The sequence below is a fragment of the Rissa tridactyla genome, chromosome 9, assembly GCF_028500815.1.
Source record: "Rissa tridactyla isolate bRisTri1 chromosome 9, bRisTri1.patW.cur.20221130, whole genome shotgun sequence".
Classification (NCBI taxonomy): Eukaryota; Metazoa; Chordata; class Aves; order Charadriiformes; family Laridae; genus Rissa; species Rissa tridactyla.
In genome coordinates this window covers 36,794,780-37,943,497 of record NC_071474.1, presented here as the reverse complement: position 1 = coordinate 37,943,497, position 1,148,718 = coordinate 36,794,780, and the positions used below count along the sequence as shown (strand labels likewise).

General features: G+C 38.3%; 4 protein-coding genes across 26 annotated transcripts; 3 read left to right on the top strand and 1 right to left on the bottom strand.

Moving 5' to 3' along the window:
- Positions 1–16,918: 16,918 nt before the first annotated feature.
- On the top strand, positions 16,919–37,201 carry XIAP (X-linked inhibitor of apoptosis). Of its 7 annotated transcripts, none has more exons than XM_054214327.1 (8): positions 16,935–17,033; positions 19,205–19,330; positions 27,535–28,441; positions 30,022–30,121; positions 31,911–31,989; positions 32,635–32,668; positions 34,014–34,238; positions 35,565–37,201. In XM_054214327.1, exons 3-8 carry the CDS (start codon positions 27,568–27,570, stop codon positions 35,756–35,758), a joined length of 1,506 nt encoding a protein of 501 aa, XP_054070302.1. In that variant the 5' UTR covers positions 16,935–17,033; positions 19,205–19,330; positions 27,535–27,567; the 3' UTR covers positions 35,759–37,201. The 7 variants fall into 7 exon arrangements, with proteins under 7 accessions (XP_054070303.1, XP_054070302.1, XP_054070309.1 ...); XM_054214329.1 differs by lacking the exon at positions 16,935–17,033 and adding an exon at positions 17,331–17,451; XM_054214328.1 differs by lacking the exon at positions 19,205–19,330 and having other exon boundaries at positions 16,919–17,033.
- A 10,009-nt stretch (positions 37,202–47,210) lies between these two features.
- STAG2 (stromal antigen 2) lies at positions 47,211–129,128 on the top strand. 9 transcript variants are annotated; one of them, XM_054215580.1, is made up of 34 exons: positions 47,211–47,414; positions 83,995–84,139; positions 86,218–86,296; positions 87,449–87,610; positions 90,113–90,209; positions 91,610–91,686; positions 93,267–93,471; positions 95,529–95,680; positions 97,765–97,838; positions 97,949–98,072; positions 98,994–99,092; positions 99,189–99,268; positions 99,810–99,917; positions 100,790–100,901; positions 101,206–101,323; positions 102,041–102,144; positions 102,389–102,481; positions 102,675–102,764; positions 103,780–103,983; positions 105,526–105,596; positions 105,968–106,055; positions 106,159–106,239; positions 109,338–109,430; positions 111,935–112,109; positions 112,524–112,663; positions 113,785–113,886; positions 116,042–116,190; positions 116,722–116,850; positions 117,188–117,393; positions 117,825–118,014; positions 118,130–118,213; positions 121,493–121,619; positions 121,955–122,032; positions 122,729–124,748. In XM_054215580.1, exons 2-34 carry the CDS (start codon positions 84,096–84,098, stop codon positions 122,999–123,001), a joined length of 4,008 nt encoding a protein of 1,335 aa, XP_054071555.1. In that variant the 5' UTR covers positions 47,211–47,414; positions 83,995–84,095; the 3' UTR covers positions 123,002–124,748. The 9 variants fall into 9 exon arrangements, 8 of the variants coding, with proteins under 8 accessions (XP_054071555.1, XP_054071551.1, XP_054071557.1 ...); XM_054215576.1 differs by having other exon boundaries at positions 47,212–47,414; positions 118,100–118,213; XM_054215581.1 differs by lacking the exon at positions 122,729–124,748 and adding an exon at positions 128,774–129,128 and having other exon boundaries at positions 47,214–47,414; positions 118,100–118,213.
- Positions 129,129–175,819: 46,691 nt separating this feature from the next.
- On the top strand, positions 175,820–193,210 carry SH2D1A (SH2 domain containing 1A). Its single transcript, XM_054215393.1, has 4 exons — positions 175,820–176,070; positions 188,280–188,343; positions 191,688–191,823; positions 192,181–193,210. Exons 1-4 carry the CDS (start codon positions 175,934–175,936, stop codon positions 192,219–192,221), a joined length of 378 nt encoding a protein of 125 aa, XP_054071368.1. The 5' UTR covers positions 175,820–175,933; the 3' UTR covers positions 192,222–193,210.
- A 5,523-nt stretch (positions 193,211–198,733) lies between these two features.
- On the bottom strand, positions 198,734–1,140,788 carry TENM1 (teneurin transmembrane protein 1). Of its 9 annotated transcripts, XM_054214860.1 has the most exons (35): positions 1,064,531–1,064,684; positions 1,027,907–1,027,969; positions 945,057–945,150; positions 890,777–890,853; positions 718,792–718,896; positions 454,980–455,258; positions 424,682–424,942; positions 357,370–357,610; positions 344,047–344,285; positions 335,292–335,444; positions 329,930–330,129; positions 328,244–328,454; positions 324,716–324,817; positions 323,464–323,658; positions 319,943–320,143; positions 298,174–298,359; positions 294,541–294,687; positions 283,284–283,500; positions 276,461–276,580; positions 274,438–274,699; positions 271,542–271,809; positions 265,822–265,965; positions 260,861–261,110; positions 259,777–259,797; positions 255,423–255,655; positions 244,378–244,532; positions 225,201–225,567; positions 222,900–223,410; positions 217,648–217,820; positions 215,085–215,320; positions 208,733–209,029; positions 204,257–204,644; positions 202,370–203,590; positions 201,737–201,879; positions 198,734–200,281 (listed from the first exon to the last, which is right to left on the bottom strand). In XM_054214860.1, the coding sequence occupies exons 6-35, from the start codon at positions 455,194–455,196 to the stop codon at positions 199,523–199,525; spliced, it is 8,118 nt and encodes a 2,705-aa protein (XP_054070835.1). In that variant the 5' UTR covers positions 455,197–455,258; positions 718,792–718,896; positions 890,777–890,853; positions 945,057–945,150; positions 1,027,907–1,027,969; positions 1,064,531–1,064,684; the 3' UTR covers positions 198,734–199,522. The 9 variants fall into 9 exon arrangements, with proteins under 9 accessions (XP_054070835.1, XP_054070832.1, XP_054070833.1 ...); XM_054214857.1 differs by lacking the exons at positions 1,027,907–1,027,969; positions 1,064,531–1,064,684 and adding an exon at positions 1,140,717–1,140,788 and having other exon boundaries at positions 890,777–890,856; positions 945,057–945,153; XM_054214858.1 differs by lacking the exon at positions 1,027,907–1,027,969 and having other exon boundaries at positions 890,777–890,856; positions 945,057–945,153.
- Positions 1,140,789–1,148,718: the final 7,930 nt, after the last annotated feature.

Sequence of the window (1,148,718 nt, the reverse complement as noted above, 5' to 3'; positions counted from 1 at the left end):
TCTTCTCTCCCAAACCGCTGTGGTGCTTTCCATCGCTGTCCCGGGTTGAGCCACACAGGGCTAACTTCTAATGCTGGGGAAAACTGCACTTTTAGAAGACTCTAGTGTCTGAATTTGTGAAAATACTTACTTTATAGTCGGCTAGGCTCTGTGGGATTCAAGGTCTCTGTTTTCGAGCCTTGCCTGGTGCAGGGATGAGGAGGAGCAAGGCCTGGGCATTTGACCCAGGCTGGCCAACAGGGTTATTTCATACCATGAATGTCACATTTGATATAAATTAGAAAGTTTGCTGCATAGTTTTTCTCTTCCTTGATGGCAGGTGTCCAGAGAACTCCTTGCCCCAGTGCCAGACCCCTGAGCCCTTCCCTTCCTCCCAAAACTGGTGTGCTCACAGTCTCTGACATTTGCTGTCCCCTGCTGGGAGTGCACAGCTTCCTGCTGATATAATTGGCTGAGTATAATTCTTGTATATCTTATATTAGTATTGGGATTAATACTGATTCTTTAGTATTATTGTTAATTATTTGGTCTTATCCTATTAAATCTATTTATATTTCAACCCTCGTGTTTCCTTGCTTTCCCCAATTCCCCTTTCCAGATGGGGAGGGGTCATCAGGTGATAGAATAATTGTCTAAATGACAATAAATTGTTGTGGGTTTTCTCAAACCATAACAATCACCACTCCCCGAAAACGCGGCAGAGCTGCCAGCTGCATGGGGCGCCCGGACGAGGAGGCTCCGTCCTAGGGTGGGAGTTGGCAGGGAGGCAAGCGGACAGCAGGCACCTCTCCTCTCTTGAGCCACCGCCCCGCTAATGAAGCAAAGCTGAAGAGACATAAACTCTTTTAGGACGTTGCCTTCCTATGGAAGCAACTCTTTCCCCGAATGCACAGCGACCCAAAGCCAGGCGTGTAGGGAGCGCGCGGCTTTGCAGGGATGTGTCAGCAACCTCCTCCAAGCAGCAGAGCCAGCGTTACTGACTGGCCAACAGAGAGCTAACACACTGAACCGGGATTTAAAGAAAGGCCTGTGTGAGCTGATGCAGGCAGGATGCAGGAACAACCACAAAACCATGGATGAAAGGCAAAAGACAGATTTAGTCTCAATACCTCGTAGATCGGGGAACCTCTGAAGCAGCAACAAGGCAGAGGCACGCATGCAGGGGATGAAGGCACCGTGGACCGAGAGTCCTTGTTAGCGAGAGTGTCCTTGTTAGCAAGAGAGTGAGCGAGTGAGAGAGCGAGAGCTCAGACTTGCTGTTCTCACCTGTATTTCAAGGATTCAGGCAGGCGTAGTTTCCACTGTGCTTTGATCTTCTTCAACAGTGGGGCAGGAATCTCAGGCATGTTCAATAAAGTGCCCCTGAGTCCATCACAGGCCTACGTTATCTAACTGTGGATGTTCTACTTGCCGAACACATAATACTAAACAACAATTAGTGTGATAGATGTGTTTTCCAGCACCCCACATGGAAGTCACTTGAGCATGTTTATAGTCCTCCTCACTGATTTTCCCTTACTTTCTCACAAAGCCTTTAAGAGAAGTAAAGAAGATGGGATGCTTTTCAGAACATCATCCACCTGAAACTCGTGTGGCCCTCAACTAGTCCTTCAGGGTATTTTATTTGTTATTCAAGTTCTGCATATTTGGAAAGCATTAAGCAAAATAGTGCATGGCTGGGGTGCATGCACACACGTGTTCAGTTGCTCTAAACATCTGGAAGTACGAAAAATACAACCTTAGTCCTTCAAAATTCAGAGACCCCTGTCCATGATGATGGACTACCTCATCATCCCTTGTGAGCCATGTTGCAAGATGGAGAGGTTTTATCTTTCAAAATAAAAATCAGATTTTCTTCATCTTTTGTCACAGCATTTTTACCAATAAGTTATCAAATTAGTTTTTCAATTGCAATTTAGGTAATACTTTGAATGTTAATACATTTTTCATTACCCTCTGACAAGTTAGTATTATTTTTTAAAATTATGTTATTTATTAAATTAATTTAGTAAATTCGGTAAATTATTTTAATAAAAATTGTAAAATAAGTTTTATGTAAAAATTATTATGAAAAATCTAAACTGTCTGTAATTGTATGTTAACCTTTCTTGGACATTTTAACATGGTCACACTAATGTAACGTGTCTGTGAGGTAATTTTTTATGAAGTAAGGTACAGTATTGAACCCTAAACCTGTAAGTACACATTTCTTTAATTGATGGTATCACTTTATTTATTCTATTACAGCCTCCAATAGAAATTCAGAGTATCAGTGATGCATTGTACTATGTTTGAAACTTGATCATTTTGCAGATGGTACATCCTCTTGATTACTGATATAAACACTTACGGCAAACAACTATAAGGGAGTCATCTTCTGATTATCGTCTCTAATACACATGCCCATCTTATTACATGTTACTCATCTCTGTAAGTCTCTCCAAGCTGTTCTTAATTTCCTTCAGTTGCTAATCAGGATATATGAGTTAAGAAATACTTCATTTGGTCAGGAAGCACATGTTTTGTCTTTCCAGAAATTCCTCTTGCCCGTGAAGAAGTCTGTATTTCATCTGCCTTCTCAGGCTTGTACATGCTTCCTCCTCTATTGAAGTGGAAATCATTTTACAAATATGATGAAACTGAAGAAAACTGAGAATTTGAAATAAAAAAAACTTCAAAAGGATGAGGCCTAAGTGCATTTGTGCTTGTGTCAGTGCTAGCACTGCTGTGGTTTCTCGGCTGCATGCTCTCCACATCTAAGAGAAACATACAGCTTGCAAGCGCTTTGTGTAAAAGCGTTGTTCTACTTTGAAAATAGCCCTGATAAGAAAGCCTGTAGAATTTCAGCAGATATGTGTAACTGATGACTGAGAGAGGAAATAGTGTTCTTTTAATTACTATTCACAGCCAGTCCTTGTGCAAGCTGTATACTACAGAGAATGCTGTTGTTCTTGATCTGTGTGTGCACCACCTACTACAAAGGGACCCATTACAACCCCCAAGCTCTGCAGTAACACAAGTAATAAAGGAGACAGATTCTCTGCATCAACTACTTGGATTTTAAATTAGACACAAACTACATTTCAGGCATACAGTATGCAGTGTGATAAAAGATAAACTAAGTTTAAAAGGGCCTAATATATTTATGATGGGTCATTTTTAAAAGTTTCGTTAAATCATTGTATTTAAAACAGACGTGCGAATGATAAAGAGGCACAGAATTGCAAGCCTAAGGAATAGCATGAGAAGGTATTACAAGAAAGTGCAGTAGGTGTATATAGAAGATAAGCCTAAGAGACGCATAAACAGAAAACAAGAAGCTAGCAAAAGGAATTAGGAACAAGGACTTATGTAGGCACAGAGCTATGCAAGGTCTGAATGAGAGCATGTGAAATTTCGCCTTCATGATCAGGATGAAAAAACACTCGTGGAGAAATACAGAAGAAGCCATCAAGTCATAGCAGGCCCAGATGGTTAGATCCCAAGTTTATTCAAGGAAACTAAACCACTTATTTTGTGAAGTATATTGGTAACAGACTGGAACAGGCTGAAGATAAAGGGAGCTATTACATGCAATGTAGAAATATATGTGACAGAAACAATTTGAAAATCTGATTGAACATTGCCTAATAATAATAGCTATCAAATCTACGAGATGCATGTTATTTTGCTTGCTGTGTTTCTTGCTAGAAGATAATTATTTCAATATAAAGGTTTATGAGGTCTAAGTGTAGGAAATGTCGTTTCAGGTCAATATAGCAACTTTATGTTTCTTTTCATTATAACACAGGGATACTTGTATCTTCATATGCTAATGCAAACAACAGGAGAGCAGTATCATAACTATAAATTGCAAAACTCCAACTTCTATTTTACTTGGATTTTGTAATTCAACAATGGAACAACCTATGAAAAAAATAAAAACTCTCGAGAAGAAGAAAAGTAATGTAACATCATGCTGTCGGCTCTAGAGGCCTCATATGGAACCATGCCCTAGAAATGCAAAAGACAATAAGATTATGAAAAAGGAAAGGGGGAAGTTGTAAGAAAGGCAGGTACTGCTTTTGCAGTGGAGAAAAGCCGTTTCCATCAGACTTGACATGATAAGGGAACGACTAAGACAAAGAAGCTCCAGCAGAGGCTTATAGAACATCTCTTATCACACAGACAAAAAAAAGGACTGATTCATACTGGATTAGTGTCTAGAAGGGCAGTCAAACATTTAACCAGGGCTAATGACATTGACCAATTTTTACCAAAAAGGAAAGAAATAAACTAGTCAGATAATCCCTTTAGGTGTAGCATAAAGAGAAGTAAACAGAGGCAGGACATCCGGGAAGAATTTTAGGCACTCTGGACAGACTGTGAACCCTGGAGTACCTAACCAATGGGCAACAGGGGAGGGAAAAATTCGGCCAAGATTAGGAAATAAAAAGGTGTGTTTCAAGAACCAAAAGTGTGCCTACTTGCTAGGTCACCCACTCTTGCAAGAACGTGAATAAAAACGTGCTTCACAGAGGATTCTGCCTGAGCCTATGTCATTTGGACCAGAACTTATTTCTCACAATTTGGGCTTATTTCTCACACCTAACAGAGACAAATTAAAGTATTGTAAACTGAAATATGGGCTTACATAATTGAATTTAGTTTTAAAGTGCACAAGTTACTTAGTTCCAGTTGTAGAAAAGAGACAAATGTTCAGTGTTGCACCTTCTTGCAAAATACTGACTGCTTCTGCAATTGCTTAGGTCTCTCGACCATCGTTAAGAGCCATTTCACTAAAAATACTGTCTTCCTTCTCTCTTGGCCACAGCTACGAACTTCTTTTCAAAGATCCTGTATGTTTTTTTTTTTTTAAAGTTGACTTCATACTGTGCCAATACAGTGCTATGCCAATTTTTACTGTTTCAAAGTCTGTGGATTTTTGTGGCAAATGCCTGTGGTCTGGGTCCGTGAGAGCAGTAGAGTGCTATGTAGCCCTAATAAAGAAGTGGTATTCTATAACATTCACATTTTACTTAGCAACGACAAGAATTAATGACATGAGAGCAGATTTTCAAAGGTGTTAAAGATGCAGTTGGGACCATAATAAGATTTTGCAAAAGTAGGTCAGATGCCTGGCTCCCATGGCTTTCAGTGAGTGTCTCAGAACTACCCAGTTTTGGTACGTTTATCTCACAGGCACTCAGCTGCAACTTCAAACCTACAAATGTATTTGAATATCTGAATCATAGAATATACACACTTAAAATATCATTGAAGTGATAGCTTTTAAAGGATGAGGGGTTTAAGTGTTTTCATGGTTTCTAAAGCATCACAAAGTGAATGTCACTGAAAGGAATTTTAGAAAACCTGTAAGTGTTGTAGATCTGCCATTCAACAGTGACTCAGTAAAGACTATTTCATTATTGTAAGGGATAGGCTATTAATTTACTAGTTTATTAAATGCTTAAATAATTATGAAATAATTACGCCTGGGATTAAATTACAGTCAAACAATTTTACCAAGTCAGCATTACTACATTTTCTATATTGTCTTTACATTTCATTTATACTAACTGAAAGGTATAGTGAAATTGTGGTGAATGGTACAACTTTTACAGTAAATGAAATGCATTAGCTGTGGGCACTGATATGCTGCAATTCTTTTGTGTGGTAGATACTTTGTAAGTTATTTACAATCCATTTAGAGACTATTCTTGGGAACATTTATGCTGGTGAGTAATTTTACCTGCCGAGACTTGCACAGATTAGACATGAGTAAAGTCGTCTTCTTATATAAAGGGTTGCAAAGTCATGTCCTAATATATTACATTTTTTTCATATGTAAATATATTGATTTGTAGCTCAGAATTGTTTACACTTTGCAACTCATTGCAATTCTCTGTTCCAAATTATTATTTTCAGGGTTTTAACTAAAATAATTAAGAATACTAAATAGGCATAGGTAGTGAAACAGTTTTCTTATAAGTCCGTGTTGTGCTTCACATGAAGTGAAGTCCTTTCTCAGAAATTATCATCAAATGAAAGACTATATATTTGCAATTTCATATTTAGAACTACAGCATAACAAAAAAGGAATGAAAAGCATATATAAAAGTATAACTATGAATGAAATATACTTGGGGTTTAGAGATATATTTCTTCTAGACTCAATTTACTTGCCACTTTTCCATTAACTTTAGTAACACAGTTTAAGATAGATATGAGGGGGAAAAAAACAGATATAGATCTTTGTAAAAGATCTAAATGTAATTATTTATCACTTGGCTAAAATGTATTTTAGATATATTTTAGAAAATCTCTTGCAGATAGTTTAGCTATTACACATTTCCTATTAGCTATTATATATAAAAATATATATATTTACATCATCCATTTCCATTTTTTGTGGCGTTTACAGTCACAGAATCACAGAATACTTCTAGGCTGGAAGGGACTTCTGGTGGCCACCTACTCCAAAGCCCTGCTTGAAGCAGGGCCTAAAAAGTTCAGTCGGGTTGCTCAGCGCCTTATCTCACTGAGTTGTGAATACTTTGAAGGAGGTGATTCACTGTCCCAGTGTTGAGCGCCGAAGTGTTTTTCCCTTGAGTCAAACCAGAATTTTCCTTGCTGCAACCTGTGTCTACTCTGAGAAGAGTCTGATTCCACAATATTTCTATAGCACTTTAGAAAGCATTTTGTGATAGGGTTTATATAAAATATGCTCTACTTGATAAAGATGCATGATATATAATCTCTAAAACATAGACATTCATACATTTTAATAAGTTAATATAGGCAAAGTAAAAAATATTTTGAAAATAAGTTTGTACTAATTCCTCTTCAGATTAATGTATCATTGACACAGAGTAGTCTTCACTCCTAGTCTGTAAAATCATATTTAATTCTGTTTTATCCTTGCTTATGTTGTTGACATCTTTCTTAGTCCTACCTGGTGTTAGCTGAATTGTGAGGAATTCCTAGGTTAAAAACTAAGAGCTATATTTTAGTTCTATAAAACAACCTTTCTAGTTTATTCTCCATCTTTTCATGAGGCTTTTGTGTGCTAGAAAAAGTGTCATGGGCATCCTAAGATTCCTATAAATGAGTCAGAGACCCTTGTTAAAAGCTAGGATGGCTTTTTGTTTCCTTCTGTTATTTCTAGAGGTTGACATTTACCTTTCTAAATAGTGGGATAAAATTTTGAAAAGAAGGAAAAACGATCATGACTGCAAAGGCACAGTATGTCACACTGCAGTCTTGAGTCACCTACTGTGCTTCCTGCCTGAATAAAAAAGCAATCTGGATGTTTTGTCCCAACTACATTAAAGAAAGTGCCCATGTTTGGCACTATGGTAACAGCTGGGTTGCAGCAGGAAGTTATTTAGCTTAATGGCAAATACAAGGGTTTTAAGGGTGCAGTATATTACCCAGCAAATACATAGTTAGAAAAAAATTAGCGTTAATTTAATCTTATAAAAATGTATTTGCTCTTGGTTTTCTAAATAAATACTACAGACACCAATTAGGAGAGTCGGAAATGTACAAAAGCAGAAGAAATAAAATGTCCAACAGCTCATTTCCTCTGTATTAACCCACTCCATGAATTCATGTGATGAGACACAACTTTATTATCTGCTCTGAGGCATAAACAACTGAGTGCTTTACTTTTCTTCCTTAGACATTTAAGAACAACTGTTTGGAATAAAATGTCCTTTATTACTTGGCTTTTATATCATGTCCGTGTAAGAATTAATTGCTCTAAATTCCTGATTTTTTTTTTTTTTAAATCAGTCATTGTTTGGTGATTGTTCCTGTTCTTTTTCTGGGGACATTTCCTAAATTCTCACGCAGAAGAAAAGGGTACAAAGAAGGCGTGCTTCCACGTTTTCCAGATGATTTCCATTTGGTAAATGCTGTTTCGGCAAGTAAGAATCCTAAAAAGATTTATCTAGTACCGGTTGTTTCCATTCAGCTGGTCAACTGAAAGGAGAAACATTCTTAGCGATTGTCAAGCAGATCTTACAACTTTGGAGTTTTTTCATAGCTAAACTCAGTGTCACTTCATCATTCTGAGCTATAAAATGTAACGGATTTAATTAAGATCCGTGGATGTGGAGGCACACAGTGTTTGGTAAAGATTTGCTTGTTTTCAGCTCCCAGAAAGCAGGGTTGTTTCAGTAAGAGTTGTTTGGTTTTTGCCTTTCTTACCCACTTTCCAACACAGGCAAGAGCCAACTGTAGATTTAGGTTCCATTTCCAAACCCTGTTGGCCTGGAGTCTTCTAGTCAAGGTGTTGGAGTAGTTGCATTCATCTTCTTATCTTCTTGGCTCTGTGTATGCTCATGCACCTGCTGGTGAAGAATGGAAGGCAGAAAGACTAATTAAGCTCTTCCACACCATGCCTATGAAGAAGGGGCTTTGTTTGTTGAAAATGGTGCTGGCAGCGATGCCTGGGGCAATGCGACTGGAACTGCTTTTGGTTGACAGCAGACTAGTTATTTGTTTGACAGTATATCTCACTCTACTTCAATGTGTATTTCTTTCTGGTCAGAGTGTATAGCTCTAAAGAGTGCTGTTTGTTTTTCTTTGATTATCATGAACAAGGAAAGACAAAACCCAAAACCCCCTGGTTCATCAATGGCATTGAACAACAGAGAAATGTACAAATACAGGAAAAAAGAGGATTGTTTCTTTAATCACAGTCTCACCAAATGGCAAAATGTTAGTGCAGAAGTGGAGATCTGTAAGTCAGTTACTGCTGGGATTTGTCTGAAGGATGGAGATGAGCTGTTCTAAGGGGCTTTGCTCCCAGGCTGTGCTGGAACCATTGCATGGACGATTCCTGGTTGCCTGCTCTGACGAACAAAGGCACAATGAAAAACTAGTAAATTAATTAAGAAACATTTTGACTTCCAGTCCATACACCTTCCTAGCAAGTGCCGTATCAAGGTCAATTATTGGAATCTCAAGATAATCGCATGTAAAGTGTTAAAATATGGAAAAAAATAGGAATTTTGCATGTTTTGTAAGCAGTGATACTATCACTGGCAATGCAATTTAGGGTCTTGCAGCATTACCTCATTCCATTAATGCAGAAAGTCAGAATACAACTCGGAAAGCTGGTATTCCTCAACTCGCAGATCATCACTCACTCGTTTGTCTAACAGCTGGATATTTGTCAGGATGGGTCTCTATCATTACACCTCTTGAATCACATGCATCCCACAGAAAATGGTATTTGACTTAGTGCACTCTGCTGACAAAATCCCATTGCTAACTTCAGCCCATAATTAGCCTGCAGTTGCGGATACGAAGGGTCCGGCGCAGCAGCTCTGCAGCAGCGGCTGTTCAGCGGTAGGAGATCCAGGCAGCCCATGCTGGTGTCCAAGCAGCTCTGCAGCATGTGCTTACAGTTTGAGCTCCTGCCCGCTCCTCTGGGATGTGTCCAGAGAAGCTCCAGATGACCGGAGTGTCTGTGGAGGGTCAGCTGGGTGCTGCTAGTGCAGGAAGCTTCAGGAGCCAAAGTTTGCAAACAACAGTCAGCGCTTATCAGTGGGTGGGCAGTAGCTGCAGCTCGCCAGACCTGATTGGCATGGCTGTTACTGAAGTTCGCCGGCACTTACCCCATGGCATATGTGAGAAAAAGAGTTTGAACACCATAGGTAGCTTGTGCTCATTTATTGTGAGATGCAAGGGTATTATGCCTTGAGAGAATATGAAGGTTTGAAGGTATAAACTAAATTTGATAAGTCAAACACTTATCAACATGGTCCACATCCTCGTTTGGGTTGCATACCCCGGATACCAGGTATGTTAAAATGAAAGCGTGTCTGGGGATAAAGATAATCATATAAGAGAAAACCTGAACCCCCACCTACACTTGGGGTTTTCAACTGTTAGGAGTCAAAGAAGCTATTTCTGAAACTGTCAGTCCTGATTCTTCATTCTTGATCCCAACGTGGAAAGCAGTCTGGTGGCACTTTGTCCATTGTTCTCTGTCCTGCTGCTGCTTCTCCTTCTGGTATTTTGATTCAGAGCGAGTCCGAAGTCAGAACTGACTTGATTAAACACACCTGTCTTTGACATGTGAAGAATATCTTTTTTAACCTTCTACTTAAGCAGAAATATAAAGCATTTAAGAACTACAGAAAAGTTTGCCCAGCCAAGATTCAGATGGTCATCTTGAGTTTCCCCCATATATAATAATTCCCAGACATCATCACCGGGATGTGGTGAAAATGAATGACCAAAGAGATCAGATAGAAGGGACATGTTTGTTAATCGTCGCATTCCTCTTCAGCCCTCTCTGCCTTTTTTCTCCCATCAAGATAACATGTGGAAGCATGCAAGGAAAGCACGCAAGCATTGCCTTGAACTTGGCATTTTTCTACTTATTATTTCACTGACTTATAATATCTAGTACCTGTGTGCCACCACTAATATTCCAGCACAAAGGAATTATGAATAGAAAACCATGTATGTGGCCATCTGCCACATGCTTGCTAAGTCCAAAGTCCCAGCTCTAGATAATTATTTCTTGCATTAATCCGTTCAAACAGAACAAAAATAAATCACTAGTTGCATGTTTACCATTTTCCTCTTCATTTGGCATTTATCTTTGCTCGCCTGCTCAGTGAGTTGCGAAAGAAAGTAAATGCTCTGTGTCCCTGATTTGACACCACATGCAAGTGAACATAGAAGTAGTTTCAGCGAACAGTATACCCAGACATCAAAAGAAGACTGGATTTTCACATGCTTAAATTCTAACTTTTCCACAGGGCATATATTATCGGGTTCAATACTGATGCCATTATTTGATGCTTTTAATTTTAATGAGAAGGCATTTTATTGCATTGTCTGATCAGCAATGGATTTGGGAGTTATAGGAAAGTTTGTCCTGCCTAAGGTTTCATTGCTGAAATTGAAAAGGCTCATCATGTTTTTTCAACTTTTCCTATTTCTGTACTATAATGATACCTCTAATTATCTCTAACTTCCCTTTGGACTTTTCCACTGCCTTCACTAAAATGTAATGAGAATGATGCTTATCACCTACTTGCAATGAAAGGAAAAAAAGAATGTGCTGTAATAGTAAGTACTGTGGATAAGGGGCATAAGTGTCATACTCTTTGGGAAGAGAGAATCAGATTTGATTTTCTGTGGATCAGCATATAAATGCAAGGCTTTTCTATTCCCATCAAACAACCGCATCTCTTCTTCCAATGGTAGCAAGAACACTGGATGTAATTTGAGGGAAAAACACAGCTTTCAGGCATCTGTTACTTATCAGTTACTGCATTTGCTATTGTCATATTCATGAGAAAATGTTCCTAGTTAAGGCACTGTTTTGTCATTTTTCTGCATCTGATTTTCTTTCTCTGCTGCACTTCTGAAATTCCAGCTCTGGATTGCATAGCTTCTTTCACTCCATTCACTAACCTGATAGTAATGGACCGATTAATGAGTCAATGATATTAGTAGGAAATAAGAAATTACATTAATTTCTTAGGGAATATATCAACAAACAGTTTACCATATGAACTTCTGTGACTTATGACCCATTATTGACTAAACAGTTCGTGTCAAAGAACTGTTTGCTCAGTCCAGTTTATATTTCTCTGACTGAAACAGCTTGGAACTGATTGAAATTTTTAACATGACTGTCTAAAGGAAGTTTCAAAGAGATTATACTTTTGGTACAATCTGATTTTTCAGTTTTATGTGGTGTGTTATGTTTTTGAATCATAGACTCATGGAATGATTCCAGTTGGAAAGGATCTCAGGAGGCAATCTAATCCAACCTCCTGCAGGGTCAGCCATGAGGTCAGATCAAGTCTCCTGCGGCTTTATCCAGTCTGATCATGAAGCCTTCCAATGATGGGGACTGCTTGACTGTCCTCATGGTTGAAAAGCTTTTGCTTATACCCACTCAGAACCTCTTGTTTCCATTTATGCACATTGTCCCTTGCCCTTCCACCACACACCACTGTGAAAAGCCTGTCTCTATCATCTTGGTAGCCCCCTTATAATTACAAGAAGGTTGATGTTAGGTCCCCCAAAGTCCTATCTTCTCCAGGCTGAAGTTCCATCTTCTTTTGGCCCTCGCCCCTCACCCTGGGGTCCCTACATCTGGACGCAGTATTCTAGATGTGGTCTAATGAGTGCTGAGTGAAGGGGGATAATGACTCCCCTCGATCCGCAGATCCTGTGCTCCTGTTCATACTGCCTACCATGTTACTGGCCACCTTTCTGGCAGGGCACGCTGCTGGTTCACGTCTACCAAGATCCCCAGGTCTTTTTCCGCAGAGCTGCTCCCCAGGCAGGCAGTCTCCAGCGGTTATCATTGCAAGAGGCCAAACCACGACAAATTTAAATAAAGTTCTCCACATTACTCCAAAATATGTATTTAAAGATTTGAAATAGTAATTTTTAAAGATTTTTTTGTTTAATCATAATAGAAATTTTAGTAGAAGGTACATGAAATTAATCCTGAATATGTTACCAACTCCTCCCCCAGATGATGTTAAAAGATCACCTTTGCATGAAACAATTTGAAACATTTGAAATTGTCCAAGCTATAAAATGTTCATGTTTCACCAAAAAAACCCCACCAAAAGAAACCCCCAAAGCCCTCCAAGCAGAATGATATTGAAATCTCTTTCACTTAGCAGAAAATCCCCCAAATCCACCTATTGGACTTCCCTTCATCAGGTACGCAGTGGTTGGAAGCTCCCCTTTATGCCCCCAAGTACTGCCCCTTCATTAAGCAAATCAAATGAGCTGCAGCCAAAACCACCATTCCCAGACACTTCAGATTCCTCAGTTGACTCATGTTTATTTTTTAAATGACATTTTTAATGCAGAACAGCAGTTTAAATCGACCCTATGTATAAATATATAACAAATTACTTCGCAGAGTAGAAGAAATGAATACAATTCCAGCGTGCAGCACTGGGCTTGGGAGGACAGTGTGTAAGCTATCACCATGTATGCTATGTAGCATCTACTTTTCAAGCTAACTGGCTTGTTTCTTTACGTGTTCATAGCATAAATTACATGAGCTGGAAAATTACAATATGGTCCATCATGCAGGAGCAGAGCACTACAGAAACCACAATGTGCACATGCATATGTACACTTCTACGCAGTAAGATGATTTTCCATATTGATTGATTATGATTTAACAAAGCATATAAATCAGATTGAGAGAGGCATTTCTTTATCTCGCTGAAGGTTCTTTGCATCTCTGTAAAATTTTAGTTCTTTTTTTTTCTTCAATTTATCTGAGAATAAAATACAAGACTAAGACTAAGATACTCAAAGCATGGAATTGCTTTGTGGTCAGTTAATGTCCATAATGTAGTGGCTACAAGTCCTTCCACAAAAAAGCTGATGGTAAAGCTCAGTGAAGTCAGTAAGCTAAATTTTTTGTTTTAATACAGACTACTCAACAAACTTTAGTAACAATTTTGTTCATTCCATTTCAAATGAAAGAGGGAATACAGCACATATGAACATTCGTCTACCTCCAGTTTGTCTTGACGAAGATATTGCTTGAAATTTTCTTCAAAGTTTAATGACTCCCTCCCTGTAGCTCAGATACCACCATTGTACAATTCTATCTGCAATAAAAAGTACTTTGAAGTAATACAATTAGTTTTAATGCTGTTGGGTCATCAAAGGCATTGTGTTGGCTTTCCAGTACGACTGTACTCTTTGGCTTACAATTCTAGTGAGTGATTCAGAACTTTATTCAAACTGAACTTTAAGTTGGTTAAATTCAACAGAAGACAAAGAACTAGCTTGCTTAGAAAATAAACACTTTGTGAACACTACAGTCCTTATAGCCGATATTTTTCTTTTCCATTATGTTTTCTCATCTTCTAGTTCTTCTAGGTACTGGTGCTAGAACTTTTTGGGTTTCTTTTACCAAAGTTTTCAATTTAGACATCAAAACCTGTAAGTGGGTCACTGTAAAAGCACCTTGTGATCTATAAAAACAATCTGCTTCATTCGGAAAAGTATCAGAACATCAACAGAGCAATGGCCTTTGTGAAAATCATTGCTAATGAATGTATTAATAATGTGGTGTGACAAGGATTTATAAGATTAAATATTCATGTTCACATTGCAGTGTTAAGGTACAAACCTCTTACTGTGTCATATTATGCCAAAGATCCTTAAATAAATGATCTTGCTTTGAACTGATGTGAAATGAGTTTAGATTGATGTGACTTTCACTACTGCAATAGAGCTCTTTCTCAGACAGTAAAACATGTACAGTTATCATCTTGGCATTTTTAGGCAACCAAATTCTGTCTGGCTCACACAAATATTCCCAGTAATACTCAAGGCTTTTACGTATTATTTTTTCTCTTAAGGAAACAGAGAATACAAATGAGAAAAGAAAAATGGTATATGCATGCATTACAGAAGAGACTAGAGAGATTTAGAATATTTCAGAGGTGTGTTTTAAAATTTCAGTCAATTGTGTGTCTAAAGTGATTTGTTTCCATAGCACATTTCTTGAGGCTATCTCTGTTTACATTAAAGAACATCCCTGAAATACTTAAATAATAATTTTGTAGTATTTCCCTGAAAAATGGTCTGCATTTTCAGTATAGTTTTCTTATTTAGAAATGACTCCATTTCTTGTTTTTACTCTGTACAAATACCCTGAAGGTTTCAAATTGAGAGAAGTGCCAGACCTCTGAGAAATTGTCCAACCCATTACCGCTGTGGGACTGGAAAAAGTTATTTATTCTCATGAAGGAGAATAGTAACCTCACCAGATGCCGGAAGGATGGAAACAAGTCTTAAGGATACAATTACTTTTAAAAGCCACTGTAAAATATTTTTTTATTATTATTTTTGCAGAACAACAAGTGAACTTAGAACTACAGGACTTAAGATAGATTGTAACCTAAGTAGATGACTTTGCCTAAAGTCAATCATGGACGTAATCACAGCTTTGCATTATCAAATTACAAAAAGTTTATAGCACTGCAGTCAAATTGTTGCTTTCTTTAAGAGAAATATTAACAAGAACCTGTCTGTAATAGTATATTTTCTAAGAGTGTTTCATTAGTCTCAGTGTATTTCAAAAGTCTCGGACCTTTTGAACTATATTTCCTTTAGGTCAGGGAAGTCTTTTGTTTATTTCTTATAGGCTCAGTGTCACCATTAGGCTGCATCAGTAAATGTTACATTTTATGTTGTGTGGGTCATTCTTTTTGAATGAAGAGCGAGTAGTAGGTGGACTTGCATCCTAAGTTATTAAGTATTGTTGTTGATTACTGAATAGTCATTATGATTTTTTTTTATTCAACCAAAGGGAGTTTTTTACTATTTCGTTACTTATGGTAATGGAAGTCACTATAGTTAAATATAATAAGTAGAATCTTTGAATCCAATTGGGGTCTTAGTAGATGCTGGACAACATAAGGTGAGAAACAATCCTATCCAAAAGGGCTTTCAGTCTAAGCTCTGGCATCTGCAAACATTCTGGCACACTGCATAATTAGACTGCTTCTCCTGAAAATGTCCCAAACTATCTGCCACAAGTCTTCAGAGATGTAACATTCGAAAACAGTAAGTCGCCACTCATCATATGCACAATGGGAAAACCAACAAAGTTTGAGAACGTTTCTCCCAGTAGCTGACTTTTCTTGAGGATAGCAGGAAGCAGGTCCCCTGTGTAAAGCCAAGTATCTTGGCTACATTAAAATTTGTTGGATCAATCATGAGAGCACCTGAGTTTCTCAAAAAGAGAAAATGGTTAGTGGAATATTTTAACATGGCACAACAACCATCTTAGTCTTGAAAATGATTAGGTGATTTTGGTTACAACTACCAAAGGAAATGGCCTGAGGTTTATGTCTGGTTTGGAAAATTCTAGTCCAAATACCTGAAATAGCTAGTGAGAACAAAATCTGAAGAAAGAAAAAAAAAAGGCCAGTCCCTGGCAAACTTTTTTAATAAGTAGCACTACCTGCTTTGCTTTAATATCCCCATGATTTATGAGCAAAGATTAAGAAACAACTATAATACAGCCGAAGCTGTACTGAGAGGCATCGCCTGTAGGCATCTCACATCTTCCGTGAGTACTTAGATGATCAGCATCTGGTAGGTCATTCCTCAATTCCCTTAGGCAGCCAGTTGAGAGAAGTCTATAAATTTCAGAATAAATAACTGCACTGTCATGCAATCTTTGAGCCAAGCTGCTTCTTAGGAACCACACCTTATTTAGGTCAAACTGGTGACTTTATTAGTATTGATCTTGTCAGTTGGCCAGCGACAGCATCCATGAGACTTCACAGAGCCCTGCAGGCAGCAGACCCGCCTGGGAGCTCCCCTCCCAATTGCACTGCCCTGTGTTTAATAGATTTAAATCATAACAAGCCGTAATTGCGGGGACAAGGGGTGAGAGCGAGGAGAGCGCTGGGATTACCGTGCTCCAGACCAGAAACCGTCTGGAGAAGACGGTGTGAAATGAAGGGGGCTGGTCGAGATGCTGAGGGAGGAGAGGGAGTCTCCGGCCAGGCAAGGGCGGCGCGGAGCCGGGGCGCGGTGAGAGCTGCGGCGCTGAGGAGATGGAGAAGGGGAAGCAGCTGAGGCGCTGAGGGGGCAGAGAAGGGGACGGAGCTGAAGCGCTGAGGGGACGGAGAAGCGGAAGGAGCTGAGGGGACGGAGAAGCGGAAGGAGCTGAGACGCTGAGGGGACGGAGAAGGGGACGGAGTTTAGGCGCTGAGGGGACGGAGAAGGAGAAGGAGCGAGGCGCTGAGGGGATGGAGAAGGCGACGGGGCTGAGGCGGCGGCGCTGCCGCTCTGCGCTTGCCGGCCTGCGTTTCCCGCCGCTGCCGCTGCATGCCGCCCTCCGCCGGCGCGCGCTGGCCTGCCGCGCACCCCCAGCCCGCCAGGGGGCGCTGCTCCCTCCCACCTCGCCTCCGAGCCGCGGAGAGGCTGCCGGGAGCCGCCATTTTCTCGGCGTGTGCCGGCCTTGGAGCGGACTCCGCAGACGGTGCCGGCAAAGAGAGGGACGCAGCGCGGTGAGTTGTCAGGCGGGCGTGGCCATGGCCGTCGGTACCCCCGAGCAGAGGGTGGGATGCGCTCCCCGGCCGCCCGCTCTGGCGGCTCTCGCTGCCCCGGGGAGCTCGACGGGGCTCCCCGCGCAGGGCAGGGGGCTCGGTCATTTCGCGCTGCCTGGGGCCCTCCCGCTCCTCAGGCAGACGGTGCCGGGGGCTGGCGGGGGCGCCGCTGTCCCGGCCTCTCCAGGGCTACGGGGAAGGCGTTGCCATGGGAACGGGGCGCGCCCCCTCCGCCGTGAGCTGCCGGAGCGGCCGGGCCGGGCCCGCCCCCCCAGGCCAGGCTGAGCCCCCTCCCGGAGCCCGCCGCCCCGCGGACGGGTCTGCCATCCCTGCGGCTTGGAGGTCCGCAAGAGACTTTCCTCTGAATAGAACGTTTCAGGTTGTGCTCTCTTTACGGCAGTAAAAGAAAAAATTTACTATGCTAATATGCGGTTTTGTGGTCGTCTTTGGTTCTTTTGACATATTTGAATATTGTCTTATCTCCCTTCTGCCCACTCTTTTTTTTTCTTGTTTTTTGTGTTTGCTTGTGTTTTTTTTCTAACAGACCCATCACTTTCTAGAATGCCCTTTCTGCTTCTCCTTAATAAAAATGCAGTTTGTTCAGGTTTTTGACGGTAAGAATTTGGTAGTTATTAAGAATTCTGCAGGAGGAAGATCACTCGGATCATGTTTTTTTCAGCTGTAATTCAGATTTCAGTTTAAGCAGTTCTCTTTTGCACAATGCCTATGTATGTATGCTGATCGGTTTCTCTTTAACAGTTAGTATATTTCTGTTTCTGTACCACGGTCTCTCTGATGCGCCTGTCTTCCTGGTAGAAGCCCTATAAATGGGTATAAGAACTATTCTTAGTCTTGATAATTTCTGTTCCTTTTAATTGTTACTAATTTGCATCTGCTAAAAAACATAAATTTAATCTTGAAACTGCCTTTAGATACTCTTGCAGAACTGCTTCATTATCCCTTCATTGCTTCAATCATACGTTGCAGTTTTAGTACTTCATATAGCTAAGTGGGAAGTTTTTGTTTCTTAAATGAATGTTTAGAAACTACAAGATCTTACAGTAGACCAATTTGGAAGGAAAAGCAACCAACTGGGGGAAAAAATTACTTTTTTGTCAAATACTTTTTTTTTCAATGTAATACTTTAACAAAGAACAGTAGGATATACATTAACTTAATCTACGCTTTGTTTATTGTGAAATAAATCACAACATAACAGAGAAGACAACAGTGAAGTATTCTCTCGAAGAAAGCAAGTTTTCATGTGATGAATTTGTTGATTAAGCTTTTATTTGGATATTTTTCATTTTCCTAAGTGCTTCAGTTTGCTATCTACTTGATTGCTTTGACTTTTTCTTTGAGGCCCTTTAAAGAACACCCAACTTTCTGTAGAAAACTTGGCACCTACAGCATTGGCCAAGAAGGGCAAAGGAACAAGTTAATGATTGTTCTGTACCTCCTCTGACCTCGCCCTTTGTAACCAGCAGCAAAAGTGAAAGAATTCTGATGAGGGTTGTTGTTTGGTTGTGGTGTTTTGTTTTTTTTACTGCTCCTACTGATACAAGGCAGACTTGCATTTGTTATCACAATAGTAAGAAAATATGTGTTCATATTTTGGTTTTTGAAGTATGAAGATGGATTTCACTTCAGGCTCCTGTGTACCTGTGATAGTGCGTCTACTTCTGTTGCTATCCTGCCAGGGTGGGTGAGACATCCACAGGGAGCTGAAGAGTTTCAGAAAATCCAATTTATAATCAGATGCAGAATTTCCTAGGAGAGAGAAGAGAAGGCTGGTTTATTGGACCTTATTCTGTGTGCTGTTACAGTCGTTCTCCTTTTTGCTGCCCTCTAGTTGTTAATTCCACGACTTTGTTTTGCCCTCTTTGGATCTTCTGGAGTCTCCCCAATATTATGTCCCTTGCTAGTTTCAGTAAAATATCTGGATTTCAGACTTTCCTGGATTTCAGACTCTTTCAATTTTAGAATATATTTTATTTGGATTTCTTGGCCAAAGCATAGAATTTTAATTATTTTTTTTTTTTTAATCCTAGTTTTGGAGTTGTGCCTTTGTAAACTGTGCTTAAAGTTATATGAAAAAGAAATTTTTTAACCATTGTTTTTTCTACCAACAGGAATGTAAATATTGGTGTTTGTTCTAAAGATTGGTGGGAAAATAGAGATGAAACCAGTATCTGTTTTGATTAATGTATTACTAAACTTGGTCTGATTGGATACTAATTTCTTAGGGAAAAACTATTGTAAGTACCCTTTGCGTTTTTTTTTTCAGGAGTTAACAGCATACAGTCTTTTGCTGCTTTGTATTTTTCATAGCATGTGATCTGTCTTGTGGAGTTCTAATGCAAAATATTCCGAATGTGATGATTGAAAGTCAGACTCCAGAAATAGCAAGACTTTTGAACATAAAAAGGTGAATGTTGAAAATATGTAAAGACTGAAGAAGGCATGCTGCAGAACTTAAATTGGATTGTCCTTCAGGACCTGGAATGCTAGAATATTAGCTGGTGATAATTCATAATAGCTCTAACTATGCCACGGAATATTTGCTCTTGCCTTTTCTCTCCTTGATTAGTTGTCAAGCTGACACCATCAGTAAGACTTTTAGCCTCCCATATGGTGCTGTACTTTTGAGAGGGTGAGGAAGGGACAGAAGTTCATTTCATGGGAGACGATTCTACGCATCTAAATTTGGGAGCATTTCCTTTTTTAGAAATGGAAATGGTAATACTGTAAGCGTATAACTGAAAATTGTTGCAAGAGAACCTGTGTGCCTTCTGTGTTAATTTTGGACTTGATGACTATCCAAAATCATCTTTACTAGAGAGCAGGTTCTATTTTAAAACTTGCTTAATAGGATCCCGTTGAAGTTGAGAAGCCAGCCTCCGTGAACAATGTCACTCCTATCATATGAAACATAAAATGAACCTCTGCATGTTTTGCAGTTCATTGTCTTTCCTCTTGTACGTTTTGGTGAGTTTCTTATTAAATAGAAAGGCAAGCAGAGTGTTTTCAACAGGTGCAACTTTCATATTTCACTTTTGGTGCAATATTATAATTAGAACTTATCTCCAAGTCATCCCAATTTCCTGGCAATTGAAAAACTAGAATATAGAGGATAATTCAAGAGAGTTTTTGAAGTTTACAAGATGATGAGTTGTGTGTGTATATCTATAAAACAGTAAAAATATATATACAAATTCACCTCATTCTTTAATGGTGAAACATTCATGCTAGTGATACCAGAAAGCATCATGATGCTGCTTCTGCATCTGGCTGCAGATAAATGAGTGATAATAATGAACTAAGAGGCACTGGCGTGGTCAGGAGTATTAGCTGGGTGGAAGCAAACACCCTTACCAGTGGGCGAGGCAGGAGGAGATGGGCTCTCTGTACTTGTCTGGTTTTACAACTTCTTTCTTTAGAAACAAGAAGATTGAGCAGTTTTGCAGTGGCATTAATTGTGTTGCGGTAGCTAAAGTCCTATATCTTTATGTCTCCTTGATGAAAGACTCCCTCTTTTTCCATCTTTTTCTTCAACTATAAGTTTGAATGATTTGTAAAAGGATGTAGCACTAAAAGCGGGAGCACGGCTGACACTGAAGAAAGGAGATATGTCTCAGGGTGATGCAAGTTTTGCTAGGCATTTTTTCCTACTGGCTATTCTACTTAATATACCCCCATTGACTGGATATTTTTTTTGTTTCTTAACCAAAACAGCAGTAACTCAACTTTTAGCATTTACATTTCTATAGTGATATACTTTATAATCACAGATTTAAACTTTTTTATTATTATTATTTAGCTCATCCACTTCATAGTTAACAAAAGTAGTTTGTCATTTCTACTTTTAGGAGGGTAGGAACTGCATAACTTGCATGTCCCCCAAAATGTATTGGTACACTTTATGGATGGAAGTACGCTTCAAGTTGTATTAAATACAACTTCCAAGATGTTTTCTATTAGAGAGAAAAGTTCTGAAAGTTTAGTCTGTCATCTGTAGGCAATTAATTTCAGTGGCAGCAGCTGTCAGAACTAAACCTTTGCTTTAGATAGGTTTTCCTGTGTCCAAATTAAAAATGCTGACATCTCTTTTACATTTTGCTCTCTGCTAAACACTTAGCAAGGTTTGGTACAGCTAAAATTGTTTTCTCCAGACCTTTAGTCCTTCTTCTTTCTTGATCACTTTGGATAACACTGATTTATACATTCATTAATGGCTGTAATTGATTATGTCTTATGTTTGACTTTTGACATCTCTGTAGGACCATGTACTTAGGCTACAGGATGCCAGCTTTTTCTAGGGTGGCTAGTATTTACTCTTTCCTTCTCACACATACAGCTAAAGCTCTTCTGAAGACGTTTATCTTGCAACTTCACAAAAAGAATATTTTTTTCCTCTGCCCTTGGCAGATGCAAATTTGTTCTACCCTTACCTACTGAGAGCACTGCCATGAATCCATTCTTCTTGTTTATTTCTCTATTCCATACCCATATGACTTAAGAAAAATACAATATGAAAATCATTCTCAAAATAGTACGTTTCTATTGGCATCATTATATTTATTTCTAAGATGCAAAGAGTGTAAAAGTCTTTGTGACTGTAATCAAGAATTAGGAGGATCTAACAGCCTATTATAACCTTGAGCAGCTGACTGAGCTTCCCATCAGGGTTTATCATCATAGGAAGTAAGTAGAGTCTTTGAAAAACAGACAGATGAAGCTGAGCTGATGGATTTATGTAAGCTTTGGCACTGAATCAAGAGGCGGCGTGTAGATACATACCCTCTTTATAAAATAAAAAAAAATCTGTAAGCTGAATTTTTTTAAAATGGCTACTGATACTTATATGTAACTATGCTAAGATTTGTAAACACTGTTTAAATAAATCCTATGCATCTTGTGGTTTTAATCTTTAAAAGTGCGCTTTCAGTTAGCAGCATGCACCTTCCTTGATCTAATTGCAGCTGAGCAGGCACAAAGTGAAATTCAGTGAAGTGACATATGCATAATCTGTGTGTCAGCTGGTACAGTATGTTCTGTTTGATATTTACTTGGTGCACTACTCTCACATTTCAAAATTCAGTCAACAATATACACTAACATTGCACTCATAGTCAGCATGTCAAGCAGTAGAAGCTCCATGTTTATGTACCCTTTGGTCAGGAACATGAGGCTGTGCAAGAAGGTTTATGACTTGGAGGTTACTGCCATGCCTGTCGTGGAAGAATTAAAAATAACTCCTTATAATGCCAATCTGTTTTAGGATTAAAGATGGAAATAATAATGTCTAATAAAATATACTTAAAAGAGAAAAGCGGGTTCTGTACTTTTCCTTTGAAGCATTTCAGCTCAAAGTATTGCAATGAGGATATATTTCTGCATAAAATCACACCTTTTAATATTTTTAAACATTAATTGAACATGTTTGGCTTGCAAAACTACAATGTACAATTTTGCATTTTGCATAAGTTAACGTTTTTGCTATGGATTCTTGTCTTTATTTTTTCTTCTGAAACGTAATCAATAGACTATATAAATCGGTACTTTAGCTTGAAAGTGGGAGGTGTCTTCTGACAAATACCTTCAGATATTTAAAAGCAGGATTAAACGTGGCTCAGCTTCTCGAAGTCTTCCAGGCTAAAATAGGCTTTGTTTACATACTACATATATAAGAAGATATTTAGTGCTTCAATAATACTTAAAAAATCTCATGATTTTAAAAAGTGAAGATGCACTTCAACATTTCTGGACCTTCTACTTAATTAAATCTGTGCAGAAAGGCTTAATTAACTTCCGTATGCATAAAGTATACTCTCTGAACTCGGCTTTGCTGCTGGTATGTATCGTAAAGTCTTGTGTACATGTCTTAGTTGGCTGCTTTTTATGAATTGACGTTTCTCAGCCATAAATCATTCAAAAATTTACCTTCAGTTATTTTTCTTCTGCAGTTAACGTTTGAGTGCTGTTATGGTGCAGGATATTGTTCTAAATCATTAATCCTGTCAGTTGGAATAAGGCAACTCTTAAAATACCTGTGTAGAAATACTATTCCTAAGTTAGTTTTAATTTTACACTTAGAACAGTTGCTTTTAACAGTTGTTTGAAATAGAAATAATTGAACCTGATGTTGCGTTTAAAGTAGTACTAATGTATTTAAAGCAGTACTTAGACAGAAGAAGAGCTTGTCTCAATGCTTAATAAATACGTTTATATCTTTTTCTCTTAGATAAAATTATACTGAAATGTAAAGCAATTATGTTTAGAGGGGCTGTCGTAAGGAAAGGGCTTCATAACATGGATGGAGTGTTGTTAAAGCTAGCAGATACCTGTGAGGGATTTGTCCTGCTTCTGTCCTTGCACTATTTAGACATGGTTATGAGAGACTTCTAGAATGATGGTTGAATCTTTCTGCTCCAAAAGATTTAAGATTAAATAAAGTGCTTGATATAATTTGAAACAGTTACTTCATATTATTTTTTTTTTATTCCCTGTGTTAGCAGAAGAAGTATTGAAGTATTCATAGCACTGTAGAAAAAAACTGTTTGAAAGAATAAAGCTGCTAATCTCAATGTTCTGCGTGATGAATGCATTATGTATAGATTATTTTTTTTTAGTTTTATCCTAACGCTTACTTTCAATTATATTTTCCCTCAATTGTTAGAACTTCCAGTACAATACATAAAGATATTTTTTTCCTGCTTCAGATACCACTGTTATATCTGGCTGAAAGGCAGTTGGGGGTGGCACGGATACTGGATTTTAGGTAGCTCTGTTAATTTATTTTTGCCTAGCATCCACAGTTATTATAAGTAATCATAAAATTGAAAAAGAACATCTCCGTTAATGGAAAATCATCTTCATCCTGATTTCTAATGTTTCAGTTTAGTCTTTGATCCTCTTCTTTCCCTCTTTGTGTCTTTGCTCAAATGTCTCCTTCTCAGTTCCTTAGTGTCATTAAAACACACACACGTCTTCCTGGGAAACACCAAGAGGATCAACAGAGTAAGCGGAATACAACTAGTACAAACTGGTTTAAGTAATAATTTAAAGCTCATTCTGTTATTCCTGTTAGAAAAGTCTGTCATGTATGAGACACACCACCTACATGATATTTTGAGTTTTGCAGCCTGTATTTTTAAAGGTGAGAAGTTATTTTGGGAGAAGAGGAGAAAATGCACAATTAAATGTTACATGTTTATAGACACTCTGAAAACAGTCTGCTTCAAAAGAAGTGGGGTCTTTGGAATAAAATGATCTAAAAAGTAGATGTTTACTAATTGCATGAATTAAAAAAATTTTTTGAACTTACAGCTTATTTACTAAAAAAAAAAATGTTATGAGGTTTCTTAAATTTTCTGATCTTGCGGGGGGGAGAGCTTTAGTAAAAGGGTCCAGAGAAGTACTGCAAGACCCAGGCTTGCTCATGCAGTATAAAAATGATTTGAAGATCATATCTGTCCGGGGGCACTGGAGAATCTGGGTCTTACTTAAGATACAATATTTGTTTAGATTGCTTTGGTAAAATATCTTCTTTAGCTTATGAAAAATAATGACTTACTGTAAGCAGTGCATTCATGTTATAAGGAAGTTTTATGTATATGTATATATATGCATCTGGTATACATTAATCTATTTTTTTATTCTTTATGCATATGATACTGCTGTATCAGTTTTCTTTTTAAGAATGGCATATTTTAAGATGAGTTTTGATAACGGAGCAGTTAAGTGGTGCTTAAAACAGAACTTGTAGTTAGTTTATGAGAAGTGGGGGCATAATTAATTCTGACTCTTAAATGGCTTTTAACTTCGTCTGTCATAGTCATCATTGTAGTATGTGGTCACCCCATATAGCATAAGGAACAAAAAAGCACAAACCAAGGGTGATCTTTGTGTCTTCAGTAAATTCTTGAGATCTGTTAGACTTGAACCTTTGTCTGTCTCTACCCCTGATTTCACTGAGGACAGGGAGGGCAAATTACAGAGAATGGCTGAGTAGATTGTCTGATTTGCCACAGTTATTTTGTATGCAACAGATCAAAAGGGGATTTAGAAACTCTATTCTGATTTTAAAGTAAATATAAACCAAAAAAGTAAAAATTTAATAGGATGAGTTGGTTTTTCACCGTTTCTGAACTTACAGAGAAATAAGTAAAATAGAAATGAAGGTATATTGCTATTCATGCATTGAAAGCATATGCATTTGTTTTGTTTTTTTCAATGGGCTTTTTGAAGAGGAGTCTCTGAAGGATGTGTGGTAGGCTTTGTTTGCTTTCTTCTAGAAAGTCTTTTAAGCATGCAGATAAGAAAATTAGTATGCATGTAACAGTATTTGAGTAATACAAAGTATTTTATGAATGCAGTGTTGTAGTGATAGATCCATAAGGTCACTTGAGATCTTTACAGAAACAGTCCTAGAGGATTTTAAATAATGTTTTGAAAGGAAACAAATGTGAACTTTTAAACTTTTTTACAAAAATTAATTGTTTTCAATATATGTATACATTAAAAAAAAAAAGTATTGTGACAGCTTTCATATTGTTACACTGATTCTACACATATTACTACATGATTCATATTACTATTACTGATTTAATTTTTTTTGCCCTTCAAAGTCAAAACAAGCATATAGGTCAGCTTTGTAGGTCAGTCCATGCAATTTATTTAGAAGCTATTTTTGAAAAGCTATTTTTAAAAACCACAGAATAATTTCTAGTATCATTACGTTAGTCACGAACTGACTTAGAGAAGGAATTAAAGCTGGTGCTCAGAAGTAGTCTTGTGTCCATGATTACCCGAAGCAAGCATGCTGGGTCTCTAACGTCATGTTTTCTCAACCTGCTTATAGGTTAATTATCTTTGTCATTTTGGCAAAGGATGCAGCGATCCTGCAACGCATAGTCATTTTAATTTTCCCCTTCCTCTTCTGAACTTTAAAAAAGGTTTTGTCTGTGCTGTAGAATCTCAATCTGCTATTATATAAGCAATTATTATAACTATAATATCTGCATTGACCTCACAGAAAGTATAATCAATACTAATGCACATGTTGAGGAAGCTGAATTTTTGTCTGATGGCCTACCTTAAAAAGGTGAGGACTGGACATTGATACATTTCAGGATCCATATATAAAATGGGGGAGGACACTTGTTCAAATAAATACATAGTCTATTCTTCCTTATATGCATTTATTTTTGCCAATTGCTGAATTATTATTGCTTTGTGCTAAGAAGTCCATTTGGGCATTCTCATAATAATTTAATTTACCACTTCATAAAGGAGTAAGTTTGAGATGTGTTTCAGCAGTATCCTGTGTTTTGCCCAAGACTTTCTAAGTCAATAATATCACTGCACTTGTCAGGATGATGGATGAATTTTTACTGTTGCCTGACTTCATCCATCTTGGGATGAAGGTGATGACTGTGTTTGTTTGTGGTTCTTGCACAGGACCTGCGGGAACCAAGTTGTTTTCTTTCATCCTTGTGAAAAAAGGGGTTGTCTGAGTGCTCTTAGCAGCCTTCTGGCACAGAAGGGTGCGGGGCAGGACTAGCAGTTGGTACTCACCCTGGAAAAGTGTAGGCAGCAATAGGAATGTGGGACAGGTGGTAAGGAGAATGACATTCCTGAAGGGAGGAAAAGCTGAGGTGAGGGCAGAGGCGCAGGAACTTTTGATAGAGTGTAGGCAGGGCATGGGAAAGTGTGGAAGCAATGTGCTGAGCATGAACACTCGTGGCTGGGTAGTCCAAGACACTGATCTTAAAAGCAAAGCACAGCATTTTGGTAAAATACCCCAGTGAAACATCTGATAGTTTATTTCATGAGATATTTTGCTAAAAGGAAAACTGAGATATATGTCTCTACAATATAACATGAGTCCAAAGGTTTTTGTTCTTTTGATGATGGTTTTACCAGTTGTTGCCCATCTGTAATGGGTTTGGCAGTCATGGCCTTAATATGGGGGAAAATAAAGATAGTTGTGTTTCAGAACTGGGCTGTAAAATCTCGCAGTTGTGGTCTGGTTTAGATCAGTATTTTAAATTCAATAACTCTGTATTTCAGGTTCATAAGCCTTTTGGCAGAGTTTTGTGCCGAGCTTTTGTTAAATATTTTGTTGATTTCATTCTTCCAATGCTTGTTAAGAAGTAGAACGTGCTTTTAAAGCTCTAAGTGTATAAACCTGTGTGTTTTCCAGGTATATTTTTATTGGCCTATAAAACTTCATGATCTTTCTGCCTTTCTTTACAGCTTTTTTTATTTTGTTTTGTTTTTAATGTTTTGCTGTTTGCCCCTGTGTGGCACAGGAAGCAGGCAAGGGTGAGATGTGAGGGAAGAGACATTATTTTAGTACATAAAGGATAGCTAGTTTAATTTAGCCAGTTTCCAGGCGTGCATATGCGTATGATCTGTTCTTCTGTCTGTGAAATTAAAACATTTATTCTTTGTTTAGGAAATCTGAAGGGAGAGCCCTATTTACAAAGAGATGACGTGTAATGGCCCAGATAACTCGGAAGCTTGTGCCTCTCCAGACACTGACCATGACCAGGAATGGGCACAGGAACACTACCGACTAGGAACTTTTGTTGAATTTCCACTTGACTGTCCGGTTTCAGCATTAGCACTAGCACGAGCTGGTTTTGTTTATACTGGAGAGGGTGACAAAGTGAAGTGCTTCAGTTGCCATAAAACTATTGAAGGATGGGCACTGGGGGATTCTGCAGTTGAGAGACACAAAAACCTTTCCCCACATTGCAAATTTATTACTGAATCTACTTTTCTGGAAAATAAGAGACATCCTGACGCCCAGAACTACCAGCATAGAACTGAAAATGGTTCCAGCAATTCAGCCCTCCCCTGTGCCCTGGATGACCCATCTGATCTGGAGGCAGATTATCTTTTGAGAACTAGGCAGGTTGTGGATATGTCAGATAATTTGTATCCTAAAAACCCTGCTATGTGCAGTGAAGAAGCAAGATTGAAGTCTTTTCACAAGTGGCCCCTCAATGTCCAGTTGACACCAAAGGAATTAGCTAATGCTGGATTCTATTATACGGGTGTTGGTGATCAAGTGGCATGTTTTTGTTGTGGTGGAAAACTGAAACAGTGGGAACCCAGTGACAGAGCTTGGTCAGAACATAAGAGGCATTTTCCCAAATGCTTTTTCGTCCTGGGCCGGGATGTTGGAAATGTTCCAAGTGAATCTGTTTCCGCTGAGCTTGGGAGAAGTGGTCTGAACAGCGCACAGTATCCAAGGAATCCATCTATGGCAGAATATGGAAGACGTTTACAAACGTTTTTAACTTGGATCTATCCTGTTGACAAGGAGCAACTTGCTGAAGCTGGGTTCTATAGCATAGGTAAGCCAGACCTTAAAATGGCTAATATTTTGTACAAAGAAATATTATATGAGTGTCTTGTTACGACAAAATAACCATTTTTTTATTCTAATACAGAATGATTTGCCAGAATTTCCTTACTCTGTAAACTACTTTTCATAGTTCTTGTGTAAGATAATATGCATTATATCAAGTATTTTTAATAGCAAAATATAAACTTGGTCATAAATTCCTTTTTACAGTAAAATATCAAAGTGTATTTTCCTCGCCTGCTAAAACCCTCATAATACATCTTCCACAATGACAATTATTGAGGTTAATATTTTTTGAAAAATGAAGTGGTGTCCTCCAGATATCTACCTTAGGTGTCAGGAGTGGGCTTGTGGCTGTACAGAACCCTTTGAACAAGACAATCCAGGCTGTGTGCCATTTTATTTAGTTAACACATGTTTATCACATGCATTATCATAGCATTCAGACACCCGAAACTAGCAAATACCATTACTACCTACTGTAAAAGCTTTATGAAGACAGTGACTCCAGTGGAAGAGCTTTTAGCCATGTAGTATTTGACTTGGATAAGACTCCAACATCTTTGTGCACTGGTTTGCCAATTAGATTGAATTGAACAGTGCCATTAAAGCTCTTTGAAATTCTTCACTGAGAGATGCTGAATGCAAAGTGTTGCTATTATTAGGTCACAAAGAAAAGGGGATTATCTGGGATAATTTCTTGCTCTCCTCTTAATTGGTTTCTCTCTTAGTAGCTCTCAGAAGAACTTTTAAACCTGATTCCATTTGTTTTACTTATGGCCATAAATAAAGCTTTTGATATATTATTGTGTGGGTGATATATGGGCAATATTTGTACCCAGTAGAACTGTTTTTATTGATTTCTTCTTGTATTCCTAAAAGTACCGAGCTTCTCACAGCCAAGTGAGATCTGTATTGTGGAGGTGCACTAAATGGGCACCAGCTTATCAGACCCGAGGGCTGTTCAAGTGACTTCTGTGAAAACTTCCTATGGCCTGAGAATTATTTATCTCTGCAGGAAAAATCTATTTGTACCTTCTCCCCTGCTTTCAATAAGCACAATATCTAAACAGTTTCTGGTGCAGTCTTTGATTACAGTAGGCATAGTGCTAGAACAGAGAGAATGCAATTTCTCCTACTATGTCCTCAGTCAGTTAGGCTACTGCTGTATGGAGCCCATGAATCTTAATGCTGAAATGGAGGATCCAAAAGACATGTAAACATCCTTAATTCTTTGTGGTAGACTACTTCATGGTTTGTTTACCAGTGGGTTGAGCTATTTGATAATAGATTATTTTTAGCTTTCAGTCTTTATCTTCATAATTACTTGCTAAAATAAAATTCAGGAGTATTTCATGTGACTCTTACTTTGTATTTTTTAAGCTCAAGTCTCATAAACATTTGTTTCAAATTGTATGTATTATGTCCTCCTTGAAAATTGAGTTCTTTTTAGTTACAATTGCTAATCAATAAAATAAATATTTTTTCTTAATAATGTAACATTTTAGTTGAAAACTTATTATTATGCCTACTAGAAATGTGTAACTTTCTTGTCATGTGTTTCCTCAGGTAATGGTGATCATGTTGTGTGTTTCCACTGTGGTGGAGGATTGCAAGAATGGAAGGAAAATGAAGACCCGTGGGATCAACATGCCAAATGGTTTCCTGGGTAAGGTATTTTTTACTGGTTTCTTGTTGCATGTCTGAGCCTTATTTACAGAGCATACTAATAAAGGTTTCAGAAGGTTGACTATGGTTTAACATTGTTTAGATTTATGAAATTAATTTATTTTTTAGTTGCCCTCCTCTACTTCCTCCTTTTTTCATTTTTGTCATGTAGGCACCAAAGGAATATCAGTTATCTTCCAGGGTTTATGTTTTTCCTTTTCAATAATTAGAAAAGATTTTAAGTAAATTTTTGCATGGGGTCCTTATTTTTGTTTTTCCATCTGTTCTACCTTCTGTAGTCCTGCTATTTATTATATGTATGACCATTGACATATGCTTTAATGTTATATTGGAGGCCTCAAAAGAGGACATGTCATCTTTGAGAGGTAGGAGGGAGTTCTCTGAAGTGGGTGGGTAAGAGAACTAAATCTCAAGAGGCTGAGGGCACAACAAACTCATGAGAAGTGATCACTCTGAAAGGTTGTCCTCAAATTGTGCCTTCTGAATAACTGTAAGTCAGTGTTGTTTGTTTGTCAGTTTGTTTGTAGAAATTATTAAAGGGGAGGGAGGATTTCTGTTTCTGTATCTAACTGATGTCTCAGCTAGCAGAATCGTGGAGTTTTGTGAATACGTACCTGATATTTATTTTTTTTCCTCATTATCCAAGAGCTACATTCTTAGCATTATTTTAATAGCTTCATACATGCCAAATTTTGTAACTTATGTCAGGATACAAAATGACAAAACTTCTGTCATGGTGCAAACAAAAAGTCTGTAGTGGTATTGAGTTCAAAACATACTTCTGCATAATTTTAAAGGATTGCGGATTACAGACCCAGAAGTAGTTTTTAGAAAGATTGCCAATTTTGTCTAAAAATCTGTCTTGAGGAAAGGAGGAATAGCATATGACTCATTGTTTCTTACGGATGGATAAAAGGTGTCAAAGTTCAAATACTTAGTTACTTGTATAACATTGATAAAATCAATGTCTTTTATGCGTTAGCTGCCAAGTTTGTCTTCTGTGGTGAAAGGCTCTCTGGAAGCTCTGAAAGAAATGCCATTCCAAGTTTTTGGCTTGGTGCAGTGAATGGTCAAGATGCATTGTCTTGCTGCGTTTCACTCCTCCTTCCATGGGTTTGATATGGTTTTAGGTTGCTTAAATTATGACGGATTTAATTACTTACTCACAGATCATTAACTGTCATATATGGGAGGGTTGTTTGCACATCCACTTCAGCGGCAGTGGATCAGTCTCACGGCATGCTTCCTATGTCCATGAACAGGACACCATGAAGGTGAACTAACTGCTGAAGCTAGAGAACTGTTGTGGAGGAGTTATGGCATTCCCTAAATCTTCTGGTAGGGGAGAGCTCTGCCCAGTGACTAGGACTGGTTGGAAAACAGTGAAAGAAAGCACGTAAGGCACCTGTCTGACCAGTGACTGCTTTTCTTTGATTGCAAAAGACTAAAAGAACCAACCTTTTAACATAATGTTAGTTTTTCATTGGAGTCTGTATTTTTATAAACCTGTGGCATCAGCTGTCATGGCCAACAACTCTTTAGCTTTGTGGTTCACCAAAAATGTGAAAAAAGTTAAGTACTGCTGAAATGATTAAGATGTTTTTAGAAATGTTTAAGTGAAGTTACTGATGTTGACTAAACATTTACAGATATCAAAAGCAAGCATTCTGTATGATGTAGAAAATGTATCAAAGCTTTCTGAAGTTATGTAGTCAATCTTTGTTTGCTGCTTATGCAGTTTTATTATAACTAAATATTTTCATTTATAGGTGCAGATTTGTGAGAAAGGAAAAGGGGATAGAATTTATAAATAACGTTCACTTAAGAGGTGGATGTAGTGATCCAACAGTAAGTGTCTTGCATATTAATCAAATATCATTTTGTTAAAATAGAAAGCAATCTTAACATAATTTTCATATGAAGTTACTCTTCTCATTTTCTGGCCGTCATTTAGTTCTGCTGCTTCTTTCATTGGCAGAAAGTGAAAGACATGGAAGTGTATTTTGGTTCTGTCATTCAGGGTTTATAGATCTGACAGTTCTCCTTAGTTGGATTATGGATCACAGGTAGGGTACTTTGCATATGTTGGATATTTCGCACTGAACAAGTGCTATTTTTTTCTTATAGCCTGGGAACCTGAGGTTTACAATGAACAATTTCCTTGTTCAAGTGTAGTAGATAATTTTTCTTTTCTTGTTGGTAGAGCATTGTATGCAGTCACTAAAAAGTAAAACCAATTTTATTTTAGAATTCTTGAGTAGACTAAGGATTATATGTGTATGATTATAGCAAAGATGGGTTAAAATGAACATTTAAAACAATATGAAAGACAGAACAAAACACTGATCCCTTTGCAGTTGTTCAGAGCAAATTTAATAGTTTTAGTCAATAAAATAACTGAGATCAAATAGCTCTTTTCTGTCTTGTAACTGTATAGGTTTCTTTCTACTTTCTCCAGAATTGTAATTTTGTCTTTCTATGTTTCACTTTTAGACAGAAGCTGCTGAAGGGACAATACTTCCTGAAGGTATCTGTTTAGAAAAAACCCAAACCAAATAAACCCTGCCTATTTTGGAATATCCATATTTGCATGTATAGTAAAGAAAACGGTTAATTTTAAAAATAAAGTATGACAGGCAAATTGTTGGATGATATTTTTCATTGCTTCTAAAGAACTGCGGAATGAATGTTATTTCTCTTAGGGGAAATCTAATCATGGTTGCATAAATATTGTAAAGTAAAGATTGTAAACCATGAAAGAAAGTACATATAGGGTGCACTCTTATTTTTATAGCTAGTAACTATACATCAGGTATTGAATTAGGAGTGCTGTGGGATGGATGTTAAAAAATACTGAAATGAAACATCATTGTTGCTTTTCATGAGGCAGGAAGAGTTGAGCTGTTAAATGGCAAGGACTAGGAAGCTGAGAAAGCTTAAATAGCTTGTTATGTGTTCCAATATTACACATTCCTGCAATGTTTTTCACAAATACCAAGGCATAAAAAGACAAAACAGTTAAAGGGGTAGTAGGAAGACAGTCGGGCAGATCCTAGGGAAATGATAGCTGTTGCTAGTAAGAGTGGTTACACAGAACCTATTTTAGAAATCTCTCACACACTACTCATTTATGAGAGTGGAAATTAGGTTTAAACTTTTGCTCTTTGAACAATCTTGTTAAGTAAAGAAGAAATTAGTCATTTACGTGTAACAGAAGAACTGGAAATAAGACACGCTGTTAACAAATGTGTTAAAAAAATTACATTGAAAAGAGAAAGGGGGAGCTCCAACAGACTGGAAAATGGTTTCCCATAGTAGTGTGGTGTGTTACCATGAATGGGCTTACTTGCTTGCTGATTGTGCTGTGTTTTGTTTTTGTAAATCCAAATTATTTATTGTTTTTTCTTAACATATGTGTGATTATTTTTTTTTCTCCTTCCCTGAACTGAACTAAAACTAATGTAATGTTACCAAATACTTACGTACCTTGTGCCTTGGAATTTTGGATGAATTTCAGTTAACACTCAGTTATGGAATTTGTGATAGTAATTATATATGACATTTTATTTAAGAAGTTGAAGTAGTTGATTTGAATAGCAAATCTAGGAGGAATTCTATATTATAAATAGATGAAGGGAGACTGGGAAAGCTAGGATGGAAGAAATCTCAAATCTGCAGTTTTGGGTGTTTGGATAACACCGTTTTTTACAACTAGCAAAATTCTCAAATCAGAAATAGAGTTCCTTTGGCTAGATATTTGAAAAGGTGTCTTAGAGTACTATAGTGAATACTGACCAATAATCAGATTCATCCTTGTTAAATTGTTGTTTGTTGTTTTGTTGTTGTTTTTTTTTTTTAATTTTTTGTTTTAGATGATCTCTTGCAGAATCCTTTGGTACAAAGTGCCATAGACATGGGTTTCAGTTTGTCTGAGATTAGGAACACCATGGAAAAGAGATTGCAGATGTCTGGAGAAAGTCACACATCTGTTGAGGATCTGGTAGCAGACTTAAGTGCTCAGAAAGAAAATACAAGGGAAGAAGAACCAAATGAAATCCCAGTTGAGCAAGATGAGCTTATTCAATTACGAAACCTCTGTGTGTACTTTCATATCGGCTCTTTAGTCTGTGAAACGTATCTTATTGTTATCTGTTTATTCTACCCTCTGATCGAAGTCTTACTTAAAATTCAAGTTACAGTGCTGTAACTTAAAATTCAAGTTACAGTGCTGTAACTTAAAATTCAAGAGATTTAATTTTAGAATTAAAAAAAAGCTGAACAAAGAGGGTTTTAAAATATTTGAGTGTAGCAGCATTTCTAAATATCATCTATAAAATAAGTAGTATTAATACCTCAAAAGTGTATGATATTGAAATAATAGTCTAGTGTGCTTCTGGGAAAGGTTATATACATGCTAACTAAAAAGCCAAAATTATTGTGATAAGGGCGTTTGAAAATAAAAGCAAGAACTATAGATGTGGGAACTCTTGGGCAATAAGAAAAAGTGTACTTCTAGATGGTGTTTCTTTTCAATTATTTGTGTTCCAGCTATGCCGGGACATGGCAGTTGTGCTCAGAAAAGCCATTGTGGTGCACTCTGTAAATAGACCAAACCCAAGATTTCTAACTCGGGAGACTTATAGTTTAAGACAAGCGTATGGGTGAATTCACAGAGAGGGAAAAGACCATCTGGTTTGCTTGATAGGCAGAGGTCTTACCAGCCCACTCTTTTTCATAAGATTTTTAATGGACATTATGGAGGGAAAAAGAACTTGCAGTGAAGATGGACGTGATTTTTATGGTTGGCTGTGCAGAGCTTTCCTCAAGTGGCAGGGGAAGGCTTTTGAAGTTTGCATTTTCAAATGGGGCACACTGGAATGATAAAGAGCTCATGTACAACGCAAAAATTATTACAAATATTAAGCTTTTGAAGTACGGACATTTTGAAAACAGAGGCAGGGAAGGAAATCACATCCTCATTCTTTTCATTGGGGAAACTCTCTTTTAGTAGAGGAAAAAAAATAAAATCCAAATTACTTAACCAGTATCGGCGAGCCTTTCTTTCACCTTCTGTACAAGTCTTGGGAAAGCTGTCAGTGGGAAGTCTGTGAAAAGACTGGTTCCTGATTGAAATATCCTAAATTCTGTAGATACTCCAAGGCCTTGCAAACACAGGTAGCTGAATTCCCTGCTTGCATTGGCCTGGGAGATGTAATGAGATCAGGAGGGAAAAAAAAAAATGAGAGAGGATTCCATGCTGCAGCTTGGTTTCCATCTCTTGTAATTTTTTTTCTTTTTAAAGGTGTGACCTTTAAATCATGCAAAGAAAACATTGTCCTTGTGTGTAAAGAAAAAAAAAAAAAGGAAAGAAATTCAGTGGTACTAAGTATGTTAATTTCTTTTTATGTGTTTATTTTCCGTAGATCTCAGTACTGAAGAGAAGTTAAGACGCTTGCAGGAAGAAAAGCTTTGTAAAATCTGTATGGCGAAAGACATATCAGTCGTCCTCATTCCCTGTGGTCACCTAGTTGCCTGTAAGGGATGTGCTGAAGCACTTCATGAATGCCCCCTGTGTCGTGCAAATATCATGAAAAGACAGGAAATTTTCATGTATTAGTGAAATGTACAGCACTATGAATGCAAACGTTCACTTTTTTTATTGCTTTAAATACATGTAATGTAATGTAAAAAATGTCGTTAATTCCAGGATGTAATCATATGGCAGTATTTATATTTTTCTGCTGTTAAACTTTACATACATTTTAACATCTTAAAAATTATTTTCCTTAAGTGAATTTTTTGTATGTAAAAACCAATATTGAAAGGCAATTATATATATTCTGTAACTGCAGCTCATAGACCTGATTTGGGAAGGTCTAAGTAATGCAAAGCTTTATTTATAGATCATTCCTTTGCTTCACTTTGGTAGGACTCTCTGTGACTGAAGTTTGTGCAAATACAGTTGCATAAAGAGTCTGGACCGATGATAAAATTTGTAAATAAGTGAATTAAAAAAATTATTGTATACATGTATAGTATATCTGAGATTTTTAGCTTCTCAAGCACGTTGTGTAAGATTGGAAATGCTATCTTATTTCTGTAACTTTGGTTGTGACGTAATTCAGATAATACACGTAAACCTGCTGCTACAATATTTCACCTTAGGTTTGCTACTGCGACTTCCTAAGTGTCTGTTTTGATATATAATTCCTGTCTCCCCATTTATTTTTTTCTCTGGGTTAGATGTATAAATTGACTTCAGTAAACTGGTTTTAGGCATCCATTTTTCACAAAAATACCTCTGTGTATAAAATGTACATTTATTTCATTATTTCATATTAAGAGAGAACTAAACAGAAATGAAGGAGACTTTACATACCTTGTGCCCTTCATGAAAGGAGCGATCTCACTTTAAATTGCCCCCTATACAAAAATTTGTTCATTGTTCGATTTTTTTTTCCTTATTTTTTTTAACACTTAGCATTACCATAACTCATTTATGTGCTAATACTTTGCAGTGCTTCTGTCTGTTTCCATTGTTTCGTAAGAAACGATTAAACTCTATCTCCATCAAAATGCGTTTGTGTTTTTTTTTTTTTGAATTCACCAGTAATGTTAGAAATCTTTCATTTTTGTTCTTGTCAGTTTGCAGCATTTAAATTAAAAAGTTGATATATCTTCAGTGAGAGTCACCTTAAAATACTTAATAAACTATTTCTTACTGGACTGATCCTCAGTTTTCCAATTAAAAAAGTATCATAGCTTTGCATTTAAATTCAGATGGTTTACGATCGCTCTACTTCATGTGACTTCCTTATTTTGTGAAGCTGCTATTTTATTTTGTGTATATATTTTTATCTTTGAGTCCTACACACTAATAGATTTAGAATATAGAATATATGGAGTATAATTTTTCATGTAATAAAAGTTTTAAATCCAATACACAGACATTTAATGTATACTTTTTCTATTTTTTTAAATATATGCTGTGATTATATGCTGGTGTAATGTTATGAGTATTTAAAATAAAGTGCAACCCAGTTGCTCCTTGATCAGCGTACTTGATTCTTACATGCAAAAACAAAAATCATAACAGAAGGTTGCTTTCTCTTGCTTTTTTGTTTTGTAAACCAACTGTTATTAATTTAACCTGAATGTTATTAAGTATAACAAATATATTTAATCGGAAAGGAAATAAAATCTATTGTTTGTATAAATAAACTTTTGTTAACTATAAAATCAAAATATTTTTTGTCATAAATTTGTTCTTAGGAACACAGCATGACTAGAACTTCATAAAGAATTCATCAGAGAAAGGTTTTATTTTGCCTTTTTGTGCCTTTGTGAAGAGTTTAGCGTTTCAGACAATTCATGCACACAGGGATTTTTCAGGACAGATACAGGTGGGCAACTCTGACAGGCTTGTCTCTAGCTCCCATTTTCCCTTACAGGGAGGGTTTTCTCTACTTTTCAAGGGAAATTCAAGGATGGGTGTTTGCCTATGAGCCAGTATATCTCGCCTGAAATAGCTCGTTTAGTTTCCGTGTTCTGCTGACTTGCTTCAGCAGATGGTTTGTTACCTAACCTTGACCGAAGTCACGCGAGAGACTATCTGGCTGCGCCGGATCCAACCTACAGGCTGCAGAACTCGGCACGTGGCTCGACAAAGCCCTCTTCGGGAAAGAGATTGACCAAATTTTACTTAGAATGGTTAGAAAACTAAATCCTAGTAAGGAGATGACTTCGGATGGAAGTACAGTATGTAAAGTCTCTGAGAAAAGCCTGGAAGTAGGTCACAAATACTGAAACTGAACTGAAGTTCTGAGCTGAAAGGGAGCGCAAACGCATTGTCCAAATAATATGTGAGCAAATAGCATAAACGCTTCGTGTTAAAGCTTGTTAACTTTTAAAAGGTATACTGTATCCCTTATTGTAACTTTTTGATAAATATTATTGAAAACATAGTGATAATAGCAATTCAAATTACAATCAGTTAGGAACATTAAAGGGTTAAAAGCCTGTTGGTGAGATGACAGAATAACTGCTCTGTAGGTTTAGGTCTTTTAAAAAACTATAATCAGAGTTCTATTCAGATTAAATGTGAAAAAATAATTGGCATAGTCATCAAATTTTGACAGCTTGAATTAGGAACGTGTTTTGTCGAATTACTTTGGTTTTTTGTATCTTAAAGAACCAGGGAAGTTCCGTGGACACTGATACTGGGCTGAGCGTTTAAAGAGCTAGAACTGAAGGATGCAAGTAAATGGAGTAGAAGCCCAGGTGCTTTGAGGAGGAGCATAGTAGCAGGACAGAGATGCCTTGGGAGTTTATTTTTATTAGTTTTTTACACCATATTCATTTATTAGTTGATTTTACACCATATTCAAGAATCAGTATTCATAACTTTCTTCTAGTAGCTTGTACGTAAAGTCTTTCTTACTTCCATTTTACTTGCGATGGCAGAACTGTTTGCTGCTCTAGATATGTGGGAGATTTGCAAGAGTTTTTAATAATGTGTTCTGGAACTGCTTTACATGCCTAATTTGGGAATAGGAGGCTAAAATAAGCCATAAATTCAATTTTTTTTGTTACGCACTTAGTTTTTTCTCGCTGCCGTGAAACATGGGGCTCAAAACATAACGCTGACTTACTCTACAGGGTGCTGCAGTTTGTACCTCTACGGATATTTAGCTGTCTGTACTTTTTCAAAGCTCATAGCACAATAAAAAGATTTTTAAATTATTATACTTAGTTTTATTATTAATTCGAGTATTTAAACACTTCTTTTAGTGCTGCCTGGTTAGTTTTGACTGCAACACTCCAGTGTTTATTTTTGTTAGCTGTGTGTGCAACCTGAAGCTACAGGACAAGCAGTTTGTCGAAGTTTTCAAAGCATTTTTGCTAATCTAAGACAGGGGGTTTTAAAGTTAGCTTTGCTGTTTGGTTTTGTTTTGTTTTTTTTTAATTGGAATTAACCAAAACTTCAGTGCAACGTGTTGTTAGAATTGAATTGTAACTGGGTGGGAGGTTAATGCAGACGCCTGATTACGATGTTCATGCGAAACTTCAGGCTGAAGTGGTGTGTGCTGGGATCAAACGGTACGGGGGGCAGTGGCGTTTGCTGCCGCAGTATTTAAGTGCTGAGAAGAGAATCTGTTGTGCCTGCCAAGGCGAGCAGGTTCTAGCGTGTGATGCGAGGCCTGACCGACGGGACGGTTGGCTCTGCGTGGGGTGAAGGAGGAGTTGGAGATTTTTCTGGGTTTTGCAGTGTTTTCTCGCAGCGGTAAGTATGTGAGCAGTGAGCTGTTACACCAGGTTCTTCCTTACCCTCCGCCTTGTGCTTGATGGGTGGCTATCAGCAAGAAGGCTGGATGCCAACGCGCGGGCTAGAGAAGCGCTTCCACTGCTGCCCCAGGGGCTTTTCATCCCCGTCTTCTGCAGAAGGGCTGGACCGACCACAGCTCCTCAACCTGCGTTGGGAAGGGTGATGGCCGTCTTCTCATAGCCCAATGGGAAGCTCCCATCTGGTGAGATCACCCTCATTCCTCATGGAGACAAAGTATGAGTGAATGCTCTCCCTCTTACTATTTTTTCGTGTGTTTCACATGTATAAGTTTTCCTGAGTAGCTTGGGAGCTTGATCAAGAAAATCATTCCTGCCCCATGACCCTGCCATGGCTTCATACTGATCCAGGTTGTTGAAAGTATCTGCCACCTTTGTGAATGCCACTGTCACGTTGCTTCAAGAGATGTACCGATGCTGCTGTACAGCAATTAGTGTGCCTTAATTATAGTGGGGCTTTCTGTGAGGAGGCAAATGACCTGTGGTAATAAAGAACCTTTGCTGAAATTCACATTTTATCTTTAATTTTTTCTTAAGCAGTAATTCCTATTACAATTATAATAGGAACTATAATAAGGAACTATAAGTAATACTGACATCAACACGACAGTAAAACTCTGAGCATTAGTTCAGAGAATATGGCTCTGTGACCAACTTAGCAAAAGAACTTGCTTCTTCCTAGGATGGGAAAGAAGACAGTATATATCCAGTTATAAACGGCTTGGATAAACAAAACCCCACGGAAAATCTGGGGAAAAAGTGGTATTAATTGTGTTGTGAGTATTTAATATTTCAAGGTAGGTGAAAACTCCTTGGTTGCCTTTGGGTAATTATTAATTTGCAGCTATTGATGATGGCTGAGATAAAATGCTTGATAAGTTAGAATTGCTGAAAATGTATTGGAGAGATACGTGAATTAGGGTTTTGCTCTTAGATTGAAAAATGGCGTTTGCTATCAAGAAATGAAAAACACTTGCAGAGTTGTACTGCGAAAACATCTAGGAGAATCATTACAATAATTGCTGAAAAGCCAACTCTAGCAGAAATGCATATGGTCACGGGCAAATTTTGTAGAATGAATTAATCAAACTTGCAGAAATTACCGAGCGAGAGAGCACTTGAATTTATTCATGTTATGTGTTTTTGATCTCAGGAAGTTAGATCTTGCTGTAAAACTCTTGACACGGTTTTTTTTTCTTGACACAATTTTTTTCTAGTTTTGCACGGTATGATGGAGTCATCACTTAAGCCAAATAGTTAATCTTCTAAATCCAAGATTTTCAAAAGCACATGTCAAGCTACAGTAGTCCTTTCCTTTTAACTCTTGCATAACAGAGGGAGGCTTCTGAGCCCAGGACTGACTTCACCTCCCCTCCCTCCACAACCAGCCCGCGTGGTGTTACTGGAGTTGGTGCAGAAGCTCTGTTGGTAGGGTACGAGCCACCAGAAAAATAACTGTTGCTTCAGGTGTCTCTTTTGGTGTTTTGCAAAACAGAATGTACCAAAAATAACATTAATCTGACACCTCTCTCTGCATCGCCATTTAGCCCTTTTATAACTTTGTTAAAAGTTGATTTGTTAATGCTTAATGGGCCATTGCAGGTTTCTGTAAGGAAGACCCCTGCTCCAGCTTGGAAGCTTCACCTCTGCTAGGCTCCCAGCTGGAACCAGCGATACAGAGAAAGGTCAGGGTATGGCCAGGGAGCGGGGTTGGGAATCACCATCCTTGGCGCTCATGGGAAGCGTCCCAGCAGCGCCCTTTGCCATGGAGGGGAATCACTTTGGTCACAGCTGCTGGCACCAAGGCTTTGCAGGACTTCTACAATCATGCTAAAGGAAGTTACAGTCTAAAAGGAGTATTTTTATCTTAACGGTTTTGAACATCTGCGCAAGCCACCTAGATGTCACAAACTGTTGTACTCCTTGCTACTTGTTATGCATTGTGCCACTTACAAAGAAACCTAAATCACAGCTAATGACAGCTCACACTTTGCTTTGCTTCCACCTCCCACTCCGACAGTCAAGGCAGCAAGAATGGCCTTGAGCCTGTCTGGAAGGAGAGGGGACTCGTGAGAAGCACTGTCTGAAAGAAACCTTGAAGTTAGTTGATGATGGAATCTAAACCAAAGAAAACTCTATTAGGGATATATGTAGGATCTTGGGAATGTGGCGGGTCAGCCCCAGAAAAACCATGGAAGCTTGCTATCTGAAACAGTAAATCTGTTGCCTGACCTTATCTGTCATGTAAGTAACAATCCCCTGTTGCATATACTCCCGCTTAAACCCTCCAAGTTCTAGTCTCGGGAGTTTGTGGGGAAAAGACCAAGACAAACCAACCCACTGTCATCATCCAAACCTGGTGTTTGCCTGCAAATACAGAAGAGATGGAGGATTGATGGAGGATTTTCTTAAATTAAACACGAATGTATTTGACTTTATAATTGTTTTGCTACTTTATAATTGTTTTGCTCTATCGTCTTGAGCAGAGGTTGAGCTGAATGACGACGTTCCTGGCCCAGTTCCACTCTAACCTCATGTAACCACAGGCCAGCCTCCTTCCTCCCTGTTTCAGGCAGACCCCTGGCTCCACGTCAGAGTCTCCGGGGGGCTGGAGGCCCGAGGAAATCCAGCCAGCTGGGAACTGCTCTATGTTCCAAATGGGAGAATTGTCCTGCACATCAAGAGCGTGACAGAGGTTCACTGTTTGTTTTTCAGCTCGGCTTAGCTAAATCTGCTTCCCCTGCTCGGTGCTGGTTGCTGCTGTTTGGCCCGCTTGACCTTGTTTCAGTTCTTGCCTGCTTCTCACCCCGGCCCTTTTTCTGTCGTACAGTCTGTTGTTCCCTGCCTTTGGCCGTGCCCTTCCGCTTATCCAGCTTACCCAATTCAAAACATGTTTCTCTGGTTCCTGTGCTTCTCCCACAGATTTTGTAACTGATGCTGTCATGGTGCCTGACTCATAAAATGGTGCTTTGATTCGTGATCCCTCTGCCTGGACTTAGCTATAGGACACAGGTGTGTCTTGGTCCCGTCTCCCACAACCTCCCTATGTCTGGAAACCGGAGCAGATAATGTCCTGGATCCAAGAGAGGTGGCCTGAATGCCAAGATTTACTCTCTCCTGTACATAAGCTGAGGTGATGCCTCAAGTGAAAGCGACTCCTCTTGAGTGAAGGTAGGAGAAGGGCTTTGCATTATCTCCTACCAATAACTGGTGTGGCCTTTACACGGAGGTTTGGTGATGAAAACTTTAAAACATGGCTGAGGGATTTTCATCTCAAAGAAAGAGACATAGCAAGAGTAGCTCACCTCAAACAGGGGAATGAACACGGGGCTTCGGGTAACAAGTGGCACAAGACGAGTGAATAAAGCTGCTGATAATGCAATTACAGAAAGGCATTTGCGACTTCCTGGGGTTCTATTCGTTTCTAGAGCTGATAATGAAGGGGAGTTAAAACTTCCTTCCTTTTTAGTGCCACAGGACAAACTGTGCTTCTGTGCTCCTTTACAGCTCTGAGAGCTTGGTAGGCAGAAACTTACGGAATCAAAGAAAATTCCGATTTGAGGCAGGTGTTCTGGGGAGACCAGGCAAGAAACAGGGGTGTGCTAGGGAGACTTATGTAAATTGCAAAAGGAAGAAATTATTCACGGGACAGGGAAAGGCCTTAAGGAGCTACTAATGTGCAATCTCTCTGCTGCAAATTATGGGAAAGTAACCCATTTTTTGGTCTTTATTTTTGTTTCTTATGTAATAGCTCATCTCCAAAAGGATTTAGAGCAGATTTCCCTAGAGTGACTAAGCCAGTTTCAAAAATCTGGGAAACAAAATCTGATTGGGAAGGCTGCTTTTCCCCTCTGTACCCAACCAAACAGATAAAAATATGACTGTGGCTTATTTAATACAGGCCATCAAGGTTACCACCTCACCTTGGAAGGGATCCAGCATAGAAATTCTGGTTTGTTTTCTAATTCTCATAAGCAAATCCTTTTAACAAATAAAAGGAATGGTAAAGGATTGTAGCTTTTTTTTTCTTTTTTCTTTTTTTTTTTTTTAACAGAAAAGAGGAAATGGAATTGCAGAGGGGGTTCCTATTCCTCTGCCCTCAAAGAAAAGGAAGCAGCATGAGCATGAATCTCCTGCCTGGAAGAATGAATCAGCCATCTGGCAGCTTGGGTTTATTCTGATCTTCTCCAGTGGTGAACCTCTGGCCATTAATTCAGACATGGAATTGGTACCTACCCTCTCCTCGCTCAGTTTCTTAACTGGGTGACTGATCAAGAGCTCTTTTGGGATCAAGCATAGTGGAAGCCCTTGTTGCAAAGTCTTTGTTAAATCATCTCTGAATTGGGCTCAATATCAGAAATGGTGGACTTTGAAGCTCTTGAATTGTAGCTGTTATGAGAAAGGTGACATAGTCCTGTAGAATACTTCCTCCTACAGTTCTCCTCAGAACTTCTTTTCTGTTAGATTCAAATCCCTTCTAGAAAGGTCAGAATTTAAAATATCTCTATTTCCTTATCATGCTTGGATCACACTTCTTTTTTGCTTCTACATTTTTTCATTGTATTGGAAAGGATGCTACAGTGCTAAAACTATATAGAAACTTTAAGGTGTTGTTTGACTTCATCGCAAAGTCTGAACAGATGGTAGAAGTCCATTCTGCAATTGCTAGCTTACAAAAAGTGGTGTGCTAGCAGAGAAACTGCTTTTCATCTCCTCTTCCCTCTTGTACCAACTGGACGACTCAGTCCCAGAAGCACGGAAAATGCAGAAGTTAGACTCGTCAGAGAGACAGTTTTGTCCCTCGTAAAGACAACAAATAAAACAGTAAGAACTTGTTGCATTTTTCTGCCCCCTATATTCCCACCCACCGCTTGAGAGATTGTTGCATTTGCTCCTTAGATGGGTACTATATAAACTGGTTTATGGCGGCTATTTGCATGATCCGAGTGTGGTGCTGTGTTAGGAATCCTCCCAGGGCACAGCTGGCTTAAGAAACTCCCACCTTCTGGTCACTGGAGCAGAGCAGAAACATTCCTCTATAGGAGCACAACTACCTTCAGTTGTGCTGACTGAATCGCTTACGTAGTTGTACTCTAAATAGCATCTGAGAAATTATCTGGTTTAGTGGAAAAAAAAACCCCAAACAACCAATCCCTTAGAAAACAAATGGCCCTCTCCCCTTCTCTGATGAGGCAACAGTTTTCCTTTGACAGCGGCCGGGCAAACAGCTGAACGAACAACTGGCAGGGAGGAAATGAACTGGAGAGTGCAAAATCCTCTTAGGCGGGCTCTGTGACCAACGGTTCCTCATGTGCCGCTGCACCTGGAGTCTGGTCTCCAGAGTGTGTCCATGCTTTGTTGTCACGAGTTTAAAAAAGCAAATTCTGTCATGTGAGACAGGAGACCCCAAAGTATGACAAATGTGGGCTTCCAAGGTCTGAGTCAGCTTTGGAAATGGGCTGAGCTCTCTGCCACGGTGTTGTCAGCACTTGCACACTCATTCCTTCACAAACACAGGCTAAAAACAATGTCACGTTTTCTTCTGCTAAACACATTTGCCTAAAAAAATCTCAGCTATGAGGTCAAGTGTGAACTACAGTGTTTTGGGAATAGACCAAATATCTGACGCACATGCTGATATGTGGATTTTATGCACAGCTGACTCGGAAGCTGCTTCGGTGTTGTGCTTCTGCCAGCTCTTGCAGTGGACTGCTATAATCTTGCAAAGTTCTGGATTTGGGTTGTAATATGAGTAGCCCTATTGTATCTCAAGCAGAGGATACATTACTGGAATTCCGTGTGCAGGCAATATGTTAGTTTTGGAAGCATGTAGTTTTTTTTTGTGGAAAAGTTGTCTATCTGGCAGCTGTCAGAAGCTGACTTTGTATGGGGAAGGCACAAATGGATCCAGCTCCTTTCCATCTATTTCTATGTGTAATTTAACAAGCATACAGATCATGGGCAAGTTTAAAACTTACTTGAGGTTTGGTATGTTGGCGTTTGGGTTTTTTTTTTAACAGATTATCTTTTATTCACAATTCTTCTACAATTTCCAGACACACATTAACAGATGCACATTAAAGATCAGCATCTGTAACTGTAACTGAAACCTTGAACATAGTTTTATGACTAGGCATTCAGGACACTATTTTAAAGTGTTGCCTAGAAAGCAATCTTTCTTCTAATTTTCTTATTTTTTCCCCAACCTTGAGAAGAGGTGAAAAAAAACATTCTGAAAGGTGAATTCAAGCTATAGAATACAATTTATTAGAATATAATTTATTTTTCTGTTTCATGGACCAACTGACAGATTATATCTGGAATTGCTAGGTGACATCAACTCATATTACACTAGTTTTTTATTTAAAACACTCCTTATCTGATCACAGTTTCCATTATGAGCGTCATTTGCTCTTGGATGCCTCATCTTAGTTTTGAAAAGACTGGAACTGATGGATACTCCTCTTAAATGTCCTGCCTTTGTTAAGCAGGTGAGCAGAGTAACTCAGCTTAGTGCCTGCTTAGTTATGCTAACCCTCTCCCCAAAATTAAAAGTAGATAAACACAAGAGGATGATTAGAGTAATTACCAGGACAAAACTATTCTTGTGCTGACTGATTTAACTATAAGCTTACGTGCAAGTATTCAGCATGAGTAATACGCTTGGCATTACACAATCCAGAGAAAAGCGTAGAAGGAATTACTGAATTGTGCGTTTAGAAAAATAAGCAACACAAATTTTATATTTAGTTAAGTATTCTATACTGCTTATACGCGATCGTTTCAGTTCAGATGAATCTTCACGCAGGGAGGAAAAAGGAATCGCGTAGGAGCAGGTGCCAATTTAAACTGGGAATGCACTTAGTGACGGGCAGAAGCTGAAAACGTTCCGGGCGAGCGCTCCCAGCCACGAGAAATGCCACCAGTGCCAGCAAACACTGCGCCTGTTTGTACCGCCACGCAGGCTTGGAGTTCTCCAGATAAGGCACCCATGCAGGCAACTGTAAATTTATCTTCAATACCACAGGCTCCCTTGCACACAACTTTGCCTCCCGAGCGCAAAATGAACGGAGACCGGGCAGCTGGGCTGCGGCTGGCTTTGACGGGGCAGCGGTGGCCTGGCGCTGGCGGGGACGCCGGCCCGGGAGCCAGCGGCCCCAGGGCTCGCCTCACCGGTCCCCTCGCCTTCCGCGCTGGTAGCGAGGAAAAACTGCGAGACTGAACTTTGCCTCCGCTGAACAATTATTTTCTAATTACTTCTGCGTGGCAAGGGGAAAGGACACCAGGCCCCGCTCTCGTGTAAGGCAGGGCGCGTCCCTCGGGCCCCCCTCAAGCCGCGGCGGGGCCGTGCCGAAGCTCGCTCTCTCCTTTTTCGGCCGTCTGCCTCCTTTCGGTTACCCGATCCTGCCCCGAGAACGAAGCCAGCAGCTGGGCCTCCTTCGCCGACCGCGCACGGAAGGGGCCGGTCCCGCACCACCACCCCCAGGCCGACCCGGCCCATCCCAGCCCCTCTCCCCCTCCGGCGCTCCCGCCGCCCCCCGCAGGCCGGGGCGGGTGGTGGTGGGGAGCGGGCGGTGCGCGCATGCGCCGCACCTTGTTTACCCGTCTCGGCGCGGCCCTGCCGCGGCCGGCCGGCAGGTGTCGCCCCACGCCCAGGAGAGCCGGGCGGGCCCGCTGGCCGCCAGGTGGCGCCTGCGCCCTCCATTCGCTCGCCAGCCGCCGAGCAGCGAACACCCCAAACAATCCCCAGCGCCGCCGCCAAATTAAATAACCTGCCCGCGCCCCGCGCCCTCCCCGAACAACCCCCCCCTCCCCCCTCCGCCGACAAGTCTCCGGGTCGGGCCGGGCGCGCAACCGGCAGCCGGGCCGGGGATATAGGAGCGGAGATACGAGCTTGGGCCTCCTCGCTGCCTACGCCGACACTGGGCAAGGTAAGTTAGAAAATGGCGGCGAAGCTTCTGGAAGTTTGGAGGGGGGACTCGGGATCGCGGTGCGTGGCTGCGGAGAGAGGCCGGGACGGGGCCTGCGGTCCCCGGGCCTGCGAGGACGGCGCGGGGCGCTAGGCCGGCTGGCCACAGGGACTCCGCGCAGCCAAGATGGAGGACGGCGGGGCCGAGCCGCGAAAACACTCCAGCCCCCCGCTTCCCCACCCCCCCTTCCCAGCGCGCCTCGGCGGGGAGGGGGGAGGCGAGCGGGAGCGCGAGTGAGAGAGCGAGAGGGCGCCGAAAGCGGCCCCCGCTGCCCGCCCGGAGCCCCGTTCCTCCTCCCCAGAGCCGGCCGCGGGCAGGCCGGGCCCAGCGCTCGGCGAGCTAAAATGGAGAACCACCTTCTCCTCCTCCCCCCTTCTCCCGAGCCGAGCAGGGGCTGCTGGCAAGATGGAGGACTCGGGCATTGTGTGTGTGTGTGGGCAAGCCGAGCCGGGCCGCTCTGGGGGTAGGGAGGGAGTGGAATGGGGGGGTCGAGGCGGCTGCGGACGGAGCGGGCCGCGCTCGGGGCGGAGGGGGGGGGAGCGCTGGGCCGCGCAGGAGAAAATGGAGGGGCGGCTGGCGGTGCCCCGGAGTGGAGTGTCGGGGGAGGCCGGGGAGAGGGGACTCCCCCCCCCACCCCCGACAGCGCTCCCCCTCCTTCCCGCCGCCCAGCAGCCGAGCTTGTTCCTGCCAGCCCGCTCCCGGCGGCTTCCCCGCCGAGGGGAGTGCCGAGGGATCGGGGGATCCTTCTCCTCCGTCTCGCTGCCCCGGCTCGGCCGGGCTGGGGCAACTCCGGCCGCCTGTTCCCGAGCGTCTGGGTCGAGGGGGCTGGCGGGAGCGAGTTCCCCCGGCCCAAGTGAGGACGTGGGGACTGACCTGCGCCTTCCCCCCTTCCCCCCCTTCGCTGCCTCTTCCGAAAGAGCTGGCGACCCCCCCCAGCTCGGGGAAGGCCTTTGTGGGGCGAATTTTCCCCTCCGAGTGACTTTGGGCGAGCCCCTCGGCGGCTGCCCGCTAAGAGGAAGAGTTGTGGCAGTTTCCGTTCGGCTTGCTTTATTTTTTTTTTTTTTTTTTTGTGTAAAGAAAGGGCGCTTGCCAACTTGTGCCGGGGCCGCCCGATGCCGGGAGCCGCGTGTTGCAGGAACCCCGCTGGGCTCTCGCCGGCCGTGCCGGGGGAGGGGGGGAGGAGGAGGAGGAGGAAGAAGAATGCTTCTTACTGGGGGGTTTTGGCGCCACTTTTGTTTTAGATAGTTGCTCCTCTGCCCCCTCCTCCTCGGCACGCACTGAACTGAGCTGAACCCTGCCCAGGTAGGAAGGGAGAGCTTTCGTGGTGTTTCTCTTTTTTTCTGGGCGCTTATTTTCGCTACACAGATTTAAAAAAAAAAAAAGGAAAAAGATATACAGTTGTTGCCGTGGTGGAGGGACAGGGGATGAGGAGCGGGCGGCGGACAAGCGCAGATGGTCGGACGGGGAGGCCCTGTTTTTCGGGCGTTCTTTCCCCCCTGCCCGAGCGCATCCCCGGTGCCCGCGCCGCTGCCCCCCCCGCCGCTCGCCCTCCATGCCCGCCTCTGTCGCTGGTAGCGTTGTATAATCCGTCCGTCCCGTGGAAATCCGGGACCGACCGACCTATTTTTTTTTTTTTTTTCTCCCTCTGTTTTCACCCCCGAGAACGGGGAGCGAAGGCCCTCGGCCCCCTCTTTCGCTGCTTTTTGTTTATTTATTGCACTGCCCGGGCTCGGCCCTTGCTGTTGTCTTCCCGTGGGATGCGGTGTTCGGAGTTAACACAAACTTTCAATAACCGCTGCGTCCTGTGGTGTAGTTACTCTGGGCGGGCTTTTTTGTTTGTTTAGTTTGGTTTTTTTTTGTTTTTTTTTTTTTTTTTAAATTACTTTTCGCCGCCCGGGCAGCACTGCCGCCCCCCCCGCCCGCGCTGGATCAGCGCTCTCTTCCCCTGCGCTCCCCGGAGCCACACCCTGGCGTGTCCGGTCTCGTTAAGGCGCCTGATCCGTCGGTGTGACCCCGCGTTTTTCCCTCGCAGCCCCCCGGGAGTAGCGTCCGTCCCGGCCGGCCGCAACGGGAGCGCCCGGAGGTAACCCGGGCTCGGCTGCCGTCTCCCCCGGCGGGGCGAGGAGGGCCGGTGTCGGCGCGGCGGGCGGGTTACCGAACTGCGTCACACGCGGCCCCGCCGGGGCCTGCTCCGCCGCCGCCGCCTGGCTCCGCCCGCCGCCCATTGGCCCGCTCCCGGGCGGGAGGCGGCGGCGGCTTCTTCCTGCCGCGGCCCGGCCGGGCCCCCCGGCGGGCGGGGGCTCGGTGCCCGCGGAGGCGCGGGGCGGGCGCTGCCCGGGCGCGTTGGCAGCGCGGCCGCTTCGGAAAGGCGGCAGCAGCGCAGAGGGCACCTCGTGTGCTCCGCGCCGGCTCCGCGCTGGGGGGGGAAGGAGGGGAAGCGCGACTTGGATCGCTTCCCTCGGAGCCCTTGTGCGACCGGTTTTGTGCCGTCTGGGAGTTCTGTTCAATCCTGGTTTAAATGACCAGAAACTCGAGTTCCGAGGGTTTCCTACAGTAAGACGTTCTCCAAGTGCAGGTCTCGCTGTTAACTCTTGGCAGTTCAGTCTCGGTTTGTGATTGACGACTTTTCTCGTTTATAATGCTTGGCCATTCGAAACAACTTTTCCCCCTTTCCATATTCTCTCTTCCCTAAAGCCAGTATTTATTAATGTACTTACTATTCGTGGAGTGTTTATCTGGTATTGAGCTGTTCAGGGCCCACAAAATATCCATGTGCGGGCTGGTTGGTTATGTGCAGGTAAATAAATACCACGAGTGATTGTGCAATTGACAGACATTAATCTCTGTCTTCTTGGTATCGCTTGCCCAACTCTTAAATTTGCGGGTAAATCTTGGTAGTGATCAGTCACAGAATCGCAGTGCCACAGATCTTGTGTGGGGCTCTGTGCTGGGTAAGACTGTTTCTTTTCCCGGATCACCACAATAACAGTTTCATTACAAAATGAAACAAATTACAAAATGAAACAGGGTGTGAGAAGGCAGCCGCCATGCTGTTAGCATAAACCCTCCTCTTTTTGCTGCTTTTAGCACTGGGGCGGAATGGGGGGGAATCCCCATACTGTTCTGATTAATTAAACAAAGGCAAAATCTTCAGTTATACAAAGGAGGAAAATATGAATTAATTACCATCTGTAACAGATAGATCTTGCTCCATAACCGATGGGGCTCATGTGGGTCCTTCTTATCAAAACCAATGACGTTTCATGGTACCATCAACAGGAGCGTTTTATGCAACCTGTGAAAGAAATCCGTGAATTTCTGTTGCTGTTGTTTGTAGCAATTTAACTTTGTAGCAAGTTAACTTTGGTAAACTTAAGGTTGGGTGTTGTATAAGCTTAAATTCAAACAAACAAAAAACCCCAGGCATATAACTGGGGGATGGGAGAGACTCTTTAATTTTCCTGTGAAACTTCCTAGCGCTCACATATCTCCCAAGTTATGTATTTGGGGCCAGAGTTACGTTTTTGGAGCTTTTTCATCCATTCACAGTTTCAAGAAGATCATACTGAGTAAAATCAATAGCCGATGTAAGGGTTTGTTGAACTTGTATTTTAGAACAGTAGTTAAAATTTACGTATAGATCGTTTCTTTTGGCATAAAGTCTTGATGTTTTGCAAGCAAAAGCTGAAATTATTGGTTTGAGTAAGTTGGTTCAAATTAATGGTGCTATGATATTTTAATATATTTTAAAAAAAATCGGGTTCTGTGAAATGACAAAAAATCGGTAGATTCATAGTTAAAACATTCAGTTTAAAAATGCATTGTGCTACTTGAAGGGCATTCTGGTTTTAAAATAGGAGTATTCAATTAACTGGCCGTTAATCTAACTCAAATTCCATAAATGTATCACATTCCAGCTTTACGTGTTAAAGTCTTTAAAGGCATAAATGTGTGGAATGAAGTAATTTCCACTTGGAAGGAGTGTAAATAGTATTGTCAGGTAAATGATCTCTTTCGTTTTATTTTATTTCAGTATAACTTATCAACAGCAACTGAATTATTTTTTAAAAAAGTCATGTAGACAGCTTCTCTTGAATATTACATGCTACTACAGTCTCCTGTAGAAAATAGCTGCAGGCAACAAGCCACTTTGAAGTGTGTGTGCTCTTGTTGATGGGAGCAACTACATTAGGCTTAGTCAAATCATGAAATAATGTTAGCACATCAGAGCATTATGAACTTTTTTAAATTAGATTGCTCTTTGTCACTTATGGTTCAAATTTAAAATGATTTGAGAGTCCTCATTTGTCATTTTCATTTGTGGTGTTACTGTCTCAGTTGTTTTGCTGCAGGCAAATATTATAGCAGAGATTAGGTTTTCTGGAACTTGTGTGCCAGCATAAACAGGTTGTATGTTTTACAGAAACTTTAAACACTTTTGTTGCTTATTTTCACCAAATGAATCTCCAAAAGTAAGCAAATATTTCTGCTGGTTACTTATGCTTCTTGGTCGTGTTATTGGAATGCTGTGTTTTGTCAGTTGAAATGAGATTTTGAACTCAGTGTGATCTCTGCCCACAGCGTGACCATTTCTTCTCTGATTAATTTGAAAACTTAAGAGAATATCGTAGGTGTGAATTTCCAAAATGGTACTGTTGGGTTTTGGTGGTGGGTTTGTTTGTTGTTTTGGGTTTGGTTTTTTTGTTTTGTTTTTGTTTTGTGGGTGTTTGTGTGTGTGTGTGTGTGAGGAATTAAGAAAACGTACTGGAAGAGGAATGTTTTGTAGATTCTATGTGTCTCTGTCAGCTAGATGCTAGAATTTCTGAGAGCTTCATCTGCTTCAGTAATTGTCTTGTAATGGAAAGAAGTGATTGATAGCAGCCATCAACATATCAGTTTAATATTCTTAAATAAGCTCTGCTCGCTTTCTGAGTATCACATTTGCATTCTGAAAACTTCATCTTCCTTACGTGAGGATCATTGACAAAGAAGAAGAGAGAATGAACTGATAACTTAGTCTTTGGGAAACTGGGGTGGTCAGGGAATTAAGAGTTTTAGATTGGAAAATAGGAACCTTATACACAACAAATCCATGGTGGAATGGAAAGTGCTCTTTTCCATATGCATCACAAAAACTTCAGTGGTGACATACAGGCTTATTGCATTGGTTTAGATTCAGCGCCATCCAACGTTTTAGATCACCTCTGCTTTTAAAGGGTAAGTAAAAATGGGAATTCTTCATGGTCCCATAGCTCTTCTGTCACAATGTCCTGCGGTTTGATCTGCCGAGGTCCTCATCCTGCCTGCTGACCCTTCTGTCTTGTTGGCTATGGACAGAGGTGGAACTAAATGGGGCTACAGGCAGATGAAAAGACCTGGTTAAGCTATTAGAGTCCCTTTGCCAGGAAGGAGTTCATAGTGTGCCGAGTTACTCGCTACAGTCTGTTCAAGTTTGGGCTCCTGGAGGAAGATCTGGCCGCTGCGTTGGTGGCGGTTTATGGTGGCCTGGGGTCGCTCTGTTGCACCGGCCGCCCCTGCACCCCAGAGGGCGCTGGGGAGGTGGCGGAGGGTCTTCGTCGGGGGGCACGCCTGGAGGGCAGTCAGGGGAGGGAGGCCTGGAGTTTTGTGTTGGTAAAGGAAATTGGGGAGGGAGAACATTTTGTTAACCTTTGCAGTATTACATCAGTATCACTGAAGGTCTTGCTCTAGCATTTGTTTTTTTCTGAAAGACTGCTTTCTGGAGTAAACCAGTTAAGCTCTTCCACCATTCTTTGAATGGATTTCATGTTGGAAGATTAGTCCAGCGACTTCAGTTGACTTTTTATATTGGAAAAAAAAAATTGCTTTCAAAAAGTTGTCTTTGTGGTTTAAGGGTAAGCCTTGAAATCTGATGTGACTTTTAACAAGGTCAGATATTTACTTATGAGTGATACAGTGAAAACTTCTGTTTTGAGAGTTGGAGATTAAAAGTGTGCTTTCAGTCGCATGTTGTTTTAATTATAATTTAAGTTTTTTCATGTTGCAGTTCCTAAGAATCTGGTGAAGTTGGATTTTTTTTTTTTTAGTAAATACTAAGTAAGTGAAGCTTCTGTAGATCACCACAGACAAATGTAGGGCTAATGCTGACTTGTTCTAGTTGGGAAGCTTGAGGGGATGTTGTCTGATGGGCTTCTGTCTTAAGGAAGATGTTGTGCAGTTAAGGTATCAATGCAAAAACTGTGTTCTCTTCTTTTATGCTCTCAGTTTGATGGCTGGGATCACTAAGACTAGGCCAGAGTCCTAAATTTGATGGGTTATGCCCTTGCAATATTTCACAGTATGCTCTATTCCATTAGATTTTTAGTATCTCTGTTGTCTCCAAGTGTTCCACTATTAAGAAAACCTCAGATCTGTGAGATCTTGGGTAGAGAAGGGAGAGCAAGACGTTTCTTTTCTTTCATCTCACTAACATTTTCCCTCAACTGGTCAGATCTGAGGAGAGATCTGGCACCCAATTTTTGGAGATAGGGATGTGGGAAAACTTGGTCCCTCAAGGTACTCCCTTGGCTTTCATGTGACAGCTTTTCCTAGCCTTTACTGGCTGCGGAGTTACGTGGAGGAGCACAGGCGCAGTCTGTTTTTAAACTTCTCTATCCCAATTTGAGTCAGAAATGAAGGACATACAGGACTGTATGCAGTTTGTATGCAGTTACCTCTTGTCTTACTGTGATTTCAGAGGGAAATTAAGTTAGCTGTCATGTAACTGCTTTGTCCGGGTATATGCTTTATGTCCAGGTATGTACTTTATTGTTGTCTGTTATGTACATTTTTTTGGTTGTGTAACTAGCAATAACTTCCCCCTCTGGAGGGCTTATTTTTGTAAAAGAATATACTCAGCAGAGTGAGTAGATGTAAGAAGATCGGCATATATTGGGTGGGTAGATTGTGATCTGTGACTGAGAAGGTAATCACAATACCCACCTAAAACAAAGTATCTAGAGATAAGAGAGTGTCGGTTGGTGGGGTTTTTTTTGAGTAGATGAATGTGTTTTATTTTCTTATGGTTGTGTGTCTGATAGCTTATTAGTCCTGCCCTTACACCTTTTATGCATTTTACTTTTCCATGCTTTCATTTCAGTAAAGATTAGTCATTGGATTGGAGCAAGGGAATATGTGTGGCACTAGAAGTCAGTGGAAGAATTCTGTTTTCTACAGCGTTCTTTTTTTTCTTAGTGCATTTGTGTGGTTTCTAGAGAGGAAAGTAGTTTTGCATCTGTTCCCATTGTTCTTGGGTTGACAGGGCAAGCCAATGACTTTTTCTTTTATTTTGAAAAAGGTGTCAAATGGTGTGTGTTGCCATGTAATATGTATGTCTGTATTGGTCTAGATTGATAAGAAAAATTATAGCTGGAGTCTGAATTTCAGGGCTTTCTGTTATATTAGCAAGCAAAATAATGAAAAGAAATAAAAACAGAAAGCACAAAACATTTCTGACCACTTAAAAAAGAAACAACAAACCTTAAGAATGCATGTTTTGTTTAACTGGGATTGCATTCCTGAATTGGCTTTGAGATGTTTTTGAGGTTTGGTGAAATGCTGCTCAACTCCTGGCCAGCGAGTGAGCTTGGGGTGATCTGCAGAACAACTAACCTTACCTGCAGGCTCCCCTCGAGTTTCTCCCTTCCCCAGTCTGCCCCATTCCCACGAGTGACCGGTATCACTTAGTCTACACGCTTGTTGATTTGATGCTTCCTGGGAAGAAGTGGTGAGTCACATAGCAAAGAGAACTTAATGCAGTTATTTTCCTATTGCTTAATATGTGTGATCTGCCTAGAAAGAGATGAATATTTTTGATTTGGAGGTAACGTTGCAGTTCTTGGTTATGGCAGAATTGCATTTTTTTACTTAACGTAGTATTTCAGCCTACGTTTTGTGAAATAATATCTTCCCTGCAGCATCTCATCTGGGGAAAGAAGATTGACTTTTACTTCGTTTGCAAATAAAAATAAGCTGTAAAGCTTTTCTGTCATTCATGCAATTACCTGTTATTCCTTTAGGTAAAAGTCCTAGTTCATCCCTTAAGAAGGATAAACTCTGGAAATTTGGACCACATCAAGTCTTAGTAAGCAGATAATATGCAAGTAATATAATTGGCTGACTTTATTTGTTGGAGTGTAATTTTCCAGCAGGGAGTGTTCAGTACAAAGAGAGTTTCTGTGGAGTAGGGGTGTGAATATTGAAGGTCTGTATTTTTTTGTATGTTACTTATATTGTCTTACCATGAGTAAGATAATACATTGAACATATAGATAACTGAACTTACTAAAAAAATAAGATGTAAGCAGTAAATGTTAGGAACGCAATTTTGTAATTCATATAGCGTGCATTTGAAGTGTCTAATTTTTAATTTGAAGGTGATTTTGTATTACATCAGTCCTGGAATAAGATATTTTTTATAGTTATGGGTATAGTGGCCAACTAATTTAATTTGAGTAATAAGGCGGTACATCCTGACCACTGGCAATATTTTTCATTTCACTTCTGATCTTCTTAGAAACAGAACTGATTAATTATGATGTTTTTTTTCCAAGGGAGAAAATAGGGAAAATAGGCAGTGCTGCGCTTCTGGCAGACAAATCAGAAGTAGAATTGATATGGACTATTGTATCTTGATTTAGGGTAAAGAATACAATTTAAATACAGTTGAAAAGGAAAGACTGTCATATTCATAATTCAAGATTAATAACATCAGTAAAGTTTTGTTGAACTATTTTGGGATGGGAACTACATTCTTACAGGAAAGTTCCAGTTTGGTGTGCTGCCATATACTGTTTTATATTTTTATTGTTGCTTTATGTACCTGTTTGAAAACTATATCCAAAATACTTTCTTTTAACTCCACATAAAATAAAGCTTCGCATTATGGATGGGTAGTTGCTTCCTGGAAGTGATCCCACAGTGAAAAAATTATTTGTGTTCTAGGTCACAGGGAGGGAGGGAAAGGCATTCTGGAGGTCTAGTTCAGTCATCCTAAATTCCCATGAAGATTCGTGCCCTACCATCCCCCAGTGTATGTTCGGAAAGTATTCCTTGATATGATGGAGGTTTGAGAAGCTAATGACCTGTTTTAAAGCTGATTGTGGTTTTTATGGGGACTTACTGAAAAAGAGAGAGAGGTGTGAATGGCTGAAAATTTACTTTTTTGGTGCCTACTTTCCTCTTCTTTCTGGTTGTGTTTACTATCTTTATTCTTCTCTTGCTGTCCATGCTCAAGCGTCACTACCGTGTCTATGACAGTGTCTTGAAAATAAAACTTCCTTTCCTAAGCATTTACCTGTTCACTTCAGTGTTGTTCATGGACTGATCACAATGATTCTTCTTGCAGTTTTCATATTTAAGCAGTGATATTTTTATTCCTTCTCATAAGTATTATTTCTAGAAATCTACAGTTAATTTGAAACTATGGTAACCAGAAAGGAAAGCTGCACAAGTATTTCTCTTGCATCTGTGGTATAGGTCTGTCATTACTTGCCTAATAAATGATTGGCCAAAAAAAGGTGAAACTGGCTTTTGCATATTGATTTACTAAACATAGAAATTGTTTACTAAGGCAAATACTTCAATGATAATGGAAAAATATTTCATTTTTTTTCTGGATATGTGGCTGGATTACATTTTTGTTGTGTTTAAGCTGCTCTTGTTTCATTAAGTGGGCTTCCATTCGACTTTGTTAATCTGTATTTTCAAAACTGACACATTTCTACTGCTATTTGTTTAATTTTAAAAATGTTTATGAATTAAAAAGTGTTGCTGGTGTAGCGATGTGTGTATGCTACATTGCTTCTCTACTGTGAAATAGAACAGATTTTGTAAACCAGAAGACCTGTGGCTTGACAGTATAAAAATAATCAGAAAAATCAGCCTTCAGGCATCTTATTTCTCTTGCTGCATTGCATTGCCTTTCTGGTTATACTGCCCAATTTCTGTTCAGCAATGCTATGGTTTTATGAAAGTTAATAAAGTTGTGTACTTAGAAGAGTATATTTGTGCCTCAGAGCAGTCACTGCTGAGCAAAAATCTTCAAAGGTGGGAAGACACAGGTTATACATGTCAGTATGATATAAAAATGTTGAAAAAAATTTTTAGAAACTTTCAGTTCAATAACACTGTGGATAGAAGAAAATACAGTAAGTCATTCTCGTATAGTCAGTAGGACAGGTATTAAGATTCTTCATATTCACCCCCAAATGCAGTAACAGTCTTGGTTAAACTGAATTCTCAAGTTTTTTTCCTTTTTGTGCCAAGAGGGTATAAACTACGTGAAGCGTACCTTGCATTCAAAACTGGTTAGGGAAGTTTTGTTTACAGAGAGGATTTATGCATTCTTGCATAATCCTACAAATGGGCTTAGTTTTCCTCTATCTCCAGTGAAGAGATGCATGGAAAAATTCTAACAGTTCTTTTGGATGCAAGATTGAGTCCATGTTCTTGGTAGCTTGGGGATTTAAGAAACTTACTGAAGTTTTTCAGTTCCTGTACAGTAAGGACTATTTGACAGTATATAAGGAAGCGAGCATCCTAGAAGATGAAATAGGATTACCAGGATGAAGGAAAGTATACCAAGGAAGGTGTGAAAGATAGGATAGTGTAAGAATATGTTAATGCTTACTAGAACCATTTCAGAAGTACGTTCTGTGTGGAATGTGTTGGCATAGAGTTATTAGCTACATAAAGTATAAATAACTGCTTTTATGTTAAATCTTAATCTTGGAATATGTTGTCCTGTTAGGTGTGGAAGGTGCAAATGAAGGGTATTTTTTTGTGGGTTAAATCTCTGAGGAGTCAAACGGGTGCTGCTCCTGGAAAAAAAAAAAAAGGGTACGGGAGCTTTTGGCCAGTGAGACTATAGAATTGAGGGGGGCTGCAGTAGTTGAAGTGTCGTATCAGTTGCCTGGCCCAACAGTAGTGGCAATTTTTTCCTTAACTGTAGGACCAGGAAAATAAAACTTTACCCCTGCTGTTGTCTGCTACCTGTCTTCCTGATCTTACTCTTAAAAACCATTTGGGCAGCATGCCAGTTCCAAAAGTAATCCTCTAATCTTTGTAGTGATCTCTGTTTTATCTTTTTTTTTTTTTTTTTTTCCCTTCTGAAATGTTACGTAGTCTGTCAGATCAATTAGAGCTCTGCAAGGAAATTCAGGACTGCTGTTGATTTGCATTAATTTATGCAGGCGGGAAGAACATGTACAGTTTTCTTTGGTTTCATTCTGCGCGCTAGTTTGAAGTTGTGCAGGTGTTACTTGGAATGAGATGGAAGGGGTGAGAGAAGATTTAGGAATGGTTATGGAAGAGTTTCCAGCTCTGAAGATTTTCTTCCAGCCTTAGCATGGTTAATCAGAGGCTGTTGTCAAAACCACGCTAGACGTCCTCCTTCAGTTGGATGCTTACCAGCCTGTTGTGGTTAGATCTTATTATGAGCCTTTGCACTCTCAAGTTTTCCGTGGTTTAGGGAAGCTGCAGTGCCAGTTCTATACGTGAGGTCTGCCTTTTTACAGATTGTGGACCATCCTATGCAATGATCTTAAATCCTGTCCCTCCCAACTCATCTCCCTCCTTGCTTCTGAGTTTTTGGGGGCATGCTGAGACTACAGGTCTCATCTCTGGGAGTACCTGATAATTAAACCAGACATGCCCTTTTTTAATATCATAAAATAGTAATATTGTCCTTCAGAGATACTGAGAAATAGACCAAATAACGCCTGAACACGTTGCCTGCCTCTCCTGTCACCTCACTTTAGGCTCAGTTCAGAGCATTTTGTTTTCTTCCGCTCTTGGAAGAAAACTTGAGGAGGAGTGTTTTTTACAATGTGGTATCCTCTGATATTTTTTAGCTAGCTAAGAAGATGCTGGCTTGCTGCTTTAGGTGTTCGGGAAGAGCTTTTCTGTTGATTGAGCAGAAACTATTGCAATAGCGATTGTTTAATTCTTCACCGTTTTAGAATTTACATCTGGGGAAACTGGTCTGCTCTAGGCAGAAGCTATGATTTGTTGAAAATAAGCTTCTATTTGAATAATCAAAGTGACAGCTATGCTGTAGGCTGTGTTTTTGTGCTTTGTGAAGTTGTAGCCTGGTCAGAAATGCTAGACAACAGGAAAGCCACACGTACAAAATTTTTGGAGTTTTGTAGATTGTTTTAGGTCATGCAGAGGATTATAGAGATTCAGGTTGTTCAGTATGCATTTATATAAGCCATGTTGGAACAGCAGTTGCTTTTTGGGTGTTGAATTTGTAAAGGCAGTGAGGGTGGCTAGTGGGCATTAGTTCTCCCCAGTTTTGCAGGTGCTCCTTAGGACTGTTGTGAATATAGCTGCGATTGCCTGAGCGCTCTCCATTTCTCCTTACTGCTGTTGAAATGTTTCTGTGGGACTTCCCTGCTTGGAGGCATGCCAAAATGAGTGTGTGGGAAGACTTAATACTCGCTACTTACATAGCATTTTGTATGTTCAAAGTCTTCCGCAAATATTAACTAATCTTTATTTAACATTTGAGCCCAATTTCTGTCAGTATAAATCAGTAACAGCCAGTTATGACCCCTACCTTTTTTGATGTCAGAAAAATGAAATGCTGTAACTAGTGTAGTTAAGAATAATCTTTATCATCTTATTAGCATACCATTTTTGTCACTCTACCCTTCTGGCTTAGTGTGGCGTAGAAAAAAAGTTATGAATAGAGTATAGTACTACTCTTCAGGAGGTCCCTGCGTCGTAGGATGCTGAGTGCTGGAAAGAATGGCATTTCGTTCATTTCATGTGTGGTATTTCAAGCTTTTCTATGCTAGTTTTTGTTTCTGCTCTATTACGGTTTATTTCTTTCCAGTCTGGGGAACCATAGCGTATTCATAACAAGCAATGCTGTGAGAATAATGTTGATTCTGAGCTTGCTTCTTGAGAACTGTCTGTCATTCATCTTAAAATGTAGTCTTAAGTTGAAAATTATTTTAATTACTTACTGTATACCTGTACTAAAAAGTTACAGAGATTTTCCCTATCTGTGTTCTGGCATTATAAATGATAATTTTCAGTTAACTGATATTCATTAAATATAACCGGTATGACAAATTCATTAAGTTGTTAGTGCTTTGATTACAGTAAGGTCCTTACACCAAACCCAAGGTAGCTATGTACGTTTTTTACAATGATCCCATACTCTACTTTGAAAATTACAATTATGTTGGTTTTTGTCTATGCTGTTGATCAACTGTAAACGACTAGTGTGTTGTATAGAAGTGTTTTGCTGCACCAGTGTCTGAAAAATCAGCATATGGATTTAAAACAGACAGATTTATAATTAATAAAAATGCCCCTTTTGAATGGCAATTTTTCCAGAAAGTTGTGTAGTTGTATGCTTTAGCTTGTATTACCCGGATTTTCTACTGCTTGTTTTTCTTTTTGAAGAGATTGTAAAATATTATTTTCTTCAGGTAGTTTACAGTGCAATATACGTGAATTTATAAATGTGTGTCTTTGCAAATTGGATTGGATACGTTTTCATGTTAAGGATCCTTTTAAAGAGAGACTTCAGCAGTTCTGATGTAATCTTCAAGATTTTGTCATTCCAGCTTTTCCTTAGGGAGTTCAACATGCAAATTTGCAAGAGCAGCCCTGTATAGTAAATTGCATGCTGGAAACGGCGTGGGCTAATAGGAAGCGGTATTGACATCCGGGCCGTCTTAGTATAGGTGGAATACTGTGGTAAAACCAGCTCTCTTGTTTTCTGCACCAGAACTGGCCTGGATGCTTCTGTGGTGGTGTGCTGCATCTTGGAGACACTGACAGAACACTAAGGAAAATGTAGTGGTGAAAGAGCATATTGGTCTTTAACTTCTAGTGAAGAGTTGAAAGAAAAATTTCCTTAATGTAAAAAAGAATAAAATATCAGTCTGACAATAATTTGTAGTCTTTAAGAATATATGGTTTGCAGACTTTTGAGAACAAGATTTTATTAGTCTGTAAGCAGGTTTGAATTGTAATTTATAACACATTAAAAGCTGACTGTAAATTTCAGGCAGAAAAAGTCTGTAGAAGAGGGTCTAATCTTTTACTTCCTGTTACATTTTCTTTGACCAGTTCACCAATTCTAAATTGGTTGTTATGTATTAATTTACTGTTGAGTTTTAGTTAATGAGGTGGGTTTTTGTTTGTTGTAAAGTTCAGTAGCTTTAGAAATTAAATGGCTCTGGGACTTTTGACCTTCACTAAATGTCTAAAATGTAGCTAGCTTTTTAAGAAAAGTAGTGTTGTATTAAAATAATCCCATATGCAGGCCTAGTACTGTTCTAAGAATCCTTCTGATCTTAGTTAAAATGGAATAGAACTGTATTTCTATTTGATCATCATCTGACAAAATGTTAGTCAAAACAACTTGGGTATGAACACAGCAAAAAAATTCCTTTTGTTTGTTTTCTGGTAGTAGCGTGATTTTTAGAAGATACACAGATCAATGAAGAAAATCATTAGAAATAGAACTAGTTCTTATTATGTACTCTTACAGTATTAAACTACTCAGTGGTGAGTGCTGTCTGTGATTGAATAAAGCTAGTGCTGGCTTTATATAGAGTAATGGCAGATGCTAATCGTGTCTGATATGCTGAAGAAACATTGTAATAGTAATGGATTATAGAACCTAAATGAGACCACTCTTAGCTGTACTTGGTAAAATGAGCTAGCGGTTCTTTGTTCAGCAGGGATGTAACGTCTTTCTATTTCTGTCACATCACAGCTGCTTTCATTGCCATTTTATATAAGGTTTAGGCAAAGGTGATCAACTCTTGGCTTGTCAGAACATTTATTCAGACACCGCAAAACAGAGTGAGTTATGAATTTTTCTTATTAGTGGAAAAGCAGCACATTGGGGCTAGGCTTTTGTTTTTCATAGCTGGCTAGATATGGTACTGGCATTTGTGTGCTGTACTAAGTATGCATCATAGTGCTATAGCCAGAGAGGATAAGCTGGGTTTGGAGCAGCGTATGGCAACTTTTAAAGCAGTTGTAGTCTACCAAAATAGGATGGACATCTCTTTTTCCTTTGACATAATTTGACAGTCGATCAATTCTGCTGTAGTGTCTCACTGATTTTGAAAAGAACTGTTCTCTTGCATCAGCCACAGGACTCTTTTGTTGAGCCAGCTCAACTTACTAAACTGTTGGAAAGCTAATTCATTCAAAAATTAATAGATTGTTGCTCAACAAAGGGTCTGACAAGTGCCCTTGACAGTGAGATATGGCCAGAATTAAATGCAGGGAGAAGGGGGCAGTGGGACTGTTTCTTTCACCAGTAGCAACCCATCTATTTTATTCTATTATCAAACTACTAGGGTGGGTGGTTGTAGTTTCATTCATTAGTTAGCAAAAAACAGGCTAGATATAGTTAATGCAGCCTGTTCAAATTGGTATAAAATGTGCTTTCAAGTTGATAATTGAAAGGAATACTGGAAAAAAAAAATTGAAATTACTAATACTTGGCCACATTGTTGCCACTGAACAGCTTCCTTTTCTAAAGGTGAGTGACAATTTGAGAAAGCATATAAAAGACAAAGATTGTGAAATAGGGAAGTAAGTGGAACTACTGGAAGTGCTTAAGTTTTAAAAATGGATTTTTATAATGTATGTGTAACACATTTTATATTCTAAGTATTCAGTAATAACAGTGTAAAACCTTTAACTGCTGGAGACCATGATGGTTTTGAATATATACTGAATTTTTAGGATTTGGTAGTTTCTTCACAAAAGACTTAATGACATGTGGAGTTGAGGGTATGTGTTGCAGGTTCTACATTGGGATATGCGTGTCACAATATAGTAGAACGTAGTCTGGTGTGTTAGAAATCTGGGATATCTGGGTTCTCACATTGCTGAGATTTTACCATATTGTTATTTCTATGTAGGTAGTTCTCCAGAGCCACTAATCTGGGAGTAAATTATACTCCAAATAAAATGGAGGAAGATTCTGCAGTTTACTTAGGGAACGTGTGGATGATGGAATTAAGCAATTAGACATGTCAAACAGTATAAGCGGCATATTTTTGTAAAAATACTACTGTTTTGGGCATCATACAAAAGCTTAACTTTTGCAGTTGTCAAGTTAAGAAGTGATATAGCATATCAGAACAATTAATATAGTCTTATGATTTTATGCAATAAAAAATTATTCCCATGCAAAAAAGTTACTTGAAAAAAGAATTCAACAGTGTTGCTACTAGACCCTCAAATCTTGATAAAGCAATGCTAAGGCATGTCTTTGTATGGATACACATGGAATGGGATCAAAAGGAGAGGAAACCAAATTTAGTTTGAGACAAATATAAACTAGCAAATAGAATTGTCAAAAATTGTAAGAAAATACTTGTTGAGAATATTTTAATGATCTAGTATAATGATAAATAAGCACTGAAGGAAATGCAAACTTAAGGCAGTAAGGAGTGTCTTTAAGGAAAACGTAGGAGAAGATATTTGGTAACATGATTGGAAATACTATTTTGCATTGCTGTTAGGTATGTACTGCAGTATTTTGGTTTGGTATAGTCTATGTTGGGTTTACTGGACAAATACTGTGTTCAGTCTTGGAGATACTTTGTTCTGCTATGTAAGTTAGAGTTGGTTTTCTTTTTAAAATACCATTGTATTCCAAGTTTAATGCTTTAGAGTAACAGTGAAGTATGAAGCTATGTGCTCTATGCCTTCTTTTGCATCTCTTTTCACCCCTCCCCCTTTTTTTCTCCATTCTTGGCGTCGCCCCCCCTCCCTTTCAAATAAAGTACTAAACTCAACCTGGGTTTGATAAAGTAAGGGCTTTCATTGTCTGCAATACTGGTTTTAGTATTACTTCAGTTAGTTAATGTTTTTAGAATTTACAGAACGATTGTATTTTGGTGACCGTCCTTTGTGACAAAGGCCTGGCAGTGCTCTAAGTGTCAATGAATAAAAAATGCCACAGCTACGTGTTAGGAAGGTGCTGACTTACTCTGTCTGTTTGTAAAACCAACCTATAATTCTCAAATGGGTTTAATGACGAATCACATATCTTCTGTCCAGGGCAGATCTGGCATTATGTGTTAGTGCAAAACTATCAGAAATATAGTTGTGTGCCTCAATTGAATGTATGCCAAGTTTTCATGACTGGGTGATCTGGTGCTACTTTGTCCAGGTACTAACAGTTGTGGTATCGCTGACAAAGGACTCCTGCGGTGTATTTCTCTCCCCTGTTGGCACAGAAGGCAGATGTTTATGCAGAAACCTGGAAGATGGTGTGATTTGAGTATCATGCTGCAGTTCTTGACTGTCCTGTAAATTAGATCTTCCTGGGCTTAGACTCTTCCTCTGGTGGCTTAATTTTGGAATTAAGATGGTTATTTATTCTGAAAGTGCCATACTGTTGCTTAGAATAGACTGTGTTATTCTTCTCCTGAGCATTGTTCCTTGTGGGCTGTGCATGATGACAGTATAGGTGAGTGAGTATACCTCTTGGTGTGCGTTATCTACCTGTATTCCTTTACAGGGGACAAAATGAAATTCAGAAGTTATATTGCTGTTGATGTTTCTAATAACTGTGAATTATTACTAGAATACCAAACTGATCTTCATTGAGAGCCTAATTAAAATAAAGGCACAAGATATTGCAGAAAAGTCAGTACTACTAATTTTGCGTAGTAAAGACTAAATTATATGGTAGGTAAATACTGTCCACTTCATAATGGCTGAATATTAATCTTCTAATTTGGTAGCCGTTATCTTCCTGAAGTAATTCTTTCATTTGTTTCCTCCTCCCTCATTCCTGCCCCCACATATTTAGATTTATGAATAGCATCTGTCTTTTAATGCTGTTAACTCCCATCTTTTGGAGTTGTCTGAAAGACATGGTAGTGCTGCCTTATTAATTGCATTAAAAAAAATAAATCTTGCATTGATGTTTGCTAATTCTTCTTGTGAAGTAAACGGAGCAAGTAGGAACAGGGGAGTTGTCAATAACAGAGAGAGATGTAGGCTAATGGCCCGGCATTAACAACTACCACTGACAAGGCATGAGAAACTCCGTCAGGACCTTTTAAAAGAACCTCGAAGCTGAAGGAAGCCCAGGGGACACCCTGCTTTTTAGGGACCCATTCATATCTGCGGAAGTAGATTTGATCACTTAGTACCAGTTACAGGAAAAGGCTGGAAAGGGAGAAATAAAATGTTTTCCCTGTTTTTTTTCTGTCACTCATTATTTGGTTAGATGTGCAGTTTCTTGCTAGGTTTGGGGTTAGATGAGGGTTGGAACTCCTGCACTTGGGCAAAACTAACAGGAATTTTAAAAGAACGGGTGAGTATTGGTGATCCTGCTGTCGGATTTCTGTAGTTCTAGTGAGGGAAGCTTAAAAGTAGGATGTGCTGTAATGTTTCACTTGTTCTTTAGAGTAGCCAAAACCACCTTGGTAGATTGACTGCAGAGGACTACTGTTTCTCATACTTTGGCCAATCATATTTAAATGTTTGCATTTCTGTGTACAACATACCTAGCTTAAAGGTCTACTTTAAAACTCATATCCCTCTAAGAAATCCTCTAATTTCTTGTCAGTAGCATTTGTCCTGGCATTTCTTCGAAACTACACTAGTGCCTAATCATGTGAGGGGGGGGAAATAGTATGCGTTTGGGTTCTTAAATTTTTTTTTTTTTTTTTCACATGACTAAAGCATGTGAGAGTCAAGTAGGTGGCCTCTAGAAAAATGTTTTGGATTCCACAGTATTCTTAGCAATTTAGCAGCTTAAATTTAAAAAAAAAAAATAAAAATTTCTGTTGTCTTACACCATGTTTTTTTCAGCGAACAGTACAAAGCTTGCCTTGTCTGAAGGGTAACTCTAAGGTTAATAGCGTGTTTTAATGGAGTAAGTTGCGTTTAGCTAAAAGGCTGTCTTTTTTTAATAAGTAATGGTTACATATTTGCAAATATTTGTGGTGGGCAGCATTTTTTAATGTATACACATTCTGCAAATGGATTTCACTGGACCTTATTTTGCTTGTAGCTTTAGAACCACGACAGAGCATTTCTTACTCACCATTGATAAACGAGCTGGTGAGTTACAGCCTAGATTTGTAATTTGACTGCCCATATTCCATGTGCTTGTAGGATTTTTAGGTCATTCGAAAAGAATTGTGGAAGCCTTCGAGAAGTTCCAAGCAATTGTCACAGGTTAAAGTGAGATTTAAAAAATGCTCTAAAAATGTGTAGCTCATTATTTCCCTCTGATCAGTAAGGTATCATAAGGGATGTAGGGAGCCTCTGCTACAGGGCTGGATGGATTGATTGTTAGAGAAGCATGAGTGCTGTCTTCTGGTAATACTCAAGAAAGTTTTGTCAACTAGATGCCATTTTTTATGATGTATTGATCTTTTTCTTTCTCCCCACATGTGAAAGTACAGGCAGCGCTGGAGCAGACCTAGCAGAAACTTTGTCTGCTATAAAATGGCTGGGAAGATGAGTACACTTTATTCCAGCTCTGCGGTTTTCTTTGGGTTGTGGGCTTGCATTACTCTCTCTGGTTTCGGGTTGTTTTATTGGAAAACAGGTAACCGGTATCCAGTGTCAAAAACTTTCTCATGTATAAAAGTTTGTGAAATGCTTGTCTGAAATGACTGGAAATTAATATATTAAATTTTCAGTCTTTCTTCAGATACTGCTCTTCATGAGTGAGTTTGTCTGTATTAAAAATATTCAAATACCAGGATTTCCTCTGAAAGGGGAGAGTTTTGCTAATTGAGGCTTAGCACATGTTTTTAATAGTAAATTCTCTTCACTCATGACAAAATGCATGTGCATCCTTCTTTCATGTGATTGAAGGGACTAGAAAACTGCAGTGTTGCTGGTTTGATTTGTTGGCTTTTAACGGCTAAGGTTAATGCAAGTCATGCGGTCTTCACTCTTTTTCCTCTGTCACTGGCAGTGTGGGGTGACCGTTACCTGCCTGTGCGTGGCTAGATATGTGTTATTGATGGTGCTTTAATCAACCATAAGCAGTTTCTAGAGAACATCTTGAATACACATTGTTTCCTCGGGGATTTATTGCATTTGCAACATCACACCTCTGTTCCTGCTGCTTCCAGAATATGATTATCAGCCATTAGTACTGAATATTTTAACATGGTCACTACATAGTGTTTCCCTTCTCATTTGTGATTTCTATCCTGCTCATTTTTAAGGATCTTTCTTTAGCATGTTTAGTATTTGTAGACTTCTTTAATGTGCTGTGGGTTTTTTCCTGTACTTGTCATTCCAGTATAAGTCCTGTCTAGTTGTTAGTCTTGCTGACAGAAATGTTGATAGATTTTTACAAAATAAATTTTTCTACAAAATGTTCTCTTCTTCATTTCCCTAGGGAAGATAAAAGTTCCTTCCTTTTTCCTAGTGATCAGTCAGTCTCTTAAAAAAGATATTTAAGATAGGTGCTTTATATTGTTTCTCCCCCCTTTACTCTTGTGTGTTCCAGAAAACAGAAAAATCACATCCAGAGTTTCTGGGTTTTGCCTTCATGTTGCCTAGATGAGAGCTGTTAACAAGTAGCATGTCATATTGCGCATTAGAGGCTGTGTGATATATGAGAACATCAAATGGTATTTCAGCCCCAATGGTTTAAATCTTTTTTTAATTTGCCTGTTTTTGTTTGTTACTTACAGCATACACCCATATTGTCATACTTTGATTACATTCTGCTACTGTGCCAGAGATGGAGACGTTTTAAACCATTGCTGCTTATATAAAAAGAGATTGTGATTTATTTATAAATAGTAATAAATAATAATATTTAGTCTGTTATTTTAATGTAATTTTTGGGAATGGTGAGTATCAAAATTTAAATTTGTTCATTTTGTTTCAGGATAGGGAATCATCATAATGCATGAACCTTGATGTGTTAATTGGTGAGAGATTTGGTTTAAATAGGCAGCCAGGGCATTTTGTCTTCTCTCCCTTGACAAATACTAGCTTCCATTTTGAACAAGAATATTGTTTTGGTAAAGGGGAACCATTTAAAAGCATAATTTCATGCTAGTGCTTGAGGGTTGTGAATATCACAATCCAGGAAATACTTAGAGATTTCTTGAGCTGGGAATTGCTGCTTGTGTTGCTCCCAAGGAGTCACCTCATATGTAAAGTGCATTGCTTGAAGAGTACTTCACTTTTTTCAGGGTTCTTGGAGGAAGTGAAAATATTTTGGTATCTGCTTCTGGAAATAATGCCGGACAGTTGTGTTTTTTTCTGCAAAATGATCTTTTCCCTTCTGTTTAAAGTTACGGAAATTGATTCTTGGGGAAGTCAGGTGAAGATATGTTGATATCATTAAATTTCTCAATTTATACTCTACAGTTTTTTAGCTATGAGAGTAAAAACAACTTTAGTTTTCTCCCTAATGTGTTCTTTTGAGGGGTTCGAGGGGACTGTGACGTCAGTTCTACAATCTGTGTACTCAGTGGGGCTGTAATACAGAATTAAATATAGAAATACTGTAATGTAAAGAATGATTAAAGCTTCGTTGCTGTAGAGTATTACTTGTAGTCTGTAATCATCATACAGTTAATAACATCATTATTTGGTCTGATAGAGAGATGGCATACAATTATTTTGCTTGGGAAGAAGAGATTAATGTTTGTATATGCTAGAGAAAACCTGACAGCATTCTGTTAGGCCTAAACTGGTAAGGTCTCCTTTGTGGATTGTCTTTTTCTGTAGTCAGCGTAAAATGCCAGAATTATTTCCCTATTTCCTAGGTGTTAAGAGTTTTATGCATTTATTTGTGAGAAAGCTGCGTGAACAACAATTTTGATGGAGTACTTTCTATTTCTCTGTATCACTACTGCAAGGGTGAAAAGGCTTCTTTAGAGCTTGTTACTGGTAGTATGTGTTTACTCTGTGTAAATTCAGTACTAAGACTTGTTATCTAATCTTTAACATTTACTGTGCTTTCTTATTTTTATTAATTCACATGGATCTTAATTGGAGTTAATTCCCTGGGAGACCTATGCAGAGTTCAGTAAATCGAGTGATACCTCTGATTATTTCTCAGATGGTGTTTGTGTTTTTTTTTTTTTTAATTTTGCTGTTGAAACAGCTGTGACTCTGCCATTCTTGTGCTTTAGTCCTTCAAACATTCTAGCTATGTTCTTAGACCTTCCCTTACCACACAAGTTAAGTTCACAGGTAACTAATTACTGCTTGTTCTGTGGTCCATCGTCAGGCTCCTCTGACCTTTTTAAAGGTTCTGTGTTGCTATCTGTCTCCTTCTTTGCTGGCCTGCTGTTCTTACCTTTGTTTCTTCACTGGAGCTAAGACTTGCAGAAGAGGAATTTTCCTAGTTTGTGGCCTAGCAAGTGTATCTTGCTATGATCAGCTGCAAGAAGTGCTTCCATACCCTTCTGGGTTGTTTTTTCTCTGCCTTGTTTTCTTAGCAGGCTGTGTATTATACCAGATTCTGTGGTTCTAGAGTATTTATGCTTAGCATATAAAGCCTTAAGTTAATTCACATAGTAATAAAATTTATGTTCTGTAATTAATTTTTTTGGCAGGCATCTGTTTCACAGTAATGAATTGGTAACAGTTCCTAAAATGTCTGTTGACTGTCTAGAGAATTGTAGGAAAGCTGGCATTTTAAAATGTTTCTCATAACTGGAGGAAGTGGGCAGCTTTATGTTAACCCATCTTTTCTCAGAAAAACTTCCGAAACTTCCAACCATAGTATATGTATTTAAAAAAAAACAATGGTGGACCTCTGAATTTAATGGGTAATTACTTCCCCTTAATTCCAAAACTACCCTGAAATCAAAAATAATGTGCTAAGTGTAGAGATAGTAGTTGTGTGGGTTTTTTTTTTTAAAAAAAAACCAACAAAACCAAAACAAAACCAACAAAAAACCCCAACTAACCAACCAAAAAGCCCAACTTGACATGGTGTTACCTATTACTACTGTTGTCTCTTCAACTCGTACCAGCAGTTGAAAACCATGGCTCTGATGGCAGGTTTATTTTAGGTTGCTTGCACGACTAAATTCATAGCATTTAATGATCTAGGATTTTCATACCCTAGGGCAAGATTATAGTAAGTGGAGGTCAAGCTGAACAACCGCCAGACCTAATTTACACTTGGATAAAAATGTTCTTGTCTAACAATTAGATTGACTGTTATTACCTCTTTCCCTAACTTTTGCTAAAATTTGTTTTATATTGTTTCAAGACCAGGGCAGTCTAATGCCAAGAAGGCATCCTCTGAATGGAATAGTAGTCTCACCTTTCAAGTTTATGAAATCGTGCAGGATCGGCTATACATATTAATGGCCGGGGATAGGATACTTACTCCAAACAGAATTTTTCTTAATATGAAGCAAACAAGAAAGTAGCAGCAGTCAATGAAGCTGAAACAGGGGGAAGAAAAAAAAATCTTGGAAAGATGTATCCCCTTTGATTATTTATGTTTGACTCTTCGAAGGTAGATCTTAGAAGTGTGTCTTAGTAGGATTATTATAGTTACTTCTTCCGATCAGTTGATTTATTTGTATCATGTTTTGCCCTCATGATCATGGCCAAAATAGAGAAGAGGTTTTTCATACAGGTTAAGTGAGGAATTAAACCTTAGTCTGAAACATTAAAACTGATTACACTGAGATATATATATACAAACAAAAGCAAAGGTGGTTATATTTCAGAGAAAGCACTGTGTTATTGTAACGAAACATTATGTGTAGCTATTTTGTCAGGTGATGTTAACTTCCAGTGGCATGCCTGTGTAGGAATTTCATTTAAATTTTAGATAAATGTTGAGTACAAATCTGTAATCCTGATTAGCAGTACAACAGCACAGGAATCCTATACTGCTGATTTATTGCAAGAGCCAGTCTAAACATTAAGTGGCTTTTTGAGTAAGCAGAACACCAAGTTGGCAGTTTTCATTAGTAACATAAAGAGATTAATACAACACAGCTTATCGCCAATCCAGTGGTCCTATGAAATCATGGGGACATTAAAATCATGACTTGAAAAAAATTTGCTACTTAATACTTAAGTATACTAGGTTATTTTTTATATAAAGGTATAATAAACATGCATGAATCCTCATCCAGTTACATAATTTTTAGTCTCTTCCCTTTTTTCATAATGCACAGCCAGCCCTGTGATAACAAACTATATGTAAGTGAAAAACTTTTTATTTGCTGTTAGATGTTACGATTTGATGTTAGAATACTGAGTGGTGATCCCAAGTTATTGGTAAAAATAATTTAGGAGAACAAAATCTGTTAGGAGTAAGTAAGAGCAGAGTCTGAGCTCAACAAAGGAGTAATAAATAATTATGTAATTGATGGGTAACTAAGTCAAAGAAACACTGCTCTTGAATAAGTAGCTATGAATAACTTCATATGCAGAATTAAACTAGATTTAATTTTGTATTTCAGAAATTTAAATTTGTGGTTTAGAGAAAGTATATTGACTTATTTCAGCATTGCATCATTGCACAACGTAAAATGGAGTAGAAAGATCAAAGCAATCTGAAAGAGTTAATTGCCTATTTTAAAGAATCCCCTTTCTGTCCGACTGTTTAAAATACTTGGAATTATGATTCACTGAGAAAAGTAAGAGAAACTAAAGTAGGACTGAAAAAAGCTCTGTACCTTTAGCAGCATGTTGTGTTCTCAGCTGCTGAGTTACCCGTTTCGGATTTGGGTGTGGGGACACAGGGGAGATGTATTTTGTACGATACAGTGGAAGAGAAACCTGTGCTCAAGAGTAGGAATGCAGTTAATTGCGAAACCACAACAATTGTTGGGGAAGACATAGTGACAGATACAGCCCTTGCAATCTAGCAATTCTTGTTTTAATAATTAGGGGTAATTTCAAACTGATAAGTCAAATATGATCACCAACTGAAAACCACAAGAAGATGATACAGTTCAGATAATAACTTAAAAGCTGAAAATATAATGAGTGACTGAAGCATTTTTCCATGCCGTTGTTGGAAAACTATGGGTTATGGTAGCTGTCCTCTGGTGACTTCTGCTGTGGCAGTTGAGTTGTCCATCTTGCTGTTGGAGGTTACCACCCACTTAATGAAAGTCAGCAAAATGGGATTTGTCAGCTCTTTAGTCCTCCCTATTTGCAGTTCAGAATATTAGCTTTAATTGTTAGTGAAGATGAGCTGTCATCAATAGATCTGACTGTAAACCAGAGAATATGAAATGTGAAAACTTGTTCTCTTCTGTTGGTTTCTTGTGGGTTTTTTTTGTTTTGTTTGTGTGGGGTTTTTTTGATGGGGTGATAATATTTGATCTAGTTTGGTTTTTGCCCCTGGGTAGTAGCCTGTGAAGAGTCCTAGGAAAGGGTTGTTCAGCAGCAAATATGTCTGAATTTGCCACACAAAATCACAAGTATTAAACGTCTGTATAAATTAAAATATAGCTGCTGTAAATACAGTCAGCACTGCAATGAAATGTTATTTTATGTTGTATATGTTCTTACCAACTAACTCTTAGCAGAGAAAAATGGGTTTTGGTATGCCTGTATTAAACGAGTTAGTAAACTATGACAACTAAAAGGAGAATCCTTTTGTGTATAAGATATATGGTAAAAACAATAGCTTCAATTCTTCGCTTATGCCGAAGATTGCGTTTTTGACTTAGCTCTATGGAAGAAAAAAACCCAACATTTAGCATGTGAGACTTGTTTCATCTGCTGGGGATGAGGGTATTAGTAAGCGACTGGTACCTCAGAAATGTGCTGCGAGTTTCATGCAATTCCAAGAGTATGGGGCAATTCTGTGAATTCAGCTAAGTGTGATGCTCTAGGGTACACCCCGGTCCAGAACGCTCTCTTGGAGTGGGGGAGGGGGGAGGAATCATAGCACATGTAGCTTGTTTAAGAGACATCTGGCACTACTGCTCCTTATTTTTTTTTTTCCTTCTTTTAAAAAGAAAATACAGGAAAAAGGATGAAAGTAACTACCTTATCTCAACAGTTTCTACTGTGTTGCTGAGTTAATAAGTGTGATAGTTGTAGTTTTAAAGATACTTATTTTGTGTTGAACATTGCTCAAGTAAAATACTAACTACAAATTATGATACTTGCATAATGTGACCAGTATATTTTCAACAAAATATACATTAGCTGTAGGCTATAACTTCCCTTTTGAAGGAGGAGGGAGCTACTAGCTTTGTTTACATGGTTAATTTACTCAAGAACAAATACATAAGGGTATAGCTTTTTGATTTTTTTTTTTTCATTTTAGATTAAATGAAGAAACCTAAGGTTTGATTTTGGTTGATGTAACAAGCTGTACATTTTGGTTTTTAGATCTGTGTGGAATGGATGCTCCTGTATCCCCATGGTGCCTAATGCATAGTATTTGAGAGACTTATAAAGGAAGGTAATTTCAAAAGGACACTCACTAACCTTTGCTTGAGAATATTTTATACACATCAAGAGTTTCTCAGTATTTGTCAGCTTAATTAGTAAAATGAGTTTGGTCTCTAAAAAAAAAAAAGCCCTGGTTTTGATCTTTTTTTTTTCTTCATGTTAACTTCCATAAAACAGGCATAGTGTGTTATAGCTCTCACAGTTGGCCTGATTTGTTGCCTGTCACAAGTGAGCCATTACAGAATTGAAAGAACTTATCGATTTGAATAATGCCAATATTTTTGCAATGTTCTTAGGACCTACACAAGTATCGACACTAGTTTCCTCTAGATGTTTAATGAATTGTCAATAGCTAACTCTAGGTCTCCATCCATGAGGCTTCAGCACCAGTCATCTTTCCCACAAAATTCTCTTAAGAGGGCTCACCTTTAGGATGAATAAAGAAAGAGGGTGATTTTGAGACTTGGTGATGATAATATGTATTTTTTTCATCTGGTAATTAATTCATTAATGGATTATTAGCATTCTGCATTGTGGATATGTTCAGTTCTCTAAATTGTGTGTAGGAAAGCCATGCACATCATAACTGCAGTTTCATATAAAATTAGTATTCAGTGCTGCAGATCTCTGAACAAACCAGTTGGGATTTTAGCCCAAATGTTATGAGGGAGAACAAGAACAAAATGTTGGGTATTAAAAAAAAATCTTTAAGTTATGACTGAGGATGTATGGAGCACAGATGTTCTGAAGTTGGCAGAATTGCAGAGATAACTTTTTAATGAAAGATAACAAGGTTTTTATCTTTATTTCTTCTGTTTTAGAGGTAAAGCCACGTTTTGCATACATGAGTAGTTACTTGAATTTTATTTGGTAAGGATGATTATTTAGATTGATTGTTGAAAGAGCCATAATCCACTTATGAAAGGCTTAGGTTTTAGCTGTCATACTGCTTGGTTTGGACGTGGCACAATATTTATTCCTTTTTTCTTAAATACTCCTTCTCCTTTCTGATGGCATAGCATTTCATTTGAGCCAGGGAACGATGGGTGACTGCTTTTGATTGTTTACGCAAACACCAAGGTAATGGCACTTTTTTGGAGCTTCACTATAAAACTATAAATAGAGTTTTCTCCTGCTGTTGTGAGACAGATAATGAGAGAGGGAGGGTGACGGGTGGGCGCACTGCGGTGGGTGCAGAGCAGCCGCCTTCCTGCAGGTGGTCCATAGGGAATCCGGGAACGGGATGCCCTTTCTGTAGGCCAGGCCCGTTACAAAAAAAAAAAGCTGGGCTGGTGTGGGGGAAGAAAGCAGGATGGAATGAGGCATGAAGCATTCTTAGGTACCAACACCCCCTCGGCCCCACCTTTTTTATTTTAAAGATCCAGTTAAGACTAATGCAGTTTGACTTACGCTTATATTCTTGTCTGTTTGTTTCTGTGCTGGATTAGTCTCTTTAGTTACCGTCTGGAAGCAGTTCAACCATTTTTATGTTGTGTGAAGCTTCAACTAATAAAACTGGTGGATCTCAGCTGACAAAACACAGAACCAAGCTGGTTCTCCTTTTCCCATCTTATTGTAGAAGGCTTGGGATCACAGTGCAGGGGAGTACAGTGGCTCTTCAAAGGGCTATGCTAAGTGCGCTGTGACCTGAGCTGACAGGAGCTGACTCTGGGAGAGATGCTCGAGAGATTTGACTTTCCACTCTTCGGTACTTTTATTTTATGGAGTTTTCCCTTATTTCAGTCATCTAATATTGACTGTATCTTACAGTAGCAGCTGATGCTATCACAGTGTGTACTGTGTAGTGCCCGCTCCAGAATTTATAATCAAATGCAGTTGGTCTTAGAAATACCCAAGCAAGGTTTTTGACACAAAGCCCTGGTGACCTGGACTTTTAAAAGGGTAAAATCTATATGGTAGGAGGCGAAGCTGAGGCTCCTATAAAGCAAGTCAGCCTGCGGGCTCACATTGATCAGTGGAAGAACAAAAAAAAAAACAAAAACAAACTTGCTAGATGGGATACCTTGTTGGTTGGAAAACCCTGCCTCTGCCGTGTGTACTGAGGTAATCCATTGCTGTTGGCTGCACATTTGAACAATGCTAATGCTGTTCTAGACTTTTACTGTGTAGCTGGTTACCTGCTTGCTGTGGACAATGTGTGTGCATCTTCATCCCTTGCTTTTACAAGAGCCACAATTTTGAGTGGATGTGCAAAGTTTTGAAAAGGCATTGTGCAAAGGGGCACACTGATCTATTCTGTAGTTTAGTTTGGAAATTTAGGGCACTTAGGCAGCTGGGAGGTGTGCTTTCCGTGTATAGTAAATGAACTAGTACTCTTCTTTTGACTTGTTTAAGTATGTGTATGTGGCTTTTATTTTATTTTATTAAATCTTGGTTGTCATCCGACTTGGCTTTTATTCTTCTTAAGAGCCTCATTTTCCACGCAGTCAGACTGCAACATCTGGAAGCCATCTCTTTCTTGGCAGGGAAAGATGTGACAGACACAATGAGGTGTAACTTCTACTTTTGTTATCTTACCTTTACCTTTTTTAAAAAGACACCTAAAATGAAACCATTTTAAAGATGTGTGGGAATTTCAGGTGTGTTATTGCAAGGCTCAGGAATACAGTTGGGAAGAATTACTAAAGAGTAATATAGGTATTTTTTCTTTAAGGGTCATAGTTGCATTTATTGTACAGTTGATTGATTTTTCACTATTTCGTAATTTTTATATGAATTGGTTTACACCTTCATTTTACTGGACAGTGTAAGTTACTAAATACCAATACAAAAACCTCATATGATTCAAACCATAACAGTATGTTTCAAAATAGTATTTAACTTACTGCATTAAAGATACTGATGTTATTAATGGTACTTCAATGAGTAATCCTATGGCTGTGAAGCACTATAGCATGCTCTTTTCCTTCCATAATAGTCGTTCCACGTATTTAATAAAAATAGCAGAGGTCCAAAAAACACTTTTAATTAGAGGGGGACTCTGATGGTGAAGTTGAGGTTGACAGAGCTATTACAATGGTACAGAGGTCCTTGTTTGTTACTCACTTTTCAAGTCTATAAGCTTGCTCTGAAGTCTAAACTTCACTATAGGTTTTAGCGTAACTTTTTTCATTTTCCACTTTTTAAATTTCCCCTCGCCCCAAATAAAGACTGTTTAAGGTTTTGGGTTCACAGCATTAAACTGTGAAAACAAATTTGGTTTTCTGTTCACTGATGTGTGCGCTACCTCTGGGGACCTATGTTTTCCACATGCTTGGCTGTTTCCTGGCTGGTCTCCTTCTTGGGCTCTCATGGTCACCATCACCTGTTTGCTGGGCATCTCGTCTGAAGGCTGGTGAGAAGTAAATGGTTATGTAGGTATATGCACAGTCTGCTTTAATGAAAAAAATAGGAAATGCATGTGAAAAAGGAGTAAGGAGAATGCTTTGAGGAGGAGATGGCTAAGACTGGGCAGGTGCCTGATGAATTTCCAGGTAGAAGATGCTATCTCCCTGCAAGGGTCACAGGCTGGGTGCGTTCTTGCTGCCTGCCCCCACAGTGGGTGGCCGGGTGCAGGAGTTGGGAGCCCAGGTGCAGGAGTTGGGAGCCCAGTGGGGGCTCTAGCCCTTCCTGCCTGCTTGGCCCCGCTGCAGCCACAGAACAGCAGGCTGTTGGCTGTGGCTGCTCCCAAGGGAAGGGCAGGAATATTAGCAGCAGCTATGCGAGGACTCCAGTTTGCCACTTCTCTTGCATACGTCTGGTCCTGCTGGTGATGCACTGACATTGGCAAAGCTCATTGTGTGCTTTGTTGTAAAGGGGTAGAGTTCAGCTGCCTTGGATACTGCATCTACTGACTTGGGTGGCTGCAGGAGGAGTTGATGTGGTTGACTCATCCAATGGAGAGCTAATTAATCATGGGAAGAGGAAATGGTTTTGTTTTCATAATTTGCTTGCTGCTGGTTCACTTGAGTGCTAGAAGGGAGCAGAGACTTTCCTGTGTGTTTGGGGAGTGGGAAGGAAGACTGCTGCTTTCAGCAGCAGCCCAGAGTGTTAGAAAAGCATGTTGTGGGGTGGCTCTTTCCCACTTAATCAGCAGACTTGTTGCATGAACTAAAGAGCAAATAATTACGAAAATTGAATAAAGAGCAGGCCAGGGAATAAAAATGGTAGTGTGATGGCATAATATCGACAGCCACTGTGATAGTGCTTTTTCATTTTTTGAAAGATGAAGAGAGTTGTGTTGACAGAAGTGGTGTGGAGGGGGTGTAAAAGCTGGAAGTATAGAAGAAATTAGACTGTGAAGAACGAGACTGAAAAGATAAGACTGGTATAAATTAGGTCATTTGGGTTCTTTGTTGGAGTGTTAACTGTTCAGTGCCTTTGGAACTGTGGATTGTTATTGTGTATACAGACCATGTCTCTGTTGGTAAGCATGGAAGAATGTAGATTGATGAGCTCTAGTTCAGGTCTTCATGTAAAGGAATTACAAGACTCATTTGTTAAGCAAACAACACAAAAATAACCACACATCTAAAGGTATTAATTGCATTATTGTTCAGTTTAGTCTTAATTATGCTGTCATAATATGATCAAAACTGCTGATATGGTTATAAGTAAATCATGTTAAAGTACAGTTGTTACGATACAGAAGGCTACTTGAAGTGTGTTTTCTATATTTTACTCAAATTACAGAATTGCTTTAAAGCTGCTTGGCAGCTGAAATACTAGGTTGTGTAATATTAGTCGAAATAACACAGATAGAAATAGCGCACTCTTTCAGGCCTATAGGGAATGCCATGCAGTTGCTCAAAACCTCACTTAAAAATCCATTTATGAAGATGAATGCAAAAGTAATATGAAGAAGCATACTTATTTGTGGGGGGGACCCAAACAACCAAACCTTATTTTACAGAACAAAAGTTTAGACATATTCTGGTCTCTCAGAGAAGTAGTGAGGGGCATAATGTAGTTGACAGCAGCTTTCTTTTCTAAAATAGTTAAGCGAAAATATTGGACATACTTCTTATCCTTTATTTAAATTTTATCTGACTAGCATTTTAACTGTTGCTGCTGCATAATTGGCTCCGAAGCATCAGCATCTCTCATTCATGGATAGATAAATAATTCAGGGTTGAACTTTAGCCGCACACTTCAGCATCACAATTCTAGAAGGTCGTCTTTTCTGAATTAAGAAAGTGAGGTCCTCGATTTTACAGGTGATTAACTGAACTACAGGGAAAAATCAATACATCTCTGAACAGCCGTCCCGCATTTCCAAAATCTTTGTCTTGGCCACAGAACTGTTTTTAAACTTTGCATCACTGCCTTCCCAGAAAAATGATAACCGTTTTACTGATTTGCCTTATAAAACTTCTAGATAATAGATGACCAAACCAAAACACAAGTACCTGAAATACCTTGCTCTGAGCTCCTTAAGTAATAGTCTAGTTACTGCACTGTGCAACTGCATGAAACACAAGCTTCTGGGACAGATCTTGTGATTCTTTATATTGTGTGCGTGTGTGTATATATATGTGCATGTTCTTTTGACAAAGGCTGCTTACTGAATTATCATTTTTTTTAGCCTGTTTTTGCACATAGTAGAAATTGCGAGAGGACAGGTAGCATTCAGCAGCTGCCGATAGCATATGTGTTATTGTGTGAATTGTGCTGGTGAATTTTGTCAACTTTTGCCAGTTCTCAACATTTGGCCAGTATATTTGAGTTAATCACAACCATACCTAAATTAATTATTCATGTATTAGGGAAAAATAACCTTTAAAAATTTAAATCTGTTTTTCAGTGAAGACACATCTGAGTTCTTCATAGTGTTTCATGCTTAGCTTTTGCTTTTATCAGTCCAATTACTTTAAATAGAAACTCCACTTAGAGTTAAAGTTGGCAATGTTATGTATGATTAGTGTTCCCGGACTACATCTGTTGTTCCAGTGGTGTTTTAGTTCATTAACGTTTTGTTAGCAAGATTTTAAATGGCAAGGTACAATAAAGGGATGCATTATTTCTGCTATTAAAATGTATTTTGAAATTCTTCTGCTTGCTTTTGAAAACCAAATACTGAGGCTAGTCGTACTACAGCACCTGCATTTCTCTCTTTGGAAGAGTCATTGAATCAAACATATATGCATTTATTTCAGAAAAGATGCAGGAATCTTCTGGTGTCTTTATGTAATATAAATATAAATCTAAAGGAAATGTGCTACGATATTGTAGCTTTAGCAATCTATTATAAAGTTTATTGCACAGAAATAACTAGGTCAACCTCTGGATGACCTGTCTTTTGGAGTTTCTTCAGTTAGCTTTAGGCTAGAGCTCCACCTTGTGATCTTTCAGCAGGATACATTTCCTTTTTATAGTTAATAATTTAATTATGATTTCACAAAGTTGAGGGACTCCAGAAAGTTTTCACAGACTTGAGAGAGTTCAGTATCTTCTTGGGAAAATTAAAGTTGGAATTCTGTGAGCATGCAAAAAAGAAACTGAAGAAGAGATGATTTTTATGATGCGCCTCAGTTTAGATTTAACTTATTAAAATAATCTGCTTATTAGAGCCCATTTAATAGGTAACACAGACTTTCACCGTTTGGAATGGCGTGTGCAAGATTTTCACTTTCCACTTTCCTCTATACTGTGATGAACTTGGTATATTTTAAAAGTTGTGATAGGATGCTTATATGGACCACTTCCCTTTCCCACTGACTTCCTAAACCGGGTGCTTTGATGAGTCATCAAGTACGTATGTGAAGAAGATACGTAGTAGTCTCGAATTTCCAAAATACGTTTACTGAGATCAAGGATAATGGGGAATGACCAATGCCAGTCTTTTCCCATGCCAAAACAAGAGAGCATCACATAAAATTGAAAAGTGATGAATTCAAAGCAAAGAACATGCCTCTCTGTAGTACGGAGTTTGGCTGTGAGAGTTCTTGTGTGGAATGCCATTGCTCCATCATTGAATATTGAGTTCAAAAAATAATTGGAAATATCAATGTAAAAAATATTGACGAGGGGTTGTAGAATACAGGGACAGCCTCTCTGGCTGAAAAAATCCCGGAGTTGTTTCTGGGTGCTGGGAAGGTATTCAGGGAAAACATTGCTAATAACAACAAAGCAAACGTGTTCTTTCTTGGGCAGCTTCTGTTGGCCACTGCCAGAGCGGGCACGCTTGGCGAGCCTGACCCTGCTGGTTGAGAAACAAAAGTCTGTGTTATGTTCTGTACGTAAGTAAGCCTTTTAAAAAATAGCCTGTACTGGGATGAATGCAAGGGGCTTTTTGGTCATTGCTGGAGTTTGAGCTTGACGCCAGAGATCCCTTACAGTCTTACCTCATATATTCTGGCAAGGCATTCATCTGTCACTACTGTTTTCCATAAGGCCAGTATATGGTTGCACTCATGAGGGCCAAGTTTCTTCTTCCTTCAAGATAAACAGTTCTTGAAACATAAATCTTAGTAGCTTAATGCTTCGGTCTCTAGCAAGAACTTGATATTTCTTTCCCATTTTGAGACGATTCTGATCAAAGAATGCCATATTTGCTTTCATATTTTGTTGTTTGTACTAAGATGAATGGTTCTTACAAGAAGTTCAAGTTGATATAAACTGCAGCCAGCTAGTTTTGCCAAGTCATTTGTTTGACTTGTTTGATGTGGAGAATATATACTTCAATCATTTACCCATCATTTTTTATAGTTTTGTTACTAACTTTTTTCTTTAAAATGTTTCTGGGATTTTAAGAAACTTTATGGAGGCTTTTTGCAAAATTTGGTAGGACAATAGATTGGCTTTTCATAAACAGAGGAAAAACTCTGTTAAATCTGTGAACCAAGTGGTTAACTTCCTTTGTTTCTCAGTACTTTCAAATTTTATGGAATGGGTAATTTTAGTATTGTAAATAGGGAGTATTAATGAGCCAAAATACAAAATTTGCATGTAAGCATCCTGATTGTCACTTCAGTAGATGTGTTGCTTCTCAACGTTGAAAAATGTAAACCAGGAGAAGTCAAATAGCGACATGTTGATAGACAGGTTGAACTTGAAACTGAGCAGTTTGCTTTTTGAAGTTTGCCTCACTGGGACTAAATCACAAGCATGCCCCAAAAAGGATTTGTAGGGCTGGATCTCTTTCTTTTTCTCTTTTTTTTTTCTTTTTTTTTTTCCTTTCTGTTTCTACACCTTCTTCCCCCCTGCTTTTTACTGAGGTAGACCTCTGAGGAGGTGCTGGCCTGATCACCAGGGCACTAAAGTGTCCTATGGTATTTTTCCAAGTTCAAGGAATCAGCAAATCTTTTAAAAAAAAAAAAAAAAAAATCCAAAGTGCAGAACATTTTGATGCGTCACCAACTAAACTTAAGCCTGTAGTTTTTACAGCCAGCCCAGATGGTATAATAGCCCCATGACACCAAAGGAGGGAGTTTTACTCTTCCCTCCCCTGCTCATGGCTATGCAGTCTTTTGTTTCCCATGCACTGGCTATGGATACCTGCTGTTGAACCAGTTCAACTTGATAATCCAGGGATAAAAAAATTCTTGAGGTATATTTTGCCCATTTTGTTGGGGAACTGAATCAGGTGATACTGAATGACCGAGCCTACAAAGAGAAATGGCAGGGGAGGGGATGTGACCCTGCCTGGGAATGGTTGTTTGCTAAAGAGAGTGTATAAGCAGAGCAGGAGAGGATGAAGCGCACCCCTTGTGCCCCTGTGGTTTTGGAGAAAGGAGGAATGGGGTGACAAAGGTTGCTGCCATTCTGCAGCAGCAACGTTTTTGAAGGTTTTTATCTTCTACCGTGTTTTGGATGGAACACTCTTTAGCGGTTGCAGACTATCTTGAGATTCACCAGTCTGTCTCAAACCTCCTCTCGTTTTGCTGCTATTTCTTTCCACTCTGGTTCTCTACTTTTATGTAACTGTGTGAAATGTGAAGAAATAGAACATAATAAGTTCAGGGTTTATGGTTTCTCTCAGCTCTCTAAATTCTGGAAGCTACAGTGGCCCCTAGCATTCAGAGTAAGCACTTGCAAGGGGAAAAAAAAAAAGTACAGCCTCTATCTACATGCTCGACTGAAACACAGTCTCTGAAGCATAGCTACCAGACATTAAGCAACATGTGCTTAGCATGCCAAAATTAAATCTCTCCCTCAAATACCTTATCGCTTCAGCAAGCTGAAGAGTCAGCAGGCTTAGACTCTGGAGGTTTTTCTCCTTGCTATTGTATCTTGAAAATACCTGAACATCATACTTAATTTAACTGTATAAAAGTTAGCCTGGGGCAGACAATTGACATAGGAAACTTAAGCCTGCATGGTTAAATCTCACATTTAAAGTATGAAGTGAGGCTTTTCTCCCCTTAAACGTAGGAAAACTAGATAAATAACAACACTTATTAATAGGTGGCAGTACTATAATTAAGTTGAAAAGCAAGTATTTCACAATCTTACAAAACACTATGCTGTTTCTAATGTTTTTCTTTATAACGTGGATAGTGTTATCTTCCTTGATATTTTTATAATCTTGTCAAATGCTGTAAATGTTAAAACTGTTGTAAGCCTGGTTTATCAAGTCTGCAAGACAGGGAATTGTGAAACAGGTGGCTAGGTTATAAGAACTTGTTATAAGAGCTTATCCTTGTGGAAAATGTCATGGAATTCTACAAATTGGAGATACAAAGTTGGTATGCATAATGTCCTTAAATGTACACATATTGGTGCTTTAAATTGAACGTCAAATCTGGTTTTGGTTTGGTTAACCAGAAATATCCTAATGTTGGTAAGTCTGGGCTCTGCAGTGCGTGCTGTTACAGTTCAAACTTAAATCTAGTATGGATTTAGAAAGAAAAGCTATTACTTGCGAGATGTTAAAGAAAACCATTCTAGTTTTCTCATCCTGTGCAGAAAATGTTTTTTTGCCAAATGTTTTTGTATTTTATTTTACTGTGATGCTTTTAAGATTTGTGGAGGTACTTTCTGGTAAGGTCATGGGAGGAGTCAAAAATATGAAATCTTTAAACAGGAAAAAGCTTGGTTGGAAACAGAGGGTGGTGTGATCTAAATTTTCTGTGTTTCCAGCTTTTTAATCCCTTCCTATGTGGAAAAATTTTCACTGTATTTATTTATTTTATTGTAGAAGTTGTCCACTACAAAGGAAGAAAGAAAAGTAAGCTTGTACTTCAGACTGGTTTTTGAATATCTTTCTAATACAGTGGTGTTCCAGAAGATGATAAAGAAATGATAGCAGCTCCAGAAATACCAACTGATTTTACTCTCCTTCAGTAAGTGTTTTAAGAATTTGTAGTTTCATTTTTAAATGCACTAACTCTTTTTAGTGTTAATACATCTGGTTGGTTTTCCCTTGGAAAGAAGGAAACAAAATGAGGGAATAGGGTTCTACATTTTTTTTTGTACTGAGGTGTTGATAAAGCATCATCTGAATTCTTAAGTATTTGGCAGTAATTAAGTATTTTAGAACTGCTTCATTATTTTAAATCAGTTTTTAAACTTCACAAGTAGGAAGCCATTGCGACAGACACAGTTTTGTTTGTGGTGTACATCTCAGGTTTTTTCTTTCAAAATGAAATGTTTGATTAAGAAAATATTTGGTTAGGAATACCAAAAAAAGTTTCCTTCATTAAAGCCTCTTTATAGAGAGGAAGTAGTTGAGGTATTTGCCCTTAATAACTGGGGCAGGTTGCCTAATATTTAAAATACCTAATGACATGCTTTGGTTAAAGCCAGAGTCTTGGCTTCCCTCAGGCATCAATCCTTGGTGTTTTTGACATCATTTTATTAGCTTGCTAGCATTCCTACAGTTTTTAAGAAACAGACATTTGAATTTTGGGTATAGATTACATTTTAGACAGGGAAATAAAGTGATTGTTTTAAGCAGACCAAAAGAATCCAGTTCCTTACCTTGTAATTGTCAAGAAATTGTCATAAATACATTTCAACAGTGTTGAAACGGATTGAATTGGTATAAAATCTAAAAGATACAAAGATACAGTTTTGTATCAATGAGGTTGTTCGTGGCTTTTTTTCCCTTTTAATGAGAAATAAACAGAAGATGTTTTATTATGAAATACTGTTTTTACAGCTGTTTATAATGGTTTGGGTTTTTTTTTTTTTTTACTCTGTCAGTACAGTTCATTGCTTAGTGAAATGTTTGGAATTTGTGTTCTGTTCTTTCCTGTGAAAACAAGAGCGCCTAGGAAGTTATGAGGAATAAATATTTCTCACCTTTTTCTTTCTTCCTTTCTCGCCCCCCTCCCGCCCCTCCCTCCCTGCCCCCCCACCCCAGGTTGGAGACTTCAGTCCATACCATAGTATGTAGTCAACAGAACCAGAAAGAGCAAAACACATCTTAAAAGGCAGAAAGCTCCTTTCAGACACTTGCAGTAGAGAGACACCTGAAGTTTCTGGATTGCTGTAGAATGTTATAAATACATACATAGGAATGGGTCTCCTGTGCCCCCTGGTCATATTTCTGATTGTTAATTGAATCAGGAAGTGTGTATCAGAAATCTGTGATAGCATGCATACTGCCCATATGTGTTTAAAACAAAATCTGCTGGCATCATTTAAGTTCTATTCTGCAGGAAATGTAGAAATAGAGAATATATAAGCTAAGAATTCTCTATTAATAATTCAGGTGATTTCACACACATAGCACACCCCCCCCACCTTGATGTTGGCAATAAATGATTTGTGTATCAATGCAGCGTATTTTAATGATGTATGAAACTAAACAAATGAGGAAGTTCATATATTGTTTAACAGCTTTTTACCTTATAAGCCTAAACAAAACTACAGGTTATCTTTTTGATGGAGAAACCTTACCTAAATTTTTTTTCTGTACCTTTCAACGTAAGTGCATACCTGTTAGCTGCTTAGTTTCTAATAGCATGAAGAGATCTGCTGAGACACTTTGGTTTTGAGGGAAGGTGGTGGTTTCTTTTTTTGCTGTTGGGTTTTTTCTTCCTCTCTCTTTTTTGTGTTTGTTTTTGTTTAAGTATTTGTAGCAGATACTGTGTCTCTGCTTTTTGGGATGATGTAATGTTTATCATGTGCCAAAAGAAAGGTTCCCAGCCTGTTGCTATTTTCTACCCACTTTCACATCTTTTAACCTTAGTGTATGGCTTTTTTCGCAGGTGAATTGTTTGGAGGAGGCAGGGCAGGGTGGGAGTGTGAGGATATGCTCTGATCTCTTCCTCCACAGTAGACTTAAACATAAGGTGGTGGCGGTTTTGCTGTTAGAGTTGCTTTACTGGACTGAGAGCACAGTGTGACTTTATGTAGTATATTTAAGAATGTTCCTGATGAAATGTGTAAATGGTTTGTCTTTTTATCCTTGCAGGGAGTCTGAAACACACTTCTCTTCCGATACAGACTTTGAGGATATTGAAGGAAAAAACCAAAAACAAGGCAAAGGAAAAGTATGTTCAGTTTATAGGGATACTGAAACACTCCTGCTGTTACAAACTGAAGAGTTCAGCACTTGCTTTGAAGCTGAATGAGCTAGGAATATTTTCTGAAAAAGCGAGTGTTCTGTCAAGAGAATTCATGTTTTTATTTGCATTGAAATGCTTCATCTTGTGTATTTTCATGATATTTCCTTAGTGCTATGAAGGCATAAGGGAGGTGGGGGAGAAAAAGATTAACTTTGATTTGATTAACCTCTCTGCATGTGTTCCATTGTATACTTAAATTTGGTGCTAATGCAGTCTGTTTTGATTGGTGTCATTAATTCTGTCTGTCTTTTAATTTGAAAAGTGAACAGAAACCAATAATTCAATTAAAAGGGTTTATCTTATAGGTCATAGACTGGATGTTTCACTACCTGAGTGGAGAGGTCTAAACCCAGTTAATAGCCCTTCTCTCCCCTCATCAGACAGATGTCCTGGCTCTCCACCTCCCCACCCCCCCACACACACCCCCCACACCCCCTCAGTGGCTCCTGCCCTCTCACTTGGCACCACCACATCCCACGGGTGGGCTGCTGCACCCACCTGGCCAGGCACCCCATGTACTGGTACAGAGTGCCCAGCTAGTAAGAGGTGGTAAATAGTTTTGTACAACAGTTGTTTAACTTCTGTTTAAAATATTTTTTCTTTTCTTCTTTCTGTAAGTCACACGTGATTTGGGGAATCAGATACAAAGACACCTGTCTGCACTTCCTCACTTGCCAACATGTGCTCAAATTAAAAAACCCAAAAGGTTAATGAATTGCAGAGGAGACTTTGCGACGTGTGTTAAAGGAATTGCCATAGCTATTGTAAATAAAATCTGTATAATCTGTTTTACAGTTTAAATATGAGAAATCTTTGTGTCATATGTTGTCACTAATCACAATTTTAGTTGTTAGAAGATTTTAAATGAGGAAAGGAGGAAATGGAATCTGTAGAATTCTTGTCGATCTTCGCATCAGTTAGGATCAGCTATTATTCTCAACTTTGGATTTTGAATCTGGTTCCTGAAAACAAAAGGCCTTGTGTATAGTTGTCATGGTGCTGAGTAGTAGTTTCAGTTTTTTTAATTACTACGTAATGCACAATTAAAATTTCTTACGCGTGTGTGTGTGATTGCAGACCTGTAAAAAAGGAAAAAAAGGACCAGCAGAGAAGGGGAAAAGTGGAAACGGAGGAGGGAAACCTGGTGGTCCAAATCGGATGAATGGACATCACCAACAGAATGGTGTGGAAAACATGATGCTGTTTGAGGTAGTTAAAATGGGCAAGAGTGCTATGCAGGTAAGACTTCGGATATCTCTGTGACTTGGATGAATATACCATTTAAATGTAGCGATATTTTCCTGTAGATACATTTTAATAAAATGAAGCCTAAAGTAGTAAAACAACTTCTTCAATTTGTAGGTTTTTTGTAATAATAGTTTGTAGTAATTTGTAGATTAAGATTTTTTTTAAAAGGTGTTTTTGCGTGTTAAGGTTTTAATTTTAACAAGCTGATTTTTCATTTCTGAAAGTTGGGTATGAATTGTCACAAACATAATGAAGAAATTCAAACCGTGATTCAAACTGAATTTTTTGGTATACTGAATGAAGAAAGGTTGGTTTTGTTCATATGACTTCTGAGGCCTTTTTGTGTGGCTGTAACTAAATACAACTGTGGTTTATGCCTATAGTTGTCATTGAATTTAACAAGAAATCTGTAGCTTGTAGATGCTCCCAGAGTTTAGATTATCTGAAAAGAAAGAATTGCATCTTCTCTCTCACCCAAAGTAAAATCAGTAGCTACAACTTAAGCGCTACTCCCCCCCCACCCCCAAGCTGACTTGGCTAATGGATATTGCAGCACACCAAGTGGGTGGAATTTGGGTCAGGAAGTTTTAACCTGTTAAAAGCCTGTGCATTAGGCACTGGCTCCATTGCATTTACTAATAGGGCTGAAGTCAGTCTCTTAAGAAATTTAGTGCTTTTAAAAAAATGTATTTTAAATTCAGTTAAATCAGCAAAGCATTTGCTTAACTGTGTGAATCTTGCAGTGGTGAGAGGGTTAAAGTGGAAGGCTGTCAGCCATGAAGCCTTCCTGCTGACTCACTCATGTGACTCCTCAGCAGCCTGGAGGAAAGACTATCTTTGGGATTGAAAATCTAGAGTTTACAGCTTCTGTGATCCGCAGGCGGGAAGCTGGGTCTACGGACAGTCCTCTCAAGATTTGCAGGCTCCTGCATTAGAGCTGGGGACCTTATAGCCTGAATTCCTTGGCAGAAAATTAGCGCATGCTTTTAGAAAAGAATAGACTACTTTGATGTATTTGCACAGAGAAATTCTGATACTTCCGTCATTTGTTTTGTTCTGCTGTATTTCAAAGCGGGTGGAAAAACTATACTTTTCTAACTGTTGCTGTGTGCGCTACACTTTCAGCCAGTTATCAGTGGTTGTATCTTCATGCCATTTTAGCTGTTTAAAAGTCAAAATCTTTTGCTTTCCAAGAGCAAAATGGACCTTTGCCAGGTCTGATGACTCTGTTGAATTAGGGAATCAGTGCCTGGCTAACAGACTGAATCTTAGTCAATGCTCTGAAAACAAGGCTGCTTAATATTTGTCTCGTTCCTAGCATTATCCTTTGCTTGCACAGTGACATTCTCTATAAGCCTAACTTAAGATGTTTCCTAGATTATTTCGTCCCCCCCCGACAGGTCAGTCAAATTGGTACTAGTTCGTAGGTTCTGCTCATACTGGGGAAGACTATGACAGTTTCACTTTGAGTTTTTCATTTTTTGTGTCTTGCTGGCAAAAGTTGTGCATCGTACTTATAAACAATCTTAAATTTAGGGAAGACGGATTTAGCTGTATCTTTGATCAGAAATTTTTCTGCATGGCACTGTTTTATTTGTCCTCACAGCATTATTGCCTGTGAAACACTGAGGAATACAGACAGGAAGCACTGGAGATGCTGCATAGTCCAGTTGCCTTTCGGAAGTTCTGAACTATTTAATAATCTCTATTTATTTAGAATTACTCTAGATTTTAGGGCAAGGTATCAACATATTAAAAACCTCAAAACTGAGAGCTTGATACTAAAATGAGTCTCTTGTGCCTGTGTTAATAAATCAATTGTATGAAGTATGTTTTCTGTAGTAGACAGTTTGTACTACACACAGGGATGGTTTAAACATAATTGCGTGTAAATTCTGTTTTCTCAAAATATTATCACAGGTTTCCTCTTAATTTGTTTCCCTTTAAGGTTTTTTAGTAAAATGCCCTTGTTCCTATTTGGTTTAGTGACTATGGAGTAATTAATGTCCGTGCAGCATAGTGCAGTGCCGTTCATCCTGTTCTGTGCGTGGAGTACAGCTCATCAAAGGGGCAACATTTTTGAAGAGCGTAGTGAGTTTTAGCTGTTGGAACTGAACACCTAAATAAGTATCTTTAGAGAAGTGTCACTAGTTTGTGAAACAAAAAAAAAAGGGGAAAACCTGCTTCTGTAAAATATACCAATAATTTTTGCATTCTCCCTCAAAAAAAGTTGTGGTAGGACTGTATGGTATTCCTGTGCTTTATGTTTAGGTGTCGATTTTGTACTTGTATGTGTTTTTAGCATAAAATGATTTATTTCCTTGAAAGGTGATAATGGTGGCAGTAAAGGATCATTTCAAACATTTTGTTATGTATAAAAAACCACAGAGTTCAAGTTATTTCTGGAAGGAACAAGAATCACTTCCTGGAAAGCAGTTAATACTCTTCAATTTATGAAAACTAAAATGTGCCTTTATATTTGTTTCTTTTCAGTCTGTAGTGGATGACTGGATAGAGTCATACAAACATGACAGAGATATAGCACTTCTTGATCTCATTAACTTCTTTATTCAGTGTTCAGGCTGCAAAGGTAAGATTGTATGTTTGCTCATCCATTTAAGTAATATGGTATAATTGTCACTCTTTGCTTTTTTACTACATGTGCTGTAGGACTGCTCTATCCCTGCAGTTAGTTTACAGTATTAGATACTTGTAGTTAAGCTAGTATTTCTGAAGGTGGGTGCTGGAGATTTAGAAATATTATACTATATTTTAAAATGCTGATTAAGCCTTTTATATTGATCCCAGAGAGAATGCAGTACTGGCACTTAACAATTACTACATCTTCCTCTGCTCCTGCTGTTATTTCAGAAATACCTCTCTCTTCATGTTGATAGTTTAGCTTGTTCAGTCTTGGAATTATAGTTTGGATTCATCTAATTCTTATCATTGAGTGTTTTGAGATTGTTTCATAGCCCTTGCAGAGGTGCTTGATTTAAAAGATCTTATGGACAGCTTCATGGTAGCCCGTCCACAGTAAGATTGTATTTCCATATTCTGGTTTTCTTTCCTCGTTTCCATATCCTCCATTCTCGTCCCCCTCACCTCCTCCTTTTGAAGAGGAGAAGGTAACTTACCCTGCGGTGTCACTGTGTGTGATAGAGTAGGACTGGATGTAATTCGTTCTGCTCAAGCATTTCTCTCTGTCCTGTTAAACTTTTAAAGTGCATAAATCTCCAGAAAGCTAACAGCATTCCTCAGAGGTTATCCATGCTTTCAAGAGCAGTGACCTTTTGATTATTGCGACCAGATAAAACTACAGAATCTTTTAATGCTTTCTGAGATGATCCTTGTCATGAATTTTGCAGTATAGTTGTGGTAAACTTTAGGAGATCTATTTGTTTTTATATCACCATTTACACTCAAACAATTTGAGGCTAAGACAAATAAAAATTGCGTGAAATCACTGTGTTTATTACAGTGCAGAAGATAATAAGTAGCAATAGAACTGTTCAAAATTGTTTTATACCATTTAGAATCTTGAGTCCTGAAAGGTCACTTCAGATTAGTGTAGTCTCTTGGCTGATGAAGAGGTGTCTGGCACAAGTATCTTCGATGTCTGAACACATGTGAATGAGTAAGTTCTAGATGTGTGTGTACATGCACACAAACACACTTTTAAAAAAGAATAATAATAAAGAACACACACACACATAAGTGTATATGTGTGTGTATATATATATATACGTGTGTGTCTATATATATATATATATATATATATATATATATATATATAAAAAAGGTATCGGTGCCAGGCGCTTGTTATACACGGATGCTAAAACAAAAATGTGTAACTTCTTGAAAAATACATGTATAACCTGTAGGTTAGCTGAAAATTGGTCATTTTTACATTGTAGCACGTACATTGTGGCATGTCATCTGCCATCTACCTCATATAGAAGTGCTAATAATCTAATGTCTAAATTGTAGGAGTTGTAACAGCAGAGATGTTCCGACATATGCAGAATTCTGAAATAATCCGAAAAATGACTGAAGAATTTGATGAGGTAAATTTAATGAAGTGCTGATAACGTATTGATATGAATTTCTTTTTTTTTTTTTTTTTTTTTTTAACCTGTTCTAATCTTACTGGATCTTGTTGCTACAGGTTTCTTTCAAGGGTAAAGGTCAGATGCAAAAATGACAGGACTTTTTATGAATTAAAATCTTGAACTCTTATTTCACTGAATTTGTAAGATTAGGAAGTAAAGCGCTGTATGTATATAACTTGTTTTATTAATGGCTTAAGAAATCGGTATCGACTTTCAGTTTTTGCATGGTGGGAACTCCTACTACTGTGGAGCTGTGTGGGATGCCTCCCCCTTCCTGCTGTGTATGTCAGGCCTTTAAGTCATCGAACTTTTAAAATGGTTGCTAAATTAATTTCTGTGCATTCATTAATCTACAAATTGTGGGGATCTAAATTTGATTATTCTCCAGTTGAAGAGTAATGTTTTGCCTTTCATGGAGGTTATAACTTTTTTCCCTTTAAATTGTCACTTAACTTTCTGTTCCACTGAGTTTTGGGGTAAATGAGGTAAACCGGGTTTTTGGGTGGTTGGTTTTTTTTTTTTGGTGGGTTTATTTTTGAGTGGTATTTCACCCTGTGTTCAAAAGAACATAAAGGTATCTTTAAAACCTCCTCCCAAAATCTGTCTAATACAGAAATAATTTCCCCCCACCTAATTAAAATCCAAAAAACATGGGTAACTTTAACAGAGGGGAAAATGTAATATGTTAAAAGGATTTTAGTATTCCTTAGAACTATCTCAGTGCGTAAATAGATTTAATTACTATAAGGCAAAATTGTATGGCATTTATAAAGCTTCAGCTGGGACTGTTTGTTCAGGGTGTTTCATCACTATGTTATGCACACTCTTCCTTGTAACAGAATTCTGATGAACAACTCTCAGATTTCTAATCCCTTTTCATGGTTACTTTCTTCATTTTTGGCTGGTAATGTTGTTTAGCCTCTTGAAGAAGCTGATCACAGAAGCACTGATACACAAATGATTGTCAATTGAATTTCCGCCCCCCGCCCCAGTCATTTTACCTTTGTTTGTAAAGGTTTCCAAATTAGCATAGGAACACACATTTGTTATTTTCCAGGTGTGATAGTAGGTTGTTTTATGAATTCAGGAATCTTTCAATCTGATATGTAAGTATCTCCCTGTAAACTTTATTATGGTCCTGAACTGAGTGTTCCTAAACCTGTCAACTGTTCCTGTGAGGGTTCTTATGTTCTAGTGTAACCTGGAGGAGATTTGTAAGGGATATGATTTTTTTAATTTTATTTTGTTCTTTTTCTAGAGAGTAGGCTAGAAAGAGGAAACTTGTAGTTATTTTAGTATATGTGGTTATGTGCAGCTTTTATGGTAGGACTTGCAGAGTGTTGTTTCTGCATATAACAAGCCTGAGTTGCAAAGTAGATGCGTATTTGTGGAATCACATTCTTCTGATGTATTTTTTTTGTAGCATTGGAGATTTTGGCTTAAAGTTGTACCCATCTCTTTTTAATCTTTATTTAATAAAATAGCTTTTAAGATGTTTGAAAGAGTTTCCTATTTCCCTCTTTGTTTTTTAATAGGATAGTGGAGATTATCCACTAACTATGGCTGGTCCCCAGTGGAAGAAGTTCAAATCCAGTTTTTGTGAGTTCATTGGAGTACTCGTCCGGCAATGTCAATATAGCATCATATATGATGAATATATGATGGATACTGTCATTTCACTCCTTACGGGGCTGTCAGACTCACAAGTCAGAGCATTTCGGCACACTAGCACACTGGCAGGTCAGTGGATTATATTTATCTGTGTATTGCTTCCATTTTATGCTTTTTGTTGCACAGGAAAGAATTGTTCTGGTTGAACTTCTTAATATTTGACATTCAATTCATGTTTCCTTGTGTGATGCGGTTTTTATCTAGTGCAACTTGTTTTGGTACAGCGTTCTTATCTTTTTTGGTTTTGCATTACTGAAAAACACAGTATTTAAAAGCATTCTTTACCAGCTGTCTAGTATTTAATTTTAGTTAGCTTTAAGTCTAGTAGAAAAAGTACATAGAAGGAGACTTTTCAGTTGATTCTATAAGTTTGGTTTTGGTCAAAATAAGGGTGTAGGTATCTTTTTAACCTCAAATGCAGTTGAACCTGTTTATGTCAACTTCAGTTGACATAGGTCATTAGGTCAAACAGGAGTAGTATTTTAGATTGGATGCAATTTGTACTACAAATTTAAATTGCGCTGGATATTGAGGCCATGGCACAATGTAATTGAAAGGAGCATTTCTGTTCTTTGCATTAGAAATAATTTTAAAGAATGCTTCATCAGTGATACAGTCACTAAAATTCTGTATGGTTTTAAGTAATTGTCCTTTTTATGGGAATTTCTACCCCTCTCCCCCCTCCCCCCCCCCATCTGTTAAATTACAAAGAAATTCCTTATAATTTAAGTATGGAGTGGTTTAAATAAATATATCATTATATGGACAAAGAATAAGCTTTTTGGATAAGGAAGTCCTAAATCTGTGTTGATTAATGAAGCAGGGTCTCAGTCTCAGTTGGCATTGTGCAGCAGTCCACTTACGTAAGGCTTATTATAGTAATTTTAGTCTGAACAAGATGAATTTAGACTGTACCTGAAACCGAATTTTTGCCACACTGGAAATAGTTCTTGTTATTCGCCAGAACGGGCTAGTTTAGACCTAGCTTCGATTCTTGACTATCTGACCAGTTGTTCATGGATCATCTCCTTGAGTATCCATCAGCACACTGCACATCGGGCTGCCGCTGTGGGACTCCCGCTAGCCAAGGCATTCATTATGGAGAGAGGAAGAAACCCTTTTATTTCAGGAGAATATACTGTTTCTGCTGTATCATCAAATTGACTGCTGTACCATATGACTAATACAAATTTTAGTTCTTAAAAAAGTAGTTTACCTTTTTTTTTTAAATTTTGAGTTCCTCCTGAATAAAAGTTGTAGAAATTGCCCTGTTGCATGTTAATTTCTGTCACGCACAATAATTTTTATCAGTAGTTTGTTTGCATTTGTTCACATCAGTAATAGATTCTGTTGATTTTGTGTAATTACATGTGCTTTTCATGTGAGATTACAATTTGTATTCTTGAAGATTGTGTTTTATGTGGGATAGAGGTGGCCAACAAAATCCTTGTATCCATATTTACTATTATTTGCTGTAATTTTGGCTTCTATGATTAGCTCAGACTTGTTCTTTTCATTTTGATATCCTTGGAGATCACAGTGTGTGATGCTACTTCAATTTATCTGCATGTCTTTACGCCTTACTCATCAACTTCATGCTAATGTTACATGCTTAATAATGTTCTGCGAATGCTCTGCCAATGCGAGCCCTTACAGAAGTTCTTAAGAAAAGCAAGTATATTATTGACCACCTCCTGGTTTCTGGAATAGGCCTATTTGCGCTCATTTTAAAAGGGTGGATTCAGAAATAAAAGCACCAAAAAAAAATCCCACCCAAGTGTATGTTACATTTTCGTCAGGTCTCTGGCTTCTACTTGGCTAGTGTCCTTTGTCTGCTTCTGCAAATAAAGGAACATTTAAAGAAAAAATGGCCCTCATTAAAATTAAACTGAGGGGAAAATAATGGTGTGATATGATGGAGTTGGTTGTCTAAGGTGTTTCCTTTTGAAGAAAGAAACTTCTTGGGTGTTTGAATGATTTGGTAATATCAGTCTGCTCTGGACTTTGTTTGTAAATCTTATTTCACCTTCATTTTTTGGGGAAACATACCCTGTATCTCAACTCATCAATAATGCTTTTAGCATTAAAAAACTTTTAAATAATCCTTTTCATTTTTTTTTTTGTAGCCATGAAGCTGATGACTGCTTTAGTGAACGTGGCATTAAATCTTAGTATTAACATGGACAATACACAACGGCAGTATGAAGCAGAACGAAATAAAATAATTGGGAAACGAGCTAATGATAGGCTGGAACTCTTACTACAGAAAAGAAAGGAGGTTAGTGCAACTGTCTGTAGCTGTTGTGCATAGGATGAATGTTGATAAATGACAATTAATTAATCGTGTTCTGTAATTTTTTTTTTTGTAAAGGTAGTTCTTAGCCCCTCTGTTTAAATCTTTAAATTGCTCGTGTTTAATGTTTGAAAAACTTTGAAAAGGTGCATCTTACCATCTGCTTTTCTGTAAAAAGCTGTAAATGTAGACTCCTTAAATTTTCATATAGTGCTGCCTAAGTAAAGTTAGGAAAAGAGACTGCAATCAGTAATAGATAATTTTTGTTGTATTTCTTGACTAGTTTCCTTAAACAGAGCTCAAATATGTGACAAAATTTACCATACATTACCTGCTTTTTTGCTTCTAGAGAAGAACCCTGTGATCGTGGGGCAAAATGCTGCTTTTATGTCAATACTGATCTCAGCAGAAAGTGTGTTTAAAGGCTTTAGATAAGGGTTTTTCTTCTACAGAAAACACTATCAAAACTGAAAATGCAATCTACTTCTGTTTTCTTTCTTTTTGTGTAAGAGGGACTTGCTGATTCATTGCTGACAGTGCTGTCTTATTGAAAGCCCTAATTCATTCAGGTTGAATTTTTTATTTATGGGGAACTGATGTTTGGGGTTTTTTTGTTTGTTTGTTCTAGACATTAGAAATAACCTTCTTATGATCAAAGGAGACATTTCACCTTTGCTCTTCAACTTTTGTGCTGTTACCTGTTAATATTTTTACTTTCTTGACAATTCAGATGAGCTAACAACTTCTGTGTCCTGTTTATCTCACAAAGATCTTGCAGTTTGAGACTGATCTCTTAAACACCCGTTAAATGTAGATGCATGTGCAGGACCAGTCCTGTTATAAGTAATATATCAATACACAGAAAAGGCAGTGATGTGAGAATCAAGACTTTTCCCAATCTCAATTGCTCATATGTATGATTGGCTTTTAGGATTTCTTACCAGCTTGTCTAGTTTCAGTTTTGATTTTCTGGGTTTTTTCATTCTTCTACTGAATGAAAGTAAGCTTTGAAGTAACATTCAATTGTTTGTTTGATTTCAGGTTTTGTTTCATTTATAAGTCAGCCTTATTCACTTTAATCATTGATTTTTGTTTTTTTGCATGTCTTTTGTTTTAATATTTTGTATTTCCCCCCCTCCCACTTCAGAGACTACTGTGGGCAAGTGTTAGATTTAGGCCCAGAACATGTTAAATATTTTGCTTTTTCAGTTGTCGACTATTCTCATTAACATTGTCTTAATTTGTCATACCTTTATAGTTCAAACTGCAAAAAGAATATGCTTGTCTGCTGACAATATTTAGTTATTTTGAAATCTTCTAACCAACCTTCTTGCACTTTCAAAGCAAATACCATTTTCTGTGTTTTAAAACAATGCATGTATCACTTTTCATCTCATTTGCATGTTTTGCTCGTCTTGTTACTTTGAGTCTGGATTTGTCTCCTCCATTATGTTTCAGCTTGATATTCTTAAATCAATTTTTTCTGTGATACCTTACTCAGTTTCTGCATTTTTTTTCCTCTCTAATTTAAGTAATGGAGGAGGAAAGAAGTATTCAAAATAGAGTATATGCTGCTTATGTAGCCATTTGCAAAGTTCTTCATCTGTATCTTGACTCTTTATATTACAAATTCTTTAGCGTACAGAAAAGACTCCTTGTAATACAGTTCACATGATTTGGGTATTGCTCTAATAACACATGTCCATAAAAACATAGTAAGTGTATTAAAAATTGGGTTGAACATCGGGCTTAAAAAGTTACTAGAAAATTAAATCAAGTTTTCCTATAAATAACTTAAGAAGGAGCTTGCAGAAACCCAAGATATCTTTGTTACAGTTGAAGAACAGTTTTCCAGTGATCGGAATTACTAAAATTTGTATGCTGTCGTAGATATAATTCCTTAAATAGTAGCATATTGTACTGTGAAACAGACTGGTGAATGTTTCAGGAAAGGATTTCATGGCCACGGTTGCAGATGTTAACTTAATTTAGTTTGTCTAGCATCAGCACCACCTAATTTGACTGTAAAAGTGCTGCTCACTGTTGATGTACTCTGTTCATTCTTTCAGCTTCAGGAAAATCAGGATGAAATAGAAAACATGATGAATGCAATATTTAAAGGTGTTTTTGTGCATAGATACCGGTAAGTTTCTCTAAGTAATTTGTAGCTTCGTCAATTTATTTTGGAAGCTGGTGACAAGTTATTTCTAATTATTCATCTGTTTGATCCTGTTTACCTGCTTCGTTCCATAGAGATGCAATTGCTGAAATAAGAGCTATCTGTATTGAAGAGATTGGAATATGGATGAAGATGTACAGTGACGCCTTTCTCAATGACAGCTACTTAAAATACGTAGGGTGGACTATGCATGATAAGGTAAGCTGCATTGAGGAAAAGGAGCAGAATCATGAAGCGTAACTCCCTGTTTATGCTTGTTGATCTCGCCAGGCTAGGTTCTGATCTCTTAACTGTTTTCATCAGTCGCTGCCTTTCCTTACCACTCAGAAGCATTGGTGTTTCAACATATATATATAAAATAGACTTGAATCTTTTGAATGGTTTTAGAGAGTATATATAGATTTTAAAGGAATTTTATTATTTGTAAGGAAATGGATTTTTCTATTTATGTATTGCTGATACAGACTTCTACTTTATAATACTATTTAAAATTAATGCATTTCACGTGAAGTAATCCAGGCATATAGCCTAAGTCTAACAGTTTCAGTATTTTGCCAAGTCAAGAAACTTCTTAGCTTTCTCAGCGAGCTGTAAAAAGCATGGGAAGGGTCCCCTTTTGTGCTGATGAGCGCCTCAAGCTGTTACTTACCGGCTAGAGATTGTTCTCTGCTCGGAGTGGTCAACAGATACAAACTGTATCTGTAAACTGTATCTACTTGGTAGTTCTGATCTAACAAGAGATGGTCATTAATGATATAGATGTTGCCAGTTTTAATTTAAGTGAAAGGAAACACACAGAACTCTACTTTTGGAAGTATCTTAAGCGTTTAGAGTACATATTTAAAGAATGAAACAAGTGTTTTTTGACTTACAGAGATACTAACTGCAGTAAGATGTTGTGGGGAGGGAGTGTGCTTTGTCCTGTCCCGTCCCGTGTTCCTCCCCCCCATTGGCTTGTTACAAACAAGGACATACTATTACGTCATTAACATGATTATTGATAGATTATATTGAGAATATTTGTTCTTTGAGACTGCAAAAGAAACTTGTCTGTATGATTTGAAGATCACATCTGTATCCTATACTTGACTTTTAATCCAGTTCTTAATTTTATTTTAGCAAGGGGAAGTAAGACTCAAATGCCTAACTGCTTTGCAAGGGCTTTACTATAATAAAGAGCTTAATTCCAAATTGGAACTCTTCACCAGTCGGTTCAAGGTTAGTGTAACATCATATTTTAAAGTATGTATGAATTTTTTTAAAGTTCTGTTACACTTCTGTCCTCTCTGACAATACTTTCTTTTGTGTTCTTAGGATAGAATTGTGTCTATGACTCTTGACAAAGAATATGATGTTGCAGTCCAAGCAATAAAATTACTCACTCTTGTTTTACAGTAAGTACATGTATATCTCCTTATCTGACCTACAAAAAATATGAAAACTTAAAAGTATTTCTCATACCTGTGGGTGAGGACAGCAGCTTGACAGAATTCAGATAATCCAAAGTCTAGAGAAATGTCTACGCATCGACACCCGAATAAAGTGGAATTTCAAAAGTAATCTGCCTAGAACAGTGCTGTTACTTACCTGCCACAGTTAAGTAAGTGTAAAGGCTAGAAACTTAGAATTCAGCCTCCATAATTTGAAGCTATGGAGCAATATTTGAACTGAAGAAATCTAGAATGTACTGAACATTACACAGTTGAATATTTGAGCATAAGCTTCTGCCAAATGCTCATACTTTGTCAGCAGTTTTTGTTTAGGAAAACTTTGGAACTAAGCTGTCTTGTTTTGGTTTTCAGGATGATAAATTGAAGCAAAAGGTTTAGATCCTCCTTCATTTCCATCTCCTTCTTTAGAGTTTATACTCTATAGACTCAGCTTTTTTGTTTGGTGTCTTTTTTTTGTTTCCTTCTTCTCATCGCTTACCCCTAGGAGTAGTGAAGAAGTTCTGACTGCAGAAGACTGTGAAAATGTCTACCATCTGGTTTATTCAGCTCATCGGCCAGTAGCAGTTGCCGCAGGGGAATTTCTTTATAAAAAGTAAGATGGAGAAATTATATTTAACTTCTTGTTCCTGTAGATTTTAGTGTGTGCATTAATATTAGGCTTCTCATTAAGTTTTAATTAAGAAAAGGAAAAATTGTATAATGAAGTGACCTTAAGAAATAACTTACAGAAAATGTAGCAGTACTGTAGCTTTTGAATTGTTGTAGTTTTTCTGAATGGGAAATAGAGAGTAATTTTGAAGGCTGTGCTTTAAAAGCTTGCACCTACAGGTAGTATAATAAAAACACTTCTTTGTCTTCTCCTTTCCCATTCTTCCTATGTTCTGTGACACATCTTCAAATGCTCATGTAGTTTAGTACCTAAAACTTGTGCTTGCAGCATAATGAGTATTTTCCCGTTTGTAGTTCTGCTGACCCCCCCTCCCCAGAAGCTGGCTTATATGACCATTTCACGAAGTATTTTTCTCTTTGGGGAGGGGAGAGATTCAACACATAACTTCAGGTGTGTAGGGAAACAAAGTAGAGTTTCCTTCCAGTACTTTTCAGATCTTATTCCAGAATTTCTTTGCTGCTTTAAAGTCTCATGTGGGGAGGTTCAGAAAATGTAGTTTGCTAAAGAGGAGCATGGGACCTCAAACACCTGCAATTATCATTGATGTTTGTGAAGTATTGTAAAGTATTTTGGTAAAATTATACATTCCACTGGAAACAAGTCAGTGAAATACCAGCTCAATATATATGAAATTGATCAAATGATGCTTGTCCCAAATCGCTTCCTTTCAAGATAAAATGTGGAGCCAAGCAGCAAGGTATTAAGTTTGTGTCTGTAAAAACCAACATCTTGATATGAATTGACTGGCAAAGGCAATGAAAAAGAAACTTGTCCTGAAATAATTTTTCTTTTAGGCTTTTCAGCCGCAGAGATCCTGAAGATGATGGAATACTTAAAAGGAGGGGAAGACAAAGTCCGAATGCTAATCTTGTGAAGACATTAGTGTTTTTCTTTTTGGAAAGTGAAGTAAGTTGAGTTTCAGGGATATCCTTGTTTTTGTGGTGTGTGTGTGTTGTTTTATTGACTTTATTTTTTGTGGGTTTTGTTACTAATATTTTTTAATTTAATTTGCTGTTGTTTTTCTTTTCACCCACTCATTGCCTAATAACAATGAATCTGTCCTGTTACTTGAGCAACCTGGGGGTCAAAAAACTGTTTTCTGTGGTTGTGTTTATTTGAAGGTTCTGTCCAGTACAGAGTATTGAGACAGGTAAAGAAAAATACTGAAAAAGACTGATAAAGAAAAATACTTAATCTGTTCTCATTTTAGTTGCATGAACATGCTGCTTATCTTGTGGACAGCATGTGGGACTGTGCAACAGACCTCTTGAAGGACTGGGAATGTATGAACAGTCTTCTGTTGGAGGAGCCTCTCAACGGAGAAGAACGTAAGAAGCTTTTGTAGATCATTCTTTATATTTCTATGCAGTCTATGCAGTTAGTCTTGATTTATAAGGAAATAAGATGTTTACATTTATGAATCCCCATATATTCTCTATTTTTCAATCACTGTAATAATCACTAAGTATAAATGTGAAGAAGAGCAGAAAGAGACCACTTTGGGTATGGAAGTGAGACAAGAAGAACAATGGTGGGAAGAAAAGGGTGAGAAAAGAGCGGGACTAAGCATGCCGTGCCCTGTTGTTCCACAGGTTCAGGCTGCACTTCTGACATGAGAGAAACTAAGTTGCTTGTGAAACTGGTTCATTTATTGAGTGTTAAAACTACGCTATGGAAAAGTACTGTCATTTCTTTAATGACAGTAAAACCAAACCACCCCCAGCATAATTCTGTAATTCCTAGGTCTTAGTAAATGGACCTCTGAAAAACGAAAAGGGATGATTATGAAACTTGCTATTTGTTTCATCCTGTCCTGTGAGTCATCCAGTGACATTCCCTCAATTTTAAATATTTTCTTGTGGTGTTTTATAAGGTGCTTAACTTCTCTGTCCCCTGTGCTACCCCCACCCCTGGAAATGAGCTATTGGCCTAGATGTCTGTCTTTTTTCCTTTAAGAAAATAAACATATTTTGATCCTTAGATACTAATACTTGTGGAAAACAAAAAATCAAGCTGTGTTTTAACATCTGTTTCTTAAATTTCAGCTTTAACGGATAGACAGGAAAGCGCACTGATTGAAATAATGCTTTGTACAATTCGGCAAGCAGCTGAATGTCATCCTCCTGTGGGAAGAGGAACAGGGAAAAGGGTAGGAAGCAAAAAGCTACTCATCTAGAGATGTGGGAATGGCTTTGTGGGGATAGTGTGGGAAGAAGGAAACAGTTGTAGGCTGTTGCTGTTGAAGGGACTGAATTCAGAAATTCAGCTCTGGTCTCCACAGCCTCCAGTATCTTGACTGCCCTGGCTAGTTCACTTTTTCTGGACTTAATTATAATTGAAACTTTGCACCAGCACTTTTTAGTTGTAAAATCCTCACAATGTCAATATTTTAGGTGCTGACAGCAAAGGAAAAGAAAACCCAGTTGGATGACAGGACAAAAATTACTGAACTTTTTGCAGTGGCACTTCCTCAGTTGCTAGCAAAGGTAGGTTTAATTCCATTTCTTGATGATGAACTGTTGTTGAAATTTTAACAAGTATAGTTTCTTGTAGTTGTATAGCTTGCACAAGTCTTCATTTTTTCTTATTAGTCTTGACTAATATTTGATTGTTCTATAACAAATCGTGGTGTTGTCCAAGACTTTTTCATTTGAACTTTTTTCCTTTTCAATTTTACAGTATTCGGTAGATGCAGAAAAAGTCACCAACTTATTGCAGTTGCCACAGTACTTTGATTTGGAAATTTATACAACAGGGCGATTAGAAAAGGTAAGGTAACATTCAGTAACGCTTTACACAAAAGTAGAAAGCCCAGGTGCGGTTTTTTGTGTAAGTGAGACTTATTTATTGTAACCTTTATTGAGAATGAGAATTGGACTTCAGAGCTCTGACTGGCTGCTTTTTTCAGAGATGCCAAAAGTTTGAGTTTTCTAAGGCCTGTCTGGCGAGTTTTAAGAGAAAATCTTGCCAGTTAGATTAACTTTATGCGAGAGCATTTATTGTTTGGTTATGGTCATGTTTGAGGTATGCTGCTGTACAGATTGTAAAAAGCTTGTACATATCTTAATAAGTTTTCTTCTTTTGATCACAAAAACTAATAAACTACCATCGTCATTGCATTAAAAGGGAAAAAACTACCAGATCACAAATGATGTAGTTAATACTCTCATTTTATCTGCTGTGGTGATGAAGTTGGTGTAAACTCTTCTCATCTCCGTTTTCTCCTCCTCTAGATGCACTGTTTTGCTGCGTTGTGAAGGAAGTAGCTGGAAATTATTAGGGTCAAAATAATAAGATGTTTAGTTACAGCCTAGAGCAGTGGTGGGCAACTCGGGTTGAGGGGAGGGATATAGGAAGACCTGAAGTTGATTTCAGTGCTGAGAATCTTCAATTATACAGCTTTTAAGAGCATGTGTAAATGTTTGTGTGAGTGGGAGGTAAATGCTTCTGTGTTGTTCAGTTGGCATTGCAAATTCAAGTGTTAGATAAAACCATACTGACAATTGCAAATTTTTAATGTCTTTTTAAAATGCATTGAATCTTTAGCCTTTGACAAGCTCCTACTTAATTTTTGCTAAATAGGTTTTTAATTTACTCAGAAGCTTCACCGGCTTTCTAGAAGTGTTTTGTGTTTTGTATAATAGTTACAAAAGTAATAAATGGAATTTATCTTTTAAAATTCCTTAAGGTTTATTAAAAATATGTATGTGTGCATGTGTCAGTGTGTGTGTGTATATATATATATGAATACATATTTTTTTTCCACGCCTCATCTTTCTTGTAGCATTTGGATGCCTTACTGCGACAAATCCGGGATATTGTGGAGAAGCACACAGATATAGATGTTTTGGAAGCCTGCTCAAAAACATACCACGCTCTCTGTAATGAAGAATTCACAATCTTTAACAGGGTTGACATTGCAAGAAGTCAGTTAATAGATGAACTGGCAGACAAGTTTAATCGACTTCTTGAAGACTTCCTGCAAGAGGTATTGTAATGTGCAAGATCAACTTTTCCTGCCCCTGTAAATATTTCCAGTACGTTTTTCTGCCTTCCTGTGCAAGTCATTATGTCAGGGATGGGAACTTCCCTCTGACTGTCAAAACTGTTAAGCACAATAATACGACAGTATCATTCTTGTGATTATGTGAACTTGGACTGTTTTTCTATATTAGGACAGTGAGTCTTTAATTTTAATCTCCTTTTGACAAGTGTCTTTTGGAAGTTTGAGTTAAGTTTCAGTTAAACTACGAAATTATGTAAACTTTTCACCTTTAGGTTTTGAATCTTGTGTTTGAGAGATGTGGCATTGTAATTCCACTAGGAGTACTGGTGTTGCTAGTCTCACCTGTGGTTGCATGTTGCTGCTGTTAAATCTCTTAAGAAATCACTCCCCCTCCCTTCCTGACCACAGGCAGATGCAGTTAATAACTTAAAAATCACTTTGTTCCCACACTGTGCTAGTCTGCCGAGTGAGAATTTTCGGATACTATATTTAACTTTACTATCTGGGGCCTCTGACATTCAGACAAAACTTGTTTCTCCTCCTCATCTGTGATAAGGAGCGCAGGAGGCGTCTTTTTGATAACTTCATTCTCCACACTTCTCAGATGCAGACTTTCTTTAGCAAGCTTTGCTCCTGTTCCTCTGCCGTGTTGGCCTGAACTAGGATTCCACTCTAGAAACCCTAGACATATGTGGACTATGTAAGAAATGTGCCTAGTAATCCATTTATTTTCCGCTTTGTGAGAGGAAGAATGCGAGGTAAAGCAAGGAAATGAAATGTCAGACAGTTGGCTTGAAGGAAAATGGCAAATACTCTGGTAGAAGTGTTGAAATCCATCGTGCCTTGATAAGGTTGTGCAAGTACAGAACAGTAAAATGCACCGGAGTTGCACTATCTCTGATACCCTGAGGAGGAGTTTCTGTGACCTTAGATGGTTTTTCCTATGTACTTAAATAGATACTTCTTGGACCCTTTTCTTTTTACTCCTTTTCTTTCTCCAAGTGCAAGTTTGTCAGAACTTATAGGAAAATTAGAACACAACACTTCCCTCAAAGACTTTTTTCTAAGATTAAAGTAAGATTGAGGTACTGACCTGTGGCCCATCTAGTCCAGTATGTATTGTCTGACAGTGGCCTCTGCTGGATTCTTCAGAGAAAATTGAAGCACCTACATAATACATTGTTTTCCGCTATCCTAGACATTTTTTTTTTCCTTCTGCCTCCTCCCCGCTCCCCTCCCCTATTTCTCCTTGTGCTGTTGACTATTTCTAAACATGAACTGCTGCCTTCTCTCTCAAACTCTTTAAATCTTTAACGTGTCATTGATAATTTAAATGCAGTTGGTTTCTTGCTGTGGGTTTGTGGGGTTTTTGCTAGGTTGGTTTTCTTGGGTTTTTTTGCTTGTCGTGGGTTAGGTTTGGGCTTCGTGTTTTTTGTTCTGTTTTGTTTTTAAAAATCGTTTTAAGTTCCCTGGTTTGCTTAGCATATATTGCTTGGGATATCTTACTATATGATTATTAAACAGGGGGAGGAGCCTGATGAAGATGATGCATATCAAGTCTTGTCAACACTGAAGAGGATCACTGCTTTTCACAAGTAAGTAGGCTTCTGCAAACATCTGTCAGGGTTTTGGTGTCTGGGTGGGGTGGTTTTTGTTTGTTTGTGTTTAATTTGTTATCTCTTAACTTTTTAATGCAACTTGGAGGTTTTTTTAAGTGTGAATGATTGAGAGTTGTGCAGAGTATGATGCATTTTGAATATATGGAGAAAAATGTAGAAAACTGAAATCTTCTGGGGTTCTTTGCTTTGGTATTTTTTTGTGGTGTTGGTTTTTGTTAGGGTTTGGGGGGTATTTGTGGGGGTGTTTTTGTTTTTTAGACTAGTTAAGCTTTTATTAGTAGTTAACATCAAATTGCGGAAATGATGTTAGTTAAATTACATCTTTCCTTCATTTCTAATGCTTCCAGTGCTCATGACCTATCAAGATGGGACTTGTTTGGCTGCAACTACAAGTTATTGAAAACTGGCATTGAAAATGGAGACATGCCAGAACAGGTCTGTAGTTAAAATGTGTTGTTTAGGTACAACAATAAGTAGCTTTTGTAGCTGTCTTTTATTGGCCTTTGTCATCTAATGCATTTTTTCCTTTTGATTTCAGATTGTTATTCATGCACTGCAGTGTACTCATTATGTAATCCTTTGGCAGCTAGCAAAAATTACTGAAAGCAGTTCCACAAAGGTATGCCCTGTTCTGGTTGTATTAGCAAATAAACATTTGTACATACCTGCAGTGTCATCAAGTGGGAACTGTGATGGAATTAATTAAGAATAATACCTTATTATAAATACATTTCTAATAGTAAATAAATGCAATATCTATTAGTCTGGCAAAACTACAAAACATGGTATAGTCGGTCTTACTACTCAGGTAGTGGGTTTGAATTTGTTTGCAAACTGTGAAGTATCAGTGACAAGTCAGTGATGTGTGAGATACCAGAATTTGCACATTATCATAGTGTTCTTACTGCTCAGTATGTTGCAGTCATACTTTGCTCTTCATCAGTCTTCTAAATGTGTTGTTAAATAAAGACATGAAAAGATTTAAGTTAAATTTCAAACTTTCTTGGGGAATAAGATAGCCTGTTCTTGTTCTATGTATAGTAATCGTGAAGGGCAAAGCGCTGGCAAATGTCATCTTTCTAATTTCACTTCTTGAAAAATCTCGGAGGAAGGATTAAGGTTTCCTGTATCCACTGGACAGCATTGCTTGAAGAGGGTGATTAGGTGGCTTGCTCTGCCTAACGAAAGATGGTTTTTGAAAAGCTAGACAGTTCAGTATGGAGTTCCTAAGTGCTGAAACATTTTGATGATTTATTTAACTAAAATTAAAAAAAAGTTACAATCAAACATACTTCTGGAAGCCGTTTACAGTCTTGTAAGAAGAGTACATTTTGTGCTCTTTCACTGGAAATTTTTGTTGGAGTAGCACTTTGGTATTGGAGTTGCTGATAACACATCCTTTATTTATGCCAGAGATTAAATAAGTAAATTCTTCAGTTTTTTGGAACATTTTTATTGCCATATTTATAATGGCAATATATTTATTGCCATTTTTATGGCAATTTATAATTAATTTAAGAAAATATAATTAATTTAATTAATTTGTTATATTTTTATTTATATAAATAATTTAAGAAAAAGAATTTTGTAGGCATCTTATAAGTTACTAGGGACAAAACAGGGAGCTCACATTAGTAATTTGTAATCAATAAATTGTAATTTGGAATTAATAATCCATTATTACAGTAGACTTAATGTGAGGATGTGTAAGTTTTTTATTTTTATTTTAGGCTGTGATAGTATAAGCTTCTGGTAGATAAAGGAGTGGAGAAGCGTGCTATGTAACTTGTACTGATGGGTTTTATAACAGAGAATATGTTTGTGAGATCATGGTGGTTTGTTTTTTTTTTTCTTCTCTGTCATGTTAAGACTTCATTAGTCAAACGAATAATTGCAGCCTTATTGATTCAGTAATTACAATGTGAAGGTGTGTTAAATAAACTTGAGCTTCTTCCACACTGGCTGGCTAGCTATTTTACCATGTATGTTTTAATGGCTTTTAACATTTCCAAACCAAAAAATATCAGATATGAAGTGGATACATATTGTTGAGAACCACTTACATGAGTGAAGGATTTGGAGGCTTTGTTAGCTTATTCTTTAAAGGGTAAACAGCAGTTCAAGCTCTTGTAATAGTGATTAAAGCGTTATCACAAGCCTGATGGCAGAAGCTGAGCTAAATACTGAAAAGTTAGGTTAGAAATGAAGATTAACTTAGCTATTTTGCAGTAAAATGTAATTTGGAATACTTTCAGCAGGAATGAAGAGAACTTATTTGGAAAGTGGTCCCTTATTGAGACTTATTTTCTGCTCCTGTATAATAAAGTTTGGTAAATTAAAGCTTTCATAGGTTTAACTTCTGAACCAGAGTTATTTTATTATATTTAACTGCTTGACTGCTGCCAAATATACCAGGTATGTACAGAAAGTTCCATTGATTTTTGTTCAATGCCAATGGAACATAACAGCAAAGAAGTTGAAGCACAGAACCAGCAGTGACTGAAGTGTACGGTGCCTAAAGATCAATTTTTGGTTTGGTTTTGGGGTTTCTTTTGGTTTGGTGGGTTTTTTTGTTTTGGTTTGGTTGGTTGGTTTTTTGCTTGTTTTCATTTGGTTTTTGTTCTGTGACAAAATTAGCTGCTAACTGTGTGTTGTTTGTGAACAGGTTGACAAAGTATGTGAATTAGCTTCATAATATAGGCTGCTAAAAGAAAAAACTATATAAATAGTTCATTTTTTATGAAAATTTAAGCACATAATTCTCCATACAGGAAAGAAAAGATTCCTCTGGGTATTCCTCTTAACATCAGTATAGTAATCTGAATAGCAGTCTTTACTATTCAGAGAAACGGGTTTATGTAGTGAAGGTTTTCTAAAACCATATTCTACTTAAACTCACAGTCAAGAATCAGCTGTTGCTTTTGTAATTCCGGTTGAGATTAAATGACACGTACCAGTGTGTTACCTACTTTCTTGAAGGGAGAGACTTGTTTTGATTTAGACTGCATGGATGGTTTTTAAATTTATCTCAGAGATACTCCTTTGTCTGGACTGTTGCTGGTTCCCCAGATGGCCTTTTGTAATAAGACTTCTCCAGTTCTGTGGGGGCTAGAATCTTCACATGATTGAGTAATGCTACCTGCCACACATGTGGATGGTATTTCTACCAATCGGATACTTTACTTGCTTAATAATCTACTTTTCCGTAAGTTATCACAACACTTCTGAAGCTACAAGTGTTTTCAGTGAAAGAGGGGAAGAAAACCCTGACTGTCATCTGACATTTTATTTTATCCCCAAGCAGTGCGATAATAAAATAAAACCATGTAGCCTTTTCTGTTTTAGTTATAAACAGCTACCTAAAATCTATCTTCTAGGTTGAAAATGCAGATACTTTAAAGAGAAAATGATTTATGCTCTGGGTTGGGTTTTTTTTGGGAGGTGGCAGTGTTGGTGGCACTCTTTTTTTTTTTTTTTTTTTTTTAATTGCTATTCTTTTAATAGGTAACTTCACTATTTTCATCCCAGCTTTTGTGGTACACAGGATGACAAAATTGAGGAAGTTTGCTACTTGATATTTTTGTTTGTAATAGTTTTAAATAAGGCTGTGGACTTGAATGTTACGACTATATACGAGGTCTGTGGTGGATAGCTCTGAAAATGCATGCACTAAAAGTGACTAGAAATTGAAAAAGCAAAACTTACTTGTCTTTGAAGGAGGATCTTCTACGTCTAAAGAAGCAGATGAGAGTGTTCTGTCAAATCTGTCAACACTACCTGACCAATGTAAACACTGCTGTCAAGGAACAGGTTAGTGACTGTTGTTTATCCTTGTAGTCTTCTAATATTATACTTTTAAAGCAGTTGAAAAGTTCCTCTTGCTAATATTTTTAGCACTTATGTGGGGAATGTGGTGTGTCTTGGATGTTCAGGCTGAACATTAGATTTCAGGGATCAGAATCAGTTCAGAATCTTAGGATTTCAGAATCAATTTGAACTTGATTCTTTCTAGTAATTTTAGGCAGCATAAACTTTTATTCAAAGGGTTGGGTTTTTTTGCAGGCGCACTGTAGAAACCTTCTGGTTTGTAAGTTAGGTGGGAGAGTTCCATTGCAAAGCTCTTGCTTACTGTGTGGTCATGACACAAACCTCCGGTGGAGCTGATTGTGCATTTGTAGACTCAGAGCTGGAAGAGCTAGGGACAGCTATTTAAAAGAAAGAAGTTTTTTTTTTTTTTTTTAGTTCTGTCTTTGAATGCTTTTACGTTCCCACATTTGTACTATGATACATATCTGCCCATCCACTCAAGAACTGTGAAAACAACTTTCCTCCTCTAGCTGTAAACCTGTAGGGACATACAGGGGCAACTTCTCTGCCTGCTCCCCTTCACCATGATGCTGCACACAGAATATATTCCTCAGTTCTTCGGAGTCCCAGGATTTTGGGGATCTCTGAATCAGGAGAAAAAGAATGGGTTCTTAACGTGAGTGTGTGTGTGTGTTTATACATGCACATGTGTACGCTGTAACCTAGGGGATTTTGTTGTTGGGAAGTAGTATTTCTTTTTTGTGGTCACCCTTTGGTACACTCGCACACTAGTCAATTGTTAACAGTATTGTTTAGAGATATTTGGAGAGCATTCTAGCAAATGCTTGGGAGCCTCAACAATGATGTACTGCTTGGAAAAGATGTAAGCAGTTTTCATTTTACCAATTCTATAGTCCACCCCTCATAGAGTTGCCCTTTGTGGGGGAGAGTTTTAGCTGGAGCTCAGTTCTTGGCTATTTCAGATATAAAACATGTAGGTATTTAGTCCAGGCAAGTAGTGCCTGACATTTCAGGCAGGAGACAAAAGTCCTTGCTTTCTTGAAGAAAAACGCAGGCATGAAGGCTTTAGGGCTTGTTTTTTAATTTTCTTCTGTTTCAAAAAGAATTGAGACATCATCTTGGGCAATACTTGACTTGTGAGGGTAACAGGGTCAAAGGAAAAGGTTAAACTGTAGGGGCTGAGTCTCTTCCTGTCTGTGGCCCAGTAGTTCTCTAGTCAGGACACTCAGAGGAGTTTCAGGTTCCAGTGAAGGGCATGGCTTACTGATAGCAGGATTGATTCTAAGTAAATGCCTTTAACATCCTTTAGAAAGTTAAAATGAAAAAAAAAAAAAAAACCCACAAAGTATTTCTCCATGGTGGAAGGACCAAACAACCTTCTGGGTATACTTTTTATTAAACAAATAGAAAGCCAGGAGCCTTTAGGCTGCTAAAGGTAGCAATAACCTGGTTGAACTTGAAGTCGAAAATCTGGTCCACTGAGTCACACAATTGCAGCTTTTGAAATTCTTGCTATAACAAGAGTGTTCCTGGAGCTGAATAAGTATATTCTATGTTGGAGAGCTATCTAGTGTCAAAACAAGGTGTAGGGTGTGAAAGTGAGAGTAACAAAAGTTAGTGAAGCTCTGAATAGGTTTCTTTTAAAGGGCTGTATAACTCTAAGTCAGGTGGATGCTCTAGAAACTGGAACTGCCTCAGTCACATAAGGTACAATAGCCATGGTTCTGCTCTCCTCTTATTCTCATGAAAGGGCACAAGGAACTTCAGAGGAGCATGTGTATTTTTGTGACCAGGAAATTAGTAATATTTACTTACAGGAGTTAGAGAACAGATCTGTTTGTTAAAATGGAAGTACTTGAGATAGTTAAGTAGTTAAGATAGTTAAAATGGAAGTGACTCAAGGAGTCAGAGATGAGGTCCAGCACTAAGCAGCGTGTTGCCTTGGTCTGTTTGAAGAATGTCAGTCTAGGTACAGAGATGTTTGAACTTTCCACGGAGGGAGGGTACAACAGACATTTAGATCTGATGTCAGATGCACAAGTTAGCAAAAAGAAGAGGTGATTGCTTCTTTGGAAGCAATACATACTTTAAAACTTAAAGGGGTTGAATGACTTAAGCTGTAAGATGTTTTATAAACGTGATTGAAACAATTTAAAAGGAGACTGCTTTATGGTTGGTGTCCACAAAGTTCTCTAGTGACCTAATGTAGTATCCCTCAGGCAGAATTTGCGAGTTTCAGGCTCCTTGTGCTTTAATCTCATAATGTTTTGATATTTAGTTGGCTTCGTCTATGCAGTATTTTTATTTGGAGGCCCAGTCTTCATACAGCAACCTCCTGTAAGAAACTATGCACATTTTGACTTCCGGTTGGCCTGTGTAGTCATTTAGGACTTAAATGGCTTATGTACACCACTGGGCTCCAGCTATATGATTCTAAATAACATCCAGTTTCCAAGCAAGTATTTACTAAGGTTTCTTTTTAATAGGCTTTCACAATTCTGTGTGATGTGTTGATGATCTTCAGTCATCAGATTATGACAGGAGGACGTGACATGTTGGAGCCACTTGTTTACACTCCTGATTCTTCATTGCAATCTGAACTACTCAGTTTTATTTTAGATCATGTCTTCATTGATCAGGATGATGATAACAATAGTGCAGGTTTGTACAAAACTTATCTTTCTTTTCCATTATTTGCCTTCTAACTAATAAAGTTGTTTGCCTATACTTCTGTGTGTGTTTGTTTTTTTTTTTTTAATTCTTTTTTTCTGGCAGTGAGAGGTGTGCGTGGGCACAGAGGTAGGTTTATCTTTTAAATATCAGCAGCCAATGAAAGCATTTTATATTTGGGGGATGCATAGGAAAATTGTGGTAAAGGTTTGGTTTAATAGGCACAAATATATATGTCTCTGTACCAGGAAAAGAGACTTGTCAGTGGGCAGTGAAGTGCACTGTTGTCAGAATTGAGTTTTGATTTTCTGAATCCTGACCATTAGGCCACGTCACTTCATATGTATAATGCTTAAGTATGAAGTATTTAAACGCAATGATTTTCATGTTCTGAACTCTTTCTAGATGGACAGCAGGATGATGAAGCTAGCAAAATTGAAGCATTGCACAAAAGAAGAAATCTACTTGCAGCTTTCTGTAAACTCATTGTATATACTGTGGTGGAAATGAATACAGCTGCAGACATTTTCAAGCAATATATGAAGGTAAATCTGAAGCCTTGTGTAGTGATGCTTCATAAAACTACTAGAATACAGTAGTAGTGGATTTTGTGATTATTATTTATTCTTTACCTTACAAGATCACTGGTTCAAAATGTGAAGAATTCAGAAATCCGTAGTTGGTAGTTTGGAGGCTTTTAAAAGTTCTTTTTCCATAAGAAGGGGAAAAAATGACTGAGATTAGTTTTGCAGTTCCAGTGTGTGGGTAATGGGGAGGGAGGAAGGAAACCTGATAATGATTTTTACGTTGTTTTTAATAGATTTATTTTCTTACCCTGATTGATGATATATTTTTAATTCAGCTATTAGTTTAGCAGGCCTCTTGAGAATCTTTTCACAAAGATCAACTCAATGATGTCTAGCCTCATCAAATAATTTCAGCTTAAATTTTGTAGAAGAGGGGAAAAAGAAAAGTTTTGTGAGTTCCATCCACTGCCTGCACACATGCGTGTGTCACATGTCGTCTCCCCACGTGTAATCTGTATATGAGTTTGCATTTTGTGAACAAGATAAAGCTTTGCTTCTTGTTGGTTACCTTAGCAAATTTTAAATTTGGGCAGCCTGCTTTTGTCGGAGTGCTGTTACATGTATTTTGAATCTCTCCTAAGTAAGTAATTGCGTCTTTATTGAACCTGAAATACTTAAAGAACTGAACAGGCAGCTGTCTTTCCTGGAAAAATTATGGCTATGATGCTATCCTTAAGTGCTTCATTTCAGCAGAGAAAATAGAAAGCTCCCCACCAGAGTTATAGGAGTTACTAAAAAGATTAGATTCTAATCTTCTACCCTGAAGGGGTGAACACGTGTTACTAACAAATGTGTCATGGCCTTGAAGATAAATAGTTCATTCTGCCTCTAAAGTAATGCTAACGTAATACTAACCACAAGAATGAAAATAAGTGGATCTACTCCTTCTGATGGGAGTTTTTTTTTACCGTGTTGGAGGTGTTTTAAGGTATAATTTTGATGGTGTCATCATGAACGTGTTAGGTTTTTTCCTTCTGAAAGTGTTCAAATTTTTTAAAACAGCAAATCCTAGATGATTTCTGAAGAACCCAGTAGTTGTAAAAATTGAAAGTTAACCTTCTTTTTTTTATTTTTCCCAGTATTACAACGACTATGGTGATATTATTAAAGAAACAATGAGTAAAACACGACAGATAGACAAAATCCAGTGTGCTAAAACGCTTATTCTTAGCTTGCAGCAGGTAAGAACGAATTACAGTATTTTTATGCATGGAATTCCATACTGTACATCACGTCCTGTTGTTTAATAGCTAGTGTGAGGTATTAATGAAGAAATCCTTATGGAAGGTAGAGATAAATAGGTCTAAACTGAAACATACTTTCTGCAACTGTTTGAAAACCTGCCAGAAGTCTTCCAACACTTAACCAAATGTTGTGCTACGAAAAGTGTATGAGAGGGGCCAATCAGTATGAAGTAAATGTAACTCTCTAATACCTTCTTAACTCTAAAACAATAGTTTGAGTCAAGTATTCAGCAACGTGTTGTGAACCTGCTAGTTTACTTATTCATGAGCAAATAAGAAAGGGAAAACATGTCCTGCCTGTGTGGTGGGGTTTTGTTTTTTTGTTCATGGGTGGTTTTTTTGTTGTTGTTTTTTTTGTGTGTGTTTGGTTGGGTTTTTTTTAACTATTCTGAGAAGTAATGGGAAGTTTTAGCAATTCAGTACTTCTTAATGTTTGGTAGGGGCTTCACCCATCTTTGAAATTAAAACATGATTTAATGCTCTCTTCAGTAAATGAGCTTGTTTGCGTGGAGACCTGATGAATTCAGTCGAGGTCAGAGTCAGATTCACCTGCTCACATGAACCATCTGCATGAATCTTATTTACAGGATTACAGGATCAGAACAATAATGCCATATTTCTGCAAACCACTGTAAAGCAACAGATCTCTGCTGTCATTGAAAGGAAGATGTACCCTGATTTGTCCTCTCTCTCCCCACACTTTTTTTTTTTCCTTCTTTTTTTTAGTAGAGGTCATAGAGCCACGTAATGGATATAGATACAGATATTGACCCTGGTTGAGAACTAACCAGAAAGAGTCCTTAATGAAGCCACTAAGCTGGTTCGTCTGTATGAGGTTTGCCAGTACAAGGGAGGATGATGCCTTTCCTTTTGATAGCAGCATGAAGTAGCTGGCAGAACTGCAACATAAAATAAGCAACTAAATACTCCTACTGTTTTTGCTGGCTTTTAACCAGATCCACACGTTTTTGTGACTGGGTTAATGCTATCCTTATTAGTCTTTTCTGTCTCATGAATAACCAGCCCCTTATATTTAAATGGCAGACAGAGGAAGTGAATGTAGTAAGTACAATTACGCAGTTATAGGGAGGCAGTTACGCAATCCTAGCATGGCAATAAGAATAGCAACATGAGAGGACCCTAATATGGCAATAAGAATAGTAACATGTAAAACAAACAAACCAGCCCCCCTCCACATGTGAAGTTAAACATGTAACTAGCATTTTTTTCCAGGAAAACTTCTTAAAAAAAGAAACTAACCAGAGAACAAATACTAGAAGTGATGGTGGATAAAGGGAATAACTAGGTTGCAGTGAGCTACGTCAACATAAAAGTACCAAAATGTTTCTGTAAATGAAAAGTTAATGTTCATAGCCCTAAGTAAGTCTGGTTTTGGTTTATTCTGTGTTATATGAGAGAGTGAATGGTGAGTGTGTTAGACAAAATTAGAAAATAATAGAATAATTGACTGTTGAAGAGAACTAAAGTCCAGTTCAGTAGGATGAGAAAAGGATCAATCAAATTAAAAAAGGATTGTAAAGTTCGGTGTTTGCAGCTTTGCCAGCTGTTGATGAATAGTTAAAAGGGTGATCCTCAGTGGCAGAGTTTCTTGTGTCTTTGGCAACTTCCCTGAAGACATGTTTCCGTTTTAGAATTTCTTCATTATACTTGCGTTTTGAAAAGATAAAAGAAAAATAAAAAAATCAGAAAGTAGTAGTTTGATAAACTGTAATAGTAAAGACCAGGTGAGAACGTACCCCGTTTATTTCTTCTTGGTTAATATACATATCGGGGAATCCTACTAATTTTTAGCATTTTCAACTCTAGAACACCTCATTTAAAGAAGTGCCGAAATCTGTCATCCAACATACTTAGTTTGACACATGCTTGTACAGAGTGCATTTCAAGGATTAACTCTGAAGTGCAGACTTTTCAAGAGTAGCGTTGACTTGGCTTTCCTAAACCTCCATGTTTGTCTTTTGGGGTTGTTGAATTAAGAAAAAAGAGCTGTAAAACTTAGCTCTGTGTCGATTGATCTAAAGTTTGACATAATCTTTCAATAAATTAAAATCTCCCTTTTATTTTCATACAGCTTTTCAATGAAATGATTCAAGAAAATGGTTATAATTTTGACAGATCATCACCAACATTCAGTGGCATAAAGGAACTTGCTCGACGTTTTGCTTTAACATTCGGACTGGATCAGTTGAAAACAAGAGAAGCTATTGCTATGTTACACAAGTAATTGTGTGCTTTGTATTACTTCCCTTTTTGTAAACACTTCTTGATTGACGTTAAAGTATCTTTTCAGTCTTTCAGAATTAGTTTGTTAATACAAAACGCATCAGCACTAGAGACAATATAGCCTGTTGTAAATTAGGAGATAACTGCTGTTTTGTCCCTGAGTTAAACCCAAATGTTAAATAATATGGATGTTCTTCAGCATCATTGCATAAGCCTGTAAATGATAGCAATATTGATGCTGTCATGAAAAAGTATTTTTCATCTCTTACCTGTAACAGTAAGAACTGAGCCACTTCGTTGTTACATTGTGGTCATGTTGGCCTCAGGCCGAAAACTTGACATGCAAGGTAGAAACATCATAATATGAGTGCGTGAATAGTGTTCACTTTTTTCCCCACCAAATATGGAAACATCAAATTACTGCTTTCTTCATGTAGAGAAAAGGTGTTTGGTTTTGATAGCTCGCAGTGCTTAGAACTTTTTCTTTAGTTTGTGCTTTATGTGACTTAATTTTTAACTTTTTCTTAGGGATGGCATAGAATTTGCTTTTAAGGAGCCTAATCCGCAAGGTGAGAGCCACCCACCATTAAATTTGGCATTTCTTGATATTCTGAGTGAGTTCTCCTCCAAACTTCTCCGACAAGACAAAAGAACAGTGTAAGTATTTTCTTAATATTCTTAATATTTGTAATGATAACCATAAAAGACACGCATCTGTATAAATAGGTATTCATGTGTATTGCATTCATCTAAAGTGGGATCTTCAGCACACCAAGATAATTTTACAGTAATACAGTCAAGTATCATCACAGAGGGTAAATTGTATTTATCCTTGTTATTCTCATTTTATGGTGGATGAACTGGATTTGCTGTTGTCACGCCTTTTTGTTAGCTAGATGAGGAACATAGGATTTTACTTTCAGTACTTATCTTGACATGTTAACATCTTGTTACAGATATTTTGCATCTTTGTAATTATTTTTTCCATTTAAAGGTATGTTTACTTGGAGAAGTTTATGACCTTTCAGATGTCTCTACGAAGAGAAGATGTGTGGCTTCCTCTCATGTCCTACAGAAACTCTTTATTAGCTGGTGGGGATGATGATACTATGTCAGTGATTAGTGGAATTAGTAGTCGAGGATCTACAGTAAGAAATAAGAAGACAAAGCCAGCAACAGGGAAACGGAAAGTACCTGAAGGTATAACTTCTCTCATCTTAAAATTGATTAGAGTAGATATTCATGGAAACTACGTGTGTCGTTCTCTGTTTGTTAGCTTGGGTGAATTCGTATGCTTTAATGTATTCTTTTTTTAAACAGGATAACTTCTGTGCATGTATATGTTTTAGTGGGAAAACTATTCATTTGAAGAGCCTGAAAAACATAACAGTGATTCACAGAAGAAGATAAAGGCACTACACTGCATTAAGTCACAGAATATAAAAGTATTTTAAATACTCTAGGCAGTGGTTATAAGTCCAGGCCTTTTGAGGCACACGTAAGACTTTGTGGCAAAAAATAAATAAATTGATTCTCAGTGAACAGAAAGTGCATGCATTTAAGTTGTGTTTAAACATTCAATTTTAGACTAGTTTGAAAAAAATTTACGAATGTCCTATGTTTCCTGCCAGCTGAAGAAAGCAGCAGTAGTGACAGTATGTGGCTGAACAGGGAGCAGACAATGCACACACCAGTCATGATGCAGACACCTCAGCTTACTTCCACAATAATGAGGGAGCCCAAGAGATTGCGACCTGAAGAAAATTATATGGGTGTCTATCCTATGCAGCCTGAACACCACCAAGCTCCACTCGATTACAAGTACGTAGATGAGTAGGTCTGCTTTGTGTTAGTGTTCATACACAAAACCAGTTCATGTTTAAAATAGAATAATGGTCTTTTTAAGCACGCAAGTAACGTGGATGTTGGCTCAAAGGCAACAGGAAGAAGCCGCGCGACAACAACAGGAGAGGGCAGCGATGAACTACGTCAAGCTGAGAACCAACTTGCAACACGCCATGTGAGTGAGAGTGAAATGCTTCTTCAGTGGTTTGGGGAGGGAAGGGTTTATTAAATATAGTATTACTCCTGTATCTTCTAAGGGGGATACATGTTCTAGTTCTTGAGTAGTGTTTATCTGTGTTTTAAAATTTTAAGTTGCTTTAGCAAAGCAGTAGTAAAAGTGTATGGTGATGCATTTAGCAGAATAGATCTGTTTAATTTCTTGCTTATTTTTGAATCATAGAATGGTTTGGGTTGGAAGGGACCTTAAAGATCATCTAGTTCCAACCACCCTGCCATGGGCAGGGACACCTTCCACTAGACCAGGTCACTCAATGCCCCATCCGGTACAGGGATGGGGTATCCACAGCTTCTCTGTTCGAATGTCTCACCACACTCCTGGTAAAGAATTTCTTCCTAATATCTCATCTAAATCTACGTTCTTTCAGTTTAAAGCCATTGCTCCTCATCCTATTACTATACCCCCTGATAAAGAGTCACTCCCCATCTTTCCTATAGACCCCCTTCAGGTACTGGAAGGCTGCTATAAGGTATCTGTGCAGCCTTCTCTTCTCTAGGCAGAACAACTCTCTCAGCCTGTCTTCATAGGAGAGGTGCTCCAGCCCTCTGATCGTCTTCATGGCCTCCTCTGGACTCGCTTCAACAGGTCCATGTCCTTCTTATGTTGGGGGTCCCAGAGCTGGACGCAGTACTCTAGGTGGGGTCTCACCAGAGCTGAGCAGAGGGGCAGAATCACCTCCCTCGACCTGCTGGCCATGCTTCTTTCGATGCAGCCCAGGATACGGTTGGCTTTCTGTCTGCAAGTACACATTGCTGGCTCATGTTGAGCTTCTCATCAACCAACACCCTCAAGTCCTTCTCCTCAGGGTTGCCCTCAATCCATTTTCTGCCCAACCTGCATTTGTGCTTGGGATTGCCCCGACCCAGGTGAGGGACCTTGCGCTTGACCTGGTTCAACTTCATGAGGCTCGCACACACCCGTCTCTCAAGCCTGTGCAGGTCCCTCTGGATGGCATCCCTTCTCTCCAGCGGGTTGACCACACCACAGAGCTTGGTGTCGTCAGCAAACTTCCTGAGGGTGCACAGGATCCCACTGTCCATGTTGCCGACAAAGATGTTAAATGGCACCAGTTGCAGTACTGACACCTGAGGAACACCACTTATCACTGATCTCCACTTGGACATCGATCTGTTGACTGCAACTCTTGAATGTGACCATCCAGCCAATTCCTTATCCACTGAGTGGTCCACCCGTCAAATCCATGTCTCCAATTTAGAGACAAGGATGTCGTATGGGACAGTGTCATAACGTTGACAGTGTCAAATGCTTTGCACAAATACAGGTAGATGATGTCAGTTGCTCTTCCCTTATCCACCAACATTGTCAAAGGCCACAAAATTCGTCAGGCACGATTTGTCCTTAGTGAAGCCATGTTAGCTGTCACCGATCACCTGCTTATTTTCCATGTGCCTTAGCAGAGTTTCCAGGAGGATCTGCTCTGTGGTCTGTATTCCTCCCAGGCTGCCTGTCCATGCTTCCACCCTCAGTAGGCTTCTTTTTTTCTGTTTGAGTTTGTCCAGGAGATCCTTGTTCATGTATGCAGGCCTCCTGGCATTTTTGCCTGATTTCCTCTTCATTGGGATGCATCGCTCCTGAGCTTGGAGGAGGTGATCCTTGAATATTACCCAGCTTTCTTGGGACCCCCTTCTCTCCAGGGCTTTATCCCACGGTACTCTGCCAAGCAGATCCCTGAAGAGACCAGAGTCTGCTCTTCTGAAGTCCAGGGTAGTGAGCTTGCTATGCCCCCTCCTCACTGCCCTAAGGATCTTAAACTCGACCATTTCATGTCACTGCAGCCAAGGTTCCCCTTGGGCTTCAATGGAACTAAAATACCAGAAAAATTACGTAGTACTGACCTTTGTTAATAAAGGGAGCTGGTTGTTGAACTGAATGCTATCTTTGGCAGATGTATATAATCAATGGAACATGTGAGACATGTTCTTTACGTATTCCTAACTGCAGAATCATTTTTAGAAATAGAACGTTAAAAAAGTTGTTCAATGCGTGAAGCTGAAAGTTGCTGCTCAGTTTAATTCCACTATTACTTTATCCTTTGACTTCTGGGTTGTAAGTTTAGAGTTCAGCCGGGGGTTTTTTTGTTGTTGTTGTTTTTTTGTTTGTTTTGTTTTTATTTAAAAAAAGTGTTCCTCTTAAACTCCTGTCTTCAGCATTTCTACGTTTGGTACAGATTTTGTCTGACCTAATCTGACACCAAAGTTGAGAGGAATCTTGTAGTACCAGTTTTTGTAGAACTTCCCAACGCAAACACACAAAAACCTCATGAAGTACTCCATATTGTGAACAAAGATGAAGACAGTCTAATGTTTCTTAAATTAGTGTTGTCCTTCAGAGGTCATACATTGTTACTGTAGTGTCATTTACTTCATTGTGATTCATCACAGGTGCATTTTGACATGCATGCTAATGAAATTAAGTGCCAGAACTTTTTTTACCCAAGGAGGGGAAGACTAGTTTTAGAACTTCTCTGCTTTAATGAAGACTCTATCGTTCTACAGAAGAAAAGTATAAGTTGTAAACTAAAACCATGGACATACATATTGAAGAGCTTTACATCTTTCGCCTACATGTTTTTAATTCTTTAATACCAGTACTTCATGTAACACAGTTTGAGTAGTTTGGCGTTTTGATTTTTGGGTTTTTTTTTTCCTATAGTGACACCAATTAGTGTAATTAGAATGACTCCTTATTTTTCTCATAAGGTCTGGTGTTGCATGTAGAAGTTGCAAGGAAAGAGGACTGTGTGGGATTGTCTGAAAATGGATTTATGCATGCACTTTATCACAAAGACATTCTTCCTTGCCTTGTCGTAAGGCAGGAACAACTTTTTTTTTAGGTGGCAAAAGTTCTTTCTCAGTTGAGCATGAATATTTGCATGGAAATCTTTGAATTAGGTGTGGTTTTGATCTGCTCATCAATTCTTGCAGCCTCTCAGAATACCCATTTAGAGATGTACCACAAAGTTCCATAAGTTGATCTTTGTTAGTCATTCTCCCTCACTCTCTTGGTATCTTCTAGCTGGTTAAATACCAGCTTTCTTTAACAGTAGCTATGCATTTAGTTAATTACTTAGTTTCTTTTCTATCTAATGGAATTATTATTTGTTGGCAGTTCCTTACTGAGCAGTAGCTTTTTAAATAGTCACATAAAGCTTAACTTGATTTAGTGCTAAACAGTATGTTTTTCTTTTCATTTCAGTCGACGTGGCACAAGTCTAATGGAGGATGATGAAGAGCCAATTGTTGAAGATGTGATGATGTCATCAGAAGGGCGGATTGAAGATCTCAATGAAGGCATGGATTTTGACACCATGGACATAGACCTAGTAAGAAATTTACTTGTCTCTCTAGTGGATTTTGGATTTGTATTTCTGCTTTTGAAGTAGGTTATTTGAATCAAATTTTCCTTTTGCTGAAACAGAAAAGTCATTCTTGTTCCCTGCATTCTTAAACGGCTGCGCCACTATCTGTATACAAGTGCCATCTGTTCAAACTGCCATACAAAAATCAAGAACACTTCCTGTAATAATAATGTGAGAGATGAACATTTATCCCCTGTAAATTCTTATCCTTTGAGAGTTCAGATTCATTTATTACAGTTTAAAAACTCTTGTTTTTTCTGAAATTACAGTTAACGTGTTTATTTGCTTGCTTTCTAAAGCCACCGTCAAAGAACAGGAGAGAAAGAACGGAACTAAAACCAGATTTCTTTGACCCCGCTTCAATCATGGATGAATCGGTAGGTTAACTTACATAAGAGGAAAATAATGTAAAATCAGTCTTAAGATTACAATACTCTCTTACTTCAAATTTTAAATGGAAAGAGTGCAATCTTTAGGTTGTCTTCGTTAGCTTAGTTTGGCAGACTGGTACAGTCAGTGAAATACTTTATGCTGTAATTCAGCTTCATAAATTCTGAGGTAGTCAATGTTCTTTGCAAGTTTATAGGATTTTTGTTCTTAGTACTTTATGTAGCTATGTAAAAATGAAAAGCCTTTCAATCTGAGCAGAAAACACATCTGGTATGGAAAAGACCCTTGCAGAGGTTGGTAGCAAAGAGCTTTAAAAGAAATAATTTGTGCATACACAATATTAAAGGCGAAGTTTCCTGTTGTCATGAGCTTAGTTGAGTGACTCTAATGTCATTACCAATTGTCAGCATTGGATGGTATGCAATTTTTTTTTCTAATTGGCATATTTAGTTTTGTGCGTAAGTAAGATAATGGAGAAAATAGAGATAATACAGATACCTGTTTATAGAGATGAGAGGTATTTTTTCTTTCCATGTAAAGTTTTAGGTCCAAAACATCCGAAGTCTGTAGTTTCTGCTTGCAGTTGCCCTTTTTTCCGACTTGATAAATCTGCAGTCTCTATTCTCTTTTAAAAATCTGCATGAGGGATTCCTTCTGTCTTGAACCACTTGTAATGTATGCAGCCAGTTTTGACCTTGTGTAGCTGGTACAAAATTACACTGGAAATAACAAGCTGCAGCAAGCCAGCAGAGGACAGTACAACAAGGCTTCCTGGGAATCTTGGACAGCTTGGTGGAATTTGGAAGACGGTTATGTATTTTTTTTTTTTTATAGTATTGTTGCAGCGTAAACCTGTTCTTGTTATGGGAGAAAGAAGTCTTAAATACTGTTTTAAATGCAAATACATATATTTTGTACCAGTAGGCCTTTGCTTTAGTATTAATGAATCAGATTAGGCTGTGCATCTAATCTAACTATTGTGTGTTCTATTCTTGAAGTAACACTGAGAAAGTACATCACCTGTTTTCTCATGTTCTGTTTTAAAATAGTTCTTCCCCTCCCCTTCTTGATTTTTAATTCATTGATCTGTGAATTGCCAGTCTTTTTTATTTATTTTATTTTTATTCTGACAGTGCTGAAAATTTGGCCTTCTACAAGTTCATTTCGTTGATTTCACCAACCTTTCAGCTTTTCAGTTTCTAAAACTAATTAGCTTTACTGTTAGCTAAGCTTCTTTCCTATGACTTTATTTCTCACTCATCATCCCCCTGTGAGCCCAGGGTTTGCTAGGCAGTCCTTAGCTGCAGTGTGGGAGTGACACCACATGATGGCAGCCGGTTCCAGTCACATTTTGCAGCCAGCCTTGCCTCTGTGCCAGCAGGACAAGCTGTATTCTGTCCCTCCGCAAGGAGGGAGCGGTGCTGCGCTGCAGTGAGCTGGTACAGGCAAGGGGACACCATCCAGCAAGGCTGTCTCCCAGGCAGGACGCAACAAGGGTGCTGAGCCTGGACGCAGGGCTGCAGAAAACAGCTGGATGACAGAACACAGCTGTTCTTTAGCATAACCCCCACCTAAATGAATGTAACTGCCTACACGGGGAAAGCTCTGCTGGTAGTTTACGAGCCATCATGAATCCGTATTACATCAGAGCTGAATTTATCAGTCAGTATTTTAAATGCAAAAAAAATCCCCAATTTCATAAATGCAAAAACCCTTCTCTGAATAAAGTTAATTTGCTTTATTCATGTAATTTATTTCAGAGGTCCATTATTCTTGGAGTTGTTGCACTTATTTTAAATAGACCTGGACATAATAAAGCTCTTTAATTTATTCAGATGCACATGGTTTATGATCAAAATTTTAGTCTGTATTCTCATATTGTGATGTGTCCAGTTATTCCTGGCACCAGAGGCAGTTGTGTCTTAGTGTGTTACAATGTATGATGCATCTAAAGTGAGTTTAATACCAAGAACAGTAAAAATTGGTTTGTAAACAGATGAATGTGAACAGCAGTGTTACAGTTCAGGAAAATTAAGTCTCTCATGGCTCTTTCTGATCTTGTAAAGTCCTATAAAAGCTAGGACAGTCACAAGATCTGGATCTTCTGGGGGGTTTTTTGGCACATCAGTGGTGATGAACACTTGCATTGGCATACAGAACTATACGGCGTGCTCCCACATGGGAAGTGGAAACTGATTCTTCCTTTCAGAAAAGCTTTTTCTTCACTTAATCACTCGGTTTCCCGAAGGACATTATTTTGCTTTTACCTGATTATTGTTTTGATTTTTTTTCACTGTCTTCCTGGCAGGGTTGATAAATTTAATAGGAAATAACGAGTTTGTGTCCTGGCTAGCTGTGAGATGTGAGATGACATGTTTTTATGAGTGCAGACACAGTAGCAGCCAGTGTGTAGAGGGTTTTGTCCCAGGCGTAGTTGCTGGAAACTACGCACTTAACTTGAAGTTAAGGCCTATAGAATGCCGTTGTCAAAGCAGTCTGAGTTAGGCAACTAACTAAAATTATTTTGCAATTTTTACCAAAAATAGTTAAAGCACAGTCTTTATCACATTCCTCCTGGATGTAGTTAATTTCAAGTATGGGAAAAATATTTTCTGATGAATGAGGTGCCCTTTTCGTATTACTACGTAAATCAGAAGTGTGGTGAATCTGGTTTGGAAGAAAAATAAACTTATAATGCCTTAACATATCTTGAAGTGTCTTAAATCATATACTAATTGCTTTGTTTCTGTTAAATGTGTAGTAGACGACAAATTGACACCGTTTCTAACTTTTTTTTTAGGTTCTTGGGGTGTCAATGTTTTAATACCAGAGCAGCAAATAAATCAGTGGTGAAGTCATTTTCTAAGTGGAAGAGGAAGTTTTTCAATACAAAATTGTGGTAGATACAGTGAAATTCTGAACAGTTTTTTCTCTAAGGAGAATGACATGCTTTCAAGATCAAGTGCATTGAAGGGGCAGTTTTGTTTGCCTGAAAAAAAAGGAAATGTAAAGGACAAGTAAACAATTTGAGGATAAGCTACACTTTTTGTTGGGATAAAAAAAAAATCAATATTTTATTTATGTGCTATCAGTTTATTTCTGGATCATAAGAAGTATTCCCTCTGAGTTTTAATCTAACAGTCTGAGAGGTGTTTGGTACAGATTTGAGCCCCTCTCTATACATTTGCTGGCTATACTAAATAATCATGAGCTCTGCTGGATTGCTGTTTACATCCATGAACTGAAATAATAGATGGATTGGTTTTCGTACAGTGATAGAACCAGAAGAGTGTCAGTATTTTAAATAAAATGCAAACTTCAGCAACAGAAGGTTTGTATTAATTAATCGTGGAAAAAAATAAATACATAAAGCAGATTTTTAACAGCTTTTTAATCTAAACCACACTTTTATTCCAAAAGCTTCATGCTAGCCTTCTCAGAAAGGTCCATAAACTACGAACTACCAGAAGGTAACAGATCTCAGTCATGCTTGCCCATTACCAACCCTGGAAGTTTGCTTGTCCTTTAAGAAAAATGTAATGTCGTGAAATTCCTTCCAGTAGTGCCACTGTATTTTGTCTCCAAATAAAAGAAGCTTATTGTAGTATGTTTGCAGAAAAATTCTAAACAAAAATTATACAGCTTATTAGAGTGTGGGAATAGGGATCTAAATTTTAAATAAAATTATATATATATATAAATTGGTGCTGATTTTATAATTGCGCAGTTTGTTTAGTTTTTTCTTACTTTTAAATTCCAACTTAAAATTATGAGGTTTCAGAAATATATTGAAAGTTTAACAATGTTTAAAAATAGAAGAGCATGAGAATTCATGCTTTAAAAATGATTTTTAAATTTGTATTTTATATTGTTTTATCTATCTGTCTTTGCAAGCAGTCTTCAGGTTAAAGATACTTCTAACAGGTTACAGTACATTTCCTCTGTATGTAAATTAGATTGGATAATAGAAATTCATAAACAACCCATAATATTCTTTGAAAGCTAAGCTTTAAACTTCATTTTGTGTCCATTCACAAATAAATTAAATTTGGTCTAAAACAGAAAGTGGATCTATGCCATTTTGACATCGACTCATTTTGCAAGGCTTAGGCAGCTAGACATCATTTTAAAGGAAATATTAACTTATATTACATATGTATATTTTTTGTCAGTTGTCTCCCAGTTCTCGAGGTATATTATTTTAATCATTCCATGCCTTAATATGCTTGCAATACAAGGATCTCCCCAGATGGGTGAATACAGAAAGGCTTCCTGTTTTTAGACTCAGAAATTAAACATTCGGCTGTGGTAGCCAAAAACCATAGATTATCTAAAGGATCATGATAAAATATAATTATTTTACTAAGTCATGGGGTAACAACGAACTCAAACCTAGATCTGCCTAACTCATTTTACATAAATAAATACTCTCATGTCTAAAGTACTGCCTATATTGTTTTTCACACCACTGCATTTAATAGAACTGCTGAGAGGACTGTATATATGATTTTAAACTTAAGTTGATTTTTCTTACTCTTGAAGGAGTGTTTCTTTGTGAAAGCAGTTCTTACAGCTTTGTTTTCAACCAGCTAAAAATGTTTTATATATTTACCTTAACCTGTTGTCCTCCACATTCTATTGTCCTAATTGTACTGTTTTCTGATTTGTATTTATGTCTTGAGACAGTAACTTTTTGAATAAAAATAAACCTACAGTATGTTGTATGTTTGATCTTTTTAAATCGGGGTTAGGGGAGGACAGTGAAGAAAGGGGTATGAGTAATGCAAATGTTATGTTTATAGAAATCAAAATCTTTTTCCATGTCTTTTAAGTGTTTGTCTCAGAGTTGGGATAATGTATGAAAAACTGCACTGTTTTATATTTGTAATAAATTGTACAAGTTTTTAAAATGTGAATAAAGCACTAATTGGGTAATAATTTAAAGTAGAAAAGTTAATGCAATTATGATTGTTTAAATATGCTTTAATTTGAGATAAACTTGTTAAAAGAATTAGTGTAAATACAGAGTGAGTTTTTCAAGAGGTTAGTACCTGCAAATAAAATTTTTAAAATTTGTATAGAACTTTTACATGCCAAGAAATCAATGGTTAATTATTTTTGTGTTATGCTTTTTAAAGGTGTATCGATAGCATTTCTGTTGGTTTCTTTTTCCTATTGACTTCTATCTGACGTTGCTCAAAATGCTTTTGATTCAGTCATTGGCGGTATTGTATATAGTCCAACTGAAAAACCACTGAAAGTATGCTCCTTTCCATTTCTTACATTTATCATACACCCGATAAAAACATTTGAAGCTTAATTGGCAAGACGGCAAGGAAACGAGGGGAAAAACGCTAACCATCTCCTCCCCTCCCGCTCCCCTCCCCTCCGCCACCGAGCAGCTCTGGCTGCAGGGTGAAAACTCCTTCCTCTTACAAGGCTTTGGAAAGGGAGTAATTTCACAGCCTTAGAGGTAATACTTCTAATCCTTGCTAATGTAACTTCAGCTTTTATTTTTATTATTACAAATGTTCATTCCTGTCTCTAAATCCTGCTGTAAGTTCAATAGTATCTTGTGGAAAATGGTTTCAGTAGGTTCTAAGTTCCTAACACAAGAAAAATACCTTCACTATACAATGTAAAGTCTGTCCTAGTTATACCATTTTGGTACAAAAACCTGTAAATTAAAGAAATTTGAGTTCTGAAGAGATATGTGATAAAAACATAGAAAACAGCAACCAGTTTGGAGAAAGTAAAGCCTGTCCTCTAGTGGCCGGAGAGGCCACAGAGAAGGTATTGACACAGAATGAAATTGAAAGGAATAGTCTTCACGTATTCTGTAAAAAGTATTTCTTGATATTAAACAACCAAAGACAATATGTAAGAAGTTAGTGATTGCTGTTGTTTGTTTGTTTGTTTTTCCTTTGGATGGTGTGGTGCTGATGACTAGCTTGTTAGAGCCAGTAAATCCCCGTCTTCCCTAATCTCAGTATAACTAAATCATTGCTTCTTCAAAATTTACTCCTCGCTGTTTTCCTAAGAGTTTACACATACCCTCGTCCTAGCGCGGGATGTCAGGATACCAGGGCTACTAGCTTTAACTTTCTACCCATAAAAAGTCTACTGAGTTTTTTGATTCACAATAGTGGTTTTTTAACAGCCTGGTGAATGTCCTGGGCTTGTTCATTCTTTGAAGCATTTGACAAAAAGTTGTCAGTTCTTCTGATTAAAAACACAAATTGGTTCTTTAAAAATATACCCATTCCTACTTGAGGGCTTTAATTTAATTTTCTTTAATCAGCTTATGATACTGGAATGCAGCTTATGCCATTTCCCCATTTTTCATAATCCTAAGAACTTTTAGTGCTGAGATTGTTTAATTTCTGATATTCATTGGCGCACAAAAGGGATCGTATCTTTGGTGGAGGCGGGTGATGACACGTACATGGAGAACAAGGTAATGTGGCACAATATTATTCTATGATAATAATTCTATTAAAAAGTAACAATTCAGTGTCAGTTCTGCCTGTTGTTTTCCTCAGCTGTCTTTCTCTCCTGTATCTCTTCACGTTGCTGAGCTTTCTTGAATGTATTTCTTTGGTTAAATCTTAAATTTTGTATTTTTTAAAAAGTTTTTAACAGCTAGATTTTGAGTCGTTACTCATTTTGTAAATGAGTGCCTTCCAACGAGAGATACAGTTGCACTTTTTTTATTGTGTTTTTTGTAGCCACTGCCCGATTTCATAGATGTAAATTGTGGTGGCGTTAACAGTGGTAAGAACGTAAAACTGTGCCCAGAAAAATGAGCTGAAGCCGTTAAAGGGATTGGATTGCTGTGACACAGCCCCGCGTGAGGACTTCCCTGTTCCTCTGGAGTACGTGTGCAGTTCTTGGTAGTGTCATCACGCCTCCCAAAACGGATTGTGTAATTTCTGCAAAGCTTGTCCCAGCATTCTTGGTTGCATAAGAAGAAGAAAGGCCATCATATTTTCTCTATATTTACTATTTTTGTAAAAGAAAAAGCTGCAGTTACCGGTTTTAAAAATGAAGTTTGTGTTCAGCGGGTAACAGCTTGAATTAATCCAGTAAACTATAAATCAAAATAATAAAAATTATTGTTAGTTATTTCATGAACACATTCAAGTAATACAAGGTTTGGGAGAAATTGATTAATGAGTTTGACGAAGGCAGTTTCTTTTGTTGAGGTGGGTAATGACAGGTCAGGTCAATGCGAACAGCAGCAGTTTGTTTGTTTCAAATTTGGTAGGCTGTGGACATAGCTCGAAGGCTCTCTTGAATAGGTGACCAGTGACCAATGTCCTGTTTATTTTCATTCTTTAAGAGTGCCTTTGAGAAAGCTTGCCTTTTTTTTTTTTCTTTCCTGGATACTAACACCGTTACGTTTTATTTGTCGGAATTTTAGCAGGGATTGGTGTCCTTGTGCTTATTCTAGACTGCTCATTCAATACGCTTGACCTTAACTTCAACTTTTTTCTGTGTACCTCTCTCTCAAAACTGCTGTGACGTCTGTCACCCGGCCCTGTAAGACGGGGTTCTCCGGGGGCTGGTGCAGAGGCCGTGCCGTCGTTGATGCAGTTAATGGTTGGGTTGGCTCAGAGCCGCGGGGCGTGTGACGGGGCTTCATCGCAACCTTCCCGTCTCGGGCTGCTCGGCCCCGCTCTTTGTCTGACGGCGCGTCAGCCCGTGAGCGCTGTGCTGGCAGCTCCACGTGAAACCTCTTCTCCACCACGCCATATGGCCGTTCCAGGAAGCCATGCGATTTGCTGTTGTGTTTGAAATAGCAGTTAAACCACAGTTCTTGAGTGACGTACGCACAGATCGCTTAGTATTTTAACACGCTCTTTTCACAGGTTTATATTCTGTTTTCTTCTTTTTAAGACTGCTGAATGCCACCAAAAGCAAAAAAGCAAACCACATCCACTTGCTTTTCATATCACGCACAGAAGCACTTAAAGATGTGCCGTATCTTAGATTTAGCCTGCTCTTTGTATTTTTCATCTTAAAATACCGAGCTGTCTTTTACACAACTGTTCTTATGTATCAACTGACAAAACCTGTCTTTTCATTATTTCTGTTGCTGGCTTTATAATCTTTTGAATCTTGAAAAGCAGATTTTCTGGGGCGGTTTTTTAACTGAAGTCTGCCATTACAGCCAGGAATTGAAGAGCTCTATGAGACCTAGTGCAGACTGGGGAAGTGGCTTTGTCAGTGAAAACACTATCTTGTCATTTCCATCCTGTTTTGAGGTACTGATGGTGTGATGGTTTAAGGGCGTATTGTGTAAATGCTTGTAACTGGAGAAGCCTGCGCACTCCGGCTATCAGTAGTTTTCCTTGTTTAGGAACTTGTGTTTTTTTTTCCTTGCTCGTATCAATGGCTTGTACTTGGTGAAAGCAGCTTGTTTGAAGTGGCGTGAAGCTAAAAGGAACAGATGTTCTATTTAAAGTTGCTTTCATTACAAATTCTTTTTTTTTTTTTTTTTTTTTAAAACCTTGCAACACTTCATTTTCTACTTCAGAACGACTTTTAACTTGGAGAGTTCGCTAGCTCACCTGGGTGGGATTTGTAAATCTGACAGATAGAAGCAGCACCCTGTAGAACAGAGACTGCCAAGGACGCCGTTTCAGCTGTTTCCATGACCTGCCTTTTCCTGGGATTTGTGTTAACCACAGAGAACGAGCTGTGTGTGTATGTTGTGGCACGCTACTGATCTGTCACAGATTGTGACAGATCCACAGATTTTGTGGATTTAGACAGTTTAGAGGCATTGTCTCTTCACGTGCTGTTCCTTTAGTCAGCAGTATTGCATTTGGGTCGCTCGATCCATTATTAAAGTTCGAAAGATAAGTCTTTTAGACTTTTCTTAAATCCCTACCTACAAGAGAAGTCAGATTTCTTTTTTCTTTCTTTTTTTTTAATTTGATCTGCTGTTCATCTCTTCCTCATTTACCAGAAATGGATGATGTGTGGAGTGGTCCGTAGAACCAAACCACACCACTCCGTGATGCGTAACCAAAACCGTGGTAGCTTGGCAGGAGGGGTCTTGCGGGTGGATAACGACTCCTGTTCTGCAAAGCCCAAACACACGTACGCACCTATCCCAGCACCAGGTCTAGTGTGCGCCAGCCTAACGTGCAGCTGAAGAACAGGAATCCCTGACCAGTCAGCACACGGGGCCCTGGGTGACGGCTCGGCCACGATGTGGTTCCTCCTGGGGCCCTGCCTTCTGCGTGGCGTCAGGCGTGTGGGGCGCATCTCCTCTCTGAAGGGGTAACTAAGGATTGTTCCTGTGTTAGCTTGTTCCCAGGCTGATGGTGGCCCTGCCAGCCCTGTAACCCTGGGTCTGACTCCACCAAAAGAATACCAAAAAGTTCCCTTTGCTGCCCTGCTCATTTTAAACTGCTCGGCGCGGTCAGCGTGAGCGAGGCAAATGCCATCGGGTCTCGCCTGCCTGGGGAGTGGGAGAATGCATTTGTTACCAGAAAAACGTTAGAGAAAATAAAGCAATTTGGTTTTGTGCCAGGGCTTTCAGACCATTGTATTCTAGGAATAAAAAGACACATTTGATGCATTAAGTACACCTCTTATCCCTGTAGGACTCACTGGGGGAGAGGAGTAGGGGCACTTACATTGCTAGTGTTTTACCTGAGACTTTTTTTTTTTTTTTTTTTTTTTTTTTTCAAAAAACTCAGGAGATTAGAAGTAGTCCTAACTCATTCCTACTTAGTTTTTGAAGATGTCTTCTTGAAATGAGGACTGAAAATGTTTTTATCCTCCGTTCTCAGCCTGAATTTAGAAGGTCCCTCTTACTGCACTGTCTGTAACGGGCCAGGAGAGCGGTACGAGTCCGTGGCTGGCTCCATCCTCAGGCGCTGCTGTGGGCCATGGAAAATGGGCAAAAGTGTTTGTGCGGGGTATTGAAATGGCAGGCAGGTACCGAGATTCCCTCTTCCACCTGCATATTTTGAACGGGATGATTATTTTCTGAATTTTAGAACAGTGATTCTTGTAATGATAGACTTTTCTCATACAATTTTAAGGTACAAAGGAGAGTGCGTGTTACAGGAATTTGGACTGGGTGATTTGGGGAAATGAGCCTGGCCTTTGAAGGCAGATGCGTATCATTAAATAAGCTGATGTTCGTGGTACAGCTGATTACAAAGAATTCTGCTTCCAAAGGACGATGCTAGCAATTATGCAAAATAAAGCTCAAGTTAGTAATACCATGCGGCTCAAATCAGTATGGTATTTTCAAAGTGATGCCTTGTAGCTTTTGCAAAAGTCAAAGTATTCTGTTTTCATTCGAGTACCATAGCATTTAGGGGTGAGATTTCTCTGGCTTTATATGAGAATCAGATCTGGATAGATAATTTGTGGAAACTTATTCATTGAATTTGTCCTCTTTGCTTTGTTCAAACATTGGGTGTTTTTCCAGTTACTTCTCTTTCTGGTGCCACTATCCCCGGTTGAGATTCAGGTATGTTTTTTTTCTGCCACCGTTCTGAAATACAGGGAGCTTTTCTAGTTATCTTTGGTCCCTATTGTATTTTTTTTTTTTTCTTTTAAATATCCTGTTTGGAGAACCAAGGCTTTTTAATGCTGTTTCAGTATAGCTCTTGACACCTAACACATCACTGAGCGAAGGTAACCTTCGTATTGGCAGACAGCTTCTAAGACTTTAAGACAGCCCCTAGTCTCCAAAAAGATTGAGGAGAAGTTGCAAGTATTTGTCTGACATCCAAAATGTTGTTAAAGCACCAAAATGTTTGTTACAACATTCAGCCTGGTTATAATTTTTAAGAAGATTGTGGGATCGTAGAAATAGTGATTGGAAAGGATCCGTAGAGATCATCTAGGCGGGCATCCCTCTGAAAGCTGAAGTCGGCTGGTTGAAGTCAGCCTGAACGGAAGAGTGTTTTCGTGGCTGAGCCTTAGACCCCGTGCAGGATGGCAGCAACCTGCGCCACTGCCCTCCCGGAGAAGGAGTTTGGTGGTGTCCCAGCTGAGCACCCTGACCCACAGCTCTTTCCCCGTCTCCATCGCTTGCCCCGGCTGGGAGGAGCTGGACCCCCCGGTGCCAGTAGCCGGCCTGGGAGCTGAGGTGTGGGGGTGCCCCATTTGCCGGCCCGCTCGGCCGGGCCCCCTCCCCTCCCCGAGGAGCTGGCGGTGGTGTGCCCCATGCCGTGACCCCCGCGTGGCCTCCGCTGGGCTTCCCCAGTTCTTCACACTCCTGAACTGGGGCCCAGCAGTTGACGCGCTGCTCCCGGCACGGCCTCGCCAGAGCAGAGAACCATAACACCCCAGTCTGCCGGGCAGGCCGGCTGCCAGGGAAATGGAAGATCATCTTCTAATCCGCTTAAGCCAGGATGAAGCAATTTTTATATTCAGATGACTCTCAGCCGGCATTTCTGGAATTACGAGGCAAATATATTTTACTGTACATTGTATTAATATATCACTACTTGAGGGAGTGTTTAATATTCCGTGGATGCCTGTTCAGTCGCTCAGTCTGCACGAGCAGAGGTGTTCTCCACTGGAATGGTCTGGAGAGGCGCGGAGCCCCCGCTCCGGGCAGGCAGCCTGCTTTCTGTCAGGCAAACCAGTACAGGAAGACTTCAGTGTATTGAAATGATCTTTTTTCTTTCAAATATTTCCAGTTAACTCTGACAGTGATGTGTTAACTCCACAAGCGTAGCCCCTTACAGTGGCAGAGGGTAAAAGGTGTGGTGTGGTGCGGCCCCTCCTGCAGGACCGTCCACCTGCACCTACCCAGCCTCAGTGTTTCTTTGGGCTGGAATTGACCTGACCCCCCCAAATGTCACTGCCATGCCTGTTCATGGCTCTCTGCAGCCTGGGATAACGTCTCTGGTTTGGAGGGTTTTGCCCCCCCTGCCTTCTCTTTGCCCCCCCCCCCCCCATCACTTTGTACCTGCAGAGCTTCACAAACCGTAAATCTCTGATAGGACACACAAATAAGCAGAGCTGTTCTTGTTGCTTCACGGTAACAAAAAAAAATAATCCTTTTTTCAGAGGAAAGGTCATGATAAGCCACTTCAGGGTGAAGATAAAATTGGTTGAGAAAGACTCTCTTCATAGAGAAGGATAATAGCGACGAAGAAAATAACCTTCTTAAAGGATGCTTCAGGGTTTGTGTTGTGGGAGCAGGGCTGAGGCTTCTCCACCGTGTTTTACAGACGGTGTGTGTGGACTTCATCTTTCCCCCGTAGCACTCGTGCCCTGGGAGCCATCGGAGGGCACGGTGAGGGCTGCGGTGTCGGTGCCTGGCCCATCCCGGGAGCCCTGTTATTGGTACCGAGTGCTTAATGCTCTTCCCTCCCCCCAACAGCCCCGCAGTGAGCTCCGGCAGCCTTCGCCTCTGCAGAGGCTTCCACCTTTCAGGGACGGAGGATTACCTCTGCGTTAACGAACAAAATGGCAAGTGCTTTTGGAGCCGAAAGGAATTAATTGCTAGATTAAAATGGGCTGAGTTCTCTGTCTTAGGAAAATATTAATATGTTAAAATACTAAATTGCAGGAGCCTCTAATAGAAATAAGGGAGCCCGCAGAGTGGGAAGGTAAAACAGGAGATGTTTACATGGTTTTAGTGCCTGAGAAGTTTGAGAACAGATTGTACTTTTCATTACTGTCAGGATGTGATTTACAGATATTCTGGTTTATATGTGTAATGGAAAATGTTTTGAGTGCTGGAGCATCACCGTGGTGGAGACTGCGCTACTTCCCTCTAGAGAGAAGGTCAGGTAAGTGATGTGCAGCTCCTGGGGAGTGGACTTCTATTGTTCTTTCATTTAGTCCGGATATTTGGGGAAGAGAATACTTTTTGTTCAGGCTTAAATGCAACATAAATGTAGCTAAATTTATTCTAGGACCCAAAATAGCCCAGAAGTGTCAGTCAAGGTGCACGGTGCTGTGGAGATACTTTTAATCTCCCCTTATAGATGCCCCAGTAGCCTCATAGACACCTGTGCTTCCACAGCATAAAGTGGTCCACTCCAGTAGCGTGGTCATCTAGCTGGTTTTCAAGAGATACGTGGCCACCAGAAGGGATACCTTAAGAGACTGCAACCACAATACAAATTCCACACTCTGCCATGCCTTCCGGGGAAGTATTTGGGCTTCTTTCAGTACACCCAGCGTTATGGATCAGCGGGGCTTGAACGCTGTCTGAGCTGGTTATTCCATTTCCGTCACAGGGACCCCTCTCTCTTCCCTGTTTCTCCTGTAGGGCCCTTCTCAAGATACTACTCGGTTAAAGCAGGAGGTCCTCACCATTGTGAACGGTCTCTGGTTGGGGCTTTGGAAAGAGGTTCTTTCCAAATCGTCAGGGGGGAAAAAAAAGGAGATGCGCATCAACCTCTCTGGGGCTGTGTTTTCTCTTCCAGCATGTCTTGCCGTGCCCTCTCAATGGTCCTCCAGCTAGAAAGAAAAATAAATTCAAAGGGCTGAGTGTGTTCAGCAGGGAGTTGGGGTGGAAATTCCACAGAAGCCAGTCATCCAACTTCCCCAAATTTCCTTTTTCTTTAGGGCTCTCGTCTGAATGGATTTATCATGGCTGTGAAGTTTTTTAGCCTGGTAAATACTGATTTATTTTATTTTTTTTTCCCCTTTTGTGGTTGCCTGCCTTGGCAGTCGGGCAGATGCCTGGCAGTGTGGTGCCATGGGGGATGCCCACCCTCGCCGCCAGCGCCCCGACGGTGGCATCTCAAAGCAGCAGGCACTGTCAAGTGGGTACCAGTAAAGCATAAAAGCGGTAACGTGAGAAACTGTGTGGCTACTGCCGTATGTTAGGTGATGACGTAAGCTATACAGGTACATCATTTCATTAGTAACAGTTCACTTAATCAGTTCTTTTCAGCCTCGGCTATGGAACTGGCAGCCTATTCAAAGTGCTGTCCGCAACTCTTACTGCCTTACTTCAACCTTTCTTCTCCTAAAATTGTTTCTTAACTTATTAGACATTTGGACAATTAATTGTCGGACAATTAATTGTCAGACATGTTCTCGGCATAGTGAGAGACAAAAACAACCCCTGCGATTTTTATTTGAAACTTGAATAGTTTTAAATTGGGATTTATTTGACTTTGCATTCGGCTCCTGAGCTGGTGTCAGGACCCCGGTAATGCCGACTCCTGCACCAATTAGGACTAATCGGTATCGTTTAAAAAGGAGTTTAGGATCTATCAAATTTGATATGCTTTCCACTAAATAATGAATGCTTCTGTCTCCACCCTCTCTCGGTGGTTGTTGAAGTCTCCTTGGTGCTGTAGATGGATTTGTTTTAAGCCAGGCTAAAACCTGTCAGGCTCTTCTTCCAATCAGCGAGGCATCGTTACAGTGATAAAAAGGAATGTCAGAGGAAGCGGGAGCAAAACCCTCTTCTTTCTTGAGGAACGATCATAAAACCTTCTTTGCCTCTATTTTACACTTCGCGTAACTGCCTCCGTGAGCCTGATTTGTGTTTTACAGCATCTCTTTGGTGCCGCTGTGCGTGGCCATGGGAGCTCAGCATCCGTGTGTCCCCCGGGGCCAGCACCGAGGAGGGGGAGGTCTGGGATGGGGAGCCGTGGAGGAGAGAGCAGGTTACTGGAGATGGACTGGGAGTGGTTGGTGAGTCCTGGCAGCGTGGGAACGGGTGCCCTCTTCATCAGCGGGGGAAACTGGGGCCCAGGAGAGCCTCTGCTGTGTCCGAGAGGAGGGCTCTGCCGGTGGGCCCTCACTCTGGGGGTGGTTGGAGGGTTTTCAGTCTGCTCCTTATTGCCCTCCTTTACAGGATGGCAACAGGACAGTGGTAGCGCTCTAGAAAGGGCCTGTGTTGGAAGCTTAGGTGAATTCTCACCGCCCCATTACATCAGATTCAGAGATGGAGAGGCTTCTGCGTATCTTGTTGTAAGAGATGCCGTGTGTTAAGCAGGGCAGTTTCTCCCAGTGGGACACTGAAGGTCCGGTGGTGCTCTGGGCGAAGCAGAGGTGGACGTGCTGGAGGGAGCGGTGGAGGTTTGAACTCCTCCTGAGAATGGTTTCATGGGCCTCGGTGGGAGCACACGTCTAATGCTGCCCCCTCTTACACCAGGTAGAGCGTTTCTGCGTGGGAGCTGTGGCTGTGAACATCTGGAGACGTGTGCAGGGAGAGGGTCAGGTACTTGCTCAGCAGGTGATGTCAGCTGCTCGATACGCTCCACAGTGGAATTTTAGCAAAACCGGGATCCTCTGTCACAGCAACTGCTCGACAGAAGGCTGAGCTGCGGGGACCGCTGAGCAGGTGTCTGACTTACAGACGTCTTCTCTGGTGCCAGAACGGTGTCTAAGACATCGGACAAATTTGCTGGAATCGGTATAGCATCTTGCGGTATTGGTAAAGTCTGTGATTCTGTGTGAGGCTGACGGAAGCCACATGGAGCCTCTCACCTAAACTGTCATTTCCTAATGATTTCCTTTCAGTGTATTGCAAGAGGCCACTTTCTACAACTCTTACATGCAAATTAAAATCGCCCTTCCTCTTGAACAAGTACATACGTACATCGGAATAATGCGGCGTCTCACAGCTGAGCAGAACACAGACCTTCTAAATTTGGGTTTTATTTCACAACACGTGGGCACATCTGCACAAAAGCAGCATCAGGCAGTGGCACCGAGTGCCCTCCATGGGCAGGTGGAAATGCTCCAGCCCCCTGCCAGTGGCTTCCCAACTTCTGGGAGCCCACCTAGCCTGGAGGCAGTGACGTGCCAGAGCTGCACCACCTCAGGACGGATGGACAAGAAACGGGGTGAGAGCAGGACAGCAGCAGATTCACCTACCAATTGGCTTGGTTTAGGAGCCTTTGGACTCCTCCTCACTGTTTTTCTGCAGCACAGCGGAGCTCTGGGTTTTTCTTACAACCATAAACAAAGGTGGGGAGCGCTGTACGTTGTCCAGGGCATCCACCTAAAAACCAAATGTGGTATGAAGTGTGAGATGGTGGGGCGAGCTGTGGGCTGGGCTCTGCAGTTGCAGTGACCTGGTGTCTCTTGTACTTGTGCTTGGGGGGGCAGACCTGGAAGGGGAGAAGAGGAGGGAAGGGAGCCAAATGAGATATGGACTAGGAAAAAAAAAATACCGTAAAAGGGGGAAAAAAAGGGAAGTTTGTTAATACCAGTCAAGCTGGTTATCTAGCAATTAAGTGGAATGCGCATGTCCCAGGAAAAGAAGCCATTAAGGAAAATGGACTCGCCAGCAAGTGGAGAGAGATGTGATTGAGGAGGAAGCTGCTGGTGCTGCTCTAAACAGTCTGGGCTTTGAAGGAAACTTTAGTGTTGGGTGGAAAGTCTGAAGTCACTAAAATGGAAAGGAAGAGGAAGTCGCAGAGCTACGCAGAAGGCAAAAAGCTCTTCAGAAACCTGATCATTGATGCTGACCCAGCGGGAGCCCTGCACAGGTAGGTGAAGGCAGGAGAGGCAGCTCCTGTCAGCACAAGGACGGGCTCCTTTGCCTGGCAAAGCTTCCCCTGGCAGCGGGGCTGATGTGCTCACCACGGTTGGTCTCTTGCAGCTTTTTGAAGCTCTCCCATCACAAAATCCAACATGTCAGATGAATGAGAGGGACCCTGTCTTGCTGGGTGTAGGTCTTAGTCCAAACCTCAGCGGGTGAGAGAAAAGCTTGTCCGATGAACGTGCCGGGCTCTGGCTCCACTCCAGGCTCACAGCCCCCAAGCGCTGTGTGATGCCATAGATGAACACTGGACCCTTCCCCGAGCATGAAACGTGTTTGTGGGCAACACAGGGTCCATAGGCAGAGCCCCTCCTGCCAGTGAGCGCGGCTGGTCTGAGCCTCACCGTTCTGGCGGAGCCGTTCCCGCGAGGTCCCTGAGCGCCGGCATGGTGCGGCCAAGGGCGGTGATTGCGGATGGCCCCCATCCCACAGCCAGGCAGCTGAGACCTGGGTGGAAACCAGAGCTCATGGATCCCCAGCGTGCAGGGCTTGCAGCCGGAGGCGCTCGTCGTGCCCCTTGGTGGTCTCCTGGCTCCTGCTCATCCTCTTTGCTCTTCCGTGCAGAGGCAGGCGGCCTCCCCCTCTGCAAAACCCAGGAACCCGCAATGACCTGTGCGAGCTGCCATGAGCTGAGGAGACCGTATCGTTGCGGGATTGGCAGGGTTTATTGATGCGCTTAAAATGCAAGTGCATATGGGAATATAGGAACCCCGGGAGGGTGGTGATAGGAGCTGCGATGTCTTCTCCAAGCAAAACAAACCATAGGTCAGCACAGACCAAATGTTAAATTTTGGCTGTCTGACTTCATGACGTCGTATAAGGAATCCATCTTGTATCTAAATTTTTTAGTTTATTAGTTTTTAATTTTTAATTTTTTAGTTAATCTAAGTTTTATCCTTCTGGATTAAGTACAATATAGCACATAGTACAATATAGGTACCTGCTGTTTCACAGTGAGGTTAATCAGACCTTTCCTTGGTGCCGCAGGGCACCGCGCAGGAGCTCAGAGGTTTCTTCTGCAGGATATGGGCGCCTCGGCCCCCTCCTCGTCCCTGTGCTGGGAGTGGGGAAAGGACTTGGCTGTGCTGAGGGGGCAGCTCCTCCCTCCAGGGGCGAGGAAAAAAGAAAAGAAACCCCTAATATAATAAGCAGCATATATATATATATATATATATTTTTTTTTTTTTTTTTAAGAAAGGAGATGATTTAAAAATTGATTTAGTGAAACACCTCCGGCCCGGCAGTGAGGTCTGTCTTTGTTGGGAAGAAGAATAGTGTTTTCTCTCCGTGCCGGCAGGCTGTGCCGTGCTCCCTGCAGCGCCCAGCGCTGCCCCGGGGGGACGAGGGCCTGTCAATGCTCTCGTAGCCCACCCGGGGAATGTGGGGAATGACACCCCACCACCCACTCTCCATTTCCAACCCACCCCGCAGGAGGCAGGATAAAGGATTTAAGTCTGTCCTGAGAAACAGGCTGCGGATTGGTGGAAGAAAGGGTTCAAGTGGGGAAGGCTGGATGGAGGGTGCCGTCCCCAGGGCCCAGCATGTGGTGGGGACAGGCAGATCAGTCCCCACCGTGTACCTCCTGACACTCGTACTCTGCTGGGCTGGGCTCCGTCTCACAGGTGTCCGTCTGTCCATCCCACATGGTCCCCCGCAGACATCTGTCCCGCTTTTCATGTCCTGGTGAATACTCCCACCATGTCAACACGGGGCACTGCTGGCCAGTGAGGAGACCCCCAGTCCTCTGGGTTTGTGAGAAAAGTCTGTGGAAAGGTTTCGTGGCCTTTTCTGACAGTTCTGGGAGGGGGAGGAAAAAAACTGTATGAATATTTTTTTTGGGGGGAAAAAAGTTTACTCCTTGCTATGTGATTCTGCAGCCTGTGAGGCACCTGAGTAAATGTTTATTCTGGTGAACTCGGGCTGCATCTCTGTGATCAAACTGAAGTGGTTTGAGCTGGGTCACTAATAAAAAAAATAGTTATTTGCATTTCTGTTTCAAGCTGTCTTCAAAGGACCAGGCAGAGAGAGGACACTTGGTGAGCCATTACTGTATTTCATCGCTTGGCACGCGGCTCGTGTCTGTCTGGTGCTTTCAAGCCAGATCTCTAAAAAGACCCAGAACCCACCTGGGGATGGGTTTTAAAAGTGCATCATCTAATTCAAGTACAAAGCAGATGAACAGTCTTATAAGTGCGATCAGTCATTTGTGTGCTTAAGTCAAAGCATTATCTCTTTGAAAATCCAAATACCTGTTCATCTTCAATCAGAGCTGCTAGCTCCTGTTTTTTCCCCAGTTTATTTATTTTTAATATCTAACTGCTGGTATGGCTGCACTCCACCCTTAAATGCCAGGGGAGAAAACACGTGGAGCCTTGTTGGTGAGACGCTCTTGGGAAAGCACTGTGATTTGTGTTTGTGTGCGAGCTGCGACAAAATTGAAGTGTAAATAAGGGTTCAGGCTGTATAAATCTGACAGTGCACTAGGTGCCGCGTGGTGGTAAATCTGGGTGTCCCAGAGGGAGGCGGCGGCAGGAGCCTGTCTCGGTGAGAGCTTCTCTCTGCAACCTGGGATCTGTGGACCCCATGGTGAGCTGCCACCAGTTTGTACGCAGGAGGTGGGGGCACAAAACCTGCTGCTGTGCCCTACCTTGTCCCCTGGGCATTTGGAGAGGGCTCTTCCAGCGTGTCGGGCATCAGCAAGCAGAGCCCGGGTAGGGCCTGAGAGCAATGGTCCCAAAGCAAGGGCAGCAGCGGTGCTGGGGCTGTCCCGTTGTCCTCCAAAATGGGCTTCCTTTCTCTGCTGGTGCTGGGAAAGGTGACAAAATTGCCCCAAGGAGACCTGCGATAGGGTCTCCTCTCCTTAGGAAATACCCCTGAACCTCATTTCAGCTCACGGTGTGTGACACTGCCGCAGGCCAGACGCTGGGGGAATGGGCTCACTGGGGGGAAGAAGGGGCTCCTGCCCTGGCTGCCCCCAGCTCCCTCAACAGCTCTATTTGGGGAGAACCAGCTTTTAATCCAGGAGGGGGTTTTCTAGGCAAGCAGAGGGGCTGGCTCCAAAAAGGGGCCAAAAAGGTCAAGTGCTGGGAAGAGGTTTGGCCTCAGCACTGCTGAGGGCTGTTTCCAGAGAAAAAGTGTATTTATAGAAAGGCCCAGAAATAGCGGCGTGATGTGTCTGCAGTGCTGCAAGCCCCCCGCTCCCTGACAGGACATTTGGGGTGGCTGGGCATTTAAAGTATTTTAGGCATGGTGAAACATCAGCTGCCATCAAAGCTTGCACGGAGGAGCGAGAAGTGTCTGTGCCCCGACCCCTCTGCCAGGCCAGCACATCGGCTGTGCCATCCCTCCCCCAGGCTGCTTACTTTCGGGAGGTGTTTGCCAGCACTGAAGTCTATTATTCGCAGCTTTTAGTTTGTTTGGAGAGCAAGTATGGTGGAGATAGAACCTGGAAACTCTGCTCGGGGCTTTAAATTGTTCAGCAATTTTTTTAGTTTGGGTTTCTTCTGTTTGTTTTATTGTTTTGTTGTAGTTTGTTTGTTTGTTTTTTAGATTTTTTTCCTGTTAGGAACTTAGCGGGATTCCTGCTCCCCAGCCCGATGCTGGTGGGGTTGCGATGGGGCCACGATGCTCGGCAGCGCCTCTGCCCACCTCCCCTCTCCTGATGGTGGAAACATCCCTCCTTCTCTCCCAGGGGAGCCAGAGCTGCTTCAGCAGGGCTCCAGAAGGGGCAAAAATCACATTTTTCTCTGTGTCACGGAGTGGTTCTTACTCTGATGGAGGATGCAGCCGGGGACACAGCCCTCACACTTTATGGGGACGTCCCACGCGCGTTTGGGCTGGCTGTGAGCTTTTGGGAAGGTCTGGTTTGCCCACGTTCTGCATCAGGGCTCAAAGCTTTTGGCCCTGCTGGGAAATTAAAAGTGGCGACAGGAGCTTCCTTTGGGGGGGAATGTTTAGGTTTTTATTGATTAAGACTAATGAAGTAACGTGCAGTAATGCAGAACAGTTCAACTGTATGGAGAAAAAGTTATAAAATCCACAACCTTGCATTTGCCTTGAGCTAAGAGCCTGCACCCCAGACCCTCCCTCCCCCCAGGCTCCCACCCATCCCAGGACCCTCCCAGGCACCCACAGCTACGTATAGGAATGTATAGGGCTGTTTCCTCTCCGCTTTGGTTCACTTGTGGGCACAGACTGGTGCTGGAGGGAAGGGGGAGCGCTGTGTCTGCTTTCCCCATAGGTAAAGTCACGGTTTGGCGGAACCACAGGGGACTTTGCAGCGTTTATATAAATAACTGGAAAAGGTGGAAGGAGCTGGACAAGAAAGCAGCTCTGCTGCCGCCCCTGTGGGCAGTACCCAGCGCTGGGCCTTTTGCCCCCGCCATGAGCTGCTAAATATGGGGGGGGTTGTGCAGCCCGAAGGGGAGGACCCCGCAGTGCCGCCCTGCAAACCACGGGATCGGCGTGGTGCAGGCGCACGTGGCAAAGGAAATATTTCCATTGATTTCAAGAGGCTCAATCCAGGCTAAAAACCGTGCGCGTTGAGTTTTGTTCTCCGCAGCCTGGCATTGATTTGTCCTGCGCTGGCACCGCTCTGCACAGGAGCAGGACGTGTCCCCATGGGGCCGTTTGCAAGATGAGATCTGTACTGCGCGCCGTCGGGGAGTAACTTATCTGTGAAATCGGCTGCCTAAAGGACAGCTGGCTTTGCCACTACATTTTTTGGCTGTGTGTTCTTTCCTGATAAAAGGAAAAAAAAGCGAGCTTCGTCCACCCTTCCCAGCAGTGGGTAGTGCAAGTGTAATTGGATATGTGTAACATAAGGACTGGAGGGCAGCAGTAAGACAAATTTTAGGAGCTTTCGGAAGCTGTTAAGTAACTGTGCTTAACAACAATTAAAAAATAATTGCATTTCCTTCCCGCAGGTGGGGGTTGGACCTTTCTTTCCCCCTGAAGCGCTGCCGGGGCTGTGGGCAGGTGGAGGAGGGCACTGATCCCTGTGGCTGCAAAGAGCCGATGAAATGAAATGGAAACTGGGTTTTTCTCAATAATAGCGGGGGCTCAGCTTCGCCTCCCCGTGGGAAAGAGTTGTTTGCGCTGGCGGGGGGTGGCAAAGGCCACTGAATTCCTGCTGTAGGATCCAGGTGGAAACAAGCTGTGTGGTTTTCCCAGGAGGCAGGTGAGCGGGATCCAGGGCCAGCAGCTGCCTGTGGTTGACCGAGCTTCCCTCACCCCCTGCAAATCCCCGGGGACTCGCTCCTGGGAGCTTGGGCTTCATAGGCAGAGACCAACATAAGCTGTGGCATGAAGCAGCAGCCAGAGGCACGGCTCATCTTAAGACAGGTTGTTTCCACTCCTTAAACCAAACAGCTAAACCACAGCAAAGGTAAAACCTTCTAGTTGGGGGTTTGTATGAGAAAGTGGGGTGGTCATGTGCTTTTTATGGTCTCTTTTATTTATTTGTTGATGGTTCGTGTATGAAACGGGAATCCTTGCATCATGCATGCTTCTCTTTCTGGTTTAACCAGCTCTTCCTCACAGTAATGCTTACCGCCGCCACTCTGGAAGGAGCAGAGATGTTCTTCCCTGTGTTAACGTGATAAACGTTGACCATCTTTCAGTGGTTTGGTGTTACAAGGGTTGGAGGTTTTGCCCCATTGCCTTCGTTGTGGTGTTTCTCTTTCACATGCTCTTAGGAGAGACAAATGCTAGAAGTAAAAACCAAACTGTAAAGCTCATTTTTAAAAACAAAGTGAAGAAGAAATAATCCTGACCCAAACCCCAGCTGCCTGATGTCTCACCCTGGGCATGTCGCTCTTGGTTTTGAGGCAGACAAACTGGGCTTTACTGGGCATCCCAGGGTGGAGGCCAACCTGAACCCCTCGTGTCTAACCGAGCCCCAAGTCACCCCCAGCACTCACAGGGATGTTCAAGCCAGGCAAGTGACTGGGTGGGGTGGGCAAGTAAAGAGGCAGCGGCTGTGTGAGCGGGTAGAGCATCCATCTGCTACTGCAGCGAGAGTAGGAGACGGCTGGGTTGAGATGCGTGATAAGGGTAAGATGGCAGGGTGGTATTTCAGACAGCACCCTCCCCGTGTTTCCACCTCCGTGCCCCCTGCATCGCTGGGAGCTGCCGGCGTCCCAGGCTGCCCGTGGCCCTGCTCTGCCTGTGCTGGGGAGCGACACGGTGAGGGGCAGCGGCAATGAGGAGGGTGAGTCCATGAGGAGTCCATGGATAAAACCATGGATGAAATAGGTGATAGTGGAAAAACTCTCAGTGCAAGGGGACAAGGAGGAGCCTGGGCTCGTGAGGTGTGCTGCCCTGCACTATCCCTGGGTCTACACAACATGCTTTGGGCTGGGGCAGAGCTCAGAGCTGGTCCCTGGCTCCAAAAACATCCCAGCCCGACCCATCGCACCTTCTCCTCTCTACCCTGCCTGCGATTGCCCTGCCCTGAAATCTCCATCCCTCTTCAGCAAATTAACTCAGTGCAGGCACAAGCAAGAGCATCCCTGGTTGGCATCTGAGCAGGCACTGGGCTGTCCCGGGGCAGAGCTGCATTTGCTTCTGATGCTTCAAAAGCCTCCTGGTTGTTGTCCATGTCTCCATGTTCTCCAAAGCATTTGGCTTTGTGGTGCACAGGTAATGTCCCAGGCAGGGGCACGTAGTGCCTGTGCTGGCTCCTCACTGCCTTCCCTCCTCCTCCTGTGCGCAGGAGAAAGGCGTAAGCAGGCAGCAGATGGGCAAGGGAGCCTGGGCACAGTGCGTCAGCCACAGGGACAGTGCCAGGTGCCACAACAACTCCCCCTGGCTTGGCCTTTCCAGCGGCGAGCAAGTCAGGTTTGTTGGTGGGGTTTTCTTTCTGCCTGTGGGCTTACACTGCCACTGCCTGGGCACCCGCCAGGTCCACCAGCCACAGCGGTGGTGGCCGTGATCCCCCTTCTCCCTCACACCACCCCACCACAGGGTTAGTCGTGGCCGAGGCTTTATTTTAGCTGGCTTGAACAGAGCTGCTGCTTCTGCCTGGAAGGTAGGAATATGGACATGGTGTTCACGTGTCCCAGCTCCTTTCTCCCGCTTTTTGGCCTGGGTCAATCAAGGCCACTGGGCCAGGGCTGGGTTTCCAGCCAGATTCAAGGCTGAGCCAGGGCTCCACCATAAAGCCTGTGTTCCCTCATCTCCTCTTTAATATTTATGTCCAGACTGCAGAGGTTGGAAATACTTCAAATCGATAAAATAGTTCAACAAAACCAATCAATAAAACATCATAAAAAGCGGTGAAAGATGGAGGAGAGATCCATTGGCCGTAAAACACCGCTGCTGTGTACAGCCTCTCTGGACAAAGAGCATGAATTGCCGGAGGTTTCCAAAATCCGCCTGTTCCCATGGGGCAAGGAATAGGAGCGTTTAACATCTCCAGCTGCTGGGATGGGGTGTGTAGGGCTGTAATGGCATCAGTGGGGCATCTCGGCTCTCCTCTAAGAGCCAAAACCATTGGGAAAACATCTTGGTTGTGAGCCCAGAATGATGGCAGAGCCTGTACAGAGGCTGAGGGTCTCCAAAGCATCCCCATGCCCCTGGTCACCCCCAGCCTGCGTGGGCTGGGGAGGGCAGTGCAGAGGTTGCGGGGGTGGGCTGAGGGTCGGTGCTGCTCGGAGAGGAGAGGGAGAAGTGCCGAGGGGTGGGTTACTGGGGATGGGCAGCAAAGCCAGCCTGATGCTGTATCGAGCGCCAAGAGCTGCAGATAACCCAGGTGATGGCTCCTGGCAAAAGCAGAAAGCCATTTCTCAAGGTCTGGCTAACCTTTCTGTCCGTCTAATCCAGAGAAATGTCAAACGAAAACTTGAAGCCCCAAAGTGGGGGAACATCGGAGCGCTCTGCAGAGCCTGTGTTATCGCTGCAGCCACCCACGTTATTTTTCCTTTGTTTAATTAAAACACGGAAAACGTAAACTGTGATGGTTCTGCAAAGAGGAAGTGATACCACAGATCACTTCCTCGGCAAAGGCAATTATCACATGTTTGTATCTTTAGTTTTACTCTGCAGCTGTAGGTGCGTAACCCATGGGCCTGGCCGCGGGGAGAAGGTGCCTTGTGCTAAGGAACAGGTGAAGTGCTCTCACCCCGGGTTTAAACTTGGTGCTGCCGTCTGTTCTTGGAGGATGGAGCAGATTTAATTCAGCAGCTCAAAGCCTTGGGCCATGTGAGCCAGGTCGGGAGCTGTGTGCAAGGCGGTGGAGGGCGGGGGCCGGGCAGCTGAGGACGTGGATTTGACCCTGGACTGGCAAGTGAAGAGGTAAAGCGAAAAAACCAAGCAGCTGCTGTGCTGAAGCTGAGATGGGCGCACCACAGCAAGCAACAGCTCAGTTATAGAGCCACCCCACCCTCAGTCGAGGTCCATGTGAGTTGTTTGTCTCAGTAATTACTTTGGAGCATAATTTTCACCCATCTCCTCAGTGCTTCAACCCCTTTTGCCACCAATGATTTACCCAGGAACAAAATCTTGTCCGTAAAACCAGCTTTGCGAAATACTTGGGGCAGTGAGAAGAACTGGGGCCGGGCTGTCCCACCCCACCAAGCACTGGGCTGAGGTGTTGGGTGTGGGGCTGCTGCCCTTGGGGCAAAGGCAGGGCTGGCAGCGGGCTGCCCTGCGCCCCCTGGGCTGGGCCATGGGCTACTAGGGGTGGGGGGCAGTTGCTTCTCTGTCCTCCATTGTTCCCTTTGATAGGACAAATAAAAGTTCACCCTGGTTCCTCACGTCCCATGGGGTTGTGCAGCATTTGGTGTGGCCCTGGGAAAGGCAGAGCGGTGCAGCAGCTGGGGTTGCTCATCCCTCCAGCCCAGCGCGATGGTGTGAATGGCTCCCTCTCCTCCCAGTTTCAGGCCAGAGAAATGTTAGTTTCATTAGAGTTGGCACACTACTTGCAGAGAGTTTCTTTTGTTGAGGAGCTTTCCTTTTCCAAAATCAAAAAGAAAGAAAAAGAGGAAGGGGCGAGCGGTGGTGTGCAGTGACCCTCGCCGTCTTTACACACAGTGTTTCAGAAAGACAGGGTAGGGGGGAACACAGAAACACGCACCTAAACTGGCAACTTTTAAATTGTTGCAAGTCCATGTGTGCATGCATTTGGTTGAAGTCCCCATCAGACACTTCGTCAGTGCTCATGGGGACCCCCCGGGCACAGCATCTCCCAGGGTCCCGGGCCGGGATGCCCGGTGCCCAGGGTGCATCGTGCCGGGTGCCTCGTGCCGCTCAGACACCAGCAAAGAGCCTGGAGAAGGCTGACCTGGAAGCAGCCTTTTCCCAGGGCATCACTAAGGTCTTTAGGCGGTGGGAGTGCCTCACCTCCCTTAGGGTTCCCACTGCATTAAAGCTCCCGGTGTTAGATGTATGTATTTCTATTACCGCTGCAGAGCTAACAGTGCTCGGCTCTACGGGAGCATTGTAAATATGAGCCTTTCCCTGTCACCTGCACTCGTCTTGATTTTAGAGCACTCAGTGGTACCTGGAGTATTTAACAGCACCCGGGCTCTGACTAATGGTTACAGATGCACATAAGATAGAAAGATTAGCAGCTCAGCTGTCTGATTAATATGTAAATGTACCCAGTTATGTGTGAGTGCTCTTAATGAAGTAACTCACACTTCTGCCTCCATATATCAAAGGTGATTGATGGAAAAAGCACTTTAGGTGCCTGCTGGAAAGCATAGAAGTTGGTTTTGTCTATATCTTTCCTTTAAAAAAAAATCTGTAGACCTAGGGCTGAGATTTCCTAAGGGAGAAAAAACAACCCAGTCTGAGTTTAATCTAAACTAATCCAAATTGTTGGCCACGCTCCTGCAGTATCTGTAAATTCTCAGATAGCAATAATCCATCAGGATCTTGTATAACAATCCACATGGTATCTTAAATAAACCTTCTCTTTGGCTATAGCTTGCAGCTGACACCTACTGTAAATTATTTGATGGTACTTTATTTGAAGGGCCGTTGGCTGAAATGAGTGTTGTGGTGAAGGCAGGAGGCCCCAGCGCAGTGAAGATGCTCCTGCGCTGCTGCTTCCACCCCGGTGGCGTTGCGGTGCAGCCCTGCTCCCCAGCGTGACAAGCCGGGGAGCAATGCCTTTGCTGGGCTGCGTGGGGCTGCTGTGCGGCTCAGGAAAATCAAATAAGAATCCCAAGGCATCAGTGGATTTGTGCAATGCAAAGGGCTTCTGTCGTGATTTAACTCCAGCCAGCAACTAGGACCACGCAGCCGCTTGCTCACTGTCTGTCTGCCCCCCCTGCCCCCAGCAGGGTAGGGAGATGAGGAAGGAAAGGAGGGGAAAACACAACTCATGGGCTGAGATAAAGACAGTTTAATAAAGCAGTAAAGGAAGAGGAAAATAATGATAATAATAATGGTAAAGGGATATGAAAAACAGAGTAATACAACACAAGTTGCTCTCACCACCCAATGATCAGTAGCCCGTCCCCTCCCGAGCAGCAATCGTGGATTCCTGCCCCCCGCCCCGGCTAACCCCCATTTATACACTGAGCATGGCGCCTATTTTATGGGATATTCCTTTGGCCAGCTTGTCCTGTCTATGCTCGCTCTCAGCTTCTATGGGAAGCTGAAAAAGTCCTTGACTAAAGTAGTATTACTTAGCAACAACTAAACCATTACGTTATCAACATTATTCTCATATTAAATCCAAAACACAGCAGCTACTAGCAAGAAAATTAACTCTATCCCAGCTGAAACCCGGACAGCTTCCCAGCTGGCGAAGAAATGCCGTCTGAGAGCTCAGACCTGCAGCACAGGGTGGCGATGGCTGTGCCCAGGGCAGGGGCTGGCACCCTCAGCGTGTGCCCTGTCCCCGGGCTGAGCACCCCCGTGCCTCCGGCAGGCGAAGCTGGCGGCTGCGGGGGCAGCGGGGCACGGGTGGCCCCTCCAGCCGGCACCCTGTGACGTGCCTTTTCCTGGTGGGGAGGACAGCCCTGGAAACACCCCCTGAGAACACCACCATGAGTCACATCAGGCTTTCATCCTGCCCCTAAAAACCGCTGTGCATGTTTCAAGATCACTCTCTGCAAAATAAAGACCATTATGCTGAAACTGGTTGCGGAGTAGGGACGGGGGAGAAGTTTTGCAGCGGTAGTAAAATTTGGTGCGATGCTGCAAGCTAAGCACTGCATAATGTCTGCTCCCCGGGACGGGAGCTGTAAAGCGCTCAATTGCTGCGAGATTTCCCACAGATAAAATGCACTACAACGCGTGGCTGTCAAAGCAGTTTAAAATATTCAAATCCTGTTATAGCTCTCCTTTGCTTCATCTTTCTCATTCCCACAGGAATTTCGGGGGCTCAGAGCACGCGCCATTTTCACCTCCTCTCCAGGCTGTGGGGATTCACAGCCTGTGTCCCCCGCAGCAAAGCCGGGCTGGGTGGGAGCCCTCGGTAACCCTGGGCCAACTTCTCTCCCTGTACCGTGTCTCATGTTGCCGTCTCCTTGCCGTGGTGTCCCGTAGCTTACTGAGGTTATAATTGCTTTGTCCAAAATTTTCCATGCCTCTAGCCAGGCTTTTTTGGTGTTGGTTTTAAATAGTCGGACATTTTCTAAGAGCAGGGGTTGGAGCGGTGTGAAGTTTCCTTATTAAAAATATTTGCTGACATTCTTTCTGTAAGCAGAAACGTCGTCGTGGTCGGTGGGTGAGGGAAGGGGCAGTGACAAGGCAGGAAGGCGGCTGTTCTTGATGCCACCAGCAACAACACAAACCACCACCACACACCCACCGGACCCAGGGCTAGTTCCAGCTCTGTAGAGGAAGATCTGGGACACAAGTCGCCCTGTCTTGGCTTGCAGGAGAGCCCCACGGTGGGTGCAAGGGCAGCTTGGTGGGGGTGGGTGCTAGCCCCTGACCACCATTGGGACGCTTCTCCATAAATAAGCGCCATTGCTGTCTCTCAAGCAGAGAGACAGCATTTTTTTTCTATCATCATCCTTACTGGCAACCGTTCTCACATTTTTTTTACCCGAAACGCAGCACACTCTGGTGTTTTAAATGTTTCTTTTTGTTTTCTTCCAGTTCCTCTGATGCAGGAGAGTCATCTCCTTGTAAGCACTGGCACAGATAATGGTTTATTGTATTCCTGATGACAAATTGGTTTAAGATAATTGTTAGGCTGATGTTTAAAGCTTTCAATGCAAATCAATGCAATTAAACATGAAATAATACTTCATAATTCATACAGAGAAAGATCTTGGTCTGCGGCTAATGTTTCAGAAGAAAATGTTATACGAGAATTGTTCAGTCCCTGTCACACCAGTGTCCAGCTAATGGGTGCTGAACTGGGGCTGTAGCGCTGTTGTTTCTCTCCCTTGATGCCTCGTGTTTTTCCTGGTCATTCTCTTTTGCTCCCTGTTCCTGTAGTCAAATACGGCTATTCCTGCAGGGCTCCCCAAGGCCTCTGTCAGGAATCCTGTCTTCCCTCCTATGTGCTTTGCAGAATTAAGCGTGTGCTAACGCCCCCACTGTGGGCGGAGGGGTGTTCCTGGCCAGCCTGCAGGTGAGGAAAGCTGGCGGCACAGCCTCCACATCCCCAGCACTGACCCGAAACGCTGAGGGACTGAGAGAACCTTCTCCTGTTTCTCCATGGCAGCAGAAAGAGTCGGTGGCTTCAGCACCTTGTTCCAGACTTCCATCATCCGCCTGCTGTAAGTACCCTGCGCTGCCTTCTCTTCCCACCCTTCCAGGAAAGGTAGGTAGAAGTGCAAATCAATGGTCATTTGGGTTGTGTTCCCTGTGAGCTGGTCTGTTCTTCAGCTGGAAGATGTCTAAGGGTTCACAAAGTGCAAAATAGTCAAAAAGCTTTGATCTCCCAGGCAGATTGGGTAAAAACACAGTGAAGGATACAGCCCTCCTTTGAAAGACTAAGGAGACGCGACTGGTGCATCACCTCCTTGCACGATGAGTCAGTGTTTGTAACAGATGTGAGACACCCAGAGTTGATTATTTATTCCTTCCCAAGATGATTAGGTTTCTTATCTCCCATTTTTGGAGCTGTCCCTCGCTTTCATGTTCTGGGCTCCCCTGGGCACGAGCGCTCGCCCCGTTCCCATCTAAGCCAGCTCAGTCAGCAGCAGGAGGAGGTTCATTGGGTTGGAGGGGATGACCACGGCTGGTGGGCTCAGGCTGTCCTGGAAGAATGGCAATCTGGGTTCTGACTTTTATGTCAAAATTATTTATAGATTTTTACCCAATGACCGTTTGGTGGTTTTGAAATGGAAATGTTCTCCGTGTAGATTGAACTTCGGGAACTTCAGACAAGTTGGTCACTCCTTTATTAAATGTTATTGTAGCTCACAGACCGAATATATGTATATAAATATGGATGTAGTATATTCGCTTTGCTGTCATGTAACACGTTACTCATGTATTAATAATTACTAAGAGCCTTCTGGGTGGAGAGTGTCCAAAATTTCTGCAGTTTGATCCTGTCTTAAGGCTTCAAAGACTTTGATCCTACATTACAAAACCAGACTCAAAGTTGTTCAAGAGACATCCAGTGTTTCAAAGCCGGGTTTCTTAATTTGATACTGCGTTAAAATTTGGCTGCTAAGTAAGAGCCAGCCTCTGCATCCCTTGGTAAGGGCCGGTGTTGCGGCTGTGCATCGCAAACTCTTACAGCAACTTCACGCCGAATTCAACTTCACTCTGTCATTTGCATTCAGCCCTTTACAGCCGTATCTGGATCTTTTATGGTAGATTTTTTTTTTCCTTTTTCAATTCTAAACCAATTTAAAGCCTTTTAATGGCAGTAAGTGTACACCTGATCTGCCATTTTCAAGCTGCAATTTATGTTGTCTCACAGCAGCATTAATTCCAGCACCTGAGGCGGGAGAAGGGCTTACCGCCGTCAGGCTGATGAGCAGGAATGGATCCGCGCTATTTAATTAGAAGCAGCAGCCGCTTCCCACAGAGCAGCTCGCACGTTGCCTGGAGGCAGCCCGAGCCCCAGCTGCCCTCCGAGGCACGGGCCAGCCCCGGCCCCCGCCTCCCACCCACCCACAGCGGGTGAAAATCCCCCCGCGTGGGGAGAGCAGCCAGGCGCAGGGCTCTTGGCCCCTCGCCACGGCTCCTCTGGTGCCTCCCCAGGTGTAAATTCGTCCCATCAACCTCTAGGCACAAACCCTGTGATTTTTGATCTGAGGTTCAGCTTGAGCATGACCCTAAAGATAACATATAGCACTGAGTAGAGTAAAAAAACCACCACCACCCATATTTTCCGTCCTGTAGGAGAGCATTGCTGGTTTTCATGCTACAAATTGCTCTGGCTTTGAGGAAGTGAGTCCTGGTGAGTCCTGCTTGCTCCAAACCACCCGGGACAGCAAAGGTGTCACTGTAGGAGGGACATTGGCTGACTATAAACTCCCCATATTTTCCAAAACCAGCGAAAAGTTGTCAAGCAAGAATGTATACTGGCAATGATCTTTGATCTTTTTTTCAAGGGCAGAAATGAAAGCCTACGTCTCGTGATACAGGCATAAACCATCAGGAAACTTGTACCTGTCAGAAGAGGTATAATGCAGGATATTTTCCTTTTCCAATCTCTTTGTCCCTGGCCTTGTACGAGGGACAAATGCTCCTCATCAACTTCTGGGAGACTCCAGAAGAAGGGAGAAAAAAGATTAGGAAAAAGGCAGATAAAACTAGAAGCAGCAGGACGTGGTGGATGTATTTGCATATCATTTTGCATTTGTGAGAACAATCATAACCCACTTATAGAAGGATGACATCAAGGTCTACCCTGTCAGCAAATCAGTTTTAACACCCCTTGGAGTCTTTAAGACCTTTTTTTTTTTTTTTCCCCAAAATAAATTCTCTGCAGTTAATTTCCTTTATAATCTAGGCCCATCCAATCTATTTACTGGGATTTATGGACTGAAATTTGGCATAGCTTTGTTTTATCTGCCATGCCAAAAGCCAGATAAATAAACATAGCTTTATTAAGTGGGACTGGAAACCGCGGGGTTAAGGGATAATGATGAGAAATGTGCCTAAACCAGGGATGCAGTGGTCAGACACAGGCAGCTTCCCGGGGTGGGTCCAGTCTTTAATTATCCAGTTTAACTGCACAGATTGCTGGAAAGCCCCCGCCGTTGGGAGAAACCAGTCCCTGACCCCTTCTCTTGAAACATTTCCTTGTCTAATTCTGGCTCCAAAACTCTTCTGTATTCGAGAAAATGAGTTTTTCTTTTTTATGGGAAGGAAAATGATACAAGCAGAGCTCAGTAATTTTCAGAATATATTTGGAAGAAAAGGCATTTATTTGGTCAGGTACCACCTAAACTCTGCAGAACAGCCACTGCTAATGCAGAAAAGGCACTCGATACACGCAGAAACATTAAATAAATGTGTCGTGTTTGGGGAAAACAAGTTTCAGCTGCGCTCTTACCGCGGGATGGAGAGTCCCATGGGTGACCCCGCGCCTGCGGCACAGCACAGGCCACCCCTGCACACGCTCTGCGCCAGCGCGCATGGGGGACTGGTCACCGGTACTGGCCCCGCAGCTCTCTGAACTGGTCGTACCGATTTTCAGTGGCGCTGGGGTCGTCACGGTTGGGCGGCAATGAAAGCAAGCTGCTGCTGTGCCAGGATTTGAAAACCAGCTGGGGACGGCCTGGCTTGACACCAGTCCTAGACAAACATGTAACAGCGCGTGCAAGGGTATGACTAATGAAGGATGGAGAGTTATTCCATCACTGTAGGGTTACAGAAAAGAGCTTGATATCTTTTTAATGAGATTGCAAATTAGACTGCTAAAGGTAATAATGTTGATGTAATTTACAGAGATATTTGATTCTTCAAAGCTATTGATTAAGGAATTAGAATTATATAAAATTAATATAGTTCATACTGAGTGGATTTCAAGCGAGGGGATTTACAAGCCTCACACCACAGCTCCAAACGGGGGAGCAAACGAGCTTGTGTCCGCTCAGCTCTGGTGGGGCTCAGGTCTTGCTCTTTCACAATTTAACATGTCTGTCAGTGGTTTTGGTGAGAAAACGGAACATTCACAGGTGACATTAACCCAGAAGAAAGGTGAAGAAGGAGGCAGTAAGTCACCAAGGCTGCACATTTGGGCTTTGTAGCTTGGCAAATATAAACAGTGTTTGTTTTTTAATAAGGTCAAACATCAAGCTCTGCATCCTGGAAGCCAGGAGCCAGGCTGTGTTTGCAGGGCAGGGATTTCTGCCCAGACAAGCAGGGAGCCAGGGAACGACCGGGAGATTATGGTGAATTAAAGCTCCTCATCCAGCACTGTAGCCTAAAGGTACAGGAATAATTTTGGTGGGATAAAGAGGGTAATGGCAGCACTGGGAAGAAGATGCTGTTGTTTGTGTGTTGGATGACACGTGAATATTTCTGAAACGTGTTCACTTCTACTCTCTTAAGCAAACTGCTGCTGCTGCAGAAGGCCCGGAGAGGAGGTGGGAGAGAATCGTGCATTGTGGTTTCTGCCTGCCAGAGAGGGAAGGAGCCGTGCAGCCGCCGTCGGGGCTGGCCGAGTGGCCCAGCTGAGATCCTGGCCCTTGCTTGACTGTGATGGGGCTCCTTGTGCTGAAAGCCCAGTGCCTTCCATAGGAGCTCCGAAGAGGTGTACGGAAACGCGGCTTTGGTAAATGCTGTCAGAGGTAGAAGACAATCCCATTGCAGAAGGTGGGCAAATGCAGAGCGAAAAGGGGTGCCCCGGTGAGCGATCCACCGCCGGAGGCTCAGGGTGAGAAGTGACCCAGCCAGGGTGTGTTACAGGAGCTGATTGCAGGGGTCCTTTCTGATTTTATAATCTATGAGCTACGCTGCATGTTTCAAATAATCCCTGGTGCTGGCGGATTAAGCGTGTGATAGCTCAGCCCAGATGAGCTTTGTCTCTCTAAAGCCCCAGGTTGGAGCGGGTTGCTCGCTCCCACTTCCTTGCCGTGGCTTTGTGTGCTCTGGACACACCGCTGAGTACAGAGGCGGGGGAAAGCAGAAGGATGGAGGCGATACATTCTGCATTTCCCCTTTGCCGCCACCTTTTGCTCCTCCAGCGTTGCTTGGTGAGCACCAGCTGCGGCCTTCAAGCATTAGAAATATTTAAAAATCATCCCCTTTGCTCAGGTGGCATAGCAAACAACTGCCACGTTCCCTGAGAGATCAATAACACCCTGCAGGAAGCTAAATCGTCCTTTATTAATCTGATGAATTAGCCTGATACAGGGAGGAAGAGATCAACAGCATGGAAAATAAATGCATGCCCTGAAGCAAAGCTTGTCAGCTATGGAAATAGAAGTGTCTTTCCTTTTACCCATAACAAATAATCTTGAAAGTTAGGCTAGGAGACCAAAGTGACTTCTGAGGTTTATCAGTGATATGTGGATAGAGAAACTCACTTCTCTCTTTGAAAAGCAATTACACAATCACGCAGAGACAAGCAGTTTCCCCGCTGTGCTGCTGGATTAGAAAGCTTGAATATCTTCCTCCTTATACTTTAAGAGGGCCTGATCAGCAAAGTACTTATGTACATGTTTCAGCATCAGAGTCATTCAAGGGTGCTCAGCTTTAGCCTTGCAGAATCAGGATCCTGGAAAAAGGCGAAATGAAACGGCGTCAGATTTCCATCTTGTATTGAAGGGGGCAAAAATGAGTTTTCATAATAAGGAACAAAGAGCAGCCCCTCTGAGCAGCAACACTGGAGAGGCAGCCCTGGCCCTGAGTTTTTCCCTTGCCTTCACGGGAACCAGCTGCACACCACCAAACTCTGTTGTGGCTTTCTCTCTGAAAAAGGCATGATTAAGCCATTCCTTATAAAATGTGGTCAGCTTTTCGAAAGTTTCTGCATTGCCTTCAGTTGCATTGATTGGACCAAATCAGGACTGGCTATTTTGGCATTTTCGAAGGAAAACATCCAGTTAGCCAGTGTGGAGAGACACCTGTTGTGACTCATGCCCCAGGTCTCTTTTCCTTTCAGGAGCGCGGCGTGGCACTGCCCGCCCATGCCCTGCCTGGGCCGGAGCACCCAAACCCAGCAGCTCTGCAGCGAGGAGCTGGGGCAGGTTCTTGTGGCTGAAGGAGAGCTTTGCTTCCTGCAGCTGCAGCGGCTCGGCAGTGCTTGCGGGAGCTTTTGCACACCTGCTAATTTCCTAGTAATATAAGCATGAGCTCTCATGCCAGAGCCAGGACGACTGAGATGTCAACTCTCACATCTTTCAGTGTTCTCAGAAGAATAAGAATTTCAGTTTTTATTTAAAAAGTCAAAGTTTCTAGCTTAAGCTGTCAGAAAATGCTTGAAAAAAAAATTAAGTCAGATTTAGGATTTCAGGACATGTCAGAATTTGAAAACGGTTGGACATGGCAACCTGCATTGATAGATATGTCTTTAAAACTGCCATTGTGGGGGATTTTTGAAGGTGTGCTGAAGTCGCTCTGGAAGATCTTCAGGCAGAAAGAAGTGCATGGGTCTTGGTGTATTTTCCTAAGAAGAGGTAAAGGCAACATTTTTCCCCACTGAACTCAATAGCCTGAGTCAGACTGAAATATTGGGGTCTCTAATTCAGCCTTTCCAACTTATTTTTATTTTTTATTTGGTAGAAGATACAAATACACAAATAGTCCCTTACAGTCATTGGATCTGTGCAAGCCACAAGGTATTACCAAATAGAAAGAGGGGAATTCTGCAGGTGCAAAACCCAATTGGAATGATGAACTACCTCCAGTGTCAAGGCTTTGCTCGTTTCCCATTCCTATGGGCAAGTATGATTTTTTTGAACCTTTAATCTACAGCACTGAATAAAGTTATGTAAATCTGGTGCAACGAGGAAGGCTTTTAAGCCGTGATAGGTATATCATGGTCCTCTCCCATTCTGTGAAATTGCTTTACAGCCAGGCCATAATCGCAATGACAGACATGCTTGATTGAGTTTTGTCTCTCTGTTAATCTATGAAGTCATTTGCAGGTGAAAATGGAGAGCTGTGTGTATCTGTGAAACTGGGAATGCACTGAAAAATTATCCTTTTAATACTGAGCGTGGAGATTCCCCTGTATTATTATAGGAGTGCGTTTTAGGATTAGAGTCTTTGGAAACTTCTCATTATAACCGTGATTTATTTTTTAGTGGTTTCCCCCCATAAAGTAATATTAGAGATTAAGGAGCATATATTTCAGGTGATAGTGAAAAACTGAAGATTAAGGCAAGGTACTGAGAATGTAAGTGCATGAGAGATGGTAAAGATGACTCATTTCTCTAATGCACGGGATGAAAGCTTAACTGAAAGGGTGAACAGATGAGAGGCAGAGCACAAGTGCTGTTTTATTGTCAGATCCTGAAAAATGTCATTTCAGACTCTCAGGGGAATTCTGCCTGGGCTCTCCCATTATGACTACAATTTGTTGTATGTGAAAGAAACTGATGACTAGGGGACGGGGTGGCCTTTCACAGCGGGGCGAGGAGGAGAACAACACTTTCCAGGCAGGGTCTGACTTGCAATAGCATGTACCAAAGGATCCAGGAAGGCTGACTGTGTCCTTTGCTGGTGAGGATGAGCGTAGGAAAGGTATGACATACCGGGGAAAGGTTATCTTGAGTCTACGTAGTGGAAGGGCTTGGTGGGACTCACCAGTTCCTGGAGTGACATGTGAGGTTAAGCCCACCCCTTGCAGCACTGGAAGGGCGTTTCTCCCCTTGGTTTCACGTAACGGGATGTCTGTACATTGCTGCTGGAGCCCTGTGCAGCTGCAGTCAATCTGCGCAGCCCTGGAGGGTTCTTGTTGCCTCTGTGAAACGGAGATAACAGCCCTTCTTATCTACAAGGCTCATCTCAGATATCAAGATGATTAAGCACATGCATTTGTAAAATGTGCCCCAGCACCTCTTATTATTGATGACAACGATGACTGCGAGCAATGAGTCAAAGTGAAAAATCAAAATACAAGGTGAGGCAGTGGTAAGATAGCAGCTCCCCAGTCACCAAGCCCTCTGTCATGGTTCTTGCTGCCAGGGCCGCTTCCCACCCAGAAGGAGGGATCCTGCCAACAACCAGGTAGCCCCGGTTGCAGGTGGGGCAAGGGGGTTGTGGGTGCTCCTTGTCTAATTGTGACCATAGGATTTGGCCCCCTCACCTGAGAAGGAGTGTCCCCCCGCCGCGGGGTGCGGTACAGAGCAGTGCCAGAAGCAGATGTCGGGAGGTCGAGGCCGGGAGGAGGTTGCTGGAGGTGGCTCTGCGCTCCTTGGGCAGACCTGGCCTGATTTTCCCCTCTCACTTTGAGAAATAAGAGGAAGAGAAGAAAAAGTGAAACAAAAGAACACCTTGACATATTGACTCATTTTTATGCCCGAAGTCCACGTCCTCAGGCTCCCCACTAGCTCCCCTTATCTGCACCCAATTACAGGCCCAGCAAGATGGTGACTAATGGAAGATCTGATCATATTTCCGTGAAAATCAATGGCTGGTGCAGGACAAAGCTTCTGTGAGGAAAATGCTTCTTGTGAACTAGCAAAGTCTGTGCGAGAAAAAAATTCTTTGCGGTAATCAGTTTTTAAATTTAGCCATCCAGACTTTTGATCCAATCTAAGTGGAAAATCATAACCTTTGCTGAAGAACACAATCCTGTTCAGTGGGAGGTTGCAGGGTGCTCCGGATCTTGTGGGCTTGAACCCAGAGGGAGGTTTGCTTTTTGGTCTCGTGTTGACTAAGTTCTCCTCTCTCATTTAGAGAGGGTAGTGTTACTGTAAGGGAGGATATTCAGATGATCGTTGCCTTGGGCCCTTCAGAAAAATTGCCACATTTTACATTAAGGGCAACCTTCCTCACATAGTACATCGCTGCAATTAATTGTCTTGACACATGATTAGTACCTAGGGGCAAGGACAGATCGTTCTGTTGATTGGGCAGGGATGCATTATTAATTGTATAAACTGGCTCTTAGTCAAAGGACACAAACCAGTCGCTGCGGTTATTGTCACTGTGGAACTGATATTTGAAAGAGCGCAGGAGATTTGTGGCGGGGCAATGCTCCTTTGCCATCACAGTATTATTAAGATTCTCTCACTGCAACTCGTAAGAAATTAGTCTTTAGACCTGATCCCCCCCGCAACACCAGGTCACTTGGTATTTCTGGTACCGTGCTGCATCCTCCTATTTGCTCCTGTTTATTTTCCCTCTTTGCACAGAGATGGCACTTGGCAGACTGAGCAGCGCAGGTAGCTTCTCCCTGGCTGGCAGGGAGCAGTTTGGAGCTTTGTGCTGAAAAAATGTACTGGCTGACCTTGACTCATTCTGAAATGACGTGATGTCCCGTTTAGAGATTTAGTTCCATTCTCTGCCAAGAAGTCATTTTGAAAGGAAGTAAGTTCATGAAGGATGTTACAAGATCTAGCGGAGCAGAAGTAAAAAAGCAAAAATAAGGATTGTATCATGTCATTTATTCTCTCTGCATCCCATGTAGTGGAAGCAATTTTATAGCTATTGTTACACTGTGCAGGATCTCTTCTTAGTATTAATTACTAGACAATATAATACAATTCAAGCCTTACATCCTTCGCTGAAATGAATCTTAAAGTATTTCACCGCTGATTACAGGCTGTACATACCAATGCAGATGTTTGGAGAGCACACCCAGGCATACAGGAGGCAGCCACAGATGGGGATGGACAATGGCACCTCAGAGGTGATCACAGCACCTGAATTTGTGCAGGGGAAGCTGCCAGGTGGAGGCCAAAGAAAAGTCAAAAGTCCCAGGACGGGAGGAATATGTGAGTTGTGGTACATCATGAAGATGGGGCCAAATATTAAGATTTTTTTTCAGGCGGATGATACTAGTTGTGCCGTGCAGCACCTGCAGCATCTTTGCTAACCAGGAGGCATTTCTATGTGCTGCGTTTTATTAATGGTCGTTCTCTTTTTGTTTCCAGGCTGTGCAGGCTCTGATGGGAGCTTTCAGTTACACTTTGTGTGAGCAGCTCATGTGCTCATTTCTAAACCCTTCTGACATCTCTTCAGCTGGTGGTGGTGGTGGCGGGTCTCCAGTGGTGCCCACGGTGGGGAGGACACTCCTGCCCTCGCTGGCGGGCACAGAGCCTCGGGACACCCATCCTGCCCCCAGCAGGGATGGTTTGCCTGCACGCCTAATGAACAGGCAGCCTGTGTGTAGCTTCACGCCACGTTGCCAAAATCTCTCATCTTGACAGCATCACCCTCTGCTCTCATTACATTAAAACTAGAAATTGTACATACCAACTTTTTAGAGTGACACCTAAAGGGAAATGCATGTTATGTTACACGCCGTTATTAAGTGCCTCAGGCTCTGGCAATCTTTTTTCCTGCCAGCATTGATTCATTAAGCAGCATACGGAAGTATGATAGTGGCTGGTATTAGGTTATATCACCCTTGCTAACCAGACTCTAATTTTTCTTCTTCGTTTTTATTTGCAGTGTTTTGCATTGTTGTAATGAAGAACGAATCGTACAGGAGAAAAAACACCTACTGAATTCTAGCCTTTTGGCTCGTGCATTTCTATGAAACCCATGTATTTCACTGGTAGGAATTTTATATATTTGAAGTTCGAAAAGCACTTCTTGATCTAAAAATTATCTTGATTTAGTTGGCATGTCAAATTGAGAATAAACTTCTCAAGTTTAAGCACATTCAAGAGTAGCAGGCCACTGTATCTGATAATGTACAGAGATGTCCAGGGCCCTAGAAAACTTATGTAAAAGACTAGGCAGGAAAAATAGGAAGATAAACCAGATATAGAAAGAAAATGGCCAAAAAAAAGCATGATAAGGAACATAGAACAATATACTCCCTCCCTACTCGAGAAAAACCCTGTTTGAAACGACAAGAGCAACCCAGCTTTGGTTTAGCTGAAAGCAAGGCTTGGTGCATTCAGAGATGGTCCTGCGCAGTTTTCTGCAGAATGTGCTAAAAGGTTGTGGCACCCTGGTTTTCACAGGGCCTAAGCTCTGCACCCCCTGTCGCGTGGACATACAGCACTTTGTTTTTTCAGTTGATCATCTTTCCACTTGTGTCAAACCTCATAACAACAGAATTAAAAATAAACTTAACGTTAACCACACCATGTAAAGTGCAAGAGTGCACGATGGGGAATGGACAGGCAGTCATAGTGCATAGCCAAAATCCTGCCTGGGACCATAGTTGGGTGGGTTTTTATGTCTTGCTGAATTGTATTCTCCTTCTCAGCCAGTTGTGAAGAATTCCCTTGGTTTCTGCTTTCTGCTTTTCATTACACCCATGGTGTGGGGTAGAAGTGACTGAAAATCTAACCCTAGCAGGAGCCACAGAGTGTCTCCCCCCCATATAGCTCCCACGGCATGAAAGCTGTCGCTAAAGCTTTTTTTTTTTTTTAAAGACAGGTCTTGGAAAGCTCTGCGCAAGGTGGCATGTTGCTGGACTCTGATTGCAGGTTGTTGCTCAAGGCACGTGGTGTTGCCCTGGGGCTCATGATGGCCCATGCAAAGGGCAGCTCACTGGCAGCGATGGCCCCCCGCTCTCGGGGCTTGCAGGAGGGCTGTCTGCATGCAGCCGTCCTCGTGCGGGTGGGTGCTGAAGGGGTCGGAGCTGCAGGACAGCCCTAATGCCTCAGCCACCCACGGTGGGGTAGGGGGCTCAAAGGCACAGGACTTGGTGGGGAGTGGGGGCAGAAACGATGGAGAAAAGGAGGAGGATGGTGTTTCCCTGCCCACGTTGACTCCGATCTTTCTCTCGGCAAGACTACTTGTTTCTACAGCCATCGCAGATGACTTCTTCCTTCAGCTGAAGCCCCACGTCAGACCCTGCAGTGCCTCTCGATGCGATGGTGAGCAGCTTGGCTTGCACAGCTCATAGCAGAGCCTCACGAGTGAGACTCAGCAGCCCCAGTGCTGCCACTGCTGCGGGGCAACCCGAGCTGGCTGTGGGTTCACCCCATAACACTTCTTCCCTTGTCCAGACAGAAATAAGCCCCCTGCCCTGCTTCTACTCACATCCTGAATTTTAAAACCTCCCCAAGTACCAATGACTTCAGAGCTGCTTCTGAAAAACACGTGAGAAGATTAAAACTGCAATAGCAGTGACATACTCATCTGTAATAAAAGCCAAGTGCCCTGTTAACCAAATACTTAATTTCTTAATTCAACTTAAACCCTCCTATGACAAATTTTCTCTTTTGAAGTGGACAAAAAATATTTTCAACGGATGATGCATATTTTAATTTCATTTTTAAAGGGTTATCTTAAGATACACTAATGACACAGATGAGACGTGTGTGTGTAAGCTTGGGGCAAGACTAGGGCAGACACATTCTTCAATGTAAATTTATTACTGTTTTCATCAATTACTTTATCACCTGTCATGTATTTTATTATGGTTAATAGTTAATTTGCTTATTAATATGTATTATTGCTCTGGCCCTCAGAAGGATTCGGGGGTTCTGGAGGTCAAAGGGAGCAGCTGACAAACTCCCCGTGCTCCAGCTGCAGCTCGAATGTGCTGATGAAGAGCTGAGCGCCTTGCTGCGGGATGGTATCGCTCCACGTAGGCAGAGGTGAGCTTTGCGTGTGAATTTAGACCGCCACTGAAATTAAAATGGAAAGACAGCCCTGAGGACTGGCGGGTTTCCCCGTGTCAGAATTTCCTGTGGTGTCTCTGGTGCTCTGGGTGTGGATGACCTCTTCTTTTATTAATTTTTGTTGTAGGCAGTAATTTGTGAGTAATTTTCTAGGTAAAACAAAGGTTGAACTTTTGAAGCAAATGTACACGACATGACCTTTATATCTCTTAGTCACCGTCAGGCTTCACTGAGTGCTCTGCACCTTGACATTCAGTAAAGCAATAAAGAAATTAAATGTACTAATGTAACCGTTATAAAAATAGTTAAAATGATAGTTTAATTTTTTAATCTCCCACTATGGTGTTAAAATAAGCTCAATAAAGTTTGGCAGTAAGTTACATTCCAAAGGAACTCAATTTAAATAGCATTATGGTTATGATAGTCAGCAAATTATGTCCTGAACTTCTGCTTCAAGAAAAAAATAAATCACATTTAGGGTGCGGCTGTTGGCCTTTCCAATTTTTCGGTAGTAATTGGGCCACTATTCAATTTTTGGTAGTTGATCTGTAACCTTAGGTCCTTTCTTCTTGCATATCCTGCCCAGGCAATCAAGAGGATGTCATAGATGAACGTCTCTCAGCAGCCAGAGCGGATGGGTCTTATGTATTTGAGCCGCAGCATTGTGTTTAATTTCATCTTTATAAAAGACCCCCGCAAAAAAAGGACCAAAAGATTACTTGAGGTGAAGATGAAGAAATTAAACAAAAGAATGGTTTAAGCAAGATTATAAAGTTCTTTGATAGCAAAAATAATTTCCTGGTCTTTGTATAAGATGGCATGGTTTGCTGGGTGATTAGTGCGATCAGGCTGTAAAATCAGGCTGAGCTTATGACTCGGGAGTACCCGTTGCAAACTGAAAACGCGATAGGCTCGGATGTACAAATGCATGCTGGAAATGAGTGCTGCGTGATGGCTGAAATCTGTATATGAGATACAAGTTATTTAGAAATACGTATACAAGACCACGTGTTGCATCTTAAACTGAGGCATCTTAGACTGTGTCACAAACACATATTTCTCAGAATCGTTGTAGCTGAAGCGTGTTTGTTCCGTAGTTTGTGGTGATACAGCAGTCTTCATCCATTGACCTGGATGCAATTTTGATCTCCGTTTTATCTAACTGGACAAAACATACTTAGGAATGTGAGGGACACGTGCCCAGCATTGGCTTGTTTGTTGTTTTAATCCATGAGAGGTATCGATGTTCTAGTTGTTCTCTTGCAAAATTAGATCCTTCTCCCATAGAGCCAGCCTTTAATTGCCTGTAGTGCTTAGATAGAGCTTGGACAGGGATCATAAAAGTACTTTGATAAATAGATAGGACTAGAGAAAACAATGGTGCCTCAGCTCTGCTCACCCTCTCCTGCATCTGTGCCCGCTCAGCCTGACGGCAGTATATCACGGTGGAAGGGGACACGTTGACTGTCGTGGGGGAAGTGCCAGGGAAGCTAAATACAGTGAGAAAATAAAGCAATGCCTCCATCTCAGCTAGACCAGGAGCTATTACTGGAGGACTGACTTTATTTCTTATATCTGTCTGGAGGTTTCTGTTTCTTTGAAGCTGAGGACAGCACAGTGAAGGCGTGGGAGGTAATGTTCAGTGAGGGGAAGAGAGACAGAGGAAAAGCAGAGTTTGTACTAACAGGGAAAATGAGCTGAAGGGAAGGAAACAAATCTTACCTCTGGGCAGTAAAAAGGTGGATGCACATTATATACTAGTGGGTGCTATTTTCTGGAGAAATGGTGATACCTACTAGCAGGTGATCTGGATTGATGGTACTAAAGGCTCATTACATTGTTCCCGATGCTGCTCTAGGCTTAGGTAATTTCACACTTTCTCTATAAAGAAATAATCTTCTGAATGAGTTTTACTGTGTAATTTTCAGTGAATGTAATTTAAAAAGGCTTCAGTAAAACAGCTCTTTACCCCTTGAAGGAAACTGAGAAGTAAGAGGTCAAAAATTAGTGATCTAGTTTCATGTTATTAGATTTCCCCCGATCACGGCAGCAGTGAATATAGTGCATTAATAGAGAACCAACTGTGTAGAACAAAGGTATTATGATACTTTTTTTTTTTTTATGGTGGTACTATAAATACTTTGTCCCTACATACATTTGCCATTGGAAGTGAAGAATGACATTTAAACACGTGTAAAGAAAGCACATAATTTTATTTCTGTAAAAGTTACTTTCACCTTGTGACTAATTAGGAACATGAGGACTTCTTAAAGCATCAGTCCTTTCTTCTTGAAGATTAAGGCAGACGAGTGTGTTACAGATGCTGAATTGGAAGGGGTCTCATGCCTATGATTATATTGTTACTACTTTGACCTTAGTGAAATTGGAGGCATTTATACACACTTACAAAAGAAAGACATGACTCGCTAAAGGGGGCACAACTGATAAGGAAGAAGCGGGCTAAAAATGTAATACTCCATGAAATTATCTGACCTCACATGCCTTGAAGTTACGAGGAACATTTTCACTGACTTACAGTCTGGACTTGGCTCAGTCAAGGGAAAAGCACATTTTTTGTTGGTTTTTCTTTTCTTTTTCGGTGACTGTCCCCTCTTTCTGTTCAATGAAACATGCTATCTAGAATTATCTCATTTCTTGTACTTTTATTTGCTTTTCCTTTTTCACTCAGTAATTTCTCAGTTGTTTTTCAGCTAAAGTATATACATGTTATCATAAAGAAGTTAGGTTTACATCTCTGAAATATTTGTAGAAACTGAGGAAATTTTGGAAAAGTTATAAAAAAACAATTATGATGCCCTAAAAATCTGCCAGTATTATTCTACTGTCTGTTAGTTGATGGGTGAAAATATTGCAGGAAGAACAGTAAAGAAAGAGTTTTAACAACACAAAAAGCCAAGTATTTTATGAAATACTTATGTAAAAACTAACTAAATGATAATAAAATGAGAATTGTATTTTGCTTTAAAATTTGCACTACAATATCTTGGTGCTGGAAAAAACCCTCATATTTGGTGAAGACCTCTCTGAGGTAGGAAAAACACTCAGGCAGGAGATTTCTGTCTGGTTTAGCTGTCAAACGAGCAGGAAATTGAAGTCAAACACCTGCATTTAGCAGCAAAAGAAGAACGTGCCTGCTACAGTCTGAGCGGCAAAGGTCTGGCACCGTTTCCTCACCCAGCACCGGTGTGGTCCCTGACTGTCCCGTTGCCACTGCACTGCTCCTGCCCAGTGGGCTGGGGTCTCTCTGGAGGGCTGGGGTCTCTCTGGTGGGCAGGTCACTGTGACCTGGTGCCTGAAAGTGTTCCTGAGCACATTCCTCTGTAAGCAAAGCCCTAATGTGTTTTTTGGACAGCCCTGAGCGTGCTTATGAATAGTTCATAGTAAAAGCTTCCACGGAGAATACAAAAAGCAATTAAATCTTAATGGCCCGATGTTTACATTTTTTGAGCTGCAGGTTGGAAAGCCTGCGTGCAAATTGTTCAGACACAGTTAACATTTTTGATGTAAGGGGATTTGTGATAAGCACTGGGCAAAAAAGGTATCTAACCGCTCTAGTCTCTCATTTTTTCATACACGTTTTCTTTGTCCCACTAGAAGTGAGGGGTTTCAGTTATATTTTAGAGGGTGGTTCCCTCAGAGATGAGGTCCCAGGGAGAGGAGGGCTTGATCTCATCCAGGCAAGGAGGTCAGGATGAGGATGCTGTCCCCAGACACCATCAGGATACTTAGACACCGTCCCCGTGGGAGCCATGATGACTACATACAAATAAAACACGACTCAAATGTGAAGTACTTTATAATTGGTTTTTAGGAGCCAGTCCCACAGGGGCAGCAGCCTTGTAGGGGCCTCTTTAACCTGGCTGGAACTTGGGACCCACCTCATGTAGACCTGGTAGCAACCTTTCATGGGTAATGTTATGCCAAGTCAAGCAGTGAGTTTCATGTCCAAATAAAACTTCCCCTTTGACACTAAGGAGAATGACATCTTTGGTCCCTTAAGCTTTTTTCTGCTCCCCACTGGCCATTGCCACCTCAACTTGGGTGTAACCCAAGAGACCCGTCAAGGGAGGCAAAGGCAAAAGTTTTACTTTCACTGTTGCAGACTTTGTGTCTTGGTGCCTGAGGCATTTTTACCTGTATTAAAACAGAGTAGCAAGCCACCACGTGCAGTCTTCCTCATCTTGTCCTTCTGGCTCACCTTGACCCTGACATGGGGGGTTCAGCCATGCTTGGCACATGGCTTCCCAACCAACAGGGCTGCCAATCATGCCAGCCAATGCTTCTCTGCCGGCACTTGCGTGAGAGTGCTGGCTCTCAGAGGGTACCCATCTGGTATGTCGATCCTCTGCATCACCCAGACTTCATCTGCTTAGCTTCTAACCTTTGGAAAACCCACATTTGCCTTAGGGAATGGCCTTAAATGCACGGAGCCGTGACAAAGATATGAGGAGTAAGAGCCTCTCTTGGCATGTAGATGTTGTTGCCTTGGCCAGCTCAATTTCATTTGCTCTGTTTTCTCTCTCACTGTATCTGATTTAGTCTGCAATCAATACTGAAATGAAAAGGACGTGGGTTTAGTCCACCCACAGACTTTCACTGTGCTGCTTGGAGATGCCAGATCTGCAGAGTTCTGCTAATCTGTGCTACGAACTCTGCAGCGCTGGAAGGGTCTAACCAGAAGGCAAACGCTGGGTAGTCCTTGCCTAAAGATTGTTGCTCTCCAAAACAATACGCTTCCTGTCGTCTGCTGAGAGAAGTTTCACCTGCTCTCGCTCTCACTGCAAGCAGGACAGCTCTGCTATTGATTTCAGTCAGAACAGGATTAGAGCTACTTATCATCTTACTATCAGTGTCGTATATGACCTGAGGGTACAGCCTGGGACTGAGTCCAATACAAGTTTTCTTTCCTGGGCTGAAGCAAAGTAACTCTATTGCAGCCTTTCATCAGTGGGAAAAGATGAAGCTTAATGAGGGCATTTTTTAGGATCTGTCAGGAAAGAAATAGAAATTTAACACGCAGCGGTATTTTAAAATACATAAGCATCACATGTATATGTGTGTGTGTGTGCAAACACATCCATCCTTCAGTTCTGGGGTGTTTTTAGGACAGAAATGTAATTTTTCTTGTTGCTGTGGTGTAGGTCAGAAAAGCAACCGGTGCCCAAAATACTAAGGCAAAACTTTCGAAGAACAACTAGTATAACCAAAATGAGTTCTTTTTTCCTTATTGAGATCACATCCATTTTGCTGACAGCCTGGCTTGTGATATGAGCATGCAGTGAAGTCCACTGCCAGTGTGCTCTCTACACAGAACACTCCGAGTGGAAGGGTGTGTGGGTATTTCTCTGTACTGAGACCAATGTAACATCGCCACAATAGATTTTGAATGATTTATGAAGTTAAAAATCTCTCCTTAGTGAAAAGAAAGAATACATGCCAGGCTGTACTGAACTATTTGCTCTAACATTTAGTTTAAACCTGATTAATAAACCACCTAAAACCTAAAAATTTAAAAGAAAATACCTATCTGGATATTTTCCCTTTGTGCTGTTAGAGGCAGACTTATGATTGGAATCTCAAAGTATTAGAAACTCAGCTGGAAACGGGAACGTGCACACAGTGAATTTTTTTTTGCCATGAGCAATGTTTGGTTTTGGGTGAAGCAGTTTGTGCATCACCACAAAGTGATAGTATAGGATGATGAGATGAGCACAGTCATAAAAGAAACCTGGATTAGACAATAAACTGGTCCCACTGGGATCAAATGGTACATACTGAATTCTGTACTTATGAAACTTGAGCATAATAATATTTTCCCTCACCCTGCAGTTGTGTACTGGGAAGGAGAGACTTCGTTATAGACCAGAGGTTCGCAAGAGGAAAGGAATTGAGTATGCGCTTCCAGGGCAGCGGAGGCCCCCGCACTCCTTGCATGCATTGTCAGCACCATGAGAAGGGACTGCACACTGCTGAAATAGATACCAGGTAAAACAAAAATACACAGAGAAGAAGGACCGGAGAATACCCATTGCCCTGTGATTTTTCAGAGTTCAGTGAAGCCTATTAGAAAAAACAAAACAAAATATTTGAAAGGCGACTTGACTCTAGAGAATAAACGCTTACACAGGGATAAAATAATAGGTACCAAAGGGCTTTTAAACTTAACTCTGAAAAGTATAACGAGATCCAGCGGATGGAATCTGGAGCCAGACAAATTCAAATTGGAAGCATGACCTACATTTTTAATAGTGAGTGTGATTAGCCATTGGAACAAAGTACCCACAAAGTAGTGGATTCTCTCCTCTTGATGGCTTCGAATCAGGACTAGATGCCTTTCTGGGAGATAAGCTTTAGTCAAAAATAGTTATGCTTTAGTCAAACACATGTTACAGGGCTCAATATAGAGGTAATTGGGGAAATGTAATGGCCTGTGATATTCAGGAGGTCAGGCCAGATGGTATAATGATCCCTTCTGGCCTCAAACTCAATGAATCTCGGAATGAATATAAATGCTATCATCTGGATGTGCATTTGAAATAATTGCAGGCAGAGATTAGACACGCAATTGCATATGGTTCAGAATTTATAAACTTTCCTCCCCTCCAGAACAAAGGCCCTTATTTATGCCTAATTACATGGTGCTGTTGTAATTCAGATAAATATCCGTTAGGAACTCAGATGGGATGTCAGCAAATCAATTTTAACTACTGTGCGTGTGTTGTGTGGAAATCAAGTTTCTAAAGCTTATATTCAACTCCAGAGTTGCTCACACAGGAATTTCTCCAGGAAGAGCTCCAGCATGGACATTTACTCCACCCTGAGAGTGTCATTATACAATTTAGCCCTGTTGACTTTGAAGTTGATTCAGTTAAACCATAAAGACATGGAGGTCCTGGTCCCCAAAGCAGCTGGGTACCTAATGCTTATGACTGCCCATGCGTTGCCGAATTTTACGGGAAAGGGTTGTTGAAAGAGTAATAGCAGAGAATAAAAAGGTGCAAGCTTCTCTGAGTAGTTTTGCTTATGCTGACATTATCGCAAATGGCATCTTCACTTGGTAATGCACATGCACCTGCAAAATAGCCAGCTCTTGCAATGCTTCTGGAGATATACGTACGAAATATTAACCGGTAAAAGAAACCGCATTAAAACACAGATAACTTTTAATATGAATTTCAGCATATTATGTAGCTTTCAATTTTAGTGTTATCTCACTCACAAAGCATTCAAAACAACTGCACAGGTAAGCAGTGAGACCACACAGAGGAAATAATATTGTTAAAGTTCAGTGAAATGTCGTCATTTATGGTATGTGTGTATTACCTGTGCTGAGAAGATAAATGTTGATGAGTTTAAAGAGTTTCATTCATAAAGGTCCATAACATTTCATATTCTTAGTCCTCCCCCAGAATCAACTCCAATCGATGGCACCAAACGCCCAATTTTCAGGTGATGAGAAAGTATATTTTTTCAAGTTCTGAGCACTGTACAGAAATCCTCACAGTAAATACCGTGCCACTTGAAGACTTAATATTCTGAGGTAAGGAGATTTTCCCTGGGCTACATGTTTAATTTGAAGGGGGCAAAAGCCTGGATCTGCAACCGCCCTCACAAGTACCCGAACATTTGAGCAGTTCTGTGGCAGCCCAGTCTTACAGGTTAGCCTTTCTCAAAGCGAATGAGATGTAAATGATGTATGTCTCCTGGAGTATAAAACTGGCATCTGCACCTGCATCCAAACTTCATTTATTATAACCGTCTTCCTTTTATTTTCCTTTTTTTTTCCTTTTTTTTCCCCCAAGCAACATACGTAGAATATCATGACTAACACGGGGGCTTAGAAGTATATGCTAATCTGTGAACTTTAAGCCAAAATGTCTTTGGATTCTCCTTCTGTATTGAAGCTCAGAACCTGACAGCTAATTACACATTTGCTAATTGTAGCCTGCTTTTTCCAACCTCTTTCATTTAGCTCAAAAAGGAAGCATGATAATGGTGACTCTGCAGGTACTCTGTAGAATAAACAGCGTTTTACTGAATCTCAGCGTTACTTTCTTGTGTGAAGAGCAAGTCTCTGTCTGCAGATACTATTCTATACAGTTGTTCTGAATATTTTGTTAGATTACACTAAAAATGAAAGTGACATGAAATAATGAAAATCATATTTAAAGTTAGCTGTGTTTTAATGTGGCATTTTGCCAGTTAAATATTTTTTCAGAAACATTGCAATAGCTGCTGATTTTGAAGCTGCTTTTTCAGTACTTCTACAGGGATGGCATTTATGATAATACTGCTGTATCAGCAAAACTACCAATACAGGTATTTTACTTTTTATCTTGCTTTATAGCCCTTTGTACAAGGCCTTCCTGTAACAGTTCTGCAGTAACATTAATTTCATAAAGGTCCTGGAGGTCATTCTTATTTTCTGTCAAATAACAATATCCAAGAATTTTAATGATGCTCTTGCATTAGTGTTATAATATCCAGAATTGTTATAAAATTCAACAATGTATGAAAATGTCATCGCTAGGGATGAATGAAGCAGCTCATTGGAAAATGAAAATCAGTCCAAATCTTTGCAGGTGTTCAAAAAACTTAAGGTAATTTCATTTTGTCTCCCCTACCTCCACTTCTCAGGTACTTCCACAAGTTCCGGTGCCTGAAATATCATCATAATTGATTTTTCTAGACAAAGGAAGTGCTTACAGCTAATTATCTAAACTTAAGTACAGCATTTGGTACAGTGCCATGTGGAAAATTATTAGCTAAAATGGGAGATTAGTACAGAAATTGAAAAGTGAATAAGAAAGTGAGTAGTAGAAGAAGATCAGTACTGAGGGAAGGTAGTAGAGCTTCCCAAGCATCAGTCTTGGGCCTGATATTATTTAACATTTTATGTTAATGATGATCCCATAAAAAATAAGCGTGCGCTAATGGAATTTACCAGTGGCATAAGGAAGGGAGGTACTGTCACTGCAGAGATGAATAAAACTCTCATTTAGGAAGAACTGAGTGACCTTGAGGATCAGGATAGGATAAATTGGATGAAATTCAGAAGGATTTGAGTGCAAGTTCATGCATCTGAGCTTTGTTAACCAGATTTCTACTATACCTGCATGCTCATAGGTAAGAAAAGAATAAGGAGGAGAAAGACACAGAACACACAAAGCAAGGTATTTTCAGCAGGGTAATGAGACGCGGGTAAGGGCTTATGAGGCACATGTTAGCAATCAGCCAGGATAGTGCACGCTATTCACAAATGATTCACTTTTGTGAAGCTACCGATAAAGATGATTAGAGTGACCGTGGGAAGGGAGAGCCTTAAGTGTGAGAGGAGTTTGGCAAAATGAAGGCTGAGGGAGGCCGCTATAAATACCACATGGGCATAAGCTCCAGGAAGAGAAAACATCTATTTAAACTAAAGGACAACATTGGCACAAGAACAAGTGAGTATAAATTGGTCATGAATAAATTTAGGATGGAAATTGGAAGCAGGTTTCCAAACAAGAGAATAGCGATGTTCTACAATTGCTTTCCAAGGAGAACTGTGGAAACAGCAACAACAAAAAACCCCAAGCTACTTTTAAGACAGAGTATAATGAGCTTCTGAAAGGGATTATATGATGTGTTTGGCTAAGATAGCAGGGAAGTAGACTTGATGACCCAAGAGGTCTATGCAGGCTTATCTTTCTACGCCTGTTTTTCATGACCAAATATTTCAGAGCACTTTTAAGTGCTTCCTTTCCTTCATGTATTTTTTAGATAAATTTTTTATAGCATACTGCAGGGACTGCTAGCTGGACTGATTTAGGGAAGGCACAAAATTGTGGTGTCCAGAATATTCTGAACACTCTCCAAGCAAAACAAGAGAAGTGTCCAGCATCCTACAGGGCAAGGCTCAGGGTGCTTAAAGTGGAAGGCAATGGGGACTAAGTCCAAACAGGGGCAGCACCCTCTCTGAGGCTTGGTTCTCTTGTTTCTCCTGCTCTCTCGAGCCTGCTGCTCTATTTTGTAGTTGGTCTTCTTAGACCCACTGCGCATATGCAACAGTACAAAATAGGATGGCAAACAACACTTTAGATGCATAAGATTAAACAGATAAAAAGTGGAGCAGTCAGTGTGAATCTGACTGGGTGCCAATAGTGCCAAGCTGCAGTGAAGATGGCTTGTCTGGGAGAAGGGAGGATTTCTCCAGCCTCGGTGGTGTGGTGCAGAGCTGTGCTAGCAGTGTCATGGTTTCTCTCTTCTCAGCCCAGGAAGCACCTATGTCCTTTGGTTTGGTTTGTCCTGCTTGGTGCCTCATTGCTTTCTTAGTGTCCCTTGTTCCAAAATCCAGCATTTCTATTACCTCCAAAAAGCTGCGTATCCCCATGTCAATCTGGCCATAAAAGGATCTCTATGGAAGCCCGGGCTTCTGGGTTCAGTAGCTGGAGTTTATGGGTTCCTTACCCACAAAAGCAAAATTGGGTGTTTACAGCTCTTTTACAGAAATAGAAACTGCTTCATCAAAGTGATGGGAGTATGGAGGCTGGCCGGGTAATTGGCAACTCCCTTATTAAGAAAGCATCTCATAGTCAAAAGTTTTGTGATTTTCTACTTATGCTTCATTTGAAACCTGATGAGCAGGGCAATGAGATCCGCAGGACTGGATGATTCTGGTTGTTTTTCCTCTCCAGCTAACTACACTCATACTTTTTCTGAAATCAGCTGTTAATATTGAGAATAGGTTAAGAAATAGGAAAGTTAGATGAAATCCCCAAGAGTACAGGCAGTTTGGAAAAGGAGAAGAAATAGGCATCAGCTTTACGAGGGAACAGTACTTTGCTTCACCTTGTCACTATCCACATTAATCATATTTGCAGTAGGCAGAAGCTCCACTTTTTTGTGCAAATACTTTAACAACTGGTTTAAAAAAAATCTGAGCAGGATAGCTGAGTCCCCAGGTTCATGTAAATGGGGTAATGAACACGTGCGTAACAAGATAGAAAAGCCATAAACATGGCAGTGGAAGCTTTCAGTCCCTCTTCAGCTGAGGTTTTCTGCAGCTTTCTCAGCCCCTCGGGAGCCAGGCAGGGAGGCAGCCGCCTGCTGGGCTCTCCCTGCGGGGCAAGAGGCTGACGGTGCCTCCAAAAGCAGCACCGTTGCCGTCAGTGACTTTGGTGGAGTGCCCCAGGGGCGAGCTGCCCTGTCACTCCCGGGTCAGAAATGCCCATCCCTCCAAAGGAAAAGCTAAAGATAGTTTGGAAAAAAAAAATATTCTCAAGGAGAAACTATATTAAAGGTCAGAATTGAAAGATGTGCACTGGGAAATGATCAAGAGAAAACATTTTGATTGATTGAAACTTAAAAAGAACAGCCTTATTTTTGGTGCTTTTTAATTTAATTTTTGTTCCTGAAATGTGTGTATCTAGAGAGCTATTTTTTCACCCATCCTTAACTTCAACCAAGACACGCCATTCCGTGAACGCCTGGGTGAGATGATTTCATTCTGCCCTGTCCTGCTAGCAAACTCAATTTAAAACGAATCAATCATAAGCATGACCTGTTAGTTACTGCTGTATTTTAGTGAGTTATTACTCTGACACCCAGGTGTGAGAACGCGGTTCATCAGGGGAGGATGGTGGCCTTGCTCCGGGAGTGAATTCAGCCCTGAGCTCACCAAAAGAGCTGGGCCAGTGGCCATGGTGGCAGGGGCACCACCGCCTTGTCACTGCCGCCTTGTAACTGCTGTGTGGTGCCGCTCAGCACCAGGAAACATGCTTGGTTTTTCCATGGGTGGAAATATCTATGGGGGTATAAAAAGCACATTTTTCAGCTTGTTTGCAAACGGACCCATTTACAAGCATGTGCGTATGGGAGCTTTCAAGTGGTAAGTGTACTGAGGAAATGTCTGTGGCCACAGCAGGTGAGAGAAATGGCATTTTCAGACTGTCTCTGGATTTTGGCTGCCTGCTCACACAACACATGAAGGCGGCAGTAGCACCAAAAGTGTCAGGAAGGATGTGAGGGGCCTCCTTGCCTGTGCCGAGGCTGTTGCCTGCCCCCAAGCAGAAATAATGAGGACCGCTGACATTAACAGTGAGTAAACACCACCAAAGCCTATGAAAATAACCACTCATGAGGTAAATCAGCCAGGGTCTGGGGTCCGTGGGTGCTGGACAAGCCGCCGTGCAGCGGGGCTACGCTCAGTACTCATGGCCTGAGGCAAGTGGCCTGGCAAGGTGGGGACAGAGAGGCCAGCTTGCTTCCTCTAGTTTCTCACCCTTGGCGATTTTAAAAGAGGTTAACAAATAATCCCTGCCTCGCAGAGGGTCTCTGGGGTCCTGCTTCGCCTTTCTTTGTCCCCCCTTGGGTTAACGCCAGAGGACATGAGTGCCTGGCAGCAGCTGCTGAGGGTGGTGGCCTGGCCTCCCTGTCTCAACCCAAGGTGGCCATCGGCCTCGTGGCCGGCGTGCACTTCACCATGTCACATCCCCCCTGGGGAGCCACATGGGCGAGGGTGGGCTGTGAAATGACACCCCTGTGTGATGCTGTGAGGATGTTACAGCCTGTGAAAAGGAAAACAAAAAGGGGCAAAGGAAAACAGCCACAAAAGAGCTGTGCTCGTTCCTCACTCTTCCCTCAGCGCTGTCTCGCCCCGTGCGGAGGCTTCAGAGGTGTGAACACATCCTGTTTACATCTGCCACCGAGACGGAGATGCTGAGGGGAGCACACAGCTGAGGAGCAGCCAGAGGCAGTGCCGTGCACGGGGAGAGCTGCCCGCGGCAGAAGACAGCCCCAGCATGGACGCGCTGCCCATCTACCACGGGGGCATCACCCGCGAGGCTGGGGAGAAGCTGCTGCTGGCGGCGGGCACCGATGGCAGCTACCTGCTGCGAGACAGCGAGAGCATCCCGGGAGTCTACTGCCTCTGTGTGCTGTGAGTGCGGCCAGCCCCGCGTGGCTGACATCGCCTCCCCGGGTGCGGGGCAGCCGAGGGCAGCGGGGCTGGGAGCGGGGTGCCGGGAAGGGTTGCTCAGGTGGTAGCTGATTTCCAACCTTGGCATCCACAGTATGGGGTGTTCCGATGTAACGGTGACAAAATATCTCCTAATGTTACCGTTTGCAAACACGTATGAGGCTTTCGGCTCCATCACCTTGACTTAAGGCAGATGGGTGCATAAGGGCTGTGGGGTCCTTTGTGCAGAGGAGCAGATTTTCTTTGCATGACTGCTTTGCAGAGCCCACACTTCTTATGGGCATAAAACAAAAAGAGAAAACAGGTCTGGAGCATGTAGGAAGGACGAGTGAGGTGCCAACGAGAAGAGCCAGGCAACTTGACTCGGGATGGCGTGCGCTGCCTCTTTGTGCTGGGTAATCCTCTTGCTTTCTGCTCACTGTCTTCTGCTTCGGTAGTGCGCTCATGGGTGTGCTTAGCAACATCCCCAGCGTCGCCTGTCATCGGGAAGGGTAGTGTGGATCTCTGTCATCCAGAATGTGCCTTTGCTTTGAAATGTTCTTGGTCAGGCTGTGTGTCCCACAAGCCGTCAAGCTTGCAGTAAACTATGTGTAAATTTCGTGAAATACTGATGGGTAACGAAATAAGTGTTAATGTTTCATCAAATAGGGTGAAAGGGATGATCTGACGGCATGGTCTGTCAGAGAGAGGGTAGAGAGGTTTCCCTGAGAGAGCTGGGGGACTTTATAGTCATAGGACCTTGTTTTAGTGAGGCAATTTAATTACCCTACTTTTGACAAAAGCAGAAGTCTTGGAAATCCTGAAAGATAATGCTGTACAATGAGGTACCATTGCATTGAAAGAACAAAGATGAGTCTACCAAGGCTAAACAGGCACTTGCGCCTTACTTTGGTAGGAGAAGGAATACAAGATAAAGCTGTTTTAGGGCCAGCAAGAAATTAGCTAACAGAAGGCACTTAGGTACCTGGCAAAAAAACCCAACCAACCAACCAACCAAAAAAAAACAACCAAAAGAAGGAGAAGAGTCCTAAGTCAGGTTTTCCCCAAATGTCTTGAATACTTTTTCAACAATAAGTAATTAAGCCCTGGGTGAGCATTAGTGTTCCTCTGTGGTAGACCAGTAAATGGAGGCAGTCAAGAAGGTTATAGGCAATCCAGAAATACACAACCTTCTTTTCAGGGAAGATCTTTGCAGCAGAAGATGTATTTTTTCTTCTCTCATGAAATCAGAAGGTGAACCAATATAGGTGCTACTGCTAACAAATACCTTAACAGCTGGCTGAAAAATGGGAAATAGGAAGCATCTTCTGTTAAATGAAAATGGAATAGACATAGCAAGAGGTAGGGAGTGCTATGATTCCTGTGATGGGAACAGGCAACAAAAGCAGAATCTCTTTTAAATAACCATCAGAGGAAATGGTGATGTACCTCCTTAACATTCAGAAGTCATTCAGTGCAGGTGAAACACTAAGGCACCAGAGAAAGGGTCAGGCAGAACGTTACAATGCTGAATAAAGCAGAGAACCCTAAAATTAGTCCACCATTAGTCTAAATCAGGGTGTAGGTATGTAACAAGGTCTTTCATCTGCACACAATCAGTTAGGATTTTTTGCTGTATTAGTGGTAATTTATGTCCTTTGGAAGAAATTTCATGAATGAAATAGAAGTATATACGATGAAAATAGGAAGAACAGAAAGGACTGCTAACTCTGAAGCTCTGCAATCTTTGGAGGAAAAGAAGAGAATTCAGTAAGAAGCAGAACCCTATCTAATTATTTCTGGAAATTATTTCTGGAAACTCATGTCTTCATGTTATGTTGCATTCAAACATATATATGATAAGCAAAGGGGTAAAAGCAAAAAATATTACTGGTGAATGTTATGCAGGCTTCTTATAGAATATAGATCCTCAATACATTTTTTATAAGGGAAATTTTCCATAGCACCTTGGATAAATCCAGATAAAAAATTAAATGAAAAATATTATGATGAGTACGATCTGGTGTAGACAGAAAGGTGGCTGAAAAATGCTAGAGCTAAGCACTGGTTCCAATACTTCTTAATATTTCAATTCAGAACATTATGTAAGAAATAGCAGATACAGTAAACAACATATCAAACAATAACTTTGAAGACAGTTATCATAAAGATACGAGAAAATGGTCTCACACTGAAGATAGCAATGGCAGTTTAAAGAAAAGTGGGCCATAAACTAGAGAAATGCTGTGATAGGCAAAAGTTTACCAAAGCAGACCACTTTAGTGGAGAGATTGTAGGAGCAAGTAGCGAAGGCATGAGAAATGTAGATATGTATTCAGTGGAGGATGCTGAGACTGGCTTTGGCAAAATAAACCAATGGACACAACCTCCCCAAATTCCAGTCTAAACATCATTAGACAGAGATGAAACAGGTGGAAAGCATATATGTGCATGAGAGCTTTGGTAAAAACTAAGAAGGAAACATGCAGTTGCTGTATTCACTGTCTAAGATTCAGAAAATAAAAGAAAAAGTACTTCTCGGCTTTTTTAATGCTTCCTTCTAAATAAATAATGGAAATTATTAGGAATAACAAACTCATTCAGAAATGTACATTTTGGTGCAGAATCCATGCTGATCACTGTAGGAGTGCCTAGATGTATCAAGATTAGGCAAAACATGAATTTACTGGCAGTACTGAAGTGATCTTTGAAACACGAGAAACAAAGTCGGTCAGCCATTAGATATGTTGCAATAATTATCAGAGCTAAATAAAAAATTTTACTTTTTTCCAATGACAATTTCTAACAGAAGAGAAACTGTTTCATACTGACAGTGATGTTTCTATTCCTCTTAGAACCGAAAAAAAGAAAAGTGGTCCAGTTTTCCAAAACCAAAACTTGTTCAGTCTGTCTTCTTTCCCCTCCCCCTGCACTTCCCGAAGAAGTAAGACGAAACAAACCTAAAACCCACCAGCTTCCCAGACCCAAGCCTTCTTAGTTTTTTCTTTTGCTTTGTTTTGGTTTTTTTGTTGTTTTTTTTCTTGTTTGTTTGTTTGGTTTTTGTTTTGTTTTGTTTTGTTTTACCCCCCAGTACCTCCTAAAAGCCCTAACATATTTTGCCAGTCTTTGAGCCTCCTAAGGCACGTAAGAAGAGCAGCAGTGTTCATGGTCAGGCTGATTCACCTTTTGCTTTTCCAATTAAAAAGTGGAGCCCCGACCTTTAAAAAGGAGAAGAGTCAAAGACTTCACAAATCCCTTGCAACCGACAGGGATTTTACAGGGCAAGCATAAAAGAGACAGGTAGTAGCATAAAACCTGACCTACACTGATGGGTAACTGCGGCAGACAGGCCCCAGTTGTTGGAGCGTTTGGTTAGAAAACTGCTTTCTCTCTTCTTTGTTTCTCCTGAAGTATTGCTTTATCTTCCTTGAATGCTGCTTTCTGCTGTCCGAAGCCACGGTGTGCACATGGCATGCCTGCAAGCCTTCAAAGAGAGAATGTTTTTTTGGTGTGGCTGTAGCAAAGCACAAAGAACCCACTTTCATAAATATTTTAAGACCACAATTAAACTATGCATGGAAGAGTAGAAAGGTTTTGATTTGCAACAGTGTCCCCTGGGGCTCATGCAAACAGAGGTGCTGCCCACAGATTTTTGGTAAAGTTATTAAATACCAGATGCTCCCAAGGTCTTCATTGTATGAATACCATTATTAAATTGATAATATAGACTTTAAGGGTGTTGTTCATCATGTTTTGAATATGTCAACAGAGGAGCACAATCTTTTCCTGGAAATTTTTCAGAGTTACACTGAAAAGCAAGAAGATTTTTGCTATTCCTGAAAACTGGGCTAGAAGGAATGCATACGCTTTAAAAAACGTACACGTTTCACCTGTAAACATATTAGACACTGCATGCAGTGCACCAAGGTTTTAGTATCAAAACCTGATCGTTCCAGGGAGCTTCCTTTACCTGTCTGGTTTCCTCTTTGCTCAATACCCCTTTTGACGTTTTTACCACCCTCAGAAATCCTCTGTGCACACTGTTCCTAATGAAGTCGATGGGGGACACAGGACACAGTAACGGTGGCTAGTTTGAGGAGCAGCCTCTTAAAATGCGCCTGAAAAATGCATAAATAAACTGCCTGAGGATGCCAAAAGCACCGCTTTCCTTTACAGATATATGAGCACACATGCAAAAACAAGCAGCCCATGCCTGAATTGGCGAAGATAAAGCATTTGTAGTTTGGGTCTTAAAATTCATATACTTGAAAATACTTGGAATGTTAGTAGTTGTTTCAGACCTTTAAATAAGCTAAACATGACATACTTGTCAAACCGTATGTTCAGATTATTTGTTTGAAACCAGCCATTCATGTACTGTGCTACATTCAATTTGTGGAGAGTAATCAAAAGCTGGAATAGAAAGCTGTTTAAAGCTCTTGAAACAACAGTAATGGCGACAGGGATAGGCTGCAGTTCTATCAGATTTTACGTGTGCTATTTGTTCTGTCACCATAACCACAGCGCACAAGTTCAGGCAACGTGCCGAAACTTTCTGATGCGGCAGATGTATCAGCTGTGCAGCATTAAGGTGTAATACAGGATCACGAGCCAGCTTCAACTTAGCATTTCTTTTGTTTCCCGTGTAATATTTTTGATGGAAATGGCAGAATAATTGCATTTATTATAACACTACACATAATAATCATCATCATTTAAAGTGTAATTTGGAACAAAAGCTTCTCTCTGAGGAGGAGCCCCTCAATTCAAGGTTGCCGTTGTAAATATCACGCACTATTTTCAGCTTTGAAAAAAGTCTTCTACAGCACAACGGTAAACTCTACTGAGGTGAGTATTTCAGGTCCCTGCTAATCAGAGTGAGCTTCGTCTTTGCTGAGAATAACTTGGCTAATGGCCTTCAGATATTCCAATGGCTTTTCTTGGAAAGATTTTAGAAAGGTAGACTGCCTGAAGAGTTAGTAACCGCTAGGATAACGAATCTGTAAATGACAGAATGGGTACAATTGTTAGCTAACAGAACCTAGATTAGCTCTACCTTGGTTTTGTGGGCTTGAGTTTTGAGGATTTAGTTGAAGCAGTGATTTCAGGTTCAGGGATTTTATGGTCAGCTCATGCCTACCTTGCCCTGAGAGAAACAGGAAATCTGAAAATGAGCTACACTGAATTACTCCCAAACCCAGAAATGTTCCATAGAAACATGAAACATTAACATTTACAGGGCTATTGACAGTGGTTTATCTATTGCAGATCTTGTGAATTTTGCTTAAAGTGATGAAAGAAATTTTACCAGCTGATAACCTTATTTCATGAGTTTTTGCCTTTATGAGGTACTATTCTGGAGGACATAGTAATTCACGAAGCTTAGTTACTGCCCCACCGTAAAGTAATTTCCTTCTATTTAGCATCTCAGATTTGAATAAATTCTCATTTTATTTCCAAATTTTAAGAAATTCCTCTTTGAGGCATTGCCTCAAACCCTGCTCGGAAAGCCTACACACTTGCTCTTTAGGTAAATCAGCGTCATTTTTACTGATGGTTAGGAGTGTTCAAGTCGTGAAGATGCTCACAATCTTCCACGGAAATCTGTGCATAAATTCGAGACATTTCACAAGATTTAACTTGCTCTTTCAAGATTCTGTTAATTTCAGAAGAGAAAATCAAGATAATGCATTTACTTTATAATGCCACAGCATTACTGCAAGCTAATAGTAGTTAGTGATTCGGTATCAAGGGTAAATTTTTGCCACAAGAAGTGTTGGTAGAGGAATCAGTGACAGAATTGTAAACTCAAGTGGGTGTGTATAGAGAGCTGCTGTGAGTTAAGCTGCAGTAACTCTGTTGGGCTTTTCAGATGTTGTAAACACTGATTTAAACTATTTTATTCACTCTTGCTGATATAGAGCTTGTATCTTGTGCATCATCTCAATGTGAATGCTATTTGTTCAGCTTGGGTTAGCTGATGGGTGGTAATTGCTAAGTTCCTGTACCTTGATTGTATGTCTGAGACCTAAATAAGGCAGGAACCAGGATGCTTGTCAACCAGAAAATGCAAATTCCAGGACAGAGTGAGGAGCTGCAAGCTTAAATAGGTTTTTCTCCTACATGAACTAACAGGACTTTTTGGCCTTTCCATGATTAATAAAACAAGTAGAAATATAAAAATTAAAAAGGAAAAAGAAAGAAAAAGAAAGAAGTTTAAGGAGATGGCTGAATTGACCGTTTAATAACTTTGGCAGGTATCACTTCTGTCTCATGGGGTAGGCCATGCAGCTCAGGGGTACCCTGGGCAGGGGAGACCTTGGTGACCACACGTGTGGGACATGCAGGCTCCCAGGCACTGCTGTGGATTCTCCTGACCTCATGACTTTTGGCTCTGTGGTAGCCATCTCCCACCTCTGCAGCCACTGTGGTGCCCATGCCATTGCCCACGTTCCCAGTCCAGGGTTGCCCACTGGGATGCTGCCTGAGGTTGGTCCCTCTGACCAGGCTTTCAGAACCTGATCCACAACATGCATCAGACACCTCCAGGTAAGGCAGAAGTGGCTGCATCTACTGAGTGCCATTGACCCCACCCACTCCAAAAGTACTGAGCTCCCCGTGAGCTTTCCTGTAGTGCTCATCTCCATAGCATTAGTAGTACTCATCTCCATAGTATTAAATGGTTTCTAAGCATTATCTCAGTTTGTGAGATGAAGACTTTGTTAATTCCATTTCACAAGAGAGAAACTGTGACAAAGGAGGCTCAGGTCTGCAGTATCCTTTAGCTTTGGTTTCCCTGCGTGAGGGGCGTGGGAAAGCATTTTGAGACTACGCAGGGTTATTCTGTACAGCCTGCCGACTTCGCTTGCATCGCTGAGGGCTATTTCCTTGTTTCATACATCTTCTGCTTCCAAGGCATCCATCTTCTACTCCCTGCTTTTTCACCCCTCCAGCATTTTTGCTGCTCCCAGTTCAGGCCCCCTCATGCTTCACCTCTGTATATCCCCTTTCTTACTCCTTTAGCCTTACTCTCTCCCAGGGGTTCAGTTTTCATTGCTGTTTCCTTACATAGACATGGGTCCCCTTTTCTTTCCTTCCACATCTACCCCACTCAGTCCCAATCTTCCTTTCCAAGACGCCCAATCTAAATTACCTTCTGTTTTTTTCCCTGCTAAGGTAGGCCAGGCAGCATACATACATCTCTTGCGACTTGAGATGGTGGAGGCTGCTTAGTGGGTGCCCATGTACAGCCAGCCCAGGCACGGTGCAGCTACAACTGCTAACAACCCTTAGGGAGTGCCTCTCTTGCAGCCTAGATGGCTACCACTGCTTTCTCTCGGAAACTGCAAGAGATATATCTTCCTTCAAACAGATCTTACATCTTACTCTAAAAACTGGGCAAAACTCCCAACAATTGGAAGATTATTTTTTTTTTAATGTGGGAAAAGTATTGTTTTGCCTAACATGTCCCCTTTTCTGGCACGTCTGCATTCTCCATTCCTAAATAAGGTTGAGGCAATAAACCTAGGAAGCAAAATTTCAGTCTGAAAGGCTGAAATGTGGCAAGTTATAAGAAACTGAGTATGGGCAATATACAATGCTCAGGACCCCTGTTTGTAGGCCACACCACTCTCTGGTTCTTAAGCAATATTGTAAAGTGAAATTCCAAGGTAAGGTCAGGATGCAAATATGCCAGGTAAGAAACGCTGATTGATATAATGCAAAGACATCAAAAGTAAAGAGGAAGAAACTGATGTCATTTATTGCTGACATGGCTTTCCCCTGTCTCTCTGTCTTCTCCCTTTTTATTTGTTCCATTTTGGACCCAGAAATGAATACAAATTAGTTTAATAAAATTTCCCAAATGAGATACAAAACATTTGGAAATGATTTTAAAATACACCATGCAGCTGAAATGTCATGGTTAATTTTAATCTGCAGCATGCGGCTAATATCCTCTGGCTATTTCAATGGTGCAGAAGATTGTAATTATTCACCTGTTAAAGTAAATGCAGCTTTAACAAGTCTGATCACAGTTGAAAAGGAGGAGTGGAGAGGACAGGTAGACAGATGCTGTCTCAGTATGTCATCTGTGAATAATGCCTTTGTAGCTCTTTGGGAGGAATTATCTAGCTATAAAGAAAAAAGCCTACGATATAAAGTGGACTGTTTCCTATAATACCAACTTTTCAGATTTTCCTTTGACAAAGTTTTCCCAGTGGTAGTATTGCAACAGAGACAGCGCTAGTGCAGTTCCCAGCTGGTATAACATATCCTTTGTTATGGAGATGAAAAAATAAGTGATTTGACATAAAAATATCCTCAGTGGTGACCAAGCCACTCTTTTGTAAGTGCTATCCAATATTGTCCTTACAGCAACAGCTGGTTTCTGTTTCCCCTTATCAGCATTTTGGCATTTTTTGCCTTTGATCAAAAATTTATAGGGCCTCGTTCATCAAGCTGTTAATTCACGATCGCTCCCGTCCCTTGAGCTTCACTGGCATGAAAGACGAGCTTTGCAATTGTGAGTGAGGCTTGTGGCTGTCCTCGGACCAGATGAAGGCATGTGGGAGCCCTTCATTGGGTCTTTGCCTGGGTGTCAAGAGCTGGTCCTCCTCCAAGCTATGGTGGTACACCAGTGTCACAGTAAGGGCTCTCAGAAATCCTTCTCTCAGTGACGTGTGTCCATCTCCTGTTGATTTTGTCCAGCAGAGAGAGGAGTTCAGGTCACTGAGAGGTGGACTGGGCCTGCATCTCACCAGGTAATGGCTTCAAAGCGTAAGCTGTGTGGGAGGCCCCAAGTGACTAACTAGCACCATGCCCTGGCCACATGGTGTTTGGGTCTTGGTTTTAGCTATGTGGCCACATCACATATTGTGTGACATCATGTCACACTTGCAGCTTTTTTCTGCCATGAATTGAGTAAAGTGTAGAAAACTGAGCTGTCCCCTCATGGTGGCTGGGGAATTTATCGTCTCCTGAGAATTAAGCTCCAGTAAATGCCCTTTTCCACCTGCTTTTGCCTGGTGTTACACGTTTTGCTCTTTGGAAGGTCATGTTCTATACAATATCAATTTTAACTTTTGTATTTAAGTTTTGTTTTAAGGAAAACACCTTGATCTTCCGTCACCCCACACTGATCTCAGTTAACGTTGGGTAGTTTAAATCATAGAAGCCTTTCTCACGGGAGGCCGTGCCCGTGTAGCAGTAAAGAGAACTTGGCTCATCAAACTTATGTCACTCATGCATGGAAGGTAAAAAGCACTTTGAAGTGGTAATGAAGTAAGTTCCTGCTGCTTAACAGAAAGTTTTGATAAGATCATATTCGTTAGAAGAGTACTTATCAGAAGAGTTGTAACTAATTTTGTGGAAACAAAGATCCCAATGGAAAGTAGTTAGATGGGAAGATCTAGCTGCTCACCTTCTTACCAAATGCCTCCTCCTTCCTTTTGTGCATTTCCATTGAAGGTGGTGGTTCTGGGCCATCTCCCATCTACAGAGTGGCTGTGTTTACCGATGGCTTCAGAGCCACCAACAGATGATGATGTTGTGGTTTTCAGCTTAAGCACAGTGAACCCCTTCAGGCCTTTCAGTCTTTTCTCCTCTGGGAAAAAAACGTACATTTGCCAGGTGAGTGGAGAGCTCACTTGTTCCTTGCAAGGCTGTGATAGCAATGTCATACTCCTCCCATTCTCCATGCTGTGCTCAAAGCCTCCATATTTCCAAATTCTTGTTCCTTTTTCTGTATCTTGTGGGGTTTTAATCTGAGCTATCCTTTGTGCTTCCTCTGGACTGGTAGAAATATTTCACAGTGGGATTTTTTTGAAAAATACAGGATAGGTTATACCTCACCCTGCTTTGGTCCTGAATATTACTTTATCTGACCTCTATTTTTCAATTTGTCCAGCTTAGTAAACCCTTCTGGCAGAGTGCTGAAAGCCATCAGACATTCAGGGCAGCACCCCAGCCCCCCAACCACTTCAAGTCATGCAATCTCTTAGGAAGAGAAAAAGATGAAAGAAACAACAGATGGTAGCTTTCCGGACAACTGAGCCATTTGTGGAAAAATCTGATTTTAAAGAGACTGAAGCAGTTAGAATGCTTTGGGACAATCAAGAACAAGCACAAGTAATATGCACGGTGTATTATTAAAAACAGGAGGCAAGAGAGTGAGCTTTAGATTTTTACATACTCATTCTGTTGGTTTTGAGGCTTGAAAAAAATCACTGTTGAGATGGTCAAATACCCACTTCCAAGAGATGGGACAAAATGCCAGAATCTCTCTGGTGTTTCCCAGTACACTATGGCCTGTAAAATCCTAGTTTCAGTAGACATATATTGGCTGGCCTGCTAAATACGTAAGTGCAGGAAAGCCCCTTGTGATTTCTAAAAAGAAAAGGTTAATGTGAACATCAGCTACTCATGAAAAGCTCTCAGAGGTTTTAAGAAAGGAAGTGATGGTACAAGATTGTCTAAGGGCCCTAGTGGAAGACATTGGATTCCCTGAACGTGGACATATGTAGTGGGTTGGAGGGATGGGCTTTTAAGCAACCAGGCTTGAGCTGTGGCCTCAAACACCAGTGACTGCAGTGCCACGGCATGGGTAGGAGAACAGTGTTGTCCTTCCCTCCTCCCGCAGCCACAGCTCAGACCTCCTCCCAAGGACCCTTTCTGGGCCTGCCCAAATCCCTGATGGATTGCAGCAGTTGAGGTTGCTGGAGGAAGAAGTGGGGTAGTGGTGGCTGTTTTCCTCCTTTGGTTTCCATGAGGTGAGCATGGCCGGCCACTTTTCATGTCCATCTGGTGCCAGGTGGAAAGTCATGTCTCTGGGGAAAACAGTCCCTTGGTTAACACACAGAAGTGGATGATGCTGTGGTGGGATCGTGGGGCTGTGGTGGGATCGTGGGGCTGTGTCAGGCGTGTCCCCACTCACGAGGAGGAGGGCAGTGTCTCGGCTGCTGCACAAGGAGTTTGTCTCCGCAGCAGCCCCGACGGGAGGGAACGGCTCTGTGTCTTCCGCCTCAATATTTAATCACTGTGGGAGTCGAGTGGTGGTGGGGAGAGCTCACAAATCATGACAGGCATTTTTGCTCCCACTTTGTGGGGTTGTGGCAGTGTGACAACTGTTAACAACTTCCTGCTTGTGTAAATTATATCAGACACCGCTTTGCAGAGGTTGCTGTAATGACTTTTTAACAAGAATTTATCCAGGAACCATGACACAGAGCGTAAGTAATTGCAATCATACAGTATCTGTGGCATTGATGGTTTCTGCTATTTTATAGTAACTACTATAATACCGTGTATAATTTGAAAGAAATAGAGTATTTTTCTGCTTTCTCAAGACTAGGAATTGATGCTGAAATAGGGAATGGTCCCTAAAATCCCGCTGTGTATTCATGTAAATTTCTGTAGTATGAAATAGAATCTTTCTTATCTCATACCATCTAAACTAATGTTGCACCCAGGGAACTGCTATCAATTGTCTCTGCTCCTGAGTTAAATTTTTGGATATTGGTGTAATAATCTACCATGTAAATAATTCGTCGTGTTGGATTTGTAAGAGAAACAAGACTGACTCTGGACACAAGTGTGTCTTCTGTTGTTAGCGTATGACTTCTTATTCTTGAAAGACTCAAATTAGATTTAAAAAGAAGGAAAATCCCATACTCTTATAAGTCTCCTTTATCCGTATTTGAGAATTAGGAATGTTCAGGCAAGGAAAAGAGTAATTTACCTTGCTTTTGTGGGTCTAGCTTTCCAAATGAATTACACTCATGCTATTGCTTCTGGGAACATCTGCATTTAAATCAATCACAATACGGTAATGCTATCTGCCAATAATACACCTTCTCTTTTTCCAGGGAAAGTATGTCTGGTGTGTGTCAGTAAAAGGAGGTCACTGAAAAAAAAAATGCTGAGGCAGGAATGAAAGTAACGTCACTTAACCTAGAATAACTGAATATTTCTAAATTCAGACCAATCCCTCTCAGCCAAAGAACCCAGAAGGTTGAACACTGCTTCTGACCTGCATTTAAGTTTTTTTTTTTTATTTACTTAGAGCTTTTATGGGTGAATTTATTTTTAAGGAAAGGTTAGCAGATGAACTGACTCCCACATCACTGAGTGTACCTCTTGTGAAACCTGACTGTAGAAATGAACAATAAATACCTGTTGATTTTTTCCCACAGGCATCAGGGTTACGTTTATACCTACAGAGTGTCCAAGACAGAAACTGGGTCCTGGAGTGCTGAGGTGTGTATCTCTCCTTTCGCTTCTGAAAATTTCTGCATCCTGTTTGATGTTCGTATTGATTTAATGAAATAAATATATTCAAATTATTCATGTTTCTGCATAGTCTGATTTTCATCGAAGGTAATCGATCTTGAGTGCGCCCATCACTAAGATGTCTTGGTGCCACTTCTGACAGTCTTGAACTCATAAATTAATTCCCTGTTACATTTCAGCTGTTGCATAATGCAGTAGTGCATTATTTTGCATCATTTTATGTGGCAAAAAACTGCGTTTTTATAATTTGACAAGCACAATCAGTTCCCTTCTATCCCACATACCATTAATGCCAGAATATTTAAGGAAATTATTTTCAATCATCTACAGTGTTTTAAAGTTAATTTATCTCCAGATTAATTCATCATTACTGCAAAAACTATATAGGGTAGCCAAAACTTGATACAAAATTTATTTTCACCCATCTGATAGGAAGCTGGTAATTCAAGTATAGAATGACACCAGTGACGGTACAGACAACTATTTGGGTTGGTGGAATTGGAATACTAACCTGTGTTTCTTTTATGAAGGGCTTGTTCTTTGGATGTACTCTGTGTATTAATTTATAATTAGCTTTCTATTTGCACGTTAATGAACACTGATTACAAACATTAAATAATTCCTAGACAGGCATAATTCCTTGGCCATTATTATAATAGAAGTGGTTGCAGTGCTCTGGAAGACAAGACTGATTCCTGGGGTTACTCAGAAGCAGATCGGGGAGTAAATGTGACTCTCATTACTGCAGAGTAAATATTTACCAGTGTCACCCTTGGGAATGGTACCCGGGAAGAATTTGCTCATTCTTTCCTGTAAGGCATCGGGAGTACCCTGGAGACTTGTGCTGCCCAAGCAGAAGGGGTTTCGGGACTGGGTGGGGGTGGTAGCGCACTCGGCGTGCCAAGGCGAGCACTGGTGTCTCAGGAAGGATGTCGGCTGTGGTGGGTTGACCTCAGCTGGACACCATGTGCCCACCAAAGCCATGCTGTCACTCCCCTCTTCAGCTGGACAGGGGGAGAAAATATAATGAGAGGCTCATGGGTTGAGATAAGGGCAGGGAGGGATCATTTACTGATTACCGTCACAAGCAAAACAGACTTGACTTGGGAAAAATTAATTTAATTTATTGCCAATTAGAAGTCAGAGTAGGGTAATGAGAAATAAAAATGAATCTTGAAACACCTTCCCCCCACCCCTCCCTTCTTCCCAGGCTCAACTTCACTCCCAGTTCTCTACCTCCTCCCCACAGCAGCACAGGGGGTTGGGGAACGGGGGTCACGGTCAGTTCATCACATGTTGTCTCTGCTGCTCCTTCCTGCTCAGGGGGAGGACCCCGCACACTCTGCCCCTGCTGCAGCGTGGGGTCCCTCAACCGGAGACAGTTCTCCACGAACTTCTCCAATGTGGGTCCTTCCCATGGGCTGCAGTTCTTCACGAACTGCTCCAGCGTGGGTCCCTTCCATGGGTTGCAGTCCTTCAGGAACAGACTGCTCCAGGGTGGGCTTCCCATGGGGTCACAGCCTCCTTCGGGCATCCCCCTGCTTTGGTGTGGGGTCCTCCATGGGCTGCAGGTGGATATCTGCTTTGGTACGTGGAGCGCCTCCTCCCTCTCCTTCTTCATGACCTTGGTGTCTGCAGAGTTGTTGCTTTCACATATTCTCACCCCTCTCTCCATCTGCAATTGTGCAGTTGTTTTTTTTTGTTCTTTTTCCTCTCCCTTCTTAACTATGTTATCCCAGAGGCATTTAACCACCGTCGCTGACGGGCTCAGCTTTGGCCAGCAGTGAGTCTGTCTTGGAGCCACCCGGCATTGGCTCTATTGGACACGGGGGAAGCTTCTGGAAACTTCTCGCAGAAGCCATCCCTGTAGCCTCCCAGCTACCAAAACCTTGCCACACAAACCCCCCACTGGGACCCCCCAGGGACCTCCACCTGTGGAGGATAATTCCCTAAGCAATGCTGCAGCCTGCTTTGGCCTCAGGTAACATCAGTGTCTGCAGTGAGGTTTTTCTCTGGTGTTATATAGGCCTGCTACAACTCTTCCCCCATCATCTTCACTGGCTTCTGGCACATGGGTCTTGAGCTTTTCCTTGCTGTATTTTAGGCAAACCTTATTGTCGTTTCACAGTGTAGGTGTCCTGAAGACCCAGGACTCTCAATACATCCTCTGCAGGGAAAGGTGCTAGCTACAGACCCATGATATCAATCCTTCCTTTAAGCAAACAGAAACCGTAAAGTAAATGTCGCTAAGACCATGCTGGCCTCAGCTGTTAGAAACAGCAGCCTAAATCCAACTTATCCCCATGAAACGTGCCTCCAAGGCCAAGATAGGCCACAGCTGGTGCTTTCCTGTCTCTGCTTCCTTCCCTGTGGCTGGTTAGTCTCTGACGAAACTCAGGTCACACCAATATTTCAAGGACAAGACAGGGAAATTAAGATAGTACCGGTAAAATCCCAGCCAGTGCAAGGCCTCCAGCTGGTGCCAGTGAGGCAGGATTTAGCCCACAAGTGCTGGATGAGAGCAGCGTCCCTCGGGTGGGACCATGCTGGCAGGACTATGCTTGTCCTCCCATGGCTTTGGTGGGAAGGAGTCATTATGAGATTGCCCTGATTCAACAGAAACATTGGATTTTTGATTACAAGCAGACACAGTTTCATTTCACAGTGTTGGAAAAGACGCTAACTTAGAAAGATAGAAAACCTCCCACTTTTAATAAATAGGTAACATTTTGCTGCTGCCTTTGTACGAGAGAGACAGGAATACTCAATCAACAGCGTAGGCCAGTATAGAATGCTCAGAGAAAGGCTCGCAAAGAGACTGTGTTCATGCCTGAATTTAGTGATGTAAGGCCTCCCCTTCCCTGCTAAGTGCCAGGTAACAATCTATAGATTGTCTTACTGGCATTTCCAGGCTGGAGGTATCTCATGCATAAACCCCAGGCTGGAGGTCAAAACACTGTCTGCAATAAATCAGGGTCAGAAATAGTGAAAGATCACCTGGGAATTTGCCTAATAAGCACGGCAGGCTCTGGGTTTCTCTTGTAGTGATTAAGAAATTGTCCCTCTTCCAGTCTTATATCACTGCACTTCTGGAAACCGCTCTTAGTGCAGGGAGGCCGCGATGCCCTGGGGGAAGGAGGAGAGCAGTCCGGTTCACTGACTCATTTTAAGTTGGCACATCAGGTGGTCTAAGCGAAGGGCTGGCTCCTTCCCTGGGAAGTGTGTACATTTCTGAGGACAAGGCTTCTGTGCCTGGCACAGAGATTTGGCACGCAGCATCCCCTCTCACCTCTCACCCTTTGGCTTCGCAGACAGCGCCCGGGGTCCACCGGAGGCTCTTTCGGAAAGTGCACAACCTCATTTCGGCCTTCCAGAAACCTGACCAAGGCATCGTAACACCCCTGAAGCACCCGGTCGTCAACCACGCAAAAGTCAAATACTCCCCAGGTACTCATGGGGCGGAGGGAGCCTCGGCTGCGGCTGAGCAGAGCCCTCACGGTGGTGGGGATGGAGGGCTTAGACTTTTCACATCTTTGACTTGAAGTAGACAGCAGGGCGGCATTGCCAAAAATATGCCCTAACTGTGCTACTGTGTGATTGAAATGCTGGCGCTCAGGTGGTCGTTAGGGATGGGGCCTGTCAATGTGATGAGAAAATGTATTTATTTTGAATATGAATCTTCCTGATTCAGGCAGTGGCCACCTGCCCTCGCCAGCGCCCTTGCTAGTGTAGGTACGAACCTTCTCATCTGTCCATTTTCTTGCAGTGTTCATCCTTTCATACCTTTGGGTTTATTTTCCTTAGGGAGAAATGAAGGCCATGACTTCCACCTGCAGCCGTCATGAAGATGTTTCCCCGACCGTGACATAACCATATCTTCCAGTGTCTCCTCTAGTCCATGCTCTAGAACAGAATGATTTATATGATAGTTAATACAACTCCGTGAGTTTTTTGTAACATTTGCAGAAATGTGTATTTTGTAGAATTTCTAGCTCAAAATTTAGAAGTTTTAAGTTTCTGAATGTTTTGAATTAAGGTGGTTTTTTTTTTTTTCTTTATTTTTCTAAGAGAGGATCAAAAAATATCAGCTACTAAATAGTGTAATGTCTTTTTTTCTCTTTGGACGTTCAAGTATAAAATATTTTTCACGTCAAGCTTTCCTAATTAATAATTCTTTACTAATTTTACATATCTTTGGATCCTTCTTTGCATGTGTCTTCCTTCGCCGATGTGTTAAAAAAACCCTCCACTCTTAAAGCACTTAACTGTTGGTATGCTGGATCCTGCCTGGTTTTCACGAGGCAAGCTGGAGGCGCCCGGTGACAGAACTAAATGGGCTGCAAGTGCAGGATTCAGCAAAGTTATGCTGCTCCAGGCAGCGTTTCATAAGGCTGGAAGGTTTGCCTTTTTTTTTTTTCTTCCCCCCGACTATAAATGGTGTGGGGGGGGGGGCGGGGGGGGGGGGGGGTGTGTGTCACACAGTGCAAGCAATAAAGCATTTTCTGTGAAACACAACGTGTTCCTTCTAACCCAGCAACAGGAATAAATACAATAAATAAACAGCCCCATCATAACAGGGACCGCTGGGCAATACTGTTGCAAAGTTGTGACAATTTCAGCTCATTACTCAGTTTCTGGCCAAATGAAGGCCAAATCTCATTTGCGGTGAAATGCTCCATCCCCCTCAACTAGTCACATATTTTACACAGCGTGTGCATGTGTTGCTCTGTGCCTTCTTGTTAGAATTGCTTGTTGGTCGAAACAAGGGTATTATCTTAATACAGTGCCATACAGTGGCAGATGCAGCATGATTTACTCTTTAATAAAATATTTAAAAGCTGTTTTTTTAAGCGTTACATAATTCAGCAAGTGCCATGGAGGCGCTGAACTGCCCCCCGCCAGCACGGAGCGCCGTATCCGCAGCACCGGCTGCTTTGCTGTCACTCGTGCCCGTCGCACTTTTCCCTCCTCCTCTGTGCTTTAAAGGTTTCCGGGCTTACTGCGCATCTGCGCTCTCTGCTCCCTGGCCATTCCTCTCCGGCTTCGTGCTCCGGCAAACCATCCTTCCCCGAAGGCAGCCGACCTGCTGGGTGCTGGCAGAGTGCCTGCGTGCCCCCAGGCTTCCCCAGAGAGACCTTTTGCTCGCTAAGTGCTGGGTCTAAACTCCTGGTTTACCTGACCTCTCCTGGGAGCAGGGAAGCGGGTGTTTGGAAATGGTCCGTGGCAGATGATTGCAGGGTGGTGGGGATAAATGCAACGGGAAGCACTTTGCCCAAGGGCTGTTTCCAATAGAAATGTCCTATTGACCTCAGGTAAAAGCTGAGGCTGTCGGCGCTGCATGTGCAAACCCTGTGGCACAAGAGCAGCAGCCGCTCATCCTCTCCGAGGGGCAGTGAGCTGAGGGTAACTGGTTTGACTATGGCTGACTCCAGAAGTGCATAGTTTTTCCAAAAAATACATAAAATGGGCTAGAAGATGCCTTTTTTAAAAAATTTTATTTAAGCTGAGAATATTGTTTCAGTTTCTGATGTAAGTTATTAAGACAGAAACTTGTTTGTGTTGTTTCTTTTGGGTACCCATGGGCCTGGAATTGCTCTAGGCTTAAACAAGGTGGAAACAGAGAGAGAAAGCAGCTCATGGCACCTGTGGGACAAGGAGTCGATGTTTGGTTATGGGAACAGTAATACAGAAATTATATAGAATTCATGTATTGACTTAGGTGTGAGGAGCTACAGATCCTTTTAGAGGGCAGCAGCCGCATTTTGTGGGCATGGCTTCCCAGGTAACGTCTGTATCACCAGCCACGCTGGGCTGCAGCCCCTCGCTGCTGCGGTTGCTCTGCGCCGACCCCCCTGGCCCTCCCTTCCCATGGCTGCCGCAGCCCCGGCTCACGGCAGGGACTCTGTGTCCCCTGCCCCGGCCCTCCCTGCTCTGCCTTCTCCCCAGCCAAGGCAACGCCGCTCCTCTGCAGCAGCAATAACCCTGCCACAGCTCTGGTGCTGCCTCCGCTAAGCCCTCCCCTACTCCCCGTGACAGACCTGCAGCACTAAATCAATACCGCCTCCCAGGCTGGTTTTCTTCATGTTTCTACTAGAGCCTCCCTTCGGCCTCGCTTCCTTCTTATCCACCCAACACGGCTCTTCCAGCCTCATCCCTCACTCTGGGTTATTGCCCAGCTGCTCCGATCTGTTTTTCACCACATCACCTTTCCTTTAGCCTTAAACGCTCCTTCTGCCCCCCCGGTTCACCGTCTCCTCTCTGCTGCATGTGCTGGGCTTTTTATTTTTCTCACGTGCATATTTTTGGCACACACAGTCATTCATCATCATCTGCTTGAGGCAGCTCTACAGGATGTGCAGGTACTTACACTTTGCTCCTCAGCCCCTACCACCACCCTGGACTTCACCCACTCAGTTCTCGGGAGCACAAAGACGTTTAGTAGAACTTTTTTCGCTCTCACATTTGTTCTGATGAAACGTAATAACCTGTACACAGAAACTGGCCGTGCTTTCACCTGCAGTGAAACCTGCAGAGTTATATGCATGAACTTTGGTGAATCAGAAGTCAAATGAAATCTTGCTACAACCCCTTGCCCCCCCCCTCCCCCGCCCCGCCCTTTTGAATCAACCAATGCTTTCTGAAGCCCATATTTAGCTGTATGGAAGTACCTTTTACTGACACGACCAGAATATCCCAAATACATTGTGTAAACAAAGACAACACCACACACCATCAGTTTGCACCTTTATTTTTAAAAAATGAAATAGTCAAAGTACTTTCTTTTTCAAATATCGACACATAATATATTAACTTTCAATATTTACAGCGTGTTGCTGGGATGTTCTTGTAGAAAATGCATGCTTCTGGCCTGAAACCCAGAGCAAAATGCATCAGACCATTTAACTGCAGCCATATAACATAAACCTGTACAGTATCCAGTCACTATTCAGCACAGGAGTTAGAGCAGGAATAAAAAAATTGGGATCTATTGTTTCCTAGCAATGAGGCTGAGGCCATTATAACACAATTTCTGTAAGATCAGAACCTCTAACCGGTGTTAGACAGAAACTGAAGATCTTGGCATACATTGTAAACATTTTTACTGTTGATGAGAAAGCTAAAAAGGAACGTTACTTTGACATATATCGTATGCTATGCTTCTCTTTCTCATTTATTGACACTTCTGCCTGAAGAGTATGAAGATTTTAATGTTTTATCATGGTTCATACAAGTAAAATACTGTCAAGGACACGATCTGATATACTAACATTTATTAAAAGGCTAAAGTCCACCACGAGATCTAAGGAAAAACTGGAAATTGTCAAACACGTTTCCTTAGACAAATAATGGCAGGTGACGAATGCCCAGACAAATCCACAGCGAGTCCGACTCCACCATTCCCAGTTTCTGCCGAGAAGCGATTCCTCTGGCAGTCAGGGTGCTTTCGACCTGGTAATGTTTTGTGTCAAGGAGAGGTTTAAATAACAGTCAGCATTTGACAGGGAAAACCCTTACGGCTGTCGGCGGCAGCCTGATCGGAGTGTCACTGTGTTGCATCAGCTGCGCTACGGTGAATGCCCCCGGGCAACCTAATGCCCCGCCAGGGCTCTGCCCCACTCCTTTTGCTCGGGCTAAAACAGGAGCTCCTCTGCCTAAACCCCTTTCGCCTTCGGAACTGTACCTTGGCTTCCAGCAGCGCCCACAGCCATGGCTTGGAAAAGCCCCTCTCCCTGAGCCCAGCCCCGGCCGCCGGTGGAGGGGGGCTCGGTGGGCCGGGGAGCGCAGGACCGGGGCCAGCGCTGCGGGAGCGCTGGTGGCCACAAAGAGAGGCCACGTCTACCCAGCTAGTGTCCAACAGAGGACACTGAAGAGCTCAAACCAAACAGCTGGGATGTGTATACCGAGATGCACATTGACCAGTTCATATATATTTATTTGGCTATGTTCTACATAGATATCTATATATATATATTTATACCTTTGAAATGTTCTAGATTTGCTAAATAAATATGAAAGCAAAGGAAACATTACTTGTACACACTATTTGTTTGGCTGTCATAAAAAATATAGCACGTATTTCTCATGGTAGGTACTTTGCTACAGGATAGTTTGCAACACTGGTTGGTATTTTATTTTATTTTTATTTTATAATTTTTTTCCTTGTTTGCAGTGCAGAACGCTAGCATCAAATTATCTGATCTAAATAACAGTAAAAATTTCCATGCCATTATTTTTCTTTTTTTCATTTGGGTCTCTAGGCTATAGTGCAAAAAAAAAAAAAAAAGGAAAAAAAAAAGAAAGGAAAACTACAAAAAACAACACTGAGAAACTGGTCTAACTACTAGGAAAAAAAAATGGAGACTGAAGTATTCCCTGCCTCCGTCTGAGGTTGCTCATGAACAAGATGGTCCAAAGCTATTTGCGTAGTTCTCGCGAATCACTGCTGGCTGGCCCATGTGTAGCTGTGACTTCAGTCTCCAGTGCTCCTTCAGTAATCACTCATTTCTTTAGCACTGTCATCTCGACACGACATTTTTATATAGTTTCCTAAATTTCTGTAACTGTTACGATGAAGGCGTTTCTTTTGCTTTTGTAAGCGGGCCATGTGATTCTTTATACCTCCATATTCTCCTAAGAAATATTGTTCCAAAATGTACTTTAGAGTGCACCCAGGAACTGGGAAAATGCCAAATCAACTTTCAGAGACGAACTTGTAACACGTTTCACTCTTTGACCTTTTGGCATAATATAAGAACAACAGTAATCAAGGCAGTATTAAAAACCACAGCTGTAGGTAATACAAAGTGCATTTCCTGCATATAATACAAATATAACTTTAAGAAACTAAAGGCACAAGCTAACTAAATATGTATTACATACTAGAAATGCACAGTTCAAGGTAATTCTAATAGCTTCAAATATTTGTTTATAATGGATATTTAAAGCAGTTTGAAAATGATACCTCATTAGTGAATTGCAAAAAAGTATAATTGCTTAAAATATAAGTAAAATAGACTCTAATATTGACATCTTGGATCAGTGATAAAATACATCATCACGTTTATGAATGCACTCTCTATATACAATTCATAAATTATTCTTCCATTGATTAAAAGCATATTAGAGGCTCAAGGATTTGAAGGTCCATTTTTAGGCTGGTGTGGAGGTATTCAAATTCTCCGTGATTGTATGGAAAATTACAGAAATCAGAGCTGTCGAACCTGGACGTTGTCAGCTCCCAAGCCTGTACATTAGTTAACGATGAGCCCGATCAAAATGTGTATGTGCAGATTTTGGTCCACAGTTCCCCCTGGCTGGGGAGTAGAGGGTGGTTTTAGGGGCCAGGCTCTCGCGCAGCCTGGTCCCGCACCCCCAAAGCTGCGCCGGCTCCCGGGGGAGCGGAAGGAGTCTGGGAAGAGACGGTAATGGTGTGAGGCTGAGACCCGAGTCCGAACCCCCGGGGGGGGTTCAGGTCCCAGGTGGCAGTTCAGGCTCATCTCTAACTTTGGTACAGTCTGCTCCACTTGCCCAAAAACAAGGGAAAAACGAAAACTGGAAAGAAAGGAAGACAGACAAAGAAAGCACTTTGTTGTCTTTCGTAAATATGAGCAGAAATTGTTTCAATATATTTACTGTGTCTGTTTTGAAAGAAATGTGCAATAACATCACTGTTACGGATACACAGGCTCTATAACAAGACTTCTAGCTCCCTCTGAAAGTCAGTAAAGGAAATCTGCTTACCCGTCCCCCCCCTCCCCATGTGCCCTCCCTCCCCTCCCGATAATCAGGTCTTTTAAAAATGACAAGCTGAAAGACGGATCACCTACTCTGCCATGAAATAACTGTGCCAGCAGCGCATGATACCTTGGGAAATAAAAATTTCTGCCCATGCAATATAATGCTTTTCTATGTGCTCTAGATATTGAGCTGAAAAGAGAAGAGTCATCCCCAAAATGTTCTACATTTATCAACATATTTACTATCCACACTTAGGTTCATCAACTCCCAACCCACCAATCTTCAGACTCAAAAAAAGGAGTAATACAACAGGATTATTAGTTTGAGATGAAAAGAACGCGATGCCTAAACCCAACAACACTGCAATTTCCTAATGATCTGTGAAAAGACGAGTCCTGGCCCAATGACTACGACAGGACTGATCCTGCAGGGCTTGTTACTGCACCGTGTGGGCCCTCCCATCTGGAACGAGGGTTGTCCCAAAACTACCGAGTTACAGCTCAGTCTGGAGCACACTGATGCCAGTGGAAAGACTCCTGTCGACTACAGTGCTCGTAAAGCCCTTCTTTGGCCACCCCAAGGCCTGGCTGAAGCCCAGCAGTGCGGTGCCCCCCTGCACCCTTCCACCAGGAAGATCGGCAGCTCTAAGCATGCTGCTGGGCTCCAGTATAACCCAGTGCCGAGGGAAACCTTGGGAGAGAGGCCCCCACGTGCAAAAGGAGAAGCAACATGGCGTTTGTCCCTGGGTGGCTGAGAGGTGGCTATGGCCGAGCAAATCTAAAGGCCATACGGGACAGCCTTTTACGTACTGTATCCAATACAAGTCGGGTGTCCCAGGTCAGAAAATCCCTTAGATCACAGCTGTGAGGAATGACATGCATGGGGTTGGTGAGCAACTATGAAGTTTCCATACACAGTCTGGTTTCTGTATGTAATCCCTTGAAATTATGGGAGATCTTACTGGGATAAAAACTACCCAGTAAACACGGGTTGCAGAATCAGGCTCTGTAACCTTTTAAATAATTTGTGAATTATTAAATCAACATCAACAAAAAAGTTGTGTTTCTTTAGAAGAAGGCAGAGCCCACTGCACACCCCCCTACCCTGCAGGGATGCGTGGTGTCACCCCGGGCACCTTGCGCAGGTCGCGCTGCTCAGCTGTCAGGACTCTGCTTCTGAAATTTTTGAATACTGCCACACAAGAACTAAAAATCGTCACTGTCATCTCTCAAAGAGTTAAACGAACAATATTAAAATACCATCTTCTGTCACATTTAAAGGCAGTTGGATATGTTTTTTCCTCTATATTTATATATACAGAGTTCTGATCTAGAAAAACCAATACAATAAACCATTTACGTTTAAAAACAGGCAGTCTTTGGTGACGCAAAGGCAGAGATTTTCTTTGTTACCTTCTGCCTATTTCACTCTGTCTCATAAAGTGAATATTATTGGCACTGTCAGAAAGTTCAAGATACTGCTCCACAGATAAAACAAAATATCCATCGTAGCCTTGTACCCGCCCAGTGCTTAAAAGCTGCTGTTTCTCTCCATCTGTCCATGCCCTAATACCTTCTTCCCCTTCCTGCAGCCGTCTCTGCTCCTTAGTCCAGGCCTGAGCCACGGCTCTCTGCCTGGCTATCTCTAAGACATGGTTCTTTTCTTCTTCCACTGTCGTTCCATACCGAACGTTAAAGCACAGCGCACCGTGCTGGAGTTGGATGTCAGCAAAGCGTCTAGTCCTCCCGTTGATCACAGAAGTCATCTGCGACACTGTGACGTTGACGCCATTCTCCAAGATGCGTCGGCCTCCGGTGTTGCCGATTAGGGTCAAATCTTCTTCCAAAGACCCCAGCTTGATGAAGTAATGTGTGTCTCGGCCCTCTATAGTGAAATGCAAGTTCTCCAGATAGTGAGCGTTGTTGAGGATGGCAGCAATGCGCCGGCTGTCCTCGTTAGCCACGCCTATGATGTCAGCTGTCACTATACCATCCTTTATAGCGAATTTGATGCCTTTTCCGAATACTGAAGGAATAGCTGCAAATCTCGGTTGCTTCACTCCCTCATAGCACTTGCCGTCACTGTACCTAGGTGTCATAGGAAGCTGATCCAAGGATATAAAGTTTCGGAGTTGCTTTTGTAGCTCACACTGAATACCCAGGATAGTCTGGAAGAGAAAATACCAATAAAGTTTGCAGGAGAGGCATCTTGCCGTTCATTATAGTGTCTCACAGACCCTGCTATTCTCTTAATTGCTTAGAATGGATCTTCAATTTGTTTGTAGAATATTGTGGACATCTACAGGGCCTGGGTATACGCACAGGCTTTCTAATCACCTAAGGTATTGCTTTCTGTCTCTTGGAATCTTTTTAGTTTTTTAGAAATCAAATGGAAAATGTGTTTATTGCAAATGCTATTTTTGTATTTATTCTTCCTTTTTTTTCTTCCGTCCTCTTTGAGTTGTTACTCCACATGGCCGGCCTTCCAACTCTTAGGTGTGGGGAAACCTGCACTCACAGCTGTACTCTCTCACATATTTCTATGCTTAGTCTCTGTGCATCTAATTATGTCTTCTGTAAAATAGCAATAACAGTTTTTATAGCCCATTCTTTAAGAAAAGCAGGCTGTGAACGTCTCAAGATACTAGAACAATAGGTACCATGCAAGTACATCAGATCTGTAGATCTTGCTTCCCATCGAGGCTAAGAAACCCTCACTCCAACCATCTATTTGTCTTTTATCACTATACCTATCACTACACTTTTTCTGTTCCTTTGTAATAGCTCCTTTAATAGCTCGGTGACAATTTTACATGGACACGCTCCTACATCCAGAATGAGCCCTGATCCGCCAGGCCTCTGCACTTTGTGCAGTCATTTGTGCATGGGAAAAGAAGTGTATTAAACGCTACTAACATGAACTCGCAACACTTTATACTTCCTTTTCCTGACTGAATAAGAGGAAAAGCGTCTTTTCTCTCTCATCTTTGCAAAATCATATTTCTTTGTTAACAGATGCTCATATGGTCCAATGCAAAACATGAACACCTGCTCAGAATACCAGTAGTTGGTCCTGTTGCTAGACCCTGATAGCTGTTGCGTGGCTTTTCTTTACTGAAAATAAGCCCTGGAGCAAGGTCGAGTTCTACAGATTCCCCTACAAATCCATAGCAACATTTCTGGTTTCCTGCAATAACTATGCAGAGGTACAGACTTGTAAAGCTGTTTATACTCTCAGTGACTTTGCATCTCTTGTGGCATCTTTCCAAACAAAGATGAAATCTGGGGTTTTAATTTTTTATTTCTACAAATTTTTTTGTAGCTTTTTCAGTTTTCACACAAACACCTTTATCCTTTTGCCTATCCTGCCCTTCAAATTTGTATGGTTTCTCTGTGAACAGCTACAAAAGTTCTTCACTGTGTTCTTAAAAGCTTCTCCTTAAAACTCTCCTCCGCTCTGATGCCTGTACCTAATGTGACAACATTAAAGTTTCTAGCATCGTTAGACCATTTGCCCTGCCTCTTATGTTGAAAGGTACAGTCATATTGTTTCCTTGGTCTCTGATATTTTCTAATCAAATTCCTAATTTAGTACTAGAAGCAGCTGAATAGTTTTTGCTAACCTTTCCAGGATCCCACTCTTGAGTTTTTGTTTGAAGCTGTAGAAGTTCGTATGTTGTCTCCAAAGCTTCTATCTCTGGTTTCGGGAATCCAGGTAGTACGTTGTGCAACTGGAAACCAAACAGCTCTAGCCAACTTCCAATGTCTGCAAAACAAGAAAGGGATGCTGGCAAGAAGGCACGTAAATCCTAGAAAAAGTGAGGGTAGTCTGCAGAAATCCCAGCTATCTAGAAATAATGATTTCACATCAATTTATGTTTTCAGTACTGGTTACAGCATTTATCGTAGCAAACAAATGATCTGATTACAAAGCACAGCTATATTCAAATCAATAGTGTAACTTCTATCTATTTATAATGGAAAAAGTTCAAATTAAGCTGCCTCCATTCTTCCTCTAATTTTAGCACTTAGAAAAGCAGCAGAAACAACTATGAATTATTTTCTTGGTTACCATAAAGGCTACAGAAAACAGAGCAAGCTCAGTAAGATGTTATCTATTAAAGAAATGACTTTGATATATTTAAGATTAGAGCCAAATAGTAACTTTGGATGTACGCAAAAGATTTCTGGAGTCTTGAATCCATACCAGAATTTGATCAAAAAATGTGTTTTCATGAGATGTGTGTTACTTTTACCTGTTGTATACTTAGCAACATCTTGGATTCTGCCAACTGGGTAATTATTTTCAAACGAGTAGAGATTAAATGGTTGTGGGACAGCATTCAGGTGTTTCCATATATGATGATTTGGTGTCGTCCACCGACCAGCAATGACATCATAGTCCCGCTGACCCAGATGAACTAACTTAGTAAGAGAATCATAGAGCCCTCCATGAAAACCAATGATAACCTGGAAATCTGGATTAGTGTCCTGGTAGATCTCTCCATATGGGGTGTACAAAATTTCTTTTATGACTTGGCCCCGGCTGCTAAATACAGCTAGAGGTGTTCCAGTGTTATCACAAGCAACATAATATTCTTCTCCACTGCTTAATTCCATTGCAATGAGATGACCTTGAAGATCATAATATAGGGATGTTATTTCTGAGCTAGTATGATTGTACAAGTGAGTAACTCTTATTGGGTTGGAGAGATCAGCATAGAAGAACTGTAAGTGTTGTCCTAGGCTTGATTTGCTTGCAACTCGTCTTCCAAGACCATCATAACAGTATTGCACAGTCCAGCCAGACACTTTGTTGTACGCTTTGTTCAGCAGGCCGTTAGAGTTGTACTCAAAGATCTCATTGCCTCTTTGCCTGAGAAAACCATCTTCGTCCATTTTATATTGAATTTCTCCAAGTCTGGTAATGCGATCTCTCAGATCGTATCTCAGAGGAGTGAGGCGTGCACTGTTTCCATGGCTCAGCAAGTTGATGTTGCCATTAAGGTCATAGCTGTAGCGCCACTGGGTTTTATCATTCACAGACACAGTCTGAAGTTGACCATCAGCATCATATTCATAAAAATATCTTGTTATATTGGCATCGACACCTACACGTATATCACAGATCACCATACGGCCCATATTGTCATACTGGATGGTCATCCAGTAAGCGATAGACTTGAGAATTTCATATTGTACTTCAATCACCTGACCATTGGCACTAAAAATTTTGGTATGTTTCATCACGGTGGTGGTTATAACTTGGTTTAAATCATAATTAATTACACTGAATTTGCCAAATTGTTCAGTCCTGCCAGAGACATCGACGTAACGGTACAGATCTATGGGAAGAGGCGTCTCGTTTATCATGGCCTGCATGCTTGTGACACGGAAATTGTTATAGCTGTAGTCAAATCTGGCATTTACAAGCCCTTCTTCACTAAACCTGAAGATTTGGCGACCAATAAGTGGACCTATCCAAAACAAATAGGGGAAAGAGGAAAAGGAAGAAAAATAATGAATAATGTCCGCAGTGTACTTACCCTACAGAACTATCCCAGACAAACGATAAACTCTTGAGCCTTATTGCTGAGTGTCTCAGAAAGTACCACTAACTAAGAATATGTTACACTATTCTCTCACAAATCTTGATTAATGCTTGCTCTACAAAATATTTATATTTTTATTAGCATTTGTTTAAATTAATGCTATTTTATTCATAATTATGATTTCTATTTACTTACAAGATAATTCTAAACTAAATTTATTTTACATAGTGATTTCCTTCCTCATATAAACAGTCCTTGTGAATTTATGTTATATTATGGTATAAACAGGAAAACTTGAAAATACAAATAATAAAACAACTTGATTTAGTATTTAGCAAATATCCACACAGTGGAATAAAAACAATCAAACATTATAAGAGCTATTCCATACCAAGCAATAAAAAGAAAATTGTATTTCAAATGGGACAGCTATATATGCCTATGGACACAGACATAGAGATAAACACACATATTTTTCTACCGAAACATAAAATGTAAGAACTTCTAGACGTAAAAATAATGGAATTTCATGCCAGGTAAGTGCAGGATCAGGGCCAAAAACTTTAGCAAAGTAGTCACAGTTACACAAACCTGTTTGCCTGTATCTGATGGTACAGATGAAGCCATCATGCATTAAATGTATTGTTTTAATAACCCCAGAAGATTCCTCGTAGGTGAACGTAACTTGAGTAGTATCATAAAGAATCTCGGAAAGTCGGGACTGTTTGGTGTATTTGTAAAGGACTCTGCGTCCTGTCCCAGGATATAACGTTTGCAGAAGCCGACCATCTCTAGTGACGTCCTGTATGAAAGCCGCATTGCTGTCCGGAGGTGTATAGATGTTGCGGTAGTAGCCGACGGACAGCATGGTTTGCAAGGCATGGCGCACCATGCTCGGCATGGTGACCGAGAGCAGGTAGTCGGACTGGTCGTACTCAAAGATGTAGCGGCGCTGGCTGTGCAACAGGAGCATCACGGACTGCAATCAAACAGGAATGGCAGTATAAGTGGCTGATCAAGCAAATGATTATTCATCTAGTCAGTGCCCGAAGGTTGAGGAAATGCTGAAACAACCATCCACTCTTGCAGTTTGCTCTTACTGCCTGTACAATTCCAAGTGAAGCTTTCAGCTCCAGGAGACCTGGCCAGCAAGGTGGTACAAAACAGGAGGAGAATAATAATAAGTCTAGAGGTAAGGACCTCCAAACTGGAAGGCAGATGTGGCTCTCAGTAGCATTTCAGCTTCATGCTGACTTGCTATGTTGCTTTAGGTCGTCCTCCCAGGAAGCTAAAACAGAGGGAACCTCTTCCCCGCACACAGGCAGAGCATCTGCACCAGCAGATGTTTCTAGGGGAGATGGAAAGGGGAAACTTTCAATGGCGTGTACAAGGTGTTTAGCTTTTATTGGCACTCTGCATATCTCTATCACACACCTTCCTTTTTCTGTATGTCTTCTATTATGCCCCAGAAGTCACATTATCTCCATGCTTACTGATGGATGAAAATAGTCTGCAGGTTCTTTGGTGTGACTACTTTTATATCTGCTTTCTACTGTTTACAAAGAATATACTTTCTACACAGGTACTTGATATTTTCCCTCTGTTGGTTAATTGTGGCTGGTCAATGAAATCTGGTTTGTTTGTTTGTTTGGCAGATGAATGTGCAAGCACGGCAGACATTTATCTGTGCAAATATAAAGCTGGAGTTCTGTAAACCTTTTCACCATTCACGTGCAAAGTCAGTGTCACAGAGTACAAGCCCACTGGTGAACAGTCACTGTGAAATAAGCATCACGAAAACACAGAGTGAAAACGTATGGGAGAAATTTGTAGCCTTCCCTCAGGTCCAGTAAGTGGCTTGGCTGGACCAGAGCACTGCACATCCCTGCTGCACTGCCCAGACCGAGACAGAGCACTGACACTGCACACTTCTTCGCTCACAGCCCAAACCTACCAGGCACAAAACCAAATTTGTCAGGCTTCTGCACGATTGAGGCATCATGCAAAACAGAGTCTTATGAGGAACAGTGTGACTGCTTTTTCACAGAGCATTGAGGAAAGAAATCAGAGAAAAATGCTTTTTCTTCCTCTAAGCTCAAAAATCTTCTCTGGGAAGAAAACACTGAGAGCTCAGCCCTGCAATGTGTTAAGTAACATTGGCCCTGAGCCACTTTGCTCTGACAAATCACCCAAGTGCTTATTCAAAGGACCAAAGATAGGCTAAGCCTCGGCCACCCTCTCTGCACCCCCGGCCCCCCACCCTCCCAAGATGTATTTCTTCCTGCCCTCGGTGAAAGACATCTGTCACCTGTACACAAGCCAGAGAGCGCCAACATATGCCACTCGCAAGTTATCCTCTGCCAACTGGTGATGACAGACCTTTACACCGAGCTTTTTCTGATCGCTTTATTGCTGGTCTGCCAAGCATTTCTAACACAGTGTTTATTTTGTTTTCACCTTCAGTCAAGAGTCCCCAATCTGCAGTAAACCACTGGCTGAACTCTCTCCTAGCACTGATGTGACGCCTCTCTCTATATACTGCTCCCGGGCCTGTTTTTAAGCTGTCTGCCATTGACAGAGTATGAATAACAAGATCAGAAACATCTCTAATATAACTTTAGTGCCCCAGTGTGCCATTTTTACAGCACTTTGTGGCTTTTCCACTTTTGTCTAGGATAGTAAAAGTACACACAGTACAAGGGTTGGAGACTTAGTATCCTCTCTAGCCTAGTAGAGGATACCATAAAGAGAAAAAAAAAATACATTCCCAATTCATCCTAATAATATCACAATAGATTTTTCAACTCTTTGCACAAATTGGGTTCTAATTATTTTAAAGGATTTCAGACGGTAGCTCATAAAACATCCAAAAAGCGGTCATTTCATAAAAGCAACCAGAGCCTGGTCCGCCACGTAATGACTGATGCTGCTTGGTATATCGAGACAAACAGCCAGCGGCAATTACTTGGAGCTCTACTGGGAACACACAGAAATGCTGAGCATCACCACTAGATGTCATTTCTGTCCAACATACACGCACAGCCGCTCATCTATTTTGTCTGGTGGTAAACGGCAGGATTTTGGAAGCAAGCTTGGAGTATTCAGAAGATTTTATAACACCATTAAGTATTTGAAGAAAGTGACCAAAACAAGAGGAACTGAATCTCATCAGTAAAAATTTCTTACAGTGCTACTATCATAGTGCTTTTTAAGACCTAAATTATTTGGGCTAATTTTGGAAGGGGAAGAGATTTTTGAAGATGTACAATTAACTCATCAAGTGCTAAAAAATGAAGTATTAAATAACTATGAATTGGAAGCAAACTATATAATTGATTTTTTGAGAAAAGGAATCATTGGGTCTTATGAGGTTTCCAACAACCTTTAGCAATCATTACATAATTAACACCATGAGTTATTGACTTTAATGGAGCCACAGAATGATAACTCAATGTCTAATTTTGACAGTGAATTCATCTTTCTTTGGCACACGGAACAAACAGGGATGAAAGTACATTAAATAGCTGGAAGATTATGTCCATAGTGTGTATGACTTTCAATGATTGTAATGACCCGTTACAGCATAACCCAAGCTGGCTGCTACCTGAGCCAGTAAGCTTTTGCCATGGACACTTGTGCAGAATGACAGAATAACAGCTATATGACTTTATTTATAAGCTCATCATAAACTAAGAACAGACAAAATGGTCTGTAAAGATAAGAAGCATACATCCTTCCAAAATTATGGTCCATTAGGCCCAAGGAAAAAATAAAAGATTCCTCCAAAAGGCACATTGCCCAAACATTTGAAAGCTCTATTAAACGCCTGTTTACTTGCAATTTGCAGAAAAGCAAACAGACAAAAGAAGCCCTGACAAATTTATCTCGACCAAACTTCTGAAGCTTCTAGGGTTTGCCAATCTTGTTAACACGTGCAAGAACCATACTGCATGCAGACAAGGAAGAAATCACATTTTAATGCGTTCTCCAGTCTAAACCATTTTTTTCTCTGGGTTAGGTTTAAGTTTTTTGAGGATCAGGCTTAAATACATCCAAAATTAAGTACAGCAAGGTTTATCTTAAAAGTACACATTTGTAACTTTTAAATACATAAATAACTTCAAAGTGATTGGATTTCCTGCGTGCAATACCCCCTATCAGTTCTACCTCACCTGACCCCTCCTAGCCTTTCCCAGTGGTTAACAGGTTCAGAGAAAATCTTCTGCAAACTCAGGTTACATCGGATAGACCAAGACATTGCTATTTAAAAAAAAAGTTTAAGAGGACACTGTTTGAATACAATTTCACACTAAGTTCTTAAAGCTTTAAAAATACAGATTGGCTTTTTGGTTTTGAGAGACAAGATGATATCAAATGGGGATGCTTCTACAGATGAATGAGATGCTGCTCTTCCTTAGTCTGTACAACACCTATTCCCCCATCTTGTGGCCACTATCTATGGACATAAATGAAAATTACAATACTCGGGCAATTTAGACACAAAGTCACTATAAAAGCAGAGCAATAACTCATTCCATATTAATATTTCCCCCCCTCAAATAGCCCTCATAAATACTAAAGTAATCTTTCTCCTCACAGGACCAATCCCTTTTTTACAGCGCAGCACTAAGCAGTTGCAAGCTTATACTCGTTGCCTCATAATTTTGGCTTAAAAGAACTGTGTTTGTGGGGAGGAAACAGTTCCTTTTCAGTGACTGTTATATTTTTGACTATGTTATATGGAGTAGCAACATGTTTTTCAGCAGTGAGTGTCCTTTGTTTACTTCAACTTGGACTGAGACGAGGAAGTCATTTCTACTTACCAATCAAACAGATCTGAGCTGCTAATAACTTTCTCCAGAACTAAACTATGGCAGGTTTGAACCGGTGACAGGCAGGTCTGAGCACGCCCAGAGACATTTTTATCTAGTTATGTAATTGTACGCATTTTCTTTTTAAAAGGTCTTAAAATACTCTTGCAAGAGATAGCATTATAACATAGTTCATAACTTAATATCTCTATCAGAACAAATATTTTTGCCTTGGTACACTTTTTAAATGATTTACCTTTTCTAAATATGTGTAACTCCATATTTTGCCATCTGCCCATGTTCTGGAAATTATGTTCCCACTTGGATCATACTCCATTTTCTCAGTCCAGGTTCCTCTCTGGATATAGGTGACTAATCCAGAATGTGAGTAGGTGATATTGACTTCATTGTACTTGCTGATGGGTGACCATAAAACTGGGCGACCTGTCTGGTCATACATAATGCGAAGAGTGAATTTTCGATGATCATCATAAATCTTTCCTGTTCTGGTTACATGATCGAAATCAATGGAGAGCAGGTTTCTGTTGTGGGCCTAAACACAGAGACACAGTAAGGTAAGAAAGCAATGCATCTTAATTACACACAAGACAAACATTTCTGTGTCAGCTCTAATCAAAATGTGCAATGGTTTAACATTATGATGGAGCATTTAGGCCTTATTAAAGACAAGAATACAGAAAAATATTCAGATGAGAAACAGCCGGACCAAAAACCAAAATGCTGCTTGTATAATAACAGTGTTGTTATACTTTGCATTACGGCATGCTTCCTATTTCCATATGCTAAACCCTCACCTCTGCTCTCACCTTTTCCTAAGCTTTTCTTCTTTCTTCTCAACTTTCAGCTCTCGGTGGATGGACTTTTTGATCCCAGACAAAGATTTGTAGTCAACCCACACATTAACAAAGATATCCTATGTCACATCCTCTCTCTTCAGCTCTGTTGACAGGTCAGATACTGCTCTGGGATAGCCCACGCCAGGTCACATACCGATGCCGCAAAGGGAAGAGCTGTGCTTGCAGCTCCTGAAGACCCTGCTTGCCAGCGTCCTCATACTTCTTCACAAAACCACCCCACTCCCAGAGCTCGTGAAAGCCAGTGGCAGCGGTGCCTGGTGCCAGCCATATTCCTTGTTGCAGCTCTCTCACCACATTTGGGACCTGCAACATTTGTTAAACTCCCCGTGTCCAACAGACTAACAGAGTGATTGTGCTACAGTCCGTTAACATTTATGGTCCAACAGGAAAGTGCAGAGGGGGCAGCCGAATTCTCAATTTGAAACCAAGTTCAAGGCTGAGCCAGACTCACGAAGACAAAATATATTTATCCGGTGCTTTCATCATCTACCTCTTACATCATTCAGTCACTGGGCAATCACTATTAAATTCCATTTAAATCAGAGAAATAATTTAGGGAACCATTAGACATTGTTCATTGACTTGTCTTTTTCAGATCAATGCTCAATGCCCTTGTATTAATCTACTGCATTTTATCTAATCACTTGTATTAATCTGTTGCAATTGCTGAATTCCTTACAGCAGCGATGGTGTCAGTGCAGGTGTTAGCACAGTGCACAGCACAGTGCTTGCTCCTTACTGAGACCTGGAGGCATAGCCATAAAGTAAATGGTTAAGAATATCTGTTTAATAATTCAAGCTGGGATCATATGGTGGTAGTGATTAGAAAGAACTTTTTTTTTTTCTTTCGCCTTTCTGTTTTTAGATACAAAATAATTTGAAAATCTAGAAGAAGCAGCTGTTCTTTCTTCAACTACCATTCCTAGAGTTTTATATACACACATGTCTAACTTTAATAGCGTTCATTTACAATAGCTGTAAAATACCTATATACTCCTGTAGACTGCTGTAACTATTACAATTTATGCTCTAATGCTAGTTAAGGAGCCCAAGTAAAATGTGATGCTCAGTTCAACTATATTTGCTTGTATACTGTCTGATGGACTAAGTTTATTATAATATATTTCTTTGCAAACTTCTTGCAATATCTGAAAACAAACCCTCTTGGTGGTAAAATAACGGAAAAGCAAGCAGGGGATATACTCTGGCTCATATTCATTTACTGTCTCTGTACATATTCAATGTTCTTATTGCTATTATTATTATTATTGTAGAATGCAGTTAGGAAAAAGGCAAGTCTTGAATACAAACTGCTTGCAATCTAAATTTCAGGGATGATACAACAAATAAGAATGAAAATGAAACAGACGCAGAATTAGTAGCAAAATGCATAGCAGGAGTATTTGAAAGCTTATAGAGTTAAAATAAGGTCTGGGTGGACGCCGTTACTTCCCTTATAATCCACACTTTATGTCTCATTTTTTTATTTTCTTACATTAGATTTAAGTTAAATTTAACACCCTTCTCATGACAAGACAGGATGATAGATGGGTAGCAGGCCTCATTTCAACATTGTCACTGAAAAGCCGACTTCAAATTCCATTGGCTTCTTAAAGACGACTCCTCCAGTGTACATACAAGGTAGTAAGGAGCCCCTGGGAGAGGCTGGTTACAAGCCAGGGAAAACTGGTTTCTGAAAGTAATGCCAGGTCAGAATTTCAGGTGATGAAAATAGGGAGAAAATTCAGCTGATTTCAATAATAATGTTAGTAGTGCATAAAAAAAATATTTATTATATGTTTTTAAACATCTGTTGACTCCTGCTAGTTTTATAGCTAGAAATTTTGCAGTGTAAATAATCACATAAATGTGCGCTTCTCCTGACTTTCATTCTCAAATCTAAACTGTCTACGATCTGTAAATCAGATGAGATAATTGTATTATTTCCTTGTCTGTGTTTTGATTTGAGTGAACGTAAACTGATACACACTGGCAGAGGATTTGGTCCTATCATTAGAATTTGCTGTAAGACTGGTAAATAAAGGGAGATCATTTGCTAAATGCAGTAATAAACATCGCCGTCAAAGCCTGTTTTTGCAGGACTTTCGAATTGAGGCCAGTGAGTTACTTCTTTTTTTTGTTATTAAAAAAACAAAACAAAACCAAACCAAAATAAGTGACACTGGCCAAGCGTTCAATTTTCAATTTTGTAGATATTTAGTTATAAAACCTGGACTGCATCCAAAGCCAAGTTCCTCTAAGTTATGCAAAAGACAGGCGGGAACAGAGCTGCATTCTAATCAGTATATTACTATGCATCATGCTCATTGGTTTTAACAACAGCCTTTGCTTCATTTTTAGAAGTCAATTAAAATAGCAGTTCAATTGATAAAAAAGAAGTCTTGCTAGATTAAGATTGATGTTAAAATGCCTGATTGTACATAGATTTATTATTAATATAAAATGCATACATGCCTACAGACTGTTTTATATACTTTCAGGAAGTGCCAGGGCAGGCAGTTCTGCACTTAAAAACCCCCTGTGATTAATTCCTTTTCTCCACATTGATTTAGATACTGAGATAACATTAAATGTCTGTTCTAGAATTTCAGTTAACTTACACACTTCTGCTCTATTTCTAGAGCAGAGAATTTGCACCATGCAAAAATCCCACTTTTTAAAACACACCATTTACAGCATTATTCAGAATGTGCTAACAGCGGCCTCTTTCCAAAACTGGAAATAACACTAATAGTGTCACATGCTTTCAAGATGGTTGCTAATTGTGATTAAGCATTAAAAATGTTAGGACCAGGCAGAGAAGTAAAGGCTTTCTTCTCTTCAACTAGGTCATCCTTTATTTCATCCCCAGTTACCTGCCTTCTAATTTATACCTCTTACCCTTAAAGCCGTCTGTTTCAATGATGGTATTAGCACTGATCTCTAAGTAACATCTTTAAACCTCATTTTTATGCTTTTTTTTCCCCTTCGAAAACTTCCATTGTGCGGGTTTTTTTTCTTTAACTGAGGCCTCCTGCAAGTCTGTTCATTTCCACTGAGAACTGGTCCAATTCCCAGAGCTTTTCTTTACATGCATTTTCAAAGTTCAGAGTAGTTCTTTCTGCCCTACATTGCAAGCTTTCTAACACACTTCCTATGGTGCCAGTCATGGCATATTAAGTGCTTAAAAACTTTCTTTTTAAAATCTAACTCACTAGAAGTTTTCAGAAGGTCTCACCAGAACCTCATCCAGCATAAGGGCTTCTAATCATGCCACATTTTTTTTTCCCCAGCAGTACTCAAGGATCTGTCAACAGTAAGCCCCAGATGCCTTTCATTATCTGGCATACTGCTTCAAACACACTATACGATGGTATTTTTGCTCCTGTAAATTTCCTTCAATCACCAAGAAAAGGTAGCTGTCTCCGGGTAAATTCTGCTGCTCCTTTGCCTTCCTTGTCAGCTGCACTACTCCAGCTCCTTATGCCTCCAGTGACTTCCCACTTCATCAGCATCCCATGGAAACATCTCAGTGCTAAAGCTGAACTCCAGGACCCATGTATTTCACCTGTCCTCCAAAGTCCTTCTTAGTGCTAGTAACAGCCTCAAGAGTCCACTTGTCCCTTTCTCTTTCGCCTATTTACATGGTGTATCCTATGTGCAGAACACTTCTCCTCCTTTCCACTATCAAATCCTCATTTAATGTGCTAACCCACTAGATTCCCTTCAGCCTTGCCCTGACAGCCCTCAGATGGTCCTAGAGCTCAGCACAGTCATGGAAGAGGAAAAGACTGTAATACAGGCAGCTGACTTGTCCTTCTCAGTAGGCAGAGACAATCCATAAGCCTCCTTGATCTTGGGTAGGTATAAACCCACACAATTTACAGAAATAACACTGCAATGTTCAACAGCTGTGATTCTAGTGGGTATTTTCGGAAGGACAGAGAATATGAGACAGCAGCACATCAAAGTCATTCTTACACTTCTCCTTCACCTTCCAACCTCTCAGTGGATGAAGGTGAAGGGGGAGAAAGGAGTACAGAAGCGGTTCTATGCACCAACAGACTGATCCAGAGGTAGGTCAATCAGTTGAGCTCTAGCTTCAGTGTTGCAGTATTTCAATGAGCATTTTATGCCTTTAGCCATAATCCATTTAATCCTGACCAGTTTGTAAATTTCCTCCCTTTTCTTGGCAGGCAATATTAAGGATCACGCAGAAGCAAGTGAAAATGAGTTAAAAGAACCCGCAATCATTTTCAACAATAGAAAATATAAACTGCATAATAGGAAAACTGTGCAGGATGAAGTAGTTATATTAAATATAATTGTCATGAACAACTTGCCCTGGCAATGTAAGCAGAATAGATGACTGACTATATCCTTTCTGTTTAAGACTTTTATTACATAAGATCCTTAAAAAAAAATGTGCCACATAGTTATTTAAGCCCAATATCGCACAGAAATCAATTGATTAGGTAATGCGAGCCCTGGAGGCCATAGTTCGGATCCTGCCATCTTAATGCACATTTGCCACTGTAAAAAGTTCAGCTGCCTCCCTAGACAGGGCTATGAGGACTCACACTGTGCTAGAGAGGAGGCAGTCAGAAGATGGGCAAGAAAAAATAAATAAAGTTTTTCCCCACTTGCAAGATCCTAATAAAGTAACGGTGACTGTCAAATCTGAAAGATGTCCTTTCAAATGGGTGTTTCGCACTCAGTAGCCAGTCTGGCCAGATCATCCAAGTCTTGCATTTCTGATTGATCAGCACAGTTGAAAACCAATCAGATGATACACTTTTAAAAACTGGATAGGATCTCATAATCAAAAGACAATCCAGAGATTTTAATAACCATCTCTATATTTTCAGAGCTAACAGATGTACCTTCAGAGATAATACCTATCCAGGCAGGTTGCAGTTAATAATGCAATATTTTTAAAGCCAAAATTCCCAGTCATACATACTAGTGGTACAGGCATTTTAAAGAGTATTCATGTGAAAATCAGAACTGATTTAGTAAAAAACCTGTTCTGCAAGGTAGAGGTGTCTTTGAGCCTTAGTGTTACCTAATTAAATGCTGAATGTTGACCATCTGTCATTGTAATCTGTGAGTTCTCCTCACAGATAAATATAAACCATGGATGCAATGTTAAAGTAATTCTTTATTAGCGCCATAGTGTAACCCAGCCAGAGGGAGTGAGGGGGCCTGAGAGCGAGTGGCAGAGGGCAGAGTACACAGCCTGTCTGCACACACGGGGAGGCTCTACGTCACTCTGGCTTGCAGGAAATGCAGTGGCCAGGACGCCCAAGGTGTGCCCTGTGTGACCCTCTGCCCCAGGCAGAGGCTGGCACCTCTTATTTCCCCAGAAGAAAGAAAGTCGATATATCTGAGAGGGGCAGAATGTGGCTCCGACTCTGCTGCTGTGCCAGAGTAACTACGCATAGTCCTTTGCTCACAGCTTCTTCCAAAGCTGTAATTAAGTTCTTAGTTGAAAAAGATGAGGAAGAAAAAAAGTAATTATGTCTTGAGGTCAAATCTCACAACCAAAATCAAACAGAGATCAAACATCCCTGTGACTGTCAGAGAAGTTTGATTTTGAAATTCATGGCTGGGGACCACCATTGATACAAACTTTCCATTGCTCTTCTTACAAAGTAGAACATTTCAACATGATTTTAGTTCAATGGCTTTCAAAGGGAACACTGCACTTCACACAAGAGGAAGCCTTACCCTTAGCCTTCTCTCAAACGTGGAGATATTGCCTTTGGTCTGCTCCCTCCTTTGCCTCCATTCAATGAGATTTGAGTTATGCTCTCCAGGAAGGGAGATATTGCACTTCCCCAAAGTGGGGCTGACAACCCCTGCTAGAATATGAGGTTCCGTGTTAAGTGTGATTTCCATTCCGCTGGCAAAGGTGACTCTCAGAGACCCATCTGGGCTGACCCGGTAGATATTCTGCGTGTTATCTGTCAAAAAACAACAAGCAAAAATAGGGAAGAGAGAAAAGTTCAGATCGCCACATTTTTGCAGCAAATGGTAAGTGCAATAGCACTTTGTTTGTCCCTAGGTTACAGACAGCTGAACATACACCAACTGCAGTGTGATTTTTTCGCAACCTGTAACCTCCAGGCATTCCCATATCAAAAAGCTTTTGATTACGTTTGGGCTGATGATTTCCATTGTGAACGTTTCCTGCAGCAGGAATAGAGTTTTTGCTTTCAGCCTAAAAGTACGTAAACCCATAGGCTGGGTTTTGACCACCAATATTCTGATGATTTTATCACATTGGGATCTGTAAACAGACTAGTGTACTGCTTGAATGACTGCAATGAGTATCTAAGGTCAAGCATGAAAGCTGTTTTAAAAATGTCTAGGATTATGGCTATTCTCCCGTTCTGTCCCTTATGCCTGTATCATTCCTCTTCCCCATTAGCAGCAGGACCCTGGGGTAGAGGACGGTCATGGTCAGCCACGAGCCTGAAAGCCTGGTGCAAGAGACCCACTGAGAAGCAGTTGTTGGCAGAAAAATGAATGGGTCAGCAACGGTGGCACCGCAAGCAGCTCCGGAGGCTCAGGACTGTGCTGCAGAGGGCTGTTGAGCGCAGCTGGGATGACCTAGCACAGCCTCCTTCCCCTCCCCAAAACTGCCAGAAGCACGCAGAGGGTCCAGAACAGGTCTCCACTGTAAGGACACAAAGGCATAGAGCCACTGCACGTTCCCTTTTTTTGCCTGTGCCCTGTCATTCCTCCACTCCAGGAAGAGCTGTGCCACATTGCCTGGCATCTGGTCAGTCTAGGGACACGCACGCAGGAGGTGACTGAGGCTCAGCTATCAGGGGGCAATTCGATCACGAGCCTGAATGTTTAGTGCTAAAACACAAAGTGAAAATATCACGCTTAAAATACCAGCTAGAGACTATGAAAAGCATCCTTTTTTTTTAAGCTGGTCCACACAAAAGTAACTGGTCCAGCTCTTGAGATGTGAATATGTACAAAATAGTTGTGTATGTCAGAAAGTGAAGATAACAGGCATTACATTAAAAGAGACTTTGTGACTCAGATGTTAGGATACCATGTCTGCATGGTTGTTCACAGGTTTGTGAACTATCACAATGTTTGTGATAGTTTCAGAGAGATATGGAAATGTGCAAATGATATGAATTCATAAATATGATACCTATAATAATAACTACAGCCGTTCATTTCTGACACTGCCCATGGTGTGCTATCAATTTCCTGAGACAGAATTTGGTAACATACCAACTCTGAGGAGTTTCAGATTTAAGGACAGACATACAATCAGGCAGTCAGTAGATGATGCAAGAGAGCAGACGGGTCACTCAGACTAGACTAACAGGCGATATGACAATATAATATAATTATTTCCACTCATTCAGTGCTGTTTCTGCAATGCAATAGTGAAGGGGAATGAGTGAGTATCTTGTGAGGTGATTTCTTCCTATTTTTTTCTTATAGATCAAAAGCTGAGAGAAAGAAAAGTTCTGTGATTTGCTCAGAGTTACAAAGCTTTTCTACAGCAGACCAGAAATCAGAGTGCTATTTCCCAGCACCTGCTCTCTCAAAGCCTGAACAATCCACTGACAACAAAAAAAATCAACATGGAGAAAAAAACATAGATTGATTAAACTATATCAAACCAGAACTTTGGTGATGAATCTGCAAAATCTGGAGGAGGACACTGGGGCACTTCCATTAGGCAGAGAGTAAATTCTTCTCGAGAGACATGATATTGCCAGGGAAATCCTGTGGTGTCTACAGGGTTTGAGTCCAAATCTCATCCCCAAGGCAGCCACCAGCAGAGGTGGGTCATGCTTTCCTCCTTCATACAAGTGCCGTCACCAGGACGTAGCACTACCAGAAAGAATTCACGGCTTTGGCCAAACAAGGCATTTCAGTGCTAAAACGTCAGTCGAGCATGCCATTCTTCTGGGCAGTATTTCTCAGGATAACAAAGCTCAATGTATTATAGGTCGGCCTAAGTCCTCCAGACACTGAAGTAGAAAGTAGCACGTAAAGCCTGGAGACATCAGAGATTTCAATAACTAGAATCCATCCACGGGACTCTTCTAGGAGGAAAAGAAATCACTTGTGGTTTGTTCCTAATTGGTACCCCAGGAGAATTATAAGTAGTATTTAGCTATTTGTACTGAAGCAAGGACGAAACAAACGAACTAATTCTAATGTCTTTTTTGGCAAACAGTTAAGAATGCAATAATGTCTAGGCTTTGAAACATAATAATTAGGGAAGAAATAACAGAAATGTTTTAATTACCTTGCTTTAAAGTATATATTGTAGAGGTAGCTGAGAAGTTTGTGGCTGTGATCACATTCTCTCTGTTTGAAGTATCAAGTTCCACTCGCGTCAGTTTTTCAACATCGCTGTGGAAACTGCTGACTTCCCCAGTCGGGAAGGTTGCATTGGTCAGATGGCCATCGGCATCATACCTGCAAGACATCATGTTAGAGAGCCATGAAAATACATCAGTATTGTCTTGCAGATACTCCTAAAAGGAAAAAAAAAAAAAAAAAGGGAAAAAAGCAAGAAGCATTATCAACACCGTACAATAAATAAAAAGGTAAGAATTGGCCCATTTATTGACTCAAAATACATTCATTCCCTAATTTGAATTCCTGCTTAGACTCTTTTTTAGTGGTGCTGGATAAAATGCAACTAGGAATAGTATGAGATGTTCCCTACATCGTTCAGCTTCTGCCAGAGGTTTCAGCGCTGTGCACAAGACTGTCGGGGTTTAACCCGCTGGCATGTGATACAGGAGGGCGGCCGCTGGAGGTCACTCGGCATTCAGGCAACCAACTCGCCCCCCAAAAGGCGTTTTCTTACCTATAAGTTTAAATAAACCCAATTCTTAGATCCTGCAACACTCAAAACCTGCCTTTTGTTGCTGGTGTGTGAAGTACACAATATGAATGGTGAATTTAAAAAGGGGACCTAAAGCGTAACAATAGCGATAAAATTAGATTGAAATCTGCAGCGATTAAGTTGCCTACATGGTTTTTACTCTTGCGTTACGTTTCCCATGGGCCTACTCAAATCAGCAGGAACTTCTCATCACAAGTAACAGCACCAGAATCCAGAGCACCACATTTTAGCTCACCTAAATTTCATCAACGCTAAAGAAACTCTTTTCATTTAAGGTACTTTATGTGAATTGGGCCATGTTATGAAAAAGTCAATAATTAATTCAAAAGCTCTGGAGCAGTGTTTCTAATAGGTCTTTTCAGTTCCGCATATATATTTGTTCTTTCTGATGGTTCACATGGAAAACAATGCACAACATCGCTTGGTGCTTGATATTGCTTCATATTAATGCCTTCCTTCTTAAAAACCTTATAGGTGCTAACACGTTTTTACTCACCCAAGACACCTCACTGATACTGCAGCTGTATTTGCCTGAGTAAAACCAAGCCGTGTTTATAAAATAGAAGCCTATTTGTGCAGGTAGGAAAGTATAATTAAGTTTTCATGATCTATTAACTATTGTGTGTCATTGACAAAACATATCCTCAGATGGTATATCAAGAGGCAAAGCTCCACCGCCTTCAATGGAGCTCTACAATTCACATCCACAGAAGATCTGGCTATGTCCTTCACTTTAATGTGCTGGCATAATTTCCTTAGGATCTTTATTTCCCCCTAATTATTCAGACAAAATCTATGTATCACAAGAAGTGTTGCTGAAAAAATCAGGAAATTTTCTCTTCCCCCAATATAAAAAAGAAAAATTGAGCAGCTGTTACTTTCAAACAAAACACTGCAGAATGATATAGTGACCATCTTGTGTTTTTTGACAAATAAATTAATCAAATGTTAAATACAGTATAATATCTCTCTCTCTTTCACCTCCTACTGCCCTCACATACATCATGCAACTTATTTACATTCCACCCTTACGCTGGTTCTGTGTAAATTGACTGGATGCCACACCCAGCGATTAAAATTCACTCAGATCACTACCTTTCAGCATTAGAAAACTCTGTGGACATTGGGCAGTTGTATTTCATTTACCATTTGATCAAATAGATACGACAGCTTACTAGGTTATTTGGATTTTCTACCATACCATAGAAAAATCCCCAAATCATGCATTTTTATGGCATAAATGCAGCCAGTTTATTGGAATGTAATTGCGTGCAAGACTCAGGATCCATCTTTGCTAAGGATCCAGGTTTGCTGCTGATAGTGCTGCTGATGAGCTACAAAACTCCCTGCGCAGCTGAAAATGGGGGAAACTGTTACCGGATGGCTGGCCAGATACAGTACTGAATTATAATGACACTAGAGCACTTGCCAATGGACTCATGTAGATAGTCCCACTGACTTCATGGAGAACATGCAGATTAGTGTCCCGGTAACAATTCCACAGTGTGACCATCTTTACAGGTTTTTCTTGTTCCAGATTGCTCCAAGAAACCCAGCCCTCCGAGGTTCTGCCACCTTTCACATGATGAATAGTAGCACACTGGGACTCAATTCCTGCAAAGCGATGTCCTACCCATACTAATAGGGGCAGAGTCATGACATATTTCTCAATGTTAATTTGGGGCCCAGTTATGCCACTGTTAATCATGTCAGTGACCATTTAATCATGCAAATAATTGCATTGATTTCAGTACTCACATGAGAAAGTGCTCACCAATATTTGAAATGCACACTTGGGGATATAGCTTCACAATCCATTTGCATTTCTATGTGTAGGACAGTTAAGAGTTATATCGTTTCAAAGGGAAAGCAGTCTCATTAATTTTTTCAGAGAGAGTTGTTTCTTGCAGGTGTTTTCTTGTCCTTGATTTAATAGAGGCCCAGCGCTCCCCCTCCCTTTTTACAGCTTTAATGATACAATATTAAAAAATCTAGATGACCGAAAATTGTACATTAGCTATAATTTTATGCAAGAGCTCTTTCAGTACTTCCATTCCATCAGATTAGAGTAGATGGATGACAAGTACTTTTGTAGGTGGTTTTCTACCTCTTAATAATTTCCCTCTGTGAGTGAATCTGACATATAGGTAGATGTTCTGAACAGTTCATTATCTTTGCTCATATTTCCAAGTATGTGTGATACGTGTTGTTAAACAAACTCATCCCTATTTCAGCTTGACAGTGCCATGGGTTGAACTTTTGGATGTGAATGCAAATCCAGCTTAAATAGAGAAGATGATTCCAAGCAATTTGAAAGTTGCTTGTATGATAATTCTCTTAGCTTCAATACTATGTTCATATAGGACTCAGAAGCAATTCACATATAAGTAACCCCTTCAAAAAAATGTAATTTTCAAACTGAAATCAGGTGTCAGTTCAGAATATGACCTGTCTGGAAAATAACATCTGGTTAAAGGATGATTATGGACCATGACGCCCCATGAACTATTTATGGCAGAAGGTGAGCAGCACCTCCTGAAAGCACATCTACTCAGCGCAGCACTGATTATAGTCAACTGCCCCTCTGACTGCAGCAGATTGGGCAATGAGTATCAGCCATTCAGGAATTTGGAATATATTACGAAAATGACTTAAAATATTGCACTGAACATAAATATTTATGACATGATGCCACTATTTAATTGCAATGTTGTTTTTGTAATGCCAGCAACTGTAATTCTGTTCATTTCTACTGTCTGATCTAGACTGCAGAACTGCACGGTCATGCAAACCCTAGGCAACGCGAAGCATCAGTGAGGACAGTGTTACCTGCAGTTAAGGCTGTGAAAGTATGAAAAATTGCTTAATTTAGCAAAATTTCTTTGTGGCAATCATATACATAATATCAATCCTTTCAAGGCACAGCTATCTCTTTGTGAAGAAATCTGTATTACATACAATGCGAGGCACTTTAAGCAGGTGAAGTCCTTTAAAAGATCTTAATATCCTTGAGATATACTTTAACAACTTGCCAGAAGACAAGAGGAACAAGCATTAATCCTGCAAAATGCTTTACACTTGATGTCAATGGGACAGAGTAAGAATACCGAGATTTAGAAGCACATGACTAAAAAGAATCTGAACACCACAATTGTATGGTGTTCATGGTGTTCAGCATTTTGAGAACTAATAGGCATGACTTGGAGCTACTGTAAAAGCTTTTCGAAAGTGTCTTTGGTCCATGGTCTGGATTGATGCCATGTTCAAGTAGGGATTTAAATGGATCACTCATTGTTGAAATTATTACAAAGCAGCATATATTTTAAGTCAGTTCTGCTTATAAAAGCTAACACTCAGATCAGTGTTTAAACAGCACCGGGACAACAACAAGCTTTGTCTTGTTGCAAGATAATTTAAATTCATATCAATAGATGTCTGATAATGAGAACTGAACCAGGAAGGCCCTGTATGGTTTTGTTTTCCCACATATTATCAAAAATGGCCCTCTCTAATGGTTTATACTTATGTCCACCCTATCAATTTAGTCTTTGGCAGAATAACAGAGGGCAAGATGGAAAAACATCCCCTTGAATAAAATATCCCATGCACTAGGCAGCAGTTTTCTCTGCTTTTATTCTGCTTCCATTTTAAGAAAATATAAGTCTAAAAACCTGTAATGATGATGACTCAACTACCTCTCCAGGTGACTTATGCAGTAACTGAATTCTCCTCAATGTGTTTTCTGTTCATTTCTCACCTGGATGGCTTTTCATTGTAGTTTTTGACCATGAACTCCTATGCTCCCCAGAAAGCAGGCATTATTATCTTCCTTGAAGACGCTGAACTAATACTACAATGTTAACATATGATTTCCATCCATCACTTGTCACATCCTCAAACAGGGATTATGACAATTAATTATAAATAATGAGAAATCCCGATACATTGCACCTCTTTATAAATCAAAAATGAACTTCCTCTTGGGTTGTTCTCTCTCTGGGACGAGAATGGGATGTTCTGACTGCATCTCTAACTGTCTTGTCTTGCTCTTTCGAAGTCCCATCAAAGGTTTCCTGAACGTCTTGCTTACAACGCTGTTCCTACTCCTGTTATATGTAGCCTTTTGCTACAACATATTCTTTTGTTATTATATATACTCTTCCCCTGCTGATAGAGACAAGTCCACTCTTGTCTTTGAATATTCCTTCCACTGAGATTCTCACAACACTCCCTTCTCTGATGAATATGCTAATTTCCCCCCTTTTGCCTTCCTCAGGAATTTCGCAAATTCCTTATTCATATCACAACTTGCCTCTACTTCTTTAGTTACAGAAAATTCTACAATCATATTTTCATTTAGAGAAACACATTCACAATAACAAAGTGAAAATGAAATATGATTTCAGGCAGTTTCTGCGACACATAATGAACACTATGTACAGAGCTTTTACATATAACAGGCTTTGGCACTTAAGAAATGGTTGTGTTTCATTGTAAAAGCTTGTGCAACAGCACTACTTGTCCTTTCTCATGCATTGTTAGTAGCAGGGTGCCTTTTTAAATTACTAGAACTGACTAAAAAAATTTCATTGTTCATTTAAAAGAGGGTTCCTTACATCAGGCATTTAATATCACGGACTTACTCATACACAGTTGTCCATCCATTTTCATCGCTTTTAGTTGCTAAAAGCCCCGTGTTTCCAGGATATGTCATCAGAGCTAGGTTGTAGCCTTGGGCATAAACTCTTTTCAGAACCCCATTGCTGCTTATTGTCAGCCAGTACACCTGGCCTCCCGGCACCACGACCCACAGGGGCAGCCCACTCGTGTCTCTGCGGATGTGAACAGAATTCCCATTGCTGCTGGTAATGGTGCCGATATCCCCCTCGCCGCTGTAGGTGAAATTGTAAATGTAGTCCCTCGTTATGAGGTTCAGCGTGTGCAGGTGGGTGCCGTTGATGGTGAACTGATACAGTTCTTGGTCCGCTGGCGATGCAATCTCATACATATTCGTGTCACTGAGGTGAGCCTTGTTTCGGCTGACTGCACGGATGCGAACATTGCCAAGGTCGGCTACGTACAGTGTGTCATCAGGAGAGACTGCTAGAGAAGAAGGTGCTTTCAGCTTTGCATCTTTGGCATATCCACCATCACCTGGAGGAGAAATGGTAATTTTAGTAATCTGTAATGTCCACATTTAAGCTCATCCCCATAGCTTGACACACTACTTCTGCTCAGTATTATTTACAGGTCAATAAAACAGTATCTTCTTCCAACTAATTAAATCCATATTATCTAAGGTTGGTGCAATTCTAAATCAGTCTCAGTGAAGACAAACAAGAATATAAATTATCTAATTTACGCATTTTTTCTAAGGCCAAAAGCCCACTGCTCAGGAAAGCATTAATGGCAAAATTGTGAAAGAAAAAGAGACACCTGAAGTTTCATCCCTATTTGTCTGTTGGCATGTAGTTAAAGTAGGATCATGTTGAAAATAAAACAAAGAGAAAATAAAACCTAGTAATTCAGCTAAAATGACACTGAAGTAAAGATTAGTTTATATTTATTAAAAACTCAACACTACGTGAAAACTAAACAAGAATAATAGTCAGAAAGAGCCTTGAGAAACCACCCCTTCCAGTATTTACTTGATTTTACTTGGTTTGTGTGTTTTAAGGTTTGAGAAGGATATTTGCATTATTATGGGCTGCATGTGAATATCAAAATGACTTTACATGAGCAGGATTTTCTGTAACTAGCAAGAAAGCATATTAAACCTCATTCTTTGAGAAAAACGTATTACGGTTTGTATTGCTCCTGTTCTCCTGACTGAGAAATTAAATTTGGTGGTGATTTTGAGCATAACCTATGCTTCCTTGGAGGTGGACAAATTACCTGGTCTTCTGACCCTGCCTTTCTCCAACCCAGCCCTGGCACAATCATTAGATTTGCCAGAGTTTTTAACTTTTCAGCAGTGAGGGTAGTTTCCTTTAATAGGAACCCTGAACAGGATCCTTTTCAACACTGGTCTACCACAGCCGTAACCGAAGCTGGCAGCACTTGGCAGTGCATGCGAGGCTTTGATTATGATTGCAATGCTCGGTCAGCAAACCACCTTCTCTGGAAGACCATTTACATTTTTTTCTCTCCGTTCTTGACATACTTAATGTCTTCTTGTCAGTAATTAACCTTTTACTTGAAATGGGAGGCTTAAGAATTATGATGACATTATGAAGCTGAACACAGTGGTTCTTTCGAGATGACAAGAGGACAACATACTGCACACCTCTCTATATGAGAATGCTGTCCTTTGCCCTATCATGAAACATGTTTTTATGAAAAAAAGCGCCACAGTTTCTTTTGGTGCACGCAGGGGGGAGGAGCAGTGTTGCTGAGAATGTCCAGTGGTGCAGTGTGCGCCTGGCGCTGGCTGTTCCAGTTTAAAACACGCAAAGAAGAAATTCTGAACATTATGTGTTTGCATCATTTTGCTGGTTGTGCAGCATGACACAAGCAATCATAAGGCATAAAATAGTGTTTTTCACTGGATATGAAACACCTTGGTGCTCTTCTTAGTGAGAAGGGCTGCCGGACCCAGTAGCATTTAGGTGCAATCTCTGGACTGGGGCTGGCACCATCTTCAACATGGGCAAACATAGCTGACACAGAAACGCAGACCTGGAGCTAATTTTGAACGATGTGTAATCTCTGTATCAAAAGAGGAAAAGCTAAGACCACGCTGAGGTTCCTCCAGTGCCAGATGGAAGACTCGCATCTCTACATCCAATGGATTAAATCCACAAAGAGCTGCTGATAAGGCTTTTGTCTTTCCAACGAAACTGCATCATTGCTCGCCTCTCCTTCCCCTTGTCACTTTGCTAATCTGCAGCTGTGCCAAGGGATCTCAACAGATAAGAGACAAGAAATAACTAGCATCGCCTTACCTGAAAAACAGTCACAATTAGGATCAATCTTGCAGTCACAATCTGATGGGGCTCCAGCGATTATAGAGATCTCACCATTGGTTGTGACTTGTTGTATACGGTTGATCTTTCTTTCATCTGTCTCTGCAATGTAGAGTATCCCGCTGTGAGATACGGCGATCGCTCTGGCTGACTCCAGGGTTGAATGGATGGCCACCTTGCTGACAATGAAGTGGTCAATGCCTGGCACCTGGCAGTGAATGGGGCGCCCTGCAATAATTCGCACACGCCTGTTCTCAGAGATCTGCAAAACAATGTTGTTGTCCAGGACATACAGTGAATTGTCTAGAGGGTTCACTGTGAGGTCTGTTGGCCACTCTAACCGCACCTGGAAAAAAATATAAGGGGAAGGCAGGGAAAAAAAAGAAAAAAGAACGATTAAGACAATGAGGCAGTTTCATTCAACCATCTCTGATCACCATGTCATCAAGGCACTTGGTGGATTCACCCAGCACTGCTTCTCTAGTATGTACCTTTAATTGGGTTTGGCACAAGAAGTTTCAACAATAATACGCTTTTCTGAGGTCCAGGTCCAGTGTGGAACAAAACTTGATTTGAAAAGTAATTTAGCACCCTCTGAGAGGTATTTGCACAAGTCCATTAAGGTGGGACCTTTATTATACCTATGCAGCCATGCAAATGAAAACACACACTTCATGTCATGCAACATCAGCCAGAAAATTTTCCAAGTCTGAATGTTGTTTCAAGGCTGCAGTCAACACTGGCAGAGTGGAAAATAGTTAGAGGTTGTCAATGTCCTAACACTTTAATTGACTGTTAGTACAAAAGGAAAATGACATACTAGAAGAGTACGACACATTTCCACAATTTCTTTATAAGTAAGAATTGTTAATAAGACTTTTATGCCATAAGAAATATAAGCTCGTTAATTCTTTGTAACATAATAATACACCAATATATCACACATCACGTGATACAATAGCCAAGACGTAATTACTTATAACGATTTTACTTCGTGAATTCAGTATTTCAGTCACGGATTAAGTAAATTCTTCATATTTAAGGTTAGCTTTTTTCCTTTTCCCAGGTGGGAATGCCAACCAAGCAAAGTTTCCAAACCACGCTGGAGGAAATGCTAGAAGAATGACCTCACTCGTCTGATACCTGTTGCTTCAGTATCTGGAGGAATTAAAGATGCTCCCAACTGAAGGTGGGGCAGCCTGTCAACCTGAAAGACAACCAGTATGTACGCTGCTGATTGTAGCATGTACTGGCCAGAACTTCAAATTCCTCCTGTTGAGAAAGCTCAATAGGCAATGCGGGATTGCTGAATTGGGAAACAACAACAGAGTAGACCAGTCCCTCTCCCCAGCTAATGACCAGTGGAGGATTTGGACTGCAGCTTGTGTATGGAAAGGTCAGAGAACAGCTGAGCCACAGAGGCTACAAGACAGCCTATTTTTGTCTCTCAGGATGCTTCGCTTGTTATCCTTTGTGAAGAGATGGCTGCTTTTATCTGAGTGGAATTTTTCTGGACTAAATATTCAGTCATCAGAAGAGAATACATACCAGGCTAAAATGTAACGGTTCTATATGCTTTATATGTCACAGAAGCTTCTATTATTTTATTTACTGATTTTATTGCTGTTCTTGCTCATTTTTCCACTGTGCTAATAAAAAGATATATGATTTTAGAGACTGCAGATGCTAATACAATGCTCAGCACTGAGAAATAACATATGGTGGAGTGTGTGGCCATAGCAAGCCACCTGCTCGCCTGGGGTCAGCTCAGGAACCAGGCTGGAGGCCAAGTCTCTCCCTTTCTCAAGCATCAGTATTTCCTGAATAATCTAATTTCCAGAAGTACATTGCTGGTTTGATAATTGACGTTTTAATAAAGTGAGGGCATTGCGGCTACCGTGTCTCGCCCTGCATGGTTACGTGGTGCACCACACAATTATTAAGGCTCATGGAGTAATCGAATTCCTCCTTGTGCCCAGTCCATTTTACTAGACAGCATAGTAACTGGCATTAAGACTAATGCTGTTGGGTTCAAGATGTCTTCTGAACCAGCTGGTAGAGTCCTTCCAAATGATGATAAATGTGGTGAAACAGTTGGAAACAGATTCCTCCCATAAAGGTGCTGATTTCTGTGCGTGTGTGAGACTGCTCGGATTCCACCTGCTGTGCTAGGGCTGGTTTACACACTTGCTGTTAGCTCATGCTTCAACTGAGAGTTCACTGGGACATCAAACAAAACTCTTTAGTTAGCACAAAAATATCTACAAGGCTACCTTCAGGAAACTTGCAAAAAACCCCATATTTGCAATTCACCTTTAATGCAGAACATGTGATTGTTCTATCAAAGTAAATGGATTATTTTTAATGGGAAACAGACACCTTCAACGGCCTCCTTCACAGATTGCTCTGCTGTAAAAATAATCTTTGATTAACTGTAACTAGATTATTAGTAATAAAAACTTTGGGCTGAAACTGTCAATTTTTGCCATAATGACTCTGCATAAGACCTGCCATGTCTTAATAGCTGTTTTTCCTTCGTGGACCTGCCACACTGCCTTTGCCCAGTGAATAATTTCAATTCCTCCCACTGTGTGGCTATGCCTGGTGTCTTGCAGATAAACAGGGGCTGGTATGAGCCAAACCAACTTTTTCTCTGGTTGATTTGAGGCTGATTTGGTTTATTGAGATAGAATAAACTTTTATGCAACCGTCCATTTCACTTGCAGCAATGTTCCTAAAGCTTATTCTTAACAGCTGTTAACTGCAAGCACATTTGCTTTCGTACTGATCACATCTGTAAATTCAGCTGCATTATGGTAAAAATAACTCCATTTTTAGTTGGGAACATCTAAACAATTTTGGTTATTACGCCAGAACCTTTGCCTAGCTCTCTGCTCTGCAAAGCTCACAGAAGGTAAGGCTACAGCTTCCCCTCCTGGGTTTAAAGCGGTCACGGATGTATTAACGGTTTAATCCCAGGCAAAATATTAAAGCTAGCATGTACCTGTCTGGAGATTGCAGCACAGAACCCAGCTGCTGCTCACTGCAAGCTTATGCTAGTGCAACTGGAGGGGAGAAAAGGTGAAACAGGCCTATTAAAATCAAACATACACACAAACACAAACCCCTGAGCACTCCTAATCTGAAGAAGAATTTCAGAGATTTAGAAAAAAAATTTGCAGCGTTCTTGTCCGGATGAGACTTCATGGCATCTTAAACTGGTGTAAGCTGGGGCTGCTGCAGTCCCACTCCATCCCTTCTTCCAGTGCAGCCCCTAGCAGCAAGGCCAGTGTTTATGTGCTCCTACAGAGAGCAGGTTCAGGACAGTTTGCTGGCTAAAAACTAATCACCTAAATCAGCTTAAACTGAAGTGTAACTGCACCCTCAGGTTCACTGTTACCTTGAAAAGTCATCGGTTGTTTCTTTTCTTTTAAAGCAAGCTGCCCTCTGGCAGGTTTCTGTGACCAAACCATCAGTTGTGCTTCACTCAGAGCCAATAAACATATTACAGAGAAGCACTTCAATTCTCATCTGATATGACTGTGCCTATTAAAAAGTTTTTCCAGACAAAAGCTCAGTTAGGATTAGAATATTAAATCAGTTAATATACTTATTATTTTGAAGCAGTACTTCACAAGCCCCTGTAAAAAGTCCTCTCCCGTATATTTTTTCTCATAACTCAATATTGGGCCAATTGCAAGTATTTTTTCGTATATTTAATGGGTTCTCTTTTTGAGTGGTGTACAGGAATGGCTTTGCTGATTATCCCATTATAAACAAAAAGGCAAGGTTTGTTCAGTAGCAGTCAGTACCTCACATTCTTCACAGACTGAAATTTTCAGGTGACAATTCTGGTTTGGTTCACAGGAGACTGAGCATATGCAATGAAAATCACCGCCAAAACAAGTGAACCCTTGAGCAATGAGACCTTTTGCATTTAAGTATTAACACGTCAACTTTTCTGGGAATTCAGCATTTAACTGTCAACATAAAGGCTCCAGCTATATCTAATAATCAATCTCTGGTTTGAGAAGGGCAAAATTAACACCTACTGGTCTGGCTTTCTAATACATTTTTTCATGTCAAGTGTTCTCGAAAACAGAAAGGTGGTTTCAGTTTAAATGAATTTTCACCAGGAGATGCACATTTAGGTAGTTAAATAGCTTTCAGACCCATTTCTTTTTTCCAAACTATACATGTACTTCTATAACTATCTATCTACCTACCTATCTGCTTTTGAAATACTTAAATATATTTCCCACAGCAAAGCTTTACAACTAAATGACGTAAGTTTTTTGCAAAGCAGCACTGATAGAAGAGCCTGCACTCATATACTTATAGAACATACACGCCCGCACATGTACGCACATTTAAGCATTAGTTTGTGAAGAATACTGTTTCACTTTTGGTTTTGACCATATGGCTAACACTGTCTGCACATTTTGCACGACATTTTACGGCTGTGGCATTTTTGGTACTATTTTGAACAAATCAGATCAAACAAATTCTACTGTTCATATTAAAGTAAGAAAAGTAAAGAGGGAAAAATTTATCCTTGTCTGCAGATGCCGGTTTCAAGAGCTTAACTGTTTGGTTGTGGGGGTAAATTTCACTGGGATAAGTTTCATTTATCATGGATTAAAAGAAGCTGCATAAATCCCTAAAAAGGCTTCACCATTGCTTTGATTTCTTGCCATGCATTGCTTGTATATTTTGATTCAATTTCATGTAGTAGCAGGAAATTCATGCCGAAATTTTTCTGATAGTCCTGACTGATGGATTACTTCCTATCTGTACTGCTCAGCTTCAAGCACTTCTGTTTATGCTACCTTTGCCTTTATTCAGCTCTACGATATGCATTTGCAGACCTGATCATAGCCTCTTGCATATTTCTCTTTTGCCACTAACTTCCTTTTTTCATCTCCTCCTATTTTACTCACTTCAGCTGTTATTTCCAGGCCAAACCCTTTTACTCATCACAACGTCCTTCTAAATAGCATGTTTTTCTCTTCCTGCTCAAACCCTTCTTCATGCAGACAGTCCATTAGGAGCGAATGTGTAGTTTACAAGGCTGAAGGGGACCAGTTCTGCTTCCCTGAACTTTTCAAAGGATGTCTCACTACATATATTTCTCTCTGTTTTCTCACACTTGACAACCACGGATATTTTTTCATCATTTTCTGTCAGTTTGCTCTCACTTTTGGGCTCTTTCTTTTGTTGACACTGACACTGTCGGCTCCTCTCAGCAGCTTAGCTTCTTTCTTAATGGCACACAGAGCCACAATTCAGCTCCTGCGGTCTGACACCAGGGAACCCTTCCCCGCGGTGGGATTACAGCCTCCTCCCACGCTGGAGGAGCCTTTGTTTCTCATGCTCCTGATACTGCATATTATAAAATTCAGAATTATACAGTTCAGCTGTAGCAGTCCCTGGTTTAAACTTCACAAACATTGCACTCTCTGCATTCATCGTTCCCCCGTGAAAAACCCAAATAAACGAGTTTTGCCGCCTAATGACTCTGGGCCGGGAAAGCAGCTGTGGCACATTTACAGATGCAGCTCAGAGGCTACCAGTTCTCTGGGATCATGGCTCGGGTAGTCTCGCCGCCAACCTGCCTTTGCCATCAATTATTTCCAGTGGATAAGGGACCCAGTGCAGGAAAGTGAAGGCAAGGCACCACTCCAATGGTTTTCACTGCTTGTCTTTGCTTCACTTGCCACAAGCTTGGCTGTGCTCTCACTTTCCAGCTCTCTTCTTGCTTCATAATTTCTTTTTTATGATTTCTTTTCTGCTTCACAACTTCAAAGACCGTATGAGGAAACTTGGGTCTACTAAATTGACAGGAAAAGTTGATTTCTATGGGGACAGGTTTCACACTGTCTTTATTTAACAATAGAGGGAACATTATCCAGAATCACATAAGCCCATTGACTATGAAAATCAATGGGACTTAGATTCCTAAGCCATTTAAGTCTGTTTAAATATGGTACCCATGGTTTATACAGGCTATGAAAGAAATACTTTGTGAAATGCCCAGAAGGAATCCACAAAGTATTTTGAGCAGACTGGTACCTCTGAGAGGAGCAATCTTAGGCTCTTCAATTAAAGTATCTGAAAATAGACCATGAATTTGAATCTAACCCAAACGTGTCTCCAGTGCCCGAGTGGGAATAGATGTCCTCCACAAATACCATTGCAGTAAATTTGCATGGCCAAAAGGAAGGAGCGGGACCAGGTGGAAATCTAGCTAACAACAGGACTGTTTCCATTTTGCCTCACTTTCTAACTTGCGTTTCCAGGTCCTGGGCTTGTCAGACGAGACAGCACAAAAGTAAGGTTGCATAAATCTTAATAAATCTCTCACTAGTTTTTGGCCTCATATTTCCATTTTGGGCTCAGAAATTCTGGATACAGAAAGCCAGTGTGCTGCCAATGCAGAAAAGGTGGGAGGAAGATTTTGAAAAGCTTTAATTGAGACAGTAATTAAAAGCTGTTTGAGAACAGTGAGAGGCTGGAGCTAGTACGTTACGGTGCCTTTTGCTTCCAATAACTACTATGCCATATAAGCATCTGGCCTGAAAACTGAGAAGATGATAGGATACATAGAAATGAAATTTCCAAAACTGAAAAAAGCAAAGAAAGTGAAATCCCTGTCTTTGAGCAACACCAGCCACTATGAATATACCAGCCAAATATTCTGACTCTGCCCCGAATCCTGAGTCAAACTCAAAATTTAAACTAAATTCTTGAAATTCAAACTTCCTACAGATTTGTGCCCACGAAACTGTCTCTCCAGAATCATGACTTCCGACAACAGAACTGCTCCTCAGGGCAGCACTTCTTTGACCCCAGGGCTGAGCAAAAAGTGAGACTGGGGGAAGCGAAGGACAAGGAGCTGCTGCCAGGAGGTCGCCAGTTGGGTGTGTGGGAGCCACAACTGCCTCCTCACCTGGATCAGAGCTACAAAACACATTCCTGCAAGGATCAGAACAAACACTAACTCCACCATTTTCAGAAGAAAATGTCAATTCACTTCTATGGTTTAAGCTTTCCCTTAAGAGTTACACTGTTAAACTCACAAACACAACTTCTGCAAGTGAAAGAAAGAAGTACAGCAAAATAGATATTCTGCAGTTCATGTTTATGGCAGGGCATCTTCTATGGCCAATTCCTACAATGATACACAATTCAATAGTAATAGCTTTTTTTAATCCGTTGTAAGAGTGAACTAATTATTTACTAAACTGTAGCAAAGAGTTAAAGCAAAACAACCATAGAAAAGTTTGATTTTTGTCTTTAAATTATACATGTTTTTTTCACAGGCATGTAAAAAAAGCAGCTGAAGTAATTTAAGTCCTTACTTTTGCAGAGCTTAGCACCAAGATTCATTGTTATCATGACACACATGATTTTCCACAACTAATTTTTCACAAGCATTTACACAATAGTTATTTCAACTGAGCAAAATTAATGTAATCTAACTAGCTGCCATGCTGCATTGAAAGCAAACACATACTGCTGTTAGACTTCAAATAGCTAATAAAAAAATTTGGCTTCTTGCATTTTGCAGAACAAACAAGGCCACTGCATTCCATGCAGCGATCTTTCTATGCAAGTATATATACTGATTAGATACTTGCAAGAAAACGCACTGAAGAGTGTTTTATTCTAGTCTGAGACTGTAAGCAGGCACTCTGCTTTAAATTTCTGACAGCTAAGGGCATCGGTTACTGCTGTGATGCATATTTGGATTATCAGACTGTGCGAGAAAAGCTTACAAGCATAAAGTTTAGGACTAATGTTTTTTCAAGCAAAATTCAAGAAATACCACTCAACTAAATACTGTATCTCAAGCCTGGGATGCATACAACCTGGATGGAAAAGGAGAGGCACTTGGTTTTCTTGCATTCCAAAAAGGCTCTAGACAAAGATTGTAAAAGTGCACCTAAAATTAGGTTTCCAACAGGTTCCTAACGAGACAGCTAAATAAAGTTTTTGATTTTCAGTAGGCGAACTCTAGATCTAGAAAGGCATAGAAAGGGTCCAGACCTAGCAGGGCTCAGGAAAGCTCTACAAAGCCTCATGCAAAAAAAAAAAAAAAAAAAAAAAAAAAGAGAGGTGTGGGACTGGGATGTGCAGGAGGCCCAAGAAGGGGTCCCTGAAAAGTTCTATATTCAGAAAGGGCCCATAAGGGTGGCTGGATCTAGAAAAGCCTGCTGAGCTAGAAAGGGATGCAGAAGGGCTCCAGAGAAGTGCTAAGCAGGCTCTTAGAAAAAGTTGTAAAAGGCTTCCAAACCATCCCAGGAAAAAGATCTAGTGAGTCTCTAGACATGTTCCAGAAACGATGGATGTGCTCCCTGCTCCAAAAAGCTCTAAATCTAGAAAGGCCCCAGATCTACAAAGGTGCTAGATGTCTTCAGAATGGTTCTCGACATCTCCAGCAAAGTTCTAAATCTCTGGATCTCAGGCTTTTAGAAATTTCTAGATCTAGGAAGCAACAGGAATCTCTAGGCAATGCTAAATCTAGAAACGTCCTTTTAAAGTGTCTTCTTTTCTTTATGCCTTCAAACAAAATCCAAAAAGATTGAAACAAATAATGTAAGTTATAAATCCTTCTGGATGGGAGCATACAAAAATAATTTCACAATGAAATTACTTCCTTATGACTAGGCTATTTATACCAAGTTTGAACCACTCGATGTCTCCCGATTCTCCAAATTTTTGTCATACCTTTCATGAGCCACCCAAAATACGTATTATAGTTCATGGTAGTAACAGCAAAGAACCACATCGGTTTTGTTGTCACTATTGTTATGGACACAGATATGTAACACCAAACTGGCAAGAAAAATAGAAGAAAAAAGAAATACATATGGATGGAGGACCCAAAGGGTTTTGCATCATATCACGACTTTTCCCAGTTCTCACCAGAGACAGCTACATGCTGTTCAGCTTCCCATTTTGCTTTGAGCAGTTGATTGAATGGCTATTGAGTGATGTTCAGACATTTATGATTTTTCTGCAATGTGACCTACATTGCTAAACTTCATAAATTTATTCTCCAAGGCAGTGTATCATTTTGCATGCCGTACCCATCCCAAAGGAACCTATCAGCAGGAGATGAGGCCCAGTTTGTAAAAACCGAATGTCCTTCAGACATTTTCAGCTAATTTGTTTGTAAATGTGTTATTGTCAGAGTAACATACTGCATAAATGGTGCTCTCTATCATTCTGTTTCTGTCTCTCTCTGTGGCCTAAACTTCATAATGCGCAGTTATAAATGTACCCTCTGCATGGCATGCTACAAATGGATACAACCAATTTCTGTCTTGACATTTGCATTTTTTTTTCCTCCACTGCCACAGTGTCTTTTCATTTTTTTTTTTTCTCCCTTGGCACAAACAAGGGTAGAAAAGATGCTGAAGCAAACATGGTATCATGAAGAGGGGAAATCGGGCATTCTTAGCTGTCATTGCCCAGGCTGCAGCTCCTGCCACATTACTTTCTGTGGCTGTCACAGCTTACTTTCATTTGACTTGTGAGCAGCTTGTGAGCGTAACTCAGGGCAAACTTAGTCCTAATAATAATGCTGGAGATATCACTAATACCTGCAAAGTAACAGTTCTTTGTACTAAAACCTTTTCAGTCTTTGTTTATAACCAGCTTTGAGACCCAAGAAATACCCAGACAACAAGGGAACAACACCCTCTAGAGTTCCCTCGTGCTGACATGCTTCAGAGTCCTGCCCTTTGTAAGCTGTTATTATTACAGTGTTGTTTTGACAGGATCGGCAGACCTTTCAGGTTCCCCTTAGCACCTGGAACAATTTGCAGGCCAGAAATATCTCTGCTGGCTTTTTTGACCCCCCTTCTGCCAGTTATTGTGGTGCAATGCTTTTAGTCATGCAGCTATACCTACACTGCCTTTTACAACTTTGAAAGGCAGCAGTTTGCAGCTATGTAAAATTTCAATGACCTGATGACAGAATTAAATGCCTGTATCACTTTTTTAACTTACACTTTTTAACTTAACAGACTGGGAGTCTGAAGGCCTGGAGTCCTCACTCCTCTAAGAGGTAGGACAGCCTTCCTCTGACCTAGCCAAAGCAACAATTTCTATCCCAGCAGCACGTGACATCTCTGCAGGATGGACACCACCCACGACTGGTGACTGCTGGCCTCAAACCTGCCCTGCACTCAAACTCCAGACTTGTGCCATCCCACTCGGTCTCCCTCCCCCTCATGCTGTGCAACATTTCCAAATGCCCAAACCAGGATACACTGGGCAATGTGAAAGGCTTGGAATAGAGGCAGTAAAGACAGCTCCATGTAAAGCTCACTTATGACAGTTATTCACCTTATAACACACAAAACCTGTTACATCTGTGGGAGGTCCTTTGCCCCATAGATTTTTGAAGGCCTGGTTAGTGAGAGGAAGAGAGCAACATACACACAGTACCAACCTGACAGGCTTAAAAAAAAAAACAGCTAATGTAGGAGTTGCCTCCATCAAAGCAGATTTTTCTTAAATCACAGGCAGACCTTGCTATTAGTGGATGCAGATGAACAACTGGATTAAAAGAAAAGGAGGAGCATTGTCTGCTCAGCCTGCCTCTGCATGCTCCCATCAACATCTACATTCCCTTCTCAGCAGACCTTCTTTGGGCTTGGACTCCAGGATGTCAGGGACCAGCTCTCACTAACCAATTACTTATGGTATATGTAGAAACCACATATATATATATTTATATAGACATAGTTATATATACATATATAGGTGTATTTTATGTGCATATGTATATTCTTCATGCATACATTTTGTCCACAATGTCTCCTCAACAGATTAAAAAAGTCAGACGTAGTAACCAATATATGTCAACGCACTGCAGATTCCCACAAGTCTGGCGAAGCTGCGCTAAACGTTTTCAGCAGCATAATTCAGCACAGAAGATACAAGGCCTCTGCCACAAATAACTCACCAACTAGACTCCACCCTACTGAAACCATATTTAAATGAGAGAGATAATCATAGGCTACTTGCACATAAGGAATAAAATGTGAAGCAACCAGATAAGTTGGTTGCTCGGGAAAGACTGACAGGAGAGCCTCAAAACAAGCCGGGCTTCTCAGCTGGGAACCCATTCCCTGGAGAGCTAAAGGAGGACCAGATGTTTGAGAAGGTGGGCAGTGTGCTAGGGCCTTGGCCATGTGAGGACAGTGGGTGAGCTGGAGGAAGCGTGGCGGTGGCAAGGCAGCTTGGATGAGTTGGAATTGTTGTGTGGATACGTTTGGGGGCTTTGTGCACAGGCAGGCAGGATTTGGTGAGTGTGGAAGGTTTCTTCTAGTTGAGAAAGTGCACCTGAGAGCATCTAGACTGAGCTACCACCTTGCCATCCACCCAGTTCTTACAGAGGTTTCTTCCTTCTTGCAATTTCTCATTAGAAACAAATGATTAAAAAACTAATTTAAATCAGGCTCTGTATAGCAAAAAGTAAGAGAAAAGTCACGAACAGAGGCCTGTCAGGTCTCCTTCACTTCACCGTCAAGTGTCTAACACTCCCTGCCTCAACAATCAAAGAAAAGGATGGAAGAGTTGATTAAAATGTACATAGTCTTTTACTGAGTAGTAATGCATTATTTATGGCAGATAATTGAAATACATTGCTGTTTTGCAGGTGACCAATATAAAAAGAGCAATTGGGCTTTAAGGAAGAAATTGCAGTATGACTTAATCGCACGGCATCTTGCTTCTATGACTCATACTTAAAATTCAGTGATAGAATAATTTGATCAGAATATAAATCAGTTGTGATGAAACCATCCTGCTTTCTGTTTGATATTCTAAAAATCACATTATACACCTACAAGCTTGATTCATGAGCTCTCACAGACTTTTTTCCACCCGAGGTCCGAATCCTATGAGCCTCTTTTCTCTCAGTTCCTGTTAAAGAGCGGTTACTTAACCTCTCCTCTACCCCTGGGAAAAGACTATTCTATCTTCTACCTGAAGATCTTTTTTAAAAGGGCTTTCAGCTTGATTTTGCTTCAAAGTATGGATACTAGTGACCGCTTGTTCCTGCATATGCTATTATGCCTGGAATTATTTTGTATAGGCTTATGGTTTCCAAAGACTAACACTTAATAATTGAGGGGGGCTAGCTCATTTTTGAAAAGGTTTGAAAGTGCCTCGGTAAAGGCGCTGGCCGCTACCTGTTTTGGTCTATTTTTCAGAAGCACATACGTTCTCTTAGGACACAGTTGCTGCTTGTTACACCTCGCCACTCACTACCCTTTCAATTAAGCTTCGAAAAGCACCCAGCAAGAAGCCCCAGTTGCACTGAAGTCATCGGCAAGACAGTTGCTGATTTTGCTGGGGCTGCAACTTCCACTCTATTTAGCTTCTCTGGTACTCCAGCAAAGCCAGAGAAGAAAGAACATGAAATTAAGCAGCAGAGTAAAACAAACCAGAAAATAAGACGACTTTTTACTGGGGAAAACGCCCAGCTTTTCTAGGCTTCTTCATGCAGCAAAAATTAGAAAAAACCAATAATAAAGATCTTTTCTAAAAAGAAAAAAGCTCTGAAAAATCTTCTGTAAGGAAGACAACAAATAAAAATTAAAGGGCCTATAAATTGTCATTTCTGCTTTGTGTGCTTTTCGTTCAGCGATTTCATGAATACACATAAAAAATGTTTCTGCAAAGCACTGAAAAACACAGTTCAGAAATTTGGAATATTTATGATACATTAATCACACATTACGAAAACAGTGTATCAAAAGTCTCATGCAGGTAGAGGACTAAAAGTAAATCAAGAGCAGGTCTAGTTTTACAATACTTTGCTACAGTGAAAACAAAGTTGATGCTTTTTGATGGCACGCAGCTCTCTAACACAATTAGAGTATTATGCATCTACTCTTTAAAAAAGCCAGTGAGAAAGTGTTTTGTGCTTTCTGCTTTTACAAGAATGTAGTATATACTGTTGGGTATGTAGAGAAACACCTAAAGGGATAGCGTGTCTTCCTCTGACCTGCAATACTAATTAATTAATTGTCTCCATGTAATCCTGCACTTGCTTTGTGATAACCTACTCTCAACCAAAATACTTCAGCCTAGAATCAATTTGGTTTTATGCTGGCAGCTTGCTCCCCCTGTTTCTCACCCATTCATCAGATCATATTTTTGCCTTTCACATTTTCCTTTGCTGCCTCCAAACGTACCCAGTGAAAGTTCTGTTCAGGCTGTGCTTGCTCCAATGAGCAGACCCTCATCGCTACTTTCAAGTGAGGTCACCATGTCCTGGGAGCTTTTTGTTCTGCTCAAAAGGCTTCCACAATGCCACTGAAGCATATTGTGCCTGTGCGAGCGCTGGTGGGGACTGCCTGCAGCACTTGTGACTGCAGGAGCAATGTCAGCGTTTGCATTTTTGAGATATATACTACATTTTCAAGCAATTTTGCTCATCTTTACTCCTGCTTTCTCCAGCATTCTGTCTCTTACTTCACTATTTCAAGTAAGTCATCAACAGCATTACTTATTGATCCCTCCCCTCTCCTCCATCATTCAAAGTAGGCTGTCCAGGATGTGGCATTCTTGCCATGTGTGGGTCGCCTTCAAACCCTGTTCTAGAAATCTGCCTTTTAATTTGACCTATGCAAGCAAATTGCCTGCGTAAGTAACACTGTCACATTTTTATAAGGCAGCAAAACATTTTGCGGTGTCACTGAAGTTTATGTGAAGCCACACAATATAGATGGTTCCCTCACATGGAGAACTGCTGAACAAAGGCTGATGAAGTGCAAATGTCAAGAAAAAGTCTTCAAACCAGACCTTTCATTTTGGAACACAGCAGTGACAGTTATTAACACCATCAATCAGGCTGGAGCTATTGCTTTGGCACAGACTCATGCCTAGTGGGACTGACATCAGCACGAGAACAAGGCCATGGTTACAGGCTATGAGAAAGCTCTTGGGATTCATTTTCTGTTGCCTGGCAAATGTTTGGTTTCTGTATTCGAAGGGACCATGCTCGAGATTGGTTTAAACAGTTCCCAAATACTAGCTGCTACCACTCGCACAGATATAAATGACTTGAGGTTCAGCGTGGTGGAAATTCAGCCCATATATTTCTCATGGGAGGAAAGATACAGGATGAAATTGCAAGATGGTAGAAATATCTGCTAATTCTCTCCTCAGCTTTCACCACAGCAATGGAGGCAGAAGAGAAGCGAAGCTTATCACTCAAGCTGAGCTGAAGTGTTTTTACTTTCACACAAAACCTCCCACAACGTCAATATAACTTCTATGAGCACTGGATCTAATGAAGTCTGGTTTCCTAAGGAGTTCCGTCTCATGGCTGACTGACTTGGGAATTTAATAAGATCCAAGCACCAAATGAAGCTTTTCCTGTGAATGGAACATTTATTAGATCCTGAGTGGAATCTCTGGAGTTTAATAAAAGAAAGCTCACGCTGCAGTATTTCCTTTTGGAAGGGCACTTTAGGTCTCTCACCTCCAAATGGATTAATATTTTTTATGGAACATGTAGGAATTTAATTGCTATGAAGGCTGGTGTTCCTCTACAAATTTGTTTGAAATTGGCCCAAGATTTTGATTTACTGTGAGGAAAAGAATACTAGCTAACAGACAGACTGACTGACTCACACAATGTGCTCTCATTTGCTATCAATAACCAGGCTAAACATTTTCTGTTTACCCTAGGGATACAGCAAGACTACGAGAGTGTGCACATTTGAAAAAAAGGGCAACCTAGAGGTGCCTCTGATCTAGACCAGGATCAAACCCAAATTCATCAGGCAGTGAAACAGAATGATGATCCCCTCTCTTTTCCTTCTTTTGCTCTCCACCCCAGTCTCCTCCCTTAGCACTTCTGTTGCAGCTTATGGCCAGGAGGCCCTGCCATAGGTCCCGTTGTGGGGTGGTCCCCCCAGCCAGCCCACTGCTGGTGCAAGTTTGGAGAGCACTCAGCAGTGCAGCAATTCAAGAAGTCAGTAAAGTATTTTAGACCAAAGCTTATGTCCCTGATTTAGAGTACCTATAATAGTCTTCCTATCCAAAAGGCATGTTAGCAGATGTAGCAGTTAACTGCTCTCTTCAGCTGGGCTTCAATTTGAGAGAAGGAGATATGCAGTAGACCATATAGCTGGGAGATCAGTTAGTTCATTCCATGGGGCCTCCAGCTCAGATGCAAAAGTATAAGGTTCAACATGGGTTTATTATTCATTTGATTAACATGCAACAAAACAGCTTCCAAAGAAAAAATGAAGAAAAGGAGTCAGACCTAGAAGAAGCCAAGGACCACGCAGCAGGGGCACTCATCTGAAAAGTCCGTCATTCTGATTCTGGGTGCTGTAGATTAGTGAGGTGAATAAAATCACAGAACAAATGAAGACCAACATCACTTTGTGATATTCTTGAAAAATGTTTTGCCTTTAAAATTTAGGTCTTGTCATGTTCTAGTATTCAGGGTTTCAGAGGCAGCATTTTCAAAAAATATGACCAGCTCTACCAGAATGAAAGATACTGGGATAAGTGAATTTAATGTAGGTGTCTGCTAAAATGCTGGAGCCAATGGTGAGTGTTGAGTATATACACATATATAGTCATAAACCCAGCTATGAAGAGCCATTTTCTTTAGATTTACTCCTTATTAAGTAATTGAAGAACACTAAAATCATCTGTGTTGAGAAGAAAAGTCATCCAAATTTTGTACATGCTGAAACAGTACTGAGAACTCTGGCATACCATACAAACACCTCAACCAAATGCGTTTTCCTTCTAAATTCAGATTAACATCCTCACAGTGAAGTATGAAATCAATTACTAGTCAGAGCTTGGTGGTTTATTTGCCACAACATATAATCTTTCCAACCCCAGCTGTCCTTCCCTCCCCCTGTTATGAATGCAGAATACTATGCTTAAGAACGAGAAGGTGGTGAATAACAAACACAGAATGATTAATAAGAAGTGTTTCCATCAAAACTGATATTGGAATAAATGATTAAACCCTTTCATAATCAACTCATTTATTAAAGTGAATGCCTTAAAGTGAAAACTTGTCATTTATGGTGTTTTCGCAATGGGCAGTTATTCCATGTGTTTACTTCAAGAGTACATTTTTGTACTTTGGTAAATCAAGAAATATTGATTTTGAGCAAGTCGTTGATTTTATTGTCAGAACAAATTTAGCTTTGAGAATTGATTTTATTAACCTATTTCATAAGTCCCTCTAAACACACAATTTGTGAGCAACCTACATTCTCTTGATGTAAATGCCATTTGTAATTTAGCCAAAAAACAATTTAAGTGGAGATGGGCCAAATTCATTTTTCATTTATGTTTATGCCATTCTGGAATAAACCCAGCAGTCTTGCAGGGATATACAATTGTTTCTGACTAAGTGAAAATATCATGCCCTTATTTTCATTGATATAATTCAGATTAACATGATTGACTTCAAGGGGATGTGATTATTTCATAGAGTTTTCTGGATATCAGCAACAATTTTGGAAGAAGACTTAAGCAAATTAGATATGGTTACTTTTCAGAACATGCATTCTTGGCATTTATTTTGTGTTTATGTTTTACTGCATATGTGAAAAACCTCAAAAGCATGGATTTTGTGAAAAACTGCAATAAGTAGATTCACTTAAACCCCCACAAAACAAGTCCTCCAAACAAGAAGTGCTTCCAAAAAGCTATATGTACATCTACTGCAGATTGTCAACAACGTGACTTCACCTATCAGTGACAGCAAATTATACAGAAAATATTACTATACTTTAAGCTTAGAAATGAGACTGGCCAGTTTTAGGGACACTTCAATATGCCATGATTTATTATGTTGTTTAGAATATTTACTGGCACGCATTCACAATTTATCTGAAGATTATTTCAACGTATGTGGTAAGAACATATCTTGATTTCCCAGTATGATGAAAAATTTGCAAAAATTTCAAGAAATGTGCAGTAATAGTTTTCTGTAGGTGCTGCAGCATGGAAGCACCTGGATTGTTCATTGAAAAAAAAAGTTAATTTCTGCTTCTATGAAAAGAAGGCCCTACCTGAGCTGAATGCTGATATCCTGAGAGCAACATGAAGAAGAATTTGCTCTATGACATGCTTTTTCTTATGTATGATTTTGAAGAAGCCCTTTCTCCATGCATTGGAACTATATTGTAGAGTAAGGTAAACTAAACCTGTTTCTAGCAAGTAGCCAACCTGCCAAAAATTAGGATTTTAGGGCTATTTAAATCTACTTACAAATTTAGCATATTTGATTTCAGTCCAAAAATTTTACCTTTTAAACTTCATTTTACTTTAAAAAATAAAATAATTTTATTTCTGCATTTGCCAGACTCCCTGCTACAACTTATTTGCTAAAGGGTATTTGCATTTTTTAAAAGGAATTGAAAACTATCAAAACTCACCATTTCGGATTTAGTGAGACATTTTGCTACTGAGTAAAATGAGCAAAAATTTGAACATACACAGCCACACGTTATACAGCCAGTAAAGCAATTATTTGTACAGACTGAGATGCAGATCACAAGGAGAACGCAGGGAGCAGACGTTGCACCTGGCACCGTTCCCTGCACCTCAGAGATCTCTAATCTGGTTATTGATGCCCCAGGCAGTTGTTACATGTATCCAAGAAGCAAGCAAATGTGCTTCAGGCAGCTTTAAGTTCCATGAAGCATCGCTCCTGCCAGCTGGTATGCAGCAATAGAGATGAGAGTGAGTGCCTCCAGCTGAGGAGCGCTGCCTGCTGCAGTGGGTTCCTGCTCATCATCTGCAGGACTGGCGATCCTGCAAGAAGAGGTGCCGGAGCAGAAGCCAAGGTGCCCAGAAGCCATACGATCTTAAGACAATTACCAGGCTAGTTTAAGCTTGGGTTTAGCACAACTAAGCCAGCTGACCCTGTCCTGCTTTACATGGAATAATTATGTGTCTACTGGACCAGAGAGAATCCAAGGCTTGCCCATCCCAGAGCTGGGAAGGGGGAAGCTGAGGTTTTCCTCCCCACATTTGCAAACACCTAGGGTGCAGTAACACATGAGATGGAAAACAGACCGTTTTTCTGTTTTGACTCTAGTTATAAAGTCCCCAAGTGCTCCTGTGACAGCAGCATTAGATTTGTCCCTGTGAAATTTGACAAGAACTACACAAAACATCGATCCCACATTCTTCATGTGTGCAAATACAAGATCATAGTCACCTTCTATTACTCAAAGTTTACTTAGGAACAAGCTCTTACCATTGTTACGCAGTGCATTTTAACTGTGATTTTCCAATTGTGAAGGACTGAGGAAAGGGCAGGGAGAAAATGGAATGCAAAATTAACTGGATCCTGGTTATTAGCTTACACATTCCATAATATAACTTTAGTATGTTGGTAGAATGGCTCGAGATTTTTTCAACTACAGCTTTTCTCCCATTTTGAAGCTGATTATTTCAATTATTTATTGGCAAAGGCCAATTCCTTCCTTGGTCTATCTGTAAGTGTGGCTCACTGACTAGTCAAGAGTACCATTTGTGTTTCTTTGTGCTCATCTATGTATCTTTTTTAGCATAAACTAGAGATGCGATAAGTGTCTTTTAGTCCTATTTCTTTTACACTGCTCTTGAAATAAGAAATGAAAAGCACTGAGAAATGTATTGAAATGCAGTAGCTTCACTACAATACTGCTGTTGTGTAATTGCTTACTGTAATGCTTCTCCATGATTTAGAACAGACTTAGATATAAACAGAATATATATTTTTTCCATTTAGTAGTTCAAGCAAATCAGTCTGAATGCTGGACTAAAGGAAAGCACTCTAAACTTCTGATAAATTCCTTGGAAGATCTATCTCAGTGCAGCAAGCAACTCTCTAAAGCATTATTATTCTTTATATAAGCCTCTCTACACATTCATGTACCATCTCCTGAAAAAAAAAAAAAAATCAAGTGTATAGTTTTGCATTTATATGGTTCACCTTATAATAATCATGTGAATGGAAGATCCACTCCATACTGTGCAGTCCAGAATTATTTGATTCATCTAGCACATTCTGACATACAATCCTTGTACAAGAAACTAAGTTATCTGTCTCCACAATATTTAGAAAAGTGACCATACATGAAAAACAGGTGTCTACCTGAGTGATGTCCATTCCAGAGTCACAGCTCAATGGCTGGGTTGATGTGAGGCCGTTTGAACCTATTATTGTTGTGATCACACCGTTCTCATCAATTTTCCGAATCATGGTACCGTCAACGAAGTAAATAAATCCGTGCTTATCTACAGTGATACCTGGACGAAGGGAAAGGGTAAAAAAGAGTGTTAGTACTGACATTATCTAGATTAAAAAGTATAAACTTAAAACGTTTCCTTTCCTCTTAGACTCTGAAAATCTGCTGATTAAAAAAAGTATGATTTTTTTTTTCCTACCCATTATTTATTTGCGGCTTATACAAACTGTATATGGAAAGATCATACCCATATATCGGTCTGTCTTTGAGTTACAGAGAAAGAAGGAAGATATGAGGAAGAAACAGAACAAAACAGCAGAGGCTTTGCTTGTAATGTAAGCCTATACACATAGAATTAGATGCTTTAATAACTTCACTTCATGTCCCTCACAAAATAGGACAAGACTAGCTTCTTTAAAAACTTATCTTACAGTCGATTTTTCTTCATTTTCACTTTCTTAATTCTCATGCAGATGAAAATTTTTTTTATTACTGTACCATCTGAGTGAGGAAGAAGCACCCACAGAAAGCAAGAGACTTTTGTCATGATATGGGCTATACATACAAATGGCCCAAGCCGGGCTCTGCTTAGCAAGCAGGAGGAGTATCTGTGCTGCAGAATGTATTGCAGTGCCCAAGATGATGGTCAGATACTGGAACCAGCCTCATGACAACACTGAGTTTCAGAAGGAGTTAGTGCAGTTCTTCCACTTCTGGATCTGCAATAGGTCTAGCACCACTGCACTGCACAGGAGAGATGGGACCTGAAACAAATGTGAGGGCTATGCAAAGGAAGAAAGGTCATGGGCTTCTGTATTTCAGTGGGGAAACTGAGGAAGAGAGGGGACGGCTTGCTGTGTCCCACCAGCAGTCCGTGGTACAGCCATGTCACAACTCATGCCCGGCCCTGGTCTGTCCCAGTCAAACACTATCTCCTCAGTTCTTCCCACATACAATTTGTTAGACTTTTCTATATTGCATGAACTGTAAGTAAGATCTTTTCCCCCTGAAATGTTGAAGATATAGCTAGAGAAGCACTTCTATTCATGTTAAGTTTGTGAAATCCTTTCTACCAAAACCGCTCAATTTCTTGCTTTAAACTACTTCATAATGTCCCATTTAAAGTTGCATAACTTTGCAATTATAGCAGCTGCTGTGCACAGCCAAGCTATTTTAATAATGAATTTATGTTCTGCTACACAGAAATGAAAGGCAGAGGACTTGAACAGATGGTTTGGACAGTGGCTTATATGGTTCTTGATTTTTGTCCTCTGCATTTCGCAGAACTGAAGGCTGCATGTACTCTGAGTTTACAAAACATTTCTCTGCATGCCAGGTTAGGATCTCACACAGCAATTCCATACTCCATTAAAAAAGAAAAAAAAAACCAAACTGAGTTCCCTAACCTCCCAGCCCCATTGTCTTACACTTAATTTAATTTCTTTAAATATAGAGGAGTGGTTGTAGCCAGGGGAAAGGGAGAGTAAGCAGTCTGGGGGGCAGGGGCAGGACCAGGTGGCTCTGATGGGGAACATGCATCTCCCACAGGGATGGGAGAAGAGGGTACAGTCTCCCCAGGCCCCAAAGTAAATCTGTACCTGGCGGCTGGAAATGCCTGGGGATTGAGTTTGAGTTACGTACACATTTGAGTGTAACACGCTTTCTCTTACAGTGTTAACACCCAGTGGCATGGTCCCAAGACAAACTGCCCATGACCACTTTTTTCTAACAGAATGCAGGCACAATGTCCACACCATTTTTTTCTGTCGTGGCCAGGAGGTTAGTGAGGGCTTGGCTCTCCCCTCTGCCAGCGCAGGCAGACCTCCTCCGCCAGAGGGTTACCATCCATCCCTTACTGCAGCCGAGAGGGAGGCACCGAGCGAGGCTGTCAAGGCCTCATGGAGGGACAGGCTTTTGGGCACACCCTGCCATCATGCCCCCCACTGCCTAGTTCCCGTCCAGAGGAGCCTCTTCACCACAGGTGACTTTTAGGCACCTTTGTCTGAGGGTATCATAACAAAAAGATACCCAAAGGCCACAGCAGTTAACTTTAGTGCCTAGCATTCCTACTACGTCCAGCTTTTAGGCTATCTATCAGCATAGTGTTGGTAGTTGAAATTAATTCCTTAAATTGTCAATTCAGTGTATTCACCTGGCTACGAACTCCAGTTAGAAGAGAGGCACTCACATCCTGTCACCTTCTCCGTCCAGCACAAAAAACCCACGCAGGCTGCTGAAGTGCTGCAGTGTAGAGAGTTAGGCTACATCACTTTGTTATGTGAAATGTCTATCACTGAAATGTCCAGTTCTCCAGGACAGATGTCATCTGGGAGACTGAAATCACCTGGGGGGCTGGATCGGTCAGCTGGGGGTAAAGTTGGGAGGTTATAAAAAGGCTAAAGAAAGAGCAGCCATCTTAGGGCCTGGCTCCCTGCTGGCCTGCAAGCTCGCAGATCATGCCTCCTTGGTACTGGCTCCTCAGAGGACCTTTACTCTTTAATTAGAGAGTAATGGTACTTTCAGAAACTACAAAACAACTGGCAAGCTCACAGCTGTTGTCTGGTTCTGAGAAGCCCAATTATAAATCCAAAATGATGAAGGTTTGAAAGTGAGCTCAGGTAAAGAGCGCATCTGAGAAGCAAAAGGGTTTGTTGTGGCGGAAACCTGTGTGTTCCAGGTTTTAGGAAGGGATGAAACTTCTGTCTGTCCCTCACGTGCGCTAAAGAGACTTTGCCCTGAAGAGACCTGCGCACACAAAGGCACACAGAATTAGGGCTTCCTGCAGGGCTGGAGCTGAGAGCCAGCCACCTCTTCAGGAACAAAGGTTAGCTGTGCGAAGCAAACGGCAAAATCTCTTTTGATACAACTGAGCTGCTAAAACATCCACCCTAAAACTCCAACTGAAGCAAAAAGAAATCCAGCCTGGTTATTAATGACCACATAAAGAATTAATACATAAATCTGAGGAGGTTTTCCAAACATTCTGAGAGAACGCCCATGGCAGAAGGCAGCAGAGCAAACCACACTGAAAGGACTGCACCTTCTGTGGTGCAGGTATAAGCCTGCGGAGGCATTCATGACCGTAGTTCCCAAAGGCCCAAGTCACCACCTGCAGTTTAGTTTGTACATGAAAGCATTTTCTCTTCAGAAAATGGGAAGGGCTGTGTTGACTCTGCCACCACAGCGCAGGCGGAGCGGAGCCGGCCTCTGAGGCAGCTCCGGCTGGTCTCCCTGGGATGCTCAGGGGTTCCTGCCCTCCTGCATGGGCTCTGCCCTGCTCTAATCAGCTTTACGCTATACAGCTCAGGCATGCTAAGGGATTATTAGTAAATGGAAAAGCTGCTAGGAAATTGTTCTAGGGTTTTTTCTTCAGGGATGTGTGAAGGTTGGAGTCAGAAGTCTCTTCAGTCCCAGCCTCCTCCTACTTTCTTGGGAGTCCCTTCAAGACTCCTTTTGAGAAGAAAAAGCCATGCTGGACTGCTGTGGCAGGGAAGGTGTGAGGAGCAAGGACCACCATATGGGACTGCTGTGGTGTGCATGCAGCCATGGTTGTTGGGAATGTTTTTAACCTTACCAATATTGCAACATGGAGCAATATTAGATAGGATTTGATTTGCTTTCCACTGTGGTTCATAGGCTCAAACGAGAAACCCGATGTGGGTGGAAGTAGAGCACCTGTGTTGTGTCTTAGTCTGCCTTTACAGAGGGGTGGTGCTGCATGGTAAGAAGGAGCTGTGCTTCTCACCTGTTAGCGCAGCCCTGGATCCAATCCATGCCATGGATAACACAAGGCCAGGATCTATTGCTAGGGCAAGTGCATCTTCTGTTTTACGCAATTTCCCTGTGAACAGATGGCTGTGTTGGCTGCAAACCATCCATTATATAAAAATCAAAAATTATGCTGCAATGAAATAAAGCTACTCAGCTGTGTTGCTGGATGGATTTCAAACACTGACTATATAAGAAAACCAAAGATCCTTTAACATTACCAGTGCACATTTTGCTCTCCAGCCATTGCAGAAAGGCTATCTATCTGTAAGGGAAGTACATAAACCAGTGTGATGGCACGAACAAGCCCATGTCTTCAGTATATGTACTAAAGATAATAAATTTTTGCTATTTCCTAATAAGCCTGGTTCTTCAAGTATCAGTGCATATGTTCAACAATGAACTACTGCTTCCAGTGCTTACTCTGTATACTAAAATGACGACTTTACTCTTTTGAAAAAATTACTTATGCATTTAAGTCCTGTTGACAAATACTCTATCTAAGGCATCCATGGGAAAACAAAATATACATTTGTGGCTAAACTGTCCCAATTTATTCATTATTAGAGTTGGATTCATTAATGTTCCTGTCACATCTTGCATGATGCTTCACATAATCTGCACTCCAAGAGCTTATTTTTAATCCTTTTCTGACGTACAGTGTAATGCAAAATCAAATCACACGCAGCACTTCAATTGTGCTTTAATCACCGAGGAACTCGGAGAGAAAACATGCACATGCTGAGTGTAATGAACTGCACTGAGTGCAAGTAGGAACACGGCTCACTCCACGAGTGAGTAAAAAAGGTCGTTTTTAGGTATCTTTTCTTTGCATAGAGAATGAGATGCAGTTTGTATTAGGCTCTCAGTCTGATTCTGTTTCTTTAAGGAACTGTAGCACTAAACTGTATGCCCAACTGATGCTGCCTTTGGGCACAAATGAGACCTTATTGCACAAGTGACAGACTTACCTGGCTTGTATATGGGACTCCTCGTTAAACACTGATGTCTGCGTAAGGACAAAATAAACTCGTGCAAGGATTTAGTCTTGTTCTGTGACTAAGGGCTGAGCACAATCTATTATTTTGAATAATTCAGTCCTTGTACTGAAGGACTGGTTTTGGTCATGTGTAGTCAATGGGATCGTCTTACAAAGGACTAGATTTTGTACCTGATGTAAAACAGTAGCTCTTATGAACATCTATCTCCAGCAGATTTATGTGCAAAAATCTTGGAACAATATTTATAACGCTTACAGGTCTTTTAATCAGTACCATTTAAATTCTGTGAACTCACATTAAAAACGAATTGCTGCTAGTGCAAACACACATGGCTACCAAGTATCATCACTACAAAGACTCTGCAGAAAAAGTTTTGCTCTTTATAATTATTTTCTGCACAAAATAGTACTTAGTAGATGGGCTGAGTACAACCACGATAAACACAGAAGGCTGACTATGATCTCTCCTGTTACATGCTCCCAGAGAAGTGATTTTGGTTAAAGGGTTATTTCCTTTGTCAGATCTGACTTAGTGCACATATGTACATGACTACAAATGCAAATAACACTTTGAAAGCAAAATGATCCCTTTTGTGTGTAGTTCTCATAGGTATAAATTCAAAATACATATGATTATTATACATATGATCTTTCAGTCTAGAAATTTTGGCATTTCAACATTAATGGAGCTAAGCTTACGGTGCTAAAAGTATGGATTAAAAGTAATACAGTAAATTCTTCATTGAGATATTTTCTCCCCCCCGCCCCCATCATAGACCACACTTGCATTCTAAGAGACTCTTTTTGGGAACAAATCCTTTTCGAACACATCCATAAGCAGCAGATAGAGCTGCTGAGAAGTTGCCCACTTCTGGAAATTCTACTTTACACTTCCTGCTCAGCTAAAAACTTTGCAAATGAGCATTTTACGTTGAAAAGTTCTAATTAAACTTCTGAAGAATTTGTAAAAGAACATCTAAAACTACTGGTGAGGACTGATAAAAGAGAATGCCACCTTCTGCTGAAGAAAAACTGTATTTAGAAGGAACTTGTGATTCTCATAAAACTTTTAATAGGAAGAAGTGAATCAAATTGGTTAATTACCATTTTATGGTTGGTAAAAGGGCAAATTACATGCCATCCATTTCTAAACTTCTAAATGTCTCCAGTGCTTTTAATTAAAGCTGCCATCTAGAAACTACTAAAGCAATTTTATGCAATTAGTTATTTATAGGTTACCATAATACACCATTCAAAATATGATTCAAGTGATTTGCAGTCTGTTGCTTTGTGATCTTTGTCATCTTTACTTCATTACTGTCTCAATACTAACAGCAAAATATTCAGCAGCTCTTTGTCAGCTGGAACATGACTCCAGTACTTGCACTTGAGTGTTGTTCTCTTTCGATGCATAACAGCGGAGTTGGAGCAAACAGCATTTTTAACTACTGACTGTGAATGAAAACGTCCTGCTTCCAGTCGGAGACATGATGGCTGGGGTCATGCTTACTGCTGACAATGGTTAGCAGAAAAGTGAATAACTTATGCATTCAGATGAAGGTTGGAAGAAATTTAGGAAAACTTGCTGTCCAAAAAGTTTACATAACATATTCTACAAGATTCCCAGACTTCTGAAATCATAGGTAGCTAATACTACTGAAGAGAAAAATAAGGAATAAATTTTGCTGAATGAAAAATGGCAAGAGATGAATTTTTTGCTGGTTCTATGATGCACACATGACAATGACTTGAGGCACCTTGGTTTGTCTACTTCTTACTTCATATGTTGCTAATGGAACATCTCACCCCATTCTGCTTTTCATTTTGAATTGCATGGAAGTGTTGAAAAGGTCTTAGGAATTTATAGAATAGCAAAGATCACTGAATAAATAGTATTGATCATTACATGTTTTCACAAGAGGCTATATTAGGAATTTGGTCTGCATCCTACTGAAGGTAACAGGAATCTTTTAGCTGAGCAGGAGCAGGCCCTAAACGGGCTACTGTCATTTGACAAATGTAAAGGATTAAACCTGAGCAGTTGTTCTTACAGCTTTATTTACTTTAGAAAGTATTGCTGCAGATGGTGAGCAACAAGATTGATTATTTCAGGATGTAAACTACTGGGGTGAACACATTTTCAAAACCATGATTTTTTTTTAGCAGTATGTCCTCAGCAAAGTAATTTCAAGCAAAATGAATAAAACTACACTGCAGAACTGATTTTTAATTTAAGCTTTCATTAGTGTTGCTAGTTCATGGCCATGGGTCTGACTGAAAAAGGTTCTTCGCTACAGCTGCGTATAAGGTATTTTTATGCATAGGATTTAGAACTTAGTCCAACCTTCTACATTTCCCTGGTGCTTGCTTTGAGGTCACTGCATGTGTAGTGAGGTCACTGCACTGCATTCAAGTACTCTGTTCTCAGTGGGCAGTTTCTAATTTCTTGAGGCACTGATTGTACACTAGCTTGCACAGACAGTGTGTGCATCTGTCTTCTAGTTCTGGAGTCTGGCCTGAACCCAGAAGTCAAAAAGCAGACACTGCAGGACCTTAGATGCTTAATCTTTGGATTTAGTGCTTAGGCTTCCAAATGTTGCAAATCACTTCTGATGCTTAGGGTTCAATCACTGGAGCGACTTAACTGTTTTCACAAAAGTTACTTAATTTGTGTTTCCACCACAGCTGTCCTGAGTGAATGCTCTGAGGTGGTCACAAATACAAGGTAATTGAAATCAGATGTTAATCCAAGACACTTTTGTTAGTGTACTGACTGGGAGAGCTGTAGCTCAGCAAAAATGTGGTAGCTTGATTGTCTCAGCCTTTCACTGCCTCTGTCAATTAAGCTTGGAAAGTTAAATCTATTTACATGTCTAAAGTCTACTGATTTCAGAAGGGCAGGATAGGTAAGTGTTTAATGCCTTTGATCCAGGCATTGGCTTTGCAGTGCTAAGTAGAACAACTCAGGTATCTCTATTAATTTTAGTGCTTCTTAACGCTACAGTACTCATTGACAAATCTAGTTAAAATCAGGACACAATCCCATAGTGCCTTATTATAAATACTAATCCAGATTGTTTAAATGATAGTGTCAGTGACTAGATGTGCCAGAAATACTTTTTATCAAAAAATCCCCAAACCCACCAAACAGAATTCCCCCCCCCCAAATTAAAATCTGTCACTTGGCAAAGTGCAACTGATTGGAATTCAGACAATGATGAATATCTTGTGTAGTTACTTCTTCATTTTCAATATCTTCTTGCGTAATAAATGTGTTCAGCTTGTCACAGATCTTATTTTATGTCCCCACCTTGTATCATTTCACATTCTACTTAAGTACTTGGTCATCTATTACATGACTCATTAGTCTGAGATCTCTACAGAATTAAAGAAAGTTGCAGTAAAAATAATATATTGAAGTTCAAATTTCAACTACATCAGCCATGCATGTTTAAAAGCATCTTTCAAAGTCAGCTCAACATACAATAGTGCAAGATTAATGTTCACTAAGCTCCATCTCTAGTCCTTCACAGAGAAGTGGGAACAGACTGAACAAAGCTACATGTGTTTGTTACCTGCAAAATAAAAAATGTGGAAAGCAGATCAAATCATAATTGATTAGCGTGACTTCATGATGTTTTCCTGTCTGGCATTTAATTCCTGGTCACTAGGCAGAGACAGTCTTGCCAAATAACGATAATGAGAGATAAAAGCTGATGAAAGCCTTACATCATTAAATATAATCTAGGACTCTCCTAAAACCTGCCTGCATGCCTACTGAAGCAGGAAAATCGTTATGAGTTCCAAAAAGTTAAAACAGCATTTGAAGCAACTTTCATTCAGAAAAGTAAGTAGGAAAGAGTATTTGAATTTCCACTTATTTACATACTTCTGAGGATGTTACCAAATAGGATTAAGTTTCACAAGTGTTACACAGTAGGTATTTCTTATCAATTTTACAAACGGATAAACTGAGTCATACAGACAAGCCCTTGTTCAGAGTCACAAGCAACTGGTAGCAAAAATGAGAATATAACTTTTGAGCTGTAACTAACCGAACTCTGATGGCCACTAAATAGAGTTCTTGCTCAGACATTACCTTTCTACCAAGTAAGAGGTAAATGTATTTTTCATTTATAACAGATTTATAACAGGAAAAAAGGAATACTCAAGACAAAAATAAGGCAGCAAATGGAGGGGGGGGGGAAGGAGCTAAAAGTTTTTCTATATCAGCTTAAAAAAGAAATGCTAATCTTGCCTGGTCATTGGTAACGCAAATGATTATATTTGATAATGTCTAGGCAATTACTCTGTATTTATTTGCATTATCAGGTCCCTATTTTTGCACTGTAAAAAACGTGGATAAGATATTGGTGAGTCTGTGGACTCATCAAAATTTTTGTTGGTGCTTCCTGCCTCCTAGAAAGAATATTTTTGTGCATACTGTTTGAATGTTATTTCAGTAGAAATGTGACATCTTCTGACTTGAAAATTATTCCAATAACAAGCAAAATAAGTGATGCAAAAGAATCTCTAAAACTGTATTTGAGCACATGAGACTTTTAGGTTTCTTAATAAATAATAGATTTATGGGTACCAGGCAAGTACTTCCTAGTACTTTCCAAGGTTATTCAACCTCATACCATTTAGAGGAAAACAAGGACATGCACTTCTAATATGCCATTATGATAATACACAGCTAATTGTTCATACTGTGCTGGTGACTACAGGTTGATGCTGCATTTTGCTAGGCCCTGTACAAAAGGGCCACGTGGTAGTCCGTAGTTCCTTAAGATTAAATCCAAACCATAACAAATCTGACAATTTCAAGCTGACGTAATTTAGAGTAGATGCATAAATCAAAAGCAGACAAGCCATTGTCTACTAACAGTTAATTTTTTAAAAATTTGCTGGCTGCCCCAAAATTCAGGTATGGTACTTCTATTCTTAATTTCTCTATGAGTAGAACCTTCTGTTAAGGAAGCCATCTATGCACTGGTATTTTTAGAGTAAATAGCATATTACAAATTTTCACCAACATACTTCCCCAATAAGAAAATAAGATGGAACAACTAATTGTATTGTAATTAGATATAGTCAATTGTAATCAGCAATAAAACATTGAACACTTTCATGCTAAAGGATCTGCAAACCTTTGTTTTCTACTATTTTTAGAATTGATTCATTACATTAATTAGCTGCCTGAAGATTAACATTTATTTGTACTTACCTCACACTTCCCTTCTATCATTAAAGATGTGTTAAAGTCACTCTATAATTACAATGTGTCTCTTGCTAAGCCTTAAAACCAGCATTATTTGCTTGTCTTAGAGACGTTTCTACCTGGGTATACTTCTAATTTCCTACTGATATACAGCCTTCCTTTATTAGCTCACGAAAAATAATCAAACCCCTTAGATCTAGTCATTAGGAGGGAGCGATGTGCTACAGGGGAAGCAAGCTAAAAGCCCACTCAGGGCTCTGCCATGGGAGCTGCTGAGTACCCTTTGTTCCAGGGATTTCAGTGGGAGTTGAGGGTGTTTAGCTGCTTTACAGCACCAAATCCAGAGACTTTATCACACTGCAAGGGGATTAATTGTGGCACTGGTGGGGATTCAAGACTTCACACGCATTTTGCCTGTGACAATACAGGATGTACAGGAAGGTTGCAACAAAATGCTCATTTCATGTGCGATGCTCATACTTTGCAAAGTGCCTTTAATGAGGAAGGACAAATTAGAGTTCCAAATAAACTTGATTTTGCTGGCTGATTTGAACAGCTCTGACTTAATGTGTATGAGTAAGCTCCATTAACATTAAAAGAGTAACCTGAATGTATAAAATATAGAAAATGGACTTACCATACTATTTGCTTAAAAGTTAAATATAATTAAATGCTGCCACCTTGCAATAGAAAGGTAATAAAAGAGCAGTGTTGTCACAAAAGAAAAGAGTATTTCAGAGGATGGAAGCTGGAGCCTGCTGCTTATGCTACCCCCTTATAAAGGGCTCATTGCTTTAAAAACATGAATGAGCTTTATGAAATGATTTGGGCTTGCTTATAGTTGGTTAAGTCATCACCTCAGACGCATTTTTTACATCCAGTTGCATCTGAGTTTCTAAATAATGGAGGGAAATGACAGATGACCACCACCAAGTGCTTCAGATACGCTCTTTTCTTACCTCTTGGACTGTTGAGAGAGGCCTCGGATGCCTTTCCGCCATCTCCACAGTGACTCTGGTCAAATGGAAGGCACTGATCACCTGTTCCTGCCACCACATCTGCGTTTTTGGCCAGATCCTTTGTTTCAGTGAGAGACTTTGCTTTGTAGACTTTTCTGGTGTTGGTATCTGACAAGTAAAGGGATTCTGACACTGGATCAACGGCTAAGTAATATTTATGTGCAGGGCTTGTACTAAAACAGAAGAGAAGAGCATCAAAGTTAAATTGGTTTTCTTTTTAATCTCTGTTCATGGTAGCATAACGCTTCTGAAGACATCTTTTCAACGACTTGGAGATGACAAAGGTGTAAGTGAGCCAAGCTTTAACGAAGCTCACGCAAGCATCACTGCTGAGAAGGAAGGAACCAGTACTAGCTGTAGAACCTGACCACCAGCTACACACCAGGTACTGAGCTTACGCAGAGAGTGGTGTTGGTGGAGTTACTGTCCACTATACCACACCACCCAATATAATGCTAACTGGAGTGACTTCAGCTTAGCTATAATTATTACTATCAAAAACCAAGGTCATTTTTTTATACCTGCGAGTCCTAGTATTCTTGGCACTGAAAACAAATCTAAGACTTGCAGCAAAGTAAATCACAGACTGTTCTGCATGGGCACAAATACCCACTCTTTGTTATTTTTATCTGTTTCTAAACCTTGGGAAATATGAAGGTGTGAAATATGGTGTCTTAATTCATGCCGACTGTATTGTAAGGAGCAAGGCAGAAGGCCAAGTACTGTCAGTGCAACTAGGCGTGAGTTAATGCACCATAATTCATGCACTGAAGTGCCTTATTGAGATTATAAAATGTTATTTAAAAAAATATTTACATATGTGAATTAAATGGTGAGGATCATAAATTCTAATCAAAGAACTGGGCTGCATCTTATTAACCAGTACCGCTTTTTGTTTCTTTTTGACTGGAAAGTTAATTTCCAGTTTGAGGAAATTGTCTAAGCACACGGCACACCATGCCAGTGTCCTGAGCCCGGTGAGACTGCAGTGTAGTCCTGATTATAAAATAAAATAAAATAAGTGTAGATCCTTTAAATCGCAGGCGGTTACTGAAATGGTGGGAGACAGGCACAGGCAGAGTGGTGGCCAATGCCTGGCAGAGCATTTCGGTGCTCAGGCAGTATTTTTACCACTGCCATGTTTCTCCGGGGGGAGGACGAGATTTCTGACAGGTGGCTGGACAAGACGCTGACCTGCCGCATCCCCTGTAACTCTACATGGGACTTTTCTACCTGCTCTGCAGATTAAAAAGATTGTCAAATTTATTTATTTATTTATTTAACATTATAAACATTGGTACAATTAACTAACAATTAAGACTGCTGCAACAAAGTTAGGAAATGAGTTGCTCCTCTCAGCTTTGTCAGCTGTGTTTGTGGTGGGTCTGACAACGCTCGGCGCACAGCTCCTGCACGGCTAGGATTTCATGCCACAACAAACCAGGAAAGGAAGAATCTAGATAAAACAGAACTGCAAAACTGGCAGAGGCTCCAGGGCAGATATGTAATATCTGAGATGATACTGACTTATTTTACTGATTCGATTTCAGGTTGATGAAGCCTCCGTAAATATGAAGTTTTTGCTTGGCTGAGGTAGATACTAAGCTTTATTAATCATCTATTAGATAGTTCTACCTTACGGAGCAATGTTGCAAAACCATGTAAAAATTACCTACCAGTATCTTTTATTTTAGCAATATACTGAGTACGCTATATATTACTAAGAAACCTATAACAGATGATCAGCTGAAATCTTATTTCCATTTATAAGTGATAAAGATAATTAATGTAGTACCATGTTAAATATGATAGAGCTTGAGCCTATTTCTCTCAGTTCTTATTCTCTATCCAAAAAGGGACAGAAGCTACTCGGCATCTCTGAGGATTAGGCCACAAGCTAGACTAGATTAAATCTGCCCTTAGCCACAAACATCTATAAAAGACAGAAGGGGGAAATATAAGGAAAGAGATACTCCCACAGTTGGGGAACAGATGTGAAACCCAGTCCAAGGAAACACAGGGAATGAGAGGACAGCGGTATGATGAAAGATGAGTAAGAGGATGAGCTAAAAGCAATTAATGCCAAATTATGTATCACCAGTATTATAAAATTTTGTTTGTTGAAAACAGTAAGAATCATTTGTGTTCTCTGGAATGAGCTCAGAAGAGACTGGCCAGCCAAAAGATGACTTTTTAATAAAATACTTCTGTAGAAAAAGTTGCAAGAATTTTAGATGTTAAATATTGTTCATCATGCAGAAACTGCAGAGAACGAGAGGTCATTATATACTCTCCTTGTAGACACATTTTCTGTCATCCTTGTCGCTACATTTAATAGACCAGCTGTTAGAAAACTCTCGATGCTTATGCTAAAGTCTTGCATACTAAAATGTTTAAATTTAAAGAGTATTAGGAAAATATGGAACAAAATCAAATACTTGCTATCTTTGCTGAAGTTTCCAATCAAATCTAAACCTGAGTTTATTTAGATTAGCCTATTAAAAACTATCAAGCAGGCTAGCATTTACAATGAATCTTTCCAGAACAGGTTATTACTATCCTGTAGCAAAATTTTTCCCTGTTACCTCAAAGCCTAGTTTCCACTTTTACCAGTTATTGAACAGGTTTGTTATTTCTTATTAAAATCTTGATGACAAGAAAAACAAATGGGATAAGTTGTTTTTAAACAGTCGAAAATAAGATCAGTGGCCTTCTCTGTTTATTGGTCTCCAAACTCCATCCCTTTTTACATAGCATTTTCTTTGTCTCGGTAAAAATAACCCCTTTTCCCTGCTCTTTTGGAGACTAAAAATTGTGTTGAGGAACTGGATTTTGAAGTCTTCTCCCGCTTGGACTGTCATGAGCCTCTGACACCTTTTAGTTGTTGCTTCCACATGTTTGTTTGAGCATCCTAGAATTTTCCACCATGATTATATTATGGCCTTTACTGCCTCAAGAGAATGGACTGCTCAGTACGCCCCCATAACCTCAAAGACTGCATTAACTTCAAGTGATTTCCTCCCTTTTTCCACAGATTTCACTTGGACAGAATACTGGCAGAGGCAGTTATTAGTGTAATTACTAGGGCTGGGTACTTGAGTATTGTCACAACTTTTTTCAATTAAGGTTAAGTTCACCTCAAGAAACTAGTGCTACTGAGTGGGTATTAAAAAAATTCTACTTTACAAAAGAAACCCCTGAATTTGAAACATGATTCATGTTCTGAATGCATTACAAAGTAAATAAGTTCAATTTGCCTTTTTTTTCCTTTAGTTTACAAAGATACCGGACAGTTTAGCATGAAGGAAAATGGAAACAATTCTTTGGTTGAAAAATAGAACCTTGCATTTATCAACTAGGAATTATTCTTTAAGTTTTCATTGTAAAATATATGAGATGTGGCATCATGTGTAAGTAGGCTGGCAAATAACCTATAGTATGCAAAAGCATTATTGTGGGTAACGTGAGTAATTCCAACCAATACTTTCATCCTGCAAGCATGCGTCAAGTCCACACGCCGCTTCCTACTGTGCCATGAAGTTATCCGCTTAGGTTGTACTACTGATGGCTTATTTATCTCATTTAAGTACTGAAATGCTAAGAAGTTTGTTTCTAAGGATACAGAGTGCCTTGCTATCTCTTTCTGGCCTGCAAAGTCACTTCTGCAGCTGGATTGTTATAACCAACTCCCTCACCGTCTGTCGCAGACGCCTAATGTGCAACGTTCATTCTTTTAAAGAAATGCCTACATTGCAATGCCAAAATGCTAACTGGAAAGGGGGGAAGCCACTTGCTTTTGCTTTAGCGCTGGAGAAGCAAGGACTGAGCTGCGACGTAGCGTCCTCAGTTCTGGGGCCTGCTGTGCACCCTCTGTAACTGTCGCAGATTTTAAAGTTTGCAGTAGAACTGCTAAAGCACAGCCCTCTAGTGTGCCTCTGAAGGCTTTTTTAGTATTTCTTTGTTGCTAGAACTCCAGCTTTCCTGGCTGGCTGTATCTATGATCATTCAAACTCCATGTGAAATGCATGTGACAGCTACGAAACGCATTCCCAGCTTTCAAGTTTAAACCTCTCCATCTCTGCTTGGTGATCAGCAAACTGGTTTTTAGAGGGAGACTTCATTCCTTCAAAGTGAACAAATCAAATCTACTTTACAATTAACAAAGGTGAATTTGATTAACATTAGTATTTATTAAATTCAGAGCATTTCTCTACAGCCAGACTTCTAAAAGGACTTTTGCAAAACTGTTTTCTTGAACACGGTTCACATATTACTGTTACTGTGCTTTACTTACCTGTGCCTTGTGTCTCTATTCCTAGTAAGACAGATCAGTTCAGGTTTAAAAGAAAAAAAAGAAAAAGACAAGAAATGTTAGTCCTCAACAAAACTGTATTCTTTGCCTAACTGCTCACAGAGCTGTATCCGAATAACAAAACAATGTTTATCCTGTTACTCAGCATTATTTCTTTCTCTTCCTTTCCACTGCCTGCACATTGTCAGGTTAATTCTGGACAATCAGCACACAACATCATCACCAGCAATGTTAACTAGTTGGAGATTCATGGGCGTTGAGTAAAAGAAATTTAATGTATCAGTGTCTGAAGTCTTTCCTGCCTTCCCCTCTGGCTCTGAAAGGGAATGGGAAGCTGGAGTCGTAATTACAGGGGAGTCGTTAATGGTGGCACAGCCCAGCCTGACACACGGCAGTCTGCAACACCGGGTTTACTCTCGTCTGCTTAAACTCAAGTCATATCCTTTGTTACAGATGAGGAACAATTGCATTACTTTACTTGTATTAATTATTTACTTGTATTAATTAAAAAGTGTATTAATTTTAAACATGGTAAGTCATAATAGTAAGTATGTAATAAGCATTAAGTAAATGTAAGTAAGTACTTACTTGAATGTACTGTACTACTTAGGTAGAGTACATTTAGTACATTAGTACGTTTTAGGTACAGTAAGTACTTACTTAAATGTTACTGTAAATGTAAGTAAGTAATAAAGATATTTGCTATTGAATTATGGGGTTTTCTTCAAAAATACACTTCATGGAATATTTTAACTTTTTTGAGAAAATGTATGAAAAATCTCACAGGAAGAAAAATTAGCTCTATTAATTCTGCACTTTGTAGAAATTCATTACACAAAACCTGTTCTAAAGGCCACTTAAGATGCCTGTTTTAACTGATGACTTTAAAGTAAGCGTAAGTTTTCTGACAAGTTTGTTTGACCGTCGATGAGACGTATGCTCGCAAGGCAACTAAATGTGGCTGCTTCTTTAAGTCACAAGTGAAAAAAGGCTCACCGTAGTTTTCATAGGCATATCACGGCCAGGATAATGAACACTAGTCAGAGAAAGCTAATTATTTTTTTACCTTAATTCTAATATACCAATTGAGTTTCCAGAGGGGAAGATCCGTCTGACAAAATTGAAGTCGCCAATATACACGCTACCATCAGGCCCAGAAGCGAGAGCAACTGGAGCAAAGAGTTTGCTGTTGAGCGCAAGGCCATTGCAGTTGGAGCAGGAGACACTCCTCTGGTGTCCATTGCCCATCACGGTTGAGATGACTGGCGGCTGCTGGGAAATGAACATGTTTTCACCATTTCCTTTGTGTACGATTCCTAAGGGAAGGGGAGGCAGAAAACAGAGACAAAAAAAGCAAATATATATCATTCAAACTATTCCACAGTTCTGGATTATGCAATCCTCTCGAAAATCAGATTACCAAAACCGCAACAAACATCGGATCTCTTAAAGACTGTCACAGGGTTCCAATGATCTCTTCCAATTTTGTTCAGTCCCAAGCTTCCCCGTCACCATTTTGTCGATCAGTGGTTACTGGCCATTTTAAAAGCCAACATCATGAGGAGAACTCATGGTTGGTTAATGCTCTAACAAATTGACTGCTAATTGCAGTGCTATCTGATTTCTTGGGGATTACTACTTTAATATTCATTTTAGTCATAAATTTTTATTAGGTAGCAGAGGAATTTCTTAGGCAGTTTGAATATTTAATTACAGGAGATTAATAGCAGGACTACTATGCATTTTTCACAACAGAGCACTGAGTGGCAGTACAAAATCTATATTCAAATTCAAATGTGAGTCCTTCATGGTACATAGAAATGGTGCCAAGTGCAGCAAAGCCAAGTCAAAGAATAATTCTGAGGCACAAGTGAATTTCTTACCAGCAAGAATATATTAAGTTCTGCCATAAAGTTTAAAACAACTTTCCAGTCTGTCAGTATTTTAGCAGAGCTCTGCAGCATATGTTGTTGAAAGTCTTCCCAATTGCTAGGCTGCGGATACCAGGACTAGTACAAATGTGTATTTTATCAAGCTGACAGCTGTAGTGTGTTGTTTTTTTTTTTCTTTTAATAACAATGTGTTAATATAGTTAAGAAGTACCTTTAAAATTACACGTTATTGTAAGATATTGGCTATTTCTGAATGGAAGATAGGTATTCTTTTACACCACAGTTCAAAATCTCTTTTTCCCTTGGAAAGCCCAGTATTTCATCAGAAAAATGGCACGATTAAAGGAATACACACAAAGGAATATACTTTCTGGAGGACTCTTACACTGGGAAATAAGCATATTTAGCTACTGCAGGAAGTAGATGTTGAGACACGTCCAAATTTTCCCAAAGTATGGCAAATGCCTTTATGTACTGTCTCTACCAACTTTTGTCAAACTATTTTTTTGTGGCTTTCAGGTAAGTCTGAAGCTAAAATTCTCCTTGAAATTACTGAATGTTGCCACAGCTATTTCGAAGGGAATTATATTTTTAAAACTTTATTTCTGAAGAGTAATGAACAGAATACATATATTTGCTTGAACATTGGCTTAGAAAAAAGCATCTTGGAAATATGCCAGTAAAATTAATGGCAATATCCTCCCTTACGCACCGGATAAAAATACTACTAAATGAAGATGCTGCCCTTTGTCTGAAATTAACAATGTAAAGGTAATATTTCAACTGCCTCATACAAATGCCAGTAAATAATTAGGGCTCTGGAGAATATGTTTTGCTGTCAATAAATGTAAGCATGTGCTTAATTTCAGGCTTTCGAGCTGCTGCTTTAATTTTAGTCAGTGCTGTGTTGCACTGGGGCTGAAATTACCGTAAAGCATAAAGTCCCTGTAAAATTACCCCTCCTTTCCCCAGATAAATAAAAATGGAATCAATACACTTGCCCATCAGAAGAAAAACTTAATTCAAAGAATACTCTGAAAAATCGGTTAATGGCACATTCATTTGTATTCATGAGATATAGGTGTCTTTAAAAGGACTCTATACAGGAACCAGTATTTATAGTATACTAAACTCACCAAAACCTTTGTGCTAGAAAACATTAAACTCTACTCATGTCACAAATTAGAAGTGATCAAACCTCTAAACTGGAGGGGGAGAAAAAAAAAGTGAGAAAAGAACAGTTTAATCTAGCTGAGAACAGGATGCGATCCTTTATTAACCTAACAGCTATACGGATGCTAAACCATATACATTTAAAAAGCTTGAGTTTCCAGTGACAGCCACATTGGACCAATATATGCTATTTCACGTCTATGCTGCTGGAATCGGACATCTTGGTTTCTTTTTTCAAGATACGTACACCTTGCAATAGAACACCATTTTTTCTTGCTATGGATTCTGCATGCCAATACTTGTCCCTCCACAGCTTCGACTGTGCTATGAAGTGCAATCCTCTATAATTGCATCTATCTATTTTTACAACTTTTCTGTTGTACTTAGTTTATTTTGTAACATCTCTGAAATGAATAGCTTTTATGGGGAGGGAGGTAAGGCTGTCCACCCTGTCTCCGAGCAGGAACGCCGTGCACAGCAGCAGTCCTGCTGGGAGACAAGGCTTAGCGGATGAAGTGAGATATAAGCTCTTCAGGACTAGTTAACTAAGCAAAGCGAGGTACTTCTAGTTCTAGTTTGAAAACAAAAGTGCAATTTGCAATGGAGAATTTTTAGAAAGACATTTATGTTATATTCCAATGCTATTTCTGGAGTTAATCCAGTGACAGTGTTTCAAAAACAGATGCAAGTTTCATGCTTCTAAAAAGAGCAGCTCTTCATACATACAGGGGGAATGCTTTAATTAAAAGTGAAAAATCTTAATATATTCATAGTCAAGAAGGCTACTCATTCTTTTCATTTCACTGACGGTGGCATAGAGATAAGTCTGAAATGTATACTTCTAAGTTTGAATCACATTCTTGTCCTTATTTACAGTACATTTTATATATCTGAAATGGAAGAGCAGTTCACTAGTTTCTTGATAAGACCAGAAGCATACTTGTAATTTTTATCCTTTTGGTTAACACAGTTATTTATAACTGTTATAATACATTTTTTTGGTTTTGTGGCTTTACAGGCTGCTCTGTTAGGTATGCACAAGCACAATGACTAGAGTAAATTCTTTTCTGCTCCTGCTTTTCTAGCTCCTATGTATGAGCCAGGTGTGCATGCTCAAAGCCCATTATAATCACGAGGAACATCTGAGACACCACTGAGCTCTGGCTGGGCTTTGTCATCCTCGCTGGAGATCTCTCACACGAGACCGCGACAGAAGAGACCCACTGATTTCAAGTCAGATGTGCTTATGCCCTCCCCTCCCCAGATGGTGTCTCTGTAAGTAATGCATAAAGACATGTAGCAGCTTCCCCCTGCCTTCAGCCTTGATCATGCCCAGCACAGTGAGAACAGGCGAGGAAGAGGAGCGGGGATAAGAAGCTGCCTGTTCCCCATCCTTTTTATTGGGTTGGGATAGCAGGCACAGCCAGGATGATTTCAGAGGAGGCGGCATGTGGCTGACAGGTCAGAGCTCTGTGGTGTTCTCAGCCACACAGCTGAGACAGGGCCAGGAAGCAATTTGTCACCATATACCCCGTGCTCAGGAAAGCAATGATTTAGCCCCACTCTGATTATAATTGTATACTTCACGAAATCTGGGAACATGTTAGTGCCTATGGGGTGAATTGTAGTAGGAACCACTGCAGTTAGCAGATAGTCATATAAACTGGAGTTACTGCCAGCAATTTAGTCTTGAAATTAAACTATGCAAGTGGTAAATTGGCACTAAGGAGTAGAGACTATGGGGCTCACAGTTGGGGGCTGAGCTGACTGAGGTCAGATTTCTCTTTGTGTTAAATGTCAATAGCTGGCATTTAAAAGAGACAATCTATACAAACCAATAAGACAGGGTATGAAAGAACCGCTGTTTAAAATGTCAAACTATTTTAAATCAAAACAGAAATCCAGATAATTTACAAACTAAATCTGACCTTTTGTATGTGGAATATTTATACTGTAGCTGCGCATTCAACAACAGAACTTGTAAAAACCTGACAGCCATACATCTGTGCATGAATCTTCATTAACAGAAGTTTGCAGATGGAAATAGATTTTAGTGGACAGACTCTCAGCTGGAGCAAACTGAGAGAACTTTACTGAAGCCAATACTCTGCTGATTTATAAGTGCTGAAATCTGACCCCAAGTTTCTCTTCCCCTGGACAGTGAGATATCTGTTTATTGGCAAAACCATATTTTTCTAGTTACCATAATTTATCTACAACTCTTGTTTTAATAATTTAATACCACTAATTCCTGACTCTAGGTATTAAGGCAGGAAAAGACCCCCCCCCCCAGGAATGAAACAAAAGCAATAAGACAACAGATTCAAGTCTCCGTGCTTGAAGAATCTCTATGCAGGGTTAAGACACCAAAAGCATTTGCAGGTTTTTTTTTTTTTTTCTAATGCTTCAAAAGGTTCTGGATTGTTTATCCTGAAGAGTAACTTACTGCGCTTCTCCACAGAGTGGGCAGCCACAAAAGCTTCTGCATACCGGCCTGGCAGCGTGGTTTCGGAAGTGCTACCTCTCGTTCTGCCAGTCTGTTTTCCCGCATGGTTCGTCTCCCTGGTGCTGTGATGCTACTAACCAGTATTAGTCATGGGATGATTTAGGCGTGCAGACACTTCACTAAGACTATAACACACTATGAACTGACCTAAAAGGTGGTACTTCTATACCAACAGTGTGAGAATGAACCTACATCACTATGCCCTTTTTTCATCCAAATGACCAAAATGTGTTAGTGATCACAAGTTAGTGATAGTAGTGTTTAATACCTGGGAGCCAGAACATTAAAAATATCCTTTCGGATGGCACTTACAGTTCAGTTCTCAATAAATGAGGGTGCACATTCAAGCAAAGAGGATTACACATTAGAAAGTGTAATGCTTAAAATCTGAACAATTAATTCCTTTAAAATTTGTATTCTTCTTCTGCATGGCCAGTTAATAAAGGAAGGACTTACCACTTTGTGGATTTAATACATGGTGTTTGTTTATAGACCAGCCTCCCAGATTTGAAGCATCCATTTCAAAGCCTTGAAGGATTACTGTTCTCTTCTCCCACAGAATAAAATCAGGACATGTTTCATATTCATATCCCACCGACACTGCAAACAAATAATTAAAGATCTATCAGTCTACCTTTTCCTCTGTAAACTACTCAGTAATTTTTCATTCCAGGTTTTGATATTCATCTGTCAAGTAACGATGCCACTAATTTTCCTCTGCCTGATTGCTATTGTTGAATAGCATTTTTTTAAAAAAGGGTTTTAAGAGATTAGTATGTTATTACAGCTATAGTTACTACTGTTTCAAAGGAGGAAATTTTCTGTTGTATCAGTTATGGATTTCTTAAGAGTATAAATCTCCTCCAGTGACTTCTAACTTGATTGTTTATTGCATTTCTGCTAATTACCTGAATAACAGCTTAAATAGAAAAAAATCCATGTTAAAACAAACTGGGTTTAATTTGTTTGCTAATTGTAAAAACTGTAGTTAGGCAGAAATGGATTGTCAAGCTGAAAACTTTGAGAATTAAACTTGTATCTTAACAGGCTTGCACGTCACAGGGCTCCCCTCTACAGCTGGCTGAAATACCTGCTGAGAGTCTTGTATTTCCCTAAGGATGGTGGGTTTTGCGGGCACTCAAACTGACCAAAAAAATCTTCCCTTTAGTACTTCAGTAAAACAAAAAAACCTCTTTGAAATTTATTTTTGGTGTCTCTAATACAACAACATTTTTTTAAAGTTATTTATCTTCTCTAGTTAATCTTTTTAGACTTCAGTGCAAATCATTCATAAAGGAAGAATGTTATTTTGACACCAAATCCTAAAATTTGATCTAGGAAATACTGAAAGCCATATATATGAGCCTTTCCAAAATAAAAATTTATTTAAAATATTTTAATATACAAAATAAAAAATACTTAAACCCCCACAGTTTTCAGATATTTTCAACATTTTCTCCTCACTTTTTCTATGTAGCTGCTTTAGGTACATTTTACTTCAACCATAAATAGTTTTAATACCATCTAAACTCCATTACTGGATGTCATCAAAGTATTTTGACCAGCTATAGCAGGGAGAATTTGTGTTTGTAAGATACATGTTTTATGGCAAACTGAAAGCTGTTCCTTACAGCAAATTCACTTAGAGCTGCTTCATCATTTTAGCAGAAAGAACCTGTTTTTGCAGCTAAACTCTGACTTGTAAAGATCACATCTCCTTAAGTACTGTAAATATTGTATGTTTCAAACGTTATGGGTTTCAGTCTGAGGGTCCAGCAGCCACTCTTTCCAATTTTTCTGTTGCAGGAGCTCTTATGACTAAGATCAGCAATGTTTCTGGGTAACTCCCTGGGCATAGTGCCCGACTGTGAGCTTCTTCCAGAGCAGCCACATCCTGTGCTGAGATGAGCCATCACGGTTCAGTAACCGAACACGCTATATTCTAGGTGTTAATGCAGAGAGAAGATAAAGGGCAGATTTTTCCTATGAAGCAACCTCAACACTTGCCACCTACACGTTAGCATCTTTTACTCCATTCATGCACTTAACACGTTCAACCCTGGGTCAGAAGTGTATACTTGAAAAGAGTAAAGACCTATAATACGAAGTCGCTCAGCCTTCCTCAGTGAACCATTACAGACCCACAGGACAGTTCACCAGCGGCTGGAAGGTACCATGCTGGTATCTGGGTCAAGGGAGGTGTAACAATTCACACCATCCGAGAATCTGTGCCAACGGATCCACAGTGGCACATTTACCAGGACTGTAGCTAACACTGTAAAGCATCTGCTATTCCCTGCCTATAGCTGATGTTTCTGAGATGCCAAATACCCTCTAGAGGTTATCATCCCCTTTCTTAAAAGTTCACTGTTCTCTGCTCTCATAGTTATTGTGTGTAGCTGCCCTTTTGTCCCTTCTCATCAGTGAGAGACACGTGGACATACGCTCACTTCGTGTGTGTCTATAACCGTGTTTCCATGTATACTTACACATAGTTATGAAAGAAGTCTATGCTCCAAAAAGGAATATCGTGTAATCTTAGGGAGGGTCTCCTCAGACATCTAACTGGAAGTACGATGTAACATCCAGAAAATTTCCTATCAATCGTTTTGCATGCAAAGCAATCAAAGCAAAGCATAACAATTGTAAAGTCAACCAAGCGACTGCAGTGCCACTTGAAACAGAAGTACTTTGTTACTGGCAGGTTTGTCAAAATGCAATTTTGGAAATGAAACAACAATCTCAGTCAGCTTACCCTCATTGCGCGGTGTATTTCCTAGTCAATTTATAGCCCTTTTCTGAGGTGACTGAGATTTTACCACATTTTACTGCATGAGATTTTACTGCAACTGTAGTGACTATGTTTTTTGGACAGCAAGTACAGTTCTTTGCAGTCTTAAAATGGATTTCCAAAAGATTCATCTGTACCAAAAATCTATTCTTTTCATACAACTATTTCAAAGAATGAACAATAACTTGTTAGTAGTGACAAGATATCCCAGTTTAAGGACTGCTGCCAAATACAGGTATAAATAAAAGACATGATTAAACAGGACAGTAACCTCTACCCAATCTCTCCTGAAATATTTGTACTCATGAACATCTTACTTCTTCGAACAATGGATATAATGAACCCGATCAAAGTAACAAGTAACAAACAGAGAAGATCTGAGTCTGTTGTGCTTGAGAGCTGGTTTATGTTCGCACCCAGAAGGGTTAGTCCTTGCACATCACTTCGTGCTGCTGTGTGGTCTGCAAGGGCTTGCAGGAGTAAGATTGAGCATGTATGGAGTTATACAGGAGAATTCATTGAGGTTTCTACTGAAATCCTTCCTTTTCCTGTGTTAAATTACAAGGGGACGTAGACTTTGCCACCAAGGTTTTGTGTGTCAACCTCCACATGATGTTTTTTTATTCAGAATAAAGAATGTTACGTTATCATCTCAGCTGTTACTCTGGGAAAACGGCCTCTTGTTAGGGACCTGGGGACTAGACAAACACCAGCAAACATTTCTCCAACAAATTTAAACAGAACCACCCGTGTATGGAAATATGCTCAGAAAGTCTTCTTTTTGGTAACTGGTTATGTGATCATTGCTGTCAATAACTCTGAAGAAAAATAAAGATGCTTACAGTATTTATAAAACCAAAAGCAGATGGTTATATTCCTGAGTTCCAGGACTTCAACCTGCAGCATTTTAATTTAATTAAAATGAAAACTCAACAGAAGGCATTATTAAATATTGGTAATATACTGGCAGAGGAAATTATTTTGACAAAAATTCATATAATAGATGCATATAAAGGTCCCTGGGTACTACAGTGTGTCAAATTAAATAAGGCTTTATTGGAATCTAACAAAGCATGCTAACAATACACTTAAAATAGAAAGATTTTTGCTTCTATTTTGCAAGAAGCATAATTAAACTAAACTTTAAGTAAAAGAAAAAAATCTAAGCACCAATTAAATAATTTAAAAGTTGTTATCCAGCACTATTACGTAAGCTTTATTCATATTTAAACATATTATGCTCATTTACTTCTAATTTGGGGATCTGTAACTACAGTATCATTTCATAAGATGTTATGTATTTGATTTAAATTGTTTTAAAGTCCAGATATGTAATGGGCTTCATGATCACCAGAAGACTCTTAAATGATGCAGAGGGACCAGGAGGCATACTCAACTGTCCCCCTCAAACACGGTAGCGTCACTGTGCAGTGACAGGCTGAAGATAAGGCACATGTAGCCATGCTGAGGAAAGCCCCAGGTGGCACCCGTGACCCATCTGGTCCTGCCTGACCACCCATAGGAGTGCCAAAGGGCACACTGGAACTTTTTGTCATTTCTATGTTTTCACAAATATGTGTAAGTGACCCGTTTAATACCTTCCCTCACTGCAAAACACCAGCAGGAATCTATATCTGCAATGGGCTAGGGTTGATTTTTCCCCCCTAATAAGAAGGCTTCACGAAGACAGACAGGCCAAAAAGGGGACCATGCGCCCACACCCAGGACGTTCAGAGCCCTCTCTGGTATCAGTGCCAGCACCTGACCGACCCCTTCGAAAAGTTGTCTACCCTCCTGCAGATGTGAGCCAGATGTGGTAGATCAGATGCAGATATGAGGATGCAGCAGCTCAGGACACCTTGCGCTAAGGGGGGAGTTTTGATCACTTCAGGCCAACGTAATGTGTGAGCTGCGGTGGGAATGAGAAGACCTGCGCTTCTGCACTAGCATTCATAGCAGATCAGGAAACTAATGAAGCTGAAAATTTATCACTTATCTTCTGGTTGCTTCAGTTTTCAGCTGAATTTGTTCCTGATCTGGCTCATTTAATGATCAAATGAATGCGAGTGGTGGCCCAGGGGTAAGGAGAGAACGTGGGAACGTCCCTTCTGGCAGCAGCCTGCAGTTGTATCTGTTGAAGCAGACTGTGGGACCACAGCCCTGGAATAAGCTCACTGTTTTCTGATGTATTCCTACATGCATTGCACGATGTAAATCATACTCCATATTTTGGTCTCATAACCCTTTGTAGACACCAGTGGCTATGTCTGCATCATTCTCGAAGTAGAAATGACCAGGAAAGTGCTATAATCCTCCTTTCTCCCGTTGCCTCTCCAGGCAGCTCCCTCACAGACCACCTGGCTGGGAGCACACGACAACGTGGTCACGCACTGGATGCTCTGGAGTTGCAGGGCTTGCACGGCCGGGATGACATCTTTTGCCTTTGCAACGGCAAATTTTCAGGCACGCTGCTCATAAGGACAATGCAGCAGGCCCTGGAAAGAGCTTCTGGCTGCCTCTCCGAACAGCATTTTAATATACGGAATGAGGCATATTCCTCACGCGGGCAAATGGCTCCATGTAGCCCTCGCTATTCTTGTTTTATAGCCTGATCCTGCCAATGCTGCTTGCTGTGATTCCCCTGACTGAAAAAGCAAAACAAAACTGCTAAGGAAGTGAATAGGGCTCATTCACAATACTAAGCTTGGCTGGTAAGGTAAATAATCTTAATGGTAAGTATCTATAAGATTAGTCCATTAAGCAACATAACCCCACATTCAATTAAAAAAATAGCAAGACTTTTAAAAACCAAATCATGAAATTAATGAAAAAAATGGCTGGCTAAATAAAATCTATTTGCACAGACAGCACTTCTGCAGCAATTCTCAGAATAGCTGCTTGTGCTGCTTGGTAAAGAAAGCCTAGGAAACATGATGAATTTTGTATAAACATCTTTAAACAACAAATCAAGAAGTTTTAACCGTCGGGAACATGAAATGTAGTAAGAAAGGATGCCTAAAAGTTAGAATTTTGTAAACCCCAAGTGGAAATGACATTTTAAATGTCACAGCCAAAAAATGACAGAAACAATGACACACCAAAGGTCACATTCAAAGTAACATTCAAAAACAAAGACAGCTGAATATAATGCCGTTAGTACATAACCATTCTCCGAGGGAAAAGGGGATTTTCAAATTGATTAAATTAGAAAGATGACATTGGAAGAACAAGAAAATAAATGTTCTTAGGAAATCATACGAGTCACTTTAGCTAAAGAGGCATTTGATTTAAAAGAATGTAAGCGCAGCAACAGAATTTATCAGCCGTATTTTCCTGCCTTGATGTTTGTGAGCACTTCTAATTACATCAAGGTGATCCTACATACCCATAGCCTCGGCCAGACCAGAAACCTTCTGTCCATAGATATCTGTCTTATTCCAGGCAAATGTGTAGACCAAGTTGGCTGCAGCAGGAAACCATTTCTGAAGCAGACGTCCTTCAACAGCAACTATCAGGTGGACTTTTGTCATTCCAGAAGGGATGGTTGTGTGTGTCAAAATAATGCGCAGCAATGTTTTATACCCTGGTGTTCGACTGCTGAGGTAACTCAGCTTCACGAAACTTGAAGGAATTGGGATTTCCTCTTGGACCACCTTGGAAAAAACCACATCATTATACGTACAGCCAAGAAAAATGCAAAATTATAACAGCAGGTGCTTATTTTAAATTTCACAATCATGATGTGAACACAGTACCACTTACAACACTGATCGTCTTCTGTGCTTATTTCAGCAGCGCAGTAGCCAGGCACAGTACAAAATGTCTAACACCAGAAACTGCCTGGTCAACTTACCTGATGGTGGTCTCTCTATTTTGATAAAGAGCCTCTTCCTCCAATGCTTTACTCTTATCTACGACGGGGCAAATACTTTCTCTGTGGACATATTCACACATGAGAGCTCTACAGCTTTACCTTGGCTTTATTATTTGGTTTACTTAATGCGTGTTCTTAACCGGAATATGATTAAAAACTGTTTGAAATATGCACACTCTTTATGTATTACATTACGATCTGAAGATACTATCCTGCTTTGGAGGTAATAACTCTAACATGGGGAGAGCTAAGAAAGAAGACAAATCTTCCTGCTACACCATCTTCTGTGCAGGAGTGCTGGCAGTAAGGCCAGGCTCTGGCAAGAAGGGTCGTGGCGTAGGAAGGCACGGCACAAGGAACATAACAAGCTAGCTGGGGACACACGGCAGGGAAGACGAAACAGTCTGGGTGTCAGAGTCACCTAGGTGTGCAGCAGAGTTCACATCCCACGACACTGCTGTCAGAGACGCTGCCCGAGGCACCTGGATTAAAGCCGGCTTGGGTATGCCCACCGTGGGGTAGTATTGACTCCTGGCTGCAATGAAGACAAGCCCTCAGCAACTAGAAGGACCGCAAAGACTGCGAGCTTGTGAGGGGAAAAAAGAAAGAAACTCGGCCTTGACCTTTCGAATGATGTGGGCCTTTGAGCTACAAACAGGGATTTGGCTCTTGTGACCTCCTGAGAGAGGGGAGCTCTCCTGGGACAGACTGCGAGGAAGAGCAGGCAAGGGAAGAGAGCAGCTCCTTGGAGGATGCCACCGCAGTCACCCAAAAGCCACTGAAAACTAGACCGTACTTGATAAAGGTAATGATTTTAGTGCATTTCTGTAACCACAAGCCAACCTGTCACAATGTTAAATTCGTCAAGTTTGTAAAAATACAAACTGTTTTGTTTATATTCCCCTGTTTTTCAATTTTTCTTGTTTAACAAGAGATTACTTCACTTTCAAAACAATTTTATTTACACGCTGCAACAGTATCACTGTCATAGGATTGCTGCAGTACAGCTGGAGGCCTGCCAGCACTTGTCGTTTCGACATATGAAATGTAGTGTTGCCAGGGAAATCCTGCTCCCTTTATTGTTCTGATTTGCAGTGTTCCCCTTCTTTCCTGCTGACATCCCAGCTGCCCCCTCTGTCATACATCTGACATCTCTTCTCATTTTTTAATAGAAAAGCAGGAAGAAATATTCATGCATTAATATGTGCTAATATATCTCCTTCTCCGACTATTCTGGGCTGCTTTTTGTCCATTTCTCAGTATTGTACAATGGAACTTCACGCTCTGAGGACCCTCCAATGGCAAAAAAGGACTGGGGGCAGGTTCTCTCCGAGTAGACGGAATCTTTGGGTACCTCGCTGTTTAAAGAAGACCCAGGAAGACCTCATGTGGGGTAATATAACTCGGATTTTTCTTACTAGTGTGCATCAGTTACTCTTAACTTATGTTCATTAGTTTCACTTAGTACATTCCGTGAAGCAACACTACGGCCATCAACAACTGGCTGAAACATGATAATGTTTTTAATAGTTATGGAGATGTTCAGGCATGTTTGACTTCAATTCAACGTCTTCTACATGTAGAATAAAGGCCCTGAATCAGTAGCAACACTTTTACGAGAAAAAGAGAAAAGGTTGGAAATATTAATGTCTACAGGTAGCCTCCAAAATATCTTCCAGACTTGCTCAGTGACATTTAAAGAGAACTCAAAAAAGACCTTATTGCTTGAACTCTAACTGCTCAAAAAGCATACTAAAACTACGGGAGTTAACTGGCCTGAAACGTGTAGATATATTTTGTTGGCTGTTTGACTCATACAATTTCTTTTAAGTCTCAAATAAAAGAACAGTTAAATACAAGGTTAATTAGAAATTGCTTCTAAACACTTAAGGGAGTGTCAAGAAAAAAGACATTTAAACAAAAACAATCCTAAAGATCACGTTAAAATTGCTCTACCATGGAAAGTAATAAAACCCAAGAAGCTACAATATAGCTGGAGATGCCATCGTAAAGAACCAGGAGATGTGAATGGATGAAACATCCCCAGGCGTCTTCAAAGCATCTTGGGTCGTGTCTCACATTGATGTATGGGGAAGTTGTACTGTTTATCTGTAACCGAGGAATGGTTTTGTGCATCACTATAAATAAATCAGGACTTCAATCATAAATCATGTTAGGACTCCCCACTTTCTTCTACTTGGAGGTAAGAAATAAAGCACCTTAAAATTTTAACAAAAAAGAAAGAAAAAAAGAGAAAAGCATCTTGTGAAAGAGTACTAAAGAGATATGCACTGGTGTCATTCTGACAAGCAAATAACATCACAGCAGTTAATTGTTCACTATTTGGTATCTCTTCTAAAATTCTCTGGAACTTCTTCTGCAACTGAACTGAAAGTCTCTTCATTACCTGTAGCTCTGGAATAACGGTTCCTCTTTCAGGACAGGACCCTCCAAATGCTGTCAAGGGTGAAGGGAGTACAATCGGATTAGGGCTGACAAAACTACTGATGTCACAAGATGGTGCGTCTGATTCTGTTCTTTGCATTACAACTTTGTCTACAATGACAAATCTATTCCAAGGCAACCAAAGTGTCCTTTTTTCAGATATGAAAGGAGATCTGTCAAAAACTAGAGTGACAGAGATGCCTCCAACAGCCACAAGGTCAAAACTGGAAAAGAGAAAACAAAATGCTTTGTTTCTTTTTGTTTTATCATCATATTACCTTAACTTTTAATGCATCACAAACACTAACTTTATGTTGCTCATTACAGCCCTTGATTTGCTACGTGAAATCATTCAAGTATACCTTTTTGGCATCACCTTGGTATTCACAAAGGAGCTTTACCTCTCTGCGCTCTCTCCCTCTATACATCAATAGCAAGGCAGAGTACTTCACTGTTACTTGACTCTAAATCCCCTCTATTTATCAACTAGAATCGATACTAACGAGTCATCTGTAACAAAAGCATGGACCCAGGTACTTTGGTTTATATGAAAAGAAATTCCTAGCCCAAAAAAGGGAGCTACTCATAATCTATGCAGGTACAGCACGCAGAATAAGAAGTCTCAAAGCCTGTTAGGCCTTTTCTCTATTAACATATCCCGTTCCCTTTTTCTAAAAGTAGCGTGGGAAAAGGTTGAGTACACTGAGCAGGAGATGCCTCTGTGCAGGATATGAAATTTTTGGGAAAGATGCCGATTAATTGCACTGAGAACTGAATAGCTCTTGTACATAAGGCAGGTGATCCTCTGGGACCTGTTGTGAAGAACGTTTGGCATATCTGGTCTCCAAAACAGGGGGACATAGAAGGCACGATACACAGAGTCTCAATTTTCCGAGTTTCTGACATCCATAGTTAGGCAACATAAGGTAATATGTAAATAGATACTTCACCCTCTGTATTATTGAATGCATCTATTACAGAGGCTTTTGATGGTAACAAACTGTGATAAGAAGTCAGACTTAATTATGCATATCTCATCACATTTCCCAAATGACACCGATTACATTCACAGTGAAATACAGGTAGCATATTTTAATGCAACAACTTTATCCAGGCTAGTGCAAAGAGGAAATGATAATTGCTAACTTTCAGTAGTGTGATTTGAAAGTCAATAAACTAAGGTAAAATAAATACGCCTGTTCGTTACTTTTATAAATTGACAAAGCCAAACAAAAAATAATAATTGTGGAAACAGTGACAAACTACGGTCTTTCCCTGTTGGAAGATAGCTTGTGATTCCCTGTCATTCATGACACCACCAAGGAAGATGAAGTCTTAAACTACCCTTAGCAGCTTAATTCAAGCTCAGGAGCAAACCATGACCCTACTGCAAATGGATGGCCAGCCCTGGAGTGCAATATAGAATATATAGGAACTTCATCTCTGAGAACTGAACCCTGCCCTACGAGGCTGGGGAAGAGAGGGAAGCCAGCATTGTCCTGGGCTGGTTATGGAACAGCAATTTAACCATTTTGGCTCTGGAAAGAGTCTGTCCTCACTTTTACTTGTGTGGCTCAGGTGATGAGGTAAAGGAGTTAACTCCATTGACACCTCAGCAAACTACTTGGAAGATTCACAGTTAACAACAAGAAAAAAAAAAAGATAGGGAATTCTCTGGAAAACCTGACTAGTGAAAGTATTCAAATGTCAAGAAGGTGCTGTTATAGCAGTACTGTCACATTTTGACTCCAGGTGTTTGAATACCACTGTAATCTTGTTGCTGATTAGGTTTTTTCTTCTTCTCTTTCTTCTTTGGTCCCTTTACCAGAGAGCTCTAACTAAATGTGCTCCCAGAGCAGAGGGCCAGATGCCATCCTCAATCCACACTATGAACAGTGACGTCTATGAAAATTTTGTACAGGAATGGAAGGTGGTAGATGGCCCTAACTATGCAAATGGTGAAAGACCATACATGAAAGTCTGACCTTCCATCTTGTCGACTGATAGTGTATCCATACTCATTGTGGTGCAGAAAACTGACATTCACTCCAACCAAAGGTGTTCCATCTATCGCTACCACCTGGCCTCGAATGACACATGCCCGTCTGTAACAAGAAGAGTAGAAGGCAACATGTTAGACACATCAGGAGGGTAAGAAGGGCATTGATTTCAGAAACCGTGCTATACTTCTGTCCCAGACAGTCAGAACTACTCTGACACCATTGTGACTGTTGATTTTGAATGAAAATTCAAACAAGTCCAAAAGATTTATTTGAAAAACCATTATCTCATGAAGACGACACACAGACTCTCCCACGAATTGCTGGTGTATGGAGAATATATTTCCATTTCCGGCTATATTTCAGGATACCATTTGTTCTGCCATTGAATAGCACTGCACAGGCTTCACTGATAGCGTGATTTAGCTTGCTGCAGCTCTAGGGGGTGATGATTTGTGAAAGGGGAGAATGAAACCTCATTCTCTGCTGCTAAGAATAGGGCATGGCTGCCTATTAGAAAAAAGCTGAACTAATGCGATAAGGCAGCAGTGAGACACACGGTCTTCACCGTACTTCAGAAAGTTATACAGGTAAATTCAGAGAGCGCCTAATCAAGCGTAACGTACATTTTTCTCAATGCCCCATTACATGTTATGCCCTTTTAAATTCCCTCTGGGATGTGTTGGACTTGCACCCACTTTCCAGCATAAAAATCCTCCTATTCCAGTAACGGGATTCCAATATGTCAGCACAGCAGAATGCATCGAAGTCAACAGACAGGAAAGTGAACTCATTACTAAGTGGGTCTAATCAGAGGATAATAGGATCACAGAATCATAGAAAATGAGAGCTGAAAGGAAATACAAGACTTTATCTTGTCCATTCCTCTGCCTCAGGTAAGATCAACTACACCTACATTACTCCAGACAGATGCTTGTCTAACTCCATCACCTCACCACGTAACCCATTCCAATGCTTCTGTATGAGTGCTTTACTCATGGCAAGTTTTTCCTACTGTCTAATTTCAATCTCCACTCCCATCCTTTAAGACCATTACTTTCACCCTAGCCATGGAAATGGTGAAGAAGTTACTCTCTTTTTCTTAGCTTTAGCCATTTACTTATTTGAAGACTGAAAGGTAAAGGAGACAAGTCTCATCAAGGATGAGGAGTAAGATGTAAAGTACCCTCACGGTGCTGATTAGGACCTAGTGGGATTTTTCTAAGGCCTTACACAGCGACGTTCCACTGAAACACCTTTCAGTATTTTGCCCTGTGCCATCAGGTACGCTACATTAGCATGTCTCCACTGGCTGAACCGATCCAGGTCTTGGGATCTAAGGGTACAATTGCACATATTTCCTGGAACTGTAGTTTCACATAATGAAGTGAACCGTGTATGCAGAAGTCTTTTGATAACGTTAAAATGTTTAGGGTCAAAACCAATAGAATAGTTATAAATGTAACCATCATTAATTACTCAATAGAAACAATAAGCATAAATTTAGACGTTATGTTTCTCTCTCAATTTGAAAGCTCATGGTAGACCTCAACAGACACATCCTACCTTTGCACACTGAATACATAATCTGAAGGAAAAACTTAATAGCTCCTCAGATGAAAGTTATTTAGGATTCTATATATGAATTTAAAAAATATCCTGAGAGAGATTAATTGATCATGATCCAATGAATTCATACGCACAAAATGGAGACGATAAATTTCTGAAAATTCTGACTTGTTTCATAAGATCCCTTCTCTAAAGCCACTCAACAGGACACTAATTTATCACTGTGATATCATCAAACCTGAGAAAATGCAACTGGTAAAAATTAACCCCTTTGCGAGTACTCCATTCACCGCAGTTGCTAATATGAATTCCATGCTCCCAGGACACAGAAAGATGCTGATTTTCAGCAAAGATGCTGATAAATCCCAGAGGAATAGGAGAGGCTGCATTACTGACAGTATGCAAAACAGAGTTCTGATTTACCACCTTTTCGTTTCTACATAAATTGGTTGTGGTCCTATTTTTGAGCAAAACCTGCTGCTCCACTGAAGGCAATCAAGCTCTTGTGTGTCTCAACAGACTCCCAAGACTCACTCAACAAAACAGCCAGGTTCAATTATCCTTTGATTTGTTAGAGCAGAAAATACTGGTTTCTATTGTTTTCTCATATTTCTAACATCAACAGACCTGCCTTTCCTTTTCTAATCCCTTTATTAGTGCACACCATATATTTACAATACACATTGGTGTGAGAGAGAGAGACCCCTAAGAGTCATCATTATTCGGTACATTATTCTCATACTCCTGTTGTTCATTCCACACAGACCTGTCTTCTGACTCTACTCTGTCCTCATATTTTACCAAGCACACAGATTTGTGGGATAACAACTCATCAAAGTCTTCATTATTTCATACATAGTCTTTCTTTTCTCTGCTCATTCACTTTACTTCTCATTACTCATAAATAATATTAAGAAACTTATCTTTCAACTTTCTTGCTCCTTTTTGGTCATATTTTACAAGTCACATACATTTACAGTATGTGATAAAAAGGCATAAACCTCATTATTCTACATTTATCTGTATTGAACTGTCTTTGCAGTCTTTTAGATTTTAAATGTTCTAAGCCTGCCTCTGTGTTGCTACGTTTGTCCTCATTATTTACTGCCTTTTTATTACCGACTCCGAGTTGAAGAGTCTTCTACTCTCTGGCCTCTTCTTGAATTACCAGCACCTACTAAATCTCTGACTAAGTGTTTGATCAGAATTAGTTTTAATTTTTGCATTTGCTGCAGGTGTTTATGCAGTAAACTTTATGTTTACTAGAGTAAACTGCAGTTACTTTATGACCGACACTAATCTCAAAGGCTGGGGGAGGTAACAAAGCAGACCACCAAGCCTGGAGGCACGCTGGCATGCAGGTTCCCTGCGGCTTTGCTGCCTGCAGAAGACCTCACTTAATTCCTTTCCTTCCCAGAGCTTTTAGAGCACGTTCCCTGCAGTGATGCCACTTCATACTCAACTGCCACTTCACGCTTCCTTGCTTCAACATTCACCCTCTTTCCAGATGAGCTGTGGACCTTGCTACCACTCACTGCTTTTCTAAATTTTAACAGAGAAACCTCTAAAGATCATTATGCCTCCGCAATGTGCTGCTTGTCCCTCTTCAATTCTCAGCCTCTAAGATTTATTCTACACACTGGTGACTGGCCTGCTTTTCTCTCTCATGGGGGGATAATAACTCTTACTACCTGTCCAACAGCCATCTACTTGCAACGATTGCATAATCTTGGACTAAGGCTCTCCAAGTTGTTTTAACTTGAAAGCAAGTGCAAAAATGTCTTTTCTAATTTGGAGGAGCTGGGAAGCAACACGGCCCTGATGAGCTGCCTTAGTGTTTTCAAATGCATTAAAAACGGTTCTAGTCCCCTGGCAAGCTGTACTAAATCTGCAACTCCAGAGGGAGCAGCTGGCTTTTCGAGAGAAAGCAGAGATTCCCGTGGGTTGCAGGTGGCCTAAAAGAAGTAGGATTTCTCTGTCAATGCTTCATGGGTCATTCCTTGTGCAACTGAGGATCCCAGCTCTGTGAGTTTCAGCTCTCTGCCATCAGGCAGTTTGTTTGACATCTCTAATTTAAAATATAAACAGAAGTTTAAAATTCTGTATGCATTCTTTCACTACTCGTAAAGCATTTTATTATTCCACCACCATTCTGCCTTGCTCTACTACTACTTATCTGCTATTTTTTTGCTTTTGTTTTGTGCATTAAGTTGCCAGTATTCTCTGAGCAACTGAGGCCGAGCCATTAGGCTCAGATGTGGAATTCTGTCAAGCAGCTTGTGAATTCGCAAGTGTCACATTACCAGAACACGTCATTTACTGTATTACATTTCTGATTAAAATCTTCAATGAGAGAAATTAAGCTAAAGGCTAGCAAGGTACATTCATTTCTTCCTGCTGACAGTGTTGCTGTAAGCAGCCTTTGAAGGGTAATTAATTCAGCACCATACACTGGACCCTTTTTGTAGGCAATTTGCAGCGAGTCAAATAGCTTGCCAGCAGCATGCATTAAAAATATTCGGCAAAGAAACAAGCTAAAAACCTTCCTGAGACCAGAAGTTGATAAAAACATTTTAATCTGCTACACCCTGTACATGCAGTAGGTCAAAACCATTCCTGAGGTAAGCAAGTACATTTCCATTTATGCAGAATGTGTCTAATCTGCCTTCCAGCATGTCACAGTTTAGGTTGGGAGTTTGTAAAAACCCCGTACCAATGACATAGCTTTGACACACTAAAAAGCAAAATACATTTTGAAACCATTTAGCTCCTCAACATTAATTTTGGTGTAGTATTTAGCCATGGCTCAACGTAACACCCTGACTGCATTTTAGCAGCCAAATATTAAAAAATTAGATCTGAGCTAAAGTTTAAGATGGAAATGTGAAAGGATGGATGTCCCAGCAGGTGTCAGAACAACTAATTTTAGTACTTCAGATGATGTTGAAAATGCCAGGATATGGCAAAGACAAAAAACTTTTAGTCTGGAAGGCAGAGATAATCTTCAACAGATAGGGCTTCACAAAATTTGAGCACCACTGGGAATGGGTGCCAGTGCTCTGCAATGCCACTATTTCATCCACTCCTTCCAATAGTTCTTGTTGAACCACCAATGCTATAAAATAAGCGGCATCGCAGGCAGCCATGACTTAATATCATCTGCCTGGACACAACCTTTTCAGCAATAGCCAAAAGGAGATTAAAAACCCCCAAGCATTCTTTGGTCTGTACCACATAGGCAGGAACACAGATTTCTGATTTTTTTTCTGTAGTAACAGATGTCTTTCTATATTTTTTCAGTAATCTTAGTTCCCAGGAGAAGAACAGACACTAGATGACAGTCAGATTGACAACGTCAGAGGAAGATTTCTGAACAGAGGCAGGACAGCTAAGCTGTTGCCTCCTTCCAAGATCTGTCATCCTTGAAGAAAATTCTGGCAGTTTTTAATAATATTTGACTTATGGATGAGCAATTTTTCAACTGCCTGGAAGACTGGAGGATCAAGCAAAGCGTGGACCGATGAACTCCTCGGGGTGCCCAGCACATTGCAGATTACTGTTGACAAAACCCAGGAGACATGGCACAGTGCAAGTCTCCAGGCACTGCCCTGATTCCGAAGATACAGCCAGCCTCATCTGAATCCCAATGATCTTCTCACCAAAGTATCCAGTAATTTCTTTACAGTGGGAGGAAATGATACCTGGGGTGTGAACAATGCACGAACAAGTTGCATTCCTTCGTGGTATAAAGCACCAACCCGTGGTGAGGGTGGGCTGCTGCTCACACACGAGCCTTCGCTGCTCTTTGTTCTTCAAAGGCATGGCAGATAGCAAGGTAAAGAAATGAAATACTCAGAAAAAGCTTTTTAAATCCAAGTTAAATCCCATCAATGATAGCTTTAGAAGATCAGTTCCTTATATCTATAAAAGCACGTTGATGGGATTATGTACAATCTGGCTGCTAACATTTGCAGTGTCACAGAACACTGTACGGGCGGCTTGAGTGCTCACCTCCTCTCTGAAAACACTCACCGCGAGGCATTTTGACGACAAAAATCTTTCAGTGGTGACTTTTGGTTTAAACTGCGTAGAGCCCACCAAGGCCTTGCACCAGGTGCAATGGCACCATTCCATCAGCCAGACCTGCCATTGGCAGGTGAGCGCTTTTCATGGAGTTCATTTTCATGCCCTATTGTTCTACATATTTATAACGTCCTGTTACATTATTAATAGTGATTATATGTTTAGGTATTTCAGATCAATAAAGACTCTGTTTACTTATTTACTTTATTAAAAATTAATAAGTTACAAAGAAAAAGTGCACTGAATTTGTGCGCAACCATGGAATGAAGTCCAGGTTGTAACCTAAGTGCTACGTACTGTACTGTGAAGATAAAAAATTTCTTATGCCTTTATTACTGGAACATGGTTTATCTAATGTATAGGCTTAGCTGACAGGGTAATAGTGAGGTGATGTAGATGATTTGTGGATCTCTTTGTCAGCATGTAAGTTATAGCTTCCCAGGTGAACTACAGCATAAAAACTTATGTGCCCCTATATTTCAAATGTTCAAGAAAATATGTGTTACCAGGTTTTCTGAGCAAATAAGTGCCCCTTTCCTATTGCACAGTCTTTTCCTGTTAAAGGGCAAGCCAATCTCACGAACATTCAGAGATCACTCCACTGTTTGCACGACAGGTTTGAGAGTAACCCGCAGCACAAAATGGTAAACTCCATGCTGGTCTAGCAACAGGTAGTGAAACCAAGAAAATTTGTTAATTAGATAGCTGGATTATATGCAAGTGGCACATGTTAAATTTATTACACTTTAAATACCAATCAAATTCCACTGGGGAGAAAGGTGACTGAATACAGCGCATATGAATCCAACTTGTCCTTCTGCTTCCTGCCACTGTACGTATCTACAGCGCAAAGGGCTGAACTTCCCCCCACTTATTTTGTAAGTACGAGATTGCTTACCTTCCACGACAGTCAAAGGCTTGTTAATAATAGTGGAGTTTGTTGCCGTGACACTTATGAACTAGATAGGTAGTAATGAGAATCTGATAAACAAGATCCTCAGCTGTTGGGACTTAAACATTTGCTATCCTTTTTAGTATTTTTTGATCACCAGTGAAGAATTCTCAGCTCTCCAGGTGTCACTGTTTTTTCCCGGTTAAATAATTTCATTGCAGTTCTCAATATTCAGACAAGTCTTTCGGCTAAAAGAAAACTCACCTGCTCTCAAATGAGACATCTCCTGGGATGACGTGAGTGCTTTCCTTCCCAATAAGGAATCTGATTCGATCATAGAAGAGCCTTGGAGGATGCTGGGAGAAAGGCGGTTGGCTGTGCTGAATAAGGTCAAGGGGATCAGGCGAACCCTGGCAGAGAGGACTTGCGTAACAATTGCTCTGCTGACAGCAGTCAGGGTCTACACAGTCCATCAGGCCATCTAAAATGAAGAGAACGGAAAGTTCAGGAAATTGAGTGATTCTGAGAATAAAGCACCGTGTTTACTACTGGAGAGCACTGGAGGTATTTAATCAACCGGAAGGCACGCTGATTATGACACATTCAAATTCAATAAAGCATTAACATACATGCTTAGTCCAGGAGGGGGATTTCTCTCTAGTCATTAACAACGTACCACCCCATAAAATCCCCACACCACAGTGAGAAAACAGAACCCACAAACTAAGTGAACAGGGAAGAGCGGGACTGCCTTCGCTGCAGAACAGGCAGAAGACGACAATCACTACACAATACTTGTTAGTCCAGCGGGTGCATGACCCACACTGTGCAGCTGGCATCTCTAATAGTCCTTTATTGTCACTACTGTCTGTTCACACCTGTGAAGGACATACACTTGCTACCCAGTCTGCAATGGGTAAGAACTCTGAAATGTTGTCTAACTCTCACAAGCATCCTCACTACAGTAGTAAAAAAAGGCACTTGTTACAGTTGTCTGACTTGTATTTTAAGCCCTACAATAGTTTTATTAGTGCTTTGGGATGTTTAGTTCTCATTTATTGGTTACAATACTAGAATGGTCCAAAAAGGGCAAAATCATGACTACGCTCCTTTTGTAGTTTCGTGTACAATACACACCCTGATGCAGGCTCTATCCCCGTGACCTGCCAGATACAGTCTTCTCCATAGATGTTTGCACCAGGAAAGCAAATCTAGAAAGTGAAAATAAGCCTATTCCTCCTCCCTCCATTTTCAAGTACGAAAAATAGGAGAAATGATTGATTTTTTTCAAAAATCTACATTTCTTCATGGACAAACTTGCAACAAAATTTGTGGGTAAAATTCATTTACTTAAATGTCCAAAGCGTATGATGAAAAGTGAAGCACTGAAGTGCATCTAAATTAAGTACCTAAATAAAACTTAAAATCGGCCTATTGGCATTTAATGGCTTCTATCAGCAGCTTTGATGTCCAAATTGACTAAATTGCATACTCAATCAGAAACAGATTTAATAAAGTATGGTAAAGTGTCCAACTATCTTCTCAAATATCCATTTTATGACTTAGCAGTTGCTAACTTGCTTGGATTGACAAGCATACTAATGCATATAAAGCACGATTAAGGCATTGTATCCTTCAACAAAGACATCTCTTAGTATTTTTCACAAGGTCAGTCTGAACAAATGTGGAGTCATCATATCACTGTATGGATTTCCCTTGTGTCAAAATCGGAATGCTATAGGATCAACATACTGTCAGGTATTTTCACTCCATGCTTTGACTTTTCATGCTTTGCTCATACCAACGCTTTGGTGCCTATAAAACCGTAACCCCTCAGGGCAAACTGCACTATCGGGGAAGCTGTTGTAGTTTTGTCATTGACTTTAATGGGTGTGACACCAACCCTCAGCCATCTTTGCTCTTTTCTCAATAGAGCACACTGCACTGTGTGAATGCTCGGTAAATAACAGCATAAAATATTCACTTCGAAAAGAAAGCAAAAGCCCTTCTACAGAACAAACAAATATAATGAAATGGGCTTTCCTGGAATCTGAAAATCCTTGCCTGACCTTGAGCAAGGTAATTGCTTGGCTAAGCAAAAAATATTAACAAATCTATCCTACCGCAGCTGGGAAATCAGACAGAGAAGGCTAGTTTTTGTGATAATGAGCCAAGGGCGACTGTAGATAGCTAGCAACAATAATCTAAGACCCTTGGATCCAGCAAAACTGGCATAGCTACAGGTCAGTGCATGCTTTAAGTTCTTTCCACATTCCCCAAGTCCTGGAGACAACAGGCATTTGCCAGTGGTGGGAGAAGAACTTCACAGGGCAACACTGAGTTTATTGGCTTTGAGTGTAGCAGTCACTTTATATTCAGGAAAACCTAGAAAGCTACATTCCGAAATCCGCTAGGAAATCAGTAAGCTGGAACAGTAAGGGGCCTCCAATCTAAACAAAACCACACAGAAATGGATGGAGGAACTCACGATATGAACCAGACAGGGTTTCAGTGTGTTCTGATATAAAAAAAAAAAAGAAAGAGCTTTTTGGGTTGAAACATGAAGAGCAGGCTTGGACCTGCAAGGAACAAATATCTCCTCTTACCGTTTCCTCTTTTTTGTCAAAGGAATAAAACTCTCTATACTCTTAATAAGTGAACTGAAAAGCATCAAGTTACTAGTGGATTCTCCAAGACTGCAAATATTTAAGAATTCTACTAGACTTGGAAAGGTGATGAAGAAATTGAAATCTCTTGCTTTTGCTTTATACCGGTGAAGATCCCCGCAGAGGGCACGTGATGTGGTTAGGCACAGCCAGTCGGGGCTGGTCTCTGCCGGTGGAAGGGTTATGGCAGTGACAGGTCTTGTTCAGGGAGTCAGGGTGCTTTCGGGAAGGCGGTAATTTCTACGAGCTAACTGTTGTTTACCTGGGAAACTTGACAAACATTGGTCTGGCAGAATAAGTACTAATCAGAAAAAAGACACACATTTCAGAATAACAGTATCTGTGGGGAAGCTATTTTGGAGTAATTTATTCCACAGTAGTTATTCTGATTAATTTTTTCCTTGTCAACAAGCCATTAGATGTGGGAACTGAGCTGACCTGACTCTCTCATTTATGTAAGAAATAGAAGTGAAGATTCATAGAAATATTAGAATATGAAGATTACTGCTTAGAAAAGAAATAGCTATAGAAATAACAATTAAATACTTTGCTTTCTCTGATAGAGCCCTCATTCTTCTTTGCTTCAGTCAACAGCTCACATACCTGGCAACAAACACTGCGCGTGCACGCTGTACACAAAAAGAAACCAAATAAAAGGAAAGCAGTTTTCCATCTTCCGGTCAGACTCAATTTTCAGCTTTTCTTTGCAGTTTACTTGTGAGCAAAACGACTACCTTATAAACTCTTCCAAGTTCTGCTAATGGAGTTATTTTGGGTTGAACTACTTGCACCTCTCCAGGCTCCCAGGGCTACAGAAGGGTGGGTTTCCCGTTAGTAGGGCTGTGGAGTCCCAGGAGTATATCGGAATAACCCACGGGGAGAATGGTGTTTGTCCTGACAGCACATGAATGTAGGAAGCGCTGGATACACCAGGAACAGCTTACGGCCTTGGGAGCAAAGGCTACAAAGTGGTCAGAGGAAGAAATTGCTAACCAAAATCTAAATGTTAATCCAAAGTAGGAGTCTTCTAGGTTACAGATCATCATAGAATCATAGAACCGCCGAGGTTGGAAGGGACCTTTCAGATCATTCATGGCTTCTCTCTCTCTCATGCGGCATTCTTTCTTTTTGCATTTTTTGTAAATCTTGTCACTGTTTAGGTGACAATATATTTCAATCTCCCCCGTCAACCACGCAGAACAAAACAGAAGAAAGATGCTAGGCTTGGAGAAGACGCTCCATGGGCAGGGAGGCAGGAGGTGAAGCAGCACCAGCTCCTCTACAGACTCTTAGCACTACATATTTGGCTCAGGCCTAACTCAGGCCACTGGGTGTACGTATTTGAGAATTAATAACTACAACTGTCTGAATAATGTAACTTCTATTTTTTTTTCCAAACAATCAAAGAAAATTTAGAAAAGAAATCAACTTGGATAAAACTGAAAAACATTTTTCACACTTTGTGCTGAAGTAAAAGAACAAAACACCTATTTTGAGGCAAAATAAAATCTTTGTTCCACTTTAGGCTCATATAAGACTTTGGTTTTAACTTAGACCATTTAAAAGAAAGAAGAAAAAAACCCCACACCTAAAGCCCAGTAAGAAACTACTGTAATTCAGTATGATACCCATTAAATTGAACCAGATGAAACAAACTGGTACAGAATCACAATTACATATGGAGGCGGTTCATGATAATGGAAATCATATTAGTAAGTGCATGTGAGGTTAAATTTTCAGCAAGCCAATCCTATTTGAAATGAGATTTTTAATCCAGGAGAATAACCCAGAAAAACAAATGAGTCTTTTTTATAAATTATTGCATCAAACTCATTCACTTGAAAATGCTACAAATACATTAGTCAATTCTCAACTAATGGTCACATTTTTTAGTTAAGTTTTCATATCAGGAACCAACTGTTAAAAAACTCACCGTGTTAAGAAAACAGCAGGGCTTCTATTAAATCTCGGGAGACAACAGTCAGGAGTATGAACAAACTACTACAAACAGCAAAAACTGTAAATCCTCCAGCAGGGGAGCCTGTATACTGAAGTTTTTACTGTCAATTACCACACAGTGCATCACAGCACAGGTGCAGACTAAAATGCATTACAGAGGCGTCAATGATTTTGGTTTGCTATTAGCATTTTATTTATTTCATACAAAAGGCAGTCAGGCACCTTCAAGGTGCACTACAGGTTGTATAATATAGTGATTCAGGATTTGATGAGTCTGAGATTATGGTTTCACATCTTCCAGGTACCTTGTTTTGTATGCAAGAGATAACGATGGACTGGGATTTTTGTTTCAGTAAGTAAATTAGACAATTAAAATATTTTTAATATTACTCCTAAAATAGAATTCACAAAGATCGACTTGAGGATAAAAAGCACTTCACAGCACTGTTAAATAATTTAAACAACCTCAAAGAAAAGGCAGAGCATGCCAAAACAAATAGCTCTGCTTCCAGTCACACCGCTCCTCTCAGCATTGCTGTCGCTCACAGCGGTAGGACAAGATTTTCCCATTTCCTTGCTGGGGAAGGGATGCCGTAAGGAAGCTTTCTATAAGGAATGATAATAATACGTATTGTGCCAGAATTTTGTGTCAATGGAATCACACAATATTTTCCATCAAATAAAATATATGTTCTTGCTTATACATTTATATTTTTTTTCCTTATTTAATATGATGGAGAGAATGCCACAAGTGTGATAAGTTACCTCCCCAGCTATGTTTCTACTGCAGCCATGGAAGGCTCAGTGTGTGCTAGGTCCAGCACATTCTCTAACGTACACGTTATGCGGCAATCTCTCTTCTACGTGGACGATCCCTTCAGCAACCAGACGAACTGGTGATGGAGGTATGGACCCATCTCTCCATTGGTTACTTTCCAGCAATATACCCCTTAACTTACCATGTTTGTAAGTGAAATCATGTAATGTAATGTAAAAAAACGTAATGCTGGACAGTGACTGTATTTCATGTGTTTTGTATTTGAGCTTTCCATATGCTGCATAATATCTATATTAAATCCACAATAAAATAAAATAACAGTTGGGAAAGAAAAAGGCATTTTGTCAGCTTTAAGCTAATAGCAAGAACATGGAACAAGTCACATATTTTGGGCCTGATATGGCTCTGTGCCATCTACTTTTCAATCCTGGCTTTTCTAGTCTTCTTGTCTACCTTTGAATTACTTGCAATTCATGACTGCAAATACGGGAACATCACAGTAAGTCACGTTGCTGAAAATGGATCCGTGTTCACAACTAGTACAATTGTGTAGGTAGGGGATCATCCGAGGACACACTAAAGAGGCACTGGGTGGGGGTCACTGGTAAGGGAAGCAAAGAACAAAGCGGTTCTGATTTTGGCAGCGGTGGCTTCCCCAGCTCACCACTGCGGCATGCAAGAACTTTCACAGTGGCTTCTTTTCTGTTAAACCACTGAGACGCTTTATTAACTGTCTATGAAAATGACAAATTCAATCAGACTCTACCTCCCACGTCACTCGGTTAGTTATTTTAATAAACCGTCTGCTACCATTAGGTTCTGGCAAGCAAAACACAGTTAGCAATAACACTTAAAATTGCTATTCTTCTGCTTTAAAGTTCATCAAAAGATCAGAATTCTCACCCCTTCAAGCTTCTGTCATGCATGGAGAAGTTACTACTAATGTTAACCACAATAGGTTTGAAGTTTTACGGTTAATGCCAAACCCAGAATGCTACAGGAATTGGAGTATATGCTTGCGCGGCGCATGCACACGCATGTGCACAGGCACACTCACAGACACACACACACTAATAAATGCACTTGCTCAGTCACACGACAATCAAGCCCATCTCTAAGTAATACACTATCCTCAGTACGAGCAGTACCGATGACCTTCATTTTCACTGCTGCAGAGCAACCCAGAGGTGTGCGTGTAAGTTCTCTCCCGCTCCCTCTGCACCGATCCCGGTGAGCGCAAGCCAGCAATGGAGCTGTCAGAACTACGTCCAAAACGTTTTCACAGAAACTAAAAAATGGGCTTTAAGTTTCTCCTTGCAGTAAGCGGATTTTTGCTCTCTGAACGCCTTATGCAGGACAACCTAAAAAACTCAACAACACGACTCTCAACACTTGAAGGATTTGAGCTTTTTGGTACACTCGCATGATCAATTGTTCAATACTATTTTTGTTTGTGGAAAAAAATAAATCCACAGGAGTCTTCAACTTACATTTGCTTGCTTTCTTTTACAGATTTCAAATAAGCATTAAACAATGCCTGTGCTGACTTGTTTCACCACAGGCTCAGTTAAGTCCAATTAGGGTTGCCAGGAATCTGAGCAAACTGAATCAAAGAGTAACTTCAGAAGAGACTAAGCAGCAGTAACCGCCATGAGACTCTGATGCTTATTTGTATGCATTAATCCAAACTGCTTCTCAAATTTTAGCCGTAATACATAGCACGCAGCCGACAATGAGGCTGATAACTGGGAACACTGGCGTTTGCCTAAAGACATTGGAAACCCGCCAGTGTGCCTCTGAAAAGGCTGCAGTGTTTTAGCCAGTGAGTACCAGTGGCGTTTGGCCTTCCACACACAGAAGAATGCAAATATATCAGGGTATGATTTTCAGAAACTGTAAGTATCCCTGGGGAGCCCTCGCTGCTCAGCAACAATGAAAACCTTTCCCATCGGTATTATTTATATTGTGTAATAATAGCATATTACTTATATATGGACTCAATATCTCTGTGATGGATAGGTTATTAAAATGCCAATGGATGGGTCAGAAATACATCAATATTTTAGCAGCACTGGCTATCAACCCAAGGCTATGCTGAATCATATATTTTCTTGTGCTTGGAAAAGCTTGGAGAAAGCTATCATAACTGTCTGAAGTGACTGAAGGGATATTTGGAAGAGAATTCAAAGCTTGTAGTAAACAGTATTTTCCTTAAAAACAAACAGTCAAGATTGAATCACGAAAGAAAAAGAAAAAAATGAAAAGAGATCCAGGCAAATTTAAAAGAGAGGTCCGTATCAAAGAAATGAATGGGAGTGACAGGCTGCAACTTTCAGCTTAAGACAAAGACCTGCACGTGCAGCAGGAATGTAAATATATGTTAGAATAGCAGGTAAATTGTGGCTTGGCCGGGCAGGGGGGTGACCCGTGAGCTGGTGCCGAGTGCCCTGGGACACAGGCACTCGCCTGCGCAGAGCTCAGCAGAGCTGTCAAGCAATCTCCTGGAGCTACCCAAGCTTCCAAATGAGTCTAAAGTAATGGCAGAACAAGAGAAAACGACCTGCTCAGATGAGCTGAATGGCCACCTTATAAACCGAAAATGAAGTAATGCCAGTCACGACAATGAAAGGAGGAGAATAAGAAATGGGGAATAACGTGATGCTGAGGGAAGCCATGGCGAGAGAAGGGCCCCACTGCAAAGGACATCTGCTTGACTTCTTGGCATTATTTAATGGACATCACACTGATAACAGACGGCAGATGCACTCCGCAAGAGCAAGTGCAAACCACGCCGTCGTGCATGTGTTATAATGCTAAGACCTTTTCAATGATATTTGTAGTGATATTTGAACAGGTAAACATGCCCTTAATCTGCAAGGAGGAAAAAGCTGACAGAGAGTTATGAGATGGAATGGGAAAGGCAGTTATGGTACAGTCAGGGTACAACGTATACTAATAGAAATAGTGTTCTCCCTGCTCAGGAAAACATTTCCGCCTGTGTTTAACCTTACCACCACGGATAACTGCAGTGATGGGGAACTCGGTGCTTCAGCATCGGCAGAACCGGGCTGCCTGTGACGCTTTTGGCTTACAGTATACCAGTCCTTAATATATATAAAATATACCAGTCTTTAAAAAATGAATTCAAGACCTCCTCCCTCACAAAGCTTTTCTGCTGCTATTACAGACCAAACAATAACGCTAAAACTTCCTCAAGCCAAATAAATTACATTATTCGATCCCTACAGTTGGAACTAATAAAATGCTTCATTCTCTAACACATTTTTTATACCATGTATTTCCATGTATTTTTATAAAGTAAAAATCTCAGCTTTTCAGTCTCTGAAAGTACCATGTCATAAATCAGCTGAAAACTACATAAAATTATCATTCTGCCTAACTCCTGAAATTAGAGTTTGTTTGAAATAATAATTGTTCAACTTTACTACAGCTTTGTTCTTTGGTTGTGACTTTCTTCTAATGAACTTGAGGCACAAAAAACACCTCCTAAGGGCTGAGATATAAATGTTTGATTTAAACACAATTGGAGTGAATAATGCCTTTGAGAGGGGAGAATAACATGATTTGGAATATACAACGGCACTAAATTAGGTCTCGAGCATGGTGTCCCGGGCTATGTGTTGCTGAATGATTGTGATCACATGCTAATGGCCTGGGAAGTTACTACCTGTCAGCTGAGTTTCTGTAACTCAGCTGAGTGCACGCTCTTAACTCACCACAACGGCAGGCAAAAACGTTAATAGCTTCCATCTTTATGCACCTGGTCCCGTTATGGAGCTTGATGTATGGTAACTCGTTACGCCACCATAATATTCTCACAGTCTAAGGCACAACCTCCCAGCAAACAGGACTTAACAGGCAATGTCATGTCTCCTTCCTAATTTCTGTTTTTACTGTTGTGTATACGTACAAACCCTGAAACACTACGAATCACCTTCCGATTTCGTATTAATGTAACACTGGTATAACTCCAGTGACTTTAGGGGAATTCTTCTAATTTATGCTTATGCCAAATCACGTCCTATGAACTTCATATATAAAGAGAAGTGGCTTTAATATGTAGATATAATTTTCTTTTCTTATATAAAATTGATTGTGAAGGAAACTTAATTACATTTAGCCCATCTGTAGTAGTCAGATTAATTAAATATTTCTCTCTGCACTTATCTCTAATTGTAATGTCAACAGAGCTGTCCTAGGCCATGTTATGTTGCCATTAAAAAGGAAAAAGAAAATTACTTTTAAAACCTGCAGTGAAATGATGTTAAGTGTCTGCCTTAAACTGACAAATTCAAGGAGATTTAGAGTTAAAACTGCCAACTCTTTCAATAACTCACCATTATTGCAGAATATAAAGCACCCAAAATCACAATACAGGGCAGTTTATACAGAGCGAGTTCGTAGAGTGTATCAGAAAACGCTTTACATACATTACAGGCTAAACAGGGTTTTTGTGGACAGATTTAAGAGTGAGTCAGTGGCTCGGACAGCAGGGGAGAGCACCAGACAGATGGGAAAGCACGCGGGGGGCGGCGATGCCAGCTGTGGGACCTCGTGTGAAAGGGATACACACCAGCGCAGAGAGCAGAGAGAGTGGGCAGAGAGAAGGCTGTTAGAGGTCTTGGAAACAAGGTGGAAAAGGAAGGATAAGAGAGGAATAAGGCGATTTTGAATGGGATTCAGAAATGAGGAAGCCTTTGCCAAAAGACAGCATGGTCTTAGAGCCCACAGGATACAAAATCAGAAGGTCTCAAAATATATCTGTAAATGAGGAATCATCACTTAGTCAGAATGTTTCTATTGAGGTCCCACAGTGACCTCAGTTCTTGGCCCTAAATCAAGCTTAATTCATCAATGACCTAGAAGAAAATAGATAATCATTATACTAAGGTTTGACACTACAGTGGGGTATGAGGTCTCACCCACGACGCTGAGATGGTCTGTAAGTGTGACACAGTACATATTTCAATACATCTCAGTGTACAATTTAATGAAAAAAACGTAGCTGTGCTTGGGACACGATGTATTTACAGTCTGAACGAGAAAGCTGCACAGCTCCGAGCATGGGGGCAAGCACACTGTAAAGGATGGTAGTAAGTAAAGGAGAGGAAAGCAATAGTCCCTCTTGACTGTCCAGTAAATGAGTATTCCTAAAAGAGATAGGAAAAATAATTAACTCTGAGAACAATCAGTGAGGAATGTTGTGGCTTTTCTCCCACTGGTAAGTTTGAAATAGATTCTGGATATTTTTCCTGAAAAAATGCACTAGCTTGTGTACTAGAATAAACTCCTGGAAAGGAGGCAGAGACGAACTTATGAAAGAACTATGCTTTTACCAGCAAACCTAAAACTCACACAGCCTTAGAATGAATCAAGACTACAGAGGTCTGAGGTGGAGAGCACCTAGTGCCAAATGCCCTGGTTCAACTGGTAGAAAAGAGCAAATTATTACTTTAATACAGGGCTTCGTTTATGGTACTTTCAAAAATTACTTTATGCATACTTTCTATGCTAGCTTACTCAACTATCGTTCAAATGTAGGTCCAGATAGTTGCAAGAACTGTGCTGTGTCTCAGTGGAAAGATTAAGAACTATATTAATGTTAAAAAAGTATCTCTAAATGTATGCTTTATGCTTGCAAATGTATTCATTTAATATTAACATAAGACTAAACTCTGGATGCATTTTGACAGGCACAGAGGTTTTTACATTTGCGTATCCATTAGCTGTCTGCTGAAATGGATGACAGAGTTATGGGGTAGAGCAGAAAGGAGATAGAAGAAATTAGTTGTTAGAAATTTGGGGGTGGGTGGGTGTTGGTGTTTGTTTTGTTGTTTTTTTTTTTTTTTTTGGTAAGAAAAAAATCAAGTCCTGGGATGATAGGTATTGCACAGAATTTCTGCCTGGAATAACATCCAGCACAAGAGTGTGTTCCCTCGCCGCACGGCTTCAGATGAAGTCAGTGGAACAACTGTCTTGAGCAAACAGACAAACATTGACATTCTGTGATAAAAAGGAAAACATACACCAAACGTATAGATTCAAATGCCAATCCAGGATGTGACAAATGAACAGGGACATGAATTATGTCGCATACCTCCATCATTGTCCAGGTTATCTCCACACACCATTTCCATGACAACGTTACATCCTGAGCCACTCCAGCCCACTTGACAAACACAGTGCCATCCGTTCTGATCAAGAGTGCACCTCCCGTTTCCGTAACAGAGACCTGGGCAGCCATCTAGAAAAGAAAATGTAAAAAAGAAGCCTTCACGGAGGAGTTCTCTTCTTTTACAGTTGTAATTATTCTTTAGCATTCTTTCATATAGCAGTATACTTGCTGCCTTCAAATAATCACAGCTCCCTTGCAAGCCATTTATATTTTTTGCCAAATATGGAAATATCCCCATCCTGATCCCTCCCTTTGCTTGCCCAAAAGTCATTTTTCAGTGAGGAATGAGGATAGTTTTAGTGTGTCACATTTTGTGCGCAGGAAAAAAGCGAGTAAACTTATAAGAAGATATTTAACAGTCTGCTGTGTCCATGTTTTTCTCTACTTACTGAAAAATAAGCTGTAGATCACAATGGAAGGTCTATACATAATCAACATTTATATCAAAGATATGCATGGAAAATATTGCGTAAATGACAAACTGGCATTTGTGGACACGATCTTGCACATTGCAGGGAGTAGAGGTGACCTCTTTATTCTGTTCGCAAATACTCAGCTGACTGAGAAAATGCCAATTCGACTTATGCTACAACACAACTCTTTCCACAAAAGAAGGCAAACAGGGGAGCATTTCCTTTCTATGTCCAGTTCCACTTCCTTCACATTATAGCCGATTTAAATACGATAAACACTTGCCCTTTAGTGGCTCTGATTCTAGATCAAAACTGGAACAATGACTGTAGCATCCTCTGCATTATACACACTTGTAAGCTCTGAATCAATAGGAATTTGGCCATTCTCAGCTACATCTCCTGCCTATGAGTGAGAGAGGAATTGTCTCTGGATGTGTACGCTCACGTCCATCTGCCTGCATAGTTCAGTGCCAGCTCAGACATTTGTCAAATCTGCACCATGTCACACACGGAACCAAAGGGCAATGGATAAAGCTCAGCAATAAGCTTTACAGCGCAAGTGGCATTCCTTCTTAGAGGGCTCCTTTCTTTTTGCCAGCATGGACATACAGGAACTGAAAGCACATCCTATATTTGATAGTGAACATCAACATTTATGTGTTATCAGAGAGAATATTTTTTTGAGGAAGAAAGAAGAGACCTCAATCTCCATATGTGTTTGGCAGCCCCGAGATGCTCCAAAAGGGCTTTGGAGGAGCTGACCAAAGTCAGAGAATCCGTACGACTGGTCTCTCAGGCTGCGACTCACAGCCCAGCACGCAGCACGCTTCCTGGGAACTCCACACTAGACACATCATCTCTCTCCTCCCCACCCTCGGCACAGTTTATCAATCACATCTGCAAACAGGGAGACTGGGGAGTCTGACCATCTTGCTCGGAAGAGCTGGAGATGGGTGGCACCGTTTTCTCACACTGGAATTCTGGAAGTTGTTGCTCTAAAATAGCATAAGATTGGCAACCACCAGATATACTGTGAAAGCCAATTATTTGCCTCTTTCAGGCTAATTGGTGGAAAGGGCAGGATGTGAGATCTGTTCTGGGTAACGAGGATGTTTTTCCACTTCAATTCACTGTCCCGCTGAGTTAATTTATTTCTTGTATATGATTATATTTTGCTGCTGCGTGTGCTTATCCTCTAAGACTATAAATGTAATCAAACGAATGCCTCCATGATTTTATTATACTCTAATTCTGAAGAAATAAAATAATAGATACAAAATAACCACCCAGGTCTTTCTGGAATGTCGGTTAATTTGCTATTTGGGCTAGCAGCATTTTTGCAAGGGGCACTGGGCATCATTGCTCCGCGCAGCATGGCGAGGGCTGAGGCACTGCTCAAACGTGCGCCGACATGAATGAGCAGGACCCGCGGCAAGGCAGGGAAATCAAATGAACAGCACCAGACACGAAACAACATAAAATCTAACTCTTGTATCAAATGATTTGAAGAGAATCACATCACTTCTGGCATAGACAGCTTTTAAAAAAGTGTACTTCTCTATCAAAAGAAACTTACTTCAAGCACAAACAACAAAAAACAAAAAGAAAACTTTTGTTCTCATGGAAGACAGGATCAACAAAAAGTGTTTTGAGCAAGTCCTCAGCTCTGTCATTACTTTGGAACAGTAAGCGAGAGAAAAATGATTTGCCTAACAGCACATCAGATGCCACATAAAACATGCTTGCATTGCTACAACTTCGTGAATGAGTTGAGCACGTTATTCGATAAAAATTGCATTTTCTTCTGTAAATCTCTCTCTGTCTCTATGTGTGTGTGTATATCTATATATCTATATATCTATATCTCCATTAAAAAATGTTTTATCTATTCTGGCAACTTAGCAGTACAGAAGCTCGGACAAAACAGGTAACACAGAACACTGCATTCCCAATACTTTTATATCTTTTCATTATTCTTTCACAATGCTGATATGAAAAACTTACCTCGAACAGCATCTAAGTAGTGAGCTTAAAAAAGAAAAGAACAAAACTGAGATGGATTGAACTTCTGTACCCAAATGAACACAGACACCATTTGGCTATGGCTTTGCCACCTGTCAGATCTATTCCTGCCACTGCGATCAAAACACATCGCGTATGTGATGGTTCTCTGATGACGAGCATGTAGGGGACAGCCTGGGCCATACCTGGCAGTGCCTACCCAATGCAAAGAGCAGTTCTGCATATCTTTTTGATTATTTTGGTCCTTTTCTGGATTTGCTCTATACCATCTTTAGAAAATTAGGCTGTTCCTCCTTCACAAATCTAATTCTTGATTTAGCAAATCTGATTTAGTAAATTCTAGAGCCAGTGAATAACCAAGATAATGACAAATGATCAAGATAAAAACAAAACATTCTGCTTTTGCTTTTTTTTTTTTTTCAAGAAGCAAGCATGAAAGCTTACTCTGCTTACCTCTGAGAATTAGACACCCTGCTATTAGAAACAATTAAAGTGTTTATGAATAATCTTGCTTTGGGACATTTTAGAGAGAAACACTATTAGACTTTGCAAAAACCTGTTGTATTTCATTAAAAATGTAACTATTACATTTGTATAATAGAGTAATGAATTCTAAAAAGATCTGAAAACTTTACCTTATTAGGAATATTGTTAGAAGCCAGCTATAGAAAAATCACCTCTATTAATAAGTAAAATATGTAAATCCTCAGACATGAAGGCAAGAGATTTAATGCAAGAATTCCTTAAGCTGAATAATAGCTCCATCCCCTCACACCTTCCATTTCTTAAACAATTTTTTCCGTCCTGACTTGAAGTTCTCATATGAACACAACCCAACAATATATTAGGACTGAGATATCTCTCTGTTGTGTGTTTTTGTGTTTTGTAAAAAATAAATTCGGCTATGTTTTTTCCTCTAAACAGAAAGCTGCCCTGAGCTGCAGTTCTGTGGGACACGCGGGGCGCACCATCAGTGCAGAGCTGCCTTTTTACACCTGGCCTGATCCTGGCTCTCTGTTTTTCCGAAATGACTTGAAGCAGGCTGATGGCTAGGGCAGATCTTTGTATAACTGGTTAAGGATTTAGGCGTTTTATTTCTCGAGGTACAAAATGCCCTTACCAATGGTGCAGTGGTCCCCTTCCCATCCAGGGCTGCACTCGCACTTGCCGTCCTTGCACTGGCCGTGTTCAGCGCAGTGAGAGTGGCAGGTACGCTCTTCGCAGGTTGGTCCCACCCAGCCCTCTTCACACTGGCATATCCCTCTCGAACAGACTCCATGGCTGCCACAGTCCAGGGTGCACAGCTCTGCATAGGATTACAAAAATACATAACGTGAAACAGCAATTTCCTACTGCAAATAGACTTCGCACCGATACTAAATTTAATCACTTCTCTACCCGTATCACTCATCAATTGCATCAAATATGGGATTTCATCCCCCAGTACACACACACTTTGCACTATCTGGCTGCCTCCTTCTTCAGCAGTTACTTGCCAGATCACTTATTTGTTTGGGGTGGGGACTGCAAAAATTATGGCTTTGCATGTGGTAGAGCAATGGGCCTAAACCAGACAAACAATGACACAAAAAAGTCAATATCTTTTAACTGATTTCAGCTGAGGCCTTTAACAACAGCATGCCACGTCTGGTTCCCAGGTCCCACTGGCTCAGTTCTGAAACCTATTATAAACTCAACTACTGCAAGGGAGCTGAAGTAAAGGATAAAGTGGCACATTAAATACGTACAAGCAAAAGTCTTTGAGACAGTCAGACATTTGTAGTGATGGCAAAATGGCCTTGACTTACAGTAAGAAGAGCCACCAGAAAGGTAACGGTGAGAAAGAAGCAGCAGCACCCCAACTCTGACGGCAGTATACAATATTACATGACTTACAGGCCACGCAGATCTGCCTCGTTCTAAAAATGACTTTCAAGGACTAAAAGCTTTTTCCTTCCTGACTCTCATGAGTCAACTGCTAAGGAACCAGAAAAGCTGTTACGGGAAGACAAGGGTACCTCCTTCACTGCACTCAGAACAATTTCTCTACCTGGGCACTGCAGAACACCAGTTACCGTGAAGCGGAATGAAAGTCCTGAATTGTTTCAATACATCACAATATGCCAATTGCAATTCTACTTCCACTTAGACTAAAGTTGTTCTGCGAAAAGAATGGCTTCATTATAAAAAGGTTCCATGTAGTTTGAATTTATTTAGAATAATTAGTGTCAAGAGAGAGAATTTGCTTGTTATTCTGCAATTAACCTGCCACAAAAATGTTTCCTCCTTCTTCCTCTCGGAAAGCAGCTGATAGCACTACAAGTGTAAGCCAAATAATCGTGTCTGCTCTGATTTCAAATGTCAGCGTTACATATTTAGTTGTGGCAAGATTTTTCCCTTGACACATTTTAAACAATGATCATTTATATCTTGGAAGTATTGTATATAAACATCCTTAAAAGCATTTGTAGTGACAAATGCTGTCACTGTATATACCAAGCAAAGTTTTTAAAGTTTAAATTGAAATCTTATCAATTCCCATCGTTTAAACACAAAGAAAAAAGCATCACAGGCATGGAACTGCACGGTGACATTGCAGACGTGCCGGGCTCTGTCTCGAGTCAGAGTCTAGCCCTTGCTTTCGTTAATAGCCGGGGTGATGGCACAGAGCGCAACTGAACGAACTGGAGAGTGACAAAGTGGAAGAGCATCATCAAACTCAAAATCACCTTCAGAAGCAGAAGGCATGGTAAAGAACCGAAGATAAAATCCAGTATAAGAAACTATGAAGTACTGTCCTGAGGAAGTCAAAATCAGCTACGTACAAAATAATTAATTTTACTATTCACACAGGGACTTTTGTTATACTGGAGCAGAAGGCAAACAAAATTATCTGATGATACTCCTCCAAAAGAGTATAAAAGACAAGGAAAGGGACTGCTTTGCTATATTCAAATTAAAAACTGTGCTGAGCCTGGGGCATTATCCCTTAGAAAGACTTGATTGCTGCCTGCTGATTATTTATTAATCTAATGCTTCATGCCTTGGACTGCCTGCCTGCGGGTACCAGGAAGGATTTCTCCCCCCTTGCTGCATAAGTTGGCTTGGCTTTTTTGGTTTTGATACTTCCTTGCTCCTTGGAAACCTGGGAGACTGCTCAGAGGACTACAGGGGGGACTTGCTCTGTTATTTCATCGGTACTGAAGTCACCCAAATACTTGCTGCTATGGCCAGGAACTAAACTGATCCCTCCAGATCTGGGATCACAGCAGAATCACCCCCAGGCCAGACTGGCAGAGGACCACTGGTATTATTTTAACCTATCTTTATAGCTTGGGGCATGGACTAACTCCTGAGAATTAAATCTAACAAATTACCTGCTACTTCAAGGATTTAGGCTGCTAGAGGGATGCCTTTGATCTCTCCCAATCTCCCTCTAGTTCATTATAATTATTGCTTTTGGTATTTTACTGTAAGTGGCAAAGATTGTTAAGAGGCTTTTAAGAAATATTCTGCAGTTTACACAATGCTGGGGTAAGTGGAGTAGATGTGGGTTTTTTTGACCCTTCCAGATTGAGTGTCTGCTACATATTTTTTTGCAGTTGTGGGACTGGCTTAGTTCAACTGATGCCAAAACTTCAGGCAATACTGTAGGCATCAGTACACAGAAGCGGTAACGTAGGCTGGAACGGCTGAAGTGGGGAAACAAAGTGATACACAGAGCTTCCCATCGTGTCAGCAGCTCCCACCACTTCTCTACCTGTAAATAAATCAAAGAACCAGATGTGGAAAACCTTGAACACATTCCCACCCACGGCAAGCACGCCTGCCTCACCTCTGTCTGTCTACCCAGCGGAGGCTCATCACGGCAAACTCACCTTCCAAACAAACAAAAGCAGCAGCACGGAGCCGAAGGCCATGTAGGCACATCCCTACCAAAGGGACACAATCTTGCACATATTCCTATTTTACAACCCCAAAATGAAATGCATCTTGAAATGTTTGAGAGCTTTCCATTGTTTTCCTCACATTTCCTCGTGTTATTCCTCACAAGGAATAAAATGTTTAAACACTATTTAAGCTCCTAAATTCAATCAGATTAATGAAGTAGAGATACAAGATTTCATATCTCACCAAAAAATATCCTAGGCCAGTCAGTGTATAGTCTTCATTCACAAGTCTCCTACTTTTATTCCTATTTCCCCACATAAGATCATACACAAACAAATTTTCCTTTATTTTTTGCCTGTTGGAATACAGAGGCTTCCTCTATCCCAACCACACTGCCTCCGAAAGACAACACAGCGGCACAAGTTCTGGACGCCAAACTGGCTCTGTATGATAGGAAATGTTAGATTAGTTGTCCTGAATCCAGTTATTCAGTTTTCACACCTCATTTTTGCCAGTTAGTCAGGGCCCAGTAACCAGACACCAGTAACTGAGTAAAAAGTGTTACCAAAAAAGCGTGTGTCAAACCTGTTCCGGCAAAGGAATGCCTTGCCTTTCCTTCTAGTAATGCATTTTCCCCCCAAATACTTAATCTAAATCTTCTTTGATGCAAATCGAAAGCAATTCTGTAAGCACCAGACATAACGAAACCTGGTTTCTTCATTTGGACCAGACACTTTTCTCAGTTACCCTCGTTCTGCTGCTCAGCCAACTCATACTTTATGGTCACCGAGGCCAATCTTGAGACTTACATTTGTTTCAGTGATTTAATATGAGGCTTCAGAAATGCTGTTTACCATGATAATTTATTCTTCTGCCATACAAATCCAAGATTCTCCCCAGACTTCTCATGCAAAGCAAGGGAAATCAAGCCTAATGGCATCCTATTAATGCTGTGCTAGTACCTGCAGCTTTAATCCACAGCTAATTCCAACAACTAAGATTAAAAAAAGCATTATCAGTTCAGGTTGTTCTGGTTTTAAATGCAAAACAATTTCTTAGCTACTCCTGCAGATAAACAAGTACAGAGATATCAGCATAGCAGGGAGCCGCATCAGCATTTCTGTTTGTACCGCGAGGCTGAGTTTCCACAGCAGACTGGACAAAATGGGACGCTCGAGTGAGTGGACAGTGACTGAATGCAACGCAAAACAACACAATAACTTGAAAGAGGTAAATAGCTTCAAACAAAGCTGATGTGGTAAAAGTTCAGGCAGAACTAAAGTTGGATATCAGTTCTGCTCAATCAGATTCTGCTCAGTGGAGCATCTTCCTCCTTCCATAGCAGTTGGTCCTACAGGACTCAGAAGCATCCCAAAAAGCAGTGGGTGCTGAACAAGGGGCCAGCACAGCCGGGAAAGGGCTTTGAGCTGTGGGTGGGTGCAGCAGCTGATCCAGCCAAAGCTGCCACCTCTGACCAGAACGGCCATTCCACTCCCCCGCCTCCATCCGTCTCCCGGCTCTGCGGTCCCTGCCTGGAGCTTATCATCTGAAACTGTGGTGAGCTGATTCAGATCATGAAACTGGCAGATATTCACTTTATTTCCCTAGGTTAATACCTGACAGCTTGCTGAGCTAAATCTGCCCACTGAGGGATCAAAGCAGCAACACAGGCAGGGCAAGGGAGGAGATGCAGATCACAGCCTGGATGGGGACCGTCCCGCTGAGGAGCCACAAACTGTGCCATCGTCTGAGTGCAAAGGACAGGAGCAAGGGGGAGGTGATTTAGGTAAGAACGGAGGCAGGTGGCAAGAGGTTATGGTTTGGGTGAGAAAAGTCAACTCAGGGGTATCGTACCGCAAGCCTTTAGTTATGCTGTTAGATTAATTGCCAATCATTCTCACAACGTACAGCGCAACACACACAATTCGTTAAGTCCCTCAAATGTCCTTCTTGGTGTCTAGGCTTGTAGGATTACACAAAAGCCACCTCTTCTCTCCCTCTCTCTTTGTCACTGTGTAGTGGGGTATACGCCTGCCCTGCTTGCCTGCCCGAGCTCTAGGCAGATCTTGTGGAGCGTGGTGGGTTGAAGGCTGGTCTGTGGCTAACAGACCAGATCCTCAGTAGACGTGGATTTTCATGGCTCTCACGAAACCAAGAGTCACCCCAACTCACAGTAATTCACAGCCCTGTTTCAGTTTTTGTACCTGTACACTTTGCAATCAAAACAAGGTTCTCTACGTGTAGGGCTGGAAAGTTAATTTCCTTATTTAAAAAAAAGCTCAGCTGTGCAGACTCACTGCAAGCAACGTGCTGGCAAATTGCTGGGAGCTGGCCTCAGCTCACCCCTGCAGTTTCTTATACGCTTTCATGAAATACAGCCTTTATCAAATCTAAAATTCAGGGTCCTTAGACTTAAACCAATTAATGAATAAGAGATTTAAAAAATGTGCAACTCAGTCGAGAATTTTTACTGACATGTCCTTAATTCTGAAGGCTCATTAATTTTATTGGAAGAAGGCAAATGTGAGCTGTGAAGCATTATTTGTACATATTCTTGAGAAGGAGACAAATATGTTGATCATTCCTGAGCTAATCTAAAAAGCATTAAAAATTCACTCCACACTCTTCATTTTAATTACCTAAGTCAACAATGAGTTCTTTCAAATGTGTTTTATAATAAGTTTCTACTTGTGTGATGTGAAAAGGGAAATTAAAGCTAAATATTTTATAATTTGTAATGATAAGGGAAGATTTTAACGTTAATTCAACATGTTTCAGAAATAACTCTTAGAAAATCATGCTAAGACTACAAAACTCTATGTAAACAAAAGTGGTCAAATACTACAAAAACACTTTCATTTTACTTTTCTTCACATTCAGTGGTACGTCTTGTTCTACAGGCAGTCTAAACCTTAAGTATCATATTAATAATTTTGCTATCCATTTTTTAATAAGTGGTTTTCCATAAAGATTAGAAATTAATCTATCCCGACTTTCACCCAATAAGCTTGACTGCTAGAGGCAGCAAAAATCACCTATCTAGGCCTAATAAAGAAAGTTTTTTCAATTTAAATATACATTGCATTTAATAAGCTTGCATGATAATTTCAACAATGTTCCCGAGCTTTTTAAATTACCTTCCCGCTGTGTCCTGGAGACAACTCTGTTCTAGCTTTCATTTTCAGGGACCGACTTTATTAATATAATTTTTTACACCACAAAAAAGTTCAAAAATTTAAAGTTTTAGGAGTTTCAAAAGCACTCGAGCTATTATTTTTTCAGTACAACCTAATGGAAAGTTGTCCCCACTAGAGAAGGTTACCTGAGAGAGCGAACCATAGAGGTTTAATGTAGATATCAAGTTTTATGGTACAGCTTATATTATTTTCCCAATTTAAATAAATTCCTTTGGCAGTGTGGATGTTATAACTGCATCTGATCTAGGCTTCTCCAACAACGTCACAGTATGTCAGTTAGGTGAGCAATTTTTGACGTTCTTAGCGAACCACAGCTAAGCCAATAAACCATCAAGCTTGGGACAGTTTTGCTACAGAGGCAACACACAAGTATTCCATGGGCTATGCCGGTGTTCAGTGGCACCTGCTCTTCAAGCCTGAGCTGGAAATCAAAAGGACTTGTAAATGTCTGCAAAACATTAATTTTGAAGTCTTTGGCTGTCAGCTGCCAGGTTTTGTGAACGTTTCCTCTGGCAAACAGAAATCAGGTTCCTGCATGGAAGAGTGGAAGAGGCAGAAAAGGTGCATTCCCCAACGATTACTGCTACTTCATCTCCCTATCCTTCACACCACCAAGCAACACTTGATGGGAAAATTACATAGAACGTTATGTGAAATTTGGTACAATCAAAAATAAATCAATAGGATAGATCATCACCGAATGACTGACAACTGTTTAGGGGGGGAAAAAAAAAATCACCTCTACTACTCCACTGTCAGAATACTAAAATAACACACAGTTCTGATTTTTTAGGGCCAGTTTACATAGTTTAATATAGATTTATAGAAAACAGAGGTGCAAAGGACTTCACATGATCATCTATTCTTCCTTGTTCCAAATTAAATCATAGGTGACATCCCTTAAAAAGCTCCCAGCAACAGAGAACTGACAACAGGACTAGATAATCCATTAATCCCCACCAGACTATCTCCACAGACAAATATTCTCTCAATCTAAATTTCTCTTGCTGCAATACTTCTTGTTCTTCTCTCTGCGCATCACACGCTTACATCTGACAATGCAATATATTAAAGGTCATCTCACAATAGCACAACAATTTCTGAGTTTGAGCGGTTTGTTATATTTGTGTGAATAAATTCAAAGCAAAGCTTTAATGTTAGTTATGTGAACGCTGCAAAACTATTGCATTGAATTTATTCTCACAGATACTTCCAAAAATAATTTCCACCGTAATTTCCAAAGATTCTGCTCTTGCACAAAGTGGGACTTGGTAGCCCATTCCAACAAAATACACAAAGAGTGAGATTCATCTCACCCAGCTTGAGACATTTGTGTCTGAAATAGTTTTCTATTACAGTCTGTTATCAGACTATAATGTTTAAATTTATTCAGCTATTGATATTTATCCTTTTTGACACTATCATGATGCAAGAGACTGTAGCAAGTGTATAAAGCTATATTAAGCAGAAGAGGAATGATTCTGGAAAAACTCTCAAGAGGAAAACAGTTCCTACTTCAAATCATATTTGCCCTCATTTCTGTCTCTGAACATTAGAGAAGCTCATAAGATATTACAACTGTTTACAGTTTTCCACGCATTACAGAAACATGTGGACATTCCTTAAACTCCTATTTTCTTGTGTCTTCCTGCTGTCTTCTGTTACTTGGACTCGTATTAAGTAACACTTTTCCCTCATGATTACATGACTGATACCCTGTTTCCTCTTTTCTCTTCAGTACATCTATTGGGTTTGCTATGAAATAAATTAGTGACTGCAGTAAATAACCTTTCGGGTGGTCTCACTGGCAACTGACAAATAGTGCAGCTGAAACCACTCTAACTGAATAAAGGATCTATCCTGGCTCTCTTCTTCATGTTATGAAGTGCATTATCCCAGGAGGTGTCCTACCAGGAGGCAATGAGGCACTTTAGGAGGTCAGGTCTTCTTCAGAGAAACAGGAGTTGCAGAAAAGTAGTATTAAATAGTCAGTGTCTTCAGAACAAAATGAGGCAATCTACACTTCACACAGCCTGACACCACTTCCCACAGCATTCTGCTGGAGAAACTGGCTGCTCATGGCTTGGACGGGCATACCCTTTGCTGGGTTAAAAACTGACTAGATGGCCAGGCCCAAAGAGTTGTGGTCAATGGACTTAAATCCAGTTGGTGGTCGGTCACAAGTGCTGTTCCCCAGGGATCAGTACTGGGGCCAGTTCTGGTTCATATCTTTATCAATGATCTGGCCAAGGGAATCAAAGTGCACCTGCAGCAAGTTTGCAGACAGCACCAAGTTGAGTGGGAGTGTCGACCTGCTTGAGGGTAGGAGGGCTCTACAGAGGGATCTGGACAGGCTGGATTGATGGCCCGAGGACAACTCCATGAGGTTCAACAAGGCCAAGTGCCACGGTCCTGCACGTGGGTCACAACAACCCCATGCAGCGTTACAAGCTGGTGGAAGAGTGGCTGGAGAGCTGCCTGGCAGAAAAGGACCTGAGGGTGTTGGTCGACAGCTGGCTGAATATGAGCCAGCAGTGTGCCCAGGCGGCCAAGAAGGCCAACAGCATCCTGGCTTGTATCAGACATAGTATGGCCAGCAGGACTAGGGAAGTGATCGTCCCCCCTGTACTCGGCACTGGTGAGGCCCTACCTCAAATATTGTGTTCAGTTTGGGGCCCCTCACTACAAGAAAGACATTGAGGTGCTGGAGCGAGTCCAAAGAAGAGCAACAAAGCTGGGGAGGGGTCTGGAGAACAAGTCTTACGAGGAACAGCTGAGGAAGCTGGGCTTGTTCAGCCTGGAGAAAAGGAGGCTGAGGGGAGACCTTATCACTCTCTACAGCTACCTGAAAGGAGGGTGTAGGGAGGTGGGGGTCAGTCTCTTCTCCCAAATAACAAGCGACAGGACAAGAGGCAATGGCCTCAAGTTGCACCAGGGGAGGTTTAGATTGGATATTAGGAAAAGTTTCTTCACTGAAAGGGTTGTCAAGCATTGGAACAAGCTGCCCAGGGAAGCGGTTGAGTCACCATCCCTGGAGGTATTTAAAAGACATGTAGATGTGGCACACGGTTTAGTGCTGGACTTGGCAGTGCTAGGTTAACGGTTGGGCTCAATGATCTTAAAGGTCTTTTCCTAAACAATCCTATAATTCTATTATTTGCGATAATTTGGACGCAATTACTGCACAATGATCAACTATTTCTACCAAAGGCAAAACTTCTCCAAACCAAGACAATTCTCCAAACGTTGTTTTCATTTTAAACCTTTCTACTGTAAGCTTTAAGCAGGAAACCTTTCTGATGTGTTGCCTCGCAGATATCTAACTACCTTTCTTATCTTCTTACCACAGGCCACAACACATAATATAAAACCACTGGAACTAAAATGCCATATCCTTACTGTTTGTTACTCAGAATGTTTCACCATCAATCTAGTGACAGCTTTAATTGCTTTCTGGAAATAATCCTACCATCATCTCATTGAACTTAGTTCTGATGCATTGAAAGTACTCTATAAATAGCTCTTCTGACTTGTAGTAGGAAGGCTGCCATTAACACTATTGTGTATCTCAAAATATATGAATGTAATTGCATCTTTTAAAAAACTGTAACATAGCTTCTGATAATGCTACACCTATTTGAAAGTATCTTTTCCAAACTGGAAGCCTCAATTTGCTTGAAAATTTATTTGTGTAGAAAAGTAATCAGTGGACAGACAGAAAGGTCCAAAGGACAAATACAGCAGAGGCAGGGGAAAAGGCAGAGAAACTTTTTTCCCATCTTGGATCTTTCATCACACATTTTTTTTCAGCTTTATTTTTCATCTGATGGAGAATATTTTCTTCCTGATCCAAATCCAATTTGTATATATAAAAAAACCTCACCCTTTATCGATTTCGCTGTGGTTCAAAATGGTATTTTTACAGTGCAAAAATTTAATCAATACAGCCTGATGAATCTGGACTGGTAATGGTAAACATACTAACAGATATTTCATTTCAGGCAGCCAAAGCTCTGGAAACTGATACCACTGAAAAGGATTACTCATTTGCCATCGGGTATATCTCTGTTTACCCAGCCATGGTTATTGGTGTAAAGCAGAATGCAATTATGCTGTGCTTGCCACAGCAGGGACTTCAGCTGCAGAACCTGTCTCTTTCTTAGAGGTGATGTAGGTTGGCAGGTCGGACAAGGCCTTTGTGGGAAATGTTTAAAATAAAGGAGCAGAAATGCAACCTAATAGCAGGAAGATTAGACTGACACAAAGGTGAGGAGAACTACACAGTATCCTGACCGGGACATTCTCTAAATACCGTCTTTCCCAAGTAAATATGGAGTTTCCTTGTCCAATTTGGTCCTGTTTTATAATTTGTCTCCACTGTTTGATTTCAGGTTGTACATGTTGCAAAACAATGAGATTACAGTCATCACTGGAGATTCATACTCTGCCTAACAAGCTCTGAAATCCTTCACAATACACTGAGAACCACAAAAGGAAATGCCTTGCAACGTCTACCTTGTTCGATATTTTATTTGATCAGGAGACTAGTCAGAAAGCAGTCCAGAACAATCTATAGTGAGCAGTAATGAGTGAGATGAAAGCTATGAAAGCTATGCCTTTGCGTTCACTCATGGAGGGGAAAATGCAATCCACAGTTGTTGGGCTGAAAAGCCAGTTGTGTAGGAAAAATGGGAAACCTGTTGAGTGACAGACCGCAAGAATCAGGAAAGGCACGAGGCAGTGTACGATAATGATGAGAAACATGGAGAGCAACCAAATGGCTTTGTAGGGAAAAGGGAAACAGGTGAAGAGATGGCTCAGTAGGTACGTTTAATACAGTTGTCTCACAGGTACAGCCTGAACTACTACAGCATCAAAAGAAAATAAAAAATTTGAGACAACTACTTTCAGCAAAGGTTCACAAGATGGCCTGAGTGGATTAGGATACCTCTTTGTATAAGCACTAAATCTTTCGCGATACACAGTAGTACTATTATTAACTAGGGCTTAGCCCTTAGACTAGGGCTCTGCTCAGAGCATAAAGTTTTCCACAATTATTTAATTAGTAAATTTGATTAGTAATATTCACTAAAGAAGTAATGATTTATTTAAGCACTATTTGCAAAGAGTAGCCACCATCTTTAATTCACTGGCTTACAGGACCACCTTAGAATATGGGTCTACTCACAAAACTTGCTCCGGTGAGTGCTTACCTCACCCAGGTCAGGTGCTCTGTACGTTAGACGTACCTGCTGACTTCAGTAATGAAGACATATTTTACTCATACCTCCAAAGGGCTCAAAATGATGAAAAGGTGGGCACTGGTACTACGTCTCAACACATTACAGGAACCTCTATTCAGTTTCACCTGTGTAAAAGCAATGGCAGCCCAAAAGTGGCATAGATGCCACCGTTGCCCAAATTGGACATAGAGTTGGCACTCAGAAGGAAAGGGGATAGTGACTTGCAGAATCTACATCAACATGCTAGGGCTGGATGCTTTTAAAAGGACCTACTTCCGTTTTCACAATGGTTTTTTTTTTTTTTCAGGGAAGAGCCAGACTACATGGACAGACAGAAACACTGGATCAGCTAACACAAGCCCTAGGAACTCTGTGTTCCCAACAATCAATTTGTATCACAGTAAAGACTAATATGAGAAGCTGAAGGTCATTACCAGCTTCTGAGTAACATCTCAGGTTCACAATCAAAAGCAAAATCAGCTGAAGAGGCTAGCCTCGCTTCCTCTCTTTTTAGCAGAAATAAACAGTCTGTTGGACAAACCCAACAGCCCGGCATAACAAGCTCTTTCACAAAAGCAAGGAGTGCAGCCTCAATTAGCAAAAGTCATACACTGCTCAGTGACCGACTACGAACACTGCTTACACAGACAAGGAGTAAACATTTCTGTGTTCATTGCTGCATTTGTAAAAATGAGTACAGAGAGAGATGAAGCAGCTCCCAGTAAATAAACCATAGCTTCCTCTGTGTCAGCAGCAGGAACAGAAATAGCAACACGCATCTGGCAGCTGCTGTTCTGTCTTGTTGCTGCTAAAGCAAAGACGCAGCTCATGACTTGCATTTTTCCTGCACCAGGGAGAAGCAGCACCTTGGGCCCGCGACCCTGGATTTTACTTGAGCTCTGCTATCGCAGTCCTCCGCGTCCCCGCTACAACCGCCATAGTGCTTTGTCAGTTTTAACAACGGAACGAGCGTCCTTTATTATTTTGCTTGCTCTTGCTTCTACACTGCCTTCATTTTTCCACTAACTCATCACTTCTCCCTGGTCCCTCCTCGCCCGCGCAAACGCTGCTTTGCCGAGGCAGTTGTGTTATCCCCAGGACATGCTGCCCAGTCGCATCCTGCTCAAAGATGCCCGTCGACTTCTCGCTCCGCATTGCTGAGAGAGGCCCCGCCAGGCTGGACACCCTTCTTCAAGGCATTTGTGTAACGAGCGCCGGGGTGAGCAGAGTAGGAGCTGAAAATACAAATGTGCCACGTGAACGAACAGCTTCCCGCAGCCCATCAGAAAATGATTTTGGATCGCAAGGTGATAGATGCTATTTTAAGAATCCGTTTATAAAATAGCCAACGCTTCCTAAGCTGAAGAGTGACATGCCTGAATGTATACTGCAGCTACAATACACAAGGAGTTTTTGCACTATCACCACTGAAATGTTCTTACATAATTACTGTAAATTTAAATTTATTTAAGAAGTGTTACACTTGAGCCTAAACATTTAAGCAAAAGTCCTTGAAGGGGGCAGAAACCAGGAATTCCTTGGATGTCTACATATGTAACCCTTGCAACAATCTACACAATCAAAAAGATTAAAAATGCAATATGCGGGAGAAAAGAAAGTTTCCATGATTTTGACTCTTATCAGTAGCAATTTCCTATTTTCAGAGGTAAGTTAAACTTGATACACCCTGCTGCATGAGCATATTGAAATGATAGCTATTTTTGTAGAACTCTTACCATGACAATAAAAAATTATTATAAATATCTGCTTTTCAGGGATCTATGCAATACATTTTGCATAACAGATGTTCTGAAATTCACCGAAGGACAAAACCTCTAGTTATTCTAGTGCTTTTTTGTAATCTTGCTCCAACAATTCCCATTTGTGCTTTTCCAGCTGTGAGGAAGGGAAGCTCCCTCCTAACACAAACCCCCTTCTTTACATGCTGGTGGTATGGATAACCTGTCAGAGTTTCATCACCGGCCTTCGCTTAGCAAATTAAAAATTAAATTTTGTATGTTGCTACTGTTCCGTTGCCCATCTAGGCTGTTTTTTTCCCCTCCACTGCAGCATCTGCAACACCAGCAGAACGTTCCCACAACTTCGCTTCCTCTTTTATAAAGGCTTCTTGTGGAACGTGAGCCGTTCACATGCAGAATTTCCACCTTGGTGTTTTCTGGGACAGAGTATTCACAAAAGTCCTTTCCATACTCTATCCTGCTGCTTGTTTTACTATGGCTCTTAATCACTGGCTAGTAGATTGACTACCGCGTAGGTGATAAAGTTGAGATGCAAAAAGGGAGGCAGTCACCTAGCTACAACTTTAAACGTCTAAATCCAAAATTTAGACCCTTAAACCCGTTGCTCAGCTTACCTAATTTGGAAGTCCTTGAACCACTTTGGCACCTGAAGAGATACTAAAATCCCATTTATTTACCAGGTTTTGCTACTAGATAATCACCCAACTGAGGTCATAACAGCCTTATGTTAAGCTCTCTAGTTTCACAATCTGCAGGATCTTATCCAGGCGTTGCCTAAGGATCCTAATGAGCCTTACCCTCAGAACAGATCTGCTGGAGCTGGCCTACCACAAACCACATTGAGGGGAACAGTTCCTGCACACAACGGGCTCCACATAGAGACACGCTGCCATGCATACAGAGAGGAAGGTCTCTTAGCTACCTAGAAGGTAGGATAAACAGTCCCATATTGCTGTCGCCAGAGCAATTTGGGTATCTTGCTCCTGGAAAAGGGAAGAGCGGCTGGGATCGAAAATGGGTCTGTGGATTCCACCCAGTGGAATAAGTAATACCTTTTTGTGGATTAGATCAGGATTTACAAAGGCTGACTTAAGTAAATTATGTTTACATTTGAATGAGGGATATTTCCAATAATTGCTGAATGAGGTGCAGACAGAAATAGATTAAGAATCTTAATTTTCAGGAAGAAAAAGGGAAGGAAAGAGCCATTATTTTTGGCATAGCTGCTAAATAAGCAGCAATCAGGTGAAAAACATCCCAAGTTTCCTCATTGTATATCTCATACCCTTGACTTATCCTGTTTCTTAAATCAATACATGACTACATCAGGTATTTCTGGTTCCCTCTGGACTGATTTCAACATGCAGGAGAATTAATTTTTATTGGAGTGCTTCTTCACTGCCTTAAATTGCTCATGTTTTAAATTCTCCAGCAACACATATTAAGTGTTCCAATCTTTAACTACTAAGTTTTTAATAGAAATCTTGCTCACCAGATATCTTTTTGCAAACTCTTGCAACTCTACAGGAGATACAAATCAAACTAGTCACACATCGTTTTTTTCTTTTCAGTGAAATATACAGTAGTAAGAAGTCTTTCTACAATGTCAGACAATGTACAGCAGGGGAAACTTCAATCATCCTTTTAATTAGCACAGCAGTAATAGTTAAAGCTCCTCACAAATTAAAGAAAGAGGACAGTTAGATGAAATTAAGTAAGTCCATCATTTCTTCAGAACAAAACAATGAAGGACGGTTATAGTGTAATTAAAAAGTTCTTGAGATTTGTCTAAAATAGGGAGCAGAGTAGAAGTACCAGCATGGAACAGAGCAGTCCATAGAAAACGCATGACAGATTACATCACGCATTGAGGAAATTTCAAGGCTATTTTCACTACTGTGAGTTGTTTGTAGTGAATATCCTTGTCCTTGGCAAATCAGAATGACTGACACCCATAATTTGCAATTTCCTAAACCTGAAGAGTTTTCTGATTGCGATGAAACGGTTTTACCTAATTATTTTTTCAAGTTGCAGTTTTTGATGTTTAATTTTGAAACCAATTTGAGATGTCTTGAACTATATTAATATACTGTATTATGCCTTCATTTCTTTTTGAAGCACTTTACTTTAAAAAATGCATACTTCTAATGATTTTTAAATTACTCTACTCTGCACATACCAATTTACAACAATTACAACATTTTGCATTTTTCAAAGCACTTCAGTTTTAAAGAGGTTTTATGCTTCGCAAGATACCGAAGGAAGCGGCTGCTGATCCATTTTTACCCTTTGTAAAATTATCACCAATCTTGCTAGAGAAAGCTTAACTAAAAATAGATATGCTAAATATATACCATCTCCACATAATCATTTTAGGATGAATGTTTTTGTGACTAAGAACTGCCAGTATTCTTTTCCTAATCATAATTAGGTTGCTTCGGTTGTATAAATGGAGTCAGTGGAATTATGACAAGTGTCCTGGAGTAAGGAGGAGGGAAACTGGCCTACTTTGGCTGAATAGAGTCTAGAGAAACGAATACAGGACAGGATGTCAGATGCATCAGCTCTGTCACAGATTTCATTACTTTTCAGTCTATAATATTTGAGGCATACTGCTGCAATTAATTAGTGACTCGGGCCTCGATTCTCACCTGAAACACACTGGGATTGCACTGGTGGCATCACTGCAGTTACACTAATTTATGCTAGCTAAGGCTCTGTCCCACTGAACAACTCCGTCATCCATTTTCTCTTAATATTTCATTCCCTTAATCACGAGGCTCCAAGTTAAAGGTGTTAATCTGAGAACAGGAGACGAAGTTTTTTGTTCAGTTTGTTGAGGCGGCACCTTCAATTAGCCAGAGCTTCCCCTTCTACCTGACATGAACAGTCAGTACTCACAAGTTTGATTTTGTCTTTCTGAAAAGAGCTGCCTACATGCCTCAAAGGGAGATGACTCATTAACATCAAGGGATTTTGGATGACAGCCTATAAATAAAGCAACAAAGATCCACAGACTGTAAGTAGAAAGTTGACTATAATGAAGTTCTGGTGACAGTAAAATAGTGTACTATCGGACTTCCATCCTACTGTATTATTTTGTCATGTATGCAGTAAATCACCCCCATGCCGCACAGGTCAACTGAACCATATGTTGAAGGTCTGAATAATAATGGATTTTCACACAGCATCATAACTGGATTCAGTATGGTGTGAAGATGCTGAGATTCTGAAATATTCCAAGAATGATCTTTTCCAGTACAGGTAGTTTTCACAAAAAATATTTTATAATCAGTCTCACTTGGAACAAAGTATGAAATTCCTATTCTCTATTCACATCTTTTAAAAGGTGGTGGTGGGGGGACTAAACGAGAATCAGAACCCAATCTCTTGCGTGTCTCTCTCGGGCGCATCCACTGTCAGATGGCTAAATTGGTAATGGCCAAATGTCTTTTTCTGTGACTTGCCAAAGGATGACTGGGTTAGGAAAAAACTAAAACTAAATGAGCAAAGTGATAAACAAGATAGTAAGGAATTAATTCAAACCGGCCGGCAGGAATTGCTCGAATAATGGCTGCAGCACCGATCCTTGCAACTGGAATTACAACAGCTATGTCCAAGGTACAGCATTTGGAAGAACTCAGCTGGAATAACTCTATGCTGCTTCTCTACAAATTTCTGACATTGGTATAATTTTGAAGCAGTGAAAACCATAGCTTGTTTTTGACCTTCAGTGTTCAAGCCAATTGAACATGGTAAATACACATCAGTGTATAATCATGTAGAACAATTAAAGCACTTTGATCTTGTCCATATAAAAACCCAAATCTTAGGTACAGATAGAAGGTAAGTGATTTTTTTTTTGTCCTGATGTGACATATGGCTGTAGAAAGGATACCTATCAATGTTGTTTTGACTGGTGTAGCTAAAGATCTGTCAATACTTTCAGAGTGAAATTCATTTGATGCTGCCTAAAGGAGGTAAAAGAATCAGATAGCATATTATCTTTCTGTATGAATGTTAGCCGATAGGAAGAGCATTTACAAATAGGCACGTAAGTAGCAAGGTAAAGCCTGAATGAAAACCACATCATCTTTGGGATAGGCAAATTGAAATCTGAGGTAACAAAAGAAAATGGCTTTTCATGGAAGTTGTAGGCTAGAAAGAGGCCAAATATGTCTGTAACAGGTATCCAGCTTAGAGTATCGAAAGGATGGATCTTAATAGAGCTGAATAAAAAGCCAACATAGCTTGTGTCCTACGAGTAGCGTAGGATTAGCAATACTAAACGTCTGAACAACTTTCAAGCCATACTGAGCTGCTCTTACTGAGAACCAATTCAAACATGATGAAAACATCCTGACAGCTGTTTTGGAGTTCTGTAAGAGGGTTTTCCGGACCTCAAGGGACGTCAACTGGCCATCAAGAACTTTGGATCTAGAAGGAGTATCTGGAGGCGATGCAGTGAGATCGGTTTTTGGCAGTCCCCAGGTCAGAGCAGAGACTATGCTGGACATCTGTGTTAAGCTGACTAGCCAAAACTGGCTTGGACAGTGTGGAACTGTAACAGTGTTGTGGCTCTGTTTCTTTTGGTCTTGAAAATACTTTGGGAATCAAAGCTGTGCAAAAAAAGTAAGCAGGTCTATGCTATAGCGGAGAAGGATCCTGGCCTCAGGCCTCTGATGATAACAATATGATCTTGAAGCACTTCAGAATTACCACTCTTTTGGCTAGAAGCTGGTGTGATGGCCACATCAGGAGACGATGTCAATTATTTTGGCAGCAAGCATCTGCTCTCCCCAGCTCATAGCTGTTAACAGTATGCTTTGTAGCAATGCTACAAAGGTGCCCGATTGCCAGCTAATCCTCATACGTAAAAGATGCTCAAACTGATAGGTCATGCAGGACAGTTTAACTAGAGCAATAAGTCAGATGGACTCTGGACTGGTTATATGGTAGTTAACTCAGTGCCACACAGCTGCTTCTCCACAGCCACAGTGTAAGAAACACCCCTAACACTGGAGCTACTTTTTGATAGAAGAGTAATCCTCAGCTCTGAACACAAACTGGGGCTGCCCTAGTTATACCAGCCTTTGTAGTACAGATGTTGTCTGTTGAATTATTCTATTCTATTGAATAAATTAATTCCTTAAGAACGTACATAAGGTATAAAGAAAAAGGAAGAGTTCTTCAGAGAAAACATTGCCAAAGTTCAATGGACAATCAGACGTTTATTTGCTGAGCTAAAAAAAGGGGCTAAAGCCAGAATTCATATTCCTATACAGAAGCCTCCAAGATGGACTCTGCGATACTTAGGTGGGTCACAGCTATGGCCTCCTCGTTTTGACAGTCCCTTTAGAAACCATGCCCCATGCCAGGGAAGACGAGAAATAAATCCAGTTCACGCCATTATTCTTTGCTTTTGTGCATGTGCACCTTCAAATATTTATATAGAACTATATACACATTTCACCTTTTTTAAACTAGCCTCTTCTTACCAACCAATTAATTCAATCGTATCACAGTTCAGTGTTTGTTGTACCCAAACACCCTCAACATGCAATTTCATGTAGAATCTCATCTGAATAGTCCGGTAGATTAGAAAAAGACACTGTCTTTAGTGCAGCAACTGTGCAGAGGAACAAGTGTACACAGGAGCAAGTAACCACTTGAATGATCAGCCCGTACATCCTTAGCAAAATGGAATTTCTATATTTGTGAAAATTAAACCTGTTTCATAAGAAATACAGGAAAGATGAGTTAGTTAACGTGTAGGTATCTTCTTTTGTCTTTCTTTGATCTTTGAATATTTAAGCTTGGAATTTCAGTGTTCCCTTGATGTAATTTTTCAATGAAGCAATAGAAAGGAAAAACACACAATTTATGTGGTGGGTCATACTTCCCAAAACGCCTACCCAAACCCCAAGAAATAGGTAATGCTTTTTCTGGCATTATTCCTGTTGTGGAGGTGGAGACAGAGATAGAGAGAGAGAAAGAGAAAGAGAAAAGGGAGGTAGTGGAGAGAGTGGTGTGTGTATGCGGCGTTATGAGAAGCAAATGGATTTAAAATATTGGCCCTTTTTATAAACATTAAAGACAGAAATTATAATGAATATGACAAAGAATTTGACAGTCTTTCACCTCACAAAAAGAAACACAATTGTAAGACTTTTCACCTATTCGAACCGAGAGTAGACTGTGCACTTTTTAGGAGAGGGTCAGGCATAATTGAAACCATTTACCTAAGGACATAGTAGACTATCCTTCATTTTCAGCCTCTGCGAGAAGGTTGAATTTCTAAAAACTAAACAGAAATTATGAGTGTCAAGCAGAAACTGAAGGATGTTTTTTTTTTTTTTTAATATGTATCCTACAGAAAATCAAACGGCATAAACACCACAGTCTTTTCCAGCCTCAAAAATCCATGAATGACTCCAGATCTCAGGCTAGGGCTCCAAACATTGGCAATCCTTCAGGATATGCATGGTTCACACAGTCACCCTTCATCCCTCTTCCTCCATGTCCACAGTATTTTCTGCAGCTTGTAAAATGGAATCTCCTATTGTTTGAAGAGCTAGAGGTGGGCAGGTGGGGAAGGTATCTTAGAGATGGCTCATCTCTCTTCAGGCGTGCCACACTGTATCTGGGTTAATGTACTCAAAAGCATTCTGGCACCTTTGCTATTGCTCCTTTTTAAAGTACAGAAAGATATATTAATTTCTATTTAGGAGAAACATAAAGCTTAAAATAATTTGTCCTTTTATTTTGAAAGTATTTGGAACTTGCTGGGGAACGCAGAAATCATCAGGACAGGAGCCTATATTCTTCAAGGCAGTACAGAAAAGCAGATTTTCACTGACAATAATCTGGTACAGAGATGGTGGGAAAAGTGCAAGGGTTTGAGGCAGGCTGAGAGACTGCTCGTCTACCAGTTGCACAGCCTCCCTTGCTGTCTGATTCCAGACGAGCAGTCTGTGGTTTACCCTTTTCATCCTCTTCTTCGTACAGAACCTCATGATTTCTTCCATTCGCATGTGACAGCTCGTTTACTCTGACCTTGTTGACTTACTCATCTGATGTTTTCCTTCCTCACTAAAATCAGACTTTACTTCCAGCATGCACAGCAATCACTGATACTATGAAGAAAGCCTCAAGCGCAAACGAACATCTACACTTCAGTCTAACCGGCGTATTGCCACAACAATCCAGTTTAACACCTATATTTGAAAGGAGAAATCTGAAGTATCTAACTAGAAAGAGGGATACCGGTTGGTGGTTGCAAAAGCATTCTTTGATAACTCAGAAGACAGTGGGGATGAAGAGAGGTATCATCCCTGCTGGTTATGGAGGTAAGGAAAAAAGTTACCTTTCTTCTAAAAATTAGTCAAAACAGCTTGGAGGTGAGACAAACATAAAAATTATGATCCAAGCACACAAGATAAAAGCGTCGTCACTGCAGTTATTTATTAGCTCTTTGTTCCCTTACTTAATATCTAACTGCTCCATGCAGCTGACACAACAGACCTGTTGGAGATTAACATCTCTTTTTGAGCTACAATAACGTTGTATTATAACAGAATTAGTTTGCATATTTTAGGAATAAAAAATTAATACATAGCTAGCACTTTTCCTAATTATTTGCTTCATTAATGGAAGTACTACTATATTACTAACCTTCAGGGAATATTTTTAACAAATAATAAAACACATGATAAAAATGCAAGCAACCAGACTTTTGCTGAAAGCCAATAAAAAGTCAATTCTTATCAAAGCAGGTACCATATCCAACAGTGGCAGACTGAAATTACACACGTTAATTTTGGATTGTAGAATGAACACAGCGTCTTTGTAACAAACACTGAAAATTATTTGCAGGTCAATATCTGGTTGCTTTAAAAGTTATCGTGGAGTGGGACATTACATAAGTCGCAACTTAAAGATCATAACCATACACTTTAAAGGTCTGAATGGAAACTTATACTGTTCCAAGTGTTCTTTTGAATGATGATTTCTAAGAAAAATTGGTGACTTGGACGATTGGTTGTATTCCACAGTATTCAGCAAATCTGTCACCTGGATCTATTCTGTACTGGGATGTGCTACTTATCATTCCAGATTCTGGTTTTGTGAGCTTTATAGGGGGAAAAAAATAGTAGCACGTACATTGGTAATGACATGCTCCATTACAGGGTAAAATGTCCAGAGTGCATTCATTTTAAGAAAAGGAAACGTAAACGTACAAAGCACATAGGAAATCCATTTCAACTCTTAATCAAATTCAGTGGGATCAAACCTTGATGGTCCTCTAAGAAAGAAAAGAGTTTTTATCCCAGCATGAGAGAAAGGATGGTCATTTTGGTTTAAAGATTTTTTGATAGAGCCTTTTTCCTCACCAGTCACTGCATTTAGACCATTATTCTTTCTATATCCTCCCAGTGTCTCTGAGAGTTGCGGATTCCCTCATTGCATGAGCCTGATAGTGCTCAACATCTCATGCGAGAGTCATGCTTAACTCCAATCCATGCCAGGAGGCACTTGCACTCTTGCAGAAAGTACTGTTCTTGCTGGCACGCCACCAGGCAGTCAACATCCTTGTCACAGAGAAAAAGCCTTTCTGTCCTTGTCAACAGAAAGCCAGTTGCTGCCAAGCCCATAAAGTGCCATGCCACAGCACCCCTGCTTCATCCCTGTCTTGTTTTTTAAATTCATACTAGCACTGTAATAGTAACTACTTTCTTTCATGACTCAAACAGAAAGCATAGGCATTGTTGAAGAAATAAAATCTCCAGCATGCATACCTGTTGAACAGTCTGAACCCGTCCACTGCGGCTCGCAGCTGCAGAGTCCCGTGTCCAGGAGGAAAGTCCCGTGCCCCGAGCACTGCTCCTGGCACACGGGAAGCGACGTCTCACAGTTCACACCGCCCCAGCCCGTGGAGCAGTGACATTCCCCTTGAACGCACACGCCGTGGCCGGAGCACATCGGATCCAAGCAGTCCTCTGGAAAGCAGGGAATATACAAGTTAGAGCACCTCTACAGTGGTTTCCTAGTGAAATACATCAGGGATTCAGATTCATTTGGTGATTTTCGTGCAAATACCCAAACTGAAGTGATGTTAACAAACATAAGGAAAAAAAAGACTATGCTAACATCTGTGCAAGTATAAGCCAAAACCAAGAAAACAAGCAAGCATGTAGACTGTTAGAGATCATATGATTCTGCTTGTCAAGGATATTGTCTTATTTTAAAACGTTGATGCCCAGGACAGATCTACTGGTCCAAGTGAGTGCAGGTTTGTGCTTCTGTGGCAGGGCTGGGAAAGAACTGGAGCAATTAATAATTACTTCTGCAATTGTGCATTGTGTTTCCATTTGGGTATTTGTGCTGTGTGTTTCATTTACTTCTGGGAAAAGAAAGATCTATTCTTTCACCTTCCTGCGGAAATTTATCTCTACAGCTGAAAATTTGATACAAAAAATACGGCCATCCACTAACCCTGAGTAGTGAATCTCTGACTGAATGCTTGCTTTAAAAAAAAATCTCATACACTCATAAAAAGTATGTGCAGGGCAATTGCAGATAATGAACAGATTCATAAAAGTCATAACGTACTGATGAACAATTTGCAAACAGACAAAGAGCTAAATTTGTTCTCAATTTGGATAAAACTATTCCTAGTGAAAAATTCAGGAGCTCTGTTGAAGAATTTAAATCAGCTGGTTAGTCCTGTATAATCAGCATATTCTCTCATAAAGCCCCAGCATTTCTTTAACAAGACGGATTTTAAGAAGCACACAGTCTGCCTTCTCTGGAGGCTGCAGGAAGACCGCAGAGCTGAAGAGGATTTGTGGGGTCCAAGCATGGGAAACAATTAGCCAAAAGCCTATTCACGTTAGATCATGCTTCAGACTGATGTTAGAGACGCTTCGAAAGTTCTCGTATGTATTTTTCAAGTATCAGCACAAGTATTATTTTAATGATGAAGTTGTAAACTTAACAAACAGTATTCTGTGCTATACAAACGAAGAGATGGCTCTCCGCTTCAGTAAGGGAAGGCTAAATATTTCAGACATCGAGATTAACGGCCTCCAGTTTATAGGACCTTTTGACCTAAGAATGAAGAAGTGATGCTTTATCTTTTGAGCTGCTATGCCACCCATTCAAGATCTTATTTCAAGATTTATGCTGTATCTTTTTCAGCCTTCCAGGCTTGTGCACAGCACAATGTAATTCTGAAAGAGGGGAATCAGTATTTCCCGACAACGCATATCTTGCTAAGCACAGGACAAAAATACTCGGCAATTTTCTCTCATCCCGACACAGCTCTTTATGTTGCCGACCATTTAAAAATAATTGAGCGGCTCCATAAACAGTTTAAAAAGTATTACTCACTTCAGTAATGATAATCTGACAGGACAAATTCAAGGGACTCCCATAGCAATATACTGTTCCCTGGATAGTACATCTGTTACTGTCTGCTATGGTAACAATACTGCTATAATACTAAACTCATATGTACATACAATAATGTAATCTGAATTCCTGACAGAATTACTTCTAGTACCGCACAAGTTACGTTGTACAGTACAGTAAACAGAACAGTCCTGTCACGCACACACTGTTACAACAAAACCCCACTGTACTTGGTTGCACAGGTTTGTATCATCCACCCTATTTCTACATAATTCCACCTTCCTTTAAAATTTAAATATGTCTCTTACTTTAAAAATCCAGTGTTTTCACACTCTTAGTTTCAATAGCTGTCTGAGTACATTTATCTCAATTGTTTTTTTCAACCATTTTGCAGGACCACGTTTTGGCAAGAAACAAAGCAGCTGAGGAGAGCAGCCAGCCTCTCACCAGCTACAGGCTTCAGCATCATGGCCTCGGTCAGTAAATACGTGTTTTACTTGCCGTTTCCCATTTGGGTTTTCTCGCTTTTGTCCATTTCTGAAACTACCAACACCGAATATGTCAGCAGCATTCTCTTGATCCTCCCTTTAGAAACCATACCAGGTTTGTCAAATCCATCAAATCCATCCTGGACATTTTTCTGACTACAGAATTCAAGCCACATAAAGAGCCTCTTCTGTGTGCTACTCAAAAGAATTACCTAAGATCTATATAGCAGGAAGCACAAAGTATGCTGTCACTAGCTTCAGGCTAAGGGGACTAGTGAAAAATCAACAAATCAGGGCAAGCATGAAGCAGAGTTCTGCTTTCCGAGGCCATGGACAGAGGAAGAAAGTCAAAGCTGATCAGCGTTGGAAACGCTAACAGGCAAACGACTGCTTCTTTCTATAGATGAGGGCAGAGACGCAGCGGTACTATAACCAGCAAAAGTACAATTACTTGTCCTCAGAATTTCCCACTTTTTATTAGCCAAGCCTTAAAGAATGCCCATTTAGTGCCCTGAACACAGGCTTCACAGTAAAAATGACATATGATAACAGAATTACACAATATGCTATGGTAAACTGAAACCGTTTGCTGCTCTTTTGGCTTTACATTGTCAGTACGTTCTTCACAGTAAAATCTAAGATGTAACAGAACGAAGAAAGGGAAAAGCTGATTACAATCTTCTGATTACTGTGGAGAACTACCACATCATATTTTGTTTAAATGATCTTCCGACTGCCATACCCTTAGCTTTTGGCCAAGTAAAACAGTCGGCACAGGCTGCCTGACAGCGTGTGCTGAGGGACTGAGCGTACTGGCAGCACGCAGGACTGGGAACGCCGGCCACCCTTCCTGAAAAAAGTGTCTGGAGCCTGAGAGAGGAAAAGTGGAGACAAACACATCAAGATGGTCTCACAACTTTCACACACAAAAAAGGAACCCTTGCTTGCTGGGATGTTTTCCAGGAAACTTTTGGAGCAAAATCTTCCACCCGCTTCTGTTCTTGCTACCGAGATTCAATGGAGAGAGGGAACTGAAATCATCCAAGAACTAGAGTCCTCCTGGACTGAGAAACGGAGTATTTCACAGGACTGCCCATGCCACAATTATTTGATAGTCTTATTAGACAATGTTAAATAATTTTGATCATTTTGATCATTTACGATAAAAATGTGAATCTTGGAAATTATTTATCTTTTGAGCTGCTACAGGCTGCCTGAGACCTGAATGCCTTTACCTTTGATAATTTTCTATCTTAATATTACTTTCTATGAGACAGTAAAGGTGCTTTTGAGGAAAACAGCACTGCTTCACAGTAAACTTCTCACATCTATGTGAGTTCTTAACTGCCTTAAAACAGGTTTGGAGATTAAAGACAAAAATCAACCCCCCTAACTATAGAGAGGGAAACTTCACACACCTTCCTCACAAATCTCTCCTTTGTATCCAGGGACACAGATGCAGACGCCCATGATGCAAGTGCCATGGCCAAAGCAGGTTGGATCAATACACTGTTCTTCTGGAACATCACACTCTGGTCCTTTCCACCCGTTTCGACACACACAGTGACCCTTCTCGTATTCTCCATTGCCGCTGCACAGCACTGGGCAGGAATCTGAAGAAGACAGGTTGACCTTTTTAGTGTATTTACAAACTTACATAGATTAACATTTATTGCATTTATCGTTCTGTAAAATTGCTTTTCCACTCCAGCCCCCCGATCGAGGCTTGTGACAGACTGAAATCTTTGAACTGGGTAGTGCAGCAGTAATACAAGGTCCTTGTCTCCTCAGTCTGCTTCACTAGAATACCTTAATTTTGACCTGAAATGGGATAGAAAATAAAAATAATTCCCTCCCCTTGACTGGTCGCTGCAGAAAATCTGCAGTGATGCCTGCTTATGATTTCCAGTAAGATTAATATTTCTTCCCTGTGAACTGAAGCAAGATACTGCCCTTTTCTTCTTCCTTCCGAGCAGACTTAACATTACTGAAGTTTTAGCCATTACTGATCTGCACGTAAACCAGCGATGCGGAAGATTAGTTTTACAATCCAGTATCAATTTCTGAGCCAATCAAGCTCTTAAAAAATAAAGTCAGTCCTAAATTTGAGGAAACACTGGAAAAACATGAGAACTTCCAGACATCGTATGCAGTAGATGATAGCTAATACTCACAGAATTATCTGAAACAGAAATAAGCTCACTTACAATCTTTTTAGCAAGTTTTTTGCCCCAAATGCTGGAAAACAGTCTCTAAGCTGCTTTAGGTTTCTTTTCTACACCCTATTCAAGTTAAGACCACAGAAGCATTTGACTGACTCATGCAATTTTCTCCAAAGTGAAACTGTTTTGTCACTTTTAAATAACAGAAAGCATTATGCTAAGCTAACACGCTTATTAAAAAATGTATTTTATAATCATGCCGTGGATGCGAAGAGGGATGGAGGAATCTATTAACTCTGAAAGTCAGGGACGGCGAAGTGGTTGATGCATCTTAGCTCAAGTACAGCATAAAAAAACCTTCTATGTGTGTGCTCGTACTGTATCTGCCATCTGGCTGGAAAAAGGAATTTAATCTCCTTTAATCACTTTGAATCTTTGCAAGCCCAGCAGTCACACACCATAATCACAAGCCCTGTCATGCACCGCGGGTCAGTTCATATGAGATTACCTTTTGCGCAATCAGGACCAAGGAATCCCGGGAAACAGTGGCAGTGCCCCGAGATACATTCTCCATTCCCATTGCAATTAGTAGAGCAGTCATCCAGGATTTCTGTTTATTGAGAGTTGTGCACAAAGAAAAATAAAAATTGGTTGTATTTGAAATGAATGGCATCTTCACCTCACTCTGCAGGACACATCTCAACATACAAATAGGTGCAGAAGCAGTAAAAGGCCCATTTTCATTCATAGGGAGCATAAAACAAAATTCCTGTTCAAGCAGCTTACAAATATTAGATTTTGTCTTGACAGCTTCAAGATAACAAGTGCATCATTTATATTACACCAAAAAGCTTTTAAAGTAAGTGTTCATGTAAAATTTACCACCATTAAAAGCACTGCAAGAACCAGAGTATTTGCTGAAAAATGTCCACCTTAAACACTTTCTCTTATTGCTGAAGTAATTTGTTTGAAACCTGTTTATAGAGTAAATTGCCTTCTATGGTGTTTCACTTGAACCTTGTGAATTGAATTCCTTGGAGGAGGGTAGGATTTCCACTTCTATACAATCAGGTGAAGAAAAAAATAGTCTTTTGTACAGTGATGAAACTCAGTGCAATAAAGGACTAAGAACTAGATTTGAAGAAAAAAAAAAAACACCACAAAACCCACCTTCAGTTCTGATCTTAAACTTGCCCAGCTCTGGACAGTAAACCACTTAACCCCACACATCACAGGACAGGCTCATATCTGCACGTGGATTGGCTGATTTTATTTTACATACGTATCTCCTGCGGGAATTCAGTGGATTCCCTGATTCATATGGGTTTTACGTAAAGAATACGAAGCAAATCCAAGGCTAAGTTGCTCCCACGTGAAGTAGGTCGCTGTCAGGCCAGCAGCAGGACTGAGGGTCTCCGCAGCCCATGCAGGTACTGGGCAGGACTGGAGTGGGGCTACAGAACAGTGGGGCCCGAGGCTGTTTTATGCGCACATGCGTTCATAGATGCGGGGAAGTACCTCTGGCCACAGAAGATAGGAAACATGACTCCTTTCCCACAAAATAATAACTGTTGAGGAAAAAGAAGAAAACCCAGATCCTTTTGAAAAGTATCTGTCCCTGGCAAGCGATTTGGGAGGAAAAACTTTTCTCAAGAAAGGGCACATCATTGGAATATTTAATCTAATCAAATCTGATATACTTTTAAACTCAAACGTAACTTGTCAAAAGATGGATTAAAAGCACATACTACAACTAATATGAATAACTGAAATAAGTTTATTTTGATCTTATTTGTGGGCACTTGGGCAGATAAGGATTGGTTCCTCTTGAAAACTCCTGCCGTTATTTAAAAACGTTCCTTTCAGGCTATCAGCAAAGAACAGGCGTTTGATATGTATCTGTTTATCAGATATCCACAACCTGTACACAGATCTCTGTTTCAAAGTCAAAAAACTAGCTCATTTTCAGAAGTAAGTTTTTTCACAGATATGCTGCATGTTATTATTTTTTACATATTACTGTTCATTATCAACTCTTCTCTTGCTCTATGTGTACACTTGCCTGTCTTCTCAGTTTTCCAGAATCACATGGTAAATGACCCCTACACGTTGATCTGAAATGGTTTGAAAAGTTCCCTCCCCTCGATGGAATGTCCGGTTTGGGCTGGCCTTTATTCAGTCTACGAAAGTACTTGAGGCATGCCAGATTTTGCATGCAAATTACCCCCGTCAAGGGAAAGTCTGATCAGAGCTCTAGCTAGAGTGTCAGCAAAATCAATTTTATACATAACTAAGACTGAGCAACTTGAAATACTACTTAACAGATGCCCATGAGGAGGGCATGACTGCTTCACACAGCCAACAGCATCGTACAGCAGAGATGCATCCAAGCTCTTGCTCTATTCTGAGTGTTTCAATCTGTGGTCTTCGTTGATTCCTTTGTCGATAGAGGCGTCAAATATGACTCCATCCCAGTCTAGAGTAAGGAGTACGGCTCAAGGATTATTTTTTTTGGGTGGAAACTCCCAAAGAAACAACCAAGAACACTATGAGAAGATGATACACAGGTTATGAAAACACAATAGCTAGCGCTACTTTCAAATGCATCAGCAGCAGATTCTTGCAGCATGAACACTCTTTTTCCCCAAAACGGAGCCATTTCTGAAGTAAGAATAAGGATTCCTGCCTGCACTGTGTTTCTTACTGTTCCTCTCTGTAAGACCCAGTCTGTTCTGCTTATTGGCCAGAGAAAGGATGAACAGCTTCTTTTTCACCAAACGTAGCAAGAACAAAACTGTAGTGTTCAATTTCATCTTTTTCTTTATTTATTTCTTATTTTGGAGCGGTAAGCTACTTAATGATGAAATATTGGTTAAATCCTCCTGTAAAAACACTGCCGTCTTACAGTAGAAATAAACAACGAGGCAGGTACTTGGATTCTGATCTGGACTGGAGTTTGGCCAGGTTTTATGCTCTCCATAGAGCCATCTGCGAAGAGACTTCATAAATTGCTTAAATATTTTCTCATATGGCATTGAATAAAGGCATTTTTTCTTGCTTGCAAAAGATTCGCTTTTCTGAACAGAGCAAGTATGAACTTTTAAATAAAAAACAGTAATTACAATTCTATCTATCTCAATTTCTAAATTATTTTCCTGCAAGTCCTACAAAATCTTGGTATTTGAATCATACCGTCCTGCTCTGCAAGGTGTTCACCATCAAGTAAAAATAGCCTCCAATTGTTCTAAAGAGCAGATGGCATGTCCATTACTAGTAAAGACATCTTGCTAAACATATGGTAGAACAGGTTAACTAAAGGGCATAGTGGTTAAAGTCTTGCAGCAAACCCAGACTGTCATAAATACAACACTTTACCTAAATTTAAATTCCAAAGAAACCCTATGTGTGAGAACTGCTCACTAACAATACCTAGAGTTGGAAACATTTGTCCGCCTATACCTATTAAAAAAGCAGTAGGGATCTGATATGCCACCAGGACACTGTCTCCTACATTTGTCTTCTGTGTTCCAAACAAAATGGTGCATTTGAATAACTGTAGAAAACAACAGCACCCATCCATCAAACAACAATCACAACCGAATCCACAAAAGCTGCCGTTTAGATTTTCTGACTGACTAAAATACTGGAAATGAGAAATTAAAGCCTGGATAACTTTTGTAGGATTTATGGTTCTGATGTAGATAGAGAGGGGGATAATCTCTTTTACTTTGAGCAAGACAACACCAGAAATTACTCAAGCATTTAAGCTATCATATAAAAATTTTAACACACATGAAAAGTTCACACTTAATTAATCTGATAACCTCCATCTTTAATATACAAGCACAGCTATTTGCCTAATATTGGCATAAACATAAAGTTGCTCCGCTGAGGTTAATTAAAACCTGAAAAGCTGAAACAAAACATAGTTCAGAGAATACTTAAGAGAAGCCGGAATCAAGGTCTATAATTTATTTTCAAATACATCTTTCCAATGTAATAATCCGAACAACCATTTTATTGTAGTTGTTCTTACCAATCGCTGTAGTTAGTACAAACACTTGCTCCACCTTCTTTCCGTCATTGTAGAATGCCATATGCCAAGCTCCTTGATCCATATACTCAATGAAGCCTGTCTCTTGCAGTGAAGTTAAGATCAGATTCCTGGGAGCTTGCTGAGGCTCCTCTGAGTTTTTTGGTTCCGGTTTAATTAACTGTTTTCCATCCATCAGTTTTACAAAATCAAACTGAAATAATAATGAGGAAAAATTAACCACCTAGCAAATTTTTATGAATCTACTCTGCATGTCTCATTCAAACAGGAATAAGCAGTTGAAATCTTAAGCGGAATTGCCCGACTAAGTATTCATCAATGTGAATGCGTGTGATACAGATGCATAGCCTGCTCCAGTTAGCTTCAGTTTCCATATAAAAAGCATTACAGTAGGTCAGAAATCTGGCATCAAAACTTGCTGCCGACTATGGCAGGGAAAATTCAGACTTGCTGCACTAAATACAGCAGATTTACTTCAAAAATTACATCTCTTTAATGGTGATAATTCCAAAATTCCAAGGTGTAGTGCCTACATTATGCAGTGAATAACTTCAAATGGCAAAAACAAATTAAAGAACCTATTGTTCTATATCAGATTTTTAAATGTTTGTCCCTCGATATAAATACTGTATATCAAAACCTAAATACACTTTTTATTTATATTTAATTTTATTAATACAAATAAGTATATATTTTTTACACAGAAGGTCTTAGATTTCTAACCAAGTTGATGCTGAGAACTTTTAAGTCCAGGTAGCTTCAAAGCATCAGAGACATAAACCTTTTTATGAATCCCTGTTCAAGAAATTTATGTATTTCTCTAGTTTTTTCTAAGCATTCTGATTTTCAGTAAAGTTCAACTTCAGCTCAACTGAAGACCCAGCTTCAATTAAAGTCAATGACAGCTAAAAACTTTTGTTTCTAAGATCAAAACTCTAGTAAATAATTTTTGAGGTCAGACAAGATGATCTTCAGGAGTCCTTTCTAAGCAATCTTTCCATGATTCCATATAAAAAAGTTTATCACACTCTGCAGAGCGCGATCCTGCTATAAGAAAGCTGAAAAATCTATTATCCATAGAAATGACAGCTTCATGTGCCAAGTATGTTAAGTCTAAAAAAAAAAAAAAAAAAAAGAAAAAAGTCAAATACATATTCTTACTGCTTAGCTAGGATTTCTCCTGCAAAATCCCTAGGAGTAAATACTCAAAAATAATCTTAATATTAGAAACCAGAAACAGATACATTTTTTTCCTTCCCTATTAACTCTTTCTACTGGCTACGTAACCTGTTTATTTGATGATGTTGTAAAAAGATTAAAGCATTTTCAAATGATCTGGTACTTCAACCCCCTTCCCACCCCCCCCAGAAGATGCTGGAGCTACAAAGCAGCGCAGTGCGTGCCTGTCCAGCCTCTCGGGCAGTCACCTCGCAGCGGTCACAGCTGCTGACCTTCCTGGTACAACACTGTCCCTGCCTCTGAGAGAGCACAGGCTGAGGGTATAGCTAGACCTCAGTAAAAAAAGGGATAAACGGACTGCTTTTTGTGGTTGCAGCCAGTCCCTTCCTCCCTCCCTGCTTGGAAAGTGTCTTGTGAACATCGGCATCCACTCCTGTTTGAAAACGTAATATGATAGATAATAGAATAATATGTATTATTTCTGATTACCTGAGTGTGAGTAGGTGGAATGTTTCTTCTGCCATAAATTCCCAGCAGAGAATCCTTCGCCAGTGAAATGTTAAATTTCAGGTACATGGGGTGATGTATAGTAATCTGAAAGCGCCAGAATAAACCAGGGGGGATCGTCTGCATGACTTGTGCTCCAATCTCAACTTCTCCTGTGTCTATGGCCCGTCCCTTCTGAAACACTAATTTTCCAGAAACAAACAAAACCATCAGTTGCGTATTCTTGGTGGGTGAAGGTAACATGTCACGAGGTATAAACGTGCCTTAGATATATCAGAATATATTGTAAACAACCTCTAAACGGAGGGCATTTCACTGAAATTGTTTCATTTTTTATTCAACTGGTTGAAAAATACATATAAACTTGCACGCAATACTTAGGACAACAGGCGTCACTGCATTTTTGCCCCCGAAATCCTGGAACGCTTTACTGAATATAAAAAGGTAGAAGTGCTGCTGCGTAAACCATGGTCTTTACCTATCAGCTATGCAAACAAACCCCATTCAGCCGAGAACGCACAGAGAGAAGGCAGCAGGAGAGCTTCCTCTGGCACGTATTCCAGACTGCTGCCGAACGGGCATTGCATCAGCTACACAAATGGACACCAGTGAGGACAGAAAATCCATCAAACCTGGTAGGTCGGAGCCCATGTCCAAAGCCTTGATTTCTATTAATCACCATTCCTAATGATTTTATTATGGTAGTGATAATCTAGTCCTGGAGAAATAAAGGACATCTGCTTTGGCTTGAGCTTTCTGCATGAAACCGTAGCAGGGGCAAGAGGATAGGGACAGGCAACCTAAAGAGAAAACTGGCATAATGTTGTAATGCCTAACAATAAATTTGCAGACATCTACAGTACGTAACTTCACACATGGGTGTGAGAGAGCTGACATAGAAAGGGAAATGGAATGCATAAAGACGACCATTACCAAACCAAATTGGAGCTGGCTTGCTTTGCTGGCTTCTATCACCATCTTTGAGTATTTTAATGCCTGTCTGTGATCAGCATCATGACATGCTGCAAACCACAGAGCCAATCCTGCTAACATCGGAGCTAATTCCATTGCAAGTTTTGCAAAACTCTAACTTGCATTTCCATACCTTCTCTCAACTAGAAAAAAAGCAGGACAGTATGCCGCACCGGGGGAAGAGCCAAGAGAAAAAGACTGGATTCAGCAGCCATAGCCATTTATGTTTCATTTTATTCCAGCATCACAGTGAAGGATAGAGAAGGGCAATCAAAGTGACTGGAGCCTCACCTTTTACAATAATGCATGTAAATATGTAGCGCAACATAATGTACATGAAATTTTATACATTTCCATTGGAAATGAAACCAGCAGTAGCAAAGCTAGGGCCAGTTTTTTCCTGAACATATTAATAACAAAGATCCTCAGTGGGATCTTACATAGGCTTTAACTAGTGTAGGAAGTACTTAGCATTCTTAATGAATAGAGATTTAATTTACAAGGCAGGAGCAATTCTCTGGGTACTGGATCTTCCAGCTTTACGGCTGCTTTGTGTCACCAAGCCTACAGCAAGAACTAGGAGCTGACTTTTAACACCTTAACACATAAAAGCATCTATTTTTAGAGCACAGAACTTGTAATCTAATACTGTAAAAATACACCTGTTACTTAGTTCATGAGTTAAAATATTTCCAAATTGCTGCTTTAACGATGTTCAAGGTCAGACTGCTGCTCTCCAATGTGCTTCATGGAAAAAATCCTGAGTTTTGAAGAGAATTAAACTTCCCATGTTGGGCAAGGAAAGTGGATCCCTTCCCACCCCAACCCATACAGGATCCTACTTGACCGATGTGAATTTGAAAACCTTTTCCCCTACTTCCAGTACTCCAGGGATATTAAATCTTAATGATTCTTTGCAAGCAATTACCCTGGGTTAAGTAAAACACTAAGGAACTTTTTGGTGATATTGACACATAGTAATTAATGTGATTCAATTACAAGTTCGTAGAGCACTAAGTAAAAAGTCAAGGATATAGTATCATTTTGGAAGTTAATGGCATTATTGGTCCGTGTTCAAGGTCCTTTAAAATACAGTGACTGCTTCTTAAGTTGGTTGAAGTGAGAAGGCCTGTTTCTCCAATAAAAATAAAAAGCATTATGTCTTTAGTCAGGGAGTATTTTCACGAATTGATGTTACCAAATTATGGCGAATACCACGTTAGTGTTGCTAGTCTCAAAACAACACATCTCTGAGTTTTTCCACATTTGGCTGAAAAAATGCCTTTTTTTTAGTAATAATTTTATGCAATCCTTAAAAAAACCAGACGCACTTAGATTTACTTTTATCCCATTACACAGCAAAGCAGCGCAGGCTGCAGTTCACAATGGTAACAGGAAAATACATATATTATCTACCACCTACTGAAAGTGCGCAGTTGCAGCATCTCTACCTTTCAAACAGTATTTTTTCACACAACCAGACAGCATGAAAAGGCTACTGTAAGAGCTGTGTCTGAAGTGCATGTTCTCACGTTCACTGAGCCACTGTCCCTTCTTTATAGAAAAATAATCTAGCTCTGTTTCTATGCTTAATTGAACTAAGCAGATATTTGGCTGTACGAAAAAGGCATCTGAAGACACACTATTCACAGACTGTCCTTGTATACTTCCTTGCTCTTTCTTGACAAAGTCTGGAATAAGCTTTAAAAATTACAGTGCTGCAACATTGTTCTGTTCTTATTCTAAAAGACATCTTTCTCAGAACAACATTTTTCTTGTGACAAAGTATCATTTAATTATCTATATGCAATTCCTTGTACAGCTCCCAATCTTGCCAACTGGTATTAATTCTTCCCTATTCTTTCTAAGCACACTTGCCTTGCAAGTCTAAAACAGAACATAGATTCCTAATCACAGGTTTCTTTTGGCTTCAAGAAAGTAAAACTCTGAACAGCGTGGTGCCAATTATCTTCACAAGAAAGTACCCATATGATGATTATTACTGATCCTGAAACAATCAATCTCCTTGTACTCCCCTGGTAAATACCAGCGTCAGTAGGTTTTTAATTTTTTTAATCACATTACCGCATATTAAAATGTTAACTCATAGCCATGGGTCAGTGTGTTATAAAATGACTTCTTAAAGAAATTCGACTTGCTCGAGTGTAAACTTGATTTTCATTAGAAGATTAGGTAAAATATACGCTTTCAAAGTCTGGAAAAGCAAACAGGAGTTATTTATCCATATGAAATCACATCAGAGGCTTCAAGTTTACAGGTAAAGTACCAACTTTCTGTGGTATCCTGCTGTAGTGAAAGGAGTTGCCCGTTTCCAAATCCTCCTTCCCAGCACATTCGCATGGAGAATTTGGTACAAGCACTGGCAATAAAATTACTGATATACATTAGAAGTGATGGAAGGAAATAAAACCAGCAGAAATTAACCACAGCCAGACTATGCATGTGGTAATGCCTGGTACTAAGCCCACACCATTTTTCTTGTGTTTTCCCAAGTGTATGCTCCTCGTTAGCATAAACTCTGGATTGCAGGTTACCCCCAAAAGGCAAAAGGAGACAAGTGGGACAATAGCCTAGCTACATTCAAGACTGACCTCTGAAACTGCTGGATAAGCCCTCAATGAAGGGGCTCTGCTGTCACAGCCCTCCGTGCTTTAGTGTTGTGGAAGAATTGTGTAGCTACACAAGACGTTGGGATTGCCCGGGGTGAAGTTTTTGGTTTCTTACCTACTACCTTGAGTCTCTACTGACTCACATATTCCTTTCTCTGTTTTCAAGCACCTTATTTTTAAGGTTTTTGATGTTTTTCCTGCACATCCTCCTTTAGAAACAAAATGCTTTGGAAGAGCTTTTATTAAATCTGTAATATATTGACAAAATGATTTAATGCAGCTGAGAAGAGCTATTTAAGATATTTTCCGTGGTGCACCAGGCCAAAAATACAAAAGTCTATCTAACATTTACTGCAATTCACTACCAATCCATTCTAAGGGACAAAATAATGGATCATTGTCTCCTTACCTACATGTCTATTGCTCATTTATCTAATATGATCTTTATCCAGTTGTGCCACATTGATTTGTAAGACTATTGATTGAGATGTAATCTTTCTTCTGGAGGGACTGGTACAACAATGTCCCACCCTGTCTTATATTTACAGTCAGAGATCTTAACCTGGCACACATAAAATCAGATCGCTGCTCTGAAATTTGAAAGCTCTGGAAATCTTCTATCATTGCAGAGCAGCTCTCAGTACAATTTTACCTTCCTTCTAATAACTGGAATGACTAGGGTTCATGTTCTACTCCCATTCACTTTTCTCTGATCTAACCTGATTTATCCATCTGCTTCTTACAGTCAGAAAGCATCACCATGGTGGTCAATGGGAAGCATGGGCCAGAGCTTGCAACTAATATTGAAGTAGGTGATCTAACAACATTAAATGACAGGACTTGAAAGAAAGGAATTGTGCATCTCAGAGACAGTGCTGCTCTCCGCTTCACACTCCTGGCTGTACAGCCCTCTCCTTTCATATGCCAGCTCTGGCACTTCTCTGACCCTTCAAACGAGCCAGTTCATATTCGCATTTTACATATTCACATTTTTAAAGGAAGTAATTTTCAGCCGCCATTGTGAACTGACGTGTCTCGGTTGTGCGTGAGACAATACCTGCAGTGGGCACGGGGCTGCAGGAGCTGCACAGGGAGAGCGGGGCAAAGCACGACTGCATCCCCGGCAGCACGACTGCATCCCCGGCAGCACGACTGCATCCCCGGCAGCAGGGAGCTGCCAGACTGGCCCAGGCACTTTGTGAAACCTCAGTAGATTCCTGTGAGCTGATTCACTGTGACTGGTTAAGTCAGGATGTGACAGGATGCTGTATTTTAGCTTACGCCTTCAAGAACTGGATGCCTTTAAAAGCATTAAGATTTTTACCCCTCTGCATATTCTGACCTCTCAGTACAAAGAGTTTCACTTTGCCTAAGATGACTTTGGTCTGCAAGACAGGCACAGCACCAAGCCCTTTGCAGGAACTGAACAAGGAGAAGACAGTCTCACCTCCCCTGTCTTAAGACAGAAGCCAAACGCTCTAATCTCTCTTCTCTCACAAAAGAAGGGCGATTATTTTGCTGTTGAACTTTAACTTGCTAATGGCTTGGGCGGGTTGCTAATTTCAGTGAGAGTTCTGCTAAAACAAGCAATCTGGTTATGGGCTTTTCATATCTGTTTTAAAATTATACCAGAGAAGACAGAACCTGAACTCAAAATACTGTCAAACTGTAGCAAATACAGAATCTGAACCACAGTAATGTTTAAATATCCGTAATCCGTCTGTCTTCTCATTCACACGTACCTTTTTTTTCCGTTTTATCAGAAACTTTTCCTCCAATTGGTGAGTAAGTAGTATCCATGGATTCTGTTCCTTTATTTCCTTTGCTAACTCCATTTTCATATAGCTGCCCTTCAACAGGCTGGAGTTGCCAGGTTAAACCAAACAAGTGTACTGCTGCAAAAAAATGGAGACCAATTAATTGATGTCGAAGCTACGGCACCTTCAGCCAGGCTAAGAGAGAATGCTATGACCCAGTTTCTGTAAAGTCAAGTATTACTTCATTCTGTTAGTAATAAATCAGAATTTCAAGCAGTCTAATGAGCAATTTACTATTTTACCTTAAAACTCAATGTTTAATTAGTTTCCACACTTTCTTTTGGAGCTCAGCCAGGTCAGGGTGATGAATTTCTACAGCAATTAATGGAAATACTTGCATTTAAAAGGATAACAGTTGAATTAATTTAATAATTTGTGACAGATTCTAACGCTACATCAATGTTGTCCCTCAGCTTTCAACCGTCAAAGAGCTCAGAGTTTGTTGATTAAAGCACTGACACCAAGTAAAACCTCTCACCTTTCCAACCCAGTTATAAGTGAAACTGTGCCCACTGCATTCCCAAATCCTTTCACTTAGGTTAAACCTTACTAAAAACACTGACTCCATAGATTTACTCTAGAATTACACTGCAGATAAAAAACTGGCTCTAGATCTAAAATTTACACAATTATTCTACAATACATATTAACAGAAATACAGTTGTTATTTATTGCCTGCAAAGCCATTCACTTTTTTCTGCTTTCCTTTCTGTTGTTTCTGATCTGAGGCATCAAAGGGTATCAGGAGAAAGACAGCTACAGAGGAACTTATTTTAAGCATAATATGATAGAACTGCAGACATTCTAGGCAATTACCTAGGTCTTACTGAGGAGGGCAAATTCTTCCAAGGAAGAGGTTGCCTTAGTATTGAAGTAACTCAGCAGGAAAGACCGATAACCCAGTAAAACAGGGATTGAGGATACCCCCTACGGAGGAGCTGAAATTGTCACATAAAGAGCAAATCACGAGTAGCAGGCTCTTTAGCCACATGCAGCAATTTGCAGTGAGGAGGTTCTGCCCACAGTGGGAGCCTAAAAGGCTATATATTTGCTCTTCCTGAATCATGAAAGAGCAAATATGGAGAATCAACTCCAGGAACCTCAGAGACTCTCAGGAGAAGTAATTGTGATCTAGAATGGGTCTTGCAATAGAAAGTACATTGTTTTCTTTTGCACTTGCACAAACTTTGAGGAAAAAATCTCAACACAAACAGGAAACCTACAGTCTATTATCCATTTTCTATGTGTTTGCTCACAAGCCTCCCTTACATGCTGAAAAGTTAAACTATAAAGCAAAACCCCATGCCTTCAAGGGGTTCCTGGCAACGGCTTGCCAAAATGACTACAGGAATGCAGAGCTGCCAATCTAAAATAATTAATTCCAGATCCGTGCACTCCTGGATGACCCAGCCACAGATATATGATCTAAATCAAGAAAACGAGAGCATTTCTATCAAATTAGCGAAGTGACAGTATTTGTCATACATTTAAATTTTTTATATTGGCATCAGGAGAAGAGAGCCAAATTTACTGAATTCTCAAACCCCTGCTTCACCATGAGATCTGGGCTCTGGAGACACACCACTGGACAGTAAATTCCCACTCCCCAGAAGAGATACTAGAAGCTTACACCAGTGTTAATGGTGAAATCTCAAGCCAGAGACTTGCCTGGATTGCTTCATATTCCATGGACTTGAAATCAGCCAGGGACCATGCTAATACTTTGAAAAGGGTCTTGCCCTCAGGTGACAAAGCCCTAAGCTCTGATCTTTGAGCTTATTAATGCAAGACACGTTACTTCTACGTACAGACGGTACAACAAAAATCAACATGCCTCGGCATCTCTAGAGCTGGTGGCTCTTGCTCCTGGCTTGAGCTTCTGGACATTATTATGATTTAAAGAGTTAATAACAACAAAAAGGAACAAAGTTCAATGGGATTGGTAACTAATGAATGTACATTTCATTTATACTAATGCAAATAATTATGTCAGCACTTGAAACAGATCAACACTAGATGCAAAACATAACTGCACACATCAATAAGCTTTTAGTGGTTATAGAAACATGAATATAATCCAGTTGCTTCCTTACGCTATTTCCATTGTTGCTGTTATTCATCTCCTAAGACAGCATTTGCATGCGCTGCAGAGGGTACATCACAAAGCATGGACTGAATATGTAATGCACCTTTTTCCTTGCTATATGTCTTTTCCAGATTACACACACCATGCATTTTGTCATCCGTTTGCACCAATTCGAATAGTTTGCTTGGTCTTCCTTCAGGCTGGGGAAGTGCTGTTGTTTTTACAGTCCATGCCAAAGCTTGGCAAGCCAGCAAAAACTGCAAGCCCTGGCCAGGCTGCAGGTGCTCAGGGTAACTTTAAATGGCCACTCTCCCAAATACAGAAGATTCTACTCATAGTACAGAGCTTTTCTTGGCTAATTTACTCTGCTTCTTAGGTAAAAAATAATTATTAGGTATAAAACAGATCTCTTGCAGAAGAAGATAGATTAAAGGCCTACATCTTCCACCCTTCCCATAAATTTCCTTTGCAGAACAAAGACATGAAAGGCCAGCGTGACTTTATGCCATCTAAGGGATTTTCTCTATCCAAAGACAGGTTTTTGGTTGCTTCATATTACTGCTGTAAGTGAAACCAGTTGGGCCCTGTTCGGAATCAAAGCTTGGGTCTTTGCCTCTGAAGTAAACGGCCAGATTGCTTATTTTGTTCGACAATTAAATAAAACAAACTGAAATTTCACATAAACTAACTCAGTCCCCCCCAATTCTGCAGCATACTCGAGTAAATATTCACAAATATATAAGCATTTTTTTTCGGAACCTGCTTTGTAAACTGGATTAACCCGCCATCTGCTACGAAGCCAATGATCTAATTTAATTTATTCTTATCTACCTTCTGTGTAAGCACAGCTTGTCAACTCCTGTGCTACACATTTGGCAGAATATGAATAAGAGGCTTGGCTCCAGTGCAAAAGAGACTCTTAGTAGTGGGGAGACGTCAAAAAAGTCCTGTGTAGTAAGTACTTATCAAGCCGCAAGATGAACTTCAGAGGACAAAAATCCTACAAATGTGAAGTCTCTTCAAATTGCTGACCTCCACTAAAGGCTTTTGTTTAGCTCTCTCTGCTGTTTCTAGGTATTTTACAAAATCTCAGTAGATCATTCCCCTGAAGCCTAGACTTCAGAAGAGCTGTAGTAGAATGTATATCAGCAGCTGACTATTCTTTCTGCACCTGCTCTGACCAAGTGCCAGAAAAGTATTTATTTTCTATAACTGCTAGCAGGTTCTGCTTATAAAACTGGTTTGCACTGTGGCATGAAGCCATGGGTGCACGAGTGCCTCAGTTCCTGTTGGGCACTGTAAAGGAGACAAAATATGAAAATACCTGAACATAAATACGAGTCAGAATCAAAGTTCTGGTCCTGACCTACATAAGGGCTGTTCTTCTTTTGTAAGCTTATTTTGTAAGTAAAATGCTATGTCATTCTGCTCTAACCAAATTTGAAACAGTTCATATTTGATTCAGTCTTCAGAATCTTTTTTTTTAAGTTAAAATCAATATTGAAGTTATTTTGGACCACGCATGGCCTTTCATGAACTAAGGATTTTCCCATATATTTGTTACAGCCATCTTAACTCTCAAGCATTGTCCTCTTTCTCAAGCAGCCTTCTCTTTATACCTAACATATTTTTATACCTAAGAACGGAAATATCCCCCTCCCCTCCTGCAGTCCTCCTACTGGGATGTATAATGACGAGCCTGGTCTCATTTTTCATTACTGAGTCACATGTTAGACTTAGGAACAAAGAAAACCTAATCTGAGACAACAGAACAGTGCTGTCAGGCTTCCTCCTCAGTGTACTTGAAGATTTGTGACAATATAAACTTCATCAGGAAGACCCAGGCTCAGAGCGAATAGACACCATGATTTCCAGCTGTGAAACCCTGATGTACCTGTCTCAGCGAGAGCTACCCCACTAAGGAGTTCAACAACATTTCAGAGTTGCACATCTGCCTCGCAGCTTTTATGCATACCTGAAACGTTTAGCGAGGTTTACTATACCATGATATTCTTCAGTGTAAAATCAGCGTATTTTCCCCTTGAGCCTTCTCTGCACGATTTCCAGTTCTCAGAGTTAAGGATTTCTATTTTATATTGTATAAAGCTATGCAACCAATTATAAAATCTATGCACTGAGATACAAGCATCCTTAAAATTTGGCCTGGCCTTTCCCAATGTTTAACCGTCACTCCTCTGCCTTGTGCACAGTGTGAGAAATGACGGGTCACAATGGCAGACAGCAGAGGGGTTTTAATTTCCTCACCCTCTGTATGAATATAATTTAAGACCCAACACCCATCTCCAGTGCATGCTCATAAATAGTGATAATATCATGAAGGATAGGGACAACTTCATATTCATACTTGAGAATTCATTTGTATATAAAATAGTCATTTTGTAGTCAGGGATGGTTAAATCTAAGAACATGGGATGCAATTTTCAGAGGCACTGAACATTTGCATCTCCTGCTGAAATCAATAGGAGCCGTAGGAGGTCAGCACCTTTGATCAATAGGACCAGTCATTTGCAAGTCCAAATCAGGTGCTGATAAAATGGTAAGGTATCATGGAAGAAAAATCCTACTTACTAATGGGCTAAAAATAACTGACTAGATAAGCAGCCACATCAAACATTGTATTGTACTTCAAGAAAATGGTGTGCTGCTGAAAAATTACAGAAAAAAATATTCTATTTCTTATTCTATCTCTTGCATTTACCTTGCTTACTCTTAAATTTCTGGCCAGATTTCTTCTTTAATTTCTAATGGCTTCTTAGGTTTTATTACAATGAGATTAAAAAAAAGAGAATATTTACTATACCCTTCCACAATGGTACCCTGTTTTATACTCCTTATAGCAACACAGACCAACAGATGAACAGAAAGACGCAGCTATTGACTGAACTGAATGAAACAGATATGTTCTTGTCTTTCATGAGACAACTTAGCACCTGTTATAGCCTTTGGACATCAGTATGTATACAGTGTCTGCTAGTCCTCATCTTACTTATCAGATAAAATAAACTATTTTAAAAGTATTAGAAAAACGTCAGTTTTCTTTTCCACGCTGTCCTTTTGCAAGGTGCCATCTCTGTAAGTCTCTGAGCCTGGACCAGTGACACGGATCCAGCTCAGTCCTTTCAAACACCTCATACCAGAGAAATATACCTCAACACATAGCCTGGGATTTATCTGTTTCTGTTTTACAAAAAAAAAATAGAAAAACTTTAAGGCAACTAGATTTCAAAAATTTTCCCTCTCTCTCTATATATATTTTTTTTTTTTTTTAAATTTGAGCATTGATTTGCATAAATCTTTAAAACACAGACAGCTCATCTGCCCTCCAGACACCAAGACTGCCAGCAGGCAGATTTTGCCCATTTCACATTGCTGTCTGAAGAGCAAATAACTTGTTTTCCCTGGTCAGTTTTTCACTTCACTGGCAATTTCACTCTGCCTTAACCCAAGGCTTGGTCCCCTTCCCACGGCCCTGGCCAACATGACCTGCACCAACATCACCTCCCCGGTGAGTGGCCCAAGGGCTCACCCGCCTTATTGTCCTCTTTGTGGGCAAGTTCAAGCAACTGTGCCCCAGATTGCCATGAATGCATGATGGTTCTCAACCTATATGAAACTACAGAAGAAAAATAAAAGCATATATGCTTTTATTCGATAGAAAATAATTCAGCACATATACGGCGTGAAGATCAAACAGCCACTTTATGAAATGAGGTTTTTCTGGAGTACCCTACTATGACTTTAGAAACTATAATAGTCAAATTTACTCCAGAAAGGCCCAAATAATAAACATGGTGATTATAAGCCAAAAATGGAAACATGAAGAGAAAATATTTTTTTAACTGACTAGTACTTCAAAGGAGAAAAAATACAGAAGTAGTACATGTTTTCAAGTAAAAGCTTCTCTATTGAGTCTCACTGATAATAAGCAAAGACTGAAAAATACAAGAACAAAAACATTTTGCTACTTTACTTTCTGACTTAAAAGAAATCACAGCTTAGAGAACTCTGGCACAGGCCTCAGCTCGTTACAAGTATAAGAGCCACTTGCAAATTTTTCATCTGGAATAAGCTTTGGGTTTCCAAGCTTTGGGAATGTTCTGACTTGAGGGTGAGATTTGGGCCTATTTTTAACAGTAACATGTAGCTCATGCATCTGACGGCAGTTCAAGATATTTGAGAAAGCACATTTAAGCTATTAGATAAGGGAAAGAAAAAGCTTACCATTAAATTTTGATCTACCTTCGTTTGGCCTGAAATCACAGCTCGTTATAAGTTAATGCAGACTATGCCATAAAATACAATGGTACAAATAATTTTGCATTTTACATAGTCTCCCTTATTCTTCCAGTAAAAACCACTGAACTGATCTCAGGTTAAGTTTGATCCTGAAATTAAAATGAGTTTTGTTTTGCAGTTTGGGCCCGAGTCTGTAGTCATTGCTCAGACATAACTGCCTTTGACCTGAAGGAAACCTGCCTGGAGGGGGACTGAGGGATCTGAATCATGGTGAGCAATGAGAAAACACCTGGGGGAGTGAATTTTAACTTCAGAGTGTTACATACAGCCTGGTTTTATATATTCAACTACTCTTATTTAAAAGATGCACATTTAAATTTTTGATGTGAAAAGATACGCAAATACGAAACCCTACAGAGCAAGTGAACTTTGAAAATAGTTTGCATGCTATTATTCATACCTAACACAAGGGAAAGAACTAAAGTACCTGACTCATAAGAACAGACCATGAACGTATTCAAATATTTAACCAACCAGAAATGGGCAGTATGAATATTAATTTGGAATAAGCTAACTAATACTGCCTGAATCTGCAGGAAAGCTTATAAAAAATTTCTGGGGCAAACAAGAGCATGTTGAAAAATTTTCTGAATTAGAATTCCCGGTTCAGAGATTTATATTTTTCTATAGAAAACATAACTAGAAATACTAATAATTTAGAAAATACACAGATATCTTCATTTTACCTAGTTCTGGGCAACTAAAGAAAACATGTTACACCTTTATGTTACTAGGTTAAGACAAACACAGACAATTCATACAGAGCTTTTTAATTCACAGTGACAGGGAGCGCTTACAGCCTTCTCAGGCTGATGCCATACAGCAGTATAGCTCTAGAAAGTTAAAAAAATTTCAGTGTCAGACCGAAATCTAAGCAGGGATGAAACAGAGAGCACTTCACCCAGATAAAGTTGAAATGGTGTGGGTGGGATATATATGTAGCAAACAGATGAGGCTGCAAAAATTATACAGCCAGTCCTAACTGAGGGCATATGCTCACCAGCTGTTATGTAAATCTGCAATTAATGTAGCTTACTAGATCCTCAGGTGCTTTCAAATAATCATATACCAGAAATGATCAAATCTGCTTTCCCATCTGCATTAGAATAGGATGTTAGAAAAAAATCCCTCCTAATGAGCATCTCACTGACAGTAACCACAACTTTGTCACTATGGGACAAAATAACCAGTGGAAAATAAAAATGACTGCAATTGCAATAATTTTCACTATAAAGACATTTATTCAAAGAATACAGAAAACCAGTGGCCACTTATCGGTTTGGAGGTATCTGTACTTGTATCTCTGTACAAGTTTTTCCAAGTACCAACCACTCTTTCAGGTAAAACCAGAGTTATTCCCATTCAAGCTATAAAATGTTGGAGATACTCTGGCTCCTGCCTACCTTTTTCCTGTGTTGACAGAAGCCACGGTCACATGCTAAGATTCTACATAATGAAAGTTTTGTAATATTTTCAATTCAGATTGAAAAACCAATGTGATAATTAACGTTCATCAAAAACATCATATAGTAAGTCAAAGACTTGCTCTTCCCATGTACAACTGTAATCACATTGACTCCAAGCCCACCTCCAATATATTTATCTTCCAAAACCAAGGAAGGCGTTTCTAGCTACTGTGATAAATCCTGCCAATCTATGGTGATAACAAAATTACAAAGCTAGGTACTTACAAAGATGGGTTTGAAATTAAGTAACTGCACTTCAATCTATGTAACTTTTTCCTGAAACCTAAATTCAACAAAAGGACAGCAAAATAGAAAGCATGGTGTAAAATACTACATATTTTTAGAGCTGGCAGCCATTCTAGGCAATGATATAAGAATTAAGAGGAAAAAATGAAAGATTTAAATTGTGATCAGACTGAAGAAATGAAATAAAGACAGCAAGACAAAATACAAGTAAGAGCTATCAGTCTTTTCCAAATAATTCTTTAAGAGCAACAATGTTATAAGGCTTAATGTGAAAATCAAATGTTTAATTTAAGAAAAATATCGCAGCAATTAAAATCAGTAGGAGTCCTGTGCTAGTACGAACTTGTCATCTTGAATAATACTTCTTTCTCTATTAGGCAGCATCAAGGTTAACACGTTGTATCCAACTTCTGGCCACCCCAGCATTTTGCTCGCCAGAATTTACAAAGCACCCAATGGCAAACATCATTAGTAAAACATGATTTGTATTAGCGTAAAAGCAAGCAAGACGACAGAACAGAAAAGGTAAAGACTAATTCAGCATAGAGAAGCAAGAGAGGCTTACCGATAACATAGGCTAGCAACAGCGCCAGGGTAACCGTAATGGCAGTGGCACTCAAGGCAGTGCACTTCCAGTTGCAACACCTGTAAGGTTTGTTAAAAGTGAAGGCAGGTCTAGAAAAGGTACTTCTAGGAAGAGGCCTAGGAGGTGGAGAGTAAACAGTATTGGATGTTAAAGGATAGTTCTGACTGGCTGCGCTGAAGATAGCTGAAGACCCAGATCCATGTTTAAATAGGAAATGCCTACGGAAAGAAGACAAAGAACCACGTTGTAAAAACCACGTTGTGATTTAAGAAGTGAAAGGAACTATATATAAGCACTGTATGACAAAATACTGCACATATCCACAGAAAATATCAACCACAGGAAAGTGTGTATTTGAATACCCTCTGTACTGGAAGATTTTCAACCACACAGCAAGATTTCCAGCAATTTTTTAGTGAAACAATATAATGTAGATGAATTCTAAACTATCCTCCCAGAGGTTCAGAGTAATGCTGAGGAAAGGTGATTTCTCAGTACAGTACCTGGGGCTCCTCCAAGATGATCAGCCCCTGTGCGCCTTGTTACGCGGGTACTTGAGACATGGGAATTCCTGCCGGCAGTACCAACCCTGTCCACAAACACACACCGGGTTTATCTCCCCAAGAGTACAAAAAACACTGCAGAAGCCACTACCCCTGTGAATATGTATTTTTACTATGGGATTCTCTCCAGAATATAGGAAATAACCACAAAGAAAAAATAGAAAAAAAAAGAAAGAAAGAGAAGAGGAGAAAGAGAAGAGGAGAAAGTGAAAAAGGCAACTACTTAGTGGAAAATCTACAAGGATAATCCATTTTGAAGGACTGTAGTTACCATATAGGTAAGTACAATTTAGTATTCTTAATTGAGCTATTTTGAGAGCAGTTTTTCTTCAAATGCTTTTGCCTGCTGTGGTGATTCTCAAACATACTATGAAAGAATTAATTTGGAGACCTATTTCAGCATATTCTGGAGGACTGATTGCCTTCAAAGTTGTACATTAGCAGAAAAAAAATAAGGTACAGAAATGTGCCTCACAGAACAGGCTCTGGTGCAGAAATATAGTGTGGTCGTCTACAGGAAGATGGATGGTTTTCACAGCTGGCAAGTGCCCTCCCAGAGAATTTGGGAAAGGATATTTAATTTTAAGCAATAACTTCCTATGCTATGTGCTCAGAAATTGTGGCAAGAAAGGACACGTTCAAGGCTGACCATACCAACCACATATTCTTTTGGAAATAAAAACTTCCTTTGGACCTTCTTTCCTTTGTTTTATGTAAGTGAGAAAGCTTCTTGAGTGCACTCTTTTCCCAAAGGTCCACATCTACATCTCATGCCATAGCATGCACCCAAAGAAGTTTAGAGCATCTTGGTGTTCCTCTGACTCAAGCCACAAGATCTGAGCTGAGAAAGCAAGTGAAGGGGCACCGATACGACACAGCTAGCAAGAACAAGGGTGGTCTTGGCCACACAGCTGCCACCAGAGTTTTGTCTTAGCCTGAACCTCTGTGGCCTTTCTGTTGAGTACCCTGACTCAGGCATTTCCTAGAGAAGAGCATTCAACTCTCCCGAGCTTGCCAGCTCTTTGCTTTGGGAGCCAGACACTGATGTGAAGTAATGACCCCACTTGCAGTTCAGGTGCTTTGAACTGTGCCCCGTTCACATGAGCTCCCAGCTGAGTAAGAGCATCTGTGACTGTTGCTGCTGTTGGTTCCTGTACAACCCATTTCTCTGTTCTTCCATCAGCTGAGCACAGTGCAAGTGCTCCGCAGACCCAGGCAAGCACAACCACGCCACTTCTGCTGGGGGTGCAAGTTGCCTTCAGTTGTTTCTGACAAAATTGAAGGAGGATCTTGCATTTAGAATCACGTGGCACTATGACGTCTGCAAGCCAAAAGCCACAGACACACTTCACAGCTGAAGTTCACTGGCCAACATCGACACGGTCCAGAATCTTCCCGATGACAAACGTACCTTTACACCTTCAACAAGGCACAAGACATGTTTTTGAATATATATGTGGATCAATCAATCCATGCTGGTAGAATTTCTTTGATGGATTCACAGCAGAATGTACACAGGATCAAACACTCAAGAGTACGAAACATGATTATACTGTGACATTTGACTTTTAAGAATATTGTAAATACATGTTCCTGAAAAGGTAAATTGCTAAAATGGTGTAATGAGTATGATATTACGTATTTCCACTATAAGATTTTAAAAGAGAGGTTACAGTTCTCAAAATGACAGATTATAGAAAATAGAGAAAACAGGCCAGTTTTATCTTTTAAAGGGCCTTTATCCAGGCAGTTACATAAAAACCAAGGTAAATGAGAATACCGGTTAGCTTGCATTACAGGTTACAGTGTCTACATATTAGGATTCTTTTGACGAACCACAAGAATGAAATTTTTGTGTAGTTTTTTATTATTATGTCAAGTACTAGTTATTCCTGCTTGTTAGTTACTACTCAAGTAAACAGCACTTAGACAAAAAAAGGACCACTGAATCTGAGTAAGTACAGCATCTTGGCATTATATTAGACAACACATTCTAGTTTTCTTTCCCATTGACGTTCACAGCGATAGATATACACATTATATAGTGTTCTGAACATGGTAATGTTACCCGTTATTATTTTAGTTCAAAAATCCTAAACTCAAATAGGATAAAATAATAAATTCCAATGAAGTAACACAACTGTCTACAGGACTATATAGTGCTGCTTCCCTAATACCAGGCCGTCAGAATAAAGCTGGTCATTTTGGCTTCGATGCCTTGTTGTCACACATGAAGGCTTTTGCAAGTATGTGAGGCCTTACTTTTCGGTTGGCATTTAATGAGATACACAGTCCTTTAGACTTTTGGTAGGAAAGAACGTCACAGCAAAATTCCTACTGATATTCAAGGGACAAAAGTAGAATCACCATATAAAATAAGAAATGTGTTACTATATGTAAGTATATGCATAAAAAAAAGTATATTTACATACACACACAAAAAAATTAACCAGTTAATAGTTCTTTAATTGCTTTATATTTTCAAGACACAATGACAAAATGCTACTTATTTGATAATTTTTAATTTAAATTTTTTTGAAATTATGGCAAAATGGTCTGATACTGGCAGTATTGATTGTCCTTTATGGTGCACAGCTCAAAGATATCAGTAAAGGGAAGGAAACGCTGAACTGAAAGTTATTATTAAAGCTCTAATAGCCTTGCAATCAATAGCCAGGAATAATTTCATTCTCTTGCACAGGGTTTTATAAATGTGGCTTCACAGACTGATGGTAAAATGCTGGTGTGCAGAGGGATTTCTTTATTAGCAGAAGAGCGCACAGAAGCTGTATTCAGCTCACACCCTCTTAGACAGATGACTCCATTCACACAGAGGAGAATTTACATAGCTCTAACTTCTCGTAATAAAACCGAGATTCTGAGGCAATGCTACACTGAAACTGAGCTACCAGTGAAATAACGTTGAGAAAATGTTAAAAATCACAATTGTTTATGCCTTCCATTTTGGGGAGAGTATATTGAGTACCCAAAGACATTTCTATAGAATTTGAAAAACACTGGTGGCACAAAGACAAATTTCCAAAGCCAGACTGTGACTATGTTCTCATAAACTCAGACGACTCCTCATCTGTCTGAGCACACCACTGTTCCCAAAGGACATTAGGACACGCTAAACTGTTGCTATCAATTCTATAAAATCAGGTGCTCTCTTGAAAGAGCAAAATAATAAAAATAGCAGTTCAAAAGTTTAGATGTGACTGCAGCCTGGTGTGTGCTTTAATATTTGATCTAAGAGAGAAGCTAAGGCTTTTTTTTTTTTCTTTCTTTTTTGTAAACTGAGAACACAAGAGAAATCAGAGAATTTATACGAATGATTGATAAGGGCACTCAATCCAAGTGGGGAAGTTCTAAATGTTCACAAAAACATCAAAAACATCCATAAAGAAAATGATAATATTCTCATAAAAAGAGAAATACAAGATGTAATCTGTAAGGCATTTGCTCGTGAAATAAAAGTCACTTGATATTATTACACTGATAATTCCAACACATAAATACATGTTAAAGGCTTAGTAATAATTTCACATACAAAAGAGGCAGTTGGAAAACATTCCTTCTTTCTTAAGTAACCACAACGCTTCTTTGCCTGTCTATCCATTTGTTCATGTCTACGCATATAAAATTTTGGAACTTTGAATTCTCTCAAGCAAAGTTGACAGGAAGAAAAAGATCGTCCCAGACTCATAAAAATCAGGGGCAGGAGGGTAGGAAGAAACCCCCCACCCCCACCAAAAAACCCAACAAAACCAGCAAAAGCCCCCGTGGGCTCCCGATTCTAAACTCAGTTCTTCATCCCCTCGCAGCCCCTCTGTTCAGCCACCCAGCACCGCATACGGTGGCTCACGCAGCAGGATACGCACCGCCTGATCAACAGCTCGGTCTAACTCTGCTACACTGACGTGCCCAGTAAAGAGATAAGGACCAAGGGAAGGGAATTATTGGGTAGTTTAGGTGACAGAAAGCATGAAATTAGACATCTTAATCTTGCTGATCACGGAATAGCTTGCTTTCTGTAAAGAAGCAGTTTCATGTGGCACATCTAAGTGCTCTTGTTCAACCTTAAGAGGAATGGCATATAACTCCAAGAGTGCAGTTCATACAAAAATGATGAATTCTCAGCTAGGAGAAGGTTAGAGAACAGGAGTTCATTTCTTTCTTTACATCCTTCTCCTTTACATCCTTTACATCCAAAGGACATTTTGTTATGTAGTTTTGGCTTCTTATCTGGAGTAGCAATTTAAGTCATATAAAAGCTACACATGAAGGAACATCCCAACTGAATTCATATGGCGGTAACGTAATACTATTAGAGAAACTAGATTAACCCCACACAGAATTTCTTAATTACATTCTCAGAAAATATTTTGATATCCCAGTACTCTAGTAACATCCCCCAATTTTTCAAGGGCTTGAAAAATCACTTCTCTACGTTCTATGTGTTTACGCTGTGCCTTGTGTTACCTTGTGTCTGTAAGGCCTAGAGTTCCACCTTCATTTGTACCTGTAACATATTTTCCTTCCATTTCTATTAAAAACTACAGATTTGTAAGAGGAAAAACTGAAGAACAAAAGCAGATTTGAAAGTGAACCACCAGATGAGTTAGAAGAAACACAAATCTTGCAATACCTTGGCCAAAAGAAAGTCTGCATTTCTCCTGGAGAAACCAAGTAGGAACACATTTGTGCTTGTGTGTGTTTCACAGTTACATAAAGTGTTACAAACTGCTGCATAGCTATGTGATAGGAAAACTAAGAAGTCTTCAGTTGGATCACTTAAATTTTTCAATTACTTTTTAACTAAATTAGATTACCGCATATAATACATATAACTGTGTATCTAAACCAATGTTTAAGTAGGCAATTGAATACTTTTAGATGTCAACAGAAGTGCAAAGGGAATTTTTAAGAGGAACTGTAGCAGCTGTAGCACGAGAAGGATTCTGATTTTTGGCATAACCAGAGAATATATAAAGATGGCAGCCGAAAGAGATTTGGAACTGATACAGTCGTCCAGCTACTTTGGCAAACATCAACCACAAGCCATTGTTACCCGACCCTTTCAAGTCACCTAATATTTCCTGTGACCGTGGGAAGAAGCAGAAATTTGCTTTCCTGATTTTCTATCCATCCTATTCTGTACCCAAAGTGGGAAGGGAAAAAAGAAGGAAACTTCTCAATTTAGATAGTAATCAGAATATGAACCTCTGTTTATAAATCTTGCATATGGTACTCAGCAAACTGCATAGTATAAAAACAAGACAGCTATTCTAAGGTAAGTATATAGTATAAAAACAAGACACCTACTTGACAACAAAGATACTATACCCTCATCTTGAAAACCAACCCAGGAAAACCATATGTGAATGTAAAACATGGCATAATTATAGACAGAATCTGACCTATAATTTTATCTGCCTTGTTTTATCTTTTTGTGTATAAGAACTGTAGGAACAAGAATGCTCGTGGGTGAATAAAGAGGGAAATGGCCATGAAAATTATTTATCTAATTTATTTTATCATTCTATTTTTACTTGTATAATTGAAACACATTTCAAACCCCCTAGAGATTTATCTTTGGGAACAGAGTTGCTTTGCTAGAATTTCCTCTTTGAGCTGGACTTGCCTTTTGAATCATTCACATAGAATTTCTTCCTTTTATTCACTCATGTTTACTTTACATCGTGTTTGAAAATTTAGCCCTGTGACCCTGGATGTGAAAGGATGTAAAAAGAATCTGTATCCTTTACTTTTTGCTTCAGTACAGAACAAGTGACATGATGCCGACTCACTTGTCTGTTGTTGCTGTAGGCAAGCTAAGCCTGCTAACCAGGTGACTAAACTTTCAAGTCTCTGGCAGAAAACTGGGACAATAATTATCTAAATATAGGACAGTGCCAAAATCAATCAAGGACAGCTTCTAAAATGGAACAGTTGTCCAAAATACAATTGTCTTCTGATTTCATTCGCTATTTAGTGAAAATAAAAAGATAAAACAAAAACTACCCCAGTGGGTACATAAATTACTCTTGTATAGATCAGTATGGACTGTATTATTACGATACATGGTGACATTGCTACATTAATCCAGTAGTTTTCAAAAGTGATTTTCTGTGGCTCAGGACCTTCCTTTAGCACTACAATTCAAACAGCAGCTGAGTAGAACTGATCAATGCGCGTGGAGATTTGTGGGCTAAGGAAGCAATACGGGAGCTCATGGTAAGCTCTATATTTTTTTCCAAGAAATTTTAAATTTTTCATCTGGAAAATGAGAAAAATAACACTTACAATAATATATATAAAGAATAGTATGCAATATTCGCAGAGTACTTTAAAAACATGAATCGAGGATAAAAATACCAATATTGCAATTTTGTTGCTTACATTCTGTGGTTAGAAGCGTGACTTAAAACAAAGAAAGGAATGAGGTAACTGAAGTAGAAGTAGTTGCTGTACAGTTCTCTTTGCCATGAGTTCCCTCCTGTGGGTATTCCTGCACACCCTAACGGACTTTTGCTCCTAGCATTTGAGTCTACATCCAAATACCTACACTCACATGCATATGGTCTAAAGCCAAGCTGTGCTACCACTGTGACAAATAACACAAATTTTACTTGACAACAGGCGGATCACATTATCTATGTAAATATTATCTCATCTTCCAATACAGATTGCATAGAAGTAGCGTCCAGGGTATGGATACACATTTCCGTGCAATAACATTATACAGTCATATGTGTTTTTCTTTCAAATGAAAAGGTAGAATCTTCTGCATATCTTTGACCCTTTCTGCTGCACATAGTCTCTGTTTCCCAAATGAGCCTCGGCTCTTTGTATTAACCTGTATTTAACTTTCTCTTCAAAATTTATATTCAATCTATTTCTGGTTTTGGAAATGAGAACACTGTGTTTCATAGAAAGCTAACAGGCTGCTGGCTTATTGGTGGCCATAAAATAACAACGTATCTTTACATTTATTTATCATTTTATATACTATTCCATTATTCAAAATAATGAGCGAAGAGTATCTGCAGCACAATTCTTCCAGTTACTATAGCAAGCCTGCAAAAAAACCCCAGCACGTACATGTACTCCCACTGCTCCAGGGAAGGCCACGCCAGAGCTTTTCCCAAAGAAAAAATGCAGTAGAGTATATGAACAATTTCAATTGCCTTATTGTCCTTGCTGGACTGGATCTCAAATTATTCAAAAGACCGACCCTCAAAGTGCCATTGTTCTTAACATGAAAACTGTACTTCATTGTAGCTGAAAAATGTTTATATTTTTATTTCCGTGAAAGACGCTTTCATTCTCACATTATTAAATTTAGGGTCATATTTACAGCTTTTATGTTAAGTTCATGGTCATATTACAGTTTTCAATTTATCTTTTACAATTCAGAAGTTTGAAATATTCTTAGGATCTTTTCTTCTGCGCAGTGAAAACACATGGGACTTGGACTGAACTTAAAACCCTCACCATGTGTCTGTTTTTAATACTGTCAGCCTCTCTATGGATTAGATTTATTGTTTAATTAGATAGAAAATGACAAAACACAAGTGAAGTGTCATAACAGCAAACACTGACCAACATGAGTTGAAGGAAAGATCATAAATGAAGCCCTCCCCTGCATTTATTCTTGGAATAACCACAAGCCTGGTCATTTAACTCAGGAGTAGGCTCCATTTGCAAACAAGTTCCTAATGAATTGCATTGCTCAAATAGTAATTGTCTCCCTGCTCGGTGGTGTATGATCATCAACACCTGCGTGCCCTGGGAGCTGTAAAAGCCATTCCGTTTGCTATGGAAACCTTGAACTGGGAAAAAGGAAGGCACGGAAGTGCTTTCTGTATCTCTGCATTGGGGTAAGATTCATAAGATGCTCAAATGAAGAGAGAAAGGAGAAAGAATAAACCTTCCAAGAGCTCACACTGAACTGTGTGTGTATTTATACATGCATTTTTCTTCAATTATTTCCACTTTTTGCACTAGTCTAGCTTGAACAGAAAGTGAGTATGTACAGGTTTCTGTGATTTGAAAGGCTATCAATGTACTTTTGAAGAGCACAAATAATTATGAGCTTGATTAAAAAAGAACAAGGAAAAAACGATAGTACAGAATAGATCTCTTGATAAGTGATTGTTGTCAAGATCTCCCCTATACTAAACACAATTATGAGCAAGATGATATTTTTAGGAAAACAGAAATCGAGATAGTCTTAAATTTGCACCTTAACTAACTATATAATACAGAACGGAACGATTCCATCTATATGACGAGCTGAATAAACTTCTCGAACTCCAAAACATTCAAAGTTTTTAAGTGTTTAGAGCCATAATCAAACTTTAGGACTCTGAAATATTGCTGAATAGTAACTAAAAATCGTAACTGCCTTGAACCCCAAATACTTCTCTTATTATCCTAGTACTTCGAAGTTTTATATAAATTAATGATAATTGAATCTCAGGTTCATGGTCTGGTACCTCACTGTCCCCTTAGAGGAGCTATTACCATGGTGATAAGATTGCTTAAATTAAGCTGTCTTTTTCCACAGCACTTGGCTCATTGCCAGTGCAGTGAAGGGAGATTTCAGTCCATTCAGCACAGCATTAACCTTACTGCCAACACTGCTAAATGGGTTAGAGGAACTAGGAAAGAAATTTGATCTAAAAAAGGAAGGAACAAGCAAATATGGAAAATATGGAAGAAAAAAAAACCCGACTAAAAAACCCCACTTCAACACAAAATCAAAATTTTGACATTTAGACAGAAAATTTAAAAATTCTAATGCTTGAGTAATCTAAATGTGAAACTTTACTCAAAATATGCATGTCCAATTGTCTGTCCATGAGGGAATTGTAACAGACTATAGGGAGGATCAGAAATAATGTTAGGTAAAAAGCCCTATTTAACTCCTAGTTTTTTCTTATTTGGGAATTTGACTGAAGTGGGAAAATAAATAGCATAAGCCAGAAAAAAACAAAACAAAACAAAACCCACAACAAAAAAGCAAGATATGGAAACAAATACTGAATCAACTAACGGGGCATGGAGAGAATGAAAAACACGCCTTTGAATTGTCAGGGTTTAATACATACTCCATAAAAAGTGGTAAGCTACGTTCAGATGGGACTGTCAGAGATAATGACAATGTATTACACTGTAAATCATAAGATTTGAAACATTAGAGCAAAGTATCTATGAAACCTGAAAAAACAATTATTTTAGTGGAAAGGAAGGGAATAGGCAATAGGTTGCAAGTACTTTATTCTGGGAGAGAAGAAAAAAAATCAATTTATGTAAGAGCCCAATAACATTATCCTAAAAAAGACAATCAATGTTTGTTGTGTTTTTATGTGGTGTGAGAGATCCTTGCAGTCCTTTTCTGGCAATACTTACAAATTATTTTTCTGTGTGACGATGAAATTACTGCGTGTTCATAAGTCATTTTAATAATGAATATGTTTTTTTCAAAACTGCGTGTGCGTGCACACAGATGGAGCCTGCATTTGCATTCACAGGCACATTACAGCACTGAAAGCTGCAGCGCAGGCAGTCGGCAGTTCGAGCTGTTATACCTCCTACAGGTACAGCTCTTCTCCAATTTCTTCATCAACAGCTATTCCACCACATGTCCTCTGAAGTTTTAAAGGTATTCTTAATTCTTATTTTCATTTTGGTTGCTTATAATCAGAATAACTGCCAGAGTCAGCGAGCTGGCCTTGGCAATAACATACATCTAGACTCTATTTTTGGCTTTGCCAAAAGCTTGTGTGAACTTGAACAAGTAATTTTGCCTTTCCAAATCAGTCTCCTCACTAAACAGTTGAGCTAGTACACTGGGTCCTGACAAAACTGTTTTCTGGAAAAGTCCATGCATATAACACCTCTACACGACGCACAAAGCCAAATTTCTGATTTGACCTTTTCTATAAAAATATAACAAAGTTTTACTCTACAAAAAAACTTGCAGAACGCATACCTCAGTATACGTCTCTAGTGCAGCCCTTTGCAGTCCAATCTACGGTTTCAAATTCTAATTATATAAGAAAACGTTTGATCACAGTACTGCAAACATTATCAGAATGACGGAATATTCTTTTACATAAATAGGACACATTATCATTATGAGCGGACTCAGAAACTTGCTTCATTTCTGATCGTCCAGAGTGAACAGGATTTACAGGCACACGATTAGTCCTAGGAAATCTTTTCCTGTCTGAAAATTCTCTAATATTGCATGGCTGCAGATAAACCATGCAAACACATGTGCTGTTTAGGGATTAACAGGAGAGACAGTTGGAAGAAAAGCTGAACACGTGCATTCTGATTTTTGCCTAGTTGTTACAGTAGGGAATACATTACTAAGTCTTCTTTTTGATTGCAAATGTTCCAAATTAAAAAAAAACCATAAATCTGCTTAGACATATTAGGTATGTAGATATTAGGTAGATTAGGTACTATTAAAGATTTAGCACAGAAACACAGCTGCCATTGACATGGTTCTCTTTATTTTGTAGGATTATTTTTTATCGGCAGCTAAACATTAATGGAGAAGGAAAGCAAGAGAATCCAGACATTAGGCCAAAGTATCTGTTCGATTCTAGCTGAATTATTCCCTGTTAAGGAAGAAAAAACAAGCTGCAAGCCCTTCTTTTTCTCTAAGGCTGTGTTGTGTTACTATGGACTTCTGGGAAATGGTGATCACAAATGTTTTTTATTACAATGTTCCCCTGCTGTATCACTTGTCTGCACATAAACTGCAGATATATCTGGGCAAACACTCTCACAGACTCTGCTCTCAGATTATATCGCCTTTCAGCCAGCTTCATGAGAGGCTGCAGCTAGCTACCAGAGGGTGCATGAAATCAGCTGAAGGGTAGGAATGTGGAAAATTCCCAGACTTTGTGAATTGCTAACGTGTAGCCCATAGTATGTTTTCCAGTGCGAATTCCTAATCCATGGCACAGCCCTTTCGTCAGTATCCAATTATATAATTAGAGATATAACTACATCTCTATGTATCTGTCCTTTAGGAGAAGTTTCAAATTTGCAAAAATAAGAAAACAGAAAAATTAAACTGAACTCAAGGGAGAGACTTAAAATTGCAAAGTATTTTCCCCAATGGGGTCTGATGAGGACATAGTGAACAGGGATGCAGGAAAGGCTAAACGAGATTTACCTAACTGTTAACTGAAGAGAACCAAAAGGTATTTCATGGGTACAGAACGCCCAGGGATCGGCCTTATATGCCGCAGAAGGTACAGATATGTAAGCTTGTTACGCTAGAAATGACAGAGATTTATCTTCATAAAGGTTGTGTGAACAGAAGCTTCTACCTCCAGAAGGATCAGCTGAACTAAAATTTTGTTTATGTTTGCTTTTGGAGAAAAGTTTACAGCTTTCTTGATTATTTTTGTGATTTGTCCTTAAGGCAAGTAAGAAAAGTTTTATTTCACAACAAATCAGCTTATTCTTCAATCCCAACTTAATAGCCTTTCAGAGAAGAAAAACTTAATTTGAAGCTTCTGATTGGCAGCAGTTAAGTGTTTAAAGATGTATACAAACGTTAAGTTTTGTAATAAAGTAAAAAAAACCCAACCTTCTTACAAAAGAATAAAATTTAGGTTTCAGCAATTAGTTGTGACAACTGGCCCTTGCACATACGTCTATTAAAAATGAAAACATTTCCATGCATAATACCTTATATTCTCTACATCAGACTAGTTGGACGTCAGACATTCATCTGTTTCATCAAACACAACTTTCACAGTCATGCACTTCACATGTTTTACAATGCCAAAACCCAAAGGGAACATTAGTCAAAACTTCTTTGTGCTCTGTTCACAGTGAAGAGGAAGAAGGTTGTAGAAAATCAAAGGCTTGTTTCAAGCGTCAAGTTAGCAAACACTGCTGTAGTTAAAAGCCATCAAATCAGCTAATACTTACCAGGAACAAAAAAAAAAGCTTATCATAGCCAAAACGACAGAGGAAACTGTGCTTGTACCTCTGTGGCAGAACTTTGGGTAGGGAAACATAGGTTTGCTGAATACAGAATGTATTTGCTTTCAATTATTTTTCAGAGTAGATTTTTTGTGTAAATTGTGAATGACCCTGAAGCTGAACCCTGCCTTCCCCAGCTCCCAGAGGTAACGCTCTCCGTGCTCAATACCTGTCTTGGGCCTGGATCATTTCTCCATTACAAAATGATTATCAAATTACATTCTTTGTGTGTATATGCAATAAAGTGTTTAAAAATGCATTGAGGAAAATACTACTTTAGTATTATTTCCTATCTTTTCTCATCCACAGGAAAGCTACTGACTGACTGCAGAAGTGCCAGAGTATACCAATTAAACAAAACTTCTACCTGCTGATTACAAAATGGCCCTGGGAGAATGTGTGAGGATGAGACAAGTACAAATCCTACCTGCACACAACTCTAAAATACCTATGTAATCTACACATCTTAAGGAAATCAGTATCTTCCAAAATATTGCAAAACACATGCTTTTTTGAGCGCTAATGATCTAGATGCATCAAGTGAGGCCTCACATGGCTAAACGACATGGCCTGAAATCAAAATGCATTGGCATGTCCCGAACAACAAACTCGTAATTCCCAATCACCACTTCAAGTCAACATCTGGCCTCCTCCCCATTTTATTAAATTTCTTTTTCTAACATTTGAGATATGTAGTGTACAACAGGTTGGTCTGTACCTGGTTTCCAGCGGTATGTTGCTGTTCAAGACCCAGCTGTTATGGAGATGCACCGAATCTTGCGTACTAGTGGGGGGAGTCGGGGCAGCCGGACTGGGCTGGCTGCGGGTGGTCATTGATCTTCTCTGGAGAGAATCAGCTGTTGGAGGCGGTTTCCTGGCACAGGTGCACGCGTGCGGTGGCGGAGGCGGTGGCGGGAGGGGTCTGAAGGTGAACTGGTTGTGTGGGCTACCTGGCATATCTGAAACAACAAAGAAAAAGCAAAGAAACCCATGGAGCGTTATTATTTTAAAAAGATCAAGAGAGCACGAGCATGATAGAATATTTATTGGGATTAAAGTATTGTGCTTTATCATGTTGCCAACGCAGTTGCCTGTAAAATGTTGTTGCAACATGTGAAATAATTGCATACACCACTGAAATGGGGTATATCAGACACAGACACGCTCCTTCCAGCACTATAGTTCAGTAGATTAATAAAAAACAAAAAAGAAAAAGGAAAAAAAAGAAGAAGATACAACATTCACTTAATTTGTCATAGGATTTTTTGGGGAGAAGGGTAAAGAACAAATAAATCAAGTTGACATTGAATTGCAGCACAGATACCAACTGATTTCATGAGGTATAAATCTCCTTTAAGAACGTCAGTGAAAGAAATAGTACAAGAATTAGTCTTGCGCTTCAAATCAAGAGAGAAAATAATTGAATAATTTCTACCACCTAACAAACACCTATCATAAAGCAAGGTTAATACATTTCTACAAGTCTGTTACTGCATTTGTTAGATGAGACCTGGGAAAAGGCCTTCCTGAAGACTATCTGAAGCACTAATGGTCCAGACACCCAGAGAAAAGGTTCTGTGGCAGCTAAGGGCAGAGGAGCTGGGAAGTAGATGGGGTGAAAGACACGTGTGGTGGGTACCCAAGGCCCTGCCACCTCTGCCCTAGGGACCCTCAGAGAGGGATGCTGCAGCCGCAGGGTCCTGCCCTGCGCTATCGCTGCTGCACGGCTCCAAAGCAGCTCAGCCTGTGCCAGGGAGCTTGAACTCTCCTGCAAAAGACAATGAAGATACAAACATGGCGTAATGGTACTTTGAAGGGACAATAAAATCTTGTTTTCTCTAATTCCCACAAGAATCTTCGAAGACTCTCGGTACAGCAAGAAACACAGCTACGGAGAACTGAGGCAAGAAATTCCTTTTTAAAAGAGCAATAACAAATCCCTTGCAAAGAAGATGCTGATAAAAATTGCTGCCAGATTGGGTGAGCTGTGAAGCTGTTAACCTGAAACTCTTCCAGCTAATTTACCTCAATGTCTAATGCAGCTCTGTCCCGTTTCTATACTCACCCTCACTCTCCCTTTTACCTTAGCAGACGTCCAGTTAAATTTGCACAAAAGCAGCTGGAGCGGAGCTCTGATGAACCTGCAAAAATTCCCTGCAAGGAACTGTTGTTGCCATCCATTTACCACACATGCTTTCTTTAAATTATGACATGATGTGTCTTCAAGGTGAAAGATGAAAGCGTGCCCCTTCCCTTCCTGAACAGCTGGCAGGGAAAAAAGCACTTTTTCCTCCGCGACAGTCACAATTTACCCCAACTGGAGAAACAAGGTTACTTAGTGCTCCACATAAGCTTTTCTATGCTGTGGTAAGCAAAGCTGTCACGGATTTGGCCCAGTCTTAATCCTTTTAATTTCATTGATCTTTTATCAAGGCAGCATTCTTACAGTTACATTAACGTTTACGCTGTAATATTAGTTTGCATACACCAGAAAAGCATTTCTAAGCATATTAGAAAATTGGAGACCTCAGTAAATTAAATCACTGGAGTCAACAGTCCAGAGCTCTGAAATAATCTGCTAAGGCACTTTCATATAATAATTAATCTCAGTAAATCCTGTATCCTGCTATTTTAGAATTGAAAGCTACCCAAATTTTGGACATAACATTTGATGTCCAGCATGCTCAAGTATTTGATCAATGACATTCCCTTACTTAGTGGTATCAATCTTAAATCCACTCAAGAGAAAATTTGCAGGGTTATTATACATCCTATAATTTGCATGACAAGTCACTTTAATGGTTCTGCCACTGTCCTGTTCAAAAACTGCTGATCTTTGCCAGGACACGCAGTTAGACTCTACAAGGCACATCAAAAGCCACGCAGTAAATGCCGAGCAGCCAAGGTGATGACTGCTTCTCTAGGTAAATGGGAAAAAACCCCTATCATCTATACGGCAACACATCTCTCAGCTCCTTTCCTCCCCTTTTATCTGTACTGTCCCTATGCTGTCAATAGCACGCAATTATCTGACAAATAGTTTAGTTTGTTCCATGCAATAGACTGGTTCTGCTTTGTGAACCGTGAAGTATTTCTGGTGGGTAGGGTACCTTCTGCCTCCCAGTGCAATTTATCACAATATATTAATGCATCAGATTTCCTCAGGGATTCCTTTTTAATTATCACACTTGTCACCCATTCATCCAACTACTGGCATCACAGAAAACCTCACATCGGATTCTGAAGTATTTTTGTGATTTAAAGACAAGTCGTCTGCATTAGAGCTTTACTTCAGTGAAGCAAAGCAAATTCATTCTGCTGAGAATCAGCCTTAGTTTCCACTTAGTTTTTACAGACTTTCTGATTCGGCAAAGTTATTTTTATTTTGCTTGAAACTAAGTCAACATCTCATTACCTTTTTTTTAATACCACAGAAAATGTTGGTTGGGATATAAAGCAGCATTATATCTAAATATGCATGCTTACGGTTCTTCACAACTCTGAATAAACAGTAGACTCTGTAAAATAACTTAATGCAAAATCATTTAAATACCTAGAAAGTGATGTTACACAAGGTAATTTGACTAAAGCCAACAAGATTTCAAAACATATGGAAGTGAAACAGAAATTAGCTTAGCTATGAATTTTTATCCTGTTGCTATTGTTCAGCATCCTGCTATCCATAACAACTCCCGTTTTTATTTCTAATGATTGCTAATGATGTTCAGATTTTTAGGGTTTTGTTTACATCAAGAAGTCTATGTATGACATGCAAATACAGCATTATTTGTTTTCAATGTGTTCATTGACACGATAGAAGTTTGCAGTCATCTAAAAATGTAACTATAAAACATTATTTCATCTCAAAATTCACATTTACAATAATTTGCTTCAATCAGATTTTTATCCGAGGATCGTCCAGGCCAGAAGAGATGCCCTTGACCCCACTACTGGCCTTCTCATCTGCACTTGCATTTAGCCCATTTTTTTTTTTACAGATAGAAGAGGCTGTTTATAAAAATCGCTGTATTGATGCTAGCTATGAACGAGAAAAAATTTCCTTGTAATTCTGCTAGTTTGAAGCACTCCTACTTGCTCTCCTTTCTTTGAAGTTTGAAGGGAGTAGTTCTGCCTCAGTCCTGAATGTTTCCTCTTCTTTGGTTCTGACTCATTCTTTTGGATGGCCCTTGATCAATACTGAGCACACGCAGCTCCGTGGCAGTTGTATAATGGAGCGTGGCATCCTACAGCTATGGAGCACAGATGTCAACAGCTCCTCTTCAGCTGCTGAGTTCTACTACTACTGCTTTTTCTTTCAGGAGATACAATAATACAGATCTTGTTTTTTTACTAGGCTTTATTTTTCACAAAGTGTAAAGTAAAGAATCATAGAATCGTCTAGGTTGGAAGGGACCTTTCAGATCATCGAGTCCAACCATCGACTTCACTCTGACAAAAACCATCACTAAACCATATCTCTAAGCACAACTCTGCCATGTTGTTTGAGTGCTGCCATTCTGCTCAAAAGTTATCGGAGGCACAGACCGATGGACGAGAGCAGCATGAACATAAACTCATCTTCCTTAAGAGTCAGGTTAAAATGCCTTTGTAATCATAAACAGGTAGCTAAATTGCTTTATAGACTGACAAAAAATAAATAAGCAGCTTTATCAACTAGTTAGCACCTGATTAAAAATTGGTTTTGAAAATAAGTCAGCCCTTTGCTGAAGTATTTTCCTAACAGTTTTGAAGTATACTTTACTTTACTTTTTGGATCCACATCGAAAGAAGGGGTAATTGAACTGTTTTATCATTTACTGACAAGACTACAATAGCCTGTATTGTTACTAAGTGAAGTATATCAGAGAGAATATATTAAAAAGTAATGAACCTTAAAAGGCTTGCATACAACCTGTAGTGCTTTTGTGATATTTTAATTTTTTCTGTTCTTAAATTCATTATTTATTGGTATGTTTGGATTTTTTTTTTATTTTTAAATAGACATGTCTCAGCTGAGTATGAATTAGCTTGCAATCTGTTATTTAATGAATAAAATAGCAACATATGTTCAGAGAGCTTAGTTCAGTTTATTTAAAAGTTCTACAGCTATACTACGGCTCAGTTACAAACCAATCTGTAATTTTTTTCTCATGGAGAGATGAAGGAGCATAATGCCATTTATCAAAACAGAGCCTTGGAACAGGTAAATCTGCATCACGCAGGAAGATGTGTCTGACACCACCTAACAGAACGGAAGGATTATGCCGAAGACCACGGTGCCCAACTTAAATGGGCACTGAAGAACTGGAAAAGATTCAGTGCAGGGAAGACAGAGAATCTGCATGCGTAAGACTGGAGCTAAAAAGCATAGAATAAAAATTCTCATTTTTACAATGAGATTTATGCTCTGAGATGCTAGATGAAAACTAGATGTAGGTACTACTATTGCAGAGTGCTGGCTCTGCTACCTGTTAATATACTTACTGATGTGCAAGTCTTGACACCCTTTCCTTCCACTCTAAATTTAAAAGTATTCTTTTTCTATGTATGTACCAATGACCTTACTAAGCTCTTAATTATTTTTTTGCCTATCTCAGAATTCCTTTTATTTTTGCTGTCACATATTTTGAGAAAAGGTGAATATGAAAAAAAATATTGTTTATGAAATTGCTCTATTGATGTATAAATTTATGTTGTGTTTCGACAATTCACTCTACACTTTCTCCTTCTCATGTAGCTCAACATTTAGTTGGCATACCTTACTTGCAAAATCCTTTGCTTCATGAAATTTGTCAGAACACTAGGATATAAAAGGATCTATCCAGTACCTTTAATACCAATTTACCTTTAGATTATTGTTTTGCTGCGTATAATTTTTTCTGAGCCTTGCTACACAGTAAATCTTCCAGAATACAAAATACCACATATCTCTAAAGAATTCTACAAACCATATGGTTTTATGCAAAATAAAGTTTATAATGTAATGAAAGCTTATAAACTAAAGGTCATATGGACTCAGAGTTGACATACCAAGTAAAAGAGATTTAGAGACCTCCAGAGACCAATACCACTTCCCACTACAGACTTCTGACTCATGGCCATGCTGCTTTGGGCTCGTCCCTGCAGCAGCAGTTTCCTTGGTGAGCAGGTGGGGGTGGCCCAGAAGAGACTGAGGGAGGGAGGGGCTAATTAAGCATTGGGGATCATCTAGCTGCTCTGGTCACTTTATTTATCAGCACAAGTGTGCCATCAAATAGTCAAGTATATAAATTCATAACCATACTGCCACTCTAAGAGTAGAATGAATCCTACGTATCATTATTTAGGCTGTGCTGAAAACACAGCACTTCCAAAGTAAAATAAACAGAGATCTCATGCCACGTATTTTGAATGGTGTCAATGAGCACAAAATACAGCTGGATTTACATTATAGTAATGTAATGATGTCAAACAAATGATGTATAATACTTAAAACACTCCGTCCAATCTGTTCATATGGATCCCATTAAATGTTTCCTTTATGCTCTCAGTATCACATATGTTCAATTTCCTTGAATCCCTTACAATTATACGCACACACACACAGTAACAGCTTCTAACTCGTGACTTGTGGATCATTTTAACAAAGAAAGATTTGGTAAAATATGAATTTGAATAATTTCCTAATGCTAACAGAAACTTATTTCTCCTTCAGCGTTTCCAAGTTTAGCCATGTTTAAAAATTAAATATGATGGCAATTCAATTCTTTTTAAAACACAAGTAACATTTACATTGAATGTTGCATGGTCTATCTATGCAGGAAAAAAAGTCCACTCTGCATATAAGCTACAAGGACAGTAAGGACTTCTGATGGCTGCGTGGCACTTTCTTTTCTATTTTTATGTTCACAGTCACAACTTGTACTGCAAGACCTGAGTGACTATGTTTTGTAAACACTCATAATGGAACTCATTCTAGGAAACTTTACAAAAACATAATTACCCAGTTTTGAATACCAGACTAAAAAGGAACGATGGGAGCATCACCAGCAGGTCTTTGTTTAAAATGATGTTGCTTTACAGAAGTAAATGTTTTATGTTTCTTTAATTCTGCTTAATGCAGTCTCTCATGAAATAGTGCTAAACTCAGCTAAAATTCCTTCTGGAGGTCATTTTATTCAGGTAGACTAATAGAAACCTGGGATCTTCCCATTATTTTAATTTACATTTTTGGTCCATTTCCTAACAAACAAATGCTGGATTACTTAAAGCCTACCAGAAAATCTTCACAAATCAAATAGTATAAATGGACATTATTACCTGCATGTGATATTAAGTATCAATGCCTCAAAACTTCCAGCAATAGAGAGCATAAGGAATTTTCATGAGCAGTTCCTTTTGTAGTTGCCATTTCTGTTGCACGTCAGGATGGTAACACTGCTGGGCTCTATTTCTGGTAAACCATCAATTAGTAGGTGACAAAAGTGAAAAAAATACTGGAGATCTCATAGTGTTGTGGAAAAATAAATCAGAAGTGTCTCTGCAAACAAACTGTATCTTGACTCAGCTGCAGGAAGACGTGGGAGAATTTTTCAGGCAGAACAACGGAGGTTAGAAATCATTAGAGAAGGAAAGGCAATGATTTATCACTAGGGAACTATCACATGGCCACCCTTTCCAACTCTGCTGATAGGATGCATTTAATAATATTCTGCCTTTCAAGATTCAAAAAATTCTGGCATCTGTCGTCTTTGTACCGTATATTTAACTTGTCAATTTTACTTGAAATAAAACTGATATACTCTCTTTTTTAGGTACGCGTGGGGAAGTGGTTTTGCTTTTTCTGATGATAGAAATGTTAATAAACTAAAAGTTTGGGCTTGTGGGCCCAAAGCTATCTGTATTTTTCTCCAGCTGTATCAGCTGGTGCAATGAAAGACATTACCTTTCCTGACAAACTTTGCCTCACTTAGAGGCACTTATATCTGTAGACCATTAGAGCTACAACAGCCCTACTCCTCCTTAATTAACTCCATCACTCAGTGTTTTAACTTGGGAGCCTGACTGCTGAAGTAGAATAATTTTGGCCATAAACACTGCACTGTAAGATGCCACTCTCTGTGCTGTAGTTGGTAACCAGAAAGGAGTTTCAGGTTATAACACTGTGTGCTGTGGACAAGATGCAAGTTTTAAATGTTTCCATGCAGAAGCATCTGACGATATAAACACACTGATGCGTGTTCATGTAAAATAAACATTGCCAAAGGGGAGCGAAGAGCTAGAGCTCCTGACGTGCTTTTGTTCTGCTGAACTGTCTGAATGATAGCTTTGTTCTACAGTACTTCTTCATACAGCTGTTAAATACCAATGCACTCTATGTATAATATTTAGGTGAAAACATTATTCCATTTATGTGAAATGCTGACATTTATGTCAATTAACATGACAAATTCGAAATGAAACTGTCCTACTCACTCCCTTCCATCTCCTTCGTTGCAGGTGGTACATCCATCAGACTCTCTCAAACACCCCTCCAGTTGAGACAGGACAGCTCTTAAATCACTACAGTTTGTTCCAACACAAGACAGGCCCGTTGGTGGGTCAGCCACAGAGGTCAAGGACAAAACGTGAAGGGAGAAGAAAAGCAGCACTCCGATTATGCTGGAGACCAAGAGAACAACCTGAACAACCAGCTCCAGCTCCCAGTGGTTTGTTTAGCAGATCAAGCAGCTGCTGGTGCAATTAACATCACACAGCATTCAAAGGACAGAAGGGGAGACCGGCAGCTCCCAGCCCGCTGAAAGGTGGTATTTCAGGAGAATGCGTAATTCCTGCCATTACTTAAAAGTGGTGGGTTCAGTCAATATAATGAGTTGTAACTTCTCTCAGTGGCAACTCACAGGGGACAGTACAAACGCTATTCTAAAACTCTGAACAAAGTGGGAGAGATTATAGTTTACAGAGTACGCCTATCATCCAGGTTTACAAAAGCCAGGCAGTTACAAGTAGCCTGGCAGCAAATTTTGATGACCTTAGAGGTGAACAGATTTTGATTAAAGAGCAGTTTATGATTGGTAAAAGAGGTTGCAACCAGCTACGTCTGTAAAAATTAATGTTTCCCCAGTTATTGATGGTTTTCGGCAGAGTGATATATATTCTAGTTTTGGCCTTTGTGTCATTAAATTCATTAGCTGTGAGGGCTTTCTAAAAGGGATCTTTGGGTAATGGAATTAGCAACTATAAATCATACTGAAACACATAGTGTATTTAGCCCAGTCATTCAATGGAAATATCATGGACACATTAAGCCACTTGGTCACCAATAAAGTGGTCACCTACAGTGGATGATAACCTTCCTGGCCTGCCTCTTACCTGCTTCATCTGTGTTCCTATTACTTTGCAGCATTTTTAGGAAAAAAAGACTGCTTGAGGCCATGCCCTGTTATAGACCCAACTAATGTAAAATCCTGCAGCATTCGAGTTCACCGCACAGCGACGGCTGAGGTGAAGACTCTTCCATTTTAGTACTTGCCCTCTCAAGGCTGGGGACAGTGACATGAGTCCTACCAGTGGAATGAAGTACAGGATCCTGTTCAACTTAAAGGCCAGCCATGAGAGAGATCAGTTTTCTAATTCATAATTTTTGTAAATATAAAATATTATGCAGCTCTATGAAATATAAAAAGCTACACAGAAATATATAGGTCATGGTTAAACCTGCCAGCTACTTCAGGACCCAAACTCAAGCCCTGATGAGCATTTTCATGCGCATTCCTGAAATTACTGGGGGCAAGATCCCAAGCATATTCCCTATCTATTTGGACTCAGACAGGGTTAGTGCTTTGTTGGCAGCACTGCAAACTTTAAGTTTATTTCAAAGTGGAAGTGCCTGAACTTTCTGGCTTCAAGGATGAACCGCACACCAGCTTCTCCCACCTCAATATATAAAAGTTTTGCTCAGGACACCTGACTCTGCACTCCAGATTATTATGTCAAATCCAGACATCCAGCATGTCTCCTGACATTACTTTGCAGAACATATTTGAAAATACTAGATCCATTTTTATGATCGATACCATGTACAGGCATAGAAGCTTGAAGCTCTTCCGGATCTTTCAGTAATTGTCTCTACCCCCATGTATTTACTTCATTTTTAAGACAATGCTTTTAGAAAGATATTAATGAGGAAACACCAGGAGGAATAGAGATTAGTTTCTGTATTTGTAATATTCTAAAGAATATGTTTATAGCTTACGTAGGAAAATGAAGATCTCTATTTTATTCAATAAAACAGCATTCCATATGTTTTTATTATGGATTTCACCTTGACATTAAATTGCTTCATATGAACATCTTTATGTATATTTCCAGTGACTGTTGTATGAATATAGGGAGTATTAAAAATATATATGTATTTCATTTATCTGTAGTTATATAGTAACTTGTGGAGGGGCATAAAAAGGTGTCAAGCGTATCCATAATATTAAACACATGTAGCATATCCATAATATTAAATACATGTAAGCATATCCATAATATTAAACACATGTAGAGTTTAACTGTGACTCTATATGCATATCTATCTCAAATTCATCAAAATAATACTAATGTAGTATTGTTTTATAAATAAATACTAAGAAATATTTTTCTTAACTCTGCATCCAGATTTTACGTAAACACTGTAGCCAGTTAAATAGACTACAATGTCTGTAATAGTACTGCATAAAGCCTTAGAGAGGGCTCAACATCACATTCAGCTGGAGGATACAGAGGAGCACAACGTGTGGTCATCACACTGAAATAAGCTAAACATTACTTTCAATCATGCTACTGGCTGGTTTTTTTTGTAAAGTAGATTTGGGCATTTTGTAGAAAAGTTTACTTCTAGACTGTTTCCCTGCTGTCCTGGGGAAGAGGTGTAGTGGTGCAGCCATGGTCCAAGGGAACCATAGTAGCGCTGGCATCATCTGGGTGGTGTCCTGGTTCGAGGTGGCTTTGCTCTACAGGAGTAGAGAAGTAGAAGACAACCTTGCTCAAAGCAGGCTGTTCAGAACAAATACCCCTTGACCTACAAAGCTCAACCAGAATTCACCATCAATCACTGGGCTCCGATTATAAATGTGTATCCCCTGTACTGGCTCTGTAGAAATTATTTCTGCCGTATTCTCTGAGAATTAAATGGAATGTAATTGTTCTTTCTCTGTAGACCGTATGGGGTAGCAGAGTTGTTTGCTGCTACAATTTTCTGCTAGCTATTTGGGATAATCAGAGACAACTTTATACAGAAGCATGCTACCAACCAACAAAATGAATGGCTTTTGGTGAAACTGATAATGCTTTCACCTGGCTCTTCTTGAATGACCATATATATACTCAAACTTGCTATATAAATTAGGAGTAGGATCTGTTACTCTTCCTGAAGTCAAGAAGAGACTTACACCTCATCTTAGTGGAGGTTAGTTTTAAGTACAGTTGATGAACTGACAAGCAGTGAGTATGTGTGCTTATAACTGGTCAAGAAATACTGTTAACAGCTTTTCTTAAAAAAAAAAAAATAAAAAAAATCAAAGTACTCCAATACTCCTATCCTCTCCTCTCCTCAGAGTAGTCTGACCTACAAAATATTTTGCAATTGCTACATAAATTACAGTAGGACATATTTTTCTCAATAACTTTACTAGTTCCCTGTTGGTCAGGGTAGAGAGCTTGCAGGAAACCAGACTGTTTCCTTCAGCTTCACTTATATTCTACTTCACAAACTTTAGTTGACAAATTTCTTAAAGAGGAGTTCTTTAAGACAAATTACAGTTTCAAAACTTATATTGTCCTTTTAAAGTTTTGCTTTAGAAGAGAATCAGATTTTTAAATAGAGAATTATTTTAAACTATCTTTTAATTCTCTATTTAAACAGAGAATTATTGTTTTAAATAACAGATTTTTTTTTTAAAAAAAACAAGAAGCGTAGTAACCATAGCCGTAGGACAGTAAGCACCAATTTTCTTGGTAACCCTTAGAAGTACACGGTATTATTTAAGAAGGAGGTTGCATGTAATTGTCAGACAGCATAACAGAAAGCTATTTGTCACTAACCCAATGATTTTACACAGTATCTAAATTACACTAAATTAGTTAAAGGATATACCTCAGTGTAGAATCAGTCAAATGACTACTTCTGCCTCTTATCCCTAGATGAAGTAAACAAGTTCCTGTCCCTCACAACTTACTCCACAAATGAAAGAAGTACTTCTACAAGATCTATTCCTGCCATTGATATTTGCTAACATTTTATTTAGGACTGTTGACACTTCTCCTATAGTACTGAGCTTGCGGGGAGGAAAGACAATGGTACATGTGTAACTGATGGTAAACAACAAATTGATTATTTTTGTCAAGAAAAGAAAAACTCCTGTAGGGAAAGACAGAATAACAACACAGAAACAGCTAATGTAATGCCTAAAACCGAACATAACAGCCTAGGCACAAAACCACTTTTCAAGTTAGTCTCTCTAGCACGTATTTAGGCATTTACAAGCAAGCATGTAGATTTTCTGAAACACCAATATGCTCCTACCACTCGACTAAACCAGGGGTCGTGGCCTGGTTCCTCAGAACGATTTAGGACTTTCAAGTCTGCTCTGCATTTTATTACCAGGAGCCCTGCACTCTTCAACACCTTTGAAGATCTGAGCAGAGCATCTCTCAAGTACCCACAGGGTCACTTCTGCATGAACTGATTCAGACAGTTAACTTCAGGCAGTAAGGTTGAACACCTTCTCCTGCTATTCTTGCTCAACTTGCAAAAGTTGCAATTCAAAAGTAACAAAATTAACAAAGATTACATAATTTTACAGCGCTAATATGCTATAGAAGCTCTTTGTGACCATATCCTCGGTTCACCTCACAACACATTTCTACGGTGCATTTCACTCAAAGCTTCTCTCTATACAGTTATTTAAACTCTTTGTAAATAAGACACGCATTTTTGAATATTACTAGAAATTACGTCTATAAAATATCGAATAAAACCTTCAAAACAAATGCATAAAGAAGTACCAAGGGAAACATACTTTTTCATATGAATCTAACCAACAAAGTATTTTAATGAGTGCACATCTATTAAGAGAATTCTCAGGATACAGTAATTATTATTCATTTTCTAGAATTGTTTCACCATGAAGGTTTATGCTACTATGGGGACTTTAATGTTTATGTTTTGTGACGGCTGCGTTGACTATTAAAAAGCAATTTGGCTGACATTTTAAGTCTTTTGTTGCCAGTTTTAATTGGATTGTTCACCAAGCATCAACTCCCCCGTTAGCTGCAAAAATTACAGGCCACCGTCAGTTTATAGTAATGACTGTTTAATGATTTTATCCTGTCAGTATGCCAGCTTCATATGGATGCATGCATGATTAGTTTCATATCAAGACCTGTAATTAAATAATTGAAACCTAAACAAAAGAGACTATCAAACAGGAACACATCCTTAATAAAGACTTGAAGATTTATCAAGGTACCCATTCCAAATTAAAAAATAATTAATGTTTTGAGGTCAAACAGTGCAAGAGTTCGTGTTAAAGGAAAAAGTTCTCTGCACCTTTTGCTATAAAAGAACTTTCCCTTTAAGTGATGCAAAGTTTGAGAGCTCACTGCAGTGAGTCTTTGCTTATCGTTCTTAAAACTGACTCAAAATTATTCAGAACTCATTATTAGCTATTTTTGTTTGCTTTCCAGACTAGGCAAAGCTGCTTTTGTAGTAATAATTATAAGATATAAAAATAATTATACCTCAACTGAAACTTACAGTACTTATAATCAAAGAACAACAAGCCCACTAACTTCTCAGAAATTCAGATTCTTGAAAGAAAACCGATTATTATTCTTTGTTCAGCTCTGAATTCTATGCCAAACTCCTACATATTTCAGAATCACGAATAGAGAAAAAAAAATGGCTTTTAGAACATAACTCTTTGAAAGTGTGAACTATCCATGAAAATAAAGCCAGAAACACAGACTCCCAAAGCAGGGCCAGCACCGCAAAGGCAGCGAGTGCCTCCTCATACTGCCCAAACGGAGTTCAAGAAGATGGGGGCTTCTTGGAGAATTTCACACTTTATGGTGTGGTTTTGGCCATTCAACAGGGATCATATTTTGCACAGAATTTTGCAAAGAACTTGGTATTTCACACATGTTGACACCTAGAAAGTCCAGGGGAAAAAACTACTGACCGAGGATTTTCACTGTCTTATTAATAAGCATATCTGCACTATAAAATTTGGGATAGGGTGTCTCTGTAAACTGAGCTGCTACGTTTATGGACTCCCATTAAACTTAGACCCCAAAGGTCAAATACCAGACTTTACTGTATTATACATTCGGTAAGTATTCAGGCAAATTTCAGCAATTTATAGCAACTTAGAAGAACTTAACGTTCATCTGTTTTCAGGCTTGACTTTTATAGACTATAGTCACCTACTAGAAAATATTAACCTGCTGGAAAGTCAATAGATTTTCAAGGTTGCTTCATTTTTATGTACAAAAAGCTGTATGCCGTGCAGAATCATTCATTTTCCTTTTATCGCCAGGATGATGGGTTAAAACCTGTTCTGACCAAACTTTTGAGCAGATGGCTTTATTTGAAAGATTTAGGGGTAAATTTAGGACCCATCTCTTTTCACAGTTACACCACCATGACACGGGATTAACTCCATTGATTTCAATTATGTTTTTCTGCCTTAGCTTGCTAGATATAACCACAGAAGCTAACATTCCAACTTTGATAGGCCATATCCATTTTTTATACATATTTAGAAACAGAAAATTTGTCACTTTAAAATATCAGCTGTGGAACACCACACGATTCTGTTCCAGAAATGGGGTTAACGAATTAGTGATTTACAAAGGGATGAACCACTGAACCAGTAAAATACAGGTTGGCACAAACTTATTTCATTTGTAAAATAAGAAGGTCCAGCAGAGGTATGTGAATGGACCATATATCAGCAGATGAAAATTCACATCAATAAACGCAAGGTACCTGAAATTGATTGCTGAGATCTAAATTAACTCCAAGTACTCAGAAAATGGACCTGTGTATGTCTGTAAACAGCTCAATGAAAGCCCCTTTTCCACGTACAGCTTTAGTAAAAGAATGTAACAGTATGGAAAACAAAGCAAATTGGACAGAAAGTAAAAAGGCAAATAGTGTTAAATCATTACATATACATCGTGTGGAATATTTTGTTCCATTCTTGACGCTTTTTTTTTTAGAGCAATTTGGTAAAAATAGAAAGGATTTTACAAACAGGTGAGTCGATTAGCCATGTGAAAAACCACTACGTGAGGAGACACTAAACAGATTGTGTAGTTCAAAGAAAAGCAAGATGTAAAAGATAGAGAATCAACATAATGAACTCAATAGGTAAGCAATTATTTCCATTCACAATAAAAGTAGAGTGAATCACTAAATGAAACTGTTAGGAGAAAAATTTAAAACTGATAAAAGGGAATACCCTGGGGTGTTTTTTTCCTTTTTCTTTTTAACAACACGTTTAATCTAGGAATTGGTTGCTACAAACTATCATTGAAGTTGCAAATATTTTATGTATAAAATTTTATATAGATAATTATTCATCCAGATAGAGTAAGCAGGCAATATACAAACCTAAGTGTATCTAAGTACAAAACCTACATATAAAGAGGAAGGATTTTTATGTGTGTAAGTATATAATATACATATGTATATTTTATACATACTCAAAAACCTCCACTGAATTAAAATCCCAGTGGAAAGAATAGAAGTTAGACTGATATTTGCTCAGTTTATTTACAAGGCTAAATTTTTATCATCTCTAAGGATTTCATTTCACATAAGTTAATACAATCGCACAGAACAAAACTGCACTCAGTACTTGCTTCGCGCCCCAACCAGAGAGCCTCAACCAATTCCAGCCGTCAGTGAATTTCTTCCTACATGATCAGGGCAGCCCTGGTTTAGTCAGAAGGCATTTGGGGAAAATAAGACGAGGACGTCATTTAGTCAGCCAACTGATGAAACAAGTTTAAGGCAATCCATTCTCACGGCTGTGAAAAAAGAACGGATCTGGCTTAAGTCATGTACCACCAATAACGCAAAGACTAGAGATTAAATACTTGATTTGCAGATATTGGAGTGAGCTAGGTATTGACACTTAAATAGCAATTTCAAACTCAACATACATAAGGAGCTCATGAAACCACTTCTATAGGATTTATTGTCCAGAACAGAATAGTGATTCAAGCTTCCTCCGGATCCTCATCCTGATGTTTAAATTCTAATTTTGGTCCTTACTTGCAGTCTTTTGAAATACGTGACTCTTAGCAAACATTGTAAATAACCTCATATGGATCTTGTGAACAATACAAATGGGACTACTGCACTTCAACCTGAACGATGCAATAACCAGGTAACAAAGTACCCTCCACCAAACTCATCTCACAGTAGTAAATAACAGAATAACCAAGGAAACCAGGACAGAATAAATAGTTCTGTTCATGTACTTGCACTGTGCTTTATACACCTGCCTGCCTTTATTATGGAACGTGCAGACTGAATGCAAAGAAAGCAAATGTATCAAGGAGGTGGAGGAAAGAGTTGGCAATAATGCATGCTATAGTTACCTTTTAATAAAGAGGATGAACGAAATGGGTGAAGATCAGCAGGCAGTTTCAGCTTACGCAATTTCAAAATGACCTTTTAAAAGTAATTATTAGAGCTGAGTTGTAGCATTCAGCTAAAATTGAACTCTTCAGAATTCCACACACTTACAAAGTAAAAATTGTGAAAGAAAAATACATCATAGGGATCAAAAAGGAAGGGGCCACTCAGACACAGCTTCCCTTCTCCTCCAGTTTATTTTTTACAACCCTACATTGAAGAAAAAGCAACACATCACATAGCTATCAAAATAAAGCATATCCTATTGTAGAAAAAATACATACACGGCTGAAAAACGTATGAGTAAACATGTCAATGAATTGGTTCCAACTGAAGAAAGAAGAACTGAGTATAAAGATATAATTTAGGACAGCTCTATGGTAGTTCATAGGCCAAATTCGGATGAAAATTTTGCCCAATGTAGGAGGGAATATCAGATGGCTGCAGAGACACTCTCAGGCTAGTTTACTAGCGATCTCCAAAGCTTTAATTCTGTCCTGTTGATTCGACAGGAACAAAAGAGGGAAGGGAAGGACCTGCCACCGGCTGGGTTCTGCAGCGCAGGTGCCAGCACCCACACTCGCTCCGCACGTTGCAAAGCAACTGCACTGGTCCCAAAGAGGCCGTGAAGAAAGAATTGATGCCATTGCCTGGGACAGCTGCTGAGCTAAAATTCAACTCACGTGAGTATTCTTGCAATTTGACAGCACAAATATGATTACATTGCTACATTATTTATATTAAAAACATTGCTGTACACTGCACATGACAGCACAGCTAATGCAAAAACGACTTGTACTTCATGAAACTGAACTAAATGACCGAAACTGTAGTTGACATTTATGGTATTGATCAGGCTCCAACATTAATACAAAGTAAAATGCCTTGGGAATTTTATTCATTTACTGATTAGTGATTCATCTCCTTCCAGATGATCTCTGAGTATGACAGCGTTTGCATTCTTCTTCATTGTGAAGCATTAGCTCCATTTCACATGCTGTAAAGGCAGCACTAAAATTACCATGCTTTACCTTTACAAAACTAAACACTTCATGCTGCTTTCAAAATGATTCTATTGCCCAACCCTCCCCCCCTCCCAACCCCATAATAACAGCAGCAAACTCCATGTCTACTGATAAAAGCCCCCCCAATGGCATTAGTCAAAGACAAAAGAGACAAAGCTATTCTGTTAGGTTATACTAGTAGAGCATCCTTGAATGGCTGCTGTTAACAGTGAATAATATGGTCCATGTCATCACTGAATATGTAAAATCACCTGGAAGATTTCCAGCACAGATTCCATGAATTATAAGAAAATTCTACACTGAGTAATACCACAAACTCCAGGTAGAGCAGGACCGTAGGCAGCTGCCACGTGGAGTTTACAGAGAGCACAAGCACATGTGGTCCCTACATGTACCAAAAATAGGGACAAACTCTTGTCACTGCAGCACAGACACCGCACTGAGATGCTCCCTTCCCAAAAGCAGGAAGGGAGAACCATAGATGAAGTGAGACACTGTCTTATTTTGCTTTCACATAAGCCAGGGGAACGCAAGGGAACTGCCAAGTGCACTCTCTTGATGGGTACAGTAACACATTCCCTCTCCCTCGGTCTCTCCTGGTGCTTCCGCCGGTGCAATGAAGCTCTTTATTTTCTGTCCCAAGTTCTTACTGTCAAGCAAAACTGAGCAATGAGTGGGGATACAGTTCAGCTGAGAGCGGAATTTGATTTAATATTTCTATAACAGTTTGAACATAAAAATGCACTACAGAAGTGCTACGTCTTATTAAGCTTGGCAATAGTGAATGCAGGGTGACAGTTTCCTTAGACTTGACAGTCTGGCTCACCAGAAGACTCCAATGTATGTAAGCACAACCAGGCAATGCAGAGAATACGTAAGGGTAGAAAACAGAGGAAACACTCCCTCCCCACAAATCTAGAAAGCCAGTCTTTAGGGCTTTCATCTGAGCACGGGAGGCTCAGCTTTATTTGTTCTGTCTGACACAGACGTGGGATTGGAATCTTAGGCGCTAATACCATCCACCTACTACCTGAGACATGCCACTCTTAAAACGTAGCTGGCACAGAGATTTGAACTTCTGTCAGTCACATAAGGTGGGAGTGCCTGACCACTGCGCTACGGAGCACCTTGGCGTCTCTCTACTCCAATAAATATTTGATTATTTACATGCAGTGAACCTCCCAAGAGATTAGGTCAGAGAGTGAGAAAGAGAGAAGACTAATTGTGTACCAGGTGCGAGGGTATCATTTTCAATCATCTTCTCCACCATTATTAGACTTTCCAGGCAAGTATCTTGACAACTCCCTTTCCTCTGTGAACCTCTTGCTCTGATGAGGAATTTCACCTCCAGACAGAGATCTCTTCTTTGGGGAAACGTCACTGGAATTGACACATTTCCTGAAATGTTGGGGCTTCAGCACACTTTCAAAGAAATGGGATTTTACATTTTAAAGCTCTACGGTAGAAACACAGGCAACGCTTTAATGTCAGGCATAAGTCACAGCAGCAGATTTCACTTTCGCAGATGGTGGTGGAAGTTTTAAGTTAGAGAAGCTTTTCTGATGAGGCGCAGGGGGCTCCTGTGCGGCGCTGAGCTCATGCCTGCCCGTATGGAAATGCCGCAACTTCTCTGGTCATTTATTTCTTTACCTACCAAACCCAAGGTAAACAAAATGCAGGCTAAATACAGCCCACAGGAGCTTCTTGTTGATTTCAGTAGGAACTAAGTAAAACTCTCTTCGCGTAACTTCAACTTCGTTTAAAATAGTAAATAACCAATTTACCACTTTTTCTTCATATATAAGAGAAAGAGTACATGGATTCTGAATCCACCACTGATGCTATAAAGACAGACTAATTCTACTATATAGCCCAATAAAAGACAAGATACCTGTTAATCTGCCTCTTTGTGAGGCAGTACTTCTCATCTCACACAGGAGAGATGAGAGACAGCATGGAAAGCTAAAAGGACAGCACTTTATCCCTTTGTTTGAAAATTTTCAATAGACAGCATTTTTTTTAAAATAAAAAAATTAAATGGGTTCTATTCAAATGCAGCACAAAAGAAAACAGAGTCTAGTTCAGGCTGGGCACAGTGACCTGCCCTAGTTTGTAGCTGAACAAAGGCATAAAAGCAAATGATAAATTTCCATTTTGTTATACAATATTTCATTAGGGAGCTAATTAAACAGGCTGTACTCAAATGCAGCATATAAACAATATGAAGGGGAGCATTTCTGGGAAGATATTAGCTGATAGCACTAACATAAATGATTTAAATTTTTTTTTTCCCTTTTCTCAACTGTTAGGAACAAAAAGCTTTTTTCCCCATTACCTCATCCTCAAATCAAGCCCGTGTTCACATTCACGCTGTCACTGATAATGGATCTTGTGTCAAATAAGAAGAGAGTAAAGGACCTGATAATAAGTGCAATTATAAAACATCAAAAATGGTAGATCAAAGTGGATTTCCTTTATTCCACTGTGTACAGTCACTTCACAGCTTTTTAGTGTTCCTGTCATGCGGTCCTGACAGGATGTATTAATTTTCTCTATTATCATAGCAACAAGAATGGCACACTTCAGAAAGCAGCCGACAAATGCAGCTCCTCATTATTACTCTGTCTTACTTTTATTCTTTTTGTTTATAAAAACACTTTTAAAATCCCCTTCTCCTGAGATTCTCAGGCATGATGATAGCCATCAAATGGTTGCTAACCTTGTGATAAACGAAACTTGGGGACAAACTCTCAAGCCTTCTAAGTGCTGCCGCTCTTCAAAACAATAATTAAAACGTACAGCCTCCAAAAATTTCAAACCCAGTAATGAGTTCATGTTACAAGAGCTTGAAAACTTTACTTAAATATTCCCACTCTAATCCATCTTGGAAGAGTATCCATTTTCTGAATATTTATTCAATTCTGTACGGGAATTTGTAGCATACAAATTGCATTTGAAAAATGGAAAAGAAGGCGCAGGAGTTAAGCAAACTATCACAGCGTCATTCTTCCTGCTGTGGCCCCACGGGTACCATGACTCAACTCCTGGTGCGGCTGCTCAGGTTTATCACCGCAGCGATAGTTAGAAGCTTCTGAAATGAAACGTGCAATGAAATGTGCACGGCAAGAAAATAGGTTTACAGCATTTTCCCAGAGGAAAAACTATGGATGGAGGGTTCGAGCTGGTGGTCTCCCCAATAAACTATGCTTACCCTTCCCGGCATTAGAGCTTGCAGGAGTGTTTGCTTTTGAGCTGACTGCAAAATGTTGCGGCCAGTATTGATAATATATGAAGGAATACAGACTCGAATCCAAAGAAAGCAGAATAAGAATCAAGCAAACTACATAATATAAGAAAGCACATACAAAATAAGTTCTGAAGCAATACATTGTCATATAAAATTGCACACCCCTGTTGAAGTGAGTAAACCATAATAATTTGCGCTACGTGAACATATAATATTCACACAAAAACCTGAAAACCATCATAGTCGACATGTAGAATTTCATAGGATAAATTCCACTATGCATGCTAACGTAAAGCATCACGTTCAAAAAGTCTACAATGTTATTTTGAACTTAGAGTATACTTGGCCAGTACTGACTTTCACGACTAGCTTGAAAAAGTAAACCTAAATTCACCAGCTCCATTGCCTATGACACGGTCCTCCACAGTTGGAAATAAACTGAGGTACTACACCATGCTGCCATCACAAAGAGCAACTATCTTAAATATTTGTATAAAAGCGGATGCAGCAGTTTCGTATCCCATTGTATGAATATTACAGCAATGATGTGTAGAAGTGATTTACATCTTCATTATTTCTAGACTGCAAGAATCGCTATTGCTAGCACTTTGTAGAGTCATTTGCTAACATTTAAGCAAGTTATGATTAATGCAATTTGAGTAGAACGCATATTGGACAGATAGATTATAGCCCTGCTGATACTGTATGTACAATAATTAGTACTGTGACAACAGCTAATTATTTTTAATTTTAAAGCTGGAGGTTTTAATCCATAAATATTGTGGTGAGAGTTAACAGATCAGTTCTTTCCATAGCCAAAACAAGGTGACAGAAATTATGCATTAAATAAATGAATAATTTCTTATCAATATTTAAAATGGAATGCCAATCAATAACACCACTAGATATTTAAAATACTGCTGCAAAGACTACTGACAAAATTAGTTTATAAAGCACCCACATCATCATCCCACCTGCTGTGCAACACAATGAAACTTATTAAAAGACAATTGAAAATATAAAAACTACCCGCCTTAAAATTCAAGAGATCTAAGATACCAGCATGAAACACTGTTCCAGCTGTATGGAAGACCATCTGTCTGCATAAGAACTGGAGTGAAAAAACAGATTCTCAGATGGACTTAAAAGGAATTACTACATTGATTTTGATAGTGCTATTTTAGAAGAGCACATCCAAATTATATGGCCTGCAGTTAGCATCAGGACCTTACTTATCTCCTAATGGTCAAAGTAATGTTCTGTATAGCATGAACACATACATCTAAGAATTTATATAGCAGAACACCAAGGAAACTGTGAAGAGTTCATTTACGAATGAGCACCTGGTTTATTTCGGACGGGAAGTTCTGAGTTTAAAATATTTCAGCAAGACTGAAACTTTAGGAAAAGCGATTTGAAAGCCTTCAAGAGAAAATTCCTAGAACTGGTGCGAGGGGAGAGAAAAAAGGAAAAAGTGTTTCACTGGCACAGGAAGATGATGCGCAACTTGCAGTAATTCATAATGGGCAATGAAGGACTTACTCCAATATATGGCACTATTGAGCTACCTCAGCCACAGGTATAATATGGGAGAGGACAATAGCACTGAGGTGATTGCTTCCGGCATTAACACCTACTTTTTCTACTCCTGGGAAGTCCATCAATCACTGAGCAACTGATTTGTGCACAAACAATAGCTACTGGCAAGAGCAGTACGTCGCAAACAGGAGGCAGCCCACCGCTGTACCAGAAGACCAAGATACAGGCCTGAGCTGGTGCCAAACTGTATGGTCAAATCCAAACATTTCAATAGTCTAAATCAATGAGGCCCTGAAAATGATACAGGAATGCAAAGAAGTATTTATGAGCCAACTGTTCAGAAATAATGACAAAGGCCCCAGAAAACAAGGGATAATTCTAAATTATGAGATTTTTCTTAAACCCTTTTATCCATTTCCCTTCGAGCTCCTTTAGTCCCAACGGGAATCGTTTCATGCTTTCTCATGACTGAGAGGAACACTACTTTACTTGAAAAGAAAGCTGAAATCCTCACATCATCCTGTCAGCACTGCCTCCCCTCACACTCCCAGGGGAGCAGGCAAAGCTCGGGAAGGCTCTGCTAGCAGACTGGCCCAAATTTTAGAAGAACCTTGTGTGTGCTCATCATTCCTGGGATTGGAACAGCATACCGATTTTCTTCTAGCTCTTCCAATTTTCTGGCAACACAGATCATTAATAATTGACGTTTCATTGATTTGATTATTTTCTTTAGAAAGTTGTACAGCTCTTCCACAACTAAGAGCTGCAGAACGCTCCCAAAAGCATTCACATTTATCAGTGCTTCTCTGACTCACTCAATACCAGTTTATTAGCCTTAATTTGTACCTTTGTGCTTAAGATCAAGGAATTTACTTTTTGATTGACTCTGAAGAAACAACTCTTAAAAACAGAAAATGAAACAACAGCTTTCCCAGCAGAACAATTTTTAAAACTTGGTGATACTAGTACAAACTTCTTGGTTTCATTTACTTGGGTAGTAATTGCTCAGTGCAACAAAGACGCCCTTTCTAATAGACGACTCACATCCCTCGCTCCTTTAAGTGCTTTTGGTATCAGATTAAATATTAATACAAAACAAACTGTACTGTTCAACTATTTTTTGCATTACTGTTCTGTAAGGGATCACACTACGAAGCAGATGTAAGACTGATGTCAATATTAAATGTACTTAGCTTTTCTTTAAAGTCAATGTGTCAATTTATACAAACAGAAAGGTACTCATCTTTTGGCACTTCAGATTTTCTTGAACATCTACATCTCGGAATCATCATGAGATGAAAGAACTGGTCAGCAATGCAAATAATGTATTTTATTTGACTGAGGTTCCATTACACTAGGAACAGAAGAGCCTAAGAAAGCAGTCCAACAACTACTCTTGACCATGAGCCTATTAAGAGACCTGATAAACCAGCAGAAGCAGTCTTAATTTCATGGTATGCTGTACAAATGAGAACACAATTATTATAAAAGATGCACATCTTAATTGTATTCTTGCCACGAACATGTATAAATGCAAACATCACTATAAATACCTTATTCTGTTTTATTTAGAATTCACCATCTTTTGCCTCATGGGGCAGAGAAAGATGAAGAATCAATAATTTTTTTCAGATACGTAAAAGAAATTCTTGACAACATACACTTGAAGAAGTAGCAAAATTTCCTGCTACAAGTGGAAAATGAGACGTGAGATCAACATCACCCAGAGAATCCCTGTGTCAAGGACTCGGAAGCTTTCTAAACAGCCGGGATAAAACTGGAGCGCTGCTGAATAGAAGTGGGATCTAACTGTTCAGAACAGTGAGCCAGTGCTCACACTACCATACAGAGTCCTTTTCTCACATGAAGTGGTACCTGATAAAAAGTATTCTTTTGACAGTTTGTGCATAATTTAGCAAATGCAAATGTCTAAAGATGCAATGTTTAAACAGCCTGCCACATAGCATGCTTATGTCCCAGTCCCAGCTACTGCTGGGTGGAGAAGAACACTCGGACAGTGGAAGAAGACTACCTGAGGACTTAGACGTCTGAGGGACACCAGGACCATTGCAGAAGCAAAGGCTTCTGTGGAGATGTAGCCCAGGCAGAGTAACTCTCATAAATTTTAGGCACCCTCATCAGGATATAATCAGTATTAGCCTCTCTTAAGCTCAAATGTAAGCATACTAAAATAGCATACCCAACAGCAGTAACATTTGACGACATAGCCATGCACTACATATGAGCATTTTATTGAAGTATGTGAGCAATATAACCAGCAAAGAGAAAAACTATGACTTGCTCAGAGGTGTCACAGAAAAACATGTCACCAGTGACCCAAGTAACAAAGTTTACAAGGTAAAGAACAGGATAAGCACAAGGTATTGCAAACTGACAGGACATCCTCAGTATCAAGTGTGTTGTCAGTGAATAAATCTAGTAAAGTTTTGTTATGAAGTCTAAAACTGGCTTATCAGAAGACTTACGATTCTTCTAAGTACTCTCCCCACAGCTATCTTGTACATGCATATATGTACATGCATATTCAACTGCAACAGAGAACCCCAGCTTCCCTGTGATCTGAGGTTTGCGGCAGACCTTATGCCCTGTACGTACATAAAAAAATACAGAGTTAAGCTACACAAGGTGTTTAAATGCAATCTGACCTGAGTTCCTCTTTCTGCATGATCCTCCAGTCTCTTCTCTTCACACATCTAACGTGTCTGATGCCAGCATCAGCTTGAAGCCCTGCAGTAATCAAGACTGAAATTGATAACAGATGCCTAAAAAAAGAAGCTAAAGTAGTAAAACACAAAAAAGTATGGGTGACAAACTGTGTTCCTGCAGATTTTAATGTTTCTTTTTAAATCATAATTGGCACTAATTGCACTATTTACATGTTAATGCACAACACCTGGCCTCAGCTGGATATAAAGAGGCTGACAATGTTTCCCTCTCACCTCATTGACAAGGAATTGAACACATACAGTCTCAGGGAGATGGGCTTGCCAAATATAAGGCATCAATAATTTGGACAACGTGAAAGCAATCTAACTTATTCACCAACTTTAAACAAGAGCAAAGCTACTGAACATTCATTTTGAATTATTAAAGATCTAGACTGAAACTAAGTCCGAAACACACAGATACAAGGCAAGAAATAAAAACAAGAGACAAAGCTTGATTCACGAACTTGTCTTTTGACCTAAAAGAGGAGACACCCCTCCTCCCCCCAAAAAAACCCAAACAAACCAAACCCAAACCAAAAAAAAATCCAGAAAACCAACAGCAAAACACCAAAAAAAACCCCCAATCCAAAAAAACAAACCGAAAGGCTCAGTGACCTTGTGAATAGGACAAAAAACATGCAAAACCAATTCTAGCTACTATATTACCCTTATAATAAAAGCCTGTATACTGCAGCATTGACAAAGATAAGTACCCTCAGGAAACTTCAGCAGTGAAAATAAAACAGTGGTGACGAAGCTCAAAATTTTGATGTACCTGGTTTCTAACTTAAGAGCCTTCTTTCTACAGAGCTGACCTGGACCAACTGAAAAACACATTATTTCTCACTTTTATTTAATCCGTGAGTCATTTCCAAAACAATACTCTAAAATATGCCCAAGCTAATTAGTTTTATCTCTTTCAAACGCTTGCTTTTTCAACAAAATTACAGATGATATACAAGTACTGCTCCTGAAAATGCTCATTTATTTTTGCTAATGACCACATCTCTCAAATTAATTTCAGAACTCCTATTCTTCAGCATCTCACAACTAGAAAACAAAGAAAAGCCAGACAACTAAACACTGATATGTGCCTTATCCAAGCCCAACATACACCAACCTTTTCCAACTAACATTAACACTATAGCACAGCCCAAAGGATTCTGCCCAGCTTCTGTAGATCAGATAAAATATAATCTCTAGATATGATCTAGTGAACTCTCTGTCTCTTCTGGATGTACATTCAGGTTTCCTAATAATTCTAAATGGATTTCTGTAGCAATTATGTTCAGGAAATATTTGAGGTTTAATTTTTAGTTCTGCTTTGTTTCAAAAACTTAGTAATATCCTCTTGAACAGAAACACAATTAACATAATTAGCTATATATTCCTAATTTTACATTGTTTAAAAAAATATTGCTTCAATTGTTGATATTTTTTCAATATTCTAATTAGCAAACCCCTGAACGTTATTATTATAGTTCAAACTACTATTGTCCTATACAGTATTTATCAGAAAAATTATGCAGAAAAGCTAAATCCATTCAATACCAGTGTTTGGTAAGAACAAACCATACCAAAATGCTATTACTGACATGCAGAGAGCATTTATGTGTTACAAAATATATTTGCATGCAATAAAACTCTGCTCACGTCAATTAAAACATGTTCAGAATAACTAAATATAATTTTGTTTAATATTGTACAAAATAGAATAAAAGCAAATTCTGTAAGACTTAAGTTTCACAACACACAACCTCAGGGGACTTGCTCTGCTCACGCTGCACCAAAGGACAAACAAGGAAGATGCGTTTAAAAGAAAGGGCCAACCACAGCTGGAGGAAGAATTACCACATTTCATTTAGAAAAGCCTTGTTGGCAAGTCAGACGTCACATTTTAACAAAGACATACTTCAATCAGGGTTTACCAACATACTGTACGAATAACTAGGACCCCAAATCGTGACACGTATAAAACAAAGGTACACAAAGTAGAAACAAACATGGCTCATTCGCTCTTTCCATTCGACTACTAGGAAGTGTTGTTATCTACAAGCAAGGTTTACGATACAATAATGGATAAACACACAAAAAGACATGGATGTTAGAGGGAAAACAAAGAAGTGTGGAAGTTGTAGGAGGTACAGTTACACTACCAGTGTTATTTTAAAGAATAAAGATGGATAAAATAGGTAACGAGCTTGTATATAAACTACACGCACTAAACGTGAATGAAATTTGCTCAGGTCTTAATCCAGCCGGAGGGATCAGCCTTCCTGTTAGTTATCTCCACAGGGAGATGCTTTTAATGCTGCTAATAAGCTTTGCTTTAAGTTGTAGCTGAGACACCGTGAGTTGAGTGTGCCTCCTTGTTTTCATCCTAAGAACCTTTCAATAGCCTTTTATTGTCTCAGCAGAGGACAAGGTGAAAGACAGAAGAAAACTAAGGACACTTGTAGAATTAATGTAATACCTAATGAGGAAGATCAGTGCAAAGTTGTCATTGCAGAGGCAAAAATATAAACACTAACAAGTTAAAACTCCAAACCCACAAGCAGTTCTGACAAAGTCTCTGAAGTAAAATTTATCCAAATTGAGCCTATTAACTAGGAAAAAGGCCAGTAAATCCCCTATGCAGATCCTTCCCAAGGACACTTAAAGAGTTCAGTCAAATTATGGATCTACATCTCTCTCCAATGACGTGATAGAGAAATTACACTCTCAGATGGACGCTGTCTCAGTAAACACCTGCGGTACAGCAGGGTGAGCCAAGAACTCCGCGCGCATATACGCCGGCAGCACCACCGACCCTTGCGGCTGTGTGTAATTCCTCCTATGGGTTCAAATTGGCTTTGAAGTCAGCTCTGTTTCCTCTCATGAGTAACAAACCCATCTCAGCTCATGTTGAGCAAGGCTTTCCACTCAACCATGATATAATCTTTATACCAATAAATTTTCCAATAATTTAATGTGACAGGAAAGTTACTTCAACACCATTGCCATTTAACACAATAAAACATATATTATAGGCTGTGAATATTCGTGTACATAAATGCAGATATATTTCTATCAGAAAAAAAAAAAGTAAAAAGAAAAAACTCACTTTGCATACTTTTTTTCCCCTCCAGTTGTCTCTTATGCAATTTGTCCTGTTACGGGGTACTTGCTAGAAAAGCCCAAACTAATGAACCTGGTATGTCCACACAGCCACGTGCAGTCAGAACATAGAGACAGAAGAGAGATGACGACAGTGAACAATACAAACCACTTACCGTGCTGTCGGAAGAGGCCCTAAACCCATTTCTTGGCCCAAGTCTAATTTCAACCTTTGTACAAATATAGCATAAGTATACATATTAAACACACACACACACTCCATCTAGAAAATAGCACTCTGGATACATACACATGGCATGCGTGTGATAATTAAAATGTTGACAAAACCCCCTTTCATTCATGCTCTGATTTTTAGTAACAGGATTTAGAAACACCAGCAAAAGCTATGAAACGCAATCTTTTTGAAACTCAGAGCTCCATCAATCAACCAAGGAAAAAAACCCCAACTTTATGAGAGTTCAGGAAGAAAAATCTGCAGCAGAATGTAAGAGGCATTCCAAAAGGTGTGTGGTTTCCATTACATTTTAGGTTTGGGGTGAAAAGATTTAATATGAGATGAGAGGCTATGCTTTATTATAATGTTTAATTGACACAAAACATAATAGTCATGTTTGTGAAAAATCAATACAGACGAATTTGAAAATAAATAGTGATTTAAGCATTCAAGACTGTGAAACGGAATGACAAAACATTAGTTACAGTTATTACTGACATTCTATAATGAATGACTTAGTAACTCACGTCTGACAATACCGGATTTTATAGGAGAGAAATCATTTATAGGGACATTTAGGTACAGATTTAGCATTTGAACTTAATATCTCACTTTTTGTCAGTTTAAGTTATGCTTCTCATTTATTTGTATTTTAAAATCACAAGTAATTTTGAAGAATTCTTTTCTTTAAAGCTAAAATTGTATTGTACTTACGGTTACTAAAATGTTGAGTTGTCACGTAGATCAGCAAATGCAAGTGCTGATGTAGCTTCTTTCCCAAAGGAAACCAGAGCTGGCAATAGTCTTTATATACTTAAATCTGACAATGGGAACACTACAATTTTAATGTTGAACCAAGTTTCAAACTAACTGGGGACAGTTTGAGGCTATCAATTTTTCTTCACTGTGAAGAAAATTCTCTTTGTTAGAAATCCTTTTCATCGCCCTCCTCTCCATAAACAGCAGACCTTGCTGGCTTTGGTTTATGCCCTGGAGCACCTCTCCTTATTTTCCCAAGTGACACTTTCCAGAGTATATCACTGCCTTTTCTTTGACTACTGAAGGTAATTTTTATCATTCACGTTATTTAAAGTAGATTTACATTTGGAAGACAAAACAATGTTCTTTGCCTTCTTTACATTAGAATCTTCTAATAGCTTAAAGAAAATACAACTCAACTGAAAACTTCAACTATGTGTGCCCAACTCTGCAAGAACTGATGGAATAGGGGAAAAGATCCTACCCAGGAAGAGTTAACAGATAAATGTATATGTTGTAATATTAAAAAAAAAAACAACCCAACAAACATACAGGGTCTTGCTTTGGTTCCTTGGAGAATTATTATTCAAGAAGTTCGGACTTTGAAGCAAAGCATATTCAATTAATAATACCATAGCGATTTAACTTTTCTGGTTATGTACCACTGCCTATGAAGGCAAATCTTTAATAAATGAGGTTAGCATTTAGAAATAAGGGTTCTCAGCAGCCTGACAACCAGTAAACATATTAGATTATCAACTTTAAGTCAGATTGGTAAAATTTTCCATTTTGAAATCCCAGTTTTCTTCTTACAGTATGTTAGTCATTGATGTTTTTACAGCTGTACCTTTAATTACCCTTTCTATCACTTCACAAAGTCGTGAAATAAAGCTTGCATCAGTAAATATAACGAAAAATCCCTGTCTGACATTCTAAACTGACTTTTGAATTTAAAATGCGTATTTTTCCATTATGTTTATTAATAAGGCTTAAGGTAACTTTCTTGTTGTTAATAAGATCTGCTTTGCCATAGCATAATACTTGTATGTGAGGTACACATTGAGACACACACGGATCATCAGAGATGGTTTCATGCTTCTATGAGAGACTAATCTCCATTTGAGAGCTGCCATGCTCCGTGGAGGTGAGGGAAGAGCCAGCAGCGCTCCAAGCGCAGCCACATCTGTAAATCTCATGCTAGCTCTCCTCACTCCCACACATCCTTGGGGGACCACAGAGGAAACGTTTTGTACAGACCCCTCTCCATCCTTCCCCCAAAACCCCAAACGAAATAGGCACAAGGAAATCAAAGAAAGCAGGTCCAGACAGTTGAATTTGAAACCAGGTCTAGATTATAATAGGAACGATACAGCTAACAGTAATTTTGAGGTGACGGCATAGCTGGGGAGAGGAATATAGTGACTATAGTGTTGGAAAGCTCACACCAACCGTAGCAATACTGCCTTAGGAAGCTGACTCCAACACTTTTATGAGAACCACGTTTTTTCCTGAATATTACTGTTCAAAGTAGACTGCAGTGCTGAAGCTGCTCATCCCAAATACACAAGTTCACAAGGAAGGAAACAAACCAGAAGAAAAACACAGGTTTACAAACAGAGATGGAGAGGTAAGGAGATGATTCCTACACTTTGATTCTCTGTTGTACTGAAGTGATATGAAGAACACCTCTCATGTGCCTTGACAGGCTTGTTGGGTATTTTTATTTAACAATCTGTAAGAAAAATATTAATCTAAGAAGTTGTTAGGAGTCAATTCCCATCACATTTTTGAATTGGTTACTACAAAAATAAATGAGGTTTCACAATATAGTAACAGAACTGCAAAACCTAATGGGATAGATTTTCCTGTATTGTCATTTTTAAAGGATTTAAAAGACGAATGTGCACAAACACACAGAAGAAAATTATGCAAATGTCATTTTGTAAACCACCAGCTTTGCTGATTTAGCCTAACTGCTAAGTGATATCCAATGGTAGCGCCATCAGCAAGGGAGAGGCCTTTCTCAGGCAGGCACCGGCTGCGGAATTTTGTAAATCTTGAAAGAAAATCAAAGTAGAAAAATAAAGATACGAAACACAGCTGCAGGGTTGAATTCTCAAGAGTACCCTCCATAAGGCGACCGAGACCTCTGTCTCCACTGAGATCAGAAATATGTTTGCAATGGAATATGGTTATTTTACAATTAGACTATTGAAACAACTGGACATGGACCAACTAACTCAGCAGAATGTGCCATTCTTTTACCATCAGTTTAACTGGGAACAAGCTTACAGGATATTTATATGTATTCTCCGGAGAAAAGGGAGGATTTCTTTCTCAACTGACCTTTTAAAATACCTCTGCAGAAGAGAGACCTTACGATAGCTAATCTTGAGGATCTCTTATGGCAGTGAAAAGTCATAGAGGCAGTTCCCACCTTCTTGAGACTTGTTCACGTTACATATTGGCTCTTCCACAGTCAGCCAGGCCCAGCTGCATGCTCTGTTCCCTCAGGAGAAAATGTAAAGGCTTCTGCGACTTAGACGATTTTTGTGTGACAAATATTGTATAAACTATAGCCAGGACTCCGGACCTGCATAAGATCCATTGATGTGTCAAACACTGAAAGCTACACAAATCACTTTTGAAGAGTAAAGCCTTTATGTAAGCTTATTTCACTTGCAATCTGGAACAAGACACCAGAGAAGCAGCATTCAACACAACATGTATATAAATACACACACTTACATATGTAAGTGCCAGTGAAGCAATGACAGCCAGCTGCACAAAGCGTCTAGAAACTATCTTAGTGATACAGGGGCAACTGGTACTAAGCAGCCAACCTCCAGCAGCAATTTCCTTCAGCCATAATGTGAATGTCGGGGGAGAAGAAAGGAAGAGAGCATCAATGAAAGTATTGAACATAAGACAAAAAATAAGAAGTAGGTTAATCTCTTCCTTTCTGTTCATTAAAAATAAACTTACATGAAAATAAGTACGACAATCAAGTCTTGAACTTACAGGGGAAAAGCCCAACTTAAATGAAAACCCCTCTTTGATCTGAGAAATGGTAACACAGCAGCGTGAAGAATCTTTTTTAGGATAAGCTACAGTTGAAAGAAACTTCCTTGCATGTAGCTTATTAGTAAGGAGCACGGTCAAGCTTGAAGGTACTGCATGAGCATCAGACACCCCATCTGAATCACAGGGTATTACCATGAACAGAACCATCTGTATCGGCAAAGCGCAGTCAAGACTGTTGCAAAATTGAGCTTGTCGCCTTTTATTCTTTGAAAATCTATTGAGAGAGTCAAACCTTCCTGTGATGCAAGTGTTTATAATTTCATTAGCCATGCTAGAATACAAATAAATTGAAATATTCATCAAAACAATTAAATGCAAGTCAAAACTTGTTGAAAACAAAATCTAGTGGGCTTTCCAAGTGTGATTTTATCTGCACATGTTGCTACAACTATTTTTTTTTTTTAAAATCCCTGACAACTTTTCGTCATCCGTCAGCACATCTTCAACACGAGATCAGTATCACATGTCAATTAATAAACCCGCAAACAAGCTGGATGCTGTAAATTAATTTAATGTGAGAAAGAGAAGTTGGTGACTCTGCTGGAGCTGTTACACCATTCCCTTACCTTAATATTGAAGGTGTAGCTGCCTGGCAATTCAAGTTATTGTAACTCAGAGGAGCCATAATTCTGCTCACTCTCCCATCTCTGGTTAATTGACCTGGTCTGGCTCCACCGTGCAATCGCACAGTAAACTGGTTCGGGTTCTGCACTGAGAAATTACCTAGCAAAAGAACTGACTGTTTTTTGTGTAGGTCTGCTCTGATGCCGGAGAGGCGACAAGAAAACCAGGCTAACATCAAGGAGATGGCAGGATCGCGGCAGTCAGTGTGATCTGTGGTGTAAATGTATTTTATGAGATGAAAGAACAGCTTCAGGGTAACATAAGGAACAGCAGCCTTCCCACCCCAAACCATCCTCCCAGTGCTTCCAGTCAGAAACACAGACGAACGGACTTCTAACCATGTCCACAGTACTCAAAAAGGAATTAAAAAAAAAAATAAATTGAAGAAAAAGCATAAAAGTCAGCTGGCAGATACCTATGTATTTAGCTGTTCAATTTCAGGCTGAGTTTACCGAAGAAAAAAATGAAACCTAATTTAATTGAGCTGTGGACTATCTGTGGAATAACAGCTGACAGAACCAGCACCACAAAGAACTACTAAGAGAAGATGTACATTCTTTTCCTTTTCCTCCTGACTCTTCTCTGCCATTCCATTCCCTATGGAAATACGTAAGGAAATAGGAAGCCCCATCCTGTGTGTGTTTCCTTGCTGAAGTCAATTGCAGTTTTGTGTGTGTGCTGGTAAGACAGGGACCCTTAGGTAGAAATGGTTTTATAAAAAAGTATTTTAAAAAAAAGAAGATTCCTCTGTATTTAATCATCTCACTATGCATTCTTGTCATTCTGGGCAACCAGCCAGGAAGGGAAAAAAATCTCCCGCAATAGTAACAAAACACATGAAATTGGTAATGTTGTGATTCAGCCATTTTTTCTACCTTGCCCAAACACAAAACAACACATTGTATTTTTAGTTTGAAATAGGCTCTATTTTCTGCCAAATGCAGTGAAAGCACTTAAGCCATATCTCTTAAAGAGAGAATAAACGTTGCAGACATCATTCCCATTAATACGCTATCTTTAAACTTCAGTTTTGCGGACCTCTTTGAGGAGCCTGCAGTGCTTGGGCGAACGCTGGCAGCGCTGGCGCCTCAGCCCTGGCTCCGGCTGAACACCCCCCACACCTGCCTCTGCGGAAAGTCTTCGGTTGACGCTCTCCCTGCCCCGCTCAGGCCTGGCCTGCGGCTCACACTGACAACCAGGGCATCCATTAGTGCCAGCTGCGGTTTTCTGATAGAAAACCCAGAGATGGCAAATTACAAGCACTTAAACACCAAGATCTCTTATTAACCATTTCACTTTAGGATTGAGTAACAGCAAAATCAAGGTAATGTACTTTCTAATGCAGCAAGATATTCTTCTCATGTCCTGATCTTTCATTCATTTGGAAAGATGTTCTGTGACAACCAAGTTACTAATTCACTTCTCTCTTTGGCAGCATTTGTAAGTACTCTTGTGAATATTCAGACAGGTGTCAGCTCAGGGAAACTGCTGCTTCAGCAAGTCGTTTTGTGGGACTGCACCCACCCATTGGTGATGCTGGATGGAATAAAAACATTTCCTACGTGCTTCATCAATGGAAAAAGAGTGGATCACTTTAATAGCTTACCTAGGATTCAAAGTGCACAGCATAAGAATGTTGTTTCCTACAACATTTTCAGCATCATCATTACTCTTTTTTAAGGCTGGCTTCCATAAGCTCTTCACACTAGTTTCTCCTAGCAACCTCTTTCCACAATTACAGAGATTGCAAGTACACCTTTTACACCTTTTTTCTTTTTTTTAAAAAGCTCCCCTCTCTATTTTTCACCTCTTTCTTCTTTCCACCATAGTTCCTATCTGAATCCTCCCCATCTCCCTCTCTCTTACATTTAATGTACCTCTCTATTTCATTGTATGCTGTCCCCATTTCCACTGTCACATTCTCATGACACACCTCCACAATCCTTCACGCTGCATGTGGCCGCTACATCACGCTACTGAAAAGTGTCTTTCTGACCCAAAGCAGGCATCCCCACACACACACAACTGCATTGCTCGTCAGTCAACCACAGCCACCCAATGCTGGGTTGAGGCCAGTCCTACATTTCTGTGTCAATGGTTTCAAAGCCATAACATACAGAAACTGAGCAATTTGTGGATCATTTTAAAGATTTCAGTGGGACACCACAAAAATTGCCACTAACTATCCTTAATTCTTATTTTAATGCTAGTAGTACAACAGTGAAGACGCATAGTCTCCAAGTAAGGAACTGTCAAGAGAAAAATAATGAAAATAGATTTATTAAATGTAATTTCAAGTATGAATTAATATTTTGAGTCAGTTCCTAACTATTTACCGTTTCACACACGTCTAAAAGCATACTCCAATAATACAACACAATGACTGCTCAGCTCCTTCGCAAAAAAAGAATTCAAGGTCCTATTCACAAATTTTTTAAAATGGCTTTTATATAACAAAGACATTTTAAACTATAGCTTAACTAAAGACGAGTTTGTGCATGATGAGCATAGAGGGGACAGGAAGACCAAGCTGTTCATAAAATGTGAATTCAATTTATTTTTCTTTTACCTATACTGGGTCCCATTTCAAAATGGGACTCACTTATGACAGGACAGTGCTGTAAGTGAAAACAATTAATTACGTGTGTCTAATGACAACAACTTTTAAAACGACAATTTAGTAACAGGAAAACATCTTATTTTCTAATGCCCGCTTCTCCATGAGGGTACATGCTTCTCCTATTTACAAATAGAGAGTAGTAGTATTTAAAGTGAAGAAAAAATAATTTTCTACTCCTTAATTAACATAAGGCCAATATATGGACATTCACATACCCAAGTCAAACAGTTTCGCTTCTAATAAATTAGACTTCTCAGTGATTAATTTTTACTACTTTAAAAGACTTTAATCTGCTTTATAATCAAAATACATGGCTCTTAGTGAAGATCATCAGAATTTCTCTGATGAAGAAGTCTAACATCTTCTTTACCTACTAACCTGAAAGCCAGGCTGCCCACCAAGTCAAACAGTGATCATTTTCCCCTGCAGGTGTTAAAACCCCAAGCATTTCTAACTCCAGTGGGTCACAAAAGATTACAAAACTGCTTCTATGCCAGGACTAGAATATTGTCTTTCTTATACTTAAATGGCATGGGAAAAATCCTCGAGTAAGACTGCAGAAATTTTGCTCCTATTTATGAATTTCCCCTTCCCGGGTGGCGTAGAGAGGCTTGCTGGTAGCCTCATCTGCCCTTCCCTAGTATTATTAATACATCATGCGTGACCTCTAGGAAGACCTCAAAGTGATCTGAAGAGCCTTGAGTTCCATAAGAACAGTATATTGAATACTTCTTACAATAAACCTTTTATAAAATATTTCAGCAGCCTGGAAAACAGAAGAAAAAGTATAAATTGAAAAAATTCAGGGGCTGCCACAAAACTGTTATCTCAGAAAGCTGCAAAGCAGGTTGCATGGAAGGAAAGAAAGCATTACAGCTGGTAGGTTTGACTTCCGTAATCTAGAAGAACTCAAAGATGTCAGAGCCCACTTTGGTATATGTTCAGAAACTACATTCATCTTGAGGAAAAGACTCAGGAAACAAAGTTTAAACACATGGACAAACAAAAAAATAACCACGTGTGAAATAGGAGAGCCTTTCTTATCTTATACAAAGTGTGCAGGAGAGGAAGGAAGTAGCTTTAGAGTTGATGGAAGGCCCAAGACAGACATACAAAGAGGAGCTACCTCCTTCCTCTAAGCATGGAGACAGAGGAGAAAAAAAAAAAAACAACACAAAAACAGAGGAGAACAAATTCCTCCATAGTCTTGCTTTTCAAATGAGGAAACGTGGCGACGGGTCTCTTAATATCCCACTGAGACCATGGGTGTGTGCCAAGTTACTGTGGAATAGCTGAGGTGAACCCTAGCTAGGCCTTTGTCCTGGTTTGACGACAAAACCACGACAGCCTTTTAGAAGTATGCTAGAATCTGCAGGAGCAAAATAATTTCTTCATTACAGTATCAGTTCATAGCTTTTAGTAACCACACAACCCAGAGAATGTGGGATTTTCACATTCTAAGAGCATAACTCAACCAATAGAACTGAAGATCAAAGATGGTTTCTCCATTTGTCCGGTCACTAAGTGAAAGCACATGCTTAATTTCATAAATAATTCATGCTAATGGGAAGTATTAACTTTAAATAAATTATTAGCAAAAATAGTGCTTTCTATAGGAAGCAAAGCCAGCAGTATAAAAAAAAATACTCGTACTCTTGGGAATAATTATATCGATATTCATTAAATGCATTTTTCCAAGGACATCAATGTAGATAAAAATGGGTTAGTGCATAGCATTTCTTGCAACTTAAGTATGACACCGCATGGAAAACCATATTTGGCTGAATCACGATTTCAGAATGGAACCAAGGCGAGACAGGCTGCAACAGAACTACAGGTAAGTCCAGATGTCTTAGCAATAGAAAAGTCAGACTGTTCTATTCTTTTATATGATATCCCTCTTCTCAGTGCTCCTAAATAAAGTTGATTCTACACGGAATTGACTTCATTTTTTTCTTTGTTTCGACAAATATTAAGACAGGTTCTTTAGAATACTGTATTTCTCAAACCATCAAATATGTATCAGAACAAACAAGGGCAATCCAAAAGAACGATTCACACTCCCTGGTTAGATTATGTGTGTCATCCACACCCATTAATAAAACAGAATTCTTCAGTAAACTTTGGATAATGTCCAATTCAGAAACAAGGAGATACTGGGCAGGATTTGTTGTAACTCTCTGTCAGAGCGGGTGAATTATTTGGTAAACAATCAAAGCAACTGTTTGGTAAATACATTTAAACTAGTGGAATATTGCAAGTATCAGACACTAAAGTAATACATTGAGATTATGACTGTTCACTGACTATTTTTTAAAGTTGCGATTATAGCACATGATAATCGCTACACAGCTGAAAACGGATGCACCATCGCATTACCTGTAAATTAAAACCCCCTCAGGCTATACATCACATTTTTTACTGAGTCAAGATCTATATGTGTACACACATATATTTTTAACACTGCCCATCAATTATTCTGTACTGCATGCAGAAATTACATTAACCAATGTATGGATTTACAAAGCAAGCCCAAAACAGCCTCTGAATTCAGTACTCTCCAACTGCTACGTCAAGGACTTAACCTCCAGAATTAACACACCGCGCACACATATCCCTTCAAATGCAAACCAGACAAAAGCAGGACAAAACACCAGCCAGCAAAACTTGCACCAGTCCCAAGGGGAAAATCTACCTGTAAATCCTAGGAAGAACAACAACTGTCCAGCTGCTCCTGGAGACACTCATCCCAGAGCTGAGCATCTGGGGTCCATAAAGACACAAGCAGTCACAGCTCCTCTGCTGAAGCAAGCAGAATGGGAAAAGAAAGCGAAGCTTGCTAGCTTCCCAGAGAAATGCCAAGGTAGTATGGTAATTGCATACATATGGCAATGTACAATGCTACTTTAAGAAAGCCTTAAAAACTTACAAAAGAAGCAGGTCATAAAGAAGTTTAAATTTTATAATGGGCAGCTCTAAGTATGCACTGAAATACAAATTAATAGCCTTAAAAACTTACAAAGTTTGCATCTGTTAACATAAAGTTTTAAATTTGATGTACACTGAAGATTTATATCACTTCTTTTGTAGGAGGAAAAAAAACCGCACCACCACCACCACCTTATGGAAAACACTCCAGGGTCTTCCTTCATAACTTTAATCACACTTAATTCAGAACATTAACTGACTATCTTTGAACATGTGTTTTTAGCAGGGCAATCTATAAAAGATTTTTAAAACTCAATTCTGTATTATGAGGTAGAGATAGCTACCTATCTTTTGACTACATGACGAGACTTGCTCGGATTCGCAAACTGAAATATGCATGCATGTGTATAGGTGTGTACAACTTACAGGATTCGATTCCATCATTTTGATCAAATCAGCAATGTCATTCCAATTAGGTCCATGTAACAGGGATTATGCTAGGAAATTTTTGGGAAAAGGGCTACAGAATAAATTAATTACAGAGGGAGGAAGTTAGAGCATAGATCACAAACTTAATGTTAGAGAACTTCAAAAATTGTATTATTTTTGAAAGCATTATTTTCAGTGAAAAGTTGTAGGAAGCTGGTGTATCGCTTAGGCTACTAGTCTAATCTTAAAACATTCCTTACTGCAATATGACGTGTGGTTGTTTTTTTCTGAAATTTTAACCATTTGGAATGAACCTCTCGTACCAGGTCTCTCCCCCAGGGTGTTCAGGGACGTGGGGAGGGTTATTCAATCACCCAGACACCTCCGAGGATGATGTGAGGGACAACGTGTTTTACATATGTTGCTGGAGACTTTTCTTCTAAAATGTTTCAGGGCCCCTTGCTGTTGCTGGAAGAAGAGATTTGCAAATTGTCGTAGCATTAGCCTTTATGTCAGTCTTGCATCCAAATGAATGCACACAAGTCCTCAGAGGCTTCTGGGCGTCCAGAAAGCGCTGGCACCACATTATAGAGAGGCAGAGAAGACTTCAGCCCAGGGCTGCAGTGGTGAGGTCTCTGCTCTCACTGCTACATGTCCTCACGCGGCAAGGACAGTGCTAGAGAATGAGTCTGCGGGCCAGAGGTTTCCTCCTTCTATGTTCCTAAAGACCTCTGCTTAATGGCACTTAAGCGCAATGGACAGCTGATTTAAACTACTGCAAAAGAGAGAGGATCAGATGAAACCATCTGGACAGAAACTACATGAAGAAAATAGAAACAAAGGCGAATTATTAAAACAAACTAAAATGCAAAAAGGGAGAAGGGGGGAACACACAAGAACAATTTGAGCAGGAACAGTGAGATCAGATCTCTTGAAGACTGCTATGGTAAGATGACTAGAATTTAAATGGAAAGCCCAGAAAGAAGAAATTAAGTAGGAGAAAAGCTCTGGGGCAAAGCTCAGGCTTGGAAAGAAAGTGACTGGAACCAGACCAGGGAAAGAAGCCAACTTCAAGGAAGGAAAGGGGAAAAAGAAAAAAGCTGTCAGTTAGCATTTGTGAAACCCAACAGCAATACATGGATTTTTTTTCCTTTCAGTGTTGGTTTCAAAGAGAAGATGATAGGTTGCTACTGCTGTCAGAAGTTCTTCAGCTCAACTAGTGCAAATCTTTACATTGCGCAAAACCAACTGATGCCACATGATAATTTCACTTCTTATTTTGCCTTTTTATAAACATACAGAGCTGTAACTTAAGTCAATGTGAACTATTCTTAGTATTATATTGCACTAATGTTTGAAATATTCTGAAAAACATGAGATGTTGAGCAGTTCAAATTAGATGCCCAAGTTTACCAAGTATTTTTCACTTAATTTGTATGTATGTGAATTCACCATCTATAAAATGGAGGCAATATCCTCATAATTTCTCAGGGTTATTGCAAAGAGAAATACATTAGCGTATGTGAAGTATTTGAATACTGTAGTGATGAGCACGACAGAATCGCCAACAGAAAATTAATATTGTTGTAAGAATGAACTTTGGACTGTGGTAATAAATAAGGCTTAAGGCTATACATTGAACAATTAAAATAAACTAAAATATTGAGTAGCTTGTCATCATTCTGGTACAGTCTACGCTGCGCACTCAGTGTGAGAGGGGTCCTGAGGGAGAGGGCACGAGCAGAAAATGCAACTATGACTCCAACATAATGCACGTGCATACACACCTTTAATTCTGACACTAGACATTTTTTGACAACTAGATTTGATATTCTTAGAATAATGTTCATTATCATAAGAGAAATAGCATAAATACAGAAAAGGAGCATTGTTCACATGAAAAAGTAAACAACACTGAAAATGTACCTGTAGGCAGACAGGAATATTCAGTACTGCTATAAAGATTAAACTTTAACAAAGGTGGTGACACATTGTAAAATTCTTTTTGCTTCAAGCTTTTTATTTACCAGTGAACATTTATTATAACTGACGAATACAGGAACATGAGTTTCTCTGTTACAGACCTTTTTCCCTTTACACGTCTATACACCACTAAAGATCATTATTCCAATTTCTTTGTGAACGTATTTTCGTTTGGTTTCATGGCATAATAATTTACACAATAACAAACACACACACACGCGTACTTCATTCACCTGTTCACTTCTCTGTGATCCTTGCCTATATGAAGAATAAAGTAGAGATTTCAGTATCTGCTTTACCAACGTGATGAAGCAAATTCTGCTCCCATAGAAATGGGACTATACAGCAGGGCCGGAACCTTCTCATTCATAAAATGTATGGATTAGTTAGCATGCAAGTGATAACAATAATTAAATTAATTTAGTCATGTGTATTTACACATAATGAGTGCCTTTGCCATGATCTATTATTAGCACTTACAAGCTAATTCATAACGAGGTAGTAGAACTAAGCATGATGATGCCAGCAAAATGCTTGTATTTTAGAAGTAACTTCTAGAGGAGTGTAAGCTCACGTCCATTCCTACTTCAGCCACTCGCTCAATGTATGTCAAATCATGCAGCCCTTCCTCAGGTAAAAATCCCAGTTCAAACAAATGTTTTCACTCAAGGAAACAGAAGCCAAACAAATGTACTGCTACTTTTATAAACAAAACAAACTTTGACTGGGCTTCGCCATCAGTGCTGAGCCGGACTGAGCTGCCCAGATGCCTACTACTCTGCCGGCTTAGAGAATACACTGCTGGTCGGAGCTCCGTGCAGTCATATTCATTCACTGCGCTTTTAAAACAAAACCAGACTGACATATAACTGGAATTCTGGACCTTATTAAAAAAATTCTAGGCCAAGGGTCATTGTTTCATATGCCTTAATGTTGATAGGGCAGTCATGAATTGTAACACTCCACTGTGAGATAATAAAATGCCCTTAGAACATTCCTCTGCCTCACTAGATGCAGCAGTCACAAAAGAACAGTAACACACAAGGGCAAGATATAATACAAGAGAAGGTAGTTACACACTCCAAATGCTTTTGTAAACTTATTTAAAAACACTGATCTATTGCAGTAAAGTTAATATACTGTTTTATATTCACATTTAAGTGCAATTTCTCTGGCTCTCAATGAACAATGATAGCACCTGATTTACACTATCTGTTTCAAGGCAACTTCATTTTTTCCACTGGCATCAAACTAGTCACGTACCAGTCCACCGATAAGAAAATCATTGTTAGTTCTCTTCTAAAGAAATAGTCTGTAAGGTTTAGAGAAGCAGAACTATTTCTTCACATTAATTTTAAGTTAACGATAAGCAAAGGATTGACTACTAAAAGACAGAGTCATCAGTCCCGTGCAGTGACTATAAGACACATCTTATAGACAGTCTTTGCAGATACATGACTTAGAGGAGAAAGATGTTACTGTGATACCAGTGCTTTGTTAAGAAGTAGATAACAGCTGAGATGATATGCTTCACACCTATAATATACCTGAAAGCAAGATAGATGAGGACTCATCTCGTGCACAGCAAGTATTGAGCAGTATGCAGTGGAGAACCACCGATGAGTCAATCGACTGTATTTAGATCATTACATTCATAAAAGCACAACAAATTCTACTAATTAGTAGCTACTCTCACAATGTCTTCCTTGTTAAAAAAAGTGTTTTTGCCACAAGGTAACCAACTTGAGATAAAAGCCTAGGGAAAGCATGGCAGGCTGTAAGTTTCTGAGCCAGCAGGTCAAATTACAGAATAGTATTCAACAAGTTCCCAATTTCTAATAACACTACAAAATGACTCACTTGGATTTTTGCTTTAAGGTAATTAATTTAAATATGAAAGGATTAATGTTTTCTTTACGTGAGGTCAATGCTAAAATTCTGAAGCATGGACAGAAATGATAACGGAAGATTTTCATTATCTGTATCAAGTGTTTGGCAAGACATACAGACATGCTCAAGTGAGTTACAAAATCCCCAATTCAAAATTTTCCAAACTAGTATTTGGCAAAGCCTGTTTCTGACAGATGAGAAAAGTAATCACAGGTGAGACACACTGCACTGACAGAGACTTTGGGTACCAGCCACTCAGAATGTAAAGTGGATTAATTAGCACTGTCCACCCTTAATCAAGAGTTCTGGGAACCAAAAAATTAAATCTGCCTGGACCCATCAGCAGACTACAAACTCCATCAGACGCAGAAAAGCCAACACGCTTGAATAGATGGAAAACTTTTACAAGAAACAGCCCCTGCCGTGCCTGGAATCTGAAGTGCAAACTATACAGGAGAAAAGGAAGCCGTGATTAACACCTCGTCAGGGGAGGGCAGGGATGCAGTAGGATAACGAAGGGAAGGTTCTGATTTAATCTTGGCATAGTTTGATTAGATGTCTATTTCTTTAATTTCTTTGCTTAAACCTTTAATAAACATTTGTCTATTTGGGTTACCGTAGATAAATATCTTGACCTGCATTCTACCTGAACTCCCCTTTATTTAATGACTAACTGATTATTGCACAAGTACTTCTCTGATGTGCTGGCATTATTATTTAACAAATGGATTCTACCAACTCATTCCCAGATGTATAGTCTTCAGATTCAATAAGCTTTCTGTATAAACAACAGATTGAATGGCCTTTGTCCTTATTAGCTTATAGAAAATTAATTTCTTAGTGTTAATTTCTGGGCTTGGGCCAGTTGCCAAACGTCTAGGGCAGCTGCTAGAACTATAGGCAATATCACACAAGTCAGAGATGGAAAGATCTATTAGGTTATTTCCTTTGACTACGAACTGATGAAGAACTGCAATCAATGAATAACACGCCTGTCATGTCCTCTATACTCAATTGTGTTGGCTGGTTTTAAGCAACTGCAGCCACAAAGCCTCTACCACTTCATTTAATGATTCATACCACTTTAAAACAGACATGTTTTAACAATTTAATAGTCACTAAAAACATAATAGCTTTACAGATTATGAAGCAATGAAAGAGCCAATGCACCCATCCAGTCTGATTCACCTCCACAATCAGAACTACAGTTCCAACCAGTGACCCTCACATTAACCCTCATAATGCAAGGCTCAGCTCAAGCATGTTTTGAAAGACATTCAGACCCTAAGGGCTCCAAGTACCAAGGACTTACTGTCCCTTGGCAAATTATTCCCATGTTGAATAACTACACTGGTTTAAAACTGTCTTGGATTTAATATTTAAATTTCTCAGACTACCAGTTAGAGCTACTGAACCAACATTGCTAGGTCTACGTCTGCCAACAGATATATTCTGCTGTATATTCTACACGGTATTCTTAGGGAAACACCTGTGATGCTATATACATTCAAAGTTCTTCCCTCTCTGTCCCCCAAACTTGTTTCAGAGTTGAGTGACAGCTCAGACACTCTCTATGGATTCAGACCTTTTTAAAACAAAAATAAATTTCCCCGAATAACAAGTCCCAAAGACATAATCACATTCTGCACTCCTCTGAGAGTCTCTTCAATTTTATACATCCCTGGTGTTGAAATGCCCAGAACTGACTTGTCAGAGAAGGCTTAGTGACATCCACTATATTTCACAGATCCCTGACAAGATGCATGTACACAGGCAGCCCAAAGTAGCATTTGACTTGTTGGCTCCATTTATCTCATTTACTGGCCCTTAAGGTCCCTTTCAGCATTACTGCTTTCCAAAGTAGTTCCTATTAAATATTTTATATTTGGTTACTATCCCCTGCACTAAGTCTCACTTGGTTTCACGCGTATCCTTGTGGATCTTTGAAGTGTTCTGTATCGACTTCTGTCAGCAATGTTTTTAATGTCTGCAGCTTAAACATCAGATAAGAAGCACATTTCTGACATCTTTCACTACAATTTCGCATAAAGATCTTCACGTCCCTAACACAGATACTGTGGCATGCTACGCTCCCCCCACGCCCCCTGTTTCAAATATTAAAGAGACAACCAGCTACATTTTAATATTGTAATAAAATATCTATATTATCTACCATTTAAAAATTAAAAGCATTATATTTAACTATATTTGGTAATTAATGTTTCTAAACGTAGACAACAGCGATAACAGGAGCAAATACCACTTTTAATTGTCTGTTCCATTTCCCTATTTCAAGTGTTAAAACTTTTATGCTACAAAATACTACATGGGAAACAAAGGTTTCAATACATTAAAAATATAAAAAACAATTATCCTTGACATAATAACAGCTTTCTTACACAGAAACTGAACATTTGTGCAAATTCTGACCTGATACCATCTTAATAACAGATAAGGATAATAAGGAAGTTCTTCACAGTTAATAACAAAATTCTGTATCGAAGAGCTTTATGCATACTAGATGAGGCTCAGAATGAACCTGTGAAAGATAACAGAGATAAAATAATCAATATATGTCTACCATTTGGGCTCTTCAGAGGACTGGCTCATCTTTTAACCATATCTGTGTAACATGAAGTAAAATAAGCCTTGATTTTGATGAGTATCTATTAGAATTCTTGTAATACAATTAATAAAAATCACTGCCTGGAAGAGCTGTTTAGGAGATTAGAAAACTGAAAAGTGATAAGGTTAAGAGTTAACTAAAACCTTTGCTTGTCAACTGTCTCTACAACAGTGTCTTATTCTGATTGGGATTATTTTTTGCATTTTTCCTACTATTCCATTAACTGATGCACTTCATTGTGTATACTGAACATAGGTAAGCATTTCAAAGTAATACTACACAAGCTATAAAGAAAAGGCAATCCAGTGTTAGGAGCACAACCAGAATATTTCCAGATGTTTTAAATTCCACCCAGCAGCTTTTGCATCACTACGATTTGTCATGTTTCAGCCTCTGAAATGACCGCTCAATGAAACTGGGCTTTCTCCTTCTCTGTTTTCTTCTAGGATGACTACAAATTTCAGTCACAGTTACCAGCTTATCACACGACTGACGTGAACCAGAAGCATGCCAGAAGCATGCCTCTAACACCTGTGGGTGCCCTCATATTATAAGCTACATTCAAGAGAAACGTCAAGGAATTAAGTCAAAGATGTGAAGTTATGAAATGCCATTGAATTTGGCAGGCATTTCAAATCAATCAGGTTACATTGGCGGAAGGTTATTCCTTGTTCTGCCATTCTTAAGGAAATAAAATGACTGATCAGAAAGACAAATACATTAAAATATTTGTCATCTGTTTTCAGATCACTATCTCTAAAACAAACACGGAGAAAATATTTTCTGAAGAAATTAAATCAGCCGAACACAGTGAGCCTGTAAGAAAGACCTGCTTGTAGTGGAGAATTTCTAGGCAACTGTCCCTACTTGTCTTCTTCCTGTTCTGGTGGCTCATTGGAAGCATCCAAAGAAGGGTCCAATTTTGGACTGCTTGACATAAGCCAGTTGAAGAACTCCTCCAAATACAATTATTATTCATATGAATGGGAGCAAATGCTCGACTGCCCAGTCAGCTGCTTTTCTGGGATGTTTGCTTTTCTTGTATTTGCACATGGATCAATATATGAAAACAAGAGGAGGAATTCTCTAATCTGAGGAATTTTAAACACTTTTCTAATTAATTGAAATTTTGATGTATCAGTTGTGCAAGTCAAGCTAAAAACCAACAGCAAATTTATCAACTGAGATAAACAAATTTCACACTTTTCACCTGCTTACCTTTTTTATTTGAGTAGTGATCAATTTCAGTGCAATCACTCACACTTACGAGGTATGTAAATGCTGCCAGGACTCAACTGTTTAAGCTGCTACACGTAGCAGCTGTATCGAGACAGAGCAGCTGTGAACGTGCCTCCTACCAAAATAAGCAATGCAGCCAACCCCAAACTTGCATCCTAGAAGGCTATGCACGAAGAGGTTGACATACACTTCAAAAGATCTCTCTCTGCATCACAGGAGTATTAGTAGGTCTTCTAGGTCTCCAGGAATGATTGCTTTGGAAAATTAAACAGACATTTTAAAACTAATTTAACACCTCACATTTCCACTTCTTGACTTGAGTTAGCTTGGTTTCTCAGCTTTATCACCACGCTGATACTTATTTAGGATTCAAGCTTTGGAATATTATCAAAGACTTTATCAACATCATCACAGAAATATGCTGATGTCCTCAGAGGACACAAGGAGACTTTAAGAGAGGCAAGCAACCAGAGAACATTATGTCAAGAAGGAGGGAAAGCAGCAGGATGGGAAGCTCCTGCTACATGTTTTTGGCAGCTATGTTGGACACCTGAATTAGACAACTATACTTCAAAGAGTACTCGACTACTGTTTTTTTTCCCATGGGCATACAAAACTGCAAATTACATCATTATATACTGAAAGGGAAGAAACAACAGGGACAGCGGTGCAGGAGACCGTGGCATTTGGTGATACAGGGAACTGCTGTCAAAGATTATCATCAAAACATGATCTGAGCTGGCAAAACTAGCAGCCAAACATCTCCACTTTGTGGACTACCCTTGCTGCTTCCAAGCTAGCTGCAGGTTATTTCTGTTTCTGCATTCTGACTCCTAATGCAAATCTCCCCAGTGGGAACCTCAACCTGAGCTCTGCCAGCTGTCTGGAGCCCGGATCAATTTACATGAGTTCACAGCCAGGAATTATATTTTGTTTCATGACCGAGCAAACCTAAAGCTTTGGAAAAAAATAATCTGAAACCATTTGAAATTGGCAACTCGCTGACATTTCTCTTAACAGAGACTTCTTGTCATAAATTTGACCATGATTCAGTGTCTTAAGAGTTCTTACTGTGCCTGAGAGAGAAACCTAACTGAAACTGAAGGCTTTGATGTAACTTCCTGCAAGGTGAAGGGATGTGTGGTTTTGTCGGTTTTTTTTTTTCCCCTTTTTCCCAAGCAGAAGGCATATAATAATTCTTTCTAATCTATTACAGAAGCAACAAATGAACAAATAATACTACAAAGATTTACGCAAAAACCCAATTGATTTAGACTGTTTACTTATTATGGCTCTTTATTTAACATTAATAAGCATTGTTTAAATTCTAAAGTAATTGCATACAAACATGTTTATTTTATTGTATGTACAGCTGTAGTACTGTTTAAAAATGCATTCAGTACAGAACAGTACTTTCTGCTTTTTTGTGTGTTTTATTTTCCAAAACTAATGATTTAGGGTCTTTGCCATTATTAGCCACCAACCAATTTATAAGATACCTACAAGAAAGCTCAAAAAATTCAGCTATAGTTGGCTGGTAAAGTACAGAAAATGCTTTCTATTTGATTTTGTATTAAAAGGAAATTGGATATCACAAGACTAAAATGGTGATGCCAGCCAGAAAGATAGTTTGAGACAAAATGCAGAAGACTGTCTTCAGAGAAAAGATGTAAACAAAAATGAGTGACTGAAATAACGTGGACCACTTCAGACATGGACAAGAGGTACTAGGGATCAGAAATGAATTATTATGCTCTAAAATGATCCAATAAAAATCGAACTGTAGTGCAGTAATCAGAAAATGTATTGGAAAAGATAGGTTATAAAAAGAAAAAGGAGCTTACAAGTACTGTAGGTTATTAGCTACTATGGAGAAATCTGTATTCAGGAGATTGTATTTCTAACAAAATACGCACACAACCAAACACAGCTGAATTTGCTGTTCAAAAGGAAGTGAACTATAAAAATTAAAAAGCTAGAAATGGAGGGAGAATCACAGGCTAGAATAAAAATAATCAATGCAACCATCAATAGGATGTTGAGATGAGCGTTGTACCGACTGAACACACAGCCGTGCAGGCTTGAGGAAGAATGACTCAATTATATTTTTCCCCATGGGCAAAGACAGAAAAGATAGTTGTAGACACATTGAGCACATCACAAAAAAGCATTTGGGCAGCGCCCCTTGTTAGAAAGGAAGAACTGCAGTTCCAATTGGTGAATAATTACAGACGCTCTGGAAGAAAAACATCGCCTTTGGCAGTGAAGCCCTGGCAGACTGCAGCCACTGTGCCCACCAGCACTTGCTAGCCACAAAATCGCACAAACCGGGAGGGAAGGCTTCCCTTTATTGAAGCAATGGAGGAGCACTGGAACAGCTGTGTTCTTCCCAATTTCTGAGCCAGGAGAGGGAAGGGCTGAGGATTTTTGAAAAAGGCGCAAAACCCTTAAGTAGTTTGATGCTCGGCCAGGGGCAAGGGAGAGGTGGGATGCAAAGGCTTCCTCGTGCACCTGTACCACAGATCATCTCTCATAGTCTCTTCTTATCAAAGTAGGCAGATTTCTCAGGACTGCAGCATCCCTTACGCCACTGGCACTGAGAAGACTCCAAAAGCCATCAGGGACTCGGCAGAACACCAACAACTTACCCCAAACACACTAACTACGTATGAGTAAACATACACCACTAACAGCTGACAGCAGCATCTTCCTCAGAAAGGCAGCTTCCAGCTCCTCTCTCACTATGCCACAAAAGCATGGCTCTTTCAGTCACATTCAGGCTCCTGAGATAAAAATGTATCTTGAGAGTCAGGATAACACATTAAGACCTGAATAAATTGACTATACTGTTGCACCATTCCCCAAAAGGGAAATCTAGGTTGCAAAGCCGTGCATAAGCATGGCTTTTCATTTATGCTGAACTAATTTGAATGAGCTACTACAAAGAAAATGTACATCACCTTACTTACCCAGACATGACCTCTGGCCAGGCCTAAACCAAGCCCTTCATAATTATACCAGGAAGGTAACCACCATTGTAAGCTAGGCGTGTGTTCACTACCTCCATCTCGACCTTTCAAAAGCAGTTTCTCTGACTACAAATGAGATTCATCACAATCACCTTCCTTATGAAAGGAAATTATGTAATATTCTGGGAAGTTTTTTAGTCCCTCGAGAAAGATTCACAAGTACATAAAAATAAATATGGAGATTTTCCTTTCATAGGGAGCTTTACACCCTACAGCAAGAGTTCCACCCCTACCTGTGATCTTCAGCATCCCTTTCTGACAACAGATGAGAGAATGCAATCCACTGCCACCCCCAAAAAGCAGCTGCATTGCAATCAGCAAGATCTGGCTTGTGCAGACCACCAGCTAGAAGAAATCACAAAATACACTATTTTATGAAAGAATTTAAGAACCTGCAACAGCAGCTATTATTCAGGTACACTCTGCTTCTGAGATTTTTGTGGTAATCAAAAGAGAAAAGCATCCGTAAATTGTTTTGTCATAAAGAAAACAAATGAGAAGTCTCTAGTGCTGAGCTGTAAATACTGCACCACTCATCAGATCCCACTGACAACAAAAACTAGCAAACAGCTCTATTATGTGATCCCAGCATCAACAGTTCAAGTAGATTCAAATCAAATAAGACTCAATTCAAGTAAAATACATCAGACACTTTCTGACTGTGCAACTGGAGGTATGTTTATATCAAATTATGCAGAAAAAAGTAAATTCAAAGCATGCATTATGATTCTGCCACTTCAACAAACAGTAAAATACTTGCTCTAAAAGAGCTTAGCGTGACTGGACAGTAACAGGTTTGCTGTCTCAAAAGCACTGTTTGGGGAAAAGTTAATCAAATATGATATTCTCAAACCAAAAGTGCTGTGGACAAATTGCAGAATGAGAAAGGCACTTAAGTGTAAACAACACTTACCATGGCTTTGGTACACATAAAGTGCATGTATTGATTTATATTTTACATTTACACAAAAATAATTGTAGGCAGAGAGGGAAACTCATATTGCATTTACAGTTAAAAAGCTACATTGAAAGATGTGAATAATACCCTTTTGATCAAATGTGTCTTACTCCACTGACTAATTACAGAAAACCTGGGGTGTGTTTGTGGCACAAAGACCCCCTTTTGCTTGCTATCTTTCCATAAGACAAAGGCATTGCTTGAGAGCATAGGAGCTATGAAAGCTAAACACCAGTGAGACAGATATAGCTAAGTGGAGTGATGATATGGTGAAGATTCTACAAGCAAACTCACCACATGGAAACTCCTTAATATCAGGTTCATTAAAGAAATAGCTCCTCCCATTCCTACAGGAAATACATCTTTGACTCGTCCTTGGCCACGATACTCAATTGATAGGAAATGTAACAATATTTTGGAAAAGACAAGAATAAATCACCATAACATATTCCAAGCTCATTTACAAATGTGAATTAATTTCAGCTTCAAAGCAAGCGACATGCTTACTACATTGATGTAAACAAGCCCAAAGCAACATTTGGTAATGCTCATTACAATGACTAGATTCAAAAGCCAAAAGAAAATTAACAGTTCATCAATAACATTCAACTGTTCCACAAATATACCCCCAAGATAAGACAACATTGGCTGCATCAAACTGGAGTCATACTCTGCAGTATTTATTAGCACAATCAATGCTAAAACTATATGGGGTCTTCAGAGAAAGAAAAACAGGGAGAAAGTCTAGTAGCTGGAGTCACAGAAACTCAAAATCATTGATATTCATGTGTTCACACTTGTTTAACATGCATATCATTTGGGGATAGGAGGACATTTAATAGATACAAACATTTCACTCTTAACATGCCTGTAGTTAAAATACTGATGCCTTTTCTTCTTTCAGTTCCAGTGCACCATGCTGTCTTGATTACATTTCTAACGATGTCAGGGAAGATATAAAATCCCTCTAATGTAGAAAACTGATGAGGTGGGGAGGAGTAGTGCCATGAACCATAATAAATACTACATACAGTTTAAAAGTACCCTTAACTTTTGTCCCCTGGGTTTCTTACATGCTTTTGGTAGTTTTTAGCAGGGTTTCTAGTGATAGAGCTGAACAACCCCGACCTGATGTCCTAAGCCATCCTCGCTTCCAGGCATTTCCTCCCACATATAAGTCTTTTAGGAAGTGTGGTTTCATGGAATAAAGGAGCCTCCAAGCCACTGACTTTCTCCAGCTCCTTTTCTGGATAACACCCAAAGCAAAGGAACATCGTTACTTTACACTTGGTTTCTGCTGCCCAAAGGGCTCCTCCTCTGTAAATGCCAATACATCTCATGGCAAACAATTCACGATTGGATAGTGACACATGCTGCTCCATTGAAGTCAGCGTTGTGAAGCACTGTATAAAATCTACATTGCAAATCATCTGGAGTAGAAACTTAAGATAAAGAAACAACACTGGCAATATAATTAGTCATCAGAATATGTGAATCTAATTAAAATATTACTCAAAAACATCTGTTAGGGAGAGGAAGCAGCCTGCAGGAATTATTCAGTGCTCCTAGACCCATATTCTAGAAGAACTAATTATACACAATTCCTCTTATGCTCGTGTTACAAAATATAAAGTCAAGGTGTAGAGCTAGGTATGATTAAAGAAAACAAAATTAATATCTGAAATACTGAATTTCATTTTTTAAGACCTGTATATGAAAGCAAGTTGAAACAAGTAGTACTCAAATCTGTATTATCTGTACAAACTACCTGTCAATTCATATACAACTTCCCATTCCTATCCTATTTCCTGTTGCAGAAATAAGAAATAGTCTAATAAGTTTGGTTTAGCTTTCACTTTTAGAGGACTATGAAGGCTGCACCCATGGGAAGCAGCCACTTTCTCCATGTCCTATGTTTCTTCTAAAGGGTCTGACCAAAGCTATTTGCTACTATCAATAATTCCCCCATTTGTAAGATGAGGATATGCTAATGTTTGTAACTCTCAATAATACAGATTTATGCTGATCTTCATCTTACTCCTAAGCCCAAGAGGAAATGAAATACTAACAAATTTGACAATGGAAGATAAGACTTTCTCATGTAATTTAATACACAATGAATTAAATGGGTAAAAATGAAAAAAAGGCTGAAGAGGAAGAATGAGCAATCTTTTGTCATCCTTGGTAGGATGACAATAAATTCCAGAAGATCTCATACTGTCAAGAAGAAATGATATTTAGATTAAACCTTGCTAGACCCTAAAAGGATAATTTGTCAGTATTTTCCACTTCTCTGCCAATCCTGTACTCATTTGCTAGATCCCTTCTTTCTATCTCACTTACAGTATTATAACTGGAAAGCATTTTTCCAGGGGGAAGAAAAAAGCTCTAGATATCTTTATATTTAAAACCATACTTGCTGAGGGTATAAGGAAACAAGTAAGAGTAATTTGATCTTATTTCTCTAGTAGCCTTAACTATAATCTTCTATGATCAGAGCTCATAAGTTTTCCTGTTAGCCTTATTTTGCACTAACGATGTTCCACTGGCAGCTTTCGGCAGAACATCGCAAACTTTGATGAAAAACAGGTTCCAACTGTCAGGAACATTTACATTTTAAGACATATAAGTGAGAATTGCTTATATTTCAATATAGGTATTAAACTAAACCAACATTAAACTAAAATACATAATTTATTCATTTATTCCAAAGGATATACATATAAAATATGACTGTAGGTTGTTTCTGTAAAGTAGATTTCTGATCTTCTAATACATTTTAAATTTTAACCAAAAGAATCATAGAATCATTTAGGTTGGAAAAGACCCTTGGGATCATCGAGTCCAACCATCATCTCCACTCTACAGAGTTCTCCCTTACACCATATCCCTTAACACCACAGCTAAATGAGTCTTAAACACATTCAGGGATGGTGACTCCACCACCTCCCTGGGCAGCCTATTCCAGTGTCTGACCACTCTTTCTGTGAAGAACTTTTTCCTAATGTCCAGCCTAAACCTACCCTGCTGCAGCTTAAACCCATCCCCTCTTGTTCTGTCGCTAATTACCTGTGAGAAGAGACCAGCACCAACCTCTCTACAATGGCCTTTCAAGTAGTTGTAGAGAGCGATGAGGTCTCCCCTCAGCCTCCTCTTCCTCAAACTAAACAGTCCCAGCTCCTTCAATCGCTCTTCATAAGATTTATTCTCCAGGCCCTTCATCAGCTTCATTGCCCTCCTCTGCGCTCGCTCCAGCACCTCGATCTCTCTCTCATACTGAGGTGCCCAGAACTGGACACAATACTCAAGGTGTGGCCTCACCAGTGCTGAGTACAGGGGGACAATCACCTCCCTCCTTCTGCTAGTCACACTATTTCTAATACAAGCCAGGGTGCCATTGGCCCTCTTGGCCACCTGGGCACACTGCTGGCTCATGTTCAGCCGCTTGTCAGTTAGAACCCCCAGGTCCTTTTCTGCCAGGCAGCTCTCCAGCCACGCTTCCCCAAGCCTGTAGCGATGCATGGGGTTGCTGTGGCCCAAGTGCAGGACCCGGCACTTGGCCTTGTTGAAGCACATTCCATTAGCAATGGCCCATCGGTCCAATCTATCCAAGTCTCTCTGTAGAGCCTCCCTATCCTCATGCGGATCAACACTCATGCTTAGCTTCGTGTCATCTGCAAACTTGCTGATGCTACACTCTATGTCCTTATCAAGGTCATCAATAAAGATGTTAAACAGAAATGGTCCCAACACTGAGCCCTGAGGGACGCCACTTGTGACCGGCCGCCAGCTGGATTTAACTCCATTGACCACCACTCTTTGGGACCGCCCATCCAGCCAGTGCTTGATCCAGCAGATCGTATGCTCATCCAGGCCATGAGCTGCCACTTTTTCCATGAGAATTCTATGGGGGACAGTGTCAAACGCTTTTCAAAAGTCTAGGTAGACAATGTCCACAGCCTTTCCCTCATCCAATAATTGGGTCGTCTTGTCATAGAAGGAGATCAGATGAGATATAAAACATATTATAAACTTAATAATAAAACAACATAAACATCAGGATAGACATGTTGCTTGTTAAGAATGGAATTGTTCCCAGCAACACACTAGTCTAGAGATGTCCTCATGTAGAATTTATGGTAAATGTTTAACAAGAGAAGAAGAATTTTGCTCAGCGTCTCCTTAGTCTCACAAAGATTGCTGAAATGAAGAGTCAGATAATCGTCACTCTTGTGCAGAACAGCACTCCGAGGGAAGGCAGGCGCTTTACTGCCTATCCCATCTCATCTCGTCCACCTGTGGCAGCCTAGATAAACTGAGTTCCCAAGAACCGCAGCAGCACTGCAACATCCTTTTCACTGTAAAATATTTGTGGAAATACTTTTCCTGCACACTCATTTCCATCTGAGAAAGTCAAAAGGATTTAAAAGAAAGGAGGAACAATAATTTATATTGCTACAGGCTCCTTAAGCCACATCCGCTATCGCTTCTGCATAACACAGGGGAGGAAAGGCAAGTGATTTTCTTTGAGCTGTAATGCCAAGTTACTTATTTCTGGGATTAAAAATTAGACTTGACTGTTCTCCTTAAGCTTCCCTCCCTCCCCTTTTTTAGCTACCCATGAAAGAAAACAAAACTGCAGGGCTAAAAATATTACACAGCCTTGTACAAATACACAGATACTTTTTATTATGCTGTGGGCAAAGGTAATTTGGATTACGGAATATAAAAAATATTTCTGCTATGTTCTAAATACCGCTTCATTATCTTTAATGCAAAATATTAAGTACTGTTTGATATTTGTCTTTAAATTGATATTCATTGTGCTTAAAAGAGAAACAGGAGAAAGGGAATGTTTTAACAGTATATACTGATTTTAATATACCGCATGAAAACTGTAAAGATTAAAATAGCAGATATGCAGGTGCAATGCCCCTGTCAGTCAGAACAAGTAATGTAGATAGTCATTTTAAATGGCAGAATTTTCCCCACAATACTGACAAACAACTCATCATTAGCTGAATTCCTATATATGAGCAATTCCATCAACTGCTTAAATACCAGGGGTACAAATGCAAGACACTCATAGTATTACAACTGAGGTGATGTTACAGAGCTCACAGAAGCATCTCACACTTATCCAAAGCAATTCAGATGAGTCACAAAGCTTCCTTTGAGACAGTAACGTTTCCAAAGGAACCACTCTGAGGTCAACAAAAGCATCTTACACTCTTAACAACTCCAGCAGAGCAGTTACAATGTCAAAGTATACTCCAGTGCTCCCCGAAAGGCATTGCCATGTTACTGCAGAGATCCACCCGCCTCCTTCTACACTCAGGAGGCTTCTTTGAAACAACAGCAGAAGCAACACACATAAATGCCATCTCAACACTAGAAGAGAAAAAACCACAGCAGAAGCAAAAGGCGTCTTTTATTAAGGGAAGATTAGTGGCCCTTTTCTGTCAAAAACCTGAGAATATCATATCTTAAATAGCTGACAAGCTATAGTAAACTCGCAAAGTTGAAGGAATTTCACCACCGGGGCTTTGCATTTTGTTTAAGTCATGAGATGGCCTTAATCTATTAGGTGACTAAACCCACCCAACAGACAGGACTCTACAAACATGAATGCAATCCATGCCACAATAAAAAGGCGAAGGAAAACACTCTAGGAATGAAGAGAAAAATATTAAATGTCACAGATGGAACAGGATTAAGACTGATGTTTACCTTTATATTTTCAAGGCTACTTACACATATTTGACCTAACTGCTCTACTTCCAAGTTAGTAACTATGTTTCTTAATTGCACCATTGCCAATAGAGAGTGACAGGACAGGAGCTAATGGAAATACTTCAGATGCAGCCACGGCTATTACAAACACAATCCTGCACAGAGAGTCAGTCACTTGCACACTTCTTCTCAGAGCATGTATTGTTATTATAATGCAGTTGTTGGTAATAATTTCCCAGAGAAATGAGAAAGACGGAGATCAGCTTAATGTCTGGCTTGCTTATAAAATAAGAGTAAATAACAGCAACATTAATCCCAATGCTCTCACTTTCTTGCATTAAACACAAGACTTCTATGAAGAGCCAAATTGAAGCCTAATTTAAACAGGTGTGAATTCACAGTAGGTCTATTGACACACACCATAAATTAAATCAGAACCTTGTCCTTAGCTAAATCCTCCCCATGTTTGGATAACTACAGCATTCACAAAGCTGTGTTTCTCATACAGCATCAGTGATTCCAGTATTTCTTTTAATAACTAAGCATCTTCATCCCTTTAACATACTGTTAAGACACTGAACGTGAAGTGCAAAGAACTTGGTGACTTGCCCAAAAGCCGCCCATCTGCCTAGCAATTAAAGTGAAAAAACCTCAGAGATTTAGGGAGAGTCAAAAGCTCTGTTAAAAAGACCACTGCTCCCAGGGTATAAAACAAATACTTAAATGAATTACATAAGATTAATCTTACATGTTTCTATGTCATTAAACTCAGCTTTGATCTGTAACCTACTGATTTCTCTACTACATCCACTTATTAATATACAGCTCTCTGCTGTTTGCTCTCTGCTGTTTAAAACCATTGATATTATTAAAATTATTGTTCCAAATAGAATCTGATCCTGTACGCTGATGTTTAGAGAGAATTTTACCAATAATTTCTGGCAGAAAAAGGAAACAACTTACATTTTTTCATAGCTCTTTTTTTTCTCCTCTCTTGCTTTGTTTTTAAAATGACAAATATGTTATTAAAAAAAAAAAAATCCCCTGGCCAGATCTCAAGCACTCTAAAGCTATATTCCATGGCCAGTCTACTGGTATTTCAGCCTGTACTAACACCCTCATTTCTTGCCTACAAATCTCGAAGAAGCTGTTGTGAACTATCGCTAGTGCCTAGTTGGCATAAAATAATGCAGCCAAAGGAACTGAACGTGAATTTGGCTCCAAGACTGAGTGTGCATTTCACAGTACACTCATCCAGTTCTGGGAATCCAGTACTCTGCTATTGGTTCTCACTACTTAGTAGAGAAAGAGTAATTGCATAAAAACACCTAAGTACATGTCAGGAGTAAGCCAAGCAAGCCAGCCTTTAAAGCATTTCAAAACAATCTGACAACCTAAAACTGGTTAAAAATTGTGTTATTGTAGAAATGGCTCAAGCTCTGTAGCAGCCCTCAGCTGAGATGCAGTAGCTAAAAGAGTTGACAGTTGTGCAAACAAGTCAAATGTGGCTCAAAAATGGATTATGGCATGGCATGAATGCATTTGAGGTAAAATTCATCACTTCACAGCTGCACAGACATCCTGTAAGGGAAAACATACAAAGTGCATGAACGATTTAATGGGGGAGAGTATAGGGACACAAAATGGAGCGTAATCTCCTTTTTAGTACACTAGTTAGTGTGGGACACAGATCCGTGTCATATGATGTAGTTTTAGATACATGTCCGAAGATCACCCTTTTGGTAGATCAGGGTTGTATCCTCTCCTGGACCATAGCTTTACTCCAGAAAAATAAATAAATAAATAAATTTGCCAGCTCAGTAATCTGGCAGACTAAACCACTGAACTTAATGTTCTGATGTGCTGCAATGACAGATACCACTGTTTCAGTGAATTGAGTCATCTTCAATGGAATAAAGTAACTATTTTTGATATTGTTATTCTGTAGTTTTTATGTCTGAAATTTACATTCACATATTGTAGAGAAACACTGTTCATGTTTAAATAGAGCTATTTATACCACAGCAAAGATAAGCAACGATCCCCAAGAAATTGGTCATTCATTACTTGCAGTTAATATATATTTTGCTTAGCCTCAGGCAAAGCTGAAGGCAGTTTGTGCACTAATAGGCTATTATTAGTTGTCATTAACATTGACAACACTAATTTAAATAGCAGTGTTGGTGTTTCACGCGATCTGTTCAATGCTGCCAAAATAACCGGAGTATGTTTAAACAGTGATTATCAGAGTTGGTGCATCTATGAAGGAAAATAATCCTCAAATAAATTCTCAAATCCAGCTACTCGGAATATATAATGAAGAACATATTCTTTGTCAGGGAACCTCCTCCTACAGCTTTGAGGGAATACGAGAAATTCAAGGAATATCTTAAACAGAATAACATTTGCAGAAATATACTTGCTTCAGATCAACGTAAAGCAAAAAAAGTCCTAAAAGCAAGTCTACCAGAGTCTACACACGTCATTGTCCTATTGTCACCACAAAAAAGCTGTTCTGCATTTTTAGCAGAATTGTGCTCACAGAGGAGGAAAAAAAAATAATAAACCCAACAACAAAAACCAATTGACCTTTTCAAAATACAGACAATAATAGCAATTAGTTTTCTCAAACAATGCAACAACTGTATCTTCCTCATTAAGTTTATTCCAGTTACAAATAGCTGTGTTCACTTGCCATTTGGTCAATCCTTCGAAAGCCAGAATTTCTGAATACCTATTTTTACAGCAATTAGACAGTATCATGGAAACTAGCATTTCATGAGCTTCCAGCAACTGATCTTATGTGCTCACCCATTTTCACAGCACAGAAGTTACTGGCTGGCACAATGAAAGTCTACTTTGATGGCAGGAACTGAAAAGGATAAATGCAACACTTGTGGCTCTCTGATAAAGCCTCTGGCACAAATGACTGCATAGAAACAGAGAGATGTGCCTTTTATTACTTCACTTAAGTGGAGATTTATGAACTTATGCATTCAAAGAGTGCTTTGTTACTGAGTGACAACCCAGAAGGAAAACATACTGCTCTCTGGATCAGGAATCTTGACTATGAACTTACCTGTGAAGTACTAGATAATTGTCCTGGTTCCGGTGGGGATAGGGTTAACTTTTCCTGGTATTCCATGCCATGTGAGCCACGCCCACCCTGAGCTGCCGGGGGAGGGGGCAGGAAGTTGCTGCTTAAAAGCGGGCTGGGGCGGCCCGGGTCCGGCGGCGAGCGGCGGGGGGAGCGGCGGTCCCGTAATCGCGTTTGTATATTCCCCTATCCGTGTTGTTGTTGTTTGCCTGTTCCCTTTGCTGTTCTATTAAACTGCCTTTGTCTCAACCCAAGAGTCTTGCCTTTTCTTACGATTCTTCCTGTGTTTGGAAGGCACGAGCGAGCGACACGTGGTTCTTTGTTGCCGTCTGAGGCTAAACCACGGCAGTCCTTTTGGCGCCCAACGTGGGGCTCGAAGGGTTGAGATAACGACAGAATCCAACTAGAACGTGGAAAAAACGGTTTTGGTTTTTTTTTGTATGCATTTATTTTATTAGGTAAGTAGTCACTGGTCATCATGTTGCTTGGTTTGTTCTCATGGCTGTGTTACATAAATTCCTATATGGCTTATGTACTCCCTGCGATGCTGTTTACCATGTCTGGAACAGGGATGAGGATTATCATTCTGCTGTCCTGTGCGATATCTGTTTATGATATGATAACATCACTGTTCAGACGGCTATTTTGGGGTGTTTATGCAGTTTTGCTGTCCTGTCCGTACATTGGACACCGTCTCTCAGAATTTGTTAATAATTTCCCCAGCCCTTTTGCCTCCCTTTTCTCCTTCGGGTCAGGTATGACAGCTTTTGAGAATTTTGAATATCCTTGGGATACTCAAACTAGCGTGTTCGTAGTGCTATGTCTCCTGAATACGTTCCAGGTCTTGTTTTGGGTTAAGCGACTATTTAAGACTACCACCCGGAGATCTGCTCCGAGGCTGGATAGTCAGGGGTGGCATGGCATGTGGGAGAGCATGGGCAGGTACCTAGAGAACTACTCACCTCCAATGGTCTGGGACTTCACCCCTGAACAATTACAGGACCCTGATAAAGTGGTAGAATATTTGAAGGGAAAATGCTGTGGCTATTCTAGAGAGGCACAACTCACCGCGCTGTGCTGGGCCCTGGCCAGTATCTACCAGGCACTGCTCAGAATTATGCAGCACCCTCAAGGGGAAGAGATGGAAACCAGACCTGCGGCGGCCCCTGCGGCTGCTGCAGCCCCTGCTGCAGCCCCTGCGGCGGCCCCTGTGGCTGCGGCGGCCCCTGCGGCGGCCCCTGCGGCTGCTGCAGCCCCTGCGGCGGCCCCTGCGGCTACTGCAATCCTTGCGACAGACACTGCGGCTACTGCAATCCTTGCGACAGACACTGCGGCTACTGCAACCCCCGTGGTAGCCACTGCCACTGAACCAGGGAACCAACCCATGCCAGTATCAGTTGCCCCCATACAGAAGAAGAAGTACACAAAGAAATCAGTTCGCTTAGTAAGAGATGATGATGAACCAGGGCCATCACGAGAGCAGGAGGAAGAGGCAGAACCAGAGATAATTACTCGATCCCTATCCTTGAGTGAGCTGCGGGATATGCGAAAAGATTTTAGCCGACTTTCAGGCGAGCACATTGTCACCTGGCTGCTCCGGTGCTGGGATAATGGGGCCAGTAGCCTGGAATTAGAGGGTAGGGAGGCCAGGCAGCTGGGATCCCTGTCTAGGGAAGGCGGCATTGACAAGGCGATCGGGAAAAAGACCCAAGCCCTCAGCCTCTGGAAACGACTCCTGTTAGGCGTGAGGGAGAGGTACCCCTTCAGCGAGGATGTTGTATGTCAGCCAAGCAAGTGGACTACCATGGAAAGAGGTATCCAGTACCTGAGAGAATTAGCCGTGCGGGAGATGATTTATTATGACTTGGACAATGCAGACTTACCCACAGACCCTGATGAGGTGCGATGCACAAGGCCCATGTGGCGGAAGTTTGTACGGAGCGCACCATCGTCATATGCCAACTCCCTGGCAGTAATGGAATGGAAAGGTGAAGAGGGACCAACGGTGGATGAGGTAGCTGGCCGGCTCCGGCGATACGAAGAAAGTCTCTCTTCCCCCCTTGTCTCAGCTGTGGAGAAACTGTCGCGGAAGGTCCAGCAACTTGAAGAGAATATGTCCTACTCCCCACCTGCACGGGCCAGCATCTCAGCTATTAGAAGCAGGCATTTCCCCACTCAAGAGAGAGAGTACAGAGGGTACACACCACGAGGCACCCTGTGGTTCTACCTGCGGGACCACGGAGAGGACATGAGGAAGTGGGACGGACAACCTACTTCGATCCTGCGGACACGGGTACAGGAGTTGCAAGGAAGGACAACCACAAAAGGGGATCCCTCCAGGAAAAGTGCCGCCCCAGTTTCCAGTGGGCCGTTCCCCAGACAAAGCAGAAGGCTTGATCTTGCTTCTGATCCTCTTGAAGGAACTTCCAAGTCATTTATGCAAGAAGTGAGTAATGGATACTATGACCAGTATTAGGGGGGCCCTGCCTCCGGCCAGGTGGAGGAAAGGGATAACCGGGTTTATTGGACGGTGTGGATTCGATGGCCTGGCACATCAGACCCACAGGAGTATAAGGCTCTAGTGGACACGGGTGCGCAGTGTACTTTAATACCATCAAGCTATAGAGGGGCAGAACCCATTTGTATTTCTGGGGTGACAGGGGGATCCCAAGAGTTGACTGTACTGGAGGCGGAAGTGAGCCTAACTGGGAATGAGTGGCAAAAGCATCCCATTGTGACTGGCCCAGAGGCTCCATGCATCCTTGGTATAGATTACCTCAGGAGAGGGTATTTTAAGGACCCAAAAGGGTACCGCTGGGCCTTTGGCATAGCTGCTTTGGAGACAGAGGAAGTTAAACAGTTGTCTGCCTTGCCTGGTCTCTCAGAGGATTCTTCTGTTGTGGGGTTGTTGAGGGTCAAAGAACAACAGGTGCCGATTGCTACCACAACGGTGCATCGGCGGCAGTATCGCACTAACCGAGACTCTCTGATTCCCATCCATGAGCTGATTCGTCAACTAGAGGTTCAAGGAGTGATCAGCAAGACTCGCTCACCCTTTAACAGTCCCATATGGCCGGTGCGAAAATCTAATGGAGAGTGGAGGCTAACTGTAGACTATCGTGGTCTGAATGAAGTCACGCCACCGCTGAGTGCTGCTGTGCCGGACATGCTAGAACTCCAGTACGAACTGGAGTCCAAGGCAGCCAAGTGGTATGCCACGATTGATATAGCGAATGCATTTTTCTCAATCCCTTTGGCAGCAGAGTGCAGGCCACAGTTTGCTTTCACTTGGAGGGGCATCCAATACACCTGGAATCGACTGCCCCAGGGGTGGAAACACAGCCCCACCATTTGCCATGGACTGATCCAGACTGCACTGGAACAGGGTGAAGCTCCAGAACATCTGCAGTACATTGATGACATCATTGTATGGGGAAACACAGCGGAAGAAGTTTTTGAGAAAGGGAGTAAAATAGTCCAAATCCTTCTGAACGCTGGTTTTGCTATAAAGCGAAGTAAGGTCAAGGGACCTGCGCAGGAGATCCAGTTTTTAGGAATAAAATGGCAAGATGGACGCCGTCAGATTCCAATGGATGTGATCAACAAAATAGCAGCTATGTCTCCACCAACTAGTAAAAAGGAAACACAGGCTTTCTTAGGTATTGTGGGTTTTTGGAGAATGCATATCCCAGATTACAGTCAAATTGTAAGCCCTCTGTATCAAGTAACCCGGAAGAAGAATGATTTTAAATGGGGTCCTGAGCAACGACAAGCTTTTGAACAAATCAAACAGGAAATAGTCCATGCAGTGGCCCTGGGGCCAGTCCGGGCAGGACAAGATGTTAAAAATGTGCTTTACACCGCAGCCGGGGAGAACGGCCCTACCTGGAGCCTCTGGCAGAAAGCACCAGGGGAGACTCGAGGTCGACCCCTAGGGTTTTGGAGTCGTGGATACAGAGGATCCGAAGCCCGCTACACTCCAACAGAAAAAGAGATATTGGCAGCATATGAAGGGGTTCGAGCTGCTTCGGAAGTGGTTGGTACAGAAGCACAGCTCCTCTTAGCACCTCGACTGCCGGTGCTGGGTTGGATGTTCAAAGAAAGGGTCCCCACCACACATCATGCAACCGATGCTACATGGAGTAAGTGGATTGCACTGATCACGCAGCGAACTCGAATGGGAAACCCCAGTCGCCCGGGAATTCTGGAAGTGATCATGGACTGGCCAGAAGGCAAGGATTTCGGAATGTCACCAGAGGAGGAGGTGACGCGTGCAGAAGAGGCCCCACCATATAATAAACTGCCAGAAAATGAGAAGAAATATGCCCTGTTCACTGATGGGTCCTGCCGTATTGTGGGAAAGCATCGAAAGTGGAAGGCTGCTGTGTGGAGTCCTACACGACGGGTTGCAGAAGCCAGTGAGGGACAGGGTGAATCGAGCCAGTTTGCAGAGGTGAAGGCTATTCAGCTGGCTTTGGACATTGCTGAGCGAGAAAAATGGCCAGTACTTTATCTCTACACTGACTCATGGATGGTGGCAAATGCTCTGTGGGGATGGTTACAGCAGTGGAAGCAGGGCAACTGGCAGCGCAGAGGCAAACCCATCTGGGCTGCTGACCTATGGCAAGATATTGCTGCCCGGATAGAGAATCTGGTTGTGAAAGTACGCCATGTAGATGCCCACGTACCAAAGAATCGGGCCACGGAGGAACATCAGAACAACCAGCAGGTGGATCGGGCCGCTAGGATTGAAGTGGCTCAGGTGGATCTGGACTGGCAACATAAGGGTGAACTATTCATAGCTCGGTGGGCCCATGACTCCTCAGGCCATCAAGGGAGAGATGCGACATATAGATGGGCTCGTGACCGAGGGGTGGACTTGACCATGGACATTATTGCACAGGTCATCCATGAATGTGAGACGTGCGCTGCGATCAAACAAGCCAAGCGTTTGAAGCCTCTTTGGTATGGAGGGCGATGGCTGAAATACAAATATGGGGAGGCCTGGCAGATTGATTATATCACGCTGCCACAAACCCGTCAAGGCAAGCGCTATGTGCTCACAATGGTGGAAGCAACCACTGGATGGCTGGAAACATACCCTGTGCCCCATGCCACTGCCCGGAACACTATCCTGGGCCTTGAAAAGCAAGTCCTGTGGCGACATGGTACCCCAGAGAGAATTGAGTCGGACAATGGGACTCATTTCCGAAACAGCCTCATAGACACCTGGGCCAAAGAGCATGGTATCGAGTGGGTGTATCACATCCCCTATCACGCCCCAGCCTCTGGGAAGATAGAACGATACAATGGACTGTTAAAAACTACACTGAGAGCAATGGGTGGTGGGACTTTCAAACACTGGGATACGCATTTAGCAAAAGCTACCTGGCTAGTTAACACCAGGGGATCTAACAATCGGGCTGGCCCTGCCCAATCAAAACTTCCACGTACTGTAGAAGGGGATAAAGTCCCCGTAGTGCACATGAAGAATATGCTAGGGAAGACAGTCTGGGTTAGTCCTGCCTCAGGCAAAGGCAAACCCATCCGTGGGATTGCTTTTGCCCAAGGACCTGGGTGCACTTGGTGGGTGATGCGGAAGGATGGGGAAGTCCGATGTGTACCTCATGGAGATCTGATTTTGGGCGAGAATAGCCAATGAATCAGATTGTGTGCTGTTATAGCAGTTTCCTCAAGATCTACATCTTCAGCCTACAGACTGCGTGCATGAGCCACACCAGGTGCACCAGTCACAAGCTCCGAAAAATACAGCATGCAACAGACCAGCACCACCCAGCATCTCACCTGCCCTGAGAGACTGTTCTAACAGATGGAGCCCAAAGCCGTGGATTAAAAGAACTCAACGGACACTTTGGAGGGATGACCCATAAACTAAGGGTATTATATGTGTGTATATATATATATATAACAGGGGAAAGTGGTGGCAATTCATTGGAACCTGCTGGGCATGGCATAGATGGTATGGAATAAGGGGTGGATAATGTCCTGGTTCCGGTGGGGATAGGGTTAACTTTTCCTGGTATTCCATGCCATGTGAGCCACGCCCACCCTGAGCTGCCGGGGGAGGGGGCAGGAAGTTGCTGCTTAAAAGCGGGCTGGGGCGGCCCGGGTCCGGCCGGCGAGCGGCGGGGGGAGCGGCGGTCCCGTAATCGCGTTTGTATATTCCCCTATCCGTGTTGTTGTTGTTGTTGTTGTTTGCCTGTTCCCTTTGCTGTTCTATTAAACTGCCTTTGTCTCAACCCAAGAGTCTTGCCTTTTCTTACGATTCTTCCTGTGTTTGGAAGGCACGAGTGAGCGACACGTGGTTCTTTGTTGCCGTCTGAGGCTAAACCACGGCAATAATATAAATGAATATAGCTTGAACCATCATTCTCTTCAAATTTATCCACGCTAACTTTCAAGACTGTAATTACAATGCCACAGGAAGCATTGACACCTGCTCTGTCGACCCTGCCTGGAGACAACTAAAGAGTTCAAATGAGCTTGTGCTCTCAGTTTCTCCCTCTTCAACTTAATTTTGTCCTCACTTTCCTCTTCCAATTATTTGGTTAAAATGGGTATTCAAGTACCTAAAACACGAATCCCTGATTAAAAATTTTTTATAAAGCTTACAAAGAACCAAATATTAAGTCACATGCAAAAGGACTACTCTGTTCTATTGTAGACCATGCAGGAAATGAGTTTAAATTGATTAAAATCATTCTCTCAGACAAACATTTAGAAGAAACCACTCCATTCTTTGTTGGTAAAGCACAATGATTATGTGTCCCTATCTTAACAACGCTTAATCCATGGTTCCTGCAATGTAGGACGATGAAGATGATAAAGGCATTTCTTTTACTACCTATAATAATTTTTGTCTACAGCAAGATGACTTATTCAGTGCAACCTGTATTGCCACAAAACATCATGAATACCCAGCTGCACTACTGCATTCCAGACTGAAATACCTAACTCAGTTATATGCTTAATCTGCTTTGAATGCATCAACTTCCCAGCACCTTAAAGCATAAATGACCATGTCTATTTCTTAGTCTGAATGGTACAAGTATGCACATTCCTTCCTCAGGCAGCATTCCCTTTAAACCATTTTCATAGTTAAGGGCCAACCAATTCCAGGCAGATCAGACTCAGTTCCTTCAGCCGCAATCTAAAACCAAATGTCTTTGTAAAAGACACAAAAAAAACCCCAACCCCAAAGAAAACACCCCTATGCAACAGCACTTTACAGAGACTGGATCCCACATGGAACGTGGCAGAAGCAGGAAGCAAGAAGGTAGGCATCCATTGATCACCAGGCGAATGGGGTGGCATCTGAAAATTAACTGGTTCTAGCAACATGATACAATGGGATAGCGTAGAATGCTCAGTCCTCAAAGGAGTATTGAATAAAAAGAGAGCTGTGCACTAACACTTTTTTTTTTTAAACTCATGCAGATAATCTAATATCTTTCAACCTATATTGGACATACCATTGGTATTGAAAAACGTGCAGATTAATTTATAATTAAATTACCAGCTTCATATTTGATAGATTTAAAACACATAACTATAGAAATGACATTCACGACTGAACTCTTTTTCATCTTATGATTGTGGATCTACTAAAATGTATCACTGTCAACACTGAAATGTGTCTGCCACTTTCACTAGTTCCCCTATCTCCTATCCAGTAAAAAACACATATTCAACTACAGTTAGACCTGCCATAACACGTAGCTATTAAACACAAATTAAAACATGAGCTAAGCCTGCTGATCTTAAGCATGATGAATTTGTTTACTTACTATACTCTTTAAGGAAACATTTTCAGCAGATTTTCATCAATTTCGATGCAGACATAAAAAATTATTAATTACCCCTATGTTACTTAATGAAATACACATTTTTGCCTTCTGTGACACAATAAACCATAAGAAAAGCAAATGAGCAAAAAGATACTAAAAGAGAACAAATATTAAAACACCCCAAACAAAACACCAGGGAAAACCAAAAAGCCAGGTTGTCTTTCTGAAATCACCTGGCTGTAGAGTCTTAAAGCTACGCCCAGAAGCCAGCATGTGCAGGATCAATTCCACACAAAGTGTGAGATAGATGTACATATATAGATTTATTTTAGAACCTAATTCATAGGCTGCTAAACTCAAATGATAAATGTCCTATGGCACAAAAATGGAGAATGCAGGAAAGTAATTGGTCTCTAGAAGAATGATGTTTTAACAAAAACATTGTTTCATTTTTTGTCTTAGTTTTCCATCTACACTATAAATACAATGCACATACCAAACAACCCTTTCACAGCTTTCGTATAATATGGAGACCTAAGAAGGAAGGGGGAAAAAGCAAGAAAACAAACCGGAAAAAAAAGAAAAAAGAAAAAAGGAAAATAAAAGTGAAGTAGGAGAAGAAAGTTTCAAATAAATTACTACTTCTATTCAGTACATTAGATGCGTTTCTTTATTACCATTCTCCCCATCAGACTTCCTTTCATGGTCAGTGTCAGTGAGGGACAATGCTGAGTTTGCCCGGCTTGACAAACAGGAGCTGTGTTCCGATTTCATCCCCCTCATCCACATCCTCAGGGCATGATCTGGGGACGCACCACCTTCTGTTTCAGTATCCACATCTGAGCCCACCTCTAGTGGGTAACTGTGCTCAGCTACACCGTGTAAATCTGTTTGATAGCCAGAGCACAGAATACGGGGAGTCTCACAGAATTCCATGTCTGTAAAAAACAAAAGTTCAGAAAAAAATTTAGGAGTGAAAAGCAATATACCTTTGATTTTCTTTTGGAGAATTAATTTTGATAATTAACATTGTTAATACTACCAGAAGACTTTTTTTGGTCAGTGACTCACTCTGCTATCTAATCTACTATAAGAATAATACAACTAAAAGAGTGCAACTCTGTAAAATATATAATACTGCACTGTAATTGTGCCTTTTTGTCTGATAGAAATATATTACAGCTCAAATATGTGTACACACCCACAGACTGATAGTGGTACATCAATTTACAACTGAAGAGAGTTCTTTCAAATACAGATACTTACTTGGTTTTTGCCAGAAAGGCAACAGCTCTAAAATTAATCTCAATATGTTTTTATCATAAGGAAAGTGTAGCAAATTTGAAAATAGGGAATTTACAAAATAAAATTTGAAATATTTGATTAATCACAGAAGACAAAGAAAGAGTACTTACCATCGGCTTGCTCTTTGAGAGTGCTGTCCTTGCATATTCACACCAGTGGGTTTTGGTTCTCCAGTGCTGGTGACCTATGGGAACTTCCTAGAAGAGCAGTGACTGCTAGGACTGTACAAGTGCCATCTCATGACACCAAGTGATCAGAGATTTTAAAGAGTTGTACAGTGCTCAATAATTCAGTTATTCTTACTAAACACCGCAACTGTAGGGCAGTAGATATCCAAGGACAAACAGAAGGCGGACAGGACCCATAATGTGAATATGCAGAGGAAACATTCTCGAAGAACTACAGGTAAGTAACACACATCAGCAAATTACAACTTCCCTTTGAGGTAGCCTCTGCATATTCTCACTTGTGAGAATTCAATTACAAATGTAACTCCCAGGGAGTAAGACAAGGAGTTCTAATTAAATAAAGATTACAGAACTGCACTCCCTAATTGAACATCAGACCTGGGATGCCATCTTGAGAGACTAAATACAATATCAAACACGCATACAGCAGTCTTTCAATTTCTAGAAAAGAAACATTAGAGACAAGAGTCATTGATGGAGACTGAGGACAAATACTCTCTTCTACTGTCATCCTAACTAAAGCTTTAATTTGCCAAACTAATCCACTTACCAGCCAGCAAGAGGAATGGTTTTTATTTTAAGCACACTCTCGAAAATAACAAAAAGCCCTGGTATTTTCTCGAAGGTATCGACTAAAATCTACAAACCAAATGCTAAGCTACATTATGCTGCGGTGGCTCAATTTTTAAGTCATCTATCTCTTTATATCTTTCCTTTGCCATCAAAACATTCCTGAAGGTCTCAGTTGTAGCGACAGCCCGCATGGGCTAGCTTTCAGCTCAGGGAACAGCAGCTGCTTTTCTAGAGGGGCAGGGGAAGAAGATGGGCAGCAAAGTGAAAGAAGTGGCCATGGCCTCACTTTCCTATGCCAGAGTCCTGGAAGGTCGTTCTGTTTCCCTGATGTTGTTACTGTATCAGCTGACCCATCCCAGCAGCGCCGGCCATCCTTTCAGAGCAGCAAGACCAATGTGGGGGCCCTCCAGAGCGCTCCGTCATTGCTCCCATCTCTTGCTCACCTCCTTGCTCACAGGAAGAGGACTTAGTCTCAACCCTACACTTGAGAAGCTGCTACATATGCCACCTTCACTAGCTCTGTTCTCCAAGCCTCTCAAATGTCTTGAGGCATACTAAAAGGTTTGGTGGAGATGGCAAGGAGAAAATAGCCAAGATGCTGGGAAGCAGCTGTGTAGTTTCTGCAGTAGAGGGAATATTTGCCATTTGAACTTTATCTGCCTTTTCAATGAAGTGTTCTTCATGCTCTCTAGGGCCTGTTTAAAACTAGTACTTGGCTCATTGGTAGAAGGAAGGAGGAAAAGTAATTCAAGGCAGTAATTGTGGACACGAATGGAAGCTGAGGCTGGACACTACTGGTTTTCAATCCTACACAGACGCTTACAAGAGACTTTGAAACCTATAACACCCTCTGGGAAAAACTTTCCTTCCCATATGGCTAAGGTGGCAAACACAAAACATTCAGTCTTCAGAGAAGTCACATTTTTCGGAGATTTTCAAAGCTCATGGGGGCATGGGAGACATCGAGACAATCTTAAAGAAAGTTACTGGATATACCTAAGTACAGTGCTGCTCAGACAATGCCCTACTTCAAGTATTGTTTTAATTATGCATTATATCCACAAGAACAAGCTAGCTCCTTTTGGTTCAATTAGACAGCCGGGACCAAATCTTTGTATGACACAAAGAGCGCAAATATTGAAAGTGGACACTGAACCATTACAGCTGCTTTACACTCCTAACTTTTACTTTCTTTTCAACAGCATTAAATTAATAAGATCACCTTTATACAAAATATGGTTCCAAATTTTTTCTTTACCAAATTCAAAAAGGACTTGTACATAAACCAAGAAATCAAACCCCAGCAACAGTCCCAGATTACTAACCCAGAGCCTAGTGTCAATGAAATACAGACTTACTCCTATAAACAGGCTGATTCTACGCCAGCCTGAAAGGACTACATTGTTCATTTAAATGGAGGTTGCGGATGCCACTATTTCACCAAACATTTTTCAGTAACAAAGAGGTGAACCAATGCTTTCTTGTGAAACATTTGATTTAAAGTTCTGCATAACTGAGCTGAGCTACTATAAAACATAGACAGGAGCTTCACTCCACGTACTGCACCTGTGCTCTGAAGGAAAGGTGAATGCCAAATCTTGCTGGCTCACAGCTAGCAACGAGGGAGCTTCTCACGGGCAGGGGTACAGTCCTGGTTGTACAAGTCCATCAAAAATTTATGATGGTTAACACATGCTTTAGTAGATGACATAAAAAAGAGGAATAAATGTATACTGCCATTTAAAGAACTATATTATCAAAAAAAATTAAGATTTAGCTGCTAAAGCCACATAAAATTCAAGGAAAGTAAATTAGGCATATACATTTGGACAGTTGTATTTAAAGACACTCGCAGGTCTTTAGCGCTTCTCATAAGCGCTAATGAGAAGGTACTTCCAAAGTATTTGAATATTTTATTGATGTACATTGGGAAAAATTTATACTAAAAAACACACTTAATTATTTCCTATGAAATAAGAGAGCCAACAGGATTAATTATTAGCCTTAATACTGGTCTCAATTTTGACTGAGGCCCACACTGCAGAAATAACCTCCAATGAAACTGCCCCACAATTTTTTTATTTTTTTTTAATTCTCTCAGAAAGCAGTATTATTTCTATTTTTTAACTTAGATTTCTGCAAAGTACTACAGCAACACAGCGTTCTTTGAGTATGTCTCTATCAGCTAAATTACACCTTTTGATCTCCAGAAGCATCTTCTGAACATCCTCCCCTTTTGAAGCAGATTTCTACTTATTTTCACCAGCTGAGGAACTTCCCCGTAATTACAAATCTTCTCATAACTTCATGAACCATGTCAGTTGATGCCAGGTCCTCGGGGAGCAAGGATGCAGGCCCTCCTCTACACAGACGTCCACTCCGGGCAGATGTCTGCCCCTAGCAACCTGCAGCCCACGTTCTCAGTGTTTGCAATGACATATGCCAAGGGGAAAATTCATCCCAGTAAATCTCACAAATGTTAATTAGATTACACATGTTTAAGCAGCACAGAATTTACCCTTCAGTCTATAAGTTAATTCAAAATGTAGCAGCTAACATACTCAATATTTAAGCTATTTTTTTTTTTTGGCGGAGCAAAAGAAAGTGACTTTTTTATACTGTAACTCATATTCAACTGAAGTCTAACCCAGTATATTGGCTTAATGGGTCTATTTCTTAAGTACACAAGCCTTTGTAGTATTTTAACTCCCATGGGATGCATTTTCTGAAAAGCACTTAGAATGCCAAAAGTGGCCGCTTTTAGTCGGCCTATTTAACCTTGTTACTAAAATATTATGTATTTCCACAAGGAGATAAAGTTCAAGTGTGTATTTATGATAGATTTAGCCTTACCAAAAAGATACAGTCACAAGAGAAATGAGGGAACATTAATATGAAATTCAAGTTTTAGCATGAACTATAGACAGAGAAAAAAGGTTGCCGTTACGAATGTATATAGAAGATCATGATAGGATTTTCACCTCTGGAGCCTTGTGGTGCCTACTGTAACACAACTGTTAAAAACACAAGTATTTTATCCTTTAAGCATCTTAATTTTCCTGAAAAAAAACTCTTCAGAGATGAGCAGTTAAAGAGAAGCTTGATGCCACTGGCCAGTGGTGCCTTTGCTATTTAAGGTACTCACGTTGATATGAGAATTCGGCAGCTGAACAGGCAGCCAGCTCCAGCACTGCTCCAACTTTGGTCACCAACAGAGAGCTACTGAAAACTCCAGATACGCTCACCAAGTATTTATTTACTGCAGCATCAATTTAGTCACCAGTACAGTTAACAACTTACAGTTAGGCTTTTCATGCGTATATAAAATATTTATCAGTGCATCTTCAGGACTATTTCATTGTCCTTTGCATGGGCAGGAGTACTGTGTGCCAGCTACTCTTTCTGCAACTCTTTCTTTTTTTCCCGGTACAAGCAAAAGAAATAAATTACCCAAGTGAAAGACCATAGAGGTCCCGCTCTTCAACTTAGTATTTCTGCAATCTTAGTGGACTTGCAGGACTTGTGGAATTTCCACACTGTTGTCATTTGCCAAGAATTTTGCTGATTTCAAACAACTAACCGGGAGGGTAAATAAATATTTATTTATTTAAAATATAGAGAAGACTGTCCAAACAAAGTAAATAAAAGAGAATCACAAAACTAGCGCATAAACAGAGATGAGCACAAAGAACCTTCCCTTCCAATTTTCCTATTCCCTTATGGAAAAATGTTATTTTATGTTAATAACAGAATGACAAATAACGCTTACTTCAATTACTTAATCGACTGATCTGTTCAACTAGAGAAAGAGCTTACAGAAAAATATAAATTATTTATAAACCGGAAGAGTTTGGCAAGTTGCTATTACATACATTTTATGAAACCTATCATATGATTAAGCAATTCTGACTTACATATTTTAAAAGTCTCTTTAAATATCATGGATTCACAAATTTATTTTATCCTTGATCCTTGGTATGAGGTGGCTCTTACTCTGAGGATGCTCCCTACCCAAACACACACAAAATCAATTCTCCAGATGAAAACGTACAAATTGCTCTGTCTCTGCAGATGTTAAAGTCTAAAGGAGCCTAAGTAGCTCAAAAGCAAGGAGAAAATTTCAGTGTCTTGGAAGTTTACATCCACGGTACTTATTTTGGGCCAGTCTCCTTTCTGTTTCTCACCGGAGTCTATTTGAGAATACTTGGAACATCAGAGTCGAGGGAGCAGATTTGATACAAAAATCCTGAACAATAATGGAAGGAATCCCAGAAAGGCAAATAATATACATTAACTTGAATAGCGTCACATTTACGTTAGTTACCAAGCTGATGTCTCAAGGAGCGATAATGGGAATGCAGGGGAAAAACCACCCCAGTCATGCAGTTTTGAGGTTGGTGTAGGGTTTGGGATTTTCTAGTGTTACACTAAGGATTTATGTATGTTGTTTCACACTCTGAATTCATGTCAGTGGGTTAACCAGCAAGTGTATCGTATGTGTTTCAAAATGAGATAAAAGTCAGAGCAGCTACTTATGGCATAAGAGACTAGGAGAGAAGGGGAGGGAGGGAAGAAGGGAGGAAGAAATGCAAGTCAAATGGGGAAAGTGAAGTTCACATTCATTTTTGGAAGCAATACATATGCACCCTCCTAAATGAGAAATTTTGAGGGCGATTGAGCACTCTGCTAAATTCAGTGTGTTCAACGGCCCTTAAAATTTCTCATTTCTCACCTGAGGACCATTGTTTACTGGCTGTACACTGGACTTGAGAATTAAATGCACAGAGATCTTAAGCTACTTCATAAAGTCATTCATGTAACACAACCTGCTAGATAACTTTATGAATGTCTTTGTGTGTTTACATTTCATTTAGTCTAAGATCTTACTTGTTTCCATGTTGTTCCAATGTGCCACATCTTTCCTAGGATGATATAATTCAAAGACATTAAATTTCAGTAACCATTCATATGAAAATCATTGAGGAAGAAGCCAAAAATCAATTAATTTGCAAAAGCACATTACACTGACTATTAATTGTCTTTAGAAATCTCATGTTTATCACCAATTATACTATTATCACAGCCCAAAACACATTCTCAGCTACATTTATTCTAATAAAAAAATGGATATACCTATTACACGTAAATAAACTGAACATTAAAGATACCATTTGAATTTCTGTACTTGTATATCAAATGCATCATATTGTATGGTTTCTTTTACTGTATTTCAACTTTCCCTTGCATTCTCTTATCTATGGAGTTTATTTTCTTACAGTAATCTCCAACAAAAACCAGAGATGCTAGGAAGTTAAAAATAACAGTAATAACAAATAAAGGAGGACTAAAAGAAGAATCAGGGTCTGCTATAACACTAAGGAGTTTCACGAAATTTGCAGATTAGGCAGCTCAGGGATTAGGAAAGGAGGCTGCACTTTCAGGAAACTCTTTGGCTTGTGAAATTTATGAGAAAGTAAGAAACTCTTTGTTCCTCAGGTCCTTCCCCAGAGAAAGCAGGGGGTGAGGTTCTAACCAGTGCCTCATGGCAAGTATCTTTCTAGTCTCTTTTTCAGATTAATTGTTCAATCTTAAAGAAAGAGGGCAGGAGCAGACTAAACCTATTTTTAAAAATGCTCCTGGAGTTCTCAGATATTAATTTCTATTTTTATTACTATTAAAATCAACATGAATACAAAAATGTACTTCTCAAATTCTGCATGGAAATCATCCCAATCCTATGAGGACATAGGCAAACTCTCTCTCTCCCCAAAAGTGGAATAGTCTTTTTGTAGATCACTGGAAATTTTTAATGTTGCAGATTTTGTTTTTCAAGAGTAACTAGCAGGATGCCGGACAGAAGGCTCCTGTAGCTACAGTGTGGATACCGTGGGTCTCAGTTTAATTTAGGAAGAAACATGGTCATTATCTGATTGACTAGGAATTTAATCCTTCAAGTTCAAATACATTTTAAGTGGTGCTGGCTATAGCATTTCCTATTCCTTAAGTGTGGCTTTATGAGGTAAAGTACTTTCATTCACAGATTCCGTTAAAGAGAAATTTCTATTGCAGGGACTCATAAATATCTCTCTTTTAATGAATTTTAGAGTTATAAAACCATAGCAAATGCCAGGAGTTAGCATTTAACCTAAATTTCTGATAAAGGAAACCTACTTAATCTCAAATAATGACCACAGTAACTCTACTCTACTAAATACAAGAGGAAAAAAAAAATCTAATTATCACAAATGAGAAAGAACCTCAATATCATTTGTGAGGATAAATGAAGTTCTTCTAACACTACAGTTGAAATGGAGTTTGGAAAAGCTTGACTTACAATACATTCAATTACAATTTCATTCTCCATATGCAAAAATCTATTAGGAAATGAATACTTTTCAAGAAAAAAGATTTTCTGTTTCAAAAAACCTTATTCTAAGCGTTAAGAAAAGCACTGCAACTTTCTTTCAAGAGTTTTAAAGGTCCCTTACAAGTTTTGGCATTTGTGTATGTGTTTCAGGGAAGCAATAAATAATGGATAATTTTTTTTCAAAAAGCAAGATGAAACCCTTGTGAAGGACAGGAGAACTATGAATCAAATCATCTACAGCAGATTAACTAACTTTTCTCTTTGAAAATGTTTCATATGAATAAATACTCTTCCTCAAAGAAGAGTTTCCTTATTTTAAAGTCTGTATGGCACTTAAGAGAAGAAAGATTGTCAGAACTATTAAAGAAGACTGTAAGCTGTATACTAACATTCTTCAAAGTGAAATTACCCCCAGTTTGTTGCTATCTCCCTACAAACTTGAACTCAACTCAGAATTTTCTGAGTTGATAGAATTTCTGAATGTAGTTACATTTAAAGCAGAATGACTTTCATTCAAACATCAATCTTAGAGGTTTCATGACAGTATCACTTTCTAGTAGAACTTAAAACGGAAATATGAAATGAATTTCCACAAATTCTTTTGATTCTGGTTTATAAAATATTTTTAAAATATACCTTTTGTTTTTAAAAATAATGACACTGTTTCTTTCTTAAAATTCCAGTCAAAGCATTGACATGAGCATCAAAGCCTTTTTTAAATAAAAGATATGCAAAGCAGGTATCTTTATAAATTTCACTGACTTAGTGTTAGAAGGCAACACATTTAAAAATCCAGAATTCTAAAATCTGATTTAATTTACAGTGCTGTATATGCAGCAGTGAATTCTATGAAGCCAGTGGTCTGGGTAAAGAAGGCAGGACTTAGGCTTCAGTGTGACCGTCTCAGAGTAAGCATCTGGCAAGCGCTTATCTTCATGATGATGGAAATAATTTTAGAAAGCTTCTATCAACAGAGATTTACCAGAAATGTTCTCCTTTACTGATGGGACATTCAACAGACCTGAAGCACTCAGACCACAGACGCTGCTCAAAAAGAATGATCACAGAGTAACTCAGCACCTCACCTTAACTTTCACCAAAAACTAGGAAGCTCTAATATAATTGTGAAATTGCTTAAGAGAGTATCAAGGATACTACTATCCATTTTCCTTTGAAGTGAGATGAATGGAGGGCAGGTAGCAAAGGGAGGCAGGTTGGAGCGGAGGAAGGCAGTTTGTATCACCCTGTGCCAGTTTCAGTGACCGCTCAGGGAATGTCTTCTTCCCCATACAAAACAGTGCAAGTGAGAGAACGGCTTCTGCAAGACTGCATTGCCCAAGCTGCACTTGTTCACATTCCAGCTGACAAATTGTTAAAAATACTGAAAACTAGGAAAAAGTATTTGCAATAGAGCAGGTGTTACAGAGAGGTCTAAGCACCTAGAGGCAAAAGCCCTTCAAGGAAGGGGCGATGTGTGAGGCAGTCCCCAGCATCACCTTGTGTGGTCACAGAACGAAGAGGAGAACAGTGCCCTGTGTGCAAGAGCACCAAGACCAGTTGCTGCCGTCACTGTGTTGCCACCACAGAAGCAAGGGAAACAGGAGCAACAGCCTCTCCTGGGGTGTGAGGTCCCACCAGCTGCTCCTAGCAAGAGGCTCGCTCTCAGTTGGAAGCCCAGCAGCAGGACCCGGCAGCCAGTAACTCCCCCTCGGCTGCCCCTCAGAGCCAGGGTACGGTTGTCTTCATGGCACAGCACGAGACATTCTGTTTGACTGTTTGTATTGTGATCTCAGGGGCTTTCTAATGTGAATAGCAGATCTACTTTGTATTTTACCTTTTGCAATTTGTCATCGTAGTAAGTTGCAGAAATGAGTTTTGAGGTCGATAAGGCTTTACTTTCCTCTTGAACCTCTGCAAGCAGAAGGGTTAGGAAAGCTAACAAGCAACCGGGACATTTGGGCAAATAGTGTGCGGAGAAGGAGGGTGCTGCCTGTTCCATGTTCCACCGCCTCCAAGCACATGACTGGGCCAGGATGGAACAAGGTGAAGAGGGAGAGGAGATTCAACACAAGCCATTGCCCCCCTCCAAACGAACAAACCTCAGACAGGATTAGCATATGTATTCTTTTCCTCATGTTTTGAATCTGCTCAAAATCCAGAGCAGAAAATGGCTAACAGAAATCAAAAGAGAAAAAGCTGCTAGTGAGAGACAAAACACAGCAGCGGCAAGAGCGAGTATCTTTGTAAATCTTGACAGACGCTCCTGGCTTTGAACGCTGAACTATTTGCTGTGATTTTTGATAAGTTGGGAAGCATAATGAACCAGAACAAGCATTACATATTACTATGGAGACATAAATGCTTGACCCTTTCTGGTTACTCAGGTAAAAACTTGACAAATCCCAGTCTGCAAGCTTCCAGTGTCACCAAGTCTGCTGTCACGGCAAGCAGACACACACATACTGCCAGCCAACCTCGGGGATCAACACCACCACGAATGCTGTCAATCCTGAAAGTGTATCTGATACCTCTCCCAAGCATACACAGCTAAAAAGACTGTCTACTGGAGCCAAAATTTGAAATTTTCATCCGTTGTTTTCTTGTTGGGACATCTAACATCTGCAGAATACTATACCTGATTTTATACTTCTTTCTTTTGGCTTTTTTATGTATACATATATATACACACATATGTGCATGAAATATTTGATATACATAAGCATAGATATAGAAGTATATAAATAGAGAACTTTTAGGATCTTAAAATAACTGAAGTCAGAAGGAGTTTTGGCAGTCAATAGCACATCCCTCTGCTCAAAGGAGGGCCAAATTAGACCAGGTTGCCCAGGGGTCTTAATGAAGAGTATCAGAGTCCTTCTACAGAGCAAAGACTGCTGGCAAGACTGATACTGTGGAACACAGAGTGCCATGAAGCATTTTAAAAACATCTCTTAGGTGAGGTTTTCAAGAGACACTGGGTTATGCCTCAACAATAAAATTGGAAATGCAACTTTGTTTCCATGATTTTGAAAATCCAACCCACAGACTGATAATTCACTAACCACTTTTAAGTGTGTAATCATCTTTTCCACTAAAAAAAAATTTTAAAATATGACCTCAGACTGCAAGTTATCCCCTGTTAGAGCTTAGGATGACTAAACAGTTTCATTTTGCCCTATTTCGGATTATACGTGCACATAGTTGCACGGTTTTTTTCTTTTTTACAGATCTTTCAAAAATTTACATGTTGTGGACACACCTTACATGATCTTATAAATGAACATCTACTATGGAAGCACTGTATTTTTTAATTTAGCTTGAACTGCCAAATAACATTCAGACCAACAAATATACCCTTCAGATTACTCTTGGAATGAGGAAAGGAGAAAGCATGCGCATGTGTACAAGCTCTTCAGTACTTCCATTCACATCCAATTACATCCAGCTGCCAATCTGACATCAATAAGAACATACAAAAGACAACTTGGCACATCCGTTCCATTTGATTAGCCGACTGGGGATACAGCTTGTCAGTCAAATAACCCCTCTTCCCCCAAAAAACTCGAGGGGTTTGTCACCAAATGTTCCAACTGATCAAGAAACAGGAGATTAAACTGCCTTCAAAAAATTCTGACCACTTCTGCTCCCTTCTTTCTTCAAGTGTTTGGTTTACCAAAGGGATTTCAAGAACAGCAGCTTAAACTCAAAGCTCAGCTCTACTGCAGTTTAAATAATATTAAGACAATTTAATGGAAATAATTGGTTTTGCATATCTTTTTTTTTTTGATACATACTGTCACAATAACTATTTTTCAACTAATTTCCTTCCAAGACCTTAATTAGATTTTCAAATATTTCCAGGTATTATTTCTTCTACATTATACTTCTATAAGTAACTATATTTATATAGTTATAATTATTATATTTATAGTTATATATAACTATATAACTATATATATATAACTATATATATAACTATATATATATAACTATATATATATAACTATATAACTATATATATATATATAACTATAACTATAATTATTATAGTTATAGTTATAAATTATAAAGACTATTACTTCCTGTTTCAGCAACTACAAAACAGGGCAATTTTTGGTTTTATACCATCAAGATGCATCAGAGCAACTCAGCTGAAAGCAGCGCAGTCATTCTAGGTGTGCATCCCCGGAAAACACACTGTAGCATCAATATCACACAGCATCATTATTATTTAAATTAAATATACAGTTCTTAAAACATATTTTACCCTAAAATGCACATCATGATTACCAAGGAAAGATTATAAAAAGTTATTAAAGTTCCTAAGCATGTAGTATGGTATCTACAAAGTTTTCCGTCTCAAGATTTGATGTAGAGCTCTAAAAGAGGGAACTACCACCATCATTCCTGTGCTGTACCAAAGGGAACTAAGTATGAGAAGAATTCCAAAGCACACCAAATCACAAGACCTCTGTACATTTTCACGAAGTTTAAACAAGTGCTGTGAGTCCCCATGATCCACCATCAAAATTCATCCAAACTTTGGGAACACAGCCACTACACAAAGAAATAAGCCCAGTATTTTTATGTGGGTAGGAGCACCTGGCTTCGTTTTTTGCAGCTCTAAACCTCTTTGATTTCGTTGCCCTTTCGTAATGTGAGTTCTGATTGTTTTAAAATAGAAAGTGGCTTATTTAGGTATATAATACCCATTTTAACACCTATTCTAGTCACTCACTTTAAAAACTCCAGCCTGGGATTTAACCACACAGCATTTTTATCTTTCACACAGACACAGCCATATAATTGGTAACTGGGAAGTAACAAGTCACTGACTGGTCAGCATTAAAATGGGATTGCTCGCCTTTGAAAATTAGCAAGCAGCCACCTGCTCTTTCTAATATATATCTCAGGTAATGTTGACTATCCACAACTAAAACCAAATCCCCTTCATCATCAAATAAATGGATATATTTGTCTTGCTAATGTATATAAAAATGACTGGGAGGCTGAATACCTAACGTGAGATAGCTAGAAGTTGTTAACAACTTTCCTGAAAAAAGAAATTAGAAAATGAAATCATTTGTTTGGTTCTTAACAGACTGAAAAACAAAGGAGGAGCTACACACAGTATTAGTATTCCCCATAAAAATTGCTTCTGAAGTTTTCCAGCATCTGCCTTTGAGACATTTTATATGTGGAATAGAAGATGCACACTGGGGGCCTTCTTCAAAGCGAACATACCTTGTATTCTGCAGCGGTGGGCAACCGAAAGCCTGTGAGCTCACCATAGTTCTTGGTTCTTCGAAGCTGCTGGATCAATGATGCTTGGGAAGACTCAAAGTTATGAGCCTCCACAGCAGCTGAGAGTACTCTAACCCAAAGAAACCAAACCAAAAGGGCACTAACAGATTAGCCTACAGTAGCCCTGTAAACTCTTCCGTGCCCTGAAGGAAAGTTTGCCATAGGCAGCTAAGCAAAGCTCACGTCTTGCTGTATTGCTGGAAATGCTTTATGCCTCCTTATGAAAAAGTCACACAGTTGGAGATGAACTAATTGAGGTGGTGGAGACAGTAACACAGAAGGCACTTAGAATGTAATTAAGCCATGATCAGAAAGGGACACATAAGGGAGAAAGCACTCAAAACAGAGACTCCAGGGAAATACCAGATTCAAGCAAAAATGAGAGCAACTGTGTATTTAAACCGTGTTCAAAGACATTTATATATACTGCTAAAAGAATTTGTGCAGATATAAATTCAAACACTAAGGCCACAGCTAACCAGGAAAAAAAGAAATACACCTTTGTTTTAGGTAACCTTCATGCACTTTAACGTGCGCCAGAGAGACAGGTGTTTTGACGGGAAGAAGAGGGGCCCATCCTGCACCTGAGTGATACTGAATCATGCTGGCAATCTAAGAACAAGAATGCTAACAGAAGCATTAAGTGTCTCATTTCTTTTGGTTTTATTCTATAAAAACACACTTTAGCTCTACTGTTAGCTCTCTGGAAGGACTGTAGCAGCATATACTGAAAAGCACAGTTCATCCATATACTCACTATGTTAAGGAGGGGGAAAACAAACAAACCAAAAAGAGTACAAACATGTAACTATAAACTTCACCATCTTGACTTACCACATATGACAAACTCTCTTTGTGACAAACTGCAGTCTAGAGAGAGTCTACAGAATTTAGTGCCTATTTTTCCCTCAGTCTTAACTATTTTACGGGGGGGGGGGAAACCGTATCAGAAAAAATACAAGCTAATATCAAGCTATATAAAATTTTATTTCAATTAAAAAAAAGGAAATGCTTAAATATCCTTTTGTACAAAGGTTTTTTCTAGCAGACATCTTTATGTTTTAAACAGACCTTAAAGCTCTTTTCCATTGTTTTTCCCTATTAAATTTGTTTCATGCAAACCTGCTGTGTTCAGAGTCTTCACAAGAAACAGTTCCCCCATAGAGTTCAAGTCACATGTGGATTTTGCCTTTTTTCATATCATCTACCATTCAGTATTGTCTCATTTCCCTACCAGCTGCTTCACCATTTCCTGAGCTGCACCGTCTCGTACTGTGTCTGATATTAGACACAGCAGTGACAGAGCCAATGGGAAATAAACAGCACAGCTCATCAGGGACATTGGCAAAGGATGCACCCAGCACATCCAGAAGTGGTTATGAGTGAAAATACCCCACAACATTTGTTTGTAGGAGCTTAAATCACTTCTCTTTGAAAACAGAAATATCATCTGTGACTCAGCTCTAATCAGACAGAGCTCTTACAAACCAGTCCAATTCTTACTTCAGTAAACATGAAGAACTGAGCGCTGAATTAGGAGCAGACATTTTTTAATGATAGAGCTCCCAGTGAAGGGGGAAGGAGGGAAGGAAGGGCCTGGACTCAGTGGGTCTGAACACGAGAATGACTCAAAACCAAGAAGGATGAAACAGTGAGCCACCGTTTAGCAATGAAGAAAGTGAACACAGGACAAAGAACCATTTTCGCCAGGCTGATAAAATGTACTTATCTGAACTGTCTTGTCAACACCACACATATTCAGAAGAGTATGTACATCCCTCATTGCTGTCCCCTTTCCACATCTCCCTGGTTTACTTCAATTCAAAAGGAGTAATGTATAAAAAGCAGAGAATGAGTGGATGGACACCAAGACAGAAAACAAATATTGAATGAGAAGCAGCCTGTTGATGCACTATTACTGAAAAGCCTAAAAGATACTGGCTGGAAAATTTCACAAGTCAGTATTCTCCTGTTTAATACAGTTGTCTTCTTGCTTAAACTAGTTTGATGAAAATATAACAGGCAGATTTGTTAAGCATGTTTTGAGGCTAATTTTTACAAAATGATGATACTAACACTGTAACATTGTGTTGAATGTTGCCAAAGACAAGTCAGTAAATACCTCACTTGCAAAGAATCTGCTACTGAACTCTAACTGCTTCAGACACTGACTGATCTCTTAGGCGGCTATTGCAGCTTTTTATTTAGCACTTTTATTCATTTTAATAATAACAGTTACACAAAAGGAAGAAAATAGCCTTTATGTTCCTTTTCTCTCTCCTTTAATGACTTATCAGCCATTAAAAAATATTTTATGCATACCATTCTTCTAAAAAGATCATAAAATTAAACTGAAATATAGGTACTTGCTAGCAACATTATTCCAACTCAATTGACAGTCTAGATAAATCCATTACCATAGCCAATGTAAGGACTGATACTTCTTTTAGTAACTACAATCCTTGAGAAAAACTTGAAAAAACAGAAGTGTAATGTCTGAACATTCAATCAATCACAATAGAGATCTAAATTGGAGTACCAAGTTTCAGCAAAGAAGCACCTTGTTTATGTCCACTGTGCTGTTACCTCACATTCGTGTGTGGGATTTAAGGTAGCACATGGAAAGATGAGTGGCAGGTGCCTCTCTTTTTTTCCTAAACCACCAAGCATCGTATAAAGGAAGAGTTTTCTAACTCTCATCATGCCCATTTGACCCAAATCTGATACCACAGGTGATGGAGTATTATTAAAACATGAGGAACCATAAGCTTCATGCTGCCAAGGCAGTGACAGAAATGATCGGTGGTGTGAGAAGTTTGGTTTATTTGAGTGAAGCTGTTCAGGGATGATGATAATTATCTGTGAAATGAATATTCATCACATGGGTGAATTCAAGACTGAATAATGCTTCACTAGAGAGCGGGAATAATGTTAGGGAGAAGCTGGCCAAAGCAGACACGGCTCACTTTGTACTGAGGTCTAGCGCAGCTGTATGACACACAGATGGGTGCCAGCAATTCATGAACTGGAGAAACAGCCAGCAGTAGGCAGACCTATCCCCTATGTTAGTTTCTAAATACAAAGCTGAAAATTAGCTAAATAGCTTTTATATCCCTGAAGGTATGCCCAGCCCTGCTCCAATAAGTAGATTACTGCAATATTTCTACAAGAAATAAACAGCACTGAGGTATCCGACACCACATTTCCTTTTCTCCACAGCTCCAAAATCTTTTCCTGTCAAAGAACATCTTGCTTGCTTAGAGTAATGAAAATTTTCAGAGGCAACCATTTCAAAAGGTACAGTCTGTCTCTGCCAATTTCTTTGCTAGCAGCACGAGTCTCCGGGTAGCTGAAGTGAACATCTGGCAACTGACCCAAAAGCATGATGGCCACCACAGTGGGACTGAAATAGGAGAGTTTAACTTTACTTATGAGCTTTTCTTTTTGTCAGACTGGGGGGAAAAAAGCCCAACAAACAACTAAAAGAAAATGTTTGCGTGCCAGAAGTTCTCAAATGTTTTTTAAAAAAGCAATGTAGAAAGCTGACTGGACTATTTTGAAGGACCTTTCCTTTCACGACCAAAACTGAGCTGATCAGCTACATGGGGTAACAAAGACTTAAGAACACAGAGAGGAGTCCAACAGGACAATGAAGGAAAAAGGAAACACTACCTGTTATCTTCTGTCTCCAAACCAGCACACAGTGAAACTACAACAACCCTTAACTGCAAACCAGCAGTATTTAAGTGCGTAACAGTAACTGAAAGCATCCTGCAGTGAAGGCAGTGGTAAACGTACACACGATGTACCACCACCTGTATGACTGCTCCAGAGTCATAGGGAAGGCAGGTGTGCTCCAGCCCACTGACTGGAGCTACCACTGACCTCCTGTCCCTGTGCCATCTCTGGGAAGCAAGCCAAACTTTAATCCTGGATAGTACCATTAAAGTAGTAAAAGTGTGGGGAGGAGCCAAGAGATACCTTAAAAACATGCATCAATGAGATCTTCAGAAGCCTGATCCAGCAGCTAGGACATAAAGATAGACAAATAATTCAGTAAATTGGGTTTTTTTTAATTGTCTGAAAGAAGATTAATTTTGCAAGCATAGAATAAAAGCAAACTATTAACATCTTTCTCCCCAAACACCTAAACTCTATAGATCAATGGCCAACAATTAATTGCAAACATTAAGTAATCACTACTACAATATCAGCTTAAACTCACGTCACACCTATAAGCATAATTCTTACTGATACCAGGAAGAACTGTATCCCTAGAATCAAGAGTTTGATTAATCCTTTGAGAATCTGTATGTAAACCAAACCAACCAAATAAATCCTACAAATATTTCCTGTCCAAGCCCACTAATTATACCCTTCTGACAAAACACTACTCAAGGTTATGTATTGACACGTGCTACAATATGTAATTTGTAACTTACTTTTTTGTTGTTAAAGACAGAAAGATTATTTTCTGATTTACAGTAGTATGATTAGTGAAGTCAAAGGACTGATTGCATACAGAATTAGTATTAAAAACAGACCTGTGTTTTTCATATTTTTATCCATAAGCAGAAATGTAAAATTAATTTTCTCCTGTATCTTCATAGAAAAATTCTACAGAAAAGAAACAGTCTTAATCCAAAGACCAACGCAAAATACAAAACTGCAAGTCAGATAGTTTCTCTTAAGACTAAATAACTCAAACCCATAAAAACGAATGCATTAATTAAGGAATTTAATCATTGTGAAATTAATTTTTAAGAAGACTAATAAAAGCACCAAAATATCTTAGAAAATTTCTCAAGCTAAGTTTAAATGTTGAGGAAGCAACAAATACTATTAAGCAGCGTATCAAAATACAGTCGTGCCATAACGCATTCCTGAATAAAAATGCCTAAATTAGTACAGTCAGTTTTAACTTTACCCACAGAAGTAGTGTAATACTGAAAGTTTTGCCTGTGCTAAGTAGTTAAGTGAAGGGAGTTAGTCCTTTGCTGCAGATACAAGATGAGTGTGTTCTGACATTAAACTAGTTGAGCTCAATAAGATCATGCAAGCAGATACTCCAGAAAATTTATTACTCTTTTGCTCATTTTACTTTTTTCACTAGAACTCACTAAATATTACTGACTATAGAACTGACTCAAGAAAAGTTGGATCCACAGGGAGAGAAAAAAAAAAATACATTTTTAGGAACGATACACTTTATGTGATTGCAGTCACAATAGGAGGAGTGCTGTCAATGCAGATAGGTACTGTGTGTTCATCATTATTTTTACAATAGGTAACAGACAAGATGGTCATCCAAGATATGCTCACATGAATGAAGACTTATCCAGTAAGAACAGGCAAATGCTTTCCTTTTTTCCTTTCTCAATTGAAATACAAGGATTTTTACATACCATACTGTTCTCTTCATTAATTCTGTATTTCCTTCCAGAGAGCCAAGGATAAATGAATTTAGTAATCTGTCCCCAAGAACACAATTAGAAAAGGAACCACAGCAAGAGGAAATTATTAGCACCTTTTCCAAGCAGCACAGGGGAATACCTTCTGCGGGCAACTATTAGACAACTTTTCTAATATTTATCTATTTAAACTCTTAGTAACTGACTCCAACTGCAAAGAAAAACCCCCAGTTGGTCCAAAGTTAGCATGCAGGTGCACAAACTTCTGCTTGCTGCATTTCCTTTAATACTCTGTGTCTCTGTATCTACAATGAAACGTCAGAAAAAAAATCTGGCTGTTTTTCTGGACTAACCAGGGTAGGGTGCAACACTGCATCTTGAAGTAATGCAGGCAGAACTTGTATTGTACTATGTCAATGCTACACACATTCCCTTCCGTACTTATACACACATTTGTAGCAACAGATATGAAAGCTCCCACAGAAATAACAAAAGGAAAACATAATGGAGAAATTTTAAAATTAATTCCTGCCTCCAGCTGAACAGAATAACTAATTTTATGTAGGGCAATATATGATCCTTTGATTTCTACTAAAAATTATTAAGTAACAATCCATTTCTTTAATTTCATTACTAAGAAGGATTAAAAGTATGTCCCAAAATTACATTATGGAAGACAACATAATCAGTGTCCTGATATGATTAAAAAAAAAAAAAATTAGAAAGCTTTACTGTCTTGATTACAGCAGCATAAGAAGTTACAGAATTGGTTTTCTTCAATAGATGGTAAAATAGAGAGATCAAGCTAGCAGACATACGTAATTTCATGCAAATGTTTGAAAAGAAGCAAAAAGTTTGATATGTTCAAACTGAATTGAGCACAAATGTTTTAACGGTATTTGAAGCTGCTCTTTGATCAGAATTTACAAATTTTTCTACCTAAGAAAAGTGCATGAATGTTTCACAGGCCACAAAAAAACATCTGAAAAAAGAAAACTATCTTTTCTGAACTAGTGTTAATTGTGTTTCTAGTTATCATGAATGCTTACTTTTATTATTTACCTTTCTTGAACAGTATTTAAGCAAATCATGCAAGCCTCTTGCGTGATGCCAGAAGTACAAAATTCTACAGTTAATCAGTGAAAGTACAACTGAGCTTCCGTTTTTAAGACTTAGAAAAAAATTATGACTAATAAATTGAATGAATTATGAAATTAACATACCCATAAATGATCACTATGTTATCTGCATTTCCATTTCTATAACTTTTATACGTAACAAAAACCTACTTCTAGGATGTGTTTTATTACATTACGCTGTTATGAAAATCCTATGTGAATAATCTTCGCTCTGTAATTTAAAATGAAGAGGAACTAGAGTTTTTATGCACTTTAAAACACCGACATTCATCATATTAAAATATTTAGAAGCAAGGGAGTCTTAAGGATTTCTGGGAAATATTTTGCTGCTTACATTGTTGTCCATCAGAACTGTACACCTGTACCAGGAAGCCAAAAGTCATCAATATTGGAGAACTGTTAGAAAGCTTAAACAAAATCCTTTGATAAATCACGTAGTTTAAGCACGTTGGGCCATTTATCCCTTAATTTAGGTCACTTTTAGATCAATGCATCTTCATTTGTTTGAATGGAAGTAATCTTAAATTATGTATGAATTACTGAGAAAGAGTGCAGCAAATCCAGTGAATAAAGAATTCTCCATTCAGTGAGAGAACTAAAATTTAAATAAATTTTAAAAAATAATAAAAATAAAAGTAGATTAACCTCAGTTAGCCTGCCTAAAATAAATTTTATTAACAGAAGTTTTACAGAACAGTTCATGAAACTCAAATGAATTTCTCTCAATGTTTAAGATTACACTAATTTTTCCTTCTGTGGTAGCCTCCTAAGAGCAAACACTACCTGCTTTTGTAAGCGCGAGGATTTATTACACTTCGCCCATTCTAGCCGGCCACTTCTATTGCCTTGCTGCTTGTCAAAAAGGAAGCAGGAGCAAGTTCACATGGTCCCATCACACACACGCTTTGTGATGGTGAGAAACGCTATCTGCAGAAAAGTGGAATAACCTTGAGCATCTCTAGGTTTTAAAGTTGATTCACTCTTCTTTATTATTTGTTTTCTATTATTTTAATTCCAGGAAAGGTGCCTTACTCGTAAAGTTATGGAAACAATGTCTGAGTCATGAAATACTGCACCTCCTATTTAGTTTCTTTGCAAGAAAAGGTCTACATAGTTCACACTACAATTGTGTGTTAGGAACGTGCTAACAACACAGAGGACCAGATTCTTCTCCACTCCCAGGTAAGCAGCAAGGCCGGTTTTGGCACTTCAGTCTCAAAGACAGACTCGTCCCGCTTCCAGAGGCCATGGGCACCACAACCTGATGCTGCTTCTCTTTAGCTAATAACGGCGTCCTCTACAGCTCTCTATTGTCTGGGAAGCATGGTAACAGTCCTGGCTCACAGGATTGGGTTTTTCTTGGCAGTCCAAAAATCATGGGTGAAGCTAAGCACTTTATATTGATTAACTCAGTGACAACACTGAATCTAGCTTTTCAGATACTGCCATTTTCAGTTATCAGAAAAAGAGACTAGGATTTCTGTTATATCCTATTTCTGAGCCCAAAATTTAAGGCAGTCCAGTTGCTTACGTTCTTTTTTTTTTTTTTACAGAAGCAGTTATGAGTTCCAGTACGTTAATACTGAATAAAGCATAGTTAATCTTTCAAAAACTTTACAAAACGTAACATTTATATCTCATTAGTCACTGTGCTAATGTTATCATTTGAATTCGCTGCCTTCATAATCTCTTGGTGATTTTCACAGCAATTGTTTATATTTTGATATGTGACTTTTCTAGGTCCTCAGACTATTTTTCCTGAGGTTACAGCTGGAAGTGACTATATCAACTGTACTCAGTATCCACAGTTTTGTTATAGAACTGGTGCTTGGGGGGTGGTGGTGAAAGAATCGATCTGCTGGTGTTAAACATTACCTTATTCCTTCCATGCTGTTTTTTCCATCTGAGCTAAAGATACTTCATCCACTTGCAAAGCATTCCTAATGAGTGACAGTCAGCAGGAAACTGATTTTTGAGCAGCTTCCAATAAAACCGAATCTTTGAAAGCAGAACCCGAGATTTTAAATCACATTCACAATTTGTTTCACATAAATATCTACAGAAATAAGTTCAGAAGTATTGGAGACTCATTCTCAAAAGAAAAACTAATTCAAGCTCTAAATGAGTTCGGATACGCCCACCCTGCTGTTTATCCAGATAGGCAGCAACGCCATCAACTCACTGAGCTACTTCTTGACAGTTCTTTAGTTTGAGAGGTATAAAAATCTTCTGACAGATACATAATTGAGAAACCCTGGGAAGAAACGTTATTTTGTTTCAGCATCTGCTCTATAAATGAAGACAAGCAAACCAGATTTCTAGTTCCAGAAAATAAGACAGCTCTTCTTTGTTTCAAAAAGAGTGCCATATAAGACACAGCAAGACTATGTATATTAAAATGTCTTGTAGGACAAGTGCAGAGCACTTCACTTGTTCCCCTGGTCTGTAATACTCTCTTTGTCACTCTGCCTTAATGTTTGTTCATATCTTGGTTTTAACTTACAACAAATCTTCTTGGGCACTTTTATGTGTTAGAGGAAAAAGCTCTATTAATATAGCAAGAATATTTTACAGATACAATTTCAGGCTTTGACAAACAGAATTCCAAAACATATTAACTCAAAAGTTTAAGCCCTGCTGTAGATATTTCATTAGTATTGGGCACAGATTACTGTAAGGATTGCTACGTCTTGGTTTCTGTTACACTGGCTGGGTTACTCTCCCCTTCTGATTTTTACTGCTATGATTTCTGGCATTTTACACCATGGAAAATTGGTGATTCAAAGAGAGTGGAAATTGGGATTGTCGATTGTATTTGTACACTGACAAATGGATTGTTAAGCTTGTGTAACATTTGGAGAACGCTTTTTTTATTCCTTAGAGGAGATTTGTTAGCAGGGGATTGGAAATGCACTGTGATCTTTCTCTAGTTTATTTCCTTTCCCAGCAGTTGGTTTGGGTTTGTTTTTTTTTTTTCCCTCACTTTTCCCCTCTCTCAGATATTCACTTTTTAAATCAAAAGAATTACTTATGAGAATGAAACCATTTTTTGATCATACAAGGCATTTTTTTTCACTGAGATGATGGCAGATATTATAAGACTGGAAGCAGCATTACAGGAATGGTGACAGCAGGTTACAAGCTTTTGTGAGTGTTGTGATCCAGGGAGGGGGCACCCGCTTCAGCCTCGTGGGAAAAGAGTCTCTTTGCACATTCAGTTTGCTCATGTATTTTTGATTTTATGAGGGGAAGGAAAAGCATTCCCTCCCTGAGACTTTAAACAAAGCCACAAACATACAGTTTCCTCACCCCAGTTATTCCAAGGAGAGAAATTTCCAATTACTTGGGAAATCAAGAAAGAATATCCAGAGGGGGTCTGAATCTAAGTGCAGCTTTTCCTTCCCTTAGAGTTTGCAGATAGTCCCCACGTGGAGGAGAAGGCTGCAGTCAAGGAAGCCACAGGGAACTGCTCATCGCACTGTTTTTCTCTGGGAGACAGTAACATCACCGTGATTAGAACACAACTAGCCAAACAAAGCACTGCACAGCCCACCAGGAATCCCTCTTTCTGCAAGGGAATACGGGAGGAGACAATGCACTAAAGCTTTAGGAGCACGAAGTCTTTTACTCTGTCTTCTATGTAATTTTTTTGGACAACAGGAAGCTCATAAACACTCAGACCAGATGGTGTAAGATACAGCAGCAGGAGATGGAGCTTATTAGCTGCTGCTTCCTTCCGCTAGTATACAGCCCAGAAATCTGAAGGACCTTTAAATCACCCTCTACCGAAAGCTGAGTCCCTTTCATGAGACAGCACGAGGGAACTATTGCAGGCCCTTACTTAGACATCGCTTCTGCACTATGCTTCAAGTCTCTGCTCTAAAGTATGCAGGTACAAAACCTGAAATTAAGTTTTCAGAATATTTTCTAGAATGAGCAAAATACTGTTGTAGACAACATTAAAAGTCTAAATTTTCAATGTCTGGCATTTGCAAACAATTGAACACAGATTCTAATAATACAAAATACCTCAACAGTTTTGATAGAAGCCCTATCCAGTAATAGCGTGTTACTAGAAATCTTGTATGTTATTTTGGTATTTTCTTCCTTAAATTACAGAATTTCAGGCAAAATGCTTGCAAAAAAAATATATTGGTTTTCTTTGTAATTAGCCTGTTCCTACCCTCCTCTTCCAGAACTCAGGAATACACAGTTCCACAACTCCTCAATACACAGCTCTAAACAAATTATGCAGCTTAAAGGTAAAAAAAAATCCCATCCTTCATTAACCCGCAAATCTCATCATAAAGAAAACACTGGGAACAAGAGAAGTAAATATCTACCCCAGCTGAAGAGTTCAAAACTACCACATTTCTAAAAGCCTGCATAGCAATAGTTCTTTTGACAGGGACTTTTTCTTTTCATTTTTCCTTGCCCTTTTAAAAACTATTCATCTCCCCTCCACCTGCAAATGTAAAAAATGCATTTTACCGTGTCCCGTTTACATGTCAATAAATAGACATTATAATAGTCTTTATTTTGACAGTCTTTATCACATGAATGCTACTGGCAAAGGCTCCAAAATACATAACTAGCAGGTAGAGCTATATTGAACTGTTCTACCCCTATTCCATCGACCGCCAGGTTAACACTGACAGTACTTCAGCTCTACCTTCTTAATATCAACAAGAGTCTGTGGATGCTCCCTGATAAAATTGCTCCCTTGATTCACTGCTCGTTGTGGAAGTTTAAAAGCACAGTCTCATAAATTCAGTCAGGTAAGTGCTCCAAATCCCTATTAAAACAATGGAAAAATCAGAGCCACTGATTGCCAGTGGAAATTGGTGCTGGCATCAATTTCCCCTGGAGGGCTCACAAGACCACAAACTTGGGGTACGCCAGAGTATTATTCTAGTGTTACACTTAACAGATTAATGGGAAAAGCTATTAAAGATTGGCTTATTTACCTTTACACGTGATTTAAAAATAAAGTAATTCAAACAAAAGCACAGGCTATGTATAGCCCAAATTCAACTCTCCATGGCCCTGGTACAGACACAAAGCAGATCTGCTGCCCTGAATGGATTTACATAATTCTGGAATCAGAGGAGAATAGGGGTATTATGTAAAAAGCTTTTTCTACTTCCCAGATGACAAAAAACCACCATGACATCTTCCTGACAGGACAATTTCCTGCCAGTGCTTGTCAGCATGCCTTATATTTATGTCTACGATGATAAGTATAACTGGTTTTGACTGGTCATAGGATGTTAAGAGTTACATGTATTTAAGTCTTCCTTCCTGGTAAGCTTAAATTTGCCGAACTTTAGAGCATAGCAAAACAGACTGCCTATTTCTGCACCCCACACGTAGTTTTTCCTTTCTAGGGAAAGAAAGTGCTTTTCAGCACTTTCTATTGCCTACACGTCCTCACCATTGCTAGAGCATAACACAGGGCAGAAATGAGAACTGGATGGCAACAGCAGTAAGCTAAAAAAATCCAGGGTGAAACAGAAGTGACCTTAGGCTGAAAAGCACAATGGAGTTCCTTCAAGGAAGATTTTGAACATTTAGCTCAATCTGTTTGCTTATTGCTCCTGAAGATAATTTTATATACCTTCTCTACAAAACGTTTGCTGTGTTACCATCCTGCAGCTTTTGTCCTACAAAAACATTTTCCTTACTTCTTGGGCTAAATGCAGAAAAGGTCAATTCTTTGTGAAGCACTCTAAAACGTCATTTCCTAGAATACCAGTAATGCTGATTTTTCCACACAGATTTACCAGAAAATATTTGCTGTTGGATCCTCCTGCTAGGAATAACTCCAGTTTGCGTTGCCCATAATGCAGTTCAATATATTTATCTTGCCAGGAAACACGCTTTGTCTAACAAGAAAATTACTGCCGTATGCTCATATTGTTAATGATCAATAAACTTTATCATGCCAATGACTCAATCCCAGATGCTCATCCTATCAGGAATTCATTCCTCTAAACTAGCATTTTCTACAAATCTATAATTAACCTAAAAGCCAGAAAGCTTTTTTTGTACTGCCAGTACTTGTAGAGTTCAGCTCCTTTCATATTTTCTTTGGTGGAAACAGAGAAAACTGTAGAGGAAAACAGTTCTAAGGATGTAAACATGTCACAATAAGCTAGAAGTGCAATCTCTGTATGGTACAACTACGAGAACTTTTTTCCTCGCAGCCAGGTCCGTCAGGGAGTTTCCTACCAAGAACAACATTTCTGACGACTTCTGCCAATTCTACCCCATCTCTTTCAAGTACAAAATATTGTGTTTACCAATTCTTCCAAGAATTAGTTTACCGTGTTTGCCAATATCCCCAAACTATATAATACTAGGTCTGCCAGGAATTTACTTTGTAAGATCTTCTTGCCAGCTTGAGATATTGCACATTTACATATCTTCAGATAAACATGAATTCGAACATTCCAGTGACTAAGAGAATGCATTTTAAGATGTACACATTATGCAATTAGCACTGACTCTTCAGGAGTCAATGACACTTTGTCAGGAGAGTTTTATATCTGCTCACATTGGGCTGTTAGGCCAGTAAAACCTAGCTCAGCTTGGAACAGTCTGTGGTGTTATTTAGTAAATCTGGAATTGCAAATAACTACAAGTTTCTGATGCGGATAACTCCAGAGACACAATTTATCTTGCACTGGACTCTTCATGAGGGACATCAGTACCAGATGACTAGAATAACTTAAGAATAACACCTAGAAATCACTGCTTAATCAGTAGATTAATTCTGTCCTGTTTGGGTTTTTTGAGTTGTTTTTTTTTTCCTCTCATATTCCTATCTATAAGACATGTGAAACCAACCAATAAATCACACCTCTTCGAAGAGTAAGGACTACAAAAATATTGAAGAGATTAAGTATTCTATATTTGGGTATTGTTTTCAATCTTTTAAATAAATTTTTTTGTAATTCGCAAGATGACCTGGCCTTTCAAACAAAATTGACACAAAAAATGTTTCATGAAATAGTAACAGTTCAATTTTGTAGCATATATTTGAGAACTCTGAAAATGTTTCGAGTTCATGCCGTGTAGAGTTCTGCTTTATACAGATTGTCCATATACGCAAACACTTAAATACCCACGTGTAACGATTTTACATCATCTCAGATTTCAATTGAAACTTTTCATAGAAAGAAACTGCCGAGATGTATCAGTATTTGGAGCAATAATTTGAGCAATAAATCACATTTTTACTCTGAAGCTATTTACTAAATACAGACGACTACCCAGTCTAATTTATATAACCTACCATGCTTAAGTAGCCAATACAAATTCCATAAAGTTTCCATAAACATCTAAATTGATGATTCTTTTCACAAAACTAACTAGATCAGTAGAGACGCCCCTACGCTTGTTCCTATTATAACTTCTCTATATTACTCTTTTTATTCTGCAACAATTTTCTTCTCACATTCCATCATTAGAGCTTGTTTGACTGCAATCTCACCCTTCATCATTATCACTTCATTCACGACTGTTACTATGTGTCTGTTTTCTCATCTATTCTCACACCTTTCATGGATGAAGTTCATGGATTTAATCCTCACTGTGCAAGCCATTAATGCATCACGTTAAGTACAGGGTACTATTTCAGCTGTAACTAGTAGCTAGAGAAGAATATTATGTCACTACCTGGGGACAGAACTATGGATGTCCTTTTAATATACAGAATTTTTTTATGAAATAGTCTTAAGCAGCAGCATGGTACAACGCTCTCCTTGCGGAAAAATCCACTTTGAAAAGGGGTGCTGCGGGGGATTTGAGTTTGGGGTTTTTTTATTTGTTTTGGTTTGGATTGTGGGTTTTTTGTTGTTTTGGTTTTTTACATTCCGAAGACATACCAAACATGAGAAAAACTTCGTTAAAGACTCTGATGAGGAATTTTGGAAAAGAATGGATTTAAAACAAATTCCATCTACTGTTTTATGGATTCATGCCAGTTTCAGAGTCCAAAACTGAACCTGATTTTTTTTCTGGTATTGACTGAGCAACTACCAAGAATTACCAAGAGCTCTTCGGCTCCCAGGCCCCATACTGTGAAATCTGGTGTCCTTTTGGAAATAACACACTAGAACTGTAAGCAAATCAAACTCTGCTTGAAGTCTGAAATTTTACACTCAGCTTTACAAACTGTTTTGCTCTTGTTTGAATTTTGAGCTCAATCAGTTTTATATCTCAAATCTGTGTTTCTTGCCAGGCCAAACATTTAGGCTCAATTTGTGGCACAGGAAAACTGTGTGATTTAAATCACTAGAAAGAGATAGGTATGAATTCCCAGGAAACCAAACAGATATACTCAGCAGTGCAATTACTAACTCAGTTATACCAACTGGAATTTGTCACAGGAGAAAACTATGATTTCTAGTACAACAAGCAAAGTTCAACCCCATCCTTACAAACCTGTACACAAGTGTATGTTTTTAAAAACACTTTTGTGCTCAATAACACAATAAAGCAAGCAGTATACATTAAATAATAATAATATACTGACCTAGACAATTCACGAAAGAATGTGCCTAGAGGTAAACAAGTATTTAAGTGCTGCCCCGCATACTGACAAACTACTGTTGATGCTTACGTGATTTTTTTTTTTTTACAAACATGGGCATATCAAGCCTCATACTGCAGTTTGAAGCAATACAACACTGTATTGCTTCCAAGTGGAAAAATACCAATGCTTATAAAAGAGAAGATCTGCAAATTCATACAGTGTCTTATAAAAATTCATTTGAACGGAAAAATCTTGGGGCATATATTTCCAATAAAATTGTCTTACAACGTGAGCGTACCTGTTGGTCTGCACAAGCAGAGATCTGAATGCTAACAGGTCAATCCTGAATAAGTGAGGTAAATTCTTGCCTGACAACTTTTTGCAAAAACGCACACTAATTTGACCATTTCTCCAAAATTATTAATGTGATTGCTTTCAGAGGCACTGTTATGGAAGAATAACTTCAATACATGACACACAGGCTGGGTTCTTATGCCTACAATAGAGTCACTGCAGCCCTTTTATACGTGTCCAAGCTAGTGATGCTACAGCCAACATGAATACAAAATATCAGCAAAGCGTTGCAAACAGGGAGCTCTTCAGAGGCCTAGGTCAACACAGAGGTTATGCTTTCTTAGCCACAATTATCAGCAATGAAGTTGTTGCTTTAAGTAGATCTACAAGTACATTTACATCAACTCCAGCTATAACAATATAGCCATATCTTAGTTAACTAAATTCTCATAACATGTTCAAGATCGAGTCATTTATAAAGAATCAAACATGTAAGTTGAGTTTTCTATACAATACTTTGTTAAAATCTGTATTCATGACTTTTTCTTTCCCAATATTGCAGTTTTGGAGCTCTTCGGAGGGAATATATGTACATGGACTGAGGCTATCTCTGGCAGCTAGGTATTATCTCTCACATCAATTATAGGTAATTTCAGACAACATCAGTTTTATAAAAGTAACTGATTCAGAATATCTGCAGTAAAAACAAAAAGGCTGTGAGAGCTTTGTAGCACAGCTACTCTAATTTTTGCATTAATTTGCACATCACAGAGCAGACAAATTTTCCAGCTTCCACAAGCCTATTTTTTATTTTCTTGTAAAAAAAGAAAAATATTTTAATATTCAGAAAATTGGGGGAGGCTTTTCTGAGTGAGTGGTGAGGGACTGGGCTGCTTTGTTTGTGGGGTTTTTGTTTTTTGGGTTTATTTTATTTAATAAGTACCAAAATTTTTAGCTGAGAAGTACTATAATGCATCAATTTAACCCCTTCCTTGAAAAGCAGGGTGACTGTCCCTGGAACCCTGTCACTGCTACCTTTAGGGGGACAGGACTCTTGCTGCTTCTGACACGCACCCTGATTTCTAAAAATACTCTCCCTGCCCCACCATCCTGCCCGAATTTGTGACAGAGCTAAAGGCAACAGATAAGCCGCTTGTCTGTATGAAGCGTGTTTACGCAGCATGTGAGTTTGCACGAGCAGCAGTCTATCAGGGATGCTGCAGTAATTTCTGCTCATTTCCTTCCATCGCTTTAGTTTTTAGCTTTTATCTCTAACCAAACAGCAGCATTCCCTAACCTTAGCTCAACCATCATCAGAAGTCCTAGACTTCTGGCCGTACCATGCAAAAGGCTAAACAAGAAACTTAATTGTTGGATTTTTTTCTTACGATACACTAATTGTCTTCCGTTTTAAAATTACTTGGTTATTTATGTGATTAGAAACTTCGTTAAGAGAGTTTTTGCCTTTGAATTCATTCATAGACTTTGTAAGCACATGCAGAGACAATCTCAATGTTGGTTTTATACCAAAATGCACACAACACCTGCAAAGGTAGTAAATAATCAACATTAGTAAGAAGAGTAGCTACTACTAAAGAAATATTTATCTGTAGCTATCATACGATGGTCTCCAGAATACCAGTCAAGCCAGCCTGCTAGAAAGGCAATTTTACTTCAAAAATTTTTTTCCTAAATTTCTGGTATTATGGTATGGTTAAAAATAGGTAAAAAGTGGGTTGTCACTACAAGCCTTTGCAAACAAAATGCTTGCATGCCTGCTGACAACATGATATTGCTTCATAGTAATTAATCATAAGGTAGTAACCATAACAAGTAGATAAAATAAACAATTTACCTTGGGTGGACTGGTCAGTGGTTTTTCTTTTTCTGCTGTGACTGTTATAATTAAGTCTTAGCTCTTGGCTATATTCATTCAGAGTTTCTCTTGAGTCATAAGATTGCCTTTGCTTTCCCCCATCTTCACTTTCATCTGAAGAACTTGTGTAAGTTAGATCCACTTCATGTTTGACCTTTGACAGTGGCTGGTAGGGTTTGCAGTCCATCTGCTCCATCTCTGGTTAAATAGGCTCAAAGTCATGAAAACAAGCAACTGGAACTCCTTAAGGAAATAGCCCTGGGGAAAAAAAACAACAATAATCCGTTTCAGATATCATATATAAATTTAGCTCTCAAAAGCCCAATTTTATTTTTAGTTGATATAAACCAATTAAATTGTATTAATATCACCATAATCCAGGAAAGAATCTGAACATGTCTTACTTTACTGTTTTACTTTTTAAAAATAGAATTAAAATAACAACATCTTGGAGAAAAAAAAAATGGAAACCAAATCTGAAGCACTATCCCATTAGACCAAGCGATAACTGTATGCACAAAATATGTTCCAAAACCTTATATGTGCTATTAAAGCTAACATGGATCAGTTACTATTTCTCTAAAGGAATACATATTCATCTTAAGTGAAATAGCATTTTGAATCTTTTAAAATATGAAGCCTAGAAAACAGAAAGTTCACTCTTTTGAAGTATTTTGCTGTAAACTAAATTACGTTTAATCAAGAATATGAGACTTCATACTTTAAAAAACCACCAGACTTAGTAAGACAAAAATACACCACGCTGTTACTCTATGAGCATATGATGGTTCAGAAATGGACATTTTCCTTTTAGATTGTGTGGACATTCCAAGAGGAAGAAGCTTCTACCCTGCAGTACAACCTCCTTTTTCCTCCTCATCTCCTGCCTAAACTCACACCAACACGGGAGCTATACTGATCCTCAATGAAACCTTCCAAACTGCAGTTTGCAGTTTTGTGTATCATTAAAACGATAATCAAACCCAATATCACTAAAATCAGGTGGGTTTCAGCTGCACACACAACTGGAGCACTTGTCTTGTAACCTTGCCTTCATGAAGCTGTTTCCATCATTAATTTTACGGTAAACTCTGCAATCAAATAACAGGGGTTACAGCACACCTTTTGGAGCAGCATGGTTCAAATAAGTTTGGGTTGTTGTTTGTTTGGGGTTTTTTTTAGATTAACAGATGCTATTAACCTAGAAAAAAAATGTAACAAAAAAGGCATCTGTAAACATTATTGCTAGAAGACCTAAAACACAGAAGTTAAAAGAGATGTTGCTTAATTAAAAAAGCAATTGCTCAGAGCTTCTTAATGATTTTAATGTCCGCAGCAGAGGGAAATAAGTTTAATACCCAGTTTGATATCAGCCCATTTCCCATCTGCAACAAGGGTTTTTAACCCTGCACATTGCCAACTGTGAGCATACAATATGAAACTCCAAAAGCAACAAGAAAAACCACACAAAAGGTAAACATAAAATAAACCACAGAAAGCACTTCTTGTCAGAGGCGACGACTTCAACTTCTGAAATTGTCTGAATTTTTGAGAAACAACTGATGGTAGCTGTCACTGTCTTCCAGCATAGCAAAACCTCACGTCCTGCTTGTGTGTCCTCCCAATGCTTTTGAAAGGACCACCTTCCTGAGCAAGAGTGGAAAACACTGCATATGGCAGGAAGGGGGAACAAGGCTTCTAAAATAGTAACGGAAAAAGAAACTCCAGCTCCACAAAACCCTTGGAGGGATGGCAAGAAGGGGCACAGACTACTACAGTAGAAGTAACATCATGCAGTGTATGTATGTCTTCCCTTCCTCACGTTTCAGGACGCTATCTGGAGAAGACCCTAAAGACACATCTTTGCTTGAATACAAAAATCTCAGGGAGTTTTATCTAATTTTTTAACCCAAGATGGAAGAGCTCTTCAGAAACAAATAAAATAGAGCACCTGGATAAAGAGCTCTAGCATTAAAGAAAAACAAAGAAAAGGCTGTTCACATCTCCGACTCAACAAAGTGGGCTTGGAAGTGCCCAAGTCAATAAAAAACTCTTAAGAGAGAGAGAACTAAAAAGCCTAAGGAGCTGTCTGTCTGCAGAGACCAAGGCAAGCTGACAAGTGTGTCGTGGGGCTTCAGCAATGAACACAAGTTTTTGTGCTCTGGATTGATCGCACCGTATCAAGTTGGTGTTAAGATGCTTCTGTAGACAAGTTACTAATAAGCACTATTTGCTTCTCAAAAGCTATTTGCCTAAATAATTTACTGTTATTTGCCAACATTGCCTATTATTGCCTAAGAAGTCAAGTACTTATTTTATGAGCTGCTTTAATGGTCTGCAACAGAAGAACTCAAAGGTGCTGTGACTTACAAGCACAGGGTTAGCTTAAAAGATTACCTGATGACTCCGTGGAAATGGTTACTGACAGGAAAAAGCTTTCCTATATATCCTGTCTGACAGAACAAATGGAGACAATGCTATAGAAGCCAGAGGAAAATGAGGAGAAATTAAGGGCCTCTACTAAGAAGATGCAGGAGACAAGAAATAAATTTTGGCATGAAGGCAACAAGTGCAAGCAGCCTCAGATGCACATGGTACATCCTGCTTTCAAAAGTGCAAAACAATGAACCCAACAAATTTATCTCATTAGTGGAAAAATTATTAGTATACTTATGCACCTTGACTCACAGAAAAAAAAAAAAACAAAACAAAACACAACAAAACCACAGAAGTTCCTCCTAAAAGACAACCTCACTGCACATCTGTTTTACAGGATGTTTCAATAACTACTTTTCTTTTTTTCCAAACAAGTAACAAAAATTTATCAGGCTGCACAGAGACCTGTAAAACTTAGGCTGTGGAAAACCAACTACTTAACATCTTAACAAAGATTCGTTTTTATTCTTTTAAAATAAGGTTTAATAATCAGTCTTCACTTTTCGTGAGAACAGTTTGTATCAGAAACGTATTTAGTGATGTTAACTAAGGCACCAGACAGAACAAATCATTTAATGTATGCAATTTGTTAGATATTCCAGGTCTTCTCTTTCACAGTTCTTTCATATGTGCCATCTATCTCATGTGTGAGGATGTGTATTTTCTCAAATCTAAATCAATGTAAAAGGTCCATGAAATATCCCCTTAAAAGCTGTAATTTTAGTATTCCTTGTTATTAAATGGCAAGAATGATTAAAAAACACAATCAACTCATGAATACCACAACCTTAGCACCACATTCCCCCAGCTCAGGGACTCTGCTGCTGCCTCCTGCCATTGCCACACATGCCCACATTTCCAGCTGCAGGGATGCAAAGGTCTGGCACGCGTTGTGTGAAGCCACAGCTTGGATTTTCACAGTCCAACACCGTCCACCAAGCCACAAAGCACCAGGCTGCAATACTCGCCGACTTCAGTGCATATTGCACAAGACCAAGAAGACTTAACGTGGATTTTTACACCCTTTATGGCAGAAGGATGCAGACACAGATATACCGCAGACAGATCCCGACTTGCCTACTCATTCATCACCTGAAGGAAGAAAATCTTCAGCTTACCTGGCTATCTCTCCCCTTCCCACCCCAATTTTGCTAACACCGTCTAAAACGCAGTGGCGCTGCTGGCTCACATAAGGGCTGGAGATAGAGCACGAGAGGGTCAATTGTCACAGTAAAACTTCGACTTCCTTTCACACACGGACTAAACTTGTTCTTCCTTTTATTTTTGCTTAGGGCATTAATGTCTCATAAACCCACAGCTACCTGGCCTGATACGAAAGCAGGTGATAAATCATTTGCAAGAACTGGAAAAATACTTCATAAAATTTTTCAACAAAAAATGCTTTTATGAATCAGTAACACACAATAAAAAGCAGATCAAATCTTCAAGCTTTTCTACAGTAAGAGATTCAGTTATATTTAACAAATGATGGTATGTTATGATAACTTGAATTTAAACACTGTCAATCAAATAGACTCATAGAAAAATACTTTAACCTTATTTCATATTTTGCTTGGAAAAAGACAACACAAACAACCCAAAATGCTGGAATAGGGCATGAGTATAAAGAATATTGCCTGGATGTTTACACAGGTTTCTTCAAATAACCGGCCTCCAAGTAACTAAACAAAATACCCAGACGATCAATATCGAGTTGACCTTGTCAGCAAAATGATAAAGTCTCATAAAAGCTTACAGTTCCTGTAAGTGACCTTTGTCTAAGTGTCTTAATGCTCTCCTCACAAAGCACAGCGCTTTTTTCACCTTTCCATCACTGTTCTGTCTTTGAACGGTTTCACAAAATATTTAACAAAAAATATTATGAAAAATATAAATAGTACACATTTATTATACATCTAAATAGATAAATATATGAAATATATATTTAGGCATTTGAATAGCAAGTAATTCTCAACCATACTTTAAAATACATACCATATACAGTTCACAGTTACATTTGTAGGAGGATACACAACTAATCATTTAAATTCACGATGAAACACTTTTGCAAATTCAAAAAGAGTCAAAAAGCTCTGTGAGATGGGAAAACACCACTTTTAAAATAATGGAACTAATATAGATATGTATATAGATTTATAATTTTCACGTCTGTTTTATGCAAATTTCTAAATGCATATTGTACATGTTAATAGAAACTATTTTCACTTTTCACTTGCATCAAACCCCTCTTACATCAACCACCTAACTTTCATGTTCCGCTTAGATCAGAATCCTCCTTGCTCTGAAACACAATAACGTTAGGGTAACTGTGGCTTATGGGAAAGGCTGTGATGAGGCTGTTTACAGTGCACATACTAATCAACAGCTATTTTGTAAGAAAACTCACTGTATACATTTACACCGCCTAGAAGCTCCGTACTTAAATGCAGTGATGCCACAGAAATCAGGTCACTTTAATAGTGTTTCATACAGATTCTTATCAGGCTGCTCTGATAGGGTGCCCATTTCAGGAGCAAATTTTCATATCGATTACCGACCGTCAACCCCATCAACACCAGTGGCATACCCAGTTGGTTACCAGTAAGTCCAGACTTATTTAGAGAGCTCAGGACACAGATGATAATGACTATCATGCAGCTGGACAGGTTCTTCCTGAAGTGCAAAGAGTGAAAACATGATGAACTGTAACCTTTTTTGGCCTCAACTAAGCATTATGTCCAATACTCAGATATATCAAACTACACAGAATTGAAATGTAATTGCAGTTATGATGCTAAAATATAACCAGGCAACAGTCCTTGTTCGCATATATTCAAAACCTAAATTCCGAAGGCAGCCTCCTGTAATTCCGTTTTTCATTCTCAGAGGGCCGTTCAATCAGCTACAAACCCCAGTTCCACGTTTGCTCAATTCTCTTCTGTATTTCTTTTCTTTCAACATATACCCTTATCTGAAAGTTACCATTTGCTTATTACCTTTTCAGACCACTGGTTTCTGAAAATGAACTACTAAGCAGGTATTTCAGCTCTGGATTGCTGAAGGCAATAGTACCTTTATTCTGCAAGTCTTCTCTGAAATACAAAACTGTAAAATATGAAAGGCAAAACAAAACAAACACTCTTGATTTAAACCTTTGAGAAATGCAATACCAAGAAGGGAAAAAAAACACGGTAAAAAAAATTCTGACCTTGTACTTACTTTCAAAACTATATCCTCAAATATTTGTTTAGATATTATAAACAAAGGAAGTTTCTTTTGTCATCCTTAAAGTTCTCTGTTTTACAGAACAGTTATACACAGAGAGAAAGATACCAGCTAAAACATTGAAGCAGCAGTAAAGCAGGAACAAATTATGTTTCTAGATGATGAATGGAATTAGATAGCACTATGAAGAGATATGGAAAGTCTGCTTAAGTTGGCAGTATGGAAGCAGATAATACTTTCCACTGGAAAGAAAAAAAGTCATACTAAAATCAAGAAAGGGTAATTGAAAGCAATCCCTAAAAGACTGACTGAAGAAACTGAGAATTTTTAAAAAACCAAGCAGCACCCGAAACTCACATGAACATTTCTGTGGATCATAAAATATCAACACATCAAAAGATGTGTGAAGATGACAAAATGAAGTATGGATCGCTAGGTACTACGTGCCCAGTATTTCTCTGTGTATGAGCGAGACTGTGAAATATTGAGACATCGCGTTACTCCTGCAAGCGGACTACATAGTCTGCTTACATCTTGAGAAGAATAGATGTACAGATAAAACAATGTGAGAGTACGGGTTTTTACATATCTTTCTAAATCAGATATGTAAATGCAAATGCAGTTTTCACAGACACACGATGGGTTTAACACACTCCTTAGAGGATGTGCTGTTTTAACCTATGGATGGATTACATTTGCCCATACATTTGTATCTGTCATTGTGATAGATGCAAGTGGAATAAGGTTCATTTTCACATTTAATGATCTTAATTTAAAATTAGTCAAAGTCTAATTTAATTCTAGTTAACAAAGTAATTCAAAGTGTTGCCCATTTTATCCAAAGTTTCAGAGAGAAATCACTGCAGAATAAAATTGTGAAGAAAGTCAGGTTGTTGCAGTATTTTGTGACATATGGCAAGACTGAAAGTGAACTGAAAAACATACGTTGTATCAGCTACTCAACTGTGATACAGAATTCTCGGCCAACACGTGCCCTTCACTTTACTTGGAGAATTGCCACTGACTAAAATCCACACAACTCCCTAATGTTTTCTTGTGGAAACCCATCATTTGATGTTAGTGAGCATAAGTAATGGAGGTTCAAGCACAGAAGATCAAACTCTACTGCTGTGGGACAAAGTACGTCCATGATTTCGGGTGACACATTCTGGAGGGGCTGAGAATATCTCCTGAACTCTAAATCTTTCTGAAGAACTATACTTTAGGAAATACAATTCTTGAGTACATTGCAGGATAACTCCTGGTGTGAATTTTTAATTTCAAATAAGGAAAACACTATGAAAAGTATCGCAGCATCTTGAAGCTTCAACTAGGAATCCTGCAGAACAAGAAGTCTGGTCTTAAGTAAAACTAGACAAGTGCTTGATATCTACAGATTTTGTACATGAGAACATTATCTAATGCCTTTGCAACTTAATTCTTAACTGCACGGCAGGGAAAGGGGCAAATATAAGGAAAGAGGCAAAGAAAATTTAGCCTATATCGGACTGTAGGTTGAGAGTACATGACCAATATTCCTGTATGGATCTCAAAAAGCATTTTGTACTTCAGGGAGGATATATGGTCAAAACCGTATTTTCTTAGTAAGACATTATAAAAAGAGAATAGAGCTGAAGAAGGGGATGTTCCCCCTCACCTTCAAGTATGCCTGGAACAACTAAGCTTCCTCCCATTGTACAGGACGTTTCCAATATATATGATTCTTTGTACTAAATATATTCAGATGAAGCATTAAAATGCTTGTCAACGGAAGCTCAGGTTGCTGTCCACCATTATGATTACTGTTTTGGTGTCAAAACCATTAACTTTGCATTGAAAAAACCTAAAATTACAAGACTCCATTTAATAACTGAGTTATTCTAGGAAAATCCAATTTAATCTTGAACCTCTTCTGAACTTGAGGTAAACAATACCACAATGTTTTTATATGTATATGTGTGTGTGTGTATATATACACATATATATGTAAGTGCTATCATTTATCTAACAATATAATACAACAAGGTGGGGTGTACACGTAGTTATGTATATGCAAGTAGGAAAAATGAAATCTTTATTTCATCTAGTAGTAAGCAGGTATTGTCCTTTGGAAGATATGCTGTTTTAAAATACGTCAACATGTAGCAAGTATTGTATTCATTTATATGTGACAAGAAAATTGAATTGTGCTTTGGCTATTTGTTGATAATGCAAATTGTATAGCCATCAAATTGAGATAATTATTGCTATGTCTCTTTTCCAACTGTGTGCTTAATTAAGAAGACCCAGTAAGACCTAATTAGCAGCAATGTAATTTTTAAAATCCAATTTAGTAGCTCAGAGATTACAAAAATGGAAAATAACATGTTCCATTTAGATATTATTAATTTTTTGAGATACCAATTTAAATTTTGTAGCACAATAAGGTTAGCACGTGAGAATAATTTACAACACATCAATACCATGGAACATCTGAAAAACAGTTCAAGTATTAGATTGTCACTGATACTATGATGCCTCAGCAATGGCATTTAAAAAACATTCAGCTGACAATTTTGTCTACGTTTTCACTTTTCCTGTTTCTAATTAGAATAAAGGAAGAAGTCGTCATTAAACAAACTGGACTTATTCACCAGAATATTTATGGACTATCAAAGCATAAGAACAAGTCTAAGTAGCATCACACTTGATGAGACAAAAGCTTTGATCAGTTGACATCACACTGAACAAAGTCACAAAAAGGGAATTTTCTTGGTTGATTTTTTTTTTTTTTTATGGCATTATTCTTAAGATTTCGTTCTCCTGTCTAAGAAAGATACCACTAGATGTTCTGGTAGATCTCAGGGGGGTTTAACAATTTTCTTTTCCACGTGCAAAAACAAAAAAACCCACCTAACAAAAATCTCTGAAATGAAAAGATGACACCAGCTCACCACCTCCCGTTGAATATTGCTAATGACACACGCTACCTTAAATATTATAAAAATCTCTCTAGTATTTGCTAGCTTTGCTGTGGCTTGTTCATATTTAGATTGATAATCTTTTCAGGGTCATTTATTTTTGCTACATAACAACTTCTAGGATTTCTAGAAGCAGCACTGATTCAGCAACATGTTTGTTTCCAGTACAGGCTCAAAATGTTGGTGTACTTACAGTAGGCATATGATCTATAGATCAATGTCTTGCAAGTATACAGATATTCAAACAAGTTACCAGGGCAGTGCGTAAGAACTTTTATGAAGCCACCATTATTCACTACACATAGAAAGTGAACTTTTCGGTCTTTTCCTAAATACTTAGTTTTCTTAACTTGTGCTCTTCTAACTCTAGGAAGAAATACCATCAATTATTATGCAGTTTTGACATCACCTACGAAGTTGAAACTTACAAGGCTTTTCAGGCATTTGAAGTACTTTTTGCAAGAAGACCCGGTGACTCCCTGACCACAAGACCAACATCTGCATCACCTTCATCTGAAGTATCACTCAGGTTGCTATTTGCGTGCCTGACACCATCATGCCGGAGAACTGATCTTACTGTTCCTTTTCTCCCTGCTTTGATGTCTGTCAAAGTATTCAGTGTCTTCAAGTGCCATTGTTCTGACAAGCAGACCCTCCCAATGGACTTGTACTATATACTGTGACTCCCAGAACTGCTATTATTTGAGCTGGTGTCAGATTGATTTTCTTTCTGTTCATGATAGTGCTATGATCTTGCAGGGTTGAAATTACTGCTGATTTATGCCTTGATGCAACCCCTCGAGAACTGGCTTGTATCAGCATGTCACCTATGAAAAGGTACATCTGAATCCTCAGAGATCTTTCTAGTGGAACCTTTGTTCTCATTTCAATAGAGACTCCTTTGTAATGGATGTTTGCTAGAAATTTCTCCTGCAAGTACCAAGAGTCTTCTGTAGTGCAAACTGGAAGTATATTGTGCATCTATCCATTTTTACCAGGCTGTGGAAGCCTTCTTGGCAGAGATTAATTTAAAGGTAAGTTCTCCATCCACAACCTTACCGTTTTCGCAAATTGATTATATCGTTTTCTTTAGCACTCCACAAAGACAGTGCAGGTTGTGCTGGCACTGAAGAGTGGTAATATTCCCTAGCTTTATGCCTAAAGGCTCACCCACATAAGGAAATGTGACAGACTAAAAATAATTATGCCTCGAGTGTGTTTGTGGAATAGTAGTCTTTTATGCCAGGACCTTCTTTTATTTGGCCTTTAGAACAGGAAATGATTTCCTCTATTGTTTAAGCGTTATTCCCATTTTTACATATTCTAAGTATTAGCATCATGGGCAGTTTTCGCACTCTCATTACAAGTAGCCTCTTGCCTACATCTTTGGGAGCATTTTTCACATAAAATGTAGCAACTCTTCTGAAAAAATACACTAACAGGTAGGCACTGATTGTACATTTAAACAATTCTAACATGGTAAATTGCAATTGAAATCTTCTTGGCTATTTTTAAAATCAACTTCTGAAATCTTAAATTATATTTTATTTATTTCCTGTTGGTAGAGCTAATTTAGGTAAGCTAATTATTTTCTTTTCATGTATGCTTTCCCTCATGGTGGAAGAGAGAAGACAGACATTGGGATTCAGCCATGTTTGTTATGGCTTTATAAGGGACTTGGCCATTTAGTTCCACACTAATGTACAATTCCATACAAGGGAAAACATTTTAGATAGATACAAAAATACCATACAAATTCAGACAGAGGTTCAATGTTGAACATGAATATATTCAATTATGTATGAAAAAGCCCAAGAACTTTAGCAACTGCACTGAAGCACATGCAAGTTTTAATATATTTTAAATAATCCTTACCTCACTAGAAAAATAATAATATCTACTCAAAAGTATTTCTTAGAAACAAGTGGTTGCTGTATTTAGTAAACCATTACTACATAAAGCACCTTCTCAGCAGGACCTCTTAGACAGGATTAAAAAAAAAAAAAAAAAAACAAAACACATTTCAATGAGGAGTTACTGGCCAATTCCTGTTTGCCCATGTGTTGGGCACCACTGTGAACAATAGTCTTCTCAAGAATACTACAAGAGGGACTGAAGCAGACAAATTTTTTGGAAACTGGTACTCTGTAATAACCAATTTCCATTCAAAAGTAGATGGGAGTTCACTGCAAGTGATTCTTCCTACTAAACAAGAAACTAAACAGAGGTGTCTAAGAAATCAAGTGGTCCTACTCTCCTGTTTAGATGCTGGAAGATGAACCCTCAAAGACATCAATAGCCTCTGTAACCCCAATGACTACCAAGGCAGACCAGGATGACTACAACCCTACCTGGGTACATAAGTTAGGAGACATGAAACTGTGCCACACTTCATTTTTTTGAATAAATTCTCAAAACTGTCTTCTGCTTAAGCCCTTGCATCACGTACCCTATACATTACTGTCACTATGAGCACCCTGCTAAAGCACTTGGCAAGAATACGTTCTCCTTAGAGCTTGTGCAATGACTCCCCATCCAGCTCATCTCCCTTTCTTCAGCTGAAAAAAAAAAAAAAAATCACAGGAAGGAGAAAGAAATAGCAGGATGAAACTGAAATATGAGGCTCTTGTCTGTTGCTTTTACACATATGTATATGCACACACACCTGTAAATATATCTATACTAGCTGCACTTAAAAAAAAATCAGAATTATTATCCCTGCCTCAATATTAGGATGTGCTGTTGTCTTGGTGAATCATTTTTCCTTAGGGATGTTGTGTGGATAACAACTGTGCTCATGTTAATTCTATTTACATTGGGAGCACTGTAGTGCACTTTTAATGTGAAGCTCTGTTTCTTTCATGAGCAAGAAAAATGTCACTTTCTTTTCCCAAAGTACCAAAAGGCTCCTTTTACTGTCACACAACACAATTATATGTTAGGGCTCTGCTGTCTCTTTCCAGCCAACAAGGCAAAAAAATGACCTTTCTTTAACCTATGGCTGAATTGCATTATATTCGGTTCAGTGGATATCCTTTTTTATATTCTGTCATATCAACTGCCTTCTTACTGAAGTTATGAGATGGGCACCTGCCTTTCATGTCTTCTAGTGATTTCACTTTTTCCAAAACACTTGCTTTCATTTGGGGAGGGATGTTAACACTCATCCCATATCCATATCGTGGTTTCTAACATTTGTAAATAACCTGAAAACACTCAAAGCTGCAAGAAGACTCTGCCAGCAGAATTTGGTTACTGGCTGCTGCGCTTTGCCCCACCACACTATCATGTAAAAGGTCAGGAAGAGATATCCCACATATGCTCACTCTGTGTCATGCTGTGGTCTTGTACAGAATAACAACGCTCTGAAACAGTCCCCGTATTCCTCCTCCACTCTGTGAAGCACTCTGTGTGTCTGCTCTGCCTTGTTTTATGGGTAGCTTGGTAATGAAAGGAGAGAGACATTCCCCCAGCCCAGGTATCTCAACTGTGCTTTGGTTTACGTGAACGAGATGCTTGGGGAAGCAGAAAAAAGTAGCTGGGACCTTAATGAAGTAAGCCATTGCTGATCTGCACGAGAGAGCAAGTCAGCAGTGGAGGATTTGGGAACACGATGCTGAATGACAAATATCATTGCTGAAGAAAATTGCACCATACAGCTGCAACAGAGTATTATGTTTTAAAATTAAGAAAGTTTAGAGACAAAAGAACACCACGCCAATAATTACTTACACACAAAGCTCACCTCACAAGCAGCCACATAAATAAACTCCCCTAGAAAACATTTGATATTGCTGTTGATCTGGAGAGAATTCTAAATACTCATTTCAGTGCTCTTAGGCACACAGGAGTTCTAAGGTTTGGCAATTCACTATGTGACAAAAAGGCTTCTGTCAACTGTTATTAAAGATGACTCATATTAATATCTACTCTGTCTAAGAAGGAAAGTTGTGTAGCTTAAGGACACCTTCCTAAACGCTACCATTTTACCAGCATGTTGTTTGTTACATTAACACTGAAGGTGTTATTAACATGGAGGTAAAATGTGACTGTAGGCACCAAAGGAGACAGGTTAGTAATATCCCTTGCATTAATCTTGTGAAGAACACTGTTCTCTTAAAAGCTAAACTCTGAGTTACTGCTATTACATTACACTGAAAATAAATGGAAAGTACCAAACATTCAAAATACAATGAAACAGTCATTTCTTGTTTTGTAGGAAAAGAAATCTTTGTACACATCTGAAGATCAGTTGAAGACCTTTATACACATCCAGAAGCACGTCGTGCCCAAGTGACTGTTAGCTTGTGAAATGTCTGGGGCTACACACAGTTCTGGTATTTTCAAAATCCACTGAATTTGAATATCATTCTGCATAAGAGATTTGCAATACAAGGTATATTTGCATACGACCTACAGGTCTTGTATACTTTTGAAAGGACAAAACTACTTTTTAGTGAAAATACTGGTAATCTGTCAAGGTGAATTTTTCTGAAAGTTGATACTGGCTTTGGAATTCACTGTGAACTAAGGACAGGATCTCTGTTACCAATAATGGAAAAAAAAAAAAAGAGAAATATCTGCACTAATTCCTCTGAAGACCAAAACAACCATCCAACCCCAAAAACTACTGTAGGTTGAGATTGTGATCCTTTTCCTAAAACCACAAGACTGCACATACTACTGGAGAGCAAGTTCTGACGTGTTCATTTACTAAGCATCTAGCTCTCAAATGGTGGTATTTGTTTATGGTTTTTACAAACATATATATATAGGCTTCAAAAATACCGCAAGTAGAAGGATTTTAATCTATGCAAACTTTTGCTTCCTAGAAAAAAACAGAGAAATTCCTCCCACACATAGAATCTACTTATGTTTTCATATCTTACCCTTATAAAATTACAAGGAACACAAATCTGGAGTCTGAACTATAAACATTAACATGAAATTTTGCTACTAAAATGGTCATTAGAGGGCCTGTTCCTCATTTCAGGTCCAACAATTCCCAAACCCGTTATTAATAGACAAGAGCTAGAAATTAAGTGGCTCTGGTTCTGTATGCATTGTGCTACGGGTGCTTTTCTCAGAACAGTTGAATTTGGTCGTGGAGTGACATCCCAGCTGGAGCACTTGGAAGGGGAATCCATCATTTTTCCTGTGGCTTCAGCTGATCTAAATATTTAGGGAATGGGGCATGGAATGAGCATGACAGAGAGCATCGCTTTAATAAAAAGAAGAAAATGGTCAACTTGTTACTGGAAATAGCTGAACAGTTGGAGGAAGGAAAAAACTACCATCAGTACACTAAGAGAAGAGAGGCTTAGTTTCAGTTTTTCTTCTGCAGTTAATGGAATACTAAAAAAAATAATGTTAAACTACAGCTACACCAAGCTTTATCTAACAGATAGTGTTGTCTAGTCATACAATTATACCAATTGATTTAAAAAATATAAAGATGAGCACACATACAGAATTGGATCAAGGATTCCAGGGCTTCACCACTGTTTCCAGGTATTACTATCTCCAGTACCATGACGGCCAGTGTCAGAAGCACACAAAAGATATTTCATTTAGATTTCCCCCCCTGAATTAAGATTTTTAGTAAGCCATTTTGTCTTTCATTCCTAAAACATGTATTGTTCTTAAATACTTTCATTTCAATTGATCTTCAAGGTCAGTTCAGTAGCCCAGTTTTCTTCCTACTGAAATGAGCAGCTAATTGTACATTTGAAAAGTCATGTCTCAACAACATGTCGATCTGCATGACTTTCTGGGAAACCTTCTTGCTTAATACCTAAAATGCTGAGAATGAAGCACGATTTCCCTCTAGCTCTTGTCAAACTTTTTTTTGTTAAGTCAAGTGCCAGGAGTCTTGTAAAATCTTGTAAAGTACAAAGGTCTTTTGTTCTTTAAAGTGATAATCCTAAGTTTCTTGCCTAAATGCAGTGTCTAGGAAGTCAGTAGGTGTCCAAAACATTGTAACACCAGTACCGTAGCAAAACAAACAAATGAACAAATAAACAACCCTCCACTTTAGTGGGGGATGAGGGGAATTTTTGTATATAAAAGAAAAGAAAAAACACAATGCAAATGTAGCTGCACTAACCAGACACCAAGAAACACAACAGTTGGAATGTGAATGCTTCATTATGTGATAGTTTTACAATTTATGATTGGAAAAATGAGCTCATCAAGATTACAAATTTACAAGTTACACAATTAAGGTCACCCTCAATATTATCCTCTAAAATAGTATTTCAAAGTGAAGCCTGAACAAATACAGTGAAAGTGCTGGAGCTGCAATACTCACCTCACTGTACTGACTTTGAAAGTTAGAAATACTCCTTTTTTTCTGGGGGTGGGAACACGCATTCTTCTAAAATCTGCATTTCTTCTGAGATCTACATGCATTCCTCTAAAACTTGATGGGAATTGCACTGACACACAGTGGTATAATTGAGTTTAGAGTCAAGCTTCATGCATTTGGCAATGTAATCCTGTGATTTCTTCTTTGAGGTTCAAATAAGAGAACTAAGATAGCCATTACAAGAGCACTGGGAGAAACACTGAAAAAAAGTGTTTTATTAGCAGCTTGAGAAGGTCCATTTTACAACCACAGATGTTTGGAGGCTGAACTACTTCAATAACTTGGCTTCAAACCATCTTAAGTCGTATTACAGTCCAAAAGTAATTTGGATAACAAACTGTATTAGGTGAGTTTGGAATTAAAAATCCTCCTTTATCTATTCAGTAGAAGGAAAGTAAAAGACGAGTTAATATTTTAGTGAAAGTGCGCAGCACACAAAATGTTAAAAAGTGAGTTAAGAAATCATTACTTCTTTTGGGTAACATCCAAATGTTGGTGCACACAGATCCCAAATTAATCAGTTGACCAAAACACCGAGTAAATTTATCTCCCTGATGAGTTTAAACATAAAAGAAGACATGAGAAATTGAATTCTTATAGCATAAATATCTTGGCTGAAATCTGGAATGTAATCAACATTATCATATTTACTGAAAGTTAAAGACTTAAATTAATGAGTACCATGTGTTTATCTACCAAATCTCAACTTGCTAATCATCAACTAGCTTGATCATCATTTTCTATGTCAAATGGTTATGAGAAATGCTCAATAAATGTTTAATAATGATCAAACGCCTTTTAACATCAAAACAAACAACCAAACTTAACACAGGATACAGTTTCATGAACATATAAAAATAGACAGTGGATCTGCTAGGGATGCTGGTGTTCATTATAAAAAATAACCCTTTAGCATAAATGCGTGTATTGCCTGCATTGACAGGATAAGAAAGCAATACAATTAGGCATCTGTGTGGCTGACTTTAAAAGTATTAGTTCACATTCTAGCTAATGGATACTAATTCTTGTATCACAAATTTAATCTTTAAATTGCAACTACAACCACATCTGTGAAAAATTTAAGAATCATGTAAAAACTGAAGCATTCTGCCCATGAGAAGTATCCTGCTCAGAAAACATGGATCAATTGAGAAAAATCATAAGTAATGATGACAAAATATGTAGAAATCTATCACTGCTGATTCCACTGACAGGGACATTAACATCAGGATATTGGTACCGCACAGCCTGTACCATGTAGCCCTTTTTATCAGGTCCATATTATTCCAAAAATATAACTAAAGAAATAAAGAACAGTACTGCCAACTGTCAGGTTTTTCAGTTCAGTATCCAGTCCTATTTATTCCTAACAAATGCAAGATTATTTCTGATTGAGTCACATTAAGCAGTGAACTCCACAGTTGGTTTAGATTTTGTAATTCAGAGTTCTTTTAGCAGGATTAGGTTGATCTCAGCAGAGATGCACAGATTCCTAAGAAGTTAAGGTCTCCTAGATTTAAAATAAATAAATAAATAAGTCCAAGTTAATAATCAGAAACGGCCTAATCAGATTAAGGTTGTGAACTCTGGACTACCACAGTGTTTTCCAGCAGCTCAGCAAGCTTAATCCACAAGTGGATAATACGATACAAAGCATTTCTATCAAATATTCCCTTGCAAGACACTAAACCTATCATTTTGGTAAAGGAAACAAATATCTTTGCAAAATCTAATAAGAGATTTAACTAAGATCTTTAAGCGAGCTATCAAAGGCTAAAATTGTTGTCATGTTAATACTTTTTCTCACAACAAACATATTTCTTTGGGAATTCAAATTCATTGTTATTTGAAATAAGATAGTTAAGCAAATATTTCAATAGGAATATATTAAAGGCCTTCTTACCGCAGCTTCTTGTACTAGCAATTAATTTAAAACCCAAAATTTCAGAACCACTCCTCTTCTACAGGCAGTCTATTTCTCCAATATTTTATTCTCCCTTCTGCATCACTCCTTTCATCCTGAAGGTATCACAACCCCTTTCCTCCCACTTCATAGAAGGGTTCCCTGGCTGTGTACTACACTGGGGTCCGAACACAGTTCTGCTAAAGGTCTGATGATTAACAACAATACAATTTTGTTTTTTAGAAGTTGGTACATGAAGTGTCACCTCTCATATGTTACCATGCATACTAATTTTTTCCACTACATTAGAGTACTTAAAATGATAAAATTTTAAAACCACTCTTATTTCTAGAGTCTTATTTTTTACAGATAATGGTATATTATCATGCTGGACATCCCTAATAAACAAAATCAAACCCCCAAACAAGGTGCTTTAGAAGTCTTAATAACTCCTAAAGCATCGAGGTTTCCCCACTCCTCTACCCACAAACCAAAAGACAAGACTGCATTTAAAAATAACATTCGTGCCCATAAAAATTTCTTCCCATACTACCTATTCCTTGAAGTACTTTCTATGAAATACAAGATTATTTTCAGGAAAATATGCCACTTCACCTTTATTTATAGTGATAGTAATGGGACTAAATACTACAGAGCCATTTCAAAATACCACTTCATTAGAAGTGGCTTAGCATATACCACGTGTGATGTAACTTAGATTGCCTTTTTAGCAAAGGTCATCCCCATAGTCTAATATTATTGGGTACATTTTACTTGTCAGTTAAGCTTGGATGAATACATACAGTTAACAGATTGAACAAGCCATGCAGATGCTTCCTATCAACTCTTGACAAATGAGAGCGATAAGGCCATACAATTCTCATGACTTGCTGATTTTGACATGCTGATATCTGTATAACAAACTGTTCACAACTACAAGCAGAAATTAAAACTCTGCCATGGAATTCAACCTAGCTTGCAGCTAAGAAGCTGCACTTTCCTATCACAAATACTATGCCATTCTAATATATGATATTTGCCGTAGAAATAAACTTTTGGGGCCATCTAAGTAGTCCAAATTGATGTATCTATCTAATTTTACAATAAATACACAAAATTGCATTTCTCTGAATTTATGAGTAGGAATCTTTTTCGCCCATAAGTTTCTTTTTGGTAGCCCTTTATCCAAAAACCTAGAAAACTTTTCTTACCAATACTGCCCTCATGTTCCCCGTTTGTCTTTCTACAACTGTTGATCTTTCTGTTGCTTCACTTCAATTATTTTAAGAGCCTTGTTGTTTACTCTCAGCCAACTGAAGGTATAGTGCACACATACAGCTCTGATGGCTGCAAACTGTTACACAAGGCGTTTGGAACATGTGACAATGTTCCACATTTCAGCTCTCACAGTCTAGAATAGAGGTTAATTTTTGCTTATGCTTCACCTGAAAGAGTGACAGAACTCTTGTCTACCAGCCCTGAGATTTACCTCAGCCCCCTGCAGAAAAGCATTAAAATTTCATGGTACAGAAGAAAGATAATCAGACTATTCATGCATAATCCTGCTCAATTTACAATGAAATAAACTATGTCTTAAGAACATGCAATTTTGGAATGTGAACAGATAATCTTTGAAGGCTTCAGAATATGCATTTTGACATTTAGATAGTGGAAAATACATGACCGTCACTGTTTATGAAGTGCTTTTATAAGCCATGCAATCCTCGCACTGCTAAACTCAGGGTAAGGAAGAAAAGAAGCATGGCTGATATTTTCCCTGCACATTTGGGGAGAGGATCCAGCCTTAAACACAGAACACAAGAGTCTAGAAAGGAGAAAAAAAAAAAAAAAAAAAGAGCCAGGGCTACTAACACACAGATATCGTGGTCATTATTTGTCTAGGACTGTCAGAGAGGAATTGCCATGGAAAAGCAGCATTTTACTGACAGAAGAAAAGGTATACAATGCTACTATCCAAGAACTGTTTTGGGCCAGTATTTTCTCCCAGGATCAACTCCCTGACAACCGGAAATCTTTATGGACGGTAGGACAAGTGTTGCCACTTTTCCACCTGCAAAATCCCAAGTAGAAATATTGTGGTTACGCCCCACACAGTCCAGGCACAGGGATTTTGAAGCTTATGAAAATGTTAGATTCATTGTGTCTCCCCTGCAGAGTTAATCTGGGCATGTGCAGTAAATTCAGTTTATTCAGATGCATCAGACTTGCCTCGTATGCACAAATCACCTGTGTGGTACATGCAGTGTAGGTTTGCACATATGCAGTCTCAAGGATTTCCCAAGAAAATGAAATTTTGCCCAAACAAAATTTCTGCAAAGAAATGAGAATGCATCAGGAAAATATCCCTGGCTGTAGTTTGTCTCCTGTAATCGCCAAATCCACTTTGTGGTTTTCAGGCTGAGCCATGTGAGAAACTCAGGGAAGACACTCACACCCTTACCCAAGACATCACAGGCTGGATTAATTTACAGCACAGCAATATTCAGGAAAATAAACTGTGTTTGTCAGGGAATACAAAACATGATGATACATTTTACTGCATGCTTCCAAAATCTATGGGCTTATGCAAAAGGTAATACTGATAAATATTGAAAAGAGCCCTAATTTAGAATAAATGTCAATTGCTTAAGAGAACAGCATGCAATGGCAAACGTGTAGGTATCTTAACATCTATGCAAACAATATTTCATTGGTCAATTTCCCCCCCCCCCCAACTGGAAATCAGCACTCACATTTTTCCGTTCATTTTTCATGGAAATGCTCTGGGTATGTATTGGACAACTTCTGATTAATTTTCATTTGTTTTCCAAAACCAAAAACATTTTTCTTTGGAACAAAACAGTCTTCTCAAATAGAAATGTAAATTAACCAGCTTTTTATTCTCCAAATAATACTAATTTTTCACCATAAGCATGTATCAGATTTAATGCCAATGGGTTTTTGTTTATTTTCTAAATAAAACTGTATCACCTCTTCAGTACAATTAACAGAGAACAACTTGATTCTGAACATGTTTTTGAAGTACAGCTTAAGCAGTCATACACTTATAAATATTGCCTCAATTTACTTAGCTAGTTATTCCACTGTTCATTTTATCCCTATGAAAATTACAGAGATAAGCTTGCAATATGCAGACTAGACACACTCACTACTTCGTTCATCAAAGAGCTGCCACTGACAATGGGATCATACATCTAAGTTATGTAAAAGCATCAGCAGCTTTAGATTTCTTTGATAACATTCATCCTTTCTTGGTTTCTGAACAGCACCCGTTACTTTTTAACACTGTGGTGTTATCAGTGCCGTACCAGCTATTCTTCCACAAGTAATACAGTGCCAGTAATCCTTTGCCAGTCTCACCAGAAGGAGGAGACCTTAGCTATGTTGGAAAAAATATGTTCTAAACATCTATCTGAAGTTTACATTTCTGTCAACAGGTGGCAACACTGTTATGCATAACACACAAGACATACCTGTTTATGCACATGCCCAGACAATTTCTATACCACTATGGCACAATTTTTCACTTGTTGCTTCATTTTGTTTTAAATGTTACTTGAAAACGTTTTCCAACTACGTACAAGTAAAATCTATCTGGTTCATATGCTTTTTATAGAACATATGTATGGATCATCATGATATTATAAATTATTTAAGTAATTCTCCCTGACACACTGCAAACCGTACCAGTTGGATTAGGAGGCAAACATGTGCATTTGGTGTATGGTCAATTGGCTAATGGAAACCATGGCTGCTACTTGGGGACCAAAAGATTTTTCAGGAAGACTGGAGAGTTGCTCTTGCCCTTTGTGAAGCCCACACGCCTGCTGGGGCACTTATGGAATTTTAGGGGTGTTGAACCTTTTGCTCATTTGTCATCATCACAAATTTTATATTGCAGTGTGATGCACAAAACATCCAATTTCTGAACAGAAAACTTTAAACATGGTCATCTGTTTAGCGTGTCTTATGTTGAGTCTCACATCCAAAACTGGGATGGGGGACAGCGGCGGGAGGCGGGGGGGAAGTACTAGGGTGTAAAATTGCTGCTTTACAGAAAAAGCTCCTGAGGTACAGCCAGGGTATGCAATTTGCTTGAGGTGACAGAAGCAGCCACTGGTAATCAGAAACAGAATCTGCTTCTCCTGCCTCAACGGTGAGCTTTAGCCAAGAGGCAGGTGCCACCCTGCAGATTACATTGTATTCGCCACAGTCAGTAAAGTCAGAGCTCTGTAAAAGCTAAGACACCTTCATAACAGCCCACCGTCACAAAGCACAATGCACTATTAATTGACTTTCCAAATATGTTTTTTTAAACTTCTATCACACCAAACAAGAACAGCACTAGAACGCCTAGTGCTACTAAACCTACATTTCTATATATGCTGTTGGTCTACAGAGAAAAGCTAAACCTTCAAAGAGACGGGATTATACAATGAGATAGCAGTTCAACACCCAGAGATAGTCTTTTGTTATTTTCTGAACTACATTCATCTCCCTTTTCAGCAGGGGCTTTTTTCTTTTTTTAACTAAAGAAAAATCCAATTGTGTATTCTCAACTGATAAGAAATGAATTTGGGTATCACTGCAACAGGAAAGAGGCAGAAATTTTGATAAAAGCTCTTTGGGGGTGGGGGGAAGAAAAGGCATAGAAGAGGTTATGTTGGACAGTGTTTCAGATACCATGGTTACAGTGACCAGAGAAGGAGGCTCCCTGTATTACTTCTCTTTGCATACTCCATTAATTTGCAGTTTAACAGCAATGTCACATGCTGGCTAGGGTTCAAATATGATGAAAGAGGCATAAAAATGAAAGAGATTTACAGATTACTTGGATAACATTAAAAGCGACATCATAATTTAAACTACTTCAAGTGTTACGAGGATAGTTAAAATCCATCAGGACCAACATCTAAAAACTGTACAAACTCTTTCATAAATTTACATACATAAAATACTGATATATCTCAATACACGCACATAGGTAGACCCACAGCCCAGTTTTTCTTATCTGAAGCACTATCTTTGCACTGCCACAAAACTGATATGGGAATAGCACTGTTACTTTAAGAGAACTTAATAAACAAACTGTATACATGTTTTAATTAATATCGTAATGCAACCATCTCCAGGTTAAACAACTAAAACTCAAAATACACATATGTACATGTAGCAGCAATACTGTGGGTCAGATTTAAAACAGAGGGGCAGTAACCGTCAGTGATCTTCCCAACTACATTTTTATCTGGTGGGAAATATTTGGTTTATTTTAAAAAATACTTCCAGATTGAAGCCCTTCCTCCTTCTCTCTCCTTTCTCCTTATTCAGTTGTTTTTTTAAACATAGATATACATGATGCACATCCTGAGATGGCAGCATTTCAATAACAGTAAATCAGGCTGCTGCGCTTACTGAAGTTATTTTCATGTTTGCAGATGATGAAAAATGATGTCTCTAGAACTGCAATCCACACTGCTTTGTGAAGGCAAACACATAGCCTTGGAAGTGCAGTAAGCTTTGGTGAAATACATTTGTCACAGGGAAAACGTAGGATTTTTTGCAGTCAGAAAGACTGCAAAATTCCTCCTGTTCCTAGTGGAATCCATTCGGATTGATATAGTTTTAGGCTGCCATTTGTTTATTTACTTCCTCCTAGGCAAAATACTGTACCAGAAATCAGTGTGTTGAATAAAAGACTCATCTACATTTTCCTCACATAGACATATTTGTGTTCCACTCATGTATCTCACCCTCACAGTATAGGCAAATCAACCTACCTACTTACACACCTTACCAGAAAGCTATTAGTGGTAATTTATAAAAAATATGTAGTAACTACTTATTAAGGTAACCCTAACAGGTTTGTCACTCATGAAGGCCTAGTAAATTCACCATATGCTCAGAAATATTGGCCCCATCCTCTCTACCTTATTTCTTGCCTGCAGAGTGAGAATTATGCATTATCCCATTACAAAAGATTGCTAGTGCCCATGCAGAAATTCACAAAAAACTACATGCAATTCAGCAGTGTCACAAATGAAATAAAAATATTCCTGTATACACAAAACCTTCACAGAGGAAGACCCACATACATGTGGTGACTAATCTAGTCATTAGAAAACCTTGGCTTCTTCTGTAAACTAAGTGCACTATAAACCTACCTCATGTCTCAACTAGCCGTTGCTTTTTATCTTTCATTTACCTGAAAATGTACAAAATATCGTATCACGAGACAGCTCTTTATTGGCTACTCACCTGAACACGCTCAGGAGAGTTATTCTAGCAAAAAAGATGGCAGTAATTTACGCTCAAAAAAAAAAAAAAGGCTCAATAAATGGATCTACCTTTTTTCAGAGTGGTCCAGGAACTAATCGGATCTGCTAAGTCTCCATTTCTGCAGGTTGGTAGCACACATTTTGGGGTAAATAGCACACATTTGGGCAAAACACTTCTACAGAAAGTCTGCTGTTAACTTTACAGACAGAAAACTTGTTATGTAGTTCAGAAATCTGAAACTCCCCAAGAGAATTTGGCTTAGAAAATATCCTTGGATGGGAGAATCTTGATTTGCACAGCCATTTTTAACCTGACTTTATTTTTATGAAGAGAAAAATTGAAAACATTCTTCAAATATACCATGTTCTGAAGTGTAGAAAAAAAGAGAAACTCCCCAAAGGGCAGCACTGGTAAAACAATTTAGTAAATATATCTTGGCTACACTGCTACACTTAAAAATGTAAAATCTTTTTTCCTCCAAAAGCATTACCAGACAGTTTAGAAATGCTGCATGGCATGGAGATTCACTTCATCCTTCACTGAGGCATAGTCACCTCTAAGCAGAACGGCAGAGGTACCCAGCAGCGTGTAAAAACACTTCCCTCCAGTTAAAATTAAGGCGGAAGGATAACTTACCTAGTAAGTTAATACATTTCGCATAAACTAAGTTAATCTTGTATAAACCACAAAATGTGTTTTCTGAATACTTCTAACAAAGGCTATGATGCAGACAAGGCTCCTGTAAAATATACAGAAGCCCTAAAAATATGCATGTGACACTCACATGCGTATGTGCAAAAGCAGGCATAGAGAACAGATCTGGAAATAAACATTAATTATAATATCTTGAACATAAATAGAAGTGTGAAGTATAATCATCCTAAAATAACACATCCTTCGGGTAGGGAGTGAAGGGGGGTGGGGGGGAGAGGGAGCAAAACTACTCTAACAAAATGAAGTCTCAAGTTCTTGCAACAGCACACAGTATTTCCAATGCTAACTCCAGTATAATTTCTTACAAAAATGTCATCAACAATCCTGCTATAGTAACTCCTTGGAGATAAAGGATGTGGCAACTCAGATTTTGCAAACAGACAAATCTCATGGGGAGCAGGAGGAGGAACAAAAAAAAAAAAAAAAAAAAAAGGAAAAAGGAGAAAATGACAATATTTCTGTGCTGATTCTAATATGCTGAAGTGATTTTCTCCTGACATAAATGAGTTGCCCTCTTGTTCCTTTCCAATTTGATTAGTATAGCAAGATCTGCTTTTATATAGTGTTTAGAAATAATCACAGCTAGAGTTCATTTGATGCACCTTGCATACCAGATTGTCAGAGCACTAAAAGTCTAATTGATAATAAAGATAATATCATTGCCTTACATTTATATGGCACTTTTCACAGTGAAAGATCCCAGAGGCACTGTTGACTTACAGGTGCCACCGGAGTGGAAATGTGATTGCTATTTGCTACCATAGAGCAAGAGAGCTACAAGATGGCACACAAAATGAAATCACCACGCAAAAGTTCAGAATTCTCCTCTATTCACTCTCTCCACCCCTGAGAGTTTGGTCCTACGTAACAACTGGGCTTGATTAGACAAGCAGGAGTAAAATCTAACATTTAACCTTTTTTTTCTATCCAGTTTATTTCGATTGATAGCTGAAAGAGCATGCAGATGTGAAAGATACTCCAGGATTTCTTCACAGTAATTTAACCACAAAGATCCTCTGAAGCACAGATGCTGAGGTGAAGAAATTTTCAGGTACCATAGTGACAACCTGGCCTGGGTGAACGGCTGTCCCCGAGTCTCCACCATCATGGTTCCTGTAGAGGATGGCAGAGCCACAACACCTCAATTCCCTCCCAACAGGGAGAATTGCAACTGAGCTCCACTGATAACAAAAACCTTGAAAAAGCTTCTCAAAAGCATGGATCCTCTCCACATTCAAGAAAAGCCATAAAATCATCTGAATGCATTTTCTAGCTGATGGAACAATAAAGATCAGCTTGTTTCTCATGACTGAAATGACCACTGCCTCCAGTGGGATGGGAGAAGGGGCAAACCTTCTCTCCCTTGTTTTTCAGGCATACCTTAGTCCAACCAATACTGAAGACAGCATCAATGTATTCTGGCTGTTTCTAACTAATATCTGACCACAATCTGCTATTCAGAAAGCAGAAGTGCTAGCCAAATCCTGATGACCAGCTACTCTCCCAGACCCCAGCAAGGTCAAGATTCTGCTCAAGGCATGAAGAAAGCCTCAACAACACTGATGTGTAAATCTCTCTCCAGTGATGAATGGTAAGCAGACATCTGTTCCCATACTCCTAGACTTCCCTACAGCATTTAGCATTGTGGATCAGAGAGATGGCAAGGATCCAAAGAACTGTACTGAAGTCATTTAAGTCCTTTTTGAAGGCACATACAGGAAAAGTAAGGACACAAAAAGCAATCTCAGCAGTGCAAACCTCTCCTCAGAGGACTGACAAAGATACAGCCCGCTCCATTTGTATTCACAACAACATAGACTCAAGCAACAGCAACAGATAAATGGCATTGAAGCCAAAGTTGTATTTATCTCCTGTGAGCATAAAGACATCCCAAACCCCACAATTTTGTAATGTTTAGCTGAAATCAGAACTAGAGACTGAATCTGAACCCAGACTTAAGCAAAGACGAAACACTGAAGAATATGCGAACATCAGTCCTACAGCTGATGGCAAATCTCAACCGCAGGCATCGATGCTTGGCCAATACAGTTCAGAGTTTCTGCATTCCTTGTGATTTCTGGTTCCCAGTGGGAACTACTTAGAAGTGATATTTCTAGTTCTCTTAATCTCATCACTAAGCAATATACTGTATTTGGTATAAATCACTTAAAGCCAGTCAAATTTAAGACAGGGTGGAAAACCTTCCAGGAAGGATACTACTACCAGAAAAGTCAGTACCTACCAAATAATTTAGTCTTACCTCTCAACTTCCAGAGTATGAAAAAGTAGTTACTTTTCTAAGCCCACGATCTTGGCCTTTGTTCTTTGGACTACAAGGAGGGCAAAAGACACACACTATTCCTTGCCCCCCCTCCAATTTGGAGTCTAATATAACACAATACTTGAGAATATTCTTATATTTTTAAAAAAAATGTTTATTAAGCAACCATAAATACATTTCATCTCTTATCTCTAGCTGCTAAGTCAGCTTATTTTGCCAAAAGAGAGAAAAAGAAAAAAACTGCAGTCTTTCACCTGCACTTAAAATACGAAATTCTGTATTTCAAAGGAAGGAAAAACCACTGATTTTATTGTTCTTACTTTAAGATCTTTCAGGTCTTTAAAGTATGAAGGCTACAGCAGAAACTAAAGGCAGTTACTTTTTCATTTTTTTTGAAAGAAAAAGTATCATACAAACTTTATCCATTTCATTCACAGAATTAGCTTCGACCCATATCAAAAGTCTTCTACAGACATGATAATGCTCTCATCTTCACTTTCTATATTTAAGCAATCTGTTTCAAAGCCCAGAAATGGATCCACTCTGTTGTCAGTGGACACACACAATCATTTTAGATTTACATCTTTGTTGCTGTCGTTAGAATACAACTTTATCTTACATTTTCTGTTTGGGTATTTCTCAAAGTATTTGTTACCTTCCTGTATTTCACGAAAACAACCCAAACCAAAACTTTATTATTACAATAAAAGCAACATAGGGATATGTTTTCTGGTTTATGCTTACAAGAGCAGATGTTTCTGGCAACAGAAGTACTTTTATGGATGAGTTACACATTAAACTTGGAGGAGAGGGAAGCTATTAGTAGATTCAGATTAATTTCATTGTTGATGAATGCCAGGCAATGCATTCATACACACAACTGGGCTCTAAATAAAATGCATTTACTCAAAAGAAAGGCCTTATTATTACCACAAATAATTTAATGAATGTTGCTGCTCTCAAACCCTGACAATGGAAAAATAACACAAAACAAAAATATTAAGGTGCATTAAAAAATTAAAGTACAAAATGAATCATTAAATATGAGTGACATGGCATACAATCAATGCTAAGCCTTCTCTTGTAATACTATACTTACACTGTTTATAGTAAAAGTAATACAAATTCAGAAATGGGGAATTATTAAAATAAATATCCTTCAGGTTTTGAACTCTGTGTGGATGTCTTATCTGCTGCTATCAAGTGAGGATTCTGGATTACTGATCTGTTCACTACTAATCATAATAAGCTGGTTCAATTTTACACTGAGCCATAAACTAGACACGAGACGCTAAAAAAGCACATAAAAAGTGGAACAGAAGTCTAGAACATACCTCTAACAGACTACGGCAAATTTCCATCCAGATCAGAGTTTCATAGTTCCGAACAACCTCTTTTGGAAACCAAGATCTAGAATGTGTATCACATCCTTATTCTCATTTAGAACATCTACAGAGGAAATGAAGTATCTCTTGGGATCTTCAGCAAAAAAATGTTGAAAGGCTCAGCTTCAGCTTAGAAGTCTGTTATCACATGTGCTATGTTATATATAAACACCGAGCGCTTCAGCAAACTCATTTTTCTACAATGAATTATGTATGAATTGCTGTAATCCCCCTCCCGTCCTCCCTCTGTTAAAGGCAGCCAACACTTAGACTGATAAGTCATTCAGATCATCTGTGGGTTTAAGTCATACATTCAGCTGTATTAGTCACATCACTGTTTACAGTCACCTCCACAGGTTGTTTTGTTTTCAATGAGCAAAATGCCTGATAGTAAACTTTTCAGCAACAATGACAAGGGTTGCTCCTTCTGCTGTTAATCCTTTTCATGAAGCTTCTCTGATCTATTACAAATGTAAACCCTCATTAAGATTAATATCTTTTTTTTTTTTCTTTCTGTGTATATTACCACAAGGAAAACTCTAAGTCATTTCTCTCTCACTGATCCTTTAAGAGCCTGTGGCTACTGCTAATCTGTATTAATTGCTACTGAGAATTCAAAATCTGCATTTTCAAAACAGGCCAGAATAGCTCCCTTCATCATTATGTCAACTGCAGTAACATTTTACCATAGAAACCCCGAGCACGATGAGGCTGGAGTCTTCTGTGATTTCAGAATAAGAAATCATTTCTGGTGAATTCCATTTATGAAACAATTTAGTGCTTTTTCTTTACAACAGTAATTTCAATAAGCACTTCACTCTTTCCAAGTTCTTTTAAGTATATCTGAACTCACCAGTTTGCCAATCTAGAATAGAACAAGTTTACTTTGTATATTTAAGTCATTAAGCTTACAATTTCTTCTTCTCTGAAACAGCCTTCCAGTAGAGTAAACATCATCTAAATTTGGCCCAAACCTGCACATTCAAAAATAGGTATGCAATGTGCATACTCAAGTATCGAGGACAAATTCACTGGGATTAAACAGAAGGAGCACAAACATTCAAGAATAATGGAAACAAAAGGATCTCTAAACTCTCTTATATCTGAAAACTAGTTCACTACTTCAGGAAAGTCCAGACACACTGGAAAACAGTAAAAAAAAAAAAAGCCCGTTGGAAAATATTATTTCTTTCTGTGTGAACATATACAGAGAAAATGTGTACAAAGTTTTCACCCTAGACCAGATATATCTGAAATGCAATTTCAAATTGTCACTAGCTTTACTATCCACCTCAGAGCATTTCGGTATATGTGCATTTACTGATAGACTAATCAGAAAAAAAAAAAAAAAAGTTTGCCTTAAAATTTTTCCTTCAGCAAGTAAGTGCTGCATCAAATCCAGTGGTGCTGCCTTTCCTGTTAAAGTCTGCTTTATTTGCTCAAGAACACTAACAAATACCTTAACTGCTTAGGAAATAACTTGAGGCATCATATGAAGAAATACGAAAGACGGGCTTCCCTAACTGTTGACATTGCCAGTGAGAGGAACCCTTGCTTCCCCACAATACGTACCAAGAAATGAGAGAGACCGATGCATTGTTTAAGTATAAAGTAAGGATCTAGAAGCCATGGAGATAGCTGGCCAAACAGTTCAAGTTTGAAGGGAAGCAAAAAGTTTGCAAAAAATCTAAACAGCTACAGAAACAAAACCCACTGATGTGACCAATAAAATCTCACAGAAACATTCACTTAAAAACTTGAGGATGTTATTTTCACAGATTCTGATAAAATGCTGATCACGTTTTAGCTCCAGAAGACTATCTACATTCACTAAAGAAAAGAGCTTACTATGAATAGTATGTCTTTGACTTCGGACATTGATTGAAACATCCTTAAAACAGTAACGTAGTATTATTTTAATTTTTATATGAATTATTTACAGATCAAAAATGCTTAAAAATAAAACCTTGAAGAACTGTAAGCTAACAGAGTTGGGTTTTGCCCCCCGTAAATAGGAAGGCATTTTAATATCCCACAGCATGTGACTTCTTTTGTGAAACGTGGATTTACCAAACACTTGGGCAAGCAGAAAAAGACAGGTTCGAAGGCACAAATAAGAGTACAGTTAAGTGGCTGTTGCAGAGTCTGACTGAAACCAGATTGGCAAAGAAGCTTATCAAACATAAACCCAAACCAGAAAATCCTTTATTACATTGTTTTATGTTTACTACTGATTTTCAAACCATGAGATATATTGTACAGAATAGAACCTACATTAAGATGCAGGTGAAAAAAGTTTCTCCTCTAAAGCTGCATAATTAGACAGTTTGCCCAACAATCTATACTTTCAAAAATCCAGCAAAAAGAATTTTCCGATGAAGTTGAAAAAGGAAGAGGAGAAAATACAATACCCAACTATCAAAGGCTCAGAAGTAAGATCAATGGCAATGTTTAGAAGCTGTATTTAGCTCAGCATCAAATCTCGCTTAGCCTCTCAAGCCCAGAAGTATTTTCCAAAGAGTAACAAAAACCTGAAATCTTCCCTTTTTTATACTACACCAGTAAGCAAAGACATATGCCAGGCACAGCTACACTGTGAGAAAGTATCTGCAGCATTTATAAGACTAACGCACACATAAATAACGTATTTAAGACACTAGCCAGACAGAAATCAATGGCCTAGATGCAGTTCTGGGAGCAGAATGCAACATCCATGCTCCACATCTGAGTCACAGAGGGGGTCTTGCGTAAAACATATGTAAAAGGAGCATCTCAATGTTCCGGGCCTTTGACCATGCTAAAATGCCAAAAGAGATTCTAGCTTGTAAGCGATACAGAAATTCTGAGAAGACAGCTTGGTCGGCGGCATCTAGGTCTGCATCTCAACATTTTATGGACAGATAAGAGAACAGCCAATATTTCAGAAAGGGGAAACCTAAACCAGCAAAACCTAAACAATTTTAGTGTATTTTGCAGTCACAGTCAAGTTTGCAGGAAAAAATGGTTTCAGTTTAAAATCATCTATCATTATTTTAAAATAACGTCAAGGAGTTCTCTAAAACTCTTCCGTCATACATCATCTGTGTCCTACAGAGGATTCAGGTAGTAAAAAGCAAACAAAAGAAAAAACCAAAAGCACTTCTTGTGATCTGAAAGACTCTGGAAATAACACTAAATATCAATAACTGAAAAATTCAGAGATGTTATTGTAAAATAAACCATACAAACTTTTATTCACTGAAAAAAAAAAAACACAAAACTCTTTAAAGCAGCATGTATTTCACATTGCTTCATCTAGAAGTACATTTTGCTCTGTAATTTTCATTCTTTTCCTCTAACTCTTCACTCCCAGAATTCAAATCCTGATTGGTGTGTGATAGTTTCAATTTAGCCATTTTGCTCTCTTTCAGAGGCAGGGCCCCTGCACAGCCCTTTGCTCTAGTCTCACACCTGGACTTTCAGTATTACTCACCACTCGCTTAAGAGCATCAACTCAGACCTCTCCTACCCAGCAGCTTCTGATTTGTCAACCGTGAAGTACAAATTAGCAATGATGGCTCGGTAGGCTCTAGCCCTTCATTTACTCTCTTCTTTTATTCTCCCTGTGTGGCATTAGCCACTCACGTTTAGATATAAGGCAAAATTGCAACAATCTTAACAGCTACCCTTGCTCATATATAGTACACTATGGCCCCACCACTAGCCTTCAGCGTGTTTCCATCAAGTGACTTCACACTGGGAGTACTGCTTTTCTAAGCTCACTCAGAGATGCATATCCCGAAAGTACTACTGATACGCCCCTGACATGCTTCACCTTCATTGCCTGTACCAAATGCACATATACGTATGGAGTAGTAATACAGTAGTGAAGTACATGTATATAACAGGATGAAACGCTCCTTTTGCCCACTCCATACACCTCCAGCTCTATTCTATACAGATTTCTATCTGAAAGAGAACATAATGGTTTGGAAGACAAACGTGAACTTCCACACTGCTTTAGATGCCATATTCTCTTGGTTTGCACCAGCAATCTGAAATTACTACAGAGCTAGCACGCACTTTAGGCTTCTCCCTAAAATGACACCAGTCCCTGCCCAAAAAATAAGCCTAATCAGAAAACTGTTTTAAAAATCAATGTAGTATTGAGCTACTAAATGGCGTTTAACCATAATTTTTCAGAGAGAAAGCAGAGGCAAACCATGGAAAAGTCAGTACGTTACCGGAAGTCATGTGGTATTTGGTTCTCTCTCAAATCTTCCCTTCTTCCGTTCTCAAAAATACATATTCTCAAAAGATTGCATCCTTTTATTATACATAACATGTAGTTTCTCAAGCCTGTATGTGGCAAACCCAGTAATGCATTCAGGCTAACACATGCATTCAAATCTGTTGCAGAAATCTCAAAAGCTTTCCATTAGGAGAACCACAGAGGTATCCCAGCTCCTGGAGCTGCCTGGGTATCATTTCCTGCGGCACACCTACCAGTCCCCTGTCTGCTTTTTCTGATGATTTCCCTTCTGCCCAGGTTAGCTGTTAGGGCTGCTAAATCAGATCACTTTTTTTCAGAAGCTTTCTTACAGCTTTAGTATTGTTTGTAAGGCTATAAGATTGGAAATTAGGTCCATATTTTTATCTTTGCAATCTCCTTTTGGTAAGGCCATAATACTGTATGTATTACAGAATAACAACCCCCCAATGCTGTGTTGAACTGAAAACCGAACAAGAACCCTTCCACTCAAAATCCACAGCTTGATCTCTTCCAGAAATAACATCAGAATTCTGTTATTGCACAAGACTACAGAAAGAAGGTTTTCATCATCAGGCAAAGGACAGGGGATTCAGGTCTTCTGTTCTCAGCACCAGGACAATCCTCCTACGTGAGCTTTGAAAAGCTCTTCTATAGTTCCATCAATAAAACAGGAAAAGATTTTTCCTATTTTTACAGTGCGGCTGCATCACTTCATCCACTATCTACAGCCTCTGGATGCTGTAATTTTAAGATTCATATAGGTGCCTATTAAAGAAACCCCAGACGTGGGTTTTGGAAAAGACAGGTGGAATGCAACATAAAGCTCATCAAGTCACTCGCTCTTGGGAAAGTTCACACAGAAGATATTTCAGGGACGTTCAAACTGCACTAAGAACTCTGCAAATATTCTAAGCTATCTCCAAATCTTAAGACTAAACACTGCCCCTATATAAATGGTAAATACTGTCTACTTATTTGCTTACTGTCATCTTGATTTTAAGTTAACAATCGACTTGATACCCACTTGCCAAATACATTTCTTGGTTTGTAAATTGTATTCATTTAGTTAATTAATATTTCTCAAGACTCCTTTCTGAGAAAATAAAATGGTTTGAGCTAAAGCTCTAAAATGGCAACAATTCTTTTAAGAGAATTTCAACACAGAATGCCCACAAACAGTTCCCGTTGCCTCTCTGGTAATTCACTTGTGTTAACACAAGAACAGTGTTAGCATCAACTTCCCAGTTTTGTCTTTAGGTAGCCATACCAAACCTTACAAAGACAAACAGAAAACTCCAAATCTCTCGTCTCTGGCAGAAATAAATATTCAGTTCTCTTAGCGCCATCCTCCCTTTGGTGTCTGGAGTCCACTGCAGCTCCCAAAAGCAGATCTCCTCCCCACAGGTTGGAAGGTTTATACCAATAGACAACCGCATTGTGACAAAGATGGAGGGAAGTGTGTTAGACGGGCAGAAAAGAAAGACTTCATTGAATAACACATATAAAAAAAAGCATCTCTTATACAATGAAGTAATTTTTCTTAATGTTTTAAATAAATGCTGCTTTTCATTCCTCCCAAACTGCATTTATAGTATAATTATATGATTGCTGGGGGCTTCATATAGCTGAATTACAGGGTGTCTCGTCCACATTAAGGTTTGTGAAAGAGTCTCTCCGCTTCCCTTCATATTTCTCTAACCACCGACAAGGATACTCTCAAGGCATTCTATAATTCAATTACAACTATCCTCTGAGAAACATATAATTTTATAGAAAGAAGATTTAAGCCATCATGTATCCATTTTTTTCCTGTTATGAAAGCATTTGTCTAAAGTCTGGTATTAAATTTAAATAGGTTTGAAACAATCTTAACCCAATAGTTTTCAACTGTGTCATTTGACAGTTGCCAGACTGGCACAACGCCCCAAGCTCACGTTTAAACTCAAGTGCTATATGGGCTAAGTACATGTTGAAGAGTATTGCATGGAAAACACCACACAGGGAGTCTATGACGGGTTGTGTGTCTAAATATATATGATATATATGCTTACCTCAATTTCTATGAAACTAGATTTTACAGAAATACACACACTAAACTGATTGGACACAATTAAAATGTAACATTACATTCTTAGCTGCTGTACTAAATGTGATATGCTAATTAGAATGAAAGAAATATGTCTGAGCTAAGTGGTAAATGGCATTGTAGTATCAAAAATACTTCCCCACCATACAGATTTTTCCAGGCACAGAAATACTGGTTTATAATAAACCAAAGAGTGTTTGATAAGTTTTTTCCTAAGGAATCATACGAATGTCAGTTGTAACCAAAACCTAAAAAAGTATTCAATGGACAATTCCCACTCAGCTAGTTTTCTTATATACTTCACAGCAAAGGAAAGCCTAACTACTGCAAGTAACTACCCCAAATGAGCTACAAATGGCCTGAATTTGTATTCTAACAAAACAGCCGAAGTCTTGCAAATAGCAGGATGTCTACAATCACTGCATAGCCCACCGGTATTACAAGTCCTACAATTCAAGATGTAGACGCAAAATGGGGTTAGATTTGCAAATCTTAACCAAAGTCAATTTCCATTAGTTTTACCTAGGAAATTTCAGTTGAATGATAGAACTAAGTTTCTCGTGTCTTCTATTTTAAATCCGTTGTAGGGATTTTAAAAAAAAAAATCCTTTAAATATCATTTATTTTACTGTTTAAAGATGTTAATCTAGTGTTATTTTTCTAAAAATCAACTTTTATTATACAACTTATATTTCATATTATCAATATCCTGTGCATCACAAAGTATTATTACAGGAATACAACATTTGAAATTTGATCTTCAGCTTGATCAAATAAAATAGGATGGAAAAGTGAGCAGATTTTAAAGAAAAATAATGCAAGTATCTCATAAACACAGACAATTATGAGAGGAACAAAAGAAAGCACAAAATCTGCTCACAGTTCCGGAATGCTTGGACACCAATGATTTAAACTCATGTGTCTCCACTCAGGAGATGAACTTACCCTGGTGTCTAGGGTTCTCCGATATCAGAGACTACTCGTGGTAGGCATCTGAAATATTTTTACAAGGCTACCAGCAACAGCTTTTCCAAATACCCAAGTTCAAAGAGAAACTAGCTTTGTTCTCAGTATATTCATCAGGAACTTCACTATCTTGAGGCATTTGGGCATATCTATAAAAACAATAGATCTGGAAGGAACAATGCTCATTGTAGTTCAACTTGTGGAACATACCAATGAACCTAGCGCCAAATTCCAAAACCAAGTAAATAACATTCAGTTATATTACTGACTGTCATGCTGTCATGACAACATATTCTTGGTCAAGTCTTTTATGATCTAGTATTCTGCAGTTATTTTAACCATGAGGCCAGAAAGCAAGAATTTTCACCGTTAATACATACTGCTTTGTTTATACACAACAAAAAATAACTTTGTGTATTTAAGTCATCACTTGTGGTTTTTCAGAAGCCACCTGAAATGGATTCTGAAAATATCCCTGGGGCACAGAACTCCAGCTGTACCATACAAGGAAAACAGTCCCTGTGCATTTTCAAGTCATCTTTACTCGAGTTTATTTTAGTGTTTTTGAAATCTGCAGCCTCAAAGCAATCTCTGAGTCATCTCTTTCTTCGGCAAATTCAAAACAAGCCATCAGAATAATTCAACAGCACCATGGCAGTTATTTTCTATTTCCTAGTATTTCAAGCATGACTGGATGGCAGCCAATGCCAAATGCTGATTTTTGTTAAGGGTAACCACTAGCTACCTAGGGAAGGGAAGAAAGTTGCCGGCTGACATATCATATTTCATCTATCATAATTTGTCAGCTAAACCCAAGAAGGGTTTCTAAAAAGACAATCTAGACAGCACTTCAAGAGTTTTATTTTTTTCAGCTAACGCTCACAGTTGACAAAAAATGGGTCTTGAGATTTCAGACTCCTGATGAAATTAAGCAGATACGCTGAGCCATTTCACGGTTATTTTTACATAAGGATGTTTTCTGGATCAAGGAGTTCTAAAATGGTGTTACAAATGACACCGCAGTAACACGAAATTGACACTTTAAAATAGAGGTGAATTTAGTTACCTCCATTTTGCAAACCAGACTGTATTACCGTAACTTTCACCACACAATCTGATTGTTCTGTAGCAACAATCTAAACATTAAACATACTTCAAAAAGAAGTTATTTGTGCAAAGTCAGCAATCCAAAATAAGTAAAAAATTGTGACAAACCAAAATAATTCCAATATAAATGCATCTGAAATATATAATACAAACTTAAAGAGAACTAAAGCCTATGCCAAACAAGAAAATAAATATTTGCATATTCCAGTGTGTACTGAACAACAGATACCTCATGAGCTTCACATAAGTAAACCAAGTAAAGTAATACACCATTGCACCGGCTCTGTCTGCAATGCCTAGCTATTGATGCACTAATGATTCTCAAACAGAGATCAAAAAGCTTTATGGAAAAATAAGAAAAAGTAAATATTATAGTTAGAATATTAAGTATGTACCTACAGACCAAGACAAGACAGCTGTCAATATTTTATATTCTACTCAATTTGGCTGACTACTGTTCACTAGAAAGTTTTGGTGATATGCAGGAACAGTAGTTTTGGTATCACTTTCCACCAGTTTTAAACCAATATGAAATAGCCCATCATACAATAATCTGAGCAGTAGTTTAAACTGTGCATGGAAATAATGTTTATTTCTCTAATGAATGCAGTCTTAGTCAGTTTAACTGGAAATACATTTTCATTCGAATTCTTTCATTTAAGAAAAGCTATCCAATACTTACTCTGATAAACTGCCCACGTGACCTTGCACAAATCACTTTTCAATGTGTAAGACTGAGATAACAGCACTTCTCTACTTCATAAGAGTATGTGGGGAATAAATATGTTAAGGAGTGCAAATTGCAGGGAAGCTACAATCATAAAAACTTTGCAGAGAGATTAGTCTCCTTTTATTCAACAATCCATTGTCAAATTCAGGTCTAGCAGGAACAGGCAGAAGACGGGTAAGAATTACTTCTTTTCTTGGATTTTCAGGTGCCTTCTAGCAACAGCGACTAGTTTAATTTTGTTAAGATAGATACTGTTTTGATCCTTTTGTACAAATCAATTTGTTGACACCTTAAAACTTGACAAAACCAAGCAGTAAAAAGGGAGGCAGACTCTCCCAGGTGGGCCTCTGCTTCCCACTCCCTCTGCGCTCAAAGACTGACCAGTTTTGGCCTCAGTTTTTCTGGAACTCATTTATTTAGTCCAGATCCAACCTCCCTGTTCTTGTAACTGTGACTGCATACAGAAAAAACAAACACACAAACAAAACCAAACCAAATGCACATTTTCTCTAGAATCAAAAGCCAGTATCACTAACACAGGAACGATGACCCTAGAGCTCTCTTTGCAACTCATCAGATCTTGGCCACCAGAGAACATGTCAGGCCTACAGTGTGATTTAAGATAATTAAAAAAACACAACCAAACCAAACAAACAAAAAAAAAAAAAACCAGAAAAAGCTTGCAAGAGCTCATGGTCTACCAAGTAGTAATAGAAAACGAGCAGTAGTATCGGGAAAGGGAAGTATCTCTAGATTCATGGAGAGTGAGTCCATTTCCAGTTTGTCATGACAATGGACACAAATTGATTCTGTCATCATCCCGCCTCCAGCTGCGGTGCTTAAAGCACTTGATACATACAGCAGAACTTAGTATTTCATTTCCTTTCACTTACTTGTCAGGGTCAGAGAAACGCTGGGCATTTTTCCTCTGTTTCAGTGCTACAGCATATGTGCCTTGGTACAGCTAATCAGTAATTCTAATGGGTGACTACTCACTCTAAGGTACCTTACAGTGCCATCAGGCTCCTCTGTTTGAACACCAAAGCAGTGAGTTTCAATGACAGAAATGTTCCTTAAAGATAAAAATGTATTTGAGAACTATGTAGAAGACGTCAAAATTATGCTTCAGATTTGCTACCAAATGCCCACCTGTGGTTCCATATTTCCTCTGTACCAGGCCCCATGACATGGAGGAACATTAGTTTGGATATTGTTGGCAAGCTGCCTGGAACTCCGCTGTTAAGCGTAAGGACTCAATCACTTGACGTTGCCAGAAAGAACCCTAAGCTAAAACAGGGAGCCAACTTGGATGGAGGGAAGAGATCAGTACAATGAGAAGAAAAAATAAAAAGTAATAGGATAAATAACAATGCTGCAGGCCTTTAAAGACAAAGTTTGCTGGAAAGAAAATATCACATCAGATTTGTTTCTAATAAGAAAGTGAGATTACACTGGGAAGCCCTGAAGAGGAAAACTGCTAAATCTTTGTGACACTGATCCTTAGAACACAGTGGAATAATACATTTTAATACAGTGTTGAATTTTAACAAACTGCAAAGGCCTTGTTAAGTGCTAAGTGAAGAAACAAAGAATTATCAAGATTTTCCAATTTGTGAGTTCCTCGTAACTGTGATTATAAAAGGGAAATAAAATACACCAATAAAAATGTAGGGGCAAATGTATCGGAAAGTATCCTGACAGTTAATGAATAACCAACAAAAAAGCATAAGCATGCTTAGATTACTGTCATGACAATTCATATCTAGGGGTAAGCCAAACAAAAGTAAGCAAACCAGAAATGCTCTACTTTCTATGTATAAAATATCTTAAAAAGATAAAAATGATAGCTTTGGTTTTGTACAAATTAAAACCTTTTTCAAGGGAAAATCTCTTACATGCTATAGTACTTCTATGAATATTGTAATTTGGCTATCTTTGCAGCAGGTCAAAAAAACAATGATAAGGAATATACAATATTCCTTGTAAAATTCCTCATTTATAAGTTTTCCTACAGCTTCCAGGAGCAGCCAAAACTTAACTAAAAAGTTACTACTTTTCTATAACTGGTGTATTGTTAACATAATATTCTGAACTCCGAGGATGTTATTAGTTGCTGTGCTGAGTCCTGTTTACAAACCCTCAGCTTCCCAGTGACCAAAGAGAACAGAATAGCTCATTCTGACTAAGCGTGTAATAGCCACAAGAACGAGTAAATATTTAACCGAGTTAAAGCATATTATTGACACAACGGATTTTACAGGGGCTTGACTCAGTAGGCCTTAAAGGGCAATTATCTTACCAGGAACCAGTTAGAGTGAGAGAGATTGATGTTAGAAGGAAATGCAATAGAAGCCAGGTCACAACAGGTAAGTGAAAAATCTGTGCCGGCTGCTGCAGACATCCCAGGCACCTTGGTGGAGAAGACACCCTTCTCAGCTTCTTCAGCAACCACCTGCTTGGTCAACAGAGAGGGGTACAGCATGAAGGAGGACAGCCAAAACAAGCGCTATGGGTGCCAGGAACGTATGATTCCCATCTGATATTATCAGTCTTATTTTGACACTAGTTGATAAAGTTCCTATACAAGATCAATCAGGTAAGAAACAAAGAATCATTGCTCCACGTGCTACCAGAGAACTGTATTTCTCTGAAGGTGTAGTATTTTACATGTGGATGAAACACACTACTTGTACGCTCTCATCAGCGTATTCTCACTAGAGGCCTAAGGACTAGCCTGTATTCTCCAGATGTAAACTCATCTTCAACAGAAACCATTTACTGAAAAGGTTACGTTGGGATTCAAATGAGAGGATCCAGCGAACAAATTCATCTACCATCCAAAGAAAGGCCACATCCTATCACCATTCCAGGTGCCGAGCAGATTTCTATTCTGCAAATAGAATAGAATATTTTCCCATAAAATAAATTACTATCTCACCTAATGAGATTGAAAGACCCGGCATATACTGTTTATTAATTAGTTGAATCAAAACCATTTACCAAATAAAAATTATCCAGTCGTGATATCTGAACTAGATAATTAGAAATCTCAGTACTGTTGTATATGGTTCGTAACAGCTACATACATTTTTATTATGGTGCCAGTGTAGAAATGAGAAAAACTTTGCAATTCACCTTACGATAAGAAGTAGGTGGTCTTTGAACAAGACTACAAAGTAATTTTCAAATAAGACAAACAACAAGGAAGCATGCCTGAAAAATGGTAGATCAATTGCTTTCATTAAACACATATCAGTATTTTTTCCAAGATTCATTTGTTTTTGACAATTAGCTGATGATAAAAGAACCTTCCAAATCTCTCAAGGAGTAAATATAAGACTTCAAAACTCAAAATAACTTCAGTAAACTTCTCCCGTTGTCCCCCCAACAATCATCATATGGTTGATAATTGCAACAAGGCCCACTGTGCCTGGTCTGTGACAATGCTGGCACACTCTAACAAAACAAAACTCTCCGAAGCAGACAAGCCTCCTGATCACTTGTTCGTCTCTTTTTCGCAGTCCCAGAGGTTGATCATATCAGCCTGAGAGACTAAAGTGAACCTAGGTGGGAGGAAATCGTGACCTGTTGTCATACAAACATTAGACCAAATAAACACAACAGTGTCCAGCTAAGAATGTAGAGGCAAAAAGTAAGATGAAACATAGAAACCAGTCAAGCAAGGACTTTGATCAAGCTGTTAATAACTTGCTTTTGCATTCAAGAAAATATTTGTAGAAGTCCAAGGCAAAGCTGCATTTACAATTAATTAAAAATTATGTTTGTGTAAGAAAGGAACAAAATATTTTCTTGTGTCTCTGCTCCCAATTTTTCCAGCTATCTCCAGCAATTAGGCATGTATTGCTAATAAAATACATGCTATTTAATGTATGTCTATAATCACGTATAAAAGCCCACAAAGTTAACATCACACAACTTCAGTTTGTACTCAAAGATAATTTCCTTAGCAAATTTTAATAACCTTTATCATCATAAGCATCATGATTATCACGTTCACTAATTCTCTTGGAAAAGATTCTGGAACGTATTGCTATAACTGCAAAAACATTTATAAAAACGCATTGCATTCTGGGATGGAGGGGTGGTTTGTTTTATACTTTAAACAACACCTTTGTAGTCTGCCCAGAACAGCCATGCTATAAAGATGAGGGCAGATAGCTTCTGCATGCTTCCCTGCTTGTCATCTTGTTTTATTATTTAAACTCCCTGAAAAACATGGCCAGACTGAAGAAAATTATTTCTATGTATTTTTCTGAAGGTTTAAAATAAATCCAAGAAGGCTGGAGAAAACCTGTTGTGTGTGTGTAAGTCAGAACAACTACTGACTACTGTTGCTAACACCAGCCATTTTAATTGCTTCTTCCCAGCAGCAGTTAGATAAGCAACAATTTCAAGAGTTTGACAACAAGAAAAACTCAGAAGAGATAAGATGGGACAGGAATGTTTTGGGGTTTACACGAATCTATCATACTCAGAGCATTTACACACCTTCAGTATAAAACCTGACTGGTAATGTAAGCAGGAAGGAAGATTTACCAGGAACTGAGGACGGGTTTCAGTCACTAGTGTCCATTACTTCCCTCCCAGAAGCTTGGTCTGCCGTCCCAGTCCTAAACCTAAGATGCTGGGCGAGGGAGGACAGATAGGCAGAGTGAAGGGAAAGATTTCATCCAACTCCCAATGAAGCCAATTGGTGTCTTGAGTGCTGACGACAGGGTAAGTAATTTCATATGTACTTAGGCATCTAAGTATCATACGTTAACATCACAAGGAACTTCTGGGTGCTGTGAATTCCAGAGAGTCCATCCCTGCTGAGCACTGAATTTATCTGTAAGCACATAAGGAAAAATTCCAGGACCCATACTCTTCTAAAGTTATAGAAAAAGCACACAAAAGGTGTCAGAAAAACTGTAGGACTATTGCACAAACATTAAACAAGGCACAGACATATTAGACTGTCCAAGGCACCAGGTAAAATAAAACATGGCATCGTTGTTTAGGAAGGTCATTTTCCCAGAACACCATAATGATGAGAAATTTGAGTATCATATCTCATATTAATACCCACTGTAATCAACTGTAATAAAAAATAATATTAGAACTCAAGCTTAAATGTAAAGGAGGCAAATGAAGAACTTAGTAGAATTCTTGTTGCAAAATTATTCATCTTGGCTTTTCAATTACTCTGGAAATGCTCAGCTGTTTAATAAGCAAACTACTGGTATGTTATCCCTTAATAGCAGAAACAGAATTGGTAAGCCAGGCTGAAACCTGGCTGGGTGGATCGATTTTTTTATTAATACATTCCGCTTAGTAACATATGAAACACTGTTGGCCTTGTAAACTTTCCCTCAGCACTCTTCTGACAATTCAGACACATCCAACAAAGATTCACGCACCTATCAAAGGATTGCTTGAAATTATAATCATAGCCTTCAATGATGGGCTTGTCTTTGAGCCTGTTTCTTTCCTTTGTCTGCATTTACTTCCCTTCTCTTTAAGTTTTCGAACAAATTTTGACTTTCTCAGATTGCATAACATTATTATATTAGTCAAAAGATGAATAATTCCTAATTCTTGTATTCCTCATAGTCCTGTGCCCCAGTGAGGGGAAGAGAGCAAGGCTGAGGCACATCCTTATCAACAAATGCTGCTTCCTATTTTCATTCTCACACCAATCTTACTACATATACATTCCTAAGGCATTAAAAATACCTACAATCCTTTTCACCAAATAACAAAGATCAGCTATGTAACATTTTCTGATTCAGTGTCTTGATTAAGGTATAAACAGCGTTAGCTACTTTACCAAAGCATAACTAATTCAGTGCACTCAGTAAGCATAAAATTTTCTAACTGTTAGGACTAACTGGAAAAAGACAACAGGGCCTTCCAACTCTAGCCCTACAGCTCAGTATCTGATATAAGCTGAAGGACAAAAAAGCAATGATACAAGGATTTAGATGGCGCTTCTTTCATTCACAGCACTGCTGTTTAATCAGTATATGACAAGAATCAAGACACTCTGCCTGAATGGTTTTATCCAGAAGTCTTAACTATCAGTGAACAAATGGACAGAGACCTGCATTAAAAGGGTGTGCATTAAAAAGTGTGCATTAAAAACTCAAAGTATAGACATCGGTGGGTCACAGAAGGGTGTCAGCACTGCTAATCTGCTTCTTCTTCTTCTAGACCAGGTGAATCTCTGAAGTGGGCTCAGGTTAATTCCCAGAGCAGAGGCCTGTACGCAGCACTAAGTGACATGGTACTGGAGCAAACAGGAGCAGACTCCTGTGCAGGCGCTACTGTAGTTAAGGGACAGGCCTGCGCCAGGGTGTGCCAGCCAGCCAAAGCCACAGCCTGTCCGTGGCAGCAATCTCCTTCCAGCAATTCAAGCAGGGCACTGGTAGGAAGCAGCAGCTGTCAAGCTCCTTACATCTGCAATGTGATTAGGACAGAGGATTTAGGTATTTGGATTTAGGTATTTTAGATATTTACAGATTTAGATATTTGCAAGAAATGTTCCAACTCAGAAGGCTCCTGGAGACATATTTACTATTTATTGTTTTTTTTAAAGAAAATTACCCACTGCATTTAGGTTTTATGGATTAAGAGAGAATCCTACAGGTAAAAAAATCATGTAAGCACAGAATGTTAGCTTACAGTGTAATGAAAACACATACCTTGAACATTAAGCTAGCTTAATGTCACTAATTAAACATACCCAACAACTTCCTACAGGAAAGTTGTCAAAAACTGATGAAACTATTCCCAGATTTTTCATATATAAATGAAGCATTAAGAAAAAAAAAAGGGGGGGGAAAGAATTGAAAATCAATGAAGAGTAAATAATACAAAAGTAAAAAATTTTTGTCTGGAAAAGGCCTCTGGAGGTCCAACACCCTGTTTAAAGCTGACCTAATTTCAACATTAGGCAAGGATCCCCACAGCCTTATTCAGCCAAATTTTGACACTCTCCCAGGATCCCATAACTTCTCCAGGCAACACATTCCCAGATCCCTACCAACTCTCATCAAGAATAATTAATTGTCCTGCCTTCCTAACCAGCATTTCCCCATGCCCCCTTCTGACCACTGACTGCTGTCCTGCAACTGTGTGCCCCTGAGAGCCGCCTGGCTCCTGCAAGTGACCACATGCGGACATGTGGGCGGCCTGAGATCAGCCGCTGCTGGTGAAGGGGCTGAACTCAGCCCTTCCATCTCTCTGTCCTCGCAAGGTCGCCTCTTCCCCCCGCCTCCCTTCAGCACCATGCCTACTCAAGCACTTGAGAGTGAGAAAGACCTTGTGTGGGAGAGTTTCAAAACCATTTGGTATTGACTTCACACTGCTCCCACTACTAAGCTAACACCAAATGCTTATGAAAATTCCAGCCTACCAGCCCCCTAACTGAAAATACTATTAATAATTAAACAGATCAAAAAAAAAAAATCCTTTTTTTTCTTCTTTCTATATTGCAGGCCCCATCTGTTGTCTATTAACCCTTAGTTTTTAAGGAAAAAGGCTGAAGCTCTCCCTGTTCTGTGATTCCTGGCAGGCTGACTATTTATAGTCTTTCTGAATGATTTTCTTTCATTTTTTGATAGGAGTGAAACAAGGTCCCTAACGCATTTTTATTTGTTCATAACACACTGAGTTGTCAAAATGGCTTTTCTGAGAAAATGGTCAAAATCCTGTGCATATCATAGAATTCTTGCACCTAATAGGTTTTGCCTAATAATAATTACACACAAGTATGTATTTGTAGGTGTGTATGTAAGTACAAATACAGCTCATTTCACTTGCATTTTGTGGATGAGATATCCGTTTTCTCCTCCCAGGTGATAATTTCAGACTATTAATCTTTTTCTACAAAAACACAAAAGAAGACAAAAGTAAAATGAATAATGTAAATCAAACTACATAAGATGGAAACTTATTCTTCAAAAGGGCTGACTAATCTTGTAGTCAAATCCTGTTAAAATATCTGAGCATCTCCAGAAGCAGAAGAAAGAGTACTGCAATTAGAGCATTATTTTCGGTAGTCAGTAAACGCTGCACTGATACTAGACACTTCTGTTGACAGAGCAGACTGGCTGGGGACCAGCTTTGTGAAGGGTCCTAGTGGCTCCAAAGTGAATCCTACAGGCCCATCCAGTCTCAATTATTCTCTGACTTCACCAGTAAAGCCTAGGGCATATACTAAAAGCAGCTTTTCCCTAGTGACTGAGAGTTATTGTAACATTTTAGTTACATTTCAACACACACTTAAAGAAGTCTACTGGTCAAAATGTGGTTATTTTTAATAAAATTATTAACTACTGGTTTTAAGGTTAAGAAAATACTGAGATAATGCCGGAAAATAGCAAAACAATATGTAAGTTATATGTTAAAAGCAGTATTTAGTAATATAACAGTAACTGGGACAATCAGTAGGAAGTCCTGAAAAACTTACTGCCAATGACCAACCAGTGCATAGTAAAATTGTACACTGCGTACTAAGAGCTGTTGCACATGCACTGTGTATCAAAGATTTAATTTTTTTTATTAGCAGTAGGATAAATATACACCCAGTAGTAAGACCCAACTACCATTCAGAGTCACAAAACCAGAGCTTGTTACTTCTTGCCACAATGACAGGTGTGTAGTGCAGCTCCCAGCTCTGCTGGCCACCCCGACTCCCTGAGGAGAGCGGACGGCCGTGGAAGGAACCTGTCCCGGACAGACAGCCATCACACCCAGGTTCCTTCTTTAGACTGCAGGATTTCCAACTGCAGGACTTGGTGACAACAGCGCCATATCATCTCTGAATTTTAAAAAGGCCAGTGAATTCCAGCAAAAGGGAATATAAATATAAGAAATAATCCTTAAATTCGGATTCTAGCAGATTTGGAAATACACAAACACACTGCTAGAAATTATCATCAACCTCAATGAGAAAAATCACTATTGACTTGAAAAAATACTTTAAAAAGTTCACTAGAGCAGAGTACGACAAAACATTTTGCATAATAAACAACTCATAGGGAATAAGAACACTAAATTCAAAACCTTCTACCACATCTCCTCAAAGCACCTTCCAGTATTTTTTCCAAATAAAAAAAATAGACATTTTAAGACAAAAATTGTTTTCCAAATGCTAATTATCATCATCTTTTTTGTTGTAAAGGTAACACCTTTTATGCGTTTTATCTTTCATATACTTTGGATGGGTGGATGCAGCCCTGTACAAAGCGACATGATAAAAGGGGCCAGGAAAACTTTACAAGCACAAACACCGCACATGAAACATGAATTTAGCCAGCAGTAACAGGAACGCCTTTTCACAACACTGGTGACTTTCACAAGGTCAACCAGCTTCAAATCCCCGAAGTGACTGACCAGCCTCAGTAGCAGCCAATTAATAGCTGCACATAGGCAAGTCACAAATAGAATAAATAATGTGTACTAGGGAAAATGCAGTGTTTACGGGAAATGTAGTGCACCGTGCAGGCTTTTCACACACCAAATGTAAACAACTGCCTGATCAGCCAGCAAAGAGCTGTTTTTTCTCCCCTCACATTTAGATGAGCACCTTATTAACAGGCGTAGTGAAGCTCTAGGACTTTCAGAAATACTGGTGGAGGAAGAGGCTTAATACTCTAATTTAATACGTCTAATTAAATTGTTAAAACCTGGAGAAGGGGAGAGGGCAAAATTTTAACCTCTGTAAAAACCTTGGCAAGGTTTAGACATAAGAAAAATACCTGTATCCAAATCAACGTCCTCTTCCAGGATAGCAAATCAGATAAAAACTGAGCCCTGACTATAAGGTTATGAGGCATCAGCTGGGCAACATCAGGAGAAAGAATCTTCTCCTTGGAGGAGGCATGGTTCTCTGTATTTCTGTTCACTCTTCCACAATGTCTGCAACTCTTATTTGCATTTGGACTTGGAAAATACTATCTATACTTTGTATTTCTGTTAATATTTTTTTGTGGTTTTAGCAGATTTCTACATAATTGATTACATAATATAATTACAGACATTACATAATTACATAACAGTAATCCACTGCTACAAATGCAGTAGTCCTAAAAGCAGTATACTTAATAACTGTCATTGACTAGAAGCTCTAAATGATTCTGTTGGGATCGAGACATGTAACAGAATGCTTCTCTATGAAGTTACGTTGGCTGATGAAGTCAGAACAAGATGATGTGTGCAAAGGGAATGTTTCTTTGACTTTCAGCAGATGAGGAGTTCCCTTTCACATCTTATACCCCTTCTCTCCCAAACTGAAATAAATTCAAACAATTTCTTTGCTCCATTTCTCACCATCAATCTGGCAAGTTGAGTAGTAAACCCCCCATAGTACCATACGGCAGAAGACAGCTGAGATATAAAAGCATTGTGTAATGTCAATCCTAATGAGTGATAGAAATAAAACTCAAAGAGCTAAATATCTGGCTTAAGCATCAAAAATTCACAGTTAAGGATAAAAGCCTATTGTGTAGCCAAGGCCAAATATTTCCAAATTGTAATTCCATACCTTGCAGATATGTGGTACCACTTTTGCTCTCTGAAGCAGCCTGACTAAAAACATGCATTCTCCAAAACTCTCAATAAAAAGCTCAGCAATGCTATCAGCTATGCCTAATTGCTCAATGCTGCTGGAAGAGAAAAGGAATGTAAACACATGCATTTATCTTTCTCCATTTGAGTAGAGATGAATGGAAGAAAGAAGAACTAGAAGTTATTTGCAGACTCTCTTCAGTACAGTTTATCACATGTAAAAATTCAGCTGGAAAATGCAGATAACAAGAAACAGAGAAACACTTAGCATTTGAGGAAGTGCAGGGTTTAAGACCCTTCTCAAGTGTTTTAGTTGTAGTTTTGCTCAACATCAAATATACTACTGACAAATCCGAGAGACAGTTTCAGTGCTAGAAGGCACAGCAAGTAAGCTCCTGCTCCCTCCTATCCCTTCTGCTCCCTTTTAAAAATATTCCTATAGCTCAATCTTTTCCACTAACATCGTAAGACAATCAGATATGGTAATACCTGAAAAGGTTTCCTTCCCCTCCCACCCCCCCTTTTACCTCTGGCTTCTTTTAGAATACACTTGAACATTGGAGAAAATTAAGTCTCCACCAAGAGCTGCAGATATAAAAAAACATCTGCATGGGCCTAGAGTTATACAAGCATCACAAACTGACACAGGTTTGGGTAGAACAAAAGGTACAGAATATTCTACAGAAAATACTTTATCTTACAATGTACGAAACAGAGAAACAAGTACCAAGGGAGGAACCTAAGCCTCCTAAAGAGTCCTCATGCTAGGCTGGTATGTTACACGCATTCCTCAAAGAAATCAATCTTGGTCTTTGTGTGCATCTCCATTTAGTTGACATCAGCAATGAAGGTTTTTGAAGTCAGTTTCCAGGTGGTCCCTCCTCCTGTACTCTGCCCTGCAAATAGGCCTTACAGTGCACAAACTGGACTGCTTTTAAATTAAGCTAAGCCAGAAGATCCACTCCAACTACTAATGGGCACTCAGTCCACACCACTAAACCAGACCCAGCTGCAGCCCTGCATGGCCAGAAGGCACACACTGCACTCACTCTACTGATCCGCTGCTTCCTGGGACCCACTCTCCAGGTTAACATAGGCACAGCCATCAAGACTCCCATACCCACTATCCAACTTCTCCCTAAACTGAGTGTTTGGATCCGACTTCTTAAGAAATACAAGTATTTAAGACTGGAATAAATTAGACTTTACTCTCTGGATTATAGACTGATGTTTTATACACGTTTTCACAACTAATAATACTTTTAATCTGAAATGTGTGCACTTACTGTTTCTTTTTAGAACAAAGTCATGAAGTTTATGTTCAGTGAATCTGTCTGCCCTATATATTTGTCCTCTTGACATACATGTTACCTATTACTACATTTTGTTAATTTTGTTTCATTATTGTGCATGCAAAATGAAGACTAAGAATCCTTATCTGCTTTGCTTCCAATACTTGGTTCCACGCCTACAAGCATGTGAGTTTCAGGAATACTCTATAGTGTGACTTTTCCCTTTTTAAGGTTCCCAACTTCACTGCAAGTCTGCTGTTCTATTTAGACTTGTATCACCCAGCAATGAAAGCAGCCAACAGCAGCAAGCTCACAAATGCAGAATAGATTACTGATCCAAGATCTTTAGTAGGCAGAATGCTTCATTTTCAGTCCGTCAAGTACCAAAAAGTTTCCTACACGGTTTACTCCACAAAATTATTACAGGCCACTCCTCTATTAATTCCTAATGGAAATTGAAACATGGAAGATGTCAATTACCATTTAATCTAGTAAGAGACATTAATTGAAAGGATTTACTATAAAACATACCTCGGAATGTAAAAAGCACGTTTGCTAAGACACCGAATGCCAGCCTCGAGAGAGTGACGATGTTAGAAACAGCACCCTGGACAGCAACCCGGGTGTCCCGTCTGATACTCTGATGATGGCTGCCAAGTACTTAATTATAAATGTTACCCCAACACCATTTTGCATGGTTTTAAGTCGACGAAATTTTTGTGTAATACCTGAACAATTAGAGATTAATTCAAAATCACTAAATAAATATTGCTGAGAAGACCAATGTTTCACTTCAGTTTTGCCGTCAGGTAAAAAGCAGAAACAAGTTTTGAGGCCCCTGTGCCACTCAGAGAAGAGTTTTATGCTCTGACTTGTTCCTAAGATCCAAAGAATGTATGAAGCATAAATTCTGAGTGAAGGGGCAAGAAGGAGAAGTTAAAGGAGTAAAAGAAACTCCTTCTCCACATGTTCACTTATACATAGCTTAACAGTGCTCTTAGCTTTTCCTTAGAGCCATCACTTACTGCAAAAGATTTTGCAGACTCATATTCTAGCAGGCAGTGAACAAATAAAAAATATAAGTGATCTGAGTCAAACAGTTTACAAATCAAGAATGAGACAGGAGTGAACAGATGAATACAGCAAACAGATGGGAAAAGAAAAAGGGAAGAAATAATGAGACAATACTTGTTAAAAGGCAGTCTGAGAGCACAACCTAAAGTGACTGTTGTTAAACGTTCCACAAATATCATGAATGCAGAGTTCTACACAGGCATTTGAGGATGATGAACTAACTTGGCAGACATTTATGGGTAACCTTTTTGTTGAGTAAAAAGGACAGAGGTGATTTTCTAAACACTTTACTAGACAGAGGCGAAGCTTGGAACAGACTGATTTGGGCCCTAGTTGTCTCTTCTTCTAGACTACAAAAAGAAGACCTAGGCCACAGAGATCCAAGAAGAGAAAAATTAACTATGTTATATTTGATGAGGCAGAGAAATTGAGTTGAAAGAGATGTTGAAATGACAAGCCAGAAATCTAGTTTTTATGGAACAGTTTTCAATGGTTATAAAGGGAATGTGTTTAGCGAAGACTACAGGCAAGGGCCACAGTAGTCAACAATGACAGAACAAGATTAAGAAATTTAACTCTTCTGTCAGAGCAGTGATTTTATCTTAGAATGTCACTACAAAAAGCACACTCACTTTGCCCGCTTGGGTCAACCAGAAGTCATAGAAATGGGACTGCTTCAGCACTAAGCCTGAGCTATCAAACCCTGCCAGATTCCTTCAGGCAGAATGTAACAGCAGATAGGAAAAAAAAAAACCCAACTGCTGAACTCTTACTGTGAAGACTTCCCAGAGAAAAGTTGTACAAAGAGAAGTGGGCAAGACAGCAATGACAGAAATTTAGGGAAGACGGTGAAAACTCAGCTGTAAAGGTAAGAGGAGGGAGAATAACACAGAAAGGATTAGACACAAGCATATGATCCAGGAGAGGGCTGAGTCATGAAAGCCCAAGGAGGAAAGGATTTCAGGAATGGAACACGGTACAAAATGTTAAAAGCATGCAATGGCTTTCAGAGGATAAATGGCATTTGTTGTGACCTTTTCTTTGGTATTATTTCCTAAGCAACACAGAAGTCATTCAGCAACACCCCCCCCAATGACTGTCATAGGACTCCTAACAAACTACCAGAATGCTCAGTCACCAAGAGTTATCTTTAACAACCCTGTAAGTCATGAAAAATAACTGAAATCTTCACAATGACGCTTCCTCCCTACTTCTAAGAAAACATTATTAATTATTAGACTTCATAAAAACAAGCTCAAGAATATTTTTATTGATATTTACTATAAGCCACGAACATCCTTCTGCTCATAGGAGCACTAACATGAAAAATCATCAACAGACAAGATATAAAGGCTCCCATCTCATTCAGCTTCCAATGACACCAAAACCTACAGAATATGGACTCTGCTGGCCCTCTGCAATGGAAGAATTCAGCAGGAATTTCACACAGCAATGAGAACTATATATTTTAACCTTTATAGGTTATTTATATCCAAAGAGGAATAAAATAAGTGAAGGCCAATAATATTACTACATCAAATCTGAGGAGCAGTATCTGCCTATGTTTTATGAGATCTGTTGCTTTTTGGGTGGGTTTTTTTGCGTGTGTCCTGAACACTGGAAGATAGACTTTTGAATAAGGCAGTGGAAAGCAACTCACAAACTATGAGATGACTTTGTTGCTTGACCTGATTTTTCTCAGATAACTATGTGCAAGTAGATGAAGTTAAGTTTCTTTTCACTTTTTTCTGAGTAGGTATATTTTTCATCCAGTTACTCTTTTCTAGGGTAGGAGTGCAGTGAAAATAAGGATCGCCTAACACAATACTGACTTAAAAATCTAATCGTCCAACCAATTTGTCAGAAGTTACTTGACTTTCAAAGGCAAGAAGATGCTGAACCTTATCCAAGTTTGTTAATTAATAGCCTCTCTAGATAAATTCCTTCTTACTGTTGTACTTGATTACTAAATCTCTCTGCTTCAAGGCAACAGATGGCTTAAGTTCTTCCAAAATTAAAAAGTCCAGAACTCTCCATACTACAACAATCTAAATTTAGTCAGATGCTTAATATTATTTTTTAATTGAATAATAAAGCAGCCATGAATAGATGGAAAAATTCACTCTTGCAATTTTCTGGACAGTTGCAACTTCAGAAAATAATTTATACATTCTCCTTGTTTAGTAAATCGTTGATCAGCACTAGAAACATACAGAAAAGCACCAAATCCTTGACACCAAATCTAAAACTGTTATGACAAGAATGCGTCAATCAGAAGCTTCTTTGAAAATTATGATGGAGAATGTTCGACTAACAAGAAAACAACAGCACACTACACACTCTCAAGTTTTCAGTCTGGTACCTTCAACTGCTCCTTCCACTTTTTACTCCTTTCCAACAGAAGGGGACAGCCTTTCTGAACTGACCTAGATTATTTGTATAGTTTAAATGAAGGCCACAGTAACCATTTTCTTTGGCGACTATACACTGAAAGATTCTAAACACAAACACCACTTATTTTCTCCTATTTCTCTGGCATCATGACCTGAGGGCCACCAAAGTCAGCAGAAACCTTTTAATTGATTTGAAAATGTGTCCTCTGACCCTGATGTTGCTAAGATCTGCACAGACAGATCCTTGCTTCAACAACTGCACCTTTCTTTGTGGAATCAGGGCTACTAAAATACAGCGGTTGATTCTTTGTAGCAATATTGGATTTTACTGCATTCCAAGTTGTCGAAAAGGCTGCAGGGTTTCTTTATCAAATTACACTAACCCCATAAAAAGAAAAATCTAACTTTTGGCATCGTACAAAAGTGTGTATCAAAATCCAAGTGCAAAACAAACAGGTCAGTTGCCAGGACTCCTGGCACAAAACAAACATCAAGCTGCTCACATTAGCACTTCTGAACAGATCACGTCTACTATTCACTTATGTTTTCAAACTATATTCTTAAAAGAGCTATTTAAAGTTTCACTCCAACTGTGTTTGTTTTCCTCCTCTAGAGCTTGTTGTACCTCACGTTTAGTATCTTACTCTTTGAAATGTTTTCAAAACATTGAGCTTGACAACTTTAAGGTAGTTTTTTTTTGGTACACTGTTGCTTCTGAGTGCATTCTGCTTTCTCCCAAATTAAGCCACCGAGAAGAATTCATCAACATTTCTATTACACTAACTTTTTTGTTTTAAACTTAAAATTTCAATCCATTCATAAGTGGCTGTTCTATTAGAATTTAAAAGAAAGAATGCCAAACCTCTGGGAGCAGAAATTCAATTATATGTATGTGTCCACTGGTGCTGAGGGAGAAGCTGATCTACATGTGGAAACTACAACATAGAATTCTCCATTGGTTTATGTAAGAAAAATAGCTTTTGTCTGCTAAAATGGCCAGTATAAGAATATAAAACTACTAATCTGAATTTCAATTAGAAATAGGACAAAAAAAAAGAAATGCACTTTCCCCCACTCAATTTTTCCTAGCATGCATCTCATCATCCTGAAAAGCATGGTTTAAAATATATCTTAAAATAAAACTATTAATATACTTTTAGCATGGCTACTAAAAAGGGCGACAGTTTTCTGTCAGTTTTACAAAACACACACACACACAAAAGAAATTTGGGAAGCCTTGATTAAATGTAACAGTTACTCAGAATTATCTGTTTGACTATTAAGAAAATATTTGTATAAAGTATTACCAAATTCATACGTAGTATGTATCCTTCCCAGAAGCTCTTAGAAGGTGTAACTGTAGAGATGTCCTAGATACAAAGGCTATCCCACCAGACATGCATAAACGCAAGACAGACATACTGTAGTCTCACAGGCACCTTGGATTTCACTGCATTGCTACGAGTACGGACAGCAATGAGATACTTGATTCTCAAGAAAAGCCCGTGTACCGCAATAAGCGATCCCAGTGGAATAATATACTCCTGCCTGCCTTAAACTTAGCTGTCTACTGAACGCGAGTCTCATATTAAAGGTACTCTGGTACACTGCAGGAGTGTTGAGAAGTTAATTTTCTTGTAGGAAAGAATCATCCCAATAGCAGGACAGAAAGGTGCCCAGTCCTGCAGTTCTTATTTACAGGAGCTGCTCCCCTAAAATCTGTGAAATCACAGGAGATAAAAATGCAGGCTCCATCTCACAGTTATGATCAGAGACTAATCTGTCGATTCATGTACATAAAGTTACTTACACTAGTGCATTTAAGTTTTGACCTTGTTTGGAGAAATATCAGAACCCTTTGGTACACAAGGTTTACTACTTACAACTGTATTTTGATTCCAAAGCCAGTAAACTACTTTAAGTCACCAAAATTACCTAATTATTTCATAACAATTCAGCTGTATAGGAGACTAATAGCAGCCCTAGATAGGTTGCTATAAAATACATGCTCAAAAGCACCAACATGATTTATTTAAATATAAATTCTGAAGTACCTATATATAACAAAGTTTGTAATTCAGAAGAAAACTAGATACATTTGGCAACATTATTTCACACTTCAATTCACTTTCTTTTGTCCACATATTTAAAATATACTAAAACTTAATTTTTTTTTTTTTATTTTATGCCTCTGTGCTTAGTTTTCAGAGATGACGACTGCATACAAAACTAGTTTAATAACAATAGAATATCATAGCTATTTGGAAATACATTATTCCAGGAAGACTCCTCCTGTGTCACATTTAATTGCCTTTGAAGATCCTGCCATTTGAATCTGTCTTCTGGAACATGCATTTCATCATTATTTTTTAGCCTTGTTACATCAATCACCACAACTGCTACAGAAGATTTCTGGGCTGTGAAGTGATAATTTGTTCCAGCGATATTAATGAGGCAAGCAGTGGTCTTGAGGGAGGTGACAGCCCATTGCTTTACAGACGGCAGCAGACTAAGGTGTTGTACTATACATAGTTTGAAACGTACCACTGGAGGTTTCAAAATACTATACGCTATGTCTTAAGGTATTTTTGCCACCCATACTACCAATTACTCATGGAGTAACATTACATCCCTTGTCATGGTGCCCGTCCCTTGGAGAAGCAACACCAACGGTAGGAGGTTTGGTGCTTCTGAGAATGATGCTACAGAACCAGAAAAGAAAAAAAAAAAAAAAGATTTGTTGATGCTATAATGGCATTCCCAGTATACTGCTGCAGGAAGCAGTACATCTGGAAACAACAGATGGTCTGCGTTTAAATGGGAGTGAATAGAGTATTTTAATACCCACACATCTCTAATTCAGTTCTACAAGTTTGATTTCTATGTTTTCTCAGATTATGGAGTGTTACAGGATCTGTATGACAGGCTTTACCCATATTACTGTTACTATCAACATTGCCAGCTAAAACCCTAATGTTGTACTATCTTTATCTGTGAACTCTGACTTAGCCATATGTGCACTTCCAGAAAAGCAGACTTGGTCTTTAAAACAAAGCTTAAACCAGAAATTCATATGAAGTAAAATACTATTCATTACAGGCCAGATGCTCTACCACCCTGAATCATTCATGATCACCTATTTAGCCTTTTGCACTTACTTTATGATATACTTTGTACAGGTACACGTGGTTCTACACAATAATTTTAACTAAAAGGAAAAAGAAAAGAAAAAGAAGATGTCAGAGAGAGCACACTCAGGAATCTTTTACATGTATCCTTTCCACATAAATGCCTCAAGCTCTTAACTGATTTATACATAAGAGCTACTTACAGGCATTCTAAAGAATAATCCTAACCGTGCATGATTTACATTTACACATTTTAACTCAAAGAAGGAGAGGAAAGAGGATATGGCCGTCTGCATAATTTCAAAGCCTTCTGTGGATAACAGCTAGTGCTACCAGCTCTCCCAGTTACTAATGCCAGATTGAACCATTTGTAACTGATACATAGGGAAGGACTGGCTAAGAGCTAGAAGATAAGCTTCTCGAAAAAAGACCACATAGACTTTTTAAGCAGAAAGCACAATTATCTTCCTGATGATTAATCTCCAGCAGAAATATAAAATGGAAAAGGTGAGAGAGGTGCAAATCTAAGAACATTTAGCTTTATCTTCTTTTCAATAGCATGCATTCAAGGTATTGGATTTTGAGCCTGACACATCCTAAGACAAATTTAACAGGTATGCTATACTGATCTAACAAAATATATATACACTTGGAAACATAAAAACCAGTTCCTTATAGATGGCTGAAATTGAAAATTTGTTCAAGCATAATTAGCCCTTATGCCTTGGTAATATAGAGGTCAGCATCTGTTTAAAGTAGGATTTGACATCAGTTGAAGCATATGGATAGGAATCCAAACTCTTTTTCTCATTAAAAATACACCATTTAATTTGGCTCGGTTCAGGACGATTAGCAATATGTGCTCAAAGAGAAGCTTACAATTGGAACAGGGAGAGTTGGCTCGGGCAGAAGACCATGCATAGAAGAGAATCCAGAAACTCATAGAGATGGCCTGTATACACTCTGCCAGACTCTTGTTAATGCTATTAGCTCTTCATTTTCATAAGCACTCAGATATATTAAGTAAAAACATTCAGCCAACAAGAAGCATATAATAACAATTACATATAAATAAATCAAACATATTACCTCCCTAAAATACCCATAGACGTATCTTCCAAGCTTTCTAGAAATAACATATTTCCAAAAACAAAACCCACCCTGAGGTTATTTACACCTAAACATTACTAAAAACAATCAGACAAAATATACATTTGAAGAAGAAACACAAATTGCTCTGATTCATGGTTTAGAAGAATACACAAATACATTGCCACATCTAAGGCTTACACAGTTATCGAACTGTAAGGTTCAAAGAATGTTGCAACACAAGTAGTATGTTAGAAATTTTAAAATAAGTCCTAGCACTTCCCAATATCTGTCCTAATAGAAGTTAAAAGAAAAAAAAAAAACCACAACCCAAAATAAAAACACAGAAACCCCCCACCCTGTCATCTTAACATTCTCCTCTCTAGAACTTCCATGTATGCACAGAAGTTACTGTGCAGAATGATAACCCATCATTTTGTACTGACATCAGAAGGTGCTGGATCCAACATTTTAAAAATAATTAGCTGTTTAATACCGTTGAAGGGTTTTCAAAGTTATTCTGAAACTTACTACTGCAACCTCATCTGGTAGCAAATGTAGCAAACTAGTGCCATCAGCAGTAAAGCTGATTTAGCATACATTTATCTAAACATCTTCCCCCTACTGCCTCATAGAATTGCAAAAAAAAAAATAAAATAAAAAAAATGAAAGGAACCAAATGCAGCGTATTTTTTCCACAGTAACATACAATTTAAAAATCACAGTAAACTCACTGCTGTAACTTTATGTTTCACTTGCCATAATTCAACTGAAGTTATTTGGGACACTGGAATTCAGTGGCTTGAACTTTAAGACTTCAAGACTGGATTTAGCGCAAACCTTTAAAAAGAAAGCAGAAACTAATTTCATCTAACTTCTTTGCATTTCCTCATTTTATGTGCTTAATATTTTATATATAACCTTGCTATAAAAAAGACAAACAAACCAAAGAGAGTACACCCATGCCTCTTTCTACGACACAAGTATCTTCTGCCCATTCGCTGTTTATGAATTGGATGATCTGATAACATGAGACAGCCAAACATTGTCAGAAGCGCTATTACTCTGTCATGATATAATGACGGTGTATTTGCTCACAGCTTTCCCTGCTTTTAAAGAAAGTGACCGAGAAATCACTTTTCCATGCAGCAATATTTCTAGCAATGATGCTGGTACAATAGAGCATGCAGACTCTCTCCCTATGCTCACAGGAGTACAAGTTCACTTGTGCTTCATTTTTAGGTTTGATTTAGCAGGACCGCTACCAAAAACCTTGCCTTGGGGCTCTTGATAAAAACCCTTTCATGTTTCCAGGGCACAGAGTTATGACATAAAAATGCAAACATCATCCTTTCTAGCAACTCTTCTCTTATTCTTACTAACAAATTGTTAGAAACAAGGTAGACTTCAGTGCATCTTCTCATTTACTATTAACACATTCATATAACAGTCTCACATAAAATTTACCTTTATTATAAAATATGCTTTTTGTTAATAGGCTCATTAGATTGTGTTTAATTGCAGACTCTTCTTTGCCTATTGGAATAATGAATCAAATTTTGGAAAAAAAATGCTTTGCACTAGAGCTTGTTTCTGGGTAATTTAAAACCCCATGATACACTATTCTTTGGCTGTCAGTCTGAAAAGCAGAATAAGCTAACCAGACCTCTGTTCCTTCTTAATAGGACTGACTGCTCTCATCAAATATGTGGAAGAAGAAAGGAAAACAGGCGCTTATATTTCTTCCCCCTTTGGATTTTTCAGCTGGGGAGAATACACTTACCAAACAGTTGCAAGAATATCAAAGTAAAACCTAAATCTTCAGCTGCATAATAAAATCATTTTCAAAGGGTATTCTTTCTTGGTGTGCTGAATATAACATTATTAACATGTACTTAGAGTGGCACTGTAATTTACCACTGGTTTGAAGGCATAGTAAAGCAACAGGCACGGTCACACAACATGTAACTTTCTAATTCCAAGAATTTGCCAGCTTCCAAGCAACAATTGATTAAAAGAACTCAAAAAAAATAAAAACTACAACCAAACCCACAAAAAACACTCAAAACAAAACACTCCTCCCCCCTCCCCCATTAGGCCTATTATTCCACAAGACACCTTCATATCATAACGATTGCTTCCAAAATTCAATGTATGCAAAATTTTGGTATATGGAAATTCATAAGGATTCAATATGATGGAAAAAGACAGACATAATTTGTAAAGAACTGATGTTAGTACAGAAACACAAACAATAATAACGAGCCATTGCATTAGGAGACGTCCCACATGTATCCCCTGTAAAACATGCAAGGGACATTTAAAGATTCCAATAATGATAACTACAACTTTCCCATTATTTTTCAAAATGGCATATTTGTAAAACTGTCTAAAATAGTAGCATACTAGGTGGAATAAGGGTTACAGTAACTAATTTCACAATATCTCAATAAAGCCCAAGTAGAACAGTGATTTAACCAATACGTGGTCACTGAAACTAGGATTGTTTCAACTGCTGGATTTGTACAAAAAAGTAACAAACCAAAAAAAAGAAATCAAAATTTGAAAATAATCAATATCGATACAAAGGAAGGAAGTTGCAGCACCTGCCTTTATGCAAAATCACCATTCCTAGTATAAAAGTCTTGGAACATCTTTAAAACTTCATGTGGGAGCCAGGGGACTGGCTTGTAGTTGCGACTGGAAACACCATTTCTACGAAAATGCAAAATACTAGACCTTCACAACTTTTAAATGATCTGGTCTCATAAAAGACGACCTTAATTTGCTGGGTGAAGACTGAATTATAGTAGTTACGCTTATTTTAATCTATAATTAAAAAATAAATACAAAAATACTCCATTACGCCATGACAAAACAAACACCATGGGTTAACCCCCGTAGGCAGCTCAGCCCCTACACAGCTGATCGTACACTCCCCTCCAGTGGGATGAGGAAGAAAACCAGAAGGGTAAAAGTATGAAAACTCGTGGGTTGAGACAAAGATAGTTTAAAAGTTAAAGCAAGAGCTGTGCACACAAGCAATGCAAAACAAGGCATTCATTCTCTACCTCCCATCGCAGGCAGGTGGTTTAACCATCTCCAGGAAAGCAGAGCTCTATCTCCCATAATGGTGACTTGGGAGGACAAATGCCATAATTCTGAATGTATCCCCCCCCCCACCTTCCTTCTTCTTCCCCCAGCTTTCACTGCTGAGCACAACATCATATGGTATAAGATATCCTATAAGATAAGATATCCCTTTGGTTAGTCAGGGTCAGCTGTCCCAGCTGCATGCCCTCCCAACTTCTTATGCCCCCCCCAGTCGGATCGCTGGTGGGGAAGAGTGGGAAGCAGAAAAGGCCTTAGGGCTCTGCAAGCACTGCTCAGCAATAACTAAAGCATCCATGTGTTATCAATGCCGTTTTCAACACAAATCCAAAACATAGCACCATATAAGCCACTGTGAAGAAAAGTAAATATATCCCAGCCAAAAAGCAGTACAACAAATCACATTTTTAATAGAAAGAGTCACTGATAAAGTTAGTTTCAATTCAAGGGTTCAGGAATAATTCCATTTTAACTTTGATAGTTTGGATACTTTTGGATTAACCAAGAAAGTCAGAAAAACTGGGCTTGTATCTCAAAATTTCCAACAAACAAAATGCCGCGTGCAGCACAGAACAAAATATCATTAGGAAACAACACCTAGAAGCCCTGTGACTACTGAGATACCTACTTCTCTCCTGGCAGGGAGCGGGTACCAGGGGTCAGGCAGCAGCAGCTGCCTGCAGAGCTCCAGCAGTCCTGCCTGTTAGTACCTCCGGCAAGAATAAGGCCTGTTTTTCATGTCCTGACACTGCACAAACATTGCTCCCTGTGTTTCAACCAATACTTTAACATTTATTCTCGTAAGAAGTGACAGTAATTCAGCAAGTATCGAAAGTTTAGAAACTGGAAATCAAAACAACAATTTTAACTACCTTCAAATCCTAACACAAGCCTCACCTCTTTTCAGTAATTAAAACAGTTTAAATAACTGATGCACAATAGAAGACATGTTGATTTTTTCAACGGAAAAAGTTCTCTAATCCAAGAATACAGAAAAATAATTTTGCTTTGAACAATTCTCTTTCTTTCTGTATAATCATTACAATATAAAGACAATAGAGAAGATTTCACGCATCCTCTTATAATCACTGCAAAAAGACTACTATGAATGTTCTTCTCCTAAAGCCAAATAATTCACCTACAGAAATTTGTTTAGAACATAGTTTCAGGAAATATTCTTAATGAGAAACCATAGTTTGAGAGATATGAATGAAAAACACAGTCCTAATTATCTTATAATGAAGTAAATACATATGAAAGCTTTACATACCATATTCCTTCAAAGCCTACACAGATTTAATTATATCCTCTCATTACAGAGTAGGAGATTTTGGTAAAATATGACGTCTACAAGAATGCAGAAAAATCACCTACTGTACATTGCCTTCAGAAGCTGTTGGTTTTACCAAAACCTAAACTGCTAACACTTTTTGAAGACAAAATCTTACACTAAAGCCCAGCACATACACGTAAAGGAGTTAAACCCAACTCCTGTCTTCATTTGCAGCCATTTCCTATGCCACTAATAAAACCAGTGAGGTTCCTGTGGGAAATTAAGATGAACAAATACAACTTGTAACAAACAATAATGACTTGTTCTTCTTCATTCCATACTAACAGTGATTTGCTTGGCTATATAGTAAAGCTACATATAGACAAAAAAGCATTCCCTATAAGAAGACTGCAGTATTTTTCAGTCCTTGAGATGAAACTAATAGAGATGTGTTTCCACTTTTCATCTGCCATTTTAGACCAGACTTAAACCAGACAAAGCCAGTAATGAATAACACTGAGAGGTAAGTCAGAAGGAATTATAGGTTCTTTTATCACACCTCTCCCAACTGGCACATTAATTGAAAAGTTCACAACTATGAGTTAATCAAAAAATTAACCTGGAATAAACAAACACATTTTTACTAGAAGATATTTCAGGCCTTATTTTTACTATATTAACAAAAAAAAAAATTAAAATACATAATTTGACTTCCAGATATGACAGATCTAATTAAAAGAATGGAAGACTACTATGATGTCAGTCTTAGCTTTTTCTTAGCTTAGTTTCTTAGCTAGCGTATATGCAACAAGTATAGATAGTTTTACAGGCAGATTCCTTCTCAAATCTCAATGAGATCACTATTTCTGAAAAACTACTTTAATTAACTTAATTCTCTGTATGAAATCTACACGGTACTACTCCTTATTAATAAACATCTTAATCACGGACTAGTACAAGGATGAGAAACAAGAAGAACATTGCCACCTAGCTGTTTCAACAGTGCCCATAGAAGATGGCACATTTGGCTTAAGTCTCTCAAATACTCCAGAGAAAAATCGGTCCAAATCAACCATGTAGGAAGAGCTACCTATAAACACAGAGTAAGAGTAAGTCTCTGTTGCTTCTATCTTACCAACTCTGAAAGCAGCTGGTCACACAATATGTGCAATGAAAGTTTTTTCAAAAAAATTATTCAGTACAATCATGAATCAGTGTCTGATACCATCTTTCATGAGTTCTCAGCAGAAAGTCAAATAGATTAACATATAGGCATATACACTGACATTTGTAAATTAAACAGCACTGTGAAATTCCTGCAATATCTGAAACATCCTTAGATAAGATATCCATGTATATGTAAATAAGTGATTACCTCTGATGGACAGATGTGTTTCTTCAAAATACATTTCCTGGATTTTTGTTTTAAATATATTTAATAAAGGTTACATTTGAAAAATAGTCCCTGTACAATTTACAAAACACAACTGGCTACACACATGCAGTACAACGACTTCCCAGAAAATTCAGGACAAAGCAAACCAGCTGAAGCCTGACAATGCAGATGTCCAGCCTGGTATTTTCTGAGTAAGTAATTGTAAGAAATGCCACAGTGGAAGGGCATCCTGCCCTGTCCCACAGTCCAGCAAGAACAAAAGCAAGCCTAACAGAACTGGCACATCATCTGCTCAGCAGCTGTACGTTCCTGTTCCGCAGCTCTGCAGCCGGGAGCTCATGCATTCCAAAGCATTTGGTAGTTTCTCTCTTCAACCTAATACACTAAATTTAGGGAGCTGTAGTACTGAGTAAACAATCAGAAAAGGGAATAAAGCTTCTGTATAGCTGCAAGGTTTCAGCCAGTGATTTGATCCCGCTCTCCTATGAAAATTTGTATCATCTTTAATCTAGAATAAAGCCATTCTCTGAGGAATGGAACTAAGTTATGTTAGGAAATGAGGTGTAGCAACACAAAATGTCAAATTTTATAAAGTTTTCCATTAAAACCTGAACCTTTACCAGATAGCTGCTGGTTACTCCCTAGCACTGCAGAGAAGATCTGGCACATCACCCATAACAGTGGATAAGACGCATTCTTCAGGAAATCACCTTTATTTCTTTTGTCTTTAGAGAAAACAAATTTTAAAAATTGCTTAACCTGTATTTAGCTCTTCTACTTCTACACCTGAACCTACAAAAAGCTAAGCAAGCATCATGCTTCACACAGTACACATCCTTTATCCACGAAAGAAGAAATAAGTACCTACCTATTTCAAAGCTTGCAGTCAGCTAAGGATAAATCATAGAGTAGTTTGGGTTGGAAGGGACCTTAAACATCATCTAGTTCTAACCCCCCTGCCATGGGCAAGGATACCTCCCACTAGACCAGGCTGCTCAAAGCCCCATCCAGACTGGCCTTGAACACCTCCAGGGATGGGGCACCCACAGCTTCTCCGGGCAACCTGTGCCAGTGCCTCATCAACAGGAAAAATTTTCTTCCTCGTGGATGAAAAGTTGGACATGAGTCAACAATGTGCGCTCACAGCCCAGAAGGCCAATTGTATCCTGGGCTGCATCAAAAGAAGCATGGCCAGCAGGTCAAGGGAGGTGATTCTGCCCCTCTACTCTGTTCTCATGAGACCCCGCCTGGAGTACTGTGTCCTGCTCTGGGACCCACAACACAAGAAGGACATGGACCTGTTAGAGCGGGTCCAGAGGAGGGCTACAAAAATTATCAGAGGGCTGGTGCACCTCTCCTGTGAGGACAGGCTGAGAGAGTTGGGGTTGTTCAGCCTGGAGAAGAGAAGGCTCTGGGGAGACCTTATTGAAGCCTTTAAGTACTTAAAGGGGGCCTATAAGAAAGACGGAGACAATCTTTTTAGTAGGACCTGTTGCAATAGGACAAGGGGTAATGGTTTTAAACTGAAAGAGGGTAGATTTAGACTAAATATAAGGAAGAAATTTTTTACAATGAGGGTGGTGAAGCACTGGAACAGGTTGCCCAGAGAGGTGGTAGATGCCCCATCCCTGGAAACATTCAACGTCAGGTTGGACGGGGCTCTGAGCAACCAAATTTTGTTGCAGATGCCCCTGCTCGTTGCAGGTGGGTTGGACTATATGACCTTTAGAGGTCCCTTCCAATGCAAAATATTCTATGATTCCAAGTAGCAAGCAAATATCTTAGAACCATACATCTTACATACATGCACAAAGAAAGCAGGAATCACTATATGAATTCTAACACTTCAATCCATGAAACACTGCATAAAACTCCTCTTAATTTTTACAGTATACGTGAAAAAAAAATCCTGGGAGAAAAAGGGCGGCTCACTACAAAGTTAATCTTGCCTTTAACTGAATTTATGAAACAAAAAAGGAAGCAAACAGCAAGTGTGAAAAAGTAATCTCCTTATAGAAAAAGGGTATTATTACTCACACAAAATAGAAAGGAATATGAGCTCAGAAATGCTTATAAGCAAACAAGCAGAAGGCTAATGACAACGTGGGCCATTGTCACTTGCATAATGTAAAATTAAAAGCTGATAAAGACTGAGAATACCTTTTACAGTTCTGTAGGAGGACTTTTACTAATTAGAAGTCAGCCAGTGTCTCCCCCCAAAGTCTGCGAGAAAACAGAACTAAATATTTACTTCTTTAGTAACATTGTAAGAAATTTAGGAATTTTGGCATAGAAGATGACAGACACTTTGCATTTGTGTTCATACATTTCAGTTCTAACGTGCAAGTGGTAACAACAGTCTAATAAGTGAATTCCATCTCCTCTTTTAAACCAAATTTAGTCTCATGTAAATGAATCCTTTCTCCGCTTTAGGAAAAAGTACTACTTACATTTAAGATGTACATAAAACTTCATTTCTTTTCAGCTTAAAAGAAGTCTGTTACATCACATTCTTTTTCCACCAAAATCAGGAAATAGGAATGAAGAACACAAGCCTTTAGAGTTGTAAAGAGAGGCTCAGAATGAACTATGGACTAGATTACAGAAAGAATCAGAAAAATGTGGTTTGGGTGAGGGAGCAGGAAAAGTGAAAACTCTTTCCTTCCATGTCCCCCAAATATCTACTACCTAATCACTATAATTTATACAGCAAAGACAGCAGGGCAGAAGAAAGTCACAGGAAACAGATATACCTTGTGGGAAAATGGTAATTCCTAAACCCTCAATTATTTAGTATGGAGAAGTGTATGCACTCTCCTATGAAATACTTTGTCCATGGTAGTTTTATTTCCATCCTGCCAGGCTAGCCAGGACAACTTCAGCACTGTTGTTCTCTGCCTCCCAGCCTTGACAACCTTGACTTTTTGTCATGGTTTAACCCCAGCAGCAGCTAGGACCACGCAGCCACTCGCAGAGTTCTTCCCCTTCCCCCAGAGGGGTAGGGAGAAGAGGGAGAAAAGGTGGGGAAAGGGAAGAGAAAAAAGATATTGTGGGTTGAAATAAAGACAGTTTAATAGAATACTAACAGAGACGGAAAATAATAAATAGCAATAATAATAATGACAGAAGTCACTCTCACCACTCAGTACCTTCCCAAGCAGCAATCACGAGTACCCACCCCCTGTCTAACCCCATTTATATACTGAGTATGATGTCTATGGTACAGAATATTCCACTGGCCATATCATCATTCTGTCTATGCTCCTTCTCAGCTTCCATGGGAAGCTGAAAAAAGTAATTGGAAAAATATAAATCTCCCCTGGCAATAACCAAACCAATATGCGTTATTGACATTCCTTTCAGACCAAATCTGAAATACAACAAAGACTAGAAAGAAAATTAACTCTGTCCCAGCTGAAACCAGGACGCTTTTCTTCCTAAATATGAAGTTGCTCTCTGTTCACAAGCTCAAGTCCCAGAGCTGACTTTCAAAAGAGCAATTGTACTAGCCTCTCTGGAGTCTGCAGAAAGTTAAACAAAGGTGTCACTAAAAAACTGTCTCTGTAGACTGAATGAAGAAAACGATGTCAGATTTCTGATAACCTGCGTTAGTCTTAAGTATCTTTTCTGCTAGCTTGCCTATGCCTCAATTTATGATACCAGGCAAATACCTTGGGTAACATTTCAGAGAATTACAGAGCCCAAAACTAAAGTCTCTAGGTTTCTTTTAATGTTAACTGATTTACAGCTAGTGGACCTTACTGATACTCTAACTCAATGAAACACAAAACACATTATCAAGCACCCAATATAATTTGGCATTAGTTATTCTTACACACTATACCTAATAACGAACAAACTGTTCTGTTCAACACTCACAAAAAAGTTTGCCCAAATTAAGGGGCAAAGTATAAAGCAAGTAAAAGTTCATTTTTATGATGGAACTTAGAGCACAAGCAACACCTAAAAATAATACGAAGATGATTCAAAAAGAGAGTACAAATTACATCTATCATTGTTGGGTGGGACATTTATTTTAAAGTGTAGTATTATGACAACTGAAAATAAAGTCTTGTCAGCTGTTATGTTGTTATAAAAGCAACATATCAATCATTTCACAGTAATACTGTGCTCGATTCAGTACCAATGCCACTTTTATTACTGATGTTAAGTATATCAAAGTACACACAATTTCACTTTATGATCACTAATTTTCACTACTTAATAGCAGGATATTCAGTGCCTATGGATATGCTGTTTGAATAATGAAATACAAACTTCTTTACACATGAGAAAGAACAAGAAATAAGTTTTACAGACCTTCCTGGTCTTCCACCAAGAAACCTTTCTGTTAATAGGAAAGTTAGCCCGTGACTAAAATGATATGAGTTATATTTGAAGCCTTTCCTAGACTTCTCTGAAATTCTTAAACAAGGTACTTAAAAACAGTTTATTTTTAAGGCCCCTGGGTGCCTAACTCCCATTAAGCTCTTGGTTAACTTGCACATAATACAACTGGCATCCAATTCAAATCCTGAGCACTCCAACAATCCATTAGCATTTATAAAGAACATTGAGCTTATCAAAGAAAAGTTGCCACAGATAGAAATGCAAAATATTACTGTTAATAAAGTTACATAGCTCTCCAACAAGTAGCAATGAAAAAGGAATCCCATCTAGAAGATTTGCAAATACTAACAGTAGCGCCAGAAGGGATAAATCACAAATAATGGAGTATTTCTTGCAAACAGCAGACAGAGGTAGCTGGGCAAATCTCAGAACTGCAAATCCCAGCAATGCATAAGACAAAGGAATTAGCAATTCATCCTTTTAACATAAACTACATGAATAATTTCATAAACAGTCAAAATAACATGTTGGGAAAGAGCAGCAAATTCTGTTGATGACAGCACAGGTATGCAACCAGCACTTTCTGATGGATACCTCCTCTGCTGAAGAAGAAAATATTCAGTAACATAGGCTTAAGTTTTGGCACAGAAAGTATTTTCTGCACAACGTGCAAAATACTAGGTGCTGAAGAAAAATAATGGCAGTTGTGTCAGTGGCCCTCAAAACACAAAGCAGTTCTCTTGCATATTTCGAAAGATAGTTAATTCAATGCCTTTTTTTTTTTAAATTTACACAGATATAAGAACTGTGAGTCACAGTACGTTGCACATTGCATAATAAACAAATGTTGTACAAAGGCCTGCAGAAATTAATGGTTATTTCTTTTGTACACCTCCTAGAGGAGTTACCACTCTGTGACTGAAGGCTACAAATACCTATGTTTTCCTCTTACCCAAACCTGAAAAACATATTGACATTCTTATATGTAAGAATAAAAGGCTGAAAGTCCATTGCCTCAACAACTATGCAAATAAGACTTACCTTCAAAATTCATTCACAAGTTGTTTAGTCAGTCACCTTATCATTACAAATTAGGGTTTCAGTTCCATTAGGCAACCTGAAGAAAAGGTGAAATTGTTGTGCAGCAATCAAACTCCAAGTCTTTTTTTTTTTTTAAATATTCAGAACGACTCATTGCTGAGTTCCTTTCATTCATTCTACAAACAGTTTAGAACCTTTTACTATGGAAACAATTTTTATCTGACATCCTTTGAAATTCTTTTGTCTATATGCCTGCAAAGGAGGAATGAACTGATTTTAATTAATTTTTCAGTGACATAAATTCCAGGCAAGTCTACAGTATCCAGAATTCAAATTGACAATTGTAATTTTGAATACTATTAAGTAAAAAGCTCTCATCTGTAGGAGAAATATTTTCTTTAGGTAATGATATCTACCCTTAGATTTATCATTTAAATAAATGCTAATTTATTTAGAGATACATTCTCCAAATATATGTATTTGGACTCTATAAATATATGTTTGTTCAGATCAGAGTTATATTAACAACAGGACTTGTATACTAAACTGAGCCCTCCTGGGTCTGCCACCATCTCTACCCTCATCTAAAAAGTATCTAAGTCAAAACAATGTTTCTTGTTTATGAATTTCTGTCCCTGCTGTTAGCTAAGTGCAGTCTAGAAGCACTACGCTCAAATAGATCACCTATTTTTTTTTGATCTGTTATGGAAAATCCTACATCTGACCCTGATATTAACCCCTTACTCATGTAAAACTCAAACTGTTTGCCTGTAGCAAAGAACTTCATCTAATAGTTCAAAGCTCTTCAGGAAATGTCAGGAGAAAGAATTAAAAGGGACATCTTTAGTCTTTTAGTCATAACTAAAAAAAATGCAGAATTGGATGCCTACTTAGCAGTGCAGATCCCTGGTTCTAAAAATAATTCCCCTTCCACCTGCAATCTCCTTGGAAGGTTGACAGGTGCCCCAAGAGCTTAAAACTTCCACAGAGCATTTACATTTTTTTTTCCTCGGTTTATAAACAAAGATTCTATGTAATAGAAAATCTATGGACTGAGTATAGCTTTAAGTAAATTTTACTACTTTGAAAACCTAGAAAGATTAAAAACTCTAGGTAGCACACAGTTGCCTATATATGAACATGGAACAGGCACTTGATGACACTTTACAATCCATCAACCTCAGAATCTGTTCCTGTTCTGCTAGAAAAAACTGCCCAATGACTCTTTATTTAGACCTATTTTACTCTGTCAATGATAGCTATCCACTTAAGAGGACTTAAGGGATCTTCCCAAACAGCACTGGTGGGCATGTGAGGAGAGGGAAGAACTGGAGAGGAGAAACACGCACCAAGAGGGAAGAACAGTCCTGCACGCTGAAGTGAGGTGAGTGGAACATCTCTCACAGACTTCTAAGACCAAGTAGCAGAGGCAGAGAAAACAACGCTATTTTATTTCACCCATTAACTATGTTTACCAGAAGGGTAAAAGTGAATTTGGATATAATCTCAGAATACTTAGAAATGGGACACAATAGACTGCACTTCAGGGAGTATCATCTACATATTCCCCAAAACAGACGAGTTATTTCAGCAAGGAGGAAACAACAAATCTTCATTGCTACTAATTCTGTTATCATCGTCCCTTAGGCCTATACAGCTCATCTACTGTCCAATTTTAGCTATGTGCTTCCCTAGAAACATAATCTTTTTGAAACAATGTCCTTTTCTGCCCTTCTTTTTTAATGTACAAATCTCATCCAGTGTAAGGAAGAGCATCAAAACATTTAAAAGTGCTAAAATAGTAACTGCTTTAAAATGTCATAGTTTTTAATAAGTACTGTTTAACAGAGAGCTCTATTTGAATCTCTATGGTAGAGACAGTTCTGTTTTCCCATCAGCAATGAACCATGTGTTTTTACACAAATGTAACAGGATGCTCAGCTCCCAGGATAACGACCAGAAGAGCTCCTGTTCCATTCTGCAGACAAAGCAGATACCATGCTTAAGTTTTTTGTCCCTAGGAGCTGAAACCATAACAGAAGACAATTTTTGTTAACAGTTTAAGGAAATAACCTTTTAAAGTTTCCATACTATACACAATTATGTACTAAAGCAATTTTGATACAAGCTTCCTGTGGTCATAATCACCTTCATGGTACATATAGTCGTCTTCTCATCTATTAACAGTCTCGTAATCCCACAGCCCTTCTGTGCTGGAACACTAAATCAGCTTTGGAGGAGAAATTTGCACAAATGCAAACAAACAACTTCTGTTAATAGGCAAAACGCTATTTAAGTCTTCTAGTGCCCGTAGACAACAGGCATCAAGAACACATTTCTGACCCCCAGGCAAGGAATCAGAGAAAAATCAAGAGAACAACTTCGAGGTTTATTTCTTAATTACTACGAGTCGTCTGCAAATTCAGGGCATGATAGCCTTGAATTGATCTCACTCATCCCCAGTGTAGGAAACGAGTATTTAAGTTGTTTCTGGGTATCAGTTTATACTAGATGAACAGATTTACTGGAGTGTGGCTCTATTTGACAAATCCCTCATTTCCACTTCTAATTTATTTCAGACTTCGTCACTCATAACATTCCCAATAATATGTGTGTTTTTTTCCTGAGGACTACCATCATTTAGTCATAAACTCATGTTCCAAATAATATTGAAGAAAGCTGGTAACAGATTTGCTGTCCTCCGTCAGCTCCCTCATGTTCTTCACATGAAGACCTGCGGAGCAGGTCATAGTTCATTTAAAACCAACAAAAACCCTGCACACACTAAAACATCATTTCCCCCTAGAAATCACAGCAATCTCAGCGGTCATGGTTAGGATGGATAAGGTGTCCAACATACCTTTATAGTTTTCACTCTGTCAGGACACAACAAAGAGACTCACGAAATCTCAAGCCTTATTCTACAGAAGACAACCTGAACCACAGAGCACACAGGTGAGCCATCAGTGCCCTTTCTTTTCAGCCCAAGGAGATTGCTTTCCTTTCTGGTGGAAAACTGAAAATACTTTCCTACCTACCTTACCTACCTCCCAGACCTGAGGTTATTAAGAGCTTTTTTTTTTTTACAAAATACTTATACACAAGTACCCATACACTAATAATGTTCCAGTGAACAAAAGAAGAAAAAAACAAAACCCTCCACTTTACCTTTTGTCCTCAAGTTTCCTAGCATTTCTCAGAACAAAAAAGTTTTTTGAAAACTACAAGAATTAGCAACACCTAAACACAAGTGGAAAACCCAAGACAAAGTGAAACCATCTAAGGAAAAGAACAAAGACAAGCAGAACTTCAAGCTGGAGCAATTAATGGTTGATTTAATCAACAGATATCACAATTCAATGCTAGCTCTAGAAAAGCTGTCAAGTTTAGGTTTTTGCTGACCCTGTTGCCATGAATCTTCCCATGAGGTTTCACATAAACAGAAAATATACAAAAAGTTAATTATAGAGGACCATGCTGTAATCTAATGCAAGCTCAGAGGTACTGGAAGAGCATGTACATGTCACTACAAATATTTAAACAAGAAGCTCAGTGTTTGATTACATCAGTCAAGGCAAATTTGGAATTGCTCAGATCTGCCAAAAGCACTTTTCTATCAAGTGACATCAGGAAACAGGCAGCATCTCTCTGTCTGCTGCAGCCTTTCTGGAACACCGCAGCAAACCCCTCCCCACCTTTTCTACGGCTCCAGTCACACAGCTACATTCTCCTTTTCCCTTCCTTCTGCACCATTTTCACATCATCTTGAGTGTATTCAGCTTTGCACTGGCCAACAAATGCAGCCGGTTTCCTTCCCATCCAATTTATTTCTCACCTTACCTTTCTCCCCAGGTCTTCCCTAAATCATGCAGAACCTGAAGTCTTGAACCCTCAGCTTTTCTCTGGTATCTTAACTATCACATTAAATTAAATAGGTAGTGGCCTCTGCAGACAGAGACCAAACAGTATCACTCTTCTAAGGGCATTTTCCCTTTGACTCTGTTCCATGATTTTCACTCCTTCAATCCCACATGTTATTTCCCCCCCCCCCTTTTTTCTTTTAAAATTAGCTTACAAACTCTTAGGAGAAGGGGGCACAGTAGATTTTTCATACTGTATTATAACATGCAAAAGAGGAGTGCTACTTAGTTGAGGTTTTTCCTTTTGAGGACGTATCCAGTTTTGGTTAATTTTTAGAGTTAGATAACGCATCCTAAACATTCAGTCTTGGTTTTAATCTCCTCCAGAAAGGTATCGTCTTCATTTTCACATGTAGAAAAGTGCAGACATAGCATACAATTTAAAAAAAAAATAATTTTAAAAATATAGATAATTTAATATTCAGTTTTATTTGGAGAAATCAGACAACTACTAAGGATACCCTGGTACCATAACCATGCCCTTTCATACAAAAGATTGGGCTCCCAATAGCTTTATTTAGGAGTACAAGCCAGATCCTTAATATTATTTTAATGCAATATTTTTAACTGATATGGTGCTTATGCTTGCAGAATATTTTGATGCATTTACATTGCATTTGTGATTTAATCTACAGCTCTACGCTTATCCCTTAGGTGTGCAGTAATCCCCACTGTTAAAAAGGCAAAGCAAAACAAAAAAGCTGAACGCACACTATTTAAGCAATCTATTTCAAACAGATGTCAGAGACATATTTTATTATTTCTAAATCGGGCCATTGATCAGCAAGATGATGAGCAAAGAAAAAGATCTGCTAACCTAAAATGTGTGACTCTTATTTACGCTGCATTTCCAATCAATAAGGTAAAAACATTACTAAAATACGAAGAGTCATGGTTTTGATTTACTGCCACTTCTCATGTTCTGGTGTGAAGTCCATCACCACATCATACTAGAATTGTTTATACCCCATAACACTATCACTTTTTCACTTTAACATATTAATGACACATTAACTATGCAGAAATGGTTCAAAATTTTTAAGCTCTAATAAAGGTCTCTGGGGAGACCTTATAGCAGCCTTCCAGTACTTAAAGGCGGCCTACAGGAAGGATGGGGAGGGACTCTTTATCAGGGAGTGGAGCGATAGAATGAGGCGTAACGGTTTTAAACTGAAAGAGCGTAGATTTCTATTAGATATTAGGAAAAAATTCTTTACTGTGAGGGTGGTGAGGCACTGGCACAGGTTGCCCAGAGAAGCTGTGGATGCCCTATCCCTGGAGGTGTTCAAGGCCAGGCTGGATGGGGCTTTGAGCAGCCTGGTCTAGTGGGAGGTGTCCCTGCCAGGACAGGGGGATTGGAAATAGATGATCTGTAAGGTCCCTTCCAACCCAAACCATTCTATGGTTCTGTGATACACAACCAGAATCCAGCTAGACTGGACACAACAGCACTCAACTAATGTGCCTATTCTGTGGAAAAGGGCAGTCATATTCAAACATCCTTGGCTCAAGAAAATAAGGAAAAGAGTACCAAAACTTACTCCATGTAAGTAAATAAAGACTATTCAGCAACAGGAAGATGAGAAATGTCTCATCTCCTTGCACACCAGAATGCTCTTCACAAAGTCATCTGTCTTTTTTTCCGAGGAAAAGTCCTTGGGGACTTTTTATGGAGATTAATTTTTATGCCTCGTTTCATTATTATTCAAGAAAGTGTCTTAGATTTTTTGTTCAAATGTAACACCAACAATTAAGTTACAAACTGCATTTTTTGGATGCATTTTCACCGATATTTTAAGGCTCATTTCAGCTTTTAAAACACCTTGAAATTACTCTCAATGTAGAAGTTACAAACAAAGGAGTTAGCATTTTCATCCTCTGGATGGTATTTTTTCCTGACATTCAATTAACTCTGTATCACTGATATTAATATTTCAATTTCCACTAAAGTTACATTTCTGGTGCTTTTTTGTTGCTCAAACAGGTTTTTAAATTTATTAAAGGTACATTAAGGTAAAATCAATGGCATTTAATATAGTGAATTAACTGAACAGGTAACACCTACAAACTATTCAAAAAGCAGAGAAGCATCTAAATTACACCTCCTGTCAAGTATAAACACTAGTGACATTACTGGGTTACATAATGCTAACTACAACTATAATTTATATACAAAGATTTCCACGTTATATTATACTAAATTTTAAGATGGATGAGAGCTTTCAAGCAAATACCTTTAAACAAAGAGAAACCACTTAAACATCAACAAATAAAAAAGATACAGCTTTTCTAAAGTTAGATGGCAACGGCAGACATTAGTTTCATCCACGTGAACTGATTTTTAAGCCTACCAGTAAAGATTTTTTTTTTTTTTTTTTAGGAATTAATATTTATGTAGTTTCAACCATAGGCAAAGATGAATGAGGACTGACATCTGTTATATTAAGCATACTTGCATCACCATGAAATGCAATAGAAGATTCTCAAGAACAAACTCATCCAAAGTGCTAAGATATGAATATAACCAGCATCTCTTTTTTACTTAAGCAGCGTCAAAATCTTACTTGCCTTCAAGTGGAAGTACCATTTAACAAAATTTCCATCTTATTTCATTCATGGAGACCAACTTACACTTTGCACATTTATGTCTCCTTCTGAGCTAATTGTTTGACTCACGGAAAGCAGAACAATAGTAAGATGCAACATGTTGGGTATTCATTTTGAAGAAGGCAGACACCACTGACAACTCCATCATCGTTACTAAAACACGCTACAACTGTACTAATTCCATGCATATGTAAAAGCTCAGGCAAATATTACTAGGCTGTACCCTTGGCCAAGAAATGATAAAAAGTAAGTTCATAAGTTGGAGAGGGAGGGCGTGGTATACCTTTAACCGATTTTAATAAACTTTGAATATCCCACTTATCAATGCTTCAGCAAGATGCTCAACCTTTCAGAATATGTGTCTACCTAGCGAAATGAAGGCAGAGCTCTTGGTAAGCATCACCGAAAAACTGTGAAGATGTAAAAGCACTCAACAACGTAGCACTGGTCTGGTAGAATTACCAGAAAGGTTGATACGCTGGCAGCTGGTTGATCAGCCTGTCACCACAGATTCATAGATGTGCATACTACTGAGACTGAAGCTAGAATCAGAGCTTTTTGTTCTCTAGAGGAATCTCCATTTAGTCACATCAGTTACAAAGTAGCATCATATTCACAAAGAGGTAGGGCTGGTAATGGATGACAGACTGGATAACCTCCTGTAACTTTTCCATATCAATATACCATAAGACTAAATCAACCTCTGTAAGAAAACAATAGCATTACTTTAATATATGTCCACCTAGAATTCCACATAACCTTACATAATAAAAATAAAAAACAATTCTGAACCAAAGCCCTCACAAGTCTTAGCTTCAACTTGATTTCCCCAAGCACAGTAAACGTTCTGATTTGTCAAACTTTTTTTTTTTAATTTATTGACTAGACAGGACTGTAAGTCAAACACTGAAATCAACAATAATGGATTAAATTCCTCTCACTATTTTTACATCACAATATTAACTGATAACTTCTGCATGGGTTTTGCACATGCAAGTTGTATTGAAAGGGGACCTCCTTAGGAGAGAACACAAAAATCTTGGAAAATTTAAAGTTTGTACATTGGGATTATAATTGAACTTTAAAGGTGAGCAAAGCAAAGGTAGGAAAGCAAACGCTGCATCTCCCTTTCGTAACCTGCAGAAAAGGTGCAAAAGTATTACAGTGCTTCATACATTTACCACTTCAAAACAGTAAAAAAGCTAAACAGAACAGCGACCACTATATATAAAATTGCTTGCACCAATCTTTGCTGAACTACAGCCTGACTTTATCTTATTTTCACAAATTTCAGAGGCAGAAAATCCTGTAACTCAAATCAGTGGGATCAGGACCAGGCCTTTAGAGAGAAAGCAAAATTATATTAAAGTCTGTTTGGTCTCGCGAAAACAAACTAGTTTCAGTTGTTCATTATTTCAAGGGCAGTATTTCAAAACAAAAAAGTAGACTTAAAAAAAAACCCAAAACTCACTCTCAACGATTCAGTCGTACAGCAAAAAAATATGGTACAGAATACAGAAGCACTGGCTTTTTCTTTATTCTTTACTGTAATGATCAACAATTTCACAGTAATAAGTCATTTTAAAATATTTTTAGGATTATAGTATATCCAACTCCTAAGTCTTCTGTGATTGGCTTCAGTTAGTTAGGTCCTGGGCAGCTTAGAAACGTTTACTTGAAGATAACTGTTGTGATGCTGATTTACAAACTATAGCTTGCTACAGTTCCATTAGATTACCACAAACGGGTTACCACGCACTAGATGTGGCAACAGCTTGTGTACATACATATAAAGGCAGTAAATACATTTTGTACTAAGAATAAAACACTTATCTTCATTTCAAAGCTGCATTGTGTGCTATCGCAAAATAGAGAGGGGAGTCTGAGCTGGGCAATCTTTTAGCTGAATGCTTTCATCACTAAATAATGCTGTTTGGCACTGATAAAAAGAAAAATCTGTAAATTTTGACAGAACTTGGCAATTTGTTTCATTCTTTTTTCATGTCAAAATAATGTTTCTTCTTTAGAAATGGGCTAAGAGAAATCTAAAAAAATACTTTATAATTTTTCATTTTACATCACTCAATGTAGTATTTCTTAGTCACAATTTCTTCTTAATTTGCTCATGAAATAAATTTTAAGTCATTCCTGGTTTCATTTCTGATCCCAATTCTAAGACAAAGAGATGGCATTAGACACAGGATACCCAATCCACCTGTCTCTCTCCATAAGGTCTTTAAAGATGGACCATATTCGCATTCTATAGAGAAGGCATCAGTAACAAAGCACACAAAACAAAACAGAAAAAAAAAAAGAGAGAAAATGAGGCATCTTTCCCTAGTTTCACCATATGGACTGAACAGTTATATTTCTCTGACCTGGAGTTAAGTGCATAAGATAAGCTTTACTTGATTTCTATCACTTATTTTTATTTAAAAACAAAACAAAAACCACCATAAAACCAAAAAAAGCCTGAAGCTTCCATGTTTACCAGAAAAAAAAAAAAAAAAAAAAATTGCCAAGCAAAACACCCAACATAACTCAATTGCTAACAGCACTGACCATGTTGGTGTATTATCTAAATGAAGTCTCAAAATAGCAATACAGTAATTTATGGTAGTCTCTCATGTACATTACAGGTTTGCATTTGGGAATGGTAACATCAACATATAAAACAATTTCTCATGGTCTGTAGCTGCTATTCTTGAAAGCTTAATATGAATTGCTCAAAGTAGTTCCATACAGCTTTGTAATGACAAAATACAATTTTGTAACTCATAGCCAAGTACAAAAATATTATTAACCAAATATGAACAACATTAAAATGCCGTTTCTTCTTATTATTGACTACTTATCAACTGACAACTTAGTCTGTTGAAATTAAAACAATTGGTATATTTTATGGTGATCGCTAAAGCTGCTGACCATAAGTAAATTATTATGGCCTATAGACTTACAAGTCTCTTAATCTAAGCAGACAATTTAACTTAACATTTCTAAAGGCAACGTAACTGTAAACAAAGTGTGCTAATGAAACACTAAAAGGCTGCACGATTAAATTATACTTGAGTACGTTTCTGTTAACTCTTCCCTCCAGTATGTCAAACAAAAAAGTTGCTTATTACTAAGATTTACTCTTCTATTCTTTAAAGACATTTACTCCATGGTCACTCTGATTTATTGAAATATATGGAATTTATGGAAATCCACCATACAGCTAATGGGTTTATAAACCTCCAAGTATTATAACACTGTAATGACATTGTAATAGAAGTTAGCTCTCACGTTCTAGCAAACATGCATGAAAATGCATTGCGCAGATAAGGAACACCACCATTTGCAGACACCAATCATTTGGACAAATGCAAGAGGCATCTTTTACAACAATACACACAATAAGTTTTGCAGACATGCTGTACCTAAGACAGTTCCCATGTATTAACCTAAAACCTTCAATGACCAAAATTCTGTTTGGTACAAAAAAAACCAGGACATCTTTGCTGATAAAAGTAGCTAGCCTGCATGCTGTAAAAATTCATCTTGTCCTAGGCTAAGAAAGATCAAGGTGCAAACTCTGACTATAAAGTTTTTCTTTCGTAACTACCTACCTACCTGTATTACAAGGAGAAGAAGAAAGAAGAAGAAACAATACCAGTCACTACGCCTACAAACAGATCTTTGTCACTTAAAAACGGTTAATAATACAAACATAAACAACAAAATATATTAAGACATGCATTTAAATGTTATGTTACTAGTTGAGGGCATAGCGTGGGCTCTACATCAAAGAGAATGATTTGTATTTTACAGAGGTGGGAAAGAATTTTCTTGTAGCAGCTGAAGTACTAATGAAAACAAGAGGGAAAGGGAAATAAAGACTGAAGTTCGCAAAACCATAGAGTTCTCAATTCAAGCTAACCTAATGTTAGAGAACCCAGAACGTGACACTTCCCCAGTAAAAAATGCAATAAGAGAGGAAAGAGATGTTGGAGAAAGGCTTACCTCTGGGAGAGAGTATAAGGGGAGGCTGGTGATGGGTAAGACCAAAGTTGTGAAAAAGCAGCTGAAAGCAGAACTGCATGGATTTCAATTCGCTGGACTTCACGAAATAGAAGGGCTCAACAACATGATGATACAGAGCTCTGCAGAAAAGCAGACAAAATTTTGGATGAATTAGGAGCTCTGAGAAAAGAGCTGGGGAAGAAACTAAGGACAATGAAAAGAAATTGAAGTCAGCTCATAGCTACGTCTATAACCTGGATGTATAGAAGGTGAGGGGTTTGGTTGTTATGGTTTATAAAGCACATCAGGTGGTTATGAAAGAATAAGACCTGTAAGCATGGTTCTCAAATGTTCTGAGCAGGAAGGGCTAATAACTGTGCAAAAATGGGAGTAAGAGGAACAGGAAAAGCTGGTGAATAGGGCAGAGAATGAAGTCAAAAAACCACAGCAGTAGTTCAGAGCAAGAAATAATTTTGTGATAAAGGGCCACCAGAAGTACCTGTCTATAGGAAAGCAGTATGGCTTTCAAAAGTGGGAAAGGCTCTGTGGTTAGTGGTACACACGTGGAAGACAGAATTTGAAAGAGAAAATTTTTACATGAAGAATAATAGATATTCCTGCTGAGGATAGCTTATAGGAATAAGTAGGAAGGCTTTTATCCAGACCATCAGGAAGCAATACTTCTTCTGCATTAATTTATTTCCCAGTGATATGTCGCCAGTCCAGTAGTTGGCTAGTGTCTTGTGTAAGAAATTAACTCAGAAATAAAATGGGCCACACAGCTAAATCAGAAAAATCATACCGCACATCAAAGTAGTTGAAAAAGAAAGCATCTTCTAGAACAAAAACATGTTATAATAAACGTAGTTTACTTACTTGCTTTTAAAAAAAGATATCTGTGTTGTTTCAGATAAGCAACACAACCTCCATGAATCTTTCTTACAACACAAAAATGGAATAAGAAGGTCTCACTCCTCCAACCAGTATGTGAAAGCCCCACCATACTCCCCATTCTGCTGTTGGCTGCTACCTGCTTTTGGAACCAGTTTCCATAGGATCAGAGCACTGGTAAGAGGAAACACAACTGAAGACAGGTAACGATGTCCCAGATTTGTATTCTCTATCCAGCACAACAGTCCACCAGCCATTACCAGGGAAATGAGTGGAACTTGTGAGTTCCATTTCTTGAAGTTCTTTTATTAGATAACCAAAAACTTCAGTTTACAATAATTAACACCTTGATTTATCAGAAGAAAAACTAAAGTAATGGTATTATTTAACTGAAGTACCCTTAAAAGGAATGGTCAAGTTATTGATACCCTACTCAAAGCAAAGCTGAGGAAGTCACATTCGTATATGCCATCTAAGAATCTTTACCCCTAAACTACTCCGTTCTCGCTAAGTTTCTGTAGTTAATATGACCAAAGACAAAACTCTTTGGTAGATCAGGCAAATATACTACACACACACACTGCCACCAGTATTTCATTAATGACAACTTAAGCCCCAAGAGATGTCTCTTTTAGTGGATGTTTCTTTAAAAGTTGCTTTGATACAAAGCTCACTCCTCTACAACTCCAACATCACGTAGCAGTCTATGATCATTCATATGAACAAAATTATGCATAAACCAATTATCCCTTAGAGTAGAAAATGATGCACGAACAACTACACAAAAATGTCATCCAAAATAGCATTCCAAATCTACCTGCAGTCCTAAAACAGAGTTACAGAAAGGACAATTTCCTTACACCCCTTTTCAGATCTAAACCCCGACATTTCAATAATGGAAATATGAATTCTTCAAAATATGTCAAAATGTTTTAAGTTATTTAAGATTAAAGTCTCTATAGATAAAAAGAGATGTACAGGTAAGACACAGACACTGTATAAAAGCAGAACTTCATACATAAAACCCCAAGTACCTTGCCTAAAAAGGAAAAAAAAAAAAGAGAAAAAAAAAAAGAGTTTATGGACTCTTCATAACCCTTAGCAAACATCTGTCTGCATTCAGGAAAACAAACAAACCAAAACACCAAAAATGCCAACAGCCTACAGGGAAACCTGACAAATACATCTATAATTTGGACCGAGCAGTACTGTCTACTTAAAAGAGGCTCTGAACTGGAAGAGTGCAGTAATTGCCCATTAAGGCTATAGAAAATAAGCACTGCTGAGTGAAGGCTTCCCAAGCAACAAGCCAGTGCTAAGCCCAATTCAATACAGTCGTTTTAATTTCAATATACTTATAGACAACACATTTAACTAGAAGCAATCTTTTTTCCTCCAATCTTACGCTATTTGTTTTCTAAAACTCAGAAATAAGAATTCTGTACTAGAAAGTAGAAAAAAATACAATAGCCTCACATAGTAGCTTCAGCCAAGGAGAATAATATCAAAATATACGATTTTTGTTCTTTTAAATAGAGAAATTCAAATAAAACAGTTTTCTGCAACAGAGTGAAAACAAAGAAGGAATACTTATTTTCAATAATAGATTCAATATACTGAAGTTCAAATTTGTAATAGAGAAATTATATTAAAAAAAAACAAAACAAAGAAATAGCTTAAGTATCTTTTAAACTGCTCTCAGAACATAAATATTCTGTTAAAACAATAAATACAGCAGGAAAGAAACTGACTTGTTTTCTCAGTATAGATTAGTCCACTGGATATTTAGTAAGTTTCTGGGTATCCTCAATATTTTACTGAAAGAACTTTTAGAAAAAGACAGGTTCTCATTAGAAAACCCTACTTATATTCATGATTTTAACATATATGTTTCTATAAGTCATAAAAGACAGTCATAACCTATCCTGTTCTTAAGACCTCTGAGACTCCACAAAGAGAGAGACCACCACCAAGACCACTGTGTATTTTCAGTTTTATTTGGCCCTAAATATATTGTCAGAGGACTGACAACTGACAAAGTAACACCTCAGTAGAACGTTACCTATTAGCAAGACATAGCCGGTGCAACTGAACTCTCTTTGACTTGATGCTTTTTACAGTTATACAGTGTTGAACATTAACTCAGTTGTGCCGAAACTGTGAAATGTAATCAACAGACAAATCTAAATGAGCACGTAGCAGACAAGAAAACAAAAACTCCTGAATTTCAGACATAGCGCCACCACCAATTTAATGTTTGGTCTCTAAGACATTTTAAACTGTAGTCCCGCTACAGTAATTGTGAGATACTGCCAGTCATTGCGATTGAAGCAAAGAAGAGGCACACTGTTCTCCCAATCTGTAAAATGGGAACAAAAAAATATTCCTGACCAAATGGAGAGGACTGTTTTTCCACTATCAAAGCCCTGTGATAATGATAAATTAAGCAGCATTATTCTTCTTACATTTTTCAGATTAAGATCACTTAAAAATTAAATTCATACCATTTAGACCTCATGAATCACATTGAGATAGTGTCCTGCCTGCTCCAATTAATATCAATACCAATTCTCAGAATTTCCTACCCCAATGAAAAGAAGAAAGTGTATACTTACCTTTTCCTAAGCCATTACTGCAGAGCAAAAATGTTGCGTATCTCCATACACACGACTACATACACGTGTGTAAGCAACCATGTAATTTCTTCAATTTTAAAACCTATCATTATAAACTGTGATGCCACATGAAATGAGTAATAATAGATCTCCTTTGCTACATCTTTTTTCACACAACACCACTTTTCTAGAACTCTGAATACATTTCAATGGCTTTTTTTATACGTAAGCCATCAATACAATATGTTCATTTGCTTCCACATCTGACTACTTGATATGTTAAGAGTAATAATTTGCATTCCCACATTCTTAAGAGTTGCTTTTAATAAGAATTTTCTATTTTTTGATTTATGCGTGTCATTTAAATATTTAAAATTTGGCAAATGGAAGGCACTTTTCTCTTTAAAAGAAAATATTTTTACTTAAGTATTTGAAATGTGGTTTTCTTGTTTATTTTTGAGAATTAGACATTCATACAACAAAACCTATTGTGAATGTGTTATTCAGAAAATTTCTAATCATTCCTCAAAAGAAAACAAAAGAAAAAAAGGCAACACCCACAAAGGTTCCTAAATCCCCAAGCTATTAAAAGATTTGAGTTCTTGAAACAAGCCAAAACCCTCAAAACACACACTTGCATTAAAAATACATTAACAACTTCTGATGATTTTATATTATTGATATATGTTATCTATAGGGAAAACAGCAATTAGTTTATTAACAACCTGTATCTCATCTGAGGAGAAGTATTGTGAAATTAGCCCACAGCATTACAAGTCATGCATAAAATAAGCTTTGGAAAGAAACTATGGACAGGAAAGAAGGAAAACTATTGGGCTGGGTCTCACCTTCTGATGGATAGCTCTTTCCCTGCTACAATGTATCTTGCTATTTGTGATTCACAAATTGTTCTCTACAACACCAGGAATTCCATACTTCAAATATCAAATTGCTCTATGTTACGCTTCACAATTAACAGCCAAAACACAAGCACCAGGAGCCGTGGGTTTTTGTTACTGCAAAAACATTTAGAGATACAGTAGATGTTTGTGATGCTTGCCCCACCACATGGACAGCTGGTATTTATTTCCATAGTACAGTGTATCTGACTCGTTAATTATCACGGAAGCATCAGCACAATCAAGATTGGTATCTACGACCATTGGATATTATGAACACAATCAATGAAAGACAATCACTAAGATAGTTATTACACAGTCTGAAAAGGGAGCACGTATTTAAACCAAAGAAGGTGGGTGGGAGAAGTTCTTGCTTTTCATTTGAAAATTAGAACATGTAAACCCCACATCTACTAAGGGAAACGTGTTGACATGTAACACAGTAAGATCACACAGTTAATACTCAACAAGCAGTGACCTCTCTTCGTACCACAATCATATCAATAGGCAGGCTCAGCATTCATCAACCAAGCCTAAAGCGCCAGTCACGAGCTACAGCTGTAAGGTATTTAGGGGAAAAAAAAAAAAACAGTTGAAAGCAGCAGAAGCAGAACAGTATAACGACTAAATATGTGCCTTGCCTAAAACTAGAGATTACCAGATCCTACAGACAGCAGGAGGGAAACATCCTAAATATGGGTTTAACAGATTATGCCTGAGAATCGGTCAGAAACAAGGCAGCCCCCATCCGCCAGCGGGGAGCGAGCGCGGAGCCGCTGCCCCGGCCGAGCCCCCTCACCCCTGCGCGCACCGCGGATGCGGCTTTTCACCTGAGCGGCCCCGGCTCTTCCGCAACGCCAAGCGCGGAGCCGCATCCCAGCGCCCCGCGGGGGCGGCCCCCGGCAACGCGCCCCGCCTTTCCCCTCCGCCGCACCCCGCGGAGAGCCGCGGACACCAGCCGCCGCCCCGTTTCGCCTCAGCGGCGTGTACGGGAAGCAGCTGCCGCCCGAGGCAAGAGCATCCCCGGCCGGGCGGGCAGAACCCCGCGCCGCCCCGAGCCACCCCGTCCGCTCGTCGCAACCGCGGGCGAAGGAGACCCCCTATAGGCGTGAGGCGAGCGGACGCCTCAGCCCTGTGTGCGGTTACCTACACGGCATCGCTGCTGGGCGACGGCAGCGGCTCCCGCAGCGGCACAGCCAGCCCGCGCGCTGCCCGCGCTCCGCCGCGCAGACACGCGCCTGCCGGCACCCTCCGCCCGCAGGGCTCCCCCCACCTCACAGCGCACATGCAGCCGCACGTCCACACCCAGGGGCGTCCACAAAAAAAAAAAAAAAGCCTCTGAGAGCGCCCGGTGGTTCCCGCTCCGGCGGGGCAGGGGACCCCCAGCGGGGCCGGGCACCCCACCTTCGCCGCCCCGGCGCGGCCGCCGCCCCCCGCGAGAGGCGAAGTTCGGGCGCCCGCGGCGCCGCTCCCGCCTCCCCGGCAAACTTACCGAGTGCGGCCACGGGCTGAACTTTCAGCAGCGCCCTGCCTCAGCCCCGCCGACGGCTTCTCCCATCGCCTCTAGGTGCGGTGCCCGCGCCCCGCTCCCCGGCGGCTGCGGCGCGGGCCGATATAAATCCACATCGCCGCTGCCGGCGCCTAGCGACTCCCCCGCTGCCCGCCCCGGGCCCTCCGCCCCGCTGAGGGGACGGCGCCGGCTCCGGCTCCTGCCACCGGACCCGCAGCTCACGGCAGCGGCGCGTCAGGCTGTGAGAAGCCCGGGCGCGAAGGCAAGCGGCGCCGGGCTCGGCGTAGCCCCGCCGCTGCTGCCGGTGCCGCTCCTCTCCGGCGGGTGTACTGTCAGCGGCGCCGCTCGCTCTCAGGGTGGGTTTTTTTTCTTTTTTTTTTTTTTTTTTTTTTTTCCCCCTTTTCGGCTCCGTGGCTGTTAATGAGCATGCCCGGGAGATCTGCGCAGGCGCGTTACCGGCCGCCGCGCCTCAAGTCGCTTCGCGCCGGCCACCGCCGTGGGCTGTGAGGGGAGAAGCTGAGGGGGTCGTGGAGCCGGGGCGAGGCGGGCAGGGCGGCCCCTCGGCGGGAGCAGAGGGAGGGCGGCGGAGACCCAGCCGTCAGCCGAGGAGCTCTGGGCAGAGGCAGAGAAGTAGCCGGGGAGGTGTAGGCGGCTGCCCCCGTCTGAGGGAGAGGAGCTGCCCCGGCCCCGCGGGGACGGGCCCTCGGCGCCTTCTCCGCCTGCGGGGGAGAGGGAAACCCGTTTACCGTTTGGAAATAAGGCAGAGCACCTCTCTCTAAGTAATTTACCTTGCCGAGGAAGTAAGACTGATAGTGGAATCAAGGCTTGTGAGACAGCTGTTGATTTACGGGTGGTGCTTGTACCGCACTCCTTATTAACGTGAGGATCTCCTATTATGGCCACCTCCGTTAACAGTCCTGGGGCTTGGTGCAGGGGAACTCGGTCTCCTGGTGATGAGCTCTATAATTTCATCGTTTATATGCTGTGTATCCTCAAGAGGACATACAAAGGCATGAGGGTGATTACAACCTGCTTTTTCATAACAGCTAAATCTGCATCTGCAGCTATTTGTAAAGATCTTATTGTGCTAAAGAATCCAAGGAAGTGGGAAAGGTGCTCATCACTGTGTCTCCATCCTCGTTCCAGTTTACATGCATATGTATATATCTGCCCCTTCCTTAAAATCACTGTGGTTATTTTCATTATTTAGCCTGTGCATTCACCAACAGGAATGCACTGGAAAAAACATGTAATTCACAATTCCTGTTATTTCTTTGCATGTTTCTACATAGACCACCTAAAGTAGAGTTTCTCTTTTTGCTCTGTATGATGCCACAGGACATATTTAATTTGGACAGTTTATGCTGTCTACTTAAGTATTTGGGAAAAGCACATCTTGAAGAAACAAAAACATTTTAAGAACTGTCTCTTAAGAGAAATTATAGTTTTGTCTATATAATGTCTTGCAGTGCATAAATAAAAAAAGAATAAATTAGGTAAGGCCATCTATGATTCTAATATAGTGCTGCTAATACGTAACTCTTGTGTCATTTTTAACATCTGCTCTTGGAGACAACCCTGCCCTGAGCTTGCTCTATCAGAAATAAAAGTCAGGTGCCCATGAGAAATCTGAGTAATTTTTTCTTGGTTCTTCAGGTAAAAACACTTACAGGACAGGGATTTGATACTCAAAGTTATTTCCTGCCAATGTGATCAGTTTGTAGGGCGCAAAGGAAAAAAGAAAATTCCTCACTGAACCGCACTGCAAAGGCGATGAAGGAACTGGCACAAAATACAACTCCTTTTCCAAAATGTGTATATTAGTATGTGTATAAATATGAAGCAATAGAGATGTGTCTCCCCAGTTTATGTAGGCTGCAACCCAATTCTGAAAAAAGTTGTGAGGTTTTACTAATTCCATAGCCAGCCTCTTTGAAAAACAAAGGATGGGAAGATGAGCAGAAGGATGAGGAACCAGAAAGGCAGTAAAGTTTTCAAACATAGCATCAAAATTGCTGTTTACATGAATGGTAAAGTACTGACTTTGTATCTTCCTTTATAGACCTTAGGTATTTATTTCTTTCTAGTCTACGGTTCTAAAGACGCAAGTTTAAGATGAAGAACCTTGGTCTAGGTTCTTCAGAATGAAATCTCCTTTCAGCAATACTCCGGAAATCTAAATCTGCCTCTCCCTGAAGAAAGCACAGCTGTACAAACTCTGAGGTAAATATAGAGTCCTTTAGGAAGTCCATTCTGTCTTCTTTGGATTAAACGCATTCTATGCAGCAGAAAGAGTCTTGAACTACTGGCTATACGCTACTTTCTTAGCAAGGCCAGAAGTAACAAACCAAAGCCATTTCTCATGAATCTTGAAGCCATTAAACTAACCTCACCATGAACTGAATCTAAAAATCAATTACTTTAAGTCAGAACAGTCCTCTCCCAAAAGTTTGTCTCAAATGTCTGTGACTTAGTTCTGGTAGGTGGAATAATTCTTCAGCAGTATAGATCAGTCACGAACTATTCTGAGCCTAGAGTAAAGAGTAAATGTTCCTTCCCAGGAGACACAGTTGTTTTGGTTTCTTCTCTCTCTGGATAGACTTTAACATTTGCTTTTCATTAACACAAAAATTAGATAGCACGGGTTGAACACGGAAATAGTTCAAAACCAAAAAAAGAAAAAGGTGTAGAATAAAGTTGATGTGTTAGTCACAGAAACATAAACCAAGGTAGCCAACCAGTCTAGATTCCAGGTTGTAAGATACTATTATAATCAAGTAAATATTGCCCTGCTATTAGCAGACAAAGATCACACATTATTATTAATGCTTCTGTTTGGAATGCTATGGAATTGCCTATTGTTGTCATTAACATATAGTGGTCATAAAAGGATGGTAGCCTCATCAAGGGAAGACATAAAAAGGTAACTAGTGGAGATGGACATTCGATCCTACCTTTGTCTATTCAGCCACTGCTGAGATAAATGAGCCAAAGTTGATAAACTCAGCAGTGGAAAATTGTTGCCAGATATCAAGCAGAGTATCTGGTATATATGGTAATTTCAGATACCCGTGGAATGCTCCCTAGGGAGTTGGGGTTAGGGAAACCAGAAAGGTCTACTTGCAGTACTGTGCAGGTAATACATATTAGTCCATGAGAAAGATACATTGGAAGGTGTGAAACGTCAGGTATATTATATGCATACTCAACACAACTATGAGCAGATTCCAATGCGAGACAAGACCCATTAGATAATGGGAGTGTCTCTTAGAGGAAATACCCCAGTAGAAGGAACATATACAGATTTTTCGAAGAATCAGAACAAAGATTTTTATAATTGGTAACAAGAGCCCTTAAGCACATAAAACCTAAATGTACCAAATAGCAGAAGCGCATTGAGCAAAACAGATTCTGACCCTCAGATTTCTCAAACAAGAATGTTAAACTGGCTTAGAAGAAAGCGATAGGTAAAATATTGCTAGATATGCTGATGCCAAATGGAGTTTTCTTGAGTGAAAACACATGTGGGTTTGTATAGCATTGCAGGTCCCTGCACTAAAGATTTTGTCTGTAAGTGGCAAAGGGTAGTATCTCTAGCGCACAGGTGCAATACTCGTCACTGCAGTACTGATGCTAAGGACTTGCTTGACACCTTTTGGCTAGCTCAAGTTCAGAAGAGCCTCCTGAGCGATTCGTTGTCTTTTCTTTAACTGGTAACGGAGTCATGCTGAAGCAATGGTTTTAAATTATCCTCATGCCTCCTGTGGGAATAGAGATCGTTGCCTGCATTGCAACAATCTCTGGTGAGACCTGAGGCACAGCTGCTGGTCTCACTGCTGAGTAGGATCTTTTCGACCCACCTGGGGTAGGATATCACCACAGTCACCGGAGTTCTGTCAGCCTGTGCTTCCGAGAATGATGCTGAAACTTTCTCTTTTTGCCTCTTATTCTTTGGATCAGATGAAGTCCTCAAAAACTTCTCCAAAATTTTGGGGAATTTTCCTAGTTTACAAGACTGCTGGACAACTGTAAGATAGGATAAGATACTTCCCTAAATAACTGAAGTGGTTGTTTTGCGTGCCATTTATGGAAATTACTCCTTCATACAGTTAACAGGCTTCAAAACACAGAGGCAGGAAATCAGCCAGTGCTGACTGTGCTATCTAACATTGTTTGAAATACAAGACAAGGGTTGACTTGTTTGCTTTGGTCTTTTCAACAGACTAACAGAAAACTATTTCAAAAAGGAGATGAACTATTTACAGTAAATCCCTTAATACTAGTAGGAAACTACCCAAATATGAAGGGCACTGAGATCCCAGCTGTACGCCAGGAAGTGGCAGAAGGGACTGAGTAGCACTAATAACATTGCCCTGCCCCTCGTGTAACAGGCAAAAAAGTTGTAAGGACATTTGAGACATTGTCAAACTCCAAAAGGACACTGTTGGGGAAGTTCTTATTGTGTACATCAACATGAGATCCCAACCATACTCCAAACAGTTACATTATTTTTTAAATCCAGCTATTTATACTTGATAAAACTAATGAGACTGATCCATCATTCAGAGTTGTGCACGGTGGTTTTAGAACGTTGTCATTTGTTAAAATGATACCTTACATCTGTCTGATGTAGGTGCATATGAGGTGCGAGTGTAAAATATGATCAAAACGTAACAACAAAAGTCTGGCCGTACCTGATGCATATTCACTTCGACAAGGCACAGATCATTACACAAACTGAAATGTAAAGGAGAATCAAGATCATTTTTTCAAAGTTATGAGTATATTAATGTCATTATATTTTTTTTTTTCTGGTCATGTTCCCACTGAACAGAAAATTGATGCATTCCACCAAAGTGACACACAGGCACAGTCTTACCCTTTAGTCTGGGAACATTCAGATTTGTAAAAGATTAGGAAGGAGAAAGTGAGGTGTGAAGCAGAAGTCAGAAGCTTTTAATTTCTGGACCAAAGGAAGAGTCCAGAAAGTACGGGAAGTTGATCTTCTATTTCCCTCTCACTGAGACGAGCTGAATTTCAAGAAGCTAGCCTAACTATGCATAGATATAGAAAACCATGTACAAAATTGCACTCCTGTATTATTACAAGCTCCTGGCAAGAACAGGTTTTGCCCCAGACTTTCTAGCAGAAACTGCACATCATGTAGTAGAGCTAAGAGAGAAATAAGTAATTGCAGTTTCTGATGGGATATCACTTTTCAGAAATTGTACCCCCAGAACCAAGAAAATTACTAAAGAGAAATGGATATTTTTGAAAAAGAAATGAATACTCATGTATTTGGTAGTCATCTTGGTGAAAAATGTACCAGAAATAGATTTGTTTACAAAGCAGTTGCTACCATGAAAAAGAATGAAGAAAGCAAGGCTGCCTTGTGCCATTTTTACAGGCTATGAAAAAATAATAGAAACTTATGATACTGACTCCCTTTTTCAAGGCTCTCCATCATTGCATGATGCCTGTCTCCTTTGCTCACTTTTTAAATTTTCAAAGAAAAGACTTTCATAGTTTTTACAGTGTCATCTCTCAGGTTCAAAAAGAACTCCTGTAAATAACTGAAAATCTTCTTTCAAAATTCACCTCTAAACTATCTTTTTCAAGATGCCTACCAAAAACCCGACAATAGCTAGTCTGTTCGTGTGCTATGACCACTGCCTAGCACGCTGCCCAGAACTGCAAGCTTGCATCCTGATCCCATCTGTCCGGATGAGCCGATTATTCTAAACTTACGGTGCCAAAAAAATACGCACCTTTTTCTACAAATATGGCTCCCATGTTAATACACAATAGAGGGAACAGGAGAGTGTTGCAGTTTTAATGGCTGGAGAGGGGCGTTACTTAATTATTTGCTATCACATGAACACAAGGTGGTGCTAATGCTCCTGTCACCGGGTACTGATTCTCCACTTCCCCAGTAAGTCTTGAGTGATGGTAGCTGGTGTACCAGATACTTCATTTTCCTTAATTATAAGAAATAATATTCATTAAGATAAAAAAAAATCGTTTAAAATTAAGCTAATTTTTGTCTTGATAAACTGAAAAAAAAATTATTTCCAATTGACATAGAGAAATATTTTCTTCATTGTTTTGGTTTGAACCCCAGGACCCTCCAAACAGACCAGTTGTATTTCAAGCTTCCCTTCGAGACCCGAATAAAAATGAATTCTAGGTCAAGAAAGAAAAGGAAGAAAGCCTTAAGAGCATCCATATTTTTTCAGTTCTTAAGAAATAATTTAAAAAAAAATCACATTAAATGAACATGTGAAATATATAAATAAGTATACTCCCAGATAATTTAAAAGAACTGGAGATGGGAAAAGATCAGTTTAAATGCTTTCCTGCTCTTAGAAGGAAGTCCTTTGGTACTGCAGGGAGGTGCATCTAAACTAGAAGATTTAAAAAAACTTTTTCTAAGAAAGATGACTATTAAAAAACATTGTTGAAAAATATTCAATGAAAATTTTTATTGCTGAATATGAATACATGCTAAAAGAGGTTTGAGTCTATCAACTTGCCCGTTAGAGTGGAACTAAGGTAAAGCACTTTTGAACTGATTAAACTTCCAAATAGCAGGGATCATTTCTTTCCTAAATAAAATAATAATAAAGCTTCTCATTGCGTTGAAAGCTGACACTGAAGATGATAAGGAACATAAAAAACAAAGGCATGTTTCATAGAGTATGTTGGATCCATTGTTTCATCAATCTCATGGTTAGCCTACAGTGTAATTTATTGCATAGGAAGGAAATTGTAATAAGGATCTTTTTTCAAATATATTGTATGAAGACATAAAGTCCCTTCTTCCATATTTCTATTCGGGCTCATCTGATAATTACATAATTATTGTGTTAGAGAGAAATTCTGACTCACGGAGCGGTGCAATATTTTTTGAGGCATCTGAAAGTGAACATACTTTATGAAGGATAATCTACTCAACCTGCTTCTCCCTTTTCCTCTTCCCTTTTATTACATAATACTCCCCTATGTTCCCACTGCCTTTCTTCTTTCCTGTATTTTTGCTGATCTCTGGTTGCTCATGTATTTACTTTTCCCTTAGGAAAATATACAAAAACAAGACCTAAATATCTTAATCTCTTCAGCTTAATTAGACATGAAAGTAACTCTGGCCTCATTAAAAAATGTCCTAAAGCAACAGGTAAAATAGAATCAGACGAGTTTGAAATCTCTTCCAGAGATCTGCTTGTCAGACAGTCCTAGTTGTTAAAAGAAGCTTGGAATATAGCTACTGTAGAGAAGAGAAAAACTAAACGCTTAGTATAAATCTCAGTGGAAGAGATGACTAATTAGAGATAATTATACACAGATTTCTTACATTAAAAGTGCTTTAAAACATAAACATTCAAATTTTACTTAGGCTCCCAAGTGCTTCCTAGGAGGCAAGCTTGCAAAAAATGTCTTTTAAATGATGTCAAACACTTTTAAACCAAATTATTTTTAAGAGGCATCTTGCTGAAAATTGTGATGCCTTTAATTTTCTTATTCACCTTCAGTTTAGTAAGAAACTGCAATAAAATTTATGACCTAAGTTAGTATCCTAATTGCCCTATAACAAAGGTAATCAAGAGTCATGCAGTACTGATTTGCTGCCGTTCATGAGCAACTTCAAAATCTGTACCCAAAATTCACTTGATAAGAAGACACCGAACTGTCTTCAGAACTGAGGTCAAAACTGTCAGAATATTGATAAGGGATATAAAAAAGGATGCAGTGCTAAAAATATATCATCTAGAGATTTAAAAACAAAAATACCACACACCCCCCCAAAAACCCACCAAACAAAACTTAAGACACAATCTATAAAAGGGCAAATTTCTGGAAAATTCTGAAAGTCACTGTAGAAAATTGTCTTAGATATCTTCATCCTGTAGTACTACTTACACTGGAGCAAATAGAGAATTTGAAATTTTACAATAGAACTCATTTTTTGTTGCAGTTTTGTATTATCAAAATCTAACATAACCCACAAAATCTTCAGGTCAATAATATGCTGTGAAACTGGTTAATGTACTTTTTTGAGCTAGTAACTTAAGACAGCAATTCAAAGCACAGATGTTTTTGAGCTTTCGCATAGTTATCGTGCAGGTGTTCAGGAAAATCTGTATATACTTATTTATTCAAGATCCATTGAGAAGAAGTGCCCATTTTTTATCTTTTAAAATATTGTCAATTCATGCATTTCGTTTTGGAAAAGCAGGAACGCACACCATTTGTCCATTCATCCATGTCAGATTCTTTATCTTATTGCATGTTCATGTCAGAAGAACATTTAACGTCTTTATTAACAACCTGAACAATGGGCAAGAGTGCACACTCAGCAAGTTTGTGGATAACACCAAGTCGTGGTGGGTGGTCCGTGTACAGACCAGGGCTCACAGGAACCTTATGAAGTTCAATAAAGAATAACACAAGTCCTGTATGCGAATGCAATAGTGTCACGCACCTGTACAGTCCAGGCGCAAGGCAGAGAAAGCAGCAAGTACCTGGGGATCCTGATGAACAAATTGAACGAGAGTTAGCAAAGTGTCCCTGCAGCAAAGGCCAACAGCAGGCCAGACTGTGTCCAGCTGGTAGAGGAAAGTCATCCTGTGCCTCTCTGCAGTGCTTCTAAGGCTATATCTGACATATGGTTTTGAGCTCCCCAGTACAAGAAAGGTGTTGACTTCCTGGTCTGAGTTCAGCAAGATGAGACAGGACAAGAAGCAGCAGACACACATTGGAATATGAGAAATTCCAACTAGATACTAGGAGAAATGTTTTCACCATGGGGTCATCAAATATTAGAAGAGGTTGCCTAGAGAGGTTATGTATTCTCCATCTTTGGGGATATTCAAACTTGAAAGGACCAGACTCCAAGCGGGAGTTAGACCAAAAATTTCTTGAGATCCTTTCCAATTTAAATTATTTTATGATTCTATGATCATTCACTTTTTTCATTACACAAAAAGAAAACAAACTAAAAATACTTGCATATAAAGCCTTCACAATCACTGTATTTTTAACAAACTATTCTGGCCAACTTTAAAACAAAACCGAACCTTTCAATTGATTCAGCCCATTCTTCCAATGAGATAATAGTCCTGAATAGCCACAGAAAATAAAAAAAAATAAATTTCAGCACTTCATTTCAGCGTCAAAAAGTGCAGTTTATATCACCATTATCTTTCCAGTGAATTACTATTTTCTAGTTAGGGTCATTGCTATCAGCATATATTGAGAGATACCAGCCATTCTGAGTGGGTAAAGAATTAAAAAATAGTAATAACAATAATGAACATTTAATCACTGTGAAAAGTTTTAAAAGAAGCAGTTCCTTAAATATACAAATTTCAGTTTTTATAACTAGAATTGGTACTTTGGTACTAGCCATGCCAATAGTTTGAAGCTAATAATAGCGCATATACAAGGTTAATATTCTCACTACTTATCTTCACTTTCTTACCATCAGAACACACTTGCACTGATGATGGGGATAGAGAATCAACTAAAGCAAGGAGTGTGGACACCCATGATCATAGAAAACACACTGCAATGAAAATAAATACTGCAGGGGGCTATACAAATGTCAGGAAAAAGCAATGAATTTGCAAGATTTGTCAATGCCTGTAAAAAGCAAAACAAGAAGATTATTGTGGCCACATTTGTTCTATAACTGTTTTTTAAGCAGAAAAGAATCTTTTTAGAGGCAGTCTTCAAGACAGAACAGAATTGGACAGCTATTATTTATCAGACAGACAGTATTAATCTGTAATTGGAAGGTGCCCGAGTCTTACAGTGTTATAGCATATAGAAAATGACAGAAATATTCTGATTAATGTAGTTTGGGGGTGCCAAGTGCAGAAAACTGTCTCCCCCATTCCTTAGGACATTTTTAACTAAAAGTAATGTGATGAAAGTGTTAGTATTCAAGGCTGCTAGTTCTTCTCTGCTAATTTACATTTATATTCTTAATGCCTAGATTGAGCCTAGGGAAATTTAAAACTCTATTTCATTAATGCTAACTTCTACAGAAATCCCAATATGCACAGAAGTTCCTAGATTGCAAGGCTAGTTAGATGAGAATGCAGAAGCTAAACATAATTGCTGGGTGGTTATGATAGTTAAACATGTACTGTCAGTTTTGGCTTTTGAAATCCCTATAGACAGAAACCCACTGTTCTAAAAGTTAAAAATATGAAGTAAGAGTAATGGATTAAAATATCTTTAAACCAAGTGTTTTGAATTTAAACTCTTGTTTGCAGATATATTTTCAACTGTCACAGCATAACAACATTGTGTTTGGCTTTTTCAGGAGAAGTTTCTGTGAAGTATTAGATAATTTAATCCCTCTTTTTTTTTGGCTTTTGAATGGATGGCAAATTACAAATAGATGTGCAGCCATTTTAACAGTCCAGATTGGGTTGCGTTCTGGCAGGCTTTTGTGAAGTGCTGCAGTTTCACAATGCTAATGCAGCATTAATGTGCCCCCATTTGCTGGCTGTCATCAGCTCTGTGCAGAAGGTTCTGATGCAGCTTCTTTAAAAATAACCCATTTAGAGATCTAGATGCAGAAATTTTGGTCAGCTGCAGAAATTCCTGTACACACACACATGTAAATATGTCTCTCAGTGCCCGAGGTTTGTCTAAACTGGCTATATAACTTTTTTCCCTGCAAAGCTGAACATCACCTATTTTTACACCAATCAAAATGAGGAATAGAAAACAGAGTAAAGGCATACTGAATCTACACATCTGATTGGGCAATAATTGGCTCAGGATGAGTAAGACTTGTTAATTTTCTTATACAGTGATTTAGTGCCTTAGGTCCACCCGCAATTTCTGCCAGGCACGTTATTCCAAAACTTAAGTTCTGACCTGCCTCAACCCTATGGAACCTCCATAATGCATATCCATTCAAAAACAAATAAAGCACGTTTGCTTTAAGTGATCAGAAAGTTCTGCTTTGGTCTAGTTCATATCCCTCTTGCACAGGTAAGACTGCATCAGTATGAGACTGTAGGGAATCGGACCCAGAATAAATAAATTAAAAGTGATGATAAAATATGCATGGCGCATTTATGTAAAACCATATTTTCTGCAAGGTAATCTCGTATGGAATTTATAGCTCAGTATATCACCAAAGAGAGAAACTGGAGAAAAGGTTAATAGCTGGACTAATTATAAATCCAGATATATATAATTCAGCCTCCTAAACAGCATCATGCCCTTGCGGTTTAAGAAAGAAGTTATAAGGGAAATACTCTTTTGGAACCTATTGGTCTTTTCTGTAATATTTATGAGTATACTAGCATTTAATTCATTATGTATAGCTTTCTGACATGCATCTCATTTGTTTGATATATAATTTTTATCAGTAGTACTTTGTAGATGAGCCAGTACTTCAAGAAAGAAGAATGTAACGTAAATCTGCAATAGCCTTTGGGAAAATGTATTAAGTATGTAAACCTGACTAAATAAAGGGTGGAGATACGGGACAGTATGTTAAACTTAAAATTTTGCTACAGCTGAGGTAAATTTTAATGTTTGTGTTATTCATCCGAACTGCAAAGTCCTTAACTTTAATTTTCACTATACACCAATGGATAAGAAATACAATCATTCTCATGCAAAGTACCATAGAGTTCCCTCATGCTCCTTTAATCTAAGGCTTCTTTATGTTGTTTGTATAATGAATGGAAAGAGGAGAATCAGTTTGAAACAATCCAGTGTAATATTTGGTATAAAAACTAATGACTGGCTGAAAGGTCTGTTTATAAATGAGTGAATTATGTGCGATTTAGCCGTTCACAAACTGGTAAGCACACACACATATATATACACAATAGGAAGCTGAAATGTAGTGTAGAATTATTACTACACATCTTGTGGTCTACAAATGGAACGTACATACAGTAAAGCAGCTCCGATATCTTTGAATTGTAAAATTTAGGATGATGGGACTGTAAGCCTATGTAGTATTTTAAAGAGAGTGATATCTGTCTGTGGAAATCCATAGGACAAGTTTCTGGTGCAAGAATAAATCAGATATGTCAATCTAAGTAGAAAAAAATATAGAAATACTATGAGTCATGAGTAGAAATAATAATGAGATATAGGCCCAGTTGAAAGATAAATGGAAAAGTGCAGTAATACTCCTTGAAACTGTGCTTTGCAATACAACACAGCTAACCAGTATGTATCTGACCAAATTTTTACAGCTGAAGATTATATTTTGGGTGTTTAAATGAGGTTCCCGCCCCCCCTTCAAAGATCTTGCATTGCTATAACTGCCACAATTCTCAATTATTTGATAATTTTATGGAAGTTGTTGCAAAAGGTAATAAATTGTTTTGAAGACCTTATTAGAGGTAATTATCCTTTTGGTAGATAACCTATCAAATGCACAAAGAACTTCTGTTCCATAAAACTCTCCGTGATCATGGAGAACAAAGAATTACAGGCATTTATTTATTCTCAAAACTAGTAAAAGTGACAATTAGTCAAGCATCTCAGTAACTGCAACTAAGTGCAATGGCTTTTGGCCTTTTTGGAGCAAGATTCACTGCTGACATTATTCCTGAATCTTCTTCCCTCAATTCTTGCTGGAGATAAAAGGCGGGAGAAGCAGAACTGTTTGGGAGGCAAGCTGCAAGGGTCAAGGGAGTTACTACTCCCTTGTAGTTGTGCTGGAATCAATCCTGAGTTGTGTTCCCTTCCAGTCAGTTGTGCTGGAATCAATCTTAGCAAAGGCGAAATAGAAAAAAAAAAAGTCTGAACTGCCCTACAGCTACTGCTTTCTTCCCAACTGATGATGTGGGAGTAATGCAGAAGTAAGTAAAGCTGCGTATGTCACTGTTTGGGAATCACTAACCTAGGAAACAAGCACCAAGTTAGGTCTCTGCAAATTAGGTTCTACTCCCAGTACGGCAACTAGACCATATTCCAGACCTCATTTTTTCATCTGTTTGAACAACACTGGCCTTTACAAAGAACATTAGTCTCTATTAATGGAAAGTACGTCATGAGAGCGAAACAAGTGTCTATTGTTATTGTGTGGAAGAACAGAAGAGAAAAAGGTCATAATTAATCACTTTATAAATTTAGAAAATAACATTTTTGATATTTAGCTGTATGAAGATATGTATATAATGTTTACTGGGCAGATTCTTTTGATCAATGTACTTTTTAAGAGCAATTGACAGCAATCTATTTTCAATTAAATTTAATTTTTTTCTTTCAAACATGACTAGAAAAAACATCCAAAACCAATCAAACAAAAACAAGCTTTGCCCCCGCTGATAATCTCACATGGGCCTCCTATAAACAGAAGCACTAAATCTTTAACTCATTACCTCTTTCCTTGTTAGAGGCTAAATGATACTTCTTTCCATTGTAAGAGGAATGAAGAGTATGCATTTTCTGAGCTGCTGAAGCTTGTTATTGAAATTAAGCTTTATGACACTGCTGTTTTCCATACTTGGACCCAGTCTATTGGATTTGTGTGGCTGCTTCCAGAAATAAGAAGGGCAAACGTCAATGCGTTTTCAAAAGCAAAGGCAAGGAACAGGTTGTTAAATGGGCTGAGTTAAGCAATCTCCTAGAAAGGACACCTACTAAAAGTAGTCTGCGGAAGAGCTTGTCCTAATGTGCTCCTCCATTTCTGTGGCAGTTCAGTCTAAACTCAACAATGTCCTTTCCTTTTACATTTAATACCTTTGCATCTCTGTGGTTTTCAGTAAGATTGATTCTTTTAAAAAGGCTGTATGGCAAGGAACATATCAACCCCTTCACTCATCTTTAAATAAAAGAATGTGTACTTCAGTGTTTATGAAGTAGTGAGGAAGTACTGCCTCTATTTTCCAAAGAATTCTTGTCAATTTTCCTTTCCACATGTTATAAACCATATTGATGTGAATGCCTTCTGAAGCTACTCAGTCAAAAAAGTAATTCATTTCAGTAGAACGATTTCAGAGGCACATCACTGCCCTGTAGACTTTCATCAGATTCCTTTCTTCACATGAAAAATGAGTACATTTCTAAACTGCAATTTTAAATATTGAATAAGGCTACTGATATCAATAAGTTTGATTATTGAAGACACGAGCTTACAAAGTGTTGAACACTATTATTATCAAGGTACAAAGCAAGAGTATGCAGCCTTTTCTATGTAGCATGCAGCATTTTGGAGGATTGGACGCTAAAGAAAGAGGATTAACAGTTTATAGGAATTAATGTAGAGAGATGGAAGCCAAGATATTACATAAGCCTAATATCTGGCTTTTTAGATTATTTAGATATCTTAATTTAGAAAGATATATTTAATTTATATTAAAAATGCATTCAAGCGTAGATCAATAGACTTTTTTCAATTCAGTTGCATATCACATCTATTTCATAGTGTTCATATTCCCTTGGATAAAGGAGTTGGCAGCGCTGGATATTTAACACTTCATTAGCACACAGTATTAGCATATAATAACAACAGGTTATACTGACAACAATATGCACTTTGTAATTTGAAAACATTCATTTAGAATTAGCAACAGAGGGTGAGCTAGGAAGTAATTATATTAAAATGGCTTAGCAGAAAAAACCAGATTTTTTTGTACTTTATTAGTAACTTAATGTATATACTTTAAGGTCCTGAAGAGCTTATATGTTAGCTTCATATTTTCACATGACTGCAGAAGAAGTAGAAGACAACTGAAATTAGATATATGATTACAACCCTAGGTGTCTCTGCAGTTTATCAGTGTTTTACTGTGTGCTAATTCTAGAGAAAAAACCAATAGTTTAGTTCTGCATCCAGTCAGTTTTCCAGTCAAGTTTTTCTCTTTGGAAGTCAAGTGAAATTCTGATGGGGAATGGGCACAAATTTATCTTTCTGCTGTATATGTATCATCTTGGAACATTAATGCTTCAGCTAAAAAGATGCCATATTTGTTGAGCACTTTCATAAGTGACAAGTGCACTTGTTTGTGAATTAGAATCTCTGTTCCGTAAGTTGATTTTAACATATTTAATTTGTGCTTTGATTCTTACAGCTCTTTATCTTGCTTCTTTATTTCAGTAGAATTTTCTTCTTCAAGGAATACATGCTTTCAGATGGACAATTTGCTGTTTTGCCTAGGGTATTCCAATTCATCTTATTCTAGTGTGCTTTCCTATTCAGCTAGTTGTCATGAATCAAAAATTTATTTTCTTTTCATCAAGAGCTTTCTCTTTCCACGAGGTATAATTTTACTTACTTTTCCCCTTTTCTTTTGCCCTTTCTTTCTGGTTCCTTTTGGTAATTCATTTAAAGGAAGCAACATTTTGTTTAATGCTGTTGTAAACCATCACTGAATACATTACTACAGTGTAAATTATTCCTCTTTCATGAAACACTAGAAGAATTGTAATCATACAAATTTTGTAAAGTCAATGGAATAACTTGATTGAGTTTCACTAATCTAGATCCTACAAATTAGATAACACCACATCAGTAAGCACTGATGAGCCCAGTTTGCAGGTGAGTAATTAAGGGCCAGTAGAGAGCAGGTAAATCTCTGAAAACCTCATCTTGAATTGTTTGCCCGGGCTGTTTCTACTGGACAATATTTGGAATCATATGTTCCACGGATTACAGTAACGCTGGTTCTAGTAAATCTCGCTTCCCTACTGCTGTCCTGCAGAATCTTTTGCATTACAGTTACCAGATACTTAACAGAAATCAGTAGTTGCTTTGCTCAGCTTCAAAGCCTGACATTTTAACTATAAGATCAAAATACATTTTAGGACACAGTGGAAAACTCAAAAGTGTTTTTCCTCTGAGGTGGTATTAGTACTGCAGCCTTTAATCAGCGGCATCTCAACCCATTATTCTGTCTTCTGTAATTTGTAATATAACGTATTATACACACTTATCCTTAATGTCTAAAGAATTATTTTCCACACTGATAGGATAACAAAGAAATATGATAAAATTCCCAAATTATATTGGAAAATACACCAGTTCAAAATCTAGTGTGTTGAGTAGAGGTAAAAGATTAGAACTATCTTTCTCCAGTCCCCGGCAGAAAGTATATTCTTTTCCCAAGCTGCATCAGTGAGCCTATGGGAATCATTCGTAACTGCTTTATATAAAAAAAATTAAATTGATAAAGTTGGGAAAAGGAGAAAAACGCTATGGTTAAATAAAGGATTAATGTATTTGCATGGTAACTCTAAGATTTTAAAATGCAAACATAAAACCTTGATTTGCATTTCAGATCAGTAACACATCAAGCACAGCTTTAAAATCAGCTGATGATATACATGTATTTTTAATGAAAGAATGTTGAAAAAAGATGCAGAAACATTTAATGAGCAGAATAACAGAAAAGATGAAACTTGGGCAAAATTTTCTTTGCCCCTTTACCTGTACACTACCACATGCACACGAACTGAGAAATGAAAATTCCAAGAGATTAAATCTAAAAATGGGAGGACCATGTCTTAAAAAATGAGGATAATGTAAAACGATAACATGAAATAAGGCCGTTCACAGTGCATAACAGAACCCACAAAGGATAAAATATAACTAACAGAAAATACAGTTTTAATAAGTGTTTTAAAAATAGGATCTGTAAACGGATGGCAGGATAACTATTCAACTAAGAATAGCTGTCTTAAAGGTCTGTGATGGAAGAGTAGTTACAGACACTTTTGAATGAGCATCCAGCTTTCACTAGCCTTGTAAGACGGGACCCTTACAAGTGTGACAGTTGCTACACTTTATACCACGTTAAGAATAATGAATTAAAAAGAAAAATTAAGACCATTTTTTCCTTATATGTTGGTAGAAGAGTAGCGTTCTCAAGTTAAAAGCGTGTTAATATGCATAATAAGAATTTTATAAGAATTTTAAATTCTTATAAAGAATTCTTATAAGAATTTTAAATTCTTATATTTTAAATTCTTAAAAGAATTTTAAATTCTAAATAAGAATTTTATTTCTTATAAAGCCACTCTGAAAACTGATTCCTTAAATAACACTGTGGCATTTTATATCTTGACACAGTGATTCCAGATTGCACTCTTTTATTGTAAAAAAAAAAAAAAAAAAAAAAAAAAAAAAAAAAGGGCCTGTTTATCAGGGCCAAAATTAATTTTGATGTACAAAGATCAAGCTCTCAAACCATCATAATTTAGTCAAAGGTTGTCAAGTAAGAAAATGACATCATTTATTCTTTTATAATCTCGCTGTTTTAAAATTATATCACCAATTTAATCTACCCTTAAGGAACACTGTTAAGAAGGAAACATTTAACAATGAAATAGTTTAAGATAGGGTCTGGATTTCCGTGTTACTAATGTGAGAGGTACTAAGGCTTTTACTTCAGCAGGAAGCTGCAGAACTGCAAATGAAGGCCTAAATTTTGAGAAGAGATTACAGAAACATCTTCATAACATATATTTTCATCCTCTGAGTTTCTGCATTTTGCCTAGAATTCTGGCCTTTGTATAACTATTCAGCACAACTATTAACTGTAATTGGAAAGAATTCATCAAGAATCAGCAATTACATTTCTGATCCAATATCCAGGATAAAATTTAGTTCAATCTCTTCAGTTTTTTTGGCCTAACTGGGAGAAACATGGCAAGAAAATTATTTTTGTCACTGAAATATGCACAGAAAGCAGTATCGCTGAGTAAGGAAACATCACATTTGTAATGACCTGGATATGATACTAGATTGATAAACGGTCCATAATAAAGTGTATAGCTCACCAAAACAATGATTACTTTTTAAGTGACATTCTTGCATGTATCACAGTTTCCCTTTAGTTTCTGAACAAAAGCTTGTCTTGCAGTTTGCGTTCCTCTTGGAAAATACTGCTGATTTGCAGTATCTCCAGAACTGCTGCATTTAAGCTATGTATTGTTCATGCTGTTTGCAATTCTACTGCCACTGAAGATCCACAATAGCTCTGTCAAGTTCTCTGCTAGTCTGAGTAGCGTTTACTCCGTATTTTCAAAGGGTTTCTTCTAATCTGATATGATATACAAAAGAAAAAGCATAACAGACAATGAAAGGTTTATACTGGCAGCTATCCATCTGAAAATATATGCTGTTTTGTTCTTTAACTTTTTACAGAAGTTGATCTGCTTATTATAAGATTTCCTACTATCATTCTCTGATAGATGCCTAGAGAAGATATCTACAGCTATTATAAATTCATGTCCATGTAGAATGATACTCTAAGTAGTGTGGCTTTAGGTATTTAGACTACATCAGAATAGGAAATCAGTATAAGAATATAATAAATATTCTTCTTCCTAAGAACTGGTGAACATTGTTTCTCACCTCTGATAGTGAGAACATCTTTCAGTTTATGGTTGGGAGACAGGCTCATTTTCTTCTAGTACTGATAGAAGCTATCCATCTCTGCTCTGGGAGCCGCACATCTGCACCCTCAGACAGAATGTTCTGTCAATTGGTTAAGGCAGCTGTGATGGAAATTTTTATCCAGAGGACATTTCAAATACAGAGAAGCAGCACCATGCTGACATCAGACATAAGTGCGACTGAAGTCATGCAGCTGGCATAAACAATGTGCCTTCCTACTACCTCTAGCTGGGACATGCCACCAGCTCAGATAACAAGTCCTGTACATAAAAGCTGCTTCTCAGGGTTGAAATGAACTGTAGTTACATTCCTTTTATACTGAGTGGTAGAAGAATAACCAAACAATAAATAAAAAAGTTCGTATTGTACTGTACAAAGAAAATGAGGAATTCTTGTCCATGGGCTTCAGCAATAGTCAAAAGACACATAATTCTCACTGCAACTACTCCAGCCAACCACAGCCAATTGTATCACAGCAATACTTGGTGATGTAGATATCCACATAATTAACAGCACAGAAACTAATATTAAGTGAAGGCTTCATTAGCAGTTTTGAGAAAGAGGCAAGGATATAAAAGGGGGCAGCGTGAAACTTTTATCCTGTTTTTTTAAATAATGACACTTGAAGGTCATGGCATGGTAGCGTTGAGAAAACTCCAGTGCTGCTACCAATGCTATGTCTGCTCTTCAAGAACACATGCCTTCCAGTGCTATGAATATAGACTTCTCACAGTACTAAAATTTACTTTTAGAAGATTACTATATCATCTGAAATATGCTTCAATCTGTAAATATAAATAGGTCTTTTAGCTTGATATGGCACCAATGAATACTGAGAAGTGAATATTTTTCCATTATTATACTGAGTTTATTCCTTTTTGTTATCTAAGAATTCTGATCTGTATTCCTTTGCCCTTACTGAATGGATGTTCCAGTATTCACAGCATTTTGATAACTCCTGTTTTAAAACCTGTTGCATATATTGCTCCCCCCACCTAAATTTGTCATCCGCATAGAAGATATAACACTGCAACCCCGAGTTAAAAAGGATGAACATATTGAATAGTTGTTTTGCAGCAATATAGTTGCATAGCTTTATCTCTGGCTGGCCTATGAGTCACCCCAAGTCAAGGCCGCATTTTGCTATGCGCTGAGCACAGTAGAAGAGTATCCTGGGGCATAAGACAATCTCGAGCAAGTCCTGCATACAGGTATGAGATGTACAACTGAAAAACCATTTGCTGTCTTGGTTTTTATTTATTGTTTTAGAGAAATGGATCTCTATGGATAGACATGAAAATCACATGACTGACAAGATTCAGCATAGGACTCATACAGTGGAATCTCCTCCTCCTCCACTTCTCCACCTACACCTCCAGGCTCTCTCTCATGGTGCTTTCTCACCTCTCGCCTATCCCAGCATCCCACACATAGCATGGAGATGATTGAGAAGTCACTAATATGTCAGCAAGATGAAGATGTCCTCAAACACAAAGAAACACCATCTGTAACACATGTTTAACCCTGTCAGCAGCACATGCTTTAGCCTCTCTCCCAGTCCCACTCAGCCACATCTCTCCATCCATCAGAACATAAGATCTTTCAGAGACTGCATTTCTATGTGGAATTCAATGGCTAATATTCTTCCTTTTGATTCAGCTATTTTGGAAGGTGCAGGATTCAGTCACAACTGTTCGTAGATTCCAACATTACAATATTAAAAATGCCAGCTCTATAGAAAAGTTTATAGAAAAACAGTGAATGACTTCACTACTTTTCAAAGTATTTGAAAAATTATGATTCAACTAACACTTCTTAATCAGCATATTTTTTCTAGAAGCCTTCAGATTTTGATATCAGGAGATGATATCAGGATCATAAGATGAAGAGCATCCAATATCAGGGAAAATGCCTCAAAACAGACTGGTCTAAAAGGGTATTTCACAAAGGAAAAAAATAGTTTCTTTCTTTATACGCTTTTCCAATATGGAATGTTTTTTTAAAGAAACCTAATTCAAGTCCAACACACTAATATAATCTCAGATATGCTATAACTACTTAACTTTTGGATTATTTTTTTAATGCAACTACATTTGAATTGGCTGGATGGCCGCACCCAAAAGAGTCGTGGTCAATGGCTTGATGTCCAAGTGGAGACCAGTGACAAGTTGTGTTCCTCAGGGTTGGTACTGGGACTGGTGCTGTTTAACATCTTTGTCAATGACATGGACAGTGGGAATGAAACAGGAGCCATGGTGACGGAGGATGCGGAGAAGGCGGAGTTACTGAATGCCTTCTTTGCTTCGGTCTTTACTGCTCGGCCCAGCCCTCAGGAGTCCCAGGCATTGGGGGAAGTAACGGGGAACGAAGAAGACTTCCCTTGAGTTGAGAAGGATCGAGTGAGGGATCAATTAGATCAATTAGATATTCACAAGTCCATGGGCCCCAATGGGATGCACCCGAGAGTGCTGAGGGAGCTGGCGGAAGTCATTGCTGGGCCGCTCTCCATCATCTTTGAAAGGTCCTGGAGAACAGGCGAGGTGCCTGAGGACTGGAGGAAAGCCAATGTCACTCCAGTCTTCAAAAAGGGCAAGAAGGAGGAGCTGGGGAACTACAGGCTGGTCAGCCTCACCTCCATCCCTGGAAAGATGATGGAACAGCTTGTTCTGGGCATCATCTCAAGGCATGTGGAGGAAAAGAAAGCTATCAGAAGTACTCAACATGGATTTACCAAGGGGAAATCATGTCTGACTAATCTGATAGCCTTCTATGATGGCATGACTGGATGGATAGATGAGGGGAGGGCAGTAGATGTGGTCTACCTTGACTTAAGCAAGGTGTTCGACACGGTCTCCCACAGCATCCTCATAGGGAAGCTTAGGAAGAGTGGGCTTGATGAATGGACAGTAAGGTGGATAGATAACTGGTTGAAAGACAGAGCTCAGAGGGTAGTGATTAGGGGCACAGAGTCTAGTTGGAGGTCAGTGACGAGTGGTGTTCCCCAGGGGTCAGTACTGGGTCCAGTCCTCTTCAATATATTCATCAATGACCTGGACGAGGGGATAGAGTGCACCCTCAGCAAGTTCACTGATGACACAAAGCTGGGCGGGTGGCTGACACACCGGAAGGCTGTGCCACCATACAGAGAGACCTGGACAGGTTGGAGATCTGGGCAAAGAGGAACCTTATGAAATTCAACAAGGGCAAGCGTAGGGTGCTGCACCTGGGGAGGAATAACCCCATGCACCAGTACAGCTCAGGGGCTGACCTGCTGGAGAGCAGCTCAGCTGAAAGAGACCTGGGAGTCCTGACGGACAACAGGATGACCATGAGCCAGCAATGGGCCCTTGTGGCCAAAAAGGCCAATGGCATCCTGGGGTGCATCAAGAGGAGTGTGGCCAGCAGGTCGAGGGAGGTCATCCTCCCCCTCTACTCTGCCCTGGTGAGGCCGCACCTGGAGTGCTGTGTCCAGTTCTGGGCTCCCTGGTTCAAGAAGGACAGGGAACTGCTGGAGAGGGTGCAGCAGAGAGCTACCAAGATGATTAGGGGACTGGAACACCTCTCTTATGAAGAAAGACTGAGGGATTTGGGTCTTTTCAGTCTGGAAAAAAGACGACTGAGGGGAGACCTTATCAACACTTATATATACTTAAAGGGTGGGTGTCAGGAGGATGGGGCCAGGCTCTTTTCAGTGGTGCTCGGGGACAGGACAAGGGGTAATGGGCACAAACTTGAGCACAGGAAGTTCCACCTAAACATGAGGAGGAACTTCTTTACTTTGAGGGTGGCAGAGCCCTGGCCCAGGCTTCCCGGAGAGGTGGTGGAGTCTCCAACTCTGGAGACATTCAAAACCCGCCTGGATGTGTTCCTGTGCAACCTGCTCTAGGTGACCCTGCTCTGGGAGGGGGGTTGGACTAGATGATCTCCAGAGGTCCCTTCCAACCCTATGATTCTATGATTGAGTGCACCCTCAGCAAGTTTGCCGACGACACCAAGATGTGTGGTGCAGTCAACACACTGTAGGGAAGGGATGCCATCCAGAGGGACCTGGACAGGCTGGAGAGCTGGGCCCATGAGAACCTCATAAAATTCAACATGGCCAAGTGCAAGGTCCTTGGGGCAATCCCAAGCACAAATACAGGCTGGGCAGAGAACAGATTCAGGGCAGCCCTGGGGAGAAGGACTTTGGGGTACTGGCAGGTGCGAAGCTCAACATGAGCTGTCAATTTGTGCTTGCAGCCCAGAATGCCAACCACATCCTGGCCTGCATCAAAAGAAGAATGTGCAGCAGGGTGAGGGAGGTGATTCTGCCCCTCCATTCCGTTTTGGTGAGACCCCACCTGGAGTACTATGTCCAGCCCTGGGGCCCGTAACATAAGAAGGAGGACCTGTTGGAGCAAGTCCAGAGAAAGGGGCACAAAGATGATCTGAGGGCTGGAGCACCTCTCCTGTGGAGACAGGCTGGGAGAGTTGGAGTTGTTCAGCTGGGAGAAGGCTCCGGGGAGACCTTATAGCAGCCTTTCAGTACATAAAGGGGCCCTACAGGAAAGATGGGAAGGGACTCTTTATCAGGGAGTGGAGTGATAGGATAAGGGGTAACGGTTTTAAAGTGAAATAGGGGGTATTTAGATTAGATATTAGGAACAAATTCTTTACTGTGAGGGTGGTGAGACACTGGCACAGGTTGCCCAGAGAAACTGTGGCTGCCCCATCCCTGGAGGTGTTCAAGGCCAGGCTGGATGGGGTTTTGAGTAGCCTGGTCTAGTTGGAGGTGTCCCTGCCCAGGGTAGGGGGGTTGGAAGTAGATGAACTTTAAGGTCCCTTCCAACCCAAACCATTCTATGATTCTACATCTCAACATTATTTTATCCTTAGCTAACTGCAAGCTTTCTGTATTCCATTTAACTCCACCTGTATACTAATGGTGTCACATCTGTTTTCAGGTTTTCAAGCTTGCTGTTAATGGAGAATTTTTCTGACAGTTTTATACAGCATTTCCATTTTAGTGGTAATGCTACTGACCTAAGAGTTTCCATCATGCACGATGAAGTATTACTGGTGTAGATTTCTGTTTCTTTATAGAGATCCATAATAGTCTGTGCCAAAAAATTCTCACAGCAATGGAAAAATTACAGGACCAGGTTCCTATCACAAAAAAGAAAGTCATTCCAGAAGTGCTAAAGTAACATGAGTTATATGAAGTATTATTAAAATATTACCGAAGTATTAGTACAAGCATTTAAATAGACTGAAAGCAGCTATTTCAGGGAATAACTAAGGGATATTTTTAGATACCCAGCCTTCTGAGCTGGTGTTTTAAGAACTCATATCACAAAGTTAATATTCTTGTACTATAAAATCTCTTAATAATAGTGAGAAACAGGAAATGGGGAAGGAGTGTATGTTCTTTCCATTTGATCCAAATATTCCAAAAGGGAATTTTACATTAATTTTGACGAAACTTATCTGTCATTTAAACTAGATGCAAAATTACCAGTGAAAGCTTTTATGCCACTGCAGAATAAATACAAAATGTATATATGCTTTGTTTGAATCCAGTTGTAGCAGTAATACCTATTAAAATTTGGATTACATGAATATCCAAGATGTTTTAATGGGGACAAAACTAAAGTGTGAATTCTCCTTAAAGTTCTATCATAGAGATATACGTGGTCAAGACCACCAGTAGGAATAAGGTCAATGGTGTTGTGCCTATTCTTAACCTCTAAGGAACCCACTAAGATTTGGCCACTATTTAGGAAACACAACAGTGTACCACACAGGAATCAGCAGATGCCAGAGGCTCTTTACTGTGTACGAATAAACCTACCACCCTTTCCACAAATCCTATTTCAAAAAGAATACAAAAGAAAATCAATGAGTGGAAACACAGGTTTTCCAACTTTTTATGCTGAGAAACCACACATAGAGATCTAATGCAGCTCTGAGTGTCAGGCTTAACTTTGAATGACCTGATTTTGGCCAAATGTGTCACAGCTTTAACGTTATTTAAATGTAGGGTTTTTTTGTCTGTGAATATTAGCAAAGTCCTTGCTGCTTTAGATAAGCAGATGACATTCCATTCCTCTTCATTTCCCTCATTAAAGCAAAGAAGTTGAATATTAATGAGTGTGGAGAATTATGTTGTCATGCATGTTAGTCTAGAAAATATAAATTCATCTCATAAAAAAGTCAAAGGATCAAAGAAGGTTTTTACTGTTAATTGGAAACAAAGTGTCAATGGTGTCCTGATTTAAAGGGCACTCAAGGATGATAAGAGAGGGGGTTGCTTTTTTTTTTCCCAAAAAGGAGATATAATTAAGGTAGAAGTGGAGTTATTATTGGTACTTCTTTACTAAAATCCTAAAATCCTAGCCTTTGGTATTCAATGTGGCATTTACAATGTTCAAAATAATTTAAAAAATAAAAAACATATTCTTGCAATTTCAGAATTACTAAAAGTAATATTTTTATATCCAAAAGCACTTTAAACATTATGGTCAAAAGTATTTTAAATATGGTAGTTTTACATGCTTCTTTTAAATCTACACATTTAATGCAACTAGTAGATTTTCATTGTTCTTCTGGTAAAGTAAACTTAAAAACAGCACATTTAGCTCGTGGCTAATTAATAGACGGAAAAATGAGAGGATCACCTCCCCATTTTGGACTCCCATGCTCAGCCCTAATTGCAGCAGTAAAAATTAAACCTGTGCTTGCTGAGCAAGCCCAGAAACACTAGATTTCTTGCACACACACGTGCACACACCAGAAAAACAGACTGAGCTTATGCTAGCATGGAGTATACTGTTAGTATTTCCTTCAGTTATGAGCAATATTATATTCAAGATATACTCAAAACAGCAGTATTACAAATATCCTTATTGTTTAGACTTCACTAAGTAACTCACAATAAAGAGCAAATGTCTTTCACGGGTCAGAATATAGAGTATCACAGGAGTATAGACAGGGAACAATTTTACGTTAATGTTCTTTCTAATTAAATACACAAACTGTAAGCTCTAAGGGATAAATCTCACTTTTCTGATCAGATAACATCTGTGCTTTTATAAAATGTAAGGTAATTTGTGTGGGGCTTTTTTAACATTGTTTAATTGCAGTAGTCTTCAGATATGGCTTAGAAAAGGCTCTTGTTTACGGTAGCAACTGTACATGTTAATTCTTACTTCCATATGAACAGAAATTTCCTGCAAAAAGTGAAAACCTACTATTTACATTAACCCTAAGAGACGAAGCTAAAGTCAAGTGAATATTGACAATACTATTCTGAAACTTTCCTGGTCTTTTTGTACGATTTCTAAGGTAAAGTTTAAAAGGTTACAAAGTCTCACAGTTTAGACAAGCAACTAAAATAGTCTAAAATGTATTTATTAACAAGGCAAAATACAAACATAAATATTCTGTATGCTCCTCCATATGCATCAACTGAAATACTATGAAAATAAATTAACACCATTTTATCACGTTTTACTGGAATACTTGTTAATAACACCAACAAATAATTAAAATATAAGTGAGGGATGATATTACAAATCATTACTGCTTAGAACAGTTGTGTGAACTTTTTTCCAGTAGTAATAGAATTTACGTGATTACAAGTGCAGTGGGTGCAATTAAAATTTTACCATTTGCCACCTTTTGTCATTGTAATTCTGCATATATTCAGGGCCAGTGAATTTGGAGGTCTTAAAGAACCTGCTGCATCTATATAAATCACAAATTATGTTTCATTATAGGATAATTTGAATGTTCTCCTGATAGGATTATTTGGATGCCTGAACTTGACATCATTTTGCTTTGAACGTAGACTGTCTGGGTAATGTCTGCCTAATGCACTATTGCCTTACTATTTTTCTAAACACAGAAACTTGTTTTTAATTTTAAAGTTTCAAGTCGGCTCCTTTCAACGTGCAAAATGGCAAGTCAGTGAAGAAAGTCCCCTCTTAAAAGCATGTATGCATGGGGGACGTTTTAGGATATATATAAGCGATTGCCCCTTCATCTAATAGGTATGTTGTAGACATGAGTTAATCGCTCAGCTCTCAGAAACAGGACTTTTGTGTACATGCTTGGGTGGGGAATACCCTGTGCCTACAAAACCATTCAGCAATAGTTATAAATTCCAACAGGGCATGAAGTAAAATCTAATGTGGTTTCAGACTGGTGAGAAATTAATAATTTTTTTCTCCTCACCACTTGAGACAGAATCATAGAATCATTTAGATTGGAAAAGACCCTTAAAATCATCAAGTTCAACCATAAAACATGAAGGGCAAATTCAGATTGGAGAGTTTAGGAATGCATGCTGAGGAGCAGAAGCTTTTAGGCTTCGCTTTCAGAGGCAGGAGAACTGCTGGAGTCACAGCCTTGGCCATGGAGGAGGAAGCGAGGGACACTGGGGTCAGGCTGAGCAGGGCAAAGCCAGCGAGACATAGCTGCTCAAACATAATCATTCTGGCTGAGCAACCTGTATTGTCATATAAAAAAGGAGACAGAAACACTAGCTTTCTGCACAAATTGGCATGTATTCTTCAATTACATCTGCATGTTAGAATCCCTGTGGATCTTCCTGTCTAGGTGGTAACAAAGGCTGCAGGCATTAATGTCTAATCCTGCTAGGACATCGAAATGCTTTGACTTCTCCAGGAGGGCACTCTTAACTCCTTCCAAAAGGACCAGCCTAGCTATAGTCCTCTACTGAAAAGACTTTAAAAGTTTAGACTTCAAAATGGCATAAATATAATTTTCTATGAAGCTCCAGTAAAAAGATTAACTAAATAAGATAGTTGTCAACTGAACAAGAGTATTACATTAACTTCTTCAATTACTGCTTTTATATATTTGTTTAGATTTAAATATATAATTCATAGGATCAGTGTAGTTAGAAACGTAACAGACCTATTTAGGTCACTTAGTCCATCTTTGCCAGGACAGCATTATTTTCATCACTGCATTGTCCATTTTCTCTTTAAACCTTGATAATCTGTAAGTCATGTAGGGTTTATAAACGGGGTGCTTAGCAGAAACGTTATCTGTGGATGATAATCACAAACCAAGGAAAAATAACATCACAATACACACTAAATTTATGGATTTGGTTTTGACCATTGCCAAATGGCTATAGCTATTGGTACTGTGCTATCAGCAAAGTCAAGTACCACACGTGGGTTTATGTGTTTTGACAACACAGAATTGTGTTTACTATTTGAATTAGGCCTAGGAAAACTAATTCATGCTGGTACACTGAACAGCAGAATCATGCTGTCATGAAATTTCTTTAAAAATTTATATCCTAGAACTCTGCAGCACTTTGCTATAGAAACACAGTTCTGGATACATTGGATACATGTGTGTGCATGTGCACAAGCACAGAAAGGAAGGCTATTTTTGGAGGTACTTATTAACAATAGAGGGAGGCTCTACAACCAAGTATTGCTACCTGTCTGTTACATCTTAAAATCAGTGAAGGTGAATTCAGCATTCACTTCTTTTTTGCTTTTTTGCTTTTAAATGACCATAAATACAGGAATCCCCAAATCTGCTACTGAACCTCAAAGAAGCAACATTTCTGGTACAGCTGAGGAAGACAACAGCCCTGGTGATAGGATGAGAGCTGCTACTTAGACTGAAGTAAAACAGAACAAATCCCTGTGACTTGCAAAAAATCAAAACTGCCTCCAAACAACTCTTAACAGATACCACAGGCTTCTTAAAGGGGTGAAATAGGACTAAAGAAACCCCAAACTTCTATATACTTTTAAAAATATTATTTGTGTGTATATGTATATTGATATGAAAGTGTATATATGCTTTAATGCCTTTTCTTATTGTGAAGGAAACGTTCAGTTTGGAACCTAACATTAATAGACTATTTTTTGTTAAGTCTGAAACAAATGCCTCAGAGCTTTCCACACTTTCTTAATGCAGCAAAGACTTTGGAACTTAATGAGAACAATTAAAACATCAATATTGTCAATAATTGTACTTCGCAGCTTTTTCACACAGACCTCTGACTACTGAGGTTGTCTTCAGTCTGACAGCGACAAGTTATAGAGTGAGGAAGAGCAGAAAATGTACCATCTGAAAAAGACTGCTGAGACAAGTAGGCTCCATAGAATATGAATTTGAAATTCAGACAATTTGGTTGCTAAAGCCTCTACCTTAAAGAAAGCGAAAGAAGAGGGACCTTTCCCAACATCTTGTGAATGCTCCCTTGCCAGAGCCAGTTGTCTCTAGGCTCTAGCCAGTTGTCAAAGGCTCTAGCTACAAATTTCCAGCTTTTATCTATCTTTTTGGAAACAAAGAACTCCCCAGTTCTCTATGGAGTACTCTAATTAATGAAAGCTCATGCATTTATTCTGCATAGTATATAAACCTACTTACAAAACAAAGCAGAACGAGGTTCGTCACATCACTCAGCCTGAATTTTCCAGCACTGGAAAGCAGAAAGGGTAAGATCAATTGACAGATTCAGGGCATAGAATTGACAGTCAAGGAGTGGAAGAGGGGCCCAGAGAGCTCGTGCAGCTTCTGCCCTTGGAGGTTTTCAAGACCCCATGATAAAGCCCTGAGCTGCCTGGCTGGACCTTGGAACTGACCCTGCTTCAGCGGGAAGTTGGACAGTACGACCTCCCGGGCTCGCTTCAAACCTGATCTATCCTATGGTCCTTTGACCTTTTGTTTCCGTGTTTGAACCTGTTCTAAAACAAGAACCACCCATACAACAAAGAGTAATTAAGATGAGTGATAAGTAGACTCGGTTATCAAGGTTTACTGGAACTCCGATATTACCTGAATACCCTCTTGAACGGCTTTGATCACCTTCCTTATTTCTAGGAGTCTCTTCACTTTATAATCATAGCATCCTTCAAGATGAAAAGCACTCCATGAATGGCACGTATATTCATTTCTCCTGTATTTTTTAAGCTACTTGAAGGATCAACAAAGACACAGTTTACTTTCATGACAGTTACCTGTTAATTTTGTTCTGCCTTGTGGAAACACGACGCTAATCTGAATGCACCGGGGTGATTTATTTTCTTGTTTTATCATGTCAGCCAACTCTCTCCTATTAATTCAGGACATTAAAATCTATGCCAGCATGCAAGGGATTCAGAAATATGCCACTATTTATTTTATGTGTAAATCTACTATCTGAGGTTAAACAAACAACCACAGCACAAAGACTCCATGATACAGAATTCGTGTGCAGCAGTAATCAGGTCTGTAAGCAGGATTACGACCAGAGGAGATGAGGATTTAAAAAAAATATACAAAAATGTAGAATTTCCTCCAATGAATCTTACATAAATACTAGTCCAATCTCAATTATTTTAAATTTATGCTATTGTTTTTGGTTTGGTTTATGAAGATGAAAATATTTGGAAAGATGCATTTTCTTCTCCACCAGTCTTTAATTGATTTATTAATATATTAAATTTATCAGCATCATTTGTCCTAATACTTAGGGAACAGTTTGAGGCATTACACAATGAATGCAACAGAGAGATCACTTCCTAAAGAGTGCAAAATTTCCGTTCTGAAAATATGCCTCATTCCCATTGACAAACTGTATCTGCACTTGGGTATCCCATCAAAAAGGCTGAATTCGTAAATTCAAAAAAAATTTGAAATTATTTTTCCCCCACTTCCTTCAGTACTACTACAGACAAGATGAAATGCACCCAACAGCACAGGGGTCCATGACAGCACAATACTCTATTTGATGGAAAAAGCAAGGAAAACTAAGTTGTGTGTATTGGAATTTGATGAAAATATCTAGCTTAACATAGCTTTAGTAGTGAAAAGTTTCAGCGGATCTGAAACTTGCTGACTGCATTTGTCAAGAATCTCAGCTCTTACTCTGCCCAAGCCCTCTGCCCTGGAGGTGAGACACACGTCTTCCAGAAACTTTCTTTTCTCCTTAGTCTGTTTGTGTAAAATTACATTTTGCACCCTGTCTGTCTGAAGTGGGAAAAGGGGAACTGTAACAGAGTGAAGGAAAAGAGAAGACTGCCTACATGTAAACCAATTTTTCTCCCAAGATCCTTGCAGTAGAAGAAATAATTGCTTAGTTTTATGAAATCCAGGAAATCCTCTAAGTAACAGTTTATCCCTGGCCTCACAGCAATACTTGAGAAGCACAGGTGGAGGCTGAGCCAGCTCCCTTGTAAGTTCATCTCCTGATGTTACAGCCCTGAATCTTGTACACGACTTCAAATGAGTTTCTCTTCAATCAAGTACTAAACTGACTCACACTTACACTGTGAAATCATGTGAGACTTTCAGGTCAGGATGGCAAGTCTGCAAGACTGACTCAGGCATGCTCTTCTACATTTCTTGTTTCAGAAGGAGACTTTCAGACACCCAATCCAAAACTGAAACTTCTTTTACAGAGAGCGAAGTACTAGTGAAAACATGCAAATAGTTTATTTCTATTTAAAATGGTCTCACTTGTTAGGTTTTAGATGAGAGCAAGAAGCAGTTACAGTTTTTTACTAATTAAATTAGCTAACGATTTTTCCGTTTCTGTGGTACAGTTGGGCTATGACTTATTACCTCTGGGTAGCTAACTTAGCTTGAACTAGACAACATATTTGAAGAAAAGCTTTAGCAAGGTATTTGTTTTATAATTATGTTCTTCATGAAAATACATAGATACGTTAACATGCACAAATTGTTTTTGCGCAGTAGTAGAAGTAGAAACAATGCAACATTGAATGTATCATAGGTAACATAGAGGTGACATATTTCACTTCCATCTCACAAGCATTAGAGAGACTTAGTTCCTTAAAATCATGTTACCCTTGTATAGAGAGTGATCAGACTTAAATTGGGATACTGATGTTTAACCTATTCCTGTGGTGGGCAATATCAAAATACCTTTCTTGGAAAGGCTTCCTCCAGACCTTCCAATTTTGGCCACTTATATGACAGTGGCTCAAGGGCGGAAGAGATACCTGAAGACAGCAAAGCCAGGTAACAAGACTGTCACCCTGTAAGTACAGAGTTGAGTATTTTTCTAAAACAGAGGTTGTACCCAAATTTTCTCCATGAGCGTACTAGGAGAGTTGCCCTGTAGACTAGACAACACCAGCGACAGATAAAGAACAGTGGGCTATCGTGGCCTTGAGCACAGGCTCAAACTAGGTGCTGTATCACTCTGAAAAATGTAGCTCCTGAACTCATTCCTGTAGAAATACTTTGCATGCCATCCATGTGCAAACTTATTACTGATGTGCTTGGAAATCATAAGCAGAACAAACATAGACTGTGTCCCTTAGATTTGACAATCTGTATAAGAAAAATAAGGTTTAACTAGGAATGTATCTGTTTCTGACAAGAGAATGATGGATAGAGCCACTTTATTTACCCTGACAAAAATATCTTTGTTGATGAGCTTTGTGTTTTGCAAAAGAAAAGGAACAGTGAGTATCTAGATTTATATATGTGAGGTGAAATATTACATTTTTGACTGGAATGTATAATTTCATAGATTATGAGTTTTGTTTAATGACTGGCTGCAAAACTGATATTTCAGGGTTTAGCATTTCAATGATTTATGGTCTTGTCAGTGAATTTTTAATATGCTTTATGTGCACAGATGTTTCTGCAATTGTGACATGCTGCAGGAATTCACAGTGGTCAATTGCCCTCTAGTGCTTTTCATGTCAAGGCTGTTGGACAAAAGTCAGAGGATTGTGTAGTGGAGCTGCAATGAATAGCAGGGAGGGGTAGTTAAGTCATTAACTTTTGAGTTTCTTGTTAACCACTGTTTAGTCACCGGTGCTTCCAAAGGTCAAGAATTGAAAGATTATTTGAAATCAAAAAAGAAAGAAAATTCAACCAAAACCACTGAAACAATAACACCTTTACAAAGAAACAATCAAATAAATAAAAACAGAAATATAAATAAATACCTAATATGTACAGACCTGACTTCATCATACCTAATTTTGTGCTAAATTGCTCCAGCTAATGGAAACAACCTTAGTTAGAAACAAATTCCCCCAATGTCTCTTCAAAATTATTTTCTCAGTAAAAAATCTGAGTCCTCAAAACAAGCAAGCAGGATTGGTGGGAATAAGTGGATTTTATGAGATTCATGACAATTTCATAGTATGGTACTGACAGTAAGGTCTTGCCCTCCAACTGGTTTGGGGTCCATCAGGATGTGGAAGAACCAGCATCCACAGCAGCGCTCCTTAATACAGAAATATCTGTACAATCTCTTGACACACATTTCTATCAGACTTGAATAAATTTAAACTTCAAAGCACGCTCTGTTCTCAAAAGCAGCATTCACTAGATCCCAAGACTCCTATTCTGAAAGCAAAAGATCTGGTCCTTAGTTTTTTGTTTGTTTTAAGGTTTATTTTTATCCTTCTATACCATTCATATAATTTTCAAAGTTGTGTTCACTACCTGTAACTCTGGTTTTGTTGGAATACTTCTGTCTCATCCTAGGCCTATGAAAGCATCAGAGAATTGTGATATTACATTGGGAAACAAACTGTTTCTTAGTCAGTCATCGGTCTCATGCTTTGTTGACAGACCTATTTTCAGTCTAACTGAGCTCATTGAATTGCAAAGGAAACTAATGAGTATGAGCATTACAACACTCCCACATAGATTGGCTCTTCCAACTGGATGCCTAAGTTGGCACACAAAAGCCTCGCACAACTCTTACCAGAGTTGTTGAGCAACAGTGATGTATCAGAACAACAATAAATTGCTTAAATAAAGCTCTTCTGTCATATATATAAGTGAGAATACAAGTAAACAAAGCTACATTTTAAAAGTTGAGAGTTATTCTTACAGACTGTTTGGGAAATTAAGTCAACGTACATATAAAATTGGTATGTCTGCTATAATCTGTTGTTAGCGTAGCTGCTAGGAAGCAAGCAAAATAAAACAAGAATTGCGTCTTTTTTCCCCCTACTGAATTGACTGATTTATCCAATACAGCAATATTAAAAGGACATTCACACACACACACATCCACCCCAAAAAAAGAGAAAAAAGAAAAAGAAAAAAAAAAGAAGAGATGAGTTTCATCATGATCCTAGCACATACCTCTTCTTCCACACATGGAACGTCAGCAGGTCTGACACTTGCATTGCTGTAAATCCCCTGTACCTTAAAGACTTCCACATTTCTCCATAGGTCCCTGCGTGCCTCTCTATAAAGCTCAGCCAGGTCAAAGGACATGTGAGAAATCAGCTGTTTATTTCAAGAGTATGAAAATCAGCGGCCCTGGGATATTTCAAGTATATCCACATCTGGTCACATCTGCTTTATAATTAGCTGCATGTATTAATGATGGATTTCAGTAAGAATAATCATTCCTGCTTCAAAAATAGTTTTTAGAACTTGTTATCTAAGAACTTCGTTACAGAGAAGCAATACTGCAGTTACTAACCTCTCTGTTCTTTACTGTCCTGTCATTACATGTGACTTCATAATTTATCTTTTATAAGAAGAAAACCAATAAATTTAGTTTAAGTTTAGCTGTGAAAAACAGACAAGCCTTAAAAAAAATACTATGAGTAGTCAAACACATGGCAACAGATTTTAGCTCAACTAGAATATGAACAAACTCCCATATGGTAGCATGAGCAATCATGACCAAAACAAGACTATATATTGTGTACAAGGAATAACAAACAACTATGTTTTAACAAAAAAAAAAAAAAACCCACAAAAAAACAACCACCCTTCACTGTTTTATTTGCATTGAAAAAATAACTGTTTTTCTGAAAATTTAACACTGCAGGAATTTCTGGATTATTAAACATAAAATGTCCTTTACCAAGATGATTCCAGAAGTAACAGATGATCATAAACAGCTTATATTCTTTTTTTTCTGTAGAAAATTCTTCATTAAAACTGCATAACAGAAGATATATTTATGTATTTCACTCAGTGCAGATACAAAAACTATTCCTAAATCAGGACGCAGAGAGAATAAGCTGAGCTGTGGGTGAAAAGGGGTATAAATCAACACATATCTGGACATTCTCCCTGAATAAGTATATTAAATATTCCTGTAAAAGTGCAGACGGTGAACGATACATGCTGCTTCTGCTTACAGTTTAACTCTCTGGGTGCTCTGCAGTAGCTATCCAACCACTGCAGGGCTGTGAAGCAGAGAGAGACAGTGCAATAAACTCTGAGCAGAGTACCTGCTTGCTTGCCAAAGGTTTAATTTGCTGGACAGCCCTAGATAAGATGTGTTCGTTTCTTGTATGCAAAAGAGGAACAGGATGGCTATCTGACCATTACAGAAAAGGCCTATTACGTAAGTCTTTACAGATTTCAGTACAAGTGCATTTATGCTCTAACATTAAACTTATTGCACCGAAAATGAGATGTCAATGAATATTTTTTCTTTTTTTTAATGAATATTAGCTATACTGATTTAAATATTATAGCAAATAAATGCTACTGTCATGTAAAATAAAGGTAAACAAAGCAAGAGTTGTTATGTGATATCCTGTCCCCATTTGAAGAATTCTCTACAATTTTGCTATGTTTTCCCAACAAACTTCCACATGACTTGCCAGGCGGCATGTCTGACCTCAAAATCTCTTTCCAAACAGTCTGCTGTTGCTAATGCAGTAGAAATTCAAATCATTTGTTCTAGAGAAACAGGTTGAATCAATATTCAGACAAGGTGCAACACCTATATTTGTTCAGTATTAATTACACTTCTGCCTAGTTCAGTACTGCACATCTGGCTCAAAGCCATCAAGAAAGACGTCAATTGTAAGGGGAATATCACCACGCTATCTAATGATGTATGTAGAGCAACAGTCTGAGCCACGGTGTCAATCTCTTACCTCTCACAAGCATCACATGTAATCCATCTCCCTTTATAGCATAAGGTAAGTTCAGAGAATTATCCAGCCAAAAATGTTAACTTGCTTAAAAATTATCTCACAATATGTTCATACATTCATCAAGATGTTAAAAATAGCTAACTCCATACTTTTTCTATGTTCTGCATTATTCTTATACTGCATGAGACATCATAGAGAATTTCTAAAGTGCACACAATAAATAGAAAACCATATCCCTAATCTGCACTAGAATTTGCTACATGCTTGTGAATTCATTATCAGGAACTGCATCCACTCACTGAATAATGGTAACAGCATCCACTAGCTCATATTTGGAGGTTTCCATTTCCGTATCTCAAAGAACTTTGAGATGAGTATCAGTATCCCCGCTTTCCAGCTGAGACACAGAGAGGTCCTTTGAGTCCTAATACAGTGTTCTGTCTGTTACCTTCCCTAAACGCTACCAAAAAATAACTGGATACCAGACAACAGAACTTGCCTTCCAAGGAAATAGATACCGTGCATTGTATGTGCTAGAAATGACAGTTTTGATAAAGCCAGAGATCTCATAGTGTGCGTGATGTTCCCATTGTACAACTCTAGGTAAGAGCTGCACGAGATCGAGTAGCCTCTGCACAGGCAGTTAACGTTTGTCGCCTCACAAGGTGTCAGTGCTTTTCCAGTGGAGATCTTATTGCGATAACCATCTTCTGACTGTACTGTATCAGAATGATGATTATGCCAGGAAAGGAATCTAAATACTATCAGAGTGATGGCCAAACTCACTCTTCATCCTACAGTCTCCATTTAAATTGTTGGCAATTATTATTAACATCAAGAAATGACCCGTGCTGAGAATTCATGCCAGCTGTAAAGGCCACATTGAAGAAGTGGATTCATAATAACCACAGAATCTCCTCCTCTGATTTGTGTGACCAGTATCTCTTGGAGTTGAAAACAGGAAGCTTGCATGCAATAGTTTTTCCTCTCCCACCTTTTTTTAATACTATAAAGGTCCTTTAAAATAACAATTGTAATTATATAGAGACTCCTATGGGAGATTTACAAAGTATATATTTTTTTCTTTACACCTGCCACAAACTGCTGTATACTAAATGCAGTCTAGACAAATTGGGCTATTTGCCAGTAATGAACTGAAAAGAACATCTGGACATGTGCAACACATGCAAATTTACCTCTAGCAAATGAGTCCAGTGGTGCTGAATCTTAGTTTGCTACTAGCTATTTTTTGATTTGTGGCCAATCACGCTTGACCTCTAAAAACAACTAAAACATTCCTATACTTGTAACTTTTTAGACATACGCTTCTTGTTTACTCTGTACTATTAGATTTTAATACAGTCTTTCACTATAGATAAGATACATAGATAGTTCCACTAGTTTCATATAGTTCCTGTGTAGATACAGATATTCATGACTCACAATATAATAACACACATACCTGATGCTCACAAATCAACAGAGATATTTAATTTTAGAAACTTTGCTAATAAAAGACTCAAGTCTCTGGAGATTATTGTTCCTTTTGGAAATCACACAATTTATCTGACAAAGTGGGCAGATTCGTCCCATCTATCACTGTCCTGAGGTCAGTGGTGTCAAAACTGCACTGAAGTATGAAGTTGCGCCGGGGAGGCATTCAGCTCCATTGGGATTTCACATTAGGGACTTAATCTTAACAGGGTTTTGAGGAGTCCCACATGATGAGTCCTAATGAAAGCGCTCAGCATCCAGCAGAAGTATTCAGCCTATTACAGGACTAAACCTTATGGGCAGAAAAATGCCTGGTTTTATGAGAAGTGAACACTTTAGGCATAGGATCATTTCGCCTGATATTACTTTTATGTATGTTTAGATCCTTTCCCAAAACTTGAAACTAAACTACAAAAGAACTAAGTCAACATGTAATGAGTCTGGGGGTTTTGTCTGTGTATCTTCCACATGATTTGGTGTTCACAGGTCAACAGGCAAAGAAGCGTCATGCTATCCTGTGACACTTAAAATATACTCTAATAAATATGAATGTTTCTCGGGCAGAATTATAAAATACAAAGATTTAAATATAGCTAAAAGAATAACTCCATGGACATGGACTCACTCAGCATTATTTTTTCTTAGGGGACATTTTGGTAGAGTAACAGCAATAAAATTATAGACCAGAAAAATACAATATCTTAATCTATAGAATTAGTACCATTAAGATTACAGATTTTTTAAAATCTGCCATATTATACAATTCTATAAAAAAATATTAGGAAATAACAGAGACTCTGATCAAGCTTAAGACTTGTTATTTTTGCCTTTAAGAGACAGCATTTGTGGTATTGGCCATACAGAATGCTATGCTTAAAAGTATTGGGCAGCTGTTCTCCAGAGCCTTTCCATTTCTTAAGAAACCAAAACCAGAAGATGTTCCTAGTTGTCAGAGGGCTAACACACCTGAACTCTGTTCTAACTGATAGACACGGTGATGCCCTCCTGGATTAGCCTTCATTTCAATAACTCTTAAAGCAAGTGCTAAAGATAATTTAAATTACCCAACATGGGTATGCATTTTGCTGCACTTACGCAATCCTTCAGGCTAAAGAGGGAACGTGAGATTTTATTTCTTGAAGTGGGCTTTGTATTTATAAATTTGTGAAATTCTGCAGCCTAGTAGGGTAAGAACACGTAAAGGAATGCGAAATATCTTAAATGTGTCCATGGTTCCCCACTATAGATTTAATTCTGAAGGAAAACCACAAGATTTTTATACTGTCCCAGATGTGCCTAACATTACCCTGAAATTCCAACAACTCACCAGAGCCAGAGGTATCTATCAGTGTTCACTAACCTCATTTCTTTTAAAACACTTTCTAATTAGTAAGAAAGTAATGCAGGCACGTGCCTTTGATGTGTCAATACAACTAACACTGAGATCAGGAAGAGCTGAGATTATTTCCGAGGTGATCATTTCCTAGTATGATTTTCAACACAGCTGCAAATTTTCTATGTCAAAACTGGAAAAGCTGCGTCTCTGTTGCACCAGAGCAGAAATAAGTTTGCGCTTCTTGTTCTTGTTCTATGTAAGCAGCAGGGCAAATCACCAAATTTGTAACAGGTTAAAAGTCAAGAGCAATTGTTAACAAGTAATACTTTCCTCACGATACGGAATGGTAACACTGCTGGTGAAAAACTGACCCTGGAAGTCACAATAGCCAATTACTGTCTGATGCTGGAGAAGTTCAGATTTGTTCTTATGTTTGGTCTAAACACTCAGGTAAAACATGATTTTTTTTAAAAGCATGAAAATTAAGGAAGTGTAAAAATAGTTTGGCTTGTCTATATAAGTGACTTTGAAAAAGCACATTTTTCTACCTTACATAGTATAAGTAACTAGATAGATGAAATAAGAGGTTAGCAAAAAACCAAGCTTTAAAGAGCTTCTCACAGCATGCAATAGGCTACAATAGTGTATTCTTGGTATCAGAAAAGTGTATCAGTTTGAGCTCATTTTTTCCCCGTTCATTATCTGTCTACTTCCCAAGAGAATATTTCTGAGATTAGTGTATAATTATAATCAACAGTTATTTTATGAGGCCTACAAGACCTCCCTGAACTAAATGACTTTTCCCTTTTAGTCACAAGCCTTTCTATAGCACTAGTAATTTCTTTAAGTGGTCAATCATACAAATTCAAATAATGAATAGCAATCTTTATTAATACTGGGTTCAGCTGCATTATCAGTTGATGAACATATCTTATGTAATACATTTTTTCATGTGCAGTTACTTCTATTTTTATTATTATTTTTCATCTGAAGTGAGTAGAAGTTTGTCTCCAATAGCAAGAGATTTTGACCAGTACTGTAGCTGTATTTAAAAAAAACAAAAACTGATATCTTTTGTAATTTCTGTGATCGTTGTATCTTCCTTTTCATTATTTTCCTTGTAATTTGAAGGCTGCCACGCAATTCACTACTATGTAATGGCCAAGTAGAAGGAATATTTTCAACGGAATTTTCAGAGTTATTTATACTTACTGCAAATCAGAGTACTGTTAAAAGAGGTACTAGCAAGGGAGGACTCCACTCACAACTTGAATTTCCTTTTACAATAGCTCACATTTTTCTGCTTTAGACCTCTTGTAGATTATAATAAAGAATACTAAAATACAACGACAAGGGATTGTTCAAGTTCCTTCAAGTGTTGCAAGGAAAGATGTCATTTACAATGGTAATCACAAGTGTATGTTATATCCTATTGTATGTACCTGCTTTTCATTGTGAAACCATGATTTACAAGTTTCATTGATAGCGATTATACTTCATAAACCAGACAAGTTAGTAATTCTTGGAAGCCCCATCCCTGGAAGTTTTTAAGGCCAGGCTGGACGGGGCTCTGAGCAACCTGATCTAGTGGGAGGTGTCCCTGCTCATGGCAGGGGACTTGGAACTAGATGATCTTTAAGGTCCCTTCCAACCCTATAACAATTCTATGATTCTATGAATTCCCAATGGGAAACACGTAACAACTATTATTTTTTTATTTCCACTTGGAGGAAGACTCTAAGATCCAGCCTTCTGAATATTACTCAAAATACAGCAGATGGTCATAGGAAAAAATGAGGCCAGAATAGTAGGCGGTAGGTTTAGAATACTAGGAGCCGAAGCACGGACAGGTTTTTTGTGACTGCACAGAAGAAAGCAGTGTGGATCTGAGGCAGAGTAACAACGTGGTTAGACAGCCGTTCACAGGAAAAGCTCCTCCCCAAGCTCAATAGTGCGCGTGACAGCAAGCACACAGCTGAGCAACCCTTGCCAATCGGAGGCAGAAGTTGACAGTAGTTGATGAAAGATTATAAACAGAGGGGATAAGTAGTGCAGGATCATAAAAATGAAGATAAAATTTTATGTCTGATGAGGAGGAGCCAAAAAAAAAAAAAAAAGGACACACAGAGAGAGGCGACGCAGTCAGAAGCAGGGGCTGGCAGGATGAGCTCTGCAGCAGAGTCTTCTTCCTGGATAAGCCACGACTCTGTCATGGTTAAACAAAAGGATGGTGCAGCTGCAAGAAGGAAATGAGATGCCACTCCTGAAGGTGTTATTTTCAGCAGAAGGGGCTGTTAAGTGGAAGGTGAATGGAGAAACAAAAAGTTCTCTGAGCATTTCTAGAGCTGAATTGCATCAGAGCAAGCAGACGGGTAAAGCTGTGCCCCAGCGTCTCACAGCAGCCCAGGAGCAGACTCAGGTCTCCCACTTCGCAGCCCCTGTCTCTGCAGCAACCCTGAGGCGATGCTAACTTCCTAGCAGCATAGCACTTGCTGCCTTTTCCTTCTCTTTTCTTTACATAAATTTGTACAGGTAGACTGTACAATTGCAGTCCCCTCAGGAGAGGACAGTTTCTTCAATTTGGTGTATCTAAACTTAACATACTTAAGTACCTCCGTATCCCAAACCCAAATATTAATGAAGTTGTGTAAGCATAGACATTAAAAAAAAAAAAAAGATCATTTGGAAAAGGTAGTTAGAAGAAGTCACTAGAAAAAGTCAATGAGCTGAGTAAAAGCAGTGTGTTACATACAGTACCTTCCCTATATAAGCACAATGCAGCTGGTGAGATTTGCTCATATGGTGAGCATTCCTGCCAAGCTTCTACCATTATCTCTAATTAAGAAACGTTTCTTTTTAAATCGAAAGATTCCCATGGTCAGATTATTCACCTTCTTTAGTTTGCTCTGTGCACAAAAAAGCAGTTGGACTGGAAACATCCATCATTTACTTAAAGAAAAAACCCACAAGGTGTGTGTTAAAATGAGATAACACATGCCCCGCTGGCCTCAAATGAGCCAATAAAAGGACTATGTTACAATACCACACTCTTGGAAATGTCCTATTGTGATAATGAAATGGCACCAAAGTTCATTTTGTTATAGAAAAGCTGTGTTCATCCACATACTATGAGTATTTTTTATGTGACTTCAAGCAAAAATATCCAACTGTCCTGTTATTCTGAGGCACAGCAAAGAAACATCCGCTGAATCATTTAATATATTAACTGTGTAATGTAATAATATGTAATAGATATAAAATGCAATTTTTATTTATACATTGATCAACATCACAACATTGTAGTGGCCTTGAAAGAGGTTCATTCCTCTGAGAGTTTCCAGTAAAATTCTGGACAGGAGACTGCCACTCCTTCTTTATTAATAATACTGATAATACTGTGGAAGGGAGAACATAAATGAGTATTTATTTATAGGTCCATAATTTCTTTTTTTCCCAGATCTTATCTTTCTACTGTTATTACTGAATGTTTTCTACTGGAAAATTATCAAAAGTAGTGATACTAAATTTTCTTATCGTGTGTAGGGCTCTGTAATTAATACTTACAGACAACCAAAATGTATTTGCTGTCTGGACAATCGTAACTAAGAAACCTGGAAAGCAATGAATCGCTGGAAGACAGGAAGAAGCGATGGCATTTATGATCCCGCATTATTTCCAGCCATACATCAGAGTACATATCAAGGGCACTTGTCTGTACAGGGATGTTGGAACCAGCCGTTAAAGGCTGGACTCCTTCTTGCATTGCTCCTAGCAGAAGGGGATATTTAAAAGCAGCAGCAGAAGCAAAAGCCTACCACATTGTTCTCTCCTTTTCCTTTCTTCTCTGGCAGGTGGCTAAAACTGAGAGACTAATGTTCTAGTTCAATTCGGTCACCACTGCCATAGATTACTTCTTAAATCTTTGTTTCAGCTTCACAATGAAGTGAGAAAAAATAATTTTTCAGTTTTGCAAAATGTTTTTCTCCCAATGAAATCCTAGAAACGAAAGTACTTAGATTGCTTACACTCCTACCTAGGGAGTAAAATTTTTTAAAGTACTTTGGAGACTGAACAAAGGCCATCTTCAGCTTCTGCCCTTCAAAAAGGGAAAATGCTGAGAATAAACCCAGAAAAATAGGTCACAAGAAAAAAAAAAAAAAAAAGAAAACACTCCTGAACCCATTCCAGTATTATATTTGAAACTGAAGTAAAAAACAGTGAATGATGGCCAGGAATTTTCTTTATCAAGTTTCTCCCCTGCCCCGTCTTCATTTCTGACATAGATAGTCTTTAGGGATAATGTTAGTTCTTTATTTGAACTGTGAATATTAAGACAATGGAAGAAATTGGCTAGTCAGTTGTGAAATACTATAGCAATAAAAGTCTTTGATAGAAGATGAATCTTTCTCAAAATAGTCAGAGGGTGTCAATAAATGAAGAGTAATGGGAAGATCACTTGTATTTATTGAGACTGCAGCATTTATCAAAGTCATCAACATTTCATTGGAGTTAATATACTTGCTAGCTTTTTATTTCTACTATACAAGTTTGTTCATATGTTTAGGGATAAAGTGCTAGACTTACTAGTTTTTATTTTAACTCTTTTTTAACTCTTTTTGGCTTTTATCCTCCATCTTTATTTAAACATCTTAAACATCTCCATCTTTATTAAAACATGTATTTGGATTATTCCTCTAGCATTCCTTTGGTAGGACAGCTGGGCTACTTTCTAAATGCATTAGCACTTCCCATATTGGACCTGCATGTTAACAAACCCTCTCTTATGTCTTAGAAGTAATTCAAGTAAAAAACTAGGAATTTTGTAATTCGAGATCAGTAAAAATTCTTTATCTACATAAAAATAAATGTATATTTATTGACCATTTCTTTATGTTTATGAAAGAATTGGAGGATTACCATATTATCTTGAGATGTGATTCCATTCATGGAGTCTTTCATCCAGGCATGAATCTGAGGGTTGTCTGGATTTGGGAATAAATCTAAATGTCTTGGCTATCCCAAGCACTGTACTCACTGATGTCTTGGGACCTGAGGCAGAAAGGAGAGGAGAGTGGAGACGTCAGGATCTGAAATCATCTCACACATCAGGCCCCCTTCTCTTTCAGGGGATGAAGGAACTACTAGAAAAACAGGAATACACACTTTGCATTTGTTGGCTTTTAACATCATACTCAGCTGGTGCTGTAGGTTACAGCTATATCCAGTGGGCAGCAGACACCTGCTCACCCTCTCTTCCTTGAGGCTCTCGGGATCTAGTCACCCAAGAGCAGTTGTAGCAGCCCCTGGCCATTTTCCCTCATTCTCTACAGCTGACATGATGCCATGTGACAAGGACACATCCAGCTGTCGGGGGGGACGGGGGCGGGGGGCAAGGAACTGAGGCAACCAGGCCCCCCAGGAAATTTGGGAAGAGAACTCTCCGATTATTCTGGCTCTGGCAGCCTTCCTCTTTCTTTGAGATCCTCTGGCTACTGCGCGAGCTGGACTGTAGGGAGGAAGGGTGTCACCTGGGTATAGGGGACGTAGTTGCACGTGTGCAGCAGGGCCAGGGCTGTTGGGAGGAGCAAGACTTCAGAGCAGAACAGCGGGGCTGACTCCGCACGCACGGCGAGCCAAGTGCTTTCTGGAGCAGCTCGGCAGGAGGTCCAGCTGTGCCAAGCTTAGAATGGCAAACCTGTGTGGCCCACAGCTGGCAGGACACAGTTGCCAGTGTACACCAAATATATGAACAAATTATTTGTGAAAAGAAATTACACAAAGATGACTCAGTGACTGTATTTTACTGGAATCCGCAGACCTATTGGGACACTTACATTATTGATTTTTTTTCCATTGATAGATTCCTTTACAGAATGTAAAGGGAGCAATCAGGCATTAATGTATGCATGCAGATTTCATAAGGCTCTCTAACCAGCTGCTCATGAAATAGTAATGTCATTTTTGAATAAGGGAAATAGTGAATCTAGTGGTCATTTTAACTGCTGTCAAATCGCTTGACGAAAGGTACCTACATGATACAACGTAAGATGACTTTTTACTGCGGTTCATATTTCAAGCCTGAATTTGTAGTAGTTGGACCATGATTCCTAAGAAATCCTCAGATGCACTGTAAGCTGTAAATTCCTACTACACTGTAAACAGGATGTGTTGTTTACAGCTGTTTAGATCCACTAAATATTTGTGGATTTGCTTCCTCAGCTATAGCAGGAACTGACTGGTCATAACTCCCTGCCTTGTTCAATAACTTCCAGTAATTATCATGAAGAAAATGCAATAAATTTATGTAATAGACTGCCCCCTTTGCTATAATATACAATGAGAAGCAATCAATGCTCCTTACAATAAGGAGAAGAAATACAACTGTGTTTTATTTTATAGCTTTGGTAACGCAGCTTTGGAAACCACCAGAGGGAGCCCAGTGAAACTCCAGTGGTCAAATTCCAGCCCCGTAAAACGTAGCCCGGGGCTGACATTTTACAAAGTGGCAACACAACACCGGCTTGCGTACTTCTTAGTAGACTATTTTATTTGTTCACCCATCCAGTAAATACAACGTCCACATGAATTGCTGCTCTTATTTCATATGCTTAGAAACAGGGAAACTACATGAATCTCATAAATAAGCCTCAAACTTAACCTTTGACAAAATAATTACAAAAAAGATGTAGGCAGATGATAGCAAAAATATCTACTTTTGCAGTTACCAACAATGATCTTGGAAAACAAGATAGCTATATTTAATCATGGTTTTAATATATACTTTTACTGTAACTCAAATCAAAGGGCATTTCTGAAGCCATCCTAGTTATGCTTAAAGTATAATTACACGCTACATATCTTGGAAAGTAAATGAAAGCCTTTTCTTGGTGATTTGTTATACATTTCTTTTTTGCCTCTGGCTAACTGAAGGCCAGGCCTCTGAAGAGTTTCAAGTATAATGCACAGTGAATATAAAACAGTCCATTAATTGGGATAATAGGTCCTGGCATGTAATTGCATTGCTAAGGTACTATGGATAGCTGCTGAGTGAAATGGTATTTATTCAAGGTTGTTAGTCACCCGTGGATAACTTTATTTGTCCACTGATGCTTAAATAAATGCATCATCCATCAGTAAGAATACTTACGAAAAAATTTATAGCAAAAATCATTATCATGTCTCAAATTATAAAAGGAAACAGTATATAAAAATTGCTGAACAGTGGTACAATAAAGCCACGCTGCGGTTTGCTTGTTTTTCTGCCCATGGACAGTAAAATATGGTTGAAAAATCAGGGCTGAATGGCAAGTTTGCATGCTTACAATACTTACCCTAGCCACTGAATATACTAGCTATCTTTAAAAAAAATATATCTTTTTTCCTAATTATTCATTCTGAAAGCATTGTAGAAATTAACATTGTCTAAGTAGGAAAAATACATTCAATAATACATGCAGCATCAAGTGCAAAAAAAAAAAATTAGCAGCGTGTTTAAGCCATGTATATGAGTAAGGCAGCATGTTTTGTTCATGTCACCCTTTTGTTGTTATTTTGCAATGATCACTAATCCCTGAGAAAATAGTGGAAAAACAAATCATACGTACACAATAGTAAGACACAAGTATTGCTTGATTACAGACAATCTTAAATAAAGCTTAAATAAACAGAAGAGACCTACAAAGAATTCCCATTGACACTGCCAACAGCTCGCTCAAAACACCTTCGTATCTCATATAGATAAAGAAATTATTATTAAGGATCTGATTTTCAGATAGAGTGCAGCCACATCCTCTTTTACCTTCAGCTACGTATGCAAACACTCATTATTTTGACAATCCTACCCTCAAGATCTTATCTCATCATTCGTTCCTTCTGAATAGAACTGAGTAATATCTAATACACAAGGGATGCAGGTTTCCAAACAAGGTTTATAAGAAAGTACATACATTAATTGAAATAATGGTGCCTATAGCTGCAGCAAATGTCTTATGATTCATATCTGTAATTTCCAAGTAATTGTCAGCATAGTTTGACCAGGGTCATGATGCTTTGTCTGTTAGGTCCACCAGCATATCCCTTTTGAAAGGGTCAGTGCCAGATTTTTAGATAGATACAAAGAGAAAACAGCCTCTTTGGAGTTCAAAAGGGTAGCATAAGCTGCCTTTGCCATTCACAGCACTAAATCACAGGTCAGCTTTGGCCGTGTTCGATCTCCACACCCCCCACCAACTGCAGGGCCACCGGCTGCCTCCCCACCTGCATGGGAGGCTGGACCAGCACCTCAGTCAAAGTCATCCTGTTTGTCAAGTAGCTGAACCTGCCAGATTCATCCATCTCATGGGGTATAAAGGCCAGCAAATTGAATAGTTTGATAAGAAAGAAGCCCATTTTAAAAACACTTTATATTTTAAACAGCGCAAAAAAGAGCAGTCACAGAACAGTCACTCCTGACTTCCTAATTGACACATCAAATTTCACAGGAGGCAGGGAAAATTCCGCCCAGCTCACAGAAGGGGTCAGTAGTTACATCTAAACATAAAACTGATCAGTGAAGCCTGATCCTGCAAACGCGTATGCATGCTATTAACATTAGATATACAAGGTGTTGCAGCAATCTTAGTGAGGTAATTCATGCGTTAAATTAACCACATATATATTATGGGGATTAGAACATAGCTGCAAAGTCTTTTCCTTGAGACTTTTGAGGACTTCTGGAAGGTGTCAAGTTTTGAAATATCAAATAACATAATATGACTGAACAGTAAGCAGAAAAACCCCCTCCAGTCCTCTCTCAAAGATCCTCTGTCCTCAAAGCAGGATTTACAGCTTTTCCTCAGAGTGCTATGCTCCAAACCTCTCTGCATATTGCTTTATTCCCACCTCTCTAAGACCATATGTTCCCAGATTTATCAACTTCACCAAACCTGCTTCTTTGTTCTATTTTATTCCCTGATATTTCTATGTTTACAAATTATATGACCAAAACAGGGAAATTTAGCCTAATGGTTATTCTGTATGAACTGGTTTATAAAATAAGTTCAATTTCATATTAGAAGTCCATTTGGACTTGTTGGCCTTTATTGCTGCTCCACAACGAAGCAAGCATTTGACACTGAATCTGTCAATAAGCATGCGTTGAACATCTCTTCCTGACTATTACCTAATTCAATATCTAGTTCAACCACGCTTAACTTGTGTAATACTCCAACCCAGGAACATCACTTAACACTTAGAGCTATTGCATTTAATTTTCCACCCCTTGGTCTGTTCATTCAATTTATCAGAAATTATACTGTAAAGCAACTACAACCATCTGCCGTTTAAACAATCTCTTTACTTTAGTACCACCTGAAAAATTTATTGCCTTACATGTTTTAAACTAAATCAGTAACTAAAATATTAAAGAGAATGATCCCAATGAAGAAAGCAAAAGGATTCTACTCTTCAACAATCCCCCCAAATGCACTTTCCACGCCCTGCTATTCTGGTTACTTATGAGTATTAAAAAAATCTTAAGCATCCACTCCATATTCAGAGAGGTTATATAAAAGTCTGTCGCATGAAAGTTTGGTAAAAAGAAAAAGCTTTATTGAAATGGAGAGGCACTAAATCTCACATTTCCTCTTCTTCTATTCACTCGTAAAGAAGTAATCTTATTTGCTTAACATGATTCACCTTTCAGAAATCCTTGTTTACTCATGCCCTTTAAGTTATAATTTTCAAAGCGTATCCTTTTGGCAACCGTGAATTAGCATTCTCTGCTAACATACTGAAAATATTACACTTAACAGGACTCTAATTTTCAACCTTTCATGTATGTTCTCATTTTAAGAGCAGTAACTAAATTCACAGTTTTCAGTCTCCTGGAGACTTTTGTTATCAAATATGCATTAAAAAATAATAATGGCATTAGCAGTTTATTTCCACTGTCACACATGAAGCATGTACATAGTCTGTTTCTATACTTCACCTAATTTTCATTTGCCTTAGTATTTGCTTACTAGCACTTCTTCAAATATTTGACTTAATACTTTTCTACATTAGCAATGTTTCACAAAACATTAAAAAAAACTAAAAAAACCCTCCCAGCAACTCCCACATGCCTGAGAGAACAGAATAGAGAGAACATTTATTAACATAACTATCAGTATTAAAATTTGCGATAGTCTCTTCGATGTGACACATTCCTCTGGCTTACATAGGCTGCACCAGGTGAGATGGAGCCCTGACCTGGGCTCCTGCCTGGAAATAAGGGGAAGAACCAAGAACACCTATAGCCATTTTTCCCAGGCTCTCATCCAAAAAATGCTACTGAAGGATTTCTGACGCTTCCATTTTGCATTCATTCATGACAGTTTTTAAGTACTTATCTGAGTGTCAGCAATACTGTCTCCTCCTGCCTTGTGTTTAACCCTTGGCTTTATTTATAAAGATGGATCGAGTGCTTCTGACTTCATTTTACTAGGCTAAACAAGTAGGTCCTATTATATAACACACTTTAATGTCTTCTCATATGATAGATTCACTGTTCGCTTAATCATCGTAATTGCACTTCTTTCCATCTGTTCTCATTTAAATTCATTTTTCTTGAACAAGGATGACCAGATTGTACCTACTATTCTAAATAAGATTAATGCCTTCAGTGGCTCTCATTCTTCACTATTTCTTTTGGAAATACTTTACATGATCTTAATGGACTGCCGCCACCTTTTTTTTTTTTCTTACATGTACCGTACAGCTACAGAAGAACTGAATTACCAGTGTAACTCAGTACCATTTACAACTGAAAATCTACCAACATTTTAATACCAAGTTCAACTCATAAAAATTGTTATTTACAGATTTTGAACTTCATATGAGATCACCTTTGATATAATCAAAGGTCGGTGTTACACTAGGCATCAACTTACCCCTGAATTTCAAATCTTAAGTGATACGCACTTTACGATGACCGGCAAAACTTATCTCCTTTCAGAACGTTACTTCTAAAACCATGAAGTTTGAAATCCACCATGAAAGTAAGGGAAAAAATTACCTTCATGGCAGAATTCAGGATCATTCTCTCCACGTGAGCCCCCAATTTCCATTAAATTTTCCTCACTTTTTCCCCAATATCCTGCAGACATACCGTCGGAAAACTAAAGACAAAGCAATACAGCTGTTACTGGTACATGCACTCAGAGACATTTCATCAGGGCAGAGACCAAGTCAAAGGTAGTTAAATACTCTTTTTTCTCTCTTCTCTATTACTATTTTTACAAACCAATTAGTAACACAACCAGTATCATCAACTGCGCAGTGAGAACAACAGATGAAGAGCTGCCATCAGAAAGCCATTGTTATTTAATACATGATATAGACACAGGAAAAGGGAAAACTACTGGTTAAAAGCTTCTTTAATTTATTTGCTTAATTCGACGAGGAACTTATTAGAAATTTGGGGCAAAAATATTTTTTGAAAACCCAAGCCCAGATATAAGGCCTTAAAATGGTGACATTCTAAAAGAAAAATAAATGTACATTCATTATGAGAGACAACTATATTTTAGCAGTGAACTAAAACATTTGTTCTAAGTGCCACTGAATAAATTAGGTTTTTAAAGGAATCTTCAGAATTGAATCCACATCATACGAAAGAATCATTCTCTCTATAGGATATTATACCCATATCTTAGCACTTTTAATTATTTGCCATTTATGTTTATACTAAGAAAATATTGGAAGATCACAAATGCATTTCAGGTCCTATTGTATGAAACTGTAATTCATTACAGTCCACTTCCTCTGAAGAATTTCCTATTTAGCCTAAGATATCGCAAGAGAAAATAAAAATGGTAGGGTTGTAAAAGAACACAAGCGTACTTTTGTATAGTACCATTAAGTTATTCAACATGGCTATTTCTAGAATGGAATAACATAAAGCAATTAGTATTATTTTTTTCTGCAATAAAGAACATACTGAATAGACATTGCTCAAACCTGCTAGATCGTTTCACATTATAAGAAAGCTTTATCACAAAATAATTGTCTAATCAAAAAATATCACTCAGAAATCACGCACGGCTTCTCTCCTAGCAAAGCCTGGCTCACAACTCTAGGACTTCCTGGCTGTTCTGTAATTTACATAAACACAAAAACCATAAAACTGCTCCAACTACTTTTCCAAATACACGTGAACAACTGACATCAGTAATCACAAAAGCAGAAAAGGCTAAAGTAAAAGCCAATGATATGTTCAATCAGGAAGAGAATTTTCATTCATTTGCATATAATTTTCACATTTAGTGTTCTACAACAGAGTTCACCTTTTGACAGCGTAAATTTTTTTTTTTTTTTTTTTTGAAACCTGACAAGGAAATAACTCAAAGGAAATCTTTCTCTAAAGCATTTCATCAAGCAATGCAGTTCTAGAATCCAAATATACGACATTGCCCCCACTCCCTGATTTTCATGTTTGCTAATTTTGGCAGGATTTTCCATATCTGCACAGGAAAAACAAGTAGCCCAGAATTTCTAGGTTCCCTATGAGATGTTAAAATTCAGCTAAAGACTGCAATAAAAACTAATCTTACACCTTAAACTAACATCTTAAAGATATCGCCTTTCCTACCTCTACCCTGCTCCAACTTTCATATGACAGTTCTTTAACTATAAAGAGAATAATTCAACTTAGAATTCCCTAGCATCAAGTTATAGCCCAGCTATTAGCAAAGGAAAGCATTTGCATGACACACTTATCAAGGTTAAAAGCTATCTATTTCTGAATGTAGAATCCACAACTTTATGAGGCTTCTCAAGCTAAAATTTGTTTCACTTACAAGGAACCATGACCAGCTCCTGCTTCCTCTGCTGCTAACTGGAAGCAGCGAGATAGTTCTGGTATGCAAAACATGGAGTGTCTTCTCCTAGAACGCATATAGATAAATGTAAAGGAACCTCAACTGACTTTGCTCAGGGACTTCTCATCACTTAACGATGATTTGCAGTCATTCAGCGCAGCTGATCTCTTCAGGAAGTCAGCAGCATCTCCTCCACAGAAGACTGCTCCAAATACAAAATAATATTCGTTAGCTGGGGATTTGCTTGTATCATGTAGTAACATTTTTTCTGTGAGAGTTTGTTAGATGCACAAGCAATAATGGACTTACATTGTTTGAGTAGACGTGAAATACTAAGAGGCAGGATCTCTTGTTTCAAGCAAAATTTTCTCTATTTGACAAGACAGAAAAATAATTTCACTGAAAAAAACCCCTAGTGTATGGAACCATTTTAGTTTAATAAATCCATCACACATCAGTAGAATTAGCATACACACATCACCCTGTATAAAAATCACTATCAAGTGACACATTATAGATTTCTAAACACATTTTTTAAGTTTAACATCAGTGCAGCTGAATGCCAGTTTACAGTTTTAGATGCAGGCATATGCATGAGGTGCAAACCCAGAACCCTGCACACACACCTCCCCCCCCCCCCCCATTATAACACGTGCTCAGTGGGAATAAGTGCCTTTGGGGATTCATGTTATCTCTGACTTTCTCTTGGGTAATGAGTAGAATACCAGAGGACAGAACTAAAGTGCCGCTGGCCAAGCCTATGCCCATTGGTAGCTGACAGCTCCAAGAGGAGTGTGTCAACCAGAGAGTAAAATCTACGCCCCACCTACCCCACCCCAAGGTTGTCTGAAAGCCCAAGGAATAAACACTTGCCTTATATTCCCTCTATATACAATAACATGAAAAAGTAGGGAGACTTGATCCAATAACATGACCTAAGCAGAAATCTCTCAAAATCGTAGACTCATAGAATACCAGGCTGGAGGGGACCTCAATGATCATCTGGTCCAACCTTTCTTGGCAAAAGCATGGTCTAGGCAAGATGGCCCAGCTCCCTGCCCTGCCGAATCTTAAAAGTGTACAATGTTGGGGAAAAGGCAGGAAAAGAATGGAAATGAAAAGAAAACTAATGTATCAGATAATGGAAATAATCTGTCCCTTAGATTTATTATTTGACTTTGTGGTTTTTTATTATTATTACTGATTTCTAGTCTTTGATGGTGCAAGGATACCTGTTTTCTCAGGACACATGACAGCACCAAAAAAATAGTAAAGAGCGTACTATATCCCTTATCCTGTCTTGAGCATAATGAGAAAGCCTATTTTAAACAGCACAGAAACCTGTAAAGAAATTAGTGGTAAACTTACTGTTAGTAGCAATATTAGCAGTCACTGGAATGCATCATCTGTTTTAACAGTTAACTAAAATTCATAAGCATCCTAAAAATCAAACCCCAGTTTGTTCAATTAAACGCTACACATAAAAAAGTACCCATCAGTTGTCGACAGCATGAATTTAGATTGGAAGCAGAATAAATGCAGTGTTTCAGATGCTGGCAGGCAGTTCTTTGTACACACGAGGACAAGCAGCACAGTAAAAAGTATTTCCATTTTAGCTACTAGGTTTGAGTGAAACCCAAGTAGCTGAGGGAATCTGTTACACATGAATAGGCCCACTGCAGTTCAGGAGAAGTCAGTGACACCTGCGCTCCTGAGTCACTAGGAGAGTACCTTTGATGAGGACAGATAACAGGAAGGTTGGGTTCTGTATAGGAAACTGAAATAACATACTGCCCTGTCCTTTGATACATGGAGACAGAAGCACACGACAGGTTTTTGGTTTAAAAGAAAAAAAAATACCAAAAAATCTTGGGTTTTTTCTATGAATTTTTGCATCATTAAAAAAAGGACACGAGAGCATGGCAAGTAAGAGGCTTAAAGTCAGACTCTGAAATGCAAACTAGGAACACTAACAAATTCAAAGTATGTGGGTGTGTTTTTATACGATTTCATAATTAGGGCTGTGAACCACACGTGCAAAGTCCTTTCATTAAGTTACTGTCTCCCTGCCCCCAGGCTCTGACATTTCGCATGACAACCTGAAACAGAGCTCGACAAACTCTCTCTGCTTGACAGGTGTAACAGCAGAGCTGAGCAAAATTAAAATATGCACTACTAAGATGTAGTATCAGACAACTATTAGAAAATGATGTATTTCTGCTCTGTTACATATAATAAATGATCACTAAAAGTGAATGCAGGGTTTGTTATGTTTTATTCTTTTAATGACAGAGAAACAGAGACAGGTACCCGACATAAAAGCATACTGTGTATTTTCCAGTTGTCATAGCAAACAGTCTGGCCAGCTTTCTTAAGTGTTTGTTAGTTAGATACCGGTTAGCTGATAAAATCACCTGCTGATTAAATTTGGATTTAGATAAATGTGTTAAATACGTTTAGATGATTAAGGAGCTGCCTGGATGACACAAATGGATTTTGATTAGCACAGTACTAGTAGCTGACCACATTTTAGAAGCAGTATAAAGTATAGGCTTTGTTTCATGAAAGAACTATTCCTCTTGCCTTTTTTTTTTTTCATTTGGCTGGAAAAGAAATCAGAGGAGATGTCTGTGGTACATCACACACTTGATGCAAATACTTGAGGATTTATTTTCACAGAAAGCTGGTGACAGATTAGAACTGTAAGTAAATTTGTAATTCTAAAGTTAGTTTTTTAGTTATGGGTAATGAAAGAAGATTTTTATTTAAAAAAAAAAAACAAACATATTTTTTAATGAAAGGAAAGGTAATTTATTTCTCTTGCCCTTTCCTGTGCTGTTGTAGTGGGAGGAGCTGTATCTACTTCTCTAAAAACACTTGGTATGTTTATACCAACATCAGTGACAATTTACCAGCAACTTTGTTCTTTCCTTCCATGTCTGCAGAAACTTCTTGAAAAGTCTGAGTAACCGTCGTAGCCCAGTAGCATAATTACAGTATTGTTCCTTGCCATGATATATTCTATGTTCTTTTAATAGTAGAACTAGAATATGCACTTAAACAAGTTGATTGTAAAAATGATGTCACTTTTATTACAGAACATCTTTCATATGATTATGAAAGGGTTGATTATTTCTGTTTTTTATCCAAAGACCTGTCTGGTGCCTTTTATGTGAGAATATAAATATATTTAATGTATTTAATCTCATAGTAGTCCTCAAGGTAACAAAGAATTAACTCTATTTCATGTACAGCAAGCCAAAGTACAGAAAAGATAACACCAATTTGGTCCAGGTTCACACAGAAAACCAATGCCATGGAAAGGACCTGAACTCAGACTCGCAAAGTCCTAGCCCAATGCACTCACCACATTTTTGCCTTTTGGACACCAGAATAACAAAAAGGCTTTATACAGAAAGCAACATAAAATGTTTTATAAAGTTCTTCCAGGAAAAGTACATTATATTTTGGAGGAGGATGTGTTTTACTACTTTTCTTATAAAGGTGAAACTTTTAAATTTTCCTCAGTTGTGCATATTATTTCTAAAAGTTATCATTACCAGTTGAAGAGCATGTTACTTTTGGTGACACTGACTTCGCCATAGAAAAATCGCTAGAAAGCTCTAAGAAAACTTCAAGATTTCTCTAATTTTCCCGGCTTATTTTCAGCCCCTCTGTCAACACAACCTACTGAAGTACGTGTGCTATGGGTCACATGAAGAACCACCTTCCACCCCTGCCCCTGCCTTGCAAAGGCACATTCTCGGCGCATCAGCCTCTCAGCACCATGGATTCGTGGGTCTGAGGAGAAGAAAATCATCAAACCAATGTTACGAAATACATGGAAGAACTGTCTTGCTTTTCCTTTTTGAGCAGCTCTGGAAAAGGCATGACCAGTTCAACAGCATGTTGCAGTTGGGAGCAACAGCTCTGAGGCCAGGTATGGCCAATAGCTCAATGGCAAATGGAACTGGGCAGGGTAAGGCAGCAGAAGTTGCCCATGCCAGTGAAGAGCGAAGCTTCCGAGCCCTAGATCTCCTTTTCACATCTAGCAAATCTCTTCTGAGCATGTGCAGAAACTTTTCAAAGGCTTAGTATTTCACCAAGTACGGGTGGATTTTCATAGAAATAGCAAAACATGCATTTCTGACACAAAGATTTCCCTCCTCCTGCCAAATTTCAAGCCTCTGCTTTGTAAAATGTAAATCAAAGTGGAGTCAGACCTTCCATTTTCAGAATCTCTTTGAATTTGCCTTGACAGTTTCCTACTCTGTAATGAAATAAAAATGAATCATCTGAGAACTCATGACCTATACTGCAAGTTTGTTTCGGTTATTAGCTGTTTTTAAGATAACTAGTTTTTGTTTTCTTCATGCAGCCAGTCTGTCAAAATTAAGACACCGTTTTTCCAGTGGCATTAATGAAAATATTTCTTGCAGAAGAACATTTAGAAAGAGGAAAAAAGAAACGTTTCTAATGCTTTTGTGACGGGCTACTTTCACAATACATTTTTGAGCAAATTAAAAGTCAAATCTTTAAGCAAAAGATCTTCATTTACAAAAAGGCATATTTCTGAAAGGACAGGCACTCTAAGAAGATTAAATCAAGTGTTAATTCATTATGGATAAAGAAAATCTGCCCATACATAAAATGAGAAATTAATTCAGAAGGCAAGAGAATGGGACAGAATGCAAAGTCTCTTTGCCTTTGAAATCAAACATTTGGCATAAATGGGATTGAAACAGAAAGGAGACGTAGCGGAAAAACATGCAAGAAATATTAACAAGTAGAAGTATACAAATAGATATAAGATAACTGAATAGATATAGATACTGGAACATTTACTGAGACGTTCACTAAAGGGACAAATTTTTTTATTTGGGCTAGAAAATAACAAAATGATTTTACATGTTTTTATTTTGTATCAGTATTAACTCACACGAATTAAAAACACTACTAAAAGGGAAGAGTTAATTGAATAAAACAATGGTGTTTATTTCCACTTCACATTATAGTAGCATGCTCTCTTCGGCTGTAGGGAAAATATTGAAGAGTCTAACTTTCTTCTAGGTTTGGGACTATGATCAAACAATAAGCAAGTATTCTTCTAGCACTCTATGCTTTTCAAACCACTGAACAACATTAATATTTAATGTGTGAAATGGATAAATATTGCTAGAGACCCAAGACAAGTAGAGATTATGTTATTTGCTAAAGATGCACAGTAATTTGGAGGCTAATCTAATCTGCAAATTTGTATATTCTTGTGTCCTTGGTTTGTGGGTTTTTTCTTCTTTTTTTTTTTAAATTTTTATTTTTAAATTATTATTTGTATACTTTAAATTAATTTTTATATTTTAGGTCTTGGGATGGGTCCACTAATTTTCACTTGTCCTTTAATATAAATCTACTATAGATGTATTTGTAAAGAAATTTTCTACTAGACATCAACCTGACACTGTTGAATCTTCTGTCATGTATCATCCTTCAGCATAAAACTCAACTTCCCCGCTCTTCTTTCTTTACTTCCCTTTTCCTCTCTTTCATTTCAAAAACAAGAATGATAAATGAAAACACTTTATATTCCTTACCCCCTTCTTTTCGTACCAATTTATTTACGCTGTCAATATCCTTCTACGCTGTGTTTTCTTCCATAATAATCATAATTTCATTCTTTTATACTGCTACAGTTAAAACCTTTTGAGGCTAATCTAGCTCCTGTTAAAGTTAATGGATGGCTTGCCATTAACTTAGATGGAGGAAAGATTAGCCTCTAACCTCTCCACCCTGTTTAGTTCTTTCAGGAGAGAATTCAACTCTTAACTCATTATTTCTTATTTATATAGCTATTACATACATATGGTATATTCCCTTCATTTCCTTTCCAAGTTGCTCTCCTAGATTCTTTGTCCATATTATGAGTCTTTCTATTTTATTTTTTTTTTTTAATTTCAAAATGTGTATGTGAAAACACATAAACATGTTCATGCCACGGTTGTTCATTTCTTTGTGGTCACATATGGACATAGAGAAACTTCTCTGCTAATGCAAGACAGCTCTGTTAACTTCTAGGGAATTGCACAGGTACAACCAAGGGCAAAATTTTAGGCTTTAGCAGAGTTGTAAGCCACAGTAGAGTTGTTTATTGCAAGTATAGCGTAGTAACAGATAACATTACAGTACAGCTTCCCTATCTCTTATTATATGCGTCCATAGCAATTAATATCACAGCTGTCAAATAAAATTGAGCTGGATAAATAGTTTTCCCCAATCAATAATCACAGTGGCACGTTCATACTGCTTCACTCTGTCAGTATATCTTACATACGTAAACTTCTTCTACCAGGTACTTTAGGGACAATCTTAGGAATGTGCCAAAGGCATCAGGGATAATCGTGCTGATGTGTAGCACTGACTAACGTGAGCTGAATTCACGTAAGTAAAGTCACTTGAGTATGTGTTTGAAAGGTCTGGCACTAAAGGCGCTTTCCACATACTAGTAGAGTACAAAACTAAAACCATTAAAACAAAAGAATAGATTACAATAGAATCAGTCATGCATGTAAATAAGTTTTTGCAGCTGTAGGGTTTATTATTTCTGGGTGTAGAGGAGCAATGCTGACCACTGAGCGGAACTGGGCACAATTAACAACTACTCTGACTATTTAAAAAATGCACGAAAGCAAGATGGGATGTTTCAGTGTAAGACTTGCCACCTTAATGCACTACTGGGATTTCAGAGAATTTACACAACAGATATTTACTATACTGAGCATGGCATGTGTGATGCAATACCTACTCTATAGTGGTAGCAGCAGGATTTTTAACTGAACACTTAGGTTTCTTATCACTTTTATCCTTACATAGCATTTAAGCATCCATAGCTATTCAACAAATCAAAATTAATTTTTCTTCACTTTAAGAAAAAAAGTAACAATCAGGATAATTTTCCCCATATACCTACGAGTATTATATTTTGTTTATGTGAGTAGGAGTGAAGTTAAAGTATTTACAATTTGCTATTGCTTCTGTCCCCTTCCATCTGTTGGCATGTCTACATCATAGAACCCCTCACGAAGACGTTTGTGTTAGCTTGGCCCACAACCGGCCCTGTTTCCAGACCAATGTGCAGCAGTGCAATACAATACAGACACATTTTGGGGGTCTAAAAAGGCATAGACGCTTAGTTCAGGAGCCCCGCCACAGTAATTCCAATTCCAGAGCCGCCTGAGATGTTGACAAGTCAGGCGTTTTTGCATGACGATGATATGGATGATATATTTGTGTCATTCATAACACAGGAAAATTCAGAAAGTTAAAATTTAAGCTCATATTCATACAACTTTTTATCTGGACTCCTCTATTCTTGAATGTAGTTAAACCAGAGTGAGCTACTGGGTGAGCTGGCTGGTGACTGAAATAAGGGTTGAGGAGGGAGGAAGGCAGCTCTGGCATTACCTCCTTGATGAGCCAGGACTTTTGCAAATACACATCTGAAGAAACCAAAACACCAAAATCTGAGCATCACAGCCAGCCCCAAATAATCCACTATGAAAAGTAGCTACACCTCTGTAATACTGTTTTAAAGTGATCTGCAGATGTGCCTCTGCAGTTGCAAGCCTTTGCCTTCGGTCTTCAGCTAGCTATCATTTCCCTGGAAAATTAGTAGCTGTAGAATGATCCATCTCTTTCTGTTGAACAGGTCTATTTATAATTACAAACTCCTGGCCCTTTCTAGATGAAATATTAATGTAAACTCCACTGCCAAGCTGCACTTATGGCATAGTAAACTGCAAAACATCATATTAAAAGCAATTCAGCAACATGCTTCATGCCAACTTAATAAAAATGTCATTTTAAATATTGTTTAGGAGCACTAGTCTATTTTACAATGCAGGATCCCAAAACACATTCAGGAGACTGTATATCTTGAGAAAATGAAATCAAGGTAAGAGGCAAAGGGTTCAACTCAGGTAAATAATTTCCAGGTACTGGCAAAGTGGTTTATTTAGTGAAAAGTGTATATTTTTTCCAATGGTCTCCTAAGACCTACTATAGATATTCTACAGTTTTGTATGCTAGGCAATCTTATAACTAGTCATTAGACATACGAAGTAAATAAAGATAACTGAAGATTATTTAGATAGCACTTGAAATTAAATGCTTATAATACTATTTGCAAATTTATATGTATGTATACCGACTTCAAAGATTTGTAAAGGCTGTAGAAATCTTTTAGATCTGGTGATTATTCAAACTGAAAAGTATTGAGTATTTTCAATTAAAGAAGTAATAAGTAAAATTAAAGAAGTATGTATGTAACAATAAAGATAATCTGAACAGTGCAAAGGGATTCAAAGATTTATATGGTCACGTATCAGGCTTCATTAATGCAGTGTTCAGAAGTAGCACCTTATATTTATTCCTATTCTGAGCAGGAGGACTAATAGTTAATGGCAGTAACCTGAAATCAGGAATTCTGAAAATGAGGATTAAACTGCCAGACTGGACAATGGGGAAAAAAAAGGTTTTAACTCAGAAATTACTTTTCACGTTATCCGGTTGTTATGAAAAATAGGGCAAATTTGAACCAAATCACAATGATTTTTCCTCCCACCAAAAAAAAAAAAAAAATACAGATTAAATGAAATATTTCTGACTCTGTTAACAAAACCAAAAGCAGTTCAAATGAATGTAAATCACAATTTACAACATGAAAGTAAAAATGGTGGCCCTGGGACTTACTTAGTAGCTGGTGGATATGGTCCCAGTCTCTGCTTTATTCTGCTTTATTAAATATTTAAGTATTTTGTACAACATAGAACAGTACAAACAGTAGAGACTGAAAGCAACTTGATGTGAATCACTCTGCGTATTCTCAAGGAATATTCTATATTCAGATTCTCCTATGAGGTTGCTGCTGAAAGTTTGAATACTCTTTGGCAGAAAAGGGAACTCAATCTGCCTTTCACCTCCAGGCTAAGTAAACCCTGAATTGTTCTGCAAACTGCCTGGGGGGTTCTGCAAAAACCTACTGGTTTTGTCAATACTCACCCTGTTCACACCACACAGCCCATCTAAATAATCTTTTCAACCACAGATACTGTGCTATTTATTTTGCCTGTCTCTCTCATCCTCACTCAACGTGTGTCTCCAAGACTAAATTTTGTTTTCTTTTTGTCGCTGTAACACAAGTGACATACTTAGAGCTTGTACAGATTTATGCAGATATTAGCAAAACTAAAGATAATCATTGTCTATCTTGATAAATTGTTCTCTCAATAAAAAGAAAAATCTACCAGATAGTTAAAGAGGGAGGAAAAGAAGAAAAAAACCCTCTTTCCTCAATTATCCCATATTTTTTCCAACGGGAGCATGAATGAAGTGGTGTCTAGGGGGAAATAAAGCTAAGTAAAGGAAACAAAGAAATTACTGACTAGGTCCAAGAACCTTACTATAGGAAGGTGTTCTGCTCATAGACTCCAGCAGTTCTGAACTTATTTTTTGAATAATTTTATCTCAAAGCCAGCGAGAGCTCTATTCCCTGATTATTTGTTAGTAGGGCAATTATTTGTCCACAGGGAAGCCTTTCCTGCTCGGGGTGGTGTGGATGGCATGCAATGTGTGCTGACGTGCATTTGCCAATATTCTAGTATTTTTATAATTGCTACGTTCCAACAGGTTTTATCAGTAGGAATTTTATGTGTAAGTTTTTCAGCTCTAGTGGGAAATTTCTGGGTGGGAAGAAGTTCAGATGGATGATGGGAACTCTTAATTTTTAATAGTTTGCACACCTTCCTAATTTATGACAATCAAACTAATAACTCCATCTTTTCTTTCTTCCTGAGAAAAACATACTAATTGCTGAAGTAAGGCTTTACTACTGAAATTTCACTGTATAATAAAATAATATTTTCTACACCAATATTTTGTAAATAAAACACTGTCTAGTTTAATTACTTTAAATTATTTACTACCACTGCAGCATTCAGTAACGCACAGCAGCTTTCTCTGCAGTGATCACTGAAATTGCTGTATAGAGGTTCCTTGACAGGAGAAAGGGTTTACTACAATTATAAAGTAACCCCAAGGATTTCAGCATATTGCAGAGTGCTGTAGAATTTCTTTGAAACAAATGCAATGCAAAATGTATACAGTTCTGTGTACTGCCTGAATGCCTTTTCTGATACTCCAACAAAATTACAGTACTTAATCAATAGAGAGATTATATTGGCCATAAAATCTAAGGAGTCTTCTAGTCTTCTAACTAGAGCCACATGATATGTTTACTACCAAAAAGGAAAAATATATTTATTCCTGGTACTCCACATTATGGAGAGGAAGAATGATTTGCAATTACTATTAGACATTTGAACCACTTCTTTTAACTCCGGAATACACTAACTAGGGAACCGTTTCAGTGTATATAGGAAGGAGGTGGGGCATAAGCAGGCTAGGTTACTGCATACTGTAAAGTATTTATATACATATGTATGTGTGTGTAGGTGCATGTTTGTTAGCATTAATCTACAAAATTAATTTACAATTATGATTCCATGTAGATTCAATTTTTTCAAAATAGTTTTTACACTAAACTTACAAAGCATCCTGCTAAATGCCTATAAAAATCTCAGTCCAGATAACAGTGATTAAACTATGAATTAGATTACAAACAAAGTAACAAAACATTGAGATAACTAATTAAAATTTACCAATAATATTTTTTTACGGGTTGTCCAACATATTCACTGCATACATTTGAATGCAGAAATGCAATGGCAGTAGCATTTTTTTAGGCCAAGATCATAGTGTCCAATATTGAACTCAGAAGTAGATTACTTTCCTGCCCATCCTCATTATAATATACGTAAAGTATACCACTGTCATGGTATACCATTGTCCTCTTTGCATTCTTTACTCTGGCTGCTCAGTAGAGGAGCTGGTTCTGCTGTGAACGACTGCTTGTGGTACTAATAGTCGGCATCAGCAGGTATTGCATGCAGCTGCCCTGATTCAATGCAGAGTTCCATAAAAGAGTTATGTGATTTTCAAAGTCATGCAAAAATCAGCTTAAATCCTCATCAACTTTTGGAGGAGACAAAAATGCATCAGCTTTACTTGGGCCATAACCATTGAAGCTGTACACACTTTGAGCTCTGGAAAGATAACTTTGGAGATGATGCACTTTCACTTGGAAGGGTTCAAAAGGATTTAAGAGGAAATTTTGGCTGGATGCTTTTTTGAGTTTCATGTAATTTTCAAGAATACTCAAGAACTAGCCTAATGAAGTCAACATAAAAATTGTTGTTCACTTCATTGGGTTTTAAACCAGGCCTCAATAACTTATTTTTATAAAGTACCATATCACACTGAATGCATAAGGCAATAACAAGACAGTAGGGAAAACTCCATTATTGAAAAGTACAATCTTTCAAATAAAGTGATGAAATTATTTCCTTTTTGCTAATCTTTACTGTTCATTTTAGAAGGACTAGTAATAGCTTCGAGTTTATCAACATCATTATGACTCCAAGGACCTGAGCATGCTTTTGAACACAAATCGTCCTGTGTATACTCACTCCAGGTTCTTGATTATTGTATTAGTAAAAAGTGTTAGCTAACAGAGTTTGAAAATAAACTTAAATGCTTGCTGTAGTCATGACCCAAATGAAATGTCTACAACTTTGTAGAAACTTCTAGCTGATGCATACGTAATTCTCTCTACTGTTTTCTGAATATATACATGTTATTGTGAAAAAAACCCCACACCTCTTCTCACCAAATTTGGCTTCAAAATGGTAGAAAGGCACACAAACCCCAGGTGTGCAAACCCTGCAGGGTTCCACACTGCAGGGCAAACGGACGTAAAGCCAGGAGCTAGTACCTTCTGGGGGCTTTAACATAAATTTTATTTCTTTTCTTGTTTTCTTGGTCTTTGGTTGTGGTGTTTTTTGGACATGACAAAAATAAATACTGCAGCTCTACCGAGGGCCTGTCTGCATGATGCAGACTAAGTCTAACATAATGATAAGAATACATCTAAATAGTGCCTTCCAAATCACTAGGCCTTTGGGAAATTCACACTTCTTGTGTGAAAAAGCCAACAGACCCACTCAATAAAATGCTGCTGTACTGAAAATACCAGTAAGTTGTTAAATTCTCTTTCCAGGCATGACTCACAAGAGAAAGTCACTTGTCTACATACAGATAAAATATCATACTCCCCTCTGTTGTTACTGCTTGACTGTAATAGAGTCATAACAGAGAATAATTTGTATCTTCCTGCTGAAAATTGATCTGTTTCTAATTTTAGTTTGGTTTTTTTTTCCATAACTGAAAAGAAAATCTGGTACTGGTGATGATGTCGAAGTTGCTATACTGCCTAGTAAGTAAGGTCTTACGAGATTTGCATGTCCATATCATCATCCAATAAAATTGCTCCCTAAAGTCTTAAAAGATTTGCTTCTATGTGTGATAAAAGTAACCACTCAAATAACAAGCAATAGACATATTTAAAAGCATATAAAATGATTACATGCTCCAGAACATTAGGTGAATCAAAGGTATTCCTCTTCTAGAAATAAACTGCTCAAATTACTAAAGTTTCATAATTAGGCACCTATAATTAGGAAACATCATGATTCTGATGTGCAACTTTCATATAGCCAATTCAGTTTATAGTCTCCTTGTGATAAAATCCCAAATTAATATTTCTGCAGAAAAAAATGCCCTCAATCAGTGCACAAGATGGGAATAAATCACTTGGTGACGCTTATTCAATATTATGCTTTTATCCCCACTGTTTACTGTATGGTGTCATGCCTTGTTTATTGTATGCTATTCAAACCCCATAGACTAAATGATTAATTTCTTCAGGGCCTTTCTGTGACATTCATCAATGCAGCATTTAGGTCCTTCACAACACATTCATAACAACTATCTGAGATATGTGCATATTGTTATTCCTATTCTAAAGATAGCAGATGCAATGCCAGAAATCTGAAATCTGATTTAGTGTTATATTGTACTTTATATATCCAAGGCAGAGCAATTTACTTCAGTTGCAGCCGTGAGGTCTCAGCACCGGTATATATTACGATCCCAGGTCAGATGTCCAGAATATACACAGCTAAGGTAAATCCCTTATCAAGTGTGGGTTTAGTAACCAGCATAGCGTTACTGTGGAAAACCAATTCTCCAGGTCACTAACCATGAGGACATCTTTTTTTCTTCCTGCAACACCCTGCCTCATTCACTGAATCCTATTCAGCTGCTGAAATAAATGAGACGGGGATCCAAACAGTTTTCTTTCTACAGAAGCCACTGGGCCACAAACTGCTGGAGAATTGCAGAGTTTTCTAGATGAGCATCAATACGTTCTCCTGTTCTGCTCTTGCCTAAGCATCCCCTGTAAGTAGTTACCTGTCACAGGATACTGGGATAGATCAGCCTTCTGCTTTGACCCAGAATGTATTTTCTTTTTTTTTCTTCAATAAAACCCCCTTAAATTCTCTTATTACATACCATCTTCTTTAAAACCGTATACTTCCTTATAAGTGTTGGGACCCATCACAGGGGTTCAAGTGCTGCAAACTTCTTTGTGTATCAGTTCTGGAAAAGGATCCAAAACTTCCACGCTGTATTTCAGATATTTACTGACAGCTGAAGAAAAGGAAAATTCCGCTATTTCATCCACTGTGCTCAGGGGCTATGGAGGACACAGGAGGGAGAGTTTTCCTGCTCGTGTGATCTAACTCTCTCATGGCAAAAAAACTACACAATCAAAAGTTGCAATTGCAGGAAAAGTCTTGTTTCGCTCCAGGGCTGGATCATACCCACTGTGAATAAAACTTCCACAAAGTTTGCTGCAAAAATGAAATCTGAGAAAACTGAATTTACCAGAAGGTTTTAAAGTGGATTTCATTTTCAGAGATCCATATTAAATATGCAAGAATACTACCCTGGATATAACAGCTACTCTTCCTCCTATCTACTTCTAGGAATATTTGCGAATGACATTATGAAGTGTCAGATCATCTTTTAGTTGAGCAAACCAATATGTCGTCTCCTTGTCTCATTCTGGACACGTATAGTATTTTTGCTGACATTTTTAAAAGTACATTCAGAGTGATGCAGACAGTTTTCATGTACAAATTCAGTGCGAAAAGTTAGAGTGTGATACAGACATGTGAAAACTAGGTCTTATGATGAAGATATTTAATGTTGATTTTGGGTGGTGCTTCCTGCTCCACTTATAGAATAAGGATGCCCATACATTTGTCCACGCATTTGGCATCTCAGATTGTCACTAAATTATATTGAAGTCATTATTTAAATTCAAGTTTATCAATATCAAAATGGCTTCACGGAGATTTGAAGGAAAAAAAAAAAAAAGCAAGTCCTAGTCGAAAATTCAGCTTAAGAAAATAACTGAAATACCAAGAAACCTGAAAAATAATAAAATTTTACTTAAAAATAAATGCTGACTATTTCAGAATAACTGGTGTAATGAATCAAAATTAGACGGAGGATACCAGAACATCACAGAAGAATACATATAACACAAAAGCACAATATGTGAAATTTGACTTCCAAAACTGCAGGGGAAAGAATACATGGAGAAAAGAATAAAATATAATTATAATTTTCAGGTTAGATTGCTATTAAAAAAAAGCCTCAGCTATTTTTCCTTGTCCCCTCATTAATATATTTAGTGATTTATAATTAAGTTAGTAGAATCTGATTTTTTATTTTTTGTGTGTTTGTTTTCTTTTTTCTTTTAAACAGAACTTAAAGCTAGGCAAATATTCAGGATCGCTTTTGGTTTAATTGATCTTGAGATATAAGAACGAACTGGAGGATCTCTCGAGACCACTCCCAGGTCTAATCGTCTATGATGAGTACCCAGAGACATCTGTAACTTGATGCACCTTATCAATCATAAAATAAAAAAATGTGCAGACTGCAGAGACCGTTACAGCACTGTTTCTCAGCACACAGTCATTCTAGTACTGGTACGTTATTTAATTGTAATGTGATCCTCACTATAAAAGAAAAATGACACTCAGATGCATGAGCTTTTTAAAGTGTAGGGATAATCTAGGAGTATCTTACTCCTCAAACCTATTGCTTACTATTGCCAATATTCCACTGCAGACATCATTATGATGATACAAAGCACTAAATGTTTGAAGGACTGAGATTTCAATAAGTCACCATATACCCAAATAAAGCATATAAGAAAAGCATAAGAAAGACAATATATCCGAAGTCTTACAGCAAGCAGTAAACAACAGAATTTATGCAAAGACTGGTGTGCTGGCGAGAAAACTCATTCATTCTTTTTTATACTTCCATGCATTTCCTCACACATTTCACGTTTCTTGTTGACACAAAGCATAGTATTATTTTATCTCCTTGTCTACCCATTCTTTTATGATCTAAAGCTTTCCCTACCTCGGTAATATCAGCTCAATCTATCATTTCACCCTAATGCTCTCATCAAGACCAGGCAGTCTCACTCCATTTCTCGTTTACAGTATGTCCCTGATTCATGCATCTTAACCTTTCTTCATTGCTCAGGGAGCGTTCCTATATCCAAGTAGGATTTTAGTCCCTTCAGTCATTACACAGAAGAGCAATGCACCCTCTTCAGATGCCAAACAATATTGCCACCGACCTCACATTGACGTCACTTGCTTACTTTCCTCTTATGTTTCTTTGCTGACTTTCTGTAATTGTCTCTGTTTGTAACACATTCCGTACTCTGCTTTCATAATCCTATTAATTAAGGCAAGCCCAACTTTAAGTACCCACTATATATCCAGAACCAACAAAAGGTGAAGTGTGAAATGAAAATATTCAGGAATATGTTTCAATAAACCCCAAAAATTCACATTGATAGCAAATGCTCACTCATCTATCCCCACTTTTGGGAAACTGAAATGAATTTTCACGCACACATAATTTACAGAGCAAGAAAAAACACAGCACTTAAGAAATGCGTCTCCAATTAACATCAATGAACAGCTAATTACGAACAATAAACATTAGATGAAGAGAATGAGACTGCAAATAAATCTTTGATCAAATACTTCAGGGCAGCTAATGCTAACAGCAGTAAATTAACTATTTGCTGCAAAGTTTTCTCAGTTCTATACAGATTTCTCTCCCATAGCAGCATCTTACCCTAACCCCGCATCTTACAAAGTAAGCAGACACCAGAAATAAAAGGAGGAAAGTTTCCGTTTGAAACCAAAATATCTATATGGCAAACAAAAAGACAAAATAACTGGAAAAAAGTGAACATAGCTCAAACGTAAGAAACTTACATTGTTATAGATCTTACTATGGTGTGCTGAAGTCTCTCCAAGTATATATGTCTTATATCCTAGCTCAAACCCTCTGAAAATGTTTAGTGTTTTCTTTGTTTTGTTGGTGGTTTTTTTTTTCATTTCAGTGTTTCTTAGTATTTCGCAGAGTACTCCAGAGGGATTCTTCAGACTGCCTTTCTTTCGGGGTGTCTGAAAACTGCTTCTTTTCCCTTAAGGCAGCTGTGAAATAGCACACTTTAAACCTTATCCAAAAGTTTTGGAAGACTGAGCAGGTCACAAAGCAATGTTTCATTTTCATTTTGTCTTAGTCCATTAAGAGATTGTTAAAGGCAGTAAGCTACATGTAGCCAAATTGCTGGGGGGTTTTCTAATTAAATTCAAATTTTTACCTCTTTTTATTACTTGTTATAAATGTCCTGTCTAACATTTAACAGTTAATAAGAATCTCAGACAAAGCAAATGAAGAAATAAAGAAATGGTCAACACTGCTTAACTCAAGAATAGCAAAATCCTTGAGCCAAAATGCTGTTAAATACAATATTTGCAAATCGTGACTATGGGCTATTCCATTATTCCTGTATTTTTACCATGAGATAAATATTTCATATCTGTTGGCATGTTAGCTAACGTGCTTAACTTGAAACATTAAAATACTGTGATTACTTGGAAGAGAGAGAACTCTACTTCTTCATGTGTTAACATGAAAAACTGATAATGAAATACTGATTATTTTATAATGCAGTCAAATCATAGACGTTTATGGTGTGTAAATGCTGGTAGTAGTTACAGAGTATACAAAATACACAACAATAGAGACGATGCCCACAGCAATTCAGATGTTTATAGAAAAAAAGGAAGCCAGCTTGGCACATATAAATGGACATGCTTTCAGCAGCTGAAAACCATAAACATTGCTGGAAGTAGCATCCCACGAGAATTTAAATAGCTGTTAAGCTATTACTACAGGTCAAACACAAAGGCAATCAATTTGGAAGCTTTTCTGTAAGACTGTTCTGCTCAAGGTTTGGGATCTCAAACACGGATCTGCACATTCCCCTCTGCCACTAGGACAGTTTTGCAATTGCCCGGTGGCGCATCTCCGGGGGGCGCTTTGTGCCGGTGTGTCTGCAGGGCTCCCCACTCAAGGCTCACTTGTGTTTTATGGGGAAAACGTACCCATTTGTGCGCAGGTACGTGTACACACACACACTGCCACACACACACTCTCTCCCACCCCCCCAGCCCCCCCAGGTGCAACTGAGTGGGGCATACTACTTTGCAGTTGTGTTTTTAATGCTCTGTGGCCCACAACTTTATCTGTTCCCCTCATAAATATTATGTCACATATTCTCACAATTAGCTCATATTAAAAACATTTTATAATGTGTTTAAAAATTATTAACACAATTCTTATTTCCTTTACCTGTCCTGTGCCTATGTATGCACACCTCCACAGAAGAAAAAAAAAACCACAACAATTTAAAATTAAAAGGATCTATGTGTTATCTTAAATAGTTTTACAGCCTTATTGAGGGCTTTGGTTTTTTAACATCATGGTTTTTTTCAAATCAATATGTATCTTTTACCAGGATCAAAAACTGTTGTGATGATAACATTTATTGCTAAAATAAATATAGTCATTATTCTCTATTGAACAGCAGTATCTGAAACACTGAAAACAATCCAGACGAGGAAATATCAACGGTAATACAGACTATAACATGAGGTGAATGTGAACTTTTAATTAGTTTCAACAATTTAAAAAAAAGGCAGAATCCAAGTTGCGAAGTACGAGAAATCTCTATCCCTGGCCATCTGCCGATTACTCTAACACCAATCTTTCAGGTCCACGTGACCATGTTGCCTTAGAGCAGTATGATGTATGCACACTTTTTCATTTTTTTTACGTGAAGATTTGAAAATTTTGTGTCAGACATTTTTAGTTGTGCAAAGCAATTTTTTAAATGTGCAGCATCTATTTACAGTTGAGTATAATTGTTTATAGAGTTCCTCAGGAGGTGATTAATTATTTGGCAGATTGAATTTAAGGCTGTTAATACTGCACAATAAGTATAGTGTATCAATACTGGATATGCTGTGAAAACAGGAAAATTTTGGCAGTGTAAATTTCTATTTTATACACACCATTAACTTTTGAAGGCATAAGTATCCCGCTGCAACCCTGTCCCCAGGATGTCCTTACATCCTGCCTCATTTCAGGAACACACTGAAAGGTAACTGCAAACAGAAACCAGATCAGAGGTACATGCTAAATGTAACTATTTAGCATTTGGCTAAAATACCGAAAGATAACTCAGAAAATAATCAAACTGTACAATACTAACAATAATTTTCTTTTAAATTCTGCTTAAGTATGTGTGCAAATACACAAAGGGTGCACAGAAAGTTCATCTATGAATATCTGACTGCTCATGCATTAGTTATATATATGCTCAATCCCTTCTGATTAAATAAGAAACTTGACAAGAAGCATCGGAAAAAATCATAGTGTCCTAGATGTGCTAGACTGATGTTTGGTTGTCGTGCATTGCAGAAAGCCGCAGAACTTCTGCACCACAGAAATTACAGACGATAATGTGCAGTGCCGTAAGGCAACCACCAATCAATTTCAGGGACTTGTAAAAATCATGCCCTTTTTATGTTATTGACGGATCCTGACCTTATTGCTGACTTTTAAGCTGTTTTAAAAAGGTTGCAGTAAAGAACTGGCATGCAGGCTAGACGGTGGGTAGACGACAAGCTACTAAAGAAAACTGAGGGCACGGGAGCCAAAATACAGAGGTCAAAATCATAAAAAATTTCTTGAAAAATATCTACTCATTTGGTCTTGTTAAATACAATCCTAAAGGCCTGTTTAACGAAGTACAGCAAAGACTATTTTAGTTTGGAATGCAAAAATATTGAAGCCCTCCTGTGTTTGTGTTTTTACTTAACCTAAGGCTAGGTTTATACCGCTGTGACTGGCAGCATTACTGCTTTTCACATGCTGTACTTAGTGAAAAAATAAAAATCCCCACAACAACCAGAAGCCACTAATGGTATATATTAAGTATTACTGAACTGCATAGCTCTCTGACTGGGTTTCAAATGGAGACCGACTTAAATGAACTTGCTGCTGGTGCTAGAAAGTATTGCACAGTAATTCTTGAGCAAGCACAGGGAAGTCAAGCTGCAACAATACAATACATCGAGCAGAGCTTTTATTCTCCCGGAGCAGCAAATGGGTATGCGGCCAGTGTGGCACAGAGCACTGTCTCTCTCCAAGGAATTCTCATCTGCAATTTAATACTCTAAGTGTCATGGGAACCTATATGTTATTAGACAGTAGTTACTGTAATATTTAAATTAATTCATAGAACAGTACAAGTTCCTGTGAGTGTAATTACATGCATGTGGACAGTGTTTAGATGAATGAGTCCCATACCCATCCACAACACCACTGTGAATATCGAAGAGATTACACGGAGTCACACATCAAAAGGCAAATGGCTTACCCACTCCCACCAACGCACCGGTACAGCCCTTTACCATCCCGCTCCTCCACGCCAGCTGATGCTCTAAGAAGTTTCCCGGCAGCTAGCAGCCACAAGCAGAGCAAGCTCTGAAGGCTGTGCTATGGTCTTAACAAGCCCTAATCCTGCCTGGCAACCTCTGATAAATAAGTTGTTAGAAGCCATTGGAAGTTGGATCAATGCACAGAAACATCACCCTGAAGAAATACGCAGAGAAATTTTGCAAAGCAGGAGACTGCTGAGCGAGAAATGGCATCGTTAGCGTGTTACAGCATCCAAGCAGCTGCACCCGGGCCTTGGCAGTACCAGTGAAACGTCAACAGAGTTACTCCAAATGTCTCAAAGAGTCCTAGTATTGCAAAAATAGCTATGAATACTATCATCTAAAAATACAGAAGTAATTAATGCTTGTTCCCCCTTCCTCCCCCTGCCCTGGGCTCCTGACGTTGCATCTACACTTTCCGTTTTGTATTTTACTATTTAGGGTGCCAGTCGAACCTTTGCTATGAAATGTTAATAACCTGTGTTCACGGAATACTTACGTGGCCTTGTATAATTAATTGTATAGCTCAATTACTTGAAAAAAATGAAAATTAGCAGACTCCTGTTTCAACTATACAGCGCATAATATGTACAAATCTTACAGATTTGTCTTCCACTGTGCAATACCTGGATTGCGTTACAAAGCACGTGTGCCACGCAGTTATCTTGAATTTGACGGTTCTGTACTGGGTGGTAAATATTCACTTAGAAAAACTATGAACAGAAGTGCGGGGCTCTGGGTCTATTTAAAAATAAGAAAAAATCATGGTCAAGTGATCGCATAAATGAACTAAAGATTGAATGATGTGAAAATCACTAAGATCTTATTTCACCCCAGGCTTCTGAGTTTTGCTTAGAAATAAAATAGTGGAAGAAAAAAAAAGGTGAAAAGTGAGATCAAAGTTTTTTGCATCAAAACATGAACATTTTTTAAGATGTCATGCATTCCTTCATTAAGATAGATTTCAAAATCCATCTACTTTCAGGTCTTTGCTTGGTAACTGGAACATTTTAAAGAATTCTGAATTACACTGAAAATATTCTGTACAGCTCTAACCAGAATACTCATGAGTTCTGATTCTGTCTCTTCTATGACAGTTACTCCCTCTATAGCTTTTGGCAAGTGACTAAGGATGAAACTTTGCCTAGTAAAGTCAAAGGGTATTTCAGTGCTGCTTTAAATAAGGCCAGCGTTTCCTAATCTGATCATTCCCATCTACAGTAAAGCAATCAGAAATGTCTGAAGTGTAAAATCTTGTTACATCATTTATAATTGACATATAAAATCATATTCTAAACCACAACATTTTCAGTCCTAAATTCTGGTTGCTCTAGTAAATGGGTACTTCACGATCATCAGAGATCACCAGTATTGTTTTTCTTAATTACATTTGCAAGTAATTAATGCCATTGCTGCATTCCTGGATTTGTAGTATTCCCTAGATGTTCCTACACTGAGTAAAAGGGAAATACTGTGATAACGTAATCTAATTGCAAAGTGAAATTGTAAAGATTTTTAATAGCAACCACTCTATAGCACTTTTAATTTTCTGTCTGCTTCATGAGCATTAAATACTTATTTCTCACATTACCCATGTGAGTAGATTATACCACTTCTGTCTCTAAGCTTGGAAGCGTATATTCTCACTCTACCGTAATGCTGAACACGTTACGCTTGAGAGGCATGTATTTCAGACGCAGAGGCTGACTACCAGTGTTTGAAATGAGTCCTGTTATTGAGTTGTATAGTGTCTTTCTGCCATCATCCATGGAAATCTGTTACATGATCTAGCTGCTGTATTGAATCCAATTTCTGTATGCAGAGGAGGTTTGAGTGGAGATCTTTTCAAATTAGCAGATGAAAATTTAGGAGATAATCTGATGCCATCTGCTTTACTCTCTTTAAATTTTAGCAGTTCATATTCTAAATACCTCCTCCTACCAAATGCATATTTTATAATGTTATTGCTAGGAGCCAAATTAAGGTCAAATTTGATGCCACAAGAAGAAAGAAACGTTGTAAGGACATGCATGAAATAAGTGTCACTATATGAAGAAGGACAAGCTTTCTTGCACTCCACTTAAAACATATTTCTTATAGGAAAGTACAATGTTCTTTTCCAGACCAAGTGAGGGAGGATAGATCTTTAATCTTTCACAAGCCAATGACAATTTTATTAGCAAAGGGAGCTATGCAAGACTACCTGCTTTCTCTTGGAGCAAAACCTTTTTGAACCATATACCACTATGTGAATTTCATAAAAATTTGCCATGCCAAGGGCAGATTAACAGACCACCACTAGCTGCCCTGAATCCTAACAGAAATGGGCACTGTAGCCATTCAATTTATGTGCGGGAAGGTGGGGGACTCATAGAATGAATTATGTCCAGGAAGCTTTTCTTCAGCGCAGCTCGAATTTTCCTGAGAAATGTCTCACAAACAAGTAAACAAGTAAACTTTTCCTTTGGATGTCTACCCATGTTGGTTTTGATATAACTACCATTTACCTATTTTTCTTTATTTAAAAATCTTTGGTGCAGTTTCTGAAATGACAGATTTTAAAGAAAGGGAGCCACTGTAACAGATTCAGCTTTCACGTAGCTTAAACAACATAAAAAGGATGGAAGATGTACCCTGCACGTGCAAGTTCGGATTACCAAAGATTTCAAAAATTGCTTATAACATACACTGGTAAAATCCAAATCAAGAGGGGGTAGATGGTTAATGGAACAAGAGAAAGTTCTTGATTGAGGGTGGTAGGTTTTTCTTTGAGATCTTACAATATTTAAGTATATTTTACGACATTGATAATTTGACTTTTTAAATGCTAACAATATTCAGTCTTTAAAATTGGCTTGTGAGTCCTTTGTTTCTGTTCATCAAAGGAAATTTTCTTTCTGATTATCACCTGGACAGAAGCCTAGTAAGCCTAGTCAGGTGAAACTTGAAATTCTTTCTGTCGATTTAGATAACACCTCAGTCATCTTTGAACAGATTCTGCCTTACTAGGTTAAGACAAAAATAGACGAATCAAGTTTAGAGGGTGATGTAAGAAAAATCAAAATGAAACAAGATTTACTAGGTGTTCTAGTCCTATCAAAGAGAGAGGCTTGAAAAAGGAATTTAAGGAAATTGCTATTAAGAGGTTAATGTGTTTGTCAGACCCTTAAATCATATTGCCAGTAGACTCAATAAAATAACAGATTGAACTATAAAGAAACAAACAAGAAATCATTCTTTAAGCTAAGTATTGAAGAACCAGTTCTCATCAGTTTCTGCGGTATTTTTGTAGACTTCAAATGTTCCAATACATACTCTTGAACACCTCTATGTTATGGGAATTTAATAAAAGAAAGGATTTCCTTCTCAACTTTTTAATGCTTGTCTGAGATAACTGTCTGTGTCTTGACACACATCAGCCATTTCAATTATATCTATCCACCACATTTATTTTTCCAACAATGATTAATATTGAAGATGTAGGAGACCTTTTCTGTGAAATTAAATCAGAGCAGGAGGTATGCGAGAGGAAGGAGGGAATAAAATTCCAAACTAAACTATTAGTTTAAACAAATACAGAGATAATTTCTCATATACATGAGATATGCAGGGCCTAACTGTATGAAACATTATACAATGGGAAACTTTTAAGTATATTGTACTTTAAGTTCTGCTTCCTATTCAATTTTTCTGCAATTATTTTAGAACAAGCAGAATACTCAAACAGTCACGTCAGTCAAACACGTCAATACAACAAAATTAGGCAAAGTAACCTTATTGTAGAAAACTGTTTGACAAAGAATAATAATAAACTATTCAAACCATAATGTACTTGAAATCTTCTGAGCTCATTCAGGCCACCTGTATAACACCACGTTTTCCCGGATTTCTGCCCAATGAGATAAATCTTTACTTGAAAAACAAATCTCTTCTGGTCTCTCATGCAACTTATAGCAGAATTACACCGCCCTCTGTACTGCACTTGTCCTTTCACCTTTGGCCCTCTCATATGTTTGGTTTCTGTCCCTCTTCTGTGCTCTTTTTTTCTGCTCCCAGTCCTGTTCCTTTTCCTCTTTCTCCTCACTGCTGTTGAGTCCTTTCTGATTCCACAATGTTTTGCTAATTAACACTCACAAAATTCCTATGAGATTCATGCTGAATAACAATGCCTGATACATAGGTAAAATTAAAGGAAGAAAGTCTAATTAGTTTGATCAGGCCCCTGCAGGATTCAAAATCAGAGGTGCTATTAGGGTATACATATCCCTTAGTGATGTTTCTCGTTCCATAAGTAGAGCAGGCAGGGAAGTACGTATCAGCTGCAGCTCTGGGACTGTTAGTATTGATGGTAGCTTGAAAAGCATCTTCTGCCAAGCTACCATTGCTCCATGCTTTTCTCAAGTCTGTACAAAGCTGTAGTGAGGGCAATTTATGATTTCTACAAAGAAATCAATATGAAAACGTTTTTATATTACACGGTCACATTCCATATTCATGGCTTTTCAATAGAAGGACTGATACCTTGCTTTTATAAATGGAGTTTCAATGTCAGGCTCAAAGTACTGAAAATCACAGTAGCAGCAGGGACGTTGACCTGACATAGACTTACAGTGTGAAGGCCAGCTTCACTTACACGTCTGCTCTCAGAATAAACTTATAAAGAATGTCTACTTGCATAGGAATGTCCTGAGTTTGATATAGATGAGCAACAGAGAAGGCAAGCAAGAATCATTTCATCAAGGGAAGGGAAGACCCAAAGCACATCAAGTGTTATTCACACACCCGCCAAACGGGTTTACCCGTGTAAATAGTTCTGTTGCTTTGCCCCTGTTCCCTGATGACTGCAGGGAAGCTGATATTAAACTGAACAGGATGGACTTCAGTCAGCAAATCCAGAAGATTGTGGGATGGAGTGAAACACTCCTCATAGCACATATCATCTTATCTGGAAAAGTTATTTTTTAATGACATATCGCATAGATAGAAAAAAACCCCTGTTACTAATTTTTTACCTGCAGTGTAAAGTTGGTCAAGCTTATTACTTATTTTCCTCATATTTTGGGGACATAGGGAAACAACACACACTGAACCTATCATTCTCTCAAGAGTATGAGAAACAGACAGCCATGGCTTGCACCCTCATTTCACATACCCCATCAAATGGCTGATTAGGGAGCAAAACTCATAATTTCATAAGGGTAATTGGATACATTTTCTTCTATTGCAAGCAAATTGCCCCCTGGCACAAGAATTTTAAAATCTTTGGCAGCGGACCTCCTGAAACACATCTGTGTTGGAAATTAATTTTTTGCTTTTGGGTATACTATATTTACATATTTTGTTTTATTTCTCAATATTTAATCTGGTGAGAAAAGAGACTTTTAGGGCAAGCACTGAAACTTCTCAGCAGATTTTTAAAAAATATAGGTTTCCAGAAGAAACCAGCCATGCTAATACAGCCAATACACAAAGCTGGAACTGACTTGACTTTTATTAGGCAGTCAAATGTTAATTTTAAGCACACCTATTTTTAAACATCTATTATTTATGATGTATTGAGACAGTATCTGATAGCATTTGCTACAAATGTAAACTGATGACTATTCTCTCATATGCTTGTAATTTCCCCAAACTTTCCTTTGAAGAAATCTGCCATGCAGCGTCTCCTAGCAACATTGAATTCCTGTCGTTTTCACACATTCTCTTTATTTCATATAAAGAAATTACAAAATAATTTTGATGACCAAAGCACTGGACACTTGAGCACAGACTTATCCCTCCTAATTTAGGACTACGGTCCCCCCGACTCCCTCCCTAGCAATGGCAAGAGACAGACACTCCAAACGGTAAACCCTAAGGATAAACCTGTATTAAACTCAGCTGGGTCAATTCAGCTTTCCTGGTTTGCTTCTGGTCAATATTCCTTTTGCAATTGCAGGGTTGCATTGAAATACAAGGAGCAAGTTATAATTTTACCAGTGCAAAAGTAACTGTTAAAACCACCTTTAGTGTAAAATATTCACTTGGATTTTTGGAAAAAATCAAGGAAGGGAAGTTCTTTGAAAGTAAAAGTGTACTTGTCTAAATAAATAGCATAAATGCCTGAAGGACTTGCTACCATGAAATGTCTTAGGCCCTCCATACTTCTTAACACAGAAACACGTCAGCAAACAGAAAAGACTCTTCATATTAAGTGCTGTGTGCGCAGAAGAGAAACACTCACTGTCAAAGCTTAACCTCTCTTGTAGAAAACCATCACTGCTAAGATACCAACCACTTCAAAAACTAACAAAAACTATTCAAGGTTATCAAGGGTGCGAACTATGAAAAACACAGGGTATTAAAAAAACCCTGAAACTCAGATGAGCAAAGACGATTTACGGAGCTGACACAACTCTAAAACCAAAAGTGGAAAAAGCAAATGCGACATTTCAAAGGACACATGTTGTGAAAATGCTGAACTTCAGGGCATAAGCTTGTTCCCAGATGAGGTTTGGAACAAATTATTTTCTTGTGCAGCATCTGGCACGGTCTACTGCCAAAGAAAAGGATACCCAAGTAGCTGAGCTACTGTTCTGCTTGGCAATTTCCATATTCTGAATTATTTGAGGAGGTGATACCTAAATACCCCTTATGAAGTATCCATGGCCAAGGACAAAAGGAAATTCCTCTGAAGGACAGATATCAGAAATTACTCATTATTACAGACATAAAAGGACAGAATAATCCCAACAGTTATAAATAAAAAATGCCTAAAAAAGAAATTCAAGCTGTGAAATACATGAGCACTGTGAAGTTGTCTATTTACATGTACATTGGCTGGCTATGGTACTGCTGTCCAAATCTGGCATTAGCCTCCCCAGGCAGAGGCACATAGATGAAACTGCTAGGACTCAGACGGACAGGAGAGCACATTAGTATTTTTGAAGTTCATTTTCGACAGTATGACATGACTGAAGTATGATAAGGTTGTGCTCTGAAACTTTGATCAAGGAATGAGAATGGCACTAAAACAATTGACCCTCAGGGAAGGCAGAGGACAGTGTCCACAGATGATAAAACAGCCCTGACAAGCTCGAGAGCAGGGACGAGAGGGTAGGTACCAAGACCTCCCTGTGATGGCCAGGCTCAGTAAGATGATGTGTACTCTCTTTTTGTTATCTTTAAACCTTTCTTGATCTCCTCAGTATTTCCCAATGGGTAACTAAAGCACTTTGTTTCCGCGCAGGCATTTTCTTCCATAGTCCATAGGGTGGGAGGGAAGGGAGGTGCTGTCGCTTTGGAGGTGTCAGAGCTGAGAGAAATGGTGGGTGCTGCCTGCAGGGACAGGCAGATCTGGGTTTGGCACCACCAACCTGCACCCTCGGCAAAGTGTCACAGGTGCAGATTACCCCAGAGGCATAGCTCCGGGGTGTGAAATTCGTCAGATGGTAAAATGAGTATTCTCCATCAATTTCTCCTGCTATTTTCATTTCTATTGGGTATATTTTAATTTCCCTCATTTCCCAAATTCTGGATACAGTGCCAGTATTTCAGTCTTCATATGTCAAGTTTCTGGCAGTCCTCCTCCAAACTTTAACCCCTGTTAGGCCAACAGTGAGTGTTCAAAACTGGATCAACTCAGTTTGCATGAGACAGCGATACCAAACAGTCTTTACCAGTCTTCTCCAACAATACACCAAGGAGGTAGGGGGATAAGATAAATTACCATTACATGTCATACGTATGAAACCTAAAGGTGCACCAGTAACTCTTCGTCAGAGTCACAAAGCAAGTAGCTATTTTAGCCATTCAAGGTGGAGCAACCTTCAGAAGCATGGAATAAGAAAATGGAAGCGAACTTCAGGGCTATTTGGACTGGGTACCTCACTAGCACCTAAGGACACAAGATAAGCAAATACAGAGAGAGAATCCTTTCCCCCGGCAAAACATAGCACTAGAAGAAGTAGAAGAGGAAAACCAGTTTCAGTGTCTGCATCTAGAAAAAAGCTGGAACCTGACTCAGAGCAGGAAGTAGTCTGTTAAACTCCATGCTGAAATTAAATTATCTGCTGCAAAATAGGGCATCCGCTTCACTGAGAGCAGATGTGCTCATTTTTTGGATGGAGAAGAGAACAGTTCCTCATTCAGGGTGGCCAGAGCAAAGCATTCCGGAGGTTTTCTGGCCAAAGGGGTCATTATGATTATCTGCTAGTTTTGCATAAAAGAGGCCAGAGGATTTTGCTGAGTATTTTCCACATCAGCCCCTGAAACATGAAAGCTAAACACAACAGAAATAATGCTGATCTAGAAAGAACTTTCTAGTTATAAACCTAAAAAAAAAAAGCCTAAGAAATACACATGGAACATATTAATACATTTATAAAATAATGTATTAAATCACTAAAAGCTCTAATTTACATTAGGTTGACAAATATAAGCAGTAAAATATATCTGAGAAAATTGAACCATATTTTATGACATATAAAGTCGTATTACTGCACCATATTAATATTTTTTAACAAAGTAAGTAGGATGGAATTCCTGCTTCTCACGATAAGGGAAGCAGGAAGAAATACAAAAGTGAATATATCTCCATTTGGAGCCAAACCAATGAAATATTTTTTGTAACGTGCTGCCATGCTGGTGTTATGCTATGAATATTAACACAGCCTAGGAAAATTCCCATTTTCAAAAAGATGAACTTCTATAAATTCAGAACTGCAGACACTTTGGTTTATGAATATGATGTTCAAAATCTAAAGGGTGTTTCATAGAAATCTGAAACAAAAATACATACAACAAAACAAACCAGATGTGTGATGAGAAAGGAAAGCAAATTTCCCTCTGAAAGAATAGTTGCGTGTTACGCGTATCTTAAGTACTCTAGTAATTCATTTGCATTTTCATAGCATTTATACTCATAGCATAAGCCCCAAATATAATATAGAAGGAAATTACTGTACCTGCAGTTTTTTGCAACGTTTGCTCATGGAAATGATTAGGCTTTTACTAATTCTTCAGTAATTTAACAGTCCCAGCATCCTGCTTCTTTCAAGAAGGAGAAAATAATTTGTTTGATTTTGCTGTATTGAATATTTTTAAAGATGGGCAGTATATAGTCTGTCAGTAATATAATTAATAGATAACATTCCTGAATTTTAAAGTTATGAAAAAGAAACATTGATTTTTTTGGGGCCAATAGAACAGCTTCTGTGAAATAAACCACATAATCAGATTAGCTTTAGAGCACTGATTACTGTACTTCACTTTCAAATAAAAGCCAAAGAATAATTTATTTGATATACTAGTTAAGCTAAAAATGCAGAATTGACAGAATATGGAAGTTCTTTGATCTTTTGTAGGTTTTCAATGTACTCTCAATGCTGCCTGATGAGTGACAACAATTCATAATGTTTTAAAAATAAACCTCTGTGCTCAGGGTTTTGTGGTTTTTTTAGCTTTAAGCTTATGCTTTCATTATATAACTGTTGCTTTGACTTTGAAGATTATTTTTTTTTCTTATTTAAACAACATATTTTATTCTCACCTTGGAATACAGAACTAGGAAATGAAATAGGTTTGTAAAAGGGGAACAAAGTTGACTCAGATCCTTTCTAAAGAAGATATTAAAAATATGGTTAGCAGGGTAAGGTTCTCATTTACTTTCCTTTTCAAAGCTGATAAAAAGTGACAAGAGTCAATTTGGGTTCATTCTTGTAGTATCTAGGTACATTTTTCTCAATGTCAGATTCAGGTGGGCCTGCCTTCAAATTTGTCTCCCATTTCCTATTCTCTCTTTCACTGTAGAAAAAAAGTTGTGTGAAATATGAAGGGAAATGACAAATAGGAATAAGACCCCCCCCCCATTTCCCAACACATACCCCACTAGTTCTTGACATCTTCTAAACACAACTCAACATTTTCTGAAAAATATAGGTAGTCCAGCATTAAGACTGACAGGAGGATTTACTCTCAGAAAATTCTAACAAAACAGCAAATTATTTTTTTTGAACTGGAAGAATTTTTAACTTTTCACAGAATCACAGAATGATAGGGGTTGGAAGGGACCTCTGGAGATCATCTAGTCCAACCCCCCTGCCAGAGCAGGTTGCACAGGAACACATCCAGGTGGGTTTTGAATGTTTCCAGAGATGGAGACTCCACCACCTCTCTGGGCAGCCTGTTCCAGTGCTCTGCCACCCTCAGAGTAAATTTTTAGACAAGCTTCTCCTGTCACTTTCTGTAAAAGACTAGAATTGACTTTTGCAGTATTTCTTTAAATTGGAAACCCCATGATTCAATTCCATTGGTGACTTCTGGTCTGCAATTGTTTATTTCAGGCTTCCCATAGAAAATTTCAGAGCTAGGAAGCAGGAATCTCCAGTCGATATGCAAGCTGTACTTGGCTTGCCAAAGTCTGCGTCAGGACAATTCATGTAGCGCAACCAGGCTAGCAAGATAATGGGGGCAAGACATTCAGCCCAGCTGAAAATACATTTTAAGGCAGCTATTGAGGTTGGCAAGATAATGGAGAGAGATTGGATTTCACAAACTGTTCTTTATTTATTTAACTATGCTTCGAATTTGCCCCCATGGGAATCTTTGATATGAAACAATCTTGTTGGTGCTGCATTGTTGAAATACGGTCATCAATTCAAATAGAGCAGAATGGACCAGGCCATTCATGCTCAACGAAGCTAAAGTGAAAAAGATTTTAATGAGAAGACCTGAATGTACTTCAGCAAAAGGGAGAGAGATTTACGTTTTTGGAAGACATGGTATTCTTGCCTTTATTTAAGTAATTTGTAATGTTATTTCCCACAGTAAAAGAAAGCAACCAACAACTATTATAAAATTTGAACTTTTAGTTATGTTCTAGAGAGAAAACAGTAAAACCAAACCAACCACCTGAACTACGTATGTGATTCCAAGTGTATTTTAGATGAACGTAATCATAATTCTCCCAACATCTAAGATCACAATGCAGTATTGGTATTTAAAAATAACTTGGTGTATCTTTATTTTTTCTAATTTCTTGGATATCAGGACTTAGACCTTTAATGTATTTTTGTTACCGTTTTTGTTGTTTTTTTTTTTAACCAACACTGAAAGTGGCTTTAACGGGTAAAATTTCTGCTTCGTAATGTAATCACCTGGGCATCAAGGATTACAGCAAATCACCTAGCTAATCTGAGGAGGGGAAAAAAAGTGATTCCAAGATTTTTCCTGCTTCTGAGTTTGCATGATTTTATTCTACAATTCCTCATTGCATGAAAGATGTAGAGGGATAACTAGAATGGGATTTACTCGAAAGAAGATGTCTTAAGAAGCAAGTAATTCTGTAAGTAATTGTACTAATTAAACCACCTTCCCTCTGCCTAGCATATACCTAGCAGCTGAGAAGCAGTTCTTTCAGCTCCCCTTTTTTCACTTGCCCCTACTGCATTACCCTCCAGGCATTTCTGCTCCTTCTCTGCCTTCTTTCAACAGGTCACCACACCCTCCAGAACTACAGTCCCTGCAAGCCAGAGGTTTCACTCCAACACCTCATCACAGTATCTTTAATCAACGCCTCAAATCTCTACTTCCCAAGAGTAATATGCCATAGAGATAATTTCTAACATAGGCGTGAGCACGTCCCAGGGTAATGGGAGGACTGTCCTAGTAAGTGAGCCTGATTGACGTTTCATTTTGGTCATCTCTTTAGGACGTGAAGATCTCAGGAGTGTTCCTTTCAGAAATCACAATCCAAATTATCAGCTCTTAGTAGCAGAACGCGGTGTCCGGCACCGGATGCCTGCATGTTCTGAAATTCATTTCATCCCGACTTATGTTGAAACATAATTTTCATAGGCTCCCTCAATTGCATTATGAAGGGACGTATTAGTTAAGATTCCTAATGTAGTGTTATGCCATTTTATGTGAGCTTTACTATGTTTTCTATTCATATAAGTTTTATATTTGTTATGTTTTTTCACTCTTTGGCCTCCTTGGCATTTGTGCCAGAGCACCAAAATAAATGTCAGTTTCAAGTTCACACTAGAACAAAACCTCAGTCTTTAAGTAAACTGTAAAAGGGGCATTGGTGGCTATAAAGACTCAGCTGCACGTTTCTGTTCAAATGTTAGCATCAGAAACAATCTCTTTCCATGATTAACTGCTCTCACGTGACTTTGTAAGTTGAGCTCATGAGGGATTTTGTGAAAAAGTGTGGTCTTGAGCATGCCACAGTGACTAAATTCCTCACAGATCCCATGATTTACATAAATGAGTGTCTCAGCTCTCACACAGTCAGCACTAGACCTAGTTACTAACACATGAAAAATGCACTCTCAGACTTGGCACACGGCTTTTGGAGCTGCCAAATATACCCCCTATGAGATGAGAGCAGGTTGATGAGGAGGGCAACGAAAACATTTTCAACACTGCTAGTGACAGGAAGAAGAATGAGAATTCTGTTTATCTCGTTAGAGATTTTCTGATCAGATTAGTGATTTCATTATGCTGTTCCTAGAGACCAAACTTTTTTAAGTGGTATGGAGCTCAAAAATGCCCTATGAAAATTGCTGCTATAAATCAGATTCACACCTTATTAACAGTGCAGAAATTATACAATGTCATGAAAATACAGACACTCCTCGTAGCTGGTGTTTCAACACCCTTTTGCACTGATAGTCACACAGGTGAACCTGTCTCCATCCCATACATTTATTCTAGTATCTGGTTTGTGGCATTTGTGGCATGACTTCACCACAGGCTATGGGCGCGTTTGCTCTTGGGCTTTCAAGGCAAGCCCTGAAAAATGAGGCAACTGAGCAGCTATTGAAGAGAAGGACTTCCGATCATGACTGAACTGCACTTACTGCTATGAAAAGGCCCAAATTCTTTTAAATGCTCAGGAAGTTTCCAGCTGGATAGAAGAATTTAAAACGGGGAATCTCAAAAATCCTGGTGGAATAAGAAAAATCTACACTGGATGTTATTTGACTCTTAAGACACAAAAAATGACAGAGAGTCCATCTGTCACAATCAGGCTGATAGGTGCCCATAAAAAGGTTAGAGGAATGCTAACATTTAATCTAAGACTTGCTCGTTTTTTACACATGCATCCATAATCAGTTTCATTTCTTCATTCGGATTGCTTGACCTTCTCCTCTTTCCCCCTCTTTAAAAATAATAAAAAAATGCTGCTATACCTGCACATAATCTCTCTGCCTAGCTTCATGGGCCAGATGATCTCATCTCCTGTTTATCAAAGACTTCAAAAATAAAAATAAATAAAAAATCATTTTTTGGAGCCATCCCAAACCACTTCTTATTAAAAGACTTTCTCTCACAAGATGGAACTATTGTGACTTACCTAAACTTTTGGGCAATGATAAATCCAATCTATGTAATATAAATGACTGCAGAAAACTGCGTACCGTTACTAAACCTAAATATATCTTAAGAGACGCCTATACATGTAGAAAAGGATATGCTTAAATTCTTTCAAAAGGCTTCTCTTGTGAAGACGTGAGCTGAGAGCAGCGTAATCATTAATGAAAAAAACCCCTTACCACCACCTGTTGCAGAGTAATCCAAAAAGTGAAGTAAGAACATGATAATAAAAAGTTTGATGACATAAAAATATTCATATCATTATATGTGCCATTATTTTTGGTATTACATACGAATCCTAGATTTTACATGAAAGGCAAAACAAAAAAAGTAGTAAGTATTTTCCTTTTGTTTTTAAAGGAAATTTTAAATGAAGTCTCAAGACAAAATTGCAGGGACGTCAGTCTATGTCCCAAAGGCAATTACTAGATCAAGGCACTGTGTCCAGTGTCTTTTAACAGAAATTGGAGCAGACCCTCTGTGAAGTGAAACACAAACTATTTGTCGATCTGCCTTTTAAACGTCAGTGTTTTTATCCAGCCATATTTTTTAAAGTGAAGAAAAAGTGAGCTTGTACTAGATATAGCTATGCTATGCCATTTCCTCAAAAATTTTAGAAGAGATGCTAGAACATCTTGGGCTCTGTATGGAAAAAAGGAAGTGTCATTTGTCAATACTAACTTACGAACTTTAGAAAGATCCCATTCTTGACTTTATATTATCTGTCCAAAGAAAAAGCATCTAATCTTCATTAAGGGAGAATAAACCGATTTCTTTTTTTGAGATATACAGAATTCTTTTGTAGCATGAGGGGTAAAGATAAAAACAGATATTTGGCTTAATTTTTCCTGTATTTTAACAATCTACAGAGAAAGTGGCAGGATTTGTCTGGAACACAAAATCCTCTCATGCTGGACAGATCAGAAGTACCACTCCACTGGGGATTTCTAACAAATGCTTGGTTTCTGGATGCTATTAAAAGGGAATATCTACAGCAGGAGCGTAGGGAATAACCGCAGCACTGAACACAGGAAGGGAAAATCAAGACTCTCTGATATTACTGAATAGTGGCGCACAGAGAACATTTATTAGATGCGTTATGATACACAGGACCTGCTCAGTAGCCTTCTCTCTTTGAACTGACGACAGCATTAGTGGGACAGCGCTACTCACCTGCAAAACAGTCCCCAGCCTCTTTGATAAGAATTACTATATCGCATCCCACAAACTGAATATGTTGGCATTGCACATATGTAAAATGCATTTGAATGTGTCTCAGTTGGCATGCCCAGATGAATCCAGGTAAATGTCCCACAAAATACACAGGAGTTTTTAAAAGATTACAGTAATTTCATAGATGAAGCAAAGAATTTACAAGTCTCGGTTGTCTTACATACATCCTTCTTATTAAAACTTTTTATTTATTCATTTTGTTTATACTATTTCCTAATTATTAAGTGTCTGGAAAGTCACTTGGCCAAGGACCGTAAATGTACTGTAAGGGTAATTCAAATTGCTTTAGAAGTATCTGAGCAAATATTTCCTCTGTCATACTTTGTTTCACCCATAGTAAATGTAATAAGGATTCATCCAATGCTCATTATCCATTATCTTATTTTACTGTATCAATGCCACAGTTTCTGCTGCTTCTCTGATCTCTCTCTCTGTGATAAGCATTGATGTAATTTTTCATGTTGTTGTCTCATCTTATTTTTCTGTTTTTTTTTTTTTTGTTTTTTTTTTTTGTTTTTTTTTTTAAATTATAAATATTAAAGATCTTACCAGGATATTGGTACCTTGATCTTATTCTCAGTCACTCTCATGTGCATGACATGCTGTCTCTTCACTGTGCTGTGCCTTAACCTTACTTTCTGACAGCAACAGATCTCTCATTACAACGTCGTATCACAACCAGCAAATCCTTGATTCTGGTATGATGCACATCACTCTTCTCTGCACTTGCAACACAAAAGTTGCCCTTACAGCTTTCCTTGTTTGAGCAATTAATGTCCCATGATACTGCCGAATTATCTAGGAACTCAACTTTGCATCTAAAACTGCAAACAGTACAACAAAGAGATTGTCTGATGTGCTCTTAGTTCAATCCCTTATAATAATCTCCCTCTCTCGAGAAAAAACTCTAAGATAAATTAAACACCATAGTGATAAAAGTGAAAAAAAAGTAAAGAAGTGATATCACAGATATTCTGATGTCATGGATGATTGTGGTATTTGAAACTATTATTCATGCTAATATATAAACAAAATATGTGGTGGCTAAAATGACCAAATGGTGATGATGATGATGATTGTTACCTGTAGCATGGTTTATCCCCTGAAGGATTCTACAACTCTGCAAATATCCTAGGTATATATAAAAAATAGACCTTCAATGGTACAGATCAGGTAAATAACTATTCTTTAGGCAATGGATGTTGGCAATTTATATTGTATAATTTCAGTTACATTTCAGTACACAATTGCTCAATGTGAAAGTCATTGCGTTCCAGCCCGTAAAAATTCAATAGAACTTCTCAGAAAAATCCATCCGTGGCACTCTTCAAATAAGAGGAGTTGTTTTTCAGGTAGAATTACATATTCCCTTTTTCCAGTTACTATAGGAGATACTACTATGACTTGTCCTTAAGATACAGGTGAATTTAGTTGTCAGACCATCATAGAATCATAGGGTTGGAAGGGACCTCTGGAGATCATCTAGTCCAACCCCCTGCCAGAGCAGGGTCACCTAGAGCAGGTTGCACAGGAACGCATCCAGGCGGGTTTTGAATGTCTCCAGAGTTGGAGACTCCACCACCTCTCTGGGCAGCCTGTGCCAGGGCTCTGCCACCCTCAGAGTAAAGAAGTTCCTCCTCATGTTTAGGTGGAACTTCCTATGCTCAAGTTTGTGCCCATTACCTCTTGTCCTGTCCCTGGGCACCACTGAAAAGAGCCTGGCCCCATCCTCCTGACACCCACCCTTTAAGTATATATAAGTGTTGATAAGGTCTCCCCTCAGTCGTCTTTTTTCCAGACTGAAAAGACCCAAATCCCTCAGTCTTTCTTCATAAGAGAGACGTTCCAGTCCCCTAATCATCTTGGTAGCTCTCTGCTGCACCCTCTCCAGCAGTTCCCTGTCCTTCTTGAACCGGGGAGCCCAGAACTGGACACAGTAATCATACTTCTCTTATGTTCATTATCTAATTCTGTATATACCCCATTTTATAGAGAGGCTACACGGTAGCCAAGTTGATATTTAGGACTACGCAAATATATTCTTTATCATAATCTTCTAAGAATTTCAAAGATACATATGATCATGGAAGCAACAACAGTTACTTGACATGCAAGATGAAGTAAAAATAGGGACACCATATGTCAACATGATATTGGAAAAGTATTCAAATACATCAGAAAATAGCGAACTACCTAAATATCAGAATACAATAATATCCAAGAATGCAGAATGGGAAACACAAACAGCAACTGCTAAGATAGAGAATGGGGTTTAAAATGTGTATCTGTAAATTTATTTAGCCATCGAGTACCCATCACACATTCTCCACTTCTACTCTGTGCAAAACTGATTGGCATTTAGGGTTCAAAAAGATGTGGAAAGCTTCTTTACCGCCTTTTAGTGACCCTTTAGCAATAGGAAGCAGTGGAGAGACAGCAGAATGCATCAGCTTGAAGAGAAAAAATAGATAGATTTATGTCATGCTTTGTTTTTGCAACTTGGCAAAAAAACAAGTAGAGTTACATAGCCAATCATTAAAACCCCCTTAATTTTTATACAGAGACCTTGATCAAGATAATTCCTTTCTAACACAACAATAACGTTGCAGGGTCCTGTAGTGCCTCCTTTTTCTCCCTTAGATTTTTTTTTAAAAAAAAACTTCTTTCTTTCATCATGACTATTTTTCCTTTATTTCATGTATAGCAAGCAAATATAATAAGCTTCTTTCAGAAAAACAGGCCGGTACAAAACTGTGCATTCTTTATATAACTTTAGAAGGAAAATGGTTAACATTTTAGCCTCATGACTTGCAAATGAAAGAAAATAATAACGCTTAGCAAAAGACATTAGAAGAACACATTCACCATGAATCATACTGCCCTTGAAGGTGCAGCTTAAAAAAGCAGAGAAATAGATTTGACACCACTTGGACTTGCAGCTCGGACATGCTGCATTAAACTGTTCAAAATTAATTTAATCTGAGCATGGAGAATAATAGCCTCTCAGTTCAAGGCTTCTGATAGCAGTAATTTGCACTCTAAAGTACTTCCAAAGGGAAAGAATAAATGAAGGGCGACTCTCCAAAACTGAGTGAGCAAATGTATTCACTAAATGAAAGCCTCTTGATCACCCTGTAAAAGAGCATTCAGGAAAACGGCACATTTTATATCATTTTGTGGGTTAGGAATTTTTTCTTCAAACTGCTCGCTGCTACAAGGAGAGATACTGTTCTTCCTGGACTGATGATGGGATAAGAAGCTATTTACTTAGAGCTCTTGCATTTTAACTCAAAGCCGTGAAATCCATTTGCCTTAGAAACAAGCAAGTAAGACTGGTGTAGTAAAAAAATCCTCCTGTCACGTTTATAATAAGGCACTTTCTAGACTAATTGCATGTAGGGCACTGGCAGTTCCCCTTGCTTTTTCAGACTAAGAGCTAACCGTACCAAAGTGTTAACAGTCCAGCCCTTAAAAAGTACCTTATCAACCCAAAACGTTTTTATATTTCATAGAAGTCATATTCTCTTCACTTACACGTTCTTAACTTTCAATTCTATTCATCATGCCTGCAAACTGAAATCTTTGGCTACCTGTTTCGTTTCTCACTCAGCTCCTAGGAGGCAGTGTGATCTCATCAAATGGGCACTGGAACAGGGGGCGAGAACACTGTTTCTCTGCTTTAGCATAAAAGACATAATTGGTGTTTTATAGCAGCATCAACCCAACAAAAACTGCTACGGTCACGTGTGGCAACACACTGGGCAACCGGATGGGGAGACCTTATTACCTCCGAAAATCACATGCAGGCAGAGATACCCAACGTGAGAGAATGCAAGGCTGTACTCCACTGTTACTTTCTGGCTTTCATTATGACTTCTCCAGCCCAAAATGACCGTCCCAAAATATTGTTGAAGCATAAGAGCACAAGCTGACCTGTGTCAAGCCCAAGCAGGAGCTTGTGGAGAGAATCACAGGGGGCAGAAGTTAATCAACAGCTTTGCAAAGGTTAGTGCTGTAGTAAGAATGGGGGTGAAAAAAGAAGCGACTGATGTTGCTGAAAAATGTGGATTTGGTCTGAGCAAAAGATTTTACAACTTCCAAAGAAGTTTAGCGTTAACTTGGGGGAGGGGGGAAGGGAAGAATGGGAAAATAGATTAATCTTCAACTTTTCATTCAATTTTCTGATTCTTTCTGAACTACGTTCCTACCCCATTTAGTAATTAAAAAAAAAAAAAAAAAAAAACGTATTCAACAGTACACATGATCTCCATTTATTAGTAAGGCAGACAAGCCAAATATCCCAGCCACAGTGGTTAGTTAAGCAGTTCTAGCAAGGAAGCAGTGAAATATGTGTGAGAGCCGAGGCAGGCCCGGGAACAGGTAGCAATAAGGAGACAACTCAAAGCCCTAAGGTATGCGTTAGGTTTTGGGCTCTCTCTTTTAGCATCTCTCTTCGGGTCTTGGGCAGTCTCTTGGGCTGTACCTTTTCAGCTATACCTCTGAAGGAAAAAGCCAAAAATGTGCTTGGGGTGGGTGTGTGTATGTGCACCAACCTGTATGCAGATATCCACACACAGACACACAACATCTTTCTTTTAGTAAATCTAGCACTGTTAGGAGCTGTATCCTGCGCATGTACAGCAGAAGGCGAACTCTGTGCTTAAGTAATAGTAAATAATAATTAATAATATCCTTTCCAGGTACAGAAGTAAGGACAATCGTTTTCACTACAGTGCGCTGGCAGAATGAAAGAACAACTATAGACAATGAAAAATAAAATTACCAAACAAAATGAGTTCTTGACTGTACCTCTTTCCATTAATTTAAACACCTTATCTCCCTTTTATCTTTTTTTTTACTTTTTTTTTTTTTGTGTGCAATTATAAGAATCCACTTTTTTGAATGAGCTTAGTGGCTGTGAGAAAGTCTTAGGAAGAGGGACTTAGGAAAAGTTTCATCAAGCAGAGGGAAAGTAAATAATGTATTAGTATTCAAGTTTCATTTCCAATCCCACAGTTGTATTACTTCTGCAAATTTACAACAAAGAAAGCCAAAAGGTCTTTTTAAATTCTCTGGTACCGCTTAATTTCTTCTGAATAATTTACCTGCCACTAGCTGTTTGTTCTATAATAATTCAAAGAAAACAGGTTATGCCGAAAGTCTAAAAAAAATGAAAAGTGCTTCTAGAATGTATTAAAAAGTTAAAATAAATTGAAAGCCTTCGGGATATTGTAACTCATACACAGCTGGTATGAACAGCATTGCCGATTAATGGCACTTAGAAGACCAAAACTAATCTAGACAGGATGCTTCTGGTACCTCTTACCAGATAAACTGTGGACTTCCATTATCTTTATGAAAATTATATACAAGTAATTCAGGTCTTTGAGGGTTCACCCCACTCTATCCAACAGCTTTCTTAAAATACCTAGTTTTCTAATGCTCTATGATTAAAAAAGGGAAGGATATCTCAGTTTTAAAAGCTTGCTTTTTTCAGCGCACTTAGTTGGATAAGTTAATTTGTCAAATTCCATTTGAAGTACACTAGTGTCTAACACCCTTGACTTTGCAGATGAATTAGCATACCAATATTGAGTGACTTATGGGAAAACTACCCTGCAAGCTAACAAGTAACTGACGTTAGAAAACATAATAAAGTACATTATCCCACAGTCTAGTTACTTAAGAATATTAGTGGCAAAGAAGAACATCGAGAGAATAATGACTGGTCAACGTTTCAACTCATTTCTGTCTTTCAGAACTCAAGTTCAGTTCTACGTCCACTGCTTTTTACAAGGGAGGAGCACTTAGTCACTTTTGCTTCAAATCACTTTTCAAGAATAAAAATAGATGCCTACTATAAGAATTTGCTCATAACTTCAACTGGATTTAGGTCAGGAATATACCTTTCAAGAAAAGAAGAATGGAATAATAGCAATCTACAATCTTAAATAAAATTTGACAACGTATCAGGAATAATAAGTGATTGACACCAACCCCATGTTTCTTTTGACACAACGAATAAGTTTGTAGTGTTTGGAATATGTCTAGGAGGAAAAAAATAAAATAGTATAAGACCAAACACTTTTATAATTACATAGATTTTGCATATTTACGGTTCTCAGAGGTAAAAATAAACAGACAATGACTAGCCGTGACACTAATTTGTTAGGCCATAAAGTTTCATGGCCCTAGTACATTCGGAAAACTAAAAGCTCTAGCACCTTTGCTAAGAGTTAAATGGTATAAAAGGGTTTTGTCTAAACACTATATCTTTGCTTTAAAAGATAAGTGCAGGCAATTAACCCGTTCAATGACCTCTGACTGCACATCCAGCTAAGGAGCTCCCTCATGACTCTATACCACTATATCACATTTTTTAAAGATGAACAAAGCAACTTGGACCCAGGGTTCATGCAAGGTTTATGCAATCAGGAGATTAACAATGTTTGTTACTGTGAGAAATAAAAGTCTTTCCCTGGGAAAGTGAGATTTCATGTAACCCTTATGTATATTTATTCAGTTTGGAGTCATCAGCTTTCTGTAAAACTACGGTGCAAGCGGCTGTGCAGCTTATCCTTGCCAGGGTGGAAGGAGGTGATCTGCGGCCCGTTCTCTGCCCCATGTCCCTCCCATCGCACAGGCACAGCTGAGGGGACAGGAGTACGAATTCACAGCCCCATGCTCCTGGAAGGCTTTTTGTTGCATGGCAGAGAAGGGCCAAAAATCTGGTGCCTGTTAAGACGTACTTTTCATAAAATAAAATCAGAAGACTCAGTTTTGCAAATACTTAACAAAATCATTTTCCTACAATGAAGAAATACTGATTGATTTTCACCATCAGATGGGGAAATATCAACCACACAGAAAATCTGAGGAAGCCAAGTTATCATCCCTAAAAACATTGGGGTGGTTCTGTTCGTTTCTTTTTTTTTATACAGGGGGAAAATATTCTGGTGGCTGAAAACGCTTATAGACATTTACCTTCTAAGGATAAGATGGAGAAAATAAAGACGCTCGCAGTGAGCGAGGGATGGGATAAACATCTTTGTGAACTATCACTGGTATTGCATATCAAGCTTCCTGTGTTCATGAGCTCACTAACAAGTGAGTTCATAGAAATATAGAAAGTTTATGATCCGTTACAAGGAAGCATCTGTGCAAAATGAATCCTGATTGTGGGAACTTGTAGAGGGAACTTGAAGAGTTATATTGCTCTGTTGGGAGAAAGTATTAGATCACAAAGTAACTACTCAACCAAGGCTCGGCAGAACTACTCTAATTTCTGGTGATTCCGTCCAATCTGCAGACTGCTAAGTATTTCCATGTGTGAGCAGTGATAACCGGTTACATCGATGTGGTAACCAAGCCATAGAGATAGATGTGTGCAGGACAGAGCAGAGAAGCTGAGGTGAGAGTGAAAAATTACTTCTGGCATAGCATTATACAGAGAACTAAACAATCCACAAACCGCTAAAGCTCCATCAGGCTCGTAGGCTTGTACACGTATATCTTACTATGCCACGATTTTCATAGCTGACAGAGGATAGATTTTTTTTTTTTTTTTTTACAACACCTACAAGTATTTATCTTATCTGAACTGCTAGTGAGAACACATTGCAAAGACAGAAATAACTGAAAATAATACAAGGTTCTGCTATCAAGCAACAAGCTGTTATTCTCCAACTTGGCAAAATCAGGATCTCTACTTTCTGAAAGTAGAAATCAACAACTTCCCAACACCACTCCAATACCACTGGAGGCCTTGTTATTTAAAATAACACATGGGGGTTGCAGGAGCTTTGTAGCACCTCCAGGCTTGTTTCTGACCATGTCTGGATGCATGCCATGGCAAGAATACCATCTGTACAGTTTCTCTGGGTCACACTGGGCGTCCTCCTCACAAAACTGTGGGTACTGAGAGAATGTAGTAAAAGTATGATGTAGGTGGATTCATTACACAGATGAAATTATTTTAAAGGGATAGAGAAACTAGGAGGTCATTTTTCCATCTCAGGAATACTATTAACAATACAAGAAATAGAGTAAGGTAAATAAATCTACCGATATCTCCACGTGACCAACAGGTAGGGTAACAGTTGGGTTAAAATCCACAGATTAGATAAACAACAGAGAAAAGCAGCTAATACATTTTTAGGCCTGAAAATAGCATTTGGCCCTTCTACAAAAAACAAGTGAATTTTGTCTTCTGAAATGAGACAGCAGATAGAGTCTGCTTTGCCAGACTAAGAATTACAGAATGTCAGCGCTGTGGACTACTTAAGAAACTAGTCTAATGGGTAGTGAAAAAATATCAACTCTCTAATACCACAGCAAAAGAGTAATGTTACTTTTCGAGAATGTCTCAGTTTAAAGAGTAACAGAACAAAACCAAAAACATGAACTATGAAAAATATTCAACAAGCAGATGGTGTGAGAATAATTTGGGAAGCTGATATCCAGTTAAAAACACTGCCTAATGACTGACAACGCAAGGGATTGGTGGCGTTTGTTATGTAAGTGGGTATGCTGTGTGTTATCCTAGCTGGAGACCAGCTGCAATGTAAAATTACAGAAAGGAAGCAAAAGGAAAAGAAGCAGAAGCAATTATTGCAAAGACGAAATAGAGCAGAAAAGTGGAAACATGGAATTGAAATGAAAGCATGGCAATCAAGCAAAAGTAGTAGGAAAGTAAAATGAAAATATTTTGTTTCCAAACAATTAATTAGAAAACTAATTTAGGATCTTTATCAACCATATCTGAAGTCTACTGGATATGGATCACAAACTCGTATTGCTATTATTGTGTTAGTCACCATCCTTTTATCAACTCTATTACTTTACATCACACTTTGTTCATGCACTTACCTATAATTAAGCACCTCTCTTATCCTGCATCTTTTTAACAGTCCAAATCACCTTGAAAATGCCGCAGGGTGAAATACTGACATGCCTTTCAGCAAAGATATCAGAAACAAGTTTAAGAACATCAGATTAACTGTGACTGATTTTAAGAAGGATCCTTCAAGAGCACATCTGTACTTGACATCATTCTGAGCTTGGTTAAGTTCTGACAATGTATTTTTACCTTGCAGCATATCTGGCAAACCTTGTTAATCTTTCTAGGGGCATGTATGTCACCAGATTGGTGATAACACATGGACTGCATTTTAAGAAGCCATATGTCATCTCTCTAGAGGCCTCTTAGCACTTTTGAAAATGCTGATGGACAGTGTAGTCGTTTCACTGTGCCCTGTCTCGCCCTCTCAAAGTGATTAGCTACGAGAAAGCTCGGAGAACTGCAACTCACAAAATATCTATTCAGAAACTCTCCCAATTGACAAAATATTCATGGATCTATTGTCAGAATATCCAACAGGGCTTCTGCAGAAAACCAGGCTTTCAAAATCATTTGCTTTCCCGTTTTCTCCAAGGAAATACACTATAAAATATATGCCACAGTAATGACCAGTAATTACTTGTATAAAACATCAGCTTTCACTAGAGCTACCTTCCACTTTTTTGCATTTACTTCCCATCTTTATTTAGTAAACATTTACATAGTAAATATCCCTCATGGACATTCAGATTTATTACTCTTATGTCATTTTTCCTTGCAACTATAATGAAGATTGATTTAATCTCAACAGCATTAGCCCCTTGCCAACTGAATACTGTGTTGTTCTCATAAGTCAGTAACAAAATTCTTTATGATGGCGCTATTTACCATTCCACTTTCTAAAATATTGGCTTTCGTAAAACAAAGTTTACTCATTTACAGTTACAGTTAGAAGATCTCTTACACTGAAGAACCAAAGATGGTGGGGGGAAAAAAACAGAAATATTTTTGACTCTTCTTTGAAGAATCATCCAGTGAGTTATGAGTATCTCTCTGCTAAGAACTCTAAGGGGTTAAATAATTTATCTTTTCAAGTGCCCCTGAATTAAATGTCACTTTTCTCATTCAGGTCATGCAGTCTCAATTTCATCAAAACTAGATCATACACTCAACCGTGTGTTGCTAATGACTGCAATCATTATGATCTTCTCACAAAGCATCGCGTCTGGGAGAAGTAGCTATAGCACCACAGCTTTCAGAATGAACACGAGGTCCCTTTTCTGTCTTTCTCTTTTCAGTTTCTTTCCATCTATGAGGCACATATCCATCTGCTAAGGTATTTAAGGAGAGAGTAATTTTTTTTGTTTCAAACATGTTTTTTCCCACAGGGATCATTAAATGCTTGTATTCATTGCTAAAATGGAAGGATTTATTAAGTTTCCCTCCTGGATCTAGATCACCATTAAAACTCTTTTCAACTGTTTTAATTACACTTTCCTAGCTGAACTTTAACCACATGGCTAAAGCACCCCCCACTTCAGTTTATTCTGCTTTCTCAGGACTTGGAGAGTAAAGACTGAAGTGTGTATTCATGTTTGACAGAACAGGGTGAATACAAGCACATCCTAAGATAAAGCATTTAGACATAAAAGCGCAGATGTTTGGCTTTACTAATACAAGTGTTCCCAAACTACCTTTAAAACTTCAATGAAATTCACTGCTAACAAAAATTAAAAAATTTTGACAAAGCTGGCATATGATTTATGGCATATGCATGATATGGCATATGCAAAATACTATCATATGCAGGAATCCACATATGGCAGTACTTTGAGATCACTAACTGAAAAAAGATTGGACAAGAACAGTGAAAGAACAAGAAAGTCAGCAGCACGGTTGGTATTACTGTAGCATATTAATTACACTATGGTGACTTTTCAAATCATTAAATGAAGAGCTGATTATGTTATCATACTGTGCCTTTAATGAAAGACCTAATTGTAAAATTGCCCAGTATTTATTTTTTTTATATATAATTGACATTTTTAAAACATAGTGTATAATTATGTGTTGGGCAAAGGTTTACATCTTAGCGAAGACATAAACTGAGCGTCCTTGTACTGATGTCAGGTGATTCATGGCAGATACATTCAGTTCTTCAAAAAACTATTGAACAGTTGTACGGAGGAACGCATCTGTCAAGGAATATGACAAAAAGGCTTTGTTCCAGTCTGGAATTCTCTGTAGGGATCCCTGTTCAGCTCAGGTGCCTTCCTCTGCACAAGTTGTTTCTATGCTGTTCTTCAAAATACAACAAAAAATATATTCTATTAAATACTGTCATAGAGTACACTGGAATTTATTAATACAACTGTCCTGACAGGATAGAAAGTATTCCTTTTTCCCAATGAGTAGAGAGTACAAATCACACATGGGAAATAGTTTCTGTGCCTTCTAGAGAAGATTGGGCCTAAAATTGGACAGACAAAACTTTTAAATAATTGACTGAAAACAAAAAGTAACCTGGGTCCAGGTTAAAATTTTGTAGCATTCTCGATATCCTAATTATCTTCGATTTTGTATTCCCATATAATTTTGAAAAGTGTAAATGAGAGGATTTCTCAGCTTCATTCCCTGTATTTTTAAAGCATTTCTAAATCTATCCTTTCATAGGTCAACAGAAATACGTGTTAAAATATTCCAGCTTCAAATATACCTTGCCTATGACATATGGTCTCTACCTGAGGAAGATCAAAAGCTACACAGTGAAAGTGATTTATGAAAGCTTAACTTTAAAGAAAAAAATTTCATTTGCTAGCTTGAGATTATTTTAAGTTCTTGGTATGATTCCAATACTTTCAGGAGACTTGTCAACAGCATGGGTAGACATATGCAACTTAGATTAGATAACAAGAGCTGCGAAGATGTAGCAAGAGCAACCTTGAACATATCAAGAATGTAAAGTACTTACTGAAACAGCTAGCCTGGGCTGATGTTCGTGCTGTCACGTCTTCACTATTACCAAAATAAATCAGATTATGTCTTGGTTATGTAAATTTACTCAGGCAACAAGCAGAACTTTGGATAGGCATGGGACCTCAACAAAACGCAGGGAGTTTTGCATAATTTTTAAAGCCTTTTTTTCTATTTGATATATTTGGTTAATTCACTATCAATTCATAACTGGTTTGGTTGGCTAAATCTGATTCCAGTGTGCAGAGAGAGTTTCACATGATAATGCGGTATTCCAGCTTTGAGGGGCCATATTAATTCCTCCAGACGGTACTCCCGTACCTCTGACTCTTGCTGTGCCCAGCACTGTGCTCAAGTTATTTGCACTTATTACTAACCTAATGCTATTGACGTATCTACTGCTATTGATGTTCTTACTAGAAGAACATTTTGAACATAGCCTGCTGCTACATAGGCTGTTAACAAATGTCCGCTTGAGAAAAGCGGTTTCAGGTACAAACCCCCCAGTTTATGCTTCCTTCATCTGCTCTATCAATAGAAGCAAACTAAAAATTAGACCGGCATTCAGTAAACCAGCTTTGGGATTGACCTTCTATTTTTTTGTGTAGCTATTTCCTACATGCTTTAGAAATTCAAAAGAATACAAAAATTATCAAATATGCAGTTTGAGAGGCAAACAGAACAGGACGAATGTAATCAGTACAGCCCTTGGTTCTACTGAAGAAAGTTACTAATGCATTTGCAGTAATTAATCTCCAGACAAACCTGTTAAAAAAATTCCTAACAAATTAGTGGAGCAGAAGGCCACTGGTTGTCAAACTAATAAAATTATTTACTGTATTTTATTCTGATAGAAGCTAAGTGCTTTTCAAGACTTTACAAAAGAGCCTTACTTTGTAGACTAATTTCAACTGCCTAGAGACCAGTTTCCAGAAGTGTTTTGTTTTTTTTTAAAAAAACCCCTGTATTCCCTAACACAATGGAACAACCAGCTGTCAATCCATGCTGTTAAAAGTCCAAATCAGGTATCATCTTTTTATTCCATCTACTACTGGTATCTAAAAATATTTTTAGAAGCAAAATGAAGCATGTTTTTATTCCCAGAAGTGTTGGCACCTTCTTGACCGTTCTCGTGTTAATTGGGTCCAAATCCTGCGAAGTGGTTACAGGTATGCACTTTGACTTCTGAACAGGCACATTCTGGTTCCAGCTGAATCCATATAATTATCCCCCAAATTACTTCATCATTTAGCATTCAGTCAGCTATACTCTATGAAGTCCTGACTATTTAATAAAAAATTAAATATGCGTGCAAATATGAAGTATACTAAAAAAACAATAGGTAAATGTCAATCTGGGAAGAACAGCACCAGAAAAACATAAATCATGAAGACTGGTACAAGAGAAAGCAATAGATCAGATCTGCAGCAAATGTCACCTGACTTTATTCCAGTTTGCCTTTAACTTGTGCAAGTTTGCTGAAGCAGTTGAGGAATTGCGCTTTATTTTGTTGACCAGTTAATACGTATAATTCTAATATTTACTATATCTTAATGAAGAAGCACTGTTAGTGATAATCTTCACAATAAATACATATTTTACGATTAACACATTATTAATTTAGCAACAATTTATAAGTATTTAAGTACTGCCATTTTTAAGGAGAAAGCTCTGTTTGAATGTTGAAGTACTTTATTGTGCACTGCATCTAAAATAGGATTTTTAATGCAAAAGCTATGGATTAGATAAGAACTCAATGTGAAAAAAATAATGTTTTCATGTAAGAAAATCTGAACGATTCCTATTGACTGATTCATTTTCTGGACAAGCTGTATGTCCTCTCTGAAAAATGGGGGCAATGTGTGTGTGTGTGTGAATTTCAGAACTTCACCCCGAAATTGAACAGAAACTGAAATTTGGGGGCATCTAGCTACATCTAGATGTAGCTCGTGGAAAACAGCATCTATAAAGAGGTCCAGTGAAGAGTATCTGCACTGTAATTTTGGTCTCCTGTGGCTCTGATTCATGACCTCAGGTTGTGTTTCAATGGACTGTTGATCCTAAGAATTTAAAGCAATTTGTGGCATCTTGTATTTCAGGAGGGATCTCTTAATGCCTACTGGGGTGGATGGACATTTTCCTCTGCAGTCCTGTTGTCTGACATTTCTGAAGTAGAAATAAACAGAAATATAGGACCTGTAGGAAGACTGTAAAGCAATGAAAGGACTTACAATTACGGATCACATAAAAGTTGTACATATAGCCTCACCTTGTTTATTGCTGAACTCCTGCTCACGTAATTGTGGCAAGTTAAGGAGCTATTTTATTGCAATTCTTGCTCACAGTCCCTAATTTCTACTTTCACGTTTTAACCAGTAGTCTAAAATACATCAACTCGGTGAATTAATGTGATATTCAGTTCAAGAGCCACTTGACGTTTAATCAGACTGGAGGTACGTTATTTTCTTTTTAAGTGCCTAGCCAATCTGCTGCTGAATTTGGTATCCTTGCTATTCATGGTATTTATAAATATTTGTTGAAACCAGATAAACTTATCCCTTCCCTCATCCTCATAAAACACTCCAAGAAAATCCTAGGTTTTAATGATTTCTTGAGCAGAGTAACAAATAGTCTGTGACTAGACTTCTGTATACAGGAGTTCTTTTTGAAACTGTGCTGATGTGAAGTGAATGTAAACTAGAAATAACCAATTTTAAGACCTCTGCTGAGATTTGTTCTTTGACAATTGACAGAAAGACTGAGAAATTAGCATTTTGGTAAAACCTTTATTTGTTTAAGATGCCTCTTAGCCAAAGAGACTGTCTGTACAAAAGGATTAACCTATTGACAATGACTTTCTAAATCCAAACTCATTGAATAACAAGTACTGAATGTGTTTACCTTTCTAATGCACCCACAATTCACAATGAAGCAGGCTTTCTTGAAAAGGTCAAAACACATGAAGAGCTGAATTTCAATAGGAAAACAGAAAAATTTAGAGCTGAATAGAATGGAATTTCTTTTATACAAGAATTGGTAGGATTAAATGCATTTTTGGCTATCTAAATGAATAAAAACCTAAGGAAAAAAAAAAGGCATTTTAAAAGACTACCTTTGCAGGCCTTTTAGGTTTACCTGATCCACGTTCAATTGCCTGTGTCTTAAATAAAACATCCAATAATTCCTCAATTAATCTACTATATATGAACTTGCTTATGAGGTGAAGTAAAGAGCACGGTATCCTAAACTACTTGCACAAGTGCATACGCGCATTTATATTTGCATGTTCCCCACAGTTGCACATCACCTCTGGGCAGATAGGTTTAAAAATGTGAAATGAACCATTATAACTTATGTAAGTTTTCTTCTGAGGAACAGTTTCACTGTGTGAGGCAGGTACACTTGAAGGGCCATTTTCTGAGTTGATTTCTGAGCCAAGTTATATATAAAACTGCTTTATATATTTTACAGGGTAAATTGAAACAAGTTGATTATTCACCATATACTGAAGAGATAATTATTAAGATAGATCACTTTTTGTACACGGAAACATTTTTCTCAGGTAAGACTGCAAATGCAAATGAAGCTGTTTAGATCAGGCAACTGTCAGTAGGTTGCAGATATCATAATGTGAGTACTATATATATGAAAGAGAACATTTGTATAGAACAAGTCAAAAAATGTGATAGAATCAAAATAGAAGATGGTGCCTGTAAGAATGAAATCTTCACCACATTATGAAAATCTTACCTTCCCTTGAGTACTTTTGGCTACATTTTCTAAGGTTCTTAAATTATGCATGAGGCTTAAAAGTAAGGTTTAAAGTGTTACTCAGGCACCACATTCAGGTGTGGTTTTAACGGCACATACTGATGGATAGGCAAGTATTGCTTTCAAACATCATTTAAGCGCGTAAGTCAATTTGAGGCTTTTGAAAACTTTTCCTCAAATCTCTATTCTTATAGTTTTCAGGCAGCCTCTTTTCTCAAAATTGCAAACCTTTCACTACATCCAGAACACATCTGTCAGGACGTTTAGATCTTGTCCTGCACCATCACAGCTGGATCATGAATTCTGAACTGCACTGAGCTAACTCAACCTGCGCAGTATTTTATGGTGCCAGCAGCGATGAGACTTAAGGCCACCTTAAGCATGCAAAGCTGGCAAGGATACGAGACCCTAAATGGAACTGTTTTGAGGCGAGTCAATCCTGGAAGGCTTTAATGACCTGTACTGTTAGAAACAGTCCCCTAGTTGCAGACTATTTCCTTAACTTGGATACCCTGATCACAGAATAATGCCAGCCTTTCACATCGCATTATGAATATGAATGAAAATTTTCCTATCTCATCTTGGCTAGAAGATTCTTTTTCTGGTGGATGAAGACATGATCTCAGTCACAAAATCTTTCTCACTTCTGTGTCAAACAGCAGCAATAAAATCTGCCCAGAGTTTTCTGCTACTGGGAAACCCCAAATAGTATAGTATGCAGCATGACATAGCATTTTCTTGATTAAGACAGACCATTGCCAACACAGCAAGTTTGTAATGTGCTTCGGGTCTTTTTTGTTTGTTTATTTTTGTTGGTTTTGTTTTGTTTTTTTTTTTAAAAGAGTTTTAGAATGTACTTCTTCCCTCAAGCTCTCAAATTAAAGGAATAAAGAAAGCACTGTGCAAGGTTCTGCCTGCTGGCTGTTCTTTTTCTGTTCCCCAGCAGGACTTTCTACAGTACAAATAAAATCCACTTGTGTTTGAGACAGAGCTTTCTCAAAGGTGTCCTAAAAAGACAATGCACTTGAGAACCAGTGATCACCACATCAGTCAAGCTTCAACACCTACTATAAGTGGAACGAAAAATTCGGTGATCCTTTTTCCCACATTCTTATGCATGAGCTACCAAAAGCCTACATTCCACTGCAAGTGCCTGCATTGCTGGTGCGAAGATGATGGAGTAAACATGACAGAAACACTTATTAATGTGCTATTGAAGGTTTTAAAATTTGACAAAGATAAGCATGATAAAAGAACATGGAGAAAAAGGCATCATTATTGTTTTACTAAATATATGCTCCAGTGCCCAAAGAGATAAGAATGGTAACGATAAAAAATAAGAATAAAAAAAGATGAAGGGAGCATCTTATTCCGCTTACAGGAATACAGTAATGAAATACGATATAGCAGATGACCTCATTAAAATTGAAACAGTGTTCTGTTGAAATAATAATTCAATATTTTTCCAGAGGAGCTTGAAATGAAGCTCCTGTGTCTGTGGCTATAACTACACTTATATACACGTATATACTTCTATCTGCACATAGTTAATCACAAGTTTGCCCTTCAGGATACGTAACGTCAAATAAGTTGGGAAGAAGAGCTCAAATGCCAGCATTATGTAGAACTCATATATTTTCTTGTTCTGTAGTATAGAAACCTGGATCTTCATATGCAAAGTGAGTATCGTGCAGAACAAGCTCTGAAATGTAAACTGCTCAAATAATCAGACTGAAGCAGTCTGATTTTCAGGAATGTGATTTGGAAGACAAAAGATAAAGATTTAGAAGATGACTATTGCAGTGTTAATATATGTAAGTGACAGCAGATCATTCAGAATATTTCAACCAAAGCATGACTTTCCATTAATACCAGCTGAGACAAAGAGAGAAATTCAATATATGATAATGACAATAGAAGGAACAGATGTAAAAACCATTCTTAGCCATGAAGCACAAGGAAATGACAATGTAATAAACCTATGTAATATATGTTTGAGAACGCTGCATCAATTTCCTCTATTATTTGAATGGAGACTCACATCCACTATAGAAACTCTTAAGACCCTTCCCAAGTTCTGAATAAAAGAAAGGATGACTACTGTCAGGGGGAAATGCTTACGATGATTTCTGATGTGTTTCCATGCACAATATCATGGGGTTTTTTTCCTTTCTTCAAAATTGTGCACAATTGTCAGGTGCAATTTTGATTATTTAAGTTAGTTTCTAATATTAACCAGTTTCTAATATTAACTAGAATTATTAGACAAAATGGAAATACCTATATTATTTAAATACATACTAATTGACTTCTGCCTAATAGTATATAGCAGGAAACAGTCCATAAATAATTTTATTTAGGGACAACTCTGCATTCATACATAGTCTTAACTGACATCAGCAAAGGCCTGTATACATTCAAAGGTCTAATTCATGAAAATCTGTGCCCAAAATCCACAACAAAGTTAAAAATTAAATCTATTTAGGCTCTTATGCTCTTTTTATATGACAACTTACTTTAAAAATACAGTCCACAAACAACACATTTTAAGAACAAAGGGTTCGGTAATGCAGCTTTGGAAAAAAAATATCTTTTTTTAACTGATGTCTAAAAAGTACTTAATCAAGTCTTTCCATTGCAAAAATTCGCTATAATGCTGTAAGTCTATGGCACTTAAAGTAAAAGTCAGTAAACAAGCTATGGAAACTAAGCACCTGGATTATAATTTAAATGTTAGATAAACTAATACATTTAGAATAAAACCTTTTTAACTTAAAGAATGTGTTCATGTGCATGTTTAAGTGCCCTCTTCTTATTACACAGATTGTATATTCAAGGTAGGTTGCCACATCAAAATAAAAAATGGTTTGCTTTAATTTAAAACCAGTGTAATCAATTAGAAAATACCTTCTATGCTTGTCAGATAAGAAATGTTTTTCAGTAGTCGTAGGAATAGTCAGTAGGATTGGAATAACCTAATGAAATAATGAAGAAAAGTGGTTTGTTCTACATACATGCATACAGTGTATGCATGACTTGTCATATGACTCTGTTTTACTATTTTAACAAAAGCTTCCTCTGTCAGCCTTTTGTCTATTTACAATGAAGAGAAATACGAAGTGAACACGCAGCGTTTCTGGCCCATTAAGAGCTGTAACTACACATGCAAGAGAGCTGTTGAAACACTGCACTTAGAGCAGGTCAAAACTGTGACACAGTTGAACGTGTTTACTTTTTCCTCGCTTTCCTGACATGGTTCAATGTCATTTTCACTTTATTTTGCTTTTCTACTATGGTAGATGGGTTAAACCAATATTGAAATCGAGTGTCAGTGCTGAAGGCCGTACTAGATATTAACAGTCATATTGCAACTAACTGTTCACCAGATGAGGACATAGTACCATCTTCTGCGTGGGTGTAACCCTCTGTGCTCCTGTCTTCATGAAATCCTAACTGTGATCAGGCAAAGAGCAAACCAAAAAAAATTACAAAATACTTCAGCTGCTAAGACTTCTGTTAACTGCTAAAGGCACACAGGTTTAACCTCTATGCTGAAAAAAACCCCACCTCTTACAATAAATTGTGCTTATTTGTTTTATACAAGTAAGGCTTCGGTAAATTAATATTATTTGTGTGTGTGTTGCTACAGCAGTGCAAAAAATCTAAAAAAGAAAGATACGATTTGGAGCACCTGGTTTTAAATGAGGGTATTAACATAATAGGCATGTCAGAAACTTGGTAGAAGGAAAATAATGAGTTGAAAACCCTAATATCAACAAATATTATATAGAAATAACACAGTAAATCACTCTGCTGGAGAAGTGCTCTATGTTGAAGAAAGCTTAGGACCAAGTAAAGTAAATAAATTACCTGTATCAAGGCTTCAAATTCCAAGCTTAAATAGAAAGAAGATTAGTATTGGACCTATAATAGTGACAACTTGACCAGGCGCAAAAGAGACTGTGGAACGCTAAGGCAGATTGAACTGCAAGGGCAGAAAACAGAGCAGGATTGAGAGACTTCAATTATTTCTAGGCAGACAAGGTAAATGTCACAAATGGGTTTTTGGTTCTCACATCAAATTCACTTTCATAAAGGACAAAAGTTTCAGAGAGAGAGAAGTATCAGGATTTTCTTATGCAAAACAATGCACGTGCTGTTTGCTGTCCCGTGCCTCTCGGCGTCCCTTTTCCTCCCACCTTGGGAGCCCAGGAACTAAGCTTTTTCAGACTCACGCAACTGAATACTGCTGCAGAGGCAAGGCGCGTGACACAGACAACAAATAAAATTACAAACGAAAACCAGCTCTAATTGCACTCTGACAGAGGAAAAGCAAAATGACATCTAAGGAAAGTTTGTGTGTGAAGACACAGAAATAATAACTCTTCTTTGGGTGGAATTTAGCAATAGGGAGTCACTGAAATTTGGTTTCAGGCTGATGTTGTAGCCATATGCTGGCTATACTGGATATTGTTATCACCTCCAGTTCTGAGTTAACATATGGAAGGGAGCGCAGCAGCATACAAATTGGCCAGTAAAAGAATAAAATCCATAACAAGATGATCTTACTTCCCAAGGATGCTAGGGGAATATTTTGCCATAGATGAGGTACACCTTTATGCACTCCACTGAAAATTAGCTATACTGTTTTACATTCATGATATTGCTTCAAGTACAAAGAATTAGTTAGAAGTAAGATGTAAATCATAGGCTGGTTTGGATTGTTTTGTGTAATTCTTTACACATATATTAGTCACATTGTAAAACAGAGATGTCATTTTCCTTTCTCGAGTCCTAACTAAATCTTAACATTATGTAAATAGACATCTGCTCTTTAAAACACAACTGGAAAACAACCCACATTTACTACAGGATAACACAGGATTAAAGGGTATTGTCACATAATTTTGCTTTTATTTGCTTCGGCAATATCAAGGTCTAAAAGCACTGAATTTCACCATCACTAAATGTTGCCATTAATACGTTTCTTCAGAGCACAGGTACCATGGCAAGAATCAATGTACAGCAAATCACCACCGTTTATACCTAGCATGTTTTAAGGTAGCTACTCCCATTGAAAGAGTAGCCTCCAATGTGATCTGATTGCATCGATTTAAAATACGAGAAACATAAGGACACCAGAAAAATACGGTTGAACAAGGACACTTGAGTGCAATCCAGCTATCTAAATCAGGTACTGAGGAAACACATTTCTAAGTGCTCGTTTGCAGGTGTATGTGCTTTGTGGTCACACCTGTTTATCTTACTATAGCTGTTCTCCAGCAGAATTTCCATTTTTTTGTTTTTATTTTTTTGCTAGGAGTTTGCTAAGATGTGGAGCTGGCATTCATCTACTTTAGTAATATCAAGAAAAGAAAGGGGAAAACAGAGACTACAAGGAAAGTGTCCCAAGTATTTCAAGTCAGGGTTTCTGAGGGCTTAATGAACCTCCACACAATAAATATTACAGAAATAGCCCAAATTAAGTAGCAATATAGTAACTATAAAGTTTGCAATAATGGACTGGCCAATAAATATTTCTTAAATTATATGACTGTGGTGAAGAGAATGTTGGTAGTCATCTATCATAAATCAAACCCCAAGATTATACTTTCAAATATATGATCATTATAGCATGAGATCTTATGTTTCGCACATTGTAACTGATGACAGCAAATAACTGAAGCTGCTCATGTGAGTGGTATTTACTTCCAGTATATGGCACAGAAATTTGTACAAGGTTCCATTATGGGAAATGATACTCAAAAGCCCTGAACCTCTAAACAAAATTCATAGATACACCGGTGGTATTGCACGGAGCAGTCTTTTAGAGATTATGATGATAGGCAGAAATATAAAGTTCTCAAGAGAGAACAAAACACAAATTCAGACAGATTCTGAAGTTCTTAATCATGGGCAAAAGTGCAAACTATTTTAAGCGATACACCTGTCTGAATGAAGATGATTGTAAGTCATTGTAAAAATCTGAAGATACATCTAATAGTTATATTTCAAAATGCTACAGAAATGCTATCAAGGCTTCTAGACTCAAGATCAAGAAAATATTATCACAGTTTGAAGGTTCTATACAACAACAGAAAACAATGCTTCTTCTTTAGTTACAGTACAATTTTCTGATACATTTGGGATAGTAGGGAACATAAAAGAAAAATAGAAACTGCTCATAATTTTTGACATTATCACGGATATGCAGCAAAACAGCTCTCCAGTCTATTCTTCATTTCACTTTTCCCTGGACAGAATGCAGACCATGCAGCTTTCCAAACACAGCAATATTGCATGATAGACAGAAAAAAAATAATTTTTATCTTCTGCTCTGAAGAGATGGGACTTTAACCTAATATGCAAGGGGCTGATTCAACTGAATATGAGATTTTCTTTATAGTATCCAGAAAAGTTATGTGCTTCTTTTGAGGATATGTCAAAAATTGTTTGAATTCCCTCAAGGGGGTTTGGATTTTTGAATGATATGTCCAGGAATACAAATGAAGATAGATCTTGAAATAACTATTTTTTTCTTTGCATTTCAGATGGTAAGAGTAAGCAGCATAAGGGCAAATATAGACATCTTTTATAAAGGGTTTATCAATACTAGAGCATATCTTTTACAAAGTGGTTATTTCTAATGAGAAACCAGATGAGAAGTCACACAACCAAAAAAGTCCCCATCTTAAGCGTAAAGCAAGAAGGAAATTAAGCGACCAACCTTTAAACCATTATATAACAGTTGTACATCTCTCTCAAACAGTTTTCTATGATTTGTCTTGGACTTCAGTGCATTTAGCACATTTCAAGTACTAGAGCAGTATCTTTCAAGCTTTCATTGGTGTATAACCTCCAAACATTTGCCGAGAAACGTAGGGTCCTTGTTTATCTAATAGCTGGATTTATACATTCTGAAAATAGCTTTGTTTTTCTTTCTTACCCAGTATATTATTGACAATACAAAACAGAAAGCACTTGATACATTTTTTTCTCACACCAGTTAGGGATATAATTTCTACTTAGGGCCTCAAGTCTTGCTATGAGGATCTTACCCTTCTTGGTACGGTAAAATATCTGAAATTAAGCATCTTCATTAAAAAGTACAGCATTTTATAACAGAAATTCACGGCCTCTTTTGGTGTTCTTTCCCAGCCATTATCCTTTTATACAGCCCTTAGTTCTAAGATAGATAACAAAAGCTTAGACCAGAACATAGTAAATCTACACTATCTACAGGTTGTCTCTAACAGGGACAAAATGGGGATACATTTCTTTTTCTGTAAACATGGTAGCATAAGTGTATTTCATGAATGGCCATTTCATTCCAGGTCTGAGTGAAATAAACGCTACGTTTCACAATTACCAAAAGCATTTCTTCAGTGACTGGAAGAAGTACTATGTGGTTTTCATGCTCCAGGATCTTGCTCTTTTCTTATATTTCATTTACTGACAACAGGATTTTAGGGAGCAGAGAATTGTTGCACGAAAACTGTTTTGTTCTTAGCTGTATTTTAAAACATAAAATCTAGAAAATGAATTCCCTCCTCCACTCCACCTTAAAAGATCCTTCAAAAAAATTCACATTAGAAGCCTGAAAATGGAGCTTTACTCAGTGCTGCTCATTGGCACTGTGCAGCTGGCACCGAGGGAATTGCAAGTGTAGTCCCAAAGGCAAGGCTGAAAAATTCTCATTCCACACAATGTAATTATTAACACCAGCCAGTTATTCTAATGGTAATCACCACACTAAAAGTGACACATAAAAAGACATTATGCTTTGATACAAATCACAAAATACAAATTAATCTGAAGTGGATGCTGATAGGAGTTTCCTTTCTTTATGTCTGTAGAGCAGTCAGAACATCATGGTTATTACATTAAACAAAACAGCAGACTGCTATAAACCATCATTCTCTGAGCAACCTGATCTAGTTGAAGATGCCTCTGCTCGTTGCAGAGGGGTTGGACTAGATGACCTTTAAAGGTCCCTTCCAACCCAAACTATTCTCTGATTCTACGATCATTCAATCACCATTGCGAACACAATGTCTTGCAGTATGTCCGTGACTGAGGCAGGTTATGGTCAAGGTTATGGTGCAGTAAGTAACTGACAATTATATCTGGGATATCCTGAACATACAGAACTTGCAGAATTAAATATTCTTAGTTCTACTGTACGGACCTCTCTTTCTTGACAAACTGTTTTTGAATAACTTTTGGTGAAATGTTTCTAAATTCTGCTCGCTTTTTCTGTTTCAATCTTCCATGTAGCAGAACACAGCATATCTACTGTGCTTACTTAATATGTATTAGCCATTCAAGCATAACCTGAAGCCACCTGCAGCTACTTTACACGCTTTATCTCCATCCACAAACGACTAAGACAATTGTCCAGTCTGAGAGAAAACAGACCACATGATATGAGAGCAGTCAATATAGTAACACAATATAATAATGCTGCCTTCTCTCTACTTCATGTCTTCCTTGCCAAAAAAACAAAATTCCAAACAAAGCTATTTTTATTTGAAAACTCATGGAGTAATCTTTCTAGCAGTGATCCACTCAAAGCCTAAAACTTCAGGGGAATAGCATTTCTCTGCCTAATCCTGAACAATGTATCCGCATGAGCTTGAAATAGTGATTAAGGGAGAGAACCTTACTAATTTTACGAAAATTCTTAAGGGAGCTGCAGAGATCTCCCAAACATGTTACAGGAGCCAATATTTCAAAGGTCAAAAAGCAGCAGCCACAAAGCCATTCCAGCTCAACAATCCTACTGCCCAGCCTTGTTTAAAATGCCGGAGCCCTGAATGATTTCCCAGGCAGAAATAAAAGAAAGAGATTTTGGTGGGAAGTACAGGAGGCATATGAGAGACAGCGGAACAGACAGACATTGGAGCTGTAGTAGGATACAGGAAAGGCTCCATTAGAAATGTTTTTTGAGGTAGTTCTGATCATGAGGAACCTGTAACAGATATTAGACTTTTAAGTTAGAAGCAATCAAAGTTGTTTGAAAGTGCTGTAAATAGAAACAAAGGATCATGTCCGGATTTCCAAAAAGCAGGATTATGCATGCTTCAGTTTAAGGACTTTTAATATGGGGATATTATTTTGATGAATGTAAAGTTATTTCATATTTTGCAATAGACACTGCTGCACTAGGTAATATAAATTGTTTTCTGTATGCCATTCACTACATTTGCCTTGTGTTTTCCTTATTTACTACATTTTACCAGCTTATAAGAAAGGTCGAGCAGTGGAAAATACAACCTGAGATTTTCAATAGCTTCCATGTTGCTTCCAAATACAAGTTAAGCAAAGGATTTCAATCCCTAAGGTGTTAAATATTTTGTACTGCTTGGACCTTGGTGACCATCCGTTCCCTCATGTTTACAGAGCTACTTTCACATTACAACCTTTTTGCTTAAAGCTGAGATTGCCTAAAGCAGTGTATTTTCAGGAAGGGGTTTTTAACTTTGTAATTTACTTTGCTTTCTCCAAAGGTTTGCTAGAGTTTGTGTCTGCGTTCTTTCCAAACTGCAGGTCTGGAGGTAAGTATAAAAATAAGCAACACAGCATTATATTGATAGGGATACTAGAAATACTTGTTTCTATATAGGCCCAATTTGTCTATTATGCAGGTTTTTATTGTATACTAACCTTTGTAAATAGGATGCCTTTTAATGTAATTGAGTGCCTGAATTTTCCAGAAACGTTTTAGGTGCAAAAATTAAAGTCTAAAATATATTTTTAATATTTCACAATTGACATATAGGATTAGCAAGGGAGAGACACTGATATTCCAGACTTCACTCATTTGCAAGACCATAGCAAGGATTCCAGCTGCTGAGCTATTTAGGTATCAAGAAACTGAGGTCCTGGCCTCCAGGCAGGAAACCAAACGAGCCTCGGGACACTTTGCAATTCACTAAAACCTCGTTTCTCTAAGGAATTATTCTTACCGAGCCAAGGCCCTGGTGACCATTCCCTTTCGCCAATTAAATCAATAGAACCACTTAGAACTACACAAAAGAGATTTCTACAAGAGGTAAATGGAATTTATATTTCACAGCACAAGCAGTAAATCTAAGGAAACAATAAAGATAACAGAACTAGTAGGAACAGGTTATTCTTTCACAGACATGGTGTACACAGTTCAGGAAACTGCAGGAGAATATATTATTTTCTATAGTTTAACAGAAACTCAAAAGAAATTAAACAGGCACTTATAGCCTGCATTGTCTGGTATTGGCTTTTTGTGGAGACACCAGTTACTGTACTGTGCAATACAGGTTGCATCCCTATCATCATTAGATTCCAGGCTTCAAATACCTTTGTTTCAGCTCTTGAAACAAATGCTACCTTAAAGGACAGGACATCAACACAATACCTAAATTTATAAGGCTGAGGGAGGAAGGAAGATGTGGTTTTGCAACAAGATTTACAGCTGAGATCCTCCTTACACCAATGAGAGCACCAAACATTGAAATAAATGGAACTATTTCATTTAAAAGAAAGTTTAGCAGGGTCAGAAAAATGAATTCTATATTCATTTTGAGTACAATCTCTTACTTGTTGTGAAGTATCTAGAAAGTTTAAATGCAATAACTTTGAGGCAAATATAAACCTATTCTGACATTTATCTCAACATAAAAAGGCATTATTATGGTGGCAGACAAAGCATTCTTTTATTTGACAAAAAATTCCATTGAACAGATTTTTTTTTTATACATGGTCTAATTTCTTTAACATGTCAATATGATGTCCTACATGCTTTGGCAAGCTATTATATTATTTTTTATTAAATTTGCAAAGGGTATTATTAAAAAAGGAATTTAAATTCACAGCTTCTGGTAAACAGAAAATCAACTCAAGATGTAAATTCAGTGAGTCTGTGAATTATGCACAGAGGTTTTTCAAAGCATTGGATAGTAATTGTAAAAACTGTAGAAGTTTTTACTTCTACACTTACACAAATAAGTAAACTTCACAGTTCTCCTAATCCCTTTTTTACAGTGCACAAGTAACTACCTCCCTCTTATCTGTGGAAAGAAAGCAGGGATCAAGACAAAAAGTAGGCTCAATATTGATCAAATCATAGTTTCAAAGGCTTCTTGATTTCAGATATTTATTAATACCTGCTACATGACTAATTCATCCACTGTATACTAATAAAAGCTAGCTTTAATAAAAAATTTAGTTAAAGAAAGGGAAAAAATAGCAACATTATTTCACAGTTTGCATCACCATCAGAATTTTATTATAGATTGGTTAAAATTTTTCACTAAAATCTTGATTAGCCTAGGCCTCTGTGACAGATTGATTATATTGAAATTTTCTGATGCTTTCTTCCAAAATTTTGCACAGGACTGAAAGAATAATGTCAGACTTCCTCTATAAAACTGCAAAGTTCATTACACAAGTTGTTCTTGTACAAACGCTACAAATCTGCCAAAATGTCTGATCTCATGAGATTTCAGCCAGACAGTGACTGAAAAACTGTTCCATTCACAATCTGATCAAACTCTTTAAAATGTTTGAGACATGATGACATAGGAGTCAATAATTATTTTCATTACTCCATCTTCTTGCACATTATAGCCTGTCAAATCTGTATTTCTTACAATTACAAAATACAATATCGGAATGCTGCTCATCTGTGTAAGTTTTTGTGTGGAGTTTTGAAGTTTTAAGTGCCCTGTGGACATCCAGGAATGCAATTTGTGCTCCAAGGAATCTGGAAGCTTCGGCTTTAAGAAAGGTAGAAGTATTTCCTGATTTATTTGAGAGCCGGAGGTCACTTCTGGCAAAAATCCCAGAACAATTCCTATTATTGCTTTGTTAGAAAAAAATATGTAAGATTGGAGCAGGAGAGCATGAAGCTCTAACTCACCAAGCCAAACACACAGCAAGCTGGAAGGCAGAGCTCAGGTCAAAAGCCTAAGAGGAATGGAAGCCGTGGTTGAAATGAAGAGTTCACCAGAAGACTCAGCACTGCTTTTAGGTCCCATGATAAAAAAAGAGAACTCTTATGTGGGGTCATATGGGGGACACTTTGTGAAAAGACTGCATTAAGTTTGGATGTGAACAAATCTGTTTCCCTTTAACGCATCACCTACAGTAATGGTAGAAACGTTTGCAACCTGAAGTACTCTTAGTTCCTTTCAGAATCCACAAAGTGTAACATAGTGGAAACTAAGTATGTCTTAGAGTAATCTTCTGTGCCACGCTTTCAGTGATAACTTTTAAAAGGAGTATATGAAACTTTATTTAAATGCATGTGCAAAATTGGAAGCAAACCTTAGATCATCATAACTGAATATATATTGCACCTTACTTTGGCAATATGGAAAGGTTTGCAACACGGTTTCTTCATAGGATGTTTATGAGAGTAGCAAAACTGGGTTTTGGTATTGCTAGTACATGTAGGACTGACAATTCTAGTTCTGGGATTAGAGCTCTGAGCTCTGGGTTATGCTCTGAGGTGGCATCTAAACTGCAGGCCCAGTGGTTTCTAATCCACACAAACACAAACCAATTCTCCCTAAATCCACCCAAATCTTACAAAATTTACCTGCATTATTACAGAGATTCAAATTTAATGTCTTTTTCTTAGCACCTTAATAACTTTATGGATGACACTCAAAATACTCTGATATTTTCCTGTCTTCCTCTGCAAAGACATAACTAAACCCCAGCATCATTAATCTCTGAAAGGTAATTAAATTGATTTCTACAAAGTTCTTCAAATTTAACCTAAATTTTAAGCAACATAATGATTATACAACAATTTACCCAACCTCAAACAGGAAGATTTCGAAGTGATTTAGACATGAATACAAAATAATATGGATCTAAAAATAAGCTTAATCTACTTATGACATAGGTGTAAAGAAGAAAAGATACATATCTTGATTTATGTGCATTTCCGAGGCCAGGGCAAAGTATGGAATCCATTATTCTTAAGTTAATTTCAGTAATGATTAAGAATAAAAAATTAACTGAATATTTCATATGTCAATAAATTCAATATTGTTAAAACAATGAAGTGACAAAGATCTGACGAGGGGAAAGGCCATTTTGACTATAAAAAGTTAGCATTTTTAAACTGACGTCTCGATTTAATTTATGGTACTGAAAAATATGGCACAACAGATGAAATTAGTCTAGCATGTATTTCTACCTTAACTTTCAATTGCATGAGGATATGGCAAAATTACTTAAAGTAGCAGCTTTGACTACAAAATTGAATTAAAAGTCTGCATTACAACACAAAAAAAAAAGATTTTTTTTTCTAGTTACTATTTCTTGCTATACTCATTACAAATGACTGCATAAATCATCTTTGGGTTATGCTAATAAGAAGCATACAAATAGATTTATAGATATGCATCTATTAAGTTTGACGTGTATTGTGAAAACTGAATAGAAAAAAATCATACACTGCTCAACACACAACATTCCTATCCCTTCTAAACAGCAGATTCAGAAACACCTTTATCAAAATATCGTGTCTTTAAAAGTACATTGCAAAGCTCTTGCCACTGAAACAGCAAACTGCCAGCATTAGGACAAGCATGTTATTTGCTGACCTGGATAGAATGTTTTTGCGCGGCTAGGAAATTCCATGTTCCAAGAAATATTGTGATTTTTTAATTTAATAATTTTACTGTGCCCACCACTCCTTTTTTGTTTACTCTCTACGCACACTCCAGCAAATAAGAACTGCACTTAATGGGGCAAAGAACACTATCTGTGTGGGGGGAAAACCCCTCCACTTAAAGATAAAATTCACTTTCTATTCTAAGGCTTTGTCGGGAAGTTGTGAGAATAGAAGCCTAATACATGCAAAATCCTTTTCTCAAAACTGACATGAAACTATGAACCTTTCTCAAAATAAGGAATTCACTTTAAGAAAATTCTAAGTTGATCACAGATCATTCACAAAAATGTCAGTTGATAAATTATTTACTGTTTTACTGCAGAACATTGGATATTACTGTATCTATATGTATCGAATAATAAGCTACATGGCACTTCTGCCATTATTCAATTGATAAAATGAGCACTCAGGAAATTATCACTCTTTTTATGTCGAAGTGCTCAGAGTAAGTGATGGCAGCGATGACAAAGGAGACAGATATTCTTCTCCTTCTGTAATTTAGTTTGATAACACCAGGATTCCCTAGATTTATGAACTCTGACATCATTAAAATCTCAACATTTCATCATAAATCCTCAATTTAGAATAGATTCAAAAATTGTTTATGTCTTTCTACCAAGGGGCTTTGATATAAACGACACTGAAATTAACATATGAACTTCACGAAAGGCTTCCTAGCAGAGGCACTCCAAACTCAGCGGAGCAATGCCTGAAGCATTAACCTGAGATGTTGTTTCAAAACTTCTCCCTAACTCAACTGCTCATGATCCCTGGTATCCTGCACGCATGTTCTTAACCCCTTCAGCCTGGGCTCAGATAGCCAATGCTTAGGAAGAGCTGAGTTCACAGTCAGTAGACTGAATATGGGAGTGGGTCATCATTGTACATACTCTGTCTACAGCGCACAATCACCCTTTATTTAACAAGTTGTGGGAGCCCTATCTTTGATCCTTCTTCCCAGCTTGCAGGGGCTTTCTAGGAAAATGCTCAAAGATGTAGGGCTTTTCTTGATGTGGGTATTCTCACCTGCAGTTCTGGAACTTTTTCTACTGTGTAAAAAACCTTCACATCTTCACTGAGGCAGAAAAAGCCCTGACTGAGTTTTCCAGGTAGGTACTCAAGAGAGATGAAAACCAGGCTGTAGCATCCATGCTCCAAGATAATATTCTTCTATTTTTACATTGGCCAATGTGCGCACAAGGACTAAGGTATTCACCATGAGGTTTTGCAGGCCTTCTCTGTGACTGAGCTACAATTCCCCGTCTCAGGTGGAAAATGGTGGAGGGTCCAGGATTACTGCTTGCTACGATATCTGCTGGAGCACTCCTTTTCCCCAAGCTGTGTGCTGACGAGTTACTTAGCCTGATATGGACATAGGCTGGGCCAAATAATACTGGTTCCTAAGTCAATTATTTGAAAATAGAACTGGTAATGTGAGATTTACTGTGATACTGTTAACTTTGTAGTGAATTGAAGTGTTTGTAGCATCTGTAAAATTGATGGATTGTTTCTCATACAGCTAGCAGTCCAATAGCAAATATGGCTTTTATGTGCAGGAAAGCAGCAAGGTCAAACAGCTGTGAAGGGTATGCTGAAAACACAACTGATTTCTAGGGGAATAATGCATGCCCTAGAACTTACTATTTGCTTCTTTGAAATGAGAGCAGATGTGAAAATATCCACAAACGTCATCCGTTCTTTTTTGCCGGCATCATGTACCCCAGATGAACAGAATGGCTAGGAAAAAAATTGCTAGGTTTTGGCTTTATTTTCAGAGAGGATTCAACAGAGAGAAATCCTTTTTCAGAAGCATTTTACAACCTGAAATATATGCTCAGATCTTCCCAAATGTAGAAAGAATATCTAGCGTGTCTACGTTACAACCACTGGATCTCAGAAATTACAAAAAGGGAAGAGGGTATGGTTCTTTTATTTTTCTACTCAAGCATAAAATAATTGCAATGTGAGAAAAAGCAACGGTCATTTGAGTTTTACTTTTTATTCCCTTCCCTCTATATTTTCAGTTCATACTTTTGTCTTGAATTGGGAGGGGAGTAGGCAAATATAACACTTCAGAGAATGCATTTCTCCATAGCATGAAAAAGTATCTTAAGTATTCACAGTAAGAGTCCACTGAAAAATTCACTGGGAAAAAACACATGAGAAAATACAACTTTCGATTTTAAAACTACATCAAATAACTTTTGATCAGACCTTGTAAAGAACCAAGACATTGTGAAAAGCATGTGAGTTTATGATACAGTCTAGTTTAAGATCATCTTTGGCTCTGACTTCAGCTTGTCATCACAGAAGAAACATTAACTGTTAATAGCACCAGTAAAACACAGGTATCTTGTCAAGCTGGGAAAGCTGGCATGACTTTGGCTATTGCCCAATCAAACAGCCCTAACTGAAGTGCTAGGAAATTGTGTTAAATAAATATGAAACTAGACAATTATTACAGATCTCTGTTTAATACCTGGCTTTGTTAGTCTTCCTGTGTGACCTTCAATGAGGCATTTAATCTTTTTCTGTATCAAACTGTAAATAGTTGTCTGAGAATGGCTATGGGATACGAGAAGGCATATAAACATCTAGCAAAAAGAGTAACATACATTATTCATCTGTTTTATGAAAAGCTTGGCTCCAATTGAGTAAATAGAGCTTTTCAATCTGAATTATAATGTATGTGTAATATTTTCTTTACGATGAATTCATTTTATTCACTAACTACATTATGCTCCTCAAACACCAGGAAAATGGTGTCAACCATACCTTTCAACATTTATGATGAAATTACAGTCCCACTTATTAACTTAGAGCTTTAATACTACTCCCAGCACCTCTTCAATATAAACTGGACTCTTTAAGGTAGAGAGTTACCAGACACCTTGCCTTGACAAAAAATATGCTAAAGAGTAGAGAGCAATAAGTCACTTATTTAAAACCATTTGGCAGCCTACCTGAAACCAAGTTTCATAGATTTATCCTTTTACTTAAACAACATTGCTCCAGTTAGTTCATAGCGGCAGGTCAGTCCAGCTGCCTTTCAGTACAAATGAAGCTATGAGTTCCTACAACAGCATGTGCTCTGCAGGCACTCGTGGTTGCTTGGTGTGGAAAGCAGAAATTAAAAGCTGATTATACAGAACAGCAGTGCAATGACAGTAAAGTATTTCCCCCTCATTAAAATGCATATAATTAATTTCAAAAATCATGCTTGTCTAATAAGATGCCTTGCTATTTAAAGAATCTTAACTCTGCCATGATGTCATGAAAATAAATTCATAGAACTTCTTTCCTATCTCATTTAACAACAAGATGCAAATGTAACTAATGTTTCCCTGAAAATTGAGAAAAATATCAGCACAGTGCCTAATCAACTTCAGTAATGTTATGCCATTTATCACCAACCACAAGTGTAAAATTACTTCAGCAAAATAAATAAGCACCTCTTTCAGTTTGCATTGCACTTTAAGATAACTTCCAAATAGAAACATTTTAGCTCAGAGATGATGAACAACAGATTCAGATTTTACTTTAATCTTTCACCACATACTCCTGGCCCTGATTCTTACAGAGGCTCAGCAGAAGAAATTTATGAAAGTAGCTTCACTGAGTTAAGTGCATATATCAAATATTTATGATTGAAGAACATATACAATCATATATAATATATACGTGATTCAATGTTTCTGAATCTAACACAGTTGCAGAAAGTTGAAGTAGGAGCAGTAGCATTGACAGGAAAAGCTCTACCTTACTGCTGGGTTTTAGTAGAATAAGATATCAGTTCCTTCAACAAACATCTTACATACACCAAAGGCTTAATAGATCAGAGACAAAAATTCCCACTGCTTACATTTCTGTTACAGATAACCTTAGTGAAATAATTCTGCATCTGATAAGAAATTCCCTAGGTCCAAGTCAAAAGTAATCCTGCATAGCAATAATTATTAGCATGTAATAAATGAGGAACAAAAAAAATTGTAAATTTATAAAATACAATTCATCACCGTGAATCTGATACTAAACATCAGCAGAACATCCTAATTATCACTTCAGTTTCTGTTGAGCTCTTTTGAATAGAAAAAATTATTCATACTGATAATTTTTTATCATGTTTGGCAACCCGCCCTGCAGCCCCCCAAAATCCCAGAAGATGTGGGAGCTTTTTTTTGGATGTTCTAACAGGAAAGTAAGCCAATTATTTCTCAAAAAGGAGTGACGAATTAAAATAACTATGACATTGAAGTTTTTGTGATAACAGTATATTTGAAAACAGTGGAAAATACAAATATTAACTCTTTGTAACTCAAGACCATGGCAATATCTTACATGTAGCATCAGACAATGTAATTCTGTATTTCGTCAGGTTAATTTTATAGAGTTACTTAGCATTTGTATTCTCAATTCTCAAACACATTCTCAAATAACATTCCCATTGATGGATCCACTGTCTCTGCGAGCAGCCTGAGCATTATAATAGAATGGTTTGGCTTGGAAGGGACTTTTAAAGGTCATGTAGTCCAATGCCCCTGCAACGAGCAGGGACATCTTCAACCAGACCAAGTTGCTCACAGCCCCATCCAGCCTGACCTTGAATGTTTCCAGGGATGAGGCATCTACCACCTCTCTGGGCAACCTGGGCCAGTGTGAGTGATTCTTAAGTTGTCTTTCTTGATGATACAACATACACTTAACAACCTGTTTCACTGAAAATCTAGTGTAGTAGAGAGAAGCTGGGTATCCATACGCCTGTGTTCCCAGACAACTGTTGCACAGGTGGGCAGAAGATGCTCAGAAAGAAACTCCTGGCTAACTGGTTAGGAATTGCTGTTAAGGGTTTTGACAGGTTGGGCAGTACAGTTCTTCCTAAAAAAAGTAAGATTATATTTTTCTGGACCAGAATCCTGAAAGGCCCCTCTAGCCAGCACAATTCATTTTCATCCAAGCAGTTTCGCTGGAACAAACATCAATGCATACATCGACTATCATACGTTAACATCAAACATCAACAGTTTTAAAGGAATTCAGAAGTTTGGCTCCTTGTTTCTAGCGGATACCAGCCTGTCTATATAATTAATTTTTTTTTGTTCAAAGCACCAAACAGCTTGAAAAAATAAGCCATGGCACTCAAAGCAACCTCAAAGAACTTTGGAGTAACACACGTGACCTTTTTTATATAAGATCCTGAAGCAAGGTGAGAATTCAGATCTTCCTGCCACTACGGAGTCATTACTGGAAAGCTGGAGTCACTAAGTTTCTTGGTTGGAAAAGAACTTTCTGTTGTATATAAAACTCAAAGGCACAAGGATTTAACATGTATTTTTCAATCAAAAATAAAAGCCATAGCGCATAACAGTTTTATTTCAAATAACCAGAATAATGTAGCACTATATTACAATAATTTTTTCTATTGAGATGCTATTGAAAAGGTGTCACTTGCACTGAAACCCTAACTACTGCAAAAACAATTGCTTGAAAGATATGGACCGACAGATCAATGTTTTGAGAAACTCTTGTTACTGTTGTATTCCCAGCAACATTTGAACAGGAACCATTCAACACTTCACAGCCGCGTGTCTTAGCTGCACACAAGCCTTCCTTCCCTTGTTTTGATACACCTTTTATGACTCCGATTTCACCCAACGTCATAATTTCTTATAGTAAAGTCTTGTCAACTGCTGCACACCAGCTTCAAGTCTCAATCAAAGCATGAACGATCCCAGTGTTTGGTAAATATTTTTAACTTCACTGTGCCATTGGAGTTATGTAATTCCAAAACAATGCTCTTCAAATTGATTGATTTTATCAAACAAGTTTCAGTGGACTTGCAACTTTCCTGACTTTTCAGCTCAACGCTATTCAATAAACTACCTTGTCAGATTCTTATTACTCTGATTAATTAATCAAAGGCCATGACAGCCATAAACATGCAAATGGATTGAACTCTGGTACCCTCATATTTCTTTGCAACCCATATTTTCTTGGGCTACTAAACATATGTGAAGTAATAAATCTCAAAAAATTGTTTATCAGGAGGGATCAACCTGGAAATTAAGCAAGCATAATTTATCTTGAGATAGAAAATTTCCACTGAGCTCTTAATAAATGATGGTTTGCACCTTTTGCTTTAGTATCTTAGTGTGTTTACCAATGCTAATGAAATACAGTTCCTACTCTAAAATTGCTCCCTTCCTACCCTAAATCTAAAGTGAAAAAGTTTCTTATTCATTTACCAGACAACAGGCTTTAACACTGTATTGTAGTATCAACAAACAGTACATCAGTTCTTCAACTTGGTTATCTTGGTATAAATTAAGAATGTCAGCTTACACCAAATCTAACTGACAGTCATTATCCAGCCAAATATCTTTTTATCTGTTGCTCTTTCCACGCACAGCAGGAATGCATAGCTGATGCCTCCATGATAGAACAGAATAGGAACCTAACTTGGTTCAGCAATATTATAAATCCAGCTGGTTTTTTTTGAAAAAAGGAGAGAGGAGAGAAAGTGAGGAGAAAACAAGGGGTGGGGGGTGGGAAGAGAGAAAAAGAGAGAGATAAAAGATAGCTAAGGACGTATGCCTTTCATCCAGTACAAACAGGAGTATGTTGATACCTGATGTCTCTTCTCCAGACCTAATACAAACTCCAAAGCTGAAAATGCTATTTAAGTTTCCTAATAACCAACTCAATGCAGTCACACTGTTATTCGAGGTAGACTGAATTGCACCAGTTCAGGCTGCCTAGAAATCACTATGCCTTTTTAACAGGCAATAGAACGGTCCTTTCAGGAAGAAATTTAGACTGTCTCATCTACCCAATGTTGTTAATATGAACACCATTAAGAAGACAGAGTTAACAGAATCATAAATAAGTTCCAGTAAACCTACGGATGTCTTCAAAAGTAATACAGCACTACACCAAAATTCAAAATCATCACCCTGCTGCTTTCTTACTGTCTTCAGAGTTGCCGTATCAAGCTTAGCTGTGTCCTTTGTCTGCTGAAGGCTAAATCTTATCACACTATTGACAATCTAATGTCAAGGAACTTGATTGTTCCCTCTCCTTAACTCTCTGGTATCTAGGTTTATCCAGAGAAGTATATTCTTCCAAAGACTGCAAGTTTTTGCAGTCTAGTAAGTAGTCTACTAGAATCAGTGCTAAGGCTTCTATTGAATTCCAAGGACCTCAGATCAGATCTTTGGTGAACCTGCAACTCATCAATACAAAGATGTCAAATTTTATGAAGTCTGGGATTTAAGTTACCCGGTTTTGAAAGGCGCTCCATTATTCGGCAATCAGATATAATGGGAATATCTGTACCAATCGCGGAGAATTTCAGTTTGAATCAGATAGTTTCAGCTCTGTGTTATCATTTAACCTGAATTCCATTTATCTATTAAATGTCTGCTAGTCTGCAGACTAAAGATTCAGAGTTTTCACTTTAAAAGTTTCAGAGTTTTCATTTTATGGCATTGCTATTTTCTAGTCAGGCGAATAAGTAAATAATTCAGAGATCGTATTTACGCACAGTTTGAGCCTTCAATGAGTTCAACTGAAGAGAATGCTGAGAAGCATCTGAGTTATGCTGGATAGGGACAGCAATTTACACTGCCAAACTCAGGCTACATCCATCAAAGTAAGGAAGTAGATCAACAATTTTGGTGTTTGTCATCACAAGGTGTTTAGGTTATACAGCTCCAACGTGTTGCATCATGTTTTGATGGGATGGAGCAAGAGAAAAAAAAAAAAAAGCTATATACATATATATAAAATCCACACATAACTGTGTTGTATATATATTATTTTGGGAATAGGGAAATTTGAAAGGAATTGTCCCAAAGTGGCTGGTGTGATGGCAGACATAGGAAAAAGATATGAGTACCACTATGCAGTGTATCATTGCCATTTCTACTTTCACAAATACTATCATGTGGATTTGGTTAAAATAGGAAATTCTAACAAACTGAACAAAGGGGCAGAGACCCTTACCTACAGAACGGCCAATGCACCTTTCTGCAGTTAATGACATTTGCATTATATTGAATTTCAGATAACATATAAATCATAAATTTAATCTTCCTTTAGATTGAGATAGAGATAGGTAGGACGTTCCTAAAGAGGAGAGACTTTCCGCATGAGTTTCTGCCATTTATGTAATGCTGTTAAGAAGTATCAGAGCACTGAGAAATCATAAGATTATAGTGCTTAAGGATTTGTCTCTGCTTGCAAAGATTTTTGAGTATAGCTATTCAAACAGCTTTAAACAGATACTACATTTTAAAAAATCAAGAGCATAAATTCTGGTGGAAGCTTTTGCTTGAGTAATCAATTTAAGAATCCTGGAGATAGTCTGAAGAGCTGTCACCACTGGCAGAGAACTGCGTAGCGACTGAAAAATCCTACGCTACAAAAATACACTTAAAAATATGGAGTAGACTCAGTACCACCATATACAGGGCCTGGAAGTCCCTCTGTTTCCTTTGTTGGGTCTCTGTTGGTTTAAAAGCAAAGAAGAACCCCCAAACAAGTAAGTACTTACAATACAAGATTAACTTAATTATGGATGTACATTAACATACTACCCACACGTTGGCTAAAACGTGAAGATCTAATGCTCTGGGGGGAGGAGGGAGAAAAATCTAATTCAAGTGCTTTTATTTATCAGTTTAATGGAACCACAACTCAAGAAATAAAAACATTTGTCATAAAAGTAGCTGCCATATTATCTTTGTGACAGACCATTTGAGACACACAATGGTAAAATCTGTGCCCTTATTCCCTGAATTAGGATCATCAATTGCCTAGAATTCTTCTAAAAGCATAGGACTTCATTTTCCCATTACAATTTTGTATCAATTTTTTATGGACTGATAGAAAGCACTTGTTTTAAGTCTGAGGTGTTTGTCTCAGATTTAATTTCACTTTTTTTTTTTAAAACCTGACCAAGTGTCCCATCACAAAGAACATATTCTAAGGTAAATTCTAAATTGCTGGGCAGTGGACTCTGCGAAGAGGTCAACATTTTGAGGAATGTGTGAGCACATCTTCTAATATTAAAAGAAAATTAAAATAGATTAAGTGATGATCCTCCAGAAGTTTCAAACTTCTACAGAAAAATCAAAGCTAGCATCCAGTATAGGGTACTATGAAGTGACAAGAGGGTACAAGTGTTCAGTCAGCTTCATTAGATACAAATTCTGATAGGGCCTTACTTAATTCAAAATAACTTCCTCCTCCTAAAAAAAGTAAACACCACAATGATAAAGAATTTTCTTCTTATATTTAGGTTTTGACTCATGAAACAAATTATACTGAACACAGAAATACACAGTTCCTGCAAATAATACCCAAATCCTCACACACAACCCTAAATCTGAAATAGATTTATCTTGAAACTACTTCGAGCAATTTGAGTCGTACATCTTTTGATTTTGTTAAACTCTGTACATCCAAGGTTCTGGTACAAAATGACGGAGATATTAACACTGTCAGCTTCTCTGGAATAAGTTACCAACTTTGAAGAAAGCTTAGAAAGAGAGTCCATTCACACTTGATGGTGAATGCTGACTACAACGTTGCAAAGTAACACTTCATAGATTGATCCAGCTCACCTAACAAAAAACGTACAATCTTTCCTTGTTTTCCCTGCTATTTCTTTGTCAAGCACTTGTTCACAGATTTGCACTGTGATGAAGAGGATCCTGAAAGTAAAAGCCAAATTAACCACCCACATTATTTTGCATCTCAGTTGAGTTCTGTAACTGTCATCTTAAGCTTGCTCTGATTTCACAAATAGACTGAATTAGTTTGAATCATAGAACAATTTGGGTTGGAAGGGACATTTAAAGGTCATCCAAGTCCAATGAGCAGAGGCATCTTCAACTAGACCAGGTTGCTCAGAGCCCCGTCCAACCTGGCCTTGAGTGTTTCCAGGGATGAGGCACCTACCACCTCTCTGGGCAACCTGCGCCAGTGCTTCACTACTCTCATTATAAAAAAATTTTTTCCCTATACCTAGTCTAAATCTACCCCCTTTTAGTTTAAAACCATTACCCCCTGTCCTATCAGGGAATACACTAATAAATATGCTATATTTCTAGACACCTATTTTGCTGGATCTGTGAAGCAAATAATTCTGCCTATCAGCTTACTGCAAAGATCCAGCAGAAATGTAAAAGGCAGAAGCTGAGATCAACCACTACTCCCGACCAATTTGTTAATTATCATGCCATATTTAGCTACATCCTAGTGCTTTTATCCTCAAGCTGGGCTTCATTTTGTGGCTATTTTCACTTCAGGAGTTTTCAGGGCATCAATGCATGATGCAGCTGTACCAACCAGAGCTGAGCCACAGACATTCTCAATCGCTTTTCCACTTAAAATGGTGGGGGCCATGGGGGTACTATAAAAGAATTCTTGTATGGAAGGACTTCAGTGCACACTTTTTTCTAAGAGTACTTTGCATTTTCTAGGAATGATTTCACTAGCGTGTTTATGACCCATCAGATTCTAATGAAGGCAGAATTATTCTCTCCCATGCGGTTAAGGTATTGCTGTATTGTGTAAACAACCTAAGACCAAAGGTCATAACAAAGCTAAGGTTTCTTTCAAAATAACATAGAAAATTCATAGTGCTTTCAGGATTAGGTACCCAATTTTCCTCATTTATCTAATCAATAGCTGCAGTAGTGATGATATCAAAATAAGTGAAGTGCAGGAAAAAAGCCAAAATTTCCAAGAGAACACTGAGAACCTCAAAATATTTTCAAACAGAAGAGTGCACGGGAACACCCATCCCCCACCCCCGATTTCTAGAACTCAAACTGCTGTGCTTTCATTGAGGAAAGAAATAGAAAATGAAAGAACTTGCGGTAGCTGCAAAGTAGTGTATGTGCTGTAGTTAGAGCAATAAAAAGGAAGGGTACGTAATTTTAGTTTGCATAATCATTATAGCTGGCCATTCAAGCATAAAAGTGGATTTTCTGCTGTAGCAACAGTTTTAGTTTCCGTTTTTCATCATAAAACTAATTAAAAGTAGAGATGAGTTGAACTGCTACTAAAAAAAATAATGTTTGGGTATATTTGGATACTGGATTATCCATTAAGGCATATATCACTTACCAAATACAGTTCACTTGTATCAAGTTCAAGCTGTGCCACAGAAAAAGCTCCAGAGGAGTTTAGCTGAAGTGTACTTCCACAGACTTAATATCCCTAAAATTACCCTCAAATATGTTTTTTTACCTACGACTTTCTAAAAAATAATTTCCTTTTTCCCTGGTAGTTGATGAAAGACAACGTTCTAATGTTGATTTGCTAAGAGGCAACAATTACTACAAAAGGTGTATAAAGCATTCAAGATGATTTATTAAATGCATACAAAACCCCCTTTGTTGCTCTTAGCTTCAGCTGTGTCACAGTCCTATTTAAAGCACATGTAAAACTAATGGAAAAATTGCCTGATATAGAAATATAAGCCTGAACTCTGGGTAGCCAAAATGTTTTAAGATCTAATCCACCAAGCCTTCCACTTGTTTACTCCGGCACCAGGAAGAAGTGTAAATGGAAGAGACAGTTGGTGCAGTAGATAAGCCATACCAAAACTCAAGAGAGATTTTAATATGAAGATAATGGATGTGTGTTAAAAACAGTTACCAAAGACTTGATGGAATATAGACCTGGAGGCCAGAAGATGGGCTAATGAACCATAACTTCCCATTTCATATTTCTAGAACTTCATATTTGAAAAGCAGAATACACAATGCACACTTTTAGAATCCTTCACTTACTAGCTGAATGTCCTGTCTTCCCCAGCATACACAGACAGGCACATACACAGAATTAGTTATTATATTTCAAAAGTATGCGGTGTGCTGGTATTCTTACCCCCTGGTAGCTGCCTTGAGCTGCTGCTGGGGACAGGGGACCCCAAGATGGCCAGACCTGGGATGTGTTCCACAGATCAGCCCCAGCCACTTGTGTGTTATGACAGTCCTACAAGTCAGAAGTACTTGAAAAGTTCTTTTCAAGAGTATTGAAACAACATTTTCCTCAAAATATATGCAATTTTTTTCAGATTTTCTATTTGGATAATGCAGGCACCTGATCTTCATTTTTGGGGAAGCAAACGATTTGAGTAAACCCTCCCCCGTCTTGAATATTAGAGCTGTCTCCTAAATGCTTGCAGCCTAGTAAAGTAATTTAAATTCTGAAGAAATATGTATCAGAATCTAAATACAAATATTATTAATAACTAGTTTCGTAACTACAACAGCTTACAGAGCAGGATTTAATTTTAATAAACCTGCAGTACTCTATAGGTATGTTTGGTTATATATTCAAAACTTACTGGTATTTTAATTGCTTTATTTGTCATTGTTACAGATTTTTGCTATAACCATTACTACAAAGATAAACGCTTTTTGTCATAGTTCATCAGAAGAAAGTTATTCAGATTAAGACACCATAGCAACTAAAATTGCAGAATAAAACAATAATTTTCAACAAAGTGTATTTTTTAGTTATACCTAGGATTGTCTACAAACTTATAAATGCAGGTTTAAATGAACAGTTATATATGCCAAAGAGATTAAGAGAAGGATCAAGCACTGCTAATAACTGAGGAATAGAAAGACGCATAGAAATACAAAGCTGGAATTTTGCATCCCTGAGAAAGAAAAGAGCAATTTCAAGAGACATGGAAAATTGCACATGACTGATGAGAATCAAATTGATTGCCCTAATTTCTTTTACATAAAATTCTCTTTTGAGTACAGGGTATACCCATTAGTATCTTCTAATATAATGAAAGTTTCTCAATTATCTGTATTTATCCAATGGTTTTACATGTGGGTGATCAATAATGGTCACACAGCAGTCAGCATTATTAAGGTCCCAGGGTAACTGCCCAGAGCTTACCTGTAAGTCTACAATACTGTCTAAGCAGAAAAGGATAATGAATGGAAATTGAAAGCAAAGAAAACGAAATATTCTTTTTTTGTAACGTAACACTAACTCAGATTAGTTACATGATACTATCTGCAATGCTTTCAGAAGGCTAAATAGACAAATAACGTTTATTGCTATGCAGTATCAAATAACTGAGCATTTCAGTCTTTAAACCTCCAGAAGGAACACTTCCTTTTTAGGGCTGGGACCATGCAGTATGATTAGGCCTGAGTCTTTCACCTTGATTAGCACCGTGACTTATGCATGAGAGGACGATGACAGAGTAGATACATCCGTGGTCTGATTCAGTACAACAAAATCCTCTGCTCTTAAAGCCAGAACATGAAAAATTTTATGGAAGTGAAATTCAGAGTTTACTCTGAAATTTTGTGGTACAACTATGCAGCCCAAAATAGATCTAGAGAAACATGTCTATGGTTTTGTTTAATATCCATATTTTTCATATTCCTGTCAGTCATGTCTTTAGGTGCACGCACAAGAAAGGCCTGTCCTACATCTAATTAAATAAGCAGGCATTTGTATCCAACAATATTTTACATGGCAGAGATAAATTGAAGGCCAGCTTAGAACCTCCAGGCACATACTCTGCCAGGTTAATACAAAAGCAACTTTGTTAACTCAAGCTAGAAAATAACTAACATATTAGTATATTCCTTCTAGCAGAAGTTAGATTTATAGTCCTAGTAGGGTGAAAGCTGTGGCCTTGTGTGGACCAGTAAACGTCAGTGCCCATGAGCACTACTAGAAGCTACCAGGACCCATCACTAAAGTAGTGCCGCATGTCAGCTTATAAGAGAAATATCTCTACTGTATCTAATAATTAAATTCAAGGGACTTTCAAACAAATGCTTTATTAGTTAAAAAGTTGTATTTTTAATTCCTCTAGCAGAGCTGAATGAAAATGAAAATGCACATTTTAATTGAACCTCTGATCCAATTCTACAAAGTGATCACTTGATAAATTCTTCTGCTTCTTTAAGGCCACCCCTTAGTACAGAAATAGCCTTGTACAAAAAGCCTTGTCGATTTTTTTTCCTTTTTTAGCTTTTTCAGTTTTTTAGCATAAAAATTAAGCTAAAAGCTTGCAAACACAGTGTAGTTTACCATAATTGCATGTAGCACAAACAGGCTATGAAACAGGTGTCATAAACAATTTCAAGAGTCAAACAACTAAAGGTCTGCTTACACTGCAAAATGCTTCAGTGTGTTACCCACGGACACTTACTCCAGAGTGTGTTGTAATTCTTCCTGCTGAACTTCTCTTCACCTTCCCTCCCCAGTTCCACTCAGGCAACAGCAGCTAAACTAAAGGTTGACTTAAACGCAAGGATTCAAATGGACGTGTTCTATCACCGTATAGACAGTTTTGAATGTCCTTTCAGGATCTTTTAGATTGTTTCTATTAGTAGGAGAAGCTTGAGTCCTGATTCAGGCGTCTATTTGACATGATTAGCGTTACGTTATAAACCTAATGTTACAACACTTTCTATTTGATCCCAGCTCCCTGCCTCATTCCAGCTGGCACATCAACCAAAGGAACTCTCTTGTCATGTAGTTCTCAAGGTCATATTATTACTTCTTGTTTTGGCTGCCAAGCTTCCTTACTACTTATTTCTATGTTTAGCTTTTCCTTAGCTCAAAGTCTTCTGTATAGGCTTCTTGATACTACTTTTTGCATTCAGGTCCCAAACGTTCTTGGTCTATATGGCTCAACTTCTCCTCTAGTCTAAATATCACACCTGTTGGTTCCCACTGTTCTGCTGACTGTCAGTAAAGGAGTTTATTTTGCCTTTCAGCCTAAATGAATAACTGGCCATTGTGTCCAGCAGCTTCACTGAGCTTTCATGTCTCACTATACTCATACTAATTTATATATATGCATATGTATACACACACATATACGTAATCTCCTTTACAGGAAAGATACAGCATTTTCTATCGGTTCCCATATCTTCACTCTTCTCAGTTTTTTGAACACTTAACATTTTACTGCTGTGAAATTGTTTCTGAGAAAATATCGAATCTGCGTGGTTTGGTTCCTCTGCGATTTCCCAGCCTCAGTAGTGTCAGCCAGCCAACGCAGAAGAGACAGAATGTCTCCAGACAGCCTATAAATGCCACCTTTAGAATAACAACTTTGCGAAGTGCACAAGAGGTAAGAGAATCCTATTAGGTTACTAATGACCATTTCTTTCTGCTAGTAACATGGGGGAAAAGCAGGAGCTTCCTCTCAACCTCCATGCCCAGCACGCAGCTCAGACCGAAGTGCTGAAGTTTCCACAGCCGCCTTCACGTTGCAGGTACTGAAGGGATTACTGTAGTCCTAATGATCAAGTACATTTTACATCTTTTAAGTATCAAGTGGTAGTCAAGGATGGGAGATTAAAAGTTACAGAAACTAATTCAAGCAAGATTCTTTCCTATCTATTTTTACCCTAGGGAAAGGTGGAGATCAATTTTCACAACCTTTAGACTTTCTTCTGAATATTCCTGAACAGATATTTTCCTAGCTATTAAAAGTAGGATCTGCTGCTTGTTCCAGATCATTACTACTTGCCTTTTTTTTTTTTTAATAATTTATTTTCAGATATGTATTTCAGCTAGTATACTTGGCACCATTTGTTGGGTGAGCTTTCAGGCTCCTCTTTAAAAAAAATGTTGTTCAGAAATTTATATTATTGCAGCAATTGATAATCAAACAGATGACAGATTTTTTCAATTTGGGATTCTTCAGATGCTTGTGTATACCTGGACTGGACTTTCACGACCAGCTCAAGCAGAACCTTGTCATTAGATACGGCACTCGGCCCTAAGCTTCGCAGTTTATTTCTAAGGAGGTACTGCAGAACTGAGCCACAATTTCCAAAGCATTTCTCAATAGTTAATCTCCTCATGATGACATTTAATGAGTGTCACACTTACTGTGTGACAATTGCGAAGTCCACTCCCCGTCCTGTCCCATTTCTGTAAAGGAGAAATAACTGTTTAAACAGGCTCATAAAGGGCTTCAAAAGGGATGGATGACCAGTGCTATGAGAAACAAATACTAAGTAATGAGAGACAAGTAAAGTATTATTTCATGATAAAAACCATATCCAGTTACACTGGATACTGTCTCCTCCAAGGGGCTGTTTATGCTCTGACTGAATGCTGAAAATGAAAAATACACCCTCTGTGTTAGACGAGGAAAAGGTCTTCCCTCTTCCAGGTCATTGCAGATACCTCTCTCTGCAAAGTAAACCAGATCCCCCATGAGACAGATGCCCATTGGTACTGCAGGAAAGGCTAACTTACTTCAAAATACTCTGTCTTCAAGGAACAAAGGTAAAAACGTTTGTGCTATAACAAAGTATTTAGACTTTAATAAAAGAAATGCATTACAAAGTACCTCTTTGGAGGCTGGAAGTTCAAGCGCTATAATTTCATGGTTCTTTATTCTTAAAAATAAACTGGAAAGATTTATATGCACCCTGGGAGTGGCAGAGGGAATGATGCTTTCAGTTAAGTCACAGGAAGTTCCATATCTCTACAATGAGAACAGAGTCAATCCCCATACATATTATGTGGTAACTACAGTCAAGGAACTACAGCCACGCACCTTTCATGGGTGCTACAGTGGCACTGGAGCTACCTCCTTAGCACCCATTTCTGTATGGAATTAAATGAGTGGTTCATTGAGCTTTGCCTCCTTCCTTCCTTCCTCTCTTCCATATATGTGTGAACTGTCCTCCATCCCTTCTGAAGGCCTAGTCCAAGCCAGGTTTTAATTAACAGGAGTATTCCCATAGACCTCAGGTCACCTTGGATGACCCTGCAAAACTCCAGCTGTACATCATGTCAAACAGAGTAAAACCCAAAATCACCTCTACAAACTTCTGGTGAGCTTGTCTTGGTTTAGGCTGGGCTGGCCGCTGAACGAATGACAGATGCTTTTAGTTCTGTTTTACCTCAAACCAGGACATTGCTCAGGAAGATCCAACACAGTAACAGAGGCTTTGGGATTCCAGCATCGTAACTCCTTTTACTGAAAATATTTTGAAATTAATTTCAAGCTGGCAAGCTTTGTGAAACACAAACAGCTAAAATTGGCCAATCTACTATTTAGATGAAAGTGAAATATGTGCACTTTTGTTGTTACTGTTCCTGCAGAGATTAAGCAATTTTCTATTGAACTGTTTATTGTTCAGTACTATAATTTACAATATGAGCTGTGCCAACATTCTGAAAGAAAGACCCAAAGAACATTAGTTTCTGTGCCTTTTTAATGAAATAAAATTTTCCCCCAAACACTAAAAAATGTAGAAATTGAGAAGGTTCCACTGAACTCAGCATCTGCACTGCCTACTGGACAAGACAAAAATACCAATCTCTACAGTCCTTGCCAACAATGAAATTTAACTTTATACTTAAAACTCTCCTGTCCCCCCATTTTAAAATATTTGCATACCATTTTGTCATTGTAATCTTTGCTGTGTTACAGGACCATTATTTGTCACTAGCTGTGAAATAAATGACTGCTTCTGAGTTGTATTGTCTGACTATATTTCTGCATATAAAAGAGAAACACAACTGAAAAAACAGGACTGCATTTAAATGTATGTAGCAGGTACAAGATCCCAGCTGGAAACTGGATTTGATGGTGAGTACCAGTGATGGACTACTTCCTGTGGAGGATATCACAACGTAATAGAGTAGCAGTTGAAACAACACTTTCAGTAACACATTATACTAGCTTCATTTATCTGTTCAATGAATAGGAAATCTACTTAAGCCACAGTGCCAAGATATGCTATTTCTTTTCCCTCAAATGCATTTTTCACATTGCCATACTACTAATGGAAAATGTGTTATAAACAACAACAAAAAAAATGTACTTTACTCACAGAACACTTAATTCAAGCACTGAAGATTCCAACTGACGTTTCTATCATTTTAGATATGGAGGAGTTTTAGTTTTTGTTCTTTTTCAAACTTCATGACTACTTTAAAAACGATGTATTCAGTACCAGTTAAAAATACCTATACACATCATAGTTGTCTGTCAGCAGCACATAAGGCATATAAAATATAACTGCCTTCTATATACAGCATCCGTCATCAGCTTTTAAAGTGATGGCCAGTAGTAGAGGGCTACTCCACATATCTCTTTCATTTGCACGCTCAAATTTCAGTAGAGGCCCAGAATGCCTTTTGCCAAATTCAATTGCAAAGAAAATTGTTCCCAATTTACTGTGCTGTGACCTTAATCACGGTGAAGCATGCCTTCATCATTTCCGTGCTTGACCAAAGCAGCACGATCCATGTAGTAGCTCACTGCTGAGTAACAGGGTACCTGGACTGATCCAACTCACAGCTGCCCACTCTTGAACCGAGACAGAAGGAAAAGCACACGAGGTGTCTCTAGCTTGCAGTGGTTGCCAAGTTCTTCTTAAAAATACATGATAGTATTTCCCAAGATAACACAAAACAGTATGGTATCCAAAATTCTATCATGAAGGCTATCAATTTTTCATATCAGTACTGTCCCATGCATAAATGACAGAGTTGGCCTAGACTCAGGACCACCTACAACGTCAGGCATGTCCTCTCCAGTGACATAAAATGCAGAATGCAAAAAAATGTCTAATGTCATCTTATATAAATAAACATTAAATTGCATTAATGTAACAAGAATGTCGAGCAGAATGAGCAATGATTTCCTAATTTGTAATCACTGAATCATGTCAGGTCAGAGGCCCATTATGTGATGCTATATACCACCAACAGTTACACAGCTTCGTTTTTATGGAAACAACAAAGGCAGATGAACAATATTTGCACCTTCTGAATTTAGCAGTCTATTTTCTCTACATTCAAAATCAAAGTACAAAAGTTCATGCAAGAGATGACTTGTGTGACAGAAGAGAACAAATGAAAAATTTGGAGCTGATGGATATTTATAGGTTTTAAAACATTTTGAAATTTCCTGGGGAGGGAAAGGTGTTGCAGGCAACAGTAGTACTGTATTTATTTTTCAAATTTACTACCTATTCAACAGACTCTTTTAAAAGACACACAGCTATAAAAGGCCACTCTTCTGCTATGACAGCATTCTCCACACTCACTGATGATTTTGCCAGGAAAAAAAAACATTCCTGGTACTATTATAGCAAGAAAATGATGGGAAATAGCATCATATTTTGATGTTTAGGTTCATTGTTGATATCAAGCAATGTTCAGAAATCTTTGTGGCCTTCAAAGTTTACTTGTTCTTCAAATTTTCGTTCTAATTAACAGATTCAGGTGATCCAAGTAGCAACAGTCAAGCTTCTTAGTGCGAACATTTTAGGCATGCTGCCCCAATCCACATTAAATTGTTTTATTTTCAGTGCTGCATGGATGCATTTTTTGATAGCATGGAGCGCTATGAAATAAGTTTTTGTGATTTGTGAAGGGCACAGGCAATCAAACACAACTTTTATGTCATTACCACTGCATAAAAGCGTATGTTCACTATAACATTCCAGAGCTATAGGAAATGCCAAGTAAAAGAAAAACAATGTTTGATTGTTTACTCACTTCATTTATCCCACATTTATGTGAAATAAATAAGAGAGCTATAAAGGGTCTCCAGTGGCACACCACATTTAAGTCTTGCTGTTGAAAAGCTAAAACATAATAGATAAATACCAGAACATTTTGGAGAAATATAAGCTATTCCCTTCCCAGTACAGCCTATATCCCAAAACACTGCAAAAACACAGGAAAAATTTAAGAATATGTATTAAGTTTATATGCAATTTTTTTGTGCATTCTATTGCAGTAAAAAAATCTGGCTTCACTTAAGCAAATAACCATTGCTATGTGAGTGTTTTGACAAATAACTCCAATTTATTCTTTAGAGCTTTGGTCTGTTGCAGTGGGAGGTGGGATTCTTTATCATCTGTGTTGGCAACTGTCACAAACTGCCTGGAATCCTGCAGACTCCTTAGTTAAACACATATTTAATTGCAGTTAAGTAATATATAAACTGTACTTGGTTTTAGACAGCAGAGAAAAATGCCTGGTTACTAGACAGGTATGGCATATGTTTTCAAGTTTGTCATACAGATGATCTTTTACTCCATAAAACTCAATGTTATGGTTAACAGGACCAACGGATATGATTTTTGGACATGTGTATCTTGTCACGAGATACACAGATTTTTTGAGGGGGATTACCAGGCTAAGAATTTACGATACACCAGGTGATGCACTGTAACTGCCTATGTTTAAACTCTTCCCTGTAGCAAACATGAGCTTTGTTCCCCTCGGAGGAAAAGGGGAGCTACCTACACCACATTATCCTCCTCGCTATTAAACAGAGACTTCATAACTTAAGAGCTTAGTTTACTGCAGTGTAATTTTTTGGATGCCTCTCTTTGGTTCATAACCTGATTTTAGAAATCATTGTAACAGTTTTAATGAAAGACTGTTAGTAAACTCAGCCCTGAAGATCGCTGTTCCACTGTCACACTCATATTACATGTTGACATTTCCACATTAAAACAGTGATTGTCACTCTCATCAGAGCTGTAATGCATCAAATCTATGTATTGCCTATTACAGTGTCCAGTAACTGAAGCTTCAGTTTAACTTGGAAGAAAATCTGTCTGGACAGAATAACCTGCGGAGAGGAAACTCTTTGTCACCCCAGGCAGTTGGTGACTTGGGTTAAACTTAAAACTTACAGACTTTCATCTCCTTTAAAGAAACGTTTACCCACTGTAATTGCTTTCTTATTGTTCACACATAGTGCCAATTCTCTCTGGAACTTTGAGTCTCAAGATTTCTCATCGAATCCAGTTTTTGGAGTTTAGTGTTTATCTTCTTTCCTTAAATGTTTAGCTTTCTACTTCTTAATGTCATTAAATTTCTCTTCAAATTTAGAAGAAAACACAAATGCATTATATACTTCACTCTGCTATTCGATAATTTCCACATAAATATACTGTGTTACAAGGTATTTAATCTAAAAATAACATTTCCACCTTGTTTCTCTCCTTTTGAAAGTTTCCTCTACCTTTAGTGATTTTCTTTCTATGTAACTTTTTTTTTTTTTTAAAGAAACTGCGACCAGGAGAGATTATAATAGTGCAAGAAAAGGGTTACTGTTTAACATTTTTTCAGTGGTTCTGATTCCTGGTACATATTACATATATGTTAGGTTTACTTAAAAAAGCACCGTAGCATGTGGACCAGTTCTTCGCTAACGATACCTAAGCCTTTCTTCCAAGGCATTACAGTCAAAGCCCAGTAACAAGTATGACCAGCTGGACTGGTTTTCTGCCATGAAATACATGTTTAATTCATCCAAATTGGAATTCATTGTCCACATAGGGCTTATTCACCAAGTTTGTAAAAGATTTCAGCGAGACCATCAGCCTTCAGTACCACTGCAAGGAGAGCTGTCTTCTGCAAGCTCTGACACCTGCGTTCAGAAGAGCAGTAAATCTATCATGCGGTGCTGTTTCTAGTATATACTTCAGGTCTCTTGGCAACAGCATTAACCTTTTGCCACATTGAAAAATGCCCATTTTTTTCCACTTTTTGGTTTCTGTTTTAGCCCTTTTCTAATTCAATACAGTACTTTACATTTCAGCCAAGGCTATTTATTAGCTTTGGCAAGGGACTTTAAATTATGTCCTCGGTCTATTATCCACTATTTGATAGACAAGATAGCATGTCTTTTTCTTAAACAAAGGCACACTAGTTTCTTTTTATCAAATATAGATGTTTTCAAAATAAGTTTTATAATTAAAGCTTGCCACCCATAATTTAATAAAAATTCCTCAATCAATTTATGAACGTAATTGACAAGAATTAAATCTTGAAAAGACCACCACAAAGCTGCAATAATGGAGATGGATGCCGCTTAAAGATGTAGATAAAAAAAAAATCACCATAAAAACACGCTGACACTATAAATCAAGTTCCTACAGTAATAGAGGTTCACCTGAATAACAGTCTACGTGTCTTGAGAATTTGGTTCAGATGTCTGGAGATAACATAACCATGTTGCTAAGGTAACAAATGCGGGGTTTTTGATTGGAAGAATAAACAGACATGTAACACCAGTATAAAATCGTCAAGTAGTATCTTGATGCCCGAGGGCTTTTCTAGTTTATATATGGCACTTTGCGTAGATGCTTGATATTCATCCTTCACAGCTGATTACCCCTTTCCTCATTTAGTGATTCCTTTAGAAACCAATTGTGTAAAATGGAGAAATAACTAAGGATTCAGAAGAAAGAGCGAACTGGACTGTGAAGGCAGTACTACAATCCTACTCAGCTGCTGCATCCAGGAGCAAAACGCTGAGCATTTTTGTCTGAAGCAACGCAAAGAGTATGTCAACTCAAAGCAACTCATACATAAGGGACCTTATATCTTTGCATGAATAAAATAAAGTAGCATTAGAACCATGAATATTACAAAAAACAACAAAAGGATCTGATTCAGTTTTTAAAGTGAATTACATTGGAATCTTTCCCCTTTTATGTTTATTTTCTATGAACTGTGATATTTCATTTGCACGAATCTTCCTGAAAATTATATTACAAATTGCATTATAATGGGAAATCTCAGGGCTCAGAGAAAAGTTAGTTGCCCTCAACACCCTAATCGCTATCCTAATATTTTGCCAATTAAACGAACTAGACAAGAATTTCAACTATAGAGATCTCACTTCACATGCTTAGACAATACAAGACTAGGCTCAGATGACATTATACTGCAGCAGTGCTTTTCACCGATGTCTCATTGTCATGTTTTATTCAGAGAAGGCAGAGCCTTCATAGAGGCTTCCATTTTACCTAAGTTCCATTTTACCTCATTGTCACGTTTTATTCAGAGAAGGCAGAGAAGGCAGAGCCTTCATGGAGGCTTCCATTTTACCTAAGTGCAGCCGCCCTGTGCTTCTACAATCTTTTTTCCTTCACTTCCTTCCTCCTATCCAACGCCTTCTTCCTCACGGAGAAAAAAAGCATTAAATACAGATTCATAGAAACTTGAACAACTTACAGATTTGAATCAGACATTTATAGTAACAAATTTACCTTTAGCTCTGAGGTTTTGAGGTTTTTATTCCCTATAAATCCACTACTTGCACTTCTGGGAAATTACCATCTTTCCATCTACTTTCATGCAATTCAAAGCTATACCTTCTTTGGGAAGTGAGGTCAAAGGCAGAATACAATTTGCAGTACTTCCAACCTGTCTACGTGCATCATCACTGTAAAAAGAAGAGTTGCTTATAGTTTAATGAATAGTGTTCAGTGCTTTCCCAAGCTAATGAGCGGCACATAAGTCATATTTTAATACATGATTCGCTGTCTGAGAAGGAAGCCTCTTTTGGCCCTGGCAGTTGTTAGTGATATAGTAACAGGAGGTGACAGCATGAAATGGGGGTAAAGGAGTGAGATATGATGGAAGCGGCAGGATCCCGTTGAGCTGGAGGAGGATCAGAGCAGGAGTTGTGTGAAGGGCCGACAGTGACACAAAGAACAAATGACTGAATTAATGAGAAGAGCCGGGGAATTAGAATGGGGGTTGGAAAGAGGAATGGGGACCTCTGAGATAGGAGGAGTGTTAAGTTTAAGAAGAAAGTACCGGGGCTGTCATACAGGTGGAAAAGGATGGGCGGAACATGAGGTGGAATATTGGTGAACTGGGCATTTTATGTCAGGAGGAGGAACAGAGAGTTGATAGCAAGGGGATGTGGAAGTCCTCTGTGCACAAAGGTGAGAGACTGCCCTTTTGGGGTGCAAGAAGGGCTGGGACAGGAGACTCAGGACTTTAACTCTGGAGCAATTCTATCTGTGATCCATTTTGGCCGTAGACATCACGTACACACCTACCAGGACTCTCACCATCCTCTCCATTCAAGTCAAACGCAGTCGCTTTTTCTGAAATTCTTTCTAACTGCAATGCTTTTGGGCAAAACAGAACGACAGTGAATCGCTGGGAAGGAAACTGAGATTGCAATCTGAACCAAACGACTTGCACAATTGCAGCACACTAGTTTATGAGCTTTCCATACTCAAGAAATAAAAAAAATCATCTACAATTAAACCCAAGTCTTTAAAACATTAACATAATGTAGTACAAATATACTTTCTTCTGAATATATGTTTAAAAAGACAGAGTAGTTTGAAAATGATGTCTTCATACAGTACACACGGTTAGTCTGCAAATTATATATACCTCCGCTACAGGAGCATGGTAGCATATTCCTTCATATGACAAACAAGCCTTAAATTATACATAATTAACCCAAAACACTGTTTGTATGTAATAAACATTAGTTTGAACACCGAACATTTAAGTTTTTGCATTCTGAATTGAACATATTTAATTTCATTAACACTTCACCTGTTTTTTCATCATCAGCTGCTTGAGATCTGTTGTGCTTATACATACGTAGTACATGAAGCTTTAAAATAAAGCATTTGAAGCTATTGCAGACATTTTGACAGTTGAACAAATGCTGTACGTAACTGAGGTAGAATAGAAGAAAACAAAAATATTTCATAATATGCCAAGCAACTGGCCACCATACACTATTCATGCAGAGAGCTACAGGTGTTCTTATCATAATCCTGACAATTACTGTTGTCATTTGTCATCTTCAATTATCACATATTCAATAGTTGTTCTCAAGAAAAGAAACGGGGAACAAAACATATCTACAGTAGTTTAAATGAAATAGCAGGTGATTTGTACATCACAGAGCTCCCTCAGCAAGTTCTCAAAAACAGTGCCCAATATTGGAATTACAGTGATGCACAGCCCAAGCTCTTATCCTCCCATATTAACAAAATGTTTCTGACAGGTCTTTCAAATGCGTTTTCCCTTAAAAATCAACCTTTTTTTTTCCTTCACGTCTCTGAAATAATCCTTCCATAAAACAGTTCATCTAGCTCATTGATATCTTTGGTACCATCTGGATAATTCTTTTTTATAGTTTTTGAAAGAGAAAAATATTTCAAGAAGAATGAACCTAGTAATTAATAGTGATAATGTTAAGTATTTTGCGTCACATTCAGAGGTTGGAACAACTTGAGATTTCCTGTTCGATTGGTGAGAGGATTTTGTTGTTTGTTTTAGAACCTCTAATTAACTCCAAACCTTCATGACGCAGTAGAAACACCAATGGGAAGAACTTTTCCCTGTACAGACATAGACCATCTTATTCATAAGCTGAGAATTAACTGTGGTCTTTGGCAGTTACTGGAAGTGGTAATTAGCAAAACGAAAACACAGTTCTGCACATTTGCTCTGCCATTTCTTCTCGGGTTTTTTTTTTGCTATTACCTGGAGCATTTACATTGCAACAGCCCTTGCTACTACTTCCCATCTGAAACCTTAATTATCATTAGCAACCATTTATGATATCAAAACATTCTATTATAATTTAAGGCTAGTAAAGTGCTGTAGAAATAAATGTATGCTTATGAAACAGTTACTTTTAATAAAACCATTTCAACAGCTTTTCAACAGCTGCTGAAAATAACAAACACCCTAATTATAACATCGTGGATTCTTTTTAATAAGCTTTGGAGGAACAAAAAGATTTTTCTCTCAGGCTGAAAGGGTAGTATGTTGCATACCATACTTAAAGTTCGGCACACCAGAGAAATATTTTTCCATACGTTATTTCTACTCCCCATTTGAATAATATCGTAAGTTTACTTGCAGCATGATAACTCTGAATAGCACACATACTGAGCTGTTTTGAAGTAATTACTACATTTTTTCCGCTAGGGATGAACTGTCAAATGTAAATTATATAGATACTCGCACGTTAAAAACCATACCCAATTTTCCATAGATCTTACTCGTTGATCCTTGTAATATGCTGGCTTGCTCCTTCAAGTACTAGGAGGCCTCAGAGCAGCCACATCTGTAAACTAGGTTAAACTTGATTTGCTTACATTTCATTTTTAAAAGTATTGTGACTCAAAGATATATGTGTATTCTGAAGGCTTGTCCATGGGATTTAAAAACAAGTCTCCTGAGTAGGCGAGCAGCTCACTGGTGCGGTGAGATATCAGCAGAGTGAATGATCAGCCATGCTCAGATCAGTCTTAGCCGTTGTATCTGGCCTTGGCTAAAGATGCCACTGAAAATAGATGAGTCTTCTCCTCCTAAATGAAGCAGGCTGGCTTGGAACTAGTCCAAATTTTCCAGAATGGCTTGGCTGCAGTTACGTGCATCTGATCACAGAAATTTAAAAACAGTGAAATACCATTTCCTTCAGTCTTGAGGTTTAGAGGAAAACAAAAAAGTTCTAAGTGTCCCGTCTATCAAAACAGTAGGAGGATTCTAAATTTTGAATAACCTTGATGCAGATGGAAAGCAACAAAACAGCTATATCTCAGGTTTGAGAAGAAGCATCACAGAACTGACAAGAAGTGACAAACGTTTGCTTCACCCTATAAGCTTGTTTAACAAGCAGAAGGGAACAAAATGTAATGTGTCCATCACAGGCATTCTGTTCAGGATTCAAGTGGTAACTCACAACCTCAAATACAGAATTTTAAAATGAAAAAAACCCGTGTGTCCATTTCTATTAAACTAGGGCAAGATGCAAACTCACTGTGATAGCCCTGTCATCCAGTCTTATCCCCAGCTCCCCAAACTTGCACAAAGAATGTTGCAATCAGCTTCAGGACGATACAAAATCTCCCAGACCCTGACAGGCATAATCCTTTGGTAAAATAGGCTTCTTTATCTGTAATGCTATCACCTGTCAACAGAAGTGATGTGATGCCACATCAAGGACAGCATACAACGTGATTCAGATTTAGATTTTTTTTAAAAAGTTTTCTTTTCATGAAATACTGATTTACAGATTTCTGACAAGTACTGTAATTATTTGAAGTACTTATGACAAAATGGCAAAATTTGTCAATATAGAAAATATAATTGCAAGGTGACTAGTCAAAATAATTGTCATTAAACCACTTTTTAGATACTGTTTAGATGATGATATAATGAGAACAACTACACAATCCAGTTACTGACATGGAAATATTTCAAACGTCTCAGGAAGAACGTAGATAAGAGAAATGTTTTCTGTTTTGATTTTGATATTACAAAGGTGTTTAGTATTGTTTTTTTTACTGTGGACCTGTCACTGAAAGTCTCGAGCTTGCACAAGACAAGACCATTAGTCTGCTGGTACTGTTCTGTCCTGTGTATTCTTCTGGAAAAGACACAGCACTTCTGCCATCGTTTTATACCAACCTGGGTCCCTTCACAGTGTCTCAAGATGATTGAAAAATAGTATTTTCTAACCTGTTTTATGACTTCTTTTTTTAGGATTTCTGACAGATCACTACATTTAAGCATTTATTCCATGCATGCATAGATTTTAAGGACAGAGGGGACGCTTTTATGATCATCCAGTTCAGCCTCCTGCATAATTGTCCCTGCTCATTGCAGGGGGGTTGGTCTAGATGATCTTTAAAGGTTCCTTCCAACCCAAACCATTCTGTGATAACACAGAAGCAATAACTCAGTCTGCCAGAGAAAAATCATGTTAGAAATACAGTTTATCTTTCCTTAAACAAATCTGGTTTTTATTTAATCTCTTCGAGTGTCAGCAACTTCATCACATTCCTACATAAAGATCTGTTTTCTTCTTTACCATGGGGCACGGTTGACCTAGGATCACCCAGGTATCTTGCCAAATTCCTTGCTGTTATGTAGCACAGCAGTGATGCCCATGATCCCTCCTATCCTCTTTCTGTTGCAAACAATAACTTTAGGTTTTGGTCTTGTAAACAAGTCTTAAGTTTATAATATTCAGTACATAAATGTCTTCAGCCTGTACAGTGCAGGAGCATTCAAGAAAGATGTTCCTTTGCACACTTCCAAGCTTACTACACAAACTTGAGACTGACTGTATCATACGGTTACCCGTAATTGTAAGGGAGCAGTCTTGCTGAATCAAATGGTGCCTTTTCATTCTACATTTCCGTATTGCTACAATGTTTAATGGCCCTATTAAAAATTAAAGTTTAAGTTCTTGTGTTAGTTTCCTCACTGATCTCGTTATCCCTTTATCTACTAGTTTACAACTTATGTCAAGATATTCTCTCATATATGCAGCTCTAGATACTTTTTCAGAAGTCAACCTTCCTCTTGGAAAAACTAGGGAGAGATTTAGGTTTTTTATTGTGAGAGAGATGCTCCTTGTATTATTTGTATGAACCCTTTGCAGTTTCAACTTTATTTTGAAAATATGGTCTCTGTTAATGACTTCTTTAATGTCATACATATGTGATAAAACACCTGCTTTGACCTAATCTCTTCCCACTTAAAGGCAATCTTTAAAACTACCTCTCATTGCTATATTTTCATAGAGGGATAAATTACATTTGGCTTCACTTTGTTGACAATTTAGTTATTTTCAGAATTATATTTTTTAAGAGTACATTGTCACCTCTCCTCTCCCTCCAATTTTCCTCATTTAAGTACAGCAAAGCTTTTTATCCCTTGAGGCGTGACTTTTCATTTTAATAAAGAAAAAAATGAGTGTCCTATGTGACCCACTTGCAGTGATATGAACTTGACTACTGAATTAAGACCTTGTTTATGATATACTCTTTTCTCATTCAGTCTTTCAGAAGGCTTCATCCTCTGACCAAGCAGCCACAACCTGTACAAAATTACAGTATTTCTTCCACTTCCTCCAACTTTAACTACAAACCAAAAATGACATTTCCATAAAGCTATAATTAGTTCTCTATTTTGAACTCAATCCCTGGTCCAAAGTCTTTCTACTGCTTTTAAATAGATATTAATAAAGTTGTAATACATATGGCTATACCTGTCTTTGTAGGAAATGCAAAAAATTATGGATGGAACCATTGTGTTAGTTCTGTTTGCAACCAGTATGCCAACTAATAAAAAAATAAAATTGCATGTATGGACTCACATATTCATGTTCTACATGAACAAATTGTATCAGACACACTGACCCAAACCCAGCATTGTTTAACAGACCTTTAATGTATTCAGATCATCTATCGAGTGTACTTATTGAACCCTCGCAGGCCTGACAGACTCATGAGCCTGTAAAAGAAATATGACCACAGAATGCACCCTTGAACTTGGGAGGACAGTATGCAGTAGATCATTTTAATAGCCATTTCAGAGTCAATGTCTTCTGGTATTTTAATAATGCCGGCTAGTACTATACTAAAAATAATGTGCTTGAACTTTGGAAAATGCAGTTAAACTTGTGTGGCACCTTCAGAATTTTGTCCCCTCTACCTAAAGCCTATTATATGAGAAGACTGATTTATCTCTTGATTAGGTTTTATAAAGCTATGACAATTCTTTGCAGAGAAGGATGAGAAATATTCATCCCCAGAGCTTTCATAATCCAGTTTAAAAAAAAAAAAGTATTCTAGTTTCTCTTTAATTTCAAAATACTCAGAGCCTTATAGACCTGACGTTTTTTAATCAGAGCAAAACTATTCTTCCAACTAACTTCTATTCTTGCTTTCCAAATTAACTGTCTTGTAGGAAAAAAACCAACAGATAAAACATTTTCACAACAGTATGTAAACAGAACAGACAGTACATAGACAGAACGGACATCAGGGAACAAGTCCTGAGGTCTTATTTTCTACGCTTGTATTCTTAGTTCTCTGAGGATAGATCTCACCACCAGTCGTGTGAGACCTCTTCTTGGAAGCTCATGCTGCAGCTACTCTAGCTATTCAAGTATGACTGAGTGATCACCCAGAACATTGCTAATAGTTGCCGAATACTGGTGGACTGAGCTGAGATTGTCTCTTCCAAACAGCTGCTGATTGCCACAAGGCTTGTAAGAATTTGTACATTTTTAATTCAGTTGAAATTGGACAATGCTCGAGGAAAATAGCGTGCCTGCACTCTGAAAATGTCACCCCAAGTACTGGAGCCCTCAGAGTGTGAACAATTTCTGTAGCTGAGAATCTTCCCCCTAGTATTTACTACTTAAAAGACAGCCTAAGAGGCAGCGATATATCTCTCTTATCTTAGGATAGCTAATTCAGGGAGGGTGAGTATGAAAGGTTACTCTAAATCTTTAGACTTTTAGATCAATACTCAAAAGAAACCAAAAAACTGAAACACACGTTCACGAAGCAAGCAATCACTTGCATTCTACAAGAGACACTATTTCCAAATGATGTTACAATTTGGATGCTGTAACACAGCTGGTGCTGAAGGTGTATACACAGGTGACTGTAGCAGTTAGCATTAGCAAGGAAAACATACTCCTTTTACCCACATTACTTTTGCTCTTGAAACGAGGAACAGTGCTTCAAAAAGAGACAAAGGCTGTAGAATTTTTTTTTTTTTTAAACACAAAAGGACTACAACACCACCAAAACCAGTGGCAGCTTACGTGACCCTCTTTAGTTGATTCATGTTACTCAGCCAGTGCTGCCGCTTTGCTGCCTGAGCAAATACCTACACAGCGGGACAAAGTAACGGCAAGCCAAAAACACATTAAAAAGGGAGAGTGCATAACTATGAGATAAATTATAGCCAGAAACATCGATAAACATTCTTCAGGAAGGGCAGAAAATACTGAATCATTCAGAAATGTATATGGTTACCTTAAAGTTCAAGAGTGAGAATCATGTATATCAAATGTCTTTGGATAAAGACACAAACTACTAGCAATGTCACACTAGGAATTTATTTCTGACAATCTGCTCAGAAGAAGAAAGTAAATAAGGCTTTCTTCTGGAAAAAAAAAAAAGAAAACAAAAAACCAAACTAAAACAAAACAAAAAAAATCCATAAGCTGTGTGCAAAGATTGTGTGCTTCTAAAATTAGATATCTTTGCCATGGTGTCTCAAAAGCACAACAGCAACACACAGAGGCATCGACTTTGTCTGAAGGCAAAACCAACTTTTAGAGGCATATGGAGGAAATTGTTCTGGGAAGGACTACTGTACATTTGATTAGTGAGGAGGAACTAATTTTAGGATCTCAGCAGCCAGTGTGGCTGCTTCAGGAGCTCTTTTGTGATCTAAAAATCAAAATAGTATCCTTAAACTGGAATTGCAAACAACTACTATTATCAGATAGCTTGCTTAGTTGCGGTTTATGCCAATATAAAGAACAGATACAGAAAAAAAAAAAATTAGAATTATCTAAGTTGTCAGTCAAATCAATCTTTTTAGAGTACCCTACTCTAAATAGCCAGTCTTGGAACCTCTAATATCTGAAAATCTACTGAAAAAAGGTAAAGGGCTACAGGAACAGAAAAGGGAATATCCAAGGAATTGCTGGCCTGCCTTCCTAACTTTGCAATCTGTAAAGAGCAAACAATCACGTTATCGAATAATCACCAAGTCTTTCCGAAGGTGTGCAGAAACAAGCAATATTCACTGATATAAGAAAAAATTGTGTTAAACATCTACTGTTTTTTCTTGATACTAAGAATAAATTTCCATTTCAAAAGAACATTTCTTACAGGAAAAAATATAAACCTGATTAAAAGTAAAGAATATTGGTTGGTAAGTTTTTCAAATAGCCAACTGATTATCACTATTTAATGTTATCTCATCTCTGCCCTAAATTTGTTCATCTTCAGCTTCCATTTATAAGACATTTTTAATATATATTTTTAAACCTTTCTCTGCTACATTGAAAGCACATCTGTTAGGCACTTTCTACTACGCTGACATTTAGGGGAAAATCTGATCAACATATTGTATTTGATAAACACTTCAAAACTTAGATTCTTAAACGTCTTCTCTATGAATTGCATTTTCTCTTTAATCTTTCTCTTTAATCATTCTTCATTCAACTTGCTGAGCTTCTCTGTATTTTTAACATTCATTCGGAATTGCGGACACTGGAACACATTGCAGAGAGCAGTATTGACCCAGAGTGTTTGAACAAGAATAAAAACTTATTAGGAGCCTGGAAGGTCAGGTGCCTGTGTTCAAAGCCCACCATCATGAGAAACACAAAGCCACAAAGGAATAAGAAAAGCTCTGCCCAGCTCTCTATTCCATATGTAGATAGGTTATAGCTTACATTAGCAACATCCTACACTATTTAGCCATTTAACAGGATTTCCTTACATAATAACCTCTACCCAGTGACACTAATTCATGGTGTGACTCTATCACAGCAAAGGCTAAAACCTCAAACTAGTTGAATACAGGTATTAAAGTCCTCCTCCTACTTGTTAATTCATCTGTATCATTTCAAGGACATTGTTTAGGATTACAGCTCATTAATGCCTTATTAGTTCAGTTTAAATCACGAGGCATTCAATAATTTTAAGTTCCGGTACCTTACTAGCTGTTCTTTTTACATTTTGATCTCTCATCTTCCTGTCACAGTTTTATAGAAGACGAAGTTCAGATAAGTTTAGATGAGCATCTGAAGATGTGCTGCTAGGAATGTGTCCAATAGCGGGCCAATGAAAGAGGAAAACAACATGAACGTAGTAATTTGTAAATTTTTGTGATAGCAGTATTTAATTTTTTTTTTTCCATTTTAGGGATGAGGAAGATGAGATTGTGAACTTTCATCTACAGATCTCTAAGACGAGACTTGTGAACTTTTACCTTCAAGTCTCCAGTCCTTTTTTAGCTTCTTTCCCAGCACTTTGTTTTCTTATTAAAAGATATTTTTTCTTCTATTTTTTTCTTTTTTTTTCCTTTTATAAATAAGTAAATTGGGAGGCCATGGCTTTTGGTTCACCATCCTGGTCAACCAAGTAATGTTCCTATGCATTGGACCCTTTTTTACACACAGAACCAATATAGCATGAAGTGCTTTGAAGTCAGTTACTTACAGTACCTGAAAAGGAAGCACTTAAAGTCTACTTATTTATTTATTAAGCAGATAGGGGACGATGTACAAGTGAAAGTAAATGAGGAATCAGTGAATAGAGTAAGCTAGCAACCAGATTTGGAAGGTTAAATGCCCACTTTTTATATACAGAAAGGGCATGCACAAACATGGAAGGAATGCAAGTACTTCATTGTCCTAAACTGAACTGTCACCGTTTTATTGTCATCTTTCAATCTGCCTTAAACTCTTTGGGAATCTGTAAATAACAGCAAACTGTATTCTGTTCGTGCCATTTTAGAGGAAGATTGATGTATACTCTCCTGCTCTAAATACAATGCTGAGATGTCACAAACCTTTGTGGGACCACAATTTTTAAAAGTAGTATAGAAACAGTGCTGTAATCATTCAAAATTACACTGAACTCTATAGTCCTCTATTACAGTAATTTTTCAATACAACATCCCATCCCTACTTTCAAAGCACAGTTGCACTCAGAGGATCATAACAGGCCTTGGATAATAGAAATAATACTGGTTATTGTAATCCCTCTGACACGAGCTTGCCTAGCAGTAGCCAGAGTATCCTCCTATTAACTTTCCATTATACTTAGTGTCATTTTGCTACTGCTGTGCTATTACTCTCAATATGTCTCACTACAAAAAATAGCATCTGTATTTTACAGTAGGGTACCAAGGAAAAAAAGAATGCCCTACTCAAACTGCCCTTGTAAACAGAAAAGGGAGCATACAGGGGACAGAAAGAATGTATAGTCCTACATTAAAACAAATGACTTGAGCACTCTAATTAGGAAGACGACAGGCAAGACGTAAAACAATGAATCTTGTGCATAAAAGTGAATCGCACGACTGACCCCTTGGATTTCTATCAGCCAGTGGAGTGAGGAAGTAAGTAACTAGCCAAGTAAAAATATTTCCTCAAATGCAGACACTGAATTAGTTTTCTGTTTGTTTTATTTTTATCTCCTGGTAACTGATTAAGCAAATTTTATGCATTTTCAACTATGATAGGTTATATTCTCTATTATTGACTCAGCTGAAAGCACTCCTCAGTAGAGTGAATTAGTTTATCGCTCCATGTGTCACTTCTACCTACTATGACACAATAAGGCTTTTTTTTTGTGATTATTTAATGAGTGGAGCTCAGAAGGGCAGCATATATTTTTCATATTGAAATTTACTTCTTGTAACCCAAAATATTTTTTAAATAGGTGCTCATTGATTGGTGAGTATGTTTCTTAAATAATGCTTATATGCTATGTGTAACAATAACATTACAAATAGGGAAAGAAATGAAGGCTAAATCAAATTTTGAGAAAAATGCTTCTTTTATCAATCTGCGAGGGACTTTGAGTTGCCTGTGAGTTTACGCTGTTTTTAAAAATAAAAAAAGGAACACTGACTGGGAATGCAAGAATTTAGCTTCCTATGTATTTTCATCATCATAAACTAGGAGTTTTCATTAAAATCCAGATGGAGTGGAAGGTGATAGATGCAGCTTCTTGCTTCTATTTCTCACATTGCATATTCCTTCCATGTATTTTATTGATATGAAATAGTTGCATTTTTGCTGGTAATAGTAAGAAACAGTAGACTAGAAATGTAAATTTATTTTGTAGCTTCAGAGGTCCATTCAAAACCATTTGGCTACGACTCATTCAACTTGATTTTTACACAGTTTCCCTACATGGCCACTCCAAGCTACTAGCACATTATTCAAGCACGTGCCAACCTGATGCAACATTCATGGGTCCACTGGCTTAGGGAACAACACAATTTACACCAGCTGACAAGCAGTTGACAGAAATGGGCATATATTCATATAAAACCAAACTATGTATAAACCATCTTTACAATCAAAAAGAACACAAGTTGAAGAGGCACACTTGCTGAAGCTGTATTTATTCAGTCCACCTCACACACCAACGAAAGACTGAGTTATCTATTCAAAATGGTGTATTTAACACTCAGATCTAAGATGAACATAGTATAATGGATATAAAATACTTTGTTCACATCTATAAGACACAAGTTCTTTGGGTCAAACCCACGTCCTCCTTTTAATACAAGACTTTGAATATCATAGGCACTACTGGAAATAAATAAAGAGGAATAGTGAATTTTCCTGGGAAGAGACTTTAGGCAGGATGAACTGAGAAACTCTCTATATAAAAATGTGTGCTATTCTACACGCATAAATGTAAAGGTACTTCAATCAAATTCTTCCACCAAAGCTTGACTCGGCTAGGGGAAACAGGTATGAGAGAAAGAAATACAGATCCTATATATGTTCAAGTTTTAATTTTCCCTTTCTGCAACTACATAGATAAATGCCAAATTTAAATTGGAAGGTTCTTTTGATAACATATAAGCAACTATGATGATAAATAACTGCTCTCTAAATCTTAAGCAAAAAATGTTAGTTTAAAACATTTCTGCAGACTTGTAAAGATAGACTTAAAAAAATCACTTTGTCCAGCTGCAGTCTTCATGAATGCAAGTTTATATATTTGCACACAAATCACATAGGTACACAGGAATAAACTGTATACCCAGAGAGGTTGTAGAATGTCCCACCTTGGAGATATTTCAAAATCCATCCCGACACAGTCCTAGGTAATCAGCACTAGGTGGGCCTGCCTGAGCAGGGGGGTTGGAAAAGATGACCCCTAGAGGTCGCTTCCAACCTCAACCCTTCTGTGATTAGGTTAAAATAGCTATATAAACAAATGTTACAGTCATTATTAAGATACCCACTCACATAGCCACATGATTTAGATAAAAGTGGAGCAGCAACTATAACTTCAGTTGTTTGGTGTTCTCTTGATAAAAATTCAAGATGTACCAAAACCCTAAAGTACATTCAAAACATTGAATGCTATTTGAAAATAGGTTATGGGTAAGGATCTGCTAAATATTTCCGCAAAGAAAGATCTCACAGGTAGGCTGAAAGAAAACTTGCTTACGTTACCCATTTACGTTATGGCAATTCATTTCACATTTGCCTGTTGTATTTGTACATTCAGATATATGGGCTCCCCCCACAAAGCTTATATTAGTCATTACGTGATAGCATATAGTCACTTTAGCATGCAGATATGAAAACTAGGAACTGAAATTGGAAATAAAATATTAAAAACCTGTTTCATATCAAATTCCATCGTTCAATATGATAATTTGCTTCAGTACATTCACCTTGCATGTGCCTCCCATTGCTCTCTCACTGTAATTACCTTCACTGTTTATTGCACACAAGCCATTTCTATTAAAAATCCACACTATATCCATATGAGACAAAGGAAACACAGTAGCTGCTATTGATCTATATTTTAGTAAAGTATTTAATGCGATGCCCCAAGGGAAAATATTAGAAAAATATTATGAAGTAGATCAAGAAATGATTACAACTAGAAAGGAAAAGGGAGTGACAAAAGAAAAAACTAGGCTTAGAAAAGGCTAAGACTTTATCCCTCAAGGATCAGTTTTGGACCCATCTTGTAAAACATCCTCAAGTGTTAAAGAAAATTCTTTATAATAAAAATAATGAATTTTCTTACAAAATCTGCTGATGAAACAAAGTTGGACAACTTCATCAATGCAGAAAAAGCTCAGGATATATTAAAAAAAAAAAAAAAAAGAACTATGTATCCTTGAGGACCCATCTAACACAGACAGAATGAAGTTCAGTAGCGCAAAAAAGGCAAGGCTAGAGAATTGGAAACTATTAACAAAAGCATCTCCTGGAGTTGAAGGATCATGAAATAGAAAATGTGAAAGAATAAAATGTTTGGTGCTACGTGATTAGGAATAAGATGACCAAATGTAATACTAGGACATATCAGTCAGGGAGACTTGATTTAAAGAAGCTCAGTAGACATACAGAAGCATTAGAGTTTTTAAAGTTGTACTCCTCTGTATAATTCACCATATGTATTCAAGGAATAGTGCTGCAAACTGAAACTAGGTTCAGAGATGAGTTCCCTGAATGATCAAGAAAATGGATTGGATCCTTAGCATGAGCAAAGATGACCAGACTCTCATTCTTACCCTAGCAAAACCGACGTCAAATGCGAAAGGTTCACTTTGAAGGCAATCTGAAATCCCACAGTAGAAACTGAAAGCACATCTGGGTTTCAGAGAAAAAGCGTTCAGGAAACACTTTTTTTTACACAGTTTCGTTCTTGTAACAGAATTTTTCTGTCTTCACTTACGGGAGTGAAAAGTAATTGCCTTTGAGGAACATGCTCGCAGATATGGAATATATAACGGAAGAGAGCTTTGTTAGCTGTTTACCTCAGCTAGCAAATGAAATAATTTCTATAGCATATCTGTAAACTAGGAATTTAGGAGACCTTATTTTTCTTTACACTTTCTTGACTGTGTTGTTTATATAACACAACAAAGATCCCTCATTACAACTACATCAACAAAGAAGCCCATCACCATATCAGCTTATTACACCCAATTATAGAACCTGAGCTGCTTTGTTAAGGTATTCATTAACCTTTTCATAACTTATAATATGAAATCTAATCAAATAGAGGTGGTAGGGTGCATTCTGAAATGAGAACAGTTGTCATGTACAGTAAATTTTAATACACTGACTTTTCTTAATTTAGCTAGTTTTATTAAATTGAATGAGGTGAATTTCTTTTAATCAGCACTAGCTGTACAAAACAGGAACTATGCTGCGCTGTAAAAATAATATATATTGTCTGGAATGAGTGTTACAGACTATTTTGACTTTTATTCAAATTAAAGGTGTAGCATATATTAAATTTATTCTTTTTAATTTTGTGCCAGGTGAATTTGCGTTCTTAAAGGAATTGCATAAGCAATTATAAATAGACCTAATTCATTTCTTTAGTATTTATCACTCCAGAAGTACATACCATGCTTAAAAATAAGTAGAGACTGAAATGGCAGAGAGTTTATAGAGCAATTTTACCAAAATAATCAGTAGGTACCTTACGGTACAATTTCAGTACGTAGCCCCTGGGAGAGTAAACTGGATACGAGCTGAAGCCAACCGGTAGGGGAATACGTTGCACTGTTTGAGGCTTATAAACATAGAAAAATTTTCCTGTGAAAGTCAGTCTGGTTAAGAATGCTGAAGAAAGAGCTCTTGGAGAAGAACAGTTGAATACAACAGCTAATGAGATCAGTCTCCTGAAAGATGCAGCATCTGGGAACTAGTCCCTTTTCTAACGAATATTTAAATATTCTGTACGAAATGAAACAGTTTCAGAAGAAAAGACTAAGAGAGACCTCAGAACACTTTATAGACTGACACTTTTGAAATATACTTGGGATAAGAAAGGAATTATTTTGAACTTTTGTTCTGAAAGACATTGGGTGAATCTGGGCCTATGTCTGTTATTTCCAGGAGGTGTATCATAACTGCCAGGAAGTACTTTGCAAATGTAAATCCTCATTGTGAAGCTAGCCTTTTGCTTATATTTAGAAAGCCAGAAAATCGACATGGTTCCCTTTGATCTCCTTTTCCACCACCCCCGCCCCGCCGCCATCATTTGTCCAAATATTCTATTGCATGCATGAAATTTTCTTTCCTAAAACACACTTAACTTCAACTTGAACTATTTTAGATAATTTATTGTTTTAAACAGCTTTATGATTTCGAGTATCTTTTCAAGAATGCTTTTAGCTCCTCCTCCCAAATCTCTTACATATCTCCAGTACATCATTCCTAGATGTGGGAGGACTCAAATGGAGGCAGAGTTTTAGAACATATTTTTTGGGCTTAATTGGAAATGACAAGATACATACTTCAGCCACAATACAGTTGTTCTTTTCACAAACATTTTCTGTTCTATCTGCATTCTTCCTGTTCCTTTTTTAGTAAGCACTTTTTGAGCGGGATTTATTGATTTCAACAATACAGAATTTTGTTGATGTTCACACATTATTCTCATTGCTATTTGGAAGTTGCTAGGTGATACTTAGAAACCTTATGCAACTGCGTTCTGTTGCACAGTATCAAACTGGTTTGAAAATAATTACAATTGTGTATAAAACACTTAACCAGATTGCAATTTTTAAGCACTATTAACATTCATCATTTAAGCTTGTGCACTAACAACGGGGTGTCTACTTTTTGAAGCTCACTGCTATACTGTTAGCAAGACTCACTGTAAATACACAATTTTTTTTAGATCCTTTGAATAATTAGTGCTGTACTTCCCCTGTTGCCTAGATAATAAGACAGTAGAGAGCTTTATGAAATATATAACGTTTATTTGCCATAAGCTTGGCAAGTTGGTTTCGACCGCCTCTTATATCAAATCCTTATAACCTGTCTCAATGATAACAGCCAGTTAGTCATCACTAATTATTCAAAGGATTATTTCACATGCATAATTACAGTTTTTGGTTCACCAATTCCATGTAAAATATTGGCCTATAAAAGCTCCTGTTAACCTGACCTTGCTGTAAAATACGTTATTAAATGACCAAAGCTATTAGTGAAGAGAACTAAAGGCCAATGTGTGAAGGACAGAAGCAACTACCTCCACACTTAAATATCTCTGTTACTAGATGAAAGTGTATATGAAGCCAAGGTCAATTAACCGATTACATCCTGATTTTCACCTGCAATTTTCTTGGGTAACTGAGTAGTAGGAATTTTGGACTTGAATGAACGTAAACTTGAATAAAATTGTAGAATCTCATTCAAAATAAAAGATTTGTGGAAACAAACAAGAAATTGTAAATTTTTTTTTGTACAATGTCATTCCAAGTCCTGGAGTTAATAAAAGATGGTCTGAACTAACAGACTACTAAAAAATTCAGAGATATAGGTGGCTGTTTAAAAGCTAGGAGGTGAAAGTAAGCAATAGAAATTAAAAGAAAATATCACTGTCCTAATCGTAAATATAATATACATCTATTAGACACTGATTCAGTAAAAGTCTCTCTTTATAAAAGTCTCTGTTCTATTTTGGGTACATCCGAAGGATGACTCTGAGATGAATATGCATCAAGCTAAGCTAAGACCTGAAAATGGGACCACCGGAGCGATTCACATTGTGATCTCAGAAGTTCTTGGATTTAAAATCTGATCTCTGGTCTTCATATAAGTCAGCTGTGGCCAGATTTCAAAGGTCTTAAAAAGAAAACTGTTTTCTGGGCTTTTCAGAAGATAGGTAATTTACACTGGGGCAGAAAGTACACATCTCCTGCAAGGAACCAGCTACCCTAGCACAACACGCTACACCTGGAAGAAGAAAATGTTTTTGAAACACTGTCACAGAATAATCATGTGATCCTTAAAATCCTCCCTCTAGGATGAGGTTAATCCATACATACAGAAATTTATTGCTTGTCTTCTCACAGCATTGTATTTGGGTATCTGTTTAAATACACTGACCATCAACATCTGATAATAGTCACATAAAAAAAAATTATAGATATTAATTAAAATGTCAATAAATATATCTATTCTATCATCGTGTTCCTTCCTATTTTTACGTATTACTCTTAAGGTTTCCTATGCACTTAGAGACTTGAAGGTGCAAAATAACCTTGACAATGGAACAGAGTGCACCCAGTAACTTTGCAGGCAATACCAATTTGGGGTAAAATGGTCAATATGCAGGGCTGACATTCAGATGTACCTCAACAGGCTGGAAGGTGGGCTGATGTGGACCTCATGAAGTTCAGCAAAGAAAAACGTGAAGTCCTGTGTCTTGCATGGAAAAATCCCAACAAGGAGTACAGACGTGGGGCCAGGTGGAGACAAAGCAACTTTGCAGAAAAGACCTGAGGGTGCTGGTGGAGAACTTGAAGCAGAGCCAGCAGTGTGCCCTTGAAGCAAAAAAGTGCCAACTGCATCCTGGGCTGAATTAGCAAGAATGTAGCCAAAGGCCTGAGAGAAGCGATCCTTCTCCTCTTGTGAGACCACGTTTCAAGTGCTGTGTCTTGTTTTATGTCTCCCAGTGCAAGAAAGACATAGGAATATTGCAATGAGGTCCTGCACACAAACCCGCCACAAACATGGTGAGTTGGATGGAGCATATGAGGAGTGGACAAGACCTGTCCTTGTTCACCTTGGAGAAGAGAGCCGAAGGAGAGACCTTATTGCCATCTGCGACTACGTAGTGGGAGGATGTAGAAGAGATGGAGTTGGATGCTAGATACAGCCAGGACAAGAGGCAACAAACAGGTCAGAGCGTGAGAAATTCTCACTAAATATAAGAAATAAATCTTTTCACAGAGAAGGTGGCCTGATACTTGAACGGGGGTTAAGAGAAGTTGTGGAACCTCTATCCTTGGAGTTATTAGAAACAAACGAACGAGGTTCTGAGCCAACACAGAACCAACTGAACCCTGCCTTGAGTAAAAGTTAGAACAAGAGACAACAAGGGGTCTCTCCGAACTAAATGCTTGTGAGTATTTTGGGGACTGGTGCAAATCATTGCACCATTTTAATAATCTACTGTATGGGCAGATCTTTCCACCCTAAAGGCTTTTCTTCTTGTAATTCACTAGCATGTAATTCTTGCATCAATAAAACTTTTGCTCACTGTAAGTTTCAGGAGCGCTACTAAACTGGTAACAAGAACGTGTCAATGGCTTTCTAAACTTGGCTACTAAAATGTAGCAACATTTGTTAATAATAGTCTCCAAACTCCAATGCTCATTTCATTTGTTTTGAACAATGCAGTTATCATTCCTCTGCAATTAGAAAGAACTATCCCGGACCACTGCAAGTGTAAAATATAGGAACGTAGGAAAGCCTACCATGACATTTCTACCAGCAAACCATCCCGATGCGTTTCACTATGTACAATTCTGGTTTTGGTGCTGTGTTATTGCTTTTTAGGATTCGGATTTTTATACAAATTTAAGCATTCTTGAAGATTAGATAAATGAATTGAAAGAAAAAAAATAGGAAGAGCACAAAAAAGAAAATAACATCTAAAACGTAAGCCTAATGCGTAACCCCGAAATGAATCAAAACAGTGTAAAAGACAGGATAATCTCAGGAAGCAATGAGGAAAAAAAATGTTTACATTGGTATGGTTTGTAATCATTTTGATTTTACATGTAGTTCTGTTACTTCAAACACAGAGCCTCTAGGCAAAGAAAAAGCATTCCTCAAAGCATCCTTTTCTTCCCCTGTTCTCCCAATGAAGAGACAACAAACTCTTTTTGACTACATCCTCCACTGAACAAATGTTCTGCAGTGTTCAGCACCATCAAAAAGAAAATGAAAGACAAAGGTGAAATCCTTTCTTTTCAATGCATTTGAGCTGCAGCTTTGCTTGTGGAAGTTGTCAATTTTCCTCCATCTCACAGCGCGCTCTACCTATTGCTGACCTATCATTCCCTCACATCCAAACGCTGCATTTCCAGTCCCTGGTGTTTTATAGTACTCCTCACCATCTTGCTCTCTTCTATAAAATACAAAATTCACAGTGATCTCACGTGTAGAAGGGAAACAGTTCAGTGCTTGTCTTGATTCTTCCTACATGAAATATTGCAACTTTTTGACTCAAATAGTTGAAAAATTGAAAAGAGAAATATTTCCACATAGATCAAGTTGTTTCTTAAAGAAATGTTTCAAATTGAATTAAAAAATGCTAAATAACGCAAAGCCTGCCAGATGACAGTTCAAGGAATAAGAAATGGTTCGAAAACAGCAAGGTTTTCATTTGTGTTTTTTTTTGTTTGTGGTTTGTGTTTTTTAAAAATTTAAAGTAGAAAAGTAAACACTTGGAGAGACTTAGGGGTGATCTTTTACAACAGAAAAGTCACAAGAAAATTACAATCTACAGTTTTGCTTAGTGGATAAAAACTGCACTGTGTGGTGGTGCATGGACAGTTCAAAGGACTGTATTTGAATAAATTTTTGAAATTCGTATCTGCAACAATGTGTTGACTGTACACCCTCTAAGAATTCTTACACAGCTGTATAATCCAAGCTGAATTTGGAGACTGTCATGAAAATTAGTCCTGCATTCACGAGGTAATTCAGAGATAAAAACACCTTATCAAAGACCTATATAATGAGTTAGTTCCATATATCCAATCAATACTCGTCTTTTCAGCGCAAATGTGCAATGCAAATGTTCTCAGCATCACAAATGATCTCCCACCAGCCGCGTTGGGTCTTGTACAGCAAATGCACTCCAGGAAAACAAGTAGTTTATTAAAAAAATTCTCCTCTCTTCCCACAAAATAAAAAGCTAAATTCTTTGCAGTAAATTATTTGTTTCTGTTTTCCTAATCAAATGTCTCTGAATACATCACATAAAATTTAGTTCAGCCCATAACTTAGGTAAAACGCGGGCTACGAACGCAGTACTACAACAAGCAAGCTGCACCGGCAGACCTATGTGAAAGGGGATTTGTCTTCACAGATCAGATATTTGCAAGTCAGCAACTGGTAGATGAGCTCAAGGCAGAGCCAGTGGTGCACAGTGATGGTTTTACTTTTGTGGTAACTGACAAAAGTTAAGCAGAAGCTGAAGAGGTACATAGGCAGCACGATCTGACCATAAAGGAGTACAGTAGTAGCTTTTAATTTTTTACCATATCAACCTAAAGCATCGATTGAAAGTTGAAACTTATGCATGTTGTCATGGATGACGGAGTACATCAAATGTGCTGTTTTAAGAGGCTAAGGAAGCCAAGAGTAGCTGAAGAGACAACTACTCCAGTACTTAGAAATAAAGCAGAAAGGCCAAGGGTGCAGAGCAATTGTATCACTTGCCCGGCATCTTCCGGAAAGGATGGCTTATCATCAGGAGCAACTGTCTGGTTGGAGAGAGGACGGGACTGTCTCCTGACGAGCGCCAGGGTGCTCTGCCACACTGCATATGGATGTATGACTGGGTGAATAATTTGGCTTTCTGGCAATAGACAGCAAACACCTGTTTGAGGCAACATGCTCAAGGAGTGGATTTAAAACCTCCGCTTCCTGATTTCTGGCAAAGATTCCAAACACCTATTAGGCCCTGCTGGGATTGAAGAATTCATCCCACTTAACAGACTATTGCTGGGGCTGGAGGGAGAGAAAAAAGCCAAAAGGAACCCTTGAGTATATAGCTTCTCAGTTAGTTTCACTAGTGAATTGCTACTTTAAAAAAAAGCAGATACAAACTTATTAGAACAGATTTTTTTTTTTTTTGTATTTTCAATTTAAACATCATTACTTTTATTTGAAAGTAAACTGTTAAGCAGTCTCGTATTTAGTAGACATACATGAAGGAAAAACACTAATTTCATCTAGCTGCTTTTCTGAAAATTGGAAGACTAAGCACTGAAACAGAATCAAATAAAATGGAGTGATTTACACAGCTCTGTCTACATGATCTGCAGTCAGCAAGTCATTCTGCATCCACTTTTTAGGGTTCATACATACACATTTTAAGTATGGCCTCAAGTAGAATTGTACTGAACGGTAGACATTGGCAGATACAGGAGAGAAAAGTCATCATTCTGTTCCGTTCCTGCTTTTCCTTTTGGAGAAGATAAGAAATCCATCATCATTATCTAGGGGAATCAACTGTCCACAGGAACAGACGTGGCAGTTATTTTATGCAGCAACATAAAGATAAGAAGCCCCTTTAATTCCATCCATGAATGACTGAAGCATGTTTGAGTGCTGTTCCATTACGTATTGCTGCTTGGAAATTAAACAAAACAATTATTTCATCACCTTTTGAATTTGGTTCTCATAGTCATTGTTCTAGGGAAGATGAGAATTTAGTTCTCTGTTTTTAATGAGCTGAACGTATTTTGAAAAAAGGCATACTACAATAATACTGGATAATCTTAGCGCTGATGTATAGGTACATAGCAGATGGGGTAGAGCGTTCATAAGCTTTATTACTTTTTCTTTGTATTTGCTTAAAGCATATTTGTGAATTCATAAAAATAATTCCTCTGGCTAAATGCACTTTTTAATTAGCTGATGTTCAGTGATACAGAGAAATGTAATATCTGTGACAAGACTGGTATCCAATTGCTCATGTAACTCAATATCTGCATTGTTGCTAGGGAATATGTTCACATCTCATCTGTTCTTCACCAAGCTAAGACTATTCCTAATGCTAATATTGAGGCTACCATGTACTTCAGGTGACAACAGGTTTATTAGCAGTTTAACTATTTATAGATAAACCGTACAGAAGTCTGTGACAATTAACCTTAAAACTACAATAAGTTATAAAAGCAGTCTAGTCTGAATTTTAGAGTGCTCTGTAGAAATTTCTTTCGTGTTAAATAGCTACTCTTATAATGTAAGCATCGTCTCATAAGTAGTCAGATTGTAGAGCGAAAGCATTTAAGAACTGCTTAGCCTACCGCTATAAGATTTTTACTTAGAATTTGGGGAGATGTTTTTTGTTTCATTCTGCAAAACAGCTGTTTGCTTTGCACTGTTAACCTGTCTCAGCAACCTCACAGCAGAGATTTGACGCATGCTCATAACCAAATCTTACTAGACTAACCTGCAGTTGTGCGGTGCTTAATTATTTTTGAAAAATGCATACCAAGAATCACACGCAATGCTAGGATTTTTAGTCTGGGAAGAAAATTGCCATTCAGGGAAGTTTCCTTTAAAGAAAAAGGTCTAAAAGTGAGAGAACTTATTTTGCAAGTTTTTTATTTTTTTTCCCTACTGAGTTTCTTCTAATTCTTATTGTTTCGCCTTTTTTTCAGAAGCCATGCAGATTGCTAGCAACATTTTGTATATGAGTAACAGAAAACAAAACCTGCAGAATAATTTAAAACTGAAGAAGCCTCTGCGGAAGTAGTTATCTCAACAGAATTATTTCATGCAAAGGTAATAAATCTATTCAGTAAGCAAACAGAAGAAAAATAAAACAATAAATGAGCCATGAGCACACGAAGCAATAAAAATTTAACAGAAGTGCCATCTAAGGCAGCAAAACAACTAATCACAATGCATGAAAAAACCCCACTATTAGGAAAATTTCAGCTGCTAATGGGTGTAAAGAATGTTTAGACTTGCTATGCAGAGAGTCATTTTGCTGGCGATGCGCAACAAAGATGGAATTCTGAATACCGTATAAAGTTTTCAAATACTGTTTGAGAGTTGATGCTCTGTGTTTTTATTTTCACAGACTGTCCCGTGTGTAAGAAATATATAAACAATTGAATATGCAACTTCTACATACAATTGGCATGAGTGGCATGATAATCCCCCACACTGCAACAAGTTACGGAAAGTACATTAGGAGAGGGAAGTAAATTATCAGCAATGTGTTCTAGCAAAAACAACTGAAAGGAAAAAGCAAATGGTAGTACTAGTGCCATCAATGGTAAAGTAGCAGTAAATATTAAATTTGTGCCCTGGACAATGAAACAGCAGCAATTTCACTTTTGCTCCAAAACGGTTCTTTCAGGTATTTACAGTGCAGGCAGCACGCAAACTACCTGCTGAAATGTTTAAGGATGATAGCATAGAGCTAAAGATAAGCATTAGTCTTGACTGAATTACATGTTGATCATTAATGTAAATCAAGCTCCAATTTTTATTCTTTCAATGGACCTTTAAAATGCAATAATATATAAAGGTGATTGAGTCTAATGCACTGAGATGATCTAGATTCCTCACCTGCTTTCCGAGAGTTACTAGAAACCTACTAGATGATTGCACTCTGAATGATGCACTGAAAATCAAGTTAATAATAGCTATAATATAAATATTTCTTAGAAATATATTCCATTAGTCTGAGAATGAGAGCTTTTCCTTCTTCTACTTTATAGAAGCCGTATATGGACTGAGAGATTTTCTAGTGAAAGTAAGAGTTGTCATATATTCTTGGCAATAGACCAAGGTCACTGAAGGCAAAAAAATAATGTGATGACAACATGACAAAGGTAGTTTTCCTGCTAAAAATTGAACAGCAAGAATTCCTACTTTCTGCCAAAAAAAGCTACAACACATTTCCTTATTCTACTACATGAAACAGGGCAAGACAGATACCAAACAGCTGAATCTGCTCCTGGCATTCACATTTAACAAAACAAACAAATCATTTGATAACATTAGGAAAATGCCAAACCATGACAATTTATGAACAAAGGGACTGGGAGTTGACCAGAGCATCTAAGTCTCCATCTAAGAAAAAACAATACAATTGAAAGGAGTGTAAATCTGGCAGCAAAGTATAACGTAGCAAGAAACTCAGGAGGGACAAATGTGACCTGGAAATAAGGCACATATTTTAAGGATAATTTATCTTTGGAATAAACCACCAAAGGATACCACCACCCCTCTCCCAACGCCGCCACCTTTTTTTTCTCCTCTCGGTATCTTCAAATCAGAATCAGATGGATGATGTTCTCAGTAATATCAGTGTTAGCAAAATAAAATACAAGGGTATTTGTGTAAAATACAATGGCCTGTGCTAAACAGGAGGCTAAATTAGATTATCTCGTGGCACTATTGCGCATCAAACTGTGAAAACTCACTCTTAAATGAACAGGAGAAAAATCTTTTCCTGACCTCACACAATATTAACATGTTACGTTAGTTCACTTAGCAAAATTCAGTTATTTGAATTTTGAGTGACACTCTCCTATGACATATACACAGCTTTATAATCAATGGCTAACATAAAAAGGACAAATATCACGTTCAGGACAGAGCTGTTCTGATCCCAGGGCTCCTGTTATCATGTGAGCCAGAACCGAGAAAGCAAATACGCAGTATTGATAGACTGATGCTCTGAAAGAAGTATTATGCTACCTAAAAATCATGTAAACACTTAATATTGACTGTATTCTGCTGTATGTTATATAAGGACAAATCACAGCTAAATTAAGTAGCTGTCAACTCTTTAAATGCTTCAAAAATCCATCTGATTTAAAATCTGTTTCATGTCTCACAACAGCTCCTTTGCTTTATTTGTTTTGGGCAATGGGTTGGGGATTTTTAGTGGTGGTGGTTTAAGATTTTGTTCTGTTTGATTTTGCAAAGATGTGTGTTGAAAATGCTCTATTGTTGCCATTGATGAAGTATCCTCTCTATTTCATTAAAAATTAAATAAAGACCCAAGGGGTTGAAGGAAAATAGATTTTTCATTTTTCTCCCTTTTGCTCTTGAGAATGATTTATGAAGTACAAGTGCATTCATAAACTAGATACTATACCCTGGAGAAAATAAACTAGATATTATTCAATTGTTAGTGGTTCATATTATAAATGGCCACCACCAATTTTACACTGTTTGTTGAAATAATTTTTAACCACATAACTCTCACTCAAACCATGAAAAATTGGATTGAAAAATGCCCCGTTTATCATCCAGATCAAAACTTAAACTCACGTGGTGTGTGTCGTCCATAGTTAAACCCCAAATTATATTGTTATGTTTTATTCCATTCATTAAAAGTTGTGAACACATTGAGATAATATGTTACAAAAGCTGGCCATTTGCTTGGCTGTCAGATTTAAGAAGCACACATTAATGCGTATGGTTAGGTAAGACTCACTGCAGGATTTCAGCCTTTGCGCAATGTGGACCGTAGTGTCAGTACTATCGCACAGCTTTCAAATTCCACTTGCCTTCAACAACCTTCCTTTCCCCTGCAGGTATAGTTTACCAGAATGGGACACTGGCACGTGAAAAAATGCCAGGAGAGATCCCAAGTGTGCATCTCATACCTGGTAGGGATCTCCCTATAATGGGGCAGGGTGTACGCATCACTTTATTCAAGCAGGGTTTCGAACACTCAGTATTAAAATGGAAACTGGCTGTGCTGTTTTCCCAGTTGCATGCACTTTTCCAGTTGTCCTCCAGAAATCTGTATTACCCACATTCTTTCGAATGATCCATGAATCATCTATGAAGTAAATGTGAAGGAAAGGATAAAGATGGATCCTTAGACTTGCCTAAACTGCATTTGTCAGCAAAACTGACACTGGCAGAATGACACTTGGGCTATATCTACAGGGAGGGAGCAGGACTGCTCTGTGAGATGCAGAGGCACAGACGAGCTGATGTAAAATGAACCCGCACCCATGAAATAGTCTCCAAGTCACTGAAGTACTTGAAAAAAAGAACAGTTCTCTCTCAAACCTCTTCTCACTGTATAATTTCAGACATGATCTGCACGTTAGTTAATATTTATAAGCCATCCCCAAAAGAAGGTAATAGATACTGCCACTTCACAACCGTAGTAATTTAAACAGACATTGAATGGGGCTTTTGTTGTTGCTGTTGTCAAACTTGCAGTGAAGTTAACAGAAATCTGTTTTTTTTAATGGATCTCAGTTTAATAAACACTGGTGAAAATATAGTTTAAATTATTTTAGAAAAATGGTTTAAAGCTTAATGAGAGCGTATATTATCTTATAGTGCTTGACTTGTTCTGTCTTGCCATTTCAGATAATACTACCGACAGATAGCAGCTACGTATGTATTTAAAGTTCAATAAATAGCCACTGGCAGCAGTATTGCAAGGAACCGCATGTAAACACCACCTCTGCAGCACTTCTTTTTCACTCATTGCTAAAGCTACTGCAGGAAAGCTTTCAAACGGTTCACGTTTATTGCAGCTATGTTGGAGAACATAATTACCCTATACCAGCCCTCTGTAAGGGCATCTCTGAAGTTTCATTAATGATGAGACAAAGAGTGCATTAAGGGCTCCATTTTTAGGAGACAAAGTGATCTGAGCCCCATCATGTAAGTATTTGCTAGCTCCAGGAGCATGTGCAAGGCGTCCAGAAGGGAAAAATGACTAGATTCAACAAAGCTGCCTAACCTCACCACGGTTAGAGGTATTCCCACCTTCACAACATTGGGGTTTCACTGAGCTAAAGGAAGATGACACCTCTTAGTAACTATTGTTCGGCTTTGGTGTTTGGTAAACTCTGGAAGCTCTGGCACATGTGAGGAGCAGGCATTTAACGTAAAGGTCTGAGGATACCTACTCTGTCACACGACGGAGGCAGCTGAAATGCGATACAATTAGCTGTCTAGAGAAGTCATGTTCCAGACGGGAGCAGAAATACCAGCAAGAGCCTCTTTTCTCCTATTAACAAGACAAGTCCGCTGAGAACCAATCAACCCTGCCACTGCAGAACCTGTGTGAGGATTGTTCTGCACTAATAGACTGGAAGAAAGTAAATAATGACTTTTTAGTATTCTGAAGGCTCTCTCTAAATCACAGAGGGCTCTAATAGCATAGTTACACATTTAAAAATAATATTCACGTTTCAGTAACACAAAATGCTGGGAATGATTCATAGAGTAGGTTTCAAAGCCTTCCCATCCCCCACCACATCACAAAATAGCAAGAAACTGTTGCAGAAAATGCTTTTTGCTTTACAAACATGATAGCTTTTGTTTAGTGCCTCACCAGTTGGCCTTTAAACAATTACTGAAATAGCATTTTTAAACTGAGCACTAAATTCAGCTCAGTATTTTAAGAAGGGCAATGAATTTGGGAAGGGTGCAAATCACACATTCAGCGTGCTTGTATTTCTTCCTCAGCAGAAGCCGAGAACAACCCTAGGCAAAAGCGAAGTGGCTGTTTGCACATGGATGAAGAAGGATGCACCTCTGCCATGTCTGTCTCATTTAGACCTCTTGAGCGTGTCAAATTCAAACATCGGTTTGCCACTGCTTATTCTGCTGAACTTCTGTGGCATGCCAGCCATAGAAAAAGGCACACACATTTTACAAGAAAGATAGAAAGAAAACACATTTTTAAGTAACAGGAACGTGGGTAAAGCGTTGCGTTTATGACAATACAGAATAATCTCAGTCTATTTGTTACTGCAAATTTGGTAGTGTTCCAGGAATTAAAACTGGGCCCAAGAAGAAAAGACTAAGGCTACTGTACTACAAGAAAAGGACAATGAAAACTAGCTAAAAACTTCCATGACCTAATACAGTGTATTCTTAAAGCAACAGACACGTGAGTCTAGGTGGAACAGCTGCACATGCACACTAAGGTACAACACAGGACAATTTCACCAGTAGATTCATAGTATTTGTAACGGACATTATTTGTAAACACTTTAGAGCAACTACTGTATGTATACCACTGTCTACATATATTATAACTGTATATCATTCAATAACAATACCATGTGTGTTATGTCATGTGTTTTTTTTCCTCAAACTGTGATCACATTTTCACATAGTATCAAAAATCTTGTCTAGAGTTGATTTTCTAAAATAAGCAGACAAACAGACATTCATCATACCACACAAAACAATGAAGTTTATCAAGACTAGTATATTTGGATTAAGCGTGCAACAATGCATTCCTGTGCACAACTGTGCAACAATACATTCCTTTGCAAAAGATTGGGTTATTTTAAACAGAATATGTCCTTTTCTTTCAGCCTACACTTGACTTCCCCCTAGGGTTTAATTTTCCCAACAGCTTTCCACTGAGCTAATTTGTTCTTTCTGGGGGAAGCACCTTTGAGAAATATTTCTGAAATGGCACAGGAGTGATCTTCAGGTATGATACTGTAGTTTAACAGTCATTTCAGCTGACTACTAAAATAGGACACTACACAATAAAAATTCTGCTCTGCAATTCTAGAAAGGCCTCATCATGGAGGAAGAACTAGGACATCTTCATCTTCAATGAACCACCACTGCAGGGCAGAAGAAAATTGAGAAGAGGGTCTGTACCTTAAATCATCTAATTGATCATAGTACCTACAGTTGTGGGCTAAAGCTGCTTTCTGAAAAATCCTATCCGACCCAATCCACCTATGCTTAGTTTTATTTAAGGCATGTTATTGACAGGTTCTTTTGCCAACTGTTAGAATAACATTGAGTGGGAAAAAGTAACAATAAAAATGCAGTAACCTAGAAAAGACAGCTTTCCTCAGATTTGCACAGTTAAAGGATGACGTTCCAACAGGGAGATAAAGAAAACAGCAATTTACAGCCACAGCCCATACGCTCCTTCCTGCACCCTCCTCTCCTCCTATCAGATTCATACATTATGTTACTTTGGCATTTAACTAGTACTCCTTAAAAGGTGGCTTTCAGCCTGGATTCTGTTGGCAATTAAACCACTACATTGTTCAGATTTATATAAGTCAAACTAGACATAAATGAAAACAAAACAAATACAAGAAAACCAATAAATCCCATTAGTTGTGTAACTCAAACTATAATTGCACAATGGCTATTAAAATATTCCACACCTCTTCTGTAAGAGATAGCATGCAATATATCACCGCCTGTTTCAGATATGCAGGAAGCCAACAGAGCTGCGAGGGATGTGGTGTGATTACTCAGTAACTTAATTAACTTATTTAGAAGCTACAAAGAGATAAATTATGGAATGCAGAATATCACGTACCTCAAAATAGGTTCTATTTTTCTCACAATGTTATTAAAAGCTTTAAACACATTTAAAAAATATATTTAAAGATAACTATTTGGAATAAGTAGCAGTTTGATGGGTAGGGGTTTTGTGTCACCCAGCTAAATATGTAGCATAGATAACGAACAGGACAAACGGGAGAGGGTTGGTTGTGTCTGCTGACATCCATCTCTCTTCTCCTCCCCAAACCAAGGAAATCCCTACAGGGGGAAAACTTCATTCGTCATTAAGAATGTCTTCATTAAAAACCATGTGAGTCAGGAGCTACTGCAGCATTTGTCACCATCCATACTCAGACAGTGTAGTATCATCCTAACCCATGTTAGCGCCCTTCTAATTAGTCCAGCTTTGTAACTCATCTGCAAAGTTTTGTTCCTCAAGTTGCCTCAGAACCTAATGAGGGCTGTCATCCCCTGCTAACCAACACTAATCACCTGCTAACAAGCTGTCTACTTGGGGCAGATGTCCGATCTCCCTTAATGGATGGTACAGGTTTCACTCAAGTTTTCCAAGCTCAGATCAGAGGTGAGCTGCTCCACAGCTCGCAAGCATGCCTTTGGAGGGACAAAGTGCTTTCATAAGCCTTCCAATGCAAAACCCCATCAGGTGCTATATAATAGCCATTTTCTAAATGGTAGTTACACAGCATAATGATCCATGCTGCACCAAAATCAAATATATACTCAAATACTTCATTTGGTTTCTTCCTTTTCTAAAAGGAATATTAAAAAGTAGATATGGGATCCAATGAGCCAGTATGCCCCCACAGAGCAGCCTCCGAGTATTAAGAAATGATATCATGACGGTATCAAGAATTATCATAGCACTAAAGCATCACATTCAAAATATTACTAACAGCACTAGTTGTTACCTTCTAAGCAATAGCTTAAAATTATTTGTGTGTGGACAAAGCAATGACTGTTTGATGTTGGGGGGGGGGGGGGGGGGGGGCAGAAGCCCTCGGCAGCAGTGTAATGTGTCTTTCTTCATACGACAGCCCCAGCTGCTCTCTTCACACCTCGATCCCAACATGCAAGCAAAGAGGGAGGAACGGCGCAGCGGCGGCAGGGCACGTGGTGCCTGCCAGCCTCAGCAAGCAGGTTGGTGGCCTTGGAACTTGCTGTTCATTTGGAAATTAGCTGTCACTCCCACAGAAAACTAAGCAAAGATATTATTGTTAATGTGATTTCACCAAAATGCTGCACAATAGAGTGTTGCTAACACATGTCGAGTGCAAGGGGACAAATTCTCATTCTTAATTACACTGGGTCTAAGGGCTGGATCACACCCTAAATCTCTGTATTAGGAGATACATATTAGAAGATACCAGAACATATTTCTTATGTTTGCAAGACACACATGCACATCCAGGATAAATAAAAGCATCTGAATGATTTGAGAATTACGAGATCATTTTATTTATACTATTTTGTTTGTAATAATAATTTTGAAATATTTTTAAATTCTAGTTTTAAGATAGGATACGAAATTCAGTGACCAAGGAGGCCCACAACATATATTTTAAGTACTACGGTAAACGTACATGAGGTTGAAAACCATACAGTTGATCTCTTTCACAAATAGCTTATTATCCAGCAAGTTGGGAGAGAGATTCAATAATGGAGTGCGTGAATGTGTAAGGAGGATTAGAGATCACTCTGAGGAATGCTCCAAAGAGTAGGAGCAGAAAATAGTAACGGGAAAAGGGGCAAAGCTAAAAGGTGAAAACCTAATTGGGGAAAATATGCAAAGGGTAAGCAGGGTAGATTAAATGAGCTAGGAGATAAAGACAAATTATATCAGGACTTCGGAAGATGCTCTGACCGCTGGGATCGGATGCAGTAATTCGGTGCAGAATCACTTCAAGAGAAAAACTAATAATGTTTGGAGTTGTGGGAATGGAAGATTTCTCATCAGATTTCTACAAAACAATTACCAAGGAAGGTGAAGGACAGGAGAAGAATAAAGAAAAGACAGAATTTAACTTTATTATAGAAAGAAAACTATAAGGCTTGGGTACAAATGGATAGGAAAAAACAGCACTAATATGTGAAGTCTGGAAAGGAAAAGCACAGCCAGCAGTGGAAATAAAGAAAAAGGTAATTGAAAAAATCAGAGAAAACATGATGAGAAGCCCAATTTTGAAAACAGACCTGTGTGGCCACATATTTACTTTATTTTCAATGTTTTTTTTCTGTATTTATTTTGTCTTGGTTTTAAAGTAGCATGTCAGAATGGTCTCCGAGTGTTAGAGAACAAGCATCACTTGCATGAAAAGACTGATTCATTTTTGGAGTATTTCTCAGAAATTTTTCCCTATTATCTAAACAATTACCTTCTTGCATTAAAATATATCATCGATGCGTAAATGATGACTGTATTGTGTCTCCTGCCTGTCTTTCTGTTTGTTCCAGGCAGAAACTGTAGCATTTTTTCCACAGAAAAAATACCATGTTAATAAAGGTTTTATCTACACACACCCCTCCCTCTCTTTACTCTGTTTTATTTGTAAGAGTGAGAATTTTTATGCTGTACTCTGCAGATACTATTGTACAAAATTGATACGTTAGCCTTTTCAGCATTCTCTTTAAGATACGCAAGTGTAGTGTCTTTGCAGATACATTATGAAATGATTGATTCTGCAAGAGTACTCCTTTGTACTTTTGAACATCTTAATGATACAAAAATAAATTGGGTTTGGAACTTTCCATTCTTTTTCTCTCTTTTCTCCCTTAGAGGAACATGCAAGATTTTTTTTTTTTGAGAGAGAGAGAGGGTAAAAAAAAAAAAGCAATCACACTTCAACCATTAGTGTTCTCACTGAAATTGCAAAGCATCACACTAAATGTACCAGCATCTCTTTGACAGACATGTAAGAGCACCTACTCACTAGTGTAATGGAAAAAGTTAGTGATTATATACACTGAAGTGATTGAGCCAACAACGACTCTAATGGAGGGAAAAAACCTTGATTAATAACAAGTGCCACTAAAAGAACAGATTGTTTTATGAGGAATGAATCACAAAGAAAGTAGCAATACTGTATGTCCTTGTCCATTGGCTGAGAATTGGTAAGGGAAAGAATAAAGACAAATGCCTAAAGATCCGCAAGAGCTTTGCTAGAAAGATTTTAAAATAAATTTCTCCCTCATCTCCTCCAATTCACAGTGTGCAGATGTACCAGAATAGGTTTTATGTGGTTATATTTTTCTAGAAATCTCTTCCCTATTAACTATACTGCTGTTTTCATGGTTTGTACTTAATTAATGTGAAACTAAGGAGGATGCAGGATGATTTACCAGAAAGCACTGCTTCTGTGCGTTAAGTTAGCATATCATTTCTATAAATTAAATACTGTGCGTTTGCATACTCCTAAACTCTGAAGTATATACATACACACACAGCAACCTTTGAATAACGTTGATCCAGTTAACACACAGGGCAGGAAGACCTTCTCATCATTAACAGCAGCAAAGCTTCAAGATACGGATACAACACATGTTTTAGTCTACTGCCAGACATTTGCACGCAGGCAACGTTCAGTAGTGAAGAAAACAAATCAGTGTCTAAATGAATTCTTTACTATGATTCCTTAAAAAGCTTTCCGCGTACATTTAGAGAAACATCTTGATTTTTCTAAAAAAGAAACTGTGCTGGTTTAATGAACAATCATAAAACACTGACATATCTCAGCTGTATTGGTAATCCCATGATACTGGTAGAAGCGTTGTACCACGTAAAGTGTGAGATCTGCCTAAACCAGGAAATCCCACACAACGGGTAAAACTTTATATAGCCATTAGCAAAAGAATGTTAGGGATCCTACCGTAAACCAACTTGCTTATTTTTTATAGCAAATACTAGCAAACAGAACTTGAGAAAGATTTTCAGTCAAAAAAAAAGAAAAAGTCTGAAAAAAACCCAACCGTTAGATTTTTTTTTTCTCTCTGCTTCTGCTTCTTACTTCAAAACTATTTTTGAGGCAAGATCTGAATCAGAAATGATAGCTTTGGAGAAAATATTGCTTTATGAAGTACATAGATCAGCTTTTAAAAATACATTTTAGAAGTCACAAGATCTGATTACAAAATAATATTGCTATTTTACCATAAAATAGTTGATCATGACTGACAGACACTCTATAGCCGGGTTGTTCAACTACCCACATAAGACTGAGACAGCACAAAAACGTAAGCCACCACTCCTCTGTGAAATCAAGGCATAAATGCGCCTCCTTCTCTCACCTAACCCCAAGGAGAGCCAGGAACTGCAGCCACCACCAGCAGTGGTACCCACGGGCTCCATTGGTTTGGTCCTTTAATGGAGTGTCTGAAGAGAGAGTGGCTTTAGAGATACAACAGGAAGCCCATGAGTTGCTGACATTTTCAAACCGGTAGTGCTAAACATCAGAACACAAGCCTCATCTATACGTTCTTGTGCCAGTCCCCCTGCACTTACCCACTATGGCACCAACATAAACCAAAGCAAACAGTGCTGAGATCTAGTTCTTGGGCCATCTCTCATTTGTGTTGAGGCACTATTTTGTGCATTCAGTGCACTGCATCCACTTTAAAATTTATTCACAACAGAACTTTCCCAAATACTTTCTCCAAAAAGTTACGGAACAGACAGACTGTAGACACACGCACACACAGTAGAAACTGTGAGAGCTACCAGTAAGTTTGGCATCACCAGCAGCAAACTATAATGAAAAATCACCTGTGCTGCTACAGTGTGCCGGTTCTGGATATGGACTTAATCAACCCATTCCATTGCTTCTATTTTTTATCAATTTTTTACTTGTTAGAGCGCTTAAATGAAATCATTATAGCCAGAATGACTTATTTGGTGCATATTTGTTTCTAATCTTCTCAGGGGAATGAACAGACCTGCTTTCTTAAGAACTACAATCCTAGCCTCTTTAGCAACAACACTAACCAGATATTGGCTTTTTTTCCTGAAAACATCAAGATTTGTTGCTCTACAACAAATTGTTTCAGATGTCAGAGTATTGCAGCTTGAGAAGCCTATTTGGTAAAAACAAGAAAAATATCTGAATACAGATTAACAAATAATTAGGCCCACCCTACTAGCTGTTACTGTTATAAAAGCACAATTTGCAAACCAATACCTACACACTTCTTACAGGGACAATGCTCATTTATATATTAATATATACAGGAAACAGCTGAAGTTAATGATGGAATATTAAAGAATTTAGTAAACAGACTGCAAACAGTACATTTCTGATGTGGTAGGCTTTGCAGAGTGCTTGAATATTCTGGCTCTGAATCAGCAGAACACTTAAGTAAGTGTCTTAATAGGATAATTATACCAATAAGTATAAAAGCCATTCTGTTGATTTTAGTGGTGTGACTCAAATCTAAGTGCATGCATACTTTAAATATTTTTCTGCACAGTGACCTTTAGTGTCCATCTAAATGGGAACGTATGCTTAATTCTACATTTGTAGTTATTCCTGACCTCAAACTGAAGCTTTATATTCCACAGACACCTCTACATTTTATTTTGAAAAGAAGGTAATAGGCTTCCTTTCTCTGTTGTTTGAAACTGAGCTTCTTGCTGCTGCAATAAAACAGACCAGTAGGCTCAACAGAATAGAAATAGGAATTGGGCAAAATCCATATTGATGACACTGTATTATTAATAAATTACCTACTGTGAACTTTCCATGAATTATTAAAGCAAATAAATCCTATTTTAAAGTGTTATAGATCCTAGATAATTTATAAATATAGGATCATTGAATTATAATTCAATCGTTTCCCCTGATCTCTGTCTGTATTTCCATTTCCAAAAGGCTTTTAAAATGTCCACGCAGTATTATTTGGTACAGCTGTTTATATATGAATTCGAACGCTCCTACTTCAATGCACCGTTGTCAGACTTGCTATACACCTGATGCACTGCAGGTACCATAAAAGGAGAGTGGCTTATCCAGAACCTGGTCTTTGCTACAAAGTGGTTCTTTGCACCACACTTTCTAACAGGACATACACACATGCCCTTCTGCACCAACGCTTTGGGTTATTCCTGTCCCTCACTCCTGGGCAGCGAACGTGTAGCGGTATTTCAAAGAGACTGAGAGGTGAAAAGGCAGACGAGATGCAAAGGTGTATGTCAAGTACTCAAACAACTTTTACTGGCAAGTAACCTTTCTTCTAGAAGTTCACTTCTGCTCTCTAACAGTTGATGGCTCCCAGCAGTTCTGCCATCACGTTTCTGGAAGAGAATCTCAAAGTGCTCGAGCAAGCAATGATTGCAGACATGCCCTGCCTAAGGCTAAGCTGGGGATGGCACCGCACTGAGCGAAGGTACGGAGAAGTGTCCAGCATGCTGATGGCCGGGTGCTGCTGCCTGAACTCTGGTAAAAGGCACTGAGGCAGGTTTGAAATTCTCCACTGCTGCTTATAGAGCCAGCCTGCAAATATGCAGAGATCCACTGAATAAATTTTGTGCAGATACTGCAAATTTTATACATCCCACTGATCGAAACTAAGAGCTAGGTGACTGTAGCGGGTCTGTATCTATGCAGTTGAAAAAAAGAATCTTCCTGACGCTGGGGATTCGACTTCTCTGAGCCCATTTCTGAGGAAGTCAGAGAGAGTAATCTGACAAATATAGATTTCCCAAAGCTGCTGTCCCTAAACTTCTTGACACTGTAATGAATAAGCCACCCTGCTAAAACAGTTTTGATACATCCAATATTACCGTTGTTATATGGTTTTAAGTTGAAAATAAAATGTAAAATCTCCTTAAATTAAGGAATAGAAAATACAGGGACAAGCTCTCTAGGTGCGTAAGCCTACAGAGAGCTTAATGGAAAATACTGTGCATTGGAATGATCTATTTTTATTCCAGCAAATGCATTTTCTCTCTCTTCTGCCTCGTGTGTTTCAGATACAAATCAAAATAAATCTGCAGTAATTAAATTAAGAGCTTACACATGCTGTTTTGGTTTGTTTTCGTAAAGATTTTTTCCATACTTTACACCTTTTTACATTTTTATATTTCATCTGAATTTAACGTTCACCACAAAGGATGGTACAACCAAGACAGTGTAAATTACCACTCTTCTTACTTTCCCACCTACGTAAGTCCTGACCTGCAGCACCTTTTCTTTTCTTTCAAGTACTGAGCTACTTGGGTTAAAAAAAAAATAAATTATTTTGACATGACTGAAATTGTAGTTTTAAGAATTGGAAGAACGGCTACCAGGGATTAGGATGAGATCAGTCTACTTACACAGAGTTTTATCTAAATCTCTGGAGGCAGAACTTTAGTATACTAAGTCACCTGAAAGCTACGTAACAATTAGTATCCAAGAAAATCTCCAAATAATTTTTCGAGGAATAGAGGGTAGAAGAGATGCAGTAGAGGTTGCTGCAACCAAGAAGAAGAAAATACTCAGAATATTAACTCTGATCTTATTTTTTTCTTAGCTGTTAACAAAATCAAATTATCACTAAAAGCTATTGTTATGTGTAGTCTTAAGTGAAGTTAAACTTGGAGAGCAGTCTTTCAGGGACCACACTCTCTTGAGGAACAGAGCGAATGCTGTGCTCCTCTGTCTCGTTGCCCCAACTCCAGAAAGCAGCGAGGCTCAGACACATGCACAAACAGGCTTGGCAGTTTGAGCAAAAGATCTTGCAACTGCGACTTTGCTGCAAGCCTATGGTAGGATTTCACCAGGATAAGAGGCACCTTTGAGCCCTTGTGCGTAAAATGATTTGAGTTCATCTAGTGTCTTGATATTTTTAGCCTTGCTGATCACTGGCAGCCTAAAAAGGACATTTCAGCACTGATTTCCTTCTAAGCAAGGCAGCAAAACATTCAACCCCGGCAGCGTTTGGGGATCTGCTGTTTGGTGCCACAGGTCTCCCTTCTGCTGGAAAGCATTCACAACCAAAAGATAAAAAGAACAGGATACGATCACTTTTGTGGAAGTATAAGTGAATTGTGTCAGGCAGAAGATACATACTTAATCATTTATTGCCTTTTTGATGTTAGCAAAATACAGCACAGAATGTACACGCACAATCTTTCTAACGCTAGTAAAAGCACATGCCACTATATTTATAGATAGAGTATATGGTGATCAGCTTTATTTACTCCAAAATATGTTTTATTTGTAAAATTATGGCCTATAGGCACAAACACAAAAATATATTCATACTGTAAGTATCTCTGGTCAGCATTGATATTTTGAATTATTCATTTTATCTTGCCTGTTACTGATTCACGGGTTTATAGAATATGACTGAAGAAGTAAGAAACATGTGCTTTTGCTAGACTACGCTCAGATAGATGATTAAGCTAAGTTAGTACATCAGTGATTTGTAAAATGAGACTTTAAAGATTGTAAAATAATTTGAATTGCATAAGAATATGTTTATCTTAAAGGACAGAACTCTGGAATATTGCAAGAAACTGTCTCCATGGTGAATTACTGAGAAATTGCATTGCATTTTTTTTATTTTATGTACATAATTAAAGGAGTAATGACATTTCACTGCTTGATAGCTCATGTTATCTCTATGAAATGCTTTAATTTATCTTTAAAAACAGTATTTTGGTATTATAAATAGAAAACAGGGAAAGTATATGAGATCATGATCCAAATGGTAGGGTACATGTGCATGTGATTTGTGGTACTGGACAATGTGAAACGTGTCACCTTTGCATCACGGATTTCCATTGATACCAAAAGGAATTCTTTGTTGCACAAAAGAATAAGGGATAAACTGTACTGTTATCTAATTTGTTGTCTCTGTAACTTACACTGACTCTGTAAACTTATCTTGGAATCACTATGATATATATTTCTAATGCATTTTTAGCCTGTGAAAGTTGGAATGAGGTTCCAGTGAGATGCGTAAGGAGACACAAGCAGAATAATTTGCCAGGTACTTTCTGACAACAGATAATTCGGTAGTTCCTACCCTATATTGAGCCATCTTGGCCAGGAGCAGTAAATATAGAATAAAAGAGTTTTACATTAATATACAGAACACACTGTAAAATTTAAACAAACACTTTACAGAATTAGAGGGGAGGGAAGAGGAAAGAAAAAAAAAAAGAAAAAGCCTGTCAAACACGTCTACGGCTTCGCTATTTGACATTTGAATAGCTGCCTGTTGTTCCTCCTTATCCATAATTCACAGTTGTTGGGTCTAGCCTTTCAACAGAGTAAAATGGATTGAATGTTGAACACAATCATTCTAACTAAGAAAGCTTCTATACCTAGGCAAGGTGAATACTGCTATTAGAAAGATGATTTTATTCTCAGGAGTTTCAACGAACCTATGTTTCCTCTCCAGTTAGTTTCTTTGTTTCCTTTTGGTTCTTCAGATTCTTTCAAAATTTAGATCAAGTAAATAAAAAGCTCAGACGGACCAGAGACGGACCAATCTTCTGATTGAAGAATCAAAGCTTAGCCTCAAAGAGTTGACTCCAGCTAGGAAGCTGGAACCTATGAACATTTTTTGAAACTGAACTTTATGGATTTCCAAGAGGGTCCACAAAAAATAGAGCCCAGAAAAGGAATGGCTAGTTTCCACTGTCATAGCATAACTTACCCATTTTTATCTCAGTTTAAAAGTTTCTAGGACTGCATGCTCTCAGAGATCTAGCTTCAGGAGCTTACTGTAATGCGTTATTAATGTTTGTAAATTGCTTTCACAACCTTTAACGAAAGCGAAAAGGACAGTATTGTTGCAAAGTATTTTTCATTGATTGCCTGGAGATTCCCAGCAGCCAGTCTCTCTCTATTTCACTCTGGCAATATTAATGGAGAATCTCTGATATGAGAACCAGTAGAAATGAATGTTTAAGATCCTCAGAGCAAACCATCCACCGTATGGAGGAGAAGCCTCAAGCATTTTAAATGGTACTGTATCTAAAATAGAAACTGCAAAGCATACTTTATCTTTTATAGCTTGTAAATCTAAATGCATCTTGCAAATATGAATACCTTAAAGATACATTATACAAATTGTCCAGGAAACCACATTTCATCTTGAAGGCCTGTAATATTGTCAAGACTTGGCAATGGCTAGGAGCCATGTGTTGACATATATTGCACCTGCTTAAGAACTTCACTGCAGAACCCTTCCCTGATTGTACGAGATAGCAAGAATTTATAAAAATAGCAACATAAGACATGGTTTATGAGAGTGATGCCTAATCATGTACCTAGTATACTTAATAACACAGATAAATCAAATTCTTTCATCCATAGCATAAGGTTTTTTTACTGTTCAATAGGAACAATAAGCTGTCCCATAAGCAAAACGGATGTTTTTCTGTGTTTACAGTTGAAACTGCAAATACAATAAGCCATAAAGCACAATGCCTGCCAACCACATGTACAATAATGGGTTTTTTTTGGTTTTAAACACAAAAGCTATAACCTGAAAGTAAATGTTCTTACTGCTGCAAGACTGAGCCCCTGGTTTTAATATCAAAGATCAGCATCTTACAAAGAAACAGGATATATGTACCATGAGGATGAGGGAGACATTCAGAGCACACAAAGAGGAAGGCAGTCCGATTTCTTCAGCAGAACCCTGAGCCAATTCCCTGCATTCACAAATTTTCTTTGTGGATTCTCCCACCTGTCCAAACCTGGCACATTGATTAGGTCTCTTTCTGTTGCAGAATCCTTTAGAGAAGCTGACGGAAGTGGCCTTCCCTTAGGGCACTTTAAAAATCCTTTTTTCTCTGCAAAGCCATGTATTTTCACTAGAATGTTGGGAACATAATTTTCTTTCAAAACTCTATTCTCCTGTTACTGTCAGTCATTGGGCTAAAAAAAATGTTGATGTTAGTCAACAGGTTAAAAATTGCTGGGGGATACAGACACACAGACATCCCACTCATACATATACATTATTGTAATCATATAAACTTTGTTTTCATTAGAAACCACAACAAAATTTTGACCATTTTCAGTATCAATAAGGGTCCCAATTTAGCCGCATACATAGCTAGCACATTATTCATTTTAGGCACCAATGCAGTGTAAGATTTTTTTTTTTTTTAAATGTCATCCACAGTCATCATGATAAGGAAATTACGCTTATAAAAACCTAAAAATTTCTAGTATTATCTGTTTTAAGTTGCTACCGTACCTCACTAACTGGCTTTTAAAGAAACAGGAAGGTTTTGAAGGCAGAAAAATTAATTTTTTAAACAAGTAAATATCAGAGCATCTTTAAGGAATTAAATTTGAGATGTCTATCTATTGAAAGAACAGTTTTGAAATGCAATTATAAGGCACCGAAGGAAAGTTGAAGAGCTACAGACAAATCAAGTGTACTTTTTTCAGATCCCCTTAAGGCTAGTTAATTTAAAGTTTAATTACATTTTTTGGAAGATGGACCCTGTTTGGTAACTAATTCTACATAAGCACTTCATCTTGATTCCATAAGCAATGCCAGGAAGCAATTTTTATTAAATTATACATGTTTTTTGTTTCATCATCTTTTCCAGTCTCAGAGACCCATACAATGAGATCTGTACTGTAGCTTCTCAACAAATGGATTATTCAGTCAAATTCTGTAAGATCAAATGTCAATCAAAATAGTTTCCTGCAAATGTCCACAGCTTTTAGCAGAAATTATGCCCTAGATGGGCAATATAGAGGACAACTGTGTTGTAAAACACAGTTACAGTAAAACGGGATTCAGAAACCACGAAGTTATTTGACAAGCCTCAAGGATTTACATAGCATATCCAACAATCTACATATGTAAGAGTAGTTTCTGAGAGCAATTGTAGAAAATATTTTAGGAATGCCTGTAACAGTCTGTTGTATATATTATCAACTGTGGATCTGGAGGTAGAACTCTCCCTCTGCAATACACGTGCTTTAAAAACACATCTACTGTACTCAGTTTTACTTAGTGCTGCAATTACCATCAGCTATTTTCTGCATGGCTTATGGCTATCCATGGTCTGACGATACCACATACATTTTTTCCCAGATACTTAATGATACGCTTATATATAGCTAGTAAAGCAAAATTATAAATAGTATTCTTGAGAGAGACTCTAGATAAGATGCATGCTTAACAGTCCCAAACCAAATGCGTGATATAGTATGATGAAAAGGTGAGAAACCAACAAGCTTTCTAGCCTGCTGGTTTTCATATAAGGGGGTTGAGGTGAAAGGATATTCAGGAGCCACTGAGCCTGGTCTGCACCAGCTAATATTAGTTTGAACCTGACTCTTTGCAGAAATCTGAGAATGCAGAAAAAATGAGTGAAAGGGAAAAATAAGAACTGAGATTCCAATATTCTTTCTTGGTGAATGCCAGCAGTGACTACAGAGGTAGCCACTGCAGGCTATACTTTTCAGACTCAAAAAAGGCTCATATTTTTCAAACCATGTCTCTCTTACACTCTTACCCCATCAAGGCTAAATCACTGTACTACTCCTCTCTGTCACCTCTAGTTATGCCTGCCTTGTTGTATATTATTGCAATACTAAGTGACATAGCAAAAGTCAATTCCAGGTATTTTAGAAAGATCTATTATCAACAACAAAGGATAGCATAGCTCTAAGTGCTGAAATAGGTAAGCCTGTTAATACAGTACCCAATACTGCATTATGCATATTTGGGAAACATAAATCCAGACTGACCCAAAACTGCATTTTAAATAACTTCAGAAATGCTAATTGTATTCATAAGTTCAGCATCAAGATGTCAAACAATCTTCCAAAGGACTCTATAGTACAGAGAGGTGCATTTAGCAATTCCAGAGCTCCTATTCCTATCAGTCATTTGTATCCTGTGGCTACATCAACAGTAAATCTCTTAAATACAAACAACCAAACACTCAGTGTATGCAAGAACATAATGGTAGTTACAGATCCCTTAGTGTTAAGATGCCTAACGTGAACGCATTTAGTACTCAAGAAATAATTTGTTAATGTCATTGGATCCTGAATATTTTTTTAAAGCTACTTTCTGTTCCTTTGACAGATGTGCTATTCTGCATTTCATTACTTTCTCTCCTTACCTCGTTCTTCTTTTGTTTTAGATAAGTGATGAGGCTTTCGGAAAAGATTAAGTACTGGCAGGCAAAGCAATGGTCCAAACACAGTTTTAATTGGAACCTCAAATCCTGTGGAAAAAAAAAAAGAAATTAAACCATTAATAATTTAATTTTACTAGCAGACAGTGAGTTCATGTATCCTGTTTAGGCAGCCTTTAGCTTATTTCTTCGTATTTGATTTCAACAGGTATACAATCTGTTAGTCAAATCATGTTAAAAATAAAATTATTACCACAAGATTTCAGTGAGGTATGCAGAGCTGCAAAAAAGTGCTGATGCAAAGAGTTCTCATCTGCAGAAATAGTCCACTGATTACTAGTAATAAGTCAGAATTTACTTGATTAAGCATTAAGTCCAAAAAATGCTTTCTTCTGTAAAATCTAAAAATCTTCCGACTGGTGTATAACATTCATAGTATTGTCTTCTCATGCTGCTACAATACGCTCTTTGCCCCGTGAGTGCTTGACAGAGTATAACCATTATATAGCAATATGACTCAAATGCAACTAAGGCATAATGCTAAACAATTCAAGCTTCAAGACAAAAGATAGTGAAAGAAATTTGATTTCTCTTGAGAATGGCAAAGGCTCTAAACACAAGTACCTCCACAAAAGAAAACCATAAAAGCAATTTTTTTTAGAGTCAGAGGTTATATATTGTAGCATTGGGCAAGCGGCAACCAAATAACCAACAAAATAAAACAACTCAGCGTATGAGTAACTTGCTTATTTCTGAAAAGAAGACATTCTTGCATTAGTAATTTTTATTCAGACATACAGAAAAAAACCAACCCAGATACATCAGAGAACATAATTTTTTCTGAGAATTTCACTTTGTGTTTTAAAAGACCATAGGCACAGATTCTTATAGATAATAAGTGGCATGAATACGATTATTTCAATGGACCAGTAGTAATTTCTACAAGTAACTAATCTGACCAACAGAGCTGAAATTTTCTAGGTTCTCAAAGCTATATTGGGGAGGAGGCTGTGTTTCATTTTCTTACTTCACTGTTATTGTGCAGCAAGAATATGTAAATTTAATTTGGGATTACAATCAAATTTATGTACCATGACCTCAGTCACACTGGGCCACTGGAATTCAACAGACATTTTGTAGTAGGCAACTAGTTATCAACAAGTGTGTTCAATTACATATATTGCTGCTATTTAATGCACCAAATATATCTAAAGCCCATGTAGAAAGTGGCATTTGGAACTGCTGTAAGATCATATATTTACAAAAGCTCCTTTCATAATGATAGTTTGGATGGGTAGTGAATTTATTTTTTATTGTTTGTTAATTGAGGGCTGCTATGGGAGTTTTAAAGACTAAACTGATGTTTATGACTAGAATGGAAGGCAATATTTTTTATCAAACTTTCTTTTCTGGAGAAGTAATTTGCTGAAATGTTTCTCCGAACATTCCATCAGAAGCATTTCTCAGAATGAAGAGGGAATTTCTGGTCAAAATGAGGATTAAAATAGAAATGGAAAAAGCTAAATTCAAGTCTGTAGCCTGGCCAGCGTTGGAAAAATCTTAAAATCTTTCCCTAAATAACATTTTTGTTTCTGAATTCTACTCATGACCTAACCCACGTAACTGCAAGCAATAGCAAAGATTTGGTCCTTAGTCGCGTTACCTAGTCTATAGTTCCCTTTCAAGAACTGATTAGCTAAAGGCACAACAATGCATACGCTTGAAAGCTGCCTGGGATGGAGAGCAGAGGCAGCTTCTGTGCATGGAATAGAGGCTGTGCCCGCAACACCTGCAAGGACAGGATTAGATCTCTCCACATCATACCTGTCTGCCCCATTATGTCCTCCCAGAAATCAGAAGCCACATCGCAGCACAGATGCACGAAAGAGGCTGTGCGAGAGCCAATGCAGACCAAACGTGGCTGAGAAGGCATGGCCAATGACCTTTGCATTCAAGCAAACCTGAGCGTAGTCATTCGTGTAAGCGTCTGCATCGTGCTCCCCAGTATTTCTAGTTCTGTGTTATCAAGATCTTTTCCACTGCCCAGGTATGTCCACCATCCCTCAGCCTGCTAGCTAACAGAGGAGAGACAGATGTTATCTCTTTATTAGGTGTAAAGGCAGATGATATAGGTACTAGATGAAGGCTGTCATGAGTAACTGGGAATTAATTTTAACATATACAGAGCAGGAACAAAAGCAAAGGCAGCCTTCACTGTCAGCTTCAAAGCAAAAGTCCTAACACACAGATAATGACATACTTGTGGATTTCCAACGTACCACAACGTACCACAGCAACTGATGCTAGACCCTGGCAGTTCAGCCTTAGAAATTTTTAGAGGTTTATAAGACTGTTTTTTCTCCTGAAATTCAGAAATGAGCTCGAGGGGAAAACAGGCTATTTCTTCCTGAAAACAGCTCTTGGTCCAAATATCACTCTCTCACTTACTTCTCCATCAATAAATAATTTTAAATACAACTACTGGGCGTCACTGTGTACATTTCAAAAAAATGTCTTGCAAACTGCAAGCTCTTCCAAGCGGCACTGCTCCTTTTAGCACAAAGAGACATTTAAGTCAGTCATTCAATACACAGCCATTCAAAGACATTACTAAAATTTCACAGGAAGCAATTTTAGAGCCTGGTGTTCCAAATGAGACCCAGATACTGAGTGCCTGCTTAATTTCTAAAATGTATTTGCCTATGGAGCTATAAAAATAACAAATACAAAAATAACAACAACCACAATAGCCATCATTATAGTTTTGTATCAAAGCCTGCCAGAAACAAAAAGGGACAATATCTTATCCTGAGCAGCAAAAGCTGTCCTGAGCTGTTAGTCATGCTGTATGAGAGACACAAGAACACTCTGGTTGGGATCCGTGAGAACAATAATTGAAAAAAATCAAAGTTGTTGAATAGCTTAACTATAAATATACTAATTGATGCTCCAGGCGTAGAAAATTCAATAAAGTGAAGTATGCACTAAAAAAAAAAAAAAATCATCTCACAATGGTCTTCAAATTAATTCACATTCACAGAAATGTCATAAAGATAACTTTAAGAGAGAACAAAACCCATCTGACGAAGAGCTCAATATTTATTTAAATAATAACCACAATGGTTGATTTACTGCCAGCATGTTCTTTACTGCTTTAGCTGTTGTTTTTCAATGACCAAATTTTTCAGCATTTCAAAGAGGGACACACCTCACCAACCTGCAATTTACTATGATATTAAATTTCTTATAAGTTTACCCTACCATGCTGAAGATGTGCTTGGAATGGAACAAGAGAAGAAATGACAGCATCTCCTCCACAGCATGTGTTTGTCTAAGAATATACTTGAAGGAATGAGTATGGAGAACTTGACATGTCCTTGGGGTATGATTAAAAGCTCGTGAAATAAAATAATTCAAAAGAGACAGCTCTGACTTTAACCACTGCTGGGGACAGGAGATCTTTCACTTGTCAGTCATTCACAGGTATAGCTGAAATCATATAGAAGACATATTTTAAAACCTGGTGATTTAGATACAAACCCCAAACCAGAGAGACCCTGTGGGTGACGTAAAAATGCCAACGAATTTAACTAGTGTTTCATTTTTCATAATAACGGTAAGCCAAAGCCTAAAATCATACCCACTTCATATTGATAACATTGAATGATAAAGAAATCTACAACTTAGAAAAAAAAAAATCCAGGAGGAGAGAGATAAAGCCCCATGTAGAATATGACCCTTCAGTAAAGAAGAAATCTTTTCCCCCAGGCTGTTTTCTATCTAAAGCTGCAACTGGGCCATACTGACTTGGTTCTGTAGCAAAGATCTGAGTTTATTCAAAGCTAATGACGTTTGTAACCTAGACTATTTTATGTTTTGTGTAATGCTGCCTTTTAAGTGCATGTATTTCATTAAAGATATTCTTTCCAAAGCTTCAGTCTTTTCCACTTTTGTGAATTCCCTTTATTTCCTTTCTGACAGAGCTACAATTAGCTACAATAGAGGTACAAATCCAGATGTAACTCATGGCATAATATGCATACAAACACAATTTACAGGAGCTCTCATCTCATCCAAAGCCGTCTTCAACAATTTCTTAAAAAAAAAAAAAAAAAAAAAAAAAGGAATGAGATTGACCCAAACAGAGACCACAGTATCTGGCATGTGAAACATCTCATTAAGTGAACAGCAAAACTGATGAAGTCTGGTTCAGAGTCTATTTTTTTCTTCTGTGTAGATGCTTTAGCATCCAAGAAGTTCAGGACTGAAGTTAAAACTTTCCAAGTCCAAACACTGATCATGTTTCTCTCCTGTGTGCAATAGGTGGAGCGTACTCACACTACAGCCTCGATGGGAGCACACATAAAAGCTGCTGATAGGGGCTCAGCCACTGAACCCTCGGCTGTTGAGAACTACTTTGAGGACTGTCGGCTTGCAGGAACTTACTGTCTTTGACACCTTTGTCTCTTTGTGACATGTGTTTCAAAATAATTTCAAAAGTTTCCAGAGGAAAAAGAGATAGAGGTAAGGCATAAGCCTTGTTTCCTTATCAAAAGGGACAAAAAATATATTGTATATATTGACTGGAATTAATAAACTAAAAGACCAATCAGGAAACTGGATTAAACTGTGTAATATGTTCAAGTGTGCTTAGTTGTGAGAGTGAAGTCCTCATCCACTTGAAGTTAAAAGAAGTTTAAATGTTGGCTTTTAGTTAGAGTTTTGTCAGAGTTTCAGTTAGAGTTTTGCCCTAGTTCTTTATGCCTAAATAGTCAGAGGATAGAATTGCACCAGCTTTTCGACAGAATATCAGTGGGATCCACAATCATTCAAACTCTTTTGAAAAAATTCCACCTTTTAGAGACTCATCGCCGTTCTCAATGAAATTGCTGAGAGCAAGGAGACTGTTTCCCTTTTGGGGGAGAGGTGTGACGTCCAGATTATTTAGGTGCTCACCATTAATGCAAATGCAGTTTAGGTTATCAATACTGAGATACTATAATAGATTGCTCCTCCCGCTCCTCAATAGTAATTATGCATTATGGCTTAAATTTGAATCAAAGGTCCCAGATGCATTACCTTAATATTAAAAAAGTAATCTCCTTGTATAACAAATTCTACAATAGAATACTTCATATTATTTATTCTCAGAGTGATATTCACTGTTTCTATAAGCCAGCTTCTAGTTTCCATTTAGCAGCTGCTAGATTCTTTTTTTGTTGAATTGTTTAAATAAATACAAAACAAAACAGATTTGTGGCATGCTTCCTTTTGTGCGTTTGTATCTTTTGAAATTAGCTATAACAGTGCTTTTGTATTAATAACAAGCCCATTAGCAACAGACTAAAGTGATTAGGAGATACTCTTTTTGTCTTTTTCAAGCGTGGATGTCAGCTGAGACTGTATACAGTGGTTCAAATTGCATTCTCTAGCGTGGAGTGTGTCATAATTTTGACAAGCCTAAATATGCATGGCTTCCTGACAGAAATGAAAACTCCAAATACTGGCTTTCTCCAGCTAAGGAAAGGTGTTTACAAAGACATTTAACACTAATAAAGCAGTTAAAGTTCCAAAGGCATTTTTCTAACCCACAAATTCTCGATTTGCGACACTCTCTTCTTCTTTCACATCCTCTCTCTTGAAAGACCTTCCTTAATTTATTCTGAAACCTTCTACAACCTATTTTAGCCCATAATAGGTCTTCAGACTCAGTTTAAGGCACATTGTCATCGTGCTTAAGGATCTTTCCTCTCTCAGTGCCACACTATTAAGATTTTCTATTGATTTTCCAGCCTAGATCAAAACCAGCCTCTGTAGCCCTCAGAGCAGTCTCCAAATTCAGGATGCTTATTCCTGAACAAACATAGGTTTTGGTTTTTGAACACCAAACCCTTTTCTGCTAACATAATAAAGGCTGACTGAAAGCTTGCTTTCATGGCTCTCATTACTGCAGAAAAAGTGCTACCCTTTCTCTTTCCATTCGTGCTGTCTCCCCTTCAAAGTGCTTACATCCTTCTACCTTAAAAGTATTTTCAATCTTATTACTAGCAATAAATAAATCACTTTCAATAACAACCATTTACTTAGTCTGCTTCTGAAAAATAGATTTCCAACAACTAAATGGATTTTATTAGTTAGTTATCCCACTCTCTCTGCTATTTGCTGTTATGACATTCCAAACACATAGTTTTGCTAGTCCCTACCCAAAAGGTCTCAGCAATACCATGTAATTACTTAGTTAAGCTTCTAATTCATTTGTTGTTAGTTTTGTTCCTTTGACATGTCCTCATTAAGTTATTGCAGGGAGCTGTGTTTGCGCAGCAAAAGAGAAAAATACAACCTCTTTACTGCATTCTTTTAATGCTCCTTTTATCTTTAAACTAGCTAATTAGCATATTAATTAACTAGATATAGTACTCGTGATCCTACAATTAACTGTGGGTACCACATTCTACTGATTTAGTGTAACACCATTTGTACTTACATCATAATAATATCTTCACTTAGCTTTGCTCTGATATGTCAAGTATTTCAAAATTAAAACAAATAGTATTGTAACATATCTTATTAACGGTAAGTATCCAAGTGAACATTATTGTACTTTGCCAAAACTTCCCAGTCCTAACAAGTAAATACACAACGCTTATTAATTACCTAAGAAATGAAACTGCATTGGCACCACATATTAAAAGCTTATTCCTTTTCTATTTTTACCATCAAATCTTCTATTTGGCTTTTTCAGACCTAACTGTTTTTCTTGACAACTTCCAAAATTCCAATAGAACCAAAACCTTTATACATCAGTAATGACTCTGAATGAGGAAAAAAACCCAACATCGTAAACTAAATGAACAAAAACATTCCCTGCTCTGACTCAAACCGCTGCTGAGGGACATTTTGGACATTACCGGAAGCTCACTGAGCGCACCCCCCGCTACCGCCCACGTCTGGCTGCCTCTCTCCTGCTCACGTTCTTGGCGTTATAATTGCTGTGGCTCTCATTACACCTACCCAAACTGAAGTTCTTACCCTTCTAAACCATGTCACTGGAACATGAAAGCAAGGCAGTGCTTTCCATAAGAACAAGAACCACAAGCATCTCCCGACTCAACAGCCAAAAGGAAAGAAAACACGTTTAAGCTTCCAGTGACTGAAATTTGCGACTATTCTGTGGTTCACGTTTGAGATAGTGAAAATCAACGTACAGATGTTGGTACGGGAGAAGAGAGGAGAAAATACAGAAAATCTCATACTATCTCCTGGCATTAACTTGCCAAAAAATTGTGTCCATCAAGTTGCCCGATAGCAACTCCATGGCCTGACTGGTAAAAAAAACAGTCAATGCAGATACGCAGCATTTCTGGTCTGTTAATCATGCCAGTCTACCCTTGACCTCCAGTGATTTTTGGAAAGTGCCTGCGTAGTTACTGCATCATGATGATCTTGCTGATCTGGAGAAAGGACAAGCATTGTATGTCATGAAGCATGGTGACTGTAATTCTGGTTAGCCGTTTCAGGAGCTGTGCAAAATAGAAGGTGAAAATAGCCCTCATACCAAACTATGCCTTCCATAATGGACTCAGTTGGGAATGGACACTCTAGCTGTGGGTATTTCAGAACAAACGATCTCAGTAATAAATTTGTAATAGAACAAATTCTGGTTCACAGTGAAATAAAAATATTTTGCACTTGTGGTGTTAGTACGTTATAGTTTTGTCCATAATGGTCAAAATATGTCAGTCAATAAACACCTGATGACAATTTTAGTATAAGTGCCTCCATTCGCAGTGTGAGATCCATCTACCGGAGTAATAATGTTACACTTTGTGTAGCTGAGCATTTTACAATACAAAGAATTCATTTAAATGCAACATTCTGGTAATACCCTCATAAAACTATGGTAGCCGACATCTATGTTTTCACAGGGACACAAATATTACAGCAGAAATTTGATAGCCTAAATACAAAATGCATATCTAAACAGTTATGTACTGACTTCAATAAGGATATTACAAGACGGGAGACTATATGGGTGACCACACTGGAGACAGCACTTCTACACTGCAATTGCTCCTGACAGTTTCCAAAAGATGAAAAGCCCTGTTCCTCCATGGCGTGATGTCAGCCCAGTCTGCAGTACTCATTTTCTTCCCCTGTCCTATAACTCTCTAAGTCCTCTGACTTGGGAAAAAATCCAAAAGCAATTTAAAAAATGAAAAGATAAATTACAGCTGCCCACTTATCATATTTCTATCTTTGCAAGGGTCTATTGATATTAACAGGTGTTTATGAAGTCACATATACAAGACGACAGTATTTCAAGCTGGCTGTGGCCCTGTGGGAATGTACATAATGTACATTATATTTTTTATTTGAGAAACCTAGCAGACCTGGACATTTTATATTCCTTTTCATATAGACATTGATGTATTGGGTGATTTACAGTGTGTATGCTTTGCATTTGTTTGAAATATCTCTGACAAGTAGATATTTTTGAATTAGTGATCTAAAGATTTTTTTGATGATATAATTATGAGCTGGAGGCTGAATTTTTAGAAGTGAATTTGGTGGTAGATTTGCAATTCAAAGAAGTTACTTAAATTAACAAAAATGCCCTAAAAGAACAGCTGTCTACCTGACTGATCCAAGAAAATGAACACTGAAAATAAACAGCTGCCCTGTAGAAGACTATGTGATAAAACTAATCACCCTTTGCATAATGTATTTATTTTCCCCTGTGCTTATTACAGACTTGGTGAACCTTCAAAGCCATAAATATTTATACGCAACAGACATCCCAGGCATGTGAGTTCAAATGAAAGTAGGATTTCAGTAGCCTGACTACAGCAAATCCAATTCTCTTAAGGAAATCCGTTACCATCATTATATAACACTCCAAAACATTATTTTTAAATTCTATTTCTTTTTTTTTTTTGTTATACCAATAAATCCTTTTTAAAAGGAGCTTTCTGGTGAAACCTGAATGTTCTCCAAACAATCTAAGGCTCAATATCTGGGCAAAGGCTACAGTTCTACTAGCATCATCACAACAACATATTACGGAGAGCAAAAGAATAGTACGTATTTAAAGACACTCGGATAAATATCCCCAGATGCTATACTTTATCATAGATCCTCCAAAATCAAGTCACTAAAGTTAACCAAGAAATGACAATATCCAGTAGTTGAGATGTCTCAGCTATGTCTTTTTCACTTTCCAAAAGCCAGACAAAAACATGGATAGAAATAGGGATACCTCAAAATAATTTCAGGGTTCAAACTAAGGGATTAGCTTTACATACAGGTTATTTTCATAGCCACAAGGACTCTGCAGTCACGACCTAGATGAAGGCAGCACATGGAGCCCCAGTTGTGAAAAACTGCTGTGTGACAAACAAAATTCAGTGTTCAAAACCAAATCAATTTCCCTCCTATCGTGTCCATTCACGGAAGGAAGGTGGGATGTGCTTTCCTTCAGGCCTTTTTTCCACTCCAGCAATTGTCAGTGGCTTCTACCATTGAAATACTCTCCAGATCACACTGTTCTCTCTCACATTCCCTGAGCAGCGGATCTTACTGGGATAGTCCATAACCAATGCCAACAAGTTCAGTTGGGCAAAGGGCACAAGACATAACAGACAAAGCAAACCTAAGCCAACTATCCATCACTTGCATTGCTTTGCAGGCATTAACTATAGCTTGGTCTGATTTATGAAGAAATCCATGGTGCCCTGAAAGCCTTTTTTGGAAAGCATGATTTGGGATGCTGCCACCAGCACTGAAGCAACCCAAAAGCTGTGACGGCTACAGATATGGCAGATATCTCTGCACTCAAGTGCCATAGACGAATCCTTTATAGTTTCAACCATCCCAACGCTCCCTACTGTATGCAGGACTTTCTCCTAAAACCCTTCCAGCTTCCTCCTCCAGGAAGCACACCCAGCCCTCCTGTCATGCATGCTATCTGCAAAATGAGCACATTTTTTTGTTCTCAAGAATGGAATAAGCTCTTCTGTTGACAGGGGCTCAGACGCACTCAGCAGCAAAGACAAGGCAAACAGGCCTGATACTCACATACCATCCTAAGTGTAATGCACAGTCCCTACAGAGTCAATTGAACAATTGTGTCATTTGTCAGACTTAGAATTTTACTTGTATCTATATATAGCTCTGTATCAGAATTGTTCACAAATAGCTGCAGGGTTCACTGGGCAGAGAGGCCATAATAAGCAAATATATAATATTCACTGTACTTGAATTACTAAACTGGACAGCTTCAGTTTATGCTAATTTATTAAGGTGAAGATCTGCTTATTATCAAATCAGTCCATTGCCTCTTTCAAATCCATCCACTAAAAAGCAATTGCAGTTGTCACTTGCCCAGATGCACAGAAGGAGTAAGATGCACGGAGCAGTGTACTTTCAGACTAAGCCCTATAAAAAGTGAGAAAAGTAGAAACGTTTCAAGCAGTGGTGGCAGCCTGGAAAGGAGAGCACAAAACATAGCTTACAACAGCTTTGCCCTGAAGGGTTCTAAGAGATGTTTGACTTTTTGAGGCATGTATTCTTCCCTTTACCCCTTTAAAAGCATGCTGAGAAGATCCAGTTCCCACCAAAGTCAAGAGAAGTGTTTCCACTGATTTTAATGAGAGCTGTAGATTGCAATGTGAGCCCTCAATGAAGCCAGAATTGGGGGTTTTTTGTTTTGGGTTTGTTTTGTTTTGTTTTTTTTTAATTCAAAAGTTGTCTTACACAGACTGTCTGGAGAAGATTAGCAATGATATTCTGAACTAGTTTAACCTAAAAAGAATATATTTATTCTAGAAGGTCTCAGCACACTCAGATGTACTTCGTGTTATGAATATTCAGTACAGCCCCCCCAGCAGCCATTCTTTGCAAGACTATTTTTACTGAAAGCCATTTTGATGTGACATATAGAAAAGATAAGACTTTTTACACAAAATAGGATTCACTGGAAATACTTTCTGATGAATTTTTTTATACTACGTAAGCTAGCCTGCCTGCACTCCTTTGGCTCATCCTCCATTTGCTGCTACAATAGATTCTACTGCACAGCGCGTTGAAAGAAGGACCAACATGCTTATCCTTGAGCCTATGTATATGAATGTGCTATTACAAATAGGAGATGACCCAGGAATTTCTCAAAAGTAAAACACTTAAATTGCATACCCTTACTGTACCATCAAATTTGCTACACATTCTTTAAAATTAATAACAAAAATAGACCTTAAAAGACCATTAATAAAGACGCATAAGAGAAAGGAATTTTAAATAGCTCATGTTAATTGTGTTTATCTCAGTGTGAAGCCATGTCAAAAAGCCTGCAGCAAATGCATTTTGTTAAAAGTACCACTCGCGCAGCAGGCATTAAACATTAGAAAGCAAGCTTGTCATTAGTGGGCTACAACTGAAAAGGCTAAGACTCAACTAAATTATTAATATAGTATCTTAAAATTGTGAGATGGAGAATTAAGCCTCTTTTACACAGTACATGATTTTAATGCTACTTTTTCCTCAAGTTATTCTAATAGTAATGTCCCAGCTTATATAAACTCAGAGAGAACCAGAGGGCAGCCATGGGCCAACCCTGGTTTGCACTCTCCAGTGTGTTCAGTGTTCGGAAATCCCCACTGCTCTCCCCCTCTACTGCTAAGGCTCCCGTATTTCACTTGTGTGCTTATTGAAGTGGGGTTGATAATTTTGCTTATTTTCTCTGGTTATTTATATGGTTATTGGGATCCCTAATATTTCTGCAGATATGGTTTCAGGCTACATCTAAACTGGCTTAACACCGAGCTGACACTGAAAGGGGCAATTTTGCTCTTCCTTGCCAATTCACGTCTGAGTCAGTCAGCTTATGAACTGAAACATTATGCACTTTCAGAGCTATTTTTCCATTGGATCAGCCACACTACCAGTACGGAAATGAGGGAAGCACTCAGAGCACCAAGGTGCAAGGTAGGAAGCAGATGGTGATTTTAGGTAGTAGTATGTCATTGGATTAATTTCCTTTAACATGGTGTGAAATCAACAAATCTTCTGGTCAAAAGACAAGGGACAAAATCTGGAAAACACCAGTGTCTACTAGTGCACATATGGAACAACACAACAGAGGAAACGCGCTACATATCGCACGGTCTACTTGAAGTTTTGCTTGCTTTTGTAATTTATTCATAACTCTCCACCATGAACAGACAATACATAGACACGATGCAACATTTTTTCCTGTTGGTCTCTGACATCTCACAGAGAATGAGAAAGAGGAGAAATATGAGAGATCCCTTAGCAACACAGCTATGATCAGAAATTGTGTTGCTTTAAAACGTGAGCAGGCTCTCACCTCGGCAGGCTATACTCTCAACCACCAGCTGCATAGGTCAGTGCACACATTCATCTACCATGCTGAGAAAAGAACTTCTGGGGGTTTGAAGATGATTTTGTTTTATTTTTCACTTACAGAAGTTTGCTCTCATTCTACAGATTACTTTTAGTCACAAAAACATCCTGAAAAGCCCAAACACCCAATCCTACCCAATTCCTATAGTTGAAAAGAGGGTACCAAAGGTTATGTGCTCTGATACCATCAAGGTTTACAAAGCAAAAGCTTTACAAAATACATATTTTATTCAGAAATGTTATATCCATAATAATATATATATAAAAAAATATATATTTGGATATATAATATATATATCCAAAATGGATATATAATAATATATCCATAATGCATTTTGTATTAGCTCTAAGTTCTTTTTGCAAAGTAGTTTGTTTCTAACTTCAGAGAGGATGGGATGAAATGAAATGAAATAACATGAGGAAATACTTATTTGTGAGAGCAGAGTAGAAAATGTCTTGGTATCAAACATGAATAGCTCGCTTAATTCCAGATTAGTTGGGAAATAATGAGACAGGGAGAGCATAACTGTTATCGGTGCGTACCTTCGCTGTTGCCAGAGATCAAATGTGCTGTTCAGCATGTCTTGCATGAAGATGCTGTGACAGCCCAGCATGATTTTCTGCTGGTGGTCCAGAAGACTAAATCTGATACCAATGCGATGCTCTGGGAAGTCCAGCAATCCTTCCTCAAGCTAAAGGTCATCTACTTAGGTGTCTTGAGGGAGCAAAGGAATGCGCTCCTTCCCGAACTTCAGCATCTTACAGACTGAAACCTTGTTCAGGGTGTTGTTTAAACTTCAGTAGAAGGCACTCTATGTGTCAGTTGTTCAAGGTTTGATAAAATATAGCAGGCTTCTAAATGTAAGCCAAAATTATCCTATGAACTTGTTTTTTTTCTAAATAAACCCAAGGAAAAAAAAAAAAAAAAAGAAGTTTGAAAATAACATACTCTTCTACTCTCTGTTTCGGGCATCCTGTCACCTTGGCCCACTATGGACATTCAGACAAGGACAACATGCATGCACCACCATAAGCCAGGTAATAGCTCCCTTGCAGCCGTCTTTCTGCTAAATGAAGCTTAAGGTCTTTCATTTTACTTATAAAATCTTAATGTCCAGGTTCCTGCCTATTTGAGGAATCACATTCTCCATAAAATATGGCATTAAGGAAAGTATTCAAGCCTGAAAGCCCTTTCAGTTTAAGAGACTAGTGTCAAGATACTATCCATCATACAACTCCAGATCACAGTGTGTTCCTTCTCTCTTCTTCAGACAAAAAAATACAAGTTTCTGGCGGTATAAGACATGATTTCCGATTTCCTCAGAAAAATGGGGAATGATGACCAGCTATGTTCAGCTAAAAGGATGGACAGGAGCTAGAAGACGCAATTGAAAGAATATACTTGAACAGCAGGACCACTGTGTTATTTGATATTTTAGTCCAAAATTGAACTTGAACAAACAACTGAATACTTCCTCAACTAAGGCAGCTTCCGGAAAGTTCTCTGGGCAAGTTGCCCTGGAAAGCTTTGACAGAGCCCAAATTTGTACTGGGTTGACTATTTCTTCAGTAGTGACATGGGGCTGGCTCAGCGGAAGACCTACCAGGCAGACTGCTCCATGGCCAAGGAACCATGTGTACAGGTTCCTCTGGAAATCTGCATAGTCAAACAACCAAAACATTTGAAATTAAACAAACAGCATTCTCCTATCTACCTCTAGCCAGCAAATAATTTTGCTTTGGTTGCTCAGGTTGAATTTGATAGCTTTAATCATTGAACACGATTTTATTTTTTTCTCCTAGTAACTTCAATTCTTTAGGAAAATGTGTTTGGATTTTTGCTTTTTATTTTTAAAACACAAATCTAAACAAATAAATTAAAATGAGGGAGAGGCAACAGATTGCACAAAACTGACTGACAGAATTGGAGAATACAGGAGACAGAGGCGAGTTTTGTTTGATTAGCCCTTTCTCACAGCTTAACTAACTCCTAATATTAGTCACCATTCAAAAGCTTTTCCTACTTCCAGAGTCCACTCAGACATAGAAAGAGCTATTAAGAAACATTAATTCTGGTTATTCTGCCTCCGTTTTATTTAAAATAAAATAAAAAATTTAAAAAAAAAGGTTTGTCACATCCATCTGTTGCTCTGCTATCCCCCTGCCCCCCATTTTATATATAAATATCAGTGTTTTCTACTACAATAAACTCTAAGTACTTTATTTTTTCAGCCGCCTTGAGCAGCTTTATCAATCACTGACTTTTATAGGGAGGATCCCAAATGCTGATATAAATGTTATAAGGTTGACAGATAAGGCAAGACTAAATAAAACTAGTACATTATTGCAGCAAAGATGCAGTCAATGTTGTGTGAAATGAGGTGGTGTCTCTATTCTGAATTGGTTTAGGAGACTGAGAAACATGCAGACATCATTCTGAGCAGTCAAGGCCCACTTAACATCAATATTTAAAAATGCATAAATAAATCCCAGTAAGACCAAGACTTTGCTGAAGAGACAGATTAATTGCCTGCTTATTGGGTGTTTAGGGTCTATGCTTTTTATCTTGAGAATGATTGCAAAAGTACTTGGGTGAAAATGGAACAATATTTTCATCAATGTAATCTCAAAAAAATACATATCATACTAAGGCTGAAGACATTTAAGAGACTCCTGTCCCAATTTTGAGTTCTCTGAAGCTTAAATTTGAGAAGCGTGACTACAGGCTATTCAACATCGAAGTCAACCTCATCCGTGTTTTACTTCTGTTGCAATAACTAAGGTAGACCATATCACAACAGCACCAGTAGAGAACTGCGGGTTCTTTGGTAGCTGACAAACGACCACATCTCACGGACAACATGTGATCAAGAAATGAAATTTCATGACAGAGATTCAGCAGTCAGACAATTTATTCTCACTTCATGGAGTTCAATTTTCTTTCTTATGCTGCTAAATCAACGGCTCATATTACAATGCTTTGTGTCATCTTGCAGTGTCAGATGGACTCCCTGTGCTTCTGTGGGAATTGGCTGCAATGGAATAAAGTTTAAGTCTCTCCTTCATTTAACAGTTAAGCACAGAGAAGAAAATCACTACAGGTATTAGCTCTTTAAATACAGACATTCTTTTGCACTTATCAGCTGCTTTTTTATTTTATTAATGATTAATATGGAGGTAGGGACTTTGTGTGTCACATCTGTCAAACAGTGAGATTCTGACCTATTTTGCTGCTATAAAAAGGACAATATTCCATCTACAGAGCACCGCAATAAAAGCATTCCTTCTACCTCAAATTTTCGGAGGCAATAGTGACAGTCTTAAGTGAAAGGATATATTTTTTGGTATGGAAATGGATGGATATTGAAAAAAAATTACAACTTTGAGAAAATATCCCAAAGAGACATTATGAAAGCTTGAATAAATCATGGTCTACCATAACTTTCCCAAATACTTATTTGCCTAAAATCGGTAGAAAAATCTAAAGCTAGGCAGATGGATTGACATTTTTCTTGACAGATTCATAACCTTACGGTCCCCAAAACTTTAATGTTCAATAACGTTTCATTAGTATACTCAAGTGTATTTATTACTATGCATTATTAATACAGATGTGTGCCTAGGAGATGTACAGTTTGTAATTATTTTTCCTTTCAAAACATAATAGCTTCACACTGAGCTTGTTGCAGCTACAATATTTCATCTTTGAATGCTCCTTCAAACATTCTGGTGCTGTGACAGAAATTTGTATTTGAACAGAAAAGCTGTCAAGAAGGTGCTGTGGTGCTATCCATCACATTTTTAATCCTGACCATACTTAGATGTTAGTGAAGCTATCTGTCCAGGACACTAAACAAAGACTGAAATTATGCCTTCTGTTCTTACACATCAAAGCCACAAAGTTAGACTGAATTCAATAGGCCTGTATTACACTCTATTAATTTCCTATTAGTTCTCAGCTATGCAAAATCCAGCCACAGTGTCACTGTGGTTTAGACATGCAACCTTGATTTCAGTATCAAAAAATGGAGCCTGTCACTTCTCATAATTTTACAGAAGATTCTACAAATGTAAATCCTTTTTCATCCTGTCATCTTTTTATGTCTTTAATGAGTTTGTTCACTAACAGTGCAGAATCTTAATTTCACAGAAATATTAACTGTTACTAACTTCAAGCATCTGATGTAGCTACTCAATTAAAGCCTAATTTATACATTTATACTTAGTTTTACAAAAAGCAATGACATTTAAAGTTCTATTTTCTTTCTTTTTCCTTCCCTCCCATTTACATTTTACATTTCCAATGAAAAAAAAGTTGCAGTTAAAAACTGAACTAAGGATTCTAAACCAAAAATCTTTAATCAGGAGCACATTTTGTAGTATAATATGATTCCTTAGCAGTTAAAATTTAACATTTGTAAAAACAAATGGCACGCACTTGACAGGCAAATTACACATGGATTACCATTTGTTAAAATTTCATCACAGAAAATAGTTTAACTGTTGTGAATATGAGCCAAGATCAGCCTGACAAGTACTTTACATGAAAGATTAGCATATTCTCTTCCAGAGGTTTATGCTTAATTTAGATGCATCGACTTTTTGCCACCATTGCTGACCTTTATGTCTAATCAAAGTCCCTTTGAATCCAAATCCCCAACCTTTTATCTCTCCTGACAGCTTTTAATTTGAAGGCTTGTAATAAAGTCTATTAAAATTCAAAATGTATCAGTGTTTAAAGCTTGGTTCACTTTGCTGGATTTTCAGATATGAAACTTCAAATGGGCTGATTACAGAGAGTCCAAATGTTTAATTTTAAGCTTTACACCAGGCTAATAAAGCCCTTTGGAGGGGGAAATCAATCTAGATTTTTAGTTATAATGCACAAAGATTACATACGTGGCATAACTATAAAAAAAATAATATCTATAAGTAACGTTGTACATAGATATTGGGTAAGTTAAGACTGCAGTTCCTTCTGCGATAGTCCTGTATCTGTGGTTAATTTTATATTGCCATTTCATCCAAGGCAGCCACAGTTTCCATATGAGACAGTATGAATTCAGTGCAATGGCCTCCAAGTAAATAGCCAGTGCTGCTTCATCCAGCCCTGTTTTGCAGGGTGATTCACCAAGGTGTCACATCCCACTGCGTGGCTTGCAGCCTGCCAGGCTACGTGGTGCCAATGCCAAGCAGCACCTCCATAGCTAAATCTCCCTTGAAGGAAAACAAAGCCTCTTCCTCTGGGCCACCTGTAACTGCCACTTCACAGAATAATACAGCAATCATCTTTTCCATCTAAATTAAGATAATTACTTTAAAAATAGTAAGGTAATTTGGAGCAAAATATTTCAAAAATACTGAAACTTGCAATTCAAAGGCCTTTTGCTTTTTTCTGCTTTTTTCAAAGCTCCTCCTATTCAAGTATGTTGTTTCTTCAGTTTGAATTTTTCTATTCTCTCAAAGTAGCTTGCACAAATCCAAACATTATAGATCTGATTATAACACATAATCCTACGGTTTCGTCAGGCAGGTCCTATCATCAGAGAAGGAGCTGTAGATATGAAAAGGGGATTAAAAAGTAGGCTAAAATAAGCTGATGTTACAAATTCTTTTAAGGAAGAAATCCATATCTGAAGTCTACGATGAAATGTAAACACAAGTGAGATTTCTTATCTTTGCATGCGTTTCAATTATAGAATTATGTAAAAAAACCCACTGTATACTGCTGTCTTTATAGAGCACAGTTTAGTCCCCAAGGGCTCAGAGATCCCTCCATACAGATCTCAGGGCAAGATAAGGACTTGATTTCCTTGTAATTCAGAGGGGGGGGAAAAAAAAACCAAAACAAAAAAAAGAAAACCAAAAAACAAACAATGACCATCTAGCTTTTGGGGTGAAAGGAGTTAAATCCAGTTGGTGGTCGGTCACAAGTGGTGTTCCCAAGGGATCAGTACTGGGGCCAGTTCTGGTTCATATCTTTATCAATGATCTGGCCAAGGGGATTGAGCGCACCCTCAGTACGTTTGCAGACGACACTAAGTTGGGTGGGAGCATTGATCTACTTAAGGGGAGCGATGGCTCTACAGAGGGATCTGGACAGGCTGGATTGACGGCCCGAGGACAACTCCATGAGGTTCAACAAGGTCCAGTAGTAGTTGTGCCAGGTCCTGCACGTGGGTCACAACAACCCCATGCAGCGTTACAAGCTGGGGGAAGAGTGGCTGGAGAGCTGCCTGGCAGAAGAGGACCTGGGGGTGTTGGTCGACAGCTGGCTGAATATGAGCCAGCAGTGTGCCCAGGTGGCCAAGAAGGCCAACAGCATCCTGGCTTGTATCAGACATAGTGTGGCCAGCAGGACTAGGGAAGTGATCGTCCCCCTGTACTCGGCACTGGTAAGGCCCTACCTCAAATATTGTGTTCAGTTTGGGGCCCCTCACTACAAGAAAGACATTGAGGTGCTGGAGCGAGTCCAAAGAAGAGCAACAAAGCTGGGGAGGGGTCTGGAGAACAAGTCTTACGAGGAACAGCTGAGGAAGCTGGGCTTGTTCAGCCTGGAGAAAAGGAGGCTGAGGGGAGACCTTATTGCTCTCTACAGCTACCTGAAAGGAGGGTGTAGGGAGGTGGGGGTCAGTCTCTTCTCCCAAATAACAAGCGACAGGACAAGAGGCAATGGCCTCAAGTTGCACCAGGGGAGGTTTAGATTGGATATTGGGAAAAGTTTCTTCACTGAAAGGGTTGTCAAGCATTGGAACAAGCTGCCCAGGGAAGCGGTTGAGTCACCATCCCTGGAGGTATTTAAAAGACATGTAGATGTGGCACATGGTTTAGTGCTGGACTTGGCAGTGGTAGGTTAACGGTTGGGCTCAATGATCTTAAAGGTCTCTTCCAGCCTAAATGATTCTATGATTCTATTATTTTTAATATACACATAATTTAAAACTCTTGAATTTTTTACAGCACTATAGTTCCAAATGCAATATTCCTTAACTGCCACAGAGCACAATTGGATTTAAACCATGGCTTTTTCAATGATACTGTAGTTTAATCCCTTACAGCTGCTTTTAGTCTATTACAAAAAGGCAAAACTTCTCACATCTAATTAACTTATTCTCTAGTTCCAGCCCAGCAAATTATGCATCACCCTCATCTCATGCAAGTGAAATGCCAGATGACACAAGGAAATTCTGAAACATAGAATCTAGGACACCAGTTCCAAGGATGCACTGGAAAACCCAGAAAGGTTATTTGTAAAATTAGCCTAGTTAAACATACAAGAAGTGGAATGTCTGCGCTCATTTCTTAGTACTGAAATCACTAGGAGGTTGCAGGTGCAAGTGTAACTAGGCTGCTGCAACGGATATTTGTCTTTCTTTTATTTTCTCCTGTTGTTAATTTCACAGTCCTCTTTATGACTTCCTACTTTCCAGAGGCTGATAACTGAAATAAGCTAAACATCTTCCATCACTTCAGCTGCTTTCAAAATACTGTCAGAAGCTTTCCAAACAGTGCCTCCAGACAGGTGTTCTTCATGTCCCAGTGCCATTTGCTGGAACTCTAGTGGAGCACATTGCAAATGTACTCAATGTCACCCCAAGTTCAGAACCAGCTGCGCTGTTTCGTCCTGAAACAGCTCTTGTATCATCCACGTAATTTAACAAGTACAAATTGGTTTGTATCACTTATATACTTGAAAGTAGCTTTGTTTTGGCCTCATTAAAGACTTATTTATACTCATAGTGAATATGTCATTAATCAAGAACCTATGCATTTTACCTGTACATCCTTGACCAACAACATGAAAATGAGAATCTCTCTGATCTTGAAACAAGCTTTAGTTTCTCTTACTCTAGAGTTTTGTTAAATAAAGTTTCTATTTTTAATAATTTTTCCTCATAATCCTCTCTTTTTTTACAGAGCTATTAAAACATTCTTTTCTTTTTCCTGTTATCAATAGTTGTACCTAGTGATGATAGATTGAAAGCTTCTTATATTTCAGTCTTTGATTAACGTATTTTATTTTAAAGCAGGGAAAGATTTAAACATCATTTTACCTAGAGATAAATAAGCAAATAAATAAAAAGCTGAACTTCAAATTTCAAATAATGGTCCCTATAAAAAAAAAATAAATCGTCAAATATGATTACCCTCACCAAAGAAAAGAGCTTAACAATAAACAATGCATTTACAGGCTTAGATTCTATGGGGATAGAAAATCTCTCAAATCTAGCAGTAGTTTATATATCTAAAGAGATGTAAAATTCCTTAGATGTTAAAAAACAAAACAAACAAAAAAACCCCCAATTCTGCAGCTCTGGAGCAAGGCTTTGCAAGAGTTTATGATGATGTTCAAAATAACACATACATAAGCTAAATATCTATGGCTGCCAAACACCATTTGGGTTTTACAAATTACTAGCCAGACCATTTGACCTGAGTTTCCTGGGTTATTTGCAAGCACTTATGCAAAACTCTCAGTGCATTCTGTAGACAGAAAGAAGAAAAATGGGACAAGAAAACAAGACAAGTTGGACATCATCATCATTTTAGGAATACATCATTCCTTTGACACATTTGTCCGTGTTTTATCACTGCTTTTTTGTCAATGTTTGCACGTTAACATTACTAAGAAAGCCCTACTCCTGAATCTCACTGTAATTTTATATCAGCTTGTATAATATCTGTTTACATAGATATATGTGCAAAACATTGCTGCATGATTTGCCAAATGGTCTTCGACTAGCAAGCTCTTCCTGTGTGGAGCCAAAGCAGCACTTCCAACAAGTGCTGCCTCAGCCGCGGGGTGAGGTGAGGTGAGGTGCTAAAGTAGGGGGGTTTCTTTGGGTTTGTTGTTTTTTTGTCCTCCTTTGCATGTATTTTGTATGCATTTGTCACATGATTTAGGAGACAGTTTATTTTCCAAAGTTGAAAGGCACGTAATTGCTCATTAGATCTAATTACAGAGATTCAAGTTTTAAAGTTCATCTTTATGAAGAGAATGAAAAGTGGCCAGTATTGTCTCCTGGTTTCCTACACTGTTCAAAAAAAAAATAGAAGGAATTTTGATTAAGTGTGCCAAACGATTTCAAGAATAAACTTTATACCTTTCAGGCCAGAAAGGTGATGTTTCAGAAAACAACAAATAATAAGAGCAATCTTTAAAATAAAAAGTCTTTGGAGACCTCAGCTCCAGTTGTTATAACAGACAGACTGAATTTCCTTCCAGGGACCCATATTAAAATTTCTCCTTTTCACTGTTCTCTACAAAAAGGAAAAAAAGAAAAAAGTCTGACTTGCATACACTGCTCAGCCCTTACTTTGAAGGCAATTGGAAGAATTCCTTTCCAATTTTTTTTTCCAAATGTTCTTTATATGGCTGTATGCAATTGTTAGTCAAGGGATAAGTTAATTTTCATAACAGCCCCACACAGAAGAAACAGTTATATTATTCCCGTTTTACGGATGAGGCGCAACAAGCATCAGGTAAACACAGATCTGTTCATTTTAGATACAGAAAATGTAGGACCTCATTTTACATAATAGTATTTTCTGTTGCAGCACTTTACATGCTCACAATGCACTAAAAGGTGTCAGTGCTCAGTATTTCTGTAAATCAGACCATGATTATTAAGTTGGAGAGCAAAAAAATGAAAAACAGTTGGTGACTATCTGTGAAACCCTTTTCTCCTTGTGTGACGTAAGAGCTTTGTGGCAGAGGCCAGGACATAACCAGTTCTCCAGCACAGCATTCAGTTGCCTTACATGAGACTTTCTTTTCCTCAGTCCTCTACATGACTCCCTTGACATTTTCGATCTTCTGTAACCAACAATTTGTGGGTAATACAGAGAAGATACACCTGTGAGATGTAAGCTATTCCACAGTAACCTTATCACAGCTATTCAGGCAGCTTTGCAAATATGTGTGTTAGTCATCTTGCCTCTGATCCCCAGAGTACCCACACTCTACCTCTTATGGAGAAAGGAAGACAGATCTCATCCTAGATTATTATCATTGTTTTGATATGGAAGGTACTTCAGTTCTCTAAAGGATACCAGAAATAACAAGTTCCTAAACGTACATGAAGTGACTCTTACGATTCTGAAAGTACCAAAACAAATCTCAAACACGTTTCAGAATAAAACTTAGAAGATCTGCAATATGCCACCAGTCTAAGCAAAAATGACATCAATATAATTATCCATACTTTAGGGAGATATTATCATTTTAGCTAATTAAGTCAAAATGTCAATGAAGACAAAGAAAATTGAACTATTTTATGCAAGATTTCCAGAATCTCAGGGGATAATTTCAAAAACTCAAATGCAATATCCAGTGGAATATTCAGCACGGTTAAGGACAGAATGTTTAATATTCAAAGTAGACAGATAATTTTCCATAAAAAGCTGGTTTATGTAAAAGACTAATCAAAATATTCATTTCCTGTTTGTAACTGAACTTGAGCCCGCACCATTTAAACTACAAAACCATAAAGCACATCCAGTGGTTAAGCAGCAATAAAATACTTAATGAGCCAAATGATAATTTCTAATGCCACTGCTCCTGATTTGCAGTGGCGGGGGGTGGGGTGGGGATGGGACAGACCAAAACCAACCCAAAGCAAAAAAAACCCCACCACAACTTGGATGCAATTCTCAGTTGAAGTATTGCTTCTCTGCCAGGAGAAAGAAGCTGTAGAGTTGTCTTATCTAGTTTACAGCATATTCAGGAAGACTACAGGGACATACAACACTGCTCCCTTGCCTTTCTGGTGGGAGCCAGAGACAAGCTATAATCAGCTGGGTCAAACATTAGAAAATGATTCTTTGAATCTCCTATCTGTAGAGCTGAGATGTGAGACTGGCCCTAGTAATTCTAAACCAGAATACAGAAATGCATACTACTTTATTCCCAAAAGCCATGACTCACTAACAGTGGTAGGTCTATCTATGGAGAACACCTATATACTGGGGAAGGTTTTCCAGAAGCACTGCACTTGAAATAATGTTTCCTCGTTATGAGCAGTCAGATAACATCAAAGTAGTACCAGAACAAGAAGTGAACTTTTTCTTTTCTCAGTTTAGATCTCCATAATAAAAGGTTTAGAAGGCACCTAAAACCAGTTTCTATCTGCCACTCTTTAATTAACAGCAAAAAGCATATAAAAAAGCCCTGGGAACATACATGCAGGAGGCACAATGTACTATATCTGAGACACTATTAAAATAAAGAATACAAACCCTGATGAGATTTTCTATATATTGTAAGAGATGTCTTTTGACAGTATTGGAGACTATTTTACAGAAAAGAGCTTTTCAGCTTTTCATTACTAGTTTGAGGTTTTGCCAACTCAAGAGTCTGTACCATCTCATTTTTGAAATAAGACCTGGAATGACCACTGGGAGTAAGGTCTGCTAAAAGAGCTAATTGTCCAACTTACCTCTAGAAGCCTTTCAGGAGACAAAAAAAAAAAAATAATATTAGTACTACATATTAAAACATCTCATTTGATTATCTCTACTCTGCAGATTTTTAAGGGGGGGATGCTGTCAACAAGTAACACAAGGACCTGGAGCAACAACCTAAAATTCTAAAAAACTTTGAAGTTTGCATTTCCAGAATAATCAAATCCCACTGGAAACCGAAATCAAGTTATTGGTTTGGTCTTCTTAAGCAAACCCTTTGTATAGGTCTTGAAAAGAACTTTTATTTCTACCACATTAAAAAAACCAATACCTGATTATCTACCTAAGAGATTCCCTTGTGTTCCTGATTATGACAACTCCATGCCACAGGGCAGGGATGGATTAGTTCAGCATGAGCTAATTCCACAGTCATAACGGCTAAAGAGCACACTACAGACACCCATGGGAATTTACTGGTTCGGGTTGGTCTAAGCTAAGAGGTTATTGGCCTGTATTTCATTACAACAGACAGTTATGCCAGAGGATATTTTTATGGAGAATTTGTGTTGATGGTTTTCCCAAGCTGATCATGAAGAAGAGGTCAAATTATTCTCCTTCAACATTTACACTGCATTTGTCGCCATCCAATTTTGGCTCACACACAAATATGAGGCTATTCTTTAGTGCAACCTCCAGGAACAAGAAAAGCTCTCTGTTCCTTTTGCATGAATCTGGAAATGAGAAAGGAAGTTTTCTCAGAGGATGTAGGTCATAACTACGTCCCGTACCATCTGGTCCTTGAAACCCAGTAAAGGAACTGAATATATTGCATTCCAGCAATTTCCATTGACAGACGGTCTCTCAAGGACTGTAACTAACTGGTGAAATTTAGAACAACTTCCAAACTTCTCTGAGCACCACGGAGCTACAGAAGTCTTATACTGTCTAGCTCAGTAAGAAACCATAACCACCTCCTTCATCTGCTTCACCTTTTACTGCAGCTAATCCATATGTATTTGCATTCAGAAACCATTCATACCTGAAACTCGACTATTTTTTCATGTAATCCTCTTAATCAGCGACAGAGCATTTATATATTTAATTCTAGGCTACATTTAATGGTGGTTAATACTTTAATTAGCTATTTACACATGGTAAAAATTACAGAAGTAATTAAGGATATTCAGATTAATTAAAAGCATTAGGCAGTATTAAATGTGAGAGAACAGATTTTAATTAAATCTTTCAAGTATTTTTTTATAATCTCTTCTGTTGAGAAATAAACTATAGTAACACAATTATATCTGAATCAGATAGCTTTGCACTATCATCACCATAATGTTAAAAAAAACCAGAAGCTAAAAGCAGTGTATGAACTTATTCTTTACTGTTTATTAAAAATCCTATACATACAGATTAACTTTCTTTTCTCTCCGTCTATTTGTTTTACCAGTACAGATACAAAATGAGTGTTAGTAAACTGAATTGACTGAACTATTGTTTTAGCCTCACTGTAGCTTATTTCTAAATAAGCTCTTCTAAAACACTTGAGAGAAATACCTTTTAGCCTGTCTCAAAAATACTATTCAGCCAAAGATCCCTCCTTTTTCTACTTAAAACTAAGCACATAATCCAGAGGACTGTAGATACCCTGTGGATTCCAGCATCCCTGGTTCAGACACTCTTGAGGCAAATCATGCCATTGTGAATATGTTACTGTGTGTATGTGTCCCAAGCTTCTCTTTATGGACGAGGCAGCACTGAGATGCAGCGTCCAGCACCTGAACTTTGCCAGCTGCGGTCTGGGGAACCTGGTGCTCTCCCGCCCAGCACAGACCTGCCAAGGCTGCCAGTCTTCCCCTACACTGAATCATCACTTGTGGGTTGAAAAAAATAAATCATATGAAGCCCATGAAAATGCTAAGGTGAAATATCAGTTTTGTGATTATGTACACACACAGTGTCCCAAAGCATGAAAACTGCTTAGTAATGGTGGACTGAAACATCCAGATAACCAAGAAGAAAAAGCAACAGGCTGAGACTTGGATCCCAGAGTAAGAAAAGACTTGCAGATACCAAAAAAAACCTGGCACCATGGTTGGCGAATGCCACCTCCACCAATGTCATTCCCCTGCAGTTTCCTTGGTTAAATTAGCAGCAATAAGATAGTATATAATACTATAAAGCAAGTATTGCAAGGTCATTTAGGTTGAGCAGTTTAGAATGTTGGAGCATAGAGAAAAGCAAATAGTGCAACTATTTACATTCAGACTATCAATGAGATGCACGCTACTAAATCATATAGCTCTTTCAAAATATCATGGTAAAAGCTACAAGACTTAAATTCAGTGTTCCTGCTGTACATATGCAAGCCAGAGTAAGATATTTAAGTTCTTTTACTCACAAATGAATCATCCGCACGAATGCTGGTGCAGTTTGTTCCATTCCCATATGTTCCAGAATACTATTTTGTCCTACTTTTGTGTGTATACAAAATTAGAATTGTAAGTTGCATCAATTTTAATCTTTAAATTGGTTTTATTTACAACCTCTAAAGTTCCTTGATTATTTCTAGTAACATTTGCATCAATGTTTGCTTAAATTATTCATGACATTTCAGTTATATCATTGGGTGCTTCAAAGTAAAACTCAAAGTAACTTTTCTTTCCTGAGAACAAAGATATACTTTCCTTGCTCTCAAGCAGAAATTCATAGGAAGATGAAAGAAATGCCAAGAATTGTTAATAAACAAATTTGTGGAGTAAATTATAAACAGAAATATGAAAATATTCCCAGTAGAAATAAAAAACCATCTCTAAAAATGCCTCCAAACACCAATTAAGTCTATCCAATTAGGATAATATTTGATTTATCTAGGTCAGGACTCAAGAAATGTTTTGCTGCCTAAGTAGCATCTGAATTACATGCCGCTCCCTGTGTGGGACGTGTGACTGGAGAAAGTTGTACTGCCATGAGCCAGACCCAGAGGAGGAAAAAGCCACTTGGAGACCCGCTGCGTGCTGAAGAGCAGCTGCTGGTGCCAGATGCAGCCTGTCCCCAACACATGAAGGGACGCTGCTTTGGGCTGTTGTGTTGCCCTCGTCCTCTCCAGCCTTGGGGCTCGGGCCTGAGGGATCGGGGCTTGGGGGGTGGAGCTGTCAAAGCATTAGGAAATGGGTCAAGTTCAGGGACTGCAACCTCTTTTGTGCCCCTGCTGTCTTCCTCACCACCCTATATAGATATGCTCTTTTCCTTCAATATATATAAAGGAAAAGAGACTATATAAAAGCACATAACAGCATTTGCATGCATTTCTGATTTTTTGTAAAGATGAGAAATTGGAATTGCAATTCTTCATCCTTAAACTGCAGGAAAATGTAAAGCAGGCTTCAGAACCCTGTAGATTTCATTCACCACAATCTGTATTTCATGTTCTGACATTGAGACAAACATTGTATTTATGCAGCACAATGGAAGAAGAGCAAGACATTATGAAACTTCTGATTCAAAAGCTGTCAATTAATACTCTAAATCAAAAGCTTTTCTTCTTTCAGTAAATACATATAATGAATATTTTTGGTTAATGTAGGCAATGATATTTATGAATGACATGCAACTTCACAGTAAATAAACTATTCAATTTAACTTTATGAAATTGGCGGTAACATTTATTTCAGAGGGCTGAGGTGAATTATTCCTAAAAAAAAAAAAAACAAAACCCAATCAAGGGGTTGCCCCAATATACCCCAATATAGACTTATTTTTGATAGTAATTTAACTTCCTCAGAAGGTTTCCTCAAGCACACAATTAAACATATTTATGTTTTCACAACACATTTATGATTTCACACCAAATCATGTGAAATGTGAAGTTTCATATGGCTTTGAATCACAACCAAGTGGAAGTCTGTAAAAGGCTGCCAATATTTGCCTGAAACATCACATTGTGACAATAGCAGTTGATACCAATATGCAAGTGGTAAACAGGTCACAACCACTTACTGAAATAGGTGCTTTCTTATTTCACCAGGAGAAAATAGAAAAACGTGGTTAAAAAAAAAGTTTGGACTGAGCAGCCTTGCAGCCTTTCTTGAAGAATGATTTCATTGAAGGGTAGAAAAAAAGGCTGTGCTAAACTATAGTTCCCTTATCATTAGCTTTTGCATTAGACAGCTAAGCAGAAGCAGTTTAAAATTAAAATTCTGATTTAAAAATAACACTGATTGCTTTCAGGCTGCCTCATACCCCTTCTTTCTCTGGTATTTGGTCGCCCTAAGAGGTGGTGTCTCAAACATGGATCAGAAGTGAAGGATAAACCAAGGGACTGTTGGCATGACCCAAGCACCAGCTGTATAGGACGTGGTGGACACAAGGAATGCTAACTACAGCTCTGATAAGAGACCCCTAGTACCAGGCCCAAACTAATTTCTTCGGTTCAGCCAAAGACTTCAGCAGTTCTGCAAGAGGAGAGTTTAAGGGAAGCGAAGGCAATACAGACATGTTTACAGTAAGACATTTTTGCTTTTCCAATTCTCGCTTGTCATCTTTAAACTCACCAAGGGAAGAGAAGAATCATGATAGAGGGAGTATTATTTTTAGTAATATTTCCATTAGCCAAAGCGTCGATGATGTTGTCATCTACCACATTGACAAGAGTGGGTGAAAGCCTTAGAAATAAAATTCATGTTTTAAAATCTACAAATATTTACTTTCTTTATGGCAATGGAAACAAGGAAGGGATGCAATGAAAACATATGTTAAGTTGTTAAAACTGTTCAGGCTTAAAGAGATATTGAATCTTGGCAGGCGCACATAGATTTTTTTTTTTTTTTAAGATAACTATTATTCTACGCTAAGGATCTTGAAGAAATGGTCTGAAAAAAGTGAGACATCTGCTAGGCATTATCTGAATAGAAATAAATGACTAATGATGTAAAGCTAAGGCAACAGATGGTCTACACTTCACAAGCTAGCCTGAGACATGGCATGAGCTCAAGTGGTTCTTCAGGCCTAGATTGGTAGAATGGCACAGTAAGAAGATATTTGCATATTCTTGAAATGTTTTGGTAATATTTTCCTTATAAGTCTCTTGCATTTTCTTATAGTAGTGTCTATCATCCTAACGCTTTTATTTGATCCCAATATAATTAGAAAATGCCATAGAAATATTAAAATATTATTTCTTTTCCAAAGGAAACGGGTAAGATGGGGAACAAATTTAGTTCTTAAACTACACATCTTGGGAGTGAAAATGTCTTATATAGGCGAACTAGCAAATCAGAATGTGTAAGGGGGAAAAATAAAGTTTGGACTTTAAAATGTGGAGAGCAGGAGAATTTTAAAAAGCAGCGTATTAACATTTCTTTCTTAAGATGCTGTTCAAGGATACTGTTCCAATCTTAAAGATCAGTAAATTAAAATTTACTTGAATAAGCATGCTCTTGTAGCTACGTTAGAGACTTACTCACAAGGTGACATATAACTTCAGAGATGAAAACTGCCAGCCTAGTTAAATTTTATTAAGGCAGTCACATTCTTTAGATACGATCACACTGTAAGCATTGCCAATTAAAATTGGATCATTTGACCTTCATAGGGGAAAAAAAACTCCTGCATCCAGCTAAAAAAAAAAAAGTTAAAAAATTATTAAGATATCTACACACAGAAGGAAGACAAAGGTTTATTTCTACTTCATAGTTCAAATATTCTTTGTGGACTTCAAGATCTTGAACCAAACTTAAAAATAGTCGGGAAGGTCAGATAAAACAATTAATGGGAAGAGAAGCACTACCTTGTCTAAAAATGAAGATTTTTCTCATAGCCTGCAAATAAGTCAAGAGTTGGGGTTCAATTTTCACCAACAAAAAGATAAAATTTATCCACATTAGTATTTGGATGTCATGTTTGTTTTCCAGTTTTAGCTTTTACAGTAAATTGTGCTTGCAAATAGTACTGCACGGCAATCACAAGAGCAGTCCCCAAGAAATACACTTTTGATTTCAGATCTTTCGTTCCTGAACTCTGTCTTGCATGAAAAGGACACAACACTTGCAAGAGAAAATTCTGCACTTAGTTGTCATAATTTCAGAGATATAACTAAACAACATCTTGTAACAACTTTTTATGACAAAGAGCTACGTTAAGTAGAATATTACTCTGGAAACACGCAGGGCTGACTGTTAGCACTGTTTCTTGGTACATGGGTGGACTAGAGACCTCACAGTCACCCATACTGAATAAGCTTTAGTGACATATATTGAATGACTAGTTCTTCTCTTTCTCTCTGTAATGTTTTAGTATCTATCTTCTTTCTGCTGCACTAAAAGGACTTTATTATATAAAGTTGAGAAACTATTTCTTTTGTTGTCAAGACAAATATTGACCAAATCAGCAAAATAAAAGCCTTGGGTTTTCAGACATATCAATTTGACTGTAGTTGCACTGTATTAGGCACTGTATGAACATATATATTAGGGTGCATCTTCTTTTCATATATTCACAAAATAACTCACTAGGCATTTGACACAATCTGTACTAATAACATCAATATTTCAGCTATTCAGGATGCTTCCTAGAGAAAAAGTAGAGTACTGAACAGCAGCAGCAAGTGACCTTTGATATGGACATGTATGCATTTGTATACTACTAGCTATCGAGGCAAGAAAGCTAATTGCACATCAAAAGCATTCCCAAACAGATCTGTGGAAAAAAAACCCAAACCAAACCAACCTCTTAGTTCTTCACTGCACCCTTTCTCCAGTTACAAATAAATAAATAAATAGAACACAGCAGTGAGTGAGCTAATGGCCATTTATCTGAAACAAGGAAGAAGGGGGGGGGAAAAAGTAAAAGAAAAAAAATAGACTTTTTTTTTTCTCCCCCTCTCATGATTCACATTCTTGTCTTTACAAACTTGGCTCTGCTTCTCATGACATATGATGCAGCTGTAAATAGCAGTCCTTGTTATCAGGACAGGTCTATATCAGCTCTATTTAACAAAGCAAGAGTTGTGGTTATTTTCTGTCTCTCTGATTTGTACATTTTCTTCCTCCCTGGAGAGCTCTTGGGTGTGATGCTTTCTTTACCTGGAATCACTCCAGAGCAGTCGCCTACCATTTGTTCAGTGTCTGATTTTGAGCTGGCCCCAAGGTGGTTAGGTGGTAGGACTAAGAAGTACCACCAAGCTCCAATAACTCCACTCTAATTAATTAGGGACTTTGGGGCACAATAGGGATGCTTTATTTTTAACATTTTTATTGAAACATCTGCCCTCTCAGATAGTTGTCTTATAGGAAATCCGGGCTAACTATACTCTTTCAGCTGCCAGAACTGACATTTCAGCTTCTCTCTACTCTGCAAAGTGAATATCTCATTAGGGACTGTTAAGGGTCTGTTCATGTGCCACAGTTTTGAGGGAATTTTTACTGCACTTCCTGCGATAAAACATTTGACAGTGCTAAGGCACGCTGAAGTTATGATTCAAATAAGGATGTTCATCGAAATTGCTAGAATCCTTAAAAAGCAGCTTGTGAATATGGTGAAAAAGTGAGATATATGAAAAATAAAGCAAGGGTGAGTGAATCGTAAGTGATGAAAGCTCAGAGGGATGCAGCTCCCCAGGTAGTGGTAGCCTATGTTATGCGCCTTTATTCTTCAGGTAAATAAATAACTATGGCCTCATTGATTTACTGTCACAAAGGCATTATCTTTGACTACATGATAACATACAGTGAAGAAAAAAATCTACTATTTCCAGAAAGAAAAACAAAGGCTGGTACTAAAGTGTCTGAAAGAGGTAAAGACTGAAAGTCTTCTGGAAACCCTTAAGTGCTGCTCTTATGCCCTTACCTGCCTCATACACAGTAAAAAAAAAAAAAAAAAAAAAAAAAAAAAAAAAAAAAAAAAAAAAAAAAGAGAGAGAGAGAGAACTATGTTGTGCTAAAGTTAATTGTTTATTTTTTTTTTAAATCTTTGGCATAGAATAAAGCTAGAAACAAAAGCAAAACCTGCACAGTTGTTGCTGCCTTGATAGTAGAAATGTCACCACAAAATGCTCTTTCGAGCCCCTCGTTTGTACCCCTAAGTGTGACGTGACACAGTCTTTGCTGGTGTTGCTACAGACCCCGCTCCTCAGCCATTTCTTGCACCCTCCTGTCAAAAGCCTTTTACTCAAAGACTCTTTCTAAATAACGAACTCCTCTATTGGTCTGGACAAAGGTCCCTTTCAGTCCCTGGTAGGATACGCTTTAGATGCTGACAGGCTTTTTGCTGCACCTGGAAGGTTTTATTCCTGCTGCTTCTTTTGCTTTCATCTCTTTCGCGACAGCAGCTTCCCCAAACAGAAGTCACAGGGCACTGATACGATTTTGCTCTCTTCACAACATTCATAATACAAGGACAATACTTGGATACAGCTAACTTCTCAAAATTCATGTCTAAATGCCTGTGTTACAAAAAACTGCTTCTGTTCCCATAAGGACCAGACTTGCCATGGCTACCAGGCCAGAAAGCCCCTTGCAGGTTTCTCACTCACTGTCCAGAGAGGACGACTCAGGTTCTGCAGGCAACTTTTCCAGAAGTATTGATGCTTCTTAACCAACAAATGCCTCCGCCATTTGTCTTTAAGCCATCATGTCAAAAGCGTTTGGGCTGTACTGATGGAGTCACTGTACTTCTATGTCTTTGGATTTAATGGGTAACTTTCACTAGTTCCACTGTCACATGACACACTGTCCTGGTCCAAAGATGTCTTCCACAACCCACCTTATTGTGGCAAAGTATTACACAGAGATTTTCTGCTTACAAAATAAATGTGGTATTTAATTAAAAAAAAAAAAACAAAAAAAAAACAAAACACAACCCCTTGCATAACAAGAAATGAAAACCAAATAGCATTAATAACTTGGTTGATGGTTTGTCCCTGTCTGTTCTTACCATAATACAATGCAGTAAATGAAAATTTGATGGAAAAACAAAGTACCGAGCCTTAGAAACACTCATTGTTACAAACAGCTATAGCTTAGAAACGACAGCATCCCTATTAACAGCCTATCTGTTTAATCCTCAGACTTTTTCTACACACACCATTTGATAAAGTTTGACAACGCAGAATTCAACTGCACAACTGCATGTAATGAGAGCAGGCTGTAACATCGCACTATCTTCCTCGAGGCTAATCACTTTATAATAAGTTTAGTGAAAAGTACCTATGCAATAAGTTGTAGTTGACAGCTGCCCAAGGGAACCTCTAAGTGCTAAAAATTAGCTGCTGAGGGATGTTGAATCTCATCTTTTTGAAGACAGAAAACAGGTTTCTTTCTAAACTGCACGTAGTTTAAAGTAGACATAAATCAAACAGATAGTAAAAAATCTGTTTTGCTATGGGCTTTATCCTGTTTTTATTCTTTCACTCTTAAGAGGTAACAGATACTATAAAAAGAGAGTAAGATTAGTCATCCTGCTAGAGGATCCAATTATACTAATTTGTGACACTATAATACTTGGGATTCAAAAAAAGATTTGCTTTTGAATCAACTTGCCTTCGTGAGCTACAGAACCTAAAGAACTCTACTCCCTTCTCTGAGGACAGAAACTCAGAGGACAAAATTCCTCCCAATCAGATAAGAGTGTAATTATGACTTTTTTTTTTTTTTTTTTTACAGTCATAAAAGCTCTCTATATTGTTCTGCACCACAAATTTTCTGTTTGCCAACCAGAGCAATTAGTTGCTATCATTCTATAGCATATTACACAAATTTAGGTTATCTGGGAAATCTGTCGTTCTAGAAACGAACACTTTAATATTACAGAGCATAAAGCTAGGGAGAAGTTCAGCGCTTTGGAATCCATTGCTATGAACCATGAGGAAAAATAATTCTGAAATAATGAACTGGTAATACATACAGATATAGAATCTCTGAATTACAAACCCACTAATTCTTAATAAAAATATTGCTTTTGCTACTGCAACCACTGTAATGATGCAGACTGCACCTATCTTTGCTAATATCTTTTCAGGGTGTTATGATAACTGTTTTTATAAGAGCTACTAGGGAAATGTACAGAACTTACAATATCTGTTCTAGAAATTTGACTGATACATTTTAAGGATATTAAATCAATCATTTTACAGACTAACCCAACATTCCTTAATGGAAAAAGCCATAGGAAACTTATTAATTGGCTGTTAGAATTTCTAGGTGAAATACTGTACGTAATTCCATCCCAGCGTTCATGGAAAAAATGCATTCGTCAGCTATGTGAGATTAGCATCCCCTAATACATTATCAGTATGCATAACACCTGTTAATTACGTCTACTTAAGAACTAACAGACGTCTATTTCAATTTACCACAAAATGCACAAATATATATAATTTAACAAACTCAGATAGCCAGCTGCTTGGGTATCAATTGACAAATACGGGCAATATAATATAAATCTAGAAAACAGTGTAACCGCATCTAAAATAATCATTCCGAGCACTCTACAAACTGGTAAAAAACTTTTATGCTTTGACATACCGTAATTATACCTGACACAACTATATAGTTAACTGTGATGCAAATTTGCATACCTACCTATATTCATAAAATACAACATACCTGCTTATTAGATTTTCCTCCAGGCAACCCTTTTATCTAAACATCTATGAAATATAAACCCACAATTATTAGAACAATTTCTTCTTCTATAGTGTAGTAGAATGTTCAAGTGGTAAGGAAAAATACTTCTGTTTTGCACAAAGAAAATTATACTCTAAAATTCTGGAGAATGTGACAAATAACTCAACATGAATTTTAATACTTATGAATGAATGACTTGGAATTAATTCATGTTAAGTTTTTTGTCATCAAGCCCTGCCAAGACAGAAAAACCCCCACGATTTAAGAGTTTACTCCATTAATTTCTCTCTTTTTCTTTATTTATGGTTTCCAATGAGATCTGATGATGTATTTTCAGAAGCACAGGAAATCCTTACAGAAGTCTGACAACAGCTTAGTTTTCCAGACCCAGAGTATTCAAGATAAGCCTCAAATATGAAATACTGTCTGCTTATCTGAATTGGAATCCACATGCAAACTATTTCACGTGAGTCTTTATATCTAGTGGCCCTTAGGTTGCTTTAGTAATCGGCAACACAGACTTCATTTGGAGATGGGATGAAGTTCATAATTCAATTACAAGCATGACTGCCTAATCCACTGAATAAAATGGACATAAAAGGTAAAACAAACAGAATTCCCACCCTAGTTTAATGAGATTCTTTGGCATAAATTTAGTCAGTTCACCCACAAATAGGTACTGAAAATCTAGATATTTATCGCTTACGTCCCAAATTTAATTGTAGCATAAATTCAATTTAAACAGAGTGCACTGAGTTACAACTATGTTGTAGAACTGAAAACATGACTCATCCGTGCTTAATAGTTAACGTTAGTATGGGAAGAATCATATTTGAATAATGACTACTATTTGAACTCATGAGTATGCTAGATAGAATTCTGCCATCAGATAGAGTAGTATTAAAATTGCAAAAACACTTCCTACATTGTTACAAATTAAAGCAATAATTGTTGGTCTATTTTCCAGGAAATATCGATGGCTAGAATTGATGCTGCAATTAATATCTACCAAGATGTACCAATGTTGATTAAATTAGTGTAAATTAAATCTCAGAAAGATAATAGCTATTAATTTAACACTAGAACATCTAAGGGTAAAAAGTAAGAAATAAACAACAGTAAAACTAGTTTAATTTAGTAATGCAGGAAGAAAATCTAATGACTATATGAAAACTGCTGTGATCTCATGGCAGATATAATTAAAACAATTTAATTTCTATTAAGTATTTTAAGATTCAGTTCAACATGCTTGGTAAATGTTTTACAAGATCACCAAACTTCAGTCTGAGGAAGGCAAGAACATATACTCACAGCAAAAACTGACTACTTTAAGATCCTGCAAATTGTTGAAGTCTAACAGCAACAGCACGACACAGATCATGGCTTATGCCCCTTTATTCAAGAAAATATTTGTTTCTGATCTATTGAAACAGGACATGGTGTGGAATACACACAAACATGGAGACTATCAAATAGTCTGTTGTCTCTGACAGTATTCTCATAAACAGTTTCAAAGCACAGTAACTCTGTCTTCACAGAAAAACTTTGCAAAGAGAAGAACTGGCCCAAACCTTTGTATCAAAGGCCTCTCATTTATTTTTGATACGTGCGTTTAGCTAAATTGCTGCTGTTCAGCACAATTATGCTTTACATTATTGATGAGAAGTAAAACATTCCTACCAGCAGCATGAGACTTGTAGCTATCTGGGCCCAGCTGTCCCCCTTGTAAAGCTCCTCCAGGTGCTCTGTACTATCCCCTTTACTCTCGGTTCCCAGACTGACTTTTCTTGGTCCTATACATCTTCTAGACTCAGCACCTTAGAAATATAACTCCTTTTCCTAGGTTGCACCCTCAGCAGACTGAAAGACCCAAGTTTGCTCTATTTCTTTTATCCTTCTCACAGCTTTATCAGAAAATTACTTTTGTAAAACAGGCTATTCAAAGCATATCTGTGGTCCTTGACCTGACAGGTATAAATCTCTCTGACACAGGGAAAAACCAATCCCTACCTTACTGCTTTGGAGAAAGCAATTGTTCTCCTTAGGTATTAGCTCTCATTCTTAACTACATTATTAAATGAGTGAGAAGGGGTACCAGTTAGACAAAATGACTTTTGCTTATTGAAAGCATTACCACAAACCTGTATCATTTACTCTCACAAAGAACAAAGACAACCAAACAACTACATCACAGTCTACATTTCAGTTTCTTACACAGCCACCGATACCATTATTTATTTTACAGTCTGCATATATACTTAGACTGAAATGGCTCTAAACAAAAGCAGTTTATTTGTCACAGGCTTGGAAGTAAGACAGATACCTAAATATTCAAAAAGATTTTAGAAAAGTAGATCTTTCAGGAGATACACAGGAATTTCCAGAAAATGCATACACTTTTTACAAGGAAAACATTTCTATAACCTGTACTAAGAGGGAACCTAACCATGGAATGGGAAAAGAAAAATAACCAATAAAACCACAACTAGTTAGGCTTTCTACTGTGATGAAATGTCTTCCAACACTTAACAGTATTTTCTGCACAAGCTAAAAAATTTGAAGGTATACATTTTAACTAAATGAATTGCATGCGTTTAGAGGAATATGCACCATTAACCAATCAGGGGAACTAGAAACCTAACATGATATTAGAATACCAGCAATCATCACTCACTCCGACACCAGCTACGGTTTTGGGGAGCGTATCTGTTGTTCTTGACATACAGGGATGCAAAGTATGCTTTTCAGCCTGTTGCAAGAACATTACAAAGGTCTGCTTATACTATCACCATGGTAAATGAAGTTTTTCTTTACTGCAGCTGTTTCTGCTTCATTGGTATATAAACGTAGGCTCTTCAATAAATTTTATTTTTGCTCCAGTCAAGAAAAATGCCCTTTGAGGACAGTAGATATAACAAAATTGGAAAACAAAAAATCAAAAAAGACCATGGTTAGTAGGGAGAAAAAAAAAAAAGTAGTGCATTCTCCCATTACTGTTTGCAACTGAAAGAGACTGTTTGAACATGACTGCTTTACGTGACAGAATAGTTAAATTTATTAACTAGTAAATACAAAACGCCTAAAAGGTGAATTCTTCAAAGAATGTTTTCCTGGTGTCTGTCACTAAGCAAATACAATCTATAAATTCCTCCAAGCTTAAATGGCAGCGACAAACCCCACTGTTATAATTACAAGCCAAAGATATTAAAACACACTACCCACTTCATGAATAAATACATATGGAAATTATCACACTTGTAGTTGCTACTGGTACAGCTGCTCCCAGGGGTGAGATAATAACTTGGAAGAAACAGAAACTTGCACTCTCAGCAAAAATGGAAAAGTTTATGCACCAAAAATCAGTCACATAGTCACATATCTTTTTACTGGCAAGCAGTGAACAAACAGGTCAACATGCTTTGGCACCTAACCACCTCCCTCGGGACCCAGTGAGCAAGGCATCAGTGGCAATGTAACCTCTTTTTTGCAATGGTGTGCTAACTTTGGCATACAGCTAAAACATTGCAAGCATTCATATGTTAAAAGGTCAAGAGAAGAACTGTTTTTATATGAGGCCATTTCTGCATTGCATCAAGTTCCCTTTAAAAGAGGCTATAAAGACAGTGATTTCCTAATTGGAGGATACTCCTGGAGTGCAGGGTCTTTGGGAGGTAAAGTGCCAATATGTCCAGCTCTATACTGCAATGCTTGAAAAGTCTGCAAAATAAAAAGTATACTCAAGGAGATACTGGCATAACAGAAGTTCTCAGGGCTTCTATTTGCGGTAAAAAGATGATATAATTCAACTTAGATTTTTGTGAAGCTGGTTTATTAGATATCTACATACAAATACTTGATTCCTTTTTGACATCCTATAATCAAAATGCCCTCTGTTGGTGTGTGAATGAGAAACGGTCTACAGATCTTTTCACCTACTATTTATAGGTTATAATGACTTTTAATATAGAAAATCTCCATCTTTAAAGCAGTGTAGTTCACAGGCACATGCGAGTTCTGATGTGTTCACCTCAAATAAGTACAAAAATGACAATATGAATTCATTGTTACATACAATTTCTCAGAGGACAGACAAATCAATTGGAATTCACTTTCATAGCAAAACTAAAGGAGGAAAATTACACGAGCTCAAGTCCTGTTACTGTACCACTGAAACTGAAATTTAATTCCTTTTCCAATACCTTGCCAAAAGAGACCTCAACCTCATGATGTAAAATCCTTATTGAGATTATGTTCCCAATGCCTGAACTGACATGATTTACCCAAGTTAACCATCCTGTTATGCTAAAAAGCTGTTCTGTTATCAAAACACTTATTTTAATCCAAGCAAGGAGACACTTTGTTACTGAAGAAAGACTATTTTTTAATGTCTAAAATGCTTATATCACGCTGCTTTGTTGAGTTATGAAAAAAACCTCTTCTCCACTGTCCTCCTTCCTGATGCCTACTTACCCAACACTAAATATACTTGTTTGTTCAGCACATTCACAAAAATTAAAAACAAGTTTTCTTTTGTGCCCTTTCTTCATTGCTCTAAGCTCTGTGTTAAAAACCAAGGTGTTAAAAACAAATGCAACAATTACTCTTTTCTTGGTCTTTTCTCTCTTCCCAGACACAAAACACACTCATTAATGAACTAAAGTATTAATTAAACATAAAATAGTAGCTTTCCTTTGCCCTCCAGCTCCAGGAGATGCAGAGATTTCATCTCACCTTCCTCAGCCACAAAAACATCTCTCTACAAGGTGTTTACACCCAGCCTTTCCTAGAGCTGCCTTTTCCACGAGGCCCAACTGCTCCTTTCCATCACCTTTCTCTAGAGTTGGGAGTGAGTAGAAACTCTGCTTTAATTATTGAATGAAGCGAGAACATTGGCCACATTTTGCAAATGGGGAATAATTTATTTAACAACATTTAATGCTCCTTGCAAATGCAGAATCAAAACAGAAAAACTGGTTATTGCAACATAAATAACAAGACTAGTTTCATGATCCTTCCAAAACAAACAAATGAAAGTACCCCAAAACTGTTTCAGAGATATTTGATAACAGTATTGGCACTTGAATCCTCTGCTTCAAAGAGGGTTAAAAACTATTATTTCAATTTAAGACAACCCCTAGTTTAAAGTACTCAATAGAAGAAAAGATGTATTTGTGTAGCACTGTTTAAAATAGAAACGTTTACATCTGAGATTTAGAAAATCAGAAGAAATAGACATCTCAAAATGCAAACGGTCAAAAAATACCAATCTACAAACATATTTGTGCCTACATATATTTTTGCTTCATATGTCCTTACAAAAAGGAGGACTGAAAGGCAGATTTATAAAACATACTTACGAGTGCTAAAAATGGAAATCAGTTTTTAGAATTTGGAGCTAAATTTACCTGGACAAATAAAATATTATTACTTTATGAAGAGATAACAAATGAAGCAGAATTCTAGAGCTCCGTTACACACCTGTTTTAATGTAAAATTTCATAGACAGTATTAGTGACACTGGCAAATGTTACTATTATTTTACTATTATTACAATTCTTTTACAATATTTCAGAAGTGAATTTGAAGATTATCCTAGCTGCTTTGTTATCAATTAGAATTGGTTTAGGATGATTCAGTAATTCTTGTGGCATGTAAACTATCTGCTTACATGCCAAACCATTGCTTGTGCTAGTTACTTGTATTCCATAAAACTGTTGGACTCTGAAGCTGTACAAAAAGTAGCATAATTCATCCAGCATGTACTCCAGCCTCACATTACATGTTTCAGCACCATGATTACACCCCAGCTTGGCTCTTCCTCCTTACTCACAAGAAATCAAACCTGTTCTCAAAGCCATCCAGCCCATCTGACAGGGCTGCTCCTTTTTTGCCGCGGTTCAGTGTCAGAGTGACAGCGAGACCGAGTAAGGTGCATCAGTGCCTAGAAATCATCTCGCAGGCTGGAAATGTCAAGCATTCACCAACGTATAGTCATGGAGTAACAATACTAAAATAATTGAACTCTGCCTTAATACATCTCAAACATAAGAGCGTACAGAGGCTATAATGGATTATTCTAACTTCTAAAAGATAAAGACAGTCACGCAAATGCACTCTGAACACACAAGAAAGGGCAATTCACAGCTTTTTTTTTTTGACACTTACTGATTGTATTTCTTATGTTTTAGCAGTTTATCAACCACTTCTGAATCACCCTGTATCTAAATTATACCATCAGGAAAAAAATGCTTGAAAAATCACTGGCTGACAACAAACTATAACCTCTTCCGCTTTACCCAGTAACAGATTTAACCGGTCATTGAAGTTTATCCCCAAAGCCACAGATTTGTAGGAAAGGCTGCTTGCATCTCAACTATTTTATCATTATTTCTTCCTTGATTATAAGCATGCATGTTTTGCTATACTTTCCATACTATAAAGAAATTCCACTGTGCAACTTAAGGTACCTTTATGTTTGTTATGCATTTGTTTGAAACAACATCCCCATAACAATAAAAAAAAATAATGCTGTTAAGGCCTTAGTAAATGCATCCGTTCTAAGTGACAATGAGCTTTTAATAGTGTTTATTTCCACTATTCCAAATGAGTTAACAGCTACAAGAAAGTTAGCTAGAACCAGTTTTAACTTAGAGCTGTAGCAAAAATGGAAGTTAATATAGAAGAAAAATAGTAAAAAAAAAAAACAACCCAAAACCAAACCAACACCACCATGGAAGGAAGATGCTGTTTTCACAAACATGCAGTTTCTATTGACCTTAAACAGATTTTTAAAAGACTGTCCCTTACCCTTTAAATTGATTAGCGGTCATTTGCAAAACAGGTCAATATAACATTCATCTTGAGTTATGTTCCTAATGTAGCCCTTGCTTGTAAAAAAGTATTGAGGGATTTTTTTAAAATTCCATTATCTATTTTATTTATGAAACTGGTGGCCTCTGAAATGACACAGTAGATAGTGTCCATCTATTTACAGCAATGACAGGTGGAAACAATTAAACTTGAAGGAATTTACTTAAATTCTAGATAGTTACTGTGCATTTATTGAGAAGAATTTAATTGGAGCTCAAAGAACTGGTGGGATTTTATACTGCTGATCTCAAATTTTCAAATTCATATTAGTTAATGTGTTTATGAAATTATGCATCTTGTAGATAAATACCTAATTAAAGATCCTATAGAAAAATCTTATTGCTATTACTTCTGCCAAAAACAGGGTAACGAAGACCTGAATGAAACTTCACATATCATCAAACTGTCCGTATTACCATACAATCCTTTGACTTTGTTGAGTGGGAAAAAATCATGTAGCAGACTGCTGAAGTAAATAAGATTTGCTTGATTATGTGCTTTGTAGAAAGCATCCGTGGGTTAGTTAAGGTTTGCGTCAGATTTTTGTCGCTCCGGTGACAAATCAAAGCTTTGATTTTGTATAGCTCTGTGGAAGAAGTTAAATCGCATTTCAATTACGTAATCTAAAATTCACTCCTGTTCAGAGGATCAGCACAGGGTCTAAGAAACGTTCATGTCCTTATTTTGCAAATGATACAGTTTAGGTAGTTTCCTCTATCCGTATCCACTGAAATACAAAATCAATCTCTCATGTACTATACATGCAGGAGAGCTGAAGAATCTGGTCACATAATCTCACAAAATGTACTTTGAGACACCAGATTTCCGCACTAATTTTGATTCTCCCTGTTAGAAGAGGCTTAATACCAAGAATTAAGAAACTAATTATACATAGAATGCACCAACATTTAATCTTAAAATCATTTATATTAATGTGCGATACCTTTATTCGTGTTAAGGAAAACAGTACTTTGTATTTATGCCGTTTCAAATAATATTACTTAAGAAAATACTACCCCATGTCAGGCTGTTACAACAAATCACTCTTACAATATCAACAGCAATGCAGTTTTCAAACAGAAGCATACCTAAAGATTTTATCCAAAACCAACATTCTGCAACTTTTTGTTCATCAATACGAATAACAGAGGTTCCATTTTCAATATAACTGGAGATTAGAAACATAGTATTTGTAAGCATGCACTGTATATATCTGTTTGTCTACAACGACCTATACAAATCTGAGGCAATCCACTTATAAACTACTGTCAAATTCTATCTTTTGTATTTATTTCAGTGAGTTAAAACTCTCGAGATGGTATGTTTTACTTCTGTCAGACACACTTAAAATGAAAACTTTTTCTGAAAAATTTCGTTTCTTTCATGAGGATATTTTCACTGATCCAGACTATAAAAAAAATGTGTTTAAGTATAGTACTGCATTAAAAGCTTTCACAGAAGTTAGAAAATAAGGATCCTATTTCCACCCCTTTACTGATGCCCGCTTTAAAAAGACACAGTGCAAACAAAACGATAAGGGAGAGGTTCATTTATCTTTAGTAGGATTCAAAACGCAATAAAGTATTAACCGTGTTTCTGTTTTAAAAATTCAAAGGGATGCAATGGATAGATATCCTCTGGGCTGTGACAACGTCACAGGAGCTGAAAATCTGAGGAAATGACTAGAATTTCCAGTATAACTTTGGGCGGCTTCCATGTCAACACAGAATGATTAAGTAATAATCTCTCTTTTTGGTCCTCTAAGAGCAAAGCATTTTACGGTTCCTGAAACAAGTCCCTTTGCTCTTAGGAAAATTGGTGCAATAACAACGTAACCCCAAAGTACATAACAAATATCTTATTTAGGTCAAAAAGTCTAATTATTTCCCAATACAAAGATTTGTCTTCTAAAGAATTCATCAGAAAGAACTTGTCTTTCCATGATGGAGTTCTGTCACCTCAAAACACTCTCTTGTTGAAAATATTAAGATGAAGGTACACAAATTCTATTTCTAAATTTAAGCGTTTACTTCAGGTTTTGCAACACTCAAAACCTGGGTGTTCAGGTCCCAGCTTCTACTACTGTAAGGTTTTTTTCATATTCCTTAATGAGTCCCTCTTAAATGAAAAGCAAAACAACCTTCTTAACTAACCTATGTATCCTACATTTAGGATTTAAATGGAACCATGTAAATGAAATACAGAGACAGGCTGAATCTGTATCTGGAAAGATGAAACCTGTTATCTTGCTATGTATCCTCTCTCGAAATAGTTGAAGAGACTAACAATTCACTGAGCACAAAAAAATCATCTATTGTCTTTCATACCTGGACAGTGGTAGCAGCAACCAACCTGGTCTGTGGTACCAACATCATCTATTATGCCCCATATTTTCTGCAGTTTAAGACTTGCCTTAATTTCCCATCACTAATTTCCCAGCAGGGCTTAATTTAATCCATTAAAACCCTACTTCGGGCATTCTTGTTACCTGTTTTGCACAACAGAAAATGTTTAGCTCAAGAATGATGCTGCTGAATGCTGGACTGAAATTATAGAAATCCAAATGTAATTCTTGATGTTTTATTACTGTTAGCCAATATAGCAAAATGTGGCAAAAAACCAGATAGTATCAAGAGAAGCAATTTCTGCAGCTCAGACTTGCACCAGTCACCACCATTGCCATACAGACGAGCTCTGCCCATACAGAGAAAAACGGTTTCCCAGAGACCATCGCTGACACGTCCTTTGCTCTGAGCTTTTCAATCTGACTGCATCTTCATAAAGTGTGGCGTTTATGAGGAAATACCACCTCCTGCCTCCCCATCAGCCCCTTCTGCTAGCCACTGTGACAACAGAAGTTAGTTCAATGTGCGTCTGGAGCTAATACAACTCTTCCCCAAAGCAGCTATGCACTAAGTATGGTATAGGCTGTATATGTTATATAAACATGCTTTAGCAGAAATCAAACAAATTTCAGTACTGACACCTTAGACCTCACTCTGTCGGTTTCAAATCCTATATTTGAAGAAGTTTTTAAGGAAATGTTTATTGCGCTCTCCAATATCCTGGTAAGATCAGGCTATCGAGTAAAAATTGGCTTAAAATCAGTTCAAAGCATGACTTGTGCCTATACCCCCCTCCCAACAGCTATTACTAATTATATGCTTTCTCCTTCTATAGCTTTTCCTTTTTCACCTTTTTCACTGCACCACAAAGTGTGATGAAGGCTGAGAGGCCTTTCACCAGCTCAGATAAGCTCCTGATTTGGTACAGACAGAAAAAGCCAAATATCCATGAAATCCTCTCTTTTGTTTCACGTACATATCAAATAGCAGCAGAGCAAACAATTTGGCCAAGAAAAATTCTCATAGGCCCCTTTGCTTTCTGAAGAGTTTTCTTCCACATTTACTTTTAACTGACATTGAAAATTTCACAAGGTCTTTCCATAGCTTTGCTACATTATGATTTCTTTTAACACAGTTAAACAAAATTGCAGTAAATCATTTCTATTAGAACTAAAGAATCATGCATGAGAGGCATAAACTAAGTAAAAATAAAACATACCTGAACCAGATAAAAATTGTCATGGCCAGATAAATTGGAACTTACAAACTTATGGTGGGGGGAGCGGACAAGAACCCACCACTTACTGTCCTCACCCATCTGCGTTCCTTTCTGCAGCCAACCTAACCCACACAGGCACCTGCTCACAAGGTGGAAGGCACAATGATAATATTCTTGTAAACGTATATCTGATGAGCAGGGATCTTAGAAACTCTCTGGTTTTAGAGCTATGTTAAATGGATTTTGATCACTAGCATATTTTCTTCTTGGGATGAAGAGTAGAAGAAAACAATATAGCAAATATATTCTTCTCTTCTGCTCTTAAAAATATCATTACCTGTTTTAAACCATACTTGGGTTCCAGGGAGCGTGCCTAATTAGAGAAAATACTTTCTGGGAAAAGGCAATGTTTTAGATCTCTCAAAAGCACCTTAGGAGCTCCTCACATAGACTTGCATAACAGCAGTTTTAATATAAAAATCTCTAAAGCACTTTGAAGTAGTTTTATTTTATGTTATTATATTCAGGTATAATTGAAAACTATCGTTGTCTTACTTGGTTCCCCAGTTAAATATTATTGTTTATTCCAGCATTGATATTTATGTGGCAAACATTAATATGTTAAAACAACAAATCAGGTCTAAAGATCTGCCTGAAAAGGAGTCCTCTTTGCTGAAGAATCCTGCAAATGCAAAAAACATGCTATATGCAAGAGTGGTTTCGCTGGACTCCAGGAGATTATCAATGCCAATACAAATAACGTAGACATTAAGTACTTCCAGGAAATGAGCTTGCACTACAATGAAACTCTGAATTTTAATTTTTTTTATTTTTTTTTTTACATACACGCACTTTCTCCACATGTCAATGTAGGTACCTGAGACTTGTCTCTGCAGGGCCTAAAATCCTTTAATAATCTGGTTTTAATTTCCTGAAATTAAAGGATAAAATTGATGTTTAATGCATCTTGCAGTGTCCAAATACAGTAAAACTTGTTCCTAACGAAGAGGCAGCCTTAATGAAGACCAAGACTGCAGGTAGGTGCCTGAAAGGATGCTGCAGCCCATTGTTGGAATCTCCTGGGTGTACTGCATGTGCATAAATGGGTCGCATAATCATTCTGCTATTTGAATAATCTCTCCTTAAAAAAAAAAAATAAAAAAAAATAAATCACATTTCTAATCTGTTTACTGTGATCACAAAGCACAGAAGAAAATGTGATAATAAGATGAGACTATTATTACTTATCTATTATAATTCACAAAACAAGAAATTAGGTAATTATGTTAATGAGATAATATTCACAGCCCAGAATTTAAGGAATTATTATGCAAATCACATCATGAATAGGGAAAGGAAGCAAAAGAAAGGTTTGCACACCATAGTCAAACAATTATGCCAGAATGCACACACCCTACTGAACTTTAATTTGAATGAATAGAATTAAATCATGTATTTTAATACTTTTCTAAACATGAAATACAGCATACTCAGTTCATCCCAGTATGGGTAGTCACCGTGCAAGCCTGCATGCACAGAGACCATGCAGGCTTCACTGAAATTAATTTCAAGGTTTTTTTAAAATGACTGGAGTGGCTAAGCCGTATTGCTTTATGTAAAATCTACCTAAACCCTCCCATTTTCTTCAGTTAAAATTTATATAGTGCTGTCAATAGTTTATCAGATGCTCCCTTCTAGTTCCACAATATTTCCTCCTATCAGATTCTGCAAATCAGAATAAAGTAAAAAGGCTCCCAGGAAATGAACATGAGTAGTAATGTCCAACTAATAAAAGGTCAGACACGAGAATAGGGGCACATACGTTCAAATGATTCTGTGATAGGGGGTTACTTGCTAACCAAATCGAGAAAGAAAAATGCATTCCCACCAGCTCAGCCCAGGGCTGAGATAAAAGAATCTGGTTTTGTTTGAAGTTATTCTGCTGCCCCTCTCTCGGTGAGCTGAAGTATCTTTTGGGTTGGGGTTTTGGGTTTGGTAGTTTTTTGGGTTTGGTGTCCCCCCTCACCCCTTACTCTAGAATCCTTCCCACCACAACCAGTGAAGCTCCTTGTATAATAGCTCTCAAGGGCTTTGTCAGAAAATGAGAGGTGAGGAGTTGTGAAATCCTCAGATTTAGGTAATATTCAAATACAAATATTTAAATAATCTTTCGCTGGGGGATTCTAACACACTGACTTTTACACAGCTTAAAAGTTCAATGACCTGATAAAAAGTCTCCAGTAAATTACACCACTCTGCTAACCTACTGCAAGATGTTTGAGCTCTAAAAGGAGAATACTTCAGCTAATTGAGAGATATCCTTAAACTCTAGGAGTGGAGCCATAGAAAAGTACATTTACTTGAAGGTGTTATTCCACAGTGAGACCAATGAGGCCATGAGCAAAATCATACTGTGGTCCCCTTTAAAACTGTAAGGTCAACACATTCATTTCTCAGTTCGTTAAACTATGATCTCAGTGGCATTTTTTAAAAGCTATGTTGATGAGCTAAGGCTAATTCAAATGACAATGGGAGAAGAGCCAAAGAAAAGTTTGAAAACCAAGGAACTGCGTGACCTTGAATAGCTGCTTGGCTCTGTCACAGTAGTGGGCTGGGATAGCAAAGGAGCAAAAACTAAAGAAACGCATAGTGTCCCCAAACGTATGGAAGATGAACAACACAAAACCAAAACCAATGCTTATTGATTATCTCTTTACTTTAGCCCTTGTCCTCCTCATCCAGCAAAAAGAAAACTTACACCTGGGACAGCTCAGCCTTTCATAAAAGGGAAATCAAATAGGATTTACCATTTCTTTAACGTAAAACTGACTCTCGTAATGAGGAGGAGGGGACTGTGATGCTGGGAAAGCTTTTCTCATTAAACTGTCGATTCTGTGTTTCTAAAAAATTGATTGAGGTACATGTTGATGATCCTGTGAATTTTAACAACTTTAAGCCAATTACACCAGCATCCAAGCACAGAGTTTTGATATTGATGCTGGGTTGTTATCTTTTACATCCGTATGAAATGAATCTTTAAAAGCCAAAGCCAGGAGGAATAGCTTAAAATGTGAGAATGCAAAGGGCAGCTTTATGATGTGTAACTGTAATAAAACACACTGCTGTTTAACGCATTTTGTGATAAAATGCAACAAGTTCACTTAGAAATCATGACAAAGTATCATTTCAGAAAGCCTAAAATTATTGTGATGGAGACAGCATTTCCTCCTGCCTTACCTGTGATTTGGATTACAGAAGAGGAACTTAAAATGGAAGTCAGTAGCAGAGAAACTCTAGAGCTATTTTGATGTTTTTAAGCAGGAAATGATGCAGACTACTACCAGGACAAGGAGTCACATATGTCCCTTTAAACCCCTGCTTGGGGAGGAGTATAGTATCCGTATGCCCAAACAAAACCTAACTGTGAGAAATAGGAAAACAAACGCAACAAATAATAAAAAAAACCCAAACAAACAAAAAAAAACCCCAGCACCTTAAAACCACTTTAAAATGTCATAAATAGCTCATGAAGTTAGACTGAAATGTTTTATTAGCAAGTCCTTGAATTGTGGTCAGGCATTGCTAAATTTTGTGAAAAAAATAATATATTTTGCGTCTTTTTCCCCTGCTTGCAGCTTCTACCCTTTGAATTTGGAAAGCTGAAATAACAAAAAGCCAGCGTTCTGTTTGTGCATTTGATTTTTCCAGGACTGTAGGTAGACTGAGAACCATTTTATAGTTAACATCTTCATTAGTTTGGGAACCATATTGCAGTTACAATAACTGAGAAAGACATTTATTTTAATGGAGCACAACCTTTTATAAAACAATTGTATCCAATCGTAACGTCAGAAGAGGTTTGTTTTTCTTTGGTTGGATGTAGTAATTTCTGGCCAGGTTAATGCTTTGGAAATTATTCTTAGGGAGTGAGTGTATAAATTTCCATCTCATTTCAATACTTTACATAAACATGAAAGATTAATACTGTGACAAACTTTTAGGGGAGAAGAGAAATATGCTGGATAACATATAGAGTTTTTAAAGAGACTGACAATTGTCTGCATTAATTTACTAAGTTTTAGTGCCCATTATCTATAAAAGCATGTTTTCTAAACCTGATAAGGACAGAGTGCACTGATTTATGTTCTAGACTGGCTACTGCCCCAGTATTTCTTACTAGAGAGATCCATATGATTGATAATTCACAGAGACAAAAATATACTTTATGTTAGAGACAAGCCAAGATTTTCTTGATATATATTATTTTAGTACACATACTTTTTCAATAACAGCTATATTGTATTTTTAGTGCGAAGGCATTCAATGCTTTCTACCTATAATTAATGGGCCAAACCGAAAGGTTAGCAATGCTTAACATTGTATTCACTACAGAAGTATTAGTCCTGTGTTAGAATTTCATGAAGATGGAAAAAAATGCCATTCTATGAGCGTGATGTGAATGAAATTATTTTATCATCTTCAGATTTAAATTACAAACCCTCATTTTGGAGAAAAAGAAGATATAATTTTTTTCTTAGTGTCAAGTGATTTGACTCAAACAACAGGTTTACTTTCCACTTTATCTGTATTTAAGATACGTTTCAATACTACTCTGTCTCAGCAGCAACTATTAGTCCAGGACCTGATTTCTACCCATATACTGATCCGTATGTCCCATCCAAGAGCAACCTCACCAGGACAAAGAGAGACACTAGTAAGAACAAAAACAATACAGAGGAATACTCAGCATTAATTCTGGGCAGGCTCTGACTCTCCGCTATTACCACAGCCAGGAAGCACCGGCATTTTTTGACAAGTTTTCTTAAGCATGTGTTTAATCTTAAGCAATGCATGTCTCTCTAGAGTCATCCTTCATCAGTTGACACCGTAGTGCTTGCATTTTCAAGCACGTGCTAAATTAAGACCCAAGTATTATTTTTATCTATTCTCAAAACTGTACAGGGATTCTACTTGGTTATTAGCATTTCTTAAACAACCAGCTATTCCTAGAGATAACGCAAGAGAAGAAAAAAGTATTATTTTTAGTATAAATTGCATTCCACTCTATAGATATCTATAAAATTATTTTTAAAACCAAGCTTTTTATTATCTTTCAATGAAAAGACCAATATATGATCTATCATACGAAGAGATGTCAAATTAAGCAGCATCTGCCTTGAAAGTATTGTTAGAGTATTTTAAAAAAGTTCATGGACTTAAAATAGTGTATCCTTAAGTTGGTTTTGGTGAAATAATTAGTTATACGTAAACATAAGCTGAATGAATCATAAAGTATAAACCTTAAGAGAGTATAAATAAGTACTTATTTAAAAAATAAAAAGATTTTCTGTGTATGTCAGAACTTAGACATTTTCATGGATCTATGACATTTTATTAAAACAATCATAAGAATTTAACATGAAAGCACTTTTTGTGAGTGGTTACTGTGCTGGTTTGTTATCATCTACCTTCCATGTCTCAGTGGGAGCAAAATTTTTTAATTTACCATAACACAAAAGATAAACTAGCAAAAAACTATACATTTATCATGGGTAACCCTAAGTTAACCCTATGACAGGTAAATTGATATTCTGAAGTTATTGCTTATCATGCCCATATTTCTGTCTTTTCCCCTAGTGAAGTACTAAATTTTAATTATTTTATTTTAGGTTTATTCCAGATAAATTTAAATCTTCCACAGTAAAACTGCACAAACCTCCAATCACCAAATCAATTAACTCATTCAGTTTTTAACAGGTTAGGGCAGTGGCATATTGTAGTTTTAAAGCAGTTCTAGAGGCAAATTCTATAAAGATCTACATTTTTAAGCCCATTTTATTGGATTGTTTCATTGTTGACCTTGGGGACTTTAAAACATCAGATTAGAGCTTGTGAATTCCAGACTTCTGTTGGTAAAATTGGATTCCTCAAAGTTTGACCTGTGGCAATGGTTTTGTTTTGCTTTGCTTTCTTCCCCAGGGGCAGCGGTTTTCAGAACAAATGAAATACACAACAGTCAGTGAATGACTGAATGCACCAAATATTGTCACAACACCACTCACATGGTAGGAAAAGGATAAGATGACAGTTAAAAGGGATAAAAATGATTTAATGGCATTCATTTTCTCCCTTGCCCAATGGATTATCCATTGGTTCAGCTGCTGATGTGAGGCATGTTTTGCTGATAAATCAAAGTCACCTACATTAATCTTTAAAATGAGAGTTGTTCAAGCCTTTGTATACTCAATAAGATTTCTTTTTCCTACAGCGAAGTCTTGGGGATATTTGAAATACGTGTCTGAGTGTAGGCTGCACAGAGAGCCATTCAGCAAGGGTTACGTTTCGTTCAGCTGTGAAGCCTAACAAATCTATTGGGGACATAAAACTTGGACAACACGGCATCTGCATTCCCTCTCTGTGCAGGAAACATGGTTTCTCACTGGTGTGCTAAGGCTGCGCCTTTCAGTGATGGTATTGGGAAGTTATGCATTTCATACTAGGGAAAATTCTGTCTTCCCGTTATTCAGTATCACTACCAAATCACATTTTAGCCTTAAAAATCATAGGCTTAGACTAGCAGAGAGAGGGAAAAGGTGATTTTTACCTCCCTACATTTCCCCACTGTTTGATTTTAGGCAGCTACAATGCATTTCACGTTTATAATTGCCCACCACAGATTCTTTTCAATCTTTTAAAATTCCTCCCCCCAAAAGGTGCATCTTTTCTCACAGAAATCTTTCTCCTCACTCCGTATAAATTTAAGTTAATTTTTCCTGAATAGCTTTGACAAATCACTCCTGAATTTCCAACACCTGATACCCAGTAGCTGGAAGCTGAAGATGAACTGATTTAGATTACAAATAAAGCACACAATTTTACCGCGTGGATAAGCAAACCGTAGAACAATTTACCTACAGGTGTTCTGAATTCTCCATCACTTGAAGTCACCAAATCAGCATTCAATATCTCTTAAAAATATAAGCTGTAACTCAACCAGGAACCACATTATACCTGATGCAAGAATCGCTGCAGGAAGTTCTATGTTTGTGTTACACAACAGACCAGACAAAATGACTATTATAGGTCATTTAACATTAATACCTATTAATAAGACCACATAGTTATTGGGTGGAAAGATAAGGAAGCAATTATAAAACAGTAAAACTTCTGTACATTAAAGCAGAATAGGGAAGCAGAATTTGGGCAAATCTAGTTTCAATTTAGACCAACAACTCAAAATTACCAAAAATCCCTTGAAAATATACTACTATTTTGTACTGGGTAAAAGCAGTAAAAGTCTTAGTAGAAAGAATCCTCGCTAGCCTTGAGAGACTGGGGTTGACGTGGGGGGTTTCTGCACACTGATTGAGCTTGGCCCATGTAGCTCTTAAAACATTAATAAAACTAAAATTATTAAAAAACATCATTGTCAGTGATTAGTAATGACATAAAGAAATAATAAAAGAACAACCAAATGCATAGCTATGTATTAAACAGGTTTTAAAAAAGGTCTTTTATGAAGAAACAAAGCATCAAGGTAAACCCCAACTTCACAATGCTGTCCATGGATATCCAGTTTCATTAACGTTTCATAGAAAGTCGCCTTTACCGGGCAATACCACTGCTGAAAATTCTGAATTTTTTTTCCTACTTCTTCAAGTAACATCTTCCCTTCTGAATGCCCTTACAGAATAAAGAAAACTAGTGACTGAGAAAATGTGCTAGGTTCTGCAGTTCTCAATCTAAATATATGTGTTTACTCATTTTTAATCAACTAATAAACCAATTCTGAAGTGTTACAGCATCCTTTTTGTCAAGTGATGCTTGTCTGATAAACAAGAAAGGGATTAAGAGGGAAAAAGCTGCACTGCTGAGTGCAGTGTTCTGGAGCATTGTAACAATGGGTTGATAGAATACGTCAGGATAAATACCACTCTGAAAAAATTAATGGACAAGAGCAGAAGCATGGAATCTGAGTACATTCCTCCATTCTCTACCCTCTCCTTTATTAATCTCCTTTTACACAGCTGCTATAAGACACTGATTCTGCTACAGAAGCATCAATAGCCAGACTCTCAGCAGTGCCATCAGATTAAATCAATTACTGATTTCTCTAGAAAGCCACAGATCTGTTTTCCTATAGTTGAAATGACAACCAAATGAAATGAAACCACTGCATAGGCAAAACTGAAAATGAAATTCAAATTCAGAATGGATATCAGACAGGCTGTGAAGTTTTAAGGTTATAACCACCACCTTGGTAATACAGCTTAAAGGACAGGATGACATGCAGGAATACTTTAGTTTCCATTTCTGAACTATGGCTACCACATCTGAGAAGAGCAAGTTGTATTAGGTGGGATTTTCAATTTATTTTCAGAATAAGGAAAGATAATGAGAAGCTATCAGAAGATCACTGTTAGCATGCGTTTATGCTTTAGCAGAAGAAAGTAAATGACGCTTAATATTTGCATTATAGACTATTCGATATTTTTCTGTTAAAAATCATGGCCAGGACTGATAACACCACTCATACACAGATTGCATTTAATGCCATGTTGAGGCTAAGGCCATTCACCATTCTTACAACTCCAAGTTAGGAAGCCAGAAGGAGATACTGTAGGGATTTATCCGATATCCCATACTTCAAAATTTCTCATAGTATTTGAATTAGAAGACAAGTTTAGTGCAAGAACATAAAAATAATTCACAGGACTGAGAAAGTTTTTTAATTACAATGTGACACCTGCCCCCTGAAGCTTTCCCATGTTTTATATTTAACACAAAAAGTGCTTAAGAAATTGCTTTTACTATATTATTTTTATTAATAAAAAAAGACAAATAACTCTAGCCAAGTTCTCGAAGCAGAAAATGTGTTCTGCGTTGTTATCATTGTTTTCTAAAGACACTGTAGTCTTGAGAATATACAGTAAGATAGTGCCAACTTAGAGGCTACCACCTGATTATCAAACTATAAGGGCACAATCTTAGCCAAAGAAAAACTGCTATTGCAAGCAAGTGCCAAAGTACAGAACATTTCTACCAAAACTAAGAATATCTCTCACAGACCAGTTAATCTTTCTCAGTGATTCTCCTCTTGGCTTGCTCTTGCCCAAGTTTGGGCAAGATAGGCCTCTCCCCCTGCTCATTGGTGGAAGCTTTGGCAGCTCTCTTCCTTCCTTTCAAGACAACAGAGAACAAAAATACTACGTGTTACTAATGTAAACTTTCATACTTTTGGAACACAAAGTTTGAAAAATAGACATGTAAATGACAATTCTTTTTACATATCAGCTAGATGGCAAATAGAGGTTACTATCTGCTAAAATTAATGTATTTCTTTCCTCTACTGAAATAAAACAACCTTCGTTTTCTGTTTTTCAGAACTACTGTATTCTGCAAGTAGCGTTCAATTCAACAAATCACTTGAATATATGCTTACAGGTAAATTGACTTTCATAGGGCTATATTTGATATTAGACATGTACTTACTTTACTGAATACTGATAATGTCACTATATTACTTTGCTGGCCCATCTTTTGTACCTTCCAGGCACGTCACAAACACAGTTATATTTATTTGAATATATACTAGTAATGCAGCACTTGATACATAAGGTATGTTCAATAAAGACAGTGTTATAATATCATGCTAGGACATTCGTTCTATTGAAAAAAATTTCTGCAGAGACGCATATTAGTACCAACCCAACATCCAATCCTTCATTTTTAAGAAATCAAAGGCATACTTCTACCATAGGAAAATTCAAGCAACTGAGGACACCTAGGTGTCAAGTTTCCTATGTAGAAAACTCCATGCTCTGAACTCTTCAAAGGGCTTAACGGCAAAGCAATTTCTATTAATAGAGATGCCAACAACAACAACAAAGCTTCAGATATCCAAAATCCACCTTTGGTAAACTTTTTGATGTAAATTGCCAAGAAGGCAATTCCAAGAAGGCATTCTGAAAACAATCAACCACAGTGCTGAACTACCAGTAACTATTGTTTGTTTTTAAACCTGAATATTGGAGAAAATAGGGAGGGGGTGTTTGGAGGTTTGAGTTACCCTAAAATAAGCTCTGAAAATTAGTAAATGGTGAAACAGAAAAACAGAACTTCTATCAAAAACCACTCACATTGATCCTTCTTCGTGTTATCTTCAGCTGTAGCACCTATCCTTATGGTTTCCCCAAGGTTCATATTATTTAGATTTCTGTGTGCAGAGCTCTAACTCCTTTCTTTTTCTTCTATGTAAAAAAGGGGCAACTAAGACTCCAAGAAAATATGTCAAGTCTCCCATCTGAAATGACCATTTCATCTTGTGAGTAGGACGGATAGAGCTTCAATGGAGTGTCTTTAGGGAAATGGGATGTTACAGGTGGAAGAAAGGCTGTCTATTCTTCAGTGCATGGGGAATTGCAAAAATAAATAACGCTGGATTAAAAACTTAGTCTGAATAAATAAATATTGGGCTCTGGTTATCTTATTTTTAACATGCAACTTCCGGGGTGGTAAAACTTTTTTCTCACTGTGGAGGAGCAGTCCCCTGGGAAGCTCCTGAATCCCATGCAGTGAAAGCTGGTCTCACTGAAGACAGAGTGACAGAAGGTAGAGACAGGATGATGATACCCAGGTAGTTGTTCCTGTAGGATACCGCACAATAGACAACACCCGCAACCAGTTCCTTTTATCCTTCTGTAAGCATAATGCCACCACCAAAGTAGAAATATTCGGAGAAAAACCCTAACTCAATCTTTGTCATTGATACCTCCAAACATATATTTACTCCTCACGCTAAGGAGTAGGAGGTTGCTCAATATTGCACGATGAGGCAAATACATATTTGACCTGACCAGGAAGTCAGCACTGAATCCAATTTTTATAATGACAAATTCAAAACTGGTAAAACTGGGGTTAAAGATAGAATGCAAACAAAAGTTAACTATATTGCACATAAACGGTAGTTTCAAAGAGAAAATAAAATACGAGGTATAATATAATTGAAGTCACCAGACTATTCCCCACATTATACCATGTGTTCATACAATCACTCGTGCAAATAGGTAAAATTCAATAAAAATGAATAAAGTTTCCCAACAAAATTTAATGCATTTATCGCTTTTACTATGAGTCATATACAGAAGTTGCACAGGTCTCCGAAGTAACACATTTCCAAAAACTAATTACATCCATACCAGATAAAGGAATGCATTAAACACCATTTTGTTCACCCATTCGTTTACAGAGAGAGTTCATTATGAAAAAAGGCACAGCAACTGGATTACGAGCCAAATCCCATTTACATTCTTTTCTGCAGCAACCGCCCCCCATTCACTGGGACTGGTTTGTTTGGAGCATTTAATTTGGAAACGTCAGAGACAAATTCTGGGGTGGGCAGAAGGCTGGGGAACGTGGGGGTAGGGGAGGGTGTAAGCATGCCCCAACTTGAGCCAGATAACATTCGGGTCTTTATTAACAACTACATTCTTATACAAAAAGATAGTATTTTCTTCTTCCACAAATATTATTAATCCTATAGCACAGGAAAAAGTAATCAAAGCACATATATAAGAAAGACAGATCTGATGTATGGATACTCTTCACTGGGTAAAAAAAATGGCTGGAAGGTTGGGCCAAAAGCATTCTGGTGAAAGGAGTTAAATCCAGTTGGTGGTCGGTCACAAGTGCTGTTCCCCAGGGATCAGTACTGGGGCCAGTTCTGGTTCATATCTTTATCAATGATCTGGCCAAGGGGATTGAGCGCACCCTCAGTACGTTTGCAGACGACACTAAGTTGGGTGGGAGCATTGATCTACTTAAGGGGAGGGGTGGCTCTACAGAGGGATCTGGACAGGCTGGATTGACGGCCCGAGGACAACTCCATGAGGTTCAACAAGGTCCAGTAGTAGTTGTGCCAGGTCCTGCACGTGGGTCACAACAACCCCATGCAGCGTTACAAGCTGGGGGAAGAGTGGCTGGAGAGCTGCCTGGCAGAAGAGGACCTGGGGGTGTTGATCGACAGCTGGCTGAATATGAGCCAGCAGTGTGCCCAGGCGGCCAAGGAGGCCAACAGCATCCTGGCTTGTATCAGACATAGTGTGGCCAGCAGGACTAGGGAAGTAATCGTCCCCCTGTACTCGGCACTGGTGAAGCCCTACCTCAAATATTGTGTTCAGTTTGGGGCCCCTCACTACAAGAAAGACATTGAGGTGCTGGAGCGAGCCCAGAGAAGGTCAACAAAGCTGGGGAGGGGTCTGGAGAACAAGTCTTACGAGGAACAGCTGAGGAAGCTGGGCTTGTTCAGCCTGGAGAAAAGGAGGCTGAGGGGAGACCTTATCACTCTCTACAGCTACCTGAAAGGAGGGTGTAGGGAGGTGGGGGTCAGTCTCTTCTCCCAAATAACAAGCGACAGGACAAGAGGCAATGGCCTCAAGTTGCACCAGGGGAGGTTTAGATTGGATATTAGGAAAAGTTTCTTCACTGAAAGGGTTGTCAAGCATTGGAACAGGCTGCCCAGGGAAGCGGTTGAGTCACCATCCCTGGAGGTATTTAAAAGACATGTAGATGTGGCACATGGTTTAGTGCTGGACTTGGCAGTGCTAGGTTAATGGTTGGGCTCAATGATCTTAAAGGTCTCTTCCAGCCTAAATGATTCTATGTTTAAGATAAAGATATCAGGACCAAGTTTCTGCTAGTATTCCTTTTCCCTACCTCAGCCAACTCAAGTTTGTAGGACCTCCAACTCCATTTGAGTACAGGGATCTACAAGTAATGGACAATAAACGTTGGCAAGCTGGCATCAAGAATAGAATAAATATAAGAATATATACCTAAGTAATTACCCCAAGTGAGTTGGTCACAAGTTATACGTACCTCTACTCATCACACAGTAAATGTATAAACCAGTGGCTATTGTATACTGAAAAGAAAAAAAAAAGCAGCATTGAAAATGCATAATTTCACTATTGTCAGCCTACACCTCCAGTTCTCCCTTATCAACAAAAGATAAATGCCAGTGACACAGGGACGGAGTAGCATGCAAATTATTTTTTTATGGTTTTATTTATAAGATTAAAACATTTCCTTTGAGCTACTGCAGCAGGGAAATAGCAATATATGCTGCATGAATCATAGTACTTTTAAGGGAAATAGCTATGTGCCCCTATAGTATAATGTTGTTAGAGAGATTTGTTTTAGAATTTAGTGCTGGAGTGGACAAAGAAAAACATTATTGGACAATATTACCAACAGATTACAAGTGTGAATTGTAAATTACATCAGCCCAGTTATCAAGGAAACCACTGGAAATGTTCTTATTGATATGGCATAGATAGAATAAAGTGTTTTCTGGCACTAAAAGAAATACCATATTATATGCAGATTCTCTGCTGTGCACGTAGCACGTCAGGGTTGCATCTAATGGAGTCCTGTATAAAAGTCCTCATAATTATTTTTAGACTGAAAGCATTTCTTACTTTTCCTATGAAACAGACATCCCTTTTCACCTCCCAGTTTACAGTACTGATTCATACCCCCCTCTTTCCTAATCCACAGCATCTACCATAGTTCAAGGAGACAGTGAATCAAAGATAACATGGGGCTTCCGATTCAGGAACTGTTGTTTTTCAGTGGAGACTAACCTTATCTGCATGAATTAAAGTACTAATGAGCTAAACAGCACTGAGACAAGACTAGAAAAAAGTGAAGTGGGATGATTTTTTAATACCATCTATAGGCACTGTAGAGTAAATCAAAGGATCTCATTTATTAATATTTTATTGATTGTTACTTATAAATAGTAAAGAAAAACAGCAGATCCAGTGGCCAGAGTGGGTGTAATAAAGCAAACTACATAAGCCACATACTGCCTTATCAAAAAATAAGCAAAAGTGAATCTTTAAGTAGTAAAAGACCTACTTTAAGAAGTCGGCTCTTTTGGAAGTGACCTAAAATGTCAAATCGGCTAGTTGCATGTCAGTGTCCACTGGATTACAAAAAAAGGGAGAGGGAGAGGGAGAGGGAGAGGGAGAGGGAGAGGGAGAGGGAGAGGGAGAGGGAGAGGGAGAGGGAGAGGGAGAGGGAGAGGGAGAGGGAGAGGGAGAGGGAGAGGGAGAGGGGTGTTTAAGTGTTTCTGAGTAGTGGGGGTAGTGGGATGTATCAGCTGAATCCCCTTCCAATAGCAGAACCCTTCCAACCTAGCTGCATGAGCAGGCTACCTGGTGACAGAGAATGGCATTGTGACACTTCTGCATAAAAGCGTAGCTTGCACAAAACTTTCAGCTTCATTTTTAGCTCCTTTTTTTTTTTTTTTTCCCAGAGAGAACTACCATTTTAACTAAAAGCAAAGCAACTAAAAATCCCTATACACAAAAACTTAACATAAAAGAGTCATCAGGCTTATCTTCTAGTCACTTTGCAGACAAGGCGCAATTCCACCACCTTTGTTTTTTGAAGCTGGTGACAAATCTCAATATGTCCAACTGTCCTTGAAGTTAGAGCGAGTCAAACATCTAAGCAAGCGGCCTCATTTTTCAAAACCTCAAATTGCCTTTTTCACCTTCAAGAATCTCCCAGCTATCACCACAGAGCAGATTCTGACAGACTCTTTGCTGATGCACAGGAGGCAGCATTTTAGAAAACCTTTCATGCTCCATGTATGGGTTATATCAGAATTGCAGTTCCAGGAGAGAAAGAGTATGTCACAGCAGGAGAGGGGGAAGCATTTTGAACCACCACGCAGGACTGCATCAAAGCTTGTCCTTTTCCTAGGCACCAAATTAGTGCCACGGAAGGAAGAAAGAGAACCTGCTTCTCTGAGAGAATGGAGAACAAATGGAGGACTATGGCAACAAATCATAATTTGGGTGCATGCAAACCTTTGGGGAGAAAACTTTGATCAGGAATCTAACACTAGGCTGCTGCAGAAACCTTAATAAACCATAGTGGCAGATTGCAAAGGTGCATGAATGTTGCCCCAGTAAAGCATTCACTAGTTTGCTGCACAACTGACATGCTGGGAAGAAGCTCTGAAACATACTGTCACCTTTCCATTGCTGCTGGGAACGACCATGTCTCTATCCCTCCCCTTCATCCCAGTTACAACTGAACATGACTTGCCAAAAAACAACGGTATGCCCGAACCTCAAACACCACTGAGCCTCCAAAGTCTCAGTATTTTGGCAAATCAGCTTTAAAAATACCCCTGACAATTTCTGTATGCTGGAAACGTAGTAAAGATGTATAGCTAAGGACATAGTTACTGGTTAGAAAATAGAGTTTATGGAAATTTTTACTTATCATTCATCTTGAATTACTTTACAATGAACCAATAAAAATAAAAACAACAAAGGAAAAGAACACATTAACCTTACAATGTCTAAAATTTGAGGTGGAAGTTGATCTCACAGTCAGGCCTACTTGTAAGCAATTTCCATATACAAGCACATAGTTTTAAATAGCGTTTTTTTTGGGACCTTTCGTCCGAGACTGTTTTCTTTCACGACGACTCCTATACAGTTACCCTCTTACTAAATTTAATTGACATAGTTTAATGTGTTGCTCCTACTTTGAAATGGTACCTATCTTGTTTTCAGAGGCCTTCTGACATACTGGAAGAACTGTCACCATAGAATAGACAGAATAAAATCCCCAAACAAGAAACACTTGTACAGGGACTTTTAAGCTTTACTTGCATCTAAGTTTAAAGGAACAACAACAGAACTACTGACATGCATGAATAATCATGAAGGGCAGAAAGTACTTGCAGACAGACTTAACACTCTGTGGGTCATCACTGAATTACTACTCTATGCATTTGAAACATCCACTTGGTCACGTAGTATGAAAGCTAAGTATCATATAACAAATATATGACTATCTAATGGAGATGAAATACAAGTTTTATATGGTAATATTGCTAACTAGCAAAACACAACATCTTTGAATCTGGTATGAATTTCCTGCAAGTGTTTTAATCAACTGTGACAGGATATTTCTATTTATGTATTAATTTTTCAAATACACAGATTCAAAAGGTAAAAAGATAGTTTTAATTTTGTATTATACTTTTGGTATAAATTCTATTGATTATATAAATTTCACATAATTTATCCAGAAGTTTTCTTTTAACTGTTGCACTTTAACTTCTTTCTGTGCTGTGAGGAACCTCTAGAATCAGAGATTTCATGTGGACAAACACTGCCAGATCCAATGTAAATCTTAAACCTGTATTTCTGCCAAGCCATTAGTTAAGCATTTCTCAGCTTGTAAGTCACTATCCAAGAGTTTGCAACAGCTTCCTACTCATGGAAACATCTCCTTCCTCACTAATGGAAAAGCCCAGAGAATTGGTATTTTACCATAATTCCTAACAAAAGACAGATGACAAGTACTGGAACAAATTACTGCTTCTCTCCATTACAATATGAAAAGAAAGTCTTCATTATTCTGAGAGAGTATCTGACCTGGAAAGGACAGAAGATCTTTTCACCACTCCCTCACCACTGGGGCAGTGGCAAGGAAATAATACGGGGGACGGGGTGAGAAAAATGAGCATATAATACTGAGGCGTTTTTGTGGGAAGAATGAGGAGAATTCTCAGTTGTAAGACAGGGACATTTTGAAAAATCTTAACATTGTGGTGTCAAACCAAATCAGGAAACAGGCACTCCATTTTGCTCTCAAATTTTCAAACTGCAAAGCCAGGTCCCTGGCTGCTTTCATAAAGCTCACACAAGGTAACTTTCAGGTTAACTAGAGGGTTTCTGATGAAGAATGAAACCGTACTGATTTGCGGAATTTAAACATAACTTTTTTTTTTTTTTTTAATCTACTAGACTTTTCACAGGTTAAGCCTATATAGCCAGGCAGCCTATGCTCCCAGGAGGTTTAATGCCATATCTTGGAGGTGCAGGGTAGACATAAGGCTTAAGCACACACCCATGTAGTCGTGTACTCTCACAGCAGCCCTCTACGATGAACTAATAACACATTCCTTTCTCTCTCTTTCTTGTAGCCATATAATGCCATTTCTGCTCTAGTGGACACCAGAAATAAATATTGAGCAAAGCAGTAACAAACACATACTTTTTCCTGAAAATACCTATTTCAAGTCTTGAGTGGACTACCATTTTCTTACGTTTACTATTAAAAAAAAAAAAATCAATAAGAAATGCAGATGCAATGGAAATAATTTTAAAATTAGTGAGATAATTCTTTTACAGAAACAGACTATTCTTAAATTTAGCTATAACTACTAAAAGAATACAACAGGCAGTCAGCTGCAGGAAAATTCTGTAGTGGAGAGTGGATCATAGGATTTAAGCCCTTACTACCACAGCTTTTTTTGAAAAATACAACTGTAGCAAAAGAAACACCGAAGGCTTCTGAGAGGTTTTTTCAGAATTTTTGCTGAGGTGTCAGAAAAATTCTGCCTTCATTGGGTTTTGCATCCATGAAAGTCCCCAGCCTCTGCACCAGTAATACCTTTGATAAGCAGATAGAGGCTTGTATGGTCTTCCACTCTAGTATGGCTGTGAATTTCAGTTTCAAACTGGGAGGACATAAACCACCTATTCTCAGGTCTGCTCTGGCATTCAAGGGTCAAAACAGAGGATACAAATCACAAGATTTACTGATTTACTTACTGCATCTTTGGCAAACTGAAAGAAAGCCAGGGAGAAAGTGAGAAAAATCCACTGTTTTTTTAACATTGACTGATTTTTATCCCACAACACAGGACACAGTAGTAGAGGTAGCTCTTTCCTCAAAAAAGGGGTTCATATGCTCAACATATGAAGCTTCACATATCATGTAACTGAAGGTATAATAGAGTTTAAATTAAAAAAAAAAAAAAAAAAAAAAGAAAGTGTAATTTGCTCTTGGCAGAAGAATAAGAGTCAAGAAGAAGAAAAACCCCAACAGCTGACTGCTACCTGCTGAGCTCTAGGAGTCCAGTCTTTCATCAAATCACAAGCTTGCCATTCATGCTTCTATCCACAAAGCTTCTCCTTTTGTTTTCTTATTAGAAATAATAGCTAAAGAAAGAAGGAGGAGAACAGGATATATCTGGGTTGACAACAGATACATTTCCAAAAAATGTGAGTAGAGGAAAAAATGAGACAAAAATAAAATTTGGATTTCACAATCTTGACAGCATGACTTTTACGTTTCCTGTTACAAAGGCATTCAAGATCACACACACGATGTTAGAACAAAATAAATTCAAGATGTGCTATATGCCGACATTCTGAGCTATTGTGTAACTTTCAAATCTGTCCCTACAGGTAAAGATACAGTCCCAATTACAGCATAGTGAAATTTTTCGCATGAACCAGTTTAACATAGGGATTGTGAAATACACTCTCATTATGCCAAAATTTGTTTTTGTAATTTAATAATAATAATAGTCTCCTAAAACCCTACAATTAAAGAAGCCAATGCCTAAAAATTAGAATCACATAAGGCATTCCTCAAGTAATGGACTGGACTAATCCCTAAAATTTTAGAAGAGTAATCTTCTATAATCTCTTTGCAACACTAATATACAAACTAAATAAAGAGTACAGTATTATCAGCCCCAGTATGCACGACTAAGTTATATGCCAATTATTTTACAGATTCCTAAAGGTATACATATAGTTCACACAAACCAAAAAGGCTCCTCAAATATAATAAAATAAGGTGAAATAGGGCTGTGGATCAGGTTTCCAGGAGATGCAATATGTTAGACTGATAACTCCTAATTTCTGAAGATATTTCAGAATACTCCAGGAAGAATACTTTTGGAAAATTAATGTCTTCATAAAGATGTGTAGAAGCAATAAACGCCCGAGATTAGCAATAGAGCAGCTGTTAAGTAGTTTATTTTTTATGTTAGTATAAAGTCTAACAAAGAGGTCATGCAGAGTTAGTACATATGTCACAAGTTACAATACATTTATTTCTCTGTGAAGCATAAAATATTTACTGTACTGTAATATGTTGCTGATATTAAATAATTCTATCAAAGCCAAAGACACATAGAAGATTTTGCCGATTTCCTGAGAAAATACCAGCATAAATCTTAGGCTTCCGTATAATTAGCTAAAACAACCAATACACCTCATATAGTTTCTTCAAGCCTCTTTGTTTCTTGGGCAAAAAGAGAAACAGTGCTTCTTTAGGGATAAATTGCTCAAATATACAGACATTTACACTCCAGCTTTCAGCTCCACATAACCTCGTTAACTCTACTTCTATCCTGAACAAGGACCAAATGTTTTCTCAATTACATCAACCCAAGCTGACTTTCAGGTAATAATGGCAGTGTAAACAGAAGAAAATAGCCCCTTTAAATAGCTCACTAAGTGAGCACGTACATATGACTTTTTATCTTTACCAAGTCATAGCTTAAATAAACTGTTTTATATCAGGATGTAGTAGGAGCTATGGAAGAACCATCACTTGGACAGAGCCAAAGTAACCTCCCAGAGTTATTTAAAAATACTACAGGAAGAAAGTAGTCGTGCTTGAGTGCCTAGGAATTTGTAAACGAAGGCATTTCCACCTACTTTTCAACAAGCTTACTTTGAACACTCTTCTTTACTAACTGTAACCAAAATATTATTTTGCTTAGATCTAAGTGTTCTTGTTTGTCTTCAAATGCCAACAATTTGTAGCATAAATCTCTTATACTGTCAATGCAGAAGCTGTTTACTGCTACTTACTATTGGTAAGCAAGTAACTAATACAGTTGAAACAAAATAAGTTTGAAATTGTTTTAGCCACAGTGTTCTACAAATGGTCGCTTTCTTCTTTAGTGTCATTTTAAGACTGAAAGTAATATTTTACTTCATAAAATTATCGGCTAACATTCTTTGTGAAAGCACAACAGTGGGGAACATTGAAATGTCTTATAATTATAGTGGTTATATTATTCATTTTATTCATTTCAAATATTGGTACTCCCATGAATATTTCAGAAGCAAACGGAATTTTTCGTTTCATGGACTTGTGGCTGGTTGTGCTGACCTAAAGGCTATATATAGACAAATATAGTATATATATCTATACACACGCACACTATATAGACAAATACATCAATACCAATTAACATTCTTTTAAATTTACTACTTTACTACTACGATTCTAATTTAAGCTCTTTTAAGAGTTAAGATAGACTGGTTTACAACCAACATCTTCAGTTAAAGATAAGATCAACTCATCCAAATTTAAATTTTTTTTAAAAAATTAAAAAATTGATACAGCCATACCAATTTTATCTGCTAAGAGTATTTGGGAGTGTTACCTAACAAAGTTCCCAGGTCTCAAATTTTATCAATTCAGACTTTATCTCATCTTTACCATTAAAGAGACACATGCTCTCTCCTAACACATTAGTCATCTACCTTATAGCAAATCCGTCTGGTCTGTCATGGGGGTTAAACAGTGGTGAGCCTTAGTCAACCTCAGAAGTTCTTTTCAGAGCTGTGAAAACAATTATCTTACAAGCACAAAACGTAAAGAAAATCCCAAAGTAATCATCAATAATATATTATCAAATTCCAGAGTAACACTTAGTCTTTCCAAAACTCTGGAGAATTGTTACCTGCTCCTTCCAAACTGGTCTTCCCCTTTGACTTCTCTTGTTTGTTCTCAGGTAATATTCAGGACAACCAGCCTTTGTCCTCAAATTAAATTAAAACAACTTTGACAAGAAAGATAGGATAAAATACCCCATTCTTCACCCATTCACTCATTCAAGCATTGGACCAAGAGGAGTCAAGGCCTGTCTCATTTCAAGTGGGTTTACTTCTCTTAATTGAGGACATCCAGTAAGCTGGCTAACCTTTTCAGAAATCTTTTCAGGATTCATTTTACCTGTAATTTGTATCAGAGGAATGAAAAAGAAATTTTGCTTATAGCTCCAAACACATATGTCACTGCATACTATTAAAGGCCAAAAACCAAACCACGACTTTTCTTTTTTTTTTTTTTTTTTTTAAGTGAGTTTGAAATGCCTTAGATTCAATTTGACTGACACGGTTAAATGTATACAGTTTCAGCACACAATTTAGTTATTTTAATAATAGGACCACAGAAAATACTGCATCCATCTTTGTCAGATATAGAAGATCTTTACCAAGTTGATCAGACCGTAAGTGGTTAGCAGGAAGACAAGAAATGCAATAAACAAGCACAGATTGAGGCATTGTTCACAAGAATTAGGATCAATCCCTTCAGCTGCTTGAATGATCAAACCATATCCTCAGGCAGCTTCAGACAACTTACCAAAGTAATTGTTTCAGCATGAACTAGTCTATTCAACAACACCAGGAGACAACACAGGAATTTCATTAAAGGATACTTACAATATTCAGTCATAATTTAGATTTCAAATGAAAACAAAGAGCTGCCAGAGAGCCTCATGCTACTGCATTCAATGTAACCTATACATATAAAGTTTCTAATATCTAACAAAAGTTGGAATTAGTTACAGTCTAACTACAGAAAGAATAACCAGGAGGTGAAAGGCATGAAGAGACCAGGCACCAAAGAATAAAGTTGGTGGAATTTTGTGACCTGTCTTTTTGTTATTGCTCATTCAAAGCAGATCCCTCTTGCCCTAAACATTTAAGGACCTTTTCCTCTCCAGCAAGACAGCCATATGTCACACAACGTATGTCCTGGATTGAGAAGCCACTACTGAAATAAAATCTTATAAATGAGAACTTCACCCTCAATTCTAGCTACTTTGTCTAGTACAAAGGGGCACAAACCCTCTGATTCTGGTTCATCTGAAGTCTTCAATGCAGTCACTATTAAAGACTGTCAGCAAGCTGCCTTTTGAGCGTCTCATTACAAGCTCTGATAAAGAGATGAAGCCCAGAACCCAGCAGTATGAACTTTCTGAATAACACTGTGATTCAGACCACATAACCTTCCTAACTCAGAGAGCTCCCTTCTTCACCCCTTCCCAACACTCCCACAGGCTTTGCTAGGAGTGAATTTACATGGGCAGGTGCAAACAGTAAGTAGGTCTACAGAAACAGAGGCACCCCAGAATCACCTTTGTTCCCACAACAAAAGACTGCAAGTTCTTTGGTGCTTCTCTAAGCAGGTATACTCTCACAGGGATTTTGAGACCCTGGATTACAAGAGGAACACAAGTATCTATGTAGCCCAACTCAAAGAGAAATTATTGAATTTGTTTAGGAGTTGTACAGCAGTTCTGCTGTGCATCTCTACCATCTCCAGATGCCATACACTGGCTAACTCTGCAGAGCAGATCGCCCTATGCAAACTCTTTATCTTTAAGAAAACGAACTGGAAGTACCACAAGAGGATGCATAAATGTGCTCCAATCCCTAAGGCAGACATAAGGGTCTAAAGCAGTGAGTTGTCTTTTGGACAGTTTCAGAGACACCTGATGGAAACAGTTAATCTCAGAGACCAAACTAAACCTAGTCCAAAGTAACACTGGCGAAACAAATATAGCACAGGTCTCAACATCAACTGTTTTGATCTAGTGAACTTCACAGACTGGACCGAATGACTTGCTAGTGTAAGGCTGTTACCCTGTCTCCCTTTAAAGAATTCAGAATTTAGACAACAATAAAATAAGCTATGAGATAAGAAATCAAACACAAAACTCACAATATATTTATTACACTTACCCCTTAGGATTTTTCTCCACAATTCTGTCAAAAAAAACCACCCCAAGATGTATTTTGAAATCTACTCCAGCACCAGCCTTCCAAAACTGTGCCTGGCCCTGAGAAGACAGTAATTCACAACTAGTCTAAATTTTGTCAAAGAATGAAGTTTGCTGAAGACAAATATTGTACCCATTATGATTGCTCTAGTTTCATATCTACAGACAATTCAAGTCTGAATAAACTCAGTAGTGGTCTCAAAATTCACAGTTTATCAGGTTTAAAGGCACAGCAAGGGACTTTATGGTACAATTTAATAACTTGGAGTGCTGAGACAAAATGCGAATGTAGTTTGTAGAGAGTAAAAATAGAAACAGTTAGGCCCTAATTATCAATGGCCGTGTCAAATGTTTCTAACAGCTGTTAAAAAATAAATCATTTTTACAGGTCAAAATCAAAGGTCTATTGCATGAGAAGCCCTCTATGTCATGGGGCTGTGCTGATTTGTGGATTTACATTGAATTGTTACTCCCCACATGGATCACAGGAAGGGGCTGTTCCCCACACGGCTCATACGGCAAATACACTGTTTTCTCCAGCAGGCAGTGTCCTGGTGTAGCGGAAGGATGGCAAAATGCCGGTTACACATGCAACACACTCGGGAGCACTTTGAGATTTGAACCCAGCTGAATTCCCCCTAGGTTTTAAGCTTCTGTCATTAATATTTTGGTCGTGTACTTGTGTAGTAACTCCAGACAGAAATAAATAGAATAGCAAGGCCTGATCCCAGCCAGACATAAAAAAACCCCAAATAATTAAAATTGATGACAATTAAACAAAGTTTTCCTAAGACGCGTGAGGGGAATGGGAAAACCAAAGACCACACCTCCGCAGAAGACAAGTGTCATTCCCTGGATGTACCAAATTCTCTATGATGCTTCCAAGCGCTATCTCCTTGACTCTTAATTAACAAAAAGCCTAAACAGGACTAATTTCAAACATCATCATTTTTACAGTCTTTTACAGGTCTTTCATGGTCAACTCATTCTGCAGCAGAAAGTCTTCAAATTCTGAATGGTTCATCAGCAGAGAGAAGTAGAGCCGCAGCAAGACTGTTAGTTACACCGAAGGTTGCACAATTGATACGGGATGCCACAATCCAAGTGGGTGGCATTGGTTGTGCCGCTCTTGCAATAGCGTGCTACAAATGCCAAGCGATGGGTGGTAAGCAATGGCTTGACCATGCTACTATTCTTATTATTAACTTGGCGAGGGGGGGCGGGTAGGAGAAAAAACAAAAGACCTTCTCAGGTATCAGGAAAGGGCAGAGACAAACACTAACAAAAAGGGAATAGATGCACACATGCTCGCTCACACACACAAAAGATTTATAAATATGAGTCCTATGTTAAAATAAAGCTATTTACAAAATCCAGACTAAAAGTGATTTGATTTATATCTCACAAATAGCTACCATGCAATTCTGTCATTTAAATTATGCAACCTGGGATAACATCAAACATTTGGGAAAAAATAATCTGGTTCTTACAGATACTTATTTACCTGCATCTTGAAGTGCATTTTTGCACTGCCTCAATCTGATGCAACTGCAGTCCAATACCCAACATTTGTAAAAAATAACTTTTGAGGTCCCAGACGAAGCAAAATTTCCTTCGGTTACTAAGCACACGTATCTATGTTAAGCACTCGTGATCAGAATTGCTACCTACTTTAGTGTTATATTTTGGGTGCCAGGGCTCAGCTGCTGGGGCTGCAGGGTCCCCTCTGAGGGGAGCCCAGGGGCTGCCCCGCGCCGGACACGGCCGGTTCCAGCGGCCCCAGCCCAGGGCAGAGCTGAGCCCCTCAGCCGGGCTGGCGGCACCTTCGGCAAAGTGGGTTTAGGAAAAAGCAAAATGCTGCGGGCAGTGAGGGGAAAAGTGTGAGAAACAGCCCTGGGCAGCGAGGGCCGGGCAGGGGGAGGGAGGCGGCACTCCAGGCCCCGAGCAGAGACTCCCTTGTGCCATGGAGGGATCCCAGTGGAGCTGGTTTTCCTGACAGAAACGGCAGCCACAGAGGCCTGGAGGGACCCCGGGGAGCTGGTTTTCCTGACAGGAATGGCAGCCATGGAGCCCTGGAGGGACCCCGGGGGAGCTGGTTTTCCTGACAGGAATGGCAGCCATGGAGCCCTAGAGGGACCCTGGGGAGCTGGTTTTCCTGACAGGAACGGCAGCCATTGGGGGGCCCACGCTGGAGCAGGGGAAGCCGTGAGGAGGAAGGGGCGGCAGAGAGGAGCCGTTACGGACAGACCACAACCCCCCATCCCCACCCTCCGCAGCGCGCGGGGCCGGGAGAAGTAGAGGGGTCAGGAGAGAAGGAGCAAAGTCGAGCCTGGGAAGAAGCGTAAGGTGGGAGGAAGCAGCTCGAGTTTTCATCTGCTTTTCTCACCATCCAAATCTATTTTTATTGGTAATAAATTAATAATAATTAAGTGAAGTCAGTTTTGCCCATGACAGTAATTCATAAGCAGTCTCCCGGTCTTTATCTCACCCCATGAGCTCTTTCATCTCATTTTCTCCCCCCATCCTGCTGAGGAGGAAGGAGTGAGCGAGCAGCTGGGTGGGAGTCTGGCAGCTGGCCAAGGTCAACCCACCACACATGGACATAGAAGATATGGGCTGATGACGTTATCAGATTCTTGACTTTACATGTCTGTTCATGATCTGTGTACTTATTGACAAATGCCAATCCCTGGTTTTGTTTGTCTCCTCCTTTCCAAGGTCAATATATACATAAAACTATTTGCGCCACACAAAGTCATTCAAATGGGGATGCCTCCAACAGAAGCTTTGTAGATACATCTACAGTACAGTGCTTCATCAGCATCTTCACTCTATGTGTTCAATCTTAGCTGATACAACAGTAAAATCAATTTAAACAATCATAACAGTTAATGCACTTCACTGGGTATTAGCAAGCATGCAAGTGTCTTGTACGCTGGAAATTAAAATAGGCTTGCTACCTAGGACACAGGGACTGAAACGTAATATTTTAAAAATCTCATACTCCCCAGCTAATGAGCTTTTAAAATTTAATTTATAGCAATTCTATTTTTCCAAATGTGTACATATTTAATTTTTTTTTTTTAATTTTTAATAATATGCTCATTAACCTAGGCATGATTTACTTTTATCTGTGTTCTTATTGCCAGTAAAGGCGACTGTGATTGGGACATGGAACCACAATAATGCCATAATGAAAAATGTGAACCTATTTTCAAAGTCTCTTCACACCTGTTTCCTACCATTTTAATTTATTTTCATACTTTGCACGTCATGCTTTTATCTTCACCTTCACACCGTCATGTATTTATTACAGTTAAGTAATCATTGTCTTTATTTTCTAATCTACCGGGTTGTAGCATTTTAGTCTGTATATAAAGCAAAAAGACTATCAAGTTAAGATCAGATTATTAGAGTACATTATATATTCTGCATAATTACGGGCCCAGTGAAAGGCTAAGAAGAATAATGCATTACAAACCTCATTTACTAGGGGTTATTTTTTATTACATAAATGAAGCTTTCCTTATCTTAAATTCTATCTCACTGGAATTCTTGCTGAGCTTGAGAACTGTTGGCCCCTTTGTTTAAAATGAATGTTGTTGCACTTTGCTGGGTGTCAGCAAAAGGGTTCTGAAATGTAAGGACTCTCTAGAAAAAAAACAGCAACAAGACCTTCACAGCTAAGGACCTGATGCTTTATTACTTGTCAAGAAACATCAAAGCAAAATAAATAAATTAAAACGATACAACACTTTAGTGAGAATGGCAGCCTGTCATATAAATTTAATCCCAAGGATTTAAATTGGTGTTCCACAGTAGCATTAGAAAAAGATAGAATCCAATTAAAATCATGCTGGATTCCAAGGACATTGCGGTATTCACTCTGCTTCTGTCATGTAAAATAAATTTAGACCTGATTCAGTGCTGAGTGCAAGGAATTAGATTCTGTAATGATCTATTTCCTCAGGTATTTTGCAGTACTACCTTAAAAATACTGTAAAACAATCAACAAGTCATCTGAGCCAGGAGGTGTAGGCGTATTTATAAAGTACATCCAACCATTAGGAAAGATAATTTTCAGACCCAGATTTCAGTTCCCAAATCCAGATGCAAAAATGAGTCTTAACCAGTTTTCAGCAGGTGGGACATAGAAAGAAAAATAAAACCTACAGGATATAAAGAAAATATTGCACATTTTGTTTAAAAAAAAAAAAAAAAAAAAGAGAGCTGGACAACAGGAAGAAGAGCTGCCCATTTACTTTGTCCTGGCTTCTACACTTCACTGGACCTAGCTGGGCATACACAGCAGGAGCCCGTCACAGGGCACTGGCACTGGGGCAGGGAGGGAAGGCAGAAATGGGGCAAAACCAGTTGGTTGCAGCATGAGCGCTCCCAGGATGATGGCCAAAACCAGTGGCTCTTTCTATAGCAGGGAGTAAGGCCAAAGCCAGCTTTGGGAAGATATGAAAAGAAGAAAAGTGAAGGAAGTCCCCTAGGAGTTGCTAGGCTGGAGGAAAGGCTGTCTACAACCATAACCTGCCACGATACAGTGGACAGGGCAGGTTTGTTGACAAGCTCAGTTATTCCATTTCACTTTGTAGTTTGGAGTTTCTGCTATTTACAGAATTATTATCTTGTCTTAGTTTCTAATCCTGTGTTCCAGTAAAGAACATCTCTAAATACTGAAAGATTTTGATATCGTTTTGGATGCTCCTGTCAAGAAATTTGTCATCCTGAAGTTTTGCAGCTCAGGTTATTCCCAATCGTCAATGCATTTCACGGACCAGAAACACCATCTCTGTGAGTGAAGTTCAATGCAAGAAGTTTTGCCCAAAAGCCTTAATCTACATTGACTTAATTTCTTCCCCCCTTTAGCTCCTTCATCGCACTAGCACTAGGTAAGTGAGATGCTGGGGTGGCACCCAAATGCACTGCACAAGAGTGGCTATCTTCTACAGCTGAAGTTTTCCAGGAACAAAATATCAGCTCTACCTGCTGCCACCTCCAGAATGATTATCAGAGACCAGAGTATCACTCCTCTGCACTTGCAGTATTAGAAATGTCAACAATTACTAAAAGGACATGATGTATAAAAGAACAGATTTTATTCTAGTGCCATAAAAAAATTAATACCTTGTTTGAGTCCCTCTATGCATCTCTTAGAGGCATAGCTAAATACATTTAGATCGTTTCTTGTACAGAGATCCTATTACAAGTCTGTCTTCACAAACTGTAGTATCTCTAGTTCTGTGATATAATTGGGTCACAAAAGGCAGAAAAAATAATCTACAGAGATTATTTTAATCACAAGTAATGCAAGAAACATGATTGCTTGTTTATTAAGTCTTGGACAAAAACCATGGTATGCTTACGTTCCATAATCCGATCCATTAAGTGAATGTATGTATATATAATAATGAATGGTGCTGAAAATGGTTTTGCAAAACCACCAGTGGAACTTCTCACTCAAACAACAAATTCGGATACAGAATGTATGAAAACCAATGCATTTTAATAGCACTTTCATTACTAAAGATGAATATTTTTCCTAGGAGGTGATTAATTTAGTTGTTGCTGCAAAATTAAGTTCTAATAATTGCTTTTCAATACAAATGTTTTACAATCACTTCTGAAGGCAAATCCTTATATAGCACACCACTGAATTCAAATACAGCATCATTTCTTAGATTTATTAACACTACTATGATGACAAAAATCCATTACAAAAATGCTACTTATGCAGCAACTTTGAAGGAAAAATATATTTTCTATATCTTCATTTCAGCATAAAGTAGATTCTAGTTTTTATCATGCCAATCTATTACTGCTGAAGGGAAAAAACCTCTTTTTTTGAAGTAAGTCTTTTCCTTTTATCTTCAATGACCCTTTTGGAAGTCGCAGGTCACAAATGATATAGCCTGCTGACCTGAGATTAGCGATCAGTGAAAAATAGGTTACATATATATTCTGCTTCCATTGAGTAGAGATTTGACAAAGAAGTGCTTAATAGAATCTCCAGGTAAAATGACAAAGTTTTTCTTTTTGTGTGGGAAGGAGGGGTCACAAAAGCAGGAAAAAGAAAATAATCTACAGAGATGATTTTAATCTCAAGTAATGCAAGAATCCAGTTTCTGAGCAACAGAAGTCTCTCAGAATCATGAAAAATCTAGTCTTTGTTCATTTTTAATAGCACTATGAAAAAATTACACATCCTAATATTTTGTTTTTTACACACTTCCTTAAAGCAAAGTTAAATTTATCAATATACATAGTGAACAAAAAAACCATGAGAAACTATTCAGAGGCAGTGTCAGTTTTGCACATCATCATCCTAAAACGTATTGTCAGACATACACCAATTCATACTATCTGAAGAAATGCTGTTGGCAAAGACTTAAAAACACAAACCCAAGGACTGAAAATCTACAGTGATTTTCAAATTTGAAATGTGATCAATTTGATTCTGACATTATTTTTAAGTAATTAAAAGTTTTATTTAAGATAAGATAGTAAACTACACGAATAATTGTGAAGCCCTATTGATGTGGATATCTTTTCTGAAGATGTGGTCCATTGCTTGGTCACTGTGTCTTATACCAGAACCAAAACAAAACCAAAATACTACTACAGTATTATAATGTACTCATAATCATTCAAGAATCTGTTCAGACTCAAATTTGAAGTTTGAGTAACTCCTGAAATTTAAGCACCCACCCAAAACACATCTTGATTTCTGAAGTGTTTTCATCAGCTTTCTAATTACTTCTTCTATTCACTTTTTTTTTTTTTTTGCAACACACAAATAAGACTGGAATTGCAGAGAGTAAGTGACATAATAAGATCCTATTCCCATTGTCTACTCCGAAAACAATCTTAGCTAAGCATGGCAGACAGCATGTTGGTATTGATGTTCTTTTTCTGTTTTAACTGCTGTGAAATATTCAGCATGTAATTCATGTTGAATATTCATGATGTTCAAATTCAGTGATTTGAACAGTGATTCAAATCACATGTTCAATTCAGTGATTTGAGGGTCAGAAAAACCTTAATTAGGGATCACATTTAATAAGGATCATTTCTAATTTGATGTGAAGAAAGAAGACTAGATACTATTTATGTCAGTCCCAGGCTTTTGCAAAACTTTCTTTGGCATAGTTTGCACTATGATAACATTTTACACAAACACAGTGTTCCAAATAGTTTCCTCTTCCCCTGGAACGGAAAAAGACACTTTATCTAAAAGTTCTTATAATCTATGAAACTCTCCAATATATCTCTCAAATAACCTCATTATTAGGTCACCACGTCAGATCAAAACTGCTAACAAGCACCACTGGCGGAGTGGAACATTTTTAAGCATCGGCAGTTCTGATCAACTGACTTGATCAAGAATCCACGTAGAGTTTGACAATTTTGGAGCTACATCAAGCTATTTAAAACTGTATTTAGAATTGCATAAAGACTGATGAAATATGCTATTATACATATTCATGTAATGGAAAGACCATTATAACGAGTATAACGGTGTTCCCCTCACATGGTCAGGATATACAAGAGATATCAGAGGACCATTCAGATTTATACACCAACATCTTCTGTTCCTCACACTTGTCCAAGTAAATTACGAAGGATGAATTAAAAAAAAAAAAAAAACAAAACAAGAAAACCCACCACAAACCAAAATGCAATCAGTGAATCGGGCGCAACCCCACAAGGCCAAAAGCAGAATAAGATGCAACTTTTGTGTCTGTTGAGCTGTTCCTTAAGAAACGATGCATTATTTCTGCTTATGAGGAAGATATGAGGAGTGCTCAAGGCATCTCAACACTTGACACCTAACTCATGTTGTTAATTGCGTGCATTATTTGTGGATGAAAATTTGCTTCTAGAATGATTATAATACTACATTACATTTCCTTTTAAGAAGTGCTATTGCTTTCTCTCCTGCTGAAAATTACCCAGTTATATCAAATAGATCATATCAATGCCCTCATATGCAAATCAAAACAGTATGAGCATTTTACCTGTGGGCTGGCAAATACCACGAAGTTCATTGCTACATCAGTTTCTGTTGAGCCATAAAACACATCAACGTTTACTACATAGATTCCAATTTTTAAACCTTTAATAATACATTAGCCATGTCCATTTTGAGGAAACCAAATGAATATAAATGTAAAGACCTGAAAGAGAATTTCAAATAATGATTGCATGGCTAAGTACTGTAACATGCAAGATTCATATTTTATACTCAGTCACTTTTTTCCATCAGAAAATATGATTTATAATTTAGAAATATATCCCTATTCTCAAAATATTGGGGTCTTGCATTATAAATCAGACACATGAAAGCTTTCTTCTTAAAACACAAGTGCTTTTACACATTAGAGCCAGATAAAGTCTGACTTCAATATGCACAATGGATAATTAGGAACATATTATAATTATGCAAGTATGCTATAATAATGTAGAAGTAAAAAGCAAAATTAAGGACACTTAGATACTTAAGTTACAGTATTGCACTGATGATTTCTGTATGACAATATTTAGCTATAGAATTGTTCTTGCATTGCTCAAACAGCTCTGAAAGGAGTCTGCCAGATTAGCGTGTTTCTGAGAAGTGAGGTGCTCTCTCTTTCCTAATTTAATGGTTTAGTCTGTAATGCTACAGTAGAGCTACCTTTCAACTGAAATTACTAGCAGTCCTTTCATAGTGTTTCTTTCATTTGAAAAGATTGCCAGGTGGTAATTCTGATGAGTAACTTCAGTATTGCTTGTTCCTTTACAATGAATTCTAACATTAGAGCTCTGTTTTTCCAGAGCTGCCTTCCACCTCATTAAGATACCTGCAAAGTTGAGTGCTAGAAAACTACCCCTGAACTCAGCCCATCTCTTTAGACTCAGCAGTATTTCATTAGCCAGCATCTCACCATTTCCCACTCCAGTTTCGTATCACACCCCAGTTCCTCAGCCCAGCACCAAAGCTGGAGAGAGACAGCAACACTGCAGAGCAGCCAGGAGATGTACAACTATCTGCCAGAGGTCCCATGCTCAAGTAAGCCACATGAGAAAGCTCAGTATGCCCAGCTGCAGCCTAATCCCATGGCCTGATATGCAACAAGCTACAGAAATTGCACTGACCTTCACATGTCCAGCCAAGAAAAAGCCAAGAGATTTCTTCTGTTAGCAGTTATGTAAGCTTATGTGTAAGGTACCACAAAACATAGGAGGGAAAGAAGAGATGAATAGATCCTACAGAGAGCTAAGGGAGCTGAAAGAGGTTTTTCAGAGAGCTAACTCATTCTTCCTCCAAATATTTGGACCACATGGACCCAAATCTGCTTCTGCAAGATACAGATGACTCCCTGCATATTTCCAGAATTACTTGGTTCCTACAAAGATCAAAAACTGTCTCTCAAGAACAAAAAGGGAGGCAGGCTCTCACCCTGTCATTGTCTTATCCCAATAAGATCTTTCATTGCAGAAGATGATGCTTCAAGGACAAAGCAAGCAGTAAGTGAGCCTCACAGAAACAACCTCGCCCCCCCCCTTCTCCTTTTCGAGGGTTCATTGTTCAGTGACTGGACAATACTTAGTAAAGCAAGAGTTTAAAGCACCTAAAGTATGGCCTAAGAACTAATTCTTTCATTTACTCTGCTGGGAGAAATTAGGAAAGAGGTCAAAAAATAGCATCCTATTCATCTATTATGTCTATTAGTTTAATTTCCTGAACATAAATGAAACGGGCTTCTCAATTTCCACAGTGATCAAGAGGAGAGTCACGTTCATAAGACTTTTATCTATAACACTTTGTTTTCTTGACTGTGAAAATAACAGTCTGATAAACTCTTAACTTGCTCTGTGCCACCGAAGCCTTATGACAGGAAACATGTTTTCAGAAAAGTGCATATTTGAGCAACATTAATAGATTTGAAGACAACTTATTTTTCAAAGCACCAAAGACAGCTCAGCAATTATCTTGTTGAAAACCGAAGTCTGATGACAATTAAACAGAACACCAGATGTACAAAATGACATTCTACTCTGAAAGTCATTCAGCAGCACAGTCAGACTCAGATACTTTCCATAAGGAAACTGTACAAGAACCGTGAAGAATGTGCAGAACTTTGACATTTAGTGGTACAGAATTTTTGAATGACTTGTGCCATGTGTAGGGTCAAATTTTAAAATGCAGAGTTACTGAACACCAGGGCAGAATCTATTAACACTGCAAACATCAAGATGCTTTCCAAGTGTGTTTCGGCAACTGTTCAAAGCTATAAATTCCACATCACAGTGAAGTGTTCATCAAAGGGAGAACAGAACAGCCTTTGAGATGTGATCACTTCTGGTTCTTTAGTGTTCACAATAAAAGCTCACACCATCGCACTATTTAAATAGCTGCACATTTTGTCTCTGCAAACTTCAGTAGCATTTGTATGGCGCTACCAGGCTTCCAACTCAGTAAACAAAGACTGCATTGAAAGCTGACTAAATTGCAAGCCAGAGACCAATCTCCCTCTCCCCGCTCTCCCCAAACCTTAAGGGCAAACTATAGTGAGAAATGAGGTATCTCAAGCACTCCTGCTAAAGTGACATTACCATGTTTGCATCAGACTTTGGGAGGGACTAAGTCTCTCAACCACATTGGATTATTCTTGAAAGAGATATACTTTCTGCCTGTTTTGCTGCTGCTGCAAAAAGAACATTCTTTCTATTCTAGCAGAAGGAGCGTGATGCTATATTCTAGACTGTAGATCGCCAATATTGCCAAGTTATGAGGCCAGGTCACAATGAAGGCAATAAGACAGGCTTACTAAAACTGAGAACTTCAAAGGTCAAGACTTTAGAAGAAACCATAACTCTTTTGCACTAGTTACATATTGCATTTTCAAGATGATTTTTACCATAACCAGAGGAATTACCTTGTCATAGCAATGTTATTTGCTAGGTTTGAAGTCTAACGAGATAAAGGTGTGTTCATAGTACTTCAGGAAATGAGACTTTAAGGGAAAATGGAAGGGGGTGGGGGAAATGCCACGAATTCCTGATACAACTGTGTATCTTATGTTAACTTATGTGTAACTTATGTGTAACTTATGTTAGGTCCCACTCTAGTTTCTTCTAATTTTCCTTGAACCACTTTCCTTTGAAGTGATTTTAAATGCTCCTGGCATCACTCTCAGGTGATTCAGTGAACCAAGTTCATTGCAAATCTGGTTTTCTTCTGATATGCTTGCATACAGAAAGATCTGACTTTCCTTCTTAGTCTCTTTCAAATAATGAAGAACAATTTCTTCAGTCCTAGTTTTCACCTCTGGAATTACTTCATAAAAATTAGGCAACAAATATTTTAATAGAAAAAGCAAACAAGTCCCACTGAACAGTATGAGACCACTCAGAAGATTTCTGGGAACCCAAGTCTATTTGTCCATTGCAATGGCTCATTTGATAATGAACTGGTAAACATTGATAATTCACCCTAAAGGTAGAATTGTAATAAAGCTATTACAGCTTTATCATTTGCTACTTTTCAGCCATAAGTAAATAAAATACTTTTTCTCCATGAAATATCCTTATCTGAGGAAGTACAGAGAACTAATCCTCTCTTTGATCTCTGACAGATGCCACTACCAGAAGAAAATCTGAAGTAGGATGTACATGAAAGAAAATCCCTCTCGGGAAAAATGTTATAACTAGCCCAAACAAGTGTGCCAGGTGCAGAAGCCCATTGTAGAAACATGAAAAATTAAATTAATGTTAAGAAACAGATGTAAGGAAGGCAATGTTAGCAACCTTAACACGAATGACCCCTTCAAGAAATTACAGAAAGCAACAGTGGGTTTTTTTCCTAGCAGAAAAGAGAAGAAATTCAGTAAGTGAAGAAGGATCCACACATTCAGATGTATCTCCAGGAATGAGTGTATCAAAGTCTTCAGATCAGCAACTAAAGGTTACTCTCATTATTTTTAATAGCTAGCCCCAATATCTTTATCTCTCTTTGAAACATATTCTAAGTTCTGGGGAAGCTGATTATAGGATTCAATAAATATACGAAGAATATGTATAATATGGGAGTGAAACCATATCCAAGGAAAAGGAGATATTTTTCAAAGAAAATACAGGCAAGAACTCTTTCACATTACACTTCCCTGTTGAAAATGCATTCTAATTTTACCAAGGTCTTGAAATAAGCAACTATTAAACATGAATTTGAGTATTCTCACTCAGAATATGCTGAGAGTACTCTTGCCTAAATAGACACACCAAAATAGAGCATTAAATACAGAAGAGCAGCAGCCCACATCAGTTCTCATTCTTTGTAATTATGACATGTATTTTTTTTGCCATTAAAATAAGTTAGATCTGATATGAATTAAGGTGATTATCAGCAATCTGAGACAGCTGAAAGGCTAAAAAAAGGACTACTAAAAATTAAGAGTCCTAAGAACAGTGACCAATCAGTATTTGCTACAATTATGAATTGGAAAGCAACTTGGTCTTTAAGTCATTTTAGAGCTCGGTATTTCTCAACTGCAAATCTCTACTGGCTCCCAGGGATGGAAAATGCTACAGAAAGCAGACACAAGGGTGACACAAGCATCTAGAGGAAGCTCAGCACCCTCAGACAACACACTGTAATTGTTCAGTGGATTTCACCCTTGAGATATCTTTTGGTACAAAAGCTAGGTCATTCCAGATGAAGACAGAGATTTGGGGAAACATATTCTCATCATGGTACATTTAATCAGTGTCACTAGAAAGACTTCTGTGAATGCTAAATTAACTTACAAGAAACGAGATGGCAACACCCACAAAAAAACCACACCAACAGAAACAAAAAACTCAAAACAACAAACAGCCAAATGTAAAAAGACAACCATGTTCTCCAAGATTACTTTATTCTGGACTATGAAAAAATTATATTAATAATAAAAAAAAGTGTAATAGATTCACATATTTTTATTCAGGCAACCAGTTCAAAGTTCAGGCTTATAAGTGTGGTTTCTGTTAGGGGGACCAAAAAAAAATCCACACCCCCACAAAAAAAAACCCAACCAAAAACTGAGAATGGTTCTTCGTATGTTATTTGGAAATAAACAACACTGCAGTGATGCCTCACTTTCATGAGTGCAAGAACAGATTAATACAGGGTTGGGAGATTTGGTTTTATTCATAGCCCTCTTTTACACAGCAACAAATCCAAAATCCTCCGTAGAGTTTTCTTGGAACTATTTTTTTTTTTTTTTCCAAAGTTCTTTCAGACTTAGCCTGGCTGCCTGTGATGTGTCTGTGATAAGCTCTCATGTTCACAGTGTCTTCCATTTGCACACCTAGTCCATCTCCTTTCTGAGCTTAGTCATATTAAAAAGCACGTCTTCATTTCAGGTGGTGATGTATACCTGAGGTTGGGATTAAAGCCAACACCAACTCATAAAAGAAGCATAGCTTTCTTTTGCACGTGTTTTTAGAAAAAAGCAGTGGTTACATTAACTACAGTGGCATTTCATCAAAAATCACACCACCACAAATGAAATATAATTTTATTGAATTTTAAGTCCGCAGACGATTCATGTGAAGCTTAGAGAACAGTATATTAGTAGTATAATTATGAAGCAGATGCCAATTCAACACTTGTTGTTATATTTAATTTAACACACTATAACTTCCTGCAAATATTGTACAGCCTTAAATGCATAAACCAATCTAAATTATGGCAAAACTTCATGTATTTCTTAATTACTTTTGAAACACATAAGCGTTACGTTACATATTGAGGATCTGATCCTTTCTAACTTTACTCAGACCATGTACTGCTACTCGCCTTGTAATTGGGTAGGGGTTTTTTTTTCAGCTGAGCTTATTTGGGAATAAATTATCAGATGATTAAATGAATGATCATAATGAGACAGACCAAAGTCCATCTAGTCTAGTATCTCAAATCCAACTGCAGCCAACAACTTATGTTTGGGAAAGAAGATAAAAATAAGGCAACTACATAAGGACTCTTCTCAGGTATAATCTCCCAGGCTCCAGTGCAGTTCAGGAGCTTCCTAAGCCAGAGGTGGTATCATTGTGTTGCAGTGAAACTACAAGTGCCAGAATCTAGCCCAAAGCTTAGTATGTGTGTTAGAAACCAGAATAAAAAGTACCAGTCATATCTAAAAAAAAAAAAAAAAAAAAGCCAAAAACACAAACCAAAAATTTCTTCCATGGAAGTATTTTAATAAAAATCTTTGTAGAGTTTCAAGGTAAGTATTTTTATTTTTCTTAAATCTTAAAGCGTAAAACCACAATTCAGTCCTGCTCTCATCTGTGTGTGTGTATACACTCCCTCAACTCCACTGGTGTATGTGCAAGTCTTGTATATATAAACATATTTATCTCCCTCCTCATTGAAAAAAAGCAAAAAATAAAACAAATTTAAAAACATATATAGATGCCATTTAGCTCTCCACATTTGTTGCGGAGAGCTGTCTTTGTAAAAACAGCTGTTTTTTACTTAACTACTCATAAGAAAAAACACGCTTAACTGTAAAACATCAAGTTTTTGTCATAGTTTAACCCCAGCCAGCATCTAGGACTGCTCCCCTCCTCCCTCAAAGGAAGAATTCAAGTGAGAAACACAGCTGTTTGCTCACCCCCCAGGTTAGGATTGTGGAGAGAATTCTAAGAGTGAGGAAAAATTTGTGGGTTGAGATAAAGACAGTTTAATAAAATAAAGCAAAAGCCATGCACACGAACAAAGCAAAATAAGGGATTCATTCACTGCTTCCCATGGGCAGGCAGGTGTTCAGCCATCTCCAGGAAAGCAAGGCTCTATGACATGTAACAGTTACTTGGGAAAACAAACATCATCACTCTGAATGTCCCCCCTCTTCCCTCACCTTTATATATATTGAGCATGACATCATATGGTATGGAATATCCCTTTGGTCAGTTGGGGTCAGCTGCCCCAGCTGCCTCCCCAACTTCTTGTGCATCCCCAGCACACTGGTGGGGCAGCGTGAGGAGCAGAAGAGGCCTGGAGAGCTTAGCAACAACCCAAAACACCAGAGTGCTATCGCGCTATTCCCGTCCCAAATCCAAAACATTGCATTACAACAGCTGCTAGTAAGAAAGTTAATTCTATCTCAATTGAAACCACTACAGTTTTCTAAGATGCATTATAGAGTCAACACTTTAGCCAAGTTGTTTCAATGCATTATTCCTTATCAATTCTTATAGATACAGAAGTGCTGTCAGGACCCCATATTTTACTTCTCTTTACCTGATATTGTACTTCAGGATTTGTGCAGTTCAAGCCATCAAATGCTCCTAGATTACCATCTTCCCAACCATTATTGCTCAGTTCTACCTTTCAATGTTGTAGATTTTCCTTCACTGCTGCTTTTTCTCAAGCATTTGTGTATAACGCCCCATCTTGAATTACACGGGTCAAAGACAGTGTTGGTAACAGATTATTTTGCTGCTATTACGTTAACAACACTTTGTTGAGATCAGGGGCCTGTCAGAACTTCATCTGGTAAGGGTTTAGTCAGGGATTGCATCTAGAGGTTATTCTGATTTAACAATTACTGGAAATCTTCTTTGACAACTCTTTTAATGCTCAGTTTAGTGATAAAAAAAAGAATTAAAGGGAACTCAATTTTTACGTATCATTAGAACTTTAGCAGTTGATGCCTTACTATCACTATTGTCAGATCAATATATGGCTTTGTTTTGAGCAGCAGGTAGTTCTGATTAACAAAGTGATAACAGGAATCACTCCAAAGCAAACTTAAATCAATGAGACCTGTAGGACGCTTCCCAGTACGATTATGAAATGGACCATACAGAGACTGAAAAAGCCCAAGTGGAGTTGCAATTGTTGGTAGCACCCTGGTTATTTAAGGACATCACATCAGAGTGAGAGAACGAATGCACAGCACTCGTCTAGAAAGACTTAGAAAAGAGGAAAAGTTGGTGTTAAAGGTAGAGGATAATCTTTCAGAAAGCTGAAGCCATGAAAATACCAGACAGAATAAAAATCTGTCCAGTTCAATATGAAAGTATAGACAAGCCAAAAAGCATTTAAAGCTGGCCAGTCTTTAGGTCCAGTATCAGGTATAAAAGAAGCCCCTAAAGAAGATAAGACAGTAGGTGAAAAGCTAGAATGCATCTAAGCAAGCCTTCCTGTAAGCTCAGTTCAGAGCGGTCAGGCACGAGCTCAAGTTGTCAGCTACTTTGGCACAGAGAATTGCATGTTTGAACCTCAGCAGTAATTATAGTGACTATATGCAAATTAAAGACTTGATACCTACCAGTATAACTGCTAAAAATATATATTTTTTAAAATTTCATCTTTAATAAAATCTCATCGTTTCTCTCCCCTAAGAAAAACAAAGAAGCTCAAATATTTTACCTAAGGTTTTTTTTCCCTTTCCAAAATAATAGAATGAAAGACATTAGCAGCCAAGAGAATCTCACAATACCGGAACTTTCTGAAACGAGGTTTTGCATATCTCACTTGGCAGCTGGCAGCAGAATGTGACAAATGAGAATTCTCACTCCAAGCTGCTGGCTGCCAGTCATGAGTTATCTTATTCCTTGCAGTGAGAGCAGACCACAGAACAACAGGCAAGCAAATAGGCCAGAGATACAAGGAAAAGACTGAAGAAATATTAAAAACCAAAACAAAAAAATAACCAAACACGAAGACGACCAAAAAACCCCCAAACCAAAAAACCAATCAGATGATGAATGCAGTAGTACTTGTACTCTCAATGCTTTATTTAGCATTGAGAATTCTTGCGTCACATTATCACAAGCTTTAATGAAGGTTATACAAAATTAAAAACATGGTCCTTGCTATGGGCACATTTTTAATTTGTTCTTCAGTTCATTTGAAGTGTGCCAACTTTTAATTGTTCTTTTAGAGAAACTCATGACTAACTGAAACTGCTTGTTATAATGCAAGGCCTACAGCTAAGCCCAAGTGGCACCTATCAGGCTGTCTTCTAGCTGTGACATTACTGACTTTACAATATATCCTGGCCAAATAAACACTTTCTCAAACCAAACCATGAACTAAGCTCCCCCTTCCCTCAAAGGAAGAATTCAAGTGAGGAACAACGTGTCTCTTATTTTCTCCTGTGCTCAACAGGTCAAGTATGCTTTTATTCCAATACATTTCCTGCATTGTAACTTACCTACTGTCAAGCTGATCCCCGCCACCCCCTGGCCCCAAGAGCCCCTTCCTTCCAAGTCTTTTAACCATTCACAGACCAAAACCTACTATCTCCATCTCATGAACTGGCAACTGGTAACCAAGAGAGAGGCCTGATGATGCGTCAGTATTTTCAGAGGATCATTTCCTTAATGGAAAACATTGAAAACAGAGGGAGCTGCTTTCTAAGCAGCCTGGAGAGCTAGACTGAATATTATTTTCTGTATCTTCCTCTATCGCCATACCGTCATTCATCCTTTCACAGGGCCTGCATTTCCTCTTGCAGCCGTGGTACCTGCAGAAAACAGGCTGCCAGGCGCCAAGTTTCTCTTGCTGTGGCTTTGAAGCAAATAGGGTTAATGCTGAACAGGAGGGGGGGCCAACATGGGGCAGATATTTGTGTCTTTTCCTAGGTGCCTGCATTCCCCCCCCCAGCCCCATCCCCGGCTCCCTCTCAGCTGAGGCAGAGTCAGTCTGGCTTCAGGTATCTTGAATCCCCTATACTTAATATTTTTATGCTAGAAATAGGTAGATATTTTTGTGGTTAGTTCCACTGAAGTTTGAAGCAACAGATAAAGAAACAGCTAGCACCACCACCTATTGGTGAAAACAGGTAATTTTAAACTATTAATATGTATTATATTATGTAAATTTATATTTGTTAATAGTTCAGGTTTTAGGGCAGATACTCTTTACTCAAAGAGCTGGGTGAGTATGTTTAAGAATAAAGTCCTGAAAACGATAGGTGGCTCATTAAAAAAAAAAAAAAAAGAAAAAAATTAAGGGAAATAAGTACTAAGACTTGCTATAATCTCTTTGTGTGACACTAATGAAAGCCAGGAGCAGGATATCAATTAAGAACTGGCTGGATGGCCGTGCCCAGAGAGTTGTGATTTATGGGGTGAAATCCTCTTGGCGGCCGGTCACCAGTGGTGTCCCTCAGGGCTCAGTTTTGGGGCCAGTTTTGTTTAATATCTTTATCGATGATCTGGATGAGGGGATTGAGTGCACCCTCAGTAAGTTTGCGGATGACACCAAACTAGGTGGGAGTGTTGATCTGCTTGAGGGTAGGAATGCTCTACAGAGGGACCTGGGCAGGCTGGATCGATGGGCCAAGGCCAACTGTATGAGGTTTAATAAGGCCAAGTGCCGGGTCCTGCATTTCGGTCACAACAACCCCAGGCAACGCTACAGGCTTGGGGAAGAGTGGCTGGAAAGCTGCCCAGCAGAAAAGGACCTGGGGGTGCTGGTGGACGGGCAGCTTAACATGAGCCAGCCGTGTGCCCAGGTGGCCAAGAAGGCCAACAGCATCCTGGCTTGTATCAGGAATAGTGTGGCCAGCAGGAGCAGGGAAGTGATCGTGCCTCTGTACTCAGCACTGGTGAGGCCTCACCTCGAGTACTGTGGTCAGTTCTGGGCCCCTCTGTACAAGAGGGACACTGAAGCGCTGGAGCGTGTCCAGAGGAGAGCTACCAGGCTGGTGAGGGCTCTGGAGACCAGGGCATATAAGCAGAGGCTGAGGGAGCTGGGCATGTTTACCTTGGAGAAGAGGAGGCTGAGGGGAGACCTCATTGCCCTCTACAACTGCCTGAGAGGAGGTTGGAGAGAGGTGGGTGTTGGCCTCTTCTCCCAGGTGAATAATGTCAGGACCAGAGGAAATGGTCTGAAGTTGGGGCAGGGGAGGTTTAGATTTGATATTAGGAGGAATTACTTTACTGAAAGAGTGGTCAGGCACTGGAACAGCCTGCCCAGGGAGGTGGTTGTGTCACCATCCCTAGAGGTGTTTAAGAAACATCTAGATGTGGCACTTCAGGGCATGCTCTGAAGGGCAGAGATTGTAGGTTGTTTAGTTGGACTTGATGATCTTAAGGGTCCTTTCCAACCATGAAGATTCTGTGGTACTTGTGGGTCCCTAGGCTTTTTTTATTTTATTATTTGGATTTACTTAAAGTTTAGAAATACTTTAAAAAGGTTACTTATTGCCAGAGACTACCACCATTACAGTCCCTGAAAGGGATTTATGACTTTTCAGGCATTTCATGACAGTATACAGGAACTTCTCAGAATAATATGAGATTCTAGAATGTAGGAAAAAAAATAGATGACATCCAGTATGACCTTAATATCTTGCAGTTGTAAGGATTCTACTAAGATTTACTCCAATATAATTAAAAAAAGAGAATTGTGTGGCTGATTACTTGTCTTAGATTATGGAGCTAGAATAGTCTTACTGAGTATTAGCCCCTGACATACATAAACACTTTTTTCAGGATTAAGAGAGTATGAGATTTTTATCAGTGACACCATTATCTCCTGCTTATCTGTCTCCTTACCTATGAATGTCTTTAAGACCAGAAACTCTGCAGATTGAGAGACACCCCAGGACTGTGTTGATCACTTCAGACAGGACATGCCACAGGATAATATGCTATTTAGTTAAACACTAAATTCTGCTCAATGCTATTTATTGAAAACAAGGATTCCTCTGGTATTTCCTAACAGATGAGATAGAAGTAAAGAACCTGCACATTTTCAAATAGCAAAGTGAAAACCTGATTCTGCTCTGGACTGGTATCTGAGGTATAATTTTTGAAGATATTCCTTAATAAGATGGTTAAGAGGTCTCAGCAATTCCAGTAAGAGGAATAATAAAATCTGAGATAGCACAGTTACCTAGACATACTCTAGCTCAGCAATGTGGTAAGAGATGCTTATAAGTATTGTTTTGAAAGATTAGTTCATTTTCTCCATCATTAATAAATAACAACTTCTTTTGAAGCACTTGAAGAAAGACATTTTGACTGACAACACTTGCCTAGGATCCAGCTGCTTAGAACAAAAAACGCTGTTGCTGATTAAAGCCTTGCTGATGTCTGGTGAAGTCTTTGTATGTTTTCCCACATAGATAATTTCTGAGAAAGTCTTGGATAAAGAAACAGAACAAATACTGGAGCTGCTTGTGCTCATTGGCAGTAAAAGAGAGGGAGCTTTAAGGCACATTCCTTGGATAACTTTTTCCACAGTAGATCGGTTTCCTTTAGAAGGAAGATATTTCAAAGAGACAGAGCAAGACAGCGGATATGAAAAGTTTCCAGAAGTACCAAACTGAATCAGTGTACAAAAAGCGGGCAAGAGCAGAGTCATGCTTTAAATGAAGAGATCTCATTTGGTCCTTAAAAATGCAAGGCACCTAACACCCTGCTACCTTCAACAGAGGATGGAAAGCCATGTGACCATTCCCAATCACATTCTTTCCCATCATGCATCTAAATATAGACAATTTTATCCCACGGAAAAAAGTTAAGATGCAGGGTTGTGTGAGCATATGGTTGCATCTATTAACTGTGGTATTGGCGCAGTTTAAAACAGCCATTACAGAAGCGTTCAAGTTTTCTTGGACATCATCCATTTAAAAACACCCAGAAGACCCAAGCACAGTCTGATGGTCATTATGCATGCAGAAGCTGATTTCTGATGACAACTCAGTCACCTGTCTTGGGAGCTTATGCCCACTGAAAGAAAGAGTATCTTACAAAAGAGCCTAGTTTTAGAGCCCTCCGTCCTCACCTTACCATTTTCATGAAACTATCATTGTTCCTCAGTCCTGAGTGATCATAGTCAGTTTAAAGCACGCTGTTCTACAGGCAAAGTTAAGGATTTTTCCCCACATATGTCATTTTACATATATCTACAGCAAAATTCCTTTGCTGTTCTATTGTTCAGTCAGTCTCATGTCCTGTCAATCCCAACAGGGACATGCAGAAAACTTAATTTCACTGATATGGAGTCATCACTATCAAAAGCAATTGCCCCCTCAAGCAACCTGCTCTTATATCTGCATACAGATAATATTTTCAGAAACACAAACCTCAGCATTCACTACATCCCCTTTGCAGACTGCACAAACACAACCCCACAACTGTGTCTCACATTTATATATCCTAATCAATCAGGCTGATTTTAATTAATCCTAATTGTCCTATTAAGGATCCTGGCTAACAACAACACAGCAAAAAGGATTCCCTAAGCAGCCTAATTGACTTAATCAGCTCCTTAATAATCCTTCTTCAGGCCTTTAAAATCAACTAACCTCTAGTTCATTTTAATAAGCATATTGAAGAGGAAGATAAAGCTACCTTCTTGATGCTAGGAGTCAGATTTCATCACTGCAATGAAGAGCATGGCAGGCAATAGATACGTTAGGATCCATAAATGGAGAAGGACTACATTAGAAAGATGTGACCAGCTTTCCTCCAAGCACGTGTAAGGAAAGGAGGAATTTTGCAGAGCTCTAGCTGCATTTTCCCACAGGGAAACATGGGACTGTAATCTTAGACTACAGTTAGTTGTTGATGAGTATTCCAAGGCTAATTGAAGGTACTGTAGGTACCAATAGTCATGAATTAAAAATACCCAAGTTAAACTAATGTGTGAAAAACTAGCAAGCAACTTTTACAGTACTTTTAGCGCTGAACTTCTGGCAGTATGTATGTTTAAGCTGTGCATAGAGATTTACAAGGTGGTGGGGGGAAGCAAGCTAACTGCATATGATTTGGCTCTGACAGTGATTTGTATCCTACTTCGCACTAACCAAAAAGCTCACTTTTTCAATATTGTGTGCGCTAAAGTCATGTCAGCTTTCAAGAACTCTAGCTGTGCAGCTTATTCATCACACATTTTCCCTCATTACTCTTATTTGTCTAGCAGTAGGAGTATTCCTGGCACTTTACAGACAAATGACATGATACATTCCTGACCTAAGAATTTTGTCAGCTGGGGCTTTAGGTCAAGATTTTTCACAACCATTAAGTATTTAAAAATACATATGAATCTCAACAGGATTTTCAGAATTACCTCTATGTTTTGCCCCCCCCCCCTTTTTTTTTTTTGTAAGTTTTAGAAAGCATTCTAAAGCAGATAAGTACATGTAGATATATGCCCTCCACTGGTTCTATCTTTGCATATAATACATGTAAATAGGACTTTATATTCACTCATCATTTCACTGAAGACAGCAAGATCAGCACAGTGTTATTATGTGTGAATCAAAATGAAGGATCTTAATCAGGATTATGGTGGCAAAGTTTTACTTCTTATGCTAGTGAATATTTATTCATATAAGTAGTCATTAGTCCCTTAAGGATTTGCAAATCAGATATATGTTGGAGGTCTAAAAGTGCACGCCAAAGTAGCAAAAGGCCAATTGAAAAAGCAATGTGTACTGTTTTCTTTTGGCCTTCTGATTTATTAAATGTTTTAAATTATATGAACTAGGTAGCATGAGATGAAGTAACAAAACAAATCAAATGTGGCATTGCTTTCCTTATTCATCCTAAAAGATCAGAATATCTTGATGAAACCAGGTTTGGCCCAACTCAGATCGTGCAGACTGACGCCTTTCCTACAGGCTGCTCAAAGTGCTCTCCGCAACGATTTATATGAAAGCTACATGCATCCTCAGAAAGAAAAATTTGGAATAAAAAAAAATAAAATACATCCAGCCTGCTTCTATCCACACAACTTTCAGCTAACGTCAGCTTCTCCTCTTTCTCAGTGAGAGCAAGAAGATGCCTGAGGTACCAACTGACACTACTGACAATTCCAAAATGGGCCAAGTGGGTGGCTTAGCCAGTATTCCCCACATAATCTTCAGAACCAGCAATATGCTTGCTCAGGGTGTGGATCTACTTCTCAGCAGGAGTCATAATGGTAAATAGATGGCAACACACCATTTGTAAGAGCCCCTAGTTACACAAGGGGCTTATTCTCCTACTTTGAAATCCCCAATTTCAAAAGATGATACGATTCTGTCCTCTTCATGACATTTTATTCCCCAAAATGAAAGCTAGAGGATATGTGAGGTAGTATAAAGATATTCCAGTCAGTTAAATTCAATAGAGAGCAGTTTCCTTTAGAACAGGTACAAGCTTCAAAACTGAAAGTGCTGATCATTCAAAAGTTAGTTTTCCAACAGTTTTATTATGAGTTGTTTCAGTCACTTAATCTAGTCTTACTATGAGCATTATAAAATAAGTTCTAGTAGATGGCAAGAAGCCTCTTTTCTACCTTGATTATCACACTCAAGGAATATGCAAGAGTGTAAGAAATGCTCTGAGTCAGAGAAATCATCTACCTAGCCCAGGAGTCTGTCTTGTGTACAAACATAGAAGACAACCAGCAGGAATAATCCTGTCCACTCCCTTTAGTATCCATTTATACATGTTGACCATAAGCCTAGTTTGTTTTTTGAACTTGCTGATGTCTCCATGGCCTCCTGGAACAGCAAGTTCCAGAAGCAGAACCACTAACGCTGCCTATCACTGAGGTTTTCTGCATCCCCATCTCCAAAGTCTTTGTCAACAGTAGACAGATTAAACAGTCTTTCTCAGGAAGCCCGACTACCCATTAGGTACATGGAAGGGAGATGAGTAGCTGGATACACACATAAAAGCTGCATTTTAAAATATTTAAACAGTGAATCACATTTTGAGGATGTGCTGAAGCTTCATGGCACTGCTAGAACTTCAAGAGCACAAAAGCCAGCCAGGCTAAATGATGTATTTCCTTAACTGAAGAACACCATATGCTATTTTTTTTATCCATAAAGGTAACTAGGTAAAATTTGATAATTTTTTTCAGGCAGTGAACAAAAGTACTGACATAAATTGAGATCAAATCTGAAGTTAAACACAAGTACATCACTTAAAGATGATGATACTCACACATAAGTATTAAAGATATGGGAAAAACAGAAGTAATTTAGCTGTTAACAAGCATATACTATGTAACTGGAGTTACCACAAGAGTGGTTCCATGGAAGATCTCAAAACAGTACATCAAATAAACATCCAAGAACAGCGTGGGATTTCTTCCATAACTAGCCGAGTTGTCTACAGATGACAGAAATCTTCTGTAGAGTTGAACTGATGGAAAGAATTTGATCTTGGGTATTTCCATTTGGAATTAGAATAGCTTGTTTTAAAGCTGGGGGGTGGGCAGATACCTGGCTTAGAGTCCTCACTTAGTGAGGAAAATACAAAACCAAAATAAGACAACAAATTCTGTATTTCAATTATTTGTCCAAATGACAAATTTCTTTTGGGTCTTGCAAACAGAAGAAATAATGTTTTCTTTGTGCCCCAAATCAGAGGGAATAAAAGCTAATTTTCCAATAAAAACAATATTATAGAAGAAAAAAAAAACCCAAGAGACCCACACAATGGGAAAACCCAGATCACAGTCCCTGTGCAGTCTGTTCCAGTAGACTGTGCTAGGCAACACCAGTCAGATTTCAGAATTACAACTAGTGTCCACCAACAGTGCAACATTCAAATTAAAATATTATGGTGTTCCTGTTGTTGCAATGATATTTCTTCAAGAGGAGACCTAACTTTATGTTATGCCTTAAAATAAAGGGTAGTCTTTTAGCACCTAAGTCGACAATAAAGTTCTCCTTGATTTCAGGAAAAACAAGAGTTGTCAAAGCTATTGAAACCCCTAAAGTCATGTATGAGAGGGGCATTTGAAGAAATTAAGTTTTCCAGGAGAAAAAAACCCCAAACAAATTGCTCCACAAAAAGAATCCCAAACACCAACCCAAAAAGTACAAGTGGTTTCTGTATCTGTCTGCTTATGCCTCAGAACCACATTCTTGACACTTTGATCACGTAAACTACAGATATCTTGATTTTAGCCTATATACTACCATCCTGAACTAGCAACAGCTACTTCAAACTAGCCTCATACTGGGAATAACCACTTTATTACATTTCAGACCTACATTATGAAGGACCCAGTGAAATTTAAATATCATTCCTCCTTCTACTGTACATTTGAGAGAAACATCTCAGTATAAGCATTTTGAAAGTATTTAATCTTAATCTTTTAAGCTCACTTTGATAATTATTTCAAACTGATATGACAGTATGATGAATTCCTCTATAAAACACAGGAAAAACCTGTGTTTAGACTTTCAATAGACATATAAGTTATTGAACTGCTGATTAACGTAAATATTTTGGATGTGGTAACAGCCAATTTGCATATGTACCCCTTCTAATATTTTTTAAAAGTTAAGACACTTCACATTTAATTAGGAGCAAGATCATAAAAATAGAATTCAGAAATCTGAAGTTGATTGCTTTTTAAACCCTCTATTCTGTAGTTTTGCAGGACTTATTTAATGGAAATAATATATTTCCAGGCTCAGGATGAATTTCAGTGTGCTTACTGTACATTAATAGCCCAAAGAAATTCAACATTAAGTTGCTGTTGAAATGAAACTCCTGTAAGTGTGCTACCATTCTTCCATTCAATAAAGGTCAAGCTGTTAGTTGACTGTCATTAGGCATAGTCTCTTGACTGCTTAAAGGTTATATAAATATTAAAGTTTATGAAGTCAGCTAGGAAACTTTTTTCAAATATCTTGCCATATTATTTTTATCTTTTCCCAGAAACAATTACACATCATTCAAGAGAGTGATGTGCTTTTATTTTGAGACAAATACCTGCTTTTCCATAAATAATGGCTTTTTCCAAAATCACATTGAGCAAATAAAAGGATAAAAATCTTAGCCAAAAGTGATGATTCGTATGCTTATTAAAAACCCAAATCCACCCTATGACTTTATTTCATTTATCCAGACTCTGAACAATGTGGCTTTCATTATTAGGTTACAATAAATCAAGATTTACGTTCACACTAATGTTGCCCTCATTTCCATTTATATTAAACTGGTATTTGTTTTTTAAAGGAGGCACATGAATGAACAGAAACTTGCCCAATCTCTGTTTGTTCAGCTTGTAACTTGCACAATAGCAAATTCAATCTTGTTAAGAGGCTTATTCTTCCATTGTAGAAGTTACTTGAATTGCAAGAAGGTTTGAATCTGCATAGGCTACACGTTTACGTCAAAGGAAAAAACAAATTAGGGAAAGAGAGTTTTGACTTGCACTAATAAATAGCATATAACTGGCTCATTTCAAATATCCTTTGCCCATTTTATTACAGAGCTAGGAGAAATGCCTTCATTTGACAATACCAGATGGAAGCTCCTCTGACAACACCGTAGGAATAATTACAAAATCACATTTCCACTCCCCTCTACCAATTGCTAGGGGTTTGTCACCTCAACATCTGTCCTTGCCCACTGATAGGGAAGTAAGTGGAAGTACTCCTGGTGTGATCCTCTGGCCACAAGCAATTAATGAAAAGGCTATCACTGATCTAATTGTTCATCTGAATTTTATTCCTATCCTGGCTACTCACTAGCTCTATATTGTCCTTAGCAAACTGTTTATACTCTCTTTGCTTTCAACTTCCCTGTTTGTAAAATGAGAGAAATAAAGTAGATCTCTCTCATAAGGATACAGGGAGTCTTGTTTCTGCAAGATTTCTAAGCCTCAACTTTCAGTAACATCACCTGAACAAAGTTATGGGGACTAAAACACCCGCTGAAACAAGCTTAGTATCTTATAACCACACTGATCTTCTTGAACTAAGATTCCAAGGGAAAAGGCAAGCTTCTGTTTATTTGTTCTATTTTCCTCACTAACAAAGAAAAAAAAAAACCCAAACAACCACGTTCTTCAGTGCTGCTCACTTATTTCAGAGCAAAACAAAAAGGAGCATCCAGATATGTGACTAATCAGAACATGCAGTATTATCGGATGTGCCAGATGACATTTTTTTCCTTTTTCTGTAGCAGCTCCTTAAAAATATTAAATAAAAGTGTTATTCAAGCTTCTAGTCACTTCTATTTTCTATGTTTTGTTGTTTTTTTCTGAAAATGTATATATTAGCTCTGTTTATAATTTTTGTTATTGAATCTGTCTTATTCATGCAAATAATAAATCTCTTAAATTTCTTTACATTTTGAACTGTTTTGTAATTGCTTTTTCACAGCCACATTTGCTTCTCTACTGCCTGCATAAACTCCCTAATAACCCCCCCATTCCTCCCCTCCCCCCCAAAAAAAAAACCCCAAAACAACCCAAAACCCCACATGGGGTGGTTTTAGAATAAAAAGTGATATTTTTCAGAAGATAAGGAAAGACTAAATCGCCAAACAGAATATGATAGCAAACAGATGGAGAAAGCAAACAAGAAATATTTCTGACATTATTTTGGTTTTTTGAAAAAATAGTTTTTTAATAACAGTTGCTATTCTCTCATTGAAGGGGATATATGCTATCTATAATTGTCAGTTACATATTCCTCAACAAGATGAGAACAGTCATTTTCTAATGAAATAAGGAGTATTTAGACTGTCCCAGTGAGGCTAAAAATGAGTTATCTTATGTTAAAGTGAAAGTAAATACATAAATGCTTTCCTGTGCCCAAGAGCACCACTGAGAATTGGAGAGCTAGATCATTAATTTCCGTGAATAAAGAATATTTTAAATATTTCTCTGAAGGAGTTTTATAAAGATTCAGGGGTCATTAAGATAGAAAGTTATCTTTCCCTTCTAGAAAGCTGACACTATGGAACTTGTATGGAAATGACTATCTGAAAAAAAGATATGAATAGATGTAAAAATAAATGTTTGCTTAACCGTTAACTGTATCTTGCAGACAACTGAGCAGAACGGTCACACTTTCTCTAGCTCTCATATGCAAATATTCCAATATAAATACACAGGAATTACAATCCACTGTGATATCAAATTAACATTACATATCATCTAAGATCTCTGCAGTTTAATCTTCTAAGCTACTGCTGAAGAATGGATGATGTAAAATATGTCCAGCTGAACCCTAGGATCTACAACCTGATCTGATGTTGCAGAGGATGTTTGCCCTCCTATTTCGGTATTCACTTCCAAAATGAATCTGTCTGTGGTTACTTCTTCCAAAACTTGGTTCATATTACAAAAATCAGGAGGAACAACAGAGCTTAAGGACATTCTGTATCTTCTGCCTCATAGCCATCGTCAATGGTCTTCTCTGAGGATTTGTATTTACAGTCACATACAGAAAATCACATGGTGAAGACGAGAGGTGGATCAACCGTCAAGAAGCTCAACAATATATTGGAAGGGCTCTTTCCAGTGAGCCGTGCTAATGCTCTTCCATGCTGTGATACTACCAATAGTTATTTTATATAATTAGACTTTTAAGTTCCACGAATAAAAAAAAAAGTTGCGGTGCTTCCAAACTACAATTTTTCTTAACCTTTTGAAAACAGAGGGGGATAGAGCATGCTTGAGATTAAGGGTAGGAGAAAAAGCACCTTTCTAGAGTAATTGAGGAGGTACCAACTTGGTATAGCTTTTTTCCATTAACAGAAATAGTCTGACTACAATAATTACGTACAGTTATTAATGAAGGCCATTCACTATTCTACATTATAAACATAAGACATTTTAGGAAGTGCCAGACTATTGGTTTTACCAAGATCTTCCTGCTTTACATCCAAAGGAAATATTGTTCCCTATTTAGATGGCAAGGCATCTAGACTTTGTCATGAGGAAATATGTCAACCCCATTACTTAACTGAATTTTAGTCAATTGTCTTGTATTTTACAACTTAACTCCAGCTCCTCAAATATATTTTTACATCTGATATTGATTTCAAGCCCAGCAACTGCTTCTAATATTTCCCTTCCCTCACAGCTCCAATACTTTTAGATAATTAATACATCCCTTATTGCAATATTTAATCATCTCTGCTCCTAGATCTAGGAACTAACTGCACAGAGGTAGGCCCAACTTAGCATTCTGTGCAATGTTCAGTGCTAAATATTTATTTCATATTATTGTTAGGCTATTTAGCATTTGTACCACGCACATTCATTAATTATGTGAGAAAAAGTAGGAATATACCAAACTCTCGTTACCCAGTTACTGAAAACTGGCCTTATAGTTAAGATCCTTCAGGACCTCTAGCAAAAGAGTAAAATAAAAAGGCAAGTCAGCTGTAAGACTGCAAACATAGACTGCAATAAAAAGCAATTGAATTGTAATCCTTAAACATCACTTTTAATATACTGCCAAACACTGGGTTAATTATCAAAGTTATTATGCACCACACACCTTTCAAAGACACAAAAATAATTGAGTTTTCCTGTGGAAATATCAGCACCAAGAATATCATCACTAGATCTTGAAAAAGAAAATTAATTAAGTATTTAAATGCACAAGACCAACATGCTCAGACAGACAACAAAAGAGTTTAGTGAAAAAAAGCATTATAGCATTTTGATGTTTCATTTTTAAGCCTACTATATTTAATAAGAAAAATCCATTGCAAGATATAGGCTGTGAAGCAATGTAACAAATTGATGGCTACATAATGGGCCTGAAGGGGGAAACACACGTCCTAACAACATTTTAAGCAGCAGCAAGTCTCCATGAAATCTTTCCTAAATGCGTGAGCTCACTGCAAGGAAGAAACTCCTACACAGTACAGCTAACTTACAAACTGACGTGATCATAAGGACTAAAACCAGTTTAAATAAAATTTAGATTTCAAGTTATTTATTCATGATTGATTTTTTCCATGTAATTTTTCTAACTGTAGTGACAGTATTTTTTTTGCTTCCCAATTTTGTATGCTTTTTTATGTTGTAGTTAAGGCAAAATTCATTCTAACAATACATAATCCCTTTCAGGTAAAAGGCACTGATCTTTGGACAAGCCAAATATTTAGATTAATAATTTACTGCATCAAAGTTACAGAATATATTAGGTTGAAGGAGCAGAAGAACCGATTCCACTAACTTTCATTTCCATTAAGTTATCATTGTTTTGGGAGCAATACAAACACAAACCATTTTCTAAGATCAGGAGTTGTTTGTTTCTATAAATCTGCTGGATTAACCTGGTGGTATATTTCCTATCACTGTTTTTTTTTTGTTGGCTTTAGGAGGGCTTTTTTGTTTGTTTGTTTTCCTGTTAATGGCATTTGCAATGATTGATGTTAGGCTATTTGAAATAATGAATTACAGTACAAGTAAAGTTAAACTGTATATAATATAACTAGGGTTAATCTTGGATCTATAACCTGCATCCTCAGAAGGTACACAGATACCTCAGTTCTATTATGGAGAAACGAGAACTAAGCATGGTTAGAGCTTGCCTAATTTCTGAGTCTGGAAGATTTCATTGACTCCTCATGACATTTAACAATGTATTTTTCAAACCATCTTTGAGCGGTTTAATAAATAGTACAGACTGAAAAGCTTGAGATCTATTGTCTCCTTCCAAAATGAATCACCTGTGTATTAGAACAATACTTAAGGGGTAGCGGAAAAACCCTAAACTTTTTAATATTGAACTTGCTAGAACTACACCACCATCTTAAAGAATAAAACCTTTACACAAACATTCAGATCCATATAGACTTTGGACACTTCCATCTCTCAGAGGAGACAGAATAGCTCAGTAGAAATATGTTCTGATGGCGGAAAACTCATAGGGTGATTTTTTTTCTAAGGACTGTTTAGTAGATTAAGTCTGTATCTACTGTGCGTTTGGTACTCCTGCCAAGTTCCCACGTGGATCCTCCTAGTGCCTAAAAGTAAAGTCTTTATAGGAGATAACTAATCAGCTTCAGATGTTTTCACATAACAAAATAATGTGGGTGGTTAGCACACCGTAAATTCAATGTTGCTTATTAACCCCATTTATAGATAAACCCTAATTAAGTGCTGCCACTTATTTTATACTATGAAGTAGCTGGCACACTGAAATGGGTGGAAAAACTACTGCTGATTTACACTTGTCTTACCTAAGATATTTGGACCATATTTGCTCAGTTTGTAGTAAAAGAACTTTTATTCTCAAAGTTGTCACCGTTAAAAATTCAAGAACGTGAAAGTTAATCTCACTGCTTTTTTGCTTGTTTTCACTTGTCCAAAATGAAAGTAGAAGTGATTCCTTTACTTCAGCCTTTATTAGGAAAAGTGCCCATAGAGACCCCAGCACAAACACACACAGTGCTGTTGTCCCTGCTGTGGGACTATCACAATTAAAAACTAGCAGATACTTGTTTCTTATCGAAACGCACACTCAGAACTTAACTACATACAGGCAGCAGTAAAAATTTGCCAGTTTTAAGTGCAATTTTTCTCCTAAAAGCAAAGTTAAGAACTTTTTCATACCATATTTTCAAAAGCATAACTCTAATGTAAGAATATAACACTTGTTATAGAAACATTCCTGATTAAGAGAGAACTGCTGCAGTCAGTGATTTGCAGTGATTTATTTGGCAATATGGAGTATTAACAACTTCTAGAACTCATTTAGTGTACTGCAGGTGACAGGCAATTGAGTATTACCGTAGACCCACAGCTCCCAGAAGGTTTAATCAATACATTTTTATGTTTCTTATCATATCTGCCTTGCTTTATTTCCTCTGAGCATGCTCTGAACATAAGGGGTAGATGTTTTATATTCAAGCAAATATGGAGAACTGGTGAACCCAATTACTCCAATTCTCATCATTTGATTTGTCATCTGTGATGCAAAGCACATTGTAGCAAATTATATTAAGGAAACTATTAACAATAGCCACCTGCATTGCCTTCCAATAAGATTTTTTTTTTTTTTTTAATAGTTTTTCCCTAGACAGTCTGGAGAATTTTTCTATGGTACAGAATTGCAAAAGTCTATCTGAAAGGCATACTTACAAAAAAAGAACCCAAGCCCAAACAAAACAAACACACAGACAAAACCCTACCAAAATAAAAACAAACAACCCCCCTCCAAAACCACACAAACCACACCTGACAAGGTGGGGGAGAAATCACAAGTCCTACCTGGCAATACCGTATGTTATTTTTGCCATTGTTTAAAATATCTGTTTTGCTTTAATTAAATGCACTGAAATGTCAACTAAATTAAATGCCATTTAACTGAAAAATTAACAAAGATTACTTTGAAGATCAGTTGGGAACAATGAGTTGATATAAAAAGTGTACGACAACACAATACTTACTACAAGTTATGTTATTGTCTTGCTTTCTAAAAATAATTTATATTTCTATGACCTTTACTTGTGACAGTATTTTTATTCATTTTTATCCACAAGAAGTTGTGATTTAAAGCCTTTAAGTTTTGTGATTTATAACAGCCTTTATGTTTTATTTGTATTGAAGAAGATGAATACAGGCAAGGCTACATTCTTAAGTTATAAGGTAACTGGTAGAATGGAATTTTTTTACCAACTCACTAAAACTTCCAAACTGAAATTGAAAATATAAAATAACCAGATGAAAGCATTGCATTAATCTTTAAAATGCTAAGATATAGTATGACTGTGTTGTAGAAAATCAGTTCTGAAGAGTTACGTGAGCATACCAATAAGACCAATGTTTTCCAATGACCCCTCCAGTGTTAAAAATACTTTTTTAAGGAGCAAATAGATTTGTGACATAATTATGGTGAATAAGCACATTCGCCATTTATGTGACTTAAGGATAATTCCAAGTACAAGCCATCCATATTTCCCCCTCTGCCTTCCACTTCTTTTTCACAGAAATCATAGTGTTTGTACGTAATCAGTAATTTGACATAAGCGTCAAATTCAAAAGAAAAGCTCATTTTCACACCTGCTATTTCTCTAAAGTTGAACACCTTACAAGAGTACATACTACATATCATAGATTTGAAGAATGTAACTACATAAACTAAAAGTTAGCCTAGCAAAATAAACATTTCTTAAGGATGAGTTTTTGCCTGTTCAAATCACTGCCTATAGGATCCAACCACTTCTGCTGTTTTAGTGTGAAGACCGGCCATCTAATCTACAGGTGTATTCAGGAGGATTTTAAACATTCATGATTACATATGGTGAATGGCAAGAGAGAAATCTTTTTAACCTCTTGCAGGAAAAGACTACAATGCATGTACGTTAATAGCAGGAACTAAGAAGGATACATAAGGAAAATGGAGAAGTAATATTAAATGACAAGGGATTTTTGTTGTTGCTCTTAACAGTCAGTTTGGTGACAGTTTCTGTATGTAGTAAATGCAATGTATTCTGTTTGCAACAAAAAATTAGTAGAAACATTTTCTTCCCCTCCACACACAAGTAGCACCCAAAAAATAGCATTCTCCTACTTGCATGTTGTGATACCAAGTTTTATTGTGTTATGATCCAACTACTGATTCAACTGCCCTTGTCTTGAATTATTTTGTAGTCATCCAGTCAAACATACAAAGATGCCCAGTTCTTTTGCCCTATTGATATTGAAGCAAAAAGGACCAATAAAATCTTGTAGCATACACAATAAAGACATCAGCAACATAACCATAAAACATCCTATATATAGAGCTAGCTCTGCAGGTTACTATATTACTAGCAAGTTGAAAACAGGTGTAGTCCTTAGTTATGAGGTTCACATGTTACAGCTTTTCAGTTTTTTTCCACCAGATGGCAGGTGAAAGTTTTGATTTCCATATACAATTCTGTTGTAGCAAATTATACTAGTACTACAGTTCTTATAAGTGTCATTTTGAGTCATTTATACAAAAAGTTTTGATTCATTCAGAGGTAGGTCACTGTAAGGTTTTGGCTTCTGGATTAGTGGTAACTTAAATTTCAAAATTTAAAATGCATCAACTAAAAGCTTAAATCTGCTGAACCATTCGGATTACATTGTTTTTGAAAAATAAGATTGAGGAGGAAAACAAATATATACCTGGAAGTGATGTATTTCTGCACTGAGCAATTTTAAATACAGCCAAGATGATAGGAACACACTGCAATTCTTTTCCTCTATTATATTTGCTCATTTCTAGAATTGAATCAGCTCTCCCAAGCTCACTCTTCTTTTTTACAATTGTTCTACACCCCTAATACAATTATTAATGCTAGGAACAAAGTCGTCACAGGGAAATGGTCTGAAAATACCTATTCCTTCTAGTTTAAATGGAATTAGAAATTCAATAAAACAAACCAGAAAACTTGTTTTTGCAAAGTCCAGGGTCTCAACCCTGTAAAATTAGTTTTGTCTGCCCACATGAAATGACATTGAACACAAGAGGTTCCACTTCTCTCTCTTCAAAAGAGAAAGACCTTCTGGTTGGCGTAAGATCAAACAGCTCAAATAGCGTTCTCAGGGCACATCAACATCAATGTTTTAGTTTTAAGTCTCCCAGTTGCCCCCACTTACCATGCTGTAGTTCATCCCAAGGAGCAGACTCAGGGCAGAAGATCCATACACTTCTCTGATAAAACCACACTAGGAGCATATCTAATATGCTCTAGCCACTAACAGGCAGCCAGCCGACAGCCAGTGTGAACTAAAGTTCCTGAAACACTTGTAGGGTGGCTGTTGGCTCATCAGTGCCAGCTGTTTCACTCAACAGCTCTGTCTCACTTGTGCACAGCCCTAAGCAATTAACTTCTAGATAGTGAAGTAAGCCACAGGTTTTGTGGTTTAGCAATCATTACCAATTGTGCTACCCACATTCAAGTAGCCTAAAAAAAATAGAAATACTTAGCCTTCCCCAAATAGAAAATAAATGTTCATTAAAAAAATAAAAATCAGTTATGCTGAAATAAAGAGCATTTCTTGTTGCAGTTGGGCATCTAAATTATGGTAGCTTGGTCAGTTTTACTGAATTTTTTATCAATTCTCTACAGCCTTTCAATATTTGGCCTTTGTCTTCTCTATTCTAATACTGAAATGTTTCAAAAAGAGAATTTTAGAACAGAAAATTACCAGACTGCTGAACCCTCAATCAAGTTCAGCAGGCTAAATTTATTAGATTCTAGACACAAAACATTATCTGGAAACTGAATGATGGTACTTATTAGAATGAAACATATTTTCAAAATAGATCCAAGCTATATCAAATTAGCATTAAACATATTTTTAAAATAGATTTAAACTATATCTAATGTGGCACAGAAATCCCTGTGCAACAGAATTTAAAAATACCTTTTAGATTTTTATGCTGTTTTATGATATAAGGTATGTATTTGATAGTTTTATACATGTTATTATGTTCCTAACTACATCTCTCCTCCTAGAGCTCTACCTTGCCTTGAACTTCAGCAAAAAAGTAACATTACCTTAAAGGTGGTCTTCATCTGGCTAGGGTTAACTAAACAATTAACATTTAAGACTAGTTTATCTTTGAAACCATATTTTATCATAACGTAGTATTTACATCAGCTGTATAAAGCACCTTTACAAATATGCTATAGGTTAAATACATAACGTGATACTTCATAATTTCAAGACAGATAATAATGTTTAGACTTACAAGTTTCTGAATTGTAACAAAATATTGCTGACCCTCATTTGTTTCCTCTCTTAAACAAAATCAGCAGAATGTTACATATGTTATTTAAAGCTCTTCCTTTCAGCTGGAGCACAGACTGAATTAGTCTGACTAAGCTGCTATACAATAAGCATCTTTCTATAAAGCAAGGCAATCATATTTTTTTCATTGTCAATGCTCCTTTTTTTAAAAAAACCCATGTTTTATAGGTCAGATTCTGTGGAAAAAAATAATTCAAACCCCACTAAAAATGGAAAACATAATATATTTAGCACTCTGTTGATGCCTATCATAGTGATATTTCCTTGAAGCCTTGTTTACCCACTAAATCTAATCTAAATTGGTATGTGTCTATAATCAAAAGAATAAAGAGTAAGCACAAAATTACTGAAAAACAAAGGTGCGTCTTTCCTAAAACACCACAGTTGCATACTTCAGTGGCCAAATGTGCAATTCTGTGCCTGTTGAATACATGGACTAAACTGCTGCTTTGATACTCTCATTCCCAAAGTCGAATGATGAAGGAATCCATATCACTGGGCGTTAGCGCTCTGGTAACAGTGTGAGTGACAATCCCTCCTATCTCCATGTAGAAAGAAAAAGTCATAGTACCTCAATAAATAGAGGAATGTCCCCACTTGCTACTCTTTTTATGAAGAAAAAAATGACAACATAATCCACAAATTCTTTTAATATCACATTTCGTACTCATAAAGTAACCACAACCTAGGCTGACCTGGAGTACCTTTAAAAAAAACCAACGTTCTAGTAAGTTACGTTGAAGTCTTTCGATTCTCTTGATAAATAATGGAACACTTTGAAATGAGAACACAGTTTGAATTTTCTTCATTTATTTGGTACATAATTGGTACCGTCAAACACAAACCTCATGCCTGCTACAAAAAGTTTACCATCTGAGCTAGGCAACAGCTTCAGCAGCTGCCAAATGAGATGGTCCAATCTCAAAATCAAGAAAATATATCAATAACTGCACTTATAATCACACCTACCTCTGACTGTGGTGAAATAAAGCTGAAGAAGGAACTGGCAGAAAGGCATGACTGGCCTTTTGCCAGGCTTCGTTCCCAGCAAAGTCAAAAGTGAGAGAAAGCAGTCAGGAAGATGGACTATTGCAATGAAATACAGGCAGCAAGAAGAAATGGGAGCTGAGGGGCAAGGAAGGCAGAATGTTGCAATTTTGAGATAAGGACAAACAGATTGATTTCAAACCAAAAGGGAACAAGCATCGAGGTCTGGAAATTTTGATTGGAACAGAGCAGCTCCCTTGAATTGCTGTTGTCCTGCTTTACATCTGCAGCCTAATGTCTGCCATTTCTGTGCAGCTGTGCAGTGCAAAGGGTGAACGTAATAAGCTTTTCTCTAAAGAGAGGGGATGAAGGTCCTTCTGCTACTCTCAGCTCCAGAATACAGTGATAGCTCTGGCTCGGATGAATAGGAAAGCATGGGAACTAAAGGAACTCACACACGTGGCTGTGTGTGGTGCTGGTACCTGAATTCCTGCTCAGTAGCTGTTATTTGGGGCTAGGCGACGCAGCTGGCTTTTTAACAAGGCTGCAACAAATTTAAAAATAATGGTTCAGCTTTTTTGTTTAAGAGAAAGCCACATTCCTAATAAAGGAATCAGTGACATAAGAAGCTCCGGTAGTATTAGAGTTGAGGTGATAATGAAAATAGAATCAAAACTGTAGTATTACAATGATACTACGTTAAATGCGGAAAGCAGGCCTGTTTGAATCAAAGAGAATATATTTTATTTAAAGAAGTGCTTTTAGAGATTTTTGAAAGGAGCTGAAAGAAAATAGCTTTCTCTTTCACTTTTAAATAATGCAGTTTAGGAGATAGGCATTTTTTTATCAAAAAGAATTAAATTTTTTTTTATAAGAAATTCTTATTTTCTTTTTTATTTAGAAATTGTTTCTGTAAACGTGTCTCATTACAGATTGAAGCCAAATCTGATGAAAATGTTCGCCAGGTCCAGCAACAGCCAGACTACTTTTTATATTGATCAGATCTGGAATTTAATGCCTTTAATCATTGTTGCAGAAAAAGCTGTTGGCACACAAGGTACCTGCACAGTTTCCACTTTTTATTAGCCAGCTTCGTACTCTTTAATCTTAAAGAACTAATTACAGCCAGTATAACACTTCTATTTGCTCTGGTTAGTGACAAGATTTTGGTTGGTTGCAATGAACAAGTGCCAAGGAAAGTAAGAACATTTAGTACCAGTTGCATGGTCTATGTGTTAAGCCACACAGATTGAAGTCCAGGCATTTTGACATCATATCACTGCTCTGTCTGCCAAAACCAACCCAGCCTCACCCTGTGGAAGCAAGCACAAAGCAGCACACTGCAACCCCAAAATGATACAGTAGGAAGGGTTCACCAGCAAGCTGAAGAGATTCTGAGAATTGCACCCTGAAAATTCAGCTTTAAGTCACTAATGGGTACCAGCTGCATCAGCTGTGGTAAGAAAAACAAACATATCGTTAATGATGAAACATTTGACTTTTTCAAACCAGATATTTCACATCTCTGAGAAGAACCTGATGAGACAGAGAGATATTGGAAAGCACAAGTCAAGAAAGGCAGGTGACTTCCTCACCTGGATCTACAGAAGACACAACCATTAGTAATGAGTAAGTTGTATTGTTCACTGGTTTGAAGTAGGTATTTGCTAGTGTAGCAGAGAGAATGCGAGAGTTAACTTCCGTTTTGAAGTCCGCAAAAAACTGAAAATAAGGAATTGAGTGGGAAAGCAAACACTGCTGAATAAGTTAAAGACAGGAAAACCTACTTTTCCATGTTTTTTCTAAACCATCTGGAGTAGAAGACTCTGTTGCTTGATTTCTGTATCAGCCACTCATAATTATAGACACTTTCACCCCTACAAATGAAAAAGATATTCTCATAAACTAATACTAGAGGCCAAGAAAAAGCCATGAAGTTGGAGAGACAAAATCCTTCCTCAGTGATACTGATGGCAAGCAACATACTCTCCTGGACATGTAGTACATACTGCAGAAAGTTACGGTGTCTTTCTTCTGTCAGAATAATACAAAACAATTAGTCAGGTAATATCCATAAAAATAAAACCACCATAGCTAGTTATCACTGAAGTTAACTTGGGTCTAATAACAGTACTGTAAACCTTAAGGAACACAATGGACATAAGCAACTGTCTCTCTTAAATGGTACAAGTACAGTTCAGAAGATGAAGAAAACCAAAACTAAAACATATAAAGCTTATTCTTTTGTAAGCTTTTGGTACAAGTTTTTGATCCAAAATCAGCATTTGGGCATCTCTTTTCTGAATCGTAACCAAATCATAATGATCATAAATCAGAGGGAGGTGCTACTTTGAAAGAATCTGCCTCACGTTAAGATTTTATATTGATAAAATAGTAATCTGTACTCTTCTCTATACAACCAGAAACAATATTCACTGAGTTTCACTAGGCTGAAACTTAACCTCATATGGATTGAAACAAAATATATAACATTACATTTTATTTTGGAATACAGAAAAGTACTAAGGAAAATTCATGAGTAATCAGTAAGCCAAAGGGTTGACATTAATAAGAATAAATGTGAAAAATCCCGTAATTTAACCCATAACAATTGAATGCTTTGTTAATCAGTGACTTTTGTTACAAGGACAAAGGAAAATGAGCGCATCCTCCCCAACTAAGATCCCTATTCAGACTACGGACAACCCAGTTCTTAAAATCCGTCTGAATCTGTGAATTTGATTTCAGTACTCTCTAGAAAAGCACGCTGTACAATCTGTTATGCCTCACAATCCTGGCAAATGTAATGCATTTATGTATATATTATTGCCATGAAGGTATCGGAGAAGATCATTAAATAAATGCATATCCTTTAAGACAATGGTATGGCTAGCCGAAACTAAAAACTATTCTTAGGGTGACTCGTAATTCCCTATGTCCTCAAAGGGCACATTCATTTTAACAGATGAAAGGAGCTCATTCGTGCAGCCAGTTCTACATGGTTTGTTTGGTTGTTTTAAACAATGGATCTAGAATTCTTCCCATATTACATTTCTGCTCCTCCAACTTAGTAGAATTAACACTCCTCCTCCACAGCTTAGTAGAATTTATAAACAATTGGAGGGATGTGAAGATAGTCCATAGTAAATACGGAATCACTGGAATTTCAGCTGCTTGTACCAACCCTTAATTTACTCTACAGTTTTGTGCATTAAAGATGGTGAGGCACCCAAAAAAAGCTGGCTAGAAGATCAGCTCCTTGTGACCCACTTTTCATTTACCCATTCACTACCATACTGTATGTTACACAATGACATGTGTTTTAGAAAGGATAAAATGTACATGAAAATGCATTTTCTTATTGCTTTCCCATTTTCTCAGAACCTTCATGAGCATTCGTCCTTTAAGGTACTAGTAGCAGGTTATTTAATATGAATGGAGCCATACTTGGTCCGACACTCAGTTGTTGGTGTAAAATAATTAGACCCCAAATGCACCCAAATAGTTTCCAGGCTACCAGCTGGATAAAACTTTCATCGCTTCTTTTGTAGATATTTGGACTCTGATTTACCTCTTTTCTCTCTTAAAAATCAAAAGGGAGAACATATTAGCAGAGGAGAGTAGAGGAAGAGACCAATTCAGTGTGATGTTGACCTCATGGTAACTCATAATTATATATGAAATGGAAGAGTTAGTACAGCGTATCTGTCAGGCTCTGTAACACAGGTGGGTTTGCTTCCTCAAGATTTCTCTTCCCCCCCCGCCCCCCTTCTTTTTTTCCTTCTTCATCAGCATATTAATGCTCTTCATCATCGTTCTTTGGAAGTGTGACACATATCACATTTCCCATCCTTCCGAGCATATGGTCTGGAACTATTCAATAGCTGCAATATGATGATTCCGGGCTGCTGAGCGCAACTGATTGGCACATTAAACTGCTGGGAGACTCTTATCTGGGGCAGACAGGATTCTTTCCAGTGCAGTCCTAAGGGGCCCTCAGTAATGAAAAATAGTAATTCTAAGTCTTTTCCACCTGTCTGTTGCCAGGCATTTTAAAATGGAGTTTCAATAGTTTTTCTTTCCCCATAACCCTTATTAAAGCAAATCAAGTGTAAGCCAGAAGAACTTGGAGAGTTTCACTAGAGACCCTGCAGTTATCAATTTAAGAATAGGTTTTTCAAAGCTTATTTAGCCTTGCTTCTAACACTGTAAAGCAACCCAGTGTACAAAAAACGTTAATACAAATAGGTATAAAATTAACTAAGTAAATATAGCAGTAGGATGTTTGGTTTATAATAAAAAATCTCTTATTTTAAAAGAGATTTTTTCCTTTATTATTGAATCAATAAAGAGTAAAGAAAAAATAATTTATTTTGCATATAAGCAAGAGTGGGGAATTCAAAAATCTAATTGAAGATATAAAATTTACCAGATATAAAGAGATTCCTTCAGCTACTGCAGCCTCCTCTTAACTGTGATTATAGTGATAAGCGCACATTCTCTTGCTGGGAATGACAATGAATCAAGCATTTGCTTCCCATCCCCGTTTCTTCATCGAAAGGGAAAAAATCAGCTTCCAGACTTGTGACTCTTTACAAAATAAGGGAAAGATTTTCTAAGAACAGCGATTGCCTGAGGAATTACTGTAGGAATTGGATACCAGTATCATGATCTAAGGACAGAGCTTTTGTGGTTGACATAGTGGCAATTTAAATGGTTGACATGTATTGCCTTTTAACTCAATAAGATAATGCTTCACTTTCCTTCATTTATAAAACTAGAAAAACTGATTCTTTTCACCTCAGTGTAATTTTTATTTTATCCTTAAACTTTATCCTTTATTTATTTAATTATCCTTTATTTTATCCTCAAACAGTGGCTGTGTTGTTCCCTTCCAGAAGATAACGTTAAATCTGGAAGAGATAGAAGGATGTACAGGACTTAGTAGCAGATATACCTTCTGCAGTAGTGCCTCAAACTAGATAAATGGAGCATCACTAAGAGGTCTTGGAGATATTCTTAATTGCTTTAAATTTTTTATGCACACAGTTTTCTTACTTGTGTTTTAAAGTCTGGTAACGTTTCTTGCACTGGATGCTTCATATCTCTAAACTCTAAATAATAGTTGCTGGAAGTTTATGAATTTGACACTTTCTATCATGATTTTGCAGCCTAGAAAATACAGATACAGGAAGGATTTTATTCTGTATGAGTTAGCCATTCATACTACGCAAAGTGTTGGAAATTACAGTTCTTACTTTTGAGACTGCAAAAAGATTCCAGAGAGAATTCTATACACAGGTCTTCTTCACAAGTATTGCTAAAATTTGCAATTACTGCCCATTTGCAGAGATTAGCTATTATCGTTTTTGTTTGAAAAACTTCTCAGAGGAGAAGCAATCACTTTATTTTAAGGCTGCTAGAAAGAAATCACACACAACACTGCTTATTTTCACATAAAGAGTAATATTTAAATGATGTGCTTGTCTTTATGCCTCACATAAAAACTGTATTAACATTTGCATTCCTCAGGGACTAACAATTTTTTTTTTACTTAGTTTCCAAGGTTTATGTGTTAAAAGTCTTATTTTCCCCCAGCATCACTGTATGGTGAGGTTCTGGCAATGTTATTTGTGTTCAGATTGGTAAAACTGAATTCTTTTCAATGGTGATACATTAAAGCAGTTGGATGCGCTAATGTTTGTACAACTCTCCTGCTGGATATTTGCAAGACCCCTTATTTCCTTGTTTATCTATAAAAGATAAAATCTCTTATTTGGAGAACTTTATGAGTAGATTCTTGTGGAGTAATCTGCTGTGAGAGACAGAACTGTGGATCTCAGTAGGACAACAGATTGACAAGGAATATGTTAGATACACAGTTGTAGGTAAAAACTTTTTTACCCATTTTACATTTCTTCATGTTTCTTCTATACATGCTTCTCTGCAATAGCAGAAAGAGTCAAGAAGGAGTTACTAGCAGTGCAGTGGCCAGCAGTAAGTACGATAATAATTTGAAGGAGACTGAAGGGAAGCTTTCAAATACTGGGCACAAACTGTACTTTTTTGGGCTCTTGGGGAAGAAACAGCAGTTATGTAATTCTATTAGACATGTTCTACTACTATTGGACATGTAGCGCTGCTGTAACTCAGTAGGCAAGCCTAATTCAGCTATGTAAAAAATCAAATTAACAGTTTACTGAATTTATAACATGCCTCCCATGTTTAGCCAGCTATTGTGTCCTCGTCTAAGGGCAAATGTCACATCACCAGTATGATGTATTTTTTTTGAAGATAATAATACAAAATTAGGAGTGGCTATGGTAATCCCAAGTGTTCAAGACTTGGAATATCTGGGGTATGCAATAAATTTTTCAAGCAGCCTAAACTGAGTGCCTTCTCTCCCGACAGAAGATTGCTGAATTGTATTTAAAAGTAAATAGAAGACCTGTTTTATTAAAAAGTTTTGCTGAGAGACCTGTAAAATTAGCATCATTTATTTTAATACATCTAAGAGAACAATGCTATCGAAAATCAGCAGCAAAACACAAAACATTGTCTCTTTCCTTCTTACATGTTGAGGAATACACTTTCCTGAAGAAAGTTGTAAATTATGAACATCTTTAATGAATCAAATGTTTAAATAGTTATAAGATATATTGTAATTTGGGGAGAGACTTAAAGAAGAGCGTGATGAAGGAAAAAGTCCACATCGGTTTTGGCTTCTTCCCACTCAAATCTCGGAGAAGTGTTCCTTTTCCCACCTTGACTAGGTATCATGTTCCCTGAATGACTTTAGAAGGTATTCTTCCTCGAGTCAAACAGTCTGTCATTAGCACAAAGTAATCCTTACTATAATGGTCTTTAATTGCCTTTAATTATTTTATATCTGAATTACCGTACACTGCAGGACATTTAAAGCCATAATAATAAAATATCTTATTACAGTATCTTACTGAAGTACTACTGGGCTTTGACTTCTGGGAATCATTCTCAAGTCCAACAGTGACTGTAAATCATTCTGATCTCTACCGTGTAAGTCAATGGGGATATTGCATAAGAAGATGAATCCGTAAACTTTAAAACATTAATTCCTACTAGAACCAAAGGCACTAAATTCCTTCCCTCATCCTACTTGGGTTAGGCTAAGGCAAGGCAAACATCAACTATTGCACAAAATCACTGCTTTGTTTTCTCCTAAATATACAGTATTTGTGACCCATAAAATCCCTGAAGCTGTCCCAGTAAGACAAATAGTGCTGTATAGTTATTAATGCTGCTTATACACATGCCATATCCTGAAACCACCATTTAAAAACTGTGCTTTTAATCTGGGAAAGATTTAGGGCAAGGTTGTTTCTTGAAAGGCTAAGATAAAAGGCAGCCTATTTTCAGCAAGGTCTGAAATAGCAAAATGGTCATTAGAAAGATGTTTAACATGTTTGCTAAAAGCAAGTAAGTTTTTTAAAAAGAATTCAACTATATTAGCAGCAGAGGGGGATTTTAGAAGTATTCAAGACTAACATCAGTAAAGCAGTTAAACAAACTCTGAACAATGAAAATATTTTCTAAAGGACTGCGAGCACGGTGCACAGGAGACGCATCGCTGCCATCCTGCAGACATGATTTTGCTATACAGTCATCACCTCTTAACACTCCTATTAGTCTGCTGCACAACCTTGTGCATGCCTGCTCTCCGTGCTAGAATGTCAACACCTAAAAAATGCAGGCAGCAGTGCTTCAGCTATACATTGGTATGAGTGGCCTATGGGTATCTGGTATCCGGACTCAGAAACAAGGATTATCTTTAAAGGACGCAAAGTAATCAAAACACGAGGTGCTGTTATTATTTGTTGATTATGCAGTACATACAGCACCATGTGTTCCCAGGTGGGTGTGCTGAACACCGTGTAACTATACAGGAGAAAGCTGTAGCCCAAGACTTGGACTACCCAGTCTAGCTGCAGTACAACAGCAGCAGAGACAGGGAAAACAGTTCCGAGTTGTCAGAACGAGCTGCCGAATCACATCAGCTGCCCACGTGCCCTGTTTGTTAAGCTGTCAGTAAGGCTTTGAATCCATACAGGCCTAAGTGACCCACTCTTACTGGGGCCGCAGGACTAGGAAATATCCAGCACTATCATATCACAAAGCTAAAGGCAGCCCCGCCGCTACACTCACCACTCCACTGCCCTCCTCCAGCCTTTTTTTTCCCCATTTTTTCTTAACAAGCTTACACATTGCAAGACACGTTGCACTTTCAAAGGACACATCACAACTACTTTTAGCCTGAGGAAAGTCAATGTGGTCTCCCATAGGTAACAATCTGAATTCAAGCACAACAAAAGCTAAAGACAGTGTTTTATAGGAACTTCATTGCAAAAAAGACAGACATGGGAATCTCAAGACACAGTACTAGACATAATATCAAATAACTGACCAGCTGTTTCAGATCTTCAGATGGTATTTGTAGTGACACTACAAAAAATAAATCAATAAAACATTCTGATTTCAAAGGATTTGTACGCATCTTGAAGGAATTTATTAAACTTTTGTCTTACTCATCCTTTTGATCATTCTTTTCCTGTCATGAGGTACCCAAGGCAGATATCAAACAATTGCAACCCTCTCCATCACAGACTAGTTTTACCATCAGATCTTTTCTGTTCAGATGTAGCACAGGCATTCTGTCAATATTGTGTCACCAAATGCGCCCTCAGCAAGCCCAATCTTTTCATTTTATTGTATTTTATTTTGTCTTTCATTAATAGCGTGTTTTAAAAATCACTTATGGAGAAGACAAGCAAACATAGACTTTGCTCTTTGGAAGAAGAAATGTTTGTTAAATTTGTTGGCATAAGCCTACCAAACCAGCACAGCTGAGACTGATAAATAAGAATTTGATTAACATTCAAATTATAACTTGTCCATTCCTCTTCATAATGACAGCTTGACTGAGATTGTGTTTGTCCATTTTCAGAGATGAATAACTCTGGCATTTAGTAAAGAAGTGAGAAAACCATGTTTGGTTTTTAATTTGCTTTAATGACTTTCTTGGCCATGGTTATTTGAAGAAGAGTCTAGCCAGCTGCCTTTATTTCCCCTTCTGTTAGATTACGATCTCTCTCAAAACAATACTTGAAAATGGCTCATCTGAACAAAATTCAGAAAGTGCTACAGAGCAGCTGACTAGAAAGACAAAAGAAAATGTGCCGGTATCGCTAAGCTAAATTCAAGGTATGTGAGCAAAGTAGTTCCAGCAGAATGATTTATGGTAAAAACCTGGAGAAAATAATTTGTCCTCAATCTTCCTTATAAATAATTTGATTTATTTTCAAACACATTATAGTACTAGGCTCTTCTTTTTCTCTGTCCTGAGGCATGAGACATGTAGTGTTGTTAGACATATTTTCAAGCACACATTGCATTATGCATACACAATCCACAAGAAAAGATAAGGGAACTGCTTTATGCTGTAACTTAGAAAGGTACCCTGCATACCTGTACAAGCACATACGTGAGTCACTTGTGAACTTGGCTGCTATGTGGTTATCAGTTCTGAAATGCAGGTCAGAAAGTACGTTTCTTAAAAGTGTGCTGCATATTAACCATTCTATAATGAACATTCTTTTTTTAGAGCACTGCAGTAAGGGAGTATGCCATCCGTGATGGTTTGCTTAAACCATTCTGGCTGCGTTCTTCTTCATAAGCAATAATTCCACAAGTACAACTCCCTCACTATCCACAGGACTTACGGCACTCTAACAGTTATTCCCATGTTCTTATTCCATACAGTTTTCCCCATATTCTTATTCCACCTGGTGAAGAAGTAGCAGGAGGAACATTTTATGAATAGAGAACACTGTCAAGTGGTAAGACACAAAAAGATGAATTGACCAAACAATGAGTAAGGGAATGTGCAACAGATCTTAGACTATGTGTGCTAAGCAGAGTGAAAATCATGTTAGATTTTGTTAGTTTTTATATGAAATGTTTCAGACAAATTGTTAGTTATCACCAAAATCACTAATCAGAGGATATTTCAACACTGTTCAGTGTCCTTCTCCCTTCCACAAACTTCCATGTTCTATTGATTTAATTATACAGTATGGATTTTTACTCAGCTATGTTACATATTCAAATAGTACATGCTAACATAATTCAAGTTAAATTTCTCAAATGCACTTAAGAACTAACCCATTTAAAGATATTTAACTAGCTTTTCAGAAAAAAAAAAAAAAAGGCAGGGAAGCTGAGCTGATACATTCAACTCATTCCTTTCTTTTGCATGACAAGTATCCCCAGTTTTAGGGATGTCAGGTATATATGGAGGAGATCTTTCAGCTAAATGGGAAACTGTGCAAACTTCATACTACCAACAAGCTATTCAAATATGCTGAATATCAGTTTGATGGTTGCCAAGAAGTCAATCTAACTTTTAGAAATGTAGAGGAATGTGTGTTGAGAAATATATGTTGCATGGTAAAAGTCACAAAGCTAAGAATCTAAGAACAGTGTCTGAGAACATTAAAGCAGCATAGACTAAGAAAAGACATGACCTCAAACAGGAGAACAGTTGAGTCTACACAGTATTTCACTATAGGATGAAAAGTAAATAATGCCAAAAATCATTCTTTGGTAAGCTATTTATGTATTCACATTTTTCAACTAACTGATATCTGTGTTCTAGACATAGCCTGATATCCATGACTGATAAGCAAACACACCTTAGTTGGGCATACTGGCAAAATTACTTCTTGCAGCTTCAAACCCTCTCCATGCAGCACAAACAAAAATATGAAATGAAATGCTTGACGTGCTGCATTCTCCAGTATGATATTTGAAAGTGGACTGAAAATGGTGCAATAAAGGAAGGTCAAAGAAGTGAGGCCAAAAATCTCAAGTATCTCAAGATACTGTCTCTGCTCAATACATAGCGTAGTAAGTCATGGCATCATGCAAATTAAAGTTTATACAAGCATTATACTATCCAAAGACCACGCTTAAAGGTGTAAGGTAGTAGCCATCTAATTAGTTGTAATCCTCTTGTGCAGTTACACAAAATCCTGTCTCAGTAAAAATTCCAAGTTTTAGCAAAATATTTGTGAGTTCCTGGGCACTTGACAATTTCTTCTTTCTGAAGGTCTGGGAATGCATCTTAGTGCTGAGCTACAGAAGGTTCTCAAGTATGATAATTAATTGAAATGAAGAACTCCCATGTAGCACCAGATTCACATTGGATTAGAATGGGTTTCCTAGTCAATGGAATATTTGTTTTACATTCATGTAAAATGTATTCATAACAAAGTAGTTCAGATTGTTCAAAAAGCACCTACTTTACACAATTTTAACCTTTGTAATGTAAATCAAAATATCCTGCGTATTAAAAATACAAAGCCAAGAACTTCTACTCTTCTAAGAAAAAAAGAAAAAAAAAAAGTCTTTTAAAGTAGTAGAGGTTTCTGCTTGGATTGAATACTGCCTGGTTTTACCCAAATTCCTGGCTTAGTAGGGGCCCCTAATGTTAGACTACATCTGGTGTGCTCAGTGTTAATGTGCCAAAATTGAGTACAAGTGCAGAGGCCCATTCCCGCAGCACGCGGGAAGTATTATATCCACAATCAAGCATCCTCTATGCATACAGTGCCACTTCATAGGAAGACTTCTGGACTGATTTTTTTTTTTAAATTACCTTTATTTAATAAAAATGTAAGCTTTATAATCAATAAATTCTGGAGATTTTGAGGGGATGGGTGATTTCAAAAGAATTTGCTTCGAGATTTCATCTTACTATTGAATTTTATAAGTCCACGTGTGAATCCAGAAACAAAACTGTTTTACAGCTGTGTGACATTTGAATATATCAGCCTAGAATATTTATTATTTGGATATGTACTGCGTTCAAGTGAATTGACCATTTCTTCTTTTTACATCTTTTTGACATATTCACACTTCATTAGTATCTTCTCTCTTTCCGCAATCATGACAGGATTGACTGCAAATTAATACTCTGAATAGTTTCCTGAATTCTCTTTCCTTCTGTGAGCTACAACTAATTTTGTATGCATTTTGTTAATGCCTTCATAATTATCTTATCTCACCAACTGCTGTAACACAGTAATAATGGCTTACTGCTGCTGGTAAGGACGAGGCATTTTTTCCCCTATGAAAGCAGAAGATACAGTACACTTGCTGTTCCCAGCAGGCTTCGTGGGTATGGCTAGAGATCCCTTACATCTCTGCACATGCTCTCATATGGCAGAGACTTTTCTACAAACTGCTACAAATCTGCAGATGATGAATACATGATGAGAGTATCATGGTGGTAGATAAGAGTCATAGTGAAGACATTAAAATAGCAGCTGTCAACTGTTCTCTTATCCTTGCTCTCCTGACTTAAAATTTCACAATAGGCGGGTAAGGGCAGGCTTTAACAGTGCACCCTAAAGCAGAAGAAACAACAGCCCCTTGTAGACGAAGGAACAACGCAAGCCGGAGTCAGCATTCAGACACACAACAAAACTCCTGTCACTTTCCTCAGGTGGCCGTGCTGGACTCTGCAAGCGGGCATCGTGTGAGTTACTATCCGCTCTGCTCTGCAGCAGCCAGGTTTGGGGATTCCCACAGCACCCGCTTAGGCGGAGCTGAAGTTCCAGAAGCTCAGCTCAGCTGTTAAACACAGCTCAACAGTTCTGTTAGTACAGATTTCTGGAGAGGCAGTTGCTGAATTTTAAATACTTCTTTTCCTTGAAAAATGTGGTAAAGACAGAAAGTGCTTTCCCTGATATACAAGATGCAATGCGTTTACTGCCAGGTGCACTGCTTGTAATCACACTTTGCCCATTCTGACCAAAATCATTATGCTTGAGGATTTTTTTGGCATTTTTCTCCATGCTTCAAAGAAGTGGTACAGCAGGATTTAAAGAAAACAACTGAAACAGTGTGCCCTGGACAGACTCAGAAAGCGTCAGTCTTTCTTAATAAAAAAATACTATCTGCAAAATAGATATGTAATGGTAAAACCTATAAGGATGACTATTTTTAGTGCATATATTTGCACTGATGCATATATTTGTGTAATTCAACATGAATTTGCAGCTGCCCTATATTCCTGAGTTTAATATCACTTGGTTTACAAAACAGATTCGAAGCTGATAAAAATACTGATAGCTGTATTGATTTCCTAGGGCTATGTTTATTTAAACCAGTCCAGAAATATAGTTCCACAGATATCACTGTAAACTCATCTGTGTGGGCCTAAATGTGCAGCAGTGTAAAAATCACAAGTACCTACCCTCTATTTTTACATATTTCCTCTTGCCTTGGAGAACTTAAGAAACAGAAGCTGCAGTTACACGTCATATTTTGAAAGAGAACATCAGAGTGAGTCAAGAAAAAGCATTTTTCTGATCCAGATCCTGACACTTCACGATTGCAGAATGTAAAGATGTCCTAGTGTTACTGCTGAGCTGTCTGCACTCATCAGACACATTGAATTGACTTGTCCCTTTTCTGCAGATTCAGTTTACCAAGGGGATTCAAAATGAGAGTGAGAGAAAAGGAGAAGACAGAAAGAAGGAGGAATTGAAGCACAGCTTCATACCATCTCTGTCATTAAAATGGCCCGATAACACTAGGATTATTAAAATGTGAATGCGAAGCACCAAGCAATGATGTAGGATTCCAGTGCCATCTGATCCAAGATCCAACACTGCTGTAGCAATATATCCATGCAGCTCACACAGTACATCGCAAATTGAATGTCAAGTATATAGTATATAAAAAAAATCACTTCGTAAAAACTGTTACCAAGAGATAACTTTCTATCTGCTTTCCTCAAGATTCACCCTTCTTTGCTCTCTTCTTAAAAACTTGTTAAAATTTTCCTCTGCTTTTGAGAAAGATGAATTGTATCTGAAACCACTAATAAATAAAAATATACATATAAATTGCATCGGATACTCAGAGACATGAGTGCACCTTGACATGAATTTATTAGCAGTACAGAACTCCCATCACACCAGTTAGAATTCCATTTTCACCTGCCTAAGGGGATACTGGCATTAATGTTACTTACTGCTTATAAGCACCCCCAGGCCGTAGGTGATCCTTGTTATTTTTATTATTTCGACTCTTTGGATCTGATCCTACTTAATACCAAGAGTTTCTGAAAGGTGCTATGCCTTCAATTCACATAGACTTTGATAGAAATTGGGGATAGCTGAACTAGGACCATTTTCTACCCATATGTTTTTTAATGCATATTAACTTTTTTTAACCCATAATTTTATGCACTCGCTGGTGTAGTTGACCAAACATAAGAAAGCATAAACTGGACACTTCGTAATCTCTAAAATGGCTGTATCTGTTAACCAACATTTTTCATCCAAGTATTATAAAGTTCTTTTATAAAAGCCTAATCATCCAAATTTCACAACTGGAGAACAAGTGATAAAGAAAGGTTAATTTCCTGTTAAGTACATAGAATAGTTGAGACTAAATACTTCAATTTTGTTTTGTTCAGGGAGATCAGAATGATCTTCCCTGTTCTAGAAGGAGTCCTCCATGTAGTGTTTTTTGGCACAAAAGATTTGAAATAAGACATCCTAGAGAAGCAGTACCCTTCTGGCACCACTGAAATGCTTATTGTCTTCCTTTATCTTAGGTTAGACATCAGTCAACATTTCATTTATTTTACTTCCACTTCTAAAGCATTTATTCATTTCTTGCCCTGGTTCCATCTTGGTTACACTTAAATCCTTGTGACTCCCAGTGGTAGGGATGGAATTGTCTAACTACACCACAGTTTATTAAGTTTTACATTTAAATATAATCCAACTACCTCTATGTTTGTTTCCACTGCATCGAGATAATGAATTTCAACACCTGGAAAGTAATTTTCATTTAGAAATGAGCTCACTGCAGTTGATGATCCAGTTCAAAAAAGTGTTTGTTGAGGGGTGGGAGAGCCACAACAGAACACATCATTATCTTATTAATGAGCAAGAAACTAAGCAGGTGTAGAATACTCACTGGCCTTAAAAAGGGGAAATGTAATGAGCAGCCGCCAGGTGTGAAATTCTACTCTGGGGTACCAATTTTATCTACCCCAAAAGGTAAAAGACAAACTTCAGAATGGTATAATTAGAAACCATTATTTTAAAGGTATGAGATTGATAAGGAAAGGTGGATGAATATTAAAGGCTAATTCAAATGGGTTAGAAAGTGATCCCTGATAACGTCTAAAGGATATCAACCATCTATGTAGCTTTTTTAAGTTCAGTTCTCAGTATGAAATTTGAGCAATAGAAAAATAAAGACATATATAACCATCTCCTCTAGTTCTTCTGAGAGGAACCTTATGCTAATTATATATTGAAAGTTCAGACACTGTTATCTTTGAAACAGTCATTAAGGAACAGTTAGGTGAACTCAACACATTTCTAAATGCCTTCCTCTTTACCTTGATTTGCAAAAGATACAGCAGGTGACAAGGAGACTGTTAACAAGAGTTTCTACTTATGTGCATTTTGCATTTTGATACAAAACAAAAGAGCAGAAAAGCATATGAAACCTTAGCAGTGACACGTCTGTCCTGACAAGCCCATAGTGTAGCATCACAGACCCATCTGGCCCTTCCGCGTCAACCGGGCTTCAGAATCAAAAGTAACCTCGTTAGTAATGCAAAGGACTAGGAGTCGACTGTTAGGTTTACTCCACATGCCAGGGATTGGGGGTTTTAAACATATTCATTCTTTGTGAAAGAGATTGTGAAGTCCATCAAGAGAATTAAAAACATTTCTTCTTTACCTTGTCAGGTCACCTCTTCTCTTGATTATAGAAAAGATAATCCAGGAACACCAATCTGCTGCATTCCAATTAGAATAAAGGTTTACTTTTTTTCATTGCCTTAGAAAAAGAGTTAGAGAAGGTTTCCTCATACAGCATTTCTCTTAATGGCACCTCTATCATATGCCCTGTGAGCACTTCACATCTGGTACTGCTTTTTGCCTACCTGCTCTCTTTTCAGCTGTGGCTGTCAAGAATTTACACTTGGAAATAGCAGTGAGTTTAGGACAGTAAGCACCCTTGCGTATGCAAGCAATAGTCTAACAGGATAAGCTGTGTAACTTCACGGGAGTAAAGCAAGGCAATGGGAAGACCGTCAGGTCCCCGCTGAGGGGACATGCAGGGAGAAAAGAAAATGTTCAGAAATGTTCAGAAAAGAAATGAAGGATTTTCTTCATTACATATAAGGCCTCACCTGTCATTCCTTCTGCCATCTAAGGGTTGGAGTTTAATTTTAAAGTGAAAGAAAGCCAAAAATCCTTTCTACTGATGACAAGATATTAAGACAGTTTGCATGCAAACAGTGTCTTTGCCTTAGTGCATTTAAAGACTCAGAGCCCTGAGTTTCCATCTGTCAGGAACGAGGGGTGCGTATAGGTGCCAGTTTCAGGGGAATTCAGGATTCAGCAGAATTAATCTTAAAAACAGGTGGCATTGTTAGGCTGTGGGGCTGTTTTCTAATTTAAGAGACCCATAACCTAGCTAGAGCTCATTAGATTCCAACAGCGATGATCAGGGTCCTCTGGGCTCGTATTTGGGCTTAGCCTTCCAAATAGAGTAAAACAAAAAAAAAAATCTCAGAGCTTGCACTGGAACTAGAGTTATCTAATACCATCAGTAGCATTTTATAGGGAAAGGGGAGCAGCAGTGCTAATGTGCAGTCATAAAATATGATTTCATTTTGAATGTTTGCCATGTTTGAGTGAAATTTTCACTCTCGCTTCAGCATGTAAAAAACAATTTATTTTATCGTGATGAAACTAACAACATTGCTCCAAGTAAAAAAGGATTTAACAAAAAAAGGATTAGCTGGTAGGTTTTGTTCTCGAGTTTTCTCCCTGTATTTAATAAAATATGTGCATAGTACCAGAAATGTCATTTGAGTGTTGTCAATAAAATACAGTAACAAGGCAAACGATTAATGATCCAAAAGCATCATAGTTTCACAAGCTAATCATTTGTGACAAGTATAATGTATTGACCGGTAAAATGCCCCCAGGTTTCATATTCAATCTAATGTTTAATATATTTATTAATGGCTATGGAGATGAACAGTGAGGCAGAAGTATTTGCAAACAACAGAACCAGTTCAGGGAAAGCTGTGAAGAATTCTGGGGGGAATTTTGCCATGCTGGGTGAATAGGCAATGGACAAAGAAGTTCAAAGGGAAGGAAAGAATTTAAACTATTTGCACTCCTTATAGGTTTGGAGCTGGCTGTCATAACATAGGAAACTCAGTGAGAGCCTCTGTTCACACTGTTATCACATTAAGATGCATTAGGTATGAGTGGAAAATGATGGGCAATACATTCTAATTCAGCCTCCTCTGGAATGCTGTATGCCGTACTAAAGAAGAACAATAAAAACAATACAAGCATAGAGAAACTCTCACACAAAGAGAGACTGTAAGAATCAGATAGTTTATCTTGGAAAAGAGACAAATAACAAAGGACTTGGGAAGGGCATATTCAAAAACAAAATGATGGAGAAGATAGATCTGACATTACCATTCCACACAGATCATAAAGCAAGAGTAAAAGGAAAGCTAATGAAAATGAAAGATGGTGGAATTGAAAACACTGAATAAAAGCTTTCACTGCGCGCAATTAGACTATGAAACTCCCTGCCACCAGGTACTATAGATTCAAAGATATGCATATAGGTGCCTATCCTATTTCAGTTGGGATTGGAGATTTATACATATATGGTAAGGATATCCTGAATTACAATAATAGAAAAGAATACTGAAAAGAATATTTGACCTCATTCTCTAGGGTTAAGTTGATATCTAAGTAGGGCAGTTTAAAATCTGACCTCAGGAAAGAAGAACGATATGAAAACATTATTTTACATGTATCTGCTTTGCAGTTTCCAAAGTATCTGCTGCAAGCCATTATCAGAAGGCAAATCCTGAGCAAGATGGACCACATTTAGTACAGCAATTCATGTGTCTTAATGATTAGCTTTCCCAAACAAATTATGATTTTATACATTTTTAAACACCATGTTGTTCAGTCTCTCCTCCAGCAGACACTTTCTGTAACAGAAATGACTCCAGAGAGGAGCCAGAATGTCTGACTCCGCAGACATGTGGACCTGCCAGCCTCAGAAGGCAAAACAGGGAGGTTTCGCTGCTTATGATTTTGCGTATCTGTTTAGGCCTGCAATATGTATGTTTATCCTAGTGTCTATCTGGGCTGTCTAAAAACTGTCTTAACATATACTCTGATCCTTCTGCAAATAGGTACATAGTGTAACACTTGCAGGCAGAGGTCTGAAACTAGAAAATTGAAAGATGCCAAACTGTGAAGAGTTGCACTATAATTATAAATTACACATGCCAAACCCCATATAATCATATGTATCAAGCCACCTTAAAGTTGCTCATTAAAAACAAACACAAGAACCAGCTCTGCTTACTGCTTCTGATTGTTTCCCTTGGCTACCAAATTTAAATCAATAGGACTGAAGGGAATTTGCTGTTGCTGTTTTGATCCATTAAAAAAATAATACACACAACCCCATTCCCCTCAAGCAATCTCAAAAACAACAAGATACAAACTTCCAGTATCTTTTATGTTTCCATAGTTTACTTGCTATGGTGAAAGAATACTTTCTTTTTTTCATTTTTTTTAAACACTTTGTTTCCACTGTAGTATAATACAGAGAAAAATGTGATTTCAGAAAAAAGTCTAATAACCCCACTGCCTGATGCCTGAAATTACTCTCCAAGAGAAAAGGCTTTCACTGGAAACATATCATTTCAAATTCCTTCTTCTTCAATGACTTTGAGAACACCTCTTTCTCAAAGGAACTGTGGCTAAGATGTACACAACAATAATGCTATCATCTTTACCTACAAGATTCTGGGTAGTCATATGTTGCCAACTACTTTCCATTGCAGCAAAAAACAAGAGTAAGAAAAAAGAAAGAAAAAACGACACACACACCCCTCAAAAAAAACCCCCCACAAACAACCCAAGTCCCTCAGTCTCCTTTTGCCAGGTTGAAAAGATGACCCAGTCTAACAACGACCTCTGCAAGGGTGTATTATAGTGTTTAGGGAGCAGTGGGATTATGTTCTTCCCCTTTCGTAGAGGCCACAGAACAGTCAAAAATGGGTGGGACCACCTTTTTCATTTGCACGCAGGCTGGCATAATATCCTGCACTTTCAGGGAATAACTAAACCCAGTCTTTTGCTTCTAAAGAACTCCACAATGAATCCTGCCTACTCAAATAATAATAAAAAAAAAATCTTCTCCCTGCTTTCCCAGTACAATATGACTTAGCTCTTACTGAGCCCTTGAAAGAAGGTTTAATCAGCAGAAATACAGCTCTCCAATAAAAGCAATATTTTCAAATGGTCCACAAATTCATAATGAAATAGGGTTTTCATGTTGGAAAAGCTGAATTCATAATTTTCAATTAATTTCACTTTCATAGAAATGAAAGTCACTACAGAGGTGAATCACACACAGCATAATCAAAATATAGCTCGGCATCTAGTTGATACAGCTTCATTTTACTAGTGTAGCAACTAAACTTTAAACAGCAGCACATTTGGGATGGATAGTCATCATTATCTATTCAACTGGACACAAAATAATTTGTTACAGCCACTTGGTTTTATCATTACTTGATATTGAAAACTGACAAGCATCATAACTCACTGGCATTTTGAAATCTCTTAATCTTTTGATCCTTTATAAAATTTGTTTTCACTAGGTAATCTAGGTCTGGCCCACTAGGCTTGTAGTAATTAGTTTCATAAGTGTATATACTAACTTGGTGTGTCTTATGGCAAGAATGAAAATGATGAAAAGGCCCTGTCACGGTTCAAACGAATAGTTTCTCCAACCTCTTTGTGAATTCTCCAAGCATATCCTCCTCAGCTGCTACACTTCAAGTCTTTTATCTCAGGTAAATCACATGAAGCTTTCAGACCAGAAAAATGTCCTACTGATTAACCGTTCTTATCAAAAGGGCAGTTCTTCAACCTTATTTATTTTTTCTACTGTCTGTTGCCTCCTCTGCATGCTATATGCTGCTCTCCCTCATTACTGGCACAGTATTCCTCAAATTGAGAGTCCCTGACTCCCTCCGTCCTTGGGCTCTGTGCTGCCAAAGCCCTCTCTGTCCCCCAGTCCCCTCTCTGCCTCTCCTACCCACCCACTCCTGTCTGCTCTCCCTCTGCTGTCCTGGGGTCTGGCTGCAGTCTGATTCGACTTCTTTGGTGTACCTGCAGGTTTAAACACTGCTACCCCTCACTGCTCATTCCTGCCCTGGTGCTGTCTCTCATACCCTGCTGGCACATTTCTCTTGTGGGACCAAGTGAGGGACCAAATAGAGGAACTGTTTCAACAGGAAATTGGAAACTCTTCTTTTCAAGCCGAAGCAGTTCCTTGATGCAACACACCAGACAGTTACATGAACACAAAAGCTGACAACAAAAGTTGGTGCTGTTTAGGGTGGATGAAACAGTGCTATTGTCCAAACGAGATACCACAGGAGACACCTGACGAGCGTGCCCTGGTCCTGATTCCTGGAGGACTGAATTTTTAAGCAAAGTTCTTGGTCCTCTGTATCGACTTAATTGGGCTTTCAAATTGACAAACTTACACATAAAACCACAGAAGACCAAGGAAAGTATTGTTTTGTGAGTGCTGATAAATTGAAAGCTATGTGGCACCCTTCCCTTTCTAGAGTTAGTAGACTTAATCTAGAGTCCCCTTACATTCAGTAAACCACACCTGAGCATTCAGGTAAGTGGATAAAGTATATAGCATTCATAACTTCACTTAAAATTCATCACATACAGATTAACATCTAAAGAAAATATAGAATATATCATCACATTAGAACTTATGCTTTCCCACCATTTTGAATTCAGGCAGCTGTGCGAATCCAAAGGTCACTTGCCATACCGGCAGGAAGATCCCCAAAAGTTTGTGATATGTTCTGTATTGGATGCTACTTCCCTCTAGTGTGCAGTCCTTGTAAAACCCCAGTGATACCAAACTTCATAATCCTTAAAATTTACTCCAAAACAAAACCAGCTGCAAAGCTGTGAAGTCTTTAAAGCACATGACCTTGCAGAATCATCTGATTTCTTTTCAGACTGCAAACAGAATTTGGTTCTAGCATCTTTTCCATCTTCCGAGTACAGCCAGCATACCTAAATACAACACAGCAGCCATGAAGCTCAGGCAGAAACTTAACAGTGCATGTTATTCTCATGACACTACAGAAAATTCAGACTAATCTATCATCTAGGACTTGCAAGGGAAGGTGATCAGTAATAGGTAACTGATTACACCTTAGATCCAGTAATCAGACATTTGTAATGGAGTACTTTGTCAAAGGAAATTTAAGAAGCGTGTCAGAATTTGTTATAGTCTCACTCAAAAGGGGTAGTTGTTTTGTGTGAATTTTCCAGCAACCTAAATTTAATTTACAAGTCTGTAGTAAACTAGTACAATCATTTTGAGCATTATTTGAATCAATGTAAAACACTTATCTTGCTGACAATCTGACTTTTGCCTAAATTGTAGGTAACTGAGAATAAGCACTCAAGAAGAGATTTATGTCATTTTAAAGAATAATTGGGCTTCTGCCCTTCCTCTTTATGTTATGAGTATTATGGGGTACACTTTCAGAACTAGGTACTTAAACTGAGCATTCAAACCCCACATTCACATGCAGAAAAATGAACATTAAACTTTCCGCTTAGACAGTCTTTCAAAATTGTCTTAGAAAAAAGATATTTTTTTTCCTCTCAAGTTTCAAAATCAACTGTTAATGCACTATATCAACCTGCCACAACCTGCCACTGGGCCATGAGAGAGGGGAGAGACATGGAATCCTTGACTGGATAGCCCAAATTAAAGGACCCTGCTTTTCCCCTTCCCTAAGTAGAGGAGTAAAGTAAGTATGTTATCAGTTACCTATAAAGACTGACTATCCAGTAGCTAAATAGACAGAGGTTCGTTCCTTCTTTTTCTGTCTGCTTTCATGGGCAACTCGCACCCTCCCTGAAGAGAAGTCCCATGACTTCTCTTTAGCTCCTCTTCCACTAACATGCCTGTCAACTGCCACCGCAACTCTTGGAGCAGGAGAGGAGCTGTGCAGCTGTACAGTTTTGCAGCCTGGAGAGAATCAAACAAATTTAAGTAAACAAGTTCGATAGCAACCATCAACATTGCAGTAACTAGACAGATGCTAAAATGTTAATAGCAAGTAGGTAGAAAGGAACTTTACATATATACACATGTATTCTATTACTGTTGTTATGCAACTTGAATTTCCAGGGTCCCTGAGAAACCTGGGAACCCAAAAGTGTGAATGCATGCATTAACAAGAATGTATTAAGGCAATCTTGAACCATTTGGCAAAACATCAGTAAAATACTGTGTTCTAAATGTTAATCTGTATCTGAAGAAAAATACACCCTGATAGTATCTTGAGAACTGTTTATTCACCAGATGAACAGGTTATCTAAGAATAATACATTGATGGATAGATAGGCTGCCTTCACTGAGAAAAATCACTTAAACTCTTATAAGAATCGTATAATTTAACCATGTGGGGAATAATCAAAGCTGATCAAATAGCATAATCAGAGTCATCTCTGTGTTGACTATAAGAGTGCATCAAACTCCAAAGAGTTCCGCAGGTACTTCCTTTTTTTCTGAATAGGGTATGCAGAATTGTACTTCTGCAAACTACAATTGTACTTCTGTACTGCTACTTGTGTAAGTATTGCTTCATTATTATTATAGGCTAGGCTGCAATTCAGATGTAAAACCAGCAGCAGTAGAATATGCACAGCCTCACGCCTCTCGGGTTCAGGCTCACACGACATGACTATGGCAATACCAATACAATATGCATATTATCCTATTCACATATTTAGTATCATAGTATCTTGCTAATTTTGATGAGGAAAATTTCATTCCACGTTCTGCAGTTCATATGTTGGCATCGAGGAGCTGAACTCACATTAACCCAGACACCTTTGTGAGTTTTTGATTTTGAACACTCCTCTATTAAAGAAGCCATTATCCTCTTCCTTCCACTCTCTCAACACGTGTTTTCTCTTCTCTCAGCTGCTGGATCAGGAGCAGAAGCATGTATAACTGAGTACACACACCACGCAATCAAGTAAAAATTCTTCACACCTTATCAAAATATTCATAAGCTGGAGGAGGACGAAGGCTGTTTTCCCCCCTCTTTCTAGTTCTCTGTGTCTACCAGTCTAATATGCGGGGGTTTACAACCCTATTTCTAGACTCATTACTAGTACAACCTTCTGTCCAACAGAGACAGGTGTAATCACTTTATCTTTTCAGACCACTTTTCCCTACTCACATTTTGGATGTAGTTAAGCCAGCTCTGCTAGCTTATCGCCTAAATTGAGCTCCCACTCCTTTCTATTTTGACCACTTACTCTCACTTCTGAGCTGAAGTTCACTGCCCCCTAACTTTATTGAAATGGTCTGAGTTAAAAATAAACCTGGAAAAACAACAGCAGAAAGGGAAAAAAAAAAGAATAAAAAGGGGGAAAATGCACGGTTACATTGTGAGTGTTCAGGAAAAAGGGTGAGAAATTTTTCAGGCAATTTTGTTGCTGAAGTCAAATACACTTGATAAGTATAATAGTTCTTTCAGGTAGTGACAATACTTGTTTAAACAAGACCTGGTATAATATGGCCTCAGCCACCCGTGGGAGTCCCAAGTATCGTAATTAAAGTAATTACAAACTAAAACCAAAACCACCATTTAAATATTCAGGGTTCCTTTCCTGTGATGTTCCTGTTACTTCAGTTGTATTATTTCACCAGCAAGAACCTAGTATTATTGAATCCCTAAGTTAGTTTTAACAAAGTACCAGAAATGTTAAACGCTTAACACACATTAAATACTGAAAATACCGATTTATAGAATATATACACAATAGATCATATTTGAGCAGGTATATCAAATTCAGCCTTGATTTTGAAACGAAAAAAATTCTTTTTTTTCTTCCCCTTAAAGCCCAGAGGTCTGTTAGGGTCATGCCGGCAGATACGTAGTTTACAAAACTACTAACTCTATAATGACAGGAACCCTTCAAAAATCATTACACCTTACTTCACATGCCTATATTCAAAATCCTACGGTATCATCACTATTGTATTTTCATGTATTTTTTACATCAGTTTCTAACGAGGAACAATGCTCAAACTTGTAATGGTAATGAATTTATAGATGCCCATCTGTCTCGTTTTTTATCCATTCAAAGTATTTTCAGCCTGTGGCTGTGCCTGAGGCAAAGTTGTATCATCTTGACACAAAGAAATACAAAGTCTTGCCTTGGAGATTTCCCTTGCTTGAAAGCAGCAGTACTGTAAAAGCTCCAAGGTGTTATAATTAAAAATGTATCAATTAGTTATACAGTCACCTAAAAGAAAATGACCGTTAAGAATTATTTTCATCCGTATAGCAGGCTTTTCATTCTTCATCTGTGTTTGTACTTTTAAATTACTGATCAAAATGCTATGTTCCTTGCAGAAAAAGCGTATCAAGTGTGTTTTACATGCCCACAAGGATTACTAATCTATGAACCCTACATACTATTTGTTATGTATATATTTAACATGCATTTGAAAAGACATTAATTCATTGAAAACATGCAGGTTTTCTGACCGCTGCTTTGGGCAGCTGAATACAATGTCTCTCTCTGGAAATGCTAATATCATTTTAATAACAGACATGAAATAGAAATTTTAATTAAAGAATACTTCTTTTTTTACTATTTGATCCTTTTTGGTACGTATACAAATGTGGAATATAATTAGAAACATTGTAATTAAAGAAATAATTAGGCACCGCAGGCTGGTATCACAGACATTTAGGGCAATTTCAAGCTTTTACCACCATGTCACATTAGCAAATTCCCTCCCTCATGCGAAGTTTACTAAACAAAATCACCCGGTCTTTAGCCATTTAAAATGAATAAGATACATTAACAAGAAAATGAACACTTTATCTTTTTGGAAAGGGGAATAAGATGATTCCTGCATAAATTAAAACCCAGAAATCAGTTCTACTTGGACGAATCTGTGCAAACACGTTCCTTTTCATGGGCAGCGTTATTTTATTTTAATTAAATGACAGACTCAGCCCACTGCAAATAATTGTGGTGTTAATCTCACTGCATTACTTTGAACAGAAACTGAGCAAAAACTGGTCAATGTTAATCAATTGCCTTGGAGGAAGAGAGTATTTTTTGGCAGACTTGCATAATGGATGAAGCACAAAATGAGATAATTGGGAGATGTTTGTCCTAGAGGGCGCAAAGTTTGTAATTACACGTAAAAAAGTTTTATTATACCCTTATGTTAACTCCTTTGCATGCATGAACAATGTAGGCTCATAGAAAAACTCAACAAAAGAGAGGTTTGGTAGTTGTGTCAGCTATTTAAACCTGTGCTTACTTTATTATGCTAATGAATGCCTTAGTCAACAGACTTTCACCTTAGGCAATCTTCTGTAAACTAAATTAATAAAACATTAGACAAATGCTTAAAATTTGCCATGTACTTACTTCACTTATAATATATGTACAAAGTATGTAAACTGAAGTGATTATTGTTTAAACTTAACTTAGAAAACTCTAAATCTCAATATTTACTTTTTCCTTTACTATGATCCCTATCATTACTGCCGAAATAATATAATAAAAACTGAGAGCACACTGTAGAAAACATCAACATGGAGGCAGTATTTTCACAGGAAAGTAAATTACTTGGATTACCTGGTGGATGACACAGTCTGGCACTATCAGAAGCAAGAAAGTAGAAAATCTAGTGACAGTCTAAAGACCCGGCCTTAGAAGAAGACTTTTCACCAGAAGGAAAGTCAGAGTCTTTCTCCTGTCATTAAGAGGTTTTGGTCAGATTCCTCAGAGATTCTGGTAAACACTGGGGTGTTTGCCCTATTTTCACCTTCTCTATTCATAGGACTAGATAAGCATTAGAAAAATTTAGGATATTATCTTATTTCATGTACCATTATAACATGGATTTGGAAAAATTTTCCTAATAGAAAATTAGGAATGCAGGAACGCACTCTTCCTTTTGATTTTCATGTTTTGTTTTCCAATACATTCTGTTATAAGGTTACGATCTTTTAGAACAATGATACCTAAATGATAACAGTAAACATACCAGGGGAACCTTGCATTTCTTACCAAGCATCGGAATGTGAGCTCCAACTATATGAAACTGGAATTAACGTAGTGAAAAGCAACACGTCAAAGTGCAACTCTTGTTCCAACCACAGATTTGATTCAGTAAATTGAATTATTCTGTAGAAGCTGCACAGCACCTGGTTAAATTTTAGAAGTCATCTTTAAAAACAAAATAAATAAATAAAAAAAAGAAGCTGAAGAAATATATCTCTACGTCCAGTTCTGAATTAATTTTCAAGGATTCAGTGAAGAAATTTTGGATGCAATTTTAAACTTTTAACTGTTTTAAATTCACCCTTTGCTCATATAATGGCAAGTAGTTTATATCATAAAACAAGGCTGTAATCTGAGGGATTCAGCAAGCCTTGCAAGGGGAGAATTTAACAAATTTTGCAAAAATTTTGCAAAAATCAAATCTATGGCATGTGATGAGGAACATAATCAACATAATAAACTAATAACATTCTATTGATGACACTTTTATCTGTAAGGAGCAATAGAGTTTCCTAATTTGTATCTGGCTTTTAACAGCATAGCAAAGTAGGCCACATACTACATCCCAGTGCTACACATTTCTCACTTCTGTATTATTTTTTCCCCCTTTTTCATGGTTTTCTGCCCATCTATGAAGGTACGCATCTGTTGCCATCAACACCTAAATTGCACATCAGTGTTTCTGATGAAAATAAAAAATGTCATGGCAATAAGAGAATGTTTTGAAAGCAAGCCAGTTTGTCAGTAAATTATAAGCTTCATTATCATAAAACTCTAACAAATTGAACCCACATCTCATTAACTGAAAGCACAACATGACTGCAGCAATATTCATCTCCCAGAAGAGTGCTTATCTATAGGGGGAAGAAAGATAAAACTTTTGCTGAGAGGTGCCACTAACGATAGCATTAACTTTATTTATTAAAGAATGCCTGAACATTTCTGAAAATACACACTTCCACCTTCAACTACACTGTTCTGATTAAATGAAATATTGTACCAATAAATTTTATGAATTTTAACTTTTCTTTATCACAGAACCACACTTTAAATTAAAGACAGAAAAATGTTTTATCTTGGGTTTTATTTTCATTGGCTTGCAACTTTTCCATCCCTTCCAGAAGAATAATCTGTAAATTGAACTCTCTCATGACCTGCTCTACATTTTGGGCATATTCATAAGGAGTATTACAGAAAAACTACCCAGCTGTTATCGAGTTTGCCAGGCTTAACTTTTATTTCTAAAGAAATTTCTTCTGTTTCTATAGACTTTTGGAAACTTAATTATAGAAACCACTGAGAAAAGTCTGCTCTGCAATACATGAAATGAAGCATTATAGTGATAGTATTAATTAATGAAGGCAAATATTACATTAGGATTTCCAATCACTTCACACTTATGAAAGCAATCATTTGGTGCTCTCAACCAACATCCTAAACTGCTATCAAGTGAGTCCCTTTAGTCGTATAATAAAAAGCACCCTGTCCGGTATGAAAGGACACAACCCCAGCTCTCTCCAGATTCTGAAAAACAGTGTCTTGCCACAGCACATCTGTATGCACGCTGCTTTAAGATAGCCGTAGAAAAGATAATCTTTAACTCTCTGAGAGCCTTCCTTCTGGTCCTCATCTATATCTGGTGACCTTTTTGTGTGTTGCTGAAAGTCTGAGTAATTTGCTTTGATCTGGGTATCACTCTCAGATTCTCCAGTTTTCATACATTTGAAACTCTTGAGACAAACTGTAAGTCTTCAACCATCAATAAATCCAAATTAACCATGCAAACATGTAACCCTGGAATCTTAAAAATCATACTTTTTCCAGCTGAAATGCATCTCTCTTTTTTGCACAGAAACTTCATGCATTGGAATGAAATTCATCTTGTAGCATACAGAATAGGTGGGAGGCAGAATTCTAAGATGATAGTATGATATAATTTGTTTTTGAGAGCGTGCCTATAATAGAAAAATTTAGACAAATGTTAATACAATATACCTTGCAAAAAATTACTAGTTGTGAAACTCAATTAGCTCTTCTTCCTTTATTCAGTAATGAGGCCAGCCTGTTCAGTTTTCTCCTGTGGTAATACACATTTTTAAATAAATTTTTCTTTTAAATTGCAGTTCTCTTTAAATATCATATAAGTCAGTGAAATCTTTTTTTAATATTGTTTACTTTCCAAAAGTATTTTAGAGCTCAATATTGGACTCTAGCTCACAAAAACAACCATAAAAAGACAATTCTGAAACTCAGAAATCACAGTAAATGTTATATAAGTAATTATTTATTCTGAAGGGAAAATATCAACTCCATGTAGTGAAATCAACTGTGACTTGTTTCTAAATGATATTGGACAGCTTAAATTGGCAAATATATATGTGTTCTATGAAACTGAAGACATTTGAAATTATTTAATATCAGATGTTGTTTACTAAATGCATGAAACTAGGAAAACAGGAAAAATATTTTATGTAACTGTTCGTGGTCAGAGGGTAATAAGAAATGCAACGAAAGCAAAATACTCTGTCTAAAAAAGGTTAATGAACCCTCAGCTGATGTAAATCAGAGCAAAATTAAATCCCGACACTAACAGATCCTTTCCTATCTGGTGGTTCTTTTCAAAACCCCTGGAGCTGCCTCTACACCTGATGCCGTGGCTGTTACTCATGCCAAGTCACACTGCACCACGCAGCTGCTTGCCAAATAAGCTTGGTTTGATGAATAGCTAAAATAACGGATTACTTTCTTATTTTGAAAAGTCTCTCTGAAAATGTAAAACTAAGGGAAAACAGTCTTAATTCCCAGGACATTTTAAGCATTGTGAAAACCATGGATTCTGCTAGAGGTGACCTTGCATATCTATTTAATTTCCTACAGCTTGTCTCGTCCATGTATTACTCTGTATGTACTACTGCAAAGATACCAGCCCTTGCTTCTGCTATTATTGTTACCTGTAGATGCCTAAGTGGAGAATTTAGAAAGATTATTTTCAAATGCATTTTCTTGATCTAAATTGTACTAAACTTTAACCACAAAATTCCAGAAAGACTATGTCCTAGCAGTTTCTAGAAGCTCTTTTATTTTTTTTTCACTCTAATTTCAGAATTTTCCTCTATTCTAAATCTTTTTAGTAGGCTTATACTAATTGTAACGCATGATAAATTTGGTTCACAATTTCCCCAATACAATGACAATATAAGTAAAAGGCTTGTTTGTGATGAGATTTGGAGAATTATTAGCAGGGTTTTGTTCTTCTAAATATTTAAAACTGCAGCTATAAAAGATGTTATTTTGGTAGATCTTCCCTTTCCCTATTTCCAAATTATCTAAACATTTGGACAGCAAGGGAATTGCCAAGAAACAGAAGGTGAGGGAATCAGCTTTACGACGCACAGCATCACTTATGTCAGTTTTGTAGCTCTTCTTACACAGATACATCCATCCCGAGGAAGGACAGAAGCCATAACTGAGGCTGGCTTACGCTGGCTTACAAACAGTGGATGGACTGGGGTCAGCATGTACACCTAAAGAAAATCTCTCCCAGACCAGTTCTTTACTGTATCGCAATCAACCCAAAATTAGTTTGAACTCATATTACTGCAAGGGGAAGCCATCACCTATGCCATCTCTGGCTTATCAGAATCATAATATTTGGAGAATACTGATAATAAAAGGTTAATTGGGATTTTTTTTTTTTCTGACTCTATAATACTGGAAACGATTTCAAATAATGCACTCAGTGAAAAGACTTGAGCTGGAAGGTGAGCTGAATCACATATATTTAAAAGCTTATTAAAAATAAAAGCTTATTAAACATTATGGCTAATCCACAGTATTTATATTTACTAAATACTCATTCAAATAACTTTTTCATTCTTGATTCTACAGCTGTGTTCACTCAACTCAAACAGATTTTTCTGTTGGATCAGTGGCAAAGTTTCAGCTTGACTACCTAGCTTCTCCACTACCTTTTCAAAACACCTCTCACAAGTTGTCCTTGCAGAGAAGGACATAAAAAGTAAGAAATATGACAGCAAACTGCTCCTGTTCTTATGCAAGGATACTCTCCAGGCAACGAAGCTATGTGCGCCCCAGATACCCACAAACAGAAAGACTCTGATCAAATAGGATCACGCTCCACTTGGTCTTTAATTTCTTTGGTCCCTGCCCCGAGATATTATCCCAAATATGTGTCCAAATCAAGAGGGCTGATTTGTGGTGTGCTATGGCACAGAAAGCATAGGCTGGTTGGGACATGGTGTGAATGCACGGTGGGATGTAGTAGGGCAAGAATCTTTTTGGGATAGCCTTGGAAGACAGTTTTGAGCAAAGGAACCAAATCTTATGTAGATTATGTTTGTTCAAACTGGCCACAGAAACTGTTTCCTGGTCTGAAGCATTCTGTGGTCTGTACCCAAGTTTCTCTGCCTTGAGCCTCTTTGGAAATGAAAAATAAAAATTAAAAAATAATCATACTTGAAGTAGAAAATTAAAAGGCTGAGTCCAGAAGTGCATGCCCAAAGGTGTTACGGAGCTCAAACAGGCCAGCTTCATCAAAGACCTCTGTCCTTAGCAACTGTACTTTCTTGGGAAGTCTGATACAAGCACTGGCTCAATATGTGGGATCTGAAATCATAGCCTGACATGAAAAGGACAAATATTAATAGACTTTTCATGCCATTGAAATACTATTAAAAATTTAGACACCCTCCTAAAATAACTAAGCCCGTATTTTAGTAAAAAAGTCACCACACTTCTAATACTTCATAATCTGTGTTACATGGGTAATTGCTTTCAGGATGGTGTGTCAAATTTAGATTCCATTAAATTATTGTATTAAATCTGAACAACATTTATGAACAATCCTGCATAGTTTTATGCTCAAAAGGATTAGTTTTTACCAAAAGATTTCCCCAAGCATTCCAGAATATTTTTATTTGACTTTGGAAGACTTTAAGTTAAAATCTAGCCCATAACCCAGACATGCTGGGTGTATATTATTAAGAATAATAAATACATTACATTCGCACTTCTCTGCATTTTAGCTAGGCTAAACAAATATAATTAGTTTTTGCTGCATAAAGTTACTGTTTGTTTAAATGTTGTAATCCTTATACTAAATATAAGACAAAATTTAATTTGATGGCACCAGTAAATATTTCATCAAAGCTACCTAACATGGTTTTTCTGATGACTATTTTGTATTTACATAATTAGAACTCTCTACAATTTCTCCTGCTGTTTCCTACAGATTGGTTAATAGATCATTCATGAAGAAAAAAGAAAAGAGTTAAAAAAAAAGAAGAGGAAAAAAAAGGAGCAGGACATCTACTAATCTGTAAAAGATACACCGATTTCTTGGTGTGTATACATTAGATTTATATGCAGATGTGATACAGTGAAGAGGAAAACCAAGTCATGCACCTGAGATTTTTGGCATTTAGTTCAGATGTTTCAAAACTCCCATGTCATCCCTGGGACATGGTTTAGGCACGATCTCATTGGCTGAGGTCTACTCCATGCTTAAATCGTTGGCATTTTTAAGTTCCACCCATGATCTATTATGGTAATAGTTGTAGTACTTAACTGATGCAGAAACAGGATTTCATTCAACACATGCACAGGAAATCCCACAGTCTTGAGTATTACTTCATAGCTGCTATACCACCAAATGTCAGGCACCCTTACCTTCTCAGTATGTTTAAATACATCTGTTACGTGGAGTGAATGCATTAGATATTCATATTTCTGAGCTGTAGTGCCTCAACTTTAAGCATCTCCACTACAGTCAAATCACGCCATCAGAAAAGAGAGAGAATGTAAAGACAAAGACGTGTCTGAAAGGGCAAAAGCAATTCATTTTCATGACTTTTGAACACTTCTGACATGTTACACAGAGATCCCAGCCATGAATCATGACCAATCCAGTTTCAGCAGGAGGGAAACAAGAAATTTGAGCCATGCTGAATCTTCTGCTGTCTTTGGATCCTATTTATTAACATCTAGGTTTTTTGACAGCCAATTCTTTTTAGCATTTATGAATTGCACAGGGGAAAAAACCCATCCTTAACTGGGGATAATGAACATTTGCGTATCATCACTGAAGATACGAGAACCACCTGATTTAAATGCTGATCAACATGTCCCCAGGCTAGATGATCAGACTAACACATGATGTATTTATACAAACGCACACACATATATGTATATATAGATGTCCTTAAAGATTTATGGAATGACTGAAAAGGAGAAGGTAAAAATATATTTGGTCTCGGGTTCCTAATTCTGTTAAGGCTCTTTCCAAATATCCAATTCTGTATTTGCTTGTATTCAGATCTCACTAGCTGAAGGGACTCCCACTGCTGAGCTCTAACAATGCAAACAGACCCTTTCCCAAACACTTAAAAAGCAAACAAAAATGAAAAAGGGAAAGACTAAACCAGAGAGGACTTTGCCTTTCCTGCATCTCAGCCTACCACTGCATCTGCTGGGACATGCTGCCATTTCTGAGATCTATTTCACTGAGCAATATGTTGATTTTGAATAAGTGCTTCCAAACTTTTCTGTTTCCAAGGGATGAAGACTGTCATGTTTAAGCCCCCTCCTGACAATTTTCCCCATATTTTCAGTGGAACAGCAATCCCACGTCAAAAGTGCAGCAAGCAGACCTCTTTGCTGATATAGTTATTAAGGTATGGTTTTCAGCTCATTGTAACCTATCTTACACTTCATTTATTTCCTTTAATCGGTTTCAGTGTTAAGAGCAAGATCATATTTATGTTTCTATTACACTGTAATTTATTTATTAAGTTTGAATAATGTACTAAAGTGCAGAGCACTGACTGGGAAGAGGTATTTATGAACTATAAGGGAAAATTATTGTTCCTTCAGAAGAACACAATGTCCCTCATCAAAGGCCTTGAAGTCAGAGTCTAAGCGCTAATTCTTATCTAATTTCTTTAAATAAGATCTGATGAATCTCAGTCCCTCCAAATTAGAAAACACTTAGAAAATGGGCCGGAGCTGACTGTAGCAGGGTGAAAAACAATTAAATCTGTCACTACATTTTAACTCATTAATATGAATTTACACAGTGCTGCTAATACAGGTAGGCTATGGTCTCCCTATTTCAGACAGACCTGGCAATTTGCAAATTGCAAGTATCTGCAACCTTTAATACCAGCTACACATAGAAAAAGTTCTGCTGTTAAAGAGGGTTTTCATGCTTTTCAGTTGGCAGTCAGGCATGTAATTAATCAATTTCTAAATGCCAATGCAAATGCTGGGTTTTACATGTGCATATTTACCATCTTCAAACACTATTTCAAAATTTGGACCACTCAAGTAAATCATCTATAAACTGCTTCCTGTCTGTCGGTTTATGTCTCTTTCACAGTAGTTTAAATTTTGCATGCTGGTTTGTACTGAATGCTTTGTTTCTTTGCATAAATAAACTGCACAAAAATAACAACAATCTATTTCCATATAATAGCAAACGATTTCAAGGCAAAACAGCTGCCTTTAACTGACATTGGACCTACATTAGCACTTCAGAATTGAGGAAACATTTGTGTTGTGCAGCTAAAAACATGTCTAATAAATACATTTTCTTCAAAAACAATATAAAGAAATCAATTTCATAGCAAAAGACAAGATAAACACACATAGAGAAGCAGCATGGCATGTCCTATAGACCTTCACAGATAAGAAAATAGACCTTTTGTCAGCAGTGATTAAAAGGCAGTTTTACCAAACACAACTGACAGCAACACAATAACACTGTGTAATTTAACAAAGAATTAGGACTGCTTCTGGGTGGACTTCTATCATTATTTTAATTTTAGGGCTCATAAGCATATTTTCTTGCATCTTGAATTATAGGCAGCATATTATGCTTCATCTTGCAGGCTGTTTATTTGACCATGTAAGAAAAAAATTATTACTGAAATTCTTTAATGTATTAAAATCACTTAGTCGATCAAACAAACATTCTCTAAAGGAACAAGAATCAGCCAGAACGTTTCCTGACTCATTTAACTAATCATCTGAACACTTTCAGTTGTTTTCTTCTGTTAAACTTTAAATCTAAGCCAGTTCTTGAAAGGTGAAATGTTGATTACAATTTGCAGTCACAGAAAGGGGAGTACCATGTTACAGAAAAGAAAGAGGCAAATGGTTCCAGCCTCCTGTCTGCATGGTAGGACATTACACATGTTGCTGTGTATTGCAGTCACTAAGTGGAAGGAAATGAAAGAGTTCTGTCTGATGTGCTTTACTATTTTCTTAAGCTCTCTGACAAGGAAAATGACAGCAGCCAGTTACACAGGGCTTGAGACTCAAAAAGGAAAAATTAAAAAGCTATTTAGTTGCTGAGGTTTGAGAGTATTAAGCACCACAACTGTGGTCACAACTCTTTAGAAGAAAAAAATGTGTCTTGGCAAGACTATTTTATACTGAATGCAGTGAACAATGGATAGATGAGCCTCAGTCAATCATTTGTCTTTAATTAATTTTCATTTTAATATAGCTGTGTTTGCTTTTTTTTGAACTGAAATTCCACCCCGGCATTTCATGCTAGTCAGACTTGCAATATTCTATTTTGTAACACGCCCTGTATTCATTTAAGATACTAGAAAAAGTCCTGTGCACTTAAATGGTTGAAAACCAAATCCTTATTGTGGGCCCCAACGCTTTTCATGGTGTGGAAGGAAATCATTCCAACCCTACCGCGTGGTGTTCTTCTGTAAATCACTTCGTTTTTCTCTTTCTTTCTAAAGTTTCTCCACCTGCTAAGTGGACGTAATAATAACCCTTCTCTGTGATCTTTTACATCTACCTTACACAATGGATATACCAAATACAGTACATTATGTATAAAATATTCTCCCTAAATATTTACACGCTACCGTTCTCCAGGCTGTTTTCCTCTAGTTCCAAACAAACCATACATATCATAGTGAGAGCAAGAAAGGAGCAGCTAACAAATACAATTAGCAATTTAAAGGGATGCTTGGAGCTATTTGGCTGCTGAAGTAGTTGCTATTGATTTAGCTAGAAACTTCTTACCCTTGACTCAGGCAGCTCAGTATAACAGAGTTCAATCTTTTTCTTCTTTGACCTTCTTGGCCTAATTACAGGAGGGATTCATGTGAATGCGGGATAGCTGCTGACTGACAGCAGTCTTTTACCCAATCACAATTCCAATGCAACTCTAATGTGGACATTTAACTTTTTTAAAGCATTTGTTATTTACTAATTAGAAAATTCTAATCTTTCCAATCTCATTGTTTCTTAGCAACACTTACAGAGTGAAGCCCAAAGTAGCATACTCAGAGCGTTAAGCCACACCTGTTAGCAGATCTTTCGTTTTCAGACTTCATTTTACAGGAAGCATAATATTTTAGTGGGTTTTTTAAAAAAGCATTTTGGGACCTGCATTATATGCAACGTAAAACTGAAAAATTTTAAATGGCACTTTCTTGGTTCTATATTCCAAGAAAAATGTATTGTTTTGCCAATAATGCAAATTTTTCACTGCTTCACTATTATTAAGAAAGAGTAAATATGCACATGTAAGATTCACAGTTGGAATTTCAACACAAACTTCAAAATACTTCAGAAACACAGGAATAATCAGAATCACAGAATTGTTAGAGTTAGAAGGGACCTTAAAAATCATCTAGTTCCAACCCCCCTGCCCTGGCCAGGGACACCTCCCACTAGATCAGGTTGCTCAGAGCCCCGTCCAGCCTGGCCTTAAAAACATCCGGGGATGGGGCTTCCACCACCTCTCTGGGCAACCTGTTCCAGTGTCTCACCACCCTCATGGTGAAGAACTTCTTCCTAACGTCCAGTCTGAATCGTCCCGTCTCTAGTTTTAATCCATTCCCCCTAGTCCTACCATTACGCGACATCCTAAAAAGTCCCTCACCAGCTTTCTTGTAGGCCCCCTTAAGATACTGGTAGGCCACTATAAGATCTCCTCGGAGCCTTCTTTTCTCCAGACTGAACAACCCCAACTCTCTCAGTCTGTCCTCACAGGAGAGGTGCTCCAGCCCTCTGATCATCCTTGTGGCCCTTCTCTGGACATGTTCCAGCACGTCCCGATCTCTCTTGTAGTAGGGGCTCCAGAATTGGACACAGTACTCCAGGTGGGGTCTCACGAGAGTGGAGTAGAGGGGGAGAATCACCTCCCTCGACCTGCTGGCCACGCTTCTCCTGATGCAGCCCAGGATATGACTGGCTTTCTGGGCTGCTAGCGCACACTGATGGCTCGCGTTGAGCCTCTCGTCCACCAGCACCCCCAAGTCCTTTTCTTCAGGGCTGCTCTCAAGCCAGTCGCTGCCCAGCCTACGTCGGTGCTTGGGATTGCCCCGACCCAGATGGAGGACCTTACACTTGGTCTCGTTGAACTTCATGAGGTTGGCATAGGCCCACCTCTCCAGCCTGTCAAGGTCCCTCTGGATGGCATTCCTTCCCTCCAGCGTGTCAGCCGCCCCACACAGCTTGGTGTCATTGACAAACTTGCTGAGGGTGCACTCTATGCCACTGTCCATGTCGCTGACGAAGACGTTAAACAAGACCGGTCCCAGTGCTGATCCTTGAGGGACTCTACTCGTCACTGGCCTCCACTTGGACATGGACCCATTGACAGCCACTCTTTGGGTGCAGCCATCAAGCCAGTTCTTTATCCACTGAATTGTCCGTCCATCAAAGCCATATTTTATCAGCTTGGAGACCAGGATGTCATGCGGGACAGTGTCAAAGGCTTTGCTCAGGTCCAGGTAAACGACGTCAGTTGCTCTCCCCTTGTCTATTGATGTTGTGACCTTCTCATAGAAGGCCACCAGGTTTGTCAGGCACGGTTTGCCCTTGGTGAAGCCGTGTTGATTGTACCCAATCATCTCTTCGTTATTCTTCTGCCTCAGCAGTGCCTCCAGGAGGATCTGCTCCATAATCTTACCAGGCATGGAGGTGAGACTGATTGGCCTATGGTTCCTCCTTCTTTCCCTTTTTGAAAATGGGGATTGTGTTTCCCCTTTTCCAGTCAGTGGGGACTTCACCAGACTGCCATGACTTTTGGAATATAATAGAGAGCGGTTTAGCAATCTCATACGCCAGTTCCTTCAGTACCCGTGGGTGTACCCCATCAGGTCGCATGGACTTGTTCACTTTCAGGTTCATCAGATGGTCACGAACCTGATCTTCACTTAGGATAGGCAGTTCTGTCCAACCCCTGCCATTGTCTGCTGTGACTCCGGGAGTGTGGTAGAAGCCCTTGACAGTGAAGACTGAGGAGAAGTTGTTGTTGAGAACCTCGGCCTTCTCCATATCACTTGTCACCAGCTCCCCTGTTTCCTTTCTGAGGGGGCCCACACCCTCCCTAGTTGTCTTCTTACCATTAATGTACCTATAGAAATTTTTACTGTTTCCCTTGATCTCCTTGTCTAGATTTAATTCTAACTGAGCTTTAGCTTTTCTCACCAGGTCTCTTGCTGTTCGGACAGCTTCCTTATATGCTTCCTTATATGCCCCCCATTCTAGCTGTCCTTTCTTCCACTCCTTATAAAGTTTCTTTTTGTGTGACAGTGTGTCCAGGAGCTCCCTCTTCATCCAGGCAGGTCTCCTAGCATTCTTTCCTGCCTTCTTCTTTGTCGGTATAGTTTGCTCCTGGACATGGAGAAGGTGATCCTTGAATACTGACCAGCTGTCCTGGGCCCCCCTTCCCTCTAGAGCTTTGTCCCATGGCACTTTGGCCAGCAGATCCCTGAAGTGATCTGCTGAAGCGTGCCTAAAGTCCAGGGTCGTAGGCTTGGAATATATCCTCCTAGTTGCCCTGAGGATCTTAAATTCTATCGCTTCGTGGTCGCTGCAGCCAAGGTTATCCCTGAGCCTCACGTTGGTCACCAGCCCTTCCCTGTTGGTGAGAACGAGGTCCAGCATAGCACCTTTTCTTGTTGGTTCCTCTACCATTTGGAGGAGGAAGTTGTCATCTGTACATTCCAGGAACATCCTGGATTGTTGGTGCCTTGCTGTGTTGTCCCTCCAGCAGATGTCAGGGTGGTTGAAATCCCCTACAAGGACCAGGGCCTGTGAACACGAAGCCACTTCTATCTGCCTATGGAGGGCCTCATCTGCTTGGCTCTGCTGGTCAGGTGGCCTGTAGCAGACCCCTGCTGTAATGTCACCTTCCCCTGTCTTCCCTTTAATCTTAAGCCATACACTCTTAACGACTCCTCGTCCTTCCCCATGTGGAGCTCCATTGATTCTAGCTGGTCACTGATGCAGAGGGCAACACCTCCTCCCCTCCTACCCTGCCTGTCCTTCCTAAAGAGCTTGTATCTGTCTATCCCTACATTCCAGTCATGGGAATCATCCCACCAAGTTTCAGTAATAGCCACTATGTCATGGTTTCCAGCAGCACAGTAGCCCTTAACTCATCCTGTTTATTGCCCAAGCTGCGTGCATTCATGTAGAAGCACTTCAGCTGGGCTGTCTGTGTCACCCTCTTGCACAAATCCCTTGATTCCCTTCGGGTGTCCTGGTGCATCATCCCCAGCTTGCCCTAGGGCAACAAGTTGAGAGCCCATACTAGGACTCCATCCCTCTGCCCCGATGTGCTGCCCCACTGTTTTTCACAGGCAAGCATGAAATTATTGACCCCTTCCCCCTTCAAATCTAGTTTAAAGCCCTATCAAGGAGGCCTGCCAACTCCTGCCCCGTAATCCTTTTCCCTCTCTGGGATAAGTGTATCCCGTTAGCTGCTCGCAGCTCTGGTGCCTCATATACCAAGCCGTGCTTGTAAAACCCAAAGCCCTGTCTTTTGAAAGGGTATCTGGATATTGCATATGAACTTCCTATTGTACTGTGCACACTGGGAAGCTGGAAGTTATTCCAAAAAATTACAGTGGCTTGAACTGATACATTCAGCTCCTAGTTGTAAGGAGACTTAGCCCCAGTGTGATAAACACTTCCTGTATTTTCAGACCTCAGAATAAAGGAGTTGGGAATCATTATGAACATCAAAAATATTTTCTGTACTACCTGCAGTTGTAAAACCTAAGCCAGATATAGACAATACGTCAATAACGTCTTTCTAACTAACTGGGTCCATAGATAGTTTTATAAAGAGGTGGTAATTACTTTATTTCACAAACCTTCTCACGATCTTATTTTTATTCACATTATTAGTAATTATCTTTTTACATTGATCCACAAATGCCTTTCATGCAAAAAATGTTGCATTCTAGAAGACAGTGTCCACAAAAGCTAGCACATTTGAACATCCATCTTCCTTGCTGGATTCAATTATACTTTAAAAATCTTTTCATTCTTACAATTGCAGACGCTTACAACACACACATCCATGGAGAGGTCTCATTAGTACAGTGAGAATGGGTTAAGGATTTTCTCCCCCTTATGCTTGTTACAATCATTATCGCAAGAAGAGATTCATGTTGTGCTGTTTATTATTTATAGTTCTCATTATATTCTTTGTCACAAGACTGCAGCATCAGAATTTTAATGCCTCATATATTCTGTGGGAGATAATAGTAAAGTGTACTACTTTGACCTTTTCAGTGTCCCGTAGTTTGATTCATTAGCCATTCCTACTCTCTCCTATTAACAGCATCAGTAACCTGGGAAGAAGAGGTAGATCAGGCAACCAATCAAAAAGCAGAATACTGAAAAGATTAAAATCTAGATTTATAAATCTATTCACAGTTTATAATCCTTTCCAAACTATGATTGTTATAAGAATTACATCTCAGTCTTCTGGCAAAGATTATTGCTGCAATACAACTAATGTAAATAAACTACTTACATTAACTTTTGAGATTGAAAGCCTTTGCTGTTTAGAAAAAGCCAAAGGTGAAAGAGCTCATTATATAGTCTATTTGTCACATACCATGTCTATCCATTTATGTCCAGGTTATAGGTACAGTTTGAGGAAATACTGTAGCCATTGCATTGCCATGTAATAATGATATTAGAAGTGCCAGTGAGAAGTGCTGCTTGTAAGGCACTGTAAGAAAAAAAATATATTGAATTCATACTTCTATTTCATTTCACAGTGAAGCAGATTCCAAGCAGGAAAGCCAAAGTGGCTTATACACAATTATTTCATGATCGGCAAGTATTCTCAAATGATTTCTTAGACAGTGTTTACTGCACAATAAGAGTAGACTCTTGAGTACAATATAAAGACACTCCTATTATAACAAAGATAATGATGCTAATAGCAAATTAAAAAAATATGGGAGCATAGAGAAGAAAGAAGAAATCCATTCATATCACCATTCCGTTTTACTACCGCACAGTCACAATTTAAAAGCAGGATTATTTTAAATGTCTTTAAAAGTTAAACAAATGATAAGATGGTAATAAAGCCATATCCTTTACATGCTTGTGCTTTTGCTTAGCTTAAAATATATTGCACTATATGCGATAGTGCTATTGACTGTAGCATACAGAAGATTCTACAGCTCAATAATTCCCTAAACTAATAAGAATTTTATAAAAATTTGGTTACGTTAAAACTCTGAGCAATGCTATATTTCTCAGCACAATATAGCATTCTAGATGAAAAATATAAACAAATGAAGTAAATGATTTCTGTAAACTCAGAATTTCTTTTACTGATTCCTATTAAAATTGGGTTTTACTATGTATCCATAGATAAATGACAAGAAGCATTGAATGTTATAGTTGAAATTAGCTTTGTTAGAGCAATAGGCCCGTGGAGGATTTACTTTCTGCTTCAAACACTTTGCCATAACCGACATCGATGACTTTAGAAAAAAAGAACTATGGACTCTTTTTTCCTTTTTGGTTATCTGAGAGCTTATTGTTTCCCTTTTTCACGTTCTCAGCCATTGTGTAGTTTAACAATTTGCAGAGGTGAAGCTAGGAGGGATATACCTGTTTTTTATTCAACGCAGTCTTCATCAAGCAGCCAATAAACGTGTTTTATTGCTCTTCCCATAGCAGGCATTACCGCCTCCCCTACGTGAAAAAGGCCATATATTTTCAGTTCTTATAGTCACTCAATAGCTAATCAGGAACTCATACCATTGTAAATGCACTAAAGACAATGCATAATGTCACAGCCTGAGTGTTGATTACTCCTTAAAAAAGAAACTTCTATTACTAATAGGTCACTTGTGCAGTATAATGGCTAACTCTAGGCATAAATTATTTTTTAAAGCCAAATATATTTATATAGTAGGTATTCTTTAAAGATCATCAATAGAACGTAATATATTTACACAAATTACAGGATAAAAGTGCTTTCTGGGTACTAGTGTCATTCCTTCCCTTTTCATTACTTGGACCAGTGCATAAACTGTATATTGCTGTCTCTACAATTTCAACGCAAACTCATCTTGTGTTTGCAAAGGTTTCTGTACTAAATGTGTTTTCATTATTAATAAGTGATAACATTTCCACATAATGCATTAAACACCTGTATTCTTACACAGAGTACTGTGAAGTCTTTTAGTAGTTTCGTAATGGCACTAGCATTTTATTTCATCCGAGTTGTCTTCATTATGCTTGCACTGCATTTGGCTTTCCAGATGCAAAAGAATTTACCATTTATCGCAAGGAAGTTTTCCTGGAGCTGCCTTAATTTAGAAAGTCAGAATCAGAAAGGCATGCATCCGAACTCACATATTTATGTATGCTCCTGTATTTTCTATTATTTTCCCTCCTCAGTACTATGGAGGTCTTCCTCCTATGTTTGGTCAAGAGGATATTTTAAAACAAAATCACATAGAAGATGAGCCATTCTGTGATATCCCTAACAGTAAATTTTATTCAGATTTCCTCCTCACCGTAACAATCATTTAGTGAATTAGAAAAACCTCTGCAGATCATAACATTTAGCTAATGTCATATCTTTGAGAAAAGATAACATTAACTTGCTTTTAAGTTATTATAGATATAAGGACTAACTATTAGTATTATTTTAACTGCATTCATTCAGTATATATGTTTAGAATAAAGACCAAGTGCAACAGCAATTCATTATTTATATAAATTTCATATTTTATCCAGGAAAGGAGAAACAGATATATTTACAGTAGTAAAAGAGAAAAATGTGAATTAATTTTCCTCCCCAAGGCTTCAATTATTGTCATGACATTTCTGCAGACTCTTTCATGTTGCACCTGTCCCTAAGACACAAGACACAGATGTCAGTAGAGATGCAAAGTAAAACACTTCAGAAATATTCACAGTGTGACATAGGGGGGTATATTTCAAGTACACTTTCTGAAGGAAAGAAACACCATCATTATAGTATTAAAAAATTAAAGCTCTAATATAACAATTAACACATAATTGCAGTATCATACTATGTTACGTACTGAAACTGCAGGGAAAGTGCAATTGAGAATGAAGTCCTTTCCTCTTCATGAAGTAGTAGGAATCACGAATACATTAATAATATACTTTCTGTGAACTAAACAACTTTCTTCATTGTACTGCTTTGTTTGCCACACTTTCAAAGACATTATGTGGCACACAACTCCTTAAATATAAATCCATCAAGCACTGCAGATCTATTCACATTTCAAGTGAAGCAACTTATTTAACAATTTCTTAGGCAATGTCTCTTGGGTTTAGCCATAGGCAGGAAATGAAGTATAATTAGCACTTTTATGTGGCATTAACAAACAATCTTTTTAGTTCATTACTTTTTAATATTTGCACCAGTCTTCTGAAAGCAGATTAAGACCAACTGTAATTTCCATATGTGAGATTCAGTGACTATAAAGCTCAAAGAATGTTCACTTTAATCAAAACCACTATGATGTCTTCAATTAAATTTTTTCCCAAGATCTTTTTGCAAACTTAGTTTTATGTGAGTGAAGTGCTAATCTGAAATGCTTATTCACTTGATTCTGATTTTTCAGCTCAAGACACGGCCAGGGTCATAACGAAAGGCTGCATCTACCAGTACAGAGCTGAATCAATTTGTTATGGAAAAAGTATAATAATGTTACCTAAAGTGCTCAAATGTGAAAAAACCCCAGATATTCTGAATTAAAGATAGGTCTGAGCAGGGAAGTTAAATGACCAATCACGGCTTTTCAGCCCTCTATCTATAGGAATACTTGAATCCTTGAGTTTTATTTATTATTACAGTAATTGATATTGTTGGACAGTTTAGATCCTGGTACGTGGATTCTGAGGAACACTTTCCCAAAACACTTGGCATATGTGCCTTCGGGGTGTTATGCTGCAAAAAAAAAAAGATTGGTAGCTCAGAGCTTGCATTTAAATTGAAAGTGGCAAAAGGGTGTTATCTTTGTAATCCATGGTTTCTTTAGACTGGATGTTAGGAAGCATTTCTTTACCAAGAGGGTGGTCAAACGCTGGAACAGGCTTCCTAGAGAGCTGGTCGATGCCCAAAGCCTGTCAGTGTTCAAGAGGCATTTGGACAATCCTCTTAATAACATGCTTTAAACTTTTTGTCAGCCCTGAATTGGTCAGGCAGTTGGACTAGATGATCGTTTTAGGTCCTTTCCAACTGAAATTATTCCATTCCATTCTACCCCATTCATTAGTTTTGATCATAACTTCAAATTACAGAAGGTATTCCTTTAGGACATACTGTATCTTTGTAGCCACAGAGAACCAAAAAGAAGTCAATTTTTTTATTTTCAGGACTGCCCTTTAGGCTCTGTTTTTATACTGAATCAAGGATTTTATGTTCATGACATTTTATTAATTAAGGACAATATGTCATTATAGGAAACTTACTTTTTATGGCCAAAATCTACATCTTCGATTAGCTCCTTTTTCTTTTGAGTCACTTTGCCCCCTGCTGTACAGAGAGTTAAATACTAAAACTAGCATACAGATGTGTCATGCAGATGTTATAACAGGCATGGCTGTATTTAATTTAAAATGCCTATTTTCAGAAGCTAACAGTTCCAGTTTCACAGTCATTAGAATCAATGTTTTAAATGTGCAATCCAGTCTTAGCCCCAGCCTAGGACTTCACTCTGCTACTTTTGAAGTAAACAGAAACACAAACTAACAGAAGAGGAAAAGGAATCAGCAGACCACAGCATCTTTTTCAGCAGGACTGGAAATAACCTTAGTGAATTAGGAATTTAGCCACTCTCATAAGTTTATAAGTCTCCAGGCAAAAATGCTGAGGTAGAATGTGAAGGTGCATAAAGAATTATCTTAGCCGATACTTAGTGGATTTTTTTTTCGAGATGTGAGAAACACGGGGGGAGAAAAGTATTTGGTTTTATGTTTAGCAGGTGAGAAAAACAGCCTTAACAGTATCTAATCATAGATGAGAGTCAATTTACCATTCCTGAGGGAGAAACATTAGGTAGAGCCTGTTAAGATTTGGGAACAAAGACATTTAACCTTGTCATATGAGCTAGAGCCCAATAACCCATGCCACCAATGCGTGGCATGGCCTGATCATAGGAAATTTTCTAATCGAAGTTGGGTTGTTTTTGTTTGAACAGTGCACTTCTGTTGATCCAGACATTTCTTTGTCTGAAATACAGAGTCCTCCTCCAAAGCAGGACTGTCTACATCCTTTTATACATTCTTAGCAGGTTTTACTTGTGACCAGAGACAAATTTTATCAAGTTACCTAGGAGGTCTGCTCCTGAAAACAACTTGGGAAAAATGTGGTACCTGTAAAACCAGCAAAGCAGCATGGTTCAGACAGATACACACACACATACCTCTATATACTTACACACACAGTTACATACTTTAAAAAGAAAGAAAATTGGAACAAAATAAAATTAAAAGAAAAAGAACTCTTAGATCCCAAAACCTAGCTCCCCCAACACTTCTTGTCGCTTAGCTAAAACAATGAGCAAGAAAAATCTGAGACATCACTCTGAAGTAGGAGAGGAGAAGAATTGTATTTATCAATCAGAGAAAGTGAAACCACAATAATCAAGATGTGATGACAAAAGCCTATATGACAGATTCAGTTATTCAATAATTCAAACACTAATAGATTTGCTGTTTGTTAGACATCCAAGGCCGTATCTCAGAATCACAACTGCAGGCAAAATACAGCTGCTGGACTGTAAGTAGGACCCACCACATTCTGTTTAGAGTGGGCTGTTTATAAGCATGGCACAACACAAAAGTAAACTGTAGTGAGTTACAGGTACGGTAGTGGCTTGAAACAGTAAAGGTTGGTCAGTATAGCTAGAAAGTTCCCTGTGCTATGGATTTTAGCCAGATCCTTAATGGCACTTGAACATTTTTATTGCAGTAGCATTACGTACTAGCATATTAAACATTTACTACAGGCATTTTCTGGATGTGAGGTGAAAGACTTGAAATATTCCTCAACATCTCTGAATTACTATGAGAATACATAGAAACCAGATATATCGTAGAAATACATAGAGACTAGATATATCATGACACTTCTAAATCCAGCCTACATGACAAATGAATGTAAATTGTATTACAAAAATATTTGCATTTCTTACTTTAATTTAAAACACACCACCCTGTTTGAATATCACTTTTCATTTTGTATTTTACACATATCAAGGTTGGCAAAAGCAAACAATGAAGTTCACAGTGTTCGTAATCAATACAGTAGCAGTTTCATTGATTACTTTGACTATGTTCTCAAGATTTTCAAAATATTTTGGGCAGCATACATTGAACTCTGGGCAATTTGGCAATCAGTGTCGAAATGGGAGGTACTAGCTGGCTCTCTCTCTAGTACCAGCTAGTAGTCTAGCCACTACTCAGGCACTTAGATGTAAAGCTGAACTTTCGGTCCTAACTACAGATGGTGAACTTTTGAAAATGTGGCATTGCACTAACTTTTTGAGCAGTGGTTTCGTTCTCATACTTACAAATACTAAGTTATGACAATGGAAAAGGATTTACATGTTTTCAGTGCCTACTGTATATTATAAGAACAAATAATAATATGTCACAGTCTTCAAACCAAATGAAAACACAAAATAAACTAAAGCCTCATACTGTATACCCTTTCTCCTTAAAATATTTTAAATATGCATGTTTTAGAGTATAGTACGATCTATTTAAAACTTACTTCATACATCATCTTGCTCTTTCCTAATACCAACAGATGAGCTGATTTTATAATCAGAGGCACTGTCAGCTTGTCACATTCTGCAGTTCAAAATGTCAGATGCACCGTAAACAGGCCCAGACACTTCAGAACAGAGAGACTGCATGCTGAGGTTGGATGTAGAGGATAGATGAACCCTCTTTATATTACACAGAATAATACATGAGCCAATAGTTGTTATAAGGGCAAATTTCCTTTGAGGGATTACGATGAACAGGATAACTGTGGGCACTGGAGCAGCTATTAATAGAGTCCTAGCAATCACATTCCTTTTCTCCCTGAATTATCCTTTAGAAACATGTATGCTGTATCAGGATAAACACTCTAAAATATCTGCTTATTTTAATTTCTTTTCTATCTTTTTTGTGGGTGTTCTCTCTCTCTCTCTCTCTGTCCTTCACCCCCTGAACTGTTTAATTAACACATGAATAATAGAGTTGGCTGTGAGTAAACATTTGAAAGAGATTAACATCTCTGCAGCCATGAGTGCAAAGAACTATGAAGTCTTGTATGTTTTTGGAGGAATCAGGAAAAATCTAAGTCCAGGTAGAATGTCATTTGTTGAAACATAGTCATTTCCACTTTTTTCAATTTCTGCTTAGTTGGAAAGGATAGCTTACCTCTTTTTCAAGATTTATCTGCCTAAAAATGTGGATTTCACTAGAAAAAATAGCATTAGTTGACAAGTCAATGTGAATACATCAAAGGAAAGCCTTTTTCTAAAGTAAAGAAGTTTGAAATAAACAAAGCTTGTTAGAATGAGGAAAATATTAGCAGTAGTGCACTATATCTATGATTACAGTGCTGGTAGATAAATATTTGTTTAAAAGAATTTTGGTGTTTTTTTTTTTTTTTTAAGAAACCAATTATCATAACTGTAATAAGGCCAAAACATTTTAATCATACTTTCCTCTGGGACCAAGCAGTGAAATAGCGAAAGCACCACAACTTTGCTTTTGGTATGTAAAAGGAACATGTCTAATTTAATCCTCAAGTCTTTCTGCTAGCAACATTTTCAGTGGACAACGGGCACCACACTTCACACACAGTTAGCTTGCTAATTCTCCCACAGGAGTGCTCCAGGGTCAGCGATGGATTGATGAATAATTACGTCAGAGAGGATAAAAGCAGGACTCCCAAAGACTGGAAAGCAGAAAAGCTGAACTACCACTCCTTCAAGCACCTTTTAATCTACACCAGCAATTGTGAAGAAAGTAGGACGGAGTCCATGAAGGCTTAAGATACCAGTCACTCCCTCTGAACTGTATCATTCATTAGCCGAAATGGTGGGGAAGGCTATAAAGACATACAGACAACATAAGCAGGTCATAAAGACAAGACGCTTCTCATCTACATCACACAAAGGCCAGTCTACACTTCATACATAGGCCAACACACTTTACAGTGCATGGTGCTCAAGTCCTGGCTCAAAAAACTTGCTGTGAGCACTCTCAGCAGTCAATCTGTACCAAGACCACTTTTAAAAGGGTACGATAAATTTTAAGTAGGAAAATGTTATTGATCACCGCTGCCAGTGTGTACCTTTTGCTGTGTGTTTCTCAATCCCCGTAACCTTGCTTTAAAAGCATTAGCATCAATATCAAACATTTTTATTCCACTAGTCAAAATGTATTTTGGGGTCAGTTGTCCTGGCTGTGTCCCCTCCCAACTTCTTGTGCTCCTGCAGCCTACTTGCTGGTGGGGCGGCGTGAGGAGCAGAAAAGGACTTGAGTATTTAGCAACAACTGAAACCACCAGTGTGCTATTACACTGTTCCCATCCCAAATCCAAAACATAGCACTAACCAGCTGCTAGTAAGAAAGTCAACTTTATTCCAGCTGAAACCATGACATCAACCTATGCTCAGTGGGTGCGTGCACCTAAACTAATCTCTAAATGACTGTTATTTACAAATTTATCTCAACTTGATACGATGTGTTATGCTGTAAAAGGGTAAAATATCAGATTTCCATTGCTTATGTTATTTTCATGAACATAGTCTCCTATTACACTCTTTTAGAGAAATTCAAGATGAAGGATAACTGACAGCACTAGATAATACAAAAAAGCAATGGGGGGATGGTGGGTACACAAGGATCTACCATTAACAAAAGACAGAGTATAAGATGAAGGTAGTGTTAGTCAATGAGATCTAATGCACATAATAAATACCAGAAGGTGAAGGCTGATCCATTCAGTCAAGCAGCTACCTATGCAGAATGGTTCAGGACCATTAATGATGATGACATACGGTAACAGTTCTGAAAGACGTGCTACATATTGAAAGACTGCAGTGGAAAACACAGGCAGAGTGAAACTATGATGCTTGATTCAGCCTTGTACCTGACCAGTATCCAACTGTAAAAAGAAGCATTTCATATGTGGCTACAAATGTAGTAATATTTTACTCTGCAAAGAAAATTAAAAAGGAATACAGAAAGAAAGATTTCTAAATATAATAATCAGATTTTATGCATTCATAAGGTACTAAGGTACTTGATAAATTCTCTGTAAGTGCAATAATATCTGCAGACTGGGAAAAGTAGTTGCTCTTAAACCACTACATTTGACCTGGTGCAAATCTGGTGGAAGTGGGATAACAATGAAACCTTTGTTACTTGTTGACTAACAACATAACACCACTCTCCTTTAATGTTAATACTCAAAATTTTACTGACACTTCCACTGGATTTTTTGTGTTCTGTTTGAAAATTTAGCAATATCCAGTCAGGGTGCCATGATTAAATAATCCATCAGTTGGCTAATGAAGAACAGTAGCTGTATGTCACAATTTCAAGGACAACTTCAACTTCTCAAGAATCTCAAGCTGATAATTTTCTGCAGACAAGTGGTCTAATTAAATTTCAATGAGCTGGAAATCAAGTCTTTTTAGACTTCTTAATTTTCCTAAGTAGCTTTCTTTGTGACAATCCTATTGTAATTACATATAGTTCAACTTGTTCTCCATCACATATGCCCCAAATACAGGTAGTCTTCCCAAATCTATTACCTTACCTTTGAAAACATATTACTTTATCTCTACTTTTGATTGACTCCTTAATGCTTTTTCTGAACTACATCTACAGTTGGAAACTTGGAAGGTCTTCCAAGTGTCTATGGGTTTGCTTCTGAGCCATTTTTAATCCCACATGTGGAATGAATATTGACACTGCCTTCTAATCCCTCTCTCTCCCTCCCAGTGTCCAAAAGAACAAAACCTGCATGGCCGGGAGGGAGCTGCAGCACAATCCCTAACTTGGACTAAACAAACGTCAGTATTTCTGTATGCCTTAAGATACATATCACCTACTCATTTTAGATTAAATCTCTGCCTACTGGAATATTTCATGATAAATAATTACACCAGTATATCCTAAACTAAACTCAAAAGACACCTAATAACTTGATTCTTTCCATGATGACAATGGCAATGTATATAACTAAAAGTAGCTGTTAACACTACAGTTTATTTATAAGCATGCTTTCTTCAAAATAAAGAGCTTACTTTTCTTGTATCTCACAAATTAGTAATAACAAGACTTATTCTCAAAGACATTATATCTGAAGTACATCGCAGTACATCCAGCACTGTGAGGTACAGTCTGCACTCAAGTCAAATACAAGCTTTGTGGTGCTGCATCAGATCAAATATTCCCTAGGGCTACAGGGTACTGAGTGTACACGGAGAGAAGAAAAAATGCTTCTCCTACGTTTCTGCGTTCCTTGGACATCTCTCCAATTGTAGGTAATACAGTACGGGCACTCAGTATGAGCTGAGTAGGAGCAACTTTCTTGATGGAATGATGCATTATTCACAAGGAGAGAAACAGAGCGAGCTGGCTCTGAGTTGCTGAGTTGTTTTGTTCCCTTTCTGAGAACACCGCTTCAGCTTAACAGCTCCCTTGCTTCAAGATTTATCTCCTGGGCCTTCCAACTGGCCCTCTCCAGCCTCTTAAAAACAAAACAAAACGAAGCAAACAAGCTACAAGAGGCAGTATATGGCAAGAATAGTCTTGGCTAAGCACAACCACCTTGGGAAGGACGGTATTAGTTGGAGAGGAAGTAGTGGTCACTGCTGAGACCGGATCTGAGTCAGCATCAACTCAAATCGAGGACAGCTAGGGAAGAACTTGCTTTCAAAAATGTTATGCTGAAACTAGCTGATTCCATGTGCAAACAGCACTTGAAATGCAGTTCTTTGAATAAGGGATAGGACTGAGTTCAAAGCAAGGCTATGTTGTTAATCAGCTATGAGATATGGAAAAGCTTAGTCAGCACAAACTTTCAGAATAGGCATCCCACTGATTTTGGGAATATTTAGAGCTCCTAATTCAAAAACATGCAGACACTAAACCCCATTTTACTCTTCTTAATGTTTTAACTTCAAATCTTCCAAGATCTGGCTTACTAATTTGCAAAACAAAGACAGTAATTTTACTAACGCTGAACCATCTGACAACTCAAGCAGTGTCAAATTAGTCCTCTCAGTTAAGTGTACATAACTCCCACCAAAGTCAACTGAAACTACTTTTTGAAAACCTCATGTTTAAGTCTTTAGAGTATCTTAGACACATTTTCAAGATAATATCTTTAGTTTTTCAACTACATTAAAGTTAACAGTTGTGTTATTTGGTGCAGGCAGCTGGACAAACACAAAGATATTCAAAGCTGAGAGAAACATTAAGGTTCTGCTCATGTATGAATTCTTCACTGAAGTTTACTTACAACCACTAAAAGTAATTTATTCTTTAATCTCCTAATAAAACTTCTGAAATACATCAAGTGCCTAGTCAATGGACACAGCCTGCTTACTCATAAAAAATACCACTCCTGAATACACTTACAGAAAAACTAAGTTTATCATTAGACTAACCACGGTGGAAAGAATACGTAAAGTCATATTCCAAACCTGGGGGTTTGTGACAACCATTTTTGCTCCTTCCTCTCTGTAAGAGCAGCCATGATGTACCTATTGTACGGAAATGTGATTCAAACGAAAATCCACATTTTGTAAACTGCATTCTCTGCAGTGTCCAAGTCAGAATTCACGATCCTAAACATTGTATCAATAATCATGCTTTGCATATCAAGCCTAAAGCAGATTTTTTTTTTTTTTTTCCTAGGGTGGGATGTGGGATGAAGCGTATGGAAAGGCTTTTCATTCCTGCAAATCCATCACAATTATTTCATCAGTGTAAAATCTGTATCTGCTGTTACAAATGGCTGCACTATAACTGCAAGTAAAGTATATCCACAAAGGTTAGAGAATGATTGTGAATCAGAAAATGGTTTGGGTTGGAAGGGACCTTTAAGGTCACCTATTCCAGCCTCCCTGCAGTGAGCAGGGGCATCTTCAACTGGATCAGGTTGCTCAGAGTCCTGTCCAACCTGACCATGAATGTTTCCAGGGATGGGGCATCTACCACCTCACTGGACAACCTGTTCCACTCTTTCAACACCCTCATCATAAAAAATTTCTTCCTTAGGTCTAGTCTAAATCTTCTCTCTTTTAGTTCAAAACCATCATCCCTGTTCTGTTGCAACAGGCCCTACTGAAAAGTTTGTCCACATCTTTCTTATAAGCCTTCTTTAAGTACTAGAAGGCTGCAATTAGGCCTCCTCGGAGCCTTCTCTTCTCCAGGCTGAACAATCCCAGCCCTCCTCTGGACCTGCTCTACCAGTTTATGCAGCCCAGTTGGCTTCCTGGCTTGTGAGCACACATTGCCAGCTCATGTCCAGCTTTTCATTCATCAGTACCCACAAATTCTTTTCGGCAGGGCTGCTCTCAATCCCTTCATCCTCCAGCATGTAATGATGCCGGAGGCTGCACTAACCCAGGTGGAAGACCCTGCACTTGGCCTTGTTGAACCTCTTGAGGGTCACATGGGCCCACTTTTCAAGCCTATCCAGGTCCCTCTGGATGGCATCTCATCCCTCAGGCGTGTCAACCACATCACTCAGCTCAGTGTCGTCTGCAAACTTGCTGAGGGTGCACTCGATCCCACTTTCTGTGTCATGGATGAAGACAGTAAATAGTACTGATCCCAATATGGAGCCCTGAGGGACACCACTTGTCACACATCTCCATCTGGACATTGAGCCATTGACCACTACACGCTGGATGTGACCATCCAACTGATTCCTTATCCACCAAACGGTCCACCCATCAAATCCGTATCTTTCCAATTTAGAGAAAAGGATGTTGTGGGGAACTGTGTCAAAGGCCTTACAGAAGTCTAGATAGATGACATCTGCAGCTCTTCCCTTGTCCACTGATGTAGCCACTGTGTCATAGATGTCCACAGAGTTGAGGCTGAGAGGTTGGTAGTTCCCAGAGTCCTCCTTCCTACCCTTCTTAAAAATGTGTGCTATGTTTCCCTTTTTCCAGTCACCAGAGACTTCACCTGACTGCCATGACTTGTCAAATGGCTTTAAATATGCATACACAATAAAAATCTAAGGCAAATGGCTCTAAGGAAGAGCCATTTAAAATGAAAGTAGGATTAAGCAAAGCAGCAAATGAAACTCTCTGAAATCCAAACATCTAAATAACCATCCAGCTCTTCTCTGTATTTCTAAAGCTCTGTATCTTCTGATTCTGTACGATAAGACAACGACAGCTGTGCCTAGTGACTGCGGGTGACAGCTCATGGAACCTCCCTCTGCCTGCCAGTTATGGTAGTAATTCAGTTTATTATTTTGGCAAGTTGTTTAATCTACTGTGCATCAGTGACCTGATCTGTTAATGAAGAAAATGATGGTTTGTGATTATACCGAAATCTATGGTTGAGAAGTGTTCTACAAGAGTAAGGCATCATCTAAAAAGGGAGGAAAAGGAAAAAAAAAACAACATTCTTCTGATATATCTTGTACAAGCATAAGAAAAGAATAATATAAGTAAAGGAAAATGCCTCTCTGAACCCAGTCCTTCACACAGGAGTGAGCCATTGTAAATAATCTGCCCAATAAATATTTGTAAGGCTGGGGTCCAATTCAACAGATCAGGATAGCTTAGGTGAAAATGATAAAAGTTCATTACATCACAGCTACTACAAGATCCTACTAAATGATCCACACAGCTGTTGTCTTAAACTATACATGAGTTTTCAAAATCTTGGAGGAAAAGCAGGTGGTAACACCATTCTAATATCCTGACAGACAAAATACATTTATAAGTAGGTACCTGGTTACAATCTGGTACATCAAGGTAAAAATACATAAAAACTGCAAGCTCCAGGTGGCATCATGAATACAGAAGCTACAAACACTTGTCTCTACCTTGCAGCACACGATTTGTGGAGAAAACAGAGAAGGATGGGGCAGGACTGAGAATGGGTATGCAAGTTCCCCATCCTGCTTCAGGACGGATAAATTTGTCCAGCATCCTACTACTACAGGTAGTATTCTAGACAAATATCTCTTGTTATAATACATAACACTCTTGCAAAGTTTACCAGGTTTACCAGGTTACCAGAAATCCTTCTTGAAAAAGAAAACAGTGAAGCTGATCCCTGTCCAGAGCAGTAGTGAAATGTGACCAAGGAGATCTTATCCTATGGTCAGACTTCTCTAGATACAAACATCATCAGTGGCATACCCCATTTACGCCTTTGCAGGCAAATCTACCTCTTGGCTTCCTCAAGGTTGTTTTTGGAAAGAAACCCTTCTGACTCTCAATCAGGGAGCAGTACACAGTGCTTGCCCCAGGGCTGAAGAACTGAAGCCATGTCAGGTATTAGCAATGGAGAGGATCCAGAAAGATGATTCTTTCCCCGAGTCTTTTCTTACAGAAATACCCTTTTTTCCTTTTTATGATGAGTAGTTCCAAGGATTTCTTGCACAGACCTGGCTTCCACTACATTACTCTAGACTTTGGAAGGCTCTCTGTAAGGGGTGAATATCCACCTACAACTTCTGTAACTCCAAATGCTAAATGTAAAAAATTGACAAAATATAGGAGTCACACATCTGATACAGTCCCAATGCTTCACTGGTAACAGGGACACCACAGCTCACAGTCATTAGAAATGTAATTTCTTTAGGAATTAGAAGAAATTATTTTATTTTGGCAAAACACATTAATTATGTTCAGTTGGTACAATTAGCTTATGTTGCCACTGTAGACAGCTATTTAAAATGTATTCAAGTAGTTAACACATCCTTTTGTTCAGGAGTAGAAAACAACAGGTTATCTGGAAGCATAGAAAATGTGTGTTCAATCCATTTTTTATCACCATCAATTATGAATAATTTCAAAACTTTAGCTAAGTTTTACCCATCTACATTGTAGATGTAGATATACATATGGAAGCACCATATTTCTTTAAGATAGGACTGCTCAGTCCCTTGGGCGTTTTTCTGGAGTATGGACAAGTTTGGCTGGTTGGTTGGTTTTGTTTGATGATCAGCAGCTACCACATTTGTAATCATTGCAAAGCAGATGGAAATCACTCTTTTACTAAAAGATCATGAAACTTTAAAGAGAAACTTAACCCCATAAGTAATTTTTAAGAAGTAACAGCAGGTTGGGACAAGACCACAGATGACAAAAAATGTCTCTCAGGTTACATTTAACCTGATTAAATAAGAACTGTTTGTCTTTACCCACTCCCAAAGGCCTTTTTGGAGCTAACATAACAGATGTTTGTCAGTATAGCTAGTCACATGCTGCAATTTCACTCTGGTGAACATATTTTGGAAACAAGCTAATGAGGTGATCTGCAAGAAACGTGTTTGGTCCCCTTTAGCTAATATTTCATTACTCATGTCAGTTACCCTTTATCATTAGGCAGAAACAACCTGTAGTTACTTTATCTTCTAAAAAGAAATTAAAAAAATATAACAGAATGTTTTATGAAAATGTGTCTAAAAAGTCAAATTTATTTAATTATCTGTAGTTCTCCATAAAGACAAAATGAGAAATCAGATATTCAGAAACTGAATGTTCCCATAAAAAATTGAAGTACTTCGTACTTTTCTTTGTATATTTTGCTACATTAGAATGTGATTTCTTCCCACCTTGATTGTCTCCTCTGCACTCTGCTTTCTAGAGTGTTCCTTTTACCAAGTTTACCTATCAATTTCTGTAGAAGTTACAGAAGTATTTCCAAAGTTTTGTGCCAGAGGAGCTTTTGACAGATTTTGACTTTTCATTGAGAAGTGGAAATTTTCCAAGGATAAAGATTCCTTTTCCAATTATTTCTAGTCAATACATTAAAAAGTAAATTCTTTTATTGTGGTGGTTGCTGTCTTCAGGATCCAAAATAAATTTTAATTTCATCATTGAAAACACATGCATTACTGGCCCAAACTAGATTCTTTCTCTTCTCCATAAGCCACAGGACTGAAAAATGACCTGAAATTCCTAAGCACTCCTGGCACAGTGGAGGCCCTACAGCTTTAGGATGTACAGCTTTACATAGAATTTTTAACACACGTTAATCACGGTAAGATCCTGTTAAAAAATAAAACCAAAATAGCCTTTATCTGAGGTAAATATTACATTAGCTAAGAGAATTCTAACAACATTACAGATTGTGTGGAAATGCATTCCTGGAAACTTCACACAGTTTCAGCTTTAATTATGCTGTTCAATTCATGACAAGAAAGACAGAGAAAGACAAGAATATAAGAAACAATGGGAGGAGCAAGTGAATTTGGATTCTGCTGCTTTTTTCCTAACGACTGACTGTGCTTTTCTTTAGTGAGACATTTACATCTAGTCAGTTAAAAAGAGAATTAAAGGTAGTTTCAAACACTACATCTGCCCTTGAGTCATTCTGCCAAATTTTGTGATTTTACAAACTCATTTCTTTCCAAACATTTCCCTCTCCTTAGTTGCTGTGTGAAGCACTCAGACATAAAACAGACAAACTGAAAAAAAATATTTCATTTATGATATTGCTGTCATCAGTAACAATGGTAGGGTAAAGACTTATTGGACAGAAATATAATGTTTATGTAGAAGCATTAACTTTAAGTTGGCTATCAAGTTGTTTTCCATTTATCTGCAATGGGGTTGGAGAATGCTCTTGAAAGCAAAATAAAAAAATTAATCTTACTGGGACAGTAACTGTGACACTATCGAGTGCGATGAACTGAGCTGCAGTTTTAAGAGAGATCTAACAAAAGCAGATTAGCATTCAGTTAGCTTCACTTATATTCCGTACAACTTGGGTCTAGTGAGATCAGACAAAGTGAATTTGCAAAATGTGGGGGAAAAGACAGGAGAGACAGGTGGCAGCAATACCACTGCATCCAGAGACTGAGTTACGTGGTAGATCAGACACTTCCCAGCCATATCTGTGGGGCATCAGCCTTTAGGAGACAACAGAATGGCTGAACAAAAAGGCAAAGCACAAAATTACCACTGCAAAGATTTGGGCCTTTCAGCATTTCCTGTTATTTTTGTTTTTCCTCAATATCTTTTAATTTTTTACTTGAGTTTTGAGTTTAATGTGATATAAAACTAATACTTTTAAGAATGGCACAGTTGAAAGGTTTCTCTGTTTGGAACCGTCTGCTTTACTGGTAACTGAAGAACTGAACATTTACAAAACGTCACAGCATCAGTTTTCGCGATTAGAAACAAAGTAAAAATCCCTCTCAATCACTCTCACATGGCAACATCCAAAGATGTGACTCAGAAATTTCTCAGTCCTGACTCAGCAAACTCCAGTTTGTGACACAGCAATTTGGTACAGTCACAACTCTGGAAATCACAAGATTGTAGGTTACACTCAGACCCTTAAAATCTGTCCTGGACTAAGCAGTCATGAAAGCAAATAAATAGTCACTAATGCGCAATTGCTTTTTCAGAGATCCTCGCAGTCTGATGGCAACTGAATTATGGAGTTCTAAAATATTTAAATTCTCACTTCCTCTGCACTGTACAGTTTGACGTGTTTACCTGTCCTGTGCACGGGTTTCACTTTGTGCTATGCAGCAGTAGGGAACATGAACAAATGGCTTCCAGTTAATGAAATTAGTTGTTTAAACTAAAGCAAATGACTATGTAATATGAAGTAAGTGTGATAGATGGTTGAGAAAGTAAAAAGCACTAAGCAGAGAAACCTCAGCTCTACAGATCTAGGAATCAAGGTGTACAAGTCTATTTTCAATTGGTTCAAAAGTTTTTAATAACATCTTCTTAGAGGAAATGGCTCTTTTATAGACCAGATCTAATACTGGCCCCAGTGGGCACAGCCTTTGCTCAGCTCCAGTCCCAGTCAGACACATAGTACTTTGAGATCCCTGTATGGGGGGGCTGTGCATCAGCCTTATTTCTAGTAAAAAACATAATCTAAAAGGACCTTTTTTTTAACTCTAAGAAAAAGTACACCAATTTTAGGGCAACAGTAACAAGAAAAGTCTACTGGAAATAAATGTTGATTTTCATGGACTTTGGACACTATAAATAGAAGTTGTAATAAATTGTCCTTCTTACATACGCTTCAGAAATAGAAGAATGACCATAAGTGATTGTAAAATAACTTATAATTTAATTTTCTCAAAAATGTATTTGATTTTTTTTAACTTCTTTCATCATGTATGGATTGCTTACGTTTGTCATTATTTGTTTTTAAGGAAGACCATTGTAGAAATGAAACATTTATGTTTTACTTGATGGAGAGCAGCTTAAAAGGAAGAGCCTACTCAGCAGAAAAAAAAATTAAAATATAACAGATAGTGCAAACAGACATAGTTCAGTGAGTGACTGTCAGTGACAACTGGGGTTTTAAAGACTCCCAATTGGTATCCGCATCAACTGTTCCACATAACTGTTCCTCTCTCCTGGGTTCACACAGCTGAGGGGATGGAGACGGGTAACTATCTGTGAATACCCAGTGGGAAATGTGTCACAGCTCTCAAACACCTTGCATACTGGCATTTACTCATACAAACCTTACTAATCCAAGGAGGTTGTGTGAGCAGAAAACTGCAATTTATATTAGCAGGAAAAAAGCATCCATCTTTTCTAATGGTCACTGCAAGTCATCTGAAAGTTATAAGCGTTTTGATGAGAGATTAGGTTCAAGACTCCCCGGGATTTTAACCTCTGAGTACATAAAGCATGGTGCAACTAGCTGAGCTAGGTAAATAGTGCTGAGGCCAGGTAGGAAGAAGACAAATACAAAACAGAGTTTGAGTTAAATCCATATACTACACACTACTCTGGCTGGATGTTTAAGAAAGAGATCTAATCACTATATTTATCTCTAGCACAAGATTTTGTTGCGTATTTCTGTAATCTAATGCTATTTAAAATGTTTTTAAACAGTTTTTTTAAATGCTTCTTTCATACAAAAAGTAAAAAGATCCATTTAAAAACTGTTGAAACAAAACGCTGCAGCTTTTCTGAAATAAAATATTTCAATTTTAAGGGAAAAATTAAATACTTTGATATTTTGCATTTTTTCCCTCCGCTTTTGATTGAAACAATTAACAAATTTAACATGTATTTGTGAGCATTTTCAGTTTCTATGCAGGGTCTGGGTTTTTTTCTGTAAGTTCAACAGTAGTTGAAACTACCTGTTCTACCTCTGTGTAACTCAATCTTTGATACAGGACAATCAGCTGGACGTGTAAGACTAGGTCATCCAGGAAGGGCTGCTCAAATCCATGACTGCTGTACTTAGGCAACCAGCTTGGATGACATCAGGGCTGACCATAATATTTTGATAGAAAGACAATCAAAATAAATTTCATCAAGCAGCTATTAGTTGATGTTTGTAGTTACCACATAGCCGCCCAATGCAAATTTCAGCTTTTACTTAGGCAAATGACTCTTTTTTTCTTTGTTTAAACATTCATTATTGGGGTTTAGAAAAGGATACAGGAAAAATTTTAATAACAGGAAAAAATGTATCTTTTAATTATTGATCTAAACTATCATAAACTAAATGCTAAATAATCCAGAAATGCTAATTTAAACCTACTTTCACTTCTACACAGACTGCATTGTAATGAGTAAGTAACAGACTATCCTCCACAGAGCAATATACTCGATCACAAATCTTGAGCTGTATTTCCTCCCTTACTTTTAATCCAAAATGTGATTCCAAAAAGATATTATTAAGTTATAACACCTTAGTCATTTTCAAGCTCCAGGCACTTAAGGTGCTGAATTTTAGATTGCTTTTTTATATTCTGCTTGTGCCCAGCTTCCTTACTGTATGTTAAGTTATTAAAGCTGTCTGCTCCAATTTCCCCTCTGCTTAGGAAGATATGACAGAAAGATGAAAAAGACTACCTTTAATCCTGAAAAGCTAAACATACCATAAAAAATGAAACAGTGGAAACTATAAGGAAACAGTGGAAACTAATAGTGCCTTATGAAGGTAGTTTACATCGTGTGGTCACTGAGAATATACTGAACTGAGGGCATGTGACATAACACAAGTCTGGTTCTGTTTCTTCTAGAAATACTAAAACTGCTATTCCTCATATTTTGAGCTTCCATTAGAAGGCCCTAATATAAAAGAATTTCCATTAAATTAGTCTCATTATAGCATTTTTCAAAAACAAATTGAAAGATTATTCAGTATAGTGAAAGCACCAATTTTTCGCTTTCTACTTAAATGAAAGAGGTTAACTTTGGGGGACGAGGGTTCAAAATACCAATTAATGACTGAAAATTAAATCTGAATCAATCTCCATTCTCATAGCTTCCAATGCTTGAATTGAATTGTGTCCTGGCAACACTTTTATGCGCAAGTCTTACTGTCTTGGAAATGTAAGAAAGAATCAGGTATGGATCTCTACGACTGAAGTACTAGAGAGTGGACTTCTATTTATAGGTGGAATTTGAGGTTGCAATATGTAATCTTAGTGACTGTTCCACGATACATGGCTTAATGTAGAAGAAAAAAAATGAAAACAGTATTTGCATGTATCTATTCAAAAAAGAGCCATCAGGTGCATTTACATTTTGCTTGTTCCACTTTAACATATATCTAACATACAATACATTTCTTCAGACAAGTTTCAGCGATGGGGGGGGGGCTAAGATTTGGTCACAAACTCATCTGAGGAGAACACTATGAACTTTTATGGTTATATACATACAGAAGACTAGTTTACAGCCCCTTTGATACAAGTGGCATTTGTCCCACTTGCAAATAGGAAACAGTGAAAGCAAATTTCCAAGCCATCAGTTTGTACATGCCTAATAGGCTGAGTTTGTTCCCTCTCATAGCACCTCAGAAAAAATAGTCTGAGCCATTAATAACACCAAAGGTAAATAAAATTGACTATTTCAGAACAGAAAAAAAAATGCACTTAAAAGGCTCATTAAACCAAACACTAAATGAGTTGGCATACCAGTCTGTATCAGCTTGAAAAGGTTCCACATAGAAATGGTCCAAAGGCCAGGTAATGGAGTGCCATTCTGTTCAATTGGTACCGTGGAGTCAGGCCTCATGTCGATAAATGCAGCATCAGTCTAATGTCACACACTGGGATACACTGAGCTGCTTTACCAAACAATTGTACCACGGCAAAGGTAAGCACTGAGTTCCTCTTAAAGCTCAAAAAGTAGTTTTATGGTTTTTCCTCAGAGCATTTGTCATTAATGGTTAACTGAGCCTGTCCCCCTTTGGCTGCTCAGCGAAGCCTTTGAAAGGCATGATGGCAGCAGGTTGCTTTAGGCCAAGGGGAATCTCTCACTGTTTCTGGAGTGCTGGTGACAGGAGCACAGCTGATTTTATGTGAGAGATTTGCATTCCTTTTATGCTAACAGCTTACTTTTTAGTGTCAGGGAAATCAAACATTGCAAGACAGAATAATAAAGCCACATTTTCCTAAGTAAGGGACTACAGTTAATTACCCTTCTCCACAGAGGTGAAAACAGTGGTACCTCAGATACCTCTGTAAAATAAGAGAGGGTAAGCAATAATTTGAAACAAGTGACTATTTCAAATATACTTATTTTATGTGTCCACTGGTGGTAAACTTACTATATAATTGGTGGGGTGTTTTTTCAGGCTGAGAAGATTATTACTTAACAACTCAGTGAAACAGTTCTCCTATAGTGATAATAAGGCGGGGGGAAATTTTTCCTTAGTAAGCTTGTAACATTTTCCTACAAGCTGTCTTTGACCTCGTATCAGTGCTGATGGCAATATGTTCCAGAATTTTCTCTCAAATAACATGGAACAATCAAGACAAATTATTTTTCTGCACTGCAAAAGCAAAAGTGAAGATGTCAGCTCCTGTTTGTATCCCACGGGCAGCTCATCCATAAGATCTGATAGGAAAAATTTCCTTTTAATTAGTAAGAGAGAAATGCTAATATGAATATGCTGTAATTACATAGGATAAAAATCTACCCATCCCGTGCTGTACAATGATATATATATATTCAGTCTACTCTGAGAGTCAGCTCAACAGGCAAATGACTCTAATAAAGACTAATATAGTCTCTGTGTCATATAAAGGACAACATATAGCAGGAGGAGCAAAAAAGTGAGTACAGTAATCAATGTGATTACATATACATCTGTTTTGCATTCAACCTTTTTTCTGCCTTATAATGCATCCACTTGCTCATGCTGTCTTCCTATGCTACACCCTGTTTCAGAAAAATAATAAAAACAGTATGAAGAATAATCAAGAAATTTAACTTGCAAACAAGTACAAACACTTGCCATGCAAAAAGAGAGAGAAACTGATTAAATCCATATATTGATAAAATAGGCCTTCACTAAGTGTTCAGACAGCAGGTTTTTGAAGCAGCAATTAGGTGTCTGCATGAGGTATGCTAAAACCCCACACTTATTTCACAAAACTGGACGTTCAGTGTTTTTAGTAGATAAACTGTTAAGTAAATAGTAAAGTAATTTTAGTAGAAAGAGATAAATGTGCTACAAAAAGGAAATGTATGTAGTCTCAATGTTTCCATTTCAGTTTGACTGGTTTGTTGATGGTTAGTTGCATGTTACTTGTGTTGACCTGAAGGAATTATTCTGGGTGTAAAGCTTTGTATTTGGGCTATTAAAAGCACGCTTCAGCAAAAACCTCCTCTGCTTACAATCCATCTACCTTCTGAAAGGAGACAGTAGTTGTGCTGTGATTACATTCTTGCAGAGAACTCTAATAACTGGTATCTCCTTAACTACCGGTATCAAAACGACCAACATAGGTTTGAATTTCTAGTGTGAACACACCTACCTCTCTAGATGCCTAGTGAATGAAATGTCCAATGAAATAACATCCAAGTCATAGCTAAATACCAACAGACGTCAAACAGCAAGCTTAGCTGCCTCTTATTCACTGGTTTCTGTTAACACAGCCTAAAGCAAGGCTGGATATTTTCCAGTCACATATAATAACCAGAATCGCATTATTTTGATATTTTAGTCTTTTGAAAATGTAAATAGAAAAATAGGGGATGAACACAACCTCTGCTTTCATCAAGTTCTTCAAATCCCACTTATGATAGAGTAAATTTTCGCATAGTAAAATCCATCAAATAGTTAAGATTGTGTAAATATCAACAATTCATTAGCTCCTGTATACTGCTCTTGTAAAGATTTTACATCCATCCTCTGCTGAGCACTCAACAGACTTAACAGAATATATATTGTAAAATAAATACCTAGTAAAAGGGAAAAATTAAAATATCTCAATGTTAGGTAACACAAAGTTGGTGGAACTTGCAAAGAATGTCATATGGAAACAACTGAATTGTCATGATCATGAACATATGATAAAAATGTACAATGTGTGGAGAGATGAAAAGAGAAAAAAAAAAAAAAAAGAAAAGCAAATATTGACCTTATCTCAAATGATTCTGAGGTGGAGTGACATATTACCACCAGCAAAGTAGTCATGGATTTGCAGTAACAACAAACAAAAAAACCTCTTATATCAATGGGAAAATAATGGAACAAACAGAATTTTTTTTTCCATATATAGCTTGACTATCCATTTTCAGTGTCACCTGATGACTTTCTAATCTCTGTGATATGGCATTCAGTATTTTGTAGTGCACGCCTGAATTTGGGTGAGCATCTTATGCATAAAATGTTCTAACACAACTAAGAAACAGATTTGTGTTCCCTGTATTTAACTTCTTTTGGAAGTAGAATCGCTCCACGGAGTTCTTCATTAGAGAAACTCCAATGGAAGAGTTCCAGAACACCTTAAGAAACACCTCTGTGTTATAGCAATGTCCTTCTTGCGCTTTCTTAAGAATTTTGGAAGATGTCAGCCTGATGAATGTAGGAACTTTCTTGGCAACAGGTCTAAGTATGGAGAGTTTATTACCAGAAAAAAAAGCAGATACAGAAATTATGGCCAATAGTGATTTTTATCAACACATCTTGAAAGATTTTCCCACTTTGCACTAATAGACAGCAACTACTACACAGAAATAAAGGCAAGAATCCAACCATGACAATCAGCAACAGAATTTCTGTGCAAATCATGAAACAAAGTTTGAAATCTGCAAAGTGATTAAGAAAAAAAAATTGTTTCCTATGTGTCAGAGATGCATGTTTCATATAAACAGTGTTTAAGTATGCAGAAGGAAGAATAGAAGCACTGGAAAGAAGAGACCATGATGACAAGAATACGATTTCTATCTATGTAGTATATTTTCACTGTCTCTTTCAACTAGTCTTTTGTCATCCAGTAGAAGCAAGGCATAATCTCCAGATGGATCATGCAGCTGTGCATATTTGGCTCAAAGGTGTGTCAGTTCATATTTGTTAGCAAGTCAGCCAGCAGGCACACGTCGCAGAGGCATGGGATGGGATCAATACAGACGTATGTTAAAAAGAGCAAGTCAATCTCTGTGTGGGCAATTTGTGTCTATGTACAGTTCCGTATATGCAGTGTGCCTACGGTAACTATGGTCTGTGCACTGCTGGTTTACTGTCTTAACAGGGTTGCTCTAAGAGTTAACGTGCCTATATCCCAATTTTTAGAAATAATTCAGACCCTACTTTTACATTTAGACCGGGTTCACTGAAACTCTAGGACACTAGGACAAGAGAAAACAGTTATTTTGGATGACTTATCTTCAGCAAAGATAGCTCATTTTTCTTTTTAAAATTATTTACAACTAAATAGTTTTCATCCATCATCTGTGTAAGATATCAAATCATGTTTCAGCTTTTAGTTGTCCTGGTTACATACACATCATTAAAGAAATAAGAATAAAAAGCAAAAAAGAATAACCTAACTGGAGAGTTTACTGGTTTAGGATATTGGAAATGTTTATGTGATCGTTTCTATAGCACCAAAGACCAACAAAGGAATATATTTGAATCTTTCTAGATGTTTTTGTTACATATTGCAGTTCCAAACATTTGAAAATTGTGCTGATTTTACTTCATCAATTTTTCATTCTCTGATATTTCAAAATTACATCACTTTTCAATCTAAATTATTTTTGTACATTTGAGCTCTTACCTTCCTTCAGTACAAACCATAGTGAATATAAAAATTTTTTCTTTGTGAGCTTGTGGAGGCAGGAGGCAATGATCCTCACTTCTCCCCCCGCTGCTCCCATTCCATAGCTTACTCATGTTGCAGTGCTCCATAATTACAAAATTTAAGATTGCCTCAGAGTTATTTTTCAGTATGTATGGTAGCTCGTAATGTTGTTTTGCAATTGTGTTGTTCCACAAAGATTCTTATTCTCATGTGCATAAAGATGACAGCTCTTGTCATCTTCCTTGGAAGTCTCATTCATCTTAAATCTCACTCCTGGGGTCACCAAATGAGAATGTCATATTTTATTTCGATTTTAAACAGTAATTTCATGATTGCAAAATTTGAGGAAAATTTGAAAATGCAAACCTGCATTTAGACAAAACTTCAAGGAATATTCAAGTATTCAGACTGAATATTTTTGAATAACAGTTCTGATTCAAAGGCCATCTCATAGCTTTTAAGATCAAATTAATTATTTTTGAATTCTTCCAGTACAAAATATTTTGTCTACATATAAATGAATATGAACCCTACATCAGAAAAATATGGTCTGGATTGAGTTGTTTGGCCTAAGACTACTTTTGTAGCTAAAATTACAAAGCAATATTTATTTTACAAAAGAGATGTATAGATATCAGAGCCCACAGTTTACTAGATTCCTTATCAGGTTATCATGTATACTTATTTCCTGTGTGCCACATCCCCCACACCCCTTCAGTTCTCATTTACCCTTCTTCAGTATATTTCTTGATACACATGTTGCATCTAGACTTCTCATTTGTTCTTCAAAACATAATTGCAGAACTGAGGGAAAAGAAATAAAAAATAATAGCAAAGCTCCATATGCAGCAATTCAATGCCTAGCAACCTGTGATAGACTGAAGGAAAAAATCACAAATTATCTGCAAGAGGCAGTTGGAACAAGGGCTTGGGGTAAACAGACACACAAACAACATGTCAGCCATGATAAAGAGTGTAAATTTGAACAGATGTCACTTCCAGAGCAGCAGCAGGCAGATTAAACAGAATTGGCTTTGGATGAAATCCAAGGAAGAGCAAGAAAATATGATGCTTTCGCCCTGAGCTCTTACAGAAATCTAGTCTCCAGAACCTCTTTTCTTTAGTAATTATAATTGAGCTGGGCTAGAAATAGGAAGAAACGAGGAAAGCCAGTTTAAAATAAATACATTTATTATACTTACATATTGTTCCGTAAATCCTTAATTTTCAGGCAAAAAGAAGAAAAAACCCTATCTGCTATGGAAAAAAAAAGTTAAATAAGTAGCCTTCAATTTGTATTAATTTATGGTACTACAGATTTCATTTACATGCTACTAGTCCTTAAGGAATGTAAGCCAAGTCTGTGAAACAAAAAATAATGTTCCAACTCTCCAAATTAAATAATAATCATTACCATTTTTTGCTGTACCTGTTGTTTCTTGAATAATCCTGGTTACTAGTGTTTTGTGCATGCATATTTTAATTCACTGTTTCTTCTTACTTGCATATATCAGTTTATCATATATGAAGTACACCAACAGAAAAAGGAAATACTGAAAACGTGAGTCAATGAATAACAGACATATCTATTTGGATTTCCCCTAAAAACTTTTTAAATAAACTTTACTCTCTAATTCTGTTCAGTTACATCATTATTATACTTTGCAATTATATCTATGTCTGTAGCCCCTAGATTTGTGTGTTATCTTTTGTTTTGGTTTGTGGTTTTTTTCCAGGGCTGCAATGTCTCCTTGGCTTTGAATGCCAAACAATGAAACAGAACTTTATTCCAGTCGCCATAAGTTTAATGAAGACATCACCAGAACAGTTCTCATGTATTCCCTTCATAAGCATGCAATTATTCTTTTCATTTCAAATCATAACACTAGCAGAAATAAATGTCAATAAATTGTCATCTGTCTATGTTTCCACACTCTAGAATTAAGAAAATTATATCTAACCCCCCCTAATAAACGTGAATCAATCCATCATCATCGTTTCCATTATTACCTTTAACTGTTAGACACAAATAAAGGAGGAAAACAAAATTTTGAAAAGTCGTAAAATAAAGAAATATATCATAGAGGTAGAATATCAAACCAACTGAATTTTCAATTATTATTCCTGAAATTAACTCCACCATAAGACTCAGGATTATGCCTTTTTTTCCTTAAAGAGACCTGTTTTCAGCATGATGCACACAACAGCATTACTATTTTCATGAAAGTAAAATGAATGACAAGTTATTATTTCTCAAATTAATTAATATCAACTTTCCTAGTTAATGCTAAGCTCCAAGTGGAAGAGATAAAAATCACACACTTTGTTTAATATGCACAATAGATGCCATTTCCACACATCTGAATAGCGTTTTCATATTTGTACGTCAGTATTTCAAGCTGAAACGTCGCAGGGTTTTTCTAAGTCAATAATACAAGCCTACAAAATTAAAATGCACTACTGGTGTCAAACACAACAAAATCATTGTTTGTTTATTTTTAAGGTGATAATAAAAAAGATTAATGATACTGCTGGATAATGAAACAATCTGCCACAAGGCAAGCTGCAGAATATAAAGTGAAGCTCTAGCAACAATCCTAAGAAAAACTTCAGCTTTCTCCCAAACACATTAAGAAGTCCCTTTTATTACCAGATGACATTTTTGCATTTAAAAGAGAGTTGATTTTCATGAGGTGCTTAAAGGTCAAACAGTTAATCTACCTCTGTAAGGAGAGTGTTTTCCTCTGAAGAGATTTCTAGAGGACATCAAATCAATAAGAGTCATCAGACTCAACAAGAATAAAACCCTTTGCTGTTCTCTAAGGCAAAAGCTTACACGAGTCCCAAAGAAACTGGATCCAGCTCATGAAAAAAATTCAGACATCATGCAGCATTAACAAGTAGCAACTTTTATAGTTGAACACAGATGAAAAAGATTTTTTATCATTAATTCAGAAGAAAAATGTTATTTAGCGTGGAACCTGGAAAAGTATCATTTTCACTGTATGTATTCACTATGCCTTTTCAATTCTAAGTGGTAAAAACAATAAGTGAGTAAAAAGTTGAACTTACCACCGTATGATACACTGGAATTTTCACTAGTGTGTTCTTCAGCTCTCATATGACATGATACAAACCGCACCACATTTCTGCTGGAGGTGAGAGAGAGAAAAAGGGATACCCCAATGAGAAAAGGATACATCTAGCCGCACACTTCATCTTTGCTCAGTTTATTCAATACAATAAACCCATTTTCTATCATCTTCCTAAGGAAATTGCCACTTGCCTTGCATACAGTGGCTTAAGAAGTTTATTGGGGGCGCCTCAAATGAAAGTAAAATACTAAATTCTGGAAACTAGGGACAAGTAATTTCAAAAAGGTGTTTGGGTTTGAAAGTCATTGGCCTGCAAGAAAGCTATTTGTGAGTGTACTGTTTTAGAATGGGATTAAAAAAAATTGGTCTTACATTCCTAGCTCTGACACAACCTTGTACAAGAGCTTTTTGTATTAGTTTCCCATTTATAACATGCGGGTAATAATCCCATTTTTAGTCTTTTCCATAGACCGGGAACACTTCAAGATAGGAACTGCATATATAAATATATACACAGGTGTATAAAAGAAAACTCATCTTAATAACCTAATCTCACTTAAAGCTACCAGGCATCTCTATAGCATAAATGGAAGGACTGCAAAAAATAAAAATAAAAGGTTAATCAGAGCTCAGGTTTTGACCTTCATTATATGTGCAAAACTCTTATGCGCTTGAAAGGACGGGAGGGCTGAGAATTACATAGGAGTTGTGAATCTTCTCTGAGGATTGCTGTTTAGTATCTTTCTACATGTACAGAACGGCATTTTTTTATGATGGTTTTGCTTCTGAAGGAAGCAGAAAAAAAGAAAACAGGAAAACAGACTGAAAGAATGAAGAAGTTCGGGAAAGGTAAACGAGAAAGTGAGAACAAAATAAAAATCCAGTGAAATACAGAACTAAAAGACTGCATTATACAGACACTACTAGAGTATAATTATTTAATTTGTTGTAAAACAATTATTAAAGCCATAGCAAAACAATATCACTGTTCGGTCTGTATCGTGCCTTGAGGAATTCACCTTGACAGTGACATCGCGATTTCTATCTGAGTTTTATATTGAAGTTGTGGTACATACATTTTTAATTTTCAAGCCCGTTTCAGTTAATCTAGGAAAAATCTCAATCATTACTCTGCCTAGCTTGCTTTCAACTCGAGGAATAAAAAATCCATAATGTATAGAATTTGATGCTTTTTGTTTATATGATAACTGCTTTTAATTACCATTTTGTTTGCCAGGTCTCTTCAATGAAATTTAAAATGCAATTATTTTCCACTCAAATGCACACTAATTTGAACAACTTATATTTTGATGTAATTATGGTAAAACTAATTGTTATATATAAAACATTTTTTAATATTTCCTGACAAAATATTATTATTTATTTTTGAATTCTGATTTCATTCATCATTCATTTTGAAACCATTCCCAGAACTTTTATTGCATCTAAAGACCGATTTTACAGTTATTAGATTTAAATTTGTTAGAAGAATGTTTCGTAAACAAACCTATCTTTCCAATTATTTTACACTACCTGGAGCACATTTTTTTCCCCTCTTCTAATTAACATCTTTTTGCTTCTATACACAGTCATCTTTGTCTTAAATTTTCACTTAAATAACTCAGACTCTTTTGGAGAAGAAACAAAAATCCAGATCCAGGTCAGAGGCAGAACACAAATTGGAGAAAAATTGTGTTTACCATTCTATGTCCTCCCCACGCATCCACCCATCAGCATACATACCATTACATTGAAGTAACTGCACTACACCTCAATCCTGCTGCAGAATAAGCCCTGAAGCAGTCACCAGGTTTACAAATATCTGAAACCCGAGCTAACAAAGGACTGTGAAAAGGCATGAAAGAAAGATATCCCAACTTCCAGGTATTTGGAGAGATGGAAGTTTTCGATATGACCTTGTTCACAATGAAACAGTGAATACATGGTCTTTAATAGAATTCGGCACAGTAACAAAAGTCCATCATGCACATAATACAGTCCTTTAATTCTAAAATCTTCCAGAAAGTTATTTTTCACTATTGTTAACTTACTTGCTTTCTAACCTGTCTTTCCCACAAATGCATTTTCCACTGCAAAAGACTAAAAGTTCATGCCACAAAAAACACGTTCTCTTCTCCTAAGTTTAGTCAACAGAGGTATTCCAACCCTGCCCTTTGGAAAACTTACAGAGCTAAAATTTGTGACTGAAAGCATTTGTGGATTTAGACTAAATTAAGCTGACACAACCTTTTCCCTTTTCTCATATTTTGAGCAGTCCAGTCCCAGGGTGAGATTAAGTGTGCAGTTCCACAATTATGTAACTAAACCTAAGTTTTGGGCTCTCTCAGTCCTCCCTTCCTCTCCACTCCTCATCCTCTCTTGGTTATGTGCTTTTTGCTCAGTAAGCTTCCTGAAGTGGTTCACCACTGGACTGCTAAGATTAGTTGAAGCTGTTCTTCCCTCCTGCCTACCTGCACTGTACGTTCCTCTTTCCTCCCTTTCAGCCACCACTAGCAATCATGAGACCAGCAGCTGAGCCAGACAGAAGAGCAGATTCAGCTGAAAATCCCATAGAAATATCCTGAACTCCAGTTTTCAGCCATTCCATCTTGTGAAGAAATGGGCACTCATAATGAAACAAGATCATCTAAAAGCATTAACACTAAAACAGAAAAAAACCCATACCGTTTAAACAACAGAGATTATAAAACATTAAATTGTAACGGGATCCTCATTATATAAATATATCTCTATGCAGGCTCACGAAGAAAGTCAAAAGAAATTTCTCAGTTAATGGACTCTTTGGTGAATATCTAGACATAAATATTAGGCTTTGTGAGCCATGCAGTATAACCAATATCAAGTCATCCTTTCTTGTCAGGAAGTTAATAGGTATTAATAATCTGCTGTTCAGTGAAATTTTACTGATGGAAAATACACAGTACAAGGGCTAATGCACCTCTAATTACAGTATTTTTTCTGATGAAAGTAGTAGAGAAACTCCACAACACAGAAGTCTGTATCTTCTGTAAGAGGAACCTTGGGTAGAATACAGGAATAATGAAGACATTTCCCTTTGAATATACAACAAATAGGGACAGAGACTATCAGATGAAAGGATACAGAAGCAGAATGAAAGTATACTGTGATTTCCATGGTGGTTTATTCCCATAATGAAAAAGAAAAAAAAAAGAAGCTAAATTAGCTACATCCTCTGAAATGGAAACTGTTGTACAAATGTTTTGATCCAGCTTCCCAGAGAACACAGTGGTCTCCTTAAAATCATTAGTGCCCTAGCAGTGTAAGCTAAAATGTTAAAGCCACACACTGGAGGGAGTATATTCTTCTGCTTCCTTATGATCAAACACTCATAGAGCAGTTATGGCTAATAAACTAGTCTTATTTAGTTGAAAGTTTACTAGATCAACTGCTCACTTTTAGCTAACTACTAAGGAGTACTTCTAAGAGTGGATACCTGCAGCTGAATGAATCAATAAGACTCTACAGCACAGTTTCTTTGCATTTGTTAGCACAATTATGTTGCTCTAAAGTTTCCTGGGGTTTTGGAGGTCCTTTCTACACTATCACATAATCTCCAGTCCTGGAGTTTGCTCAGGCACAGGCACAGGGCTGCAGGCAGAGCCCATGCAGCCCATAAAGGAGAGGCACATTGGTAATGCCTTCCTGGTGATGCCAGTTAGCAGAGGACACGTGTGATGGTAAGAACAGTCCCTGCAAGAGCTGCCTCTGTTCTGACCTGTAAAAAGCCACAACTTCAACTGTAAAGCTTATAGGGTCACTCTCCTAAAGGCCATCTGACTGCTGTGGGTACATCAGAGCAGCACATCCTGGCTTACATCTCTCTACCCCCAGCTTCTCCAGGTCAGTCCCAACAGGAAGAGCATTGGACCATTCTCAGTCTAATGAAATAGAGAACAACCTGTGAAACTGATGCTGAACAGGTAAGTAATCTGGAACAAGTGCCTTCCCCATCATCTGCTTTGGTTGTGATGTTTAGGGCTCAAATATTATCTCTCATTTTATATTTACACACGACTTACATTGTAAAAGGAAAGAAGCAACAACAGATATTCCAGATTTTTAATACTAGTAATAATTTACAAAATTATTAGAGATGAGACATGAGTTGCACACTCTGAAGAAAAGAAGGAGATCTAAGCCAACAAAGCCTGAAGCTCATAACTCTTCCAACAGGAGGTTTAAGCTATGTTCATTACAGAGGAGGGGGGATCAATATATTATGGGAATTCCATATCCAGTTTTGGATTATACTTAGTACAGCATATAGACCTTTTCAGAAGGGTAAATGTGGCTTGGTAAGAGAAAAAGGGAGGCAGCTCAACTATATCATACATTTTTATGGGGTAAATTTAATACTTATTTGAACCTACACTGAACTGGGTATAGCCAAGGTATACCCAGACTTTCCCATCCTGCTGACTAGTCAGCCAGTGGGCAACTGAAAGCAAGTTTTAAAATCTACCATAGATCATAAAGTTACTTCCCAGACCCAAAAGGCAGTAAGTGCAACATGTGCTGTAACTGCCTAGATTTGTCCATACTCTAATTTCAAGATGAAATTATGAAAATCTTTTTCCTGGCACAGGAAAACATCTTTTTATCTGATGCAGAAATATCATATAAGTCCTTCCAATGGACGAAGAATAGCCAATACACACAAAACATTCATATTTAAAGCAGTAAATTATAACAGAAGACTAAAGCTTGCAGTAGGATTTCATTCTGACCTAATTTAGAAACTAGGTTACTCACATGGCATGAGTGGAATTGCCCAAAGGACTACAATTTGAATGTTTACCTTTTTCCCAGTTTAAAATAGCATTCAGCCTTAAATACAACTTCACTAGGGAGACAGAAAACTGACTTTTCATTGGAGGAGATAAGGAATATCTGATTGAACAACAATCTTGCTCTGACAGCCCCAAAGCCTCTTCTGTTACTTTCTATAGAAGTCATAATTGTCATTTTCACATGGAAAGCAGGGTATAGTTAAAAGCATGTGTGTGCAACACAAAGAGGACACAGAATGAAAATTCTGTTCCTATATCCCAAAAGGAGTCCTGCAGCAAATGAGATTCAATGATTTCCTGAGTAATCCATTGCACTAGGAAACACAAAGCAAAAAAACCCTTAAAGTTTTCATGCAAGGAACATTTTGATAATGTTATTTTTTTCCCAAATTTGCAGGCACAAATTAATATCAAATACATTTCTATTATCACCCCCTCCAATACCTCACAGCAATAATTCTAGCGTGCTCACTTAAGATGTTTCTTCAAGTTTTAAAGGTCATCAGGGTTTAAGAGGTACGTTCTATACTTAAAAAGTTCTCTCGAGTTTTAGAATTATTACTAGATCTCATTATATTTTACATATGAGTACATCTTTTAAAATTTACATTAAATTTTAAATAGAATTTTGAAAGGTCAAATAAATAATGAGGTATCTCACTGCAACAGGAAATATCTTCGCTATTTTGCCACAAGGTTTTCTTATTTATTTATTTCTGGAAGAAAATCCTTTGCTGTATTGACTTGTTGCATTAAATTCTCATGATGGTTATCGTTACGGAATATATAGTATAAAGCCATGTTAGACAGAAGCATAATAAAATCTGTAGCGATGCTTTAGCCATGATAACCTCTTCTCAGAAGTGAAAATGGGCTTAAAAATTTAAGACTAGTACTTCACCACCACCAGAATGAGTCCCACAGCATCATATAGTCCCTTTATTGTTGCTTGCTAATTGGTGACAACAGTGCAGACTTTAGTCTAAGTTCCCTGCCTAAGATTCTAGAGGATACTAAATTTTTCTGGTTAGGACCATATTAACCAGAAATTGATACTATTCTCATTTAAAAGGTACTGATTTATCTTCCCAGCATCCTCCCCTTCCCCAGCCATTGCTGACACACCAGCTACACTAACACACAACTGGTGCTCCACTCCACTGGTGAGAGGTAGGAAACCAACTGAACCAGAAAAGCCACATAAATTTTTGATCCAGACAAGTAAGCACAGCATCGTGGTGTTTCATATTCATTGGTTTGATTCCTTCTTCACTATAAAATAAATTCTACTATCAGCAAATAACTTTTTTATATTTGTTATACACTTCATAATTGGTTAGTAACTTTACTAACTGAAAAATATACTTGAGAGGAATTTATTATCAGCAGCATCTGTTTAGTTTTGAGCATTAAGCCATATAACTTAAGAAGCTACCTGAACTACTCCTACGTTGCAGGATGTCATCATTGTATAATGCCTTTTTGTACTAGGTATCTGTCAGACCACAAACATATGGTGAGGTCTTGACATCTGTTAGTCTTTTGTTAATTTGACTCTCTTGAGGAGATAAACCTTTCCCAGGTACAGCTGCATTTCTCTTATACGATGAAAGAGTTGAGCCACCTATTTCACATGCTCGTGTAGTGTTGCAATAGCTTGCAGTGCTATAGGCTAAAGCTCAGACCCTTACTCTAAGGTGAATCCCTAAATAGCCCAAGATTACGATGCTAAAAGTAGGTGATGGAATGCTTTGACACTGGGGTCTAATAATTTAAATCAAGCTTGAAGAAGTCAAAATTATTTATGTTAGAATAAATTAACGTCTTATTATCTGTAGTACGGAATGGAAACTTCACTCTCACTCCCAGGCCTAAAGTTAGCAGGTTGGGTATTCTGGAGGAGAGTTTCTCAGACTTCCTTGTGAGCTGCTCTGTTATTTTGGATAAGTAATCTGAACTCACATTTTAGTAATTCTAGATTACAGATTTGGTTTTTTATGTTCAGTGGAAGGTTCATTTCTTTTTAAAAAATTCTCAACAGTCCCAGCTGAACACTCTAATCACTGAGCTAATTAAATATTCTGGAGACCTCTCTGGTTTTTTATGCTATATAAAAAACAGGCAAGCAAATACATAGACTCTTAGATGAGTCAAATGTTCAACTCTAGAAATGGTTTCACAATGCAGGAAGCTAAGTACCTGTTTAACCAGACTGGTGTAAAGTCATTGGTGTAACCAGTGGTGTAACTCCTTTCTCTTTTCTTTTTTTTTTTTTTTTTTTTTTTTTATAAAACATTCTCTAGAAGCAACTCCCTGCACAACTGAATTGGCACGTCTTTCAATACTTATTTCTGACAAAGAACTGCTTTGAATATTCTTAGATATATAAATCTCCAGGAAAAAATGCCTTGTGATTAACAAAATCTCCATTAGATAACTACTCTTACTTATGAAGTACCATAACCATTCTTCACCATGAGGGTGGTGAGACGCTGGAACAGGTTGCCCAGAGAGGTGGTGGAAGCCCCATCCCTGGAAGTTTTTAAGGTCAGGCTGGACGGGGCTCTGAGCAACCTGATCTAGTGGGAGGTGTCCCTGCCCAGGGCACGGGGGTTGGAATTAGATGATCTTTAAGGTCCCTTGCAACCCCAACAATTCTATGATTCTATAACCAAAATATTAAGGTGGTTCTTAACTGAAAATCCTGAGAGACTTAAGCAGTAGAAACTAGACTCCAATACAAACCTAAACCTTTTCCAAGTTTGTGGTTGTTTGGAATGAAAGTCAAAGCACTTCAGTTAGAATTTTCAACTCTAACTTTTAAGTGTGTTTAGATATCCTGAACTTGGCAGTCTTATAAGCCAAATATGCGTTAACTTTTACTATCTATTACTTTTAGTACACAGTTTTACATTTTTATACTTTCAGTGTAGCTGTCTAAACAGTTTAGCTTTCATAAAACTTTCTACTTGCTAAAGCTCTCCGTTAGATTTAATGCTGGATAACATAAATTTAATTCAGCTTTATGTTCTATTTTCATTTTTTGAATAATTCTCCAAAGGAAAATTCTTTTATGTTTTGTTTCTTTGCCATAATTGTGTAGAAGAGCCTTGAGGCAAATTAGAAATGTAACAATCAATAACTGAGTTTTATTAAGAGATTGAATTTAGATAGACATGCAAACTGAACATTAATGTACTGATTATTCTGCTGCTCAACTCTACGTAAGATTTATTCAGAAAGATGCTGAGTGAAACAAAAAAGTTTGTATTAGTGAACAACAGTTTTTCTGCTGACTCAGCTACAATATTCCATAGATGACGCTTTCAACCAATTCAAGAAGATTCTCTATGATCACAAGACTGGCCATCCAAAAATCTTGGCACTTAGCAACTTCTGAGAAGCAACAACACTTATGTGAATGAGCAATATGCTGCCACTTACTATATTATTTTGGGGATAATGTAAAAGGAAGAGCAGGACAGAGATCCAGAAAAAAAACCCCAAAATACACCTCTCTCTTTCTAGATAGTGAATTTCTACTTTAGTGAATTTGGAAGCAGAAAAACGTAATCTAATTATTTAAGTGACTGAGCAGAAATAAGAGATAGTGAATCACTTTTGGCATTGTCATAGGTGCAATAAATATCAGCGTACTTAAATATTTTGGTCTAATTAGCTTGAAAAAGAAGAATAACACAACTGAAGGCTCTGAATCTCTGCTCTTGTGAAGTTACTACAGTACAGCCTAGATTCATAAAGAGAACCTCAAAAAAGGTCATATGAAGCAAAAAATGCCACACTTGTAACAGAGTGTGGCAACTTGCACTGTGAGGGACTAGGAAAGGCTCAGTCTTAAATCAGCACCATGTTTTGCCTCCAATGTAGCATGAAGGTCCCCAAAAGCACCAGATCCCTAATGACATCAGATTTGCTGGACTGATGTGCAGACATTAGGAAGACAAGGAGATGCAGAGAAAGGCTCTTTCAGCCAGGGGAGCATACAGCCATACCTATCGTGGCTTCCAGAAGTCTTGCTGATTCTTTTAGATCGCTCCAGCCTTTCCAGAACTTGCTCTGCCACTACTATAAAGCTTTGCCTATGAGTCATTCTGCTTTGTTGAGGCCACCCTCCTACATCTACATAGTACTACAGTAATTTCACAACAGCAAAGAGCTGAGCCTTCGAGCAGGCTATCACTCACCAACATAACACATTTAATCACAGGGAAGTTAAAAGAAAATATCCAAAGAGGTATTGCCTTTCCTCCTCTTTCAAGTCTCAAATAAACATGAAAAAACTGTCTCACACTATGCCAGACCTGTCTAAATAGATCTGTATCTCTGGAAGAAAAAGGCTGATGCAGACATAAATGGAAATAGATAAATAATGCCCGAGAGAATGTTGATTTTATTTTATAACCAAAGTGATCAAATATTTTCAAGAAATTCAGTCAAAAGAAAGGTGTCATTTCAGCTAACATTTCTTTGACCTTTAAGAATCTGTGATTAACAAATACTTCATTAAAAAGTAAAATCAATACCTGAATGTGTAAGAGGAGTTTCTAGGTGATCATGTTTTAAACTGATGTATTACAAACCAATGGTGAATGCATGCTATAGATCTTTCTCTCCAAACACATTCAAACCATAGAAAAATGTTCTTTTCATTCTGGGAATCTCTAGGTCAGTCTTTTCATATCATCACTATACCAGACAAAATGGTAGCCACAAAAATAACGCATCATACTATCTAGATAGGGGCGAAATAGGAAAATTTCAAGAAAGAACATATAATTATTTTCTGAGCAGGACCTTAGAGTGACATTTCTTTTTGCTGTTGTTCCAGTTGAGTTATTTTACATACTTAACATCATTGTATCAAGCAAATACACCCATTCAAGTGCAATCCTTGCAAATATTTCAAATCTTTTGTTTTAACTGAGGAAAACCATTATACTTAATCTTAGCACAGATCTTGAAGTAGAGCCATTGGATGGAGGGGTAGAGCTATCTGAAGTTATCTTGTTTGATATATATGAAAGTTAACATTTTAAATGAATTTTCCATAACAAATTCTATGATGTATCGAATAGTTCCATTAGGTAACCATAACAAAATGCTATTTTTTTGTGAGCTCTTGAATGTATTACCTGAATATCAGAATTATTCATTGATTTTCTTTATTTCCTTTCTATGTTTTTCATAAATGATGTTTCAGTTCCATCTTTAGTGTTCCATCTTTAAGGCACTGTTATGGTGTACAATCTGCTGTATTCAATTCATTTTGTCCAATTTTTCAATTCCAGCCTACAAAAAATTCAAAGCCAGAGCTCTGACACAACAGTCACACAATCAGCTAAATTAGGCTACTCCAGTTGGTTTAACTGGCAACTTTCAGGCATGCAAAACAAAGCAGCAAGATTTTAATGGTTTAAAGCCTCCAAAGTGGATCATAACACAAAATGTATTGCTCATCAGCTGGCATAGAAGGCAAGGAATGCCATATGCTTTCAGTTTCATTTGTGTTGTTTATCTTTAATACTAAACCCTAATGCAATACACTTTCTATTACTCTGCCATGTCAATCTTTTTTATGTGTAAGGGGGTCAGGAAAACAAGACAATATTGGTTTCAGTAGTCACAAGCCAATACAGGCTCTACTAATTCCAGGGCAGCTGAGGGCTATGGAGTAGTAAATTACCTTTCTTTTTTTATGCATGAATTAGACAGCACATACTTAACAATACAGTCAGAATACTTGATTGGATGGCTAGCTACATGCTTGAAGTTAATGTTTAGACAAATTTGAAAAGAAACTAGCAATAGCTCAAAAATATGGATTAACAACTCAAGTTTTAAAGCATCGATGTAATAGTTAAATCCTACATATGTAACTACAGGTTAACTAGTGGGTGGAGAAAGGAGTTTCCTTCTAGGGAGCACTGAATTCATGGATTTAGGAGAATACTTTTTCACTTACAATAGGGGAGGACTGACAGTGCCTTGATGACAGTTACTTCCACATTGCAAAGCAAGAAGTCAGTACTTACGAAAAGCCAGAGTCCACCTGATCCTACTCAAAGGATTCCATATCCCTACCAGGTTGCTGGTGCTTTCTCTAATCATGCTCAACACACACACAGACAAACATCAGTGTGGAGAAAGGCTGCAATGAGCATCTCTGAGATTAAATTTTAAAAGGCAAAATATTTCATTCCAACCACATAATGGATTACTAACATTACTCTCCTCTTTGAAGTTTACAAAGATGAAGACACAAACACATTCAGGTAACTTTCTGAGGATCTCTTTGTCTTTAAATTATCTTTTCAGTGACCAACTTTTTCCTCTTTATAAGATGGTGGAGGTTACTTCTTGATGACAGGATGTTTTCATAAGTATGTATACTGGAGTCATACAGAAGGTGTTATATTGCTGCTTTGCTCCCCTTACTATTTGGGTAAATTTTGAAGCACTGCTCTTGATTCCATTGCAGTTTCTTTTAGTCCTCTATCTTTGTCTGGACCTGAACTACCCATTGTGAACAAGAAAGATGCTGCAATATGACATGATAAGAGCTTAGAGAAGGCAGTTTGCCAGCTGGCCACTGTCCTGAAAACTCTGGGAGAACGACAGAAGGCAACAAGCTGAATTGCTAAAAAGAATCATGGGGAAAGACAGAAAACACAGCTTAATAGAGATGCTGTAGAAACTAAAGCAGGAAACAGAATGAATTGTATAAATTTGACGATCACTGGGGAAATGGTCATCTAAAAGTGCACTCAAGCTCCAGACCTAAGAAATTAATCTTGATTCAGGAAAACAACAATTGTCTGGTAAGGAAACTGGAAGAGATTGTCGACTGCATCAAGTTCTGTGTGTTTGGATGACGGAAAACTGGCAGATATGCAGCTGAATGAGGAGAAAGAGAGTTAAAAAGTAAAGCAGATTTTGCCAAAGAGGAGTACATTAATTACCTTCTAGAGAGAATTAAGTCCCTGCATGTTTAAAATACTTTGAACGCAGTTTCACTGGGATAAGGTCAGAGAAGCAACTGCTTTGTTCTCAGTTAAAACATAAAATAAAATAAAACTAAGCAAAAAACTCACAACCCTAAAAACAAACAAAAAAATACCCAGAAAAACCCCAGGGAACCATGTATTTTCTAAATTGTCTGTTTTATTTTAGAAAAAGCAATTAGAAATAAAAATTAAAATGCAATTAAAATACAAATCCCAACCCTCTTTCATGTATTTGTGAAGTATTCATCAACTCAACAATTATATTTGTCAAGCATTGCTTAATATTTACTAAATAAAAAGACGACCACAATCTAAAAGTTTCTTCTTGGTAAGGAGACACATCTGCAGAGAACTTGCTAGAGGTCTTCTTAGGAGTTAGAGCCTCCTAGTAAAAAAAATCTTTGTTTTGAAGATTTTAAATAAAACACTGGCCTCACTCTAAGAGCTCATGACACAGCATTTTCTGCAGCTTTTACTATTGTCTCTACCGCCAGCTTTAAGACCATTACCTAAGAAAGATTTCACTACGTGTAAATGTGCTAAGACATAGATTAAAGTTTAATTAACCAGATTAATGTTTTTCAGTGTCATCCTTTCAGGGACTGCCTATATAATTGTAGATAAAAATATTTATATAATTTTAAAATTAAATTTCAAATAGTGCAGCAGGAATATAATTATTTCTAAAAAGTCATTTCATTCTTAATCTTAAGGCAACAATGTTCAGTCCTACCCAGCTGAGAAGCCTCGAAACGTTTTGACTTGCATTAAAAAGTCCAATTTCTATACTTGAACTAAAGTTCACTTTTTGGGAAACCATTTAATTCTTGGTGTAAAATCCTCACAGCTTCAGAATTTATCAAGATTCTTGGCAAATATTTAACAATTAATTGCCTTCACTTAAAAATCTACTTAGGGCCTGAATCTATATAAATTTAACTTCTGTCCAAGGGGCCATATTATCCAAGAATCACAGAGCAGTTGTGATCTGCAGGGACCTCTGAAGGTCATCTACTCCATCTAGTCAGCTAAAGCAGTTTGTCCAGGACTCTATCCCATCAGGTTTTGACTATCACCGAGGATGGTGACTCAACAACCTCTCTGGGCATCCTGTGCCAGTGTCCAACCCCCATCACAGTAAAGAAAAGCTTTTTCTTTTGTTCAGATGGAATTTCCTGTATTTCAATTTGTGCCAGCTGACTCTTGTCCTGTCAATGAGCACCACTGTGAAGAGCCCGCCTCCATACTTTGCTATGTCCCATTAAATATTGATCTAGATCAGTAAGATCCCCCCTGAGCCTTTCCTACTCTAGGTTAACCAGTCCCAGCTCTCAGCCTCTTCCAGTATGTCAGATGCTCCACTGCCTCAGTCACCTTCCAGGCCTTTTGCTGGATCCCTCCAGTATGTTCATGTCTCTCTCAACTGGGGAGCCCAGAACTAGACACAGTGCTCCAGTGGTAGTTTCACCAGTGTATTCACATACTGCATACATATGCATTTATATGCCAGAACAATGAGCTTAAGAATGTTTTATCCAGTGGTATTCATAGAGGTTCACCTTAAGCTCTCTCTGTTCTGCATTTATCTAACGCAGTTACAAAAGAGCTTTTGTCTCTGCTACTGTCGACTGCTCAGCTGAGCTGAAAAATTTTGTTGTCTGCTGCTTTTAGATGGCACATTTAGATCTACATTTCTTCTCTAAGACCCCTTTTTTATATCTTTGACAGACGAGTTTCTATTATGCATGAATTCTGCTTTGCTGACTGGCTTCAAGAGCTGTATTCTCTGAAGTGAGATTTTTAGCCCTGGATGGGCACAGACGTTGCCTCTACTATTCTGGCAAAAAGCACAAGCACTAGCAGGTGCTCCGTTTATTTGGCCTTTCAAACAAGAGCCAAGAGGGATCAGCATCTCTAGGCTTTTAAAATTCCCAGATCTTCTAGCTCTCTGGTAATCTGCAGCTCTAGTATGCCCAAAGTTTCAATCCTGCCACCCTTCTGAAAAAGGAAAGAGACTGGATAAAGAATTCACATGCTTCCAAGGCCATTCTCTGCTTTGCAAACCTATCCTCATTGCCACATTTATATAAAAGACTGAGCATTCAGGAGACGTCTGTTCTTCAGTCTGCTCCCTACATTTTGGTGTCATGGACCTAAGAGAGCAGCCATCACCCAACCCGGTCCTAAGTATAAGGGGCTTGCACTTACTACTCAGATATCTGCAAACAGTTACCACCTCACCTGAACTGCTCTGGCAATTTGAAATGCAACTAGTTTCTAGAATTAGAAACCAATACAGTTTCAGAATTCCCTTTGACAGGGAAGTGAAAGAAAAAAGTCTGACATTAAAGATCTTCTGTAATTCAAGTTTTTATTATATATTGCCATGCATCTGTGTTTGAGTGACCTGGATATCAGTGTGAGCAAATTCTCAAGAGGAAGCTAAAGCAAGCTTTGGAAAATTCTTTCTTTATATTATCAAAGTACTACCTATCAAAGAAAGAGCAAAAGTAAAATTATATCTACTTATTCATTGATGCAGTTTCCAATTTCTGTAAACCCACAGAAAGTGTTGCAGGTTACTATTACTCCCATGGAAGTCCCTTCCTCCTGCTAGTTTTTATTTTTCTGACTCACAAAATGTATACTTACATCCACCCAAATTAAATATCAGAGCAAATCCTTCCTAGTATTGCCATCATTTTCTGATATTTTGGAAAAACTTCTCAGGATAGTTTAGACTATCTGAGCCACCACTGTTCTTGGATATGTTCAGTTATAGAATGAATATAGACAACTCTTAAAAATTTTAGAATTATTTTCTTCCCAGAAGAACCCTCTGTTTTTACTGGGTATTTTTAATACCACTCATTAGTTCCCTAGGATTTTACAGTTTATTATTCCAGTGCTTTTAAACATGAAATGGATATTTTAGCAAAAACATTTTGTCATCTTGCAGAGCAAGATCTAAGGAAACGGAGAGAAAACACTTTATTTCAGTACGTGACGCTGTTTTGTTTTGTTTTATTTATGTAACCTAATCCTTCTTTCCTAAAAGCTATGGCAGCCACAGAACAAACTGAATTTCTCATGATAAATTAATATAAATGTATTAAATCCTTTAATAAAAGATTTACTTTTCAATTTCAGTAGAATTGGAAATTTCTATCATCTCTTAGTGCTTCTGACAGTGGCTAGTTCACTTATAGGGTGATCTCTGGGCATTTTACAAGCAAGCCATCAAGAGAAGGTCCTCTGACCATCTGCACTTTTGTCCGTGTTAGATCTCATTAGTCAGACAAAACCATACGGAGTTAGAAGCCTGAAAACCATGAAACCATTCTAGCTGTCAGTGCACCTTTGGATCCTGTGCTTTAGCAGCTCTCATTATCAAGCCAGCTTTCTAACAATATGCTAGAGGGCATCAAGAGGATCCTTCTTTTCCATTGAAGTCACTAACTACTCCTGTTCAACAGTTGTCTGGGGACAGAAACTGTGAAACTCTTTACCAGGCTTTGCAATTTACAATATCTGATACATGGATTTCAGCTGTTGTTTCATGATGTTACCACCTCCCATCCCTCTGTCTTTTCAGGGACTTCAATTTGCTTTACTAGGAGAAAAAAAATGTATTGAGGAGATGAAAAAATATTATTATGCCACCATATAAATATGTGATAAGCCTGCGTCTTGAATGCTGCGTGCAGCTCTGTCCCCCCAGCTCAGCAAAATTATACGTTTTTTTTTTAAATAGTAAATAATGCTGATGAACAACGTAGACCTGCTTCCAAACAGAAACACAATTAAACAGACTAGAATTCCTCATCTTAGACACAAGATGTGTTTGCTGTATGTACACTCACAATATTGTATTCCGTTTCTAAACCGCGTTTTATAGTATAGCACAGTATATCTTTTAAAAATTATATCTAAAAATTCTACAAGGTATTTCCTTGAGGGACTTGAGTGCCACACAAAGTTCTGAAAACATTTCTAATTAAAAGTAAAAACTTGGTGCTTTGTATTTAAAACTCTCACAGTAATAGGGACACACTGTTTAGTGAGTGCTTATTCACATAAACTATTATTTTGTCATAGAATCAATTCATTTAATTTAATATTAATTTCAGGTTACTACAGGTCTTATAGAATTTCTTAGTTTTCTAACATCTTTCTGTTCTCATCAGTTCACCTTTCTAATGAAGTCACTTAGGATTTATTTGTACAAGGTTTAAATTAAGAAAATCAACTTTTGTCCTGGCTTAGTATATAAACAGTGCTATAGTGAGAGCTAAGAACTCACTGCATATTAATGAAACTTTTAATCTACTATGTTGTCTTTAACTAGAAAAAAATATGACCTTTAGATGAGTACAATCCTTAGACTGTTTTATTTTATATTTCCATGAATGTTTACATTACTTTGCACACAAAGTAGTTCTGAAAGTTAAAAGGTATTTACTGAGAAAGATACGAGTAGCCCGGAGGTAAAAACATACAAAGAATTAGTAAAAGTAGTATGTGAACAGATCTAGTTTAATGGATTTATCATCTCATCATTTATCATTTTTTTCCAGGCTCATTAAAAAAAGAATCCAGCAAAGTGCAAATGTCTGAAATAATTTTAACAGGCATTGACTAAGCTTAATAGAGATTGTTTTAATTGCTTTGAGATAGGACTAAGTTATAACATTACATGTCCCCCTATTTTGGAGGAATAAAGTGGTAACTTTATACAATAACTGAAGAAAGCACTCTACATAAATCATTACTATTTTCAGAAGGAAGGGATTTTCAGCCCAAATAGCCTGAAATCAATACAGAAAGCTGGCCATTTACTAAATACTGTATCACCAGTTTACAAATACAGCTGCTGACTCAGGTAGAACAGGTGGTAATAAACAAACCTATCTGCCATCATACACTGCAGGTAAAATTCACTTTTATTTGACTCTGGGAATTATTACCATCAATAGCAATATTTTTAAAGATTCCCCCCCGCCCCTTAACACAATATTTAATTTATAAAATGTAACCTTTCATTAGACCAAAAGAGAGGTCAAATGAACAAGACAACTATTTGATGTTGGTGGATCCTGAGTAGACCACATAAATCATCTAACCACAACCTTTCTAGTGGCTAGCTGATAAAAGACAAGGGCCTGGCAGGAGCAGCTTGGTGGCAACTTCATTTCATTCTTGTCATGGGTACCTGAAATAAGATGAATACTTCCTGATTTAGAATCACTACAAGTTGTCTGCCTACAAATTCACTACTCTTTTTAGTCACTGTTGTTTGAACTATATGGACATTTGTGGTTTTAACAATTCATTGTTAAATGTAATGTATTTGATGTATTATAAGCACAAAATATAAATGTTACTATTAAGACACTTCTTCACATTCATGGTTACATACAGACACAGGCATGGACATTTTGTCTAATTTTTCAAACAAAAGTATATATTCCTTTTCTGCTTCAGTACCTTTGAGCTAGGCAGTGTCCGAAGACTTACTACAGCAAGCTGCTAATGTTGTATGAAATTAAAAATTCCTATTCAGGGCATAGAGAGACTATTTTGTGCATTCACTATGATAATATTTGTTCTAAAACTCAACAAATACAGCAAAAAAAAGTCTAAGAAGTTTCTCTGCCAAGTGCCGGGTCCTGCATTTCGGTCACAACAACCCCAGGCAACGCTACAGGCTTGGGGAAGAGTGGCTGGAAAGCTGCCCAGCAGAAAAGGACCTGGGGGTGCTGGTGGACGGGCAGCTTAACATGAGCCAGCCGTGTGCCCAGGTGGCCAAGAAGGCCAACAGCATCCTGGCTTGTATCAGGAACCGCGTGGCCAGCAGGAGCAGGGAAGTGATCGTGCCTCTGTACTCGGCACTGGTGAGGCCTCACCTCGAGTACTGTGGTCAGTTCTGGGCCCCTCTGTACAAGAGGGACACTGAAGCGCTGGAGCGTGTCCAGAGGAGAGCTACCAGGCTGGTGAGGGCTCTGGAGACCAGGTCATATGAGCAGAGGCTGAGGGAGCTGGGCATGTTTAGCCTGGAGAAGAGGAGGCTGAGGAGAGATCTCATTGCCCTCTACAACTGCCTGAAAGGAGGTTGGAGAGAGGTGGGTGTTGGCCTCTTCTCCCAGGTGAATGATGACAGGACCAGAGGAAATGGTCTGAAGCTGCAGCAGGGGAGGTTTAGGTTAGGTATTAGGAGGAATTACTTTACTCAAAGAGTGGTCAGGCACTGGAACAGCCTGCCCAGGGAGGTGGTTGAGTCACCATTCCGAGGTATTTAAGAAACATCTAGGTTTGGCACTTCAGGGCATGCTCTAGTGGCAGAGATTGTAGGGGTTGCTTTTTTGGGTTTTTTTTTTTTGTTTGTTTTTTTGTGTGTGTGTGGTTGGACTCAATGATCTCAAAGGTCCTTTCCAACCACGAAGATTCTATGATTCTATGCCACTGTTAAAAGAATCAGAAACACTAGGGGAAGAGGTCATAAAATCAAGGAAAGCATACTGAAAACCAGACTACCACCTATTTCCTGTATTTCTCATTTTTAACACAGCCACTGACAAGGCAACACAACTTCCTCAAAACAACATTAACTGATTTGGAAATGTAACAACCTTCAAAAATACTTGAAAAATCATATTTTACTGTTGCCCCATTGGCTGCTGCAGATGTCTGTTAAATAAGGTCCTATAAAACAGAATATCTGAATTTGTAACATGATCCAGATAGGCACTCCTGCACCTGCTTCAGCACCTTTCTGTGTCTGGCTGTATAAGTTGCAATTCTAAGAATCAAAGATTTTTAAGATACCTTATGCCTTGGTTGGGTGTTGGTAGATGTAGCAAAACAAAATAAAAATACCAAACCCCAAAACAACAAAAAAACCCAAAACATATAGAACTCAACTTGATGAAAAGCATTATTCCTTACTGCTGGGAGCATAATTAGCATATCTGGATGATCTTTTTTCAAGCCCAAACGTTTCATCCACCAGAACATGAGTTTAGTACCATCAGATGGATTTTATAGTGAACAGGCTTCCATCGGCACCAATTCTTATATAACTTAAAATTTCTTCAGTAATTAATGACATCAATCCTATCAAATGTTTTTTGTTATACTACATAAGTCTTTCACATAATTATCATTAAAATGTAGTTAGGAAAACACATACAACTACTTCAGAAAAATTCCTTGTGTTCCAGTGCCTCTCTGACATATAAGTAACTTTATATGAAAACTTTACAAATTTAATATTTAATTTAACACTATTAAACATTTTCCAGCATCCAACTGGCTATTTTTTCCTTCATCTCACAAGTACTTTTTGTTTGGAAATCTGATGCTGGGCACTAATCAATTGTACATACAGAGCTGACTCGCACAGAATTCCTTACTCTCCTGTTTCTTTTATCATGTATCAGATTCTACCTTTCTACCCAATCCTTCAGACATGGCTGAGAATGTCCCACATGAATAGTAAAGAAACTGCAAGATCTGACTGCAGTAGCTCAACAAGTACTATGATACCAGATCATTAGTAAAGGACCTGTACGTGGCACAGGTCAGAGAACTTCAGACATACCACAGACACCTAGACACCAATTTTACGAGAAACTGAGTTTGAAAATTCAAATAGTAAGTTATTCGTCCCATCCCCTAATTTAAGAAAATATCACAATTCTGTTCTAGGTAAATTTAGTCTTTTCCAAAATAATTTATGTTACTAGCAAATAATTATAAATTAACATTAAGAGCTCTATGGTCTTGCTTGTTATTATTATGCCATGTTCTTTTTTGTCACTCACAAGCCAGAACTCAGGAGCCAGAGCTTTCCAAGTGATACTTAGAGGGTCTGTCATCTCTCACCCTAACTACATGTTCCACTCTCTGACAGTGGTGGAATTTCACTGCAGTTAGCACATTCACATCTTCCCACAATCTTCTAGCAGATATTCCTTCCTCATATCATGCCCTCCCGCTGCTTTTCCATTGCCCCTGTACTTTATTTTCAAAAGTATTTTTTAAAGTTTCTTCCTTCTTAGTAACAGTCCATGCCTAAAAAAATAAGTTTCTAGATATCTAGAGAATAGTCATCTTTAGCTGTTCAAATCTAGATAACACCTGTAGAAGTCAAGTATTATTTTTAATTTCCACTTGTAATTCCGAAATAAATATTTTAGTTATTAAAACTCAATAAGCTGCTTACTGTTAAGACAGAATGAATCTAGATCTTTTCATTGTTTTAGCATCTGTTTTGTCTCAGCTGATATCAAGACCCATTTTTCTTCTGTTTTCCTCTCCAGTGACCCTTCGTACAATATCTCAGTCTCTTCCATGAAAGCCACCTCACCAACAAAGCTTACTGAAAGGAATACTGATATCAACCAAAGAAACACAACACAAAAATGCAAAAACTTTCTGTACAAACTATGGGGTTTTAGGGACGTTTCCACTTAACTGAAATTCAGTTGATACAAAAAGCAAGCTGAATGGATCTCTAAATATGTGAAGACAAGAAAATAACATAGAAATAGAAGGTAAGGAATTATTACTGTGTTCTCAAAAAAGTAACAGCATTCATCAGACTCCTTTTAGTCCTCTGGAGAAGCATTGGTATGGATAGTAGATAAAAATGAAGCTGATAAAGAAAATGAATAGAATCTTTTGGAAATAACCACAGCCTTTCAGGGCTATGCATTTTGAACATAGGTAAATGAAAATGACATCCCTGACCTTAAATGTAACACTTTTCTTTATAGATTGGGTTATTTGTGCTAGACTTGCCAATCAAATATGGCATGAATATATTTCAGCAGCTGTGAAATTTGATTAAAACTTAATGCAGTCTTTCTTTTTCTTAAAGTCTGAATACATTAGATGGTCCACTACCTGTGAAATTGTGATTTTGCTTGTTAATTGTTCATTATTTTTATTGTCAGGAAAACATATTCTTGCTTTGCTTTTAACTGAAGGACAGTTAAAATCAGCCCTTCGATATTAAAACTTTCATATCATGAGGCTATTTTTAAGATTCCTTTTACAGTAAGGATCCTGACTGCATGCACTGATAAAACTTTATGCTTAATACTCGAAAAAAAAAAAATATCTTAAAATACTTGCATTATACATTATGAGAAATTAATGCTTTGGAACGTCAAAAATCCAGTTCTGTTTAACTTGACTTCTTCCTCATGCAGCTTAAAAACCTAGGTTGTCTATCAGAAAATGGGAGATAAACTGAATTATTTTGTCAATATGAATGATAAAGGTCTACCAAACACAGTCATCTATCAGGATTATTACTAATTATTATTACTCTAATACAGAAAATGATGCACTGCTCTGAAAATACATATTTAGCAACCACTCTTTAAATATTAGGTAAGCTGTCTAAATATCAGAAAAACATTATTTTTATTCATTTGCTATAGCTTAGAAAAATTAAGTTATAACTAAGATAATTCTATCTCTTTGTGGCAATAAGAAAGCTCTAGGGTTTTAAGTCCTGGTTTTCAGCTTTCCTCCAATCCCTTAAAGGAACAGTTTCAAAGGTGCAAATAGAAGTGATGATGAAGTGGTGATCCTATGATGAACTGCATTTCATGATTCTGATCTCAGCTAGATAGGTCTATCTAATTGTGTCTTTATTTCAGATGGAGTATTTTTATGGTTAAATGACATGAATTGCACTCATATTATCTGCAGCTCCAAACTAGGAAGACTGCATTTAAAATTCTTTAACTACTTATACCTCTTTAAAGCAATTTTAATAATTATTATATTGTTTTTATCATAGCCTTCAGGGTGTAAAGAAAAAAGATATCCAATCAATCTTTCATGGGAGATTTTTAATAGCAGCATGGAATTATTTTACTATATTTTAGAGAGAAATATATGGTGTGCATATTAGGTCATATGCATGCATCATCTCCACATGGTTAACCAAATTCTTTTGAAGCTGCTTAACGAGTTTTTTCTCCCTCCTGAAGTCAGCAATTTGAAAGGCTGCATTTCTTCATTCCTCACAAATAAAAAAAAATGTTGAAGTCTTAATTTTAATTCCAATATTCTCACCTAAATTAGAGACAATTTTGTATTTTTGCCAGTACAACATACAGCCTACCCCTCAAATTGCAGATAATACTCCACCATTTTGGTCTCAAAAATCTAATCTAATTTTTCTGTCTGTATCATTTTTAAGATGTTAGAGCACTTTTAGAAATATTACACATAAGGCTATGCAACCTCCCAGAACTAGTGCTGAAAATGATCTTCACTTCCCAGGAAGCGATCTTCTCTGTACTTAGAAAAAAAAAAGTGGAAATTTTCCCACAACTCCATTTTAGAGTGAATTGTATCCTTTCTTCTATCCTTTCAGAAGATGACAAGTGTTTTTAGGAACAGTCAGCTATTTGGCCAATATTGTAATACAGACAGAAGACTTAAGACTACTGTGCAATTTCCTGACTGATACCTTAACCTGTACCAGAATTTCTGCATAAACACTGTTATAAGTGAATTTGGCCTCTGATGTCAACATTTTGTGTCTTGCTGAATATGACGGGCTGCACTGCTCTTTTTTCAGGGCCATTTGGAGACTTAGAATCATAGAATTGTCAGGGTTGGAAGGGACCTTAAAGATCATCCAGTTCTAGCCCCCTGCCCTGGGCAGGGACACCTCCCACCAGACAGGCTGCTCAAAGCCCCATCCAGCCTGGCCTTGAACACCTCCAGGGATGGGGCAGCCACAGCTTCTCTGGGCAACCTGTTACAATGCCTCACCACCCTCGTGGTGAAGAACTTCTTCCTAACGTCCAGTCTGAATCGACCCATCTCTAGTTTTAATCCATTCCCTCTAGTTCCTACACAAGATCTTGTTTTGACCTGCTCGTAGCAGCACTGAATCTCGGCCCAGCAGACTGCTGCTTTCCAGGCACCGGCACACTTTGGAAGTTGTGTGGACAGCAAGGTCAAAATGGGGGGAAAGCGGGGCCCTGCCCTGGGCTGAATCCAGGCACTACTTGTCTGTTTCTCTGTTCTCAGGAGACACCTGAAATTCATGACCAAGGCTTTAATCCTTTTCCCTACTACAGGTCCATGTAAAACATTTTACTACTTTGTTAACAGTTACCTGAGCAGTTACAGCAGCAGAGATGTGGGGTGATTTAAAGATTCCTGGTATGCCGGCACATCTCGTGGGTGCCGGTGGCCAGGTGCTGGCAGGGGCTGCAGGGTCCCCTCTGAGGAGAGCCCAGGGGCTGCCCCGCGCCAGACACGGCCGGTTCCAGCAGCCCCAGCCCAGGGCAGAGCTGAGCCCCTCAGCCGGGCTGGCGGCACCTTCGGCAAAGTGGGTTTAGGAAAAAGCAAAATGCTGCGGGCAGTGAGGGGAAAAGTGTGAGAAACAGCCCTGGGCAGTGAGGGCCGGGCAGGGGGAGGGAGCCGGCACTCCAGAGAGGGCAGAGGAGTTCGGGATGGAGAGGGGGTGGGAAGCGGGTGGGAAGGTGTTTTAGGTTTTGTCTTTATTTCTAGCCAGTCAAATCTATTTTTTTTTAGCAATAAATGAAATTAATTTTTTTCAATTCAAATCAGTTTTGCCTATGATGGCAATTGGCAAGTAATCTCCCTGTTTTTATCTCTTTATCTTTTCACCTTATTTTCTCCCCTCGTCCTGCTGAGGAGGAAGGAGCGAGCGAGCAGCGGGGTGGGCTCCTGGCAGCCGGCCAGGGTCAACCCACCACACGCTCACACAACTGTTTCCTGGTTTCACAGCTGGTTTCTTGAAGTCTAAGAAATGGCTAAGGGTCATGCCATAGAAATAACGTGATCATAAACTGCAGATGAACTGGGAACCCTTAAATAACTTGAACCAAACACCAGTTAAGTAGCGGATCAGCTGTAACTGCTTGAAGACAAGGACACACTAAAAGTTTTATGTAGTGGCCTGTTGACTAGCAAAAAATATCAATCTTAAACTGGGTAATACCCAGAAAAACTTAGGACAAATGAAAAAAACAAAAAATCGGTACCTTAAAACTATAACAAAGAACAACAGACCCCAGATCTTTCAGGCATGCTGACCAAATTATTGTAAGCCAGGTTAGCAAAAAAATTGGAAATATGTTAATTATCTCAACCTACTACCATGTGCCTAGCCCAGTAACCCATGTTAAAGTCATTCCTTCAGTAAAAATGAAAGGGCTATATATACTTTGAAAAGTTCAAGTGTTACATTGGTAAGAAGTCAAATATGCACAATATATTTTCCGATTATCTTCTGTATTAGGAACAGACAAACCGGTCTGATATCAGTAGGTTTTGCACGTGGCATTTGGGTTTTAACTGCCTTAATAACACACAGCAATAACAGAAACTGTTGCCTATCCCCAGCCTATTCCACTTGAATTAACTCTCCCCATCCACAGTCACTGAAAATTTTCTTTTTGATTGTATGCCTTGAGTTTCATCCACCTCAGGTGCAGTGGAGAAATTAAGCTAAATCAGGAGGCATGTCATTGTTTTAAACTACAGACACTCAAAAAGCTTCCATGTACTGGAATGTTAAGTGACCTTATGCAGAACTCCATGGCACTGCACGTGTGTCAAGGCCAGCTCAGATATCACTCATATGGCACTAGATTGTGCTATGGAAACATAGTCTTAACTTAAGAGGATGATATGGATCTCAAAGCCTGAACCTAAGATGCAAGATTGTTCACAGTTCCCACTGAAGTAATAATGCAGGCAGTCACTCAAGCTCTGAAGCTTAAACTGGCAAAAACAGAACCGTAAAACAAACCAACCAACCTCTACATTTACAACCTTTAAAGTCAGAGATCTATGCACTAATATATAGGTACGCCCACAGGCAGATAACTGCAGTTTCAGGGCCTTAGGGAAATGACAAGCATAAGGAATAATGTATAGGTCAAAATGGAGAATTTTAATAGGCTTGCTGTTCGCACACACTCCTGTGGTATTTGTTAGCCATGGGTCAGGTGGAGTTCTCTAAACATTCACCGCTCTTGTGTTCCAAATTCTTTCTATAAAGCTGAGTCAGACATGCCTTTTATGAACACAGCACTGTTACAAGGATAAAACCACCAAATATTAGCACAACTTCTAATAGAAATATCATCCATTCAGTCAACAATTTATAAGAATAATAGCTAGGCTATTATACAGATCATAAACATCTTATTAGTTGACAGTGCATTCCATGTGCTCTCCGCTTCCTTTTAATTGTTTAATGAAGGAACATCACAGATTTCACTACTAAAAACTGTATTTTCTATTTCCCTTAGATTACCAGAGGCTAGATAATAACATATAAAAAGATGTTAATATTCCCATCCATTAGTCATGACTTGATAGAGGAGGATGAATATGTTATCACACTTAAAATGGAAAGATGGCTCAGGTTGTCAGTGGGAACTTGATTAGTTTGCAAAAGAAACTTGCTCAATTTGTATGCTTATGAGACACACTGTCAGAGCTCTGTAAGATTAAAGACAGATGCCCCATCGGAGTACACTGGCGAAGATAATGTACACATAAACTTACCATCAATCCAGATAGATTCACATTTTTCAAAAAGCACAATCTAATTCAGAAAGGTCTGAACACTTTTCAGCAAAGTATAGTAACAGTTTGAGTGCTGAATATTACCACCAGAGAGACTTCTTATGTAGTTTTAGATTGACTGATATCCTGGAATATTCTTTTTACTCTTTGAGCTGAAGCAAGGTAAACTTTTCTTATTCTGAATATGATAAAAAGTACACAAAAGTTATTTTGGATGAGCAAATCTTTGTTCCAAAGGATGGGAAACAAAATGAAACTGCAATGAAGTATGCTGTTTCACATCCACATACTCTCATTTATTACGACACTCTAAGACAGCTATAATAATAACTCAAGCAAGGTTTATTATGGACAAACCTCCACTTTTCACTGTGACCTCCACAGAACCTGCTAAAGTCATCTTACGCATCAGAAAAAATACTTCCGATTGATTCATTCTGATTAAGCACAGGGACAAATGCAGAGGTAATGTGTATGGCGGTGGAAAGTTACACATCAGTGAGTGTAATGTCAGATGTCAGGCAGCCTTTATCTCAGGCAGCCACGCTAGTACAATTTATGTGCCAAGATGCTGGAAGAAAAGTGCTTTATTTGAAGTAGAAATATGCAATATTTATATACACTTTAAGTTGTTGTTCTTCCTAAACCAGGATGCCCTGGCATGTAAATAAATACCAGCCCAGCCTTCTTATGTTTCTGTTAATTCAGAGTGATCTGTACAAATCAATAAGACCTGCATCAGCAAGTGAGAATAAGTCTAAGCAAGTCTAAGCTTGTCAAGTAGAAAGTGTTGAAGGAAAAGTGCGTTACAAACAATTCCTCTTGAATCACCTTTAAAAATCTTCTTCAATATCCTGAACTGAATAAGGGCAGACAAGGTTCATAAAACATGGTAACACTAAGTACTCAATAGGGAAAGTAAACACCTAGAAATTTCATATCTCAGTGAAACTTCTTTTATTCTAATCAACTTTTTGGACTGTGTGCACTTGCAGCCAATTTGTACTCATTCCCAATTTAGTGAAACCTTTGGCAAGTACAGTAGCAACAAAAATAATATACAGTAGAGTTGTCTAAGAACAAAATAAGTAAATCCCAATCAACTACCTTCATACTCTTGGAATGCATGTCAATTTCTATAAACAGTCGCTCTAGTTTAATTACTAATAGTTTAGGTTTTATGAATTCTCAAGACTATGCTTACAACAAATTCTTCCAAGTTCCAAACTTTTTTACAGTAATAAAACTCAATTACTTTAAACAATTTTGGGGAAGCGTGGAACTATTCAAGACTGGAACAACTGTTTTGGCTGATTCTTATATGAATGAAGACAGAGATATTGGGTGGACTACTTATTATTGCCCACATAAAGATAATTTGTCCATTCATTTCTCTTAGCTGTACATAGAAAAGGAATCATCTCATTATGTGCGAGATATGTTAATCCTGCACAGCAATACAACAGAGTTTAACTTGCTGTGGATGTGAAACCCAAGCTGTGATCACATAAAAACTGCACTGCCACCATAGCTCCTAAGTTACACAAATTATACTGTTTAGGTATTGCTCATTAATAAAACTACCACTAACATCCAGACACCACTAGGGTAGTCAAGAATTTCTATCATGGAGGATAATGAGCTTAAAAGTAAGCATTGCTACTTATTTTGGCAGCCAGAAACAGATGGAACTGTCTTGCCATCTCATGAGATATTAGAATATCCACACCCCCAAGCCTGTTAATAACATCTGTTAATCTAATTACAAAGAGTGTGCATCTGTAATAGATGAATTTCTAAGTCAAGTAGCTTCCAGCACATCTCTTATGACTGTTGATTTGAAAGGCTGACAAAATATTTTTTTCAGAGAAGAAAAAAAAACCCAAACAACAACCCCCCCACATACCTGCCAGACATTGAAAAGGCTTAAAGGATCAAATGGCTATCCTTTTGATGGGATACAAATTTTCAGCTTGTGTATATATGACACCAAATATAAGGATATCTACAGAAGTCTTCTTAAAACTAGTATTCAGACTCAGTTTAAGCACTGTCTTTCTGATTTTCTTTTCTAAACTCAGCTGGATCTCAGCTGAGTTTTGCAGTTGTTTCTAATGATTTGCAATATCTCGTGAGAATAATGTTGTAACTGTATTATCCACATGTATCATTGAGAAAGACAATTTTATACATGAGACTAGGCAATTGATTAAGATCAATCATCAGATCACTGACGCTCATTTTACCACAGTCATTTCAACGGGCTCTGTCTGACAATTTCAGCACTTTGGGTTAACGTGAACCTCTTTCCTCAAGCTGTTTTGAGGGGATAATTCAAGAGCAGAAAGGCTAGATCTTTACTGTCAAATGGATGATGTTGGGGGGGTGGAATTATCACCATATACCATCTGTAGTGTATAAGGGCTATCTTTCATTTGAAAATATTCTTTTGGGGGAAAGCAATTAAACGTCTCTAAAGCAGGTAGCACTATCACCTCCTGGCTAAATACAGTCATATAGTTAAATTAATCTAGGGTTATAGAAGATGCATCATTACAGTGAAAAAGACTTGACAAACTTGCACGATTAGATTTACTACATCTGAGCTATTGCAGTGACTTTCATTTCAAATTAATAGTTTAATTGTACTGTCTCCAACACTGCCAACAAGCCTTACAATTCTCTCTTTTTAAAACAAAGACTCAAAGGCATTCAGTGATATTCACTTTGGAAGCTACAAATGCAGGACAGATGAATTTTTGCCATTGTCCTCATAATTCTGTGTTGTTGACTACTCATGTTGACCTCTGTTTGCCAACATGGATGAAGAGACAGACTTCTCTTTTTTTTAACAGACTGCTACAATTTGAGAGCAGCAGTGACTGCACTTACTACATCTGGTGCACGTTTAAAAATGGACCCAACTGGGGGTCCTAAACATCTTCCACAATTATAGCAGGCAAATTAATAGCATCTTTATTGCCCACAAGACAAAATGTTTGGATTAGATTTTTATTTCTAGATTGAAATTAATTTGCACGCATTGGACGTTGAGTTTGCACTGAGAAAGAGCAAGATTGAAGAAGCACATCTTGCATCTGGAGTGGAAACTTTGTAATGATGCTCAACTCTTGTGGGAATTTGTCCCACAGTCTAGCACTATTCCCAGGGAAGATCTATTTGCTGACTAAATGAGTTTAACTCTTTTGGGAGAACATTCCATGTGCTTCATCTAGAAATTGTTGTCACCTAAGTGATGTTGGAGAATGCTGAATGCCTAACAGAGAGCCTGAGAGTTTAAACTTGGTTATATATCATGGGCACAGTAAGAATTCAGCAAAGAGAGGGAGGTTAAGGGACTTGCTGATGTAACTTGCCTGACCTAGATATAATGGTGAAATCAACTCAGAGTGACATTCTAAATGTCTATAACATGTTTCTGTTTGAAGGAGTTTTCCAAATTAAAAAGAAAAAAAAAAGAACAAGAAAAAATAAAAGATGCTTACAAGACCAATATATTAAAAATTAGGCTGCATTAAAAATTTTTTGGAAGTATTAATGCTTTTTATGTAGCAAATTGTATGCAATATTATAAAATCTTATGGTACATGAAGCACTATTTACAATATAAGCAGTAATATAAGCAGATGGATGATGTTTTAGCGGCAATCTTTTCTATGTGCGTTTCCAACTAAATAAAGAAATGAAACCTTTCCTGTCCTGTGATGTTATGATGATACAGATAACTGAACTATGCTGTGGCACAACCATTTAATAAAGCTTCCTATGAATTGGACTTTTAAAGTTTAGAGGAACACCTCCATCTACCACTTAGGGAGACATCATTGACATTTCAGATAACTAAAGCATAAAAGAGTGAATCAGTACTTGGAACATTTTCTCTGAGGTAATTTTGTATAGATGCAAGGGAGAACATAAAGGAAAAACGATATGCAAAGAAGGCATAATGAAAACCTATTTTTCTGTGGAATATACAGACTGTGTGGAATTAGCCTATGATCAAGCCACAATATCTGTCAGAAACCCTGAAGGGTTTTTCAGCACCTGAAGGTCGTCAGGCCGTCACATTGCCAAGGTCCCAACATGGTCCGGTTAACTAAACTCCCCGAAAGAAGATGCTTCCACTTCTCCCAGTTCCCTGCTGCTCTCCTGACTGCAATGCTCTCTCCTGGTGCTCTGTTACTCATTGACAAGGAATAGCAAAACAAAATCACAAACTCATAGCAGCAGATGCAACAAGCTGCCAGTCACTCTTGAGCCAATGCATCAACACACACATTTAAGCCCAGCATCAATATCCTTAATGATCACATTTGCAGTATGAGTGGGTGACTCAACAGCACCAGCTCAGAAGGCAAGGTCTAGTGCAGAAGCAGGACGTCTGAAAATGAGGGAGGGAAACCCAGTGAGTTTAGAAAGCTTCTGTTAGTCCAGGCTTCTTCCTTAGAGATAAATGTCTGTTTGGAAGGGAACATGACAGCTTTTTTTCTAAGATTTACACAGTAAGAATACTCCAACCTTTCAAGTACAAGATTTCTTCGTATAAAAGTGTTCTATTTAGTTTTTTAAATTATATGGGTAGTTTATGTTTATGGTCATAATAATTTCATTGCCACGTTCCCAGTACAAGCTCTTTCAGCAAATATATATTTCTCTATTTCTATGTATTTATAGAGATATTATAAATATAGTATTAAAATGTCTATATTTATATAGAATATTCTATATTTCTATAGATTATACAGAATATATGATTTTTATATATATATACATGAAAGTTAGTAAAACTGAAAAGCTGATACACTTCATAAAACCAACAGTATGCATATTAAACTGACACTTATCTTACCTTTTCTAAAAAAAAAGAAAAGAAAAAAAACAAACAAGCCACCCCCCACTCCCCCCAAAAAAACCCCAAACCAACCCAGACAAAAAAACCCCAAACATTAAAATGCAAGCAGAATAATTTAGTATCTGTAAGGTTTACTGCATGGTGGGGACATTAGTTCACAGTTTCAGATAATCTACTTTGGTAGATAAACTGTCCTTTTGTCATTTAAAATTTATAACAAAATGCTCTTCTTGCTCACTGGCCACGCAGGATGCTTTAACTATTCTAACACCTTGGCTACTGAATTTTTAATGAAAAAGACAGCAAAGACAGCTGTCAGTGCTTCACACGCTATGAATGAAGAAGTTGTGATTTTAGTTCTGTTACTGACTTGCTCAGTAACTTCCCCAACTAGCTTCTTTTTATCTTTTTATCTTAGTTTCTACAGTCAGATTTGGGGGTTATTTTATCATTTTATCTCATGACAATGTCATAAGGTTTAATGAAATAAGAATTGTAAAATGTTTTAAGACTGTTGGATGAAAAACACTGCACAACCATAAACACCACATGCATAGATAAGCTGAGTATCAGCATGTGACACTCCCATCCTTAGCATCTGCTATGTTGAAGCCAGACCAGCAGTACTATCGCAACACTCCTCTGTCGCTGCAAGGATCATTCTTAACTGGTGTAGAAAGAAAGCGTTTCATGGATTTTTTTGAGTTCCTCTTTCTTTTCATGTACAATGCAACTATAATAATACTCTAAAATACTGATAGTCTAAAATGGGATAAGCATCTCAAAAAATTAAGGACTGGCTTATAGTCATCTGCTCTGAGATAGTATGATTCAGAATTACATAAATCTAGTAACTGTGGAGAGATAGATAGCCCTCTAATCCTGCACTGGAAAATAACCCCAAACAAAAACCCCAACATTATTGTCATTAATAAGATCAGAAGCAAATTCATATGTTGCTCATGATTTGAATATTTGAAAACCAGACTAGTGGCAGTTCAGAGAAGCCAATGACTTCCTTTCATTTCTCTCTCACAACATTTCCTGTTGAATTATGTGACTTCCTGCGTTGTTTCGTGTTACAAGAAACAGTGGTCACCTAGCCTGATAATGCTTCCTCATCCCTGCAGATTACACTGGTTTACACAGGATTTACACAGCCTAAAAAGGAAGAGATGAGAACACTGAAATACTTTCTAAATGGCATTTTTTCCTTTTCTATAAATGTAGTTCTTTGACTATGTATATCATACAACAACAAATACATTTATAGATTCCAAAGTAATGTTCAGTATAATATTTTTTAACTGAAAAAAACAAAGGAGAACAGCAAAACACTAACTCTCAAATATTTTGAATTGTCAGACATCAGCAAAGATGGAAACATTTTCTCACTCATTTTTTAAAGTGTCAAACTTTTTGACTTTTTTTGACTTGTATGGCTGATAAAATGGTAAGTGCTGCATCTTATATATATCTCTGCATTTAGTTACAGAACAGCTGTCAAAGTCTCTATGCAGCCCTGAAAAGGTGATGAAATCCCACTTTTTGAAATGACCATTTGTTGCAAAAGACACTTCAACATTTTCTCTTTTCCTCTATATGAAAGTCATTGTTGAGATGCCAGATATAAATAGACTTTGCTTTGTACACTAGGTGCTTTTCTCTCATCCTTTCTTCTTCCCTGTGATTCTGCCCATTGAATAAGCACTTTGCTGAAGCAATTCAAGAGGTGCAGTGAAATCAAACATTCTCCCGTCTCTCTATTTCTTTTAAAAACAACAAGAGCTGGCTACGTTTTTTTAATATATTTCCATCTGCTGTGGTAAGCCACCAATTTTTTCAAATATTTTCCTGTGTTACAGCTGATTGACTTGATTTTGGAGGTTTCAAGTGGGAGTGTGGGGAGCGGGGTTACTTTATTATTCTTTTATTCCTCTAAAAGTCAGTTAATGCTAAAATTACATTTTTTACTTAAAAAAGAAAAATGTCTCCCACTTACCCTGAGAACAGTAGAAATCACCTAAGTTAGAGATGTGCTGCTGCACTAACCTTCCATCAAAGAGGATAGAAGACAGCAAATAACCACTCACACACACAGTTACGTCCTCTAAAATTGTAAGAGCTTAAGCTAAATATCTGCATTGAGAGAACATCAGTGTTTAGAATATTCATAGTTATGATAACGCTATTTAAAAAGATTCCCCAGTAGCAAGACATAAAAACATATGACAGCTCCTGATACATTGCTGGCTGTAAAACAACTTTGATCACAACCCCTAGTATGTTTCCCACATAATATGATTTGGAAAACTGATAAGCACACTTGAACTAGTACACATTTACATCATTGAATAGTTAATGTTAAAAACTAGGAGAGGCAAATCTTAGGTAAGAAAATTCATATGACATTAAACACTGTTAGACAAAAAGTAAATTTTATACCTGATAGTTGTTTTTTCTTGTTCTGTTTATTAGAGACATTAAAAGCACACCACTACAAGATGAATAAATAAAATTTCAGTTCATGTGAAGTTTAAGATCAGAGTAATCATCAGAAGATTTTTTTTTTCCAAAAGTAATTATTTTTTAGAAATAAATTTTCTCTTATTTTCCCATTTACTAGAAGATTAGAATGTTCTTGCCTTCAGTGGTTGATGTTTCCCTACCTCCACAAGCAGCAGTCATCAATTGATATCCATTCTCTTGCTTATTTCTACCAAACTATAGTATGATATGGAGGAGTAAAACTCCCAGAGTACATCTTTTGCTTTGGCAGTACAAGCTACGTTTTATGCACATGAAAACTGTATAAAGAGATCTCTTACGGTCATACACTCCTGTGCTCTCAATTAGGCTGCATCCTGTTCCTCAGTTAGCCTAGATATCTGCCTACTGGACCTCTTTCAAGCTGGGGTATTGGGAACAGAGACGTAGCATCTAAATGTGTTTATGTGATGTCTCCTCCTCCTGTAAATTCCTTTTTCCAAGACATGTACGCTCAGTCTCTGTGCTTTTCCGAATTTCTTTCTGTAGCCCACTTACGTCTCCTTACTCATCACCTTCTTACACAATTTCTGCCTCCATTTAACATAAAATATACTTGCTAGCTGCATCCTTCTCATATTCTTCATTTTATGTCACGCACACACTAAGTTGAACAAAAAGTTTATTGTTGCAAGTAAGATCAGCCAGATATAGGGCAAATCTTTTGGAAGAGAGATTCTCCTAGGTCTTGTAGACTTTGCAGAAATGTTTGTGGCATATTTTATGAATGCATGTAGGTGAGAACACTTTAGAGTTTTCTATACCTTCTGCAGAATTGTACCTGTTGCATTCTTAACTTTCTGGGATTCATTTTCAGACTATGAAAATTGTTATGTTTATGCCAGTAAATAAACCATGCTGATTTATATAAACTGATGAACCAGCTTTTATCACCTCCTCAGTGGAGTCTTCATCTCTATTACAAAGATGCTATTACTAATAGATTTTCCCATAAGAGAGTTTTTAGTTTGTTCTGTAAAAGTGTTATTATTAATAATGCTATTACATTCAGTATGAGAACACATAACAATCTAACATTCAGCATTTCTCAGCTTCTATATGGAGCTAGATGCTAAGATTAACAAAGAAATGTTTCCCAAAAATATAAAAAATGCATCCTACATATAAGATTTTAGCCAAGACTTAGAAAAAGGAGAATGGATTCATTGTTTTGACTTCTTTTTTTCTTGATTGTTTTGGATGCTGGCCAAAACACTGAAAGAACAACTCTTGAGTCTCTCAGACATGTTAAAAGTTGTTCAGCATAAATTTCTAGGACTAGGATCAATGTTTGAAACAGCCAACACTGCTAGCGGCATTGTGAATAAGTTGAAAACATGACATTTTGGGTTTTGAAAATATGTTTTTTTACACAAGAGACATGTATATTGTGGTATATTTATGTACTACTCCTTTCTTATGTCATTTTGGGATCTCAGACCAAGACCTCCATTTTCTAGAGATGAAAAAATGAAATAAAATCGAAGCATGATGTGGGTGGGTGCAGGCATATTACAAGAAACTCAAAGTTACATTTCAGTTGTTGAATTCAGAAGCTAAGGTACTCGTGTTCTGATGCTCAGCTCCACACTGAGGAATAAACTTCACGTTTTAACAAAAACAAAAAAACAAAAAAAAACCAACAAAAACCAGTTGGATATTTCTCTAGATTGACTCTCAGTAAAAGAATATATTTTAAACAACAAATTTGATGCTATTCTTCATTATACTTATGCCATTTATACTAAAAAGCCAAAAAAGTAGATAATTCACTGCAGGATTACCACACTTCACAAGTGAGTCTATTATTTTTCAGGAATAATTGTGCTTGCTCTCTTCTGCCCCCATCACCCCATTCAACTATGTCTCCTATGACCACTCAACGCTACATTCTGGTATATTATCTGAGGAACAAAAATACTTTATCTGGGCTTACTGCTTTTATTCAACACCCAGAACAATCTACGTCTGTTCCTTTAATCTCCTTTGGATGTGAAAAAATATGGTTATATAAATCTGTATAATCCTGAGGGGAGGATAGCATATAAAGAGTTTACTGGCATTAGGATTAAGTCTAGTGTATTACAGGGCAATCTTTAATCTCCTAAAATCTACCTCACAATTCCAAGCTGTTTTGTGCTAGTAGATGAAGCTTTGGAAATAGGACACAGCTGGCAACAGTGATAGAAAGAAACACTTAGAAAAGAAAATAAAAAGAAAGAAAAGAAACAATTGGTGAAACTGTTAATGAGCTGATTTAATGCAGTGATTTGTACACTGTTTTGGGGTTTTTTTTATTAATTTAGAAATGGCAGAAGTTGGAAGAAGTCCTTGTAACAGAAATTATGAGGAAACAGAATCACCAAAGCTTGTAACCAAGGAAGCTACAAATATGGACCAAAACCAGCCTAAAAATATCATACAAGATGCAAGAGTCTTGCTTAGGTTTGAGATTCATTGATCCAAATGAATATAACAAATGTGTCTTACGTAACCAAGAAAAAAAAACCAAACACCTCATGCTGAAGTAGACTTTCCATTCTCTTCTGATAAAACTGTATGGAATGAAACCAGTGCTGAAGCCATGTATTACTTGAGGGAAAAATGTAGAAAAAGGCTATTATTAGGCATATTTCTAACGAATGCCACAGTTCTACTATTTGGACTTGTGATTTCCTGGTCAAATAGTTTTCTGTTGAGCTACGTATGGCCTTTGCTGAGTTTAAAGATGCAGAAGGCCAGAAGCAACGTAGCTCAGCAACTAATGCACAGGCCTGACTGGGAGAGATACTGAAGCCCTGATTCCTACCTCTGCAACCTCAGCCGAATCATTTCATCTGCCTAAATCTTGGTTTCCTTTGGCACTGCTGTGTTTTCAGGAAAGCATGTATAATTACAACACAATGCAAACATTTGTTTAAGGGCTATTGTGACCAATGGTATTTAAATATTTGATTATATAATAAACTAATTAGGATCTTAGATAGTAAACACAGATTACATGCTCATGCTGTATCTGGAAAAGAGAATTCCCTTGCTCCTCCTTCTGTGATCGAAATCCCTAAGCACAGGATCACACTTTTAAACAAAAGATAATTAAATAGATTCTTCCCCTCTGCTCTGAAGTGATACTCAAATTCTGGACCTGAAACTGCTGTTTTGAAAAGTTATAAGTCTGAGTGCAGTAAATTGTTAGACATCAGCACAAACTTAAGTATCTACCTGGGAAACTGTCAGTGTGATTTTTTGTTTGTTTGTTTGTTTTTGGTTTTGTTTTTGGTTTGGGGTTTTGTTTTGTTTTTTTCAAAAAAAAGGAGATGCATACTTTTCCATATTTGGGATTGTTCCATCTGCCTTTGTCAAGCTTTAAATATACTAGAGCTTGTTAAGGCCTAAATATGAGCCATAATACAGAGAATTATGTTTATCTGATAAAGTTATGCAAGTAATTCTGCACATAACTGATACTCATCAGTATTTCAACTGTTAGGCAAGTTAAGTTTTAAGCATTTCCAGCACTGAAGAGAAGTATTCTCAGAAAGCAATCATGGTATTGCAGAATCTAGAAGATAGTAAAATAATAGCATTTCTTTCTTATTTAGTATTTCATATTTCCAAAGCACTACACAATCATGAACAAATTAATCTAAGGCTTACATTGAATTTTACTGATAAGGACATTAAAAGCCTTTCGCAAATGTTTAATTGAAATAACTGCCACACATTAATTCCAAGCAACTTGTTTTAGTAACATCGAGATTTAGCAAACACCTAATGAGAATGAACTCAGTATGCCCCAGTGCACAGAATCCTGTGTGTGCTCTTCTTGAGCCTCAGCTAGCAAGAAATTGCTTTGAAATTACATCTTAGAAGCAAACAAGGGGCACAATAAGAATAGAAATAACCTAATGATACACTGTGCCATAGAGCATGAGCAGAAGCCATAGTTTTTAAAGTTGTCTTTTAGCTGAAAGCAATTTTCCAGGGAGAAAAAAAAATTCACTTTGTCCTTTCAGTAGTTCTGAATTTGAATCCCAAACCCAAAGTTTTGCCCTCTCTAAAGCAAGAGTAACTGTCACATATTTTTTCCCCTCCAGGACAGTAAGCTAATTCTAATAACTGAGTAAAACCTGGCAGAGGATGCACTGTCATGAACCCAAAGGTTTTCTCAGAAAACTATGTTTCAAGGAAAAGCACCATTGCTTCCTCTTTTGCATTCTGCTGTCTCCGGATAGGAATCTGAATCCTTTGGGTTCCCCACTAAACACCACTGTCATTAAAAAAAAAAAAAAAAAAAAAAAAAAAAAAAGAAAAAATAATATTTGATTTTCTGTTCTTGCACATTCATTTTTGAACAAAGTGTCTGGCATTTGACCAATTGGTCTTTTTCCCCAGTAAAGGTAATACATAACAAAGAGGGTGTGATTCTTCACATCCAATTATGCACACCTCAAGTCACTTTTATATTGGATGATTTTCGACACATTTCAACCATTAGGATACTCCTTTTCCCAGCGAAGTACAAAACTGATGTGTTTCTGAAATCAATATCACTATGGATATTTCAATAGAAAAGGGGACAAATAAAAAAATAAATATCTAAATATACCAAGAAAAATGGCCATTAAAATAGAAAGAGGGTAGGATGGAAGAGCGTTGTCTTACCAGTGGAGGATGTCCTGCTGTTGCAAACTTGGAAGTGCTTTTCAGATCCACCCATTTAAGTTTAGCCTACCTGAGCAACATTTTGCTGAATCTCTACCACATTCTCTGAACTATGTTTTTTGCATATCTTGCTTCAGGGTAACATCTTTACTTTCATATTAAAAACAAAACGAAACAAAATATTTCAACAAGGCATTTTTATATATGTAGATAACATGCTGAATTTCAATGACATCAATTCTCCTTGATCAAACATACAGAAACGATAAAACGAGCATGCTAAGAAGAGGGGGGAAAAAAGTGAAACTGCTTAGGCAGTAAGTAGGTGGCAGTCCATAAAGAAATAAAGCTAGACATGGACTAGCTTATTCCAATATACCGGCCTTTAATATTTGATAAATTTTTGTTATAAGTTAATTGAATGAGTGTTATTTTACTCATTTACTAAAGAAAAGCTATGCACACTATGTATATCAGTCTGTGCTCAGACCATCAGTGAAAATATAGACATATAACCAAATTTATTCACTTTCAGGGCCTACAGGAAAAAGAAAAAAAAAGTATACAGTGTTCAGTCAAAGTCTGACTGGATGGATTTTCTGCAGGCCTTTCTAAATCCTTTCCAATTTCCACAAAACCAGAACATAAGTACTTACTTTCATGCCCTGGCAAAATAAAAACGATACCTAACATAACAGCAGAACGTACTAGGCCGATGTGAAATGGATTAATTTGTCTCAGTAGATATACAAATGCAAACATTTGCCTTAGTTCTAGAGACATGAACATTAAAGTTACTCTGCCTTGCATTATGTTAATAATTTCTATGCCAAATTAAGTCAAAGAAAGTATTTGTCACCAACTCCAATGGGACTCCAATTCCTTTAATATATTTAGCATATATAAAATGGACTGATTTCACTAAACAGAGTTCTTGAATCCATAACGAGTAATTTTATTTTCAGCATTTTTATGAAAGGAGAAAAAGAAAAAACCCGCATAATATGTATGCATATTCATAAAACACTAACACAGGAGAATTAAACTGCATAAAATGTGAACAAAATGTTGAATTGTGGGGTGGGGTTAAAGCAACTTCACATTAGTGAAATATCCTATGGTGGCTTTCATTATTGATTCTCTGTCAACATTATGTTAGTACTTTTCTAAATTAGTTCTGTGACTTGAACTTGAAAAGATCATGATGCAGAGTCCACAGGTTCATTCTAATTGCTGTTTTTCCTGGTGGACTGCACCACGCCAACCTGTCACTCATCAAGACCATTTCTCTGTGAACAGACTTAATTAAACACCTCAAATCCAATATCTTCGATCCTTTCCACTATTAAAAAAACTGAACTCACTGCATCAGCTATGAAGAGTTTTCTAAAGAAAAAAACTCCTTAACATACTTATTGGCATTATTCTCTACTGTTGAAGAAATGGAGAATTCAAAACCAAAAAGATTAATTAGGAACAGAAAATAAAGTAGTTCTAGAGACAACAAAGAATTTGTTAACTCCTAAATATTCAGTGGAAGATTAAAGAACGATTCACAGCCCCTACACATCTCTTACTTTTTTTTTCTCTCCTTCAAAGAAGATCTTCAATATGCAGTGCAGACTTGACTTGAATATAAATTTTAAGTTATCTTCCTTCAGATTTAAACAGGTAATTGCATTATTTTCTATTAAAGAGTAAGGATTTTCAGCATCCTTTTTCATGATTCAAATATCTGGCACATTGGTAGAAATGGCTATAAAGTGATAAACACTTCAAATGTAACTGTTCAGTTTCAGGAGAATGATTCACAAAGGTGCTTTTGCTTTCCAGTCTTAACAAACATTCTTGCAATGTAGGCTTTATTTATTAAATTGTTTTCAAATTACATTTACTCATGTCTAGTTTTAGAATTGCATTTGCAAAGTCTTTTGCATTTTGAAAAAGATCAAATCTCAGATTATTCTGCAATTGATGGGTATTCACTGCACCATCAACAAGTACACAAAGTCTTCAATGTAAATTGCTGAGAATTATAATTTCAAAGCATTTCTTTATAATTAATTAATTAATAATTAATATCTCCTACATTAGGAAATAAGTTATTTTGTGTTCTAGAAAATGCTGTTTCCGTAAGTGCTTTTATGAAATAAAATTACTGGTTATAGCTGGTTTTATTATTTCAAGGTCCTTAATGCCTGGTATGCTAATTATCTCTTCTTGCTCTCAGCTACATATTTTCCAGATTTTCTGTTCTCCTGCGCAAAGGAGACCTGGTCTCTGCTGCCATGTCTGAAGAGGAGTTCCTACATGACAGATACTTAACTGCCTAAGTAGTATTTTACTTACTTACTCTAAGTAAGGCTGGACTAACATGCACTAAATAAATATTCAGCCCAACCTCTAAATTTGGACTGTACTATGAAAACATTTGTGCATTCATACCCTTCCCAAGAATAGTGATAGACAAGTTTGATTAGCTTGTTATTTTATTGCTATATCCATTTGGAGTTTGGGGACATAAAGTTAGTATTATAAGGACATTTAAAGAAGACATGCACTGAGGTTTCAGAATTACTTTGAGCTCCTAAAGCAGTGCTCAGATATTGCTACAATGGGTTCTGTCATTAGAATTTAGATCCTTCATGCTGTAAAATCCTAAAGGCTTTTTTTCATGTTTGGTGCAACAAAAAATGTAACCCACAAGCCACCTTAAAATACAATAGTAATCAGTCTAGGAAAAACAAACATTCAAAACAGTGAGTGCATCTAATCTGTGTAATGCCATGCTTGATACTTCTCTTCCACTGAGTTCTCTTCGACCTTCAAGAAATGTAAAGTAACATGGCAGTGTCAAAAAAAGCAAACTAATTGATCTCTGGTGCCAGGACAGCCAGACTCATCCCTGTGTCATTTCTAGGGCAGAGAAGAGGCATTTCCTTTAATGCTCAATAACATATTGTATCTCTATAGCTGCAATAACACCTGCCTCATACAAATGCACGTCTTAGCTCTTTATCACACTAGTAAGTCTTTCTGCATATAAAAGTTTTATTAACTCTACATGCCATGGGAATTGAAAAAAAAAAAAAAAAAAACAAAAAACAACACAAAAAACAAACCCCAAAATGCCCCGACTAAGTAAACTGGTTGTTTTCAGTACAATCTTTTGTATGAATGAAAGACACTCCCTGGAGTAAGGAAGCACAAGTGCCTGAATTAGTCAAGATTCAAAGTACTATCATAGGTGATGGTTTTGCTGCACGCATGCAAGACAGTTTATCTAGTATTGAGAGAGACTGGACATTCACATGTTTCAGATATGCTCTCTTGGCACAAAGACAGATTTGTGAACCTGAAGACTAAAAATATCTATGCTGAAAGTATCAGTCTGTTCTCTCTTGCGGTGACTATCACTCTTACTATTCATTTCTCCCATTCTTTAAATTCTGCTTTACATCACACCTATGTACATCTGAGCAGCATCACCGATATAAATGGAGTTACTCAGTATTCAGCATGATATGCTTGGCAACAGTGTTTTATTTTTCCTAACTGTTCTGGCTTCCAAACATCAGTTCTCATTTTAGGGGAAGCATAATAAAGAGAAAGCAGAATTGTAAAAGTTTTATCTGCTTAATAAGACTCTAACTTACAAGCCAAGTAGGTATGATGACAGTACTGCCATCCTGCATAATGATAATAAGAAAACTATTAAAAAATGCCCCAAGTCAGACCTCTTTTCCATCTGGCCCACTATTCTGTCTCTGACATGTTCAACGGGTGAAGCTATTTACAGGCAGCACAGGAGCCTGGATGCTTTCTCTGGTCCACTCCCCTTATACTTCCCCAGAGTCCACAGCTGTAGTACAAGGGATATTAGTGGGTACGACCTGTCCCAGTGCTTTCAGCACACTTTTATAGACCCGCTGTTTGTGAATTTGTCCAAACCCTTTCTGGACCTGCTGGTCCTGTCTGCATTCACAATCTTCAGTGGTAGCAAATTCTAGAAGTTCCCTACCCCCTGTGCCTTGTGCGGAGGGATCTGGTGAACAGCTTTTCCACCATATTCAGCTTATTTACTGCTTCACAATTTTGTAAACTTTAGCTCATTACCTCCCCTTCCCCAGCAGCAGCTAAGTTTTTCAAGCATCTGACCCAATACGCTCCTGCCTTCAAACACATGCTTAACTACTCTGAGTTGGAACATGGGGGTCAGAGCATTGAAAAAGAGTGTTTATAAATAAAAAGGCCAACAAGTAGATTTAAGCCTAATTATTACCTATATTCAGGGATAAAAAAGAGAACATATAAAAACCAGCCAAACACTGTATTGGTTTATTATTTGTACTCATTATAACTCCTGTTATGCCAGTGTTACTGCTTTACAGACATTCAGAGACATCCTGTCTTGCAAACAGAGGACACTTCCACATCACAGTTCAAATGGTGGTATTACAACTGGATTAGATATGGCCAAACTCTGAAGTAGGTAATTCATAACAAGAAGGATGTGGGTGACAACCCACCTAGCGAACACTGCAAAAAGGCTCAGGTAATTAGCATGTACTGAAGTCCAGTGATGCCTGGCAGTATGAATGGGAGCTAGTTTAGAGAGAGCCAAACAAAACTTGTGCTTTCAAGAGAAGATTTACTAATGTGATATTTTTTGTCCTCACACATTGCTGCCACAGTTGGTGCTCAACAATTACCACCTTTACCTTATAATTTCATACCTTTTAATCTCATCCTGACTCAAAAGATTTATCACTCCTGTTTCAGACTTAGCATTAATAACAAAAAGGCAGTATAATTTTTGAACATATCAAAACAGCAAAGACAGGAGGGTAAAATCAATCTATAGATAAAGATCAATTCAGTAAGTGGGTGGTCTCAAGCCCGCCAATCCAGTAATAAGTTCCAGTTCAGGATCTTTTGTTCTGTAATTGCACTTGGAAACTTTTTCTGGTTACCCAACTAAGTAGAGATCAATGTGTACAACAAGCACAACTTAAATGCCATAGTTTATGGTTTTAACAGGAGCAATAATTCCCACATTTAAGCTCTTTTGTCAACCAGAATAAGGACTGAGAGGTCAAGTTTCCTAAATCGCCTTGGGAACACTTCAGAGATGGCTTTCTCTGTAATAGTAAGGATGATTAGAAATAGATAAAAGCCATTCATTAAAACCTCATGATAAACTTTGCACATATATAAAATATTTAGTTTTCTCTTGAATTTGAGTCTGCTTCTACTATTAACAGCCATTATGGAAACTACGTACAAATGTAATTGAAGTAGAAATCTCTTTAGAGTACATTATACTTTAGTGTTTACTAAGCTTTTAAGTATCTTTAGACAATGAAATTTTTATGTGGAGAATGTAATAATTTCATATAGCCTTTTTAGAAGCATTTTTGTTCCTTTGCACAATTAAAAAAAATCATATTTATTTTACAGTATACTTTTCCTAAATTCCTAATGCATATGACAGAGATTTTTAGATTCAATAAACCAACGTAAAAAGGTGGCAGAAAGAGCCATGAAAAATACTGTAAATTCCATGTAATCTCAAAACATTCCCATTTCAGATTGCAATAATATTCATCTTTGTTATCTCTTATTATAAGAGCTACACAAACATAGCACAGTCAGACCTTGCTGTATTTCTTCCAATTGATTATTATATTACCCAGGGAGACCTTTCCAGTATCTGAAGGGGGCCTACAAGAAAGCTTCAGAGGGACTTTTTACAACGACATGTAGTGATAGGATGAGGTATAATGGCTTCAAGCTGGAAGAGGGTAGATTTAGATTAGATGTTAGGAAGAAATTCTTTACTGTGAGGGTGGTGAGGCACTGGCCCAGGTTGCCCAGAGAAGTTGTGGCTGCCCCATCCCTGGAGGTGTTCAAGGCCAGGCTGGATGGGGCTTTGAGCAGCCTGGTCTAGTGGGAGGTGTCCCTGCCCAGGGCAGGGGGTTGGAAGTAGATGATCTTTAAGGTCCCTTCCAACTCAAACCATTCTATGATTCTATGATTACCAAATTACCAACAGAGATTATTCCCTGTAAGTATGCAGCAGCAAAATGCATCTATTTTTTTCAAAATATTAGGCTTTTAGTCATTTATTCTTAAAACAAATACGAGAAGAAGGGTATTTATTTTTGTTAGATGTTTTACGAGTAAGTCTCTGTGTTATAGCAAGGCATAATCACACACAGAGAGTTTCATAAGAGAGGACTTTCTTGTGGCAGATATTTCCAACACTAGAAAGCAAAGTGCAGCAACTTCTACTACTTTACAAGTTATCAGAAGAATTAGTGACAAACTGTGTTGCTCTACAAACTGCAACCTTGTCTTAAAAACATTTTTAAATTACTGTAAATACATTTTTCTTTGTACACTGAAGTGGCACATTTATGTAGTTAAACTGCTATTTATAAAATGTCACACCATTCTTAATCCCCCTATCTTCAAAGTGTTAGGATTTAATCTGTACTGCAAATAGTACAGGTCAATTTTTTCTTCAGGATATGGCTACAAACAGTTTGAGGTTATGTGCTAAAACCCAGAATGTTTTGCTCTGTTTCCAAACAGTGTGAATTGACATAATTCTACTGGATACTGAGGTGGTTTTATCAGTAGTTAAGTGTTATAGGAGTCAAACATGGTTAAATTGAGAAAAGACTCTCATCTGCCATTTCTCAAGCAAGTCCTATATATAGTGTATTATTAGAAGGTACTTACTGGAAAAAAAAATTCAAACAGATACCATGTCTCTTGAATCAGAACATCATAAATAACTTTTTTCAAGACAAACTAAGCAAACTTGCAGTTAAATAAACTGTTGTTCTGACCTCTATATCAAAGAGTGACTGTACTTCAAAACAGAATCAACATGACTTTTTTCTTTTTTTTTTTAAACAGTCTTACCCCACAATCCACTAGAATTTTCTGACAAAAATCACTGAAAATAAACTGAGAACAGGGGAGAGGTGGCTAACATAGCTCCAATTTCCATGAAGTATTCAACTAGGGCCAGTCACCAAAGGGTCTTAAATTAAGCTGACATAAAATAAGAGGGAAGGTCCTCACAGGGATAACTAACTAAAAGAATGGAAACAAAGAGCTGCAATAAATGGTCAATTTTCTCAGTGAAGGGAAAGCACCAGTGGAATCCCACAGGAATCTTTACTGGGGCCTCAGCTGTTCAACACATTCAGGAACAATCAGGAAAAGAGAATGGAGAGGAGATTAAGTTTGCTGCTGAAGATGTTTTTCAGGGAAAGAAAAAAACCAAAAGTTGACTGCAAAAAAGAGTTGCAGAAAGAATCTGTGGCACTGAGTGATTGGGGATAAAATGGCAGATGATGTTCAAACTAGACAAATGTAAAGTAATGAACTCTGCAAAACAAAACCTCACATTTCTCACTTTATGTACCCAGGGATTGATTCTGAATCAGCTACTCCCAAAACTGAAAGATATCTTAGCTAAATAACAACCTTATGAACATATCAGTTCAGTAGCTTAGGAATTATTATTAAACAGAGGAAAACCTCAGAAAATGTAATGCTACTGGGTAAAGACAGTGTTGTGCCCACACCATGATTGTTATGTGGAATGAATTTTTCATCTGAGAAAAAGCATGTAGCAGAATTTCAAAAAAGGTTGACAAAAATTGTCAAAGGTAACCAAATAACTTGCACAGAAGGAAGATATTCACAGGCTAGGACTCCCAGTCTAAAAAAGCATCAACCAAGAGCCAGCTAAAAATCATGACAGGCATGGAGGAGGTGAAAGAAAAATTAACTGCCTCTTCCACAACAATAACAAGAAAGCCTCAAATACAAATTAGCAGCTGGAGGTCCAAAATTAAAAACCAGGCAGGCACTTCTTCACTTAATGCAAAGGTATCCGTGGAACTCCCTGACACAAGATATCGTGAATGCTAAAGACATACATGGGTTCACAAACTTGGGGAAATATTCATAAAAGAAAAATCTGACAGACTGTTAAAAAAACAAGATTATCCCCAATTTAAGTAGCCCTTTTTCCTCAGAAGCCAGGAGAGCGTTCATCACACTTACCACAATGTGTCTCCTTCTCATATGCATTTATTTTTAGCCCATGCCTGAGGTGTGATACTGACCTAGATGGGGCATTAATCAAACCTGTTATGAATATTTTGATAGGCTCTACAGACAGGATGCCAGTAGCCAGAACAGTCACCATGTTCATAAAGCACTGTAGTGCCACAATCCCAAGGGTACCAATTTCAAGCTCCTGTCTCAGTACGACTAATTTTGAGTATGCAATATTAACCAGGCAGTCTGTCTACCTTCAGCAATTCTCCTTAGCTTTTGTTTTAAAAAGACATTTCTAGAAACAAACATGTTTGTTTTAGAGGACAGATTTCCATTCTGGTGGCAAAAAGAATTTAAAATGAGAAGCACATAATAATACGCATTCTAATGTCATCAGTAGGTTCTAAAGTCCTTTATAAAGGAAAGGAAGATTAATAATCCATTCTGCAGATGAGAGGAATAAATAGCAGAGCAAGCTGTACATAAAATCAACCTCGTGCTGGTTCAGTGTTCTGTACATTGAGCAATGCAGTCTCCTAGGACATACAGGAAAACTTCAGTGAGAGTTAGAACAGGGATTTTATTCCATACATTATAATAAAAGGGGTTTTTCTTCATTGAAACTGATTTATCCTTCAGTCTTACCGCTAGTCTGAACTGCAAGAAAAGTGTCATAGAAGTCTGAAACGTATAAAATAGAAATAAAATTGTAGAAAAAAAAGACAGCTGCGTCTCAGTTCACTTATGCTGCTACGTATAATGAATTCAAAAGTTTTTAACAGTAATTTCTGGTAAATTTGAAGAAGTCCCTGTTCACAAAGATGTGGTTTGTTGTTTTTTTTCCTTCCCTCATAACTGTACTTTTATCTGTCTTGCAACTCTAGGAACAGAAAACAAAGGTTACAGTCTTACAAAACAAGTGTGTATTTGACCTTGAAGATTGAGTGAGCTACACATTCTGTATAGAGTGTTTAAAATCCTAGCAAATGAATTTTGGTTTTAAGAGTCCTCTGAACCACTATTCATGACCTAAAACTAAAACTTGCAAAACGGTTAACTGGTTTTATTTATTTTTTTAATTCAAGACAAAAACCACATAATTGCACTTAAGGTTTCAGGTTTTTTATCATAATGTTGAGAATTTAATGATCTATGAAAATATATCTTATGCAGTCTATTCTCTTTACTGAAAAAGGTTAGCATCTGAAGTTGAAAATTTTGAACAATGGGTGAGTGTTCCTCAGTAAATATGGAGTTATTTCTCCTCACCTCCCATGGCAAGATTAAAAAAACCAAAGACAACTATCCATACCCTCTGAAAAATTAGACGTGGTTTTCTAAAAAGGCCTGATAATGTTCTTCCTCTTTGGCTTAATGGTATTTTTCAAAGTGGCCAAAAAAGTCCAGCATAGTTCAGAGTAGGAAAAAAATCTCCCCATCAGTTTATGAATTATAACTCATTCTGTTTAGCATATCATTGGGTTTCGGCTCCAGGCAATAGCTCTTCTATTGTTTGTAGTAACATTTTTAGCTTCAGCTCCACTGATTTTACAACAGCATAATCAACAACTAGTATACTAAAAGACCTGAACAAAACATCACAAATTTTACATCAAAGTCATGTTAGGGACAACATAAAAGTAATGGAATATATAATGAGAAGTGAGCTGAATTTCAAATATTTCACACCCAAATGCCTTTGGCTACCCAGTGTACACCCCAATAGAACAGGCTAGTAGGAATAGTAGGATAATAGGCAATGAAATTCTACTGTAAGACCAGCATCTCCAAAGCAATAGCAAAAAGCTAACTTTGGGAGGTAAGCACAAACAAGAATAAAATAAGATGCCATAGCATTTCCTTCACTTTCTAAACAGCTGAAAAGGAAACTGTCAGGTAATCCTAACATGTAGGCTCATCAACATGCAGACTGTGCAGAGATCAGTCAAACCTCTCTAAGCCTTGGCCGCTGATCATCTCTGAGTTGTGATGATTCATTTTAAAGATCAAAGTGAACAGCTTCTTGAAGGAGCGCCAACTAAGTCCATTAACATTCCTCCTCCTGAGAATCTCTTTTTGTACAAAGCTCAAAATGCAGCCAAAGTCGTCATGCATTCAGATGATCAGCAGGTTAGAAATATATATGGCACTGAGATAATCATTTAGGGGTTACAAAGATAGGTATGGAAGGAAATGTATTCTGCGCTCATGTTAACACATTTAATATTGGAGAGGGATTCCAAACAGTTTGAAAACAGAAGATTATGCCAGAATTTTGCAGAGGAAGAGGAGTTTAAATGTAAGAGCTAACAGGAGTTTAAATTTTACATGCAAATCCTCATGAGAAATGATTCATAAGTGTACTCTACCTTTCTGTTGTTGCATTACCTTCATTGGCATTAATTTGTGTTTTCCCCTGATATCCAAGACTAAAAACTGACTGCAGGTAAAAGATTAGAAGGGACAGAATTAGAGTTCCTTTACTGGCATTAACCCTGCCCTCATTTATTTATGGGTGAAGCTTTGTGGTTTAACAAACACAGGCATTAGCAGGTTAATGAGTAGATACTCAAAGTTTTCTTGTGTGGTCTGACATTTGCTGTACAAAATTCAAATTGTGAGCTGAAGATGCAATAATTAATTTTGTCATAGGTTTTTCTAGAGCACTCATCATCTGGATTCTAGATTGGGGGGGTATTTTTTAAGGAAATTGAAACTTTAGATTCACTTCATTATCATCTGCCTCTTGATTACACAGAGTTAACTGAAGTATTGTCTTTTTAAAATTTTCCTAGTCAAATTAGCAATAAGGACTCACTCATTTTCGCTGTGAACTATTTTACTTTTCAAAGTAAGGATCGTGACACTTATTGAAGAAGAATATGATATTAATGAGAGTACTTTAACTTACGAAAGTAAAAATTTGTGGGATTTAAGTAATATAGCCAGCTGATTTGAGAGACCATCCAACATCTGAATTAATATCGGTGATAAATTATTTCACAGTAAAATTATTCGTACTCAGTAGGAAATTAAATTGTGATAATATGATAAAAGCGTTAAAGAAACAGATCTCTTATCTACGCCTACATATGTTGTATGAAATCACTGAGTAGTTATTTTTCATAGTGTTATCTATAACTTATTCTACTCTATACATGGAATGAAGTCATGTTGCTTATTTAGTACAAGTTACAGACTTCATTAACTTTATATTAAAAGTTAATACCCTATCCTACCCCCCTCAATAAGTGAATAGTGAAGGAGTGCTAGAACAGCTGCTCAGTGATAGCATTATCTGTAATAAGCAACTCTCTCTACCAAGATTCAGTTTTATAAATGTAGATTAATTCAGTTAAATGATTGTATAGTACAAACTAAGTATTGTTTGTAAACTAAGAATGAGTTTGCCGTTTTCTGTCTTAATCGGGGGTTTGGGACTGTATTATATAGAAATACAAGTTGGTCAGGAAGGTCAAATACATTATTAGTTACACCTTGACACAACAGGAAAAGGCTATAAATACAAAGTGAAAGTGAGAGATATGTGGGGGTTTTATCTCAGCTTGGTATTATGTTGTATAAATAATGTAGAAAGTTGAGATCCCAATCCAGTTATGTCAGATAAGCATATCTAAAGTGAACTGTCTATGGCATCGTGTATTACCATCGCACAGAAATGAATCACAGTGGAGATACCTAAGATGTTTCTTAGTGATCTTAGTATCTTCTAGTGATTATTATTGTACCTGCTGAATAACTTGTTTTTTTCTGCCAAATTCATGAAGAACTGCCTAAATTGGAGATCCAGTAAACTAACTAAAAGTGCACTTAAGTAAGTAACTACAGTCCTTCAAGTCTTAGCATGAAGCATAAGCATAAATGCAGACAAAAATCTCTTGCTGTTTCACAAACAGGTCCATCATTGCTAACAGACAGATAATCCTCCTTTTTCCAGGAAGGCAGAAAAACCAAGCAGGTCTTTGAGACTTTTTGCCAGCATTAAGATACTGAAATAGATATTCAAGGATGTTAAATGAGATGGCCATGTTAATTTTGGCCATGTCACTTGGCCAAAATTAACTGTCTGTCCCTCAAATTATCATAACTAACCTGTAAAAACAATTCACTGTTTTTCTTTAGAAACCTGTAAACAAAATAGAGAAAATGTGTGCAATGTCAGAACATTTTCTGCTCAGCCTCGGGAGACATGATTCTGAAGAACTAGAAATTGATTTAAAAGATAAAGTCCAGTATTCACACATTTCCAGGAAAAATAATGCCATATTCTGCCCTGTGCAAGTCTGTATATCGTAATTTAAAAAATCTTGTCTGTGTACACGAAATTAAGAAACATGCTCTGTACAAAATTGTCATTAAATAGATCTATAACGTAACTTTTCTTCAGTATAATTTTGCTAAAGAAAGAAACCCATTTAAAAGCAAAACTCACAAAGGACTGAAGGCAACGATATGGGAGTTTTTCTTGTGTTTCATAATTCAGGTGTTGGGTTAATGACATTTTTCTACTGAAGAAATAAGTAGAATTAACTTGGGATTTGGAAGAGGTGTAGAATAAAATTTTGTTTCAAAGGCCTGTTTTTCAGTCCTTGATATAACAATTTAACGTGGTCCTAGTCTTGTTATTTTCTTCCTAATAACTAAAGCACTCACTGAAAATGTGAAAGAGCATGAAGGACTTTTAGCTTAAGGCATCTGTTAGTCAATCAGTTTTGCTTTACTAGGTAAACAACACTCTCAATGTAAAAAAAAAAAAAAAAAGGAAAGCAAAAAGGTTTATTTCTATGTTATAAACACCTCTTGAGATAGGAAAGTCATCACTACAATTACATTTGACCTTTACTTCTTGAACTCCAGGGAAAATAATCACAATTCATAGAGTTAATTAAAAATACACAATGTGGCAGAAAATTGAAAACTGTTTGAAAATAAAGAGAGAAAATTTTATTTGGTAAGTAAAGCTCCAGGTGCAGCTGTTTCTCAGACAAATAGAATTTTTTAAAAAATCCCTGCTGTTATGATTATAGTAATAGCTATTATTCTGCAATTTCCCAAATTTTCCAGTCTCTTCATTACTATGGTATAACCCTACTGTTAAAATTACATCTGTTGATAAACTAGATGTTCCAGAGATTGGCCTGAAGTGTAAGTTGATATTTTGCAAATATGATAGTTTTTTCCTGATATTAAAATACAGGTATGTATATACACACATAAAGATACAGAGTTTGTGTATGTCCATCTTGAAATGTAACCATCAGGCTTAATGTAGACCCCAATGCAACACTGCTGATTTGATTTGATTTCTCTTAAGAGATTTAAAATATATTAGTAGAATTATCTATTTGCCCATATGGGGAGGTTTCTGATTCTTTTATAACATTGTTACTTTAGCATTCATTGCTCATAATAAAACAGACAGAAGAGCTACAGCCAAAGGGCTTAGTCAGAATTGGGATCTCAATAAGCTATTCACTAAATAAACCAGAGACAGTGCCTGTCAAGGAAATTTATAACTGCAGATTGCGTGCCTTATATCAAAGTGCAGCGTACTCATAGCACTCTAATAAGGAAGTAAACAACACTGAGGGTCAGATCAGAGGGCTGCAACATTCTGCTCTCTACAGGGAAAATAAGGGTTGAATTAAATCCTCTATTGGTAGTACTGCCACAGGTAGGGGTGTGTTTTACTCTTTAGACATACAGCTGTTCTGGAAAACCATTTCCCAGCTTATTGTCACAGAGGCCTCCTATTGATCACAGCAAAACAACACTGTGATTGATCCTTCTTGTCTGTAGTATTTCCAATATGCTCATAAACTAAAAGTCTGGGTACCATTTATGTGGAAGTTAATGGGACAGTATGCTTGAGCCTAGGTTACTCAATATACGTACAGTGTTATAGAACAGACTCCAGCCTCTTTAAGTCTACTCGTTTTACTGCAAAGGATCAGCAAACAACTTAAATAGTATTGCACATAAAAATATTACTTGATAAACCTATCACAATATATACACATCTCCATTGAATCATACTGATTTTATACCTTTTTCCATCCTGGCCTTAGGAGTATAGTAGCTGTCATATTTATCACCTCAGTGTTCAATGCCGTCTTCTGTTATTTCAAGTCTTACCTCCTTTTCTGTCAGGCTGTGTTCCAGATCCTATATTTATGCTTGCCCTTGAGCTTCACGGCAGCAACTGGGAGGCCTTTATTCCTCTTAAGACTGTAGCTCTCCTGCTGACACATGTTCTATGCAAACATGCAATCTTTTCTCTAAATAAAATCAGTCTTTGCCTGGCAGAGCTTACCACATTAGCATGTAACTCAAGAAGTGGGAAATTTAGCAAGGAATGGAGGACAGAAAAAAAAAGTAAAACTGATGCTTGGCAAGGCAATAGAATAAAGTTTGTACGTTATGTAGTCGGCACCAAAGCAACTGCTCTTGTACTTCTTGTGAAATCTGTGCTTAGTTCTCCGAAACTGTCTTTCTGTTACCACGAACCATTTTATTGAGAGTCATGAACTTTCTGACAGGTCTGCCACATCAAATGTTGATAGAAGACAGGACAAACCATCTTCATCAGCAGCGTAAGGCTGAACTCTTTCTCAGAGCTTCCACTTTTTGTGATAGCTTGGGCAACAAGGTTAGGAAAATTAATTTCACATCAAAAATGCCTCTTGTTAAGTGAAAGAAAGGAATATAGGAAAAAAAGAGTAAAAATTAGCTAATATTTGTCAATATTAATGATGAAGAGGACACAGAAAATTAAATGAAATAGTTATGGAAGTAGTATTATCTAGAATTTGTTCTGAAGGAATGACAATATATTTTTCTTAATGTTGCTGATGCCCTGCTTGTTGGATGTGTGTAGTGTGCTCATGCATCTACCTGCACTAATGCATACTTGAAACGTGAAAAAGCAACATCTAATACAAACCATAGGTACAGCACAGATATTATTTGAACAGGAAGGGGCAAGGCAGCCGTCACTTCATATAAGTTATGCAAAATTATATATGGCTTCAGGCCCTACCAATTAGCCAGTGAATGAGAGGCCCTTTAATTTCTTCCTCTCTATTCCTCAGAGATCCACCCTTGCAAACACACTTGAAGTAAAGAGAGTGTAGAAAATGAAGCCAAAGGAGGGAAAGATGAACTGTGTAGAGATAAAGAATAACACCGAAGTCAATATGGAGCAGAATTGTCCACAATTTTACCGTAAATTAATGTTTTTATTGAATGAAGCACTCCCTGTAATTTGAGGTCTGTTATTCCAACCACATACCAACTCTTGAAGAAGTTACAGAAATGACAGGAATTATGGTTGTACTCGATTCTTCCCTGAAGCAAACTCCTTCACTTTTAAAAATTAAATCTAGAGGCAAAAGAACACTTCTCCGTAGCACTAGTTTCATTTGGTTATTCACTTATTTCACCATGTCATTTTTTTTTAATCAGTAAAATCATATCTGTTCTAAAATAAAAGAAAATGCGAACACTGTCACAATCTGTTTTTCACAAACCAGATATGATGAGGACCCCAAATATTCCTGTTACCAAAGAATAAACTCTGGGAATTAGAATACAGTCTAAGTTTTTCTCTGCATCATTAAGTCAACTTGCAGAGACAATCCAGCTGTATTCTGCAGCACTGATGAACTTTCCAGGGAAAGTAATGTATATGAGTTTAGTATGTTAGTTTTTCTTGTAAAATAGAAACAGCAATCTGTTCGCCAAGCACAAACTATGATTCTCATAACAGACAGCTGTCCCAGTCCAAAAGAGGTTGCAGGGATGGACAGACAGAAAGGACAGAAGAACATCTAACGTGAAGAGTTCTCTTCCAGGGAGCAATGGGCAGTGCCTAGATGTGCATATGCCATTACTAAAATGGTTGTAAGAAGTGCCAACTGTAGAAATGACTAACGTTGGGTCAGAAAACACCCCTTTTATGGTACCTTCACTGTTTGGAAAACAATATTTGGAACTTAGAATAAAATCACAACGTGTATACTTTATCAGTAAGGAATCTCGAGCAGACTCCCAAACAGCGTAAGCAATGTTTCTATGAATGTTCAGTTAAATCCTGAACCTGAATTCTAGTCTTACTGTCTTCACACTGCTTATCTTGATTTTTAACAGACTTCTAGTTAAGGAGTCAGTTAAGAGGAATATTATAGCATTGGTGAATGTAAAAAAAAAAAAAGTATATCTGGAAAGTTAATAATTTTGCTTGTATTATAAACTCGCTTCTGAAAGAACAGTTGTTTCTTTGATGCAGAGAAACTTACTTGTTGACTTACAAGACTAATCCAGTTTACTCACAACAAATTTTGAGCAGAGTCTTTGCTCTTAATGAGCTGTATGCATACACATAATCTGCATATTAAGTATTATTCACAAGTAACGTTTTGAAATGTAGGTTCTATACAAATCAGCCTACAAGGAATAAAATATTGATTAAATATTTGTCTCTAGCAATTCACTGGTGTGGTTTTTTTATTAGTCATTACCTACATTTTTCCCAGACTTTAATCTGATACCATACCTGTGACAAAGGGAGTCATTCCAAAATGTTGCTGCAGTTGCTTCTTTTAAACTCACCTAATTATTAGTTCCAAACTTCTTCCCTTTCTGAAGACTCAAGGAAGTCTCTTCATCTCTTGCAAGCTCAGCTGAAGAGTGTGACAGAGCTACGCTGCTGGAAAGAAGACGACAGATGAAGACAATATTATTCGGATCTGAAAAAACTAAGTTGGACTTGCAACAGATGTGTTCAAAGCAGTCATTTTAAAAGTAAATGCAAGTCACCGTTCTAATACAATCACTTCAACATTAAACAGCATTGTTTAATCACAGCATTAATGGTATTTGTGACCCTCCAGATTCTGCAGTAACTTCCACTTCTGGATTGCCTTTCATGTTAAAAATACATGCTTTTTATAACAGTGAAATATAACAAATATTTAGTAAGAATAGAGAAGCAATGTATAAAAGTGGGGCACACTATAGATAAAGATTCTATAGCAGAAATCATTTTTTCACTGAGAAAATAACAAGAAAAAAAAAAAATCTGTTCTACGTTCTATCAGGCCAAATCTACTATAGCTCTGTGTGATTTACATCAGTGGAGCTGCAACATCAAAGTCCCCTTCTCTGGTACTTCATAACATGAACTGTGTCCATTAGTTAATAGAATTGGACTTGGCCTTAAGAAGCACCAGTTTATACAAATTTTGAAGGCTGAGACATTGTCTGGAAAGGAATTCTCTTGCATTAATATATTTATACAACACAGATTAACTCGGCTGCAAGATACTGAAAAATGAATAAAGGTAGTTATTAGCACATACTACTTGTCTAGGAATTGTGGATCAGTCTACTTTGCAATACCCTTCTACACAGGAAAAAAAAAATTAAAAATCAAGCTTTGTTTACATTTGTACCATTGTATAATTTTTTATTGGTTTCTTCATATGTATTAGAATACTCTATTCTTCATGCTATGAAAAGGAAATATATTCAGAACAGCTGCAAAACATTGCAAAGAATTATTGTCTTAAAGCTGGCACTGATTTCAATCAGATAGAACATTCTCTATTTCATCTAACAACCAGCATAGCTAAGGATCAGGAAAAAACCAACCAGGTAAACATTCCAAATGCATTACTTTATTTCAGCACCCCATTTTGGTGAAAAAATAGCACACATGTTCATATACATCAGAAAGCATACATAGTGATAAGTAGGGAAAATTAATTCAATAAACAGGATGCGGGAACTGTCACATTTGGTCATTTTAATTTAGATCAGCTTATTTGGCAGGAAGCTTTCACTAAGATGTCAAGTTGTAGCATGTGCTTTGCTGGTGACAACTGGAATACGTCAGGTACATGGACTGGCTTTTCCTCTCCTTAATTTCATTTAGTTCCACAAAAACAAAAACATTATCTGCTTGTTTTGCCAAATGACACTTGCCTTCTTGCCATTGAACGACAATTAAATTTCATTCACAGAAATAACATTTGAGTGTGTGCCCAATATAGATTGTTTCTTCCTGGATAAACTTTCATAAAATCATATAAAGAAAGCTATGGGTCTTGTATGAAGATTGTTCCCTATTGAGACTGTAGGACAGACCCTTAGACAATACAAGAGATGCAAAAACTAAACAAATACTGAAAGACACTTGTACCACAATTGCCTTTAGCAACCTAAATCTGACTCCTGTTTTAGTATGTCTTGTGGTCTTGCTTCCACTACAGGTGTTCACAGGTCCAGAAAATACAGAATTAAAACTGATTTTTCTCCAGCCAAGGAAATCTGGTAGCATCACTTCTTATAAAAAACGTGACAGAGGTGGCAAACCTTTAAAGGTCATCTAGTCCAACTCCCCTGCAGCAAGCAAGGACATCTTCAACTAGATCAAGTTGCTCAGACCCTGTCCAACCTTGCCTGGAATGTTTCCAGGGATGAGGCATCTACCACCTCTCTGGGCTCCACTGTTTCACCACCCTTATCACAAAAAAAATCTTCCTTAGATCTGATCTAAATCTGCCCTCTTTTATTTTAAAACCATTACCCCTTGCACTATTACAACTGGCCCTGATAAAAAGTTTGTCCCCATCTTTCCGGTAGGCCCGCTTGAGGTACTGGAAGGCCGCTATAAGGTCTCCCTGGAGCATTTTCTTCTCCAGGCTGAACAACCCCAGCTCTCTCAGCCTGTCTTCATAGCAGAGGTGCTCCAGCCCTCTGATCATTTCTGTGGCCTTTTGTGGCCTGTGGACCCGCTCCAACAGGTCCATGTCCTTCCTGTGCTGAGGGCTCCAGAGCTGGATGCAGCAGTCCAGGTGGAGTCTCACCAGAGCAGAGGGGCAGAATTACCTCCCTCACCCTGCTGGCCATGCTTCCTTTGATGCAGCCCAGGATATGGTTGGCATTCTGGGCAGCAAACGCACATTTCTGGCTCGTGTACAGCTTTTCATCCACTAGTACCCACAAGACCTTCTTGCTGGGGCTGCTCTCAATCCCTTCATCCTCCAGCCTGTAACAATGCTGGGAATTGCCCTAAACCAGGTGGAAGACCCTGCATTTGGCCTTGCTGAACCTCATGAAGGTCACATGGGCCCAGTTCTCAAGCCTGTCCAGGTCCCTTTGGATGACATCCCATCCCTCAGGCGTGTCAACCGTGTCACTCAGCTCAGTGTCATCTGCAAACTTGCTGAGGGTGCACTCGATCTCACTGTCTACGTCACTGATGAAGATGTCCCCTTGGGGGACACCACTTGTCGCCAATCTCCATCTGAACATCGAGCCATTGACCACTACACTCTGGATGTGACCATCCAACCAACTCCCCATCCACCAAACAGTCCATCCATCAAATCCATATCTCTCCAATTTAGAGAGAAGGATGTTGTGGGGGACCGTGTCAAAGGCCTTACAGAGTTCTATGTAGATGACATCTGCAGCTCTTCCCTTGTCCACTGATGTAGTCACTCCACAATAGAAGGCCCCTAGATTGGTCAGACAGGACTTGCCCTTGGTGAAGCCATGCTGGCTGTCTCAAATCACCTCTCTGTCCTCCATGTGCTCTAGCATAGCTTCTAGGAGGATCCGTTCCATGATCTTCCCAGGCACAGAGGTGAGGCTGACAGGTTGATAGTTCCCCGGGTCGGTCTTTCTAACCTTTTTAAGAAAAACTTGATGACTTTATAAATGAAAGGCTTCTCTTAAGCACTTTCATAATACCTTGCTTAAACTATTTCCAAAAAAACACTTTTAATTTTAGCTTGGAATGGAATTTTATTTTAAAAAAAAAAAAAAAAAAAGGAAAAGGTCAAATTAACAAATTTGAAAATTAATTTTTAGGTCAAATTCCATAAGTCTGAAACGATACATTGGAGATTATTTGTAAATTTTTTCTGTTTCAAGCCTCCAAACACCTCCATTTAACCACCACCCCCCAATCAATTTTTCCACTCAGGTCTATTTCCAATGCAATTTCCTAGAGGTCAGCTTAGACATATATAGAATATATATCATTTTAACCTGAGCAACAAACTATAAGACATGAAACTGCTAGCAGAGCTAGTAATTTTTCTCTACAATTGACCTTTCAGTCCTCCATCTATTTCGAATTTCTGTTTAAACACATAGCCAGGGTTATTCTCACTCAGCTACTCTCTATGTATTTTACAGTTTTTATCAGATTTTTAACATAGTTCTTTTCAAATAAAGTCTTACAAAGTACACTTATATAAAAATATTCTTGAATTCTTCATCAGATTTAAAAATTACAAGATCCAGCCATTTTCAGAAGCCGTATATTCTTTGCTATACTATAATCAGTTTTAAGGATATTGGACTAGTTTTAGTTTCAAAACCATCACAGAAATGGAAGGAATTAAACTGATTGCTGCTGAATTGGCCATTATTTCTCCATAGAAAAATAATAAAGGAATGATAGTTTTAATATGAATGTTTCAGAAGTAGTTCGATATAAAATTTGAAGTATTTTTGCTTGTGGTAAGAGAAAACCATTTTGCACCTATGGGGAAACATTATCACAGGTCACATGGGAGAAAACACAATCCAAACATAGCTTAACTTCACCACAAAGAACTTGACCAACACTGTCTTTTTATCCTCCATCCAAATGTTATGTTTAAAGAGCCCTGCTCAAAATAGAAGATTGTAACTTAAATTAGAGAACCTATAACATATTTTATAAATTTGCCAAGCATGGATCACAAGTATGGACTACCACTGATTAAAGTGGTAGCTTACACTAAACATGACATTGTATAATCACAGGCACAGTTATATAACTTTTCTAAGATATAATTACACACCCCAATTTCATCACTTGCCCTCAGTCAGGAAATAAAATACCTTTTATGAAAGGAGAAGATCGAATTCAGCTTCGCTGACTGCACAAAGATTAAAGTAATTTTTAGAGAAGTAATCAAGAAAGACGATAGCTGTTTGCCTCCAGGTTTTCCTTAGCCTTCTACCAGCATGACTATTTCTCCTGTATATTTTGTACCCTGGTATCAGAAGGTACCACCGTTCGTCCCACACCTGTCAAGAGTATGCCCATTCTGTCAATATCTTCATATTAAAATAGGTATATTTATCAATAACTGATTTTTATTTTACTAAGGTTGTCTTATAGGTAAATAAGCTAATATATAAAAATTGGAAATTATCTGATATCATGCAGCAGCCTGGGTGAACTGGAAGCAGTCCAGGGATCCACAGTGGACAAGTAATGTTCAAACGTGACTCTCTCTTAGGGTTCCTGCCCTGGACTCTAATTAGGAAACTCGGTTCCTGATTCCAGCTCCAGACGGTCTGTATTCATATGTAAAAACAATCCTCTATATGCATTTAAAGGTCAATCACAGTATTTTTTTAAGTTTAACAATCCCTCATTTAAAAAAAAATAAAATCTGTAAGTTATCAGAAAACAGTTCTATTTGGTACGACCGGTTCTCTATCCAGAAAAAGCCACATTTTTGTTGAAACAAAACAACAAAGCAATCAACCTGAAAGCCCAGTGGTTGAAAACTTCTTTTAAATGATGAAAAGCCGTTATTTTCTACAGAAAATACTTATTTTTCACATTAAGTGTTTTTTATCCAAAATTCAAGTATCTTTCAAAACACAATAGGAAGATAATTTGGCCAGCACTAGCGAGGATGCTTTTTTAGAGACATAAATATAGGTTCACAGCAGCGAGAGAAGAAACAGGCCCTATATCCAGAACTACCTCAAAGAAGGAGCTCTGAGTAACTTCTGATTCAGGAACTGTCAAGTGTATTTCCACACACTTAGACTGTCCATAGTCCAGAAAGCTATCCAAGCTGAAGCCCGCAGTGTAAACACTTCCCCTTGTAACTTTCTAGTTTTAAACTAGAATTCTTCATTTATAATTTTGGTAGTTTACTAAGATGTCATATTTTTACATTAACTTTAATGATTTTCCAATACATACTGTGAAGCCGTTTGATTAATATTTTTGAGGAGGGAAATGTGAATTTGAAGAGTTATTGTTCAAGAAATCTTGAGGTTTCTTGCAGTAGCACAATATTTCTGCCATATGTTTTGCTTCCTTTGCTGCAAGTAGGGAGCAGGTTGCTGTGGCAACTGAGTTACAGGCTGACTACAGAGCGGAGCGGTGCTGGCTGACAGTATGCAGCAGGATTACTGCCCTCCTTGAAGGAAGAGTGCCATATATTACGTTTCAGTTGTTTAAAAGAGGGTTAATTTTGACTCTGCAGTCGAGTTGTCACCTTGCTTATATTTACATCTTCTTAAAGGTCTGAAAAAGTCTCAGGAGCCAGCTGTCATGACAACAGCCTGGCGGTGGGGTCAATTAGATATTTGTTCCTGACTGTAAGTGGGACTGTAAAATTAAGGTAAATGAGTTCCTATCCTAGGAGAAAGGTTTGGTCCATAGTACAGATTTGATAAAACCGTCTTCATGCTTTTTTTTATTTTATTGTACTTCTGCAGGTCTCAGTTTAAAGGACAAAGTGGGGTCATGGACTGGACACTCAATAGTTTTACAGATACTATAGCATAAAGGAAATCATGTAGAAATTTCAGCAGCCTTACAAGTCTGCTACCTGACGGGCCACCTGACAAATTAAAAATTAAACAACGGTACACACCCACAAAAATCCCATTTAGCATTACCCAAGGATATTTCCACTTTACTCTCTTGGAAGGACTAGCAATTAAAACTGTTCCTACAGACAAGTCAGACCAAGAGAATCAAAGTGAAAACGATATATAGATGAGTGTCTGCTCTTCTGAAAATGTCCATTCATAGGCTATGAACATGAAAAAGCACATCAGTTATCTCAGATGGGAGACCTCCTGAGCTGCCTCTAGGCTGGGCACTACTAGCATTCAGACACTGATCACAAGCCAAAGAGATCTTGGCTCTTGGCGCATCTTCAATGTCCTATTATATCAGTAACTTTTCAGTTTCAGTGCATAAGGAATATAAATAGGAAGAGTCTCACATAAGTTTTTGATGAAAACATGGCTTTCCGCTGAACTGATGACCCGCAGCTCCTTGTGAAGTCAACATTTAGGAGCTGCAAGTCAGTCAGTTGGTATCCAGGCAGTTTGGTAATTGCCATACAGTAGTGAATTCCTCAAAACGAGCAAGTTTCAGGCTAACCTGACTGTTTAATCATATATGTGCTTGATAAAGCACACAAAAATACAAGAACTAAACTTAAGAAGAAAGAGGGAAAATACACTCCAATTTAGGATGATTGTTTAAATTTCTTGTGCTGTGTCAGGAAAGGAAGTTCACTTTTCTTTCTGCTTTCAGGTTTCTCTTTGACAGCTATCAAAGTCCCTCCTTCATCATATTACCTTTGTTTTATATATACTGCCCAACAACATATCACATATTTATATTAAGCTTCAGGGCAAAATCCTAACCTCTCTGAAATAAGTGTTTTATCACTCAGCTTTCTACGGCCATAATTTATTTGCTGGAAAAGGTAAGACCAGTCTAGAGAATATGCAGGTGCCATCACTGTAACTAATGTACTCTCCCCAAGGTAAACAAAATCCTGACAATAACTTATTATTAACACTATTAACCTAACATTCCTTTAGCTCAAAAAAGGGCTTGTCTTCATTAAAATTGCATCCAAATATCACTTATCAAATTGGCAGATCTCATTAGTTAGATTTTGCCTTTAAAATCTAATCAGTATCTTAGTCCCAAATCATTTTTATGCTCCTTCCTCATTACAAAAACTACGATTTTCAACTTAATCAGTTTTACTACTTAGTTATATTTCATTAGACACAAAAAAGCTGTGAGAGTGTGGTGGTCTATTAAAAAAAACATTAAACGTAGAGCTTGGATTCTGAGAAATAAAGTGCTCTACAGGACTCCTAAGAGAAGAGACCAAAGGAAACATCATACTAACAGAAATTTAGGAACTATACCTTACAATATATTATTAGGCTTAAAATGCACTATGTTTAAAAGAACTGTCAAATTCATTCAAGTGGAGTTATTGCCAGTGAACCACTAAATTCACGCCTATTTTTCCTGTGTGCAAACCTCCTAAACCAACGAGAGTAGCATTCAAACCTCAGGTATGCATTCACACCAAAGGCTGATCATTTATGAACTCTACGGGGTTGAGGTGACAAGGCGGGAAGAAGCAAATCACAAACCCAAAAAACTTGTAAAATTTTTTGGAGGCGACAGCCAGCAGTGAGCAAAATCCCACTGTTCTCATATTTGTTTGAAGGCTATGAGTTTGCTAAGCTAAGTTGAAATTCCCCTTAAAGCCCAAGGAAACAAATTTTGTAGGACCTTATAGAAGACATACGTAACTGCATTACAAATCTCTATTACTACGTTTTGGTGTTCCTCTGATTGTATGATACATACCAACAACTGACCATAATATTTTTGTTTCACAGCAAAATGAAATTTATTTTCTTTTGTTCATGTTTAAGTCATGATTCAGTTCAATTCACCTTGTATAAGATAAATGAAACCACAGAGATGATCAATGCAAAAACTGAAACCTCGCAACGATACCATGGAGAAGACATTATTCAAATTCAAGTCAGTCTGACTTAAGAGTGATACTAGGTCCATCAAACTCAGGGCTAAGGTTTTAGATAATAATGAGAGATGCCAAATGCTCAAGTTGTAACTTCTTAAAAAGACTGATTTTCAAAAAGCACCAAGGGTTAGGTAAAAAAAACAACAAACAGGGTTCTACAAAGTTGCTTTCAGTTCATCACCCACAGACGAAGCACTCTACAGCAGTTCTTTTACCTAAACCACAGCTTATGTGTCCAGCTGCCTGAGCTGCGCTGTCAGTAGCAGTGTTAGGAACACTGCATTTGAACTGAACATCAAAACTCAGGTCCTGGCTTTTAATATGTTAGGGAGAAAGTCATACGCCATTAAACCTAAACTAGGACCAAGGCTGAGCCCTAATGCACCACCCATCCACACTGCAACTCCCTGAAACCTCTTGGTCTCTGACCATTTTTCAAAGCTCCTTCTGAGCACTGTTGCAGCAGAGCTAGACACTCAGAATCTGGCCTAAGTAAGGAATAAAATGATGGGTGTCCATCTGATAGCTTAAATGATCACTGAGTGCCAGGTTGGGTCAGCTTGATTGATTTTCCTCTGAAATAGACTAAAAGCATTTAGAAAAGTCCCCATGCCACAGCTGAAGGTGGTGACAAAAGGCCACAAGTATAGGCAACCCTTCACGGCTACTCTCGCATAGGTGCTGTTTCCAAAGCATACGCTGCAGGACAAGAAGTTTGAGAACCACATTACCAGAAGATGGGGTATGTGGTATCAAAGTCTTCTCTCTGTTTAGCTACAACAGCTACTTAACATCAGGCTTCATTTACTGCTTGTACTGTGTCAGTGCGCATTCAGTGAGCCCATGCTGCTATTATGAACGCAACAGCAGAGGTTCAGGACAGTTGCCCAGCCCAGGCCCAATCTGAACTTTAAAACAGGAATAAATCTACAAGTTCATATCAACAAGACTGCTAATGTGTCATCTTTGGCAACCGCCTTCTCCAACCAAATCTTTAATTTTCTAGGAAGTAACATATTTTCCTCAATATCACTGTACCGAAACCAGGAAAACACTAGCATTAAAATATCACTTCCAAAGGGTGAAACAAACTAGGCCACAGTACTGCTTGAATACAGGTGAAAATGAGCTCAATATAGTATTTAGATATGTAAGAGACACTGATGATGTGTCTGCTTGCTCAGAGAAAATTTACAGCGCAAATGTTGTGATGGCGGTTGTCAGTTACAAATATCATCTGCATATTACGCACCTACTGCATGCAAAATACTCCCACAATGATCTTATTAAGGAGGCTGTGCCATACATCAAAATAATGTTATACCTACAGCAGCCCGTAGGTACTAAAATATACACTTCCTGCTTATTTTGTGCATGGTGAAAAATGACACACTTGTGGATAAACTCGCTCATTAATTCTGACAGATAATTCAGAATACATGCTTGATACCACAACTTAAGTAACTGAAAGCTGTAGAAACAGAAGTGTTCTAAATGTTAGCGAAAAACAAAGAGAGGGAAAGAAACAGAGATGACAACTAGTTGAGCTGCACAGGATTTTAGATGGGTAATAATTAACTTGGTGGTGAGTAGCTGACATGAGTGATAGAAAAAACTCACAAGCTTTCTTCAGTAGTATCTAAAAATATCTGGGTCTGAAACAGAAGAGAAACCTTTTCAACAATTACTTCTGAGTTTTCTTCTTCCATCCTTTGTAGGAGAATCAACTTCTCTTATTTACTTTAATATCTAAAAAGCAAAAGAAACTCTGAACATTAACATGCAAAAGTTGAGGACTAACTTGTACTTGTTCACGGCCTTGAGTAGATCAGCGTTTATAAGGTGGGATAAAACTGAAGAGAAGAATTCCAAAAAGTTTTGTCTCAAAAAGACATGATTTATCCCAGAGCTGCCTTATATGGCTAAGATCATTCCTACCTCAGTACCTTTCAGCAACACAGATACTCCTCTCCATTTGTAACTAAGGTCCTGTGCAAAGCACAGGGCACAGCTTAATTTCCTGGACAGGGTATAGAACACCGTTTGAATATCAACATATTAGCATAGCCCTTTGAATATCCACCAGCTGCAAGAGCAGCTTTGACAGGAATGTCTCCTCATTCCTTACTCAAAATTAAAGACAACTGAGTTAGAGGCTGAAAGAAGGAAGAAGCCCCCATCTCAGCATGCGTGGGCAATATGGGTCCCAGAAGAGATGACAGCAACAACAGGGGGAAGGAAAAAAAAAAAAAAAAAAAAAAAAAAAAGGAGATGTGTTTTAACTTGTGTGTCAGAAACCAGCTATGATTTCACCAGGTGCTATGATCAGACAGAATCAAAGCATTTCTTAGAGCAGCTCTGTGTCAAGAGCTGAACCTGCTCCTCAGGAACCAAGTGGATTCCTGTCTTCCACTTTTCCTTTGCTGTAGAAGAGCTATGCATCATCTACATTCTTCCATATTTTTAAAGCAGGACGAACTACATTGTTCATTCAAAGGTCAAGACAACACATATGGCATGCAATTCAAAACAGTAAACATGAAAACATTTGACAGTAATTATTATAACCCCCAAATAAAAAGTAAACATAAATAGTTACCTACAGAGAATATTTCATTTTCTGTAAAAGGAGGTGGCAAGTGGATGCTCACTAGCAATGAGTTGTAGCCAGTACAATAATTTGAAAATTTATAGACACAGTTGGTGCTCCAGCCAGCAAATAATGTACGCAATTATTGCTACTGTTAATGTGCCTGCATGCCTAATTACTGGAGCAGCAAACCGAATGCTTTCCCCTTAAGGTGGCTTGAGCAACTGGTCTGTATTTTAACGGAGAGAACCATATGTAACGAAAGCAGATCTTTCAGGGGACAAGCCATGCTTTCAACTTGTTCTTGCTGCCAGAGTAGTAATTGCAGTGAAATGGAAAAAAACAAGTACACACCTACTATAAACAGATGGCTAATAAAAATTTGGGGAGCTCTTTCAATACAGAAATTGAGTACTCTAAAAAGACACCTACATAACAAATGCTTGGACATGTTGTCTCCTTTTATAGACTACTTAAAGATGTGCCCTTTAGCTCAGCAACTGAACTGTTTGTTCCTAATTGCTGATTATATGCAGAAGTTTCAGAATACATGTATATCAAATATTTAACCTTTATAATAGAATATATCAAATCTACTCATGCAATACAGGCAGTAGATATTAACTACTAATGTGACATACCCAAATATGGTAATGAATTTTTGTGTTATAGATCACAGCTTTCTGGTCTACCATCTTTAGATAAAGCGTAGTCTTGATGAAATGAGGTTACAATATACTGTAAAAATGCATCTTGGTCCACTGAGGTTTACTCACGCCTGCAAACATCTGCTCTCGTTTTGTACTTCCATTTGAAGACAAGAACAAATATTTCCGTTTGCTCAAAAATGTTGACAGGTGAATCAGTGTTTCAACATTAAAGTAGGTCAGCCCACGTTGCATTATTCAGTGTAGCAACATGAGACTTTTAATGATAAAATATTGTCTAATAGAAATTTGAAGTGATACAAGCATATGTCTGGTTTCTGCAGAATAAAAGCTGCTTTAATTTGAAATTGTCCCTCCTCCATCTGTAAGAAAATGTGAAGTATTACAAATCAATTCATTTTGCCTGCCTGTCCTCTTCGTCCCAGGCAATAGCTGGGCAAACACATGGAATAGGGACAAGCATGTGTCTGTTCCCAGACAGCTCAAGTGACAGCAGATTTTAAGGGACTTGATCAGACTCAAACATAGTCAAGTAAAAGCAAAAAGAAGAAGAAAAGCTATTTCAGGTACTACAAACTTCCTGGAGTCTGCCCTACCAATTTAGGGAGGCATAACCAAGCCGTTTTCTGTTTCTTAGAATGTTTTCTCACCTGTTTGTGTTTGAAAACTCATGCCCCTAAGGAAAACACAGTCTCAATGTTCTACATTATCTGTACACAGAAATACTTGTCAGTGGGAAAAGTAAACAAAGCAAAGTTGGCACCTCTCACCTACCTCATTTGAAATAATTCTATGTAGCACTTTTAATAATAGGAAGCTGGATATTTTTAGGAAGCGTTTATCAAAAAAATACTTGCCCCTGAAAACAATAAAGAGAAATCAAAATTGTATTTCTACCAAGAAATCAACAATGTGATTTTACACCAAAAAATACCGATATATTCTCTTAGAATATGTTATTCCATCACAGATTCTGACACTGTATATCTACTATAGAGTTTCCTCTATGAAAAGAAAATAAATTTTTAAGATTGCAGACACAGACCTTGAGTACTTATGTAGTTCAAGTAGTAAGGTGTGCTTTTTTTGGAATGAGAAGAGACAAATTCTTTTTCAAGAAAAACTGAGAAAATTCAATATTTAATTAAAATACAATGTTGTAATTTTCAAAAAAGAAAAAAAAAGAAGCCTCTGGTGTCCTATGTATAATCTAAGTACTTATTTATGAATTAGATCATTGAACGAGGTATTTGTACACGGTCTCAAGCATTAATTTATGGAGTAACCAGCCTGAAATGCCATTTTCTGGCATTGTGGAGAATAGGCTTCACAACTTTAAGTATGTTCATTCATTTTTATGTGCAAGCAGTCTGGTTATTCAGCAAAGACTACACATATGCTTAAAGCTAAATATACATGAAAATATCCTTGCAGATGGAACAACCCATAATCATAGTTGCAGCAGATATGATGGAAGAAAAAACCCTACAACCTCTTAAAGTGCTATTAGAAGAGGAAACACGCGTGGATTTATCCAAGAACAGAGAAAAAAAAGCAAAATCTCTTATTATATTAAATTACCTCCCCATGAGGAGCATGTTCCTGTGTGGTGGTTTTATTTGCCTCTGACCCTTATTGCATCACCCATGTGATGCAATAGATGCAGTCCTTCTCTGTCACACTTCATAAAACCTCCAAAATGACAAATGGATCAGAACTGACTGGAGAGAAGAGGGAGGACTGAGCCTCTATGTGTAGAACAATGGTCATAGAAGCCCACACTTAGGTAAATCAATTTCTTTATTTAAAAAAAAAAAAAAGTAACTAATTACAATAAGGTCTTTTTCTATTGTTAGAACATTTCAGATTAAAAAAAAAAATCCAACAACAAAAACTCTCAGGAGCCACTGAAGCATGTGCTTAAGATAAAACTGCAGCAACTCTGATCCAGCTATGTGTACACATAAGAGCTCCACTTTGACACTTTCTGTAGAAAAGGAAAAAAGAAAAAAGGCAGTGACTATTCTTGGCAGCATTAAAATTTTGGCCAAATGTGTGGGCGGGAGGCTTGATTCTGGCTACGGACACTAGTTTTCCAACTCACAGAAATTAAGGGGAAGAAGGAGTCTAGCTGAAGCAATAGTGAATAAAACATCTGATGTTCTTTCTCTTGCCCCAAATCACAGATCCTGTCTCTTCCAAATGCTCGTTTACAGCACATGCCAAATAACCCAAAGCACAATACTACAGCATGTGTGCTCCCACATGCTGTTGATAACACACTGATAAATACAATAGCCAGCTATTTTGATGGCATGAATTTCTATGGGTCTGTCTTCTTGAACATGAATTGTTGCATAAAGCTCAACAGTAAAGCTGGAGAATAAAGACCTCCTAAAATTTCAGATGTAAGAACCAAGCCTGTGCATCCTGTCTTTACATTTTCTTCCAACCAACACTCCTAGAAAATACTTATCTACATAAAATCACCAAAACATTTTGACTCCAATCACATTTAAGGTTAGCCACACCGAAATAATTCCTTTAAACTTTCTGATCAAGTGCATCTTAATTTAACATATGAACAGGCTTCATTGCTTTATCTGTTCCAGTCACAGTATTTATCAAAGAGTTGCTCTGATTTTTTTTTTTTAGCAGTCTCCTGTTTCTATCTTTCCTTTAGGTCACTTATCACAGTAATTCAGAGACTCAAAATGTATATGACCATCACGCTGTCACACAGCACCAGAGTGTGAGCATTTAAAATGCCCCTGACAGCTCTCACTTTCACCCAGGTGATTCTAATTATGTTACAGAGACACATTTCTTCTGATGATATACTATCATCAAAAAGCATGGATGAACAGGTTCAGAAGCAGTTTCTCCAAGCAGGAATTAGCAGTGTCTGCACTGAAAAATAACTGTAGCATTTGTTTCAGATTTTCTGCTTATGTTTTGCTAGTCTGCCTCCGCCACCTCTTTTCTTTCACTAATGGCAGTGGAACGTATGGCACAAAACAATCACCTCCTTGCTGAAAGAAAACTTATGATAAGGTGACACATCAGTTACTAATTTTAATTTGTTTGTTTTTATTGTGTCCTGAGAACACCAAAAAAGATTGTTTTTCCTATTAAAGTGTGATTCTCCATAGAAAACTGACTAAACAGTGACACCATGGGATGCCTTGCCTATTCATACTAATTAATTTTCTCCTAAAATTACATAGCGTGTAAAGCATTTCAACTGCCGCCCCTATGTAATCAATCAGGCTAAAAAGTGCCTTTTTCACCTGCCACATGACTGAACACTAAAGATTGTTTAATAACTAGAATATAATTGTGACTCCAGTCAAACAACAGAGTCCATTTGCTCTTACACAGGTGTACTGGACTGTCGTGGGCAAGACCACAAACAACGATCATAGTAGATCTGGATCCCAGGATTTATCTAAGAACCAAAGAGATTAGAGCTGTTGCCCTGGGTTAGATACATGAGAATCAAGACTACGCAGCGTGGTGCTGAGTAAGCAGCTACCCTATTACAGCATCACGTGCTCAAATTGTAGCTTGTTTAAAGCAGAAGTGCTTTACCTTCTGTCAGGAAGTATTTAAATGTTTTGGTGATCGCGGGCCTTACTGCAGCCTCTCTGTGTTCTCCGGCTGGCACAAAGCAGAATACTACATTGGCTTCCAGGGCTATTTTCAGTGCGTGATGGGTAGCCAGACTTGCAGCTCCTATGCTACCCTGATTTAGGACAAACTGCTACAAGATGAGGAGACCAGGTCTGGCCAGTTGCCAGTCACTGTGACAGACCAACACCTCTCAGGTTAGCGTTGCTGGATAGGAACAACAGCTCTGATCTCCTCTATTTGCAAACTGTGTGACGTAAGCTTTGTAATTGCTCTATTTTTCACTATTATTGTTGGAGATACCAACCTCTCAATAGGAACTTTTCTTTCCAAAGTTTGGCTTACTTCTCGGAGTTATAACCTTTGATGATGCCATTACTATCCAAGTGTAAGGTTAAGGAGTTCAAGCACAGCTGAAATGAAGACTGAGAATCCTATTGTAGAAAATCCCACTCCCTAGAATGAAAGCTGGCCCTGCTTTAGTCACACATGCAGCAAACCAGTACCTGTGAGATCAAGTAGCCATCAGCTTTGACAGAATTTCAAATTACCACTATTACAAATGGTATAGTCCCCTCCAGAAGGGCTAAACAGAAACATATATTGCAGACACCAAGCAATGACACCTTTATAATGACTTCATATTTTTGCTGAGGTATCAGTGGGTCCCTGTACTGAGTAACTCCGTGCTCACATTCTTACATTTTCCACCGACACTGTATAGGAACTGTTCTATTGCTTTCTCAACCAATACTTCCCAAAATAGGAAAATAATGCTGAATGCAAATTAAGCTGAGGAAGCTGAAATGGATCTAACTTCAGAAATAGCAAAGTTGTAAGGTGATCATTAAAATTTTGGTGACAGACATGCAAACAGAGATATATGTTTTTCTGTATATTTTTTTTTTTAAGCACAAATTATTTGAAATCATTTTCACTTTTGGGGGAAAAAATAATTAAGTTAGAAATGCAGTTTTAAGAACAGACATGAAAATATACTTCTGGAGATGGAGAGAGAAGTACAGATTAAGGTTTATATTTTTAAAACAGTTTTGATAGCCACATTTATGTCCAACCCATTCATTTAAAGTTCTAATTAAAGCTTTGCCTCTAAGATGGATGATGTCTCTGATACAATTTATGAGTCCAGAAGCAAATTAGTATTTATTATTTTGATTTTAGTCATATGGATGAATCCCAAATTAAGACTTAGGGCCACATTGTACTTGGCATTGCACAGACTAACATGACCTAAACTCTCTTACTAACACACATCTAAGTATGCTTAAAACAATAAAATCAGTAAGAGATAAAGTCAAATGTAAACCAAAAGCAAACTACACAGCAAACCTTTTTTTTTTTTTTTTAGTATAGCCAACTGTTTCTCTCATTGTTCCTCATCAGTATTTTTCCGATTTCAATAGAACTTGTTTAGGTGATAAAAATGTGGTGGTTTTTCACAGGCTCAACATCCTTCAGAGACACTTCAGGTGTCATGTCTTATCCAATTCTCACTTTAACAAGATGGACAACTTCCTTCAAACAGCTTCAAGTTCAGTCAGTACCTAAAGCGCGCTCCACACATCTGACCTTGCCCTGCTGAAGTAAGTGGGAAGCTTGGTACTGACTTCTGTGGACCTCAGATTTCATATGCTGTTCTAGAAGTCAGGAAAGCTAAAGCTGAGCCTTGGATCACTAAATTCAAATAAACTTGGGAAATGATCAGCTTCAGTTGAGCACTTCAAATCTGGACTCTGCCTCTAATGATAAGAAAAATTATCCCTGCTCTGACTACCCATCAAGAAGTATGAATCCAAGCTTTGTTTGCAACTGAGCCATCTCAACAGCAGCAGCTAAGCTGTGAGAATAGTAAAATACATTCATAAATGTCATCAATAAACACACACAACACAGAAAGAAACCACAACATTGATGCTACACAGTACCTTCCAGATTTCCATACATTTAAAATACGCTCTTTTGTGGCTAGTTTCTTTGACAATCTCACCTTTTGAGAGCTAAACATGAGATATCTCAGATCAGCTCCTTGAAACCAGACGTACTCGGGAGGTCACAAGCTGGGTATCCCAAAAAAGGAGGCACTCAAAATAACTTTTTGAAACGTACAGCATTGTGCTTTAGATGAAGAACAGAAAGAGAAATTACTATTGCAGAAAGTTGTGCTAACTCTTTTGTAAATGAGGTTCATTCAAGCAGGCTAAAAAAACATTACCTGCCCTAAGGAAATGAATTTAGCACACTGGTCTTGTTCGGTCCAGAAGAACCCACTTGTTTTGGGTGCACATCTCTAGACACAATGCCCTGGGTTGTTATTTGTTTTCTAAAACGACCCTTAACTGTGTTTTTCTGAAACCTGTGTCTCTTTAGATTTCTCAGGGTGACACAGTACTGTGAGAGACATCATGTCTGATTACATCAGTCAGACTGCATTAAGCTGTGTCACTAATGGCTGCCAATGTGACTGATGTAACTGGGTGTGACACACCGTCCCATTCTTTCCTCTTATGTGAAATATGACATGGATTTGGGGGCAAGGAGAGGAGGAAAAAGAAAAATCACAAAAATTTCATACCAGCAGAAAATGAATTTAAAGAAGCCTGTTCGTACGCTCCCTTTCAAAACCAAAATTAGTTGAAAATCTTTTATTATGTTAGGTACTAAAATAACAGTAGTGAGGTATAAGATATCTCTGCAGTGTCTGTGCAGAGGTCTATGTTGTACTGAGCACATCTTTTCAAAGAAAAAGTAAGAAAAGTGCAGGATGAAGCCTAAAGAGTTTTACATGTAAGGAAGTACTGCTTATTCAAAAACCTGCATGGCCACCCCTTTGAGACTTCTAGAAGAATCCTCTCCTCTTTCATAATTCTGTATATGTGAACACAGCAGGTGAAACAAAGCAGTCTAAGACTTGAACACTTTTAGAAAACTGTAAAAATTTGGTGCACCCTAAAGGCTTCTGGTTACTGTTTTATGATTAAGTATTTCAACATCATTAACATGCCAGTCTCTAACGAATTTCTAAGAACTCTTCCTGTGGCCATCTGACTCTTCTGGCACAGACTCGGGATCATCAAAGGCATTTAGTTCCCTTGGTGACTGACAGGGGATTACGATCTGAGTGTGCCCAGGCTGCAGAGCAGGGGCCAGGAAAGCCTGCAATAACAGACCTTTAAAAGCCTCAGTCTTTCAGTACTAATGCAGGCTCACAGGCAAGATTTAAGCTATCTTCAGCAATGCCAATATTACAGAAGCCGGCATATTACTTGCCATGGATGCATCCTCCCTAACTCTCAAAAAACTAGGCAGTCATGAGAACACAAAACAAATAAAAACCTGGAAAGCCGCTAGAACAGTAAGACTTTCATATGGTACACAACAGAAAAAATCAGCCTCTTCCAAAGCAGATCACTTTCTAAAATCCCATATGAAACTACAGCACAAAAATTATGAGTTGGAGAGTTCCCACAGCCAAATCCTCAGAAAGGCTAGCTGTATAAGAGCGGCCACACTGCTATTCCAGTATAAAGCACTCAACTTGAATTAGTGGAGTCATATCTTGAGCAACAAGGTGAATCAGTGGCTCTTCATCTTCCATCTTTACCTGCTGAAATTACATGAGGCATGTTAAAGTCCTTTGTACCACCAACACTAGAAACTGGAGTTACCAAACATTTTGTATAAGCTGACACCCACCTGATCATAACAATTAACTAGTGTCATACTTTTGTAGCAAAAGAAGTCACATATAATCAAATGGCTACACTAATTGCAATTTTACAGTAGTGAGGGTTCAGAGGAAGAGTAGTGGTTTGTAGGCGACAGCTGACGTAAGAACGCCAAGTATTACATTTATTATACATAGACCTAATTTTGTCTCTTTTTTTTTTTTCTTTCTTCCTTTTTTTAAAAAAAAAAAAAAAAGAAAAAAGTAATAAGACCCAGCAAAGGACCTCTGGGTTTGATACTACACCAGTGCATGGTAAGTACAGAGTGCAGCACTACCAGGTAAATTAACTCCTATTAATTAAATCCATTACAAGCAGCAGGAATTACATCCCATGTAGTTCTGGGGAAATACAGTCATTCTTTTTTCTTTTTCTTTTTTTCAGTTGCCTCAACAGTTCAGAACATCATGACCTACCACAATAAAGGGGCCATGCAGCAGGGTAGAAGAAATATGCCTTGCAGGGGCTGCAGGAAGACAAAGTCACACATGCAACAAACACACACACAGAGAAATGCATGACATGTTCAAAGCCAACATACTGATCCTCGGTAACCAATCCTGCAGCATGCTCTCTGCCAAGTGCTCAATCCCGTATTAGTTTTAGCTAATAGCCCAGCTGCAGGGGCAGATGTGCCTGCCAGGAAACCCATAAGCTCATACAGCAGTGCGATTCACAAGGAGGGGAGATGATTGTCTGAGTTCAACATGTCTTTGCTGTGTTTACGGAAAAACAGCCGACAAGATTTTTGCCCTGTACACAAATGACACTGTCTTTAAGCCAGTTTGTGGTTCAGCAGGAACTTGACCATAGATAAGCAACAGATAAGAAAACTTTTGAGTTTGCTTGCTGCAGAAATAAAATAGATTGAAACACGGTTTTATATGTGCACAAAAATGAATCCTTTTTTTTAAAAAAAAGATTCATTTGTATTAAAGCATTCACTTCTTAAAAAAGTTTCCACATTAACACATATGGAAGCATCTATTCCAGGCTACACACACACAAAGGTCTTTAAGTACATTGATCTCTCTGAGCTTTCACCTCAAAGACTAGTACACAACAAACAGAAGAAAAATAATTGGCCAGGTAATGTTGAGTCACACAAGTACATTTGAAGGTCCATCCCTGTCCTTAAACTCCATTTCTAAATGCATCCAAGCGTTCTGATAAAAATCAGCCCTCAATGTGAAATAGGAAGTGAATGCATTTTTGCTCTATTTCAGCCTTATCTCCGAAGGTCATCGCTCCCCCCAACACGTTTTGCTTACTACAGAAAAGAAACTATATTTTCCATGATGTTGCCTCAGTAAATTGTGTGAGTCAAATTAATTTGTGCGTCCATTTCCCACAAAACATTTTCTGATGCTCTGTACAAGACAGTACGTATACATTAATTGTCTTCAGAAGGAAATTATGCGAATATTGAAACTGGGAACTCTGTACACAAACTTTAGCATTAAAGAGATGAACAGAATGCAGAGCATAAGCCTACCAGTGGAAATATAATTTACTACAAATTGCTTTGTATCTCATGCAGAAAAGTTGCATTCGCCACTGCTCCAACTTACACTCTGCTGAATAGAAATGGAATTACAGGATACTGCTTGCTGGACTTGTGCTACAGAAGAAATTAGTGATATTTCTAGCTTTAATTGATCAAACTTTAATTCTAATTTCTAATTCAAATTCTGCTTTCCACTTCTACAACCAATCTTGGAGAAACAGTTTTGAAGTCTGACTATCTAGTTCCATCGACACTCATCAAGCACCATTTCTAGGACATAGTAATCCTTGCTGCTTTCAAGAGCTTCTTCCTGTCCAGAACAGTCACAAAGCTATACAAAATAGTGCCACCTACCAGCACTTTAGACAGTGATAAGTTCATGAAGTCAAGAATTTGTTGGCTACATCTTCTTATCAAGCATCATTCAGGAATCAGTCTGTTAGCCACATTTTCAAAATACTTCTCCAGAATTTTAAAAGAAACAGCAAAGCTATAAAGGAATGAAGAAGAATCATCTCCTTTGGACAAATGCAATAGAGCCATGTTCTCTTCCAGGGTAACCTCATAGTTTACTTTGATATCCTTTGCTCAACCACCAGTGAAAGTTTGAAACATGTTCTTGAGTAAGGAAAAACCTTACTCTTGGGAAACTAACCTGTAATTAAGACATGGTGTATCTTCAAGGTAAGGCGGGGTGAAACGGAGTAAATGAATGGAGTTCTTTAGTCTAGTTCACCCTATGGCACCCTACTCTTTCACACAAGGGCATCTCACCCAGTTCCATGCAGAGGCTGCTGTATCAAAGAGAACATATATACCCTACCAAACTAAACCTACAGCAATTCTTGGAGCAACAGAAGGAAGACACAAGACTTTGATTCACAGTCTCGTTTCTGGTGATGTGTTAGCTGAGCCAGACATGTTTTGTTCCAGGTACTCTGTTTCCAAACACTGAATTAGATTTCAAACCCTTCCAACAGCAGTCAAGTAAGACATGCTGATGAGACATTTCTATGAACATCCTTAATTTGCTGCAGACACGGAACGTTCTTGACCACATGCAGAGCACAAAAGCAGCTATCAACCCTGTCCAGAGCACATGATCATCTAAAGGGAGCTTTAAACATGTTAAACAGTAGACCAGAACTTACTCCCTAGAAAGGCGTGTACTAGAAAGCAAATGCCTTGCCACTAATATGTATACTAGAAATGAAATTGTGAAAAGCTAACCAGCCCAATGACACCTTGGTGCCCAAGTACAAGTAATGAACACCAACATAGCTGAAATGTTTGCCTGGAAGCTATCTTCTAACCCAGATGACAGCAACAGAAAAAATACATTCAAGAGCTTGGCATCTGAGTATTGCAGCTGTCAGAGCACAGAGTGGCCACAGGTGTTACTTCCAACCATGGAATCCACTAGGGAGGGAGAAGGCAAATGAGAGTACAAATGCTACCAGCAAAACAGGGAGTACAGGGCAGACATGAATACACTTCAACTGCCAACATAGCGGCATAGATGTCTTCTGATTGTATTTACATTGTGTTACAGAAAGAGCAATCAAATTGGTAATCTTAACCTGTTGAGCATGCGGCTTTAATGCAAGAGTCTTAAAAATAAGAGCAGATGGTGAGGTGTAAATACACATATAGATATATATATATATACACACACATATATATAGTCAGAGCATTAAACGCTACGGGGAGAACACATAGCAATTTGCTTCTTTCCTCAGTGATTGCTCAGTGATGTGGAGATGTACCCATTTCTATCCATTTTTACTCTTGCTCTATTTAGGCCATCTCCTTTCATCCCTGTGGTCAGCTGTCATTTCTCATTATATGAGCCATCCGTGCAGGATGCTACTACTCCAAGCATCACCCTTACAACTGTACTCACGTCATCTATAGTGCTATGTAAATAGCTATGTGAAAACTAGTAACATTAGAGGTGACTCTGTGAAATGGCCAAGGAACTCATGTCAGCTTTCTGTAGTTACAGAATTAGGGTAATGGATCATTTGCAGCATTCATAACACAAGAAAGGTCACTCCCAGTGAACCCAAGTCATTCCCTCCCTTTTCCTTTCCTCCCTCCAAAATACACCTATGCATAAAGTTGAAAGTTTCATTGTCAGAATACTGGGAAAGTCATTACAATGGTGCGGTTCTGCGACACACAGAAATAAATCAGACTTGCTATCGCAGCCAAAGGAAGATGTGGGTCTCAGCTACTCTCCTATAAGCTGCTTACTCACTCTATAAATGGAATCCACCGTTATCTCATCTTTATGCATATTTTAATTCCTCTCTTTTAAAAACAGACATTAATAAAAGGGAGCAGTAACAGACAATATTCCTCATGAAAAATACCTTAATAGCAGTAGAAAACATTACTTCCATCTCATGGAATTTCAGTTAAAAAAAACAATTCCTTGCTTTTCCTACAATATTCTCAATATGGATTTTTTTAAAATTTTATCGAATACGAATGTTTTGATAGCCAGCTTGCCCCCCCCTTCCATTTGTTCCCTTTATTTATAAATACATGTATAATAATCAAGTACATACAGAATACTAACAGACTTGATTCCTTAATCCAGACAAATTCTGAGAAAATTAGCTAAATCCTTTCCTGTCATTTCCCATCCAGTTTAAATAGAAAAATAAAAAAGGGCACATTTGCCCCAAACAAAGCAGTTGGACCTAAATTCTTCCACGCAGTCTTTTGAAAATGTAAAACATCAGTTGCTGTGTAACCACAATCATTAGATCATAGATAGTCCTTTAGATATATGAAACAGGACACGGTTTAAGCGCCTTAGTTTTTAACTATGGCATATTAAAACTCTTAAGATGGACAACAGATCTTTGTGAGCCCTTACAAGTGTAAAAGTAAAATATGGATTAATCTCATGCAGCATTTTCTACAGCTACATAAAAGAAAAGAGACAAATTCCCGTAACAGTCTTTACATTACAGTTGGTCTCCATGTCCATTTATTCCAAAGCTTTTCCATTTAGTAGTTGCTCTTTGCAACTTAAAGTCTGGGAGCATGAGTACCTAGATGATTTATTCAAACTAAAAATCCAATGCCTACTTAATGTGATGGCATGCACAGGGTCTGCACTACCATAGCTGCCAATAACACAGAAGTTCAAATACCAGCCCAAGAACCCAGGGCTGTGAATTTCGCTAGTTGCTACCAACCTTTTCGATGCCTAATGATATAAAAATATTTTCACTGCTAGTACTTATCATTCTATATCTCTAGCACAGCAAGTACTAGTACTTCATAAGATACAGATGTGTGTAGCATGTAAGAGGTTTACAAACACTAAGTTTAAATAGCAATGGAATTTACACATTCAACTCATTTAGACATTTTGTTACCTAACCTGTCACCAATTTGCAGCTAACAGTGCCTAAATACCTTAATAATAAATCAACGTTATCAATTTGCATCCCACAGCCCAGTTTCACTTTAGGGACAGACTACTTCCATAGTACTATGTTACATTTTATATTACATGAGCTTCTGAAAGTATGATGATCTGAGAGAGACTTGCAACATCAAAGAAAACCATTTACAGCTTTCAAAACAGAAGGAAAAAAAAAACAACAAACCAAAATACATGTATTATTGTTGGCTTTGTTAATGCCCATTTGGGATAACAGAGTGGCTTTCATTAAAGTCACAAAAAAGTCCACTGCTGCTTTCCTGTCTTCATTCTCCACCCCCACGTTCCCATTACAGACCACAGCACAAGTTTTCCCAGATCTGATGTTTGTCAATGAAATAGAGAGACTATTTAAGAATTGTATCCAATCATCATCCCAACTCTCATTACAAGTTAGATATAACCTACAACTTGCAAAGCCTTCTATTTTTAATGACTATGAACAATGGACTAAATGGGATACCTTATCAACTTATATTACCATCCTTTTCCAAAACTATAATATATTCTGTCTTGCCTGACATCTTTTCAGTGAGATAAACAGAGAGGCCTGAACTATGTAGGCATCAGGCTCTCCAGGAGTCAGATGGGCAATTCAGAAAAATGGGGAATGCTGCAAAATGGCAAGGTAGGGCTCTTTCTAGGGAGGACATGACTCATAAATCTATCTATTTCCAAACATCTGCTACAATTATTCATGACCATCTAAAAGTGTAAACAGTAAAATATGGAGGTCCCTTTACAATTTATTAAGTTCCAGCTTACTGCAATGAATATTTTTTCCAGTAGAAACCACATATATTTGACAGCAAGGTCAGGTGTTTTTCTTGCCATCCAAATGCCGCATAGTTGCATTGAAATGAAGCTCCGCAGCCTCACTACACTGGACCTCAAGCTGGTAACTACCATGAAATGAGCCTGTCCCGATCTTTCTTGAGAACGCATCTACCAAAACACTCCAAAGGAAATACGGTATTTATGTTCTGTTACCCCATCTCTGCCTTGTTTTTATCACAATGGGGAGGACTCTGCTGCCTGTCACTGTTAGAGATGCCCTAGGGCATCTGAGGCATCTGCATGGAATCAGGTATAAATGTTATCCTATGAGTTAGTAGCTATACCCAGGAATGCAGGGTTAGGAAAACAAATGTCAAATCACCATTATCTAAATAAATGTCTTGATAAAGTACGGTTTCTTGCAGAAAATTCGTAATTTATGTTACTGACTTTTAATTGTATTTTAGAGATTGTTATGTTCATGAATAATAAATAAGCTAATGTGGATTTCTTAATAAATGTTTTAAAATGTGGTGATTTTCTAGGAAACGTACCTTCTGTTTCATAAGGCTAATAGCTTAGATATAGCTCTATTAATTAATTAATATGTAACTAAGGCTTCAGTGAAACATTACCATGTTAACTAACTATTGGGTACTTCGAGGTGCCAAGTCCCTACGATGGAACAGTGTCTCTCAAATTCTAAAAGAGCAAACCAGCTTTGTTGTATCACTGTAACATTCGTATGGGAAGCCTTTCACAAAGTAACCGCAAATTATTTCTCAGGAAAGAAGGGATGCTGCCAGCAAGAAGTCAAGAACACACTAGTTTGTAAGGATAAGAACCAAAAGTAATAAAATTTGAACCCAATAATAAAAGTAGGAATTAAACTTAAAATAAAGCTTGTTTGGAAACCTTGTATTATACATCAGCTAGAATTAATGCTTTTCCTCTTCAGTGTCTGGATTAAACAAAAGCAAAATTCAACTAAACAGATCTCAGTCGAGCTAAGATTCGACATGCCGCTACAATAGCGCTTAAGCAGCCACCTGCCCTACCTGAAACTATTGAAGGGCTTAATGTAAGCAAAATTCTCTAGCCTAACAAGAAAAAAATAGTACAGCATTAATGTTGTGATTTCTAGGATACCTGACTGCTGCTATATGGCAACATGTGATGCTGCTCTTTTAACAACACTGTTAAAAATAATATGGAATCAGTCTAGATGCCAATGTTTCATTCTTTTCCCTCTGTTTGTTTTCATGATGGGACATACATATCATAAAATATAGGGTGAAATTCACAACTGAGGTTAATGCAGCGGTTTAGTTTTACATTTGCCTGACAGAAAGGAACAGGTTTCAGATAAAGAATTATGAAAGGTGTTAACTGAATTGAATTGTAAAAACCCTTAGATACCATATTTTAAATACTCTTATTTTAAAAAGCAGTAGCGTTGTTGTAAGTTGTTGTACAGGTGAGTAGTTCATGCAACTTAAAGATTACAATAACTGACAAGCAATCTCATCCCTTAAAGAAAAGTGGAACACTGAACTATTAGCTTTTATAAAACATGCTCTGTTTTGAAAAAGAAGTAATAAAAACACTCAACAACAAAAAAATATTCTGAATGTACAATAGAGATAATTGTTTTCATTTGGGTAACCTTGGGTAAAATCAAATCTAGTTAAGTGACACAGATGGGTTTTTTGTTCACTCATGTGTAGGTAATTATTCTTCCATGTAGCCATTTATTTTAATGGATGCTGTGCAAGCCAGCCACTCCTGAAGTTTATCCCTTCCTAAAAACTTTCAGTTGTATTTCCTGACAGAAAATAACCTTAAGTAACAAAGTTTAATTTCCTTGATGACCTGCACTCAATTAAGATCTATGTTACTAGATAGGATGAGTATCTCAAAATAATACCAAAAAAAGTTATTAAGCCACTTTACAGTGAAACTTACAGCAACTGCATAATTTTGCCTTATCATAGAATTTGATTAAATACCAATTATGGTCAAATACTGAATTTACTTGAGTTGCATGGGAGTTTTGTTACTTCAGTTCAGAAGATCAGGACAATACCTTGAATGCTATTTGAATCTTAAAAATAAAATTCTCTGTTCAACTAAAAGCCCGTTTGCTGCTGTGCTCAAGATTTTTAGGAATCTGAAAATGTGCCCAGTGTTTTGAAGCTGTAGAAGAGCCTCTTCTCGCTTCAAGCTTGGGTAGCTGTTTTAGATTTTGTATATGCCTGCTGTATTTGCTGAAGATAAACAACTCTCTAGTCAGACTTTGTCTTTATGAGCCATGACTAAACACTATGCTCAGTTTCAATTTACCAGATGAAGGCCCTAAAAATTCATTTTTCAAATTAGTTTCTTCCTTGTTAGCATTTCCATTTGTATTCTGGTGTGAGTGAAATTCATCAACTAAAAGACTTCTAAACTATGTAAGCCCAGGTAATGAGGCACATAGTAGGGGGGGGGGAAAGATGAAACATAGGCAAAAGCATGGGTTAGCTACCATAATATGTCTGGGAGAGCATTCAGGTGCTCTCAGTGTTCCAGGACCTACTGGCACGTAGTGAGACTTCAGCAGGACACAGTATGGTCAGAGTGCAAAAGCTATTCCATTCAGACCACTGAAATTCTTAAAATGAAGACCAAAGGCTGCCATAAGATTTTCTGGATTACAGATTAATCACGAGTTTCCAGCCTGCAAAATCAAGAACATCTCACTAGGTGAAATCCAATTGTATCAGGGCTGGTCTGATTTGCTAACTCTCGGTGCCCACAAGTTTCATTATGAAACTTGCAATTAACTAAAGCTGTGTCCACAATTGCTCTTGTTTGTTTGTTTGTTTGGCATCCACTATAAACAACACAATATTAAGTTTGGAAAAACACAAATCTGTGATGTTCCAGTTTTTCCTCACACAAGACAGGGGAAAAAAATATTTACATTTGATATAAAATGTTTCACTTGATCAAATGTCAAATATAAGGACAGCTTTTAATGTAATCATCTTGATGAAGGAAACTGTCATACACAATATCATTGAAGTATATTATTTCTGATCATTTCTCCTCTCTAAATGTCTGCTAAACATTTAACAACGTGATGGGCATCTTATTTGCTATATACAGAAAACGTTTCCAAGCAACCTCTTGGCTTCTCTGAAGAGAAGCCTTGAAAGAGCTCGTAAACCCCAGAATTCACTCTGTGATATACCCCTGTATTCACTCACCTCAGGTGCAGGAGATTATCAGGAAACCTAGAGCTATCCGCTACCCCCACAGACCTTGCGGGCATCACAATCACGACTTGGGTTACGGAACAGTTTTGAAGTTACTGAAGGCAAAAAAAGGTTCTATTTTATATCTGCTTTTCCCAAATTATTGAACCTTCTCCATGTTAAACAATATCTGAAATTCACCATGTCTTAGTGAACCCTAATACACTGTAAGTATACTGACACACAAAGTCCAAGCTCTTCTAAATAATTACTAACTTCATGCATGTCAAAATCGCTTCACGTAGAACACAAAAGGCAGTGGAAAAGCACTTTTGAGGTGAGACTCAATAACAAAGCTGGTAGGAAAACTAGTAATAAATAAATAAATATATCTTTCCGGTCACGGGAAGGTTTTTGTAAGGTGTTTTTTTTGCCAAATCTGAAAGCATTAGACCTGTACTTTTCCCTTTCCTGAACCTTACGCTCCTTCCCCTCTTAAGTACTTTGTAGCCGTTACTCCTGTTCTCTGTCTTTGCTCCCAAGTGTCTGTCCTTTATTACCTCTTGATTCGTACTCAATTTCTTAGTTCTCACCAGCTATCACCTCTACAGAGGTCTCTCCCTCACCAGATGAGCTTTCCAATACATAGTTCCATAAGCTGGGTTTCTCCTGCACCTCCTTGGGGAAAACTTGCCTACATCTTAAACTTGTCACAGAGAAACTAAAGTTTTTATGTAACCTGCAGTGGTGATTATTATACTACTATACCTTCTTTTTACTTCTTGCAACGTAGTTCCACAAAGCAAATGCAGAGAAAAGAAATTAAAGTTTTTCTATAAACTAGAGTTTCAAAATGCAAGAAATGTCCTTGTCCAAATCAACCAGGACAGTGGTTTTGCAGGTTTCTCAGATTCCCATGCCGCAGCATAGACCCCCACAAGTTTCCACTTAGCGTTCACCCCAGGCACAAAGGACAGAGTGTGCTGGTCTCTGCAGGAGCAGAGCCAAACTCCATTATAAGTGACTAGAGTTATGCAACAAAGAAAACACCTGTACAAAGATCTGAAATCCCCAGGACCTAGACAATTAACACATATGATTAATATTAACATAGGCATTTGTACATCTTCTGAAGCAGTATTTGTTTCTTTGTATACTGAATTTCAAGGAGAGACTTAATATTTGATCGTTTATCCATAGAGGATTCTCTAAGTATAGTATTGCCTATGTGCAAATTTGTTTACCATGAGGAACTCATTTATTTCAGGGCAGAATTGTTGATAGCTTCTAAAAACAAATAGAATTTCTGACTTAATAAAGAGATTATGTAGCTATTGGATTTATGAGGACATATGAAATATTAAACCCATGAGAACTTAACTTCCAGTGGTTCATAAGTGTTATTTCCAACTGCTAAGTTAATGTCTTTTGGTATCATTATGCAACTTTTTCAATCCCATTGGAGAATTTCATCTGTTCTCACTTCTTGAATAAATAGCCCGAAACGATGTACTCCCAAACTGTTCTGGCTGAAAATCTTATGACACCCTGTTGAGAATCATAGTTAGATTATTATTTCTTGCAAATACAAATATTTGCTTCTCAAGACATCCAAGGATGCCACATTACTGAACAGTTATTTCTTATTCATTTTTCAGGTACCTTATTAAACCTTTAAGAAGTTATTTTCAAAAGATAGACAACTGAAAATGAAGTATTACCAGCCATCTTATTGTTAAGTTTAAACCTTATGAAGAGCACAGGGATGATGAGTTGGTCTTTACCTAGAATGCGACTGACAGTTTTTCAGTATTTGTGTCATTTCATAGTAGGCAACTGCAATGAGGATTTCCACATATAAGAGGTGCCCTCTTAGGGCAGTGACACTGGTCACATTATTAACTCTTTACCTTACTGCACCAGGAAATGCTCTGTTTTGGAAAGATGAACACCCTTAAAAAGAAAAAAAAAAAAATTAAAACCAACCAAATCTCTGACTCAGTTTGGAGGGAGACCTTCAGTCATCAGGAGAGCTTTCTTTCCTTTAACTGCTGACAGTTTATTTATTCTGCTCCCCGGAATAGAGGCCAACAGATTAGTGCTTAAAAATGGATCATTCTTTCTGCTGGACCCTTCAAAATTTGAGGACTTGTGTGACTGTAACACCCAACTTGAATCTACCCTCAACACCAGTGAATCCATGCCTGGGAATCTTAGTATCTCAAGCACTGAACCCAGTTACCACAGGCTGAGAAACTATCATTGCAAGGGAACTGAAAGTAAACACAGCACCTGTTGCAATAGCATATCAACAGCATTAAACGACTGAAGATTTCGGTGCAAAAATCTTAACCTGAATGTCCAGTAACGCAAAGTAATTTTGCTATCCCAGTTTATGCACTGAGGCATTTTTTTTTAGGAAACAGTTGAGTTCCTAATCAGAATGGAGTATCAATATTGTCGGAGATGACTTCAGGAAGACTTCTAGTGAGACCATTGCTCAGGGCCTTGTCCAGTAAAATTACGAGCATCTCCAAGAATGGAGATGCTCCAAAAACCTCAAGGTAGTCTGCTTTGTTTGACCAACCTCATGATTCCCATCTAACTAGAAATTCCCATGTTCCATCTTGTGTCCTTTCCCTCTCATCCTTTCACTGTGCACCTCCGAGGAGAGTATGTCTGTCTTCTCCATGCCTTTCTATTAGCTTGCTGTAGATACCAGTAAATCTCCCCTTCACCTTCTCTTTTCCAGGCTGAACAGACCCAGTTGCCTCAGACTTTCAAATAGCATGTGCTCCAGCCTCCCACAGTCTTGTTAGTCCACTATTGGGCTCACTCCAGTACGCCAACATCTATCTTGTACGCAGGCGCCCCAAATCGGACACTCCCATCTGGTTTGAGATCACTCAACACATCATCTTGAAGTGCCAGATAGATGAGAAGAATTACTGCACTCAGTCTGCTGGCTCCACTCTTGCTATACAGTCTGGGCTAATGCAGCCATTTTTCCCCAAAAAAATATTATTCAAGAGGTGGTTTGGGGTTTTTTGTGGGTTTTTTTGTTTGTTTTTTGTTTGTTTTGTTTTGGGTAGTTTGTTTTTGTTGGTGGTTCCTTTTTTTTTGGGGGGGGGGGGGGAAGTGTTTCATTGGCTTTTGGTTTTTTACATTCCCTGGAACAAAGTGTCATTTGTAATCTGCAAACTTCATTCCTGATAAAATTGATCTAGTCATTATTTTTTAGTTACACCATGAAAAGCCTCCATCGCAGATGACTTTCAGGAATGCAGTAATTTCTTTCTCTGAAGCTAACAAGGTTACATGCCATTGTTACTTCAAGATGATATAAATCATAATATTCTTAATTTTTTCAAATTATTTAATATTCAAAAGTTTCTTAATAATTCCTCCCTGCTATGGAAAAATTACTGCTAGGAAACAGATTTTCTATGCCAGTTTTTTTTTTTTCACCTATGTCCATGTGCCTGATTCCATTTTGAAAACACCTAATTATATTTCTAAATTAATTTTGCATTTTAGCTAATTGATTGTATTCTGCATGCAAGCAATACAGTTTACAACTGTTTACATTTTAAATCTGTTGCCTCTCTGTTTTAAAAGAAGGCATAACATTTCTTTTCCGTTATAGTCCTGAGGGGGTCTTGACATTGGCTTTGTAATCTTTCTGTACACTAAGTAAAGACATACATAATCTTTAGGCCTTTTACATAATTTTAGAATTGTGCAAAGATGGTGTATTTTAAGTAGTAGCTGCATATTCCACCCCCTTCAGTTTTGATTTATACTGTTATTGTCTATTTTAAAAGATTTGGAGTTTGTAAACATGATGCCAAACTTTGAGATATTATGCTCGTGCAAACAAATGATCAACTGAAAGAATCAAGTTTAAAATGCTCTCTGATTTGATGGAGAATTGTCAGAGATCAAGATAAACTGGGAAAAAGGAATTTGCACTAGGCTGTAAAAAGATATTTTCACTCCAGGGTGGGGGGGCAGGGACACGACATAGAACAGGTGAATGCGAGAAGCTTACGAAAAAAAACCAAAAACCAAACCAAAACAGAAATTCATAGAACTTGGTCTGCTAAAGGTAAAGTCAATGAGAAACAGTCTGACTCCAGGCCCGTACTTAATATATAACTTTTACAGAAAACTCAGAAACCAATTTAAACCAACATAAACATATGTCACCCCTAAATTTAATTGATTCACTTCTGATCAGAAAACTGAAAAATATAAAAATACTTAAAAAATATGCTGGGAAACAGAGGACTGAGCACAAACTCAATAAAAACTTTCAGGAAGGCGCACCAGTGCAGTCCCCAGTAAGCTGTCCAGTTACAACCATGCAGTTGACTACTGCCCTATGGGTTTTTACACAAAACACATTGCTTATCAGTAGAAAACATTAGGATTGGATATTATGTTTGTCTGTAATGCAGAAATACATGGCTGACACAATGCATTGGACTACAAGCACAGAGGAATAGTTAGAACTACACAGATCTACTGGAGAGAAAGAAAAGAGAACGATACTGCATTCATTGATCCCCACTTGGCAGCACAGGGTTAGAGACTCAAATATTTTGTTTTATGAACTGATTACAGCACTTGTACTTTTAATTCTTTGGCATTAAAATTTCATAAGAACTTTAATGTTGACTTACTGCACATTTACAATAGCCACACTGATCCAATCGACCACGATGACTCTTAAAGCCTTCTAAAAAACTATATGGACTATAAACTAGCCTTGACAAAGGAGCCTTTAGAGACTTTCCAATGTAGTAATGTATGTTTTAATAGGATTTGTTGTTAATTCTTTATGTCAGTCTGAAATTTCATCAGGTGTTTCTTTTTGCTAAACCTTGCTAAGCTTCAGAGTTACTAAAAAGCTGTCCCAACAGGGTAAGGTGTGGCCTTTTGCAGTCAGCTTTGAAACTTCTCATAGTTGCTTTAGCTTGTACCACCCGTTTCAGTTGAATTTCCAACTGTATATCTTTCAGGATATAAAATAACAAGCCATAAAAGAAAATGCTCTACTCACACTCCTCAATAACTGTGCATAATGGCCACCCCCCGCAATTTTTGCCTTTATCCAGAAGCAACCAATTCATGAGCTGCTTCTGATTTTCCTGAGTATATTCATATCTCATATTTCTTCACAGCTAATAACTTAATTGCAAGAAATTTTTAGTTTAACTACTCAAAATTCATAGTAAGAGAGTTCATTCTAATTGGAGATTCAGCTCACGTGGTATTATTTCTCCACTCAAGCTGGATTAACGTAATTCTTGAATTCGATGTGCAAATACCTACATTTAACGCAGGCGATTTCAACTGTTTTTAATATTTGCCTAAAATTTGCTACAGTTTATTTTCCTTCAACTTTTATACTTGCTTTCCATGCACATGGTCTTATGCAAAAGTCTTTCTTTCTTTCTTATTTTATAATGTAACAACACAGATTAAAACTAGCAGTAATAATATCAATCATCTCATTTCTGTAATTTACACTGTGACAAAAAGGTTTCTTAAAAAGATGTCACCAACCAAGTATGATATGCTTCAGATTTTATTATTTATATAGAGAGCAGTCTATGCAATCCTCAAGTAACTAAAAGGGAGGACTGAAAAAAGGCAAGTGTATTTTAAAACACTTAATACTGAACACCCGATCATCTAACAAGGAGGCTGACACGTTAATCAAAAGCTCAAAACTGCTCCATGTAAACACAATCTAATAAAAAAATGGACAGTCCCACCACTTCATTCAGGGCATTTATGCTTCATCACAATTCATGACCTGATCCTTGAATTCCCCAGTCCACTTCAGTCAGTCCACGTCACCTTCAGCAGCCTGAAAGTTAAGACCGTTTACATGAATCCTGCGCGTGGTAAACTCATGTCAGATAATTGGTTTCACCCAGATAATTCTTACCACATTAATGAATGCAATGTACTATCTCAGCAAAATCTTTCTTTGGCAAGATAAATAACGGAACAGAAAGAAAAAGCACCCCTCTTTGTGTTTCCTATCACCCTACAGACCATCACAATTCACACAGAATTCCTGCATGTACATATTATAAATATAATATAATAATATTATAAGAATATACTATAAGAAATAAGCGAGCGTACTTTAGTTTTCATAAAAAAACATACTATTCTAGTTTTCTCTAAAGCTGACAAAGAGGACACCTCTCTCCCCAAATCATTATCAATCACTTCATCCATATTCTTTTTTCTTTTAAAAAAGGTATTTTTCATTAACTATCCCACAGCGTAAAAAATGTGCTAGCAACATTACAAGTAGAAAATTTGTTTGTAAGTGGGATTGGGAAAGGCAACTCAAAGACAAGTGGAAAGGTGAAGAGTTGAAATATCTGCTGGAGTCTTGTTTGTTTAGATTAGCAACTGATTACCACTTGCCCACATCAATTGCAATCAACAGTATTTATATTTATCCTTGGCATTTCCTTCTGAGCTATCAATCAAAACATTTCTTTCTAGTTTTCATGTTAATGTCCGCTTCTAATCTCCGATATATGCGTACTTAGGCACTAATTCAACAACACTTAAACATGTATTATTAGAAGCAAGAAATAGTGAAATAATTTAGTGAGCATGGGTGAATTTGTGCTCCTGATAAAAAGCTGATCCTGTCCTTTAGGGTTTAACTGAATTGAAGCTCTATTAAGGTCAAATTGTTCCAAACATTTGAAAATGTACTCTTCCAGTAAGGACTAATATTGAAAGACTATTATACTGTATACAACAGTATATTATCAAACAAACCCCCGGTTGTTTTATTTCCTTAAAATATTTTTTTAGCTTATAAAGCCTGAGCTGTAGATCCATCAGCTCTTCATGCCAAGTTGAAAATGGTTCATTTTTACAACCGTCCTTTAAAAGGGAAAAAAAGCTAATAGAGATTACTAGTTTGTATTTACTATAAAGTTTTAAAATACACGATCACCACTGGATTAATTTCTGCTTTATGGAAGATTTCTGAGGTTTTGGCTGTCTGTTTTGTTTTTTAAATTCCACTAGTCTATTTCTGTAAGTACTCACAACTGTTGTCCAAATATAAGCATACCAGAACCTACAATTCTCAAAGAAGGCAAAAACTATCTTGGTCTTTGACTTACTCTTAGATGTTTCATTGAGAATATTAAATTCAAAACTCAAGCTGTTCACTGTACATAAGGCACATGGCATGTTTCTGCACCATAAGTACTATGGAAAACTCATTATGGCAAGCAAGTTAAAATTATAAATTCACTCTTTTTACCTTTAAATCTACATATGTTACAGAAAATATGGAGCTTTAGTGAATATTGAGTCTAAGTTATATAAAGGCATCCACACAATGTGGGACCGTTTTGCATATTAACTTCATGTCTCTGGGTACATAGGTATACCGTATCTTTGAACAGTTCTTCCAAGTGAGTTGGAACACGCAAAGAAATTTCCTTCTGGTATTGTCAGAATTGTCCTAGAGCTCCTAATTTGTATGATATTCAGATCCTGATAATGTACTGAACTATTATTTTAAGTACAAGTATACAGAACTTTCAAACTGCTAGAACTTCATGAATGACTTGAAAACTTAAAAGCCAGGCAAAGACTTTGCATTTAAATTGATTTTTTTGAAGGGTTTCCTGAAAAGGCCTATTTTCATGACCATACTTAGTGATATCTAGCAGGATACCATAAAGCATGGGTAGCCTAGAATAGAATGACATTCATTTACATACAAATGAGCTCATTACTATTGAATTTTTTGCCAGCTGTTGATTCAAAATTTGAAAGATGTTTTATGAATCTACATAAAATATTAAGTGATGGCCATTCTATTATCAGTGTCCCTTATTAATTCTTTGTACTAGTTTTTATCTGCATTTTAGTAACTGTCATTTCACATATTGATTTAAATCAAAGCCATCACACACCCAAATTTCAATCTCTGTTAGGAACTATTTCCAAGTGTAAAGCACATCGCATTGCCTAGTCATGAGAAGTTTAAGCTATGACATGACAAGCTAACAAAATATACACTCATATTTTAATGGAACCAATATGTTACAATTCCTTTCACAGAAATATGTATTCTACCCATCGCTTAAAGCAACATCAATTTTATGGGCAATCTCTGCAGAAACTTCCTCGAATAAACATTCACTTCAGAAGGATTAACATACATCTTTTCAGAAGCCAGCTCTTAATCAATATTCTGGTTGTCTTGCTTTGAAGCAGCAGGAACACTTATTCTTCATCTACTGTATAGCAGGTAATGTGCTAGACCCCCTTCAAAAACCCTCACCTGGGTAACTCCAGGGAAGATTTAATTTACACACACACACACAGAGAAATCTTCATCTAGTCATTAAGAATGACTTATGTACAGAACGACTTTGACTAGATTCACATTCTATTTCATGCGTTCCGTTACATGGTAATAGTATGAGCAGACCCAAGGGACATGCCTTAATTTAGGAGATCTACTAAGCAAGATCTGCCAGAAGGATATTGCAAGCCTTCAGTGGTGCTGTCAACACTTCCCTCTGCAGATGGGCAATAGTAATTAAAGCAATTTATTGATCGTTTAATATGAAAAACTTAAAAATTATCCATAAAGAAAGAGAGATTTTATCCTAATGCAGCAGCATGAATTCTGGATCATATGCAATAAGCAACCATTGCGTTGAAAACTACCCGTAAAAAAAGTAAGGGCCTCCTAAGCAGACTTGATCTAACTGAACTACGACTATGATGCCTCAAACAGCAAAAAGATGATGCCATGAATGTAACAGGAGGTAAAGGAAGACAAATGCCTATCCCCGCTTCCAAGTTAGTGCCCTTAATCAGAAGAACCCAGTGATGACCAGTAGCTCTTCATGTCACAGAGTTTCTTACATCCCAGAGGTACTAGATTTTTTTGCTCTACCATCTCAGAAAGCCCAACTCCTCCCTCTTGCCATACTTAGATCTATCCCTCATCTCACTTATTGGCAGGGATCTTCACGTTGCCACTTTCAACCTTGACAGAGTGCAGCCTTTCACCACTATGAGGGACAATTTGTTTAAGCAGCAATTAGGCACAGTCAGAATCAAAAGATGAACAATGCAGGACAAAAGAAAACAAAAAAGGCTTGGAGCTTGCCAAATGATGACTAAAAATAGCCCAGTTTGAGGGCCTAACCACAACATTTCAGAGGAATTTCCAAAGGTGGTTTAGACACTGACACCATTCTTGCATGCCAGACTTTGATTCTCATAAAGCTGTAGCAGAGTATCGTCCTATTTGGATATCCTTTGGACTATAAACTTCCCCATCACTGAGCATGAATTAATAATTTCTAAAGTGGTGGATTTTAGTTTAAACGGTTGCAGCACATTACTGTTAACATTATAGCCTCTGAAACTGCAGATTGTGTACTATTGTTCATGAGTTTCCTTCCTGCAGAGTTTTTGGAGGAAATAGGCATTCATGAACAAAGCTTTGCTAATTAGCTCGGAGTCTGCCTGTCTGAAGGGGACATCAGTAATGAAAAAGGAGAAGCAATCAGTGAGAGACTTCAAAACACAAGAAATTGGCAAGTATAGCATAGCGAACCAAAACATAATTGTATTCTAAATATTGCATCAGCTCCAAAATTAAAAATACATAAATATAGGAAAATTCTTTAACAGAGATGATAAGCATAATTGGAAGGTATGTAGAGCTGATTAACACGTTCAGGAAAAAACCTTTATATTTTTAATATGTAATTCTTCTCATGTTCTGGTGGGTGCATATCTAGCTTTAATTTCCACACTTTTCATGAATAGCCAAGCTAGAAAACCATTGAGGGCATCAGCAAAAACTCACTTCAATCTCCATCTTACAGACTTAAAACATAGTTTATGCAAACTCTGTTTGTCATTGAGAAGATCGATATGCATCAATATGTAACATTACACCAAGAGAAGTTGGTACAGTGTTAAATCGAACATTTCAGAGGAGATGCAAGAAGATTTACCCCTGAAAAGCCACTGCACAGAAACACAACAAAAGATGTCATCCCAATATCACACTGAAATACTGATGCATCTTCTCACCAACCTATCCAAACTGAAAAATTAAGAAGGGTATATCAAAAGAGCAGCTGTATGATCTGATTAATAATGACATATAGTAGAAGAACATGCTTTATTTCCAGAATTAATCAATTAAGTGATTACAAACTTAAGAGTACTGTGGAAGCAAAACACGTAACAGTGATCCAGCATATCATATAGCCCTAATATAGATGAAACCATGCAGCTATATCCTGAATTGTTTCTGATAACTTCTTCATATTTACATAAAATGCTAGGGTTATCCAGATACTTTCTAGACATACAGATTTTTCTATGTTGTCTTTTTTTTTTTTCCCTGTGTTAAATTTCTCAGTAAAATTCAAAAACCAAAGGGAATTATCTCTATCAGAAAATATTTGCTTATTTTATGCTTAAACTAGTCCCTTAAAAGATAAGTGTTGTCAGAAGTTCAGCAGTGGAAATTAAAATATTTCTACTACATTTAACTTTCAAAAATCATTCTGTTTGGGCCAGGATTGTTGTCCCTGATGAATAAGACAGCCAAGAATTGGACTAGACTTTCAGAGAAGACACTATTTTACTGCATTTTATACTTCAGAAACGTCTCTACTCATTCCACATAAATAGTCTGCGTCAATCCAGACATCCAAAATACTAAAAGAAACCATTGCTTTAAATTTTGAAGTTTCAAGGAGAGATAAAATAGATGTTATAATTAAAATCTCAGATTTGGATTCTTCAGAGAAGAGTCACATGCAGATATTACTTTTCAAGTATTTATTCAAAGATTAACTCAGTCTTTAAACCCGTTCAAGTTTGATTGTGACTAACTGTTTGTCTGTGAGACTACTGATAATTTTCTAGAAGTTATCAAGGTCTATTGCATAAACTTCTTCATGGAGTGTAAAATCCATATTATTAGCATGATAGAACATAGAAATCTTTGCAATATAAATGGTTTGGGAATAGACAGAAGAGGGAAGTATTTAATACAATCCATGCACCTACTTAACACAGAAAAAGGCTAATAATATAGAGACTACTATGAAGTTGAGGGATTCTTTCCCCGCCCCCCCCACCCTGAAATTATACAGAAGTAAGGAAATTCAGAGCAAATTGTGTACTATAAAGTTTATGCACCACATACGTTTTTAGATTTACAACTGTCAGGCTTCTGTCATCTTTTATTTCAGAGTCATTGTGTCATTTTTCCTGAAGGGCACAAGTATTGTCTGCCCTTCCTATATGGCAAGCACAAAACAACAGTCCCCAGGTTCCAGGAACTATTTTCAGAAATATCACAAAATAATATTTATGTACACATATATACACAAGTACAGGTGTGTATCATGTATAAGCACCTCAGATAATGGATGGAAGTGACAGAAACCAAAGACAGAAATAATACAGGGCTGCAGAATCTATTTTATTTGCTTCGTGTAGTTGTGAAATACTACAGATCATTTCTGGAACAGTGAGAAATCATAAAAAGCAGAACGTTGAAACCTTTACTGAGTTCAATGGATTAGTCATGTGAATAACCAGTTACAATATCAGTAATTTTTAAGATAAGACGACCAGTAAGAAACAGTGCATATTCATCTGTAAATACTATTTTTTCCTTTTTTTACAGGCATTCTCAATAATCAGTCAGACATCCATGTAACCTAAAATGCAGCATTCTGTTCCAGTTTTTAAAATTTGAATTCCAACAGAAATGCAGCCTTCTTGTTCACAAATAAATATGTATAACAATAAACTCTGCATATTGACAATCATATGTTCAATTGAAAGGCATAAAACACTTAAAATATTTTTCTAGATTGTAAGAAATTGTAGTTTTACCAAAACCTGTCCATGTAGGGACCTAGGAACAGCTATTATTAAATAACTATGCAGTCTAATCTATATTCTGTTTGCCTTTATAAAATACTTTACAAGCCAAAATACATATTTTTCACACAAAAAAAAAACCCACTCTGTAATTGTAGGTGGATGAAAGTGTAACATAAACACCAAACTTTTCGATAGGATGACTTTTCCAGTTTTACTTATAGATGTGAGTAAGAATGCAAAGAACCAGAAGGGAGGTCAGCAATGCTGTTCACACAATATTGGTGTCAGCTGGCCAGGCTCTGAGGAATCCCCCACACTTACACTACTCATCCGAACAGACATACATGTAACATCCCAAGATACATATTCACATCTTTTAGCATACAATGCTTAGATGCATATGAAAAACTAACACTGTCCTCTAAAAGAAAGCTGAGCTGCTCTTATGTCTACAAAAATTCTTATGTGTTACCAAAAGAAAAGAAAATCAGCTCAAAGAGTTTATTTGCAGAGCAAGAAGGTACATCACAACGACACGTTAAAGAAATTATATGCAAAATTTCAGGCAAAAATCTAACCACAATTGACAGAACGCACCATGGGATAAAATGGTTGATTTTTTTAAGACTAAACTTTAAATTGCAGGCAATGCATGCTACTACGTATAGAGTTTGTAGGGCGACAGAAACCATCTTTAACTGAGCTGAATTTCTGGACATTAAGAATACATATTAATTAACAGATAGCTTGATGTAAAATACAGCAACTAGTTTATCATTAAATGATCTCAGTAATAAAAAATAAATAATTAAAATGCTAGGAACATAAATCCACATTTTTCAGGGTACAAATAGGCATTTTGCTAATGAATTTATGCTGTGCTTTATACAGACAGATTATTTGACAGACTGTTTTAGAGTGATCCACATCAGAGATGACATACCAGGTTCAACAGACCACTGCTCTATTTCATTGCAGAAACTCAAGGATTTCTGAAGGCTCTTTATTCCAGTTGTTAAAGTAGAAGCCTTTATTATGGTCCCACAGGGCCCAAAATAACCTTGAATATTTTATCAAGATATTAGGATATAAACAACGTCTAGCTTTTATGAAAAATTATATTACTCATACTGGTATCAGTAGAACACTTCCAATTTTGTATTTTTTTCTAAATGAGAAAGAAGATTTATTTTTATGCATCATTGAAAGAACTTGTACAATTGCAAAGGATGCACGTGGGAAATAATGATGGAAACTGTTTGCTGATAGTAACATTTTTGCTAATTGCTTCAATCCACAGGAAGTGGAAAAATATCCAAAAGTTGTTGGCTTTAATCCCCTTCTTACATCAACTTTTTGATAATTAGCTATGAAGTAAACCCTTATATATACATCAACTTTTTTATAATTAGCTATGAAGTAACCCCTTATATATTATGCTTGCATGATTCTCTGATATTTCCACTGTAATACATAGTTCCTTTTCGTTCATATTGTTTCCCTTTAAAGAGACAGGCTTCCCTCAGTGGGTAGGTGTAAAAAATTGACAAATATTTGTGTACTTTTGCACTGACGTGTACTAGATGGAAGCGCCTATTTGTCCAATATAAGAGGGTATCACTTCAACTTGTGCATGAAGTTCTAACATATCTTCACCTTTGTCTGCTTTCAGAATAAAGATCAAACAGTTTATTTCCAAATGTCTGACCCAAACCATTTTCCCCCACAGAAATAAGGTACTTTTTCATTTATTCCATTCACATGTAGGTTCTGTGCTTTATCATAGAATCACAAAATGGTTGAGGTTGGAAGGGACCTTGGGAGGTCATCTGGTCCAAACCCAATGCTCAAGCAAAGCCACCTAGAGCTGGTTGCCCAGGACCACGTCCACAAAGCTTCTGAACATCTCCAAGGTGAGAGACTCCACAATCCCCCTGGGCAACCCATACCAGCAGGTTCTCCCAGTCACAGACAGAACAAAACACTTTCCACAGCAGTCAAAGGGGATTACAAAAAGGACAGCTGATCACTATGAAAGTGTAAAGAAAGATATGAAAACAAAATGGTCTCTTTTTTTGTCCCTCTGACACCATATTGGAAAAAAGTGCAAATGACGAGTCTTAGCTTTGACATGGAACCTTTCTCCACCCTTGGATCTTGAGTAGATGTGCCTCCCAGTATACTTTCTCCAGGTAGTTATTAAGTTGGGAAGGCCTTACAACTAAGCTTGAAGATTATTCTTCTAGGGACAGATGGGAAAAACAGTACATGTACAAATCTGCACCATCCCAACAAGAATAACACGTGTAAACTCCATGAAGGAATTCCTTGACATAATTTTCTTGAAGTACTTTGAGAACTTTTAATACAAAAGCTTACTCTTGCTCCATATTACCAGTAAGAACAATAAGCATTTTACAGCGATCTGCTTAGTGCAGAAGAAAAAAAATCAAAATTAATTTTGAAGTTATTTTCTCTTTTTACTTGATTTACTTTTACTCCACATCATTGCATGGAAGATGGAAAAACCACCTGATTTCCTTGACTTTGTGAATACAATTGATAAAGAGAGTCTGCCTTCGCTTTTGGGGACTCCAAAAGGATACACGATAAAAAAGCCTTTTTGGTTATATGTTCAGATAACCCATCTAAATTTTGTTTCTAGTCTCTTTCTCAACATGAAAATTCTCTAAATAGAGTCAGAACATCAGCAATGTTTTGAAAAGTTACAAATTAACCCTTTCTAAAAGCTTCAGATGAGAGTTTAAAAGGATAGGATACTTTGTCTTGTACTTCATATAATCTTATTGTAGCAATTAATTCCATGTAAAAAATCAGTCGGGGTACTATATAATTAATGCTTGTGAACCCGATGCATTACAGCATTTCCAACTAGTGATGGAAAACTTGATTAAATAATTACACAAATCTGAAATTTTGTGAATTAAAAAAAAATAAAAATCTCCAACTCTAAAGGTGCTCTCTACAAATACCTGTGAGACCTGAGATGAAGTTCAAGACACATTTCTAAAAATCTCCATATTTTCCATTGAAAAAGTTAGAAAAAAGTTAGAAGGTTGGTTGCTGGGAGGTTTGGTTTTTTTTAATGTAATGCTATTTATTTTTGAAACTACTCTGGCTTTCATAGTTATGCTTCACTTGGGTCCAAGATTAGTAAAACTACAGTTCTAAAACCCAGTATTATTTCTCACATGAAAGACCACAGGGGAGTCCTACCTGCTTCATAAAGTCTCCTACCCAAATCAATGAACTAGCGGCCACATACAATCTTATTCAATAGAAGAGAAGGTGACAGGCTAAGCACACACAAATTAGCAATGAGAACTTCTGTAGCTCATTCATATAATCCAATGTCTTTAAATTGCAGCATTATAATGTTTGTTTCTTCTCTGTGCTCAATGCTTTGAGAATATAAACAACTAGAAAAACAAATGCCTATAAGTAATTATATTATGCTATTAAAATAAGAATCAATATTCTACTTACAATGACAGAAAAATTATAAATATATTTGAAATATATAATCCAGTGATTCAGTAAGTATTGCTTCTTTTGCTACTCTACAATGCCCACAAGCATTGTGATGATCTTATCTCTTGTTCTTTTTGGACCAAATTTTTCTACCTATACTCAAGATTAACTTTCCTATGAAGGATTGTTCAACATGAAATTAAGGAGAAACAAAAACAGTTTTGTGCAACATTGTTTGTTTTTAGATTCTTCAGGAGGGTTGATCACATACTACTGCTCTGCCTTTTCATTGGAAAATCTGTTTTGGGTCTTCAGGGAAAAAGGCAACTAAGGAAGTGTGCACATAGAATTATTTTTTCCAATAACACTGCTGAAACAAACTAAAATTTGTGCTTAAATTCTGCAAAGGGCTAAGATTTTTTTATAAGGACACTTACACAAAATTTACAGGATTCTTATTAATTTCCTAAACATCTTGATATACAGTTCTAAAGTTCACTTGTAGGTTAAGAGAGGTTTGCTTGCTTGACTGGCAATAAACCAAAAAGATCATTTCACAGAAAATACTTTGAACCTAGACAAAAATCTTAAAAATGAAAGTGTTAGCTCTTTCTTCCCCTCTAAACTGAGATTTATCATCTTGAACTAGTACATGTCCTTGGAACTGAAGATAGAGAATAATCGTGTTCATATTTTTGCACTCCTAGGGCCTTTTCTTTGTGGAAAGAACCTAGCTACCCTTTTTGTCTGGCAGTACGTTTCTGTTCCAATCTTCTTCACGCCTTACCTCCAAAACCTGGCTGGCAGTAAAATGAGTTCTCAGATATAGGACATAGTGACACTTCACACTGATTTCCTGACCCCCCTTCACATGTTATGACACTAGTTTATCCTAAACATGTTTTTAGTATATGCACCTGCGTTATCATGAGTGCCCAATTATTTAATGCAATAACACAGCACTTCCACAAGCAGCAGTCTTACTCTAGATTTAAAAACACTGTAATACAAGTATTAAGCAAGTATAGAGGATAGACTGTACTTCATACAGATGTTAGATGTCACTGTAAAGAAGAAAAAGCCTAAAAATCAGTAAAGATGAATGAACTAATTGAAACATTGCTTTCAAGAACTAAATAGTGAAAACTATTTTCTTTTAAACTGAATAAGTATCTTATTTCAATAAATTATATTTTAAAAGTGCAACTGTCAAGATTGATTAAAGACAATGCACGTTTACAACGTTAGCTATAGCCTCATATACATAAAAAATAAACTATAGATGTTTGCTGTTGTTCAGGACTTGAAATCTTGAATTGAGATTTTTAAAAATGGTGTTAATTTTTAATTTGAGTTTACCAAATTTGCCAAAACATTAACAACTCTCTCAGGCCTGGAGAGAAGAGATTTAGACTTAGTGAATGAATAAGGAAAAAGGTCACATCAGATAAGGACTGGAAACACACTGGAGTTTTATTCTGAGAAGTGACAAAGCAGAAAATATTTACCTCCTCACTGCTCAATGCAAATCTTGATTTTTTTCCGAAGTGGACTCTGGAGAATCATGACATAGGAGACAGCTGGATAATCAAGCAAGTTTTCTTACTTTCTCTGATGATTTTTTTCCCCCCACTTGTATCCCTTACATGTCTACAACACACAACTCCTTCCTGACTTGCATTAAAGAGAAAAAAACATTGTTTGCAGAACACAAACTGATTGCATCTATATAAAATGAGAATGTTACTTTCAGGTTTCTCTCCGTTTTCAATATTAGGTTCATGTTCAAGTTTCTTGCCTTTTTCATCATTTCATTCATTTAATGAAAAGGATTTCTTTCTCTGTTTGAGCAAATTACATCCCAGAGAAAGTAAAATAACACATAAAATTAGAGTTGTTAATACATTCACACAAAAGAGCTCTAACATTTCCTCTAAGGAATTTCAATTTTAAGAAATCACATAGGCATTCAAAGTCATAAGATAAAGTTCCATGGAGAATCCTTCACCCTTGCTTGTATTTCTGAGGCTAAAGTTATAATCATGTAAGTCATCTGTGATTTGCCAACTTCTGTCTCACTTGGAATGGGAAGAATATGCACATCCAGTATTTTACTCTAGTTTCCTCTATATTGATCATGTATAGCAAAAATACTTCACCAGAATGACTGAAATGTAAAGGCTCCATTAAGTATGCTTTATTTTTAGGACTTGCAAGAAAAAGAAAGTGTTCAAACTATGAAAAACAAATTACACTGAGAATACTTCCCAGAAGATGATGATTTAGAAGAGCCAAAGGAAGAACGAGGGAGCATTGCTACCTGCAAGCTGGCTATACCACCTGCATCCTTACTACATGCTGCAGGCACCTAACAGCAAGACTGGGGTGCTGAATATTCTTATACCCCAACAGGACCTGGCAGATTTGGAGAATACCCACATACCTGAATGGAACAGTTTATTTCATTTAAAATGTCTTGTTTCACTTAAACTGCTTTGTTTCCTTCAGCTAAGGCCCTACCATTGAGACAAAGAGGCTGTTCCTCTTAAAACGTCTTCCAAATAATCCGAAATTCACAGCATTACCCAGATTTCCTTGATATTTGAACTACTGTATGAGGATTGGATTTTAATATCAGAGTTATGTAAGCCATTAATTCCTGTGATAGTATATCTACTTTTTTAAAAACAATATATATTTTTGGTCACGGTTCTACAAGGCACATGAGATATTAAGTTTAACAAAGCCCAGCACAGCTCTTACTGGGCTCAAAAGGAGTTAAGTCAGAAAATCTTTGCCTCATCAAGATCAAGCTAGAAAAAAATCCATTTATAGATTAACATTCAATAAGGAACTAAATGCTGTAAATCTGAGCGAACACTGGTGCACAAAACTAGGTACGTTCTCTGCAGCAGTACGGATGAGTTTCTCTCTGCTGTCACCGGAGACCACTAATCTGGAGAGATTTCTGTCTCCTCTGCATGAGAAAATAGCTCTCAGATTTACACATGCAATTTTTTTAGGAAAGTTTTCCTGAAAGAAATGTACCTTTCATTCCGATATACACAATACTATTTGTAGCCAAAAGTGCAAGACTTGTTAGGTACTTATGGCTTCTAAAATGTTAATAGCTCAATTACATGAGAAGAAGGGAGATACTGGATATGAGGAAAGGGGCCCATATTTTCCAGTTGCATGATTGAGACATCCAGTATAGTGTACATTAGTCTTTTCTCATGTGCTTAAAGGTTACTGTAACAATCGGGTAATAAAACTGCTAAGTTACTGGGACACTAAGTCCCAATATGGCGATTTCTCTCACCAGCCCTGTTAGCAGCTCTGAACACTTCAAACTATAACAATGCAGGTGGGGATAAGAGAAGGAAAAAAAAAAAAAAAAGATACTCTCATAATAACTTTCACCTTCAGAGAACATCTTCAGAGTATACCTGGAAATTTATGTGGAAAAATGTCTTTTCCTTTAAAAACATCCTGGAGAATTCAACATCATCATCAATGTGGAGTTATAGTTGCCAGGGAAGATCTTCATCCCTTCCAAAACATCAAGTTTACTCAAATCCAAGTCTACTTTAGGGAGTAAGTTTCTTAATTCTGTCTCAGGTTTCTGCCACCAAGTGACCCTAACACACAGGTAGAGTTACAAGTTTGCTTTTGAAAGGTACTGATTAAAATATCATCTCATCATCCTACGCTACAAATATAATTTAGCATTTGCCAAATTTTACAAACCTATTATCCTTTTCTAAAACTCTTCACTTTGAAACATATGATACTATCTAACTGTTCACTTCTAGTCACCCAACATCCAATTTGAGAGCTACACTCAGCAATGTAACTGCTCACAACTACCACGAAACCATCCTTGCTGCTGACACAGCCTACCAAGCGCAGATCTGAAATAAGGCCTGATGAGGCCATATATACCACCTCCTTTTGAGCAGATGGAAGTAAGAAAATAGGACTTGGTCCACCAGTTTATAAATACATAATAACCACACCTCTGCCAACTTATTACAGGTAATCCTTCAGTATCAGTACCATACAGTTACCTCCAAATACTCGTTACATATTACTTGTGCTGGCTGGTTCTCACACAGGAGAATTAACATTTTGTTTCTTGTTATTTAAAATTTCACTTGTATCAGTTTTATTATCAGACAAGAGATACGCCTATACAAACTTATTTCTGTGAAAATAGCTGCCATTGAATTTTAAATAACTCAAAACTGCTGATGGTTTGTCATATTAAAACAGTAATATAAAACTGACTTTTTATATACACAACAGTACTGCCAAATTCTTTCTTTAAAGCATCATGTCTCTTGAATAATATAGGTCTTATGCTTAGGCTATCCTGAATTAAAGCCTAAGCCAAAACCACAGTAAGATTTTCATACAAAGTAAGAATATAAAATTCATATAAATAAGAATGGGCAATAGTTCCTCTCCTTACTCTTCTCTGAAAGTTAAAACAGCCAAGTTTACTTCCCAAGCCAAGTTTAATACAGCTTGGATTTCTAAATTACCATTTCTTAGGTTTGACACATCTCCCAGGGGGAAGGAAAGTAAGTTGTCTAATGCATTTCAGCAATGAGTTTGCTTCCCTGCCCAAGAGAGTTAATTTTAAAGCCCTGCAGCTTTCTAAGTTTCTTTTCCTCATCTAATACAGGTGTTTATATCTGCTTTCTGAAACAAAAGTCAACTGAAGTACATTTAAGTATGTGTTGTATACTTTAGGATTTTGTACTCTTCAATAAGCATTGCAGGCTGCCTGATAATCTGGTTAAGAAAGCTGACAAAAATATACTTTTACATCTATCTATTTCTATTTTAATTATATATATATATATATATATATGAAAATACATAGTTCATAGAAAAAGCAGAAGCCATCCCACGGAAGTAGCACCTGATCTCACATTCAAAATGCATTGTCATTACAGATAAAATAGTTAAATATTTACTCAGTATGAAAGGAAGACAAAATTACAGAAAACACAGCAGAAGCAAAAAAAAACCTCAAAAATTTATTTAAAGTACACAAACATTCTAAGTCCTCATATAGCTATTGCAGTCAGTGAGGTCACCCATGGCTGAGATTTGGCTCAGTAATAACATCAGATCATAGCAAGAGACAGTCCTGGGAGTAGAAGCACCCAAACCATCACAAAAAGCTATCACCAGAAAGAGAAAAAAAACCCAGCCGACTGAAAAAAAAAAAAAAGAAAAAAGACAACAACAAACCAAAAAACCCAACCAAACAACCCTGACCAGGAGTAAGATTTAACCAGGTCTACAAAAGGCTTAAAATAAAATAAAATTAAAATAATAAAAATCACCAAACACAAATAGCCAAGTACTTGAACACACTACAAAAATACCCCAGAACCGGAATATTTTTTTAAAATCCCAGTCCTGAAGAGATTAACTGCAGAACTAAGGTGAAAAAAAATACCATGAAGCAACTAAAGTATCATTCTGTGCAATCTAGCTGTGCTGTCCAAACACATGTTTATTCCCACTATTTTCTAGTGAAATCTTACCAAAAAAAAAAAAAAAAGGAAAAATTCTTAGTTCCTTGAGTTTAGCTTTTTGCGCTCTTTGTTGTTCTCAAGATTGCCTTTCCTGGAGCTGTAGCTGAGCTGCTGCCATTCCTTACCATTGTAGTTAAACTTAGTCCAGACAAGATTTACCAGCAGACTCAGCTAACAAAATCTGTCAGACCTCACTGACTCCACCCACAACTGCAAGGTACTTTGCTTCCCAGTAACCCTAATTGTGGGAAAGTGGTGGAAAATCCCAAACTGACTCTGCATATATCCAAAACGGATCTGGTAGTGTATTTTTGGCTTTAGTTCTGTCTCGCACGTGATCTTTAATTATCTTATGTCTTCTTAGGAAATATGTTCACCTAAACAGAACACTGTTACATGTGTCAATGCTACACGTGTGATTGCAACATCTGTAATGTCACTAAAGTTACTTTATTATAGCTGTCTTGCTCACCTATTGTGGTACGTAGCTACGGCTACACAAACCCACGTGAACCCCGGCCCACAGCAACATTCTCGGCAATACAGTCAGAGTGAAGATAGAAAAAGTAAAAGCAAACAGTAATCACACCTCCACTGAAGACACCCTACAATTCTACAAACATTTACTTAAATACCCCAGGCAAAAAAGTCTGTATTCTTTTTAGATTTGCATAGTGAATTACAATAGACCTGCAACATGAGTATTTCTTTTACAAAGAGTCAGAGAAATAATGCCTACAAAAAGAGAACTCTTCAAAGTTTGTGCCTTGCTAAACACAATGGAATCCCCTCCTCAGTTTAGGTTTCATGGATTAGCTGTTGGCTGTTGTGCTGCAAACTCTGATAAAAGCCTTGATGTAGCTAGGACATTGACAGTGCTTGATGTGATTTTTTTAAATGCCACGTGATTTTTTTTTTTTAATGTTTTTAGTAAGATAAATTTCACACTGTGTATTTCCCTGACTGCCCAGAGTTACATTTAAAATAACAGCAAAAAATCATCCTGAGTTGCCAAAGAAATCAAAGGTAACACTGTGGAAGTTTCCCCTCCCCTCCTCAATGTGGAGTAAATCAGACCAGAATACTTTATTTTTTGAAACCTCTTATTTTCCCTTTTCTCTGGATTTATATGCATACCTACAGTCAAAACCATGACTTTATACTCCCCAAAATCTTTGTCAAACCATTCAGATCCTTAATTTAAAAGGAAAATGCACTTTAAATAGTTAAATGTATATGCTAGTCATAATAATTTAATTATTTTTCAATTGATCATTTTTATTGCTGCATTTTACACTTTACCTGACTGTTTATTGGATACTGTAATGAAATTCCACTGCTTTATTGCATTATTTAGTAAACAAAGTAGCAAACTACAAAAGTACAGCAATAAAATTAAGGTGATTTAGCAATAAGGCTGAATTTCAATTAAGTTATGGGAAGATATTTTTTGAAGATGCTAAAGCAAGACAGTTTATTCGACAAAGGCAGAAAAGGCAGCTCCTTCCTGCATGACAGATATTAGGAAAGCATTCTAGTAATTTCTTCATCTGAAGTAAAAAGAGGAGGGGAAAAACAGAAAGAAAAAGCAGATAGTATTTTTCCTCAGCAGAATGATTATGGATTACTGCATATTATAAGGCAGTTCTGGGAAGAAAATGAAAATTAACACTTCAGCAGATTCCCTTGCCATCAGCATTTCTTCAAGCCTTTATTCCCCAAGAGAGACATTCACAAAACCCACAAGTGATGATGATTATGAAAAACCCCTGAAACCCAAAATACATAACCCCCATATGGTCTAAAAATATTAATGCATGCATAACATTTATACAGCTTTCCATTTATGTACAGGTGAGCAGATTTTTCGGCTTCACTGTCCCTTTATAATATGCTTCATATCTATAATATTAATACTGCATTTTACAATATAGCTTTCCTGGATTTCCCATTACTTGGGAAAACTACATTAACATAGTGCTCCAAGTTTTTTCTGAGCTTGTGTACTTCACACTGTCTCTGCCTCAATTTCAGTGGCCTGTTGTTTCTTCACTAGAGACCGTTTTCATGCTTTTGCATTAGAACCTAATGCTTCCAGATAGAGAATGGGGTCATTCTCTGGACACAAATTTGGTCTCTGAAACTCTTGAAGAAGGCAGTAGGTGTTCCCTGGAAAGCTCTTCCTGTATTCTACCTAATTAATAAACTGATTTCTTCTCTTTAATTAAGATCTCAGCAATTTGATTGCTCTGCAACATATGTTGATCGTTTCGGTTCTCTTTGGAATGTCTGAGCAAGCTGTAGAACAGACCAAGCAGACAGACTAGGCTCCTTCGCTGTAAGTGTAAGTACAGGTAAATCCCAGAAGAGTAGCCCATGAGAATATAAGGCATGCGTATACTTTGTACAGAGCCAGGTGTCACTCTGCAAACAGCATATGTCTATAACATTCTGCTGTTACTCCTCACTAAATATATGTCTAGTACTCAGCTGGCATATGATCAAAACAATTGAGGTTTTGACAGGTATGAACTAAGTTCTGATTTAAAAAAAAAAACAAACCAAACTATTTCAACCAACGCCAGGGTGTTTCCATTCTAAAATACACTGCCCACTGGTACGGCAAATTTTGTGAAAAACCAACAATGTTGGATAGCTTTTTTGTTTTGTTTTTAATAATTCTTTTCTCAGTTATGTTTCATTCTCTCACCAGCCCTCTCTATTCTTCAAACAGATATTCCAGTTTATTTCAGCTGTGGAATAAGATCCCTGGTTTTTGTGAACCTAATTTACCTTCATTCTAGATAATGGGAGCATGATATTATTTTGGTTATTAGTATCACCCTTTAGCTTTCTGAAGATAGGAGTAAAAATTTAAATATGGTGTTTCAGAAAGACCACATTCTCCCAACTACACCAAAATAACCCAATTAAATAGCAAGACCAAAGGCTTTTTCTTGCTCATGCAATGACATTGTGTAGCTTTTATTCTCTTATGGAACATAAAGGGAAATAGAAATACAGAACACTCCATCGTCTAAGATAAAATAGATATTCTTCTTCCCTTAAAAGCATTCACCACTTGCAATAAGGTGTACATAGAGTCAATGTAATTTTTAGACACGGATCTTTTTCCATTGGGACTAGTCTTCAGGTACGTTAACTTATATAATTCACGAATCTACATGCGAGATGAAGGACAGAAAGGTAGCAACACTATGAGCCAATATAACACAAACTGAAATGACAAAATGACAGTGATGACTGGGATGACAAATGACAACATTCATATTAACAAGTGCTAGATGACATTCAATCCCTGTCCAGTCCTGGCTACAATGAAAGACAATACAATGTTTAGGCACAGCAGCAGAAGAGAGATGAGAGTTTTTTAACATCTTCCACAACTTAAAAGGTCAGCAGGGAAGGGACAAGGCCACATACATCTGTAAAGAGCTCTTGTTGGAGTTCAGCAATACAGAAATTACTGAGAAAATCTATATGCAGTATTTTTAATTGGCCTACTTAAGTGTATTTTCTTTTTTTGAATCCATAAATCAGAAGTTCTCCCTTCACATACAAAAGGGATGAAAAAGAAATTGGTTCTTACCCTGAAATAGGGGCATGAGAAATCTCTGGGTTTTCTACATCACTCTGTCAATAGACTTTTTTGCAGATTTGATCCATATACTTTGTGGACAAAATTGCTTAGCTGATCCCACTCCAGCTGCGGACCATGGGTTTCCCAACAGGAATATTCAAATCCCCTTCTGCTCCTCACTACCTCCCCTGCTCTTGGTCCTTCCTCCAGGATGCTGCAGCATTTATTTCAGCCTCCATGCCAACAACAGCATGGCAAATTCCTGCCCCTTATTCAAAACAGGTGGTCTTTCCCACTCTGCCAGCCAGGAACAGACCCCACACAACCCCTGAACCAAACCCTCGTCTAACGCTGTCTTGTTTAACGCTCCTCAGTGCAGGCCAACACTGCACCCCGGGAATGTACTAACAGAGATGAGCATTTACCAACATCTGGCGCCGTTTACTGTTACGGCACAGACAGAGCCTGGTTGTCCCAAGCTCAGGATGTCTTCACATGCTTTGTACCAACATATTACAACTGTGGCAGCAATACAACTCAGTATGTCCACGTGCAATACTTTTATGTCACACTGACATATTGATCTGCTAGGCATAAACTGGGGCTTTATTTTGAGGGAGAGAACCACATTTCCAGTGAAAGGCATCATATAAATGTAAAACCATACAAAAACTCAATTGACAATATATACACAGTTAAATAACATTAAGGATCTGAAATTTGCCACAAACATCAATAAAATCAAACACCATGCAGCTTCTCTGGTAAAAGTTTCCACTGATGGTATACACACACACACTTTTCTCCAGTTAGCCTCAGTTTTTCAGTAATTATAAACCTTTGCTACATCCTGGTATTGTATAGGATATCATCAAGCAATTTTTGCCTACGGCCACAGAAGCCAAACATTCACTGTTACCTGGCTTAGCAAAAGGCATGTTGCATATAGCACCTTTTATGCACAGATAAATATTACATATAGATTAGCTGGGAAATATCAAAAGGTAAGTGCCATGTTTTTGCAAAGTAGAAGGGAAACATACGAAAGCTGCTTGTATTAACAAAGCAGTAAGAGCTGTACTTCTTTTTTTTCCCTGGTAAAAGCCAGAAAATACTTGTTGGCAGTAACAGATTTGCTATTACAGAAGACAGAAAATCAAAAGAAAATGTTGACTAAAAGAATAAACTGTGATGTTCTGTTTGTTACTGCTGATGTTGTTTACTGCACTTATTTACCCAAGCAAATTATAATTTAGGAATTCTGAGGCACATACATCCAAAAATATTAAAGCAGCACATATTTCTGATACATTTAGCACTGTGTTTTATCATGTTCCCGTTCCCCTGCAGAATGGCTCATAGGACATCAATAGAATAGCCAGACACTTTCAGGAAGATGCGAGGGGGGAAAAAAAAAAAGGTGATAAATCTGTAGGAAGTTCCAGCGCTTTTAAAAGCCTGCTAATAATCAGTTATCTGAAGCAAAGATTTCAACAACCCCACCCACTTTTTTTTTTATTTAAGGGCCAGACCAACAACTTCATTGAAAGAATGACAGGACTCTGGCTAAACAAGGCATTTACCTCATTGCCTCAATGAGGTACAGAAAAAATTTTATATGCAGCCTGTGTAGCTAATACACAAGATGGCAGTTTTGAGTCTTGGGAAATGCTTTAGTCCTGCCTTTAAATTTGCTATTGTTTCTCCATACTCACAGCTTTGAGAATAGGGATAAATCCCACTAAAAACTGAGTGAAACACAGGACATTTGGCAGTGTAGGTAGAAGACTGTCATATAAAGCAGCAAAATGGCTCAAAGACAGCAGAAAAGGCCATCCAATTGTCTATGGCCAAGTGGCAAATATGCTTAGATGCTGCACTGCACACAAGGGCTTTGCAGATACCCCTTCTGGCAGCCACTGCAATGCTGGGTAAAAGCAACTCTCGTGGTACTGCAGGATGATTCTCTGCTGCCCTGTATTTGGACCCTCTGTGACAATGCATAGGCTTTACAGAACAAGGCAAATCAATGAGACATCCTGTCTTTAAGTGAAGGTTTTTCCAACAAAATCTACGTGAAAGAATCCAGTCCAATGCCATCTAATTCCTTGTTGGCAGAAGAGAGTCCTCTAGGTACTTCCAGAGCTCTTTTAAAACAACAAATATATATGTATCTATGAAACATTGATGAATCAAGTCCTGCCGTGTCTGAGTAAACATGTAATTTAGATTTAGTGTAATGTTTTCTGAATATTCAACAATCAGTTGATTGTGGAAAGCATTTAGAGTTTAATAGCCATATTAAAGTAAAATACACTTGCCGGAAAATTACTTCCAAAAAAAAAGTCTCATGATGTATTAGCAAGTGTAGGGATGTGGTTTCTTTCTGGCTGTATTTGAGTTCTCTTCTTTAAGAAACGAATCATCTATCCTACGGTGGAAATCTTCCCCTTTCTTTTGTACAATACCAAAGCATGTTATATTGGATTAAAGACAAAACAGCAGACTCACAAAATTATAAAAACAGAATTTGGGTTTAACATAAACACTGGGGCCAAGATTTGACATTAATTTACCATTTTATTATCATATAGTTTCAAACTTTCTCACCCTGCCCCCCCCCCCAAAAAAAAAAAAAAAAGAAAACACAAACCAAAACCAAAAAGCAGCTTTGCTACAGGGATATACCAGCTTTGTCTGTGTTCTTTTCCAGACTTCACAGCTCTTCCAGCAGTCATGAGCCTTGCTGGCTACACAGATGAGGGGTTTTCTTCAAGATCACTGCTTTTCCTATGACAAAAATCATTCCTTTCTGCTGCCACTTTCCAATGCAGCTGTTTCTCTATTGCCTATTCCAACCTATATCGCCTGTCTCTCTCCACCATTTTGCTCAGGCTGCCATCTCCCAGAGCAGCTGATTTAGTTGGATGCTTGCTAAGAGCTAAAGAAGGTAATGAGGTCCTTCAATGTCACATTCCAGACACTTATTTGGAGTGGTCATATTCCATAGTATATGTCTTTTCATCACACAGTATTTTTCATGGATTTTCCACTTTGCTTCTGCTAAGAACAATTTTCCCAAGCCAAAGTACAAGACTCAGAACCTACCAGATTCAGTGAGGTTGTACATCAGGGGTCCAATAAAATAAATGAAACACTTCCAACAGAATAAAAATATCCTCATAGCTGAGAGAATTTTTAAGCCTTAAGAAAAATATGTTAAAATAGAGACATAGAAAGATACAGGCTTCTGCTCTACAGGCTGTAGGACATTGGAGCAAAAACCTCAAAGTCAGCTTCAGATGAGTGCATAATCAATGTTTGTACACCGAGCTACAAAAGCCTTCCTCCAGGCTACCAGCTCAGATGCTTTTCAGCCAAGCTCCAGCTACTTCTGCAAGCTTACCTACAGGCACTCTCCACCTCTTCAGGAAGAGAAATCAAAAGAATTTGCTCTTCCTTACAAAAGGAATAACAAAATAAAGATATTTATCCTAGATTTCCTAAACTGTTAGAGCACAGTTTAGCTTTCAGACACTATTCATTCCTGAAACTAGTTATTATTCCAGCAATAACAGCAGTTCCTGGGAAAATGCTCTTGCAAAACAATGCTAACTATATACGTTGTCCATATATTGGGGATGAGGAGAGTTATCTACCATCTACCAAACTTTTCAATCTCTTTGTGGCATGAAAGCTGTAAGAATTCGGTTCCAGGCAGCTAGTATTGTTGGAGGAGTAGGTTGGGGGGTCTGTATACAGATAAAACAAACAATCCTCCAGCCCTGTTTCATAAATATGCTAACACTGTTTTTATGGAATATATAGCAAAAGCACTGGAAGTTAGGAGCAGAGATGCTCTACAGTCAGAGTACTAACAAAACTTTAATACTTTCATAAAGAAAGAAGCCTGTCACAGGGAGAAACAACGTGAATACTAATATAGTATTTACGTATTATTTATATAATATTATTTGCAAACAGGTTGCAATGGAATAGAGGATTCAGTGTTAATCTGAAATATAAGTGATTTCTACAGGATGTTTTCATATTTTGGGATTACAAAATACACGACCTATACTCATTTCAACATATATGGCAGAAATAACTACTGACTGCACAAACTTTGGTTCACCTTTTTTCAAAATGCTGTTTGTCACTTCTGTGTTCTAATTTCCCTACAAGGGAAACAAAGTATGTTTACAAATGGAGTGCTTTAGTAATAAGTAACCATCCTTAATTAAATTAATTAAAAAAATAATTAAAAATATTATATAGAAATTATTGAAGCCTTTCACATTCTGAGTGACTGCAGGGTTTTAATACTGTGGAAAATATTCCAACTCCTGGATGTAATCAGATTATACCAGTAAACTGAAACAGAAAATATAATATGTATTCAAACAGGCTCAAAAGAAGGGTTCTGACAAGATCAAAACAGGGAGAAAATGTTGAGCCACAAACAAAAGAAAAGATAATTTAGCGTCTATTTAGAGACATTATGAATGAAGTGGACTGCAGACAATTATTCTAATTAAATCAGTGGAATAGGAACAAAAGCAACATCTTACTCTATGTAACAGTTTAATATTATATGGAGAGTTTGTAATAAAAAAACCCCACAAAATCATAGAACTGTCAAAGGAAATAACGAGCATGCACTGACTACATCTACATGGACAGCTTAACCATCCAACTTGAAAAAAAATGCCTTCATCTATTTTTGATCAAAAAGTATAAGATCATGTTTCATTTAAAGAATCAATACTGAAACATGACCACTGGTTGCTGGGAATCTTAAAAGTCCTAATACAATACATGATGACTCACAAATGTACAAAGCAGCCAAAATTTGAACCCTGAGCAAAGCCAGCTCATTGCATGCTCAGACACCTGATAATTACATGCATGTAAACAAACTATTTCGTCCACTGTCTTACAAGTGGATCAGCTCAATGATCTTTCCCACCTGCTTTGTCTTTCTCAGGACTGCAATGCAGAGGTATTCATGATCCAGACACTCCAGAAGATTTTAGAGATCTACCAATTTGTCAGACTCTTACCAGGTTTACATCACTCAACAATTCCTCGATTTTCTTCTGCCTAACAGAAGAATGCTAATGACCAGCACCTGCATGTTAATTTGTGTTACAGTGGCATATAAAACCACAGAGAAGATAGAAGCCTGTTGTCTTCATAAATTTCAGGAGTGCTACTTAAGCTGGTTAAGCACTGTGATATTAGAACATTATCAGAAGGCCCCAGAATACAGTAAAAAAATTACCTAATACATGCAATAAAAAAGTATGAAAAAAATAATTTTATTTAAATACAGTCAAAACATTGTCAGGTCTAAGTGCTTGGAATGGTTAGGAACGCTGATGAGGCAGAACAGCCATGGAAACATTTTTTCCTGTCTTTTGGCAAAAACAACAGAGATAGGAATTCTATACCTAACTGATGAGTCCAGTGTGATACTAAATCCAGCCTGTTAGCACTAGAAAATAGCTTTTCATGTTGATGGGATGAATGTATGATAGGCTGCATGGGATGGCTGCAAATTCAACATGGCTTGAAAATTGAAAACTAGTTTGAGATTTACAGCACATCTGTCTAGACCCAGCCACAATACAGTGAGATGCTCAGTGATGGGTAAGGATGAATACAAACCACATAAGGAAGACCAGCTTCCTGCAGTAGAGGATGCAATATGTCTCTTCATACTCCACTGAACTTCACAGGAAAAGCATGCAAAGATTGTGTTATTTTATATTAAAAGTTTTCCTTTTAAACACCACTAGTTTTCACTAAAACCATAGTGTACATTATCCATTACCACTGAGAAGCCTGCATAAAATAGAAATATAGACTTGTTTTCTTGCTTAGTCTGCTTCATAGTTATCAGGCCACATATTTACTCTTATCACTGTCATTGATTGAAGTCTGAAGGTCCATTATTAGGCTGATACCACATTGAAACTTTTATAAACAGTTTTCTCTCAATGCTGACTACGATCAATCAAGAAGGCAATTAATTGTAAGCACAATTACTTCATTTAGGTCCTAATCACCTGATTGCAACAGTGCATCATGTATTTGTATGGCTAAGTGCTGTCACTTTTATCTGTAACTGGTTTCATAGATAAAACTGTAGATGCCAGATTACAATCTAGGAGTTAAACCTTAAAAAGCAAAAAAAAACCATCAACCAACACCTGTGAGAGACTGTCACTGTGAATGCACTACTAGTCTTTGCTGGAGTTACTCAAAAACACGCTAACGCTTCTGACTCTCAAAAAAGGACTTGCAATAGGTGGAACTGACTTTGCTTCCAGCCACTGGAGAGTGGCATGGTTGGTTCTGGTCTGTTCAAGCCTTCGGTAGCGGGGATTTAGGCAGATGAATGGATAGTGCGGTCAGTATAAGTGGAGCGGTATGGGGTCCATTGCTATGAGTGACAGACCCTTGAAGATTCCTAAGTTTTATCCAGATTGCAACAGGATCCTGGAAAGCTCCTAAATCTAAAAATCTAGCAGTTTTAAACTCATTATATGTTTAATTAGGTTAAACAATAAGCAGTTCCTTTCAAGTGAAATCAATCTCGATGAGAGATTGCTGGGAGGAGATAACTAACATTCACTGGTTACTCTGCACACACCAGTTCTCAACCTAGCTTGCACTGCTGAAAAGCATCATTAGCAAATTGTTCAACTGCGTTGCAATGCAAGTTTTACAGCACTAATACATGTGCTGAACCTTATGATGAAAAGCAAGGAAGTCTTCAGCATACATTGCAAAAAGATGTTCCTAAAGGCTATTTGTTCTATTCTATTCTCTCTCCCCACCCCCACAATAGCTACCAATTAAGTGAATTACATTTGACCCAAAGGGAGGGATTACTACGTTTCCTTCTCTATGTTAAAAATCCATACGTAACACGTCAAAAGTATGACTTATGAAGGTCTTTGCCTGTAACTGTTGCCATATCAGTATGCTGTATATCCTTTTTACTCAAGTGAATTAATGCATTTCTTATCCATTTATTTGTTAGAGTTGACAATCTATTTTCTGCTAAACAGTGAACTATGTTTCTTACCTTTATTCTACCAAAAGGTGAACCTGAACACTTCTCAAACATGCACCTAATGCTACAGCTATAAAGACAGAAAAATCAGCTGAAGTAAACAGAAGTCATTACACGATTTGCTTCTCATTCCTCCTTTCAGCTTTATGACCCAAAACCTGCGTTGTCAGTATTTTTTTTCTCTAGATAAGAAGATACTCATCCAGATTCTAATTTTTTCAAACATTATATGTTTAAGACTAATTATTCAGCCAAGAAACACCATTTGCAAAATCTTAAAGAAAGAAAAAAATTTACGTATGGGTAAACCAGAGGTTAGGAATCCTAGTTAATCGCAATATATCAGATTTTACCGATATGACCTCATTTTACAGTAAATTACATTTACCATTTTGTGGAAAAGGAAAGCTTGTTGTCAGCCTCCCCTTCATGACGTAGAAGAAATTACAATCTCTGGTGCCGCCTTACTTCTCATCCCTGTTTTGATCTGCTGGCTCCCTTGTTCTTAGAGACCTTCTCAACAACCTAAATTTGCACAGACATGTAAAGAGTGGCTGATTGGTAATCGCTTTGAATGAAATGGGCTGTGGGGTTCACACATCAGCCAGTTTTACTGAATACCTGGCAGGGGGTTAACGATAAGCAGCAGAACAAGACACAACTGCAGAGAAATCCATTTTCTTAGCTAGCCTTGCTTATGAGAAGACAAGAGGTCATTCTTATCTTGTGGGAGTGTCTTTTGCAAACTATGTCCTCCTCTCAGGAAAGGTATTATGAATGTTCCCTATTGGTCAACTGTTTCATTCCTTCCATTATTTGTTTTTCACTAGCATTTGTCTGGAAAAAACTTAAAACAGTAGAGGGAAACAGTGAGTGCATTATATTCAGTGCTGGACAATACATTGAATGTAGCTGTTGAGTGATACTTTAACAGCGGTGTTACTTTGAAGGTAAGTTCTTGTATCTTTGTACTGTTCTATCTTTTTCAGGTAATACTGCTGCTGTCCAAAATATAAGCAGCTGCGGTAATTAAAGCTACACTTCATCTAAGTATGATTTACAGATAAGAACAAAAAAACCATGGCAAGATGAACAACATGCAATTAAACAAAAATTTAGGATGATACATGGCAAAGTTCTTTATGGCTTAGTCATTATCTGATAGATTAAGGTATACTGGTTAAATAAGTCACTTCAGAAACAGAAAGAAAAAGGAATAGAAAACATTACTATAGTTGTGGCTACCTAGACACGCAAAAGAAGTGAGAAACAATGAAAATCCAAATCAAGTGAATGAATAGCCATCAAAAGCAATGGTTCACTGCCATTGATCTCATAAGCATGACAAGTGTTTCTGAGGTTTTGTTTATCCTGAAAGCATGAAATCCTACACTTTCTTTTAGTAAGTTTTAGAATTATTTGTACAATTACAAATCCCTGCTCCTGCAGTGGACAATGAGAGAGCAAGAGCAAGCATGCAAGCAAAAAAGAAAAGAAAATGCATGTTTTTTAAAAAAAGAGATCAGACTGAAAATGTGAAACCCAAAGTGTGGAAGACACTTGCCAAAGGCTAATCTGCAGACCTTTAGGTGAGCGAGAAAGAGAGCTCAGCATCCTGAACTCCAGTTTAGTATTTCATGCTCTCAGTCACACCATATCAAAAATGAATAATTTCACATCTTCAGCTATTAAAGGTGAGACATTAAAGAATGGGACCTTTCCTTTTATTTATTAAAAAGTTACTTGTAAAGGATATATAGCCAAGATCAAACAACAACAAATGGAGCTGAGAAGTAGGAATACCACCCTTTTTAAAACAACATGCCATTGCATGAGACGTTATGACTCAGTATTTCCTGCAAGCAAACTACCAGGCTCTGTTTGTAACTCTTGTATTTAGTGCTGCTTGATCCCATAGACATCACTCAACTTCTACATGTCTTGATTTTCTCATCTGTAAATTGCATGGTAAATGCACAAGGATGTTGCTATAAAAATCAAGAAAATGTTCAGTTGGAAATAGGCATTTTTAGCTTCTAAAGCCAAATATGTCCCAGGATTCTCCTTTCACTGTTTGCATAAATAAGCAGAAGAAGCTGCTTTTGTTTTATATGGAAAATCTCTGGATGTTGCTTTCAGTAGAGGAGTCTAGGCAGTGCAATCACGTAACAGCTGCATCTGTTGACAACAAGGGCTGTATCAAGGGCTGACAAAAAAAAGTCTTTTCTTATTTCAATACACTATAGTTTTCAAAAACTTCTTTTCCTCAACTGATTGGAAAATCATTCCCATTCCCTTGCACAAATCATTACAAGTTAAATGTATTTACTAATAGCTTGTTGGACACAGCTGAAAGAAAAATCACATACGAGGCTGAACAAACTATCATTTTATGAGAAGATATGGCTTTCACTTGATGAGCTATATGCAAAGTAGTCATACGGGAATCCTCACTACACTGTTTTGGGATTAATGCTACTTCTCTGGAATTTTAAAAATGACTTTACATCTGTTTGATATCTTTTACAGTTGGTCTCCCTCAGCTGAGTATGATTCACAGCTGAATATGCCAGCAGTTATTAGTCAAAACACATGTAGTTCATGCTTTCTTGTATATTCTTGCTTGTGTTATTTATTCTTGCTGCACTTCTAGTGTGACCTGCAGACCACAATAACACTTAGCTCCTAAATCATAGCCTAATTTTTCAGAAATGCTGAGCTTTACAACTCCAGGAAAAATCTTCCATTACTTAATATTTGATTGTCAGCCTCTTACATTACCATGCAGTTATTGTAGATGTACTTTCAACAGCTTCAACAGAGCAATACATAAAGGCTCTGATATAAAATATCCTTTAAACACATGCTGCTAAGCAGGTACAGGATTCTCCACAGTTTTCAGCTGAGATGTAAGCTTATGATTAAATACTCTGCTAAAGAATACAACCAGGCTTATATTATCATTATTACTATTATTGTTACAGACCCCTGTAAATAAGAACTACATAGTTAATCCAGAGAGCTTTATGTTAGGACAACACAAACACCAACATTTTCTTTATTATACTGTATTCTTTCAGTTATCACAAAGTATTTGTTTATCAATACAAAGCATAATAAATGCTTTATCATTATGGTTTATTTTACAGTAGTCACATTTTTCAAAGTATTTCTATAAAGTAGTAAAATATATTTTCCAGGCAGTAAAAAGGGGCTATAACAGTACACTGGTTGGGTGGTAGATGAAATCTTAATTTAATAATATATAAGTAAACATAAAATGAATAAACCTGGAGTACAAAATCTAATTGAAATCATTTAAAACAGACATGCATTTACACAATACTTTAAATATTAATTGAAATTACTAACATTAATTTTGGTAATGTACATTTTGAAATTATTGAATTTTGAAAGCAAAACTAGAATGCTTCCTCACAAGGGTTCTTCTATGAAATGTTTTGTCTAACTTTCAAATTTCTCTTTAGCATTATGACTGAGTGGTAGCATTTCCTGGAGCAATACTTGCCAGAAAACTGTGAAACTGGGTATTAATATGCAAAGTTTAGAACTTTGCCTCTAAACAATTAACAGTGATAGGAAGATTTTTAAGTCACAAAGCTGACGAGTGACAAATTATCACGCAGAGCTGTTATGTCGGGATACAAACTTTAAAAGTAAAAATAATTTGTTGTCCTCTCTAATTATGATTGCCAAAAAAATGGTGGGTGGGAGAGGTTAAATATGTCGTTAAAAACATCTTAGTTTGAATAGTTAGCAGTATTGAAGAAAGGCTGGCAGGTCACTAAAAAGTGATTTCTCTTTTCACACGTTTGGAATTACACAATAAAACTTGGTTCAACCTCTGCAACGTTATTCTTTCTGGACAAAAAAACAGAGATGAAAAATCAGTTCAGTTTATCATAACTTCCCATTTGAAGCTGTAAGGAACCGAGTCTGACAGTTTACCAGCTAAATTGGAAACTTTCTTCCTTCTATTCTCCATTTCTAGTTTTCTACTAACACTACTGGTTTTCTAGTTAATTTTACTGTGGTGGAATCATCTGTTACAGCAGTAATTTATAAATCACTGATGATTTTTTATAGATGGTAATTTATTGTGTTGGCTATTTGTGTGCCTAGTTGACAAAGAATATGACTATTGCAGATCCTAATACGAAGCTTGGTTTCAATATATGACAGTTTACACCTTTAACTCCATATACATATAAAAATCCAGGTTTTGGTCTTTTCTGTCAGCAAGGTGATGGCCATTCTACCTATACAACAGAATCACAGAGGCAATCTCTGCCTCTCAGCACTAGCCCTCACCTCAATCTGCTGGATCTTGGAGGCATATACATACTTAGTTTTCCTGTCCCTGGAGTCCCAAATTCTAACCCAGGAGCTGGTCACATCCTAAATGAAACCAGGAACTTCTAATTGATCTAAAACCAAGCCACTTACCCTTTTTCTTAACTGCATAAGACTTGCATGACTTAGCAATAAGCTTTCATCTTTGGACCTAACAATACAAAATCCTTCACCCCCAGGCAAGCCCAGAAAACCATATTTACCTCGAATTTACCATAACCCTTCACTGTGAACAATATTCTCCCTCACTGAAAACCAATAAGCCTTTCTGAACCATGAGATTACCTGAGATTTACTCTAAATCTAATCCTAGCCTGCTCTGAAACTACTAATAAACTCTTCTTCCCTGCTGGAATTTCACCCCAGCAAGACTTCCAGAATCCCAAACAAACATTTTGGATTTTTATAATCAAAATATATTCAGCATCTGCAGTATCTTACAGGCCTGACACTAGCCCAACACCTAAATCAACTCAAGCCACCCTACAAAAGAATAAGCTAACAGCATCAGCTCCTCCCTCCACTTCTAAAACTTTCTGCAGGACTAACACAGACTGTGTGGCAGCAGTAAAAAATATGTTACTGTTATTTCTCAGCAGGCTGAGCAATTCTTATGGTTAGAGTTTGAAATAGGTTTGTATTCACTATGGAGGACAAATATTTATTGCTGTATCTCAAAAGGCAGTCAGAACTAGAGTGAATGCTGGTGCAAGGTGGGCCGTACAGTTTATGCTTAGCTTCAAGCAGACATATATCCACCAGACTGTGGTTACATCTAGAATTAAAGGTGATGTGGGCAAACAGAGGTTGAGGATCTCAGTTTACTGCATCTTTTTATACTCGTAAGTCTTCTGAAATCCAGGAATAAACTTAGCTGCTTGAACACTGCTTTCTCAAACACCAGTCCCTATTTTATCGTTAACTCTAAATGTACCTTAAAAATAAAATTTCTGTTTCTTACCCTCTCCATAACTTTCATTCCCACCTAAACCATCTTCTTCACATTAAACCCTACAAGATCCAGAAACAAATGTATCTCCTGTCACTCTGTAGTCTCCAACCCTAATCTTTAACACATTCCTAAACTTAATCTTAACATCATAGCAAAGAGATTTTTGCACATGCTGGAGCTACGCACAATCTGATTATCCTACCATATATCAAGTCTAATAACCTTGAGGACTTTGTGTGATTCAGAAAACAAATCGAGCTCTTCAGCCAGTTCCCCATATTGCTATTTTCATAGGTGTTAGAATTAATTTTTCTTTTGTGGTATTTGTGTATGTGGGCATAAATCTCGATAGGTCTGGCTAAAAAAATCTATCACATTTATAACAGACATAAGTGTATATAAAGCTGGAATGGTTCAACTTTTAGCAAAATGATAGCATGTGTTTTCTAGTGGCATATTTAAAGTAATTAATAGTGTAGAGCATTAATTTGCTAGCTTGAAGTGCTTGTATCTGAGGTAATGAGGATATTTGAACTTCAAATGTTCTAATAAGACATTTGTGGAGTCACTCAGTGTAAAAGTTAGGTTTTTTAAGATGCTTCCAAGATGAAGTTCTTATAATGATGCATATGGCTTTATGCTTCTATTAATATCCAAGTAATGTGAACACAGTACTAACTAACAGAATAAGGTTTCTTAAGTATATATTATCAGATAAGCGCACATGTAAGACATTAAAGGAGGCAAATATACATTCAAGACAGCTGGTTTGAAAGGTCTTTTCTGAAAATGAAATCCCTTTTAATCTTATTCATCAAAATCTAAAGAACTGGTGAGCGTATGAAACTGCTTTGTTTGAATATTTGTTTGATTCAATTCACAGAGCATGAAGTTATATATAGGTAGTTTTTACTGTGAAAAAATTCAACATTACAACAAATTTAATTTTTTCATGTGCCTTTTCCAGGTTTCAGCCTGATCATGAAATATTTAACTACCTTGGTTTTTTGCATTGCAGTCAATAGATAGCAGATATTTAGTCAACAGGCATTTATGCTTTCCTTTGCTTTATTTTTAACCCAATGATACAAAAGATATCTCAAACGTCCACATGCTCCCTGTAACTCAGTTCAAAGCTTAAAATTCACTACATAGACCAAGGATCCACTAGTAGTTCAGTTCTGCAAAACAGTATACTCAAAACAACTGCTGTCTGACTCACACATTATCATGTGCTCTTACCATTTGGCTAGTCAAGAATATTGCTGCTACACCTGGTCTGCAAACAGCTACTCCTATTTAAGTAGGAACAAGAATAATTCAGGCAGGAATAAGGATATTCATCATTAATTATTTTTTTTCTGTCTAAAATTCCATTTTTCCCACGCAGAAAATACACAGAACAGCAATTTATAGGCTCGGGAGAGGCATGAAGGAGGTGAGTTGACAAGGAAGACAAAAAGGGCTGCTCCAGCTTTCAGGAAAGAAAACAAATCCTCCATCAGCAGCTCATAGCATAGCGGAAGGAATTCATGTTCATTGGAGTCAGCCTTGTGTATTTTTTCTGTATGGTTTGATTTGCTTATTCCCTTGCCTTTGGTGTAGTGTACTTGGCGGGGAAGGGGATGATAGACATGGGGACGGGAATATAAGCTTGCTGATTTTCTTTTTTCCTTACAGGCTTCAACTTTATCAGCTAGCATACACTTCATTACAACCTTCCTCATTGATACAACATACTTTCTCCACCCTTTTTATTCATTTGAAGATGCTAATATTTTTATAAAAAATATTGTTTGTTGGTCAAGGCACACTCGAATACTCTAAAATAGTAGACACTACAGAAAGTGTAAATTACTTAAATTTACACATGGGCATATTGTTTTATGAATTTTGCGGGGGGGGGGCAGTGTAAGAACTTACAATTATTCTTTATCACTACTGTCAGTCTGTTGGAGAATTAATGAATCCACACAACAGAACTAGCAGAACAAAACATGTAATGTAGGACACTGGTAAACTGCAATTAGTTCAAATCAGTCAGCAAGCCTGTATAAATTAAACTACTAGCTCTCCTCTAAAGCTGATGAAGACAGTTCATATAATACTCCAAAATCGTAGTAGTAATTTGGTGGGGAAAGTCTCAGACTGTGGTAGCCAGTTCCTCAGTGAACTTGTGCCCACAGTGTGACCTCAGCATTCCTCATCCTTGACTTGAAGGAGTTATCCATTGTGTCCTGCCTCACATTCATACAAGCTCATCCTATTCCTCACTGCAGATGCTGCTCAATGCACAGTAATGGGTTCCAGCATGGCAGCACAAATATGCAATTACTATTAACTGCTACTCATAGACACAGTTATCACAAATTCACGCAATAGTACTGAACTTGCGTTCACATTCATAGAAGTACCTTCACAGAGAGTAATTACATTGAATGCATTTCTGAAACCAATTACATGGGAAAAATAAAGAAAGATGGTATTATAATATTACAATATCACCAGCTGAAGATCTAGCATATACCAGACTATGTTCACTGAACAGTCATGTCAACCAAAGCTCTGGCCCAATAGTTTCTAATATAATTTTGACTTTTTTAAAACAGAAGATCTTGGTCAGAGTTGTTTGAAATGACACACAAAAAAATCCCTTTCGTGTCAAAATTCCTTTAACTAAGTTAAATTGAAAAAACATCAAAAGTTTGAAGTCTCAAGAAAACAAGTACTTTTGGTTGATACCAATGGTTCTATGGATACCCAAAAAAGGACATCAGCAAAGCTGTCACCCTACTCATTAATTCAGAAATTAAACAAACAAACAAAACAAACCACAAAAAAGAAACACTCTTAAAGCCACAGACAACATGAAAAAAAAATTCCTCTTTATCTTTGTTTCCCCTTTCATTCCGACTTTCTTTACTCCTTGTCTGAATACATTAGCCTTTTGCCAAGGACAGACACCATCCAGAAAAAAACCCCACAGGTTTTGTGTCTTCTACAAGTTATATCCATCCAACTGCTCAGCATGGCTGCTGTGGATAAGGACAGTCCTTTCTTTTTCTTATCAAGACATAAGAAAGTCACCTCTGCAACAATATTTCCTTCCCGCTGGCCTGAAATACTGAAAATGAAAAAGCATGTTTCCTGTATTTTATAGTAAATTATGCAAATACTGTTCCAAACTCTCTTGTTTTATATAACAAAAAAGTTGTTCACAAGCAAATGCTAAATTGTCATGGTCACCATTTTTCCATTCATTGCTGCTTAGCATTTTTTCACTCAAACTCAAGAATGAAAAAGCACCTTTTACAAAATTAACAGAAATATGGATATGGGTGTAAAAGAATCAATTTTTATCTATAATCTAAAAAGTCAAGGACTTTTAAAAGATACATTTAAAATCATTACAACAGACATCTTTAAAATGAGAAATCATTTTAACTTAAGAAAGCAAAATGTCTAATCTGACAATGTAAAATACAACTTCCTGCATTTTTAAAACAAGGTCTGACAACATATGTGTTTGGGATGGCCAAATCTTCACTATTTTGCCAGCTCTTTTAGAGGTGAGCTACTCAAAAATACCTTTGAATTTCAGATCAAATTCCACTTCAATTTAATTTAAAATATGTCTTAACAACACAGTGCAAGCCTAGGTAAGTAGCCAAGCTAGCCCTAAATACAGGGCTATGGTAAATGTACACCACAGCTGTGATAGCACAGCATTTCTCAGCAGAATTAATCATGTTAAGCAAAGCACTGCTCCTGTACTCCTCATCTGTCTAAGATACCTCTGAGCCACACTACACTGTGGTGCAGTCCTCTAGGTACTTAAGTGACTTTCAGAAAGATTTAGACACTGATGATTAGGGGCCTAGACGACTTTTGAAAATATAACTCAATTTGTAAACGCACTGAAGTATGTCAAGTGTTTTAAAAACAAGAGCAGACTCCCAGCAAGTCATTAGATGCACATCAGGAAAAAGTTTTTCCCTATCCTGCAAACGCCTTTCAGACTTCTTTTGCCATCCTTGGAGAACCTGTTTATTATTTTTACACAGTATATTACTTCTCTTTAACCAATGGTAGTATTTTGAAACCTCACAAGCCTAATTAAAAAGTGATTCACAGTTCTTTTGCATCTCACCTTTGGTAAACCTTGCCTTCATTACTCCCTCAAACTTGGAATAATCAGCAGATTTGCTGCCTCATGTTTGGATTTCACTACCTGAGCCATTTACATAGGTTAGAAATAGGGCTAACAGTAACTCCTATGAGAACACATTTAATTGTCTCTGCACTTAAACATACCAAATGAGTCCATTCTCAAGTACTCCAGTTCCTACTATTTTAAAATCCAATTCTTTATGTGTCTTTATTCTCTGCACTCTGGGTTTAAAAAGAATATTCTGTGTGGAAACCCGCCACGTGGAACACAGTTTATATAAACCCTAATGGTGTATGAGTCACACTGGCTATTCTAATCGAAGGTCAAACTCTGCTTCCTGTACTTGCACTTAGTTCTGTAAAAGACAACAAGGAGCAGTGTGAAGCAAATCTGTTTTTCTCTCCAGTCTTGAAAAACAATGCAACAGATTCTGTTACACAAAGACCATCAAAAGAGGACTGCAGCAAGTGCATGTATAACTATTTTGTGAAGAAAGCCATCTACAAATGAGATGTATGACACAGAGCAAGTCAACAGCATATTGGAATTAAAAGGAACATTCAAGGATGATATAATTAGTGCTATAAAAAATCAACATGCAGGAGAGAAGGAAGCAAGTGCTGAGACTATTCAATGAGCAACACATTTCAGAATGAGGCAGCAATATCTGTTCAAACAAGAAGTTTTCATTGCATTATAAAATTTTTCATTTTTTTGGAACAAAATTCTCTGCCTTCTTAAAGAGATATTTCAGAATGAGTTGTAGGAAGGACAGTAAGAAAGTGACATCTGTGTAGATATATGCTTTAAATATCACAAGGGACAGACTTAATAGTATAATGCAATCACATAGGGCAATAGCAAGAGATCAAATAAACCACTTCTCTGCTGCTTTGTATGTCCATACTTACCGTGGGATGTTTCTCAAATTCTCCTTTATTCAAGATCTCAGTTTGGTAATTCTGGGACTTGCCCCTCCATTGCTTCTAAAAAAAGTGCAGACAGCTATGAGTTCAGTCCTTAATACAGCAGGCTTTGGAGAGTATCCAGCACAGAGGATTGCAAGTTGCTTCTTGCCTGAACAAGCTACTGTGAGATGTCAAGACTGAAGCAAAGCTTCCTTAGGGGTAGCATGTATCACCTTAGGGGTGCACAGCATCATCCTCATATTGGAGGTTTAACTAAGATCGAATGAGTAGGAAAGAGAAAAAGATGATGATGGCACTCTAGTGCAACCACAGATACAGTGACTCCAACCAGAGCTAACTGCTCTTGTTCTATCCATGAAGGGCTAGATTGTTTTAAGCTCCCATCACATTCAAGGTAATGAGGGCCAGGTAGCCTTTGCTGATTCTCTGTTCTCCAATGTCTGGTGGCATTAGTAATAGACTGCTACAACAGAACTCGGATGTGATGACTCAGCAGGGTTTCTCTGAAGCTATTCTCAAAGAAAAAAAAGAATGTTTTCTATTATAACAACTGGCTTAGCGTGTCCTGCAAAGTTGCCTTCAGCAAGTCCTGAGGACCACTGAGAAGTTTGTAACAAAATACAATAATATTTTAAGTGATTTTGAATGTTGATACTTAATATATAGAATCATAGAATGGTTTGGATTGTAAGGGACCTTAAAGATCATCTAGTTCCAACCCCCCCGCCACGATTTAAACATGATAACCACAGAATGTGTGATTTCAAATGCTGACCATTATTAGTGTACATTAAATGAGATGTTTAAAATGAAAGCAATAACAGTATTTAGAGACAGTTTTCTGAACCAATGAAGTTCCAGTTCCAGCAAACACAGAACTGCAATATTTGCAGGCACATGGGTAGACTGTGAAATTTAGCTAAAGGAACAGCGAAATGCCATATGATACTACTTTTCTATGCCATCAATACGTTTCTCAGTTTTCCTAAACTTGTTTTGGTTTGTTTTAATATTCTTACAACTCTTCAACTAGCTGTTAACTACCAATGCTTCCTATTGTTTCTTCAAGTCAGCAGCTCACGAGAGAACAGTTCACTCATGAGAGAACAGTTTTATTTACCTTCTTTTCTTCTTTTTAATCTGTGTTGATTGCAGAGTAAATGCCTAACATTTCAATCTTGTTTCTTTCTTCACAATTACTAACAATCTCCCAGCTTTAAAAACTTAACCGCATAATTACTTCAGTATTCTAATACTGTGACAATTTAGCTACCATTTTAAATCATGTTCTTATACCTCCTCTTCTGCCCTAAAAACCTCACATGGTACGGTTATTCCTGTAATGTAAAAATTGCTTTATAGGGGAAGATACTATGAAGTCATTCCCACAGTACAATATACAAAAACATCCTCAGGGCACAAGTGACTGACAAAGAGGATCAGGTGGCATGAAAGGACAACATGTCTTTTGTAGTGGCAACATTTTCTGTGTGGGCATCGAGGCTTAGATCTCCTGAGGAACAGGAGTGCCATGCTGTAGTGATTCTCAGACACAGCAGATGTACACAGATGTACAGATTTCTCATAACAAAATACATGTCAAAGTATTCAAATAAGGCAGCTTCAGTTCACTGCAGAGTTTACCGAGAAAAGGACCTAAAGTCAGCTGTGCTACCATCAGTACAACTCCCGCTAGGATCTGCAGAGAAAAAAGGATGCCAGCATCTGAGTTCTACCATAGAACAGCCATGCTCTGTGTGTATTCATGGTTACTGACCTTCCTGTTGATGTACACAGGGGAAAAAAACTAGAAAGATGAATTGAATCTTTTTCTGAAAGGTAATCATATTCATAATCAGATATTTACATGAAAATTATTGGAAATATCATTTGGACTTGAGAGGAAATAGAAATGGGTAAGGCTTAGGCTCAAATTTTATAAACAGGAGAAGTAAAACTGATGTAATTGAAATGAAATTTGAGACACATAACGTAAGAACCTGAGATTACTCTTTTATATTTAACAAACTAAATGAATGCTTTTGTTGTTGCTGACAAGGCGCACACGCACACAAACTTCCAGGCAGAGTTGGGGCCGTGACATCAATGGGTAAAAGCCTAGGAACAACTATAGCCAAACATCCTCGCCTCATTTTCCTGCGTTCCTGTAGAAGGGCTGGCCATAGTCTTAATCCTTGGGCTCTGCAAGGACATAGTCGCATTCAAAGGATCTGGACAAGATATTGACTCAACCTTAGTTCTTATCAAACAATACAGATGAATAATTGGGAATAAAATCTGTATTATGTCCAGAGCGTAAAAACAAAAACTACCTTCTCTCTAAATACATCTTACATGTGGGAAAATGGGAATCAAGTCTTACTTTCAAAAGGAAAACAAGTAAGCATAACTGTACAAATGCTTTTGCAAGGCATTGTAAAATAAACACACATCCATGTAACATCTTTTTTTAGCATCTCAGGTAATTTTGCTAGTGTTGAACTCCTCAGCCCTATTTCTAATTTTAAGGAGTTCTCAAAGTTCAAGACAGCTCAGAAAAGTTCTAATTTCAAAAGTAAAATGTGTCTAAAAAGCAAAAAGACCAGATAAGCTATAATTACTGTATATGCTGACTGTAGCAGTACTGAAGTCTGCATTTTATTGCCTTGACTCTGATCAAGTGCATGCAATCAATGCGAATTATTACAAAAGAGTTAGGAGATAATTTTGAAAATATGTCAAAAATGCAAAAATTTGAAAGTTAGATGAACTTGAGATGGCTGTATTGATTTTGAAAGGTTTGTAAATTACACAGAAATATCACCCTGTTTCAAAGTAGATCTCAAATCTTTTTAAGCAAGCTCTAATATTATACACAGCTCCGCATGCTGCATTTCCAGCTTTGAGCAGACTTATTCTTAACTCCTAACCTGCCTGTATGCTTGTTTTTGAAAGTAGGAATGAGGTCCTGTGCTACTAATGCCAGACAACTTACTTTATGGCCATGCTCTTTTGGAAGTCTTCTAGACTGGTTTATTAAGAAATACAAGTACAGCCTCAAGTAGCTAGTTATCACCCAATATTGTGATTTTATTTCTAATGCATACTGATGTTGGGAAGAAGGTATTCTCCTAAACCTAGATTATGACTACCACAGCAACAGCCGCGTGGCTGTTAGTCTGCGAACTAACCAGTGTATTATTGTATTCTGTTTTTCAAAGGTTCATGCCAAAGTTTTATTTTAGTTTCTGTCTACATGAACAAACTGTCTGTATCAGGCTCAAATCTTATGCAAATCTAATGAAAAACATCCTTTGCATATAGGTTCACACACAACTAAGTTTTAGTAAGTCTCGCAACAAATCAAATCTACATTTTGAATTTTCAGTGAGATCCAAAGAAAACCAAATATCGTGTCTAGTTTTCAAAGGAAGCATTTAATAAACTCTAGCTCCTATGCTTACGCCTATGCTAAAGATGTATGATAGTCACAGGAATTTTGAATCAATAGAGTCAGCAATAGAATAAAATAGAGAATTTCCAAGTGAAACTCAAGTACATCCATGCATAGATGTAATCTTACCAATATCCTTGTTTCTTTTGGCTGTTGTAAAAACGTTTTGACCTAGGCTGAAGAATGTAATTCTGATGTTCCCACCCTAAGCCCTCAAACTTTCACAGGAATCGGGGAGGTTCACTTGAAAGTGCCCTAAATCTTCCAAAACGTACCTAAACAGTGAAGAACTGTAGCAAATCAAAAGTCATAGACACATTAAACAAACATATATACAAAAATGCAATTATCCTCACAAGAAAAATGGCAATCTAGATTTAATGGTAAGATAAAATTTACCTGACCTTGTTCTCAGTTATCCATGTCAGATCATTCAGAAATCAATCATACTTTGTTTTTAAATACATTGACAATAGACAATTTTAGGAAACAGTTCCTCAATCTTCTCTCAGACAAACATGTCAGTAGTGATAACGTCAAACAAAACAGTGTGACTCTAGTGTATTCATATAAAAAAATGCTGGTTTAGGTGCTAATAAAGTGTATGGGAAAACTCAAAAGGCTTGCAGTAGGACAAGCAGTATGTTTTTACAGATGAAATCACCGTACTCCAAACTCTCTGGGGGTAGGGCATTTTCTTTCATTTGACAATAGATATTATATATATTTATGGTGATCTAAACAAAGTAACACATTATAATTAAAACAGTGAAATAGAATGAATGACAGTAAAGCTGATTAGTATTTGCTAGGAGTCAAATATTTTAGTTACCATATGACTGTGGTTGGCAATTTGGATAGCACTGAGCCTCCTGGCTTCTGCAAGCAAATTTTCTCAGTGCAAGAGAGTTCTAGCTTTCTTCCACTTCACACCTTTATGTTATACTAGAAGAGGAATGACATCGTAAAGAATAGCTGTCATTTTCCATTTCACCTTCAACAATTGTCTGTGTCTTCCAAGAATTTTCCTAACCTGTAGGAGTTATCAGATCATCAATTTCAGCCTTTTTTCAGTATTTTAAAATTGCATTATGAGAACCAAGAGTCGAGGTCCGGAAGATCAGTAGTATAATACTTAACTGTTTGATGATTACATTGTCTCAGAGAATAAATTGATCTGTTAGAAACGATTAAAATACACTGAAGCTATATAGGTAGAATGAACATAATGTTCCAAAAAGGTAAATATATTGCTAACATATTATTTGAAATTTGAATGTTCAACTATTAAATTCTTTCCTTTTTTAGTAAACAATCAGATTAGAGTGCAATTATTATTAAAGGTAATTCAATCATGATTATTAAAAAATATTACAGGTAATTAGAAAAGACATTAAATGTAAAGATGAACTCATCTTCAAAAGAATAATATTTTTCCTATGTGTTTAAGCTATGCCTTTATTTCTATTAACGAGGTGCATAATAATGACTCTGGCCATTTGAAAAGCGAAAAGTCAGTAATTGAACAATTATTAGTGTCACACTGCCTAAGGGCACTATTTGTCAAGAGATTTATATGATGGGCAATTATATCCACTCAGCCTTGAAGGATAGATAATATTATCTTCTGATGGAAACAAATTACGTTTTATGTTTAATTTTTTAAAAAATTTAAGAAGTTTAGCTTCTCCATTTTATTATTTAGACCTTTCATACTAGAGTCTTTGAGAATACTTTTTTTTCCCACTACAAAGCATTATCAATTTCCCTGGGGTACAGTATGGAAAAATTGACAGTGTCAATTCATTATGTTAATTACCTCACCAAGGAAAAAAAAATAGGGGATTTCTTGAATTCATGTCTTGGCTTATTATGTTTTGTTTACCTTTTGTAATGTATACAATTGCATACATATTCCCTATTGAAAGACAGAAGAAGCTTAATGAACACACAGAAGTTCTTCAAACATTTGCATATATTTAATTATAAAGTCATTTATTCTTTACTACTTAAATGAGTCTTTAACAGAATGTCATGCTTAAAAAAAAACCAAACAGACATCCAAGTCCTTGACCATTCTTTCCCAACTGCTTTTCAAGTCTTCAAGAAGTGTAGAGATAACCCCCACCCCATCCTCCACATGTCACTCATATCTCCCATAAATTAGAAAAAAGAAAGCAAAAAAAAAAAAGAAAGCCTTGAAATTACCTCAGATAAGAGAGAATGTGGGTGAGCTCTCAACAGCATTACACATTTTATGACGTCCAAATCTTAAAGCAGGTTAAAAAGAGCTTTAAAAATATAAATGTAATGATTTCTAAATGCAGAGCATTTTTCTTCTGTTTATCTGTTGATTTTTCAACTGAGACTAACTAAACTTGAGGAACCTGATTAGACTGAGTAGGCCATGATTTGAAGAAGAAACACTTAAGTAAAGGAGCTTCAAATCCTGGCAGGACACTGATCCAGAGCCTGAAGGATACTACAAAGTAACAAAGGCATATATTTTTTTCCTCTGCCTACCTAAAGTGAAGAGTGATTAGTTCTGGAACCATTCATTAAGCCTTCACATTCTATGCTTTAACTACTGCCTGTCGCTGGAGAGGTGAACTGCAAACTGGCAATCTTGCAATAGATTTTTAGATCAGAAAGGTCCGTATGTCTCCTTAAAACATTTCCAACACAGATAATCAACTTAGAACTTACATGGAAGGCCAAAACCCACAAATACAGTCTGTCACAATGAGAGCAGAGAGATCTACAGCATTACAAACATCATGTGTTTTACTGTAGAGAAAATAAAAATTATAATAACGTAATCAGCCTAGCCATCCTTTTGTGGCAGATAGGGTAATATACTAGCAGTGCACTGGCAAGTACCAACGTTGTTTATCGCAATCATGAGCTAGATATAATTAGGAAATTAAATTAATTGTTACATAAAGACTACTATGACTGTGCACATTCACAAGAAAATAGGAAAATCACTAGCCACATATTAAGAAGCAGGACTGAAGTCTCACTTCATGCACAAAAAGAAATCTTTTCCAGGAAGGATCTGGGATCTGCTACTCATTATCTTTGGCCACCAAAAAGAATTAAGAACCAAGGCTGTAAGTTCTGGTTTTGGAAGATTTACTCCACATGCTTCACTGACACATTGCTATTATCAAAGTCTGAATTGCTCTTCACTGTTATTATTTGTGTTAAATAACACACAGTGGTAAACACTTCATTCTTTTCACAAATTCTATCAGCTCAACCATTATTGTTTTCTTCTTGTCAGTTTCAGCAAATAACCTACTAAAAAGCTATCTGCAACTTAATTAAAATACACATTATTAATGTCATGTTTATATGGAAAATCTTTGGCAAAATAAGTAGCCTCTAGCTTTTGAAGCAATCGCAATTAAGTCTGTCAATATGTACTAGTTGCTGAAGTACATGAAGAAAACAAGACTAAGTGAAGCAATTTGAGCTGCTTCAACCACCTCCACATAAATGGCACTTCACAGAACATCTGATCTAGAAAACTACCCGTGGATCAATTATAAGAAACTGTCAGTTGTGCAACATAATGTATAACTGAAGGCTCTAGGTAATTTAAAGCTAATTTTCTTTAATCAGAATGTCTCGGTTTGGATAACATGGGAACTTTACCACTAATTTCAATAAAACCATACAGAAGGTATAGAGGATCTAATCCTAATTTAACTACACCATAAGCAGTGGCTGTTCTAAAAATATCAAGACAGATGAAAGCGTCCCAAATTACAAGGCTAATCTTTTGAAAGGTCTTTTGGTGTTGCAAGTTCCATCACTACCACCCCTCAATTTCATGACTGTTCTCTCTAGTTTGAACAGTTGAAAGCTCAGCCTTTCTCCCTGGCTTCCAAACATCACTGCAGTTCTTACATGACCTTCTGCCTCTGAATCACCATAAGGAGCTGTGAAAACTTCTATGAATAAACTTTCAATTTCAGTAAGAAAACATCTTCAGGAGTACTCTACATATTATACAGGATTATCTTTTTTCTTTTTTTTGTCAAAAGAGTGAATTTTCCACTTGCCATTTAATCACTTTTAATGTTTGCTATGAAAAAAAAAGATCTTTTTTTCTTTCAAATATTTTAAAATAACATATAGGTTTAAAGAAACAGGTACGAAATTGCCACAAACCCCACATTAATCTGCAACTCTTTTAACTTCTTCTAGTTAGCAATAACAAATGTGAAACTTGATTGTAAATTCTTTCTTCTTGTTGTTTCCTCACCAGTACACTTGACAGCACACTGTGCCTAACATACATTTGTACTTCCCTTCACGTGGAACAGCAACCTTGGGAAGGTGAGATGGAGCAAAGGCTCAGGAGGGTTCCTTTCAATTTGGAAAGTGGCAGGTGGGGAATTCAGAAGCTGAGAGGCTATGCCACAGCACTGGGGAAGATCCAAACAAGCGTGTGTGCTCAGACAGCTGGTGTGGAACAAATTCGAGAAGCAGATTCAAGTGGAGGACTTCTAAATAGGTTTGATTTAGACAAGTGTTGGAGCCCTGAAAATCAGGGATCTCTTTCTTTTAGCTTGAAAATACCTCTGAAATATTATCCTATTGTAAATGTCTTTAATAAAAATATACGTTGTAGACACACACACAAATATCATCAGGTTGATAGCATCAACCTATCAGTATTAACATTATCAACATGAACAGGCCAATCAGTGACACTCTCTTGAAAACTGTGCATCTCACACCAGTTCTGCCATTTGCAAGTTTGGCTTTTTCTCCTTTCCTCTAGCAAGACTAGATGAGAAGATATATCAAGGTTTGATTCACTCAGTGTTACAATGAATGAGGTTAGGAATGAAAAAAACCTCAGAATATACCTCCCAACGGCCTACAAAGTGAGGTCACGTAAGAGGGGCAGGTGCTTATAGGCATACATGATGGGCAATGACCAGAGACGGGAAGAGAAGAAGAGATGAGGTGGTAGTTAATAGACTATTCTTTTAAAGGTTCCAGTAGACAGCACTACCTGTAGCACAGATGAGGTTTACCAGTGACATCTGAAGCCGAGGTTACTGTGAAAGGGGGAGGTTTCAGAATTTCTCTGTAAGCTCATGAAGTGTAACTACAATGGCAAGGTAACACAAGCACAGTCAGATGTGTAGCAGCCCTGCTGAATTGCATGTATCTCACAGGTTTATGAAAATGAACAGTTTTTTCTTCATCCTCCGTCTTTGTGAATGCCAACATGTAGTTTTATGGTTTTGAGCTTCATAAAACAGTAAATGTTATTTAAAGTGAAATTATTATGTAATTTAGACTGAATAAAGTGTTAAGCCACTGGCAGAAAGGCATTTAAATAGAACATTTTAGAAGCAGATCCAGTGTTTCAATTTTTATAAAAGATGTTTGAAACCTGGCATTTACTATTAAGCTTTTCTTATTTTGAATTCCCATACTTATCCGGGAGAAAACAAACACCAAAGCATCCACTGTTTTCTGGGATGGAAATCCCATCATGTAATTGGCTCCTCTGTTAATACATATATATCATAATAACTGTACTGGGAAGAAATATGGATTTCCTACTAAAATTTTACATAATTCAATACTTATATCTCACTGTTACTCCAAATATCTATCAACACAAAATGGAAAAGAGACCTATCACTCGTAGTGACCAATTACACCTGTACTCACCACCATCCCTTTATTGGGACATTAAAAAAACCCATTTATGTTTAAGGCAATTCTCAATTCTTGAGCAAAATAATAATTGTAGAATTTTTTTGTACCCTCAAATAAAAAACTTATTGCTATGCAACATGTTTGAAGTTAATGCAAGATCAGAAGCGGACAACTGCATTCAACCTCACTAAATACCCACATTAGCAGGATGTTTCCAATAAAGATAATAAAAACTGTGAGCGTTTCAACATTGTTAAAAATAAGATGCAGAATTTTATATCCAGTGCAATGACTTGTGATTCCACTAGCACTCTTGTTTCAAATATTTTCAGACTCGAATCCTGCCTACACTATAATTTCCATCGATGCATTCTGTGACGCACACCTGTGGCAACTGCAGGTCCCAGTTTTCCTGATACAGATATAGCCAGATGCAAAAAGATAATGACACTCCAGGTGCCTTCTACAAAAACAGACTTACAGAAGTTTTGAGAAACTGCAAATGCAATGAAATGTGAGAAAACTGAGGAAAGTCATAATCTCTTCACAGTAGCAAACAATATGAGTTTGGGTTTCCTGACTTACGAATGTTCAGGAACAAGCTAAATATCCACAGAACCCTGCCTTATGAAAAAAACCCAAGGAAGCTAAAAATATATGGTTTTACTCAATGTTTTCTTTAAGAACAAACTCTTGCAGCACATTAGATGAAATTCTAGACCCAGTGAATACAATGATATAACTTCTATTGATTTCAACAGAGCCACAATTTCATCTCAGGGCCACTCACCTCACCATGGTCCCTGTCATGCATTCTATGAGCTACTAATAGTGCATATGACTGTTCAGAGGCATGAAGTATGCAAGATGAACTTTTCAAAGAGCAAAAATATGAAATAAGACATTATTTACGTCATAAAATGTAACTTAATTCAATTACGTTTTAAATACACTAATTTAATAAATGTTCAAGCACCATTTGATGATATGATATAATGCCCTATATTTGCAAATATGGGATAGGTTTGTGGGATTAGAAAAAGCAAATACCCCAGATAACTCTAAAAGGTTAGAATCAGTGCTATTTTAGATCACAGTTGTAATACTGTTCAATGCTCTTTGATAACACGAACAAGACCACAGACCGTTTTATAATGAAAAACGAGGTGATCTCTGCAAAAGGAGGAATGATTACAGAAACAACTTCTAAAATTTGCTGGTTTATGTCCTTTAATTATTCTTCATCTTTATACTCAGATATGGGAACAAAAATCACTTGGTAATGTGGAAACAAATGTACTTACAAGGTGGGGGGCGGGGGAACCCCATGAAAGATAAAGACAGTTTAAGGTAAATAAGAACAGAACATTAATCCTACATTAACTGCAGATGATTAAGCTTATCAATGTAAGTCCTAAAGTGTTACCAGAGAACAACTCTAAGCAGCAAGTAGGCAAAGAACTAATGTCATGTTTTCCAACTTCTACTGGCCAAGCATAGGCCAATACTATTAAAATAACAGTAAATTAATTATGAAAATTTCTGTAAATTTGAGCACTGTAAAACGTAAGAGTTCAATTCAAAAAATACATCTTGCTAGAGCCTATTTTTCATTAACAAAATGTTGGATCAACACTTCAGTGCAAATAACTAATGGATATTTATATATGACAAAGCACAAACAAAGGTTTTCCTCTCCATCCTCTGTTAGGAATTCCATTTAACTATAAGAGTCAACAAAAACAACCCCCAAATTACTGAAATTGCCTAGGTAAATAAAGTCATCATGAATCAGAAAAAAAATGAAATATTCAAGGACACGCTAAAATTATTATCCAAGACCAATTCCGACAAGCTGCCTCTGATTACTGTAGTACCCCCTTAGGAAAAGTCTAGGTAAAATCAGAACTGCTGAGAATGAAAAGCTGGTATCAACCAAAGTGCTGCATTCCCCAAACACAAGTTCAGTAGGAACTTAGAAAGAATCCTTAAAAACTGACTTTAGATCTCTTTTTTCTCCTTTTTTTTTTTTTTTTTGTCAGATCACCTGGTTACAGATGTCCAATAGTAAAATACAAGTTATAACTTTAAAGTTTCATTTTCACTGGTAAGAAGTAGAAAAGCTTTCAAGAGAAATCAAGTATTTCACTGTTTTATTAAATGCCCTCTTCACAGACACTTTCACAGGAAAGCAAATTCCAAACTGTTTTCCTGCCTTGAAAAACCTATATTAAGTATCTTTCACTTTTCCAGAGGAGCAATGCAGATAATAGATATGTTTAAAAATATCTGAAAGGCAGACATTCATATTTGCTGAAGCATGTACTATTATCTATGGGAGCAAAATATACTTTTTTCACATTCTGAAAATGTTTATATCTCCTCCCAGTAAGGAATTAGTGCAACAAATGCTTCTTACAGAATAAAATATAATCTTAATATTTCCTAGAAGGAAGACAGGAAAATTAGAGGTATTACAGTATTTCAGACCAAGGAATGATTATACTGAAGCGATATTGGAGACGCAAAGACTCTCTCATCTCTCTGAGCTATAGGTCTACTTCTATTTTTGTGCTAAAGTTCTAAGCTATCAATAGTCATAAAGCCCATCCTAACACAAAGCTATGAAATTACACCAAGAAACTTTTCAGAAGTGATGGCCTCACAATACAATGAAAAAATGAAGTAGAAACATTTTATGCTGCTAAGTACATAAAGCCCAAATGTAGGCAGATCACAGAATCATAGAATGGTTAGAGTTGGAAGGAACCTTTAAGATCCTCTAGTTCCAACCGCCCTGCCCTGGGCAGGGACACCTCCCACTAGACCAGGCTGCTCAAAGCCCCATCCAGCCTGGCCTTGAACACCTCCAGGGATGGGGTATCCACAACCTTCCTGGGCAACCTGGGCCAGGGGCTCACCACCCTCACAGTAAAGAATTTCTTCCTGATATCTAATCTAAATCTATCCTCTTTCAGTTTAAAACTGTTATACCTCGTCCTATCACTACACTCCCTGATAAAGAGTCCTTCCCTATCTTTCTTGTAGGCCAGCTTTAAAATAAATTAGTCTATTCACATACACACATACATAAAATAATATCTAACTCAGTGTCACTGTAACAATGAAAGCAGAAAACGTCAAGTATTTAAAAAACCCTCACTGCAGTAATAAGCGTGCTGAAGAGAAAGGAAAAGCAGGACTAAAATTATAAAAAAAAAAAGAAAAAAAAAAAGAAAAAATACCCCCAGACTTACACACACAGAGAACAGTCATGCTTTATATGCCTGTAGGATTTCTCAGGGTAGCTCAGTGTGCCAGGTGCTGTACAAAGCCCAACGAGACAATATTCCTGTTCACTTAAGTATCCTCATCATTCAGAATGTACAAGCTGTGTTTTATTTGGTATGACAACGTTTCTCAGGTGAGAAGCCACAGAATGGCTGGTAAGCAGTTTCAATGAGAATTGCAGCAAGTCTTTTGAATTAATATTTGGATTATGCCTCAACCTAAATCCACCAGTAATTTTTTACACCTTACGGTTCAAAAAGAATTCAATGATAAGCTTTTGAGTATCCTTGAATAAACTCCATTTCTTCTTCTTCTCAAATTCATCAGTCTGCTTTGGGTTGTTCACAAGATACTTTCTATCTTGTGTGATAATTTTATCTGGCCTATGCAAATTTAATGTATTCTCATGCTTCTGGAAGCATTTCACATCCTTTTTGTCCAGTAAACAACACAACAGGGCTAGGGCAGAATAGGATCAAACATATTGTGTGTTGACAAGCACAGAATTGTAATCTTTTGAAAAACTGGTATTTATTGAATAAAAAAATCTGAAATTTAATCCTTCCTTACAAGCGGAAAAGATTGAGCAAGGTTCGTTCTGCATTATCTCAGATGTATTTACAGGCCTCTAAAAGCATCTGAACCTGAAAAAGTCAAGGCTCAAAAAAGGATACTCACATTATGGTGACTGACAAAGGAAAATGGGGCTATGAAGAGAGCCTTCAGGCTAGAGGAGATTGGCTGCAAGAGAAGAAAACTAAACTCAGATTAAGTTGATAACACTGGACATCATAAACTAGCGAGCTATTTTTCAAACTTTTTCATTAATAGGAGGATATTCAAAAGAGGACAAAGTTGTCAGTGGAATTCCAAACATTCTAGATCATGTACAATATAAATGACACCTTTTAAAATTTAGGATAGGCAGGGCTAAATCTGTATTTTTTTCTATTTAACTCTCTGATGTGACTGACCTTTAGATTAAATTTGCTGGAATAGATTTCTCATTAATATTAAATGACACAAAAAAATTTACCTCTGAACTCCAGGCTTAGATTTCCTTGGGCTCTTGATTATTTCTGTGCTCCAATTATTTACTTAGCCGACTAATATAAAGATACCCAAACCAATATCATGACCAGCCTACCAATTTCAAAACTGACTGAATTTGAATTACTTTAAACATAACAGTACTCTGATACAGAGGCAAAAAACCTCATTTATTTCTCATCATTAGTTCAAATAATTTCCTGCCTGTTTTATCTGCAAATTATTGAGTGTGTTTTCTAATCCTGAAGAAGGTTCCTTTTCTTGTTACCAGAGGTAAACAAGTAGATGTGTGAGCAGCAGAACTAATGAAGCCTGGTTTCCAAATCTCCATCTGAAGTTCTGACTTTTAATAAAAGGAAAACTAATTAGCTTTGGGGATGATAAGTTAGGATATTAATAGGGTCTTTCTCCTCCACCCAGAAACCTGTATACAGAACTTAACTCTTTGATACTTTCAAGCCTCCATCATATATTAAAAATCGGCCTGTGACGATTTTTAATCGGTGATGATACGGTGTGACTGAAAAGCCCTATTTTGGGGGAAGCAGTGATAAAAATAAAAAAACGTTATTTTCTTTCATAGCAGAGAAAAAAAAAGTATCTCATCAACTGCATAAATAATACTGAAGACAAAACATTTTATAAATGTTCTGCAGCAAAACATTCACAGCCCTTGTCACATATTTCTCTTAACAAATACGAATACATGTGATCAGTGTCATGGAGGACAGCATGACACTGCTTCAGAAGGAAGTCCTAATACTGCAAGCAGTATTCCCTTAGACCTTCCATCCCACAGAAGGCAGCAGAACGTATGGAAGGAAAGGATGCCACCAAAATGCTCATAAGTACATGTAGAGAAATCACTACAGCCGAAGTAACTGCTTACAGGCATGCTGGGGAAGCATTCACATGGCCTGTCATTAACAGGAGGACAATGCTGGCAGAAGGGCCAGCTGTGTACATTTGAAAGCTGTGTCACTGCCCGAATCTAAGCACCCTGAGAAACTTCCAGCCTTTGTGGCATTTTAATGCATATTTAGATGATCCATGCAAATTGAAATCCTAAACTTTACAGAAGTCAGGAGTCTGAATTCTGCAAACAACATCACATATACAAAGTATATGCAAAAATGCACACAAATAAAATATTTTATACTGAATTTCCATAAGAATATCCATTGGTCCGTTCTGTTTTACAGAAGTTAAAAGATACACTTCCCAAAAATGTGATATATTTATCCTGGTCATTTTATTGAAAAGAAACATGAATTCAAGAACAGCTCAGCTCAGTTTCTCATCTTGACAGAAACTTTGGGTCAGGAAAATCTTTTGAGTAAGGAAAAAAAGAATATAGCTCATCCAGCATCTAATCAGCAGCCCCAAACTGACACCCTAGTTCCTAAAAAAAAATAAAACAAGTACAGAATGCTGTATGAGTATTTCAACAATACCCTTGTCTCCATACCAATGTATTAGCTTAAAAGTGGTATTTTAGAAATTATTTATACTGTCTTTCAGAAGAATAGGCTACACCTTATTACTTCCATAGCAAAAGCACTCTGCTTGTAATTTCTGTACCTCACAATAATCCTAGGACACAGAATTGTTCAAAAAATCCCTGGAAGCTAAATAGCTATGTTCGAATTATCACTGTGTTTAGGTTTTGCTTAAGCAAATGAATTTCACAAAAACATTAAACCAATTGATTCTCCCCCTTCATAAATCGGTCAAAGAATGCATTTTTATGGTGGACCTTAGGCACTGAGTCACGATTAGAGAATTGAGCAAGCATCAAAACGTTCACAGCACCACAAGCTATTTTCTTCTCTGCTTCTGATTCCTAGACAGTTATTACTTTTGACAAAGAATTACAGAGAAATATTCCTCTAGGTTTTTGAAAGTAAGGAGACATTCATTATTAATAGAATTTTTTACCTTGGTAAGAATGTTGTGTCAGAACGTACCATTCAGGGAGCTTGGGAGATGAGAGACAGGCAGACTGCTGGACGTTATGTATGATGTATCAGAGGTTTTAAAGATCAGCCAGTTTTATTTTTTTAATTCATTACTTATTTAAACTTTTTTAACTTTGGTAGTGACTGCTGATGAACTTCACATATTTTCATGGTACAAATAATCTGCAGAAATTGTTGGCTAAAAAACGTGTTGTAGGCATGTAAGCTTTTACCTTCACAGTGGAATACATATGTATATGCACACTATTATACTTTTTTCTATTTTGTGGCATGCAAATAATTCAATTGAAATTTTGTAGATTATGTGCCAAAATATTTAATCATATTTTAATCTTATGTTAACTTCTAATCTGTCTGAAAACAATAAGAATTTAAGGATATACATATATTTTTCAAGTATTTGGTAATATACTTTTTTTCCCTTACTATTTTTACCAAACGTCAGTGATAAAAGAACCCCAATGAGAGACTTCTCACTTCAGCTGACTGCTAGATGGACTAGTCCAAATACCTATTTCCCAAACTGGCATTAAATTTAGTTGATTCACTTAGACTATGCAACAATGATTTTGATAGAAGAGGCATGAGCCAGAACTAAGTAATCTGAGAAAATATCAGGTTCTTTTACAAGAATAAATTGTAGCCTGATACATAATACCTCAAGATTTGATGGTAAATTTTATTCACAAGAAGTGCAGCTATTGGATCACTTATGTGACTGATACTGAAAAATGGAACAACTGCACTTGGGATGAATGTATTAGAGTCTTATTGTAAATAGGGTAATGGACCTGTTCTTTGAAAGTTAGTTAATAACACTGTCAAAAAAATCACACTTGAAATTCACAGTATTGTTTTCCAGCTGTATAGGAAAACTGTTTTACTTTATTTAAGTGGGAGTTTTCAGGTATTAAAAAAACCATTAAAATAAAAAGCCTTACATTCCTTACAGCCCTTACAAGGGCTTGGCTTCTTGTTTTTTTAATCTGGAGAATCATGAGAATAATCATAACATAACAGGCACCTTCACATTACATTTCTATTAGAAATAAGACTTTGATTTGATTCATGTGATTTCAAATCAGTGTACTCTCCCATGTAAAACAATGTTGGGATGGGTTTTCCTCTGCTATATCTATTTCTGCAGTATGGGCTTTTACTACGCTCAGTTACGCAAATCAGGAGCTCTGTACCCTATATCAAAACATTTTATAGAAAGAAATGAGAAATAATTTCTCAGGATTTTGAAAGCTACTTGTAGATGTGAAAGGCAGTCATATGTCTCATCATAATGAATATGATTATGATTCTGCCTCTCTTTTTCCATCACTTCATGACAGACAGAAACTGAATATCACAAATAAGGAGAAGACCTCAATACATTGAGTCTGTCATTTACAGGTATATAGATTTATGCAGTAATACTGTAAAACCAAAACCCCTATTTTACCCTTGAAATGTGCTTTGATTCATCATACTGCATTTCAGAAAGAAGTGAAACAACCGTTTAATCCAGTAGTTCTTCGCATAACATTAAAGTACAGGAACATTTAATATGTACAGCAATGCTAATGACTGAGCATCACTTTACTACATAAAGAAAGAAGGAGCACAAAATAATGTAAAGAATACTAAAAATAATTAACCTTAAATTTCCTTAATCTGTTTTTGCAAGGAGAGGGAAGTAAGGGTGGAAGGTCATTATAGATATATGGTCAAAAAATACAGTCAAAACTAGATTTTTAGATTGAGGCGATACTTTTTTATTAGACCAGCAGGCTTGGAAAAAGAAGACAAAATTTCTGGCATACAAGTCCCTTTTTCAGATCTAAAACAAAAGGAGAAAATTGTAAAGCAAACTATAATTAAGACATTAAGAACAATTGCTTGGGATTTCATTAGATATGTATTAGCCTATCCAGGAGAAAAGGAGGGTGTACCTGGGGAGTCAAAGAGACTCAGTAAGGAGGAGAGGTGAGAGGTGGCTGCCTTGCAGAGGAAAGAGCTACCTGTAATTTATAACTTGTGTAACACTGTGACACTAATTGGGGGGCTCAGTGGAACAGGACTTGCAGGTTATAATAGACCAGAAAAACAGTATCTCCAGTGAGTCCATAGTTTTTGGTATTTACTAAGTTATGAATTCGAGTTTCCAGACTTATCTTTCAAAAGTATTTTGTAGGTCATTCTTTAATTAAGGCAGAACAGTTGCTTCCAAGTTGAATTTTGCTTTGAAGTTTCCTGCTTCTGTATCAGACCTAAAGAACTACTTATGTGCCTGAGAGCTTATCTGGGTTTTTTTTCCAACTATACTTAGTCTAATTAAAGATGTTACCCCTACCTGTAAATCTTCTCTTAATTAACAGCTTCATGGATTTGCTGATGGCAAGTGCAAGAGTGGATCACTCCACTGCTATCAAACCAATAGGGAATTAAACTAAGCATGCTAAAATGTCATTTCCTCATTATAAAAATGCAGTAACACCTTTTCCTCTCTAACAAGACTATGGCTGCAAAATATATCCCTCCAAGAATGGAATGTTCTTGTTGAGGTCTAAGAGAACAGCTATCTCATGCTGCAGTGGCTGCTGAACAACAAAATCGTGGTTAAAAATCTCTTCCTAACTTTCTCTGATATGCAGGTGTCACAAAGGAAAAGATCAGATAGAAGAACTGACGTCTGTAAAGAGTTAAAGCTGAACTAATTGAATAATAATATGTTGTTAGTGAAATGGAATAGGCCATAAAATAGTAATGTTGTTGGAAGAAACAAAAAGAGAGTAAACATTGAGTTGACTGGCATACCGTTGAAGAGGGTAGGTCTCCATGGCATATTTGCTACAGAAGTTATATAGGAATGCCAATCAAAGAAAACGTTTTCAGCCTCCTGGGATTTAAAAATTTCCATTGAAGTAACTATCTGCTCTCCCATTTAAAGTCAAAGCCAGAAGACTCCAAGGGCAAACTAAGCAGATGGGACATTGTGAGTGATGCAAGAAATAACTGAATTGTTTGTTGAAGCATTATATGTACAAAGAATTATACAGAATGTAAAGTGATGGAGAGGCCATCGAGCTCACCTGAGAAATTCTGCCATGAAAGAGAACCTTCTCCATCAACCCCCCAGGGGAAAAGAAACAGTGAATAGATCTGATATATTAGAGAACAGCAATTTCATAATATCTTTTTAAAGTTCCTATGGAAGCTCTCAAACTTTTGGTGCTAACATACCACTGTTGTTTTTACTTCAAAGCTCGGGGAGAAACATATGGATGCTCCAAATCATTTATGAAATTGCAAAATAACAGTGATATGAAACTTCATGTATATTTTGAAGTAGTTGTACAGGGAACACAATGTATCAAGGCTTTAGCTACTACTTTTTGTGGGGAAAAAAACCCACCTGTTAAACAGTCAAACAATAGAAAGAGAAATAAGTATATGTTCAAGGTCACAGAGTGCAGTCATGCAGATAAAACACACTAAACTAAAACCCTTCTGCAAAATGAGCAAAATAGGTGTGCACAAAGAAAGACATTACAAAGACAAATAAATCAGCTCACATTTCAACGGTGACTGTTTCTTACAGTGCGGTCTATTAAACCCATTTGAATCCCTGCGCGCTATAACACGCACACAGACCTCTTTCTCCCCATTTCTAGAGCATGACTGCCATATACTCCGGAGTTCAAGAAGTCAAGTATTCATTGAATTTGGAAAAGTTATTACAAACTCAATCTCAGGACTTGTGGGCTTTGAGGACTTCTTGGCACCATGAAGAACAGCTTCCCTTGGCCACAGAGAGCGCGCTGTGGGATGGCTTCGGAACTTACATATCAGTATTGCTTCACCTCCTTCCACCCAATATGCTGGCTTTTTATTTATCTAAAACACAATGATTAGACAATTTGCACACTAGTTCTCCATATTTTCAGATATTTTTAATCTCTTGCTGCCATAATTTATGGTTCCGATCTCAAAAAACATTGCCCTTTCTGCCACTTCTTCTGCGAGTCTTTCTTCAATGAAACTTTGAAGAAACGTTTCATTAACATGCAACTTGTGTATTATAGGATCCAATAGCTCATTCCCAAACAAAAACTCCAGATCCCAATACGCTATAACTTCTCCAACATTCAGATTCAGACATTACAGTCTGGATGCATAATTTCTTTCATTACTTATGGGGGTCCTGTAGGTTAATTTTCACCTAGCAATAAACCCATTGCAGTAAGCTTCTCAAATTGTTCAAGAGCTGTGTTGCAGACACCAGTGATTCCACAATAAGAGCTGATAGTGTTGAACTAGAAGAGTATGTTACATTATTCTGTAAAAAGAGCAGGAAAAATAATAGAAGATTATGGTAGTTCTTACTTGTCATATATTTATCATATAGAGTAAATTAAAAATCTTTACGAGGTTAAACAAACAGAAAAAAGTATAGCTACCTTTTCCATTCTGGCTTTCTATTAAAAATAACAACAAAAGAAAAACGATGAAACTAAAGACACAAGATGTAGAATACTAAGAAGGTGACTGGATGAAGGCAGTGCAAGTGATAAAAATGTGACTTGATTTGGTCTAATCTCTGGAGCTTCTCCGCCATTTTTCTTTCCTCCTTTGAAACTAATTGTCTAATATTTTATATTACAGGTCAAGTACAGTTTCAAAAGGAGACAAATACAATTCAGCGAAAGGATTCCTTAGATAAAATTCCCCAAACTGAAACAGAAATACAGTGTTATGGAAACCTCCTTAAGACAGTATACAGCAGAAACATGATTTCCGAGTCTGTTTGCTGCAGATACTGACAGAAGCAAGAAAAAGGATTCTGACTCTATGGATGAGCGCTGACAAAAACATGGGATAAGTTCCAGCTGCTGCTTGGCCACACACTGAGATAAGAGGAGCCAGATGCAAAGTTCCCAACCCACATACACTAAAAGAAGCCAAAGCCATATTAACTAGTGGACTGTGCCCACTGGAGGAGAAGCTGGAGGCCAGCTGGGCTACTAAAGACTTGAGAATAGGCAAGTGGACCCCACCCTCTGTTTTCTTTGTACAGTGATTTGTGTCCTTTATATCTGGTACCCATACTTATTTGTGGTCCCTTTCCCTCCCCAAGGCCTAGATTTGAAATTATTTTCCCATCTTCCTTGCTTGCATACTGTGTTAGGGATAATAGAGGATGGTCTGAGTGAGACACGACGGAAAATTCCTAGTTGAACCAAACCCAGTATACATGCCGAGAAAAAGGACCTCAGTACTGTTGCTGCAAAATCTATGCGTGTATCCATGAGAACCTGACCTTCGAAGAAGAAGATAACAAGAAGGAAGTACAACGATGTAGTCAGGTATCAGACAGCCGCTGTTAGCAAAGCTGGATCATAAGTCTGGTAAAGCTCACTGTACTGGCCACGCGTGCAGCGACTTTAGCCTGTACTTTTCCACTCAATCCGGTGCAGGATATGAGGGCTGTCTAGGGCCGGAGAGTGAGAGAGACATGAGCGCACTTTGAAGATACAGGGGATGCCCTGAACACATTTCAACAAGCCACATTGATCCGACATGTATCTTAGACAACTTTTTCCTAGTCTGCATGTCAATTATTTCTTTCTGGAGGAATGAGAGTTAAACTAAAGCTGCCTATGAAGTGACCTTACTTGCCTGTTTTACATAGTTAACTTTTACTAGAATTTCTAGAACATACCAAATAAGAATTGACAGATAAAAAATAATTTCTCACAGGGTTCTCTCAGGCACATCTGTCCTGCTATTTATTTAGTCAGTGTTGCTCCTTACCTTCCTAGCGCAGAAACTTCTGTTCCTTGCTCACAAGGGTCTCTGGTGCATGCTTTTAACAGATGTCTTCCCATAATTGTCATCTTCGTGAAGCCCCAGTGAGATGATGATCATCCCCACAGCTTTCAGTTTGCTCTAAGAATCTTCTTACTTAAAACTTCCGCTTTGCCTCACAAAAATCAAACCCTTTCTAACAAGAGAGTCCTTCTGTCAAGCATGTTCTCCTGATTTCAAATTTCATCCCTCTAATGAGTTTATAAATACATTAGCCAATATTTCTTTTGAAAAGACCAGTGTCTTTGATCCACACCTCTCTACTACAAGGCCCTTTTACTAACTATTGAAAAAGACTAGCAACAAAAAAATAAAAAGAAAAAAGCCATCGCTTCCAGTACAATAGATGTTGAAATCTCTGGATGTTAGTTCATTGATCCTGGGATTAGAATCCAAAGACCAAAATAATATCCTCCTGGGTTCTGTCCCTGGGGTGAGAAGTGGAAAACCCTGTATGCTGACAACAGAGTATCCTGGAGCCACACTAAAGCACATGTGCTCACCCATCTCCACAACTTAGGCTCCTATCTAGAGACTGCAAGAAATTATAGTGATGGCACTTTTTCTATTCTAGCCTAATAACTGGAGTATTCACAAAAGATGTTAGAGACCTTAGTTCAAACCCTTCCTCATTGCCCAAGGGGATTCAAATCCTTGTCTCTTTCCTTCCCCAAAATACCCTAACCATTAGACTGTGAGATTTTCTGGGACTGCAGGTAACCACACGCTCTATACTTACAACTCCTATTAAGGTTCTAACACTGAATTAAAAGGAACACTAGACTCATGGTGTCAAAAGCGAACAAACAGAAAGACTGTCCCAGGACTAGGTAGGAAGAGGACATCGCACGTTGTGGTCCCTCCTCTTCTAATTCAGTGATGTACAACCCATTAACAATCCTGGGAATAGGAACTGGAACATCAGACTGCATCATGTGTTTCTCCCAGATGACAGGATGCCCCTAAAGGGATTCAAAGACTAAATTGCTTCGACTGGGTCTGGTGTGGGTGCATATACAACACAACACCTCAGGAGCTTCCAGGCCAAACCAAAGGTGTCTAGTAAATTTAGGCAATACACTGGGCATTGGGCATAGATGAATGTGGACCATTAAACTGCCATGTTGGATACAAGTGCTGAATACTTCTTCATCTATAGACTGAACTTTATACTTCAACGTTTCCACTGCTTCCTCTTTCCAAGCAGTTTCTCAAGCATCAGGTCCTAATTAAACTCTTCTCTCTCCGTGTGCCCAAACTGTGTGACTGGTTACTTCTGGAGAACTAGATTAGACAGACACACTCTACCACTAGTTGCTTCTTTTCTTTTAATTATCTCACTATGAAAAAGGATTCATTTTGCTGCTGGTCTTTACTAAGTGTTTACCCGTCTGATTGTTGCCTTGAAACAACTTGAAAAAAATCAGTCATGGGAAGATCTTAAAGGAGCAGGAAACCATTGGAGCATTCTATCTTTTTTTATTGCTTGCAACATAAACGCTTAAGCACATCTTTCTCCCTTCCCATTCTCTTTATTTTCCAATATAAATGGCAGAGATGTTCATTTTCACATCTAGCCCGAGATATCAGCTGTGCTTGACTATTGACACTGAAGCTAAACAACGTTCGGGAAAACCCAACATATACTACATTAGCATACCTATATGCCTATATTTTAATTTCATGGAGTTTTAGTGATATGTTTTTCTCACAGAAGATTCACTATGTAAAATTCAAGGTGTCTGAAAACAGTTTAAACACGCACATGCATACACAGTATGAAATCACTGAGGACTCTGCACAACAGAGGTAGCTTGCATTATTCAGCCTGCAAAGATACGCTTACAGAGCTATAAAATAAAAGCAGCCCCACTAACACCAGCTGGAAAACTCACAAATGCATTTAATCGGATATTTAGGTGTTTACTAGATTGGGAACTACTTCCCTATTGGAAATGAAAATGACCCCAACGTGAAGACTGGTATTAAGTCAACTTCAATATACTAAACACGTACAGCATTTTGTATTATTAACCCTTACTTTACTAAAGAGAATAGTCAGCATAAGATGTGATGCTGTACAAGATAGTAAAATACATCCAGTCATGTATGTTATTGGAAAGAAGTTTCAGATATATCCAGGTGAATCTTTTTGTATGTAAGATCACATACAGTGAAAGAGGAAAGCAGCACATCCATTTAACTGTTGGCTGATACCCTAAACCAGCACAGAACTTCAAACAGGACTTAGACAATTACTAACATCAGCTTTATCACCTTAATAAGTGACACGACACAGTAAGTATCAAAGCTTCCTTCAAGCTGGACACTTCAAAGAATGTCATTACCTTCTGACTGTTCTTACCAAATACAGAGTCTACTTAATATTATGTGATTGTCTCATCCAGGTTTCTTACAGATGTGCAACCGTTAGAAAATCCACAACGGGACTAACTGCCTAGATTCTGGTCTAAATTCTCATCCCTTGGATTAATTCCTTTAGGCCTCAAAGGTAGATTATTATGAAGATAATTTCTATAAATCCCTGATAGTACATGTGGGGGGGAACTTAGCATAAAAACATGTCTGCAAACTTCTTTGATTATTTCTCCTCCTAAAATATATATCAGTATTGCCAAGTTTACAGACACTAGGACTAAATACTTCAAGTGACTTAGGAGTGCAAGTCTAATCAGCAAAGGTGACATTCATAGTTGGGAAAATGAGCCTTATTTAAAATTAATGGATTTAGAAGACTAAGTCCATTTTGAAAACAGCACTTTGACTGCATCAACATGAATAGATACACATAGAGCTGAGTTAGCCCTGCTTCTCTTTGGGCTGTGGAAGTGATGGGTGACAAAAAAGCACCCATTTTCTAGTCAGGCTCTAGCTGGGCCAGCCCAGCGTCTGGTGCTGCAGTAGTGCAGGGAGGACCTTTATATTGCTTTGTGACAAATACTACTCAAAAGACTGATCTATGTACAGTACAATAATTTAATCCCTGCTATTTTTGTTGCTCTTTTCTTTGGGTTTATTCATCACTTTAAGAATTGCCACAAAAAAGTTTTCAAAAAAATCTGATGTTCTCATGTGAACATGTTCTTCATCATGTGTTCTTCATGTGTTCTCATGTTCCATGTTCTTCATCATGAGAACTACCAATGTAATATTTTAGTGCCTTTAACCTCTGTATTACCATAAGTCTTTTTTACTAGTCCTATCCGAGCGTCTCTCCCTCTAAACTGAGCACACTATAGGCACCTTTATCAAGAAGGAAGTGAAGAGCTTCCATATCTGAAAAGAAGTGCAATGCCTACAGATGAAGAATCAAGACTCAGTTATTAGGGATTACCCCTCCTTCCCTGACAGATGATTGCCACACACTGCCATTAATGGGTTAAATTAGCAAAGATATTGTATAATGTATAACTATCTTTAATTGTGTTAGCTCTTCTTAGAGGGCAAACCACTGGTGATGGAGAACTTTCTTCTACTTATCCTGCAGGGACTATTCTATTTTTAAAAGTGATGAAGTATTCAGGATGCTATTTCAGACAGGCTGACATTTGGAGACTTCACTCTTAAGATTCTCATTATTTATCAAGGGACTTGTTAAAAATAAAGGGAAGACATTTTAGATTTTTGTTTCAGGTATTAATTTGTCCTATACAAGGAACCCCTTGTTTCAGGATACCTTTGTTACTGCCTTTGACTCTTCCTGTTCCTGACATTACTGCATGTTGACTACCAAGGGACATCAGTCTGAAGTGATAACTGGTAAGAAATCTGTCACACAGACAAAATCAATACAAGTTCGAAAAATTAAATTGAGAGGTGGCCATCAAAGGACCTCTGTATTTGGAGGTAGAAGGAAATATCTCCTCTTCCCTCCCTCCCAAAAAATAAGATGTTTGTGAAAAACTTAAAAAAATAATTAAAAAAATAGTGTTTTTCTTTTAAATACAGGCCAAGCTAAAAAGCTAATTTTTCAAACAAGTCAAAAAGGAAGCAAGCTGACTAAATAGATGCCAACCATCTAGAATTCAATAAACCCAGCTCAGCCTATGCCCTGGATTAGCTGTATCATAACATTAGCTCATCTAGTCCGGATAGCATGGCCTAGCAAAAATTCTACATCTTATTCTTTACTCCTGGAGTCCTGTAATTCATGTTTATTTTATTGCTGATAAACAATATTTCATAAAAGATCTTGTATAAAAATCTAACTTAATTTTTAATATTAATTCAGTCTCAAATAAGATACATCAGACACTTTCTAATTTTTCTGGTGAAGCATATGTACTTTTCCTGTTTGCTTTGATACAGCAGTAGAAATTCCTAGCTCTGATCAAGAGATTCATTGAAAAAGTTTGTGTTACACCAGCCATGAGCTCCAACAAAGTTCTCCACCCTCTGCACATGCCCTTACACAATTCTAATGCAAACATAAGCTCTTAACTAGACTTGTGCCTTTGAAAGCAGAATCACTTCACAACAGACAGATGATATCTGTGCTGACTATGGGTCACTGAGTTCTCTGCGTGTTTTCAGATACCTAAAGTAACACATCTATTTACTAGGTTTCACAGGCAAAATATATATGCTGTGTCTTCCTGAACTGAATGGTTGAAAACTCACTCTCCAAGGTAATTTGTTCTCCAAAATCATGACTTCATAAACTAATTAATCTTCTTCTGTCTTCTAACCAAGAGCTAATTATTTTTTCTTCACAGTGTTATGAACGAGGTTTAGCAGTTTACTGTGTTGCTTCAACTCTTCCGTTTATAGAAACTGTCTGTAAATTATAAACCCACATATTTTTAAAGGCTGCTAGAAAGGCAGCATAAAACAAGTTTTAAAATAAAAGGTTCATTTAAAAAAAACCCATGCAAACAGAACATACACAGAGATCCTTAAATTTCTCTAATCAATCAAAAATGGCACTGCAAGGGAACGTTGCATTTTTATGCTTCAACTTCGCTTTCATCACCATGAATAAATTAGCACCCTTAACAGTTACACCCTTGGTCTCTTTTTTTTTTTTTTGAGATCCAAAAGATTTATAGAATCAAAGATGTCACTTGTACTCTAGCTCAACAAATTTCACTCATGCTGCAGTAAAGAGAGTCATGTCCTTACAGATAACTCTAACATTGTTTTCTGAATCGTAAAAATTCATCATCAGAACCCACATGTTTCTGTTATATTCGCCTTGAAGGTTAATACCATACACAAATATGGAATGTAACAATTCTGAATGCAACCACTAACTGGATCGTGATTTGACAACAATTGCTTGTGTATTTGACAACAAGATAGAAAACCTCTCATTTGATACACAGCAAAAAAACAAAAACAAAACCAACACTTTTAACTGTGTTTTTGCTAATAAAAAAAACCCAGACTAAATATTTATAATATTTCTGTAAAACTTTTTGGAAGATGCATTAAAAAAAAATCATTTATGTTTACAAAAGATACTCATAAAAGCTATTATAAGCAGAAATTTATTATAAAATGCACTCCGTATCACACCTTAGTGAACAGCCCTGCAACTCTTTCCACTGAAATCTTAATCTTCCACACAAAATAATGCCACCTACTTTACAATCCCCTAATTATAACTGAACAAAGCGAATTTGTGAGATGACAGTGTCAGCTGCAGTTCTAATTCAGGGAAACCGTACAACTTAGGATGAGTGGGAAAAAATGGTGCAATCACACCGTGTAAAGAAAATGTGTTAAAAGCAGACTCCAGTGTGGCTCAGGAGCAAGACTTATGCATACCATAGTGAGTTCAGCTAGCAGTGCTGTCACTTCAGCAATCTCAAAATCAGAACTGAAAATCAGCATTGCAATAGAAATTTCTATAGGAGTGCAATTGTTTTTATTAATTCCAACAGAAGCTTGTCTCCTGTCTGGAAAGTTCACTTAGCAGTTCAAGCACTCAGATATATTCTGTTCTGCAACAGTCTACCAGCAGCAACGCTTAGCAGTCTCAGGGTTCAAAAGCAGCATGGCCTAGCAAGGTCAGAGAGATTTAGGGCTATTATAAGTTTCAGTTTCAGTTTTCTCAAAATAAAGTCTCAAAATTACTAATTTGCTGGACTTAAAATAAACAACTGTTTAACTACAGTCTTTTTTATTATTATTATTTCATTTCCTCTTGCAATATGTATATTTCTGTTCCAGCCACTTTCATGAGTCTTAGCATTTCAGAATTCATGATAGGCAAGTCTAACCTTTCCTAATAGATGTCTTTAGAAGAACTACAAAAGATCTCTAAGTAGTCATTAATCACAACCACATACACTCATAGAAAATTGTCCTATTTAAAGAAACACATCTTGCAACCACTTGAACACAGGGAATTTTGCTCATGGGAATAAATCCACAGAACAAAGGGTGGTATATATGAAAGCGATGCTATTCCATGTTCAAGGGTTCACCAAATCTTCACCTGTTCAGTACTTGAATATATCTCTGACTGTGCCCTGGCATCCCAGTTTGAAACTAAGCAGCTCACAGGCTGCACCTAGTAAGCCGTCTCATGGACATTCAGCAGATCTGAAGAACTGGACTTACACTTCTGAATAAACCAAGCTATGACAAGTTTGAGTACCTCTACAGAATAATCTCATGTCCATATGCAGAGTGTCGGTCACTGGATCTATAGTGAGCATGAATGCAATGTGCAGTTGCTCTGCATTTCCCTGTGGTGTGCCCAGGGACATATAAGTATTGTACGAATTCAGCCATGGAAAGATAATAGGAAATTAAATGTGTATCCAGAAGCCTGTGTTTGGGGATAGTTAAAGAGCACTATATGTTCTGATCAGTTTTCTATAGGGAAGGAGTAAGTACTGAAAATTCAACTAACAGACTGGAAGCTCTGTCTATGTTTGTTCATTTTCAAGTAGCAGAAAAAGAGTGGACCAATGCACCATGTCTCTTAACAATACAAGTATTTGCCCAGTCAGAGAAGAAAGTCTGTGGATCAAAAGTGAATAAAAATTAACCACATTTTTAGTAGGGTCAGGGTCCATATGGCTCAACCAGCCAACCTGACTCAACATGTAACCTCACAACTCCTCATGTAGGCAGCAAGAATACATAGCTAGAAAGAAATATCCAGCACAATTTTAGACTGGCATCACAAAACAGCAGAATAGCTTCTTATGCCTATTCTGATAGCACACAGTTTGCTCCAGCTCTCTTTTAATCTATTATTCTCACTGAAGTCTTTGGGTTAATACAAGAAGTCTGTTCCTTATGTTACCAAACTCCTATGCAAATTAGTAGAAGAAAAGGCTAAATAGGACCTAGCCCAGCACTCAGAATGGAGCCCAGCAGCTCCTAGAATATGCCTCATGGAAAAGGTTATAAAAACCTAACTATGCAAAACTGTGGGTTCAGAAAGATGCTCAGTGTCCCCTTGCTCAAAGGCAACAGGAATTGCCAAGAACTGAACGTACTTAAAAGTCTGCATCCATGATTTTTCCCCTATTAGTATTCATCATCAGACTGTTATGAAATGGAAACCTAAGTATATAAATAAAACTCCTCTGGTACTGGTTTAGGAATTTAATCCTTCAACCTTTCATCTTTTGAGCTATCCTTATTCACATAGGGATCTCTCAGCATGTGAGTTACAGCAGCTCAGGTCCAGGAGGAGTTTGCCCCTTTAAAATGCAACACTTCACACTGAGAAATGACTTACTGGTTTTGGCTCTATTTTTCAATAACAGATATCGCAAGTTGCTATACCTTCCAATCCCATTGATATTAATGGGTAAAATTCTAAGGTTACAATTTAGTTGTGCTTCAGCTCCCACTGAGATGAATGACAAAAACTTTGCACTGCTTTCAGTGCAATGGGATTGGGAGTTCAGTTTTACCTCAGGCCTGACTCATGCAGGTTTTGCACTGAAATCAGTGGGACTTGGCTTGGACAAAGATTAAGGACCTCCGGATCCAGCCTAGTGTGATCTGAATCTCTCAGTAACTAACAGGATTAGGCCCATACACATTCCTTTAAGTGGAAAACGATGAGAGAAAATGACATGTATTTCTATTTGACTGATTTGATTGAGATTTGAAGAAGAGATCTACTATTCTATTTCAGAATAATATAAGAAAGTACATTACAATCCAGTGAATATGAAGACATATAGAAGAACTCTGTTCATCTGTATATTCATCAAAATAAAACTTATTTGCAACTCGTACATCTATCAGATGTAGCAGATGAAAGCAAATAACTTTCAAGTACAGCTATGGCATTATGAGCTCAAAGGCAGTAATATATTTCATCTACTTAATGCGGCGGAGAAGGGCCTGTATACCTCTTCATTTATAAATTGAAATGCATTGTAAGGCTACATGAATAATGAATACTAAGAAAAGAAGACACCTGCTGCCAACAGGTCTAGAAATCCAAACTTTAACACAAACAGGTTTAAAATGCATTTCTGAGCTTTTCCATTTTTCCCAACATGACAGCTTTGAGAAGGCTCTACTGAGCAAAATGGGTGCTGCTTCCTTTAAAGTTCACTATTTCATTTCCTCTGACATTGGGAAAATTTTCACTCCATTCTGCCCTTTCTCTTCTTTGTGTTATTTGTTAGACTCTCCTTTTCCTTTCTTGTCTTTTATGTCAGAAAATAGATGAAATGATTTGTCTCATCACAATAAAAGAATAGCTCATACTGTTTTTCTTTCAGTTCGAGTTCTCTATTACTTAACTGCAGTCCTAGCTGGTTCTTTGTATTATGGTTTCCATCTCGGGAATTAATAAATTAAACAGAACAAAAATTAAATTACACTTGGCAGGCTCGCAATAGGTAGTGATTTAGGTGCTTCTTCACATCAAATTGAGAGGGAATGTTTCAGTATCCTAGGGGAGACCAAATGAGATGACTACCTTGAAAGAGATTAAAATTTGTTAGGAAGACAGAAAGAATAGGGAGCAACTTTGGAAAAAGATCTGAAGGGCAGCAATTTTATTTTTTCGAAATCTCTTTGAGAAAGAAGGAATCATTTGATCTATCCAAAGACCCCTTCTGAAACTTGGCATGCTGAGAAGTAGCAAAATATCACATACTTTCTGACAAGCTGATAGCATTTCTATCTGAAATGTTAATTTTTAACTCCAAGTAGGATAAAGAAAGCATCAATTTTATTGGTGATATACTAAAGTGAAATTATCACAGAATTAGAAGCATGGACTCTAATTGATTTTGTGTGCTTTCAGTTTGTATGTCACGTTTCTTTAAACACAACTGGGTCAGGACAGTTCCCTAGAAAGACATGGAGACTGTCCCGAGCAAGATCAATCCATAGTCTTCCGCATAGTGTTGTCAGAGAAATGAAAGGAGACAGCCACAGCAGGGCCAGGAAGCCTGCAAGTAGCATTCAAACATTAAAAGTGATGGAAATACCTTAACTAAAGACAAGAGGGGATGAAGCAGAGTTTGCCACAACTCAGAAAGTCACCAAGTTCATGGAATTCAAAGCTGGAATGAAGGACTCACTTGGAAAGACACAGCAGTTATGGGAAGATTAGTTCACAGTCCCTGTGCATTCTGAGCTGATCATTTTGTATCTTCTCTATTAAAACACTCTTAAGTTTAAAAGCCTTTCAGTCTTTTGGGGGAGTGCATTATAAGGAAAATGTCCAGGTACAACCACCTCAAACTCCTGACTGATTCAGCATTACCTCATGACAAGTCAACACATGGTTAGAACAGAGAACAGAACTATGGATCACCAAGTCTGATTTTTCTTCCAAAACAGCAGAGCATGCACTGACTTATTTTACTAGAAGCAAGTTTTGGGTCCACAAATTATAATGAAGAAACTGCAATGAATAGTTTATAACAAATATTTATAACAAATAATTTCCTTTATTTTGCATTGCATTAACAAATATCCATTTTCTCAAAAAAAAAAAATCTACAATTTGAATCTGATAATTTTCTATTTATTTTTCATTGACTTCCTACTTTTTTATAGCCATAGTAAAGATTTCAATAGTGTTTCTTACTAACAACAGGTTGTATCAAGCCATATTATTTACTTTGCTAATCGTTCATATAACTGGTATTTCTGGGGATTTAAACAGCAGTCCCCCGTGAAATATATGCAAGACTGCTGAACAAGATGTCTGTCCACAACTCAGGAGTCCCAAGTCACAGTCTGGCATATTTGCTTAAAGTGCTTATGTAGGTGATTTTGCACCAGAATTATCAGGCCCGTGAGTGACATGTGAGGAACAGGATTTGTTTTGCAATCTTTATTAGGGAGGTAGTTACCACCAAGAAGTGGCGGGCATCAAAAGTTAATAACATCCTAGCTGAACCGGGACAGTTATGCTAGCAAGATTTAGCAGAGAGGTCCTGTCATGGCTCTAATACATGAGCAGAAAGCATATCTTTCATGCAACAGTACTGACATTCTCAGGGAAGAAGCATAACCAGGCACGAGACTAAGGGGAAGAAAGAGCACGAAGAGCACTTAACAGGAACTGTTTAGTTTGCCAAGCCTGTTTTCACCTTGTCGTGAATTCAAAGTTGTCATGTTAATCAAGTAAATGGGAGTCAACTCAACACAAACCCAGAAATATTAAAAATACATATATATATATATTATCTATCCAACAGAAAAGCGTGTCTTTACATTTTGACTGAAAAAGAAGTCTCGTTAAATTGCTAGTGCCAAACAATACTTGCAGTCAAACTGAGCAGTATGTTACTACTCTGCTCCCTGGAATACAGTGCAAACTCCTCAAGAACAAAATCCTAATTGGTTTAAGAAATATTAAAGTCTTTCTGTGCAATATACTGAGGGATTTTGCACCTGCTGGCAGTATGAGAGAGATAAGAACATATAAAATGATACACAGTATTCAATGGAAAGGTCTGGGAAAAGGAAAGAAAAAAACCACAGCCAACTCAAACAAAATTACATCTTGTCGCTATATAGCTTTTACCTACTAATTAAAATGAAGGAACTACTCTATCCCCTTCTGACCATGAATTATTCCAGTTTTGAAAGCCCACAAGTAGGCCTGTATTCATTCCATACGAAACATTTCCTCATGAACTGACCAGTATTGTCTTATTTTTATAACTAACTGGAGGAAATACATCTGTTGTGATGGTCACACAAAACTAGCCCACTATTAGACGTGAGGGCACAGCAATCAAGCAGGATTTATTACTACAATTCACTGTAAGTGGGGATATAATCATAGCCCTTCCTTCTCCACCAGAGCTAAGAAAACCATTAGGTGACTGGCTATTATTTTTTCTCTGTTTGCTTTGGGTTCTAAACAAATACACAGAACCATGCTGCTTTTCAGGTCAGGCATTTGTGTTCAAGTATATTCAATTCTAAGTGAATACAGCTACAAGCCAAATTGAACCGTGCTATTTATTTGGATTTGGGACTGGCCTGCTAGATAACAATCAAGATCTTTCATGGTAAATGTGACTAGTCAATGAGAAAAGTTAAATAAAGATATCTCTGTTAACAAGCAAAATTGGAATCATACATTACAAAGCAGACTCAGCTTTTCAGACCCTTCATTATGGAACCTATCTAAAAGGTCATTTGATTAAAGCTGAACAGAAATATCTATACATCTTTGTTTAAAAAGCTCACCGAGTTTAATACATTTAATAATGTTAGTTACAGCTGGCTTCTAGAGCTAGATCTAATAAAAGAGTTTTAGCACTGAAAGAGCAAAAGCTTCAGATTTCCTGCCCTCTAGGATGAGCCTATATCCCTGTTAGGTGCACAGGAATCCTATTCAACAAGAGAGCAGAGACCCTTCAAAATACAGCCAAAGCTTCAGAGATGAGAGCTTCCTCTTACCAGAAGTCACTTTACTGAAGACAGGAATAAATCTTAAATTTGACCCGTTAGATGTTTTACTAAGAGCTGCATTAGGACACTTCTGTCTGCTTGGCAATAGCTGCAACAGTTGAAAAGTGGTATCCATACCCTCTTCTTTTGAAGAGCTGAACAGACTGGCTGTTTCCTTTTGAAAGACTGCTATTAGCATTAAGGGTAGCCAGATAATAGAATTTATATAATTCATATAATTAGATCATTTACCCAGAGATAACTCTACAAGGGAAGATTTTAAGCAAAAAGGATAGGTAGCATGTTGAGTAGCAACTAAGTGGTGCTGTTAAAGTTTATAATTCTGGCCTCTACTTTTCACATAAATTCTATTCTGTATCTAGCCTTTAAAGATACCAACTAGGTAAGAAAAAAACATCAGAAAACCTTTTTAAAACCCTCTTTTTTTTTTCCAGCCCAGTCACAGACATTAGTAACTGAAATCATTTTGCAATAACTGTCTAAACATTGAACTTAATTTTATTACTCTGTTAATCAAAACAGTCATTTGAGAAACAGCGATCATCCTGAACATTCTCCAAAGACTACAGAGGAATTATCCTAAATTTAATGAGTACTGGATAAGTCTACAGAGCACCTTCATTTTAATTTATGAAATTGGTATTTCATTTGTTGACCATTTGTAGACATTTTTAAAAAAGAAATCATTGTAGATATCCAGAGTTAATTGAGGTGTTCATTAAAACTGTATACCCATAGGTAAAACCATATGCCTATAAACTTCAATGAAAAAGCCATACTTAAAACTCTCCTGCTTGCTAAAAACATTATATGTAAAGTTATTTATTGCAGTTTGCAAAATCAGGAAAATCAGTTCCTAAATGAATTTTACAGTTTCCGTAACATTATTTAGCTCATATACTTAGACACTAATGCCCTTATGATTTTGCCAATGAATAACTACTAAAGAATTTTCTAGGAAAAAAAAAAAAGAGTAATCTTTTCCACTTGATTCAACATGCAATCTCAAGGGGAAAAACATAAAGAAGTTTCACATTTTAAAGAATAAAGTTACATGCTTTTTATTCATAAATAATTGATCTACACATTTCTATCGGTTTTCCTGTGAAATTTACTGGGGTGATCAGTCTACAGTTAAAGTACCTGTAAATCAATGTGTGATGCAAAGCTCCATCTTTCTCATTTGGAAAACAGAGGATTATTTTATATAAAGGTATAATGCTTTCTCATCATACTCTGCATGTTTCTTCTGAAACTATTTTCTTTTTAATAAAGCATGAGCTTTATTAAATCATGGCAAGACTGAAAAAACAAAAAACAATTGTCCCTTTGACAAGTCAGGTGCCTGAATTTCACCTAACATTTTCATATATATCAGTATATTTTGTGATCAGAGAATTTTACTATCACTAGCAAGTCATAGCCTCCTTAAAAAACCTTCTGAAATAGGAAGGCATTACTATCTGCATGGTAACAAGCAGAAGCAAATGTGCAAACACTGATGTGAAACATTTCTAACATTTATTTCCTCCTTTGATAGTCAAATGCCCCAAGGCCATTGGTATAACCTAGTCATCCCCTGGGGTTTTCTCCAAATTTACAGTTCTCCCCATAACGATTGAGATTCTCTCAAGCATCTCCTTCTTTTCACATACTGAAATCATGTTCCATCTACTCCCACAACAAGGACTCTAAAATGATCCTTGGAAATCAACCCCTGAAGTTATGTATACAGTGCCTTCTTTTACCTATAGCATCAATATGAGGAAAATCATGCTGATGACTGGTCCTCCAGCACCTAATATACAATATAGCATCACTTATGATCAGTACTTGCTATCTGCAATGAATACATTCATCCACTTGGAAAGCAACGTGTCATATCACGTGTTTCTAGATGGTGAAATAAACTACAGGCTTTCCAAATCCAGCAAGATTTTGAGATTGAAGGAAAAGATGATAATTTGCTTTTCAAGCTAGCAACGGTGGGTGGCTTAGGGACAACACATGGCCAACATACATTCAAGGATGACTAGCTAGCTAGACAAAATACCTGGAGGTACTCTATGATAAATCAAAGGTATTAACAAATATTCCTGTGGTGATTATTTAAAGAGATGTAAATACTGGCCATATACTTTGCACAAAAAGGTAAGTCTCTTCTAAAACTACCACTACATGGTAGTTCACTCCTGCATTGCATATTGCAGCCCTGTCTGCACTTCTTTCTTGTGAGAAGCGTGCTCGCTCTCTCTCAAGGGTAAAGTCTAATTCAAAAGTGGGAATTACCCATTGACAAGTGGGAGCATGTTGTTTTTGACAAGGAAAAAAGGTGGAATATGATTTATGAAGATCTAATACCATTTGAAACAACTCACATCTATCTCACTTAAAGGAGAGCCCAAAGGAAATTTAGTAAAGAACAACTCTTAAGTCAATCTGACATTTGCTGTTCTGTGTATGAGAAAGCATTCCTTGTAAATATTAGACTTTATAGCTATATGAGAACCCGTAATCAAAATTAATATGAAGAAAAAGCTTTTTTTTAAAAAAAAAAAAAAAACCAACAAAAAAACCCCCAAAAACCCCCAAAAACCCCAAACCAACAACCACACCACACTGAACAGGTTGATAATGGTATTTCATCAAAATAGACAACCTCTATCATTAATTCTAGAAAAGACACAAGACAGAAAGTAGTTATTATTTACCTCTAAATCCCAAAGCATTAAACAGGATGCAACTCCTACCCAGTGCCAGGACTTGCCTCTATATTTACACTGCTACTACTGAAAGATGTCACAGAACCTTCCTCTATTCTAAGTCCATGAGGTCTAAGACTGTTGTGTTCATGTCAGCTTTCAGTAAAGAAAGACCTAAGCCACAGAAATAGATGCCAAATACAAAACTACTACCAATTCAATAGATTTTAGACAAAGGGGCCAAATATAACACAGGAGTCCAGAGATTTAAATTCTGACTTCCTAACAAGTCCTTATCATTATTAACGTTGAAAGTTTTTCAGAGACAATCAAGGCAACACTGTGATATCTTTTGCAAAGGATAGGATCTTCTCTTTGAACCTGTACCAGTTAATTCGACTGATTGTTAACTTTTGTTCAAATTCTAGTTTAGGATGAGCATTATTCTCAGATGACATTCTCAGAAATGCAAGGTTAGACATATCTGATAAATTAATTCCCTTTGGACGTTACAAACTCCCTTTTCTTGTAGGCCTTAGTTCTATTAATTACCAGTGTTTTGCTTTATAATCTGACATTTACAGCTAGAACTCTCTTAGCTTTATTGGTACAAATTGTGGGACCCATGAACTGGTGTAGAGCTCACTGACTGTGCAGGGTACACAGAGCAATGGAAAAAAGGAGGAAAAACACAGCAGACATTCCAAATATGATCCTCTGAGAGAAAAAGAGGACTAGAACAGAAAAGTTGCAATGGAGAACCAGTATCAAAAAAAGCTGTTTAAACTATTCATAAAGAATAAAATCAAGAAAGATGTTGATGAAAGACTGAAACATGGCACTGTAATTCACAGCTAGTGTGTTGCTTGAATACAGTGTGTTGTGTAGACACTATTGTGTCCAAGCAACTTTTATGTCCAAAAGCAGTCTATTATTTATAGAAAAATGAAGGACATAAGATTAAGCGCGGAGAAGATACTTTATAACTAAACCAAGGAAACCATTAGTGACTTAGGAGAGGGCAATTTCTGTTTGGCTGAGGAGTGAGAATGCAGTTTTAGAAGGTCTAGAGAGACCTGCTAGCTGGTTCAAATAATAATGCTGTCTACAGATCCCACAAGGAAAAGTTTAGTTTTGTTCCTTGGGTATTTATTTTCTGTGATTTCCAGTTGGCTAACATGCAGACGTCTCTAGGGATTGAGGGAATATGAGCTTTTCTTTTAAATAGATTAAATACTTGATGCTGGGGATGTAAAACCATACTGTGCTGTAACTCTCCTAGCTTCCGATAAATATTAATATGTTCAAACTTGCAATTAATTTGGTTATATGCAAGACTGAAAACACAAAGTTTTTATTTACAAGGATTATATTCTTACTGGGGTGAAACCATGTTATTAAAACAGGCATTTTTGTCCACCTATTAAAACCCTGTAACTTTCATAATCTAATGCAGAAAACATTTATGTGCTTTTTTTAATATGACAAGATTTTCTGAAAAATCGATTCTGTTCGCCCTCCTATTACACTAAAACTCGATCAACTCCTTTGCGAATGGCATTTAACACTAGCATCTGTTTTGTTGTGCCAGATAACCTGCCTCTGCCTCCCATCGGATACCTTCTCTAAGGGCCAGAAAAGTATCATATGAATACTTCTGCAATTATTTCAAGACTGCTGCCTTGTACAAAATAGAAGATTTATACTGGTTAGATTAACGAAAGGCTCTTACCTCACTCTGAAAAACGTCAAGCTACGTAACTCTCTATACCAAATAGTAAAGGAGACAAACACTACCCAAATATTATTTCTCCTCCTGCCAAGATAATGAGCTTGATTCTATTCTTTCTTAATACCAATTTTATGGAAGTTATCTTTGGTACAATTTCTTCAGACCTTTGCTACTCTGAGAAAAAAGGGAATCAAGTACAAAGGTTTTGGGAGTAAAGGTCCTGTCAACTAAACTGATTTCTTTAGATTTTTTCCTGTCAAAATTGAAATTATAATGATAATATAGTATTAAAATCCAGGCAAAACCTGTCCATATGGCATTTCTTATAAGTATGATTGTCTGCAAAGAATTACTCTCCTGCTACAACACAGAAGATAGTTTATGATTATAATGTCAATGTTTTCAAATATTCATAAAAAAAAATCACCACTGTGAGTAACAGAGAGGTTCCATAAGCTCTCCTTTCCATCCATCACCTCAGACATACTGCCTATGGAAGGGCAGAACAGAAAACATCCACCTAAGCAAATGGAAATAAAGACAATTCACGGGACACAAGATTCATCCCATTTGTTCTCAACCACTTTCTACACGTATCAGTTCAGGCTGTAAACTCACTATGGAGAAGAAACCTGCAATACACCTGTCACACCAGTTACCAAGCTTTCAAACTAGATGCTCTGGTACCTAAAAGAGCCATAGTAGCACGGAGCTCCTCTTAGGCCAATTTACTTTGCTTCAAGAGTGGTGTCCTAAGTAAACTACCTTAGGGAGTTTTAACTTGCTGCAGAGCTCTCCTTGCACTGTTTGGAGAAAACCTAGCCCCGTGGCAGCAACATGCAACTATTTCATAGCAAATGAAGTACTGGTGGATGAAATGGTCGACATCACCCAGTACTGTGCGCTCACAGCCAAGAAAGCCAACCACATCCTGCGCTGCATCCAAAGAAGTGTGGCCAGCAGGGCAAGGGAGGTGATTCTGCCCCTCTGCTCCACTCTGGGGAGACCCCACCTGGAGTACTGCGTCCAGCTCTGGGGCCCCCAACATAAGAAGGACATGGACCTGTTGGAGCGAGTCCAGAGGAGGGGCAGAAAGATGATCCGAGGGCTGGAGCACCTCTGCTGTGAGGACAGGCTGAGAGAGTTGAACAAGCGTGGAGAAGAGAAGGCTTTAGGGAGACCTTATAGCAGCCTTTCAGTACATAAAGGGGGCCTATAGGGAAGATGGGGAGGGACTCTTTATCAGGGAGTGCAGTGACAGGACAAGGGGTAATGGTTTTAAACTGAAAGAGGGTAGATTCAGACTAGATATAAGGAAGAAATTTTTTAGGATGAGGGTGGTGAGACACTGGCCCAGGTTGCCCAGAGAGGTGGTAGATGTCCCATCCCTGGAAACGCTCAAGGTCAGGTTGGACGGGGCTCTGACCAAGCTGATCTAGTTAAAGATGCCTCTGCTTATTGCAGGGGAGTTGGACTAGATGACCTTTGAAGGTCCTTTCCAACCCAAACTATTCAATGATTCTACGAAGTGCCTACTACTGGGAGGCCTAAAGATGTGTGCACGCTGCAGATGTGAAGGGTGGTTGTGCTCTGGGTGAAGGATGGGCTCCCGGCTGGCTGTACCCCACTGGCAGGTCTTTTCCCACTGCAAATGGCAATCCCTAAGGAAAATCTGTGGTGTAGCTGGACTTCCCATGTAACTTTGGATGAACTTTTCCAAGTTACCCACATTTGGTAGTGAAAATAGCCTGCTCCTGCCATGAAATTTTCTTATAACTGGGCTCCAGTGAGAGCTGACACTGCTCACCACCTCAGGACATACGGACACGCTGTGCTTGGCTGCTGGGAACGGGGCTGGATGGACAAATGGGCTCAGTTTTAAACTGTGCTTTAGCAGACAATTTACACTAGCATTTTTAACAAGTTATGAAAAGATTTTTTTTCTCCTTTAAGAAAAAAACAAAGCTTTTTAAAGTTATTTTGAGGTTTACTTTCCAGACACAGATGGCTTTTATGCCCAATTTTCATTTCTTTAATATCAGCTATTGCTGGCTATTAGCATGAGATAAATCCTGCCTTCAATCCTATAGTACATGTAGGCATCCTGACTTACCAACATTTTTTTCTACTTATTTAGCATAAAACCACCGTTTTCCTATCAGCCTTTGCTTCCTTTTCCCTCCTGCCGCTCCTGCGCGGGCGCTGAAACGGGTCCCGCCCGCCTTCCTCAGGCCGCTCCTCGCCCCCCCGCTGCTGCCCGCCCGCCCCCTCACGACCGCCCGCGCCGCCCCGCGCCCCGGCTTGGCCTCGGGGACGCGATTTATGCCCCATTTTTGAAACCACCGAAGCAGCGGCCGTCGCCTCCCCGACCCCGGGCGGGTGTTTGTCCCCTTCATTGTAGACTCGGGAGTTCTCGGAGCCGCCTCCCCCGAGGAAGCTGCGCAAAAGCAGCTGTTAAATAGTGGTGATTCTGAGGAAGGGGGGATTTCAGTGAGGGAGGTGTGGCGGTAATTATAAAAGTCTTAATGGAAGACGCTTTAGAAAGGGAAGGGAAGGAAAAAAAATACCCCAAAAAAGTAAAAAACAAAAGACGATCAGGCAAATGGCAGGGAGAGGCCTGCTGCCAGCTACAGCAGTTGGATGGTGTGGGCTGGGCAGGGACCACCATCTTGGTGTGTGCCCAGCTGAAGGTCCTCCGCACACATTCATTTCTCAGCTGTTCTGTGTTAGACTCCATTTTACAGCCTAATTAGAGCTCACAAAAAACAACAACCAAAAAAGACAACAGCAAAACCACCCAGATGTTGTTGAAAAAAATTATTTGGGGAAATGAATTGTTCTCTACAGTTTTGAGGCGGTAACAGAAAGAGCAAGCTGGATTCTCCAGGCCTGTTCGCCCTTGTAGGGCCTCTTGTTTCCAGCAGATGCACGTAATGTTCCTGTAAAGAAATATCCTACCTGCTTCGGTGAAAAAGTATTGCAGGAGTCAGTATTGACTCTACATTAAATTAAAATGTAATCTTTTCATAAAGCAAAGACAACACAGAATTTTAAGTAAATTGGGGAGATGGGATAATTTCTGCTCTGAGTTAAGACACCTCTACTCAATTTTTCTTTCTAATAGTGGTGGAAATGTATCTGTACATACCTCATTTTTACTGTGGAGCAAGCTGCCTTTAACTCATATAGATAGAGCTTACTTTTCTATCTGGTATTGGGAAATGCAAATACAGATACATATAGCAACAGCTAGTACTTTTAGCAAATTATATCACATCAGACAATTCTCCTTTTGACATCAGATTTTAGATGGTCTGCTCCACCAGCAAAGCCTCCTGTGGTCCTGAGCCTGCAGGACACACAATGCTTTCTCCTTCCATTCAGATCAATGAAAGCTGAGGATGCTCATTGTCTCCGGGGAGCCACTTAATACTTCACAGAACTGTGTCTAAATCCACTCATTGCTGGTATTGAAGAATTACTGTCTACAATACAACGTGAAAGAGCGAGCCTTACTGATGAGCAGTGGTTATAGTGAAGTTACCAACCCTCTCAAAGCAAGTCAGTCTTTAAGCCTTAGAGGACAAGAGAGGAAGTCAGAACAAAGAACATAAAAATAATTTTTACCATTTGTATTTAATATTTTACTTTTTCCTCCCCCTCTTTTACCCTGCGTTCCTGCTAAAACAGCTAGGATGAAAATGACTTTCATTGTTCTTTAGGGAGACAGTGTTTTGTTATATTACATTGCTTCTTTAAACCTACGAACCCTGGAAGCCACAGAAGCAGATAAATCTCTTTGTCAAGAAGACATACGCAAGGTTCCAGGGATAAAACTGATCTTTGCCTCATGGGTTAATGGCATTAATAATTGCCATTTTGATAAGTCTAAATATAAAAAGCCTGCTTAAACAAAAGAGTCAACCCTTCAAAAATGACTATCCATGATAAATTTTCAAGAGCAATGAAAATTGTCACTCTGCCAGCTTGATAAATTGTAGCCCCAACTGGCAGAGCCATTTGCCTTGCAGTAAGCACAAAATGACAGATCTTCGCTGAATACAAACTATATGCTTGCACCATTCACAGCTGGTTTAGCTTGTAAACGCAGCAAAAAAAGAGGCTTTAATAAAAACTGAAGGTTATGCACAAAAAATGGTTTCACGTCTAACTGCTTCTCTCAGTTTAAAGACATTTCTTTCATATTAGAAAGGAATCTTGAAAGAAACCCTTCAGCTCTCTATGGGATCATGCTCTAAAAATACATGTACAACTACACTGTGGTGGTTTCTTCACTGAAGTGATTCAACAGTGCAAATCTAATCATTTCAGGGAGAGAAAAATCATATGTTTAGTGTCACCTCAGTATTTACCAGAACACACACGCCCACCTCATATGTGAAGAAAATATAAATCCATGTACTGAACTGCATATCATGATATAAATAAATTCAGCACCTATTCTAATTCCATTGTCTAACTGCTGATCTATCTCCCTGATGACTTATCTTCCAAGTCGACGAGAATCTTTAACATACTCTTAAAAACGAAATTGCTTTGTCAGAGATATGTTTAATTCTTGCCAATAGATGGAATTCCTTCTAAAAAAATCACATTTGCCTGAAGCCACTTTTGCATAATACATACGTTATGCAAGCACTGTGAAGTTGATACCTAATGGCTCTGTGTTGCTATAAATGGATGCTTTATGCCTTCAAAAGGAGATTTCCACCTACTTGACACAAGCAGGCATTCCTAGTCCTAGCAAAACTTGATATTAAATATGTACAAATGTAAAGATGTGATACACACAAGCTATTTTAGGGTGTGTTTAAAGATTCTTAGCTCGCCTGAGCCATAGAAGATTCACCAATGCCTGACTAGCATACAGTTCGATGAGCAAGAATTGTACAAAGTCCTTCCAACTTCCTTGAAATAATCTGCCTGTAATAGATACCGCAATGGGCAAGAGAGGTTTATTTTAAAGTCTTCTTACTTGGTCTGTCCTGTCCAGAAGATCAGAGGATTTTTTTTCTCTTTAAAAAGCTACATCTAACTAGCTTGTTTTATGTTCTAGTAAAATACAGCTTCAAAGACCAGGAGCCTTCTGGTGTATTAAGCTGTTCACTTCAAAGAAAGCTCTTGAAGCACCACCTCAGGGCTCTGGATGTCTGGTAGTTCCACCATACATATGGGCAATATGCAGACCATCCTGAAAGCCAAGGGTACAACTGAGCACACATATTAAACTACTAGTAAGATTATGGAGCAGATCCTCCTGGAGGCACTGCTGAGGCAGAAGAATAACGAAGAGGTGATTGGGTACAATCAACACGGCTTCACCAAGGGCAAACCGTGCCTGAAAAACCTGGTGGCCTTCTATGAGAAGGTCACAACATCAATAGACAAGGGGAGAGCAACTGACGTCATTTACCTGGACCTGAGCAAAGCCTTTGACACTGTCCCGCATGACATCCTGGTCTCCAAGCTGATAAAATATGGCTTTGATGGACGGACAATTCAGTGGATAAAGAACTGGCTTGATGGCTGCACCCAAAGAGTGGCTGTCAATGGGTCCATGTCCAAGTGGAGGCCAGTGATGAGTAGAGTCCCTCAAGGATCAGTACTGGGACCGGTCTTGTTTAACATCTTCGTCAGCAACATGGACAGTGGCATAGAGTGCACCCTCAGCAAGTTTGCTGACGACACCAAGCTGTGTGGGGCGGCTGACACGCTGGAGGGAAGGAATGCCATCCAGAGGGACCTTGACAGGCTGGAGAGGTGGGCCCATGCCAACCTCATGAAGTTCAACGAGATCAAGTGTAAGGTCCTCCATCTGGGTCGGGGCAATCCCAAGCACCGACATAGGCTGGGCAGCGACTGGCTTGAGAGCAGCCCTGAAGAAAAGGACTTGGGGGTGCTGGTGGACGAGAGGCTCAACGCGAGCCATCAGTGTGCGCTAGCCGCCCAGAAAGCCAGTCATATCCTGGGCTGCATCAGGAGAAGTGTGGCCAGCAGGTCGAGGGAGGTGATTCTCCCCCTCTACTCCACTCTCGTGAGACCCCACCTGGAGTACTGTGTCCAATTCTGGAGCCCCTACTACAAGAGAGATCGGGACGTGCTGGAACATGTCCAGAGAAGGGCCACAAGGATGATCAGAGGGCTGGAGCACCTCTCTTGTGAGGACAGACTGAGAGAGTTGGGGTTGTTCAGTCTGGAGAAAAGAAGGCTCTGAGGAGATCTTATAGTGGCCTACCAGTATCTTAAGGGGGCCTACAAGAAAGCTGGTGAGGGACTTTTTAGGATGTTGGGTAATGGTAGTGAATGGATTAAAACTAGAGACGGGACGATTCAGACTGGACATTAGGAAGAAGTTCTTCACCATGAGGGTGGTGAGACACTGGAACAGGTTGCCCAGAGAGGTGGTGGAAGCCCCATCCCCGGATGTTTTTAAGGCCAGGCTGGACGGGGCTCTGAGCAACCTGATCTAGTGGGAGGTGTCCCTGGCCAGGGCAGGGGGGTTGGAACTAGATGATCTTTAAGGTCCCTTCCAACTCTAACAATTCTATGATTCTATGAAATTCCAGATGTACCGACAACTAGTATTCTTTAATTCCGTAATTTCTGACTCCTTAAACCTTCATCTTTGATTATGTTCTTCTAATATAGATCATACTGTTTGGATCTCTCTGCTTGTTTATCCCTATCCGTACTCTTCCCCACTCATTAAAAAAACCACAAACCAAGTAGAAAACAGAAAATCCCCTCATTAAACAAAAGTAGAGATGAAGTATGGAAAAAAACTCAGAACAAACAGTTAATATATTTGAAAATGATAAGCAGCTAAAAATCAGAGTCATAGAATTTGGCAAGTTACATGGCTCAGGAAATCTCAACAATAGGTTCCACTGTTTGCTACACCTGTTAATGTATAGCTACAGACATCCAGATTCTCTCACTACAGCGATTCATATGGGATGAACTTTGTCAGTAGTACCTCATTGTCTTATTTTTCTTACAACATACGGCGTCTTTTTGCCTCGTCTTACAGATAGATGCTAGAGAGCTTAATTGGTTTGCATGAGACAGCAGGGAAAGTCTGCATCAAGCTATCAACAGGATTGGTTGGCTTTTGGATCTCCTTGCAATCCTGTATTTGGATAACTAGGTGATAATGCTTGATATTACTCAGTATTTTAGAAGTTTGTCATATACATCACATGCAAACATACACACACAGCACAAAAGGAAAGACAGAAAAGGAAACAATACTAGAAGATAGAAAAAAAATATTAGTCAAACGCTAACAATGATCCGTAATTTCCTGGAAACATTTCACAACTCTTAAAAATGTTTGCTCTACAAATACATGGACTTTGTCTAAAAAGCAAAGAGGAGTAGTTTTGAGGAACAAAAATGCATGCATTGATTGCTGAAGTACTTCAGCCTTTGATAATATTACGAGTAGAAGAATGACATTTCAGTCTTCATATTATGGCTTGTAAGAAACCAGGTGGCATAAGGGGGATGTAGCGACAAAGTGCACAAAATCCCAAAAAAACAAAAAAATAAACTTTGACCAATTTAGTTGTGAGGACTGGGTGGAGATAGCAAGCATAATCAAATACATTTTCTTCTGTCAAAGGCATGTTTATCCAATGTGCTGAAGTTGCCATGGGAAGAATTGCCCAGGAGACTATACTGTCTCATGGGTAACCCCGGGAGAACTGTCTACATGCATATCGACCCACAGCATCAGCCGTCTTTCCTGGAACTTCTCTTTGACAACACATTGACAAGGTTAATTAGTTAACCATTAGATTTTTGTGTTTTGTTTGTTTTATATTAAGACTGTCAAATGCTGCACAACTGTCTACTGCAGCATGCAGCAGCATCCAAGTGTAAATGCCATTTTATTTATCACATGATCAGCCACCTCCTGAAAAAACACAATTTGGGCTGACTGTTAACGCGCATGTTAACTAAATACGTTAACTCAAGAAGCCAGTTGCCTTCTATTGCAAAATCCACATGTGGGGAGCTACTTTGCCTTCATTATAAGTGTGATTTTATTAACGGTGCAAAAACTCACATGTGTGAATTGGGAGAAGACAGGAAAACTGATTTTGAGAATCATACTAAGTGTGTGATTTTATACCAAGTCCCCTTGATCTTGAGGGCAGTTTCCTAGGGTGTCCTATTGACTAACTTCTTGAAGAGCTGGAAGTTTGCTTTCCTAAAATTTGGGGTCCTCGCTTTACTCTTTGCCTGACCCATATCCCCCAGCATTGTGAACTCCACCAGTGCATGATCACTGCAGCCCAGGCTGCCTCCAATCTTGACTGGACCAGTTAGCTCACTTGCATTGGTGGCCAACAGGTCCAGTATTGCATCCCCTCTGGTAGGACTGTCTATTATCTGGCTTAAGAAGCTATCCTCGATGCACTCCAGGAGTCTCCTGGGTTGCCTGCAGCTCACTGTGCTACTTTTCCAGCAGATGTTGGAGTGGTTGAAGTCCCCCAGCTGGCCAAGACTCTGCGAGCGTGATGCCTCCTGTAGCTGGAGTAAGAAGGCTTTGTCAATAGGCTCCCCTTGATTGGGTGTCCTGTAGTAGACACCAACAACAAAGTCCCCTTTGTTGCCTCAGTCTCTAGTTCTTACCCATAAGATTTCAACCTGCTCATGACATTCTTCAGAGACAGCTGAAGAATCTATCTATTTCTTGACATAGAGGGCAACCCCTCCACCCCTCCCTCCTTGCCTGTCCCTTCTAAACAGCCTGTAGCCATCGATAGCCACATTCCAGTCATGGGATTTGTCCCACCAAGTTTCAGTAATGGCAACTAGGTGGTAGCTTTCTAGCAGCACAGTGGTTTACAGCTCCTCCTGTTTGTTGCCCATGCTGTGCATTGGTGTAAAGGCACTTCAGCTAGGCCATTGGCCATGTCACCTTCTTAGAGAAACATGCCATAATTCCTTTGAGGTATTTCAGCAGCGTTCTGTTTGCTCTGATGATCTCATGAGCCCCTGACTCATATCCGTAAGAATTCAAGTGTGCTGCGGTGTAGCCAGCACATCTCAGAGCAACGGACTGAGGGCCCTCATTAGCACCCCATCCCTCTAACCTTGGCGTGCCATCCCACAGCTTGTCACGGGCAAGGCTGATATTGTCCCTGTGCCCATTGACAGGCCTTCCACATCCAGAGCCTCATCCCTATTGTACAGAGGCACCTGGGGAAGCGAGGTGGGCAAGGAGGGGGTGTGCCTGCCACCCCAAGCATGGACTTGCCTGCATTCACTTCTCTCCTTTAAGACCCTGCCTTCTTCCTGGCAGGGGGAGGATACAGGATCCGCTTGATCTTGTTTGGGTTATTTTTGTGGTTGTTGCTATTTCTGTCTCAGGAAGAGCAGGACATGGTTTCACCAGTCTTTCTCAGACACCCTGATGCTCCTCAACCTTTCTGCTTACTCTCACAGCTCTGCTACCAGGCTAAGCATATCATCCACCTGGTCACACCTCACATGGCCATTCTCACTGCTGCCATTCCTCACCAGTGACAGGCTCTGGCACGCCCTGCGGCCCAAGACCTGGATGGCTGCATTTTTGTGGGAGCTCTCTCTGGCTTGTCACATCCATTCGGCCGAGTGCAGAGGACACGGCTTTCTGACGGGTGGATACCACAACTGAGCTCCTTCTGGGAAAGCGATGACCACTGACTGAACTCACCTCCTGAGTTGGTGGGGTGACGACACCCTTCCCATGCATCTATTTTAGCTGTCTCTATTTTAACTATGCAAACAATGTGTGGATCCAAAGGGAAAGGGGTTTGCTGAGGCAAGCCATCCAGTTAAATTATGCTCACAGATTAGTATATTCCTCAGTATTCCAGTCTATTATCTTACTGCCAAAATTCAGCGCATCATAAGGGAAGGTACTGTAGTTCATGAGGACATTACTAATTATTACCTAACAGAGACTGTATAATAATCAATGCTTTTGATCCATTCAGACTGAAGATCAATTAAAGATTAAGCTCAAGAATGAGGTGTCATGGGGAAAAAAATACTCTCTGAAAAAGAACATGCATTCAAAACATGCCAACGTGCCATAGAAAATAAAACAAAGATGGCACTGTAGTTAATGGTCAGGGTGAATATATGATAGAGCTGTTAGAAGACGGGCATTTGTAGTGTGGAGGAAACACACTTAGGCTAGGAAGAATGTCAGGACACGTGTAACAATATCCTCTACATAATAGCTTAACCTCAGATCTTTAGAACTACAATAGAACTGTCATAGCTATCCTAAGGGACAGTTAATGGTTATAGTGGATTGGTTAATTGGGGTAGCATATGATATGCTTGTGGACAATTTTGGTTATTTGTCTAGGCAAAAATGGGCACAAATTACCATGGTTAGAGGAGGGCTAGAAAGATGGATCAGAAATGGAAGTGCCTGTCCCAGAATACTTAGATAACCTTTTTTAGCGTGTAAAATTGAGTGGAGATTGGATGGACTGCACTCCCAAAGCACTCTTATCAGAAGTAAAGACCAGAACAGAAGAAGAGGTATTTAAGCTAAAGGACAATTTTGGTACAAAAACAAATGAGTACAACAAAAAAAATCTAAGAAAAGAGATGGCAGTTTCTAAGTCACACATTCAAGAGTTTGAAGTAGCCCTCCAAAGGAGAGGTGAACAAGGGAAAAGACACCTAACTAATTTTAGAAGGAAAGATATATGATGCTGCTGTCTGAAATAATAGGAGTCTGTGACTTGACCCAGAAAATCCTTTCACTTCATACACTTATAGTGCTGCCAATAAAAGCAAAAAGAACATGCAGTCAACAGAGAAAGAGAAAAATGGAGAAAGTGTCTAGATTCTTGACTGAATTGAAAGCATATATTGTGTATGCTGTTAGAGAAAAAGAAAAAAAAGGAAAAAAAAAAAAGAAGATTCCTCTTTGCTGTTCCACCAGGGTAAAGATAAGGAGCTTTCTTTTTCCATTCTATGAAATGGATTTTATTCTATCTGGCCTAAGGCTTTTCTTTCCCCGCCCTCTCAATATTATAATAGGAATTTTTAATCTGAAAAAGTCAGATAACTGCAAGGTTGCCACAAAGAAAATGTGTTCATAAGTGGAGGTCATTTTCCTGAGCAGAGAAAAGCGAGAGCAAACACAAACAACGATCTACCTTGGTGATGCTTATTTTTTTAACTAATTGGAATATTTGTTGGCTCAGTACCAGCCATGACTGAAGTGCTGAATGCTGTTTAGCTGCAATAACAGACTGATTGATGAAGATATCCAAATGACACACTTCAGATTCTGTGTGCGCAAGTAACTCCCTGGGCAATGTGACTTCCTAAGCAGGATACTTGAGCTGGAAAAATGCTTCTAAAGATTTACTGTAACAAAATGGTTAGTTGGTTTGCCCCAAAGCAGATGATGGGAACCCAACCAACAGACTATTTTTGAACTCTCCATCTAGCAGAAATCAAATGGCAAGTCTATTTCAACTGTAAAGAACGCAAAGCTAATGAAGATAGTTTTTCCAGTCATGCACTGATTAAATATCCTGCATGAAGTACACAAGTACTTCACTGTGGTAGACTAATCCAGGACAAATTGCTATATTTACCAAAAAGATAGTTTTTCTTCTCACATCGCCAGAGCTTATCTTTCTTGTACTACTTGATCCAGCGATGAGTTCCGTTAAAATCATAGCTTTCTCAAATGAAGAATAAAACTTTGAAATGAGAATACAACTGTTCTACAGGGAATGTAAGCGATATTTCTGCATAATGTCTCTGCAGAACTCAGGGAAAATATTATTTTTATGGTATCAGATAAAAAATATATGAAAGAATCTAGGAAAGTTAAATGCCAGAAAAACAAGCACACAACAAAAACACTATTTGAACTTTTACAACATTCTACTGTAGTAGTTGGTATTTCCCTCTATGTATCTTATACAGACAAGCTTTGCCAAGGTTTTTCTTTGTATAATTTAAGGCAGAATCTTCTAGACAGCAGTATGTATGTACTGAAAGAAAATAATTACAAGAAATTGTGAAACCAAACCATTACCTTCATTTAACTGGTATTAATGTCCTCCCTTCTTTTCTCTTTTATGGTTTCTCTGATTCCTCCATAACATGTAAACAGAAGCAGAGATGATGTCATGTTTTATTCCAGGCCACAAATACTAAAATGTCAAATCATAAAGGGCCAAAAATACATACTTGTGAGATCTCATTAATCATACACTTCTGCTGGTACCCATGTTTTCTGATCAGTTCAACATTTACCGTCATTAGTTTGTATAATTCTAATGTCTCAGACAAAATGCTTCAAGTCAAACATCTTGTATGGTTCTATGTATGCTACACCTATGGTATTAATTTAGACAGTAAAATTAGTGTCGTAAAAACAGCAGGCTTCTATAAGCTTGAAATTATAAGCTTGCTTATGTTGCCACTATTGAGTTATTTATTTAATCAAGTCTGAGTAGTTCTTTTATTTTGTTTAATGCCAGCACCAGTCTGCCATTGCCGCTATTATCAGGGCTGTCTACCTTTAATCTTTATAAAATATCGTTGCAACATTTCTTCCGTATTTCTGGCCTTCAGAATCTGCTACCTTACTAAAAGCTGATACTTTCTAAGCCAAATATTTCATATCAAGGAGAAAACTAATTTAGGCTCTTGGTAGAGCACTCACTCTGGTCCTGACGTACTTTCCCATTTGGATTGTCTCCAAAGAAGAATAAACTACAGAACATGATGTTCTTACGGTGAATAACTCTGTGTAACAGGAAAAGAAAAAGTACTTCCAACAGCCTTATTAAAGATTATTTTTTTAGAGCTCTGCAGCAGATTGAATCATTAAAGTTTATTTTGTGTTAGTTTTGACTCCTTTGCGAAATATTTTTATGGACACTTAAACCTTCTGTAAATGACAATGTCTTGTACCTATTAGAAGTGCCTCTATGTCAATAACTTAGATAGACCTTACAAAGAACTGAAAATTGCAGCACTGAAGAAGCCAGGAGGCTTTCTCTTTGAAATTTTAAAACACTGTTGGCTTTTCTATCTAATATTTAATCAATGGTACGGGGAAGTAAACCATGAAGGTAGTTATCTTCAGTGGACAACAGAGAAGCATAAAAATAATACATTACTGCAGATAATAATCTTTCATTAATGACCATGGCTCACTGCAGATGATCAGGATATATCATTTAGAGGTCATAGCTGGAGATGGGGATTTAAAAATAGTCTAGATTTTAAGTAAAGTTGAGAAAGACAACATATGCTGACACAATTGCTGTCTATCAGATTACTGTTCCTGTCACTATACGTAGTCAATCCATTAAGACTGTATCAGCTCAGAAAGTTTAATCAAAGATATTTGGTGTTATAAAACTGCAACAGGAGTAGTAACTTACTTATAAAAATACTAATTTCAAAAAGTAAAACTAGGAACTGCGAAACGAGATTATTATGGTTCAGATTATTTCAGGTATTCAGGTTATGCAGAAATACTGTTTTATGAAGTACTTTATGTGTATTAAGTCATTTTGAAAAAATTAGGTTTATCTAGACCTTCATTAAACAGATAGCTAAAAAGAAAGTAGAATGCTGATGTGTAATATTTTATAAAACTAGTCAAGTTCTTGAATTCGTGGTTCAGTAGAACCATATAGAACTTTTGATTTCTGTATTTTCAGGTCTTTCTCAATACATGGTAATTAGAATACATTCATCGTACATAATGGTCTATATTAACACTTCAAAAAGTTATTTTCAATTATCTTATGAAGTAAGTCTAGCAGTCATCTTAATTTCTTGATGAATATATCAAATTTCGTTTGGAAGAACAATCTAGTAAGTCAGCCTTTTAATCCCATACTAGTAACTAACTGAACAATTCATCCTATTAAATTGATAGACCTCCAACAGAAAAGTCTTAAAATATGAAGTTGACTAAGAAAAGAATTTACCTTCATCATTTAAAGTGGATAACAGATTTAGAGACAGTAATTGTTTCACAAAATTAAAGATGAGGTACTTAGCTGACATTCTGAAAACTGGATTGGATTTTGATGCGTCACATGATCAAAACCAAGAAGTACATATTAATGTTTTTGTATGTTTCACTTGATGTCCTCATCATCACATGTACGTTTCTAAACCTGTTTATGATCTGATCTTACAAACTTCAGGTTCTTGCTGGTATTTGGATCTTACAAAGCTTACAGGCAAACTAGAGTTACCAGTTTTAAGAAGTCTTAAGTCATTGTCTGATGTTTGTGAGCGCTTAGTGTTTTTCACTTCATTCACATGCTAACCAGTAGTTTACGGAGGAGCATCTTCAAAATAATGGTTGTAATTTTTTCTTGTTGTTTTTTTTTTCCTTTGCATTTGTACATGAAATCTTCCACTTCATTAACAGCAGTGCTCCCAGTTTTCTCATCTCAGTTTATTATATTGAGATGATATAACTAGACATTTTTTCTGTTAAGGGTTTACAGTTGGTTCTCGTTATTTCTTCTGTGACTCTCATGTGAGCAAACACAGCCTGTTGGGTTCCTCGACAGGTAACCCGAGTTTGTTTGTTGGTTTTTTTTACTCTTAACTGTGCACTTTCAGGAGTTCTGTATTAACAGGGGTTTTGGGTGTTCTTTTTTGTCATGGCCTATAGTCACTACTTAAATTCCTAAAATACAGTTTCATTTTTAGCTTTATCTGAATCACAGAATGCCAGCCTGAATATGAAGAACATAATGAAAGACAGCCTAAGCCAGCCTAATAGAAGATCTACAACACTGATTAGCAGAAAACAGAGTTTAGGAGTCAAGCCCAAAGATATAAATATAGGTATATGTGGATATGCGTCGTAATTAAAAAAAGGAGCCTACTTTACTTTCACTGTTTTGTAGAGTTGCTTTCTTGTATCCTCCATAAATTATCCTGTTTTAGATGCCCTCATTTTAGCTGATGGTGTGACACCTAGCCATTCATTTATGTTCGTGCTCTGGACATGTTCAGAATCGAGCTGAGAAACTGGAGAAAAAAATGCCAAGTTTGAGCCTTAAGTGGTTAAAAGAGTATAGTGCTCTGGACAGAATCACAGGGAAAAGTGTATAGTAGGTGATCCTGAATGGATTTTGCCACCAATGGCATGTATGGCAGAGGAATTTCATTGATAGCCCCTTCACAGAAATTGTGGAGTTTTTATTTAATTTTTAAAACCAAATGTTAAAGAGTTATGATTAGGAACTTAACTGATCAATTTCAAATCTTTTTGAAAACCAAAAATTGCTAATGAGATTTTTAGTCAATGCCTTCATCTGGCTTGAAAACATTTTAATATTGCTTTCATGACATTACTTCTGAATAAGAAAGTCCCAGCAATTTCATCCTTAGGCAAACAAATCTTCCACTGAAAACAGTAGGAATTTTCTCTGTTTAAAAACATGCACATCACAACTGGATCCAAAGTTCCTTTTAATCCACACTTACCAACTTTGCAGTAGGGATTCAGACCTAAGTTTGCTTGAGGAGAGGAACTCTGGGATTTTTTTAATTTTTTTTTTTTAAATAAATTCACTGCCTTCATTTTGGTAAATAACATTTTCAAACTAAAACTACATTGCAGATAACAGTATATTGTCTATTTAATAAAGAGGGGAAGAGGGCAGAAGGCCTTGTGTGGTTTTGATTGGTTACAAGACTGAAAAAAACAACTATATTAATTTAGTAACACAATAAATGTTGACTACATAGTAGACTTCAGTTATCTTCAGGGACCACCACACTGTAAATGAGAAAGTTCTGCAATGCAGGAGTAGACTATTATAATACTGGAAGAGTAGAGAGAGCATGCTGCAGAAAGAGACGTCCAGAATATTTTCAGTTCAGTCTGAAAGTTAGCTAAATCTGATTTTTAAATAATAATGCAATAACTGCAAAGCAAATTAGTAAGAAATTTATGAAGCATTAATTTCGGTAAATGTATAGTACTGTAATTATAACCAGCACGTGTTCTACTTCATAATGAATTATAGTAATATTTCAAATTTATAGAACATAGTATGCTTTTTGTCCACTTAGATGTGGACAAAGTTTAGTATATGTACACAGGATTATCAGTGCAGAGAGAATGAAGGTAAAGTTAAATGATCCGGCTGCAGATTCTATGGAGAATGAAGTCATGAAATCACAAAATTTTGAAGGTGCCTGTACTCTGTTGTAATCCACAGAGTTGAGGATTGAAAACAATCCCCCAAAACTGGGGATGAGAAAACTTTAACAGAAAGTTTAAGAGTGGAAATCCAGTGCCTCACCTTATAGCCTAAGCATTGGCAGGTCTTCTAGCGATGGAAATGGAAAAAGATTGTCTATATTAGAAGCATAGTACTAATTTCCAGTATGGGATTTGCTATGATACTGGTTGTCTTCATTAACTTCTTATAATATGAAAAAGCAGTAGGGATACAATCAGCAGTAGAGGTACAGAGCATACTGCTGTGTCCCTCAGAGAAATAAGCGTAGGCACTAGTGCTAGAAACAGCTTGTGTAAGATCTCATTTCTTTACAAATAAATAAAATACATGAGGAACAGGAAGGAGTAAAGCGGGGGGGGGGGGAAACATCAAAGGCAGAAAAGAAATATTATTTCAGTGAATCCTGTGGTCTTGGGTAGTCTGGTAAGCTGTTCCTGGCTTGCTGGGGATGCATTCAGTTCTCCCCTCTGAAAGCCAGTTGCACACTGTCACCAATTAGCATTGCAGTCTAGAGCTCAGCAAGCTGCTAAGTGTCTTGTGAGCTACCATTCTGTAACCTTTCCAAAACTGACCTTTTCATTATCATTTCACATCACTCTGTGTGTGTGTGTGTACGAGAGAAAAATAGACTTTGGAATGTCATGCTTATTTCCACTGGCTTTTAAGCTTCTTGTCAAAACATACTGACTTATTGCACATTAAGTGTGAAAGAAAGAACTAATCTTTCAAGTATATTCAAAACAAAACAAAATATTTCATTCTCTTTTTCAGGATGAGCATAACACCACATCATGTTCGTCACCACACAGCACATGAGCGTTATTGCTAATAGCTGCATATGACGACCTCATATTCAGGTCTAGAAGCAAATGTTGCTTCCTCTCTGAGAGATTTGCAACAAACCCCCTTCTCAGGCAGAGCTGCGTGTAAAAAGTTGTGTCCAGTGGATCCAGATAAATTGAGACTACTCCTTGGTTTCTGGTAGTATTAGACTGCCAGATAATTTGAATTTGTCCATTCCTATTGCTGCAGGGGACTTTGACAGTGAAAGACAGCTATTTGTGGAAATTTGAAAGTTTCAGTGTTAATCCTAAACTGTCAAAAATGCTGCATTAGTACCTCTAGACACTGGATAATTTCTCTAAAACGTGGCATAGCACCCCCCAGACACATACACACACACAAATATAAACTTAATTTTCCCTTTTACAAAACACGTGGAAAAAACCTCTATGATGCATTAACCTTTGAAATCCAAGCTCTGAAAGAGGGTATAAACTAGCAAATCACGTACAAAGAACCGCACAAAAACCTCACAGCAAGTGCTAGTTTTCACACATACAGCAGTTGTGGACAAGAAACCTTTTTAACACATATTTTAGATATGATTTGGATGACCTTTTGTTTTGTACGTTGAATATTTATATAGCGCTGTATCTACCCTGCACACAGAACTCTTAGGCATAATCACAAATACAAGTAAAAAAAACGCAGAAGCCAAAAGCCTTACATTAGTAATTAGCCAACAGTACTGTAAATCAAAGAAAAGATAAAAATGACAGATAAAAATGACACACAAATCACTACCCAGACCAAGACCTGGATACATAGATCGGTTTGACACTTAACATTTCAGCATCAAATATAACTCCAACAAGTAAACTCTGTACAAGTGAAGGACATGGGAGAATGAGCAAATAAGGGATATTATATAAAAAGATTTATGGTTACTTAGATAGTCCTCATTAAATTCATTTCTTTGTAACTATAGAACTTAAATACAAAACATTTCTCATAGCACAAGATCCTTTTACTGCCAGTTATTTCTAATACCTCTTGCCTTCTTAAAAGAGATTCAGAAGACTTAATTAAAAATTATTTGAGCTTCCACCTTTCCCATCATGGTGAAGTCACCATCCTTTCATAGCTGCGAGTTTCGAGAGGTCACTTATTTCAGAACAGAGAGTGAGAAATCAGAGGATATCTCTGATCTCATCTTAGGGTCTTTCCAGTTTTTAGGTTCATATTCTGCATATTTGCTCTTGGGGTAGAGTCTACCCTCGTGGTCCTAAATATGCTCTGATGAAAACCTGCCAAGTCTTATGATAGGGTACCCTTTTTTAAAGTTGACCTGTTGCTGATCTGATTCCTTCCACCCCCCACCATCTCTCCAGAGATCAGACTTCTACAGACCATCTTCATTACCTCCTGGGCACTGGGCTCTCGTGCGTGCTCACTCTCTTTCTTTCATTTCTTTGATTTCTAGAACTACCTGACTTCCATGTCAGCTGACCCAGTTGCTTTTTATTTTTCCACATCCTCTACTGAAATTGCCTTATCTTTTAACTCTGTATTTCCTTCACTTACCTTTACCACATGCTGAAGACCATGTGCCTAGATAGGTCACGCTGCTTGTCTAAAGAACTGCCTTTAGGTCCTCTTCCTAGGCAAATGTCAAGAAATTGCTAGTTACCCATGAAATATGGGGGTTTTTCACCACTCTCCTTGCTCATATTCTCAGATTTGCCTGGTGTTTGCTTCCTACCATGTCTCTGGTCCTTGAGTCTTGTTTTTACAGATTCCACAAGTTTTCAGGCAACACTTAACACATAAACAAATATTACCATCAAGTAGATAAGCACCTACTTGACGGTAATGTTAGTTTCTTCACCTTCTCCACACAGGTTTTTCTTTTTTTCATTATCTTCTCTACTATTAAGAACACCTCAAATATTGCATCAATAGCCATTTTTTTAGAGAGAAAAATAATTTGGCTTCAATCATTGCTGTCTCGCCTCCTTACTGCAACCAAAGAATAAGGTCACACATCCACTTAACTCCAAGAACAAGTTGAGACTGCCACTAAATCTAAACAATAGGGTAAAAAAAATTTCTTTCTTCAGAACAAAGTTAAATCTCAGTGGATGAGCCTAAATAAAACACAAGTAGGTTGAAAAGTCCTGATTCATTCGGTGGTTTTGTATTTGGTTTAGATCAGAAAAAGATTCAGTAATTTTTTGTAATCTTGAAATGATGACTGTTCTCTGTGGATATCCACCAGGTGATATTTACAGCCACGTGCGAAGCAGAACAGCTTTATTTTACACAGCAGGACAAACAAACCCTGATATTACCACCTCCTATTAGCTCTGCCCCCAGACCAGTCACAGTCAGAAATTAATTTGTTTCAAGCCATCATCTTCACTCTGACCCTATGGTCTCCTTCAAAAAGATTCTTTTAAGCTTAAAGACAAGAACACATTAACACAGCAGCACATTTGTAGCATCCCTATGTACCGTACTCATTTCCTTTCCAACAGTTTTGAAGCTCGCAAAGAGGGTAGTTGCAGAGAATTCCAGTAGAAACTTATGAGTTTTCGATGGCATTTCTAATTTTATTTATGTGCTGGGGAATCCTCATGGGGTAACGATTGTTGAAAAAAACCCACAACCTAACAAACAACAAACCAAAACCAGTATGGTTGCAAAAACAAGAATCAACTTTTGGATCTCATGTTCCATTATAAACAGCTGTCTCAGTAGATTCCTGTTGTCCAGGATTATCTTGTTCTTCCTGTTCAGACCTCTGCTTCTTTCAAGTTCCTCACTTTCTTTTTCCATGCCCCTCCACTCGCAGTCAGCAGCACGTACTCCCACTTTTCTATGCTTAGCAGCCCATGCCATTGCTCTGATGAATGCCAGGTGCCATCTATATACTCAAATATTTGACAGTTACTCTTTAATTCAGAGTTTGTTTGCTTTGGTGGCTTTTTGGGGCAGGGGAATAAGTAAAACAGCAGGGCAAAATATTAGGACTTTAGCAGAGTCACTGTTCCACTGTAATAAGTTTTACTTAACTCATTTCTGCATCTTGCCTAGGGCTGTGCAATTTTAATCTACATGTGCATTAGTGCCCTCAAAGCATAAAGATACCTGGAAATGTTAAGCAGGAGGGTAAGGAAGTGAGACATTGAGTTGTTTGATATGCACCTAAAGTAAGGAGCAGTGAACCATCTGGGGGACAACCTACAGATAGTCAGTCTTTTGCTCTTTATCATTACCTGTGAGTCCACATACTAAAGTTGTTTAGTCTAATTCTACTTTGGCACCAGCAATTTAATTTTGTATTGTGCTTCAAGCTATTAAGGCTTCAGAAGAACATACTGATACTATGCACCTGGAATATCTAAATGGGAGTAGCAGGTTGTTTTTCTTGAATGTAGGAATTACATTGTTTATAAGGCAGTATATGACTCCCCATCTACTTCCGGGCAAGCACACCACCACTTCACCTTTCCCTCAACAGCAGAAGCAAACCCCACTGTTAAATCCTTAGAATACGGAATTAACTGAAAAAGTTTCTGTGGCATTCACCATTAGAAACAGAATTTAATTCTCCCAGAAATCTATATAAATAGATACCATGGAAAACTTTACAGTGTCTAGTTGTAAGAATGGCTTTGAGGAACTGATGAAAAGCAAGCAGTAATATATATTTGAGTGTAAGTATAATAGATATTTGGTAAAAGTAAGCTAGCATAGCTTAGATGCATTTCTACATAGCTGAAACTCTGCTAACAGTCTTTTAGTGGAAGGTTTCCTTCTAAGAGTATTTAGGATAAACTTCATTTTATGGACTACGAAAACTTCAACATTTAACCCAGAACTTTAAAATGCAAAAGCTTTTGTTGTTGGGGGGGGAGGGTGGGAAGACAATTTGGAGATTTCTCCTTGTAGAAACATTTTTTTCACTGCAAAACCAAGTGTCTACAACACTTTGCACTCATACAGAGGATTTCAACTCTAGTTGTGTATTTAGGTAGCTTCAGACGATGAGCTGCTGACAGATCCAGAATATGCACGTAGCCAGTACCTTTTCCTCTATGGCTCACCAGATCTCTGCAGAAGGCAGCACAGAACAGAGAATTGGAGTGAAGATACAGCATAGGCTTCACCCATGGAGTAGTTTGCAATGGGCTGTTTTTTAAAGGACGTAAACTACTAAATGCTACGCTCCCCAAGCAGGCAACTTGCTCCCAAATGAAGCAGTCAGCAACTGTGGTGGCCATGGACACTACACAAAAGGACAGAGGAATAGATCACATATGTTCACAAGTACCACTTATGACTAACTTTCCAGGCAATGTAAAGCTCGCTCTTCCTGAGATGCTACATGCCATTGAATTTAGAGATTAAAAAGGAAGTATTAAAAAGGATTAATAACGCAAAGGATTTAGATTTCTTGACCTTAAGCAAATTCATAGCCATCTTCATGGTGCAGTTTATTTAGACATTCTATCATGACCACACATACCATAATTCATACAGAATTTAAATCAGGGGCTTTAAGCCCCTGATATTCCAATTTATATCTGTGTTGTAGATACTGTCCCTTTCATTGATACTTGTGAGGAAAGTGTTTACATTACAAACAAATCCATATGCCACAAATGAAACATGCATGTATATGCGGGCAAGACTTGTTAGAACTGTAAATACATTACATTAAAAACAATTCAGTATTAAATTTTGCATTTATTCTTGTGGAGAAAAAAAAGCAGATAGCATTTAATTGCAAGCTTGGGTTAAAAGATTCCCCCGCTCAGTCACTGTCTTGCTTGTCTGTGGAGCTCTTTTTCTAGTGTCACGGGGATCCCAGAAAAGGGGTAGGAATACTTTCTGCTAAGGCTTCTGCAGAGCATAACACCACGAAATATATCGTTCTGCTCTGCAGCCTCATGAAAATTCCCAGTATTCTTATTAGCAGTATATGTTATATGTTCACTTTCACAGTATCTTAATGAAGAGAGGTTTCACAGAATCACAGGGTTGGAAGGGACCTCTGGAGATCATCTAGTCCAACCCCCCTCCCAGAGCAGGGTCACCTAGAGCAGGTTGCACAGGAACACATCCAGGCGGGTTTTGAATGTCTCCAGAGTTGGAGACTCCACCACCTCTCTGGGCAGCCTGTTCCAGTGCTCTGCCACCCTCAAAGTAAAGAAGTTCCTCCTCGTGTTGAGATGGAACTTCCTATGTTCAAGTTTGTGCCCATTACCCCTTGTCCTGTCCCCGGGCACCACTGAAAAGAGCCTGGCCCCATCCTCCTGACACCCACCCTTTAAGTATTTAGAAGCATTGATAAGGTCCCCCCTCAGTCGTCTTTTTTCCAGACTGAAAAGACCCAAATCCCTCAGTCTTTCTTCTTAAGAGAGGTGTTCCAGTCCCATAATCATCTTCGTAGCCCTTTGCTGCACCCTCTCCAGCAGTTCCCTGTCCTTCTTGAACCGGGGAGCCCAGAACTGGACACAGCACTCCAGGTGTGGCCTCACCAAGGCAGAGTAGAGGGGGAGGATGACCTCCCTCGACCTGTTGGCCACACTCTTCTTGATGCACCCCAGGATGCCATTAGCCTTTTTGGCCACAAGGACGCATTGCTGGCTCCTGGTCATTCCTTTGTCCACCAGGACTCCCAGGTCTCTTTCAGCTGGGCTGCTCTCCAGCAGGTCAGCCCCCAACCTGTACTGGTGCATGGGGTTATTCCTCCCCAGGTAAACAATGGCAGACTGCCCCATGCAGTGCCTCAGTTGGATGTGTTTGCAGTCTTGGAAGCTTGACTACCCTACTTTCTCCTACAAATGGACCTTGAGCTTGTTTGGAGGTTCTAGCAGGGGAGTGCAGCTACCGTATACCCTTGACTGATAAATAGTATGTCTCTATTGGGGAAGGTCATCCTCTTCGACTGAGCACACAGCTTCAGGAGGGACACACATGGAGCAGTGAGGAGGAAAGGGGACACCTGCTTAGCCAGCCAGATCATCTGAATCAACCCTGGCGATCAATAGGGTCACAGATGTCACAGCCAGATCGCCCTCACATCCAAGTTTATTAAAGCAAAACTTGTTAAACATGAAGAGCTGTTCTGCAGCATTAAACAAGTTCTATTTGTTTGCTTGGCCCCTTTGCCATTTAAAACCTGTTACTTCATTTATGCCCCAGGAAAAGCTAAATATTAGATAATTTATTTCAAAAAAAAAAAAGCATATTACAGCTCTCCTAGTTGTGAGGTATCATATATATATGCTGGTTTAAAAAAAAAATGGGGACACCTACTGTGAAAATGACAAATGACTCAGGGACATATTGCATATTTCAATAGATTTCATTGTGTAGATGTACTGTAGAAAAATGGATTTCTGAGTTCATGGGAGGTAAACTGTGGATACTATAGTCAGGATCAGCCCAAATACAGAGCCTGGGTTAAGACCGTGAGCTATTCACTGAGATCTAAGTGATAAACATAGTTTCTCTGATGGAGAAAATGACTATTCTTGCAGTTTTTCCCCTTTTGCAGGGCATTATGTGAATTTCCTGTTTCTATGCCTGCATGTCAGACAGACTCAGCTGTTTTCAATAAGCATCTAAGGAAATCTTCTGATTTCAGACATTTGGCAATTAATAAACAAAATATGATATACTCCAGAACAAATTCAGAAGAAATGCAATTATGAAAATACAGACACAATTTACAGTATTAGTAAACTAGATCTGGAGAACCATATTTTGATGACACAGACACTCAGTACAAGAGATGGACCTCAGTTTGTTTGGCTGATAGCATTAAATCACTTACTATCAAAACCAAGTATATAATTTTGTGTAATCCCAAATACAATGAGCTTTTTTACTACAAAGAAATTTTTCTTTAGAAAATGCTCAGTTTTGTCCTGGCTCCAGCTAAGAGTTTACGACCCCCTGGGAGAGAGGAAGGGGAAGAGAAAAAACAGAGGGGAAAAAAAAAAGAATCTGAGCTAGTTTTTCTTGCCAGAGAGTCATAAAATAGAACTAAGATGGAAGAATTATTAGTTCCGACCCTGCTCTACTTGCTGCCTGTGTAGAATTGTTCCCTATGGCACATTATGTAGCGTCTCATTCAGACTTATTTTAAGTGTTCATCTCAATTTCAGCCATGAAACTGCAGCTAACGAATAATCTCCTTTGGTTTATTTTTATCACATTCTCAAGTATGCATTACAATTAGCATAATTGATGGTGTAATTAAAGACATCAGCACAGCTCTGAATACAGGGTGTGCTAGTTTACATGTGCTCCGTGTTGGTTGGATCTTAGAATAGGATTTTTTCCTGAAGGATTTCTGCCAGCGTGGCATTGGATTATTTTAAAGGCATTTTTAATTCCTGAATTATTGTCCAGTAGTTTACAAGATGTTTTAATAGCTTTTAGAGTTACATCCATAATCTCTTGCATAATACAATTCAAAATGAAAACCAAGTAAGGACACAGTTCAGCGTGCTCCCATTCCATCTGTCCATTTGTCTATATAAAATTGATTCCAGTTGGGAAGGTAGAGTCTCCCTATGCTTCTTTTGTAAAAATCCATCTGCACTAGAAAAATAGGAGCACAACAACCTCAACAAGCACAGCAGTGTCCAGTTGCCTACACAGGTGTCAAAGCTTAAGCACCTACCATTAAGAAAACATTTCTCTTCAGGCTTTGGCATTAGCAGAGAAGGAAGAAAGGCATAGGCTCAATACAGCTCTAAACAGAGTGACAATCTTCCACTGCCTTTCCACATGTGCCCTGTGTCATTAAGATTCTAGGGACAAGCACTGAAATTCAATTTGAGCTGGTAAAATGACCAGGGGGAATGAAGTTAATAAAGAACACTCCTACATGCCATACCAGTGAGTTTGTATTTTTTCGTTTATGTCCTGATGGACCTGAAGTGACAATTACCCTGCTTCAAAGATGACACCAGTACAATAATCTTCCTCACAGCTTAACATTTATTATATTGACAATTAAGGTTAGTTCTCATTTTACAGTCAACTTTTGGACCATGCAAAGTCCATGGCTGAACCTAATTTCGTGTATGGAATGTTCTTACACTCTCATCCACTGAGTAAGGGATATTCGTGTACTGTGCCCCTGTACTGTCCAACAACAAACTCTTGAGCATAGGAAGTTCCATCTAAACATAAGGAGGAACTTCTTTACTTTGAGGGTGGCAGAGCACTGGAACAGGCTGCCCAGAGAGGTGGTGGAGTCTCCAACTCTGGAGACATTCAAAACCCGCCTGGACGCGTTCCTGTGTAACCTGCTCTGGGTGACCCTGCTCTGGCAGGGGGTTGGACTAGATGATCTCCAGAGGTCCCTTCCAACCCCTATCATTCTGTGATTCTGTTGCTGCCCTGAAACTGAGGTATGACATTCATGAAGCCAAGTACTAACTCGTATGTGAATATTAAAGTAGTAGCATGCTTTTAAACCTACTGTAATTAGCACCTTTTTTGCTGCTACAGCAGTAGTTCCCATTATACTCTTCCCTTTGTACCAGAAACTACACGCAGCTGTTAGTCCTAGTTGTACCAGTCTGCTTGATTTCACAAGGCTCAAAGAATAAGTGGATTCTGAAAAAATAATGTTTTAGTGGAGTGCTGCCTCAAATATATTTTCTTTCAGATACTCTGATGAATATTATATAGTTATACAGTGAATGGTCTGTTCCAAATTTATGAACAAGCCAGCCTACCTTCTCCCAGTTGTTAGTGAATTCAGTTATAGATTTCCTCTGTCCTCAGATTAAGTAGAAAGCAGATAGCAAAAATATCAGAAGAAAGTATAAAACAGTCTCTTTCCTAATGAGCAGACTAAAGCAAAGGTGGGGCTGTGAACAACTGAAAGGGTGAAGTGTATGCGTCCCACAGTTTGAAGGGTCATCAGTTACGAAATAAACTCACAACTGTCCCTTCGTTTGGTACCCAACAGAGCTGTAGGATCTCCATCCATATGCTTGAAGATAACTGCACTAACAGAAGATTTTAATCAACGGTGATGTATGAGAACAGTGCAGTAGCAAAGAGCTCTTGATTTCCATACTTGTAGACATACATTTTAGACAGTTATAATAGCTCTTAATGAGAATTAATGGAAGACTCCCATCTCTTAAACTGTTTATTCAATGAAAGATGGTCCCCAGCTCCAAAACTCCTGACTTGTGTGAGCAGAAATGGAAGGTTTGTGTCTGTACAGGTTTTTATCAGGTATGAATTTATGGTTTTACATTCAAAAAATCTTGAAGGAGTGACTGGTGTTTCAACATAATTCGTACAAATGTTAAAAATATATTTCTAAATATGGTACCTGATGTTCATTTCTGATATGTAAACCAAGCAAAAGAATTTGTTCGTGCCTGTAATTTGGCACAATTCCATTATCATTTTCCATTTAATTCTTTCAAATGCTCCTCTGCTGCATTTCATCTCTCTCTGCTTCCTTTTCATGAATCTGTTACAAAAGTTACTTTACCTGTTTTATTCAAAATACCTTTGTTTCAAAGAGAGAAGATAAAAGAGGATTAAAAAAAACATCAGAAGCAAGCCTTGATAACAAGGCAGACTTTGAAGCTTTGATATAAATACGGCACAATGCTTTCTAACAGATTTTTAATTTAAACTCTCACATTAAAACAGAATAATTACTAGATCCAGTTGCAATGCAGGAAGATACATGGCTTAAGCGCGTATCTACAGAATGCCTCCGTGGCATTTGCTTACTTCCCTGCTTCTTTTACTTTAATAACATTTCAGCTATATAATGGTTCTGGCAACTGCCGCCTGTAAAAAGCTTTTAAAAAATGTAATCAAGTCTGTACAGAATTGAATTGGTCAAGCACTACAAGTTGTATCAAGAAGTACACTTTAGAAAAATACGTTGGAACTGCATTTGAATATAGTTTAACAGGTATTTCTCAAATGTGTGAGTGACAGATTTACCCTGAAGTTCTTAAAGATCAGGAAGTTTAGTGCAAAAATACTCCCAATAGCATATAAGAGCAAAGCCTCTATTGGCAGCTGTGTCCTCACCTGACAACAATATAGTCTAAATGGGATCTGCTGTCAGTAGTTATTAGGAAAACACCACATCTCTCTTGGTAACAAGAATTAAGAGGCCATGACCAAGAGGTCGTGGAGGTCATGAGTTATTAATACAACTTAGAAGTAATCATAAATTTACTTAAGTTGCCTTGGATTACTGTAGAATTAAAGCCGTAATTAATTCACATGTAAGGTGGTGTTTTCAGATGAATCCCAATAAATGGTGAATCAGGTGAATCACTTTGGGTGGTAAAGTCATGTGGCCAACAAAAAGAAATGAAAAACATCACATGAGAAGAACGGGAATGTAGTCCACGAGGAACTTAGGACAGGCTGAATTGAGGCCTCCACTGTGGTCCATTAACCTCAGTAATCCAAATGACTGCATGTTTAAATTGACTCTGAATCAGGGAGACTTGAAATGCAGTCTGATTAAGAATTAGTAAATTATAACACCCAGTTAACGTGCAAGGAGGGCCTTAGCTCTTTGTGAGACTGAGTCCTAAGAAGCTAGATCTAACTTCAACAAAGCATGGGTACCTGTCAGATTAGTTCATCTTAATTCACTGTATTTCTGATTCAGGAAGATATGTAGGTAAAAGTCCTAGTTCATTTTAAAATATCAATCCTATTTATTTCTTATTATTTTTTTAGATCATGAATGTATTTTGAAATAGACATTCTCAAAAATCTGTATCACTAACATAATCAAATGAGCTTTAGGCTTACAAGTGTAGCAGTGCCAATAAGTTTGAGTAGACAAGTGTGTAGGTGAATAAATAAATAAATTAAGATTATTCCATGTTAAACGAAAATAGGAAGTGTGAAATGAGCTGCATTAAGAGACAAAGAGAAGTATACCCACGTCATCTACAATTTTTTTTACCGTTATATGTATAGTCAAAACTCTTAATTCATATGTGCAATTATAGTTGGCAAATACTAGTATAAGCCAATATTCTGTACAACTATCTTTTCATCTGCAATTCTGGTTGTAAACTAGGAAAAGTGGCTGAGAATAATACATACAAGTTGGAGGTTACAGCACCAAATAACAAGAATGACAAAGTGAAAGCACTGAAGATCTGATTGACTGACAACCACTGACACAACTTGGAAGAAGAAAGGGATGCCGAAGCAAGGAGACAAGAAAAAGCAAAAGTATTCCTAATCACTTCCACTATGTATAAACTGATATAATGCTTAAAAATAACCAACACGTTGTCATCTCACACTTCCAAATACAACTTCTCAAAGCAGTTTCTAATATGCGTTTCTGACAGCCATGAATCAAAGAGCTCTGCTTTTTGGCATGAAAATCTAGAAACCAAATTGTACACTGCCAGCATAAATGTACCAAAAGTACTAAGAGTTTGAAGGCAATATGTCAAGTTGTCCACACAGTACTCTAGACTGAATATTTTGTCAAGATGTGTGTTGCACAGACGAGGAAAATAGTTTAAAGGAATATAGCCCTTCTAGCAAAATACTTCAACGTAATTACAAATCTGTTACCCATTGCTGTGGATTACCTAGTGGTCTAGCACACCTTCAATGGACAGATTTTTCAACTTATTTTTTAACCTCCATAATAGGTCAATAGCCTACCCATCAATTTTACTCTCTCTTCCAAATAAATGAGGCAGTGACCCTATTAGCTGTTTCCTTGAGTAGCTATGTGATGGCACAGTGCTCACTTTGCAGAGCATGTTACAAATACAGTAATGATATGGCCTGACAAGCCGCTTGACTGCATGTTATTTAATGCGCAGAGGGCCACTAAGTGTGCAGTGAAATCTGTGCTCATAAGATAAACTAGGCAGCATTGACAATTGTTTAATTCACTGAGTAGAATTCTCAGAGGAGGTTACCTACATCATCTCTGAGCCAATGCTATGGCAGTATGGGCAAAGGAGAAAAGGACAGAAGCAGGGAGGGCACGTGGGATGATGCAGGGACTTAGAGCAGTCTTGAGTCAGACATGTTTGATAAATTCTGAAATCTAACATATTTGAGGGAGGTATTCTGGGGTGCTTCTAAAATTCTTGAGACATAGGCAGGAAAAGTCTCAAAAAACAGATCTCACTGCAGCTCTATCAAACTATTCTAAGCTTAGCCTAATGAGGATAACAGACCCAGCTCATCACAGACAACACTGCAGGAATCAACATTGGCAATATTTCTTATTCAGAATGCCATTACTATGCTTCAGTCAGCTTGCAGGTCAATTTAGAAGAGCTGAAGCACATTCAGCATATCTCCTTTGCAAAAATTTTGAGATTATTGCTTTACAATGGTCATTTTCCCATCATATCACTAGAGTCACAATTATACCTACATACCCTAGGCACATATCAGTTAAATAGCTTGAGGTTGTTGGTACAGAAGGCTGAAAGGAATGAGGCTGGCCTTTAACAGCATGTGTGAGAGCTTCACAGTGTTGTCAGGAATAAAAAACATTAAACACCTGGCTGAAAAATACAGAGCCATTACTTGCATCATTTGGTTGTTTTACCTTTTCTTTTACCATTCTGAGAAAAGGGGGGTTGGGGTTTGTTTTTGGTTTGTTTGGTTTTTTTTTTTCCTAAAGAACTATGATGTATCCTGAAATAATAACAATAAAAACAACAGAAATATGGCTAGCATGTCTGGGACATTTGCCATAAATGAAGCAACAACTGTGGAATACCCCAGGATTGGTTCCACTTGTTCTTTGTTAACTGCTGTTCAGAGAAGTCAGAAAGAGCAGAAAATACGGATAACAGAAAAGTGAAGAACTGTTGCTCCCTAGTGCCTAAAAAAAATAAACTCTTGACGAATAGCAGAGCGCTACTGTAAAGGAAAAACAATTAGGTGATCCATGTATCTCTAGCATTTAGCTTTAAGCAACATGAAGTGTTTCACAGTATTCTTAACGTTTTGCTCCAAGATAAAGTATTCTCAGGAACATTGACCTATACAAAATAAAAACGGCTTCCTGCATTCAATCATGTTTCAACCATCTTGCAAATAATTCATAGATAATAAAAAGTAATAAAGACGACTGTCAGAAGCTAGATTGCAGTATCTGTATTGTGTGTTTGCATTACAATGTTTACCAGAAATGGATTAATTTTAGGTCATATTACATTTGAATTTAGTATTTATATTATGAATAAATTATCATGGAATTTTAATGCATGGACTGCTTTGAGTATATTTTCATTCATGTATCAAAGAGTACAAGTGCAGAAAATAGTACATTTATCCATTCTTACGGCATTAAGAACATAATCTCCTTGCAATTGTAAGCTGTTTTGTTTTATTTTATTTATTATTTGACATAGTATTGGTTTTCTACACTGGGTTACACCATTTGCTGGCAGAAGTTGAGCCTGATTTTAGCTATTCTAGGCTTTTACTGCTGTTGTAGTCAATGCTGTGTTTACTGTCCAAACTATGAGAATTACAATGCATCTTCAAGTAAAATTACGCTTTCTTTCTCTAAGCTGCTTAAACGTTACTCTAAAATTATGTTATTTTAAACTTAGTGCCTCTGTAGTGCACTTCCAAAGTCCTTTTAAGACATTAACTAATGAATCATTTAACATTTCAACATGCTATGCATTTCATGTATTTTTATACGTTTTCAACCCGGCTTTCCTTACTTGGCCACAGGAAACAGGGCAGCGTCAGTCCTATTGCTGTGCAGAGCCATGTACCAAGACCAGACTGAAATGGACTCTTGCATTTATTTAATACTGTAAGGGTTTCACACAACTATTCTGCCTTTCTAGAACAGAGACCTGGCTCTTCAGCTGTTAACCCTGGTGGGCCTTGCTGTGGCCTGCCCACAGGAGTGGGGTCACGTCTAATGCCTCTGGCCACCCCTCGAGGAGAGAGGCCTGCAAGGGTCCAGGGAGGACCCTCAAATCACACAAATTTGAGATTATCTAGTTAGAGGAGAGAGCTGAACTTTGAAAAGGTCAACGTGCCCAGCCTCCAAAAGAGGGGGAAGAAAGGGAAGAAGTGTCTCAGCCTTGCTAGCACAACCTCCCCCTCCACAGAGATCATCTGGACAACACTGGGAAGGGACTGGCTCTTAAAAGTGCTCCCCCCAGTAGCTTTACATGCCTGCAAGTGTTCACTTATGTGAAAGTTTGAAATGATCTGCCACACGTGATTGTGATTGCACTGTGTTGAGTTTTCTCACCCATACAAGGAAGCTAAAATACTAGGTAGTGTATTGGTTTTGACCTTGGCAGCATTTGAAATAGTCTCCTGATACTAACAGCGAGTTCTGGTCTATTGTGTCCAGCAATAATGAGCGCTACCTTAAAAGAGCACATATCGATTTCGCTGCCAGTTGTCAGCCCTTACTTATTCATTTCACAGCACTACAAAAAGATCACCAGTGCTATAACCATGCCACCCTGATCACTGAAATATGCACTGTGACATAATACAGTGACACACTTTGCATTTAAGCAGTGGCCTAGGAAAAAAAAAAAAAGAAAAAATCTCAATAGTGCAAAAACAATTTCTTCCCATTAAGATTGATGGCAACATCAAGTAGGAAGTGAATAATTGGTTTTGCTGTGGTTTTATGTGAAAAGTATTATAAGCTTAAAATATTACCCCTGCTGTTAACTCAGAAATTAAAAAGTATAATCGTTTACCTATGTAAAAAATGAAAATATCAGCAAGATCATTAGAAACTTTAATTTTTACTTTATTATTTTCTCTATAGAGCATGCACTGATCATATCTATGCACTATGGGTGGGTTTGACTCACGGTAATAAGAAACCAATTACGAAAATCAAGGAGTATAAACAATCATGAACACATTAAAAAAAGTATTTAAAAAACTGTGAAAGAGTGGTTTTCCAGCTTCAGTACTTATATTCTCCCTAATGTCACTAACCACTGCTCAGTTTATATATAGGAATATCCAAAACTTGATTTTTATAAAGATAGAAAAATCAGGATTATTGGATTATTTTCATGTATTTAATTTCAAGATAGTAAAATTGTCCTTTTTTATATCAAACCATTAACAGCATTTCCTAAGCAATGCAATATTGCTGTCCACAGGAAGAATTGCCAAAAAGTGAAAAAAGCTTGAAAGAACTGAAAAGCGTTTGGTGATAACTTCCTTGTATCTCTCTAGGTTTTAGCTTCGCTATTACATTGGCTCAGAGATTACACCTTTGGGTTTGATTGTCTTCAGCAGATTTGGGTTTTCATGAAGTTCTTTGATCACCTTCTGAATCCATATGAACTTCTGCATCTCACACATTAAATAGTGCAGAGAACCAGAATTTTGTCGCTTGATGTTTTCATTTGTAAATGCCACCATCCCGCGACAAGTTCTTACAGCCTAAATAAATTGGACAGTTATCCTCCATTCACTTGCTCTGTTACTCATAGTTTTCCAGACAAGTCCTACATCTCCCATTGTTGTCTCATTCCTGAACTGCTCCGTATCTTTCATATTTGCCCTTTTTATACCCATTTCAGCATTACTGAGGTTTTGGTTTCGATATACATGAGGATAAGATGGTGAGGAAATGCACAACCAAAATATACACAGACTACTGCAATCAATGTCCAGCCTTTCCCCCCCGCAACTGTCATAAATCACATTGCCATTGAAGATTGACTTAGTTAAGTATTAGTAGATTTTTCAGACAAAGATCTTACAAGGAACTGTCAGCCAATCCACAAGTGAAGACCAGAAGACTAACAGCTCAGAGACAGTCAGTTATTTAAAAAGAAAATCCTTTAACTCTGTGATCGAAGGATCGCTTTATACCATATGCGAATACAAAACCTGCATCTATTGTCACACCCTGGGTGACAGTGTGCTGACAAAAAGGCATTTCCATGTGGATATAATGCCACAAATGGGCAAGATAAAAGCTCTTGCACCAAATTAGACTACTTTTTGAATCCTAAAGTGCAGCCGAAGAGTGTTGTGTATCAAATCATTGCCATCTTTAAATTAGCATCTGAAACTGGAAAAAAACAAAGGCAAAACTAGATAATTAGAAGCAAGGGTGTTTATGTTGCCCAACCTGAGGGGTTTAACCTCAGTGACTCACCTTTCCATGCCTCAGACAGACAATAGTGAAAGCCCAGCCATCCAGCAGAGCAAGTCAGAGAACCTGGCTCTGAACCTTGACTACCACAGAGGATGCACGAAGAGCAGCTCAGCAGAGACAGGGATGATGGAGCTGTTACCACACCCAAAGTGACATCTGAGTGGTAGATTCAGAAAGGCAAGCGTGACAGCTCCCCGGGACAGGCAAGTGGGCTTGCTGGATTTAATCAGCCACAGATCAGATCAACGGTGGTGCCTTTTGACACACTGGTCTTTTGTAGGTAGAGCATGTAAAGACCTCTCTCAAACGCAGACCTCTCCTGTGCAAATGTTGAGAGATTAACATCTCTAGAACTGACAAAAGCACAGAGTAGGAGAAAATGAAGAGTCATGAAGTTATCACACGGATTCATTAACCAACTGATTGGCGTTTTCCTATTGCTGCTGTCATGGAAAAGGACAGGAAGACAGATTCACATTTATCTTAAACACTTCATAGCAGCAATTCTCAGGGAGAGTACATCTTCTCATCTCTGAAAGGTGTCTAGCACTAATGTATTTTGAAGATAGCAGCTGCTAACTGGAACGAGTGACTTTTATTAAGTACAAACTTACTAAGAACAACAAAAGGAGGATTAGGGAAAATCTCCCTCCCTTACTGGATGCAGAGGGAAACATAGTCACGAAGGATAAAGAAAAGGCTGAGGTGCTCAATGCCTACTTTGCCTCAGTCTTTAGCAGTGGAACTAACTGTTCCCTGGGCACCCAGCCTCGTGAGCTAGGAGACAGGGAGGGGAAGCTGAACGAGGAAGTGATCTACGACCTGCTACGCCGCTTGGATGCACACAAGTCTATGGGACCCAATGGGTTACATCCAAGAGTGCTGAAAGAGTTGGCAGACGTGCTCGCCAAGCCACTTTCCATTATCTACCTGAAGTCATGGCTAACTGGGGAGGTCCCAATGGACTGGAGGGTAGCAAATGTAGCGCCCATCTACAAAAAAGGCGGAAAGGAGGATCCGGGAAACTATAGGCCTGTCAGTCTGACCTGGGTAGCAGGGAAGGTCATGGAGCAGATCATCTTGAGTGCCATTACAACTCATATAATGGACAAGCAGGGGATCAGGCCTAGTCAGCATGGGTTTATGAAAGGCAGGTCCTGCCTGACGAACCTGATCTCCTTCTCTGACAAGGTGACCCGATTATTGGATGAGGGAAAGGTTGTGGACATTGTCTACCTAGACTTTCGAAAAGCATTTGACACTGTCCCCCACAGAATTCTCATGGAAAAACTGGCAGCTCATGGCCTGGATGAGCATACGATCTGCTGGATGGGCGGTCCCAAAGAGTGGTGGTCAATGGAGTTAAATCCAGCCGGCGGCTGGTCACAAGTGGTGTCCCTCAGGGCTCAGTGTTGGGACCATTTCTGTTTAACATCTTTATTGATGACCTTGATAAGGACATAGAGTGTAGCATCAGCAAGTTTGCAGATGACACGAAGCTAAGCATGAGTGTTGATCCGCATGAGGATAGGGAGGCTCTACAGAGAGACTTGGATAGATTGGACCGATGGGCCATTGCTAATGGAATGTGCTTCAACAAGGCCAAGTGCCGGGTCCTGCACTTGGGCCACAGCAACCCCATGCATCGCTGCAGGCTTGGGGAAGCGTGGCTGGAGAGCTGCCTGGCAGAAAAGGACCTGGGGGTTCTAACTGACAAGCGGCTGAACATGAGCCAGCAGTGTGCCCAGGTGGCCAAGAGGGCCAATGGCACCCTGGCTTGTATTAGAAATAGTGTGACCAGCAGAAGGAGGGAGGTGATTGTCCCCCTGTACTCAGCACTGGTGAGGCCGCACCTTGAGTATTGTGTCCAGTTCTGGGCACCTCAGTATGAGAGAGAGATCGAGGTGCTGGAGCGAGCGCAGAGGAGGGCAATGAAGCTGGTGAAGGGCCTGGAGTATAAATCTTATGAGGAGCGACTGAAGGAGCTGGGACTGTTTAGTTTGAGGAAGAGGAGGCTGAGGGGAGACCTCATCGCTCTCTACAACTACTTGAAAGGACATTGTAGAGAGGTTGGTGCTGGTCTCTTCTCACAGGTAATTAGCAACAGAACAAGAGGGAATGGGTTTACGCTGCAGCAGGGTAGGTTTAGGCTGGACATTAGGAAAAAGTTCTTCACAGAAAGAGTGGTCAGACACTGGAATAGGCTGCCCAGGGAGGTGGTGGAGTCACCATCCCTGAATGTGTTTAAGACTCATTTAGCTGTGGTGTTAAGGGATATGGTGTAAGGGAGAACTCTGTAGAGTGGAGATGATGGTTGGACTCGATGATCCCAAGGGTCTTTTCCAACCTAAATGATTCTATGATTCTAAGAAAACTTGGCATTTGCCACGGGGTTTTTGTTTTTTCCATTCTTAGTATAGTTACTAATGTTAGAAGTGCAACCACTGAAGATCTAGGTGTTAAGAAACAGGATGTAAAAACACAGGTAAGTCCTTAAAAAAAAAAACCCAGACAGACAAATGCTTTTGTTTTAAAGTTAAAAAACAAAAGTAAATGGTGGCAAAGTAATATAAGACTAGGGGATTAATTCATACTTTATATCATCCGCTTTCTGACAAAATCGTAATCGTTAACAAAAACTAATTGTACCAGCGTTTTACATCAAAACTGGGATTACAAATAGCTGAGATGAAGATCAGTCAGTAATGAACAGTTCCTGAGGCTAAGCTCAGTATTCTAAAATATTAGAGTATTAGAATACTGCTACAAAGACACAGCATTTACCAGTAAATCATTCATACAGTGTTCTGGACAACAGCCTTCACGTACGACATGCCTTTGCAGCACATGATTCAGGAAGGAAGCATTCCTATTTTTGTCTTTTTACCTTCATAAAGCTTGACTTCTCTATACAGAATAGCCTAAAAATCTTTCCAATAGCACAAACAATGAGATTTTACAACTAGCACAAAAACTGGGGCATTGTTAAAATGTCAGCTACAGAGATACTACAGTCACACCGCTATCTACTGGTAGATTTCTTCTCTGTGGGTTGTAGGAATCCACACAGGCACGTTAAGAAAAATGGTTATTGATAAGAACTAGGTTCCTTGCTGTGATTTTCCCTGAATAGAAAGTGACATTTTAGAAACAAATGAGTACTATCAGTAATTATACTTTTTATATGGCAACATTATTCAGAGCCTCCAATTAACTGCAGGGTTGCATCTTACTGGATGCTGCGTGAAAGTACACTGAAAGAAACGCCTCTTTTTGAGTAGCTTAAAATCTAAACAGACAGTTGACACAAGAAGCAGGAAGAAAAGATGGAAAGAGTACTGTAGACAATTAAATATACACAGAAACATATGTGAAAATACTAAACGCATATGGAGAATGCTTACTAGAATTAACAAATGAGGAAAAGGGCTCAATGAGAAACAAAGAGAAATAAAGCTGAGAATCGCTGCTCTCCTCCCTGCCACTACCAACATGCAATTCTGCTTCGTTTTGTCTCCAAGGTAAATGAGTCAGTGTGACAGCAGCAGATGCCACAAATGCTAGCATAGCAGGAACACTTACTGCAACAAAGAGGAGGAGTAAACAAAGGGATTTAGCAGCAAACAGTACAATAGCAGTTTCTGCAGCAGGCATTACCCCTCTTTCCCTCTTCAGGGCAGCCCCAGAGACCTTGGGTTTCATGACAGCATGAGAGAAACTACCCTAGATAAACTTTGGAGCTACATATCTCTCTTGCAATGCTGAGAACACTAGTCTGACACAGCAATAAGAGCAGCACTCCAAGTTACAAGTAAGTAGGCTGATGTACAGTGCTGCTGAACAGAGTTCACTTTTCATCTGTTAGATACTTTCAGTAATAAATGATGTGCATCAAGAAGGTAAAGGAAAGTTCTCTTTGAAAAGCCCAAGGAACACCTTGATTGTTGTCATGACATTTATTCTCTCTTTTTCTGTATTCATCTCCACTCTGTATTGTGTCTTCCATTAACAAGTTCACATACCTTAGCAAAAAATGCAAGAAACTGGCTCTACCAAATGTATTTTACGTTCGGAGAGCCACGAAGATGATCAGAAGGCTGGAGCACCTCTCCTATGGAGACAGGCTGAGACAGTTGGGGTTGTTCAGCATGGAGAAGAGAAGGCTCCAGGGAGACCTTATAGTGGCCTTCCAGTACCTACAGGGGGCTTATAGGAGAGATGGGGAGGGACTCTTGATCAGGGAATGGAGTGATAGGATGAGGGGTAGCAGTTTTAAACTGAAAAAGGGTAGATTTAGATTAGATATTAGGAAGAAGTTCTTTACTGTGAGGGTGGTGAGACACAGGCATAGATTGCCCAGAGAAGTTGTTGGTGTCCCCTCCCTGGAGGTGTTCAAGGCCAGGCTGGATAGGACTTAGAGCAACCTGGTCTAGTGGAAGGTGTCCCTGCCCATGGCAGGGGAGTTGGAACTAGATGATCTTTAAGGTCCCTTCCAACCCAAACCATTCTATGATTCTATCTTTAATGTCTCTGAAAAGATTCAAAGTAATTATAAGGTACATTGGCATTTGGCTGCAATTGTAGTAATCTCTTCCTTTAGCTCTTTGCCAGCAGTTCTGTAGCGTGACTGTTTGGCACCAGCAGCTCGCAGAGTCTAGTGTGAACCCAACACAGATGTTCTCCAGTAGTTAATCAGGGACTGTGACCAATGTCTCCCAACAGGACTTTACTATAGCACCAGTAAGACTATTGCTGAAAGTAATGTAAAGTCAGCCTGTCCCAGATGAAAACCTCAGGATGTCCTCAACAATATGGCTGAACCTTGTCTTTGGACTTAATTTTTTCCCATGCTCACCATCATTGTGGCTTATAAAACTGTTATATTTTAACACAACTCTGTATTCCTCACACCTGCAGCAAAATAATTACTTCAAAAAGCACAGGTTAAGACCCCATGTCTCTCTGAAGTAAGACACTTTATCCTAAATCAATTCGAGCAATACTCTATGAGATAAATTTATATGAAAGTTTATCAGCTGTGATTCGAGCTATAGAGTCTTAAGAGAGAAGAATTGAAACTCTTTATGAGGCACAGGCAGAGATTTTGAATGGTGTGAGAAGAGGTGACAGATATGAAGAGTCATTTTTATTCCTTCAGTCTTCTATAATCATGCATTTTTCTGATAGTGAACGTGCTAGAAGTATGTATCTCCTAATCAATCCGTTACAGTGCTTAGTTTTTCTACATGATACAGTCCTTCTCTACATTATGCTATAAGAAAAGTAGAGTTTTCAGGATTCAAGGAAGAATACTGGTGTTTAAAGTTTTAAATTATTATCTTAGAATATTTCTCTCAAAACCCAAGGCTCCCCTTACTTGCTACCTCTTCTTAAGTATTCAAGCTGCCAACAAAATCAAGTCTATCTTGGCGATAATTATATTTTGAGAACACACTTAGGGGGGTTCAGGGGTTCTTTTTAGTTTTGTATCAGCCTTTGATTCTGCTGAAGAGATACATTATATTTATTTTCTGAGGACAGTGAACAAGGTTACTTTCTGCTAAAGCAGGAATTGTCTTATCACTGGAATTGACTGGCTTAGAAAGCATGCATAGAAAATTAGTCCTTCTCTGCCTTCCATTTTCAGAAGAACATGCGTGCAGTCAACATACGAACAAATTTTAAAATAGCAAAATAGAACATCATTCTGGAATAAGACTATTTCTTGTAAAAACGTTACTTAATGATCACTTTCAATGAAACACTCTAAAAGAAAACATCCTTGCTTCTCAGCAGTGCCTACCTAAATGCTGTCCATTAACTAGGTACAACCAATAATTCAGCAGAAAAATCAAAGATAAACAAGTCTTGATATTGAAGGTGAAGAAAATATAATCCAGTGAAAACTCAAATTGGGGGTAGGAAAAAAAAAAAAGTTCTGTACGTGGGCATGGTGGTTCTAAGAATTCATTCCCAGCAATACTACTCTGTGACAATAAACCACATTTTAAGCCCACAATTACTATTTGACAGTATTTGAGGAACTTCAGTTATTATCTATTCTCAGAGCTAGTCCAGTACCCTCAGGCACTGTAGAATAAAAGGATAAATTTCTGCCGCTATCTCCTGGATGTATGCAGGCAGGGGGATCAGAGAGATGCTCTCTGCCACAAGTATTCTACAAGTGAAAGAATAAAAGAGGTTCTCCCAAGGTTACTGAGCTTCCATTAATGTACATCCCAAAGTGAAATCTTGGGAAGGAATGAGATAATATTACAGTATAACACAAGAGCTAAGTGAAGTCAGAAGATTTGTTTTTTGGGGCTCACTAATCTGTCAGCACTCCTGTGCACCTGTTCTTACTCCAGCGGCACAACACTCCTGTAAGAAACAGCTGTGGAAGGGTTTTCCTAACCTAGGAGAGTTTCCTGGTGAGATGGCTACTTCGAACCCAGAACACCCTTAGATGTGGAGCAACCACAGAAAAACTGGAAATGGCTACAATAAGATCAAGCACTTGAGGTGGCAAAACAGCCTGTGGAGCAGCAAGAAATTAATGTCAGTTCACTATGAGGAAAAAAACCCCAAACCATTCAACACTTATAAATCTAAAAATTCGGATCAGCAGGATAAGAGACATGGCAATTTTATGGGAAGCTATTAATACATTAAGGCAAATTCTCAACCAAAGAACTGTTTACACAACAGGAGTTCAAGCCTGTCTTTGCCCTATTTGTGATTAGCATGGGGCCCGCTTGGATCTAAGTCATGGGATTTGGCAAAATCAGATTAAAAGTAGATTGGCACCCAGCATTTTTGCTGAACAAATATTCAGGAAGATATGTGCAGGATATGTCCTTTCAGACAGAATAGCGAGCCAATATGTCAGAAAGCATAAGCTGCATTATCAATGCCATTACAACACTGCAGCTCTTTCCAGTCTGACAACACTTTTATAGCAGTTTGTGATTTATGCTGATTTCTCCCATCTTCATTACAATCCAAGTAAATAGAGACTGAACCACACATGAACCTAGCAGTATCTGAGTTATAGAACTGATTTCAATATTGACCTTTCCTTTTAAATGCTTAGAAGAACTGGAAATGATTGCTCTTGAGGCTAGCTCCCTTCAGTCACTGGCAGGCAGGTTAGATTTTCCCCTTGAAGAAAAGTGGATTCCTCCATCTCAAAGGCTGGATGGGTTTTTTTGACCACCACTAAAATCAGCTCCAGAATATCACACTTGTGAGACCCAGACGCATTTATTTCCATCTTAAATATATTTATATCATCCTTTAACTTACTGCTCATCTTTTGATAAACTTATCTGGTTGGACTAAACACAACAAACTCTCTTAGTCTCTCCTCTTATAAAAGACTTCCCATTCTCCTGAACATCCTAGTTACGTTTCTTTCTACCAGTATTTATTATTTCCTTTGCTAATGCAAATATCTCATCCGGCACAGCCTAAGATTGTATTTGTCCTTTTCATTGATGTGTCGCATTGGTGGCTTGCAGTCCTCCTGTGACTTTCTCCTCCTCTGTCATTTTCAATTAAAGAGCACCTAGCTTATAACAGAAATGTATTGTTTTTGTGCATGATCTTGCACTTTGTCCTATTGAATTTCATTCAGCTACTATTACTTAGTCCCCAAGGTCATTTTATTCTTCCTGTATGGTGTTCTAAACTCCTCGTGTGACAGGGCGCACAAACTTCACGGGTGTCAGAAAAATTGCTTTTGCTAATTTCTTTTTTCAAGGGAATTACTGAAATCTTTGAACAAGATATACAAGGAGCAATTCTTGAGGGACTGGTATGTAGCCCCATTACAGTCCTCGTGGTGTAATCTCAGTTTGCCTCCAGCAAAATACAGTTATGGTTGTCATCACTGCCATGACTTTAAGTACTTGAGGCAATATTCAAGGATACGTTGGTCTTTCTCTCTGAAAAACTACCAGAGTTTTCACAGACATCTGGGCATTTCACGTACCCAAGGTATCAGATGCTTTATATATATTTCACGTTTCTGATTATCTAAACACACAGTATTCTAAACCAAAGTAAACGTGCTTAAAACTTTACAGCAGTACAACTGAAAGCTGCAGAGCTGACGTGACATAGCCACACACAATGCGTAGCGTGAACTCTTGCTTGTAGATGTAGCCAGGTATGATTTGACTGCAACACATTTACCAGATACAGAGCAGCTTCTTCAATTATCATGAAGAAGTTACCCCAATGAAAACTGTATACCCCTAAAGATGAGTCTAACCTTTATCAATTTATGGCACTTGAAACCTCCTCTTAACTAAGTTTAGAGAAAAATGCATGGTTAGCCTAGCTCCAGGACACTGGAAAACTGAAATATAAGTTTGACTTATAACAGTGCTAACCCCATGAAAATGAAGTCTTAGCCTTTCCCTGATGATGAATCTGTGTTACAAAGAAATCTATTTTTTAGAGTTCTTTCCTCTTGCTTTCGAGTTTTCCAGCTCAAAGGCTTGAATGATGACCTATCTTGAGAATAACTGTTTTCATAGTATTTTACAGGACAGTTTGGAAATATTTAGAAAATGATGCAATTGATACACATCAGGACTTCGGAAACATTAGCCACACAACTAACAATAATGAAAGCAAGAATGAAAAGTGATCTCCTTAAATGGGAGATCAAAAGCACAGAAACTTCTTGTCACTTTTGCCCTTGGGTTTATTTAAGCAGCTGTAAAACAATGTTTTGAAATTCAGAAGTCCGTTTCTATCCTGCAGCAAAATGTTAGTGAAGCAGTCATTCTGCTGTACAAAAATAATGAATTTGGAAGCCAGTATTGCTAATGTGCTGCATCGCAAAAAACCAGCACCCTGTGAGAATCATTTCTTGTCCCTTCTGCCTCTCAGCATCCTTATTCCTCCAGAAACACACATGGAGGACGCACAACCTTTTAGCATGGACTGAGGTGTCCCCTTTGATGCTCATTCTGACCACATGTCATTTTGGGAGGATCGAGGACACACCTACACTGATCTTCCCTGTAAACTGCACAGTAGATTCATCCAGTGAACATGCTTACCAAGATACAAGGCATACACTGTGCAGAACGACCCACCAATTCTTAACACCTTTTTTTCCTAAAAAGTTACAGAACATTTAAGAATCTCAGTTCCTCAACACATGGCATTCGCTGGACTCTATTCTCATATATTGAGAATATAATATTCCCATATTGAAGCAAGCCCAGAGGAGAGCCACAAAAATGATCTGAGGGCTGGAGCACCTCTGCTATGAGGACAGGCTGAGAGAGTTGGGGCAACTCTCAGGAGCAACCTGATCTAGTTGAAGATGTCCCTGCTTATTGCAGGGACATTGGACTAGATGACCTTTAAAGGTCCCTTCCAACCCAAACTATTCTATGATTCTATATAATGTGTTGCTGCTCAAAATGTAAACGTAGCTTCAAAATATTTCAAAATAATTATGCAAACTTCATGAACTTCAAGTAAAAGTATATTTAATTGATAGCAAAGTGGGAGAATTTGAGCTCTTCCTAGAGCCTCCCAAAGGATTCACCTGAGTCCAACAGCAAAACTCTTCCAGTGTCACAACAGACTCCTAACACGCTAGTTCCAAAGACCGTAACATGAACAGATTCTGAAAATCTAAAAAGATTTAAGTACAGGTTTTTTAATAATTTTTCATTTTTTCCTCTGGTTTTGCTACATTCCTCAGATGCAAAATCGGAATAATTGCCTTCAAACAATTTTTTGAGATCTAAAATAACTCATTTTGATTTCTCTGCATAGTACTATATATTTAAAATAATTAAACATTACCACTCCCTGACAAATTCCTCTCTGAAATTGTGTTAGACAAAGACACACATGAAGACTATTCAGACTTACTGCAGAAAGACAAACAAACTCTCACAAAGTCTGTCCTGTAAAATAAGTTTAGTGTCTTGGGCTACACAAGTTAGTTCCTGTCAGCTCATTCCATAGGACACTTGTTTTTAAGCATGTGCTTAATGAAGAAAAAAAAGAGGGAAAAAAAAAATCACAGACATAAGTGACAGGGACTTGTTATTCTCTACTCAGAAGAGTGACTTGCAATTAACACATATATTATTGCCCGTGCCTGAAGAGATACTGTTCTTTTTCTCCTGAGGGCATCCTGGCACCCTCAGTTTTTTAGTTTTGTTTTATGTTTATAGTTCATCAAATGTCAGTACAAACTGAGACATATTTACAAAATCCACATTTGCAAGAAAAGCTTGGCTAGTAATTATTTGCTTTAGACACAAAAGAAAACTTTGTGGGTGTGCCGCTGTACACCAAGGCTAGACGTACACAAACTATAGGCAAAAAATAAAATATTCCATGCATTTGTTATTTCAGACATTTATTGATTGTGCTTTGACCCTTTTAATGATAAAATAAAAGTGAAATTCTGAAGGTAACTACTGATAAATTCTTTGATGTATTTTTTAGTTAAGGACTCTCAAGGATTGAAGTGTACAAAACAAAAAATGGACTATGCTCAGAATTTAAGAAACATGTCTTCCATTCTCTCTCAAACTCTTTGGCCAAGTTTGCAACAGTCAAACGCAGCTTCTTTCCCTCTCTCATAAGCTCTTTACTTCCTCATACCTAAACGAGTGCCCCTGAGAAAGCCAGGTTTCATCATTAGCCCCGTGACTAGCCAAAGGGCCAGACCTTCCATACGTACTAACATTGCTTGGAAGCGAATTGCCATTGTGGATAAACAGTTTAAGACAGGACACTGGCTTATTTGCAAAGCAACATGGGAAATGGGAAGGTCTCCTGTGGTATTAATCAGTGGTCCAGGTACCCAAATCCCTTTTGCACGAGTTGGGAAATTTCAGCATCATACAAAATTGATCTGGGTAGCAATGCAGCCACTAATGAGAAGTAGAAACTGAGCAAACACATTGTTAGAGACTTCAGTGGTGTTAGCTTAAATGCAAGTAAAGAAATCCATCCTTTCCATAATACGTGTATTCATTTCCTAAGGCAACAAACTACTGCCTAAGCTGCCAACGCTGCAAACCCAACTGGACTCCAAATCGTCACACTCTCCCAAACCAGCCATTTGCCACCAAGAGCAGCTTCTGCAAGTAAGCTGATGATAACTGCATTTGATCTACATCACCCACTGTACATTCCCATCTATTAAGAGAGACAATGTTACTCGAGGAGGTAGCATGCAAAGAAGATACCATTCTCACATTGCTGCTGTTTGTTGCTTACCTCCCACCTCGCAGTGGTCTCTGTACAGCACCTGGAAAAAATGGCAGTCCCTTCTTTAAGTTTCTAAATTCTAAACACAAACTGTACTTCAAGGGCCATTTGCAGGGAAGAGTACAAGTAATTATTTTTTAAAGTGTCCTAAAAGCATCTAGAGAGAGTTCAGTGCCTTATGAATACAGACAAATACTATGGCTGCCAGGATGCCCGGGGAGGCTGGCATTACATCCTGTGCCAGGAAAGACACACAACATTGGCATGCTGTGTCTGGAGACAGGATGGGAAGATGGACCAAACACAGTTAGGAATATCTCATGTTGAAGCTACCTTATAAGTAGCTTTCTAGGAAACTCAACTAAATATATGGGCAGTTTTCCTGGTTAACAGGGAGAAAGATTCAAGTGCAGCTGCTGTTCTGTATGGCTACAGAGGCACCCAATGGTGAATACTGGGTCAGCCAGGGTCCAACATAGCCTATAATTCAGCTCCAAGCAGTCGACCTTTGGTTTCTGTTACAATAAAATCACACTGAGCTGCTTGGGTTTCATGTCAGTGCAACATGCAATTCCTCTGTTCTTCTGCCCGAATTATGCTCATTTATGAAAACTGTTAATCCTAGATGATTATTTGATATTAATATACCAAAGAACAATTAATTTCAAATATTTGAGTACTTAAAGGTCACAATTCATTTGGAAGTCGGGTTCTGATATCCTTACCTGTATATGCTGAGTAGTGTCTATTCTGTGTAATTTTTAGAAGGTCTACAGATAAAGTATTAATAAAGCCAAATTAGTTTTGTCCTATGCAAACTGTTTTGCTCTTTTGGTATCTTACACTATTATTCTTATTTCCTGGCAAGAGAAAACAGAAGCCTGTCATTCATTTCTGCAGACTTAAAGATCTCATTACATTATGCTGTGGTCTGATGTTAAATCTGGCAGGTGTTTTGTAGGCAAATATAAAGGTACCAACTGCTCTGGAACACTGGGGAGTGCCTCGCGTTCAACAAAACACTAACATCAATAGCTTGATGGATATATTTTATACTAGGAAAACCTATTTGATTTAAATAGATGTAATTTTAAGAAAGAAAAATAACAAAATAAATAAGTTTACTATAAGACCAACTTTTTTACCTTTACTGCTTCTCATTAATGACGTTTATCTTCTCCGAGAGATTTGCACCGGTCCGACACTGAAGTAAGGAACAAGCACAGAAGGAAAATGCACCAAACAGCATGGCCACTTCACAAAAATCCTTTATTTCTCAGAATTTCAGTTGCTTACTTTTCCTTCTTCACCGGTGACTTCAAATTGCTGTACATCTCGGTAGGGGCTGAACAGAATGATCTTTGTTTCCAGCCCCCTACTTTCAACAGTAAGTTGGTTTATCCAAAGAGGTACTCCAGAGCAACATTTATTGTACCAAACTAATGCACTATAATATAATAAAAATTGCTCTTCCATCTCTCCGCCTCCCTTGCAGCTCTCCAATAAGGAAGCTTAATCCTGGCAAATTTTACCAGCCCTGGAAAAAGCCATCAACCTCGTCACTGCCCAGTTGCTTAAAATAAATATAAAAATAAGATCTTGTGAACTGTACAAAGGGTGATTAATGTTTTCATAAAACACATACTAAAAACTAACAAGTTTTGTGTTTTCAGGGTTTTTTAAGCCCCATATGGTACAAGTACTTGTGTGATATTTCCTTTTTACTTGGAAAAATAGTATCATTTTCTGTACTAGGTAAGATTCAGACTAAAGACTCGTGTAAGCCAGTGGCTGGGAGGGTTTTTTTATTCTAAATTACTCAGATTACATATTGAACTTTTGAGGTTTTTTTTTTTCCTGCCAACATTGTATGTGGGGCTTATTAGATACTGACCTAAATCCATCTCCCTTCATTTCCTTGTAGCATGGCAGATTTTTTGATGGTTCTAATCAGCCTTAGTAGAGCTGCCCACCTCAATTCCATTAATGAAAAGTCAACACTTGCACCCTGAGCTATTGACAATTTCTGGATCAAGCAAGAAAAGTCCACAGAGATGAACCAGCTGTCATACTTTAAAATAAATAATATTATCTAGCTTGTTTCTTTCTTCTTTTTTTTTCTGGCCACTGAAAATTAAAGCAATGAAATAGAAATGCAACATTAAATAAACCTGGAACTTTAAACAAACTTCTTAAAATAGCAGCTGTTGAGCTTCCAGTTTATTTTTCTGGTCTCTCACCATTCAGTTTTGCTTCCAATTTTGAACTCTGAACAAGGCTGAGGATAATGAGAAGGCCAAAACTTCCCATGATACTTTTTTCCAATTCTGCATATCCTAAGAATGACCTATATCAGAAGAACTTCCTTGTGCTAAACACTGCTACCGAGACTGTTTGAATCACACAAGGGATGAGTTTCTATCCAAAGTTATAGTTTCATGTAGGAAAAAAAAAAAGTCAGATAAATCTTTTTCAAAAAATTATTATTTAAATAATAGTATTGCATAGGCTGTCTTTAAAAAAGCAGCAATAGAGTTTCAGGGAAAAAAAACCCACGATAACAAAATCCCCACATTTTGTCTAAAGTATAATCTTACAGGTATTAAAAATCCAGCTCCAACATCACAGCCTTTCCACATAGCATCAAAAGGCACTAACAGGGAAGAAATTATTTAATGAGTCCCTAGCTGCTGAAAAACTGTAGGACAGATAAAGAAGTGATATCACACGAAATACAGTCAGAGCACATACCCACCTCAGAATTTGCTGTTGCTGTTACTTTAGTTAAGTCAGTTTGTTAGAACATTAATGGTCCAGCAACCAACAAACCAGCAGTTAATTGCTGGTAATGATTGGTTTCTTGGGGATTATTGCCTAAATAAATCTCAAAAGTTGTGTTCTGTTAAGTAACTCAGTATTTTCTTAAAGTTGGCAGTGAAGTCCAATGGTAGTCATGTTAGTTAACGTGAGTCAGCCTTATCATTAATCCTGATCCCCTGAGTTCAACCATTAATTCTAATCCCCTGCATATATAGAAAGCAAAGCACAGGAGTCCCTGATAGTCTTCAGGTGTTAGTTTGGAAAAATGTTACTGAATATCTAAACAGTGGAAGAAGGAAAATCTAGTCTCATATTCTCGTTCATGCTCACAGTAGAAAGAATAAATGCCTGAGTGTGGACATGTCTGTTCAGTGTAACTGTGCAGCCCTTGCCCCTCAAAAACATACTGTGAGGTTGTTTGGAAATCCTCGTGTATAAATTTGCAGAATCATCATACATTACTGGGACTGTGTGTTTAGTGTTTTGCTTCCAAAAACCAAGGAGCTTATTAAAATTAACTAAAGCTAGATCAAAAGATAATGGTGACTCTGGAGACCCATAATAATACAGAATTATATCAACACCTAGAATTTCATACATTGCATTTTGATAGTCCTTATTCTAACAAAATACTCTCCAGTCAGTTTAATTTCTCGATGCAGTAAAATGTCAAAAAGCACCAAGAAAGATCAATTACTTGTACTTTTACAGAGGGACTTTTTCTTTCATATGTCAACAGATAAGACCCTAGCAACAAGGCTGAGGCTTCCTCATCTTATTTCCAATAGTACTGGAAGCCTCAGTTCTCCACCACATGGATGGTAAAAGGAGTATCACTGAGCAGGTCTGGGAAACCAACAGAGAGGCAGGGAGCCTTGGTCAAAGCCACTGACGTAAGGGAGTACCCACACACTGCAACATGACAAACAGGGATGCCAGGTAGTAATTCTATTGGTAGTCAGATTAGTCTATTTTTCTATTCAGAATACCCTCGGCATAACTGTTGGCACCATTTCTGCAGAGAAGTCATGAGATTTATGCAACAGTAAGTCTGATGTGTACTTTCAGATATGTAGACATCATCAATTTGCTAGCAGTGACTCTTAAGCTCCTGAGGGGTCTCGTTAAAGATAACAGGATTCCCCAGTGGGACGGGGCCATCCTACAAACCCCACTAAGGTATCTGCAGTACAGGTAGTCTCCTTCAGAGCAGGGCTGAGTATAAATGGATTTCTGCTAACTGTTTTATAAATGAAAAATTATTTTTAGTTATAAAGAAAACAGTGTTTGTTCAGCAGGCTTTTAGTAGGGTGAGCAACAGGTAACATATCAAGAAAAATTATTAAAGTAAAATTCATAAGCTACAAGGTGAACTAGAGTCACAAAAAAATTAGATCTGCATAAAGCCCCAGTACTCTGAATGAGGATAATCTGTAAAAACTCAGCTCTGCAATATGTTTCCAAATAGGCAGCTGCCAACTCTTGTATTTACATACGTGTAAGCTGAGGCATAGAAAGGTAGAGACCTGCAAGCAACACTAAGCCAAGAAAGCTATATATTCCAATGCACAGTTCTCTGATGATTCCTTTCTCTCAGAGAGACCTACCAAGTGTGACAATGAATTAATAAATAATAAACCCTGAAGTGAAAACCAAAATTTAAGGCCTAAGTCAATTCATTATTTTTTGAGAACGTTTGAGGATTTTACGTGTTCTTAGAGTAAGCATTTGGACTAGAGGTTTAAAAAAAAAAAAACACACACAAACAAAAACACCACCAAAAAAACCTCACCCAACCACCAAAAACCAAAATACACCCCCCCCCCACCCCGCCAACAAAGCAGCTGTACTTTGCCTTAAACTACTCTGAAACCTGACTTCTAAAAGAGTTGCTAGTGAAATGCATTAAAGTATTCAACTTACTAGTAACCCCTTTACTAGTAAACTCTTTAAGGTAATAATTCACTTCAGTTTTACATCAAATGTATACCTGTTAAAAAAACGGAAGAGCATGGGTATAATATTCTTCATCACATATTTCATATATCAAGAGAAATAGAAGGAGTCAAGACATCGCTTTCCTATTCCAGTTTTCTTCCCATCTTAGTTGCTAATTGAATCGGTACTTTCTATGTGTGAATTCTCTGAAGCATTGAATTTCTCAGAACAGATGAAACAGAGGGTAAAACTCTTCTCACCTGCTGCCAGGTTCTCTAACCAACCCTGGTCACTAAGTAGATCTCACCTCTATTTCACAGCTATAATTTGCAAAGCTATTTCCTTTTTACCTCCTTAGATTTTATTACTATCAGATATAATTCTCATTTTCTAAGAATTGGTTTTTTTTCATTATGCTCATCAGACAAAAAGATTATGGATTTAGACATCCTCAGTAGTTTTTCCTACAGATAAGAGTCACAAGATGCCTTTCAACAATATCTATGGAGCTATTTCTGCATAGAGCAATTACATACAGGAAGAGGTTGTGCAGGTACAGTCATCCAAGAGAGCTCTACTATTATCAGTATTTATTTTTTTTATTACGGCAGTGGTGTCTGAACTCTATTTTGAACACTATTTTATGTTTTCTTGCAAGCAACTCAATCTTTAAACATGGTATACTTGCTCACACCACTGCTTACACTTTAACGATACATGTATAATTTTACCCTTAAGAATTCACTGTCACTGGTCTGATTTACAGAGCAGAATGCTAAAGCTTACAAAAGTTTGCCTCGGACTCCCTCACTGCTCAGAAGACCGCAATTTAAACCGATCAAACAATGAAACGCAGAGTCTCACAGACGTCGTGGTGACCCTTGCAGGATTGACTCTGAAGCTCTGAACTTACTTCATTGTTGCATGCAAATACTACTCTTGCTTTATTAAACTTACTAAGTCACATTACTGTCACAATATAAAGAGCTTGACCAAATGTCACCTTACAGTTCATTCACATGAATGAACACAAATACAAAGTACTAGGAAGAAAACACTGCACAACAGGATCATAAAGCCCAATTATAGATTTCTCCTCCTCCTCCTCACTTTCCCCTCTCTCCTTCTGTAGAGTATGAAGGCAGATAAAACGAGCATATGTGACCGAGGGCTCCATCCCACCCCAGCCCTCAAACCCTGCAAGAGATGCCTGCATTCCCGCAGGCTCTCACTTGGCAATACTGTAAAGCGAACATTGTAACCAGCTCACTACAATTATTACACTAATTATTTGTTAGCAGGAATATTAATCTGCCACGTAAGACATGGCTGCCTCAGGAAAGTTTAGAAAAGTCTTGATAAAATATGCATAAGCAGCTATGAAAATATAGTAGATAACTGTCAAAATAACTTTGAATACACTAAAGTATATCTGCTTACTTTCCAGCACACACAGAATTTATGGTAATAAGTTTTGAAAGTAATACAGCCTTGTTGCTAAAAATGCAGAGCAGCTGCTTCAGATATTGTAAAATGGCTAATTTTTACTCATTTGTAGCATGGTTTCATAGACGGGTAACAGCTGCAGTTTCACCCAGCTGCATCCTGATGCTAAACGCACACCTCTAAGCAGTCAGACAAAAGTATAGATTGCTTTACTTTACAGCACTAAGTACCAGTGTCTTTCCAAGAAATACCCTGAAGGTCATTGGCAATTAAAGCTCCCCAAGGTCTCTTTCACTCGGAATGGTGGCTAGCAGACACAAGGTCTCCAAAGTCAGCCACCGTATAGTAACATAGCAGGTAGCAACTGAGCTGCATGAATTAAAGAGGATGTTGAAAGGGCTTCCTACCTGGTACAAGTTGCTACTCCCCCTCACAGCCTGGAACCCTAGATGCTGGCTCTTCTCCTTAATTGCTGAGGTAACACGAATTTCTCTACTAAGAAGTGGGGGAAAGAAAAAAAAAAAAAAATAAAAAAAAAGAAAAAAAAAAGAAAGGAAGGTTCTATTGGCTGCTGCCTCCTTCTTAAAAAGGTTACTTCAAATGCCTCTCTCGCTCCCTATTTATTTTCTCTCCCTCCCAGAAGAGCAGTTTAGAGGGAGAGTAACGGAGTGTTTATCCTGGCTCTGAGGATGCACGCTTGTGCGATAACTGCCTGCTCCCTGCAGTATAGCCGGCATGATGTGATGTGCATACTAAAGCAGTTTGCATTAGGCAAGGCTTAGCAGAGCCAGCTTCCCAGTCTCCACCTTCTGTATCACAGAACAGGCTTGCTTCTTCGAAAACAGTGGGGCTGTAATGACAAGGCGATAGGGCTCTGGTTATAGTATAAATGCATTTTCTTTGAAGATAGTGTTTAAGGATAAGGTTCTATTTATAGATTACCTCACCTTTGAAAACACAGAAGCAGCTATAAGTGAAAACACAACAGTCATACAAATGTGCAAAAATTACCTATTATTTGCTGTCATATGACAGATGATTCTAAAAGCAAAAACTAATGAGACATCCTCAGTTAGGAAACATTTATCTGCTGCCATCTATCAAACAAGCAAAGGCATAAAAAAAATAAATAAAGCCCTGAAGAACACAGAGGCTTAAATGTCTACAGGCTCAAAGATAAATGCATGATATTTATACGCTATAGTCACAACCGAACAATGGCTACATTATGAACAAGAATTAGCTCTAAAGTACTACATTTATCATAAATCTGAATAAATATTAGAGAAGGGCTCAAGCTGTAAAGCCCTGATTTGGATTTCGAACACTCCACAGCTCAGAAGTGCCTGAATCTAGGGATTTGTCTCTGGCCTATCTGTCTGTATTAGCTACTCATGCACACACTCACGGAAATACACAAAATAAATAAGACTATACATGATTATGCGAAAAATCCCATTGCTTGCTCAGGTGTAAGAGTACAATAGTGAGTGCTGGTGTGTGAGCTGCTTATACTTTTTTGTTGTTTCCAAAATCAGTGATTCAGTTCTTAGCTACAAAGCATTTTAAAAAATTGCTCATTTTTTGACTAAAGGGGAGGAGCTCAAGACAGATCAAAGCTTTTGGGCCCAGTTTTTCCCTTATGAATCGCTGAATGCTTGAAAGTCCACACGGGATCTGTTTACTAGCTGTTACGATATGGGGTAGGCATGTTTCCCTCTTAGACATACCAACCAGATGTTATTTCCAAAGTCTCCAAAGCTGGGCTATTGCACATCTTGCTAAACTGTCTGGGCTCTTTCTCCTTTTTGGATGATGCCAAGCACCCTTAAGAGCACACAGCTGGAAGGAGCATCAAGAGTCACCGGGGACACTTTACTACCTTCCCAGTACCCCAGGGCTGACTGCCCTAGAGGTTAGGAACCTTGCCTGAAGTCTCACTATATTCAGAGGAATTTTATAGCCACGTATTCTTTAGCTCATATTAAATCTTTTTTGAACTAATCTTTCTCCTTCCATGCTGTTTACCTCCCTGGCATATTTATGAAAGGGTCTCAGCTTTGGATGCCTGATTTAAGGGAGCCTACCATAATTTTTTTCTTAGGAGGAAGGCTCTGAAATCCTGGGGTGCCTGTCAGCCTCCAAGTTCAGTATGAGCTGGTTTTTTTGTTTGGTTGGTTGGGTTGTATTGAGCATGAGTGACCAGGACTGTGCATGGTGTTCCAGCAGACAGCTGAAAAACTCTTTGTGCAATTATAATATTAACATACTTCCCTCTCCACTGGAAATAATTTGCAGTACTTTGAAAGACTGCATTTGCCTTTTTATGGTTTTATCACTCAGGCAACCATAGTCATCTTATTCCCAACTTGTATACATTCCCACTGGATGGGTTCTCACCTTACAGAAGTTAGTATTAGGGTTTCTCAAATACATGGATATGCTTTTCCTAACTAGTAAGTTTTATTTACTTTTATTCTCGTAGTTCTTATGGGTCTCTATTTTGTGTATGCTGTGCTAATACTTCTTTGTACTGACAATGTCCCTTATCTTTATGAGCAGCAGACTTCATTAGCACATCTATACAAGGATCATACTTGAAAATACATTTTTAATTGGTCCCAAGACTGATTCTTGATGAATTCTACTAGTAAATTTCTTACAGTCTGTTACTTCTATATGTTATGTAAGTGTTCTTCAAGCCAGGAAATAGCATTTGGATATAGTTTAGATTCAGAAAAGCCTATTGCAAAATATCTCTGTTCAATAGTCTGCTCTGCAGTGTCATATAGAATAATGACTAACTTTATAGCTGGGCATTCACATAATGAACTGCCCTTTCATTTGAATATCTTGACTGAAAATTCTCATAAAAATTCTCAAAACTTCTTGTTCAAGCAAAACAAAAAACTCCCACATGTGAATTAGTGCCACTACTTGAGGATAGACTAGAGGCCTGGTTTATAATTCTGTATTAGAAATCTGAAGGATCTATAGTTAGACAAAGTATTCACACCATCCATACATCAGAAATTATGACCAAATGTGTGCACATGTAGATAGGTGCACAATAATACACCTGTATTATTCATAATACGAAGTACTGAAGCCTTACAACCTTTCAAGATAAAAGATGACAAAAGAAAAAAAAAATTATTGGATTTCTTCCCTTTTGCTATGTGTAGCTTTGATATCTATTGAAAGAAGATGTTTTTAGCACACTATCAATTATGAATCTTGAGGTCTCTATTCTAAGTATAATCCAAATTGATTCAAATATTGTCACCATGGATATTAATAATATAATAATTCAGAAACTGATGAAATTTATTGCGGCACCTGAGCATTGCTTTATGCATTTTTGTTAAAGACCTAGCATATCACTTTGAAGATATCCGTTAAGATATCTGTATCAAACACATGTATATGTGCATGTGTACATTTGTGTATAAGTATTTTTTTTAAATTGCAATAAGATTTTCAGTAGAGCGTTCCACTATTCACAGTCAGCTAAAGAAGGCTTGAAAATAACATGTTTTATATATAATTGCTGCCAGGAGTTACTCAAAAGGCTAGCAACAGGAAAAAAATGAAACCGCCTGTAGCCAATTTTAATACAACCTGTTATTCTTCCTATCCCGTGACAGACATGAGTTCTGAGTGAAACAGAAGTAACATTTGGCTGGCTAAAAAATCTTTACAGACAACTCTGCCAACAGACATTACACATTAACATTGACAATGTCTGATGTTCATTGTGCAAACATTCTCCTTGTGTTTCAAGTCTGAGCCAAAAGATGGTTTATGGCTTACATAAAGTTTAGTGGCAACAGCAGAGGCATATTTTTATGGACAGTAGAGTAAAAGTCCTCCTGTTCCTGAAAAGGCTATTGGGAAACAGCTGGCAGTCACAACCTATTGAGAAGTACAGATATTGAAATAGAGTATAAAATATACTTGTCACTCTCACACTTTCCAGGATGGACACAAAGCACCATGCACTATACAATTTTCTACGCATTAATTATGTCTTCCAGCAAAACTTTAGCTTGCACTTTTGAAGCTGACTAATGGATTTACGACACAATTCCCACTGAAATAAAATGGGGGTGTTTTGGGTTGTAGGTTTTTTGGTTTTTTTTTTGGAGGGGGGGGAGGGGGAAGGAGGTAGAGGGAGTAGGGAAGAGGAAGAAGCCATTCTAAAAATCCTGATTCCTTTGAAACACAAAGGTCAGCAGCTCACCCAGACTATCTAAAGCTGAAAGCTACACAACTGTATAGGTCAAAAGAAACACACAGATTTCTGAAAGGCATTTTCTGCCTTACTAGAAAAAAAGCAAGAAAAAGCACATATTTAAAATGAAAATAAAGTCATCCAAAAACAAATTCATAAAAGTTTAAATCAAAAGGCTAGTTCTAAAATAAAAGGATGATATATTATTTATAGCAACGTTAGTGTTACTATCTTCTCTAGCTAGACATTAATCAATGCCTACCAAAATGTGATATGTGTGTTTCAAATATCCTGATCCTTCTTTCCTTATTGCTGTTGGCAGGTGTCACAGGCAAAAAAGGCTCTGTCCTTCTTGGTGTATAACTTCAGAAGTCTCATTGTAGAATAGTAATGTTGCCATTCCATGATGACAAACTTTATTGACAATAATTTCGATGTGTGGTAACCATAAGAGCTTGACATGTCATTATAAACTGAAAACCGGAAGCGGAGCAAGGACATGAAGCTGATCTTACTTGCTCAGAAGTATGAGATGTTTTTAACAAGGACACAACATTCTGGCCCACCAAGATAAGTATGAGACTATTTCTATTTCAAGCCAATAACTTCTCTTGATATACAGTTCTTTCTCTCTCAAAAAGAAGCAGCAACAAGCCTTCAAATGTACACTAGACACGTCTGCTTAGCAATTGGCACATGACCAGTCTAAAGATTCGAGTGATTGCTATTCATGACTTGAAAAAAAGATGGGAAAAATGCCACTTTTTGTCTCTCATATTGAGTTTACTTTTGCAATAGGCAAATTATTATGCATCTTCATTAAATACTGTCTATATTTGAAAAGGATGTTCCTATTCGTTACCTGACAGAGCTTAAGTGTAAAAAGGCTGAAGGCCAAAAAAAGTGCTCCATACGATTAGCTCTGATTTTCTGTTCTACATAAAGAACATCATTAGAATGGAATTATTATTCACTGTAACCAATATAATTCAGTCCAACAGTTAGAATTAGTGTTTTCTCAAACTCTGTTCTAAGAGAACGATCCAGTCTCCTCTGTATATGTATTTTCCCAAGGACATAAAAGAGCAGAGTGCCCAACTCCCATAACCTTTGGGCAAAAACCATTGGGAGATGGGTAGAAAATTTTGCACAGAGTACTAGCTTCTTTGATAAAAAAGTTATTTAAAACAGTGTTGTTTAGCATTTAAATATTCAAAACAAAAATAATCATGCTGTGGATTAGAATAGGAGAGGAAGTTCTGCAAACTATTTAGGAGGACAGTAAGAAAGATCCAAAACATCAGAACAAGATAGGACTTTTTTTCTTCCCAGGAAAGCTAATCTATATTTAATAACAGAGCACCAGGAGAGGGGCACTCGTAATAGGATGAGAAATATTATGGTGTTTCTCTTGTTAAGCAGTGAAATATAGCTATTAAATCGTTAAAACCTCTGTAGTGCTTAAATATGACAGAAGAAAATTGGTCCCAATGAGATGATACGGTCTTATTTCAGTCTTTTGGAATGGTGAACGTGGACAGCAAGATTGGGAACTGCAGTATTTTTTAGTGAAATTTCAGGGCATAACCACAACTGTAGTGAATCAATTTTGACTTCCCAGAGAGATTTATGCAGAGATGTATAATACAGCACATTAATCCCCTCATGCGTCCCCAGAGGGAAGACACACTGCTTATTAAACTTTAAAAAAAAAAAAAAAAAGTCTTTTCAGACATGTATGTATTCTCCAAAACGAAAGTGAACAATTTGGATAATAGCAGTATTTTTACTGAAATAAAAATAACAACACCCCCATGCAGGTAATGGTACAGTTACATATATTGTAACATGAAGGGATGGCAGAGGCCAATCAGTTTGCCGTTCTGTGTCTGTCTCTGTGGGGCTCTGGGCACAAAGGCACAGATGTGGCCAGAACACCAGAAACGTTGCTCTAGAGACTCGCTCTTTGAGCCATGAACAGCTGGGCAAAATTTGAAGCAGATCTAAAACTGTTTAATGGTGCTCTGGGACCAATGAGGCACAATCAGTCCTTCAGTTCCCAAGGCAAAAGAGGTGGAGAAGAATAATGTTTTCAAATATTTCAGAAATACAGAGTTTTCTGGGTTTGTTTGTTTTAAATTATTTATTTTCATACCAGTTTGCATCCTGCAAATTGAAATATCTTCCCAATATAAAAAAACCCACACAAAAAAAAAACCCGCAAAACCCCCTGAATTCTGCAAGTGTTTTAATGTCCTCCGTATAAATTAGTGATGAGAAGAGATGATAGAATATCTGTAACCTGTGAAGCACGCAGACAGCGTGCCAGCTTTCCTCTTGTGCATCTGCTCAGCCAAAGTACAGCCAAGAGATATTAGCAGACTTTTTTGAAGACGGTAGCAGCAGCAGTGAAGTACCAGAATCATTGCAAAATGGTCACAAAGCTAACTTTCATCAGGTGATTAATAGGCAGTGTTTCTAAAATTTCAATTTTAATTACCTGCAGACCATTTAGACATATCAGAAACACTCTTCAGACAGTCTTATCATCACTTCTGCATTTTTCTCAAAAATCTATCTTTATAGACGCACTACAAGTTACCAGAATCCTACAACTTTACACGCTATTTGCATTTCCTGTCCTCAGCCATTGAAAATAAAACAAATGTCAACAAATACCATTTCCACTCTAATTTTATAGACCCTGACAGCCTTCAGCAGCTTACTGTCTGCTAATTCCTTTAATAACCTTATTTCTCAGTATCATATGTTATAGTTTATGACTTCCTTTTTAAATCAAGTTGTATCACCCCAGAGGAAACAAAGCATCTACTCCTAGCAGTGCAGTGAAAACAGCACAGCTGGAGAAAACTAGTATCTAATCACGAGGCATTATTACTTTTCCAGCAATTGTACCACCAGTGGCTCTACAGTGCTTCGCTAAAGCATCAGGCTCCTTTTTTATTTTATTTTAATTAACTCAACTTTTATTTCATTTTTAATAAGTGCATCAAAAATAATATTTATGAAATTGATTACATTTTGGATGTAAAATTCTGGGACTAGCTCTGAAATCTTGAAATTCTTTTTCTCTTTGTTTAAAAGGCAGAGGGCGTATATCTGCACTTTTAGCATACACCATTTCCTATGCAATCATTTTGTCAAAGGTATTTTTTCTTCATGGGCAATAGGCTGAGAACTCCAGATTCGAAGACAGTGACTTAATCAGGAAAACTTAAATGTTCAGTCTAAAGGAAAGTTCACTTTTGGTGCCCATGCCAAAATTACATCCTGAAGACTCGTAGTGGAAGAGGTTCAAGACTGAAATACAGTGCGTCACAGACTCCATTTGCAGAGCCAATCCAGGCTCCAAACAAGAGCTAATTATAACAGTTCAGCTGACTGGTGTGATAGCACAGTTCAAATTCATGTGGAATTGTGCTGGAAAGTCTGAGTAAAGCCAGAGGATGAAATTGCGATACAGCCCAGAAAGCTCCTCAGGTCCCAGCTGGCGGATATTAAATGAATGCTCTCACAAAATCTTCCATTCCAATGGCTGGGGGGTGGGGAATTAAAGAGTTTAAGGCTTGTAAAAGTACGGACAGGAAGTCCACCTGTTTTACTCCTGGGCTTGTGCTCTGTAAGTAACTGCAAGCTATTTCTAACCACTTTTCTGTATGTTACAGTACACATAGCAGTAGGAGGACCCATATTTTAGTTTGGTGTTGTTTCAGACAACGTAGCTTATTTTTATTCTGAGTGCTTATTTCAGGTCCCTCCCCATGTAATATAAGGGTGCCCTTGTGAGAAAGTCCTGACTCGATGACCTTTCCAAAGACAAGAATTTATAACTCAGATACTGTAGAACTCACTCAAAAATACCTATGTACCTTCTCTACATTCAGTAATGTCAAAGTTGGTCATAAAACATTAATAGAAGAAAGTGAAATTAAATTATACTTAAGGACTTAATCCAATATCCCTGGTGTCCCAAGTATTTAATTCTTATACTACTGGTCAATTTAAATTTTCCCTATATATCTTGTCTTTTCACCTTGGTTGATAATTTGAACATAGAAATGCAGATATAAGATCCAAGTAATGCAAAACTTTTCAGAGAAACTTTGCAAATTTTAGAATTTTTTGGACTAAATTTTGTAAACTAAATATTTGCTCCTCACTCTAAATGAGGGGTGTTGATAGGTTACTCACTTGTAAAAAGATGCAAAAAAGTATTTAGGGATTTAACCAGTTCTTTCTTCCGTAGAAATATAGTAACTCAGATACTCTGAAGATATTGTCTCCATATATTTAGGAATTAGTGGAATGGAGAAGTTTGTTTAAGCATATTGGATTAACATTGTATCTTTTCGTACTGTTTTCTCTTGTGGCCCTCCTACATGAAGACCTTAGTATCATCATAGCATTAATATTGTGAGAAAACTCTATTTGACTTTATTGAAGAAAAATAAATTTTAATCAATATAATCCAAATCAGCTCCTCTGCTCATTGTTTTCATTTCAGAACAAAATGAAAACAAATTCTCATGGGTAAAGAATTATTATCTGTAGAGGAGAATCATATGAGATGATTCAACAGGAGCGAGACTGACAGTAGCAGACACCTCAGCTACTCTTTCAGAAACTCAGCATAACAAAAGGAGTTTAAAAAATTTTAAAAATGAGCACACCTTTTTGTTTGTTTTTAGGCGGAATTGATTATATGTGGCCCAATAGATGGAGAATAAGTCAACGAAGAGATCCCGTGAGCTACTACAACAGCAAAATAACCAATCTGTTTGACTAGTAAGATGATTCGACTGCTTTTCTTCACCACAGATACCAGTGTTATTCACAGAACAGTCTGGAGAATAGGGCCTCAGTAGGGCCTGGTATTTGTCACCACAGGCTGTCATCCATTAGAGGTACTCAAGTCAGCACTGCTGATATGAATGCTGCGCAGGTTGGATTGGCAACTTGCAATAATTCACAAATAAGAGACATCACATACCTTAAATATACTCTCAGAAGCAGATTAAGTTTATTTACAGCTGAACCCCACTTTTCCATTTTGTTACACAATGGCCAGCCTCTTAGGGAAAAGAGAAAGACCCAAAACTGTACTCCTTTCTGCACAAAAAGAAATAGTTTATCACACACTTCTGTATCATAACTGAAAAAGTGCACATCACAACATGGGGAATAAAGAATCCTTTTTAATGGGCTTTCTGCCCCCTGTGCAGATACAAGGGCAACTCCATTTCGAGCACAATACATGCGCAGACCTAAAGCTAAGACCTATGAGGAAAGGTCTCCAACAGTAATGGGCTCAGTCCATGCATCTCAGAAACAGCAGGACCTCTAGGTACAAGACTTCTCCCCCGGCTTCATTTTTGAGTCTAAGCACCACCTGACCCATTGCACTCTAGTCCCCACAGTTCTCGCCTCTTTCTTAACCAATGACACCATTAATGAGCCTATTTGTTAGTCCGAGGTCAAGGTGACAGGACAGCACTGGAATAACTACCTAGACTCTCACCTCTTCCCAGAGGACCTATGCAGCCCTGTTTCTTGTTGTAGTCAGTACATTTGCGATCTATACCAAAACAGTTGATTTTGAATGCATATATGTAGTTTCCAGAGTCACCATCCCCAGAGAATTAGAAGATAGTAAATTCCTATTTTAAAAAGCCTGTAAACTGTCATTCAAACAGCATGCTGAATTTACTTAGTCTGTATTGGTGGGCTTTTTTGTTTGGTTTCTATAACCCGCTAGCAAATGAAGATGTTTGCAGAAAGTACTGAAACAGTAAACATAGATACTTTGATGCAAAAAAATCCCCAAACAACCCAAAACCAACCACAACCGCATAGAAAGGAAGATAAAGGAAGCATGTATTCAGTCCTAACGTAAAGCTATACAACCTGGTTAACATCTCTCTTAATTTGGGAGAGGGGTTATTTTCTCTTCATCAAAACAAAACCCAAAGAGGTGAAAAAAAAAAAAACTAGACAGATCAGCTAGTCCAGCAGAAGACACGGGACCATAACACTCTAGCTCTTTTGCTCTCTATCATGAATGACAGGATCAGACGTTCCTTCAGACACCTTTCATCCTCTCCTCTGCCTCTGGCTACCACAGTGTAGTTTGTGATTTTCCCACATAGCAAGCAATAGCTCATACCTCAGAACCCCAACCAAGTTTTATAAAATGCCCAGAAGGCACCTCCCAGGAGGTGGGGGGAAACATAACAACCTACACAGGAGAAGCATATTTCTCCCTGCTGCATAGAAGTGGGCTAGCAGTGCCTGGCAATGAAAAGAAATCCTAAATGGCTTGGAAGTAATGATTCTAATCATTTAATTTACACTTGCTGTTTCTGTTCCTAATTCTGCCTGTCAGTGAAATGGTGTTTATCCTTCCTTTATTGTTAGTATGCAAATACTGTCTCCATTTCCTCAAATAGCCATGTCATTGTTATACTGTAAGATACTGTACATTAATGCTAAATGAAGGTTTATGAACTAATGGGAAATAAACCGATCTGTGTCCTCAACCTAGCATGTCATGCTACAGGCCTGGTGCACAGCAAACAGACTACACTATCACTGTGGCATTTTTTTTGTCATACCATACTGGGGGCTTTTCTCACCTGACTCTTTGGAATATGTGAAATTCATGTGTAGGGAGCGAATTTACAGAAGGCAAACATTGATTTTGAAATCTGCCCGATTTTTTATGCAAGTTGCATAGAAAAATGCTGCATAACTTTAAGCTGAGAGGCAGTCCCAAAGTAAGCCTTTTGTCTGCAGCCTGAAATTCTGTGCATAAAAGACAAAGCAATAGCATATCGTGCAAATGAGTATGTACCATTAAAGGAAATTAGTGTGAAAGCCAGGTGTGCTTAGCAAATAGACCTAGAATTTTTTGTCCTTTCTTGCTAGATGCATAGCAATTACTGAGATACCAACAAATCTCCCTTTTTTCCATATCAACACACACACAAAAGATCCAAAACAGTATATTCCACTTGGATTCATTTTGATGAACTATATGTTCTTCAGATCTAAGTAAAACATTCCCATCAGACATTCAAAATTATATCAATACAACAAAATCGGAAGAAAAAATTAGGCTATTTAAATAATAGCATTTCATTAGATTTGTTCATGCAAGTGCTTTTATCCTTCCACATCTGACAACAGCTGTGCAGAAAACGTCTCTGAGTTTGCTTAAGAGAGAGACTGGGAATGCTTTACAAGAGCTGCATCCTTCCTTCTTGAATATACGCTGTACGAACTTATTTATTTGCACTTGAATAATGTGTAGAGCTACAGCCATGGGATTGTTGGTTGGCTGTCCCGGCTGTCGAATAAACCAGTAACAGCAGCAAAAAAACAAAAAAAAAAGATAGCTTCTTTCCTCAAGAGAGCTCATACAACAGAAAACACGTGGAGACAGAAAAAACAAAGGGAGCACCAAAGCCTCTGAGAACATACTTCTCAGCAGGGGAGGCAATACAGACACTAAATCACCCACCGCCTCCTTGTCAGGTTTTTGCAGCCGTTCTAGCACAGGAGATCTCAAAGGGGGCTCTGAAGCAGGATGTTTGCAGGTGTTTACAAAGAGCTCCTCTTACGTGAGTGAAGCAACAAGGGAAAAAATGTGACAGGCTTGTTTGGAAGCACACACAGGCAAATATAGGACTGCAGAATAAACCTGCTTTTGTATATCCAAGTTGGAGTTCACTGTTAATCAAGAGCAATAATTGTCCTTGGAATTCTTGCGTGTCACAATGAAACTAAATAGGTCTTTACTTATAATGACAGTTACCAGAATTACAGTGTTTTTTATTATAAAGGCCCTGTTTTTCCAGAGGGGCAAAGAGACATGAAGCAAAAAAGGATTTACCAAGTGACTGCGTGATGAGCAGCTCTACTAATTCAGGGTAGAGCAAGTAGTACATTCCTGCCAGTTTCCCCTGACCCAGATTTAGATGGCAAAATGCATTAGCAAAACAGAAGATTATCCATCAGCTGTTACAAACCAAGAATTATAAGAGCTGTATGTGCCGGGGCCAGGGGGGGGGGAGAATGTGTTTGGTGAGAATAATCAATATTATTAAGAGTTGTGCTCATTCTGAGGTTCATCGCCTTTATACCACCTAAGTGGCTCAAAGGGGCCTTAATCCAGCCACAAATTACCAGGAGATAATGCTCTATGAATGAAAACTACTGCAGCATTTGTGGTGGGCCTTGAGCCTACAAACACCAGAAGATACAACACCACTAGTAGGAGAGCTCTCGCCAGCCTTGTCTCCTGTCCTTCTGAGCCATTGAGAACTAACTACCCTTGAACTTTTATGGAGCATGTAGCAAGACCTTAATGCCCTCAAGTCCTTGCACATCCTGGAAAGCCAGGTACTGCCTGCCCAGCAGGGACTAGGCTGACTCATAGCTGTGCCACCAGCACTGGAGCCTGAAACTAATTTTCAGTTGTTTCAAACTGTGTGGAACCACACGCCTACATCATTTCATGGTCTCTCCCCCCACCTTTTCTTTTTTTTTTTTTTTTCCTGTGGAATTCCTAGCAGTTTAAGACCATGCAAAACAATGCTCTTGAGATAAAGAAACAGATCTTGCTAAAAATCTCTGTAATCTTTCTAAGGAGGACAACAGGAAAAAGGGCAATGCCTTGCCAAATCTGAGCAGTGGTCTGTTCTCAGCATCTTCGCTCAGGTTGTGGTCACTGTGACCAAAGGCCTCTCTCTGCCTAACTGCAAGGAGTAAGTGCGTAGAAATCTGATGGTTTCTCTTGGTCATTAACTGATGCAAACATGGATCGCAAACATATTATACACATACACAGTATTCACAATCTTGTTCCAGTGCTAGTTTGTGCATTCATACCACATTTCTGCAATAACACAGCAACAATTTATGGCCAACTACGAAAAATGTGGCTGGCAGATTTCAGTGTAATTTCTTGGGTTTCCAACTTCATTGTTACGTGCCTGAGAGGTAGTTAAATGGTAATAACACTTTTTCCCTTCATTTCCAGACTTGTACCTTAACTGAAGATCAGTCCTCCTCTGATGGAAGGTGAGGGAGAAGTATTAAAAAAAGTAAAAATTAGGTAACACAGGCTTCAGTAAAGTAAGAAACCAAGAACAGCACTACATTTACAGCTAGAGGACTCTATAATAAGCTCAAATTCTGGAGTAATAAAGAAACTAGTCGATGTTTCATTCTTTAATTTCTTTACAAGTTGTTTAGAATTGCTTTATACAAAATCCCAATTTTAACCCCACGTGAAGATAATGCTGTTGACCTATAGCCAGGATTTATCCTGTCAGCTTCTGCTGTACTACATGCGTTCTGCGTGTATTACTTCCCCAAACTGCAAATACCTCTTTGCACTTAAGAAATGGCTCCTGGCAGTTGTCCAGCTTATTTCTATGTCTATGCTCCATCAAAGCTCAATTACCCTGAAAACTTCAATAAATGTTACCAGGATCTCTGCCACAGTTCTTAGAGGACATGCAAGAAGATTGTTTTTTAGGTAATATTATTGCAATGAGAAAAAGTAGCTACAAAGTTACACGTTTTCCAGGGAGGGGGTAAGCAAAAAAAAGATTGAGGGTAGGAAAATATATTAAAAGTGGAATTTTAAGTGCATCTTATAATGAGAGTCATTGTTTTTCTATATGTATTCTCTGTACTGATTTCTAAAAGTACTTACCTTTTCTGAGTTATTCACCAGCCACTTTATAGGTACTTTATAGTTCTACAAATCATTTTCTGTCCTGTGAATGTTTAAGCAGAAAAAGGCTGAATGTGATACTAGTGCAGTTTATTAAAAAAAATTAAAAATAACAAGAGGAAAGGAGAATAAGTACAAAATAGTAAAATGGAATAATATAGACCCAGTGAAAAGTGCTATACAAAGTGAGTTTTGCAGGGGAATATTAAATATTCAGTGAAGGTTAGTTTGCACTGCTAACACTGAAGGCACGGAAATTGATGGTTTTTCGCAAACACATCTGACCAAACCACAGCAATTTTGGAGACATCCCAATGCGCTTTCTGACACTCGCATTCAGAGTGCAGAGGGGCGATGAGGGGTAGCTCTGAAGCACACAACATGGCAAACTACCACAAACGAACAGCCAGTCTGCGAGAGATGTACATTAAATATGAGAAAATAAAATTGCAAGGGACACGGCTTCTGGAAATCCCTAATGCATTCTTCCTAAAGCACAACTGTGCAACTAATTGTATACTTTAGCTGTAAAATTTAGAGATGAACATGTTTTTTCTTCTAGTTCTATTACAGACAAACTACAAGGGAGCAGCAGCCGTGAGGGAGCGGAGCAGAGACTCTCTGCAGGAATAGCTGGGGCTCCACAGGAAGCACTTAGTGCTGCTGAGGCTTCATAAATGATAACAAATATGTTGTTCTCCGATTTTAGATACTGATAGAACCAGCTTTTTAATGACCAGACCGATATGAACAGTACCCCATGTGAATATGCATTAAAACATTTTGTGTTTTCAATTTTTAGCTGCTCAGTTATCACTGAGCTAATTATGAAAAAGCTTGTAAAGCTTCACGCTAACTCTACAGAGCCCTTACTTCTGCATCATCCAGTGTCTAACAAAAATCCGTTTCCAAACGAACTCATGCGTAGAGAGTGCTATCATCGTAAAGGTTTCTGACACACCGTAGAAACCAACTGATTTTCTATATAAAGTATACACAGTATAGGATCCTGCATCAAACCACCTGTTCTGATAAACTCATTTTAAACTGTGAGAAAATTGACATCCGAACTCTGACATTGATCCACAAACCAACAGGATTGCTCAGTGGTGTAAAAAGCCTTAGAAAATTGCCGTATCCAGAACAAGATAATGTGCCTAGGGCTAACCATTAATTTGAACTATTAAGTACCGTGACTGTGGCAGTTACACAGGGGGGTCTCTCATCTTGGATGAGGAATCTAGCCCTGAGGGTGTATTGGATGCCAAAATCTTTGCACACACATATCTGTCCCCTCATTCCGTTCGTATTTTGCATTTGTACATTTTTATGATTCAAAGAGGCCAAAAGTAAGTCCTAGTTTGGATAAGCCCCCTTTTGAAAATTTATAAGTGAATGGTGGCTTAATATATGGGGTTTAAATTTCCTAGTCTGAAACATTTTTTCCTCTTTGAGAACAAATGTGGCCGTAAATCCTACAGAGGCTAATACTGCATATTCCACAGCTGAAGATTTCCACAAATCCCAAAGGCCATGACATCTGCCGGATTATAGATAAAGAACAGGACATTTTGCAATAATGTGTGTTTTTAACAGTGCACAGTGAATTTGCATCCTGCACATGTGCTGAACATGGTGGTGGGGTTTTGTTTGATTTTTTCAATCAGAAAGAAGCTGACTTTCCTGGCCTTTAAAATACAGATTTTAAACTGTTCTTAATATTTGGTCTCCTAAAATTCAAACATTTGAAAATCCTAAGAGTCTGTCAAATGAGGTGTCACAGCCCCAAGGGCACTAATTGGTCTTAGTGACGCTGACCAACTTCCCCTGACACCCCCACCTGGTCACTCTCAGGGACCCATTTGGGCTCAGCCCGGGGCCAAAGGAGGTTTCAGGGTGAAGCTGAAGCGTCAGTCACCCAGGACAGAAGGGCCAGTTTCACACCACTTAAGCTTCCTTCACCACCGGGCAGATGACCCAGCACCCAGTCAGTTCAGGACATCTTTGGAAGCTCGGTGCTAAAAGTTTAAACAGAACTTGAGTCCCGTGCTAAACTCGAGTTTTTGTACAGCATACTGCTCCTCTGCTGCCCATCAGGTAGCAGACACTCGTTGCAGGAAAAGAAGTTAAAAATGTTGGCGAGAAAGAACAGAAGACAGCAGGAAAACAAGTAAAAGTAGCTATGGAAAATACAAAGGATAAATACTATTAGCTGGACGTGCACAATATTGACCTATAAAGTCAAAATAACTTTTACACACCCAGGTTTCTACTCATAGGTTTGCTTTAGACCAGACTGTACTTAAGAAGAATATCTTTTGACAGCTACCTTGAACGTTTTGCACTGTGCTAGAAAAGCCCATAGCCACTAATCATTAGAAGTGCTGCAAAAGATGTTTTCTCAACATCTATGTAACAATGTGATCATCTGGAAAAGCCATCTCTAGCTCTGGCCAAGCAGAGGGCTAGCAGCAAAAATTTGGCACTCTTGACCTCCCAAGTCCAGAGAAGGAGCAGAAGGGACAAGTCAGTGGTGCACGTGCTGCTGTGCTGGAGAAAGGCAAGTCCCAGGTGACTGTGAGTGAGAATATCCCTTCCACTTCTCTTCTCACCCGTGAGAAACCCAGAAGCAGAAAAGACACCGCTGGAAAAATTCTGCTTCATGTGTATCCTTTGTCACAGGGGTGCATGTGATGACACAGGTAGTGTTATAGTTACACAGGTAGTGTTATAGTGTTACAAGGGGTGCCAACACTGAGGTATCATCACATGCGGGTACCATCCTACACAACGTGTGGGATGGCTCTGGATCAGCTCTCATCCTCCAGAGGATCTCCTTGCCAGTCCAAACACACATGATCCTGATGGTAAACACGCACATCCTGAGCCCCAGACTGATATATTACTCTGCTTGTTCAGGTGTCATACAGAACAACTTCAACAAAAACATCTTTGCTATACCCAATATCCTGTAGCTTTAAAGTAAACATCAGATGATTCCATTGTATTTATACTGAGTTGTGTTTCTAAGGATCCTGTTAAGAGACCTTGGGTACAGTTTCTCTTATCAATAAGCATCCAAGCAAGCAGAGGAGCACAGTTGTTTGCATTTTCCTAAATACTTAAATCTTGATTTAGGCTGTATCTCCACTCTGAGATCCAAACTGTCACCTGCATTCCTCCTGGAGGAAGTACTCTGCTTAAGAGGACACTCTAACTTTTCCCTATCGATAAGCAAATATTACTACTTCCAATAGTAACTCTGACCAACACCAAAAATAATTGAAAATATGAATTGTGTGTTTGGCTTTGAAAGCATGAAAACAAACATGTAAATACCGAATCTTTGTTATGGTTCTCTGAAGTCATTAAAAGAACCCAAAGGCTGCTGCAATTTATGGCAGTTGCCGTTACTCCTGGAGAGCAGTAGGGCAGCGCCAGTATGTAGGGACAGCCAGGGTGTACTTCTCAGGTTGGTGCAAAACAACACGCTCAGCTCATCACCTCCTTCTCGCACCATTCAACAGCCGTCTACGAGGAGCTTACAGACAAGAAGTGATAAGAATGAAAGTGCTTCCATCACGTTACACACAGACACCAATTTAAAATTAGATGTATTGACAGATATGAAAAATATAGGAAGTCCAAGAACTTCAGATTTCTGGGCGCCTCACACTAAAACCATCAATCAATTTAAAAACATAATAAAATTCATAAAGGAATCTAATTATCTGTAGAACCTATTCAATTATAAAACAAGATGAAGAAAAAAAGGACAAAAGAAGACTGCTATCTTGTATCTACTGATCCATTTAAGGTTGCTTGTTGTACACATTAAATTAATATTTTCCTCGTGAAGATAGCTGGAATATTTATTCAGGATACCAAGGAATGCAATCATTATTTAAAAACAGTAGTGAAAGCCTTGCCAGCATAGGAAGGTTTTATTTATTATCCATAAATTCTAAGCATATGTACATATATACACATACACATTTAGTGTGTATAAGCATATATGTTTATGCTTACATATATGTTTATGTATCTATATGCTTACACAAATGTGTATGTGTATAAACACACAGTTTTGATATGTTCTTGTGGTTTATCAAATATATGAGAGAAGTTAATTTGTGATTAGAAGCCAGATAACGTCAAACTTTTCATACTGAGGTCATTATTAATGTTTATTTTCCCCAGTCCTAACGGGGGGGGGGGGGGGGGGGGGGGGGGGAACTTGGTTTCATCACAGTTTTCAATAAATTGTTAATTAAAATTTACAGCTTTGGAAATTTCTTTTCTGACTGAAAAAATAGTATCATCCAGCTCTATTCTCAGAGGCTTTTGGACTGTATCAGTGCCAGATCCTGCCTCTTCCTTAAAAAACAATTTTCAAGAGTGCTGAGCTACCACAGCTTTGATTAACTGCAACTGGAGCTGTGATTTCTCACACCATTAAAAAGAAAAAATCAGAATGTGTTTGGTTAGCTATTGATGAAGATTTAGACTGTTCCAGTTCACTATATTTATGTGAAGGAGAGTTTTAAAGGAAAGTTGGTGCAAAGCACCAAAACTCCCAGCAGTTTCAATTATCTTGTTTAACTGATTTTTTTTTTTATTATTTGGACCTTGCCTATTCTTCAACCACACAGCAGAGTCACATTAATTACCTTAAAATATCAAATGACCCTGTCTGGGAGTACTAAAATTGTATTAAAAATATCAAACTGTCTGAAGTATACATTACACCTTAGGTCATTCAGAAGTAAGTTTTTGTGTATTGAAAGCACAAACAAGAATTCCCATCATTTTTAAGTATGGGGTTTTTTATTCTTGCCCCGCCGCCCCCAAATTCTCTACCTAGATACCCACATACTAGAATTCTCTTCTCTACCTAGAAACACATTTTAGCTCTCTTTGAGGCATTTTGATGTCACTTAAGGAAGTCAGCCAAATTTCTGAGGAAGATATTTTGCTAAAGAGCAAATCCTATACAGAGGAGTAAGTTAGCCGAACAAAAATAAATATGCAGTAATCATGAGCAAACTACCACGCAGATAACGCCATGGTAATTTGAAGACGGAAGGAGATAGATTGATCCCCTGCAAAGGCTGCAAATGTTAAAACCTGAAGCTTATGAGCTGCAATCAGCAATCTCACAGAAATTTCACAAGTTTAGTCAGAAAAGATCGGCTGGCATACACTTTTAGTTGTACCCAAGTTGCCAATGCCTGAAAAACTGGACAGGAAATCTCCTGGAAGAAGGTTTTCACAGAAAAAAATCTCAGCGAGGAAAACACAAAGACAGGATTTCCAGCAGCGTATCAAGTGCTGTTGGCTGAACTCTTGAAATAAAGAGGCAAGAACGTGTAAACAAGGGAACAGTTCAAACTTCTGGAAATCTCATTAAAATGAAACTGGGTTTTCTTCAGACAGTAACGCTATTTGCATTACCTTCTCAATTACCTGAGCCTTCTTGTCATGTTCTGCTGCTTCTCCGTGTTTAGGAATGCAAGGACAGTCTAATCCTAACAACACAGACAAGAAAAAACGGCACCAGCACTTAGGTACCACATTCCTATATGTTTTAAGTAGTAAATTAGAGTCAGTTATTTAATCCCCTTCCCTTTCTGTTTTTTTTTGTTGTTGTTGTTGTTTGGTTTTTGTTGTTTTTTGGGGGGGTTGGTTTTTTTTCCTTTTTTTTTTTGGCTGCCTTGTCTTCTACAAGGCATATATCAGTACTTTTCTATTTGGCTTGGTTGTTGAGAGATCTAAATTCAAAGACAGGTTTCTCATGAAATGGTAGGAGACGTCATTTAATCTCTAGGTATAGATATCTAATCTAATTCAATCACTCTAGAAAACAAAGATACAGTACTATGCAGCTACCATAAAGAAACATCTAATGTGATTTAAAAGCGTGGGTACTTTTGTTTTTTCATGTTTTCTTTTTGACAGTACACTTTTTTCCTCCATTTGCCTAAACTTTCAAGCCACTTACTTGCTTCAAACAAAGAAAAATTAAAAATTAACTTTGAAATCGGCAACTTTTAGGCTCTGAAGGGCCCATGTAAAAGTAAACCAAAGGAAAATGTTGCAAAACAGGAAGTGATTCAAAATAAACAAAACAGTTCAATGTATGTGTGTGGTGCGTTGACCTTGGCTGGACACCAGGTCCCCACCAAGCCTCTCTATCACGGACCTCCTGAACTGGACAGGAGGAAACAAAAAATATGATTAAAAGTTCATGGGTGAAGATAAGGACAGTGAGAGATCATCCACCAATTACCATCACGGTAACAGACTTAACCGTGGGAAATTAATTTAACCTATTGCCAATTCACAGAGTAGGCTAATGAGAAATAAGAACAAACCTAAAAACACCTTCCCCCCACCACTCCCTTCTTCCCGGGCTCAGTTTCGCTCCTGATTTCTCTACCTCCTCCACCCAGGCAGCGCAGGGGGATGGGGAATGGGGGTTGCGGTCGGTTCGTCACACCTTGGCTCTGCTACTCCTTTCTCCTCTCTCTCTCCCCCTACTCCAGTGTGGGGTCCCTCCCCCAGGAGAAAGTCCTCTATGAACTTCTCCAGCACAGGTCCCTTCCACAGGGGGCGATCCTTCAGGAACAGACTACTGCAGCGTGGGTCCCCCATTGGGTAACAAGACCTGCTAGCAAACCTGCTCCAGCATGGACTTCTTTCCACAGGTCCTGCGAGGAGCCTGCTCCCAGCATGGGCTCTCCATAGGGTTACAGCCTCCTTTGGGCCACATCCATCTGCTCCACCGTGGACCTCCATGGACTGCAGGAGGACAGCCTGCTTCACCATGGTCTTCACCACAGACTGCAGGGGAATCTCTGCTTCAGTGCCTTCCCCCTCCTTCCTCACTGACCTGGGCGTCTGCAGCATTGTTCCTCTCCCATATTCTCACTCCTCTCTTCCAGCTCCTGTTGCGTGGCAATTTTTTTCCTCCCTTCTTAATTATATTATCCCAGAGGGCCTACCACTGTCGCTGATGGGCTCAGCTTTGGCCCGCAGTGGGTCAGTCTTGGAGCTGGCTGGCATTGGCTCTACTGAACATGGGGAAACCTTCTGGCAGCTTCTCACAGAAGCCACCACTGCAGCCTCACCACTACCAAAACCTTGCCATGCAAACCCAATAAAATGTGATTGACTCATTCCCAGATAAAACCAGATTAAGAGTAGGTGCAAAGACTGAGCTCCATGTCCTGCTTTGCATCTCTATTACAGACAGAACCCAAGTATCTGTGATATTTCTGGGCATATTTTCATTTCTAGGTCTTTTAAGAGCTTTAGCTCTGAACTTGGCTCTTACCAGTGGTTTTCATGAACACTAAATTTATCTGATTTCATTTTTCACTTTAATTAAGAGGTAATATTTGGCATGGTTTGACAACATAAAGCTTACTAACTACAGTACAGTGATTTATCTTGGACCATAACTCTCGTCACCAAAACCTATTAACATCACTATCTGGAAGACAATTCCTCCAGTTGCTAAGAAAGACAATAACCTGGAAATTAAATCACAATCAGATATTCTAAGGAAATGATTCCAGAATAGAATACATTAATCAAAAATACATAATTAACTGTAAGTGCAATAGAACCAATTACTGAAAATCCTAAGGATACAATTATTTTTAAAAGGCAGTAAAAAGTGAAGGGAAGAGCAAATTGAATTTTGCTACAGGTTATTCTCTATGAAAATCAGTACTTTTCAAATGTACTGTATCCTGTTTCTTATACAGGAATAAGGCATATTCCTTTTGCTCAGGGTGTGTGCAAAACACTGCTTGCAGCTGAGCCAATTAGGGACATACACCTCTCCACTCTGCTCCAAGACTGTTATAATCTGTCATTTCCATGAGTGCCATAGGCTTCGTGTTCATGCCCCTTGTATTAAAACACAGAAACAAAATAGGAGATTAGCTATCTACCATGCCAACAGCATATCAGATTTCTGGTGGAAAAATCTATAGTACTATTCAAAAAACTTAAGTTGCCGTATTTAAATCCCCGATTAGGCACTGTAATGCTGGAACAGTTTCCTGTTGCATTGAGAGGCTGCTGCATTTCTGTTTGTTTGGGTTTGGGGTGTTTTTTGTTTTTTTTTTATTTATTTCTTACATACCATAGTCTGCAATCACTGAAGGGAAATAAAAGGTACTATTCGTAAAGTTATCATTCCCTTATCATTCTTGTAAGTGATAATCACTTCATTAAAAGCCAACTATCAGAATTGGTACAAAGTCGGTGATTTAGGAATGTATGGGTAGATATTGAACGGTTTGGGACCTGCTGAAATGTCTCTCCTCAATCAAGTCTTCCTGTATGTACACAGCAATCACACAGAAACCAGAAACCAAAGGAATTAATCTAAAGTTGAAGGCTTAGTTCATTCCTGGAGTTGGCATTATAAAATTAATCCTTTTTACTCTTTCCACTTCCAACGTGTTTTAATAGTAATGAATACTAAATGCAATATCACTCCTTGATGGGATTTGTTTTTTTAAATGATACAGAGCACTTGAAAGGATTTTTTTTACCCTCCACCAACTGTAATGGTATTTTAATTATGTAGTTCTAAATGCTCAAGAACTTTAATTAGTTTGATAGACTAATTGAGCAGCCAAATATCAAAATCTAAATAGATGCTCCACACATTTTACAATTCCTGCCAAAGGTGCCCAAAAAACAAGTTGACCTGTTTACACATCATCCTGGGTATTTCACTTCACTGCTTCACATTCTACATCAACAATCCATCTGATGGCAAAGAAAAGAGGATATTAATTTATAGTTACAATGTCACCATCTTTATCTGAGCATTAATAGTACAGAAGCAACGATTCTGCGTGTTGGGGTGAGGGGTTCCATTAAAGAAAAAAGATAAAGAGAACAGAAATTCAGTTGCCGAGATCTAAATTTGTAGTTTTCCCTCCAAGATTCGAAGAGACAAAGAGCTTCCGCCTTGTGCAGGACTCTTAACCTGTACTTGATAGAATACAAGCCTTTAAGGAGGTTTGTTTAAAGTTACCCATCTCATTTACAGCAGCTCCATAACAGAACTATAACTTTGGAGAAACCGCTGTAATTACAACAGAATAAAGCTTCTGTAAAAGAAAAGTCAGGGCCAGAATCCCTGAGGGTATTGGCTTGCAAATTTATATCATAAAAACCACAGCTTTTAAAAGCCGGCACAGCGATAGATATCTGAAGGCTGGAAGTCCTGTTTTTAACCATTTAGCTCAGACCGCAGACAGCAAAAGGACAATGTCCTTTAAAGTGTTCTTCATGTCAGTGTCTTAACACAGTCACTGCCACAGGGATAGTGTGTCAGTCCCCCGGCAATTCAGAACACTCCTCCTCCTTCAGTTTAAGATGGAACTTTGTCTGTTACTTCTTGCTAGGAGAGATGCTCTGATCACAAAAGAATGAATGTTAAAGGACAGTAAAGCCATCCTTACCATTTAATATTCCTTATTATGCATTATTACAACAATGCACCTTATTGAAGTGCATTACTTATTAAATATGAATATTTAGCTAGCTATATATTTGCTAAGTTACCATTTCATCCTAAACCTTCAGAAGCTACATTGCACAAACTGAAGGTCTTCTGTTTATTTAGATATACTCATTTATACTTATGTAAACATTGGTTCACCTTCCATCGGTTCACCTTCCAAGGAGAGGTATTTCATATTGCTTTTAAGTTCATTTTAATTTCAGATTTCTTGCAGTGCAGCCCCATTAACTTAAAAAAAAAAAGGCACAGTAAAATTTAGAACAATTTTGCCTTCCTGAAAGTAACTCTGCAAAACAGACCACAGGGTATCACGTATGCCAGGCCCATTTGATAAAAGATGCCAAAATTTCTGATTTTGACAGAGAAGGTGAAATTGAGGACACATGTCTTCTGGGATAGCGAGTCTCTCCACAGGCACTAGCACTCAGGAAGGCCAGCAGCACCGTGTCCAGGGAAACTTCAGCCTTCACCCAGTGTGAGTGTCCTTCTGAGTTTCTCACTACTCCCCGTCTTTCTGTTGTCAGAACGCAGTGGTCTGAACTTCTGCACCTCCATCAGATTAACCTGATATCAGCCACAACATTCAACAGTTCTGGGGAGGAATGGCAGAATCACATGGAGGGAGCACAAAGCAGGATGGGGAAAGACTCTTACACCTCATAATAAAACAAAAGAAAAGTATTTCTATATATGGCACCAAGACATTTCATAAACTATTGCCTACCACCTCTCAGCTGCTATCAAATACAAGCCCATCCAGGAGGACATCTGTTATAAGCACTTGATCAGACTTGAGCACCTTCTAGGACAAGCAACTGACTGAACACTGATGAATAGCTAGGTTGTCATTAAATTGCTAATAGGACTGATTTTAACTTCACAACACCTACGTTGTGTCAGACAGAACACTACATCTCCCAGAGCAACCAGAGGCAGCTGCTGGAGATTCAGGAGATCCTATAATGGATGATTATGGAATAACTCACTTTGTGGGGAATGTTTCTTTCTAATTTGAGCAGATCGGCAATAGTCAGAACTATGAGCTGTCTATCACGCCTGTGGACATTCAATAGCAATATAAATATCTGGTCAATGAACTGCATTAAGAGCTTACTATTTTGTGGCAGTGAGTCCTATAGATTAATTCTGTGTTTAGTGGAAAACAGATACAATTCATTTGTAACCTAGCAATGGGAATCAAGTTGCTTTTGCTGGCTCTAAATTTAACCTGCCTTGCTAATTTATTTGCATCTTCTTCTATGTTTACATTTGTTTATAAACTGTCCAGAAATCCACTAGCAGTACCTAAATAATCGTACCACTAATGATAATTAGTCCTACACTGGGTCATACTGCTAAGTTAACTGAGCAATAAGTATGATATCAACATCTGAAGGAAAAAGATACAGAGAAATTATACATTTGCACCTTAAATATTCTTATTAGATGCCCTGAAGTAGCACTTCGGATTTTTCAAGGCCATTGTAACTGTTCTGCAGCTGGTTGGTAGGCAGTATGGGTTCTGTAATGCTTAAAAAAAAAAAAAAAAAAAACACACCAAACATCTGATGATTCATGTAAAAGCATGATGACCGAGTGAAATACTGCAGGATGACAGCTTATTTTTATTATATAACTCCTGAAGATCACTGGCTTCAAGAGCCATCAGCATAATTTTAGGAAGAAATATGTTGTGTGCATTTGTCTTCATACAGTTAACTATGCATCTATCAGCTAACACAAAACAAAGTGTCAGAAGACTAACATCTTCGGCACTTCTAACCTTGGTACATGTGTAAACCTGGAAATCATCTACTGAGGTGATATGCACATTGTCTTGTAGAACCTCTTCTCCACAGGTGTGACCTTTCTTCCATGAACAGTCATTTGTCTTAATGACAACTTATGACGTATCTACAGCTTGACTAACGTGCTCCAAAACACAGTGCATGCTCCTGTGACTAACTGCAGTAACGCAGAAGCTTATGCAGGGAAGCTAACATTGCATCCTAAATAACAGTGCCTGCTCAATGTGCACTTGCACACTAGCTGCAAGAACTGGAGGTGTTCAAACCTATGGCATTTGGTCAGCCCACGAGAATTAAGATCCCAAAATGATGTTGAGATGCATATATACAGATTACTTTTGTTAGATTTGTATCTCATGCTGATGTCCATGACGCATGCCTTCACTGAATTCAGATTCATGCAATGATCTGCAGGAATCCGTGCTTTTCATTGGAGATGTTACCCTAAGAGTTGCACCTGAATTGCGAACAAGATTCTAAGCTTTCCTGAAGACTGTAAGTGCTTGAATTCAGAATCAAGTTTTGTGGCTGAGGCCAGTGTTTACAAAGGGGTGTGTATGTCAAAAGCTCTGATCAGTGATATTAACAAAAATATTTTGGAATAATTAATTTGGAGGGGAAAAAAAATAATGTATAGGCACTGAAAAATGGGGTTCTTTAAGAAGTGTCAGTAAGAAATGGGGTTCAGTAAGAAATTAAAAATGTTATCTAGGATAACCATTGGAGAGCCCTTTTGGTCCATTCTGTCCAGTGACCAAATTCTTCCAGGAGAATCTCTTAGTGGGCATTCTTAAATGTTGCCAATTGCATTCCAAATTCTTGTAGATTTTCGCTGTAAGAAAAATATTTCCTATACAACACCAAAAAGAGTCCCAGTGCCTTGTGGTATCTAAGGATCCACACACCTAGTTCCTGCTCCATTTGATGAAAGCAGTCTTGCACATTTGCACTGACCTCACACTTTTAAGGGAGTGGATGTGAAGAATATGGAGATGAAATAATGTCCAACTGTCCTACACTTCCTGAAATTCATGTTAAACTGAGAAAGCGCTGAAGACAACAAAAGGCATGTGCCTGACTCAGCTTGACAAAACCACAGAAATTGAAAAACAAAGCTGCTGGTTCAGTTTAGCAAGTATTGTGCACAGATAAATCAACCTATTCAATATGTAGTGTCATCCACTCTGCTGAGGTACGGAAATAAGTATAGAGAATGTATCAAGAAAAAAAATAAAGGATCAGATCATGCCATCAACATCTACGTGGAAAGTCCTAATGATGTTCAGATGTTTATTTTTAACAGATAGATGTACACGGCTGAGAAATTCCCTAGCTCGAGTTTGACTGTTACTCTGATGTTTTGCCTCTGGCATGTGCAGAAACCCCTCAGAATTAGCGCTGATATCTTGCACTGAAGTAAAATGTATCTCTATGCCTGCATCAGAAATGGAATAGCAATTCTTATTACTACAAGTAAGATGAAAGTCTTAGTTCTTCAGCATAGAACTGCTTTGCATTTTTCCAGTTCTAACTTCTTGATGTTTTTATTTCAGTAAAACATTTTTGTGCCTGTGAGTTTGTGTGTATGGATATGTATAAATATATGTAAGCATAGGTATAAATATATGTAAGCATGTATGTACTTACTAATTAGTCTGAAATAGGAATCTCTGGATGATACTCAATGTTACCAAATATGATTATTTCTAGGAAGTCAAACACTGGCAGTTATGCTTTATACCTTTAAAATACTCTAGGATTCGATTATATTATGATAATCACAATCCCCAACATTCCTTATTCACAAATAGTCGTGTCAGACTGTGAAACTAGAAGAACATGACCTATAAAGTTTATCTTCTTCCTTGGTGATTTTGCTGTCAACATTGTATTAATCTATGTCTATTTTCGAGCAAGACACAAACAGCACATTATCATGGAGAAGACCAAACAAGTGTTAATGAAGCACACAAATAAGCTTGTGTTTCTGAATATGGGATTTCGGGACAGAAGAGATCAATAGCTACAGTGACGGTCTCTGAGCTCACCCATGACCCAAGACTTGGCAAGACAGAAGGGCCATCTTGTGGACCTACTTCATATTAAAGTTACATTAATTAAAGGAGCATAGATATACCACAGTATTATTATCCAAGAAATAAAGAGGAATAGTTTGTCAGCTAGTAAATCACAGTAAATTTATTATAAAGGCATTCCCGTATGACCTAATGAAGAGCAGTATTTCAGCAGCCTTTCTGCAGAGGTTAGGGTTAACCTGATGAAGATGCAAACACTGTATGAGTACCAGGATCAGAAGGTGTTACAGTCCCACTTCAGTATATTTTCAGATTAATTAGGAATGTTTGCTTGATGTTCTCACCTTATCATTTACTCCAAAATGTTAACAGCTACTTCTAAAATTAAGATTGTAGAAAAGGTGGTAAAAAAAGAAAAAAGTTTACCTCAAACATGCCAGATTATAAACACTTCCATTGACACTGAATGAGGAAACAAAGGGTCCACATGTCTTCATCACCGTCCAAGATTGTCATCTGACTCTGATCAGTGCATTGTTAAAGTTTTTCCCCTAAAGATCCAAGCTTTTTGCATAGCACTTATACCTCAATCAGGTGAGCGCTGAGCAGACTTTACTGCAAAGGTAATAGTAGAAATTGCCAGACAAACTAATTTATAAAATACTTCTTTCCATAAACAGTTCAGAATTTCTGAGCATCGTAGATGTGGTGCTAGTTGTACTACCCTGCGTATCACTAATGTGTCCTTATGCTCTGCACAATATTAGGACTTCCACATATCTACACTTGCTGTGTTGTAATATAAAAAGTATAATTATGCAGTTCACATACATACAGAGATGATCTATAATAATCTGTAATCATTTGCAATACCAGAATCATGGCGCAATTATCCTACACCAGCATTTCTCCAAAAAGCATTAAGTGTGGGGAAATAACCAGGACTCTGGATGGCAACAAGCACATCCTATTGCAAAGGGCTGGAAAGCTGGCCCCATATTGCTGCAGTGCCCTTCTACATGCTGTCAGAGCTATGCCGGCCACTCCGTAGGTGTCCAAGCAGCTGCTCGGTGCTCATTAATGGGCTCTCCTGCTATGCAAGGTGAATGCCCTGAGAAACTGTGTACTAAGTACCACTCCAACCTTAGCTATCAAAATCAGAGTTGACATGTAATGCAATATACAAACAGTCTGGTAGGCAATAATATATAACGTGTCTTTGGGTACGGCTAGCGGACATTAAATGAATACACTGGAACTTTCAAGGGTATTTGTTCTCGCTACACTTTCTTACTTTGTAGGAAATATCTCAAAGAGAGTTCCTTCAAGTAAAAATAGAAACATGAAGCTCACTGGTACTAGCACACATCACTGTCTGGCTGTATTGTATGCTCTGTATTTTCAATAAGAGTCCCTCCTGCAGAACATCCGAGTAAACATCCTAGTTTTTTATGTCACATTCAATACCACTTCTGCTTAACAAGACAAAGGATAAAAGCTCTGAAGTTATCACCCCAAGTTTCCATAAATTATCTCTGCTTTTTCTCAGTACTTCATTTTCCTCCTACATGAAGGTAATACTCATGGAACCACTCGATTACTCTGTTTCTTTCCAATATCCCTCTATATATAGGGCGTAAAAAAAAGCCCAAAACAAACAACCCCGAGAGAGTTCAAAATGCAGCTCTTCAGTGTCTTGGCCAAGATCAGTTTTGAAATAGTCTGTTCTGTATTCCAGCTGCCCCACAGAAACCTGATATTTTGTTTAAGTTATCTTTGCTTATACTTACAGTGTGAATCACTCCTTTCTTGAAAGTATGAATAAATCTTTGCACTAATGCACTGTGTCAGGGTGGTAAGGAGCTGCTGTGACATTTTGTATCCTACTTATTTCAAAAAACAATTAGGGCCCTTAAGGCGAGTATTACATTCTTCTTTAAGTTTCTGCAATTTATCCAGGCACTCCTTACTTCAGAAACAAGAATTTTACTCTTCCCTGTCCCAGCACTGCTATATCCTGGGCATTAGAGTGAATATTTAATGAAGTAAAAACATTAAATCCCACAAATATAGATATGTACATGCCTGAGAAATGGCCCAACATAGTCTAAACAAAGCACTGCTAGCAAAACTCAGGTGAAAGTGAAAATATTTAGGCATGAGATGCATTTTGTAAAACCCTTGAGACAGTTATGCTGTATCTTCTATTTCTGTAGATGTTCCTAGCCATTGAGATAGATAGAGGAGGGGGACGGACTTAACCTGGGCTTCTAGTATTTTATTTCTGACATCAATACCTAGGAGATTTCTGGATCTAGAATTTGGGGAAAAAAAAAAAGGCACTTTAAACATCACGCCTTAACGATTGTAACAGAGACCCAACAGGTCTTTTTCATAAAATAAAATTAAAACCAGAGCTTTCTTAAGCCTAGTTTCTAGGGGATGACTCCATCATGAAAGAATAAGATGAGCAAACAAATTTTACCAGGCTCATCCTGTAACTTCTCAGGTACTTAGCAGAATGTCATGTCTGAGGTTAAACATGCCTGCTTTAACTATTTCAATCTTCCAGCAACTTCTGGATCCACCAACTAAATTCAACCAAGCCTGCTATGTGAGTAAAGAGCTCAAAGTTTTTAATTTCTTTAAAAAAAGCGGGGGGGGAGGTGGAAACACCCCACAAACACACACATACCAATAAAACCAACCAAACCAACAACACACACCCCAGCCATCATCAAGATGGGGTACAGGAGCCACTTGCAAGTGAACGACCCCACAGAGCAGGCTGCATCACGTTATCTTTTGTTCTTGGCCCATGAGGCGGGACACCTGCACAGCAGCTGCAGGTTTGCACACGCTTGGTTCAGAGCTGAAGCACAAGCTACTTCTTGCCTTCACCATGATATAGGAGAGAACAGAAACTGATCTGATGGAAATTAGGGGATGCAGAACATGACTGGAAATATTACGGGAAGGACAAAGTTGTAAAAGCCATAGAGCACAAAATTTTTTCCAAATATGAGAGGAAGGAAGAAGTATAAGACACAAATTTGTAGGAAGAAGGATGTCAGTTATGCTTCTCATGCAACAATTTATACATATATGCCTGCCCACTTTATGTTGTACAAATTTCAGTCTTCAGATTATTTTTGAATTTTAATGAGTTTGTTGAGAGCTTTAATTTGTGCCATGCAGAGCCTATAGACTGCTTCTGACTCCATTTCCGTACCCTTACAGGTGATATTTCAATGGAAAGTTTGCCAAACAATCTGCATTCATGAGGCTGTTGATAGTTTTGAAATCAATACTACTACAGTGAGCTATCTTCCCATCTTGAAAGCTTTGTAGCAGTTATGGTTGGAACTCCTTTTTGTGGGATTAAAGATGAAACTAGAAGTTGATGATCTTCAACCAGCATAGATCATTACCTATACAACACTGGTGAAAAGTTTGAACTGAATGGCTCCAAGATCCTTTCTCAATTTCCACGCAGCTCCGTTTTGCCAAGGTAAGGAATTTAGAGGCAGAGGCAATGGACCTTTCACTCTGCTCTTCCATCAGATGTGAAATTACTGCTCCTGTTCCACTTAGGGAAGCATCATAAGGTAGCTTTATAGACAAAGGTGTGTAAGGAGTCTCTTGCACAATATGAGTACCATTACTCATGAAAAGTCCCAGAATGCCGCGTGAATCAATGTGTTTCTATTCATTCTGTAACAGTTCATTCTGCAGATCGAATGCTGTTACTGCCGTAGGCAAAAACCTACAGAAATAACTGACTACCTGCAAAGAGGGGTACACATACGGAACGTTTGAAGGTTAAGGTTCCTCAAAATAAATCACAAAGCTTAGGTGAAACTCTGCCAGCCATAACACAGTTGAATCTTAAAAAAAAAGATTTCGGATTTTCCTTGTTACCTTCAAATTCTTGACAATTTCTCAACAGTACAGTACTATTTAAGGTGCTCTATAGCACTAACTCCCACGTAACACCGAGTGCAAGGAATCTCATAAAACATTTGTTTTATTGTTCAGTGATAAAAAAGAGTACCAATGGCATTGATAGGATTAGCTGGTGATATTGCAACTGTCTTTGAAGAAGTATTTCTTGCTGTCAACTTCAATCTCCAATTTTATAGACATATTTCTCTAGGTAGACTTGGGAGCTTACCATCAACTAATGGAACAAGTTCATCCACTGTTTCAGTTAAAAGTTACTAAATTGCAAGCATGAGTTAATATTGAATTCAGTTTGGATGTACAGAACCTCACCCATTTTTATCATAGCTAACGGAAATGTGTTGTAGTGCTCCACCCTCTTAAGTACTAAAGAAGCCTTGCAACCTGTATGACTAGCCTCTCCTAAACGACAGAAATTTAAGATCCTAATATTGTCCTAAAACCTGTGAGAAACTACGTGGAAGAGTCTGGCTAATTTCCACTGTGTGTCACGTATGACCCTCCTCCCAACACCACTGAAAGCTTGGAGAAGTGTTAAGCACTATCAGTCCATCTAAATCACATTCCCAGCTGCTGTCTATCATGTAATAAATTACCTCCTCCCTTCATTGCATGCTACAGAAGAATATAGTATTTATAGTTACACGTTACCTCCATTGCAAAAATGCTTAGAAGATGCAGATTTTTTTTCTGTGCATTTAAAGCATCAGGTCTTACTGCTGCTTCTTCTCTGGTGTCTGAGAATACTGTCAAAAATACATTTCAGAGTCTACTCCCTCCACTTTTAACAATAACATTTTGGTTATTGTATCCTAACTTAAATTGCTGTAAAGGTACTCGTGCTTTTACAATAGACTACAGCAGACTACAACAGACATTGTCCTCTGCAGCGTCACGGCTCTGAATGTATTTTATATTGCCTTCGTAAAGGGGGTAACAGGTTTGGAAGCAACCTGCACTTAATTCTCTGTATAGCCCAAATTCTTTCAGTTACTTGAGATCAGCACTCATTTGCATGATAAGACAGAGACAAGACATGCTGCTTGGCTTGCCTAGTTTGAGCTTTCGATTTAGAATGCCGTTTAGTGGTTACACAGGTTGCCTACAGCGTTCCAGTGTCCTCCACTGCCCTGCTGCTCTCCCATGTGCTGCTTTGGATCAATTACTCCGGTCAATAACCATTTTTTGACTGTTTCATTTTTGCATATCATACACTATCCAGTCTCTTAACACATCATTTAAACTTTTTCTGAACTGACAAATTCAAGAATTTTCTCTTTTGATCCTCTTTATAGAAGCAGATACATTCAGCAGATACCAGAAAGGTAATTTTGTAGACTTTCCACAATCTCAGCAAACGTTTTGTCTGCTGATTTAATACCAGCTGTTAAGCTATACAGCACGTTATAGGCTTTAGCTCTCATTACACTCTGTAAAAGTGTCACCCTTTTCTCATCACTGATATAATTCGTTATAATGCATTGTTCCAATTTTCTGACTTAAACCAATTGTCTAGAGCCATCAAACAACCATGCTTTCTCTGGTCCCTGTGAACTCCTTGCGTAGTGTTTGCCATCCTCGTGGTGCAAACGCCAAGCTCCTGTAACCCTCTCTACTGCTGTATTCTTGAATCAGGCTCTCACGCACATTTGTAGGATTTTATCTCTCCACAATAAATGGAAATCACACAGACAATCGGATTCCAAAACCTGTTTTTAGTAATTCCAGATAAATATAGAATTATTAGACACACAGAGATACTGCATAATAATCTATTTTCTTTATTGAGGAAATAAAACTGATAGAAATTTGTAAGTTATTTAAAGGGGTACCAAAAGGAACAGCTTAACTGGGCTTGGAAGAACCAGCAATGACTTACAAATCAAATTCAGTTTCATTCAGTGTCTGTAATTACTCTGAAAAACAGAATTATAGAGTACTGCATTTGAGAGACCAAGCACATATCCTCAGAAAACTTACAGATTACATTTGGCAAATGCTGACTTGAAACGTGGTTGCTAAAAGTTCAAATTGGTGCAACCTGTCAGCACTGGGAAATGCCTACCTAAAAGAATCAGGCCTTTCTGATCCGTATTGGGAATATGGCAGGTGATCTCGGAAGAAGGCTAGAAAAAGTATTTACCACTTCATCAATAAAGAAATTACCAAGAAAAAAAATTCTATTTATGAAAGTTTTCCTTCCATCCATGCAAATCACCGATAAAGGTTTCTTTCAGACTGTCTAAAAATATTAACAGAAAATTTACCAAAACACGTACTGCTGATTCAGCTTGCTTAGAAATGACACTATTACCCCATCTCCTTAAATAAACATGGCTTGTTAAAAAGTTTTATGGTCAAACCAGTCATAATAAGAGCTTTAAAATTAGATTTTTATGTCAAAAATTAATAGATATTTTAATTAAAAAAAACCCAAGACTGCTGCCTTCAGAGAATCTTAATGCTCAGCCTGTTTTGAAAACCAAGACATAGGAATACTTAGAAATCCAAAATACTGATGCAGCCCTTTACAAAGAATCTCTTTTGAGGGAATCAGAGAAATTACAGTTATAAGAAACTGGTTTTATGTGAAGTTTAGAGGTTCTCTAATTACAAAAAGGAGTCATTCCTGGTAAATAAATCAGCTTTTTAGAATAATGGTAAATCTGGGTTTAAAACTTGAGATTCACTGAGTGAACAAGTGAAAACTGCAAATAGACTTTATATTTGAGCCTACTTAAGATGCTAGGTCACTGAAGGCAAAAATGAGTTGAAGAGCCATACGTGACTTCATAGCAGTAGATTTTTAGGCTGTAAAAATTTATCTGAGAATAAATTAGGGTGAAAGGCTAAATAGATCAAGTTGTCAGAAGGGTTATTAATTCCTTTCTGAGACTAAGAGATAAAGTCTAGAAAACACAGAAAGCATTAGGAAGAGAATTGCGAGTATGATGCAACAAACTAGTGGAAGGAAATGCAAGTTAGAGGAAGAGGGGCATTTTGAGATTAGGCAACAGCTTCTCTTAGCAGAAATGAAGTGTCTTATTGAAGGTCTGGTAGAGGAGCATTAGAGGGCAGGGGAATGCAGCAACCAGGAAGTACCATGACAAGGTCAGTGAGAAATATAGAGAACATATTTATTTATATTAAGGTTCACAATAACAGCTTCCCCCACCTCAGCTTGTATGCCAGAATAGTAGGAAAAAAACTTAAACGGTGTAACACCATTCTCTTAAATGCCTCTTAACAGGGCATTTACCCCTGCCCCATGCCAGGTTTTGAGGATGCATAGAGCTGGGACGGCAATACCAGTATTCGGTCATGAGTTGGGAATAAACTTATGTTTGTACTCACAGCTGCTGTACAACACTGCCCTGTCTCTCTGACGTGGGAGGAGCTAAAAGTGAAAAATTTCTACCCTAACAATCTGCAAGCAGGGATTTATTACCAGACAGACCCTTAGACCATTTGCAAAGTTGCCAACTGTGGATTTGGGAGGTTTCTAGCAAAGAATAGGTGGTACCTGGTAAGATAACAAGAAATGAGTTCTCCTAACAGTAGTCCCGAGCTGTAGACCACATAGACATAAATCTACTGTCTTTGCCTAACGCGCCCCAGGAAGGGGAAAGATACTGCATTTCCTGAGAACTTTTAAAAAGAGAGATACTCCACTGAACACCTCTCTAAAGACAGCTTCCCCCCAAGCTGAAATTCCAGAAGCTATCCACTGTGTTTCCATACTTGTGCCTGCATATTATTTAAGAAATCTCTATTCACAATCATTGTGAAAGAAGACCCAAAAAAATGGGACTTTGTCATTACAGACGTAGATCTTGACAGAACCAAACCAATTCTTTTGAACAGACTGCAAGTGATTAAGCAGAGAGAAGAAAAGAGGGAATGTATTCAAAGAAGGATCAGAGGAAAGACAAACAAACGCAGTGCAAGGTATCCTTCAGGAATAACTGGACTGAGGCCAACGTGAGCATTTGTTGGCACCCCTTTTATTCTTCAGGATCAAAAAAGCCGCCATATCATACTGACGTTGCTTCTCAGTGTATCAACTAAACCACTTGCCAGCTAATTCAACATCTTCATACATGTAAAAATGCTAAGGGTCGGACGAACAGCAGAAAAATTATTAACCAACATTTTATCATGGTACTGTCTTGAATTAAGATGTTCAGACCTTCTGTTCCATCCACACATCTGCAAATATTTGTGTGAACAGAAGTTTTCTTATAAATAATTCTGCAACCTGACTTGCACGTGTTTATCCAAAATGAAGTGGACCTTCTATGTTCACTAGGAAATATTGTAGTCAGAAAGCAGAAAGACCATCACACCCAGGTAGCCACACCAGTCCCAGCTACACACAAACAAAGCAGGCAATACACGATGAAGCATCTACAATTTACAGGTAACTGAAAATACTCTCGGAAATTAAAAAGCTGTTTGTAGGTAACTGGAAAACAGAAATAAGAGAATACTTCCCATCGACTAACATAAAGGCAGAACATTTCATCTGTCCTTCAGCTTCATTTCAGCGCTGAGAAAACACTATATTATTTGCAACAGTTAGAAATCCCTTATGTCCTGCAGATTGCAGCAAAATTTGCACTTGTTGGAGAGCAATAGAGATCTTTGTTTTCTCTGTTTCCACCATTTCCTACCACTTTCAATTCGCCAGTCTGCAATGTTATCAGAAAACACTTTAGCTAAACAAGCACATCAGCCTATTATTCTGTTTTCTGTTATTTGCTGATCTTGCTTCTGGGCCACCATAGTTAATCTGTAATGGCAAACAAACAGTAACCGTGACATTTTAAAGCACTAAGGTGAACCTGAAGATGGAAAATTACAAGAGATTATTTTAAAAATAAACCTCCAAATCCTAGAACTTTATATTTAGGACAGGTCATCTGTAATATTGAAAAATAGGAAGTAGAAGCTTCCATATATCAAAAAGTGACTTACTAGATTTTTCATATAAAAATTAGTATTTTGATTCCCAGAGGTTGAAATAAGATGGAATCTCTCTCCCTGACATTTCAGTCCATTTTGTCTTCTTTTTTTGTAATGTAAAAAAAAAAAAAAAAAATAGTTAAGCTAGCAGTCACTGAATGAGACAAGAGCAAATCTACCCAAAAGGGGAACAATAGAGAGAAACTATGACATTTATGAAGTGATTAGCTTGGGCAGGAGGGAAGTAAGGAAGGGATATAGACAGTGAGATCCATTTCACTTAAGCCTCACACAAAGGGCCCATAAAGGAAGGAAGGAATTACAAAGACATGGTTTATTGACTGCTCACCACTGAGCCAGAGTTTTCCTGTATAAATTCCTTCTTAGAAGGTTAATTAAAAAAGGGTTAGGGCCCCAGTCTGAAAACCCTTTATTCACTAGCGTAATCCTTATTCACACAAGGGATTCCATTGATTTCAGCGGACAAGGGATCGCTCATGTGGCTTAAGGTTTGCAGAACTGGACCCTGTGGTTTTGAGGCATTGAAAAATGGGAATGCTTTCAGATAATATACGCAGCCTAAGCAGAGTTTAGCTTAACTATGGGAGCAATGGAGCTCCCTGTACTATTGGCTAATTTTAATTATAGGAGACATAATAAATAGATAGCTGCTACATTAAAAACCTATGTGTATAGACATAAGACAGAGAAAGATCATTAGATAATTTAGGCTTTGGTTTAATACCCAGAATGTAGTATAAATGAGAACTATTTTCATAAGACTAAGAACTCACATAAAACAAGTGCCTTGCAAATATCAGCTTAATCTATGCTACAACCAGAAAAATACTACGATGCTTGTTTTTAGAAATGTTTTAAAGTTATAGGGACAGGAAGTCACCTGCAGTGTTAACAAGATAGGAAGAGTCCACAGACAACTATATACAGAAAAGCTCTAAAACTCCCAAGCATAAACTGCACATTTAACACACACACACAAGAAACAGAGACCCAATTCTCTTCTAGGATAACACAGGAATATCAGGGACACAGGCTGCTTACACCAATACAGGCATCATAAAGCATATTGTAACAGAGTTTTCCTTCAAACCTCCTCAAACTTAAGTATAACAATAACAAAAAGGGGAAGGAAAGAATCACTCTGTGGTCCAGGAAAGGTGCTGCAGGGCATAGCTTGAGGTAGGAAATCTTATCATACCTTTTGCAGCCTGTTCTGAGGAACAGCACTTCAAATGCAGAAGAATGATCAATAAATCCTCATGAAAGGAAAGCCAAAAGTGCTCAAAGCTTTCACATCCCTGCAGCTCACGTTACACCCATCCTTTGGCAGCAGGGCACTCCTCAAGGGCAGCAGCCAGCCCCAGCACCACCCCACTCACTGCAGTACTAACCCAGAGCACCTCCCTGCTCCGGACAAGGTACACTTGTGGGCACTTCACAGCATGCACATAAGGAGAGAGAGACACAGGTGTTGACCCTTTCCTAATGAATGACCTCAGCTTTAGGTAATCTGTGAGTGACATCCTGAATCAGAGGTTCCAGGTCTTTGATAGCCCTGGTTGAATTCACTCACCCAACAGCTTTGTCTATTCACTTCTTGAACTCCACAACATTTCAGCATCTACAATATCTGTTAGCAATGAGTTCCACAGTTTAATTAAGCTTTGTGAAAACAATGACTTCCTCCTGGGTTGTTTGCTTTTTGTTGTAGTTTTTTTTTTTTTGAGCTGCCTACTGAAAAGTTCACAAGGTGCTCCATATCATGAGAACCAGGAGCAAAGCGGTAGAGCTACGGGAAGTGCAGAGAAGGGCAAGAAAGCTGTGTAGGGAGCCCCATGGTACCTTCTGGAGGTGAAGGTGCTTCCTCCTGGGAAAGAAGCTACCGTCAGGCATAGAATAAAAGATTATAAAACCATAGCGTAGCACAAAAAATACGAATAGGGAATGATAGCCTGCTTTTTCTCTTGAGATTAAGGTCAGATTAGGGAGGCAATATTATTTTACATTCACAACTGTTGGCACATGATAGCAAGTATATTCTCTTTCTTCTCTAGCCACATTTTAGGAAAAAGTGTGATTAACTACTTAGGTTTTATAGCTCCAGGAATAATCAAGGGCTAGGGATATGCTTTATGTTAAAAAAATCAGGGTGTAAATCTATTTATTTATCCAAAGAGAAGGTTTAGCTGTGACAAGCTCAGGTTTTAAGAACCTATGCAGGAGCCAGCAGATGGATGGGAAAGCTTTTCATTCTAAATAAAGAAAAATGTTTGTAGTCAAAATCCAACATTTTCAGATTGAGAAATAAAGTGCAAATTTTTATCACTGAGAGTAGCTAATACCCAGGATAACTATGTGGATTTATTACTAGTTAAATGTTAAGTAGAAACTTTTTCTTTTTAAACAGACAGACTTTGGTTCAAGTATTAAACCAGTATCAGGAACTAGAGCAGGGAAATTTTATGGTCTCTGTTACTGAAGAGGCCAGAGCAGACAATAATCCTTTCTGGATTTAAAACATATGATGGTTTGCTTCTGTGAATGTATTAAAGTAACCTCAGTTCCCAACGCATACATTCACCAATGACAAATCTCCAGTGGAAAAATGTTGATAGCTGCACAGGTGTTAGAATAAAAAATGGCAAAATCTGGTTTTTAGCTGGGAACAGAAGGTGGATTATGTTGGAATACGTTTGATAGTTACGAACACCAGATACAAGACGGTGTCAGTTAAAGACAACTTGAGCAGATGGATAGCAGAGTGTGTGCACTGTGAAGTGATGTTAATTGAACGGCTTGGGATTATGTTTTAAAATCTTAAAACAAATAATTGGAAAACAATTAAAGAAGCAACTACAATCTGCAAATTCCAGGGTTGCCAGCTGGCCCAGAAGGTAGGATTGAAACTACATGAAACACAACATCGGGTTTTTTCCTGATTCTCACACAAGAAAGCTCAAGATAGAATGTCTTGTGTATTTCTCCAGGACAATAAGCAACTGGTTTTGATGCAAAATAGATTTTTGGCTTATAATAGTGTTCACATTGGCAGGATCTCAAACTATTTTTATTTAGAACATCACCATTTCTGTAAGCAAAACATCAGACTGACAGAGCAGGGTTTGCTTAATGTTTCATCAGTATAATTTGAATGAATGGGCTGCAGGGATGGGGGCTGCTGTCACCTATCTGGAAAGAGCTCTGATGCAGCACTGTGAAGATGACAGACATGCTACCATACCTGTTACCCCTGCTGTAAAGACCACTCACTGATTCACATGTGCGGTGGGAGCAGCCTGGATTCACTGCACACATGGTGTAGAGTTGAGTTTCACTGTACAGGTGGCCAGAAGTGGCGCACACGTAGTATCGCTGATCCCAGGTTTTCAGCCAAAATAGCCAAACAGGAGCATGGTTTCCCCCTTTGTATTCTTCTCATTGAAACCAGTGTAAAGTCAAACAGCATACCTTTTGCATGTGCTTATCTTCTTCCTAACTTCTCTTTTCCTGCCTCAGTCAATGCTGTAAAGAAATAGTGTTTTTTACTAATAAGCTGAGACACAAAATTTAGAAAAGGGGCCAGATGTTCAGCAATCCAAGGACAGTAGGTTCAGCTTTGCAGAGTACCCCCTGCATGGTGCTGTGATCAGGACATGCCCTCTGCAATAATTTCTGCAGTGCTCTCTTTCAATCTGTTTAGTGCTAGAAACGCAGAGCATCTTGAAATTCTTGGAAAGCTCAGTTGATTATTCTACCTTTCTGGGGATGGGACCAGGTCCTTGTTCATGCCAAACAAAAGTGTGAGAGAAACAGCACTGTGTTGTTGTGGTCCTTTTGATCCCAGAGCATCTTGCAGTCTGGAAAAGACCTTGGGGTATCCAGGAGCCACTACAGAGGATGGAGATGCTGTCCCATTTACATAACAGCTTTGGCAGCCATGGAAACCTTCTTCCTGCAAAATGTTTAGAGGCACAAGGTACTCCAGCTCTGACACTATGATTAGTACTCTTTTGTATTGAAATGCTAAACCCAGAGAGACTGAATGTGAAATGGGAGGCTCATAGTGTGGTTATTGTACTATTTCTGCATTTATTGTGAAGGAGCATCAAAATAAGTTAATTCTGAAGATTGCTGTTCTTAAAAGACAAATTAAGCTTATTAACTTTCTTCTTTTCCTTGAACTTCTTTCCTTGTAATGTCAGTGACTTGCTGTATGGACTAAGAACAGCATTTGGTTTCCACATGCCTGATTTCCAAGTTAGCCCTCACCAAGTGTTATCACCCTGCCTTTACTGTTCTAACTCCAGGGATGTGGTTGCATGTGAGATGTCAGGTTTCCCTGCCTGTACCATAGGAAACACTGCTGGTATCTCTGGTACCAGTATGTGGTAGCTGTTGAGAAACAGTGACTTTTCCAGTGGCCACTGCTGTAACATCTCTAACTGCTACGCACCTCTTGCAATTCATCCAGTGCAACTTCAGCATCAACTTGCTTTGAAATGGCTCACATTAACCACTTCCACCAACTCCCTCCCTCAGTGTATTCCCCAAGCAGCTGTCTACACTGTTTCACGGCATTCCCATCCAGAGCACCTCAGCTTCAGAAGATGCACTTTGGGGACTGTTAAAGCCCTGATGCCTCTAACAGCTTCAATAAAGAGCAGAAATAAAAATAAAGACGGGAAAGAGAAGTATTCGGGTGCACTGAGCATTCAGGCAGGTACCCAGCTGCCTGCACAGAAATAGCGTGGGGAGGGAAGCTCAGCTCCTCACTGCAGTATCTCCAACACAGCAAACGGACTGAAAGCAGGCGCTTGCCTTCCTCTGCCGTGGCAGTGATTTGCCATGGTGCCAGTGGGTGACACAAAAGAAGGGGGGTGAAGGGGTGCTGCCTCCTCCAGCAGTACAAGGCCTGTAAACCCCAGCAGGAACCAGTGCAGCACCACTTTACTGGGTCCTATTTCACTCTGTACAATGGAGATAACAGGAAAACTTTGCTTTTGGATGGCACTCGGAGACAATTCATCTTCCTGGGCAATGTTAGCAGATCTGCCTTACAGGACATGGTTTTTAACCAGCTTCCCAGTCAGGCCATCAGGCAGGGCTGATAACTGGCCATAGGGGTAAGTTCATCTGGCATTTACTGGAGGAAAGACTGTGTTTGTGCCTGGAGCTGACCCCTTGCCATTATCCCCTTATAATGGAACAATAAGGAGAACAGCACAAAAGCGCTGAAATACAAAAAAACAATTATCCAGATATTTTGAATCTCCATACTACTGAAATGAATCCCGATTTGGGTTAACTTTCAGAAAATTTTCTGTTTCTCATGTAGGCTTTTAGTTGATTTACTTTAAACAGCAGTCCCAGGTGCTTTATACTGAGGTTCACTCACCAGCAGAACTGGGATTGCTGTTCTCACACCTCCCTGGCCACTGGCCTGAGTGAATACTGCAGACAGACACAGACATATCCCAATCCTTTTTTGTCTGTTTCCCAAATATATTCTTGAAAACACGCTTACTAGAGGGAGTGTTTACAGAGGATCTAATAAAAATGCCTAATATAAGAAAGATCAACATTGCCTGTAACTTAGTGGGCTTTCAAACGTGCCCCAAGCCAGCAAAATGTAAGCATATATTTAGAGAACATTCAGCAAAAAGATGATTGCAAACTTACAGCAGAAGCTGGGGTTAAAACCATCTTCTGTCTCCAAAAGCCCTGCAAAATGGCTGCATTGGGGACAGAGGTGCTATTATCATGCTTTTCAGCTTCTCAGATGCTTAAATGATATGAATTAGAAGTGTGCTGTATTTCCTGGAATATCTTGAAGGTTTGCCAGCTTCTTACCTCTCCTCTCTAGTAACTCCAGTGAAAGCAAGTTAGCGCTGCTGAAAACCTCTGCTTTTCTGGAAACCGGATGGCTTTCCCACCAGTGCAACGGAGGCCAGGGCTGTGGACCGCGCAGCCGTGCCGCGGGTGCAGGGATGCCCTGTGGTGAAATGGCTCTGGGGCTGCTCCCCAGGTCCCAGGCAGATCCCTCCTTCCTCCAGCCCTCACACGAGTCCCACCAGGTACCTCGCTGGTCCTGACACACTTGACTTCTCAGCTCCACCGGGGAGCTCCATGTGACAGACTGCTGAAGGTGCCCATTTCCCAGAGCCGCGGGGCAGGCGGGGACAGTGGAGGGACAGGAAGGTTCTGAGATGCTGAGAAGCCACGCAGCCTGCAGAGAGGCACCCAGGAATCCTGCTGGGCGCACACACACTCCAGAAAACAAACATTTTTGCAAAGCTATGCTGAATTCCCCAGGGGGAAGGATTGGGTGCCCGTGTCTAGAGTCAGCACCGCACAGGCTCCTCTCTGAGGAGAGCCGAGGGGCTGCCCCGTGCCGGACACGGCCGGTTCCGGCCGGTTCCGGTGGCCCCAGGGCAGAGCTGAGCCCCTCAGCCGGGCTGGCGGCGCCCGCGGCTCCCAGGGAGGCGATTTCAGTCAGCAGACCCTGGTAAATCTTGTCATGTTTTTTCACTGACAGTTTAAAGCTCTTACATTCTCCGCTTCTTATCCGAACAGAAATGACATTTAGTCCCAATAGGAGTTACATGCATTTACATCTACAGACTATGTCCTGAAGTGTTCTTAATGCCAAAAAGGCCCATCTTTTTCTGATAACAATATTGTATCTTTGCGGTGTTTTTTCTTGTCATGTCATATTGTAATGAATCACGCAGTGCCATGCCAGTCACCTTAGGGAAGCCGATATAAACCAAATGCTGCTCAAAAAAGGAATGAAACATTTATAAACCTAAGTATTATCTGTACTCTGTTTCAGCGTTGCTAATACGGAGGTGCTCTTTTCCATCCGACACAGACAGGGTGGTCTGCAGGCATGTCTCGGCACCTTACACAAATCACCTCCACAGAGTAACTTACAAGTTTCAGACAGATTTTTTAAGTTGAGCTTTTGAGACCTGCACTTCAGAGCCATAAGGGAAAATATATTGTATTACATTATCAATATGTGAATCAGGCTGGAAAAGCTTCTCCTTAGGGATCTGAAAGCCATTATAGGAAATTTGTGCTTCATAATAAAAAATACGTATTTCTAGAGTAAATCAAAACCAGAAGCACTCTTCTCTTTAGTGCTGGTGAGATGAGTGAGGGTTTCAGGTGGGTGAATCCAACAGTTTGAGAGTTCAGCAATAAATCAGAGAGATAAGACAAAAAGCACCCTCCTGTCCTCCCATTCCTAACCTGTGATCAGCTGCTTGGGAAAGTTAAATGGCACCTTAAAAGACAAAAAATAAAACACCACTTATCTTCTTAATCTCAAAGGTAATATGAAAAGGCAGATACCCAATCTGCCTGTTGATTTCAAAGGAATATTTATCTTTTCTTGGGCAAATGTGAGCGGGCAGGAATTGACTGCCGGTTGCGTGTGACACAGCTTGTGTACATCTGGTTCTGCATTATTTCTGCAAGGCACAGAATAGCTTCAGGATACAAGTGCAGACCCAGCAAAGGAAAATGTAGACTTTTTTCCCCGAAGGAGATAAGACACCTGCCATTGTGTAAGGCAAAGTCTCACTGTCAACCCTGACACTTTGCATTAAAATAATGGATAAGGTGGTTGCTTTACAGCTACGTAGATGCTAAAACTAAGTTTGGACACACTATTCTACACAGAGGTAAAGAGAAGTTGATTTCTGAACATACCAACGCTCTTAACATTTTTTAGAGTCTCTAAGCTCTTTGGTGCTGCTGTAGCATTTCCCTTGTTCTCTCCCCCACAGTTCCGCTCTTGCTTTTCATCTCCCCTCCCTTTTGATCCTGTCTCTTCTTCTGCCTTTATCTTTTCTCTTCATGCACCTCCTCCTCTTTCCACCACTATCTCAAATTATTGCTCATGCTAGATCTTTCTTTCTATTGTCAGGAGGTTTCTTTCTTTCTCCAGAAATGCTTGATTCCACCTAGTGCTGACGGGGCTCCCCGTTGTCTCAGGACAAGAGGAGCTGAAAGATGGTGTGTTAGATTGCAGAGGAAGGCTGCCAAGAGTGAAACTCTGCTCCAGAAGAAGCAGAACAAACAACAAAAAGTCTGAGGAAGGGGTAACACATAGACATGCCATGTTGGGTACTTGTCTACTTCCTGGAGCGGCCTTAAAAATGTTCTTGCTGTTAGTAATACTTAGCCTGGGGCTTTCTGCTATCACAGCTGCAGTAACCAGGAAAAAAAAAAAGAAGGCAGGCAACGTAGTGATGCTCACACCAAGAAATACAGAATACAAGGAAGAGGAAATATGAGAGTGATAATGCTGCTAAGTTTTTCAAGTAATTCTTTTCTACAGACAAATGGCAGAGCCTGTAAAGCAGATGGGATACAACAGCTACAAGTAATGACCCCTTCTCGTAGGGGGAGTTACAGTGTGACTGCTGTTCCTCTCCTTACGAGCTGTGCAAAATCCCAATTTCCAATAAAAACGCCAATATTTTGATATTTCTCTTAAATTAGGAATAAAAACTCAGGTAATCAACATTTTCTGCAGAGTTACGGCACAGATTTAAGGTTGGAAATTCTGAAATTGTTCATTCCCTTCCGAAGCACCATTCAGCCACTGGCACTCTTCAGTACCAGCGAGCACTGGCTTCGGGGGAACCCCTGCCTTAATTCTGCTGCAGCACCCTGTGCAGTTCAGAAAAGAGCCTGTGCTGCTGGAAGCCAGTGGACATAGTCTTAAAAGTTTGCATTAAGATTTTGGTCCACAGAAGAAGAAAAAGGAATAAAGTATTGCTTTCAATTTTAATTCCCGTGTTATATTCCCACAGCATCTGGGTGGATGCAAATAAACGCATAATCAACAAAAAACCAAAATGCTTTAGGTTTATGAAGGAGGTGAAATATTTCAATTCTAGTACATTTCCCATGACATAATCATTGTGGAAGGAAACTCTTGACCACCTCTAATTCTGAATTATTTTTTAAATTGAAATGATACTGGGGACAAATCCACAACCTTGAAATAAATTCTCACCTGTGGAAAGGTGAATCAAAACTCTTCCCTTCTTTCTGCTCTGATTGAAATACACACTCTTTTAAGCCTACTTTTTCTAGCAGCTGAGAAACAAGAACATCTAAAAAGAAAACAAAACATTTCACGCACTGCTCTGACCGTAAGAATATCACACAATTTTGATGTTAAT

Bases quoted from the DNA above. Each gene is read 5' to 3' on its own strand.
- XIAP (XM_054214328.1), top strand. From the start codon at position 27,568: ATGACGTGTAATGGCCCAGATAACTCGGAAGCTTGTGCCTCTCCAGAC. The intron at 28,442-30,021 runs GTAAGCCAGACC...GTGTTTCCTCAG, and splicing joins AGCTGGGTTCTATAGCATAG to GTAATGGTGATCATGTTGTG. The intron at 34,239-35,564 runs GTGTGTACTTTC...TATTTTCCGTAG, and splicing joins TATTCAATTACGAAACCTCT to ATCTCAGTACTGAAGAGAAG.
- STAG2 (XM_054215576.1), top strand. From the start codon at position 84,096: ATGATAGCAGCTCCAGAAATACCAACTGATTTTACTCTCCTTCA. The intron at 97,839-97,948 runs GTAAGTTTCTCT...TTCGTTCCATAG, and splicing joins GTTTTTGTGCATAGATACCG to AGATGCAATTGCTGAAATAA. The intron at 102,765-103,779 runs GTAAGGTAACAT...TCTTTCTTGTAG, and splicing joins CAACAGGGCGATTAGAAAAG to CATTTGGATGCCTTACTGCG.
- SH2D1A (XM_054215393.1), top strand. From the start codon at position 175,934: ATGGACGCGCTGCCCATCTACCACGGGGGCATCACCCGCGAGGCTGGG. The intron at 176,071-188,279 runs GTGAGTGCGGCC...TTTTTCCCACAG, and splicing joins GTCTACTGCCTCTGTGTGCT to GCATCAGGGTTACGTTTATA. The intron at 191,824-192,180 runs GTACTCATGGGG...TATTTTCCTTAG, and splicing joins AAAAGTCAAATACTCCCCAG to GGAGAAATGAAGGCCATGAC.
- TENM1 (XM_054214857.1), bottom strand. From the start codon at position 455,196: ATGGAGCAGATGGACTGCAAACCCTACCAGCCACTGTCAAAGGTCAAA. The intron at 298,360-319,942 runs GTATGCATGCTG...AATCCTATGCAG, and splicing joins GGGTTCAGACTGTTCAACAG to AGCTGTGCACCCTGGACTGT. The intron at 274,700-276,460 runs GTCAGACTTTCA...TCTCTTTTCCAG, and splicing joins ATCAGTCGACAAGATGGAAG to TTTTGACCTTGTGGCTGTTG.